At 36.7% G+C, this 1153433-nt stretch overlaps 7 protein-coding genes, 2 long non-coding RNA genes and 1 pseudogene across 27 annotated transcripts; 7 read left to right on the forward strand and 3 right to left on the reverse strand.

The window, feature by feature from the left end:
- Window positions 1-18364: 18364 nt before the first annotated feature.
- Window positions 18365-379288, forward strand: LAMA3 (laminin subunit alpha 3). 2 transcript variants are annotated; one of them, XM_007487607.3, is made up of 78 exons: window positions 18365-18814; window positions 52200-52352; window positions 92864-92981; window positions 93965-94083; window positions 94247-94417; window positions 101754-101845; window positions 105383-105498; window positions 110385-110503; window positions 130461-130551; window positions 133575-133706; window positions 137677-137742; window positions 141996-142034; window positions 142172-142309; window positions 145172-145306; window positions 164979-165113; window positions 166163-166300; window positions 169700-169746; window positions 171358-171457; window positions 173957-174009; window positions 174868-174973; window positions 177667-177766; window positions 182393-182549; window positions 187492-187624; window positions 189423-189565; window positions 195284-195381; window positions 196932-197085; window positions 203917-204077; window positions 213505-213613; window positions 222214-222311; window positions 224241-224385; window positions 227082-227208; window positions 240819-240958; window positions 249084-249199; window positions 249558-249769; window positions 251035-251239; window positions 264426-264570; window positions 265868-266008; window positions 267366-267527; window positions 283488-283589; window positions 287587-287670; window positions 296238-296468; window positions 302339-302452; window positions 307719-307828; window positions 309802-309882; window positions 314938-315044; window positions 316676-316723; window positions 317182-317333; window positions 321227-321337; window positions 322370-322481; window positions 322870-323037; window positions 324928-325124; window positions 332855-332971; window positions 334027-334181; window positions 334651-334792; window positions 334998-335100; window positions 339464-339580; window positions 339666-339845; window positions 341370-341512; window positions 344736-344909; window positions 346064-346215; window positions 346357-346519; window positions 347612-347745; window positions 348309-348453; window positions 349173-349292; window positions 349977-350113; window positions 355716-355833; window positions 356873-357013; window positions 358953-359089; window positions 361037-361168; window positions 362182-362341; window positions 363396-363565; window positions 367153-367339; window positions 369289-369429; window positions 371368-371527; window positions 371633-371763; window positions 374006-374099; window positions 376914-377033; window positions 378698-379288. In XM_007487607.3, exons 1-78 carry the CDS (start codon window positions 18533-18535, stop codon window positions 378841-378843), a joined length of 10332 nt encoding a protein of 3443 aa, XP_007487669.1. In that variant the 5' UTR covers window positions 18365-18532; the 3' UTR covers window positions 378844-379288. The 2 variants fall into 2 exon arrangements, with proteins under 2 accessions (XP_007487669.1, XP_007487671.1); XM_007487609.2 differs by lacking the exons at window positions 18365-18814; window positions 52200-52352; window positions 92864-92981; ... (36 more) ...; window positions 287587-287670; window positions 296238-296468 and adding an exon at window positions 296517-298043.
- On the reverse strand, window positions 111832-116292 carry LOC103106631 (paraneoplastic antigen Ma1 homolog). The gene is made up of 2 exons (XM_007487606.3): window positions 115701-116292; window positions 111832-115140 (listed from the first exon to the last, which is right to left on the reverse strand). The coding sequence occupies exon 2, from the start codon at window positions 115029-115031 to the stop codon at window positions 113655-113657; it is 1377 nt and encodes a 458-aa protein (XP_007487668.2). The 5' UTR covers window positions 115032-115140; window positions 115701-116292; the 3' UTR covers window positions 111832-113654.
- LOC103106794 (uncharacterized) lies at window positions 267377-397475 on the reverse strand. Its single transcript, XR_001628852.2, has 5 exons — window positions 397314-397475; window positions 312490-312532; window positions 304809-304952; window positions 283518-283630; window positions 267377-267510 (listed from the first exon to the last, which is right to left on the reverse strand). It is a non-coding gene; the product is annotated as an uncharacterized LOC103106794 (long non-coding RNA).
- A 54541-nt stretch (window positions 397476-452016) lies between these two features.
- Window positions 452017-562783, forward strand: TTC39C (tetratricopeptide repeat domain 39C). 3 transcript variants are annotated; one of them, XM_001362747.5, is made up of 14 exons: window positions 452017-453258; window positions 482318-482366; window positions 484541-484669; window positions 492575-492689; window positions 508805-509153; window positions 512286-512454; window positions 541385-541478; window positions 543549-543656; window positions 545655-545764; window positions 548507-548630; window positions 551087-551184; window positions 556378-556482; window positions 557850-557888; window positions 558807-562783. In XM_001362747.5, exons 1-14 carry the CDS (start codon window positions 453092-453094, stop codon window positions 558894-558896), a joined length of 1746 nt encoding a protein of 581 aa, XP_001362784.1. In that variant the 5' UTR covers window positions 452017-453091; the 3' UTR covers window positions 558897-562783. The 3 variants fall into 3 exon arrangements, with proteins under 3 accessions (XP_001362784.1, XP_007487667.1, XP_056679782.1); XM_007487605.3 differs by lacking the exon at window positions 452017-453258 and adding an exon at window positions 474418-477276; XM_056823804.1 differs by lacking the exons at window positions 452017-453258; window positions 482318-482366; window positions 484541-484669; window positions 492575-492689 and adding an exon at window positions 507767-508520.
- A 929-nt stretch (window positions 562784-563712) lies between these two features.
- LOC103105922 (uncharacterized) lies at window positions 563713-565765 on the forward strand. The gene is made up of 2 exons (XR_464752.2): window positions 563713-564022; window positions 565576-565765. It is a non-coding gene; the product is annotated as an uncharacterized LOC103105922 (long non-coding RNA).
- Window positions 565766-567915: 2150 nt separating this feature from the next.
- CABYR (calcium binding tyrosine phosphorylation regulated) lies at window positions 567916-602695 on the forward strand. Of its 5 annotated transcripts, XM_016431657.2 has the most exons (7): window positions 567916-568070; window positions 569689-569791; window positions 569911-570106; window positions 570214-570267; window positions 587291-589651; window positions 602262-602319; window positions 602608-602695. In XM_016431657.2, exons 2-6 carry the CDS (start codon window positions 569765-569767, stop codon window positions 602279-602281), a joined length of 2658 nt encoding a protein of 885 aa, XP_016287143.1. In that variant the 5' UTR covers window positions 567916-568070; window positions 569689-569764; the 3' UTR covers window positions 602282-602319; window positions 602608-602695. The 5 variants fall into 5 exon arrangements, with proteins under 5 accessions (XP_016287143.1, XP_007487665.1, XP_007487662.1 ...); XM_007487603.3 differs by lacking the exon at window positions 602262-602319; XM_007487600.3 differs by lacking the exons at window positions 602262-602319; window positions 602608-602695 and adding an exon at window positions 592015-592765 and having other exon boundaries at window positions 567917-568070.
- Window positions 602696-603215: 520 nt separating this feature from the next.
- Window positions 603216-936705, reverse strand: OSBPL1A (oxysterol binding protein like 1A). 11 transcript variants are annotated; one of them, XM_056823805.1, is made up of 29 exons: window positions 936356-936705; window positions 920512-920561; window positions 917297-917419; window positions 915998-916083; window positions 911442-911516; window positions 859572-859683; window positions 847516-847601; window positions 846040-846184; window positions 840763-840824; window positions 840623-840667; window positions 839810-839883; window positions 839654-839717; window positions 815720-815818; window positions 814530-814655; window positions 808809-808890; window positions 786703-786809; window positions 720675-720837; window positions 696544-696700; window positions 661382-661457; window positions 645492-645626; window positions 643337-643434; window positions 641906-642088; window positions 638856-638963; window positions 631386-631475; window positions 631028-631154; window positions 615275-615391; window positions 612919-613042; window positions 611439-611529; window positions 603216-604496 (listed from the first exon to the last, which is right to left on the reverse strand). In XM_056823805.1, exons 3-29 carry the CDS (start codon window positions 917415-917417, stop codon window positions 604394-604396), a joined length of 2856 nt encoding a protein of 951 aa, XP_056679783.1. In that variant the 5' UTR covers window positions 917418-917419; window positions 920512-920561; window positions 936356-936705; the 3' UTR covers window positions 603216-604393. The 11 variants fall into 11 exon arrangements, with proteins under 11 accessions (XP_056679783.1, XP_016287144.1, XP_007487659.1 ...); XM_016431658.2 differs by lacking the exon at window positions 936356-936705 and adding an exon at window positions 935972-936129 and having other exon boundaries at window positions 920512-920564; XM_007487597.3 differs by lacking the exon at window positions 920512-920561.
- LOC130458692 (U4 spliceosomal RNA) lies at window positions 721003-721164 on the forward strand (annotated as a pseudogene).
- Window positions 936706-960570: 23865 nt separating the features above from the next.
- Window positions 960571-997345, forward strand: IMPACT (impact RWD domain protein). Of its 2 annotated transcripts, XM_007487592.3 has the most exons (11): window positions 960571-960717; window positions 961374-961502; window positions 965273-965325; window positions 966485-966547; window positions 984215-984300; window positions 987241-987360; window positions 987983-988080; window positions 989335-989408; window positions 992176-992266; window positions 993955-994089; window positions 996509-997345. In XM_007487592.3, the coding sequence occupies exons 1-11, from the start codon at window positions 960682-960684 to the stop codon at window positions 996581-996583; spliced, it is 960 nt and encodes a 319-aa protein (XP_007487654.1). In that variant the 5' UTR covers window positions 960571-960681; the 3' UTR covers window positions 996584-997345. The 2 variants fall into 2 exon arrangements, with proteins under 2 accessions (XP_007487654.1, XP_056679789.1); XM_056823811.1 differs by lacking the exons at window positions 989335-989408; window positions 992176-992266.
- A 39373-nt stretch (window positions 997346-1036718) lies between these two features.
- On the forward strand, window positions 1036719-1048678 carry HRH4 (histamine receptor H4). Its single transcript, XM_001365065.4, has 3 exons — window positions 1036719-1036986; window positions 1042745-1042911; window positions 1046085-1048678. Exons 1-3 carry the CDS (start codon window positions 1036815-1036817, stop codon window positions 1046898-1046900), a joined length of 1155 nt encoding a protein of 384 aa, XP_001365102.2. The 5' UTR covers window positions 1036719-1036814; the 3' UTR covers window positions 1046901-1048678.
- Window positions 1048679-1153433: the final 104755 nt, after the last annotated feature.

Raw genomic sequence — 1153433 nt, forward strand, 5'->3', positions numbered from 1 at the left:
GCCATTCTCAATAGATCTATCCCCTGACTAGTCTTCTCATCACATCATCTCTGGATTTGTAGTCTCTATCTACTACAGTTATCTCCTACTGGTTACAAGGTTTCTTCCAGACAGAACCAGTCCCATTTGGCACATGCATATGAAGCTTCTGGATTCCTCTGAAATTCTTGGTTTTTATAGAAAAGTAAATTTTGTCATATTCTTTTAGTTTAAGACCCATGATTAAAAAAAAACAACAAACCAGTTCTTTTAGCAATAATTCTTGCCTCAACCATTGGACTAGCAACTCTTCTTTCATAGAGAAAAACATTTTTTTTTGTTTTTTGGTTCTGCTTTTTTCCTCTTGAAGAAAGGCACATCTGTTCCTTTCCAGAATCCTGGCTACCAATCCTTCCATCCCCAGGAAGGGATTCTTTGCTCCAAGAACCAAGCTCAGTCTTTTACTCAGATTAAATTTCTTGATCTGTGGTTCGTGAATCTCTGTCACATTCTTTAGCTTTTTTGAGCAGTTACTATGCCTCCCAGTTTTAATCACTGAAGGTTAGTCCCTTCCATTTAGGGGCGACTTGCCCATTACTGCTAAAAGTCCTAAGGTTCCAAGTTTTCCAAGTGTGTCCACCATTGAAACAGCCAGTCACATCTAGCTACAACTACAGCTGGCTTACAACTGGCACTTTGAACTGGGAGACTGGAATGACCCCCAAGAGACTGCTTGGCTCTTCTCTGTTCCAGGCCTTGTGGGTGATGCCTGCAAAGCCATCTCCTCCTGAACTGTGGCCTGTCATTTTTGATGACTTCCGTAAGAATTCAGCTCTCATTATCCAGTTGTCTATTTTTTGGTTTTAAGGAAACAAGAGGAGAAAGGACCTGAAGATGCTGCCCTGCCTCAGCCTGGGGAAGAGCCATTTTCCCCTAGAATGGGCTGGTGGTCAGTAGTGTGGATGTCCAGTCTGTAGAACCAGTGGACCTGGGATTCTTTGCAGTAGAATGTAAACCTGGGCAATGAAATAACTATCAATTCCCAAGAAGCTGCAGCCAACCAAGAGGCTCAGAGACGAGCAGAAGGCTCAGAGGCAATGGGAGTGACAGAAGATCTTGGACCAAGCAGAAGTGGAAAATCTAGAAATGGGCTGTTGCTGCTTGAAGCCCAAAGCACTTCTGCAGAAAGTATTGGATCTGCTAAGGCAGAGGCAAAACCTTGGCTCAGGTGGCTTGGATGGAAAGAGAAGGAACTGTACTACCAGCCAAGCTGAAGGTAGAGGACTTAACCATCAAAATGAAAGCAGAGTTACTTTGGGTACAGAAAGCCAGGGAACAGGAGATCACCTACTCCAAGGCCCCAAAGGAGCTGGAACTGGGACTGGCAGCAGTGAAGGTTAAAAAGTTCAAGAATTGGGCTCTGGCACTCTTTGGAACCTTGCACTGGCTGGGCCAAGCTGCAGGAGAAACTACTTCAGGGTCCTGGACTAAAATTAGCCCTTATTCCAGATGGCTCCATTCCTATCAATCTCTTCAGCACAGCCACTGGGCTTCTGTGGCTTAGGGGACCAAGACTTCCTACTATGGAAAAAAGATGCAGAAAAATGATGACTTCTCCCCCAACTCTATCAGAGAGTTAGACCTCCACCCCTACCCCATTGCAAGGCTCAGTTTTCCCCTGAAAAATGAACCTTTTCTCATTCCAAAAAACCCCCAAAACCCAAACCTCCTCAAAAAACACTTCAATATCTTTGCCTGGAAAACCCCATGGACAAAGTACATGGAGTCATGCAGTCAGACATGACCAGACAACTGAACAACAACAATGTACAGCATATATACAAAGTTCACTCACAATTGGGAGGATTAGGAAAGGCTTCATGGAAAATAATTGTACTTCAGATGAGTTTTGAAGGAAAAAAGGAATTCTTAGAGGAGGAAGTGCATTTTTGGCATGGGAGACAGCTATAGGAATGGGAGAAGGAATTTTGAATCTGAGGACCACAGGGGCATGATATACCATATAATAAGATGGGAAAGATGGGTTGGAATCATGCCATGTAGAGTTTTAAACACAAAGCTATGGGGCCCTCTTAATATCTCTCCCCTTATCCAGCCACATTCCTGGCCTTTCATATACATACACATAAAAAAGGCTTTAGACTCATCATTGTGCATGTGAAAGACTAACAGGGTTGTAAAATACTCTTTGCAGAGAAAATCTAAGCCATAAGACTGTGAACTCTTCCTAGGGTCTTTGGCAATCCGCCTGGTCAGTTAGCTCCCAAATATGAGTGAAAGGAATATTACATGAGCCAAAGGCAGTACCAGTATGGAGAGGTTAGAAACACCAGGAAGACTGGTCAGAAAAGAAGATACTGTTCTGTGTTGGTCAATGTGAGGCTGGGCTGAGCTGAAATTATGAAAACTGACAGAAGGAAACCTTGATTGTATGCTTCATTATACTGAAGGAAAGCAGTCAAGGGGAGCCCCAATATTCAAAGGGGTCAAATGAAGAGGCAATGTGGTGGGAAAAATACCAAACAAGAAATTAGGAGACCTGAGTTCAAGTTCTGGGTTCGCCACTAGCTGTGTGATAGTAAAGAAGTCCCTGAAACTTTCTGGCCTCAGTCTGTTGTCTCGTCTGTTCAATGAAGTATGATTGTGTAGGGAGTGGGGGAAGAGAAGGAGTTGATGAGGACATTCCTAATCAATTGATTTCCCATCCCCTAAACCCCCCCCCCCAATTCTAATTGCTGAAATCATAGGAAAGGCAGAAAATGAGGAAGACAAAATGTTAATATGCCCAACAAAGGACTGAGATTAATTTACATTGTTATGTCTTTACCAAGAATGATGAACTTTTCTTTGTTGGAATTAGAGAATAGTTAGCTTTTTTTTTTTTAAACTCTTACTTTCTGTCCTAGAATCAGTTCTAAGTCAGAAGTGGTAAGGGCTCAGCAATTAAATGACTTGACCAAGGTCACACAGCTCAGGAGTGTCTGAACTCAAATTTTAATTGGGGTCTTCTCAGCTCTAGGCTTGGCTCTTTATCCATTGTCCTGAGAATAGTTAGCTATTGATTGGCCACGAATATGCCATGCCCTTGATGGTTTTTAAAAACAGGACGCATACTTCAGATAAACACATTTGAAGCTGAAAGCAGCTACAAAGTATTACCTCTGGCCACAGAGAAAAGAACTCTATAGAAGGGTTATAGAAAAAGAATTGTACCCATGAGAGGAGATTATTCCTTGCCATTCTCTTTTTTGCCTCTACCAGCGGGTAACTGGGGGCAGGGAGGAGATTTGTCTCTACTCTTCCCCTATTAGTCATGTTTTACATTTGAGCTACCCATCCAAAAGGGGAATCAGAAGGGATCAGGGACAGTCAGTGGAAGAAGCTCCATGGAGAGTGATTCCTGGCAGCAAAGAAGAAGGCCATCAATGTATTCAAGAGAGAACTAGTGGGGGGGGGGGGTCAGAAGTAAAACTATGGATAGAAGGGACAGCTAGGTGGCTCAGTGGGTAGTGAACCAGGTCTGGAGACAGGAGGTCTTGGGTTCAAATTTGTCCTTAGACATTTCCTAGCTGTGTGACTGTGGATAACTCAGTTAGCCCTAATTGTCTAGCGCTTCTTAGAACCAATGCTTAATATCAATTCTAAGAAAAAAGGTAAGGGTCTAAAAAAACCCTATAGAAAGACACAGAGCCAGGGAGCCCAGCTGAACACCTTCTCAGCAGAGATGTTGTGTCCAGAGCTGACGAGTGTGAGGACACTACAGACACATCAGAGCCCTGCAGTGTAAGTGTTGCCTTGGTTACATACATGTGTCCCCTTATTTCCAATGAGTTCTATTTATGTTCTTACTTTTCCCACCTTTGCTGTGTGTAAGCAAATCAATGAGTTCTGGAGTGATAATTTTAGAAGTATAAATCCATAGAGTATCTTGAATTAGGGGTAGCATTTGCCATCTTTGGGATCTAGTTGAAGACTTGTCTCTCTTGGGAGGAAAGCCAAAGGATGTGCTGCTTATGGATATGAATTAGATGATGGGTAAAGCCCATGCCAGCTTTATGATACTAAATGTTATAGAATGACACATCTGATCAATTGTCTGGCTCTCTGAAAAAGAGCGATGGAGCAGTGAGACTTGCTCTTTTCAAGGGGAAATCTGTCTAAAATGTAGAAAACCAAAAAATAGGGAGAGAATATCATTAAGCAACAATGACATTTTAAACAGAGAGCCTGAGCTATCTTAGGAAAAACTTAGGCAAACAAGGTTAAGTGGCTTGTCTATGGCCACACTGCTATTAAGTGTCAAAGGCCAGATTTGAGTTCATGAAAATGAGTCTTCTAGGCTGACACTCTATCCACTGCATCACCTAGTTGCTTCAGTCTTCTACCTCTATAATAATTATGCTAATTTTTATCTTTAAAATCTGCCTTTGTCCTGACCAAATAAAAGTGAATTTCCTAAAGTTTCCATTCCCTTTCTCTGCTAAATGTTTGAATAATCTTATCTTGTCACATCCCAAACACAAGAAATAGTAAGTTCCTCCAATTTACCCTCTTCTTTTTCAGAACATCTCTTTAAATTTTTTTCTTTTTAACCACCTAAATCCATAACTCATCTTTCTTTCTTTCTTTCTATTTTTCCCCCTCTTCTCATTAGAAATGAGAGAACTCTGGAGGAGCAATAACCTCTCCTTTCCTTTCAAATTAGATAACACTAAAGAAATTAGCACAGTGGCTGGCACAAAACAGCCACTTAATAACTGCTTGTTCCCTTCCCGTCCTCTTTTCAGAATGTAAATACTTGATCATTCAGATGACTCTTTTGAGTTATTCAAATTGGTAGTCCTTTCTCAGGTTTATTTTTTTATTTTTTTAGATTTTGCCTTTCAAAGACTCTCTCAAGTTCTGTTTTTTTTTTTTCCCCATTAGAAATGAATGGAAATCATTAGTCATTTCTCTTTAAAATCCATTTTATCTAACTGTTAGAGTATAAATGCAGATGAAAACATAGAATTTATCACGAGTTTATTTGTGTATATAATATAAGGTTTTTATTTTATAAGATTATTCACTTACAAAAATGAATAATATGGAAATAAGCCCAGATTGAATTGCTTGCCAACTCCTGGAGAAGGGAGGGAGACAACGGGAATCATATTACTTTGGAAAAGTTATGAAGAAATTTGTTATTAAAATAAAATAAAGATAAAAATGTTTTTAAAAATACATTTTATACCTTATTAGGATTATGCTTAACTTTTTCAGGAGTATAAGTGCTTTTTCTATCAGTGTATCATATCTAATCTTTTATTTCCTTTCATGTAATTGATGTATTGTCTATGTAATTTTGAATGTAATCCCTTGGGATATAATATGACTTTTGCTGGCTACTTTAAGCAATTTTTTTTTAAATGTAGGAGCTTTGAAGCTTAGCAATCCTATTTCTGAGAATGCTGTATTTGTATTTTATCTCTGTGTATTTTGTCAATCTGTATTTGACCTTCTTTTTTCTAATATCTTAAAAATTAAGTTTAATTAATTAATTAATTAAAAAAATTTCCCATGGTTTCATGATTCATGTTCTCCCCCCCCCCCATAGCCAAGGAGCAATTCCACTGGGTTTTACATGTGTCATTGATCAAGATCTATTCCCATATTGTTAATATTTGTACTACAGTGATCGTTTAGAGTCTACATCCCCAGTCATATCCCCATCAACCCATGTGATCAAGCAGTTTTCTTCTGTGTTTCTACTCCCACAGTTCTTCCTCTGAATGTGGATAACTTTCTTTCTCCTAAGTCCCTCAGAATTGTCTTGAGGAGTCCATTATGTTCGATTGTACCACAGTGTATCAGTCTCTGTGTACAATGTTTTCCTGGCTTTGTTCCTTTCGCTCTGCATCAATTCCTGGAGGTCGTCCCAGTTCACATGGAATTCCTCCAGTTCATTATTCCTTTGAGTACAATAGTATTCCATCTTCAACATATACCACAATTTATTCAGCCATTTCCCAATCTATTCTAATATTTCTAAGCCATATCTCTTTATAATTTTTCTGAAATGTTTTCAGTATATCAATTAATTATGTATTTTCTGGGAGCCTAATGATTTTTATTAGATTTCTTTATTCCCATCTTCTAGGTCAATAATTTTTTGAGTTTTTCTCATATCTCTTCTAATTTTGTTGTTTTTTTTACCTTACTCTGGATTTACTTATTATATTTGGTGTTTCATATATTTAGTTTTGTCACAGAATTTTTGAGTTCTTAGAAACATATCCAATATGTTTCCAAGCTTCCGTTCTAAGCTGTTTGTTCCATTTTTTAATTATTTCTTTCATTCTTTTATTAGATTTTCCAATTAGTTTTTGATCCTTAAATATTTTTTCTATGATTCTGGTTATAGTTATTAAAACATTGGCTTCTTCTTGTTGACAATTTAATTTGGGATTATTTTACCCTCAAGCATTTTTTTTTTCATTATATTTTGAGTTTTCCTTTGCTTGGTCATTTCCTTAGACCCTCCACTGATTTTATTGATATTTACTCCTATGAGGACTTAATTGCTGAACTTTCCCTTATTAATGGGGAGAGATGGAGGATTCTGACTGAACAATTGCTGATGGGAGATTGCCCTGGGGTGGTTGGTGAAGACCTGATAATCATCTATTCCAGATCTTTCCAGTTAGAATTTCTATCTCAGCTTCTTGCTTCTGAGAGCTCCACTAGAAGTTTTCATTTTGCTTGGATGGAAAACCAGTAGAGAAGAACAGACCAGAACAAATAGCTTTGCTCATCTTCTAGATCAGAACAACCTCTTCTTAAATTTTTGTCCCCAGAGATGGGTCTGTGAGGGTCTGACCTAGAATCCAACCTGGCCCCAGAAAGCATCAGTGTCAATCATAGACTTGTTTCCTAATTCTCTTATCCTGTTGGTCTCCATTCTTTGGATGGCTGGAGAGAAAGGAGCAAAAAGGAACTTGATCTTTTTGGATTTGGGTCTAGGGCACCTGGGGTTGAACTGTTAATTCATTTTCCCCTCAGAACCATGTCTTCTGCTACTCTCATCCTGCCTCTGAAAAAGCTTAAATTTACTAACTTTCTTTTAAAACAAGGCCCATTCTAGAGTTACACAGTTTAACTTGTGCAAGAAGCTTCCAGATTTAGGGCCATGAATCTAGAGTATTGTATGATATACTAAAATAAAGCATAATGCTTGGGGAAAAAATCCAAAATTAAAAAAATACTTTTTTTGGCTCAGTTGCTATTTCATCCACTGCTACCCAAAAATGTGGGATATCTAGGTAGCACAGTGGGTAGAGTACTGGGCCTTAAGTCAAGAAGATTCATCTTCCTGAGTTCAAATCTGGCCTCACTTACTATCTGTGTGATTCTGGGCAAATCACTTTACCCTATTTGCCTCAGTTTCATCATCTATAAAAAATGAGCTTGAAAAGGAAATGGCAAACCACTTCAATATCTTTGCCAAATTGAACAATTGAACAATAACAACCACACAATAATGTGGGGCTAATGTTGATATTGGGATTGGTGAAGCAGGAATCAATAACATTTGCCTTTTCTTTTTATTAAAAAATTATGTGGGGAATTTACTTCTTTTTAATTATTGTTTTCTCATTTAGATTTGGAAATTTCTTATGGGAGGTAGAAATTAAAGAGCTGGGTTTGGCAGGTACTTCTCACTCAGGCATCTTCCTAGAAGTCTCTCTAGTGTTATTTCTGTTCCACAACACTGCCTACCAAGAGCCATTCTAATTTTGTAGAAAGAACAAACAAAATGATGTTCTCATTGAAATGTGTTACATTCATGAACAGTGTTAGATTAATTGTCCCACTAGGGAAATTATTTTCTTGTAAGACAGAATAGATTTACCAGATTTGCACTCTCAGGTACTTTTCTCTAGAGGAAATCCTGCTTTAATGTAGCATATTGGTATGTAGGGTCAGGCCTTTTTTTTTTAGGGGGGTTGCTTCTGGAATAGAGGTGTCCATCTCTCTAGTTAGAGCATAGGTAGGTATTCTGTGACCATTTTCTCTTTTCTTACTCAGAGTGAAGAAAAGCCTTTTAATTGGCTGTTGAGCTGGACTGAAGTGTGCATACACGCAAAAGGCATTAGCTAGCAAAATTGCCTGCTTTCTTATCTGGTGGTGACTGGGGCATTGACCACTGCTCCCCTCTGGGTGGGGAGAGAAAAGCAGTGCCAGTGGCCTGCTCTCACCACCCTTGGGACAACACCAAGCCATGAGTCAATGTTGTGACTGTTTTTCTGTCCCTGTTGTGATTCATCCTTTTCTTATCTTAAGGAAATGAATGTTGGAGATGGAACAGGCAAAGCTATGACTCTCTGAGCTTCTAAATTTCAGAAGGCTCACCAGAGGTCCAAGAACTGGAGTTCATGACAGAGTTTGCTAAGGCCAATAGAGAGTATATATAATCCAGGCCAGCAGTGATTGACCCAGTAGAGAAGACATTGTGTCCTACAAACAGGAGTATATTGGTTATGCCATATTTGGAAGTAAACTTGGTGGGATGAGAGCTTTGTAGCAATTGCCAACTGCTTTAAGTCTGTGCCCATTCTCCTTAAGGACTGAGGTGTTAAGAAGAGAGTGAGCCCAAACTGGAGTGAGAGGCAAAGAATTTATATTTCTGTTCTTACTATATCTTCTGAGTCAGTATCCTTTTTTAAAAGCTTATTGGTGTTGTTCAGGCATGTCTGACTCTTCATGATCCCTTTTGAGATTTTTCTTGGCAAAGATACTGGAATGGTTTGCCATTTCCTTCTCCAGGTCATTTACAGATGAGGGAACTGAGGAAAGCAGGGTTAAGTGACTTGCCCAAGGTCACACAGCTAGTATATGTCTGAGGTCAGATTTGAACTCAGGAAGGTGAGTCTTCTTGACTCCAGGCTGGGCATTCTGTCCTCTGTATCACCAACAAAAACTGTTACTTTCCATTTTAGAATCAATACTGTACATTGGTTCCAAGGGAGAAGAGTAGTAAAGACTAGGAAATGGAGGTTAAAGTGATTTGTCCAAGGACACACAGCTAGAAGTATCTTGAGGTCATATTTTGAGCCCAACACCTCTTATCTCTAAGCCTGCCTTTCAATCTACTGAGACACCTAGCTGCCCCTCCCTACCAGGTATCATTTCCTTCCTTCCTTCCTTCCTTCCTTCCTTCCTTCCTTCCTTCCTTCCTTCCTTCCTTCCTTCCTTCCTTCCTTCCTTCCTTCCTTCCTTCCTTCCTTCCTTCCTTCCTTCCTTCCTTCCTCCGTCCCTCCCTCCCTCCCTCCCTCCCTCCTTCCTTCCTTCCTTCCTCCCTCCCTCCCTCCCTCCCTCCTTCCCTCCTTCCTTCCTCCCTCCCTCCCTCCCTCCCTCCCTCCCTCTCTTTCTTTCTCTCTCTCTTCTTTCTCTCTTTCTCTCTTTCTCTCTTTCTCTCTTTCTCTCTTTCTCTCTCTCTCTCTCTCTTTCTTTCTTTCTTTCTTTCTTTCTTTCTTTCTTTCTTTCTTTCTTTCTTTCTTTCTTTCTTTCTTTCTTTCTTTCTTTCTTTCTTTCTTTCTTTCTTTCTTTCTTTCTTTCTTTCTTTCTTTCTTTCTTTCTTTCTTTCTTTCTTTCTTTCTTTCTCTCTCTTTCTTCCTTTCTTTCTCTATTTATTTGCTTGCTTGTTTATTCATTCATTTATTTGTTTATTTGCTTGCTTGTTTATTCATTCATTTATTTGTTTGTTTATTCCTTCCTTCCTTCCTTCCTTCCTTCCTTCCTTCCTTCCTTCCTTCCTTCCTTCCTTCTTTCCTTCCTTTATCTATTTATCATTATCTCTTTATATATCTATCTATTCATTCATTCATTTATTTGTTTATTTATTCACTCATTTATTTATCCATTTATCTATCTATCTATTCAATTATTCATTCATTCATTCATTTATTTGTTTGTTTATTTATTTAAAACCCTTACCTTCCATCTTGGAATCAATACTGGGTATTGGGGAGTTTTCAACTGGTAGTATTAAAAGTAGGATGTTAAGCACTGGATCAGTTAAATATATAGGGGAGACAATAATTGCAGTTGGTGATTGATGGGGCAGGGGAAACACACTGCAAGGAGAATGAAAGTTGGTAGCATTAGAAACACACCTGAAACGTTCTCTTTCCTCTTTCTTGGCTTCCTTCATGTTTCAGTTTAAGTCCCACATTCTGCAGGAAGCTTTTTCCAGGCCTCCTTAAGCTTAGTTGGTGCCTTCTCTTTTGAGACTACCCTCAATGTATCTTGTTTATAAATACTTATTTGTGGGTTGGTTGTATCTCCCACTAGACTGTGGGCACCTAGAAGTAAGGGCTATTTTTTGTCTTTCTGTTCCCATTCTGGCACATACATGCTTAATAGATGCTAGTTGAATGACTCAACTGACCGAAAGGCACCCTTACCCTTCAAAGTATGTTCATTAGCAGCTGTGCAAAGATCCAAAGTGTGAATAGGGGTTTAGGAGTGTGAGCTTCCAAGTCTTTGTTCCCACAGTCTCAGGGACTTTAATATTAGGGAAATACTCCTGTCATATTAAACACTGCCATGTAGCATAACCATCTTCAGATCTGGAGTACACAGCTATTCATGAATCATTTCTGAGGTATTAGGGAAATGGCCAAACCCTAAATTCACTTGTGCTACTTTGAGTTTTTCTTTTAATACTCAACTATGCATTTCTATAGCACCTCCCCAGTGCCAAGTCAAATAATGCCATCAGTTGTGTGTAGAATATTTTAATAACATTCATAACATAGTTGGGCCTCTCTTAGGTGAAGTCCTTTCCTTTTGTCTTCCCAGAGTACACCTGGGAGCCACAGACTGAGATTCAGGGGACCCCAGTTTTGTGCTTTTATCTGTGAAGTTTTGCACAAGTTATATGATTGCTCCCCCTGTCACCTGCCATATTGGTGAAGAGTTTTGAGCTCTTGAGTGTATTAAATACTATAGTATACTGTAGCTATGATTTTAGATTTTTCTATTGCTGTCAATAGTTATGATTAATTCTGTAACAGAGATATGAATAGACACATAGTTGCCTGAAACTCTATTTGATCTCCAGTCTCAGAAAATATTAATAAAAGGTATTATCAGTTAGTATTGCAAGCTACAGATATCTATCATTTTATACCAGAGGAAGAGTCAGGGTCACTGGTAGAGCGAAGCTGACTGGTAGAGAAGCCCACTGGAGAAAAGAGAAGTCAAGATTTATCTGGATTTACATTGTCCTAAAGAAAGCAGAGAATAATTCAAGGTCTCAAAGCTTCAATCTGAGCATAACACTATTGCCCTCAGATAGAGGTGAACATATATGCTCATTTCTAAAACTTTATTAAAGATATACCAATGCCATGTTTTAGAAGCTTTCTTCTTTAGATTAGCAAATATTTCTTTTTTGCCCAATGTTGTAATCTTTACATGGGTACATTTTCAAGTGAATAACATCTGCAGAAATTACTGAGACATCAAAGGATCACTAATTTGCATGTGGCCAAGTCAACCCTATCCATTCCCAGTTATCTTCTCATTTTTGTTGGTAATGATGGGATCAGTGCTAGAGAATAGTTAACTGTAAAGTTGGTGTAAAGATAGTGATTAGGAATCCAGTTAAGAGAAACTGGGGAGCCAGAGAAAGGAACAAATATTTATATATCATCTAATATGTTCCAAGCATAGTGCTTTTTATTACTATATCTCTTTTGATCCTTACACCAAGGCCATGAGATAGGAGCAATTATTATGCTTATGTTCTTACGGCTGAGAAAACTTGAGGCATACAGAGTCACACAACAACTAAGTATCTGAGGTCAGATTGGAATTCAGTTGTTCTTATTTCAGGCCACTGGGCCACCAGTTGGAGCCTTTCCTGCCTATGTTATTTATTCCCTTGCATAACATACTATATTTGCCCTAATTTTTCATTTGTTAGGAATACCATTTATACTAGATATCTTGTTTGCAGACCTCATACTCCAAATATAGTCCTTATAGGGCTAACTCACCTATAGCATATTTACTTAAGATAGTCAGTTTTTATTTGATTATCTCTGAAACTTTTCCCATTGAGCCAAAGGCATGAACTTTATCGTAGGAGTGTCACCATAAAGTAATTTTTTCTCTTAATGAAAATGTGAAGTACGTGGAATTATACATCCTCTAGTTAGGGAATGTAATAAAAAGCTTAGCAAATAGACATACTGACTTTGAATGATGCAATAAATCTGATTGCCATTGCTTTTTATAGCAAAACATACAAAACATACAAAACATACAAAATAAAGTACTATGAGGAAAAAAACTTGGTTTTCTTTATGATAGATTGCCATTCATGCCTTCAAAGGTCTCTGAAGTCAACAGAACACCTAAATGCAACTATCTGGGCATTGTGGAATGGACCACGAGACCAATTATAATTCTGCTGAACAAGTATTTATTGAGATGCTTTATACACAAAATTTCCTATTTTGATCTATTGTTACTATTAAAGAAACAGTGTGAACTAATGGATAAAATAATAAAAAAGCATGACAAATACTGACTTTGAATGATGCAATATATCTGATTGCCATAAAGGTTAACATTGCTTTTTATAGCAGGATTTCAAGCCTAGAAGATCTGGGTTCCAGTCTCACCCTGACATTAGCAGTGGGATCATGAAAATGTCACCCAGTGAACCTTAGGCTAGTCTCTAAGACTATCTATTTAATTATAGACTCCCTGGATCTACCTCCCTGAAGTGTTCCCATACTCATGAAATCATAGATCATTGAGATCATTAAGTCCATTGAGAAAGAGACTTTGGAGTTTTCTGCCATTTATTAATTATTTATGGTCAAGTCTAAGGGTCTGGAATAGGTCCGTGTGCCTCAATATTTGAAAATATTTTGTATTTCTTCTTCAACATCTCCAATCTTTTCCTTTCAGTTTAAGCAGACCTAATCCATCCTTTCATCTATACCTTCTTGGGGAGTGGAGAGGAGTGGGAGGGAGGGTAAAAAATGAGACATAGGTTTCAGGACATAACTGAGAATTTGTTTCTCTTGCATATGCATATTTATTATAATTTAATAATTATAGTGAACAAATTATACATATTATATTATTGAGTTACATAATAATGCGTTATACATAAAAAATATAAACATAGTAGTAGTAGTAGTAGTCTCTCGGTGTCCGAGATTGACGATTGTCTTTGTGCAGTTTCATCTACAGTGTACCCTCATGTGGCTTTGGAGTCCAAAGACTGAGGTGCACAGTTTGTGGCACATGGGGCATGGGACGCCAGTTGTTACGGGAGGTGCGGTTGTGGCCTGGTGTCGGCGTTCACGCGCAGCGGCAAGACGTCGACGCCACTCATCTTCAAAGGTGGTGGTGGCATGGTTAATGTGGGTTCACCAGCTGCTTCTGTCAGAGGCAGCGAGTTCTAGTTGCTTTGGTGTAATGCCAGTCTACTTCAAGTTGGACTTTAGCTGATCCTTGAATCTTTTCTTTGGTCAACCTTGTTTCCTGAGTCCAGCTGACAGTTCACCATAGAATACCTGTCTTGGTATTCACTGTGGGTCCATGCGGATGATGTGTCCAGACCATCGTAGCTGGGTTTGGAGGACCAGGACTTCGATGCTGGTGGAGTTGGCTCTGTCGAGGACTTCCTGGTTGGTGATTCGGTCCTGCCATCGGATCCTCATGATTGACCAGAGGGAGTGTTGGTGGAATTGCTCCAGCTGTTTCATGTGCTTCCGGTACAGTGTCCATGTCTCACAACCGTACAGGAGCGAGCTGAGGACCACTGCGTTGGACACTTTAAGCTTTGTCGCAGTGCTTACACCTCTGTGTTGGAGGACTTTGCAGCGCAGCCGCCCGAGTGCCTGGCTGGCCTTTTGGATCCTGGCATTAATCTCGTGGTCTAAGGACCCGTCATTGGCGATGGTGCTGCCCAGGTACTTGAAAGTGTTGATGTTAGAAAGCTGCGTGCCGTCGATTGTAATGCACAGCTGGTTCGTTGGCCTCCCTGGTGCAGGTTGGAACAGCACCTCTGTTTTGCTGAGGCTGATAGTCAGGCCAAACAGTTTTGTTGAGGTAGAAAACCTGTCCACAATGGTTTGAAGATGATTTTCTTGGTGGGCCATGAGAGCACAGTCATCTGCGAAGAGAGCTTCCAGGATGAGTCTCTCTGTTGTCTTTGTTTTTGCAGTCAGGCGGCGAAGGTCGAATAATGAGCCATCCAGTCGGTATTTGATGTAGACACCCAGGTCTAGATCCATCACAGCATGTCGTAATACTTGGGTGAAGTATAGGTTGAATAGTACCGGAGCAAGGACACCGCCTTGTTTCACACCATTGGAGCTGTTGAAGTGATCGGAAGTCTCTCCACCAGATAGGACTTCCCCTGTCATGTCGACATGAAAGAGCTGGATCAGTTTGACGAATTTTGCTGGGCAACTGAGCTTGCTGAGGATCACCCACAATGCGACCCTGTTCACTGTGTCAAACGCCTTCGTCAGGTCTATGAAGACAATGTAGAGACTAGGTTCTGTTCAAGGCATTTTTCCTGCATTTGCCTCACCGTGAAGACCATGTCGATGGTGCTGCAATCTGGTCGGAAGCCACACTGTGATTCAGGCAGGTTCTGCTCTGAAACAGATGACAGGAGTCTGTTGAGTATAACACGGGCGAGGATCTTTCCAGCAGTGGAGAGTAGTGAGATGCCGCTGTAGTTGTCACAGGCTGCTCATGTGCCTTTGTTCTTGTAAAAGGCTACGATGGAGGCATCTCTGAGTTCTGGGGGCATGTCTTCCTCTTCACATATGCTGGTCAGCACTATGTGGAATGCCTGGAGCGCCTTTCCATTTAAGGCCTTGTACACCTCTGTTGGGATCCCGTTTTTACTGGGTGCCTTGCCTGCACTCATTTGTTTAATGACTTTTTGGACTTCCTCTATTGAAGGAGGGATATCAAGTTGTTCAATGGTGCGGTTTTGGGGGATCTGGTCAAGGGAGCTTTGGTCGACTGAAGAGGGTCGGTTGAGAAGCTGACTGTTCTTTCCACCTGTTGCTGATGCCTTGTTTATCTTTTATGAGAGTGTCATCATCAGAGGATAGCAAGGGAGTGGTGGTGGGTTTTAATGGCCCATAGACAGTCTTGAGGGCACTAAAAAATTGTTTGTAGTTTTTCATATCAGCAAAGTGCTGGATTTCTTCTGCCTTTTTTTCCCACCATCGGTCTTGCATCTTCCTGATCTCATGCTGCGCTGTGGCTTGGAGAGACTTGAATCTATCCTTTTTAGGAGCAGAGTTTGGGTTATTTTGCCACTCCATAAAGGCTTTGTTCTTTTTGCTCAGTAGGTCTTCAATAGCAGTGTTGTTCTAGTGGAACCAGTCGTGGTGGTTGCGTTGTTTGGGGCCTAGGACTGCCTTTGATGTTTCCTTCACTGCATCTCTGAACTGGTTCCATTTCTCGGTTGAGCTTCCAGTGAGTGGTCCCTTGGAAGACAGCTTGTTGTCCAGGCAGGACTGGAATGTTTGCAAATCAGATGGATCTCTAAGACGACTCACATTGTAAAATGCACGAACTGTCTGGGCGCGTTTTGGATGGCGAGGCGCAATGCGCATTTGAAGAGTCGCTCTAACCAATTGGTGGTCTGACCAGCATTCAGCTCCTCTCATGGCTCTGGTGATCTGTACATCCTGGATGTCTCGCCAGTGTACAATGATGTAGTCAATGAGATGCCACTGTTTTGATCGTGGGTGCATCCACGTTGTTTTATATTTGTTCGCCATTCTGAACACAGTGTTCATGATGGTGAGTTCGAACTTTGAGCATTTGCTGAGTAGCAGTAGGCCGTTGTTGTTCATTTTGCCCACGCCGTGTTATGTAAATATAAATGGTAATAAAAAATATAGGATCATTCGATCCTATGTTTAGCTTTGGAACAAACCTTTAAAGAGCAACTAATTCAACCTCATTTTACATATGAGGAAAATAAATCAATAAGCTCTCTTAAGAATATGCCTCTTGGATTTAATTGCTAGGTTCATTGTTCACATGATTATCCACAGAATAAGCCACATTTCAGGCCTTCCACTGTGTCTTTTAATAGATAGTTCCCTATCCTCAGTATCCCCATTGTTCCTTTTTCTTCATCAGATTCTTACCCTTCTTTCAAAGCTCCAGTCCCATCTCCCATGTGAAGACATCTTTCAAAAACCCTAGGCCTTCTCTCTCTCCTCTAAACTCCTCTCTGACCCTCCTCTTATACTCTCTCATATTGTTAGAGGTGGTAATGATAATGATAACTCTTGATATCAGAGCTTTAAATGTATACAAAGTCTTTTGAATGCATTATCTCAGTAGTCCATGCTCATTTGGCTTATAGGGACTATCTTGTGGAACACACTCAGGGTTCTGTACTCTTGGTTCTAGTTGATAATGTGGGACCTTTGGAACATGCTTCTGGGCCTGTGATGACCCAGCACTAAAAGGACTTTGCATTTTAGTTCAGGATTGTAAAGTTGATAGATGTCTGGATATCTTCTCTTTCTTCTGTCCCCTCCTGGCAGACAAGGAGACAGGTGGGGAGGATATATGTCTTTGATAAAAGCAGAAAGTTTCCAGCCCCTTTTGTGGCAAGAAATGTACTCTATCTCCACACTCTTTGAGAGGAGGTATGATGGAGAAATGGGCAGAACTTTATTCTTCCTACCTTCTCTTCTGCTTCCATGGAACAGGGATTCAGCTATGTGAGCTTGTGCCTTGGGGCCCAAGCTGACTTTTCCATTTCATATTTCCTTTCTTGAGTAGGTAACTGAACTTAGTTTATGTGTCAGGAATGTGTAGGCTTGGAGATAACCTTGTTAGTTTGGGAGGTAGGGAGGTCCTGGGTACCATCCAGTTGCAGATGGCTGGCAATCTGGGGAGAAGTTTCAGTCAACTCCTCCAGAAGTCTTAGAGATAATGACCAGCAACAAGAGGATTGGCCCAAGACTATCCATTTCAGCAACAGACATATATCAAGAGATATTTGGACCATGTAGGCCTGAGGCAAAATAGAAAATGCCTAATTAGCAGTCCTACTAATTGCCTTCTGTTTTGATAGTTTAAATAACAGCTTTCCAATGGCTGTAATGGTAGTTATATTATTGACTTCTGTTTAAATCATTTTGTCTTATGCATTTGTGAATGATCTGTTTTGAATTCCTTTCATGCATAGGAATAAATTACCTGTTGTAAACCTGATTTATATTGTACCTTGGGTAATTTTTTTATGTTCTGTTTTTTGGGGAAGCCCTAGGTGGCTCAGGGGATAGTAGGCCAGGTCTAGAGTCAGGAGTTCAAATTTGACCTCAGATATTTACTAGCTGTGTAACCATGGGCAAGTTTCTTAACCATGCTTCCCTCAGTTCCCTCATCTGTCAAATGAGCTGGAGGAGGAATGGGCAAACCACTCCAGTATCTTTGCCAAGAAAACCCCAAATGGGGAGGAGGACACGATGGAACAACAACAAAGCTTTTTGACTTTGGGTCTTAGGTTACAGATGGAAAATGAAAGAGTTGGCCTAGATCTCTACCAATTCTTAGATCTTTCCAAGCTCTGATATTTTCTGTGATTCTGTATGTCATGTTCCCTAAGCCGAATTGGAGCTTCCTTTCCACTTTTCACCGCTTCCTTTCCACCTTTCACCCTTTTTATACTCCCTCCCCACCACCCCAAGATCTAGCCCAGTAACTTACACAAAATACCGACTTTTCGTTTAAATTTGGCTATTGAATGATCCTTGCTAGACTTGGCCAGAGTCGAGCTTGCTGTTAAGCCTCCTCCATTCTTCTCCAACATCTGGAGACAGACTTTTGTTTGGGTGATTGAAAAAATAAAACAAGGAAAACAAGGGATAACATTTCACCCCCTTAGGCAAAAAGAGGCCCTTTCAAATTAGAGGTGGCAGGCATCAAAGCACTTAATGCTGTGGGCAAGGAAAAATATTAGCATCTATTTGCCTTCAAGCGTTCTGTCTCTCCCGGGTAGAAACTTTTAAACACTGGAAATGAAGTTGGGGAGACTCCCTTTGTTCAGAAATTTCTGCTGGCTCGGTTTCCTCATCGATGCAATTAAAAATGACAAATGCAACCAGTCTCTCCTCTCTTCAGCTATTAGAGTGACCTGCCTTGTTTGCTACTGGTTTTCTGAGTAACGAATCAAGCCTCCCTCGCCTCTTTTTCTCTCTCTCCCTCCGGTCTCTGGTTCGGCTCCGCGCGCTTGGCCGGGGAGGCGCTTAGGGCCGCCTCCTACGACTAGGGGGTGTGTGTTCACTTCTTTCTGGGACAATCTCCAAAAAACCAAAGCAGACCGAGATAGGACTTTCTGTCTGCTGCTGCTGTTGCTGCCGCGGCGGCTTCGGAGGTACTGTGCCCCTCTCAGAGACAGCTGCGCTGCCCAGCTCTAGGGGGGGGGCACAAGGCAGAGCGGGACTGACATTTCCCGGTCAGTGGGACAAGGATGGCCAGGGTACGGAAGGGCACCCCAGCAGCTGCTCCCCTGCCTCGGTGGCTCCGGCGGCTTTTCTTTCTGCTGCTGTACCTGCTTTCTGAGGCCGCTGCTTCTCCTGAGCTGGAGACCGGCTTCAGCCTCCATCCGCCCTATTTCAACCTGGCCGAGGCGGCGAGGATCTCGGCCACTGCCACCTGCGGGGAAGAGCCCGGGGGCGCGAGGCCGCGGTCCGAGCTCTACTGCAAGCTGGTGGGGGGCCCCATAGCGTCCAGCACTGGCCACACTATCCAGGTAAGAGGGTGGCGGCGGCGGGCGAGGGGGCAGCTCAGGTTGCCTAAGACTGAGTCTCCTGGAGGCCTTTGGGAGAAGAGGGGATGGCACAGTGAGTGCCACCTCCCTGGGAGCTCCGAGAATTACCCGGAGGGAACAACCCCAGCCCGAGGCAGAGGACTGAGTGCGCTAGCAGCTGGCTTTAAGGAGAAGGGTATTGGATCTGAAGTCAAAGGACTTTATGATTGGTGGCTTAGAATCCTGTACCATAGGCAAGTCTTTGCCTCTCCGCGGGCCTCAGTTTTCCTCCCCTGTAAAAATAAGAGTCCTGAGCTAGATAGTCCTTAACCTCTGATCTCTTAAAGCTCCAGGACAGGAGACAACAAAGAAAAGAAGTGTCTTTTGAGGGGAATTTTTAGAGAAAGTCCTAAGTCCACTCTGGTGCTGGGAGATGCCAGGACAACCAAGATAAAGTTCTGCTTAGTTCCAAACTTGCCTCTACTTCTCTTTAGGAATATTTTTGCTTCTTGTTCATAGGTCGATAGTACCAGCTCGGTAGATGTGACTAGGTATGGGGGAAAGAGTATTCTGGGCTTCAGGTAGTGAAGTCCTGAGTGAGTCTCAGCTAGTTCTGTGACTTTAGGCAAATGCCTTAATTTCACAATGTCGAGGGTTCTTAGGGCAGAAGTTAGAGCTGGAAATGACTTAGAGATCATCTAATAAGAGCCCCCTTTTATTCATAAGGAAATCGATTTCCAAGATTAAGTGATTTGTCTCAAATTTACTTTAGGTAGTTAGTGGTCGTTCGATCCCAAATCCAGTTGCTTTATTATACTGTGGACCACAAATATAATTATTCTAAAGCCCCACTTTCATTGTGGTAAGGGTAAAGCTGGTCAGATCTGTAATTAGGGTGGGGTAACTGGGGCTCTACTTAAAATGAATGCTTTTTTTTTTTTAACTTAGAGGGCGCTGATAACATTTGCAGTCTTTCAGCAGCATGGTAACAGCTTTACAACCCAGTTAACAAAAATGATTTAAATAGCAAATTATTAGATGGTGAGCTGAGGTTAGAATTTTCCCCTTACTCCACTTCTGATTTCTGAATTGATCAGGTTTGTCCCAAGGCAGTGTTAGTTGAGTTTAAGCTCCCCAGAATTTAAGGAGTCCAAAAGACTTTCTTTATTGATGTTTGGGGACCAATTTCAATGACTTTGGAGAGAAAAGCTTATCAACCCATAGGGGGCAAGATAATGATTTTTCAACACAGCTGCTCTTAAATACTGGCTGTTTATTAAGTTATAGAGGGGATGTGATATGGTTGGTGGTGGGTCTTACTACTTGGATATAGTGAAGTTTTGAAGACTATTTGCACGGCTAACCTTAGAGGACTAGAGGTGCGAAGACAGCATTTTGTAAAGCACTTTATGGATGTGAATTATTATTATAGCTCAAACAGATTTTAGATATCAATTCACCCAACCCTTTCTTAAAAATTTATAAATGTTATAAATTCTTAAAAAAAACCCTTTATCTTTCACCTTACTAAATCGATACTTAAATCAATACTTAAGTCAATACTATGAATTGGTTCCAAGGCAGAAGAGTGGTAAGGGCTAGGTAATCTGAGGGCAGATTTCAACCTAGGATCTCCCATCTCTAGGCCTGGCTCTCCATCCACTGAACTACCCAGCTGCCCCCTGTTACATTCTTAAAAACATTCCCAGGGTTCAAGTTATACTTTTTACACTTCATAGTTATGTGATCTTGAGGAAATCATATAAGGTTTTTATGCCTCAGTTTCCTCATCTGTGAAAAAGGATAATTGTGTCTATAGGACATATTTTATGGGGTTGTTTTGAAGAAACAAAAGTATAAAGTGTTAGAGAATTGTGAATTATTAATATTGCTGTAGAAAGGGCTAGTTTCTGCCCTCAAGTTGTTCACAATCTGAATTAATTATACCCTGATTCATAGCCCTATAGGCAAAAGAGGAAAAGACTTTCTTAGATCACTCAGCATATGCCAGCCTTCTAGGTCAGGGTGTAACTTTCAGGAACAGAATATTGTCAGATATGGAATCTTATTCTCTGAAAGTCAAGGGTGGAGAAAAGCCAGGTTGAGCTGGGCTGTCTGACTTCTTTCTAGGATGAGGGCAAAGGGCAGCATTTGCTGCTTTTGAGAGTGTCTTGTTTGGGGACAAGAAAGGGAAAGCAAAGGGGTTGAGTCTAGTTTATTAGACCATGCTCAGCCAGGTGTTTTGGCAGCAGCTGGTTCAAACTTGTTTCTTTGGAAATGAGAGGAGAGAAGAAAAGGGAAGAGAGATTAAAATTCACCAGTCTCTTTTATTACAATCAGTGGTGATTGTTCTAGCTTGGGCTGGCAATGTATAGTTTCAGAAGAGACAGAATACTGAAGTAATACAAGACAACTGCTTCTCTGAACTTTCATTAAACAGAACAAAGCAAAATTCCCTTGCGCCACCCTGGATTGAGAAACTACTCTGGAAAAAAAAAGTTAAAAGGTGAAATAAGATAGGATTTAAAAAAAACCTTCCCTTCCACTTTAGAATCAATATTGTATATTGGTTCCAAGGCAGAAGAGCAGTAAAAACTAAGCAATGGGGGCTTGTGTGACTTGCCCAGGATCACACAGCCAGGAAGTGACTGAGTTCAATTTGAACCCAGGACCTCCCATCTCTAGGTCTGGCTCTCAATCCACTGAGCTATATAGTTGCCCCTATGATTTAGGATTTTTAAAAAGTCTTATTTTTTTTATAAGGTAGTGGCAACTCCATAATTACAGAATTGGCATCTGGATCATGTTTGGCGTGAGTCAATAGCCAAGGTCCTTTTTATTTTTAAATTTTTATAGTTTAAAAATTATATACACATTTTATTTCAAATGAAAATCTTTTTTCCACTTTCACTGTGGACTTCCTCTCTATTCCAATTGAGAAAGCAAGAAAAACAAAATTGCTGTTACGAAGATATACAAATGAGCAAAACACCCCCAAATTGGACATGTCCAAAAGCATTTTTTGTACTCTTAATTTATTGCCTCTCTTTCAGGAGGTGGGCAACCCTTTGTGGTCAAATTCCTTGAACTATTAAAGTGATTTTTTAGAGAGTCAAGATCTGATCAATGTTACTGTCCCCTCCCTTTCCCAGTTCTTACAGCACTATATTTCTGCTTCTGTTTTTGGTTTTGTTTTGTTTTTAGTTGTATTCCATGTCTTTGACCACAGGAGGGGTTTTCTTGGCAAAGATATTGAAGTGATTTGCCATTTCCTTCTCCAAATCATTTTATAGTTGAGGAAACTGAGGCAAACAGGGTTAAATGACTTTCCTAGGGTCACATAGCTAGTAAATGTCTGAGGCCAGATTTGAACTCAGGAAGATGAGTTCCTGACTCCAGGCCTGGCGTTCTATCCACTATATCTCCTAGTTGTTCCCTGCCCTGTTTGCCTTTTTAATTATTTCCTATTCTGACCCCGTCCGCCATATAGTTTGTCTGTACATATTTATTTGCTTGGTCCAGCCTCTAGATTGTGAGATCCTCCAGAACTGGGATTTTCTTTTACTCCTTTCTATATTCTCGGTGCTTAATTTAGTGCCTAACCCATAGTAGGCACTTAATCAATGTTTATTAATAACTGACTTTCACTATGAGTCCTCTGGAATGGTGATTGGTCCTTGTGAGGATTAGAACTCCTTAGTCCTTCTGAGAGCAGCTAGGTGGCACAATGGATGCCTGGAATCAGATGGACCTGAGTTTAAATCCAGCTTCAGACACATATAGCTGTATGACCCTGGATGAGCCACTTTATTCTGTTTGCCTCAGTTTCCACATCTGCAAAATGAGCTCAAGAAAGGAGATGTCAAACCATTCTAGCATTTTGCCAAGAAAACTCCAAATGAAGAGTCTGACATGACTGAAATGACTTAACACAATGGTTAATCTGACATAAATATGTTACATGGAATGTGAGGAAATATATGCTTTTTCTCTATTTTTAGAATGAAATCTTAATGCATTTATTATTCATAATTTTTATTTATCTAAATTAAATGATCATTTTACATATGACAAGGAAAATTAGGAAAAGGGAGGCCCAGAATGGATGAATCTTTCTCCCAAAGTTGAAATATGTAGTAGAAGAAGAGGGAGTGGACCTCAGTTCCTCCAACTCTAAACCTATACTTTTTCCATCCAGTCATTCTCTCTTTCTTCAAGAAGTCAAGTCTGGAAAGATTTACATGAACTAATGCAAAGTGAAGTAATCAGAACCAGGAGAACATTGTACACAATGACAAGATTTCTTAATGATCAACTGGCAATGACTTAGTTATTCTCAGCAATGTAGTGATCCAAGACAATCTCGGAGACTCGTAATGAAAAATGCCATGTGTCCTGCAAGAAAGGTCTGAATGCAGACTAAAACATATGACATTTCATTTTCTTTGTTATTCTTTTTTTTTCCATTTGAGAACTCTTCCACAAAATGACTATGTTTTAATGATTACACATGTAAAATCTATATCAAATTACTTGTTATCTGAGGGGAGCAGGAAATAAAAGAGGGAATCTAGAACTTAAAGCTTCAAAAAATGAATATTAAAGTTTTTATATGTAGTAGGGAAAAAAGAATATACTATTTAAAAAAGACAGCAGCATAATAGGACTTTGATAGGTTCAGGTTCTGGTTCTGGCTCTGCTGCTGCTTCTTATTTGTGTGACTCTGGACAAGTTCCTTCCCTTTTTGGACTTTAGTTTCCTCAACTGTGAAATTCCTTTCAACACAAGATTTGTGATCTTATGATCTATGCAGCTAAGTGATCCAGTAGATAGAGCCTTGGGCCTAGAGTCAGGAAGGCCCAGTTTGAATCTAGTTACTAGCCATGAGACTCTAGGCAAGTCCCTTAACCTCTGTTTGTAGCACCTACTTGATAGATGATACCACTCTAATGGCAGAAAGTAGAGAAGAATTACGAAATCTCTTGATGAGGATGAAAGAAGAGACTATAAAACCTTGGCTTGAAGCTTCACATAAAAAAAAGCCAACACCAAGATCTTGGCAATTGGTTTCATCACTTCCTGGCAAACAGGAGAAGAAATGGAATCAGTGTTTGATTTTATATTCTTGAGCTCAAAGCACTGCTGACAGTGACTACAGCCATGAAATTAATAGACACTTGGGACTTAGTGGATTGAGAACAAGCTCTGGAGATGGAGGTCCTGGGTTCAAATTTGGTCTCTTACACTTACTAGCTATATGGTCCTGGGCAAGTCACTTAACCCCCATTGCCTAGCCTTTACTGCTTTTCTGTCTTGGAATTAATACATAGTAAGGTGGAAGGTAAATGTTATTAAAAAAAAAAAAGAAATTAAAAGACATTTGTTCCTTAGAAGGAAAGCTATGGAAAATATGGACAGCATACTAAAAAGCCTCTGAGAAATTACTTTGTTGACAAAGGTCTGTATACTTAAAGCTTTGGTTTTTCCAGTAGCAATGTATGGCTGTGGGAGTTGGATTTTAAGGAAAGTTGAATGCTGCAGGATCAACACTTTTGTGGTGCTGGAGAAGACTTTTGATAGTCCCTTGGACAGCAAGGAGACCAAATCAATCAATGTTTAAAGCAATTAGTCCCAATTCTTCCCTGAAAGGTCAAATACTGAAATGGAAACTTAAATATTTGGCCAGAGAATAAGGCAGGGATCATTGGGAAAGACCCTGATGTTGGGAAAGATTGAAGGCACAAGTTGAAGGAGAAAGCAGAGAAAGAGATGGATAGATAAAGTCATGGAAGCAACAAACATGAGCTTGGACAGACTTTGGGAGATAGAGGATGTTTAGTAGGACCTAGAGAGCTATGGTCCACAAGGAGTCAGACATGACTGAATGACTAAGAGAAGACACAGGGTTGAGGATCAAATGAGATAGGTTTGGTAAAGGACCTAGCTCAGTGTGGTATACTATATGGCAGATACTTAATAAATGCCTGTTTCCTTCCTTACCATTTATTATCTATGAGACTTTGGGTACATGGTATGGCCATTCTAGGACTCTCAATCTATCTAAGCATTCTAACCTTATGATTCTGTGTTATTAACTACAATAGGGGGAAAATAATTATACTGTAGTTACGTGTACTTCTGGAGCATGGGCCACTCTTAATAAAAGGCCAGCCAGAGGGTTGGAATAGATGGAGCTCCTTTCCTGCCTGAATGATCTTTATGAGTTTGAATCTGTTTACAAATACCAAAGTGGGGAATTATAGTCAGGCACAGAAGATAGGAGCAACAAGAGTTGCTTAATGTCTTCTGGATTAGGAAACAGTTGGGTATGAGAAGATGGGAGGACAATGTGTAAATTAGATTTCATTTAGTGTCCAAAAGAGGAGAATCAATGATCAAATTCATTAATTATTGCAATATTTATTTATTGTGAAGGTCTTAGGATCACATATTTAGAACTGGAAGGGTCATCAAAGTCCATCTAGTTGAACTGCCTTATTTTACAAATGAGGAATGGAGGCATAGGGAGGCCAAATGATTTATACAAGATCACACAGATAGTAAGTAGTAGAGATAGGTTTCTAATTTATTTCTCCTGCCTCCAAATTTAGTGCTTTTTCCATTGTATCTTTGTTTAGTTGTTTTTCAGTCATGTCTGACTTTTCTTGACTCCATTTGGGGTTTTCTTGGCAAAGACATAGGAGTGGTTTGCCTTTTCCTTCTCTAGCTTATTTTACAGATGAGGAAATTGAGGCAAACAGAGTTAAGCGATTTCCTTAGAGTCATACTGCTAGTAAGTATCTGAGGCTATATTTGAACTCTGGACTTCCCGGCTCCAGGCTAGGTACTGTATCCGCTGGGCTGCTGTCCACTGTATCACATATCCATATCCTCATATGATAACTTCCCGTTCTGATATTCTCCAAGTCTCAGTAAGTCCCTGTGCCATCATGATGCTGTTATGTGACAATAGTGAGAGAGACTAGGACATTGTTTAGGAAACAGCTAGCATTTATACAGCATTTTACAAATATTATCTCATTTGATTCTTGCAACATCTCTATGAGGTAGGGGCTATTATTTATTCCATTTTGCAGATGAGAATACTGAGGCAGACACTTTAAGTCACTTGCTCAGGGCCCCATGGCTAGTAAGTGTCTGAGGCAGGATGTGGAGTCACGTTTACCTTACCCTAGACCAATGATGGTAAACCTTTTAGAGATGGAGTGCCTGGTCTAGCCCCTACCCCATCCCCCACAGATTGAATGCTATGCTCTGTTCCCTCCCATACTGAGTACCAGGCCCTGCCTCCCCCCACCTCACCCCCAGTTCCCCTTCTTACCCCAGACAGGGGAGGGAGGAAGCCCTCCTGTTGGACTGCTGGACAGAGGAGAGAGTGATATGAAAAAATGTCATCAGGTACAGGTGGAGAGGGGGAGCGGAGTGGCCCAAGAGCTCTGCTCCCCTCCAGTTCTGCCACATGTGAGCCACCCATCTTACCCTCTATGTGTTCTCATTGGGCTGCTGGGCAGAGGGGCCGGGGATGTGAAAAAAAGTGTCATCAGGCAAGGTGGTAGAGGGAGGGGAGTAGCTCTGCTTGAATCTCTCTGCCTTTCTAGTAACAAACTCTGGGGGTGGGGTGGGGGTGGGAGTTAGGGAGAGAGTGGCACATGTGCCCACAGAGAGTGCCCTGTGTGCCATCTTTGGCATCTGTACCATAGGTTCACCATCATTGACCTAGACCCAAACCACATTGTGCCACCTAGTTTTGAACATTATTATTATTTCTTACTGGTAGGTGTTAATGATGAAAACAGGTAACTCAGTTCAAACAAACAAATTCTGATAGCTGGTAACAGAAATGTATGTATAATTCTACTTAATAAATTTCATTTTTCTTTACCAACATTAACTCATATTGAGGGATCTCATATTGGAGAGGGAACTTTCATTATAGTCCAGAGATTCGTGCCCAGGGATATGCTGGCAAATGTTTAACAATTAGCTCTCCAGAAGAAAAAAAAGAAAAAAAAAGTGGCCCAAAGAGGGAAGTGATTTGATAAAGCTCACCTAGAGAATAAACATCAGGATCTCTGTCAGCACTTTCTACAGTCTTTATGTCAATAAGAAAAGCAAACAATCTTTTCATATTTGTAATGGAATTCCACTGAGACACATAATAGAAATATTTCTGTAGCTAACAAGTGGTTGCTATGGCTTAAGAGGGGTTAATTTTCCTAAAAGTCTGGGATATTCCAGTGATAGGAAATGTGATAGCAGCACATATTATCAAACCTCTCTACATTTCTGGATCAAATTTATTTCATGAGGTAGAAAATGAACTTCTTTGTAACTGGTACTTTCAAAATGCAAAACTATAGTTTTTGTTTTCTAAAAATAGAATTCTTCATAAATAAGTCCTTTAGAAATGTGAATAAATGTATTTAATTAATAAAGTCTTCATGAACAAAAAATGGTTACTATATTCTAAAGATCGTTGATGGGGTAAAATAATTTGCAGACAGAAGACTTCTCTACTTAGGTAATGTTGAATCATTTATCAGATAAAGACCGATAATTCTTCACATACCATACTGTACTATGCATTCATTTTGAATTAATTATGAACATGAATAATTCATTTAATGAACCAGATATTCTTCAAATGCAAAAATGATTTTGTATTTCTAAGTTAGACACTCTTCTTAAAAACTCAGTTAACTCTTTACTGGCCCTCAGGTACAATTTAGTACAATAAAATTCTGATTTACTAAATAGAGCCTGAATATTTCCAAAAGCTAGCGAGACAAAATAGAGAGAGAAAGACTGTGCAAACACTGTGTGCACAAGAGATTTAGAAACAGATAGGAGTTTTCCATTTTGGACAGATAAAGTCAAGTACCTTTTTTGATGGGAGGAGGTTCTAGAAATACCCCTTGAGAAAAGGGCAACAGTAGAAATGAAAAGAGAAACAGTTCCAGGGAAGCCTGGGAGAGAATTCAGATTATGAAAAATGTGCAGGATGTATTGTGAAATGTGCCAGCTTAGAATTCTGCTACCAGCACTTCATCCTGACCAGGGTACCTATTAACAAACAGAATTAAATGAAGAATCCTAAAATGCTTTCTGGGAGACAGTGAGGCACACATGTGATGTCAAGCTCTAGCTCAGATTTAAAGGCTTAGAAAGCTGTGCTGGAATCCACCCTTCTCTGTGATTGTGCGACTCAGAAATACCATGGATGACATGTGAACCTTTTTTGAAGAGTATTATCAACATCATATAAGTGGCCCTTAGCAGAGTTAGAGAGGGAGACTAATAATGAATTCCTGGAACAAAGCCAGTCTCTGGGTAGAGATGTGGTCTGTCTTCACTGCAGCTTTTCTGATCCATACCTGTGGAATGGATGAATATCTAAAACGCATCCATTGAAATGGGAGCAAATTCCAACAGAGTCATCAGGAGAAAAAAACTTTTTTTAGAGAAGCCCTGATGTAGACTTCAAATGAGGTGACATTATTGTGGACAACTGGAAACAATAACTTTAAGCTCTATTAGAAAAATACAAATTAAAACAGTTCTGAGATTAAAATCTTGAGGTAAACCTCAAGCCAGGTCAATTGTCAAAGATGAAAAAAGATGGCATTAGACAGTGTCGGAAGGTATATGGAAAGACAGGTACAGGAATGCAAAATGGTTTACTCATTTTGGAATTATTGTTAATTTTATGTTTTAATGAACATCCATTACATTTTAATTAACCGTTAAATTGTTAATTAATCCAAAACCATATTGGAATTATATAAGAAAAGTGACTAAACTCTCCATTCTGTTTGACTCAGAAATGTGATAATACACCCCAGTGAGGTCAAAGACAGAAATACAGGTGCGTGTGTGTGTGTGTGTGTGTGTGTGTGTGTGTTTGTATAAATGTTCATAGGAGTGTTCTTGGTGATAGCAAAGAATTGGAAGCAAAATTGCACTGATCATATCAACCCAATTTACCTACCCCCCAACTCTTTCCCTTACTCACCAAACTCTAGTGACTCCCCATTGCCTCTAGGAACACATACAATATTCTCTGTTTGGCATTCAGAGCCCTTTGTAACAGCCCTCTCCTACCTTTCCAGTCTACTACTTTCATCCCCAGTATAGACTGTTTGATCCTGTGACACTAGCCTTCTAGCTGTTCAGCGAGTAAGACACCCTTCTTGCCTCTGGGCATCCCCTCTGGCTGTCCCCTACACCTGAAATGCTCCCCCTCCTCCACTCCCACCACTGATCTTCCTGGCTTCCTTTAAGTGCCAGCCCAATTCCTTCTTTCTAAGAAAGTTTCCCCTAAGCTCTCAATTCTAGTGCCTTTCCTGTTAATTTTTCCTATTTAGCCTGTCTTTAGCTTGCTTTGTATATATTTGTTTACATGTTGTCTCCCTCATTAGGTTGTGAGCTCCTTGAGGGCAGGAATTGTCTTTTGGCCTCTTTTTGTATTCTTAGCATTTAGCAGAATGTCTGGCATTGTAGTAGGGGCTTACTAAATGTTTATTGAAGTGACTGAATGTGAATATAATGGCATATTACTGTGTAGTAGAAATGATGAAGATGAGAAATTGAGAGAAATGTGGGAGGATTTGAAGGGAATCTTGTAGGGTGACAAAAACAAACAATGGCTGAAGTAATATTAATGAAAAGACCATTAAAAGGAAGGTGAATTAAGTAAAAGTAAGGGGAAAATTAATGAAGATACTGAAGAAGAGGTAATGTGACATACTTTATCTCTCTTGGTAAAAAGACTACTAACACCAAATATTATACAAATTGCCAGATGTAGTCTCTTTTGAATGATATTTCTTAATTGTTTTTCTTTGTTGCAAGAGAAAGATCAATCTGGAGAGATGGGATGAGGAAATGTGACATAAAGATAAAGACCTATAAAGGTAAAATGAACAATTGGGTATTTTGGGATTAAAACTGAGTAGATCTACAAATATCAGAAGCAGTTATTTGTATTGCAAATGTCAGTCAATAATATGTATTTATTGAGCATCTGGTTTGGAGACTATATTAATCCCTTGAAGACTTTCCAGAGAAATAGTGTCATTGCCTTTGGGCAGTGATGGGCAACCTTTTGAGCTTGGTGTGTCAAAATTTACCAAAAAACTGAGCATATCTCAGGTGGTATGTCACTGAGAAAAAACGAATAATTTTGCAATATTTATAATTTAAATAACAAATGTATAATTGTAATATATAGCTGTATTTAATAAACCAAAAACTAATTATTTAACTTACCCGCTTAGTGACTTCTTTGTTCATCTGTCTGTTGTTTTTTGTTGGTCCTGATATTACTTGTGTGAGGTGCTGTGAATTAAGATAAGTGAGGGAGAGGGGGAATTTTTTAACTAACCTACCTATTAGTAACTTTTTTGTTGCTGAATTTCACTGGCTAAATCTTCAATTGAAGGTTGGTATTTTGTACTTTGTATTGGTACTTTAAGCCCAAGCAAGCGTTACTAACTTCATCTGTCAATCTGTTTCTTTTGATATTATTTAACACTGAGAATAGTAGTAGTCTCTAACCAAGAATGACAGTTGTCTTTGTGCGTTTTTCATCTATGGTGTACCCTCATCTGGGTTAGGATAGATGAGTGTGCACAAAGACACTTGTTCGTGAAGGAGATTTAAGTGGAAAAGTCGATGCACAGAGACAGTCCCACTCTCTCGGCGTTGGAAGACTGGGTCCAGTGGCACAAAAGGTCGTTACACCTGGACACTTCCTCAGCTGCATTGGATGGCCATGTTGTCTTTTGTGCTCCAACATGCCCTAAGCACTCCACAGTGCTTTGCTGCATCACCATCTCAGCCGTTGAACTTTCTCATTGGTTTCTTCCGCGTGTTCCGCCGAAGCAGTCTTCACATGCTGGGTGAGCAAAGCCCTGGTTCACCAGGGGTCGATGACCCGATGGCTACCCTCACAAGGTTTAGCCGGCCTGTCAAAGCCATTGCCCGGAGTGTGGCCGCTGCCGCATGCTAGCAGCTACTGGGAGCCACAAGTGAGAGCTGGGTGTCAGGTGGGGGTCAGAGGCTGGAGAGCTGCCCTCTGAATAAGGTCTCACAAAAGTACGTAGAGGGAAAAATTGTGAGTAAAGCCATTGCTATATTTTTCAGGGTGCTAAAAGTGTCTGGTAATTGGTTTCAGGTACTCCTCTGTTTCATGTGGGCTGGAGCTCTGCCCAGTCTTCCACCAGCCAGCCCCACCCCATCTCTCCCCAGCCAGTTGGCCCAGGGGTGCTGAGAGAGCAACAACTGCTGCCCACCTGCCTGCCTGGGCTCCTCCTCCCTGCTCCCCAAGGGAGCCCCACTCGCCCCAGTTGCCTGGAACATGCTGCCCACTACTTGCCCGCCACCCCCCAGGTCATCTGGTGGAGTAGCCCAATCTCTTCCCACCCCCCTCTAGGCTGAGGCATGGCCACAGCCACTGCTGTGGGCCCCGAGGCATGCTGAGCCTGCATGCATCCTTGTGTCATTGAAAATGGCTACATGTGTTAGTGCTGACATGTGTGTCATAGGTTTGCCATCACGGTCTTTGGGTATTGTAATCTCTGCTGATAGCCCACAGAAAAATTTTTGTAGAGTAGAAGGAATTAATAGCCACCAATTGATCTCTCAGTCATACTTGAGCGGATAATCTAGAAACCAACATTATCATAATCTTCCATTATGAACAATATATCTAAGGTATGACTATAAAGTAATAAGACTGATTCATTTGCATTGCTAGTTGGAGGCATACTCATTATTTTTATAGTTATATCATGGGTGAAATGATATTGAATTAATTTGGGTTACTTAGGAAGGGCTATTGTTGGACAAATTACCGAGTGCTCTTCCTTTTCTTTTTCTATATTATTGTATAGGATGGAATGAGGGGGCCAATTTTATTGAGGATAAATGTAAAGTCTATCTATACTTGTATTAAAAGGATCAGTTTCACAAGTAAAGAATAGGAGAGGGACAGCTATATAATTTTTGTTTGATCCTTTTTGATTCTTTATGGCACAGTTTGGAGTTTTCTTGGCAAAGATACAGTATCTTTATATGCCATTTCCTTCTCCAGCTTCATTTTATAGATAAGGAAACTGAGGCAAACAGGGTTAAATATCTTGCCCAGGTCTACTCCTCAGCTAGTAAATGCATGAGGTCAGATTTGAACCTGGTCCTTTATCCATTGTGCTTGGCTACTTTGCTGCCCTAAGACTGGAAGAATGTGGGAAAAAAAAAGAATCTTATCATAAAAAGAAACTGGAATACTGAAGTCAAAAACCCAGAGGAAGAGAATGACTCTAAAATATCTGTAAGTAAAGCCTCAAAGAAAAAATATCTTGGGTAAAATTCAATTAGAATTCTTGGAAGAGAAAAAATTTAAATTTGGCAGAGAGGTAAAAAAATTTTTTTAAACCCAAAAGAAAGCTCTAGAGAAAAAAAAAATATGGGAAATGAAATGAAAGCTAAAGAAGAAAGATATGGAAAGATATGGAAAGCAAACAAATGACTTTGAACAAGAGATACAAAATTTTACCCAAGAAAAAAACTCCCCGAAAATTAGAGTGGACCAAATTTGAATTGCTTAGAAGTAAAATTGGCTGTCTTGAAGGAATGAATTTCCTATCACTAGAGGTCTTTAAGCTAAGAGTGAATGACAACTTGTCTGAGACATTACAAAAGAACTTTCTTTTTAGCTGTGGTTTGAAGCTGATTGAACTATGAAGTGCCTTCTACTTTTTTTTTCATCTTTACCCTCTATCATTTATCGATTGGGCTCAAGTGACTTGCCCAGGGTCACATAGGAAGTATCTGAGGTCACATTTGAACCCGGAATGTTAGCTCCAGGCCTGGATCTCTATCTACTGTGCTACCTCAGTTGCCCCTGTCCGTTCTACTTTTGGAATGTTGTCATTCTAAAGCACTGCTGCAATGACTTACAGAGACTGTTTTCAAAGTGGAAAAAAAGTCATCTTAGCTTGAGATGTATTTGTGACTAGGAAGAAGGGGCCTCCTGATCCTTTGTGTGAAGATTGGATTTGACTCTCTCCCCATTGTAACAATGAAGGTACTTAGCTCTTCCCTGATTGTGAATATTAAATTGTTATCCCCTGTCTATTTTTAGATTTAATCCCCATAAATGTAAACATGTTCTTAAAAAGTTGAGTATGGAGATCTGCCTATTTTGGATTTAATCACAAAAAGTGCAAAGTTCTGGGCAGTCCTAGAGCAGAGTGTCAACTGTAATTGGTAGATGTAAAAATTAGGGGAAGTCTTGCAAAAGAAAAATGTCTTTAAAAAGAAAGTAACAACTGACTGAATGCAGTTCGACTTGGAACTCTCACTTGGAGTGGAACCTCCAGTGAGAGAGTTCCACTAGCAATTCTGCTGGCATGGAGAATAACTAACTCTCCATTCAGAAGAGTGCTGACTGGACCTGTTTTTTCTTGGTGACCCTGTTCCTTTGAACTGACACCTGATGAGTGTAAAGGCTGACTCACTTTCCCTTGGCCTTTCTGGAGGCATCAGTCTCTGGAGAGGCCCATAATTTTTGAGACTCCTTTCCCTTGGCTGGGACCTCTGAACTCCTGCCTGGCTCAGAGGAGACCAGAGCAACTATCTCTCTTTTTCTTCTCTTTCTCTCTTTCTTAATATCTTCCCTCTTTATTATGAAATAAACTACCATAAATTCTATTCTGACTTTAGTAATTTATTTGGGATATTTTTTTCATTTGGGATTTAGTAATTAAATTCCTGGTGACCAACTAAAATTATATTCAGTCCAGCCATAAATTTAACATTTGTCTCACAGATGAGGAAATTTGGATCATGCCTATAATCTCTGCTCCCAGAGAAGCTTGGATTCTGGAGTTCTGAGTTACACTAGGGATAAAGTCAATTGAGTATCTACACTAAGCCTGAAGTGGAGTGGGGGAATTGGGCTGCATAAAAAGAGAGAGATTGGCCCATGTTGGAACCAGTAGGTTAGATTCTCCCGACCCATAGTGGGATCAAGCCCATGAGTGGCTGCCATATTTCTAGCTTCAACAAGAAAGGGACACCTAATCTCAAAAAAGAAAAAGGAAAAAAAATTGGGGGATTGAGTGGGAGTGGTCAGTGGCATTAGAAGCTCCAGCTAGTTGAATTACATTTGTTTTTTCTGTCTCACAACCTGCTCAGGCAAGGGATGGGCCCTATGCAATTGTCTGGATTCATTATACTCTAGGAAAGCTCTGCATGGAATAAACATGCTTCAAGATCTATATAATCAGGATGGCTTTCTTGGGAAAGATTCTTTGCAGAATTTTTAAATAATTAGACAAGAATGGGTAAGTTATAGCCCTACTATGCCTTTTGACTATTGCTTTTTAATGGAATTGTGTGAAAAGGTGGGAGCCATCTCCAAGTGGATTTACTACATTATTGTGGTAGAGATCTAATTGATGCTAATTTATTGCTTTTTAAAATATTGAGTTGTACATATATAGTAAAATACCTACAAGACTCCATTAGGATAAAATATTCTATTTTCTTCATTTTGCTTTTGGATGAATTTTATAGAATTTGCCTGCAATAAAAACTCAGTCTTAGATGTAAAATTTTATCATAAAAGTATCAGTAAATGATAAAAGTCATGGTTTATTTTTAGGCGTTTTAGTCATTGATGTACTTTTTTTTTTCTGCTTTCCACACAAACCGAGCACTACACTTTGCAGCCATTATAATTTATGCCTAGCTGACAACCTCTGGCATTTGATGAAATGTAGAATCTTAGCCTTAAAAGTGATCTCAGAGTCCAGGAACTACCTTTATACAGCCTGGACAAATGATCATCCAACCTGTACTTGAAACTCAGTTATGAAATCACTATCTCCTGAGGCAGGTCATTTCACTGGGGTCAAATTCTGATGGAGAGAAAGCTTTTCCTTATATTCAGATTGTAAGGATGATATTAGAAAATAAGTATTGTTTTATTAGTTCAGAGATAAGAAGTAAAGTGGCTGCTTGAGAAAAGAACTGGAGTTTGAAGCAGAGCCACTTTACTTCTTATCTCTGAACTAATAAAACAATACTTATTTTCTAATATCATCCTTATAATATGGATCTATATTCCTATGAGTTCCACCCATTGGTTTTTGCTCTACTTTCTGGCAACAGGTAGAAAAAAATCAAATTCCACTCTCACAGTTTCTAGAAGTTAATGCTAGCCTAGCACTAGGGAAGCTAGGCAGCACAGTGGATAGAGTACCAGGCCTGAAGTCAGGAAGACTCTTTTTCATGGGTTCAAATCTTTCCTCAGACACTTACTAGCTGTGTGACTCTGGGCAAGTCGCTTAAATCTCTTGGCCTCAATTTCCTCAAATGTCAAATGAGCTGGAGAAGGAAATGGCAAACTAGCTATATCACCTTAGTCAAGTCACTCAAACTCTGTTTGCCTCAGTTTCCTCATCTATAAAATGATCTGGGAAGGAAATGGCTTTCAGTATCTTTGCCCAGAAAACTTTAATAGTATCTTGAAGAATGAATGTTTCATTACTGAAACAATTGAACAACAACAAATATTAGTTGAGATTTTATATTAGGATAAAATAAAGCACAAGTGATCGAGGAAGAGGTTGACTTTGTTATTGTTGTTGCTATTGGCCCTTTACTTTCAATGAGGACCAGTGATGTCATGGGGTGATAACTTGTGAGTAAATTGGATTTAAGTGAGGCAGAGGTGCAAAAAGTCTCTTCCAGAGTCATTTCAGTCCAGTAGCAAGATAATAATAGCAAAGATTTATGACATGGATACAGATAATTATTGATAAAGGAAATATAAACAAAAGATATACACCTCACTGGAAACTTAATTATGACATCCTAAATAGTGAGTGACTCAAAAAATAAGCTATACAATGAATAGTTACTTTGGGTGCAACTAGGTAAATCAGTGGATTAAGAGCCAGGTCTAGAGATGGGAGGTAGGTTGTAGGTTCAAATGTGGCCTCAGACATTTCCTAGCTATGTGACCCAGGGCAAGTCACTTAACCCCCTTTGCCTAGCCCTTACTCTTCTGCTTTAGAACCAATACACAATATTGATTCGATATGGAGGGAAGTTTTTTTTGAAAGATTATTTTTTAAAAGAATGATTTCAGTAAGGGAAGCATATAAAATATAATTTAAATCTCTAAAAACATCAGTGAACAAACTAGAAAAAGAAAACAATCAAAAAATAAAACAAAACTTGTGTGATGGGGGTCCTGGCCAATGAAAGTCCAGAGCATGCACAGGAGGCTTGTTCTTGCTTCTTATAAACCCACTTTCAGGGCTTGGTGAGCCTGCTTTTTGTTCAGGCCGAAGCCATGTATTGGAGGAGTCCTGTTCCAAATTCAGAGCATGTGCTGGGATTTTGTGATTGTCCACTCATTGTGTGATGATGGGAAGCCTTTTATCTGGCCTGTCAGCCTGAATTGAATGCATATATAAAATTCTCAAATGAGTCCGAATCCAGTCTCTTCCCTAAGGCTTGTAACTAATTCTAGGGACACAGACTTGTGGTTTGATTTGTGTTAGAAATTCTCAGTGAGGAAACTTCTATCAACTGCAGCTGAGATTTGTCTGGGGCACTGAAGGTTTAAGTGATTTTCCTAGGTTATGTATCATAAGTGGGACTTGAACTCAAGTTGTTCCGACTTTAAAGCTGGCCCTCCATGTACTATGCCATCCTTCCGTTATATCTTTATGTCTAAACAATTGTTCCTTGCGAATACTTTAAATTTTTACCATGAATGCAAATTTGTTTAATATTAGGAAAACAGTTAGCATTAAATTACATAAATAACAAAACCCCCAAATCTACATAATTTCATAGATATAGAAAAATCCTGTACCACAATGCAGCACTTACTGATGATAAATAATGAGTTTTAAAAATACATGCTTAAAATGTACCTCCTTTATGATGATCCATAAAATTTATCCAAAATCAAGAGCTAACAATCATTACTTGTACTGAAGAACCACTTCTTTCCCATTAAGTTCAATGGTTAAGCAAGAGTGCTTCCCTTTTTGTTATTTTCTGACATAATACTTAAGTAGCACTTAGTAAAAGAATAACATGAGAAAGAAATTAAGGAAATAGACCACCAAAGAGGAAACAAAATAGTCTCCATTTGTCAATGACATGCTGATTTACTTAGAAAGTCCTAGAAAAACAATGAAGTAAATAATTGAGAAAATTAATAATTTCAGCAAGGTAGCAATATACAAAATAAATCCACAAAAGTGCATTTCTCTCCTAACAAACCCCATGAAGAAAAGTTAGAAAAAAAATTACTTACAATATTCAAAAATGCAAAATAATAGGGGAAACTACTGAGATGCACATAGGACTTGTTTAAATATAGTTACAAAAACAGAAAAAAAGACCTAAATAATTAGAGAAATATAAAGTGGTTAAACAAATTTAGGATAAACCAATCAAACTATAAAAAGGTTATGATGGAGAAATAGATGAAATAATAACAAAATTCATTTGGAGTTAAAGAAAGGGAAATAATGAAAAAAAAACAAACAAAGAATGAAGAAGGGAATTCTCAAGATCTAGGCATTAAGATAAACTATGTTATAAATCAGGAATTACCAAAACTGTTTAGGCACTTAAAAAATAGAAAGATACCCCAGGTTTGGTAAGCAAGACCTAAAAGGAAAAAAAAAGAACAAAGCAAAAAAAAGAACATGAAAAACAAATACTAGCCTAGCATTCAATAAGTTTAAGAACACTACTTTGAAATGGATTCTTTCTTTGAAAAAAAACAAAACAAAACACTAAGAAAATAAACTTGATGGAAAGTAAGTTTATACTTACATCTTACATGTTATAGATCTTAATAAATTTTTAATGAATGAGTGGTTTACATATAGTCAGATTATAGCAAAAATTAGAAGAGATTAGGTGGTAATATTATTAATAATTATTGAAGGAAAATTTTATAACTGGGCAAGGAATAGGGGAGTATATGGGACACAAAATAAATTTTGATTCTTTGAAATTAAACAAAATCATGCAACTAAAATCATAAAAAAATAATGAAGTGGAGAAAATATTTGTACCAACAATTTCTGATGAAAGTCTGACATCCAGAAACTATAGGAAATTGTCACGTTAAGTCAATAAACATTTATTATATACTTAGTATGTGCCACATACTGTGTTGATCATATGAAAAACATTCTCCAAATTTTTCTACTCTGTCATCTAGCTGTCTCTGGGTGCTTTGTTAAACACTTAGTATGTATCAGATTCCTAAATGTTGGAGATACAAATAGAAAAGAACAAACCAAGATAGTCCCTGCCCTCAAGGAACTGACATTCTATTAAAAGTAAATTAATATACACAGGGGACTGATGGCCAGGAAAGCGTGTTTTGGTCTAGGATGTTACAGGAATGGTGACTAGAATCATAAAGTAGTTGATTGATTGACACATTCTTTCCAGGAATAATATCATTGATTTGATCATTGTTTCAAGATCAACAGATGGAAAGTCAAGATCAGGAAAAATATGCATTATATCATGGTGTAATAGCTTATGGTGAGTCTAGAATTGCCTAGATCCGGTGACTTTAATCCATTAGAAGGTCAGTGCCATGACATAGGAGAAGGAGTACCACTGAGGGCAGCTGAGTATCTCCTTATTTGTTTTATTTTTCAATTTTAACTGCTTTTGCTGTATTTCATCTAAATTAAAGAGCTTCTATGGTAAATAATGAATAATGTGGAAATAGGTATTAAATGATAACATTTGTACAACCAAGTAGAATTGCTTGTCAGCTCTGGGAGGGGAAAGGGAAGGAAAATGAATCATGGAAACATGGAAAAATATTTAAAAAATACATTTGAAAAATTAAAAAAAAATCCTGTATTGGCCAAAGGGGGGTAGGGGTGGATAAGCCTATTGCTCTGCACACCAATAAAGTGTTAGTAAAAGCCAAGTTAAAAAAAAAAAGGTGGAACTGAAAAGAAAAAAAAGCTTTCTTTTTCTTAGAGAAAACAGACAGTGCCATTTAAGGGAGAGATGTGGCCAACAATTGACAAAACTGTGATATAGAAATGTATTGGAATATTATTGTACCCTAAGAATTACATTATGCAAATGTGAAGAATTCACCATTACACACTTCCATTTTTGAAAACTGGGTTTCTGACCACATTTTAAGTGGTACTTTTGTTCAATATCATTCAAAAAAAAAATTACTGACCATGGTTCACATTTATATATTTAACTTCTTTTAATAATCTCTAATGTAAACTACTTAAACTAAAGAAGAGTAGCTAGATAGATGTCTTTTCCTTATTCATTATAGTTCATGGTTCACTTTTAATTATTTTTGTTGCATTTTGCCTAACCCAAACATCTTTTGCTAGAGAAAACGGAGACAAAAACAGGAATTAAGTAGTTCTGATTTCTCACCCATTATCTTGCCATCTACCTCAACCATGAGTCCTCTACCTTTCTAGATCTTCTTTTGTCCCTCCTCCAACCTCTTCAAAGTCATTTTCTGATGTCCCTAGAATTAGTTACAAGCCTCAGGTCCCTATTAAGCATTCCCTTCTCCTCAACAAGGGCAGCCAGGTGGCTCAATGGATATAGAGCCAGTTGGGGAGATCCTGGATTCAAATTTATCCTTAGACATTTCCTAGCTGTGTGCCCTGGGTAAGTCACTTATCTCCCATTGACTCAGCCCTTACTGCTCTTCTGCCTTGGAACTGATACTAGTGTTGAGTCTAAGACAGAGATGGTGAGGGTTTTTAAAAAAAGGAAAAAGACTAGACTATGCCTAGCTTTGACTTCCTTAGCTACTATAAAAGGGTGGAGCCTCCAAAGGCTCCCATTACCTCTATTTCATCAAACAGGTCCTCCTGATTGGTCAGAATAGGATCAGATAAAATAACTAGCAGAATATCATAACATTTAAAAAGTGCTTTACAGATATTATTTTATTTGAATCTCAATAATATTATATAGTATAATTATGATAATAATAGCATTTATATATACCTTCAAGGTTTGCAAAATGTGTTTATATATATTAACTCATTTGATCCTCACCACAACCCTATGTTGTTGTTCAGTTGTTTTCAATCATGTTGTGTCCAACTCTTTGGGACCCCGTTTAGGGTTTTCTTGGCAGAGATACTGGAGTGGTTTGTAATTTCCTTCTTCAGCTCCTTTTACATATGAGGAAACTGAGGCAAAAAAGGGTTAAGTGACTTGCCCAGGGTCCCACAGCCAGGAAGTATCTGAGGCTGGATTTAAACCCAGGAAGATAATGTCTTCGTGGCTCCAGGCTCAGCACCCTATCCACTGTACCTTCTAGTTTCTATTATTATCCTCATTTTAAAAATGGGGAAACTGAGGCAGCACAAGATTCAGTGACTTGTTCAGGGTAACATAGTGAGTGTGTATCCAAGGTAAGATTTGAATTTTGTCATGCTTGACTAAGTTTTATGTTCTGTCCACTATATATTATTATTTATTATTGGTATTACTATTGTTGCTGTTATGCCTACTTTACAGATGATGGTGCTGATCTCAAAGAGAGTAAACAATTTGTCCAAGAACAGGTAGTGAAGTTGGTTGATGAAATTATACCAAATTCAACCCATGTGTCCATTTTGCCTCTGGGCACAGAGTAATGCTCTTCAAAATACAAAGCCTTTCCAAAGAAAGGGTGTAGTGTTTATTTTGGAATAATCCTGGAGTCTACATCACCTTCCTAGAGCTCCAGATTTCTTTTGTTAGCCCTGCATGTCTGAGACAAACTCCAGAAACTTTGGTAATCCTTATTTTGTTATGGGGCTTTAGGGAGGTGTGTAGTGATGTGTAATGGAATCTTTGAGGGATGATCTTTGTTAAATGTGAATGTGTTCAGGAGTTCCGTACATGGCCCAAGGACAGTGGAATTCTGTCCAGATCCCTTATTCTCTTGAGCTTGGGTCTTGTCCCACACATCTGGCACTGAGCAGGTGTTTGGTGTATCCCATAATCACTATTCCATGCCTTCTCTGCTTCATGTCAGAGCCAAACGTAAGATGGGGTTATTTGATGTGGCAGTATACAAAACAGAATAGCATTATAAAGCCTTAAAGAATAAGGTGAAAAGAAAAAGTGTTTATTTCAGTGCTGTACTGCAGTGGTATGTATGAGTGGTAAACTGTCAGTTTCCTAGAAAAAACACAGTGGCTAAAGCCAAAAAAAGTATTGCAAATATGTGTTTTTTGGCTAGGGTGAATTGCCATTAAAATGGCCAAGGTAAAATATGATCCTTCCAGCACCTTATAAAAGGGTAGGTGACTCCATTAGCCATAAGGCAAAATCTGGATTGCCCCAAAGTTCCACCTTTATACAAGTTCTATCTTTTTTCCCCATTTAGCTTTAACTACTGTCCTCCAGCTAGGCAGCTAGGTGGTGCAGTGGATAGAGCACTGGGCCTGAAGTCAAGAAATATTGAGTTCAAATCTGGCCATAGACACTAGCTGTGTGACTGTGCAAGTCAGTTAACCCTATTTGCCTCAGTTTCTTCATCTGTAAAATGAGCTGGAGAAGGAAATGGTGAACCACTCTAGTATCTGCAAAGAAAACCTCAGATGGGGACATGACTGAAAAGACTGAACATTAACAACACTATTCCCATTGAATCATCTAATATCAATGAGAATTCATACAGAAAGACCAAGGGGTACAGAATATGCTTACGGCACATCTTCTGCCATAGTAACCATGTATTATTTCCTCTCTTGCCTCTTGCCTACAGCCATTGCCCTCATATCTTTGACAGGTGAAATGGGAGTGAATTAATGCTGGCTGCAACAGAAAATCCTTTTGTATATTCATACCATGAATACCATAGACAGCACATAATTGAGGGATGGATGAGGACAGATTGCAGCCCTCTCTTGTAGTGGATACCTTCATCCAATGAGATCTTCATCCCACTTGTTGATCATCTTGGATATGTTTAATGTTATCCATCTGCCAGCCTGAACAGTTCATGTTTTTTGTTTTTAATTTTACTTTGCTTCTCCTGAGTTTTCTTGAAAAAAAATTCTTTTAGCTACATTTGCAATTTAGAAAACATCCCTCCAATACTCAATTTTTACTCTTGGCAGCCCATCAGGCTCCATACTCATTAAGCTTCTCTGAAGGTCATCCTCAGTTGCTCATGGTTTCTACATAAACATAAATTCCCTTGAAGATCTCAGGAGAAGGTCACTAAAAGTCAGGCCTGAGTTTTTAACATTTCTGTTAGGCAACTGGGGGTGTTTCACTTCCAGACCAACTGTTTGATTTCTTTCAGGACTGGATTGTTGCCTTTTGGGCCTGACACCTGAGTGAATTTGGACTTTTGTGTTAAATATTACCTCTGAGACATTGTGTCCAAGTGAGAAAATATAAACAGAGAAGGGAAAACATTTTTTTAATTAAAAAAATTTTTTTGGATCTCATCCACTCAAAATTTAAAAAAAATAATAAAGTCTATGTGAGTGCCCAAACTTTCCATAAAACTTACTGTTTCTTGGAATTCATCTTTTTCTTTTTCTTTTAAGAGAAAGTGGGGCTCTTCAGTTTAGAGTAGGTTTTGGCAATGATTATATAATCTTCAGAAGGATTTATTTTGCTTCGGCAAAAGAAAGTACCATGCTGCTATTGCCAAAACATACTTAAATCAGTTCAAGGAAAACCAGAGTTCCCAACTGCAGTTCTGATAAATTATTCCTATAGAATGTTTGCTTCAAGATTTTTCCTGGCACAGAAAGAAAGAGGAATTGACTAGTTTTTATTATTAGAACACATTTAATATAGGAGAATTACATATATATATATATATAATCATATACACACACATATATACATATGTTAGGAGTTAGGAGAAAAATGGGATTGTGATGCAGGTGTGTGTGTGTGTGTGTGTGTGTGTGTGTGTGTGTGTGTGTGTGTGTGTGTGTTGGGGAATGAGAAAGAGTATTGGCAGCTAGAATTGAGAGAGCAAAAAGCCAGAATGGGATCTTGAAATCATGGGATTATGGATTCAGTGTTGGGAGGGATCTCAGAGATCCTTTAGTTAGTCTAACACTTGATTTTATAGAGGAAGAAACTGGACTAGAAAGGTTAAGAGATTTACCCAAACTCACAGGCACTAAGTAGCTGAGCCCAGAAGTGTTGAGATAAGGTTCTAGGTAGGAATGGTAGTTTAGAATTCAAAATTAACATGGCACCTTATCTCTTATACCCTTTAGGATTATTCAGAGGTCTCTTTGAAAACTGATTTTTCACTCAGATTCCACTTGTCCTATTTTTTGGACTTTTTCTCTGGGTCCTTTCCATAGAGAGCCTCCATTTCCTCCTCTTCTTCCTTATCAGTTCATATATTTCCTTCTTTCTTCTCCTGCCTTTCTCATTCTCTCTCCTCCTCTCCTTCCCCCTATCCCCAAGCCAACTCAAGGATCTCCTTACCCTTGGGCAGTCTTTCTGAAATTACTGATTTGAATTTATGTCATTAAGGGCTTGTTGTTCAGTTGTGTCTCAGTTCTTTGTGACTCCATTTGGGGTTTTATTGGCAAAGATAAAAGAGTAGTTTGCCATTTCCTTCTCCAACTCATTTGACAAATGAGAAACTGAGACAAATGGGGTCAAGTGACTTGCTCAAGGTCACATGGCTATTAAGTGTCTGAGGCCAGATTTGACCTCAGGAAAATTAGTTTTCCTGACTTCAGGCCCAGCACTTTATCTACTGCCCCAACCTAGCTGTCCTTTAAGGTTTAGCCACCTAGGTTGACCTATCCGAACCTGAGTGATTCCAGGGCTGGACTTAAGAGTTAGGAGCATCCGAATTCCCTATCCTGATAGGAAATCATAGATCATGTGAGTATTCATACTTTGGTGCCTGATTGGTTTTGTGCCTGCTAGCCTGGCCATCTCCTTTATTTCCTTCTCTTTGTTTTCATACTCACATGAGGATAGTCTTTCCAAACCATAGTCTTTACTTTCTTCATTGACATAGCCCCTCCCCATCTTATACAAATTTTTGTCTATTATCCTGGGGACTGCCTTCTTTTTCTTTATCTTTACCTGGCTGTGCCAAGGTCATTTGAATATGTCTACAATATGAGTGTGTGTGTTTGGGACAAGACAAAGTTAGGTAACATTGATGAAAACAATCTTCCTCATTTAACATGTTAAAAAAAGTTTTGTTTTACTTTTTGTTACAAATTATACAACCGAAGGAAGTTTTCTACACTAACAAAATCATCAGGCACTCATAACTACTGTCCAAAAATAGTATTCTAGTTTTATTCAGGGACAGATACTAAGAAGCAACAGTCAAACAAAGAGTGGTTGGAAACCCTCAATTTCAGGCTCCCAAATGGTGCTTAGGACTTCTAAACTACTTTAAGATTGTTCAAGGAGCTCTGTTTACCTGGATAGCCATGGAAGCCTAGAATAAATACGTATGGTTCTTTTCTTAGGTGGATTCAATATTACAAAAAGGAAAGATGTATTTGGATAGTATAATGTTCATTACTCATATTGATGGTAAGTATTTGAGACAGATGGAGAAGTACATTAATATCCAAAAGATTGCCAACTTTGGCATTTCTGGAATGGAAATACTTCCAGCTGGATGCAAATCCATGCTCCTTTAAAATTTGAAGGACATCACCACCTTCATCAGATAGAAATAATACTCTCAGCAAGAAAACGAATAGAAAAAACAACCAGTGTTCAGGTGCTATTGGGTTAAATACTCACAAATCGAACACTCTTATAACATCAGGGGCAGTTAGGTGGCACAGTGGAGAGTCCTGGACCTGGAGTCAGCAGGCTCTGAGTTCAAATCTAGCATCAGGCACTAGTTGTGTGACCTTATTTGCCCCAGCTCCTCATCTGTAAAATTGAGATACGTTGGAGAAGGAAATGGCAAACCACTCCAGTATCTTTGCCTAGGAATTCCGTCGACAAAGTCCACGGGTTCATGAAGAATCAGACATGATTGAATTGCTGAACAACAACAAATTTATAATATCACTCTTTTTTTTTTTTAAACCCTTACCTTCTGTCTTGGAGTCAATACTGTGTATTGGCTCCAAGGCAGAAGAGTGGTAAGGGTAGGCAATGGGGGTCAAGTGACTTGCCCAGGGTCACACAGCTAGGAAGTGGCTGAGGCTGGATTTGAACCTAGGACCTCCCGTCTCTAGGCCTGGTTTATAATATCACTCTTACACCAAGCCATTGACATGTCTTTGAGAATTTGAGAAATAGTTAAGGGAGGAGGGTATTCCTCATTTTTGTATCTGAGATCGATAAGTGTCTCAAGACAGCATGAGAATCAAGATGCACAAAAGTTTATTATCAGGAAGCAGCTTGGTGGCTCAGGGGATTGAGAGCCAGGTCTAGTGATGGAAGGTCTTGGGTTCAAATTAGGTCTCAGACACTTCCTAGCAGTGTGACCCTGGAAAAGTCATTTAATCCCCATTGCCTAGCCTGTACCATTTTTCTGCCTTGGAACCAGTATACAGTATTGATTCTAAAATAGAAGGCAAGAATTTTTTTCAGTTAAGAAAAGGGAAAGAGCTATTGGTCACACACAACATAAAATCAGCCCTTTGGACTTCTATGTAATTAGTCTTTGAAACTTAAAGAATCTGTGTTGTAGTTTACACATTTTCAGTCATGTCCAACTCTTCAGGACCCCATCTGAGGTTTTCTTGGCAAACTCAAGTAGTTTGTCATTTCCTTCTCCAGCTCATTTTACAGATGAGGAAATGGAGTTGAACAGGATTAAGTGACTTGCCCAGGGTCACACAGATAGTGTTTAAGGTCAGATTTGAACACAAAAAGATGAGTCCTGACTCTGGACCTGGCACTCTATCCACTGTACCACCTTGCTGCCCTAAAGAACCTATAAGACATTGAAAAAGTACAATTAGCTACCTTGGAGAATAGTGAGTTCTGCCACTTATTAGCTCTGTAATCTTTCTGGGTCTCCGTCGCTCATCTTAAAAATGAGGGGGTTGGATGAGATGTTCATTTAGGGTCCCTTCCAGCTCCAGATCTATGATCCCATCGTCTTTTTCACTGGAACGCTTCAAGATGGGAATGGAGGACTATTTGCCAAGGATTTTTTTTTAGAGGAATTTCTATTTGGGTAGAATAGCAGGTCCAGTAGCCTGGAGTCAGGAAGATCTAAGTTCAAATGTAGCTTCATATATTTACCATCTATATAACTTTGGGCAAGCCACTTAACCTCAGTTATCTATAAAATGGGGATCAAAATGACACCCATCTCCATGGTTATTTTGAGGTTGAAATGAGCTAATATTTGTAAAATATTATTACAATATATAGAAATAGAAATATTTACATATGTTTGTGTATGTATATATATACACATATAGATATATGAGCATAGTACCTGTCACACAGGATGTATTATATGAACACTAATATTATGATTATGTGCAGGTTTGACCAGTTGGCCTCTGAGATTCCTTTTAACTTTGATTCTCAGAAGTTGCTAACAAGGTGAGAGCCAGTATTAGCAGGGCTGCTCAACATGAACTATAAATGTTCATCAGATCATATTTGGTAATAATATCCCAACAGGACATTTGGGTACAGGAATAATATGGCTGAGAGAGCATTTATTAAGCACTTATTAGGTGCCCAGCAAGGGGCTAGGCATTGAGGATGCAAATACAAAGCGAGAGCTCCTGCCCCTAAAGAGTTTGCATTCTAAAATGGGGAGAGATTACACCCAGGGAAGTGGTGTCTAGGGAAAGTGTTCTGGTCTGGGATTAGATGGTTGCTGAGATTCTTTCCAGCTGAAATTCCCTGGTTAAGAAAGTCACAGGGATTATTGGAATAAGGCAATCAGTCTTCCCACTTTTTTGAGAGGCAATGGTAGCATTAGTTTTATTACAGCTCTCAGATTAAGACTTGGAAAACTGGAATCAGGGCGTGGGCTGGTAGAATGTGCGCCATGGCAGATTGGAAAATGATCTGGGTGGAGAAGCCGAGTCCTAGAGATTTAATAGCTGAGTGGTTTAGCACCTCCTGGGCACAGTGTCTGGAGAGCTGGTTTGGACCGTGGAATAGCAACAGTGACAAAGAGGACAAATGATCGAGGTAAATAAACATTGTCCTAAGGAGTTTAGATCTGAATGCCTTTACATGAAATCTATCATTGGAACAGAAGTACTTTTTTTTTTCATTTAAAAATTTTAAATATTTTTCCATGCTTCCATGATGCATTTTCTTTCCCTCCCGTCGTCTAGCCTCCCTCCCAGAGCCGACAAAGGATTCCACTGTGTTGTACAAATGTTATCACTTGATACCTATTTCCATATTATTCATTTTTGCTATAGAGTGATCTTTTAAAGCCTGAACCTCAAAACACATACCCATATATACATGTGATAAGTGATGCCATATGTTTTGCTTTTGAATTTCTCCTCCCATGGATCTCAGAAATATCTTACAGTCCAGTTCAGATATGATTAATGAGTTGAGCAAAGACTTATAAATTCAACATTGAAGGAGGAGAGTAATAATTTCTACTTTATAGTTGACTAAGTTAACCAAGGAACAGAAGCAAAGAATTAGACCATAATCAAAGCCAGATTCCATGTAGTAGGGCAAATTATTGCCACATATTAAGACATTTCTGTGCCCCAAGTATAATAGAAATTTCTTAGAACTTAGTACGTTCTCTTAAATTTATATCCACATGGCAAAAACCCATGACACAAGACTGAAATGCTCAAAGATAACTTGTACCCTTTAAACACTTCAAAAACAATAACCCTTCCCAATTCCATATTGGTTCCAAGGTAGAAGAGTAGTAAGGGCTAGACAATGGGGGTTAAATGACTTGCCCAGGGTCACACAGCCAGGAAGTGTCTGAAGCCAGATTTGAATTCTCCTATATAATTTTGGGCAAGCCACTTAACCTCAGTTTCCTCATCTATAAAATGGGGATCAAAATAATAGGACCTCCTGTCTCTTGGCCTGGCTCTCTATCCACTGAGCCACCAGCTGCTCTGCCTTTAAACACTTTTTTTCTGATTCATCAATCATATCATGCCCACTGATTGTATTAAGTCCTTTTCTCTTTTGTCTCTACATCCATTTTTTTTTATCTCATCAGTCCCCCAGGGGCTCAGTTGATATTTCTATGCAGATCACTTTCTTCTTTTTCTTTAAGCCTTCACCTTCTGTCTTGCAATTGATATCAAATAAGGATTCCAAGACAGAAGAGTAGTAAGAGCTAGACAACTGAGGTTAAGTAGCTTGCCAAGAGTCACAGAGCTGGGAAGTATCTGAGGCCACATTTGAACCCAGGTCCTCCTGACTCTAGGCCTGGAGCTCTATCTCTCTGCTACCTAGCTGCCCCTTGTAGATAACTTTGGAAATTCTGTATTCTTTCCTGTTTCTCTCCCAACTTCCAGGTCCCCATCCCCAACTGTCTAGGGGATATTTAAAATGGGATGTCCTGTAAGCATTTAACTCAATATATCCAAAACAGAACTTCATATCTTTCCAAACACACCCTTCTTCCCTCTGATTGGAATGGGTGGAGGATGGAATTTAGAAAGCTCCCACCCTAGTTTTCTGCCATTTAAGTAGGGCAAACTGGGGAAGTCATCTCATCATTTCCCAACAAAATACTTTCCTTGACTTCATGATCAGTTCTGCATTCTTTCTGCATTCAGAAATTCAAAATTTCATTTCTGCAGAAGAACATAGGAGTTCATCATGCCCTCATTCTGGATACTACCCACCCTGCTCTTCAGTTTCTCTCTATGCTAAATTAAGAGCTCACTGAGGGCAGGGATTGCTATGCCTTTCTTTCTTTGTATTCGCAGCACTAAGCAGTACCTGAAATGCAGTAAGCACTCAATAAATGCTTATTAACTCTGACTTTCCTGAAGGACCACCATCTTTCTACGCACCTGTGTTCATAAACCTCAATATCATCCTTCTCACTCTCATTCATCTCATACATCCAGTTGATTGCCACATCTCATTAACTCTGATTTTACATCATCTTTCACATATGTCCCCCTTCTCTCCACTCAGCCACTCTGTTTCAGATCCTCATCTCCTCTCATCTAGAATACTGCAATAGGGTCTTACTGGATTCTGCCTGCCACAATTCTTCCATATAGCTGCCAAAGTTATTTTCCTGAAGTGCAGATCTAACCTGTGCCACCCTACCCTGTTCAGTAAATTGCAGTGTCCCCCTATTGCCTCTGAAATCAGAATGTAAATCCTCCTGAATTAAAGGAACTCAGAATCTCTTTCCTTTCTATCCTTCCAATTTTCTAACATATTGTTTTTCTCCTTATACTCTCTGATCTGACTTACTTGCTGTTCTTCACATATGATTCCATTTTCCTTTTCTGTGCCTTGGACTTGGAGTCTACAAAACTTGAATTTAAATCCTGCCTCAAAAAAATCAATAGTTGTATGACTCCTGCTTCAAATGCACTCCCTCCTTATTTCTACTTCTTAGAATCCTTTGTTTCCTTCCAGATCAGACTCAAGGATGCTTTTGTTGGAATTATATAGAAATGCTGATGATTTGTGCAGGCTTATCTTGTACCCTGAAACTTTGCTAAAGTTGTTAATTATTTCCACTAGTCTTTTAGTTGATTTTCTGGGGTTCTTTATTTTATTTTCTCATTACAGCTTATTTTTATTATAATAGCTATAAAAGAGAGGAAATGTGAGACTCTTTTCCTTTTCTTTTAAATGGAGAGGGGTGAATAGGTTTGTCTCACTGGGAAGATCTAGGCTTCAGGGAACAGTTGTGGGGAATGGGGAAGGGAGAATATGTATGCTGAGGTGGAAGTTGAAGAATGGAGGGAAAGATGGCAAGACCTCTCCCTCCCCTGAAGTTGGCTGACCCCAGAGCTTGAGGCAACCTCAAAGAGAATGAAGGGACTTTCTGCCTCTCTTTTCAAAGGATATTTTATGATTTATATCCCTTGAGTCCTAATGGAAACACAACTACAAGGGAAGATGTCTATATCCCTGATCAGTTGTCCCAAGCAGAGGGGTTTGTAATCAAAACCTCTTCTGTGGAGGGTTGTAGCAATCAGATCTAGTTTTCCACAGATGAAATAGGGTTCACCCTTGAATGTCCCAACCTCTCTCTCTCTCATAAGAAACCAAGCCAACCCCAAAATTTTACTTGGAACTAAGACTCTATTAGAATTGGGAAAGGCAAGTAGGGAAGGGAAAAAGGAAAAGGATACTCTGAAGTTAAAACCCCACAACAGCCAGACCTAGAAGGTTTGAGTCGGAGTCCCAAAGGATTCTGCCTTCTTTTCAGCTGTCAGCCTTTCTTTTTACTATCTAACAGTTTAATATCTCAAACAAATCCAAAGGAGACCCAGAAGAAATGGACAGATTGGCTTAGGTCACAGAGTCCAAGCAAGCTCCTTCTGAGTCTAGGTTTGCTTTATCAGGTGGAGGAAAGGCAGTAGAAGTATTTCTCAATGGAAACAGGTACACAGATAAGTAAGAAAGTCTCTTTTCTCCTTCTTGTGGCTTCCAATCCCTTCAGCCACCCTGGGAAAAGGTTCTCTCAATTTTCTTCCAGAGCTGGAAATCCTGTCCTGGTCAGAATTCTCTTCAGCTCCCAGTTCTCTACCCAGAATCCTTTGCTGGCTCTCAACTTCCAACAAGCTAGCTGTCCATCAAACAAGCAGGCTTCTATTCAGAGTCCATTTGCCATCCATTACATATCTGTAATATTATGTGCAGGACTACTGAATCTATGTAGTTTACTCTAAAGTATTTTCTTTGAAAATTTTTATTTAATTAATTAATTTAGAATATTTTTCCATGGCTACATGATTCATATTCTTTCCCTCTCCTCCTCCCACCCCACTCCTGTAACCAACGCTCAATTTCACTGGATTTTACGTATGTCACTGATCAAGACCTATTTCCATATTATTGATATTTGCACTAGGGTCTACATCATTTAGATCTACATCCCCAATCATATCCCCATAGACCCATGTGATCAAGTAGTTGTTTTCCTTCTGTGTTTCTACTCCCACAGTTCTTCCTCTGGATGTGAATAGTGTTCTTTCTCATAAGTACCTCTAAATTGTCCTAGATCATTGCATTGCCACTAATGGAGAAGTCTGTTACATTTGATTGTACCACAGTGTATCAGTCTCTGTGTACAATGTTCTCCTGGTTCTGCTCCTCTCACTCTGCATCAATTCCCGGAGGATGTTCCAGTTCCCATGGAATTCCTCCAGTTCATCATTCCTTTCAGCACAATAATATTCCATCACCAACAGATACCACAATTTGTTCAGCCATTCCCCAATTGAAGGGCATCCCCTCATTTTCCAATTTTTGGCCAGCACAAAGGGCGCAGCTATGAATATTCTCGTACAAGTCTTTTTCCTTATTATCTCTTTGGGGTACAAACCCAGCAGTGCTGTGGCTGGATCAAAGGGCAGATAGTCTTTTAATAGCTCTCTAGAATGGTTGGATCAATTCACAACTCCACCAGTAATGCATTAATGTTCTGGGGTTCTTTAAATAGACCATCATATCATCCTCAAAGAGTGATTGTTTGAAAGTGATATTTCATAAATTTCAATGAAATGTAAATAATTAGGGTTTTTTAAGCTCTGGTTTTCCATTCAAAAGCTCTTAATTGGAGCTCTAACTCTGATAGTTTTTCACTGTGTTGTTGGATAAGTCACTTTATTTTGCAATTTCCTCACTTATAAAATGAGTATTAGATTAGATAATGTCAAACATCTATAATTTTTTTTCAGTGCCTATTATGATGCATGTAAAGATTAAAATTTAGGGAAACTGAGGCATGGCAGAAATTAGTTTCTCTCTGCAAGGAGTATTATATTTTTAGAGGTTTATTGAAGATTAAAACATAAAGAAAACACAAGTAAGAAAAGCATGTGTCTAGGCCCAGAGAGCCTATTCACGACCACTTGCATCTTGCCTGCTAGCTGGAGAGCTGTGTGTTCTCCGAAGCAGAAGTAAAAAGAGGGCTAGAGCCTATTCACAACCAGGTTAAATACTCCATCTCGCTCTTGGCCCAGGTGAGGTTTCAGTGAGATTAGAGGGCATTCTGGGAAAGTGGAGCAAGGACTTCTGGGGATTGAAGTTCTGGATTCAAGTCCATTTTTACATGCATCATATAATGCTAAGGCCTAGAAAAACCCTGCTTTCTGTTTTTTTTCTTACTGTTTATGTTACCATGAAAAAAAAGCTAAAAGTAAAATGTTGCTTTTAATTCTTTTTTCAGGGCCAGTTTTGTGACTACTGTAACTCTGGAGATCCCAATAAAGCTCATCCAGTGACCAATGCAATTGATGGGACTGAACGTTGGTGGCAAAGCCCTCCTCTGTCCTTGGGCTTACAGTACAACAAAGTCAATGTTACTCTAGATCTGGGACAGGTAAGTCCTGGTGTCACTGACACTAACTTTTTTTTTATACTTATCACTGTTCATTTCTTTTAAAAAAATAATTTGAATTTTTCTAAATTTAATTATTCTGAAATTGACAAGCACCAGCAAACATGAGCACTTCTGTAAACAAAGAACCTAATAATAGCTAGCATTTATAAATCACTTTGAGATTTGGAAAGTATTTTACAAATATTATTTTATCTTTTTTTTTAAATTTTACTTTCTGTCTTAGTAGCAAGTTTAATACAGAAGAGCAAAGGTTAGGCAAACATGATTAAGTGACTTGCCCACAGTCACACAGCCGGGAAGTGTCTGAGGCTAGATTTGAATCCAGACCCTCTTTGACTCCAGGCCTTGCACTCACTCTATCCATTGTGGCACCTAGCTATCCCATCAGATTATTTTCATATTAACCCTAAGAGGTTGGTGTTATTATTAGATCCATTTTACAGATGAGATGAGGAAACTTGCTCAGAGTGCAGATACTGATTTTTTTGAGGTAGAATTTAAACTCAGACTAGAATCCAAGACCAACATTCTAACTATTACACTGCACTACCTATTGTTGTTATTATTTTTAGACAAATTCTTCATGGCCTCATTTGGGATTTTCTTTGGTAAAGCCTAGCTGTTTTTCACTTTTTAAAGAATCTTAGTATGAACTGAAATGTGATTCAACCATTACTTGAAATTTATGATTTTTGACAAATGTTAAGTATAATAAATTCAAAGCAATTTCAGAGTTGTCTTGTTTGTCTTAGTCTCCTTCTGAATCTTTTTATGTACATTAAAAATATTTGAATGATCCTCCTTTATTTTCTTCTTTTGGGGCATCATTATTATTAATTTCCTTCTCTCTACCCAGTTCACCTTCCATTAGTAATTTTTAAAAGCTCCAAAATCAAAGCCTTGTAAAGGCATAATTAAGCAAAACAAATCCACATGTAGTATCTGAAAGATTTTCCAATTTTGCATCACAAATCTCTTTACAAAACCTGACATTATAATCTCTGTTTTTTAATCAGGAAACTTTTTTTGGGGGGGGGCTGGTGAGAAATAATTCTATGACCTACATTAAAAAATACTCCCAAGTCGTCTTGTGAAATTTAGTCTCAAGATTTGTCTTATATCCCAAATCTGAGAGTTCCTGCAGATCAGATTTCATCTCTGATTTGACATATGTCTCAGTGTTCAGACTAAAACTAGTCTCTCTTCTTGGCTAGTCTGGTGTAAATTATGCTATGAATTAATGGAGTATCCTACAAAAGAAACAATGAATAAGGAGAATCTGAAAGGGAGTACTACCCCACACCCTGAGGATCTTGAAAGCTTGTCTGCTTATCATTAAATCTTGTAGGGTTTCTTGGAAACGTTTGGCTTCAGTTAATACAGTCCATTGACTGTATTAAATATCAGCTAATTGAATTTGTACTCTGCGGGAAATTTTGGGAGATCCTTGATGTTCTGAAAGCCTCCTTTTATTCTTTCTAACAATAATCAGTTTATCTATCTGGTCAGCTAATGGTACAACTAAACTGGGGCATTGGATTTGTGTTCTAAAAAGTTAACTGAGGACTACCAAATTTACTAAGGCTTATTAAGCTATACCAAATGCCACTTATTGAACTTGGCATAAGATCAGATATATCTGTTTATTCTTTTGCCTTTTGTTTTGTTTTAATATTTCTTTGATGTGTTGGAAACCTCTAATTAGGAAAAATAAATAACAAAATGCCAATGAAGGAATAATTCACTAATTTGCTTGCTTTTGGGACATTAAGGATGTCACGCATATTTATGGTGACTGCATGTTCATGACATTGAATGTCTCAAGTGTGGGATAGTTGTCTCTAATCTGTGTCCAGTAAAACTAAGTTCAGACAGTCAGTCTAGCTTCAGCAAATTTAAATGGAAGAAGAATGATGCTTTAAGAAACACTTTAGGGGACAGCTGGGTAGCTCAGTGGATTGAGAGCCAAGCCTAGAGAAGGGAGATCCTGGGTTCAAATCTGGTCTCAGACACTTCCTAGCTGTATGACCTTGGGCAAGTCACTTAATCCTCATTGCCTAGCCCTTACCTCTCTTCTACTTTAGAACCAAAGGTGAAAGGAAGGTAAGGGTTTAAAAAAAAAAAAGAAACACTTTGCTGGGTACATTTAACATAGAGATTCTTAACTTGGGGCCCATGGACACAGGGGTCTATGAATAGTTTTCAGGGGGTTTGTGAATTTGAATAGGAAAAAAATTATATCTTTATTTCAATGGAATTGGTTTCTTTTATAATCTTATGCATTTTCATTTTATATATTTAAAATATTGTTATTACTTAAACTTTTATATTCCATCTTAGAATTAATACTATGTATTGGTTCCAAGGCAGAAGAGCAGTAAAGGTTAGGCAATAGGTTTTAAGTGCCTTGCCCAAGGTCATACAGTTAGGATATGTCTGAGGCCAGATTTGAACCTAGGACCTTCTGTCTCTAGGCCGGACTCAAAATATTATTTTAAAAGGGGGTCCATAGGCTTCACCACACTGTCATCAACACAAATGAGGAGGGAAGGAAATAATCATTTATATAATATCTACTATGTGCTAGGCACTATGCTAAGTACTTTAAAAAATTATCTCATTTAATTATTATTATAATAAACCTACACAGTAGGTGTCATTATAATCTCCATTTTTACAATTGAGGAAAATAAGGCAGAGATTAAGTGATTTGTTCAGTGTTACCCAGCTGGTAATCTGAGGGCAGATTTGAATTCAGATCTTCTGACTTCAGGTCGGTCCTCTATCTATTGTACCAGCAGCTACTTCATTTAAAGTTAAGCCTCATTTAAAAAAACAACAGATTGCTCAGTGGAGTCTTTGGTGAAAGGGGCCAGCTGGGGCAGATGGACAGAAGCAATGATGACTCTGTTGACTGAGGCAGCATTCTGTCCAATGAGGGAGATAAAATAAATAAAAATAAATAAATAATAATAATAAAAGGAAATAGGAGGAAGAGAAAAGAGAGAAGGGAAGAGAGAGAGAAAGTGAGAAGACTTAGAAAAGTAAAGATAGTAGGGAAATAGAAAGAAGGAAGGGAGAGAAGGGGAGAAGGGATAGGGAGAAGGGGCAGTGGGGAGAGGGGGAGAGAAGCAGAAACCCAAGGAAAGAAATAGGAATTCATGAGGGAGGAATTGTGATCAGGGTAGAGAGAGAGAGAAGTGGTAAAATAAAGGAGGAAAATGAAGGAATTCCTATTTAAGAACAACTTTGGTGTGTGAATTGGTGGCTTCAGCTAGCAACTTTCCACAGAACTCTTGGAGAAGGAAAAAACCAAAGCTTAGCTGAATGGAGTTGAAGACTGTATTTCTCTTGGGGTCACCATTCAGTTATCCCGGAGCTTGGGAAACAAAGCAATTCATACATATGACCAGTAAGCAGCAAATACTAACAATTATGATGACCCTGTTAGATGACTTTCTTTAATTGTTTGTAGAGAAGGTGTTTAGTGAGAGATATCCTTTGGATATTTTATGGGAAATGTCTGTTGTGTCAAAAAAGTGTATCAATATCCAGTAATTGGGGAATGGCTGAACAAATTGTTGTAAAAGTTAAAATTAAATCTCAATAATAAAAATGTTATATTTTAAGGGAATTATTAATGATCATTAGAAATAAAGGAATAAAGAGGATACAAAATAAAAACCACATGCCCATGACTGATTAGACATTTCAAAATCCCCACTCATCACCTCCATGCTCTCCAACAGGACCAAAAAGAGGGCTGGACCCTTCCTTACCCGCCTAATCTCCTGTGTCTACAGGAAGTATGTAACGACAGGAAGTCAGTAGGCTCCCGGGAAATGTAGTTCTTTTTTTAGGATAACAGATTTTCAATTATACATGTCCCCTTGAGATCTGTGGAAGACTAGTCTCTCCAGTGGATCTTGTAAACATAACCTACTTTGAAATTACAATAATTTGAGGATAAGAGGAAAAGAGAACAAAACCAATGATTGCTAGGCACATTGACAAAAACCAGTTAGGGGGCAGTCCCCTTCGGCATCAGAATATACATACAAAACAAATACATTCAATACTACATAGTTCAAATCATCACATCCCAAAGTTCACTCTGGATCTTCTGGTGTGGTCTGTGGAGGCATCTTCATGGTGCCTTCTCCAAACAGTTCACTTTCTGGATTTGGAGAGGTATCATGTTTCTTAACCTAAAATTACTCTCAAAAGGATTTAAACTTTGCATTTTAGAATAATAATACATTCCCTCTTCAAGAAGGTGTTGAAAAACACAGGGATCACTTAGGAATGCATAGCTGAGTTATGAGGTATATGAATCAATTGACAAGAGAAAATCAAAAACCAAAAAAATCCAAATAAAAGAGAAAAGATAACTTGTGGATGAAAATTAAAATGTCAAAGTCTTATGTGTAAAAATTTTTAGTAAAGGAAAAATAAACCTATAGCAAGTCCTTGAATCAGGGCCCAATCAAAGTGATTTAAGCAATTATGCACTTACCCAATTGGGAGCCAGGACTATGGAAAGATTGCCACACTATGAAAGACAGAATAGGGACTAGATTGTAGGAGATGGGTAGGAGTCAAATTTGAGATACTTGGTAGGATGTGGGACAATGAAGACCTGCCTTTGACATATGTCAAAACAGTTGCAACCTCGAATCCCAAACAAGTTCAAGTCCTCTTGTCTTGGCTTAAAATTCATCAATCCCATTGGGATTGGTTGGTCTCTTTGATATTGTGCTAGATTGGCACTATGTTTAGCTTAGTGCTTCTTTGGCACTATGCAATGGCTCTTTTTGTATTCTCTTATCCTAGAATCAGACAGAATCATTAAGCAAAGTCCCATAATTTTTTAAAAACAATCAGTGGCATTATTTTTATAGTCTAAAGCTTTTTGGGTATGCATTAATATTATAGCAAATGTATTTTAGACTTATATTACTGAAAAATAAAAAAAAGTTAAAGAAAATCTTCTCAATACTAGTGACATGTGCTTCAAATACAAAAAGGAGAGAAAAACAAAATTGAAATAGTATATTGCACATGCAAGCAAAAGAATAATAAAAAAGTTTTAAAAATAAAAAATATATAGCTTATAATCAGTGACACACTGTCAGCTAAGGAAAGATAGAATACAAAGGTTTCTCACCAAAAATGAGATCCATTTCCTCTTTAAACTTGGCCATGATCCACTGTTTACAAAGTAACAGTTTTTATAAAGAACTAATACAACAGGTAGTGCACATTCAAAAAGTATCAAAATCCCCAAAGTAATAATAGCCCATTTAATGACAATAGCAAACAAGCCCACTATCATTAGGATTCCCATGAGTCTGCTATGACATTAAAAAACAAAACAAAACCTTAGAAGCTATTGGATACTTGTCACAAATTTTTCAGCTGTAGCAATGTTTCAAACTTGGCTGAGATATTTTTTTAAAAAAATCTATTACTGCCATCATTACAAAAATGTGGCAGAGAAGTCTAGAAAAAACCAAACTTCTATAATGTTAATGTTGGGTCTAAAAATGTCACCAAGAATCTAGATCATTCTGGTGGAAGGGTAGAATTAGAAGAAGAGTTAACAAATGAGAGATGCTCCCTCTTGGGAGCCATCCAGGGATACCATGCTCTGGAATCAACTTCCATGCTCCTTTGGTATGAGACTGTTATGTCCCATCCATTCACATTTTTACAAATGTGGAGGTGGGGATGATAATAGTGCTTTACTTCAGCTACTAAAATGGACCCTTTACCGCTTGTTACAAATAACTCAGAGGCAGGCAAAATGATCAATCAGAATTGTTGAAAAAAAATCTGCAATTCATGTTTGAAGACCCTTTAAAATCAATTTGAGATATTTAGCTCATTAAATTTTTCAAAGGTTGTTAGCTAGGTTGAGTCCATTTATTATCTATGTAACAATTAATAAATGCAAAATGGAAAAAAAAGCTGTTTATGGGCTTTTACTATATCTATATCTCTATATATCTCTATCTCTCTATCTCTATCTCTATCTCTATCTCTATCTCTATCTCTATCTCTATCTCTATCTCTATCTCTATCTCTATCTCTATCTCTATCTCTATCCCCACTCCCCACTTCCATGCTCTCCAAAGGACCAAAAAGATGGCTGGACCCTCCATGTCCGCACCTAATATCCCCTGTCTACAGGAAGTATATAATGACAGGAAGTCAGTGGGCTCCTGGGAATGTAGTTCTTTTCTTTTTTATTTTTTTAGGGTAACAGATTTTCAATTATACATTGTGGTATATGATGGTGATAAAATACTATTGTACTATAATCAAGATGATTTCAGAAAAAGCTGGAAAGATCTCTGGAAACTGATGAAGAGTGAAATAAGCAGAACCGGGAGGATGCTGTATACAGTAACAGCAATATTATATAATGATTGTCTGTGAAAACTTGGCTCCTCTCAGCGTTGCAGTGATCTGGAACAATCCTAAAAGATTTATGACAGGGAATGCTATCTACTTCCAGAGAAAGAACTGCCAGAGTCAGATGGATGTGGATCAAACATACTACCTTTCACATTAGTTTTTTTGTGGTTTTATTTTGAGGTTTTGGTTATATATGGTGGAGAGACTTCCGATCGCTTCAACATCTCCAATGGCATGAAACAAGGCTGTGTCCTTGCTCCGGTACTATTCAACCTATGCTTCACCCAAGTATTACGACATGCTGTGATGGATCTAGGCCTGGGTGTCTACATCAAATACCGACTGGATGACTCACTATTCGACCTTTGCCTCCTGACTGCAAAAACAAAGACAACAGAGAGACTCATCCTGGAAGCTCTCTTCGCAGATGACTGTGCTCTCATGGCCCACCAAGAAAATCATCTCCAAACCATTGTGGACAGGTTCTCTACCACAACAAAACTGTGTGGCCTGACTATCAGCCTCAGCAAAACAGAGGTGCTGTTCCAACCTGCACCAGGGAGGCCAACGAACCAGCCGTGCATTACAGTCGACGGCACGCAGCTTTCTAACATCAACACTTTCAAGTACCTGGGCAGCACCATCGCCAACGACGGGTCCCTAGACCACGAGATCAATGCCAGGATCCAAAAGGCCAGCCAGGCACTCGGGCGGCTGCGCTGCAAAGTCCTCCAACACAGCGGTGTAAGCCCTGCGACAAAGCTCAAAGTGTACAACGCAGTGGTCCTCAGCTCGTTCCTGTACGGTTGTGAGACATGGACACTGTACTGGAAGCACATGAAGCAGCTGGAGCAATTCCACCAACACTCCCTCCGGTCAGTCATGAGGATCCGATGGCAGGACCGAATCACCAACCAGGAAGTCCTCGACAGAGCCAACTCCACCAGCATCGAAGTCCTGGTCCTCAAACCCAGCTACGATGGTCTGGACACATCATCCGCATGGACCCACAGCGAATACCAAGACAGGTATTCTATGGTGAACTGTCAGCTGGACTCAGGAAACAAGGCCGACCAAAGAAAAGATTCAAGGATCAGCTAAAGTCCAACTTGAAGTGGGCTGGCATGACACCAAAGCAACTAGAACTCGCTGCCTCTGTCAGAAGCGGCTGGTGAACCCACATTAACCATGCCGCCACCACCTTTGAAGATGAGCGACGTCGACATCTTGCCGCTGCACATGAACGCCGACACCAGGCCACAACCGCACCTCCCGTAACAACTGGCGTCCCATGCCCCATGTGCCACAAACTGTGCGCCTCAGCCTTTGGACTCCAAAGCCACATGAGGGTACATCAATAGATGATAATGCAAAAAAACAATTGTCATTCTCGGTCACCGAGAGACTACCACTATATATGAGTATGCTCTTACAACAATGACCAATATGTGTTTTGCACAATTAAAATAAATTAAGCAGTATATTAAGGGGAAAAACACTAAAAAGACAGTTTGAGTTGGAGAACCAAGACAACAAACATTTATTAAATACTTACTATGTGCCAGGACTGTTTAAGTTCTAGGGGTTCAAATACAAGCAAAAGTTCAAATACAAGCAAATAAGTTCAAATACAAGCAAAAGCATAGATGAATAGGGGATAGGATTTGTACAGTGAGAGCCTGGTGTTCAAAATCACTGAAACAGGGAGAGTATGACTAGGTTGGAGGATGCCAACTACTGGGGAATGAGTCCTGACAGAGTATCAGTGCCTTGAAGGAAGCAAGTGATTAGATTACTCAAAGTCCTTCCTTGAATTCTTGGAGCAGGTGGAGATGGTTAGTCCTCCCCTCTTAAGAGGGTCACCTTACAACAGGCAGGAGCAGATGAATGTATGGCTTGGGGGAGGAGTACAGGCAGGAGGTGACAACTCTGGCCCCCTCTCTGACTCTTTTCCTCAATCTTCCTCTAGGTGACACCCACAAACTATGATTGTTCTCTAAGGCATTGTCCTGAGTTCTGATGCTCTTCTAAACTATCTCTCATTTGGTGATTTCATCAGCTGTCATGTGCAATGACCATTTTTATGCAGATGATTCCCAGATGGATGTATCCAGCCTAATCTCTCTCCTGAGCTACAGTTCCATATTTTCATCTGCCTTTCTGACACTGTGACCTGGATGTTCTGTAGACATCTCAAACTCAACATTTTCGAAACAGAAACTCATCTTTGCTTCAAAATTCTTCTCTCACCCTAACTTTTGTATGACTGTTGAGGGCATCACTGTCTTTCTGGTCACTCCGACTTGCAATCTAATGTTATTCTTACACTTTACCCTAAATATTGTTCTTGCTATTTTCACGCCAAGTCTCTTATATATCTCTTTTTCTACACTCACATATCTGCCATCCTGGTATAAGCCTTTATTAGCTCATGCCTGGACTATTATAATATCCTTCCACTTGTGCTCCCTTCTTCAGTATCCCCCCATTCCAGTCTATGCTCCATTCAGCTGCCAAAGTGATCTCTTTACACCTCACCTCTTACACAAGAAATTTCAGTGGTTCCCTGTTACTCCCAGGATAAAATATTAAATCTTCTTTTTAGCATTTGACCCCTTCCTACCTTTCTAGTCTTCTTAAATTTTACTCTTCTTTATGTGATACTGGGCTACTTGCCATTCCTCACTCAGGATCCTCCATCTTCTAACTTTATGCCTTTTCTTCTTTTGAATACTCTTACTTATATTTTAGAATTAATACTATGTATTGGTTCCAAGGTAGAAGAGTGGTAATGGCTAGGAAAAAGGGGTTAAGTGCTCAGGATCACATAGCTATGAAGTATTTGAGGCTAAATTTAAACCCAGGACCTCCCATCTCTAGGCCTGACTCTTAATCTACTGAGCCACCTACCTGCCTCACTTTATGACTTTTCAGTGTCTGTCCTTCATGCCATCCTTATTTTCACTTCCTGCTTTCCTTTAAATCTTAGCTCAAAATTTTACTTCTGCAAGAAGCTCTTCCTGACCCCCCCCCATATTGCTAATGCCTTCTTTCTGAAATTAATTTCCATTTATTCTAATAAAAAAATAATAAATATGTAAATAAATACCAAATAAACAAATTATACTAATAAATTCTAATAAATATACTAATAAATGCTTCCTGATTAACTGGTAACATAGAAAATGTGATATATGTTTGGTCTCAGACACTTCCCAGCTGTGTGTCCCTGGGCAAGTCACTTAACCTCTATTACCTAGCCCTTACGTAAGAGTTAAATTAATACCCACTGCTTCAAGTATCATATTTTTAAAATAAAAATAAAAATTTAAAATTTATTATCTGACAAAATAGAACCATGTGACTAAGTTTTCTGCCTGCTCACAATGTCCACTCCACCAAAGCTACTGACAGGAAGGAAAAGAGAGCAAGACACAGAACTCCACCCAATTTATATCCTGTTTACATCAGCACATAACAATAGGAAGTGAGTGGGCTCCTGGGAATTGTAGTTTTTCTGGGAATTGTAGTTTTTAGGGTAACATTCCAATTTCTCTCTACCACTCTACTGCCTTGGAACCAATACACAATATTGATTCCAAGATGGAAGGTAAGGGTTTAAAAAAAAGAAAAGATAATTTATGTACTGTATGTATGCTTTATGAACCATAAAGAGCTATTTGTTTTTATGAATATTATTATTATTATAAGTAAGAGACTCTCATACATGTGAACAGGGCCAACTCTTGGCAGAATGGCTGCTAGGAGCATTTTATTTTGAGCATTCTTATCTCATCTTTCTCTGCCTTTTATCCATTTTAAGTTCTTCTTCCCCTTCTAGGTATCCAAAGCTCTCATGCTGCCCCATGTTGACTATTAATGAGAGAAACTGAACTGATGAACTCATTTGAGTAAAGATATTAGGACTTCTGGCAAATCCTGGCTGTGTGGCTTTGGACAAGTTAGTAAATCTCTCAATGCTCTAGACAACTCTCTAAAATAGAAGTTGCAGAAAAGGTGCTAACTGGTATTGCTATAGGGAGTTTCCTCACCTTAGGGGTTCCTTATAACAGTGAAATCCCAGATGTGGTATCTACCTATGAGGGACTTAAGATGTTACTAAACCAGTGCAGTGTATTGGCAAGAGCAAAGGACTCGGTGTTAGGAGAGCTGGGTTAAAATCCTGGCTTTGATGCTTTGGTCAGATGTGTGTGTCCATAAGTAAATCACTTCTGTTTCTCCAGGCCTTGGTTTCCTTATACAGGAGAATGTAAGCTTATTGAATACAGGCATTGTGTTAGTAGTCCTAAAACTTAGGGCAATGCCCTGAGCATTTTTCATTTTTAAATTAAACATTTAATAAATGTTTATTGTATCTATATGTATATCTACATGTAGATATGTAGAATGGGCCACTTGGATTAATTGATCTCTAGGACAGGAGACGGAAAATGGCAAACCACTCCAGTGTCTTTGCCAAGAAAAACCCAAATGGGGTCGTGAAGAATTGGACTTACCTGAAACAACTCAACAACATGAAGACATTTTTCAGTTGTAAGTGCTCTGATCCTGTTTCATAAATTTGTTATGAAGAAAGTACTTTTTAAGCCTTAAAGCAGTATCTCAATATAAGCTGTTATTGCCTTTTATAAGGCTTTAGAGAGAGCTTTTTGCTTAACCCAAAGGAATTATTCCTTGATGGAAGAAATTCAGATATCAACAAAGAAGATATTTAGGAATGAGAGGGATATACTGGACAGAACACCAGATTTGCAGTCAGAACAACTTTTTCAAAGTAATTCTCTTTTATTTAAACTTGTGTGACCTTGGAAAAGTACCTTGACCTTGCATGACTATAATTCCCTCAACTGTAAAATGAGATTATTCAAAGTATTTATTGCATCTCTTTTTGTGCTAGCAAAGAATTGGAATTGAGGGGTTGTCCATCATTTGGGGAATACATGAACAAATTGTGGCATATGATAGTTATAGAATACTATTGAGCTATATAAGAAATGACAAACAGGAGGATGACTTTAGAAAAAATTGGAAAGACTTACATGATCTGATGCGAAATGAAATGAGGAGAATCAGAAGAACATTGTATTCAGTGACAGCAGTATTTCTTGATGAACAACTGTGAATGACCTAGTTATTCTCAGCAATGCAGTGACCCAAGATGATCTCAGAGATTCATGATGAAAAATGCCATCTGCCTTCTGGGAAAAATGGATGGAGTCTGAATGCAGATTGAAACATACTATATTTCATTTTCCTTCTTATTCTTTTTTAAAAATTGAGAGCCTTCCACAAAGTAACTAATATGTGTGTAATTACAGTTTGAACCCTAGAACTACAATTCCCAGCACCCCACTTTCCTTCTCATGTTATGTGCTGACATAGAAAGGATATAAATTTTGTGTAACCCCTTCCTCTCAACCCTCTTCCTGTGATTGGGTTTGGTGGTGGTGGCTTGAGTTGAGAGCCAGGAGAGTTTTTGCTCACATGGTCTTAATTTTGTTATTTTTTTACTTTTATTTCCTTTTTATTACTTCTACTTCAGGTGATTATTAATAAACTTTATAAAGTATAATTCTTGGGGTGTTGGATATTAATTTAAATCTTACATATGGAAAAATGTTTTACATGATTACACATGTAAAATCATTATGAGATTGCTTACCATCTTGGAGAGAGGGAGGGTCAGAAGAAGGAAGAGAATTTGAAACTCAAAACTTAAAAAAAGAATGTTAAAAATTGTTTTTACACATAACAGGGAAAAAAATAAAATCTTATTTAAAAAATAAAATGAGATTGTTCAACTTGATAGCTTTTAAGACACCTTCTAGCCTTTAATCTTTGCTCTTAAGACTTTTCAAAAACCACAATCTACTCATGCATCATGCCAGTTTTGCTCATTTATGCTTTGTAGCAGCACAATCAAGAATGTTTCTTGGAAATAGACATTGAATTTTAAAAATAAAGAAAAGTGGCACAATTTATCTCTTATGCAACCTTTAAAAATAGTTTATTTGCTTCTTCCCCAGTGAAATTTGACAAATTTTAACCATATTTTGGCTTTAAACCATGGCAGGCATCCCATTAATACTGTTAGTGGAAAGCTTATACGTGGAAAGGCTGAATTCCATGAATTTACTGTAGAGGTTCTGAAAACTCTAGAGCTAAATATAATATCTCAAGGGATATCATGGCATGACCCTGTCTCCAGTGAGGGCTCACCCACAGTATTCACACTACTCCAGGGCATTTTTGCTTTAGACTGAACAGTCTTTTTCTTTTTGAGGGTTGTGAACTAATGCTGTAATCTTCCTCTCAGATGTACATCCCTACTTTTTACCATCTTCTTTAGTACAGTATGACACTTTTCACATCATTCTTGTGTTTTGGTCATATATAAACTTAAAAAAAATCTTCTTTACATTCTCTTTTATTTTTTCCTACATTTTAATTCCTTTAGATATCTAAGATGTTTGTGGCATCCCAGAACTTTCCCTTTTATCTTTTCACCTTCCCTCAGCCTGCACACCCCTACTTTCCCTCTGCTAACCAATCAACCAAAAAATATCTCCAATCCTTCCCATGCTACACTCTCCTCTTATCATCATTCATCTCCAATACTATCCCTGTGGCTACCTAAACAAACTGGAAAGTAATTAGGTTCTTCCCTTAATAGTATTTATCTATTATCTGTAAGGACTGTCTTTAACTACATCCTTGGTCTCTTCTGTTCTGTTGAATTTTATGTTTTATCCCCCCAAAATATTCTCTCCTCTCTTTTCTTCAGTTTCCTGTATTATGTTTAACTCCTTTCTCTGGTCCTTTTTTGATTTTGCATACTCAATTCATCCTACTGAAATATTTTATTAACATAAAAATCCTAAGTTGTTTGTATCCTTGATTCTTAAAGAAAATTTCCCTTAACAGTTAAGATGTACTGCGATTTTTCTGGTCAGTCTCTAAAATTTAATCATAAAGGGAGTAAAAGGAAATGCTGAGGATATCACTTAATAAGATGCCACTTAAGATATGTATACACACACACACACATATATAAACAAATGTGCAAACAAATGTATTGAGAGAGACAGAGAAAGAGAGAGGGAGAGAGGGAGGGGGTAAGGATTAGAAATAAGGGTAATAAGTCTCTTTTCCTACTTTGTGATGAAACTGAGACATTGAGGAACTATATTTACTTTAATAATAATATACAAACATAAACATTTGCATATATATACATATACACATGTATGAGAATAGAAAGAAAGGATGAGGTGAGGATTAGTAGCAAGGATGACAGAAAGTTCTTTTCCTTTATATCTTAAATATTTTAATATAACATGTCATATCTTTTGAAGATATAATAAAGGGGCAGCTTGGTGGCTAAGTGAATTGAGTGCCAAGCCTGGAGACGGGAAGGTCCTGGGTTCAACTCTGGCCTCAGACACTTCCTAGCTGTGTGACCCTGGGCAAGTCACTTAATCCTCATTGCCTAGTCCTTGCCACTGTTCTTCCTTGGAACTGATACATAGTATTGATTCTGAGACAGAAGGTAAGGGTTTTGAAAAAAGACATAACAAGAAAAAATGTGATGGAATTTAAGCAGGAGGGAATTAGTTTATTAATAATAACAATAGTCATGTTGCTGATAATAATAACTGATATTTATATACTACTTCAAGATATACAAAGCATTTTATGTATAGTATCTCATTTGATCCTCACCATAGACCTGTAAAATAAGTATTACTGGTATTTTTATGCCCATTTTACAAATAAGGAAACTGAGCAGTTTGCCAATAATCTCACAACTAGTAAATGGCAGAAGTAGGATTTGAACTCATATCTTCTCTAGCTCCTACTGTTCTTTTATGCCACACTATACAACTTTACAATAAGGGATAAGATTCTGATAGTGAAGATTAAGCAATTACTGATGGAATTTTGGGAACCTCTTGGAGTCTTTAAAACAGAACACACACAGGCAATGAAATGTTCCATAACCTAGGTGCAATTGTTTTGTAAAGTACGGATTACTTGGAACTTGGAACAGAGTTCAGAGGAACTGTGATTTCATCAGTATGTGCACTCCCTCTACTAATGTATATTATAACCAATTCATGCTTTAAATGGATGGTTTCATGAATGACTCTGGTCAAGTATTTCACCACTTCGTTTCCAGCCTTCTGATGACAGGTCTGTCTGAGATAAGGCAGTCTTGGTGCTTGGATGAAAAGCACAAAAATCCATCAAATGACACATTTTTGAAATCTTTCCAGCTTGGAAAGCAGGACCTGCTGGAACCTGAGCCCTTCTTGCTCAGTCTTCAAGAACCTAGGATGCTTTGATGCCACAATGAGACAAAGGAGTAGGACTTTTAGCTACCATTTTTATAGTGCTTTTAAAGTTGACAAAGTATTTTACATATGTGTTATTCCATTTGATTCTCATATCAGCCTTGTAAAGTATGTGCTATTAACATCTCCATTTTTACAGATCAGGAACATTGAGCCAGCAGAGGTTAAGTGACTCAACTAGGTTCTCACAAGTAGAGGTCTAAGGAAGGATTTTGATTCAGGTCTTATTGTCTCCAAATCTACCACTCTATAAACTGAACCTCCTAGCTTCCTTTAGACAGAGAACTTGGAATAGTCTGGAAAAGAGAAGTAGATATCTGACCATTCACATATTATTCCTGAATGAAATATGTTCTTTTCTAGTGTCTTTGGAGTATAAACTCTGGCAGGTCTTATCTGCTAGAAGCAATGATGGTTTTTTTCATTTGTTGGTTTGAGGATCAGCCTAGCTTATTTCGTAGGTGTGGATCAGGAAGAGGTCTTAGAGGTCCTCATTTTACAAATGAAGAAATAGATCCAGGGAGATTAGATCCAGGTCCCATGCTCCAATCCCAGCATTCTTTCCACTTTCCTCATTATCAGAAGTGAAATTTTAGGCTGCATCAAGTCATGGAATTATTGGCTGAGGAATGAAGAAGTTACAGTATGTTTAGGAATCCTCAAGCTGATGACAATTCTTTTTAAAGATGGGAGTGCATTTCATTATGTATAATTTGATGTGTTAGGAGAATATTGGAGGAAACATAAAGTTAAATGAGACATGGTGCCCGTCCTTTAGGAATTTACAAGCTAAGCTATAGATTCTGTGTAATAAAACATACCTCGATGAATATAATAACACTCAAAATATAATGTGTAAAAGAAGGCTATGAAATTCTAGGAAATTGAAGGAAAGTGGGTTTCCATTTAGGAGTCTTTGAGGAAGACTTTATAGAGAAGGTAGTGTTCTTACAGGACCTTGAATGACAGATAGGCTGTTTGTATATATGGATGAAAGTAGAAGCGTTCCAAAAGAAAGGGACAACATGAGCAAACATATATGTATGACAAGTTGCACAGTGGATAGAGTGCCAGACCTGGAGTTGGGGAGACTCATCTTCCTGAATTCAAATATGACCTCAGACACTTGTGTGACCCTGGGCAAGTCAGTTAACCCAGTTTGCCTCAGTTTCCTCATCTATAAAATGAGCTAGAGAAGGAAATGGCAAACCCCTTCAGTATCTTTACCAAGAAAACCCCAAATTCACACAGAGTTGGACACAAGTGAACAACAATAACAACGACAATAAAAGTACTAAATTCTAGGAAATCAGAAAATTGTCTTGTAGCTGGGAAGCCATTTGGGGGAGACTTTATAAAGAAGGTGGCATTCATATGGGGCCTCGAATAAGAAGGAAGGATGCTCGTACATATAAAGGTAGAAGCTTTCCAGCCTGAGCAACACATATGTGTGTGACAGTATAGAATTCAGTTTGGTTATATTATAGACTTCCTGAGGGGTTTTTTGACCTAGAGAAGTAGTTTGTAGCCACGTTGTATAGGGTTTTGAGCTTAGAGCCTTGGGCAGACATTGAAAACATTAAGGTCATCTACTGCATTCAAGGTCATCATCATCAGTCATCCTGAATTTGGTCTCACTACTGATGTTTGATGACTCTGGAAGAGATAGTGCTTTATTCAAATCCAGTTCATGCCCAAGTCAAGGCATCCCCCTCTGATATCACTGGTCCTCTTTGAAAACGAAGAATGAACAACAACATATAGTCTTGACACTAGATCAAGAAGCATGGGCTCCATTAAATAAACCATGGGGAGCCATTGGAATATTTTTAAGCAGTGGAAGTGACATGGTTAGACCTATTCATTGGAAAGTTTAGTCTATCAACACTGTAGAATGAAATGAAATGGTAAAGAGACTGGGAAAGGAAGGCTGATGTAGTAATTATTCAGAAAGCAGTAGTCAAGCCCTGAACAATAGCACTGGCAGTCAGAATGCCAAAGTGGGTCAGATGCAAGAGATATCATAACAATAGATTTGTGGTGATGGAACTTGGCAACTGATTGGATGTGTAGAATCAGGGAGAAGTTAATTTCAAGATAGCAAATCTAGGTGAATAGGAGAATCAGTAAATCCAACAACAAGCTTGTATTAACCATTTACATGGATACTGTCCTAAATACTGGATTTTAAAAAAAATCCACAAAATCCAAATAGTGATGCCATTGTCAGAAATAGAGAATGTAGGTAAAATAACAGATTTAGAAAAAAAATAATAAATTCACTTTTTTATTTAGGACTTTAATGATAATTAATTTTAAATTACTGGTATGTGGGAGGTATGGTACCCTTCTCTTTGTGATAGCAAAGGCTGTTATTCCTAGAGAGTGAATTAACATTTTCTTGAAGAGGTGGTAAACTTAAATGTATAAGAACCATGAAGTTATTAGATCTGAAATATTATCCAAAATAAATTCATCTGATAATGTTCATGATGCTTCCTTTCGTGTTCTCAAATACATATGGTCTATATATTATATTTAATTGCCAGTTAATAATTTAATTTCCTGGAACACATCTTACATTGTAGAATAGCAAAATCTATGAGTTAAAACAGACCTTAGAGGTCATCTCATCTATTGACTAAGACTTATTTTTATAACATCATTGACAAGTAGTCATCGAATCTTTCCCGGACTATCTTCATTGAAGGAGGAACTCAACCAATTTTTGAGTATATTCTAAGCTATTATAAGATAGGAAAGTGGGAATATAGGTATTAAAGTATTGAAAGATCATAGATTTAGAGCTTGGAAATTTAGATCTTAGAGATCATCTAAGCCTCTCACTTTGCAGGTAAGAACACTTAAGCCTTGAAAAGTGACCTAAGTGACTCATCCATGATTGGCAGAATTGAGATTTAAAACCAAGTCCTCTGATTCCAAATCCAGTTGTGTTTCTCCTACCTATTTACATTTGCTTAGTAATTTTCATGTGAAATAATACTTCTGCAGTAATTGGAACATTACAGAGTAGTTATATGGGAAATATTCAATTGTTTACAAGCAGCGTCTCTCTGTTTTGAGTTGCACCATCTGATAAGTGGATTTCCACAACGGGGCTCAATGCCAAGTGTAATGACTAAACATCAAAGGATGCCTACAAGGAGTGGGCTTGCTTGGCTTTTTCCTTTACAACCCTGTAATAATGTACTCTAACATTTTTTGTTGGTGGTGGTGTTCTGAATTTTTTCCTTTTAAAAATTGACTTAGATTATTATTCCTTAGAGCAAAAATAGCCTTTAACTTTAAAAACTCATGAATTACCACAACTATTTCTAAATCTTTTTATCTTTTGCTTTTAAATATTTCTGCTGACAATGACATGATAAGATGGATGTAATGATAACATATTATGAGACTGGATTTGGTGTCTAAATATACAGGAATTCTTTTGAAGCACATAGATCATGAATGACATCTCCAGGAACCTTTTAAAAGATCATTTTCTACTTACATTGTAACCCTTCATAATTTATGGTCTTGAGAAAAATAATTATCCTCTAACATAAGTGATAAATCATAATATATTCTACCCTGGACTTTTCTTCCTCAAAATGTTAACTTCTATCTCTGTCCAAACAGATTATTTTTGAAACCACATATCACATATTTCTCCCTAAGAACTGGACCACATATCAGGATGTAGAGAAGCCACATAATCTAGTGAGGAAATCGGTTCCTTATCTCCCTTACATGCCGGGTGTAAATTGTCTTGGGCAATAATGTTACTATGTATTTAAGGCCCCCCTCCCAAAAAAGCCATTCCCCTATATGTGAGTCTAAAAAATATGAGTGAATAGTTTTCAAAAGAAGAATTATAAACTATTAATAGTCATATGAAAAAATGTTCCAAGTCACTAATAATTAGAGCAATGCAAAACAAAACAAAACTAAGACTTCACCTCCTATCCAGCAGATTGGCCAACATGATAAAAAATGTCAATAGTCAGTATTGGAGAGGTTAGAAGAAAGTAGGCATTGAACAACCATTTTGGAAAGCAATTTGGAATTGTACAAACAAAGTCCAAAAATATGCAGGCCCTTTGATCCAAAGATTCCATTATTAGACAGATACCTGGAGGAGGTCAATGATAATAAGAAGCCCCAATGTACACCAAAATATTTATAACAGCACCTTTTTTTTTTTGCGGTAGCAAAGCAGTGGAAAGAAAGTAGATGACCATCAGTTTGGGAATGACTAAACAAATTGTTGTATGTAAGAAATGACAAATAAGATTATTGCAGCGAAGAAAAGAATGAAATGAACTGATGCAGACTGAAGAAAACAGAGCCAAGAAAAGAACATGTATAATGACTTCAGCAGAATGAAAGGAAAGAGTAACCAACAACAAGACAACTGAGCTAATGTTGCAGAACTACTAAGAACAAACTTGGCCCTAAAGAAGAGATATGGGAAGATACCCCTACTCCTTTGCATGAGTGAAAAGGTTAAGGGGTGAGGAACATTCCATATATTTACAGATTTTTTTCAGTGTATTAATAAATTTTGGAAATTTTTGTGATGAAAAAACAAAAGTATCAAATTAAATTTTTTTTAAAGTGGGCTAAATTGTTATTGTCTTTATGAAGGGGAAGGGAAGAAAGGGAGAGAAAGTATTTGGATCTTATAATTTTGGAAAATATGTGTTTAAAATTGTCATTACATGTAATTGGGAAAATAAAATCTCTTTGAATTTAAGAAAAAGTGGACTATATAAAGGCCTTCTGTCAAAAAAGTTCCCCTCAATTATGACTGTTGTCTGAAATTCATTTAATAGGGAATAAAGCTTTTTGTTTTTCCATAATTCTTGTAATTTAATAGCTTCCTGAACACGTACCACACTGATTTCAGTTTGCACTAAGCTACAAGTGATGGAAGTTCCCCATTGCTCCCATATAATGCTAGGCTTGTGACCTGTTTCTGGAATTTCTCATTTTTCTTTCCTTTGGTCTAGTTGTCTGAAGTCTATACTCTGATAATAATATTGCTTCTGTGCCTTCCTTCATTGTTCTTTCCCACAATATCCTTTATCCTGTTTTTACCCTCTGGTTCCTGGACTTTCTTATATTACTTGATCTTTTTTTCCTTCCTAAACTCTTACTTTTGTTTCCCAATTACACAAGAACCAGAGAACAAATGAAGAGAAAGAGATCATTGCTTTAACCAAGGCCACCTCAAATGTGGCCAGTTCCTTCTACTCTTGACAAACAGGTCTGAACCAGTCACTACAAAGCCCCCTATGAATACCTTGGGGTGCTCATGCAAAGGGGGACCCATTCCAGTCCATGATAATTTCATTTGTGTAATTGATATAAATCCCAGGTGATATGATGTGATTGGTCAGCAGTTGACAGAACTGTTTGCTCTTGGTCTTGTTTTGGGGCCACACTGATCTTGCTGCCCAGAGTCCCAAAGACCATTAGCTGGGCCTTGAGAGGTATAGCCCCAGGCTGCTGCAACACAGCACTCAATGATGCATGGTAGATACTGATGGGGGAGAGGGTGAAGAAATGGGGTACTTTCTCTTCACCAGGTAAGGGAAAAGTCCTAGGTCCAGATACTTTCCTTTCTTGCTTGCATCATCATGAAGGAACAGGGTAGCCGAGTGGAAGGGTCACTGGACTTGGGTTTTCAGTACCCAAGTTGGAATTTTGGTTTCACAATGCATTAGTTGTGGGTCCTTGGGTAAGTGATTTTGTTGTTCAGTTGTTTCAGTTGTATCTTGCTCTTTGTGAGTTCCTTTGAGGTTTTCTTGGCAGAGATACTGGAATGGTTTGCCATTTCCTTCTCTGGCTCATTTTACAGATGAGGAAACTGAGGCAAATGAAGTTAAGTGACTTAGAGTCACACAGCTAACAAGTGTCAGAAGTTGGATTTATACCCAGAAAGCTGAGTCTTCCTGACTCTAGGTCCAGTACTCTGTCCACTACCCCATCTACCTGCCTTAGGTCCAGTTATTTGACCTCTGAGTTTTCATTTTTTCATGTGTAAAATGGGGATTATAGGCTTATTGGATCATACACTGTAAATATAGGCCTGGAAGTGACCTTAGGGACCATCCTCTTCTTTTTAGAGTTGATTCTGTCTAAAGCCAGGAGAAAGCCTAGCACTTTTGGACAAGGTCTAGACCTCTGGAACTTTATGTATGTATAAGTGCCATCTCTACTACAGGCAGCTAGGTGGCACAGTGGATAGAGCTCAAGACCAAGAGTCAAAAAGATTCACCATCCTGAGTTCAAATCTGGCTTCTGACACTACCTCTGTGACTGTGGGCAAGTCACTTAAAGCCTTTTGCCTCAGTTTCTTCATCTGTAAAATGAGCTGGAAAAGCAAATGGCAAACCCTTCCAGTATCTTTGCCAATAAAACCCCACTGAGATCACGAAGAGTCAGACAAATGAAACAACTGAACAACAGTGACACCATAGACACCACATATGCCAATATCCAAACTTTCTTCCTACCTGCTCCATCACTCTTCTTCAAAAGTAAGGCAACACACTTATCAACAGCCATTAAATCAATCAGATTGACCTACCTGGCAAAAGAAATTCTAACTACTTCAAAGGAAAGTTAAAAAATAACTATACAACAGAAAAAGCACAGGAAGACCCAGGTTAAATCTAGCCTGAGAACCTTACTAGCTGGCTATGTGACCCTAGGCAAGTTAAATTACTTTCAGCCTCAGTTTCCTTTTATGTCAAATAGGTATAATAAAAACATCTACCTCCCAGGGTTGCTGTGCAGATCAAATTGGATAATTTTTTTAAACCCTTACTTTCCATCTTGGGAATCAATACACAGTATTAATTAATTATTAAGCACTAAAGCAGTATATTATAAATTATATAACATATAAAATATTATATATATTAAGCAGAAGAGCAGTAAGGGTTAGACAATAGGGACTAATTGACTTGCCCACAGGATCACCCTGCTAGGAAGTGTCTGAGGCCAGATTTGAACCCAGGACCTCCTGTCTCTAGGACTATCTCTCAATCTACTGAGCCACCTGGCTGCCCCCAGTTAGATAACATTTTTAAGTGTTTTGAAAATCTTGAATTATATAAATACCGGTTATGATTCATCTGCCTTCCTTGGGCAGTGAATTAGAAAAAGGAAGGGCATACTGCCTTTTGCTGTCTAGTACCTATTGTCTTAAGTGGGAAGTGAGGGACCATTCTGGCCTTTGAAAGCAGATACAGCTGTTGTGCCTGTGGCTCAGGCCTCAAAGTCTGTGAATTCCATTCCCTACTTAGCAGCTTTGATGCTACAATCATCTTCTCTTGGAGCATCCCTTCTTACTGCTTTGTGCCCCACTCAGGATCTCCTTAAATGCTCCCACAGCAGAGGGCTTAGAGACTCTGGGCAGCCTTAGTCCCAGTGCAGCAGGGAGGGGAAGGTGTGGAGGGATATTTGTCTGGATTACATCTCCCAGAAACTTCTATAACCAGGTCAGGAGACTCTTCCCTGCTCACAGAGGTCCATCTCAAAAGCTAGTCACATCTAGAAATGGAAATAATTTTTAAAAGCCATGAATGTGAACTATTCTGAGTAATACTGCTGAGCAGTGGGACATCTGTTTTTACAGTCCTTCCAAATCTTGATGAACTCTCCATGAGTTTATTTTAAAATACTTGTAGTTCTTTCCCACTGTTTCAACATGGATTCTCAACTAGATCTTTAAAAAGAAATGAAACAACTTTAAAAAAAGTTTCTTTTCCCATGACCCCCTTCTCCTAAATTCTACCTTAAGCTCTACCCTATCTCCTGCCCTAAAAATGGGTCCATGTTGACCTTTTATTTTCTTTGCAGAGTTGTTCCAGAAATAACTGTCATTAACTGAAGAAATTGAAATAGTCAGATTCTCTTTATTATTCAGTGTCAGGCTCACTGAAGCCCTGATTTATTTGGTTTTGTTATTTGCTTTCCTGAAATGAGAAAGAAGCTCCTTGGTCATATTATAGTATATAATAGCAGGCTCAAGTACATGGCTGCAAAGAACTTAGAAATGGGGCAGTTTGACCAACATCTGCTTCTCCTTGCTCAGGGCTGGCCTTGTTCCTTCCTAACATTTTTATAATCCAGCTTTAGTAGCTGTGATTGGCTGAGATGTTGGAATGGTTTGATTGCTATAAGCTCATTAAGCTTCTTGAGTGTACACACAAGCGAGGACATGAATCCTAACTGGAAATTTTCTCTTGTTGTGTCTTTTCTAGCCAGGAATTAAATGAGGAAAATTCATTGCTGCTGGCTAAGTTGATGTGTTAATAAGATGACTACATCATGAACAATCTCACTCGAAGATACAAATCAGCTTCTAATTCAAAATTAGTAGGTTTTCAGGAGGATTAATAACTTTAGCATTTAGTTGTAGCAGCTAATGATTATTAATTATAGTAGTAGCTAAAATTTATGTAACACTTTACGATTTGCAAGATACTTTACAAATAATATCTTTAAAAAAACAAACCCTTTGCTACAACCCTGTGAGGTAGTTGTCCCTACTTTATAGATAAGAAAAGTGAGGTTTGGAGTCTTTAAGTGACTTATCTTGGGTCTAATAACTAGTAAGTATCTGACATCATATTTGAAAACAGGTCTACTTGATTCCAAGTACAGGAATCTTGAAAATGGAGCCAGAGAACAAAAAATAGAGAATAAAAAAGGCTCACATTATCCTCACACGGGACTGGCCCTTGTTCAAAAAGTTTCAGTGGATTACTATAGCCTCTAGCATGAAATCCAGACTTCTCCATTTGTTATCTGGAGTCTTTCGTAATCTATTTCCAACTTATCTTTCCAAGCTTCTATCATACTACTCCCACTCATGAGCTCTTATGTTCTTCTAGTCAGCCCATTTGGTAGTCCCTGAAGATGCCATTTCATCTTCAGTCTCCAAATCTTTGCTTGGCCTATCTCCCATGTCTGGAGTACTTTCCCTTTTCACTCACTCCATCCTAGAACCCCTGATTCCCCTTAGGGCTGAGGTCAGGTGTCATTGTCCTACAAGAGGCCTTTTCTGAATGCCAAAGTTGTTTAATCTGCTCCTGAAATTAGTTTGTATTTATTGTAAATATATACGTTTTCTGTTTAGTTATTTGTGTGCATGTTCTTTGCTTTCTGAGGGCAGAAGGTATTTTTTTATGGACCCAGTATCTGGTACAGTGCTTGGCAATAGTAGGTACTTAATAAATGTTGGTAGAATTGAATTATTCAAAAGAATAATATTAACAAGAGAGAATATAGTGAAAGAAAAGATGGCTAAATCTAGAACCCATGTAATATACCTATGTTTGAAAGGCAGAAAAACTAAGCAGACAGGTAAGGAATTATGGAAGAAGTAAGAAGAGAAGACTGATTTCACTGTCTTTGACCCCAACGGAAAAAAGAACAAGGTAGAAAGGATTTAGCATTGTGAAGACCAGCAGTTTTAATTTCTTTCAATAAGCATTTATTAAACATATGCTATGTGTAAGATACAATGCCTAGGTACTAAGGACATGGAGATAAGACCAGAGACCCTTAATCTTAAGGACCTTAAATTGTCAGATGTTCAAAAGTTTGAGACTATGCAAAAATATTATTCAATTAAAATTTCCAGGGGGCAGTTGAGTGGCTCAGTGGATTGAGAGCCAGGCCCAGAGATGGGAGATCCTGGGTTCAAATTTGACCTCAGACACTTCCTAGCTATGTGACCCTGGGCAAGTCACTTGACCCCCATTGCCTAGCCCTTACCACTCTTCCACCTTAGAACCAGTGCACAGTATTGATTCTAAGATGGAAGGTAAGGGCTTAAAAAATTTTCAATTATGAATATATTCCCCATTTGAACAGAAGAAACCAGAGCTTCATATTACCATACTTCCTATGAATTGCTTTGTAATAGCAGTCAGTTCTTGCCTGGCAAAGCAGTGTTTCTGCAGTTGGTTGATTATCCAGGCAATGTTGGCTTCTTCTCCCTTTTGCTGGTAGTTTTATTATGATTTTATTCTTTATTATATTAATTCCCCAGAGGATGGTCAAGGGAAGGGAAAAAAGGTCAAATTGATTAAATCTATTTGACTATTCATTTAGCTTTGCAGAATGGTTTGGTTGGTCAGGCCTGGCTTAGGCAAATTGTGAAGCAGACAAAGAATATTCCTTACTTTTTCCCAGGTCCTTCAAAAAAAATTGAAAATCTCTACATTCTGTCTTATAATCTGTACCTAGTATTCATTCCAAAACAGAAGAGCCATAAGGGCTAAGTAATTGGGATTGACTTGCCAGGAATCACACAGTGTAACAGTTAAAATTAGTTTCTCTGCTAAAAGTATTATATTTTATGAGGCTTATTAAAGATTAAGAAATAAAGAAAAATACAAAAATAAGAAAGCACGTGCCTAGGCACAGAGGCCATTCATAGCCACTTACTCTACATCTTGAGAGACATAAGTATTTGGAAGTGCAAACAAGAAGAGAGAGAGCGCAGTAGGCTTTACAGCCAGTTTAAATAGAAATTTTGATCTTGCCCAGGTGGGGATCTCAGTGAGATTAGAGGGCATTTTGGGAACTAGAGCAAGGACTTCTGGGGATTGAGGTCCAGGGTTCAAATCTCCATTTTTACATTACGCCATTTGATCATTTGGGAAAAAGATTTCCCCCAAAGGATCATGAAAACACAATCAACTTAAGGATTACAATAATTTGAGGATAAGAGGAAAAAAGAACAAAACAAATAATTGCTAGATGCATTGACACAAAGCCAGTTAGGGGGCAGTCCCCTTTGGCATGAAAGTATAGATACAAATAAGTGTTCTATCAACCACACCCAAAGTTCATTCTTGATCATCTTGTGCAGCTTGTGGTCTGGAGGCTTCTTCATGATGTCTTCTCCAAACAGTTCAGTTTCTGGATTCGGAGAGGTAGCATGTTTCTTTACCTAAAATTCTTCTTAAAAGGGATTTTAACTTTGCAATTTAAAATAATATTATTTTTACATTTCCTCGTGAAGAGGGTGATTGAAAAAAAAACAGGGTCACTTAGGGATGCATGACTGAGTTATGAGGTATATGAATCAATTGGTAAGAGAAATTAAAAAGACATCAGAAAAATCCAAATAAAAAAAGAAAATTTCTGGATGAAAATATAGACTTATCAAAGTCTTATGTATAAAAATTCCAAGTAAAGAAAAAGTAAATCTATAACAGGTCCTTGAATCAGAGACCAATTAAAATGATCTAAGCAATGATGCATTTACCCAGTCAGTAGCCAGGACTGCAGAAATTTTGCCACACTATGAAAGACAGAAAAGGGACTAGATTATAGGAGCCAGGTTTGGAGCCAAGTTTGGGATACTTGTTTGTAAGTATTTTTAGAGCGAGTGTGGACACAAGGAAGGCCTATGTCTTTTTTTTTTAAAAACAATATTTTATTTGGTCATTTCAAAACATTATTCATTGGAGAAAAAGGTCATTTTCTTTTCCTCCCCCCCCATAGCTGATGCACAATTCCACTAGGTTTCACATGTGTTCTTGATTAGAACCCATTTCCATGTTGATGGTATTTGCTCTAGAGTGTTCATTTAGAGTTTCTCCTCAGACATTTTCCCTCAACCCCTATAGTCAAGCAATTGCTTTTCCTCAGTGTTTTTCCTCCCACAGTTTGTCCTCTGCTTGTGGATAGTGTTTTTTCTCCTAGATCCCTGCAGATTGTTCAAGGACATTGCATTGACACTAATAGAGAATTCCATTAAGTTTGATTGTACCACAGTGTGTCAGTCTCTGTGTACAATGTTTTCCTGGTTCTGCTCCTTTCGCTCTGCATCACTTCCTGGAGGTTGTTCCAGTCTCCATGGAATTCTTCTACTTTATTATTCCTTTGAGCACAATAGTATTCCATCACCAACATATACCACAATTTGTTCAGCCATTCCCCAATTGAAGGGCATCCCCTCATTTTCCAATTTTTTGCCACCACAAAGAGTGCAGCTATGAATATTCTTGTACAAGTCTTTTCCCTTATTATCTCTTTGGGGTACAAACCCAGCAGTGCTATATATATGGCTGGATCAAAGTCTGCCGCTTATTTTTTTTATGTTGCTTTCCCTCACCACCACTGGTCATTCTCTCTTGCCCAGTCTCTCTATACAATTTTACATCTTTGGGTCCATGCCAGCATAGGTCCCTGTCCTATGTGCATATCTGAAAAGTGGATAGAGTATCTTTTCCTCACTAAGGAGTTAGTGACTGATTTCAGTGAACGTGTTGTCTCTTCCATTTTATCAGGGGATGGTGATTTAACTTGAGGGAATGAATATCCTAGTGGATTTTCAGGCATTGCCAGTGGACTTGCTGGGGAGAATATGCTTGGTAGGTGTCCAGAAACATAGGGCTGTGGATTTAATATTGAAAGGAATTGTAGAAGTCATTTCATCTAACATTGCTAAGGACATTGATGGCAGCAAAATAAAAAGATTTTGCCCAGATTCCTCAGGTAATAAGTGGCTGGACTGGAATTTAGGCAGAAGGGTTCTGACCAAAAGTTCATTGTTTTTTACTCTGCAAATTATGCCATATCTATACATAGGCAGGTTGTGGGCTTGAAAGATTCTCTAATATTTTCATTTTCATGTCCTTTTCATTTCCCCTAACTATACACATAAATAAGTGTTTTCTGTATTTCATTTGGTCATCTCCCCAAGTCTGATGGTCCTTAGGTACAGAACAGTGAGTAGGTTGCTGGTCTTACAAATTTGAATCCTGCTTTGGGCTATGGCTAGTAATGTGACCCTGAGGAAGTTCCTTAACATCTTTAGACTACAGTTTCTTCATTTGTGAAATGAGAGATTTATAGTCATAAAGCTCAGGACCTCTTTCAACTCTTAAGTTTATAATCCTATGAATAGTGAGATATTAAGGCTAGAAGGGACCTTGGAGACCATCTTTCTAATGTAGCCCTTCATTCCACAGATGGGAAAGCTGGTCTAGAAAAATGATTCACTTGAGGACACAGATTTTGTTAGCAGCTAATCCAGGACCATGTCCAAGATCTCTTGGCTATAGGCCCAAGGTGCTTATTACATCATTCTGCCAAGCTCTTTTCTTTCAGTCACATTCCATTCTGTATTTTCTACACATCCGTGCCTCCCTAAATCCTCCAGTATCTGTTTTCTTCAGAGCCTTATTAGACGTGCTTACAAGTTGGTTAGTGACAGGTCCTGACATGGATTGAATGCCTGCAGATTCCAGCCGATGCTGTTTGGAACAGGAGGGAGGTTTGAATGTCTGAACCTGTGGGTTCAACTTAGGATGCTCCTTCTTGTCAAGATGAGAGGGACTTTTGCCTGTTGTGCTTTACTTTAAATAGTAGTAGTCCTCTAGGGGCCTCAGTCCAACTGTCAGCACCACCCTCATCCAGGCTAAGCCCAGGCACTGCCTTGGCCTAGGGCCATTTACCAAAGCCTTTCTATTCCCATTTATGAGTAGGCAGGATGAGTAGAATGCACAAGGTGCATTCTTGGGGCCTGGTAAAGCCTCCTCAACTAAATTGATATCTGTGGAGGCAGGAATGCACCCTAACAGTTGTGGAAGGGTAACTTTTAGTGGCATGAGAGAGCCAGAATTTTGTTTCTCTTGTCATGAGTTTTCTGCTGTGGGAATACCTTTACATGGCAGTTCTTTCTTTTCCCTTCCTCACTTTAAGCCAGGGGTGAAGAGAGATGTATTAGGTGAGTGATTGTAGATAGAACTGATAGAGTGTGAAAAACCTACAATCAATGAGAAAGCTTCTGTTAATTGGTTGAGATGGAGTCAGGAATTATACAATGAATTTCCCCAGTCCAACTAAGTGAAAATTAAATTCAAATTAAAAAAAATTAGTGTTGGTGCTTGTTAGAGCAACCACGAATGGGTTAAATGCTCTTCCTACATTTTATTTTATACCCTTCAAATTACCTTGCCCATTCTATTATTGGTGATTCTATTCTTTTTAACTTGTAAATAAACCCTAGAAAATCTCTTCTTGATTTAGAATGTGGAAATAGGAAGATGTTAGTAGAAGGGAAAGAAGGGGGTAGGTTATAAATTGTGAGGCACCATATACATACAAGCTATTAGGTGTTGGAAACAGGTGCCAATAGATGATGACAATTTTGGGTAGATGAAATGGGGTAGAGAATTGATGTTCAAGGGTTGCAGGGTAAATATATGAACTCAAGCAATCAAGAGCTTCAGGGACTAAGGTAGGCAAAGGGGCACAGTGCCAGAAGTTCAGGTGTGTTAATCAGGGAAGTATTAACAAGTAGTGAAGGGTGAAATTTTTGGTCTTAAAGGCAGAGGTTCCCTGGATCAGTTCTGAATTTAGGAGCTGGTGGCCTCAGAAACTAAGTAGTCCTTCATCTCTTCCTCTTGACTTCCTTAAAGTACCAACTAAATCCCACCTTCTACAAAACAAACAAACAAACTTTTCCACTGTCTCTTCATTCTAGTCCCTTTCTTCTGTTGGCTATTTCCTTTATCCTCTATATAGCTCCTTAGTACATATTTATTTGCTTGTCATCTCCCTTATTAGACTGTGAGCTCCTGGAGAGCAGGGATTGTCTTTTGCATTTTCTTTGCCTCTCCAGTCCTTAGACCAGTGCCTGGCAAAGAGTAGGCACTTTCTTAATTCTTAACAAGAATAAATATGCAGGATTACACCTTCCAATTCTTATTAAAGTACTTTACCAATTTAGGATACCATCATTGCATCACTTAATTTTCTTAGAGTGTGACTGAACTGGTTTAACACTTAGTTACATTTCTGTGGAGGAGGGGGGCATTCCAGAACAGAGGAAGTTGGTGCTTAATAACAGCTTACCTTTTTAATAGAACTTTACAACCACATTTTCTTTGATCCTTATAACCTTCAAGGTAGCTTATACTTAATTATCCTCATTGTAGTTCAGTTGAAAAAAAAATCTGAGTTTTAGAGAGGTTAAATAATTTGCTCAAGGCCCTGTTAGCTAATTAGCAGAAAGCAATAATAACTCAAATTAAGATCTATTGGCTTTATAACCTGTATTTGTTCTACCATGTTGGCCTCTTACTATTGGACCCTTGGAAAGGAGAAATAATAATACTTTCACCTAATTAAGGCTTATAATCTTGAGGATTCCTTAAGTTAACAGAGAATAATTGGGAAACAACTGCCAATTATATGATATTTCAAACTGCTCTTGAAAGAACTTGAGTTTATATTTTATTTTTTTTTAAACCCTTACCTTCTGACTTGGAGTCAATACTGTATGTTGGTTCCAAGGCAGAAGAGTGGTAAGGACTGGGCAATGAGGGTTAAGTGACTTGCCCAGGGTCACACAGCTGGGAAGTATCTGAGGCCAGATTTGAACCCAGGACCTCCCATCTCTAGGCCTGGCTCTCAATGTACTGAGTCTCCCAGTTGCCCCATTGAGTTCATATTTTTAAAAAAGGTTAAAACATGTCTAATCAAAAGACCAAAAGATGTAACCATTTCAAAGCAAAAGAGTGGAGAGTTCTATAAAGAAATAGATTGACATTAGAGGGGCTGTGTGGATTTGGCATGGTGCTACTTAGGCAAATAGCAGGCATTGGAAGGGGACCCATGATTTCACTGGTATAAGGAACTCCCAGATGAAGGGATTCTCTCTGCCAACGTAGTTAGCACATTCTTTGAGACTTAGAGTCTTAGAGGATTGTCTGAAATCCCGAGGTTACTTGCTTTGTCCAAGGTCACATAGCCAATTGAATTTGAAGCTAAAAAGTTCTCTACTCATTGAAACACTGCCTCTCCTCATTTCTTAACATTTTGGGTGTATATTATGTGAAAAGAATATTTAGGTAATTTAATGGAGACCTTTGTTTCTGCCAACTTTGAGTTTTCTCAAGCATGGGTCACTTTTGGGGGGAAATGTACCATCTTTGAAATGTACCTATTTGAAATATGTCTATTGAAATGTATCATACATTAGAAAATTCAGTGCTAAGGAATGGTAAACCACTGCTCTTGAAATAATTATTGCTAGTTACTCAATTGCTTTTAGCATTCTGGCCTATTTTAGGTGATAATTTTGTCTCAAAGGTAAAAATACTGACCCAGTTTTGGTTGACATGAATTGTTTCCTAAAATTATCAGCTCAATGGCAGCTTTCAACTAAAGTCCAAATCCCTACTGTTTTTTAAAAAAGTGTTGTCAGCACCATGGTCAGGGGTCATGGTAGACTGGGGAGCAGCAGGGTGGCTCTCCATCACAGTTACTTGTGGCAGAGTTGTCCTGACAGCAACAAGAAATTAATGGGGAAGTGTGAGTCTGGGGAGGGGCGAGAGGTAGGGGAGGAAATAAAGAAAAAGAAGGGAAGTTGGTACCTGATGGACTGGCCACTATTGTGGCCCCTGATGGCAGGTTTAATTGCTCATGGAGAGCAATTCAAACTCAGATGAGTCCCTAGGGTTCAGGAAAGGCATAGCTACATCATTTGGGCTATTGGTTGACTTCCCTAATGTAGCTGTTTCCCTGTGTATGAGCCTCAGGAAGGTGTTCAGGGCAGCTGTTGTTGGGTTTGTGCTTCCCCTTTCCTGGGCATCTTTTGTGCCATAACTAAATTCAGTACTTCCCATGACTAAAGATTAGCTTTGAGCTACAACTGAATCTGTGGTGATAAGGCCTTCTTAATACATCCTAGTCTGCATCCCTCATATGCAACTATTTAAGATCTTGAACTTGAGGCACTTTTGAGAATTTGAAATTACAAATATTGGGAATGAAAACAAAAAGATCTTCTTAATTTTATACCTACCTCAGATTCCCAACCTAGGATATTATGTTTAGTTATGGTCTCTGCATCTCAAGAAAGGCACAAATTCCTCAAAAAATTCTAGAGAAGGGCATCAAAAGGAGCTTAAAATGATAGGACATCTCTCAGTGAAGATAGATTGTAATAATTAGTCTGGGAAGGGGCACAGCGGAGGCCTGGAGTTGGGAGGATCCCAGGTTTAGCTATGGCCTCAGATTCTTCCTGGTTATGTGACCCTGGGCAAGTCACTTAACTCCAAATGTCTAGACTCTATCACTCTTTGTTCTTAGAATCAATACTTAGTATACCTAGTATCTTTTCTAAGACAAAAAAAAATAAGGGTCAGTTTTAAAAGATTAGAGTGGTATAATTAAAAAACTAAAAGGTACAATCTATTAAATTATAGGAGATATAGATTTGTTTACTCTAAATAATATAAATTCACCAAATCTCAGCATACTAAGAATTTATATTTTTTATTACTTAGAGACTGAAGACTTGTTTTAAATTAAAACATCATTGCTGCCAAAATTTTATTTAGCATTTTAAATGTTCAAGGTAAATAAAAGAAAGTATAGTGTAAATATATTCCAATCAGCTTCATAGTGCAAAAAAAAAATGTGGTCTAGGTGGACTTAAGTAAAGTCATTGATAACAGATCCATAAAAGATTATCAGAGGGAATTAAGGAGTATTTTACTTTCACTTTATTACTATGCATTTGAGCCAGTTTGTGTCATGCTTTGCACAAAATAGACACTTTGTATTATGTTTGTTGAGCTAAGCAAAAGGAAACTTAAGTTTGACTTTAGTCTGGCAATTTCTTCATAATGCTATTATGTATTCTCAATTATCGATGCATGAAAAAAATATGTACAAAGAAACATAGGCCTTTACTTAGAAAGCATCTGAGTATCTAGAAAGAGTCTCCAGAGATGGTGCAGTGATAGTAGATGTGCATAAGTAGCAGTTAATGCAAAATTTAATAAGAAGATTGAATCTCATTGAATTTTCATGGGCTTCAGGAAGTTCTAAATGATTACAGGTCTGGTTGTCAGGAATAAAATGTGGTCATTCATTACATTAGAATCTATTCTTAGGTACTACCTTTTCAAGGAATAAAGACTAAAGTCAGTAAGGACCAAGAACTAACACTATTATTTTGTTCTTCCCACGTAAAATTAAAAAGCTGCTGGGCCAAAAATGATACCTGGTTGAGATTCACCTACCTTCTGCTTTTTTAGTGTAGTTGATATTTACTGCTTGCATTGAAAATCATGGACTGATAATTTACCCTCAGAGAAATGGAGGTTCTTTTCTTTTAGGGGACCAAAGTAGGAGACCTAATTTTAGATTGGGTTGTAGGTTAGGGAGTTACAGTACTCAGTCTTGGGGGCAGCTAGTGGGGAGCACAGTGGGTTGAATGCTGGACTTGGAGTCAGGAAGATTCATCTTCATGAGTTCAAATCTGCTTCAGACACTAGCTGTGTGACCCTGGGAAAATCACTGAACACTGTTTTCCTCAGTTTTTTCATCTGTAAAAGGATCTGGAGAAGGACATACATTACACTCCAGTATCTTTGCCAAGAAAGTCACCAATGGGAGCAGGAAGAATCAGATGTGACTGAAATGACTGAACAACAACAACGACAATGGGTCTCAGTCTGTCATTATATGATGTAGGTTTAAGCCATCTTGTCCTTTTGTCATGGGGCCCAGAACCAGGAGGATGCTTTTTTAATATCTTGCACATAGATCTGTGATGCCCTGGGTAATGCATTAATTAAAAGACCTTACCTTCTACCTTAGAATTGATTCTAAGTATCAGTTCCAATGTAGTAGGGTGGTAGGGGCTAGGCAATGGGGGTTGGATGACTTGCCCAGGGTCATGCAGCTAGGAAGTATCTGAGGTCAGATTTGAACTCAGGACCTATCATTTCTAGGCCTGGCTCTTTATCCCCCGTGTCATCTAATTACCCCTTTGTAAAATGAGCCAGAAAATTAAATGGTAAATCATTCCAGTCGTTTTGCCCAGAATACCTTGAATTGGGTCACAAAGAGTCAGATATGACTGAAATGACTGAAATGACTCAACAACAAAGATGGGTTTCAGTCTATATGATTTTTAAAAGGGATCATTGACTGGTTAGAATATATGCAGGGGAGTGTGTGTAGAGTGGTGAGAAGTTTAGAAACCTTGAGGAATGTCTAGAAAATTTAGGAGGAATGGCTGAAATAACTAGGAATTTTTAGTCTGGAAAAGACATATAAGGGGAAGGAGAAAGAAGGACCTTTATTTTTCTTTTCTTAACCCCTCCCCCCCAACCCAGTCTCTTACCTTCATCTTAGAATCAAGATTGTGTATTGGTTCTAAGGCAGAAGAGTGGTAAGGACTAGGCAATGGGGGTTATGTGACTTGCGCAGGGTCACATAGCTAGGAAGTAGCAGAAGTCATTTTTGAATCCAGGACCTCCCAACTCTAGGCCTGGCTCTGAATCCATTGAGCTACCCAGATGCCCCCTAGGACCATTATTTTTTGTGGATTTAAAGGAAAGTCATTTGGAAGAGCGATTTGACTTTTTCTGTGTGACTAAGGGCAAAACCAGGTTGATATTACAGAAGAGGCAGATTTTTTTTTTTTTTGGTTCAATATAAGGAATTTTCTAACATCCAGAGCTATGCAGCAATGGAATGGGCTTCCTCTCAAGTTAGTGAACTTGAGAAGGGTTCAGGAGTTAGCTAGATTTTGACCTTACAAGGATGTTAAAGAAGGGATTTCTGTAGAGTAAAAGGGGTGTTCTGGAATCATAGTTAGATGTTATACTGGCTCCTGAGAGCCAATTGTTAAATTTCCAGTTAGCATTTAAACTTCAGATATTGGCAAATGTTACCAATTAGGGCTTGATTTATTGTTTTGTTGACTTTCTAGATATGAGATGTAGAAAATTCTAATAATAGAAATTATATGTAAAAGCATGCTTTGGATATTTTTTTTGGAGAGTCAGTTGTTTAGCATTTATTAGCACGGCCCAGACTATATAACTTGCAGACATGGACTCTTACTCTGTCGTCCTATATTTCTTTGCCTTCTTATTCCTGGGTGAAGGGGTGAGGCTGGTGCTTCTGAGAATCAGTATGGAAGAAAGAGGCCCTGTGGGTAGTTCTTAGACTATTTTCCTCATTAGACCAAACCCAAACAAGCTTTTCTGACATTGATGAAGATGATGTAGGAGATCAGGGTTTTTCATATAGGATAAACATAAACCAGAGGGAAGAAATGCACTTGATGAACAGTTGGCAAATGCACTTTTTGGATCAGGATGAAAGGGAATAGTCCCTGGAGCCATCTGAAATGCATTTTCATCGTCAACTGTGAATATTGTTCATGAGCCCCATTGCTATTGCTGGGTAATTTTCTCAAACAAGATCTCCAAAATGAGGTCTACTTTTCTAGTATTCCATTATGTTTCCCTGTTGGTCTTTTAACTCATATAAATTAGTAACATGGCCAAGTGTCTAAAATGGACACTAGTAGCTAACTGAAAGCTAAAGTAGATAATGATTTAATTGGGAATTTCTATTTGTTGGAGTTGTCCCATCACAATACTTATGTGAATACTGTGTATGAATTGACAGGAAATGGATCCTGGTAAGATAAAATAATTCAGGTCTCCAACTCTAAAGTATTTCTTTAATGGTATTTTCTAGTGCTCAAAACTCTTTCACAAAAATGATTCTAAATATAATTGAATATAATGAAACAAAGAATGTAAAATTGGGCATTGAGAGAATGGTTTTTTGCCTTATCTCCAGTTAGATATCATGCTATCCCTAACAGATCTTGTACAGCATTAACATTAATAGGAGACTGAGTCAGGGGGCAGTGGTTTGGGAGACTGCAGAGAGATGAGAGTTGGCAGGAGGATGACCAGCTGACAGGCTTAAAGATGCGGTGGGGCAGAATAATCTCTCTCTCTCCCTCTCCCTCTCCCTCTCCCCCCCTCTCTCTATCAGAGACAGATTTTGAGTTCTTTGGTTTTTGTTTATTTTTGTTTTTTAAAAAGTCATAGTTCATTTATATTTATTGTATGATTCTATTTTGAAAGAGCAGTAGGAAAAAGACATGAATGCTATTCTTTGCCTCTTTTCTCCTGAACTCAGCTCCACTATGAGGTTTTTTTTTCCTTTTTCTTCAGTAATGTTCTATTTTTTTCTCATTTATGTGCAAAGATAGTTTTTGGTGTTCATTTTCTAACAACTTTGAGTTCTACCAATATGAGGTTTTTTGAAGTCAGAATGGCCATATATCCCACTTCTTTATGGTTACTGTTATTTTATTGAAAATACTACTATTTAAAAGACTAGGTGTTATCACCAGTTTCAAGTAGTAGAGTACTATTGAAAAGTTCAAAAGTTTTTTGGGTCTTCCAAGGAACTGTAGAGTTCACTTCTTCTAAATCAATCTCTCTCTCCACCAATCTGCTACTACAAATAAAAATTACATGGTTTTGTCACTGTTTCTATATAATGATTCATAGCATGGACATTTCTACTTGGTTTTTAACCCCTCACCTTCCATCTTAGAATCAATGCTAAGTACTGGTTCCAAGGCAGAAGAGTGATAAGGGCTAGGCAATGGGGTTAAGTGACTTGCCCAGGGTCACACAGCTGGGAAGTGTCTGAGGCCAGATTTGAACCCAGGACCTCCTATCTCTAGGCCTGGCTCTCTATCCACTGAGCCACCCAGATTCCCTCCCCCCCCCCCATTTCTAGGGTTTTTTGAAAAGGGTTTCATTTATATGTATTTTGAAGTATTTTGAGTGGCCAGAAACTGAATGTGGCACAATCACAGAGGACTGTTGGAAGGGACCTTAGTCACCCTCCACTATATATCAACCCTTACCTGAAAAGATCTTTACTCCAACATACCCAACAAGAGGTTAATGATGGAGCCTCTACTTCAAGACCTCCTCAGGTCTTGAGGAGCCCCTCAATAAAAAAAAGCAAAACCCTTACCTTCTGTTTTTGAATCAGTTCAATGTATCGGTTCCAAGGCAGAAGAATGATAAAGGCTAGGCAATGGGGGTTATGTGACTTGTCCAGGATCACACAGCTAAGAAGTGTGCTTTTTATTATTAACTTTTTTATTAGTTGCTTCTGAAGAAGTAAAGTAGTGTTGATTTTAAGAAAGATTGATGTGTTAAAACAAAACAAAATATTTCTTCAAAATTACATATAACTGGGGTCATCTACATGGCTCAATGGATTGAGAATCAGGCCGAGGGAAGAGAGGTCTTTGGGTTCAAATTTGGCCACAGACACTTCTTAGTTGTGTGACCCTGGACAAGTCGCGTATCCCCTATTACCTAGCCCTTACTGCTCTTCTGCCTTGGAACCTATGCTTAGTATTGATTATAAAATGGAAGGTAAGGGTTTAAAGAATACATATACCTTAAATAATTTATATGCATTGATAGTAGCTGAAATAAAAGTTTCTGAGCTGAGAGAAAGCAAGAGAGCTATAAGGGCATTAACGTATGTAAAATCACTTGTGATCCTCTTTACCAAGTATTCCAGGAACATTTTGGATCTACTTACTCAGAAGAGAGCTGGCGATCATAGAAAAGAATCCTTTTGAAACCCGGAAATATGAACAGCAATGTACATGATAATGAAAGTATGTGGGGAGAGCAACCCCATGTATAGGAATACAAATCGAATCTCACAAGCCATGGTGATTTCTGCCAATATTTAGGGCAGATTATTTGAGCACATGAATACAGAATTCCTCCAACCAGAAAACCAAGTACAGAAGACATAATTGAAATGGCAGCATTATTTATGTGGAGCTTCCTTGCCTGGGAGGTGCTGAAAGATAAGTTGGTAGGCTGTGTGGCATTATTAAATGAGACTTTTTTGGCAGGCTCCCATAACAAATGGGGAGACATACAGCGGCACGTTTCCACCTGCTCTGGACTTGGGTTTCTTGTGGGTGTGCTATTTCAAAGATGCCACATATCATTTCTGAATGTGGTGACAAGTTGAAGGCTTGTGAAGAGAGAAATCTCTCCTTCCAAAGGGAGACCTTCTTTCTCATTTCGATGGGTAGTAACAGAAACCTCTAGCCTTGTCTCAACCCGTGGGATCCAGAAGCATGGGCACTTCATCTAAGGTTCTCTGCTCTGGAATTTAATCATAACTGGGGGGAATGGCTTTTAGAAATTATTCCATCTTACTTCCTCTAAAATGAAGATCCTTAATTTGGAGACCATTTTTAAAAACTGTTAACTCTATTTCAGTATAATTGATTTCCTTTGTAATCCTGCATTTTGTGTTTTGTGCATTAAAAAAGGTTATGAGGGAATAATGAGGTGAGCATCACCAGAAGAACAATTTATACAGTAACAATAACAGGGTGAAGAAATACAGTTTTGAAAGTCTTGGAAACTCTAATCAACCCAATGACCAACCACAAATTCCAAAGCATGCATAATGTCCACTCCCTGATAGAGAGTTAATGGGCCCAGAGTATAGACTGTGATGTATTTTTTGGGTACACGACCAATTAAGAGATATATTTTTCTTGACTATGCATGTTTGTCACAGGGGTTTTGTTTTTGTTGTTTTCCCAATGGGGATGGGAAGGTTGAAGAAATGAGAGGAACAGAAGATGAACTTTTGGAAGTAAAACAAAATTTAACTTAACAAATTATTCTGAATAGTCCACAGGCTTCATCTGACTGCTAAAAAATCCATGCCCTGCCTCCCACCCCCAAAAAGGAAGAAAACTAAGGATGTCAGGCTTAGGAGGAAACAAGGCTATGAAGCAAATATAGGAATATGTGAGAGCTGGTACCCAATACAAAAGCATGCATCTGGGCCCTCAAAATATACTTACTAGTGATGGGTGTCTGAATTCATTGGTATGTGAGGGAGTGAGATCAATGGAAGATATTCATATATGCTTTAGATGATCACAGTATCGCAGATTGTTGGAGTCAGAAGGTCCCATAGAATTCATCTATCTAAACTTCCCATTTTACATATGAGGAAATTGGGGCCCAAAGAAGTTTTCAAATGACTGTCAAATATTCCACTAAATCCATGGTCAATATATCCAGCTATATTCCATTAAACCTATGGCCAAGGTAGTATTAATATTTATTATTAATTCATACAGCGGGGCAGGAATTCTTACTCTTTTTTTTTCAAACCCTTACCTTCCGTCTTGGAGTCAATACTGTGTATTGGCTCCAAGGCAGAAGAGTGGTAAGGGCTAGGCAATGGGGGTCAAGTGACTTGCCCAGGGTCACACAGCTGGTAAGTGTCTGAGGCCAGATTTGAACCTAGGACCTCCCATCTCTAGGCCTGGCTCTCAATCCACTGAGCTACCCAGCTGCCCCCAGGAATTCTTACTCTTTTTTGTGTGCAGGAAGCCTTTGACAGTTTGGTGAAACATACGGTCCCTTTCTCAGAAGATTATTTTTGAAGGCATAAAATAAAATATCTAGTATTACAAAGGAAACCAATTAATAATGAAATGCATTCATCTAAATATTTTTAAAAAACAAAATCACAGATCCTCAATTATGCCCCCCCCATAATAGATATTATATTGAATGAATTTAAAATTCATTTTTATATAAGATTACAGATTACTTTCTTCATGGAAACCTAGAGGTAGTTTTCTGTTTGTTTGCTCTAGGCCTATGATTTAATTAATGTATTTAAAATACTTCTACCTATGCAGACCAACAACTCCTCTTTAATTTAGAGTTTTAGAGAGTTGCCTAGGTGCACTGAAAGATTAAATAATTTGTTTATGGTCTGTGTCAGAGGTGGCCTTGTTATCCCCACTTTATTAATGAAGCTTCAAAAGATTAAGTCACTCAGGATTACAGATGTAATGCCAGAGCCACACTTTGAATTTAAGACTCTCTTAACTTCATGTCTAGCTTGCTTTCCATTATACTATGTGGTTATAATTTTTAAAAAGGATTGTTGGATTTGGTTTCAGAGTATCTAGGTTCAAGTCCTAGCTCTGCTTCTTTTCGTGACTTTGGGCAAGTCATTTAACTTCTGTTCCTTAGGTCCACATTTATATTATGAAAGGATTAGATCAGCTGGCCTCAAGCTCTAAATCTGTGATTGTTTTATACCTCAAAGTCACATATCCTAATAGGAATGGGTTTAAATTTGATCATTAGTTCCAATTTGCAAAAGTGAGACCTCAAGTTTCCTAGGAATTCTGTAAGTTGTAGAAAAAGTTTATTGTTGTTGAATCATTTCAGTTGTGCTCAACTCTTTGTGAACCCATTTGGGGTTTTCTTAGCAAAGATACTGGATGGTTTGCCATTTCCTTCTCTAGCTCATTTTACAGATAAGGAAACTGAGACAAATAGGGTTAAGTGACTTGTCCAGGGTCACACAGCTAGTAAGTGTCTGAGACTGGATTTAAACTCAGGAAGACGAGTCTTCCTGATTCTAAACCTGATGCTCAATCCATTGAGCCATCTAAGTTACTGAATTATATTGTTGGGGTGAGTTTTCCTCCCTAGAAATTCCCTATACCATTGAGATTACAGTTCTATACCCCCCAAATAAATTCTAATTCAGAGAGAGAATTTGAATTTGATGGCCTCTAGAGTTCCTTCCAACTCTGAGGTTCTATGATTTTGTGAATAAATCCCTGAACTAATCCTTGACCTTGGGGGATAAATTAGATGCTTTGAAACAGAAATTCTTTTTTTTTCTTAGTTTATAATATGAATGAATTTATGTAGTCTACCACCTCAGTCTCTACCACTGGTATTTACATGAATTTCTTTCTCTTTTTTTCTTCAATAGCTTTTCCATGTTGCTTACGTGCTCATCAAATTCGCAAATTCTCCTCGTCCTGATCTCTGGGTCCTGGAAAGATCAGTAGATTCTGGAAGAACTTACTTGCCTTGGCAGTTTTTTGCCCGTAAGTAAAATACAAAGTCCTGTTGGCTTGAGAATTATGAAACACTGTCCCTTCATCGGCTCTCCTCATCTTCATTTTCATCATGGGGAACTAAAATTATTTGCACGAGATCACCATCATATGTTCTTTGAAATTTTAATACCTTGATATTGTTAGTACAACACTAATAACTTTTATTTTCTCGAGCTAAAACCCTTTTTCTGTTTTATTGTTTCCTGGTTCTATTTTTCTTAGATTTTCAGATTTATTGACAGAGTTGGGCAAAAGAACTTTCAGTGATTGCTATAATTTCTTCAACTGGTTATGGTTTTGAGCTATGACCCTTAAGGTACAATGCTCTCAGCACATAGTAGGTGCTTAAGAAATTTTTATTGGATATGGTATGTGCATGAGCTCAATCTTAACATATCACTACATAGAAAAGCTAATGGTCAGAATCACTCCCATCATGAAGTCTCCTTTCATTTCTCTGAGAAATGTAGCCATATATGTCCTTCACTAGAACAGCCTTTCTTTTACTCAACAGGGAGGAAGGTCAACTGATCAGTGTGGATACTATTTCATGAACCATTTAGTTTGTATCTGTATCCATCATATAGGCAGACTTTCTGAGCATGCCTGTGAGCCATGGGATATATTGACATTGGAAGGACATTTGTTCACAAAGTGTAGCAAAGATATATACTCTCCATATGGGATTTCTTATTGGTCAGTTTGCCAACTGAGGCCTTGAGTCTCACTACTTCAAATACTGCTGATGAAAACCAGGTGGCTTAGAGTGATTTGAAAGGTGGCATCTTGAAACACAAATAAGTCTACACGTAGACTTGACACTTCTGTGTGTTTGTCTGTTCATTGATTTTTTTCATCTCCTTGCTTTTTATTCTTTTATATCAAATTAATATACAGATAAGACTCTTCTATGAGTATTTATCATAAGAAAAAATATTTTATGTTTCAATGTGAAAATGCTTCTTTGTTAGACTCTAAAATAGACTGTTGGGAACATTTTGGGACGGAGGCCAACATGCCTATCATTGAAGATGATGATGTTATCTGCACCACTGAATATTCCCGGATTGTACCACTGGAAAATGGAGAGGTGAGTATATCTAGGGAGATTGTATGAAATGATGTTTAAAAGTGGACAAAATTGATGGTGGGAATGTTCTGACATAAACAAAAATCAAAGTCACCTATTTGGGACCCAGGATTTAATAAATTATTATTAAACTTTGATGGAAACATCTTTTATGGTTTACTAGGTTGTGGTTTCTTTGGTAAATGGTCGTCCAGGAGCAAAAAACTTTACATTTTCTCCTACACTACGAGAGTTTACGAAGGCAACTAACATTCGCCTGCGTTTTCTCCGGACCAATACCCTTCTTGGACACTTGATCTCTAAAGCTCAGAGAGATCCAACAGTAACTAGAAGGGTGAGTAATTTCAAGAGTTCCTGTAAGTTTTTCTTTGTATTATTGAATTAAGTTCATCTAATTAGGTCAGAGGGCAGCTAGGTAGCACCGTGGATAAGAGTTGTTGGACCTGAAGTCAGGAAGACTCATCTTCCTGAGTTCAAAAGTGCCCCTTGGCAAGTCACTTCACCCTCTTTTCTTCTTTTGTAATATGTACTGGAGAAGAAAATGGTGAATCACTACAGTATGTTGCCAAGAAAACCCTAAATGGGGTCACAAGAGTTGGACATGGCTTGAAAATAGCTGAATAATAACAATTACAAAACAACAATTAGTTTAGAGTACTGGTCCATGGACCCCAATTTAGACCATTTCAGGGGGGTCTATTAGCGCAAAGTAATTTTCATAATAATTGTTATTTCATCATTTTAAATCATGTCAGACTTTGCAAATAATACTAAGATATTATTTGACCATTAAAATATTTCTGCCCTTTCTGATTACATAACTGTGAGGCCAAATTTTCTTCAGATACTTCAACCAGAATAATATATCACATCAGATTTCACACAGAAGCAGATCTGAGAATCAAACTGTCATCTATCAAATCAGACATTAAGGATATTTACAAAAATATATGAAATAATGCCACTTTTCTCACTATTTTTTTATTTTGGAAAATCTTTCTTACAAGAATGTTAGATTAACATAGAATAGACTTTTTGTCATCATTTTAAAATGTATCAGTTCCAGGGGGGCAGCTGGGTAGCTCAGTGGATTGAGAGCCATGCCTTGAGACGGGAGGTCCTCGGTTCAAATCTGGCCTCAGATACTTCCCAGCTATGTGACTCTGGGCAAGTCACTTGACCCCCATTGCCTAGCTCTTACCACTCTTCTGCCTTGGAGCCAATACACAGTATTGACTCCAAGACAGAAGGTAAGGGTTTTAAAAAAAATGTATCAGTTCAGATTTCTAATATGGTAAATTGCTATTGTTGTTCAGTCATTTCTGATTCTTCATGACCCCATTTTGGGGATTTTCTAGGCAAAGAAACTGGGGTTGTGTGCCATTTCCTTCTCTAGCTCATTTTTATATATGAAAAAAACTGAGGCAAAGAGTTAAGTGACTTGCCCAGGGATACACATCTATTAAGTGTCTGAAGCCAAATTTGAACTCATGAAGAATAGTCTTTCTTGTTCCAATCTCAGCACTCTATCCACTATACTACTTGGATGTTGTTGTTATGCTAAATATTCACAGATATAACTCATAGAAACAAAAGGTGTGTGCATGTGTGTGTGTGTGTGTGTATGTGTGTGTGTCGTGGTCTTCAATAATTTTTAAGGGTATAAAGGGGTTCTGAAACCAAAAAGTTTGAGAGCTACTAGCTTAGAAAATCATCCATAATGCCAATGGCCAAGAAGATGGTCTTGTTGGCATTGCCTGGCCTGAATTGGAGTTGGGTTAATTTCTTTTGTTACTCTTTAGATTCTTTTTAATAATAATAGTTTACATTTGTATAGCAACTTATAATTTTCTTTTTTTTAACCCTTACCTTCCATCTTGGAATCAGTACTGTGTATTGGTTCCAAGGCAGAAGAGTGATGAGGGCTAGACAATTGGGGTCAAGTGACTTGCTAAGAGTCTCTCAGCTAGGTAGTCTCTGAGGCTAGAGTTGAGCCCAGGTCCTCCTTTCTTCAAGCCTGGCTCTTTATCCATGGAGCCACTTAGCAGCCTTGCAACTTATTTTCAAAGCTCTTTCACATGTACTCTTTCATCTGATGCTAGAACGGCTTGATGAAGCATGTAAGGCAGATGTTATTATCTTACAGATAATATGACAGATGATAAAAGGCTTGCTCTGCCTCTGAGCATGCTCTGTTTTCAGATGTCAAGAGCACACTATTACCTTATGTTCCTCTCACTTCATTCCTGATAGGGGAGAGGTCTCTCCCATGTAACCATGGTTATGGAAGTGTTCTTATGATCTTAGGGGCATGGGAACATTTCTCTTGGGAGTTATGCACGTATGAGGGATCAAAAAAGTGGGTTGGGAGATAGAAAAAAATTTAGTTTTCATATAGCCTGGAAAATTTTCCAAAGGGGCATTGATGAATAGAATAAGCATTTATTAATTGCCTATTATAAAGGCATTTGACTAAACACTTTATGATTATTATTTTATTCCATAATGGAGAGAGGGCTAGAGATCCAATGGGTGTATAGGTAGCCTATCTACTACCATTAAAAAAAACTTATTTTTTTGTCTTACAATAATACTAAGTTTTGCTTCTAAGGCAGAAGAGCAATAAGAACTAGGCAATTGGGATTAAGTGACTTGCCTGGGGTCATACAGCTAAGGAGTATCTGAGGTAGATTTAAAAAAAATTATTTTTTAAGATTCTTTCCTTGGTTACATGATTTGTGTTGTCTCCCTCCCTTCTTGACTCCTTCATTGGGTTATACATATGTTATCTCTCAAATCCCATTTCTATATTATTCATTTTTGTAATAAAATATCTTTTAAAACCCAAACCCCACATCATATATCCATCTAAACAAGTGATAAATCATATGTTTTCTTCTGGATTTCTGCTCCCACAGTTCTTTGTTTCAATTTGGATAGTGTTCTTTCTTATAAGACCCTTGGGATTATCCAGTATCATTGCATTGCTATTAGTAGCAAAGTTAATTACATTTGATCATTCCACAATGTTTCAGTTACTGTGTACAGTGTTCTCCCACTTCTGCTTATTTCACTCCACATCAGTTCATTGAAGTCTTTCCAGTTCTTTATAGAAATCAAGCAATTCATCATTTCTTAGAACACAATAGTATTCCATCTCCATCACATACCATAAGGCCAGATTTAAACCCAAGGACTTCTCATCTCCATCCTTGGTTCTCTATTTTCTCAGCTCCCAGCTCCCTCTTGTTTTTTTTTTAATTTTATAGTATTTTATTTGATCATTTCCATGCATTATTCGTTAAAGACAAAGATCATTTTCTTTTCCTCCCCCCCACCCCCCATAGCTGACGCGTGATTCCACTGGGTATCACATGTGTTCTTGATTCGAACCCATTGCCATGTTGTTAATATTTGCATTAGAGTGTTCCTTTAGAGTCTCTCCTCTGTCATGTCCCCTCAACCGCTGTAGTCAGGCAGTTGCTTTTCCTCGGTGTTTCTACTCCCACAGTTTTTCCTCTGCTTATGGATAGTGTTTTTTCTCCTAGATCCCTACAGATTGTTCAGGGACATTACACCGCCACTAATGGAGAAGTCCATTACGTTCAATTATACCACAGTGTGTTTGTCTCTGTGTACAATGTTCTCCTGGTTCTGCTCCTCTCGCTCTGCATCACTTCCTGGAGGTCGTTCCAGTCTCCATGGAATTCCTCCTCTTTATTATTTCTTTTTGCACAATAATAATCCATCACCAACATATACCACAATTTGTTCAGCCATTCCCCAATTGATGGGCATCCCCTCGTTTTCCAATTTTTGGCCACTACAAAGAGCGCATCTATGAATATTTTTGTACAAGTCTTTTTGTCCATTATTTCTTTGGGGTGCAGACCCAGCAGTGCTATGGCTGGATCAAAGGGTAGACATTCTTTTATCGCCCTTTGTGCATAGTTCCAAATTGCCCTCCAGAATGGTTGGATCAGTTCACAACTCCACCAGCAATGAATTAATGTCCCCACTTTGCCACATCCCCTCCAGCATTCATTACTTTCCATAGCTGTCATGTTAGCCAATCTGCTAGGTGTGAGGTGATACCTCAGAGTTGTTTTAATTTGCATCTCTCTGATTATAAGAGATTTAGAACACTTCTTCATGTGCTTATTAATAGTTTTGATTTCTTTATCTGAAAACTGCTTATCCATGTCTCTTGCCCATTTATCAATTGGGGAATGGCTTGATTTTTTGTACAATTCATTTAGCTCTTTATAAATTTGAGTAATTAAACCTTTGTCAGAGGTTTTTATGAAGATTTTTTCCCAATTTGTTGTTTTCCTTCTGATTTTAGTTACATTGGTTTTGTTTGTACAAAAACTTTTTAATTTGATGTAGTCAAAATTATTTATTTTACATTTTGTGATTCTTTCTATGTCTTGCTTGGTTTTAAAGTCTTTCCCCTCCCAAAGGTCTGACATGTATACTATACTATGTTTACCCAATTTACTTATGGTTTCCTTCTTTATGTTTAAGTCTTTCACCCATTTTGAATTTATCTTGGTGTAGGGTGTGAGGTGTTGATCAATTCCTAATCTCTCCCACACTGTCTTCCAATTTTCCCAGCAGTTTTTATCGAATAGTGGATTTTTGTCCCAAAAGCTGGGATCTTTGGGTTTATCGTATACTGTCTTGCTGAGGTCGCTTGCCCCCAGTCTATTCCACTGATCTTCCTTTCTGTCTCTTAGCCAGTACCAAATTGTTTTGATGACTGCTGCTTTGTAATATAGTTTGAGGTCAGGGACTGCAAGGCCCCCATCATATGTGTTTTTTTTTCCATTATTTCCCTGGATATCCTTGATCTTTTGTTGTTCCAAATGAATTTTGTTATGGTTTTTTCTAAATCAGTAAAGAAATTTTTTGGGAGTTCCATGGGTATGGCCCAGCGCCCTCTTGTTTACTCTTATTCATGTCAGGTTGTGCCTTCTTAGTTTCTGAGGGATACTCTCTGAGCAGATCATAACTATGTATACACTATGGGGAATAGACCGGGCTTCCTGATTTGACTGAACTTGGAATGGGTTTTTATTGCTTCTGGACATTTGGATCCAAGCCATAACTCTGACCTTGAAGATATTATTAAGGTGAATATCTTCTGTAGCTGCTCAAGTTTGAACTTGGCTCTTTTCTTGCTATTTTTTCATTTATTAACTTTCCACTGATGACACATATAAATAGAGTCATGACCTCTCACAATCTCTGAGATTCCTGGCAGTGGGAATATAATGGAAATTCTCCTTCAATATAGGACCTGCCTGTTACAGGGGTAAAGGGTGAGTCCTTGCTGCTCATGGGGAAGTTGGCCTTTCCTAGTAGGAGATGAGAAATCTCTGCAGTTGTCAAAATCAGAGTCTCCACAAGTGTTGAAATATGAAAGAAAGTGCTGTTAATTCTGGATAATTCGGATGAAAAGGCAGTAAGTTGTGGTTTTACCAGGAAGGTTTGACAGTTTTTACCCAGGAAAACCAAGTCATGTCATTAAATGATTATAGGTCTTTAACATGATTATAATTTTTATAACAGATTAAAGAGTCTTATTTTGTAATTGAAAGACTGCTGCTGACAAGATTTTTCTCGCTAGCCTCCATGAGTTTTGTAACTATACCTGCCTGAACTTTATTGCGATGATAATTTGGAAGAACTGAGAGAGGGACATCTTTTGATATTAATGTGGGCAGCCCCAGTATAGGAGTAATACATGTGTGCCTTGCTTTAAGCAACTCAGTTTATGAAAAATTATATTCTATCTTTTTTTCTAAAACCCTTATCTCCTTTCTTGGTATCAATTCTAAGACAGATGAGTGACAAGGGCTATATGATCATTGTTTAGTGACTTGCCCAGGGCCACCCAGCTAGGTAGTGTCTGAGGCTAGATTTGAAAACAATTCCTCCTGACTCTAGGCCTGGCACTCTATCCACAGCTGCCCCTATATTCTACCTTTTGCAAATTCCTTTACTCACAACAACCTAGTGAGGTAAGTAGAGGGAGAATTAATTATACTAATTTTTTAGATTAAGGAAGTGAGGCCCAGAGAGGGCAGTATGATGTGGCAGAACAAATACTAGATTTGGAGCCAGAGGTTCTGGGCTCAAAACTTGTTTTCAGTATGTACTAGCTATACAACCATGGACAAGTCATTTAACTTTTCTCAGCCTCAGTTTTCCCATCTACAAAATAGGGATCATAATAGCACCTGCCTTACAAGGTTTTAAAAAAAATTAATTAAAAAATTTTCCATGGTTATAAGATTCTTATTGTTTCCCTCCCCTCTTCCTTCCCCCCTTCCTGGAGCTGACAGTTTCACAAGATTATACATATATGATCACTCAAATCCTATTTACATATTATTCATTTTTTATAAAAGAATAATCTTTTAAAACCAAAATCCCAAATCATATAACCACATAAACAAGTGATAAATTATGTTTTCTTCTGGATTTCTACTCCCAGAGTTCTTTTGCTAGCTGTGGATAGTGTTGTTTCTCATAAATCCCTTGGGATTGTCCTGAATCATTGCATTGCTATTAGTAGCAAAGTCTATTACATTTGATCATTTCACAATGTTTCAGTTAGTGTATATAATGTTCTCCTGGTTCTGCTCATTTCACTCCACCTCAGTTCACCTCAGAAGATTTTGTGAGTGTGTGTGTGAAGATCAAATGAGATAAAATCAAATCAAATGATATGAGCAAAGCACTTTTTAACCATAAAGCACTGTGTTGTTGTGTAGTTGTTCTTTGTGACCCCATCTGGTAAAGACAGTTCCTTCTCCAACTCATTTTATAGATGAGGAAACTGAGGCAAAAAGAGTTAAGTGACTTGCTAGTAAGTGTCTGAGGCCAGATTTGAACTCAGAAAGATGAGTCATCCTGCCTCCAGACCCAGCAAACTCTCTTCTGTGCCACCTCACTGCAGAAAGTGCTATGTAAATTTAGCTCTTAAATAGCTAAGGTCTCTGGTCCTCCTCATAAAATAGGGGGATTGAACTAGTTCCCTACCAGATCTAAATCCTATGCTCCCTTTGAAATGACTTATAAGCAAAAGGATAATAGAGCATCAGAGCTAGGATTTCAGGGCAAATAAATTAGGGAGCAATTATTTGCTTTACCAATGGCTTCACGATAAGATTCTTTTTTTTTTTTTAACTCTTTTCTTCCTATTGGCTCCAAGGCAGAAGAGTGGTAAGGGCTAGGTAATGGGGGTCAAGTGACTTGCCCAGGGTCACATAGCTGGGAAATGTCTGAGGCCAGATTTGAACCCAGGACCTCCTGTCTCTAGGCCTGGCTCTCAATCCACTGAGCTACCCAGCTGCCCCATTCTTTTTTAATACTAAACAAGTCTCCCAATCTCCCACCCCATGCATTTGAAATATGATATGATTTACAAAGAATAAACAGGCTCATGTTGACTTAAAACTTTTCAAGAACTGAGCTGTTGCACAAAGCAAGGGCCACCTGGAATCTAATGACTGTTTTGGTGAGATTGCTAGGGAAGGGGAAGAAAAAAAGGGTACATGGAATGGACAAAATGGGCTAAGCATTAGGGAATGGATACTTGGAGGGGGATTTTGATGTGGATGCATACTCAAACCTGTATGCTCATCTCTGGTCTTTTTTAGTATTACTACAGTATAAAAGACATCAGCATTGGTGGTCGATGTGTCTGCAATGGCCATGCAGAAGTGTGTAGGGCCCAAGGCCCTGAAAACCTGTAAGTACATTCCATATGGTAATCTCTTCTCACTCTAAAGCAGGGGTTCTTAGCCTGTGGGTCATAAACTCAAAAAAAGTTTGGATAACTATTTTAATACAATAAGAAGATCAAATGAGATCTTTTTTAAGTGCTTAAAATAGTGTGTGGCACATAGTAGGAACTTTAATAAATATCCTTCCATTCTTTCCATTTCATCAATTTCATTTTATGCATTTAAAGGCATTATTCCACAAAGATGGGTCCACAGGCTTCATCCAGCCAAAGGGGGTCCATGACATAAATGACATTAGAAACTCTTGCTCTAAAAAGCCTGTAACAGTTGTAGAAGGCTGACTTTCCCTGTATGCAAAGAAGTTCCTTGAAGGAAGAAATAAAGTGGAGTATTTTTACCAGTGTTTTTAATGCTTCTGCATTGTTAATGTATTCTGGATGCAGAGACTAGAGTTTTTATTTAAGGAGATACAATTGGTTGGACATTAGATATGGGAGTCACTTTATTCCTTAACATTCCATTTCATCTTTCAAAAGTATATACTTTCTAGTGATATAAAACAGAGTAATTTTTAGTCATAACTGTTTATGTTTATACATATAAGATGTATACACATATATATGGTTTATACATATAAGGTAAATCTCATGTATTTTGAATTGTAGATGTGTATCCATTACCAGGTAGAGCTGTAGCTTATCATTTTAAGAGAAAGTCACACATATTGAGTAATTTATTCATAATTTTATAGACAGTGTTTAGGAGGGGCAGGATTCAAATTCTGGCTTTTCTGATTCCAAGGCCAGTCTCTTATCCACTGTGACACATTACCATTTAATCTCATATATACATGGGACAGCTACTTACTTATGTCATGTAAATTGATGGCACCTTTAACAAAAAAATCTCCCCCACTAACTTGAAATTCCCAAACCTCCCCAAAGGTTAATTCATTGCTAGTTGTGAAAGGCAACAGATTCCCTGATCCTTTTATCTCATTAATCCTTTGCCATCTATGGCTGCCATTAATATTTATGTCCTGATTCTGAATATCAAGCATTAGACATACAGCCAAATCTCTAATGAAGCTTCCAATAAAGAGGGTTTATTAATAGCAGACAAACCACTCACTCATGAAAAAGGATCCGAGACATATGTTTTGGTCTCCTTGCCACCTGTGGGTCCTAGTCTTGTTTTGGTTCTGGGAAATGAAGCTATCTATGTAGCTTGGGAAATCAGCTCTGTCTAGACCTACAGACTCATTTGGAGTGCCCCGAAGTGAGCAGGACTGTATGGTTTTATATTAAGGTAGTCAGACACAACTAGAGCCCTTTACAAGTGCCTGTCTAGGCTTTTTAGAATATAAATGCTCCTAAGTACACCATTTCTGAGTAAGATCAATATCAACAGAGAGGATGATAGAATTCCTTTGGTATCAGGGAAACAGAGATATTGAAGGATCCTGATTTATCCAAGGCCACATAGATAGTAAGTATTCAAAGCAGAATTTGAATGCTGATCTTATGACTCTGCACTGCCATATTGTTTAGGGGGACCTCTATTAAAAGATTTTTTTTGAGTCAAACAGGGTTAAGTGACTTGTCTAGTATCGTAACATCTAGTAGATGTCTGAGACTAGATTTAAACTCAGGAAGATGAATCTTCCTGACTCCAGACCCAAAACTGTGCCACCTAGCTGCCCCTAAAAGATTTCTTAAAACAGCAAACGATGGGGTGACAGCTGGGTGGCTCAGTGGATTTGAGAGGCAGGCCTAGAGATGGGGGGGATCCTAGGTTCAAATCTGGCCTCAAACACTTCCTAGCTTTGTGACCCTGGGCAGGTCACTTAACCCCCATTGCCTACCCCTTACTACTCTTATACCTTGGAACTAACACACAGTATTGATTCTAAGATGGAAGGTAAGGGTTTAAAAAAATAAAAAAACAAACAAACCACAGCAAACAATGAGCATATGGCAGCGTTGGGCACATGTCCAGAGGTATCTGGACAGAGTTAATTTTCAGTTGGTAAACATTGTGCCTGCTTATCAATTAAACATAAAAGATTTTTGGAAATAGTTACTACCACTGAGATGAAGGCAATTTTAGGGCACCAGAACACTAAAAATATACATCTAGGAACAGGTTCCTCATGCTTTTGAGTCATAAATTTGTTGGGAAGTGTGATGAAGCCTCCGAAACCCTTCTCTGGAAAGTGTTTTTCAATGCATAAAGTACATTGGATTACAAAGGAAGTCAAGGATATTGAAAGATAGTTATCAAATGCTTAAGAAGCAAGTTCATACACTCTGCAAGTTAAGAACCCCTGGGCTTGGAAGAATCTTGCAAATATTAGAAATTTCCAGATGAAGGTTTCCATATTCTTCTGAGATAATCAAGAGAACATGTTTCCTCCTTTATCCCACTGAATGATCCACAGGCCCCAGAGACTTATTTTTCTCTTTCAGAAGCATACCTGTTGTATAAAACAAGGTATAACTAAAAATGGATAATTTTTTATTCAAAGATATTTTATTTTCCCAATTACCTATAATAAAAATTTTCATCATACATTTTCTGAAATGATAAGATACAAATCGTCTCTCTCCCTTCCTTCCCTCCCTTTTCTCAGAGATGGTAAGCAATTTGACCTGGATAATAACATTCATTATCATGTTAAACACACTTCCATATTGGTCATTGTTATAAGAGAATATTTGCATAAAACTACTCCCCCCCAAAAAACTGTAAATAAACGAATGTGAAAGTTAGTATGATTTCATCTACATCTGACTGATGGTATATAGCATTCTTTGACGTTAAGTCCCTCAGAACTGTCCTGGATCACTGTATGACTGAGAGTAGCCAAGTCTTTCACAATTGATTATTGTATGATATTGCTGTCTCCTGGTTCTGATTATTTCATTCTGCATCAGTTCACATAGGTCTTTCCAGCTCTTTCTGAAATCATCCTGCTCATCACTTCTTATAGCACAATAGTATTCCATCACTATCACATACCACAATTTATTCAGCCATTCTCCTGTTGATAGGCATCCCCTCAATTTCTAATCTTTTGCTACCACAAAAAGAGCTGCTTATACATTGTCCCTTACCTTCTATTTTAGAATTGACACTTAGGATTGATAAATATTGGTTCCAAGGTAGAACAGTGATAAGGGTTGGGCAATTGGGGTTAAGTGACTTGCCCAGACTCACACAGCTAGGAAATGCCTGAGACTGGATTTGAACCCAGGACCTCCTGTCTCCAGGCCTGAGCCTGGAGCCACCTAGCTGCCCCATCCTACTTCCTTTTCTTACAGGGCTGGTGGCCATTCCATAAACTTGTGAATGACTGGAAAAGGAGAGAATTCGGAACTCAAAATTTTTAAAAAATGAATTTTAAAAAGAATTAAAATGAGGTAGAATTATAAAATATGTAAATATTAAATAAAACATTAAAATAAATTAACATGCAGGAAATGATTTTCTTTCATTGAATGTCTTCCAAAGAGTGAGATTGATTTCCTCCCAACACCTAGGTTTCAGTGTGAATGCCAGCATAATACATGTGGGGAGAGCTGTGGCCACTGTTGTGCTGGCTACAACCAGAAGCAGTGGCAGCCAGCAACAGCTGAGCAGACTAATGAGTGTGAAGGTAAGTGTGAAGAAGGAAGGGCTAATGGGAAGTATCTTTTCCTGTGTATGTGTGTGTGTGTGTGTTTTCATTTGATTTTTTGACTGTTCACTTGTTTTAGTAAAGCGTGTCTCTTCTTGACCCTATTTGAAGTTTTCTTGGCAAAGATACTAAAGTGGTTTGCATTTCCTTCTCTAGCTCATTTTATAGATGAGGAAACTGAGGCCAACAAAGTTAAGTGACTTGCCTGGGGCTTGAGGTTAGATTTGAATCCAGGTTCTTCCAACTCCAGTCCTGGAGCTCAGTTCATTGTACTATGTACTTGCCCCACCTCTCTTCAAATACCAGTTTGAGGGTAGTTTTCTGGACCCACACAAATCCAGTGATGGCTTTTCCCCCTCCAGTCATCATTATTATCTGCATTATTCATTTGGCAAATGGAATAGGTTAGTTTATATTGTTAACTTTTGTCACATATATGTTTATTCCCTTTTTATAACTAGGATTGGGTGTATCTGAAAGCAGGAATTGGCTTCACACTTTTTTATACCCATTGCCCAACAGAGTTCTTTTGTACAGTATCCACTGACAGATCTGTTGCATAAAGCAATGAGATATCACTTAGAATCATAGAAATTTAGAGCTGAAGGTAACCTCATCTACCTCCTTCATTTTAGATATGAGAAAATAAGCCCAGAAAAGTGAGGTGACTTCTCAAAAAATCACCTTGATCCCATATCTTCATCAGACTCCTCCGACTATTCCTTGGCTTCCACCTTGGCTGGGGTGGTAGCAGCATGTGCTGAAGCAGGGGCAGCCACTGCAAATGCTAACGGGTCAGCCAGGAAGGCCTTAACCTATTCAGCAAGTGGGAAGGCATAGTCAGGGTCCGTTTGATTGGCCCAAGAAACAACTATTTCAAGTGGTTTATTTGTGAAAACAAGAAATAAAAGTGCTCATTTATCTCTAAAAGAGAAAAATATCACCTTGACAATGACAGAACTAGAAAAAAATTGTCTCCTGGATTCTCAGTTTCTGTGAAGGACAGCTCACTGAGGAGACTTCTTGGAATTCCTTACAGGTCACATAAAAATCTCATAATCAATCAACATATTGTACTAATTGAAAACATAGTGAAAATTCAGGTAGAAGGGCAAGGCACCTTTGACTACTTTCACCTTACAGAAAGTGGGACTAAAATAATGGGACTCGTGGTTTGGCAAACATTCCAGAACTTGTACATGCGATGGAGCATTGTTATCCTTCAAATTAATCACCTTGGGAGACTATTCACTTATTTCAATGATATTTTCAGAATTCTAAACATTTTGGAATCTCCTTTTGGAATTGCTTCCAGAATTTGCAGTATTTGTTAAATGGATGAATAAATGATTTGTTTCAATGATTGCAAATCTTTGCCCTGCGAGAATGTATTACATTTTTAGAAGATACATCAATCAGAACCAAATTGACTAGCATGCTTCCTCACCAAGAGTCCCACCTGGATGACATCCCTTCCATATTCTGATGAAGCTTTGGGCATCGACTCTGGGCAAATAACTAAATTCTCAGTCTTAGTTTCCTGTAAAATGGGAATACTAATAGACCTACCCTCCCAGGGTTGTTATGAGGGATCAGTGAAATAATATTTGTTAAGTACTTTGCAGACCCAAGTTGCTATATAAATGCTAGCTTTTATTAGAGAGTGAGTAGGGGAGGAGGGGGTTGTGATTAGCAGGGGGTCACTCCTGTTATAACTTGCAGATTGTTATAACTTGCAGATATACTCTGAATATGACTGATCACTCAGAGCCCAATAATTGCAATTGGATTAGTGTCCAACATCTAGAACATTAGTGAAAGGCATGTTAATAACCACGGTAGCTATACATTAATCCAGCATATGTAAAAAATGGAGGAAGTTTTCAGTGTAATGTTTCTAATCTGTCAGCATGGCTGAAAATTCTATAGAGTCTATAGAAATTAGACATGGTAGGGCTTATTTTTTGAGTACTCTCTGAATTCCATTTAAATTATGTTGTTTAAAGGTCAACTTCCTCCTTAAGACATAACTGATGTGGTAAATATAGATGACTTAAAGTTGGTTTTCCTGATGCCAAAAATGAAACAAAAATCAACAAGCTTTTATGTTTTAAAAAAATTTCCCATCCTAATGTGTAACAATCAACTGCCTTTGTTGGCTTCCTCAATTTCACTAGATAATTGTATAAAAATATATACATATTTATGTATTACTAGGGAATATTGGACAATTTGATCCAAGTAACAATTATAAAGTTCAGTCAACATTGGAAAAACTATCTCTAGGGTTTTACTGACACCCTTCCTCATCTCCCTGTTTGCCTTAACCTTTTCTCCTCTAAAATTATAAGAAGGGGGTATAGTTGGGTGGCTCAGTGGATTGAGAGCCAAGCCCAGAGATGGGAGGTCCTGGGTTCAAATTTGACCTCATATACTTCTCAGTGTGTGACCCTGGGCAAGTCACTTGACCCCCCCTTGCCTAGCCCTTACCACTCTTCTGCCTTGGAACCAATACACAGTATTGATTCCAAGACTGAAAGTAAGGGTTTAAAATAAATAAAATTATAAGAAGGGTCTGATTTCACCCTCCAGTTTTCTTATACCTTACACCCAATCACATACTTAAAAATATTTTTTGAGGTTTATTAAAGATTATTAGAAATCAAGGATAAAAAAATACAAAATAAGAAAAGCAGGTGCCTAGGGCACATTAGCCCATTCACAACCTACTCACTACATCTTGCCTGCCAGATAGAGAGACACATGTGCTTAGAAGCGGAAGTGACACTGACCTTCTTGCTTTTCCTTGAACAAGACACTCTTATCTGCCGACTTTGGGCATATTCACTAATTTTCCCCCATGCCTGGAATGTTCTTCCTTATCCCTGCCTCCTGGCTCCCCTGGCTTTCTTTAAGCCCCGGCTAAAATCTTCTATAGGAAACCTTTCCCAAGCCCTCTTAATTTGAATGCCTTCTCCCTGTGGATAATTTCACATTTATCTTGGATATAGCTTGTTTGTACTTTATTTGTATGTTGTCTCCCAGGTTAGACTGTGAGCTCCTCAAGAGCAGGAGCTACGTTTTCATTTTTTGAGTATCCCACTGCTCAGCAATTTCCAGAAAAATTTTGTTGAGTCATTTGTTGTGTTCAACTCTTTGTGATTCCGTTTTGGGGTTTTCTTAGCATAGATACTGGGATAGTTTGCCATTTCCTTCTCCAGCTCATTTGACAGATGAGGGTTAAGTGACTTGCCCAGGGTCATACAGCTAATAAGTGTCTGATGTTGGATTTGAATTCTTCAGGTTATCTTCCTTATTCCTTCCTTATTCCAAGCCCAGTGATCTATCCATGGCACTAATAGCAAGTGCTTAATGTATTAGCCTTCTGTAGAATGGAGGGTGTGAGTTCCAGTCATCTAGCTCTCTCATCTTCCTAAGCCTAGCAGAGTTCTATTTCTACCTCCACTAATCCCTGTAACTCAGTAACTTACCGGCCAGGACAAAATAACCTTTCCTTTGCCACCACTTCCTCCTCTCTCATATCCTTTTCTACCTGCCTCTTTCTTCATTGTGTTCTCTGGCATTTTAATGCTATTATGAAAAACTTCCCGTCAACTTAGACTTCTTCCTCTGATACGCACTTCTGTAAATATGGTACCCTCTGGAAGATGCTGAATCCTGGGCCACTCTTCTCCAATACAGGCTAACCTCTCTTTCATACCCTTTACTCACTGGACTAAGAGGAGAAGTAGACATTCTTTCTCTTAACAACAGTGGTCACTCAGTCACCTCTTTCCTCCTTTGAAATATATTCCCCATCTGTATCGCCTGTTCAGATCTTTACTAAAGTCATCTATTGGCTTCCATGTTATCCTTTTACCTTCTTCACACTGAAGGACTTTAATGCACTTACATATACCCTGGCCTTCCAATCTATCAGTTTTCTCATCTCCTGCAACCTACATCTCTACTCCACTATAACCCACCCATGGAGTTGGTCATATTTTAATTTTTACCATTACTCAAAACTGTCCTACCTCCATGATCTACAGCTCTGAAACCCCTTTTTCTGATCATTGCCTTCCGTCTCTCCCTCTACTTCAGTTCTGTAGGTTTATTTTTTCCCTTTGACCTCCAGGCCCTCCATCCCATTAATTTTCCCAAGCCATCACCCTTGCTCTGGCCTCAGTTTAGTAGAAAGAGTGCTGGAATTGAAGTCTGGAAAGACCAGAGCTTGAATCCGAATCCTGATACTTTCTAATTTGGTAATCTTAGACAAGTCATTTAATATTTGAGTCACAGTCTTCCTATCTATAAAATGGAAATAATATAAGTGGTATTTCTTCCCAGTGTTAGGTAGCGAGGGCTCAAATGAGATGATATTATGTAAAGTGCTTTGTAAACCTTAAGAGGGAATGTATTAGAAACTAAAGGAAGATGATATGAATATGGATAATGGGAGGATTACAGTAGTAATTGGGAAGGGAGTCAGTGGAGCGTTTATGGCCTCAATCTTCTTTGTAAAGTTGGAGTTGAGATTATGTGCTTGAAGGTGACTGGGGGAAGCATGGAGTTGAAAGTACCACCTCCTTCCAAAATCCCTATTTTTGTTTCAATTGCAGGTCTTGAAAATGAAAAAGGGTGTGGGAAATATAACTTCCTTCTCACCAACAAACTGAAATAACTGTATTCTTCTCATGGTTTTAAATTGCCCAAGAATAAAATTTCCTAAACTTTCCTATTTTTTCCTGATATCTTAGAATAAGCTTTGTTGGAAGCCTGTAAGATGCACCATTATTTTTCAGGAAATTACTGAGGATTTGACTTTAATGATGGAGCATTAATTTAGTATGTGCTTTCCCTAGCTTGCAACTGCCACGGTCATGCCACTGACTGTTACTATGACCCTGACATCGAGAGGCTAAAGGGAAGTTTGAATATCCATGGCGTTTATGAAGGTGGAGGGGTCTGCATTAATTGTCAGGTAAGAGGATATTTGAGTCATAAAACAATTTTTAATGGCCTTTTAAAGGAAATAAATGTCAGTGTCCTGAGATGCATCTAGAAAAAAAGATACTTCTAGCTTTTACAATGGGTGTTGCTAACAATCAAGTCTTTTACATTTCTCAGGAAAGTTAGATATACCCTATCAAATGATTTATTTAAAATTAAGCAGCACCTTTAAGACCAGTTCCCCAATTTTTGGGAGTATGCAGAGGACTTTGCTAGTTGTATGCTTCCTGAATGTGCAAAATCAGACCAGGGAATGTTCTAGGCTATATTGGCCATCATTTGTGTCTGAGTCTTTGTGAAACCATGAACCATGTAGGCCAATACTATCTATGAGGTTTTCTTAGAGATACTGGAGTGGTTTGCCATTTTGTTCTCCAGTGGATCAAGGCAAATAGGTTAAGTTATTAAAGAGCTGAGACTAAATTTGAACTTGGGTCTTCCTGACTCCAGACCAGTGCTCTAGTCACTGAGCCACCTAAAAGGGCAGCTAATGGTACAGTAGAGTCAGGAAGGTTTGAGTTCATTTTTTAAAAATGTTCTTCAGTTCTTTCAGTTGTGCCTGACTCTTCATGACCCCATTTGGGATTTTCTTGGCATATGGTTTGCCATTTCCTTCTCCAGTTCATTTTTTGGATGAGGAAACTAAGGCAAACCAGGTCAAGTGACTTGCCCTTGAGCTAGTCAGTGTCTGAAACCAGATTTGAACTTAGGAAGATGAGTTCTCCTGATTCTAGGCCTGGCACTCTATTCCACTGCACTACCTAGCTGCCTAGTTCAAATATGGCCTTTGACATTAGCTTTTGGTCTGCCTCAGTTTTTTTTTTGTCTCTTAAATGGAGATGATAATAGCACCTACCTTTCAGAGTTATTGTGAAGATTGAATGAAATATTTGTAAAGCATCTAGCACAGTGCCTGGCACCAAGTAGACAATGTTAAAATTTAAAAATATTTAAAAGGAACTGATCACAATCTGAAAGGTCTTTAGTGAGGCTGCTATAGAAATCTTTTTGGGGTCATGTTTAGAATTTTCTGTATGACTTAGATGAAGACTTAACAGGTGTATTTATCCAGATTTGTCAAGATCATAGAGCTGGCTTTGGAACAATAGAATCAAAAAATACCTCAACAAGCTAGAACAATAGAAGTGAATCTATTAAGATGAAATTTAATTGGGATAAGTGGATGCATGAGTAATGGATGGGAGAGATAGGCATTAATGACTTGGAGACTCAGAACCTTCAGCAAGCTTGACATGAAATAGTAGTATGTCATGACTGCTCAAGATAAAACAACACAAATCAAATGGAAACTTATTCTTTATTAACAAAAATACAATACCCAAATGGAGATAAACATCTACTGGACTCTTCACCTACCATGTTGAATTTTTGATGTCACTTGGATGGGGCCAGAGGGAAGCAAACAAGATGGCACATAGATAATTTTGAGACAACTAGAGATTTTTAGCTTAGATATGGAAGACTTAGGAAGAATATCATAGTTGAGCTTAAATATAGGAAACTATTTTTTTGAAAGGGGAATTGCATTTCTTTTGTATAGTTCGAGAGGACAGAATTAGGACTGAGGAGTATAAGCAGATTTTGGATTAATACAAGGAAGAGTTTTGTTCTCCATCAATAGAACAGGCTACCTTGTGAAATAAAGTGCTCTTGATCATTTGTTGTGTTCACAAGCTAGAGCAGGACAACTAACCTTTTTTCTCCTCAGCTATTTTTATAGTGGAGATTCCTGTGTGGTCCACAGACATATTTTCCCTTACTCTGAGCCCCAAGTTGTAGGTCCCAGGCATTTTGTGGATCACAATTCACTTCAAACTAGAGCTTATAAGCCCCTATTTATGTGCTTTACTCTTACCAATGAGTTCTAGAACACAAAATAAGTAACAAAGACTTTTAATTAAATAACAATGTAAATGAAGAACAGAATATCCCCCCCAGAAATTTTGAGCTTACACTCCTATGAATATTGTAGACTCATTGGTGAGAGGGAGACCTTCATAGGAAATGTGTGGCTTGTCAACACATTGGCAAGTGGAATGTCTGTCCATTCATATGAATGAAGTAGCAACTCACACCTCTGCAGCTGTCATTATATTAGACCTGCTTTTTGCCAAACATTGAATTTCACTGGTCCCTACGAGAATCTATATCTCAGCTGCTTTCCACTGTTATTTCTCTGCAGACATATCTATATTTCATTTGAGTTGTTAATTAACTCCTTCATCCATCCTATGCTGGGGGATGCTGTGGTTTAAAAGCCTCTCTCCTGAGAGGCCTGATGAAAAAACAAAAGGTGCAGCAAAATACTTGCGTATTCATTGCAAATTACATGGGGATATGAATAACATTTGTAACACTTATTTATGGCACAAAAAATCAGAAAGAACATGTTTCTATGTAGTTATTTTAACTTTTCTCTATGGTCCTATATAAGTATAAATAATAACCATTTCTAAGCAGAATATGTGCCAGTACACACTTTTAAAACAAAATAGAAATTCTTTGTAACATTTAACACCTAGCATATATAACCCAATAGTACAATCATAACATTGCATGTTGGCACATATAATAAAACATGCATATTATATAGCAATGAAGCATAACAATGTAATAAAACAGAGTAACAATATTGAACATAATATCTAGGTTACATTTGGATACACAACAGGTAATGTAGACACTCAGACAGGGAGTGTCTGATATGTTCAGGTCATCATCTGGTGATATGAATATTACCTTCTGGGACATTATGACTAACTAAACTTAATCACTGGGTGAATGCCATAGGTAGCATCCACTGCTTCATGTAAAGTATCCAGTATGGGATGTAGTGTTACAGTTGGTATAATATAGATATAATAATGATATAGTATTCTGTCACACAGCTCCAATTTCTGTCATTCTTTCAACAGTAAGGTGACCTCCTGGGAGCAAAATTTAAGTCTTTGAGACACCCTCCTAATTCCTTTTCATGTAGTTGCTCCTGTTTTTTCATCCTGGGACCCCAAGGAAAGGCAGATTATAACAGAGTTCAACTTCACTGATGGCACAGTCTTTTGTGAAAAAATTCCCAGGCATGATGGGCAATGGGTTCTGTTTTAGGATCTATGGGATTTGGGGTCACTTCTGTCTCCAGATCCATCATCTTTATCTTCGGAAGGCAGTCTGATGGACATTAGCTTCTGTTTAACCAATGCTTTATTTGTTTTTTGAATGCATCTTGTATTCAGATGTCCATCTAGGCCACAGTTAGAGCAGAATATAATGGGACCTCTCTGTCTTTGCTCTATTGGCCATGTTCTAGCTTCAAGCTGGTTTGCTCTCTGCCCCCACAGTCCTTTTTTCTGGGAAAAGTGGTACTGACCACTATTCCATTCTTCAGCAGCTTTCTTATGAGTCTTCATGCCTGCGTGACTGGTGCTCTGTTCCATTTTCTTTTCTTTGGGCAATACCTGAGAAGGCATTATGGGAACCATTTCTCTGTATTGCAGGTTTCTGTCTCCACAATCGAGTCTGTTCTCATACAGTTTCACTGTCTCCATTAGCATCTCATATCCAATTCGCTGTTTCTCTTTTTCTAGTTTAATCATTTGTACTTGTAGGTCTCCATTATCTAATAGTCCAGAACTTACTTGGGCCAGTCTAACAAAATCTACTTCACTGGGCTTCACTGCTCCCTTGATGACTAAACTCTGTAGCAGTTTGTCTACTCTCTGGACAAACTCCGAGGGTTTCTCTCCCTCACGCTGAAAGGTTGTAAGAAACTGGACATAAGCTTGTTGAGGAGTCTCTCCATTACTAAATTGTTTATCTAGCCTTTGCAGACATTCCAACACAGTAGCATCAGGGGTTTGTAATTTCCAAATACGTATAAGATCAAGTGCAGGTCCCCTGAGACTTTCCATTAGTCTCTTCTGCTTTTCCTTGTCATTTACTTTCCATTGCTTTATTGTTTCAATGGCATGTTCTATCCAGGAGTCATATGGTTCCTCGCCAGGAGGACATGGTTGTTCCCCTGAGAAGCTTCGTAATTTGACTGAGTAAGATTCTTGTTCTGGCTGGTATTCAGCCTGTTCACTCTCTCCAGGTCTTGTCTTCCCTCCATACACATACCTCACAACATCTTCAGATAGCCCTTCCCTTTGAAGGACAGTCTTGAGCTTACTTTCTATCTCTTCCTCTTCAGTCGGGAGTCTAGAGACCAGTTTCCAGGTATTCTCCCCTACTGTAAGTGAACTAGGGATTTTAGAATAATCTATTGGTTCAGATAATTTGCAGAAAACAGACAAGGTTAGGTCTGTATCTTCATGGCGTTTGGTCAGTACTTGACATTTTCCCAAAGTACCTATTGCATTATGTAAGACATTTTCAATGTCCTTATCTGTTAGGTCATGAGGCACTCCTTTAACAAGCAATCCTCTATGTAAATCAAGGTGCATAACCGTACACCACTGTTCTAAAATGTTGTCATCCATTTTGTTTTCCTTTTTAATACTCTATTCAATTAATTATAGGTATAAACAATACTTCAGTGTTATTTCAACATACCATACAACAATGCAGTAGTTAATTGAAAGGTTTCACCTGTTTAAAAAAGAAAGAAAAGAAAATATTGGAAAACCTTGGTGATTAATCACAGCCTGAAAAAAATGACCCACTGAATCCCCACAATATAGAAGGCATTCAAAATGGAGATCTCAGATGATAATTTCTTCAGTGGATTCCAGAACATCCTCAATGGGGATCTGAGAGGAGCCCCTACAATCTAGTTAACAGGGTCCCCCTTCTCCCTTTGGGGTCCTAGTTAGCAGTTATACCACGTTTGTGGTTATTTTTTAGGTTATGGTCCTCTCCAAACCAAAACTTATAAGTCTTTATTGATATGTTTTATTCTTTCCATTTACAGAAGATAGTTTGAAAGAAAGTTATTTTAAGCAATTTGTAGCAAAAATCATTTAAAATTGACAATACCTGCTCAAAAACTTTGAGTTATGAATATCTAATCAGTGAGGAAAATGGACCTATATGGGAATTATGTGTAGGACTTCCATACATGGGGACATATATGGTCAGGGTACCAAGGTAAAGGAATGTTCTTGTCAGGAGCATTTATGACCAGAACACATAGATGGGGCAACTCACACCTCTGATGCTGTAGTTAAAAGTTTTCATCAGCTGCTTCTGTATCCAACTGGTGCCACTGTGTTACTCTTTGTTGGATGTATCCCATGTTAAGTATCAGTCTCTGTTGTATCTCAACTGCTTCTTGCCAGGCACTGCATCTTGGATATTCTCTTGCCAAGTACTAAATCTCAGAGGTTCCTTGTTGGGCTTCTTCTACTATTACCCCAACAGGTATGAAATGTCTTTGTTCCAACTCCTCTGTCAACCAGCTAGAAACTAGCCACCTGAGGTGGGACGGGGCAGGTAAGCTTTGTGGTCAGTAGCTACATCTCTTGTAATTACTTTTTTCTAGTGCCTCAATTCCAGTGCTGGCTTCAGTGCTAACTGAAAGTCAGTCTTCCAGAGATGTTGTGATTGGATTAACTTTTTTTTCTAAAGGCTACTTCTTTCTTCACTCGGCACTTTCAGCCAATAGCTATGAAACTCCCCGCCGCCTTTCCAGTCGGCTCCCTCAAGCCAGTGGTGAAGAAATTCATTACTGCCATGTTGTACCAGAAGGTACAACGGCCAAGGCAGAGCCTAAGGGTCGGCTGTGCCCTTTGAATTCTTCTTAGAATCCTTCTGTTAACTGTTCTTTTCTTCTGAACTCTGCAGTAACTGCTAAACACTTCTCTGAAATACTTGGGCATTGGGCTCCCTTATACCTTTCAGTTCAACTGTCACCTAATTTATGGTCAGAAACTCATTTTAGTGCTCAGATTTTCTCATACTCTCTGAGATAAAGCTTCCTAAAGGCTGAAAGGGAGAAGACATTGAGTAATCTTGGGGCAAAGAAACTGTTTGAACCTCACCCGCTCTGTTCCAATGCAAATTGTAACCACCATTGCCAAATGGAAAAATTTGAGAGGCTATTATAGACCTTTGTCCTCTTCCCCTGGCAACAACACATGTAGTCTGGTTTCTTCCAAGTCTCCATTTGTGTGACATTTTGAAGAGGGAAAGTGCTCACTCCTGCAAAGGTTTAATTGCTCTGTGTGCGTGTGTGTGTGTGTGTGTGTGTGTATTTGTGATATTAGAAGAAAGATGATGATAGAGAAATTATACTGTTTGGATATTTCTATTAGTGTTATACTTTGAACCAGGAAGATGGGAGAACAAATACATCAAAATTTTCTTTTGTTAAAATTCATAAAAGAATTGAATCATGTTTCTTAAAAAATTTATTTTCAGGAAAGAATTGGTTTGTCCAGTGCATGTTTATTCATTTAGTATGGGTTGTTTTTTTTTTTTTTGAGGAGTAGGGTTGACATCAAACTACTAATGAGGACAGTGGGGTCTAGGGTGGGAATTTTGTGGGTGAAAGTACTCTGGGATGTGGTCTCTGGCTCAGGCCTTAAGTCAACCAGTGAGAAGATGGCCAGGGAGCAATGGCTGGATCTGGACCTAAAAATAGTTGGAAATTGAGGCAGTCACTAATATGGACAAGGGAGGGCCCATAAGAGTAGTTCTAGAGTTCAAAGGGTGTTAAGTCCGTAAGGTCATAGTGTGACCTTAAATGTTCTCTGTGGGAATTTATAAGATGTTAAGAAGAATGAGTTAGTTATGGTATATATGGCATAAAATCCAGAAATCGATTACCAGAGAATGAAAAGTAGGGAAATCAGCCCACTGTAGTTTCATCTGGCCAAGGTTATGGATGTTCTGAGCCAGCTTCATGTCAGTAGAATCACACATGCATGACCAATGCTTTTACAGAATGAAAGCATATCAAAATGATTGCTGGTTTCCAAGTAATTTACATAACACTATGGCAGCCTAGTATTTAATAAACTCAAGACCCCAACTACTTAATGTAAGAGGGAAACAGTTTCTGAAAAAACAATAGCAACAACAATATGTTGGAAAACTGGAAAAGCCTGGATAAATTAGGTTGGAGGCTAACATTTTACATCACACACCATCCACTACAATGGGACATAGGATTTAGATTTTTTAAAACCTCACATTATAAACAAATTAGAGGAGGCATGAAGTAGATATTTCTTACATCTATTGATAGAGGACAAGTTCTTGAGCAAATAAAGGACAAAGGGGAAGATAAAATGAACTACTGTAATCATATAAAAGTAAAAAGATTTTGGGGGCAGCTGGGTGGCTCAGTGGATTGAGAGCTAGGCCTAGTGATGGGAGGTCCTAGGTTCAAATCTGGCCTTAGATACTTTCTAGTTGTGTGACCCTGGGCAAGTCACTTAACCCCCATTGCCTAGCCCTTATTGCTCTTCTGCCTTAGAACCAATACACAGTATTGTATTCCAAGATAGAAGGTAAGGATTTAAAAAAAAAAAGTTAAACATTTTGCCCAAGTGAAATAATTTCAATTAAAATTAGGTTACTTAAGGGAGGGTGTGTGGAATCTTCTTAGCAAGAATCTCCAATAAAGTCTGATATCCAGGATACATGAGGAACTGATTCAAATGTATAAGAACATGAGCCTGGAAATTCTCAAGGGAAGAAATCTGGACTAGCAATAATCATATGAAAAAATTCCCCAAATCGTTCATACTAAGAGAAATGTAAATTAAGACAACTTTGAGCATCTATATCAGGACAAAGATGACATAAAAAGGAAACATTTGGTGGAGAGGATGTGGGAAAACAAACACACCAGAGTGCTGTTGGTAGAGTTGTGAATTGGTCCGGTTATTCTGAAAAGCACTTTGGAACCGTACCACAAAAAGTCACTTTAACTGTGCATAACCTTTGCTCCAGTGATACTACTGCTAATACAAATATCCCAAAAAGATTGAAGAAAGAGGAAAAGGAGCTATATGCATAAAAATATTCATGACAATATTTTTGATATACCAAAGACTTATAAAGTGAAGAGGTACTCATTAATTAGGGAATGATTGAATAAATTATGAGAAGGGAAGAAACATTTGAAAAACACCTACTATGTGCCAGGCATTGTACTTAGTGCCTTAGAAATATCTCATTTGAGCCTTACAAAATTCCTGTGAGGTAAGTGCTATTATCAATCCCAATTTTACAGATGAAGAAACTGAGGTATTCAGAATTTAACTTGATTTTCCTAGGGACCCATAGCTAGGAACCGTTTTTCGGCTAGATTTGAACTTGAGTCTTCCTGACTCCATCCTCAAGGTCCTAATCATTATACCACCTGGCTGCCCCTACATTTTGGTATATGGACTTAATGCGATATCATTGTACTATAAGAAATGATCAAAGGGTTGGATACAGAAAAACCCGAGGATTACATGAACTAAAGCAGATTGAAATGGATAGAATCTTGACAAATTGGAATGAAAAGGGGAGAAGGGGGGAGCTATAAAAATAATGCCAAAACAAAGAAGAAAGAAAAGAATGTCATCATTTTAAAAAGATGAACAAAAAAGAACAAAAGGACATACATTTAAAAGGAAAAACCAAGATTTGAAAATAGCTTGTTAAATGCACTTTTGAACATACGTTCAAAAATAAACTTATATGTGATAGAGATCCATGTTTCCAACAGAATCTTCATTTTTTTCTTTACATGTAGAGGTGTTTTATTGATATTTTTCAAGTTCAGAATAGCATAAAATTAAAGTGAAAGAAAAAGTAGAATGGACTGACTGAGGTAATGTTTTTCCCCTTTGCTGAGATCTTCACATAGAAAATGGATAATTTGGCCACTTGTGTAGAGGATGTTGTCAAGTGGATTTTTGTTGATCAAGAATTTGGCTGACATTGTCTCCTCACAATCATTTTCTTAATAGTCATTTATTAAGTACTCACTATGTGCCAAGTGCTGGGGGGTACAAATAAAGGGGGAAAACAAGCCTCTCCTCTAAAGGAGCTCAAATTTTAATGGGTAAAACATCAGGTAAATAATTAGGTACTAATCTTAGAGGAGAAAGAGTTCCCTGTGATTCCATTTGAAGTATTTCTTTTTTAAGTCTGATTTCTCTTCTCTTTGTGAAGTTAATGACATCTTGTTCAGGCAAGCTGCATTTTTCCACCTTGCATTTCCTTTAGTTAATAAAAGTATCTCTAACATTTCTAATGCCATATTCATCATCAGCCCCAAAGAAAGAAGGCAAAATGTATAGCACCTCCAGAAGGAAGGGCCCTTTCTTGATCTTTTTTCCTTTAGTAAAATTGTAACAAACCTCATGTAAGACTCAAGTACCCCCACTTTGTTTTGATTCTTCTGAATTGCTTTTTCCACTTATTTAAAGTACAGATTTGGGCCCCCTCCCTGAGGGCGAGATTATCTGAGCCAAGTTTTCACTCTGCTCCATAGATTTCAGTTTCTTTCAGTGCCCTGATCACCTTTGCTTTCCAGATGTTTTACATCAAAGATTAAGAGTTGTGGGCACCCCTTCTTGTTTGGACTATTTTCTGGGTTCTTTTGAAAGGTTCTTTTCTAAGTCACCAGACCTTTGGAATTCATCACCATGGGGTCTAAGCGGGAAAAAAAATACTTTTGACAAAGTTGTCCTGTTAACAGAAGAGCCTTTGATTTGAAAAGTATCTCACTGTCATGTAGGACTGCTGTTACTGGTACTCTAAGCCTGTAGGCTGGCAATTTGCCAGTAGATAACTGTGATTATGTACCAGCATGAATCAGAAAAGCCCTACCCATCAGCCACAGCCAAAGATCCTAATCAGGATACAGAGTTGAAAGCTGTTGTTGATTTAAGATACCTTGATATTGTAGAAAGAACACTGAAAGTAGATTCAGGCCTGTGGGATTGGGGCTCAGGCTCAAACTAGATCTGGAGTAACTACCTTGTGTTTGAATCTTAGCATTGTCTGTGTAACCTGGAGCAAAATGATTTGGTCTTCAATTTCCTCATGTTCAAGATGGGAAGTACCGAATCTAGTTGATAACCCTAAAATCTTATGAACTCATTAGGTGTATCACTATACATAAATAGAAAAATAAAATAGAAATATATATTTAATTTCATTAAATTTATCTGATACATGCAGATGGAAGTAAGATGGCAGTTGCCTCTTTAAAATGAAAACAATCATTTTTGTGCTACTATCCTCATGGAGTATTAAACTATAAAGTATAGCAGTGAGAGCATCTTCACTGAGACACAATTTCTTTATAAATATTTTGGGTGCCCATGTTGCATTGGACTGCAGATCAAAGTAAAGAAAGAAAAACCAATGACCATTTACATCTTAATTTCAGGTAAATTTATGGAAATGATACTTCTATAGATAAGACATCTGACTTCAACAATTTATTATTTAAATGCCTGGCTGCTTATCATTCCCTTTCCCCTCTGCCACATATGCTCACTTCTAATTTCCTTAAACGACATGACTATCTACCTTAGTGTTTCCTCTCCATTAAAGGGTCATGGCTAGCCACCCAGGAGCTTTGTAAATTCAAAAAACAAACACAGAAACAGATGGGAACAAGTGAGCAGAATAACGTGGAATAATGACAACTGCTTCATAGTCTCAGGATCCAGAAAGAGTTCTGTTAGGTGTCCCATGAGTAAGATTATTGAGTAAAGAGGGGTAGAAAGAGTGACTGATGGCCTTGCAAATTGCCAATATTCTGCATCAGGTTGGCAGCTTAATAGCTAAAAGAAGGCAGGGAGTTTACAAGTAGCACCTGAGGGGAATAATACAGACAGGTATGGAAACAGGTGGGGCAATTTCTGGGCAAGGTATGAAGGGATGTCAGTTCATCTAGATAGCTAAAAAAAATCCACATTGTGGTAACTTTCTCTAGTTATCCCTGCCTGGAGGAAATGTGCTAGGTTTGTGCTCTTGCCTGAAGACCAGTTAATTACATATGATGTACTAGCTGATTTCATTTCCCTGATAAAGGACAAGATAAGAGGGTTTGAGAAATATCTCTTTTGATGGGATATGTTAAACATTTCTCCTTACAGAAAAAGGAAAATCAAGATTAAATTAGTGATTTGTAAATTGAAACTTAGTAGGAAGTTTTATTTATTTAGCTTCATTCTTTATACCTTCCTCTTAGTGTATCTTGACTTAAGCTTCTTTTAAAAAATTCTTATTAAATATTTTATGTATGTGTTTATTTTATTAAATATTTCCCAGTTTATTTTATTTTATTTCTATATATTTACATATAAGTTTATTTTATTAAATGTTTCCCAATTAGGTGAAAAATTTTTAAAAATCCATTAAAATTCTTTTGAGTTCCAAATTCTCTCACTCAATCTTGCTCTTCCCCCTCTTTGAGAGGGCAAGCAATTTGATAATGATCATACAAGTGATATCATGCAAAACATTAGCCATATTACAAAAGCACAAAGATCCACAAAAAATAAAGTAAAACAAAATGTGCTTCACTTCGTGCTTGAGTTTATCAGTTCTTTCTCTGGAAGAAGAGAGCATTTTTCATCATGGATCTTTTGGAAATGTGTTAGGTTATTGTCCTGATCAGCATACTTGAGTCTTTCGCAGTTAATCATCCTTAAATATTGTTGTTCCTACATGCAGTGTTCTGTTTCTGCTTACCTTACTTTGCAGCAACTCAGATAAGACTTCTTGAGTTTTTCAGAAACTATCCTAATCGTTATTTCTTATAGCACAATACTATTCTATCAGGATTGTATACCGCAACTTGTTCAGCCATTCCCCAGTAAATGGCCATGCCCTTGATTTCCACTTCTTTGTCACCACAAAAGAGATGTTATAAATATTTTTGACCAAATAGATCCTTTTCCCCTTTCTTTGATCTCTTTGGGATATAGACTTAGTTGTGGTATTAATGGGTCAAAGGCTGACTTAAGTTTCTAAAAGAAATGAGTAATTTTAGAGAAGTAATAGAAAGAATAATGGCTTCTGATTACTACCTAAGGTTCTTTGGAGAGGTCACTTAGCATTTCTGGAGTTATTTTCACATCTATAAAATGAGTTGGTTGGACTAAGGTCTTCCCAGATTTGAATTTGTCCTAGAATTCCATTTGTTGACAAAACTATATTGACTATAGAACTTTTCATAAGGGAGTCACATAATCTATTACCATATTTAGAAGGTTTGAACTCAGAACAAATTTGTATGGATGGTTTTTGACATTTTAAAAAATACAAATAAAATTAGGTTAAAATGAACAGTAAAGAGAAAAGACTACAAAAGGGCAATATGCAACCTAAAGACTATGTAGGAAAGGGAGGGAGAGTGCCACCAACCTTTGCTTTGGGGATAATAAATATTTAGTAAGTCTTCACTATGTGCCAGGCATAGTACTGAGTACTAGGAAGAAAGAAAAAAGATAGTCCCTACCTTCAGGGAAGCTTATAGGCTGATGGAATACAACAAGTCAACAAATATATTCAAACAAGCTATACACAGGATGAAGAAGAAATAATTAGCTGAGGAAAGGCACTGGAATTAAGATGAATTAGGAAAGACTGTAGAAGATAGGATTTTAGTTGGGACTAAAAGGAAGCCAGAGAAACCAGGAAGAAATGAAGAGGAAGAAGATTCCTGGCACAGGAGGCAGCCAGTGAAGATGCCTTGAGAGAGGAAAATGGAGGGTCTTATTTGTGGAACAGCCAGGTGTCACCAAATCAAAAAATATGTGGAATGATGTGGTAATATTTGGAATATGTGGAAAGAAGACTGCAGAGGGCTAGTGGAGAGAGGAAATGGAAGGTTATAAAGTGCTTTGGATTTAATATTTGATTCTGATGACTATCGGGAGCCACTGGAGTTTATTGAAAGGGGTGACATAATCTAACCCACACTTTAGGAAAATCACTTGGACAGCTGAATGGAGTATAGATTGGAGTAAGGGAAAAGCTGAGGCAGACAAATTCACCAGCAGTTGATAGTACAATTGTCTTTTGCAGTAGTCCAGGCATGAGGTGATGAGGGCCTATGCCAGAATGGTGACAGTATCAGAGGAGAGTAGGTAGTATATTCGACAGACATAGAAGTTAAATGGAGAGGGGAGAGCTGGGTTGATCAGTAGATAGAGTCAAGCCTAGAGATGAGAGGTTCTGGGTTCAAATGTGGCCTCAGACTCTTCCTACCTTAACTCATTTACCTAGTCCTTAATTGTTCTTCTACCTTGGAACTGATAGTTGATTCTAAGACAGAAGTAAGGGCTTAAAAAAAAGATTAAATGAACAGGCCTTCACAACAGATTAGATATGAAAGGTGAGATATCAGGAGCCATCAAAGAGGACTCCTAGTTTGCAAACCTGGAAGAATAGGGAGAATAGTATTGCACTCTAAATTAATAGGGAAGGTAAAAAGTGACTAGCATTTAGGGGGAAAGACAATGAATTCAGTTTTAGACCTGTTGAATTTAAAATTCATGCAGTAAACATGCAATTTGAGATATCTGAAAGGCATTTAGAAATAGGAGACTGATGGCATTGGACAGGTGGATTTGGGAATCATCAGCATAGAGGTGATAATTAAATCCATGGGAGCTGATGAGGGAGAAACAAAGGAGCTCCAGGACAGAGCCCCTATGGGGCAGCCACAGTTATTGGGCATAACCAAATGGGGATTCAGCAAAGGAGACTGAGAAGAGTAGTAGGAAGTATCGAGCAGTAAGAGGAGACCCAGGAGAGGATGGTATTCCAAAAGCCAGGAGAGTATAGGGGGAAAGTGCTGCAGAGATGTCAAGGAGAATGACGACTGAGAAACGATCATTAGATTTGGCACTGAGTTCATGAGTAACTTTCAAGAGAGCAGTTTTGGTGGAATGATGAAGTTAGAAGCTGAGTGTTAAGGCATTAAAGAAAGAGTAAGAGAAGAGGAAATGGAGGCATCTATTGTAGAAGACCTTTGCAAGTAGTTTTGCCCCAAAGGACAGAAGAGATATGACGATACTTAGCAGAGATGAAAGGGTCAGGTGATTATAGGAGTATGTAAAATGGGGGTGTTTTTTAAACTAGTTTACTCTAATGCCTGAAATTCTTGAGAGGCAGTATTTCTTAATTTTAAATTAATTTACTCAACTACTCCAGAAAACCTAAAATGGCTAATTGATTCCCTCCACAATCCAAACAGGCATCAATGAGAGCAAGTGGGGCAAGAGAGAATACCTCTGATGCACATCTTATATACCCCTCTTGTGACCTCACCACTCAGTTCCTTCCCCAGGAACAACAAAACAGTTGGCAAGCAGCCATTGAGGAGGTGGACCTGGAGACTCAGCCCCTCCCCCATATTATCACAGGGAGAGGCAGGTCTTAAGGACACCAACATGCCTCTTCCTCCCTGCCATGTGGCTGAGTCACTGCAGTCCTAAATGATGGCTAGAGTTTGCTTACTTCATTCTCTAAGAATATTCTTCTTTACAGAAAAATAAGGATCAGATCTCTTCTCTGCCTGTAACATAATCTAGCCCAGTGAGATGCCTTGAGATCTGAGAGTAAATTGTTTGGAAACTAGCTGACCTTCAAAACCAGATGTCTAAGAAAGGCTTCAAGTAAAAATCATTACAATTCAATATTCATTTTCCACATCACCAAGTCATCCCATGCTACCCCACTATCTGCCTCCCTGAATCACTGCCCACGCATTAGTCACAAGGTAGTTATGGAGTCTCAATGTGGTGGCCCATTTACAGTTACCCTAATTCCTTGTGCCTTAGAGATGGATCTAATTGACTTGATTATATACTAAATGCTCTGAGATTTCTAGTATGCCAGGGTAAACTATAGCCAGGGGCCCCAGATAACTCAAAGCATTACAAGTAATTGATTAATGGCTACATGAGCTGTAGGCATACTGCCTAAAGGAATTAACAAGCCTTTATGAATTATACTTTATAAACTCAAATGTAATATGTCATGGCAAATTTCACATTTCTCTTCGTTGTGGCTTAGTCATTTTTCAGTCATGTATGACTCCTTGTGATCTCATTTGGGGTTTTCTTGGCAAAGATACTCGAAGGGTTTGCCCATTCTTTTTCCAGTTCATTTTATAGATGAAGAAACTGAGGCAAACAGGGCTATGTGACTTGCCCATGATCACACAGCTAGTAAGTAGTTGAAGCCAGATTTGAACTCAGGAAGATGAATCTTTCTGATTTTAATGCCGCCTCGCTGCCCCTTTCTCTATATTCCTTGCCCCTTATTGCTGCTGTTGCTCTTGAACAAATAGGATCATAGAATTGAAATTTAGAGCTGGAAGGAATGTTAGAGGCCATTTCATCCAACCCTCTCATTTTATAGGTGAAGCTAGAGAGCTTAAGTAGCTTTCCCAGAGTCATCAACTAGTAAGGATCTGAGACAGAATTTGAACCTACATCTTCCTGACTTCATGCCCAGTACTTTATCTACAATCCCATTCTTTCTTCTCTAGAATGCTAGTCTGTGCTCTCTTTTTTTTTCTGCAGCTTAAAAAACTCAGTTCAGTTCTCTCTTCTTATATATAGATCCTCCCAACCTCCTCCATGATTTTTTTTTCTTCCTTTGCTCCGAAAACCCTTCCTGATGTTACCAATTATATGGTACTTACATAGTATCTCTTTTAGAAAAATATATTTGTGACATTAAAGTTCCCAGGAATCTCCCTCCTTTCCCCCCTCCATGCATAGAGAAGACATCATCTGACACGAAGATATATATATATGTATATATATATACATATATATATATATACATATATATATATAATGATATCTTGCTTGTTTCTGTTTATTAGTTCTTTCTTTAGACATACACAAGTCATTCTTCAAACAGTATTTTTGTTGCTGTATATAATGTTCTCTTGGTTCTGCTTATTTTACTCTTCATAATTTCATGTAGGTCTTTCCTTTTTATTTTTTAGATGCTCAATAAATATTTATTTCTTTTTTTTAATTTTTATTTGGTAATTTCCTAACATTATTCATTGGAAACAAAGATAATTTTCTTTTCTTCCCTCCCCACCCTCCCACCACCTCTCCCATAGCCCACGCACGATTCCACTGGGTATCACATGTGTTCTTGATTCAAACCCATTTCCATGTTGTTGGTATTTGCATTAGCGTGTTCATTCAGAGTCTCTCCTGAGTTAGGTCTTTCCTTTTTAAATTAATCTACTTCTCATTTTTCATGGTGCAGTAATATTTCATCACAATTATATACCACAACTTGGTCCTCTATTCCCCAATTAATGGGCATCCCTCCAATTTCCAGTTCTTTGCTACTACAAAGAGAGCTGCTATAAACATTTTAGAACATATAGGTTCTTTTCTGTTTCTCTGATCACTGTGGGAAGTGGTATTGCTGGGTCAAAACTCTCTGCGCATAGATTGCTCTCCAAAATGGCGGGATTAGTTCCACCAACAGTTGTTCCTCCAACAGTAGGAGCTGTTTTTCTTTGTTATTCTTCATGTGTTTAATCTGTTCAGCTAGATTGCAATGTTCTTGAGATTTAGGGTTCTATCTAGACAGAACATAGAGCTAGAATGAGGTGATCTTTAGCAAGATGAGCATAAGAAGCTCTGAGGACAACATAGATGTCATTACTTAGTGGTAAACATTTCTCTGGGTTAGTTGATGTGAAATGCTATAGTCAGATAGGGGCGAGTCATTTTGAACAAAACCCCATGTAGCCTATTGGGGAGAGATAGAATCTCAACCAATGGCAGAGGTAGAGAGTACTTAACTGGTAAATAGTCTACACAATGATTTACATGTAGAGTGACAGTGTCAGGTACCACAGGGTTTTTTTTTCCCAACATTTTTTTTTAAAATATGAAGGCCAATGGTACCTGTATCTAAGAGTAGGATGGTTCAATTGACAGAAAAAAGAAGGGCTGACTCCACAAACTCAGATTAGTAATATACACCTTAGACATGTGATTCTTGCAACCCTACCTGCATTTTCTATGGAAGAAATGATGCCATTTGTGTGTCAACCATAGTTACCATCAGGCCTTGCCACAGACCCTAGAGAATACACTGATCTTAGCTAATAGCAAATTGTGGTATTTGCCATTCATCTTCTAAAGCAATTTGCTTCTTAATACTCATGGGATTTTATTGATTAATTGTTTTAAGCCACTGTTGTTGCCAGTGCCTTAAAAACCTCTTTTTGTGGTACAGTTCTTTTCTTCATTTCTTTATCCCAATTGCACTATGTCTGCTTGGCACTTTTGGGGAGGGTCAAAATAATTATAATAGCTAGCATTTATATTACACTTCAAAATTTTCAAAGTGCTTTGCACTTATCTCATTTTATCCCTTGCATCACCTTGGGAGATAAGTGCTATTATTATTCCCATTTTATAGATGAGAAAACTGAAGCAGATGCAGGTTATGTGATTTTCCCAAAGTCATGTAGCTAAGTAAATGTCTAATGGGTTTTGAACTTGGGTCTTCCTGATTTCTGGTTTAGGACTCTTGTCTACTACACCACATGGCTTCAGAAGGAGATTTTGGAGAGGCAAATTCAGCTTTGATATAAGGAAAGCCTTCCTAATTTTTAAAATTAAAAAAGGGAGAAGGAGAATAAGAGGAGGTAAAAGTGGTTTTGGAGTCATTTTGTCAGGTGTGTCTTCATGGTTGTTGTTCAGTCATGTGTGACTCTTCTTGACCTCACTTAGGCTTTTCTTGACAAAGATACTGGAGAGTTTTGCTATTTCCTTTCCAACTCATTTTACAGATGAGTAAACTGAGACAAACAGGTTAAGTGACTTTCCTAGGGTCAAAAAACTAGTATCTAAGGCCAGATTTGAACTCAAGAAGATGTCTTCCTGTCTTCAAATCCAGTACTTTATCCACTGCACCACTTAGCTGCTCCATATATATGGTAGAAGTTATTGATTTTTTTCCTTTATTTTTTACCTCATCTGTATGAGCCTCATTAAATGCCTTGTGTGGGAGAGGGAAAATGGGATTGCCCTAAAAGAAGCATCTCTCTCTCTCTCTCTCTCTCTCTCTCTCTCTCTCTCTCTCTCTCTCTCTCTCTCTCTCTCTCTCTCTCTCTCTGCCTGTCTCTGACTGTCTGTCTTTGCCTGTGTCTCTCTGTCTCTCTCTCTACCTCTCTCTTTTTGTCACTGTCTGTCTGTCTGTCTCTTCCCCCTTTCTCATGCTCTCTCCCTACCTCCTTCCTTCCCTCTTTCTCTCCATCCCTCAGCAGAAGAGGCAAGGCTGGGTCAACCTGTTTTATACCCTGTCTAATACTGAGCATAGTGACAAGCAAAGGAGCTGAATTATTTGTTGACGTTTAGTGGGTGGGCAGGCCTCTGCATTTTCATGAAACATTTATATCTTTCAATGGGAAAAGAAGAGAAATGCGCAGTGAGGCAGTGAGGTTGTGCATTGTCTAATGCTTTGGGCTTCATTGTTAAAGAGAATGAAAAATAATTCAGATTTTAGCCTACAGGACAAGGAGTGGTAATAAATAAGATTTTGAAATTAATAAAATTCTCCGTATTAGGGGAGAAAGTAAAGAAAGCCTCTTTGTCCTCTTCTTGGTCATTTTGTGTAGGTCCTTGTGTTCACTAGGGGTTGTCACATGTGTTCTAACTTCCTATTGCAATTTCTTTCTTTAGAAAATGGACATGCTTCCCTGCTTATTTCTGAAATAAAGAAAAGCAGAATGGAACTGAATTCATGGTGTCTTGTTCCTGGAAACTGTTGCCTGTAATTTGATTTTGTGGCAATTACAAGCATTAGCAGAGAAACTTAATTAGCAAACCTAATGCAGAGTTCTAACCTGAGCTCTCCTGAAGACATATGCAGAATTTTTCCATCTATGTAATGGAAACTTTCAGAAATGTTTTTATGAAGAAAGAATAACATGGGAGCCAATGGTAGAGGAGGGGTAGGCATGTCCTGCTTATCCAGGCACTGGAAAAAGTACAAATATGTATCTTAACTATTTTCCCCTCAAACTGAGTCATGATGGGACTTTTTCTTGTTGTTGTTCAGTCATGTCAGTCGTGTCTGCCTCTTCATGACCCCAGTTTGTCTTTTCTTGGCAAAGATACTGGAGTGGTTTGTCATTTTCTTCTTCAGTTCATTTTGCAGATGAGGAAACTGAGGCAAACAGGGTTAAGTAACTTGTCTAGGATATCTGAAGCAAGATTTGAATTCAGGTTTTCTGGACTTCAGACCCAATGCTCTATTATATATATATATATATATATATATATATATATATATATATATATATATATATATATATATACTATACCACCCTGCTATCCCTTTGATATGACATATTATTTATTCAGTTTTTCAAAATGAAACTACTGTGAATAATATGGAAGGGCTGTAGTGAAACTTAGAGTTCCTAGATTGGTTTATTGCTGTAACTCTCAACCAGGGCTGTATTGGAGCCAAATCATACCAGTTAGCAAGGGCTTTTATTAAATATTCAGTGAAAAAACAATCATTTATACCGTAGAAAACACCAACTGCTACAGATCAGGGCTCAATTTATTGACAGTTAAAACTGTCATGTTTACATTTTTTCCCAGAGAGATGGTTATTTAATATTTGGTAGCATACCTTCACCCAAATTGTTACTTATATTTTAAAAGACCCTTTCAGTAATAGTTTACTGCATCTCAATTATATTGGACTTGTTTTATGGTGGAAAGGACTTTAGGGCTCATCTAATATAATGTCCTTATTTTGTGGATGACTGTATTGATGCCCAAAGAGGTTCAAGGTCCAACTAAAAAACAAAATTACACAGAACTTTACAGGGGAGCATGATAGAAATACGTCTTGGTTTTTCAATTTGAATCTTAAGAAAAGTAGATATCTTCTTTTTGTTTTACTGCCTTAATCTTTTAAAAATTTCTTTCTAGCATAACACAGCTGGTGTAAACTGTGAAAGGTGTCTTCAGGGTTATTATCGTCCTTACAATGTGCCAGTGGAAGCCCCCCATGGCTGTATGCGTAAGTCTTCTCCACTTGGTTTTGTTTCATGACTATAGTAACCAAGATCAGAAAGATCATCCAGTCAAGTTTCATCTTCTTTTGTAACCTCTGAGTTGTCTCTGTCTCTCCCCTCTGCCTTATTCCTAACTTCCAGTCAGATGCCAAATCTTTTCAATTCTGCCTCCAAGTATATCTCAATCCCTCCCCCTTTTTTTTCCCTTATGTGACCACCATCATTCAGGCCCTCATCACTTCTTGTCTGGGCTACTGCTATAGTTTTTTTTTTAATTTAAAACAATTTTTTCCTCTCCACTATTCTTTTTTTTTAATTAATGTACATCAAATACCGACTGGATGGCTCACTATTCGACCTTCACCGCCTGACTGCAAAAACAAAGACAACAGAGAGACTCATCCTGGAAGCTCTCTTTGCAGACGACTGTGCTCTCATGGCCCACCAAGAAAATCATCTCCAAACCATTGTGGACAGGTTCTCTACAGCAACAAAACTGGCCTGACTATCAGCCTCAGCAAAACAGAGGTGCTGTTCCAACCTGCACCAGGGAGGACAACTAACCAGCCATGCATTACAATTGACGGCACGAAGCTTTCTAACGTCAACACTTTCAAGTACCTGGGCAGCACCATCGCCAATGACAGATCCCTAGACCATGAGATCAATGCCAGGATCCAAAAGGCCAACCAGGCACTCGGGCAGCTGCACTGCAAAGTCCTCCAACACAGCGCTGTAAGCACTGCGACGAAGCTCAAAGTGTATAACGCAGTGGTCCTCAGCTCTCTCCTGTACAGTTGTGAAACATGGACACTGTACCGGAAGCACATGAAGCAAAAATATTTTTCCATGGTTACATGATTCATTTTCTTTCCCATCTCTCTTCCCTCCCCCCCCTTCCCTGAGCTGACAAGCAATTCTGCTGGGTTATAGATGTATCATTGTTCAAAACCTATTTCCATATAATTGTTATTTGCAATAGAGTGATCATTTAAAGTCAACATCCCAATCATATCCTCATCGAACCATGTGATCATATGTTTTTCTTCTGTATTTCTATTCCTACAGTTCTTTCTCTGGATGTGGATAGTATTTTTTCTTATATGTCCCTCAGAATTGTCCTGGATCACTGCATTGCTGCTAGTAGAGAAGTCCATTACATTCAATTGTACCACAGGGTATCTGTCTCTGTGAACAATGTTCTCCTGGTTCTGCTCCTTTCACTCTGCATCAGTTCCTGGAGGTTGTTCCAGTCTCCATGGAATTCCTCCACTTTATTATTCCTTTTAGCACAATAGTATTCCATCACCAACATATACCACAATTTGTTCAGCCATTCCCCAATCAAAGGGCATCCCCTCACATTCCAATTTTTTGCCACCACAAAGAGCGCAGCTATGAATATTCTTGTACAAGTATTTCCCCCTATTATAGTTTTGTTTTGTTTTAAAACCCTTACCTTCTATCTTGGTATCAATTTTAAGATAGAAAAGTGACAAATGGGGGGTAAGTGGCTTGCCCTGTGTCACAAATCTGGGAAGTGTCTGAGCCCAGATTAGTTTTTAAATTTGTCTCCCCCTCTCTACCCTCTCCAGTCCATCCTCTACACAGCTGCCAAATGGATATCCCTAAAGCAAGATTTGATCTTTAGTCTTTAGCTTAAAAAGTCTAATGGCTCCCCTTGCTCTAGGATAAAATGCAGGTTTGTCCGTTTTTTAAAAATCTGGGCACAATTTTGGTCCCATATAAGCTTATTCTGTGTGATTTTCTATCACACGTTCTATATGTCCGCCCAATTGGCCTTCTTTGTCATTTGCCAGTTGCCCTGTCCCATGTCATTGTCCTAAACTAGACTCTTCTCCCACCTCTTGTTCTTTCTGCATTTCCTTCAAAGTTCAGCTTAAGTTTCACCCACTTTAAGATGTCCCTCCTGATCTCCCCAATTGCTATTGTTCATCCAATAGTACTCCTTTGTAATAAATATTCCTTTGTATTTAATAGTCTATGTCAAGTATTAACTGAGCATCTTCTATGTGCTGCCAGGCTGTACTAAGCCCTGGGAAGTTGTAGATATGTTAAAGGAAAGACAGTCCTGGTCTTCATGGAACTTACATTCTGACATGGGAAGAGAATGGTAAAATAGTGGAGTTGGGGGAGAGAAAATACTTACTCAGAGGAATGGGGGCGACCTTTGGAGTATCAACGATGGGGCCAAGAAAGGAGTCAAAGATGGCTGGTCTTAGCCATTCCTCAAAATGGAAGTTCCAGATGAAACACATTAATGAACGGGGAGGAGAGAGCCATAATATATACGTGTGTGTGTGTGTGTGTGTGTGTGTGTGTGTGTGTATGGAATTATTAGTAGTGAGTTCACCAAGGACATACACACACACACACACACACATACACATGAATTAGTAGTGAGCTCACCAGATTTATATTGATATATAGCATATATGGAATTATTAGTATTAACCTCATCAAAGATATATACATATATATGTGTATGTATATACATACTTTTTGGGGGGTGGGGAATAAAGCCTAACTTTTATTTAACAATTAAACAATCTCCCTATAAAATTCCATAAATCATGTCTACAATAGAAAAACCTAGAATGCTTTCCTTTGCAAAGTAATAATAATCCTTTTTTGACCAGACACAATTTCATCAACTCTCAGTGAGGAAATTTCCTCAAGCAAGGCAAATCTGCTCTGAAATTTAGCTTTGGAAAATTGTTGCCAGGGACTATGATATTTTTGTTGGGTTACACAGCTAGAGTGTGTTAGAAGAAGGACTTGAACCTGTGTCTTCCTAACTCCATGGTCAACTCTTATTTACTACTTTTTGCTGCCACCAAACTATTAAAATAATTAGAATAATATTCATGACAATAACAAAGCAGTTTCATTGCATGAGAAATATTTATTAAACATTGCCTGAGAAATGTTGGTAGTCACTATATTTGCTTTGCCAAAGGGCTACAAATTAATTAATGTTATTTTTTAACTTTTTTCCTCTTTTTAGCTTGCAGCTGTAACCCTGAGTACACAGATGGCTGTGAACAGGGCACAGGTCGCTGCATTTGTAAACCAAATTTCCGTGGGGAAAACTGTGAACACTGTGCAAAAGGATACTACAACTTCCCATTTTGCCTGAGTAAGTTTGGATTGTAACAGGGGAACTGTCCATTATTGTCCATTATTTAGAAGTGGCAAGGAGGTGGATTTGGGCTTTATGTAAGGAAAAGCTTCCCACCAATTAAAATTATCTAGAACAAAAAAGGACTGTCTCAGGAGATGTGATGGGTCCCCCCTTGCTACATCCCGTTGAGTATGTTCTGGAAGGGATTCCTGTGAAGGTAGAGCTGAAGAAGATGCCACCAACGTCCCTTCTAACTGAGCTTCAATGACTGATTCTGAAATAGTGCAGAATTGGGGAGAGGGCCAATAAAGTTGTCCTCCTTCACAGAGTAATTCAGATACTTCAGGACATTAATATTTGATATTCATGGTTTACTTTTTCTATTTTTAATCATACCTACTGGACATAGTTTTACCTGCTGAGGCAAAGGGGAATGCATTGAGATTTTGTTATGTATATGTCAGAAGATAGATTAAGAACCCAAATTCCCCAGGGGAAGTTTCTTTAAAATGAACATATTTGCTTTATAGGTGGATTTTTAAAGAATTATAACATTTTTTAATGATTCTTAAAATTTTTGCTCTTTTATGTATTTTCAGTGTGCCTGATAACTAATAAGCATTTCGTAAATGCTTGTTGATTTTTGACATCCTTTCTCTATCCCCACTGATTCTCCTTTAAGATAGAAAAAAAGAAAAAAATGCAGAAAGATAAAAAATAACCCTTACCTTCTGTCTTAGAATCAGTACTAAGTAGCTGTTCCAAGGCAGAAGAGCAGTAAGGGCTCTAGGGTTGTGATTTTCCCAGGGTGACATAGTAGGAAGTGTCAGAGGCTAGGACCTCCCATTTCCAGGCTTGGCTCTATCCACTGAGCTACCTACCTGCCCTAAGATAGACTTTAGAAACATTTGTAACTTTTTTTGATATCTTTTTTTTCATCTTTATTTGGCTTCCCTTTTCTAGTGGAATGATCCTTGTAAGAAAGAACAAAAAAAAAATTATGGATAGATTTAAAAAAAGCTGAATGAAAAAGCATTACTACAACATTAGGAGCATACACCAGGGTTTTGCACTATTTTTTTTTTACACCCTTACTTTCCATCTTAGAATCTGGACTATTGGCTTCAAGGCAGAAGAGTGATAAGGGCTAGGCAGTGGGGGGTTAAGTGACTTTCCCAGGGTAACACAGATAGGAAGTGTCTGAAGCTAGATTCAAACCCAGGACCTCCCATCTCTAGATCTAGCTTTCAATTCACTGAACCACCTTGCTGCCCTGTTACATTAATTTTTTTCCTGTTTAAATTTTTTATTTTATTTTATTTTTTGCCAATTACATGTAACAAAAAATTTCCCACATAAGTTTTCCAAAGTTATAGGATACAGATTATCTTCCTTCCTTTTCCCCTTCTGGAGTTGGCCAGCAATTCAATTTGGGTTATACTTGTATTATCATAAAACATGTTTCCATATTGTTCATTTTTGTAAATGAATAATTTCATGAAACCAAAACCCCAAGATATATACCCAAATAAACAAGGGATAAATCGTATGCTTTCATCTGCATTCTGACTCCAATACTTCTATCTATGGAGGTGGATAGCATTCTTTTCCATAAATCTCTCAGAATTGTCCCAGATCATTGTATTGCAGAGAGGAGCTAAATCTAACCCTAACCCTAAATTTCACAATATTGCTGTTACTGGGTACAGTGTTTTCCTAGTTCTCCTTGCTTTAATTTTTATGAAAAATCTTATTTACTCACAGCCTGATATTTTTTAAACTTAGACCTCAGTCTTGTGACCCTTTGTAGAATTAATTAGATTGTCCTTTGTGAGCCTAATTAATTTAGTTTAAGAAATGTCTCCATGTTTTATATTTTATTGCTATTTTAAGTTTTGCTTGGAACAATTGTAAGATCCAAGAGTAATGAATGATTATGAAGTGATTTTGGTAATGTTTATCTTATAGCCTAGATAACTACATGTGAATATGCTATAAATTTATACTCAAAAACAGGTTAATGTCCTGTGTTATTAGTCTAATGACTTAGCTGATGTTTATTATTTAATGTAAACAGGACAGGACCATATGCTATGATTTCATAATGGGCCTTGGAAATAGTTAGGTGCCACATAAAAAGTGTTAGTCCTTGCATAGGAGAGGATTTCCCACCGCATCACTATTGTGCCCAAATGGGGCAAAACCTCCAAATGCCTGCCCGAGTGGTTGTGGTCCTGAGTGAGGCTGCTTCTTTCAGTTCTGATTACATAAAATCACCCTTGGGAAAAGTGTTACCCACTGTTGGGGGCTGTGAGGGCAGAGGGAAGATAATATTGTGGCAAGAAAAAACATTGACAAATTCATATTTCATCCCTTAACTTCCCAAGGAATAAATCAAACAACAAATATAAATCAAAAGTTTCCTGAAAGCTCCATATACTCTTCTTGGAAAGAGCCCACAACGAAGAGTCAGAGGTGAATTACAGAATTCAATACTCCAGTATTGTGATGTTTCCCTTCATGAACCATGTCCTTATGAATCATTTAGTTCTATTTAGAGAGAAGCATTGGATTTTTACAAGTGGTAGATTTACTTGAATCTCTACACAACAAGCGTGTCTTTGTCTACTCTTGGAAGGAAAGAAAGAAAAAAATCTATACTAAATGCACGGGAAATTAGTCAACAACAAAGTTCCAGGTCTCTGAGAAATTGCTCTCAAGAGGTAAAATAATAGGTTATAGCATGCTGGATCTCAGCCTTGCTTGTGTTCAGAGGTCTGTTTGACTTTGACTTTTCCAAAGCAGGAAATATGTATAATATCCTCTTCTTTCAGTTTCCTCCTTTTAAAAGTGAGTTTAATAAAAAATTCCCTTGAGTTTATTCTGCTGCGATGTTGTGAGTGCAAATTTGAAATCTATTCCAAATGCTAAAATGAATTGTGTGGTGGGGTGTAAGTAGGGGGGTGGCATGTGAGCATCTAGTTTATAGGGAGAAGGTGCATAAATGAATTGGTGTTTTTTAAAGCAAGTCACAACAAAATTTTATTACCTGAGATTTTATTTTGTTAGAGTTTGTGATAATTTTTTTAACCCCTTACCTTCCATCTTAGAATCAATACTGTGTGTTGGTTCCAAGGCAGAAGAGTGGTAAAAGCTCGGCAATGAGAGTTAAGGGACTTGCTCAAGGTCACACGGCTAGGAAGTGTTTTAGGCCAGATTTGAACCCTGGTTCTCAATTCATTGAACCACCTAGCTGCCTCCAAGTTTGTGATAATTTGATAAAGGTTGAATTAAAGTAATAAACAGTAAAAAAAGTTCACGGAGAATATTCACCTACTTAAGAAAACTATTTTAAAATCTGCTTTATTTTCATTTATAGAGGACAAAATTTAACTTGATAGTAGAGGGAAATACCACTGATGTTCCTGCTTCTTATCATTAATACAGGATTTATGTAGTATTTGGGTAGTTTTATTTTAGTTACTGGATGCAGATGAATAATATTGTATAGGTATCTCTTCTACATTTCAGTAGTTAGGGGCTTGGCACCCCCACCATCTTGGAAAATCCTAGTAAATTTTTTGGCCCTTTCTTTATGCTAGAGAAGAAGTCTGAATTTTTTCTTTTTCTTTTATGGGGTGTTTATGGTACCTTATTGTAAAATTTGGGTTAAATATGTAGTCATAGGCTATATGTAGGTCAATGTTAGGATAACTCTACATTTCTACCCTTTGTGTCATCTGCAGCTTCTGTAAAACTCTCCCCAAATTTCCATTTAGTTTCTTATGTCAACCTGCAATACATTAAAACCCTGATGGGGGAAACTCACAATGTTGAAGACATACCTGTATTTCCTTTAAAATGTTCAATTACTAAGAGTTTTCATTCATATATAGAGGCCTTGCCTCCATATCTAAATTATCAAGCTTCTATTCTAATCTCTAATTTTATTTTTCTCTGTGTTTTTAATAAATCATTTTTAAAGGCATTCCTATTTATCCTGTTTTTACTCCAAGACCAGAAGCTTCTACTACTCCTAGCGGTATAACAGGTGAGTAATTCTTCCTTTTTCTGTCTTACCTTTCCTGAAAGGGTTGAGCTTAATATGTAATTTACACAATAGACATTTATTAAGCACCTACTGTGTACAGAGCACTGTAAGTGCTTGATGATAGTGACTGTTTTTAAATTATATATACATATCATATATATTTAATATATAATGTAATATATTATGCATATATTACATATGTACTAGATAACATTACATAGTATGTATACATATACACATAATATGTTATCTCTATTATATACATGGCTTTTATATATAAATACATCTATGCATAAACACACACACACACTTTTTTCTTTAAGCTCTCAGACCTCTAGTTAAGAGCCCCTGCCTTAGTTCCAGAAGGTAGAATTGAAACAGTGGGTAAAAGTATAGAGAAGAAGATTCTGATTTCACATAAGGAAAAAGGTCTTTATAGTTTCACTGTCTAAAAATAGAATTTGCTTCTTTGGGAAGGACTGATTTCCTATTATTGGAAGTGTTTAAGGAGAAGCTGATGTAGGGAATGTTTCCATTCAGGTCACGAGTTGGACCAGATTCCCTCTGAGGAGTCTTCTAAGCCTAAATTTTCTGCAATTCTTTTATTTTCAAAGGAAAGAAAGATGGAAATGAATCAGTTTCGGGAAGGAGAGAATATTTCAGTACGGGCATTTTAGAAGAAACATCAAGAGGAGGGCAAAGTAAAGGAAAAAAGGGCCTGTTAAATTCAGGCTATATGATCACCTTAACTTTGACATAGATTATGAGAATCAGGAGGCCAGATGATTTTGATTCAGTAGTTTTGAGATAGAACTTGGGCTTGGATCCAGGGGCCAAGACATGAGGCTCAGGAATTCCTCAACATACCACTTAAGCATCAGAGTTTGTTCTAGAGCATTAAAATTTAGAGGAATAAAGCTCATAAATAGATAATATTTCATAAATAAAATAGTAAGCTACTAGATGCCATCCTTTACCCTCTTGTAGCCATGTTCCAGATAAAGAGACAAATTCTACAGTTGAAGGAAATAATCATTAGCATCAGGAGTATTTGCTCTCCTTCCCCCTTCCTGTCTCTCCAGGAGCATCCTCGAATTGCCCTGAGGTCTTTGTCTTTCCCTACCTCCAACTCCTTATACCAAAACAAAGGAGAATTCTAGGATCTTTCCTCCATCCCACTGGAATTTGTCTTGACATACTGACTTTTAGGGTGTATTTCATGCTGCTTGTCTCAAGTATATTTTGGGAATATTGTTCTGGACATCAAAATGGCTAGTTAGGGTTCTCACTGGGACACCATACAGCTCACTCCAAACCACATATATTAATGAATGAATGAGTGAATGAAAAGGCATTTTATTCATCACTTATTATTTGTCAAATGCTGTGTTAAGTATTTGGAATATTATATTCCAAATAAACAAAAAAAAATCTCTGACCTCCAGGAGCATACATGGATAAGAAACAATCCCCAGAGAAGGGAGTTTTGTTCAGGAGCGCTATAAAGCAGGGTGTGTGGGCAGGGGAGTAGGGAGGGAAATAGTTACTTGCTCTGAGGCAGGCAGATGGTGAGAATGGTTAGTAGATAGTTGGGTGGGATGTAAAATTGAACCAGTCTGGCATCTGTTGTTTCTCAATTGTTCTGACTCTTTGTGACCCCATTTGGAATTTTCTTGGCAAAGGTACTGATGTGGTTTGCCATTTCTTCTCCAGCTTATTTTACAGATGAGGAAACTGAGGCAAACAGGGTTAAGTGATTTGCCCAAGGTCACACAGCTAGTAAGTGTAGAAGGCTCAATGTGAACTCAAATGATCTAAGGCAAGTTATTTAACATCTCTAGACCTCAGTTTCCTCTTCTGTAAAATGAAGGGGTTGGACAACTAGCCTTTAAGTTCTCTTTCATGCTGTCTTGATTGGAGAGTTCATCATGTCTAATCAGCCCCAGCTATAGAACTGTGCTTTTCCCTCCATGATCTTTCAGCTATGCAGCCCCACTGCTACGCTGTCCAATCAGAACTTCAGTTCTTGCCTTGTGACCATGCTATTCAGAACCCATTATATTTGCACCACCCCAGCCTCTGGACTATGCTTTCATATTACCTTCAAGGCATGTTACCACAGACAGAAAACTTTACTTCCCTTACATTTTATGCTCTGTGTCAAGGAATTAACTTCATGCTACCATTGCTTTGGGAAAGGACATATCAATCAGATGCTCTATAGATCAAGTCACTTCTCTGTGACTGTAGCCAAAGCACCATTTCCTGGCTACCATTCCCCCTCTACTGTATATGAATTTTATCATTTTTAGAAGATAAGCTCCTTGAGGGCAGGGATTGTCTCTCTTTTGTATTTATATCCCCAGTGCTTAACACAGTACCTGGCCAGTGGTAAGTGAATTTAAGGAATGTTTTTCATTCATTCTAATTCTAGATCTGGGCAGCTGAGTGGCACAGTGGATAGAATGCCCAGCCTGGAGTCAGAAAGACTCATCTTGAGTTCAAATCTGACCTCAGGCACTTATTAGCTGTCTGCCTCTGGGCAAGTCACTTAACCCCTTTTGCCTCAGTTTCCTCATTTGTAAAATGAGCTGGAGAAGGAAATGGAAAATCACTCCAGTATCTCAGGCAAGAAAATCCCAAGTGGGGTTATGAAGAGTCAAACATGCCTGAAAAATGATTGAACTACATTCTAGATCTATAATCTTATATCCTTTTTGCTTCATTCATTGCACTACCTAGCCTTCTTCTGATTCCCTTCCCTCTGGCACATACCTCAGCAGAATTCGAAAAACCATAGAGAGAAGTTCTTCATCCAGGAGTTCCTTAGCCATTTAGGATAGATAGAGCAATTGGCTTAGAGCTTAGTAGACCCAAATTCTAATCTGGACTCAGATATTTACTAGTTCTGTGACCCATGGCAAGGCAGTTAACCTCTGACTATCTCAATGACTTCATCTGTGAAATGGAGATGATAACACTTCCATCAGTGTTGTTGTGAAGATTTAATAAGGTAATATTTGTAAAGCACTTAGAACAGTACCTGCTTGCCACACGATAGGTACTCAATTGTAATAGTTAAAGAAATTGTTGAGAAAGTCCAGAGCTTGAGTCAGTTTTTGTTTCTACACAATAAATATTTGTTCCTCTCTCCTTCCTCTTCCCCTCATGTGTGCTTTGAGACAGATTTTTGTCTGCTCCTCACTCATAGATTCTGAGCTGAAATCTCTTTCCTAAGTCTTGCCCCTAGCATATCCCAACACTTTCTTTCCTTTTTCAACTTGCTAGTGAAAGGGCAAAGAAGCAATGAATCATCTAAAGTTAGAAACAAGTTGAGAAACAGAAAAACTCCATCAACTCTATTAACAGCTCCTGAGCCAAGCAGAGGTGACTGGTGTAAAGATTGTACTAGTCAAGGAGCAGAGAGATGACTCAGGGGATCAATAGTCAAGCCTAGAGATAGGAGATCCTGGGTTCAAATCTGGCCTCAGACACTTCCCAGCTGTGTGATTCTTGGCAAGTCACTTAATATCTATTGACTAGCCCTTACCACTCTTCTGCCTTGGAACAGATCAATTTTAAGTCAGAAAATAAGGTTTAAAAAAATGGATTGTGTCAATTAGTCAACAAACATTGATTAAGACCTTACATTTCTTGTCACTCTTTTGATTGTATAATCTTTGATTCATTTAAATATATGCAGATCCCTCTATGCTGTTTATTTTTGGAATCATTTAGTTTTTTTCAGTCATATTTGGCTCCATTTGGAGTTTTCTTGGCAAACATCCTGGAATGGTTTGCCATTTCCTTCTTCAGCTCATTTTACAGATGATGAAACTGAGGCCAACTGACTTGCCCAGGGTCACACAGCTAGTATATATTTGAGGATTTGAACTCAGGTCTTGCTGACTCCAGGTCTGGCACTCTATCCACTGCACGGTTGAATTTCCCAAAACCATTGATATTGTCCATCACTTCCAATTCTTGAACATGGGTTTCCTTTCTTTTAAAATATATTCTACCAAATTGGGAAAATAACACTGTGTTAACAACTGAATTATAATATACTAGGAAAGGAGCCCTTAACTGAAGCATCCATGGGCTATAACAGATGATGGGACATATAGCATTTGGGTTATAATATTTACTGAAGAGAATGGTATTCTCAAATACTTTAGAACTATTTAAATAAAAATAAAATTTGTGTCTGTGTGTTTCCTTTAATATTTCATATATTTTTCTTCTGGTTATAGATAGTTGTCCACCAGGATTCTTTGGACCTCAGTGCCAAGGTAAATTTTTACTTAGACTTAGATCCCAAGTCCTGAGTTTTAATAGATATAATGCACAGATATAGGATGTGCACATTGAGAATGAAAGTACTCTTTTTTCCTTTTTTTTTGTTTTGTTAACTCTTGTTACTTTTCAGCTTGTCAGTGCTATGGCATAGGAGCAGCACCTGGTGACTGTGATAGGAAGACTGGGAGGTGCTTCTGTCAACCTGGATTTCATGGTTTCTCTTGTGAGGAGTGTGCGGTTGGATATTTCCACTATCCCTTCTGTCAGAGTAAGCAGCAGCATTCAGGTTTGATGGGGGAAAGGGAGTGTGCCTGGGCTATCAAGGTATTGCAATTTGGCATGGCTTTTTGGTGGAGAAGATTAGATTTAAAAACAAATTCTTTTTATTATCATGAAAAGCACACTTCCATATTGGTCATTATAAAAGCACTCACACTCATACAAAATCAAAACCCGCAAATAAAACCATAAATACTGTGATAGGCAAGATCCTATATTTTGATCCACATGCATCCAACTCCAACACTTCTTTCTCTGGATATTATGATTCTGGAATGATTATTGTGTGAGTGAAAAGAATTCTATCCTGTTATTTCCTTTTCCTAATTAATACAGCCAAATCTCAATAATCTGGGAGGCACAGGGGAAAAAGAGAGGGTTGATTTAGTTGAGTTTTCTGCCTCTGTTTAGTTTTAGCCTTGGTGGAAAATCTTTTTATGATTAAGTAGTCTACTTTGTTGATTGAAATAAGTGGAGTGCAGTAAGTGGAACTGAGTCTGTAATAACTGACTGGGGTGGGGGAGAGGGCTTGGAGTGCTTGAGGGCAATCAATCCCCCTGAATGACAATGGTCATTGTACAGTACTGTGGAAGTAGGAAGTAGAAAGTTGAATGTGTACTGATGTAGCACATATCCTGTGAATTGTTGGATGGAGTTTGTGTGTGTGTGTGTGTGTGTGTGTGTGTGTGTGTATTTAAGGATAAAATCCCTGGGGAGCACAAGCAAAACAGAGACCTAAATGAAAACCTAATTATAATATCCTGAAAAAATGAGTAGTTCAAAGAACCCATTGTAGAAGTAATGAATAACTTTGTGAAACATTCCATCTCAGCTCCAGGCATTCTCTTTGGGTGTCTCTGGTACTTGGAATGTCCTTTCTCCTCTGCTTGAGCTCCTGATCTCTTTGGTTTCCTTTTATTTAAGTCTCAACTAAAATCCCTCTTTCTTTCAGAAAGCCTCCCCCAGCCCCTCTTAATTCCGGTGCCTTCCCTCTGCTAATTATTTCCTATTTATCCTGTCTACACCTTGTCTGTATATATTTGTTTGCCTGTTGTCTCCCTGGTTAGATATGAAGCTCCTTGAGGGCAAGCACTGTCTTTTGTTTCTTTTTGTGTCCCCAGTGCTTAGCACAGTGCTCAGCACATAGTAGATGCTTGATAAATGTTTATTAGTGGATTGATTAGAAGAAAATCATAATGACGAGAGAACATGCCCAAATTTTGATGACGCAACTAATGTGGCCCTGAGAGGAAAAGTAATAACTTTGATAAATATATGAACAAAATAAAAAGAGAAAAGATTTGTGAACTGAATGTGCAATTAGAGCATTAAAAATCAACAAATAAACCAACCAAAATAAGTAGAAAAATGGTATCTTGGAAGGTAGAGGACTAATTGATAACAAGATAAAACAAAAAAAGACTATAAAATTGACAGGATTAAAAGCTGATACTTTGAAAAGAATGGCATTATTGTTTCATCTTTTGAGAAGCCTAATTTTTAAAAATGGGGAAAATGAAATTAAAAATACAATTTTAATACACAAAAATAAATCTCTGATGCCACTTTTCTAATCAACTCTTCTAAAAATCAAGGTTAGAAAGTTTCTATTTCCTTCAGCATTATAGGTAATTTGGTTCCTAATTAATTGATATTTCATTTTAAGCTTTAATAGCTTAAAACTACACTAAGATTTTTTTTTGGAACATCTTGTAGAAGAAGCTTTGCATCTTTTAAAAAAATCATAGAAAGCAGATTTGAGAAATTTTTAATAGCATGAAATGCATGATTCTTGTTGTTAAGTCATTTTCAGTCATGCTTGTCTCTTTGTGACCCCATTTTGAGTTTTCTTGGCAAAAATATTAGCATGGTTTGCTATTTCCTTCTTCAGCTCATTGTATAGATGAAGAAATTGAGGCAAACTGGGTTAAGTGACTTAGCTAGAGGGTCACACAGATAGTGTCTGAGATTGGATTTGAACTCAGGTCTTCCTGATTCCAAGCCCAGCCCTTTATCCAAAGCTCCATCTAGTTACCTTCATGCATGAATAGTCCTATTAAAATCATGGCTATTGTCCAGTGGCCATCACTTTGCTTTCTTATACATGGATTTCCTTTTCTTAAAGATATATTTTACCAAATTAGAAAAATGTCATTATGTTGAGGAACTGTCAGGTACAATTCTGAAGAACTCATGACAATGAATGCTAGCCACCACCAGAGAAACCTCACTTGGAAATGGAATGGAGATCAAGGCATTCTATTTTTCACTTTAGTTTATTTGTGTTTTTATGTGGGGGTTTTGATTTTCTGTGAGTATTCTTTTACACCGATGACCAATATGGAAGTATGTTTTACGTGATAATAACGTATAGCCCAGATCAAATTGCTTACCACCTTTAAGTAGGGGGAAAGGAAGGGAGGTGAGGGCAGGAGACAATTTGGATCTTATGAGTCAGAAAATGTATGTTGAAAATTGTTATTATGTGTAATTGGGAAAATATAATATTTAAAGAAAAAAAGACTTTCACTGAAAAGTAAAAAAAAACAAAAAGAAAAAAACATTGTTGAACAGTCTTAGAATTTTATCTACTCTTGTCATTTTGCATTACCATTGGTGATACATTAAAGCCAAATTCTGGGTAAAATCACAAAACTCACCTTCTTTTGAACATTGTTCCCATTGAACTAAGTGCTCATGTGTAATGTTGTTTTACCTAATGGAATCATTTAAAATTAGTCAGAGTATGCCTTTAAGTAAGCATAACCACCAAAACTTTGGGAGAGAGAGAAGCCAGTGAGGAAAAAAAGGAGGTTTCCCCTGAGGTGTTCTTACTTTTTTTTTTTGATAGGATGTGAATGTAATTCAGTTGGCGTTACCTCTGAAATATGTGATTTCCATGGGAAATGTCTTTGCCGTTTTGGAGTTGGTGGCCCTAAGTGTGACAGCTGTAGTTCAGGTTTCTACTCTTTTCCAGCTTGTCAAGGTCAGTGTGTAAATCTTTTCATTGGCTCATTTATATATCTATGGAAATAAGGATCACTTATTTTATAGAAATGCAGCAGATGTTTTTACTGAGTTGGTTTATCTGGACTTTAAATTAATTTAGACTCATAATATTCCTATGTGATCAGCATCTGGAAAGTCCTGGTTCAAGCAGTTGCCAACTTAAGTAACCTTGACTTACCTACATAGGATGACTCTAGTTAGGCTGCCTTCCCTCTCCTTCCCTGGATACCACAAAGGATTTCTGAATCAGAGTATTTAGAGCAGGAAGGCACTTTAGAAATCAAAATTTTGCCAACATGGAAATGGAAGTCTCTAGAAGGCAAGTGACCTTTCCACAGTCATACCTGCAGTTGTTGAAAGCAAAGGTACAAGAACTCAAAACTCCTGGAACCCAAGTACCCTAATTTTTATTTCTTCCTTTTTTATAACTCTTTATTCTCTCCTCTCTCCTCCCTGGTAAACCCTGAGCCCCGTCCTCTCATCCTGCCCCCCAAGTGCCTGACTATGCTGGGGTATAGATTTTATAGTAAATGGATGGGCCATGCTGTTTTGTACATATGTCCAGAACATTGTTTTTCCATCCTAATCACAGCCCTAAGTAGGAAACAACCCAATTTCCTGGTGAGAGTACTCAATGTACAAGTAATTAAAAAAATATTTTTTTCTTGCATTTTTCTTGGTATTTTTTCTTACATCATATTCATTTCTGGATCTCCCTCTCCCTCTCTCTGTCTCTGTCTCCCCCCACCTCCCCCAAATGGCCTTTGTAACAAAGATTTAAAAAGGAGAGAAAAGAAGAGGTTCAGCAAATTTAACTAACATATTGACTCTGTTTGATAGTCTATTCACACTATCTAGTCCACACCTACAATGCCCCAATTCTACAATGAAGGAAAGGAGGTACATTTTTCCAGCTCTTCTAGTAAGATTTCTTAATGTAATTGCAATGTTCCATTTTATTTTATTGACTTTTTCCATTTAGTTTTTTGGAGTTGTGCATATCATTTGCCTGATTTTGATGACTTCACTCCTCTCAGGCTTTTCTGAATACTCATTATTTTTTATGGCTCAGGAATATCCCATTACATTCATGTGCCATAATTTGTTTATCCTTCTCCCAATTGTAGTACAATTACTGTGTCCAAGTCTTTGCTTACAAAAAACAAGATGTCACTCAAATTTAAAAACAATTCATTTAAATCTGGCCTCAGGCTCTTCCTAGCAATGTGACCCTGGCTAAGTCATTTAACTCCCATTGCCAATTCCTTACCACTCTTCTGCATTGGGACCAATCCCAAGATGGAAGGTAAAGATCTAAAAAACAAAATAAATCATTTTGGAAGGGTATCATGGATTCGTTATGAAAATCAAATGGGATGTAAAATGTTTGGCATATAGTAGAAATCAATAATTGCTTCTTTCCCCCACTTTCTCTATAGTTTAATTTTTTTAAAACTTTAATGATGAGACACATAGTAACTACTTAACAAATGCTTGTTCTTTTCTCCTCTTACCCTATGCTTTTTTTTTTAGATAATGATAAATAGCTAATTATTTTTCTAATTGTCTTGATTTTCCTTTATATTGTTAGTTGAACAAAGTAATACCAATGTTTGGCTAGAGTCCTTCAGAAATTTTAGCTTCCTGTACACACAAAACCCTTTGGGTCAATCTCATTGAAATTAAGCCAATTGTTTTTTAGAAAACCACTATCTTCAAATATATTATTTTTTTCCTAATTTATTTGTTTGTTGGTCACATTAGAATTCCCCGGTATCTCCCTCTCTCCTTTCCCCTCACTAAAGAAGGCATCATTTGACAAAAATTATTCATCTATAAAATGTCTTTCTCGTTTCTGTTTATCAGTTCTTTCTCTGGAGGTGGACATTCACAAGTTATTCTTCAAATATTAATTCTGTAGCTACATATACTGTTCTCTTGGTTGTACATATTTGGCTTTTTATAATTCCATGTAGGTATTTCCATATTGTTTTGTAATTCACCTGTTTATTGTTTCTTATGACATAGTAGTATTCCATCACAATCATATGTCACTTGTTCAGCTATTCCCTAATTGAGCACCCCTTCAATTTCCACTTCTTTGCCACCACAAATAGAGCTGCTCTAAATATTTTAGAGCATATAGGTTCTTTTCCCTTTTCCCTGATCACCTTGGGAAACATACTTAACAGTGATATGGTGGGGTATAGGGGTATAGTGCAACTATATTCAGTACAAAAAAATTAGAAATTGACTTTCACCCCAGATAACTAAAATAAAATAATTTTATTATAGAATTTGTCCTTTTTAAAAGAAAGTCATTTGAATGATTAATTTATAGTTGACATTTTGCAAAAATGTTTCCTCATAGCTCTATGGGAAGGACAGTAGACAGAATCAGTATATTCACACTTGTATTAAATTAGGATTCAATAATGCTTTTCCTGATTTTTTAAAAAATTGAAGTCAGGATTCTTTAAAGTCTGAATTTCTTTTCTTGGTTCTATCTTTGTTACATCTGGCCTCCTGCTTGAAGTTCTTCTCCTCTTACATCATTGCCAAAACTGCCCGACTCCACCCTGCTGGGCTCACACATGCATCAAGATGGCACAAATGCAGCCTGGTATCTTGACAGCTGCTTGAAGGGCAGAAAAGATAGCCAAGAGATGACTCCTAGCCCCTCCACAGCTGGTTATTTAGCATCAGCTTCCCTGGATTTTTGGAATCGTTTAAGGTGGGGGAAGGAATAGGGCACCTCTTTGAGAGCTCAGTGGCATTCTTTTCCCTTCTGCTCCTGAATTCTCCTCCCTCCTCCCTTGAGTGTGGACTTAGTCAAGAATGACAAAATAGAGGAGTAGCTTTGGGTTCAATGGATCTCAAGAAAATCAGACTTGGGGTTGAGTTCAAAGTTGGGGTAGCCTCAGACACTTCCTTGCTGTGAGACCCTGGGCAAGTCACTTAACCCCCATTGCCTAGCCCTTATTGATCTTCTGCCTTGGCACTGATACTTGTATCAATTCTAAGATAGAAGGTAAAGGTTTTAAATTTTAAAAAATTTAAGGAGTGATAAATGGATTTGAAGCTAATTGAATGAACAGATCCCAAAGCAGTCATTAATGATTCATTATCAACTTGGAAGGAGATTTTTTAGTGGAAAATCCTAGGGATCCATTCTTGGCCCTTTAATGTCATATTTATCAATGCCTTGAATGATGCTCTACATGGCACACTCACTACTGAAGAGCAAGGGGCTTCTCTCTCTCTCTCTCTCTCTCTCTCTCTCTCTCTCTCTCTCTCTCAAACCCTTCCTTTCTGTCTTAGAACCAATTGGTTCCAAGGTGGAAGAGTGGTAAGGGCTAGGCAATTGGGGTTAAGTGACTTGCTCAGTCACACAGTTAGGAATTGACCAAGGTCAAATTTGAACCCAAGACTTCCAGTCTCTAGGCCTGGTAAGGTCATTTTCAGAAAGATCTGGACAGGTTAGAACATCTGGACCAACTAAATACATAAGATGAAATTTAAGAGGGATAAATGTAAAGTTGAGTTTTTAAACAATTAACATAAAATAGAAGAGAAAGGATACATAACTAAATAACTATTTTTAAAAGAGCCAGGTATTTTAGTGGACTATAAGATCAATATGAGTTGGTAGTGTGACATGACCTTAAGAAAACTAATGAGGTCTTAATGAGGCATCACTGCCAGGAATGCTGTGCTTTAATTGGAGCACACCTGGAGGTTAGTGTTCAGGTCTAGGTATTCATGTGTAGGAGAGGCATCAATAAACTAGACAGTGCCCAGAGGACGGCAACCAGAAAGGTGTATAGATCCTTAAGGTGATACTATATTAAGATGGTTGAAGAAACTGGGCACATTAATGCTTAGAACAGAGAAGTCTAATGGACACATGGAGGGAAAGTCTGAGAACTCTTGCAAAGTATTTATGTATTTACTAATTTTTTCCTTAATTACATGAAAAAAAATTTTTATATACCACTTTTTAAAAGTTTGAGTCAAATTCTTTCTTTCTGTCTCCTCACTTCCTGAGATGGAAAGCAATCTGATTGAACATGTATAATAGTGTAAAACATTTTTCCATATTAGTCCTTTTGTGAAAGAGAATTTTAACAAAGGGAAGAAAAATGAAGAAATAAAGTGAGATAGAATATAGTTCAGTCTGCATTCAGCCTTGATCACTTCTTTCTCTTCACATGGATGGCATTTTTCATTGTGAGTCCTTGAGGATTTTCTTGGGTCATTGTATTGCTAGGAATAGCTAAATCATATACAAATAGTCATCATATAATATTGCTGTTGCTGTGTACATGTTCTTCTGATTCTGCTTACTTCACTCTGCATCAGTTTATGTAGGTTTTCTCAGGCTTTTCTTAAATCATCCTCATAATTTCTCATAGCACAGCAGTAGTCCATTATGATCATATACCACAACTTGTCCAGTTGATGAATTTCCCCTTAGTTTCTAATTCTTTGCTACCACAAAAAGAACTGCTATAAATATTTTTGTACAAACAGATCCTTCCCCCTCCCTTTTTAAAATATCTTTGGAAGACAGACCGAGTATTGCTGGATCAAAAAGGATATACACAGTTTTAAAGCTCTTTGGATATGATAGTTCTGTCACTCTCCTTAATGGTTAGATTGGTTCACAACTCCACCATTAGTGCAGTGTATTAGTGTCCCAATTTTGCCACATCCACTTCAAGCATTTAGTTATTTTCCTTTTCTGTCATATTAGTTAATCTGATAGTTATGAGGTGGTATTTCAGTTTTATTTTAATTTGCATTTCTTTAATCAAGAGCGATATAGAGCATTTTTTATGTGATTACATATAGCCTTGATTTCTTCATCTGAAAATTGCCTATTCATATCCTTTTTGTTAAGTATTTAAAAGGAAGAGGAAATAGATTTGTTCTGTTTGACTCCAGAGGGCAGAACTAGGACCAATGGGTGGAATTTTCAAGGAGGCCAATTTAGGATTGGCATCAGGGAAAACATCCAAAAGATGGACAGGCTACAGAAGGTAGCAGATTCTCCTCCAGTGGAGGTTTTCTATCAAAGACTGGATGATTATATGTCATATGTGTTGTAGAGGGATGCTTTTTTTTCAGATATGGTTTGCCCCTAAGAAGGTTTCCAATTCTAAAAATTTGTTGTTTTTGTTGTTTTGTTACCAACTCTATGTGACCCTACTTGGGGTTTTCTTGGCAAAGATAATGGAGTGGTTTACCATTTGTTTCTCCAGCATATTTTATAGATGAGGAAACTGAGGCAAACAAGGCTTAGTGACTTGCCCAAGGTCATTCAACTTGTAAGTGTCTGAGGCCAGATTTGAACTCAGAAAGATGAACCTTCAGGCCCAGCACTCTATCCCCTGTGCCACCTAACTACCATTAGAAATTTTATACTTGGGTAAAGAAGGGAAGGGACAAAGAAGCGGGAATCCTTCTAGCTCCCCATGCTTCACATTCTGTTTTAATACTAGGTTAAAGTCAATAGTCAATAAAGTCAGCCTAGTCAATACTAGGTTAAAAATGGCTGGTTCTAATACCACTTTACTAAGGTGTATAAGAGCATTTTTTTGTATTTAGTATTTGGCCTCAATCCTCAAATTTAGTTTAAAAGCTCCCCTTCCTTGCTCCACTGCAGTTTCTTTAAGGGTGTGGTGGTCTACTCTGCAGTTTGTGCCTTCAGGTTTTGAACAGTTAGTTCTGGAAGCAATTGAAATAACCAAAAAGTGATGCTTGTTTTTCCTTTCTTATTCTGCCTGGAACTCTCCATCCTTATCCCTTGCCCTCCCCCTGAAACCTCCACCTTTGTAATTATCTTTGTCTAGCCTCTGTGATTTTCTGAAGAGTGGGGTGGGAGAGAGAATGATTAAGTCAAGGGAAGCTTTAAATCAGATCAACATGAAGTTCTTGGGAGTGGGGGGCAAAGGGGGGGCAGAGTTTTGTTTTGCTTTTCAGAATTTGTAAACTCCTCCTAATTTTTCCTGCCAACACAGAACTCTAGTTTTATGTTTTATATTAAATCCCTTTAATGCACTCCAGACTTCACTGAGAGCACAATGCCTTGCCTTTTTAAGTCATTTGGTGCTTGATTCAATCAGGTTCTCAGATTTTTGTTCTTAAAGGTAAAGGATAAAGAATCTTTTCAGATAGTGCTTCGAAAAATACTTATACTTAAACATTGCCATTCCAGTGTTTTCAAAGATGCATGTATATAATATCCTGAGGGCAATGAAGTTGTCAATAGTATTACTAAAAACTGGCTCTAGTGTGGAGTCCTTTACAATTAAGTTTCTGTTTCTAGGAGAGTGTTGGGATACATCATTAATTATCCAGCCTGGTTTCTCAATTTTACCCAAGGGGCTTCGCCCTGGCATGAAGTAATTAGGTGGGTCTCAAGAATAGGGCATGGTAAATTGGATCAGATACATATATTCATATACTTCACATGTCCCTACTTGGGTAAGCTATATATTTTGAAGCAATTTTAAAGTTGGGTGTGTTTTTTTTTCCAATTAAATTAATCAAACATTTATTAAGCACTTATCCTTCAGCTGGCATTGTGATTGGTACTGAGGATAAAAGACAAAAATGAGAGGTGTCTGGGGACAGCATTTATACAGATGGGTAAATGAGAAAATATTTTCAAAACAAATGTAAAGGGAGTTGGGAGGACAGGAAGCACTTATAATTATAGGAGTTGGCCTTTTATAGGATGTTACACTCATACCAAGCCTTGAATAGAGCCAGGTACTCCAAGAGGTGGGGCAGTTGGGTGGTACAATGGATAGAGTCCAAGTCAAGAAGACTCAAATCTAACCTTAAACATTTATTGACTGTGTATTCCTGGGCAAGTCAGTTATCCTTTTTGCCTTAGTTTCCTCATCTGTAAACTGAGCTGGAGAAGGAAGTGGCAAAGCACTCTGGTATCTGTGCCAAGAAAACCCCAAATTGGGTTGTCTAGAGACAAACATAACTGGAAAACTACTGAACAATGAAATTTAAGAGGTGGAAGTGAAAGGACAGTCTTCTGTGTATGGATGATAGCCTGTATAAAGGGTGGGAGAGAGGACATCAAGGATAACTATTGTCCTCAGTTTGCCTGGAATGTAAAGATTTTAGAGTTGTGATTTTAAAATCTAAATTAATTTGGTCGCCAAGGAAAATCCCAAATAATAAAATACCCAAGTCAACTGGAAATTATGGTGATTTTAATTAATATTGAGAGAAGGAATTAAGGAGAAGAGAGTGAGAGAGAAAAGAATTAATTTAAACTGCTCCAGGAGTTAAAGGCCTTGGCCAAAGGTCTCCCTTGAGAGTCAAAGGAAAGGGTAGTCTGTCTTATCACTCACCACAAGTCTCAGGGAAGCTGTCTGAGGTAGCTCCTCTAGGCTGAGTTCCTGGATCGAACTGCCTGTATGTCCGAATGTCTTCATTCTGGCCTTTACATTCTCTTTTTAAAGATCTTTTCTCTTGTGTCACCTCCCCTAAATTTTCACATTTACCAATCACAGCAGACGCTTTTCTCCAAGACTGCCCATTCTTTAGTTCTCACCTTCTCTGGTTAGATTATATCTTTTGAGCTATTTCACACTTCTTTGTTAAGTTCACCTTTTGTTAGTTACTTGACCTTTTTGTGATTATTTTAACCTTTATAGTTATTTAACACATTTTTGTATTAAGATCTAAAAATAGACTTAGCTTAAAGTTCTAGCTTCACTATAAGGTGAGAACTAAGTACCTTCATTGTTCAATCAGGAGATTACAACTTTATCTTCCCCTAAAGTACAGTCTAAGTAGGGTGGAATAATTTTTAAAGTTCACAGGAATGAGCATAGTGGGCAAGGGGAAGGGAAATGAATCTTGAAAACTAGGTTGGAATGAAGTCATGAAGATCTTTAAATGCCAAACAGAGGAATGGGCATTTTATCCTAGAGATAGTATGTAGGGGAATGACATGATCAGACCAATCCAGAAATGTTGGTTTGGCAGAGGAGACTAGAGACAGAATGGCAAATGGGATGCTATAGCAGTATAGCAATCAACAGGTGATATAGATGAGTGAAGAGAAGGGGATAGACAAAAAATAAGTTGTATTGACAAATGATTGGCTATGAGGGGATAAGGAAAAAGCAATCAATCAACAAATGCTTATTAAGTGCTTACAATATGCCAAGTGCTATAATTAGTTCTAGGGATGCAAAGAAAAGATAAAGGAAGAGTCATGGATAACTATTGTGAACCTGGGCACCTGGAAGAATGTTGTATACTTGAGAAAAAGGGAGTTAGGGAGAGTATTTAAATTTTTTTAAAATTTAAAATTAAAATTTTATATTTATTTATATCATTTATATATTATATTTATCATACATTATATTTATATATTATATTTTTATTATTCATATCCATATGTTACATATTAATTATGTTCATTATTTATACATTTATGTTTATTATTTATGTTTGTTATTATATTTTATGTATGTTATATATATATATTTTATATATATATTATATTATTTATATATAAATTTTATCATTTATTTTTAAATTTTAGACTTCCAAATTCTCTCCCTCTCCCACTCCTTTCCCACTCAAGGAGAAAGTAAGTGATGTGATATCAGTTATATATACATATATTTTGTATGAAATCATACAAAACAATATTTTCATATTAGCCATATCTTAAAAATAAAAACAAGAAAAGTAAAGAAAATGAGAAAATTATACTATAGGTTGGACTCCCGGTTCATCAGTTCTCTCTCTAGATGTGAATAGCATTTTTTCATGAGACCTTTGGAATTATCTTGGACATTTTATTGATCTGAATAGCCAAGTCTTTTACAGTTGATCATCATTATAACATTGGTGTTACTGTGCATAATGATCTGGTTCTTCTGACTTCATTTTGCCTCATTTCATATAGTCTTGCCAAGTTTATTTTTAACCACCCCACCCCTTCCCCCGTGTCATTTCCCAGAGCACAATAGTACTCCAAGTGATGAATATTTTAGAGAGATGGTGAGTTTCACCTTGTACCTGGTGAATTTGATATGACAATGGGGAGTAGAGATAGAAATGACCAGTAGGATTGTTTAGGACTGGATCTAAAGAAAGATATGAGGGCTTAAGTTTGTCATTTCTAGATTTTTTTTCACTTTTCAGTTGATTCTTAGCTGCCCACAAAATTGATCCAAGTGACCTGATTTGGGAAAAGAAAGCATATATATAAGTCCCAACTCTGCCCCCCACTGTGTTATGGTGGGCAAATAACTTAATTTCTCTTTGCCTTATTTCCTCATCTATAAAATGAGGGTTGGACTAAATAGATCATTAAGGTATCTTTACCCTACTATTTTATAATCTAGATTCAATGATCGGATGACCTATATTAGGAGACTTCAGCAAGAGGGAGACAAAGTAGTGGGCGAATAGAGTTATGAGAATATTTCAAGGGCTGTAGAAAGCTTTTCCCATCTAGGTTATAAGATGGTCTATAGTCTGAAGAATGGTTCTTTAACATCTAATATCAACCTTCCAGAATTCGTTATGTAGTGGTACTGGGGTGGAGTGGAAAGTAAGATTGGTTAGCCACTCATCTTCAGTTCCACACTACTGCTAATTCATTGTCTAGATGAATTTTCTGGTATCAATATTCTCTCTCCATTCTAAGAAGTCATATAAAAGAAGAATCTATAATACTCAGTTGTGTTTCTAAGCCACTGGCTAGCAATTGCACTGTGGAAAAAAAAATCTGTGTTTTAAGTCTTTCTCTCCCCTCATGGAATGAGACAGTATATCTAAAGTACTTTTCAATTTTAAAAGATAGTACTTTGCAAACCTTAAAGTACTATATAAATTATCATCTTCCTCCTCCTTCTCCTTCTTCTTCTTTCTCCTCCTCCTCCTCCTCTTCCTCTTCCATCATTTTAGAAATACATCTTGTTCCATACTTTAAGGAAAAGGCACCAATAAGGGAACTCAAAAGGAGAAAAGAAATTCATAATTACCATCCTGGAGTCTTTAAAGGGGGTTGGGGGCATGAAGCAGAACATTGCCACAATAAAGTATTTGTCCTGACATGGCTTATGTCCATTTGGTTCATGAATCCTAGCACCTCTTCTAATGCCTGCCTTTGCTTATATTTCTGGCTTTGCTGACTTCTTGGGGCTTTCCAGGTTCTTGATGGCTGGTTCCTGCCTAGACAACTTTCAGAACTAGAAAGCTCATCCCTTTAAGGAACTTCAGGGTCATGGCCAGTTCAGGGGAGTCCTCTTCACATTTTATGAAGAGATGAATCTTTGCAATTAGTTTAACATCTTATTAGTGGCCCCTTCCTTTCTATGATTGGATACCAAGCTTCCTAAATTGGGGATCTCTTACAATTCTAATATGGCTTGGGACATTGGGGGACTCTATAGTTAAGGCATGTGCTCAGATCTAGGTGCTCCCTCTGGTGGTTTGTGGGTACATAGGGAAATAGCAACACGGTGGATATTTCTTCCTCTATCTGTGCTCTCCAGGAGTTTGTCCCTAAAACCTATATTGTGGTTCTTGGCAACAGTGACCCAGACTGGAATGATGGCTGTGATGTTTTATTAAGGGGAAATTGCTATGGGGATGTCGAACCCCAAGACCACCAATTCTTACTCTCCTGGTTGCCAAGGCAGGTGTAACAGGCATTCTCCAATGAGCTTACTCACTGGCATTCAGATACTAAATACCTACAAAAGCCTTGTCCCTGAAACAATAAGGATAAGTTAGGACAAAAAAGATCATGTCATCCTTGTTACAGCAGAATTCTGTAGAATACAGAACATAGAGTGTTGAGATTGGAAAGAAACTTAGAGATATCTCAGAATCTTTTTTTATTTTTTACTTAATTTTTTTCAATTACATGTAGAAACAGTTTTTGACAATCTTTTTTGACACTTTAAAATTCAGGGGATAACTTGGTGGCTCAGTGTATTGAGAGCCAGGCCTAGAGATGGGAGGTCCTGGGTTCAAATCTGGCCTCTCATACTTCCTACCTGTGTGACCCTGGGCAAGTCACTTAACCGCCATTTCCTAGGCTGTACCACTCTTCTGCCTTAGAACCAATGTACAGTATTGATTCTGAGATGGAAGGTGAGGTTTTACTAAAAAAATCATGAAATTCAGATGTTTTTCCTCCCTTTCCCCAATTCCCCTTTGGTAGTGAATAACTTGATATAGATTTTACTCATACTTTCATGTAACTCATATTTCCATATTGCTAATGTCATAATAGAAGTCATATATCACACATACAATAGAAATCTCATGAAAGAAATTAAGTGGAAGACCCCAGCTTCGACGTGCCCTCGGCAGGTCCTTCTTTGGCTGTGGATGACATTTTCGTCATGAGTCCCTCGTGGTTGTCTTGGAGGCTTGCTTTGCTGATAATGGTTTGGTCCTTCACAGATGATCCGTCTCATAATCTTGATGAGGAAACTGAGACTCATCCAGAGAGATGAGGTGACCTGCCATATCACAAAGCTAGTTAGTATAGACAGAGTGGATATGGAAGGGAAATAGAAAGTCACAGTCAAGTTAACAACGTTTATTAATCACTTTGTGCTGAACATAGTATAAAATTCTGAGGATAAAAATATAACAAAATGAAAAAATAGTAACTGCTTTAAATAATATATAAAATAATAATATAATTATAGATAGCATATTAAAGTGAAGCTGAAAAGGAGGGGAAGTGGGGAGAGAAGATACCCATTCATTCACTTGACTGGCCTGGGAACTTTTCTTAAAATGAAGTCTGGGGAAGGGGCAACTAGGTAGCACAGTGGATAGAGTGTCAGGTCTGGAGTTAAGAGGATCTGGGTTCAAATGTGACCTCAGACAATTCCCAGCTGTGTGATCCTAGGCAACTCTCTTAACCCCAATTGCCTAGTGCTTGCTGCTCTTCTGTCATGGAATTGATACTAAGACCAAAGGTAAGGGTTTTTGTTTTTTTAATCAAGAAGAAAGTACAGGTATCCCTTTTATATTGCAGGGATTTAGGGGCCCTGTGCCCCTCTAATATGGAAAATTGTAAAATATTTAAGTTCTGCCTTTGTACCAACGAAGTGTACATTTTTTCTTTCTTTTATGGGGTGTTTATAGTACCTTACTGCAAAATTTAGGTTTAGTATTTGGGATAGGATATATAATTTCTAAACTTTTTTTTGTGTTGTCTGCAGCTTTTGGGAAACTCCCTCCAAATTCCCATTTAATTTCTTCAGCTCATCTGCAATATATTGAAACCACAATGGGGAAAGTTGCCATGCAGTAGCCATGTAATTCCATTGAGTTTAACAAGTATTTGTCCACTGTGCCACCTCTCTTTGTGGGCAGAATGGGTAGATGCCTACAGTGTAAACTAAGGGGACATGGGGTTCTCTCCCTCCTTCATGGAGCATCACCCATCAGAGCTGACCCAGTGCCAGAAGGATGCAATCCTAGAAGCAATTCATTTCATTTAGGTATAATTAACCCTTTGCTCTATGGCTTTGGCCCTCCAGAAAGGCCCATCAACAGGAAGAATTAATAGCTTATTTAGCCCATGGAAGGAGCAATTTTTACCTGTTCTCCTGGCCTCAAAGCTAAGAAAATCTGGGTTATATATAACCCAGTCTGATACGTCCTGGCTCTGTGATCCTGGAGAGGAGCATAACACCTCACTGCTCTGGACAACTCTTTAAGACTAAATTTTAGAAAAGATGCCAAGTAGCATTCATGGATGGTGTTTCCTCATCCAGGATTTTCCTCCATTGGTGGAATGAAAAATCTAGTTCCTCTCCCTGTTTAAAATATTAGAACAGCTTTCATTTCTCAGATGAACTAGACAGGACCCTAAAAGAATGAAATTTAAGAACAGACTTTTGATTTGATTGGGAGGGGAGACTGGGGTAGAGGAGAATCAAGGGAGGGAAAGGGGTTGGAGAGGGAGCCGAGGAAATGTCCCTAATCTGGAACCCATTTGGAGTGGCTCGGTTTTGCTGCTGAGTGAAGCTTCATCTCCAGAGAGGGCAGAGGGAGAAAACTAATGGACTAAAGGGAAGGGTTGAGGGGTGGAGAAAATGGTGGTGGCTGGATGGGGATGGGAGGGAGTCTGAAGAGAAATGGCTTTCTTCAGTTGGCTTTGTTACTCCTCATCTGGCAGAAGATGGGAGAAGTTACATAAAAGGGAGTTTGAGGATTATCTATAGATTTCCCTCTGGCTCGTACCTCCAAGGCCCAGTCAGCCATAAGAATAGATTGTAGTATGGTGGTGCAGAACTGACTGCTCTGTGTGTGGGCTGCCCTCACCTGAGGGAGCTGCCAATTTCCTGGCACCAACAAAGAAAAATGTTTTTCAACCACTACAACTAAGAAGCTGTCCCTGAGTCATGAAGAACTTTGTTTATCTTTCTCCATACCCCTTTTTCCCTTTTCATATTAGAATCATAGAATAATAACAATTTGATACTTAAAGGACCTGTGGCTTTTTCACAGCTGGATTCCCTCCATTGGTACCAATTGTAGCCTCTCCTTGAGTCAGGAGTAGGTCTTTCAGAGTTATAGGGATGGGAAAATTCATTGTGCCATAGTCTAGATGGTGATGAGCCTCTCTCAATTTAGGATGATCCTCAGATAACAGGTACCCAATTTACCAAGTCTTTACAGCTTGGTAGGATCATAGGATCATGGATTTAGAGCTTGAAGGGATCTCAAAAGTCCTCTAGACCAGTCCCCTAACCTCTCATTTAACAACTGAAGAAACTGAAGTCCAGGGAAAGTAAGTGACTTGCTCAGAGTCATAAAGCTATTAAGTGTGGTGGTGGGATTTGAACCTCAGTCTGTAAATCTAGAGTCAATGCTCTTTCTGTTATACTGTCTGCCTCCTGGCAGAGCTTGTGCTTCCCTGGCATGGCCAGGTAACCTCAGGTTACTTTGCGCCATGGCAAATCAAGGAAGAATCAAGTGGGATAATATTTGTAAAGCATTTAGCATGGTGCTTGGCATAGTAGCTTTTACGTAAAATCTAATAATAATTAGCATTAATATTAATAAGAATAATATAATTCTGTAGGTTTATGTGGAATATTATAATCACTTGTCTTTATAGAGCTTTTTATAGCTATTAAGCACTTTCACATGCATAGTCTCATTTTATACAGACAGCTCAGTGGATAAAACACTTGACTTAAGAGTTAGGGAAAACTGAGTTCTAATCCAGCCTCTGACTCTTACTAGCTCAAAAGACAGTATATGATGGATCTCGAATTTGAACGCAGGTACTCAGACTCCCCAATCATGGTGTAAGGTAGGCAGGTCAATGATCATTTTTACTATTTTACAGATGAGAAAACGGAGACCCAGAGAGGTATTTACCTAACATAAGACTAGTAAATGAAGAAGCCAGGATTTAAGCCAGTCTTCTGATTCTGGTTCCTTTTTACTTGTAACCACTTGGTGGCACTGTCTGTTAGAATTTGGAGGTTTAGGGGGAAAGTGAAAAGGAGAGGAAGGAGGACTTACTTTCTGCTCTGGCCCCTACCTTTGGAATCTGGGGCATGTTCCCTCTGAACCACACCTTTTTCCTCCAACTGGACAAAACAACTCTCTCTTTTTATATATTTATTTTTATTTTTTCAGTTACATGGAGAAGTGATTTTTGACAATTGTTTTCTGACATTTTAGAATTCAGATTTTCTCCTCTCTGTCACCCCCTCCCCTCAGCAGTAAATGGTCTGATATGGGTTATACCCAGACTTTCATGCAATATGTTTTTCTATATTGCTCATGTCATGATAGAAGACACATATCACATATATAATAAAAATCTCATGAAGCAAATAAAGTGGAAGATGGCCGGCTTTGATCTACACTCAGACTCCAACTGTTCCTTCTTTGGCTATGGGTACCATTTTCATCATGAATCCCTGCTGGTTATCTTGGAGACTGGCTTTGCTGATAATAGTTTAGTCCTTCACAACAACTTCTTCTTCATAGACCTATGCTCAAAGGGACTAATGGGTGAAGACAATCAACTGATCAATAAGTCAATCAATATAGATTTATTAAATACCTTTTATATGCCAGGCATTGTGCTAATTGCTTGGAATATAAATACAAATAATGGAATAATCCCTAAACACATGAAAGCTTACATTCCAATGAAGGAGGCAGCAAGTACATATGAATATGTACACAGAATAGAGATAAAGTGAATAAATAGAAATAGAAAGAAAAATATAAGGTTCTTTGGGAGGAAAAGCACCAGTTATTGTGGGAATCAGAAAGATTTCATTTATAAGATGGTGCTTCAGGAAGAGAGATCTCAGTGGAAGAGGTAAAGAGGGAGTGCATTCTTTTTTTCTTGGAATTTGCATTGAAAATTGCATTTGGAATGGAAATGGAATGGAAAGTGCATTCTTTTTCATGGAAAACACTTCTGTATTGGTCATAGTGTGTGTGTGTGTGTGTGTGTGTGTGTGTGTGTGTGTGTGTGTGTGTGTGTGTCCTAGTGAGGAGAGAGAGAGAGAGAGGGAGAGAGGGAGAGAGAGAGAGAGAGATTTAGGCCAGGTTGCATTAAAAAAAAAAATCCTTACTGTCTGTCTTATCAATTCTAAGACAGAAGAACAAGTAAGACCAGGCAATGGCAGTTAAGTGACTTTCCCAGAGTCCCATAGCTAGGAGGTGTCTTCCTGACTCCAAGCTTGGCAGTCTATCCACTATGCTACCAACTACCCCTGCAAAGAGATTTAAAAGCAAAAAAAGAGGAGTTTATATTTTATTCTTGAGGCAGCAGGAAGCAACTAGAATTGGTTGTGTTGGGAATTCACATGGTCAGATCTGTGCTTAAGAAAAATTAACTGGCCAGTAGTGTATGGGATGAATGGAGTAGAGAGAACCTTAAGGCAGAGGGACCAGTTAGGACGCTGTAGCATATTCTAGGTGAGAGGTGGTAGTGTTGTTGTTCAGTCATGTCTGGCTCTTCATGATCTCATTTGGGATTTTCTTAGTGAAGATACTGGAGTGGTTTGCCATTTTCTCTTCCAGTTCATTTTACAGATGAGGAACCCGAGACAAACAGGGTTAAGTGACTTGCCCAGGGCCATACAGCTAGGAAGTGTCAGAAGCTAGGTGAGTCTTTCTGTCTGCAAGCTTGGTACTCTATCTGCTTTACCACCTACCTGCTTACGAGGTGCTGAGGATCGTGTCTCTGAATGGAGTGAAGGTTGGAAAGGCAAGATTTGGCAATTTGTTGGAATTGGGCGATAGAGTGTATGAAGTTGAAGACGGTATTACAGTTATCAATCTGGAATGGTGATGTCTTTGATAGAAATATGGAATTCTGGAAGAGGGAAAGGTTTAGGGGGATAGATAATGAGTTCAGTTTTGGACATGTTGAGTTTAAAATATACATATATTCAGTTTGAAATTGGGCAATTGATGAAAGCTCTGAAGTTCAGAGGAAAGACTATGCTGTTTCTCTTTCTCTCTCTGTATATATATATGTTCATATATATATTCCTATATGTAGGTATGATTCATAAAAGTTAAAGTTATATATGTATATGTATACAAATACATCATACATCACCTCATCAGTTTATATAGGTTTAACTATTATGGCTATATAGATTGACACACAGGCATGTATTCCTATTTATATACTATTCATATATGAATGCACATGTATATGTACATGAACACATGATTGTATACATAGCGTATGCATAGACAATAATTAGACCTATGGAAGCTAATGAGGTTACCCTGACAATGTATTGTTGAATACTATGGCTAACTGGCACCTATGTTTAATCTAGGGAGCAGAAAAACCCCTCTAAATTAAACTTAAATTCTGTTTTTTGTGAAGTTTGTTAAAAGTTATTAATAATCTAAATCACAAAAATGGTCATAGTTCAGAGCCCTCAAGCTATTTTAGAAATATGCCACAACTTAGCCCCTCTAACTATTTTAGAAAGTGAGACTGGATCTTTGTCTTCCTTTCATAGCAATTTATTAGTTTGCTTTGTTGCAGCTCCTTTTTTCTTTTTCTTAAAAAAACCAAACTTTAAAATAACTACTATTATGAATTTAAAGAATGCTAAAAAAAGAATCTTTTATATATACAAAGTAGAATAGAAAATGATGTTTGTGAAAATGTGAATCTCAATTAAGTAGAGCTTGCTTTAAAAAAAAAGCATATAACAATTTCAACATGTTCTTTTCAAAACTGTCCTACTTCTCTGTGATTCCTTCCTTGTACTATCTTCTGGGAACTAACATATACTTCACTGATTCTCTTTTTCTTGTCAATGTTATTGATACTTCCCTTCTTACTAGTAAATTAAAAAAACAAAACAAAACAAGAAAAAACCCACAATCCTTATAACAAATAAGCATAGTTAAGCACATATTTTCCATGTCCAAGAATGTAAGTCTGATACTTCACCTTGAGTCTTTCTCCCCTCTGTCAGGAAGCGGATAGCATCTTATTTTAGCAGACTTCTAGAATCATGGCTGATCATGATTTAGAGTTCTTAAGTTTTTCAAAAAAATTTTTTGTTGTTATTGTTACTATGTAAATTGTTCTCACTATTTTGTATGAGTTCATACAAGTGTTCCCAGGTTTTTCTGAAATCATCCATTTTGTCATTTCTTAATAATATTCCATTACTTCATATACCATAATCTGTTCATCTATTCCCCAACTAATGCTCATTTTTTGTCTCCAGATCTTATTACTACATTGTTATAAATATTTTTTGTGCATGTGGGTCTTTGATATCTTTAGGGTATAGATCTATTAACAGTATCATGGGATCAGACAGTATACACATTTAGGGGGTACATTCCAAATTGTTTTGCACAATGTTTAGAGCAATTCATTACTCTACCAACAGACATATTGGTCTTCCTTTCCACAGCCCCTCCAAAAATGAAAATTTTCCTTTTTCTGTCATCTTTGCCATTCAGATAGGTGTTTGGTGCAACTTCAGAGTGGTTTTAATTTAGAATTTTCTAATTTTTAGTGAGTTGGAGTATTTTTCTCATTTGATTATTGATAGCCTCAAAAATTTTCCCTCTTTGTTCATACTCTTACCATTTATCTGTTGAAAAATTCCATCACCACTCCCTTTTGCAATTAAGAATTAACACAAAATTATGACCAGTCTTAATTTTACACAGGTGGAGGGTGATGAACAGCTTCTAAAGCACTATGAAAACCCAGAAATGGGGACACTGATACCCTATTGGTGGAACTATGAACTGATCCAACCATTTTGGAGAGCAATTTGGCATTATTCCAATCTAGCAAAACCATTATCATTGCTAGGTTTGTTTCCCAAGGAGTTCAGGGAAAAAGGAAAATGTTCTATATGCTCTAAAATATTTATAGCAGCTCTCTTTGTGGTGATGAGGAACTAGAAATTGAGGGGATTTCCATCAACTGGGGAATGACTTAGCAAGTTGTGGCATGTGATTAAAATGGAATATTATAGTGCCCTAAGAAACAATGAACAGATTATTTTCTTAAATATTTGGAAAGAACGATACAAAATAATGAAGAGTGAAATGAATAGAACCAAGAGAATTATATAAAGCTATAGAAATAATTGAAGAATGATTGTACCTCCGGAGAAAGAACTGATAAATAGAAACACGAAAGACATAATTTATATAGATATATCTTTTTGTTGGGTGGTGCTTCCTGGGTTGTGGGAAGGGAAGTCAAGGGATGAGATACCTGAGCATAAATTTTATTAAATAAATAATTAAAAAAGAAAACCCAGAAATTGGGAATAATTTAAAGAATAGAAATTAATAGAATAGAAAAGAATAGAATTTAAGGAATAGAAGAGTCTTAAAGTAACTGCTTCAAAAGTGGAGGTGAAGAGATAAACCCAGTTCTGTCAGTCACAAACCCCTTCTTCTTAGGGTTCACCCCTTTGGGAGAACTCAAGCTGCCTCAGTATCTCACCCATTTAAAGGTCCTTTTTGAGCATCTCTAACTCAGGCTTTGTAACTTCCCCTCTATATTCTACCTTTGGTTCTCCCCTGCTTATCCTTCTCTGAAAGTTCCATGCTTTCCCTTCTTCTTCTTCCCTAGTTTTCCACATTCTTTCCCAACAGGCAAGCCTTATTGGACTATAAGTCCTAAAAGACTATGCAGCAAGGTTTCAGAACATTTTCCTGCCTGCACGGAAATTGGGTCTGAATACACAGTTATAAATACCATCCCAACATACTTTCAGTCTAGTTATCCATAGAAGACAAAGGTTTCACTACCTTCTCTGTTGCCCCTAAATCACCTATTAGTCTTGGGGCAAAATAGTTTCAAATTAGAAAGAAGGATGCACACATAGAGGGTCTGAAAGAGGCCAACAAAAACAACAGAGAGATTGGAAAAAGAGGAGGAGAGGAACTAATTATAAAAAATGTCATGAAGCTTCCAAGGATGATAAAAAGGTAAACCACTAAGCTTTTTTTGGTTTGGAATCTGGCAGCTGTTTTTATATAGTTGGCTAGAAACCAAAAGATTGAGGCAAAGTGAATAGTTCTCAAGATTTTAAAAAATATTTGTAGTTCACCTCTTTTGTTTTTGCTCCCAGAGTGTAACTGTGACCCGCTTGGCTCCCAGGATGGTGCTTGTGGACCCAGAGGCCAATGTCGGTGCTACCCCAATTATGCTGGCTTGAGCTGCAACCAGTGTGCTCCAGAGTACTACAGCTACCCTAGTTGCTTTCGTGAGTCACCAGTTCTCTTCTTTCCCTAGTTTCCTGTTCTATAGAAATAGCAGCAACAGCCAAGGAAAATTTCCTGAAAAATATTTTGTTGCAAACCTTGGTTTCTGTAGGCAGGCATGGGTAGAAGAGTTCCAATAAAGAGTCAGACAAACTCTACTGTAATTATCATCAGAAAGTACATATTGAGCACTTCTGCACTAGATCCCTGATGAGGAAAACAATTAGACCTGATCTCTGCCTACGGGCAGAAGTTTTGCAATGAAGAGCATGCTTTTGGATAAATTGCCTGGAATGTGACTTGAGTCCATAGTTCTGTTTTGACCTAAAGCCCCAAGTAGTGAGAATACATTTGTAACCATTGAAACCAAAACACTAAGCAATCTGGAACTAAGGGTAGATTAGGAAAGAAAAATGTTTGAAAGTGTTCATTGGGGTTCTGAGTTGCATCTAGGGAGCATCATTTAAGGAATATTAAATGATTTACTCTTATTACATTGACTTTTCAGCCTTTTAAAGCAATTTCTCCTTTGTCAGATGGTCACCAGATGACAAAATCAGACCGTTGACTATGTTGCAACCTAGAATAAAGTTTCTTAATTCCACTTTTGTTCAGTGTCACAGAAAATGATTGGATTCTGAACATGGGGAAAATAGAGGAGAGAGGGGAGAGTTGATCTTATAGCAAGCATATCTTTATATGCTAACCAAACAAAAGAGTTGACCAGAGCTAGGGGAGAGAGGGGAAGAGACAATATAGATTCCTTTTTAACCCTTACTAACCACTTCCTTCAGCTTGTCTACCACTAAAGGCTTTGAGGAGGGAGGAAAGTTAGCTGTAGTTTTTGGAGTGATTTGTACCCACTCAGAAATAAAGAGTTGAAATTAAATCTCCAAGAGAAGAGCCATGTCCTTACCTTAAAACCTCAATCTATCTTCAAGTACTAATTATTGTAGAAGGAAAATACTCCCAAAAGCTTACCTTGCCTAATATAATCATGCTGATGGTTAAATTCTAATTATCCCAAGTCTGATGATGTGCTTCAATCTAGCTTGTCAGTGTTCACCCCTTGGCTCCTACCAGACTACATGTGATCCAGGCACTGGGCAGTGTGAATGCCGACCCGGGATTACAGGACGCCTATGCGATCAGTGCCTTTCAGGAGCCTATGATTTCCCCCACTGCCAAGGTAGGAATGCCCAAATCTCATCAAAGATATGTATCATTAAAATATCATTGATAAATCTCTGGAGATGCATCTCATGGAGCAAATGCTGAACTTGGCATCACAGGACATAAGTTTGAGTCCCAGGTTTGATTTTCGATACCTATGTGACCTTGGGCAAATCATTTAACCTCGATGAACCTCAACTTCCTCACTTATAAAATGACAAAGATGGATTAACTGGCCACTGAAGTCTCTTCCAACTTTAGATCCATGATTTTATGAATAGGTGACTCAGTTCCTTTCTAATTCTAGATCTCTGATCCTACAAAAATCAGTGTTCCATGACATGACTCCCTTCACTAAAATTCATCCTGCTCATTTTTTAATGCTCCATATTGGTGACAAATACCCAGAAGAGTCTCATATTTCATTCTTGTTTCATAGGAAGTTCTAAAACTTCTCTAAATATTGTGAATTTTTGATTTCTTACAATCATCACTCTTCACATGCAGTGATTTCTAGTGTGACCTCTTGGTTGAATCGGAAATCCAACAACAAACTTCCAAATGTTAAAAAGTAGGTGATCAGAATCAATTTCTAGTGATTGGAAAAAGTTCAAGTTCCATCTTTTTTTTTTTAACCCTTACCTTCTGCCTTAGAATCAATACTAAGCATAGAAACACAGAAGACAAACAACTGCTTGATCACATGGGTCGAGGGGGATATGATTGGGGATGTAAACTCTAAATGATCACTCTAGTGCAAATATCAATGATATGGAAATAGGTCTTGATCAGTGACACATGTAAAACCCAATGGAATTGCACATCGACTATGGGAGGGGGATGGATGGAAGGGAAGGAAAGAACACAAATCATGTAACCATGGAAAAATACTCTAAATTAATTAATTAAACAAAAATTTCCAAATTAAAAAAAAAAGAATCAATACTAAGAATTGACTCCAAAGCAGAAGAGTAATAAAGGACAGGCAATGGGGGTTAAATGACTTGCTCAGGGCCATACAGCTAGGAAGTGTCTGAGGCCAGAATTGAACCCAGGACCTCCTGTCTCTGGGCCTGGCTCTCAATCCTTTGAGCCACCTAACTCCCTCTTCCATCTTCTCTTGTTACTTATAATTTATTACTTATTTTCATAGAATCCTAGAATTTTAGATCTATAAGAAACCTTAGAATGCCAGAACTGAGAAAAGGCTATTAAATCAACCAGTTAAGTGGTTGTTGGTGAGCTTGGAATGTCAAGGTCAGGAATCATTTTGCTTGGGAATGAGAAGTGAGTGGGAGGCAAAAATACAGAGGTGTTGTGTATAGATGACTTTTTCTATGAGTTTTGCAGTGAAAGGAAGGAATAGCCACAGGAAAGTGGCTTGACAGTATGGCAGGGTCCAATGAAGGCTTTAAGAATAGAAGAGACCTAAATGCATTATAGTAGATGGCAGGGAAAGAATTGTGACTGATTTGTTGAGGAAACTGAGGCAAACAGAGTTAAGGGATTTTTCCTGCGTCACACAGCTAGGAAGGTACAAAATCCTAATCTTGTAAGCCTTCTCACTAATGATGAGGAAAGCTGAGTTGAATAAAGGAGAGGAGGGAGAAAGGTACTAAAAGAAGGGAGAAAACAGAATAGCTCAATTAGGGGACAAAATTGCCCAAATATCAGAAAGAAACACAATGAACAGACAGAAACAGTGGGGTGGAGGAAAAGCATCAAAGGCAAACAAAGGAAGAATGAGAGGAGAACTGGGAAGGGAGGAGTGTAGAGATAAGGAGACAATTTTAGGGGGAATACGAGGAAGCTGACTTGAGGAAGAAAAGAAGGGATCAAGGTGAGAGGGAGCAGAGAAAGGCAGAAAACTTTATAAGGAGGAAGGCCCTCACCTCATGGTAGGAATTTATTTAAATCAATTTAATTTAACTTAATAATATTTTAATAATAATTAATGTTTTAGTACAGGTAATGGTGAAGTAGCTAGAGTGCCAGGCTTGGAGTCAGGAAGACTTGTGTTCAGGTTGAGTCGTCTATACTTACTAGCTGTATGACCCTAGACAAGTCACTCTATCCTGTTTGCCTCAGTTTCCTCATCTGCGAAATCATCTGGACATGGAAAATCACTCCAGTATCTTTTCTAAGAAAACCCAAAATGGGTTATGAAGATTCAGACACAACAACCACAAAACAAATAAATACACAAATAGCAAATATAACAAAAAACATGAATAACAAAAAATAAATAAAAACTAAATTATCTACAGATTCAGCTCATGACAATGACCCTGCAGCAGTTCAAGATGCTGAATTTAAAGAGGCTTAAATGATTGAATTTACAATATTATGTTTCCTAAATATGCTGATTTATTTTAGAAAAGGTGTCAGTGAGGACTGGGAAACAGTGTGTGGTATAAGTGGGCAAAGAAATTTCTTTCGTCAGAGCTCCAGGGTTTGAGGTCTTAGACTCATTGTCCATCCCCTGGGACCTTGGACAAGTCACTTAACTCCTCTGGGCCTCTGTTTCCTCTTTCCCTAATAAAAAGGGGTCCACCTGAAGCTGCTTTCACGCTCTAGACCAGAGATCCCAAGAGCAGCTGCTTCAGGTATCTTGAAAGTTGGTGCAACACTTCCCTCTGCTGGATGAGAGTCTATCTGCTGAAATTGTTAGCTTCCCCAGGCTCAGTCCTCCCTCTCTTACCCTTCAGCAGCTAACAGAAAGGAGCCTTTACCAGCAATGGCAAATAATGCCTTTATACAAACCAGAGACATCTTGTTTTTTTTTTTCTGAGCTTAATTTTGAAAGACTCTTGGTGATTAAAAGGTATTCTTGCCACTCATCTATTGAAAAGTTGTTTTTTTTTAATCGTGTGTTTTGTGGTGTTAAAAATACTGTGACCCATGTAAAACCCAGTGGAATTGCATGTTGGCTATGGGAGTGGGTGGGGGAAGTGGAGGAAAGAAAATGATTCATGTCACTATGGAAAAAAATTCTAAAATAATTCATTAAATAAAAATAAATAAAAATGCTGTGACCCCATGTAAAATCGATATCGGTGATTATTCTCTCAGATTGGGGGGGGGGGGCGGGGAGAGGAGACAGAGCCACACATGCACACACAGCAAGAGAGACAGAGAGACAGAGACAGATCCAGAGACAGAGAGAGAGAAAGAGGCGGACAGACAGATAAAGAGATAGTGACAAACATAGACAGAAACAGAGAGACAGAAAGATAAAGAAACTGAGACAGAGAATTTGGAATGTAAAAATTAGCAAAGGAATGTTAAAATTGTTTTTACAGGAAATTAGGAAATAAAATATAATTATTTTTAAAATGCCTATAATACTCATAATAAAAAGTCCATAACCCATAACATAAAAAAATGAAAAAAAATTTTTTTAAATCTGATACAGGTTCCAGTAGTGAATGTAACCCTCTTGGTACTATGGATTCCAGTTCTGTAAGTACAATTTCTCAAAGTGTTAAAATTCCAGAATGAATGTTTAATTATGGATGTATAGAATGACTAGTTTCAAAGAGGGTCAGTAGATGACTTTGCAGTATTATGTATACAAAGTTTTCTGTGCCTGATTTATCTGAATAAATTTATATCTTTAAAAAATACAAGTTTATAAAAAAAGTACAAGCTTATAAAACTATCATTGTTTGAGCCATTATGATGGTACTTTGTATAGAAACTGTTAAGGCTTCCTAGAATAAAATATGGAGGCAGGTGCAAAAATTTTTTTAAAGTTATCTATAAAGTTATTTTCTGTCTTGGAATTTATACTAAATATTGGTTCAAAGCAGAAGAGCAGTAAATGATAGACAGTAGGGGTTAAAGTGACTGAATCTGGAGCCCTAGGTTTGAGTTTTAAGCCTGACTCTTCCTAACTGTATAATTTTGAGCAAACTTACTTGGCTTCCCTAGATCTTATTTCCTTTGGGTAAAATGAGGAGGCTGTGTGGGATGAATTTTCCCATCCTTTGCAGAATTGATGTTCTGTGACTCTAAAGGTGCTACTTTTGCAGAAACAAGGGCTTACATGTTGATTTAAGTCATAAGGAACCCATACTCCATCAAATAAAGGTGCATATATGCAAAATAAGTGAAATATATTTGGTATCACTCCTCCTACCCTAATGCAGATTTACATTTGAGGATCTTTGCCTGCTTCCCACTAAGATGGGGGAATCTAATAGGTCATGGCAGCTAAGTAGCATAGCCGACAGTGCTGACTTTGGAGGCAGGAAGCTCTGCATTCATTCAAATCTTCCCTTAGACACCTTCTAGCTGTGTGACCCTAAGCAAATTGCTCTCAGCCCTCAATTTCTCCATCTGTAAAATCAGAATAAGAGAAGCTGTTCCATAAGAGAAAATAAGCTAATATATATGTATATATGACATATATATATATATACACACACACACACACATATATAAACTACTCTGCAAACTTTAAAGTGCTGTATTAGCTATCATCATTATAAAAAGTAAATATCATCGAGTGAATGTAGAGTTGCCTTCAGAGCTAGGAAAGTTTGGATTTTAGTCAGTCTTTGATATATACCAGCTTTGTGACCTTGAACAAGTCATTGAATTTTCTATTTGCCCTAAGCAACTATAATGTGCAGAAAAGATTCCAATTTGCTTTAGTAGAGGGAGTCTCCTCAACAGAAAGTTTAATATACTGGTGAAACCGAGGGACAGTCTCTAACAATTGGTATCCTGAGGAGCCTGGGAATGCCTCAGACCTAGCATATTGTATGTTAACCATCGTTCAAGGTCAACACAGTTGTGTTGTGGAGCTTTGTAAGGAATTAATCCAGTAGATGTTCCTCAATTTCTGTAAATAAAGCCTTTACACTCTCAGATAAACACAGTATTTTTGTGGTTTTTCAGATTTATGCATATAACACACACTTGAAAATAATTTTCCCTTTCCAATAAACTTTGTTCCTGTTCCACAGCCACAGTAGATTTCTGGGCCAATATTTTGCTCTGAGACATTGTTTGGTTGATTGTTTTGACTCCAAGTTTCCACACGTTAGATTCTTTTCTCCTCCACAGGGATTTTGCCAGTGCCAGCTTTATGTCGAAGGTCCTACCTGCAGTATCTGTAAGCCATTATACTGGAACCTGGCAGGCGAAAACCCGGATGGGTGTTCAGGTAAGATTTCCTTCCAGTCACTCTTGGCCATGACGGAGCTTCTTTTGAGGTCTTGATCCCAGTGGAGGAGCCTACTCAAGCGTTCCCAGCTTAGTTGGAGTAGCGCCTCCCAAACCCTTCATGACGTTCAGATGATTTCATTGTCCACTAGGAATTACATCAGTTTTGAAATTGCCATGGCCATGCTCACTCGTTTTGTTTCTCTGATTGCTAAGGCAATAATGAACTGATAAATGCTCTCTTACCTCCAGGGTCCAGTTCTTTCTCTCTTATTTCATTTTATGCTTCTGTTGATATTGGCCGAAGAACTTTGAAACAAGATATATATAAATATAAATATATAAATATCAAACTATATATATAAATAGATATTTTATTTCAAGTTGTGTGTGTATATACATACATGTACATACATATACACACATACCTACATACATAAAATATGTGTATATCTATAGTGTGTATATTCTATAAATACACTCATGCACATATGCATGTGTGTATAGATGAACACATATGTATACAACATACATGTGTGTTATACACATATATCTTATTTATACATAGTTGTTACCATCTAACATATACACATACATTTTTTATTTAAAACTTCCTCCAATTTATCCTTTGTGTATACATATCTATGTTTACCTGTATATATGTATATGTATGTATACATGCACAGAAGATTTCTCTTGTGTTTATATGCACATATACAAACACAGGAAAAATTAGGATTTAAAAAATTTAGAGAATTTCTTTAGAGATTTAGAAAATTTAGAGAAAAAAAGCACAACTATTAAGGAGGTTTCTTGCAGAAAGTGGGATTTTATCCAAGACTTGAAAAAAGCCAGGGAGGCTGGGAAGGAGAGAAATCTGGGCTGGGGGATAGGCAGATGCATGGAGTCTGATGGTGGGATGCCTTATTTGAGAAATAGCAAGATGCTAACCTCCCTACAGTGTGTATTTGATGCACGTGAATAATCCAATCCTGAGAATGAGTCAAAGGCTGGACGATAATCAAGAAAAACATCAGATGGAGCTTTCGGCTAGCTTGTTCAGTAATTACCAAATTAATAACCAGTTGTTCGTCATACTCTCTGGAGCTTGGGGGCACATGTTTTTCCCTCAGTATCACTTTTTCTTGTGTTTGTCAATTTTGTTTTAGTGATGCAAACTATGAATATTGTAAATAATATGTGATTGAGCAATTTTTGGAGACCTTTCTGGTGTTCTCTTTTTCTTTGAATTTTATTTTTTATTCCTAGAACACAAAAAGAAGATTCTATATGAAGTTGAAACCATTTCATACTGCCTGCCTGCTTTAAATTCTACATATTGTTTTCAAAACTGCCCAGTTTATATGTACTTCCTTCTGACTTCGTTACCTTATGTGCATTAAAAATATATATAATATTAAAGCATAATGTTAAATATACAAATTAAAACAATTAATAATTTAATAAAACAATGTGCTAAAATAACATATCAAACCATTATTATTAAATTGTTAGTCCTCAAATATATATCAAATGGTCCTCTAAACAAGAGGCATTCCTACTGCTAATGGTAGCAATATAAAGGATATATTAATATTAGAAAGGTGGTAGAGGGCACTGTAGTCCAGGAAAGGTAGTAATGAGGGCATGAAAGGGGGATGGGAATGGCATGGCATTAGAACAGAAAAGAGGTGATAGATATTCAGAGCATGGGTAATTAGGCACATGACATTGCTATTAATAGAAATAATAATTAGGAATAGGAGCAAACTGGTTTTGGGGAAAGATGATCGGTTGGGGCCTGTTGGGGAACTAGAAGATGCTGAACAGAATAAAGCATCACCTATTAAATCTAGGACTGTGGAAAGTGTATTTGCTTTGGAGTTAGAGGACCTGGATTCATTCCCACCCCCATGTGACAAATAATTTGGGCAAATAACTTTCCTCTCTGCACCTCAGTTTCCTAATTTGTAAAATGAAAAGATTGGAGGGGCAGCCTGGTAGCATGATGGATAGATCCTGGAATTGGGAAGGCCCAGGTTCAAATCTGGCTTCAGACACTTCCTAGCTGTGTGACTCGGGACAAGTCACTTAATCCTGTTTGTCTAGCCTTTGTCCTCCTGTCTTAGAGTTGTTGCAAGACAGAAAGTGAGGGTTTAAAAAATAAATGAATGAGTTGGACTAGATAGCCTTGGATATTCTTTTCCTGAATTAAAGCCGTGACCTTATTACCTTATCCTAGCCCTCATTTAACATTCTGCATGCTCTGAATCTCACTTGTAGTGCCTATAAGCTGACAACTACTAGGCTATGGATGATATTTATCTGCCACACAGAAGTTTTTGAAGTGCCAGAAGTACATGGCCATATTTCAGCCTCAAATGTCACTAATGGTCATGTTGAAGATATTCCAAGTCCTCTGAGCCACAGGGAGCATCTTTGGGCTTTAGTTCAAAGGCTTTGCCTCAGAAGTGATTCATTTCATATAATGTCTTCACAGAATGCCAGTGTGATGTGACGGGAACGTTAAGTGGAGTTGGAGAATGTGAGCAGGTAAGACGAAGAATGTTATATGACGTAGGAGAGAAATGTCACGGACACCAGTTATGGAATTCCGTAATGGAAATGACTGAGTACCCAATAGTTTTATGCAGAGGTGTGCTGGTACATGTTTAACAGCTAGGTCCCCCCTCCCCCCGCCCCAATGGTATATGTGACTTTTAAGTTTAAGTGCCACTGGATTGTGTATTTGCTACACGTCATAACCCAATCTTGCGAATGAGTCAAAGGTTTGATGATAATCAAGAAAAACAGTATATGTAATTGCCAAATTAACTACCAGTGTTCTTGTCATGTTTCCTTTGAGAATGACATGGGCAGAAACAGAAATGTCACTTGAAAAATGACTTGTGTTTGGCCACTTCCAGAGAAAGAACTGATAAGTAGAAATAAACAAACCAGTTTTTAAAATACATATTTATTTTTGGCAGATGACACCTCCTCTAATGGGGAAGAGAGGAGGGAGTTACCTGGGTATTTTAATATAACAAGCAAACAAATAAATACATTTAAATGTTAAAAAAGAGAAGCAAATTTGTGTTATTAACACTTTCTCTGTCATTTTCTAAAGTCAAGAAATCAACAGAACAGTTAATCAAACTGACATATAAATACTCAGACTCAAAATTTAACAATCAGTTTTTGAGAACTGATTCAAACTGGCTCCAGCACAACCCTAATTGTATGGTACATGGTGAGTGCATGTGCCTCCTAAGATTCTTCATGCATTGCTGGAGTTTTTATAATTAAATCTTTGGTATAATCTTTTTTTAACAAATCATTCTTGCTTGAGTTAAAATATTTTCCATTTTTAAATTATTTGTCTTTATCTTCTGATTAATCACTCCACAGAGAGAAGGTGAATGTTACTGTAAGCCTCATGTCTGTGGTGATTCCTGTAATGCATGTGAAGATGGCTATTATGCTCTGGAAGACAGCAATTACTTTGGGTGCCAAGGTAAATTCTGTTCTGGTGAGAATTATATGGATATAGCAAACTTCTGGGTGTATCAAGAAGAGCCCCAAAGACTTCCCTTTGTGTACTGTGTGGTTTTGCTTTTTTTATCTTTGTGTCCCCAACTAGCACAATTCCTCATGCAAATCTGTGCTTAATAAATACCAATAAATAAATTTCTAAAAGAAAAAAGTTATGACTTGTGTCTATCTACTTTCAGAGAAAGATCTGATACATAAAAATAAATGGCAGAGTTTCAGATATACACGTCTGTTTTTTTATCAGATTATGCCTTCTCTAATGGAAGGAGTTGAAATGAATTGAACTTTAGCTCAGGCAGTTAAATTGCACAGTAGATTGAGCTCTATGTCTGGTGTCCGGTAACCCTGGAGTCAAAAATGACCTTAGATACTTGCTAGCTCTGTGATCCTGAACACATGAGGGTGTCCAGGTGTTCAGGGAAGACTAGTGCCTTTGGGGTGAGGGCTTGCTAAGCCTTATGGCTCCAAGAAACAATAGCTCGGTCAGTGGCCATACCCCAGTAAACCATCATGGTAGTTGGCTCAATCAGGTTGTGGGTGATTGATAGGCTTTAAATACTTTGGTGAGTTGGATGTCTACCCTAAGCAAGTGAAGACTTCCTCATGTATTAGGGTTAAGTGAGAACAGTTTGTTCCAGTGGTAATTCTGGGAATGTTTTCCTTCCATCAAGTTTAACTTTGCCTGGTTACAACTACACACTCAGTTTACCTCTTTGGGGCCAAGCAGAATGAGTCTAAGCCTCTTCCATTTGATAGTCCTTTAGATACTTGAAGGAATAAATCAAAGCACACATAGCCCACCTCCCTAAAAGCCACATTTTCTCTAGGCTCAAGATATCCAACTGATTCTCACATGGCATGGTTTTGAGGTCTTTACCATCCTGGTTACCCTTCTTTGAACTCTTTCCATTTTGTCAGTGTTCTTTCTTGAGTAAGTAGGGGTAGTACAGTGGTTAGTTAGGCTTCTAAACCTGGAGTCAGAAAGAACTGAATTCAAATCCTTTCTCAGATTCTTTATTAGCTCTATAATCCCAGGAAAGTTATAGCCTCGGTCAGCCTCCGTTTTGTCATCTATACTGTGGGGATAATAATACCATTTATCTCTCAGAGTTGTTGGGGGATGAAATGATGTGAGTTGTAAAGCACTCTGCAAGTCTTAAAATACTAGAGAAATGCTGTTTTTATTCTTATTAAATTTATCATTATAAAATATGGCACAAGAAGAGAATATGTAACCCCAGGACCGATTATAACATGATCATCATCTCCTTTGCTGAGGACTCTGTGGCTCTCTTTACTGCAGCCTATATGATGTGAGTTGTTGTTGTTGTTGTTGTTGTTGTTTTTGCTAGCAAAGTCACCTTGCTGACTTGTTTTGAGTTTGCGTAAAAGAATTACTGATGTCTGCTCTACAATCCTGCTCTTCTCTCTGCTCTTTCTGTGTCTCTGTTTCTGTCTCTATCTTTCTAACAGGATTTAAAAGAAACAGTCACTTTTCATTCCTAGCTCATGCTTTGTCTGTGATGTGCTGAGCCAGGAATGGTAATTGAGACATTCTTTAGGAGTACCTAGAACAGCACCTTGGGTGTGATGGCCGTTCAGTAAATATTGGCTGAGTTGACTTAATGGTTGCATGAAAGTGTTAAAGACAGGATAGCCTAGAAAGACATGAACAACAAAAAAGTACAAATTGGGGGGAGAGAGACAGAAATCATAATAAATTATACTTGTGAGCAAAAGAAAATAGTTTTATTAGAAAATTGAGTACCATAAAGTTGTAAAATCAGAAAAATGGCACATAGTTATTATTGTTTAGTCATTTCTGACTCTTTCATGACCTCATTTGAGGTTTTCTTAGCAAAGATCCTGGAGTGGTTTGCCATTTCCTTCTCCAGCTTATTTTATAGATGAGGAAACTGAGGCAACCATGGTTTAGTGACTAGCCCAGGGGCATGTAGCTAATAAATGTCAGAGGCTAGATTTGAATTCAGGAAGATGAGACATCCTGACATTGGTCCTGGAACTCTATGTGTTGCACCACCTAATTATATATAAAAATTCATATATGTATGTATATATGTATATTTAAATATGTATAATAATAATAGCTAGCATTTATATAATATTTTATGCCAGGAGCTATTCCAAGCACTTTATAATTATTATTTCATTTTAGCTTCACAACAACTCTGGGACTAGATGGTATTATTATCCCCCTTTTGCAGATAAGCAACTGAGGCAAATAGAGTTAAGTGACTTGCCCAGGGATCTCTCAGCTAGTAAATGTCTGAGGCTGGATTTGAACTCAGGATGTGGAATTTTCTTGACTCCAAGACCAATCAAGATTCTCACACTTAGTTGCCCTTTTATTTGTATAGGAAGCCAAATTGCAAGCCCAACTTTCCATGGAACATAATCAGTCTGCCTGCACTGCTTAAAAATGCCAGCTGAATGACCAATATTTGGGAAGAAAGAAGCTGTGTCTTACTTTATGGAACATCTGGTTATAATTAACATGATCATTCATTTGTTTCTACTTCTCAGGAGATTGATATAGAAGGGAGCCAGGGACATCTGTATTTGAGAATGGCGTAACAAATGACCAGGAACCCTTTAAAAATGGTTTCAAAATAAATATCATTTATTAATTTTCAGGGTGCCACTGTGACGTTGGGGGATCCATCAGCTCTGTGTGCGATGACCTTTCTGGAGCCTGCCAATGCAGGGAACATATCATGGGCAAGTCATGCCAACAGTGAGTCTCACTCTAAGGCTTGTTTCATGATTTCTGTTAATGCTCACAGTATTGTAGCAGCTAGGAGGTCATTAGGAATAATCTAGTTTAGCCACTTTGCTTTTCAAATGAGGAAAACTGAGATCAAGATTGATGAGGTGAAGTGACTTGTCTAAGATCATGTGGATAGGAAAGTAGCAGATCTGGGACTTGAACCCAGGCCTTCAAGATTCAAACACATGTTCTTTCTGGTCTAGAATTGAGGCAAAGTGAGAAGTTGCTCTGAGGTTATTTTGCAAATTGGCATTTGAAGATGGGCTTAGAAACTTTGGGACTCCTGCACTGCAAACACATTTCCTTCCAGTTGATCCAGACCAACTCATTAGGAAGCAATTGGAGGCTAGAAATGACCAAATGATCATGGAAACAGGATTTAGAGCAGAAAAGAACATTTTATACACGAGGAATCTGAGGTCCAGTGTGTTTAAATGACTTGCCCAAGGTTTCACATTAAGTTTCTAGAGGTAAGCCTCCAATTCAGATTTTCTCCACTCCAGAGCTGTTTTTATTTCCTTGGTACTATAATCTCTGCCCATAAAATATTGACCTCATAATTTTAGTTTAAGGAGATTTAGAAGTAGAGATGAACTATGTGGCACCATGGGGCCAACCTTGTACACTTAGATTTCCCACAGACTACTCACTCACTGCTTCATCAGCCCAGCCTGTGAAGGATGCTTCTGAAGGTGCTTTGTAGAGTGAAGGAATGAGGAGACCCATGGGGAAGGGACCAAAGGTCCTGATGCTTGAGTTTCAGCTCTGCCAATTATCTAGCTGACCTGGTGACCTTAGACAAGTGACTTCACCTCCTGGGCCCCAGTTTGCTTATCTATAAAAAGAGGAGGGCTAAACCATACGATCTCCTATGGCTCTAATAGTCTATGTAGAAGTGGATTCAAAGGACGAATGGCAATAATTGGGTTTCAACAATCTTGGAGCATTGACCATCTTGTCATCCCCTTTTCCTGGTGGATGTAGACATTTTGAAAATATCCATAGCAATGATCTCTTCCACCTTTAAGAGTTCAAATGGATATTTCTTCAATAGTGGAGGATAGAGGAATGATGTCACATACCTTCTTTAAAATATCTATAGCATTAATTAATCAGTCCAATCAAAAACCTTTTATTAAGTGACTTTTATGTGCCAGGAGAGGCAACTAGCTTGCTCAGTAGATAGAATGCTGGACTTGGAGTCAGGAAGATCTTGATTTGAATTCAGTCTCAGACACTAGCTGTGTGATCCTGGACAAGTCATTTAATCTCTGTTTGCCTAGGAAGCAGCTAGCTTGCTCAGTGGATAGAATGCCACACCAGCAATTGGGAAGACCTAAATTCAAATTTGGCCTCAAGATACTTAGTAGCTATGTGATCCTGGCCAAGCTACTTAACCTCTCTTTGCCTTAATCTACTTGGGAAGGAAATGGCAAACGAATCCAGTATCTTTGTCAAGAAAACCCTATAGCTAGTATGGTCCATAATGTCATAAAGATTCGGACACAACTGGACAACTGACCAAGAACAAAATGTGCCAGGCACTGTGCTAAGCCCTGGGAATACCAAAAAAAGGCAAAAGATGACTCCTGCCTTCAAGGAGCTTACTATCTAATAGTAGTTATAAAAGTATTAGAGATAGTTTAGATGACTCAGTAGATAGAGTGCTAGACCTCAAGTTGAGAAGACTTGAGTTCAAATTTGGCTTCAGGCATTTAGGTACGGTCTGTGCTTAGACAAGTCACCCTGCCAGCTTCAGGTTCCTCTTCTGTAAAATGGGGATAATTACAGCAACTACCTCTTAAAACTGTAGTGAGTTTAAAATGGGTTTATATTTGTAAAGTTCTTTGCAAAGCTGTATAAATGCTATCAGTTATCATTATTCTTCACATTCCAAAATTCTACAATATGCAGAACATTTGTTAAATTGCGTCCCTTCTTTTTTCTTTTTTTCTTTTAAGAAACTCCCTACAGTTTTATTTTGAAAATTTTAAATATTTTTTTAAACTTTTTCAGTTGTATGCAGAAATAATTTTCCCCTCTCTATCCTTACCTCTCTGCCCTCACCAAGAAGGCAGGTAATATGATATAGGTTGTACATATATTATAACATAATGCATAGTTACCTGTGTGCCATAAAATCGCTGTGGCATTAGTTAAAAGTTACAAAAATTTCAGATGTGTGGATTACCATCCTTGGTTACCTCTCAATGTTATTTATTAGTAAAAAATTGGTTTAGATCTGGCAAAAGGGTATAAATTACCACTGGCATGGAGTACCACTGCACTGTAATCAAGTCCTTGACTGTGATATTATCTCTTTAGGAAAATATTTTAATTTTGAAATAAAAAAAAGGAAAAAGAAAAGAATTGTCTGACAGGTTTTTTTTTTTTTTAAATAAGGCATTTCTAATTGGAAATCCCTGCTGCTCAGTTGACTGCATTAATGGCATGTGAGCCAGAATAATTCCACTAAGCTTAAGCACACACACACACACACACACACACACACACACACACACACAGAGCTGTGAAAAGATTGCTTCTTTTCCCACTTAAACGTTGGCAAAACACATAGCATACCAAAGCAATCTTTGGAATAAGAGAACACAAATGTTGTACATACTTTTTTTCAGCCCATGTCAATTTCATAGCATTACATTTAATTTTTGTTTTAAACAATATTACATAAAATAGGATTTTAAAATATGGCTCACTTCACCCTCCTTTGAAACTGACATTTGGCACAATCGGTATAGTTACGTTTAAACTAAAAAATGGATAAAACCATTTTCAATGTAAATGTCATTGAGGAAAATGACAAGAAAATATAATTGTTTTCTAATTTATTGATCCAACAGGTCATATCTTTAATGGAAAATAAGCGGATATCAAATTACTTTGTTTTTGATAACCACTTAGGATATATTAAAGAAATGTTATTCTTGTAGCTCATGCAAAGTAATTTACTTGGTTCAGTTCCTCAGACTTCCATGGAAGACTAATTCTGATACCATGTTAGAGCATAGAGGTGACTATGGTCCTTGGAGGGTATGCCAACAGAGTTAAGTCTCTCCAGTAGGTTCTAAGCAAGCTGAATAGAATTAGAATATTGATAGAGTGAATGTCCATAAGTCTCAGAACCAGGCTAGCTAAGTTTAGAGAGACAGCATCAGAAGGTTGGCCATCAAGTGATATCTTTGGAGCAGGAGGGCCCAGAAATTTAGGAAACCATCTACTAGTGTGTAGAGGAGTGCATGATTTATTATTGGTCTATTGGATGCTGTAATAATTAAAATAGTCAAGGCCATAAACTTTGGTGATTAAAATAGTTTGAGGTCATAAACTGTGGCAGTTAAAATAGTGGAAGACTTAAATTGTAGTAGATAAAAGAGTGGATGTGTAAATTGTGACCGCAGAAAATATGTTTCAAGACAGTGTCTTGTTTTTAAATAAATATATAAGGTGGTCACGAGGGAAATATTCCCAATTATGAAATATACCCAAGTCAACTGGGTTTTATAGAGATTTTAATTAATACAATGAGGAATTAAGAAAGAGAGAAAGAGTAAGAAAGGAATAAGTATGAAGGGCCTTAAGCCAACATGGCCTAGACCTGAGTCTTAAGAGAGAGAGATCAGTCAGGTCTTAATCACTTACCACAAGATCTGTCCAAGCAAGAATTCTAGTGCTATCCTTCTCCAGATAGAGATTCTTCTGACTGTCCTCAAGAGACTGTCCCAAGAGCCTATGTCCAGAGCTCTCTCCCAACAGCCTCCTTAAAGACTGTATTCAAGAGACTCTTTTTTCTTATATACTCCTTATATAGGGAATTTTTTCCTATGTCACCTCCCCTAAGTTCTCCCATCTACCAATCACAGTAGACGTTTTTCAAAGGACAGACCATTCTTAGTTCACACCTGAGTAGACTAATCTTTTGAGTAATTCACACCTGAGTAGACTAGAATCTCTGATTAAGTTTTCACCTCTTTGCTCCTTGTAAGTTCATAAGTTGCCTGACCTTTATAGGTACTTAGCACCCTTTTAGTATTAGTCCTAAAATAGGCATGGCTTAAGTATGGGTTAAGTACTTTTCATTGTTCAGCAAAGAGTTTTTTCCCTTAAAGCAGGCTTAAGTACGGGTGAAGTAGAGGTCTTCACATTTCTGATCTAAGTAGAGTTCTCACATTCCTGATCTAAGTTCCTTCATTGTTTAAAGTGGGGAATGGTCCCAATGGGGAATGGTCCCAATGGGGAATGGTCTTAACCCAACCTTATGAAGTACGGTCTGGGAATTTTTTAAGGTTTACAATGCCTGAAGCAAAATACTCCAAAACTTGTATTATATGTTCACGTAAAAAAAAAAAAACATTCATAGATAAAGAAGGTAAAAAAGGTGAAGAGAATTATTTCCCTTATTCCCTTTGATGGAACTGTATATAGTTCCATGCAAAGTTTCTTCATAGTTGCTATTGGGATAAAAGAACAGGGGGTGGGAATGTGACAGCTGTGCTATAACTGATGGAACAGGATATCCAACCTTTTTAAGAACCTAATTCACCTGCATCTATTTCTATTTTTAATTTTTCAAAGGCCAGAAATCAATTATTATTTCCCTGATTTACATCACATGAAGTTTGAAATTGAAGATGGCACAACACCTAATGGAAGAGGTGTTCGATTTGGCTTTGATCCTATGGAATTTCCAGATTTCAGTTGGAGAGGCTATGCACAGATGACCTCAGTACAGGTATATTCATTGATAATAAGTAGTGTAAAAATTTAAATTAGTTTTTCTACTAAAAGTATTATATTTTATGAGGTTTATTAAAGATTATTAGAATTAAGAAATAAAGAAAATACAAATTAAGAAAGCATGTGCCTAGGCACCGAACCCATTCACAGCCACTCACATCTTGCTTTCATGTGCCTAGAAGTGGAAGCAGAGAGACCTGAAGTAGGTGGAGAGTCAGTTTAAATACAAATTGTGTTCTCGGCCCAGGTGAGGACTCAGGTGATATTTTAAGGAATTCTGGGAACTACCAAGGACTTCTGGGAATTAAAGTCTGGGGTTTAAATCTCCATTTTTACAGTAACTTGATAAAGGGGAGACTACATTATTGTCTTCCATTTCAAAAGAGGAGAGAATATTTAACTTGTGTTATAATTGACAACAATTATGTATTTGATGATGTCAAAATACATCTGGATTTTATTGGTCACCAGGAAAGTTAGAAGAGAATGGGTCCAGGACATTTTTTCTTTGGTCTTTTTGCGAAGCAAGAGATTAAAACAACAACAACAAAATGTCATTACTGGAATATGAATCAAATTGTAGCCCCCCCAAAAATAGGAAAAAAGGGCCATTTAGAGGAAATACCAATTTACTTATCACTCTATATTCATGAGCACCCTATTTAAACATTAAAGATTACATTTCCCCCCTTCTTCAGAAATGTTCTTTTCTGACTTGCTTATTTTGTTGAAGATTCTGGGGAATGGAAATTATTAGTTATCATGAGTATTAGGAGTAAAGTTAAATGATCCCTGTTACAATATTTCATTCTCCTTAATTGTTTCATTTCCTTTTTTCTGTTCTGTTCTTCCATTTTTCTCATTCTCAAAACTTCATACTTTATGATACCCACTAGCTAAGAAAATGTAATGTTAGAAAAAAAGGTCTTTTTTCTCTGTTTCTTACCCATATTGTGTTTTTGATTTTATTTTAACCAGAAATGAAAAAAAAATTGGTTTGGCCCTCTGTCTATTTTTGCCATTGTTGTGTGCTCAGTTTGGGAATATTGGTATTGAAAACTACTGGATGGTTTACCTTCTGCCTAGCCTGGATAATTCCTTCTTCCCTTTTTCTAATGAAAAGGAAGGAATAACATTGTTTTGGTGTCAGTGTGTGTGTGTGTGTGTGTGTGTGTGTGTGTTTATATGTTTGTGTGTGTGTGTGTGTTTAGTGGTGGTGATGGTTGTTGCTCTTGCTGAACTCAAGTGGGAGATATTTTTTAATGTAAAAAATGTAATTTCTATTTTTATCTCTAACAATCTATGATTCTTTTATGATTTCATATCCCTATTTATATTTTAATTGATTTTCTTCTCCAGCAAAGAGATTGCATTGATAATGATAATGATGCTTATACTTATAAGAGCCTCAATAATTCCCATAATCTCTTTGCCATTTGATATGCCATTTCATTTCAAACAACTGTTAGAAATCACTAACTCAGACTCTTAGCATTACCTGGTTTTCAGCTGCTGTCAACACTGAAGTTCCTCCCAATTCACAACCTTCTTCTCATTTTTCTCCATCTTTTTTTTTCTAACTCTGACCTCACTTATTTGATTTACATCCTTAATCATTCAACATTTTGCTGAGGATCTCCTACATAATTAGCACTATCTTCAGATTTCTTCCTCACTTTCTTTTTCTGATGTCTTCTCCATAGTTTGTATTTACAATCTCACTCTTAATTTATATATATATATATTTTTTTTCTATTTTCTAAGCCGGTTTTTATGAATTTACTCTAATGTGGTGTCTTTCATTCATATGTGAAGTTTTCATTAATGATTCCTTAAAAAATAGTCATTCAGTCAACAAACATTTATTAAGTGCTATTGGGAATGCAATATACATATTTAATAGCACTTAGAATACAAATACAAGCAAAAAGGAAGATAACCTTTTCCCTCAAGAAGTTTATATTCTAACCAGGAAGACAAAATGCTAAGGAAGTTGAAAAGAGGGAGAGAAGAAATTAAGGTACCCAGTTTAGGGGGAATGATGGAGAATAATACAAGAGAAATGCAGCCTTTTAGAAAATCACAAAGATAACTTTATTCATTGATCTTGTGTTGTACCAACATCAAGAAAAGGCAAAAAGAAAACAACAACTCAAAAAACCCAACAACAAAAAACTGTGTTTCAAATGTGCCATATTTGTGGGTGATATTGTTTTGACTGCATCAAGCTCATGAGATAAATACTGTGGAAGAAAAAATTAAAAATAAATCAAGTGAAATTAAAATAATTAAGTTAAAATTCAAAATATTCTGTCTTAGGCATATTTCTGCTAAGAGAGATAGAGATAGAAACTAATCCTGCCGTTGAAAACTTCTCTGTTCAAGCCTTTTTCTGTTTACAATATATAAGATTCAAGGAAAAAGACTCAATTGAAGTAGTATTTGATTAATTAAACAGAATAATAGTAACTTAATTTCATTAAACAGAATAACAATAACTTAATTTTAAGGTCACTCTGGAGATTCTTTGTCCTGCAACCATTCAATTCCTACTGAAGCACTCCGTCTAAGGATTCTCTTTTCTACTTAATCAAAAGGGTACTCAATTAATTGACTTAATCAATGGGGATCCTCTTAGTCTGATAATTACCTTATTTTTCAGTAGCCTTATGAAGCCTCCCTTCTATAAACTGGTAAGACTTTCTATAAGAATGAAGTAAAAAGATTTAAGTACAGGACACTGGACATTGATATTTACAAAAAGATTGATAGATTAGACCAGCAACCTCAGACTAAAACACTATCATCTTCATCATTATCATAGCTTGTATTTATAATTTTTTCAAGGTCTGAAAAGCACTTCGAAAAATATTTTCATTTGATCCTCCCAACAGCCTGGGGAAATGGGTGCCATTATTATCCTCATTTTATAGGATACTGAACCAGATAAACACAAATGACCTGCTCAGGTCCTACAGCTTATAAATACTAGAATCCAAATTTGAATTCAAGTCCTTCCAACTCCTGGGACATCTAGGTGGGACATCTAGGTAGAGTACCAGACCTGGAGTCAGGAAGACCCAAATTCAAATGTAGCCTCAGACATGCACTTGCTGGGTGACACAGGGCAAGTCATTTAACCCCATTTGCCTCAGTTCCTCATTTGTACAATATGGACAATAATTGTACCTATCTCACAGGGTTGTTATTGAAGGTTGAATGATGTACTACATGAAAAATGCATTGCAAACAGACTTTATAATTTCTAGCTGGTCAGGCCTATTTATATTTTTAATTGCTTTTTAACCAAGGGATTCATTTTCTAATGATGGGATTTCAGGGAGTGCATTTTGGAGGACAGAACATCAAATAACTATCCTGTTCACAATATTCAGTCTAAGAGGTGCTGCTGCTTTTTAAATTTACCTCATTTAAAGCTAGCACTTTGACATCAGACATTTCCTAGATATATGTGACCCTGGACAAGTCACTTAATCTTAATTGCCTAGCCCTTATCACTTTTCTGTCTTGGAATCAATATTTAATATTGGTTCTAAGCCAGAAGGCAAGGGTTTTTAACAAACAAAAAAATAAAGCTATGAATGAATGACTAGTCCATCATGAATCTGACTAGTCCATCAGATTTGCAAGAAGTTACTGAATTTACAGAATGTATACATACATTTGTGTGTGTGTGTGTGTGTGTGTGTGTGTGTGTGTGTGTGTGTGTGGTATTACCTCTTCATCCATTATCAATGATCTTATTCAAAAGCATCCTTTATTCTCAAGGCCACCCAAAAAATTATCCTCATTTCCCCAGTGGCCCTATGGAACCACTGGTGTTGATATATCTTTCCTGTGGCATGCTAGGACTTGGGGTTTCAAGTTCTATAACTTGAATAGCCTGTTCCTTGCAGATGAAAAAGCATGGTGTTGCTCTCTATAAACTTAAAGGGTTCATTGTTTAAGCACCTGCAGCACCCAAATTAAAGTACTGCATTTCTCATTGGGTGTGGTTGGTAGCCACAGGTACCCTGATGGAAGAGAAAGATAATTCTATTTATACAAGCAAGTGATTGAGAGTCCTACTCAGATACCTCATAATAAAAGAGCAGTGACCCTGGGTTCTCAAAACTATGCCAAAAGGGTCCGAAAGGGCTTGTCAATTGGGAAAGGGTTGTAATATACCCACTGATAAGACTGAGTCTGCTGTCCAAATACCAACCTTTCTAAGTTCAGAGGCATCCATCGTTAGAATGTTGGTCTCTAGGTGGTGAATTATTATTATTATTATTATTATTGCCACAGCAGCTCATGAAACTGTTTACAGTATTCTGAAGGTATTTCTTTCAGCATTGGTGGAGGGATCACCAACATCCAACAAAATCATAGGTGTTGATTTTGAAGCCCCAAAACATTTACATTTTGACTGCTGAAGCATTCACCTATCCTCTGTGTTCATCCACACTTTACCTTAATGCCATCTCCCTGGAGGTGGTAGTAATGTGCCTTCCTCTCTTTATTTTCCTTCTTTTTCTCTTTCTCAGCCAGAGGTGGTTGTCCCTGTCACTGTGGCTTCCTTTAAGCTAGGTCATCTAGTGCTCCGCTATGTCAGCCTGGTCACAAAAAGATCAAAAGGGTGGATCTCAGTTGCTGGCTCTGATTCTAATTGTAAGTGACTTTAATCTGTTATTAGGTTTGTCGTCATCTGTCTTCACCTTCCACACTTGAGTACTGCTTTCCATTAGACTGCTAACTTGCTTGCTTTTTGAGGGTGTACATGTTGAGTGTGTGTGTGTGTGTGTGTGTGTGTGTGTGTGTGTGTGTGTGTGTAACTTGTTACACAAAATCAGTATTTGACTAATGGGGCTCCTAACCTATTGTCTGCTCTGTACTTTATGGCTGTTCTTGTCTATTTATTAACTTCCATTTTACAGAATGAAGTGAGAGTAACATTGAATGTGGAGAAAACAAGGCAATACTTATTTCGTGCTATTCTGAGATATATTAACCCTGGAATTGAAACAGTGTTTGGTCATATAACTATTTATCGTCCTCAGTCTAAGGCAGGTAGGTAAATGTAAGCCTTTCCTGAACTTGCCAGTAGTTAGTGTCTTCTTCCCAAAAGCATCTTGATTTCTTTATACTGTATCTACTTACATCTGTATACATAATTTCCTCTAATTAGAGCATAAGCTTCTTGAGGGCAGGACCCTTTCATCTTTGTATCTCTATCACCTTAGTACAATGTTTGGTACATAGTAACTACTTATTAAATGCTTGCTGATTGATGAATCAGGGAAATGCTTCCTTCTCCCCCCCATTTTAGAGGCATTTAAAAATATTGTTATATCTATTGCCTTAAAATCAGTTCTCCAAATGTCTCTTTCTTCTTTCTTTAAAAATCGTGTTCAGATTTATTCTTGTTTATTCATGATTATTAATTATGATTTGTTTTTTTAGAAATCATCAAAATTTAATACTATTTGATTATAAGCAGGGCAGATAGCTCTCTCCTCTGGCTTTGGGGCCAGAAGACTTCACTGGGATCCAGGTGGTATTGGGTGGGCAGGCAGAGAAGGGAAAGAAAGAGAAAAATGGGGATAGGGTAAGTGTAAAGGATATTGATTGGATATACTCTTTCAAACCAGGGAGTTTCCAACTAGCTTCAAGGAAGATGTAGGGAGAGCTCTGGTTTTGCTCAAAGACCCACAGGATTCCTTCTGTATTGAAGGGAGCCTGGGGGTTGGGTGGTGTGGGGGCAAGAATGGACCCATTCCCTTGGCAATTTTCTTTTAGATTGTGCCAGGCCTAGATGAAGCTAGGTTGAGTGATAAAATTATTACAGAGTTAGCCTCAAGCTTAATAATATGGGCTTAGTTGAAACTTGTATCTAATTTCAAAAATACTGTTTTACTTAATAAATATCGCACAGCTGAGATGTATTTAGAAAAGAGTGAAAAATGTTTCCCTTGGGGAGAGAATCAAGTCAAAAGCAACTGACAAATTTAGTTTTGGGTGTTTTGAAAGAGCTATAATGGATTGAACTCATCTTTTGAAATGAAGACCATAGTAAAACAAATAATGAGTAAAATTATATATATAAATATAAATATATATATATATAATTCTCAGCTTTCCACTTGATTTTTGTTCTTGAGTATTTTTTTTTAGTTTGATATATTGTAGAGTTTTAGTAACACATTTTTCTTCACCGTCACTGTGCTTTGAACATACTGCACTATTCCTCTCTTTCTTTTGTTGGTGTTCTAGTCATGTATTTTCTATGAAAGCCTCCTGGGAAGGAAGCTGCAAAATACCCCCCCCCCCCCCATTTAAATAGGCAACTCTTAGGACTTCTTTCTTCTGTCTTCTAGTCCAATGTTCTTCCAGGTAAAGGCCAGCACACATCACATGGAAAGAAAGAAAGGAAAGAAACAAGCATTTATTTAGCACCTAATATATGCCAAGCATCGTGCTAAGCATTTTACAAATATAAACTTATTAGATCCTCACAAAAAGCCCTGGAAGGAGGATGTCATTTTACAATTGAGGAAGCTGACACTAAGAGAGGTTAAATGACCTACCCAGGCTTACACAGCTAGTAAGTTTCTGAGGCCAGATTAGAATTTAGGTCTTTCTGACTCCAAGCTCTATGCAATGGGTCACCTCGATGACTCAGAGAACAGTATATCTCTGTTTCATGTCAACTAACCCACCTAACTTTCTCAAGCATGCACCCAGTACTTGAAATGGTAACCTTGACAGCTTTAAAAATATCTTCGTATTCATTCACTCAATGAAAGTGTTGACTGTCTCTGGGGAATTTGGCATAATGCAGGAATGAACAATATTTTTCCCCTGACAGGTGCTGTTCAAAGTAAAGAGATTGTCTTCCTGCCTAGCAAAGAGCCATCTTTTGTCACTATTCCAGGGAATGGTTTTGCAGATCCATTTTCCCTCACTCCAGGAATGTGGATTGTTAATATAAAGGCTGAGGGCATCCTTTTGGTAAGACAGTGGTTCTGAATAAAGAGATTTGGGTATGATATTTTTGAAAAGCAAGTGCCACATGAGAGAATAACCAAAGTAGCAAAGGTTTTCCTGATAGATCAAATATGGAAATTGATGATTTTCTTTTCTAAAGATCATTCTCCCAGGAGATTCCCCAGTTTTGCTGAGGTACCATTTATCAATTGCAGAATCTCTCTGCTACTAGCTAAAACAAAACAAATAAATGGAAAATCCCAAGTAATTATATCACATAGTGCATGAGTTCAACTAATCAAAAATATATCCTTTCACTTAAAAATGTGCTTAGGATTTTCCATTATGAATCACTTTCTTCCTTTCCATGGAGAATGTTATCTTAATTTAAAATAATTTATTAAATAATAAAAAGCAGGTAAAAGAAAGAGAAGGCACCACCACATGGCCAGCAGCTCCCTTAGCCACTTCTCTCCACTCCTATGACCACATACCTACTCAGCCTAAGACTCCAAGGAAAGAGACCCTACTACTTTCCAGTACTACAGTCGATGCTCTTTGTGTTCTCCCTTTGCCAAGCCTCTGCCTGGAGCACCCTGACCTCACTCTGGACAAGAGGCAGGTTCTAGGACATTTAGAATGGTAGCACAGTGCTCACATCCAGTTTTCTCCGCTACACTTTCTTAAAAGGCTTGTTTACAGATAAAGAGCTTGTCTCCACTCTTATTCAGCAAGGGAGGAGAACAAGCACCTTGTCACTTCAGTCTTAAGATTTAACTTCTTTCCCTTTAAAATCCAAAGGTTGTTTTGGGGTATTGAAAGAGGGGTACAGGTTAGTGTTATATTTTCACTCCAGGAATTAAGTATGATGAGGCTAAAGGGCAAGTAAGTACCTGAGGTTCAGTAAAACTCTTTTGTCATGATAAACTGACTTACTTCAAGTATCCCACAATCCAAGGATCTATAATTTTGTCTGAGTGAATACTCTTTCCGTTGACCCTCCTGTGGATGGTCTGGGTTAGTTGTTGTGGCCCAGAATGTGGCTACAACTCACCTGGCTATGAGCCTATATGGTCCATCATGAGACCCATGTTTAAAGCTTTTATAGCTTGGTAGTATCCTCCAGAGCTGGGATAGCCTCTAGAATGTGGTGAAGTAAGGAGGCGTTCAATGAGTAACTTCTTTCATCATTTAAAACTTGGACAATATTTTGTTGCTGAACTGGATTGTCTTAGGAAAAGAATTCTTCACTGATATTCCCAAAGCTCCTAAACTTTATATTCCTTTCTGGTGCCTTGCCTACCACAGAGATCTTTATATACCATGTGCCTCATAAATGTTTATTGTTTGGTTGGAAATGTTGAGAGAGCTTAGCTGAGTGCTTCTCTACTCCTCTAGCTTACCCTACCCCCTGCAAGTCATTATACTAGTTTTTAAGTATTTGAAAACTTTTATGTGGAAGAAAAACTGAGGTTCTGGGCAGGTAGGTTGCTTAGAGGATTGAGAACTAGGCTTAGAGACAAGTGATCCTGGGTTCAAATCTAGCCTTAGACACTTCCCAGCTGTGTGACTCTGGGCAAGTCACTTAACTTTCATTGCCCAGCCCTTAACACTCTTCTGCCTTGAAACCAATACACAGTATTGAGTCTAAGATGGAAGATAAGAATTTAAAACAACCAAAAAAGCTAGGGATTTTAGTTTGGCTCCAGAAGGCAGAACCAGAAGCAACTGGTTAAAGTTACAGAGGCAAATTTAGGCTGGATATCAAAAAAACTTTCATAACAATAGCTCCATATAGAAAATAAAATACCCTGACTGGTGATGGTAGATTCCCCCCCCCCCCTTTTTGGAGGTCTCCAGGCAGAGGCTCTATAATCATTAGTTGGAAGTGTTCCAGACCAGTTTGCCCCTCCTTAGAAAATTCAGTGATCACTTCTTCCCAGGGGCTCTCTGTTTTAATAGTGAGCTTAGAATAGACATGCATCTGATTGATTTAGCCCCCTGCAGCTGAGCATTCCTACACTCAGGAGATCAGCCAGTGTCTGAGGTCTACTTAATCATGGTACCATGTTTTTCATTCAATTGTATCAAACAGAATATGTTGACTCTGAGCTGGGCAAATAAGTCCAGAACATTTTCATTCACTATGATGCTGCAGTGTCTAACATGACTTTTCCATTTATACCTTTTTCCTTTCAATGAAACAGAGGGGGAAACTGAAAAATTTTCAGCCTCAGCTCTTACCTCCTAAACCTTTCAGAATTCTTGACACTCAGATGACTCACCTGTCATTTAGAAGGCAACAACTCACCAAAAATCCAATCAACATTCCTTTAAAAATTATCCTTTAGTCTTTGTAATTTCTCTTTTCAAAAATTTTATCCTCTTAAATCTCAAAACAGTTATTGCAAATCATGCAAGGAACCATTAAGTCTACAACTTTAGTGCACTATCTCATTACATGTCTTTGAACCTAGATTTCTTTGTGCTCACATTCTCCCAGTTTTTTATAGTTTGTTATCCCTTGAAATTGTCAAACTATTGGCATACAAAGAGGCATCACCCTTCATCCTTTACAAGGTGATATGCCTTTATATTTATACCACAGTTGATTTTCTGTCCCAATCTACTCAGTTCACATCTGATAATTATGTTTCTTCATAAACATGTTATAGCAGTTTTATTGAATCAAAGTTCTTACAGATAATATATGTAAAGTGCTTTACAAAGTATTAGCTAATATATATGTAAATATATATGTATGAATAGATAGATATACATGAATGTGTATCTATACATACACACATATATATATATATGCATACATATATATTTTTAATAAAACCCCTTATCTCCCATCTTAGATTCAATACTATGTATTGGCTCCAAGTCAGAAGAGCAGCAAAGGCTAGGCAATGGGGCTTAAGTGACTAACCCAGAGTCGCATAGCTAGGAAGTGTCTGAGGCCAGATTTGAACCGAGGACCTCCTATCTCTAGGCCTGGTTCTGAATCCACTGAGACACCAAACTGCCCCTTTCTCTCTCTATATTTATATATATGTATAGACACCTAGATTCACTATCGATGCTCTTTTAAGCCATCAAAGTTTTTTTAACAGTAGCAATATCTAGCATCCTTTATAAATTGATATAATCTTTTTTTTACCCTAAAATACTTTTTCTGCCCCTTTTAACATATGAAAAGGGACGTACCTTAAACAGATAATACCTTATAGTGGTACAATAGTGATATTTTTTTCCTCTTTATTCTCCTCACACAAAATAGTTGATTATATTGCTGCTGATACAAATGTGCTTTAGGGTCTCTAACATCAAATTAAAAGTAGAAGTAAAAGGCTGTTTAGCTTTGGGGGAAAGGGAGTAAATCCAAAAACAATTTATCCTTTATAAAACTCAACCCACTATTTTAGTGTGCTAATAGCCTCATACTTAGTCAGTAGATTAGAAACTGAAAAAAGCAATATAGAAATGTCAACAATAGGAATAATTTTCTAATTTATGATCTTTATCATGGACCTTAGTTGTGATATAGACATAGAGATATAGTAATTTTTTCACATGCACCAACACATGTAAATATGCAGATATATGGAGAAAGGGCAGTGAATGTGTGGGCTTGGTCAGCTGATGCTTTCCTAGGAAAGGCTTAGAAACAAAGAGGTTGTAGTAGGCGCCCGGTCCATATGAGAAAAGTAGGTTCCTCCCTTTCCTCTCCAAGAGGATCACTTGTCTCTCTTTACAGTTGGCAGCCTGAGAACATAAGATAGTTCCAAAAACAAGCCAGGAATGACTGTTAATAGGAAAACCCCTTACATCTTTAAATGCAGTTTGTCAGATTTTTAAATGCTCTTAAAACTGTGCTGAATTTCCAACTTGTTCATACTAATAAAATTTAGTATTTATATTCTTGAAAAATACCAACTGTAATACCATACTCACTCAAGTGTATCTTGGTACTTTGGAGTCTACTGCAACAATTCCTTCAAACCTTCCCATCATTATTATTTCTCTTTTCCTATGATTGCTGTTGCAAGTGACAGATTGGACCATTGGGAGGGGGAAGAAAAGGCTATAGTCCTTGCAAAGACTACTTCCCAGGTGGGCTGTTTCATTTGCATTTCCTGGAATTATATAGGTAGGCAACTAGGTGGCACGTGCTGGACCTGAAGGGAAGACTCATCTTCCTGAGTTTAAATCTGGTCTCAGACACTTAGACCCTGTGTAAGTCACTTAACCCTTTTTGCCTCAGTTTCCTCATCTGTGAAGTGAGCTGGAGATGGAAATGGCAAACCACTCCAGTATCTTTGCCAAGAAAACCACAAATGGGATCATGAAGAGTCAGACATGACTGGAAACAACAAAATCATACAGGGACATAGACGGATACTTCCATATTGATTCATACCAAAGCCAGTGACTGAGTCTTGCTTCTTTGTGCAAAACTGGCCAAGTTTGCACTGGGGAATTAATTTGGCAAACTCAGAGGAATTTTTATATCCTCCTTATTGCTTAAGCCATAATACAAGCCATTTTAGTTACATGATTCACCAGGGCTACAGACATCATTTAACATGCTGTTGTTCCCTGAATGTTAATATAGATCAGTAGTAAAAAGAAAAAGAAAAACCACAATTCCTAATATAGTTATGACACCTAGACAGAGTGTTCCAAAAGGCTTTGTCTTTAAAAGTTTAATCTTTAATAGCTTAAAACTGAAACAAGACTTTTGGGATACTTTGCATAATTTTTACAGTGTCATTGGTTAAAGATAATTTATCTTCTTTTGATTCTTATTTTAAAATTTATACATAACTTAAAGAGACAATAAAAGTTATCCTTAAAATTAGAAAAATTTCTTCACCTTGAAAATTCAGTCTCCAAGTCTGCAAACAGGTTTGGTGAGTAATTATTTATGTACAGAGTATAAGAACTGACTAGCAGCTAGGAAGACCTGAGTTTAAGTCCTGTCTCTGACACATATTGCCTGTGTGGTACTGGGCAAATCATTTTAATTGTCAATCTCCTAGGCAATTCTTAAGATTATAAATGAGCCAGTTTGTCTTGGTAGGGAGGGTTCCCTTACTTGAGAGTTTCCTCTACCGGTGATATCAAAATAAAATAGAAATAGGGCCAGTAAACCATTCAAAAACTTCCTCCTGACCACATATTGACTTAGAAAACCACAAATGAGCATTATTTACCTTTCATTGTATTTTCACTAATTTTCCTTAACATTTATCAATTACTTAAAAAAAAATACTGGAGTCTACCTTAGAATCACTAGGATATATTGCTTCCAAGGTAGAAAAGCATTGGAGTTAAGTGACTTGCCCAGGGTCTTATAGCTAGGAAGTATCTGAAGCCAGAAATGAACCGAGGTCCTTCCACCTCCATATCTGGCTCTCTATTCACTGAGCCATCTAGCTCCCCCTCCAATTTAATTTTAATCTGGTTTAGGTGGCACTCAGGAGTACTAGGCATCAGCGTGGTATGTGGAGCTGGGTATTTGATACCTCCCCCCTTTACCAATGAAATTACTACCTGGTCCCCAGTTAGTCTCCTGGATTCAGGGTGGAGAATGCAAATATTGATAAGAAGCAGGTAAGTCAGGGAGGTGCTATTCACCGCCTTGGCTGATATCATTATTGTTTGTGTTCTTTCTTTATGAAAATGTCATGAAGATTAAAAAAATAATTCGACTTTTTTTTCTCTTTTAATTAGGATTACCTGGTACTGCTGCCCAGTGACTATTATGAAGCTTCAATCTTGCAGTTACCAGTCACAGAGCCCTGTGCCTATTGGGGACCTATTGGAGAGAAGTTAGTGTTTGAGCTCACTTCAATCATTAGCTGTCACATAGAGATTCTGCTCGAGGATGCCTCAGAAACGAGCTGCACTTTGACATTCTGTCAAGTTGCTCTAGAACATCTCTTTTATAACCGGGAATCTTCAAGAACTCGATAAACATTATCCATCAGAGCACTTGGTGTGCTATGCCACATGGCATGTGGAAATGCCAAGGCGTGCCCAGGTTACATGCCCAAAGGAATGAATGTTTCCTGGGCACCTCCTGAGCTTGCCTTAAGTGTGGCTGGGCTTGAAATAGACAAACAGTAGGTCACAAATAAACATCTGTTGGGGGCAGTGAGGTGGCTCAGTGGTTAGAAAGCCATGCCTGGAGATGGGAATGTGGGCTCAAATGTGACCTCAGACACTTCCTACCTGTGTGACCCTGGGCAAGTCACTTAATTCTATTCCTGTCCTTAAACCAATTCTTAGTATCAATTCTAAGACAAAAGGTAAGAATTTCTTTGTTTCCTTCCCTTCTGTTCCCTTCCCTTCTGTTCCCTTCCCTTTCCTCCCCTCCCTTCCACTCCACTCCCTTTCTCTTCTCTTCTCTTCTCTTCTCTTCTCTTCTCTTCTCTTCTCTTCTCTTCTCTTCTCTTCTCTTCTCTTCTCTTCTCTTCTCTTCTCTTCTCTTCTCTTCTCTTCTCTTCTCTTCTCTTCTCTTCTCTTCTCTTGTCAGGTAGGTGGCTCAGTGCAAAGAGCCATGCCTAGAGATGGGAAGGTCCTGGGTTTAAATTTGGGCTCAGATACTTCCTAGCTGTGTGACCCTGGGCAAGTCACTTAATCCTATTCCTGCTGTGAAAACAATACTTGGTTGTATTACTTGTATCAATTATGAAACAGAAGGTAAGGGTTTCTTTTTTTCCCCTTTTAAAAATTCAATTAAAGTTGATTGAGATGGATAGGGTACTGGACTAGGGGTCAAGAAAACCTGAGCTCTAATCTTGCCTCAGACCCTCACTAGCTATGTGACCCTGGGCAAACTGCTTAACCTCCGTTTCCATAACTGTGAAATAGAGATGATAATAATAGCATCTACCTTCCAGAGTTGTTGTTAGGACCAAATTAGATAATAATGATCAAGTTCTTAGCAACATAGCAAACACATCACAGGTTCTCTATAAACGCTAGCTGTTATTGTTATTATTACTATGTGACCTGTGCAATAGCAGCTTCACTCCAGGGTTGCTGTGAAGATTAAATGAAATAATATTTTTTCAACCCTTACCTTCTGTCTTAGAATCGATATTAGCAGTTAAGGGCAGGCAATTTGGGGTTAAGTGACTTGTCCAGTGTCCCACAGCTAGGAAGTATCAGAGGACAGATTTTAGCCCAGGATCTCTTGTCTCTAGACCATTGAGTCACCTGGCTGCCCCCTAATGAAGTAATAACTGGAAAGTACCTAGCGCAGTGCCTGCCACATAGTAGGTGCTAGCTGCTAGCTGCTCTTATTGTTGCTTTTATTGTTATTATTAACATATATCTTTGTGTACTAACCCTTGCTGGTTTTCCTTTGTTTCAGTTGCTTGCTTTACCAGCATTTGCCAGTGACCAGATTTGCCTGTGTCTCAGCTTGCGAGGCAGAGCGCTTCCTGCTGAATGGAATGCCTCGAACCTTGGGAACTCGGAGACCGACGCCTGAGCATCCTGTCATGGCTGAGATCAGCGGGAGAGAGGTTGCATTCTTGTCTTACTCTCTAATGATTAACCCATACCACTTCCCACTATGTCCTGATTTCTGCCTTCAAACCAGCAAGCAAACGTTGGCCAGATATTCCTTTTCTATGGTCTATTTCCAAGTTTAGAGGGACTTAAAACATCATTAATCCAACTTTGACCCTGAGCTCCCATTGCACTAAGAGCAATAGTTATATTTAGATAGAGGTTCAAGATTTGCAAACTGTTTTACACATGTTATCTCCCCTGAGCCTCACAACAACCCTATGCAGGAGACACTAATTTTTTTTTATAGATGTGGAAACTGAGGCCAAGAGAGGATGAGTGACTTGTCCAGAGTCATGCTCATCCAAGCTACTGATCTGTTTCATTTGGGGCTGAGCTAAGCACCTCTACCCCAGTGTAGGATCATAGAGACTCTGATTGTGACCATTTCTACCAGAGCTTAGAAAACTGTTCCTCCTCACCTTCACCCACATTGACCTCAAGCAAGATTTCCCTCTCATCCTTCCAGCCCTGCTCCCCCAACCAACCAATCAGGCAGTTGAAAACCTCTCTTAATCAACAGAACCTCCAGAAAAGAAGGTCTTTTAGATTAGGGGTCCCTGAAGGTGCTGGCACTACGTCTCCTGCCCCTACGGCTAAGGAACTGACAGTCTGTAATGGCCAAATTCCTTGTGTTCAGGATCTGTGGCAGCTAAAGCACTGGGTGTGTTTAGTTCACTCCTCAGTCTTCAGGTTGCCATTGGTTTCTGACTTTTTTCTTTCCCTGGGTCTCTTGATACTTTATAATAGCATGCCACTCACAGACTTTGAAAGGATATGTATTTAAGGTTTGGGAAGAAAACAGCCCCCCACCCCCATGTGGTATATTTCAAAATCCTATCCATTAATTTGCATTGATTACTTTTTTAGGGTTCACTATTTTAAAATATAGGGGAGAAAAGCTCGTTTGGGGACTTGATTAGCCAAGCAAAAGAATTTATTGTTCATGGAATAGCATTTCATCCAGTCAGACCATTGACTACAGAAGGGGCTACATCATCATAATTCACATTCTAGGCACTTATGTGACCTTTCCCAAGTCACTTCATTTCCTGGGCCTCAGTCACCTTTTTTGTAAATTAAAGGGATTGGATGAATCAAGGGTTCTTAATTTTTGTTCATCATAGATCCCCTTCTAGCAATCTTGTTCAGTCCTTTTTATGTCCCATAGGATTCTTCATGACTCCATTTAGGGTTTTCCTGGAAAAGATACCATAGTGGTTTGCCATTTCCTTCTCAAGTTCATTTGTCAGATGAGAAAATTAAGGCAAACAGGGTTAAGTGTCTTGTTTAGGGTCACCCAGCTAGTAAGTATCTTAAGCCGGATTTGAACTCAGGAAGAAACGTTATCTTGACTTCAGGCCAAGCTTTCTATTTACTGCACCACTTTGGTGATCTGGGGAAACCTATTCTCAAAAAAAAAGTTTTAAAATTAAATAAATACCAAGAACTCAATTGCAGGTGTACTCAGGACCATTTGGGTAATAAATAAAAAATAATAAAATAAAATATAAGCTTCCAAAAGAAATCAATTATTTTGAAATATACTTATCAGAATATTAATTTTATAAAACAAGTTCACAGACCCCAGGTTTAAAAAGACCTGGTTTAAATTGCTTCTGTGGGTCCTCTCAGTTCTGTGTCTATGATCTTTTGGTTGTCTGTATAAAGGCTATAAACTTAGTATGTTTTTAAAAAGTGTTTTCTTAAAAGAATTAGATCCATGTTCCCCAAGCAGCTGGAAGGGATTTGTCAATGATGGCAGCCCTCCCAGAATATGGTGTGGGCGACTCATTAGGAAATGGCCCTTCCTCTGATTCAGTATTGAATTAATTCCCCAGCTTTGTGGAAGGCAGACCTTTGCTGCAGGGGTAAGAATAAGGAGGATGAATATTGATTTTTGGATGATGCATGAAATCCATGTCTAGGCTACTGGCTATTATTGGAATTTCCACTTAATGGAGATGCCACCTTGTCTGTATTTCATGCCATCCAGAAATCCATGGACTTATAATAATATTAGAGCTGGGAAAAGAACTTTCCAGTTCCCTAATCCAAATTTGTTTCCAATATTCCGGTGATTATCAACTTCTGCTTGAACACTTCTAATGATGGGGCACTCACACGTTTTCCAGAGAGTGCATTTTGGCTGGACCAACTCTAATTACTAGAGAATTGCTTTTTTATGTTGCAGCAAAACTCAACATAAATTCCCTGGAATTTGCAACCATTGATTCCATTTCTGTCTGTTAGAGCAGGGATCAGCAGATTATAGCCTAAGGTCTAAATTCTATTTCTGTGTAGCCTATGAGCCAATTAAAAGTGTGAAAAAAAAAACATTCTTAGCTCATAAAATAGGCTGCTGAATGAATTTGACCCATGGCTATAATTTGCTGACCCCTTACACTCACTAGAGCTACACAGAGTTAATTTTATTCTTCTAGCAATCCTTAAGTCTGTAAACTCATATATTTAGATCTAAAATGGACCTTACAGGCCACTGAATCCAGTTTATTTATCCTGTAAATGAGGAAACTGAGGCTCAAAAAGAATAAACGACTTACCCGGGATCACACAGCTAATAAATATCTCAAATGCTCAATTACAGTGATCATGCCCCTATTGTTGAGTTGTTTCAATCATACCTGATCCCATTTGGCTTTTCCTTGGCAAAAATTCTGGAGTGGTTTGCAATGCCCTTTTCCAACTCATTTTACAGATAAGGAACCTGAGACAAACAGGGTTAAGTGACTCACCCAGCCAGTAAGTACCTCAAATACTCAGTTACAGTGATCATATCCCTTTTTGTTGAGTTGTTTCAGTCATGTCTGACCCCATTTGGGTTTTTCTTGGAAAAGATCTTGGAGTAGTTTGCCATTTCCTTCTCCAGTCCATTTTACAGATGAGGAACCTGAGGCAAGCAGGGTTAAGGGACTTACCTAGGGATATCCCACTATTTAGTGTCTGAGGCCAGATTTGAACTCATGAAAATGAGTCTTCCTGACTCCACATCTAGCACTCTGTCCAACATGCTACCTGGTTGCTTGTCGTGTCTTTTTCCATCTTCTCTTCTCCAGAGGTTTCAACTCCCTAGATTCCTAACCTAAAAATGAGCATAATATTGATAACAGTTCCCATTAGTATAGCATCCAAGGTTGACAAAGTGCTTCCCTCCCCTGACATGGCTTCCACACATCACTGTCCTGGTGGTGCTTCTATGAATGCAATTCTAATGCAGTTCTGTCACTTTATCCACAGAACCTCCTAGTTTCTCTGGTTAGTATCCCTTTACTTGATTTAATTTATTACCTGCTTGGTCCTGAGTACAACTGCCAGTGAGTTCTTGGTATTTTTTTCTTTGGGGAGGTAATATTGACCACTGGGTCTACCATAGCTTTTTAAATTACATTTCTTAATGTATTACCTATAAGGTGTCTATATGGTTCTAATTCTTTAATGTTATTAAAAATGTGATGCTAGTCCTAAGGAGGCACAGTGCTTTGGGTATGTTTTGGGCAGCATAGAGTATGGTGGAATTATTATTTCTTAGAATCTTATATTTAGAAGTGGTGGGGGGGGGATCCTTGAGGATTGGAGCTTGTCCAATTCTCCCATTTTCTTTTGATCTGAATGCTAGAATTCTTAATTGATGTTGCCAGTTGGTTCAATATTAGGAAAACCATCCACATAATTGACCATATTAACAAGCAAACTGACAAAAATCGCATGATTATCTCAATAGATGCAGAAAAAGCCTTTGATAAAATACAACACCCATTCCTATTGAAAACACTAGAAAGTATAGGAATAGAAGAGCCTTTCCTAAAAATAATAAACAGCATCTGCAATGGGGATAAACTAGAAGCCTTCCCAATAAGATCAAGAATGAAACAAGGATGCCCATTATTACCTCTACTATTTAACATGGTGCTAGAAACACTAGCAGTAGCAATTAGTTGATGTTGCTTCAAATTGTTGTGAGAGGCCTTAATCAATAAGACCTGGGTTGAAGTTCTGCTTCTGACAGACACTACCCATAAGAACATAGGCAAGGAATCTTTCAATGTTCCCAAGCAACTGTCAGAGACTATTAACTGTAGACTAGGTATTGGATGACCTGTTTATATTAATGGACTTTCCACACGGGGAGGCCCCCATAAATGAAATCACAGGTCTAGAGAGCTTCCCTTCTCCCCCCCCCCAAAAAGATCACATTAAATTTTTGAAGTCATGTTGCAGTATTTGTTCATAGCCATCTTAGAGATTGACTAACCCCTCTCCCTCTGTTGAAAGAAAAGAAAGTGGGAAACCCTCCTGGGCAGGGATATGATTTTATTGTCTGCAAAAAAACACATAGTCCAAAGGCCTGCAGACCCCTCAGTTTGAAGTCTGAGACCCTGTATTGCCTTTTATAGTTTCATGTTTTTCCCCAACCCCTCAAGACCTTTTGAGACATGCCTGGTCTCCAGGAACTCCCAAGACCCTGGTCTTGGAGAGGAATAAGTATGAAGGGCCTTAGCCAAAAGGTCTAGACCTGAGTCTTAAGAGAGAGATATCAGTCAGTTTTTAATCAGTCACCACAAGATCTGTCCAAGCAAGGATTCAGAGGGATAGAGTCTCCTCAGAGGAAGTTCCAGCCAGAGTCAGCCTCCCTCTGACTGTTGTCAAGAGACTGTCAAGAGCCTGTCTTTTGCTCTCAGATTTTCATCTCCTTATAAAGGGAATTTTCTCCTATGTCTCCTCCCCTAAGTTCTTACATCTACCAATCACAGTAGATGTTTTTCAAAGGACTGCCCATTCTTAGTTCACACCTGAGTAGACTAATTTTTTGAGTAATTCATACCTGAGTAGACTAGAATCTCCCAGTAAGTTCTCACCTCTTTGCTCCTTGTAAGTTCACAAGTTGCTTGACCTTTATAGGTACTTAGCACCCTTTTAGTATTAGTCCTAAAATAGGCACAGCTTAAGAACTTTTGTCCCACTATAAGTATGGGTTTAAGTACTTTTCATTGTTCAGCAAAGAGTTTACAACTTTATCTTCCCCTAAGGCATGCTTAAGTATGGTGAAGTAGAGTTTTTCACATTCCTGATCTAAGTAGAGTTCTCACATTCCTGATCAAGTACCTTCACTGCCCAAATGGGGAATGGTCCCAATGGGGGATGGTCTTAACCCAACCTTATGAAGTAGGGTCTGGGAATTTTTAAGGTTCACACAGTGAAGTGAAAAGCCACTGAATAATAATACTGGGAAGAAGATTAGATTAAACTGTAATTTAATATAACATTCAGCTAATCTCCAAGGATTATAGATTCCCATCCATCTTTGATCCCAAAGGTTTCTTTTGACTATGAGGAGTAATTGAGAGATAATGTAGATAGACTTGGTGGTAGGAAGATTTGAGTTTGAATTCTGCTGCAGACATGGAGCAAGTCACTTTGAGTGTTCTCAGCCTCGATTTCCTCATCCATTAAAGGAATATGGCAATAGCAATTCCCTCAAAGTATCAAAGGAAATAGGAGGTGCTTTGCAAACCTTTAAAGTGCTATATATATGTGCAACCCATCCCCTTCATTATTATTCATTAGCAATTTTCCAGGAAGCCTTCTGAGTAGAACCTTAAGAATTTGTTCCCTTCATACAAAGGCACTTTTTAAAAAGCCTTCCATTTTAGAATCAATACTGTGTATCGATTCCAAGACAGAAGAGTAGTAAGAACTAGGCAATGGGAATTAAGTGACTTGCCCAGGGTCGGGGAAATGTCTGAGACCAGATTTCAACCCAAAGCTTCTCATCTCTAGACCTGGCTTTCAATCCACAGAGCCACCTACCTGCTCTTGACAATGACAATTTTTATTTTTTATTTTTTATTATAAAGATATTTTGTTTTACCAATAACAAGTAATAAGTTTCTTTATAAATTTTCTGAAGTTATGTGATCCAAATTGTCTCCTTCTCTTTCTTCTCTCTCCCTTCCCAGAGCTGGCAAGTAATTTGATCTGGGTTATACATGTATTATCATGTAAAACATTTTCATATTGTTCATTTTTGTAAGAATAATCATATAAAACCAACACCCCAAAATAAACACCCAAATAAACTAGAGTGAAAAATCATATGGTTTGATCTACTTCTGATTCCAACTGGAGAGCATTTTTTGTCATAAGTCCCTCAGAACTGTCCTGGGAGGCAGCTGGATAGCTCAGTAGATTGAGAGCCAGGCCTAGAGATGTGAAGTCCTGGGTTCATATCTGACCTCAGACACTTCCTTGCTGTGTGACCCTGGGCAAGTTACTTAACCTGCATTGCCTAGCCCTTACCACTCTTCTGCCTTGGAACCAATACACAGTATTAATTCCAAAACGGAAGGTGAGGGTTTAAAAAAAAAAAAGAACTGTCCTGGACCATTGTTTTGCTGAGAGTAGCTACTTCTATTACAGGTGATCATTCCACAATATTGGCGGTTCTGTCTACAATGTTCTTCTAGTTCTGCTTATTTCATTCTGCATCAGTGACAATGATACCTTAAAATTTTTTCATTATGATTTTCAGTTCCAAATTTTCTCCCTACTTCCACTCTTCCCCTCTCCTTTGAGAAGGGAAGAAATATGCTAACCACTGTGCATATCAAATCATGCAAAAATATTTTTGTATTAGTCATGTACAGTGGTACTTCATTAATATTCCCTGGGATGCTCCAACAACTTTTCTAGTCTATAAAAATGGAAAAGTCTCCTGTGTGTATGACATTGTAGTAATACTCTGTCTCTATTGCCTCCCCTAACAGATTGAGTTGCATCTGACCCTGAGCATTCCTCAAGTTGACCACTACGTGATAGTTATTGAATATGCCAATGAAGATAGTCAGCTCTATGTTGCCGACATACTCATCAACAGTCCAAGTTCTTCATCAGCAGGTCGAATGAACATATATAGCTGTAAATACAGGTAACAAGCTTTTCCACTCATGAGTGGAACCCAGATAAAGGCTTCCTCATAGGGCCTTTTTTGTATTTTGGTGTGACAGATGTGTCATTTTTGTTCTTCCAGATAAATTTTGTTATTTATTTTTAGGTCAATAAAATAGTTTTTTGATAGTTTGGTATGGCACTGAATAAGTACATTAATTTAGGTAGTATTGTAATTTTTATTTTATTAGCTGAACCTGCCCATGAGCAATGAATGTTTTTCTAATTATTTAGTTCTAACTTTATTCATGTGAAAAGTGTAATTTCTGTATTTGTCATAGCAAGTCGATTCTCAAGTATTTTATATAATGCATAGTGATTTTATTTCCAACTTGTTTCTGGGCTTTGTTGGAAATATATAGAAAAACTGATGATTTATGTGGGTTTATTTTATATACTGTAACTTTGCTAAAATCATTAATTATTTCAACTAGTTTTTTAGTTTATTTCCTAGAATTCTCTCAATATATCATCATATCATCCACAGAGAGAGAGAGAGAGAGTTTAGTTTATTCACTGCCTCCTAATTCCTTAAACTTCTTTTTCTTCTCTAATTGCTACAGCTAGCATTTCTAGTACAATATTAAGTAATAGTGGTAATAATGGTAACCCTTGCTTCACTCCTGATCTTATTGGGGTGACTTCTGACTTATCTCTTTTGCAGATACTTGCTTATGGTTTTAAATAAATGCTATTTATTATTTTAAGGAAAGGTCCATTTATTTCTATGCTTTCTAGTATTTTTTAATAGGAATGGGTATTGGTTTTTTGTCAAAGGCTTTTTATGCATCTATTGAGATATAAGAATTAAATTAGAAGTTTGACAAAATAAGAAAGCAGCTTTTAACAAATTTTAATATTGGAAAAGAGTTATGTAGGAAATATAGGAAAGATATATAGAGAGATCGCTTCACTCCTAAAACTAGCGATAACTACCTATAACTATCTATAATTGCCTACAACTACCTATAACTGCCTAATGTTTCCTATAGAGAAAAGTCCAACTGATCAATAACAACCACCCCACAAAGTTCCAACCCAATACAGCCCAATCCAAGACCAAATCCAATCTAGTGTCTTTCCTAAGATCCATCCTGATCAAGCATGTCAAGATCTCTCTTTAGCAACTTGCAACAAACCAACTCACAACTTCCCTCCAACTGTGAGCACCTAACTCCCAGAAACTGACTCTGGCAACTTTTATATTTTGTTACCTCACTTCCTGTCTCTCTGGTTTCTACTTCCTGTCACTGTGGGCTGCTCTATCCCTACACATCTCTATGGTAAAAGGACCACTAGGCCCCCTATTAAATTTAAATAGGAATAAAGAATTTCCTTTTACAGAGATAATCATGTGATTTTGGTTAGTTTGATTTTGATATGGTCAATTACGCTGATAGTTTTCCTAATATTAAACCAGTCTTGTGTTCCTGGAAAAAATTCCACCTGGTCATAATGAATAATCCTTGTGATATGTTGCTTTAGTTTCTTTGCTAGTATTTTATTTAAGATTTTTACATAAATGTTCATTAAGGAAATTGGTCTATAATTTTCTTTTTCTGTTTTTGGTCTTTCTGGCTTAAATATCAGCAACATATTTATGTCACAAAATAATTTGGTAGGATTCCTTCTTTACTTATTTTGCCAAATAGATTACATAGTATTGGGATTAATTACTCTTTAAATTGTAAATCCATCTGGCCCTAGGGATTTTTTTCTTATGGAGTTAATTTATGGCTCGTTCAATTTCTTTTTCTGAGAGTTATTATTTAAATATTCTATTTCCTTATTTGTTAATCTAGGCATTTTATATTCTTCTAAATACAGTTCAGATTTATTGTCATATAATTGGACAAAATAGCTCCTTTACTTTATTACTTTACTTGATTACTTTAATTTCCTCTCCATTGGAGGTAAAATCATTACTTTCATTTTTTATAATTATAATTTGATTCTCTTCTTTCCTTTTTTAAAAATCAGATTAACCAATACTTTATCTATTTTATTTGTTTTTTTTTAATAGAATCAACTCCTAGTTGTATTTATTAGTACAGTAGTACTTTTACTCTCAATTTTATTAATTTCTCTTTGATTTTTAGGATTTCCAATTTAGTCTTAATAGTTGGGGATTTTTAATTTGTTCTTTTTCTAGTTTTCTAGTTATAAGCCCAACTCATTAATCTGTTTCTTTATTTTCTTGATATAAGCATTCTGGGAAATAAATTTTTCTGAGTACTGCTTTGACTGTATTCCATAAATTTTGATATGTTGTCTCTTCATTCTTTTTAGTGAAATCAGTGATTGTTTCTATAATTTGTTCTTTGACCCATCTGTTTTGACGAATTAGAATATTAGTTTCCAGTTAATTTTTAATTTGCCTTTCCATGAATCCTTTTGATTATAATTTTTATTTCATTATGATCTGGAAAAGTTGCATTTATCATTTCTGTTCTACATTTGGTTGTGTTATAACTATTATTGATCTGAATTTTGTTATTGATTATTGATAGCCAGTTGGTATTACCCAGCTGTTACAAGTAACTAAAACTGGTATGCAGCCCAAGCTGTTGTAAGTATAATAAATCTGGACTAGAATCTGGACCAAATGTTAATAACAAACTGGTAATGGCCAGTTATTATAATCAGCTAAAGGTGTCAGAGGTTAAACTGAATTTCAGGTGGTGGATAGGATGGCCAGGAGCAGTTTAATACAACTATAATTTATTACTGGTTGAGGTAGGAAAAGGAAGAAGGAGGAGAGAAACTAGGAATTAGGGATAGTATATGAAATCTATTTAATCTTATTCTAAATAGCTAAATTATCCTCCCCTCACCCAAACTAACTCCTCACAGAGTTTCTTCTTGTCCGCCAAGGTAGACCTTCACTGAACTACTCTTAGTGACTAAACAAAAAATAATTTCTCTACCTATCTTATTCTAAGCTAAAATTGAATCTCTATATTCTTATAATAATTTATGAAACTCAAATATCAATTTCTCTTTACAGAGAAACTAAATGCAGCTCCTCTCTCTCACTCAATTCCAAAGATCCCACTGTCTGTGTCAGTTCCCACAGATAGCTCTTTGCCTCCACTTCTAATTCTTGTTGAGAACAGGTCTCAAATCTAGACCTCTTCCCTCTGAGTGCTGAGAAGGGAAACCCCTCAGTCATTAGACTCTTGATTACAAATGGTAAGCTTTCTTCTTCAAGCTCCTTAATTATCTTCTGTAACTCCAATCATCACCAATTGTTAGAGCCAGAGCTAAGACCAGCCACTCCTGTTCCCGTTGACTGCCAGAGAACATAGAGACCCAGCTGTCTCACTGGGTTTTATGCTTCTCTCTCAAAGGCCAGAATAAGAATCTATCTGCTTGGTCTCTTAAAGGGGTACAGCGTAAAAGTGGACAAACCCTTTCTCTGACCTAAAACCTGCTCATAATGAAAACTAAATAAAATCCTTATCACAACAGTTGTGAAGTTTTTACATCATAGCACATGGTCAATTTTTGTATATGTACCATGTGCTGCTGAAAAGAAGGTATATTCCTTTTTATCCCTATTGAGTTTTCTCCAGATATCTATTAAATCTAACTTTTCTAAAGCTTCATTCACTTCCTTTACTTTTTTCTTATTTATTTTTTGGTTAGATTTATCTAGTTCTGATAAGGGAAAGTTGAAGTCTCTCACTAGTTTAGTTTTACTGTCTATTTTCTTTTTAACTCCTTTAGTTTTTCCTTTAAAAATCTGTATACTATACCATTTGGTTCATATATGTTAAATACTGATATTAATCATTGTCTATACTATCCTAGTCAGCTCCCAAGGACCTAGAGGTGCCCCTTGCTCACTCTAGAGGTGCCCCTTGCTCACTCATTTTGGCATGCGCTGGCTCTGGCTCTGGCTCTGGCTCTGTAGGTAGGGGTGGGGGAGGGTGGATCAGCTTGTGTTTGGGTGGAAGATTTTTGACCCTCTTATAGATTGGAAAAGCCCTAATCCCATGTTCCTTCAATGCTGTGCCCTCCTGTACAGTTCCTCCGTTCTTCTGAAAATGATTTTAAAGATATTTTGGGGTAGTCTTTGTCAGTGTGTGCTGGGGAGAGGAAGTGACCCTTGTTTAGACTGCTGCCATGCTTACCCAGAAGTCCCCCTTTTTAAATTTCTTGCAGGATTGTACTCTATCTTTTCTAAATTGTGTATTTCCCACAAGCCTAGCACTAGCATGCAGTAGGTATTTAATAGATGAAAACCACTCCATATATCAATTTGTGTGCCCTTCAAAAGAGGGGATTGGTGTTATATATCTTCAGTTACAAAATATTTTGTTATTTATTTTAAAAGTAAACACTGAAGAAAGAAGCTGCTTTCCCAAAAGTTTTATCAGTTCAAGTCCTCATCTTATGAAATCCTCTTTGTTAAAATATTAAATTTCAAAACAGTGTTTGAATATTTAGAGGGGAAAAGCTTTCATTATACAAGTAGCACTCAGATTATTTCCACAGCAGCCAAATTAGATATATAATTGAAAAACACTAGGGGCCTAAGCCACCTTTCTGGCTTTCACCATTGTTAATGGTAGGTGGGAAATTGCATTGAGCTCCATAATCTCTTTCATTGCTTTCTACTTTTTATTAACTCTAGTATTCATTTTGTCATTTACTGAACCAAAGAGCCCACAAAGGACATAGAAGTAAATGTTGTGAAGGGAAAAGAACACAGGACTAGGAGTCAAGAGACTTGTTTCTCTTAGTCTTTGTCCCTAGTTATGGCTATGGAACCCAAGACAAGGTTGTTGACCTCTTTGGGTATCAGTTTCCCTACCTATAAAATGTCATGGTTGGATTGTCTCCAAATTCAGCACCCCTCTACCTATGTCTCTATAATGAGGAAGAACAAATATTTGTACATCATTATGGTTGACTGTCTTTTAATTTCTTAAAAAGATTCGGGCATTGTTATAGACAGCAAAATGAAAGTTCAGTCTGAGTCAGAAGAATAAGACAGCAAAGAATGTATTATAGTTTGAAGCTGCTTTCAGAGAGGCAAAGTGTCTAGGAAGAGGGAGGTGATAAATCCCACTCCAGGGCAGCTAGGTGACTCAGGGCATAGCAGGGGAGTCTGGAGTCAATAAGGCTTCTCTTCCTGAGTTCAAATCTGACCTCAGACTGTTAGATAATTTAGATCTAACTGCATCATCCTGGCAAGTCATTGTTTGCCTTGGTTTCCACATCTTTCAAATGAGCTAAAAAAGGAAATGGCAAACTGTTCCTTGTCATTATGTATGCCAAGAAAACCCTAAATGGGGTCCCAAAGAGTTGGATACCACTGAAACGACTAACAATAAATCTGATTGCCCTTGGAGTTTTGTGTAGAATTCTCAGCACCATCTTGTAGCAAGAACTCTGATAGCCTGGATTCTAGCCAGAGGATGAAGTTCAGTTGAAATACCTAGACCAATAGAGGAGAGAGAGATTAGCCTTGTTCTGCTTGGCCCCAGAGGTCAGAACCAGGAATGAGTAGAAGTTGCTAAAATGCTTATTTAGTCTCAGTGAAAGGAACAATTTTCTAATTATTGGTGCTCTCTAGGAGTGGCCTGGGTTGCCTTGGCAAGGACTGAGATCCCTCTCCTCAGAGGTCTTCTACCAAAGACCCAGATAAGTATTTTTCAGGTTTGTATTAGAGGGGATTCAAATTCAGTTATGGATTGGACTGGATGTCCACTTCCCACTTGGAGGAGGTCCCATGATTATCATCAGTAATATGTTTGACCTTGTACAAGTCACTTAACTCCAATTTGAATGAACTTAACTGAACAAACAAAAATGAACAATAAATGAACAATAAGAGTATGGACCTAGATGATCTCTAAGATCCCTTAAAGCTTTTAATCTATGATTCATCCCCAGTCCAATTAATTCCAAATGTTATTTACCACTAACGGGCAGCTTTATGAATACATTCTTGCAGAGACTGGGGTACCAACCCATAACTACCTTCTCAAATAACATCTTATTGGTGCGTAAAGTTCCATCATTATGCACTATACATTCATTCCATTGGATTAAGATTTGTATTTTTAAGAGGTATGAATCTTTAGGATGATGAGTTACATCTTATTCATCACTTTGATAAAGAAGGTGATGTTATGGCTAGGGAACTGGTCTCAGAATCAGGAAGACCTGGTTTCAAGTCCCAACTGATATATATCTATATCTATAGATATAGATATAGATATAGATATAGATATAGATATAGATATAGATATAGAGTGTGTGTGTGTGTTATATTTGCTGTGTTATAAATTTTTCAAGTTATTTAATCTCTTTTTGCCCTCAGATACATTCTAATATTATAAACTATAAAGCAGGTAGTGATCCGTACTGGTAGAAGTATTTTCCTCATTTGGAGTTCCTCACGACAAATCATGTCCATTCCCTAATGTAGGAAAAACAAAAAACAAAAAAACATTGCTCATTAGACTACTTGTTATTGAGTCATTTCAGTTATATCTGACTTTTTTTGTGACCCATTTTGGGCTTTTCTTGACAGAGATAATGCAGTGGTTTGCCATTTGTTTCTCTCTCTCACTATAGATGAGGAAACTGAGGCAAACAGGATTAAGCAACTTGGCTAGGGTCTCTCAGCTAATAGAGATCAGATTTGAATTTAGGAGATGATTCTTCCTGACTCCAGGCCTGGTATTCTATCCATTGTGCCACCCAAGCTGGCCAACTAGATCCTACCACCTTTCCAAGCTTTTGACCTACCATTTTTGATTCTTCCATTTCTCACCCAAATACCTAAAAAGAACTGTCTATACTTATGGCTTCCAATTTTTCTCTTTTCCTTCACTTCTCACCTTTACATATCACACTTTGCAATTTGGCTTCCCACCTCATCTTTTGCTCTGTGTATCTGGTTCTGCAATTACATCATCAAAAGCTGCTTTTGCCAACCTGCAGGCATGGTCAGGGGAATTAAGAATTTCATAACAAAATATGGAAAAACTGGGAGCAAGACCTAAGCAGATGGGATGCGTTGGTGGAAGTACTGTTGTGATTATCACTAGCAGCTTTTTAACCCACCAGGCTATTCTTTGTAGCCTCCTAAACTCAAACTACTCCCTCCAGATACACCAGTGATCTCTTAATTGCCAGATCTTATGGCCCTTACTCAATCCTCAGACTTCTTGACCTTTCTGCAGCTTTTGACACTATTCACCACTTCTTCCTTTCTGGGTTTTCCTCTAAAACTTAAATTTATTAATTATTTTAGTAATGTTAATATTAACTGATATTATTTTAATACCAAGTGCTATGTTAATTAATGCATTTTCATGTTAATTAATATGCCTTAATATTAATTAAACTTTAATTGTTTTACTCAGTATCTTTTGCTAGATCATAATGCCTGAACCTCACGCCCTCTTGTCATTTTTCTTTACATGCTTTCATTTGGTGGCTTTGTCAGCTTCCATTCTTTCTACCATCATCTCTATGCAGATGGCTCTCAGGTCTGGAGGATCCAGCCCTCTTTTTCTCCTGAGTCCAGTTCTGGTTTACCTATTGACATTTCTCCTGGATGTCCCATATTTATCCCAATTTAATGTGTCTAAAACAGAACTTACTATCTTTCCCACCAAACCCACCCTTCCTCTGAATTTCCCTATTCTTGTTGAGAGCACCCCCATCCTTCCAATCACCAAGATGCATAATCTTGCTGTCATCCTTAATTCCTCACTCCCATTCAGAGCATAAATTCTGGCAGTTTCCATATCTTGGCATTTCTACCTCCATGGTACCTCTCACATTCATTCCTTTCTCTCTCTGCTCTATAGTCTCCTCCTTGATTCAGGACTGCATCATCTCTACTAGGACTACTTTGATAACCTCTTACTGTGTCTTTTATCTCAGTCCTCTCCCCATTCTCATCCATCCTCAACACAACTCCCAAAGTTATTGTTCTGACATGCACACTGTGTAAGTCCCCCAATTCCACCAACTCTAATGGTTCTCTCTGGCTTCTAGGATCAAATAGAAACTCCTCTGTTTACAACCTGACCCTATCCTACCTTTCCAGCCCATTTACACATTATGGCCTTTTTGGTGCTCCTCACACATGTGACTAAGACATCTCTGTGTCTTTCCATTGACTGACTGCTATGCATGATACTCTGTCCTTCCTCATCTCCCATGTTTGAAATCTTTAGTTCTCTTTGAGACTTAATTTGAGGGCAGCTGGTTGTCTCAGTGGATTGAGAGTCAGGTCTAGACAACCCCCTAGTGTGGGTTCAAATCTGGCCTCAGACACTTCTTTGCTGTGTGATCCCCTGGATAAGTCAGTTAACCCCCATTGCCTACCCACCACTGCTCTTCTACCTTGGAACCAATACAAAGGATTTATTCTAAGAGAGAAGGTAAGGGTTTGGGGGTGGGGGGACTTAATTCAATTGCCATGTTCTGCAGCAGAAGACATTTCCAGATTGCTCCCCTTCCCAGATGTTTTTCCATCCAAAATTTCTTTGGATATGTTCTCTATATGCTTAGATATGTACATGTTGTTTCCACCATATGGATGTAAGCTTCATGTGAGCAGGAGGTCCTTTACTGTATATCCTCAGTTCCTAAAATAGGGTCTATAGCATAATTGATCTGAGCAAATCCTTGTCCATTGGCTGATTGTTCTACTAAGATATGAATTGGTGGTTGATGTCCACACCTATGAAATGACAGGTTTCTTTGAAGACTCTGGCATAGTGCCACATTTGGGGGGAGTTGGGTACAATTAAAAGAAAGCTGTAATAAAAGGATCTGAGTTTGAATTCTTTTTCTACCACTTACTATGTGGCCTTGAACAAGTCATTTCCTAGGCCTCAATTTCCATATCTATAAAACTAGAGGGTTAGCCTAGATGGCCCTTAAGATTCCTTTCCACTCATAAACACTATGATTTGGTTTGTTGTGTTTGTACTTGAAGAGAACCACAGTGACCTCACTATGTTGGGGTCAATGTACACTGTGTCTGACACTAGCTGAGCTCTGAATATGAGCTCAGAAATCTCTGCCATAGATTGGATACAGTTAACCCTACGATTGTATGACTGTGATGAAGGTATTCTTTCAGTACAGATGAAGATAGGAGATAGAAGGACAGATTTGGAAGATGGGTTTGGGGCTGATATTTGGAATATTAATTCTAGTTTAAAAACTCACTCTGAGGGTATCTCCTACTACTTTTCTTATATACTCAACATTTGAGAATCTGTACCTCTATTGAATTTTTAAGCCATGAGAAAAGGTACCATATGGTCAAAGTATGTGAGATTTAAAAAATCAACTGCCTCAATGAAAGGAGAAAAATGAGCAAAATTCTAGGAAATGATGGTTTGAATTTTGGTCCTTCTTTTTAGCTTCCTCTGCCGGAGTTTTGTGGTTGATGACCTAAACCGTGTTGCTGTGTATGAACTCTTAGCAGATGCAAGGATCCAGTTGAAGGCACACTTGGCCCATTTCCTTCTGGTATGTGATTTACTTATTATTGTTTCTTTCTTTTTTAGAAATTTATTTTTCTGTTTGTTACATCAAATTTCCATGTATTTTCCTCTCTCTCCTCCCTGTGCTAGAGAGGCCATCATTTGAAACAAAGATATGTGAATATATAAAATTATGTCTTCATGTTTCTATTTACCAGTTCTTTCTTTAGAGGTGGACAAACATGTTAATATTATTTTTTAACCCTTATTTTCTGTCTTAGAACCTATACTTTGTATTGGTTCAAAGGTAGGAGAGCGGTAAGGGCTAGGCAATGGGAATTAAGTGACTTGCCCAGGGTCACACAGCTAGGAAATGTCTGAGATCAGATTTGAACCTAGGACCTCCCGTCTCTAAGCCTGTAAAAGTCATTCTTCAAACAACATTTCTGTTGCTGTTTATAATGTTCTCTTGGTTCTGTTTGTTTCACTCTTCATAATTTCATGTAGGTCTTTCCATGCTTTTAAAAAAATGATTTGCTCATCATCATTCCTTATAGAGCAATATATATATATATGTGTATATATATGTATATACATATATATATATATAACCATATTAAAAAAGTGCTCTCAATCCCTACTGATTAGAGAAATGCGGATCAAAACAACTCTGAGATATCATGTTATACCTATCAGATTGGCTAAAAAGACAAAATGACAAAATGATAAATGTTGGAGTGGATAGGGAAAAAGGGGGACATACACTGTAGGTAGAATTGTAAACTGATCTAATCTTTTTGGAGAGCAATCTGGAATTATGGCCACAAGAGTTATAAAAATGTATGCCTTTAGACTATCAATACCATTCTTAGGTTTATTTCCTAAGGTGATCAGGGAAAAAGGAAAAGAACCTATATATTAAAAAATATTTATAGCAGCTCTGTAATGGCAAGGAACTGGCAATTGAAGGGATGCCCATTAATCGAGGAATGCCTAAATAAGTTATGACATATGATTGTGATGCTTCATTTCATAAAGAAGATATTAAATAGTAAATTAAAGTGAGAAAGAGCTAAGTTAGAGGCAGCTTAGAATCAGAGACTTGAGTTTAGATGTGAACTCAGATACTTACTAGCTGAATGCCCCTGAGCAAATTGCTTAGCTTCAGTGTCATTAGTTTCTCTAGCTATAAGAAGGGGGATTAAAAATAGCATTTATCTCTCGGAGTGGTTGTGAGGATAAAATGAGATCATATTTGTAAAAATCTTTGTAAATCTTCAAGTGTCATATAAATGATAACTATTACTATTATTATTAGTTCATTATAGTCATGTGCCTATTGTGGGCAGCTAGGTGGATCAGAAGATTGAATTTCAAGAGAGGTTCATCTTTATAATTCAAATCTGGCTTCAGACACTTTATGGCTGTGGGACTCTGGGCAAGTCACTTAACCTTGATTGCCCCAATTTTCTCATCTCTAAAATGAGTTGGAGAAGGAAATGACAAAACACTTCAGCATCTTGGTCAAGAAAACCCCAAGTGGGGTCTGGAAATGACTCAACAACAACAATATGCTTTACATACATTAGCTAATCATCATCATAATAATAATAGTATTTATATAGCACTTTAAGATTTGCAAAGCACTTTACAAATGCTATCTCATTTTATCCTCATAATCCCATTAGGTAAATGTTATTATTACTCCTCTTTTATGGATGAGAAAGCTGAGGCACAGAGAGATTAAGTGACTTGCCCAAGGTCTCAAAGCTAGAGCTAGTGTGGGTCAGAGGCTATATCTGAACAGAATAGGAACTGAATCAATAATTCCTGACTCCAAATCAAACACTATCCTCTTGACCTTGGCCAAAACATTCACACTTAATGTCTCAGTGCCTCAGGCAACTCTCTAAAAGGCTTTGTTACAGCTTGATATAGAGTTTCCATACTAGGAATTCCCCACAGTTATGAAATCACAGCTCCAGGACAATAGCAACAACCAACTATATACCATCATCATTGATCATTGACATTAAAGTAGTCATGTTTGGCAGAAAAAATAAAATCTCTCTGTTCAGTATCACATTAAAATTTTGAATGTCAAGAACACAAAAGAAAGCTAGTGGGAATAGGAGTGATTGTAAGAAAAGAGTGATTAAGAACATTGGAAATTATCTTGGAGAATAAGAATTTTGTAAAAGAACCAGAAATTCCTCTTAATTCATCATTGAACCCAAACTTCCCATAACTAGATTGTCTGGTCATTGTGTTCCACTCTGTGTGTGTGTGTGTGTGTGTGTGTGTGTGTGTGTGTGTTGGTTTTGATAACACTTTCCTTCCATGTCAGAATCAATCTGGGTATTTGTTCCAAGGCAAAAGAGCAGTAAGGGCTAGGCAATGGGGGTTAAGTGACTTGTCCAAGGTCATGCAGCTATGAAGTATCTGAAGTCACATTTGAATCCAGGACCTCCCATCTCTAGTCTTGGCTCTATCCATTTAGCAACCCAGCTGAATGCTATGAAGGAAACTACCATAGGGAAACATTCTCTCTAATAATTCAGGAGCTTTGAGTTGATGAGAAATATTGTCATTGTCCTGTTACTAGCTGGAGATCATTAGCTCTTCTACCCAGTTTTGGCAAATTTATTTATATATATGTATTTATTTTAACATTTTTATCCTTATTTTATTCCAGTAACAAATTTATACATAAATTTTACAAAGTTATATGATTCATGTTGTCTCCCTCCTTCTTACCTCCCCTTTCCAAGAGTTGATAAGCAATTCCACTAGGTTTTATATGTATTATTTTCCAAAACCTATTTCCATATTGTGTGAGGTAAAAATGATGACAAATGCCCTACTCAACCATGTGAGATAAAAATGAGCACAAGTACTCCACTCACTCAAATAAAGAAAACCTGGAATCAGAAGGTAGGAGTTTAGAGGCAGTTGTTTATTCCCTTCATTGAAGACAGCACTTTAATGATCGGCTAAGAAGTGCCAACTGACTAGGCAGCAAACAGACAATATATACAAGTTCCCAACACAAGGGTTATTATCCGCCTCCCCTGTCAAACCCTCTTTGCCCCTATTGGGCCCTGACACTTGTGCCTCCAACCCACTTCAGGTGACATAAGGGGAACAACTGAACTGTTTATTGCCCTTTTTTCTTTCATCAGTCTCCCTCCCAAGCTCATTTGGGATTCAGGACAATCAACAAAAGGTAACAAACTAGCCTTTGTAAGGCTGAGAATATCACATTTAATTCTGTCTCACACAATATTATTCATTTTTGTAAGAGAGTAATATTATAAAACCAAAACCCCAAATCACATCCCCATATAAACAAGTGATAATCATGTTTCATCTACATTTCTACTCCAACAGTTCTTTCTCTAGCTGTGTGTGGATAGCATTCCTTTTCATAAGTCCTCAGAGTTGTCCTGGATCATTGTATTGCAAATTAGTAGCAAAATCTATCACATTTGATCATCCCACAATATTTTAGTTACTGTGTATAATTAACTCCCAATCCTCCCAATTCTGCTTATTTCACTCAGCATCAGTTCATGTAAGTCCTTTCAGTTCTTTTTGAAATCATCCTGTTAATCATTCCTTATGGCACAGTAATATTCTGTCTCCATCATATACCACAATTTGTTCAGTCATTCCCCAAACAAGGGAGACCTCCTCAGTTTCCAATTCTTTGCCACCACAAAAAGCACAGCTATAAATATTTTTGTACAAATTGGTCCTTTCCCATTTCTTTTTATCTCTTTGGAATACAGACCTAGTAGTGGTATTGCTAGATCAAAAGGCAGGCATTTTTTAAAAGCCTTTTGGGCATAATTATAAGTTACCCTCCAGAATGGTTGGATCAATTCATAACTCTTATCGGGAATGCATTAACATCCCAGTTTTGCCACATCCTCTCCAGCATTTATTATTTTCCTTTGCTGTCATATTGGACAATCTGCTAAGTGTGAGGTGGTACCTCAGAATTGTTTTGATTTGCATTTATCTAATCAGAGAGATTTAGAACTTTTTAAATGTGATTATTGTTAGCTTTGATTTCTTTATCTGAAAAATGCATGTTAATATCCCTTGACCGTTTAGAATGACTTAGTTTCTTATACATTTGACTTAGTTCTTTATATATTTCAGAAATTTGATTTTTATAATAGAAATTTGTCATAAAACTGGCAAATTTATTTTAAGGAATCTGCTTACTTTGTAGTGATACTTGAGACACTGGGGAAAACAAGAAGCCCACCTCTTTTTCCTGGCTCCCCATTAAGTTGCTCCTGAATTCCCCTTCCTCCACTACTTATAAACAGACATAGTTTATTTCCAGTGTATCCTTTCTTATGGAGATTAATGTTCTTTCTCTCACTTTGTTTGAAGAGCTTTGAGAACTGTTCCTCTTTTTAGTATGCTGTCTGTCTAAGCATCTAGTATGAGGTTCTGCATTTAATAAGCTTCCATTCATTAAATATTGTTTCAAGAATTTGTTTCAAGAATACAGAACACTGGTAAAAACTATGCTAAAGCTCATGGCTGTTGATTTCTCCATCCTGACCCACTCAACTCACTCCTCCCCAATTCTCTACAATCTAGGGAATTAACTTCCCCATTTTTCCTACTGAGACAAAGGACTAGTTTAAATCTGAGGACTCTCAAATTAACAACTGTGATTTACACCTTACTTAGAGGATAAAGGTCTTAGAATTTATTTTTTTCTTGTTCCTAGAAACTAGGCATTAATTATTTGGGGTATTAACTTCCTTATTTTTTTTTTTACTGAGACAAAGGGAACAATTTAATTTAGAGATTCTATGATTCACACCTTTCTTAGAGCAAGAAAATAAAGTTTTAGAGTTTATTTTTCTTAGTTTCTGGAAACTATTTGTTACCTATTCTGCTTAACTAATGTATATATGTATATACACATATATACTTAACTAGTAATTACTATACTATTGTATAATGTATATATATACTATACTAGTTTATAGTGTATATATATATATATATATATACATCTATGCACATACTAGTTAACTATATAGCTGTGAAGGTGAAGCAATGGAACGCATGCCAGAAATGACGTGCATAGACTTCCCTGTGGGCATGCATGCCAAGGGCCCAGTACACCTGTCCCTGCAACACAGAGTTTGCCAGAGTTCCTAACTAAAAAGCCAGAGGGATCCGTTTTAGCTTTTTGGCTTAGAGAAATGATACTGTTTTGCTAGATTCCAAGAGGTGTTTGTTATATTCAAAGGGTAATTTCTGTTTCTGATGATCATTGAGACAAAGTTCTTGTTACCAGTGACAGTTGACTGAATTTTTCTAATTGGAATAATTCCAAACCTGCCTTCTCCAATAAGAATGAAAATTATCCTTTTACAGATTTTATTTGAAATTTATTTTTAAAAACCTACCTCACTATGTTTCAGTGTTTTGGAATTTAAATGGCATATGCATTATCTGCAGAGTTAGGTGTTGTGGGTATTTTTTTTTGTTTTGTTTTTTTACTTTAAGGGAGCACTCTCGGCAAAGAGAGCCATTATATTTATCCTATACCTGTCAATATACTCTTTTTCGCCAACTGCTAAAGGGAAGCTTTTATTTTGTCATTCTTTCCCAACACTGGCTTTGAGGCAGGAAGACTTCAAAAGCAACTGGATTTTAAATGTGCCCTCAGACACTTGCTAGCTATATGATTCAAGATGAGTCATTTAATCTCTCTAAGCCTCAGCTTCCTCATATGAAAAATGTAGATATGGTACCACCTAATTTTCCAGATATCTTGTGTACAATGTTTTAAAAACCATAAGGAACTATATAAATGCTAATTACTATTTGTGCTATTATTATTACTAGTCTTTTATTAATGAAGGCAATAGTTTTAAAATGTGAGTCACTTAAACGTTTATATTTCAGATCTATGTAGTTCCCTCTGTCCATTTTTGGGCTTATGTAAGGGTTGGAGGAATTGCAATTTATTGATTAGAATATTTAAGAATGTAAGCTCCTTGATTGTAGGGACCATTTCACTGCTGTATATAGCTACCATGACACATAATAGACACAAGCTTGGTGATCAATGGGTTAATTCTGTTTTTGTTTTTAAAATCCCTTATCTTCCTTCTTAGAATCAATACTGTGTATTGGTTCCAAAACAAAAGAGTGGTAAAAACTAGGCAATAGAAGTTAAATGACTTGATTAGGTCATGCAACTAGGAAATTGTCTGAAATCAGATTTGAACCTAAGACCTCCTGTTTCTAGGTCTTGTTCTCTTCTACCTATTTTCCCCTGGATTAGCTTAAGGTGTGACTATAATCCTATCTTCTATCCAATTTATCCAATAAACATTAAGTGCCTACTATGTGCCTCAATAGCTGGGGATTCAGTTAATTAAAAAAGACAATCCCTACCCTCAAGAAGTTTATAATCCAGTGGAGGAGAGACAACATACAAAGGGAGGCATGGAGGGAGAAAGGGAGGACTTGTTCTGTGACATTAAAACCAGGAAGAACAGCAGGTACATACTGGAGTGACCTGAGAAAGTCTAGCATCTGTCCTCTATAAAGGAAGGCATTTAGGAGGAGTTTGGCACTCCACTCTCCAGTCCTCTGATCCAAGGATAGAAGGCTGTGGGACTAGGTGTCAGTTAGGGCTTGAGTTGGTAACCTGGTTTTGTGATGAGATAAGAAGTGATGAGTTTATCTTGGGAGGAGCTGTTTTGTTCTGTGGATTTGAGACCTGGGATAGCAGCAGATAGTAGAGAAGAGTGTGCCCATTGACCCAGGCTTCCCTCTTGATGTATTATTTGTGCTGACATTGAGGGAAAGCTTTCTCAGTCATCATCTGAGTGGAGGTGCACTTCTGAATTGGTGAAAAAGGAAGGACTTGTGTGACCACTGACAATTAATTAATTAACCAGTATTATTAAGCAGCAGGAACCAGGCATTATGTCAAGGTCTAAGGATACAAATATAGTCACTTAAAAGACTATTCCTTTCAGATACATAGAATCTATGAACTAGTGATCCATAATATTTCCTTCCTTCCTTCCTTCCTCCCTCCCTCCCTCCCTCCCTCCCTCCCTCCCTCCCTTCCTCCCTTCCTTCCTTCCTTCCTTCCTTCCTTCCTTCCTTCCTTCCTTCCTCCCTCCCTCCCTCCCTCCCTCCCTCCCTTCCTTCCTTCCTTCCTTCCTTCCTTCCTTCCTTCCTTCCTTCCTTCCTTCCTTCCTTCCTTCCTCCCTCCCTCCCTCCCTCCCTCCCTCCCTCCCTCCCTCCCTTCCTTCCTTCCTTCCTTCCTTCCTTCCTTCCTTCCTTCCTTCCTTCCTTCCTTCCTTCCTTCCTCCCTCCCTCCCTCCCTCCCTTCTCCCTCCCTCCCTCCCTCCCTCCCTCCCTCCCTTCCTTCCTTCCTTCCTTCCTTCCTTCCTTCCTTCCTTCCTTCCTTCCTTCCTTCCTTCCTTCCTTCCTTCCTTCCTTCCTTCCTTCCTCCCTCCCTCCCTCCCTCCCTTCCTTCCTTCCTTCCTTCCTTCCTTCCTTCCTCCCTCCCTCCCTTCCTTCCTTCCTTCCTTCCTTCCTCCCTCCCTCCCTCCCTCCCTTCTCCCTCCCTCCCTTCTCCCTCCCTCCCTCCCTTCCTTCCTCCCTTCCTTCCTTCCTTCCTTCCTTCCTTCCTTCCTTCCTTCCTTCCTTCCTTCCTTCCTTCCTTCCTCCCTCCCTCCCTCCCTCCCTTCCTTCCTCCCTTCCTTCCTTCCTTCCTTCCTTCCTTCCTTCCTTCCTTCCTTCCTTCCTTCCTTCCTTCCTTCCTTCCTTCCTTCCTTCCTTCCTTCCTTCCTTCCTCCCTCCCTCCCTCCCTCCCTTCCTTCCTTCCTTCCTTCCTTCCTTCCTTCCTTCCTTCCTTCCTTCCTTCCTTCCTCTCTTCCTCCCTCCCTCCCTTCCTCCCTCCCTCCCTCCCTTCCTCCCTTCTTTCCTCCCTTCCTCCCTTCTTTCCTCCCTTCCTCCCTCCCTCCCTTCCTTCCTCCCTTCCTCCCTTCCTCCCTTCCTTCCTCCCTTCCTCCCTCCCTTCCTCCCTTCCTCCCTTCCTCCCTTCCTCCCTTCCTTCCTTCCTTCCTTCCTTCCTTCCTTCCTTCCTTCCTTCCTTCCTTCCTTCCTTCCTTCCTTCCTTCCTTCCTTCCTTCCTTCCCTCTTTCCCCTTTCCCTCCTTCCTTCCATCCCTCCTCTTAGAATCAATACTATTAGTTCCAAGACAGAAGAACAATAAGGTCTAGGCAATGGGGATTAAGTGACTTGGCCAGAGTCACAAAGGAGGAACTCTCTTGAGGACAGATTTGAACCTAGGACTTCTTGTTTCTAGGCCTGACTCTTAATCCATTGAGCCACCTAGATGTACCCCACTTCCCCCCCCCATCACCATTTCTCCAAGAGAAATAAGAAAATTGAGTGGCATAGGGTAATTCAAGAGAGATTTCTATAATACTCGAGCTTAATATATTTAACTAAAGTTAATTCATGAGATAGAATGTGTTTCTTGGGGTTACAAAATAATTCTGTTTGAATGAAACTTTTGTTTTACCTGAGACAACTCATAAATGTTAAGTTCTTTTTTGCATTATTTTCTTTCAACAGCACCAAATCTGTATTATACCAGTGGGAGAATTCTCTACAGAATATGTGAAACCCAGTGTGCACTGCATTGCTAGTTATGGGCAATTTGTTAATCAAAGGTATGATTTGTCTCATCTTTAACCTCTTCCTTTAACCTTTTCTCACACAAAGAAAGACATGAACTTAGATTTGTGCCTAGCAGGATGTTTTAATCTCTTTGTGGATGAAATATTGCATTTGACTGCAGCTATGATCATAGGTCATTTTGTTCAAGGTCAATGCTTGTTATAAAACAAAATCAAAAGCTTAATCTCTGCTATCTGTTCAGAAGGCCACAGAATCAGGAAGCAGAAATATTAGTGTTCAGAGGAAGTAGCATAGACTCAGCATCCCTTATCCCCCACCCCCCTTCCCAGTTCTATTCTGAGCCTTATTCAGTTCTGATTCATTCACTAAATGACTGGTCAAGTCTGATCATCTCCCTTTTCATGTCTGAGGCTCCTCATTGCTAATACTGATATCATCACAGCCTCCTTGGTTACCTAATGGATTTGTTTGGGGTTTTGTGGATTTGTTTTTTGTATGTATTTTTAAAAAAATCTTTATATGCAATTATGAAAGTATACATTGGCTTTTTAGCCCAAGATCTATGAGAAATTAGGGAGGATCTAATGGGAATCAGTGTGTGCATCTGAAATTAAATACTCTTTGCTGCTCCTTGCTGTTCCTTATCTATGTGGTTTTGAAGAGATCTTCATATTACAATGTTAATCATGTATTATAATATCATTTTTAATGTGTTATATTTGCATAGTCTGTCTTTGCTTTGATTATCCTCATAACCACTAATAGGACAGTTAGCCTCTTCAGCTAGGGGTGTTCCAGCCATTATTGTTCAGGTTCCACGTGAAATTGAGAAATCAGATTTTTCTCTGCATCTTGACCAGTTGTATTGACCAGATCACGGCTAAAGGCTTGAAAGAAAAAAATAGCCTTTTGTTCAGAACATTCAGGCTGGAAATAAATCCACACAAACACATGCCATTTGTCCCATGAAATTCTTGAGCATAGATTGTTGTAGCTAGATGAGGCCTCAATGATCAGTTAGTCCAGCCTTCATTATTTTGCAGGTAAGAAAACTGAGGCAGAGGAAGGAAAGAAGGAAAGGGGGAAAAAGCATTTATTAAGCACTTATTGTATTCCAGTAGCTAGTTAGGAAATATCAGAGGCTGGATTTGAACTCAGGTCTTCTTGACTCCTGTTCCAGCACTCTCTCCATGGCATTATCCAACTGCCAGAGAACAAATGTAAGCCCAAACTCACATGGCTTGTAAATGGCAAAGATAGAAATCAAACTGAGATCTCTTGGCTTGAAATCTGGTGATCTTTCCCCCAACACTGTGGCTGATCATTCTGTCTTTTGTGTCTTTTATATTTCTCTCCATTCCCCTTTGGCTGCTTGGTACTGTGCTATGGTGCTATGGTGCTATGGTGCTGGAATCAGAAAGACCTCAGTTCAAATCTGACCTTAAATACTTACTGGCTCTGTGACCCTAGCCCAATCTCTTCACTCTTTCTGCCTCAGTTTCCTCATCTGAAAAATGAACTGGAAAAGGGAAAGACAATTTCAGCATCTTTGCCTAGAAAACCCCAAATGAGGCCACAAAGAGTTAGGCATGACTAAAAAGACAGAACATCAAAAAAAATAGTAGAAAGATTCCTCAACTTAGAATCAGGAGGCACGAGTTTGAGTTGGAACTCTGATCCTTAAAAGCTAGGTGACCTTAGGCAAATCACCGAACTTATCTCAACCTCATTTCTTTATCAGCAAATCAGGGGTCACCATAACCATCTAGCGTGTTTCCCAGGGGGTAGGATGAGGACTAAATGAAAGCATGTGTTCACAAATGCCCTTTAAATTAGAACTGGAGGGAATCACGGTTAAGGGCTTTTGGCTGGACGTTCTTTGTGTTTTCCTTTTGTCTAAAAGTAATGTGAGGTTTGCCCTATTCTTCAGAAAAAGAATTATTTTAAAATTCTATTTTTAGTTCCTCCTGTATCCTTTTAGCACATGAAACTCCTCCAACAGCTTTAGTTTTGGATGCCTTAAATGGCGGAATGCTTCCCTTCGTGCCCCAGGATCCCTTACCTTCTGCATCTGGGTTCCGTGGAGTCATCCTGAAGTCACCACAGGTAATTCATTCACTTCTTGTATTATGGTCTCTGAATGAATATGGCTTCCAAAAACTCAGGCTCTGTCCAGACTTTCCCAGCCTTAAGTGAAATTCCCTTTTCCCAAGTCTGTCTAGTAGTGACTGCTTGTATTGCTAAATTTGACAAATATTTATTTGGTGCCTGTTGTGTATAACACACTGGGCTGGACATGGAGAGGATGTAACACACACACATATCCCTAGAGAGATTATGTTGTATTAGGTGGATACAATCCGTATAGGGAAACCTGGCTGGAATGTAGAATTTATTAAGAGAAGTAGTATGAATTTAGGCTGGGAACGAGTCAGATTGAAGAAAACTTTAAATGATTGGGAGAGAAACTTGTATTTTAGCCTAAATCAGTCATTATCAAAATGTGATCCTTGGCCTGAGGGAGGTCAAAACCATTTTCATAATCATACTACCTACTAAAATATTCCTCACTGATGAAAAGATAATCCCGGGCTCTTGAAGACGCTTTCTGCCAAGCTGGCAGGAATTCTGGCAGGTCTATTCTGGCAAGGTCTATTACTAAGCTGGGAAGATTTTGAGTATAGGCACAATGATTGAGTGTATGTCTTACTTGAGGATGATTTTAGAGGAGCTCATCACCAGATTGGCCGTAGAGTTGATGGTTGATGACCTTTTCAGCTATAGAAACTGTTGCAGACTAGGGGGAGGGTGTCTGTGTACTGGTAAATGTTCAACAATCAGCTTTCCAAAGCACTATGCACTTTAAGTTGAATCTGTATTATTAAGATTTTCTACATTGCTTTCTTAAGTCTAGAACAGCGCTATCAAACTGTCAAACTGTGGAGTGGGACCCAAACAGATTAACATGTAATTGAGAAATGTTTAACCAAATAAAGTAAAATACAACAGGACAAAAAAAATGATGTTGATTTGTGGTTTTCTAAGTCAATATATGTAGCTCTCAGGGATCCATTTCTTTTTGAGTTTGACACCATTGGTCTAGAGTTTAGATAATCAATAATCCATAAAACTAAGCCTTGATTTGTAGCCTTTGTTGATTTCTAGGATGTAAATGTTCACACAGAAAATTTCACAGTTGGTTCTGGTGAACCTGGGTTGTGCTCCATGGAGGTCAAGGAGGTACTCTCACAGTAAAGAGCTCAGATCCATTAAAGGTCTTTATCTTTGGCCCCTACCTACATGCCCTTGAGAGCAGGAACTCTTTCATTTTTGTCTTTGTGTGCCTGGCTTCTAGCATAAGACTTGTAGGTTTTAGAAAAATGATAAATATTTGTTGAAGTGAAGAGAATCATAGATTCCTTTATTTCTTTCAAGAATATCAAATATCATCTTTTTTTTTTTAAACTTTACCTTCTGTCTTAGAATCAATACCATGTATTGGTTCCAAGGCAGAAGAGTGCTAAGAGCAAAGTATCGGAGGTTAAATGACTTGTCTAGGTCACACTGCTAGGAAGTGTCTGAAGCCAGATTTGAGCCCAGGACCTCCTGTCTCTACTCCTGCTCTCAATTCACTGAGCCCCCTCATGCACCACCTTTTTGTTTGTGTGTGACTTTTTCTTTATTTTATTCCAGTATCAAATTTACATGTAAGTTTTCCAAAGTTACATGATTTATGTTGTCTCCTTCCTCTCATCCTCCCCCCTCCCAGAGTTAACAAACAATTCCACTCAGTTATACATGTATTATCTCTTAAAACCTATTTCCATATTACTCATTTTTGTGAGAAAGTCTTATAAGACTATAGTTCCAAATCAAAACCCCAAATAAATAAATGATAAATCATATGTTTTCTTCTGCATTTCTACTCTAACAGTTCTTTCTCTGTAAGTGAATAATGTTCTTTTTCATAAGTCCCTCAGAATTGTCCTGGGTCATTGCATTGCTGCTAGTAGCAAAGTGATTTGATCCCATAATATTTCAGCTACTGTGTATGATGTTCTCCTGGTTCTGCTCATTTCACTCTGCATCAGTTCATGTTGGTTTTTCTAGATCTTTCTGAAGTCATTCTGCTCATTATTCCTTAGAGGACAATAGTATTTCATCACCCTCATATACCACAATTTGTTCAGCCGTTCCCCAATCGAAGGGCATCCTCTCAAGTTTCCAATTCTTTCCCACTATAAAGAGCGCAGCTATAAATATTTTTGTACAAACAAGTCCATCCCCGGTTTTTAAAAATCTCTTTGGGATACAGACCTAGTAGTGATATTGCTGGATCAAAGGGCAGACAGTCTTTTGCTGCCTCTTGGGCATAGTTCCAAATTGTCTTCCAGAATAATCATTCTGGATCAATTCACAACTCCACTAGCAATGCATTAATGCTCCAATTTTGCCACATCCCCTCCAGCATTTATTATTTTCCCTTTACTGTTGTACTGACCAATCTCGTGCATCACCTTCTAAAGATAGTCTCCCATGATTCCCCTAGCTGCTAGTTTCCTCCCTCCCTCTCTCAACTACCTTGTATCTGTTTTGCATTTATTCTCTATATACATGCCATCTCCCTCAGTAGAAAATAAGTTCCTTGTGAACAGAAACTTCCATTTTTTTATCTTTGTATCTCCAACACCTGTCACATGGTAAGCACTTTAATGTGTTTTTTTTTTTAATTAGTTGATAGAATTGAATCAATAGTAGTTGTTAGAGTAAAAAATTTCTTTCTTTGCCTTTTCCCTTCCTAGAATCAAGTTACCTTGAGAGGAAGAGTGCCACACCCGGGCCAGTATGTCTTCATTGTCCATTTTTGTCAGCCAGATTATCCAACATTTCCTGCTCAGGTGGTTGTGGAGGGAGGGCAGCAGTGGTCAGGTGAGCTACCATGTATATTTCCAACACTTAAGACCCCTCCTTTCTTGCCAAGACAATCGAGGCATTCTTTAGTTCAATTACTGTCTACACAGATAACTTCCAGAACAATTGATAATGTCCTTGTTTTTCCAAAGCCTCCGTTCTGCTCTACCAACTGCCTATTAAGATTTATGAACTGAGTGTTATATAATCAGAGTAAACTCAGAATATCCAAAGCAGAACTCGGCATCTTTCCTTTAAAATTTACTACTTTCCCTAAATTCTCTATATGACTATCAAGGACATTACCATCCTTCTAGTCACCCAGGTTTGCCACCTCAGTGTCATCTTTGACATACCATTCTCTTTTCTGAAAAACTGAAGTGTTTAAATTTAATTTTTTCTATTAGTAATTTATTACTAATTAGTAGTTTATTTTCTTCCCTCCTCTTTCTTTTCCATTCCACTCTTGATTAAAAAAGAAAAACCAAATCCTTCTAACAAATATGTATGGTAAAGTAAACAAATTCTTAATTTGACCATATCGGGAAAAGCATTTCATTCTGTATCTTCAGTTCATCATCTTTCTGTTGGGAGATGCATAGCACGCTTTGTCACAGGGCCCTTGGAATTGTATTTGGGGTTTACAGTAATCAGAGTTCCTAAATATTTTAAAGAAGTTTGTCTTTACAAATTTTTATAATTTAAATATTATAAAATTAATTGTTCTCGTGGTTCTGCTCACTTTACATGAGGGCTTCTTAAATTATCTTGCATCTGCTTTGCATTTATTCTCTATCTATATGCTATCTCCTCCAGCAAAATATGTTTCTTGAAAACAGAAACTTTCATTTTTGTAAGAAATTAAGTATTCTGAAATAAACCAGAGCTCTTACTTACACCTGAGTAAGTACCATTTTTCTTAGAAATAAGCTAAATTTATAAGGGGAACATATTAAGGTATGAGGAAAAATAACTGTTAAAAGTATATTTGAAATAAAGTGTTAGGTTGTTATACCTTTTTGCTAAAATACAAGTGAAAGAAATTGTAAAATAGGCTGATAATATACCTAAATATGTGACTTCTTTAAAACTTTAAGCCTGATGGCAGAGGAACTAGATTAACATTTCAATGTCTTATCCAGCAGTATATCCTTGATGTTTAATAAATATTTATAATAAACAAACTGTGGTATATGTTGGTGATGGAGTACTATTGTGCTAAAAGGAATAATAAAGTGGAGAAGTTCCATGGAGACTGGAACAACCTCCAGGAAGTGATGCAGAGCGAGAGGAGCAGAACCAGGAGAACATTGTACACAGAGACAAACACACTGTGGTATCATCGAACGTAATGGACTTCTCCATTAGTGGTGGTGTAATGTCCCTGAACAACTTGCAGGGACCCAGGAGAAAAAAACACCATTCATAAGCAAAGGATAAACTATGGGAGTGGAAACACCGAGAAAAAGCAACTGCCTGAATACAGAGGTTGAGGGGACATGACAGAGGATAGACTCTAAATGAACACTCTAATGCAAATACTATCAACAAAGCAATGGGTTCAAATCAAGAAAACATCTAATGCCCAGTGGACTTACGCGTCGGTTATGGGGGGTGGGGGGGAGGAAAAGAAAATGATCTATGTCTTTAACGAATAATGCTTGGAAATGATCAAATAAAATATATTTAAAAAAAAATATTTATAATAATAAGCCAAAACCAAAACCAAAACCAATATCTGGCACAAGTAGACACTTTAACATTTTTAAATTAATTGATTGAATTGGATCAGCAGTAACTATTTATATGAGTGTTCCTCAGTTTCTCTGAAACAATCCCTTGCATAATTTCTTATGGAGACTTCTGGGTAAGCATGGTGGCAGTGTAGATGCGGTATGCTTCCTCTCCTCTGACCCACTGATATAGACCACCTCAAAAACCCCAAAAACCCATTTTCATAAGAACGAAGGGACTCTACTGTAGGGCGCAGCATTGAAGCTACATGGGATTTGGGTATTTCCCCACTATAAGGGGGTGAAAAAGCTCCCACCCAAACGTGAGCTGATCTACCCTCCCCCACCCCACCTATGGAGCCAGAGTTAGAGCCAGCGCGCCAGAAACAGAGAGTGAGCGAGGGGTACCTCAGGAGTAAGCAAGGGGCAAGGGGCACAGCTCCAAATCTAGGGAGCTAAGGCCACCAAGGACCTATACCTGAGAGCAGTTACACCTGAAACCCTGGCAGGCAGGCAGGGGAATGCAGACCTTGGGCGCTCAGAGGCAGTGCTTGTCAAAATCAGTGAGTGAGTAAAGGACACCTTTGGAGTGAGCAAGGGGCACCTCTAGGTCTTGGGAGGTGATTAAGACCACCAAGGACCTACCCCTAAGAGCAGTTACACCCAAAATCCCAGCAGGTAGGGGATCACAGACCGTAGGCACCCCCAGGAAGGTAGTGCAGGTGCAGAGAATTTGAGAGCTCGCCTCAGGCAAAATCCTTGCTCCTTAACTCCATACACAGAGAACCTGCCCAGCTCACTCAGATTTCTGACTAAAAAGGGAAGGTAAATCTTCCACCGTGATGGCTAATTACACACAGGAGCCCCAAACTCCTTCCAAAAAAAAAAGCAAAAAAAAGGGCAGTGACTCTCAAAAACTTTTACAGAGGAAAAATTCAGGCTACAGAGGATATACAGGTGGAAATTCAAACAAAAACAAAACCTTCTAAAAAGTGGAAATTGTCCATAAGCTCTGGAAGAATTTAAATTGGAACTTATCAAAAAGATGGAAGCCTTCTGGCAAGATAAGTGGGAAATGGTCCAAAAATAAAATAAAATAAATTATAGCAAAAACCAAAAAATTATAACAGAAAAATCAAAAAAATTATACCTGAAAATCAAAAAGTTAAAGCAGAAAACCAAGCCTTAAGGACCAGAATTGAGCAACTGGAAACTAATGATCTTGCAAAACAGCAAGAATTAATAAAGCAAAGTCAAAAGACTGACAAAATAGAAGAAAATATAAAATATCTTACTGACACGGTGACAGATCAGGAAAACAGAGGAAGGAGAGACAATTTGAGAATCATTGATCTACCTGAAAATCCAGAAATAAACAAATCTTGACATCATACTACAAGAAAGCATCCAAGAAAACTGCCCCAATGTTCTTGAACAAGGGTGAAAAATAGACATTGAATGAGTTAATAGAACACCCTCTATACTAAATCCCCAAAAGACAACTCCCAGGAATGTAATTGCCAAATTCCAGAGCTTTCAAGCGAAGGAGAAAATTCTACAAGAAGCCAAAAAGAGACAATTCAGATACCAAGGAACACCAATCAGTATCACACAAGACTTGGCAGCTTCCACACTAAAGGACCACAAGGCATGGATCATGATATTCAGAAAGGGAAGAAAACTAGGTCTTCAATCAAGAATCACCTATCCATCAAAACTAACTCCATACTTCCAGGGGAAATTATGGGCATTCAACAAAATAGAAAATTTCCAAGTATTTGTAAAGAAAAGACCAGAACTAAGTGGAAAGTTTGATATCCAAACACAAAGATCAAGAGAAATATGAAAAGGTAAATAAGAAAAAGAGGGGAAAGGAGAAAAATGTTTTTTTCTTTATATTCAAATTCTCTTATTTAAGGGCTATAATTATATCAAATTATATATATTAATATATGGGGAAATGTAATTTGTAAATCTCAAAACATATATTCATTATAATAGTAATTAGAAGAATGGCTCATAGGAAAAGATTGGGGCAGTAAGGGCTATAAGATGATATGCAAAAAAAAAAAGAAAAAAGGTGAGGGGGAGTCAAAGAGGGTACCAAGAGATACTTGAAGAAATAAAATAAATAGAATAATCTTTTTCACACAAAGATACACATGGGAAGTGGAGGGGAAGAATACTCTTATAAGAAAGAAAAGAAGAGAGTGCTAATAGATAATACTTAAACTGTACTCTCAGTGAAATCAACTCTGAGAGGGAAGAGAATCTAGATCCATTGGGATCTTGAATTCTATCTTATCCTACAGGGTAAGGGAGAAGGTAAAACTAATGGGGTTAGGAGGGAGGGAGTACAAAAATGGAGGGAAGGAGAGGGGGGAGGGAACTTAACAGACCCTAAAAAAACAAGAAGGGAACAAAAAGGGAGGGACCGGAAAGGGAATCATATCAAGGGAGGGGATTAGGGGGATTGATTAAAAGTAAACCACTCATTTAAAAGCATATAGCATAAGAAGAAGGGACAGAACTAGGAGAGGATATCAAAATGATAGGGAATTCACAAGTGGCAATCATTACTTTGAACGTGAATGGGATGAACTCACCCATAAAATGTAGATGAATAGGAGAGTGGATTAGAATCCAATACCCTACCATATGTTGTCTATAAGAAATACACATGAGGCAGGTAGATACTCACAAGGTCAGAATTAAAGGGTGGAGTAATACCTATATGGCCTCAACTGATAGAAAGAAGGCAGGAATTGCAATCATGATATCTGACAAAGCCAAAATAAAAATAGACCTGACTAAAAGGGATGGGGAAGGTAAATACATACTGATAAATGAGAGTATAGAAAATGAGGAAATATCACTAAACATGTATGCACCAAATGGTATAGCACCCAAATTTCTAATGGAAAAATTAGTAGAAATAAAGGAGGAAATAGATAGTTAAACTATACTAGTGGGAGACCTGAACCTACCACTATCAAATTTAGATAAGTCAAATAAAAAAATAAGTAAGAAAGAGGTAAAAGAGGTGAATGAAATCTTAGAAAAATTAGAGTTAATATATATATGGAGAAAAATAAATAGGGACAAAAAGGAATACAACTTCTTTTCAGCAGCACATGGTACATTCACAAAGATTGACCATATACTAGATCATAAAAACATGGCATACAAATGCAGAAAAGCAGAAATAATAAATGCAACCTTTTCAGATCACAAGGCAATAAAAATATGCCTAAAGTAAGGGTACATGGAGAGCCAAATCAAAAATTAATTGGAAATTAAATAATATGATTCTCCAAAATTGGTTACTTAGAGAACAAATCATAGAAACAATTAAAATTTCATTGAAGAAAATGACAATGATGAGACATCCTTTCAAAATCTATGGGATGCGGCCAAAGCAGTACTCAGGGGAAAATTTATATCCTTGAGTTCATATATTAACAAATTAGGGAGGGCAGAGGTCAATGACTTGAACATGCAAATCAAAAAACTTGAAAGTGAACAAATTAAAAATCCCGAGACAAAAATCAAATTAGATATCCTAAAAATTAAGGGAGAAAGTAATAAAATCAAAACTGATAGAACTATTGAACTTATAAATAATAAGACTAGAAGATGGTATTTTGAAAAAACAAACAAAATAGACAAAGTGCTGGTCAATCTAATAAAAAAAGGAAAGAAGAAAATCAAATTAACAGTATCATAGATGAAAAGGGAAAACTCACCTTCAATGAAGAGGAAATTAAGACAATCATTAAAAACTATTTTGCCCAATTATATGGCAATATATATGCCAATCTAGGTGATATGGATGAATATTTACAAAAATATAAATTGCCTAGATTAACAGAAGAAGAAATAGAATTCTTAAATGATCCCATATCAGATAAAGAAATTGAACAGGCCATCAAAGAACTCTCTAAGAAAAAATCCCCAGGGCCTGATGAATTCACAAGTGAATTCTATCTAACATTCAAAGAACAGATAATCCCAATACTCTACAAGCTATTTGATATAATAAGCAAAGATGGAGTTCTACCAAATTCCTTTTATGACACAAATATGGTACTAATTCCAAAGCCAAGCAGGTCAAAGAAAACTACAGATCAATCTCCCTAATAAACATACATGAAAAAATCTTAAATAGGATACTAGCAAAAGGACTCCAGCAAATTATCAGAAGGGTTATTCACTATGATCAGGTGGGATTTATACCAGGAATGCAAGGATGGTTCAATATCAGGAAAACCATCCACATAATTGACCATATCAACAAGCAAACCAACAAAAATCACATGATTATCTCAATAGATGCAGAAAAAGCCTTTAACAAAATACAACACCCATTCATATTAAAAACACCAGAAAATATTGGAATAAAAGTATAGGAATAGAAGGGTCTTTCCTAAGAATAATAAACAGTATCTATCTAAAACCATCAGCCAACATCATATGTAATGGGGATATAGTAGATGCATTCCAAATATGATCAGGAGTTAAACAAGTATACCCATTGTCACCTTTATTATTTAACATTGTACTAAAAACACTAGCAGTGGCAATTAGAGAAGAACAAGATATTGAAGGTATTAAAATTGGCAATGAAGAGACAAAGCTATCACTCTTTGTGGATGATATGATGGTCTACTTGAAGAATCCTAGAGAATAAACTAAAAAGCTAGTGGAAATAATGAACAACTTTTGCAAAGTTGCAGAATACAAAATAAACCCACATAAGTCATCAGCATTTCTATTTATCTCCAACACATCTCAGCAGCAGGAATTAGAAAGAGAAATTCCATTCAAAATAACCCTAGACAATATAAAATAATTGGGAATATATTTGCCAAGACAAACACAGGAAATATATGAACACAACTACAAAACACTCTCCACACAACTAAAACTAGATCTGAGCAATTAGAAAAACATTAACTGCTCGTGGGTAGGACGAGCCAACATAATAAAAATGACCATCCTACCCAAACATCTATTTATTTAGTGCCATACCCATCGAACTTCCAAAAACCTTCTTCACTGAATTAAAAAAAAACATAACAAGGTTCATTTGGAAGAACAAAAGATCAAGGATATCCAGGGAAATAATGAAAAAAAAAATACAAAGGAAGGTGGCCTTGCATTCCCAGATCTCAAACTATAGTATAAAGCAGTGGTCATCAAAACAATTTGGTACTGACTAAGAGACAGAAGGGAGGATCAGTGGAATAGATTTAGGCTAAGTGACCTTAGAAAGACAGTCTATGACAAGCCCAAGGATCCTAGCTTTGGGGGCAAAAATACACTATTTGATAAAAACTGCTGGGAAAATTGGAAGACAGTGTGGGAGAGATTAGGTTTGGCTCAACACCTCACACCCTACACCAAGATAAACTCAGAATAGGTGAATGGCTTGAATATAAAGAAGGATTACTATAAGTAAATTATGTGAACACAGTAGAGTATACATGTCAGACCTTTGGGAAGGGAAAATTTTTTAAAACCAAGCAAGACTTAGAAAGAGTCACAAAATGTAAAATAAATAATTTTGACTACATCAAATTAAAAAGCTTTTTTACAAACAAAACCATTGTATCCAAAATCAGAAGGGAAATAACAAACTGGTGTGGAAGAGGCATGAAGGAAGAGGGAATTTTCATGCTTGCAAGGTAGAAAGCTAAGAGTATAAGAGTCACAAGCCAGAGTATATCAGTTACTGCAACTAGAAATAGTTCCAGCAGATTATCATTTCTAATACACTGGGAAACAATTTTCATAACAAAAACCTCTGACAAAGGTGTAATTACTCAAATTTACAAAGAGCTAACTCAATTATATGAAAAATCAAGCCATTCTCCAATTGATAAATGGGTAAGGGACATGAATAGACAATTTTCAGTCCAAGAAATCAAAACCATTAAAAAGCACATGAAAAAGTGCTCTAAATCTTTTATAATCAGAGAGATGCAAATCAAAACAACTCTGAGGGATCACCTCACATCTAGCTGATTGGCTAACATGACAGCAACAGAAAGTAATGAATGCTGGAGGGGATGTGGCAAAGTCAGGACATTGCTGGTGGAGTTATGAATTGATCCAACCATTCAGGAGGGCAATTGGAACTATGTGCAAAGGACGATAAAAGACTGTCTGCCCTTTGACCCAGCCATAGCACTGCTGGGTTTGTACCCCAAAGAGATAATAAGGAAAAAGACATGTTCAAGAATATTTATAGCTATGCTCTTTGTGGTGGCAAAAAATTGGAAAATGAGGGGATGCCCTTCAATTGGAGAATGGCCGAACAAACTGTTGGTTTGTTGGTGATGGAATACTATTGTGCTCAAAGGAATAATAAAGTGGAGGAATGTTGGTGATGGAATACTATTGTGATGGAATACTATTGTGCTCAAAGGAATAATAAAGTGGAGGAATTCCATGAGGACTGGAACAACCCCAGGAAGTGATGCAGAGTGAGAGGAGCAGAACCAGAAAAACATTATACACAGAGACTGATACTCTATGGTACAATCAAACGTAATGGACTTCTCCATTAGTGTCAATGCAATATCCCTGAACAATCTGCAGGGATCTATGAGAAAAAACACTATCCACAATCAGAGGAAAAACTGTGGGAGTAAAAACGCCGAATAAAAAGCAACTGCTTTATTGCATGGGTTGAGGGGGATACAATTGGGGATGTAGACCCTGAATGAACATCCTAGTGCAAATACCAATATGGAAATGGATTATGATCAAGGACACATGTAATACCCAGTGGAATTGTGCATCATCTTCAAGAGGGGAAGGGAAGGGGGAGGAGAGGGAGGAATAGAAAATGATTTTTATAACCACGGAATAATGTTCAAAATTGACCAAATTAAAAAAAAACAATAACATAATTTCTTATGTGAAGAAAAGATTCTATTATGTTTATGTGCCATAATTTTTTCAGCCATTCTCTTAAGTGACAATCATTCTTTAATCCTACAAAAAGAACTGCTTTAGATATTTATACACATGTGGATCTTATCTTTTCTGTCCTTCTTTGAGCTCTTTGAGGTTTAGATCTAATTGCTTGGCTTTTCCCTTTCTATTCTTTTACTGGTCCATCACCCCATTGGCCTGCTCACTCTTACCACTTTCTTCATTTTCACTTCACACAACTGCCAAGTCCTGTCAAGTCTATCTCTACAATGCCAGATAAACGGGTCAATATTTACACAGATTCCCAGTATGCATTTTCAGTAATTTATGCCACTGCAGAAATTTGGAAACACAGAGGATTTTTGACAAGTGCAGGCAAAGAGATCGCATATGCCAAAGTAATAATGCAACTTCTTGAAGCTGTACAACTTCCCAAGGAAGTGGCAATAATCCACTGGAGATCACACACAGGGGCTAATGATCATGTGTCTTTAGGAAACCATAGAGCTGACATTATAGCAAAATTTGTAGCTAGGGAAGGACCTTTTTATGTATTGAATTTCTCAATAGTTGAACAGGACAATCTAACTAATGCCTATAATGAGCAGGAAATTCAATAATGGATAAAGAACTTAGGAGCAAAACAAATAAGAGGAATATGGTTTTCGCAACTAGGCAAGCCCATCCTACTTAAAAATTTATTTTATCACATGTGCAATGCAATACATGCACAAGGACACTGTGGAAACCAAGCTGTGATCAATGCAGTGAGATGATTTTGGACTGCACCAGGAATATCCTCATATGCCATAAGAGTTTGTTGAAAATGTAAAATTTGTATGCAGTTCAATCAGGGAGTTTATAAGACCAAAGGGTTAGGAGGTCGTCCCTTAGCATATACTCCATTTGAATACATAGAGATAGTTTTTATCAATATGACAAAAGACAAAGGGTTTAAGTATTGCCTTGTCATCATAGACAGACTGACTAGATGGCCAGAAGTTTTTCCAGCCAAAAAGAACAATGCAGCATTTGTGGTCAAAATCCTATTAAAAGAAATCGTACCTAGATTTGGGATTCCCTCAAAATTGGACTCAGACCGTGGAAGTCACTTTACTCAGTCAATATTAAATCAAATTTATAAAAATTTAGGAATACAAGCATCATACCACACACCATATCATCCCCAAAGTTCAAGGCAAGTGGAGAGATTAAATAAAGACATTAAAACATTGATAGGAAAATTTTGTGCAGAAACACACCAAAAATGGACATGCAATTTGGCAAGGAAGGACTTGTAAACTAGCTTACATTGCAATGATAGGTGGAGACTGTCAATTAACAAAATATATACAAGCTTTACAGACAAGAATAGCAGAGTTGCATGAAATGGGCTTGATACAACAAACAGTACCCCTGGATTACAATTTGCACAACATCAAAGCAGGAGACATAGTATACTTTAAAAATTTGAATAGAAAATTGGATAAAGACATAAAATGGACTGGACCACATGAAGTATTGCTTACTACCCCAACAGCTATAAAAGTTGCAGGGAAAGACTCATGGTTTCACTGTTCCCACGTGAAACCAGAAAAAGTTCAAAATCACTGTAACAGATATAGAAGTTAATTAGACAACAGATAGTGCTGAGAAATGAAAACAAAAACTGATTAACATAAAAAGCACACCACAAAGAAATAATACTGACACATATGTTTGAGACAACTTTCCAGCCCAGAGAAAAAGCAACCCAGAGGGAAAACATCCCAGAGGAAAAACAACCCAGAGGAAAAGCATCCCAGAGGAAAAGCAACCCAGAGGAAAAACATCCCAGAGGAAAAGCAAGCCAGGCGAAAAGCAACCCAGAGGAAAAGATTTTAAACCAGCACAGAGGAAAAGCATCAAGAAAAGCTGCTAGAGAGAGGAAACAAAGGAAAAAAAGCTGAAATGGACAGCTATGATTTTGAACTCTGTAAATTTGTTTATATAAGAAGACGAAAGTTAGAAAACAAAACTTATATGTAAGACTTAGTGTGTTGAAATAATAAAACAAAATTATTTTCACATATTAGAGAAATAGCATGCATCACTACATAACGTAGAAGAAAGAAGAGATCCATTAGTCAACATTTGAAGTGGGAATCTGAAGAAACTTGATAAGTATTAATTCAACACAACACTATTAGAAACAAAACACAAAATCACAAACTAACATATTGAGATACCTTGTTTATATAAACAAGTTTCTGAAATTGTATTTATGCAAAATGTAATTATGTATATAGTTAATTCCATAAGGTCTTACGCAAATAAAAATATCAATAGATATTTCTATTTGACTGACATCATGATGTGGAACAATGTATACTGTTGTATTATATGTAAATAATTTCTATAAATAATGTATTAGTTTTAGTTAACTTAGAGTAAGTAGTATTAGCACTAAGATTCAAATTTCTTGTAATAGTTTTGTTCAACATTTATTGTACTGAATTTATTGTAAAACCCCAAACTACCCTTACACAAACTTTCCTGAAACAAAAAAAAAATCCTTAGAGTAGATTTAGTAAATTGGTAACTATAATATAAATAAGTGACCTTGGGAAGGTCACAACAAAAAAGGGGGATGATTGTAGAAAGGAATCAAGACTGACAGTTGGTGGGGGAAGGGCCTACTGGGAGTGGCAGTTGGGTCTTGTGACTAGCACTTCCTTCTGCCAGGAGTGGCAGTTGGGTCTTATGACTAGCACTTCCTGCCTGCCAGGTTGGACTTCCTTCCTGGTGTTCAAGGAGGGAGGAGCTTGTTCAGCCCAGTCTGGGGTGGTAGGCCTCTTCTTGGTTCATCCCGAAGATTCAGGCCCAATCACTTCTTAAGGTCATAACTGTTCTTGTTTGCTTTCTGGCTACTGCTAAGATTCTGAATTAGACAAAGTGAGGACTGATATAGAGTAGACGGGAGTGGGAGAAACCCTCTGCCAGCTTCTGGGGCCTGGCCTCAGCTCTGAAGCTGAGAAAAAACTTCAATCCCAACTGGTTATTAAACTTTATATTATTTGAATTCACAGTCAGATAAGTGGACTATCTTTTCTGTGCATAGAGGGAGCTGAAAATCAGTTTAGTCATTCAACAACAAACAGTCCTTATTGGACCCCTGCTGCTTCCTTTCGGCAGGGGGCATCTCCTTCCTTTGCCTCACCAAGCAATATTCCCTCTTTCCCCTCAACTCCTCTATACCCTGCTACAAACCTCACATTATCCCCCGAGTTCTCATATCCTCCCCATCCTTTCCCAATAAATATTACACCTTTCATACATCTCCCTTTCTACACTCATCCAGCTATGGCTCTCATAATTTCTCACTTGGACACTATCACCTCTTCATTGGTTACTTTACCTTTATCCCCTCTCAGCTCTGAATATGCCCTTCATACATTAGCCAAAGTGATTTTCCATAAGAGCAAGTCTGACCAGGTCAACACTTATTAAACTCCAATGGCTCCCTATTATATCCTTGACCAAATGTAAAATCCTCTGGTTTTTAAAACCTGTATAACCTGGGCTCTTTCTACCTTTTAAATTTTCTTACACTCTTCTCTTCCATATATTCTATGGTCCAGTGACAATGGCATTCTTGCACTTAATAGTCCATTTCCCATTTATTGCCTTTTCACCATATTGATCCTCATTCCTGATGTATTCTCTCTTTTTACCACCATCTTCTCCTTTCCATCCTCATTGCCTTGCTGGCTTCCTTCAAGGCTCAGTTCTGTGGGAAGTCTTTCCTTGTCTCTCCCAACTCTGACACTACTGGTTCATTCTTTCCTCTACAATTACTTCCCACTTGCCCTGTGCATTTCTTGTATATCCAATTTTGTACATGTCATCTCTTCCACTTTCCACATGAACTCCTTTAAGGGACTGTTTTTGTCTTTCTTTTTATTCCCACAATTTTGTTGTCATTTGTTGGACAAATAGATGGCACAATAGATAGAGTGATGGACCTGGATTCAGAAAGACTCATTTTCTTGAGTTCAAATCCAGTCTCAAACACTTACTAACTGTTTGAGCCTGGGCAAGTCACTTGATCCTGTTGGCCTCAGTTACTTCTACGGAAAAATGGGCTTTCCCTCTCTAACATCAATGTCCACAAGACATGGTGGCAGTGATGCTGTCAGTCCTGAGTTATGATGCATCCTCAGGAATTCCATTTCATGCCTCTTCTAATCTGAAGAAGGAAATGGCAAACCATTCCTATATCTTTGTCAAGAAGACCCCAAATGGGATCACGAAGAATCAAGCTATGAATGAACAACAACAATATATACAAGGCAGTTACACATCATAAGTAACGCCTGCATATAATAACCACTTAATTAATTATTGTTCATTGAATGACTTCATGGCTTGGAAGAAATGTAGATGACATGCTTATTAAGCTTGGAGATCAATCTATCCCTTCCTTCCTTCCAAACTATAGGAGGGAGCAGCTAGGTGACCCAGTGGTTTAAGATCCAGTCCCAGAGATGAGAAGTCTTAGGTTCTTATCTGGTCTCAAACACTTTCTAGTTCTGTGATCCTTGGCAAATCACAGTCTAAATTGCATAGTCCTTACCACTCCTCTGCCTTGCAACCTATAATAGAATTGATTCTAAGATGCAAGGTAAGGGTTTAAAAAAAAGACTCCACAGGAGACCTGATTGCCTCAGATTTCCCCTCTCCAGTTGAAGTGCTTTCTCCTCTGCAGTTGCCTTATATATGCTGATGTATGTGTAGTGCAATAGTAAGATAAGACTTGCTGGGTACAAATTGCCTCTGTCTTTAGAAGGTAAGCTCCTTGAAGGCAACAACTAGTCTTGATTTTTTGGGAGGTCTGCCCAACTCCCAGTATTGTTCCTGTCATGAAGTGGTACTTGATAAATGATTAATTTAGTTGATTCCATCTTGGTACAGGTTCTTTCAGTGCCTCTTTCTGCCCACAAGTGTTTGGCTGCCGGAACTTAGTGATTGCAGAGAGTCAGACTAACTTGGACATGCGAGAACCAGAATTCTCAGTTACTGTGAAGGTTCCGGATGGAAAGTCGTTGATGCTGGTATGTTCATTTTGTTTCTTTCCCAATTTCATCCTCATTTGTCTTCATTTGTCTTTGGTCTGCCATTTTTCTATTGGTTTTTTTTTTAATTGTATCTTTTATCATACTTATATCACCCAGTGTTATTGTTTGTCAGCTCCAGGAAGGGGAAGGTAAGAAGGGAGAGAGAGAATGAGAGAACATGACTCATATAAGGGTGGGAAAATATTTTTAAAAATAAAATTATATTGAAAAAATTATCTTAAAAAAAAACATTACTTTTTGTCTTAGAAGTCATGGTAAGTATTAGTTCCAAGGTAGAAGAGTGGTAAGGGCTAGGCAACTGGGGCTAAGTAACTTGCCTAGGGTCACATAACTAGGAAGAATCTGGGGCCAAATTTGAACCCAGGACTTTCTATTTCCAGGTATGACTCTCTATCCATTGAGCCTTCTAGCTGTACCTTTAATTATATCTTGATAGGAGTTTTTTCCAAATAGTTCAAGAAATAGTACAAATACTTTTCAAAGTTTGTAAATGTGCTATAAGTTTTTATATATCATTTAAATATGTAATCAAACATAATATTATGTTATATACTTGACATATGTGTGCATGTATTAATTATACATAGTCACATATTACAAGTATTATTAGATATTTCTCCATCTATAATCCAGTGACATTTTATACTTGACATATCTCAAGCAAAGCTTATCATTTATTTAGTCATTTTGAATCATATCTGGCTTTTCATGACCTATTTGAGATTTTCCTGACAAAGATACTGGAGAGTTTGCTATTTATTTCTCCAGCTCATTTTTGAGATGAGGAAACTGAGATAGTTAGAGTTAAGTTACTTGCCCAGGGTCACACAGTAAGTGTCTGAGGTCAGATTTGAACTCAGGAGGATGCCTTCCTCACTCCAAGCTCACTGCTCTTATCTACTGCACCAGCTAGCTTGCCCCCTTAATAAATATTACAACAATTTAAAATGGAAAATAGGTACGTTCTGTGTTTTTTTTAAATTTACAATTTATTTTTAATGTTTTCATTCATACTTTAATATATAAATATCCCCACCTACCCAGTTCTTGATACTGATGTAGCATTTTACAGGGAAAATTTCTGTAAATAAATATTGATATAATGTCATGTTACCATTTTATTTTTTCTTAACATTATTTTATTTGGTCATTTCCAAACATTATTCATTGGAAACAAAGATCATTTTCTTTACCTCCCCCACCCCCCACCTCTCCCATAGCCAATGCATGATTCCACTGGGTATCACATGTGCTCTTGATTCGAACCCATTTTCATGTTGTTGGTATTTGCATTAGAGTGTTCATTTAGAGTCTCTCCTCAGTCATGTCCCCTCAACCCCTGTAGTCAAGCAGTTGCTTTTCATCGGTGTTTTTACTCCCACAGTTTATCCTATGCTTGTGGATAGTGTTTTTTAGATTCCTGCCGATTGTTCAGGGACATTGCATTGATCCTAATGGAGAAGTCCATTACCTTCGATTGTACCATAGTGTATCAGTCTCTGTGTATAATGATTTCCTGGTTCTGCTCCTTTTGCTCTGCATCACTTCCTGGAGGTTGTTCCAGTTCCCAAGGAATTCCGCCGTTTTATTTTTCCTTTGAGCACAATAGTATTCCATCACCAACATATACCACAATTTGTTCAGCCATTCCCCAATTGAAGGGCATCCCCTCATTTCCCTATTTTTGGCTACCACAAAGAGTGCAGCTATGAATATTCTTGTACAAGTCTTTTTCTTTATTATCTCTTTGGGGTACAAACCCAGCAGTGCTATGACTGGATCAAAGGGCAGACAGTCTTTTATCGCCCTTTGGGCATAGTTCCAAATTGCCCTCCAGAATGGTTGGATCAATTCACAACTCCACCAGCAATGAATTAGTGTCCCTACTTTGCCGCATCCCCTCCAGCATTCATTACTGTCCATAGCTGTCATGTTAGCCAATCTGCTAGGTGTGAGGTGATACCTCAGAGTTGTTTTGATTTGCATCTCTCTGATTATAAGAGATGTAGAGCACTTTTTCATGTGCTTATTAACAGTTTTGATTTCTTTGGCCGAGAACTGTCTGTTCATGTCCCATACCCATTTATCAATTGGAGAATGGCTTGGTTTTTTTCACAATTGATTTAGCTCTTTGTAAATTTGAGTGATTAAACCTTTGTCAGAGGTTTTTATGAAGATTGCTTCTCAATTTGTTGCTTTCCTTCTGATTTTAGTTATATTGGTTTTGTTGTACAAAACCTTTTTAATTTGATGTATTCCAAATTATTTATTTTACATTTTGTGACTCTTTCTAAGTCTTGCTTGGTTTTAAAATCATTCCTTCCCCAAAGGTCTGACATGTGTACTATTCTGTGTTCACCTAATTTTCTTATAGTTTCCTTCTTTATGTTCAAGTCATTCACCTATTTTGAATTTATCTTGGTGTAGGGTGTGAGGTGTTGATCTAAACCTAACCTTTCCCACACTGCCCTCCAATTTTCCCAACAGTTTTTATGAAATAGTGTATTTTTGTCCCAAAAGCTGGGTTCTCTGGGTTTGTCGTATACTGTCCTGCTGAGGTCACTTACCCCGAGTCTATTCCACTGATCCTTCTTTGTGTCTCTTAGCCCGTACCAAATTGTTTTGATGACCACTACTTTATAATATAGTCTGAGATCTGGGACTGCAAGGCCCCCTTCCTTTGTATTTTTTTTTCATTGTTTCCCTGGATATCCTTGATCCTTTGTTCTTCCAAATGAACTTTGTTATGGTTTTTTTCTAAATCAGTAAAAAAATTTTTTGTAAGTTCAATGGGTATGGCACTAAATAGATAGATGAGTTTGGGTAGGATGGTCATTTTTATTATATTGGCTCGTCCTATCCATGAGCAGTTAATGTTTTTCCAATTGTTCAAGTCTAGTTTTAGTTGTGTGGAAAGTGTTTTGTAGTTGTGTTCATATAGTTCCTGTGTTTGTCTCAGGAGATAGATTCCTAAGTATTTTATTTTGTCTAAGGTGATTTTTGAATGGGATTTCTCTTTCTAGTTCTTGCTGCTGAGCTGTGTTGGAAATATATAGAAATGCTGATGACTTATGTGGGTTTATTTTGTATCCTGCAACTTTGCTAAAGTTGTTGATTATTTCGATTAGCTTTTTGGTTGAATCTCTAGGATTCTTTAAGTAGACCACCATGTAATCCGCAAAGAGTGATAACTTGGTCTCCTGCTTGCCTATTTTAATGCCTTCAATTTCTTTTTCTTCTCTAATTGCTACTGCTATTGTTTCTAGTACAATGTCAAATAATAGAGGTGATAATCAGCATCCTTGTTTCACTCCTGATCTTATTGGGAATGCCTCTAGTTTATCCCCATTGCAGATGATATTAGCTGATGGTTTTAGATATATACTGTTTATTATTTTTAGGAATGACCCTTCTATTCCTATGCTTTCTAGTGTTTTTAATAGGAATGGGTGTTGTATTTTATCAAAGGCTTTTTCTGAGTCTATTGAGATAATCATGTGATTTTTGTTGATTTGCTTGTTGATGTGGTCAATTATGTGGATGGTTTTCCTAATATTGAACCAGCCTTGCATCCCTGGTATGAATCCTACTTGATCATGGTGAATGACTCTTCTGATCACTTGCTGGAGTCTTTTTGCTAGAATCCTATTTAAGATTTTTGCATCTATATTAATTAGGGAGAATGGTCTATAATTTTCTTTCTCTGTTTTTGGTCTGCCTGGCTTTGGAATCAGTACCATGTTTGTGTCATAAAAGGAATTTGGTAGAACTCCCTCTTTGCTTATTATGTCACAAACTTTGTATAGTATTGGGGTTAGCTGTTCTTTGAATGTTTGATAGAATTCACTGATGAATTCGTCAGGCCCTGGGGAATTTTTCTTAGGAAGTTCTTTGATGGTCTGTTGGATTTCTTTTTCTGATATGGGATTATTTAAGAAATCTATTTCTTCTTCTGTTAGTCTAGGCAATTTATATTTTTGTAAATATTCATCCATATCACCTAAATTGGTGTATTTATTCCCATATAGTTGGGCAAAGTAGTTTTCAATGATTGCCTTAATTTCCTCCTCATTGGAGGTGAGGTCCCCCTTTTCATCCTTGATGCTGTTAATTTGCCTTTCTTCTTTCCTTTTTTTAAATTAGATTGACCAGTACTTTGTCTATTTTGTCTGTTTTTTCAAAGTTCCAGCTTCTAGTCTTGTTTATTAGCTCAATAGTTCTATCACTTTTGATTTTATTAATTTCTCCCTTAATTTTTAGGATCTCTAGTTTGGTTTTGTTCTGGGGGTTTTTTAATTTGTTCATTCTCAAGTTTTTTGATTTACATTTCCAATTCATTGATCTCTGCCCTCCCTAATTTGTTAATATATGCACTCATGGATATGAATTTTCCTCGAAGTACTGCTTTGGCTGCATCCTATAAGGTTTGAAAGGATGTCTCACCATTGTCATTTTCCTCAATGAAATTATTAATTGTTTCTATGATTTCTTCTCTAACTAATCGATTTTGGAGTATCATATTATTTAATTTCCAATTAATTTTTGATTTGGCTCTCTATGTACCCTTTCTGATCAATATTTTTATTGCTTTATGATCTGAAAAGGTTGCATTTATTATTTCTGCTTTTCTGCATTTGAGTGCCATGTTTCTGTGACCTAGTGTATGATCTATTTTTGTGAATGTGCCATGTGGTGCCGAGAAGAAGGTGTATTCCTTTTTGTCCCTATTTATTGTTCTCCATATGTCTATTAACTCTAATTTTTCTAAGATTTCATTCACCGCTTTTACCTCTTTCTTATTTATTTTTTGGTTTGATTTATCTAAATTTGATAGTGGTTGGTTCAAGTCTCCCACTAATATGGTTTTACTGTCTATTTCCTCCTTCAATTCTCCTAGTTTCTTTATTAAAAATTTGGATGCTATATTATTTGGTGCATACATGTTGATTAATGATATTTCCTCATTGTCTAAAGTCCCTTTTAACAAAATATAATTACCTTCCCTATCCCTTTTGATGAGGTCTGTTTTTGCTTTGGCTTTGTCAGATATCATGATTGCAACTTCTGCCTTATTTCTATCAGTTGAGGCCCAAAAGGTCTCTGTTCATCCTTTAATTCTAACCTTGTGAGTATCAACCCGCCTCATATGTGTTTCTTGAAGACAACAAATGGTAGGGTTTTGGGTTCTAATCCAATCTGCTATTTGTCTACCTTTTATGGGTGAGTTCATCCCATTCACATTCAAAGTTATGATTGTCACTTTTGGATTCCCTGGCATTTTGATATCTTCCCCTAGTTCTGACCTTTCTTCTTTAGCTATCTCCTTTTGAACCAGTGATTTACTTTAGGTCAGTCCCCCTAGTCCCCTCCCTTGAGATGCTTCCCTTTCTAGCCCCTCCCTTTTTATGCTTCCTTCCCCTCCCCCATCTCCTTCCCTCCCTTTTTATATTCTTTCACCCCACCCCCTCCTTAATTTTCCTTTCTTTCTTACCCTGTTGGATAAAATAGAATTCAGGATCCCACTGGATCTAGGTGTTCTTCCCTCTCAGATTTGATTTCACTGAGAGAAAGGTTTAAGTAATACCACTTCACGCTCTGTTCCTCTCCTTCTCATATGAGAGTTCTTCCCCTCCCCTTCCCATGTGTATCTTTGTATGGGAAAGGTTATTCTATTTAGTCCCCCCCCCATTTCTTGAAGTAAATCTTAGTATTATCGACGATTCTCCCTCTCCCTTTTTCTTACTTTGCCCCCCCCTTTTACCAAATCTTCTTAATGCCCCATTCTTTCCCTATGCATGATTCTTCTAACTACTCTTATGTTGCATATATTTTTTGAGAGTTACACAATACATTTCCCCCACATATTAATAAATATAATTTGATGTAAATGTAGTTCTTATAGAAGAGAGTTTGACTTAAAGAAAAAGGTAAGATTTATCTCCTTTTCCCTTTCTTTCATGTTTTCCTTTTCATGTTTCTCTTGCTTTCTGTTATTAGATATCAAATTTTCCACTAAGTTCTGGTTTTTTCTTAGCAAATGCTTGGAAATCTTCTATTTTCTTGAATGCCCATACTTTCCCCTGGAAGTATATAGTCAGTTTTGCTGGGTAATTGACTCTTGGTTGGAGACCCAGCTCTCTTGCCTTTCTAAATATCGTGTTCCATGCTTTGCAGTCTCTTAGTGTGTTAAGCCGCTAAGTCATGTGTGATCCTTATGGGAGCCCCCCTATATCTGAACCTCCTCTTCTTGGCTTCTTGTAGGATTGTCTCCTTTTCTTGGAAGCTCTTGAATTTGGTGATTACATTCCTGGGGGTTGTCTTTTGTGGATTTAGTATAGAGGGTGTTCTATGAACCCTTTCTATTTCTATTTTGCCCCCTTGCTCCAGGACATGGGCAATTTTCTTCTATAATCTCCTGTAGTATAGCATCGAGGTTTTTGTTTATCTCTGGTTTTTCTGTTTTCCTGGTCTCTGACCTTATCAGTGAGATATTTTATGCTTTCTTCTAATTCATTAATTTTTTTGGCTTTGCTTTATTAATTCTTGCTGTTTTGCAAGCTCACTGTCTTCCAGTTGCTTAATTCTTGTCATTAGGGATTGGTTTTGCTTTTAAGCTTTGTCTACCATTCTATTAGATGCTTCTACTCTTTCTCCAATTGTGAAGTCTTGTCTATCAAACTGCTGATCTCTTTCTCCCATTTTTATTTCCAGAAGGTTTCCATCTTTTGGGTAAGCTCCCATTTGAGTTCTTCCAGAGCTTGTGGATAATTTCCATTTTCGGAGGCATGTTTTGATTTTGTTTGGATTTCATCCTCTTTCTCTTCTTTTCCTTGGGTAATCCCACCATAAAAGTTTTCTATAGTCACCTTTTTCCTTTTCTTCCTGGAGGCTTGATTTTTGGGCCATGTGAGCCAGCCCTTCAGTGGTTTTATTCCCCTTTTCTTTTTGGTCTGGGGTCTGGGTAATATGGGAGAGTTTTCTGTGAATTTAGGTTGCCTCAGACTAGTTCTTCCCAGCCTCTGAGCTTTCTTAGAGTGCAGGCCCCTGTGCTGAGTGAAACTGCCCCTGTGTTCAACACGACCACCGCTGTGCTCAGCGCAACCTGTCCTGTTCTCTATGCAACTGCCCCTGTGTTCAGAGTGGCTGCCCCTGTGCTCAGCACCGGATTCTCCTGTGGAGCTGCCCTGAGTGGTCATTTCCTTGCAGTCTTTAGGTCCCAAGGACCCTGGTGTGTCCCCCAGACAGAGACGTTTCTCACTCACTCGCTGTCCCAGTGAGTGCTCTGATACCTTACTCTGGTTTGTGTGCAAGCTTTTCCTCCTTCTTATAGTGTGGAAATGTTCAAACCCCAAGTACCTTCGTTTCTGTGGGGTACTGGAGAGCCCCTCCGTTCTTCCAAAGGTGATTTTTATGCTCTTTTGAGGTAGTCTATTTCATTCGGTGCTGGGGAGAGGAAGCCATTTGCGTCTAGATTGCAGCCATGTTAACCTGGAAGTCCACCATTTTATTTTTTAGGGACAAAGTAGTGTAATAGAAAAAGTATTGTTTTAATGGGAGGAATTGCCTTTAAAGACCATTCCCATCAATCTTAGAGAATACTGCTTTGCCTAGAGAGGAGAGGGAAGATATTAAGGTGGACTGTTTGAGTCACTTTTATTTTCCTATACTTTCTATCTATACACAAACTACTGACCAAAGAGCAAAATATGTTTTCAAGTGGACATAAACTTACTGCTAAAGGAGATCTTGGTCTTTGTTTCTGGCTCTGATACTTGTTCGTTGAATAGTTTAAATTCTTAGTTCCATTTCCTTATCTATGAAATGGGAGCAAGAATACGTTACCTACACAGGGTTGCTATGAGGCAAGTCTGTGACAGAGGTCTGAGCTCAAGGAAGAGTGACAGGCTGAGGGGGGAGGAAGGTATAGCCAGTTAGAGAAGCCTTTCCCTCTTTCCTCACAGACCCTTTCTTACAGTCCTTTATAAATCTTAAATTATTCTATAAAGGTGAATTTTTCTTAGAATGCTGACCTCACTGAGTACATACTAATATCTGTCTTTGTGTCTGAAACATAAAGACATTATTTTTATTTTCTTTTCAGGTCCAAGTCCTAGTTGTTCCAGCAGAGAGCTACGGCTATCACATGCTTCAGAAGAAGTCAGTGGACAAGTCATTTGATTTCATCAATAATTGTGGAGGAAACAGCTTTTATATTGAGTAAGCATCACTTTGGGAAATAGCCTAGTTTGTGGTTCTTGAAAATTTAAATCAGCCATACCTATCCAAATCTAAAGTGAAGTTGCTATCCGAATGGCATTATGCCCTTGAATCACCCACCCTCCTTGCTGCTTTCCTAGTAACAGCAGCTGAGCCAAAATTGAAATGACAAATCCAGAAGCTTTGGTGAACATGTCTTTTCCCTGAATTGACCAATTTGCTAAATTGACCTCTCAGGAGGCCCATCTGTGCAAATTTGTCATCTGTGCTTTTGAGTCACTGATGTGGCAGCAGTTAATAGGGATGGTTTCTGAGAGCAGCACAGAGGATGACATGATGTTGTTTGTCTCTTTCTTAGCCCTCTGACGTCATCTGGATTCTGTAAGGACTCAGCCCACTCCCTGGTTGCTTTCTATAACAATGGAGCTCTGCCTTGTGATTGTCACGTGATGGGGGCTATCAATCCTACATGTCACCCAGAAGGGGGACAGTGCCAGTGCAGAACCAACGTCATTGGTCGTCAGTGTACCCGCTGTCAAACTGGCTACTATGGCTTTCCATTCTGTAAATGTGAGTTCCTGTTCCATGAGGCCTGAGGTGCTTTCCAATCTCCCCTCAGCTAAATGGTTTCTCTAATTTTTTATTTACTTTGAAGGTAGAGATGTGTGACTCATGCTACACAATCAGTGCTGTCAGGAGAAAAGGATGGGAATGAGTGCCAAACATCTTAAAAACCTCATTTCAGTTCTATTCACCAAACAAAGGAATTATAGTCCAGGTAGTGAATGAGTAAATCAGGACAGCTGTCCAGCAGGGGCATAATAAGATCCTGACATTTATAGCTAGAAGGACCTCAGGTGCCATCTAGTTCAACCCCCTCATTTTACAGACGAAGAGGCTGAGACCCAGAGAAATGAATGATTTCTTCAAGGTCATGCAGATCTCTTAGGTCACTTTCATCCCTAATCTTTCATCTATTTCTAAGATGAAGAGAAGTCAGGTGGAAAACCCAGGAGAAGCTTAAAGATGTCGTAGTTTCCAAGCCCAGGTCTCTTTACCATTGCCCTAGAAATGAGTTTAGCTTTTTAGAAAGGACATCTCTGATTTGCCTCATCTAAAATTGAGACCATTACCTAGAGATCAAAGTTATTTGGTAGCATGGGGAGAGTTTAGGAGAGTTATGAAATGGAGTTCCTGAGGAAGAGTCACACCTCTGAACTGACAGCATTGCTTCTGTCATGTAGTGTGGACATTGATGTTGAGCCCATTTCCCCCAAGAATACTGACACAAAATGACACCCTGGTAAAGAATAATAACCTTGTGATCATAGACTCATAGATTTAGAGCTAGAAGGAAACCGACGGGTCATCTAGCCCAACTCTCATTTTGTGGATGAAGAAAATGTGGCTTGTCCTAAGTCATAGAAATAACATGTCAGAGTCAAGATTCAGAAGACTTCTATCTCCAAGTCTTAGCTCTCTTTAAGTTAATTGTAGCTTGCTTCTAGAGTCACTTAATACTGTGAGCATCCACTGTTAATGAGAGAGGCAGCTTTTTAGATGATATGGACTGTCATACATGGATCGAAGAGAATTATATTAGTTTGCTAGTGAGACTGCTAGTGAGACATAGTCTCTAGAGAATGGGAACCTCTTTGAGAATATCCACAGGAAGTGATTCCTTGAGCATAAGGCAAAGCCTTCCATCTGTCAGGTCCCTTTGAAGCATTTTTTTTTTGGTTACATAGACATTATACTGGTTTCCACAGACCTAGGAGAGGACACAATAAAAATAACGCTGCCCCCTGAAATAGATTTATTTGTCTCCTGACCAGTGTGCCACTGTGGCCGGCGCCTTTGTGATGAAATGACTGGAAAGTGCATCTGTCCCCCTCGCACAGTCAAACCTCAGTGTGAAGTATGTGAGAAGCAGTCCTTCAGTTACCACCCATTGGTTGGGTGCAAAGTTTGCAACTGTTCCAGAATAGGGGCTATAAATGCCACTGCCCCAGAGTGTGACAAAAACAATGGACAGTGCAGGTAAGTTACCTTAAGTGAGGCACTTCAGAAGAGGTGAAACTCTTCACCTGTTGGTTGTTGATACTTAAAAAAACAAAACAAAACATTTTTTTCCAGATTCATATTGGTATACTTTTTATTTTTATTTATTTACTTACTTATTTTTACTATGTGAATTTATTTATTTGTTTGTTTTTGTAAATTTTATATAATTAATTTAGAATGTTTTCCCATGGTTATAAGACTCATGTTCTTTCCCCTTCCCTTCTCCAAACCTCCTCCCATAGCCAATGTACAGTTCCTCTGGGTTTTACATGTGTCATTGATCAAGACCCATTTCTATACCATTAACATTTGCACTAGGGTGATTATTTAGTGTCTATATCCCCAAACATATACCTATTGATACTTGTGATCAAGCAGTTGTTTTTCTTCTATGTTTCTACTCCCACTGTTTTTCCTGTGACTGTAGATAGCATTCTTTCTCATAAGTCCCTCAGAATTGTTCTGGATCATTGCATTGCTGCTAGTAGAGAAGTCTGTTACATTCGATTGTAACACAGTGTATCAGTCCCTGTGTACAATGTTCTCCTGGTTCTACTCCTTTCACTCTGCATCAATTCTTGGAGGTCATTCTAGTTTGCATGGAATTCCTCCAGTTCATTATTCCTTTGAGCACAATAGTATTCCATCACCAATAGATACCATAATTTGTTCAGCCATTTCCCAATTGAAGGGCATCCCTTCATTTTCCAATATTTTTGCCACCACAAAGAGTGTGGCTATGAATATTTTGGTACAAGTCTTTCTCCTTATTATTTCTTTAGGGTACAAACCCAGCAGTGCTATGACTGGATCAAAGGGCAGACAGTCTTTTAGTGCCCTTTGTACATAGTTCCAAATTGCCCTCCAGAATGGCTAGATCAATTCACAAGTCCACCAGCAATGTATTAATGTCCCAACTTTACTACATCCCCTCTAGCATTCATTACTTTCCTTTGCTGTCATGTTAGCCAATCTGCTAGGTGTGAGGTGATACCTTATAGTTGTTTTGATTTGCATCTCTCTGATTATAAGAGATTTAAAGTACTTTTTCATGTCTATTGATAGTTTTTATTTCTTTATCTGGAAAATTGCCTATTCATTTCCCTTGCCCACTTATAAATTGGGGAATGGCTTGATTTTTCATACAATTGATTTAGCTCTTTATAAATTTGCATAATTAGACCTTTGTCAGAGTTTTTTGTTATGAAGATTGTTTCCCAGTTTTTTGCTTCCCTTCTAATTTTGATTGCATTGGTTTTGCTTGTACAACACCTTTTTAATTCAATGTAATCAAAATTAATTATTTTACATTTTGTGATTTTTTTTCTAAGTCTTGTTTGGTTTTAAAATCTGAAAGATTTTGAGTAATGAATACTGGAGAGGATGTGGCAACATTGGGACATTAGTGCATTGCTGGTGGAGTTGTGAATTGATTCAGCCATACAATCAAATGTAATGGACTTCTCCATTAGTGGCATTGCAGTGATCCTGAACAACTTGGAGGGATCTACGAGAAAGAACACTATCCACTCAGAGGAAAAACTGTGGTAGTAGAAACACAGAAGAAAAACAACTACATGATTACATGGGTCGAGGGGGATATGGTTGGGGATGTAGGCTCTAAATGAACATCTTAGTGCAAACATCAACAACATGGAAATAGGTACTGATCAAGGAAACATGTAATACTCAGTATAATTGCACATCGGGTACAGGAAGGAGTGCTGGGGAGGGGAGGGAGGGAAAGAATATGTTTCTTGTAACCAAGGAATATTGTCCTAAATTGACTAAATAAAAATTTAAAAAAATCTTTCCTTTCCCAAAGATCTGACAAGTATACTATTCTGTGTTGAACTAATTTACTTACAGTTTCCTTCGTTATAATCAAGTCATTCACCCATTCTGAGTTTATCTTGGTGTAAGGTATGAAATGTTGATCTAAACCTAATCTCTCCCATATTGTTTTCCAATTTTCCCAGCAGTTTTTGTCAAATAGTGGATTTTGGTTCCAAAAACTGGGATCTTTGGGTTTATCATAGACTGTCTTACTGAGGTCACTTTCTCCAAGTCTATTCCACTGATCCTCCCTTCTATCTGTTAGCCATTACCATATTGTTTTGATGAGATCTGGTACTGCTGTGCCACCTTCCTTCACGTTTTTTTTTAATTTCCCTTGATATTCTTGATCTTTTGTTCTTCCAAATAAACTTTGTTATGGTTTTTTCTAATTCAGCAAAAAAGTTTTTTGGTAATTTAATGGGTATGGCACTAAATAAATAAATTAGTTTGGGTATGATTGCCATTTTTATTATGTTAACTCATCCTACTCATGAACAATTAATGTTTTTTCCAATTATTTAGATCTAGTTTTAATTGTGTTGAAAGTATTTTGTAGTTGTGTTCAAAGAGTTCCTGTGTTTGTCTCGGCAGATAGATTCCTAAGTATTTTATATTGTCTAGGGTGATTTTGAATGGAATTTCTCTTTCTAACTTTTGCTGCTGAGATGTGTTAGAAATATATAGAAATGCTGATGATTTATGTGGGTTTATTTTGTATCCTCCAATTCTGCTAAAGTTGTTGATTATTTCCACTAGCCTTTTAGTTGATTCTCTAAGATTCTTTAAGTAAGCCATCATATCATCTACAAAGAGTGATAGCTTGTTCTCATTACCTACTTTAATCCCTTCTATTTCTTTTACTTCTATAATTGCTACTGCTAGTGTTTCTAGTACAATGTTAAATAATAGAGATGATAAGGGGCATCCTTGTTTCACTCCTGATCTTATTGGGAAGGCTTCTAGTTTGTCCCCATTGCAGATGATATTAGCTGATGGTTTTAGATATATACTGTTTATTATTTTTAGGAAAGGCCCTTCTATTCCTATACTTTCTAGTGTTTTCAATAGGTTGATATAATTCTGTAATCCATGTCCATTCATCTCTCTACCCTCCCTAAGATAGCAGGTAATGTGATATATGTTGCACATGTGCTATCATGCAACATGTATTTCCATGTTCATCATCATATTGTTCATATTAGAAAAAAATCCGTGTAGAAAATGAAGTGAAGAATAATGTGCTTCAATCTGTATTTAGACTCCATCAGTTCCTACTGTGGCATTGGGTAGCCTTTTTCATCAAGTCCCTGGGAGCTGTCTTGGATCTTGCATTGTTGATAATAGTTAAGTCAATCACAGTTGTTCATGATATATTATTACTGTTATCTTGTACAATGTTCTCCTGGTTCTGATCACTTCCCACAGATCTTTCCAGGTCTTTTTTTGATCATCCTGTTTATCATTTCTTATGGCACAATAGTATTCCATTACAATCACGTAGCACCACTTGTTCAAACATTCCCCAATTGATGGACATCTCTTCAGGTACCAATTCTTTGCCATCACACAAAGAGCTATTATAAATATTTTGGAAGCTATTGGTGCTTAACACATCTTGAGTGGAAGTGGAATGTTGGACACCATTTCCCCCTCACAGATTCGATTTGATGATTATGGGAAATAATAATTACTCAGCCACACTACAACAAAAACTTTGTTTTCTGTTCATTCTTGGCTCAGTCCTAGGATCAGAGATTTATACTGCATGGTATGCTAAGCACAGTGTCTGACACAAAGTAGATATTTAAATAAATGCTTATTAGTTGATTGATTCTGTAATGAAAACATGTATCTCTATGGTAAATACTTAGGTTACTTCCTAGAGAGAATATTATTTAAATAATGTCAGATGTGTGACATAGTAGAGACTCTTAATCTACCAGAGATATTCTGAAGAGTAGGAAAAAAAAGATAAATTCTTCTTGCTGGTCGCTTGTAATTCTAAAATAAGTTAAGATGGATGAATATGAAGTTAAAACCCTGTGCTTCTTATGCAATGATTAATTACATCCATATATTCTTTATATAAAAATAAGAAAAGAAGCAGCTTTGTGTATTTAAGATTCAGGGTACACCTGGATTGCATTAATCAAACTAAAATTTTCTTTCTTTGTTTCTGCTCTGAGACTGTAAATGAACTGAACTATATAGCAATATAGAGGTATATCTGTGCCACCAACTATTTCTGCTATCCTATTTCAGCTTTCCTTTGGGACATGTTTAATGATCCTTTTACCCATCTTTTCTTGATTCCCTAGAGTTAATCCTTTAAGTAACTGATCCAGACTTACTTTTCTCTCCCCTGATCCTAACTCCATGCTTCCTAGCAGATAATAATAATTATCATAAATCTTTCATTATATGTTGTTATTATGTATTCATTCATAAATCCCTTTCAGCTTCATAAAGCATATATGTACTTTATCTTTTTAATCCTTACAGCAATAGTGAAAGATAGATATTATGGGAATAATCTCATTTGAATGGAATCTAAGAAAGGTCAAGTGATTTGCCCAGGGTCACAGCTAGGAAATATAAGAACTGGGATTCAAATAATACAGCCCACTCCCACTAGACTACATTGTCTTTTCTCTCAGATGATAATACCTTTTACTTGGCAGAGAAGAGGATATCTAGTTCAAGTTCCCTCATTGGTTTTTCTCTTTTCTTCAGTCCATTTCTTTATATCTATTGTGACAAGGAAATCACTTTAAAAGACTGATATATATTAATTTAAGGTCGCCAAGGAATTCAGCTATGTAATTCCTAAATGAAAACTCAAGTCAGCAGTCAACCTTTTATGGAGTTTTTAATTACAAACAGGAGGAAGAAAGGTATGAGAGAGAGAGAGAGAGAGGGAGAGAGAGAGAGAGAGAGAGAGAGAGAGAGAGAGAGAGAGAGAGAGAGAGAGAGAGAGAGAGAGAGAGAGAGAGAAAGGGGAGAGATGGGAATAGGGCTTAAATACCCCTTCTGTTTAGGCTGGGCCAAAAGGCCCAAGCCCTTAGATAGCTGAGGCAAAGAAAAGAGATCAGTCCCTATCACTCACGTGACCAAAATGGAGAAACGGTCTCAGGGGCCTCCACCTCCAGCCTCCTTCAGAGCAAAACTTCTCAGAGCACAACCTCTCAGAGCAAAACCTCTCGACCTCCCCCAGTCCTCAGACCCCACTATCTTTATGGACACCATCTAAGTTCCCTCCCCTCAGTTCTCACATCTACCAATCACTGTCCATGTCTTCCCTGTGCCAATGGTGGCTCTAGCTTAACCCAGGACCGCCCAGAGGTCTGCCCCTTTGCACATGTCTGTTGAAGGTCATATTCTCAAATAATTAAGTCTTGATCCTTGCTGCAGCCCTTCCTAAATCCTTTTACTCTGAGTAGGGTGGAGATTGTAGTTTCAAGACCTGGTTCTATCATTCCAAGTATCTCTATTGTATAAATTCTAAAATCAATCATGACTCAAAGAACTTCCTGTTCTATGCTTAAGCATAGGTCAAAGCCCTTTCCATTGTTTAGTAAAAGGTTTCTGTCCTAAAGTAGTCTTAGGTAGGGAGGAGAAGGACCCTCCCATGCCAAGGGTTTTCACATTCCAATAGAGTTCTTACTATCAGTAGGAAATTTTTTCCAAGTATGAAACTTTCCAATGGTGAAATTTCCAACATTCACAAGTCTAAGAAATTTCAAGGTTTACGCTATCCTCTAGTTTTTGTAGTCTCAAAGGAATAAGAATAAATATCCTCTTATCTCTAATGTAACCCACTCACCCCTGCTCTTGACTATCTCTTTCCTTTTTACCTTCATTGAGACTTTTCTCCATCCTTTATCTGTGGGACCCTCAAGATCCTCCTCTATTGGCTCCTTTTATTATTCCTTTTAGTAGGAGTTAGACCAGATGATTTAGAAGACTTCTAATAATCGTGAGATTCTATGGTTCTATGATTCAGTTGTATGAGGCTTCCCATCTTGATAAAAAAATCTATTGAGAGGAAAGTGGCATCTTTGCCAATTCTGCATGTAGAATCTAAGCTATGATTAATTGTTCAGGATGTATGTCTGAAACCAAAGCTCCCAAGTGAGGAAAAATGATCAAAAGAATAGAATTGTGCTAAGCAGAATAGCCTTAAATGGAGGTGGGGAAGGAAGATCTCAGAAGAGAAGATCATAGAAATCAGTAATTTCAAAATCTTTCCATTCTTTTTGACCACCCAAATATTGCTGTTTTTTTTTTTTAAAGATGGTAACAGGAGATATTTCTGTTGTTTAGGCAGTTAGATGTTGCAGTGAATAGACTCAATAGAGTGCTGATCCTGGTCCTGGAATCAGGAAAATCATCTTCCCAAGTTCAAATCTGGTTTTACCACTTACTAATTATGTGACCCTGAGCAAGTCTTTAACCCTGTTTGACTCAGTCTCCTCATCTATAAAATAAGCTAGAGAAAGATGGCAAACCACTCTAGTCTCTTTGCCAAGAAAACCCTAAAGGGGTCACAAAGAAGAGTCAATCTTGATTTAAAACAACTCAACAACAAAGGAAAACATTTGCAGTACTAAAAGAAACATTCAACACAATCTATTGTAAGAAAACCTTCACCAGGAACTTCAGTTCAACTACTGAACCATTAACAGAGATTGATTCAGAGCTGCCATATTTCCTATGAAAATAAAGCTCTGTAGTCTGAGGGGGCTTACAAAGATACACGGATCTTACCTAAAAGTTGGAAGACTATGATAATAAATGAAGGGATAGTTGCCTTTCCTCTTCCAAAAAAGAGAGAATAAGAACTTTCATGTAACACTGGTTAGTACATGAAAGGGAAATCCTAGAAATAGCAAACATTCAAAGTGAAGGTTAAGTCATTAAGGCACAGTACATACCAAAGGAACATTGCAGCAAAATCCCTTGATCACAGAAATGAAAGACAAAATACCCAAAAGGAACCAGACACCCAGGAGATTTAAAATACCAATACAATACAATCATGTCATGACATTTCAGAGTGTAGTATAGGAGACATTAAGGAGAAAAATAAGCTGAAATTAATGAAAGATAATAAGTCTTGTTGCCTGAAAAAAGAAAAAAGAAAAAAAAAGCTATGCATTATCAGGGCTTGCCTTTGATTACGTTCCCGGCACAAGGCACTGGGGCCTCTGGCACCTTCTTGCTACAGCAAAGAGAAGAAAATAAGAGAGAAAAAAATTACTTAATCCAAAAAGGGAATAAAGAGCTAGATAAAAACAGGTAATCATAAGGGATTCATCATTAATCTGGTTCTCTTGTTTGGACAAAGCTTGCTAGAGTGGGTATGTTGTTGGAGTTGGAATCAGGGAAACCTGAGTTTGAATCTTATCTCAGAAATTTCCTAGCTGTGTGACCCTGGACAAAACACTTTAACTTCCTCAGCCTCAATTTCTATAAACAGGGATAACAACTGTATCTTTATCACGAGAGTTGTTATAAGAATGAAATGAGATAATATTTGTAATTATTGTTGTTCAGGTATATCCAACTCTTTTTGATCACAGTAGACCATATCACGCCAATACTGTTCATGGGGTTTTCTTTTCGGAGATCCTAGAGTGGTTTGCCATTTCCTTCTCCAGAAACATTTGTAAAGGGTTTTGCAAGTCTTAAAGTGCTATATAAATGTTAGCTATCAGTAATTTCTTTGAGTTTTGATTCCTAAATATAAATAAAGCACCATGGTTAGTGAATTTGGTCCAGATATTCCACAGTTCTCTTGCATTTCACACTTTTCACATGTATTTCTATGGAGTTGTTTGGTTGTTGTTGGTTTTTTTTTTTTATGATTCACAAAGTTTTCATGCTAATTTAGATGGCCGAAAGAGAAGTTCCACTAAACCAAAAGTAAAGGTGAATCATATGATTAGGCAGAAGTCACTTGGCAACTTAGGAAATAATAATTCAGAATGAAACCTAGGGGCTTGAGAAGATTCAGTGTGCTAGGAGGAAATGTGTCATCACCAATAATGTCTCAGTTGTACCCAAGGGAGCTGTCCGAATTCAGGGTAAAAGGCCAAGTGAGGTTAGCAAACATTGATCTGAAAGACTCAAGCAAAGGGTCTTAGCTCAAGCAAAGAATTTTGTCTCCAGCCTCCATGAGTTTCTAAGCCAGGGTATAGGGGTAACCGGGACTAACTCCCCATTCCCCCAGCCTTGTTTTTCTAGATAAATTAGAACTGTGGAAACTTTGTGACTTACACCCATGAAATCTGGCTTCTGACCTCATCATGTATCTTTTGAATCTGTACTTTTAATTCTGTTCTCACTGCTTCTACCCTAATGGCAAGCCTTTTCTTTACTAATCTTTCAGCTTTCTTGTCAAGGATCTGTGGCCCCTGGCTCAGGGATAAATGAATGAGCGAATGAATGAATGAATGAATGAATGAATGAATGAATGAATGAATGAAAAGCATTTATTCAGCACTTACTGTCTGCAAAGCACAATGCTAAATGCTGGGGAACACTTGACAGCCTCTATTCTCAGGGTGTTCACCTAATAGAGGGAAACAACCTACAGAGTAGGTTTTTACCACAGTTCAGCTAGAAAGACCCCATAGTCCTTAGGGTCCCCAGGCAAAGTGGAGAGAAGGCATCTTTTTTAATGGCATTGCCCAGAGAAGGACCAACTCAGAGTATTCTGGAGCAGTAGATAGAGCTCCCAGCCTGGAGACCGGACGACTCATCATCCTGAGTTGAAATTATGCTTCAGACACTTCTAGTTCTGTGACTGTTGGCAATTCACAATCCTGTTTGCCTCCGTTTCTTCATCTATAAAAGGAGCTGGAGAAGGAAATGGAAAACCACTCCAAGTATCTTTGCCAAGAAAACCAAATGGGGTCACAAAGAGTCAGACGCAACCACAATTGAACAACTGACTACTATTTTTGCTTGTGGGACCACCATTAAATCAGTGTTCCATCTTTGAAATTGCAATTAGCATTCCTCTTTCTCATCTTCTATAATTAATTAGTTACCAAGCCCTATCATCTTCATCTTCACAACATGTCTTGCATCTGTCTTCATGTCAAGTCCCATGACCACTACTATATTACAAGCCCTCCTCACTACACACTGAGAAAATTGCAGTAGTCTCCCTAACAGATATCTTTGTGCCCTTTCTCTCCACACCAACCCATCCTACTAATTGCCATAAGAATGATCTGTGTTAAGCATAGACTGGGTCTTGCTACGTTTCAGCTTAAACATTTTCAGTGACTCTCAAATGCCTAAGGAGAGCTTCTTAGAGCCCTCCACCTAGTATTCCAAGGACTTCCACAACCACCTGTCTCTCTAGCTATTTCTTCTCTTAGTCTCCTGCAAAAATCTCTGTACACCAGACAATCTAGAATATTCCCTGCTCCCAGACACACATAGATAGATAGATAGATAGATAGATAGATAGATAGATAGATAGGGCAATAGATTGATGGATATTATATATAAATATATATTATTTGTATGCATATGCAATGAAATCTATATATGTATACACACACACACGCACACACACACACACACACACACACACACACACACACACACACACATATATATATATATATATATATAGAGAGAGAGAGAGAGAGAGAGAGTTTGTGTGTGTGTAATTTCCCACCTCCAATTTTGTTTTCCATCAACCATTTATATGTCCCAGCTCTCAAATGCCTTTGTAGGTTCTTTAAGGTCAGAAGATTAATTAGTCTTATACTTGATTGTATTGCTTTTAAATTGTCACTCCTCTTTGCCCCCCACAATGTCTAGGACAATGGTATGCACCTATTAATCTCTCAGTGAATTCATATATGGATGGATTAGGGACATTGAGTACTGAATTAAATTTAGGGATTTGTTTGTTTGTTTCCCGTAATACTTTTACTGAGCTTAAAAAGGCCTGTCCATCTTGGTCAGAATTTCTAATGTATGTGTGCACTCACATACATCTTTTATGTTGGTTGTTATATAATTATTGGCTTCTTGCCCATCACCTAAGAGATGACTTTCACTTGAACTGCAACCCCATTGCGTCTCTCCTAGAGCTTTCCTGTGCCATGGGACAGGCATCTGCTAGAATCTGCCTGCCTGTAGGCAGTCTTTGAAATGGGAATCAGGGCAGGTCCCTTAGAAGCAGAAATTTAACCTGGAGGAATGTCTCAAGGTCAGGTTTATTTTAGGGCAGCTCAGACCCAAAGGTTTTGAAACAGAAGTGCTCCCTAGAGTTTAAAATTAGGAGAAATCTTAGGGACCATTCAGTCCAACCTCTTCCAATTAAGGAAAATAAAGCCCAAAGATCACAGAAATGGAAAAGGGTAGAGCCTTGATTCAAGCCCAGGTCCTCTGTTTCAAATCCAGTGTTCTTTCTATTAGATATACAGACAGCAGAAACCTTAGAGGTCATCTAGCCCAACTACCCCATTTTAAAGAAGGGAAACCTGAGTCTCAGAGAAGTAAAATGAGTTGCCCAAAGTCATATAGATACTAAAGGACACAGGGAGGTTTGGACTCACATCTCTTGACATCAAATACAGTGGCATAAAACAAAACATTTAAACATTTAAGAACCTTTGTTACATACATGAATATTTTTCTTTACTGCTATATTTTCTTAGTAATTTATATGCTCAGTAATCTTTCATTTCTTGCCTTGAGGTCTACTATTTTTTATTCAAGCTTCACAGTTCATCCCCCCCATCCTATTCCTACCCCTGACCCATTTGTTCCCTCCTAGCTCATCAGACTCCTTCCTGCCCAGCTCATAAAATGCTACCTCCTTCCAGAGAGTTTCTGAAATAACCTGAGGTGTGAGCAATAAATTTATAGCACTTAAGTTTGAATTCTTGCTCTTCTGCTTACTGCCTTTGTGACCTTGGGCAAAACACTTAACTTTCTCCTGTCCCAGTTTGCTTATCTATAAACTGAGTATTGTATAACTCCAGATTCTATAATCTGAATTGTCAATCTCAATTGTCTTCCTTCTTATTCTCAACCCAGAAAATGGTTATGTTTAGTTTTTCTTTCTTTTTTTTTAAACCCTTACCTTCCATCTTGGAGTCAATACTGTGTATTGGCTCCAAGGCAGAAGAGTGGTAAGGGCTAGGCAATGGGGGTCAAGTGACTTGCCCAGGGTCACATAGCTAGGAAGTGTCTGAGACCAGATTTGAACCTAGGACCTCCAATCTCTAGGCCTGGCTCTCAATCCACTGAGCTACCCAGCTGCCCCCTAGTTTTTCAATAATATTAAAAGGGATGCTTTCTTTACCACCTTTCTTTAGCCCACCATATTAAATCTCCAGGCCCTGCTAATTTCCTTGGTGTTGCCCTCCTTCTGACTGCTGCCCACAGGGATTTCTCCTTCCTCTGAACTCCTATAGCTCTTACTGCCTGTACCACTCAGCACTCAGGTAATAGTGATCCCTTCATTAAAGAATCTCTAGTGACCAGCTCTTCTAGGCAAAGTAGCATGATTAAAAAACAAAAAACAAAAAAATCCTTATGAATTTTGTGAAGAACTCCCTTCATACTATGTAAGATTTTTTAATTCAGTGCTTAAATTGGAGTACAATTTACAACTTTTAGGTGAATTCATTTGTGTATTAGAGGTCACCTTATAAAAGTGTTCAGTTATCTTATATTTTGTAAGGTTTTTATATGAGATGCAGCTAGTCAGAGGCAACCTCAGAAAGTTGCGAGGTCCCTGAAGTTCATCTTCTGTATCAGTTTCCTCCATCTTGTGTTGTGTCCAATGCAGACCTGAACTCTTTCCACCCCTCAATCTGATCAGAATGAGGAAGCATCTAATAGCCAGTTGTTTAAACTAGAAAATATCCTAGCATTTAGAAGAAAGAGTTCGAAAATAGCCTAAACAATAATAGCCGACTCAAAAGGGCACAGAATCATCTTAAGTCGTGGTAATACTAACAATAGCCAGCATTTTGTAGTGCTTTATGGTTTGCAATGTGTAGTTAATGGATGACCATATGGCAGAGATAAGTGGCAGTTCATGATTTGAGTGGGTTTTGGACCAGATGAACAAGCTCCCTTCTGACCCCTATGATTCTATGATTCAATGACTATTGCTCTTTGATTGTGAGTGATTATATCCTACTGAAATGTTATCTCAATCATGTTCTTATATTTTTGTTTTTGATTATGCAATGAAAGAAAGTAGGGAATTATTTTGGCAGGGATTTGGGATAGGAAAAATGGGGTAACCTCAAAATAACTATTCTCGGATAGGGCTTCTTAACCATAAACTATTTTTTGCTAATTTTTGATAGCTGTGTCTCACTATAATTGTTTTGGTTTAAATTCTATGTGTTGTTTTTTAAACATTTAGAAACATTATACTGAAAAAAGGAGGTCTAAAGGCATTACCAGACTTCTAAAGGGATCCCTCACACAAATCAAGTTCAGGATCCCCTAATCTAACATCTGGCCAATGGTTCTTAGAAAACTTTATTTAATCTCCTTAAGGAAGAGGTTCTAGGCAATCTGGCAATCTCTGGACCCATTCTCAGTATAATGTTTTTTACCCGCATTCCAAATTAGTTATATTGACATGGCAATACCTAGATGAACTGATGCAAAGTAAAGTGAACAGAACTGGGTTATCATTGTGGACAATGATAGCAATATTGAAATGATGATTAACTATAAAATACTCAGCTATTCTGATCAATACAATGACCCAAGACAATTCCAGTATACTCGTGATGAAAAAATGCTATCCATCTCCAGAGAGAGAACTGGCAAACTCTGAGGGGAAATTGAGGCATAATTTTCTCATTTCCTTTTTTTCCTCACTTTTCTTTGAAATGTGACTAATCTGGAAATACATTTTTCCTGATTTTACATGTATAATTGATAACATAGTGGTTGTCTTCTCAGTAGCTAAAGGATGGAATGGAGAGAATTTGAAACTAAAAATCTAAAAAAGTAAGGATGTTAAAAATAAATAAATAATATATTAAAATGTTTTTATTATGTTGGAAGGAACAATCTATGGTGAACTTTTTATCTTAGTCTGTGATTGTAGGAGACAGCATAGAGAGATGCAAAATTTAAGTGCTATCTCCACTATAAATCATTTAACCTCTTAAGAATCTCTGAGGCTATTTCTTTCTCTTAAATTTGGTGACTAAAATTATAGCTACATGGCTTGGGGTGGCATCTTTCTCAACATTACATTACAGGTGGAATGTTCTAAGGAAAATGATGAGCATTTTCTCCCTTTGGTTTTATAAAGATGTAAACCTAGAATAACAGGACGCCAATGTGATCGCTGTACTTCTGGATTTTACCGTTTCCCTGAATGTATTCCCTGCAATTGCAACCGAGATGGGACTGAGCCAGGAGTTTGTGATCCTTGGACAGGTACATGCCTTTGTAAGGTAAGACACATCAAACCAATTATCAGAAACTAACAAATAAGTGGTGGGGTTTTATTTGGTTTTCATTTATTATTAATAAAATAATAATAATAACTAGCATTTACATAGAGCCGTAAGATTTGCAAAGTGTTGTAAGGGTTAAAATAGGGGTTTGACAAAAATAAAAGAACAGCTTTTACCAATGAACAATTTAGGCTTATTAAAATAGAGATAGAAAAGAATGTAGGAAAGGAGAGAAATATAGGAAAGAGGAAGAGAAAGAAAATTTCCTGATGTCTATACTAGTTATCCTATAACTACCTATAATTACTACCTAAAACTGAATATGTCTACCTATAATTGCCTATAACTACCACTAATAACAACCACCCCACAAAGTTCCAATTCAATCAGTGTTTAATCCAATCCCAATTAGGTCTGTCAAGGAAGACCAGACACCTCCCAAAAAATTTAAGGAAGGGGAAAAAACCCAGCAGCCCAAACCAAAAGCCAAAAAGCCCTCTAAAGGCTAAAACCCAAAAGCCCTATCAGTAATGTAAAAGTTAAACCATTATTAAAAAAAAAAACAACCAACTTTGAAAAGACTTAAACATTCTGATTAGCACAGTTCTAACCATGACTACTTAGGATCAATGATGAAGCATGCTATCTACCTTCAGGTAAAATGGTGATGGCTTTCAATGAATAATTATTTGGTCTTCTGCACATTTTAAGCCCTCTCACTTCTTCTGGGTCTTTTCTCTTCACGACTTAATTACTTCTTGTGATGACAAGAGCCTGGTTCTGGAGCACTCCAAATAGCTGTTTGGTGATAATGGCAACTCTGAGAATAACTGTTTATTTTATTTTTTTGGTGGGAAATGAGCTACCCATACTTTGATACTTTTCATATCTGCATCTGATATGGAATTTTATCATCCCAGTTTTTTTGTTTGTTTTTTGAGATTGTATCTCTTGTGGAGACTGGAAGAGCAATGACCACTCACTGGCCATATCTTTGGCTTGCTCCATTTTAACCCGGCATAGTTTGCTCTTTCTTAGAAAGCCTAGCAACTCCTCCTCTTGGAAGCTTACTATTTTGGTGCAAGATTTATACAGACACCCCATCAACTTAGCTCACTGAAGCACAGAACTCCCAAACTTGAAAAACCCACATGTGGCCAGTCATGTCTTTTAATGTTTTGTGACACTGGGTGCCAATATCTGACATTTTCATTGGATGTGAGAACAACAGAATGCTACCAATTGTCTTAAAAAAAAAAACCTCACTGACCTCATTTCTTTTTTGCTTCAATAGGAAAATGTAGAAGGTGCAGAATGTAACATTTGCCAGAAGGGATCATTTTACTTGGACCCCAGCAATCCAAAGGGATGTACCAGCTGCTTCTGTTTTGGTATAAGTGACCTCTGTCATAGTACAAATAAACGGAGGGCTAAGGTATGGCAGACATTACAGTATTTCTACTTTTACTTAGTTGCCACATGTTAAAAGAAGGCCAACTAAATTAATTTGGAATTTCAACTTTTTGAACTATTTGACTTGTTAGCTTTAATATTGATAAGCATGGGCTGTAGTAGTCTGAAACACCAGATTTAGCATCCTTTCTTCCTTTTCCCTTCTCTCCATATTCTCATTTTTTTTAATTTCCTTTCCTCCTTAAAACTTTAACCTTCTGTCTCAGTGTCAATTCTAAGACAGAAGAATGGTAAGGGCTCAGCAATCAGAGTTATGTCACTTGCCCAGAATCACACAGCTACTAAGGATACATTTGAACTTAAGTTCTCCCCACTCCAGGGCTGGGGCTCTTATCTATGTACTATCTAGCTTCCCCCAGTTTTTCATTCCTTTCCATCATAATTTACCACCTTATTTTTTCCTATCTCGACGTCTAACCCTATAAAGGGTACTTAAAATCCTAAGTAATTTCTTGTCTTCATAATTTAAATATGAATTTCCTTATTTTCTCAGTGTGAGTCATATTTAACCAACAGTAAAAGAAGGCCTATTTCATTTTTATTTGTTTACCTTTTTCAAGGAGGTAAACTAAGGAAAAAGGGGGGAGGGAGGTTTATAAGTCTCATATCTGGCTTTTTAGGAGAATCAGAAAAGACTACCGTTTCCCTGACCAAGAAAAGGACCATTCCTTACCCAAAATTTACCAGTTATTTCTTCATTTTCATAATTTTTCATCAATTACTTTATGACATGGTAGAGATTTTTAACCATGCCCTGTCTATAGAGTAGAATGAAATTTAAAGGATGCCATTGTATTTCACATAACTTTGGAAAGTTATGAGGATTAATGAGGTGCTTGTCTTCTATAAGGAGTTTCTTGAGGTGAGATTCTATCCAAAGCTTTGCTATTCTAGAACATGTTGAGTATGATGTAGTTGTCTTCATTTGGTGGCTTTGATGCAAGCTTTCATGGGAAATGTATAACAATATGTTTTCTCTATTGCAACAATTGAGTTAGAAGTCTGCAATGAAAACAATGGAAGACAATTGTCATAGAATAGCATATACAATGTCTGAGACAGTCACTGTAGCAGATTTTTTATTGAATTATTTTCCTTTGTTAGAAGGGCGGATTAAATCTTGAGGAGGGTGGGAAGTGAAGTGACAAAAAAAAAGACAAAAGCCATTCCTAAAATGTATTTTTTAATTATTTTTTTTTCAATTTCAATAACACATTTCCACATAAGTTTTAAAATGTATTTTTAAAAGAGGTCTGCAGCAGCAGAGTTCATGAAGGAAAGGCATGAAGAAGTTCTATTCCTGTATTTTTGTGTTCTAGTTTGTTGACATGATAGGTTGGCATCTGGAGACGGCAGATCAAATGGTCATCCCTGTCACGTTCAATCCAGGCAGTAACAGCGTGGTAGCTGATATTCAGGAACTGCCTTCTTCAGTCCACAGTGTGTACTGGATTGCACCATCATCTTATTTGGGGGATAAGGTAAGAACATCGAGAAGAATAGTTATCTCTTGGGAAATGTTCTGCTGATAGGCCCTATGCTCCCTCATCTTAGTCCACATTGTCACATGTATTATAGGATGTAATTATAATGCAAGCTACCTAAGAGTTGTGTCACTTTTTAATGAAGAGAGACAGATCCTATTCTTTCCCCTGGAGTTCATCAGAACTGGAGGTAGTCCAACTCACTTGACTTTACAGATAAGGAAACAAGCTCAGAGAAATAATTCAAGGTCATATAGATGACAAGTCAGAGAGATGGAATTTGAATCCATGTCCTTTGACTCCAAATTCAATGAGTGCTTTTTCTGTAGCCCTAATTATAGAATAGCTGGGACAATATGGTTTAATGAACAATCAAAGCCATTAAGAATAGGTAAGTTTTTAGGGACAGCTAGGTGTTTCCGTGGATAGAGAACCACAGCTGAGATGAGAAGTTCTAGGTTCAAATCTGGCCTCCCAACACTTCCTAGTTATATATTTATGATCATGAACCAGTCACTTAATTTCAGTTACCTATCCCTGACTGTTCTGTTGTCTTGGAACCAAAACATAGAATTGATTTTATTATTATTATCATGCAGAACACACTTCCATATTGGTCATTGTTGTAAAAGCACACTCATATATAACCCAAATCCCAAAATAAAATCCCAAATACACTGATATGAAAGATAATATGCTTTTATCTGCATCCATCTGACTCCTCCAATAATTCTTTCTCTGGAGGTGGATAGCATTCCCTTCATAAGTCTTTCAGTATTGTCCCAGATCGTTGCATTGTGGAGAGTAGCCAAATTTTTACAGATGATCATTTTACAATATTGTTTTCACTGTTACAATGTTCTCATAGTTCTGCTTATTTGATTCTGCATCAGTTCATGCAGATATTTCCAGTTTTTTTATGAACTCATTTTGCTTATCATTTCCTCTAGCACAATAATATCCTATCACCAACATGTACCACAAATTGTTCAGATATTCCCCAATTGATGGACATCCCCTCAATTTCCAATTCTTTGCCACCACAAAAAGAACCACTATAAATGTTTTTGTACAAGTAAGTCCTTTCCCCTTTTTCTTATTTCTTTGGGAGACAGACTCAATAGTGATATTACAGGATCAAAGGGTATGTACAGTTTTATAGCCCTTTGGATATAGTTCCAAATTGCCCTTCAGAATGGTTGGATCAGTTCCTAGCTCCACCAACAATACATTAATGTCCCAATTTTGCCACATCTCCTCCAACATTTATCACTTTACTGCCATCTTGACCAATTTGGTAGGTGTGAGGTGGCTCCTCAGCATTTTTTAAATTTGTATTTCTTTAATCTAAAGTGATTTAGAACAAATTTTCATGATTATGGATAGCTTTTATTTTTTTCATCTGAAAATTGCTTATTCATCTCCTCTGACCATTTGTCAATTGGGGAATGGCTTCTATTCTTATAAATTTGACTTAAGTCTTTATAGATTTTAGAAATTAGATCTTTATCAAAGAAATGTATTTAAATTTTTTTTGCCAGTTTATTGTTTCCCTTCTAATCTTGGTTACATTAGTTTTGTTTGTACAAAAGCTTTTTAATTTAATATAATCAAAAATACTCATTTTATGTCTTATAATGTTCTCTATCTCGTATTTGATCAAAAACTTTTCCCTTCTCCATAGATCTGGCGGTGAACTATTCTATGTTCCCCTAATGTCGTTATGGTATCACTCTTTATATCTAAATCATATATCCTTTTTGACCTTATCTTGGTATAGGGTGTGAGATATTGGTCTATAACTAGTTCCTGCCACACTGTTTTCCAGTTTTCCAAACAGTTTTTGTTAAACAGTGAATCCTTATTCCAAAAGCTGAGATCTTTGGCTTTATGAACACTGTTGCTAAGATCATTTATTCCTGAATATAGTGTATCTAATCTATTCCAGAGAACCACCATTCTATCTCTTAGCCCATACCATATTGTTTTGATGATTGCTACTTCATAGTACAGTTTGAAATATGGTATTGCTAGACCACCTTCCTTCATGTTTTTTTCCCCCCATGATTTTTCTTAATATTCTTGACCCATTGTATTGATTCTAAGATAGAAGGTAAGGATTTAAGAAATAAAATCAAAACTATGGTCAGATGTAAGCTTAATAAAACCACTTAAAAAAAAGAGTATGCAGGTTTTTGTACAGATACATATACCCAGGCATATGTCAAGTGGGAGAAAGATCCACGTTGTAAACCTTAAAATTCCTTAGACTTATAAATGTTGGAAATTTCACCATTGGGAAATTTCATACTTGGAAAATTTCTTACTGATAGTCTATTGGAATGTGAACCCCATTGGCATGGGAGGTTCCTCCTCCTCCCTTCTTAAGATTACTTTAGGACAGAAACCTTTTGCTGAACAATGGAAAGGACTTTGACCTATGCTTAAGCATAGAACAGGAATTTCTTTGAGTCATGATTGATTTTAGAATTGATACAATGGAGATACTTGGAATCAATCTCCACCCTACTCAGTCCTAACAGGATTGAGGAAGGGCTGCAGCATAGATCAAAATTTAATTATTCTAATCTCTACCCTACTCAGGTTAACAGGATTTAGGAAGGGCTATAGCAAAGGATCAAAGATTTAATTATTTGAAAATATGACCTTCAACAGATATGTGCAAAGCCAGAGACCTCTGGGCGGTCCTGGGTTAAGCTAGAGCCTCCATTGGCACAGGGAAATTGATGGACAGTGATTGGTAGATGGGAGAACTGAGAGGAGGGAACTTGGATGGTTTCCTTAAAGATAGAGGGGTCTGAAGACTCAGGGGTAGTGGTTGAGGAGTTTGTCTGAGTGGTTGGAGTGTGCTCTGAGAAGCTTGCTCTGAAGGAAGCTGAAGGTGGGGGCCTTTGAGACTGTTTCTCCATTTTGGTCATGTGAGTAATAGGGACTGATCTCTTTTCTTTGCCCCAGCTATCTGAGGGCTTGGGCCTTTTGGCCCAGCCTAAACAGAGGGGGTATTTAAGCCCTATTCCCTTCTCTCCCCTTTCGCTCTCTCTCTCTCTCTCTCTCTCTCTCTCTATCTCTAATTCCTTTCTTCCTCCTGTTTGTAATTAAACTCTATGAAAGGCTGACGGCTGATTTGAGTTTTCATTTAGGAATTACATAGCTGAATTCCTTGGTGACCTTAAATTAATATATATATCAGTCTTTTAAAGTGATTTCCTTGAACCAGGAGAACATTGTACACAGAGACTAATACACTGTGGTATAATCGAACGTAATGGACTTCTCCATTAGGGGCGGTGTAATGTCCCTGAACAACTTGCAGGGATCCAGGAGAAAAAAACACCATTCATAAGCAAAGGATAAACTATGGGAGTGGAAACACCGAGAAAAAGCAACTGCCTGAATACAGAGGTTGAGGGGACATGACAGAGGATAGACTCTAAATGCACACTCTAATGCAAATACTATCAACAAAGCAATGGGTTCAAATCAAGAAAACATCTAATGCCCAGTGGACTTACGCGTTGGCTATGGGGGGTGGGGGGGGGAGGAAAAGAAAATTATCTATGTCTTTAACGAATAATGCTTGGAAATGATCAAATAAAATATATTAAAAAAAAAAAACAATAAAGTGATTTCCTTGTCACATTGTGGCGACCACGAAGGGACAAGGAAATCACTTTAAAAGACTGATATATATATTTCCAACATTTATAAGTCTAAGGAATTTTAAGGTTTACAACGTGACTAAGTAGATCTTAGTGTGAGATTAATAATTCTTGCTCGTAGGTAATGGAGTCTTCCCAAAGGAGGTAGGCCAGGCCCTTTGCTCATGCCTTTAATTATACATTCCAAAAACTAGGTTATTTTAAAACTGTTACCTTTTGTCTTAGAATCAATAACATGTCCTGCTTCTAAGGCAGAAGGGTGATTAGGGCCAGGCAATAGGAATTAAGTGACTTCCCCAGGGTCTCTTAGCTATAAAGTGTCAGAAATCAGATTTGAACCCAGGACCTCCCGTCTCCAGCTTTCAATTCACTGAGCTAACCTAGTTTTTGGTTCACAGTAACTTGGGTCACTTCTGTCTGATATTTTCTTAATGAGTTTAGAACTGCTATTTATTTTCAATACATTTAGGTTTTGTAGGGATTGCTTCGTTGTATGTGTGGTTTCCATAAGCATACGCAAATATTCTATGGTTTCCTTACTTATCTCTATTGATAGTTAAAAATGGCACTTCACCAGAGGTCTAGAGAAGACAACAAGGAGTCTGAAATGCCAGAGCTCTCCCTGACTATGCCACTGACTTAATGTCTGACCTTTCTTTACTGCCATTTCAGGGGATGTGAAATAAGAAAGATAACAGTGAGATAATATTTGAAAGCAGCTAGGTGATGCAGTGAAGATAGAACGCTGGTCTTAGATCAAGGAAGACTTGAATCCAAATGTCTTGGACAAAATCACTTTAAATTCTATTTGCCTCAGTTTCCTTATCTGAAAAATGAAGATATAATAGCAACTATCTCCAAGGGGTGTTTAAGGATTGAATGAGATAATATTTGGAAAGTGTTTTGCAAACCTCAAAGCACTGAATAAATACTAACTTTTACTGTTAATTATGAAGCCTGCTGATCAGGAAGAAAAGAAGACCCCAGTTTTGTCCAGCTTTATCATGGCCTGACAAAGGATCAAACTAAGGCCATCTTTCTTTTCCTAGGGAGCTCCTTGCCATTCTTCACTCAGGGCTCCAATAGCTTCCATTAGAGCAATACAGAACTCCCTTTTTAATGGCTCTCCGATTATCCTGCTCTCTGTTCTGTTTTCAAGAAGCAGAGAGATTTTCCCACTGTTTTTTGGCTCGTGGTAATGTGAGTGACTTCTGTCTTATGTTTTCAAAACACTAGAGGAGAAAAGATTCTCTTCATGAAGTGCATGTGTTCTGGCATATAAGGCTTCTTGAGGTCTTGACCTGAAGGACTGGGCACCATTCAAAGAGATGATATATCAGACCGTTCCAAGCCCCTGAAAGAGTGACCTCATTTTATTGGGAACTCAGTGCCTAGGCTTAGATTATCAAGTGTACAATTTTTAGGTCACACTGCACAGGTTTCATGTTATCCCACCACCACCATATACACTTTTGACATGGATTCTTTGTACCGGATATCTAACAAGTGTTCATATAATTTCAAACTTCTAGTGATAAGAACTCATTACTTCCTAAGACAGCCTATTCCAATGGTAAATTGTGAAGTTTAGGATTTTTCCATATATTAATCCTCTTAAAATATAATATATATGAAATATGTCCTTAAAATACAATATAATAATATAATCTACTCTCTTGAAATTTCCACCTTTTCATCTGAATTCTGTCCTCTGAGTCTCAGCTATACAGACCTAATCCCCCTTCCACATATTCAAATATTTTAAATCTGTGGTCATATCCTTCCTCAGTCTTCTCTTTTCAAACCAGAAAGCCAGAGTATATTGGACTTTAAACACATAGGCAGATTAGTGACTAATCACTAGCAAATTAATGTTTTAAAAAAGAGCATCATTCTATGCCCAAAGGGTGACAAAAGACTGTCTTCCCTTTGATCCAGCCATAGCACTGCTGGGTTTGTACCCCAAAGAGATAATAAGGAAAAAGACTTGTACAAGAATATTCATAGCTGCGCTCTTTGTGGTGGCCAAAAATTGGAAAATGAGGGGATGCCCATCAATTGGGGAATGGCTGAACAAATTGTGGTATATGTTGGTGATGGAATACTATTGTGCTCAAAGGAATAATAAAGTGGAGGATTTCCATGTGAACTGGAACAACCTCCAGGAAGTGATGCAGAGCGAGAGGAGCAGAACCAGGAGAACATTGTACACAGAGACAAACACACTGTGGTATCATCGAACGTAATGGACTTCTCCATTAGTGGCAATGCAATGTCCCTGAACAATCTGCAGGGATCTAAAAAATACTATCCACAAGTAGAGGATAAACTGTGGGAGTAAAAACACCGATGAAAAGCAACTGCTTGACTACAGGGGTTGAGGGGATATGACTGAGGAGAGACTCTAAATACCAACAACAGGGAAATGGGTTCAAATCAAGAATACATGTGATAACCAGTGGAATTGTGCGTCAGCTATGGGAGAGGGAAAGGTGGTGGGAGGGGGGGCGGGAAGGAAAAGAAAATGATCTTTGTTTCCAGTGAATAATCTTTGGAAATGACCAAACAAAATAATGTTTAAAATTAAAAAAAAAAAAGAGCATCATTGTGTAAATATTATGCTCGGATGGTTTCCTTCCCTGTCCATTGTCCATTGTCCATTGTCCATTAAACTCATTAGAATTCCCCTGGAGAGTACAAAATGTTGATAATCATCCCAACAGATTCACATACCTTTTCCCACATCCCTCTTTCTTTTTCTCAACCCTCTCAAATCGCATTAGCTTCAAAATAGTTGGATATGGCTGAGGATGTTTGTTAGCATGAATTCCTTGTCTTTCCACGCTCCTGAGACTGATCTGCCCTGATTCATTATAGAGGGAATTACAAAGTATAGGAACCAATAAATAATATGATTGACTAGGATAGGAATAACTAGGACTTTTTCTTCCTACTTCTAGGGTGAACATTTAAAAATTTAAAACAAGTTAGCTGTTTAAGGAAATGATGTGTAGGAAAATTATAGGTAAATTAAGTTCTCTATGCGATATAATAGAATGTTGTACTTATTTTCCCTTTCTTCCTTCCTTCCTTCCTTCCTTCCTTCCTTTCTTCCTTCCTTCCTTCCTTCCTTCCTTCCTTCCTTCCTTCCTTCCTTCCTTCCTTCCTTCCTTCCTTCCTTCCTTCCTTCCTTCCTTCTTTCCTTCCTACCTACATTCTGGCTTGGAATCAATACTATATGTATTGGTTTCAAGGCAGAAGAGTATTAAGGACTAGGCACTAGAGATTAAATGACTTTCCCAGGGTCACACAGCTTAAAAGTGTCTTTAGGTCAGATTTGAACCCAGGACTTTCTATCTCTAGGCCTGGCTCTCAGGCCATTGAATCATCTAGCTGCCCCCAAATGCTTTTTCTAAAGGGAGAGGGCTTCTGCTGATCAAATACAAAATTCATTCTTTTTATAAGGAACCACTTTCATCTCAATCAGGGAAGAACAGTAGAAATGTTGGCAGCTCCCTCCATGTTCTTCTTGCAGTAATCCACTCACCAAATGAAATCATGCCCTGTGCTATCTTTCCTGCACCAATTGTGTCATGTTCTAGATTCAAACACTTTCTGATGCAAGAGACTTGATTATTAAATGACACTTTGTCATCAGTCCTTTGTTTTAAAGCTTTTGGAAAGCTTGTTAGAATATCAAAAGATGGAAAATGGAAGATGCTGCAGAGGATTTATTAAGGGAAGCAAATACAATAAAGTATCAGCCCAGTAAGATTCACTAATAGCAATCAATCCAGTACTTAGGAATTGGAATTCAGGCATTTTATAACTCCATAGATCTCTTCCTGGAGTTTCAAAGTGACCAGGCATAACAAAGACTTATACTATCACTGATTTGGCTTAAGATATTCCTCATCAACTGGAAATCCCTGATTCTATTCCCTTAGTGAATTTAGTATGCATTTACTTAGAAGTGTGAAGCATCTTATAGAGTGTTTCTCTTATAACCCTGAAAAGTAGATAGTGGAAGTATTCTTCTCAATATTTTAAAAAGAATTTTCTAAGAGGGCAACTAGTTGTCTCAGTTGATTGAGAGCCAACTCTAGAGATAGGAAGTTCTGGGTTTAAATATGGCCTCAGACAATTCCTAGCTGTGTGATTCTGGGCAAGTCATTTAATCCCCAATGCCTAGCCTTTACCACTATTTTGCCTTGGAAGTAATATGCAATATTATTCCAAGACAGAAGGTAAGGATTTAAAAAAAATATCAGAGTCTCAGAGAGGTCTAAAGTCACCCAAATGCAAGTCACAAAGTCAAGAATTCAATCCATACCTTGTGAATCCAAATCCAGTTGTGGGCTAAGGTTATTAATATGTGTAAACATGGTGATTATCCTCCCTCCCCTTCCTCATTCTCTCTTTATTCTCTTGATATATCTTCTCCCCTTCTTCTTTTAAGTGACCTAACCCTATTAAGCTGATTTAAGAAGCTCATTTAGAATAGCATTGCTTTCTTGTCTTTAGACTTTTCTTTAACTTAAAAAGATGGTGACTTCTCCTTTCCCTGACAAAGTAGTCAAGAACTGGAGACACAATACTGTCCCCTGAAATGCTTACATTCAGTTTTTGTTGACTTTATGTGATAGTGGGGCTGCTTTTGAGACAGTTTCCCCTCAATTCTCTTCTGTCAGACTCCTTTTGAGAATCACTCTGTGAGTTTTGCTTTTTTTAAGAAAGGACATTATCTAGACCAGGAATGACTTTGGGAAAAAGGAGAATCAAATGTATGGCTCTTTAGTCTCTTCTCAGGTGATTGAGTATAGTAATTATTTTGGATGGGGGTATATCTTTTCCTAGACATACAGGCATAACCCCCAAAGTAATCAATCTTCATTTTTTATTTTTATTTTTTTAAATTTTATTTAATTAGTTAATTTAGAATGTTTTCCCATGGTTACAAGATTCATGTTCTTTCCCTCTCCTCCCCCCATCCCCCTCACATAGCTGACATGCAATTCTACTGGGTTTTACATGTGTCATTGATCAAGACTTATTTCCATATTATTAATATTTGCACTAGGGTGATCATTTAGAGTCTATATCCCCAATCATATTCCCATTAACCCATGTGATCAAGAAGTTGTTTTTCTTCTGTGTTTCTTTTTCCCACAATTCTTCCTCTTTGATGTGGATAATGTTCTTTCTCATAAGTTCTTCCAAATTGTTCTGGATCATTGGATTGTTGCTAGTAGAGAAGTCCATTACATTCAATTATACCACAATGTATCAGTCTCTGTGTACAACATTCTCCTGGTTGGCTCCTCTCACTCTGCATCAATTCCTTGAGGTCACTCTAGTTCACATGGAATTCCTCCAGTTCATTATTCCTTTGAGCACAACAGTATTCCAGCATCAAAAGATACCTCAATTTGTTCAGCCATTCCCCAATTGGAGGACATCCTCTCATTTTCCAATTTTTTGCCATCACAGGCAGCACGGCTATGAATATTCTTGTACAAGTCTTTTTCCTTATTATCTCTTTGGGGTACAAGCCCAGCAGTGCTATGGCTGGATCAAAGGGCAGACAGTCTTTTAGCGCCCTTTAAGCATAGTTCCAAATTGCCCTCCAGAATGGTTGGATCAGTTCACAACTCCCCCAGCAATGCATTAATGTCCCAACTTTGCCATATCCCTTCCAACATTTATTATTTTCCTTCGCTGTCATGTTAGCCAATCTGCTAGGTGTGAAGTGATACCTCAGAATTGTTTTAATTTGAATTTCTCTGGTTAAAAGAGATTTAGAACACTTTTTTCATGTGCTTATTAATAGTTTGGATTTCTTTATCTGAAAATTACCTATTCATGTCCCTTTGCCCATTTAAGAATTGGGTATTGGCTTGACTTTTTGTACAATTGATTTAGCTCCTTATAAATTTGAGTAATTAGACCTTTGTCAGAGGTTTTTGCTATAAAGATTTTTTCCAATTTGTTGCTTCCCTTCTAATTTTGATTGCATTGGTTTTGTTTGTACAAAACCTTTTTTAATTTAATGTAATCAAAATTATTTATTTTGCATTTTGTAATTTTTTCTAACTCTTGCTTGGTCTTAAAATCTTTCCTTTCCCAAAGACCTGACATGTATACTATTCTGTGTTCACCTAATTTATTTATAGTTTCCTTCTTTATATTTAAGATAAACCCATTCTGAGTTGGTGTAGGGTGTGAGATCTTGGTGTAGGGTGTGAGATGTTGATCCAAACCTAATCTCTCCTATACTGTTTTCCAATTTTCCCAGCAGTTTTTGTCAAAGAGTGGATTTTTGTTGTAAAAGCTGGGATTTTGGGGTTTATCATAGACTGTCTTGCTGAGGCCACTTACCCCAAGTCTAGTACACTGATCCTCCCTCCTGTCTCTTAGCTAGTACCATATTTTTTGATGACCCCTGCTTTATAGTACAGTTTAAGATCTGGTACTTCTAGGGCACCTTCCTTCACATTTTTTTCATTATTTCCCTTGATATTCTTGATCTTTTGTTTTTCCAAATAAACTTTATTATTATTTTTTATAATTCAGTAAAAAAAAGTTTCTTGGTAGTTGGATGGGTATGGCACTAAGTAAGTAAATTAGTTTGGGTAAGATTGTCATTTTTATAATGTTAGTTCATCCTACCCATGAGCAATTAATGTTTTTCCAATTATTTAAATCTAGTTTTAATTGTGTGGAAAGTGTTTTGTAGTTGTGTTCATATAGTTCCTGTATTTGTCTTGGCAGATAGATTCCTAAGTATTTTATATTGTTTAGGGTGGTAATTAATCTTTATGAAAGGCAACTGGTATATTTAGAAAGGATGCTGAATCTGGAATCAAAGGAACAAAGGTTGAATCCCATTTCTTTGCCATTTGTGTCATCTTTAGCGAGTTATTTAATGTCTCATGTGTAAAAATAACTAGATAGATTATGGGATCCCTCTCATTTCTAAATGTATGATTCTATGAAATAGTCACTTGCTATGTATAAATTCTCCTTTTCAGAATATTGTTCCTTTTAAGCCCAGTCTTCTAATAGAAACATTTCCCACTAGGCTAAGACATCTGAGCATTTACAACTTGGATGTTAAAAAGGTTACTTCCAGGAAACAACAAATTGGGAAAAAATCTTCATAGAAACCTCTGACAAAGGTTTAATTACTCATATTTATAAAGAGCTAAATCAATTGTACAAAAAATCAAGCCATTCTCCAATTGATAAATGGGCAAGGGACATGGATAAGCAGTTCTCAGATAAAGAAATCAAAACTATTAACAAGCACATGAAGAAGTGTTCTAAATCTCTTATAATCAGAGAGATGCAAATTAAAACAACTCTGAGGTATCACCTCACACCTAGCAGATTGGCTAACATAACAGCAAAGGAAAGTAATGAATGCTGGAGGGGATGTGGCAAAGTAGGGACATTAATTCATTGCTGGTGGAGTTGTGAACTGATCCAACCATTCTGGAGGGCAATTTGGAACTATGCCCAAAGGGCGACAAAAGAATATCTACCCTTTGATCCAGCCATAGCACTGCTGGGTCTGTACCCCAAAGAGATAATGGACAAAAAGACTTGTACAAAAATATTCATAGCTGCGCTCTTTGTGGTGGCCAAAAACTGGAAAACGAGGGGATGCCCATCAATTGGGGAATGGCTGAGCAAATTGTGGTATATGTTGGTGATGGAATACTATTGTGCTAAAAGGAATAATAAAGTGGAGGAGTTCCATGGAGACTGGAACAACCTCCAGGAAGTGATGCAGAGCGAGAGGAGCAGAACCAGGAGAACATTGTACACAGAGACTAATACACTGTGGTATATTCGAATGTAATGGACGTCTCCATTAATGGCGGTGTAATGTCCCTGAACAATTTGCAGGGATCTAGGAGAAAAAAACACCATTCATAAGCAAAGGATAAACTATGGGAGTGGAAACACCAAGGAAAAGCAACTGCCAGAATACAGCGGTTGAGGGGACATGACAGAGGAGAGACCCTAAATGAACACTCTAATGCAAATATTATCAACAAAGCAATGGGTTCAAATCAAGAAAACATGTAATGCCCAGTGGATTTACGCGTTGGCTATGGGGGGTGAGGGGGAGGAAAAGAAAATGATCTATGTCTTTAACGAATAATGCTTGGAAATGATCAAATAAAATATATTTTTAAAAAAAAACAGGTTACCTCCAGATCAGTTACAGGTCAGAGGGCTAATCTATTGGTAAAGTCAGAGGATCATAGATTTGTGAATTGAAAGAATCATATAATTATATATTTAAAACTCCAAATCCAAACCCTTGATTATTCAGTTGAGCAGATGGAGACACAAAAGGTTTAATTATTTGTTTAAATTCATTTAGCTATTAAGTGTCAGAAGCAGGATTTGAATCCAAGTCTTACTCATTTGGGGCAGCAAAGTGGCACAATGGATAGGCTAAGAATTGGGAAGATTAATTTTTCTCAGTTCAAATCTGACCTCAGACACTACTTGCTGTGTGATCTTGAGGAAGTCACTTAACCTTTTGTGCCTGAGTTTCCTTATCTGTCAAAGAAGTTGGAGAAGGAAATGGCAAACTACTCCAGTATTTTTGCCAAGAAAACTCCAAATGGGGATACAAAGAGTCAGACATGATTTGAAAGACTAAATAACTTCTTCATTCCAACTCCCATACTTTATGCAGTATAGCAAGCTACCCCTCCTTGAGCTAGACCTATAAGAGACCTCAGAGAATCATAGTCCTTGTCTTAATAGTTAAACCAGTCCTCATCCCATTTCCTGTGCTTCAACAAATAGAATTCTGCTTTTTTTCTAAGGCACCTAGAATATATCCTAGGATTTAAAGTTAAAAAGGGACCTTAGAATTCATTTTATAGATATGAAAACTAAAATTTTCCCAATAGGCTGCTACTATAAATTTATAAAGTTATTGTTAAAATGTGAAAGCTCCACTGAATGAGTTTCTTCTCAAATGTTTCCATTGACCCCAACCTATTGAATTCCTATCTATTTATTAAAACCCAACTTAAATATTATCTTCTGCAGGAATTTTTCCCTAAGTGAATAATCTTAACTCCTTTGATGGCATATTGAACTTTACTTGTACCTCTTATGTATTGAGAGGGGTGGTATATTATAGTTTATTATTTGTATTATAGTATATCATTTTTGTGTTACATGCCCCAACTAGAATGTATGGTATATAAGGTCAGAGACTGTGTCTTGGCTAAATTTTCTACCTTCTCTACTTTATTTCTAATTGGAAGGCAGTCAAGATCACCACTAAAATTCATTGTGCCTTTGGCAGAATGACCTTAGAGGGCCATCTCATTCAATCTGTGCCAAAAGTAGAATTCCCACTGCCATAAATCTCCATTCCAACTTTACTTGAAGATTTCTACTGAAAGATCAAGGTCAAAAGGGACTTGTAACTACCCCTTGTTACATTCCCTCCTAATAACTATAAGTGTTGGGAAATTTTTCCATATAATGAACTTAAATTTATCTTGCTGGGTTTTCACTAAAATTATTCTTTGTTCTGTCTTTTGAGTCACACAGAACCAGCCTAAGATATCACATTCTAGTCCTTAAAATACTTAAGAGACATGTTTCATATTACCCCCAAGGCTTTTCTTTTCCTGGTGGAATTTTCCCAATCTCTTCAGTGGATTCTCATATATCTTTATCTTCTGTCCCTATAACATCCTGATTTTCCTCTCTGTATACATTCCCCCTTATCATTGTTTATCAGTTATGTGCCCAATATTCAAGATGTAATATGATTATGATAAATTTGATTGTGGCAAATCTGAAATGGCAAACCACCCTAGTATCTTTGCCAAGAAATTTCCAAATGGGGTCACAAAGAGTTGTACATGACCAAAATGACTGAACACACTATCTTTCTTTTATCTAACTATTCCTCTTCCTATCTCCTTTTCCCTCCTACTAAAAGGGTGAGATTGAAGTATCAGTTATTCTCCCCAGATCTTCTGTTTTATTTAAATGTCTACTCCTCTCCCTTATGTAAGGTAATTTTCTCTAATCTTCCTTTTCCTCCCTCCCCCAATATAGTTCTGGGAGTTTTCATTCTGAGATGACTGGTAGATTTTCTTTCTACTCTATTTTCCTATCCTAAGAGATCTTTTTACTTTGAAGATTTCTTAAACTATTATGCCACACCTTTTTTCTTTTGGTTATGGCATTCAGATAATCCAATGATTCCTAATTTTTTTCTCTTTAATATGTATTCATTTGGTTTTCCTATGAGCTAGCTTACATTTTCTTCCATTTCTTCAATTTTTTGACTTTGATATTTCTTGTTGTTTTATGTAGTCATTGGCTTCAAGACATTTTTAAAAAACTTTTTATCATATCACTAATTCCCTTTCTAACTCTTTCTTCCATAGCTCTTATTTATTTTCCAACTGTTTCTCTCAAGTTCTCTTTTTTCATTGACAAAAATATTTTTAACTAAAAAAGAGCACGAACTCTTGCATTGTCTTTTACAGGAATTCTGATTGAACTTGTGCCTAAGCTCTGTTTTTCTTTGAGACTTTGCTTTTGGAAACATTGTTTTTTTTTTTCCTGTGTCTTGAGCATCTCTCTAACCACAAAAAGCTCTTTATGATAAGATCCTTTTTTGTTTGTTTGCTTTTTCACTCTTCAAGCCTACTTTCTGAATTTGGACTTGATGTTAGGGCTAGGCTGTGCACACTTTTGGAGGGAAGGTTTACCTTGGCCCTGTGGCTGCTTTCTTGGGGAATTGAGTATTATATTATTCCAGGATTTCTAGGACAGCTTAGAAACCTGCAAGCTTTCAGTATTTCCTAAGTGGTGTGCAGAGTCTAGGTTGCTGCTCACCCTAGTCTCAGCTCTGTAAGTTCCTGACCTGGGTATTGGTCTGAATAACAGTAGATTGTTGCTGGACTGAGCCTTTATCAACTAGCTGGAAAGCTATTTTGGCTTAGAGTGACAGTATAGTATGTTCTCCTTTGGTCTGGGATTCATGCTCTATTTATTTCTCTGCTGACTATAGATGGGGCTAGACGCTGGAATTGAGACCTCACTGTTCCTCTGGGTCTGAGTTATACTCTTGCTTGCTCCTTTCACAGTAGATAGCCCAGGAAAGCCATCAATAGGTTCTGGTCCACCTTGGATCTCTGACCTAGAACCGGGTAGTGAACACCAAAGCTGCCAACTGGCATCTGCACCCTGCATGTGGTGCCCTAATATGTATCTGGAGCCACCTCTTGCCATGATGTGCATTTGCATTGGAATGCTCCACATGCTGCTATCCAATCCCAGTTCAACAAACCTCCATGTCTGTCTCCCTTAGCTAATCGGGGCTGAAAAAATAACTATTACTTTTTATTGCATTTCCCATCAGAATTCTGTTCTCGTACATTTTCTAAGTTTGTTTGGCTAGTTTTTCTCCTTTCCTCCTCTCCCTATGTCTTTTTCATAGTAACTCATCTAGACTTATACTTGTAAAAATGATTTTTTTAAAAAGTCTTACCAGAGGGCTTTCTATGTATTAAGTTAGTAGATGCAGCCAATTACTTTAGTCTGGATCTTTTTCTGGTCATCCCCTGTGTTAGCTATCCCTTTTATATTCCATCTTTACTCATAGCCTGGTCTCAACATCTATGTCCCTTCACCAACTTCCTGACATTTTTAGGAGACTGCAAGAAACTTGAGAAATTTGACTACCATGAAAGGATTAGTCAGACTCTTAATTTTGTAATGGATGTCTTGAACTCTGGAGATGCTCAGTAAATATGCAGTAATCTAAGATTAATTCCCAGGAATTTTTCACTTGAAGCTTCTGTAGCAAATTGTAACAAGTGTAATAATTCAATTCCAGAAACATTTATTAAATGCCTAACACATGTAAGGCAGTTGTGTAGGTTCTAGGGCTACAAAGATTTTTTTTAATGACCAAAAGGATTTTTAAATGACAGCCATCATGGAATGTCTGCTTTGGGGAAAGGTTTTTGATACTTATTTTTTGAGGGAAACTTAGTGCTTTATAGAAATTACCCAATTAGATGCAAACACATGGGCCAAATTTCTTAGAAAAGCAGTAGATCAAATGAACATTATAGGTTAATGGTAATAACAGAAGGAAGTCTTTAAACTTATAGAGATTGTTTCATCTAAAATCTACAGTCTTTTTTAGAATGGGAAAATAAAATATATTTGAATAAAGCATACGCTACTTTCCTTATTCATCTGATTTTAGGTTTCTTCGTATGGCGGCTTCCTGACTTACCAAGTGAAATCCTTCGGCCTGCCCAGTGAAGGCATGATGCTACTGGAGAAAAGACCCGATGTGCAGCTTTCGGTAGGTAGAGAATACTTCCATGAAACCAGGACAGGGAGATTCTGATTTAAAGAAACAATGAGTAGCATTTAAATATTTTAAATTAACTCTTTTAAAGATGTTCATAGGAACTATAAAAAGAAGAGCCTTCTTTCTGAGCAAACTCCAATCCCAACCTACAATGATTTTTCCTTTCCATGAATTCTATCATTTATGATAAACACTCAAGTTGTAAGTAACTGTGATTGTCAGTCATTGTCATCTATATCTATAGTTATGTATCTTCCTTAAATTAAATTTTATTTTTTCACTAGACAAGTATTTATTCTTTCCCTCCTGCAAAGGACAAATAAAGAAAGCAAAATTCTTAATAAAAATAGGCATAGTCAATAAAACTGGCTCCCTTATTGCTGATCTATATATAATTTGTCTTCAATTACAAGTTTCTTGGGTATAGGGTCTCAATCTTCCTCTTCTTTATTGCCTCCTAGAATCTTGTATTAGGGAGATACTCAGTAAATATTAAATAACTGAACTTCTGTCTTATGAACTTGATGCTTTTGAAACAAGTTGTAACAAGGGTAGTAATTCAATTCAGCAAACATGTATTAAATGCCTAAAACATTTAGAGCACTTGTCTAGTTATTGGAGTAACGAAGCTTTTTCTTAAATGACCCAGTCCTTACCCTCAAGAACTTTAATGATCTTAAATAAAATGTTTACAAGTCATCCTGGTACCTGAATAAGATTGAGAGAGAAAGAGAGCAGACTTATGTGACAGTTTTTTTTTTTCATACCGGCTTTTTCTCTCAAACACTGATTTAAAAAATATGCTTTGATAATTCATGTATATCCTGATCTAATTGCTTGCCATCTCTAAGAGTGGGATGGAAAGGAGGAAGGGAGAAAATTTGGATCTTATAATTTCAGAAAACGTATGTTGAGAATTGTTATTATAGATAATCGGGAAAATAAAATATCTTTGAATTTAAAAAAAAAAGCCTGATACTTTGGAGGTGGTAGAGGAGAGACAAGCACATGGCATATATATGCAAGAGTCAAAGTCAGGAGCTCTGGGAGCAAAGGGAAAACTCAAACAAGTAACCTAGGAAAGCATAAAAAGCCTTTTGGTCAGGAAGTGGTGAGGCACCTGGGTATTCTACATAGAGAAAGTGGTAGCCATGCTGAGTCTCAAAGGAAGATTCTGAAAGCTGGAGGTGGAAGAAAGAGCAAATTCAAGGCATGGATGATAACCACATGAATGCACAGAAGCAGAAAACAGCAGATCACTTTGAAGAAACAGATTGATGATTTTGGCTAAAATATAGTGTATTTAAATATTATTATTTTTTAAAAGGTTGAAGGCTAGGTTGGAGCTAGATTTTAGGTCTAAAAACCCATTTGGAGTTTTCTTGGGAAAGATATTGGAGTAACTTGGCATTTGCTTCTTCAGCTCACTTTACAGATGAAGAAACAGAGTCAAACAAGATTGATTTGTCCAGGGTCACACAGCTAGTAAATAGCAGCAGCTAGATTTGAACTCATAAAGTTCTTGAGCCTTCTTGACTCCAGCCCCAGCATTCTATCTACTGGGCCACCTAACTACCTCATCATATATATATATACACATACACACACACACACACATAACATGTATAGATACATAAACATTTATTCATATATATGCTTTTATTCCCATACACACATTTGTTCATCGATACATACATATAAATGTGTGCATATATAAATACATATCTTACATATATAAATCTTATGAGCATTAGTGGAGGTTTGTGAAAAGAAGGGTGACATGGTCACATGCATCTAAGCTTTTTCTAAGTTACATGTTTTATATAATGAGATAATCTCATGTATATGACAGACAATTTGGTTGAAAGTAAGGTTCTGGTTGTTTTCAAATAGTACCTACATTTTTATTCAGACAACCTAATGATGAACTATATTGCATTGATTTTATTTTTATTCATCCTGCCTGTACTTCTGTATATTCTTGGTGCCTTCCCATAGTAGATGCATGTTTCATTTTTCCCCCCAACACCTCATAAAGTATCTGACACAGACCAGGTGCTTTCAAAATGCTTCTTGAATGATGTGTTGTTTCAGCTGGTTTATTTGAAATGACAAAGACTCTTTGGAGATTACATTGAAAATACAGTGCATCAAGGGGGCAGCAAATTTGACTGCAGACACTTCCTAGCCTTGTGACCCTGGGCAAGTCATTTAACCCTCACTGCCTAGCCCTCACCACTCTTCTGCCTTAGAACCAATGCATAGTATTGATTTCAAGATGGAAGGTAAGGGTTTGGAAAAGAAAAGAAAGCACCAAGACTTTTGAAGGTTCAGCATTTGAGAGAAAAATCCAGTATGATAAAACTTGTATCATGAGTCTGCTCTTATCCTCATTCAGTTGCCAGGATGACTGATGCACATTTTGTTCAAGATCATTAATATAGCTATTTCTGTTGCCAAATGGCTTATTAAGTAAACTTGTCAGAGTTCACCAAAAGATAATGAAGATAATATTTCCTCTTTATTCCACCTTCAGAAAGGGAAAATAATTCCACTTTATGAGACGTTTACTTTGTGGCTTTGTTCCCAGATCTTATAAGTGAAAATCTTTGGGGAATACTCCTTAGAATTGATTTTTTGAAGTGATTTCTGGTCACATAGACTGCTCCCCTGTTCCTAACAAATGCCTGGCATCCAGATCCAGGGCTATGGCAGGCAACTGTGGCTCTTGCTTGAGGCAGAACCTCCCTTCCAAACCCTCTGTTTTTTTGGCTGGATGCTAGCTTGGGTGAAGCTGAGTGTGTGTGTGTGTGTGTGTGTGTGTGTGTGTGTGTGTGTCTGTCTGTCTGTCTGTCTGTCTGTCTGTCTGTCTGTCTGTCTGTCTACCTGTCTCTAGATGAGAGCAAAGAAGGGGGTTTGGAGCAATGCTCTCCTCTCCACTGCCAGCTTGAGAACTGACCACTTTCCAGGGGAGATAGCATTTTATGCCCATCCTTATGCTTCAGCCCCTCAGCTAGATGGAGAGAAATCAGACAGAATATCTTCCTACCCCACCCCAATGCAGACCTTTTTGCAATAAGGAATCCTCCCTCATCTCTTCTATAAATATACCTCTTCCATAATGTACATATAATGTTCATTAAATTCAAGGCTACATAGGCTATGGTCATCCTCCCAGGTAAAGCTCGATCAAGGAAAGTTCACTTCTGTCTGTGACCAATTCATAGCATTAGATGTCAGAATAATGTCCAGCAGTCTTATTCCTTCAATGATTTCTGATATATTTCTTAGAACAGATGGGCCATGCAGTGACTTTCCCCCTAAAGCTCCATTCCCTATGTCAATTCCCTATTCAATAAACTCCACCTATTCTTTATTGCCTCAAAGATCAAATAGGGACTCCTCTTTGGGGAATTTAATGCTTTTTTTCTACCTAGCTCCAATCTTCCTTTTAAGCCTTATTATGCACATTCTAAGATCCAGTGAAAATGATCTTCTTACTGTTCCTCATATATGACACTGTCTTCCTTTTGTATGAGCATGGAAGGTACTCCCTACTCCCTTACACTCATTTGAACCCCTTATTTTCTTCAAAGCTCAGCTCAAGGATTCTCTTCTACCCAAAGCCTTTCTTGTTTCTCCCTGCTTCTAGTGCTGCGCCTCATTGAATTTATGGGAAAAATGTTTTGAGAATATTCTTCAATATGTATGTTATTTCTCTTGATACACTATAAGCTCTTTGCAGGCAGGGACCATTGCTTAGTTCTTTTTGTATTTCTAGTGCCTAGCACAATATCTGGCACAAAGTAGATGCTTAATAAATTCTTATTTTATTGACTATTGATATAGTTTATATCTCTATAATTTAATGATATAATATTTGTTCATAGTGCTCTACTGAACATTTGCATTAATTTTTTGCTTTGACCAATTATGACTCTTTTAATGTTCCACTCAAATACTAAAGCATTAGTTTATCTTTAAATAGGGTCAGCAAATGACTATTGTCTACATGGACCCAAATAACCCTCTGCCAGACCGACGGTATTATGGACGGGTCCAGCTGGTTGAGGTAAGGAAAAATATGAATGAAAATGGCATAAGGCTTTGCATCTTAGGTGTGAGTCATGTGGCGACACTTGGAGAAAGTGCCAGAAAGATGTGGAGCCAGGAGAACCTCAATTCACATCTGGCTCCAGATACTTAATAGCTATCCTATGTGACCCTGGGTAAGTCAATTAACTTCTATTTGCCTCAATTTTCTTATTTGTAAAATGAGGATAATAATTTCAAGTGCTTGGTACATGGTAGGTGCTATATGAATATTAACTATTAATGCTTATTATTGAATGCCACTTCATTTTTAGCATGTCTTACCCTACTGCATTTAAAAACACAAATATGAAACTATAAAGCATTTTATCATAAAATAATAGAATGTTGAAAACAAAGACAAGTAAGATTTTATAAATCCATAGAAAGATGCATCAAAACATTCTTCTTCTTTCTCCTCTCCCTCCTACTCCTTTTGATTCCAAGACAGAAGGTAAAGGGTTTTCAAAAAAGAATTTCAAGCAATTGCATAAATATAAATATGAATTGAATTCTTTTTTTGTTAGGCTTCTTGGTTTAATTTTTAGTACTTGGGGGGAAAATATAAAGTGGTTTCCTTAATACTAATACTCTGCCTGCCTCTGGAGGTCACAAAGATTTTGCTCATATGTTAGGAGTGCTTGTGTTCAAATACAAAGACCTAAATTCAAATCCTGGCTCTCTTTCTTACTACCTGAGACTTTTGGCAAATCACTTAACTTTTGGCCTCAGCTTCCTAATCTACTAAATAAGGAGGTTGCACTGAATAAGGGGTTCTCAACTTGTTTCTGTGTCATGGATCCCTTAGAAAGTCTGGTGAAACCGACAACACCCCTTCTTGGAATTATGTTTTTAAATGCACAAAACAAAATAAAGAGAATTACAAAGAAAACCAATATTTAAGAACAGGTGCCTGGACTCCAAGTTAAGAATCCCTGAGATAGAAGCTTTCTAGGGTCCCTTTGAGGTCTAAACCTATTAACATGAAACTTTACCTATACATTTTATAAGACTGTTATTTGAAACAATATTGCTGATTTATAGTACCATTAGAGCAAATTAGTTTTGGATAAATATATGGCAGTGATGTATGTTCACATTTTGATATTCAATATCTAAAATTGAGTGAAAAACATTTTCATGATTTTTATTTAACCTCTTAGCTGCAAAGATTTGTTAGAACAAAAATGAAGTTATTAAATATAATATGAATCTTATTCTTAGAGGTTATCATCCAACATGCCAGGCTTTCAGTATAACATTGTTCTTACAGTTGACTCTGATAGAACAATTTACAGATGAAAGCATTTTACGAAAAGAACATTTGGGTCACTTTTCTAACTAAACCTCCTTGGATATAAGGCAGGTCAGCCTTAATGTGAATTCTGCAATATAACAATTAGTGTCTTTTCATTACTTGTTTATTTTATTTTAGTTTCTTAAGTGCATTTGTCTTCTTTTTCCTTATAAAGATATAAAAAAATTACATGTACATTTTTGTTATTTAACATCAATGAAACAAATGTTTTCTTTGCTTATAAAATTTTACAGTCCTTTAAAAAAAGTTGTGCAGATAGCAGTTTGAGTGGATTGGTTGAATTCTCTTGAAGCCGTTAGGCATTTAAAAATGTTATCATTCAAACAAGCCTTGAACTCAAACTCAAGGATTACCTTTTGTTCATATGAATTCACTTTCAATTTACCTGTGTGATAGTACTGCCCCTCTCCCCATCTGGTTGTCTCTTTCTGATAGAAGTAGGTAATACTTACATTATTTATATAAGAGAGAGAGAAGGAGGGAGAGAAATTTTGCTGAATTAGAAACATTGACATAGAATCGGAAACATGGATATTAATCTGAGCACACAGCCTTATCAACACTGGCACTAGTCTTCCAGTGTCAGAACTCAGTGCTAAAGATACCAGCTAAGGAAAAGTCTTTTTGTTTTAAGATGCAAAAAGGAGAAAACCTCATTTAGCCAAAAAAGAAATTTTTCTTGTCACTTCAAGTGGAAGCACTCCTATTATTGAGCAAACCTACTTGCTGATAGGTAGCAAATCATCTTGTTTAGGAATAAAACCAAATGGGAGACATTCATTATTTATGTGGTCAAATTGTGGTCTATCTCACAGCTGTGAAAGAATATTTTTGCAAATCCTTAAATTAGATATGGATGCATTAGAGACATTCTCATGAAATGAAAGGTCAAGGTATACTATAAGACCTTGTTGGCGAACCTATGGCTCTCATGCTGGAGGGGACTGCTTCCCCTCCCTCTCCACACACTCCTGAGGACATTTCTCATATCACCTGCCCCTCTGCCTAGCAACCCAATGGGAGTATTTTCTCTCTTATCTGTCTAGGGTAAGGGAGTGGTGGGGAGGCAAAGCTCACATATAGCATGAGGGTTGTAGTTTGGTTGCTGAGTCTCTAAGGTCTCTAAAAGGTCCACCATCACTGCTATAAGAAATGTCTTACTTAATAAGAGTAATAATAACCAACATTTACATAATAGTTATTATGTACTAGTCACTGTAGTAAGGACTTTACAAAGATCTCATTTGGTCCTAACAACAACCTTGGGAAATAAGTATTATTATTATTCCCATTTTGTGAATGAGGAAAGGCAAAAAGAGGTTAAGTGACTTGCCCAGTGTCACATAGCCTTTAAATGGCCTTGGACTCAGTTCTTCCTGATTCCAAGACCAGTGCTCTATGCACTGACATAAAGGGGTCCTTTTCTCATAACTTCCCCAGCTAGGTAAAATGATAGACTTGGGGTCTGGAAGATCCCATAGTTTATAATCCTACCTATAACCAGGTCTAATCACTTACCCTCTTTCAGTCTCAGTTTCTTTAGCTGTAAAATGGGGGCATTAAACTTGATAACTTCTAATGTCTCTTCCAGCTCTAAATCAATGATCCTATGATCCTTCTGACTCATAACCAATTCTTCTACAACTTTAATCACTGGCCAATCATCCTTACTCTTTTCTGCTCTCTAATTGTTTCCTCTGCCTTTTCTGACATTTAAGCTTTTTTCCGTATTCTTTTGGAAAAAGCCAATTACTTAAGTGGGTAGCATTGTACCTAACACATTGTACCTATCACCTAACTCAGTAATGAAAGCACAGGATTAAGAATAAGATGACTCGGGTACTAGTTCTGTTTCTGGAACTTACTACCAATGCAAATATTGGCATGTAGTTATCCTTTATGCATCTCAATTTCTTTGTCTATAAAATGGGACAGATGAAGGATTATTTCTAAAGTTCCTTATTATTCTTGCCATTCTACTTCTCCTTTAATAAATTCTTACTCTTCTGTTTCCCTTTTATGGTTTTTTAAAAAATCTGTCTAGTATTACAATTAAAACACTTGAGAAACTGATTTTGGGATAAGAATATCAACTTATTGATTAGGCTGGCATTTAGCCAATGAATTAATAAATCAGTAATCCTCTCTGATGATCAAAGTCAAGGCAGTTCCTTCATGCTGGTCTTTAAATACAGTTTGGGAGCTTAGTCCTTCCCTTGAGTATCCAAAGACATCTCAAATCAGTAAATAGCTAATGAGGAGGTAGACTCAAAGACTTCAACTCTTCCCTCTTTACTTCATCCCAGAGTAGGTGAGTCTTTGCCCAATTAAGGAAAATTCCAGGAAAATGACTGACCACCTTACTTCCAAATGGGTCAAAGGGGAATCAAGATGGTGGCTTAGTAACAGCAAAAGCCTATACCACTCTGACTATCCTTCCATATCAGTCTTTTAAAAATGTTTCAAAAAGATAGGAATTCAAATAGCAAGGTGGGCTCTCCCACTGAACACAACTTGAAACAAATTCAAAAAATAAAAAAGAGAATTGGTCTCATGCTATGGAAGAACTCAAAAAGGAATTTAAAAATCAATTAAGACATATTGAAGAAAATGGGGGAAAAGAAATAAAAGAAATGCCATAAATGTCCAAATGACAACTTCTAAGAATATTATAACCAAGTTCAAGATCTCCCAGGAGTTAAATGTATGGTTGGACTGAATATATTTAATTGGTTGCCTGGAATTTAATTACTAAATCCCAAAAGTGAATTACTAAAGTCAGAATGGAATTTATGGTAGTTTCTTTTACAATAGAGGGAAATATTAAGGAAGAGAGAAAGAGAAAAAAAAGGAGAGAGAGAGCTCCAGCTTCCCCTGAGCCAGGTAGGAATTCTAAGGCCCCAGCAAGGGGAAAGGAATCTCAAGATGATGGGCCTCTTCTTGAGGCTGATGCCTCCAGAAAGGCCAAGGAAAGGAACTCAGCCTTTACACTCACCACATGTCAGTTCAATCAGCAGATTCTTTATCACCCTCAACTCCAATAGAAGTGTTTCTTATGACAGGCTTCACTCCAAGTGTGTCTCTTTCAAACTCCCAGAAGACCCCCATTCAGGCCCTTGTCTCTTTCTTTTAAAGACCTTTTTTCTTATGTCACTTCCCCTAATTCCACATCTACCAATCACAGCTGATGCTCTGCTCTAGGACTGCCCAGAAGGCAGTTAGTCGATTCTAATTTGTTACCCATTTGCACATGTGGGTCACAGACCTCCCACTTCTTGATTAAGTGGGATATTTACACCTTTGGTGATTGGATCTAACATGGGCAGATCTTCCCACTCAATTTTAAGTATTGTGTTTGCATTTGGGGGGATTAAAGTCTAAAAAATGGACAGAGGATTACAATTTAATCTTCAGAATCAAGGAAGAACTAAGTATCTTCATTGTTACAATCAGGGGAGAGCCAAATCTAATCTTCACACAGGCCAAGGAGAAATTTCTGCAAACAGCCAGACAGAAACAATTCAAATGTCATGGAACCCCAGTCAAAATTACACAGGATCTGGCAACTTCCACTTTGAAGGACTGGAAGGCTTAGAATATGATATTCTGAATCACCTACCCATCAAAACTGACTATATTCTTTCATGAAAAAGTATGGTCATTTAATAAAATGGAAGATTTCCAAGCTTTCCTTAAGAAAAGACAAGACTTAAACAAAAAATTTTATGTCCAAATACAATTCAAGAGAAACATAAAAAGGTATATAAGAAAGAGAAAAAAATTCAAGGGCTTCAAATTGTTTGTATTCCTTTATGGAAAGATATGTATAACTTTTAAAAATTGTTATCATTTTTATAGTAGCTAGAAGTATACATAGACAGAAGGTATGATTAGTAAGCTGTTTAGGATATGTTAAAAAAAACCTAAAAGTGCAAAAAAGGATTGCACTAAGAGGAATGGAAAGAAAAAAGTAAAATGGAGTAAATTATATCACATAATGAGGTGTGAGGGAGTATCTTGTAACAAGGGAGATGAGAATGAGGATGGTGAAGGGTAAATCTTACTCTCATTGAAATTGGCTCAGAGAGGGAAGAACAGCCAGATTCACTGGGGTATAGAATCCTATCTTACCCTATAGAATAATAGAAGACGATTAAAATAGGAGGTGGTGGGGAAGGGAGAAATATAAGGGAGTGAGAAGTTGGGGGAGGGTGATTAAAAGATCCTATAGAGAAATAGGAGGGGAACAAGAAGGGAGATGGTGGGAAGGAGAGTAATATAAGAGAGGGGAAAGAGGAAGCTAAGCTAAAGCAAAACACTAGAGTGGAGGGAAAGAGTAAAAGAAGAAAGGTTAGGATTAAAAGAGGAAATCAAGTTGGAAGGCAATACACAGATGGTAATCATAACTATGAATGTAAATGGGAAGTGGATAGTAGAATAAATTAAAAACCAGAATCCTACCATGTATTGTTTACAAGAAAAATGTTTGAGACAGATAGACATACATAGAGTAAAGATAAGAGGCTAGAACAGAATCTATTGGGCTTCAACTGGGACAAAAAAGGCAGAAGTAGCAGTCATGATCTCATACAAAGCTAAAGCAAAAATAGATTTGATTAAAAGAGATAAGGAAGGTAATTACATCTTGATAAAAGGCAGTATAGACAATGAAGAAAGAGAAATTCTTAACATATATGCACCAAATAGTATACCATCCAGATTTTAAAAGGGGAAACTAAAGGAGCGTAAGGAGGAAATCAATAGTAAAACTATACTAGTGGGGGACCTCAACCTTCCCCTATAAGAACTAGATAAATCAAACCAAAAAATAAATAAGAAAGAAGTAGGGAAAGTGACTGAAATTTTAGAAAAATTAGAGTTAATAGATATCTTGAGAACATTGAATAGGGATATAAAGGAATATACCTGTTTTTCAGCAGCACATGGTATATATACAATGATTGACCATGTACTATGTTATAAAAACATCACAACCAAATGCAGAAAAGCAGAAATAATAAATGCAACCTTTTCAGATCATAATGCAACAAAATTATCATCAATAAGAGTTCATAGATAGGCAAATAAAATTAATTGGAAACTAAATAATTTAATTCTTCAAAACTGGTAAGTTGAAGAACAAATCATAGAAACATTCACTGATTTCATTGAAGAGAATGACAATGAGGAGATGACATATCAAAATTTATGGGATACTGCCAAAATAGAGAAAAAGTAGATCAATGAATTGGGCATGCAACTAAAAAAACTAGAAAAAGGACAACTTTAAAAATCCCAGTTAAAGACTAAATTGGAAATCCTAAAAATCAAAGGAGAAATTAATAAAGTTAAAAGTAAAAACTATTGAACTAATCAATAAGAGTGGGAGCTGGTTCTAGCAAATGGGTCAAAGTTTTCCATTGCTGATCAGCTCTGTTTTCAAATACCTTTAATTGTTTCAAGGTCTTATAAGAAAAATAAAAGGTCCTAGCCCAGTTTAAAACCTGGGAGTAACCTTAGCCAGAAAACAACCTGTTTCAGACTGACCTTAAAAGGCTAATATTGGAATGATTTCACATAGAAACATTATTTAAAAATATATATTTCATTATTAATTTTCTCCACAAGATCAATAGCTCCCAAACTTTGGTCTTAGGATCCCTTAAAATTATAGAGAACCCCAAAGAAACTTTATGTGAATTATATATATCTATATTTACCCATTTAGAAGTTAGTAGTAGTTTTTCATGTTTTATGAAAATAGCTTTGACCTCACAGACCCCATGAGTTGGATCTTGGAGTCTCTAAGGATTTCCTGTATCACATTTTAAGAACTACTGGTCTTGACAAAGGACCTCTACCAAAATTTTTTTCCAAAACTTTATCTCAGTTATATGAAATTGTTAAGGAGAACAGTACTGTTTCAGCATAAAATGTGTTCATTTTTTCAATATAATTTGCATGTCCTTGCATAAATTAAATATTTTGTTATTAGCTCACTTAAAAGTTTAAAAAGAATTTGCTGTGGTGTTACTGAAATCTGTCATTTCTTAATTTGCCTTCATTTCTGTTCTGTTTTACCTACCTATCATCATTAATTCATATCTCCTATGCTGAAAGTATTTGACAGTGAGGGAACAAAAAAAAAAGCAAAAGAATGGATGGATGGAAGTAAGGGAAGAAGGCAAGGTCTGACAGAATCCTTTGTTAAACTATCAGACCATAATTTGAAAAAACAAATTCAAGTTTTTTCACCTCTTGGGCATGAGCTCTACCAATAACTTTAGATTCTTCTTTTGTACTCAAAAACAATAAAAATGCAATTTTATATCCTCTAAGTACTTTGTACTTCTGAAGAATAAATGTTAAAATGACAATAATGATCAGAATTTTATGATGAAGTCAGTTTTCCTATGTTTCTCTTTATCAGTAAACTAACAATCATAACACTTATCTAGTTGAGCAATTTCTTATTTGGAATTTTTTTAATGTTCTCAATAAGCAGGAATTTAAATTTAAATTATGTGTTATATTGAAAAAACATTTTTCTATTCTTTTCCTTATTCTGTTGATTCTTGGAAAAGCCAAGCATGGCAATTGTATCAGATAACACAAGAATTCTAACATTATTAAAAATATTTTAATTTCTCCTATCAGGTATTATCATTTTACTTTGAAATAAAATCTTTCTTCCTACTATCTCTGTTATGTGTGAGTTGACACAATTTGGCTATTCTAGATAATCTAAATTCTAGTCCTTCAGACAGTAGAGTATAGTAAAGAGACTATGAGAATCAGAAACCTAGGTTCAGTTTCTAGTTCAGACATTTAAATACCACTATGACCGCAAACAAATCTCTTATCCACTTTGGGTTTCTGTTTCTTCATTTTAAAAATAGGAATAATAATCCTTTCCTAACTCTTACACAGGACTGTTATGAGTAAAGCACCTTGGAAAGTTTCAGATGTGGCATGAATGGGATGTGTTATTATTCACTTTGCTTCTTTTTTATCCCCTCCTCTTAAGTTTTTTTTTTCCTTTCTGGGAAGAACAAGCTATACGGAGCAAATAATTTCTGAATGCAAATAACTCCACATGGTTTTTGTTAGTTCACTTTTCATCCATTTCAGTATAGTTTTCATTCTTGCACTGGATGTCTGCCTCCTTAGAATTGATTTGTTGCTGGCTTATCTCAGTAATAATGTTTACTTTTTGTTTTCATGTTTAGGGAAACTTCAGGCATGTCAGCAGCAATAACCAGGTATCTAGAGAAGAACTGATGATGGTCCTGTCTAGACTGGATGGCTTACACATCAGAGGCCTTTATTTTACCGAGACACAGCGGTTAACCCTAGGTGAGGTGGGGCTGGAAGAAGTCACCAATACAGGAAGTGGAAGCATCGCTTACAATGTAGAGATATGTTCCTGCCCCCCTGACTATGCTGGTGACTCATGCCAGGTAGGAAATTTCATATATGCTATATCATATTTGATACATTTCAATTGTGGCAGGTTATGGCTCCATTGCCATTTTCCCATACTTGTCCAAATGGTGTTTTCCTCTTTAGCAGATACAGACAACTTCTCATTTGCATCTTTCACTTTACCTTGAATACAGATAGGAAAAGTTAAGACAAAAAAAATAGCAACAGTAACCCAGACTGCTGTGGACATCTCCAAATGCAAAAGGTAGCCAGAATTGCTGAATGTAGGGTCCTAGGAAAAGGGGAAGTTACTCCACAGGGTGGAAAGAGACCTTCCTTTTTTATCCCAAATATCAGTCCAGCCTGTGAGGAAGACATTGCTAGGTAAAGGTCAACAGCTTACCTGGTCCTGTCATGTTTTGTCCAAATCAGGGCCAAAATAAAATAGAGTTAATTGTATGGGCCATGTCATCAGGTCTGAGAAAAGGAATTTGTTGAGGGAAACGAATACGCAGGCTCTGAGAATTAGGACTCTGATTCTCCACCCCTTGGTAGACTCTTGTTTGAGTTTTAAAAATGGCTTTGACTTGTAGGTGATTGAGAGTAACCATAAAGGAAAGAATTTACTACCTCTGATTAAGTCCTTTCCTTAAAATGATAAAAAAAAAATACAAGGCTAGGAATCCTTTAAAAGATTACCAACAGTCAAGTGTGCCAAAAATTCATGACCTCATATTACTGTTTGTATTTTATTTTATTTTGTTCCACATCCCTTTACTATTTGTATTTAAACAGAATTTCAGGGATGGGGAGAAAATCTTCAAAAATGTTCATTTTCATTTTTGAAATTATAATGAGGAAACTCCGGCTCACTAGGTTTTTCAGAATGCAGATGGATTAATGATCCATAGATCCCTTTTCTCAACTTTCTCCTCCCTAGGAGAAGTTTTCCTCCTACAGTATTTAGGGTGAAAACAGCCTCTTCTCTCTTCTCTTCCTTTTTTCTTCCAGTCACTTTTCCACCATGATAAAAAAAAATATAGCCCAAAGGAGGCTGTAGAACCACTGCCCTACCTCCTTTCAGTTTCTTGCATATTCCTGCAGCATTACTCAGCCTGTGATTTAGAGCTGCTCTCATTGTCTAGTTCTGTCTGACTTGGGTGAGGTGGGTAGAAGGTGATGCTGGCCACACCTCACAGGAATTACAGAGCGGTGTATGTACGTACCTTGGGTCCTGTTATGTGCTCCCTTGCACAGTCTGACTCACGGAGGAAGTTTAAAGGTGGGGCAAGCTGCAGCCCAGCCTGCAGGCAGCCTCCCTTACTTGAGTCAGATCTTGGGGCAGGTATAAGAGGAAAAAGACACACTGAGTGCCTAGACAGTCAGGCTCTCCCAGGAACAGAATGGAGGCACCAAGCAGGTGGCCAGCCCCAAACACAGGATGGCTGTTAATCCTCGGGGCAGTCCTGGGCCATTGTTTGGGTTACAACACACAGCAAAGAGTGGCATTTCCTCAGTTCCATGGTCAAAGCCTTCAGCACCCAAATAATATGGATTTACGTGGCCAAGCTCATCAGCGACCAACTAAGGTGGACTTTAGACCAAATCAGGTAATGCTATCTTTTTTATGGGTTGGGGTGGGAACGTGTGAAATAATCAAATATCTATGTAATGTTGTTCAAATAAATGGGGATGATGAAATTGGGGTGGGGATAATACAAGAAGTTTATTTATCTTCTTCAGTTTTTTTCCACTGTATACATAGCAAATTATTTCCTTGAGCGGTTAACTACCAAATCTGTAAGCATCTGTCCACTTTGAAATTTTGAGGTGCTCCATCAATCAAAATCCTAAGCACACTGTTAAATTGATAATCTACTGAGGGTAGCCCAGACCACCAGGACAGAAGAATACAGTCAAGTGTGTGGCTTAAAATTTTGACTGTAAGAAAAACGATTTCTCAAGGGTTTTAAAATAGGAGGGCAAGGCAAGACAATTAGTTGTGATCAGAAAAAAATGTGTTCAGCGCTAAACAAATATGTTATCATTTGTCAAGCCTTAAGAATTTCTAAGTTCAAAAGTATCCAGTTTTCTGCTTTTATATGTATGTCATTTCCCATTAACCATCTGGATATCTTAAATCCACAGAGAGGGAAATATATGCCCGACAGCTGTTTAAAATGGTCATGCAAAGCCAGTGCTGACATGCTGTTATTTAATCCTAGACACCGTAACCTAAATCCAAAATTCATTTATACCAGTTTGTTAGAGAAGTTAGTGTTCAAACAAAAATAAATGGATTTTTAACATGTGTTTATTGAAAGAACATCTTAGGACACATTTAATTCTACATTCAAACTAAGAACTTGGTTGATAAAATCTACATAAACTAAATTTTATGTAAAAGTTCTTGTGACTTGTTTCTGGATAAATTTATACATATATACCTACATTTTTTACACACATATGTATATACATAGTCTATATGTTTATATGTCTATATGTATAAAATAAGGTACCAAAACATAAATTTTTAACTATAAAAATACTATTATTGCTGTCTTACTTCTCAAGAAAAAGTCACATAATTTTATATAAAATTCAGCTACTTATTCAGGTCACATCAATTAGAGATATGTGTATATGTATATCTATATGTAGTAACTATATAGTCTATGTTAGACACACACACACACACACACAGTCCCAAAGTCTTAGCATAATTTAAAGCTTAAATCTTAACCACATTAAAACTTTTGGACCATCCTGTATATTCACACAGAGAAAACTACAAACCTTGTTGAAAATATTATCTTTTAAAATCAAAATCAAATTGACATATTTATGAATATGTGGGTGTTTATCTGTCTGTATCTATGTAAAATAAAGACTTTATTTTCTTGTTCAACCCCCAACAAAAAATGTTTAAAATTCTGGTTTTCTTCAGAATTTTTTTCAAAACTACCCAGAATTATTCATTCAACTACTTTGTTTGTTCTTTTTAAGTATGATTATTTTGCATATATATATATATTATTCTTTTTTTATGTGCGGACACAAAGTATCTTTGTGAGCTTAGCCACTTTTAAGCTTTTATAAGTAAAGATTTATGCTTAAGTAGATGATTTAATGTTTGATATCCCTATGGATCTATTTTCAGATATGTAGCATTCTTCTCATACTTAAATTCTCCCTCAGACAAGCCCATACTTATAACCTAATACACTTAAAAAAAAAAGTTTCTCATTGTCCAAACTTGGTTACTAATAGCTTTGGGGAAATTTATGTTGGAAGACATGATCCAGTTATCAGAATATGATTTATATTAGGTGGTAACCATGGTGGAAATTCTTTCAATATATGATAATTAGTGAGCACACACACACACACCTCTCTAGGTAGCAAAAGTGGTTTATTCCATTAGGCTCATTAAAACTATTAAAAACTTCCAGGTGTTTTCCTTTGACTCTAGCTTCAAGAAATGGAAAACTTTTGTGTTTAGGTTTCAATAAGAGAAAATTATTTTTTATCTTAATATGTCCCTTTATTTAACACTATTATACAGTTAATATGAGATGATGAATTGCATAATAGATAAAGATCTGATCTCAGTCAGAACCAGGATGACCCAAGCTCATCTCCAACACCTCCTGTCTGTGTCACTGTGGGAAAGTCATTGAAGCTCTCTATACTTGTCTACAATTCTCTAAGATGGTAACCTGCATTGGTAGAAGGATTTCCTAACCAAGAATTCCTCCTATTGATTAAATCAAAGATCTAGTTCCATAAAAGAAGAAATGTAGACGCAGACATACACCTATATGTATATGCATATATACACATACATATAATACACATAGACACATATACATATGTAATGTAAAACCAACCACATGGTAATCAGTGAAGGAAGGATGTATGATATTTGGCAATATTTGTATTCCATCTAGACAGGGACTTTAGCTCCCCAAATAAGTGAAACCTCAGTCCTAAACATTGACAAATTAAAAAAAAAAAAAACTAGACGAGATGTACAATATTTTTTGGGTAGATGGCAAAATATTATTATTGTTTTGACAAGAATCTGGGTTTTCAGTCAAATAACCACAATAAAACTTCCATTCTTTTCACCATTATTAAAAAAAAATCACAGTCAACAAGCATAATCAGCCCTATCAAGAAAACAGAAATTGGGGGCAGCTGGGTAGCTCAGTGGATTGAGAACCAGTCCTAGAGATGGGAGGTCCTAGGTTCAAATCTGGCTTCAGCCACTTCCTAGCTGTGTGACCCTGGGCAAGTCACTTGACCCCCATTGCCTAGCCCTTACCACTCTTCTGCCTTGGAGCCAATGCACAGTATTGACTCCAAGACAGAAAGTAAGGGTTTGAAAAAAAAAGAAAACAGAAATCACTTAGCACAGTTATCTCAGAATTATATATGTATATATAATATAATTAAATAAAAAGATGAAACAAAACACAAGGAAAGGGTTTGTTTAAACTGGTTTCTTTAGAAGCATATTTGAATCCAATAGGAACCAAAGATTTGGTCAGAATGACTCTTTTTTTTTTTTTAAACGAACTCTTACTTTCTGCCCAAGTAACAATTTTAAAAGAATGGTAAGGGCTAAACAATTAGAGTTAAGTGACTTGTCTAGGGTCACAAAACCAAGAAGCTTGAGATCAGATTTCAACCCAGCTAATCCCTCCTTCAGGGCTGGCACTCAGTCCACTGTGCCATCTAGCTGCTCCTTGACTAATCTGGCACAACATTCAGATCATTCTGGGCAAAAGAGGAAGTGAAGCGAAAGCTTAATGTTCTTGCTCCTTCACAGCTCATTCCTGGCTGGGCTCCTGCTTACCTTCAATTCCCTCCAAACTTTTTAGTTTCCTTTAAAGTAGCAAATCATCAGGGAAGATGAATTATTTGTACTTTCCTGTTATCTCAGCAGTCTTTAATTCAATTGAAAAAGCACTTATTGAGTGCTTACTCTGTGCAAGGGCATGATGCTGAGGCTGGAGAAGCCTATAATACCTGAGTAAGACAGTTATGTCCTCAGGAAGCTTATGGTCTAATAGATAAGGCAAATACATAAATAATAAGTCAGATACACTCCATTAGGATAGTACAAGTTGCCATAAAAGAGGTCTAAGTGTTGTTTTCTGCTAGCACATTCCATGTCTTAGATCAATGATAGGTTCCATCAATTAAGCCTACTTTCTTTTGTTCTTGATTGGGACAAAATATGACACACTTGCTTTTTTTAGGAATGGCTCTGTCACATTGAACTGTGTGTGTGTGTGTGTGTGCGCGCGCGTGCACATGTGCACCTGCAAAACTACTCCAGCCTCAGCATCATGCCCTTGCACAGCGTGAAGCTGATGACTTTGTACAACTCTGCCTCAATTAGAGCCAGTTAATGTAAGAGTCAAAAGACATCACTCTTAGGTTACTTTGGTCTTCTTTGAATATGGAAGGCAATGGCCAGAACCTGTCCAGCCTAGCTTAGCCCTCCTGAAAAGTGTCTGTAAAGATCATTTTTTTAGTCTAAAGTTAGCTTCCCAGTAACTTCTCATCCCCCTTTAATATTATTACTCTAGAATTCACTTCTTTCTACCCCTTCAATTCACCAAAAATCATATTTCCACAGAACCAATTAATTTTTTCTGGGATATGCTTGGCAAAGGAAAGGTTCAGAGGAGTTGGGAATCACATGCAATGGAAACAAGAAATTTTAAAAGTAGAATTCCAAGTGGAATTTTCCAGTTTTCAAGATAAAATATGTACAGAAAAGTAGTTTTTAAAAAACCTATTGCTTTTTCAGGGCTTCACTTGCCTTGAGCAATAACTGTAGGAAAATAGTGACTTTCTAAAAACTATTTTCCTTGTTTTGCTTGAAAAATAGGGGTGCAGCCCTGGATATTATCGGGACAACAAGGGTTTCTACACAGGACGATGTGTTCCCTGCAATTGTAATGGACATTCAAATCGGTGCCAGGATGGCTCAGGAACCTGTATTGTAAGTAAATAGTGAAATGGTGTTCTGTAATTTAATAGTTTCTCCTAGTACATATAGAACAAAGTACTACCTTTCTCCAAGTTCAAAACAGAGGTTGCTTATGTATAGAGACAGGAAGACATTAATATGATGGGAAACATGCTGAATTTGGCTGTATATAATAACATATTATATATTATATTTTTATTATTATTCTATTATATTCTATTTATTTTCAACTATATAATAAATATGTTATATTTGTTGTATTATATATTATAATGAATAATAAAGTCTTATATAATACAGCCCATGAATTTTCCATTCATATTAGCAAAGCAAAGTCTCCCACCCTCATCCTTTGGGGAGTATTTTTATCTTGTATCCTCTCTTCCACTCCTGAGTCCTCTTTTTTAACCTACGCTGTGGTTCATTTTATTGTGATTCACATTTTGTTTTGTTTTGTTTGGGGTTTTGAGGGGGTTGGAGAAATATGATATTCCCAGGCTTTGTCCACCACCACCCTTCTTTTAGGGTCAGGTGGAAGAAAGTTCTAATAGCCATCCTCACTAAATGACTTAGCTTGTTTTTAGCTGGAAGTCTCCTCACCTGAATCTGAGGGCAGCCACTTTTAAATTTTGTTTCCTTCTTTTTCTTCTCTGAGCTTTCTACTGGGTTGACAAACATGTGAGGCTCTTCTGAACGGTATATCAGGGGCAAGGACAAGATGAACAGCTTCTAGAATGCAGGCTCCCAATTAATTTTCACTCCTTGTAAAATGCATTATTTTAGCCCTAATGGTTTTGTGTTGGGTAATGCACATAGACTGCTTTAAGTATTTTGAGTTCCCAAGTTTGAATATGTTGAACCAATTCAGCATGTCCTAGGGAGTGTTTTCTTTGCAAGATGGAACAGGCTAGCACAGGAAATTACTGTGAAGAGACTGATAGAATGCCATTTTGTCGTTTTGAAAATTATAAGTTAAAAAGTCTTAAGTTTATGGAAAATATAATTTTGCCTCTATTAGGAGTATCGATTAAATTATTAATAGCAATAACAATAGGTTGCATTTCTTTGCATTTTAAGGTTTGCAAAGCACTGCCCTCACAGCACACTGAGATTGTTAGTATAATCATTGTTATTCCATTTCACAGGTGAGAAAACTATAGTATGGCAAGGTGACTTGCCAAAGGTCCCATTCTAATCAGGTCTCTAGACCCTAAATACAATACTCTTTTCTTTAGACAATACTACATTTTACACATGACAAGTAATATTTTCATTAAAGTTTTTTATTTTATTACTATTCTTTCTGCCATATGACTTACTGAAAAGTACATAAGGCACTGAAGAGAGTTTTTCTTTATATCCCTTCAAATCAGCAAAAGAATGTATAGCTTAGAAATCAATCCATATATGTTTGTTTTGGTCAAGCAAGAAGATTTAATGTATCCTTAAAAAAAAAAAAACAACCCTTTCCTTCCAACTTACAGTCAATGCTGTGTATTGGCGCCAAGGCAAAAGAGTGGTAAGGGCTGGGAAATGGGGGTTAAGTGACTTGCCCTGGTTCACACAAGTAGGAAATGTCTGAGACCAGATTTGAACCCAGAACTTCCAATTTCTAGGCCTGGCTCTCAATCCACTGAGCTACCTAGATACTCCCTTCCTTTTTTTTTTAATTTAAAAATATTTTATTGGTAATTTTTGTTTTTGTATCACTTAAATTTCCCACTGTATCCCTCCTCCTTCCTTGCCCCAGAGATCCATCCCTTATAATCATCCATAAAAGGGAGGGAAAAATTCAACAAAACTAACCCAATATCTAAAAAGTCTGACTTTAAGTGCAGTATTTAATATGCATTGTCCTCCATTTCTGTAAAAAAAAAAAAAGATGCTTTCTCATGGGGCCAAGCTTGGCCATTATCAGTTCAAAATATTTCTATTGTCTTGTTCATATTGTCCTTTTTATACACTGTTTTGTCATTCAGTTGTTTCAGTTCTATGACTCCCTTTGGGGTTTTCTTGACAGATATACTAGAGTGGTTTGCCATTTTCTTCTCTGGCTCATTTTACAGATGAGGAAACTGAGACCAGGGTTAAGTGACAAAGTGTATAAAGCTGGATTTGAATTCAGAAAGATGAATCTTCCTGACTCCAGGCCAGGCATTCTATCCACTGCACCACCTAGCTGCCTTTATATTATTGTAGTCATTGTTTATATTTTTTTTCCTTTTTCTGTTAACTCTGCATCAGTTCATAATCTTCTAAATGCTTCTTGGTGTTCATCATAATCATTATTCCTTATAGCAGAGACATTTTCCATTACAAGGAATACAGATATTTTTAAAAAGGAAAGCATATAATCTATCATACACACCTATAGCTTTTGTGCCTAATTGGCCTTCCCACTTACACTTGGCAAGACTATCCATTGAGGGCTGCCACTGGGACCACTTTCATCCAGCATTGATATTATTTTCAGTTGTCACCCACTGTCGCTGTGGATTGAGGCAACCCTAATCTGTCAAAGAATAAAGAGAAAGCAATCAGGCTGTTTCTGAATATTTGATGAACTTTCTGGGTGATTGCTATGTAAATGAGCTGACACTTTCCAAGTTCCTTTGTTCTGTTCTAAACTCAAAGGCGCTTCTTCACACATGTCTAAAAACTGCTTGAGAAAGAAATTTTTTTTTAAAAGGAACTTTGAGTCCCAAACAGCAGACTAGCTACTGCTCAGTGCAGAAATAACTTTTTTTTTTCCTTTTAAAGGGAAATAATAGCCAGGGTTATTTTATTCTGAAGTCCCATTCCAGGATAACAAGAGCTATTCACTACCTCTTCCCCAGTCTTTCTACTTTTTGTTTCTCTCTTCCCCTTCCTCCTTCACTATTGCTTTCTCCCTCACTCCCACTTTTTTCCTCTTGTTTCTCAGTAGTCTCTTATATTTTATTCACCAAATATTAAATATCTGATATGAGTAAAAATTGTGATACTATATCTGGACATGTACTCTTCAAATGAGAGGTAGCTTGGAATATTGGACTTTTGAAAAGACCCTGTATATAGTATTGGAGAAAACTAGGTGGAAATTGTATGACATGGGGTGAATCATTCATCCTATCTGCCCTTCCATTTTCCCATCTTAAGAAAGAAAAATTGAAGAAGAATGATCCCTAAGGCCTCCTCTAGCTCTAAATTCTGTGATCCTTCAAGAAAGAAGATCCAAGGATACTCAAAGAAATAAATCCATCAATAGGGGACTTTTCAGGTCTTGTTTTTCAAAATCTCAAGTAGTTCACTGACAGTTTATAAGACCAATCCCATCTTGTCATCCCATATTGTCATAATCCCATATTGTCTTAATACCTTGATTTTAAATTAATTTTCATTTGGAATAATAGAAAAGGATGTCTATAAATACTCTGCTTATTTTTTCCTCTTTAATGACCAATTAATAAGTGGTATTTAATTCATGTAAATTATCAAACAAGTAAGGTTCGAGATTGAAGAAGAAATCTTATTGAGAGTCCCATCACAGCCAGGATCCTGCCTTTAGATATCATCTATTGCTTTGCCCAGTCTAGTTTCAGATGTTATTCAGAAATTCCTATCTATATTTGGGAAATATTCCTACTCAAGTATTACCTCTTTAGGTAATACTGTTGAGACTATTATAGGTTGTTCTTAAATACGGAATTATTTCATCTAATTGGTCACAAAATGATTAATTAAGATATATGCATTTCTGTATAATATTATCTGCAAAATGGAATTTTCCAAGTCCTTTATGTACATTTTAACAGTTTTTCCTGGAGGAAATATCCAGCATGTCTGAGGGAATAACTTTAAAAGGAAATACAAGAATTAAGTTGAGTTTAAAAATGTTAAAATAGCCAAAGGGTATCAAACTCTGTCCAAATGCCCAGCCTCTGTTCTTTGTGGTTTTCTTTGTCACACAGGTGAACCATCTGAGCATTTTAATTGCTCTAAGGCAACATGGGCACTTAGGATTATACATCATAGAACTGGAAGAGACCATAGAGATAGTCTAGGTCAGCCTTCTCATTTTTCATATAAGAATACTGAGGACCAGACAAGTCAAGTCCCCAAGATCATACAAGTAGTACACTGTGGAAATCAAATTCAAATCCTGGTCTTCTGAATCTAAATTCAGTATTCTTTCCATTGCTTCATACTGCCTTACATTTTATTAGCCAATTAAAAAATGAAATAATTGAATTTATGTAGTATTTGAATAAGAAGATACTGTTCAAAAGATTACTATGAAATTTTGTGCTTCTTTGGAAAAATGTAATGTAAGAGTTGTTTTTCAAATAGCGACATTCCATTCAATTTCCCACTTGTTCTAACAAGTTCCATGTTTTAACATACAAATTTTAAAAGGTACACTTAAATACTTCAGTCTTTACTAGGATTTAGAAGAAAAATAAAAATGCAAAAAAGGGATTATATATTAACCAACAATACAAAGTTTTACATAAAAATTTATCACACAAAAACTGATATATATCTATACATATGCACATTTGTGTGATACATATACAATATACATATTGTGTGTGTATGTATATATATATATGCATATATATATATATATATATATATATATATATATATATAAACTATTCCTCTAGTCCCAATGTGATTAAGACAGAGTCATTTAATGAAAAACAACAATTAATATAGTTCAATCTGGTTTCAGGCTCATGTTAACTGTAGTTTACTGAAATAACTTTAAAGGGAGGAGTTCTTATGCTTTTGGGGGGTTATGGATGGGCCCCTTTGGAAATCTGGTGAAACCTATGAACCCCTTTTCAGGTGAATATTTTTAAATGAATAAAATAAATAGAATTATAAAGGAAATTAATTATATTTAAGTATAATTATCATTCTATATGTGTGTATATATTTTTATATAAATAAGTTTATGGACACCAATTTAAGAATCCCTGTTATAGAGCTAGAATGAATTAAGTATAATTATTTAAATAATCATAGGATCACAGATCTAGAGCTAAAATGAACCTTTGAGGTTATGTAGTCCAATATCTTTGTTTTGCACATCAGGAAAATGAGGCCTCAGGAGATTTGGAGACCTACTTAAGGCCACGCCGTTGGCTTCAAAGAGAGGATTGAGCCCAGGTCCTCTTTGCTCTTCCATAACACTAGCTAACTAAGTGAAGATACTTTGAATGATGACAATAGTTTCATAGGAAACAAACATAACAGGCTGCCTATTAATTGTGTTGTTTGTTCTCTTCTCCAGAATTGTCAACATAACACTGCTGGTACAAACTGTGAACGATGTAAGGAAGGTTACTATGGAGATGCCCTCCATGGTTCCTGTCGGGTCTGCCCATGCCCTCATACCAACAGGTACTGTATAATCTAGAACAGAAAGCAACCTGAGTTCTCTTTTTGTTCCACTCTTGCTAGTTTTTAGTTGCCTTTTCCTTTTTTTATATATGTTTAGTGAAGCATATAGAAAAGTTCAGGCAGGGGAAATGAAAATAAAAACTAATTGGTTGAGACAGAAAATAATTTAATAATCAGTAAAATGTGTCAGCTCAACAAAAATAGCACAAACTATTTTAAACTATCTCTTGTACCAGGAAAGGTAGCTTAACTTTAAATTACTACCAGTAATGTCTCCCAAGTGGATTCATAATTGAAATTTGTATTCTTCTTCTAAATTAATGCATTTGATACAAACTCCATAAGTTTGTATGCATATGTAAAGGAATGTGAAGAGAAGCTAAAGAGCAGTATGCAGCAAGATTTAAATATATGTATTTAGAGAAGCGTTCATCTCTCCTTTTCATGTCCCCCCCATTGAAAAATGGAAGGAAAGAAGGAAGGAAGGAAGGAAGGAAGGAAGGAAGGAAGGAAGGAAGGAAGGAAGGAAGGAAGGAAGGAAGGAAGGAAGGAAGGAAGGAAAACTCTTTGCAAATGAGAAGACAGTATGGCTTAGGAGGGAGTCTAGAGATTTATTTCTTTATGATGGTCCAACTTGGGCTTGACATCAAATATACATATTGTTATTCAGTAGTTTCAGTTTTGTCTATATCCAACTTTTTGTGATCCCATTTGGGCTTTTCTTGCAAAGATATTTGGAGTGGTTTACCACTTATTTCTCCAGCTTATTTTACAGATGAAGATATTGAGACTAATAGGGTTAAGCAACTTGCCCAGAGTCACACAGTTAATACACATCTAAAATTGAATTTGAACTCAGGAAAATGAATCTTCCTGACTCCAGGAATGGCATTCCATCTACTGTGCCACCTTGCTGCCCTGAATATGCAAAATAAAGTCCCATTTTGGTCATGTCCATTTGGTTCATCTTTAGTCCTCTGGACGTGCAATTTATCATGGCAGCAAGATTTCCAATAGTGAGTGTTTCAGTGCACCATGTCAGACCAAGCCAGCCTCACTTCAAAACAGATTAAATTCTGTATAGTTCTAGCACTCATCTGAATCCCCCCTATACAAATTTTACTTAATTCTATCCAGCAGTATTAGGTATTCTGATGAGCTCCATCAATCTTATTAGAGACATAACTCTGTATTGATCAATGAAGCCAAGAGAGACTTCCTGAAATGGCCAGTGCTTTAACCAGAGAAATGATAAATTGTCTTATTTGAGTGTTTGGGCTTTAGGGAGCTTTGTATTTCATAGGCAGATACAGCAATTTCATGTGGTTAGGGCTTTTTTTTTATGCTGTCTTTTATTTCTAGAAAAATTTCCTTCCTAAATAAATCACCATCTAGAGTTAAAATTGCTCCATTGAGGATGAAATCATCCAGATGTTAGAGTGGACAATTTGACTCAGGAAGCGAGTTTGAAGGTTTCTTTGCGATGTTCCAACTTTAGGCCTGGCACCATCCTGAGATTCTTTGCAGGGTGGGGGCAAATGTGTTCAATACAGAAGAACTTGAACAAACAAGAGGAACTATTTTGTTTCTAAAGCCAGAATTCTCAGTGCCTTTTCTGCCTAGACTTGTTTTATTCCTCCATTATTATTCCTGGAAGAAAATTTGTAATCACTCTCTCGCAGAATGAACTACTTTGTCCTATCTCAAGGGAAGGAATGTATTTCAAGAGGCCAAATGTGGGTGTAGAGAAAGTCTCAAAGCATTCACCCAGGCTTTGCCCAGTGATAGCTGAAATGAATCATTTGTAATCAGAACTAAAAGGGATGCCAAAATGTAATTTACACAAAAGGGGCTGTGATTTTTATTTCCATTTAATGTAAATCATCAGAATGTCTTTGTAAGCTAGAAAATAAGGAAATGTATTCCCTTGGGCTTGGAATAAAGCTCTTTTTTCCCCCTCCCCTTGCTTGTAGTTTTGCTACTGGCTGCGTTGTGAATGGGGTAAATGTGAAATGTTCCTGCAAACCTGGCTACGTGGGAGCTCAGTGTGAAAGGTCAGTGGCTTCTCTCCCTGCGGGTGACCAGCAGCAGGAGCCCTGCTGCCTTCGGTGTGTTCCAGCAAGAGCCTACCTAGTCCTCTCGGGGAGTGCTACTTTTTCCCTTCTTCCTTGGTCCTTTTGTTGCATGTTGAAGGCAATGTCTGCTGAGCAAATACAAAAGCACTTACCTCACAAATCATGCAATTTTCCTTCTGTCCCACACCAAATATTTCTGGCTTTTGGAAATTACACCCACCCATATGATGGATAGAATGGTGCAATGTAGGTAATGTAGGCATTCAGGACTTGAAAAGCAAAGAGATTGTGTTTCAATCTTTGTCTCATTTAATCAATCAACAAAACATCTAGGAAGCAGCTAGGTGGCTCAGTGGATTGAACGCCAGACCTGAAGACAAGGAGGTCCTGGGTTCAAAACTGACCTCAGACACTTCCTAGCTGTGTGAATACTGAACCCCTATTGTCTAGTCCTTGCCATTCTTCTGCCTTGGAACCAATACACAGTATTGATTCTAAGATACAAGGTAAGGGTTCAAAAAAGCAATCTATTGAGCACCTTTCATTTGCAAAGACCCTACTCAAGTAAAGGGGGAGAGTAGAAAAAAGTGTTAAGACACGTAAGTATATGCTCAGCAAGAGTTGACGTTGGTTGAGGAGTTAAGACCTATCCACAAGGTACCTAATGAGGACCAAATGGGCAGCATAGAATAATTTCTGTAAGGGTTCCAAAATGGGAGAGCCCATCATTGGATAGAATGACTATTAGAAGAAGTACAACATCAGCTAGGTGGGATTGAGGTTCAGCAGTTCAGTTCAGGAAATAATCTTTTAGTACCTTCCACCTGACAAGAATATTCTAGGGAAAAATGAAAACAAATGCTACCCTGAATGAGCTTACATTCTACTTGGAGACCCAGAATAGGTTCTAAGGAAAAAGAATAATATTCCAGGTGGGAGAAACCATAGAAAGGCACAAGAGGCATATGGGGATGTGAGTAGATTGTTTGGGTTGGAGAGGTGACTTCCTATAGTGGAGTAGTGGGGGAAAAGACTGGGAAGATAAGTTGGAGTCAGAATATGAAAGTCCTTGAATGCCAAACTAAGAAAGCTGGAACTTAACCATGAAATACAACTGAAGACTCTTCTGCTTTCTTGCTTTAATTTAAGACATTTGTCACATTTGTCTCACTTGTCTTCTTAGATCTTTCAAGGTCTCAGGATCTGGCATCACTTAGATTCCTTCTAATTGAATTTCTGCTGCCATTTATCATGACCACTGTGGCAGAAATCAGAGGTGACATAAGTTCCTTTGGCCAACAGGCACCTGATTCAGAAAAGACATTTTAAATAAACTCTGCTTTCCCTATCCATTTATTTTTACTACTCTATTACTTAAAGAAACTTCAAAAGTTAAAATTTTATTACCCTATATCAAGGTTTTTTTTTCTTTGACAGCCAACAAATATCCTAATAATGTAACTTTATCATCATATTCCATACCACTCCTTTGCTTTCCCTCCCTTAGCACATCTTGCCAAGCTGCCTGCCCACTCCAAGCATTTTCCCTTCCTCTGTTATTTGCTACACCAAGGACATCAATAAAATCCAGAAATTTTATTGCTGGCCATTGTATTTAGCTAATACCAGTAGAGGGGAAGAATGGCATCAAATATTTTTATAGCTTGGGTGTTAATAATCTGTATGTATGTATAGGAGAGTGACATCTAACTTCTCTGAATATTTATGGGTCGTAGAAAAGAGGCAATCTGTTATTATGTAAATCTTTATGTAGAGAATGTAGGTGGGGGAGATATCTAAAAATAATATATTTAAGAACATAGATATTCTGAGCAGTGTAGTCTTTTAGGCTTTAAAGTTTGCTTAGTACTTTCCTTACAACAATCTTACAGAGTACTTAAAACACTGAACTATGACTCTGGAAGTCAACTTACCTAAGGTAAGCCCATCATATTCCTCAAAGATGCTCAATACCTGAAAAAATGTCATTGTTACTTTTCCTTCACAAACCTGAGTACTGGGAACAAATTGGTAATTTGCTGCTTGCCAAAAAGTTACTTCTTTGAAGACTTAGATTTGAGAGGTTAAAATCTTGATTAGGGAATAAGGGTCCATACCCCTAAATTCTGTTGAATATTAAGAACTATAAGACCATGTTATTTCTCTTGACTTTCAATTCACATAGGAAAAAAGTCATCGCTACCTTCTGGTTGTCCTAAATCTTCTATATAATTTGTGCCTGATAGCTACTTGACTTCACTGTACTCTTCCCTCTACTCTGTAAGGGGGAAAAATGGGTTATTATATAAAAAGGTTGGACTGGATTATATTTAAAACAGGGTCACTAGGAATTTAATTAATTCCAAAGAGATTTATTTACAAAATATAGAAAGAGTGAAGTAAGAAAATCAGAGAGAGGTTAGGGTAAGATATCTAGCCTAAGAACTAAGTAATTTACTCTCAGCCCCTGGCTCAACCTGAGCAGGGAGTCCTTAGGCCTCAGTAAAGCCAAGGACCTGGGGAAGTCTCTCCTGAGGTAAATCTCTTCAGAAAATCCAATATGAAAGGAGTCAGCCTTTCACTCACCGTGTCTCAGGTCCAGTTAGCAGATTCTTCTCCAGCCTCCACTCTAAAGAAAGAAAGAACTGTCAGTAGGACTGCCTTCAGGAAGTTGTAACTCCCTTTTAAAAACACTTCCTTTTGTATCACTTCCTGTGGCTTCCTCCAGTTTTTACGTGGACAAATCATAGTCTAAAGCCTTGCTTAGGATTGCCCAGGAGGCAGTCAGGCAATTCTGACTCATTACCCACTATTGCACACCTGGGTCACAGACCTCCTACTTAATGTGGGATGTTTACACTCTTGGCAATTAAATCTAAAAATGGACAGATCTCCCCACTCAACTTGTAAGTAGGGTGTTTACACTTTTGGTGATTAAATCTAAAAATGGGCAGGGGTTACAATTTAATCTTCACAATCAGGGAAGAGTTAAATTTAATCTTCACAGCTCCTTCCCATGAATTATCTCTTAATATGATAAATAATTAAAATATATAAATATATATTAAAGTATTGAAAATAGTAAAACTAAAATCCATCAAATCTAGTTTGAAAAAGATTGACAAGGCAGAGTTCTACAATAGTCTCTCACTCCTATAAAGAAGTAGATATATTTTCTCATACTTCCTTTTTAGGACCAAAGTTAGTCTTTAAAAATTTGCACCATTCAATTTTGATGATTTTATTATAATTTTTGTTCTTTCCATTTACATTGTTATTATTATATAGGATTTTGTATATATAATATACAAAATTTACCTTTTTCTGCTTAATTCATTTTATATCTATTCATGTCTTTTCACATTTTTCTGAATTCATTATAGTCATATGACAGAAGAGTAATATTCCATTACATTCACATCCCACATTTTGTTTAACCATTCCTGGCTAATCAACCAATCAAGCCAATCAACTGGCATCTACTTAATTTCTAATTCTTTTATATCACCGAAAGTGCTGCTAGAAAATGTTTTGGTAGTTATGAGCTTGCTTCTGAACTCCTTGGAGCCTATGTTTGGCAATGGATTAGTCTCTCTTGTGGTATATAGTTAATATTCAACTCAGATCCATTTTGCATTTATTGTGGCATATAATATAAAACATTGGTCTAACCCTCATTTCTGCCAGACTGCTCTCCAGTTTTTTCCCCCAGAAATTCTTATTAAATGGTGGGGTAATTTATAATATAGGTATTTAGATAATTAGGTAATTTATATTTGTGGGTTTATCAACTACCAGGCTACTGAGAACAGTTATTTGTTATTTATTGTTCCTTGTCTAGTTTGTTTTGTTGATCAATTTTTCTATTTTTTAACCAGTACCAAGTGTTTTTTATAATTACCATATAATATAATCTAAAGTCCAGAAGTGTTCATCTCTTCCACCAACCAATTCCTTTCCCCTCATTTTTCATTATTTAACTTTATATTTTTGATCCTTTGTTCTTCTAAATTATTTTTGTTTTTACATTGTCTAAGTCTTTAAAATATCCCTTTCATAGTCTGATTAGTATAGCACTAAATATGTAACTGAAATTTGGTAGTATTATCCTTTTTATTATATTAGGATAGTGAGCCCTATTTCCTCAATTATTTAAGTTGCTCTTTATTTCTCTAAAGACTGTTTTGTAATTTATCTATAAAGATAAGTTAGTGTGCTTTGGTCCTGGGCCCTGTTCTCAGCTCCTTCTATACTAGGCAGCTGAAAATTTGATGCCCTGGGAAAGATTTGCAGTTATTGAGTCATTTTCTGTCATGTCTGACTCATCACGACCCTGCTTGGTTTGCCATTTCTTTTCCCTTTTTACAGATGAGGAAAATGAGGCAGGGTTAAGTGATTTGCCCAGAGTTACACAGCTAGGAAATGTCTCAGGCTCTGGCATAATTTTTTACTTGTAATATCCTAGGGAATCAATGATTATTAAGTAGAGATAATTTATCCTTTTTTTTTTGCCTATCTATATTAAGCCTTTACTTTCTTTCTCTCATCTGATTGCTGGTGCTAGCATTTATAAAACTATGTCACATAACAGCAGGGAAATATGTTCTATTGCTCATTTTCCTTTTCCTTCTCTTTACTAAAGTTTTTTGAAGACCTTATGTTCCATTCTCCTTTTAAGTGCCACATTCCCTCCAGAGCTTCAGAATGAAGAAATCCCTCAATTCGGTTTAACAAGTATTTGTTAGGCACTTACCATGTGGCAAGGACTGTGTTTGGTGCTGGGGATACAAAATTGAAAGTTGAACATGCTGCTGCAGTGGTTGGGAAAGGTTACTTCTCCCACCTTTTATGCAACGCCCCCCTCCTCACACCACCACCACTACCATTACCACTGTCTACAGGTTTACAGGAGCTCAAGCACTGCCCATAGGAGCAGGCTAAAATGTTCAGAATAAGTAAGATCTTTAATTTATAATGATTCAAAGATCTATGAACTATTGATGTTTGTTCTGCTTGTCTTTTTTTTCCATGTAGATGTGCACCGGGATATTTTGGGAATCCCCAGAAATTTGGAGGTAGTTGCCAACCATGCAATTGCAATAATAATGGCCAGTTAACAAGCTGTGATCCACTGACTGGAGGTAAAATGAATCCACAGGTTCATAAATGTGATTTGATATTTCTTTGTCCTAGTAATGCAAAATTACATTAAGTCCCCACAGACAAAAATTTCCAAAAAATATATATGTCAACAGCAAAGTACATGATCTTCCAGTTGACCTTCTGAAGGTTCTTGTGACTTCCCTAAGTGCTATAGACTTAAGGTGAATTATTTCTGGAGTAAATTATGCAAGAGGTAACTAGTACAATAGATTCAGCAGTCATCATAGTAGGCTGAATTCTTTGTCATCAAAGGAAGTTACTTCAGTATTGTAGGTTATATTCTGGTCTTAGGTGATAACCTAGACATGGTATGTGAATATACGATTGAAATATGGCAGTTGCATGCTAACTAATTGGGTTATGGGGAAAAAATCTCAGAGTGGCTCCTACAGAAATAGACAGTGTTTAAATACTTTCCCAAGGTCTCATAGTTTCAGGAGGTTCCTGAAATAATTATAATTTAAAGTGCCCTTAAAGAAAGCTGTTTTGTCCAATACAAATAGGTTTTCTTTGCAGATACTTGGACCCCTTTGTTAAATTATTTATTAGTGAGTTAAATTTAATATTTATAAATTATATTTTATATCCTTGAATACTTTAAATACTTAAAAGTGCCATTTAAATATCAATTATTATTATTAACTTATTTTAACCTTTTATTTTTCTTAAACCCTTTCCTTTTGTCTTAGTATCAATTCAAGGGAAAATTATGAAGTAGAATGATCACAGGCAGCTAGATAGAGTGCTAAGCCTGGAGTGAAGAACACCAGTGTGGGAGATTCTGATACCTGAATTACGGGTGCTTGACTAGAAAATGCTAGTTTGATTACTGGTCTCTCTCCTTATCTTTTAAACTGGGTTTCTAGAAATTTTTAGAAAAAAAATTTTAAGTTGCTTTTTATATGGCTAAAGAGTTGAGAGTAATATTAATTCTTCAAGTTCAAATAATTCCTAGCTGTGTGACTCTGGCAAGTCATTTAACTCCTGAGTGCCTAACTATTTATGGCTTCTTAGACCAATTAGTAAGGCAGAAAATAAGGGTAAAAAAAAAACCTTCCCTTTCTCAATCCTACAAGAATGGCAGAAGGGATTGAATAGAGATGGGATGTGTCCAAGGCATCACACCACTCCTATCTAGAATAAAGAATCCCTGACATGACACAAGATACAGAAGAAAATGTGAACATTTGGTAAGGGGACACAAATTGAGGTAGGGAGGCTCAAAATGGTGGATCAGAAGTCTTCATTTGAGTTAAGGCAGTTGAGGAGAGAAAGAGTTCAAAAGAGAACATTTCCATAATCACAATGGCATTTGAGGAGCTCCACTGACTTTATAATTCTTGCTGGACTATGTTGGAGAAGCTAGAGGAAAATGAGGCTGAGATGGAGGCCTCACAAGTTTCCACAAGAGAAGTAAGACCTGTATGCAATCCATGGCTTTGGTAATGGAGAGGAAGGGACAGTCTCAAGAACAGTGACAATCAAGATAATTGTCTCAAATTACCTTTCCCAGAAACAAAACCAGAATACAAAGGTTAAATTGTAGACTGTAAAGTATTATCTCCTCTGTTTGTTTTAACTTCTGAATTCCTGAAAATTCTCATTTCAGATTGTATAATTCAGGAACCCAAAGATGGAGGCCCTGAAGAATGTGATGGTGAGAAAAGAAATATGATGCTTTATATTGGGCCAGTCATGTAGCCTCTCTAGGTCTCCTTTTTCTCAACTATAAAATGAGAAAGTCCCATCTCTAAATCTGTGGTTCTGTTGCTCTATAATCCCATGTTTTCCAGTACCACTTTATTCATTTGATATATATTAGCTTTGTGATAAGAATTTTGCTAGAAGAATACTGCTAATAGGAGCCCCTTCATTCAAAATAATCAGAAAGTGGGAGAGCAACTTTTCTTATTTGAAATTCCCACTCTCTTGTCATCTTCCTTAATTAGGAAACCATGTTCCTTACAAAGGAATCCAGGCATGTGGCCTTACCTTGGACAGAAAAAGCATGAAATGGGCCAAACCAACTATGCATGCCCTTTCTATTCTTGAGGTTCTTGGTACCCTGACCTCACCCAGCATCATTATTTTCTTTTGCTTATGGTCTTTGCATAGACTGTGATAGCTGTGTGACTACTCTTCTGAAGGACCTGGGAGCAATGAATGATGAGCTTCGACTAATCAAATCCCAGCTTCAAAGTACCAGTGCAAATGCTGCCACTCTGGAGCAAATGAAGCACTTGGAGACCCAGACCAAAGACCTGAGGGTAAATGCTTAAATAAGGGGAGATTCGAAAGAAACTGACTTTAGATAGGGTCCCCCAAAGGCAGTTTTATTTGTAGAAAGTGCTAGTAGATACACAGCTCGCCATTTTGAATTTCAACTACACTAGTCTTTCATTCATTCATTCATTCATTCATTCCTTCATTCATTCCTTCATTCAGTGGTAGCAAGCCAACATTTATCAAGCATTGACTTTATGCAGATCACTGAGAGAGATACAGAATTAGTCTTGGTGCTTAAAGGATTTTAATTACCAGGGGAAGTTGTCTTCTATGCAAAATATTCTTAAAGTGAAAAGTTATTTCAGTACCACACAAGAGAAAACAAGGCTTTGAATTAATGAGTCTTCATTAAAAGAGTCTTTTCTTCATCAAGAATTCCTAAATTCAAGAGTACCACAGTTTTGCTTGCATGGTCCCAAGTAAGTCATCTAACATCTCTGAACCTATTTACACATCCACAAAAATGGCAATAATTGTCCAATCAGGCAGACTATTGAACATAGGAAATCCTTTTTGCAAGACTGATATTTTGAAACTCCCAGGAAGCCTGCCATTTTGGGTATATATCTATATCTATCTATCTATATATCTATATCTATCTATCTATCTATCTATCTATCTATCTATATCTATATCTATCTATCTATCTATCTATATATATATATATATATAATGATGTAAATTACCTGTATAGCACCCAAGCTGGACATAAAATACTTGGTTGTATCAGAATACTTATTCTGTGTCAAAAAGGGCTTTTGAATAACTGCTAATTCAGTTTGTTTCAATGAAGCATCTGTATAATTTTTGTTCTTTCCAAAGAGCCATGGTTCTCAACAAATCTTGATCCTCCTGAGGTGGAATTTTATGCCCAGGACATCTAGCTCTTACAGATAAGATGCTTTATAGGGAGGTTCTGTAGGAGAAGAACATCTTTCTGACATCCTCAATCATTTAGGGCTCTATGTAGTTTACCTTGATTTTTTCACAGAAAAAGAGGTAAAAGGGATATTAGGAGGCCTTATAGAAATAAATCAAGGCATCTCAATGGCATGTAAGTGGTCCTGGGTTCTTCAAATCTGTGCCAACAGGCAGATCTGTACAAGCTGGAATGGCTCTGAGTTGCTTGATACTAAGGACTATCCTGTCATTGGAGGACCAACCCAGATAACTTTAGAGAGGCTCATCACCTGAATTTTGGTCATCAGGTGCAGGTAGAGAGTTAGCCTTGGAATCAGGAGAACTTGAGTTCAAATTCTGCCTCAGATCGTTTCCAGCTATATGCCTTTGGGCAAGACAACTAATGTCTGTCTGCTTCAGTTTTTTCAACTTTAAAATGAGAATAATAAGCCCACATTCCTTATGGGGTTGTTGCAGAGAATCAAACCTATATAAAGCCCTTTAAAAAAGCTTTTAGTGATATTTGTTATATATTAGCTATTATAGCTAATATTAACTCATTTTTTTTCTACAGTAACATGTAAAGGCTATCTACTGAGTTGTGGAGTGTGTTTTGGATCCACATCTTTAGAAAGATGACCACACACTGTATCACATCACTTGAATTATTATTTTATTATTTAGAAATCTCTTCTTTTCCATTTTCCTGAAAGGGAAAAAGAAAAGAATAGAAAATATGGTATAGCTCTTTCATTTGGGAAAAAAGTAAACCTTAACTTCAGGAAGGTTACATTAGCTCATTTTAATGAGGGCTACTATCATTTTTAGTATTTTTTTGTCAGCTTAAACAGAAAAAACACCCTTCTATATACGCTGTGAAATGACCTCCAAGTGCATGAATTGGTACCATAGTGACATAAGGCAGTGTGCTGCTATGGAGAGAGTCAGAAGACTCTCAGTGTGCTGCAGGAGAAGTCAGGAGTTCTTTACTGATCTGTCTTATAAACTATGTGTCTTATGGGCAAATTGCTTAATTTCTCAAGGCCTCATTTTTCCAATCTGAAAAATAAAATTTTTGGTTAGATCAGAACTGTGTTGGACCATATCAAACTATCTTACAAGAGCCAATTATTCAATTTTTTGTATAAATAGTTACACCTAGAAATTGATAATTGCTCTGAGTCAGGTCTTGATTTATTGTTTTCTTGATTGCCTATACTTAAGATAGTGATGGAGAAGAGGTTAATAATGCAGAATAAACTTAAAAGTGTGTCATGCACATATATTCTTTTCCCCAAAGAGCCAGTTATTAATCATATACCAGAACATCCCTGGACTAGATCATCTTTAAGGCCCATTCTCATGCTGACATTTTGTGATTCTAATAGTATCAATAATAAGGGAGGCATTATCTACTTTCTTAATAGTATATGAAAGATAAAAGAATTTCAGTAATGTCCTTGGGATCTGGGAATTTTCACTTCATTGTTTAGCTGTCTCTTTGAACATCTCAATAGATCCATGGCTCTCTCCCACCTCCCCAACTTATTTGAGAACCAGGTTAAAGTTGACATTAAGAACATGACTTTGATATCTAAATGTTTTGTAAGTATCATACCGGGCTTTTTTTCTTTTTTAACTTTTCCTTTTATTTTTAATATTAAGTTTATTTATTTATTTAAATAATTTAGAAAAATTTTCCATGATTACCCTCCACCCCCCTCCTATAGCCAATGAGCAATTCCCCTGGGTTTTACATGTGTCATTGATCAACACTTATTTTCATATTATTAATATTTGCATTAGGATGATCCTTTAGAATCTATATCCCCAATCATATTCCAATTGAACCATGTGTTCAAGCAGTTGTTTTCCTTCTGTGTTTCTACTCTCACATTTCTGTCTCTGAATATGGATAGTGCTCTTTCTCATAAGTCCCTCAGAATTATCCTGGATCATTGCATTACTGCTAGTAGAGAAGTACCACAGTGATTGATTGTACCGCAGTGTATCTATCTGTGTGTACTTTGTTCTGGTTCTGCTCCTTTCACTCTGCATCAATTCCTAGAGGTCTTTCCAGTTCACATGGAATTCCTCCAGTTCATTATTCCTTTTAGCACATTTGTATTCTATCCCTATCAGATACCACAATTTGTTCAGCCATTCCCTAATTGAAGGGCATCCCCTCATTTTCCAATTTTTTTGCCACCACAAAGAGCATGGCTATAAATATTTTGGTACAAGTCTTTTTCCTTATGATCTCTTTGGGGTATAAACCCAGTAGTGTGCTAAGGCTGGATCAAAGGACAGTCTTTTAAAGCCCTTTGGGCATAGTTCCAAATTGGTTTCCAGAATGGTTGGATCAATTCACAACTCCACCACCAATGCATTAATGTCCGAATTCTGCCACATCCCCTCTAACATTTATTATTTCCCTTTGGTGTCATATTAGCCAATCTGCTAGGTGTGCGGTGGTACCTCAGAGTTGTTTTCATTTGCATTTCTCTAATTATAAGAGATTTAGAGCACTTTTTCATGTGTTTATTGATATTTTTGATTTCTTTATCTGAACATTGCGTATTCATGTCCCTTGCCCATTTATCAATTGGGGAATGACTTGTTTTTTTTTTTGTTTTGTTTTTTATAATTGATTTAGCTCCTTATAAATTTGAATAATTAGACCTTTGTCAGAGGTTTTTGTTATAAAGTTTTTTTCCTAGTTTGTTGCTTCCCTTATAATTTTGGTTGCATTGGTTTTGTTTGTACAAACCCTTTTTAATTTAATGTAATCACAATTATTCATTTTGTACTTTGTAATATTCTCTATCTCTTGCTTAAATTTTTTCAAAGAATAAGAATTATACCAGTTCTACAAAGTCAATTCTGGTGGTCTTAAGTGAATCTACAATAGCAACAGGATGATTGGTCTTTGACTTCCTATTATACAGTAAGTTTAACTTTGCTTTATTCTCAGAATCATTTGCTCAGCTACCAGTCTGCCATTTCAAGTCGCGTATCCAAAATAGATGCCCTGGAGAAAGACCTGAACAGTCTGAATCAGGACTTTGAGACTCTGCAAGAAAAGGTAACTCTCACTTTTAATTTAAAAAAGAAACTTGAAAAAAAAATAATGTTGCTGTTTTGGGGCAAGCCTTTCAGCATTATTTTGGCCAAACTTAATAAAACTGTAATGCAAGAACCAAATGCACTGTGATGTGGCACCAACTAATTAAAAAGGAAGTATGAATTTTTTCACCCCAAAGTGAAAAGAGAGAACCCACCATGGTTTGAAGGTAAAGAGCAGAACTCCTTACTACCATTCTATGACTGATCAAGAGACTAATGGTTAAAAACCTCAGCAGGCCTGATTCATGTTATGCAGAAAAAAAATAAAAAGTGCTGCAGTTTAGGTACCGCTGGAATTTTTCCATAGTGTCACAGTTCTCTGTAATACTTGAAGCCCTACATTTCTAAGAATATATTTCTTGCTCAGTTGTTTCAGGCAAGCCCAAGACTTTGTAACTTTTAAAGGGCCCGAGATTTTTTTTCAATAACAGACCAGCTTCTTATTCTTGCAGTTACAAATGTAATTTCCTTTTTGTTGTCAAACATAAGGTTCCAAATATGATGCAATAAAATGTTTTTTTTTTTAAAAAAAGAAAGGGGAACATATACAGACAATTCATAGAATAAGAAGTTGGTTTTAAATCTGGAGTGCTCCAACATCCAGCCTCTTCCTACTTCTCCCTTCCACTCACAGAAAAAAACTGCCAAACAGGCTATTCAAGGTATCTCCCAGTGCCTTTGCAGTTGCTGTGCTCCTTGCCTTGAATGTTCTTCCTCTTCACTACCAATTCTTAGACTTCCCGGCTCACTTCATGACTCAGTTCTAAGACCACTTTCTTGTCCTCCCTGGTGCTACTGTCTTCCTCCCTTAAATCACCCTCCATCTATTCTGTGTAACCTTATATTTATCTATTTTTGTACTTATCCTCATTATTAGAATTTAAGCTCCTTTATAAGTGCTCAATAAATGCATTCTGATTGATAAAAAACAGCTTAGAGGGTTTACCACCAACCAACTTAATTGCCTCTAATAGTTTGAATTTCTATACAGGTTCAAATAAATTCAAGAAAGGCACAGACATTATATAACAGTGTTAGTCAGACAAGCCAAAGTGCAAAACAGCTGGACACCAGGATACAGAGCGTCATCAGGGATGTTCATGGTAACAATGCCTTCTTGCTTTGCCCACATGTTTTGCTTTACATAACCATTTAAAACTTTGAATTGGCTTTATTTTGTGATTCAACATTACTGAATCTCCTTCAGTGCTAATACCCTCTCTCTACTGATTATTTCTAATTCGCTAGCTTGTTTGTACATGGTAGTTTTCATGTTGCTTCCCCCATTAGGCTAGGAGCTCTTTGATGGCAGGGACTGTTTTTGTCTTTCTCCGTATCCCCACTCTGTAGCACAGTGCCCTTATTTACTCGCTGATTGACTAACTACACTATTAATTTAATCATAAAAAAATCCCTAAGATAAAGCCACTCAAAGTTCTCCTTTCTGAATTCCCAGATTTCTTAAGTTTAATGAAATATGTAATCTTTCAGTTCTCCTGAAACAGATTTCTGGGACAGATGGAGAAGGACACACCTTGCCCTCTGGTGACTTATCCAGGAAATTGGCTGAAGCTGAACGAATGATGAAGGAGATGAGAAGTAGAGACTTCAGAGAACAACTGAGAAAGGCAGAAGCTGAAAAAAGAGAGGCACAGCTCCGTAAGTTCTTTGCTTCACTGTGTCCCATGCCATGTGATTTGGACAAGTAAGTGGCCAAGGAGTGGTGTTTAGTCCCTGTTTGTGGATAGAATGTCTGGACTTCTCAATAATGTATCATTCCTATTATAATTCAGATTATTCATTACTGATGAAAAGGGGCATTCTAAAAGTTGAGTAAGAATTTTTTTCCTGTAAAATCCTTACTTTCTGTCTTATTATCAATACTAAGACAGAAGTAAGGACTAGGCAATCAGGGTTAAGTGGCTTGCCCAGGATCACCCAGCTAGGAAGTATCTGAGGCCACATTTGAACCCAGGACTTCCCATCTCTAGGCCTGGCGCTCTAATCACTATGCTACCTAGCTGCCCCCAAGACTATTTACACTCAATGGAACAACATTTACTGTCTGCTATGTGCAAGGTCCTCTGATGAACACTGGGGATGCCAAAAGAAGCAAAAGACAGTCTCTGCCCTCAAAGAGCTTAAAATCTAATGGGGGAGGCAACATGCAAATAAATATGTACAAAAAAGCTATATAGATGATAAATAGGAAATAATTAAGAGAGGGGAGTCACTAGAAATTATGAGGGGATGGGGAAGGCTTCCAGTAAAAGAAGGGATTTTAGTTGGAACTTAAAGGAAGCTAGAGAGGTCAGTAGTCAAAATAAAGGAGGAAAAATGTTCCAGGCATGGAGGATGGCCAGAGAAAATACCCAGGGCTAAGATGGCTAAGAGTTTTGTTCCTGTAACAGCTGGAAAGTCACTGTCACTGGATCATGGTATGGCTTGGGGAGTAAAGCATAAAACTGGAAATGTAAGAGGGGGTTAAGTTATAAAGATTCAATCAGAGTGTTTTGTATTTGATTCTGGAAAAAATAGGGAGCCATTTTCCTATATTTACCAATATTTCCCTATAATAAAAGGCCTCAAGCATAACCATAAATAAATAAATAGAATTTAGAAAAAAATGTTAAGCACTTACTAGCAGCTTAGTTTCTCATTGTTAAAAGTTAGCCATTGGCAACTCTCTCTAAGCCACATTTTTCACCTCCTTCTTTTAAGCTGTTTAAGGCAGCTAGGTATCATGATGGATAGAGTGCTTGACTAAGGCAGAAAGAGCTGAATTCACAATCTGTTTCTGTCACTTACTGACTGTTATCAACCTTGGGTGAATCTCTTAACTTATCTAAGCCTTAGTTTCCTCATCTGTAAAATCAGGATAATAATAGCATCTACCTTACAAGGTTGTTATGAGGCTCAAATGAGCTAATAGCTTTGAACACCTTAAAGCATTATATAAATTCTTCTTTTATTATTGTTGTTATTAATATTTCCATTTTCCCTTTCTGCCTTCTTATCAGGCCATCTTCCTCTTCCTCATCATTCAGTTGGTCAGTTACTACTCCTATAATATTGATTTTTATATTCTTACCTTTAGTAAAAAACAGAAAAGGTATTAACAATATAATAAATAATTCTAATGTTTAATGAATTTCAATTCACTATTATGGGAAAATCATCCTCCTTCTTGCCATAGTATTTATTGTCCAAGAAAATCATGGAACAGTAAAGCTTTTCTAGGCTCAAGTTTTATAATGGTAGGTTTACTCTCAGCATTGCTATTTAAATATTATTTTAGTTTTTTATTTTAATCTTAAGGAATATGTGACAGCCTTGATTTCTGAATTTATTAGTTCTATACTTATGATATATAAAATGTAATGTGGACATCACAGTCTGATATTTCTTGCTTAGCTATCCTTTTAGATTTAATTTTTCAGTGTTAGATATATTTTCTAGTCTTTAAAATGGAAAACATGGTCTGTGAGGCACCATCAGCTTGTCTTCCCTCTATGACACATATCATCTTTTCAAAATGTCATACTGCAGTGCTGAATCGTATTCAGAGTAGCCTGAAAAACCACCAAGCAGAGAACCATGAGCTTGTGAAAACCATACGAGATTCTTTAAATGAATATGAAGTCAAAATCAGTGACCTCCGTAAAGCTCTGCAAGAAGCAACTCTCCAGACAAAGCTGGCCAATGGACTCAACCAAGCTAATGATCGAGCCCTAGAAGACATTAAGGTAATTTCTTTTTTTTAATTTTTAAATTTAAAAATATTTAATTTTATTTAATTTTTCTTTTAAATTCTTACCTTCTATTTTAGAATCATTACTAAGTATTGGTTCCAAGGCAAAGGAGTGATAAGGGTTAGGCAGTGGGGGTTAAGTGACTTGCCCAGAGTCACACAGCTAGGAAATGTCTAGGACAGATTTGAACGCTGGACCTCCTATCTCTAGGCCTGGTTCTCAATCCACTGAGCCATCTAACTGTCCCCCTCCATTTTTAAATTATTAATATGATAAATGTTTACAAATTTAAAAAAAAACAAAGCATTTATATGTATAAAGATTATTACACTAATGAAATCACAAATCTCCTATATGTTTAACTTATTTTTTTCATATCTACATAATAGATCCCATCTACAAATGTCCCACCTCCTTCCCAACCTCTCTGTATCACATAAAATATCATCAAGAATGTTCATAAAAATAAATTTTTCGTGTTTTATCTTTCTGTTCACTTTCTGGAGGTAACCTCAGTTTATTCTTCCAGTGTTAGTTGCTGTGTATAATGTTGCTGTGTATAATGTTCTCCTGGTTCTGCTCATTTCACTGTTCATTATCTCATATAGTTCTTTCCAGGTTTTTTTTAAAGCAATTTGTTCATCATTTCTTATGGTACAGCAATATTCCATCACAATTATATATCACAACTTGTTTAACCATAACCCAAATTGATGGGCATCCCCTCAGTTTCAAATTCCAAAAAATGTTCCAATATTTTGGAACACATGGGTTCTTTTCCTGTTTCCCTCATTTCCATGGGAAACAGACCTGGCAGCAGTATTGCTGGGTCTAAGGGTATACACAGTTTGATAACACTCTGGGTAGATTTTTAATTTCTTTCCAAGATGGTTGGATCAGTTCACAACTCCACCAGCATGAGTGTGCTCGTTTTTCCTCATCCTCTCCATCATTTGTCCCTTTGTCCTTTTGCCATTTTATCCAGTCTGGTGGGATGTTAAGGTAATTCCACAGCTGGACATTATCTTTTTTCCATCTCTCAAGTGAAGGGATAGAAGAAGCTAGAATCTTTACCATTCACCATCTGAATCAACAAAGTGAAATGTCTGTGTGAATGTGTTTGTCTGCCTTATGTCCCTGTCCTCCAATCATACACAAGCAAAAATGAGACACTGAATGTATCTTTGTTAAAAATAATAATAATGATAATGAACAAGATTATAGTTCCTACTTCTTAGCCCCAAGAAGAGATTTTAATCCATGAATCATGCACAAATGAAAGCAGGAAAAATAATTTCACACCCACTCATGCCTGATAGGGTACAAGGAGTCCTCTGGTGAATAATGCATCATACTGGATGAGGAATTCAAGCAGTGTACTTACACTTCAAAGACCCTATTCCGTTTGAAGAGAATTAACTTTGTGAATCATATCATTATCATCATCATGAGAAATGATCTCTCTCCACCTCCAGTTTCTTCCTATCTTCCAAACAAGTGCCATGATAATCTTAATGCACAGTTCTACCATATCACCTTCTTTAACAAACAGACAGATATAGAAATGACCCATCAGTCAGTGGGAACCCATTGCCTCATTGCCTGTAGAATAAAATGCACACTCCTTGCCCTGGCATTTAAGGCTTTCTAAAATCTGCTTCAGCCAACTCTCTCTCTCTCTCTCTCTCTCTCTCTCTCTCTCTCTCTCTCTCTCTCTCTCTCTCTCTCTCTCTCTCTCTCTCTCTCTCCCTCCCTCTCTCTCTCTTTCTCTCTCTCTCTCTCTCTCTCTCTCTCTCTCTCTCTCTCTCTCTCTCTCTCTCTCCCTCTCTCTCTCTCCCTCCCTCCCTCCCTCCCTCCCTCCCTCCCTCCCTCCCTCTCTCTCCATAGGAGTATCTGAGGTCAGATTTGAGCCTAGGACCTTCCATCTCCAGGCCTGACTCTCAATCCACCAAGTCACCTAGCTGACCCCTGTGATTTCTTGATAAAGCTGAAAGACTAGTTATTAACTGATGTAATTCTGTACATTCCTACATTTGTACCTTTGGACAGGCCCATTTCAGCTTTCCAGGGCCTCTCTAATTAAAGACTACATTTCTAGATTCCTTTGTATTTTCTTTTTTTTTTAATGTTTTCTTAATTTTACCAATTATATGCAACAATAAATTCCCACATACATTTTCTCAAGTCATATGATCCAAATTGTCTCCCTTCCCCTTTCTGGACCTCGCAAACAATTCAATCAGGTTATACATGTATTATCATCCTTTACATTTTCTTATAGAAGCTACTGCTGTGCTACAAGGATCACAGTCTTGTTTTGCTAGGTTTATGCCCTTTGGCCCAATCACCATCCTGCATAACTTCTTTTGGAGATGCTCCAGGAGGTTAATATCCTTAACATATGATACTGAAACTAAAGACATGATGCTGGATGTGGTATAACAGGAGCAAAGGGCAGATAGGCACTGTTTTCTCATGTTGAGCTTGAAGCCCACTAAAAAAACCCAATTATTTCTCAAATTAACTGTTGACTCTCTTTGTACCTCCACACTTAGTATAGTGCCCAGCACACAGTTAGTTCTTATTTTTTCGAGTGATGTAGAGGATATCATCTGGATTGAGTTTGGAAAGAAACAGGGGTTCTGAGAGGTGGAAGTGAGGAGGAAAGGAATGCATTTCAGGAATGAGGGATCGGCCAGTGGGAAATACAGAGACAGAACATGAAGCATCATGTATCAGAAGGTTTGCTCAGGAGCACCACAGAGTACAGGAAGACAGATAAGAGTTTGAGTATTCTGAATTCTGGACATCATCCTTAACTATCTTCCCATCCATCCTGAGCATCTGTTCAATTTCTGCTTTCTTCTTCTTACTACCAATGTTGCTTATTAAGACCATTTTGCTCTGTAAGATTCACACTGTTCTGTTATATGCATTCCTACTTAACCTGGCTTACTTTTGTCTCCTATGAATATCTTCTAAAAATCAAAATTGGTTCATGATATCCCTTTGAATCCAATATCAATGTCTCTATTTTTTATTTTAAGTTTTGTTATTTTTAAAAATATTTTTCCATATTTACATGATTCATTTTCTTTCCCTCCCCTCTTCCCTCCTCCCTCTCAGAACCTACAAGCAATTCCATCAACATCAGCATCTTTTTAGAAAATTCTTCATTTTACCTCTCATGACAACATTTTTGTCTTCCTAATTTCTCCTTGAAATTTTCCCATTTCTCTTAGGCTATCTTTCCCCATCAAATATCAGGCCACTGAATCTGACTGTGCTCTCTGTGAATGTTTTGAAATCTTCTCAGCTATGCTCATCTTTCCCTCTTACTCTGTCATCAGTTCAAAGAATGATTGCTTCCGCCTAAAGTTTCCATTGTTTCTAATTCAGCAATTTGCTTTTCTCTGTCGGTTAGAATTAAGGACTTCTTGTTGAAAAATGGAATTATTAACCTATAATGAAGGAAGGAAAGAAGGAAGGAAGAAAAACAGGAGAAGCAAAGAACTGGAAATTGAAGGGATGCCTATCAACTGGGGAATGGCTAAACAAGTTTGACATATGATTATAGTGAAATACTACTATGCTATAAGAAAGGATGAACAGGTTAATTTTAGAAAAACATGGAAAGACCTACATGAAATTATAAAGAATGAAATGAGCAGAACCAAGAAAAGATTATGTACAGCAAAAGAAATATTGTTTGAAGAATGACTTTGGAGGCAGCTAGTAGTCTCAGTGGATTGAGAGCCAGGCCTAGAGATGGGAGATCCTGGGTTCCAGATCTGACCTCAAGACACTTCCTAGCTATGTGACACTTCCTAACTGTGTGACTCAGGGCAAGTTACTTAACCCCCATTGCTTAGCCCTTACCACTCTTCTGCCTTAGATCCAATACACACAGTATTGATTCAAAACAGAAGGTAAGGGTTTAAAAATAAAATGACTTTGCTTATATATCTCCTGAAAAATAACTGATAAATAGAAATTATTCTAATTATATATATATTTACACACTTATTTATTTTTATTAAAAGATGCCTTCTCTTAACTAGGAATATTTTAATGTAACAATTTTTTTAAAAGGAGTAGGAGAGAGAGACACAGAGATTCAGAGACAGAGACAGAGACAGAGAGAGAGAGAAGTTGTTTCATAAACTTGACTGCAAATAATTGGGTTGTTTTTGTTTGGAAAGCTAAATTAGGAAGGAGTTAGCATCCTCTTTATATTTCTATATTTTATTTTTATATTATATATAATGTACATGATATTTATATAATACAATTATTTATAAATTATATTTTATCTACAATTATATCCAAAATTTTCTTCATACTGAGTGTGTAGTCCCAGAAGGCCTAGATTTGAATCCCAATCTTGCTACAGACTCCTTGTATAAGTCACTTAAACTTTCTCCATATCTGTTTCCTCTGCTGGGAAATGAAGAGGTTGCTAAAGTCCCTTCTAAAGTTCCAACCCCAAGTCAGAGGCAGAATTCAAATGCAGGTCTTCCTGAATGCAAGTCTAGTATTCCATCTATCGTACTATACTGTTTCATTGGATCCCCCAAAAAAGCTACATGTAGCCCCAACATCCTGTCTGCAATACCACCGAGAGTGCTTATTTTCCCCCCTTTTAAACACTATTATATTTGGTCATTTTCAAAAATTATTCATTAGAAACAAAGATCATTTTCTTTTTCTCCTCCCCCCCCCCCATTCCCAATGGCGATGTGTGATTCCTCTGGGTATCACATGTGTCCTCGGTCTGAACTCTTTTCCATGTTGTTGGTATTTTCATTAAGGTGTTCATTTAGAGTCTCTCCTCAATCATATCCCCTCCACCGCTGTAGTCAAGCTGTTGCCTTTCCTCGGTGTTTTTACTCCCACTGTTTGTCCTCTGTTTGTGGGTAGTGTTTTTTTCTCCTTGATCCCTGTGGATTGTTCAGGGACATTGCATTGCCACTAATGGAGAAGTCCGTTACATTCGATTGTACCACAGTGTACAATGCTCTCCTGGCTCTGATCCTTTCACTCTGCATCACTTCCTGGAGGTTGTTCCAGTCTCCATGGAATTCCTCCACTTTATTATTCCTTTGAGCACAATAGTATTCCATCACCAACATATACCACAATTTGTTCAGCCATTCCCCAATTGAAGGGCATCCCCTCATTTTCCAATTTTTTGCCACCACAAAGAGTGCAGCTATGAATATTCTTGTACAAGGCTTTTTCCTTATTATCTCTTTGGGGTACAGACCCAGCAGTGCTATGGCTGGATCAAAGGGCAGACAGTCTTTTATCGCCCTTTGGACATAGTTCCAAATTGCCCTCCAGAATGGTTGGGTCAATTCACAACTCCACCAGCAATGAATTAATGTCCCTACTTTGCCACATCCCCTCCAGCATTCATTACTTTCCTTTGCTGTTATGTTAGCCAATCTGCTAGGTGTGAGGTGAAACCTCAGAGTTGTTTTGATTTGCATCTCTCTGATTATCAGAGATGTAGAGCACTTTTTCATGTGCTTATTAATAGTTTTGGTTTCTTTGACTGAAAACTGCCTATTCATGTCCCTTGCCCATTTATCAATTGGAGAATGGCTTGATTTTTTGTACAATTGATTTAGCTCTTTATAAATTTGAGTAATTAGACATTTGTCAGAGGTTTTTGTTATGAAGATTATTTCCCAGTTTGTTGCTTCCTTTCTAATTTTGATTACATTGGTTTTGTTTGTACAAAAACTTTTTAATTTGATTTAATCAAGATAGTTTATTTTACATTTTGTAATTCTTCCTATGTCTTGCTTGGTATTAAAGTCTTTCCCTTCCCACAGGTCTGACATGTATACTATTCTGTGTTCACCTAGTTTACTTATAGTTTCCTTCTTTATGTTCAAGTCATTCACCCATTCTGAGTTTATCTTTGTGTAGGGTATGAGATGTTGATCCAAGCCTAATCTCTCCCACACTGTCTTCCAGTTTTCCCAGCAGTTTTTGTCAAAGAGTGGATTTTTGCCCCATATCTGGGATCTTTGGGCTTATGGTAGACTGTCTTGCTGAGGTCACTTACCCCAAATATATTCCACTGATCCTCCTTTCTGTCTCTTAGCCAATGCCAAATTGTTTTGATGGCCACTGCTTTATAATATAGTTTGAGATCTGGGACTATAAGGCCACCTTCCTTTGTATTTTTTCCCCGTTATTTCCCTGTATATCCTTGATCCTTTGTTCTTCCAAATGAACTTTGTTATGGTTTTTTTCTAATTCAGTAAAAAAATTTTTTGGAAGTTCAATGGGTGGCACTAAATAGATAGATAAGTTTGGGTAGGATGGTCATTTTTATTATATTGAGTCGTCCTACCCATGAGCATAGCATCCTCTTTATATCATTTGTCCTATTATTTATCCCAGTCCTTAGCCTAAGGCCTGGCTCAGAACTGATGCTCTTTTTGTTGTTGTTGTTTTAAAATTTTTATTTAGTCAATTTATAACATTATTCCTTGGTTACAATAATTATATTCTTTCCCTCTCTTCCCCCTCCCCACCCCTTCCTGTAGCCAACACACAATTCCACTGGGTTTTACATGTGTTCTTGATCAGAACCTATTTCCATATTATTGATGTTTGCACTAGGGTGTTCATTTAGAGTCTATATCCCCAATCATATCTCCCTCAACCCATGTAATCAAGCAGTTGTTTTTCTTTTGTGTTTCTACTCCCTCACTTTTCCCTTTGAATGTGGATTGCATTCTTTCTCATAAATCCCCCAAAATTGTTCAGGATCACTGCATTGCCACTAATGGAGAAGTTCATTACATTCAATTGTACCACAGTGTTATCAGTCTCTGGGTAGAACATTCTCCTGGTTCTGCTCCTTTCACTCTGTATCAATTCCTGGAGGTCGTTTCAGTTCACATGGAATTCCTCCACTTTATTATTCCTTTGAGCACAATAGTATTCCATCGCCAACATATACCACAATTTGTTCAGCCATTCCCCAATTGAAGGGCATCCCCTCATTTTCCAATTTTATTTTGCCCCACAAAGAGCACAGCTATGAATATTCTTGTACAGGTCTTTTTCCTTATTATCTCTTTGGGATATAAACTCAGCAGTGCTATGACTGGATCAAAGGGCAGACAGTCTTTTAGCACCCTTTGGGCATAGAACTGATGCTTTTTAAGTGTTTATTAACTTAAAAAATTAAATTATTATTGAGGGAAGTCAAACCTTTATTAGCCATTCATCTTTTGTAAGAGAAGGAACTCCAGCATATGGTTCAATAGTTCAAGTCTTTTATTACTACTCTGTCCTGTCTATGATCATATAATCAGTTTCCCAAATTCCTTGTGTGTCTCTTTCTTAAGTTCAAGAATTCTATAGCCTCTCCCATGACAACATGGTATCTATTTCTTTCTCCATTGGTCCCCATCCAAATTCACTTCCTCTCCAGTTCTGATTTTTTATTTTCACCTGAGTATATCAATGTGAAATTATATTGCCAGGTATTCATAAGGGCATTGTAGAGTATCACATATTTTTTCAGAGCATTGTTTAAGTCAACACATTGGAGAAAGCCATTTAAGAAATTAAAAGGTGGTTGAATTTGTAAAGTCATTCATTGGATTCATTAAATATTTCATATTGTCTCCGCTTGTTGCTTCTTGTACTGTTAATAAGCCTGGCAACTAAAGTATCTATCTCTTCACTCTCCTCAGAGACGGATTAATGAAATGAGCTCCCTACAGAGTGAATTCACTAAACATCTCACCACTGCTGAATCATCTTTGCGACAGACTAACAGTGTTCTCCAACTGATGAAGAAAAGCCAAGAGGTGGAGTAAATGTTGATGATTTTTAGGAGTGAAAGCATTTTAATTAGGTCATGAAGAAAATGTGGTAGAGTTGACTTTTTGAAAAAAGTGTTTATTTTATTCTTTTTAAACCCTTACCTTCAGTCTTGGCTTCAATATTGTGTATTGGCTCCAAGGCAGAAAAGTGGTAAGGGCTAGGCAATGGGGGTTAAGTGACTTGCCCAGGGTCACACAACTGAGAAGTGTCTGAATCCAGATTTGAACCCAGGACCTTTCATTTCTAGGCCTGGCTCTCAATCCACTGAGCCACCCAGCTACCCCCTTTTAAAAAAGTATTTAGAGAAGCCTATAATCCTAATAAACTGACCTGTCTCATATTTCCTTGATTTTTCATTATATCTCCAGCTTCCATGCCTTTGAATAGGCTTGTCTGATTACCTAGAAAGCATGCCTTTCTCCCCTCTGGTTCCTTTCAGGCTCAGCATAGGTGCCCCATCCTCAGTGAAGCCTTTTGTGATCCCTGTGGTCGTTAGTACCCCTCTCCCTTAAATAATATTCCATTTATTTAGTTGTGTAAGTATAAACTCCTTCAGGCAGGGTATTCTGTGTATTCCATTGCCTTTATACCCACAGAACTTTTCACACAATACCAAATAAACAGGTGTATGTTAAAAACAACACTGGAAAAAAAATTAGGAATAATTGTATTGGTAGGAGTTCAGGGTTGGCAAAGAGACCGTTAGAATTTCTTCTTTGCTAGAAATTAATGGCAATGGCAATTTCTGAAGCAGAAAGTAACGAATGGTTAAGTGGAAATTTGCCTTGGTGATAGTCCTGTCCATTTAAACAGTTTCCCAAAGGAAACATTTCCCCTCCACCCCTGCCCCAATTTTAATGGAAATGTATGGAACCTATTGCTGTTTAGTCCTAGAGATCAAGGTCATTTGTGGTACTATGGTATCAGGCCAAAAAGAGGGGATGCTTTTTACACATGGAAATAAATTAGAAAACAAGTATACATTTATTGCATCTAAGCCTGAGTGATCTAAATTGTCTTTGTTTACTTGGAAAAACAGGAATATGAGACATTAGCATCCAGTTTAAATGAAGTAAGGCAAGAACTAAGTGACAAAGTGAAGGATCTTTCCCGGTCATCCAGCAAAGAGTCTCTAGTAGTGGAGGCAGAGAAACATGCCCAGTCTCTACAAAACTTAGCAAAGCAATTGGAAGAGTAAGTACATGACACTCATTGTTTCTGAAAAGCAAGTGAGGGCAGAAATGTGTGGTGCTGAGTGAGAACGTAATGCCCTTTAGTTCCAAGTGGGAACATGAGGTGGTAAAGATGACATTATTTGTGTTTCTAGTAATATTACACCACAGCTATCAGTGTTTATTACTATTTAATAAAATGGCTAAAATCTCAATCCCTCATTACCTATCCTTAGGAAAAGAATTTAAAAGACAAAACAAAAACAAAAAAAGAGACAATTTAGAATACATTTTGGAAGAACAGCAACAACCTTAAGAATCAGTTATTCCTTCCACTTTGGGATAGAGCTCCAAATGTCACATAAAGGTGATTGGTTTCAGTCAGTGACTGGGTTCATGATGGCCCTTGCAGAGGACCCTGGTTGTTGGACTATTTTTCTCAGTGTCTCCTTCCCCCGGGTATCTGAATGCTTCTCCTCATGACCTTTCAGAATCAAGAGGAACACCAGTGGTGATGAGTTGGTGCGCTGCGCCGTGGATGCTGCCATGGCCTATGAAAATATCATCAATGCGGTAAAAGCAGCCGAGGATGCCGCCAACAAGGCAGTGGGCGCGTCAGACTCTGCCCTACAGGTGAGATTGCCCTGAACTAGGAAAATCTCTGGGTCATGCTCTGGCATTGAGAAGTTTAGTCTTTAGGGAACCCTGAGCATAAGAAAGCCAGCTTACACATTCAAAGAGCCAAGGCCATTTTGGCCAGATGAGGAGCAAGCCATATTCCATTTCCTGTATGTCGAGGGATTTACATTATTGGGGCTGACAGATATTTTCTTTCTAGACTGTGGTGAAAGGAGACCTGCCCAGAAAAGCCAAGACATTGAGCTCCAACAGCGATAAGCTACTGAGGGAAGCAAAGACCACGCAAACGAGGTTACAGCAAGGTACCCAAATATTCAACAAAAAAGGGGAAGCAAAGGGGGAGGGAGATAACAGAAGATGCTGTTTTTTAAACCCAGGAGTCAGTGATGCTAAGAGATTTATGTGGACTCTTATGTATTTGTCTTCATCACTCAAGTCCTTGCCACTATCCAACCCTTCCCCGCTACCAACAATACACATTTGTTGTTATTGTTGTTTTCTATAACCAGAAGCCATTATAAATAAACATCCAGTGTAGACTGAACTAATACACTAGATTATCCAGTGGTTTGGTTGAAATAAGTCTACTTATGGCAATACCTATGTAGAGAAAAGTAACATATCAGGATAATGACATCAATTCAATAAACATTTAGCAAGCGCCTACTATCTAGGAGACAACTGAAGTGCCATGGCTACTGAAAGAGGCGAGTGGTGGTCATGTACTCAAGGAGCTTAGAAAAGCAATAGTTGGAGCAGTTACTGTGAGAGGTGCTGGGGAAACAAGTATAAATGCAATATTTCCTCAGATAAGGTGATAAATAACTCATAGCTCAGCCAAAATCATTGGTCCTTATTCTTAAGGAGAATCTGTATGGCAGAAAGAGTCCTGGACTCATAGTAAAGATGTCTAAGTTTCTCTTCTGGCTCTGCCACTTACATACTAAGTGGTCTTGGGCAAGTCATTTAATTTCCCTGAGCCTTCATTCTGTATTGAAATGAGAGAGAGAAAGAGTGGTGTCCCTTCCCTCCTCAAAATGGGCTTCAGGGGAGACAACAGATGTCATGGAGAAAAGGTTTGGGGATGGTAAAGGGAACAGGATCTAGGAGAAGACAACTGATATCTAGAGTTGACTCAGAGAGAAGAGAGGTTTGAAGATTTCCCTCCTTCTGCCTTTCCCCCCTTAGCTATGGCTGCTCTCCCAGATTTTCTCTTGTCCCTGCTCCACTACTCAAGACCAGAGGGTCTCCCCTTTATCTGGTCACTCACACTTGATTCACAGCTTGAGGAAAATATAACTAATGTCAACTCAATCAGGGTAATACAAAGGGAAAGAATGGGAAAGGATAGTAGGGGAAAAAGGGGTCCCTATCTCTATCTAAAACCCTTTCCCTCCCTTCTCAAGTTTGGGGGGAACTCAGGCTTTGGCAGCCTAAGCCCCCTGAGACAAAGTCAGTTTGGCTGACCCTGGACTTGGCCCATTGGCCACAATTCAGACCCAGGGCAACAGGAGCTGAGGTAAAGTCTGACAGAGATTCAAAATTCCTTTTCTCAGGTTTCTCTTTGCTGAGTCTTTTCATTTTGGAAGTGTTAGGGGGAAGGATTTCCAGTCACAAGCAGGAAAAAGTGGGTAAACTTCAGGAAAAAGTCTTTTTCAACCTTCTCTCTTCAGCTTCTCTAGACTGAGAGAGCAACTGCTCTTCCAGCCAGAATCTTCTGTTCCTCAAGATTCCAATCTCCTGGGGCCCCTCCCCCATTAAGGTGATCAGAACCACACACTCTTCAGCCTGGCACTTTTCTTATGTGCCAGCCTCTGTCACAATTCCTAACTTCTCTCTTGCTCTTCCAGACTTCTCTCTTTCAGTCCAGTTGCCAAGTCTTACTGTTTCTCCCTTCACAGCATCTTTTGTCTCTGACTGCTTGTCTCAACTGACACAGCTCTTACCTAGATTATTGCACCAGCCTCTTAATTTTTTATTGTCACACACTGTTCCTAAAGTGATTTTCCTTAAGCACAGACTGGACCATGTAACGCCCTTGCTCAGTCAGCTCCAGTGGCTTCCAGTTGCCTCTAGGACTGAATCTAAACTTGTTTCAATTTTTAAAATCCCTTATCTTCTTTCTTAGAATAAATACTTAAAGCCAAGAGGCTTTAAGACAGAAGAGTGGTATGGGCTAGACATAGGGTCACACAGCCAGGTAATGTCTAAGGCTACATCTCCCATCTCTAGGCCCAGGAACTTGTTTTAATTTTAGAGGCCCAGCAGTGTGTCCCAAACTAGCTTTCCATCCTCATTGGAAATTGCTGCACATTGGACACCAGCCAGACTGGCCTTCTCTGTGATCCTCATCCATAATTTTCCTTCTCTATAAATTATAAAGAGTTCTATCAATGTCAACTATTAGTATTAATGGTAATAATAATCATATTATTATTATTACCCGCTGAGTTGTTGGAGGAACAAATGAGATAATGAAAACAAAAGATCTTTAGAATTCTGTATATATTGAGACAAACTACATACACACCTTATGTGTAAGCAATTTTTAAGAACCACAGAATTGTTTTAAAATATTTTGAGTCTCTAGACACTTAAACTATTATCTCTGCCCAAAAGCATGATCCTGTAGGGAACAAAGTTTGTTTAAGCATCTATTTTACCTCCGGAAACTTGATCTTCATGTTACTCTCACCACTTTTAGTTTTAAAAGTAAAATCCCTCCAAAGGAAACAAAGATGCTGGGAAAAGAAGCTCCCTACCCTCCTATACCTCCTGGAATCCCAGAGTCGCAGGAAATGGAGTCTGAAAACCACAGCTCTTGGTGTTTCTCCTTAAACTCACACTACTATGTTGAAATTACTCTAAGCTTCCAGTTCCTCACCTTACTTTTTCAAGCCTCTTCAGGAGGTATCAGGTTTTTTCTACCCTATGATTTTTAAGAATTAAATATTTCCAGAATAGTTGTATCCGAGCATGTACCAAGTCCCAGAACCAGAGCTAATATTTTGGAAATAGAGATTAAGATGCAATTAAAACTAACAACATAGTAATTTTAAAAAACAAACCAGTTTGTGACAAGTGATAGCTTGCAGCTTTCTCCTGTATTTTTCCTAACACCAGATGGCAGTATTGTGACCCAGACATTCTTGTCTATCATTTCCCCTCCCTGGATTGCTCTGAATTTCTTTATTTTGGGGGTCCTGGAGATGGAGGGACAATAAGAAGGAACAAAAAATAAATCTACACATAGGTGAAAACTCAAGTATTTGAATAAGATAGTAAGGGCCTTGAGAGTAGAGACTGTTTCATTCTTTTTGTAATCTTGGCACCTAACACCTTGTCTGGCACACAGTAGGCCTTTAATAAATGCGTATTAGTTAATAATGTTTTAGTTTATCTTTTAAAATTGATGAGTAGGCTCATCTCATCATTATTTCACACCATGTTATTCTAGATTGCAGCTTGAGCTTCTTTGCTTTTTCAAAAATTCTATTCCCTTTTACCTGATTTCATTTGTCTGTAAAATGGATAAACTTAAAAATAATATTTTAGTGTAATATTTTCTTGAGGGAGAAATAACTTTCTGTCATCTGGTATCCTTTCCAGCAACCAATCAATCAGTAAGCATTTATTAAGCTCCTACTATATGCCAGGTACTGTGTGAATTACTGGAAACAAGAGGGAGAGGGTGAGAAGAAGGAAGGAAGAGGGAAAGAGAGAAGGAGAGAAGACAGAGAAAATAAAAAAGAAGGGAGGGAGAAAGAAAGCAAGAAAAAAGAGTGATAGATGGGGTATAGGGAGTGGGAGAGAGAGGGAGGGTATTGTGTGTGAAGTACTGGAAATGAGAGAGAGAGAGAGAGGGAGAAAGAGAGAAGGAGAGAAGCTAGAGAAAATGAAAAAGAAAGAAAAGAGAGGGAGAAAGAGTAAGAAAAAAAGAGTTATAGAGAGGATATAGGGAGGGGGAGAGAGGGAGATGGAGTGAGGGAGAGGGAGAGACAGAGAGAGAGGAAGAGGGAGGGGGGAAGAGAAAAGAAAAGGGAAAGAGAGAGAGAAGAGATAGTTCCTGCCCTTCAGAAGCTTAGTGCGTAAACAACTATGTATAAGCAAGCAATATATACAGAAATAATCAGTAGAGGGAAGGGATTAGAATTAAGGATTGGGAAATATTTCTTATAGAAGATGGGATTTTTACCTGGGATTTAAAGGAATCCAGGTGATGAGGAAGGAGGAGAGCCTCCCAGGCCGAAAGACAGTAGCCACCCTGGGCAGGTGGGAAACTGGTGTCCTACCAGTAGCTTTTCTGCTTGTCCCTTTTCCATAAACTTATTATCCCCATTTTATGGATAAGGAAACTAAGGCAACAGATAGGTTAAATGATTTGTCCAAAGTCACATAACTATTAACTGTCTGAGACAAGATATGAACCCAGGTCTTCCTGATTCTAGGTCCAATATATTCTCTCTCTCTCCCTCCCTCTTCCCCCCCCCCCCAGGGTGTTTATGTGTGTTACTCTATAAATGTATATAAATGCTAGCTCAGATGATGGCTGAGACTCAACTTCAGCCTGTGTTGTATTAACTTCTTGGCATCAGACACCCCTAGACATGAGCATTAAATACCACAAGGCAGTTTCCTGTACCTGTTTTGTCTTTTTGCTTTTAGACATCAACCCAGCTCTGGACAGCCTGCGGGACACCTTAGATGTTGTCACAGCTAAGAAAGGTCTGATACAGACTGACCTCGCCACTCTCCAAGATGATCTCCGTGGAATAAACCGAGGTCACTAGCTCAATGGCTATTTTTACCTCACTCCTTCCACTGAGCACTTCAAACGCTTACTCTGCCCTTTCTGTGCCTGCCTTAGATGACATCGATAGAATGACCAACAATGCAAAGAGTTTGATCCGAAATGCAAATGATGTTACAAGCAGTGTGCTAGATGGTCTGACCCCAATTCAGACACATGTGGAGAGACTTCAGGAAACCTATGGAAGTGCACGGAGCGAAGACTTTAATGAAGCTTTGAGTGATGCCAACAATTCAGGTACCAGAGGTTCCATGAATCACCCTCATCTCCTGTAGCTTTTTGAAGAGCCTCATCACAAAAACTGAAGTATCAGAGTGACAGAATCTACAAACACCATCATTCAGAACCAGTTTCTTGAATTAAACTCTTTCTCTAGAGAATGTTGGGGCAGCTAACTGATACAATCTAGAGGGCCAAGCCTCAAGGCTCATTTTCCTGAGTTCAAATATGGCCTCAGATATTTCCTGGCTGTGGGACCCTGGACAAGTCCCTTAACCTTGTTTGCTTGTTTCCTCATATGTCAAATGTGCTAGGAAAGAAAATAGCAAACTACTCCAGTATCTTTTCCAAGAAAACTCCAAAACCTCACTAAGAGTCAGACATGACTGAAACATCTAAACAACAAGAATGGGCTTTCAAAGTGTAGTCCATGAACACCTGGGATCTCTAAGACCCTTTCAGGAGACCCATGAGGTCAAAGCTATTTTCATAAGAATACTAAGATTTTTTAAAATTTAAACTCTTATCTTCCGTCTTAGAATCAGTACTGTGTATTGGTTCTAAGACAGAAGAGCAGTAAGGGCTAGGCAATGGGGGTTAAGTGACTTGCCCAGGGTCTCACAGTTAGGAAGTATCTGAGGTCAAATTTGAATCCAGGACCTCCTGTCTCTAGGCCTGGCTCTCAATCCACTAAGCCACACAGCTGCCCCCTGTACTAAGATGTTTTAATTTCTTTTTTTAAAAACCCTTATCTTCTGTCTTAGAATCAATACACAGTATTGGTTAGTATTGATTCTAAGGAAGAAGAGTTTTGTAACACATAGGCAGTGGGGATTAAGTGACTTGCCCAGGGTCACCCAGCTAAGAATTGTCTGAGAACATATTTGAATCCAGAACTTCCTGTGGCTCTAAATCTGGCTCTCAATCCACTGAGTCACCTAGCTGCCTCCCTGCTTTAATATCTAATATGATAAATATCAATCAATATAGCCCACCTAAATAAGTACTATGGAGGCCTCAATAATTTTTAAGAATGTAAAGGTTCTGAAACAAAAAGTTTTTGAGAACCATTGAAATAAGGGAACCTAATTCTGAACAGGGGTCAGATATGGATGTTTTCCTTTGTCTCTGATACAGCTTTCCTGATTTTTCCCTTTGTAAAGTGAGGGTGTATTCTTTGTGCGTCTGATTAGCATTTGCATTTCTCATCTCTTCAATCTCTTTCTTTCCCAAATCACAGAAGCAATGAATTAATTATGAATAAGACAGTAGAATGGAAATACAAACACAAAAGGTTTATTTTTAGACCACAGTGGTCAGGAGAGGTAATTTAACATGGAGGCCAGAAGATGAAAAATCCATGAGGCATATAGAATGTGTTTGGCCTGGAGAGCTACAGTGATGCTAATTCACCCTGTCTGACCATTTCCCCCCAAGTCAGCCAACTCTAACAATAAGGGCTTCTATATTTAACCTTCTAATAGGTCCTGACATAAACATGGTAAAGACCTTTTTTTCTCTGTTCTCTAATTACATTAACAGTGAAGAAATTAACCAGCAAGATACCAGATCTCTTAAGCAAGATTGAGAGTATCAACCAACAACTCTTGCCTCTGGGCAACATCTCTGACAATGTGGACCGGATAAGGGAACTCATTCAGCAGGCCAGAGATGCTGCTAATAAGGTATGGCCCTACACATTCTCCAGCTACCCCTTGGTTTTGATCATTTGTGATAGTCTTGGAGCAAAGGAGCTGTCCAATCCTAGAGTCTTTTGTTGTTTTTGCCTTAAGCCCCAGGATCTTTCCCAATGGGACTTAAGCTCCCTGAGAGCAGGGGCTTTTTTGTTTTTGTATCCCAAGAGCCTGACACATTGTGGGAACTTCGCAGATCCCTATTTGCTGAATGGACAGGAGAAGGCATATGAGCATCCCTTTACCTAGAGACTCTCTATCTAAGACCCATAGTCACATTGAAGCTCCAGAGAGGAAGTTAACATGCCTATTGGAGCAGAGATTTAGAGCATCTAGTACTACTGCTTCCTTTAGGTTTGAGAGAAGCAAGGTCTAGAAAGGTAGGATTGGTAGATAGCTCAGTGGATAAAGCACCTGGCCTGGAATTAGAAGGACCTGAGTTCAAATGTAACCTTGGGTACTTCCTAGCTGTGTGACTCTAGGCAAGTCACTTCTCTCCATTTGCCTAGCCCTTACCCTTCTGTTTTTAGAATTATTACTAGGACAGAAAGTAAGGATATATATTTTTTCACGTCTCTCTATTTTTTTATTTTAATAACACATTTTCACATGAGTTTTCCATAGTAATATGATCTAAATTTTCTCCCTCCCTTTTTTTCCCTCCCCTCCCGTAGCTGGCAAGCAATTCAGTCTGAGTTATATATGTATTATCACACAGAACTTGTTTCCATATTATTCATTTTTGTAAGTGAATGATCTTATAAAACCCAAATCCTAATTCAGATACCCAAATAAACAAGTGATAAAGCTATGTTTTCATTTGTATTCCTACTCCAACAGTTCTTTCTCTGGAGATGGATAGCATTCTTTTTCATAAGTCCCTCTGAATTGTTCTGGATCATTGTATTGATGTTAGTCACAAAGTCTATCACATTTGATTGTTTCATAATATTGCTTACTATGTACAATATTTTCCTGGTTCTGCTTATTTCACTCTGAATCAATTCATGTAGGTATTTCCTGCTCAAAAAGTAACTATTTTAAAAAATGATTAGGCAATTTACACAGGACTACACAAGAAATGAGAGAATGAGCTGGGATTCAGACTGGGGTCTTCTAATGCCAGGTTCAGAATCCTATCCACTGCAATGCTAGCTGACAAAAAAAAATAATGTTCCCTTTTTATTAGAAAAGTCATTCAAATCCACTTTTGTCTAAAATGGAAGTGTTCCTGGGAGGTGGTTTTGAAATGAATGCTGAAACAATACCCTCTCTTGCCAATCTTCTTTTGTTTAGTGCCTGACATAATCAGTCTTTTTTTTTCAGTCATGTCTGACTTTTTGTAATCCCATTTGGAGTTTTCTTGGCAAAAATATTGGAGTGGTTTGCTATTTCTTTTTCCGGATCATTTTACAGATGAAGAAATTGAGACAAACAAGGTTAAGTGACTTGCCCAGGATTATATAACTACTAAATATCTGAGACCAGATTTTAACTCAGATCTTTCTGACCCTAGGCCTGGTATTCTACCAATTGTAGCACCTCACTCCTCCAAGCATATAGTAGGCATATGATAGTTAACTATTAGTTGACTAGGCATAACCTATTGTTATGTGTTGGATTCTCTGCTATGCCTATGATTCCTTCTCATAAAAATGTGCTATGGCATAAATTAGTGCAAGTTAAAATTAATTTTGTTTTGAAAATTTGACAACCTATTCCAAGACAATTGGAGAATCAGGATCACAAAACCAAAGATGGGCATTATAGTTGTAAAAAAGAGTGTATTTAATCTTGACAGCATTAAATAGAATTAAATAGACAGAATTAAATAGCTCCTTGGGCTTCCCTGAACCAGAATTACCATTTATGAAAGAGAACAAAAAATATTTGCAATATAGGAACTTTAGAGGAAAACAAAAGAATTGGAGATGACGGAGTTTGGGAACAATTTTCCATGGTCTAGTGCCCTATTCAATACCCTAGTGTGCACCTGGACTCCTGAGAAACTATACCATTCACTCTTTTCCATACATACCTTGCAGTTTTTCCAGTGCTGTTCATGGATTGTCATGTCCATTTCCCCTTCACTTAGTGAATTCCTACTCACCCTTACAGCCCAACTCAAACAAAACCTTTCCTGATTATCCTTTTCTCATATACTTAACACTTAATACTTTGCTGTGGTATAGATGTGTGTAACATGCCCTAATACAAGAGGCTGCATAAAGCAATGGAGAGAGAGCCCAGAAGTCCTAGAACTCAAGACCTTAACCTCACACATACTGGCCATGTGAACCTGAGCATGTTAACATTTCAGGGTTCTAGTCAACTCTAAGACTATTAATTGCATAGGTGGTGCTGGACCTGCATTCAGAGAGAGTTTCTTCACCTAAGGAATATCCTATACCCATGTTGGCCAGCTTATGGCACACATGCCGGAGTGTGCTGGAGGAGACTGCTCCCCTCCCCCACTCCATGTATGCTTGAGGACATTTCTCCCATCACCTGTCCCTCTGCCCAGCAGCCCAATGGGAACACTTCCTCTTTCCCTTGTGTGGGGTAAGGCAGGGGGCTCATATGCAGCATGAGGGTTGCACTTTGGGCACTCAGTCTCTAAAAGGTTTGCCATCACTTTATATCAATGAAATCACAAGTCTCTTCCCTATCCATGTGTGCCAGTAGACCCTAAGATCCTTATGAGCAAGGCATGACTTTATCTTATCTAAGCTTGTTTAATTTCCTCTAGGGTCTAGCACACTGCTAGAAGTACAATAGGTCCTTAATAAATATTTGATGAATTAGGTTGAATAAATTTACAGTTCATACAAATATTGATTTATTCCCTGAGGATTTTATTGTCATCCCAACAGTGTTGTTCTTTGGACAGTTAAAGAATGTTTGTTTTTTTTTTCAGGTAACTATGTGAGGGATTATATAATGAACCCATTTCTATGAAGTCTAATTCGGCAGTTTAATATATCAATCAGAAGATAATTCTTAACAGTAGCTTTAGGAAATTTCCCCCATGGATGACAGAAGAGCATGGCTGCTTTTTTGCCATCTTCTGAAACATCTCCATGATTTAACAGCCCAAGAGCCTTTACATTTGCTATACTCTTTGCCATTTGTTATCTTTTGGTGAACACTGATCAATTCTCTATGAGTTCTTCTTCTTAGAATATGTTGGACATTTGCATCCCATTCCCAACAGGTTGCTGTTCCAATGAGGTTCAATGGCAAATCTGGTGTTGAGGTTCGATTGCCAAATGACCTGGAAGATTTGAAAGGATACACATCGCTCTCTCTGTTTCTTCAAAGACCTGAATCGAGAGAAGATGGTGGTGAGGATGAAGACATGTTTGTAATGTACTTGGGCAATAAAGATGTAAGTATTTCTTTTCATACTTGCTTTTTTTTATAAAAATAGACTATGTTTTTTAGATGTCAGCTCCCCCCCCCCTTAAATTACAGAGTTTAAGTTCTATAAACATTATGGGGAAAATTGTCACACCATTAACAACCCCTATCATGACCCTTTTTCTTATCCTGAACTTTAGTTCTGAGGCACAAAGGGGTGAGTGTTATTACTGCTAGCAAGGTGACCTCTTTCACCCTGGTTCCCTAGACCAGAGGTCCTCTATTATTAGATGATTATCTCCTGTATATCTAAGAAGCCCTTCCTCCTAAGTCTCCAAGTCAGTCTCCACTACCCCACCTTCTTCTGTCACATCCTTTTATCTATGGTTCATCAAGTTTCCCAGCCAGACTTGGAATCCACGCTGCAGCAACTTCACTCTTTTTAGGGGCTGTTCTACCATCCCACCTACTACATATTTAATGACCACTATCATTGTGTTCCATCACTCCTCTCCAAGGTATTCTCAAGGCATCAAGGAAAGGAAGAGTGCCTCCTCTTAACAAATGGTCCTAAAACATCTAACAGACTCTCCTTACGTTGAGAGCCACCAAGATAAAGAGAAAACCTCTCTCTTCCTTTGCAGATAATGGATATTAATAACTTCTCTAGTTACAAAAATTGTCTTCTTACTTTTAGCCAGTGTTTAAGGCCTTATACCACTAAAATTTACTTAAATAGCTTTTTAAAGCTAATATTTCTTTTTAGCAATGATTTTCATCTCTCTGTTCTTTGAATTTGTTAGACATGAAGTGAATATAATGGGAAATAACTAACTCAAATGTCATAGTTAATTTTGAAACACAAGAATATTTTTGGCTACTAAACCATAAATAGATGTCATTGGTGGACATCCATTTTCAGTTTCTCAAAATGAACATTTTTTTCTCCTTTCTACCCTATCATATTTTGGCTTTTCTAGATAGAACATATGCCTGGTCTTATGCACTTCCCTCCTCAAGCCTCATTAATCTTTGGATGAACAATTTGTTTTACATGTGACAGCCACACATTTTTTATTACATAATGCTTGTTTATATTTGTAAATGAACTTCCTTATTTGGTCCAAGGAGTGGGCAAATTCAGTGATGAAAATTCACTTAAGCCCTTTTTAATATCTCTAGACTTCAAAGGACTATATAGGGATGGCAGTAAGAGATGGAAAACTTGTTTGTGTCTATAACTTGGGAGATCGGGAAGCTGAAACCCAGATGGACCCAATCTTGACAAAAAGTCTAACTCAAGAGGCAATAATGGATCGAGTGAAATTTCAAAGGTACAAACCTGCATTCTTTTTGTTCCCCTTGCCCTAAGACACATGCTCCAGAAACATTTCTGCTGCACATGCTGCTTGTTCCTATTATAAGTTCCCAGGAAGATTCTTGACTTTTTCCCCTATAACTTTTTTATTGTATAGGATCTTTCAGTTTGCAAAGCTCAGCTTCTTTAAGGAAGCCACATCCAATAAACCAAAACCTCCTGATTTCTATGATATGGACAGTGGGAGCGGTGATGTTCTTCTCAATTTGGACCCTGAAAATGTTGTCTTTTATGTTGGAGGCTACCCACCCAATTTCAAGGTGAATGCATGTGGAATTCTGTATGAAGGAAACTGTTTGAGTTTATAAAGGCACTTTGTAAATGAACTAATTTTTCCCAATAATATATTTATGTGGAGGCAGCTAGGTAGCAGAGTGGATAGAGCCTTCAGTTGAGAGAATCTGGGTTCAAATCTGGCCTCAGACACTTACTAGCCATGTGACCCTGGGCAAGTCACTTAACCCCCCAATTACTTAGCCCTTACCACTCTTTTTCCTTAGGACTGATACTTCATATAAGTTCTGAGACCTTGATTTCTTTTTTTTTTTTTTAAGAAAAAAATATCTGTATTTTGCTTGTTATATTATAGATAAGTCTAGCACAGGGGGCAGATAAGTGACTTAGTGAATTGAGAACCAGGCCTAGAGATGGGAAGTCATAGGTTCAAATCTTGCCTCAGACACTTCCTAGCTGTGTGACTCTGGGCAAGTCATTTAAGCCCCATTACCTATAGCTCTTCTGCCTTAGAACCAATTGATTATAAGAGAAAAGGAAAGGATTAAAAAAAACAAACAACTTTTTTTAATTAAAAAAAAAATTAAATCTAGGTCTGGTAGATGGTACAGTGAATAGAGTGTTAAGCATGAGTCATAAAGATCCAAGTTTAAATCCAGCCTCAGATACTCACTAGCTGTGGGACTCAAAGCAGGTCAGTTCACCTCTGTCTGCCTCAGTTTTCTTATTTTTAAAATGGGGATTATAATAATCACGCCTTGTCATTCTGTTGTTTTTTTTTAAGTCATGTCTAACTATTTGTGACCCCATTTAGAGTTTTCTTGGTGGAAATACTGGAGTGATTTGCCATTTTCTTTTGTGCTCATTTTATAAGTTAGGAAACGGAGACAAAGAGGGGTAAGTAAATTCCCCAGGATCACACAACTCATAAGTGTCTAGAGGTCAGATTTGAACCCAAGAAGATAAGAATGGCACCTGTCTGAATGAAATAAAGTCATATATACCTTAATGTGCTATATAGGTACTAACTATGTAGCTATATCTCTCTTTATATCTTTTAATCCAAATGTCATCTACTAGTTGGTTTTATCAATGGGTTTGTGTTTGTTCGGTTGTAGCTTCCTCGTGTACTAAAATACCCTCCCTACAAGGGCTGCATTGAATTAGATGACCTCAATGAAAATGTTCTAAGCCTGTACAACTTCAAAAAGACTTTCAATCTCAATACAACAGAAGTGGAGCCTTGTAGAAGGTAAATAAAGCATAGGAACAACAAGAGGCCATGAGATTTTATTATGCAAGTATTATGGTCTTCCAGTGCCTTTATTCACAATTCCAGGATGGCATATAGGAGATGCTTTTTGTTTTAATTGTCCTCCTGGACTTCCTTCCTTCACTATGGAAAGCATATAGAGAATTCTTAAGTGTTGGCCTGTGCTATCCCTAGGTTAATCATTTCACAGATCTGTATTGGGATCTTTGGTTACTAGTCCACTTGCCACTGAGAGCTCATTTTGACAATGCATAATAATGAATTGTCTGTGTGTGTGTGTGTGTGTGTGTGTGTGTGTGTGTGTGTGTGCAAGACACATTGCACTGTTTGGTTAGCATCTCTTTTCCATAGAAACTATCCAGAGGGGATAAACAGCTGGATCCTAAGAATCTGTGTTTTCCCCATAACAAGATGGCAGCACTTGCAATACAGGATTCCCTGCTTGATTTCTTAGCCAGCCAAACGTCCTATTAATATGGCTCTTGTGCACTTATTAACGCACTGCCCCTGTCTTCTGACTTGTGGTGATTTTATATTGACAGGAATAAGGAGGAATCTGACAAAAATTATTTTGAAGGCACAGGCTACGCACGGGTTCCAACCCAACCCAGTACTCCATTTCCAAACTTTCAACAGACAATTCAGACCACTGTAGATGAAGGCTTGTTGTTCTTTGCAGAACATGAGGTAAGTCAAAATCTGGTATCAAACTCTGCTGAATTTATCAATTATACATTCTTGACCTATATATGCCCCATCTTTTAGCACTTAATGGATTTGTAACCCTGGACAACTCATCCTCAGTGCTCCCAGACAATTACCCAACAATATGTTTCAGGGCAAATGCTGATTGATCTGTGTTGAAAAGAAAGTTATCCTACAGGGAGTTACCAATACCAAAGGAAAAAAAAAGTATGGTGCCTAATTCCCCCCAAAAACAGTGACTTTGGAAAGTTTGTCTTCCTTAACAACTAGAGAATTGATTTCCATTTATATTTATAATATTCAGCAAGTTGAATAAAATGAAATAATAAATGGAAAATATAATCTGGAAACCTTTCAGCTTGGAAAGCTTAACAAAAGAGGAGGGCAAAGGATATTAGGCAGAGCTTCAAATTAATCAGCCAATAAGCATTGATTAAGTGGCTGCTGTGGGTCGGAACAGTGCTGGGAATGCAAATACCAGAAATGAAATAATTCCTACTGGCAAGGAGCTCACACACACACACACACACACACACACACACACACACACACACACAGATGTCTATATATAGAAAATAAACATAAAAAGAATAAATGCAAATTAATATGAGGTATTTTGAAAGTCTTAAAGCTTTTTGCTTTCCATTTATCCATGAAACTGAAAAGTTATTTCTATATAAAATTGTTTTCATGTTTTATAGGATTTCTTTATTTCCTTAATTATGGAAAAGGGGTATCCCGTGTTGCGATATAAACTAAATTCAGAGCCTCCACAGGAAAAAAGAAATCGAGTGCCTATGAATGATGGAACAGATCAGATGGTATGTCTTTTTTTTTTTTGCAATAGTCCCTTTTTATTTTTAGTTCTAAATTCTCTGCCCATTAATAAGGCAAGAAATACAATGACATATCATCTTTAACTTTTAAAAGAAAAAATTCTCTGCCTTTTACATCAATTTATTTAAAACAATCAAAAGGTCCCATATTATGTGATGGAGATTTAATTGCCAAGGACTGGTTCATTTTGTTAGTCCAAGTTCAAGAATTGGAATATATGTTACTAAAGCCATTTAAAATATTTTGTCACCAGTATTTTTTTTCATCTGATAGATAGTTAAATGCATTTAACACTATGTGAACAAATGTGACTGAAGAAGCACATGGATTGCTGAATTGAGGGAAATGGAAACAAGTAACACAGTGCATAGAGCACTGGCCCTGGAGTCAGGAAAATTCATTTTCCGGCTTCAAAATTGGCCTCTATCACAAACTAGTTTTGTGATCCTGGGCAAATCACTTAACTTTGTTTGCCTCAGTTAACTCCTCATCTGTAAAATGAGCTGAAGAAGGAAATGGCAAACCACTCCAATATCTTGGCCAAGTAAATGGCAGATGGAGTCACAAAGAATCAGACACAATTGAATAACAATAACAAAAATTCCTTTTTAGGTAATTATGAGTATTTTTCTTGTCATTTGCTGCTTCACATCTCATACTTGTTTCAGATTACAATAAGGATGGGGAAAGTTCAAAAGGTTCTACGAATAACTGTGAATCAATCAGTCATTGAAGTTCAGGGTGCTCAAATATTCAATTTCAACACCTATTATCTTGGAGGAATTCCAATCTCACTCCGAGAAAAGTAAGTCAATCAATATTGGTCTGGTAAGGGGAGAAAATTATTTTCTGCCATCATTATTTGTTTAATTGATGTTTATGCAATTGCTGTATTTTTTCCCCCAAGAAGTAACAGAAAAGAAATTGTCCACTCAAAACATCAGCAGTATCCAAGCACAATTTCATGTGCTTACTCTGATATTTGCACAGCCTTCCAGAACTTGAATCTGACAACTAGTCTGAATAGAAAAAAAATATAAAAAACAACTTGCAGAGAAAATACTGAAATAGATAATAAAACCTCACATTTACCTAGCACTTTTTAAAGGTTTAGAAAGTATTCTACATGCATGATTTCATTTGTTAATCTTGGCATTAGCTATAGAAAAAAAGCAAGTCAAGCAAAGGCTCTCCTCATGAGCTGTCCAGTGACCTAGGAGTCCATGCTACTGAATTGCAGATTCACTAGGTAATATCTAAAACTGGTTGGTAGTATGTCTGTCTGTCTCTGTCTGTCTATCTATCTATCTATCTATCTATCTATCTATCTATCTATCTATCTATCTATCTATCTATCTATTTATCTATCTGCCTTCCTTCCTTCCTTCCTTCCTTCCCTCCTTCCTTCCTTCCTTCCTTCCTTCCTTCCTTCCTTCCTTCCTTCCTTCCTTCCTTCCTTCCTTCCTTCCTTCCTTCCTTCCTTCCTTCCTTCCTTCCTTCCTTCCCTGTCTCCTTCAACCCTGCCTCCTCCCCTCCCTTTTTTCCTTCCCCTTACCTTCTGTCTTAGAATCAATACTAAGTATTGTTCCCAAGGGGGGGAAATGGTAAAGGCTAAGCAGCTGGGATTAAAATACTTGTTCAGGGTCACACAGCTAGGAAATATCTGAGGTCAAATTTGAACCCAGGACCTCCCATTTCTAGGCCTGGTTTTCTATTCACTGAGCCACCTAGCTGCCCTTGGCATTATTTTTCCCATTTATAAACTGTGGAAGATTGCCAGGCATTGGTCCTGTATATTTCATTATGGTCTTTGGAAGAGGCAACTTCTCCCCTGATGACTGCCAGATTTTTATAGCTTTTGATGGAAAAAAAAAAAAGGAAAATGTGTTAATAAGACATGTTTTAAGCTGTTAGGATCCCTCTAAGGGAGCCTGAATGAGAAAACTAAAAAGTATTCATTCAAATAGAGATATATAATGCTCATATGTTATTCTTCTATTAAGAGAATTTTAGGGGCAGCTAGATGGCTCAGTGGATTGAGAATCAGACCAAGACATGGTAGGTACTAGGTTCAAATCTGGTCTTGCTGTGTGATCTTGGGCAAATCACTTATTCCTCATTGCGTAGGTCTTTCCATTCTTCTGCCTTAGAACAAATTTAAATCTTGACTGTAGCCATAATATTGACTTTTATCCAACTAAATAGACTTATTAAGTTGCTCTTTGGCAGAGAGAAGAAAGTAGAAGATAAGTAATCATGGATTCATGTGTTGAGTGATATGAAACCGAAATGCGTTCACAAAAACACCATAAAGAAAGATGAGATTTCAAGAAACAACTGTCTCCTAGCAAAAGAACTTTAGAAAAGCAGAGTCCTAAGTGTTTATTGACTTGAATAAAGAGATTCTTGGCATACTTAACAAATTTGCCAATGACCCAAAGCTAAGAGCAGCCCAAGGAATGACTGTTTGCATCCAAAAAATTTTTGATAGTCTGAAACAGAGGTTGACAACCTACTGCCTGCCACTTGTTTTTTGTGTGGTCCTTGAGCTTTAAAATTTTATTTGTTTATTTGTTTTATTCTATCCTTCCCTTCCCTCCCCTTCCCACACCATGGAAGGCATTATCTGACAAAATAAATAGATTATGACTTTCATATTTCCACTTCTCAGTTCATTCTCTGGAGGTGAACATTCCTAGGTTATTCTTCACATATTAAATATGTAGATATATATAATGTTCTCTTAGTTCTAATCATTCATTCTTGGTTTTTACATTTATAAATACCTTGTTTTCAGGCCATATATTGCCTGTGGACCATAGTTTGAAGACTCCTGATCTAAAACACTGACCAAATCTAATAAGATTAAATTTAGTAGGAATAAATATAAAATCTTATAATTGGTGTAAAAAAGTGAACTGTGCAAGTATAAGCTGGAGGGTTGTGTGGCTTGACCTCATCAGTTCCTGCAAAAAAGATCTGGAGGTTTTGGTGGACTATAAGCTCAATATGAGTCAATCAAAGAAATAATGCAATCTTAGACTGCACTGAGACTGTCCAAGACATGGGATGCAATATTCTCATCATATTCTGGGCTTTTCAGATACCTTTTTGGAGCATTCATGTTAAGTACTGGGTGTCACATTTAGTAAGTCATTAATAAGCTAAGGGCATTCAAAGGGCAACCAGAAAAAATAATAAATTTTATCATTATTAATCATTATTATTATACCTGAAATTTATATTAAAGATTGCAAAGAACTTTCTCTGCATTTATTATCTCATCTGAATTTCATGACAGTTTTGTGAGGGAAGGTGCTACCAGTATTAATAATTCCATTTAGAGAGTAAGAAATTAAATCTCACAGAAATTAGGTGATTTTCCTTTGTTGTTGTTTTTTTTTGTCAGAAGTAGCTTTTGAACCCAGTCCACTGCTCTATTGATTATTCCAGAGTCTTAAGGTCATCATGCCATATTAAGATCAGCTGGAAGACTGGGAAATGTTTAAGGCAGAGAGGAAAAGACTTAGGCCATAATAACTGTGTTCAAGTGTTAGCAGGTTGTCATGTATTGGGTATTAAGTTTATTCTGTTTGGTCTTACAGAGTGGGATGAGGAACATTGATTATATGGAAGTTACAAAGAGACAAATTTAGGCATCAAAGAAGGAAACACTTCTAAAAAAGTTTTGGGGTGTTGTTCAGTCTTTTCAGTCATGTCTGACTCTTTATGACCCCATTTTGGGCTTTTCTTGGCAAAGATACTGGAGTGGCTTGCCATGTCCTTCTCCTGCTCATTTGACAGACGAGGAATCTGAAGCAACCAGGGTTGTGACTTGCTCATGGTCACATAGCTAAGAAGTGTCTGAGGTCGGATTTGAACTCAGGAAGATGAGTCTTCCTAACTCCAGATATAGTGCTCTAATGACTTAGGACAAAAGTCAAGTGACCTGCCCAGGTCACATAGCTAGTAAGTATTTGAGGCTGTATTTGAACTCAGGTCTTCCAGACTCCACATCCAGCACTTTTTCTACTACACCATCTAGATGTTTGTTATTCTCTCCTCTCTCTCTCTCTCTCTCTCTCTCTCTCTCTCTCTCTCTCTCTCTCTCTCTCTCTCTCTCTCTCTCTCTCTCTCTCTCTCTCTCTCTCTCTCTCTCTCTCCCCCTCCCCCCTCCCTCCCTCCCTCCCTGTCTATCTTCCTCTTTTCTTTCTCTCTCTCTTTCTCAACCTCTTTATTTCTCTCTCAATATTAATCTCTCTCCCTTTTTCTCTCAATCTCTCTTTCTCTCTGTATAAATATATATATATATATATTAATATGTAGAAAATATGTATGGAAACAAGGAAATGCAAACTACTCTAGTATCTTTGCCAAGAAAACTCCATATAGGGTCACAGAGATTTGAATGCAGTTGAAATGACTAAACAACTATTTATCTACATATATGTTATGTGATTTTAGATATACATATATAATATAAATATAAGATAAAGATGAGATATATAAAATGTATATATAATTTCATAAAATAATTGTAACAAGTAGCTTGTATATATATACATATTTCTATATTTATGTATCTATGTGTACCTATATCTTATACATCTTAAAGTCCTGGATACATATCAACTTTTATTATTATTACTTCACTGAACCACTTTCTGATGTAAAGTAGAAAGAAATTCTAGAGTATTCCTCTGTAGGACCAAGAGCTATCTCAAAGAAGTAATAATCTGACTTACTATGTATCCCACCCCCTTTGTGGATGGACCAATCAATCATGAGAGTGTGCCAAGGTGCCCAAAGTGTGGTTAAATGTCCACACAGTCTCTTTACATGGGATTAGAACCACTTTGTAGAAAGGCTGAGCCCTGAGTATCAGCATCAGAGAGCATGCAAAGGGGAAAAGTGAAATGGGTTCGCTCTGACTAGCAACCAATCTCTCTTGACACATTCATTTATTCAATGACCATTTATTTATCAATTGACTTCTCTACGTAGAGCACTTTCTAGTATCCTTTCTTGTCACCTCTTTAGGGCAATAGTTATTTGCATTTCCAAAAGCCGAAAATGTGCAGGCTGCTTTCTGTGTTCTAGTGTTAGTCCCTAATGGAATAATAGTAGCAGAATTTAAATAGCTTTATTGTGTACTAAGTGGTTCATACCACTTCATACTTCATACTTCATACACAACACTACCTCAACCTTATGAGCTAGGAATATGTGAGTGTTATTATCTCCATTTTAGAGATGAGGAAGTCAAGGCTAAGTGCCTTCCTCAAAACTTTGCAGCTAAAGAGTTGCCAGCATTATCCTGGAACCAGATTCTCTCAGCTGGAGTGCTCTTTTCACAGTAGCCCATTGGGATAAATTGCCTCCCTACTAAAAAAACCTCTTAGAGATCAAAGGTAATATTAAGCCCAAAATATATAAAACACGTAGAAAAACTACAAGAAAGTAAGTCATTCTTCCCCCTTGGTCTGAAGCAAAATATATATATATTTTTTTTAAAAGGCTGCTGTATGATATTTGTTTCCTCTTTTTTTCTTTTAATGATATTTCACTTCATACATATTGCATGCAGCTCAGCTGCTCATATTGAGTAAAGCAGAAAATTAATACCAAAGCATTTACATTTAGGAAAGTGAGCAAACTGAGAAATTCATAATGAAATCTACTTTGTGTTTTTTCTTAGCATATCATTTGCTTAGGAAATCCAGGTATTTTCCCCTAGTTTCAGGCAGCTCTGCCTAAATTCAGATTCAGAAAGATACAAAGTCAAATCCAAATGCAAACGACTAAGGTGGCTGCTTGACTGGCATTTGAGCTGTTCTAGAAAGAACTGAGGCTTCTTCTGTCCCTTTTTTTTCTTTACCACATATGTTCCTGTTGCTCTCCTCCCTGCTCCCACTCAAAGACAACTTTTTGCCATTAAAACCTAAAAGTTCAAATACCTGCAGGTTCCTTGTGTTTGACCTCTCCAAACCTTGGCTTCTTGTCTTGGACTGGACAACCCTCACCAACTTTGTTATTGTGGACAAATTGATTTTTGAGACTTTAAATTACTCATCAGCCAAAAGAGGAGATTGGAATGAATCCCTCTGGGAGTATGCTCAGATCTAAGTCCAGTGTCCCTGTAGAGTTTTTCTTTTACAGATTGGATACAGAGGTGGATAAGGAGTTAAAGTGGACTTACCTTTGTCATAAAATAACCCAGCCTTTGAACTCCTGTCTATATTCTATCGATCGTGACAATTTTGTAAAGTTTTCATAAGGATGAAGAGCTATTGTGCCTCTAGCGCCTGTGGGCTGAAAAGTACCTCCAAGTACAAGATATTGCAATAATTAACTGTAACACTCAAATGGAATAGGAATGATGCCCCTTTTTTTCTTTCCTAAATCAGGTTTAATATAACTACTCCTGCTTTCCGAGGCTGCATGAAAAATCTGAAGAAAACCATTGGGGTTATTAGGTTGAATGATACTGTTGGAGTCACCAAAAAGTGTTCAGAAGACTGGAAGGTAATTTGGAGAGTAGATTCATGACTAACTTATGAAGAGTTCTAGGAACTCTTCAGAAAACATCAATTAATAGAGACCCGGGTTCTGGTACTGATTCTGTCACTATCCATGTAACCTTAGGCAAAATTAGTTTTCCTATGTGTAAAATGAGACAATTAGATTAAATCATCATTAAGTCTCCTTTCACCTGGCAAGACCATATGAATCTAATAATCCCAGCCCTTAAAGAACGTAACTACCAGACAAAATTATTTTTTGTGTTTGTGAAATTTTAATCTCATGATCCTTTCTGAAACAGTGTCATTGCATTATAATCAGTGAGGTCAATCTCAAATAGAAATCAATGCCCAAGGGCCACTATTGACTTAGAAAACCATAAATTAACATAATCTATGTTATACTGTGTTTTTAAATGTCATTAAACATTTCTTAATTACATTTTAGTGTGAATTTCATCATACCTGGGAGTTTGAGGGTGGCATATAGTCTACGGGTCTCAGATTTCAGCAATATTAGTACAATGTGTGTGAATGACTTAGCTATTTACTGTCAGCAAGTCAATGGTTAAATCAAATCCAAAGGACTCAGTTCCAGAGAAAGAACTGATGAGTCTGAATTTGGATTGAATTAACATACTTTTTTAAAACTTTTGTTTTCTTGTGTTGTCTTTGTTGGGGGTAGGAGGTATCTGTTTTCCTGTATAACATGACTAAGCACACATATAGCCTATATCAAATTGCTTGTCTTCTCAATGTGGCAAGAAGGAGAGGGAGGGAGGATGAGAATATGGAAATCAAAATTTTAAAAAATGAATGTCAAAAATGTTTTATATGTAATTGGGAAAAATTAAAATATTTAGTAAAAAAAATGTGGACATACATATATAGAGATACATAAAGCACTTAGGAAAGACACCAATATATCAAATGTATATGTATAAAATGTATATGTATAAAATCAACCTAGCTGCAAATTCTATTTTAATTTTAATAGTGAAGTACCCAAGATGCCAGTGACTGATGCCCAATTTGTGTTTCAGCTTGTACGAACAGCGTCACTCTCCAGAGATGGACAGCTAAGTTTCATTGATGTGGGGCTGCCAGACCCCAACTACTTTCAGTCTTCATTTGGGTTTCAGACCTTTCAACCCAATGGATTGTTATTAAGACACCAAATAGGGGTAGGTGAATGCTATTCATATTATATATGAATTACATTATATATGAATGCTATTTAAATTATATATTATATATATATATATATATTTGTAATTCAACTCAAGGACTATTTGTTGTTGGAAACAAACTTTGGAGGGAATTGGTCAGTTAATACAATAATACAATAAGTTTATTCCACAGCATTGTGAAGTAATTTGTAAATTTGATTAAATGTAAACATTGATTAAATAATACTCCGGAAGGGCAGGACCCTGTTGTCCCACTTTTATGCCTAAATATAGTAAATATTATATTTTTAGCTGCATATCTGAATCTTCAGGCCTAAATGAAAATAAATCCAACTCAGAAAAATTAAATCCACATAACTTTATTATGCACATTCATAGAAATGCTTCAATTCAATTAAGATTAAACCAGTTATTATTATATTCAGTGTTACAGTGAGACATTTTGGGTCCCTAAGGAAAAAAAAATTAAAAGAACACCAGGAACACTTAGAGTAGGAAGACCTAGGCCTGCATCTTGGGTCTACCAATTACTGGCTGTGTGACTTCAGACAAATCATTACAATTTTCTGAGTCTGTTTCCTTATCTACTAAATAAAGAAAATGCTTTCACTAACTACCTCAGAAGGTTGTTATAAGAATTAAATGAAGTCACTTATGTGGAAACAATTATTAAACCACTCTGTAAATATTAGCTATTATTATTATAATCTCTGGAACCACTGCAGTACCAGGGTGTAATGAGAAATCTTTACTTCTGAGAAAGGACCAAAAGGAGGATATAGGCAGACTTTCCATGTAGATATGCCCAGGAAGAAAGTAATGACTCTTCAAATTGAGTAACTTTTTTCTTTTTTTTTAAACCCTTACCTTCTGTCTTAGAATCAATACTATATATTGGTTACAAGACAGAAGAATAATAAGGGGCTAGGCAATTAAGTGACTTTCCCAGGGTCACACAGCTAATGAAGTATCTGAGGCCAGATTTGAACCTATCCCTGAGCCTGGTTCTCAATCCATTTAGCTGCCCCTGAGTAACTTATTTTCAGCCAATATGTATCTCCTATAACTTCAGAGGACACTGGCAACTAACTGGCACAATGGTAAGAATGTGGGACTTAAGAATTAGGAAGATATAAATTCAAATCCCATCTTAGACACTTAATAGCTGCGTGACCCTAGGCAAGCCTTAATTTCCTCATCTATAAAATGGGAATGATAATAGCACTTACCATCCATGTTTATTGTGAGAATCAAATGAGTTAAAATGTATAAAACATTTTGCCTCTTTTTAAAAATTAGTTTAGTGTAGCATCTGGCACATAGTAGGCATTTAATAAATGTTTATTGATCAATACAGCTGAAATAAACATGTAAATATGTTCTCTGGAGCCTTATATGTCATGAACTTTTTAAAAATTCTAGCATCCTTTATAAATGTTCCCTGTTGAGTTATCAGAACTTTAAAGTATGAGGAGACCAATACTCCTTGTAGTTCTCATTCTGTGACTTCTTCCAGTCAGAGTCCTCCTGTTCCTTAAAGTTGAGAATGGCTTTTTGTTTTGTCTTTGTATTCCCAGAGCCCCACATAACACTTTCCTCCTCCTAAATCCTTGTTGGATTCTGGGATGATCACTTAAGATCCTTTGGACTTCTGTGGCCCCAAGCCTTGCAGAGATAGCTTTAGGAGTAGTTAGCCCTCTGGTTGTACAACATTAGAAGTGTGAAGTCTCTTGGAGAGGGAGGAGGAACAAACAACTCTTAGAGCTTGTCTTTTAAAACTGCCTCAGGAGAAAGTCCAGACTCTCTGTTAACATTTTTGCAGTGGCTTCCCTAGACATAATTTTGGTTGTCAATTTGGTAAATGAAATAGTAATCATATTTAAATGAAAATTCATTGTATCAGTTATTGTGTGGGGTTTTGTGTTGGTTTCAGACAAATAACCTACAAATCGCCCTGGAAGATGGTCACATTGAATTAAGCTCTAGAGAACAGGGCACTATCCTGAAATCTCCCCAGACATATATGGATGGTTTACTCCATTATGTGTCCATAATAAAGGATGATGCCGGGTGAGTATACATGCATTTGTGCTAGAGCAAAAAAAAAAATATTTCAAGATTTCAAAAGATCTCTGACTTTTCATCCATGGAAATGCTCCTTTAAACAATATAAATCATGGGAGCAGCTAGATGGCTCAGTGGATTGAGAGCCAAGTCTAGAAATGGAAGATCTTGGGTTCAAATTTGACCTCAGACACTTTCTAGCTGTATGACCCTGGGCAAGTCACTTAACCCCCCCCCCATTGCCCAACTTTACCACTCTTCTACGTTGGAATCCATATACAGTATTGATTCTAAGATGGAAGATAAGGGTTTAAAAAAAAAACCAATACAAATCATAGCCCTTGTCCTCCTTAGTAAAAGGTTTCATGAGGTGGCTGTGGCCAGCCTCTCCTCTGGACAGCAAGGACAGAGGCTTTTGTAGGTCTGTACTCCAAGGCTTTCTTGTTTAGTAGGATCTGCCAGCCTTAGGGCTATGTGCAGGCATTCACCTTTGAGAATTCATGGTCATCTCCACATCCTGCCATGGTGATGCATTAGAATTGAACATTAGAGGTAGAGAACATTTTTAAATGTTGCTTAAATCTTTTTTAGGGAATCGGCCATCATTGGGATTTCTGTTCTTTTTATAAGACAGGTAGAGGTAGCTCTTTTGTAGCAATAGAAAGAGCTACCTTCACAGCCAGGAAGTCCTTGGTTCAAGACTTGCCTGTAGCCCCATCCTGGCAGTGTATCCCTGGGCCAGTCACTTAACCTGTCAATACTCTAGGCAACTCTTTTCAGACTCTAAGTTATAGAAAAGCTACCAACTTGGATTGGTAGAAGGAATTTCTTCATCAGGAGTTCCCTATATCAATTAAATCACAACTCCAGTCACTGTCCCTTTATAAGATATCTTATTTTTGGTGCTGCCATGATTTTGTTTCAGAATACAGAAGTACTATTACCTCATAATAATAGTAGCACAAAATAAAAGTAGCAAAATAGTAGCATAAGTCATAGACTTTATTACTGGGCTATTTTCTGTAAATCATTTGATTATATTAAAGATCAAAATCAGTATGTTGGCTCAGTTCTTTCCCTAGCACACTTCACTTTCATTGGGGCAGCTAACTAGTACAATAGTTAGAATCAAATACTTGCATTTCTGAATTTTTAAACTTTTCTCTGTCGTGTTGTGTCATGCACCAGACCTGGAGTCAGGAAGACTTGAGTTCAAATCCAAACACTTGCTAGCTGTATGATCTTGGGCAAGTTATTTAACTTCTGCCTCAGTTTCCTTATCAATAAAAGAGACAATACAGGTATTTCTTTCACATCACAACATTTCTTTATCACAGTTTCTATATATCATGATTTGGCATAAGAAACTAAGTGAGAATTTGGGAGAGTTTTGTGCAAGCTGCAGACAAATCACAAAGACCAGCACACAATAAAGAAAAAGTTTAGAAACTCAGAAATGTATGTATGTGTATTATATTATGCATGTGTATGTAAAATATACATATTGTATAATATCAACATATTTTATCTTTTATTACCAAAAATACACCCAATTTCTTTTTTAAAAAGATTTTTTAAAAGATTTAAAATTAAAATGAGTAAAAAGCTAAAGTTTACAAAAAGAATGTGAAAGTCAACAGACGGCACATAGAAGTTAGAAATGTAGAGAGCTATCTTAACATTGGCCTGCATATAGCCTAGGACCAAATCCTTAACCCAAATTTTGCAATTAGGTACTGTAAACTCCCCACAAAAGAGAAAAGAAAAAAATTCAGACTTCTTTGATACAAAGGGAAGGCCAAAATATTTTATGTGGATTTTCCCTCAATATGGAAGCACCTACCTCCCAGGATCAAATGAGATAGTAATTGTAGAGCACTATGTGCCTGACACAGAGTAAATACTACATACATTTTAGTTATCATTATTTATTATCATTTTTAATCTTCCCAGACTGAGGCTTTTAATCGATGATAAATCTCTAAAAGACAACCAAAGGCTACGAATATTCCCAGACTCACAGCAATCCCTACGCTTTGGTGGGAGTGATTTTGAAGGATGTATCACCAATGTATTTTTCCAAAGGTATGTGGCTTTTTAATTTTTGATCTTTGAGATTCAAATAGGGAACTTTCCTAGAAACAAGTTAGATTTTGTTTTTGTCTTGATGTGAAAGATTTATGATCTGTAGATGATTAGGCATGTTTACAAAGCTAGAACTTATAACATGGGCTTCTGCATTACTCTCATAAAATCCAAATATCTAAAATACTTTTGTTTATATGCTACATACATGTTTGAAAAACCAATGAGGGAACAACTAGGGAGTTAAATGGATAGAGAGCCAAGCCTGGAGATGGAAGGTCCTGGGTTCAAATCTGGATTCAGATGCTTCCTAGCTGTGTGACCCTGAGCAAGTCACTTAATCCCCATTGTGTACCCCTTAGCGTTCTTCTGCATTGGAAGCAATACAGAATATTGATTTTAAGATGGATATTTTGGTTGTTGTTTTTTAATAGCACATAATTAGCCAGCAAGCATTTTTTTTTCTAGAGAAATGTGACTCAAGGACTTACGACTTGAGTGTACTTGATGGTCCTTGATACTCTTCAAGACTGTTTCTCTTCAGGGATAAAAGTGTCCTTTAGCACCTCCTCCTTAAGATCCCACTGCTGCCTAGGACTTTAGTACTCTCAATATCTCCCCCTGCTCCCCCAGCATCTTATATTAACTTTCCTAAAAAAAGTGCTTGACTTTGTTTTTGACCACAGTTCTCATTGGTGCTAGGAAGAACAGAGAAGCCGAGGGCTGCTTGCAATACGAGTGGTGGTGAGATAAAGAAGGAGAAGGGAAAGAAAGTCCTCCTTATTGCTGATAGAGATGAAATATCCTCTAGTTATCATCTAATAGAGCAAAACAGGGATATTGAAATGGGGAACCATTTATGCATTCAAAAACATTATTCTCAGAAGAAGTTGGTAGCCTTCACCAGACTTCATCTTCCAGGACTGGCTAAGAAGCCCTGCTTTGGAGTAAATGTAACTGGTACTGTGCAAGGTGATCTGAAGAAGTGTACCTTTCTCTCTCTTTTGTTCCAGGTTAACACAGAATCCTGAGGTTCTCAATTTGGTCACTCATACTCGAAGGGAAAAGGAGAAGGTGTCCCTAGGAGTCTGCAACTTAAATAAGCCACCTTTTCTAATGCTTCTGAAAAGCTCAGCAAAGCTCAGCACATCCAGGACATTCAACATTGATAGGGTAAGCATCACAGCCATCAACTTTGCTTTCTCTCACTCCACAGGCTTCCTCTTCTAGAGGTTCAAGTGTTTGCATTTATTGCCTAGATGCTAATAGAGACTGAAAAGTCAATGACCTACTTTATACCCAGGGGGAAGATTGAAAGCCTCAGAGTGGGTCCAGTGATGGATTAGGGGCTTAGCTAGGGTACCTGAGTTATAGCCCTAGATTTATAATATGACCATGAGCCAGTCTTGTCCCTTTTCAGTAAATGAGAAAAATGGAGTTTGGATACCTCCCCCCCCCCTGCCCCTCTCTCCTACCCTTTCCCTCTCTCTTCTCTTTCTTTCTCACTTTTTCTATTTTCTCTCCTCTCTCTTTCTCTTACTGTCTCTCCTCTTTCTCTTTCCCTCCTTTCTTTCACTCTGTTTCCCTGTCTCTTTCTCTCTATCTCTGTCTTTTTGACATACAGAAATGTTTTGAACCTTAATTACCTCATCTACAAATTAGATTGTTATGAAGAAAGTGCTTGCCTGGATTCTTCTTCTTTTTTTTCCAACATTGTCCATATTGTTACTACATCAACTTTGGCAGAAGGCAGACTCCCTAGACTTGGCTCCTGATTGGATGAGGGAGAGAGAGAAAACAAAGAGGTCAGAATAGCTACAGTTTTGAGTCTTGATGACTGTGAGAAGGGCAATACCTTTACTAAAAATAGAGAAATCAGGTGGCAAAAGGATCCCAAAACACTCCCATTAACTGTGATTCTAACTTCATGTTAGCAATATCTTTGAAAAAAGGGAAGGAACATAGCTTAGAAGGCAAATGACATCCTAGAAGCCCAACGGTATGATGAAGTCTGATCCTAGCTTGGTCGTTCTTGGGCTGTGTGATTTGTTGAGCCTCAACAATCTTCTCCTTTGCTTTCTGCAGTTGTTAAACTTCTCTTATGGAGAAATGAACTATAAGAGTCACTGGGTGGCATGTGAGAAAAACCTGATTAAGTAAATATTAAACTACAAGAACTATCTTACCTCAAACATTAGCTCTTATTCTCCCCCATCCTTTTGTGCAGCTACAGCAGGATATGCGTCCTGCCTCCCTGATGAAGAAAAAGGTTCAGACAGTTGCCCAGCACTGCCTTGAGTGGTCTCAGTCCCAGGCTTCTAAAGGGGCTTATCAATTTGGGGACAGTCCCACCAGCCACTTGTCGTACACATTGCCTGAGGAGATACTGAAAGACAGGTATTGGTATAAAGGTTTGCTATTTTGTTTTACCCTAACTTAATCCAAGAATTCAGCCATGATTCTTAGAACCCTAAAACAGGGAAATGGAAAAGGTTCTTCATAACTATTTAATGAGAGAATGAAAGGGGGACTGGCTCTTTAATCAACCAACAGGCATTTATTAAACACTGTGTTCCAGGTAGTGTTTCAAAGGATACAGAGAGAAACAAATCTTTGACTTCAAGAAGCTTACATTCTCTTTTATAACCTCTTACTTTCTTTTTGTCTTAGTAGCAACTCTGAGACAGAAGGGCAAGAGCTAGGCACATAACTAGGAGTTATCTGAGGTCACATTTGAACCCAGGTCCTCCCAACTCCAGACCTGGCTCTCTCTCCACCAAGCCAGCTAACTGCCCAAAGGAACCTACAGTCTTATGTCAAGAGAGATGGACTGCTACTGAGCAGATTGTCTGCAAGGGATAAGTACCAAGAATGTCTACAATGAGTTCCTCATAGTTGGAATAAAAACATTTTAAGGGCTGACTTCAGCCCCCATCCCTAGTTTAGAAATGGGAGTGATCTAGAAATAATTGTATTTCATTTCCAGATTGCAATTTGCTTCTAAGAAAGCATTTGCTCCCCTTGTCCTGCATTTTATATTCAAAGAGAAATCAGTTTTCAGTAGAATAATTTTCAAACAGATCATTTTTAGACAAAGTATCTTCACTTCTTTGTGGTGGCAACTTTTGTTTCTATCAATGAGAAAGGAGTGAACCAATATGGCACACTAAGTTAAAGTGGGGGAAAGATCTTTTTCATTTAAAAAATCAGAAATTCTTATTGGGACAGGTATATGTATATTAAAAAGAGAGGAAATGTGACAGTGGATGAAGAGTCAGGAGGAACTGAGTTCAAACCCTGTCTCTGACAAATACTGGCAGCATGAGCCCTGGGCAAGTCCTTTAAGCTCTTCATATCCCAAGCAACCCTTGCAGACTCTAATCTGCAGCTCCCATGCCAGTCTGCATTGGTAGAGGGAGTTGGAGAATTCCCTTTTCCAATGGAATCACTTTCCAGTTGAAATAATAATAATGGTGATCATAATAATAGCATTTATAAAGCGCTTTAAGGTTTGCAAAGAACTACACAATGCTATTTCATCTAATGCCATGGCTGATATCGCCTACACAGTTTGAAATTTCAATTCCACTTAATTCTATTTTTTTTCAACTGTCACCTTCTGTCATAGAATCAGTACCAAGTATTTGTTCCAGGGGAAAAGAATAGTAAGGGTTAGGCAGTGGGAGTTAAGTGGCTTGACTAGGGTCACATGGGATGTGCCTGGGGTCAGATTGGAACCCAGAACCTCTCATCTCCAGACCTGGCTCTCCAATCACTGAATTCTATTTAATTCTACAAACATTTTTAAGTACTTGCTCTGGCACCATTAGGTATTGGAGATACAAAAACAAATGAAGCAGTCTCTGCTTTCAAGTTGCTTACAGTCTCATGGAAATAAAACATCACATACACAGAAAAGTGAGAGTGTTCTCACATCAGGTGTAAGGCTGCTGGGGCCATCTGAGGTTCACCTCCCAGATAACCACAGCTACAGCAAGTTCTTAGAGCTTTTGAGAAGGGAATGGCGGTGACTGTCTTTCTTTTCTCCTCTACAGAAGAGGGGGTCAAGATAAGCTAACTTGTAACAGTGAAGAGAAGGATGAAAATGAGGGATAGCTTAATGAAGGAGGGGCAACAAGGCAGCACAGTGGATAGAGCACCAGGCCTCAAGGCAGTAAAATTCATCTTCCCGAGTTCAAATTTGCTTCCAGACACTTACTAGCTGCATGACCCTGAGCAAGTCACTTTACCCTGTTTGCCTCTATTTCCTCATCTTTACAAATGAGCTGGAGAAAGAAATGGCAAACCACTTCCAGGATCTTTGCCAAGAAACCCCAAATGAGGTCAAAAAGAATCAGATATGTCTGAAAAATAACCGAACTGAATTCATACAACACTTTAAGATCCATGAAGCACTTTATATACACTGTCTTTTGGTCCATACAACAACTTGTCAATGTAAATAAGGTAAGTATCTTTATTCCCATTTTACAGATGGGGAAATTATAACTTTCCCAAGACCAGAGAGCTATTAATTATATAGCATATTGAGGCTTCATATCCCTAGCAAATATAAAGAATTGGAGTGTTGTGTAGAAATTGCCTGGTAAATGATGAAACCTAAACATGAGCTATTATTATAAGGAGCATGCCAGAGTTCTGGCTCCCCAATAGTTCTCCCCTATTTATAAAATCAAAACTGAAATGGAGGGGAGGGATAGCCAGTCTTCAGTAGACTTACTTTTAAATCATTCTTCAGCTCCAAATACTGGCACCACTCTGGGGTTATTTACTTTCTCAGGAAGATGCAAGCATTTTTTTATAGCTAAGACCTCTTGTTCTTATTCAACCCCTCTCTGTTACCTCTTCTCATTTGATGGGAATCTTCTTCTACCTTCTTATTTGATATACCATACAATTAGTTTAGCCCCAAGGCAACGTGGGTGAAAAAGTTTAGCTGATTTAATTCTGCATAGTCCCCCCCCCCCAACAATAAGGGCCATTGATGATTATTATTTGTGTTAATGGGAACCATAACTATACAACAGAATGTAATATCCCAGTTATCTGGATCTGTCTCTGAATTTACCTTGGAAGCAAAAAACTGCTTCTTTAAGATACAGCTTTACCATAAAACACATTTTATTTTTGATGCTCATCAGTTGATGGGATGCACCTCAGTTTTGTAGCATTCATTTGTAGTTGTTCAGTTCTTTCATGTGAAAAGAACACTCTTCATGATCCCTTTTGGGGTTTTCTTGGCAAAGATATTGAAGTGGTTTACTATTTCCTTCTCCAATTCATTTTATAGATAAGGAAAACAGGGTTTAAGTGACTTGCTCAGGGTCACACAGCTAGGATGTATCTGAAGCCAGATTTGAACTCAAGAAGATGAGTCACCTGGACTCCAGGCCTGGCTCTAACTACTCTGCCACTTAGCTGCCCTAAATAAAATTATTCATTTACTCATCTCCAAAGTCAGGGAGACACCTACTGGCTTTGTGATCTTGGACAAGTCACTTAACACTGCCTCAGGTTCCTTATCAATAAGATGGGAATAAACCCTTCCTAAAGCTATTTTGAGGGTAAAATCATACAATATTTGTACAGCACTTTGAAATCCCTTAAATTCTACATAAATGCAAATTATTTTTTGTTATTTTAGAGGGAAATCACTTCCTGCCTCTGATTATTTGCTTTCCTGGAGGTTTCTACAAATTAATTTTTTGAATAAAACTTATTTTCATTCTGATAAGCATTTGCACATACATAGTAGAACAAAAAAAAAAGAAAATGGTACATGAAACTGGCAGACTTCTGTCATGTACAGTATGGTTTCCTTTTTGGGTATTTGATAGCTTTTAAAGCTATCCTGCTTGTCTGTGCTTCTTATTGGCCTCCCCTTTGTTCTCGTAGTTGCCAGTGTTTATGAGAGCCAGTGAGAGGCTGCACACTCACCCTCTGGCTCTCTCTTTCCTTTACAGGTCAGACTTTGCTGTGGATATACAGACAACTTCCACTGCCCCAGGACTGGTGTTTTTTGTAGGAAGTAAGAGCTCCTTCATGGTGCTTTACTTTTCAAAGGGACGCATTATCTTTTTGCTGAAGGCAGAAGGAAAGAAATTAAGAATGAAGACCAAAGAGAAACTCAATGATGGGAAATGGCACACGGTAAGAGCTATTTAACAGTGGAAATTTTATAGCCCAAACCACTGAAAAATGTGCACTACTGATGCCACCCTTCACAGCCCCAACACCCCCATACTTTAAAGAGGAAAACAAGCCAGTAACTCAACCACTACGAATAGGTCCTGTGCCTGGAGGCCTGATGAGGACCAATAAGAGGCAATATTACGCCTTTCCATACATTTATTGTTTTAAATATTTAACACATTGTATCTATGTAACTTTTTTCTCAATACTAAGAAGCTTATGAAATTTTAATGTTATAGTAGATTCCAGGATGGGAAATTTTTGTATTCCCCAGACCCTTTGATCAGACCCACCTCCCCTGTCTTTTCCTAATTCCTAGGTCAGAATAATGATGATGATGATGATGATGATGATGATGATGATGATAATAACAATAGCTGGCACTTTTAGAATATATATGTACATATATATGTATATAAAAATATATAGTGCACTTTTAAGATTTACAAAATTCCTTACATAAATTATCTTGCTTTAATACAACCTTATGAGACAGGTCTTATTATACCCAATTTATAGACGAGAAAACCAAGTCTCAGAAATTATATAACTTGCCCCTAGTCACATAGCTAATATAAGATCACAGACTCATAGGTCCCAAACTAAAAGAGACTTCAGAGGTTATATAGTTCAACTCTCTTATTTTATAGATAAGGAAATTCAAGGGTGTTTTTTTGTTTGTTTTTTAAATCCTTACCTCCTACCTTAGAAACAATACTATATATAAATTCCAAGGCAGAAGAGTGGTAAGGGCTAGGCAATGGGAGTTAAAGGACTTGCCCAGGATCACACAGCTAGGAAATGCCCTGAGGCCAGATTTGAACCCAGGACCTTCCATCTCTAGTCCTCTTCTCAATCCACTAAGCCATTCAGCTGCCCCCAAAACCTAAGTTTAAAGAAAATTAAGTAACATGCCATAGCTAGTAAACGCCAGAGGCATGATTCTCACTCAGATCTTCCAGATTTCAAATTTGGACCCTAGCCATGGTCCCAAGCTATATCCTTATCCTGAATCTATGTCCCACACTCTTCCCACTGTGCCACCCACATACTACACCTACTACCCTGCTTCTCTAAGCTGACCCCCTCCATCTAGGCAAAGTGATGTAATACTGTCTCTGTCCAGTTGTACCCCTATATCCTGAGATGTCCTCCCCACAGCTTCTTAAACCCTCTCCCTTCCCCCATTCAGGCAGCTTTCATAATCTCATCTACTATGCAAGGCCTCCCCTGATTTCTAGTTGTATAAAATATTAATGATGGTGCCCTGGAGCCAAGTGAAACCAATTTACAAGAGTGAATTGTTATATTTTCTGTGTGAGCATTTATCCCTCAGAAATCAGCAAACACTACCAAATGAGGGTTTGATTTATTGTTTTGTTGATTATCTGGGCTTAAGAGGGTGATGAATAAAACTGTTGATGCAGATTGAACTTAAAAGTGTGTCATACATATTTTTGCAATATGATGGGGTGGAGCCCTAGTTGTTAAACATTTACCAAGTACATCCCAGATAGACACCATCTCCTCCAACCCTCTCTTCTTCCTGAAGATGTTGTTTAATAACTGGCTTACTGGTATTGGTGGGACCAGAATATCCTGATATCCATCTCAGTTCCCATACCACATTGCCTCTCTTACAAGAAAGCAGAACGTCCACGGGCATGGCAGACCAAAAAGGGGAGTAGAGCTCGATTCACGACCCTGGGATTCCAGTCCCAGCTTTGATACTGACTGGCTTAGGGACAATGGGCAAGTCACACCACTCAGATATCTGAAGTACCACAAAAAAAAAAAAAAGCTTTTTTTCTCTTTTTGATTCTAGTGACTATTAGCAGAGTTCAGCTCCAGCTGCCTAGTCAAAGATAAATCTCAATCTGGATGTTTTATTTCTCTTTCTCTCTAAGGTCATGTTTGGGCATAAGGGAAGCAAAGTTCATTTCATCATAGATGGTCTAAAGATCCAGGAAGGAAGCCTGGCTGGAAATTCTTTCTTTACTGTCACACCCCCCATCTACCTTGGGGCCTCTCCTCAGGTGAAACTGAAGGTGAATATTTCTGCTTTGGGAAATTAGAAAATATTCCAGATATGTAATAATTATAACCATAATCATGATATATAATGACTTATTTCTAGATTACTGGGTTTAAGAAAAATATCTAGTATGTGTCCATAAACCTCAAATTCTACTCCCAGGGAAGTTCTTTCTTCCACCCTTTGCATTCCTAAGGCACTCATCAGGTCAATCAAAATAGTGCCATAATGGGGACAGCATCCCCATGATGGCTGTGCTGGCTGGAGTTCTTACTGCCTCTAGGAAATGCAAGAACAGAACAAAGATTTCCTCCTAGCCCATCCATAACTCATTGGTTCAGCGCATCATGCTGGGACACCTCAGGGCCCTTGGTTACTCAATATTATAGACAGCCCTTAGGGAGCATAATGATATCATTAATTTAAAATTGTGGTCAGCCACAAGGAATTTGAATCCTGATGGATTTGAATATAGATTCTCATTCAGCAAGTGATGTTATGCCATATGAACAGGATATTTTTATTGGGGGGAAGGTTTAGTGCCATAGGGATTCAAACAGTTGACTGACCTTAGCAGGACAGTGTATCTTGTCCATGGCACTGATGCCAAATTGGCTACAGGATTTCAGAATAGGAAGGGACTTCAGAGTTCATATGGACTGGGCCGTGGCCCATACCTAAAGGAAAATCTGCTTTGCAACACCCTCAACATGGCATCATTGAGTCTCTGCTTATAGATCTCCTGTGACAGGGAACTCACTCCCCCAGAATCTAGCCATTCCACTTCAAGTATCACATCCACTGGGGTGCCTTCTCTGACTGTGAATGTTTGTTCCTTCTGGTTCAGCATTTATTCAGTACCTATTCTGAATGAAGGATTGAACGAACAATGTACCCCTAAGATCATTTGTTCTTCTTTCATTTAGCCTACTGTGATTTGGCTATTTATTAATGATACACTTTTTATTTTTTTAATAAAATTATTTAATTAATTTAGAATATTTTCCCATAATTACATGATTCATGTTCTTTCCCTCCCCTCTTCCTTCCTCCCCCCCCCAAAGCCAATGAGCCTTTTCATGGCGATGCCCTTTTTAGGTGGGGCATAGCATCCATGATAAGATAGTCCGCATTTCTTATTGACCCCATTATAGTCAGAGGTGCATATTTCTCATTGATTTCATTACAAAAAGAGGGTTAATGCCAGTGAATGTCTGTAAATTGCATCTAACTCTCTTCACAACAGACACCCACTGGGTTTAATGAATGTTTTTCAATAACTCAAACTATTCCAATGGTACATAACATCCTCATTTGGCTTCTAATTTAATTGTAGAACATTTATGAAGTATGAGGACTGTATTTGATGGTGTGGTTAGCAGCTTTCCACTTGATATTTTTAGAACTTTGTGATTCACTGGCCCCCTTTTCATACACCAGAACTGCTTTTCATTAACCTCTAACTCCGTCAGAAGAAAATCTCAAAGATGTTTTGTACCTTCAAGGAAGTAAGGTGGCAGGAGCTAGAGTTGTAGGAAAGAAGTCTATCATGTTATCCATCTTGCCTCCTGTGTGTATGTTTAGAAAAAGGACACATCTGTATAAATGTGCTTGTGAATATTAAACTCTGTAGGTTTGCATGTATATGTTATAATATATATTATGGATATATGTGTAGCTCTCTAAATGTATACATCTATATATAGGACCATATTCCTTTGCATATATGTTTATATCTAGCATTTCTATCCACATGTGCATTGCATAGTTAATCTATATATAGGACAAGAGACAGACACTTCCCAACAGTCAACTCCAATCATCCCTTATTTATTCATCCTTTTTATTCTATCAAGCCATCCTTGACCTTCCTCTTGCTAATGCTATATACATCATTTAGAGCTGTTCATTCCTTTAATTTGGGTTCCCTTTTTTATCCAAATATTTTCAGAGTCTCCCCAAAAGCAGCTTTATAGGATGCCTGAGGAACTTTCAGTTGGATGGAAAGGCCTTGGACACTCCCTCTCAGAACTTTGGGGTAACCCCCTGTTTGGGTGGCCCTCTCGAGAAAGGGATGTATTTCTCCCAAGATGGCGGGCACATCAGCTTTGGTAAGGAATAGCTGCATGGAGTTTCCGTCTCTGAATATTGAATTTACCCACTTTGTTATTTGAGCACTTTGATAAACAATTTGTAACAATTTTTATTTTCAAAAGATAACTCCTGGATGGTAGGAAAAGAATTCAAGATCATTTTCAGTATTCGCCCAAGAAGTCTCACTGGACTCTTAATGCATACTGGAAGTCAACCTGGAAAGCATTTAAGTGTTTATATGGAGGAAGGAAAGGTGAGTAACAGTCTTACTTCCATTCTGTTGGAATGGGAAGAGCACATTGACTCTGGATAAAACTGGAGTCCATTTCCAAAAGGCTGTGATTGACAAGTGTGTGGGAGAGATCAGAGTAATAGCCGTGGAGTTTAGGGAACTATTTTCTTTATTAAATTACTTAATATTCCTATTCTGTGCTTTCTCCTCTGTGAAGTGTAGATAATAATCCCTTTGTAACTCTTTAATAAGAGTTGGTGAATCAAACCTGCTCGTGAACTACATTATATCACATCTTTACTCAGAAATCAGCCCCTATTGCTCTTGGATTCAGTTCTGGGGACTGCATTTTAGAAATGGCATTGATAATGGTCCAGAGGACAGTACCCAACACAGTGAAGGACCCCTAATTTGTGCAGTATGTGCAATAAGTCAAGAGGCATTTTAAACATCACTTTGTTCAAAGTACAGGATACAATGGCAAAAAGAAACACTCCAAGAGGGTTGGAGGGTGAGAGGTGGTTCAGTGGACTGATAGCCAGGCCTAACGATGGGAGGATCCTGGGTTCAAATCTGTCCTCAAACACTTCCTAGCTGTGTGACCTGGGCAAGTCTCTTAACCTTGTTTGCCTTAGTTTCTTTATCTTTAAAAATGAGCTGGAGAAAGGAATGACAAATCCTGGCCAAAAGGACTCCAATTGGGGTCACAAAGAGTTGGACATGACTAGACACTGCCACCAACAGCAGCAAACCTAGAGAAAAGAAGGTTTGATAGGAGGAAGGGCATTATAGCTCTTTTCAAGTTTTTGAGGGCTGTCACACAAAAGAGCAATCAGACTTGCTTTGTTTGATTACAGAGGGAAAAACTAGCAGTAATGAGTAAAAACTATAAAGACATACATGTAAGGAAAAGTGCCTCAGTATTTAAATCTGTCCAGAAATGGAAATGGGTTCTCTCATTCCCCTTGCAATGAATGCTCCTTCTTTAAAGCCTTCTGTCAACTGGGAGAGCTCCTAGCTATGAAAGGATGAACCACAAACAAAATCAAGAACTCTCAACTTGAAGAAAAGCAATGGCATAGGTTATTTAGATCAAAAAAGGTCATCTCATCTAACTGTATGTTGATTTTATATTAATAATATGTAAAAATACTTATTGCACCAGTTTTCCATGCTTAGAAACTTGGTATGCTGTCAGTAATGCCTAGAAAGAATGTTTAATCTTCTCAAGAAAAGCCACCATGATAATATATGTATATCCCAGTGAAATTTCTTGTCATCTCTGGGAAGAGGAAGAAAGAAGGGAGGGAGACAACAAGAATCATGTAACCATGGGAAATTTTTAAAAATTAAATTAAATTAAAAAAAAAAAAAAGAAAAGCCACCATATGGGGGCAGCTGGATGGCTCAGTGGATTGAGAAGTAGGACTAGAGATGGGATGTCTTGGGTTCAAATGTGACCTAAGACACTTCTTAGCTGTGTGCCCTGAATATGTCACTTAACTCCCCTTGGCTAGCCCTTACCACTCTTCTGCCTTGGAACCAATAAACAGTATTGATTCTAAGATGGAAGGTAAGGGTTAAAAAAGAAAGAAAGAAACACTACCCTAAAAACACAAGATATTCTTTTGGCATCTTTATCTTAACTGGCTGCCTACACCTTCCACCTACTCCAGATAGCAGCACTTTTTGCCTATAAATCTCACTGGCAGATGGATGCAAAGCCAGATGTGCTTGGGTATAAATTGCAGGAGGACCCTGCCTACTAACTTACCTATCAAGGAGCAAATGAAAGCATCATTACTAGATAAGAATGGCACTATTGCTCTACATCATTGGTCATTCTTCAGTACTGGAGCCACCTTATTTAGCACTGGACAGGGGGTGTATGCAATGTGAGGAGTAAGCCCAAGGTGTAGATACTTTGTAATCACTTTTTTTCAAACCCTTAACTTCTGTCTTAGAATCATTAGTGTGTATTGGTTACAAGGCAGAAATGCAGTAAGGACTAGGCAAGGGGGGTTAAGTGACTTGCCCAGGGTCCCACAGCTGAGGTCAAATTTGAACCCAGGACCTCCTGCCTCAAGGCCTGGCTTTCAGACCACTGAGCCACCTAACTGCCCCCTCTAATCACTCTTATGTGCTTAATACCTGGTCTGTTCCTAAGTTCAGGCAGTGGAATGAATGGAGTGAGAAGGATGGAACCTGGAAAACCTCTTCTCTGCATGGAAGAACTAATGGTAAAAGTCCTTGTGTGTTTCAGGTCACCGCTTCTGTTGGCAGTGGGGCTGGTGAGATGCTGACATCAGTCACACCCCAGCAATCTCTGTGTGATGGACAGTGGCACTCTGTGGCAGGTATGGAAGCAGATGCTAAGGAAATTGACTTCCCATTTCAAAATGAATTATTTTAAAACTTTTTAAAGAATTTGGGACTTTTTAAGTTAATGCTAATGCCCACCAACTCCATCAGTATCTACCAGCACTGAGGAGGGTAAAGAAAGACTGTGTTTCTGTCCTAAGCCTCTAAATGATGTATTTGGGGGGCATCCAGATGTGTCAGTGGATAAGAGCCAGACCAAGAGACAGGAGGTCCTGGGTTCAGATCCAGCCTCAGATCTTCTTAGCTGTGTGACCCTGGGCAAATCACTTAACCCCCATTGCCCAACCCTTATGGCTGTTCTACTTTGGACCAATACATAATAGTGATTCTAAGACAGAAGGTAAGGGTTTTTTAAAAAGTATATGAATTACTTAAGAATGCTATTTCTTTTTTCTCTTTTTACATTAATATAATATTTGAACCAGGCAAGTGGATTCAAAGAACAGCTCATATTTATAGAGACTGCTCACAGTGATCTCATTAAGTCAGATAATGCAAGCTTTATAACTCCTATTATACAAATGAGGAAAATGAGGTTCAGGAATGTGAACTGGCTTGCCCAAGGTTACACAGCTAATTTTTTTTAAAAATCCTTACCTTCTCTCTTAGAATCAATACCAAGTATCAAGAAATATAAGGGCTAGGTAATTTTTTAAAATATATATTTTAAAGGGGACAGCTGGGTATCTCAGTGGATTGAAGGCCAGGCCTAGAGACTAGAAGTCCTAGGTTAAAATGTGACCCCAGATACTTCCCAGTGGTATGACCCTGGGTAAGTCATTTGACCCCCATTGCCTAGCCCTTACCACTCTACTGCCTTGGAACTAATACATAGTATTGATTCTAAGTTGAAAGGTAAAAGTTATATATATTTATATACATATATGTTTATGTACATATATTTTGTATACTTATATATTTTATATTAAATTATATTATACAATATTCTTTTAAATATATTTTATATTTTAATTAATTTAATAATTAATTATTTTATTTTATTGTTTTCAATATTTTTTTAAAATTACTTAGACTCAGCTAGGAAGTATCTGAGGCCAGATCAGAACCCAGGCCCTGCTATCTCTAGGTCTGGCTCTTTATCCATTGACCCACCAAACTGCCCCTACACAGCTAATTAATATCAGTGCTGGCACTATAATAAAGGTCTTTTGACAATAAATTCAATCCTCTCTCCACCACACCAGATCAGCTCTGTGTTTCTAAGGATAATTGTTGGGAAGCACATCTTGTTTTGCAGTGGGATTTTTGCTTTAAAATTTAAAAAAATAAACAACCTTTTGGGCATGCTCTGAGCCATTAACGAGGACAATTAAATAAATAAGCAAACCCTTAGAATGAAAATAAAAGTAACATAGGCAACATTAGTTCATGGAAGTGTGCTAATGTGGAGAGCGACTTTGTCTTGGAAACAAGGGTTTGGGATGAAATCAGAGCTTTGACAATTCAAAGAGCTTCTGGTTCCTCATCGGGAAAATGGGGGTAACAGATACTTGCACTGCCCAGGGTTCAGGGTTGTTGTAAGAAAAGCTCTTGGTCAGCCTGAAAATTGCTACTCAATTGTGACCCATCATCAGTATTAGCTTCTAAACCCCCTGCCTGTGTACCATTTACATACACATATGGATGCACCAACATAAGTGACTAGATGGGATCATCTCTCTCTCTCTCTCTCTCTCTCTTTCTCTGTATATATATATATATATATATATATATATATATATATACACACACATACACATACATACACACATGTACCTATATTTTACCCTGTGGTTTCATCAGGATGGGGAACTCCTGGTGAGACTTTTCCTCCACCAGTGTAAGCCACTGCCTATTCTATAACCTATAGCTAGAGAATGACTTGGGACCCTACAAGGTTAAATAATTTGCCCAGGGTCACACAGCCAGAATTTGACTCCAAATCTTTCTAACTCCATGGCCAGTGCTCTATCCACTATGCCGTATTACCTCTGCATGTGTTTATGTGTCGATATATATGTATATATACAACATATTCCTATATAATTTCAAATATATATAATATATATTAATTTATGCTGGTAATTTGGAGGGAGTTTCAATCAGAATCTTTTCTTTATTTATTGCTAGCTCAAAGAGGCCTTCTTTGATAACATAATATTTATGAGATTATTTTTAATTTCTTCATTAAAATGTTTCCAAATTTTACAAAATAAAACAGAATAAGCATTTCCATATACAAAGAAAAAGATTGCACATAAATGAAGTTACAAATCTCTTTTATGTTTCATTCATTTTTCTTCCTATCTACACAATAAACCCCATTCACTAATGTCCCAGCCCCTCTGCACCCTCCCCACATCACAGAAGGTATCCTCTGGGAGACTGACATGTTGCTACAAATTAAGTCTTTCATGTTTTCACCTTTCAGTTCGCAATCTGGAGGTAACATTCACAGTTGATTCTTCCAGCATTAATTCCATCGCTGTGTATGATGTTCTCTTGCTTCTACTCATTTCACTGTTCATCATCCCATGTAGTAATTATGAGATTGTTAACATGGCAGACATTTTTGTTTGGGGTCACAGGTGGGGTTCAGCAGTTTATACTGAGCAATCTTTTTTGTGTCAGGATGAATTTGGAGTCAATTATTGAAAACCATGTTTCCACACGGCAACTATAAATAAAACATGTACTGGCCAAATTGGTATCACAGTTCAAGGGGTGACTCCCACGCAGGGAAGCCTCGTCTCAGGAAATGTAACTGACTGGCTTCATTTTCCACACAGTCACTCTAAAGCAGAATCTGCTGCAGCTGGACCTGGACACAGATAGCAGCTCCGAGACTGGACAGCTCCCTTCCTTGCCTGGCAGCAACCAACAGCCTCTGTATTTGGGAGGCATCCCAGGTGACTCCTCTTCAGCCTGATTATATTGGCTTCCTTTCACCTCCTCAGACAATCACATCAATCTAGTTACTAGATTTATGGATCCGTGACTAGATGCCAAGAGTAGCCATGTGTTGGTTTCCTGAGGAGTGCTTGGGGTTTGGAGATGTTGAGGTTCCAGTGTAATAGAGAAGGACCACAGGTTGGGAGCTAGGGTCATACTGGTGATGTCCTTGTATTTGTTTGTTCAAATTGCTGCTGATACAACACCACAACCGTTCTCTCTCAGTGCCTTTTTGAGAACTGTAAGGAACTGGATTCAGTAGCATATTAATTAGAATAGTGGATTGGGAGGGGGGATGAAGGAAAGGAGCCCCTCATTCTGAGTGATCAGTTCTCCCCTAAGGAGCTGGTGCACACTGCAGAATCAAAAACAAGAGACTCAGATAAGCTAAAATGTGAGCATGGTATGGGATCATAGTACCCTAGAGCTAAAAGGGATATCAAAATCTATCTATTCCAAATTTTTCATTTTACAGATGAAGAAACTGAGGCCTTAGAATTGTACAAATGGAGATTTTGAGCCTTTGGACTTCATCCCCCAGAAGTCCCTTAATATTTCCCAAAATTCCCTTTTCCTGCATCCCTTCATTTTGCGTGATTGTATTTAAATAGCTGTAACTCCTCCCTCTTCCTCTCTTGGACCTGTGACTGGGCTGAAGTCAGGCAGTTCTTTTGACCTAGTTATTATTAATAAACTTTATAAAATATAATATTTAGTTATTGATTATTAATTTTAAAACTCACAGAATGTTAAGTGGTTTGTCACCAAACACATAGGCAGTAGGCATCTGAAGTGGGATTTGAACTGATATTCTCTGATGCCTATAACAGTGAAGTTGAAAATAATGGCACAGATGATCAGAATAAATATTATTTATTAATAAATAAATATTAAATGGACAGCTAAGCTCAGTATATTGAGAGCCAAGCATAGAGACAGGTGTCCTGATTTCAAATCTGGCCTTAGACACTTCCTGGCTGTGTGACTCTGGGCAAGTCACTTAACCTTCATTGCCTAGACCTTACAACTCTTCTGCCTTGGAACCAATACACAGTATTGATTCTAAGATAGAAGGTAAGGGCTTAAAAAAAAGAATAAATATTAAATGTCTGCACATGTCTCTCTGCTCTCCTGATCAGTCAATTTCTCCTCCAAAGTAGGTTAGGTGTCAGTAGTTAACCCATGGGGCAAAAATTATGAAATATTTGTTTACCTTCCTTGAAGAGCTTAAAGAATCCTCTTGGTCCTAATTTACTCCTACAGAAAATCAGAGAGAGGAGGGACTTGATAATTTTTATTTAGTTGGGTTGTTTTTTCCTACCAGAATCTGAAGAAACTTTTTTTACACCCTTACCTTCCATCTTGGAGTCAATACTCTGTATTGGCTCCAAGGCAGAAGAGTGGGAAGGGCTAGGCTATGGGGGTCAAGTGACTTGCCCAGGGTCACACATCTAGGAAGTGGCTGAGATCAGATTTGAACCTAGGACCTCCTGTCTCTAGGCCTGGTTCTCAATCCACTGAGCTACCCAGCTGCCCCCTGAAGAAACTTTTAAAATACAGTTTGCCCATTATTTTAACCAAAGAAATCATACATTAAATGCCTTTCTTTTTCTTCTCTCAGCCAACTTGACAACACTGAGACTGCCTGTACAAAACCCATTCTTTGGCTGCCTGAAGAAGGTCACGATCAACAACATAGCTGTCCCTGTCACAAAGGCCTCAGGAGTCCAGGGAGCTGTCAGTCCGAACGGCTGTCCTGTCCACTAACTGAGACCAGTGATGTGTATGAAGAGAAGGTCCTTGGAATCCAGTGTGGATAGAGCCATCCAAGGTCTTGAATAGGGTAGAATTCACCTTCTTCAACACAGACTCCCAGATATACACATTCTCCATTTGTTTCCAAATAGTTCCTGAATCAAAATGTTGTCCAAAGTGGCTTAGCAGCCAATCTCAACTTATTGATGGCCCCAAATCCTCTTCTCTTATTGGCATTGTACAAATCTTTGACATTCATATACACTTCATGTTAAAATGTCTTTATTTGGAAAGGTGAGCAAAATATTGGATAATGTTTATAATGCAGAATAGAATTTCGTATTTGTTAAAAATAACAAATGGAAATCAGAGCACTTTCAAGTGAAATTTTGGCATGCATTACACGGGCACAGGATTATAATTGATGGAACCAAATAAATGCAATGTACCCTTCTAACTTTCTGTTTTATATGGCGTTAACACACACTTACACTCATTGGTTTATCTCTCCCAAACATGTGACTTCATGTCAGTAGCTTCTCTAGAGCTAGAGCTTTAAGATCTCTAAAACAGAGTAAAGCAAAGTTTTCTGTGAAGGAGGTCTGATGGCAAAGGTTGTTGCCCACAAGGAGAGAGCGTCTGAGTTGGGTAAAATCTTTTAAGATAAGACATTAAAAAATGGATGAGGCTCATTAGAAAAGTTCTTAACCTGGAGTTCACAAACTTATTATTCACAATATTTTGATCATTTAATTTTTTCAATACACTTTACATTGTATCAATTTATTTTATTGAATACATTTAAAAACATTATTCTTGGAAGGAGTCCATAGACTTTATCAGACTGCCAGAGGTAAGATTAAAAATTCCTACTCTAAGCCTATGTGGCAAGCTAGGTGGAGCAGTGGATAGAATGCCAGTCCTAGAATCAAGAAGAGCTGAGATTAAATGTGACTTTAGGCACTTATTAACTGTGTGACCCTGAGCAAGTCACTTCACCCAGTTTACATCAGTTTCCTCATCTGTCAAAAGATCTGGAGAAGGAAATGGTAAACCACTCCAGTATCTTTGACAAGAAAATCCTAAATAGGAAGAGTCAGAGAAGGTATGCTCTGTGTTGGTTAGAGGAAGTTCCTCACAGAGAGCTCCCAATGCTGATGAAATCACATTATATACATATATACGTATATATGTATAACACATGTGTTATACATATATGTATACATGTGTTATACATGTATAACACATGTGTTATACATATATACGTATATATGTATGACACATATATATGTATATGTTTATTTGTTATTTGTAGACACGTGTGGACATTTTTGTTTTTCTGTTGTATTAAGTCATGTCTAACTCCTTATGACCCCTTTTAGAGTTTAATTAGCAAAGATGTGTTTTGCCATTTCCTTCTCCAGTTTATTTGACAGATGAGGAAATTAAGGCAAACAGGGGGTAGTGACTTGTCCAAGGTCACACAGCTAGTACGTATCTGAAGCCAGATTTGAACTCCCAAAGTTCTTGAAGCTTTTTGACTCCAGGCCCAGTGTTCTATCCACTTGGCCACCTAAGCTGACCCCATGCCGCATAAATATGTGTATATGCACATATGCAAATTTTACATATACATAAATATATGTGAATATGAACCCAAAAAGGGATAAATAAAACTGAAAATTGACACATATGTATGCCTGTAGGAATTCAACAGCAAAGGTGAGGGAAGAGGGGAAAGCATTCCAGCTTTAGAGAGCAGTGAGAACACAAAGGCATAGGTCTGGCTGCTGCATAGCCAGGGAGCCTCTCTAGCTTCCCAATGTCACCTTGCCATTCCGAGAACAAGACTCTTTTTCTCTGGAAGGAAGCTTCTTCCACATAGAGAGTCCTGCTGTAGCCTTCTGCCAAGAGACTGAGGTGTGAAGTGTGCCAGCCCACCTGGCCCTCCTTCCATCATCCTCCCTGGCCCAGAAGTTCTCTTTGCTTCTGACAGGTCCCACTTTCTCCCAGAGGCTGGCCTCTTGCTCTCCAGTTTGAGGGAGCTGCTGTCTTCTTCCATTAGTTTAAGCCTCACACAAATAGCCAGCCCAATGGAAAACTTTCTTCTCCTTGTTTGCTGGTGATTACAAGATTTTCCTTTCTGTATTTGCTCTTTGATCCTTTGAGGAGGTACATTTGGTGGCAAAACCCTCTTGACTGTGTCCCTCGTTATCCCCTCACAACTGTGAGTGCTGCTAAAGACCAAAGAGCAAGGTTTCTGTCACACATTATAGGAGGCTTAAAAAATCTGACAGATTGGAATAGCCCTCCTTGAGTACCTTAAAAGTTTACTGTGAGGTTCAATTGAGATAATGGATGTGAAAGTGATATATAAGTGTGAAATAATAATAAAAAAAAACATCAGAAGCCAGTTATTTTTCTTTTAAAAAAATATTACCTTCTGTCTTAGAAATGATTCTAGGACTTCCGGGTAATCATGGCTGCAATCTAGACTCCACACGCTTCCTCTCCCCGGCACCAAACGAAATAGACTACATCAAAGGAGCATAAAAATCACCTTTGGCGGAACAGGACTCCCCAGTACCCCACAGAGGTGAAGGTACATGGGGTTTGAACATTTCCACACTATAATAAGGAGGAAAAGCTTGCACAGAAACGTGAACTGAGCCTCCCTGCCCCCCCCCACCTCCCCCACCAAACCAGAGTGAGCTACCTGAGCGCTCACTGGGACAGCGAGTGAGTGGGGAACGTCTCTGTCTCGGGGGGGGGGGGGCACTCCAGGGTCCTTGGGATCTGGAGACTGCCAGGAAAAAATGTCTCAGAGTGGTTTCACGGGAGAACCCGGCGCTGAGCACAGGCTGAGGAGCCTTACTCAGGGCGGTTGTGCTGAGCATCTGGGCGGAGCTAAACACCAGGGGCAGACCACGCACTGATTATCTGGGTGGAGCTGAACACCTGGGCAGTTTGGATGTGATCAGGGGCCCAGCTCTCTAAGAAACCTCAGAGGCTGGGAAGAACTAGTCTGAGGCAACCTAAATTCACAGAAAACCCATCCATATCACCCAGACCCCAGACCAAAAAGGAAAGGGGAATAAAACCACCAAAGGGATGGCTCACATGGCCCAAAATCAAGCCTCCAGGAAGAAAGGGAAAAAAGTGACTATTGAAAACTTTTATGGTGGAAGTACCCAAGGAAAAGAGGAGAATGAGGAGGAAATCCAAAAAAAAATCAGAACATGCCTCCCCAAATGGAAACTATCAACAAGCTCTGGAAGATCTCAAACTGGAACTTATCCAAAAGATGGAAACCTGGAAAGAAAAATGGGAGAAAGAGATCAGCAGTCTGACAGATAAGACTGCTCAATTGGAAAAAGAGCTCGAAGAATCCAAAAGAAAGGTAGACAAAGCTGAAAAGCAAAACCAGTCCCTAACGACCAGAATTAAGCAACTCGAAGAAAGTGAGATCATAAAACAGCAAGAATCAATAAAGCAAACCCAAAAAGTTAATGAATTAGAAGAAAACATAAAATATCTCACTGAGAAAGTCACGGATTTGGAAAACAGAGGGAGAAGAGACAACCTCCGAATTATTGGTCTCCCAGAAAAACCAGAGATAAACAACAAACTGGATATTATTCTACAGGAGATTATAAAAGAAAATTGCCCCCATGTTCTGGAGCAAGGGGGCAAAATAGAAATAGAAAGGGTTCATAGAACACCCTCTATACTAAATCCCCAAAAGACAACCCCTAGGAATGTAATTGCCAAATTCAAGAGCTTCCACGAAAAGGAGAAAATCCTACAAGAAGCCAAGAAGAGGAGCTTCAGATATAAGGGGGCTCCCATAAGGATCATACACGACCTAGCGGCTAACACACTAAGAGACCGCAAAGCATGGAACACGATATTTAGAAAGGCAAGAGAGCTGGGTCTCCAACCAAGAATCAACTACCCAGCAAAACTGACTATATACTTCCAGGTGAAAGTATGGGCATTCAACAAAATAGAAGATTTCCAAGCATTTGCTAAGAAAAGACCAGAACTTAGTGGAAAATTTGATATCCAAGCACATAAAGCAAGAGAAACATGAAGAGGTAAATATGAAAGAAAGGGAAAAGGAGATAAATCTTATCTTTTTCTTTAAGTCAAACTCTCTTCTATAAGAACTACATTTATATCAAATTATATATATTAATATGTGGGGAAAATGTTTTGCGTAACTCTCAAAAATTGTAGCATCATAAGAGTAGTTAGAGGAAACATGCATAGGGAAAGATTGGGGCATTAAGAAGATTTGGGGAAAGTGGGGGCAAAGAAAGGAAAAGGGGGGGGGAACCGTCAATAACACTAAGATTTACTTCAAGAAATGGGGGGGACTTAACAGAATAATCTTTCCCATATAAAGATACACATGGGAAGGGGAAGGGAAGAACTCTCATATGAGAAGGAGAGGAAGAGAGCGTGAAGTGGAATTACTTAAACCATACTCTCAGTGAAATCAAATCTGAGAGGGAAGAACATCTAGATCCAGTGGGATCCTGAATTCTATCTTATCCATTAGGGCAAGAAAGAAAGGAAAATTAAGGAGGGAGGGGAGGGAGTATAAAAATGGAGGGAAGGAGAGGGGGGAGGGGAAGGGAGCATAAAAAGGGAGGGGATAGAAAGGGAAGCATCTCAAGGGAGGGGACTAGGGGGACTGACCTAAAGTAAATCACTGGTTCAAAAGGAGATAGCTAAAGAAGAAAGGTCAGAACTAGGGGAAGATATCAAAATGCCAGCGAATCCACAAATGACAATCATAACTTTGAACGTGAATGGGATCAACTCACCCATAAAATGTAGACAAATAGCAGATTGGATTAGAACCCAAAACCCTACCATTTGTTGTCTTCAAGAAACATATATGAGGCCAGTTGACACTCACAAGGTTAGAATTAAAGGTTGGAGTAAGACCTTTGGGGCCTCAACTGATAGAAAGAAGGCAGGAGTTGCAATCATGATATCTGACAAAGCCAAAGCAAAAACAGACCTGATCAAAAGGGATAGGGAAGGTAAATATATTCTGTTAAAAGGGAGTATAGACAATGAGGAAATATCACTAATTAACATGTATGCACCAAATGGTATAGCATCCAAATTTTTAATAGAGAAACTAGGAGAATTGAAGGAGGAAATAGACAGTAAAACCATATTAGTGGGAGACTTGAACCAACCACTATCAAATTTAGATAAATCAAACCAAAAAATAAACAAGAAAGAGGTAAAAGGTGAATGAAATCTTAGAAAAATTAGAGTTAATAGACATATGGAGAAAAATAAATAGGGACAAAAAGGAATACACCTTCTTTTCAGTACCACATGGTACATTCACAAAAATAGATCATACACTAGGTCACAGAAACATGGCACTCAAATGCAGAAAAGCAGAAATATTAACTGCAGCCTTTTCAGACCACAAGCAATTAAAATATTGATCGGCAAGGGTACATGGAGACCCAAATCAAAAATTAATTGGAAATTAAATAATATGATACTCCAAAATTGGATAGTTAGAGAAGAAATCATAGAAACAATAATTTCGTTGAAGAAAATGACAATGGTGAGACATCCTTTCAAACCTTATGGGATGCAGCCAAGGCAGTACTTAGAGGAAAATTCATATCGCTGAGTGCATATATTAACAAATTAGGGAGGACAGAGATCAAGGAATTGGAAATGCAAATCAAAAAACTTGAGAATGAACAAATTAAAACCCCCCAGAAGAAAACCAAACTAGAGATCCTAAAAATTAAGGGAGAAATTAATAAAATCAAAAGTGACAGAACTATTGAGCTAATAAACAAGACTAGAAGCTGGTACTTTAAAAAACAGACTAAATAGAGAAAGTACTTGTCAATCTAATTAAAAAAAAGGAAATAAGAAAGGCAAATTAACAGCATCAAGGATGAAAAGGGGGATCTCACCTCCAATGAAGAGGAAATTAAGGCAATCATTAAAAACTACTTTGCCCAACTATATGGCAATAAATATACAAACCTAGGTGATATGGATGAATATTTACAAAAATACAAACTGCCTAGACTAACAGAAGAGGAAATAGAATTCTTAAATAATCCCATATCAGAAAATGAAATCCAACAAGCCATCAAAGAACTTCCTAAGAAAAAATCCCCAGGGCCTGATGGATTCACCAGTGAATTCTATCAAACATTCAGAGAACAGTTAATCCCAATACTATACAAACTATTTGACATAATAAGCAAAGAGGGAGTTCTACTGTAAACCTCAAATTTCCTTAGACTTATAAATGTTGGAAATTTCACCATTGGGATATTTCATACTTGGAAAATTTCTTACTGATAGTCTATTGGAATGGGAACCCCATTGGCATGGGAGGTTCCTTCTCTTCCCTTCTTAAGATTACTTTAGGACAGAAACCTTTTGCTGAACAATGGAAAGGACTTTGACCTATGCTTAAGCATAGAACAGGAATTTCTTTGAGTCTTGATTGATTTTAGAATTGATACAATGGAGATACTTGGAATAAATCTCCACCCTATTCAGTCCTAATAGGATTGAGTAAGGGCTGCAGCCTAGATCAAAATTTAATTATTCCAATCTCTACCCTACTCAAGTTAACAGGATTTAGAAAGGGCTGTAGCAAAGGAGTAAAGATTTAATCATTTGAAAATATAACCTTCAACAGACATGTGCAAAAGCCAGAAACCTCTGGGTGGTCCTGGGTTAAGCTAGAGCCTCCATTGGCACAGGGAAATTGATGAAGAGTGATTGGTAGATGGGAGAACTGAGGGGAGGAACTTGGATGGTTTCCTAAAAGATAGGGGGTCTGAAGACTCCAGGGGAGGGGGGAGAGTTGGTCGGTGTGGTTCCTGTGGCTCTGAGAAGGTTTGCTCTGAAGGAAGCTGAAGGTGGGGGCCTATGAGACTGTTTCTCCATTTTGGACATGTGAGTAATAGGGACTGATCTCTTTTCTTTGCCCCAGCTATCTAAGGGCTTGGGCCTTTTGGCTCAGCCTAAACAGAAGGGGTATTTAAGCCCTATTCCCTTCTCTCCCTTTTTCTCTCTCTCTATCTCTAATTCCTTTCTTACTCCTATTGTAATTAAACTCCAAAAAAGGCTGACGGCTGACTTGAGTTTTTCATTTAGGAATTACATAGCTGATTCCTTGGCGACCTTAAATTAATATATATCAGTCTTTTAAAGTGATTCCCTTGTTACACTACCAAATTCCTTTTACGACACAAACATGGTATTGATTCCAAAACCAGGCAGGTCAAAAACAGAGAAAGAAAACTATAGACCAATCTCCCTAATGAATATAGATGCAAAAATCTTAAATAGGATACTAGCAAAAAGACTCCAGCAAGTGATCAGAAGGGTCATCCACCATGATCAAGTAGGATTTATACCAGGGATTCAGGGCTGGTTCAATATTAGGAAAACTATCCACATAATTGGCCACATCAACAAGCAAACCAACAAGAGCCACAAGATTATCTCAATAGATGCAGAAAATGCCTTTGATAAAATACAACACCCATTTCTACTAAAAACACTATAAAGCATAGGAATAGAAGGGTCGTTCCTAAAAATAATAAACAGCATATATCTAAAACCATCAACTAATATCATCTGCAATGGGGATAAACTAAATCCATTCCCATTAAGATCAGGAGTGAAACAAGGATGCCCATTATCACCTCTATTATTTGACATTGTACCAGAAACAATAGCAGTAGCAATTAGAGAAGAAAAAGAAATTGAAGGCATTAAAATAGGCAAGGAGGAGACCAAATTATTGCTCTTTGCAGATGACATGATGGTCTACTTAAAGAATCCTAGAGATTCAACCAAAAAGCTAATCGAAATAATCAACAACTTTAGCAAAGTTGCAGGATAAATAACAAAACAGGATTAAAAAACAAAATAAACCCACATAAGTCATCAGCATTTCTATATAATTCCAACACAGCTCAGCAGCAAGAACTAGAAAGAGAAATCCCATTCAAAATTACCTCAGACAAAATAAAATACTTAGGAATCTATCTCCCGAGACAAACACAGGAACTATATAAACACAACTACAAAACACTTTCCACACAACTAAAACTAGACTTGAACAATTGGAAGAACATTAACTGCTCATGGATAGGACGAGCCAATATAATAAAAATGACCATCCTACCCCAACTCATCTATCTATTTAGTGCCATACCCATGGAAGTTCCAAAATTTTTTTTTTACTGATTTAGAAAAAACCATAACAAAGTTCATTTGGAAGAACAATAGATCAAGGATATCCAGGGAAATAATGAAAAAAAAATACAAAGGAAAAGGGTTTTGCAGTCCCAGATCTCAGACTATATTATAAAGCAGCGGTCATCAAAACAATTTGGTACTGGCTAAGAGACAGAAAGGAGGATCAGTGGAATAGACTGGGGGCAAGCGACCTCAGCAAGACGGTATATGACAAACCCAAAGATCCCAGCTTTGGGGACAAAAATCCACTATTTCATAAAAATTGCTGGGAAAATTGGAGGACAGTGTGGGAAAGATTAGGTTTAGATCAACACCTCACGCCCTACACCAAGATAAATTCAAAATGGGTGAATGACTTGAACATAAAGAAGGAAACTCTACAAAAATTAGGCAAACACAGAATAGCATACATGTCAGACCTCTGGGAAGGGAAAGACTTCAAAACCAAGCAAGAATTAGAAAGAGTTACAAAATGCAAAATAAATAATCTGGAATACATCAGAAGGGTAGCAACAAATTGGGAAACAATCTTCATAAAAACCTCTGACAAAGGTTTAATTACTCAAATTTACAAAGAACTAAATCAATTGTACAAAAAATCAAGCCATTCTCCAATTGATAAATGGGCAAGGGACATGAACAGGCAGTTCTCAGCCAAAGAAAGCAAAACTATTAATAAGCACATGAAAAAAAGCTCTACATCTCTTATAATCAGAGAGATGCAAACCAAAACAACTCTGAGGTATCACCTCACACCTAACAGATTGGCTAACATGACAGCTATGGAAAGTAATGAATGCTGGAGTGGATGTGGCAAAGTGGGGACACTAATTCATTGCTGGTGGAGTTGTGAATTGATCCAGCCATTCTGGAGGGCAATTTGGAACTATGCCCAAAGGGTGATAAAAGACTGTCTGCCCTTTGATCCAGCTATAGCACTGCTGGGTTTGTACCCCAAAGAAATAATAAGGAAAAAGACTTGTACAAAAATATTCATAGCTGCGCTCTTTGTGGTGGCCAAAAATTGGAAAATGAGGGGATGCCCATCAATTGGGGAATGGCTGAACAAATTGTGGTATATGTGGGTGATGGAATACTATTGTGCTAAAAGGAATAATAAAGTAGAGGAATTCCATGGAGACTGGAACAACCTCCAGGAAGTGATGCAGAGCGAAAGGAGCAGAACCAGGGAAACATTGTACACAGAAACTGATACATTGTGGTACAATCGAAGTTGATGGACTTCTCCATTAGTGGCAATGCAATGTCCCTGAACAATCTGCAGGGATCTAAAAAATACTATCCACAAGCAGAGGATAAACTGTGGGAGTAAAAACACCGATGAAAAGCAACTGCTTGACTACAGGGGTTGAGGGTATGACTGAGGAGAGACTCTAAATGGACACTCTAATGCAAATACCAACAACAGGGAAATGGGTTTGAGTCAAGAATACATGTGATAACCAGTGGAATCGTGTGTTGACTATGGGAGAGGGAAAGATGGTGGGAGGGGTTGCGGGGAGGAAAAGAAAATTATCTTTGTTTCCAGTGAATAATGTTTGGAAATGACCAAATAAAATAATGTTTAAAATTACAAAAAAAAAAAGAAATGATTCTAGATGGGGGTAGCTATGTAGCTCACCAGATTGAGAGCCAGAATTAGAGGCCCTGGGTTCAAATATGACCTCAGATACTTCCTAGCTGTGTGACCCTGGGCAAGTCACAACCCCCATTGCCTAGCGCTTACCACTCTTCTGCCTTGGAACCTACACACAGTATTGATTCTAAGATGGAAGGTAAGGGTTTAAAAAGAAAGTTTAAAAAATTGATATTAAGTATCTCTTCCAAGGCAGAAGAGAGGTAAGAGCTAAGCAAATGGGGCTAACTTACTTTCTCCACATCATACAATTAAGAAGTGTCTGAGATCACATTTGAACCTGGGACCTTCTGTCTCCACGCTTGGTTCTCTATCCACTGAGCCACCTAAGTGCCTCTCAGTAATTTCTTTATATTTTCTGAAGTCAGTTTTGAAAAATGAGTAATAGGAAAAGAATTTCAAATACTTCAAAGAATGAAATTTGAAACGTTTAACATATTTACAGATATATTTCTGCCATCCACACATATTTTACATGGTGTCATTGGAAAGCTGAGGGAAAACTAGGTAGGAAAGAATGAAGGAATTGTATTCACCCTACAACAATGGTGAAAATATCATAGAGTTAAGAATATGAAAACTAGAAGGAACCCTAGCGATTATCAAGTCCGGTCCCCTCATTTTACAGATGAAGAAACAGAGGGGAAACTCATGGCCACAGTAATACACAGTAAAAAAAATCACGACTGTCCCCCTTCTCCCAGTATATACCCATCTATACACATAAATGTAGGGATGCTCACATATACCAAAATATAACCATTGCCTATGTTTTCAATCAGTACTCCTAATATCTTCTCCACAGGGACAAAATAGACCTGATCCTAGGTAATGGATGAAAAAATATTAAGCATTATACTAAGTACTTAGTACAAGTATTTCTGGTTCCCATTGCCATCACACATTGACATGATTTGGGAGCTATGGCCAAAAGAATTTAGCTAGGGAATGGTGAAAGGGCGACAAGATGGAACGCCAACTTGAAATTCTAAGCGGTCATCAACAAAATGATGCTCTGCTGGTCAGTGTTAGCTTCTGGTGCTTTTATTGTATGTTTTTGCTGTTATTTCACATTTCCATATTGCTTTCACACCCATTACCTCATTTGATCCTCACATCTTTCAATAGATAAGCAGAGATGATCATTACTCTCCAAGACGTTCCACACTCATTGGGAAAGACAACACATAAAAGAGAATTCAGCTAATGCAAGGAGGGAATTGCCTGGAAGTTCTAGATTGAACAGTATTTTTTTTCCTGGCAGGTACATATCTGACTTTTAACAAAAGCAGCAATAATTAACTGTTGTGCCCATTCCACCTACAAATTCTGAGAAAACATTCTGTGAATTCTGAAGATTCCGGTAGTTAATCATTAGTTTACCCAGGGACTAGAGCCTTGAACTTGCCAATGTGGAAAGTTTTCTGGATAAAAATATTCAGTGTAGAGCCAGCTTCAGTGGCCACTTCTGCTCCTAATTGTTTGAAAATATTAGTGGAAAAGGACTAAAGGATTCATGAGGTCTTTTCCTCTCTTTAGGGAAAATGTGATCTTCATGTTTTGCAAATGCATAATCCCAGATTGGTGAGATTATTTCCTCCATCTTTAATTCCTTTTTCATTGGTCTAGGTCCATGTCCACCTCTCTAGACTATGGTTCCTCTTTTGCCTTTATAACTTGGAAGGAATTGACTGAAAATTAAATTTTTCATTTTCATTTCACTTTAAGAAAATAAAATGTTTATGGGAATAGAACTACTTTGGGGCCAATACTAAGCAAAAACAAAGGGGGTTGATGGCCTAAGTGTTTGTTTTCTTTTTTTGAAGTAAAAACCTAACTGGGGGAGAAGAGGACTTGACTTGGACACTAGTGACAGACCAATAGTGCTTCCCAGTTTCATTCCAATTTCATTCCGTTTTGCAGTTTAGACAAGTATTTCTGGTTCCAACTGCCATCATGTACTGACATGATTTGAGGGCTGTGGTCAAAATAATTTATCTAGGGGATGGTGGAAGGGTGACAAGTGGAAATGCCAACTTGCAATTCTAAGCAGTTATCATCAAAATGATATTCTGCTGGACAGTGTTGAGTTTAAGGGGAAGTTCCAGGTCACAGGCAAGTCTTCACAATTGCACTCACCCATTTATAGCAAATTGGGGATGGATACTTGGAGGATGGATACTTGGAGGATGGATACAGCTTTGACTGTCACCAGATACAGCTTCCTTCTCCTGAAACTTCACTTAGAGCCTACAGCTCCTCACTCTGGAGTATCTGGCCATGCCAGCCACCATTTTCCCATTGGTGAATTCCTTCTACTTCCATTTTGGGGATAGGCCCAATCAAGTCATACTTCATATCTATCCAGAATGTGCCTCTGGGGATATCTTTTATTCCTTACTCTCCTTAACTCACTGGTGAATAATCTTACCTCCTTAGTATGTAAGCTTCTTGAAGGAAGAAAATTTCTTTTTCTTTGTATTTGTATCCCCACAGCTTAGCTACAGTGCCTGGTTACAGGGAGGGCATAATAAATGTTGGTTGTGGGCAGCAAAGCAAGGCAGTGGATAGAGCACCAGACCCAGAGTCAGGAAGATCTGCGTTCATATCCAGCCTCAGACACTTCCTAGTTGTGTGATTCTGGGCTGGTCACTTAACCCTCTTTGCCTCAGTTTCCTCATCTGTATAATAAACTGTAGAAGGAAATGCTTCAGTCTCTTTAGGCAGACACAACTGAACAATAATTAAGCATAGAGGAAAAGTGATGGACAGAGCAGAGGACCAAAAAAACAAACAAACAGAAAATAGTGCTAGACCACAGAAAAGCCCACCTGAGCTATCCTCTAATGCTTCTGGCAGTAGAGAAATCATATTGGATTTGGAGAGAACCCAGCCTTAGGGAGAGAAGAAGTTACTGGGACCCAGGGAAGTGGAAAGATTTTCTAGCTAGCACATTTGACATACACTGAGTGTATGGACTAGATCCAAATTCACTTTCTCAAAAGGCAAATAACTAACTTAATTATTTCTACCCGGACTAAAGGGAGATTGAGGATGTGTATAAGCAAATTTTCCTGTAATTTAAAGAACATACAGGCGAGTGATCCTGCAGAAGGAATGGTTCCAAGTTTCAGCCTGGAGATCTACCAAGTAATCCTTCTACCTAATATCTAGCATTTAGATAACACTTAAGGTCTGCTAAGCACTTTACAATTCTTACCACATTTGATACAATTATTATCTCCATTTTGGGAGATGAAGCAATGCAGGTAAAGGTTAAATAACTTGCCCAAGGTCACATAGCTAGGAAGTTTTAGGTTGGATATGAATTCAGCTCTTCCTGACACCATGTCCAGAACTCTATTCATTAAGTGCATACCTGTTCAGTCATGAAGAGTCTCCATTATCTCTGGCCTGTGGATATAATTGGGTCCCCGCTCCCCCATTTCCTTAAGATGTAAATGAGGAGTTAAATTGGGCACAATCCCAGATTCCTTTTATAAGCTAACATATGACTGACTTGTCTCAGTTTCGTCATATCTTAGGTTTTCAGAAGACCGTGAAGAGGATAAAAATAAACATCAGGAGAAGAAAATGCTGATAGTGACAGCTCAGAAAGAGAGACAGATTTTTACAAAGTCCTGTGTGCTAGAAGTTACATCCAGTGAAATGTTATTCGTTTTCTTCTTCTCATTTTCAGAAAGATGAAAGGAGAAAGGATGAGAAAAGTACCAGGGGAAGGACAACTCAGTGACTCAGTAGAGAGAGAGCCAGGCTTGGAGACAGAGGTCCTGGGCTCAAATTTGACCTTGGATACTTTTTAGCTTTGTGACTGTGGGCAAGTCACAACTCCAGTAGCCAAACCCTTACTACTCTTCTGCCTTGGAACTGATATTTAGTATCCATTCTAAGACAGAAGGTAAGAATTTAAAACAAAAAGTACCAGTAGACTTGGAGTCAGGAAGAATTGAGTTCAAATCCTGCCCTAGAATATTTTCTTTATGACTTTGGGCAAACAAGTCACTTAACTTTCCAGGTTTTCAGTCATCTTGTTTATAAAATGGGGATGGATAACAAGCACTTTACCTCCAAACCTATTTTGAAGATCAAAGGAGATAATATTTGTAAGGCAGTATACAAATGTTATCATTATTAAATATCTGGCCATGATGTCCAGAAAGTGTTTTCCATAGAAATATCCATAGTCACAGGGAGGCTATATCCATGAATTCATGGGTTGATACTTCTGCTAACTGAAGCTATCAACATTCAGAGATTTAGGAGGCAAAAAACATGGGCTTATTATACTTCAGGATACTCACAAAATACCTCTGAACACCAAGAAATAGATTTCTTTTAAAATTTTATTTAATTAGTCAATTTAGAATATTTTCCCCTGGTTCCATGAATCATGTTCTTTCCCTCGCCTCCCTCCATTCCCTCCCATAGCTGGTACACAGTTTCACTGGTTTTACATGTCCTTGATCAAAACCTAAAACAAGAGATTTCTTATTATATAGTCTCCCATTACATTAGAGAGACAAGGAAAAGAATACAAAAGCTGCCAGAACCAGGAGAAAGTAAAGATTTGCATTATAAAGTTAACTGAAAAAAATCATATCAGATCTAATTTATCAAAAAAAATTATTAAGCAGGGAAGAATTCGGGGTTGACAGATATAGGGTGGGTATCATGGATTATTTTTATCACCATTCTCTTCTCTTGACCTAAATAATTAGAAGTTTTAATAAAATCTCAACTGGCTCTGATGTGATTTTATAACTTCTCATAATTGTGACTTTCTTCACAAGTAAAATGGCTCTGCTGGACACACACAAATCTCCTACCATTAACTGTAGTCTTGCTCATTCCTATTGCTCCATATGATTGTGCAAAAGTCTTCTCATGTTTCTTCTTACAAGCAACTCTTGCCCAGTCCTTCTAAACTCACATTCTGGGTCCACAGCACCATGGGAAAGTGAGTCCTTTCCTATCAGCAAATGTGCCTTCCTGCTTCTCTCTCTCTTACTCTTTGACCTCAGAAAGAGGCCCCTCCAAAATGAAAAACCATCTCTACCAGCTTTCATTGGCTGAGAAACTTTCATTTTGAAATCTCTGACTCATATTTCCCACACATAATGGCTTTCCCCCACTTTACTCATTCTACAGATTTTATCACATAGCTGTCTGATACATACTTCAAGGAGCTGTGATTTTGCTGTGTGAGTAATCTCGCTGCTAATACAAATCACAGACCCTTTTCAACTTTAGATGACCTTTGAGGTTTGCTGTGTCCAAAAAGTGTGTAACCCTATGTCAAAACTGGCAATAAGCCTGTTCAAATGGAGCAGGAATAATCTGCGCTCCAAGCCTCTTCCACCAGGTCGGATCTTCCAGGGTTTGTGTTCTGCTGAAAAAGCCCTTCAAAACCCATTGAGATGTCAGAGGACAATTTGACTAGAGGCTTTGGGGTGAGGGAGGGGCAAAAATATAAAGATTAAAAATAAGAGATAGCAGTGTAGAGCTCTATGGGTGGGAAGTGCTGCCTCGAGGGTGCTTAATTTGCACTTCTCTCATTATTAGTGATTTTGAACATTTTCAAGTAGTTGTTGTTCATCTATATTACTTCATTTAAAATAGTTCATATCTTAGCTCTGACCTAAAATGGCTCTTGCTCTTAGATATATATGAATTCTTTGTGGGTTTGGGGTGAAAGATTTTATTAGAGATATTTATTAGACTTCCCTCCCTCCCCCAAACCATGTCTTTTCTCCTTATTTTTAGCCTATCTCATATAATCATTTTGAAATATTATGTGATTAATACTGCCCTGTGATCTATTATATTCTCTATCTGGTTATTTCTATATCTAGCCATTGTGTTAAAAGATATAGCCTGTATTACTAACTTTGAGACATATCTCTTAATATTTATTTATTTTGGGGGCAGCTGGGTAGCTCAGTGGATTGAGAGTCAGGCCTAGAAACAGGAGGTCCTAGGTTGAGATCTGGCTTTAGACATTTCCTAGCTGCGTAGCCCTGAGCAAGTCATTTAACCCCCACTGCCTAGCCCTTACCACTCTTCTGCCTTAGAACCAATACTTAGCATTGATTCTAAGGTGGAAGGAAAGGGTTTAAAAATATTAATTTTACTTATTGGGAATTTATTTATGTATTTAATTATATATTATTTATTGAGAATTTACTATGGTACGTAGTATAAGATTCTAATGGAAACCTATTTTCCCCCAGAGGCATTCTCCTCTCCCCAGCAGTTCTCATAGAACCAGTCATTTCTGTATTGGGGTTTCTCTATTTAGCCATCAGAGGGCATTGACAACCACTTACCCAACTCTCTTCAGCTCTGAGAGTCTAGGAATCTGGAGGATTTTCTGGGGAATTCCAAAGTTGCGCTATTGGTTTGTGCATGCCCTGCTGGGCAGAAGTACTAAATGTTCTGCTTTCTCTGATTCTCACAGAATCAGCAAGATTATCTCAGATCTGCCTTTGTCTGTGGAGCAATGCTAACTCATCCTCGAGGTGTGTGTGCGTTTATGGATTTACTGAAACTGAAAATATCACCTACTGGCAAAAACAGAATGGCGTTTGGGGTTAAGTGTTCTGCCCAAGGTCATACTACTGGGAAATGTCTGAGTTCAGATTTGAATCCAGGTCTTCCTGACATCAGCTAGAAGTAATTCTCTATTCTCTGTGCTACTAAGCTATCCCGCCCTAACCACATGATTTTGACATAATGGATTTGGCTTTCCATGGAAACAGAAAAAAAAAAGACAACTACTACATAATTATTTTCACTCTTAAGCAAATGAGCAATGCATAATTAACCATCTACCATGGAATGGCAAACTCACTATTATCCTCATGCTGGAAGCCTGTAGATAACATAGAAGCTGCTTCAAAACTAGGAGTTTCAGAATTAAATGAATATGGATTTAGAGCTGGAGAGAGCCTCAGAATTCACGGAGTCAAATGATGAGGAAACTGTGGCCCCAAAAGGTTAAGGGGCTTGCCCAAGGTCACATAGCAAGTGACAGAGGCAGGACTTAAACCTAAGCCTTCTATCCCTAAATCTAGAACCCTTTCCACTATGCTGGGTTCCATAGGTCAAAGTGGGTTTTTTTGTCTTGCATGGTTGTATCCCCTTCAAGAGAGCAAAAAAAAAGCAAAAACTCTGTACCTGGAATCTCAGCACAACCTGGGGCATAGATCAGAGTTTCAGAGACAGACTAGAGCTCAGGGTTTGGGCTTTTTTCAGCTCAAGTGGTCTGGGCCCAGACAAAGTCCCCTGACATTTTTGGCTACAGAAAGCCCACTGTGGAACAGGGCAAAGGGTACTTGGGTCTAAGCCATGGCAAAGGAGGCACACCACCATCTTGCCAACATAGTGTTTCTCACACACCTTGAACTCTCTGTTCCCCCCAAAATATGGCTCTTCTCTCACTGCCCATTTCTAAAGTACCCCTTACCTAAGCAGCAGGGTGGGAAGGAGTGAGGAGAATTACATAAAAACTAGACTGCTCTGGGAATTTGTATCTAGGGCTTGCTTAGCAAGTCTCTTTCTTTGATTTACCTTTCTGGTTTTTATCCAGAATCAGATAATTAAAAAAAAATTTTTAAATATTTTTACCAAGTACATGTAGCTACAAATTCCAATGCAAGTTTTCTTAAGTTATATGATCAGATTTACCTCCCTTTCTCCCTTACCTTCTCCCTCCTGGTGCTGCCAGGCAATTCAATATGAGTTATACATGTACATTATGTATAAGATTTCCATATCGTTCATTTTTGTAAGTGAATAATTTTATAAAACCCAAAGCTCAAACATAAATCCTAATAAACAATTGAAAAATCACATGCTTTCATCTGAATTCTGACTCCCACAGTTCTTTCTTTGGAGGTGGAAAGCATTCTTTGTCCTATGTCCCTCAGAATTGCAGGACCAGGTAATTTTGACAATTAATTGCTTTATAGTATATTTTGAGATCTCATACCACCAAGACCTACTTGTGCCTACCTTTTTTTTATTATATCCCTTGAATATATATACCTTTTGTTCATCCAGATTATTTGCCCAAGACTATTACTTTGGCAATTTGATTAGTATAGCATTAAGTTTGGTATTTGCATAATATCGCCATTGTTGTTTTATCAGCTAGTCCCAGCAGTGAATACTAACTATACCTTCATTATCCTGATCTTCTTTTATTTCTGTAAAGAGTATTTCATAACTATTTAAGCCTTGCATTCATCTTGTTAAGTTAATTCCACAATATTGAATAAAGTTTGTTGTTATTTTAAATGGAATTTCTCATCCTTTTTCTTTCTCCTGAGTTTTGTTCGTTTTAGTAAAAAGTGACCCATCCCTCTACAAAGCCCTTCTTCAATGTCTCTGTAATTAAACACTCAGAGTAGCACATAATAATCAATAGAACTTATATATATATATATATATATATATATATATATATATATATATATATATATATATATATATATATATATATATATATAGTGGTTCTTACTTTTCTACCAGGGTTCTAGAGTTCTTCTGAATTAGTCCCACCTTGTATCTTGGACTTCTGTGAAATGGAACTAGACTTGTCATTTCCAGCAATACAATTCCCCAGGATTATATGGAATCCTCAACTCTCCTGTAGGGTTTGAGTTGGTTCAAAGCTAATAGTTTCACCTTGAAGTTTGGACTCCACTTAGGAAGTAATCATACTTTGGAACTGCTGAATAGGCAACTCCCCTTCTGACCTTCATTGATTGAACTGTTGTTTAGTTATTTCAGATTCTGGGACCCCATTTGGGATTTTCTTGGCAAAGATACTACAGTGGTTTGCCATTTCCACCTCCAGCTCATTTTCAGATGAGGCAAACAACTTGAGTAACTTGCCCAGCATCATACAGCTAGGAAGCATCTGAAGCCAGATTTGAACTCAGAATGATGTCTTTTTGGCTCTTGACCCAGTTCCCTATTCACTGTGTCACCTAGATTCCCCATTGTATGAATACTTTAGAGATATAATAGGGCAAAGTATAGGTCTTCTGCTCCCCACATCATAATGTTAGTCCTTTACTGACTTCCCCATTTTTGTGGTCATGTGGATAATTTTCTTCTTCCAAGAGTAGAAACTCTTCTTCTCTTGTTAGAAGATCGGATTGCCTTTTCCAAACTGTAGTTAGCCATGAAACATCCCCCCACCCTGCTCAAGATTAGCACTACCCAAGAAAGCTCCCTTATCTGGCTAAAAGGCTAGATTTTAGCATACCAGCTAGGAAATTTCTCTTTCCATTATGTACTTAACTGGGTTTTAGAAATAGATTTGTCTATGAACTATTTGCTCAGGACATGTGGAGCATCCAATGTTGGCCCCACATAACTGCGTTCTTCTTCAGGAAGTTTCAATATTCTACTGGCTTCCATCTAGTACACAGGGAAGTCCATTCTCAGGTATCTTAGTCTCAGCCCTGTGCTCGGAAACCAGCCAATTCATTATCTTGAGATAGCCCCAGTTGTTGAGACTTAATCAGTTCTTGTCTTTTGTTACTCTTAGGCAAGTACCATGGGTAGGACCTCATTTTGTGGGAAATCAGTACGTGCAAATCCAGGTATACGTAATAGGCAATTGAAAAAATAAAGGCAGAAAAATAAATGAAATAAAAATTGTTAATTGTTAATTATGTGCTAAATCCAAGCCATTCTCCCAAGCAGCATAAAATCTGGCAGCATCTTGCCTAATCATGTTCACTTTAGCTGTAGAAGCATTTGTGAGTTATTACATTGTTTTGCACCAAACAGTAGGTCCCACATCATTCTTTGTTCAGGGATCTCCCTGTTGTAACAAGTCTCGTCTGCGTCAGAGCAGCGCTTCTCTTTGTTTCATTAATGCTACAGTGTTTATATTTTTTAAATGTGTGATAAGTATGTTTGTATAAGTCATACTTATTAAGTAATGGGATTCGTTATTATGTAGGATTTTCCACTGAAGTAAAGGGTCTTGGGCCATGTTGGTTTAGTGAAACTAGGTCCTACTGTAGATGTTCACATGCCTCACAGGGAGAGGTTTGGATGATGAAAGTTCTGAGGGAACCCTTGCCTCCTAGAAAGTTTATCCTATTGATCTGAAAACTTCTTCAATCAACTTTCTTCCTCCTAGCCTTCCACTCCCACTGCTTACAGCATGCTAGCTACAAATGGCATTAAGATTTCTGATTGGAAACCAGGTTTAAATGAAGAAGATAAAACAGAGAGAAGAGACAGATCCTATGAAACAAAACATTCTACTTAATTAACTTTGTCTATGTCTAGTCTGGGACATTGGGTGCAGCATAAGTACAGGAGGTGGGATATAAAATATTAATCGTGTAGGAGATTTTTCTTCATTTTGTAATAAATAAAAGATTGAAAGGGACATAGTGTGAAAACAAAAATCATTCAATAGCAAGGTAGTATGAGGTACACTCACTACCTGCATTCCTTTCTCCTTCCTCTTTTGCTGAATTCTATAAATGAAGGAAGTGGGGCCAGATGATCAAAGGAAGGCAGATTTTTAAGGTTTTCTGGCTCTACTATCATTTACCCCCACAATACTTTTATTCTATAAAAATAGGCATGGAAAATTAATCCATTACGAATTTTCCAAAACTGCAAAGTACAATCCCCAAAGGGGAATAACATGGAGCCAGAGAAGAATTACATGATACAACTGGCAAAATATTTTACAACTCCCACATAAATATATACCCTTTTTCAGTAAAAATTAGTTCAAAGTAAAGTCACTAAAAGCAAGACTAACAAGATTGATTCCTGTGAATGCAGCAAATAATAATATTATTCCCATTTTACAGTTCAGGATAGTAAGGCAAAGAGAAGTTAAATAGCTTGAGCAGAATCACTTAACTATTATCTAAGGCTGGATTTGAAATTAGGTCTTTCTCTTAACTCTTGCCAACAAGGCAAGAATCCAGGACCACTCCAAAAGGTCCATGACAATGACAACAACAAAAAAGATATCCACCACCACAGAAGGAATAGATGTACTCTGATTGCAAATTGAAACATACTTTTCTTTGCTTTATTCTTCCATTAACTTTTCTCTAGTCTAAGTAATGTGTCTTGTTTCACAACATAACGAACATGAAAATACATGTATTCTATGTCATATTACCTGCTTTTTTGGTGAGGGGGGAGGAGTGGGAGAGAGAGAATATGAATTGCAAAATGTCAGAAAATGAGTATTTAAAATGGTATCGCTATGTAATCTGGAAAAAATTTTAATTTTGTAATATAAATTAGGTCTTTCTGGCTCTATTTCCAGTTCTCTATCAACTATCCAACTTCAAAAGGGATCCCATTTGTTGACTCTCAGTGAGGGAATGAGCTGCCATTATTATCATCAGTCAGCAAGTGGGGTCATTGTGCTACTAGCATCTTGGGTGAAAGGTGCATCCTTGAATCTTTCCAAGACAGGAAAACGTCCTATAACACCTATTCTCCTCCTCAACATCATTCATTTTGTTAAATACTATATAATAAGTTAGTTTTTAAAAATTCTAACTTTTTTAAAGATGAAATAACTGGCAAGTGGTTATAATTATTTTAAATTAGTAAGAATTAAATTTCTCTTAATTTTTATTGTCTGTTTTTAAAAGTCAAATAATATCAGAGAGGGGCAGATAAGTGACTCAGTGGATTGAAAGTCAGACCTAAAGACAGGAGTTCCTGGATTCAAATCTGACCTCAGGCACTTCCTAGTTTTGTAACTTTGGACAAGTCACTTAACCCACCCCCACCCGCACTGCCTAGCCCTTATCACTCCTCTGTCTTGTAACCAATACAAAGTATTGATTCTAAGATGGAAGGTGAGGGTTTGTTCTTTTTTTAAGTGAAATAACATCCTTCCATGATGAATAAATATGTAACTAACTTGAAGAAAAACATCTACTGAGCAGCTGAAAGCAGTACAAGCAAAAACAATGGAGAGATAAACATTTTGAAGCCCAAATCCAAAAATATAATCCAATCTATCAATGGTATTTATAAGTTATACTGATATAAATATTTTATTGAAGAAAGTATCATGAGGTGGAAAGAACTTAAGACACTGAATGGAAGTTATGGGTTGTTGTTGTTCAGTCTTTTCCATCATGTTTGACTCCTCATGACCTTTTTGGGTTGGTTTTTGGTTTTTATTTTCAACAAAGGTACTGGTGGAATGGTTTGCCTTTGCCTTTTCCAACTCACTTTACAGATGAGGAAACTGAGGCAAGCAGGATTAAGTGATTTGCCAAGGGTAAAATAACTAGTTAGTGTGTGAGACTGGACTTGAATTTAGATCTAAAGTTGTGGACCCTGAGTTAAAATCCTGACCTTGTCACTATATTAATTATGTGATCATGGGGAAATTATTTAATTTACCTGGATCCCAATTTCCTCTTCCACAAAATGAGAGGGTTGAACTAAATGAGCTCTAAGGTCTTTCCAGCTTTAGATCTGCTCTCCTGTTTGTTTTATCTGAATGCTTTCACCACAGATAGTGTGAAATCTGATCTTTTTTTCCCAGAGAAAATTAGATGCTTTTAGAGAGCAAAAACAAACATTTTCCAAAACTACATCTGTGAAATAAAAAAGAGTGCTCACACTGTATGAAGCTGTTTACAGAATTGCTAAGTTCTCATTCAACAGGAGAAATCCCATGCTAGCAGCAGCTATTAATATGGTCAAAACAATGTTTAGTAAATCTTATTTAAAGCAGCTTCCAATGGTTTCTCTTGTAGATGATACAGTTAGAAGGATAATGTTTAAAGACCTTTGTGATCAATTAACTGAGAAACAAAAATCTTTCTATTTTATATGGCCAGTGGATGAAACAACATACATAGTTCAAGATGTGACTGCATAGGTATGCATGAATATAGGCGATCTGCTATAGAAACTGGTGTTAGGGAAGATATATTCCTCTGCAAATCTCTTGATGACGTTGCCATCTCAAGGCAAGATTCCAATGGAATTGACATTTTGTTGTAATGAAAATGATCATTATATAAGAGTACAGAACAGAGATCTACAAGCAATGTGACCCTTCCTCTTGGCCCACAGTGTTATTTGGATTCATTGAGCCCTCTACAAGATATCATTTGTTTATTATCATATTATTTCTTATCAGATATTTATTAAGAAACATGATTGAGGATCAAGATACAAGTTTTCCAGTTGTAATAGGAATAATCAAGTTTATCAAAATAATTCATTGAAAGACAAGTTCTTTACACAATTATATGATGCATAGAGCACTTTCATATGATTTTTTGCATGTCGTAGCAGTCTTAGTGCAGTTTTAATATTTAATATCTTCAGATGTATAAACAATGCAAACTTACAAAAATGCCAATTATTTGACATTTTAATATTGATATATTTCCTAATAAAATTCAACATGATCCTTCATCTAGTGCTATATATCGCTCTAGTTGATTTTCAAACTTTGTAAAAACTCTCCTCAGTAGGCAGCTGAGTGGCTCAGTGGATTGAGAAGCAGGCCTGGAGATTTGTGGTCTCAGGTTCAAATCTGATCTCATATACTTTCTAGCTATGTGACCTTGGGCAAGTCACTTAACCCTCATTGCCTAGTCCTTACTGCTCTTTTTAAACCAATACTTTATTGTTTTTAAATTTTCTCTTTTATTATCATGAATTCTTTAAGCATTAATAAGCAAGAACATTTCCATATTTAAAGAACAGAAAAATGAGAACCACATATTAAATTGTGAATTTCTATTATATATAACTTTTTTTAAACCCTTACTTTTCACTATAGAATCAATACTATGTATTGGTTCCCAGGCAGAAGAGCAGTAAAGGCTAAGCAATGGAGTTTAAGGGACTTGTCCAGGGTCACACAGGTAGGAAGAGTCTGAATCCAAATTTGAACCCAGAACTTCCCATTCCTAGGACTGGCTCTTAATCCACTGAGCCACCCAGCTGACCCCTATAAGTAACTTTTAAAACAAATATATTTCAAATTTAACATGGTAATTCAAACATTGCTTTTATGACTTACCATATCATTTTAAAACACTCTGATCTACTTGTTGGGGTGTATGGGGTGTTCAGGGAGGGGTAGTATCTCTGGTATGGAGGGCTTGTCGTGTCCTCCTAGGGCAGCTCTCCAGCCTCTGACCCTCACCTGACACCCAGCTCTCACTTGTGGTTCCTAGTAGCTGCTAGCATGCGGCAGCGGCCACACCCCGGGCAACGCTTCTACAGGCCGGCTAAACCTTGTGAGGGTCGTTGTTGACCCCTGGTGAACCAGGGCTTTGCTCACCCAGCATGTGAAGACTGTTTCGGCAGAACAGGCGGAAGAAACCAACAAGAAGGTTCAATGGCTGAGATGGCGACGCAGCAAGGCACTGTGGAGTTAGAACACAAAGGACAACACGGCCATCCAATGCAGCTGAGGAAGTCTCCAGGTGTAACGACTTTTTGTGCCACTGGACCCAGGCTTCCAACACCGAGAGAGTGGGACTGTCTCTGTGCAACTACTCTTCCACTTAAATCTCTTTCATGCACAAAGACAACCGTCATTCTCGGCCTCTGAGAGACTACTACTATACTATAGACCTACTTGTGCCAAAGTAATTGGAAGTGTTTTTGAGATAAAGAAATTAGTATTTTTCTTAGTGATAACAAAAAAGATAAAGCAAATTCATTCTAAAATAACAATTTCCCTAAAACATCTATTTGGTGGTTTTTTTTTAAGAATTAGTACTCTAAATAAACTGTTGTAAGACTCTCAAATTCATACTCACATTCTAGAAAAATAAAGTGACTATATTTATAAGAAGTTAGAACTATGGATAATAAATTTACAAGATAATTTTTTGATATATTTTTCAATTAAAAAACCCCTACACTACCTAGCTGCTGAGACCCTAGATATGGATGTGACTACTTATCCAGTTCTATTGTACAGCACCAAATGGGACTATCACAAGATACCAATTTAGAAGGAGGTCTCCTACACCTCCTGTTACACAGGTGTCCTGTAAAACCAGTTCTTTTCTTCTTCAAACTCCCAGTCAGAAAAAGAGAAAACAAAGAACACTACATAAATCTTTTAATCTCCAAAAGCCTGAGGGAGCAAGACAGGAACTATTCTCTGCTTACAAATGAGCTCATAGTTAGCTTTATGGTTCTTCCATGATTATTGTTATTTGAGGGTGGGAATTTGTAAACTCTAAAGTGAACTCCACAACTGTTGCTCATCTAGTACACTGACTTCTAGGCAGAAGCAAATTCAATTGTCTCAGAATATTATACTCCAAAATCATCCAGATGAGGAAGAACCTAGTCTAGCATCTTGTGGGTGGTTTCTCATTCTCTCTGAAATCAAGAGGGCATCCATACATTTTCAACATGAGTCATCATGTTCTTTTGTCCTAAAAGCTTTAAACAAGGCACCTTTTTAGCCCTTCCTCCCCAAATAATAAGGTTTGTTGAGTTGTTTCAGCTGTGACTGACTCTTCATGACCCCATTTGGGGTTTTCTTGGCAGAGAAACTGCAGTGGTTTGCCATTTCCTTCTCCAGTTCATTTTATAGACAAGGAAGGCAAATAAGGTTAAGTGATTTGCCAACAGTCACATATCTAAGTAAGTATCGGAGGATGATTTTGAATTCAAGTGTCTACAGCCACATTTGAACTCAGAAAGATAAGTCTTCCTTATTCCCAGATCAGTGATCTATCTACTGCCCCACCCACGCTATCCCAAATAATAAGGTTTGGTTTAGTTTATTGTTAGACCCCAAGAAAAATTTATTTCCCCTTTAGCTCCTTAGCACCCTTCCTTCCTTCCTTCCTTCCTTCCTTCCTATAGGCAATTTTCTGATAACAGCAGGAAGCTTTTAGAGAAGAGTTAAAGTTAGCTACCTAGAGACAGCTGACCAAATTCACATGCCTATAACAGCTAATTAAGCTCATGACTCTGGTTGAAAATAGTAATTAATCACCAAAATAGCTCTCCATTTCTGTTTCTTGCTTGTTTGTCTACCCCTTGTTTCAGTTGCTGGCATGCTCCCATACTGATCTCTCTTCATCTAATGAAAAGCAGTGACTGATGGTTAGTTCTGGAGTATCCCTGATTTAGTGAATCTTTGCTTATTTTAAATGACTTCTAAAAAGAAATAGCATATTATGTAGTGACCTTAGAGTCAAGAAACCAAATGTTACCCAAATATTATGTCTTCTTTAAGAGTTGCCCCTTGCAAATTTAAACTTGGTGCCTTCAATCAGTTATGTCAGGCCAATAAGAGGAATCCTTTTTAGCCTTCATTTCAAATTTCTTTGCTATTGAATGACTAAAGTTTGGTGGGCCTCTTGGGGGCTGCTAAGAGGTGAGTAGATCCTATAGAATGATGTCTTAACCAATTTATTCACAATCCATGTGCCTGAACACATTGCTGAATGGTAGTATCATTCATGTGGGTGCTACCTCCAACAATGCAATATTTTCCTTTTGTCCATGTTATCCCATATATCCTCCCAAGGAAGTCAAGTCCAACAGACAGGGGAACCTTTCCTCTAGATCTCTGTCTTTTTTTCTTTACCTTTACCTTCTTTCTTAGAATCAATACTAACTCTGGGTTCCTACTACTATAGTATTAGTAGCTGTAAAGGAGAAGCAATTGGGGGGTAAGTGGCTTGCCAAAGATCATATAGCTAGGAAGTGTCTAGGTCATATTTGAAACCAGGACCGCCTGGTTACAGGTCTGATTTTCTATCTACTAAGCCTCCTAGCTGTCTCCTCTAGGTCTCTTAACAAGACACTGGTAAAAGTTTAGGACAGAACATGGCTATCTGTCACCTTTCATTTTTACAATATGATGGATCTTTATTTTACATTCATATTCTCTTTCCTATCATTTTCACAACATTTTATATGAAATTTATAATAAATAACATGCCTATTTATATTTATCATGTATCTCTACCCTTTGCATAACCTGCAATTTTGATTCCATATAAGCTGTACAGTTCCATAATTTACAACCACAAAAGAATTTTAGTGGCTCAAAAATGGTTTATTATTTCAAACATTCCACAATTTTCTTAATGCAATTCAATCTCCTCTCTTCTTTCTATTCATTTCTGGGTCTAGCTCTTTATCTATATATTGTTCTTCCTTAGTTTTTGAAGAAGACCAAAGGCATCATGAAGTGATGTCTTGGCTTGTGAGTGAATCGGATTTAAGGGGGACTTACATGAAGTCATCAGCCTTACTCTCTCTTCCAGAGTCATTGAAGACCAATGGCAAGACCAAAGTCAAGACAACTAGTGATCTGTGGTGTTTATATAATATAGAAACCAATGACCTGGCTCTATGGGTTGCCCATTCAGTTGCATGTAACAGGCATTCTTTATCCTCTTAGATTTCTTGTATGGAGTGGCCAAATTGAATTCTTTTGAGTAATTATGAATCTCATTTAGAAGATTTTACAGTGTTTTAGGACTTGATGTAATCAGCAAATTGTCATCAGCAAAAAGCAGGTGGGGTCTTCAGATTTCCGGAGGACTGTCTCTTCCTCTTGACTCCGCTCTGAACATCTTCCATGATAGTGGCAAATATATTTAGTAAGCAGGTCTTCCTATACCATATCAAGAATTATCTCTTGTGTCTATTAAGGATTCTCTTTATTATCTTAACATGTACATGTTACAAAAGGTCTTAATCCGGTGCCCATGATCCTGGTTTATTTTCTTAATATTTTGATAACTCTATTTCAATATTTTTATGTAATCCTATGTGTTTTAGTTTATGTTTTTAAAAATATCATTCTGATGTGAAAATGGGCTTTGAGGGATGATAATACATGTAAAACCCAGTGGAATTACTTGTCAACTATGGGAGAGGGGAGGGAGATAACATGAGTCATGTAACCTTAGAAAACTTATGTGTAGATTTGTTACTGGAATAATACAAAGAAAAATTTGGAAAATAATTAAAGAAAACAAAAATATTCTGAGGAGGGGTCCATAGGCTTCACCATGACTCACACAGAAAAGTCAAGAAGGTCTGACATCAAAAAGAAGCCCTGGTATAGCAACTATACCTTGTTGGAAGAGAATGTTTAAGGCATTTACAAAATCAAATGCTTTTTTATATTCAACAAACATAAGAACGGTGATATTTTGTATTCTTGGCACCTTTCAGTCTGCTCTCTGACTGTAAATATTTGGTATGTTATAGAAGAACTTTTGCAAAAACCTACCTTTTCCTTTCTCATATTTTTCATCAAAGATACCCTCTACATATGCATGTGTAAATGATTCTTATGTATATTTTATTGACTAAATAAAGAAATAAATTAAGAGAACAGTTATCTTGTCTTGATTATAGTTTTTCAATAGGTAAAAACACTAAGATTTTCCTGCACTGTATGAATGTCAGTTTTAAATATTATTGTTGCTGTTGTTCCAACATGACCTGCTCTTGGAGACTCCATTTGGGGTTTTCTTGGCAAAGATACTGATATAGTTTGCCATTTCCTTCTCCATCTCATTTTGATAGATTAGGAAACTGAGGTAAACAGATGTTAAGTGATTTTCCCAGTCCCCTTCCTCCCTGTTAGGAAGGGTATAAGGTCAGTTTTGAACACAGATAGAGGAGTCTTCCTGACTCCGTGTAAAGTGTTCTATCCCCTGCACCACCTAGTTGTCCCTAGGTGGGCTACCACTATTTTAGGGTTGTTGTAATTTTGATATCAGCTGGAGAGGTAACACAGCTCAAGGCCCCAAACACCAAAGCCTCCCAGAATCTGTACTTAACTTCTTATCTTTTCATCTGCCCAGCCATACCCAACATTCACCATAATGACCATTCTCTGCTCTCTTGTATAACACACATTTGACACATAATCATTGTCTCTCCATGCTAATGTGCCATAAAGTTCGACCCTCTTGCCTCTTCCTAATGCCCCTAAATATCTCTCACTGAGCCTTGATCACTTTCTGGTGACAAAATAGGGTATGGAAGAGAACATTATTGATTTCAGGTTGGAACAGATTTCAAAGCACATCTAGTCTAACCATCTCATTTTACAGTTAAACTGGGATAATTGGAAAATGGTATTGCAGAAACTGAGTAGACCAACATCTCATGCCATATACCAAGATAAGTTCAACATGGCTACATGCTCTAAATATAAAGAATACCATAAGCAAATTAGAGAAGCATAGAATCATCTACCTCTCATATCTATGGATAAGGGAAGAATTGAGGACCAAATGAGATAGAGTATTATAAAATGTAAAATGGATAATTTTTATCATATTAAAGGTTTTTTTTTAATAAATGAAACAAATGCAATCAAGATTAACAGGGAAGCAAAAAGCTGAGAAAAAGTTTCTGCAGCAATTGTTTTTGATAAAGGACTAATTTCTCAAACTATAGAACTAAGTCAAATTTATAAAAATAAAAGTCATTCTCCAATTGATAAATGGTTAGAGATTATGAACAGGTGGTTTTCAGATAAAAAAATCAAAATCATTTGTAGTTATATGAAAAAATACTCAAAATTACTCCTGATTAGAGATACAAAAAGTAAAACAACTCTGACCCCTCAAGAACTATCAGATTGGTTAATAAGATAGAAAAGAAAAATGATAAATGCTGGAAGAGGTTTGAGAAAGTAAGGGCACTAATACCCTGTTTACAGAGTTGAAACCTGATCCAACCATACTGGAAATCAATTTGGAACTATGTTCAAAGGATTCTAAAATTACACATACCCTTTGATCCACCAAAACTACTACTACTTCTGTATCCAAGAGAGATTTTAATTTATTTTCTTCTTTTTTTAAAATTTGACCTTTATTTTATCCCAATAACAAATTTACACATAAGTTTTCCAAAGTTACATGATTCATATTGTCTTCCTCCCCTCTTCTCTACCCCCCCAGAGTTGACAAGCAATTCCACTGGCATATATGTGTATATGTATATATCACTCAAAACATATTTCCATATTATTCATTTTTGTAAGAGAATAATCTTATAAAACCAAAACCCCATATCATATACTCATATAAACAAGTGATAAATCATGTTTTCATCTGCATTTCTATTCCAACAATTCCTTCTCTAGATAAGGATAGCATTTTTTTTTTCACAAGTGCCTCAGAATTGCCCTGGGTCATTGTATTGCTATTAGTTGCAAAGTCTATCACATTTGATTATCCCACACTATTTCATTTACTGTGTACAATGTTCTCCTGGTTCTGCTTTATTTCACTCTGCTTCAGTTCATGTAGGTCTTTCCAATTCTTTCTGAAATCATCCTGTTCATCATTCCTCATAGCACAATAGTATTCTATCAACATCAAATATCACAATTTGTTCAGTCATTCCCCAATTGAAGGATATCCCCTTAATTTCCAATTCTTTGCCACCACAAAACCAAGAGATTTTTTTAAAAGGGCAAAGGACCTGTTTGTGCAAAAATATTTGTTGGAGTTCTTTTTGTGATAACAATGAATTAGAAATTGAGGGGTTTTTCATCAATTGAAGAATAGCTAAACAAATTGTGATATATGATGTTTGTGAAAACTATCATGCTTTAAGAAATGGCATGCTGGATGATTTGAGAAAAATCTGGACTTACATGAACTGATGCAAAGTGAAGTAAGCAGAATCAGAAGAACATTGTATGAGACAGCAATATTTCTTGACAAATAACCACAAAGGACCTAGTTATTCTCAACAATGCAGTGATCCAAAATAATCCCAGAGACTCATGATGAAAAATGCTATTTGCCCTTCTAAGAAAAGGCAATGAGAGAGTGAAAGAAGGAGAATGAGAATGGAAAAAATTTGAAAGTCAAAACTTAAAAAAAGGATGTTAAAATGGTTTTTACATGTAATTGGGGGAAATATTATTTTTAAAAATAATTTTTTTTTGTTACTCTGAACTTGGCAAACATCAACAAATGTTACAAGGAAGAACAGGAAAAAAAAAGATTCTGTAATATATATCCCAAATTTAAATTACATATAGTTTATATTTCTTTTTAAAATTATATAATAAATTTAACATGTTAATTTCAAAGCTGTCTGACTTTTCTGTGTCTTCTACCTTCCTAATATTAGTAACTTATTTAGTAATATCAACTGCCAGTAGTTATTGCAACCCCATCTAGCTATATGGGCAATATTTTTTTCCAAGTGAAAAGTTTTATATTTTTTCCAATTACATGTAAAAACAATTTTAAACATATATATTTTAAAATGTTCTTGTGTTCCAAATCTTCTTCCTCTCTCTCCTTTTCCCCTCTTTGAGAAGGCAAATAATTTTAAATGAAGTTTACATGCACAGTTATGCCAAATATATTTCCATATGGGCCATATAAAGTTAGAAAATGTTATTTGAACTCAAGTCCTTTGACTACAGATACAAGAAAATCTTCCTATTGAAAGAACAGCAACTACATTTTTCTTCTCTTAGTTCCCTAGCTTTCCAAGTTGCCAATACACTAAACTTCCCCATTTCTATTCTTTCATTTTTCCCCTATCCCTTACATTCCGTCTTAGTACCAGTAAGAAAGAAGAAAGGCAAGGGCTGGACATTTGGGGTTAAGTGACTCATTCAGTTGCATTGCTAGAAAATGTCCAAGGTCAAATTTGAACCCAGGCCCTCTAGACTCCAAGTCTGGTGTTCTATCTATCCACTGTGATACCTAGCTGTCCCTCTCCATTCTTTCATTTAAGATGTTTCCTAAACCTGAAATGTTCTTCCTTCTATTTTTGCGTTTGATTTTCAAATGGATCTTTACAATCCAACTCAAATGCACTTCCTCAAGAATTCTTGCCTGACCCCCATTGGCAGTAAGAACCTGAACCCTCAGATGTCACATAATACTTTGCTCGGTAATTCTCTAACTTACTTAGCACTGCGTATTATAGTTATACATGTTTTGGTCTCATCCATCTTACAGTCCCTAATTTCCATAAGGATATGGAGAATTTCATATAAATCATCTATGATCCCTGGTGCCTAGAACCCTGCTTTCTTCAAGAAGAACATTTGATGAATGAATAAATGAAAGAAATTTCTGGTGTTTGAAATTCTCATCATGAAATCAGAGATCATATTTTACTAATTAATTATTGTTCATTTGCAAATGTTCTTATTCTGATGGCTTTGGAAGTCACTAATGATCTTAAAGATATATTATCAAAATAGAGTAGAGTCTTACTATTTTAGTCTATTTTGGACTTTCTGAAAAAACATATGATATGATGAAAATAGGTGCAGCTCTAGAATGAATAGTTAATGTTAATGTGGTCACTGGTTCATGTAGAAAGAACAAACTAGGAGTCTTCGCCAAAGAAGGAGAGAAGGGTATTCTAGCAGCACACCAGAATGCTATTGAAAAAAATAAGCCCATATTGTTATGTGTATGTGTTAAGGTTAAAATTTAGTTTCTAGTAATAAAAGTGTTATATTTTTTGAGGTTTATTTAAGATTAAGAAATAAAGAAAATACAAAATAAGAAAGCACGTGCAAGTTACATTTTGCCGGCTAGGTAGAGAGAGTCGCCTGTCCCTAGAAGCGGAAGCTGAGCCAGAGAGTTCAGTAGGCTTTACAGCCAGGTGGGGATCTCAGTGAGATTAGAGGGCATCTTGGGAACTAGAGCAAGGACTTCTGGGGATTGAAGTCCGGGGTTCAAATCTCCATTTTTACATATGGATAGCATATGAGAGTTTGCTCATTTTTGGTCTCCCAAGCCTGTCGGCTTGTTAGTTTGTTCTAGGTAGCAATCTAATCCAACACTGAGTTCTTTTGTAATTCAAAAAGCCACTAGGTTTTTATGAAACTCTGCATTTCCACATATTGTTTGACCCATAGGTGACCTGTGAATTATAATTTACAATTGTACAACGCAGCTCCTGAACTCCTTAACTTCATTAGCTAATTACCAATAGTTATTGTGATCTTACTAAATACCTAACAGTAGTAACTCACACTTTCCCCTGGAAATGGTAATCAAAGGGCAATTTAAAGGGCTACAAATAGTAGATTCATAATCATCACAGAATCAGAAAACTTAAAGGGATCCTGGATTTTACTTCCTGGGCCACCTACTCAGTACAAGATTCCCATAACTTTAGCAATTCCTTTTCACAGTAATAACAACAGAAAGAAAGGGGGGGGGGGGGAGTAAGAAAGGAAGGCAGGAAGAAAGGAAGGCAGGAAGGAAGGCAGGAAGGAAGGCAGGAAGGAAGGAAGGAAGGAAGGAAGGAAGGAAGGAAGGAAGGAAGGAAGGAAGGAAGGAAGGAAGGAAGGAAGGAAGGAAGGAAGGAAGGAAGGAAGGAAGGAAGGAAGAAAGAAGAAGAAAGAAAGAAGAAAGAAAGAAAGAAAGAAAGAAAGAAAGAAAGAAAGAAAGAAAGAAAGAAAGAAAGAAAGAAAGAAAGAAAGAAAGAAAGAAAGAAAGAAAGAAAGAAAGAAAGAAAGAAAGAAAGAAAGAAAGAAAGAAAGAAAGAAAGAAAGAAAGAGAGAGAGAAAGAGAGAAAGAGAGAAAGAAAGAGAGAGAGAAGGTGGAGTGAGAAAGGAAGACAGGAAGGCAGGAAGGAAGGAAAGGAAGGAAGGAAGGAAGGAAGGAAGGAAGGAAGGAAGGAAGGAAGGAAGGAAGGAAGGAAGGAAGGAAGGAAGGAAGGAAGGAAGGAAAGGAAGGAAGGAAGGAAGGAAAGGAAGGAAGGAAGGAAGGAAGGAAGGAAGGAAAACCATTCAGGCATTCCTTACTGGGTGATGATAGGGGAAGGGGTAGGAGGTGAGATTTGCTGAGTTCTCTTCTAATGTGTCTATTACTCATTGCTTTTATTATTGATTTACCTAAGTGTGGAGTTGGCAGCTATGGGCAGTTTTTAAATACTGGCAAGCAAATTCCTCATCATCTTAGAAGTAAAAATCTTGCTACAGGTGACGTGTTGCTGTTGCCAGCATTACCTCTCAGCACCTTCATCCATTTCTTTCTTGTGGCTCTGAATTTTTAGTAAACTCAATTTCCCCAAACTGTCTTTTTTTGTTGTTTTTTTTTTCTAGAGAGAAAAGCATCTTCTTCAAATTTTGAGATCATAAGATCTAGAGGTAACATATTTGTTTTATATGTGTGTATATATGGGTATATGTGGATACATATCCATATATCCATATATATGCAAAAATGAAGGAAAGTTACTAATAACCAATATTCATATTTGAAAGGCCAAAATCCAAAATGTAACTAAATGAGTTCTGGCCCAATGTTGCTGTACCAACTAGCTCTGATTTCTGGGTATAGGGACATAAAAACAAAACAAAACAAAAAAACAAACAACCCTATTTGGACCTGTGACTGAGAGTCAGTCTTTTGTTCTCGTGTTACAAATGAAATAAAGAGGAGAAAGGAGAGAGGCATGTACTTGCTAACATTCTTTATGGGGTTTAAATGTCCTAACTCTCTTCTCAAGAATCTTTTTATTTAAAAAAAGAAAAGAAAAGAATGTGTAACAAAAACCAAATTCTCTCTAAAAGAACATGGCTCTCACAGGGAATGGAGAAGTTAGTACAATGTTTAAAAGTTTCAGGCTGTGCTATCTTTTTTTTTAAGAGAGAGAAATCCTGTCTAATTCCTAAAAATGAATGATGAGTCATAAATCTAAAAAAGATAGGGCATGTTGATGATAGACTTTGAACAACAAAAGAAAACATAGACTGGCTGTTCGCAAAAACCAGAGTCATGTCTGTCTACCCAGGATTCTTCAGAAGCACTCAGGGAATGCTGTGCTGGTGTTGCAAACATGACCTCTGTCTTTATAAAAATATCACATGTCCCCAGGATAGCCTGGAAAGTAAAGCTTTCTTGACAAGGGGATTTAATCAAAGCTCAAAGTAAGAGGATGACACATTGGATGGCTATTTACAACCCCAAAATGAGACAGTTCAGTCATGTCCACAAACCCACATCTATCAGAGAGTAACCATGGGTTATTATGGTGTGATCTAAGCAGATCTGTGGGCTCTATTGGTCCCCAAATGTATTACATCTCTTCCCGTCAAGTCCTTCATTAGCTTCCAATGACTCAGTCTTCCACTACCATTTATGTTGTTGAAATTTTCACCATTAACAAAATAAAACTCTGAGTGACCCAGATGCTATGATATATGCACAGTTATCCCACTCTTACACAAGGATGAATTCAAAGGATTCCCACCACCATTGCTTTTCTCCAAGTCTTGTGAGAACCGACACAGAAAGAAGGTGGAAGTTATAATTCTAGAGTGTCCTCTCCTGACAATCCATTCCCCCCCCCCCCCCCCCCCCCCCCCCCGCCCATCCCAGATAGCTGAGCAGTTCAGTGGCTAGAGCTGTAGGTCTGGAATCAGCGAGAACTAAGTTCAACTTTAGCTGTAACTCTGACAGGTAGGTGCTGTAATTATGTCCATTTTACAGCATGGACATAATTACAGCACCTACCTGGCAGAGTTATTGTGAGAATTAATTGAGATAATAATTGTAAAGCATTTAGCACAGTGCCTGGCACATAGAAAACACTATATAAATGTTAACTATGATTATTAAATGAAATAATGATTATAAAGTGCTTAGGACAGTGCTTGACATGTAGTAGGCATTACATGTATTAGTTATTATTATTCATAATAATTAAGATCAGAATCATGAAGAACTTAGCACAATGACTGGCACATAGTAGGCACAATATAAAGTTAGTCATTGATATTATTATTGAACGAGATAATAATTATTAAGTGCCTGGCACATAGTGGGCATTATATGTGTTAGTTATTATTAATAATAAATAATAATTATAAAGCACCTAGTATAGTGCCTGGCACACAATAAGCTCTATATGAATGTTAGTTATTATTGTTCAGTGAGATAATATTTGTAAAGCTCTTAGAGCAATGTTTGGCATGTAGTAGACATTATATAGATGGCTATTCCCTTCCCATCTCTCCCTCAGCACCCCTGCAGTCACTTCCTATATCTGGATCAGAGTCTTGTGCTTGCAATTTAGTTGCCACGAGGTGAATAATGGTGCTTGGTTAATAGTTGTGTGATCAAATAGGTTAGATTTGTCTTCTTGAACATGAATAACTAAGGACATAGAATGACTCAGAATTTAGTCATGATTACTTCTATAAAACATAACTACTAAAAATGAAGAGTAAGAATATTGAATGAATCCTGATTAATTATGAAATAGGGAATTGGCATCTTGAACAAAAGATGGGGGGTAAAAGCTCTAAGTATGGAATCAAGGGATCTGGGTTCAAACCCAGATTCTGCCACTTAGTATTAAGTGACCTTGAGTAAATCAAATTATTTTCTCAGAGCCTGTTTTCTCATCCATAAAAGAGGATATTTGATTAGATAATGTATTAGGTTTTCTGAAGCTCCAAGTTGCAATTCTATGAAAATATTTGGAAATCACAGAACCTGAGAAGATTATATAATCATTGATTTTTTTTCAAAAAACATTTAAAACATTGACCCAGGACTTGCCCACAAGAAGCTTTCCAATTCTCTGCCATCTCAAAAAGAACTGCTAAATGTATTTTGGTGCAGATAGGTCCCACAGCTTAATGTTCAGGTCTGATCATGTCAACCACCTTACTACTGCCTCCAAGATAAAATACAAAGTGCCATTCATAACCTAGTCCCTACTACTATTCAATCGTCTTATACTTTACCACCTACAGTCTATTCTTTAATCCAGTGCTATTGGCTTTCTGTCTATTCCAAAAACAAGATACTTCATCTCTTACCTCCAGGCATTTTTTTCTGGCTGTTCCCCTCACTGGAATGCTCTCCTTCCTCTTATTCTGACTTTCCTGGGCTCTATAAGTCCCAACTTTTATGGGAAGCCTCCCCAGCCCTTATTTCTACTGTTTTCCCCTTGTTAATGATTTTCTATTTATCCTGTTTATAACTTGATTTGTATGCTTTTGTTTGCATTTTGTCTCCTGTATTAGATTGTAAGCCTGAGAGCACAGAATGTCTTTTGTCTCTTTCTGTATCCCTGGTGCTTAGCACAATGCTTGGGACATAGTAGACACTTAATGAATGTTTACAGATTGGTAACCAGTCAACAAATGCTTATGAATTGATTGACAGAGGTGGATAACCTTCCATAAGAAAAGCATGGACACAGCAGACTTTATATGGCCAAGACCAGTGATGACTTGGGGCCAGGGTCCTAATCATGAGTCCTCCCTGATGCTAAAAGGTATGAAGGGAAGATGTGAAGGGGAAAGTAAAGTAAAAGAAAGAGAGGAGCTTGCATGAACGCTGTCTACTTCACAGTTTTTTACTAGGTCAATTGTGATAAACTAGTCTGAAATTTCACCAAAGGGCCAACAAGAGACAATTAGAAGGTAGCATTGTATAGGGTAGAGACTACTGAGACTAGTGTCAGAGGATCTGGGTTTGAATGCTGGTTCTATTGCTTGGAACATCATTTTTCATCCCTTAGTCTCAGTTTCTTCATCTGTAAAATGAAGAAGGCAAGGTAGGTGGCTCTGAGGTCTCTTCTAGCTGTAGATAATACAATTTTATGGATTCATATCCTTCTCCCTCCTGATTCTCTGTATTTTCACTGGCTGCCTCCCATTCCTGGAATGTTCTCCCTTCTCACCTCAGCCTGTTGACTTCCCTAGTTTTCTTGAAGACACAGCCCAAATCCCAACTTCTGCAAGGGATTCCTCCCTTTTCCCCCATCTCTACATCACATCCTCTTCCACTATTAGTGCACCCTTCCGAGATGACCTTCCTTTTACACTGCATGTACCTTGCATGTACTTTTTTTTCGTGTTGTCTAGCCTCATTAGAAGTAGCAAAGTAGATAGGGAGCTGGGCTTGGAGTTAGAAATCCTTGAGTTCAAATATTTCCTCAGATACTGAATGACCCTGGCAAAGTCACTTAACTTTTATCTGACTTAGTTTTCTCATCTGGAAAATTTTGCTAGGTGGCATAGCAGATAGAGTGCTGGGACTGAAGACAAGAAGACTAGCTTCATGAGTTCAAATCTGGCTTCAGACACTTATAATTACTAGATTGTGACCTTGGATAAGTCGCTTACCCCTGTTGGCCTCAGTTTCCTTATCTGTAAAATGAGCTGTAGAAGGAAATGGCAAATCCCTCCAATACCTTTGCTTAAAAAAAAAAACAAACAACACCAGTAGGGTCACAAAATGACATACAAGACTGAAAAAAGTAACTAACAAAATGAAGATCTTCCTTATTTTAGCATCTATCTCATAGGACTGTTATGAGAACTAAATAAGATAATATTTATAAAGTGGTTTAGCCTAGTGCCTGGGTCAGGGTAGGCACTTAATAAATGTTTATTAAGTTTTATTTAAAATTAAGTTTACTATTCCTTTTCTTCACTCCCCCCATTGGACTGTGAGCTCCTTAAGATCAGAGACTGTATTTTGCCTTTCTTCACATGTAGTAAATACTTCACAAATGCTTGTTGACTGATAAGACAATGTCAACAATTCACAGAAAGAGGTGATCCAGAGAGACGTGGCTTATATGGCACCACTCCACCAGTCTCACCAAGGCTAGCCATACAGTCTTCACTGATAGAGCCAAGAGGAGGACTGAGGCAGTTAGTAAAGTATTTGAGGAAAAGAAAACTTCAATTCTGACTGTCAAGTAAATGGCAGGAATCATAATTCTTACCATTATGGCATTAATAATTTCTACTCCTAACATAGCCAACATTTCATTAAATCAGGTGGTATTTCCCAGGATTCCATTTTAAAATAAGAACTGGAGACAAGGGATTAGCAAATTCACTACAGCCTTGGCACAATAAAGCCCTGATGAAAAATAAATGTCCTCTAAAAGAAGCTAACCTCCAGAGGCTACCTGAGAAGCAGCTGTTGCTCTAGATGAGCACAACCGGCAAGGTTAAATTAATTTGCCAATTCATATATGGAGCAGTTTTACACGTACATATGTCACTTCAATTGTACAATATTTCTTTTCAAAAGTTAACTCAGCAATCCCTACCCTAACTCTATTCTTACCCCAGACTGAGGAGGGCAGAAACACCTGAAAGCTACCAGGATGAAGAGGGCAAAACCAGGATTGCTAAACTTAAAAAAAAAAATTAACACTTACCTTCTGTCTTAGAATCAGTACTAAGTTTTGGTTCTGAGGCAGAAGAGCAATAAGGGCTAGGCAATGGGGGTTAAGTGACTTTCCCAGAGTCACACAGCTGGGAAGTGTCTGAGGCTAGATTTGAATGCAGAACCTCCTGCCTCTAGGCTTGACTCTCAATCCACTGAGCTACCTAACTGCATCCTTGGGTCTGTCTGACTCTTTGTGGCCTTCTTTGTTTTTTTGTTTGTTTGTTTATTTGTTTTTGACAGAGATATTAGAGTGGTTGGCCATTTCCTTCCATTTTAAACATCTTTTCCTTTCTTAATTTTGAGTTCCAAATTCTTCTCACAACCACTGAGAAGGCAAGCAATATATTAATTATATGTGTGAAATCATGCAAAATATATTTCTGTATTAGACCTACTTTTAAAAAGCCAGAAAGTGAGAAAATTACACTTCAATCTGTACTTAGAGTTCATCAGTTCCCTCTCTGGAGGTGGAGAGCATTTTTTCCCCATGATTCCTTTGGAATTGTCTTAGATAACTGTCTTGATTAAGGTAGCCAAGTCTTTCAGAGTTAAACATCATTGCAACATTGCTGTTTCTGTGCACAATGACCTACCAGTTCTCACCTCACTCTGCATCAGTTCCTATGGGTTTTGCGTTGTTTTTCTGAAAGCACTCCCTTGTTATTTCTTGCGACACAATGGTATTCCATCACAATCATATGCCACAACTTGTTCAGCCATTCCCAGTTGACGGGCATCCCCTCCGTTTCCAACCCATTGCCAGCACAAAAAGAACTGCTAGAAATAGTATCTACTTGTCCTTTATCTTTTTAAAAAATCTCTTTAGGATACAGTCATAATGTTGCCGGGTCAAAGGGTAAGACAGTTTTATATCCCTTTGGGCAGAGTTTCAAGTTGTTCCCCAGAATGGTGGGACCAGGGCTGCCAAGCTTTTGATACTTCCTTATAATCCGTTCTCTAAACACCATCTGCCTTCCCCTGGAATCTGTTAGCACCTTAATCTCTCTTGTAAAATGTCAGAGCAAAGTGTGCCTCCCACCATAGGGTTGGTGATCGATAGAAAGATTGAAGGGCACACAGGAGGAGCTTTCTAGCTGACCCATGAATTTGAGTTGTGGCTAAAAGACATCAGAGGATAGCAACTCAGAACTTGAGGACTTAATGAGAAGAGAGCAGGCAGCAGGAGAATAGGCAGAAAATGTGGAGGTAGTTCAGGCTTCCAAAAAAATAAATGAGAAGCAGCATGATGCAGTGAATAGAGAACTAGCTACAGAGACAGGAAGATTGGTGTTCAAGTCCCAGCTTGGACATGTGACATTTGTATGTCCCTGGACAAATCACTTAACTTCTCCTCAGGTCTCCAAAATAGTCCTCTAGATTATAAATTCAAGAGAAGGGGCTGATCTGCCCTGTTTGAGGAAGTTAGTGGGCATTTCCTACCCCGATGAAACCTCAAGTTCACTAAAAAAAAAAAAAAATCAGTTAAAATAACATTAAAATCTTTAAAAGAAAAAAGACAGAAAGTAACTGCTTGGAGAGAAGGCAACTATCTAAAAGTCTAAAGGCAACATTTCAGAAGCAGAAGAATATTAAGTAGCAAGTGGCAATATAGCTATATATTCAGTGGCTGGAATGGAAAAATAATATGCACAATATCAAGCCCAGTTTAGGGTTAGGGTTACCGGCATTGGTTATAGCTTGGAAAGTATTTCAGAGATCATACAGGAAGGCAGGTGGAGTGACAGAGTCTTGTCATTCCTTTTACAATCTGAATGGTGAGGTCTCTAGAGGTATTGGGGGAGGAGGGGAACTAAGTTACTTTATGAGGACTTAACTGACCTGGGTCAGTCAAAAATGGAGCAGGTCCAATCAGAGTAGGATCAAACTGTGAGTGGTCTAAGCACTTCCAGCCTGGGAAAGATAGAGAGACAAGCTTAAAAAAATGTTTTTAAAGAAAAGAAAAAGAAACCAATCTAGTAAATCCCTCTTATTTTAGAGATGAGGAGAACAAAGCCCAGAGAGTATACGTGATTTTCCCAAGGTCACATTTATTAAGTAATAGAAATAAAATTTGAATCCAGTTCTTTTGACTTCTAATTTCCCTCCCTTTCCAATATTCATGCTATTTATCCCTTAGTATTATTTTTTTTTGCTTTTTTTTTATTCAATTGTATTTTCTTTTCAGTCCCCATGTCTCTCCTTCCCCCCCTTCGCTTGCCCCTCATTAAGAAAGCAAGATCATCAATGCCTATGAAATCCAAACTCTGGCAAGTCCTAACAAACCAGAAAAGCTTTGGGTCTGAGCCCTCTGATGTCTGTTGTCTGTCACCTGATGCCAATTCCAGCTGAGTTTGGAAAGGTTAGCCAAGCTAACCACAAAGAAATGTATTTTTCATCCATAGAAACTCAATACATAGGATAGAGAAGTTTTTTTGCTTTCCTTAAATGTTTACCTTCTGAGTATCAATTCTTTTTCTTTAATATATATTTTTATTTGTTTACCAATTACATGTATTAATTTTTTTTCACACAAGTTTTCCTAAGTTATATGATTGAATTAATTTCCTTCCCTCTGTTCCCTTCCCCCTCCCAGTGCTGGCAGGCAATTTGATTGGGTCATACATATATTATCATGAAAAACATATTTCCATATTGTACATTTTTGTGATTAATCTTATAAAGACCAAAACCCCAAATATAAACCCAAGCAAACAATTAAAAAATCACATGCTTTCATCTGCACTCTGACTCCCAACAGTTCTTTCTCTGGAGGTGGACAGCATTCTTTGTTGTTAGTCCCTCAGAATTGTCCTGGACCATTGTATTGTCAATAACAGCTAAGTCTGTCACAGCTGACCATTCTGCAATAATGCTGTTACTGTGTACAGTGTTTTCCTGGTTCTGTTTATTTCACTCTGCATCAGTTCATGTAGGTCTTTCCAGCTCTTTCTGAAATCATCCTGTTTATCATTCCTTATAGCACAATAGTATTCTAGCACCATCATGTACCACGATTTATTCAGCCATGCCCCAAATGACGGACATTCTTTTAATTTCCAGTTTTTTACCACCACAAGAAGAGCAGTTATAAATATTTTTGTACAAGTAGGTCCTTTTCCACTTTTAAAAATCTCTCTAGGATACAGCCCTAGTAGTGGTGTTACTGGATCAAAGAGTATGCATTGTTTTATAGCTCTTTGGGCATAATTCCAAATTGCCCTCCAGAATGGTTGGATCAGTTCATAGCTCCACTGGCAATGCATTAATATCCCAATATTAGTATCAATTCTAAGCCAGAAGAGCTAGGCAATTGGGGTTGTGGCTCACCCAGGATCACACAGCAGGCAGGTGTTAGAGGTTAGATTTGAACCCAGGTCCTCCCAACTCCAGGTCTGGCATTCTATCTATTGAGCCACCTACCTGCCCAGAAAGAAAAGTTATGATTGACATTAGCAGATAGAATGCCAGCATTAAACTACCATGGATTCTGGAAATGGTAAAGTAGGCAGTTGGAATGACCAGTTTACTTCCATTAAAAGATACATGGCTAATCATGGGCTGAAACTGCATGATAAGAAGTGTGGTATAATGAAAAGAATCCCAGATTTATAGTCAGACGCTTGGAATCAGTAAGTACAAGTGCTTGGGACCGTAATTAAGCTTCAAATGGGTTTAACTAACTTTGAACAGAAGTAACTCTATTTTGGTTTTAACAGAATTGCTCTAGTTTTCAGGGAAAGCAAAAAGTAGTATCTTTTATCTGTGGAAAACTGTCTACATTGTAGTTTCTTTTTTTTTTTGAAACCCTTACCACAAGTCTTAGAATAAATGCTATGTATTGGTTCCAAGGCAGAGGAGCAGGAAGGGCAATGGGGGTTAAGTGACTTACCCAGAGTCACACAGCTAGGAAGTGTCTGAGGTCAGATTTGAACCCAGGACCTCCCATCTCCAGGCCTGGCTCTCAATCCACTGAGCCACCTAACTGCCCCCTCAAAACAGATGTTTCTTAACTAGACCTAATTGTCTGTGCTATGGATCAATAACCTATTCTAATTGAATAGTATCATATATTACTTTTATCTTTTTAAAGTAGAAATTTATTCATGATGAAAATATTTTTACTTGTATATATTTCTGCATCCTGTTAGTAAAACATCTTGTTATTACAAAATACTTTGCTATAGTCACCAGTTGCAATAGAGCACTTCCTATGTTTTATTTTGTTGTTTTTCTGTATGAAAGAAGGCGTATTAGGAAATGAGTTGAGTTTCTACCCAGAGATGTTACTCTATGTGTGCATCTCCCTTCAGTTCAACCCAATACATTTTTATTATGTGCCTATCATATGTTTGGCACTTACTAAGTAACTATTATGTTCCATGGAGGCAGTTAAGTAGCCCAGTGCTAGACCTAGAGTCATAAAGACCAGAGTTCAAAGCTGACCTTAGAAACTTACTAGCTCTGTGACCCTGGGCAAGTTGCTTATTGCTGTTTCCTTTAATCTACTGTAGATGGAAATGACAAGCCAGTCCAGTATCTTTGCCAAGAAAGCCCCAAGCTTTGACACATTCCTGTCCATGGGGTCACAAAGAGTTGGACAACAACCATGTTCTTGGCACTGGGATGAGTGTTAGGGAACACAAATAAGACAAAGAAATACAGTCCTTGCCCTCAAAGAACTTAACAATCTAAAGGAGGGAAACAACACACAAAAGGAAACTGGAAAATGGGTGGGCAGACACTAAGAGGAAGCTCTTTCCAAGAAATTGAAACTGGGAAGAGCTACAAGATAAGGGAGTAGAGTGAGTCCAAGTCTAATATCTGAAATGAAAGTTGAGTATTCTGTCCTCCAGCTCTCTGATCAAAGGAGAGAAGAAGCTGAGGGTGGTGGTATCCAAGGCTTGTGTTAGCATCATGGTAATGAGTCAAAAATGTGTTGATGAGAAACGTGGAGTATTTCTTTCAGATACCATAATAAACCTTAAATTCATATTATACTCAGTGTTGAGATGAAAATCTGATGGTAGTAATGTGAAAAAAAAGTCAGAAAAGGTTTATCATTGAGACTGGCTTCAAAATTATAAAGATAAATTTGTTTGATCTTTAATAATCATCAACACTAATTTTTGCTGTTTATTAGGTAGTCAGTAGAATAGATTTGGGGGAGCATTTAATTTTATTTTTTATTTTTAATATTCTCTTGTTAAATCTTGAGTTCCAAATTCTCTCCCTCTCTCCCACCTCCTCCTGAACCCACTGATATGGCAAGCAATATGGCATCAGTTATACATGTGAAATCATGCAAAACATTCCCACATTAGCCATATCTCCAAAAAAATGAAGAAAAATAAAGGAAATGAGGAAATTATATTCCAATTTGCCCTCAAAGCTCATCAGTTCTTTCTCTGGAGATGGATAGCAGGTTTTTTATCATAAATTTTTTGGATTTGTCTTGGATCACTGTATAGATCAGAATAAAATAGATTTTAGAACGTATGTAGAAGAGTATAATAAATGGGACTGTGTCCATGACTTGGAGTCAAAAGAAATGGGTTTAGAATTTAGTCCTGCCGCTTTCCTCAGTAAAGTGGAGTTAACGATATTTTCAGCAGTACCTCACAAGATTGTTGAGAAGATCAAATGAGATGAGATATATTAAAATACTTTGTAAAGTGCAGGCTCTAATCAAATGTCTTCTTTTATCATTATAAGAAAGATGGGAACAATTAAGTGAATCTTTCTCCAATAAAATGTGAATTTGCTAAATGCATTAGTATCTATATCGAGACAGTGCTTAGAATTTTGAGACAAAAATGAATTACTCTTGTTAAAAGTTTGAAAGAAACTAGAAAAAAAACTTAGCTTAAACACTACAATGGATGGGCAGACATGTGAGAGAACTGCCAGTACAACATAGTGCTTTGAGGACTTTTCAAGCAAAGTGCTACTGAGTCACTGTCCCCTGAGGAAGGAGAATATGTCACATGAGGCCTTGGAGAGAAGGCAACAACACCTAAGAGTCTAATGTTAGGATTCTGCAGAAAAATGAAATAACATGCTGAAGCTCAGCTGCCAAATAATCACCCAACAGTCCAGATGGTGTGAGCACATGAGCAAGGCATCCTGGTATGATACCATCCAGACCCTGCCTCAGAGCCCAGCCTGTGCCCTGGAGCCATTCTCCACAGAAACTGCTGAAAGAGTCAAAATATTAAAAGGATGGAGAAAATGTCTTCATCCTGGTAGAAAATACACTAGATTTAGAGTCAGAGGACCTAGGTGAAGACCTACCTCTGACAAGTAATATCTATGTGATCATGAGCACAGTTCCTCATTTGTTAAAAGGAGAGGAGTTGGAGTGAGCCTTCTCTAAGATCACTTCAACTTGTAAGCCACAATAGAGGTAATGACAAACATTTAATCATTTTTCCCTTCAGAAAGCCATTAAGGCATTAAAGTATGATTACTTAAAAAGTAACTTGTTTTGTTGTTGTTCAGTCATCACATCTCCTCCTGACCTGACCAGTTTTCTTGGCAAAGATCCTAGAGTGTTACAGAAAAGGGAACTGAAACAAAGAGGGTTAAATGACTTGTTCAAGATCACACAGCTAGTAAGTGTCTGAGGCCAAATTTGAACTAAGAAAGAGGAGTCTCCCTGACTCAAGCTCTGATATTCTATTCACTGTGTCACTTAACTGCCTCTAAGAACTAATAAGAATTTTCAAAATTTTAAACCAAGTGAAATTCCTCTTGTTTTCTAGACTACTTCTTGTTAGTAAATGTTTGAAGCAGGATTTGAATCCATGTCTTTCTGACCAGAAGACTCTCTCTCCATTTATACTATATTACCTCACTGAAACTTCATTAAGAACATAAGTGCCAGCATCTATAAGGTTCTGTTATAACAAATACGTAGAAAGAAACCTTTTATAAGTTTAAGATAATTTATTCTTATTTATTGTTTTTCTCAGTTACATATGAACAAAATTTCTTAGCATTTAAAAACATTTTAAGTATCAAATTCTCTCCTTTCTTCCTGTCCCTTTTTTGAAAAGTCAAGCAATTTGATATAAATTTTATGTGTAATCATGCAAAACATTTCTATATTAACTATATTGCAAAAAGAAAATACAGACCAAAACAAAAAAAAAGAATAATGAAGTTTTTTAAAGTATGCTTCAATCAGCATTCAGACTCCATCATTTTTTTTCTCTGGAGATTGATAGCATTTTTCATCATGTAACCCTTTGGAATTGTCTTGGATCATTGTATTGCTGAGAATAAGTCATTCACAGTTGATTATTGTATAATATTGCTCTTACTGTGTACCATGTTCTCCAGGTTCTGCTCACTTCACTTTGCATCCATTCATGTAGGTCATCCCAATTTTTTCTGAAACCATCCTGTTCATTATTTCTTATTGTACAATAATATTCCATCACAATTATATATCACAACTTGTCTAGCCATTCCCCAATTGACAGACATCCCCTCAATTTTCAATTCTTTGCCACTGGGAAATAATTTAACAAGGTAGGTCCTGCCTCAGAGAACAGCCTTTGCCCTGGAGCCATTCCCCCCAAAATTGCTGAGCTAGTTAGAGTATAAAGGGGACGGGAAAAATGTCCTCTTCTGGCAGAAAAGCTGCATAAAAATTAGATATACCTCACCTGACCCCAGTGTTATTGAACTTAAAAGCTGAGGCACTTGTATCATCTCATGCCAAGGATTCACTGGTTGGAATTGTTTTATCGTTTTATCCAATTCAGAAGACCAATGATCATTTTATTTAACATTTGCTATAAACCAAGGACATGATAGACATGCTCAGACTCGCTAAACTTTGTAATTAATTACTGAGTGCTCTAATGAAATCTTTTCCCAGAGGATCTTTAAAATTAGGATAGCTATTTGCCTTTACCAAATGAGTTAGGTATACTCTGGTCTGGAGGGAGAAGAGGGGAGTGGACCAGATCATCCCCCACACACTCTTCTGTTCCTTGGACCCCCTGTGATAATCAAGAGATCTGAAGTCACCAATGTCTCTGCCTTTTATAAAATACTGTCAGGACAATATAGAAATTCTGACCCAGACATTTAACTTGTATAATGCAGAACACTTTAATGACTAAGCAGGGTTTGTTGAATAGAATTATATTAAATTAAATTGAAAATATAGAATTACATGTTCCCCACAGTCTCAGTGAATACATTTGATTACACCAAACAGCCAAGATATTCCTTACTTTCTTGGCTCCTGACCATTTTTTGTTTTTTGTCTTTCTATCATCTGCTAGTGCACATTGCCTTGCAGATAGTGAACACTTAATAAAGGCTTGCTGAATGCTTGAGTGAGTGAGTGAATAGCTGTCTAGTCAGAGGCTAATTTAGCTACAATTTTAGGTCTATCTGGGGGAGAAAGTCGTTGCTCTTTCTGACTCTAACTGGAACACTCATTCTATTGAAAATAGTAGTAGTTGCTTTTTTCCCCTTAACTTTTTGGACTGGGATTGCCACAACCTAACAAGCAAGATAACAAGATAAACCCACAGATCAGATTAATGTACAGCAAACAGAGGTAGTGTGGATTGCTTGGGGAGAAATTATATTCATGCATAGGCAGTATGGAAAAGATCATTGTATTTATGTATCTAGTTTTCCAACCACACTTAACCAGGGGTGGGGGAGAAAAAAGATCTTTTTTTTTTCAAGGCTCTCTTTTTTTTGTTTTTCTTGAAAACCTGGCTAGCTGCAAAAATTACATTGATGAGAAGGCCAAAACAGCCACCAGATCCCACCCTCTCCCTCTCCCCCCCCCCAAAAAAAAACCCTTTGTTGAACACTTTTTTAAAATTTCCTACCAACTGAACTCAGTGTTTCTCAGAATTTCACTTTTACTAAATTCCATTCCCCTTTTGAGACAAATAGTGATTAAGAAGAAAAACCTTGGTGGTTTGAGATCATTTCAATTTCATTATTACACATTATAATGGATGAACTCAGTTGATCAGCAGCCTGAACCCTAATTTAACTAAAGCTTTAAAAAGGAGGGCCTGCCAATATAGAACAAAAAGAAATATAGACTAAAACATATCCTTTAGCAGAAGTTTCTATAAAAGCAAAAAAGACTTCCTTAGAGGCAATGATCAAAGCTTTGATCCTTCCTTATTGTCCTTGGCAAGTGACAAAACAAGATAAATACCAACTTCTCTCATTCCCCAAGATGTGATTTAGTTAGAAAAGAATATATACATTTAAAAAACACAAAGCACAACTCCTATGTTGTAATGCTCAGTGCACAGTAGATGCTTAATAAAGGCTGTAAAATGTATTGAGGGAGAGAGGAAGCCTGCCAGGCGTGAAGCTCAGAATTTCATTGTGTCTTGGAGCAGCTATTAGAGAAATGACAGCTCGAAGTTCATCGTTCATAAATATTTAATCAGTGCTACAATAAGCGATGACATTCTGGACAGCTGTAGGGTGTCTGAGTGATAGTATACGGCACAAAACTAAAGGCTGACTAAGAATAGAAAAGTAATTACTACGATAATCCACTTAAAATATACCATTCAGGAGGTCATCAGGACCTCAGAGCATAGGAGCTGGGATGCTGATGGAAAGCTGCTTGACATTCTATAACATCACTATCATCCAACCAGATTGCTTCATCTTCAATTATGAGCAATTACAATTAACAAAGCTCTCATGTTTACAGCTCAGCTAGGAAAGCTTCAGAGATGTTATTCTTTGCATTATTTTTAAAGTGTAAATTTTATTATTAAATTAAAATTTAAAGTACTAGGGAATATAAATCTGAAACGATGTGAAATAACTCAGAAAATCCAATAGTGAGAAACAAGTATGAGATTCTGGTGTAAGAAAAAAAGAGATGGAATTAAGCTTTAAAAAGTAGTGCTATCATGGCTTATATGGAAATATTTTTGCATAACTTCATATATATAATCAATATCATATTGTTTTCCTTTGCAATAGGTGGGGGAGGGAGAATTATATAGAAAAATGTTTTATGTGATTTCACAGGCAGAATCTATATTAGATTGCTTACTATCTCAGTGAGGCAGGAGGAGAGGAGAAAGAGAGAGAAAGAATTTGGAATTCCAATTTTTCAAAAATGAATATTAAAGGATTCTTTACATGTAATTGGGAAATATTTAGTGAAATTAATTTTAAAAACCTATGAAAAAGAGCAGGTAAAAATACTTGAAAAAGAGCTGGAAACACAAAGCAAGGCAGTGTTGCAAATGTCACATTAAATTTAATCTATCCTATTTTTTTAAAAAGCAATCCATAAACAACAGAGATTAAGAGTTTCATATATAATCTTTTCTTGTCTTTTGTATATGGAAATGCTCATGTCTGTCTATATTTGTCAAGTTCATAATAAAAAAGAAAACAAAAATAAATTAAATAAAAGTCATGCCATCTGTAGGGTTTCTTTGGAATGCTGAACAACAGGATCCTGTCATAGCAATCTAAAAATATCAGTTATGTTGACTAAACACAAAAACATGAAAAAGAACCAATTTTTTTGTTATTGTTGTTGTTTTTGCCATAACCTCTTTTCATCCCCATCATCCTCCAACTACTTCAAATAAAAACTATTGAGGAGAAATAATAGTGATAGCAAAGGACATTACAATGAAATGATAAAAAAATCCTGGTTTTCAACCCTTCAAGACACTTTTGATAGGTGTCTTACAAATAACTATGTCAATAAACTTTAGGTGGGTTGTCATCTGTTTTTATTCATTTCAAAACTAAAACAGTGATAGGTTTTGATTTGGGGGAGGTTTGGGGGGTCAGGAGATTTAAGCAAATAAAATTAAAAGAACAAAATTTAGGACCTTTCCTTTCCCTTGTTAAAAATTAAATGTGTATTTCCCCCAATATCCTTGCTAGCTCATTGCCAGAGCCTTACTTTGTTATTGTTTTTAGTCATGTCCAACTATTTGTGACCCTGTTTGGGGTTTCATTGGCAAATATACTAGACTTCCATTTTCTTTTCTCGCCCATTTTGTAGATGAGAAAACTGAGACCAATAGGGTTAAGTGTCTGAAGCTAGATCTGAACTCAGGAAGATGAGTCTTCCTTACTCCAAACCTGGCCCTCTATGCACTGTGCCATCTAGCTCTAGCTCCCTTCCTTTTACTATTGAGGGTATATGGGTATTCAAAGAGAATTTAGCACCTCTTCTAGGAAGGTTTGCTAAGCTGATTTCAGGGCTGTTTATCCACCTTTGGTAGCTACCTGGTATTCTATTTGTATGGAGTGAAAATTAGTGTCTTGTTCTCAATGTATTTTTGGCTAACAGTAGAAACTCCAAGTAGGGGGGTAAGTTTAAATCATTAGCTTAATTAGATATAGCTTTGCTCTCCTTTTAGCCTTCCCCCTCCTAGTCTCACATAAACCATTAATTTTGCACTCTTTTGCATAGGTGGAGGGTATTATATTAGCTTCCTATAAATTGGGGCATTCATTTGTATCTTTGGGTCTCTGACTTAAGAGCGATGATGTCCCTATCCTTTGCACAACAGGCAATAAAGTAACATCTGTCTGCATTTTATCCTGGCTTTCTGACTATTTGAGTGATTAAAGGGGATACATATTGCTATATCGTGACACTGCAAAATTCCCACTCCAGACAAACTCTTACCTATAACTTTAAGAAACTGCAGCATGTGCAACAACAATTCCTTGGTTAACCATATCAAAAAATGGGCTAAACCAAGTTGAGGGTAGCTAATGGATCACAAACCCATTGATGAGTTAAGGGAGTATCTGCCCCAAGCATATGAAACCATCCCTCATGGAATGAACAGATAAGAACAATTTGTTCCAAGCACCATGAAGGTGGCTGAAGCAGATACAGTGGAGCACTTAGAAACCAAGACCCTCCACTCCATCCCAGGCCATCCCCAGTCCTCCTGACTAGCTAGGACTTAGATGAACTGGAAGAGAATGTGAGGCCTGTGACTGCATGCATGAGGACCGTGGAATTCTGTCTCACTTAAATCCAATTCGTGGACAAATTAGTACATCGTCACTCCATGATGTCCTTGGTCCTCTTTGAGAATGAAGTACAAACAACAACTGCTGTTGCTAGCTTTCATTTTTACATCTTAATTTCTGAATGTGTCCTTCCCCACCCCCCACTTAGAGTTGTCCCTTGTCACAGAGAATGAAAACCAAAGAGAAAAAAAGTTCAGCAAAACACATCAATCAAGGGTGGCAGGATGTGCAATGTTCCACACCCACTCACGGTCCTCTCTACATTTTCTCAGCTCTTCTTTAAAGTCAAGCTTGATTATTCTAACACAGCATTCATTTGGATGCTTTTGTCTTTCTCTTTTATATTGTTGTTACAATGCTTTATTTAATGGTTATCAAGTGTCCTTTAATGTTGCTTCTTAGATTTATCTGTTACAAGGCAGTATAATCTAATGCAAAGACCTGGATTCAGTGTCTGGGTCTGACTTCTTCCATCATAGGAAAGTGTAGGAAAAGAACTTAGTCAATTAAGTCCAACCCCTTTTATTTTTCAGATGGGAAAACTGAGACCTAGAAAGCTCACCTGATTTGTCCAAGGTCACACAGGTAATAAGAAGCAAAACTATGTATTTATGAGTTTTTGTTTCCTCATTTGCCAAATGAAGGTGAGATGAGACAGAGCATCTTGGTCTATCCACCCAGTGGATAACGCATAAGACATCGAGTCAGGAAGATTCACATTCCTGAGTTCAAATCTGGCTTCAGATGCTTACTAGCTGTGTAATCCTGGGCAAGTCACTTAACTTTGTTTGCCTCAGTTTCCTCATCTATAAAATGAGCTGGAGAGGAAATGGCAAATCGCTCCAGTATCTTTGCCAAGATAATCCCAAATGAGATCAGGAAGAGTCAGATGCAACTGAAGGAAAACTGACAAAACATTAGATGGCCTCTGGGGTCCCAGAGCTATAATTTTATGATTTTCTAAAATGAAATAAAAACCACTTGTGATATTATTGAGAGGTCATGTGAAATAGGCATAAGGCACTGGCCATGAGAGTATGGAAGAACTGTATTTAAGAGTTATCTCTTACACAAACCAGCTATGTTCCTGTAAGCAAGTAACCTAACCTCTCAGCACTGCTGTCAATTCTCCATGACTATATTACAAACAGATTGAAAAACTTGAAGTTTCCGAATTGGAAATTCCTCACATGAATGGAATCACAGGTCTCAACCAGAAAAACATTTGTTCCTTCAGCAAATATTTATTAGGCAAATGCCAAAATGTTACAGATGTTCAAGATACTCCTATTTGAAGAGTATATTGTATTTATTAAATAAAAATCCAGAATATGGTAAAATAGGGATTTGCTGATTATTTACAGCCTATTTTTAGGTAGAAGGCCATACCAAAACAGGCAATGGGCCATAGTTTCCTAACCCTTGCTACAGATTCTCCTCAGAGTGATCCACAAACACTGATAAGGTAACAGTCTATAGAGAAAAAAAAAACAAATGGAAAAACAGTGCCTATTGTTTAGCCTATGAGGTGCAGTGAAATGGACAGTCCAGTGCAGTCCAGCAGTATGTTCTTCTTGGACGAGTGCTGAAGATGTGATTCATTTTCAAGTTAACAAACATTTATTGATCACCTCATATACTAGGCACTATGCTAGATGCTATAAAAGTTCCACCTTCTACTAGGGGTTAGAAGAATTTAATACACACTCAGACAGAAATTCACTAAGTACAAAGGATAAACATAGAAATAAATTATAATATTATTAATCAATGAATATTTTTAAGTGCTTACTGTGTGCTAAGCACTAGGGATACAAAAAAACAGCAAAAGAAAGTTCCTGCCATCAAGGAGCTTACTATATATCTTTATCTACCTATCCATCTATCTAGTCATCCATATATCCATCCATCTAACTATCATTTATCTATTTATTCATCCACCCATCTATCCATTCATCTGTCATCTACCTACTTATTCATCCATCCAGCTATCCATCCAACCTTCCATCCATCTATCCATTTATCTAACTGTCCATCTATTTGTTCTATAGTAATCACAAATTAATTGGGGAGAGAAAAGAGTAGTAACAAATGGGGGCAATTAGGAAGCTCGCCTGGATGGAGGGAATTCTTAAAGATGCTTTGAAGACAATTAAGGCTTCTATGAGGTAGAGTAAAGAAGAGCTTTCTAGGTATGGGGGATGATCTGTACAAAGGAATGGGAAAAGATGAAATATGTGTGGGAACAGGAAATAGGACTCTATGGCTGGATTGTAGAGTTTATGAAGAGAAATAATATGTGGTTTTTCTGGAAATATCATTTAGTGTCAGATTATGAGGCCTTTTAAGTGCTAGATATATTATATTGGAATATAATAAAGTAAGTTGATAAGAGGAAAAGGGGAGCCTTGAGAGATTCTTAAACATAAGGCTGACATGGTCAAATATTCAGAATTGGGCCTACAATCAAAGAGAAGAATAAAGACAAACAAAATTGATTTAGAAAATTGCACAGTGAGTTTCATAATGCCAAGCTGCTCCATGACACAAAATCATAAATATATACACATGCATTCTATATATACATACATGCATATATACACATATATTAAATATCAATATTCTATTACTATAGATCATGTAAAATGCTAATAATCCCTGAAGAATAAAAATTATAGATGTTCAAAGAGCAATAAAGGGAAGAATCATAGGCTTAATAGACTGCAGTAATTAACTAATGATGACATGTACACAAAAAATAGACAGGAAATATATAATTGCGAAAGAAAGTTCATCACATAATAGGAAGAGAGGATAATGGATGAACAAGCTATCTACTACAGTGGTCTCCTGGAATATTAAAAGACCTAGAATAAAACTCCAATGTATAGGTCAAAATCTTCAAGGAAGATGGAGCAAATAAGCAATTGGACTGCAAATAAGAAGGGAACATGATGAGAAGGAATAGATAAGATTTTGATTTCTGCATCTCTAATTATCACTTCATTTGAATTTTGCAAACCTAATGAATTCCATTCCATTTCATTCTATTCCATCCCATTCAATGTGTGTGTGGCTGATGTGTGGCTAATGTACAGGCTATATTATATACCCAGGTAGTACAAAAAGGGAATAAGACTCTGATGCTACCTCAAGGAATTTACAATATAATGGGGGAGAAGTACTTGGGAGAAAAGGAGTTGTGTTGATAAGCTATGTAAATAGGTAAATATGGTATAAGGCAAAGTAGTTTAGTGGATAGAGAACCAGGCCTGGAGTTGAAAGATCCTGGGTTCAAATGTGGCTTCAGACACTTTCTAACTCTGACTCTGGCAAGATATTTAACCATAATTGCCTGACCCATTCCACTCTTCTGTCTTGGAATCAATACTTAGTATCAATATTTAGGCAGAAAAATTGTTATGAGAAATAAGAGGAAAAAGATTCCTGTCAGATGGTGGGACTAGAGGTAAAGGAGGCTGCACTAGAGCTGAGTTATGAAAAAAAGGAAGAGATTTCAATCAATGGATATGAAGGAAAGAGTAGTTGTGGTAGTGAGGAACCCATTTCAGGGCAAGGGAATGCTATGAGACACCCCAGGAGATGGGAAAAGGTTGGCCAAGAGCAGAAAACAGTGATTAGTCCAGAAATGAGAATCCTATTCAAAACAGCACAAGGAGATACTCTTGGTAGTTATGAACCAGATGGTTTAAAAATATTTTACTTATTCATGGTGAAAAAGGTATCCACCGCCATAGAAGAAACTAGTGCAATCTGAATGCAGATTGAAGTATACCATTCTCCACTTTATTTCCTCCATGAATTTTTCCCTAGTGTAAACAAAGTGTCTTGTTTCACAACATGATGAATATGGAAATATGTAGAATATAACAATACACATACAACCTATTTTAAATTACCTACTGTCTTAGAAAGAAGGGAAGATTGGGAAAGAGGGAAAGAACATGGATCACAAAATGTGAAGAAATTATTATTAAAAATTGTATCAACATGTAAACAAAAACTTAAAACATTAAAAATGAAAGTAATTTACTTAATTGATACTGAGAAACTTATAAGTATGAAGAAGGAAAATTTATGTGCTTTACACAAAATCCTGTGGCTGAGTCCACAAGACAAAGCTGCCTCTTTTACATAGACATTCAAGTGAAATCCTTTTTGTTTTCTAAACTATGTCTGAAGTGGGGATGCATGGGTCACTTAGCCAATTGAGAGCAAGGCCCAGAGATGGGAGGTCCTGGGTTCAAATGTGACCCCAGCCTCTTCCTAGTTGTGTGACCTCAGACAAGTCTCTTAAGCCCCATTGCCTAGCCCTTACTGCTCTTCTGTCTTGGAACCAATACACAGTATTGATCCTAATATAGAAGGTAAAGGTTTTAAAGTAAGTAAATAAATAAAAACGAATATCTGAAGCAGGATTTGAATCTAAATCCTTCTGACTCCAGGACCAGCACCTTATTAGTGGTGTCAAATTCAAAGACAGATTCCTATGTAACACATATTGACTTAGAAAAATCACAAATTAAAATCGCCCCTGTTGTATCATATTTACATTTATTTTGTTAAGTATTTCCCAATTACAATGTAATTTAGTTCAGGAATTTTGTGAGGCAGGCCTCAGCTTGGTAGGCTCCCTACCTATATGATACTGCCTGACTTAAATTTCCTCAGAACATAAAGCAGATTTAATTAATTAGATATTTCACATTTCACCTGGAATCTGCAATGTCCAATCCACTCCTGATACATGTCTGCTAGTAAGATGTTTAGGCTTAAACCAAATTTCTTGTTGGTAGTCAGCCTTTCCAAAAGGTCTAGATTCTTTCTGGGAATTCTTCCCTGTGTCATCATTCATCTTTGGGTCAATGGGATCCAAGATCTCTGGACCTCTCAAACTTATAAAGTTACTTCCGAGCTTGGACAAGTCCACCATGAGATAGATACTTAGTCACCTCAAGTTAGTAAAGAGCAAAAAACAACAACAACAACAACAAAACACAAACACACACCAAAACAACAACAACAACAACAACAACAACAACAAATTGAGGTCTAAGTGTGAGCTCATGTGGTATGTGTATGGTTGCTATGATATTGGATGAGGATAGAAATAAGCTAGCCATCCTCACCCCTCACTAGAAATCTTGGCTACATTTTGTCCCCTAGAGAGTTGAAGGGAAAGAGAGAGAGGGAAAGAGACAAAGACAAAGACAGCTAGAGACATAGAGAGACAGAGAAACACATACACACACACACACACACACACACACATACACACACACACACACATAGACAGAGAGTCAGTTGGTTGCATCTTCTTTTACCAGTCACACTACTCTTGCTGCTGTTATAAGAGAGAGAATGACCAAGGAAACCTTCAAGATTCGTCACATGTTAACAAAAGTCAAGTTCTTTTAGAGCTGGACCACCATATATCTGGAAAAGATCTTATGTGGTTGAATAGTATGGAGAAGGACCATTCTGAACATATTCCACGGAATGGCCAAATCAACCTCTGCCACACCACAATTCATCTATCCTGATCATCCATTAGTCTCAACCACATATCATTTTATACTTTATTATGACAATTATGGTAGGATTCCCCCAAATAAAAGGCACCCTACCTGAATTCTTGTTGCAGCTTGCCTTAGCTAACATTCCTCTGCCAATATCCACAGAGCAGAAATGATGATGAAAACAGTGGAGTTCTTTTCTAAAGAGTGATGTTTTAGAGTCATCTAAAGATGAGTTTTCCTCTCACTTTTCCTTCTCCATTGGTATCATTCTTCCATTTCACTGGCCACAGTAAAACATAGTCAGAGTTCATTCAACTGTATTAATAATCTTTCACCCCAGAGTATAGGATGCTAGGATGCCCTATGTAGATGAGGATAATCATAATTCAGTATTTCAGAGAGTCAAGATTTCAATGTTGTGGGCATTTCTTCTATGAATAAATATAGAATCACTTCTATTACTGAGTAGATAATCTTGGAGGGTTGCTATATCCAAAATACTCATCGACCTGAAAATTTAATTCAGGAAAATTACAAGTAACACAATCCTACATTACTCAGTTATCTTGGTGTAGATTTAGAGCTCTAAGAAAACTTTCCCAGTCATTTTCTATTGTGACTAATTTTGTGTTAGAAGGGTCCCATTCTTAGTCCTAACCCTAAAGGTTACTGTCCTGTCTTCCTAGTTTAAATGACTGCCAGAAACAAGATTCTGGCCTATCTAAATTTCAGGTCTACCCTAATTTGGCTCTCAGTTGAAACTCAACAATCTCCTGACCAGTCAATTATTGTGACTCATAGATGGCCTGAAAATGTGACTTACTTAGCCCCTTTCTTTAATCTAGGCATTCAATATCTTGCTAAATTATCTATGTTCAGCATATTCTAGTTCACCCCTTTCTATCATCATCCTCCACACTTACTTCTCTCCTCTTCCCTATTCTTGCTTTTCATTCTTTAAAAAAAAAAAAAACAACCCTTGCCTTCTGTCTTAGAATTGAAATTAAATATCAGTTCCAAGACATTAGAGCAGTAACAGGTAGGCAATTGGGCAATTGGGATTAAATGACTTGCCAAGGGTCACACATACAGGTAATGTGTGAGGCCAAATTTGAGTCCAGAATCTCTCATATCCAGGTCTCACTCTATCCACTAAGTCACCTAACGGCCCTGGGATGGATACTTTCTTTTCTTTTTTTTTAAACCCTTACCTTCTGTCTTGGAGTCAATACTGTGTATTGGCTCCAAGGCAGAAGAGTGGTAAGGGCTAGGCAATGAGGGTCAAGTGACTTGCCCAGGGTCACACAGCTGGGAAGTGTCTGAGGCCAGATTTGAACCTAGGATCTCCTGTCTCTAGGACTAGCTTTCAATCCACTGAGCTACCCAGCTGCCCCCTTGGATACTTTCTAATCCTCCACTTATCCAGAGTTCTCTCCTTGACCTTGAATCTACAATTATTCTAAAAAAAAAACCTTCACAATAACTCTTTTCAATTTTCCTCTAACACCATTAACACCAATCTACTTCAATGGCTGGGAAATCAGATAAGTCTTTATTATGTTTTAAAAATTTTTACAATATTTTTGCTTTTTTAATATTTATTGGAAATTTGAAAAAAGAAAATAAATTTAGTGCAAACATACATGCAAACACATGTACACAATTCTTCTAAGACAGATGAATCTAAGAATGATGAGGTCCTGTCAGCATGGAACTTTTTCAAATCCACAAGCTAGTAGAAATAGAATTGGAAATTCTCTTTAAAGTTTGAGGCGAAGACACATACCCTACTACTGCAGGGGAAACAAAGAGGCTTCTCTTATTTTTGAAATGCTTTTAATTATCTAATATTATTTCTTCAAAGTAATGACATTTTATGCACAACAATTAATAGTTCAACCTCCCTGAGTTTAGCCAAGCTGCTTACTCCCTAAATCCATTTGTCATAGTGTAGAACAATGAACAAGAATAAAATGTTCTTTTTCTGTTTATATTTTTACATAGTAGACATTCATTGTCATTGAATTAGAGAATATTAGAACTGAAAAATTACTTTTAACAGCTCCCTAATTATATACCACTTTCTTTTTTTGCAGATGAAGTCTCCAAAGTTTAGGCAGAGTATAGGTTCCATAACATGGTTCAGCAGATCAGACAAGATCACATTACCAGTAAGTGACAGATCCAAGACTCAAATCTGGACTCCCAGGCCAGGTTTTTTCCCCTCCCCTCACTGTGCTATGCTCTTTCCCTAAATATTGGGGAAGAAAATATATCCTTTAACAACTAACCTTGTTTAAGGCAGTGATAAAGTTTCAACCTCCCCAGGGGTTTGTTTTCATTTCCACTATAGTAGAAGAAATGAAATTGTTCTGAGTTCAGCCATGCATTATTCCTCTACTGGCTCTTGAGAATGAAAAAAACAAGTCCCTCAGGTCTCAGGGTATCAAGTTTCTCAGTCTGTGGCTATAAAGTTCTTTCTCATTTCTCTCATCACACAACATTCCCTAATTTCACAGTTTGTTTCCCAGAAGAGGTCACAGAATGGAGAGACTGAGGAGACACGAAGAAAGATGTTTTATTTTTAGCCATAATAGAGCTTACCACTCTGGGTTTTTTTTTCCTTCACAAGTTCTTTTAAATTAATTCTCAGGGTTAGGGTTCAAATTAATTCTAAGGGCATTTTTCCCAGACTTCCTTCCTTAACAAAGGCCTTAATCAATGAGTAAATTCAATGTTTGCCTCACCAATGAAGAGTATATCTACCCTCAAACAGATCGGTTTGACTTTACTCCAAAATAGTGCACTGTATAAATCACTAATGAGTAGAATGCATAACTAGATGATCATTTGTTAGGGATATTAGTGAGGATTCCACTAGGTTATGGGTATGATGGTATCCACTTGGGTCATGGAAGACTCTTCCAAATCTAAACTTATGCAATACTGGGTTTTCTAGAATGATTTTTTTGTCATTACATTTGTCAGAGTTCTTGAATCTTAAAAGCTGCTTGCCTTTTTCAATGTTGTTATTATATAAATTGTTCCCCTGCTTTTGCCCATTAACTCTGCTTCAGTTCATACAAATGCCATGAGACCGGATAGTAAAAAGCTGTATGTTGTGAGGGCCATCCACCCCACCACCTATAGCATAGGAGTGTTCTTGTTTAACTTAAAAGGAGGCAGGAGAGATATTTCTAGCCTTTTCTCCAAGGGAGATTTTCATTCTTGCCAGAAGGGGAGGCAGGAATTTAGAGCTGGAGGCCAGGATCCTCAGAGAGAAAGGGTACCAGGCTAGAATTATATAAAAATATAAATTATATCTTAGATATTGTTAGTCTAAGGGATATGATCAGGTTCAATCTGCCTTTTGATTGCTGAGTAATTATTAGGGTAGACTAAAGACCTTAACTCTATATCCAGGGCTTTCCCACCAAATACCAGTTCCATAATGAAAACACACATAGCAGGTAGCCAAAAAACTCATTTATCCAAATTGGTAGCAAAATAGAAATCATATAAGCTATACATATAAGATATATGGCAGACAATGCAGAGGAGTTCTTCCATTGGGAGTGAGGTAACAGTTCAATCAAGAGAGGGAATATCCAATCTTATCCAAGGGGAACCTTCCCAAAATCTCTGGGGATGCGGATATGATGGAGTTCCTTTCATGTCTTCCCAGAGCCTTTTCCTTTACCAACCTGAAAGGGTATTGGATTTTTCCATCTTCCTTCTCAAAGCTGGAAATCAAGTGTAGCTAAAGCAATTCAAAGATTGAAAAAGAATGGACAAGAATTGAAGTTCTCTTGAGTTCTCTTGCTCCACCAACTCCTCTCTCCTCCTCACATAGGGCAGGACATTCATGTCTATCAATCAGGAGAAAATCCCATACCAATGGGTTTTGAGACTAGGATTACAAAAGTGTACCCATGTTTCTCTGAAATCATCTCTTTCATCATTTCTTTTGGCAGAGTAGTATTCCATCACATTTACATACTATAATTTGTTCATTCATTCTTCAATTGATGACCACTCCCTTAGATTCCAGTTCTTTGATATCACAAAAAATTATATAAATATTTTATGTTATGTTATATTTTCCTTTTCATTTTGGGGGGATTCAGATCTACTAGTGGAATTACTAGGTCAAAGATTCTAGACAGTTTAGTAACTTTTTGGCTATGATTTGACTTGTATTTCACAGTGGCAGAGCCAAATTCACAGTTCTAACAAGAATTCATTAAGATATCTATTTTTCCCCAGCCCATCCAACCTTTATTATTTTCTTTTTTTAACTTTGCCAATCTGAAATGTGTGAATTATAACATCATAGTTACATTAGTTGTTAATAAGCTGTTTTAATTTCTCTAATTATTAATGATTTGGAGTATAAATTATATAACTTTAATTTCTTCCTTTTAAAAACCACCTTTTAATACTTTTTGATAATTTATTAGTTGAGGATTGGCTCTTTAGCTTATAAATTTGAATCAATTCCCAGTTCCCAGCATATCTTAGAAAAGGGACTTTTTTCAGGGAAATTTGCCACAAAGTTACATGTGTTTATGTATGCACACAACACACACACACACACATACACTCACCTACCTCCTTTATTTATAATTACTTTTGTTTTATTTGTGCAAAAATTTTTTAAATGTATATAATCAAAGTTGTCCATTTTTACCTTCCAGGATCCTACCTGTTCTTTAATCCTGAACTCTATACATCTGAATGGTCTTTCTGGATTCTTTCCTTTGTTTATCATCCTTTACATCTAAGTCATTACACTGATTTAAAGTTCATCTTGGTATATGGTATAAGATGTTAGTCTATACCTAACTTCTGCCCAACCACTTTCTGATTTTCCCAGTAGTTTTTTTTAGTAAGTTTTCCCCCCAGTAGTTGAGGTCTTTGTATTTATCAAACATTAAGCTACTATGCTCATTTGTTTCCATGCTATGTACCTAATCTCTTCCACAAATCAACCTCTCTGTTTCTTGACCAGGACAAGATATCCCATCTCTTGCTTTTGTGCCTATATATATAACTGATTCATAGTATCTTTAATGGATTCCCTACTACCTTCTCCTCATAGAATTTCTAGCTTCAATTAAAAGCACAGCTCAGATATTTCTTATATGACAGTCTTTTCTGATCTCCCAGCTATGAATATACACTCTCTTGAAACTATATTGCATTCAACTCAATGAAACAAACATTTATTAAGTACTTATTATGTGTCAAGAATTATACTAAATGCTAGTTATACAAAGAAAAAATTAAATAGTTCCTAGTTATACAAAGAAAAAATTAAATAGTTCCTGCTTTCAAGGAGGTAACATTCTACTTTACATATACCCTGAATTTATTGTTTATCTGTGATTCTCTCTATCTCCCATTGTAAGGATGATATTAGAAAAATAAGTATTGTTTTATAAAAAGTAGAGTGCCAGGCTTAAGATAAGAAGTGGAGTTTGAAGCATAGCTGAAAGAGCATGGTGATTTCAGATGTTGACAGTTATAACCATTTTTCTGTGTCAATTACTCTCTCTAGCAAGTGGGAGTTGGTCTCTGGCAGTTGGCAGAGATACATTCTCAGAGACTCTCTCTCGGGGTTGGAGGAGGTAACACCTTTGCCTCTCTCTCTGTCTGAGGGAAAGATCTGAAGGAGCTCAATGTTTTCCTTTCCCAACTTGAGAAACACTATTGAATATCTATTGTGGTTTTTATAGATTGTTTAACTCTGAGAAGACCAAAGAAAAACCTGCTCTTTGGTTTGGACTCGAGTCTGTTAAGACTCAGAGTCCTAACTTGATTCTTGTTGAGACTCAACCAGCTAGCCTTTGCTATTTTATAATTTGAAGGCAAAGGTAAGAATTATAAGGATAATAGCAGTAGTTTTTATTTAGATAGTAGAAATTTGAGTTAGTCAGATAAGGGAGGATTAGTGTAGTCTGTGAAACATTTACAGGAGAAGTGGTTCCTTCTGGAACCAGGGAGTTTATTTGGGTGGATTTAGAATCCCTTAGAATTAGAAATCCTTCTTTATCCTTATATATTTCAATAAATATTTTATTTTTATGATAAGAGTCTCTTTAGTGTCCTTGCGTTTGGTCCTGAAGGGAAGTTCACATTTGAGCTTCACTTCATCACTGAAGATACTTTTGATTATATCTATCAAAAGTATCCGAACAGTTTTGAACATATATTGAACAGGTTTTCATATAAATATTTTATTTTTATAACTCACCAATTTATTTTTACACCATAGAGTATAAAGTCCTTGAGGACAGAGACTATTTTATACCAGTTAGGCAATAGCATGGTGATCAGAAGAGAAAGTGAAAGACAATTGATTGGGAGCTCATATACTCCACTGTTACTACTGGGTGTCAGGAAAAAGTGAAGAAGGCTCCCTCATGTTAGGTGGAATTCTTGTGGTGAACTTGGGGAAGAATATGAATGAGAATGGGTAAGATAGGCAAACATGGATGGGTTCTGGTCTGTATCCTAGAAAAAAGATTTCTAACATTGATTACATCATGGATTCATTTGATTACTTGAATATCCATAGAGCCTACTATAATCTTTCACAAGTAGTTAATCAGTGTTTCCTGAGTTGAACCAATATGAGTTTGCTACCAAATTTTTATTATAAAATGTCTTCAAACAGATTAGGCATTACTCATTTCTTTGTATCACTCTTGAAAGAATAGGCCAACCCAGAGTAATGGATACATAATTCAAAATATCTCAGATTTAAATTAATCTTTTTTTTTACATTTTCATAGATTTTGAAGAAAATCTACATATGCTCCTTCAAAATGTGCATGGAGTCTACTGCTAGACCTCTTGAAGATTCATTCTTCTGACCTTTTAAAGTTCATTAAGGCATAGATATCTCCAAACTCTTTCTTTAAAACATAAAAGAACAGGTGTCAAAGCAAACCATATCCATAGGCCATATTTCAGCTTCAGGTGTTTGAGAGCCAGATGCCTGTCCCCTCTTCTCTCACTGAAAAATCACCAGACAGATAAGAGTCAGATCAAAGTACTAAACTGATTTTAGTAGTGCCTTTTGTGTACATGCCATTTCTGGCTACATAGGCAATCAGAAAGCCTCTGTTTCATCACTTGGTTAGCAGACTTAGAACCAGTCACAGAAAGTTGGTGCATGTTCCAAATCTCTTCAAGGTACTTCTACTGTATTTCAACATGCCTCTTTGGAAGCCTGGTCCCAAACCTCTTCCACAGATGAGGATTTCATCAGCTAAGCATGTTGAAGCCCACTTACCAGCTCATTATATGTATAACAAGTACATTGTACTTAAGATCCTAATTCAAAGAGGCAAATTTGACCTCATTAGGTACCTATAAATTTTAGCAGAATGAGACATATGCCTGGAATATGACTTTGCAAGCTTATCATAAGACAAAAGGAACATGATAGTAAAAAGAGGGGGGAAGGAAGAGGATTGTATAATAAAAATATACATTTGGGGAAATGCAAGAGTCAGCAGAAGAAGCAATGCAGAGAGCATCTGGGTGAAAATCAGGAGAGGAGAAAAAGAAATGATCTAACCAATGAAGCATATTACAGACCACTTTAACAGAAAGGGAAAAAAGCTGATCAGTTTGGAAACATCTCAAATCTGACATAGAAGCATAACATAGATTTAGTGGAAGACTTTGATCATTCAGACATCTGTTCAAGCTCTCCTAATAATTTCTTGACTTGCATTAATGATAATTTCATACTTCAAAAGGAGGAATAATTAGAACAGAAATTCTGGAATTGATTTTTACCAAAACTAGGAACCAAGTTTTTGTTTTAGTTTGTTTTAGAGTGGAAATGAGGGAAATGTAGGAAGGAAAAGAACATTCTTTTTAGAAAAATTTCAAACCCTTACCTTCTATCTTGGAATCAATTTATTTTAAGACAGAAGAATGATAAGGGCTAAGCAATCAGAGTTAAGTGATTTGCCCAGGGTCACATAGCTAAGAAGTGTCTGAGGTCAGATTTGAACCCATGTCCTCCTGACTCCAGGCCTGGCACTCTAGCCACTGTGTTAGCCTCATCACCCTACATTTAATATTCTTCTTTAAGCTAAGCAACAACAATGTTCATATTATGTATTTAAAATGAAATTTAACTTTAACATGCCTATATTTCAAATACATTGCCTTGTTATTCAATGCATGAATAAAGAAGCACATATATTACTATGTAGCATTTTAAAATTTTAACTGTATTTCAATATAATTGGTTTCTTATGTATTGTATGCCTTTAAAGCCATTATTCTGAGAAGGTTTATAAGCTTCAAGAGATGACCAAAAGGGAGCATGTCATAAAAAATTACAATTAACATTCATTTCAGGTATATTGTTGAAGAAATTCTTATTCAGGGTCAGGTCATACTAGATGTTCTCTGTGGTACTTTTTAATTCTTGAGCTCTGTGTCCATACTCAGCATTTAAATTTCAATGAGAATTGCTTCACAAATTTTTAGAAAGGGGATAAAATTGATAGATAAATTATATTTTTAGTAGCAAAGTATTTTTGAGGCTTAATTGCCAATTGGTTAAATCACTGGTCCTGAAATTAGGAAAACTTAACTGCATCTTTGAATTTCACTTGACACATTAGCTGGGGGGCTTTGAACAAGACACAACCTCAGTTTTCTCATTTTTGAAAAGAAAACAGTGGTACCCAATCTTAAAGAATTACTTTGAGGCTCCTATGGCTACTGAATCCCTACACATCTTTAAAAGTTTAACTGAAATGTCATGTTTTATACGAAGTCATTTCTGGTCTCTCTCATTGATAGAAGCTCTCCTTTGTATAGTGTTTTTGTTTATTAAAAAAACTAATAAATTTATCATATCATGATGAGTAGTGTAAGTGTAGAGGGGTAAGGGAGAAGGTCCAGAATTACATGTTCTAGATAAATGTGGGATAATAGTCACAGAGTTCTATTGCCTGCATAGCAGTTGTTATTTGTCTAGAACAAAAATGGGCTGCTTATGGTGAGGTTTAAAGTTTCATGACAAAGTGTTTTACAATCCCTCTTGTGTTTGAGAAAACAAAATACTGGGAAATTTTACTTCAATGAGAGGGTATGATAAGATCTAAGAACTACAGTAAAAAGAGTTCCTGACAAGTGACATTTGAACTGAGAGACCCAAGAGCTGGGAGGAACAAAGTTCAGTGGAAGAAAGTTGAATTAGTTGGAAGTTAAAGGTTAGCTTTGAGGAGAACTCTAAAGAGAAGCAATTAACAGTTAAATGCTAAAAAGAGTTCAAAGAGCAGGCTTAAGCTTTGACTCTGTACTTTTTGGTATGTGTTGGCTATGAGGGCTGCCTTCTTGACTGAATGTTGAAGGAGCTGAGATTAATCTTCAGTCTATTCTGTTTCTATCTTGTAAGTATATTGTTATATCCATGTTGTTAGCCCCTTTTAGAAGGTAAGATCCTTGATTGCAAAATCAGTATCTTTTACTTGTTTTGATATCCCTAATGATTAGCAAAGTGCCTGGCATATAGAAATAACTTAATAAATATTTGTTGACTCACTGTAGTCTTCCCTAAAGAAGAAAAGGCTTATTAATTCTACCACATCCAAGTGAATGATAGAAGTGGCCCAAAGAGTTGTCACAATGTTGTACAGTGTTAATGTCCTGATCCTGAAAATTTCTGGAGTTGACAACCATGTGGAATGAAGAGCAATGCCTGATAGGGAGCAAAGGCAGAGATCAGTGTGGTAGGGACTAGATCTAAGTTAGGGAAAGCGGCTTAGCAGCATTGCAGGTATAAGTTGACTCTATGCATGGGCCCTGGCCATATATATTCCTCCGTGTGTGCATATCCCTTTTCACACAAAAATCCTGCCCTATCCTCTGTCTCTATAAAGGCCCTTGTTTCCTCTTTATTTGTGAGAAAGTAACTCAAGGTTTTGGATTTTGTTTTGGGGGGGTGGTTCTTTGGTTACTTTATTTACCTTGCCAATTAATGAACTAGATGTATCAATCTGGCTAACTTTTAAAAAATAAGATATATACTAAGGGCTCATGGGTTATGGCTTGAAGAGGATTCTTACCTGCAAAAATATGTAGACTCTAAATGAACCAAGTGGAGGACTTAGAGTGAGATACTCTGGCTTTCTTCCTCACTGCTAGTCTGAACTCCCTGAATCTTCCCTGGTAGTGCCTACCAGAGTGTTCTGCACATTGGAAATGCTTAATAAATGTCCAAAACTCAATTGTAGTTATTCATTAAAATATTTATGTCTCTACCATGTGCAATGTAGGGCAGTTAGGTGGCACAGTGGATAGAGTGCCAGTCTAGAGTCAGGAAGACTCATTGAAATATGGTCTCAGATACTTACCACTAGTGTGACACTGGACAAGTCACTTAATCCTTTTTGCCTTGGTTTCCTCATCTGAAAAATGAGCCAGAGAAGGAAATGGCAAACTACTCCAGTATCTTTGCTAAGAAAATCCTCAAATGGCATCAGGAAGAGTAAGATACCACTGAAATGATTGAACAATATTAAGGTGCTTGGAGTGATAAATAGCTTAAAACTATAGTGTAAACATTAATTACTGAAGTTCAGAATTTTGGGGGAAATATAAGTTTTATATATATGTTCATACATATGTATATACACACATATATATATGTATGAAATGTGGGGCTACTGCCTTAATAATGTTTTTAAATGAGATATAGAAGTCATTATTTTTGAGTGTAGGGACTGAGGGACAAGTCTACAGATGAATGATGCACATATATTTTCACTTCTTTACTGTTAATTGGTCTGAAAATTGTGTCTTACTTGAAGTGTTCTTAAAAGATGCTAATCCAGATTTATGCAAAAGATAAGTAGTGTGTAGTTATATTCTGTATAAAATAATTTTTTTTACTTTGCTAAAGAACATATACTAGGGTTTTTAAACTCTTAAACTCTGTGTTTCTAATATGAATCAATTTATACATGATTTTCCAGGAATATGTTTATATTATATAAGCAAAAGTACTTATGTATAAAAATAATTGACTTCTGACCAAGATTTATGTTTTATTTTTTATTATTAAAGTACATGAATATACATTAATGTGCTGAAAGGAATCTAAAAGAAATAAAGTATTTCCTATTGTTGTGAGATGGTAGATGGTAAAAAGTGAAGCAATTTCAAGACTAGGATGACCTAGGTTCAAGTTTTGCTTCTGATATGAACTGGCAGTGTGATCCTGGGTAAGTCACATAACTTCTCAATGATCTATGGCTACTGCATGAAACTCCAAGTTTCAGAGAAAATATTGCCTGATATGTACTGGTAGAGATAGTGTCTTTATTTCAGCATTCCTATTCTAATAAAGTTTTAGGTCCAGTTCCTATTCTTAGTCTTGTGACCCAAGATTTAGATCTCTTAATCAACTTCCTCAGTAGACTGCTAAGTCCTATTCTGTCAAAGTCAGTTTTCCTGAAGGCCGTATTAATTAAATCATTAAGTGTCAGTCCAGTCAAAATCTTCAAACCTAGAATTTTCCTGGAAAACTAGTAGAGATCTGACTTTCTGTTCCTTCAGTAGGGAATACATACATTAGTAAATACCTAGATCTATTTCTATTTGCACTTACCAGTTGTGTGACCTTAAGAAAGTCACTTAAATTTCTTTCTGCCTCAGTTTACTTAACCTCCCAGCATTGTTATCAGGATAAAATGAGAATAGGTTTGTAAACTTCTTTGCAAACCTTTAAAGCACTATATATGCTAGTTGTTAGAGAAGATCTAAATGGCTTAGTGAATAGAGTGTTGCACCTGGTGTCAGGTAAACATCTTCCTGAGCTCAAATCTGGTCTCAGATATTTTACTAGCTGTTGCAACTATGGGCAAATCATTTAACCCTGTTTACCTCAGTTTCTTCATCTGTAAAGTGAGCTGTAGAAGGGTCAATCCACTCCTGTACCTCTGCTAAGAAAACCTCAAATGAGGTCACAAAGAGTCAGACACAACTGAAATGACTGAACCACAGAGCACTATATGAATGGTAGCTACAAGATCTTTGCAAAACAAAATATGCACTTGACTGTCTCCCTACTAGAAGTAACCATGGGAGATAGTAGTAGTAAGAACCAACTATAACTACTGCACATACATCTCGTATGTCTATATGATTGGTCTCCTCAAAGAAACAATAAGCTTCTTTCTATAGGACAGGGATTATGTCTGGACCTCTCTACTGCCATATAGTATTCTTACTGCCTAGTACGTGGTAGGATTTCAAGAGGGTGATTGCTAATCTTAGGAGCATATGCCACAGAATCATTGATTTAGAGCTGGAAGGATCTTACAAGTCATCTTGCTATTTTTTTTTAATGGATTAGAGAAGCCAGGTGCTCCACATAGTCATGACGATATGATACCAAGTGTTTGGGCAATTACAGCTGCCATCTGTAAAACCAGGATAATACTTGCTCAACCTACTCCACAAGGTAACAATTCCGTTAGTGTCTACTATGTACTAAGCATTGGATCAAATGACCTAATAGAGGGAAAAGTACTCTATGTCCTTAAAGTCGGAGGTTTGCTATGGGACTGTCATTTGTGTGAGCATATCTTAGGAATCTACAAATCAGGACTTGATATATTTTGTTGACTGACTAGCTTTAAGAAAGTGATAGTGAAAATGTTAATTATACAGATTAAACTTAAAACAGTGTCTATATTGCTTCCTATTCCACCCTTTCTCACCTACACCCAAGCTCTGTGTGTACTAGCACAAAACTGTTTAAAAAGTCCTATATAAATGCCAGCTGTTATCATTCTAAGAACTTTGCCTTTCCTTTCCTTGTCTTGTTTCAAGTATATTTTTCTTGCACCCATATTTTTAATGGTAAGGAAAGTCTCATAGTCCCTTAGTGTACAAATAAGCTATGGTTATAGGTGTTGGGGTAGGGACAAGGGACAGAATGATTAATTTGGGGAAAATTGAGCAGGCGAGTTTGTTTGGAACATAGAGTGCAGGAAGGAGAAAAATTTGAAGTGTGTGGAAAGGTAGGATGAAGACAGATCATGAATTGCTAGGCTAATATTTTATAACCCAGAGGCAAATAAGGAGCCAGAATATTCTTGTGGAGGAGGGTGACATGGTCAGACCCATACTTTTAGGAAGAATATCTTGACAGCTATGTGGAGAGAGACTGGAATTAGTAAGTTATTGCAATAGTCTATCCAAGTGAAAGTTTATAAAGGTTTAAAATAGCCACAAGGGTGAAGAGAAGGGTATAGATAACCAAGATTTTTATGCAGGTAGCATTCACAAGACTTGGCAACTGATTTTATTTGGAAGGTGAATAAGGGAAAAAAGTCAAAAATGAACTTATGGGAACTGATCAAATCAAGAAAGGAAATGTAGAGGGAGACTAGGAGAAACTACCCAAAGCTAGGGTGTCAAGGGAGAAAACTAAGGGAAGTACATGGAAAGAAAGAGGAAAACATGTACTCACTTTGTGTTAAATGATGATATATGGGCAAAAGAAATAGTGTCTAAGGACATATGAATGATATGAGCATCAGGTTTATTTTTTTGTTTTTGTTGTTTTTTTTAAAGCAGAGAGTTAGAATAAAATCTTGATTTGTAACATCCAAGGGACTCTTTTTGGCAATCTGGTGAAGCATATGTACACCTTCATGAAATAATGCTTTTAAATAAATAAAATAAAAAACATAAGATTACAAAGAAAACCAATTATATTGAAATTAAGCTATCAAAATATTTAAAAAATAAGTTCAAGGATTTCAGGTGAAGAATTTCTGCCATAGGCAGTACAGAGATAAAGTGCCAGACCTGGAGTGGGAAGGCCCTGGGTTCAAATGTGACCTCAAATACTTCCTACCCATGTGAGTTGTTTAACCCCAATTGCCTAGCCTTTGCTACTCTTCTGTCTTTAAATTGATAGTAAGACAGAAAGTAAGGGTTTTAAAAAAATCCCTTTCTTAAGGACAGTCAGTTACTGCATTTATTCCAGTGTTGAGTATATATTTGTTGTAATAATCCATACAGATCATAGATTTAGAACTGGAAGGAACCTTGAAATATATCTGGTGCAATGGACAGAGTACTAGACATGTAGCCAAAAAGACTTAAGTTCAAATCCTGCCTCAGACACCTACTAGCTATTTGACTCTGGGTAAGTCACTTAACCTTTGATTACTTCAGTTCCTTTAATTCTACAATGAGGATAATTATAGCAATTGCCTCAAAGAATTGTTGTGAAAATAAAATTTGTAAAGCATTTTGCAAGCCTAAAAGTATTGTGTAAATATTAGTCATTCTTAATGCCATCATTTATATATGTGACCTTATTTGATTTTTTTTTATTATTTTATTTTTTCATCACCCCTTTCAGGTGGATGGTGGAATGTATTTCATTTTTCAGATGAAGAATTGAGGTTCAGAGAATTTAAGTGATTTGTCTAAGGGCTTTAAGGTAGTAAGAAGATAAAAAAACAAATCTTCACATAGCCTTCTGACATAGTCTCTTGTATTCAATAGATCCTAGTTCCTTGACTACATTCACCTAACAGTTATTGAGCATCTACTTAGGCAAGAAAGGCAAGGGTGGTTTAGTGGATAGAGGACTTGCCCAGGAGTCAGGAAGACCTAGAATCAAGTTCTACCTCTGATATAAACAGGCTAGAGGGCAAATACAGCCTTTCAGTATATAGCACAGCACAATGGAAAGATCCCTGAGTCTGGAGTCAGGACCTGAGCTCCAAAGCCATCTCTCATTCTTCATTTGGAAATAGCTACTCTGTATTGTTTCAACTTAGTTGTACTATTCATGATACTCTACTTAGGAAAAACTGGATAAACTCATCACCAGAAAACTCACCATTATGGAGATTCTTTCAGTTTTACAATTCAGACCACTTTAGTACCTTTAGTTGCTTTTGCTTCTCGGATTAGAGGGCTGAAGGGTAGAATCAAAAACCTTCTCCTCCTATAGCCTCCCTTGATAAAAGATTTTAAATGCCAGCTGTTTCCTTTGCCAACTGGCTACTCTGCTTGGTTTTGTCTCCACTATCACATTATGTCCCTGTACTATACTAGGTACCCTCTCCCTATCCCCCTTTCAGCTTCCTTTATGAATTATCTTCTCTACATAGATTATAAACTACTAGTTTTCCTCATGTGTAATCTCCATCATTTAGTATAGTGCCTAGGACATAGTAGGCCCTTAATAAATGTTTATCTTATACTTTCTATCTATGAAACTTAGACAAGTCATTTAACTTCCTTGGGACTCAGTTTTCTAATCGCCAAATGAGACAGTTGGATTTAATGGCTTCTTAATGTTCTTTCCAGCTCTTTTCCCAAGATCTTGTAAAATTATAGCTGAATCATGGATCTCAGTTGGTAGAGGTAGTATCTCTAAAGAGATGAAATCATAGCTTAGCTTTTGACAAAAACATGCACAAGCCAAAAACCCAAATCCCTAAATGATTTGTGAAGTACCATATGCCACAAATTAAATTCTTAGATGACTTGAAGAAAGAAGTGGAACCCAGTTACCAGTAGTCTGGAAAGATTGCAACAAGAATACAGAGTAGTGGAAAGATTGATTAGGTTTAAATTCTACCTCTAGTATTTACTACCTGGGTGAACTTGGGCAAGTAATTTAACCTCTTTAGAACTCAGTTTCCTTATCTATATATTGAGAGGACTAGACTAGACTCATGTGCCTTTTGGCTTTAAATCTGGCCTATGAACTAATTGGCAAATCAAGGGAGGAGAAATATGGCAGTAAATGGAATATGGCAGAACCATGGCAGTGACATGCAATGTGGTCAGAGTCAAAGCCATGGTGCTTCTTGAATTGTTGACCTAGTTTGTTGGGTAACCTATGACTCATTTTGTCTTCCTCATTGAGTGAATATGCTCTTCTAAAGGCACATCAGTAAATTCCTAAGTAGAAGGGGACCTAGAGAAGGGTATTGGGGTTAAGCTGTGTAGGTGGGATTATCTTGTCCTTCCCTTCTGCTTTCCTCCTTTTTTCCCCTAACTATTAAAGGGAAGTTTCTGGTGTTTAAGGTTGTCAATTCTACACTTTCATGACATCCTAAAATACATAAAACAAACAAACAAAACAAAAGCTTCGAAGAACCACTGTGAAGAGGAAGAAACCTCCTAGGTCGTGATACACCTGAGGCTCTTCCAGGAAGCAAACAGGAGCCCCTGAGCTGGCTAAGACCCAGGGTAGCTGAGCACCCCTAATAGAGGGGAGCTGTGGAGCCTTCGTCTTTCCAACAGGCCCCCACGTGCAGGAGTGACTTGCCCCTCCCCTTTCTTCCTACTTCCCTCGGGATTGGCTGTTGCAGAGAGAATGGGAGGAGCCTAGCTGTTAGAATGAAGAAAGAGGCTTGATGGGGAAGGGGGAGGAGTGTGTGTGAAACAGGCAAGAAAGGAGGGGAGAAAGAGCTTGTGCCTTCGAGTCTAGTAGTGTGACACAAGCACTGAGGATAGAGAAAGGGAGCAGGTGGAGGTTGCTCTATATTTTTCCCTCCTTGAGTTTCTTGGTTTATTGCCAAGATTCTTTTTCTGACTCAATTTTTATACTCGTCCTCAACCCTCCTCGTCTTCTTTTCTCCTCCAATTAGCCCTTCTTCCTTTCATTCCTCACCCCCCCCCCCTTCGCGATTTTCCAGGATGGTTCAGTCCGGGTTGGGGGAAGGGGTGCTGCTCAGGAGCAGCCAGGCTTGCAAAGGGCTAGACGAAGCGAAGATCTGCGCGGGACTGAGCGGTGGCCCTCTGCCGGAGCTACCCGCCCAGTGCACCCAGCAGCCTGGCTGCGGTTCGGAGCGGGCGGTGGCGCGACTCTGGGGCTAGGGAGCTGAGACGCCCTGGCCACTACAGCTCCGCTCCGAGCTGGGAGGAAGGCCGGGTGGGCTGGCTGCGCGTGGAGGCTCCAGGGGCGGACAGTTCATCTCCCCGCCTTCCCCAGCCTCGCGGCTAGCTTTTCATCAAGGCTAGCGGGCGGGCAGGGGTGCGGGTACCCTAGAGTGGGAACAAGCCTGGGGGAGTAGGAGACACTGATCCCAGAGCTAGGACTTCAGAAGGGGAGAGCGCTGCAGGAAGTGAGGGTGGCGCCGCGGCCCCTCGGGGGACCCGCACAGCGGGGTCGGAGGCACCCCGGAAACGGATTTCGCTTCTGTGCGACCGCGATCTCTGAGCGTGGGGAGAGGAAAGAGATCTGCCGGCCCCGGGAAAGGCTGCTGAGTAATTACCGGCAGCGGCGGCGGCCGCCACGCGAGGGTTTGACTTCCACGTCCTATCGACGAACTGCAGGGACAGCAGTTGCAGCAGCAGCTGCAACTCCAGTTCTTCCTCCCTGCTCTTTCCCTGCAGGTGCTGCCCCTCAAGCTCTTCCCTGGGCTAGTGCCCCTCATTCCTGGGGCTTATCAAAGCCCCCTCCCCCATACCCTCCAATCGCAGCCTCCTCCGCCTCTTTCTCCATGGCCGGGTCGGAACAGCAGCGGCCGCCTCGGCGGCGCGGGGAAGAGAGCGAGCAGGACTCGGCGGCCGCGGCGCCCCTGCACGACGCCGAGCTGGCCCTGGCCGGCATCAACATGCTGCTCAACAACGGCTTCCGAGAGTCGGACCAGCTCTTCAAACAATACAGGTGACACCCCACCCCACCTCCTCTGGACCCACTTTCTTCTCATCCTTCTCCTTTACCGCTCATTTAACCCTCTTGTTCCATTTACCTCCACTGGGTCTGGGCGCTGCCCCTGCAACTGGGCACCGAGCCTTCCTGGATTTCTGCCCTGCGCTGTCCTGCTTCCAGATTGATGACCATCTCGGTGCCCACTGTACCTGATCTGTGTTCTCCCTTTGCAAAAAGAAAACGTGCTGTAATTAGCTTTGATTCCTTTCTCCCTCCTCTTCCTTAGTTCTTTCTGCAGCTGCTTCCCCCCCCCCCCCATGCATTTCTTTCCTTTCTCTACCTCCCTCTCAAGGGAGGTGTGTGGGTATGCGTGCCTGTATGTATTTTTTACGTGTTCATTGACCACTGTCTCACCATGGTTCCCCCTTCATCTCTTCTTGTTTGGAGATCGATCATATATGTTTGGACCAGATATTACTTGAGGGAGCAACCCGAGGTGGAATTGCCTTCTTGTGATCTTAGGCTATGGAGAGGGAACATTTCCTTGAGCATGTTGTGCAAGGATTCATAGAAGGCTTGCGAATTCCCTCTGATAGTTAACTATTTAGTGGGTACTACTAGCTTCTCTAGGCGCTTTACCTTCGTGATCTGAAATATTTGCTCTTTGAAAACTAAGATACATAATAGCCATGCAGGATTAAAACCAGACTGAAGATTGTAAAGACTATCTCTCCCAAGTCTTCTGAAAACTCACCCTTAAAATATGAGCTCCAGAAGGGTTGGGAGGACATTAAAAATGTGTGTTTCTCCTAAGATACATAATGTAAGAGGAGAGGAATAGGAAATAGAAGTAATTATATTAAGCATGATGTATCTGTCTGTATCTTATGTACAAAGATCAGTAGATACAAATAATGATTCCGAAGTCATGCTTTGCCCATGGTCCTTAACAAGTGTTGGATTTTTCTGATGAGTAAGTTTAAAAAGTAGTTTGGGCTTTTATAGAAAGGATATAGCTCAAAGTTAGCCACGCTGTAGACAGAGTTTGAAGATGGTGGGAGTACATTCATTTTGCTATAAGGATTTATTTTTTTCTGGCTAAGGAAGCAGGCATGTTTTGGAGAATGACAAGATCCAGTAGTCTTTTGTGCACATTTGCTGTTAAATATATTTTCTGAAAAGTTGTAGAGTCATCCAATTTGCATGTTAAAATTTGATTTGGTTGAAGTGATAGTACATTATAGACTTACTACAAGTTCTTCAAGAACTACTAAAAATTACAAATGAGTCCATTTAACGATTGTTATTTCAGTATAACACCTTTAAAGATGTTAGATCTCTTAGTATTAGTGATTAGTTTCACTAATTTGGAACATAGTTGCTATAGGAAAGAGTCTTTAGGTAGGTGGATTTTATAGGTAAACATGTTAAATTTTTAGAATTTTTTTGTAATACAAAGCTAATTTTCATTCAGATTTAAGATAAAGACTATTTTCAAAGGCAATGAAGGGTAACAGTTTTAAAGTATTCATTTGTAGAATTTCTTATTAAATAATTAATTACCAACATACTGTTTCAAAGTATCATACCATGACTTGTTGAGAAATAGTGAGGGAATTAATAAAGTTGTATTTTAACCCTTGCAGCATTTGGGATATTGGTCAGTTAAGTACTTTTAGGCATTCAGACATATGTTAATTTTAGTAGTTGTCCCCCCCCCCCAAGGCATCCTGATAGCCCCATTTCTCAACGTTTTTTATAATATGCTGTAGGTATGCAAACTTTTTGGTTATCTTGAAATTATTGATATGTCTGTCATCCATATTATACTTGCTTCATTTAGAGAATTGTGTGAACAAATATTTTAGGATAATGGAGAAAAGTGGGGCAAACTCTTCTCGTGGAAATGACACACAAATAGCCTGTGTTTGAAGTAAAAATGAAAGCTATTAACAAGATTTAATGCAATTTGGTTCTTATCCTTTTCTTTTCAATCTGTGCTTCCCCAAACAGTTTTTTAAGTTTTGAAAAAGGTTGTCACCATTTATTTCACATCCTGTTGCATTTTTTAAAAATCTATTTGTGATGTTGAAAGCTACAGAGCTCTTCATAATTCCCAACAATGCTTCTTTTTTTCTCTTTTGTTTCACATCCATTCTGGTCAGCCTGCTTATTGGGTTTTCATCTTAACTGGCTAATCTAACAGTAGGAAACAAAGGGTCCTTAAGGCTGTTTTCATTAATGCAATTTGGATGGTAAATTAGAAAATTTCAGATTTCATTTTACATTGGCACCTTGCATTCTTGTATTGCTGTCTATCCTCTAGCTACCACTCTTTCTCTGAAAAGCAGCACAGCTTAGGGGATATAGACTTGGCCTGGGATTCAGAAAAACCTGGCATTTCAATCCTGATATATCACTTTCAGCTCTAAATCCTATGATCTCTATCTTTTTTTAAAAAAAACTAATTTCTGTGACCATAGGCTAGTCACTTCACTTATCTGTACTCAGTTTCTTTTTTCTATAAAAAAAGGAATATAATACTTGTGGTAATCTCACTTTTTTTGTTTTTTTTTTGGAAGATTAAATGAGATAATGTACATGAAGGGCTTTGCAGACTTAAAAATGAAAGTTATTTAAATGTCAGGTATTATCTTTTACCTCTACTCACAGTATTAGAATAAGAAAAAAAATCAATTTTGCCTGTAGGAAATAGTTCTATATAAAAGTAGATTCTTATGAAAATGAAGAAAAGGAAATAGTTTTATGTTGATAATTCACTTATACAGAGCTATTAGGATAAAGGAGTTTTTTTTGAATGATGCTGTGTAACTATTTCTACAAATAGATTTCATGGGCTTTGGAACTCCTAATGAGGAAATTCCCTTTATTCATGCTAATCAAACTTCTAGTCTTAGAAAGTTGTCTAGGAGCACTGATTTAGTGACTTGTATATTATCACATTGACAGTATGTGTCAGATGTGGGACTTGAATCAAGGTCTTACTGATTGGAAGGCCTGCTCTTTATCCACTATACTACCCTCTCTCTATTAAAACTTTTTTATTAATATTTTATTTTTTCCTCAATTACACGAAAAAGCAATTTTAACAATTTCTTTAAAATTGGGCGAAATTCTCAACCTCCCTTCCTCCCCTCTCCCTCTCTGAGAAAGTAGGTAATCTGATAATAAATTTTACAGGTATAATAATATAAAACATCTTTCCATATTAATCCTTTTGTGAAAGATAACTTAGATAAGAAAAAGTGAAGAAATAATGTGAAATATATTATGCCTTGGTATGCATTCAGACTTCATCAGTTCTTTCCCTGGAGGTAGATGGTATTTTTCATCTTGAGTCCTTGAGGATTGTCTTGGATCACTGTATTGCTAGGAATAGCTAATTCATTCATTAAGTATTCATTATATGATAATGTTGCTATTACTATTTACAATGTTCTTCTGGTTCAGTTCACTTTATACCAGTTCATATAGTTCTTTCCAGACTTTTCTTAAGTTATACTTCACCTAATTTATTATAGCACAGTACTATTCCATTATGTAATATATCACATATGTCACATATATTCCATATATCACAACTTGTTCAGACATTCCCCAATTGATGGACATACCTCAGTTTCCAATTCTTTTCCACCACAAAAAAGAGCTGTTATAAATATTTTTGTAGAAACAAGTTCTTTCTTCTTTAAAAAAAATCTTTTTGGGAGACAGATGTAGTAGTGGTATTGCCAGATCAAAGCTCTTTGGACATAGTTCCAAATCATTGTCCAGAATGGTTGGGTCATTTCACAATTCTACCATTGATGCATTAGTGTCCCAATTTTGTCACACCCCTTCCAGCATTTATTATTTTACTTTTCTTTTATATTAACCAATCTGATTTGTGTGAGGTGGTACCTCATGTTTGTTTTAATTTGCATTTCTCTAATCAAGAGTGATTTAGAGCATTTTTTCATGTGATTATAGTCTTAATTTCTTAATCTGAAAACTGCCTACTCATAGCCTTTGACTATCAATTGAGAATGATTTGTATTCTTATAAATTTGACTCAGTTATCTGTATATTTGAAAAGTAAGGTCTTTATCAGAGATATTTGCTATAAATTTTTCCCTTGTTTTCTCCTTTTCTTCTAATTACAGCACAACATACTTTTAATGAAGTTTTATTATTTGGATGTACCCTACATGTACCAGCCTAAACAATATTAATCAATAACAGTATAATAGGCTATCTTTTAAGAGCCAGAAGAGGCTACTTGTTATCTTTAGGGGCTTTTTGATTAATGGTGACAGATTTTTGCTGATCCATTGGTCTTGTGTCCTTGGTTGACTTGGAGCATAATATGACTTGGAGCTTGGTCATCAAACCAAGCAAAGGGCTCATGGACTCAAACCCTAGGACCTTGTGTTTGTTATTTACTTAGTGCTCTAACCATAATGAGCTCACCAGGTACAGGCATATTGCAGGCATATGTGCATTTAAATGGATGTTTTGAAAGTGCTTGAAAAGCATGTTCTTTTCAGTAGACAAACATTAGCCTGGAAATCTTTTTATTTATACTACTCATTTGCTTGTCATATCTGCTTTTCATACCTAGAATTCTGTTCCAGTCAACAAATATTTATTGAGCTCCCAACTATGTGGAAAGACAAAGATAAACATTAACTTAGTCTTTGCCTATAATTATGATAAATGACAAATTAGTGATTGCCAAATTAATGACTTTTTCCTATGTATTTTCCCCTAACACCATTGAGCTTTCCCTCTCTTAAAAAAAAGTTAATATGTTTTTTTTAAGTTGATTGGCATGTGGGTTAGGGATTATTTTACTGACTGTTTTAAATTATCGCCATCTAACTCTTTAGATGAGTGTGGAGAATCTTCCTCAATATGGCCTTCACATCTATGTATACATCTAGCTCTGGTTATTCAGAGATTGTTTTTCATCTCCTTTCTGTTGCCCATATTTTAGTTATTCTCTTAATTTTTAGTTCTTTAAGTACAAAAACTAGTAGGAGAAAGAAATAGCTAAAACTTGATGAATTGCTACTTTTTATGCGTTTTGGTGTAAATTGGAAGAAAGAGGTAAAGGGGATAAAATGAAGGGTTTGGGTATTACTATTGTACATAGGCTTCATTTATTACCCTTATACTTCTGAAACCCAGGAGCAGATACTTGAAGTGTTTCACTAAAAAACTGCTCTCTGAGAAAATGATGTTTTGCCTAGAGGAATAAGAAAAGGATCTGTGATTTTCTCAGCAGTAGGAACTCATAGTTCCTCACATGGTCACTACAGTGTATGTTTTTCCATCAGTTTCTTAACTCAGAACTTAATATTTATGTTGTGGTTATGACCAAGAAAATAAAGGGCCACCTATGCAAGATGTACTTAAGTACTCTACAATGATTAAAAACATGATCCTCTTTCTTAGGGTCTTGGTTTTAAGTTTACATTACACAGCAAGATCAAATAGTGATGACTCCAAATTTCAGAACAAGAAAGAGGAAAAGAAGAATCTTGATGGAGGGCAAGGGCTAAAGGAGTTATACTACCTGCCTTTTCCCCATTTGAGAATGATATGATTGATTACTCTACCAACCAAAGCCAAGATTTAAATTGGATTTACCTATTTCATGGTCAAGTTGATATTAGAACCCAATCTAATGTCTTTTTTTTTGTTATTTGTTATTGAATCATAACTGAAATGGAGACAGGGGCTATGTCTTATACACAGCCCTAATGAATAAACTGCCTAGACAGCATACTCATTGTGTACCAGGCACTGTGCGAAGTGCTGGGCATGGAAAGAAAAGCAGAAAATAGTCCCTACTCCCAAGAAATTCATAGTCTAATGAGGAAGCAACATATGAACAATAATTTACAAACAAGATGTAAGAAAAATTGGAGATAGTCTTAAGAGTTAAGATATAAAGTTAAAGACTGGTAAAGGCTTCTTGCAGATGGTAGGACTTTAGCTGAGACTTAAAGAAACCAGGAAGTAGAGAAGAGGAAGGAAAGCATTTTAGACATGAGAGTCAGTCAGAGAAAATATGTGGAGTTAGGATATTGAGTATTAAGTGCTAATATGTTAGGAGTTAGGAGATAGAATGTTAACTGCTAACAAGAATATAAAGGTGGGGCAGGTTATGAAAGGTTTTGAATGCCAAAGACTTTATATTGGATCCTGGAGGTAAAAGGAGCAACTGGAATTTATTGAATGTAGGATAATGACATGGTTAGAGTATAGTAGGGATTGAAGATGGCAGTCTTAAGGCAAGGAGACCAATTAGTAGTCTTGCAGTCCATGAGGTAATGACATTGCACTGAGTTGGTGGCAGTGTCAGAGGAAAGAAAGGGCCATATACAAGAGAAGTTATGAAGGTAAATTTGACAGGTATAGGCAATAGATTGGATATAGAGAAGAGGTGGAGGTGAGAGAATAAGGAAGTTAGAATGACATGTAATCTATGAGTCTGAATTACTGGGAAGAGGGTGGGACCCTTGACAATAATTAGGAAATTTGAAATAGAGGAGGATTTCTTGGGAAGATAATGACTTCAGTTTGGGACATGTTGAGTTTAAGATGTCTACAGGATATCTAGTCAGAGATGTTCAAAAGGCAAGTGGAGATTGGAGCCTTGGAGATTGGGAAGAGGTGTTAGGACTAGACAAGTAGATGAATTACCAAAGTTTTCTGTCAGGTGCTGGTAACTTGAAATATTTTTTCCCCTAGTAAAACAAAAGTTTTTCAGTTTCTATATTAGACAACAAAATCCTTTTAAATTTGAAGCTGAACCATAGTGAACCAGCATGTACTCATAGACTGACAAACATTGGATCTGAGAGCCAAGAGAAGTAGGTTTGAGGAAGCAGATGATTTTCCCCACTTTTCCTGGCTTACAGACAAACCTAAACAAAATTTACAAAGACTCTCTTTGACCCTGTCCTTTCCCCCTTCCTTTTCTGTACTCTTTTTCTCACTTCATGCTGCCATTCTCCATAAAACACCTCTTGTTGTTCTAAGGTTTTCACTGTCCCATGAGGTAGCTCCTTCAGCTTTTAATAAATAACTCTAATGTTAGGAAGTATTTTCCTTATATTAAGCCTAAATATTATACTTGGGCTGTTGTGTTTAGTGTTTTCCTGGGGCCCAAGCTTGTCTCTTTAAATATTTTTTAGGATCATAGAATTGAGAGTTGAAAGTCAATCAGGCAGTCAATCAGCCTTCATTAAGCACCTAGTTCCAAGCATTATACTAAGTCCTAGGGATACAAAGAAAGGCAAACGACAATCACTGTCCTGGAGGAGCTCACAATCTGCTGGGGGGAGACATAAGACAAATAAGTAGGTACAGAGAGTATGTATACAGGGTAATTTGGAAATAATCAACAGAAGGAAGGCACTAGCCTTAAGGGAACTGGGAAAGGCTTCTGATAGAAGGTGGGATTTTAGCTAGGACTTGGAAGGAAGACAGAGAAACCTGGAGGTGGAGATGAGAAGGGAGAGCCTTCCTAGCATGAGGATAACCAGAGAAAATGTCCAGAGCTAAGAGATGGAAAGTCTTGTTTGTTATATATCCAAGTCAGTGTCACTGGCAGGGGTGAGAAGAGTTAGTGGGATAAGTGTAAGAAAACTAGAAATGTGTGTGTGGGGGGGGGGGTATATGTTTGTGTGCTTTAAGTTTTGAAGGCCTTTGAACAAAATATATTTGCTCCTGGAGGTGATAGGGAGCTACTAGAGGTTATTGAGTAGGAGGATGCTCCTTAGGAGCTTTGGCAGCTGAATGGAGGATGGTTTGGAGTGGGGAGAGACTTTTATCAGGTTTCCCTACTAGAAGTAGTAGTATTGCTCAGGTATGAGAAAATGAAGGTGGTGGCAGTGTTGTGGAAGAGCTTTGAAGTAAAACCTTGGGTCCGGATGGGTACCCTTGTCTAGAAAGACACACTTCAATAATGAGCTTAAGATTAAAAGACAGATTTATTAAATTGAATGTAAGTTGAATTATTGGGTTGAATGGCTGGGGAGGCAGAAGCAGGTGGAATACTGCCTCCCAAAGGAGGTAGGATTTGGGATACTTATACCCTTCTGACAAAAGGGCCTACATGACTAGAGACTGGATGATGGAAGTGATGTTTTTGGGACTCTGGAACCCAAGATGGGTCGTGTGCTTTTGTCCTGTGATTCAAAGTCAAAAGGAGGTGAACTTGTCCAGTTTAGGGGATGGTTAGATATCTGAGCTCAAAACAGATGCTCTCAGAAGAAAGCTGGGAGGTACCTATCTGAGTTCATTTAGAATGAGGGGAGAGGCCAGAGGGGATATTCTCATCTCAAAGTCACCTTCCCTCAGCACTGCAGCAATGTAAGAGAAAATGAATTATTTATGTATTCTCTGACCTGGGACACCTTTGGGCTTTGGGGGTATGTAGGGAAAACTCATATCCCCATATCAGCAGTATCTGAGGAGAGAAGGGAACATAGTTGAGAGATGTAATGAAGGTAAAATGGAGAGGGGTCTAGGATGACGGTGATACTTCCCTTGGCATTAATAGGGAAGTTGGGAATGGGAGAGAGTTTAGGGGGAGGAAATGATGAGATCAGTTTTGAACATGTTGAATTTATAATGTCTTCAGAACATCTAATCATTTAATAGATAGTTGGAGATGCAAGACTGGAGGGAAGCAGACAGGAATATTAGGGATCATCTAGTCTAGCCTCCTTTGCCTACTAATTTATATCTCAATAGTTTTAACAGTTTAGAGGAAAAGTGATATGAAACTATAAATTAAGCATTTATTAAATACTTTATAGATGTCAAGCACTATGGTAAACACTTAGATACAAAGACAAAAATGAGAGTACCTGCTTTCAAGGAAATTATATTCTATCAGGAAAGGCAATCTGTACATATATAAGTATATGCAGAATAAATGCAAAAGAAATATATGATAACAAACTACAAATGGATTAAGGAGAGCAATACCAGTTTAGAAGATCAGGAAGGTATAGTATAGAAGGTGGTGCTTGAAAATTGCATCTCAAAGGAAAATAAGAATTCTGTGAGAAGATACTGTATTTCAGGCATGGGGGGGGGGAGAGAACCAATGCAAAGGCATGGTGATGGTAAATGGAGTGCCATGTATTTAGAATAGAGAGAGATCGATTCTTCATGGACCTAGTGTGCGGAAAGGGAAATAATACATATGAGATTGGAAAGCTAGATTGGGGTCAAGTTGTGTAAGACTTTAAAATCATACATGAATATATATATATATATATATATATATATATATATATATATATATATATATATATATATATATATATATATATATATATGGTTCGAGAAGGAATAGGAATCCTCTGAAGTTTATTAACTAGGGGAGTGACATAGAGCTATGTTTAAGGAAAGTCACATTAGAGGCTGTGTGGAGGATGGAATGGAGTACCAATTAGGAGGTCATTGCAATCATCTAGGCAAGAGGTGATGAGAAGCCAAACTCAGTTTTATGTGAGTAGAGAGAAAGGTGTTAGAATTGTAACATGTTATGGAGGTAGCAAAGTTAAGATTCCTTGAGGTGATGAGTCTAGGACAGTGATGGTGAACCTGTGGAATGGATTCCAAAGATGGCACAAAGAGCAATCTGTGTGGGCACTGGGCAGCCTCCCTCAACTGACTCCCCTTCATTACTAGAAAGGCAGAGGGACTCAAGCAGGGCTATTCTGCTCCCCTTCTTCACTGTGCCTGATGACATTTTTTCACAGCCCCCACCCTTCTTCCCAGCAGCCCAATGGGAGTGCACAGGGGGTAATGTGGGCAGCTCACAGGTGGCAGAGCTGGAGGGGAGTGGAGCATTTGGGCCACACCCCTCCCCCTCTCTGCACTCACTGAGGATATTCCTCACTTCACCCACCCAGCAGCCCGAAGGGAGCACTTTCTCCCTCCCCTATGTGGGGTAAGAAGGGATGGGGTGTGCCAGGCAGTTGGTTGGGGGGAGGGGCATGGCACTCAGTTTGGGGGGTGGGGTGAGGGCAGGACATAGCACTCTATCTCTAAAGGGTTTGCCAGCACTGGTCTAGGAGATGGGAATAACAATGGCATTAATGGAGGGGAGGTCAGGGAGACTATTTAGAGCTTTTGTTCTATCAAGGAAAGACAAATCATACATTTATAGGGAGGTATATCCTGAAAAAAAAAGTAAAATAAGTATATGGTAATGAACTACTAGTTAGAGAAGGTAATAACATTGAGGGAATCAGAAAGGCACTACTGTAGAAGATGGTGGTTGAACTACATCTTAAAGAAACTTGAGATAGAAGGAAAAATTGATAAGCTGGACAGTTTCCAGAAGAAGGCAACCAAGCTGGTGAAGATAGAGAAGAATGAATTAGACTTGGTCTGGGGTGAGGGGCAGAATTGGGAGTAGAATGGAAGTTGCAAAGAGGTCAATTTGGGCTTGATGTGAAGAAAAACTTCCTGACAGTTAGTACTGTCCAAAGTGAAATAGATTGCCTCAGACCTGGGAGGTTCCCTCCTTCCTTGAAGGTCTTTAAGGAAAGTCAGCTGGCCACTTCATGGGTGCATTATAGTGAGAATTCCTTTCAAGTGAATTTTGGAGTAGATGACTGAAGAGGTGACTTTCCACTCAAATGTTATTATTTTTTTTTATGGATTGGAAAAAACTGAATTTTAATTTAAGTCAGCAGCATTAGGCTTGCTCTTAGTGTAGTGAATCACTATCTTGGCTTTGAATTTATTTTGTTTTGTTTTCTTTGAATTGTGAATCTCTAAAGCTTTCCTGTGTGTTGTGAACTAATACTGAGGTCTCTGTCCCTTATAAAGTAAGCACATATTTGTCTACCTCTTTTATTTAGATCGAAGATAAAGAAGTGGGCTGAAGTCATTAGTTGCACATTTGTGTGCTACTGTTGCAGAGTGCTTATCTAAGCCTAGAATTGTCAGGGGACTAATGGTTTATCTCTCACCCCATTATTTCTAAAATCTACATGTTCAGTAAAAGGCTCAGTTTACAATAGGAATGGTCTTTGCTTCAAATATTCTGTGTCAGTTTGCACTGTGGACATGTATGCTTCAGTGAACTACTAATTTTGGAGTTAATCAAAATGCCCAATAGTGCTAGGAAGTAAGTATTCCTGAAGTACCAAAGAGAAGGGTAAGAAGGAGCACTGGTGTTTTAATCAACATTCATTAATCACCTTCAGTGCCCAGGGCCCTGTGTCTGACCCTGGGGAAAAAAAAAAAAAGCTAAGACCTAGCACACCCCCTCCACTTTGGTGCTTACTGTTGAAGGGGAAAATAAAGGTCATCCATTGAATAAATAATGATTATTGGTGCTGAGATTATTGGAGGGTTGTAAAGTGAATTGCTCCATCTGAAGGTTCTCTTTGACTGAAGGAAAACTTTGGGGGAGCAAAATGACTTTTGGATTGGATTCCAACAATTGTGTAAGATTTCAAGAAATGGACAGTGATCTTTATAATCAATGTTGAACTGTGCCCCCTTTGTACAGCTTCCATAAATACAAATGTTATTGGAAGGAGTAGTTAGAGTCTAATCAACCTTGTTCTTCTAGAGAGATTGCCTAAGTAAAATTAGCAAGACATGAGAGATAGATTAAACATTCTCTCTGAACAGGTTTTGTCTTTGGGTGGGACTAATTTTCTGTAGTTTACAAAACTTGAACTAATTTAAAGGAATTTTGAATGTTTCTCTTGATACAGAGTTAAAGTGCATTGTCTCAGTGTATTGTGTGTTGTACTGGGCAATTAAGGCAATGACAGGTTCTGAACTCTTAATTGGCATTAATAAAACCTCAATGAGTAATAAAATCAAATGAATGGAACCATGGTAGTTAAGGCTAATCCCAAACTAAAGGAAGGTAAATTGCTTGCTATTTCATTATTCAGGCAAAGAAATTCAGTTCCCAGTTACAAAGCTCTTTGGTGAAATATGTTTCAAATTGCAAAACAATGCATTTTCCTGAAAGTAATAGTATAATCTACAATGAGTCCTATATAAATGGAACCATTTTTATTTTTACAGATTTGAATTCTTATGACAAATTTTCATTTTTTTAAGTAGTCTTATTTATCTAGTCAAATTGTGGATTTCTGTACTTTGTGATCTTGTTAATAAGCATCCCTATGAGAGAATTTGTAGGGAGATGGAAAGGAATGAAAACTCAATTTAATTTCCTTCCTTTTTTAAATTGTGCTGGTAAAAAGTTTGGGAAACAGCTTAAAGCATATCTTAATCATTTTCATATTTCCCTTATGACATAAGTGCTTTTTGTAGTGAATTGTAAATGAAGTGTAAGGATACTCTGGATTTCAATTACTCATGCTAACCTTGTCATGGTTAGCATAAATAATTTAACCAATTATGATAATGAATTGCCTTCTTAGTGAAGAAGGGAAGAGAAGAGAAGGAAATAAGTGTTTATTTAGTGCCTTTTACAAGCCAGACACTGTGCTAAGTACTTCTTTAAAATTCTGTCTTATTTGATAAATGAGATAGAACGAAAATAGGGGCTGCCTTGACCAAATTGGACCTAACATCAGTTTTACAACAGCATCCTCATTAGAATACTCCACTAAAATTCTAGTGAATGCTTTTGTCTAGCTCCGGTAGATTGCAGGAGATTCACCTATTTGACTTAGTAAGAACTAAGAATTCCCTCTCATTTGTCATGCTTCTGTCCTGCCTCCTCTGATCAGATTTGAAGTAACTTCCTCTTGGAATGTATACTGCATTTTAGTAGGGCCAATTAATGATGGTAAGTGAGGCATATCTGTAGATCAGAATGATACTGTTCCCTTATTAGTGCATTATTAACCTAATTAGGAAAAGTGCTAAAAGAGGAAAAGTGAATTTATTTGTTTAACTAGTTTTGGCCTTAAGAAGATGCTTCAGGTTACAGTTATATAACTTAACTTTAATGACTGAAGCTTAGTAGGAAATGCAAATAATGAAGAAGCTAAACTAGAAATAGACAAAAATGCAAAAAAATATAGCACAGACATATTAGAAGGGATAATTTAAATGTGCTTTAATTACCTATAAATGTGTAGAATAATAAAAAGCAGAAAACTTGAAAAATATTTATAGTTCATCTTTTCTATTTTATTGCAAAGTGTTTTCCTTTCAGCAAAGATCTAATTTAACTAGTGCAAGTGTTAGTATTGCTATTTGATGTTCCAACAACACCCTGAGAAGAAACCCTAGCTCAGATTGTGGCTTGCCAAGGTTGCATCACTAATAATCATGAGAGCTAGAACTTGAGCTCAGGTCTTAACCCAAAGGCCAATGTTCTTCTCCTTAAGGCAAATAAGTGGCACAAGAAGACCCGAGTTCAAATTCAGCCTCAGACACCTAACTAGCTGTGGGACCCTGGGCAAATGTCAGTTTCCTCATCTGCAAAATGGGTATAATAATACCATAACTGTCCCCCCCCCCCCAAGGTTTGGATGAGGATAAAACGAGATAGTATATTTGTAATACTTAAAGTGCTATATAAATGTTAGCTATTATTATATTCAAATTTCTTTAATGCTAATAAAACTTTTTTTTAGCACTGTTTAGTATTATAATATTTGGACTCTGGTGAGACTATGTCCTCTAAATAATTTCAGCACATAAAGCAAAAGCCTAGTGCCTTCTCTTCCAAACTTTTTTATTTAATTATTTTATATATATTTGTATTATCTATGTTTATTATTACATTACCTATATTTAATCTATATTTTCTTATAGTTGTACATATATTTATTTTCCCCATTGCAATATTCATAAGGTCCTTGTGAATAGGGATTGTTTAATTCACTGTATATGTGCACATTGCATATTGCCTGATACATGATAGGTACTTAATCAATGCTTTTAGATTTGATGATGACATTATTGGCTGATGTAGGTCTCACTCTCAAACAGCAGCTTATGATGGGATTTTGCTGTGTTTTCTTTTTCTCTTCCTTCCCCTCAAAACTGGACAATTTTGAAGGTCCAATTCATTATACTTCTCAGTCACCAGGCTTGGAATCTTGAAATCATCTTTGACTTCTCTGTCTCCCTTATCCTTACTTCTACTCAGTCATCAAGGTCTGCAGTAGCTGCCCCTTCCTTCCCTCTTTCCCAGGCCTTGGTTACCTTTGTCTAAATTAGATGATTATCTGTACCTCCCATCTTTTTTTTTTACCTCCCTTCAGTCCTGCTATATTCTAGGAAGATTAATTCATCAATAATTAATAGAATAGTTTGGTGTCTTCTCAGTGGGTTTCCTAAAGTATCCTGTACTTATTCTTAAAGCAAAGTCATCACTTCACTACCTTGATTCACTGGGTAGTGGATAACTATTGAAAATTCTTGAGTCAAATTGAAATTCCTTCATCATTTAAAATCATCCATGGTTGCAAACTATTTTAAAAACCTTATTATTCCGTATCAGGTAATTTAGGCTTATAATTATCTTAGGTTTAGTCTGTTTTCAGACTTCCTACTTTTATTTGGGCTATCTCCTCTTATTGACTTTACTCTCTGCTTTTCCTTATTTTCTGCTATACCCTTCTCCCTGGCCAAATCCTACTGTTCTTTAAAAATTCAGCCTGGATGTGACTTCCATCATTTAGTCTTCCATAATTTTTTTCTGCCAACCTCCCAAGAAAAAGAAAAGAAAAAACTGAAAGTTATCTCTCCTTCATCTTTCTACTTGTTACATTTTGTTATTTCTCTTGCAGGAATATATCACATTTGTTCTATTTTGTATTTTAATTATTTTTATTGTTTTAAAACCCTTATCTCCTGTCTTAGAATTGATACAAAGTATTGGTTTCAAGGCAGAAGAATGTTAAGGGCTAGACAATTGGGATTAAGTGACTTGTAGCTAGGAAGTGTCTTGAGGCCAAATTTGAACCCAGGACCTCCTATCTCTAGATCTGACTCTCCATCCACTGAGCTACCAATTATTTGAATTATTTTTATATATGTTTTATTTCCCTTACCTAGTTGTAAACTCCATGATTCTTTTTTGGTAATTGCGTCCACCACAGCAATCTCCTATTATAGTGCTTTGTACTTGGGGAAAACTTAGCAAGTGTTTGCTCACCAAGTTGGGAAACTCAGCTAAATTACTAAATATAAATAGTTATATTCCAGTGCCTAATCAGGGATGAGCTTACCTAGAAATATGAGACCTGCTATGTGAGGTGAATCTAAAACATGCAGCTCTTCTTCTCTTTTTCAGCAATGTGGTAATGGAATGACTTGGGAGTCACCTGGTAGTTGTGGACTATGAAATCTAGAGAACCTGCACATTGTTTGTACTTAAAGGTATCTTTGGTGACTGTTCATTTATGAGTCAGAGACAAAGACGGAAGTAAGGTGCCTTAAACCACTTTGGTCCTGCCTCTTTGTCACCTTCATGAGTCTTATTAAGCTCTTAATCCTGTACTTTCCCCACACAGCTCATATCATCTGATATCACATCATAATAATCACAAAGCAGCAGCATATTAATCAGTTTAAAAGAGTATGTCTGCTGTTTCCAGACCTTACTCAGTTTCAATAGCTATAGCTTTGATTAGATTAAAAAAAAAAGTCTGGATATGGTAGAGAGTAAGGATTCAAGTATTATACTTATGTTGTGAACCTGAGTGGCCTGAAAAGTGGTGGTATCCTAGACAAAAAAAGGGAAATTTGTACTGAAGGTGGTTTTGGAGGGAAGGGAATGAGTTCAGTTTTGTATATGTTGAATTTAAGAGGCAATGCATGATCATAAGTGAAACAGCATATAGGGAGAAGAAAGCCTAGGATAGGACCCTGAAGGGCACTCAAGATTAGCAGTGTGATCTAGATAAAGGATCCAATAAAAGACAGGTCAAGATAGGTAGGTGAAGAAACAGATGACAGTATTATCATAGAAACCTTCTAGAGAAAAGAGATTATCAGGGAAAAGAAGGTGATTAACAGTGTCAAAAGCTACAGAGAGGTCAATAGGGATTAGGCCTGAGAAAATTCCATTGAATTTGGCAATTAAGAGATGGTTGGTAATTTTGAAGAAAGCAGTTTTAGTTGAGTACTAAAGTCAGAAGCCAGGTTGTAGAGAGTTGAGAAGAAAGGAACCATCAATTGTAGACAGTCTCCTCAAGGAATTTAGCCATGGGAGGAGAGATCTAGGATGAGAGCTGGAAAGAATTGATGGATCAAATGAGTGTTTTTTGGAGGATGGGACATATTTGCAAGGTCATATTTGCAAGCAGTAGGGAAGCAGTCAGTAGACAGGCAAATATTGAAGGTAAATGAGAAAGTAAGGATGACAGAGGCAAAGACAAGATATATTAGGATCACTTGTTTGGCCTGGCAAGAAGAGTTACCTTTTATTGTGAGACAAGGCAAGGCAGAAAGTATCTGGGCAATGTGAGATGAAGTGGGTAGAAAAGGGAGCTTTTGACAAATGGCCACAATTTTATTAGTGATATATGAATCAAGTTTCACATTTGAGAGGGTAGGAGAGGGAGCGGCTGTGATATGTTTGAGGAAGGAAAAAAGTTTTGGAAAAATTTGTGTTACATGAGATTGTAGGTCCATTAGGGAGGTATAAAAGGGTTTGCCTTGTAGCAGTGAGAGTCCAGTCAAGATTATATGAATTCGTACTATGTAATCTTGGACAAGTCATTTAGCCTTTTTTTTCTCATCTGTAAAACAAGGATAATAATAGGATCTACTTCCTAGTGTTGTCCTGAGGATTAAATGAGATATTTGTAAAGTACTTAGCAGAGCACCTTGCACTTAATAGGAACCAATATAAATGCTAGCTGTTGTTGTTAGTGGATCCAGTCAACATGGTTTCATCATTTTCTCCCAACTTTTCTTTTGGCAGTTTTTGAGGAGTGAAAGCAGCAAATGTTGGGAGTAATTCAGGGCAGAGACTTGACAAGGCAAGTTTGGAGGGTAAGGGGTAAGGGATTCAAGAAGAGGACAACATAGAGTTGAACTGGTTTGCCAAGGGATCAATATGGGGAAGGGAAGTAAGTACAGCTAATGTAGGGATGATGACTTGGGAAGTAACTAAAGGGTTGAAAAATTAGAGGTCTCAGTGAGGTACAGAGTCTAGGGTTGCAGGGCAGAGAAAGAAATGGGATAACATTTGTGATCAATTAAGGGAATTTCAGTTCATGTCCCTGAATATGGAAGTGGGCTGCTATGAGTGTTGGCAAGACTAAGTACACCTATTTCTGAATAGTCTAATGAGTGAAGGAGTAGATTATAGGAAATGAATAAACTTGAGGAACTGGGAGGTCAGGGTTTTTTGGGGGTATATCAATATATATGTGGAAGTTATTCAGTATGAAGGCAAGAGCTGGGGAAGAAAGACTGTGAGCCAGTTACTGAACTCATTAAAGAAAAGAGGACAGAATATCCTGGAGGTAGGTAGACAGTACCTAAAAGAATTTTCATTGAGTGGTAGATGTGTAGTGCATGAATTGCAAAGGAAAGAAGTTACTCAGTGATGGTGGGAGAGGGTGAGCTTAGAAATGGAACATGGTGGAGTGGAGGGAGATTTGAATTTCAGGAGGATGAGATTAGGAAATTTGACCATGGGTAATAAAGAAAAGATTTGAATAATGACAGTGGTGGGGTGGAGTGGTGGTGGTTTAGAATCACTGAGATGGAGAGTGTATAATCCAGATGGAATTTGTTAATCATTCGATGAATAAACTCAGATGAGTTATCGACATCACCCGAGGTTTAGTTATTTAAAGTTCCCTGACCCCTTTATTTATCATGTTAAACATTTTCCAATTACATTTTAATCTGGTTCTGGTAACCCTGGCACTTGGGAGTTTGGTGGAAATGATTTTGATAATGCTCTTTTAGTCCAACTTTCTCCTTTTACATACAAAGAAATTGAGGTATAAGAAAGCAAAGTGACTTGCCCAAGGTCACATAAGTAGTAATAAAACTTAAGGAAAAGAATGAAAATAAATTCCATAGGAGGGTAATATTAATTTTTAATCCTTTGAAATAACTTCCATTGTTTTCAAATTTACCATTATTTCAACCATACAAAATAAGGCATATGAGGTTTTTTTAAAGGCACTAATATTGAATCATGCTTATCCAAAACAATTTTTAAAATTATAGTTATTTAATCCTGAAATGGTAGTGATGCATATTTTCCCAGGCTACATGCTAATAGATTTCCTTTTTTAGTGTCAAAACCATTGAATGATAAGAAGATGCAAATTTGATTATCTATTATCCTTTAAAAATTTTTACCTTATGACCATTTCTCTTAGTGATTCATATTGAGTTCACATGTAGATTTTATTATGAACATTAGACATTACAAAGACAAAAAAAAGCTTACAACTATATACATTTCACCAAAGAACTATAGTAAACACCATTAAGACAATTTAGAAAAGTGAATATAGATTATTTTTTTGGATATATGACTTATTTTTTTTTCAGTTTCAAACATTGTTCCTTGGTTACAAAAAACATTTTCTATTCCTCCTTCCCCTCCTGCCACCCCTCCCATAGCTGACATGCAGTTTCACTGGGTATCGCATGTGTTCTTGATCAGAACCCCTTTCCATGTTGGTATTTGCACTAGGATGTTCATTTAGAGTCTATATCCCCAATCATATCCCCTTCGACCCATGTCATTAAGGAGTTGTTTTTATTTACTGTTTTTACTACCACAGTTTTTCCTCTGGATGGGGATGGTGTTTTTTCTCCTGTAACATTCTGAGTTATTCAGGATCAATGCATTACCACCAATGGAGGAGTCCATTACATTCGATTGTACCACAGTGTGTACATTGTTCTGGTTCTGCTCCCTTCACTCTGCATCACTTCCTGGAGGTTGTTCCAGTTGAATATAGATAATTTAGAAGGCATTATGCAGTAAAGATAACAAAGGAATGGGGAAAAAATTACAGATCATGTTTCCCATCTGTACAAAATGTTTCTGAGAATAATTGAAATACAGATCAAAGATATTTTTGATGAAGGCATGAAAAAACACATTATTCTCTGCCCAAGCTCCATGCTCTGTTGCCCAGGCTCTATGCTCCTCAGCCTCAGGTCTCAAGTCTTTGCACTGCCATTAGGGATGATCTTCAGATCCACTAGCTCCTTCTCCAATTTGGAGTTGTCACCTTTGCTGACCAGTGCCTGGGCACTGGCTATATTCTCTTGCAGCTGGTCAACCTGCAGGCTGCTCTTGGCTGCTTCAGCCAAGGACAAGGAGGAAGTAAAGGAGGAGTTCTCAGCCTTGACATCCACACAGTTGAGCTGCAGCTTATGGGCATCTGTTTTCATGCTGAACTCCACAGCTTCATTTGTGGCTTGCACTGCCACAGTGATGTTGTATACAACACCCATTGCAGTGAGGGTGCCACTGGGAAACACCGATAAGATGAGATTGGCCTCCCTCTTGGCCCGTACTCTCCCCCCTCCCCACACATAGACCATATTTACCGTTACTTTATTTTATTTGTTTTTTCAAAGTACCAGTTTCTGGTCTTATTAGTTCAATGGTTCTTTTATGTTGTTTTTATTAGTTTCTCCTTTAATTTTTAGGATTTCCTATTTAGTTTTAATCTGAGGACTTTAAATTTGTTCCTTTTCTAGTTTTTTAAGTTGCAAGCCCAATTCATTGATCTCCTCCCTCTTCATTTTGTTGATATAGGCACTCAGAGATAGAAATTTTCCCCTGAGTACTATTTTGGCTATATCCCATAGATTTTGATAAGTAGTCTCTTCATTGTCATTCTCTTTAATGAAGTACATAAGTTTCTAGGATTTGTTTTTTGACCCACCAGTTTTTAAGAATTAGATTATTTAATTGCCAATTAATTTTATATTTGCCTTTCCATGGACCCTTATTAATTACAATTTTATTGCATCATGAAAAAAAACACATTATACAGTAATGCTTAAAAATAATGCTGAAAGGCAGAGAATGGAAGAATTTACCATTGGATAGTTATAAGAGAACTTCAGTAAAACCAAGGAAAAAATGAGCAGAGAGAACTGCTGAAACACTATTTGATTACCCAAGAACTAACAAGTGGAAAAGTTTTCTTTTTTAGAATATAAATTCTTATACCCCTAATAAAATTATTTAAAATGATCAGTTTTGGAAATTGTCCCACATGCTTTATTTATATATTGCCACTGCTAACCAAATTGTTGGTTAAAGAGACTCTAAACAATGCTTCATGTTCCATTACTTAAGATTGATGGGGTTTTCATTAATTAGCTAACAAGAAAATAGAAACCTTTTGGTTCTTTAAATATAATCTTGTCTTTACCTTAAAAGGATCATGTGGCTAATGAAGTTTTTATGGGGATACTTCAGTTCCAGTAGCCATTGATTCTCTTACGTAATTTGGCAAACACTTGTTAAGTACTTACTGTATATCTGTGTCTGACACTAGGGTAGATATAAATTTAGATAAGAATTGTTCTCTGCCCTAAAGAAGCTTCTGTTTTAGTAGGAAAGGAGGGCAGTTAACATTGAAGTATTGTCATTAGTAATAAGTGTATTGCAGAGTTGCCAAAGAATTTTGTGAGGTTTGCGGGGAGGCAATCTGAAAAGTCTTCCTGGGGGAGCTAGTGTTTACATTGGACCTTAAAGGATGGGGAAAAATAAAAAAAAACATTAATTTTTTATCACTAATAAAAGCAAGACTTATTTTAATTTTATCCTTATAAGTATGTAGGTTTTATTTATGAAATTTCAAGTAGTATGCTACAATACAAGCTACAATAAGTACTTCATATTTCTAGCCTGAAAGCTTTCTCAGATTATGCTAACATTGTTGTACATGACAATTAACTGTTTTTTATATCTTAGTGCTATGTACATTATTTTCCTTATTTGAAATAATTCTGCTCACAAGAGGGAGAAAATAGAACCACTTGAACATTTCTTTGCATTATTGCTAAGGAGTATATGAGACATTATTTAATTTTAAAGATTTAAAAAAGTATAAGAATGTAAAAATATTCATACAAGTTAAATAAGATATATTGAAAAATTGGCCATTACCAGCAAAACCACTTTCAAATTATCTTGTATTTAATTATTTGTTTACATTGTCTATCCCATTAGAATATAATCTTCTCAAGGGCAGGGATTGTTTTGTTTTTGCCTTGTATTGCCGACACCTAGCACAGAGTATTGCTCAGAGATGGTTTTTAATAAATCACATTCTTTTACTATTCAGAGCTACTGTACTTTTTTCAACAGCTAAATATGTTAGTGAGAGGCTATTAGGATATAGAAAGGAAATAGCATGGCCTCTACTCTCTAGAAGGTTATAGTCTTGATTGAAATTATGCAATATGCACATACATAAAGAACTTTGGATAATTCTTTTTTAAAAATACTTTCTGTCTTAGTATCAGTTCTAATTCTTAAGAAAAACGTGGGTTAGGCCAAGAAATTGGGGTTAAGTGATTTGCCCAGAGTCACACACAAATATTTAAGCCCACATTTGAACCTAGTTCCTCCTGACTCCAGGTCTGGCATTCTTTTTTACTGTGCTACCTAGCTGCCCCTCAGGTCTTGGTGATTCTTAAAAAACAACAACAATAATATATGAATATAGAGTAATAGTAAAATTTAGTTTAAATAGTGCCTTGTCTTGTTCATGCTTCACATGATGCCCTCTCTCATCAATCCTCAGTGAATTCCTGCTTGTCCAGCTCATATGTCAGTCATCCCTTGAAAATTCTTGGTTTTCCTTATCCCCATTACTTCCCCTCCCAAATCAGTAATTGGCAATAGCTTTCTCTGTCTTTGACCTATCACAATATTTTGCTTGCATTTCTAGGATCTGCTTTTATATATTTTGTACATGTAATCTAAATACACATATATGTAAACATACATGTATATATATACACAGTCATTTCTTTGTATGAGACTGGAAGTTCTTTGAAAGCTTTGTATCTTTCAATCTGTTCTAATGAAGGGGCATTCTAAATGACAGTAGTTGTAATATACAATATCTGGGAAGTAGAAGAGCAAGCTATGTCTTAGCTAAACTTTTATTACTTACCACAGTGCTCAACACACAGTAGGTACTTCATAAATATTGGGATTGCATTGATGTTTTTAAAACTTAACATAGCATATGCAGTACTAGGCTTAAAAAAGAATAGAACTCAGACCAGCACCCTCTTCCCCTAGTCAGTTTTTCTCTTTTATAGGATTAATTGATAAAGCCAAGAAGTTCTTTTTCTTTACATAGCACATATAGGCACGAAGCCTCAAACTTAAGAACTTGTTAATACATTTGGTGGTAACATCAGTTGGAGGATATTACAACACAACTAACATACTTTCTCTGACCAAAGCAACCCAAAATTGTAGATGTGGAACCCAGGTTCCCTAGGCATGGGCTCTAAAGTTTTTTAGTAGAAGGGGGAAGTTAAGGTATTTTCAAGGACATTAATAGTGTTGGAGGGAAGATCCCAGAAATGGAGAAGTGATCAGTTCAGTCTATGTTGTAATAATGCTAACTTGTGCCACAGTGCATTAAGCTCCACTTTTCAGGGAAATTTTTCTACAGGAAATATATTTCACTTTTCATAACACCAATCAGTAGAAAGGTCAGATATGCTTTATAACCATTTTTAGTTACTAAGGAGATAATCCTACTCTATTGCCTGATTTTGGTGAGGTTCTTCTGAGTTCTGGAAAGTCTATGCCAGTGAAGTGTGAGCTCTGTTCTTCCAAGTTCCTCCAAGTTCTAAAGGCTATGAATATTGTCCCAGAAATAGACTATGTATACTATCCAAAAATGAGCCTCTTTCTATTAAGAGAGACTCATTCATATTAGATGATGATTACTTTGGTCAAGCAACTGGTAAAACATTTCATAAAACAAAGGCACTCCTTATATACTTGTGTTGAGGAGTTAAAAGGAGTGTTTGTAAATTGCATACAAGAGGGAGAAAAAATAATGATTAAAAGGGTGAATTGTTTTTTAACTGAAGTTTTGAATGAGAATTGGAAGATGAATTTACCCCATCATATGTTCATAAAATTAAAGCTTCCCCATCACCATTAATATTATAGCTCTGACTTGAGATGCACCCTAAACATTTCATCTCTGTCCTCCTTATCTTTGGTGATTTGTAGGAAAAACTCTGTATTGGCAAAAATACCATTTTATCCTTAATTTAACCTATGCCAAAGTGCTTCCTCCTTTGTGTTTCTTGGATATCCTCCTGTGAGTTTGCTATTGTACCCACATTATACTATGTAATGAATGTTCTATTTAGAGTTGGAATATTTGAATTTAAATCCAAACCCTGTTCTGTTTTGTGATCTTGAACAAATCACTTAACTTTATATCTTTAAAGATATTGAAACTAGTCTTTTCATCTCTAAATCCCCTGTCTAATGGGGAGGACATTCAAAATAGCAGCAGTGAAAGTATACAATATTTGGGAAGTCTAAGAATATGCAAATCATTTTGAAGTTTGGGAGAGATTTGCTTAGCTGCAGCAGAGAATCTGATTCAGGAAGGAGCTATAAATAAAGTTAGTGAGATAAAAGGTAGATTGTTAGAGGACCTTGAAGGTCAGGAATTGTAGTTATATTTGTTAAGCTGAGCTCTAGAAAGCCTTTGATAGCTTTTAGCTAAGGAGTGACATGATGAAAACTATATTTAGGAAAGATGGTTTGAACAGCTGCTTAGAGTGAATTGGAGAGGAGTAGCAGAGAGATTTGCTAGGAACAATTATAGTAGCCCAGTTATGAGGTAATAAGAACTTGACTGGACAAGGGAAGTGACTCAAAATTTATAAAGGAGAGGGAATGAGGAGCAGACTATAAAGGAAGAAACAGAAGAATTTGATGATGAACTAAATATGGAGAGAAAAGAAAATACAGAATTCCCAGAGTTTAAAGACCTAAGCTTTGGAGAGAATGATGGTGGTTGATTATGGAAAGGAATAACTTAGGGGGTAAGCTGTAAAGTTTAAGGATGTTAAAATAGCTGCATGACAAATATTTGATTTTCTTGTTTCCCTTTCCAGGTAGGAAAACAGCAGAGATATCTTCTCATTTTGTAATAAGTGATAGTCTAAATTATAAAAACTACCTTCCATTATTCCTTATCTGCAGTATGCATTTTCTTTTTTCTTATGAAAATTCAAATTCATGCCCCAGTAGAACTCCCACCTTGATTATTATGAGTGGTCTTATATTTTTTTTATTAAAAAACTTTGATTATTTAATCCATTTTAATGTATTGGAAAAACTATTATATTTAGTAATATCATTATCATGATCATTAGAATTGATAACAGGAATTCATGCCTGCTATTTTGAAATTTGAATGCATTTGTATATTTTTGGAGTGTATATTTAAAGTATGTAGATAATATGTCCACAAACTCATTATGAGAATCATTTGTTTGGGGATGACTATTTCCTTTTTAAATTAAAAAAATGATAATCATAATTATCTTGTTGCATATCATTAATGACAACTGGTTAAAAAACATTCTCTTGGAAAAGAACATTTTTTAGCATTTAATCCAACTAACCTACTTTTATAAAAGCCTGTTTTCATGAAATTTAATATTTCTTTAATTGATTTTAGCACAGCAGTGATAATTTTACTTTGTTATTTTTGAAACTCGTTTTTAAAAAGCATTAACATTTTTAATGATTTGTTCTTTTTGTGGGTATGTAGCATCCAACCTGTTCAATCCAAACAGCTTTGCAATATTTGTCAGTGAATATGACAACCACATTAAAATTCAATTGCAGTATATTATTGCTCTGTCTATGTTTTCCAGGAAGAGAGGAGTGGTGGATTAGTTAGAATAGTCTTAGATTGCATCAGCCAAAAAAAAAAATTCCATAGTAAAATCCCTTTCTGGCTTCATTTGTGTGTCCTTGAGGGGAACTTCTCAACCAAAAACTCTGAACTCTTAGCACTTTTTGCCTCCTTTCATTCTTGATCATACCTTTCTATGCATTATGCTTATTTGGACATTTCTCTTTTCTCTATATAAAAACTTTTTGGGAAGAAAGAGAAAAGACTGTCCATCTTTGGTACCTAACTGGTACATTACAGCAAATTAGCAAATAATTGACTGTGTATTGAATTTTCATTATGATAGAGATATTGAAGAAAGAAGTAACTCAGATTTAAAATACTGACAGTATGATGGTATTTATTTTTCTGGTTGTTAAGGGTACATGGCTTGGCAAAGATTTATATAAGGCATAACATTCTTCCTATTCATTTAAACCTTGGAAGAATTAAGTCATTTTTCTTAAGACAGTAGCTTCTCAGAAAACAATTTCAACCATCATTCTTTTGACAAAAGATTTAAATATGCCATTAAACACCCTATTTCCAGGGGATTTCAGTAAGTGGGAGTAGAAACAACTAAGCATACATGCTGCTTATAGAATAAATAAAGATGTTAATTATAGGATCCTGTAGTCTTCTGTGTGAGGCTACTAACTAATAGAAATGTAAATCAAAGGCAGAAATGTACTTAATGTTGTAAGAGAGGCATGCTTTGGGTTATTTCTTTAAGCAAAATGTAGATACAGCAAAACTTGTCTATGAAGTGAATACTAAAAAAGACCAAGTAACCAAAAACCATTCCCATCCACCATCACTCTTTCCTTGCTAACATGGAAGCTGCCTAGTGGTAGTTTTCCTTTGAGCAAATGATGGAAAGTAGAAAAAGAGGAGAGAAGTAGGATTTCTTTTTAAAATCTCATTCATAAGATAAATAATGAATTATGACCAAATATGTTTTATTTTTTTAAATTACAATTTTGTCTCTCTGTTTTAGTGGTATGGGTATAACTGTAGCATGTGTGTGTGTGTGTGTGTGTGTGTGTGTGTGTGTGTGTGTTTGCACCTAATTGATTTTTAGAAGGCTTTTCAAATATTGGTTCTTGGTAGCCTGAATTCAATTCTGTCAGTTGTTCACTCATGACAGTAAAAGTGAAACAAAGAATATAGTTGTTATAATTGATTGAGTAGATACAAATTAGTGACTTTCTTATCCGTCCTCCCAACCTCCCACCCCATCCTGAGTCATTTACTTTATTGCCTGTGTGACCTTATGGAAACTGCTTCACTTTCCTAAGTCTTAGTAGCCTTATCTGCAAAATTAGAAGATTTGGACTAGGTGATTTTCTAAGGTACTTTCCATCTCTGAAATTCCATCTTCCATTGAAGTTCAGTTTTTCATGGAAAACTTATTTTGTAAAATCTTTACAAGATTTCAATTTTGAGGTCATTTTAAGATTTAAAATTCAAAGCTATCATTAATGAATGGGGTTACTATCCCAAAATTATACTTATAAATTAGATATGTACACTTTGAAAGGTACATGTATGTACTTTAGTTATATGTACACTATTTTAAGGCTTATATACTTTTAAAAAGTACAAATATGTTATACACACTCACTCTTGAAAGAAGTTTATTTAAATAGTGTAACATCAGTCTCATAGGTTGCTAGTGGAATGTAATTTAAATTGATTTGATTTGAAATTTAGTTAATGCTGGTTAGTTCCTTATAATAGAAGTAACAGTATTATATAGGATACAGTCTCCAATCTTCAAACAACTGACTTATGAATAACTTTTACTTTATCTATACTATTGTTTCTTTTTACTCTCTATTCCTCTGCCTTTAACTCCCTATTGATACAGTCCTAAGAAGCTTGTCTTCACCTTTCCTCTGTTATTAGAAATTGTTCTCCCTTTTCTGTTATATATTGTTTGCTCAAGTCTCATGCTAGCTGACTGATCATTGATTCACCACCCTTTCTTGTTATTCTACTCTTCTGCCCTCAAGCCCCTTTCTTTTAACTCTTTGGATTGGGGCTCTTTTTCTCTGTTAAGGACAGGACATTGAGGTTTAACATTTAATACTATTCTCCCTACATTTTAGGATTGGAGGTGAGCCTAGACCTGTGATTTCATCATTGAAGGGAGTTCCTGTTATAGCATATCAGATCTATAATTTTGGTGTCTCCTCTCTGATGTCCAGCCACTAGAGGGAAGAGAGAAGAGTAGCTGTTATACTCTGCCTCATCTTCATGATTCTCCTTCCTAGTTGGTCTCTAGTCAGTGTATGAGTGCGTAGGAATTAGATAGATACCATTTATAGCATATCCTGTTTGACCTTCAGCCTCTGGGGAAAGAGAAGCCCCATTACATCAACCAGTCTCCCACAGCTGAGTTGAAGGGTGACAACACCCTTTTATCAAGTTTCCAGATGGATCTCTTACTATAGGAAAAGAAACCCCCACTACCATTTCCTTTCTCTCATTCATTCTCTGTTTCCTTTCCTACTGCCTACAAATATACCTATGTCTTCCCCATCTTCAAAAAAGCCCTCACTTGACCCTTCTATACCTATTAATTCACATCCCATGTCTTTCCTGCCTTTTGTGGTCAAGTTCCTTGAAAAAGTTATCTACACTAGGTGTTTCTATGTTATCTTTTCTCATTCTTTTCTTAACTCTACAGTCTGGCTTCTGATCTCCTCAAACAAAATGCTCTCTTAATTTCTGAATCCAATGGCCTTTTTCTCAACCCTCATCCTTCTTGGTTTCTCTGTAGGCCATGGCAATGTCAGGCACCCTCTTTTTGATATTATCTTCTTTCCTAGTTCTCTTGACAATACTCTCCCCTAAACCTCCTACCTAACTGACCACTCCTTCTTAGTCTCCTTGTCTGTATCTTCCTCCAGGTCATGTCATAGGTTCACAGGAAACCATCCTGGGTCCCTTTCTCCCTCTATGCTAGTTCACTTGGTCATCTCATAGTCTCCCATCAGTTCAATCATCATCTTTATGCTGATGATTCTCAAATCTATTTATCGAGTCCTAACCTCTCTGCTGACCTCAAGCTTTATATTTCCAACTATCCATTAGATGTCTTGAACAGAATATCCTGGAGACATCTGAAACTTAACATGTTTAAAATTAAATTATCTTTTACCCCAAACCATCTCCCCTTTCCAAACCTCCCTATTATTGTCAAAGTTCTAAAGCATAGGTCCAACATGTTATTCCCCTAGTCAGCAAACTCCAGGAGCTCCCTGTTATCTCTAGGATCAATACAAAATCTTTCTTTGGTGTTCAGAGGTCTCCATAACTCCCTGTCCCTCTTTATCTTTCCAGGTTTCTTCTTTTTTACACTTTAAAACCCCTGCTGTCCTTTGCACAAGATTCTCCCCTAATTCTCCAGGCATTTTCACTGGCTGTCCCCCATGCCTACAGTGCTCTCCCTCCTCATCTCTACCTCATGATTTTCCTGACTTCCTTAAATTCCCCCTTTAAATTCCACTTTCTACAAGAAGGCTTTTCTGGTCTCCTTTTAAGTCTTTCTGCTGATTATTTCCCAATTATCCTATATCATGTATTTGGTATGTAGCTGTTTACATGTATTCTTCTCCATTAGATTTTGAGTTCCAAAGGGCAAGGCCTATTTTTTTTTGCCATTCTTTGTATTTCCAGTGTTTGGCACATAATAGGCACTTAATAAATGTTTGTCAATTAATTGATTGTAATTTATAGTCTTAAGAGAGTTGCTTAAAGCACTGAAAAGTTAGGTGACTTGCCCTATAGTCACATAGTACACATCAGCTGGCTGAGGTAACAAAAACTTTATTTTGTGTAACTTCAGTAGATATATCTGTAGCACCTATAGGAGCACTGGATTGGAAGCCTTGGTTTTTAATCCCTATTCTGAACATTTTGTAGAATGGAAATCTATTTTTATAAATCTCTCATTATTGACTTGAAAATGTAGAAGCAAATGCACTGCCCATGTGGCTTCCTATTCCAAAGAGCCTTCTTGGTTTCTTGGTTTCTGTTTGAGAGAACTTCATCTGCCTGAGATAGTGAAGCATTTCTACCCTTCTACTGCCAAGATTATATCATTATAATGATTATCATACTTTTAAAAGGGGGCATCAAGATTAACCTGGGAATAATTTTTGTTTCCTTGACAGAAATCATAGCCCGTTAATGAGTTTTGGAGCCAGCTTTGTCAGCTTTTTGGTAAGTTTACTTGGGAATAAAACAAAGGGAGAAAAGAATAAATAGGCTTCATGTCTCTTCTTTACCTATTGTTTGAAAAAATAATATAGAATTTGAAACTGAAAATAAGCCTGTATTATTAAGCTATGCATACTGGGCCATTTTTCTTCTTAATTTAAAAATTAAGTTGTTTGTGAATGCTGTATTTTAGTTTTTTTTTACTTTTATATTTTATTAGAAAAAATCAATTGTTAAAACATAGGTACAGTTGAAAAAGTTGCCCAGAAGAGAAAATTCTCTCTAGGATTATTAAAAGGAATGAGATTTGAGTTTAAGTGATAAAATTATACTGTAATATAATTATGAATCTGGGTCAGGATAGGCAAATCAAAGTTTGCCAATTATCATTGGCAATAAATTGAATAGTAGGTAAGAGTTACTAAGTTGAGCACTTTTGCTTAACTCATATTTAGAAAATTTTATGAGGTATTGTGCAAAAAAACCCCATTAAATGAAGGGTGTTTTAGAAAATCTTAACAGTAGATGAATTTTACAGAATCATTCCTTTCCTCCAATTATAAATTGGCAAGTAGTGGCATAGATTGGGGTGGGGGGGATTGACCAAATCACAGAAGGAATAGAAATAATAACGCAATTAATATTTATATAGTATTTGCTATGTGCCAAGCACCATGCTAGGCTCTTTAGATTTATTTTCTCATTTAATCCTCACAACTATCTCCATTTTATAGATAAGGAAACTGAGACAAACAAAAGTTAAGTGACTTTCCCTGGGTCACACAGCTAGTAAGTGTTTGAGGCTGGATTTTGTCTTCCTGATTCCAGGTCCTACACTCTTTTCACGGCATTGTCTAGTCTCCTCAGTTAGTATTAGCAGACCAGGAAATGGCATCAAGTAAAGAAATATGTAAGATGGTCAGCATTACCTCTGTATTAAAGAAGAATCTTACTGTATAAGAAAATCATTAGATTTTAGGTCTCAAAAAAACCTTGGTTTTTTTTTCTAGTCTTTATTTTTTTTTCTACTTGCTTACTAGCCATGTGACCTTAGGCAAAATATCTTATCCTTTAAGCTCCAGTTTTCTCATATGTAAAATAATTGTGCCTGCCCTATTATCCCTCCTAAAGTTTTAATAAAGATGAGTGGAGATGGGAGGTATTTTTTATTTTGTTTTTCCTTTTTATATGTGAAAGTACTAAAGAATTTGAAGTTATGTTAGTAGTAATGATAACATTAATAAAAGCTTTTATTATTGCCTTTTCTTCCTCCCTCTGACAGCAACTAGTTGAGCAGGAAAATGTGACTTAGAAGCTAGGTATCACTGTTTTTTTTCTGAGGACACAATAATTTTGTTGTTGTTTTTTTCCCCAGTGGGTCTTTTGTTTTTAGCAATCTAAAACCATTGTAAACTTTTGAAAAGACTTTCCAGTGTCAGATTAGATAATTTCTGAGATCATGTCTATTTCTGACATTCAAAAAGTCTATGATATTGTAGTATAGTAGAAAATCTACAGGATCTAGTAGTCCATAGAACTGGATTTCAGTCTCATTGTTTACCTAAATATCTGTGACCTTAAATGATTCATACTGTAGTTCTCTCTTTTATAAAATGAAGGCATCGAACTAAATGATCTACAGCCAATATTCTTTGAGTCTGTTCTAAAATGACTTATATTTCATAGTTTCCCCTTGAACTTCTCTGAGACATTTTATGGAACTAGAAACCTTCTAAGAAGGCAGAATGGATTTAGAACTGAGTACTGAGAGTGAAAGTGGAGATTGTGCTAATCAGAGGGTAAAAGGCCTTTGTTACTCTTTACAGTAATAAAACACTCAAATTTAGTGCAGTAAAGATTGTTTCAATCAGTAATTAATTACATACAGGTTTATTTGTATAAATTTTTCTTTGCTGATGTAATATAGTAGCTTTTTATATTAGATTTACCAGTAGGAAATTGAATCCAAGATAAATTTTGATTATGGAAAATTTAAAGCCTTTATTGAATTTTTTCTTTTTGTAAGAACTAATTGAAGGAGAATTTTTTTTTCTTTTTGGGGACTAGTTAATTTTATGTTGCATGCATTTTTCCCCTGTCAAAGTCTGGATGTAATAAGTTGTCTTAAATTTTCTGATACTTTATAATTCAGTCTTTCACATTTTTGTTTCTGGAAGAATGCCATGATGACATTTGAGGAAGAAAAAATGCAGTTGGCATGTGATGACTTGAAAACGACAGAGAAATTATGTGAAAGTGAAGAGGCTGGGGTTATTGAAACAATCAAGAATAAGATCAAGAAGAATGTAAGTACAACATCATTTAAATGATGAATTTGACATTTGGAAATATTGCTGCTCAGTTTTGACATTACTACTGTGCCATGCATTGGTAATTAGAACATTAATTTTCCCATTATTAAAAAGAATAAGAAATCATTTACATATTTATCAACAATTTATCAATCCTTTTTCTGATTAATAGAATATCTAAAAGTACTATTGTCTTTTAGTATATTGTATTTAATAATAATGAGTATTCTATAGGTGTGTAGTGATGATTTGGCATTCCTATGTAGAGATATCCTTGTAAGTCTTCTGAATAACCCATACATTCCTTTCTACCTTTCTTGAGTAAGTTACCAAGGGCAACTAGAGATTTCTTAAAGTCATCAATTTTACATTTATGAATTAGAAATTAGGGTGGGAGAGATGGGAAGGTTCAATATTAATTTTTCTCTCATGAAGACATTTTTAAAACTTGAATGGTCTTTATTCTTTATTTGTCCTTTGACACATGGATCTGACTACTCTTGAACAAAACCTTTTCTTTATTAAATTTTACTCTTGAGATTTCACTTAGTAGGTATTTTTAGTTTTAAGTGGGTAAAAAGAAAATATAGGAAAAACAATTCCAAGAATTTTTCAGTCCATTTGTTTAAAACAAACAAAAAATCTTCTACAAATATATTTTAGGGACTAAAATTTTTTAACACACAATAATATGATCACATTATGGCTCTTTTTAAAAAAATAATATAATTAGGTGAGGTTTTATGTGTGCATATATATATATATATATGCACACATACTTATTATTTATATATATACACATATAGGGATATTACTTGGTTACTTTTCAAATATAATCTATTCCAAACTCCTCCCCCTAATTCTGAAGCCCAGTTCACTGTCCATCTGTATCATTTTCCCAAAATATGTATCACAAAATCATAAAATTTTAGAATTGGAAAAAAGAATTACAAAAAGAAACTCTGTTGTGTGTCTCATTCAGAGTAGGAGCCCTCTTGGTAACATTTCCGAGAAATGTAATATTTCTAGCTTAAAGACTTCCGTCAATGGAGACAAGAGCAAACTCCAAAGATAATCTGTTTAACTTTTTAGAATTTTTTTCCCCTTCTATGATGACATCTACTTTTGTGTAACTTTAGTGTATTGCTCCTAATTCTGTTTTCAAGGAAAGTAAAACAAACTTAGTTCCTCATCCCCTTGACAGTCTTTTAAGCACTTGAATTCATTTGTATTCAACAAATGTTTATAATTTGTAAAGCAGAGTGCCAGGTACCAAGAATATAAAGAGAAAAACCCAAGACAAGACTGATCATAAGGAACTTGCATTTTCATTTAAGTACAGTTCATCCAAACTAAAACAGTATTCAGGAATTCCATTCCTAGAGCTGTCATATTTAAAAAAAACATTGATTTTAATTTTGTTTACTATACTTCTGAAAAAGTTTTCTCCAGCAATACTTCAGAACTAGGCAAGGCCTGAATTATATTGCTGCCATCCTTCATGGAGTTAGTATTACATGAGAATGTGAAATTCAGCTGTGCAGAAGGGAGGAAATAACCAGCATCTCCCTGGACTCAGCACTTCAGTAGGTTTGATTTCTTTAGATTCTTGAACTCATTATCTTAGAACAAACTTGGTTTCTATTCTCCTCACAGTTATTATGTCCTTCCTTGGACACTCTCTAAACTGTCAATATTCTTCCCAAAATTTGACTGTCAGATTTAAAGTCAGTATGAATCAGTATTCTAACCAGTACAGAAGACAATAGGACTTTCCTCTCTTTATCAGCCCATCAAAACTCCTTGATCTCTTTCACATAACTGTTACGTAGCCATACTTTTCTATACTGTATTTGTATGGTTGATTTTTTTGAACCAGAATGTAGAAAATTTATTCAAATTTAACATTTATTAAATAACTACCATGTGCAAAGCAGTATGATAGGCACTGGTGATACAAAGCCAAAAATTAAATTAAAAAGTCCTTACCCCTAAAGAGTTTATATCTTGTTGGGGCCATATAGCATCTACATATTTTTATAATAAAGTGTAGTACATTGTTTGAGAAGGGGAAAAGTACTAGCAGCTGGAGCATTAGGGAATACTTTGCAGTGGAATTGGCACCTGATATATAAACCTTGAACTAAGAAGAAGCTTTTGAAAGGCATTGATCAGGAAGGAATCCATTCAAAGGGGACAATTTGTAGGACTACATGGAAACAGGAGATGAAATGTGTTGCGTGAACAGTTAGTAGTCTATTTTTCCTGGAATGTAGAAAACATGAAAGAGAATAGTACTATAATGTATAATAGGAAAGTTTATATGGGAGCTAGATTGTATTGTTACACTGAAAATTAAGATAAATTGAGAGACAGCATGATCAATTTATTAGTTGGTCTACTATTAACCAATAAATTGTATAAGGACAGGCAAGGACAGATAATATACTTTGTAGAAATATACCAGATCAGCTTTTAGGCCTTTGAAGATAAGGTATGGTAGAAAAGAGTTTTTCTTTTAATTATGGCTTTAAACTGAGACAAAAAACTGATTTTCTGATATCAACTCAAGGATGTAGAAAGATGACTTTTTTTGGCAAATGCACACTCAATTATAAAAATCAATACAACACAATAAATTATATTGTAGAATCAATGTAATAGAAATCTATACAGTAGAAACTAGAGGAAATTTTAATTTTTATCTTTTTCAGTATAAAGCATTGAATGCCAGACTAAGTAATCTGTATCTTGTCCTTAGGATAACAAGTATCCTAATAGGGAACAATAAGTGGTTTTTGAGCAGGGAAGTGATATCAACACATCTCATGCTTTAGGGAGAATATTTTTGCTAGCTCTGTGGAGCATGGATTAGATAGGAGAGAGCTTAAAAACAGGGAGACCTGTTAGGAAACTGTTATGATAGTCTAGGCAAAAGGTGATGGGGGGGGGGCGGCAGCTGGGTAGCTCAGTGGATTGAGAGTCAAGCCTAGAGATGGGAGGTCCTAGGTTCAAATCTGATCTCAGACACTTCCCAGCTGTGTGACCCTGGGCAAGTCACTTGACCCCTATTGCCTAGCCCTTACCACTCTTCTGCCTTGGAGCCAATACACAGTATTGACTCCAAGACGGAAGGTAAGGGTTTAAAAAAAAAGGTGATGAGGGCTCAAACTAGGGCAGGAACTGTAAGTAGAAATAAAAAAACAAATTATAGAGTTGATGTGTAGGTAGAGTTGATTGGATTTATTTAGTAAGTGATTTAGATATCAAAGGCAAGAGAGAAGGAATAGTAGAGGAGGCTTTCCAAGCTATGAACAGAGGTGAATAGGAGGATGATAGTAAGCTCAAAACAAACAAGGGGATTTGGGGATGGTGAGGATTTGGGACAAGGGTATGTAAGTTTAGTTTTTTTACATATTTAGCTTCATACTCCAGGGAGACATCCCTTGGAGATATCCAGAAAACAAAGTGCAGGGATAGAATCTAAGATTTAGATTGGAGCTGCATAATGATAATTGAATGGATGAGATGGGACAAGATCACCATAGTATAGAGAAAGAAAGAAAAGCATGGCCCTGGGCATCACTTGAAGGGTAGGAACTGGATGATGACTTAGCATAGGGGAGACCAAGAAGGAGCAATCATATCAATAGAAGGAGAACCTAGAAAGAGAAGTATCATGGAAGCCAAGGGAAGAGAGGATTTATAGAATTAGATGATGGTCGTTGGTAATTAAAAACCGGCAAGGATAAGGACTAAGAAAAATAAATCGTCAAATTTAGGTTGGAATTATTGGTAATCTTTGAGAGAGCCATTATCTTTATTAAATTTCATTTTCATGAATTCCATAGATCATTTGAGTCTTTCAAAGCTTGAATTTATGAAGTATTTTACAGTGTTACAAACTACTTTCTCTTAGCAACCCTGTGAACTAGGTATTATTTTTATTCCCATTTTATATATGCTGATGCTCAGAATTTGTGACTTGCCTAAAATCACATAACTTGTAATTTATAGACTTGAACTCAACTCATCTGATTCCAAGTCTGGAAATTTTTCCATTATACTGGTCTTCAGCAGTGGAACAAAAGTCATTCCTTTGAGTAGTGACAATTTAGTATTTTCAGATAGTTTGAGAATTGTGTGATTTTTAGCACCCCATTACCACTGTTCTGCAGTCTTTACAGAAACACAAGGATGCCATGTATGTTGAGAAGCAATTTTTAAAATTTTTTGTTCATTTCATGAGTTGTTGTAGCCCCCTCCCAATTATCACATACATAATGCCCAGATTTGTAATGAGTCTTCTCTTTATTTTTTTTGAGAAAATTTTATTTAATTAGTTAGTTTAGAATATTTTCCCATGGTTACAAGATTCATGTTCTTTCCCTTCCCTCCCTCTAACCCCCTCCCATAGCCAACGAGCAATTCCACTGGGTTTTTCATGTGTCATTGATAAAGAACTATTTCCATATTATTGATATTTGCACTACGGTGATTATTTATTTAGAGTCTATATCCCCGGTCATATCCCCATCGACCCATGTGATCAAGTAGTTGTTTTTCTTCTGTGTTTCTAAACACCCACAGTTCTTTCTCTGGCTATGGATAGCATTCATTCTCATAAGTCCCTTAGAATTTTTCTGGATCATTGTATTGCTGCTAGTAGAGAAGTCCATTACATTCGATTGTGCCACAGTGTATCAGTCCCTGTACAATGTTCTCCTGGTTCTCCTTTCACTCTGCATCAATTCCTGGAGGTTGTTCCAGTCCCCATGGAATTCCTCCAGTTCATTATTCCTTTGAGCACAATAGTATTCCACCACCAACATATACCACAATTTGTTCAGCCATTCCCCAATTGAAGGACACCCCCTCATTTTCCAAATTTTTGACACTACAAAGCGCTCCTATGAATATTTTTGTACAATTCTTTTTCCTTATGATCTCTTTGGGGTACAAACCCAGCAGTGCTATGGCTGGATCAAAGGGCAGGCAATCTTTTAGCACCCTTTGGGCATAGTTCCAAATTACCTTCCAGAATGGTTGGATCAATTCACAACTCCACCAACAATGTTTTGTCCCAGTTTTGCCAAATGATGAGCCTTCTCTTAACCAAGCTGGTTCTGAGAACCAAATGGGCTCATGCTCAGAGTTTTTCAGTACCATAAACCTGGTGTAATTTGCACTCTGGCAAAAACCTTCAAGAACCAAGTTATCACCACTACAAAATGAGTCATCAGAATAGCATAGCATTATTTTTGTTGAGAAGCTTATCCCTATGCTTTTTAAAATTTAGGGCCTGATCACTAATTTATATTTTGGTCAGACTGACTCCTCATAGCCTGTTTTATGATATCTGGGAAACTACATATAAAAGAACATTTACTCTTTAGATTGTATCATGAATGAATAACAATTCTTTTTCTCCATAAAGGAGGGTGGGGAACCATTGCCTCCACAGTTTTTTTTTCTTTTTATTACAGGGCAGTTCCAAGGGATGCTAGGCAGAACCAAATTATCTATAGGCAGTTACGTTTTTTACAATACAGCTTGTTAAAAAAAATAGTTTGCCTCTTCTTTGTGGCTACTGTCTTAGGTCTCTAATTGTTTTCCTCCTATTATTTCAGCAGTAGTATGATTAAAAATATAAGACAATCTCTCAAAGAAGCAAAATTGAGCCTAAAACTTGAGTTTCTTCCAAACTGGACCACAGGCCAGCTCCTTCTTTCACTTTGGCAACAAACCCTTCTGTGTTGCAGGTTGGGGGGTGGGGTGGATTTTTTATTAGTACCTTTAGTCTAGTGGTCCCAAGATCCTATTAATTAAAGATTCATAAAAAAGAGAGAGAGAGAGTTCTGTTTGGGAACAGGACGACAAAAAAGGGAGTCATATCAGCTATTCTCATCATTAAGTCCTGTCTCCCATATCTTGTCAAAGAAATATAATAAGATGATACTTAAAAGGGAAATCAGAAGTTTAGGAATTGTTTACAAATGCCTATTTCTGTCTTACCAATGTTATCTAAACTTATATTTCATAAGACAGGCTTTAATATTCCATATTTAGTTGCAAACTGTAGACCACATCCCATTTTCATCTTTAGAAAATAATATATATCCCTCCTCCCACAGCATTCTCAAGCATGTTTGCTGTGAAAGAAGGGCAGGTAGAAGGCATAATAGATAGACACTGAGGGCCTTGGGTCAGGAAGACTCCAAGTTCATTGTGGCCTCAAACACTTACTAGCTGCGTGACCATAGGCAATTCATTTACTGTTTGTTTGCTTTAGTTTTCTTATCTACAAGATGGGGATAATAGTAGTGCCTATCTCAAAGGGTTGTTGGGAGGATCAGCTGAGATGCTGTTCATAAAATTCTTAGCACAGTGACTGGCGCATGGTGCTGTATAAATCCTATCTCTTATTACTATTATTATGGTTGCTAATATCCTGGCACGTATATGGTGCTTTAACATCTGTAAGACACTTAACCATCTGTCATTTGATCCTCATAACAACCAGAGGAGGTAGATGCTATCATTATGCTCATTTTATAGATGAGGAACCTGAGGCTGAGAATGGTTAAATGACTTGACCCCAAAGAGAACTCTAAGAAGTGTATGGATAATATAAGAAAATAAGTATTGTTTTATTAGTTTAGGGATGAAAAGTAGAGTGCTGGCTTGAGAAAGAACTGGAGTTTGAAGCAGAGCTGAAAGAGCATGTTGATTTCAGATGTTGACAGTTATAACCATTTTTCTGTGCCAATTACTCTCTCTGGCAAGTGGGAGTTGGTCTCTGGAAATTGGCAGAGACGCACTCTCAGAGATTCTCTCTCAGGGCTGGAGGAGGTAACATCTTTGCCTCTCTCTATGTCTGAGGGAAAGATCCGAAGAAGCTCAATGTTTTCCTTTCCCAACTTGGGAAACACTATTGAATATCTATTTGTGGTTTTTATAGGTTGTTTAACTCTGAGAAGACCAAAGAAAAACCTGGTCTTTGGTTTGGACTCTGAGGCTGTTAAGGCTCAGAGTCCTAACTTGATTCTTGTTGAGATTCAACCAGCTAGCCTTTGCTATTTTAGAATTTGAAGGCAAAGTTAATAATTATAAGGATAATAGTGGTAGTTTTTATTTAGATAGAATAAATTTGCGTTAGTCAGATTAGGGAGGATTAGTGTAACCTGTGAAACACAGGAGAAGCAGTTCCTTGTAGAACCAGGGAGTTTATTTGGGTGCATTTAGAATCCCTTAAAATTAGAAATCTTTTTTATCTTTATATATTTCAATAAATAATTTATTTTATAATAAGAGTCTCTTTAGCATCTTTGCGCCTAGCCCTGAAGGGAAGTTCACATTTGAGCTTCACTTCATCACTGAAAATACTTTTGATTACATCTATAAAAAGTATCTGAATAGTTTGAACCTGTATTGAACAGGTTTTCCATCTAAATATTTTATTTTATAACTCGTCAATTATTATTTTTACAGAAGACACCCCACTCCCATTTGTTAAGAGGTGGGAAACTATGGGTTTGGAACACTGGAAATTGTAGGTAATATAAAAAGAAGAGATATCAATAAAAATTTATTTTTATTTGAATAGATTTTTAAATTTTACTTGTAGTTACATAATGCTTTCAGACATTTTTTCTAATTCTATAAATTTATCTAGATGTTTCATAGGCATCATTCTTAAAATAAATCATCTCTTAATGGAATTATAAACAGTAACTGATTAATCATGACACATTTTTGAGCAATTCTGTTTCACAATTCTAATTTTGGAATTATTTCATTCAATGAAAAGAATAGATATCTGAAAAGGGTAGTATATAGGATTGCCCATTTTATGCTTTATTATGACATTTTCTTTCCTTTTCTGCATTATTCAAACAGGTTGATGCCCGAAAATCTGCACCTTCTATGGTTGATCGACTTCAGAGGCAAATAATTATAGCAGACTGCCAGGTTTACTTGGCTGTACTTTCTTTTGTGAAACAAGAATTGTCAGGTAATGCTGGAGTGTTTTTAATGTTTTATTCTATTTCAGTGAGTAAATTATCAGTAGTATTTGTTTTTTAGAAGGCCTTATATTTCCACCTCTGAAAACATAGAGTTCTCTTTGGGACAAGATGTTTTTTGTTGTTATTTACCTCTTAAGAAAGTAAACCAAAAACACTGAGCAAAAACTTGGCAAAATATTAATAGTAGCTGTTGTCTCAGCAATGCTTAGATAGTTACTTTGTATTGGTGGTGAAAGTGGAGGTGGCCATTGTCTTTTATTTCATACTTCCTTTCTGTGTGGGAACTAATCTGGTGTCATGAATCTTAATATGAGAAATTACTGGTTTGACCTCTATTTTTCAAATAACAGATTTCAAAGGCTGAAAAAGGAAATACTAACATTCTAGTTTCCTTTAATGATGAACATTTTAGTTTTAATTTTTAAATTATAAATCTCTCTTTTTTTTTTTGTTTGGGCATAGAAAAATTATAAGTGCTTCTCCCCTTTAGCCATCCACTGGTATCTGACTGTCTAACCAAAAACAATAATGTTTATATTTAGCAGAATAAGCTATTTTTTTAGATATTTATAGTCAAGGGCTTATTCAAAACACTATTAAAAACCTATCCCATGAATTGGCAAGATTCAAATTCCAAAGAATTAAAATTCACAAACTAAGAAACTAAATTTTATTTTAAAATTGTGAAGGATATTTTGCTATTTAGTTGAGATATAAACTGTCCTCATCATCATACAATGTTATAAAGCCATCTACATGCATTATTTGAAAAAATAAAAAATGTTTAACTTCTAAATAGGCCAAGTTAAAATAAAATTAGACCTTTACTTGAGTTCTGATTTGTTCAAAAACAGGAAATCTACATCTAAAATCTTCTTCTGTAGGGATCTTATACTAAGATTGTGAACCTTCTTTATTTTTCTTTCTGATATTTGAACATTTGAACAAAATCCTCTTGGAAAGAAACTACTTTTAGACAGAAGTTGAGGCATGAGTTAATTATTTCATCAATCTTGGTTTTTTGCAGGATCAGTTCAGTTGAGTTATATTTAGTCTTTGCTGTTTTGACAGTGTACCTACCTGGTTCTTTCTGCAGCTAAACAATCTTGTATGGATTTTGAAATGAAATTGTGACAGACAAGACATTCTCAGATTCCAACAAAAATGGTTTTCTGCTGAGTAGCTTCACAGATATTTCAAAGCAGCAATATACAAAATGAAAATGTGCTTTTCTTGCTTTCAGTAGCCCACTGGTCTAACATTTTATTTTCTTCTATGTTTATTTTGCATTTTATATCTCTATTTATGTACCTACCTCTCTCTCTCTGTCTCTCTCCCTCTCTCTCTCCCTCTCTCTCTCTCTGTCTCTCTCTCTCCCTCTCTCTCTGTCTCTCTCCCTCTCTCTCTCTCTGTCTCTCTCTCTCCCTCTCTCTCTGTCTGTCTCTCTCTCTCTGTCTCTGTCTCTCTCTCTGTCTATCTCTCTGTCTCTCTGTCTCTGTCTCTGTCTCTCTCTGTCTCTCTCTGCCTCTGTCTCTGTCTCTCTCTGTCTCTGTCTGTCTGTCTGTCTGTCTGTCTCTCTCTCTCTCTCTCTCTCTCTCTCTCTCTCTCTCTCTCTCCCTCCCTCCTTAACTTCTGTCTTAGAATCAACACTACATATTGGTTTTAAGGCAGAAGAGTATGCTTTAAGGGACTTGCCCAGGGTCATACAACTAGAAGGTGTCTGAAGCCATATTTAAACCCAGAACTTCCTGCCTCCAGGGCTGACTCTATCCACTTAGCCACCCAACTGCTCCCTTTTTATATTTTTAAAAACATTTTTTATAACAACCTCATGGGGTTACAGAGAAACATATATAGTAATCACCATTATCTTTGTTGCCCAAGCTCACACAGCTTAGTTGTTTTTGTTTATTGTTGTTTTTCAGCCAGGAGTGGAGGAAGGCTCCTACCCCTCAATGAAATACAAATACAAAACAGAACTATGAAACCTGGCAACCTGTGAGTGAGTGAGCAGCCTTACTTACATCCAGGGCTGCCTTCCTCTCTTCATGGTTCCTTGGCCCTTGCAGGAGGACCCAGTCTCTGGGGTATGAAGAGGGTGACGGGATGTAGGGTCTGGGGAAGGTTCCACAACCTGGAATCCAAGCCCTGCCATGGGGAGATGGCCAAAGAAGGGTGTTATGGGCTAGGATCTGGATGGAATAATGGAGAGGACAGAGCTGTAGAGCTGAAGAGAAAGCCTTCTGGTAGTAAGAGACCAAGGCAGGACCAAAGCTCAGGTCACCTGGCCCCTTTGTGCTCTACCACACAAAGATGACCTGAGTCTATAGTGATGGTGAGTCTGGCTGTGATTCCTTCCAGAGGAACCTATTGGCCAGGGGACATTGATGACGGTAGGGAAAGACATTTACTCCCAAGCAGACAAAAAACACACTTCATCTGCTTACCCTATGATGTGAAGGGAGAGCATTTGAAGGAAGATGGGTCTTCTTCTACTGTGCTTCTTCTACTTCTTCTACTACTAGGACACAGATTCTTGCAGTGTAGGTAGCTAGATGGCTCAGGGGAGAGTATTGAACTTGAAGGCAGGAAGACCTGATTATGAATGTTGCCTCAGACTCTTAGTAGCTGTATGACCCTGGGCAAAGGACTTAATCTCTCAGCCTCAGTTTCCTCATCTGTACAATGGGGGATAATAAAAGCATCTTCCTCACAGCATGTAAAGTGCTTTGCAAAAACCCTTAAGCACAATATAAATGCTAATTATATCATTAATTAATTCAACAAATAAATAAACATTTTAAAAGTGCCTACTATGGGCCAGGAATTGAGATTATTATTATTAATAATTCCTGTGGTAGTAGTAATCTACCTCTTCACTAGTGGAAAAATACTACTTGTCCCCCCTTCCTACCCCAATCCTCCTTTGCCATAAAAATCTACTTTTGGGAAATGTCAGTGTATTTTGACATGTTCATTTTACATTTAAACCATCTACCCATTATCATAAAGGGGTGACAGGGTCAGACATCTCTTTGTGGGGACAGGGATCCTAGTCCTGCTTCTTAGCTAGCCTGGGCCTTGACTTTATTCCAACGGGGCAGATTGTCTATGGTTTTCCATTTTGTGCCATTAGCCCTTTCACTGGCACAGAGCTTCAGGAGCTGCCTGTCTGATGGATAGTATGTGACATTTCAGAGGAGCATCTTATCATTAAGTCATCTCATCATGAAGAGAGGAAAACAGAATGTGTACAGTGGGGAGGGGGCAGGCTGTTACCTTCCTCTCACTGCCTTTGCTGTGTTGTGAGTATGACATCACTGACTGCATTGCTGCAGAGGACTGGTCTTATGAGTTTTACCCCAAGAGCTGCAGTAGTATTGAATATGCAGTGCCAACTGAGAATAGTATGAAGTTCCCTTAGTCTCCATCTAGCTCAGCTTTGCTGTGTTTAGAATTTGATGAAATTATAATTATGGGAATAATGCAGTGAGTTTACTTTAGCCCCAAGTTGTACTTGGGCCCTCCTATAAGAATAAAATGTTCCCTAAGTGAAAAAAAAAAAGATTTTGAATTTCATTGCAACCAATTCTTTGTCTTAAAGTGTTTAAACTTACATATAAGGTTCTATTTACCTTCCTCCAGGTGAAGTTGTAAAATTTGTGGAATTTTATTATTTTTAATGTGTTTTCAAGTAATAATTGTGATTTCAGATTCTGTAAGAGGCTACATAATTTGTTTCATTTTTATTTTAAAGAGGACTTAAAGCTTTTTAATGAGAGCTCTATGAAATTTGTACAATAGGGAAGTTTTTTTTTTTTTGAGGTTAGGGTAATATTTCTACTGCTTCCATTCTTATAGATTCACATTACTTCCAGGCAGAATTATTTTAGCAACCTCCTATCTGATCTCTTTTGAGCCCTTTCCATTCAATCTTGCATACTGCTGTGAAATTAATTGTCCATAAACATTCTTTTTGTTATGTGCTTCTTTTGCATTCTGCTATTTCCTTCTGTATCAAGAACCTACTTTTCTGCCTAGCTTTCAAAATACTCCATACTCTGGATGTGCCCTCTCTCTAATTTTGCATTGTTGTTGATGCTTCCAGTCATGTATGATTCTTCATGACTCCATGGACCATAGTTATCCATGGGGTTTTCTTGGCAAGGATACTGGATGGTTTGCCATTTCCTTCTCCAGTGGCATGTTTTTGTACTACCTTCCAAATGGTAGGTACCCTCTCTGCACCTGAGAGCACATTGTTAGCTTGATAACGTCATTTATTGGTTCCACAAAAACATGATGTTAAGGAAAATAACATTACAGAGAAGCAGTTGGTTTTATCAGAATGCTGATGAACTGTGGTGCTCTACAGGCTGCCCTCTGGACCTTTTCTACTCCACTCCAAGTACCCTAGAAGCCTCACTTCAGCTGTGGGGAAGCATCCTCAGATGTCTCCTCCAGAACTTCCAATGAGACAATATTTGTAAAACCCTTCTCTTTGTGCTTGTCATATAGTAGGGGCTTAATAAAAATACCGATTCCTCTCCCTTTTATTCTCCATTTAAGAGAAGCACCCAGGCCTACCATGACTCCTTCCTCTCCAGGTTTCCTCACTGACTTCTTCTACCTGTCTCCTCACCAGGCATCTGGGTGTCCTTTGCTTTTCAGCTCTGGTTTAGATTTTAGGTGCTCTCTTCCCCCATTGGGATGGAAGTGCCTCTAGGGCAGACCTTCTTTCAGCTGGTATTTGTATTCTTAGCTCTTAGCACTGTTTAGGACACTAGAAAGCATTTAATGCTTATTGACCAGTGGGTAGACTTGGAAGAGGAAAACAGGAATTGGCGCTCTTGGTAGAGAGCCAGAACCTGGGAAGACCCAGGAGCCTAAAGTTCTCAGGACAGTTTGGGTAGGGGATGATTATGTCACTGTGTTCTTGTAAAATGTGGGTGTGCCAATACTGGCAATTTTAGCAAAGTGTAATTAGCAATTAATTATTTACTGTTTTACATGGTCCATTTTTAGTATTATGTGCACTTGTTTCTTTCCAACTATAAACTCTTTGAGGGTACACAACTGTCTTTAATGACCACAGCACTAAATGCAGTTTGTAAAGTAGGCAGTCAGCATATAATTGTTTGATGAAAAAATTTAGGGTTTTACAACTTCTCAGGATCAAGAATTTTTTGTAGACCATTCTTTCATATTTTCAAACATGAATCTTATTTTTGCTTTGTTTCTCATTTTTTAACCTTTTGCCACATTTTAATTAATCATCTCTCTCACCTATATGTACATGTGACAATGCTGAGATCTACATTCTTTAAGTTGCAGAAGTGGTACATTATTTTGACCATACCTACAGTGTTTTCCTTAAGAGGAAAAAAATCTATAAACTAATGTTTTGTGGGCCCATTTATCTCTTTTCCTTCTTTCTTCTGGAACACAGTAGTGGTAAAAGAGAATTAGAAGGGCAGCTAAGTAGCTCAGTGGTTAGAACATCAGGCCTGGAGCTGGGAGGTCCTGGGTTCAAATCTGTCCTCAGAGATTTCCTAGCTATATGACTGGGCAAGTCACTTAACCCCAGTTGCCTCACTCTTACTGCTCTTCTGCCTTAGGACCAATTCTTTATTGGAACCAGAAGGTCAGGATTAAAAATACAAAACAAAACAGACTTAGAATCAAAAGACCTAAATTTGAGGCCCAGCTCTATGTAACTATGAGCAAGTGACTGAAACTCAGTTTTCCACACCTACAAAATTGGCATAATAGTGAGCAAAGTACATTATAAAACTTAAAAGTGCTGTATAAATGTGAGGTTGATTTTGGGGGGTGGGTGTTGGTACATTTTGTTCTAAAAAGACTTGCATCCAACAGTAGCCAATAACTTTTAGATTGGATATTCTGTTATATCGGCACCCCACCACAGGAGACATGGGAATTATTGGTCAGTGAATTGACATCTCTAAATAAAATACAAGTCCAGGTCTCTCACCCGCCCTCAGTCACATGGAGTCTTTTTGTCCCTTTTAACCCTTACCTTCTATTTTAGAATCAATACTGTGTATAGATTCAAAGGCAGAAAAGCGGTAAGGGCTAGGCAATGGGGGTTAACTGACTTGCCCAGGGTCACACAGCTAGGAAGTATCTGAGGCCAGATTTGAACCCAGGACCTCCCATTTCTGGGCCTGGCTCTCCATCTACTGGGCCACCTCATTGGCCCTTGTTGAGTTTTTTTGATGCCTTCTTGAAAGGGGTAAATTTAGGGTTAAGACTGAATATAATAATTATTGGTCACCAAGGACTTAATTTCTTAAGTCCTAAATGAAACACTCAAGTCATAATGGAATTTTATGGTGATTTAATTACAATAGGAGGAAGAAATTAAGAAAAGCGAGAGTGAGAGAGAGAAAAGAGTTAACTCAAACTGCTCTAGCTCAGACTGAGCCAGGCAGGAGTTCAAGGCCTTGGCCAAGGGCAGCCTTCCCTGAGAGCCAAGGGAAAGGGGAGTCAGTCTTATCACTCACCACATGACCAATTCAAGGAAGCTGTCTGAGGGAGCTCCTCCAGGCTCGAGTTCCAGGATCGAACTGACGCCCAGCCCTCTCCACAGGAAGTGACAAGAACTCCAAAAGCAGTTCTCTACATCACTTCCTGCTTCTCACATGTGCCAATGGTGGCTCAAGCTTGGCTTAGGACAGTCCAGAGGACAGTCAGTTGTTTCTGATTTGTCACTTGCTAGCACATACCAGTGTAGTGTGGGTGTGCACATTCCTGTGTGCTAGACTAAGCAAGATGGAGAAAATCTAAAAATCACAACCCCCCCTGATGATGATTGGGGGACTAGTCTCCCCAATTGATCACTCAACATAAGTGTCCTACACCCCAAAAATTTCTAATTGCAGGTGTATACAAAATTTTATCCTCTAAGAGGAAAACTACAATAGTTAGAGATAAGGGGGAAATAGAAGAGAGAGAGACAGCAAAACATGGGCACATTAACAAAAACCAATTAGGGGGCAGTTCCCTTTGGCATAAGAGTGTACATCCAAAGTAAATGTTCAATTAACCTTCAGTTCAATCAACTGCACCCCAAGGTTCATTCTGGATCTTCCTGTAGTGTAAAGGTTTAGGTATCTTTCTGCAAACAGTTCATTCTCTGGATTTTAGGAGTTAGCAAGTTTCTTTCCTGAAGATCTTTCTTGAACAAAAATTTAAATCTTGGATTTAATGAAAATACAGTCCCCCTGAAGAAAGTGTTGAAAAACACCCAGTTCAACTCAGGATGCAAGGTTTAGTTATGGGGGTGTGTGAGTCAATTTAAAAGAACAAAAACAAAAACAAAGACAAAGACAAAGACAAAAACAAAAGAAAAAAGAAAAAAATAATGGAAGAAAAATTAAATCCTTTTAGTTTATATATATTTAAAGAAGAATTCAAAATCAGTATCAAAATATCAAAAATCTATGTATACAAAATTTTGAGTAAGCAAGAAGAAATTTCTAACAGGCCCTTGTATTAGGGTCCAATTAAAGTAATTTCTAATCCCACAAGTCTGTAGGACAGAAAGGAGTAATATTTCACTTACCCATTTGCAGCCAAGGCTACAGGAAGTTGCTATACTATAGGAGAGAAAAAGGATCAGATTTTTATTTTGATAGGGAAGTGTCATTCCCTGGTCTGATTTTACCTTAATTCTCAGGGATAGAGGGAGCCAGGATGATAGCCAAACTTTGGTACTTGTCTGTAAGTATTTTCACGAAGAGTGTGGATACAAGGAAGGCTTATATCTTAAAGTATGTCAAGCATCGCAACCTCGAGTCTCACACTAGGTTCAAGTCATTTGTATTGGCTTAGAAGTTCATCAATCCTACCTGGATTGGTTTCTTCTTTTTTGACCTGTGTGATCTTTTGGCACTATTCAGTTTAAGTCTGTGCTCCTTTTTTGATCCTGTTTCCTAGAATCAGACACAAACATTAATCACGGTCCCATAACAATTATCAATAAATGGCAGGTTCCCACAATCTAAAGCTGTGTGGATATGTATTAATATTATAGCAAGTATATATGTATATTTTAAACTTATTGTACAATAAAAATTAATATTGAGTTATGTACCTTAAGTACAAGAAATGAGAAAAGGGAAAAATCAAATATTCTAATAAAAATAAAAGAAAAGCAATAATAAAATAAGGAAAAAGAGAAAAGAGAAGAAAAAAGCTTTCAGGAATTCAGTGTGTTTAAAAAAAGGCTTCCACTTGTCAATAGATTATTATCTCCAATGCATGTGTGGATACAGTCAATCAGTTTCAAAAGAAGATGCTCTCTTTGCATGTGAGCAATGAATCCAAGAGTCCTTCTCTCTAATTTTTATAGATGTTGGAGTAGTTGACAGTATTTGGATGGCCCTTCCCAGGAAGGCTGAGTTGCTTCAGTATGCTGGAAATTCTTTATATGCACCTTGTCTCCAGAGTTCAGGTCATGAAGTGAAAAATCTAGTGGTCTGGCTTGTACTGCAGCTCTAGATTCATGGAATTCACGCAGTTTGTGCTGTAATTCCCATATATAGGAAGCAATAGTTGTATCTCCCCCTAATAGTGATGTATATGCCAGGGAGAAAGGCTTAGCCTGTATAGGTGGATGTCCAAAAGGTATCTCAAATGGTGAGATGTGTAGGTCTCCTCTGGGCCTGCTTCTAAGATAAAATAGTGCCAGAGGGAGAATTTCAGGCCATTTTAAACGTCTCAGTGCATAATTTGCCAATCATACTTTTAAGTTTTCTGTTCATTCTTTCAACTTGGCCTGAGCTCTGGGGACAATGTGGAACATGGAATTTGGGTGTTATCCCCAAGCAAGACTATATAGGATTTAGAACAGAATCCGTAAAATGACTTCCTCTATCGGAGTCAATATCTGCTGGCAGGCCAAAGCAAGGAATAATCTCTTTTAAAAGCACCCTAGCAACAAAAGCTGCTGTCGTTCAGGCTGTAGGTAATTCTTCTAGTCAATTGGTCTACTATGACTAGACAAACTTTATATTGTCCAGCCTTTGGCATTGCTATAAAATCTATCTTCAGGTGCTCAAAAGGTGTGTAAGCCAGGGGATGCCCACCAAAGGCTTTGCCACGAAAGGCGTGTTGGTTATATGCCTGACAGGTAAAGCAGGCTGAACACACAATAGAGGCTATGGTAGTTATACCAGGGGCTATCCATACTCTCTTAACAGAGTCCATGATGAACTGGGTACCAAAGTGACCATATTTATGAATAGATTGGCAAATTTGATGATAGAAACTTCTAGGGAGCAAGGGTTTTCCTTCAGATGACACCCATACTCCATTAATCTGTTTTGCTTTGAATTTTGTTTCCATTTTTTCATTTCCTTTTCATTATAGGAAAGTGATAAATTTAAGTCATCAGTGGTTGTTAATGTTAAAATTAATTCAGGCCCTCCTGTGGCTGCTAGCTTTGCAGCAATATCTGCTTGGTCATTTCCCCTAGAGACAGGGTCACTGCCACCTGTATGGGCAGAGCAATGAACTACAGCTAGGGCTTCAGGCAGCTGTAGAGCAGAAAGAACTTCATTAATTATTTCTGCATTAGTTATGGATTTTCCAGCTGAGGTTAAAAATCCTCTCTGGAGCCATAGCATCCCGACTGAGTGACAAATACCAAAAGCATATCTATAATCCATATAAATTGTTGCCTTTTTACCTTTGGAAATTATACAGGCATGTTTCAGAGCTATGAGTTCTGCCCCTTGAGTGCTAATATTAGAGGGCAGTTAAGCTGACCACTCAGTGGCAGAATTCTGTGACTACAGCAGCTCCAGTGTAGTGTATGCCATCTTTCATAAAAGAACAACCATCAGTAAATAAGACCAAATCTGAGTTTTTTAAGGGAGTGTCCAAAAGATTATCTCAAGACTTTTCTGCCATGGACACTAGTGTTTCACAGCTGTTTAATGGTTCTCCTGAAGTTGGTAAATCTGGAAGCAAGATGACAGGGTTAAGTGTTGTACAGCGTTTTAGAGTAATAGTTTCATTGTTTAACAAGGTTATTTCATACCTTGTAATTTGCTGATCAGAAAATGCCTGTGTTCTATGCCTTAGCAACAATGCTTCTACCTCATATGGGCACTTAATTTTTAATGGGCATCCCAATACTAGATCAACAGTTTTTGTCCTAGTAAAGCTGTAGCAGTTACACCTCTAAGACATGGTGGTGCTCCTGAAGCTACTGGGTCGAGCTGGGCTGAATAATAAGCAACTAGGCGCTGAGATGGTCCCAAAGTCTAAGTTAAAACAGCTGAAGCTACCCCTCTTCGCTCATGTACATACAAAGTAACTGGCTTCTTGTAATCTGGGATGCCTAGAGCAGGGGCAGACAGGATAGCCTGTTTTAGATCTGATAGAGCTGACAGGTGTTCTGGCTCTAATTTAAGTGGTTCAGGGACTGAATCTCTTGTTAGTGCTATAAGGGGCTTGGTAATTTCCACATAGCAAGGGATCCATTGTCTGCAAAACCCTGTTTCTCCTAGAATTGCTCTTAACTGTTTCTTAGTGGTAGAGGCACTCAATTTTTGAATATTTGCAATTCACTTGGGAGAAATAGAATGGGCACCAGCTGTCACAATGAACCCCAAATATTCTACTTTGGGGAGACACCACTGAAACTTATCCTTCAAGATCTTATGCCCTCTTTTGTGCAATTCCAAAAGAAGGTGTTTACTATCTTCCTGACATGCTTCTGCGTCTGTTGAAGCCAAGAGTAAATCATCTACGTATTTGGTTAATTTGCTGTTTTTAAATTTTATATGTATCTTGGCTCAAAATTTGTTCAAATAAACTTGGGCTTTCCACGAAACCTTGTGGCAAATTACTCCATGTATTCTTAGAGGCCTTTCATGTGAAAGCAAAGATATGCCTGGAGTTCTCATGTATGGGTATGGAAAAGAAAGCTGAGCACAAGTCCACTACTGTAAAGTATGTAGCTGTGCTAGGAATAGAGGAAATAATAGTATTGATGTTGGAAACTATGGAGTGTCTCTTTATAATGTTACTGTTCACAGCCCTCAAATCCTGTATGAATCTATAGAGGTACTTGCCATTGGGCCCCCTTTTTGGTTTTTTAACAGGCAGGATGGGCGTGTTGTATTCAGATTTACAGGAAATTATGATGCCCTTGTCAATTAATGAGTTTATTTCTGGGGTAATGCCCTCTATTGCCTCCTTTGAGAGAGGATACTGAGGAATGGAAGGAGGTGGGCTGGATTTAGTTTTAATTTGCACAGGAATAGCTGATTTAAGTAAGCCTACATCAGATGAATATGTGGCCCAAAGAGACTCTGCTATATCTGTAGGTACTTTAAAGGTAGGAGGCTCTTTTGCCTCTTGGCTGTCTGAGAGAAGTACAGGGAATAAATTAAAAGATTCCTCAGGCACTTCCAAGGCCTGGGGGCATCTGGGGTGCAAATTATTGTGGCTTGTAGTTTGCATAGTAAATCTCTCCCCAGAAAGTTTGTGGGGGATCCAGGCATTAAAAGAAAAGAATGTTCAGCAGTTAGGGGTCCCATGCATACCATGCGAGGAGAAAGTTTTGGGACCTTTAACAGTGTTCCTGATATACCTACTACATTTAGAGAACCAGTAGAGGCACATTTTGCATGTGATTTGCTTACCAAAACTGACCTTGATGCCCCAGTGTCCAAAAGACAATCATAGTATGAATTTCCCACCTTTAAAGTGACATGAGGTTCCTTACTATGTGGGGCAGGGGGTATATAGGGATTATTGGCATTAAAATATCAGGGTCTGGAAAATTAAAGGTTTCACTCTTTGATTCCAAGGCCCTAACCCCCCACCCCTTCACACCTTCATAAAGATACTTGGGCAGTTTTTTGGGATTCTCCCATGCTGTTGGGGGTTTTCACCCAGAGTATAGCGTGGACAAGCTGCATTATGTTGGGTATTATTATTTTCCTCATTAGGGGCACTGTCATTATTTTGATTGGCATTATGGTTCCTATAGTTATTATTTCTAAAGTTGTTATTATTTCTTTTTTCCCATAGCCAGCTCCTACAGACCATCATTGCATGGCCTCTCTTCCCACAGAAAGAGCATGTTAATGATTTATCTGTGGATTCCTGCAAAGGGGCTATGGTCTCTGCCTTACTTTTCAGTTATCCTTGTAACCTTTCAATTTCTTTCATTGTCTTCCACTAACTTATTGTGTTCCCCAGGTTATTTTACATGACCCTTATAAACATAGGCTGCTACTCTCCTCAATTCTTCAAGGTCCATAGAGTCCCAATCAGGATAGCTAGTTTTAAAGTAGTCTTTTACCACTGAAAAACAATTCTTAACGAATTGCCTGCATATTTGTCTAATGTCCCTTTCTCTGGTCAAATCAAGGTCCATATATGTATTTCCTACGTCAATAAGTCTGTGCATAAACTGGGAGGGGGTCTCATCAAATTCTTGTTGGGTTCTTTCAAATTTTGACCATTTTTCAGGTCTATCAGAGCAAGCTCTCATGACTGTCAATAATGCTTCTCTGGCCTGGTTTAGTTTTGTGTGATCTAGTGCAACATTGAGGTTCCAGTGTGGATTTTCATTTGGCCAATGGTGTGCTTTTTACCTCGCTTCTGATTAGCCAGAGAGATGACATTATTTTTCTCTCTCTTTGTCAGAAATTTTTCTAACAAATTTTCAACATCCATATAAGTGGGGTCAAAAGTTCTGAATATGTTCTCCAATTTTTTTTTATAATTAATATTGGTTCTTCCTCAAATGATGGAAGATCTTCCTTGAATTTATCTAAATCTTCAGGGTTAAAAGGTATATGGTATCTTATATTTACCAAGTTCCCATCTTTATTAAAGGTGGGTACTTCCCTTAATGGAAATAAACTTCTATCTGAGTTATCTAGTGTTCCTGTTTCTAGGCTTCTTGCTCCATTTTCAATGGGTTAGGTAAGAGAAGAAGGGGTGGGATGGTTAAAAGTGGAGGTGTTAAGGTAGTGTGGACAGGGAAGGTAGCATGGGTAGGTGGGGTAGCCGGCAAGGGGGTTGGGGATGAAATCATCATAGGCAGGGGTAGGGGGTGGGGAAGGAGGCATGGGTAGGGAAGGGGACATGAGCTGAGGGGGCAGGGTAGGAGGCATGGGTAGGGGGTGGGACATAGACTTAGGGGGAAGGGTAGGAGACATGTGTAGAGGGAGGGGCTAGGGCTGTGAGGGCAGGGCAGGAAGCATGGGTAGGGAGAGGGGCTAGGGCTGAGGGGGCAGGGTAGGAGGCATAGGTAGGGGAGGGGCTAGGGCTGAGGGGGTGGGTAGGAGGCATAGATAGGGTGAGTAGCTAGGGCTGAGGGGGGTGGGGGGAAAGAAGCGGGTTGGTCAGGAGTGGGGGGCTAGGGCTGAGGGAGCAGAACAGGGGGTATGGGTAGGGGGAGGGTCTAGGGCTGAGGGGTTGGGGGAGAAGCGGGTTGGTTAGGAGTGGGGGGAACTATTTGAGAACTAGGAGCCAAATTGCATAGAGCAGAGTGGGACAGGGAATCTGATAACAATGGAATATGGAGAGATAAATCACTCCTATTATGGGATATCCTTAAGTCTCTTTTAATACTTTGTATAGAAGCTATGATCTCCCCCAAACTTTCCTCCATAAGCTCAAACCGAGTATTTTGTTCTGCAAGTTGTTGAATAATAGAAGGAACAATTGTTTGATTTAGTTGGAAAATATGTTTTTTCAGGGGAAGACTGACATAATCCTCCTATTCGATTCTCTATCTTATGCATGGTATTTTCCAGGGCTCTCTTAAACAAAATTAGATACAATATTACAGCTCCAACAATTACAATCCCAAGGAGTAGTGCAGCGATCAGATATAGCCATAAGTTCTCTGGGATGAGTCATTTCAGAGAGACAAGGAATAATACATTTACAAATTTGGTCATGGAGCTGATAAGCCAATTCTTAAGTAAGTTATGAACTGGCTATAGCCACATTTTCCTAAAGTCAATCACTAAGTTACCTGTAACTTTGCCCCTTGTCAGTAGCTGGCTCTACTGCCAAGGGTCTTATTTTGTTGTAATTTTTCCTTTTCTTTCTTTTGGTTAGGCTTTTGAGTGTGAATCTATTCAGTTCTTCAGTGTGTAAAAGAAGACAAAACAAAGTCTTTTGCCTGAGGCTGAGGCTCCCTTTAAAAGTTCGGAAGGGGTCATAAGTGAAAAGGCAGACAAAACAAAGGCTTTTTCCTGAGGCTGAGGCTCCCTTTAAAAATTTGGGAGGAGTCACAAGTGAAAAGACAGACAAAAACAAAGCCTTTTGACTGAAGCTGAGGCTCCTTTTAAAACTAAGTTTGGGAGAGGTCACAAGTGATCTCCCCTTAGCCCTCAGGCTAAACTGCTAGGACCAAACAAAGCCTACTTAAATTTTTAAAACTAGAGAGGCTGAAAAGCAGGAAAATGGGCCTTAAGCTGACTCACTACCTTTACTCTAGTGATCTAGCAGTTTTTGTTGCGAGAGATCGAAGCAAGAGCTCCTTTTTGCAGTTTCCTCACTGCTAATCAGCAAGGGTCAGTTAATTAGATTGTTTGTTCCCTATTTATAAACAGGTTCTCCAGCTAAGACCCCAGGGCCCTGCCACTTAATGTTAAAAAAGAAAAATAGCTGTTTTGAATTCAATTTAAGGAGAAAAGAGAAGAGGGAAAAATTGTTTTGTACTTACCTGCTCTACCAGTTGTGTTTTGAAGTTGAGTTAGCTGTTAAAAAAAATTGACTGAGTGAGGAGGAAGTAGAGTAAGAGGAAAGAAAATTCAGGGAATTTTGAGGGCACTTGTCACAACTTTCATGGATTAGCCAGACTGTAAGGGGTAAATTTAGGGTTGAGACTGAATATAATAATTATTGGTCACCAAGGACTTAATTTCTTAAATCCTAAATGAAACACTCAAGTCATAATGGAATTTTATGGTGATTTAATTACAATATGAGGAAGAAATCAAGAAAAAAGAGAGACACAGAGACACACACACACACACACACATACACACACACACACACACACACACACACACACACACACACACACACACACACAGAAGAGTTAACTCATACTGCTCCAGCTCAGGCTGAGCCAGGCAGGAGTTCAAGGCCTTGGCCAAGGGCAGCCTTCCCTGAGAGCCAAGGGAAAGGGAAGTCAATCTTATCACTCACCACTTGACTGATTCAAGGAAGCTGTCTGAGGGAGCTCCTCCAGGCTTGAGTTCCAGGATCGAACTGACGCCCAGCCCTCTCCACAGGAAGTGACAAGAACTCCAAAGGCATTTCTATACATCACTTCCTGTGCTTCACATGTGCCAGTGGTGGCTCAAACTGACAGCCTAGGGGACAGTCAGTTGATTCTGATTTGTCACTTGCTAGCACATGCCAGTGTAGTGTGGGTGTGCACATTTCTGGGTGCTAAACTAAGCAAGATGGAGAAAATCTAAAAATCATATTCTTTATGATCCATGTTTTAACCTACATTTTGATGAAGTAAAGGGTATAGCAAAAAATAGTGGAGGAACTTTGAAAATAACAGCCATTTGTACCCAGCAGGAGAATAACTTATTCTAGACACCCTCTTTTCACTGGATAGCCTTCCTGGATGGGAGCTCCATGGGTGACATACATAGAGAGAATAGGGCTGTGTGGAAAGTCACTAATGTTGTGGACTGAAAAAAAAACATCGAACAGACCACTGAGATTGTTTGCTGACAATTTAAGCAATCATGTCTAGAATTGTGACTATTTTAATATTTAAAATTAAAAATGTAGGTAATCTTCTTATGAAACGTGCTGTTTTCTTTTAAAAATTGGCTTAGAGTTTATCTTGACTTTAAATATGCAATACTGAACATTCTCCTAACTGCTCTTATGTTCAGAATGTGGTCATTCATGTGTTAAAAGAACCCATTTTTTCTTTTCTTTTTTTGTGTGATTTTATTTATTTTTTTAATTAAAATTTTATTTAATTAATTTAGAATATTTTTTCCATGGTTACATGATTCATGAAGAACCCATTTTTTCTGACTTTTTTCTCTTTTTTTCCCCTCAGCATATATAAAAGGTGGGTGGATCCTCAGAAAAGCCTGGAAAATCTACAACAAGTGTTACTTAGACATTAACGCCCTACAGGAAGTCTATCAGAAAAAGCTGGCTGAAGAACCTTCAGACGCTGCAAATGATAACCACGTTCCTGTGGAAGGGGTATCAGAGGAATCCCTGAATAGACTGAAAGGGGCCGTTAGCTTTGGATATGGACTTTTTCATCTTTGTATATCCATGGTGCCCCCAAACCTCCTCAAAATCATCAACCTGCTGGGTTTTCCCGGAGACCGCCTGCAGGGCCTCTCGTCCTTGATGTATGCAAGTGAAAGTAAGGACATGAAGGCTCCTTTAGCTACGTGAGTAGCTATATTGCAATGCTTTGGTAGATAATGTAATGTTGAAAGTAAGTAAACTTCAATCAAAGATGAGACTTTAAAGGAAACATCAGGTAAAATAATCAGTCCTTTGGCACGATTTGATGCCTTATAAAGCTCCTCCCATCATTGAGACCTTTTATTCTGTAGGAGGTTGTCCTGTAGATTTCTGATAGTCAGGCTTTAGTTCTCTTAAAATTCTAATAAAAGTGAAAATGTATGTTAGTATGGTTAAATGAAGGAATCCTGCAGATTGGAGAGATAGAGCTAGTAAGGTGCCCCCTGAGGCCATCGAGAACAACCTTTTATTTTACAATTTCAAATGTTTTTTGGAGCTGTACAGGTGGTGTGATTTTGAGATTATCTTCCTTGATTTGAGTTTGGAATTATGAAAGCTTATTATAAATTTTTATGTGATTCTGAGAATTCTTTTCTTAGAGAGACTAAATATTTGGAAATGTAGTTTGTGGCCTATTAGTCAGTGAGCCGGTGTCATGAGTACGATGGACATTTTACCCATCAGTCAGAGCTGGCCGTATTATTTTATTCTCTCTGTGCCCCCATTGGAAACAAAAGTGCTGGAACGGGTGGGCAGAGAAGCCGCTTCTCGCTGGCTAGAACAAAGGCTTAGGTGAGGCTCTGACTTCCATGGTCATCCCCAGTGAAATCAGGGAAGGCTGTCTTTGGGAACCTGACTGTCTGCTGGCGTTAAATAATGATGCAAGAACTTCTGCCTGAAGTTACACCTTACCCCTACCTGTCAGATCCCTCAAACAAGGGGATGCTATCAAAGGAGACCTCTGTGAACCATTGACATAAGCCCAGAGCCCGGCGCCTAGTAAGTACTTAAATGATTTCTGGCTGGCCAACATGCCAGGGACTTTGCTCTCTAACCCGAGATTCAGATTCATTTACACGGTGTAGTAGGTAGAGTTGGCTCTGGGAGCCCAGAAGATCTGGGTTCAAGGCTTGCCTCGGTCTCGGTGACTTTCCTGGTCCTGCTTTTCAGAGCGTTACAGACTTACACGGTGCTCACACTTGGGTAACTCTCTGACACTGTAAGTGTAAGAAAGAGCTGACCTGCTCCGTTGGCTGAGGGAGTTTCCTCAACAGGGCATTCCCTATGCCAGTGAAATCACAGGTCCAGTCCATTACTATTTTGAAAAGCATCCTCCAGGACGGTCCTGTGAAAATAACAAAGAGTGGTCCTCGATTCACCTAATTTGAGTTGGGAGGAACCGGGGCAGTCTTCTAGCCCCCTCATCCCTGCGGATTTGCTGCTGCCATTTGCCCTGCCGGGGAGGAGGACCCCACCGCCTCAGAGGCAGCCCCGTCCACTTTTGGACACTTTAACGGTTAAGGTTTCGCTGGCATCAGGGCTAACTTCTGCCATTGTAACTTGGATCCCTTGCTTCGGGGCCTTCCCTCCAGGCTTCGGGAAGTGTAGGACCCCTTTTCTGCCTCACAGCCTCTGAGATGAGATGCTTTCAACAGAGCTCTCACATCCCTGAGACCGTATCTTCTCTAGGGTAACGTTCCCACATCTTTCTCCTGATCCTTATCTGACATGAGCTCAGGGCCCTTCCACCAGCCTGCTCTCCTCTTCTGCAGCTTGACCATGGCCTTCCTTAACCCAAAACCCCAGAATGGAGCGCAGCGTTCCAAATGTGAACTGCTGGGGGCAGACCATGCTGCTACCTTCTTATTCCTGGAAGCTTTGCAGGTCAAAATTGCATTTGCACCTTTTTTTACCAGCCTCATTATTCATGTGAATCCCATTAATTTTGAAGTTTTTATTGAACAAACTTATCTTAGTCCTTTGTACTGATTGACTAAAGAAGCTAATGGTATAAAAACTGTTTCTGGGAAATACTTTTCTTAAGAGAATGGACTTTATAAACCTAGAATTTTGTGGAAAGTCTTTGGACTTGAAGTGAGACCTGAGCCCAAGACCCAGCCCCTCCACTGAACTAGCTGAAGCTCAGTTTCTCTATTGTTTAAATGGGGATAGTAATACTCGCTTTACCCACATGCCATTATTGTTGTGAGGAAAGTATTATTACACATTGTGAAGTGCTAGAGAATTGTGACCAATTACTGGGTATGCATATGTACCTACAATTGTCATGGCAGTAATTCTTCGTTTTTATCTATTCATTCAAGCAGGTTTCTTATTAGATTCTATGTTAAGTACATCCTTGCAAGCAATAAAACAACAGTTCTTTTAATATTCTATAATTATATTGGCTTTATTAGTCTCAGTGATTTTACTAAATTTATAGAAACTGATTATATTATGATAATTCCAACCCATAATGAGGTATAATTTATGATTAAGTTTTAGAATAGTGGAGGAAAGGATCTTTTTTTCTGATAATTTTAGCTATTTAATCCAATCCATTATAATTGTTATTTTTCAGTTATTAATATCAAGTTTTGAGGTTTATATCCCTAACCTTTGTGAGTTACATCTATGACTGTCTGTATCAAAGCCTATCTGTTTATTACACAATACGACTGTCTATTTTGATGAAGGCAAATACTATTCCTACTAGGCAAAGTAGAAAGGATATGGTAATTCACATATTTTAAAGGGGCTGAAAGTACATAGGATCTTAGATTTAGAGTTGGAATGTATCTTAGAGGTCATCTAGTCTAGCTGCCACATTGTACAAATGGGGAGACTGAGGCCTCTAATGAAGGATTAATGTTTTAATTTGTGCACTGATTTCTTTCCATTTTACACTGCACTTTTGTTTGCATTGATTGCACAAGTAAATAATTGTTTGAATTTTGACTAGTTGTTTGCTTGACTTGACTTTAGCTATCATTTTTAAATGACACAGGGAATGGAAGTGTTTTTATAATTGTAAAGAGCAGGATGTTTTTTTTTATCTTGCATTATACTTTTAATTAACATTTTCAAGAGTATTGACATAGCTAAAATATATTAAAAGATAGCCTTTTTGTTTCTAGAGCCTATACAAGTCCACATCTGGGTCAGAACTGAGTTTAATGAAAGATATTTGGGGGATGCAGGACATGCCCTTAAAAATAAAGACTAAAAAGACCAGTAAACTGTTTATTTAACTTCACTGTCCTGATTTTCTTTAGATTAGCTCTACTGTGGTATCACACTGTAGTTCGTCCTTTCTTTGCCTTGGATGGCAGTGATAACAAGGCAGGCTTGGATGAAGCTAAGGAGATTCTTCTGAAGAAAGAAGCGGCTTATCCAAATTCTTCCCTGTTCATGTTCTTCAAGGGACGAATACAGAGATTAGAGGTACAATATATCTAATTTTTTAAAACAAAAATATTCATCATGTCTTATACTAATTTCAGTAAGTATATTTAAAATAATGTCAACTTGAATTACATGCATTTTATTGAAATTTCTACAGAATATTCTTTTTATATTTATGGGCAAGTTTTCAGATAATATTCCAAAATGAACCAGAAATATCATGGAAAAGAGTCTCAGAAAGAACACCTTGTTTTTTGTCCTCTTTGGGCATTATTTACACTAAAGAAAATGGCAGGAATATTCAGTTATTTTTTTAGGTGAAGGAAGGATGATACAAAATAAATGTATTTTGAGAGAGAGAGAGAGAGAGAGAGAGAGAGAGAGAGAGAGAGAGAGAGAGAGAGAGAGAGAGAGAGAGAGAGAATTTATGGTTTTGCAGTCACATCTCACAGTTTCCTCATCCATTCAATCAACAGATATTTCTTGAGCATCCATTCTGTATCGGGAATTATGTCAGATCTAGAGATACAGACCAAGAGTGAAACAATTACTCCTCTCAAGAAGCTTGCATTCTCTCTAAGTTCACCCAGCTCCAGGTCCAACACTATCATGCCCACACAGTCAAATTCCTACTTCCTACATCAAAAGTTGCCTTAGATTTAAGCACAGTATCCATTTTAAAACTCTCTTTAAACATTTGCTAGAACTTCCTTAAGGGCCTCATCTCATTCTCCTACCTTTTTTTTTTTAACCATGCACTGATGGTAAATGCTGCTGGTTGTAGCAAGCCTTTTGCTTCTTGAAAATTAGGAAAAATGACAGAAATACTATTTTTGAAGTTAGAAACATCATAAAAAAATCATAAAATCTAAATGTAGGTGGCTATTGATAGAACAAATGTGGACTGACCCACAATGCAGTTAAGTAATCAAGAGGTTTAACATCAGCTGCCTTTCATCCATCAGATTAATTTGCCACTCTAAAGACCAGTAAAGGTTTTCAGCCAGCTCTAGTCTTTCATGAGAGCTGGGATGATTCACTAGGTACTTAGTGCTTTATTTCACCTTCATATTAGTTACTTAATATATAAGGCCACCCTAATTCTGCTTTTCTTTTAGAGGAAAATCATTCTATTAACAAATGCATTCCCTACTTAATACAATTTTGAACCTTCATGAATTCTACATTAGGAAAATGAGTTGTTTTCATAGCAGCATTATTCATAATTGCAAAAAAATATGGAAGCAGCCTAAATGTTCAGTGGTGGGAAAGTGATTCCATTTAATGGAATAATATAATACTATGAAGACAGATAAGTATAAGGAATATTGGAAAATATGCATAGTTTTTATAAAATAAGACAAGGAGAAAGAGTAGACTTCAAAGAAGGGTACACACTGATTATGACCTTATCAGAGAAAAAATGTTTGAATAAAGGGACAAAAAATTCTGCTCAGTACTTAACTGAAAAGTCAGAACAATTTATCATTTGAATTTTATTTACTTAAATACAAATTAGTGCAAAGTTTAATCTTTTGTTTATATTTATTAGTTTATAAATATTTTTAAAAAACTAAACGTGCCAATAAGCAGACTGAGTAAAATTAGTCAGTAAGCATTGATTAAGTTCTTACTATGTGCCAGGAACTTATCTAAGCACTGAGGATACAAAGAAAGGCAAAAGACAGTCCCTAATCTTGAGAAGTCCACAGTCCAGTGGATAAGACAACATGCACGCACAAATATATGCAAAGTAGAAATAACCTCTCTGTGTCTCATCTCAAGTACTAGCTTGGATTATCACCAGCCCATTTGATTTGTGGTTTGGGCCATTGGCCAAAGGCCATTACTATAAGGTTCAATTATATTCAAATAGATCTATGATCTTATTAATGGGAGAATTCCCTTCTGCTGTAACCCATCACTGGATATATAAGACTCTGGGCCATAACTTCACCCCAGGATATCTTTTCTTGCCTTCTCTTGACATTGCAAGGATCCCAAGAAAGCAAGCATGCTATCCGTCTGTATTCCCTGTTTTCTACAAGACTAGCCCATCTTTCTTTGTTACATATACACATTACTTTGACTTAATTTACGCCACTTATTCTTTAAAATTTCTTGTTTGTAATATGGTGTTACCTGCTCACATCTGCCATGGCCTTTTGATGATCTTTAATTTTGGTTCTTCAGAATACTGTAGTATTTGATCATTTACTGCCATGCAAACATCCTTGGAAGTAGGTTAATATTAAGTGATTTTTTGAAAGAGAGAAGTTTGGCATATAAAAGGATTTTTCTATTTCCAACAGGCAATTCATGTTTTATTTATTCTTATTTATACTGATAAACAAGCCTTATAGGTTGTCCATTCAACTTTATTCCATCATCTGGATAATTGGCTTTCTATGTGTACTTGGTTTTATTTGTGTGGATGGCTAGACCAAATTCTTAAAATTATGAATCTCTTTTAGGATGTGTTCCAGGTTGTGATGCAAATATCTATCAATAGTAGTGTCTAGAGTACCTAATTGACTATGAAAAATCCTTCTTTGATTTAGACCCAGTACTGGATCTTCTTCCTGACATTGCTGAACACTTTCATTGCAAACCAGTTCTTGAATTTTTTCCTTGGCAGTGGAAATCAGAATCTAGAATTGATTGATCTTTACTTACCTTCTCTCTTTCATGAATAATATCAAATAACTAGCCAGAATTTCAGCCAACCAATTTTTCATAATTCTTTCCTCTAGAGTTTAGGGTTGTCTGTGATTTATAGCTTGGATGTTTTTCAACTCTAAAGTGCCTTTCAAGATATTTTATAAAATCTAGCTACCCTCAGGGTATATATATATATATATTATATATATTCCCTTACTTATGATGTTATTTGCCAAATGATAGAAATCAGCATGAGGCATTCATGGGTTGCATTGGATTTGCATTAAACAATGGTTAATTATTCAAAGTCCTAAAATTATGTGGTTATGAAGGATTTCATAGAATGTGAATTCTCATTGATATTATGGTTCTTATGCGTGTGTGTGTATGTATGTATGTAATACCTACTCCAATAAACATCTGGTAAGCACCTACTATGAACCAGGAATTGTGCTCAGAACTGGGAATATAATTAATAAAAAAAAAGATGGTCCCTGTCCTCAAGGAGCTTATACTCTAAAGGGGGGAGAAAACACACAAAAAGAGGCAGGAAATTTGGGGGAGCAGGATATTAGGGAGTAGTTGGCATAGGGGCATCTTGTTCCTTGGGGTTGAATCCAATTAAGAGTAGCAGATGCAAAGTAGAGTGAGCCAAGAATCCGGTTTTTGCCCTCTATGAACGAAGAAATTGGGAGGAGCTTGGTAGTTTGTCCTCTAGCTCTCCAATCAAAGGGGAGAGAAGACCAAGGGGAGGTAGTAACAGTTAAGGCTTGAGTTAGCAAGTGATGAGTATTGAAGTGATGAGCTCATCCTGGGAGGGGTATCTTATTTTGTGTGGTCAAAAGCAACATATATACTTTTTTTTTTTACCTTCTATCTGAAAATCAATACTGTGTATTGGTTCCAAGGCAGAAGAGCAGTGAGGACTAGGCAATGAGATTAAATGACTTGCCCAGGGTCACATAGCTAGGAAGTGTCTGAGACCAGATCTGAACCCAGGACCTCCCCATCTCTAAGCCTCTCTCAATCCACTTGGCCACCTAGGTGCTCCATATGTATACATTTACTATTTATGCCTCTATATAGCACATAGACTTAGGTGACATGTGTTAGATCGAAATCTCAATTTTGTTAGTCTAATATATAATAACTATTTTGTAGATAAATCAGAAAAACTAAACCTGTACCTGTGTTAAGTTGACTTAAATGAAGAAAAACACATATTTAAGAATATCTCATAGATCTAAATATTGTAAAGATATTTTCAGCTTTTAGAAAAGACAATTCAGGAAAGATAACCCTATAGAACCTAAACTTAAAAGGTTCTTTTTCACTTTTTATATTTCCTACATAAGAACTTCCCTTTGACTTCTCTACTAGCAGCAATACAATGAATGATCCAGGACATTTTTGAAGGACTTATGAGAAAGAATACTATCCACATTTGGAGGAAAATCTTTGGGAGTAGAAACACAGAAGAAAAACAACTGCTTGATCGTATGGGTCAATGGGGGATATGATTGGGATTATAAACCCTAAATGATCATCCTAGTGCAAATATCAATAATATGGAAATAGGTCTTGACCAAAGACACATGTAAAACCCAGTGGAATTGTGCATCAGATATGGAAGGGAGTTGAGGAGAGGGGAGGGAAAGAATGATTTTTTTGTAATCCTGGAAAAATGCTCTAAATTAATCAATTAAATAAAATTTAAAAAAAACTTCCCTTTGTTACCCAAGTGTTCACTTATAGATCATTGAATACTTGGCAAGTTCAGGCACAGAGAAGCTTTCAGCTAAACAGTTAGAAGTTACTCCTGTTGAAAATCGTATCAAAATGAAGAAAATATTGACAAAATCTTAAGTTGGGAGGGAAAAAGTATGGTCTTATTTAATCAGAATTTCAGGAGCACATTTTCTATGTAAAGTGAAGTGTAGCCACAGAGTCAACTCGTGATCATGACATTTTTAATCCTTGCCTTAGTAAGTCTGACAGCTGACTCAGAAATGATATTTTATAAATCATTTCCTACTTATTAAAATAAAATCATTTTTTGATATGTCATTTGGTGCCTTCTATGTTGAGCACCTTTTAATTCTTTTTTCATCAAATGTATTCATGCTGTAGAAGTGTAAGGCGATATATATATATATATATATATATATATATATATATATATGTATAGTCTAGAAGTCTTTACCATCTCTCATTCCTTACTCCTGAACTATATTTTCCAACATATATTTTGCCATCATCATTTATGCCTACCTTTGAATTAAAGTGACTCATAATCTAAGTATATGTAGCCTTAATTTCAAGGCTTCTAGTTTTTAGTACTTTGCAGAAATTCTTTATAGATTCATTCTTTGCAACAGGTTCTGACACATAAATTGCAGTGTTTTGTTTTTGTCATGGTTTTTTTGCAACTGTCATGATCACTGCAAAATGAGAAGACCTAATAATATTACATTATATCTTGCCTTTGAATGCATAGTAAAATCAACTCTTCCAGTTTCTTTGCCGCTCCAAGGAGAACCTGTGAAAATCTTTCCATTTAACTGCTCTCTCCAAGCTTCCATCTTTTATTTAGTTCCATTAATTCCTTAGCATTACCATTTCATGTTTTATTTCTTTAGATCTGGTAGCTGTTCATTCAGTGACTTCTTTCAAGAAATTGTGTTTCTTTTTCCATCTCTGTTACCTTCACAGGATTATCTAATGATTCAGTTTCTCTACATTATTTTAAAAAATATATTAGCATTAATTTCTGCTTTGCTTATCCTTAATTTTGGTTGACTTTTTTTTGTGTGTGTGGTATATAAGCTGTTTCTCTTATGGGATTTCTTTCTATTATTTTTTTTTTTGGTGCAGTGTGTCAGGAGCTTGACTCCCTTCAAATTAATTACTCTAGCATCTTACATTAGTCTTTTCTCCCAGCGTTGTTGTGCAGTGTAAATTATGAAGTGCTATAAAAATATAAGTAATTGTTATAGTAGTAGTTGTTATGGATGAACTTGAATGATTCTGTCTTATTTGCAGTAAAAAGTAAAGAAACAAAGATAATATGGACAAGAAAACAAAAGTAATGGGGTTTTTGCATTCTTAAGGTTGTGCTGATGCCTTAATTGTCTAGTAAAATGAGAATCAAATGCTGTAAAGTTCAAGATATGGTTTTGGTGTTACTATAAAGCTAAATAATTAAATTCAGATTTTTTACTAGTAGTAAAATAAACTAGAAGTCTGAGGGACATGGCTGTCTTGAATTTCATAATATGATGTGTGTCAGAGAATAATTTTTGTTTTAAATTAATTCATACAATAATAATACCTGATTTTAGTAGCTTGCATGTGCCTCAGGAATTATCTTATTACTTAGAAAATAACACTACTGAGTAGCTAAAATTTGTTTTTGAAAAGATTTCACATTGCCATAGCTATTATCTATTTCCTCTAACATATTTGAGTTATTTGTGGCATGTAAGTAGAATTCTATCTAGAACTTAGCCTGTCAACAAATAATTCAGTGATTCCTTTATAAATAGGCTTGGTTTATTCCAAAACCATGCAAAAAACTAACTTGAATTTTGCCCTGTAAGGTTAATTCCTTTAAGATCAGGAACCTCTTATTTGAACAATTTTTAAATGTAAATGTCCCCTGTGTAAGAGAAAATTTGCAAGGCAAGCCAAGCATGTAACACAAAGCAAAGGACATCATCTGTCAATCAAAAAGTAACATTCCATTGGAATGTTCCCAGGAGAAGCAGTTGGAGCCAAGCCACAGCTGAATTGAGAGATTTACTGCTGAGCTAGGCTGAGAGGCTTCTGACTGGACCCCTCTTAACTTCTGACCTAGGCTGAGGGACCCTTGTGGCTTCTAGAGCTGGGGGAGAGGTTTTTGAATTAATATTTGGCTAGTGTGGCTGATGGTGGTGGCTGACCCTGAAGAACTAATTGTATATCTGAGATTTGCATTTGAAGAAGAAAGAAGAAAGCAATTGTCCTCTTATCTCTCTCTGACTGTCTCTGATAGTGACTGGTTGCCATACTCCCAATAACCTTCTAACTCCTGGTATAGATTAGGGAAACCCCCATCCCTTTTACCTCATCCTTTATCCTTGTCCTATCTTCCCCAATAAACCTCCTTACTTGAGAAAGAGTATCTTCTCTAAACCTCATAGTTCACCTTGAGTATCATAAAAGGTGACTGACTAAGAGGGGGGAGGGGAATGGAAGCAGGAGGGAGAGGGAAGCAAAACAAAAACAGGTGGCATTTGAGGGAGGAGGGTAGGCAATATCTTGATCTATTAGCCATCTAGTATTGATCAATAGGCACCCTCTAAAAGTATCTCTCTTGTGACAAAGTATCCCTCAGAAGTATCCCCTCTGGAGTATCCCTCTATCTCAGAGTATCTCTCTATCTCTGAAGTATCCCTATCTTGGGGTATCCCCTCTATTACAATAGACACCCTCTGGTAGTATCTCTCTACCTCTAGTATCTTTTATTATACCCCCTAACATATAATGAATAACCTTGTCTTTTAAAATAAAGTTTACTGAACATAATTCAACCTTTTGTAGGGAACCCAGGATTATTTTGATGATCATCAGGTTTTATGATGTGATGAAGTTGTAATTTGTACATGGTACAGAACCAGATTGAATGAAGAGACTATGGAAGCTTAAGGGGGGAAAGTCCCTTATTTGGACTTGCATTTTCCTCATTTGTCCCTGTCTTATAGAGATAGAGTGAACAGTAATTTCTGATTGCTCTTTTCTTCAGAGTTAGTGATTTAGAGGCTAAAGCTTTCTCCTTTCGAGCAGTTTTTTGTGTCCTGTAGACAGGCATTACCAATTGCATGGCTGTCAGTGTTTGTTTGCCTTTCATTTCAAATGACCACTCTGGATAGTGGTCATTTGACACTGCCTGGCTGCTTCTCATCAGGTTCCTTGGCTGGATGATCATCTGGGTCTCATTGCTGAACTGCAGCTGACTTATAAAGTTCTGCCCTGAGTTCTTTTTTTATTTCTTGGTATTCTCATTAACTGCCATAGTTTCAGTATCATTTCTGTACTCTGGTGATTCTGAGATCCTGCCTTTTTCTTTCTCTTGAACTCCAATCCTGTGTCACCATTTCCTTGACATCTCCAAATGTAAGTTTTAGAGATACCTCAAACTCAGGGTATTGGAAATGGAACTCATCTTTCCTTTTAATTCTACTCTGCCTTCAAACTTCCCTAATTTTGCTGAGGATACCACTGTCTCTAGGTACCCAGGTTCCCAATGTGAGAGTCATTTTCAGCTTTTATCCACTGTTGAATTGTGTCATTCGACCTTGATATTATATATTGCAATAAAGCAGCATGTTTAAAATGCCAACTATAGGACAAGTAACTATGCTAAATATAGTATTACAAAGGCAAAAATACATTCCATTCTATTCTGTCAGGGGAAATAACCATAGACAAGGTACAAATAAGTGCAAATTATATGCAAATGAATTACAAAATAATTCTTAGGTACTTTTCAGCTAAACAGATCAGGAAAAAGAGGTGACCCTTGAGCCAAACTTTTTTCTTTTAAACACAATGTTGAATTCAAAGAAGAGCACTCTCCATAACAGAGATCCACAGTTTCATGTACAATCCTTTAAAAAAAAAACCAATTCTACTGTGTATGTTGAAATGTTCGATCTATTTGGTGTTTAATTTTAGAATAAAAATATAAATAACAAAATTTAATGAAATGATAAGTTCAGAAAAAAATTTTTTTCTTTTTAAAAAGCTTTTCCTAGTTATGTATAAAACCAATTCCCAACATTCTGTCCTTTAAATGCTAAGTTCCAAATTCTCTCTTCCCCTTCATTGAGAACACAAGCAACTTGATACATGTTATACATGTGCAGTCATTAAAAACAGCCATGTTATGTAAGAAAACACAAACCAGAAAAGAAAAGAAAAGAAAAGAAAAGAAAAGAAAAGAAAAGAAAAGAAAAGAAAAGAAAAAAAAATAAAGCAAAATATAATACCCTTTGATCTACATTCAGACTCCATCAGTTCTTTTTCTGCAGGGGATAACATTTTTCTTCTTAAGTACTTCAGAATTGAGAGAGAGAATAGCCAAGTCACAGTTGATCATCTTGCATTATTCCTGTTATTTTGTAAATTGTTCTCCTGGTTCTACTTACTTTACTTTGTATCAGTTCACATTACTCTTTCCAGGTTTTTCTGAAATCATTCTGTTCATCATTTCTTATGACACAATAGTATTTCATACCAATCATACTCCACAGCTTATTCAGCCATTCCCCAATTGATGAGCATTCCCTCAATTTCCAGATCTTTGCCACTACAAAAAGAACTGCTATAAATATTTTTGTATACATAGGTCCTTTTTTTGAGCTGAGCTTTTGTGAGGAGATAAAGAAGAAATACATTCCTGTCATAAGAGACTGCCTCTTTTCACTCACTCTACCTCTACCCTAGTTCAGACCCATATCACTTCTCTACTAGAAAATGACAATAGTCTCCTAATCCTCCTCTATAATTAGTTTTTCCCCTTGCTGGTTTATCTTCTATATAACTTTCAAATCAATATTCTTTTTTATTATCATGCAAAACACACTTCCATTTTGGTCATTGCTGTAACAGCAAATTCACACATAAGCAAAACCACCAAATAAAACCACAAATACACTGATATGGAAGACAACTCCATCAGTTCTTTCTCTGGAGGTGGACAGAATTCCCAATCATAGGTCCTTCAGAATTTTCCCAGATCTTTGCATTGCTGAGAAAAGTCAAGTTTTCACAGTCAATCATTGGACAGTATTGCTGTCACTGTGTACAATGTTCTCCTGATTCTACTTATTTCCTGCATCAGTTCATGCAGATATTTCTAACCATGTCACTTTTTTGCTCAAGAAACTTGAAGCAGTTCCCTGTTAACTCTAGGATAAAATGCAGAGCCCTCCATTTGTCATTTAAAGTCCTTTGCAGTCTTTCTTCAAGCTTCCTTTCCAACTGATTTGACATTATTTTTCTCACCTTCATGCATCCTCCATTACAACCAGTCTAAATTAGTTACTGTTCTTCATATGTGTCATTCCATTACTTACCTCTTCATCTTTGCTCAGTGTATCTCTTGTCCCTGGAATGTGCCCCCACCTTGCCTTGTCTCTTGGGATCTCTAGCTTCCTTCAGTCTCAGCTCAATTGAATCATTTTGTGACCCACATCCTAGTTGTTGGCTTTATCTCCTCATGAATTACTTAATAGTATTTGGGGTTTATATCTTATATTTACTTATTTGAGTATATGTTGTTTCTCTCCAGTAGGGGAAACTGAAAGCTTCTTAAGGGCAAGGATTGTTTTATTTTTGTCTATGTCTGCTTGTCCTCTGACATAATGCCTTGCACATGGTAATAGTTCTATAAATGCTTGGAGAATTCCTCACCATTTCAAGGTTGCTTAGGAAAGAGCTTTATTTAGATCCTACAAATTCTTCATTATTAGAAGATAATGACACTGCCTGGGGAGGCCCATATATATTGTCCCTGCTACTGGGTTGGCTGAGACTGATGGATCTTTTGAGTTTGGGGATTCTGAGATCACTAGGATTAAAGATGTTCTTTCTTAGTCTAGTATTAATATGGTGAACCCCCAGGAGCAAGGAGTCACCAAGCTCCCCAAGTTGGGGCAAACTGTCCCAGGACAAAAAATAAAGAGCTTCTGTGCTGATCAGCAGTGAGATTGGGCGTATTAGTGGCCACTATACCTCCTACCTGGGTGAGATGTGGAGACACAGTCTCAACAAAAGATGATGATAACTTCTGACTTGACATAGACCAAAACTTTTTTCAGCCTCTAATGTTTTAATTTGAACATAATTTCTTACCCAACCAGGATTAGAAATGACAGCTTAAATATTATGAGATTGTAGGTCCTGTATTATGAAATTGATGCCTGCATGAAGAGACAACTTTCCCATGAGATTTTTCCTGTAATAACATGTCATTGTGAATAATATTCTGCTCCAGAGGTTGAATCATCCAGGTAGATGGTAAAAATATTTCCCTTCATTAACTCTATTCTCTCAGAGGGAGCTTTGTACTTGGCCAGCAATAGAATAGCTTGCCTGGGTAAGTCTATGACTTTAAAATCATCTTTCACTAAAGATAGAGTTTATCGAACTAGTCAGAAGAATTATTCTGGCTATTCATTCGTTAATTTTTATTCTGGAAGCTACAGGAAAATGTGTGGTGCCATTTAAGCCCTGGGACAGTTGACAATCTCCATTCATCAGAAAGATCATAATGTGTGAACCTGCAGACTGAGCTTATGTAAAAACTGTTATCCCTCCTTATTCTTCTTAAATCTAGGGGAGTCTGATTCACTCATATCTGACACACTCACCTGCACCCATAATAGTGGCTAATTTTTATCAGAATTGAAAGACATGTTCAAGGGAACTCAGAAATAAATTTTTAGGAAAGTATCACACAATACTTTGGTACCGTCATTTTTGTTGTTGTTGTTGTTGTTGTTGTTGTTTTAGTTTTTCACGATTTAATTTTTCCACTGACTTTTATTAGCCTTCTACTATCACTATTTCAAAACCTTGGAACAAGAAAGCTTCTGGTCTGAAAATATGCATAACTCAGTTTCTGCATTGACTCATTAAAAAAAATTGCTGTTTCATTGAGTATTGGTCTAGAACTGTGGATTCATTCTGGTTTTTTTTTAAGCCAACAAGAATTCATAAAGAATTTGACATATTTTCTCTGAACTAAATGGGTATAATACTATAACAACAATAGTAACTAACATTTATATAGCACTTAAAAGTGTGTAAAACACTTTATAAATATCTCATTTTATCCTTACATCATCCTTTGGGAGGTAGGTGCTACTATTATCCCCATTTTATTAATGAGGAAACCGAGACAAGGGTTAAGGGACTTGTCTGTGGTCACACAACTACTAGTATGTGTCTGAAGATCTTCCTGATTCCTGGTCCAGTACTCTATCCACTGTTCCACCTAGCTGCCTCTTGGCATCCCCTAAATAATATGTCCTTTGTTCTCCTAATTCTTTACTTTTGCCCATACTGTTCTCTATGCTTGAACATGTCTGTGCCCTGGTTCCCCCACCTCACCTGCTCAATTCCACCCTATCTTTTAAAAATCCTCTAGAATAATGTTTCCTTCCCCCTTGGGTCCCATATATAATACTTTATTTGCACATTTCTAGCATATTGTGGTTATATTATGTATTATATTTACCTGTGTTGGTGTCTCCAACAGAGGCCTGTTATCTGCTCCAGTACCTAGCATAGCTCTTTTCTCAAAGAAGAAATTTAACAAGCATATGGGGCATTGAGTTTGTTTTATATGATCCTGCTCCACAGTTTTAGATGATATAGTATGTCTAAAGAATTTTAATAGCTCAGTCCTACTAGCAGATGGATTAATCATATTGTACTCTTTCTATTAGTATTTTACTGTGTACTCTTTTCTTGTCATATAAGGATGAATATCTTTTCTTTTAAGCTTATGCCCTTTTTCTTTTCATCTGGGATTTTTTTTAACAGTTTAGATAGTTGAATAATTTTTCTGGAGTCTTTATTTCCAATATTTACAACTGTTTTACATTGCATTCCGTTTTATTTTTTGTTTTCAGTAGGTAAGAGATACAAGAGAAGGAAATGTGAATTGCATTGTACTTAAAGAAAGCATATTCTTGTGAAACTGCAGAAACCAGAATGGAAAGCATTTGAGGGGAAGATAAACAGAACAGAAACAGGAAAAATATTGTCATTGGAGTATGTTCAGACCACCTGGACAGAATGAAAGAATAGATGAATTCAGGAAAGTAGCACAAAGGCAACCATGATGATGAAAGATTTTGAGTTCATACTATATAGGGATTGGTTGAAGAAACTAGGGATGTTTATGAGTCAGTCAGTAAGAATTTATTAAATGCTTATTATATTTTAGTCAGTTTACCAAGTGCTGGGGATCCAAAAAAAGGCAATAGATAGGTCATTCATTCTCTCTGGGCATTCATAGTCTTGTGGAGGAGACAACATGAAAACAACATATACAAATGTGGTGCAAGATAAGTTAGAGATAACTGGCAAAGAATTCTCATAGAAAGTAGGATTTTAGCTTGTACTTAAAGGAAACCAGGAGGTGCAGATGAGGAGAGAACATTTCAGGGATGGGGGACAGCTGGCAAAAATGCCCAAAATATGGAGATGAAGGGTCGTGTGTGAGAAAATCAAAAATTATGCAGAAATGATAGTCTCTTAAGGAAAAATTTCCTAACAATGAATGTTGTCCAAAAGGTGAATTAAGAGCCTTGGGAGGTAATGAGTTCCTCCACTGGAGTTGTTAAAGCAAAGATATTTAAGATTCTCATTCAGAAGCGGGTTGAATTAGCAAGCCTCCAAGGTCTTTGCCTACTCCCAGATTTCAATCTTATGGTTTTGTTTGACACCCTAGAGATATACTTTATTTTAGAGACCTGTGCTTTTGAGATTTAGTTACATGACATAGTAAAGAGGTTTTTTTTATGCATGTCTACTTGAAGACTTTGGAACTATAGATGACATTTTTGTGTCACTTCATTATAGACTCATTCTTCTAATGTCTAATACTTGTTGAAAATATTGACTCTACTATTTTCAAGAAAGTTATAGCCTTTTGGAACTGTAAGAATCCTCCCAAAGTACTCAGGGACTATTTGTTTACCTCTACAGATACCTTTTTTTTTTGAGTGGGGAGGAGAAGTATGTCTGCTTCCACATTTAGTACTATTCTTGGAAGTTCGGGGTTTCTAAAAGGCAGATCTCCAGATATTTTAAGTTTTACTGTCAGCATATACCCATGAATATATACTATATTCATATATATGTACAGAATTAATTTGGCTATTGGGACGTAAAGCCATGGAGTAGAGTGTCTAGGCATCAGACCAAAGCAAGCTTATAATCATTTTGTGGGAGAAATACTTTTTTTTCAGAAAGACAGAAATTTGCCATTAGATTTATAGATAGCAGTGAAGGGTGACTACCACTGGGTCTTTAAAGACAGAGATAAGTAAATGGACCAGGTCATAAATATGTGGTTTGAGTTTCATCCTTGGTTATTTTTTAAAGTGTTAAGAGACAGATTTGTTTTTGCCATCTTTCTGATTCTTTGCTTTGAAATCTTGTTTCTCTGGTTTGCATGTTTTATTTTTTTCTCTAGTTAATTTTAATAAGCATATGTAGTTTTTCCATATTTCTCTCTGGTAATATACATGACCTCCTTTCTCCCACATAATTTTTCTTTGGTAATGTATTACAGTCCATACACACCCACAGTGCCTCTTTCCATTGCTCTTTGGGTGACTCACAACTTTAATTCTTCAGAAAAATTTATTTCAAAAGTTTACAGCCATAAGATATAAGCCATTGTTCTTATTGGTAAACTGTACATCCAGAAAAGAAGATGGAACAGTCATGTGGGGAAAATGAAGTTTAACCAATATTTTTCATGTGATGTAAAGAGATTTAGAGAAAAATCCTCTGAACATAAAGTGGACCTTCTCTGGAGGATCTCTAGGGGGAATTCAGCAGAAATCATATAGGTTAAGCAAGGATGCATGGGTTATTGAGTAGAATATCAATGTTGATGACATCCCAGTTCCATTATAATTGAATTATAGTTTGGAAGATGGAGGGAGAAGAGTCATGACATAATGAAATTTTTTTCTTAAAACAAATATATAAAAATTCATATATTCAAATGAGTATTGTAATTCATAATGATTACTTTGGATATTAGTATATTTATTACAGGGATAATTGCTTAACACTTTTGCAACTGCCTTAGTCCTTTGGGTGTGTTTATGTACCTATGAAAAGAGGAATTTGGAGTCCCTTCCAGAATTAATTCTTATATTTTTTTCAACAATATCCTTGATAAAGGCAAATCTGTCTTTGAGGATGGATGAATTTTGGAAGCAGCAAAAAGTCTGTGAGCTAAGTTTGGTGAATAAAGTAGGTGATCAAACAGGATGCTTTTCTTTGGCCAGTGCTTACTTATTTTGTTTTAAAAGTAAAAATAATAAGATTTATTTTTCTTATATGGTTCACATTGGGGCTGAAAACATGTCTAAATCACTATTGATTAGAGAAATGCCCATTAGAACAACTCTCAGGTAACACTTCACACCTTTCAAATTAGCCAATATGGCAGTAAAGTGATACGTATTGGAGGGGATGTGGAAAATTGGGACACTAATGCATTGTTGGTGGAAATGTGAACTGACCCAACCATTCTTGAGAGCAACTGGAGCATATTCCCAGAAGGCTGTAAAACTGTGTATATCCTTTGATCCAGTAATACCACTTCTAGGTCTGTATCCCAAAAAGATTTAAAAAGGGGGGAAAGGACCTACTTGTATAAAAATATTTGTAGTAGCCTTTTTTGTTGTGGCAAAGAATTGGAAATTGAGGAGATGCCCATCAATTGAGAAATGGCTGAGCAAATTATGGTATATAATGATTATAGAATACTATTATACTGTAAGAAATTATAAAAAGGATGATTTCAGAAAGAGCTGGAAAGACCTTCATGAACTGATGCAGAGTGAAAAAGGCAGAATGAGGAGAACGTTGTACACAATAAAAGCAATCTTGTGAGATGGTCAACTAATTGCTCTCAGGAATACAGTGATCCAGGACATTTCTGAAGGACTAATGACAAAGAATGCTATCCACTTCTAGTGATATGACTGTTGGAATCAGAATGCAGATCAAAGTGTACTATTTTCACTTTAGTTCATTTGGGGTTTGATTTTATATGAGTATTCTCTTACAACAATGAACAGCATGGAAATAGGTTTTCATGATAATACATGTATAACCCGGATCAAATTGCTTACCATCTTTGGGAAGGGAGAGAGGAGAGAGACAATTTGGATCATATAAATTCAGAAAACTTATGTGGAAAACTGTTGTTTCATGTAATGGGTAAAATAAAATATCTTTTACAAAAAAGAATCTCTGAATTGTTAGAATACTTTTCAGGGCTTTTCATTCTCCTTTGGTGCTGTGATGTTGTGGAAGTCAGAGAATATTATTTATCATTCAAATAATCCCTTATTACAGTGTCCACCTTTCACCCAACTTTCATCTATGGCTTGAAGAATCTGCAGCACTCAGCGGTAAAACCATCTCAGCAGATGGGCTAAACCAAGGAGAAAGTTACTGACAGGCCTCAAAGCCACTGGTGAGTTAGGAGGATGTCCACCCCAAACATGGGAAGACTTTCTCCAGCATTGTGAATTCGCTGGCAAGTCAAGACATCACCCCATGGTGTCATTGGTCCTCTTTGAAAACAAAGGATGGACGACCACATCAGCAGGGAAGGAGAAATAGCCCTTATGCCCCATTGTCACTTCCAAACTATCTCTCTCTCCCACATTTATTCAGCAACTTCTCCCTTGAGGTTCACACTATTTACATTTATCACTCAATCCAGATCCTGGTGGATGTTATCTGCTGAATCCCCCCCAAGACAGTCTTCTTCCTTCCTCAATAATTTCATTGCTTGGCTTCATAGTCTTTGGCTTCATAGTCTTTCTCTCTGCCCCATCCCCTACTCTCTTATCAGAGGATCTCAGTGTACATATCGATGCTCCTTCAAATGCCCTAAACTGTTGGGTTATCTTCTATTCATCTCACTTGATCTTCTCTTCTAATCCACCTCAGCTACACATGAATATTGTCATAGTCTTGATTTTACCCTCGCAACCAGTATTCTATTTCCTTGTTTGTGAACTCTGTAATTTCTTTATTTAATTACAATTTATCATTTCATCTTTCCCTCTGCCTTATGAGCCTTCACTAAATTGGGAATTTACTCATCCTATTTTCTAATCCCTCCATGTCTCAGATCATTACTGGGCCAGGATTCCTGTACTAGATATGCTCACCTCCCTTCTATATTTGACTCCTTGGTAAGTCAGCTCAACTCTTCATTATCACTTACTCTAAAATCTTGTGCTTCCTTCATTGATCATATATACCATTTGCTATCTTCATTGTTCTTAATCATATGGTTCTCAGTGGAACTAGAGAAAGTCACCAGGATATACTGAGTGGGCCTAAATGCTTGGACCCTGGTACAAATTTATGATACATAAGCTCTCCTAGACTCTCTCTGCAGCAAGATGTAATATAGGGACTAAAAGGGAACAAGGATGATGGAGGGAAAAAGGGTGAAGAGATTGTTCTTCCCCTCTCTTTTGGGGGGAGATAGTCTTGTCTCCTTGAAAGAGGGAGTATGCTTCCTCAGAGAATGGTTTTGGGAGATGGAGGACAAAAACTAGAGGGGAAAGCCTTAGTAAGATGACACAATGCCCCCCTTGAAGTCCAAGCTATTCTTGAGAGGCAAGACACATTCTTTTGCCTCTGGTTTCCTCAAGGACACCAACTGCCAGTTCTTTTCAGGACCTTGGGACTACTTCACAGCCAAGGAAAGATGTATATTCCTTGGGTCTGGTAGTTTTGGATCACTGGGATCCCAGGGTTAACCCCCCCTTTTTGGGGAGAGTTATGACCTTCCCCAAATCTTTAGTCCCCTTTACTATTGTTAGAAACTGGCCCATACCTAAATCTAAAGTAACAGATAATTCATTTGGGTTCAAACAGATAAGGGTATCAGGCAGGGAAAATGGATGAACAGGAAGCCCTACAACTTGCCCCCTCTGGCAAATTGGCCCTCCAAAGTCTTGGGGTTCAAGGCTTCTCCGCCTTAATTCCTCTTCTTGCCAGCTGCCAGTTGGTCCCCACTCCTAAGCTAACTAACTTGAGTACAGGAGTCCAGGGACAGGTAAGGGAGAGAGATGGAGAGTGAGATCTTTGAAAAGGATCTCTGTGGATGGCTCTCTTCAAAGTCCCAGTCCACAATATCCACTGAAGGCTTTTGATTGTAGTTATTTAGAGCTGAGTGAGAGGTATCTAGGGGCTCAGGAAGAGACACAGTTGATCTCCAGAGAGAGACCGGTTTCTTCCCAGCCTAGGAGATCTACTTCTTCCCTTAAACTCCCAACTGGAAGTGAGTGAGTGACCAGTTGAAGTTCTCCAAACTTCTGGTTCCCTCCTGGAACTTTCAGTTTTTTCTTCTTCCTCCTCCCCCACTCTCTCTGCAGCTGATCTCTGTCAGAGACTGCTCTCTTGCTCAAAGTGGATTATTTCTCCTCCTACCTTACAAAGACAGTCCTTTTACATCTCCCTAATTAATTTTGCTAACCTTCTCATAACAGGAACTTTTCCAGACTTTTTCAACCTTCTTCAGGGTTCCTTCAGAGTGCCTCTTTCATCTTCTCAAGTGGAGGACCACATCTCATACTTCACTGCAAAAATTAAGAACATTCCTAATGTAAGGAATACCTCATTTTACAAACTGGCTTCAGCGACTGTCTTCCCCAAATTCTGTTCTTCAGGGGATATCAGCAAATATATTGGAGCTCTCTTGAAGTGTAAGGAGGTTTAAAATAAAAACAAATTTAACCAAGATAACATTAAAGAGATTTTTAAAAAAGAGAAAATATCCATTTTTGAAAAAAAACTTTATTTTTCATTTTGTTTTGTCTGTTTTCTCTATCAACATGGCTAATGTGGAAATGTTTTACATGATTACACAGGTATAGTCTATATCAAATTGCTTGTTTTCTCAAGGAGGGGGGAGGGGAGAGGAGGAAGAAAACTTGGAACTCAAAAAATGTTAACAATGATAAAAATTAGTAAGTGGTAGTGCTAGTTCCATATCCAGTACTTTGTTATTGTACATTCTTATCTGACTCTTCATGACTTCCATATTATATATTATATTTATATTATTTATATATATATATATATATAAGAGTTTTCCTGGCAAATATACCAGAATGATTTATCATTTCCTTCTCTAGTGGATTTCTAAAATTTATTTATTTATTACAAATTACATGTAATAAATTCTCACAGAAGTTTTCCAAAGTTATGTGATCCAAATTATCACCCTCCTTCCTCTCCTTCCCCCCTCCCCCATGAGCTGGTAAGTAATTCAATCTGAGCTATACATGTATTACCTTGCAAAACATATTTCCACATTATTCATTTTAATTAATGAGTAATCTTCAAAAACCAAAACCCCAAAACATGTACCCAAATTAGTGATAAATTGTATGCTTTCATCTGTATTCCTACTCTGACAGTTCTTTCTCTGAAGATAGACAGCATTCTTTTTCATAAATCCCTCAGACTTCTCTAGTGGATTAAGGAAAAGATAGTTAAGGGACTTGCCTAGGGTCACACAGATAATATATATCCGAGTCTGCATTTGAACTCTGACTCTAAGCCCAGAATTCTATCCACTGAGCCACCTGGCTGCCTCCAGGATGAACAGGGTTAAGTGACTTACCCAGAGTCATGCAACCAGTAAGTATATGAGGCCAGACCTGAACTCTAGAAGATGAGTCTTCCTAATGACATGCCTGTTCCTGCACAACCTGGCAACCTTCTACAATTCAGTACTATTTCCATTCTCACATTGCTTGGATTCTTCCCTTCCTTCCCCTCTTCCACATCTGCCTTCATACAACCCAACCCAGGTCTCATTTTTCTTCTTGTACTTTCCATCCTCTTATGAGCCGATTCCACTTAGCCTTGCAACTTTTTTCATTAAACCCAAGAGACCAAATAACTCGTTCCCTCCACCGTTTTCCATTAGCTCTTATTTTAAAACAACAAAATGAGCCTTTTTATTCATTATTCTTTGATTCTAAGGGGAGCCAGATTTTGTTCTGAGTAGAACAAGATAGTTCTGTGTTGCTCTGTTCAGCAAATTAGTTATAAAGGTAAAGTGACTAAAAATTAAATTGGAAAAGATTCTGTAAGCATATGGGCAGTTTCATTTGTGGGCACTGGCAAGTGTGGAAGCTGAAATCTCAGATGATTAACCTCTCTGCTGTCCCTGTAACCAAGGCATTTGGTGGCAGAGTATTTCATTGCATCTGTTGAAGGGCAAGCCTTCCTCCTGTAATTGAACAGCTTGCTGTATCAGCATGATGTAATGGTTTTATTTATAGAGGAAGAAAGAGATACAATGAGGGAAATAACTCCCAGAAATCCAGTTCATTGTAGTCTTCTCTCTTCTTACTACATGTGTCCCCTCTTTATTTCAATCAAAGGATGCTGTTTGTTAAAAAGTATGCAGTCAGAGAAAAAAATGAAACGAATCCTTAGGTAGAAGTGACCAAGAACATATTTTTAGTTTCTGTTTGCTAAAAAGAGAAGCTGCGTTCCATGGCTTAATGAATCCTTTTCCTTCTAGCAAACAGAAAGATGACAGTGAACCAGACGTGCTTTAAGTAGACATCTTTGCCTTTTCTGTGTTTTAGCCCTTTCTATGTAGGCTACATAGGTGGAACAGATTTATAGGTCAGTCTTCTCCCATCATTCATACTTCTAAGTATGCTAATTATATGAATAAGAGGATCAGCTTTCATTTATTCTCAAGAGCCCAAATCCCAGGGATGGAGAGGAGATGCATAATCTATTGTTAGAGCCTCCTTGAGAACCACCTTGTTAGGACATTGATGCTGCTGCATAGCACAAACTAGTACAGGGTTACAGGTGAGCCAAGTAGCATTATCCTGGTTGTTACGTCTAAATTAGACATTTTCACTTTCTTTTTGTCCAGTTTGCCATATTTGTTCTTTAGGTATTTTAGACAGTTTAATAAGCAAGACCTTAATAAATGTTAACTTTTTGGCAATGCAACTGAAACAGCTGAAAACAACCACAAAATTCAGACTTCAGGACTGTAGTCGGAGTACTTTGTCACATTATTTGTGTGCTGTGTTCACACCTAGTGTTATGTCTCAGGAAAGAAAGAAGCCCCAGTAATCTCACCCTTAAATACACAGATATACACACATATAAATATGTTTATAGAGTTCTCTTTAATAATAAGTACTAGTCTTTTTAGTAACTTATTAAATAGAAATGGTAACAAACAGTATGCTTACTTTGTAATTATTTTAAAAGTGAATGATTACCTAATATTTCTTCCATTAAATATAATATGGATTCATTTTTAAAACATACATTCTTTACCATGTAAACACATTTTCCATTATGGAACTTAAAATAACCATGCCCAAAAAGTGCTCCATTTTATCAGATAGTTTTTTTGTTGAGATAATCTTATAATTTTTCTTCTCTTTTAAACCCTTACCCATAAATATCATTTCCAAGGCGGAAGAGTGGTAAGGACGAGGCAGCTGTGGGGTTAAGTGATTTGTCTAGAGTCATACATCTTGGAAGTGTCTGAGATCAGATTTGAACCCAGGACCTCCTGTCTTTAGGTCTTACTCTGTTCACTGAGCCATCTGACTACTCTCTTCATATAATTCTTCATAGTGTTTTAATGTACTGAATTGTGTCAGTATTGAAAAAGCATTTACAACATGCCTCCGGCATATATGCCGGGTTCTGGAATAATTATTGGAGTTGCAAAGAGAATAGCAAAACAAGCCCTGCCCTAGAGGAGTGCTTACATTCCAATATCATGCAAAGTAGATACAAGATGACAGCAGTACCAATTGTTGGAGAAACCTGTGAAATTTTCCTGCAGAAGGTGGTGTGGTGCCTGATCTAAATTTTAGAGGAAATTAGAGAATTTCTTTCAAATGAATAAATTGGTTAAAGTTTTGCTTTTCTCTTTACTAGTCCTTATTTAGGAGTTTTGTATCTGTAACTGGTCTCTGACATTCCTTCTGGTATTACCTTTTGGGGGAGATTAAAACCATGTAGATTATTTTACCATCATTTTTAATATTTTGGGAAACTTTACAGAAGGACAACTATGGTAGAATCATCAGAACTGGTAATTGTTGGCTTGTGAGGAAAACACCTTGAAAACCTTTGAATACTGTATAAATGTATGATTTGTTAATATTCTTTACTTTCTAAGGATTTTATATATGTGATTTCTCTAATGACCCTTATGTGTCTTACCAGATTGGAATGGCAAATATCTCTTCTTTGTCTCCCTCAAACAGTTTTTCTAATGTCATATTAAAATTGAACTCTTTCTTGATTATCTGTATTTCTCTTACTGTTGACTTTTGTTAACTAAATCTTCAAATCTCTCTTTGGAATGTAATAGATAAAAGCTTTGGGAGCTTGATTTCTCCCATTCTCATCTTGTCGCAGAAACTTGGCAGGCTATAATCTTTATATGAAATTCTATGTCAAGTTGTTATTAAAACACTGTCCACCAGGGCAACTAGGTAGCACAGTCGATAGAGCACCAGGTCTGGAGTTGTGAGGATCTGGGTTCATAGATGGCTTGTGTGACCTTGGGCAAGTCACTTAATCTCCATTGGCTAGCCCTTACAGCTTTTCTGTTTTAGTACTGATACTAGAGATAGAAGGCACTATTTTTTTTAAAACTTTACCCCCACTGCTAGCCGTACCTCTCCTCTGCCTTTCTTTCTAACTTTGTTTCTTTATATCAGTAACAACCAGAGTGTTTTAACAAAAGGAGCATTAGAGTTGGATATAGGTTATAGCCCAGGCTTTAATTTTTAATATCCAGATGACTGTGAACTAGTCACTTAACCTCTGAAGCTCAGTGTTTTCCTCCTGTAAGCAGGAATGATCTCATACTTGTCCCATTCACTCTATAAGAGCCTTGTGAGCAAAGTGCTTTACAAGCTATGAATGCTCCATCCCCCTGAGCTCTCAACTGACCCCTTGTGTCTCCAATGGCTGTGGCTTTCCTTTTCCCCTGTTTTCATCACCTTCTCATAGAGATTTCTGCTGCTGAGGGCCTGTGGCCAGATTGCCCCAAGCCCTCTAATTCTTGAAGTTTAGACTAACTGTGGGACCTTGGGTTGACCGCTCTCTACATCTCCTCCTAGGTCCAATATCCTGTGAATCTGTCCTCTTTCTAACTTTCAAAAGGAAGGTCCGCTTGGCTAGATCCTGTAGAATGGCATTTCCTTCTGCTTTTTCTTAGCTCTGGCAGTTTCTCCCTGGTTTTTCTCCTCTTCAAAAGCTGAGGGATAGAGGACCTCTTGGAAATGATCCTCATTCCTAAAACTTAAATATTCCTTCAGTTTTTTTCTTGGTACCCTAGAGCTCAAATCCAGTCCAGACATTTCCTAGTTGTGTGACCCTGAGCAAATCACTTAACCTCTGACTGGCTGACAAAAAAGGATTCACTGGAAAAGGAAATGGCAAACCACTCCAGAATCCTTGCCAAGAAAATCCTCAGGTAGCCATGGTTCAGCGGGTCAGGGACACAACTGAACGCATGAACAGCAAGGACTGTTATTGGCAGATTGCATTTCTTTCATCAGTTTTCTAGGTTTGACAGCTTTTTTTGAATTATCATCTGCATCATTTGGCTATGATTTTTGGATTGCTAAGCAACTGGCTTCTGTGAAACAGATTCTTAATTTCTTTGACTCAGTTCTTCTATTCCTAAGTTTCCATTGCAATCCTCAGTTTCTTTATAGAACTTGTTTTTAAAAACACACAGTTCTCTACAAATGTAGTCCTGTCTTTCCATAGGCATCTTCCCCTTAGGAAGACTTCTATTCTTCCATAATGTTGTTGAAAATTTTGGTCATTTCATTTGTACTTGGCTTTTAGCTGCCATGAAATTGTTTGGGGCTTGTTATCCTTCCCCGTTGCTTATAATTGTTAGTTGGACCTTTCCTTAATTAGGGTTTACTTCAACAAAATCTGATATATTAAGTACTTGACACTGGCCCAGCCACTCATTTGACACCTGGCATAGTCATTTTGTATTGTTAATTAGGATTAGGGTTGGTTGTTTGGTTAATTAACTTGTGGTATGCATATCTATCTTCCTGTTCAGTCGTTTAGATCACGTCTGACTCTTCTCAGTTGGAGTGTTCCTAGCCAGGGCTCTGGAGGGCTTTGCCATTTCCTTCTCCAGCTGCAAATGGCAAAAGGAATATGAAAGGCCTGATGGTGAGAAGGTATCTGTGGGATGGCCAGGCCTGCCATGATGGCAAATTAAACCTCTGGAACTGGTTTGACCAGCTGGATCCGGAGATCAAAGAGTCTTGGCGCAAAGCGCATTCTGCAGCAGCGCCCCGTCTTTCAGGATCCAGGCTAAGAACGTGGCTTTGGAGAGAGACATCTTACCGTCTTGTTCCCATTGGGAAGCAGGAGCCGCTCGGGGCCTCCGTGGATAGAGTTCTAGGCTAGAGGGGAGGTCCTGGGCTCACACGTGGCCTTTTGTGGCCCAGTCACTTCACCCCCATTGCTAGCCGTACCTCTCCTCTGCCTTGCCGCACAGTATCACAGCCCAGTCTGGAATACAGTACACAGTATTACAGGTAAGAGTTTAAAAAAAGCAGCAGCGCCCTGAGCCCCGTGCTGACATGCCAGGTCAAAGAGGTCTGAGGTGACGTGCCCTGTGCTGCTGGCCGCTGCCATCTGCGGCACGCCCTGTAAGCCCCTCTTGTAAACTTTGGGCTCGGCGGCCCCGAGCCTCCTTCTCGCCTTAAATCTCGGCGCCTGCGGTCTCCTGAGGGAGCCCCCGTGCAGGCAGACTCTGGGAAACAAGGTCTGCACAGGACAGAGCGGGCCCTGGCACTGAGAGTCTTTGTCGGACCCAAAGCCAGCCAAGGGAATGGACCGTGAGGGATGACGAGGGGGAGCAGTCTGGTGTGGCCAGAAGGCCAGGAGGGGCGAGCTCGCCAGGGCCCTTGAGAGCCGAACAGCGCTCTGTGTTTGCTCCTGGAGGCCATGGGGAGCTCCTGGACTTTACTGAGTAGGAGGGTTGGTGGCCGGACTTGAGCTCTAGAGAGATCCCTTAGAGGCTGAATGGATGACGGATTGGAATGGAGAGAGACTCCAGGCCAGCCGGGTGATGGTGGTGTCCGAGGACGAAAGCGGGCAGACCCAAGAGATGGTGCAAAGCTGAAATCAACAGGCCTTGGATCTCCATCGGCACGAGGTGAGAGAGTGTGAGGAAAGTGGGATGGCCCGTCTCTGGCAAGCCCAGGGGACGGAGAAGATGGTGTGGCTCTCTAATAATGAGTAGAAGGGCCATAAAAAGGGCATACTGTTTGACTGGGCAATACCGCTGCTAGGTTTGTATCCCAAGAGAGATCAACGGAAAAGGACCCACGTGTGAAAAAATATTTGTTGTTCAGGCGTTTTTCAGCCATGCTGGACTCTTGGTGACCCCATTTGGAGTTTTCTTGGCAAAGACACTGTAGTATTCTGCTATTCCTTCTCCAGCTCATTTTACGGAGGAGGAAACTGAGGCAAACAGGAGTAAATGACTTTCCCAGCAATGCACAGATAAGACATGTCTGCGGCCAGATTTGAGTTCAGGAAGATGTCTCCCTGACTCCAAGCTCAGCACCCTAACCACTGTGCCGTTTTGCTGCCCTACAAAAACATAGCCGTTCTTTTTGTGGTGGCAAAGAATTAGAAGTTAATGGGATGCCCTTCAGTTGGGGAATGGCTGAACAGACTATGGTATATGCTTGTGATGGAACACAATAGTGTAAGAAATGTTTTCAGAAAAACCTGGGAAGGGTTATATGAACTGATGCAAAGTGAAGTGAGCAGAACCAGGAGAACATTGTGTATCATATCCTAACAATATTGTAATAACGATCATCTGTGAAAGACTGAGCTACTCTAATCAATGCAACGGTCCAGGTCAGTTTTAAAGGACCTGTATTGAAAATATACTACCCAAAACTGATGAACTTTGAGAGGAAATTAAAGCATTCTTAATATTAATCTTTTTTCTTTCTTTCTCTCAACATGGCTAATGTTTTTCGTGATTGCACAGGTATAATAAGTATCATATTTCTTGTTTCCTCAATGGCTGAGGAAGGAGGTGGTGATGGGAAAAGAATTTGGAACCGAAAATAAATTAAAAAAAAAATTAAAGAAAATAAGTGACAGAGGTGGGATGACCAAGAGAGTAATCTTTTGGAGGAGACAGAATAGAATGGGATCCCTTGAGAAGGTAGAGAGCTTAGTCTAGGAAGGGAGCAAGACCACCACTGAGCCCAGGGTGAAGGAAAAGATAGTGACAGAAAGCCCCTGAGTAATAGGACATGGGAAGGAGGAGAGAAGAGGGAGCTCTCAGTGAAAAGCCTTCATTTTTTCTGTAAAATCTGAGGCAAGGTTTCTCAGCTGAGAGAATGGGAGGAGAGAGGATATGGGAGGTTTGAGAAAGGATGAAAAGGTCTGGAAGAGATTCCCTGGAGAAGGGGATAGTGAATTGACAAGGGGAATGCAGCTGAATTGTCTCCCTGCAGAGAGGGCCTAGTTGAGATGGCATAGCATAAATTGTCAGAGAACCTAGTCAAAATGGTTGCATGATTTTCCCCATCTTCATTGAGCAGCACTTTAGTAGAAGCTAAAGTGGCAAATGGTGGGAATGATCTAAAACTGACTCTTGGCAGTGTGTAATTGGTGATATGATAAAAGGGGTAGAGATTTGAGAGGACAGTATAGAATTGAATTGGTTTACCAAGAAGTTAAGATGGAGAGAAGAGGGGATAGAGTTTCTGTCTGTTTCTGCTGGCCTTGACTTCTGTAATGTTATGATGATTTCACTCAGAATTAATCTGTTTTGAAGTCCAATAAAGACTTATTCCAGTAAATTTTTGTGGCATGGAGGGGATCCTGGGTTTTTTAAGGTTATGCTACCAAAGCACATTTGAAGAAAAGCCTTGATCATAAACCTGGTGAGGAGATGCATGACCAAAAGGATGATCACAAAACGATGAATTCTTCTGGTCATAGCAATTTAGGAAGAATAAATTCTAAAACATATTCTTTTTGTTTAGTCATTCAGTTGTGTCTGACTATTCAGGACCTTGTGGACCATACTCTTCATGGGGTTTTCTTGGCAAAGATACTGAAGTGATTTGCCATTTCTCTTTCCAACTCATTTTATAGATGAGGAATCAGAGAGAGTTAAGTGACTTCCTAAGGATCACACAGCTAGAAAGCCTCTGTGACCAAATTTGAATTCAGGTCTCCCTGACTCCAGATCCAGTGCTTTATCCACAGAGCCACCTACCTGCCAGCACTAAAACATGTAGGAGTTTCAATTCCTGTCAGTGGAAGATGTATCATGAATGTTAAGGAAGTAATAGATAGTTGGAATTTTAAAATTATTGTTTTAATACCATTTGCTCATTGTTTGTTTTGTTTCCTATTTAAATACAGTACTTGTAGTCAGCCAACCAGTCAGAAAATATTTATTAAGCACCTACTATAAGCCAGGCATCCAAACAAAGGCAAAAGATAGTCCCTGCTCTCAAGGCACTCAGAGGCTAACAGGATCAGCAACACACAAAAACTATGTAGAAACATGAAATGCTCTTTGGCTCAGCAACACCACTAATTTCATATGGGATAAATAGGAGATACAGAGGGGGGAATTAGGCAAGGCTTCCTGCAAAATGGGATTTTAGCTAAGGCTTAAAGGAAACCAGGAAGTGGAGATGAGGAGGGAGAATAATGGGGACGGCCAGAGAAAATGTCCAGAGTCTGGGGGATGGAATGTGTTGTATGAGGAACAAGTGAGGAGGCCAGTGTCACTGAGATCTCAGAGTTCACATAAAAAAGTATGGCATAAAAAAGAACTTTTTTAGTATAAAAGGAAAACAAGTTTACTTTTTCTCTTGATAATCAGTACTTTGATGGATCTGTAGCCTTGAAGGGGGAGAGGCAGTATGGTGGAAAGATATTTGGAGTCAAAGATCCTGAATTTGTATCTTGGCTTTGCTATTTATTTACTATCCATGTGACTTTGGACAGTTCACTTTATCTCTTTAGGCTTCAGTTTCCTCATATGTAAAATGAAGGAATTGGACTAGATCAAACAGCTCTTAACTTTTTTTGTATCATGGAACCCCTTTGGCAGTCTGCTAAAGCCTGTGGATCTTTTCTCAGAATGATTCCAAAGGAAAACTGGTAAATACGCTGAAATACAGATATAAAAATATTCTTTAAAACAAGTTCATGGATCCCAAATTTTAAAGAACCCCCCCCCCCCCGCCCCAGACTAGTGGACTCTGATGTGCCTTTTCAGCTCTTTCTTTATAATTCTATTTTTATTAGTGCATGTCCTTCCTTCATAGGAGACTCAACCTTATACCTTATCCTGTGTCATTTTTGTTCAAGTATTTCTATAGGTCTTCCACAGAAGATTATTTAGTGTCTTGGGAGACATCTTTTGTTTATTTTGAATATTTCATGAATACTACTACAAGACTTGGACCAGGGATTTTTCCTTCTCTCACACTAGTAATAGCTACATGGGGCTTTAAGGTTTGCAAAGTTCCTTACATGTTATTTTATTCTTTTCCTCATTATAACTCTGGAGGTAAGATTTTTATCCTCCTTTTATAGATGAGGAAATTGAGGCAGATAACGGTTAAATGACTTGCTCAGGATCACACAGTATCTGAAGCCAGATTTGAACTCAAGTCTTTACTGACTCTAGGTTGTACTACCTAGCTGCCTACATTACTAGTATACCTCTTTTCCACAATTTTTTTTAACCTTTACCTTCTGTCTTAGAGTTAATACTAAGTATTAGTTCTAAAGCAGACTTTTGGGACCATCGAAAGTGCCACCCAGTTTCCCAAATGAAATGCAGCCCAGCTTATTTTCTCTCTGCAATCTGTTCAGTATACATGTGCTAATGGACCATCCACCATCCAGTGGTATCATAATCTGAACAATAGACTCATCCACTTCATTTTTCATATTCATATTGGTAGCTCAGTCCTTTGTGAATGGCTGTAGCACTCAATGATGAGATCTCATGGTAGTCTAAGGCTTGATGGAATCAACAGAATTGTCTTCCACTGCAGGAACTTCTGGAGAACCTCACTATGTCTAGGATAACCCCTCTTATTTGGCTTTTGTGCTGGGCAGCCTCCATGACAATAGCAGACTCCTGTAATTGATAAACATGAGTGAGTGCCCTAAAAACTGAAGAAATGGGAATATTCTAGTAAGGATATACTTAATGGAGAATTAGGACTGGAATTAGGTTCTGAAATATATACAGGATTTAGATAGATACTGGAGAAAACATTTCACAGTTACACTTTTCAGTAGTTCATGAATAGTAACTATGATATTTTACATTATGATGATATCAATTGCAGCTACAATTTTAGATAATAGAAGTTAATTCAATTTTGTGGCTTTTGTCTTTCTTTTTTTCCCCTCTTAGTGTCAGATCAACAGTGCCTTGACTTCTTTTCATACAGCTCTGGAACTTGCAATAGATCAGCGAGAAATTCAGCATGTCTGTCTCTATGAAATTGGTAAATATAAATGTCATGCCTCTTACTACCATAGTAACTACCTCTGTTGATGTCTGCCTCATCCTTAGTGCATTTCAAGACATACATGTTTTTAAAAGGGTTCTATTTTATCTGATAATAAAGACTAGAGCTAGCAGAGGATGTAATAATAATAATCTGCTGTTCTCTCTTGACTTCATATCACTACCCTAAGATGATGTTATTTTACTTTGAAAGGTCATGGGAAAGCATTAGGATGAATATTAAAATAAAAATCTAATTACTCAAGGTTCCCTTAAAATATCTACTTCATTGAGCTGTTTATGAGCATTGCATCCTCCTTCTCTGCCCTTTTTTGCCTAGGGTACTTTGTAGTTGGTGTGACATAAAAAAAAGAATATTTGTTTTGCATGACTTCACATGTATAATGGGTATCATATTACTTTCCTTCTCAGCGGGAACAGGAAGGTCTTAAGGGAGGGAGAAAATTTGAAACTCAATTTAAAAAAATGAATGCTAAAAATAAAACAAAAATGGGAAAGATTTCAAATTGATTAAAATACTAAACAAAATTAAAACACTTGTCCACTCCATTATATAATTCCTTATCCAAACACAGGTACTTATCAGCAGAAAAATAACAAAGCAAACAAATCTTTCAACACTTTAACTTAGTCCTTTCAATTAAAGGTCAATGTTTCTCAATAAGATACTTCTAATTAAGAGGAAAAAAATGCTTTGATGTGGCCTTTTAGTCACTGTTTTCCTAGAAGCCCTCATTGATCTGCTTTAGCACATCTTTCTTTGTGTAGCTACTTCATCATTCCTGAGGTGCAGGTTCAAATGATTTCTTGCTTGTGATTAAAAACCAAATTGAGGGTAACCCAGATACTCAAAATTACTCAGTAATTGATATTTAATTTTGAAATAGCCTTGTAATAACAGCAAGAAATTATTAAATATGGTCATAAAATATTTTAATGTCATCTGCAGTTTTCTGAAATTTAATGGCCATAAAGTAGCACTTAAATGTGTCTCAATGAAATGGAAGGAAGTGATACTTTATCTTTTTTTCTTCTATTCAAATTTTTTTGGATCTAGATCATGACTTTGGAGTAACTAACATAAATTAAAATCTCATTGTGCTGTCAGAATTTGGGAATAATTAATGACTTAAGACTGTTACAAAATACATAAGCTTCATATCAGAAGCCAATGTCCTGAGACTGGATTCTATAAGAACTAAAATGCCAAACAAGCCTTTTTATTTGAAGATCCCTAACAATTCCTGTAGCTAACTATTAGGAATAAAATTCCTTTTCTTTGTCTTATTATTGGCACAACAGATGTTAATTCTTTTCTGGACATTCTAATGGGCAGTAATTGAATTGGGAAATGAGATCCTTTATTAGCTCCAGAACTGACTTATTTAAAAAAATTAAAGAAGAGACATTACTTTGCATCTGTTTTTCCATCATTTAAAAAAGTTCTTCCTGATCATTCTGTTTCACATGACAATTGAGAATTCATGCAATGAATCAGAAAACTATTTTAAACATTTTTGGAATTCAAACTCTCTTCAAAGAGGTAGTAGTGACAGTGTTTGAAAGCCTGCTTTAGTTCATTGGATTAAATGCTATTAATATGAACATGAGGACATAAATATTAGCATATACATTTGCTTTTATAGTCTTCTGTTCATATTAATAGGAAACAACTTATTTATAGTGAATCGTTTACATTTTACAACTCTATGAACATACGCATGTATATTTTTACTTTTACTATTGGATTAATGCAAATCTGACAGCTAGATAAGGCAAACTGCTGTGTTTCCTAGAAATCTTTAAATTGTTCCCTACTGTACATGATTTAATCTTGAAATCAGGAAGTACTTTGGCTTATTTATAGCTTCAATATTAGATTTTTTTCTGGGGATAAAGAAGTTTGTCTAGAACTTCCCAGATGTACAGTCATGATGGCTGAAGACAGAAACAAGATCAGCTGTTGAGAATTCCATAGTTAATACAAAAGCTGACTCTATACAACTTATTACTTTTCAGTAATCACTTAAAAATACTTCTTTTGCAGGTTGGTGCAGTATGATAGAACTAAACTTTAAGGATGCTTTCAATTCCTTTGAAAGGCTCAAAAATGAGTCCAGGTGGTCTCAGTGCTATTACGCATATTTAACTGCAGGTAAGTGAGTGTGGCTCTTTTCTCTGGTCTGAATGAGTAATTCAGTATTGTATAGCTTTACAAATGAGCATAATTAGAGAATTGCTGCCTCCTAGTGGAGGAAAAGTCACAGCATAGCAAATGATCTATTATCTGACACACGTTTATATTACTATAATTTCAAATTAGAAGGGATCCTAAGAGATAATCTTTTCTTCTGAACGTTTTCAGCAAATCATTCCAGAGAAATGTCACAAATGTGGTTTAATAAAAATAATATGGTTTAAAAATTGAATTGCTTTATATGCTGTCCACTTACTAACAATGAGCTGTTCTGTATATTTATCATTTGACATCAAAATTATGAAGGTTCATTATTAACTCACACAGGAGTTCAAGATTAGTTTTAACATTGCTTTCAAACATTTCCTTCTGTAGTATATTTGACTTCTTCCTTTCCATCCTGCCATAGTGAAATATAGTTAATTATGAGATAGAGTTTTGTATATTCTGCCCATCTTAATATATAGACAATCTCCCATCAACCTTGTTGGGAGGACATTATTCCTTTATGAAGTTCCAGTTCATTTTGGGGTTTATGTTTCCTTATTTTTATCTTAAAAGCACAATAATTTTTATGTACTATCAACTCATGCTTGCAAACTATTGACTTGCTATTGATTGGTTGATATGATACACAGCTTAAAGCAATATTCAGAATTTGCAGGAATCAGAGAAGAAAATTAATCATCAAGTAATTATTTTAGTGCAGCATATTTAAGGGTTGGAGATAAACCTTGTTAGAAATTAAATGAGCTAGGATTGTTTATCTAAGAGAAAGGAAGGCTATAGGGTAAACTGATAATTTTAAAATTATTCCTAGACCCTCATAATGTATGAAAACCATTACCATCTTCACAGAGCATAAAAAGGAAATAAACTCAAAATGCAGTTTGTTTGTGTTTGACAATAGGATATTCCTTGAGCAAATATTTATTTTTATGCCTCATAAGCCGGTCCAACACTACAAGAATCAGACATATCAAGGCCAGGCCCACAGGCTCATGACAAGGCACTATGTGAAGTTCTTTGAAAAATAAAATGTAAAGGCTGGCCTCAGAGCCAGGAAGAGCTGGAATCAAATCTTGCCTCTGACATCCTGGCTATGTGACCATGGCAAGTCAAATTGGGCTCTTGGTGCTCTAGGCAGCCTTCTAAGACTATAAGTTGAGGAGACTGCCTCTCTGAACTCTCTATGGAGTTCCCTATGCCAGTGAAATCACAGGTTCATATCCGATTCCTGTGAACATTAAAAGACATACGAGAGAGTCTCTGTCTCAGATATTTTTTAATCCAGCACAGCAGACGAGATGAATATACAGACAGCAACAAGGACAAAATACCATAGGATTCATTCAGAAAAGAATCTCCTTTGATCTAAGGTTATAGGGGGAAGATAACTTACAGTGTTTAAGCTGGTCCATGAAGAAACGAATGAATGAACTTCACGTTTCAGCTCAAACATTCCACTTCCTTCCCAAGAAGTTCCCAGTACACCTGCCTTTACTTCTCTCTCTGTCTCTCTCTGTCTCTCTCTGTCTCTCTCTGTCTCTCTCTTTCTCTCTCTTCTCTCTCTCTCTCTCTCTCTCTCTCTCTCTCTCTCTCTCTCTCTCTCTCTCTCTCTCTCTCTCTCTCTCTCTCTCTCTCTCACATTCTTCTAAGGGTACTAGCTGTTTACATGTGTGGATCTCTTCCCCAGAATGTTAAAAGATATTAGAAAAGAGAGAATATGTCTCCTGTATTTAATATCCTCTTCAGCTGTGGGAATACAAGTGTTTACTCAGTAAATCTGTCTAATTTTTCTCAGTATGTTGCAGTCCTTTTATTAAATACTTGCTCTCCAAAAACATTTACTTCTATTTGTTTCCTCTTCTGCAATGTGGGCAGGATATGATGAAGTAGGCTTCCTTCAGTTACCAGTTCTGATATCCTAGAAAACATCATTGTGATTTCTTACAGTTTGTCAGGGAGCTACTGGTGATGTGGATGGGGCACAGGCTGTATTCAGAGAAGTTCAGAGACTTTTCAAAAGGAAAAACAACCAGATTGAGCAATTCTCAGTCAAAAAGGTATGCTATGTCAAATCTGGTATTTGATGGTTATGGTCATTTATAACCAATACTACTTTGGGGAGATATCCGATAATTACATTAAAAGACAGTGACATTAACTGGGCAAGGGGCCCCATGCCTATAATTCCAGCTTTGGGGAAGGCTAAAGCTAATAGATTCCTAGCATTCAGAAGTTCTGAGCTTTAATGAACTACTGAGTTTGTCAGGTATCCACACTAAATCCCACTTCAATATGGGGAGCCCCAAGAGCAGGGGATCCCCAAGTTATCCACAGATAATCTACACAAAGATTGTAGGAAGGGCTGGCAAATGCTGGGAAAGAGGTAGCAGGTACATGGTTTTCTAAATTGGAGAGCACAAAAAACATTCAGATCTTGTCTAAAGAGAAATGAGAGTGGGTCAGAATTGTTCACCAAAGAAGGCAGGATTCTAAGGAACAACCTCCCAAAGGAAATGTTAATCAAATGGAGTTATCCTGAGTTATGTGGCACTTACATTTATTTTGGACTTTACTCTCATTTTAAATTTATTAGGTTTGATAGAAGGTAATTTAATGAAATAATTAAGCATGGATTAGAATAATAAGAAGATATAGGTGGATGTAATAGAATTGAATAAAATAACAAAATCAATAAAATCATAGACCCCCTCCCCCAAATCTCACTTCAAAGATCCTATTAAAAATACAAGGGTTTTGCATTTTTTATGAGTTAAGATTATTTTTATCTATATTCCTAAATTGTCTATGTTTTAATAGTATGCCATGTGTAAATGAGGCAAATTTGCATGTATTCAAGATGTTAAAGAAAAATCCCTTAAAATATTATGTAGATTCAAATATATTAAATATACAATTATTAGAATGACTGTGATTCATGCTAAGCGTGAATTAGATACAGACATATCCTATATAAAACTACCTTAATTAACACTAAGTCATCATAATGTCCTTACTTTAGTCAGTCTTCAACACTGGATGTTTGACTTCCATGGTTTCAAGCATTCCACTGATTTTATTCATAGCCTCACCTTCACTTAGTAATCTCATTTTCACTTCACACTGGCAACTGTGTACATTCCTAGCTATGAACAATAGAGAAAAAAATGAGATGCCAAATTTTTTTTTTTTGTGGAGTGGCTGGTATCCTATTAGACATTTCGCTGGTCTTTTTTCATCTGACTGTTATAAAGAGCTCTATGTTGCATATTTTCATTGTTTAGTTTTAAAACTCAAGTTTTGTGTTGCAGTGATGTCCCTAAAGTGTAGTGTAAGTTCTTTGAGCTCTTAAACCTTGGCATAAAAGTCAGTGATGTGGCTTAGTAAAAAATGAATGTGTTAGATAAACCTCATGCTTCAATGTCCACAGATGTTATTGGTCTACCAGTTTGATATTAATAAATCAATAATTCATTATATATGCAAAAAAGAAGAAAGTATTTGTGGTACTGTAGACTTCAGGTGTTCTGAAAAGTGAACATTATCTGAAATCAATGGATTTTTTTAAATGAAATGTTAGTATAAAAGGTTACAGAATTCTAGGCAATTACTAGTGAGAAAAATGTTTTTCATGTTGCCAATTTTACTGCATTTTATAGGTTATTTCATGGTTACTGTGTTAGTAAAAATGCATATTATCAGAATTAATGTTTTGTTATAAAGAATTACATACAAAAAGTATATTTTTGGTAATCTCTAATGAAAGATTACAGTTTTTTATGATCTTGGGAACCTAATTCCCTATTTCCCATAGGTTTAATATTTTAATGTTTGTGTTTTTTACTTTCACACTGTTTTGTTGTTATTTTTAGGAATGCTACCAAAGCAAAAGTTAAGGACTGACTATACATTAAAACAAAATGTTGCCCCAAGTGGGAAACTTATTTTAAAATATCTTTATCATTCTCCCCAAAATAGCCCAATTTAGCTAGCCCTCTCTTATATGTTATCTACCTCTCTGACCCAGATGCATTTTTTTATTTTTTTAAAGATATTTTTCCATGCTTCCATGATTCATTTTTTTTCCCCTTCCCTTCTCCTTCCTGTCCTCCTGGAGTCAACAGTCCCTTCCACTGGATTATACAAGTGTTATCACTTATACCTATTCTACATTTTTAATTTTTGCAATAAAACAAACTTTTAAAACCCAAACCTCAAATCATATACCCATATAAACAAATGATAAGTCATATGTTTTCTTCTGTTTCTGCTCCCACAGTTCTTTCTCTCAATGAGGATAACATTCTTTCTCATAAGTCACTTGGGATTGTCTTGTAGGAGCAAAGTTCATTACATTGGATTGTTCCATAGAGTTTCACTTTATGTGTACAGTGTATTCTTGGTTCTGATCAGTTCACTCTGCATCACTTCCTGGAGGTTCTTCCAGTTCAGATTTAATGGAGCCACAAGCAAACATTATGGGAAAACCAAGCTCTTGATGAATTTATGGAAAGTTTACCATCTAGAAGTAGGTGACTCAGTGCATAGAGATGATATATTTTAGAGACAGAGAATTACAGGTCATGAAAAAGGAGGGTGTTTTCCCCTAGAGATCCCTTAACCTCTAGTTTAAAATCTTATCATTTAGCTTTATTTTCCTCATCTGTGGATGTTAAAAATAGTACCTACCTCCTAAGATGGTTGTGCTGATAAAATCAGATCATATTTAGAAAGCACTTTGCAAATTTTAAAGCAATGGATAAATATTAGCTATTGCAATTTACCATTTTAATAATTTACAGGCAGAGAGATTTCGTAAGCAAATCCCTACCAAAGAGCTCTGTGTGCTAGCATCCATTGAAGTGCTATATTTGTGGAAAGCCCTTCCAAACTGTTCTTTTCCCAACCTACAAAGAATGAGTCAAGGTAAGAGATTTTTTTATGCCTTGCTTTGTTTTTCCAGTGATGTTTTTTCCCCCTCCTATTTGTTATTAATATCAGATTCAGACATGGCAAAGATGTTTTTCTTAGATAAAAAATATGGTGTCTAAGAACATTTAATAGAAAGCAATAGAAGAAATTAGGATATTAGAGATAAGATGTACATGTATTATCAGAAATACATGGTGGCAAAATTTTATTTACTATAGATATTATATTTGTAATAAATTATTTGGGAATGTGTTATAAATCCATATTTTTCTGTCTATCTGTTAAAGAAACGGGACATAAATGTTATTGCAATCAGTTATTAGATCTTAGTATGTAAAACTTTTTACATGGATTAAAAAGGAAAGGACCAGACTTTTTAAATGTAGTAGTAGTTTTTTGGATGTTTTGTAAATTTAAAATGACTTTTAAGTTATCTTTAGGGGTTAATTAATTTAAATTAGAACTTCAGAAATATTACTACAAAATGAGATGGATTTAAAAAAAAAAAAGAAACATAACCAGAACTCAAACATCCAGATTCTTCAAAATTGTTAGCTTGAAAGGTTCTACACCCTAAGCCAATGATGCTGCCATTGTACATTTTAGAATGACCACTTTTGCAATGGCTTTTGAAGCCTGCAGCTTATTCTTTGGAGAAGCTTCAATGATGGGGAATAAAAAGGTACATTTGATTTTCTCAAATGGCTCAAAGTCACCTAGAACTAAATTTGATGAATAAAGTGGTTATTAAAACTGGATAAATGTTGTTTGGGGTTAAAGTTTTTTTAAAAAGTGGTGACTAAAGTAATGAACTTGATTTTCTTATGATAGGATGCTGGGCCCGAGGCTAGGAGACTTGGGTTCAAACCCTACTTCAGACACTTCCTAGATGTGTAACCTTAGGCAAATCACTTAACCTCTTTCTCCCCTCAGTTTCCTCAGGGATAAGAGGAGAATTATAATATCACCTATGTTGCAAGGCTTTTTTAATATCAAATGAGATATGGGCAGCTAGATGACTCAGTAGATAGCCAGACCTAGAGTTGGGAAGACCTGGGTTCAAATATGGCCTCAGACACCTCTAACTATGGAACCCGAGGCTGATCACTTAACCCCAGTTGCCTAGTCCAGTCCATATCACACTTCTCCCTTGGAACTGGTACTTCATCTAGATTCTAAGACAGAAATTAAGGGTTCAAAAAAAAAAGCCTAAATGAGATAATATTTGTAAAAAGCTATTAGCATATTGCTTGTCACATAGTCCCTACTATATAAATGCTTATTCCCTCCCCTTTCCTTACATGTCTCACAAACTGGCTCTGAAGTTATATACAAATGTGGGGCTCCTAAAATTGTTTTGAATATTGGCAGGATCATTGAAATAAGTTTATAGCTACTTAAGTACAAGGTCCAATATGTTTATTTTAAAATGAGTCACATTGATTTATTATAATCTCACTTATTAAAATGAAGACAATATAGAATCTGTAAAAATATCCCCCTAATAGGGGCAGCTAGGTGGCTCAGTGAGTGACAGCCAGATAGTCCTGGGTTCCAGTGTGGCCTCAGATACTTCCTAGCTGTGTGACCCTGTGTGACTTGATCCCAATTGCCTTGCCCTTAATGGGCTTTTCTGTAAAATGGAGGAGATTGAGTTAAATTCCCTCTGACATCTCTCCTACCTTTAAATCTATGATCCTCTGGCTTCAACTTCCCTGTTGAAAAATCTTCAGGAGATTCTCCTTATTTATAGAAAAATTCAAACTCCTTATCTTGAAAGACATTCAAAGCCTCTGTTTACAAGCTTATCTCTCAACAAGTAGGAATTCAAGAATTCCACCTTTTTTTTGTTAAACTGTATTTATTACTTCCCATATGTTCCCTACATCCTGCTTTCTTTTTTCATCCTGTCCCTTTGCCTAGAAATTTCTTTTGATCACCTTTGTCTATTGCAATCCTATTTTTCTGGGCTTAGTGGCAGGAAGAATTGAGTTCAGATACTACCCCGGACCCTTACCAGCTCTTACTCTGGGAAAGTGACTTCTTGCAGTCTCATTTTCCTCAACTATGAAATGAGAAGCTAAAGGATTCAGTGGCCTCTAAAAACCCCATCTAGCCTTAAATTTGAATTTTTGTGGTTCTTCAAGGCTCAACTCAGATATCACATCTGCCATGAAACTTTCCGTGATCTTCCTATCCAAGGCAGAGAAGTCTTGTCTCAGTCTTCAGAATGTCCATAGAACTTCATACATTTCTTAAAGTATTTGCTACATTTTATTTTATTTTATAGTGTGCACTTGTGAAGTTCAGCAGTAAAATCTTTGTTAATTCTTAAGATATCTGTATATTGACAGATATCCCCAAAAGGTGAAGTATTTGCCTAAAATTATGATGATACTTAAAAGTCTTAGTTGTCCTTCCTCCCATAATCTCCTTCTCATTTCTCTAAGCTTGCCACGAGGTCGATGATTCATCTGCTGTTGGATTAAAAAATTTGCTTCTTGGTGCCATACATAAATGCTTGGGAAATTCAGAAGATGCCATTCAGGTAACCTGCTAATGTTTCTGACATAGCACCCCCCCCCCAAAAAAAAAGTTCCAAAATGTGTACTTGGGAATAACAAAAAATGAAGTGTTTAAAATTTAAAAACAAAACCAAATTACATCATTTGTGTGTATGTGTGTAGTCCCCAGACTTCCTAAGAGTTATAATTAACAGTAAAAATGTCTTTTCATACACTGTAATTTATATTTTATTAAAAATAGTACTTTATGAGGGTCACACCCAAGCTGGCTAACAACAGAACAAGTTTCCTTGCAAAATTCCTTCAGACAGACCTAGAAAATGTAACACAGTGAATCCTGATAGGAAAATCTGTGAAAAAGTCACATTTTTCTAGCCCAACTCATCATAGGAAAAAGAAACCTATAGGTTCCTCCTTCATGGAACATTCCAGTATAGGGAAACACTTTGCACCCGGAAAGGCAAAGGTTCTGGACCCATAAGAAGGCACCCACACCGGAGAAAGAGGTAAACTGGTAACTCCCCCCCCCCCTCCAGTTTTGATTCACAGATCATTGGCAGGGATGGCTGTGCCTGCCTTTATTCTGAAGTAAGCAGCAGCTGTATGACTCAGATCCCAGGAGGGCAAATCAGGATTTCAGTTCCAGCTTCTAGCACAAGGGTAAAAATCTCAGAAAAGAGGAGGCACTGTGATTCTGTTACTCTGAACCAGCAGAGCTTCTCAGTAGGCTAAGAGGAGCTTAGACCAGCAGCATCTACTCTTGCTCAGACCCATTCTCAGGTCACAAACTTATAGACTTCAGACCAGGGAACAGCAATCAAACTTTACCCTGAATTGAACCTCTTTATGAGCACAGAAAGCTTGCAGGTCCTCAATCTGATCTATCCCTACAATCTTAGAACAACATAACAATCAACGCCATAAGATGAGCCCAGACTTCCTTTCCAAAGTGCCCTAACATCAAGTTCAGAGTTAGGAAGTAGTCTGGAAGAAGGAGTAAACAGAAGAAGAATTGTGCTTAAAAAAAAAAAGGTTTTATGGTGACAGGGAAACTTAAGTCACAAACCTAGAAAAGAATAACTTCAAAATATGTACAAACCTCAAAGAAAAACAGTCCTTGGTCACTGATTTCCACTATAATTCCTGGAAGAAATGAAACAAGAACTTAAAAAAATAAAAGAATGAATGTTTTTCTCAATCAAATGAGAACACTACAGGGGAAAAAAGAAAAAAGAGAGCTGTAGAAGAAAGAAATTGGAAGGAAATTAACAGGAGCAGTTAGATAATACAGTGGAGTTGGAAGGACTTAGGTTCAAATCTGTCTTCAGACACTTCTTAGCTCTGTGACCCTGAGCAGGTCACTTAATATCTTTTGCCTAACCCTTGCCTTTCTGTCTTAGAATTGTTACTAAGACAGAAAATAAAGGGGTTTTGGTTATTTTAAAGGAATTAATAGTTTGGCATATGAGGTACAACAAAAGCTGTTTGCTCAAGTAGCTAACTCTAAAAATTGTAATGGACCAAAATAGAAGCTAGTGATTCCATGAGACAAGAAGAAATATTAAAATAACTAGAAACACAGAAGCAGTGTAAGACCTCCCATAGCAAAAACAAACAACCTAGAAAACAGATTGAGGAAAAAAGAAAATTAAGAATAATCCAGCTGCCTGAATGTTACAACCAAAACAATAGCCTAAATATCACATTTCAAGAAATCTTAAAGGAAAGTTGCTCAGATTTCTTAGAACCAGAAGGAAATGGTGTGGAGGGGAGAGAAGGAAGGTTAGGAGAAACTGCCTTATCCAGGGTGTGTAAGAAGACATTTATACAAAGAGGGACTGATACTTCTAAATTTGAAGTGATAAAAGGAGGCAAGAATATACACACCTGATGAGTAACAGGAATACAGTCCACTTGACAGGGAGGTAGAAGAGAATGGGTTAAAGAGGTAAGAAGGAATTGGAGGGATTAGTCCTAAGCAAAACGGACTAAGGATGTACAAAAAAAAAGTGTAGCACTTTTTGAAGTAGCACAAAATGAGGGTGCCCATAAACCAGGGAGCAACTGAACAAATAACAGAATGAGTGATAGAATAGCATTGTGTTATAAGAAATGAAGGAAGGAATCGTTTTAGAGAAACTTCAAAAAAACCTATGATCTGATGCAGAGTAAAATGAACAGAACCACAAAAACAATTTCTACAAAGATAACAAGATGGTAAAGGCAAACAACTTTGAAAGAATTAGGAGTTCTTATCAAAGTTAGGATCAACCATGATTCCAGAGGATAAATGATGAAACAAGCTACCCTACTTCCGATGGAGGCTGCAGGGCAGATTTGAGAATGAAACATTTGGTTTTGGACATGGCCAGTGTGGAAATTTATTTTATTTGACATACGTGTTTGTAATATGGATTTTGTTTTAATTTCATATACAGTTGGGGTGTTGTCATGATGGGCAGAGAAAAGGTAGATTTTTGGTGATTAAAAATATAAATTTATACAAATACCTTAAATTTGTAAAGTGTTTTATAGTTGCTAAAGTGCTTTCAACTGTGTAATGTTGTTAATCTTGAAAAAAACACTGTGAGGTAGGTAGGTCAGATAGATTTTCATTTTACACAAAGGGAAACAGGTTGTTATTGTGTTACTTGTCCAAAATCATATGGTTTAGTAAATGATTGATTATGGAAGTTTTAGAGATGCTGTTTTACAGTATACATCAATATGTTCTGATACAGTATGTTACCAAAGATACAATAGTCCAAAATGAAAAAGATTGAAAGTGAAATTTAGAAGGAAGTAGAAAATTTTGATACCGGAGTAATATCCTATGACCCAAGTTAATACTTAAATTAGCATAAGTCAAAATATGCTTTTGCCTACTGTTCCAGTTCTCTTTCTGCAGATAACATAATAGAATCATCACTGTTTGAGATGGACTAGTTGGTGATAAAGCAGATTGAATAGCTTCTGCAGATAAACACAATATATAGCTTATAAATAGATCTGTGAAAGCATTTTTTTCTCACTTGATTTTAGTTTTTCTAAGACATAGATTCCTAACATTAAATGAGATCATTCTCAGGTAAGTGTTAATATTCAGTACCCTCGAGGCTTTGACTTTAAATTAATTCCTTGTCTATTACACTTAAGGAATATTCTATTTTAGACCAGAGTATGTAGCTTTTAAGATTGTATCTGTTGCCTGTGACAGTCCAGAAGACAAAAATACAAAATGGCTTGCAGAATGGTATTCTTTTTGCCTCTGCATTGGTGATAGAATAGATTAAAAAAAAAAAAGGTCAACAGAGGGCACAAAACACACAGTGTTTAGATTGTAAGAACTAGCTTAATTTTTAGTGTGAATCCTTGTACAGTGGCCAACAAGTTGGCATACCTTTGGAGGAAGTGTAATGAAGGAGATTTTGGGCTTTTAATCAGAAGTCTCATTCCTATGTATTTTGAATTCTTTAAAAAAAGAAAATGTGGAAATTTCTGGATGAACATCACAAAAAATTAAATTGAGAGGTAGATTTTTGGTGATTAAAAAAAAGCAATTTTAAAGTAGTACCTTAAATTTGTATAGTATTTTGCTTTCATCTGTTTAATCTTGAAAACAACACTGTGAGGCAGGTCCTACCTCAGGCTCCACTGTGTAAGGGTGAAAAAGGGGTTAATTATGAAAAAGGTTGGACTGGATTATATTTAAAATAGGGTTGCCAGGAATTTAATTTATAAAAGCAGTTGCACAAAGGAGAAGCCAGTTCAAAGTACACATAGAAGAAATACATTCTATTTTTTAAAAACCTTTTGTCTTTGTATCAAGTCTAAGATAGAAGAGCAGCAGTCTAGCTTAAGTGACTTGTCCAGGGTCACACAGCTAGAAAAATATTTGAGGTCACATTTAAACCCAGGTCCTCCCAATTATAGGCATCATGCTCTAGCTGCCCTAAAGAAATGCATATTTAAGGAGACCTAATTCATAATTATTGAAGGTTTGATCTTCATGTTAGTTGAAATATGGGAAAGAAATTATTTCACAAGTCATTCATTGACATTATCCTACAGAAAGGTGGTCAGGGACTAAAGTCTCAATAGCAGATTTGTGGGAGGATATGGACAAGCATAATACAAAGTAAGAAGGCAGAGGTAGTTTGTGATCTAGGAGTGGAAGAGGAACAGGCACTAATATAGCTTCCACAAGGTGCCAGGCACTGTGCTAAGGGCTTACAAATATCTCCTATAGCCTCACAACAACTTAGCAAATTAGAGGATGTTATTATTCCCATTGAATAGTTGAGGAAACTGAAGCAAACAAAGGTTTAGTGAGTTACCCAGTTTCATACAGCTAGCTAATATGTGTGTGAAGCTGACTTTGAACTCTCTTCTTCCTAACTACAAGCCCAGTCCTCTCTCTACTGTTCCACATCATTGCCTCAGCATTGGTTATATCATCTTATCAAGTATCCCTTCCACATCATGACTATATGATACATGCTGTATCGTGGGTCAGTATAAGAAATTAAATGACAGTTTTGGGGACGTTTTGCAGAAGCTGCAGATGACAATCAGAGGCCAGCAAATGGCTCAGAACAAGATTAGGAACTTATTTTCACTTAATGTTGACATATATATAATCTATGATTAAACATTTAATCCAAATTTTATAATAAGCTACAGCAAACACTTCATTAAAGAAAAAGAAAAAACTCAGACTTCTTTTCTAGTCTAAAGGAGGGCTAAAAATTTTACACCAATTTCTCAGATTGTAGGAGCACCATGCCACAGTTGCTTTGTCCTAAATAAGAAATAATAGTGTAACCTAAAAAAGATAGGAGGTAGGCTGATTTAATGGGAATAACACTAGATTTGTTTCCAGTTCAGAACAAGTCATAGTCTCTCTGAGGCTTACACACTACCGTCTCTAAATGCCTCAAAACCTGTGATTAGCCTAGGAATGGGCACTATAGTATGTACATTTTTGCATGAAGGAACTTGGTAGAAAAGGAGGTGAAAATTTCAAGTCTTTGCAACAAGATTTGAGAAAGAAGGTGATGGAGACCTTGAAGTGAGTCAATAGAGCATAAGAAATAAGGAGGGGGGTAAGAAATATAGAAAGCCATAGAATAGAGAAAAGCAGATCCAAAAGAAAATTTTGTTCAGCTATAAATGTAAAAATGAATCAACCTAAATACCATTTATTTTATTTACAGTTCTTTCAGAGAGCTGTCAAAGATGAGTTATGTCGTCAGAATAACTTATATGTTCAACCGTACGCCTGTTATGAGCTTGGCTGTCTCCTTTTAGATAACCCAGAGGTAAGAGAATATACTTTATTTGATTAATGTTAAGTGAAAGTGTGCAAGGGAGTAGAACTAAAGCAACCTTTATTTGAACTAAATTAATTAAGTTAAAGGATAATTATTCCATTTTTTGTATTGAGTTCTCATATTTTTCTTTTAAGTAAAATTTACATCTCACTTAATTATTAAATTTTAGTTCTCAATATTGGCTAATGCTTTTCCTTTCTCCAAACTTCCAAGAATCTAATCTTTAGAAATAAGCAGTAAATTATTTCTTATTTGCTCATTTCTAACTAAGTATGTATTTCCTTTGGAATTGGAATGATAAATAGTACATTTTGGTCAATGGTAGTCCATTTTGAGATATTATCATTTGTGAGTTTCAAATCGGTATAGAATAGGGGACAGTAATGTTAGACACTGCTAAGCCATACTTATCTGACCCTAATTTACCTTATCTTATTTTGGTGCATAATATTCTTAGTACTTTTGAAAGTTAATTACATGTTAAATTATTTAATGAATCCTTATCTTCAGTAAATTCAATTGCTTCTTTAATATGAAGATTTTATAAATCTTAGTTTAAGGTAGGAAAATTGTGGCACTGCTCCTGTCTTTTCCTAATTTGAGTTATAATGCTAATAATTATCTCTTACTGGAGATATCTGTATTTTTCATTCAAGGAAATATTTAAAATTTTACATTTAAATACAGTTTTATAAATTTGGGACAATAGAATGGAATCTTACTTCTTTTCAAAACATTTGTAGTCTTTTCCACAATGAACTTTTATCTTCCAAAGTTATTTTCAAAAGACAAGTGCTAGTCTACTTAATAATTTGATTCCCAATATGTTTCATTAAAAATTAAAATTACTGGATATGGAACTGTCAGTAATAATCTTAGCTTTTGGTGTTTGTTTTTTTTATTCAACTATGAACTTTTAAACAAAAATCTTAAGGTATATGAAAATTATTTATTAACAGACTTCTTATATATTATATTATGAAGGAAAAGTTTCAATTAATTCATATGAGCAGTTGACCCAACCTCTTTTAATTATAAATTTAGACAAATGGCAATGTTTATATAAAGGTTATAAATTAAAAACAATAAAACTGCCTGAGAGGATGAAATAATTGTTGTCAGAGTGTGTAGGGAAGGCTTGAAAAATTTATGCTTCCTTAATAATTATATTTCATTCTTAATGCAGTATATTATTTTTAACAGTTTAACAAACATTTTAAAAAATCTTACTATGTGCCATTTAGTTCTGAGCATGGTGTAGTAATGTTAACTGTTCTACTTTGTATACATTTTCAGTTAAAATATCTTTTTGCTCTGACTAAAATTTACAAAAATTTTTTCCCACTTTATTATAGACTGTGGCAAGAGGTAGAACTCTGCTTTTACAAGCAAAGGTAAAAATACTCTAGTTCTCCCTGCTTCTACTTTCCCCTTTCAAAAAGATAAAAAAATATTTTTTTTAGTTTAAAATTGAGTGTTAATTTCCAGAAAGTTATTATGTAAAAGTGGGGGGTAGGGCATAATAGAGACCTGATACAATGAACATTTATCATTCAAAATCTTCCTGGTAGGGCCAGGTAGGTGGTTCAGTGGATTGAGTGCCAGGTCTGGTTTTGGGACATCCTTGGTTAAAAATCTAGTCTCAGATACTTCCTAGCTATGTGACTCAGGGCCAGTCATTTAACCTCAATTATGTATCCCTTATTTCTTCTCTGCCTTGGAACTGTACTCAGTATCAATTCTAAGACAGAAGGTAAAGGATTTAAAAAAAAAAAAAAGATCTTTCCAGGATGACTAATATGTTTTTAGAATAGAAGTCTTTGTATTTTTTGTGTGTTGTAGTCTTAATGCTTAAAATATTTAAAAGCACCCATTCTTTAAAGTGGAAGAGTGGGGGCAGCTGGGTAGCACAGTGGATTGGGAGTCACACCTAGAGACTAGAGGTCCGAGGTTCAAATGGTTTTTTTAAAAATAAAAATAAAATAAAGTGGAAGAATATCTTTTGGCTTTATAGCTACATTATTCTTGTAAATAAGACTTGATAATATTCCCTTCCAAGGAACATCACTTAAGAATTATCCAGGGGGCAATATGGAAGATTTTCTTCATAAATGAACAATCTTGGTTTTTCTATATGAAGTTTATAAAATGTTTGCTTCTTTGAGTCTTTGGGGTGATAAGTAAAAGAATAGCCTTAATATCTCAGTTAGTTAAAGAATTATGTATTTCACTTCTGAGAATACAAAAATCATTGTGAAAGACTATAGCTCCTTATAATATTTTAACTTTTAAGTAATTTGTTTGTGTTTCAGGAGGAATTCACTGGCTATGACTTTGAAAACCGATTACATGTCCGCATCCATGCAGCCTTAGCCTCTTTGAGGGAAGTGGTACCTCAATGACAGACAGAAGTCTTGATTTCTTCCATCCCATCCCACACAGTTTTCTGCACTTTAAAAAAGACATGCAGAGGATACAGCTATTGGGAAGATCAGCTTTTCTTCTAAAAACCACCTGTGCCAGAGATACATTTTTGGAGTTGAGCTGACACATTAAAAAACTTCTCTTCTGAACAAAAACTTGAAAAAAATAGTCAGCTGGTGAGAGGGTTAAGTGACCTTGTTCAAACAATTTAGAGGTGTTTTTTTTTTTTAATTTCCCTTTTTGTTTGTTAAGCTAAATATAGTTGACCTATAATTGTTCAGGAAAAATTATTATAAGCACACATTTGACTTGATCACATTAACAATTGTATTATAAAAAGTAAAATTAATAATATCACCACCACCATTTGTATTGCGCTTTGAAACAATAAAAACACTTTCCAATCTTTTTAACTTCATCCTTATGATGTTCCTATGAATTACATAAAACAGCATCATCCCAGTATTACAGATGACAAGACACAGGCACAATAGAGGCTGAGTGGCTTGGTCCATGTTGCCCAGTGAGTTAATGATGGAGCAGGGTCTCCTGGCATGATTACCATATGAACCCAATATTCTTTTGTTGAAAAAAAAAACCCTAAATATAGCTTAGACCTCCATGTTTTTTCTTAGAAAAAAAGGCACATGCTCTTTTAGCTCAGATGATGATGTAAAATAATTATTTCTCCAGATTATTTCTATATTTTTCAGAATAGCAAGGACCAGATTTTTTTTTTCTAAAGACAACCTAAGAAAATGAGGGAAACAGAAATTAATTGTTGGGCCAAGACTACAACTATTTAGAAAACTTAGTTTGATAGCATATTCTAAAAATTAGATATTTAATATTTTAATTGGAGGATTTTTTTTAACTTTTCCATGGTAAAAAGTAAAGTTACTTAAATCTCCTAGTTTTAGAATCGTTCAACTGGGTTTCTTATTACAGCTTTTTATTTGACATAGATTTGGGGAGAGCAAGGAGGTTAATTTACAACATTCAATTCATTAATTATTTTCTGGGCTAAATGTTACTAGGATTCAACTATTTTTCCCTCATGACCCCAACCTCAGATTATTAAATGTGATAACAAGGTATTTCAGTCATTTTTAAGTCCCCTTATTCCTAATTTTCTAATGTCATCTACCTTAACCTCCATGCACAGTACACTACCCTTGAAGTGGTGTCATAACTAAATTCCTCAGTCTGTCTTAATCACTTCTGCCATGACTATGCATTTGATTTGAACAAATCTGAAGTAATTCCAAGTATAATTTTCATGACTTAACATGATACAAATTTTAATTTGCTTCTCAAAGTTCACAACAGGAGAGAATTTGACCAGAATATTGATGAACTCTAATCTCCTGGAAATTATTTTTGAGGAAATAAAAATAGTAATTTCTTTGAAAATACGATTTTCTCATCTATTACTCACTTTTTAGTGGACTAAGCTACCAAAGTGTTTTTCCAAACTTACTTGATTCAGGAAATCCATCTTCCTTTGGTTTAGGCACCAGGGAAAAAAGTTTGGACTGTCCCATTTGTTAAATGATTAAATTCAGAAAACAAAATAGATGGAAATTATTGGGAGTCTTCCATAAATATGGCTGTGACCTCTTTTTAACAATTTAATGGGATGCATTTGATTTTCCCTGGTTTTTCTGGATTGAAGGGAAGAATGATGAATCTTTAGAATGTATCAATGCAACTTTTGTTCTCTTCTAATCTTTAGCGTGTGTAGCTATTCAATCCAATGACCATCCAATGAACATTCAACATTTCTCTAATGTGTTTGAGGATCATTCTTACAATTCTTGCTTTAGTGTTGAGCCATACTTAAATTGTCATGTCAGGCAAAAATATTGGTAAACCTATTATTAATTATGTAAAGATTATTCATAAGCCCTGTGATTTAGAAGTAGTTCAAAACAAAACTAGATTTTTTTTACTCTTTCATTTGCTGCTTTTTTGCTTCTTTTATTCAAGTAAAGTTCATTTTAGAGTTCTTTTAATATTTTAGGTATAGATTTTTAAATGGGCCATTCTTCCCAGTCAGTCTAATTTACTCTTATAGTACCTTTTTGTTAACATTATGGGAGAGATATGAAAGACACTAATTACTAAAGCACAGTGTAAGTATGTTGTTCATTTAGAGTAAATGAAAGCTGTATATTTTTTCAAGAAGTTGAATAAGTGCTTTGAATTGATATGATTTAGAAACAAGACTTTCTTGCGTATGTGCTTTGATTTGCCTAGTGTGTTTACTCTGTGATCTGTGCTATAATTCATTTCTATGTAAATTTGCTTCCCTTTCCTCCTACTAATTCAGAAAAGAATCACTTAAGTGGAAAAGGCTCTATATGTGTATTATTTCATGGTTTTGTTGGTTTTTTCTCTTTCTACCACTTCTCTTCTTACTTTGGGAGATTCGAGCAGATCCAATTTATAAATATCAAGTATACTTTTGTATTAGATTATGCCTGTGATGAGATCAATATCAAATGTATATAATGTCATCTACATAAGTTTTTATAATTTGGAAAACTCGGAGGCATGATCTAATAACAATAATAGAATATGCATCTTGTTAACCAATATTCTTAAGATTTTATCTTTAATAAAAGATTAGGCATCTTTATTTTTAGCTCACTCTGGCTGTCTCCAACTGAGTTTTAAAAAAAGAATTTTTAGATGTTACTGAAAATTAGAATATTTATTGTGGTGTACTGTAAAAGTAAATCATTTATAGAACTTGCACTTTTATATTTCTGCCAAGTAAAATGAAAAGAAAACATATAACTGGTGGGGTTTTTTTCAAACTTTACTGTAAAAACCAAAGCCTTTTTAGATTGCTTCCTAAGGCAGTCTTGATGATAAATAATGTTAAATGACTTTCTTTGTGATTAAGAAGTCATTTGTATAGGATTACCTGTATTGTGTTCAGTCATCATTATGTGAATGAGTTTGTGTGTGTCAGTTGAAGGAACTGAAGCCTGAAAGATAGAAAGTGAAAAAGGACATGACTGTAACATTCGAGGATTTGAGGAGTTAGGAGGGGATACACTTGTTCCACTTGTCTCCAGAAAATGAAAACTGAAGCAATGGTAGAAGCTGCTATCTAAAGGTAGAATATCTTGCCTTGAAGAGTGGCTTCCAAGGAAGCAGAAACTGGATGATTTCCTGTCAGATATGTTATAATGGAGATTCCTTGGATATATGAACTGGACTAGGTATATTCTGAGTGAGGCCCGTACAATTCTCAAATTCTGTGATTTTGTGAAAAGAATGGTAAAGTCATAGAAGTTCTTCCAGGCATAGTGTGCAGAAGAGAGCAAGGCATTCTACCTCATGGCCTTTATTTTGTTCATCTGTAAAATAAGAGATTTGGACTTTGATCCTTAAGGTCCCTTTTAACTAACCCTTTTAATTTCTATGAACCATGAATTCATCATCTTGTCAGATGAGTAATGATGATTGGCAACTCCTTGATGAGGTACACCAAGGTGGATATTTATTTAACAGAGAGGGCTGCTTTCTCCCTGGAGCATATCAGGTGGGCAAAAATTGTACTTCCAGAGAAAGTTTTGAAGCATTGCTAAAAGTTTGGAAGAAAGTAGGCATAGACTGATATCTCATACGATATACCAAGATAAAGTCAAAATGGATAAACAATTTAGATATAAAGGGTGGTATCATAAATAAAAATGAAAAAAATGTGTCTGGCAGATTTATGGAAAATGGAAGAGTTTATGACCAAACAAGTTGGAAAGGGTCACAGGAGGTAAAATACATAATTTTGATTATGTGAAATTCAAAAGTTTTTGCACAAACAATACAAATGCAACCAAAACTAGAAAGAAAATAGGAAATGAAGGGGATAAGAGGGGGTTTATAGCAAATTTCTCTGATCAAGGTCTCTTTTCTGAAATATATAGGGACTTATACCATATTTGTAAAATAAGAGCCATTCCCCAGTTGATAAGTGATGAAAGGATATGAGTAGGCAGTTTTCAGGGGAGAAAAAAATCAAAGCTGTCAATACTTAAAAAAAGTTTTCTAAATTAGGGAATTTCAAATTAAATAACTCTGAAATACCACCTTATGTCTCAAATTGGATAACATGACAGGAAAGGGAAAATATGCTAGAAGGGATATGGAAAAATTGGGACACATGCATTGTTAATAGAGTTGTGAACTAGTCCAACCATTCTAGAGAACAAACTGGAACTGTGTCTAGACTAGAAAACAGGTCTGTAGCTCAAAGAGAACAATTAAAAAGTTTATATTTGTTAAAAGTACTTGTAACAGCTCTTTTTGTGATGGCAAAATCAGAATAAGAGGATGTTCATTGGTTGGGGAATGGCCAAACAAGTTGCTGTGTATGATGATTTGGGGTTTGGGGGGGTTTTATTTTTTGAAAAGGCATTTCATTTATTTATTTCATATGCAGACATGCAAAACATTTCCATATTAACCATGTTGTAAAAAAAAAAACACTGACCAAAAACAAACAAGAAAAAATAAAGTTTGAAAAGTTTACTTTGTTCTGCATTCAGGCTCTATCAGTTGTCTCTCTCAGAAGGAGGATAGCATCATTCATCATGAGTCCTTTGGAATTGTCTTGGATCATTGTCTTGATAAGACAGCCAGTCATTCCTAGGTGATCATCATACAATATTGTGATGACTGTGTACAATATTCTCTTCGTTCTGCTCACTTCACTTTGCATGAGTTGGCAATAAGTCCTCCCAGGTTCTTCTGAAAGCATCCTGCTTGTCATTTCTTACAGCACAATATGTGGTATATGATTGTGATAGAATACTATTGTGCTGTAAGAAATGACAAGCAGGATGTAAAGGGATTATAAACATTCTCTTTATATATGATGTATATGTACACATATATATGTGGATCACCTACATACACATTCCCTTTTCATCCTCAGAGGTAGGTAAGTGCTAACATGTGTATAATATATATGTATGTGCATGGATCCAAAAACTGTAACCTCAAGTTTAATCAACACTGACATTTCAAACAAACTAATGTGACTTTAGGCCACATGAAGAGACAGAGAGGCATGGTTCTCGGGAAAAAGAAGGTGAGTGCCATTATGTTCTGCCCTAAGCAAACAATATCTGGGAAATATTGAATTCTGGGTTCTGCATTTTAGGAAATTCAGACTTATGGGAAAGCATCCAGAAGAAAGCAAGCAAGATGTTAAAAAAAAATGGAATCCACACCATATGAGAATAAGTTGAAGTATGTATGTCTAACCTGGGAAAGAGAAGAGCTGTGAAGTATGCAATCATTTTCAATGATGGTCATGGAAGAAGGACTTAGTTTATTGTGCTTTCTCCCAGAGATCAATTGGGCACAATGGATGGAAGTTGCAGAGAGGCAGATTTTTGGATAAATATAAAGAAAGCCTTTCCAAAACTGGAGCTAACTAGAACTCGAATGTGCTCACTTTTTAGGGAATTAGTATTGCCCTATTGGAAAGTTTGTTGTTGTTTTTTAACCCTTACCTTCTGTCTTGGAGTCAATACTGTGTATTGGCTCCAAAGCAGAAGAGTGGTAAGGGCTGGGCAATGGGGGTCAAGTGACTTTCCCAGGGTCACACAGCTGGGAAGTGGCTGAGGCCAGATTTGAACCTAGGACCTCCCATCTCTAGGCCTGGCTCTCAATCCACTGAGCTACCCAGCTGCCCCCCCTATTGGAAAGTTTTCAGGGGATCAAATGTCAGGGCAAAGTCTTTATCTGTTGTGACTTGAAATAGATGAATTCCCTTCCAGCTCTTAGATTCAGTGTTTTATTAATAATCTCTCATATATGATTATCAAAATAACTTGAAATAATGTGATACATTAAAAGGGCAACTTCATTAATGTCATTTACAACTTCATAATCTTTACAAAACCAGAAATAATTGAATACATATTATTAATGAAAACAATGACATCTATCTAGTCATTCTACTGTAAGTTAATCTAACTTCTCCTTCTGTAACTTAATCTTCTGTAAGTTAATCCTGCAAAGCATCTTGCAGAATGTTTTAGATGTGGGGAGCAGTGTATATGTTTACATATTTATACTCTCATATATTGATATATGGGGAAGTATGTTACTTGGTAGAAAAAGAGAATTTGTTTTGTGTTCCTTGTGGAAGCCTGGATGGTTAGTGGAAGGAGCACTGGTTTTGGAAACACAGAATCTGGATTCAAATCCCAACCAACTACCTATATGACTTTTCACTCATATGTAATCACTGAACCATGGTTGGTATTCATGACTTCTAGGTCCCTTCTACTTCTAAATTTAGGATTCTATGATGTAAAGCAGAGTTGAAATTACTTTGTAGTATCACAGTGCCTGGAAAGATTTCAAATTTTACCTTCTTTCTCCCTTTATGAAGAAGCCTTTGAAGCAATACTGCCCAAAACTTGAATATTCCTAAACATTTTTCTTTGTAATTTGTTTTTTTTTTTTAATTTAGACTCTACTTGTACTGAAGTTTTATAATCTTATAAAATTGATTTTATCACCTTAAATTTTTAAATAGGGATATAACTGGACCTATCATTTCTTACTATAGGTCTTCCCTATGAGGAAACTCCCTTTATTCATGCATATTAACTAATATCTTCTCCACAGCAGAGACTAGAGCATGATAAAGTGACTCCAGCAAGGGCATCCAGCCAACAGTATAATGGGAAAATGAAGAGATCAAGGATTTGTAGACTTCACAGAAGCCTCCTCCCATTACATCATTAATATGTTAATTGAGAAAAGAATCTGTAGGCTCTGGAAATGGCAAGCACTGAATAAAATGACAAAAAAATTATTTTGTAGGATTCTTCCCTGAATCTGTGTGTGCATACCATATACTTTCAGCAAAGATCAGAATTAGAAAAGTTAGGCAAAAATAATAAAAATCTGGTATGCGATGGAAAGAATTCAGTCACAAATAAGTTCTTTTTCAAGTAACTGGTAGATTGCTTGCTGCCTCAAGGTGGGGAGGGGGAGAATTTGGCTCAAAAAACTTAATGTTAATGTTCATGTTAAAAATGGTTTTATATGTAATTTTGGAAAAATAAAATATGAAAAATATTTAATAAATTTAAAAGGTGTTAATGAAAACATTGGTTATTGTCCCCCAGAAATGATATCACTGATTATATTTATTAGAAGTTGAACTAACATAAATCAAGTGCTGTAACAAGGTGATCAAAAGCAAAAAAAAAAAAATCCTTGGTTAGCAAGCCTGTCTAGTTTGACAAAGAAACCAAGATGGTGGCTGAAGGCAACTTTGGTTGAAAATGAGTAAGCATGATATGCCAGACACTGAGTTAGGCCTTTAAGGGTACAAAAAACATAAGTTAAAAAGTCCTTTCCCTCAAGGAGATTGCATTCTACTAGTGAGTAAATAACCTGTATACCAATACAATTATTATACAAATATTTCCAAGATATGTAATAGCACACATAAAAGTAACTTTTGTGTGTTTATGCATACACAAATATTTTCTTAGGAGAGGCAATATGTACTATATAAATATATCTACAAAGAATTACCCACCTCCTAACCAGAAAGGTGATAGACTAAACCTGCAGAAGAAGACACATTTTTGGACAAGTCCTTCTTGAATCATGCCTTTGCATGACAAAAGGGTTTGAGTTCAATGAAACTGAGCTACATCATGAAGCGTTACTGAAGATGGACAAGCCACATTGGAGAGTTCTGACAAAAGGTGACCCACTGAAGGGTAGTCCATGGGATTGTGGAAAGTGGGGCACAACTAAATGACTGAACAACTTTGTGGGAATTTGTTTTGCTTGACTATACATATTTATTACAAGGGTTTTGTTTTTCTCTTTTTCACCATAATGAAGTAGGAAGGAGAGGAAAATAAATGCTTGTTAATTGGGAGGGGTAGGATAATAATAAAATATGACTGAGAGAGAAGCATTAATAGCAAAGCAGTTCAGGAAAGGCTTCATTCAAGTTGCACTTGAGGTGTCTTGAAAGAAAATGGTTTATAGGAGGGGAAAGTAGGAAGAGTGTATTCCAGGCATTGGAGATAGTCAGTTCAACGGTATGGAGGTAGAAGAAATATCTATATGTATATATATATATATATATATATATATATATATATATATATATATGTGTGAATAATAATGCTAGTTTGGCTTGATGGTAAGGGAAAGGGAAATACAAATTTCTGTGCAAAAATCTGATGAAGATGGAAGTTGGATGATTAGGTTGAAACAACATATGCCTTTTTAAGCAGAGAAAAATAGTGGAGGGTAAAATTGATCCTCGAAGATGTAAACTTTTCATTAAAAAGGTGTTTTTGGAGTCAAGAAACCTACTAGCATTTTGATTCCAGTCTCTCCTACTACATTATTTGACTGTGGCCATCCAATTTCCCCATCTGGGCCTCAGTTTCTTCATCTTTAAAATGAACAAATTGGTGATCTTTTGTGTCCAAGCTCCAAGTCCAGAGTTTATAACTGTGGGATGTAGTAGTCATCATTTCAGGTGGAAGCTGCTGTGTTAACTATAGTGACCTGATTTTTTCGTTTTCATTTTTACTATTCTCACACTTTTATGTGTCCCAAAACAAACACTTGCTCAGATGATTGTTTTCAGAGTGACATTTTTTCCAGAGTAGAGTGGAATGAAGCACGTTATAAAGCTTTCTCCTCTTTCCTTTAAAAAAAAAATTAAAACCCATCTCATTACTGGCTGCCAAATGACGGACCAGACCACTGCTGTTTTGCTTTCCTTGGGAATTGCCTTTTCTCTTTCATTAAAAAGCTCCCTGCCTAGTCTTCGCACAGGTACCCCAATAGGCACGAAAGAACACCTGTTGGTCCAAGAATTCTGAGAGCTCCTGTCAACTGATGCGTGTTCCCGCCTTTGTGCTTAGCGCTCTCTCATTGGCCGTGAGCCACCGCGGCCCCTCCCCCCTTTCCCTGGAGCCTGGGTAAGTAGACCACGAGATCATTGTGACACCACTGGACCCTCGCGGGGACCCCGCCCCTTCTGGTATAAAAGGCCTCCCTAGTGTTGCGCCCCTTTACAGGAGCCGCCGGCAAGGGGGCAACGAGGAAGCGTCTAGAGCGTAGCTGAGAAGGAAAAGGTGTGAGGGATCCCGGAGAAAAAGACCAACTTACCTGAGGGCTGGGGGCACATTATTCCCTCCCTTTGGGGATACGAGTATCCCCGCCCCCACTCCCAAAGCGCTACACAGCTCAGGCTTTGTGGATCCTCTTGGGGTGGGGGGGGGGGACATACCTGCCCAGGAGAAGGGGTGTCTGGGGAATTGTGGGGATTCCCTAGAATTGGGGTGGGGGTCCCTAGAACGTGTTCTCAGAGGAGCGGGTGTGAGTGTGTGTGTTTTGTGTGTGTGTGTGTGTGTGTGTGTGTGGTGGTGGGGGGGGGGGTGGCCTGAGTGTTAGTCGTGGAGCGGGGACCAGAAAGCTGGCAAATTGCCTCCTGTGAGGGTTAGAATTGGGTTAACTACTTTTAAATAGAAAGGGTATTAATGTAAAGTCAGTGACTAAGAAAAAAAGAAATACATGCAAAAAAGGGGGGGTGGAACCCTAAATAATGGGTCAAAGAGAAAGGCAAAAACCACTTAGACTATGGTTCCCAACTATGTTGGGGTAAGAGGAAGAAATAATGTACTTTGGGGGCTTCTTTTTATGTTCTGTTCCATTAAACACTACCAACAATCACCCCAGGCCAAAAAAAGAAAAAAAGGAAAGGAAAAAGAAAACCTAGAACAATGGGCTAAATAGTAGTTTGCTGATATTTTTGGATGTGCTTTTCAGATTTGTTTGGTTTTTATTCATTTTATGGGCCACATGAGAAGGGCAAGATTTGGCATCTTTTTTCTTGTGAAGTTTAAACCCTCACTTGATTTTTCCCATTTTGGTTGTAAATTCTACTCAAGTGACTCTCAGGGCTTTTTGCCTTTGCCCTTTTAGTCCAGAGTAAAGTGCTAATTTAATGAGAGGATACTGTGAACACTAACTTGCTGGCCTCTACTCTACCCCCATCTTTCCCCTCTCCCTGATTTTTCCCAATGCTCTTGTTGTTCAGCATTTTTCCAAGCTGACTAGAGCAAAGTGGGACTAATGCTTATTGCCCTCAGAGAGCTCCATGGCCTTCCCACTGAGAAAGGCATTTTTTCTTTGTCACGAACTTTTTTTTTTTTGCTATTTTGCTAAGTAACTTTTCATAGTTTAAGAAGCTTAAAAATTTTAAGATAATCATCCTCAAAGCCAGTATGAAAACCCTATTTCTAACAGTAATATTATGAAATGTGTTTTTAAAATGCTAGTTTTATGCTTTTTCAATGTTGATGAGATAGCAATGTTTGCTTTTGCCACCAAGAAAAATTGGCAGAGAAAACTTTGGGGTCTTACTAGTAGCCCTAAATAAGGAGAGAGAAAAAATGTTAGGAGAATGGGGTAAAAGGGGAAGAGAAAAAAACAGGAATATGCTAATTATATGCAATCCTGCCAATAAAATTGGGGTTAATCTTTAAAAGGAAAAGTTTATCACATACCTACAACACATTCACTGTGAAATCAGGAGGAAGTGACTCTCTGTTCATTGGCACCCTTTGTTGTGATTGAAAAGCTATTTTCCATGGTGGAGAATCACTTCATTTATACTGGCAAAGGTGAGAGATGATATTCAGGGATATTTTTTGAAAAACAGATTTATTTACTGTTGCTTTTTTCATGTAGAAAACTACTTGTTTCAAGCCCTACCCTGCCTTTTCCTTATTTGAACCATCAGCAAGATCACCACATAAAACCAAAGATGAATGTCTACAAATTTGAAATGAAGGTAGTAATTATAAATAGGAGGTTGATTCGTTGATAGAAATTCCGTTCATAGCTTTCGGTCATAGGGAACATGATTTATTCATAGAAAACATTATTTGACTTGATTTCTCTTTGTTGTAGTTGAGAGATTGCAATCAATTAACAGCATCGTCATCAACATCTCCCAAAATGATTTCTTCGAAACCCAGGCTTGTGGTTCCTTATGGCCTGAAGACTCTACTGGAAGGAGTTAGCAGAGCCATTCTCAAAACCAATCCAGCGAACATCACCCAATTTGCAGCTCTTTATTTCAAAGAGCTGATTTTGTTCAGAGAAGGTTTGTTTCTTGCTGTTTAGATACAAAATTCTTTTAGATTCCTTGATAAACCAAAGCACTTAATGTTTATACCACTATCTTTTATTTATTTTTCTTTTTTCTTTCAGTAAATTCTTCATTGGATATAAAAGACCTGGTTAAACAATTTCATCAAATCAAAGGTAAGAGAATTTTAACCTACCATAATTGTTAGACTTTTAATAGTTAGATTATTCGTATTATTCTCTGTAACATTTTGGAGAATTGTTCAGTCCTTTAAAAAATCCACACATTTTCATTATAATAAAAATAAAACAGTGAGATAGAGAATTTAGAATTTTAACTATTAAAAACATAACAAAGTAAAGATTTAAAGCCACTTTTTAAGGAAATTTGTTTTAAAAAGGGGGGCTGATACATTTTTATGATTATTTAAATAAAATCCATCTATGAAATAGAGAATGTAAACTGAGGGGTACTGCTTCTTGTTCTCCATGCCTCTACTACATCTATAAGAAAGTCTTTTAGGGAATTTAAATTTAAGTAATTTACATAAACTTTTTCTTCTCCAAGAATAATTTGCAGGGTGGAAAATTAAAAAAAAAATTGATTTGTTATCAGAGAAACATGGGAATTGTGAGGTTATTATGAACTTCATTTGTTTCCAAATTGATATATCTAGTGAACAAAAAGTCAGAACACTGGAAAAAATGAAAATGTTTCTTATATTAGGAGACTGGGAGTAATAAAGGGGGCCTGGATATTTTCCTCCTATCTGCATGCAAACAAATGAAATTGATTCAATACAATGCCATCGTTTTGCCACACTTTACTGTTTTGTTGGTGAGGCAATATAGTTAGTCAGTAGAGATTAATTAAGATATAAATTAAATTCCCAAGAAACCCAAGATATAAATTAAAATCCCAAGAAAAAGTGTTCTCACTTGCACTATTAAATCATGACCAGTTATTTTAAAAATTAAGATATTCAAGGCATGGTGAATGACATACTTTTTTATTTACTAATTCAACTTTCAAGTATCTGGAGAAGCAAGGATCTTTTGGGTGGTATTGAGTGTGGTTTTTGTGTGCTTTTCACATCAGTAGCTGCAGATAAGACTTAGAGTTTCTGAATGTAGGTTTGGGAAGTGTAAGGAAGAGTTAGATCTTTGGCTTTCAGACTGAATAGACTTTTGGATGAGCTGTAGGGTTATGTAATTATGTAGGGAACATAACAGCTAATTGTTAGAGACCAGTTGTAATTGGTAGACATTAATTAATGTAGCTAATAGAGAAATGTTTATATCATCTTGGCTACTGTGGGACAAAGTTGATTATATGACTTCATCAAGCAGAATCAGGATCCCTCAAAGATCCATTTTTAAGAAACAGTAGTAATGGTAATAATAATATACATATGGGCATAAAAGTGGATTTGTTTTTAGATTTTGGTTACAAATAATAGCTCTCACATTTTGAAAAAAAACTAAAACTAGTGTAATAAATGATATGCTTATCTAATTTTGATCCTCACAGCAAGGTACTATTTAATAATATGCCCTTTATATAGATGAAGAAAGCAGCAATAATAATAAAAAAATAGTTAAAGATTTGCAAAAGACTTTACATAAATTATCATTTGGAAACTTGCAGCTCAGAAAATTTAATATATAGTAGACTGATAATGATTTTTTTCCAGTGTATCTAGCTCTTTTTTATAACCATTCTACCATATGTGTTTATAGGTCTCTACAAGATCCATTAGGACAGATATATATTTCTGTATATTGTGTATTAAGTGAGACTAAGTGGATTGAGAACTATACCTAGAGATGGTCCGGGGTTCAAATGTAACCTCAAGCACTTCCTGGCTGTGTGATCCTGGGCAAATCACTTAAACCCCATTGCCATCCTTAATACTCTACTGCCTTGGAAACAATACACAGTATTGATTCTAAGATAGAAGGGTAAAGGTTTTAATTTTTTTTTTAAATAGTGTATTGGCTAGCAGTAGGATACCTTTTAATTTAGGTTATAGAGAATGAAATTTCTCCAGAGAAGAAAACATTGAAGAGCATCCTTTAACTCTGCTGGTCAAGTATAAACTAATTATTAGCATAACATGTAAGATATATTTATTTTATACATGGGTTTAAGCACACATTCTAGGCAAAACTTGTTCACTAATTGGTAGGAATTGTAGACGTTATATTTATGGTAAATGCATGAAATTTAATTCCAAAGAATTGAAATGTGTTCCCAAACTTGTAAATTTCTAGGCCTTAAAGGGAGGGTTATTTTCTTGGGATCAATGATGCTTGATGCCCATAGAAGGCATTTGATGATGTTTGTATAGTGACCCTGGGAGTCAGACAACTAAGCCTCAATGACCAATGATGTAAAAAGCCACTTGAGTTTCAATTTTTTTGTGAGTAAAATGAAGATAGTAGAAATAACCTGTTTAGGATAACTTAAATCAGAAGAATTGTTGTTTTGAAACTAAATGAGAGTAATTTTTGCAAACCTTTTAAAACTTAAATTTAAATATACATATATTTAACTATGCTATTGATGCTGACACATTAGACTGATGCTGACACATTAGACTGCCAAACTGCCAGTCAACAAGTTCAGTTTGGCAAGTGAAGTTAGCCTTTACACCTACTGTTGATGTCCTGTAGGACAGTGAATGAAAATGAAAAAAATTGTAGGACAGCAAACAAAAAAGTCACAATTCCTCTTCTCAAGACATCATATTACTAAGCACTTACTGTGTAGTTAGGCACAGTGCTAAACTTGATTAGAGATAAAAAGAAACACAGTTTACTCTTCCACAAGCAGGTTTCACAATCTTAATGGGAGACAACATATGCAAAATTAGCTAATAGATGGTAGGGAGGAATTAAAATATTCATACTTGGCCTTTGTTTCTAGAACGGGGGTAAAGAGACTAGGAATTTTGTTTTTGAAACTATGTGAAGCTAATTATCTTAATAATTTTAAGGAGTCTTTAACTTGGACATGTAATTCTTTGTATTTTAGTCCACTTGCTGAATAGGAGTTTGGGGGAAGCAAAGGACTTGGACCTTTAATTATCTATGGTCATAAACTTGTTTTACAACTACTTACCTCGAATAAATGAATTTCAATAGGATTTCTTTTAAAAAAACAAGAATATATTGACGATCACTGAAAAATTATATATATGGAGGGAAGGGTATATTGTAGATAATCAGATAAAAATATATTATATACATACACATGGTATATTGGAGAAAATCAAAGAGAAATTTCAGAGGAAGTTGGCACATATTAAAAGTAACTGGAAGGGCTTTTTGGGTTCATGTTCCAGGAAAGGACTTCAAAAAGGAACCCTGAGTGTCCAGCTGAGTTTTGAAGGAAATCTAAGGAGGTACAATTCTAGGCATGGAAAGACACTGTCAAAATGCCGCTATGCAAAAATGGTTCCGGAGATGTGAAATATGGTTTAGGAAATGTGAGATGGCGCGTCATTGTGGTAAAGCAACAAAAGAAGACTAGGACTAGTTGGCTGGACTAGAAGATGTGAGAAATATGTATGAAGGGAATATATATATATATATATATATATATATAAATCTGGGGGGAAAGTATAACTAGGTTGTAAAGGGCTTTTTAACAGTTTATATATAACTTGATCTTAAAAAAAAGTAATGTGGGAGGAGCAGCCAGGTGGCTCAATGGAGAGAGACCAGACCTAGAAATGGGAGGTCCTAGGTTCAAATCTGGCCTCTGACACTTCTTAGCTGTCACTTACCCCTTATTGTTTTTCCACCTTGGAATAAATAGTAGTAATTCTAAGACTTAGTTTATTGGACCTTAAGCAAGTGAAAAAGACAAGCTTGGAAAGGATGGAAGGATAAATTTTTTTTTTTAAGAATGTTGAATCAAATTAGGGAGAATGAATTAGGAGGTTATGAACATAGAGTTCAGGTGAGAATGTAGTAATAACAACAACAATATATATTTGCATGTAACACTTTTAAGGTTTTTAAGCACTAAAGATACATTATCTCATTTTTGTAATACCAAGATTAAGGCATTGTTAATGATTAGGTTGTTTGACCGTGATATTTAGATGCATTAGCTCACTCCAAAGGACATCAGGGAGTATTCAGAATGCCCATATGGAATGCAGATGGGTCTAAGGCATCAAGAGATGATGAAGTTAATTAATTAAAAAGTTGTTAAGTGTTTACTATGTGGACAAATAGCATTCTGTCTTCAACTTGACCTCTCAGTGTATTTGCTTTTTCCCTGCCCTGGCTTTTCCATTGCTCTCATGGGCCCACTTTGATAATCTATGTTGCTTTCCCTATGACAAAGTTGAAGATTATGAGGTTACTTAATTCTTTTTTATTATTACTTTAGCATGGTAATAACTGTGGGACTTCAAACTTTTTTTTAACAAAGAAAGGAGGCAAGTACCCTCATCAAAAATGTTAAAAAATCTAAGGGAGTTCTTCCTTTTTAGGAGTTTTTCTTTGTATATCAAGAATCACTTTGAGATTTGGTTCTGAAAAGACATGTCTTGAACAAAATGAGAGATGTCAGTTTATTTATGGATGATGAAACAAAGTTCATTCTGTAACCAAATCTATTATAGTGCTTTGTATAATTTTATTGAATTCATGGAGACACCTTGCTGCATAGAAAACTTTCAAAGAATATCATTTTTCTTACTGATTTGTCTTTTAACTATATACTTTTAAAAAATTAGTATAAGGGGGTAAGGGTTTAAAAAAAAGTTGTAAATTACAAAATGTCAGGGTCCAGTTCTATTCTAGTTCAGCTAAAGTCCCAGAACTCATATGTCAACAGGTATATATAGAATAAGATTACACAGATACCATCTTCCTCCTCATTTAAAAGAGGGGTGATCTGAATCTTTCTTCTCAGAAGGGGCAACCAGAGTTTCATCTTTTAGAAGGCCTTGTCGGCAAGAAGCTCATGACTTTTTCTTATCTCTATATTCTTTGAAATAAAAGCGTCCATTCCATATATGGTAAAAGCCAAAGTCGTTCTTGCAACTTCAGAGCCAAATGGGATGTCATAGTGTTTGGACCCATTTAAGGATCCTGGATATATGCACACATCTCCCTTTGGCAGGATGTTTTTGTAAGGCATTGTAAGAGTTTTTCTTTGTTATTTTACTTACAAAATGATTATTGATTATCATATACAGTTATTCCATCAATAGATAGGATTACCTTACAACTTATCACTAAAATAGTGATTATTAGGATTACATGCAGAGAATATACAGTTATATAGAGGTATGAAATAGTGAACATAAACTAAAGTTGTTTGGTTAGATTACATTACATAAGTGGTTTTTACACTGAAGTAACCCCTTCTTATGTATATGAACAATTATGAAGATTTCATAGAAATAATGGACAATATAGTAGTCATTGCTAATTATTGTGTCAGTTTATCTCAGTGCCCTTGCTTTGGAAAAGCACACATCATAATAACTTCCCCTACGTTCTAGGCCACAGTTTGTCATCATCAAGAGGGCTAGATAATCTTTGAAATTCCTCACAATTCTAAATCCTGTGATGCTAAGATTATGCTTTGGGATAACCAGGAAAGGTTTGATGGGTTATAGTCAGAATTCTCTTATTTTTACTAAATATGGAACACATTGACTCAGACTAGAATTTCAGTTGCTCATGTTGTAGGCAACAAACTCTATTTGTGGGCCCAGGCATCTTGGTGGGAATTGGAATGGAGCAAAAGAGAGAACCCAAAACTGAATCATAGAATCATTCTTATGTAGTACAACTTAATATTTTAAATTTCATTTTCTCCTACTAGTTCTTGAAGAACTAGTATGTATGAGCTTGTTTTTGAAATTGGCCCCTTTAAGTGAACAAATGGAGTGCTTTTAAAGGAATAGTTCTTGGGTTTTGTTGTAGCACCTACTAATTTATGTCATAGTATTTAGTTGTTTTATTTTATTGTGTAGTTTTTTACCTGCATAGTTATTGGTCCTTAAGCTATTGGACTTAGCTTTGAGGAGAAAAACTTTAGTGTTTGCAAAGCACTTTCCATCTCATTTGATCTTCACAACAGTATAGTATCCTCACCATATAGCATATGAGAAAACCATCAGTGAAGTTAATTGATTTGTCCATAATCATAGAAGTTATAGTAGTAGGTGTCTGAGAAGAGAGATTTGAATCCAGGCTTTTCTTGACTCTGAGGCTGTCTTTATATACCCTTACAGTTAAGACACTCATTAGCCTCTAGTGTACATTATATTGGGCTAGTAGCCAAGAGTTCATGTTTTAGAATTTAATATAGGAAAGGTGACTTTGAGACCTGCCCCCCCAGTATTGTCATGAGTCTTTCTCTTGCAACAGATACAGGTAATCAAATGTGGCCACTGGAAAATAGGATACTTACAAGTGACAAAAGAGAAAAAAATGGCCTTCCTATTCTCTTTTATACTTTTAATGACTTGATATGAGAATTATCTTAAGGGGCTTTCTACTTAGATGACCACCAAGGTAGTTTCTCTTCTTTTTAAGAGTTAAGCTTACTCATTTAAGTTAAATAGTACATTTATTTTCTTCTGTTTTACAATGTAGTACTTTTATGATTCAACTTATTTCATTTTGCATCAGTTCATGTTTGACCATTCTTATCTGTATTCATCTTTGTTTTTAATGTGTTTATTTTATATAAATTTATAAATCAATAATTGGACTTTTTGAAATCTTGATGTAGGGCATGCATAACTCCATCTAGTTGGTTGGCTTCTACTTTTTATACATTTTCACATCGTTGTGTTTGTTCCATGCCTTGGTTCAGGTTAAAAGATTCTTTGACACAGGTATTGACTGCCTTTGGTCAGTTAGGAAGTAAACACATTAAGTTCATATTTTGTGTCAGGGGTACTGTTCATATGGAAGGTACAAAGAAAGTAAAAATAATACCTGACCTCAAGAAGCTAACATTTTAAATAAGGAAAATTGCATAACTAGGAATATAGAAGAATATATAAAGTGGATGCAAGATAATCTCAGTACCTGGGGCAGAGATGAGACTGGGAAAGAGAGACTCTTGCAAAGAAAGTAGAATTTGAGCTGTCTTGAAGTAGTAACCCAAGAAAACTAAAAAGTGGAAGAATGAGAAACATGGGAGGCAGCACAAAGACCATGGATGGCTTGTAATATGTGAGGAATAGCAGAGCAAGTCTTTAGAGGAAGAAGAGATGAGTAATTTGCCTAAGGAGAAGAGGAGGGGGTAGGAAGGGGTAAAATTCAGTAGCTTCCTTTAGCATACATTTAGGGTTAAATATAAAATCATCTGGCACTTTAAAGCCCTTTCTAACATTCCTAAGTCTTCTTATCCTCTACTTCTCTCTCCATCCAGCAACACTGGCATTGTTGCTCTTTCTTGCTTCTCCATGGATGTCTAGGCCTTTTCATTGACAAGTCCCCCCATGCCTAATCTCTCTCCACATTTCTTCTTCTTGATTTCTCTATTGTTTCCCTCAAGTCCTAATTAAAGTTCATCCTCAATGCCTAACCACAGTAATGCAAATGCCCTCCCTCTGCACATTTCCCCCAATTTATCCTAGATGTATCTTGTTTGTACATAATTATTTTCATGTTCTCTCTCTCATTAGACCATGAAAACTTTTTCAGAGTAGGGACTATCTTTGCTTTCTTTTTGTTCCCAATGCTTAATAGTCTCTGGCACATAAAAGTACTTAACAAATTGCTTATTGACTTTATATTTTATCCTTGTAATGCTGAAAGAAAACTATTTCTCTGATCTTTCAAAAACTTTATTGAAAGAAAAAACACCAGAGTTTCCCTATCCTGAAATTGACTATCCCCCCACTAAACCCCAAATCTAGTAAGATTCAAAGGGGTCCCTCCCTAGCATGGGATTGGTCTAATTCAAGACCAATCCCATACCAGGAAGTAGGGGGACCCCTGGAGAATGCTGGGGGATGCAGTCCCCCCCACACAATATTTTAAAAACCCAAATTTCCCCGTGATCCTTTGGGAGACCAGTCTCCCCAATGGATCATTTCAAACATAACAAACTAAAGATATATACATTTTTTACAAGGAAAAAATACAACTATCTGGGGATAATGAAACAAAAGGGAAACAAGAACAAAACCAGTTGTGGGGGCTAGAGTCCCCTTTTGCACAACACAAAATAAAAGCATTTAACAAAACAAATGCAATTAATAAAAACATGCATTTTAACAAAACAAATTAATTTATTAATTTAACCCCCCCCCCAAATTGGTTCAATTTTTTCACATCAAAAGTTTGCTCAGGATCTCCTAGAGCAGCATGTGGTCTCCATGGAATATATCCTTGGCATCCTCTGCAAAGGAGTTCAGTCTCTGGATCCTGGGAGGCAGCAACTTTCTTACCCTTTGGTGTAATGTCCCTGAACAACTTGCAGGGACCCAGGAGAAAAAAACACCATTCATAAGCAAAGGATAAACTATGGGAGTGGAAACACCGAGAAAAAGCAACTGCCTGAATACAAAGATTGAGGGGACATGACAGAGGATAGACTCTAAATGAACACTCTAATGCAAATACTATCAACAAAGCAATGGGTTCAAATCAAGAAAACATCTAATGCCCAGTGGACTTACGCGTCGGCTATGGGGGGTTGGGGGGGGGGGAGGAAAAGAAAATGATCTATGTCTTTAACGAATAATGCTTGGAAATGACCAAATAAAATATATTTAAAAAAAAAAAAACTTTCTTACCCTTAAAATTACTTTAAAATAACAAACTTTTCATCACAAAATAATAACACATCCTTAGTGTAACAGTTTTTGAGCTTATTTGTTAGGAGATGTTAGGAAATGTTAGGAAAATCAGTTTTGTATCTGAGTGAATAATGAATTAGAATAGATAAGAGACTTAGAAAGCAGAGAAAAGGGCACTGAGTTAGAAGGCTACTGTAATTGTTCAGGTGAGATTTGATGAAGGCACTGGAGTATGGCATTTTTGTAGCCACATCATTTATAAGATGTTATTTAAAAGAACAAATGGTAAGATTTTTAATGGATTGGATATGTGGAGTTGTGGGGAAAGTGAGTCAAAGATGACACTGAAATTGTGAGCCTGTGTGACTGGGACAATAAGTTTATAGAAGGTGTTTGAAAATAGTGCCAATATAAACTCATTTTCCTACCCCTTCTGCTGATCTTGCCTTCTTCCTAGCCTTCATTTTCCCCAACTTTCTGCCCTTGGAATTCTGTTTGGTTTTGCTCTTTAGGCTTTGTTGTAAACACTGATTTCAGAATTGGTACCCAAACTCCAAATTTCATTCATTAAAAATAAACATACAGGCCTTGGAAATGGTAGGTCCTTGTTTTAAATCTGGACTCAGACATTATCTAGTTATGTGACCATGGACAAGACACTAAATCTCCATGGTCTTTTGCCTTGGAATCAATACTTAGTAGCAATTCTTTTTTTAATAACCCTTCATAAAGGTAATTTAATTGGCATTTTAAAAAAATAACTCTTTCCTTCTAAGACAGGTTACCAAAAAAAATTGATACTAAGTATTGGTTCCAAGGCATTAAAGACAGTAAGGGCAAAGCAGTGTGGGGGTTAAGTGATCTTTTGAGGGTTACACAACTAGGAAGTGTCTGATATCAAATTTGAACCCAAGACCTATTATCTCTAGGCCTGGCTCTAAATCCATTGAACCATCTAGCTTCCCCCAGTATTAATTCTAAGACAGAAGGTAAGGATTATATTTTATTATTATATTTTAAAGACTGTCTATTTGCTAGGTGGCTATATGGATAGAGTGTCAGGCCTGGAGTCAACAAGACTCTTCTTCTTGAGATCAAATTTGGCCTCTGACACTTATTAGCAGTGTGACTCTGTGCAAGCCACTTACTATCCTGCTTGCCTCAGTTTTTCATCATAAAGAAGGAAATGGCAAACCACTCCAGTTTCTTTGCCAAGAAAACCCCATATGAGGCCATGAAGAGTCAGGCAAGAAAGACTGATAAATGAATGAATGATTGAATGACAATTTATTTGCAAGCTTCTGTGATAGGTGCTGGGCATTAAAAAAAACTCAACAATGTGCTTTGGGAGGGGGTGAAATTTAAGAAGATGAGAAGACAGAACTGTGGGAGGTGAGGGAGACAGAAGAAAGAAAGAATTAGAGAAAAGCACCAAAGAAAGAAAGTTACACTTGAAATAAGATTTGAATGAAGACTGTGAATTTCCTGGGTGAATGAATGTTTGGAGGCAGGTGATATAGCATACTTAGTTAAATGAATGAATTTTGAGGGTCAGCCTGAGAAGGAATAGAAGAGAGAAAATAGCAAGTGAGGTTAGTGGTGAAAGTTCAAAAGAAAGGCAATACCAGCTGAACTGGTATAGGACAAGGTGGATTAGACTAGTTCAATTGTGTAGTCTATCTTAGCCTTAAATTGCCAGGCTAATAAAAGTTTATAGTTTATCCTAGAGGGAATAGGAAACCAGAGGAGGTTTTTGAGCATGTTTTTAGGGAAGTTTTATGATTTAGGGAATATTACTTTGGCACCTGTGTGAAGAATATGTGTTAAGAAAAAGGGGAAAGGGAGAACATCTTGGTTTACAGTTTGGCAAATGGAACCTAAAGAAGCAGCATTGTGAGCAAAGAGAAATGGAATATAGATGCCAGAGATGGTGTGTAAATGAATTAACATAAAGAATCCTGCTTTGGATTAAAGTATTTTGGATGTTTTGAACCTTGCTCTTACAGCTTCTCTTTCCTCTCTTTTTCATCTATTTTTCTTACTTTACCAACAGCTCTCATCTACATCCCCTACTCTTCCCAGATAGAGCTGCTACCATCCTACTTCAGGCCCCCTCTTAACTCTTTCTTGCCTGCACTCTAACATTGTTTACAATTATGACCTCTAGGATATAATAAATCCTCTGTTTGGGGTTTAAAGCTCTTCATAGACTGATGCTTTCCCACATTTCCAGTCTTCTAATACTTTTTAGCATACACACATTTGATCTGTCTCTATTAAGCTGTTCCTTTCACCTAGCACATCTTCCATCTCGATGCCTTTAGAGTCTCATTCCTGACATAGGAAATATAGTCTGTCTTGACTTCTGACTTTTAGTTTCCCTGGATTTCCTTTAAGATAGCTTAAATCTTATCTTTTGCAGAAGATTGTTTACTTAGTTCCCCAGGCATCTTCTGTGATGTTGGTCAAGTATTTTCCCCTGGATTTTAATTTCCTCATCTTTAAAATGGGGGGCATTCCACTATATAACCTCTGATGTCTATTTCAGCTCTTAAGACCTATTGTGATTTTTTTGTTTTGGGATTTTATTGTTTTTACCTTTAAACATTTAAAAACAAACAGGGTGATTGTGAAAACCCTAAGGAAGGCTGTATAAAATATTCCCCAAACTTAAAAAAAAAAACATTTACTGTTTTCCTATTCCCTCAAGTATAAAATATAAATTTATTATTAGCTTGACAACTTAAGGCTAATATAAACTATAGCTGAACTATAGAGTCCTCTTTGCCTTATACCTGGTGTTGCCTTCTATAGGGCTTTTCATTCCCTGCCCCACAATTTCTGTTTTTAAATGTTTAAAGGATAAAGCAAAGGTTTTCATTTAAAATAACCAGATTCCCACATTTTTTTCATTTTAAAATAGAAACTTTTAACCATTATAACCAAACCTGTCTCTTTTGAGGAGAAGCAGATATTTTGCTGCAGGCTTCCTTTTAAAGTAGTTTTCCCCAAATATTTGGAACATTAAATTTGCAAAAAAAAATGATATTTTTAATTTATTTTTTTGCATTTCCTCATTTATAAAATTAAAGATTTGGATTAAATTATTTTAAAGTCTCTTCAAACTTTGACATTATAGTTAGTATTTTATTAACTAAAATGAATTGCAGATAACGTGATTTTCAAACACCAATCTTCTCTTAGAGACCTTCTAATAAATAATTATTAAATTGGTTGCAGAGCCAATTTATACTAAAGGAATAAAAGTCAGAAATAATATCAAAAACCCATCCTGGGTTTTTGTGTTCTTTATACATATCTCAAAAGTCACATTGATTGTGTTTGACTACCCAAATCAAGAATACCTTCTCTTCTAGTATTTTATTTTATTAATTTATTTTTTAACATTAAAAAAAAATTTTGAGTTCCATGTTCTCCCATACTCACTGAGAAGGCAAGCAATATCTCATCAGTTATACATGTGAAATAATGTAAAATGTATTGGCCATATTGCAAAAAATAAGAATATGATACTTCACTTTGCAATCAGAGTTCATGATATTTCCTTTTGGAGGTAGATAGTATTTTTTTTCCTCAAAAGTCTTTTAGGAATAGTCTTGGATTGCAGTACTAATTAGAGTAGCATAGCTGTCTTGAACAGTTGATCATCATTACAACATTGCTATAACTATAGAAAAATTTCCTAGTTTTTCTTAATTCAGTTTGCATTGTGTTTCATATAACATAGGTATGCCTTGCTATTTTTCTGAAACCACTCCTCTCATTATTTCTTATAGCATAATAGTATTCCATCACAAATCATGTTATAATTTGTTTAGACATTCCCTAATTGATGAGCATCCCCTTTGCCACCATGAAAAGAATTTATATATTTTTATACCTTTTACTTTTCCTCTTATTTGGGGGGAATACAGACTTAGTAGTGGTATTTCCGAGTCAAAGGGTTTGAACAGTTTTATAGCCCTTTGAACATGGTTCCAAATTGTTCTTTAGAATGATTGGATCACTACTCCACCAACTTACTCATTAGTGTACCTATTTTCCCTCTGATTGATGTGAGGTGGTACTCTTCAGAGTTGTTTTAACTTATATTTCTCTACTCAGTGATTTAGATCATTTTTATATGGCTCTAGAGATAACTTTTATCCTTTGACCATTTATCAATTGGGGAATAGTTCTTATTTTTATAAATTTGACAAGTATTTGATTGAATAAGGCCTTTTGTCAGAGAAACTTTATTGTAAAACATTTTGATATTTACTTTCACTTATGTTTTTTAAAAGCTAAATGTAGTTTCCCTACTTATCCCTTTTAATTAGGTCTAATTTTTTGTGCTGTTGCTTTTGTCTGAGATCATATACTGAAGCATATATGATTCTACTCCAGCCCTTTAATCTGTGTGTAAACCTTCCTCTTTCAAGTATGTCCCTTGTAAATAACATCTTGTTGAATTCTAGTTTCTAATCTGTTCTGCTATTTGCACCCATTTTATGGGGTGAGCTCATCCCATTCACATTCATAATTATTAGTGTTATATTTCCTTTCATCCAATTTTCTTCTCCTTCTACTCTTTTTTTTTAGTTTGTCACTCCTTTAATTTGCCCCCTCTTTTACCATCCTCACTTTCTCTTATGTTTTTCCCCTCCAAATTATCCTTATTGGGTAAGATAGTTTTTATGTACACAACTGAGGATATATTAGTCCCACTTTGAACCAATTCTGAGGAGAATGAGGTTCAAGAATTGCTTGTTATCCACCCCCATTTTTTCTTCTGCTATAAAAGTTCTTCTTTATGTACCTCTTTTATGTGAGAAAATTTTCCCCATCATACTTCTCCCTTTATCCAGTGCATCCCTCTTTCTCACACCATTCATTTTGGGGAGCATTCCAACATAATTCTCTATCCTCATTATACTTTGTAGGTCAGCTGTTTTTCTGATGAGATAATTTCATGTTTTTGTTCTCGTTTTCATTTTTAAAATTTTGTTTTTCTTGAATTCTCATGGAGGCCTCTATTTGCCCAATTCTAATTTTTTGAGGAACTAGTTTCTTCAGTGAGCTTTTGTACCTCCCCTTTTCCATTTCAATTCTTTTGGAAGTTCTTTTCTTTAGTGAGTTTTTGTGCCTCTTATCATTAAGCCAATTCTATTTTTAAAGTATTGTTTTCTTTAATATTGTTTGTGACTCTTTTATGAAGCTATTAACTTCCTTTTCATAATTTTTTATACCATTCTAATTTCTTTTCCAAATTTTTCTTCTGCCATTTTTTTCTACCACTTTTATCTCTTTAATTCTTTTGGAAATTCTTGTTGGGCTTTTGTCTAATTGGTATTTATCTTTGAGGCTTTTGTTATAATTTTTGCATTATATCTTCTTCTGAGTTTGTGTGTCTTGGTCTTTGCTGCCACTATAGTAGTTTTTTATAGTCAAGTTCCTTTTTTTGCTATTTAATCTTTTTTCTAGTCTATTTCTTGATTTTGAACTTTGTTTTCTAAGCTGTTAGTTTATGTTAAAGTTGGACTCTGCTCACCTGGGGGGGTGGTAAGACATTATTCCAAGCTTCAGGGGTTTAAAGGATTTTAAAGGGCTGCTGTTTTTAGAGTTAGCTCTGTGGGGTCTATAGTTTTTGGTGCTTCCAAGGTGTGGTGTGATGTAGGGAAAAGCATGGTCAATGCTCTCCTGGTCTGTGTTCTCATTTTTACCCAGGAAGGATCCCAGTTCCCCTGTGTCCTCAAACCCTAGCATTCCTTGTGATTCTGGGAATATGAATCTTCTGTGAAAGGATTGGAGAGTAATTTGTATTTAATTTTTTTAAATAAACAATTTTTTGGTGAGTTTCTGAGGGATAGGGAAGCAGCATGTGATATCAATAAGGGAAACTGCCTATGAGTAGATGAAGGAATATATTGATTTTCTATACTATTTTTTCTTCATCCTCTATAGATAATTCTGAGTGTCTTAAATATCTTATCTACTCAGGCACTTAGAATTCAGATGGCAGAATTTAGTTGATGGTTTGAAATCAGGTTTTAATCTGGATACAGGGCTGATTTGGGAGATTGACAAACCACTATTGTGTTGTCCAGAGCCTTTAGCTCACCTGTATTCCCTCAGGTTGGCATTCCTTTGAATACAAAATTGAATGGGGCTAGTAAGAATAAGAAGTAAGGGGAAGAAGAATGCAAATTAAGCCCAAATTTGCTTGTGAAAGAAACCTGGAAAGGGAGCTTTAGAACAGGGAAGAGGCTTTTAGCCTAGTTCCCAGGTTTATACAATTTATTACTAAATTACTAGATTACAGTTTTGAACATTTTTAAAGTACAACTCAAAAGGCACATCCCTAAATCCCAAAAATACTTTGTATCATAAAGAACACTAGTTGCTTCTGATAGTAAAGACATAAGTTGTGTTTCTGTCTCAATCAGGCCAAAGGTAATTAAGAGGCCATTGGATTCTGAATGGGTTGGAGAAATCTTGTCTTGCAAGGGATGCTGTCTGGAAGAGAGGGGGAGAGAGGGAAGGAAGTAGCACAGCTGCTCCTTCCTCCAGCTTTCTAGTTAAGAACTCTGGTGAACTCTGTGCTGCAAGAACCATGGATTGGGGAACTGGGTCCTTGGAATGTGTTCCCACAGAGAGGTCTAGAAATGCCATCTCTGGTGTATGTGCCATAGTTTCACCATCACAACCCTAATGGCTATGCTACTGACACACAGCTTTGAGAAATACAGGTTTCTTAGAGTTTTATAGAAGTAGGAATCTGTAGCAAATGTGACTGTTAAAAAATATAAATAGAACATATAAGTCTGTATTGTTTTCTTTTAAAGTTAGAGAGATGTTCTCACACACACACACACACACACACACACAATTCCCAGGATATACATTAGAAACATTTTGGGGGAGGATATTGTATGTAAGGTGGTAAAAATATAGTGGCAGACCAGTGTAAAGGCACCATTGCCTTAAAAATGCATCACAGGGGGAAGCTAGGTAGCTCAGTGGATTGAGAGCCAGGCCTAGAGAGGGGGAGGTATCCTGGGTTCAAATCTGACCTCAGACACTTCCCAGCTGTGTGACGCTAGGCAAGTCACTTGACCCCCATTGCCTAGCCCTTACTACTCTTCTGCCTTGAAACCAATACACAGTATTGTTTCCAAGACAAAAGGTAAGGGTTTAAAAAATATGCATTACAACATTTTTCATCTATCATTGCTTATTCTCCTCCTCCCCATGCCATAGGAATTTATTTCCAGTCTAGCAGATACTTCTGATTCCACACTTGCAGCTTCCAGAATATAGCTTGTTTCTTTCTTACTCCTTTTATCTTGGTAAAGTAACTGCTGATACAACTAGGGCAACATTATCCACAGGTGTCAATATCGGTTGACCTGATAATCCTCAATGTTTTTGTAACAATCTTCATGTTTTGTAAAAACAGATTTGTATATTATTCTATCAGTTCTCTTAAATTAAAATTTTTGTACAGATTTCCTTAAAATGAAAAGTGGTGACACTTTTTGTTAATAATAGCATCATTTTACAGTTCTTGTGTACTCTATAGAGAGTAAGGCTTATGAGGTTAAGAGATTGTCTTGCTTCTGTGGTTTTTTTATGCCCAGCATCTATCACAATGACAGACATTTAATAAATGCATGTTGATGGATTAATTTGATTGATTCTCACCAATAACAACCAACATTTATAACCAATAGAAGAATATAGAGCTTTGTTTTTTTAAGGGCACAAAGGAATTCCTTGCTCCCCCCATTATATATATATATATATGCATATATATCATTAAATGTGAGCCGTAAGTTATTTTTCATTTATGTTTACAACTTGCATATATTTAGACACAGCTCATAGTATAATAGTTTGAATAACCCCTTTTTTGGTCACCATATATACCCTCACAGAGATGATGTAAAAGTTAAGTGAGCTAATGTATCCTGAAATAGAAGAGTGTAAACTGAAAGAAACTATTTCTTACTGAGATAGAGAAAGGTAAACTGAGGGTAACTGCTTCTCCTGCAATGACTGCTCTATTCTCTGGCTTGTGACTAGAGAGAGCTGCTACATGAACCTAAACCTGTTTGTTTATTTATCCCACAGTGTTTTTTGTAACGTATAATGTGTCCTGTAAATATAAATTGTTACTTTGTCTTAACTACATCTAAATATAAATTCAACTTAAAAAATAACTTGGAAGGCTGTTTGAGGAATGGTAGAAAAATTTCACACTGGATACTAATTCAAATCCCTTATGTATTCATTCATTTGACTTTGAAGACTGTAAATGTCCAATTATGAGATAAATACAGAAATAGAGGGGGTATGGGGGGGGGACCTACTGACTTTTAACCTTTTTTACTGTTATGCTTATTTAGTAGAGAAATGGTCAGAAGGAACAACACAGGAGAAGAAAGTAGAGAGTGCAAAAGAGCCAGAACCATCAACTGTGCCTTGTGAAGAACCTAAACGGAAGGAGAAGTCTACAGACACGGAGGAAGACAATATCTCAGGACCATTGTTTAGCAACAAAACCACCCAGTTCCCATCGGTTCACACTGAAATTGCAGAGCCGGAAGAGACATCAGAATCAGTTAGTGAGCCCTCTCCCAAAGCAACTACCCCTAAGGTATCCACCCCACCATCCTCACCATCTCCACTCGCAGCTGCCTCACCGGAATTTGCTTATGTCCCAGCTGACCCAGCACAGCTAGCTGCCCAGATGTTAGGTAACGTTGCATCTGTTCATTCTGAAGTTTTAATGGTGGATGTGGCAACAAGTATGCCTTCTCTTTCCGATATGTGTCTGTCCTTAGAGGCTTTTGAAGATTTTTCCGTGTCCAGCCTTCCAAATTTAGCACCTCAGCTTCTGAGTCAAACATCCATCCGTATAGATATAGGTTCCAAAGATACTAAGGGTGAGACATCCTCGGCTTCCTCACACCCCTTGCAGGGTGAACAAGAACTTCCTGCTCACGATCAAGCTCCTGAAGTCCTTTGCCAGGCTGATTTTGAGTATACATCATCCATTCATATTTCATCTGAATGTAATGAGCCTGAGACTGAAGGAGCAGCTTTTGTAGAGCATATATCAGAGCACATAATAGTCCCTTTTAATGAACCAATAGAAGGTTTCTGTGAGACTGAGCAGCTACCATCAGAAAGCCAAATTCATATAGCTCATGAGACAGCCTCCATGGTGTCTGCAAAGTCTGTAGGCTCTCCAAAAATTGTAGCCTCTGCAAAATCCGTAGCCTCTGCAAAATCTCCACCCCTAGAGGAGCCTATAAAACATGGATCATCAGTAATCGCTGAAAAATCAGAATTCTCAGTGTATGGAGAGGCAGAGGCAGAGATGGAGGCAGAGGCAGAGGCAGAGGCAGAACCAGAACCAGAACCCCCAGAGATAATGACCTCTGCAAAGTCTCTGCATGAGGAGGCCTCTGCAAGGTCTCCACAACTAGTGCCCTCTGCAAGGTCTCTGGTTATGGAGGCCTCTGCAAAGTCTCTGCATGAGGAGGCCTCTGCAATGTCTCCACAAGTAGTGCCCTCTGCAAGGTCTCTGGTTATGGAGGCCTCTGCAAAGTCTCTCCATGAGGAGGCCTCTGCAAAGTCTCTCCATGTGGAGGCCTCTGCAAAATCCCTGCATGCTGAGGGGTCAGTAAAGTCCCTGCACACTGCTCAAGGGTCAGCAAAATCCCTGCAAGCTGCTGAAGGGTCTGCACAATTCCTGCAAGTTGAGGGATCTGTAAAATCCTTGCATGCTGAAGGGTCTGCAAAATCCCTGCATGCTGAAGGGTCAGCAAAATCCCTGCACACTGCTGAAGGGTCTGTAAAATCCCTGCATGCTGAAGGGTCTGCAAAATCCCTGCACACTGCTGAAGGGTCTGTAAAATCCCTGCATACTGCTGAGGGGTCTGTAAAATCCCTGCATACTGCTGAAGGGTCTGTAAAATCCATGCATACTGCTGAAGGGTCTATAAAATCACTGCATACTGCTGAAGGGTCTATAAAATCACTGCATACTGCTGAAGGGTCTATAAAATCACTGCATACTGCTGAAGGGTCTGTAAAATCCCTGCATACTGCTGAAGGGTCTGTAAAATCCCTGCATACTGCTGAGGGGTCTGTAAAATCCCTGCACACTGCTGAAGGGTCTGCAAAATCCCTGCATGTTGAGGGGTCAGTAAAATCCCTGCAGGCTGCTGAAGGGTCTGCCAAATCCCTGCATGTTGAGGGGTCTGCCAAATCCCTGCATGCTGAGGGGTCTATAAAATCCCTACAAGCTCCTGAAGGGTCTGCAAAATCCCTGCATGTTGAAGGATCTGCAAAATCTGTGCTTGTTGAGGGATCTGTAAAATCCTTGCATGTTGAGGGTTCTGTAAAATCCCTGCATGCTGAAGGTTCTACAAAATCAGTTCACGCTGAGGGGTCTGTAAAATCCGTGCATGCTGAGGGCTCTGTAAAATCTGTGCACGATGAAGGTTCTGCAAAATCTCTGGCTGCTGAGGGGTCTGCATATTCCATTCACTCTGAACCAAGGGCCAATACTGCATCCCCAGAGGAAATACCTGTCAGTTCTGGGGGAACTCCAAAATCAGTACACTCCGTTGTAACTGTAAAAACTACAGTTAGTGAGACCCCTCAAATCCCAGAAGTTCCAATTGAACTGGAAGATGAACCAGCAGGGGAAGAAGAGGAAGGGGAAGCAGCGCCTGAAGAAGGTTTGGAGCCACAAGGTAAGAAAATTAGATACTTATACATTTGTCTTACAAGTGTTGGGTTAGCTCCCTGAAGTCTGGTTTCATATGGTCTTTTAACTTCCTTTGTGTGTGTGTGTGTGTTTTGTTTTTTTTTAAATGTCAATTCCTTTTAAATGCCTTGCTCATGGCTTGAGGTTTTACATTTGTGGGAGTGAGGATTTTAAAATTTGTAGCCAGAAAATATAGCAGCGTGGCCATGCTACACATTTGTGGGGCTGCCCAGTTTCAAAACCAAATGAATGAAGGGTGTTTTTAAGGACTTTAACCATTGGTTTGAAATTTCTCACTTCTGCTAAAGCAAAATCTCTTCTACTGCAATGTATTTACATAAGTGGTGGCATTTAAACTCAAAAATAGGGAAAAATGGTGGTGTGTTTGACTGCTTTCGCACAGGGTCAGGAGAATTCTGCATCTGGGTTGGAGGAACTGGGTCAGGCATTTAGTTTCTTTCCTGTCCCCCTCCCCATTTTGGGAGCTTTCTGCAACAGAATAAGCAATATAGCAGCTGGATGGGGAGAGGAAAAGTTGGGGCAAGCTCTGAGTATTGAGGGCATCACAGATGGCTCTAATAGCTAAAAGGACAGCCAAGTTCTTATCTAAGTATTGATGTGATTCAGGTGACTGGTTTTCATCTGTGTGCCTCACTAAGATCAAGCTGTATTCTCAGCTAACTAGATCATCTCTCATGTTGCCCCAAAGGTGAGCTAATTTGTCCATCTCAATCCAGCCATATAAGGAGGTGATTTGTGCCTCCTTTATAACAGTTGCTTTAAGTCCCTTAATTTTTCTTCAGGGAAAGAACATGTATGATCCAGTTCCCCTATTCCTATCTGCAGAAACTCTCAACCTGGGCTCAAAGGAGCCACGTGTGACTAGGAGAAGTTTTAGCAAAGCAGGTTTTTAGAAAAATATCTAATTGTTGTTTGGCGACATGAAAAGGGGAATTCAATACAGCTGCAAAAGCAAGGCACAGTGCTGAGGTTTGTAGCATGTGGCATGGTCATTAAGCTTGTGGCCTTAGGCAGCACTTCCATCCCAAGTCCCTGTCTACCAGTGCTTAAGCATTTTTAATGGAGAAAAAATGTCTATACTTTTGAGCTGACATTGATCAGGCTTTATTATCATCAGCTCTAAGAGGATATTTTTTCTCACTGAAATTGAGCTATCAGAATATCCAGGCCTTTAATTTTTTTTTATTTGACAATATTTCCCCAGGTATTTTCCTAGCATTCTGATAACTCAAACTGCTTTGTTGTTTAAAAGGAAGACTTGGCTTGTGCATATATAAATACATATATATATGCATATGCATATATGAAGTTTAACAAAATATTAGTCGAAAACATGTCCTCAGCTATTGTAAACATCATTCTCAGCCTATGCATAATGGGGCTTTTCCTTTACTGAAAGAAGGCTTGCACTAGGGGCAAATCCCTGGGTGTGCAAAAGATGAAGTCAGCACATTGACTAAGGCTAAATTCTGGTACCCCCCCCCCTTTTTGACACAAGGTACTCTTTCTCCCTTTCCCTGTTCTGGGATTCAGTTCTCCAAGATAGCACGTCTCCTCTAGGCAAATCAGAATTGACATGGTTGGTTCTGTGGGGTAGTAGTAGATAATCTGCCGGACCTTTGGACCTCTCTCTTCTTTGAAGGGGGTGTGCCCTAGGCAGATATTTTTTTTTACTGCCACTCTGGATCTATCATTTCAAATTCTGCCTATGTTGGAGGTGCTCTCTGGGGCAGTGAGTCAGGGAACATGGGGCATTTCATATGCAAAGCCGTATGAATGGGGAGATTGTTGGTGCCTTTGGGTAGTCATAATTATTTGGTCTATCGTTGGCTAAAAGTACCCAAAAGATGGCCTCCAGTGCTGACTTCCCTCAGTAAGGAAAAATGTCATTCTGCATGTAAGTGCTATAATGGCATTAGTGCTGTTTTCAATAGCTCAGCATCCTTTTCAGCTGATATTTTTGTGAAACTGAATTTAATTGCATGTGGATGTCTTCTCGGAGGAATCTGCAGAAGCTATGTCTGAAGTCAGCTTAAGCACAAGGAAACAGGAACTTGGAATGAAAGGGGCCTCCTTAGCCACAACCCTAACGTCCCTGCTATTTGCTATCAGCCACAACATTGTTCTCCTTTTTCAACTGTGCAAAACTCCTCTTTTCAGTTCATGTTACCAAACACAATTCTCATAGCCCTCTCTATAGCATGCTTTATGGCACATAGCATTACAACCTGTTGATATGTAAAAGAATCGCAAAGACATTTCTGTGCATAGCGCTTGATACAGAGACCAAACCTTTAATGCCTGCAAATTGTTTTTTGTTTTTTATAGCGATAGCAGCAAGCGAAGCAGGACAACCACCACCATATTCTAACATGTGGACCCTTTATTGTCTAACTGATATGAACCAACAAAGCCGCCCATCACCGCCACCACCTGCACCTGGGCCTTTTCCCCAAGCAACCCTCTATGTGTCTAATGCTAAGGAGCCACAGTTTCTGCAGCATCCACCGAAAGTTACTTCTCCAACTTATGTGATGATGGACGACTCCAAGAGGACCGGTGCCCCACCTTTTATTTTAGTAGGCTCAAATGTTCAGGAAACCCAGGAGTGGAAACCTCTTCCTGGACATACTGTTATTCCACAGCCAGATCCCTCCAAGAGATATACTGCAGTCCAAGTTCCAATTGCTGTTCCTGCCGAACAGAAATTCCAGAAACATGCCCCAGCCCCCCCGAATGGTAACTCTCCTCTGAGTGGACAAGAACCCCCCAGACCACAAAGCCCAGTTTTTCTTTCTGTTGCTATCCCAATAGAAGATGTAGGCAAAAAGGGTTCAGGATCTGGTGACAAACGTACCCCCTTTGCAGGAAGTTACGGTATTGCTGGAGAAATTACCGTGACTACTGCCCATCTTCGCAGAGCAGCAGAATCTTAAACTGGTTGGTAAATTTCCCAACCATAGGGTGTGACCTTTTGGAGGAAGTCTGGAAATCTTACCACTGAACTTCAGAATCTTGATTTGTTTCATCTAGAGACTGACTTTTTTTAAAAAAAGAAAATTAAACGGAATTGAATCGAGTTAATGTGTGATGAGTTGGGATATATTGCTTACTCTATTCATTTGTCTCCAAACTTCATTATTAATTGATGTTAAATGCCCATTAGGTATATACCAGGCCAGCAGTGATGCAGTGTATAAGAGCCAGTCCATTAATCAAAAAATCCACGAATTATTTAGTAATAAAATACAAGACATGGCTCTTTCACTTATTAATAGGGTGTGACAAGACATTTGAAAACAAAAGTTTGTGCTGCTGCTTGGAGGGGGTTAAGTATGATGAAAGTTAGAGACATCAGTGTGTTCTGGAGTCAAGACTTGTGTGGGTCTTGAAAGGCTGGCAAAAAAAATGGACAGGTTGTGTGGAAAATAGAGTAGCAAGATCACAGAAATAGATTTTGGGGTGAGCAGGATGGTTAATAAGGAAAGCTGACTGGAGCAGAGTGCTTCGTGTCAGGAAAGGAGGCCGGATTTTGTTTGTAGGGCTTTGAATATATGAGACTGAGATGCTTCTTGAATTGGCTAGGGCAGAGAGAAATTAATCATGGGTTTTGGGGTAGAGGAAGTATAGTAATGAAAGTATGTTTAGGAAGATTATTGGTCTGGAAGCAACGTGGTTTGGACATGGAGAGAAGGGACTGATTTGAGATGATGGATGAGATTGGAGAGGTAAGGAACAAATTCAAGAGCTCAGAGGAGGCATGTATTGGACTTGATGAAGTTGAACAAAGGCAGAGAAATGGGGAGAATCCAAGACAATCTCAGTATTTTGAGCCTGGAGGAAAGATGGCTATTAACAAAAAAAACAAAGCAGTTCATTTATGACACCAAAAGAGAACACTTTCCTCATATTAGTTGTGTGGCACAGACATTTCAGTTTCACTCTTAGGATTTCAAGTGGTGTCATAGGATTTGAACCTTCAAAGTGCTTTCCACTATATCACATTCCTCTCAAAACTACAAAATTGGTAGGTGGTTGATGAATCTTATCTGGCAAGGAGTGGTTAATGTGTGGCTAAACATTATAAATTTGGCATTAAACAATAAGGGAGTTTGAGGGAAGACATATAAAACTGGAAATACAGGGCTGCATAAAGGCTTTTGTAGTTGAAATGGTGAAGAAAGATGAATGTTATCTATGAAGGGAAGTACAAAGGAGGAGTGTTAGCAGAGGGCTGAGCTGTGAGACTTAGGGGGGATGACTGTGATTGGGAAGGAAGTTGACAAAGTCAGATGTTAAAGAAACCCAGGGAGAATGTTCATCCTTATCTTGTTAGATTTGGGTCACCATTCCACACTGTCAAGATCTCCTTTGAATCTTGATTCTAGAAACTATTTATTGGCTCTTTTCATGCTTTTTTGGCATGCTTGTCAAAATTGTAGACATCAGTATGATCAAATAAAAAGATTTTAGGACTGACTCAGGCATGTATCCAAGTCAAAGCCTCCATCTTGTTCTGACTAGGTGCCCTTGAAGAAGTGGCTTAAACTCAACATTATGCTCATCTATAAGACAGAGGTACAGTACTTTTCCTTGTCTCAATATACTTCCTGTATTCTAGGCATAGTTCACAACATATGTGGTTGTATGGAAAAGCATTTGAAAACTGTTGTGCTATAGAAATAAATTAGCTTTTAGTATTTTTTACTCCATGTTTCCCCAAGTCATTTATTAAAAAAGGTTGAATAAAACAAATCAGGAACAGAGGCCTGCAAACTTGTTAATGAGAGTCCATTTTAGGTTTCATAATTTGTTCAAGAATTTTGTCAGCAACCAGTATTAATCCTGTGAATCTGTAATAGTTAGGAAAATCCACCTTTTTGAAAAAAAAAGTTTCTCTCCATTTCCAGTTAGGTAACAGTTCTTTTCTGTACCTGCTTCTTCAAAGATTACCTAACAACTATTCAAGTCACATCCTCAGGTTGTGTCATTTTTTCTAGTGAGGTGATTTCATTGAGGATTTCTAGAGTTTTCTTTAATACACCTTAATGTCTCCTCATTTATGTTGAGGTTCAGTTCCCTCGGTGATTTTTTCCCACCTATTAGTCTAAGGTGAAGGTATTTTCTGTTGTAGAGAGATCAGACCTAGGAGTTGAGTGCTCTGGCCCTTTTTTCCCTTTCATCAATGATGATCATTCCATCCTACATCTTCTTTTTCACCTTCAACAATAAAAAGCCATTTTTGGTTCTCTAGCATTTTTTATGAGCCTCAGCTTGTTCTAGGGTTTAGTTTGCCTTTCATCATCCTTATAGGACCATGGCATTTATAATATTCCATATCAGTCATAAGTCCTAACTTTCATGTTACATGTCTTTTTTTTAAACCCTTACCTTCCATCTTAGTTTAGTATCAATACTAAGTATCAGTTCCAAGACAGATGAGTGATAAGGGCTAGGCAATTGGGGTTAAAACATGACTTGCCCAGAGTCACAGTTAGAAAATATCTGAGGTCACATTTGAACCTGGGACCTCTCATCTCTAGGCCTGAGCTCTATCCACTGAGCACTATATGCCTTTTTAAACGTTTAAGTTCTTTGTTGCCATTTCATTTTCTTTAGACATTTCCTCTTCTTTTCTTCATCAGAATAATTTGTACTTGCATAAAAGGAATTATTCTTAATTGTCTCATTCTTAGAGACAATTTTCCTTTCATGCAAGCCTCTTCCTTCTTTGTATTCCCTAGCACTAAGTACATAGCAGATATGTAATACTTGATTGATTTATTGACTATTTTCTTTCATTAAGACTTCCAAGTTCACTTTATTATTCATCCTTTCAGGATTTTGTTCATGAGTAATATTTCTACTCTCCAATGATTTTCTCCTGTGAATTATTTTTGTATCTATTTTTTCCTATACTATATACATACCTTTTTTTCTGAAATCTTTGGAATTTGCCATCAAGGGTCAGAGTATGTCAGATTGTGCCCCTACATTCCTCTTTCATGAATTCTAACATACTTATCATTAATTTCTCCTAAGGGCTTTGTCAGTTTCCATCTCAATAATTAGTCCCTCCTTATACCTGATCAGTCAGTTACAAGAATTAAAAGATGAAATTATCATCTGGGCAAATCAAGAATTTATGAATGGCTATAATTTTAGCAGAGGCGTTCAGTAGATATCTGAATAGTTGGAGGCCCCCATTACAATTCTGCTACTTCTCTGCTGGTTTTGTGATGTGACTGGAACTTTCACCAGTTCCCTGATCTCACTGGGCAGTTTGTAGCATGTCTTTATCACTTTTATGTCTAATATCTTTACCCAAGTGCTCTTTTACATTTCCTATCTTTTTCATATAGGTTTGTATCTTCTTGAAAACACAATTTGAATCTGCTGCTTCATCTGATATATAAATATTAGAAACAAACTATCCCTTATTACCATATTCTAGTAATGAATTTTATCTTATCACGTCAGTGATAGGCATGGTAGTTTATGAGGATTACTTTCAAACATCATATTCATTTCTAGATATACTCTTTCCAATGAATTTATCACTTACACCAAAAAATGACTACATCTGACAGCACATGCAACATTCTGTACAGATGGTAGCTGACTTTACTACTAAATGATATTTCATCATTTATTCTCTAGGGCAAAATTGGTTATTGCAATTAATCTGAGTTTCATGGCTCTTGGTGTTTTATTTGTATTGTTGTAGTTGTGTATATATTCTACTGGTTCTGATTTCTTTGCTTTATTAATACTCCTTATTTCTCTAAATTCTTCATACATTTAGTAACAATGACATTTCATTTCAATAACATTACATTTACATATCACCATTTAGCTACTCAATTGATAGACAGTTGTTTTTCCTATCCTTATTCATTGTCATTGTTACTTATTTTACATTTTTTCTATCACAAAATGCTGCTGATTATTTTGACCAACTTCCTTTTGGGGTTGGATATATACCTTCTCCTTGTTATTCTCTCTTCCCTAAGCCTTTGGGGTCCTCCCCTGTTTGTTCTCTTTCTGCTTATCTGACCACTCCTTAGTCACTTTTGCCAGATCTTCATCTTGGCCATACTTGCAAATTGTAGGTGCCCCAAGGGGCTTGATCCTGGGCCCTTTTGTTTCTCCCTTTATATTACTCCACTTGGTGATCTCTTCAGCTTCCATATTCAATTATTTCTGTGCTTGATGAATCTCAAATCTTTTATTCAACCCTAACTCCTCTCCTGATTTTCACTCTGGCATGCTCAACTGCCAATATATTGAATAGGATGGTCTGTGGATGTCTTAAACTCAACACAGCAAAATGGAATTCCTGTTTCTCCCCAAACTCTCCCCACTTCCAAAACCTACTGCTGTCAAGGGCAACACCATCTTTCCTGTCCCCGAGATGCTTGGACTAGGGGTCATCCTCAACTCTTCATAATCTCTTCCTTCTCCCCCATATCCAATTGATTGCCAAAGGATATTGATTCACCTTCATAGTGAATCTCCAGAATTCACTCCCTTCTTTCCTCTGATACTGCCACCACTGTGGTATAGGCCTTCATCTCTTCCTAACTTATTGCAAGTGGTTGGTCTGCCTGGCTCTAGTTTCTCTCTTCTTAGTTCATCCTCCATTCAGCTACTAAAGTGATTTTTCCAAACTCCATACATTTCTGTGGCTCCTTATTACCTCCAGGATCAATGATTAAGTCCTGCTTGTTGTAAAGATATCCTTCATAACCTAGTTCCCTTTCCCTTTCCAGTGTTCTTAACAGCTTACCACCCCCAACCCCTCCCTCCAGGACCCCACATACTCTTTGATCTAGTGACACTAATCTCCTTGCTGTTCCTCTGAAAAAAGAGGCCATCTGTTGGCTCTGGGAGTTTTCTCTGGTTGTCCCCTATGCCTGGAGTGCTCTTCTTGATTACATCACTTCCATTAAACCTCAGCTAAAATCCTATCTTCTCTAAGAAGCCTTTCCTAATCCTCCCTAATTCAAGCAACCCCTCTGTTGATTACTTTCTATTATTTATTCTGTATATAGCTTGTTTGTTTGCAATTGTCAGCATGTGTCTTCCCCACTAGACTGTGAGCCCCTTGAGGTCAGGAGAACTTTTTTTGCCTTTTTGTATCCCCAGAATTCTGCATGGTACTTGGCACATAGTAAGTGCTTAATAAATGCTTATTGACAGATACTTTTTAATCCTTGTATCCTTGGCTAAGTCAAACATATTTATATTTTTAGCCATGGTACCATTTCTGACATCTTATTAGTCAGTTTACTTCCCATTTTTCACTTCTAAAAGCCTTAACTTCCATGGGAAATGGTAACGAAAATATTAATCACATCCTTTAAACTTCATGTTGTTTCCTGCCTAAGATTTCACAAATCTTTACTTTCTCTGAGGGTTCCCTATTATTCCTACATGATTTCTAGAAGTGAGTAACTATTATCAGATTTAATAAGCCTTAGGTGTTTCTCATTCATGTCCCAGGTACCTGCACCAGGAAGACTGGATAGCTTTACTACCTGTGTTAGTTTTTTGGGCAGTCATTTTCAGTAATGTATGACTCCTTGAGACCCCATTTGGGATTTTCTTGGCAAAGATACTACAGTGGTTTGCCATTTCCTTCTCCAGCTCATTTTACAGTTGAAGAAACTGAGACAAATAGGGTTTAAGTGACTTAGCCAGGGTCACTCAGCTACTAAGTGCTTGCCACCAGATATGAACTCAGGAAGATAAATCTTCCAGATACCAGGCCTGTCACTCTATTGACTACAATCACATAGCTGCCCCACCCCAACTAACCATATGCCATTTCTTTTGTAAAGCCTGACTCTCCCCAGGGAGTTGTGAATACAAAGTTTTCCATCTTCTCTCTGGGGTTAATAATGAATGTTTGCTCTCGCTTGCACCTTTAGCTCTTCTTCATTCTGTGGAATACTGGATACTGCTTCCTTTTCAAGAAGAGGCAGGTCGACTCAGTGGGAAAAGCCTCCGTTTCCTTATATAATTATTCTAGTAGGTTAGAGAGTTGTTTTCCTTCCTTTCTTCCTTTTCTGGGTTTCATTCTTCAGTCCCCCAACCTCTTGATGTTAGTTTAGCTTTCTCTTTGATTAAGGTCTTTGGTTTGTTTTCCCTTTGACATCTATCTTGTCAAGAATCCAGCTGCTCTGGTTGTCAGAAAATGAGGAAGCATCCTCCAGGTTCCTGATCTTCCAGCAGGAGACCAACTTTTAGGATATAGTCTACGTATGTCCACAGCTGCTTATGTATGCCTCTTCCTTGCCCTTTGGGTGAGCTGCCACTGTTGAGGCCCACATCCTGTAGTTATTACCTACATCCAATAGCTACCTAGAATAATTGGAGGAATATTGTTTCAGGAAGGTAAAAGGACTGCTCAGTTTCCTAAATGTAATGTAATCTGTCCTATTAAATTATGGAACCAGTGCATTGTCTCACTGCAATAACCATCCAAGATACATGTTCTCATGGATTCCTTGACCACCTAACTGCATATTATAATAGTCTATGCATAACAGGCATTCTTCATGCATTTGGCTTTTCCCAACTGGACAGTTTGGCCAAATGCTTTGATTATGGAACTCTGAGAAGGCCTTTTCTAGTCTAGTTTTGGGGATTGATGCAATCATTGTAAAGTCATTGACAAAAATATCTGGAGGATTTAACTATCTATATGGAATCTCTTGTTCAATTTGAACTCTGTGCTAGATAGCCTTCATGGCAATGCCAAATACTTTTGACAAGAAATTTCCATGCTTTGTACTTTAACTGATTTTGTTGTTGCAACTATGACTTGATCATTTTTCTTATGATTTTAAAATATGTACAGGATGTGAACTATTTTTTGGAGGACAAGCTTTTAAGGTTGTATTTTGTATGAGCAAATTGAAATGCCTTTAAAAAATAGTTAAAAATTTGCTGTGAGGTTTTCTATTCTCTTGACTTTTCAGATGACTTTTTGCCTTTAAAGATGTGGTTTGTCACAAGAGTATCATTTGTGGAAACTTGCCTATTCCTTTCTCATGCCTTCCTTAAGGATGACCTAGATATGTGTAGATTGTTCTTATTTGAATTGGACACTAAGCATGTGGACAGGAATGATTCCTTCTTTTCCTTTCTTCCTTTTTGTTTGTTTCCTTCCATCTTAAAATCAATACTGTGTGCATTGGTACTAAGGCAGAAGAGGAGTAAGGACTAGACAATGGAGATTAAGTGACTTGCCCCAGGGTCACACAAAGCCAGAAAGTGTCTGAGGACAGATGTTAACATAAAGCTTCCCATTTCTGGCCTGGCTTTCAATCCATTGAGCCACTTGACGGGAATACTTTAATAATTTCTCAGCTGTTCTTTTTGGTAATAAAGTCTATAATTTTTTGAAGGGCTTGGTTTGATGCCCTCAACATCCTTATAGTTATGTCTCATTCATCACAGATTTCCTTTGTGACTTGATCTAGTCCAACTGTTTTCCTCATTTTTGTATTTTTAGTGCTATTTCTATTACTTTGTGAAGTATATTAGGGACTAATATTTTTAGAGTCCAAATGTGGTAGCACTACTCTCACTGATAGATGATGTTATAGAAATACTGACATATTTTGCTCCCCCACTCAATTTCTTGTGATTATTTTCCTCTTAGCTTCATCCTTAAATGCTTTCAAAATCATCTGGCTTAATTTGATCTCATCAAGCTTTCTGAGTTTTTCTTCCCTACTGTCTCTTGCTGCTTTATATGGTGACTGCCTATGGGCAACCATATACTCCTTTGTAAGATTTTTACAAATGTGTTTACATTCCAAACAAATATTTCCTGTGACTCTTAACTTGGCAAAACTGTCAAATGTGTAATGGATAGAGTGGTTTAAAGGATCTTTTGGAGGTCTTATTATTTGATTTTAATTGGTTAACCTTCAGAAATGGTGATATTTCCATATCTATTCTTTTATCCATTTTTCATGTCTTATCTGGACTAGTCTAGATAAATTTGGAGATTATCACTACAGCTTTGGCTATCAGGTGATAAATTATTTCAGTTGGAAAAACTCATAGTTACACTTTTTATCACTGACAGAAATTCCTACATTAGGAAAATCAGGGGGATTTGAGGTAGGTAGCAGTGGTATAGGAGAAAGAATACAGTATTTAGGATCAGATGATTTCAGAGACAATAAGGAAGTCACTGAATCTTTCTAAGCATCACTTTACTCACCTGTAAAGTTGAGGGGCGTGAACTAAATGATGTCTCAAGTTCTTTCCTGCTCAAAAGCTGGAATCCTATTGCATCAATTTGTGGTGCCATTTTCATTCTAAAATATCTGCTCCAGTAGAAATTCTAGACAGAAACTCAACTCAAAGTTTTAGTTCTAGGCCTTCAGTGAAGGAGAGAGCTCATATCAATGGCAATATGACTAAGGTATTAGCTATGTTGAAGAAGTTATTTTTGAAATTGTTGATGACAGGAAAGCAATCATAAAATGAAAATGGACTTAGGTTCAGAAAATCAGGATGATTCTGAGAAAGATGAAGTTGCTGGGTTTAATATGAGCATGAGGTCACAATATTCTTACTCTGTAGTAGCTTTGGGAAGGAGGAATAAGGAGACAAGTAGAATAGATTGGTACCTTATTTTTCACCTGAAAGGATAATTCACAATTGTCATATGTAAAAACAAACAAAAAGAGTTCAGGGCAGGGGGACAGGGAGGTCCTGGATTCAAATGTGGTCTCAGACACTTCCCATGTGACCCTGGGAAAATCACTTAACCTCCATTTCCTAGTCCTTACTGCTATTCTGTCTCAGAACCAATTGGTTCTGAGACAGAAGACAAGGGTTTTGTTTTTGTTTTTTTAAAGAAGAGTTCAGGGTCCAAATTTTAAATTTCTGAAAATTAGAGTGTGAAATGTTACCTTATTAAGAGGCAAATAAAAGCTATCCTTTGAGGAAAAAAGTCACCCTGAATAATATCTATATTATGTTTTGAAAGTGATGCCAGCTACTGAGTACTATAGAATGATCTAATTATACCTTTCCCAGGATTCTTTTTTAACAGGTCTGTTATAGATATTGAACATACTTGAAGATCTGACCTCCCATAGCATTCAGAAAGGAAGATATCACTGAATTAACCCTGCTAAGATGGGTCATTTAAGAGTTTCAGCCTGGAAGCCTGACATGAAACTCGGGATTCATTTCTTATAATTCTTAAATGAACCTATTTTCTGTAGTAGCTGAAAAAGCTAGATCTTTCTGAGGAGGCACAGTGTGTGTCTGTGATATAGGTACAACAGCTGTGTATGTGTAACTATGTCTAAAGTTTATGTCGATGTATGCCTTTACACAAAGTATATAATGTGCTGTACTCACATATACGTAGATACATTTAATTCGAAGGAGTTATCTGGTAGATTCATCCAAAATTTCAAGCTGAACCTGTGGGATCAATCAGGAAAAGCTCTGCGTCTTTTCACTGCTATTATATAAGAAAAATTTGATTGACTTTGGAATAATAATTTAAACTATCAAATGTGGCTTAAACATTACAGATAACCGTTTCCCAAAGTAAGCTGTAAAGATCCAGATGCTCAGAATCCACAGATTAAGGTAATTTGTATAGGTCAAGATTGAAATGATCCATTCCCTATCACATTTTAAAAAATCATCTGATAAGATAATAAGCAAGTTTTAGCTTAAAAGCAAGTTGCTATTAAATACCACCATCACCAAACATGGATTTGGCATAAACTGAATAGAGAAAGAATAATCAAACATTCTCAAAAGGAGGTCTAGATGAGAACTGTGGGTTTTTTTTTAATCCAGTAAGCATTTCAGCATGTTCAGTATTATGCCTAAATTTACACATTAAACCTGTACCTTACTCCCTTTTAACAGATGCCGAAATTGACGCTGTTTGAGACAACGTTCAAGGTGGAATCTGCCACCATGAATAATATATCAATAAACTTCATGCAAGCATTAATTACTGTTCCTATCTATTTTTTTTCTGATTTAGAAGTTCTATAGTTTAGAAGGTAAGTGAAGATTTGACTACTTAATGATTAATTTATTTGAGATTAGCTATAGAACAATTAAATATTGAGCTCAACTTACATGACAAGATAGGGCTTTTTCCGTGTATGTATGAATGGAGAGAAAAGCTAACCATTCCCATATCAGCAAATCTGTCAGTCACACATGTATTTTATAAACTGATTCCCCAACTAGAAGATTAAATATTCAGACCAACATTTAAATTCAACTGTAACTTACCTATTTTATATTTAATTCACATTTAAGTTACTGGGATGAATATGTTTTTACTACTAACAAAATAGAATTTGGTATCATTTGACTCATTAAGGTTACATTGCATGCTTACAATACAGCCAGTACTGCTGGGTACTCTACAGGCAGGGTAACTATGGGGATGAAAACAAAGGACAATAGCAAAAGTCCTGTTAGTAAAAGGGTATAGTTTAAATTTTAGAAGAAACCACACATTTTTGGAATGTTCTAAAGTCTTTATTTAGCAGCAGTTAATTTCTTTTATTATAACACCTGTTAACTTTAGAGAGCAATTAAAACATTTTGCAGGAGCTACTGAAGCACACTCCTAAGCTATATTCCAATTTAGTGTGTATAGATATATGTATATATTTATGTGTATATAAATACCACGAGATTTATTGTACCCCAATTAAAGGGGTAAAGCTACTGTACAATAGGTCTCCATACATATCTTAAGTACACAAGTGCCTAGCAGACTTGAAATGCACAAGACCTCCTCTTTTTAATATAGTTTGATAATTACAATACATACACGTGTACAATTTAATTTCTCCAGTAGTATGTACCAATGGAACTTGACATTTAAAAAGGCCTGTCATTTTTTAATGGTTGACACCCTACAATTTCTAGTTAATTTTTGAGTTACAAGAAAAAATTAATTTCTTAGGAATATATGTTTTTGATTCAGATTTGTATAATTTAAATTTTTTTTGATGCTTTAAAATCAGACTGGTTATAGGAGAAGGTGAAAGCAAATTCAATACACTGCACTGAAGTGAGTAAAACATAAAATAACTTGTCTTAACATTACCACTTTAATCCTTGAGAAATTGTAAATCAATAATACTTATTCTCAATATTCTGGACTCAAGAGAAGGGAGGATAAGGGGTAAAAAGGAGAGAATTAATATAAAGAAAAGCTATCTTATTAATGAAGTAAATCTTTACAAAATGCCATATCCTTTTTTATGTTTGACCACATGAACATTTGGGTGTATTCTCGAGACTCCTATTTTACATTTATTTTATTAGCATAAAAACTTTCCCTAGAACTTGCTTTGCAAATCCAACTTATTTCCACAAACCTAGAATCTGGTTGGGTAGCAGAAACAGCCATGAAACTCAGATTCTTTAACATTCTGAATAGCCCACTGTCCCCTATAAAACAAGATCCCAAGTGAGTGTATTCAGGTAGCAAAACTATTATTTCCCCCAACTCTTTCAGAACCAATATCAGTCACCACATTACTGCTAGTTGTATGAAATGCAAATTTTCACGGGCAGGCTTTCCTTTCATTTTTTTAGATGAATAAAAACAAACAAAAAATCCTTTAGAAATACAGACTTTAAGACTGAGTTTGTGTATTAACCAATGGTCCTGACTAAATTTTTAATAAATGTCAGGCAAATTAAAGTAGTTTCTGTCCCAGTAGCTGCCTGAGTAAAGCCAGTCCTGTGCTCCGTTGTAGGGATTGGGCCCTTGATGGAACCACCTGTCGGAATAAAAGGAGGACAAGGTTTGTGAGGGAAAGACTTCAAAAAGAAACACTAAACTGTAGAATTCAAAACTGCTTTGCTCTGGATCCAGATTGAAGCTTAATTTTCACAAAAGCACTGTCTTGAAAAATCCAGTGATACTGTTCACCCTGATTCAAACAGACCGTGCTTAGAAATGGATGCAAAGGTTTTATTTTCAAGAAGTGAAAACAGGAACAATTTTTGTTTTTGTTGTGAAGAGTATCTGGATAAACATGTCAGGTAAAGTCTGGTAAGTGTTTCCTGCAAAGCATATTTGAATAAATGGAACAGCATAGCAGCATGCAGATTAACTTCTTGCCAAAACAGAACCACCACAAGCAATAAATCCCCCAAGTACAATAAACCAGCATTGGCATACAGGAATCCCCTACTGTTTCAAAGCATTTCATTGGCTTAAACTTGTCCTTTGTTCTGAGAACAGAGAAATGGAAGTTTATGAATAAGTTATCTGAAGAATCGGTACCGATTTCCTCCTTTTAGAATGGTGTGACCATTATAAAACCAAGAGGGATAATAACCCAGTTGAAATGGGAACAGGATTACAGATACACAATGCTTGAGAGTTCAGTTTATGTCACTAGTAGTACAGTCAATCCTGCAGAGAGGCCAGAATGAATGGCTTTGCTTCATTTGTTTCCACCACTTTCCCTCTCCTTAAACCCACCTACATGCTATTAGGCATCATCATAACCAGAATTCACTGAATGAAAATTCTAGCTAGGAATAACCCCATTAAAATATAACACACCCAAAAGACCCTGACAAATGAAGGGTTTAAAGCAGATGATTATGCCTTTCAGCTCTAAAGTTGTACTCTTATTTCATTCTGATGTCATCCTAAGGGTGATAATTGTATCTGTTTAGAGGAGATATTTTCTTTTTTATTTGGAAAAACCTACATTTTGGAGGCATTAGAGTTGGTCTACTTTCTCTTAGAATTTGTATTGAGATCTGCTATGAACAACTTAATTCAGAGGTTAATAATAATAGTAATATCTCTCAAAATTTCTTCAAAACTTTTAAAAAACAACCCCAAAATTCAAGAACAAAAAGTTGAATGACATTTGAAACAAAGTCCCAAAATGACTTCCATAACATAAATGAAACAACTAAGAACCTGCAGCTTTAGGTTAACTATCTATAAGCAGGGATGCACCGTCATCCTTTGTCCAACCTGATACTTAATCTTGTAATTGCTTTTTTTCAGAAAAGAAACTATTGGCTCCCAGATATCTGAATGGGGATATTTGTTGCCATTTTTTTTCAGTCCCAATGTTTGCCTCCTTTGGCTACTCAGTCTGTATCTGTTTCTTTTCCCTTCTTGTCTGGGCTCAGGAAAGGCAAATAGATTTCAGGCAACTACAATTAATTTCTGCAAATGTTATAAAGAAGGTACATTTTCTGTAGGAAAGAATAAAATCCCATAGTGCAGAAATTGTGTATTATCTGTTCTTCCTTTCTAATTAGGTTGATTATCAAGATTAAACTATGGCATAAGTACACAATAAAAGAGAAGCATCTACCTTCTAGGACACTTTCACCAACAAATCATGTGCTATTATAAAAATCTATTTCATTTCACTCAGCTCTGAGTTTGCAAAGAATAAAATTAGGTCTCATGTGTAGATAAATTTGTGTTTAAAAACTCTATACAATAGAATACTTCCTATTTTGATTGAAGGGAATTTTCACAAACACATACTCTTGGGAATTCTCTCTCCACAAATCTTCTCTCTCTCTTTCTCTCTCTCTCTGTCTCTGTCTGTCTGTCTGTCTGTCTGTCTGTCTGTCTGTCTCTGCCACTTGCATCAGCATCAGAGGACTTACATGTCCTTTTTTCTATATGAAGAAATAGATACAATAAAGAACTGAATGAAAGTAGTTTTCATAAAGTTTGCAAGAAATAAGATTGCTTCACAGGCACCTCTCCTATGGTGATATTGGTGAGGTAGTTTATGAAAATGAGTAAATTGAGAAGCAATAATAACAAGGAATCAGAAAATAATAAATAAAACTCTGTAATTGTTTTTATTTACCTTACCTTCTGTTAGAATTAATACTAAGTATCTGTTCCAAGGCAGAGGAACAGTAAAGGCCAGACAATTTGGGTAAATATGTCTTGTCCATGGTCACCCAGCTAGGAAGTATCTATCTGAGGTTACATTTTAACCCAGGACCTGCCATCTCCAGGCCTGGTTCTTTATCCACTGAGCCACCTACCTAAAAGTCTGTAGTTATTAAAACATAATGAATCCATAGTGCCTGAATTGCCACTGGATTCAAAATACCAGGGTGCAGTTTGAAAATATTCAGGTTTTTTAAATCATCAGTAAACACTTAATCAATACATATTGACTGTGTGGTATATCATAGGCAGAAGAGGCCTTCAACAGTCATCTAGTTTAATCCTCTAATTTTAGAGATGAGGAAACTGAGGTCCAGAGATGTTAAGTGATGAGAGTGATGATAGAGAGACAGAGAGAGACAGAGAGAGAGATTCCCCTAAAAAAGATGGACAGATGGTCAAGGTTAAAGGGAAAAATGGAATGTAGAGATGGAGAACAATGGAGAACAACAGAACGGATAAAACCTGTACCATAAGTTTAAAATACTTTTAGGTCAGTGCTAAAAGACTGATTAAGTGACAGGCATGGTGCTACCAGCATTATTTGAGACTAAACCAAACTGATTTCTTTTAAAATCTAACTTTAAATTCCCTTTGGTGACAACAAAGAAACATATGTAGCCTAACAGAAATTATTCAAGAGTAATTCTTACACCATGTGACTATAAAGTGCAAAGTACTTTTATTGATTGGTAGAAGACAGTGAAAGTGTTATCCCATTTCAGCAAGATTAGTTTGTCTGCAACTAACTTTTAAAAACCCTAACTGTGGCTTCAGCATAATGTGTGTTCTGGGATGTTGTGGATAGGAAACTTAACATTAAGTATACCTCCTTAAAAAGAAGTCACATAGCACAGATATAGACTTATAACTTTCCTGTGGATACAGTTCACCTTCTGGCTTCCTCATTACTAAAATTGCTGTCTCACATCCTTATTCAAGCCTTGGAAAAACAGAAGAGGCAGCATAGAATAGAACGAAGCATCACTGATGAATGGAAATACTTAAAAGTATCATAGAACTAGAGCTGGAAGAGATTTTAGAAGTCATTTGACCAGGCCCCTAATTTTACAGAAAAGGAAAATGAGGCCCAAGAAGTGTGAAGGATTAGGCAAAGGAGACCCAAAAGACTTTCCCCAGCAGTTAGATATTCTGCCAGAGGAAGGGTGCTCAGGAGGGACACATCTTCCTTTTTTTTCTGTGGAATCCTACTGTACCAATTGGGATGGATAGCTTTAGAAAGTAGTGGGTTCTTCCTCAGTGGAGAACTTTAAATAAAGGCTTGCTAACCAAGTGTCAAGAGAAGTTGCAGGAGGGTTTATTGTTCTCTTATGGGTTGGCCTGGATAGATAATCTGATGCCCCTTCCAACTCCGAGACTCTTTGAGACACAGTTCTGGCCATGGCATTCCCCTGCTCAAAAAGCTTCAATAGTCCCTGCTGCCTTTGGGATAAAATTGAAATGTCTTGGTATTGAAAGACTTCCATAACCAGTATTCATTGTGCCTTTCCTGACCCTTTCTCATTGTCCATGTTCCTTTCTACTGGCCGACTCAGCATCCTCTTTGTACTCTTTCAGACTTCCCATTTGTTGATTCCATGTTATCCCCTTGCCCCCAATCTAGAATGCACTCTATCCTCCTGCAGCTTCTATGGAGGCTAACTACTCTCAGGTGGGCCTCCTAAAGAAAAGTCTTTCCTGATCCTCTCAGCTGTGTGCCCTTTCTCACTCCAATTATCGTGCATTTTTTAATCTAAATTGTCATCCTCCCCTCCCCACCTTGGGGGTGGGATTTTGTGCTTTGTGCCTCCAGATCCTGTCACAGTGATTCCCATCTAGTAGGCACTAAACATGTTTGTTGAATTATTCATTTCAGATATCCTTTTAAAAAAGAATACATTTTAAGCTAAAAGGCAATGAAGCTAGTTCCCCAAGTGGAGATTTTCCAGAAATGTTCAATATTTAGGGTACTCTTTAATCAGCTTTGCACAAAAGAAGAATTCAATTTGTACTTATCTATTCTCTTAGTCAAAGAAAGGATAGTGAAGTGGGGAGAAACTGAGAATAACTGGCTTTTAAAAGATTCATGCCAAAAGCAGAACTTCTCCCAAATCACAGAAGTTACTGAAGAAAGCCTCAGCACAGCTGCGTTTGCCAAGAGTCCTACCATTCTGGTTTAAAACAAGGGGCACAGTTATACTCCAGATCTCCAAAGGAGAGGGAGCAAACACACTCTACTGCTTAGGCCTAGCAAAATAAAGCACTTCAAAGAGCAAGCAAATCAAAGTCAAGGTCATTGCAAGCAATAATATATCACCCAACCTGGGACCCTGTGCCATGGGGTTTCTTCTGTTTTAAAAAGGAGAGGGGTAAGGGGAAAGGAAGGCAGATTTGCAATGAGACATATTCAATAGCCACATCCAGCAAAAAGGTATTGAGGGATGCTTTGAATAAGACCTTTTCTTCCTCATGATTGAATGCATCCATCCCCAAGGATCAGAAATTTCCTGCAAGTTGATCTGGTTAAGCTCTTTTGCTGTAACTCAGTGGAGGTATCAATGAGTATCGTGTAAATCAAGGTCTAAGGTTTGCCTAATCTCTGAACTTCTGCATAGCTATTAAATGTCCTGGGCCATGTGACACAGGTTTGTGTAACTGCTATTAGCTCATGCCTCTACCATGAGTTACAAGACCCGAACTCAGAGATTCCCCTCCATGGGAGCCCCACGAGTGGGGGGATGGCAGGGAGTTGGGGAAGCAAGGACAGAAAGGAGAAAGGAGAAGATTCCTTTAATGGATGCCTATCATTTAAAAACCTTACTAAGTCTCGTATCACTGGTGCCCATTGACAATATTGGTTCAGACCTGTGGTTTCAATTGTGTAGAAACTCTTGGTATGGAACACTTGCCCCAAACGGGTCAGCCGCTGTTCTGCAACTTATGGCCTGAAGAGTTTCCAAGGGAACTGAACAGAAATGACTTGCCCAGAGGTCACAGAGTCAGTCTGAGCCGGCGATGACCCTCAAACCCAGGTCTCCAGACCCCAAGGCTAACAGTTTTTTCATACTCCACACTGCTTCTCGATAAAACTTTTTATTCTATAAGAGTGTCAATGCTGTTATATAAGGGCAAAAGTACTCAGAATTGTCTCAGAAGCATAATACTCAGGATGGCCTAAGTCTGGTTGTAACCCTTTACTTCCTCTATCAAATCTCATGTATCTAGCAGTTATGTTCCCAAAGCCCACCTGGTTTCTCTCAGATAAACTCTGCCCCTATTATTCCTATCTGGAGTTGATCAGTGACTAGTCCCAAAGCAGGCAGTCTCATAAAGATCTGGCCCTGTTCTGTAGGTGCGTGGACCCAGTGATCTTGGGTGCAACAAAGAATATTCATTGATAGTAATGACTGACAGCAATGTCAGCTTGTCTCCCTCATTTTGGATGGGCTCAGGTTTGGCTGAGCCAAGTCTATGAGACAACTAATTCAGTTTGACATCTTAGCTAGGCCTGGGGCTGAGCCCAATGCTGTGCCTCTAAATACAGTTGCTCGTGGTGTATGCTCCAAGGCTTTTTATTCATGGTAAAGTATCTCCCAAACATGAAACACGACACAAGGACCAATGTACACATTTTATGAAGTGAGATAAAAAAGAAATAAGTAGAAACCGAAGATTTGTCACCATGGGCTGTCTTCTCTCTGAAGACACAATACCTACATTTAACTGCTTGGAATAATCCATATTCACATATATACTTTCTGCCTAGCATTTGGTCTTAATGTTTCATGCGATTCTGGGATCAAGCTTGCTGGAATTGGATTTCCAATCATGACATCAGGGAAAATGTTCTGGTAACAATTTCTAATAATTGAACTTAAGGCTTGTTAGTCTCATTGGCTACAACTGACAGAATGCAAATGAAGAAGAGACAATGTACTGTATTAGCCAAACAACAATCACCAGTTATGTGTTTGCTGTTAAGTCTGACTGACTACAAGCCCTGGATTTATCCTCCACCTTAAATTATTCTCAATTTGCAAACATTTGTTTTAAACTAGGCATTTACTTATGACTATCAGTATTCCCAAAAAAGCCACCTACATTATCTTTTCCAGATAATGGCCATTTTTTATGAGCTAGGGAAAGCTATTAGAAATAATCTTTCTTTTCCCAAAGTCCCAAATGTGGACTTTTATGAGCATTTCCAAACTACCAGAAACCAAAGGAATTAGAAAAGAGAGAAGCTTAAAAGCTCAGGAAACATGTTATTCCCTCTTCCCTACATAAAACTGTATGTTGTGAAAGAATGGCTAACAAGTTGTGTGTCAAGGCAAATGTGACAGGTTTAGAGAACACTAGTAACTGGTTATTTTCTAAGCTGAGCAAAAATGGAGCTATAATGAGATAGAAATGTGGTGCCTCTGCATTCCAAAGGTCTCTGAGGGACCAGTCAGGCTTTTTTGCTAATCTGGTTCTGCTCTGCTGCTAAGACTAGGGAGAGGGCTGGACCTGTGATTTCACTGTTACAGGGAACTCCCAGGTGAAGAGATTCCCTCTACCAATGCCTTCTCTGCAACTCAGAGACTTAGAGATTTGCTAAGAGCCCTGAGAGGTTCAGTGATTTGCCCATAGTCACATTGCCAGGAGATGGCACTGGAACCCTGGATCTTCTTTGTTCCAAGGCTGGATTTCTAGAACTTTATGCACACTGTTTGGTTCTCATCTGCTAAAACTATCTGAGAAATGTATATACCCCCATATATATCCGTACCTTGTTTTCCAGTCCTCTTCTGACTTGGACCTATTTTTGCGGGCTGCCCTTTGTTTTTCCTCTAGTCTTTTCTTTTCTTCACTAGCTTGATCTAAAAAAAGAGAATTAAAAACACAAGCAACTTGCCACAGTTTAGAGTTTTGATAATTATGATTATGGATGATTTTGGTGTACTGTATCTAGATTAAGGTTTCATATTTTTGGACAAGCAGTAGCAAGGTATGAAGTGCATCCAAAGTAGGGAGAACTTCAAACCATGTCATAGGAATTTAGTTAGAGAAACTGGGGAGAGTTTTCTATGGAGAAGAGAAGAGCTAGAATAGAGCATGACCTTAGAGATCATTATATAAGATTGGAGTTAGGTTTTTGTTGCTTGGCCCTAATGGCCAGGATTAGGCCAATGAATGGAATCAAAAGGGAGGCAGATTTTACTTCAACATAAGGTATACAGCCCCTCCCAATCAGAGCCACATAAATGGGTGTGAAATATAATGCACACACCATCAGACATGGTTGATGCGTTAGTTTTGCCAAATTGTTTTTTTTTACTCTTTTAAAATCTTTGGTATAAACAAAGGCTCAAGAAGTTCATATAATTCAGAAATGAATTTTCTGTAAAAACAAAATACAACAATAAAGTACTAAACTAAAAACTTTAAAGCTATCAGTGAAGGGAATGGAGGGTTTCAAAAGACAGTAAGTTCCTTGAGCACTGGAGACCATTGGCCAAAGGCTGGATGACTGCTTGTTGCAATGCTTTAGGTAGAATACTTGGTTTGGGCAAGGGCTGGACCAGGTGTCTTTGAGGTCTCTTCTGGCTGCAATTCCAAGATTTATTCTAAGGAACAGACCCTTCCTGTGTCCTTAAAATAGGGCTGCCAAAGGAAATACAGATAGTCCCAAAATATATTACTTTCAGGATCCTGCAATTTCCTTGTGTGGATGCTCCTACTCTCAAGCCCATTCCCATGTAGGAGTAGATTTTTATCAGTTCCACTGTCTAGAAGAATTCATCACCTGCTGCTCAACCTCAAAGTAATGAACTTTAACTCCTACCTTAACAAGGCTGGTCCTTAGATACAGAATTTGTTGATGGACCCATACTGGAATTCTTTCTAGGTTGACAGAACTTCACAATGAACTCATACCTACTAGCACAGCTTTTAACAATTAGGATTTGGAGAAGGATTTTAGTAGAGGCTTAATAATGTTCTGAAATAGTAAAAAATTAAACTGGAGATGGCAAGAATGCAGTTTACTAATTTCCTTTGACTTATATCCTAATTACAGTCATATGAAATGTATTTGATGATCAAGTCACATTGATAATGAATAATTCTATAAATAAACAAAGTCCACTTTAAAGTTGGAGAATGTTTTTAAAAATATCATAATTACACTAAATACAACTCTGACTCTGAAGAAATACCTAGGAGAAACAGAAAACAGCAGATCCCTACTAATGCAAATGAATATTTACCTATTTCTCCATTCTCCATTGCTCTTATATCTGGTCGTAACCTGCAGTCAGTCTTAGGGATCACACTCTCCATTTCTTTGTCTACTTCATTCAAAACCATAGCAAAGCTAGTAAAGTTATACATCTGAAAAGAGGAAAAATGCAAAAGATTATGCATAGCAAGAAATATCTATAAGGTAAAATGACAAGTCTCTAGCACGAGATGTTTCCTTAGACCATATGAACACCTCCTCGGTGAGAATGTTAAATCACAGAACATATCACTAAGTTTCTTAATTAAATCTAAAACACTTAAGGATGTCAGATTCAAAGAGATCTGAGGTGTCTTCCTATCCCCTGGATTATGCTCAGGGCTTGGGATATAAGTGAATATTTGATGAATGCTTATTGATAGATATACCAAATTCTTGACCTAAATCCCCTGCCAGAGAATAATAGTTGAAACTTATGTATTGTTCTAAAGGTTGTCAAAGCCATTTAGGGAGAGAGGGGGAACAAGCATTTATTAAGCAAGCATGTTGGAATTATGTCCTAGCGCCTTGCAAATATTGCTTTTATCTGCACAATTATCTTCATCTTATGCTCAGGAAACTAAGGCAGACAGAAGTTAGGTGACTTGTCCAGCCACAGAGATAGTAGGTGCCTGAGGCTAGGCCTTCCCAACTCCAGATGGGGCACTCTTTCTACTGGGCTGTAGCCCCCAGTAGTGAGAATGTGCCCCAGTAAAATCACAGCTATAGTTTAGGAATTGCAAAGAATGTAGTCTGCTCCCCAGCATGAGAAAAGCAAACTTCCCCCTTTTCCCCCCAAATACTAGATGTCCTGCCAAGAAAATTCCTGATACAGGAGTTCTGTGAGAACATACAGTATTCTATACAAAATTGGGTCATACATTGACATGCGGAATTGACGTTATACCTGTGATTTATTATCCTACAGAAAACTGTTTAGAGTCACTGAGGTAATCTAAATCCATTTTCTCCATCTTGTAAATCATTACTAACCATTGTTCCTGCAAAAAGCTTTCCTAATCCCTTAGCCTGCATCATTTCCCCTATAAAGTATGTACTCCAACTCATTAAACTTTGTAACCACCCAGCAAGAGGATGTCTGCATATCTGATCTGTCAGTCTGGCAGTTCGACCCTCCTGTAATCCCAGAATAATTTTTATCATTCCAGCTGGTGATCCCACAGGCAAAGACTTGACACTGGACCACATTATCATCATGTGACCCACATTCCTGTCTTGGAAGGAGGGGTTATTTCCATTTTATATTTGAGGAAAATGAGGTTCAGAGATGTTGAAGTCCTTGGTCAGGGTCCCACAGCCAGGAAGCATCTCAGGTGTAATTCCAAATCCAGTATTCCATCACTTTTTTCCTGCCCCCACCAAGTATACTGATAGTAATCAGGTTAAAAAAAAAATTCTTTCTTCTTTAGCAGAAATCACTCTCTAACTTCCTGGTAGCAGCTTGTTCATACGGGCTGGGTTGCTATACCTGACAAACTAGAGCTAGCTTTTCTTTTCCACTGGAAGGTGCAGGAGGCACTGGGAAAACACTCACAATTTTGACTGTGTTAGAAGAGAATTTCTCTCTCTATTAATGTCCCATTGTTTTACATCATCTCTCCGTGACCTGAAGGTCATTCACAATGACATGTGTGCACGTATAGACAAACCCTTAGAGAGAGGAAGTTGAGACCAACAAGATGGGAAAATGATCCCACAGGCACTGCCCTCCTGGGCGGTGCCAGGAAAATTAAGAAACTATGGTTGGTTCCTGAGATGTGATGTGGGAGAGCTAGTGGGTGGAGAAAAGAGCTTATAAGGTCAGACCAGGAGCCTGTTCATCTTCTGGCTGGAGCTTGGAACCTGAAGGAACCTGCGTTGGTGGGGATCTTCAATCCATCATGGTGGCCAATAGAGTAGTAAACTAAGCAACTCTCTTACCTCTTTCCTACCTTTCCCTCTTTTTACTATTACTATTTTGATATAATGAAGTTAGTAAAGCTACTAGCAGACTTGTAATTTAATTTTAACTATTACAACTGCCAGCCCCAAAGTACCTTTTCTACCCAGATACCACAGTGGGTGAAACATTGCTTTTTGAGACTCATTTATTGTCTAGTCTAGGCAGTGCAAATTCCCCTAGGAATGCTTACATGTAAAGGAATCAAGAGGCAGTGTGGGGAGGTAGCTACAGCCCTAGTCTTGGAAGGCCAGGAGACCTCAGTTCAGACCCTGCCTCAAAGGCATATTAACCATGTGACCCTTGGAAGGAAAAGTCACTTAAACGTCCCTGAACCTTCATGTTTCTGTGGGGTTTGGAGAGTATGCAGAAATCATGGTCTAACCTGGGCAGAATTGGGAGGCCTTGGAGCTATCCTCCAGAGCAAAACACTTCCAGGGATGACATGCACACTTTCAGAATCTGGCAATGGCATTTCATCAGGTTCCTCAGAAGTGCCCATCTGTAAGAAACACACAAATAAAATTTATATGCAACACACCTTTTAAAATTTTACCGTGGATTTGTCTAGTTTATTTTTTTAAAAATCCTTACCTTCTGTTTTAGAATCCATATGGCGAAAAAGTAGCAAAGGCTAGGGAATTGGGGTTAAGTGACTTGCCCAGGGTCACACAGGAGGAAGTGTCTCAGGTCAGATTTGAACCCAGATCCTCCCAATTCCAGGCCTGGCTCTCTATCCACTAGGCAACTTAGCTGCCCCTGATCTATACAGTATTTATAACTATTTCAAAAACTTTTACAAAATTAATTTGATAGCTTTGTAAATACCTTATATCTTCTAAATCTCTAGATTGTAAGCACCTAGAGGGCAGAGACTTTATTTTACTTTACCTCTAGCACACAGCAGATAGAAGGTGATTAATACATATTAATTAAAATGAAAACTAAATGTTTGATAAGCCAAGTATATATTGAGCAGCTCCTAGAAACTGCTTAGCTCTGGACTAGTTAATGGGTGGGACATTTGGACAGTGGAAGATAGGTTTGTGTGAATTAAATGTCCAGAGACCACCAAATCCCAGAGGTCTCACCTAATAGGGGTCACACAGTCATGTATCTTAATTTGCCAGTATGGCAGGTGAGATTCCTGACCTGCAGTAGTCAAGGGATGTGACATGTAGGGATTAATGGGAAACTGTGGCCAATTAGAAAATCTTAGGGGAGGGTTTAGACTAAGCTTAAGAAGCCAGTTCATGAAGCAGTCTGGCTCTACCATTTTGGGGACTTGTGAAAGGAGCCCTCTTTCTGGCGAGTTGGGGATTATCTATGTAAACCATTTCTGGCTAGTAGAGGTGAGCAGTCCACCAAATCCAGCTGCTGAATTCAGGAACAACAATGTGCAATCTTTGCTGGGGACTTATTTAAGTTAGAAAGGCTAGAATCCTTATTTCTCTCTTTATTTACTACTAAATACTTATAATTTTAGTATAAAGTCTCCAAGATTAATTTTTATTTATAACAGATTCTTGTCCAGGGAGACAGAATAACTACAACAATCACATCTCCTAAAACTGTCCCTTACTTCTCTTTTGGAGCACTTGGGCATTAAACACATACTGCTTTGTTTTATCAAATTTAACAAGTATTGATTTTCTTTTAGGCACCTTCTAAATACAAGATAATGGGCTTAAGTGTTTATTCTCTCCACTCTCAGCCATAAGTGATCTCTTCCTTCATGAATTTCTAATACCATGCCACTCTAATGGGAAAAGCAGTAGCTTAAGAATTAGAGAATTTAAGACAGAATCCAAATGTTCCTACTATTCCATCAGCAACCTTAAGCAACTCACCTTACTCCACATTTTGGAACTTAGATTCTTCTTTTTTTTTTTTAACTTGCATCTTCTGCCTTAGAATCATTACTATGTATTGGTTCTAAGGCAGAAGAGTGGTAGGGGCTAGGCAATGGGGAATAATTGACTTGTTTAAAGTCACACAGCTAGGAAGTGTCTGAGGCCAGATATGAACCCAGGACCTCCTGTCTCTAGGTCTTGCTCTCAAATCCACTGAGTCACCCGGCTGCCCCCCAACCTTAGATTCTTAATCTGGAAAATGAAGGAACTGAAAACTAAGATTGCTTTGTGTTTTATATCATATCTGGCCTTTCATGTGTTTTGATTATACAATTACTATATTTTATCCTAAGTCACAAAATATTAAAAAGTAAGAATTGTTTCTTCCATTGTTTTTGTATAAACATATAAGTATACCTGCCAAGTATTACCTATGTGACTTGGAGGAATGCATTTGACTACACTAGGCTTCAGTTTTCTTATGAAGGCATACAAAAATTGTATTTAGCTAAATAATAATGCTAAGTAACCATATATATTAAAAGGTGTACTAAGTTCTATTCAGTTAATACATATTAAAATAGTAAAATGGGCAAATATCATTAAAGTTAGCAACATTTTCAGGACCATTGCAATGATTTTACAAATTACACTGAATTTGTAATGGAAAAAGATTATAAAAAGAAAAAATATTTTAAAACTCCCAATGAGCCCCTATGTGTAACAGGAGTTTCATTTCATCACCTTGACGTATAGCTTAGGTGGGATAATTATCCCCCTCCCTACCTGCTATTGACTCATTTTCCTTAGTCAGCCTCATGGCAAGGTTTTAAGGTGATTAAAAGGGATAATCTGATATTACTTCCTTATTAATTTATAAAACCCGAACATCTCTTTCATTAATCATTTAGTTCTGAGCTCCTTCCCTAGTTTATTAAATATTCTTTATTTAATGAAAAGGAAAACCTCTCTCCTAATAAGCTTTTACCTCATCTTTATATATAAAGCCCCCAACCTCCTAGGCTTAATTAAACATCAGGATTACTGATTATACTACATATTGAGAATAATTAAGAATAAAACTTAAACAATTATTTATAATGATCTAGAACAGTTGTGAGAAAGATTACAGCCAGTCACCTTTAATCATCACTATAACTACTGACTTTCTCGATTGTAAAATATAGTCTGCAAATTAAAATCTCTTCTCAAAAAAAATCTTTTCACGTTTCTTAGCAAGATCTCAGGATAGTTTTCTTCATTTTCTATCAGTGTTTAACTCATGCAGCCTTTCTTCAAGTCAGCAAGTTAGTCAGTCAATAAACATTTACAGGTATTTACAGGGTGTTATGCCCCCATAATCTAGAAAATTTATGTAAATTTTTTCTGTCCTCCCTTCATACTAGAGAAGTCTGTTTTTTCCTTTTCTTTTATGGAGTATTTACTGAACCTTATTGTAAAATTTGGATTATGTACTTGGTCATAGGCTAGGTAGTTTCTAAACCTTCTCTGTATTGTCTATTGGCCGACATGTTTTGTCTATGGTTTCCACAAAACTGCCTCCAAAATTCCCATGTAATTTCTTATGATCCTCAATATAGCAAAACTACCATGGGGAAAAATGATTTGGAAAGGATACCCATATTAAGCTCCTACCATGTGTCAGGATCTGTGCTAAGTGCTGGAGACACAATGATAAAAGGACAATCCTTGCTTCTGAAGAGCTCACAATCTAATGTGGGAAATAATGACGTATAAACCACATACTAATATATTTATAGATATATAGATAGGAAATAATCAATAGTGGGAAGCCATCAGAATTGAAAGAGGTTAAAAAAGGCTTCCTTTTAGGAGGTGGAACTTTAGTGGGGATTTGAAGGAAGACAGGAGGTGGAGATGAGGAGGAAGAGCATTGTAGCCATGGGGGGGCACCCAGTGAAATTCCCAGTCATGACTCTTGAAACACTCAGCCTCTCAAGATTTTATCCCTTCCTAAAGATGTAATACTGTGTAATTAGAATTTTCTCCCCAGGATTCTCTTTCCCAGCATCCCATTTGCATATTCATGCTGCACACTAACGTAGGGAAGATATAAGTTTTGTGTAGCAACTCCCTCACTCTCTACTCCCAGGAATGTGGCTGTGGCAGTTGGGTGAGTGCCAGGCAGGGAAGTTACTCACATGGCCATACTTAAGTTTTGTACTTTTTTATTTTATTTCTTCTATTTCAAGTGATTATAATAAATCTTACAAAATATAATACTTGGAGTTACTGGATATTCATTTAAGTTTAACATTTTTGGTGACACGAAATATGGAGTTTAGGACCCTTACTCCTCTCTGAGTATATTAAAACCATGTTTCTCTCCTGCCCCGCTTTTTTGCCTTTCCCCTCCAGGGAACTATCTTTGGAGTTTTTCCTGGTGGTGGGGACCGACCCACAATGGGATCTGGGTAGTGCCTTCTTCACCCATTGGCTTTTGCTTGTGGAGCTTAGGCTAGGGCTCCTGGCTAAAACGGATTAAGTCACTTCCCACTGTAGCTCATGCCCATCCCTCCCATGGCTTCCACCAGTGCCCATGCTGTTCCCTTGCTGCTGTCTCCGACTTCTGATTAAATTTGTCCCTTTCTTATAATGAAAAGGAAGTGGAAAAATGGACACACAAATTTAAAGCAAAATTGATAAATGAAGTATGGGTATCATCTGAAGGAAAATCCCTACTCCCTAGAAGTTTTTATCACCAAATTTGCTTATCTATTCACAAAAAATGGTCAGTTTGGTACTCAGGATATTGCAGACCTTGTTAAAAGAGTATGGATAGCCTCTGACATAACTACCAAAGCCTCTAAAAAGTGTGTGCAGCCTGCCAAACCTGCCTTTTGTGGCAAAACTTTTGGTGGGCATCTGTAAAGGATCATTTTAGCACAAATTGATTTAATCACTATGCCAAAAGCTGGACAGTAAAACTTTTGTGGCCTGAATAAAGCATAAATAAAATGGCCTGAAGCATTTCCTACTGCTTGAGCAACAGCGACTTTTGTTGCCATGGTGCTCTTAAAAGAGATTATTCTTCGCTTTGGCCTGCCAGCACAAATTGATTCAGACAGAGGAAATCATATTATTGATTCAGTTTTGTCTCAGATTTATTCTTGTTTGGGGATCACTCAAAAATTCCATATACCATCCCATCCCCAGAGCTCAGTCTAGGTTGAGAGAATGAATAGAGATCTTAAAACTGATTGGCAAATTATGTATGGAGACTCATTTAAAATGGCCTGAAATTCTCCTCCAGCCCCCTTTATCTTTGAAGCAGGCCAGGGGAGATCTACATATCTCACTATTTAAGATGCTTTTTGGACATCCCCCTATGCAGGCTAAGCCTTTCTCTCCTACATACACATCATTACTAGGGGGAGATACTTTACAGGTTTTACATATCAAATTGCAAGAACTCCATGAATCTGGAGATGCTGTACAAGCAGGACCTATAGACTTCTTGCTCCATGACCTACACCCAGGTGACAAGGTGTACATAAAGAACTTCTAGCACACTGGGGGAACTCATCCTGTCTGGGAAGTTTCATTCCAAGTCCTCAACCACTCTAACAGCTATCAAAATTGGAGAAAAGGATTCTTGGATCCAATGCTCACATGTAAAGTGATTACTTTCTATAGATAATGAGTAACTGTATCCTGTCATATTTATTATATTGGCTGATTTGTTTATTTTAAGATTTAATTTTGGGTTTGAGTTTACATATTAATTTAATCTATAATATTCTGTTATACTATGTCACTTTCTGATACTATGTTTTGGCTGTTAGCTATATATTCTGTTGCTCTGTCCTTATTTGTACCATCCTATGCCTGGACTGGAGAAAATACCATTATAAAAATCCATAAACTGGTTGGACAAAACCTGTATTAGTACAGAGAAGTTGATATGCTCTTATGATTATGGGAATTTTGGTACTTCTTTGAATGTGCATTAACTGCTGTACTACTGTTTTAAAAAGCTATTTCTTGGTGAAAATCATGTGCACTCACACTGTGGATCATAGCCAAGGTAAAAAGGAAATGGATCTTATTTTTGGGTGAGAAACATTTGTATTGTGGCTCTATGTGGCTTACACCTTTTCATGGAATGTGAAGCATATATTTTTGATTTTTTAAACATTTTATTATTGTTTTTCCTTGTGTATACAACAGAGTATTTGAGTTTTCTTTTTTACTCATTTTTTTTTGTACTTGAAGCACATGTTACCAGTATTAATGCTTTTTTTTTTTTAAACCCTTGCCTTCCTTCTTGGAGTCAATATTGTGTATTGGCTCTAAGACAGAAGAGTGGTAAGGGCTAGGCAATGGGGGTCAAGTGACTTGCCCAGGATCACACAGCTGGGAAGTGTTTTTTTTTTTTATTTTAAACTAGGATAAAGTTTAAAATGCCCATTAGTCCTAATGTCAATGCATACCCAAAAGCTTTAGACTATGGAAACTTGCCATTGATTGTTAAACATTATGGGATTTTGATTAATGATTGTGTCTGATTTTAGGAGAAGGCATCATAAAAGAGCCAGTGCACAGTGCCAAGGAGCACAAAGTTAACCTGCACAGTGCCTAGGAGTACAAGGTCAAGGAGGCCAACCAATCCCAGTGGGATTGATGAGATTCTACTCTAAAACAGGGGGCTTGAACTCATTTTGGGGTTTGAGGAAGCAGCTATTTGACCATGTTATTTGGCCATGCCAGATCCAGACTTCTACCAAGTACTTCAGTTTGGCTGCCATTTTGGCTCCCCTATCCCTAAGAGCAAAGGTAAAATCAGACCAGGGAATATTTCCCTTCTGCTTCAAAATCTGTTCCTTTTTTACTCTCACTTTTATAGTATGGGAATTTTCTGTAGTCCTGGCTGCTGATTGGGTAAATGCTACATTGTTATAATTCCTACTATAGACTTATGGGACATAAATCTCTTTAATCGGGCCCTGATTCAAGGACCTGTTATGGGCTTATTCTTCCTTACTTAGAATTTTTACATATGAGACTTTGATATTTTATGTTTCATCCAGAAGTTACTTTTTTCTCTTTTTATTTGTTTTTTTAATGTTTTTTATTTTCTTTTGACAATTGATTCATATACCTCATAACTCACCCATGTATCTCGGGGTGAACTGTGTGTTGGTCAAATACAATCCTCAGGGGGGATTGTATTATTATCCTAATGCAAAGTTTAAATTCTTTTGAGAGTATTTAGGATAAGAAACTTGCTACTTCCCCAAATTAAGAAAGTGAACTATTTGGAGAAGGCACAATAAAGAAGCCTGCAGAAACCACACACTACACCAAAAGATCCAGAATGAACTTTGGGATGTAGTGAATTGAACTGTGGGGGATTGAACACATTTATTTTGAATGTACACTCTTATGCTAACGGGGATTTCTCCCTAATTGGCTTTTTGTCAATGTGCCAGCATCATTGTTTTTGTTCTCTCTTTTTTATTCCTTCTTATCCCCAAATTATTGCAATTTCCCCTTAGAAAATACAATATTGTATGTACCTCTAGTTAAAAATCTTTAGAGATATAAGTTGGTTATGTGTACCAATTCATTGGGGAAACTAGATATGTAAATCTGGGAGATTTCTTCATGCTCATTTCCCAATGGCATCACAGAGTTGGGGACTGTGTAATTGGAATTTGTTCCCCAGGACTCTTTCCCAGCATCCTATTTGCATATTCATGGTGCATACTAATGTAGGGAAGATATAAGTTTTGTGTAGCTCCTTCCTCACTCTCTGCTCCTAGGAACGGGCTGTGGCAGTTAGGTGAGTGCCAGGCAGGAGAAGTTTACTCATGTGGTTATACATTAAGTTTGTATGACCCTGGGCAAGTTTTGTACTTTGTTCCTTTATTTCTTCTACTTCAAGTGATTATTAATAAATCTTGTAAAATATAATACTTGGAGTTATTGGATATTAATTTAAATTTAACTTTATGGAGATCTCCCTTCTTTGTGGGAAAAACTATTGAAGCTGGAGCTGCATTTATAAAAAACAGGGGGATCATATCAAATGATTTCTAAAGTCTCTTCTAGTTCTAAAACTCTAAGGACAATGACAATGATGATGAAATTAAGACTATAAATGATTAAATGTCAGAAAATAATAATCTTAAAGATGTTCAAAGGTAGAAAAAAATAATTACAACCCTAGAGCATTTTTGGAAAACCTTATAGCATTGTTAATGTAGTCCAATGTGTCATTTTGTTTTGCTAAACTATTTTTCTTTCCTACAAGGGAGGACTCTTTTTGGAGGGTGAGTTAGTTATTATAAAATGATAGGTGGTTGTTCTTTTTCCCCCGTTCATTTGCAGCTTTTATTTTTCCTTACATAATGACATGTTGGGCATTATAATTCCCAACTCTTAGGATGATATACAAATTTTGGTATTCTGTCATGTGAGACAAAGTACAAAATCTTATATAAATGAACTAGTTGCACAAATTTACAGTTTGTGAATGAAAACACTTTTGTGACTCAAGGTTTAATAGCTTAGTTCCATGACTTTGGAGGAAATCAGGGGGTTGAGGGAATAAAAAACAATTATTTTTTTTTAGTATTATATATAAAGTGGCATCCCTTTCTTATTTGGACATTTTTGTTTATTAAAAGGGGCAGAAAAATGGCATTTGTGTGAAAACCTGAGAGAAAGCAGCTTCTCAGAACAAAAGGTTTTACTTTTTACCCTCTGAATAGTTCTTCCTTATAGGAAAGAAAAATAGCATAGCAAGACAAAACAATAAGTAGGACCATATCTAACAGTGCTATAAGATTTTCCTTGCTCTAGTCCAGTAATGGAGAACCTATAGCATGGGTGCCAAAGATAGCATACAGAGAACTCTCTGTGGGCACCTGGCTACCCCAACCCCCCACTCCTAGAGTTCTTTATTAGAAAGGACTTGGGCAGAACTGTGCCCCTCTCCCATGCCTGACATTTTTTTACAACTGTAACCTTCTGTCCAGCAGCCAATGGGAGCACACAGGGGGTAAGATGGGCAGCTCACAGGCAGCAGAGATGGAAGGGAGCAGAGTGCTTGGGCCACTCTCCTCCTCCCTCTACACTCACTATGGACATTCCTCACTTCAGCCACCCCTCTGGCCAGCAGCCCAATGGGAGTTCTTCCTCCCTCTTATAGGGTAAGGGGGAGGCAGGGCAAGGCACTTGATAAGGGGTGGGTGGTGAAATAGAGAACATAAACTGAGGGTATGACTTATTCTTTTTTTCCCTTTTGCATAATTCAATGCCATTATTCTCTCTATACTGGAAAAAAGTTTTCTAGGAATGATTTGATTTCCTTTACAGACTTTTTCCGCATCAAATTCTTTCATCTCATTTGCAATTTGAGATGTTATTTCCATAATTTCTGCCTCATAGTCTTTAATCCGGCTCTGCCTTTCTTTTACTTTATTACAATGGCTATCATTCATAGAATCAATTTCTTGCACCAATTTCACACTATTTCCCAAGTTTCTTGTATCATTTTTATCTGCAGCCTCATTATTACTATTTCTTCTATCTTTCAGTGTCACACGATGGTCCTGGCATCATAATTCCCTTCTAACCATATCCAAATATTTAGGCTTAGTTTCTATTGCCTTTTGAATTTCCTTCAAGTCAGGAGCTTGCTGTGAGGACTTCAACTTGCAGTGTGAACAGCAAGTGGATTTCTTGTACCTAGTTTCTGCCTTATGTTTGTCTCTGTTATTATTCTCATGTTTCTTCAAGAAAGTTTCTAATCAAGTGTCATTTACGGTAACAAAAGAAACACTCCCTAGTTTCCCTTTGCACTGATCTTGCCTGGTAACGAGGTTTCTGGGAAACAGGTGTCTTGAAAGTCCTAACCATGTTCAAATTTTTTATTTCTTCGATTTCCTTCTGTTTCAAATCCTTTTCAGCCATCTCTAACTTTTCCTTAAGATCTTTAACTTCCTTGCTCTGATCTGAACTATTTTCAAATAAGTAACCTGCAGCCTCTCTCAATTCAATTAGGGAAACTGAATTATATCAAGGAAAATAGTTCTTGAAGAATGTCCTCAAATTGGGTGTGCATCGCCTCAGAAATTGTCTATGGACATGGCCAGCTGTCTCTTCATTATCTACTTCTAAACCTAAGATGGTCTCTGCCATTTCTGACAGACGGTCTATGTATGTGGCAGGATGTTCCCCTTTATCCTGTTTGACCTTGTCAAACTTGGACCATGCACTAAGTTTAGAACAGCATTGCTTTATGGCTCGAAGCAAATCCTCCCTGCACCATTTTAGGTATGACATGTAGGTTGGATTGGTGAAGTCCAAATTCTCTCTTTGATCTACAGTAGGCCAGCTGGTCAAATTATCCTCAGACCTAGTTCTTTCCAAAAATTGTCTTTTTTCATGGGAGCTGAACAGTTCTGATAGCAGAAATTCAACATCCTTGAAGTCTGGATCAAAGATCCAAAATGCTCTCTTCAGCTCCTTTTGGTATTTAAAAGGATTGTCCACAAATTTTGGGAAATGACATTTAATGGACTCAAGTTCCTGAGGAGTGAATTGTCTATGGGCCTTTGAGTGAATAACACCAGCATTAGGTGTTAGCTTGGTGACCTCTTTCAATGGATAGATTTTCTCAGGGGCACTGGCAGCCTGGTTCTCATTTCCACTGCCACCTTCAGTTTCTTGAGGTGCATTCTCTGTTTGTCCATTGTCCTTGCCCATAACTAGATCTTGTAAAAATGGACTCAAATCCAGGACTTCAATCCCCAGACGTCCTTGCTCCACTTCCCCAAAATGCTTTGTAATCTCACTGAATTCTCACCTGGGCGGAGAGCAAATCATTATTTAAAGGGTCTCCGCCCATGGCGGGGCCTCTTTTTCTTTCCTGTTTCTGCTTGCAAGCAGACAAGGCTATTTTTCATAATGTAGGTGAGGTTGTCTAGGCCAGAGGCCTAAACATGTGTTTTCTTACTTGTATTTTCTTTAATCCTTGACCTTTAATAAACCTTTAAAAATATAATACTCCTTGCAGAGAGAAACTAATTTCTACCTGCCTCAGTTCCCCCTAAAATTTTCATCTTTACAATCTAGACCTTTTTCCTTAATCAGTTGTTCAAATACTACCTTAATCATCTTGTCTAAGTTGTTGTCAATGGCCATAATCTTCTCTGCCTTAAGGGGTACCATGAATCTGAAAACTTTCTTCACTTGGGTTAGAGTCTGCAACACAGCCATGAAGAATACATATATTTGTGCCAGGACTTGCCAGAGAATCAATTCATGTTGAAAAGGTAATTGTAACACAGTCATTGTCAAGTTTCCTACATAATCTACACTTTCCACTACCATTTGAGTCAGTTTGCTGTATAGAATATGGTAAACCCAAAAGCACGTAATGGCTGCGATGATCACCACACCAAAAACTACTTGTTTGAACATATTTACTGTCTTTCCTGCCTGTGGGATTGTTGGGTACAGTCAGACTAAGGGCGCCACTTGAAATAGAAAAGGTAAACTGAGTTATACTATTTCTTCTTGAAATAGAGAAAGTAAACTGAGGGGGTCTGTTTCTTCTTGCAATGACTGCTGTCCTCTGGCTTTGACTAGAGAGAGCTGCTAAGGGAAGCTGCCACACAGAGATTCTGGTACACAGGGGAAATTGCTCTACAAGGGAACTGCTCTGGGGTTTACTCTGGGGTTTGCCTACTAATCCCTACTGATGACTGATGGATCAGTATATCTTTCTAATCTCCTCCTCCCTTTCACTCCCTCCCTTCTCCAACCCTCTTCTTCCTGCCACCCTCTCCTCCCAATTCTTCCCTCCCCTTTGAGTGAACTATAAATTATATATATTATTGGGATAACAGGATGGGAAACTGAGGTGAGAGGGATGAGGGTGACCTTTATCTAAAATGAGGGTTTGAGAAAGTAGTCCAGTCACAAGCTGTGACTCTAAGACATTTAGGAAGATGGAGGACAATTTTAAAATCTTTCTTCTTCACAAAATCAGCAAAGTCTCTCAGCTTAGCCCCAGAGAGAAACAAATTTCACATCTCTCCTTCAGCCTGGCTTGTCTCCTTTCTCAGATTCAACCCCAGAGAAAAACAAAATTCAAAATCTCTCCTTCAGCTTGGCTTTCCTCCAACTTTTGATCAATCAAATCTTAGAGAGTTCTCCCTTGGTCAGAGAACCCCCAAACCAGGTCAGCCCCTCAAGGATCTTTCAGCCAGGTTCAACCTTCTGAGAGAGTGACTCCAAGTCAAGTCCCCTCCCCTTTGTCAGCTCAACTGCCAACTCTTGGGAACATTCCAAACTCCTTCTCAATTGACAGGCAGGTCTCCAGCCCTGGTTCCTGCATCTTGGCTTAAAAGCCCTCTCCATGCCTCTACTACAGTGGGTGGGCATGGGGCCCAGCACCCCATCTCTAAAAGGTTTGCCATCACTGCTCTAGGCAGTACTTACCTTTCTCTGCCTTGAGCACCTTTAAGATTATTATTTTCTGACACTTAATTCTTTATAATTTCATTTTCATCATCATCATTAGACATCAGAAATCAAAGTTTCCTAGCAGCTCATTTACTTATGACTATTATGTGGATTTTAAAGGAGATCAGAAACTCTGATAACTAGAATGCTTTGGAAACTGTACATTGTCTAGCTGTGTGTGGTGAGGATGACAGAAATGTCAATTTTGGTTTCTCATCCTAAGGCAGAGATGAGTCACTTCACACCAAGGGCCTTTTTTTAAGGGGGGGGGAGTCAGTGAATAGGATATAATTTGACATAATAATAAAACATTATGGAAGTGGTAGAACTGGAGTTAAGTCTTTATGTTTGGATAGGTTTGGAGGGGTAGTGGGTAGAAAGTGTTCCAGTTAGGCAGTTTGGTTATAAAATAATAAGGCTACTGTGTGGATGGATAATTTGTGAAAACAGATTTTATAGCCACCTTTTTAGAAATGAAAAACAAGGTGCTTATATTCAAAATCTAATAAAGGGATCAATAATAAGTTTGAGTTTCACAAATGGAGAAACAATCCTGAGGCCTGAATTATACTTACAATGTTTAAAAAAGAATGTTCTAGAATTATTGAATTAGAAGGAAACTTTTTCAAGTATAACTACTGAAACATAATTTCCAATTATACCATTTTGACAAAGTAGTCACCCAAAATTGCTAGGAGATGTTCTATTTGACGATGAACTCTCTCCCCACTAGTCATCCATTCCATTTTGGTGTAATTCTACATTTTAGTTTATTCCCTTTATATTAAGTCACAATTGATCCCCCTATAGCATTTCCAACCACTGCTCCTAGTTCTTTTCTCTAGGACCACAGCAAAAGACACCCCCATCCTGCTTTCAAGTCAATTCTTCAAAGTCAAAAGATCTATGATTTCACTAAGTGTGCACACTCTAAACTAAGGTCTTAAAAGAGGGGCTTCCTGAGCTAGCGTGGACAAAAAACTCCTTAACTAGACAAATTATTAGAAGGTGGAGAGATATTGAGTCTACTATTACCACTTATACTCTGCCAGCATAGCCTTCAAGAATGCAAAAGTCAATTCTCTAGCATGATGAAGCATCAGAGTAATGAGACTTTACTGGTAGGTTTGCCCATCCTTTCTTAAATCACCAGGCCATCTATTTGCATTATTCCTCTTCACCCCCTCAACCTGGTGGTAGATACATAGTGGAAAGATACTAGTTGGTGGGATAAACTCCTGTCCTGGCAGCCCTTGCCCTTAGCCTGTGTTTGCCAGCTTACTCTGAATTTGGTTCCTTCAGGGGGATCTAATTGCTCTTCCAAATTACTTGATGCAACTTGCTATGGCAGTGAATAGAGTGCTAGACTTGGAGACAGAGAGACCTGAGTTCAAATTCTTCCTCAGCATTTACATAACAGCTCCAAGACCCTGGGTAAGTCACAACTCTCTTGGTATCTTAGTTTTCTCATATGTTAAATGTGGATAATAATAGTATATAAATCATGGGAGTTATTGTGAAGGCTGCATGAGGTAAGTAAAATCATGTGCAACCCTTAAAGTGTTATATAAATGTTAGCTAGTGACTTATTTATCAATACATTCAGAAGGGTCATGTCAGGTCTCTGCCCAACACTGTTGAACAAAAATCCTTCAAAAATCTGAAGGCAATTAGTATAGTTTCTCTTCTTCAGGGCTACATTGCCTAGTTATTTGATTCTATGAAGAGTAACAGCAGGATTTATGCTGGTGTGGCCTGTCTTGCCCTGCTATTATTAGGATTTGCTCCAGGAGTTTCTGCTTTAGAACACATTGGGACCATAAGCATCATCTTCCAGCCTTTTACCTCTGGCTGTTTTCTGGAGACCGCTCCAAGAGACATTAGTACACTACACAAAATGAAGTGAAATCTTGGTGTTCAAAGGAGAGAGCTCCAGGTGTGTCTCAGGGAAGAGAGATTTGGCCCACGGGAATAGGAATAGGGGAGGGCTAAAGAAAAGCAGAAGCAAAAATGAAATCCAGGCTGAGGGGGCATTTCTTAGTCTATCTGTCTCTCTGATATTGGTTCTCCAGGTTAAGACGGTATTCATGGTAATGATAATAATGATTAACATTTATGTAATGCTTTAAGGTTTTGAAAGCACTTTACATACATTATCTCATTTAATAGTCTCAAATACTTCAATAAGGAGGTGCTATCATTATTAATCCCATTTTATAGGTGAGAAAAGTGAGGACAAAAGAGCATTAAGTGATTTGTTCAAGACCACAAAACCAGGTAGAATCTGAGGCAGGATCTGAACACAGGTCTTTCTGACTTCATGTCCAACATACTACTGTAACCAATAACCCAGAGTTGTCCAACCTGTGGGCAATACTCCTCAGTATCTATGTGGTTTTTCTAAGTCAATATGCAGCCCAAACAGGGATATTTATGTACCAGTGAGGGACTCCCTATCTCTGTGTTTGGCCCCATGCACTAAAGAATATTTTTGGTAAGGGCGCCATCATCCTTCAAATCACTCCGAGTCATCCTTGTTTCCTCATTCTTCTTCACCCTACCCATCCAAGAATTTGCCAAAGCTTGTCATGTCTACATCCATGAGATACCCTGCATAAACCCTCTCTGCTCCCCTCACACAGATACCAGTCTAATTCTTGTTTCCTTCCTTCTCTGATCCATCTGCCAAGGAGAGAGTCAAAAAACAGACATCTAGCCATGCCACTCTCCTGCTCAAGATTCTCCAGAAGTTTCCTCATCCCTCCAGGATAACACAGAAATCCCTCAGCTTGGCAGATCTGTAAGGCCCTTTGTGAAAGTAGCCCAGCATATCTTTGCAGGCTTATCCCACCTTCTTAACTTCACTCATGCTGTGTTCCAGATAAACTGGCCTATCTGCTATTTCTCCTCCATCTCCTACCTCCTGCCTCCATGCCACTACTGGGTGGGCTGCTGCTCGTCATCCCAGGAGTACTTGTTCCTTTGTTCACCCTCACAGCCTCTTTCCTTCAAAGCCCAAGTGCCACTTTCCTCGAAGTAACCTGTCTTGATCCTTGCTTCCTTCTCCTCTAGAAATTGCTTTTGAACTACATAATTTGTATTTATTTTTCTAGGTAAGTGTTATTTCTACCCCTGTTCCCAAAAGAACCTAAGCTCCTTGAGGCCTCAGAGACTATTTGTTTTTGTTTTTGTATCCCCAACATCTAGTACTCTAGTACAAGTGCTTGTTATCAATGATATGCTTATTGAATCAATCAACTTTTCCACTGCAGGGCCAATTGGATAAAAGCATAAAATGTATTCCAAAACCTCTGATCAATTATAAAAGGGGTAAAGAAAAAATCCCTCTATATAGCCTACTAAAGGACACATTATAATATGTAAAATCTACAACAGTTTATGTCAAAATATATGTGCCAGAGGCAGCTAGGTAGCACAATAGATAGAATACCAAGTCTGGAGGCAGGAGATCCTGGGTTCAAATATGACCCCAGATACTTCCAAACTGTGTGACCCTGGGCAAGTCACTTAACTCCATTTGCCTAGCCCTTATCACTCTTCTGCCTTGGAACTGGTAAGGGTTTAAAATAAATGAAATATATATGCTAGAGAAAGAGACAAGGAGATGAATGTGAATGCAGCAAGTTCAGATCTGTGTGAATGCTAAGCTCCATGCAGCTCAATCACATCTCACCTGTGACGAGAACAAGCCAGACGCAACAGTGCCCACCACTGTCATGATAGTGTAGTTACAAAAAAGTCACCTGTTTGCTGCTTTTCTTTTCATCTGCATTCTTCTTGTCATTCTTCTTACAAGCCTCAAAGGTGGCGGGATCGACACTGTACAAACACTCTGTCCACTTCCCGTAGAGGGCCCGCAACTTCTTTTTACTGTTAAACAGAGGTTAGTGTTGAGCACAGGGAACTAGGGTTCTGCTTTGCTCATTTAAAGATGTTTGCCAATCATGTTCTTGAGAAAAACAGACAGAAGTTGGTGAAACCAAATTCCAAATTTCTGCCACACTTCTTTATTAAGCTGTCCTTATAAAACTTTTCTCGCAACTCAATTTTAATATGTAAGCCTATTCCCTATCTAGTGCATAATTAAAATAGGAATATTACCTTTTATCCTGAATGTAGCCTTCGACTTTGTGTAATTCCTTTCCAAAAAGGCCACATGGTTTGAAGTTTAATATGCATTTATCCCCAGTCCTATGATGAAGATGGCAAGTTTAGATGACCAATTTGCATTTACTAAGCAAAAATCTCTAAAGTTCCAGAACTGTACATAGGTAAGATAAACAAGACAAGAAATCAAAAGGTGAATAATGAAGGTGATAATTAGAAGTCAGACGGTACTGAATCTCTTTTGTTAATAGAATAACAACACTTCCATTTACATACCAGAGTTATAAAGAAGGTCCTTCACAACTTTGGAGGCAGACAGTATAATCATTATTAACTCCATTTTTGTAGCTATAGAAACTCAGGTTCAGAGAGGAATTAAATGTCTATGCTCACAAAGTTCTCAAATCCAGTACCCCATTTCTGCCAAGGTCAGCCCTCTTTCCACTACCATTATATTACTCTCAGCTGCTTAGATTCTTCATCAGTTCCTATCAGTGTAATTATTTACCAGTTATTTTCATCTGAAGCTCACAGAAATACATTAGGTGTTGTTAAAAGAACATATGAGACTTCTGGGTAAACATGGTGGCAGTCTAGACACAGGACTCTTCCTCTCCTCACCACCTACCAATACAGACTACCTCAAAAAGCAAAAAAAACAAAAAAACCAAAAACCAAAATACCCAAATTCATATGAATGAAGGGACTCTACATTAGGGCAAAGCAAAGAAGGTATGTGGGATTTGGGCATTTCCACATGATAAGGGGGTGAAAAAGCTTCCACCAAAATGCAAGTTGATCCACTCTCGCCCACCCCACCTATGGAGCCAGAGTCAGAACCAACTCGCACTATAATCAGTGAATGAGCAAAGGGCACCTCTGGGTTCTTGGCAGCTGACTGAGACCACCGAGGACCTACCCCCGAGAGCATCTAGACCTGAGACCCCAGAAGGCTGAGTAGAGCAGACTGTGGGCAGCAAGGAGATAGCACAGAGAGGGGCAGCAAATAGCAGAAGCTGCAGACTCTAGACCTGGCCTCACCAAAATCCTTCCTCCTTAGCACCATACACAGAGGGTCTGCCCATCTCACTCAGATTTCTAACTGGAAAGGGAAGGAAAAACCACCATAGTGATGGCAAACAGTGCCTAGGAACAACAACTTCCCAACACCAAGAAGAACAAGAAGAAAGAGTTGACTGGATAATTTTTACAGAGGAAAAACCCAGGCTACAGAGGAAATAGAAGAGGAAATACAAATAAATGCACCAAAACCTTTCCCCCAAAATGGAAATTGTCCACAAGCTCTTGAAGAATTTAAATTGGAGCTTATCAAAAAGATGGAAGCCTTCTGGCAAAAAAGTGGGAAATAGTTCAAAAAGAAAATAACAATTTAAAGGACAAGAACTTCCAATTGGAGAAATAGCTGGAAGCCACAAAAAGTAGGATAGAACAAACCAAAAAGGAAAACCAGTCATGAAAGACCAGAATTAAGCAATTGGAAGCCAATGATCTTGCAAAACAGCAAGAATTAATAAAGCAGAGTCAAAAGACTGACAAAATAGAAGAAAACATAAAATATCTCACAGAAAAGATGATGGATCAGGAAAAAGAGCATGCAGAGACAATTTGAGAATCATTGGTCTACCTGAAAACCCGGAAAATAAACAAAAATCTTGACATCATACTACAAGAAATTATCCAAGAAAACTTCCCTGATGTTCTTGAACAAGGGGGCAAAAATAGACATTGAAAGAGTTCAAAGAACACCCTCAACACTAAATCCTCAAACGGCAACTCCCAGGAATTTAACTGCCAAATTCAAGAGCTTCCAAGGAGAAAATTTTAAAAGAAGCCAAAAAGAGACAATTCAGATATCAAGGAACACCAATCAGGATTACACAAGATCTGTCAGCTTCCACACTAAAGGACTGTGAGGCTTGGAATATGATATTTAGAAAGGCAAGAGAATTGGATCTTCAACCAAGGATCACCTATCCATCAAAACTAACTATATACTTCTAGGGAAAAGAATGGGTATTCAACAAAATAGAAGATTTCCAAGTATTTGTAAAGAAAAGACCAGAACTAAGTGGAAAGTTTGATATTCAAACACAAAGATCAAAGAGAAACATGAAAAGGTAAATAAGAGAGGGAAAAGGGGAAAAATGTTTTTTTATTCAAACTTTCTTCTTTAAGGGATTCAATAAGATCAAATTATTTATATTAGTATATGGGGAAAATGTTATTTGTAAATCTCAAAAATTATATTCACTATTATAGTAATTAAAGGAATCATTCACAGGAAGAGATTGGGACAATAAGTACAATAAGATGATATGCAAAAAAAAGAAAAAGGGAGGGGGGAATCAAAGATGGCACTAAGAGATACTGGAAGAAATAAAATAAATAGGATAATCTTTATCACACAAAGGAAGAGGAGGGGAAGAACACTCTTATAAGAAGGAGAGGAAGAGAGTGCTAATAAGTAATACTTAAACCTTACTCTCAGTGAAATCAATTCTGAAAGGGAAGAGCATCTAGATTCATGAGTGTATTGAATTCTATCTTACCCTACAGGGAAAGTAAGAATGGAAAACTAAGGGGGCTAGGGGGGGCAGGGAGTACAAAAAGGGAGGGAAAGAGGGGGGGAGGGAACTTAATAGACCCTCAAAAAATAAGAAGGGAATAAAAAGGGAGGGGGGCATAAAGGGAAGCATGTTAAGGGAGGAGATTAGGGGGATTGATTAAAAGCAAACCACTGGTTTAAAAGGATATAGCAAAAGAAGAAAGGACAGAACTAGGAGAGGATATCAAATTACTGGGGAATACACAAGTGGCATTCATAACTTGGAATGTGAATGGGATGAAATCACCCATAAAATGAAAACAAATGAGGAGACTGGATTAGAAATCAAAATCCTACCATATGTTGTCTGTAAGAAACACACTTGAGGCAGGTAGACACTCACAAGGTTAGAATTAAAGGTTGGAGCAAAATCTATTGGGCCTCAACTGATAGAAAGAAGGCAGGAGTCTCAATCATGGTATCCAACAAAGCCAAAGTAAGAATAGATCTGATTAAAAGGGATAGGGAAGGTAGATACATCCTGATAAAAGGGAGTATAGGCAATAAGGAAATATTAGTAATCAATATGTATGCACATAGCATCCAAATTTCTAAAGAAGAAACTAGTGGAGTTGAAGGAGGGAATAGGTAGTAAAACTATACTAGTGGGAGACCTGAACTTACCACTATCAAATTTAGATGAATTAAATAAAAAAATAAATAAGAGGTAAGAGATGTGAATGAAATCTTAGAAAAATTAGTTAATAGTATGGAGAAAAATGAAAAGGGACAAAAAGGAATACACCTTCTTTTCAGAAGCACATGGTACATTCACAAAGATTGACCATATACTAAGTCATAAAAACATGGCATACAAATGCAGAAAAGCAGAAATAATAAATGCAACCTTCTCAGATCATAATGTAATAAAAATAATAACCAGTAAGGGAATATGGAAAGGCAAATAAAAAATTAATTGGAAATTAAATAATATGATTTTCCAAAATCAGTTAGAGAACAAATCATAGAAACAATTAATAATTTCATTGAAGAAAATGACAATGATGAGACATCCTTTCAAAATCTGTGGGATTCAGCCAAAGCAGTACTCGGAGGAAAATTTATATCCGTGAGTTCCTATATTAACAAATTACATAGGGCAGAGGTCAATGAATTGGACATGCAAATCAAAAAACTTGAAAGTGAACAAATCAAAAATCCCCAGATGAAAACTAAATTAGAGATCATAAAAATTAAGGGAGAAATTAATAAAACCCAAAGTGAAAGAATATTTAACTAATAAGTAAGACTAGAAGATGGTATTTTGAAAAAATAAACAAAATAGACAAAGTACTGGTCAATCTAATTAAAAAAAGAAGAAAACCAAATTAACAGTATCATAGATGAAAAGGGAGACCTCACCTCCAATGAAAAGGAAATTAAGACAATCATTAAAAACTATTTTGCGCAATTATATGACAACAAATATGGCAATCTAGGTGATATGGATGAATATTTACAACTATATAAATTGCCTGGATTAAAGAAGAAATAGAATACCTAAATAACCCTATATCAGAAAAAGAAATTGAATAAGCCATCAAAGAACTCCCTACGAAAAAATCAACAGGGCCTGATGGATTCACAAGTGAATTCTATCAAACATTCAAAGAACAACTAATCCCAATATTATACAAACTATTTGACATAATAAGCAAAGAGAGAGTTCTACCAAATTCCTTTTATGACACAAATATGGTACTGATTCCAAAGCCAGGCAGTTCAAAAACTGAGAAAGAAAACTATAGACCAATCTCCTTAATAAACATAGATGCAAAAATCTTAAATAGAATACTAGCAAAAAGATTCCAGCAAGTCATCATGAGGGTTATTCATTACGATAAAGTGGGATTTATACCAGGAATGCAGGGATGGTTCAATATTAGGAAAACCATCTATCTACATCATTAACCATATCAACAAACAAACCAACAAAAATAACATGATTATCTCAATAGATGTAGAAAAAGCCTTTGACAAAATACAACACTCATTCCTTTTGAAAACACTAGAAAGTATAGGAATAGAAGGTCCTTTCCTAAAAATAATAAACAGTATTTATCTAAAACCATCAGCAAGAGAACACCATACACAGAGACTAATACACTATGGTACAATCGAATGTAATGAACTTCTCCATTAGTGGCAATGCAGTGATCCTGAACAACTTGGAGAAATCTATGAGAAAAAGCATTATTCACATTCAGAGGAAAAACTGTGGGGTAGTAACACAGAAGAAAAACAACTGTTTGAATACGTGGATCGAGGGGATATGACTGGAGAAGTAGACTCTAAATGAACATCCTAATGCAAACACCAACAACATGGAAATAGGTTCTGATCAAGGATACAAGTAATACCCAATGAAATTGTGCATCGACTGTGGGAAGGGTTGGTGGAGGGGAGGGAGGGAAATAATATGATTATTGTAACCAAGGAAAAATGTTCTAAATTGACTAAATAAATAAAAAAAATAAATTTAAAAAAAGACAGTAGTTCTAACACACACACACACACACACAAATAAAGCCATCAGCAAACATCATCTGCAATGGGGATAAACTAGATGCATTCCCAATAAGATCAGGAGTGAAACAAGGACGCCCATTATCACCTCTATTATTTAACATTGTACTAGAAACACTAGCAGTAGCAATTAGAGAAGAAAAAGAAATTGAAGGTATAAAAATTGGCAATAAGGTGACCAAACTATCACATTTTGCGGATGATATGATGGTCTACTTAAAGAATCCTAGAGAATCATCTAAAAAGCTAGTGGAAATAACCAATAACTTTAGCAAAGTTGCAGGATACAAAATAAACCCATGTAAGTCATCAGCATTTCTATATATCTCCAACACATCTCAGCAGCAAGAATTAGAGAAATTTCATTTAAAATCACCCTAGACATTATAAAATACTTGGGAGTCTATCTGCCGAGACAAACACAGGAACTATATGAACACAACTACAAAACACTTTCCACACAATTAAAAGTAGATCTAAACAACTGGAAAAACATTAAGTGCTTATGGGTAGGGTGAGCTAACATAATAAAAATGACCATCCTACCCAAACTTATTTACTTATTTAGTGCCATACCCATCAAACTACCAAAAAACTTTTTTACTGAATTAGAAAAAACATAACAAAGTTCATTTGGAAGAATAAAAGATCAAGGATATTCAGGGAAACAATGAAAAAAAAATACAAAGGAAGGTGGCCTTGCAGTACCAGATCTTAAACTATACTATAAAGCAGTGGTCATCAAAACAATATGGTACTGGCTAAGAGACAGAAAGGAGGATCAGTGGAACAGACTTGTGGAAAAGTGACCTCAGCAAGACAGTCTATGACAAATCCATAGACCCCAGCTTTGGGGACAAAATCCACTATTTGATAAAAACTGCTGGGAAAATTGGAAGACAATGTGGGAGAGATTAGGTTTGGATCAACATCTCACACCCTACACCAAGATACTCAGAATGGGTGAATGACTTGAACATAAAGAAGGAAACCATAAGTAAATTAGGTGAACACAGAATAGTTAAACATAAACATGTTAGATCTTTGGGAAAGGAAAGATTTTAAAACCAAGCAAGAGTTAGAAAAAAATCACAAAATGTAAAATAAATAATTTTGATTACATCAAATTAAAAAGTTTTTGTACAAATAAAACCAATATAACCAGAATTCAAAGGGAAGTAACAAATTGGGAAACAATCTTCATAACAAAAACCTCTGAAAAAGGTCTAATTACTCTAATTTATAAAGCGCTAAATCAATCGTACAAAAAAATCAAGCCATTCTCCAATTGATAAATGGGCAAGGGACATAAAGAGGCAATTTTCAGTTAAAGAAATCAAAACTATTAATAAGCACATGAAAAAGTGTTATAGATCTCTTATAATCAGAGAAATGCAAATCAAAACAACTCTGAGGTACCACTTCACACCTAGCAGACTGGCTAACATGAATACTGGAGGGGATGTTGCAAAGTTGGGACATTAATTCATTGCTGGTGGAGTTGTGAATTGATCCAACCATTCTGGAGGGCAATTTGGAACTATGCCCAAAGGGTGATAAAAGACTGTCTGCCTTTTGACCCAGCCATAGCACTGCTGGGTTTGTACCCCAAAGAGATAATAAGGAAAAAGACTTGTACAAAAATATTCATAGCTGTGCTCTTTGTGGTGGCAAAAAATTGGAAAATGAGGGGATGCCCTTCAATTGGGGAATGGCTGAACAAATTGTGGTATCTGTTGGTGATGGAATACTATTGTGCTCAAAGGAATAATAAAGTGGAGAAATTCCATGTGAACTGGAATGACCTCCAGGAAGTGATGCAGAGTGAAATGAGCAGAACCAGGAGAAAATTATATACAGAGACTGATACACTGTGGTACAATTGAACGTAATGGACTTCTCCATTAGTTGCAATGCAGTGATCCTGAATAACCCAGAGTGACCTATGAGGAAGAACACTATCCACTCTGAGGAAAAACTGTGGGAGTAGAAACATAGAAAACAACTCTTTGACTACGTAGGTCAAGGGGGATATGGTTGGGGATGCAGACTCTAAATGAACATCCCAGTGCAAACATCAACAACATAGAAATAGGTTCTGATTAAGGACACATGTAATAAGCAGTGGAATTGCATGTGGGCTATGGGAAGGGTGGGTAGAGGGGAGGGAGGGACAGAATATGATTCTTGTAAACAAGGAATAATGTTCTAAATTGACTAAATAAAAAGATAATAAAAAGATAGCAATAAAAATTAAAATTTTATTAAAAAAATAAAAAATATATGAGATCCTCAGAAAAAGTCTAACTTACTTGTGGTTTGTTATTTCCATGTTGCCATACTGCTCAATCCAGAGTTTACCCACAATAATGTTATGCACACAACAAGTAGGATTTGTCCACGTGTAGGCTTCATTGTGTCTAAAAAATAAATTAGGAATAGTACATTAAAATGTTATTTGACTTAGTCAATAAACAACTAGCTCATAATGGAAAATATCATGGCATATATAATGAGCTAATCTTCTATAAATAATGCCACCCAGGAAGTTTAAAACTAATACCTACCTAATCAAAGTAAAAAAAACATGAGCTATGAGAGGGTTTATTAGTATTATCATTTTTGATAAATCAAGTTCCAATGCCATTCTTCAGGCTAAGAAAACATGGGCCTTCTCCTATGGCAATTAACAACAAATAATGTACAAAATGTTTTCTTCATCAAAAGAAAACAAAATAAGTTTATAGAAGTGAATAGGGCTTATACCTCAAGGAAGCCACTGATAAAAAGGAAATCCCTATATACATCAAATAGTTATAGCAGCACTTTTTGTGATAACAAAGAGTCAGAAACAAAGAAATCTCCATTGAAGGAAGAATGGCTAAACAAATGGGTACCATAAATGTGATGGAATGTTGTGCTTTTAAGGAATGATAAATATTATGCATACAGAGAAGCAAGGAAAGATCTACATGAACTGATGCTGAGTAATGCAGGCAGAGACAAGAAAACCATATCCACTATAAGTAGAACAATGTGGAAAGAACTTAAAAAAAAAGTGAGGGAAGCAAGGTGGCACACTGGATAGAGAGCCTGGTCTAGAGATGAGAGGTCCTGACTTCAAACCTGACCTCAGATATTTTCTAGCTGTATGACCATGGGAAAGTCACTTAAAGTACTCAACTTGCTCAGCCATTATAGTTCTTCTGCCTTGGAACTGATATTTAATATTCACTCTAATACAAAAGGTAAAGGTTCCTCCCACCAAATCAGAAGTGAATATTAAAAAATTACAAAGAATAAGATTGTCTCAAAAGAATGAGAAGACACAACCACCCTCTGAATGTGGTAGGTTTTCTACATTTTTAGACTATATTGGTATAGTAAATAAAAGCATTTATTAAGCTTTTGCTATGGGCAAAGCACTGGTGCAAAACACGAGAAAGAAATAGAAAAATCAGAGTCCCTATTCCCAAAGAAATCACAGTTTAAAGAGGAAGACAACATATATAGAAGGCTGATATTGGTATTGGGCAGTTATACTAATATTTTCCTCTTTTCTATTTTTTTCCCATTTAGAAATATTATTTATTAGATGGGATGGCTCTCTATGTAGGGTTGGGAAGGGATACTAGGGGGAATTATGTTGATGTTAAAAAACTCTGAATAAAATATATTAAAAAAAGAGAAATGGTACTACTAACATGTCTATTTTAAGCATTTAGATTACAAAATGATACACAATTTGTGTGAAAATAAGATAGGATCCACCCAAAAAGTAGAATATATATTAATGTGTAATCTGAAAAGAAATCTAGATGACAGGAATAATTCTGGACAAGTCCCTCAAAACTTGAACTAATAAAAATGATTTTAAAAGTTTGTTTCAAAATAATTAAAAGATACATCTCCTCCTCACCAAATGGAAATGCAGTAGAAAACTATAACAAGGGTCCAAAAGGTTTTCTATGGAAATTCTAATCTAGTTCATCAAAGTAGGAGAACTTGGGTGCATTGTCAGTGCCCTTAAAAAGCCTGGATTAATACCCCAGTTTGATTTTTATCACAATATTTATTCTGGTTATTAAACTCTTACAGAAAATTAAAGCAATTGGAAGTTTGAATTAGATCATCCTTAAAATAACTTCTAGTTCTAAAATTCTATGATTATATACATTTGTTAGACATCCTGAAACCATATTCACAATTAGCCTGTGTGTGAAATAAATTCATTTAGAAAAATGGATAATCACAGACTGAAACACTCTTACTATGATTTATAGAGGTCACTTGGCAAGAATTGGGCATGCATTTCCGAATATATATCATAATGTAGACTAATTCTATGTTAAAATACACAGAAACAGGATATGTAAGTAGCTCAGTATACAGTGTCAGGCCTGGAGTTAGGAGTACCTGGCTTCAAATCTGGCCTCAGACACTTCCCAGCTAAGTGGTCCTAGGCAAGTCATTTAACCCTAGTTTGCCAGAGCCCCTACCATTCTTCTGCCTTGGAACCATTACTTGTATCAATTCTAAGAGAGTAGATATAGGTTTAAAAATAAAATAACATATATGCAAACATTGTTCACAGTAAGTTAAAACTTGCATAAATCTAACTGGGAAAATCAGACCAAAGAACTGCAGAGTTAGAAGAAATCTCAAAAGTCTACCCTAAATAATTAACTTGAAGAGTTGACTGCCCAAAGCATGAATCCAAGTTACAACATTCCCCTCAAAAGGTTATCTAGTCTCTATTTAAATTGCTTCAGGGATGGAGGATCCAATACCTCTTGGGGCAGCCTGTTCTATTTTTGGACAGTTCTAGATGTTGGGAAGTTTTTCCTTCAAAAAATAAAGTTTTTCTTTTTATTTTCTGAAGGAAAAACTTTCTTTAAACTTGGCTGAAATGTATCATCTGAAACTATTTCTCTTTAGAGTAAAGGAGAACAAAGTTAATCCCTGTTCCATATATCAAATCCTTCACTGAGAAATCCTTCACGGAGAAGCCATCTTAGAGCTTCTACTTCTTCAGGCTAGTTAAACAACAGTGGTGGTTTCAGCCAATAGTAATATGATCCAGCTTTAGGTGTCTTCACTGATCTTGTCACCCCAATTTAGACACAATGGAATTTGTCAACATTGCTCCTAGAAGGTGACCCCTAGAGTCAGACAACACACTCTAATTATGGCCTAATATGGCAGAGTACAACAGGAATACCCGCCCTATATAGTTTTAGTTAATGTAGAATTGTGCTTTTACGATGAATGATTTTCAGCTTTCAAAGGTGTGTGTGTGTGTCTCTGAGCATGTGTGCCCACTGGCACTTGTGGGTAGGGAGGCTAATGACATACAACTTACTCAAGAAGCTCCAAAGTGATGGTTCCTTTGGGTTCAGCTTCCACACTCTTGCCCCAGAACTTGAGTTTGGGATAAATTGATCCATGAAAGATAAAGTCATTGTTTAATCCTTCAGCATGAAATGCACTCACTGGAGGATGATGGCTCACTTGCTCTGAGATAAGTCTGAATCCAAGATCATCTCTTTAAGAATTAAAAACAAAAAGTACTGTTAGTTACCTTGTTCTATAATGAGTGAACTGCTATTATTTCAGTTACCATATGAGCACAAAAACTAGATTGCAGACAACTGGGCTTTAATCTTGATTCTAATGTTTACTAGCTATGTGACTGGGGCGAGTAACTTAAACACTACCATAATAACCCCGCCTGTGGAATGGGGATGATAGCCTGTCTTAGGATTGTAAGGAAATCACTGGTAAACCATAAAATGCTCTATGTTAGCTACTTTTATTTCTGATATGACTATTTTGAGCCTTAAAAAGATGCTATTGAGGAAATAAGCCTGCACTATAACTTTGATGTACAAAGTACCATGGGGCAATTATGGGTTCAAAACAGAACCAGCATTTTCAAAGTTGTTGAATCAAGACTCATTTTCACATCGGCTACTCTTCATGTCAAAATTATTATTAACATGTAAATGTGTGGGGAACAAGTAATGCTACCTGTGGAAATTTAAAGTTTGATACTTTGATATGTATCATGTATATGATATGTAGTGCTCCCTGTGGGGAAAATTAAAAACAAAAACAACTTAAACTAGGTCTAGACAATTAAAACTCTGAGAATATACCAAGTTGTATTTAGGGCTTACAAAAGTTGGGATGGAAGGAGGGGGAAATGAATGTAAGAAATTTGTGCATGGAGAAAGTTCTCATAGTAAATCACACAAGTATGCCTGAAGACATAAACATGAGGGATTAAATACAATCATACTTTTTGTTCCTATTACACTTAATGTCTTGGTGACAACAAAATTAGTTTAATATGGTTGAAAATACTGAATTCTGTGATTTTCTGTTTCTGAAAAATTAATTTGATTATCAGATCAGGTCTAAGAAAGCACAGCATTTCTTCATTTTGAATTTTAATAGCATACTCGATCCTAATACTAGTTAAAGTAAGTAGTTTTAGTGTTGTCAAAAACTTTTTTAAAAGTAAAGTTCTGAGTTGTCTTTGTTTCCTAAAAAGACACTGAAATTGTATTTTTGTTCAAACCAAAATTTTTTCTTGAGAAAGTGTAAAATTCTAAAGACCAGACTACATAGTTGTTAGGCAACATTTCATTAAAATAAGAGGAAAAAGAAAAAGACATTAGAAGTTATAAAGCAGACAAATCAATTCTTAGGCCATACTCAAAAATAATTTTCTAAATTCCACCCCTTGAGCCACCCCCACATTGAAATGCAGCAAAAGAGAGATCTTTACCGGACTAATTCATAAGTCTCTCCAAGCAGTGGGTTGAAAGGCTTTCCTGTGCGTTCCCACTGAGAAGCAACAGCAGATACGGCAAATGCGGCCACACACTATGGAATAAAATATTGGCAAAAAGCTGAAAATAATCTCAAACTCAGAAACCAAGATGTCATTTAATATACTGCCACAAAGTTATTTTTGAGTGATTTGTTTACTCTGAATTCTCAAATCCTTCCATATTACATAGGCAGTCAGTTTGGACAATGGCACTAACAATATACATAAAAAATAGGTGTGTGTTTTTTTTTTTTCAGAGCAAAAATGACTTCTTTCTTCTACCAGTGATTTTTTACCTAAACTCTGGTTTTATTATCTCCCCCAAAGTGTTCTGAATTACCTGAAGGGTTAAGACAATTATAAACCACTATTTCACTTCAATAAAAACAAACAAACAAACAAACAAAACCTCCGCTAAACAATACTTAGGAAGATAAGTGTGTGGTAACTGAAAAAATAAAATAAGTTAAAAAACCATGGAAGATTCCAAAGAGAAATGCAACAATAAGCTACATAACGGAAAGGGGGGGAAATGGTTTAGTTTAAAATGTTATTGCTCTAAAATAAGAGAAATAATATATCTAAGAAGACTAGGTTGTACTTTGTATAACACTAGATGGTATACATTATACTTTGCTGTCATTGCTCACATCATAGCACCTTGCTGTGAGGAAGAAATCCTAGGAGTAAGGCCTTCAGACTAATTACTTGGTCTCCTTGAGGACCTTTGCTTCTTCTTTTCCTTCACTTTCTCACTTTCTTATTTTCCCAAGAATCAAATCTGGTAATACAAGGTGATATTCTGACCTTCTTAATAATAGGCCAGAAATGGCAGAGAGCAAGTTGTCAGCTTGAGACAGAAGCTGGGGAATTGCTGGGAAGAGTTTGGGGGTACATCTAGCAAAATTAGGGGAATGCAAGAACCACTGATGTATACTGATGTCAATGACCTTAGTTCAATGGATATGTAGTTTAATTCCTCAGCTTTTATTTTCTTTTAAAGAAATTGTAGAATCAGATTTAGAGCTTTATGGAATTTTAGAAGGTGATGTAGTCCAACTCCTTCATTTTATAGATGAGAAAACTGAGGTCCAAAGAAGTACAGTACCTAATGTCTCACACATAATGATGAGATAACAGGAATTTGAATGAGTCCTCTAACTGCAAATCCCAAATCCCAGGTTCTTCACATTATAGCAGCACATCCTTTAAGGTATCCTAAGAAATTACTAGTTTTAACCAACAGGGTCATCTCGTTTGACCTAATAACTTTTGATTACATATTCAGCTTTTCATTAAAGGGCAGATTATGCAACATTGTGGATCCCTAGACAATTTTCTTTAGTCATTTACCCCCATATGTGTAACTTCATCTACTATAGGATAGACAACAGAAGTGTAAACAAGCGAGGGACATGCTATTTAGTGATATTTGTTACTTATCAACAGCATCAAAAAGACGTTTAATTGGGGGACCTACAAAGTAATGGTTTCCTTTTAAAGTTCCTTTTATTTACTTCAGTGTAAAACATAAATACTATTGCTATTTGTGCAACTCTAAATTAGTCTATATCCTGAAAAGCATCATTTCTCAGGCTGCAATTATGTATGTGGTTTAATATCCTTAAATGAGGCCAAACTGAGAATCCAAAATTGCAGTGCACTGGAAGTTTGTGTCTCCTTGATTACTTTTGTTGAGTGAATGCTCTAATAGTGGTTTTTATGCTACTAATAAACCCAGTAGTTAAGATTAGAGGGGGCTGTATTTGTGTTCCTGTTCTTAAAATCTTGAATGCATTATCATAGGTACTTTATAGGTACCTTATCATAGGATGCATACCTATCATAGGTACTTAACCAAAAGAGAAAAGAATATATGTAATAGCTTACATTGCCCCTTGTAGAGTATATTCCCAGTGCCAGGCACAATTTATGACATCTAGCGGGCCCCAAAAAACCCAACAACCCAACCTCTTGATCGACTATTGACAGTTCCAGAATAATTTTTTAGAAACACCTTTCTTTTTTGAAAACTATATAACAATGAATTTCTTGTATTTTGTAGATACACAACCAATACAAATGGACATACTTAATAATGATTACATACTTGCATCCTTTCAACTGCATCAGAAAATGCACTGGCCTTGTGGATGAGGTATGTATGTTCCATATATTCTGTTAGTCGCTGTAGGAAGCTCAGTGGTTCATTAAATATAACTGGCATTGTGATCTTGGACAGCTCCTATTTAATAACAAGATTTAAAAGTTAGGTTTATACGTTCTCTAAGAACATCAGACTTTGCACAACATTCCCTTTGTGCCAGGTGCTTAATAAATGTTTGTTGAATGAAGAGAAATACTAAACTAGAAATATTACTATTATGGTTAAGAGTGCTGGAGTATAAGGACCCCATTTTTAAAAGTATTTTAAGACACAAAAAGGAAAATGCTGAGCGGCTGGTAGAAGATCAGTCAAAAATGTACTGACGATCAAATGGTCTGTTTACCTTGAATATTCTCAGGCTCTGGTGAGCGAGCCCAAGATAAATCTTTGACATGTATAAACTCCACACTTACCAGTATAACCACTAAAAAGTTATGAAAAAAAAAAGCGTACAAAGACAGTTTCTTCTATATAGAGTAGGAATATCTTTTCTGGGTCCCAATTCTGTAAAGCACTTTACATCTGTTATTTCATTTGATTCTTACCTTATGTGAAGCAGATAAAGCTTTTTCATCTCCATGTTACAGATGATGAAACAGAGGCTGAGAGAGGTTTTTTACCTAGGGTAATAACTAGTGAGTTTCTGAGTCTGGATTTAAACTTGGGTCTTCCTGACTCCCCATCCAACCTTATCTGCTGAGCAACTAAGCTATTCAAGGTAACATAACTATATGCAGAAAATATACACGATTAATTAAAGATAATTTTGGAGGAGCAAGCTCTAGCATCTGGAACCTCAAGAAGAAGCTCACGTGCTTTGACTAAGCTTTGAAGGAAGCCAGAGATTCTATTCCAAGGGAGGTCAGGGGGGAATATATTTTGCATTTTGAAAAGAGGTAGTGGTAGTCTCTCGGTGACGGAGAATGACAATTGTCTTTGTGCATTATCACCTATTGATGTACCCTCATGTGGCTTTGAAGTCCAAAGGCTGAGGCGCACAGTTTGTGGCACATGGGGCATGGGACGCCAGTTGTTACAGGAGGTGCGGTTGTGGCCTGGTGTTGGCGTTCACATGCAGTGCAAGACGTCGACGTCGCTCATCTTCAAAGGTGGTGGCGGCCTGGTTAATGTGGGTTCGCCAGCTGCTTCTGTCAGAGGCAGCGAGTTCTAGTTGCTTTGGTGTCATGCCAGCCCACTTCAAGTTGGACTTTAGCTGATCCTTGAATCTTTTCTTTGGTCGGCCTTGTTTCCTGAGTCCAGCTGACAGTTCACCATAGAATACCTGTCTTGGTATTCGCTGGGGATCCATGCGGATGACGTGTCCAGACCATCGTAGCTGGGCTTTGAGGACCAGGACTTCGATGCTGGTGGAGTTGGCTCTGTCGAGGACTTCCTGGTTGGTGATTCGGTCCTGCCATCGGATCCTCATGATTGACCGGAGAGAGCGTTGGTGGAATTGCTCCAGCTGTTTCATGTGCTTCCGGTACAGTGTCCATGTCTCACAACCGTACAGGAGGGAGCTGAGGACCACTGCGTTGTACACTTTGAGCTTCGTTGCAGTGCTCACACCTCTGTGTTGGAGGACTTTGCAGCGCAGCCGCCCGAGTGCCTGGCTGGCCTTTTGGATCCTGGCATTGATCTTGTGGTCTAGGGACCCGTCGTTGGCGATGGTGCTGCCCAGGTACTTGAAAGTGTTGACGTTAGAAAGCTGCGTGCCCTCGATTGTAATGCACGGCTGGTTCGTTGGCCTCCCTGGTGCAGGTTGGAACAGCACCTCTGTTTTGCTGAGGCTGATAGTCAGGCCACACAGTTTTATTGCAGTAGAGAACCTGTCCACAATGGTTTGGAGATGATTTCCTTGGTGGGCCATGAGAGCACAGTCATCTGCAAAGAGAGCTTCTGCTCAAGGCATTTTTCCTGCATTTGCCTCACCTTGAAGACCATGTCAATGGTGCTGCGATCTGGTCAGAAGCCACATTGTGATTCAGGCAGGTTCTGCTCTGAAACAGATGACAGGAGTCTGTTGAGTATAACATGGGTGAGGATCTTTCCAGCAGTGGAGAGTGAGATGCCTCTGTAGTTGTCACAGGCTGCTCGTGCGCCTTTGTTCTTGTATAGGGCTACGATGGAGGCATCTCTGAGTTCTGGGGGCATGTCTTCCTCTTCCCATATGCTGGTCCAGCACTATGTGGAATGCCTGGAGCGCCTTTCCATTTAAGGCCTTGTACACCTCGGTTGGGATCCCGTCTTTACTGGGTGCTTTGCCTGCACTCATTTGTTTAATGGCTTTTTGGACTTCCTCTATTGAAGGAGGGACGTCAAGTTGTTCAATGATGCGGTTTGGGGGGATCTGGTCAAGGGTGCTTTGGTCGACTGAAGAGGGTCGGTTGAGAAGCTGACTGAAGTGTTCTTTCCACCTGTTGCTGATGCCTTTTTTATCTTTTATGAGAGTGTCACCATCAGAGGATAGAAGGTAGTGGTGGTGGGTTTTAATGGCCCATAGACAGTCTTGAGGGCACTGAAAAATTGTTTGTAGTTTTTTGTATCAGCAAAGAGCTGGATTTCTTCTGCCTTTTTTTTCCCACCATCAGTCTTGCATCTTCCTGATCTCACACTGTGCCGTGGCTTGGAGAGACTTGAATCTGTCCTTTTTAGGAGCAAAGTTTGGGTTATTTTGCCACTCCATAAAGGCTTTCTTCTTTTTCCTCAATAGGTCTTCAATAGCAGTGTTGTTCTCGTCAAACCAGTCCTGGTGGTTGCGTTGTTTGGGGCCTAGGACTGCCTTTGATGTTTCCTTCACTGCATCTCTGAACTGGTTCCATTTCTTGGTTGAGCTTCCAGTGAGTGGTCCCTTGGCAGACCGCAGACAGCAGACAGAAAGAATGTAAATAAATGTGGCAAACAAAGGAATTTTAATTTAATTTTGAAATAATATGGAGCCACTGGAGCTTCTTGAGCAAAGGAATGGCTTGATCTGGTCTGCGTTTTACGAGTATCACTTTGAAAGCTGTAAAGAGGATGTGGGAGGGGAAAAATCTGAAACACAGACACCAATTAGAAGGCTCCAATGATAGTCCATGCTAGAGGTTCTGTTGGTGGCTATGAGAGTACAAAGAAGGGAACAGATATTAGAGATCTTGTGGAGACAAAATCAACACTTGGCAACTGACTGATTAGATATGGGGGTAAAAGTGAAAAACTGTTGATGACTCTGAAATTGTGACCCCAGTTGACTTAAATGATTGGGGTGCCCTCATCTCAAATAATAAAATAGAGGGTTTAGGGGAAAGATAATGAGTTTTGTTTTGGACACATTAATTTTAAGATACTCTTGAGTTCAAAAGTTGGTGATGGGACATTAGAATTCAAGAGAGAAACTTGTGCTAGACATAGAGTATCTGGAAGACTGTTGTAAAAACATATTAAATGAACCCTGGGATACTGATAAGGTCACTAGGAGGAAGTAGAGTGAATAAATAAAAGGTTCAATTCAAAGTCTTAGAATAAACTATGAATAGAGATGTAGATGTGGATGATCTTACAAAAAGGAGACTGAGGAATTATTAGGAAATAAATATTGTTAGGAAAACAAGAAGAGAGCAGTGAACCCTAATCATTCCCTGGCACACAAATGATACTTGATAAATCTTTGTTGAATAATAGATGAATTGTCCAAAATGAAATGCATGTAAAATGTTTTGTAAACCTTAAAACTCTTTGTAAATGTCAGCTCTTATAATATTTGAATTATTTGCTGTTATTTTCTATATACTATTTTCCCTTAATTATACTCTATATTCCTTGTAATGTCTTATCCTTCTCCATTATTACAATCAGTATACAGCAAGTGATGGACACAAAGTAGGTACTAAATACTGGTGGAAAGTAAAAATCCTCCATGACCCTTCTTGCACTTACATTTCATACCCCAGTATTATGATATTATTACATGGGTTGGTGGGGTAAAAGCATAGGGAAACATTATCTGTTTTCCATGCTACAAAATCTAAGCAATGGGGATAGCTACGTGGCTCACAGGATAGAAAGCCAGGCCTGAAGATATGAGGTCCTGGGTTCAAATTTAGCCTCAGATATGTCCTGACTGTGTGACCCTGGGCAAGTCACTTAATCCCCATTGCCTAACCCTTACCACTCTTCGGCCTTTGAACGAATATACAGTATTGATTCTAAGGCAGAAGATGAGGGTTATAAAACAAATGAAAAAAGAATCCAAGCAACATTTTGGTGCACAAATCTTCTCCAATGCATAAAAGAATTGGACAGAAAAGGAGAGGTAGTATAAAGAAGGATATTCAAGAAGAGGGTAAGATTAAATAACAGTTCCTGCTACTTCTCATAGCAGTCAGGAATGATCCTCTAAAATTCCTTTAGTTGTTTCAGTATGGCCAGATGGATGGATATTCTGTCCAGAACTCAAAAAACCTTAGGCAATAGGGACTGGGACTAAAATAGCTCTGCATGGTCGAATCACAGCTGCTCTTTGACCAAGAAGTTACGTAAGCAATTTAATTTCTAGTTCATGTCTTTTGCTCTTTTTATTTTTTGCCACTCACACCTCATTTTATACAAACAAAATAAATGTACACATATGAAATGAAATTGTAGGAAGATGTAAACCTCAAATTTAACAAATTTAACAAATTTTACAAAATTGTAACAAAGAACAGTGATTACGTAGAAATTGTGTTTTATCTACTTTTTCTAGAAAATACTATGGCCGAATATTTATACTCAGTAGTGTATTAACTATTGGGAATTGAATAGACTGTTAATTTTATAATTTTTTCCATATTATTCATTTTGTCAGTGAATAATCTTATAGAACCAAAACCCCAAAACATATAACCAAATAAACAAGTGACAAATCATATATTTTCATCTGCATTTATCCTCCAAACAGTTCTTATTCTGGTGGTAGAGAGCATTCTTTGTCCTAAGTCCCTCAGAATTGTCCTGGATCATTGCACTGGAATTAGTAGTAAAGACTATAACATCTGATCATTCCACAGTATTGCAGTTACTATGTATAATGTTCTGATGGACCTGAATAGACCTTATTAATGGTAGAAAATGAGAGACTGGAGGAAGGAGGAAAGAAAACCATGGAAGATAGAGTATTTCAGTATGGATTCTTTCTTAACCAGGATAGCTCAGGTAGGAATGTTTTTTATTAAAATCTATTTTCTTTCCAGTCCTGCAACTTACTTTCTCTTCAGAGATTATCTAGTTCATCCATTTCATTTGACAGATGAGGAAATAGTGGCTGATAAAGGTTTAGTGACTTTTCTAAGAAAGTATAGCTAGTCTAGAGAAGAACAAAGATATAAACTCATATCATTTGATTCTAAATCTTGTGTTCTTTCCATTGTACCTTATTTTTTTTCTGCTGTTGAATCCTGGGCTCTTTCTTCTCCACTTTATTAAAATTACAGCAGGCAAGGCACAGAGATTATACTATGAGGATGAGTTGAAGAAACTTGGGATATTATTTAGTTGGACTTCATTAACTGTTTTCAAGTATGTGAATCATTATCTTATAAAAGGATTAACCTGTTGTTACTTGCTCTGGGGACAGAACTGAGATGGGGGGGGGGGGTTTCAAATGGCTCAGTGAATAGAAAACCAGGCTTAGAATCAAAAGTCCTGGGTTCAAATCTGATCTCAGACACTTCTTAGCTGTGTGACCCAGGGCAAGTTACTTAACCTCCACTGACTAGTCCATAGCACTCTTCTGCCTCAGAACCAAAACACAGTATTGATTCTAAGATGGAAGGAAGGAAGGAAGGAAGGAAGGAAGGAAGGAAGGAAGGAAGGAAGGAAGGAAGGAAGGAAGGAAGGAAGGAAGGAAGGAAGGAAGGAAGGAAGGAAGGAAGGAAGGAAGGAAGGAAGGAAGGAAGGAAGGAAGGAAGGAAGGAAGGGAGGAAGGAAGGAAGGGAGGGAGGGAGGGAGGGAGGGAGGGAGGGAGGGAGGGAGGGAGGGAGGGAGGGAGGGAGGGAGGGAGGGAGGGAGGGAGGGAGGGAGGGAGGGAAGGAGGGAGAGAGGGAGGAAACAATGGAGAGGTAGAAAGATCATAGGGGATAAAATAGATAGTTTTGATTACATGAGACAGAAAAGCTTCTATACAAACAAAATCAATGTAGATAAGATTAGAAGGGAAAAGGCAAACAGAAGGAAAAATTTTTTGCAGAAAGTCTGTTTGATAAAGGTGATACTCAATACATATAAGGAAATGATTCAAATATACTAGCAAAAAAGTAATTCCCCAATAGATGCATCCTTAAAATATATGCCTAGGGAGGATAGTGATAGTGAAACCAAAGAAAGAAAAGAAAGGAGAATCACTTTAGCATATAAAAAAACCCATAGAAGAAAGCCCAGAGGTTGACAGAGATAAGCAAGAAGTTTGGAAATGTACTGAATTTATTATTTACTTAAAAATCAAGCTGTACATAATATTTTGTGGTTTCAAATTGTACTCTTTTCTCTCTGTGTTCAGGAAAATGTGCCTGTTAGTTGGTTTTTCAAATTCAAGATAACAATAAATAAAAAATTACTTTAAGAAATCAAACAGATAAAGTACCTTAATAAGGATGTATTTAATTTTGTTTCTATTGGCCTATAATTTTTTTCTTTTTCTTTTTTTTTTAAGTTCAACTTAGTTCTGGGTATCAAGAAGTTTAATTTTCTTCAACAGGTAATAGAAAACTCAATAATGCACAATTGTTTTCACTTTCAAATATAGTTCTACCCTAACAATGTCTTAGGAATTCATATTTTTCCCTGATTTTATGTAATATGATCTATATTTCAACTAGTAACATGTCTATATTTAGCCCCAAACATTTTTAAGAATAGGGAAGCAAGAGTGGATATTAAGTTTTGAAAAGAAACATGAAGGAGACTTTTTTTTATCCATAGGGAGACTCAATCAGTAGAATTAAATATTTATATCAGATAGTCCCATCCTGTGACCCAGCTGAAAGCAAAGGTTTAAATTTATCCATGCAAATTAATAACCACCAATGACGAAACTGAAGAAATTCTTAATTGCAATTGCTTGTCAGCTGATAAATTGAAAGTGGGGAGGAAATTCCAGAAAGTGATTTTTTAAATTTTCTTGAGTACTGTTAGACAAATTTTAAACAACCTAAAGGTAGGTCAAAATTTGGTTTTCTTAAAAAAAAAAAGTAAAACATCTTAGAAATTAAAAACATTTCATGTCATTATCTATATGTTAACGAGAAAAGGTTTGAGAACAATATTTTTTTTTGTCTTTGTAGTTTCAGCACCTAGCATAGTGTCTGATATAGTGGGCACTTACATATTTGCCAAATGGAATATATGTCAATACTAAATCTTAAGAGAAAAAAATCAACTCTGATTAGGGCTAGTCTTGCTGGTGGCATAGCAATGTGACCTAATGCATGTTAATCAAATTCTTGGTACAAATAGTGAACAATAACATTTGATTTTTTTCCTTGGCTAAGCTATATTTTACCTACTGGTCCCACCATAATCTCTGGGTTCACAGAGTTGCTGAAGGGTAATGTAATGTAACGGGTGAGTGTGGGAGGGAGGGCTATCATCTAATCTTCAGGAACAGTATTTGTCAGAATAGCTATAAAATATGCCAAACAAAAGAAAAAACATAAAGGAGAGGTAAAAGGAGAAAGGAAAAAATGAAGAACAATGGCACTTTGGGATAAAAAAATATCCAGTAAAGGAATAGCATGGTAAGAAAATAGGCATAAATGTTACAAGTTATTAAGCTGTTCTTAAGATTTCTGCATTACTACAGTGATTTTAAGATATATTAGAGAACAGATAATCAGATTTTCTGGGAGATTAAAGACTGGATTCCATCTAATTTTTTAAAATTTTAATTACTTAAATATTATGTAATGCAACTTTAAGGCAAATAAAGTCCCAATTAGATGTAAGAAGTTTTTCACCAAAACAGGAAGAGTTTAAAAAAGTGTGCAACTGAATTTGGGGTTTCTTGGCCTTTGCAGAGTTAGTTTTTATATTTGGCAGGCACTTTGGTAGAGTAATTGATTTGTATTTTGAAGACCTGAATTAGAATTCTGCCTCTGCTACTTACTATCTGGGGGACTTGGGGCAAATCCCTTAACTTCTCTTGAACTCAGATTCCTCCTCTGTAAAATGAAAGGGTTGGATTAGAGCCTCTGATTCTAACTTTATTCTTCTTCCTCCCCAATTACAAACATATGTTACTCATTAAAAACATATTTCCATATTGCCTATGTTCAAAAACCATTTGTTCCATTCTGTACCAAGCTCTTCTCTATTGGGAAGTGGGTAGTATCTTTCATTTATTATTCCTCTGGAATAATGGAATAGTAGTTGATCATTATTATGCTGATAAGAATTCAACACAACAGTATTTTGGACACATTTATGTACTTACATACTTGTCTGTCCATTCCCCACTGGGTGGGTACTACCTCAGATGTTACTTCTTTGCTACCTCAAAAAGAGCTATAAATATTTTTGAGCTTTTAAAAATCTTTCTTCTCTTTCTTTCTTCCTTTCTTTCTATTTCTAATAACAAATATGCACATAAGTTTTCGAAAGCTATATATGATTCATGTTGTCTCCCACCTTCTTCCCTACCCCTCCCAGAGTTGACAAGCAATTCTGTCTGGCTTATAAACATGTTATTATCAAACAAAACATATTTCCATATTACTCATTTTTGTAAATGAATAAATCTTATAAAACCAAAAATCCCAAATCATATATCCAAATAGTCAAGTGATAAATCTTATGTTATAATATGCATATAAATATTTTTGTACAATCTTAAGAGTATGTTTTGCTTAGTACTAATGTCTCTCTTAATCTTGCCTCTAATTTCTGCTACCCCTTCTCTCTTTTTTTTTTAGTGAAATATATTTCCATCATTTTTGTATTTTTTCAACTCTGCGTTATTTGTACTTTACATCCCTTATTCCTTATTTGTATGGATATCTACATAAACACACTGAATATGAGGTAATTTTCCCTAACCATTCCTTACTTTCCTCCTAACCCCACCCAGTGTATTTCTTTTCTTTTCTCTTTTTCATAATCTCTTAAGATCATCAAGACATAGTAGAACCACTCCAAAGTTAGCCTTGTCTAATTTGACCCCTTCTATGACCCCAAATGTCAGAATTCATAAGATTCATATGTATCATTTCCCTATATTCAAATGTAAGAAATTTATTCTTTTTTGGTCCTTTATTTTTATTCATTCCTGTCTCTTTTTGTTTCTCTTTGTTCCTATGTTTGAACTTCAAATTTTATACACAATTATGGTCTTTTCATTAGGAAAGTGTGGAAGTCCCCTATTTCATTAATCATTTACTTTTTTGTTTTTAAAATATTGCATTACAAGTTATCTGCCCTTTTACAGTGGTGGCTGATAAAACTGTGTGATCCTGACATGGTGGCTCCTCAGTCCTTAAAACTTTTTTTTCTGGCCACATATAGCAATTTTTGATAGACTTGGAAGCTCTGGATTTTGGCTATCATTATTCCTGGGAGTTTTCCACTTTAGGTTTTTTCAGGTGACTAGTGGAGTTTTTTGTTTTTTTCAAATTGACATTATTTTATTTGGTCATTTCTGAGCATTATTCATTGGATACAAAGATCATTTTCTCTCCCCACTACCCCCATCCCATAGCCTATGCGAGATTCCACTGGGTATCATATGTAATCTTGATTCGAACCCATTTCCATGTTGTTGGTATTTGCATTAGAGTGTTCATTTAGAGTCTCTCCTCAGTCATTTCCTCTCAGCCCCTGTAGTCAAGCAGTTGCTTTTCATCGGTATTTTTACTCCCACAGTTTATCCTCTGCTTGTGGATAGTGTTTTTTAGATCCCTGCAGATTGTTCAGAGACATTGCATTGCCACTAATGGAGAAGTCCATTACGTTCAATTGTACACAGTGTGTCAGTCTCTGGGTACAATGTTTTCCTGGTTCTGCTCCTCTCACTCTGCATCACTTCCTGGAGGTTGTTCCAGTCTCCATGGAATTCCTCCACTTTATTATTCCTTTTAGCACAATAGTATTCCATCACCAACATATACCACAATTTGTTCAGCCATTCTCCAACTGATGGGCATTCCCTCATTTTCCAATTTTTTGCCACCACAAAGAGCGCAGCTATGAATATTCTTGTGCAAGCCTTTTATTGCCCTTTGGGCATAGTTCCAAATTGCCCTCCAGAATGGTAGGATCAATTCACAACCCCACCAGCAATGAATTAGTGTCCCCACTTTGCCACATCCCCTCCAGCATTCATTACTTTCCTTTGCTGTCATGTTAGCCAATCTGCTAGGTGTGAGGTGATTCCTCAGAGTTGTTTTGATTTGCATCTCTCTGATTATGAGAGATTTAGAACACTTTCTCATGTGTCTATTAATAGTTTTGATTTCTTTATCTGAAAATTGCCTATTCATGTCCCTGGCCCATTTATCAATTGGAGAATGACTTGATTTTTTGTACAATTGATTTAGCTCTTTGTAAATTTGAATAATTAAACCTTTGTCTGAGGTTTTTATGAGGATTGTTTTCCAATTTGTTGCTTCCCTTCCGATTTTGGTTACATTGGTTTTGTTTGTACAAAACCTTTTTAATTTGATGTAATCAAAATTATTTATTTTGCATTTTGTGACTCTTTCTTTTTAAAACCAAGTCTTGCTTGGTTTTAAAATCTTTCCCTTCCCAAAGTTCTGACATGTATACTACTCAGTGGAGTTGTTTTTGCTAATAAGATAGCCTCAGATTTTCTTTTATCCTTTCAGTCTTTTGATTTTGCTTTAATATTGTTGTTGCCTCATGGAGTCATTAGCTTCTATTTAAGCTGTTCTAATTTTCTTGAAGGTTTTTAGCTCGTATTTCTTTTCCAATTTCTTCTTAAAGCGTGTTCATTCCGTCTACCAAAAATTTTTTTTTAACTCTTTCTTTTCAAACTTTTGATTTATCTCTTCTAGGTCTTCTAGTTGAGTTTGTGCTCAAGTTGTTTTTCTCTGAAGATCTGCTTAAAGATTTTTTGGAGATATTCTATTCTTCTGTCTTGAGATTTCTAGCCACCATAATAGCTCTTTTTAATTTTTTTAAAGACCCTTACTTTCTGTATTAGAATTGATACTAAGTATCAGTTCCAAGGCAAAAGAGTGGTAAGGACTAGGCAATTAGGAAATGCGGGTTAAGTCACCTAACCTGTCCTCAGTACCTGCAACAGATCTCCTCCTCCTCTGGTGTAGTTTCTTTCTGTTCACTGGAAAGATCTCATGTGGGTGCTCCTGGACTGACCCCTTCCTCCATGTCCTAAGACCACCCTGTTAGTCTCCCCACACTGAGCTGGGTTAGATAAAGAATTCATGGTGACTTTTCCTAGATTTCACCAGCTGGATTAAGCCTAGTACTTTTTGGAGTTGTGTTTAGAGGAGTTTGGTGAAGGAGAGCTTGCTTTCTACCATTGTTCCATCTTGGCCCTATCTCCACAATTCTAACTTTGGAGAAAGTGTGCGGATGTCTAGTTTTGGAGGATGGTGTGGGACGTCAGAGATGATAAAACTGTACAATTTTAGACTGTTAAAATAAAATATGCCTTAGACATTAAATCTCTCTTATTTGCCTTCAGGAAAGAAAAATACCTAAATGATTCCAAGTAAAAAGGAATCTGTTCTGATTTTTTGAGCCTTCACACTATTCCACTCTAATACTCTAATCAAGAGACATAGACAACTACAAACACTTTGAACACACTATGAAAATATGCAGTAAGAGTAAACAAACAAAAAATAATAATCTTTTGATCTAACAGTTATATTGAAATGATTCTCTACCCTCAAACATAAAAAGGCTCTATTTATACACAGAAAATAATATCCTATTTAAAAGAGCAAAAACAAACAAAATCTTTAGAATGCCTATATATGTATACATACACAAATATATAATATTGGAAATGTTTGGATAAATTATGGCCCATTAACATAACTGATCTTGAAGAGGGCAGGGAGAGTAAGACCTATGACAAAACTGGGGCAACTGTTTTTCAAGAGTGTTTCTTAGGGACACTAAGAGGTTAAATGACTTTCCCATGGTCACAAAGTTAGTATGTGCCAAAGGTAGAACTTGAATCCAAACCTTTATACTTCTGATAAAAAATAGTAAATATTTAAGAAAATATGGAAAAACCTAGATCAAGTGATGCAAAGCAAAATTTCTAGTTCCAAAACTGGGTACTTATTGAATATAATTTGTTTTTGTTGTTGCTCTTCTTAAAAGAAAAAAAAATAAAGCTAAAAGTAGTACAATTTCAGACAAACCTCGTCTGGAAGATGTGTACTTATTTTTTGTTAATTAATTTGGTTCTACATTGTTAAATACTTTGGGTTGCATATAAGATTTTAATAATTATTTCCTACTTCTAATTGTTTTGTTTCTGGTTACTTAATTTGTAAAGGAAATTTTTAAAATCCTGATTAAGAAGCCTATAAACCCACATTATAAATCACAAATAAAGAGTGTTAATTAAGTGTTCTAGATTTAGGGCCAAGACTCATGTTATGAATTTTGTTAATGTGCAAGATGCTGGCATTCTGAATACTGACCCATTGCATATTCCTTAAGTTAGCAGCATCTTTTTTGGAAAGACTACACATTTGAGAGTCAAATCTAAAATTCCGGCTCGTTTTAAGATGTAGATATCTACACTAGATTCTGGGGGCGAGCCAAGTAACATTCTTGGGCCTTTTTCCTCATGTAAAATGAGGGAGTTAAATTAGACAGCCTTTGAGGTCCCCTTCAGCTATGATGTTATGATTTTGTTTTCAAATTAATTAATTGCTTTATGAAGCCCAGAAGACTAGGATAAGGGGAGGCTATATGCAGGAAAAAAAAATTGGAGTTAACTATGATGGTTGTTAATTTTTTACAATGAGTTTATAAAAGTAGTCAGGGAAGAAAGTATTTGAGATCTAGCATAAGAGGTCTTAAAAACTGGAGTTTTAAAATTTCATATGAACACACATAAGCCTGCAATTTTTGCTTAACTTTTCTTTTCTTTATTTCCTGCAAATCTGCCCTCGAGATATAGATATTTTGCCACTTTCTGCTTGATTTGGGGCAGGGGAGGGTGGAGAGAAAAGGAGTGGGGCCCAAGGAGATTTGGTCCATTCAAAAATACCTCAATTGCAAAACTTATATTTCTTTCAAAACTCACTGGTCACTTTGCTTTGTAGTTCCTACAAGTGTTTAGGGAACATATTGGGTTTTTTTGTTGTTTGTTTGTCTGTTTTTTTAAACCCTTAACTTCTGTCTTGGAGTCAATAATGTGTATTGGCTCCAAGGCAGAAGAGTGGTAAGGGCTAGGCAATGGGGGTCAAATGACTTGCCCAGAGTCACATGGCTGGGAAGTGTCTGAGTTCAAATTTGAACCTAGGACTTCCCGTCTCTAGGCCTGGCTCTCAATCCACTGAGACACCCAGCTGCCCCCTTAGGGAACCTATTGTTAGCCCATCTTTACAAAGAAATCAAAATCTACAGTGTGCCTTAGTCAAGACTATTATAAACAAGAAAAGGCAAACCCAGAATTAAAACCCAAGTCTCAGGTCTCAGTAGTGAGTGCCTTGTACATCATTCATTTCCTTGTGAGGGGCTCAGTTGTTCATGATCTTTGGAAGGTAAATGTAATGATCTCAAATGCATATGTAATTCAACAAGCGTTTTGAAGTGACTATAATATGCCAGGTGCTATGATAGGTAAGCATATAAATGCAAAATTTGAACAGTCCTTCTCCTCAACAAGCTCATATTTTCAAAGAAAGAAGAGATTAAAATATGTATGATAAGATAAGCAAACAGGAAGTCATTTGAGGGAGAAGAGTTTATTATTAAAAAAATTTTTAATTTAAAAAAAAAAGAGTACATATATTTAAAAAATGCTCCATAAAGGAGCAGCTAGGTGGCTCAGTGGATAGAGAACAAGGCCTGGAAATGGAAGGGTTCTGGGTTCAAATTTGGACTCAGGCAAGTCCTAGATGTGTGGCCCTATATAAGTCACTTCTCTTCAGTTGCTTAGCCCTTACCACTCTTACAACCTTGGAACCAATGCTTGTATTGATTCTAAGACAAATGGTTCATAGAAGAAATAGATGTGACCTTAGCTATTAAGAAAAAAAAAAAAGATCCTGAGAGGATGACTGACAGAAATAAATTCTAGGCATGAACACATATAGAAGTAGGAGATGATATGATGAATTTGGAGAACATCTGCTACTATAGAGCCCAGTTTGACTAGAACGCAGAGTTCAAGAAGGGACTAGAAAAGGAGGGTAGAGTCAAAATGGTCAGTACCTGAAAAGAACTCAGAACCAGAGATAAAGCTGAGAGGTAGTCATTATTTTCTACTATACAGGAAAGTTTCAGTATTTCCCCTAGATTGATCCCTGAGCATAAAATTGTTTAATTAAAAGGGTGAACGTCAGGAGGAGAGTCTTTGAAAACTCCAATACTCACATATTTTTAAAAAAAAATCATTTGTTGGACAGAATTGATTCAATTTGAGGGCTAAAGGGAAAGAGCAGGAGTAAAGAGAATATAAAAGTATTATAATATGGAAGATAGGACCTGTATGCTCAGTCAAATCTGAAGATACGTAATAAAGGCAATAATGTATTTTGCTGTACTAAATGACAATGGGGATAGTTTCAGAGAAAGCTGGGATGGCTTGTTTAAATGGATGAAGAGTGAAGTAAGCAGAAACAGAAGAACAACTTGTGCAATGACAATATGGTAAAGACAAACAATTTGAAAGATTTTTGAGCTCATATCAATGTAATGAGTAACCGTGTAGGACAGATGATAAGCATAATGTTGGGGGGAGGTACTAGCTTCCCCTAGACACCCCAGCATCCCCGATTGTGGGTCCAGTCAAAGAGTACATAAAAGACTCATTTTTCCTTGCATTCCTACAGTATTAAGGGAAGTTAACTTTGATTAAGAGGAAGATCCTCCCTGGCCTCTCCCTTCATTCTGGATGAGCACAGATAGGCGCCTCCCAGCTTGCTCCTGATAAACATCTTCTTTATATCCCAGATATCTGATTATCCTCTAGACTGGACAGTTAACCCCCTTTTGACTTTGAGGCATAGGACATAACCACATGACTCATCTCGGGTTCCAGAGACCCAGTAACATGCCATCATCCTATCTTTAGTCACATAGGCCCTGTTGTCCAAAGGGTATAAAACCCCAATACCTCCTCGGGGAGGCAGTGTTCCACCTGCACACTGTCTTCCCAGTTTTTAACATGGCTTACAAATTAATAAATTTCTCTGTTTAATTTTTAGCTAAGTTTTGGAGTCCTGCATTCTTGCAAAGGGCAACCTGTCCTGAACCTGGAGTTTCATCCCATAGCTCTCCCACAATAATAGACTTATGGTTCAGAATGAGACATTTCTATTTTAGATATGGCCAAATTGGGACTTATTCATATTAGTTAAACGGGGTTTTTCCTTTCTTTCTTCCCCCACAAGAGTGAAAAAATGGGAAGGACAGAAAGTAGATTTCTATTACTTGAAAAATTTTAATTTTTAAAATAATGGCAATATAACCAATGGCTAAAAAACTGTTCTAGCATAACAAATATTTTTCCATTTCTGTCACCATCTCCATACATTGGTATTTTGCCATGCTAGTCAAAGACTGTGTAAATTTCTGATTGACTTAAAAATTATACAATTAAACATATTTCTACCTGATACTCTATTACATAATTCATTTTTATTTACCATTCCAATGCATTTTCTAAGGATGCTCCAGATACTGAAGTCATTTCTGGAAAACATTGGAGAGGGCAAGCTTGTTCTGGGAAAAGAAACAAAAAAGAGAGATTGTATTTCAATGCTAGTAACTTAAGGAAAGAAAGTCTATGGTTATTTATGGCAGTATTGTATTCAGCCAGATGCAGAGAGACAGGAAGAATGAGCAGCTGGAGCTCTGCCACAGGTCAAGCAAATGGGAGGCTGTCCCCTGTATTTCACTGATATTTTGGGCACCTTTGGGGTTTCTAAGAACAGTTACTGCATGATTCTGTCTCTTTTAACGTGAGTCCTATGAGTTTATCTGTTCCACTCTAAGTATATTATGAACTATAACCCTTGTCTTTGAGTTTATGCTGTAGGGATGTCTCACAGATTAAATATCTCCTATGATCTTTTTGGAACTTCAAAACTAAACTCCCTTAGACAAGGCCTGAGATATGTCTGCCTTATATTAAAAGCAAATTATTCAATGCAATTTAATTTACCACAAACCAAAAAGGTCCTCATGTAATCCACAGGTATCTTGAGAAATATTGGAGGTACCTAAATAATTTATTTTGGTATTCTGTGCTGATAAATAATTTGGTCAAAGACCACCCATATAAGACTTTTTATATAGGTCTAGAAAAATGTGAATTGAAAAAGGAAAACAAAGGGGAAGCTAGGTGGCTCAGTGGATTGAGGGCCAGGCCTAGGGAGGAGAGGTCCTGGGATAAAATCTGACCTCAGATACTTCCTATATGTGTGACCCTGGGCCAGTCACTTAACCCCCATTGTCTACCCAGTATCCCTTTTCTGCCTTGGAACCAATACACAGTAGTGATTCTAAGATAGAAGGTGAGGATTTTTTTTTTTAAAAGGGAAAATAAAATTATAAAGGCAGAGTACTATGACACAATTCACTATAAATTTTAATAATGAAATTCTTAAAGTTTTTCTATTAATAGCTAATATATTCTGATGCTACTTCATCTAAAAACATCTTTTAGTTGACCACAGATGGTTTCTAAATCATAAATTATCCAAATATCCAAGAATTAGCAATCTTCTGAGATATTAAAATAAGTGAATCAGGTAGCAGGACTAAGAATCTATTGTATAGTACTGCTTATTTCCATAACTATTGAAAAGTTATTAAATCACTTACACTTAATATCCAATCTTGGTGATGTAAATAAATGTATTTTTATCCAAGAAAAGTCAAATCAGAAAAGTAACATCAGTAAGTGTGTTAAAAAAAAAAGAAACTTGCTGGAAAATCAAAAGACCTCTCACTTGGCCTCTACTACATTTTTCTTCATATTCCTTTCCTCATTCAAGTACTAAAATGCTTTTTATTACCTCTAAAAGACACTGGGAAAATATGGTTGCTAAATGCATATCAAAAGTGCTTTCAAGTCATTTTTTTCCCCAAACCTAAAATATAAGAGCTTTGTATTTTCAAAAAACAAAAGACAGTTTTGGGGAAAAAGAATAACTAAAGTAAGTGCAAAATGGAAAATTATGTTTGATGGTTAGACAGTTCCCTTTTTTCAAAGGTACAAAACTTTCAAAAGTTACTGGACATTAAACTGTATTATTTTTTTATTGTTTAGTATTGCAAAAAACACCCAAGATTTAAAATAATTTTTAGATTAGAAACCATAGAATCAGCCAGCAGTTAATTTTGTCCAATAAAATTCTATTGTTTTTATTTTCACGGCAACATAAGCTTGCATTGTGTTTTACAAAGGAAGATCAATGCTTCACTTATCTAGAGGTCACTTCCAATAACCTTAATCATCCAGTATACAGCCACAAAACAAGGGAAAAAAGCCTCTGAAAAAAGCCAATGCATTTTATTTTATATTAAAGGTGAAGTCATCCTCAAGCTCTCATTAGGAAAATTTATTTAAGACAATTAAAAGCAGGAGGATACACACAGACAGAACAACAGATATGATGGCTTACAGCAGTGAGAATGGACAGAAGAACAAAAAAGACAGAAGAAATATAAAAGCTTCAGTCTGGAGCCATTTGGTGTAGGGACAAACAGCCACACACACCTCAGAAGTTTCTAAGGACATCACTGTATTAAGGCAGCAGTATAACTGAGGTTTCATAATGACGTCTCTGAGTCATTAAAAAAAGGTTAAAATCAAGGTAATGAATATGTCTTAAATTTTTGATAAAAATGGTTAATATTTTAATTAGGAACATTAAACATATAAACCAATTATCTGGAAGTTTATTGTGAAAAAACTTCATATCCAACTAAGTCAAATTATAATAGTATGAAATAGGAGAAATTAAAAACAGCTACTTGGATTTTCAGGTTATTTACACATATACATACATATACATCTACATTTAAATTAATTATTCTCCACTTCCTCCAAGTTTACTTTAGAGCCCCAGGTTCTAAGCTCTTTTTTTTCTTTGCCTAGATAAGAAACATCCTATCAGAGAATTTTGGAGTAAGATATCCTGGTTCAATTAACTAAATATATTAAGGATTAGGCAATAGTACAAGAATCAGTTTTAAAGTGAAAAATCAATAAACCAATTATTTTTTTCTAACTGGTTCTTTTCAAGAAATTAGGAAGTTCTTTTCCCCCAGGGTTATATAGACATAGCCCATCTCATACTAAATCTTCCTTAATGTGCAAATGTTGAAAATCATACTCTACACTTCTACCTTACTTTGAAAAGTAAGCCTTTAGTCACTCAATGGCAAAACAAAAATCAAGACAAAATGAACAAAGTTTTAAAATCCTGTTGATTTGATCAATTTTATTAGTGGAAAATGGGTTTTCTAAGGTCAAGAGGACCACGGTTTATGTCTTGCCTCAGACACATACTAGCTGTGTGATAACAGGGCAAATCACTTAAAAATCAAGCAACCCTCTGAGTAACAGAGAAGTTGTGCATCACCATTGGTGGAATAAGTTTTCACTCTAAGAGTAATTGTAGGTCCAGCTCAAAGCTAAAACAAACAACAACAAAAAAAACTTTGTTCCCTCCCTCAAAAAAAAAAAAATCCACCTCAAGCCCCAGTTGGTTTAGTGTGTAAAATCAAAATGGTTGATTGACCTCAGAAACATCAGAGAAATGGTGGCTTTAACATTTTACTTTTCAACCAGTGACTCTAATACTGTATGAAGACACAAGAAGAGACCTCTAATTTCTTCAGAGGTCTTTGGATTTATATTAGTTAAGGATATTCTTGTTTGGAACAACCTTGGATATGGCTTTAAGAATCATTAGGCTTTGAAATATTTACAGAAGCTTTGAGCTTCAATGGACCAATGGTCACATAATTTAATAAGGCAGCATATTCAAAGGCAAGGAGGTGAGAGGAGTACCCAGAAGACTGAAATGTAAAGTATGGGAAAGGAAGTTACAATAATCTGGAAAAGTTGACTGGAGTCAGATTATGGAAAGTCAATCTAAGGAGTTTGCATTTCATCCCAGGGGTAATGGAAAAGTATTTAAGGTTCTTGGGTGAGTGAACGAAATGATCAAAGTCTGTTAGTTCAGGAAAAATAGAGAAATCTAGAGACAGGGTGGTTGTGGTGGAAAGAGAGAGAGAATAATAAATTCTTTTGTGGATATGTGAAATCTGAGATACCTATAGAGCATCCAGTGGGAAGGGGCCAATAAATAATTGTTGAAAGGGGGGTTGGAACACAAAGCCATATACTTAAAGATGAAAATTGAACCAAAGGGAGGTAGAAGCAATTACTGAGAAAGGACTGAAGACCCAGAATAGTTTTGGGAAACATTCATAACTGGGAGGTGAGTACCCCCCTCCATATACAAACTTTTGCTAAAGTCCATCAGTTCGCTTTTGTAGGCTCTCGCAAATATGCCACTTTTTCTCCTATCATACTGTCATCACTCACTCTAGTAATAGTCCTTCAACTCCTCACATCTTGATTATTGCAACAGCCCACTGTTGGGTCTCTCTGCTTCAATTTTTTACCACTTCAATTCATCCTCTAGTTAGCCAACAAAGTTAGTTTCCTAAAGTGCAGGTCTGATCATGTCAATCCCTTTCCCTTCTCAAATTCCATTTGTTCCTATTGCTTCTAGGAACAAATACAAAATGCTCTTTTTGGTATTCAAAGCCCTTACTAACCTAGCTGCCTCCTACCTTTCCAGTCTTCTTACATCTTACTTCCTACTATATATACGGGAGATTCATCTCTCTTAGTTCAGATTTAGGCTTAGACACTTATTACTTATGTGACCCAGGGAAAGTCACTTAACCATGCTGGACTCAGTTTCCTCATCTGTAAAATGAGCTAAAGAAGAAAATGGCAAACCACTCGAACATCTTTGCCAAAAAAAAACCCAAAAGCCCAAACAGAAGAATTTAAGAATAAGCAAGAAATAGAGAACATTATCAGATATAAAATGAATAATTATTATTCTATTAAATTTAAAAAGTTTTGTACAAACAAAATCAATGCAACCAAAATTAGGAGGAAAGCAACAAACTGGGAAATAAATTGTATAACAGAATTCTCTGACAAAGGTCTAATTTCTCAAATATATAAGGAACTAAGGTAAATTAACAAGAAATCAAGCCATTCTCCAATTGACAAATGATCAAGGGGATATAAATAGGCAGTTTTCAGATGAAAAAAACAGAATTATCAATAATCATATGAAAAAGTGTTCCAGATCTCTGATTAGATAAATGCAAATCAAAATGACTCCGAGGTACCACCTTACACCTAGCACATTGGTCAAAACGAATAATAAATGTTGAAGGGGATATGGCAAAATTGGGACACTAATGCATTGCTGATTGAGATGTGAATTGATCCAACCATTCTGGAAGGCAATTTGGAATTATGCCCAAAGGGCTGTAAAAGAGGGATTGCCCTTTCATTCAGTTAATAACACTCCTAGATTTATACCCCAAAGAGATTAAAAAAACAAAACAAAACAAAACAAAACACAGGGATGGACCTGTTTGTGCAAAAATATTTATAATATTTTGCCCTTGTTCTGTTCTCCTCTTGTGCCAAATAGTATTCTCTTCTCATGTCTACTTCTTAGAATTTCTAGTTTCTTTTAAGATTTAGCTCAACTAGGGAGACTGACAGCACATCAGAGATAATGCCAGGCTGGAGTAGGGAGGACCTAGGTTCAAATCTGAGCTCAAATACTTCCTAGCTGTGTGATCCTGGGCAAGTCTTAAACTTAACTCCATTTGCCTAGCCCTTCCCCTTCTGTCTTAGAGTTGTTACTAAGATAGAAGTTAGGGTTTAAAATAAAAGATTTAGTTCAACCGCCTTCTTCTTGGGTTTCCTTTATAATCCTATATATTTTAATTTATGCTTTTAAAAATATCTGATAGGAAAGTTCATTAGCTTCATTAGACTGTCAGTGAAGTACAAGACACAAAAAGTCAAAAATCTCTCTTCCATATGAACTGTTTCCTGAAGTATTGACTTAAGTATTGTACTAGACTTGGTGAGTTTGGGTTACAGTTTGGATGACCCAGTCAACATTTCCAGCATGAGTTCACCTCTATCAAATATAAAAGTTAAAAACTACACACACACACACAGAGTCTTCTGTGTAAAGATAATTAAACCCATAGGAATGGATGAAATCACTAAGGGAGAAGAAAAGGCAGCTCAGGATACAGATGTAGTTTTTCTCTTTCTATGAGGCTGAAATCAGTCTTACAATAGATACAACCTTCCCAGGATCACTGAATACTTACAGAAAAGTGTTATAAACAGAACAGAAAGCCAACTGATTTTTAAGGGAAGGCACATTATTAAGAGTTCGTCTTCAATTCTCTTTCTTCTCTTAGGCAGCTGACCATGTGATTTTATAGTGGGGCTTTGCTATGATACAGTAGGATTTGGATGTTTATGCACATGTATGTGTGCATATGTGTATATTATATATATATATATATATATATATATATATATATATTATATACACACACACATACACAAACCCTTATTTTCTGTCTTAGAATCAATACGAAGCATCAATTCCAAGGCAGAAGAGTGGTAGTAAGGGCTAGGCAAGTGGAATTAAGAGGCTTGCTCAGGGTTACACGGTAGATATATTAATGATGTTATTACGGTAGATATATTAATGATGTTATTGTCAAATAATGTTAAACAGGGCATAGTTATGCATGCATGATGTTAATTTTCTACAGCCGAACAATTTACCATCACCAAAAATATATGGTTTCAATATTATTTTCCTTCCAAAAAAAAGATTAAAATATATTTTAATAATACCCAAAGGAATACTGTAGCTTTTGGAAAAAACACTAGATCTGAAATGAGGAGATTTGAGTTTGAATTCCAGCTCTATAAACTCAGATTCTTATATATATGACTTTAGGTAAATCATTAACCTCTCTTTGACTCATTTTCACCATCTGAAAAATAAGAGGGTTGGACTAGAGAATATTAAAAATCTCTCTCCAGTCTATGTATTAGCATAGTTACTCTTATGGAAAGCACAAGTGGAAATGGATTTCAGCAGGTTGTAGGACCTCCCCCAACAATCAGTACTGATCAGGACTGATAATTATTCAACTAATTTAGCTCATAATGCAGCAGCCAGGCAGTAGATAGAATGCTGGTTCCAGAGTCAAAAAACCTGAATTTAAATTAAGGCCTCAGACACTTGCTAGGTACCTGACTGATCAAGTCTCTTAACCTCTGCTTCTCTCAGTATCCTCAACTGTAAAATGGGGATAATAATATCACAGAGTTGTAGTAAAAATCACATGAACCGATATTTGTAAATCACTTCACAGTTCTTGGCACATTTCTGTCCGCTCATTTTTCAATTGCATCCAACTTTTCATGAACCTATTTGGGATTTTCTTGTCAAGGATACTGAAGTAGTTTACCATTTCCTTCTCCAGATCATTTTATAGATGAGGAATTGAAGCAAAGTTAAATGATTTCTTTAGTCACCCAGTACTAAGTGTTTGAAGCCAGATTTAAACTCAGGAAGAAGTCTTCCTGACTCCATCCAGCCACCCATCCTGGTACAAAGTAGGTGCTTAATAAATACTTGTTCCCTTCCTCCCTTCACACAGTGATCACAGGCAAAAGAGTAGCAACGTGGATAAACCATTGTTCTTGGAGTAAGGAAGACTTGAGTTCAAATCCTGCCTCAGACAGTAGATGAGTAAACTTGGGTAAATCACTATACCCCTAGATGCTTCAGTTTCAGTTTCAGATAAAAATAGCATCTACCTTCCATGAAGCATAAGGCTCAAATAAGGTAATGTTTGTGAAATGCTTTGTGAACCTGAAATATCTATATGAATTCAAGCTAATTATTATTATTATTATTGATCATTTCCCCCAACTGTATTTAGCTATATGATCCTAATCATCTGGCAGAAATGAAGATTTAACAATTTGATAAAAATAAAGGCTGTTGTTGATCACACAGTTCCAATGCTACTCTTCATGACCCCAGGGACCACATCATACCAATATTGTTCCTGGGGTTTGTTTGAAAAAAAATATTGGAGGGGTTTGCCAATACCTCCTATGGTGGATTAAGCAAATAGAGATTAAGTGACTTATTTAGGATAACATAGCTAGTTAAGTGTTTGGGGGCCAAATTTGAACTCATTTCTTCCTGACTAGCCTCAGAGCAAAATATGGTACCTTTCCAAAATTTAGGATAATAACAAAAGTTGACATCCTAAGTATACACAGTGTCAAAGTGGAATCTAGAAGTCCCCAAACTTGTAGCTTAAAAAGATTTAGTGATTCCCCAGTTTTATTTAGCTCAGAAGTGAAAGTCTCAGGTTTGAGCCTGTTCCTATGAGAATCCACAATCCACTTCAGTTGGGGGCTAAGCCCAAGCCGAAGTTGACTGACTCATATAGCCTCTCCCAGTATATCACACCCTCCTTTGGAGGATGGAACTTGGGACCTTTAGCTTGTGAGACTGATGCACTGCCTACTGTGTGTTTTTAAAACTTTAAAAGGTGTATTAGACTTTGGTTTAGGGTTCTTTTTGTAAGTTTGTCTGATGGTCATTTGGGATACAAATTGATATTTGGAAGATTATATACTTCAGCACTTCGAGAATTTGCTATAATAATAATTGCTTAGCTATATTAAAAATTTTATAAATATAATTAAAAAAATAAATTTTCAGGATTCATGAGTCAAAATTTTCATTAATCACATTCTACAATGTAATACCAGTGATTTCCTAAATGGAGACTCCACCCAACAATAAAGATTAGTGATAGGTTAAAAAAAAAAATTAGGTCAGACCCCTGACAAGAAACATGTGGTCCATTATTTGGCCTATAGCTTGTCATTCCAGTATGACAGAACATATCAGATTTTACAACCCATAGGGTGCTGTTTTACTCTTAAAAGCCTCTAAGTCATGAGGAAGCAAAAAAAAGTAATTTAGTCCCCAATTCCTAGATCATCAGAAATAGAAAAGGAAATCAAAGAGAGGGTATATTTTGATAACTCAAGGCTGATAAAGGAATTAATATCCAGTCTGTCTGGCAATTCCATTCTAAAATTGGGCTTTTATGACTGATTACTAAGAATTGATATTTTGTCTACATGGGCAAAATGGTGTATTTTGTTTGACTTGGCATGGTGAATAAAAAGTAGCATATGTACACTTCATATTTAATTTCTGAAATCTGGTATTTATCCCATTATTCCAATGTCAAGTTAATCTTAGAATTGTAACAACATACCAAACTTATTTATGGATACTGTTTAATTGATTACTATTATTGGATTAAAAGCAAAAGCTTACAATTTCAGCATAAATACTCCCAGTTAAAATTCATATCACTGACAAATGTTCATGAGCACCTACTGATAAAGCACACTTTTTTCTTTTTTTTTGAATTACTTTACCCTGTTGCCTCTTAATAGAGAGCAACTCTCAGTGGCAAGTCTTAAGTGTATATAGGTCAGCTGTTTGCAAAGAGATGTAGTTGGATGCCATGGGTAACTAGAGAACCTTTCAGGGGGTACAACATTTCAAATCTATTTTCATAATAATACTGAGATTGTTATTTGCCTGCTAAGCATTCTCTCTTCTCAAGAGCATATCTTGATGAAGTTGAAGTTTCTTCATATATTTCAACTGAAATGACATATCCCAACAGATTGCTAAAATAGATGGGAATTTTATCAGTTTCCTATTAAGTTAGACATTAAAAAGATATATGAAAATATATAAAACAATTCTCTTCTCATTAAATTATTTTTTTGAAAAATAGTTATTTTCATTAAAATTATGTTCTTTATATCAGCATAGGAGTCTATTTTTTATTTTTAAAGGAATTAATATTTTAAGATTTGTTTTAATTTCTAATACAGTAAATATCAATAAAAAAGAATCCACACAAACAAAAAATTTTTAAAGGATCACATTGGCTAACATGATAAAAAAAAAGAAAATGATAAATTCTAGAGGGGATATGAAAAAAATAACTAATGCACTTTTGGTAGAGTTCTGTATTGGTCCAACCATTTTGGAGAATGATTTGGAGCTATGTCTGAAGGGCTATCCAATTGCATTCCCTTTGTTACAGCAATACCACCATTAGATCTGTATCCCTAAGAGATCAAAGAAAAAGAAAAAGGATCTATATGCACAAAAATATTTATAGCAACCCTTTTTGTGCTAGTAAATGCCCATCAATTGGGGAATGGCTGAACAAGTTATGGTATAGGATTGTGATGTAATACTACTGTGCTGTAAGAAACAGCAAAGAGGATAATTTCAGAAAATACTGCAAAGCCTATGAGCTGATGCAAAGTGAAGTGAGCAGACACAAGGAGAGTATTACATACATGAACAGCAATAATGTAATGATGAACAATTATAAAAGACTTATCTACTCTGATCAATATGATGATTCAAGACAATTCTGAAGGATTCATGATGAAAAATGCTATCCATTTCCAGAGAAGGAACTGAGGAACTCAGAGTGTAGACTGAATTATAATTTTTTCACTTTTTTTTGGCAACATGGCTAATATGGAAACATATTCTATATGATTTCAGATGTATAATTTATATCACATTGCTTGTCTTCCCCGTGGGTAGGTTTAGGAGGAATGAAGTGAGGAAAAGAACTCGGAACTCAAAAATGTTTTAAGTGAGTTTAAAATAAATAATAACTTTATTTTGTAAAAAAAAAAAAGTAAAATGGGGTCCTGAGAATGATGGGCTTGAGAACTGCTGGAAGAAGTTATTAAAATGACCCTCGTTTACACAATACCTACTATGTAGAGGAGTTACAGTTAGAATGAATGCTTGGGGCAGACTACATTCAAAAAACATTACAAAAACTATTATGAATTGAAAATAAAAGTAATGAAGTGGTTATTGAGAAAAGTTGTTTTAACCTTAGAGTAAGGATGAACTCTGTAACTAGAGAGTATTTATTAGTGTGTGTCTTGTCGCCTGGAATACTCGGCAGAGCAGGTAGACTACACATACTAAAGACTTTTGTTAACAATTTCAAAAATATAAATAAGATGGATAACAGACAAAAGCAAATCTGTTTTCCCTACTGGGAAAAAGAACTCAAAAGAATAATCTGTCTTTGAAAAATAGGCTATTATTGTTGCAAATACAATTAAATCGGTATCATAATTATGTACTGAAAGAATATATTATTATAGAATATACAAAAAACAGGCAAAGGCAGTTCCCATTTAAAAATGACAGCAGAGAATGGCAATCAGAGAACCAAAGGATAGATCCTAGATCTACTACTTATGATTCATGTGACCTTGAAAAGAAACTTCCCCTTTCCGGATCTGCTTCTTATAAAAGGGAAACAGGAGGTAGACTAGAACTATCTTTAAAGTCCTATGATCCATGATTAGGTATTTGGCTAAGGCAATAGAAGAGTGCCTGACCCTGAACAAGAGTGTCTGTGTAGCTTATTGATTTCTATAATATTGTGTAAACCTGGAGCCAGACATCTGATAGCATTAGACCACCTGGAAGAGTCAGGAGACAAGCACATAAATATCCATGAATATTTTGGGGGTGAAGGATGAAGTAATGGCAGATGTGAAAGACCCAGGAGAAAGCAGGGCTGGGCTGGTTACTAGAAACCTCTGCACAAAAGATACCACTATTTCTTGCCTCTCTGGAAGCAGTGAGTTTTTAGGCCTATAAGCCTCCTCTAAGCCACATCCACTATTTTAGAGTAAGCACTTGATCTGTTTGTGATCTACACAGCCATTCAGTTCAGTCTGATGGAAGTTCCTTTTTAAATTGCCAAACTGTTTTTCTGCCTACCATAATAAGGCTAGAATTTCTAGGGAAAGAGTGGAGTTTCTGGTTCCTTCCTGAGAACTAACACATGATACTACCAATGGTATTATCTAACATGTATGTAAGTTTCCCTGCTATTTATTTTCTGAGTACCCTAAGCATCAGTGGAGTAACTATCCTCTCTAAAATGCCAGCAGTCTTTAGTGTTTATATAACCCAAATAAAGATGAGCATGATCTACTTCATCAATCCTTCAGACACAAATGGAATAGGCTTTACAGATTCAGTAGGTAAAGGAAATTTCTCTTGGCATTTCTTAAAAAACAAATACAAAAAAAATCAAAAAACACAAAAAACTCCACTAGACATTACCATCTCCTCAAGCTGTCATTCTGTACCTCTCAGTCAAATTCTTAGGAAAAAGAGTCTACACTCATTGCCTCCACTTTCTCTACTCTCATTTAGTCTTCAATCCTTTATTTTAGACCTTATCAAGCAACTGAAATTGTTCTCTCCAAAGTTAACAATGATTTCTTTTTTTCTTTTTAACCCTTATTTTCCATCTGAGACTCAATACTATGTATTGGTTCTAAGGTAGAAGAGTGGTAAGGGCTAGGCAATGGGGGTCAAGTGACTTGCCCAGGGTCACACAACTGGGAAGTGTCTGAGGCCAGATTTGAACCCTGGACCTCCTGTCTCTGGGCCTGACTCAATCCACTGAGCCACCCATCTGTCCCCTCAATAATTTCTTACAGGACAGATCTGGCAGTTTTTTTGGTTTTGTTTTGTTTTGTTTTCAGTATTCATCCTGCTTGACTTGCAACATCTTGCTGCATTTGTTACTTCTGCTCACCGTCTCTTCCTTCTAGATTCTGTCTACCTCGAGATTTTGTGACAATTGCTCCTTCTTCATTCTCTTAATAACTGAATTGTTCCTTCAGTCTCCTTTGCTGGACCATCACCCATATCACAGACTATGAGTATTACACAAGGCTCTGTCCTAGAACAACTTCTCTTCTTCTATACTCCTGATAACTTCATCAGCTCCCAATATTTTCATTATAATCTTTATGTAGTTGACTCACAGACCTACCTATATTTCTATCCACATATCTCCAGGCTTAGTCTTTCCCCTAAACCTTTTTGTCCTGCAACTTGTTACCAGACATTCCCAACCTGATTTCCTGTTAGCACCCCAAACTCAAACAAGTCTAAAGCAAGACTCATTACATTTCCCTATTTCTGTCAAAGGTATCACCATTCTTCCAGTTTTCCAGGTTCATAACTTCAGCATTATCCCCTCTTCCTCACTCTGCTACAACCCATATATCAATCAGCTGCCAAACCTTGCTGTCTCCTATCTGAGAGATACTGTGATAGTATCAAGAGTGAATGCCCCCTTAGTTCATCATATCTTGCCTAGATAACACAAACTATTGCCTAATTGGTCTCCTTGCCTCAAGCCATTCCCTATCCAAACTATTCTCCACATTAATTACTTAAATTTAGCTTTGATGACCTCATAACCTAGCTATCAGGGTTTATCCTGAGGTTTAAATGATAATACTTTTAAAGAGCTTTGTTCAGTATTAGGCACATAGCAGTCATTTAACAAATGCTTGTTTTCTTCCTTGTACTCAGTAAATATTGTCTCTACAATAGGTTTCTCTGTTTAGCTTTAAAAGACTTTCCAGTCTTGCCCTAATTTATCTTTCTAAACTCACTGTATATTATTACCTCAACCCCAATTTTGCAATCTTGTAAAAGTAAACTTTGTGTTGTTCCTTTCACCAGGACCATTTCCTCATCTGTATAACTTTACACTGATGATCCGTCATCCCTGGAATGTGCACTCTCCCCATTTCTGGGTCATATTCTATTTTAAAGATGTAATTCAAGTATTACCTTCTACATTAAGTTTCTTGATCCTCCCAATTGCTAGTGGCCCCTCACTCTCTCAAACTACCATGTATTAAACTACTTTGAATTTATTCTCTTTATAATCTGAAGTCAGATACATACTTTTTGTTTTACAGGTTACAATGTATACTCTTTGAAAATAAGATTTGCTTCATTCTTTGTATTTCTATCTCTAGTGCCTAGCATAGTACTTCTAATACTATAATTATTTAATAAATACTTTGATGCCCACAGGGCAGGAAATATAATTTTTTAGGGAAAAAAGCACTAAAATATTCGAATTCCTTTTTCCCCCCAAGAAGTGATACAAAGTTGTCATTTTATGTAAGTTTTGTTTGTCCCAGGTACTCTGTAAATATTTGTTGAACTGATTGTACTGAAAAACAAGGATACTGAGTCAATAAACATTTACTAAGCAACTACTACATATCAGAGACATCATGCTAAGCCTTGGAGATACAAAAAAGAGGCAAAAGATAGTTCCTTCCTTTAAGGAGGTTATTATTTAATGGGAGAGATTAATAACAAACATATACATATATATAATATTACATATATATAATTAACATATATAGAAAAATACAGGATAAATAGGAAATAATTAACAGGGAGAAGGCAATAGAAGGGTTAGGAAATGTTTCCTATAGTAGATGGGAGTTTTAGTTGGGATTTTAAGGAAACTAGGGAAGTTAGTTGGCAGATATCAGGAAGAAGTGTATTTCAGAGACAAGGCAGGTAGCAGGAGAAAATTCCTAGAGACAAGAGACAGAGTATCTTGTTTGTGGAACAACAAGAAAGGCAGTGTCACTGAATCACAGAGTATTTGGAAGGGAATAGATTGTAAGAAGCCTGGGAAGGTAGGATGGGTCTATATTATGCAGGAAGCACTAGAATTTATTGAGTAAGAGGGGTATAACATGATTGGTCCTGAACATTAGGAAAATTACTTTGGGGACAATGGAAAATGGAATAGAGTAGCGGGAAACTTTTGGCAAGTAAGCCCCTTGATGAGTGCAAATCTCAGATAAACTCTTCTCTGTGTTTAATGGTAAATCCACAACCAGATCTGACTTATTTCCTCTTCTTTGGTTATATTCTGGTATGTAAACCTTCTTCCTATCAATTAGCCCACTATAAACTTTCTAACAGTATATTTGAAATGTAAACCTCACAAGCCTGTTCTTACAATGTAAATCTTAGAAGGATATTTGTGTAAGGTAAATTTTTGTCTTTTCTCTTGGGCAATTGCCAATTTCTGTCTCCTTTTTGGAGGCTATAAATCTAAAAAGTGCATTTTCCCCCCCTATCTAATTAGAAACTATAGAAGCTTTAGGAAATCTCTGTTTCTGGCTTGGAATTAATTGAGGAACTCAATTCATGCTGACATGAATTTAATAAGTTTATAATTTTTAATAATTTATTAAAAGTTCATACTGACACACATATAATAAACCTGGGTTTTGCCTCCTAGATATTGGCATGCTGATAGTTTTGACAGGTAGCAGTACCTTTCAAAGAATCCATAATAAGAGGACAGTGTAGAGATAACCTGGTCACCTGTGAGTCAAGACAAGGGAAAAATAAAGAGTGACTAGAGCAGAAGGAATGACCAGAGAGAGAACTGAGGAGTTGAGGGCCAGGAGGTCCCAGTGTGGATAAAGAATAGAGTTTGGTGTGAGAAGTGTGGAAAGTCAAAAGACTGATCAGATATGGAAACTTCATTTTTTTTTTTAACATGGAGGTGATATATGGTTAGGAGAAATATATCACCCAAATTGAGTAGGCTGAGAAACTGGGCTGTATCTGTATAATGAAATCTCCAAGTATGAAGGCAAGAGTGGGGGTGGGGGGGGAGGGAAGACTGTTAGTCAAGTGATTCAACTTACTGACAATTTTGCAATCTAACTTCTGACCTTATCACTTCTTTACACTTATTAGAATCCCTGATTTTCTTAAATACTCAGCCCTGGACCCTGAATAAAAGCCATTGAAATAACAATGATCCCCAAATCTATTAATCTAGCCCTTCCCTCTCTGAAGACTTCTAGCCTCATATCTCCAGCTGCTCACTGGATATCTGTAACAGGATTCAGTAGATATTTTAAACTTGACAGACCCCAAACTAAACTCATTGTCTTTCCCTCCAAACTTCCTCCTCTTCCCATGGCCCCATTACTGTTGAGGATACCACCCTCCTAAGTATTCTACTTGTAACCTCAGTGTCATTTTTGAGTTCTTACTATCTCTCACCTTCTAGTTCCAATCTGTTGCTAAAATCTATTGATTTTGCCTTTGTAACATTTCTCACATATACTCCTTTCTCCTCTGATACTCCTACTTCCCCCGTTTAGGTCCTTATCTTCTCTTGCCTAGATCATTGCAACAGCCTGTTGGCTAGTCTCCTGCCTGAAGTTTCTTCACACTACAAGCCATCTTACACTCAGTTGTCAAAATAATATTCCTAAAGAACAATTCTAACCAGATCACCTACCTCATTCAACAAACTCCAGTGGATCTGTATCACTTCCAGAATTAAATATAAAATCCTGTCTGGTATTCGAAGTCCTCCCTTACTTTTCCAATCTTCTTACACATGAAGTCTGAAATCAAGTGACACTGGCATCTTTATTATTTCCTCTTACTAGACACTCTATCTTTCTGCTATGAGTATTTTCACTAGTTGTCACCCATGTCTGGAATGCTCTTCCTCTTCATCTAGACCTACTGACTTCTTTAAGTCTCAACATAAATCCTGCCTTCTAATTACTTTCCAATCTCTTTGAATTCTAGTGTCTCTTGATTATTTTTATGTTGCCTTTCCTGTAAAGACTGAAATTCTTTAAGGCATGACTGTCTATTACTTTTCATTGCATTTGCAGTACTCAGCATGGTGCCTGGCATACATTAGGTATTTAGTAAACCTTTCTTGACTAAATGCAGTGCTCTTAGACATATCCTTGGAAGTAACTCCTGTAGAGATGCCACTTCACATCTGCTCCTAAGGGTGCTACATCCATAGTTACTGAATACCCAGAAGAAAGTTCTTATCATGATGTCCTTGGCTGTTTCAAAAGGTTCAAAATCAGAAACTAATGTAATTATTATTAATGTGTGCTTTGCTTCTGTACCCTAAGGACCATGAAACTTTTCCATCTGACTTGTAACTAAAACATTGTATGTATGTTATCACCCCCAATAGAATGTGAACTGTTTGAGAGCAAAGACTTTTTTTATTTTTCTTTTTGTACCCCAGGTTGAATAAGGAAAGAGAATAGCACCTACTATATGCTAGGCACTGTACTAAGTGCTTAAAAAAACCCTAAAGCAAAAACAAAACAAATATCATCTCATTTGATTCTCACAACAATTTTGTAAAAAGTAGGAGCTATAATTATTCCCATTTTACAGTGCAAAAAATCGAGGAAAATAGATAACTTATTTGTCTGAAGGTGACATGGCTATCAAATGTATGAGATTGGATTTGAACTCAGGTTTTCTAGATTCTAGGCCCACCCAGTATGCTATTCATGGTGCCACCAGTTGCCTCTTTAATCTTAATAAGTTCTTAATTCATTAGCTCGAGTCATCTTCTACATGGAATTTTTCCATATCCTCTAATCCCTAAAGCTGTTGCTGATCACTCCATTCCTCAAAATGTATTCATTTTTTCTCTTTTTTCTATACTTTTATATGCATATCTTGTTTCCACATACACAATCAACCATCAAGCATTTATAAATTTCCATAGGTGCCCAGTATTCTATCAAGTTCTGGTGATGTGAGTGCAGAAAGAAAATAGCCCCGGCCCTCGAGCAGCTTATAGTCATTCTCTTAGGGACATAAATGCAGATAAATTGATACACAGAAAATAGACAGAAAGGAGATATAAGGTCAGTTTTCACAAAGGAGGGCACTACCAGCTTGGGAGTTGGAAAATGTTTCATGTACATGGTGGCATTTGAGACAGGTTTTTGAAGGAAATGAGATTCTGACAGGTGGAAGTGAGAAAGGAGCAGGCATCAGGAACAATCAGTACAAATGTTTGGAGATGAGCAATGGAATGTCTTGACTGAGAAATAGCAACAAGGCTAGCTGGAACTGGACTACAGAGTGCATAGAAGGAGAATAATACCAAACAACCTCGCCAAAATAAGCTAGGATCAAAGAGCAAAAACTTTAAAAACAGGCATTTCTATTTTATTCTTAGAGATAAAATACATCGTATATATTTTATAATAGTTATCTTTTATCTTAGAGATACAGACTGGGGTGTGTGTGTGTGTGTGTGTGTGTGTGTGTGTGTGTGTGTGTGTGTGTTTGTGTGTGTGTATTAAACTAGTTCTGAAATACACAGATCTGAGAATCAACCACAGAGATAATTAAACCCATAGAAGCCGATATGGTCACCAAGTGAGAGAATGTGGTACAGAGGGAATCAAATAGAACACAGGCTAGAAGAATACCTATTGTCAGGGATGTGACAGGGATGAATAGCCAAGAAAGGAGACTGAGAAAGGGAAGGAATTTTATCTAGCCAAGAAAGGAGACTGAGAAAGGGAAGGAATTTTATCTATCACCAGCATGGTCTCTGGCACACAGTATATGCTTCATAAATATTTTTTCATTGACTCTGAAGACTATGAAGAGAGCAAAGTGAGGACAGATCATAGATGACAGCCTGGAAGAGCAACCGGGAGTGGGGTAACTAGAGGACGCAATAATGATATAATGATAAAGAATATATTTAGAATAAGATATAAAGAAAGATTAAAGGTGAGCTGATTATGAGTGTAGTGGAGACTTTCAGAATTTAAGATCTATTCTTCAAGAAAGTAGAATAGTTAGGGATGATGATAAAGTCAAAGTAATGAAGCAAAATAAAGGAAGTAAACAAGTATTAACTGATTATTATGGGCTAGGCACTAGGTATACAAATAGAAGCAAAAAAAAAAGGCAGTTGCTGCTCTCTAGTAACTTACATTCTGATGGGAAGAGGTAACAAACAAAAGGGAGCTGAGAAGTTAAGAGGAGAGAATTGATAAGGGGAAGGATAAAGGATGACAGTATCCCCTACATGTGTATAGTTTTAAAAGTCCTAAAAGATAGGAACACAGCAGAAAAGAAAATGAAGGCTAACTTGGGCTCCTTAAGAAAATGAAAACTCTAATAGGAACTCACAAATGAGATAAGGAGGATGGGTCTTGAAGTAGGATATTTGGAGCAAGCAGAGTAATAAGAAGAGCAGGCTATTCCAGAGTGTAGAGGCCCTATGAGGTAAGAGAAGTTACAGAAAGAGCCAACAAGAAAAGAGGCAGAGTTCTAAAGTGAAGAAGGTCATGAACAGGCTCAGAAGGGGAATGAAGGCAGATTACCTTGGGTCCTTTCATAAAACAGAAGCTCTAAACTTGCCTGGCTTTAGTGTAATGCAGTTGTAGATGAGGTGAAAGAAAGTATTCAAGTATGTGAGGTAAGGGCTGTTCTGGAGAGATAACAGTGTGAGCCTCCTACAGAGTTTGAAAAAGATGAGAGAATGTCCTGAGGGTCAATAGATAAAAATCTAGATAAAGTGATATTTATGGGTCAAGTAAAAATTCAGAGGAACAAAAGTTGCTGAGTGATGGGGGAGAGGTAGGATCAGAAAGTGATAGCTTAGAACAAGATGTATACCTATTTCTCTTGGCACAATGTGCTTAGGATCATAAGGGAAAGTGTACCAGAGAAGCACTCAGGGGTGCACTGTGGCCTGGATTATAATGTTTTTATTTAGGAAATATCTTGTATCATGACCCCTATACACTATGGTAATATTATAACTGGCATGTTGGGTTCACTTCTGAATATACATTTTAAAAGGGCTATTGATGAGCTGGAGAAGCTCAAAGAAGGTAATTTGGATGGTCAGAGGATTCAAAATCATGTTATATGAGGAACAGCTTCAAAAAAATCAACCAAACAAAACCCTAAACTCTGGAGATTTAGCCTGGAAGTTATCTTTAAGTCTTCTTTTGAGGATCTGTTTTGGATTAAAGAGGAGGCTTCAAGATTTGTTGGAGATATTGTAAAAGGGGAGCTATACTTCAAGTAAAGGTTGAACTTGTACCATAGGATCTTAAGGACAGAATGAGCTTCAGAGATCAGATCATTTAGTACAAACATTCATTTTACTAATGAGGAAACTGAAACCAAAGGTAAAGTGATTTCTCAGTTACACAAGTTTTGATAAACTTTAAACTTCCCTTCAAATTCTGGCATTCTACAGTATTACAAGAAGAAAAATTTAAAGTACCATGTAAATGTGAGTTACAACTTTTGTCATCATCTCAATGAATCAGATGAATTTGTTTCATTATTTGCATGATAGAATTATGCCCCCACCTTTCTGATAAGTCACAGAAGGCATATTTATGCTTTGGAAGAAGATTTGGAGGTGATGAGAAAGATACTGCATTTGATGTAGGGAAAAGAAATAGCTTCTTCATTAAATGTTGCTCAGTGAGAAAATTTCAACCTGCATCTTTCTGAGAAGATAAATGAATTCATAAATGAAGCTCATGTCTAATTTGATATGTAACAGCATCTAGAATAGTAATAAAAAATGCCTTGGGAATAATCTCAAACCTCTGCTTTGCCATTCACATAAAGAGAAAATCAGTTCTGCATTATAAGTAATAGAATCTCTGAACTGAAAGGGACCTGAGAGTCCATTTAGTCCAAACCATATTTGAACAAGAATTTCTACTAACACATACCTGACGAGTAATCCTGCATCCAATTCCATTCCATCCTGAGAAAGTCCATTCCATTTTGGTATAGCTCTAATTGTTAGAAAGTTTTTCTTTATATCTAACCAAATTTACCATTTTGAATTTCCATTTGATGTTCTTCAATCTACCTTAGACATTTTTTTTTCAAAACCCTTACCTTCCATCTTAGGATCACTACTGTGTATTGGTTCTAAGGCAAAAGAGCAGTAAGGGTTAGGCAATGGGGATTAAGTGACTTGCCCAGGGTCACAGATAGGAAGTCTCTGAGGCCATATTTGAACCTAGGACTTCCCATCTCTCAGCCTGCTCAATCTACCTTCTGAGACCAAAAGAAAATTAATCGCTCTTCTCCATATGAAGGAACATTAAGAAAGTAATGAAAACTTACATTTATAAGAACAGTTAATGAAGTTTTTTTATAATATCATTTATATTAAGAAAAGAGAGGTTGCAACCTGCATTGGTGAAGGAAGCATCTACTGATGAATTTGTATGTGCTCAAGGTATTACACAAAGATTTCTTGTTTAATTTTTTGTTTAATATTTGATTTAGAAAATACCAGCTCCTAGTCTTATTTATTATTAATTCAAAAGTTCTTTTACTTTCAATTTTATTAATTTCTCTTTTGATCTTTTAGGATTCCCAATTTGGTCTTTATCTGAGGGTTTTTAGCTTGTTTGTTTTTCTAGTTATTTTTTTTAGTTGCATACCCAATTCATTAATCTTCTCTTTCTCTTTTTTATTAATATGGGCACTTCAGGGATATAAATTTCCCCTGAGTATTGCTTTTGCTGTATCCCAAAAACTTTGATATGCCATTTCCTCATTGTCATTCTCTTCAATTAAATCATTCATTGTTTCTGTGATTTGTTCTTTAAACAATCAGTTTTGGAGAATCAGATTTAATTTCCAATTAATTTTTTATTTGCTTCTGTATGTACTCTAATTATCATTTTTATCTCATTATTATTTGGAAAAGTTGCATTTATTATTTCTGCTTTTCTGCATTTGTTTGCAGTGTTTTTATGTCCTAGTAAATGGCCAATCTTTGTGAATGTACCATGTGCTGCTAAAAAGAAGGTATATTTCTTTTTACCCCCATTTACTTTTCTCCGTATATCTATTAACTCTAATTTTTCAAGGATTTCATTCATATCCCTTACTTCTTTCTTATTTATTTTTTGATTTGATTTATCTAGATCTTATAGAGGAAGGTGGAGGTCTCCCACTAGTATAGTTTTACTATCTATTTCCTCTTTAAGCCCCAATAGTTTCTCCTTTAAAAATATGGATGCTATACCATTTAGTGCATAAATGTTGAGTACTGATAATTCTTCCTTGTCTATACTGCCTTTTATTAGAATGTAATTGCCTTCCTTATCTCTTTTAATCAAATCTATTTTTTAAATATTTAAGAAGGAAAATATTGCTAGTATCAAAATTTTATCATGGAGTCTCTAGTTTGATTCTATAAAATAATTCTGCAGAATATAATAGAAAATAATCTTCTATAAGTTGCAAGATAGTTTTTAGAAATATTAGGCTAAGAAAGAGAAGTGGGTTCAGATAGACAAAGTTGTCAATAAGTACCTTACACCTAGTACAAATACTTATTAAATGGATGAGTAAATTCATGTTAGCAAATGTCACATTTTACTGAGCGGAAAGTTCTGAAAGAGAATGCTGAAATTTGTCATAAAGAGAACACCTATAAAATATGCAAAAGCTTTTAAAGTACCTTTTATGAATAGAACTAGGCTACTCAAAGTGTCATTTGCAGTGCCTGATGATCAAATCCAGAGAAATGAAAATTGTACCTGACTTCTACAATGAATTTGATATAGAGTTGTATGCAAATTAATTTAAAAAAACAAATAAAGCAAATGATGTTTTATGTATAGGCAATGTGGCATAATGTATAGAGGGGCTGGTCTCAGAGTCAGAAGGATATGGAGTTTAAGGCCTGCCTTTAAGACATAATGATCGTGTAATCTTGGGCAAGTAGCTTAACTTTTCAGAAAACAGGTAGTTGGCTATAACTATAAGATGGCTGATCTGCATTGGTAGAGTGGGTTCTCAATGTAAGTTCTCTACATCAAGATAAAAACAGGTTGTATTCCTGCCTCAAACCAAAAAAGGTTTTTTAATGCACCAAAGCAGCTCTGTTGAAAGAAATCTAGTGGTTAATTTTTTCTGAAAAGCATGCCATTGCTCTTCATTTTATTTTGCAGTTCTAGTTTTCACATATCAGGTACATTTAGAATAATGAACCCAGAGGAATCCCAAAGAAAGGTAACGTTGAACAACTCCTCATCCCTTGAGGTAGTGTTCTCTTCAAGGCAAAATTTAGATTGGCAATGCTCCAATGGGGGAAAAAAAATTTTGCTTCAATATATTTGTAGATATTAAATCCCATATGCCAGCAGAAACCAGGGTATAAGGCCATTATTTGTTTTAGTTTCAGAATGGTCAAAGTAAATTTGTAATTAGTGAAACATATAGAAATATTGGAAAGGACATTTCCTGAGAATATAGAATATATGTCTGTGTATACTGTCTACTAAACAAAGGAAGACTAAAAATTAGGAAATATACTTTAATAAATACAAAATAATATTTTACTTTATCATTTTAGGATCAGTATTAATTTTTTCAATTATTGTTGTTATATTTTCTCTATCCTACATACCCATCATGGGAGCTAGGAGGAGGAGAAAAACAAAACATTTATAACAAATAAGTATAAAAGCAAAACATTCCCATATTGGTCATAAGTATTTATGGAACACAATGAAATAGAAAGATGATATTTATATAAGACATTTAAAACTCTTGTGATCAGGGTTAGAAAGTAATGAGACCTCTAGATGAGGAAAGTGGTATCAAGGGACCAGAGAATGAATAATAGAGCTAAGAGCCTCTAGTCACCTCTTGTTTACAGTTCTGACAATATAAGTTTATAACCAGCTTTGTGGAAACCAGACAAATTATTGCTTCCTAAATAGAAAGAAATTCGACTTAATTATTCTAAGAGGTTTAATACATATAGTGCAAAATAATATGTAATAAAAGATTTTAATAGATAAGCAATTTTATTTTCTATATTTTTATCAAAAGTAAGCAACTTTGTTCTACAGTCTATTGATTGTACAATTTACACCTATTGATGCTTTTAATCCAACTACCTCTTCCTGAAATTTCAGTTCTAAAGATAAAATTTTTGACTCTTATGGGCTCACTTAATGATTATTTCTAATGAAATAAAAGAAGTCATAAAGTCATTCATAATAAGAACTGATAGGAAGCATGAAGATTAGCTGATGAGGAAACTCAGATGTTAGTAAGTGAAATGACTTGTGAAGAGACATAGGTAGAAAATATCAGAGCTGGGTGTGAACCCAATGGGCTGATTCCAAGTTTAGCATTCTTTGTGCTGCTGCTTAATGTGACTATATCAACTCATTGGTTGATATAGTCTCTCTCTGGCACTTATCCTCATCTTACAAAGTAGGATCATACACATATACACACATACACATGTATACACACAAAAGATAAAAAAATCATACTTTCAGTATAATAATACTACTCATTGAAGGTTTTTGTAATATTTTCCAAGAGATTTACAAAAACAACCACCCCAAAAGAATAAAATCCCCCAACCAAAACACTATCTCTAATCCAAAGTGTTTTTTAATAGAATAGAATGACAACACTAAATTAATAAAATATGCTAGACAGGAGGATGAATCAAAAATAATTTTATTTGTAAGCCTGTGAGTTAACTCTAATGTTCACTTTAAAAAATTTTTGGTACTTTTAATGTGCTCCATACTTGCAAGGTTAGATGCTTTGCTCCTATCAACAGAACTATTTCTGGTAAACATAGCACCTAATAGGTATCCATCCAATTTGAAGACTAGTCATATTGAATAAATTCTTTGAAGTATCAGAATTTCTTTGAATCAGATGAAGCTATCTGACATAATGCGCACATATTAGGACACTATAATTCAAGATATATCAGGGTCAGAGTTTGAAGAGATCACAAAAGCTATCTAGTCTAACCTATACCTAAACCCCAACAAGGTCTTCAAGCAAAGATCAGATGACCACTACTGAAAAAATCTACTGCTCCTAAGACAATTTTTGGATTTTACTTTTGAATAGTTCTAATTTTTTAGGAAGTTATTCTCTATATTGAGAATGTGTCTCTATGCAATTTCAATCTATTGCTCCTAGTACTGCCATAGCAGAACAATTCTAATCCCTCTTCCAAAGGGCAGCCCTTCAAATACTTAAAATATGTTCCCCCATAAGTCTTCTCTTTTTCCAAATGAAACATTCCAATTCCTTTGACTAACCCTCACAGGGCATGAACTCAAGGTCCTTCACAATCCTGGTCCACTTGAATAATTGTTAATAAATGTTTTTCTCAAAATCTGACATGCAGAACCAATCACTTTATTTATTTTTTTAAACCCTTACCTTCTATCTTGGAATCAATACTGGGTATTGGTTCCAACGCAGAAGAGTGGTAAGGGCTAAGCAATGGGGGGTTAAGTGACTTGCCCAGGGTCACCCAGCTGGGAGGTGCCTGAGGCCACATTTGAACCTAGGACCTCTCTTCTCTAGGCCTGGCTCTCAATCCACTGAGTCACCCAGCTGCCCCAGAACCAATCACTTTAGAAACACACTGCTGAACCTAGAGATAATTACAATTAGGAAACTCTTCCTCTTTAATCATCTTCTTTGCAAGAAAGGTGAAAATACCAGGGATAGGAAGGAGGGGAACAGATAACAATTATAATTATGAATGGAAATGGAAAAGCAGAATCCAAAAAGTTGTTTAAATGAAACACACAAAAATGTGAAAATTCACACAGTTAAAATAAGGGGGCTGGAGTCAAATATATTTTGCTTTAGATGAACTAAAAAAAAAACAACCAGAAATAGTAATTGTGAATTTAAACAAAAGTAAAAATAAGATACAATAATAATTGCCTCTAAATTCTTAGAAGAAAAATTAAATTTCAGGGAGAAAAAGACAGTAAAGAGTGAGGAACCTTAATGTATCTGATTCAGACCTAGGCAAATAATAAGATAAAAACAAAATTTAAATTTTTAACTTTAGAAAAGTTAATGATAGATCTCTAGTGATTGATAAATAGAAACAATAAAAAGAAATAGCAAATAATTTATAAATTTCTTGGCTAAGCATAATACCTTTTAAAAAATTTCCTAGTTTGGGGGCAAGAAAAACTTCATAAAAAATACAAAAAAAGACAAAATATTAAACATATCCTTTGTTGAATACATTGCTGATGAACACATTGCCCCAAACTTTCTGCCAACATCCAATGTCATATCTTCCCTGATTTTCAAACATTTCAAATTGGTAGACATTTTAAACCAAGCATGTCCAAAACTGAACCCATTATATTTCTCCCAAACCATTCCCACTTTCTACCTTCCCTATTTCTAATACTAAAGAACAATACCATCTTCCCAATCCTCCAGGCTCAGAATCTAGGAGTCATCCTATATTCCTCACTGTCTCTAATTCTCCATATCCAATCTGTTAGCAAGGTCTGTCAATTTCCTCTTTTTGCAACATTTCTCAATCATGCTCCCTTCTCTCTTCTGACACTACTCCCACTCTAGTGCAGGTCCTTATTACTTAACACCTAAAACCCTGGTAGCAAACCTATGGTACATGTGCCAGAGGGGGACGCTCAGAGCCCTTTCTGTGGACACGTGCTCCCCAGCATGGAGTTGGTCAGAGTTCATTATTAGAAAGTCAGAGAGATGCAGGCTGCTCCCCTCCCCCCTCTCCACATGCACCTGAGGACATTTATCATATCACCTGCCCCTCTAAAAGGTTTGCAATCACTGATCTAGACTATTGCAATAGCCTGGTGGTGGCTCTGTCTGTCTCCAATCTCTCCTCCCTATAGATTATTCTTCAGACACCAAGTGATTTTTCTAAAGTACAAGTCCTATCTATATTCGAGGAGTTGTTTAGTTATAACCGAGGGGTTCAGTCTTTCAGTATAGAGAGGGAGAAAGAGTGGAGAAGAGAGGGTTTGAAGATTTTCCCCCTTCTGCCTTCCCTCCTTAGCTAAGGCTGCTTTCCCAGATTCACTCTTGTCCCTCTTGTCCCCTTCCCCCCACTACTCAAGACCAAAGGGTCTCCCCTTGATCTGTTCACTCACACTTATTCACAGCTTGGGGAATAGATAACTTTTTAATGTCAACTTAACTCAATCAGGATAATACAAAGGAAAAGCTATCAAAAAAAGAATGGGAGAGGAAAGTGGGGAAAGGGGTCCCTGTCTATCTAAAACACTTTTCCCTCCCTCCTCGAGTTTGGAGGGAACTCAGGCCTTGGCAGCCTGAGCCCCCTAAAAGAAAGTCAGTTTGACTCATCCTGGGTTTGGCCCCTTGGCCACACTTCTGACTCAAGGCAACAGGAGCTGAGGTAAAATCTGACAGAGACTTAAAATGTCTTTCTCAGGTTTCCTCTTCAATAGTCTCTTCAATTGGTAAATGTTGGGGGAAAGGATTTTCAGTCACCAGCAGGAAAAGTGGGTAACCCTCAGGAGAAAGTCTTTTTCCACCTTCTCTCGTCTTCTCAAGACTGAAAGACCAACTCCTCTCCCAGACAGAGTCTTCTCCTCCTCAAGATTCCAATCCCTTGGGGCCCTTCCCCATTGAGGTAATCATTTTTACACACTCTTCAGCCTGGCACTTTTTCTTTAGTGCCAGCCTCTGTCACATACCAGGTAATCAGCTTATTAAATAAATCCTAGTCTTTCCCTATCACCACCAGAATGGAATACAAAATGCTGTTTGTCTTTCAAAGATCTTCATAAACTAGCTTCTTCCTCTCTTTCCTGTCTTCTTACCTTACTCTCTGATTTGTACTCTTTTTTTTTTTTAATTTTTTTTAAACCCTAACCTTCTGTCTTGGAGTCAATACTGTGTATTGGCTCCAAGGCAGAAGAGTGGTAAGGGTTAGGCAATGGGGGTCAAGTGACTTGCCCAGGGTCACACAGCTGGGAAGTGTCTGAGGCCAGATTTGAACCTAGGACCTCCCGTCTCTAGGCTTGGCTCTCAATCCACTGAGCTACCCAGCTGCCCCCTGACTTGTACTCTTTGATCCAACTCACTGGCTTCCTGATTGTTTCCCAATCAAGATAACTCATCTCTTCGCTCTTGGCACTTTCTCTGGCCCCCTATTCCTGCAATGCTTGGTCCTCTCTGCTCTACTTGACCTCCCTGGCTTCTTTCAGGTGTCAACTAAAATCTCATCTTTTAATTGAAGCCTTTCTCTTATTTCTAGTGCTTTCCTGATGTTAAGTATTTCCTATTTATTCTGTATTACAGCTTACTTTGTATGTGTTTGCTTGCTTTGTTTCCCCCATTAGACTGTAAGTGCCTTGAGGGCAGGAACTATATTTTGTCCATTCTTGTATCCCCAGCACATATCACAGAACGTGGTACATTGTAGTAGCTTACTAAATATGATTGGCTAATAATTATGGGGAGATAGTCTGGAAGAGAGCTGAGGAGTGGAGGGTTCATAGGTCATTGTATAGATAAAGCATAGAGCTTCTAAGGGAAGGCAGAGGGTGATATGGAAAGCCAATAGTTTATAGTTGTGTAAGGAGACACAGGAATTCTTTAACTTTGAAGTAGTACATTTGTTAACCATAGAAAGATCAAAGGTATGATCATTTTCTATGTATCTGGGAATGGAGGAGCGGGCATAGGAAGTAAGTAGGATGAGGATCTCAGTGGTTAGGGTGTTTGAGGGAGAGTTGTGCATGCTGAAATCCTCTAGAATGAGGGTGGGAGTTGAGGAGGAGAGAAAAATTGTGAGTCACATTTCAACCAAATCTGTTGAGAAAAAGGGCAGGAAGTTGCTTGGTGGTCTGCAGACGATAGCTGCCAGGACTTTGATTGAGTGGAATAGATAAACAGCATGAACCTCAGAGGAGGGCAGGTTACTAAGTGATGGAGGCAGAGAAAGAACATTGAAGTGGCAATGGGGAGCAAGGAGTATACCAATTGTCTCATCTCAACCAGTAAGACAAGGGCAATGAGTAAAGGTAAAGCCAGTAATGGAATGAGTGGCTTAGGGAGGTTGAGGCATCAAGGAAGTAGCTAAGTTTTAGTAACTAGAAGATGGGGGAAAAAAAGGGAAAGATTCAGGATGATGGGAAGCTTGTTACATATGGAGCAGTCATTCTAAAGGGATGACTGGTTGGAGCTTTGGAGTGGGAAGGTTAAGGTAGATGGGAAATTAGGAATCAAGTAACAGAGGAGGAGACTGGAGTTTGGCTGGTGATCTACATGGCTTAAGAAGCACTCAGATGTGTAAAGTATGACCAGGTGTGAGAAAGTTCATCACTGAGTGGAAAGTACCACTCCTCTCCCGAAAGTAGGCTGGAAATTGGATTAGAGTTGAGTATAGCACCAAAAGGAAGAAGGATCAGGGTTAGATGGTCAGATGGGAGGGTTCACTTCATTACTTATTGTCCTCCCAAAGGCTACAGATTAAATAAAAATTGTCACAGCAAGAGATGAAAGTCAGACCACCGCAGAAGGAGAAATCTAGGTCTCCAATTTCCTCTTCCTCCAATGGACACGCCAAGCAAGCAGCAGGAGTTGGAAGATCTGAGGTCAAAGGGAAGACTGCTCCTTTTTTACACTGGAGGAAGGGGCCAGAAGGGCCTTTTGTCTTCTTCCCTCAGGTGACTTTCACAGCAGATATGGAAGGTAGGGTCAGAGGCAGCTTTGGCTCCTATTCTTTACTGAAGCTGTAAATTGGGAATCTAGGGAGATTTTTTAAGGCAGATGAAAGTTGGGCCAGGACACTTGCCTTTCTTCAGGGGACTCAAGCATCAGGAGATGGAAGGTGCAAAGTAAATTATTTGACTGAAGTCACACAGCTAATTGTTAGAAGTAAGATTAAAGCAAAGGTCTGTCTTTCTTGACTCCAAAGTCTAGTGTAATCTTCACTATACCAATACTCTTTTACCAAAGCAATGTTTTTACCTTTTATCTATAGAATTCATTTATAGCTCTTACATTTTATTTCACTTTTTGGCAAGCAAGTTCTTTATTGGTTATCTTGAATTCTGTTCCTATTTTCTAATTCCATCCACTTTATTGTCATTTCTAGATCTGATGAACATGCAGATCTTTCATTTTCATTCAAGTAGCTGAAAAAAGTCTTAGTACTTGAGGCAGCTAGGTAGACCAGAGGATAGGGCTCCAGGCCTGCAGGTAGGAGGACCTGGGTTCAAATATGACTTTAAGCACTTCCTAGCTATGTGACTCCAGGCAAGTTACTTAATCCCAAATGCTTAGCCCTTGTAAATCTCCCCTCTTAGAGCTGATACTAAAACAGAAGGTATAGATTTTTTAAAATAGTATTTATCCCAGTATTGATCCATATGGAACATCCAAAGCTAACGCAGAGTCATTAATAACCGGAAGGCAACCCTTCTAAGACCCTGACAGCATGTTTTAGCTTATTACTTTCTACAGTATTCCACAAAGCCATGTTAGGGATTCTTTGAAAGAATATGTAATTGTGATTGATTTTATACATGCTTTCTTCAAAAGCAGTCAGTGTGATTTCAAAGCATAGGAAAAATGCAGAAAGATTCAACAACTTCAGTGAGAATAATTGGTCCAGACCATCTCTTTCCAGTTTATTCATACATTATTATATATTAATATTGAAGGATATTTGATTTCATCAGAATGGAGAACAAATAGTATGGTAATTCTCTCCACCAATAAAACTTTTCACGATTTGGTGGATAGACAAGTCCTAGCCTAAGGTAGAGAGGAACTGATTTGCCCAGGGTCAAACAACTAGTAATGGGGCAGGATTTTAACCCAGGTCTTTCTGAGTCCAGGTCCAACACTATCCACTGTACATCACTGCCTCTAAAACAGAATATCAGAGAGAATGGAATAAAAGTTTTATTAACATTTAAACTACATTTGTTTGTCCCTCAGTTTCCTATATTACCCATTACCATAGAAATAATCATTTCAACTCACATTTAAATAGCACCATATATATTACAAAGCATGTTTCCTCACCATATCCTATGAAACAAAGTCTAAGTATTATTTCCAAATTGCTGAAAAGGAAATTGATAAAGATTAAATGACTTGCCTAGTGTTAAGCAGCTAGTAATTGCTTGTCAGGATCTGAATACAGAATCTAAGCTAAAATTCAGAATTTCGTTTGGTATGATTTATTCTAAATTGTCACACTGATAGCAACAAAAAAACTTACATTCTTTTAGGAAAACTCAAAAATTTGTACTTTTATTTTTAGTTATCTCAGTCTCTCCCTCCCCTCTCCAAATCACAGATGGCATCATCTAGCAAACAGGTATGTATATATAGATTATGTCTTTTGTGTTTCCACTTCTCAGTTTGAGTGAACAAGTGAACAAGTTATTCTTCAAATATTAAATCTGGAACTACATATAATGTTAGAGTTCTATTCATTTAACTCTTTATTATCTCTTGTAGTTCTTTACAAGATTTAAAAACATTAATAAGCTTATTGGTTCTTACTGTGCAATAGTATTCCATCACAATCATATACCACAATTTGTTTACCCATTCCCCAATTAATGGACATCCCCTTGATTTCCAGTTGTTTGCCACCACAAAGAAAACTGCTATAAATATTTTAGAACATAGAGGTTCTTTTCCTTTTTCCCTGATTTCCTTGGGAAATAGACATAGCAAAACTGTCTAAGAGTATACATAATTTTATAGTTCTCTGGGCATAATTCCAAATTGCTCTCTAAAATAGTTGGATCAATTCACAGTTCTACCAATAGTGTATTAGTGCCTCTACTTTTCCACATCCTCTCCAACATCTGTCATTTTAGCCAACCTGATGGGTGAAAGATGATACCTTTGAATTGTTTGGTTTGGGAAAATTCAAATTTTTTATGATTTTTTTAATGCTTTCCATGTGCTTTTACAATTTGCACAGCATAATATATATCTCTGATGAGGTCTCAAAAATAACATCTTTTAGATTGTAATGACAATAGCAGATTGAAGCACTAGCACAGAGTTCATTAGATTCTGGTGACTCAAAGCAACAAAAACAAAACCAGGAAGAATTTAAGTGCTCTGACAATTTTTTTACAATTTTGATTTGGCATATTAGCCAGATAACACAATTGGCACTTAATTCTCTTTATCTGAACACATGTGTTTGTAAAAATAAAGATGGGGGTGGCAGGTAGGGGGGAAAGAGAATACAGAAGCCTCTTTTATTGAAATAGGCATCTTATCATCAGTTTATGCTTCCTTACTTAACAAACTTATATTTTCCTTGGCTTTCTTAGATTTTTCACTTTTACTACTGAGGCCTGGGTTTGATTCCTGGTTTGGAATGATGGGCAATAAATCATTAATGTGCAAATACAGCATTGAACTGAACTATCAGACCAGAATTACATAACAAAAGTATATATATATATATATATATTCATTCCATCAGAATTACAATACTGGGCACCTTAAAAAAGCCTTCAAATGGGGGCAGCTGGGTAGCTCAGTGGATTGAGAGCCAGTCCTAGAGACGGGAGGTCCTAGGTTCAAATCTGGCCTCAGCCACTTCCTAGCTGTGTGACCCTGGGCAAGTCACTTGACCCCCATTGCCTAGCCCTTACCACTCTTCTGCCTTGGAGCCAATACACAGTATTGACTCCAAGACAGAAGGTAAGGGTTTTAAAAAAAAAAAAAAGCCTTCAAATGTTGATCTAGATAGAGAAAAATATATTAGTTGGGCCACTGGACCACAACAAATGTAAGAAATCCTTTCCTGATTGCCAAATAACCAACACACTCAAAATAGAAACAAAACAAAACCTCTTTTATGAGAAAGCAATTAGAATTGGGGATGCGTTCTTCTTGGGGAAAGAAAACTAATAACTAATAATAATAATAATAATAATAGAAACTCTTGAGGTATTTGGTGAAAAAATGAGCAACAATACAAAATTTAAATTCTTCAACTAGGAAGCTAGTGGCAAAGAGCTCTCTGGACAATGATTCAAGATGACCTGAATTCAAATCTTGTTTCAGATGTATATTCACTGTGTAACTCTGGGCAAGTCATTTAATCTCTCTCAACCTCAGTTTCCTCAGCTGCAAAATGGGAATAATATTAGTACCTATCTCCTATGGTTGTTGTGAGGAGGAGCTGAGATGCTAGTAGTAGCCAGCATTTATACAGTGCTTTAAGGTTTGTGGTGTTTTACAAATATAATATCATTTTACACAGCAACCCTGGGAGGCAGTTGCTATTATTAATTTCATTCTACAGATGAAGGAACTGGGATAAATAGAGTTGAACACCTTGGCCAGCATCACAACACAGCTAAGTCTAGTGCAAGACCAGAAGTCATCCTTATGAATGCATGTCCAATGCTCTATCCATTGTTCTACCTATTTAAAGTATTATGCAAAGCTTAAAAGTGCTATATAAATGTTAACTAACCATTATTATGTATGTTAGGATATTTTCAATGTGAGGATTTGCCAAATAAAAAAAGATCTTGGTTTATTCATTTCATGATATTAGTGTAATTTATTTATTCTAGAAATATAATTTTATTTCTCTACATTTCTCCTTAGTGACCTGGTTTGAGAAGGAAGGAAGGAAGGAAGGAAGGAAGGAAGGAAGGAAGGAAGGAAGGAAGGAAGGAAGGAAGGAAGGAAGGAAGGAAGGAAGGAAGGAAGGAAGGAAGGAAGGAAGGAAGGAAGGAAGGAAGGAAGGAAGGAAGGAAGGAAGGAAGGAAGGAAGGAAGGAAGGAAGGAAGGAAGGAAGGAAGGAAGGAAGGAAGGAAGGAAGGAAGGAAGGAAGGAAGGAAGGAAGGAAGGAAGGAAGGAAGGAAGGAAGGAAGGAAGGAAGGAAGGAAGGAAGGAAGGAAGGAAGGAAGGAAGGAAGGAAGGAAGGAAGGAAGGAAGGAAGGAAGGAAGGAAGGAAGGAAGGAAGGAAGGAAGGAAGGAAGGAAGGAAGGAAGGAAGGAAGGAAGGAAGGAAGGAAGGAAGGAAGGAAGGAAGGAAGGAAGGAAGGAAGGAAGGAAGGAAGGAAGGAAGGAAGGAAGGAAGGAAGGAAGGAAGGAAGGAAGGAAGGAAGGAAGGAAGGAAGGAAGGAAGGAAGGAAGGAAGGAAGGAAGGAAGGAAGGAAGGAAGGAAGGAAGGAAGGAAGGAAGGAAGGAAGGAAGGAAGGAAGGAAGGAAGGAAGGAAGGAAGGAAGGAAGGAAGGAAGGAAGGAAGGAAGGAAGGAAGGAAGGAAGGAAGGAAGGAAGGAAGGAAGGAAGGAAGGAAGGAAAACTACTCAGTACCACCAATCCACCAAAACTCTTTAATACTTTACTTTTTTTTACTATTTACTGTACTTCTCAAAGTATATTCATACACATTATCTTATTGGGCTGAAATGTTTAATAGTTTTTGTCAAGTAGTTCAAGTTTATCATTCCTTTTTTAGATAATTAGACTTTTCTAGATTTGTGGGTAAATGTTTTCTTTTGAGAGGGTACATTCAGTCTTGTATTCGCAAAGGATCCCACAATAGCCTCCCAAAGTCATCAGGGAATAAACTGTAAATGTATATTTTCTTTTAAGTGAAAACCTCTAGTTACTTGAGCAAGTTTTTTACCCCTTTATTTAATAATATTTTTACATTTAATTTTTTCCCAAATATTTTACATGTGCTTTAAAAAAATTTGAGTTTCACATTCTCTTCTTTTCTCCTTTCCTTTCCCCATTCTTGAGAAGGCAAGCCATTTGATATAGATTATACATGTGCAATCAAGGAGCATGTCTTCTAACTTGAAAAAAAAAAAAGTGACTTTGACAACTTAACCAATCTGTGATCTTGTCAGAATAAGTGCTTGGATATTTTTTGCTGAAAAAGATATACATTCTACCAAAATGGATAAGTAGGTTATTCCACCTCTAGATTTCTCTCCACTGAGACAGTGGTAGAAAGCAGAGAACTCCTAGGACCTAGGAGCTCAAGTGAATAAAAAAGGCATGCTTCTACTGAATCTTCCCTAAAAAGTATCACCAAGTCATGTTGTAATGAAGGTTAACAATCAGGATCATAGATTTAGAACTAAGAGGGACCTCTTCATTTTATAGATGAGGAACTTAGGCCAAGAGGTTCAGTGCTTAATTCAAGGTCACTAAGGTCATATGGGGAAGAGCTGAGACTTGAACTTAGGTCCTCTCTAATTATAAACTGAGCATACTTTCCCTTGAAAGCACTTAAAACCTATTAAAAAAAACCCCTACTTAATAGTAATCCCCCCCCCCCCCGAGAGAAATTTTACATAGGACATGAAACCAACTTTTTACATATTTTTAAAAAATAATAATAATGTGCTGTATTAATGTGACATTTGCATATTTAACTGTCCTGTATTTTAAGCTGAAACTGGAGAACAGTGGTATCTATAACATCTCATTAACTCTACAAAGTCTCTGACTAAACCACAAGGGGGATAAAAACCATACAAAGGTTGTTAGTCAACATAAATTGGATGTGCACAGCAAAGAGAGAGTCTTATTAAATTGTCTTTGTTTAAATGTAACTTAATTGTGTCATCAGGCTGGCAATATTACCATTCATTCTTAATAAAATCAACAAGAAGATCAAATGACTGGAAACTAAAATAGCAATAGAAGTCATCATCATAAAAGATGTATGATGAAAAAAAAGAACCCAGCATCAAATTCAGTGGGCACATTTGGACAAGTCTAAGGAAGGTACCTGAAGCATTTAAATATTGTCTACCATTTAATTTGCTGATATAAGTGGAATAGATCAAACTTTTGTGCCTTATTCCTCAATTTCTATATGCTTCTCTTTTGTAGGCAGAAGAAAATGAACTTAGAAAAACAGTAACAGTGTAAATGAACTGGGAAAAACAGTGGCAGTGAGCACCTGGGCGAGAGTGTGTGTGTGTGTGTGTGTGTGTGTGTGTGTGTGTGTGTTGTGTGTTAGAAAAGGAAAAACTTTTTAGCGAATCTAAACAAATTTTATTTTACACCACAAAAATTAAAATTATTATATGTCAAAACAGGTCAACCTACCTGTGTTTTTTGATGCCATTGGACAGGGAATCGCCACCACCACAATCTTTTCCTTCAGACATTCTGCTTTTTCTATTGTTCAGAAGCTCTCTTCTTTCTTCAAATGAACGTGCTGTTACTGTTTCCAATCTACTTATGGACTGCTCCGACTCTGAATCTGTAGTAGAGCAGGTGCATGTTAATGACTAGATCTTTGATGCTAGACTTCAAGAAACAACAGATACCTCCCTCAATGAACCAAGCACTGAAACTTAAGTAGACCACTTTGTTCTTCAGACAGCTTGTTAACTATCCCTACAGGGATTTCAGAGAATCTATACAGAACAAATAAAACTTGACATTCTGCAAGGCATTAAATTCTTCTCGAATTCATTGAACAAATAAAATGGTAAAGAAGATAGGACATTCATTCTAATAATTAACTATGTCCCAGATGCAAAAACCTATATTCAGTCTTAGTCATATCAATCTAGACAAAATTCAAGTTCACACAAAATGTTTATTTAAAGAAGTTTGATACTTTTAAAAATTGCATTACTTTTTTAAAATATTGCTTCATTCAGCTTAAAGAAATCTTCACCAAAGATCCAAAAGGAGATACATATTTTTTGTTTTCTACATTATGTGTATTGATTACTAACTAGTGACTTTATATATACTTTGTATTTTACTTACTTGTAGATAGTCATATTTCCCCAGGAGATTTTAAATTCCTTGAAGGTGGGTACTGTTTTATTTTTGTTTCTGTATGCTCACATAGCAAAGCATTTAATAAATATTTGATTAATTATCTCATTAGATCCTTATAAAAACCCTTTAAAGTAACATACCTTTATAAATGAAGACATTGATAAAAAGGTTAAATGACAAAGTCACATGGTTCAAAAATAACAAGGGGAAGTTTGTTAGAATAAAAGTTCATTAAATAATTACCACTACAAGTGTTTATGAAATTATCAGTTTGTAATATCTGTAGCTTGCCCCTCAAAAGTAGTAAAGCAATAATATGCATTCAAATAGATTACTTAATCAAAGAATTCACTCTAGATTCCTTAGTATGAATATGAAATTTTCTGGTATATTCTTTCTTCTTCCCTATTATTTTTATTCTTCAAAAATAACAACACATTTGCAATTTCTTGCTTTAGTGCTGGAATCTAAAAAAAAAATTCTAGAAATAGTATGTATGTGTATATTTTTTGAGCCTAAGCCTCTTAAATAATATCATCATTTGCAAAAAACACTGTTTTAAGGGACATCAATGCTTTGTTATTTGATTTCCCACACTTTTTTTATTTAAATGGCCTTTCTCTTTTGCAACTCCCAGATGCATTCAGAGAATTTTATTTTCTATAATTATATTCTATAACTGTTTCATGTCCCCCTACCACACCGGAAACCCCAAGAAATCAGTGTGTCTACGGGTTATCTAAACTAGAAGTATCAACTTCTCAAAGTGCTAGAGAGAACTAGATTAAAGTATAAATAAAAAATGTCTAACAAAATAAATAAAAATACAACAGAGATACTGTTAATTTGTGGGTTCCTAAGTCACCATACAGCCAGAAGTTTCAATTTGATTTTAACCCCACTGATTTAAATTTATCTCAGCAAGTATCTGAGGGCCTTGCCATGTATGTTTGCCACAGTAAGTGCATAATAAATAATTTGGTGATAAATAATTAATGGCATAACAACATATATGTTTGTTCACCTCTGTACACCCCAGAGTATAAACTTGTTTTTTTACATAACCTTTGACAAATATAGCTATTTCTAATATGAGATTAACACTATTTCTACTTCTCTGTTTTGGACAGTTAGTCAAAGAAGAAATAGTATGTTAGTAAGAAGACAATTTTAAAGGCAGGGATTTATTTTCAAGATAACTTAAAAAAAAAGATCTGAGAAGAATAATAAAGGATATATATGGTATTCTCCCCACAAGAAGACATGACCAAGAATAAAGTGTTATCAATAGACCCATATGCCACCTTTCTCGCCTCTCAAAATCTTTGTGAGAATTATCTACCCAGGCATCAAAGGTATCATCAATTAAAACATGAGTTGGCAACAAGCAGATTTTCACAGATAATTCTGTACAGGTCTAATGTATATAGTCACATGAATGACAGACATAGAGAACATAAAATCTAGTTATGTTTCCTGATCTTAATTTTAAAGACATTTAACTTTGTAAAACCAAATGTATAGTTGGAAGCCTGTCCTCAAAGTGTCTCCTACACATATATTAAAATTATACAAGATTTTGAAAGCTATGACAATGGAGCTAAATGTTCAATAACCTTCTGAATACTGACATCAATTAAGGTATAAATAGAGTCATATTCACCAGAGAGGTTTAGTTTGCATCATGGAAGATGTCCTGCCCAAAGTACATACTAAAGAAAAATTTCACCAGTGAGGTGAAGTCTGACTAAATACAATTGAGCTCCAGGAAATCATAAAACTTTTTTTCTGTGAAATCTAGCCAATAAAAGAAATATTGGGCTAAGTACTGGGCTAATCAGACACTGTTTTACAGCAAAATAGATGAAAACTTATATTGTTTAGGCTTTGTAAGACAGATCAAGAGGAAAAATGTTATATCAAATCAGTCCATGTGTATATGTATACATAGTGTGAGAAAGCAGAGTGGTATAGTTAGTTGGCCATGGAGTCAGGATGAGCTAGGTCATGTCTTGTTTTGCATGTGACCATGGATAAATCATCTAACCTCTCAGTAACCAAATAACTCTCTAAAATTATAAGTTAAATGTGAATAGCCAATGCAGATCAGTGAAAATAGTTCTGCATACCAAGCAGACCTCACTTCTAGATTAGGATATGGAAAAGTTTTAAAAAATCATATAATACAAATATGCACACACACATATTAGACAGGTACTAAAAATGGACAGTGAATGGGGTCCAGAATTAAATAGGAAGTTAGTTTAGGTGAGATTTGGAAAATATTCCCAAACTGCCTACAACTACAGAAGCTGAACTATTTAACATTAGTACTGCTAATATGGCTTTAAACCATGGGAAGTGATTTCTAAGAACCAAAATGACAAGGAGTGATAGAAAGAGGTGTGATTAGTATAAGTCAGCTGCAGCATATTACCAATGAGAACTGTCACAAAACATTACTGAATAAAGTATATCTGGAAAAGAAAGCTGAAAAGCCCTAAAATAAGAATGGGAGACAATAAAGGTACAGTTTTACAAGTCCAATGGGAGTCCTCAGACATTAAAAGGATATTCTTTAGGGCAGTGAAGAGGTTCTTTAGGGAGAACTGATGGGTAAGAATCATAGAAGATGAGAGAGTTATGAAGGGTACCAAGCCAAGCAATGAAGTAAAGCAACAAATATTTACTAAACATATATGAGTAAGGCATTGTGTTAGGCTTTCTGGGAGATACAAAAAAAAAATAAGACATGATCTCTGTTCTCAAGGAATTAAAGAGTCTAAACATAGAAATAAAAGAGATATACATAAAAATAAAATCCAGAGGCAAATAATTAGTGTACTCAAAGTAATCTAAAAGAATTCAAGATTAAAGCAATGACAAGCATTTCCTAAGATCAAGCTCTGACTTGGTGAATATAAGCACTAGGTATCAGGACACTAACTTGTGACATTAACACAGTAAAGAAAAGCAGAAGAGAAAAAAAAGAAGTAACTTTGAGGGTACTCTAGATCAAGAACATCACTGTCACTGACAATGTGAAAAGCTTATAACCTTTGTAAGGCCTTATGTTTCAGAATTCTAGGAGCTCAGCAGCACAATTACATGGCCTGAAATAAAGAATTCCTTGAGAAATACACAAAGCAAACATATCCCAGAACATCTAAACTACCAGACATTGACACATGTGTCTCAGATAGCAGCAATGGATCCCTACTTGTGTCCCCATTATATGCCATCAGGAGGTAGTATCAGTATAAGGGAGATATGATGCATACCCACTATTTGAGGTTTCTGTGGGCTACCCCTCTAGCTCACAGTTTCAGCTGTGCCCTGTTCTTTTTTTTTTAATTATAAAGATATTTTATTTTACCAATTACATATAATAACAAATTTCCATATAAGTTTCTGAAGTTATATAATCCAAAATGTCTCCCTTCCTCCCTTCCCTCTTTCCTGGAGCTGTGTGTCACACTCTTAAGATTCCCAGGTTCTGTGCCATTATTTAGATGAACATGTACACCCAAGGAGACTGGACTCCCAGATATGAAAGTAAACTCTACTTAACCAGTCTGGCCAGTTTATCCAAAAGGCTTATAAGGTCAACCCCTACTCAAAGTAATTTTAGAGTTGTGCTGCAATGACTTATAACGCATGATTGTGACACAAGTGATATTACTTCAATTCTGAATCAAGTGAATAGACTTTTTCTGCCACAAAACATCAACTAGGTCTGTGATGGCAAAGACATGGCAGGTATCCAGAGGGGGTTTCTCCTCTCCCCCTCTCCACAGCGCCCAAGGACATTTTTGGGTGCCCCACCCTCTGCCCAGAAGCGAGTACTTCCTCCCTCCTCTGCCTAGGGTAATGTGGGGGAAGAGGGCAGAGGGGTCAGTCACAGGCAGCTTGAAGTTACAGTCTGGGCACACAATCTTGAAAAGGTTTGACAATGCTAAACTAGGTCCTGCCCATAGGCAAACAAGTCAATACCTAAGGGTATTTTCCTATTATTATATACCAGTGAAGGGAAACCTTTTAAAGACAGAGTGCCAGGCCCTGTCCCCACCCCACACTCCAGACTAAATGCCATGCCCACAATCCCCATCAAGTGCCTGGCATGCCCCCCATCCTGTACCCTACAGAGGAGAGGGAGAAAGTGCTCCCATATGGCTGCTGGGCAGAGGGATGGGAGGTGTGAAAAAATGTCATCGGGGAGGTGGAGAGAGAAAGGGGAGCAGTTCTGCCCAAGTCCTTCTGCCTTTCTAGTAATGAACTGGGGTGGGGGCACAGCCATGTGCCCACAGAGAGCACTGTGTGCCATCTTTGGCACCTATGCTATAGGTTCACCATCACTGGTATAGGAGTTCTTAACTTTTTTTTCCCTTTCATGGGTCTCTTTGAAGCCTAATAAATCCTTTAGATCTCATCAAAATAGTACTCTTAAATACACAAAACAAAAAACATGATATTACAAGGGCAATTATATTAAAAGACAGTTATTAAAATAAGAACCCTTGCTTACATTTAAATCTTTAAAAAGAGCTTAATGCCAAATGTATTCCTTTCAGAATATAAATGTGGCACTATTTTTATAATTAAAAAAATTTTTTTCTAGAATTAGAAAGTATGTTCTATTTTCTGTAGCCATCAAATTTCAGTTTCACTGGCTAATTTTTAAAATTGTGTGTGTGTGTTTTGTTTTCTAAATTAATGGATTAACCTCAGAAAGACCTACATTCAAATCATGCTTCTGACACATAGTGTGATTCTGGGCAAATCACTGAATCTCTTGATGCTCTAGGCAACTCTGAGGCTTTAAGCTACAGAGAAGGTACCAGTCTGTTCTGGTGGAAGGAATTTCCTTACCTGAAAGTTCCCCATATCATTGAAATCAGTTCAAGCCCCTTTTACTAACCCATTAAATGGTATTTCAATTCAGCAACATTTACAGTTAAATTGCAAAATTATGTTAACCTAGCTCTCCCTTATATTCCTGAATCTACAGTAACAAAATGAGGTTTTAATACTTGTATCTTAGATTTTTTTAATATATTCCTCAAAATACTAAGTCCTAATGTATTAACATGGAGAATCTTTTCTGACTAGTGCTTGATCTCAAATTAATGAGAATTTTTAAGGGAACAGAACCATTAATACCACACTTGAAGACAAGAATTCATAAAAGAAAGACCATTATATTTTGTAAGACTCCCTTGAAAATCAACTACATTGCATAAAAGAAGTACTCTAGAACAAATGCTTTGGTCTCAGAGACACTTTATAGTCTTTAAAAATTAAGGAAGCAAAATGTTGTTGAAAGATTAAAAAAGGTTAAAAGAAAAAGTCTCTAGAAGATACTATCCAAATGAGGGCCAAGGTCAAAATTAGTTGCATGTAAGAGTAGAACTTAGGAAATAATTTCTTAAGCTTACGAATTCCCATACAACTAAAACTCCATTGCTAGATGAATACAGAGAAACATAGAATGATCTGTATAATCTGATGCAAAGTAAAAGTAAGCAGTCAAAAACAGTAACTACAACAACTCAAAGAACCCCTTACCCACCAAGGTAGCTTTTCTTTATTTGAAAATAAATATATTGTATTAGCAATTTAATTTACCATTAGAATAAAAATTTTACTATATTAGTATTATTATTATGTTAGGACTATTATTTTAGAATTCCAATTTACTATAATGGAAGCTAAAATGTCTTAGCATTGTTATGAAAACAAGTTTTGAGCTTGTGAACCTTCTACAAGTGGAGTGTGGATTTCTGGGATCTCTGAACCATACATTGAGCTGCTGCTCTGGAGTACCCGTACAATCCTTAATTTGTCTCACTTAAAAAACAATATAGTATGACTAAAAGAATTACAGAGGCACAGATTTAAAAGGAAACATTTCCACCTATCTTCAAATATCTGTTCAAAATAGGTCTTGCAACCAATAAGCAATCAGCATTTACACAATATAGCTATAAGTTGTATTAGAAAAGAATACTAAACACACTGTGCTAAGAGCACTTGAATCAATGTTTCTGTTTCAAACCCTTACATGAAATAAGTAATTAAATTATGCCCACTTTCAGACTGATGTTCAGAAGCCTAGAGAAAAGAAAGAACTCTTTGATACAATCCAATCATTTTTTTAGAGCTGATGAATCTGAGTATTTAAGTCATTAGAAATCCTTCAAATTACAAAGATATGTGAGGAAAGGGAAAAAATGTATATCGTAAACTTCAATAATCCTTAAAAATAATGCTAAGAATGATTTCATTTTCAATGAATTTTGAAAACAAAGCAAATATCATAGCAAATAAAATATATTTAGTAAACTACATGGTAATATTAAACCATCAAGAGTAAATACACAAAGCTTATAGCTAATATCTGAATTAAACTTGTACTCTGGATTCATTGAAAACAGTTCAAACATTGTTTCCCCAAGTTAATCTCAAACATTTTCTCCAACATGATAGAAAGATACAAACATATGGACAGGTTTCCAGATCGCCTGAACCCAAAAAATAAAAGTCATTATAAATGACTAAAGAAAAAGAAAAAAAAACCTAACTGTAAACTATTTCAAATTGATTGTACACACAAACAGAAAAGCACAGGAATGACTGCCAAAAGACTGTAACAATGGTCTAGTGAGAAAATAAGTAAAAGAATGAAATACAATGTTGTTGGTAGAAAAAAATGGTTAAGAAAAAAGTCTCAAGTAGATACTCTCCAAATGAGGGCCAAGGTCAAAATTAGTTGCATATGATGGTAGTACTTAGGAAAAAATTTCTTAAAGTTTCTAATTCCATGCAACTAAAACTATCATGCTAGATGAATACAGAGAAGCATGGAAAGGTCTATATAATTTGATTAGGAGTAAAGTAAGTAGAGTCAAGTAAGTAACTACAACATAAATGGAAAGAATAGCACACCCTCAAATCAAAAGTGATGTGACAAAATTATAAAGCTTAAGCATGACTTGAATGAAGAGAGATGAGTAGAGACTGCCAACCTTCTCTTTCCTAGAGGTGGGAGATTAATAGCTGCTACACATTGCATATATTTTCAGATTCTTTTTTCAATGTATCCTCAGTTATACTGACTTTCTGCTCCTCTAAAAAAATATTAGTTATATGAAATGGCCCTTTTGGAGGGGGAGGGGAAAATATTTCGGATAACTGATAATAAGGAAATTAAAATGTCAATAAAACTTTTAAAAATATGCTTTCAAAGGGCTAAAAAGGGAATTACAAAATATACATAAGTATTCTAACCAAATACATAAAGCTCTTTAGCACACGGTCTATCTATGTTTCCCACATGTTCCATTTTGGACTGCTAATTCAGGATTTGCAATCTGTTCTGTTGAAATCTTGGCCCAGAAGATTTTTCATGCAGTATATAAATTAATTACAATAGGGAGCAATTCTAGATTGTATTAACAACTAGACAATCAGTCATCAAACATTTATTAAGTTGAGAAATAGTTCCTACTCTCAAGAAGGATCCATTCTAATAGGGGAGACAATGTTAACTAGGCATCTACACAATAAATATAGAGTTAAGAGGTGAAAGCACTAATGGGTGGGGATGGGGGGTAGGGTTAGGGAAATACACCTTGTAAAAGGTGGGATTTTAGTGGCATCTTAAAGAAAACCAGGGAAACTAAGAGATGGAGGTTCAAGGCCAGAACACTGAAAGCATGGAGGACAGCCAGTGCAAAAGCAGGAGATGAAAGATGAAGTGTCATGTTTGAGGAATAGTTAGTAGGCCATGATACCTGAAGTGTAGTGCATGGAAGGGGGAGAGAGGTTAAGCTATTGCAGAGCTTAAATGCCAAACAAGAGTTTATATTTGATTCTAGAGGTAGATAATAGGCATTGGAAATCACAGTGTAGAATGGTGGCTTTGTAGAAAACACTTGGGAAGCTGAGAAGGTGAACTGGAATGGGAGAAACTTGAGGCTCAGTGATGTATTAAGAGACAATTACAAAAGTTCAGGAAGAAAGTGATGAAAGCATGAGCTAGAGATGTAGCTGGGTAAGTGGAGATCATGGGATATATGAAAGATGCTATGAAGGAAATGACAAGATTTGGCAATGGCCTGCATATTTGGGGTAACTAAGAGTGAAGAGCTAGGGATGTCAACCGAGGTGACTGGAAGAATGGTGGGTATCCTGAATAACAGAACTCTGAAAGAGAAGTGTGTTTGATGAGAATGATAAATGAGTTCTGTTTTGGACATGTTGAGAGTGAAGTGCTTGTGCTACATTTGGTTCAAACTGTCTAACAGGCAGTTGGGAACAAAAGAACTAAAGCTCAGAAGAGAGACTAGGGCTTTAGGAGACTAAACCTAGGAGTCATCTGCACTACAAGGAAAACTGAACTAATGGGATCTGATGGGATCGTCGAGTGAGGAAAAAAAAAAGAGGGAAAACAGATCTATGGTGGAGCCTCAGGTTATGGTTAGTGAACACAATGTGGACAAAGAACCAGCAAAATAGACTAATCAGGAATACTAGAACAGTTAGGACCAAGAACCAAGAAAGAGCAAATTTGACACTTTGCCTTCTACCTCTCTGCATACAAATCATTCCCCAAGCCTGGAATGTATATCTTCCTCAGAAACTTTTCCTTTATTAAGTCATAGAAGAGGTATCCTTTTTCTATAGCATTTCCTTTGACTTCCAGTTTTTAGTATTTTTCTTTTCCTCGATTTACTTTATAATTCACTATTTCAATGAATTTGTGATCTTACCAATATGGATATTCCCTGCAACACTGCAGATCACAGTCCATCCATGGGGGCCCTTTCCCCACATTTTCTCAATATCACATAGAAACAGAGTACCCTGTTATTGCTATTGTTATATTATCAGTCTATCTTTCCCCCCACCCCAGTCATATGTTTCTCTTTTCTGCATATTTCCCTCATTTACAATATGTTGCGGTCTTCTCAAGTATACTCTTCAATTCTCCATTGCTCCTTGGGTGATTTTTAATTTCAGTTTTTCAGGGAGCACAATAGTCTATGATTTACTAATAGAACACTACTTGAAAAGTATGGGTATTCTAAAAATGGGCCTTTGGTGTTATTTCTCATTTAGATAAGAGAATGGGGTCAAATTTATAAAAAAAATAAGAGCCATTTCCCAATAACTGTAAATGAGGTTTAACTCCATTCCCAAGGACTTAGTTAAATAAAAATACCATTAACCTTCAGTACCTGCATCTACTTATACCCAAAATACTTGGGACTGGGCTGGTATGTTTCCCCAAGTTGCTGTGACTGTGGCTAATTCTTTCTTTCCTAAGCTTTGATAAACTCACATTTTTTCCCTGGCCTCCCTAAAAAGTATATATGGGAACTTGAATTCTAAAATTTGGTGGAAATTCCAAGTAATTATTATTGTGTGTCTTTCATGAGATAGTGGTCATCCCAGTGCAGTTGGCTCTGTGTGGTGCTGGGATCATTGTCTCCCTTGTCCTGATTAAAGACGTTTTTTAAACTACTCGGGTAGTTATAAGTTATTTTTTTAGGTTGACAATGATTTAATAATCTAAATTCAACTTACCTTTCCAAGTACTCCTTCATGCACTATTTGGTCAAACAAAATTGATCTTCTTGCTATTATTTAAACGTGGCATACTTTCTCTTTTCTCCATGCTTTTGCACAGGCAATTCCCCAAGCCTGGGATGCATTCTCTCATCATTGGCATCTCTTAAAATTCCTAGCTTGATTCAGAACTCTACTGAAATGCTTTCTCCTACATGAGGGCTTTCCTGATCTCTCTCCCCATACCAGTTCTCCCAATTTATTTTGTATATTCTTATTTTATGCACAGTTATATATGTACATATCTAAACTTGATACAGTATAAAAACCTTGAGAGTAATGGAGAATGAAATGGCAAACCACTCTAGTATATCTGCCAAGAAAACCCTAAATGGGGTCACAAAGTATCAAATATGACTGAAACAAACAAAAAACAACTAAACAACTACATCTTAAGGGAAGAGATGATTTCCTTTTTCTTTTTGTACCACCACTTTCCACTCACTTCCCCACCCCTAGAATTTAGTATGATGAATTTAGCACATAGTAAATTATTAACAAATGTTTATTTTTGACTGAACTATAGATATTCTTAATTCAACTGTTTTTTTCCAGTTGGATAGTTATGTTGAATTCTTTTGAGTATAACAATTTGTAGTCTGTGTAGGCACACTGTATGTCCCCATATGAATATAAGCTTGATGAAGGCAGGTGCTATTTTTATGTATTTTTGTATGCCTAGTACATAAGCATAGAGTCAGTGCTTAATAAACATTTGCTGAATCAAACTTGTTTAAGAAAAATGAATAGGAAGGAGGAGACCAAGTTATCACTCATTGAGGATGACATGATGGTCTACATAAAGAATCCTAGAGATTCAACCAAAAAGCTAATCGAAATAATCAACAACTTTAGCAAAGTTGCAAGATACAAAATAAACCCTCAAAAGTCATCAGCATTTCTATATATTTCCAACACAGCTCAGCAGCAAGAACTAGAAAGAGAAATCCAATTCAAAATCACCTTAGACAAAAAAAAAAATAGTTAGGAATCTATCTCCCGAGACAAATACAGGAACTATATTAACACAACTACAAAACACTCTCCACACAACTAAAACTAGACTTGAACAATTGGAAGAACATTAAATGCGCATGGCTACGATGAGCCAATATAATAAAAATGACTATCCCACCCAAACTTATTTATCTATTTAGTGCCATACCCATTGAACTTCCAAAAATTTTTTTTACTAATTTAGAAAAAGCCATAACAAAGTTCATTTGGAAGAACAAAGGATCAAGGATATCCAGGGAAATAATGAAAAAAAAAATACAAAGGAAGGGGGCCTTGCAGTCCCAGATCTCAGACTATATTATAAAGCAGTGGTCATCAAAACAATTTGGTACAGGCTAAGAGACAGAAAGGAGGATCCGTGGAATAGACTTGGGGTAAGTGACCTCAGCAAGACAGTATACGACAAACCCAAAGATCCCAGCTTTTCGGACAAAAATCCACTATTTCATAAAAACTGCTGGGAAAATTGGAAGACAGTGTGGGAAAGATTAGGTTTAGATCAACACCTCACACTCTACCCCAAGATAAATTCAAAATGGGTGACTGACATGAACATAAAGAAGGAAACTATAAGAAAATTAGGCGAACACAGAATAGTATACATGTCAGACCTTTGGGAAGGGAAAGATTTTAAAACCAAGCAAGTCTTAGAAAGAGTCACAAAATGCAAAATAAATAATTTGGACTACATCAAATTAAAAAGTTTTTGTACAAACAAAACCAATATAACCAAAATCAGAAGGAAAGCAACAAATTGGGAAACAATCCTCATAAAAACCTCAGACAAAGGTTTAATTACTCAAATTTATAAAGAGCTAAATCAATTGTACAAAAAATCAAGCCATTCTCCAATTGATAAATGGGCAAGGGAGATGAATAGGCAGTTTTCAGATAAAGAAATCAAAACTATTAATAGGCACATAAGAAAGTGTTCTACATCTCTTATAATCAGAGAGATGCAAATTAAAACAACTCTGAGGTATCACCTCACACCTAGCAGATTGGCTAACATGACAGCAAAGGAAAGTAATGAATGCTGGAGGGGATGTGGCAAAGTAGGGACATTAATCCACTGTTGGTGGAGTTGTGAACTGATCCAATCATTCTGGAGGGCAATTTGGAACTATGCCCAAAGGGCAATAAAAGACTGTCTGCCCATCAATCCAGCCATAGCACTGATGGGTTTGTACTCCAAAGAGATAATAAGGAAAAAGACTTGCACAAGAATATTCATAACAGTGCTCTTTGTGGTGGCCAAAAATTGGAAAATGAGGGGATGCCCTTCAGTTGGAGAATAGCTGAACAAATTGTAGTATATGTTGGTGATGGAATACTATTGTTCTAAAAGGAATAATAAAGTGGAGGAATTCCATGGAGACTGGAACAACCTCCAGGAAGTGATGCAGAGCGAAAGGAGCAGAACCAGGAAAACATTGTATACAGAGACTGATACACTGTGGTACAATCGAAGGTGATGGACTTCTCCATTAGTGGCAATGCAATGTCCCTGAACAATCTGCAGGGATCTAGGAGAAAAACACTATCCACAAGCAGAGGACAAACTGTGGGAGAAAAACACCGAGGAAAAGCAACTGCTTGACTACAGGGGTTGAGGGGATATGACTGAGGAGAGACTCTAAATGAACACTCTAATGCAAATACCAACAACATGGAAATGGGTTCGAATCAAGAACATTTGTGATATCCAGTGGAATTGCACATTGGCTATGGGATAGGTGGGGGGTGAGGGGGGTAGAAAATGATCTTTGTCTCCAATGAATAATGCTCAGAAATGACCAAATAAAATGTTATTAAAAAATGAATAGGATCCAGATAAGTACAAAAGAAGAGATGGCAGAGGAAGAAATTACAAGGAAAAGAAATGAGTTTAAAAAAAAAAAAGGAAGACAAGACCTATGAATGGCAGAAAGTCATTAGAGGGACAAGATGAGAAAATGATAATCCATTTTGGCTTACATTCATGAATAAGAATATAAAATAAGGTTGGAAGTTGGGTTTAACTGTAAGATGGTACAGTGTCTTAAAATACAAAATGTGTTTATCAAACAGTAGGCAAAAGGGAACTATTGAAGGTTTTTAAGCAGAGGAGTAACATGGTCAGACTCACATAATAAGGGGATAATTTGGGAGCTGTATGAAGGATGGGATGAAAAGGCATAATAAACACAAGAAAAAGTCAAATACTCATGAAATCGCAAGATACTACAAAATAAAGGAGGTACCATAATGCACAGTATTCATGATAGTTCTAGTACTGGAAGGGACCTTAGGGGTCATCTAATTAAAAACTCTCATTTTAGAGACAAAGATATGCACACTGTTAAATCATTTGACAAAAGTCACATGGGTAGTAAATGTCAAAATCAGGAACTGAACCCAGGTCTCATGACTTAAAAGTCATTGTTACAGTGCTGTGATTTCACAAGAGGAAAAGATGACTGTGGATTTGACTAGTATAGATACTCAATAAATAAGTCTAGAATTACATGAAATCTTATCTAAAATATTACATTGAAAGTCATCAAGAGTAGAGAGAGTATCCTAAAAAAAGGATAGAATTCTGATGACATAAATAATTCTAATGAAAAAAAGAAGTCATTAACATACAAAAACTATGTAAGACAAAGGTAGGTAACTGATGATGAATACAAAAAAGTAGCATAGTCCTGTAGGAACAGAGTCGGAAAAATTAATTCAGAATGACCAGAGATTGGTGAAATTAAGACAGAGAAAAAAGGAAGATCAAGGAAGGGATAGAAATATTGCTGTGTAAATAGCTGGATGATAAACAGATGTCAGAGATAAAACAGACTATCCACTTCCCATGGTTTTTCTCTAATATTAACATTCCTTAGACTGTGAAAAATAAAACAAAAATGGCCAACAGAGTTAAAACACAAATTAAGTGAGGAAATAAGAAGGCAGTATCCAACTTCCTTCAACAAATTCAATTCAATAGTCCAAACAAGTAAAGAACAGAGAACTGAGCTGCCAAAAGTGATCTTTTAAAAACTGAAGAATGGGAGAGATACTGAAGGATTAAAGAATTACCCTTTTTTTTTTTTTTAAAAGAAAATAAAGTCATTTCCATTTCTGACACAATTCTAGAATTCACTTTCAAAAGGATGTTCTGCAAGCATTTAACACAGGGAAAATGTGATCAATAAGTGCCAACTAGATTAGCTAGATTTTATCAAGAATATTTCATGTCAGACTAATCTTATTTTCCTTTCAAACATGTTGTCACAAAAACATAAACATAATATACTTTATTTCACAAAGTCATATTTTCCTCATGGACAAAAAAGAGCTATGAGTTAGATGACAGAACAAGTTAGATGGAATGAAACTGGGTTGAATAATTATAACAAAAAAGTAGTGAGCAATGGATCAATGCCAATCTAGAAGAGGGATTCTTTTTTGTTTTATTTTATTTTAAAATTTTTTTCTATGGTTAAATGATCCATGTTTTCTCCCTCCCAGAGTTGACAAACAATTTCATTGGCTTATGCATACATATATACATACACATACATACATATATATCTATATGTAAAATCATTCAAACTCATTTCCATATTCTTCATGTTTGTAAAAGAGTAATCTTTTAAAACCAAAACCCCAAATCACATACCCATATAAAGAGCTGATAAATCACATGTTTTCTTCTGGATTTCTACTCCCACAGTTCTTTCTCTAGATGTGGATAGCATTCTTTCCATAAGTTCCATAAAATTGCCTTGGATCATTGCATTGCTATTAATAGCAAAGTCATCTTTGATCATTCCACAATGTCACAGTTTCTGTGAATAATGTTCTCATGGTTCTGCTTATTTCACTGCATATCAATTCATGTAGGTCTTTCCAGTTCTTAAAGAAATCCATCAATTCATCAATCCTTTTAGCACAATAGTATTCCATCACCATCATGTACCACAATTTGTTCAGCCATTTCCCAATTGAGGGACATCCCCTCATTTTCCATTTTTTTGCTACTACAAAAAGCACAACTATATATATATTTCTGTGCATACATGTTTTTAAACCCAGTAGTGGTATTTCTGGATCAAAGGGCATGCATAGAATAGGAATTCTTAACCTTTGTAGTATCAGGAACTCTTTAGCAATCTGGGAAAGTCTTTTGGGACATATTGTTCTTATCTGCCCATTCCACCAACGGAAGGCTTCAATTACTTGGCACAGACACTCCAATAAGTCACCAAGAGATTTGAGGCCTGTCGGTTACACTTAACCTGGATTTTAACCCATCTAAAAAATTGTTAAAGTATAAATTGTTTTACTGGCTTTATTCACTTCACTTTGCATCAGTTCATACATATCTTTCCAGTTTTCTTTGAAACTATCCACTTTGTCAGAAAGAAGCAAAGATGAGTAGGACAGCTTTGAAAGCTACAAGTTAAACTTAAGCACTTAAAAATAAAGGCAAGTTATAAATAATGGAAAGCTGCAGTTTCATGAAATCTCCTTTTTCTGTTCTACTATGTGGAATGACTATTTTGTTTGGTGTTTTAAGTTCAAAATTAAAAAAAAAAATTTAACTAATTTTTCCCCTCTTGATGTTCTGAACAAGTTAGAGGCATGGCTAAACAAAAACTATCTGTAAGACCAATCTGAGGTTTTCAGTGACTGAAAACTCAATGAGCAAATAGTGTGCACACTATGTCAGACAAAAAGCTCTCCCAATTAGAAGTACAGAAACAATAGTTCTGCAGTATTCTGACGTTGAATACTTATCTTCAATTCTGTTACATTTAAAGAACACATCATAGAAGTCATGACATTTCTATTTCCATGGAATCTCTTGGATATATCCCATTTTCTTTATTCACTCTAGTTCAAGTCCTTGTAATCTCTCATCTATATTATTGTAAGAGCTTTCTTGTTAGTCATCCTACCTCAATTCTTCTCACTCCAATCTCTCCACACAGCTGTCAAAATAATTTTCCTAAAGTAAAGGACTTTTCAATATTCAATAAGCTCAATTAATGTCACCACTTACTCAATAAACTTCAAAATCTCTGCAAATATTTAGAATAAAATATAGGCTCTTCTCTTTGGCATTTAAAACTCTTCAGAATATGGTCCCTTCCAAGCTTTCACATCTATTTAAAACTTCCTTTAAATATGACATAAGAATATCTGAGAACCTTTACTGGCTTTCCCATGCTGTACTATTAGGTTTTATGATACATTATTCATAAACACAAACTAAAATAGCACTAAGAGAAAACACTAGCAAGCAAAAAATCATTAACATTTCTAAAAATAGAAAAACCCCCATTAAGAGTGAGCAGCTTACAATAAAAATAAGGCATTAGTATTTTCAATCTTCAAAAAGAATTTTTTTTTCTGTAACTTGCATATATGCTTATATTCAAAGATGTCATGAAGTTTATGGATCTTGGAATTTTGGGGAAGATAAATAACTATTTAACATAAAATAATTATTTAGAAATATTTATTAAGGATTCAATATTATACTTATTGTTCTTGACATCCTTTTATACTTTCCTCTTATAACTCTATAGCAAGAAATTTAGCTTCCCTATTAAGTTTAAACAGTTCCTCCCACTCCAGGGAGGACATGCATATTCATAACTAACTGATAAATTCAGCACCATCGCTGCCATATTACTAAGAATTATGGAATAAGTGCAAAATGTCACACTTACTAGATGTTTTATTTTTGAGAATATATAGTTCTTGCTTTACGTAAATTCACATTAGGCAAATTTGGCTTCACATAAATTCTGAAAGCAATCTGAATGAAAATTTTGAATGTGAGGATCTAATTGAGCAAAGATTGCAGAAAAATAAAGGGAAGCTTCAAGAATCTAAGGTCAAAGCAAAAGTTCACAACAAAATAGCTGGTAGAAGAATTTTATCATTTGAGTGAATATTTTTCTTGTAAAAGATGGATCCAAATACTTTAAGACTTTTAGAAGTTCAAAGTCTAGTTGAGCACAATATGACTTGCTATTATTAGATTATACAAGGGAAAAAAGAGAGGGACTATCCAAACATCTCTTAATAGTTTCACAAAAAATGTTGCACAGTCAACTATCAGTGATAAAACATAAGGTGCAGTGGGTAGGGAATGGGCACTATATTACATAATATTTCTAACTTTATAGTACTCACTGTGCATATTGTATCAATAACTTTATCTTTCATTTCATAATTCTGTTTGTTATATGGTACAGTATTTAGTACATTTGATGACTTCCATAAAATATTCTTTTGTGAATCCTTTTGCTATATAGACTAAATGAAGTGGATGGATAGGGACAAATCCGTATTATGTAAAAACTGCTTTAAGTAGAGGTCTATGAAATAGTCCACTTATGTAAAGCAAGAACTACAGTACTATAGAATCATCAATCTCATCCCTAGCATGAGATCACAATTAAGAAAATCTCACTTTATAGAACTAGTCATTTTGATGGACTGCAAGCTTAATATGAATCAATAGTTTAAAGGGATAGTCAAAAGAAGTCAATGCAATTCTAAAATGCATTAACAGAAATGCAAAGAAGCAAGTGGGGAATAAGTAGGAAGAAGTCCAAATGAACTCCCCGCCTAAACTCTTTCAAATAGATTTGGAAAATGTGCCAAACGAAATCTAACAGGGAAATTCAAGAAGTCTCAACTAGCAATTTTTCCAGCCCGGGCTGGCAAAAGAACACACAGAAAGGCCTATGGACACTAGAATAGGACCATAATGGGGCACAGCAAGTTTATGGAGAGTGTGAAAACACATGCCAAAGGGTAGCTTTTTCATTCACTAACCAGATCCAGGTCACAGATCTAAGGACAGACAAAGGAAGGGACCTGTTCTCAGGGCTGACATAAAGAGCTATAACAGGCCTAAGGCAAAATAAAAGTAAGTTTAAAAGCAAACTAATGTGTGGCTCAGAACTCAATAATGAAGAAGGGTCTAAGCTCCAGTTTCTAGCCCAATATGAATCTTGCAAAATAACTACCAAGGCAAGAATCCTAGGCCCAAGAAAAGCCTGAAGTTTTAACACTGTAAATAAGCAGAGCTTCCTAGCATGAATAATAATAGCAGAGTACAACAGTAGTCTACTGTTGAGTAGACCCAAACTAATGTTAGGAACTTGCAGGGCTCAGAACAAGGAGATAGCAACCAGGTATTGGCCTTAATCAAGTCCAATAATGAAACAAGAAAGCTTGCAGGTTCCTAGCATGAGCTATTTCTAAGAACTTAGAATAATACAATATTCACTACCCTAGGAAAGGATTAATAGGACTAAGTCAGATCTTCCCTCTAGAAGAGAAAGCCCAATCCTCAATTCAGAAATAAATAGGATGGAAAATATGCCAATGAAAAAAAAATCCTACTAGGAAATGCTATTATGAATAAGAGATGTTCAAAACATAACCAAAAAGAAGAGAATGATTCCCGAAATATCTGAAATTAAAGACTCAAAGAAAAGTGCAGATTAGGCAAAAATTCAACAAGAATTCCTGAAAATATTATTAAAATAAAAGGCAGAGGAAAAACTGAAATAGAAATGAAAGCTATAGAACAAAAGTAGGAAAGAGGTTGGGACAGGAATTACAAAACTGCCCAAACAATACCCTCAGAAAATTTGAATGAATTATACTGAAACAAAGTCACAAGACTGAAAAAAAAACCCAGAAGAAAATGTAATATATTTCATAGCAAAAACAAATGACCCTGAAAACAGTTCAAGAAATGATTTAGTAATTATTGAACTATGAATTACTGAAAGAATTACTGAAAGCCATAACACTCACCCATCCATCCAAAAGGAGTCCTGATACTATATTTGAAGAAATCTCTAAAGAAAACTGTGCAGATTGACTGAATTCTGATCAGGAAATCCTATATAAAGTCATAATGAGTAATTTTTCCAGTTCAGGGTGGCTTGAGGAAGCAGTCAAAGAGATATTCAGATACTAAAAATGGAGACTGAGGAGTGGTTTGAGTAGAGCATTCTAGCATACAGCAACTGAAAGATAGTCACAAGAGCAGGAAGCACTAGGGCAGGAACATGAAAGCCAAAATGCAGAACACCCAGATCAAAGAAAAAATACTGCAAGCACTCAGAAAGAAAGAATTCAAGTAGCAAGGTCCCACAGTCAGGATCACATATGATTTAGTAGACACCAAAATAAAAGAGCAAAGAGTTTAGAATATCATATTTCAAAAGGCAAAGGATATACACCAAGAATAACCTGCCCAGAAAAGCTAAATCTAATTCTCCAAGGGGAAAAATAAACCTTTAATAAAATTGAGAACATCCAGGCATTCCTGATGAAAAGGCTAGAGCTTCAGAGAAAACTGTGGAGAGGTATAAAAAGGTAAACCATAATGAACAATAATAATGGATTAAACAAAGGTAAAATATAAGCGCACTCAAATAAGGAATGGCAGAATATTTGACAAACCTGTCCCTTCTAAAACCTATCATTATCCAGATTAGAGAGGGTATTCAATGAAACAAGACCAGGGAGTGGTTCTATTCTGTTGTGATGATTTTAAGAATGTAAACAAAGAGGAAAAGGAATATAGTAGAGGGGAAGGGAACAGAAGGTATCTCACATAACCAGTATGTTCAAGTAGATATCTTTACAAACAAGGAAGAGGGATTTGTGGTAGCAAATGTCATTTGAATTCCCCTCTCCTCTGAACTGGTCAAGTGATGGAAGAATACAAATATACAGACAATGTAAAAATCCATTTCACTTAATAGGTAAAAAAAGAAGACAAGGAGGAAAGGAGATTTGAGGGAGAGTAAATTAAAAGGTAGAAAGGTAAGTCCTAAGCAAAACAAATTCTAAGAATGTACAAAAGTATTTCTAGTTCTGTTGAAGATGGTAAAGAAAAGGAATCTGAGAGAATGCCTACAAATTGTTGAATGGCTAAAAAAGGGTGTGGTATATAAATGTGATGTAATACATTTTTATTATATGATACTCTTATCAGCATAAAGACCAACTAGGATTCCAGAGGACTAATGACATCCTGACAAGGAAGTGGAGGAGTCAGAATGCAAAGTGAGACAAATTTTGAGGGGACATGGTCGATAAGGAAATTTATTTTGATTGACTATAAATGTTTGTAATGGGTGTTATTTTTCTTGTGTTCTCAACTGGAGAGGGGAAGGGTTGCTGTAGAAGGGTGAGAAGGTGAAGCTTGTCTAATTAAAACAATGTATCTTCAAAAACAAACAGGAATCAAGAGAAAGAGAAAAAAGTGAACAAAAATGAACAACCTTAAGGGAATATACAACGATAACCTGCTTACATTCTAATATAGAGGAGATAATTCTTGGGTCCCCTATGAATTTTATTATTGGGAGGGTTCATAGAGAGAATCTAATCCAACAAAAGGCTTGGGAGTCTTAAAAGAAGACTGAAAAGAAGGGAAGGTATGCTGGGAGAAAGGGAAAGACAGGAGAAGAATGAAAAAAATTATCTCATCTAAATGAAGGGACAAATAAGCAGCTATACAAACAAGGAAGAATGGGAAAGAAGTAGATACTTTGAATCTCTTATCTGTCCTTGTCAAACGAGAGAATACATAGGCAATTTACACATTTGGGTACAAAAATACATTCTACTTAGTAGGGAAATAGAAAGTGAATAAAGGAGGAGGTGGAATTAGAGGAAAGGTAGAATTAGGGAGGGATGGAGCAGCTAGATAATAGAGTGGATAGATTCAGGCCTGGAGTTGGATGGACCTGTGTTTAAAATCTGGACTCAGACACCTCTGGATGTATGACCCGAGACAACTCACTTAACCCCGTTTGCTTTAAAAAAAAAAAAAAAGGAATTAGGAAGGTAGTGGTCCTAAGCAAAATAAACTCCTTATATATATATATATATATATATATATATATATATATATATAATATACAAAAATATTTATGGCTCTTCTGGGGGATAGCAAGCAATGGGTATTTAAGAGAATGTCTATCAATTGAGGAATGGCTGAACAAATTATGGTATATAAATGTCATGGAATACCATTGTGCTATAAGAAATGATAAAAGGGGTAGTTGGAGATAAATTTGGGAAGCCTTTCTAATGAACTGATACAGAGTGAAGTGAACAGAACCAAGAGAATGATTTATACAATGACAATATGATAAAGGCAAACAACTTTGAAAGATGTCTCTGATCAGTGTAATAAACAACCAAGATTTCACAAGATTAATATAGAAAATGTGTTACCTCATGATTAGAGAGTTAAAGGCTCAGAATGAGACATGCACTTTTGGGAAATGATCCATGCAGAAATTTGTTTTACTTTACTATACATATTTATAACAAAGGTTTTATTTTTCTTTCATCTCAACTGAGAGGCAGATATGGGAGGAAGAGAAGGCATAATTTTGGCAATTGAAAAAAATAGAAGCTAATTTTAAAAAAGAGATGTAATTTCCAGAATTTAAGGAGTGTTGACAATCCTATTGTGTTCCTGGTTGGACCAAATCTAAAATTCATTGCTCAATTGCAGGCAACATATTTTTAAAAAGACACTGATAAGCTAGAACTTATCTTGTTCTAGATGGAAAAGGTCCACAAAACCCTGCATACATCCAAGAATTGGTTGAAAGATCTGAGAGGATTTGGCATAGAGGAAGGAGACTAATAGATACTGTGATAATTCAGGCAAATCCAATTCTTTGGATCCCATCTGGGGTTTTCTTGGCAAGGATATTCAAGCAATTTGCCATTTCCTTCTCCAATGGATTAGGTAAAAAGAAGTTATGTGTTTTACCTAGGGTCACACAGCCAGTGAGGGTCAGAGGCTAGATTTGGACTCAGGTCTTATTGACTCCACATTCAGTGCTCTAACCACTATGTCCCTACCTGCCTACTTACTGTGAGAGATATCTTCAAATAATCAAAAGACTGTCACATTAAAAAAAGATAAGTCTTATTCTGCATCTTTCCAGAAGGCAGAAGTAGGACCAATAGGTTGAAGTTATAAGGTTGATTTCGGGTCAGTAAAGTCTCCCTTTCACTAGCCTATCAGGAAAAGAAGCTCCTTTAAGTCTCTGAACAATCAGATTAGAATATGAATTTCTCAAAGCACAACCCAAACTACTATTAATATGTTTTGTGCAGTTTAAGAGTCTGATAAAAGAACATAGTATATTTAGTCTACATAATTCAAACTTCTTGGTTACAAATAATTATGCCAAGTAATTAAATGAACAAAATGACAAAGAAAAATGGGCAAGGGACTCTCTTATATGAACAACAAGATGAGGGTCTAGACTCTATGTCTGATCCTTATGACCTCCCGTGGTTCTCCACAACAGATTATGTGCCAAAGATAAAGCAACTTTAGCTATGTCCATTAGGACACCTGGAATCCAAAGGAAAGTTTAAGAAAAATTGAACTGATATCAATCTTGTGCTCACTCAGTAACCCTCCCCCACTGGCCACTATGCCACCATCAAAGCTGCACTAACTGACCCAAGGACATAAACAATAGCCTTGCCAAAAAGTCTTCTTTCCCTCTTTTCACTGCCATGGGTTCCAAGCTGTATAAGTCTGCTGAGAACATGATTGCTAGAACACAGACAGGAGTATTCTGTGCCTCTATAGGGGGCAGAGGAAGAGAACAAGGCTAGACATGTCTGGGGTTTGAGATAAAGCTCTCACACTTCAATCCCCATTCCTGCTCCTCTTAAGAGACTTGAAAACTCAAATTCCAAAGGATAGAAATCAACCTCTGGCTGCAATAGCACCAGAGTGGTAGAATTCTGAACCACTGAGCCAAGGAAATAAGGAAGGAGAGGGAGGAACCCTCTTTTAAGCCTAAGGGGACATCAACCCAGAATCCTGCTGGACCCAGTTTTATTCCCCCTAAAGTCACTTTGGGACAGAGACCTGAGCTGTTGAACTATAAATTGCCCATTGAGGGAAGAAGCTGAGAAACTCTGGGATTCAGCCCCCAAAGGAAATCATCATTAAAGGAGTCAGAAGTGAACACACACACACACACACACACACACACACACACACACACACACACACAATAGTAAGGGCAAAAAGCTAAAAAAGAACTCATGAAGACACAAACTCAAAGACCTTGAACATAATCAGATAATGCAACAAAGAAAAATTTAACAGAGGAAGGAAATAGAGCCTTCAGATCTAATAAACAAGTTTAGGAATCTATCAATAAATACTATAAAACAAAGGAAAATGATCCAACAATTGATAAGACAAAGGATCTTGTAGGACTTGAGAACCCAAAAGAACAATATATTGTCTCAAAGTGTTTTACATAAGAAATGAAAACTATGAAAGTTAGAATGTATAGCTTGCTCAGCAAAAATAATGGGCAGAATACAAAAACTAGAATCTAGAATGGCAAATTGCACCAAAGAAATAAAAAATAATCAACTTGAAATATGTGTACTTACATGTAAGTGAAGGATAATCTACAAGAGGAAGAGCAAAAACTCCAATAACATTAGAAGAAACTACATTCTATAGCCAAGCAAAACATACTTATCTTGAAGACAGGATGCAGAGAGACAATCTAAGATTTCCCAGAAGAACAGGACAAGTATAAAAGCTAGATGAGTTTAGGAGTGATAATTAACAAACTTTTACCTTTTTCATTGCTAAAAGATGAAAATGACATTGACACCTCCCTTGAGGAGTAATGGTAGTTTTCTTCAGGAAAAAAACAAAACATCACATATGAATAATAAGGTTTTAGGGATTCTGTACTTACCTGAAAGAGCATCATAAAATTCTTCTTCACTAAGGATGCTAAGAGGTGGAGATCCTTTAACCAGAGATTGCTCTAATTCATGATGTTCTGTTGCCAGAGTCTCTAATGCTTCTGATAAGATTTTGTTTTTCTCTTGCTCCTGTTCTAATTTCAAATTCCTTACCTAGAAGTAAACAAGTATACAAAAAAAAATTAATTTGATTCCAATCTACCCAGATAGCTACTCTTTATCAGCCTTTGACCCAGTTCAATTATAACAGAAGTAATCATTTATATAGATGAACAAAATTATTAAGCTAATTTGGTCCTTCCTAAGAGTCCCTTTCTAGCTTTTGTGCATTGGCAGTATCATAGTCAAGGAGGTTTATCTGAGGCATGATTATTGCTAATTGAAACCTAACATTCCCTTTCTCACAATTATAAATGAAAAGAGACCATGAACTAGAAATACTAAAATACAATTGTAAGCAATCAGAATTCTATCATTAAAATCTAGTAATTTATTGTTCTAGAAGTTGAATTAAACACAGGGAATATTCCTCTTTTAAATGACTAAATAATAACATAATCCAGCCCTCCCATTACTGATTATATTGATGAATACTATCATATGTGTATGAAGATGTAATATTTCATTAAACAGATTTCAATATTTTGAGAAACTGATATAATTCCCTAGAGCAGAATTCTACTAATTAATACATTAGAATAAAAAATGTATTTCTTTTTTATTCATTGTTAAAGGGATGGATCTCTATGCAGGAGAGAAGTTATATGGCTGAAAATGAAGATAATGTAAAAACAAAAATGGTAACATATTAAGAAATAAAAGGAGCAGATATTACTAACCAGATGACAGTTGACAATTTACAAGGCAAATAAAGGAGAAACAAATTACCATGAATGAGACTGTATATTAAACACTAAACACTAATTATAAATGTCTTTACAGTATACTCTTTGTAAAACAAGTGAAAGAAAGTATCAAAGTTAAAAGATCCTTAGTTGGTTTCTTATTTACAAACTCAACCTTCAGTCCCCATGGGATACAACATAGTAGGCATGCTTGTCATATAGTTATTCTGGATCAACCTCAGAATACCAAGCCAGACTTCCAAGGACTAACATCTCTAAAATTTGGCTGGAACTCAGTAAGACTTGGAAACATAACAAGTCAGATGTCAGAAATTGGATCTGTAGATCCATTGATGCCAGAATTCTAGGGAAACTTTGTATTAAAGGCACATATACTCAGCAATTTCCTTTCTGTCTCTCGGTGCTGTGGAACTAGCTCACTATTCTTGCTCCATCCCATAAATTCTCCCTGTTGCTATTATCTCAAATCACTCCCATTCGGATTGCAGCCCAGAGTTTATTATACTTCCTGACTTGTCTTTCACATTACTTTCTTTCTGTAGCATACAATGATGCCTTTTGAGGGCCCTCCATGTTTCAGCCCAGAACTCTTTTCAACCTGTTCTTTTTTTATAAAGTGCCCAACAAAGCACTATGGCATGGTACTCCTGGAATCAATGTAACAGAATGTAGAGGCTAAAGGGTCCACAGTATAAGTAAAAACCCTTGTTTGGTAAATAGCTAAATTCACAGTAGAAGTAAAATTAACCTTTTGCCATCTGGGGACTAGTTATTATGGAGTCTAGGCATCTTACTATTTATCATCATGGCAACTAGGGGGCAACTAGTCATTATGGGGGATATAGTAACAAAATAAAAATAGCACAACAGATGACTAGCAATGTACATTGAGAACACAAAGCTGAAAATTTTAGTGAAGTGCATTTCCAATGTCTTTAAATTTTTTGTAAAATAATAAAGTAAATTGAAAAATATTTTCTTCTCTGTAATCTTAGCTGCAATGTCTATGAAAAATCAAGAATATTCACTGAGTTTGAATATAGTCAAAAACTTTAATATTAAAATAATATACTGTGGACCCTTTCTCAAATAATCATTAATTCAAATAGGCTACTTGAGAGCAATCCATTTTTTTCCAACAGACATGTAATGTGAAAAGTTAGCAAACTGCTCCAAATGACTGCCCCTCTTCCTTGAATGGGAAGAAATGCCTGGCAACCTTCATTACAACATTATCTTTGAAAAGCAGCCTACAGACAAATTTCATTGCAAAAAAGAAGTCCATATCCAATCACTATTCTTTAAAGCAATATGGTTTCTGTCCTCCAATCAGTTCTCTTATAGTTTTCAAAATATCAAAATAGTAAGTCCTCAAGATGCTGTGATAAAAAGAAAGCAAATCCTAACCACAAAATTATTTAATAGTAAAGATACTTTTTAAATATATACATTTATTTTAGTAGAATTCAGTAATGAACAATGAAAAAAAAATAAGACCCAAGAAAGGATACACACAAAAAAAATTAAATAAAAAATCCTAGTTGTCTTTCAGCTTTAACCAACACAAAATAAACAGTTCACCAATTCTGTGACATCTACATCTGTTCTCACTTATTCTAAGAGTAGGAGATAAAAAAGGAGGTGGAGAGAAAGGAAAAGTGGCTTTGGTTTTTTCTTGTTGTTTCTTATTTTATTTTTTCTTTCAACTTTCTAAGGACACTTTTGCAGCTTAAAAATTGTTTTTTGCAAAAAAACTTCCTATTTAAGGATAAAGAATAATCTATGGAATGAGAGTTTTAAAGTTCACTTTGGGCAACAAGTTAGGCAGCAGTTTAAGTGCCCTGGTTGGAGATAGGAAGACTGATCCTTCTGAGTTTAAATCTGACCTCAGACACTTACTAGCTGTGTGAGCCTGGTCAAATCACTTAACCCTGTTTGCCTCAGTTATTCATCTGTAAAATGAGCTGGAGAAGGAAATGGTAAGCCATACCAGTATCTTTGCCAAGAAAACCTCAAATGGGGTCATGAAGAAATGGACACGATTGAAAAACAAAAGAACCAACAACAAATGTACAATCTAAAATTTCACCTCTGTGACATGCATCATATAATATAAAAAAATGTTGGGCAAAGCTTTTTCATCCTCTTACACAAGTATATACGTACATATTAACACAACCCTTCCACCTAAAAACCACTACTAACCTTCCTTTTGTCTTTTAGTATTTTATGCTTTTAGTCATCTGAAAGTCATTGGAATAATGGAATTCCTAATACTCTATCTACTTTTCGTGCCTATACTGAAAAAAATTGATATATACAACAGATTATTGCATGAAGGGAAAACAACCAATATTACTTAATACATTGCTTTTACACTAGTAGTTGTTTGACTTTTGTGTATAAAGTATAATAATTTCCTAGTGTGGTATAGCAACAACAACAATGGATTGAAAGTTGCAAAACTAAGGTTCCCATTCTTGCTCTGCTATTCACTACTACCTGCCTGAGTTTCAACTCTCTGGCCTGTAATTTCCTCATTAGCAAAAAGAAGGGATTGAATTAGATGACTTCTTAAGGGTCATTCCTTGTTTTATTATTATATAATGAATTCAAATATTATATAATTGCCTAGATTTTAAATTCCTGGATACCATGATATCTCTCTCTCTCTCTCTCTCTCTCTCTCACACACACAAACAAATTCTATCAGATACTCTATTCAGCTTATAATACAGTGCAATCATTGGATATAATAGGCCATTAATATTTGTCAACTAGAATTTAAATGGATTTGGGTGATGCTTTGTACACATTAATTGCTCAATAAATGCTTATTCATGATAATTATTTTAAAAAGTATTTCCTCCATCTATTATACCTATGTAACCAAATGCTCAATTATTTTAAAAGGAATAAAAATACTTCCTCCAATGAGTAATACTCACAAATAAAAATATTTTTTCTAAAACTAGAAAATTTCTAAAACAATATTTTAATCTCATTTCCAAATTTATTTATTCAACAAGTATTTACTGAATGCTTCCTATATGCAAATCATTGTATTAGTAGTATATGATAAAGCTACAAAAAGCAAGATGGAGAATCAAATTTTGGAGGACTTTGAATTAGAAGTGAAGAATCTTGACTTTTATTCAGTAGGCAATGAGAAAATTTGAAGTTTTTCTGATCTGAGATAAGGCTCCTATGAAATAATTGCATCAGTGCTTCAATAAATTCAAATCTGAAATCAGTGTACAGAAAGAAAAGAGATTACTAACATCTCTGCATGCAAAAAGCAATTAATAAATATCTTTAGAATTAAACTTAACTTCATGCATATATTCTGCATAAAATGTAAATTATTATTTAACTATACTTCATAAAGTTTTTAGTTCAGCCAGGAAGGTAAAATGCAATAAAGTGAGGAAAACTGAAAAATAATGAGCAATCCTGCAAAGAAAAACTTTTAAAATGGGAACAGATATTCACTATTCACAGCACATAGTGTCCAATTATCTCAAGTTTAAAATAGGTGAGATTCTGGACTTGTGGGTCAATCTTGTCTAGCTCTTTCCACTGGCCTTATTTCTATTAAATATTGCAGCAATGGATTTCTTCATCTCTTTGCTACTGAGTGTAAGGTTACACAAAATAACTATTACTTGATATTGAGGCTGTAAATACTTTTCTATCACCTTATCTAGTGATTGATTTACACCCTGCAGTTATATAATTGAAAGAATATTCACTTTTAATTCCTATCTAGAGATAAATTCAACTATATTTTTACATTCAATTACTCTACAACTAATAAAACTATAGGTCATTAGTCTAGAAGTTAGAATCAAATCTTATCTAACTCTTTTTTTAACTAACACTGATTTTTATTATAATTTTTCATCAAGTCCAAAATCTATACCTAAAACAATTAGACTATTTAAAATCCCATTGTCTCTGGACCAATTCCAATTATAGTGTGTAGTTAAAAAACCTAACTTGATTAGAACTTGCTTGATGCTAATGTACACATGCAGGACCTCTGGAATATAATGGATACAATCTTTCCAGAACCTGATTTCTGGTCATCTAACAGGAAAATGTATTCTTATGTGAACTTTTACTTTTAAAGCTTAACAATAAAATCGTATAATTTCTCTTGATAAAATAGCATCATATTAGTGATAAAAGTTTAATCTATGCTCTACTTTAGTCCTAGAGAGAGTGTGTGTGTGTGTGTGTGAGAGAGAGAGAGAGGGGTGGGGGAAGAGAAAGAAAGAGAGAGAGAACTTGAAGAAAAAAACTGCAGTCTTATGAAGAAAGTTTCTACTACAGTTATACTAGTACTACCTTAGCAATTTGAACTTTTCCATGTAAAAATGATTTTTAAAGTTTTGAAAAAATTTTGAGCTCCAAGTTTTCTTTCTTTTTTCTATGCATGTTGAGAAGACAAACAATTTGATATAGGTTATATCCATGCAGTTATGCATTCCATCTTACTCATATTGTGAAAGAAAACAGTCAAAAGAAAAATGCCAAGAAAAATAAAATTTTTTAAAGTTTGCTTTGATATGAATCCAGACCCTCTCAGTTCTTTTTAGGAAGTGGATAGCATTTTTCGGCTTAAACAGGACACCAATTCTTAAGGATATATGAGCCCTACTTAAGGAATTAGGGTCCAGGCTATACTTTTCATTCTGCAAAAGAAGATTTTAAATGAACAGAAATATCCCCATTTTATCATCCCTTGTAGACTTAACAACTCCTTCAAAGTTATAAAGCCTATTCCTGGCTTTGAAGAACATATAGAAATATCTTAAAATTGGTGTAAAAAAGTTGAGTAGAATTAGCTATAAATCAAGTAGGGTAACTCAACAGTAAAACATCTTTATATTCAAAAAGGTATTCTTTCAATTAATTTATTCATATGCTTATTAATTGAATGATAAAGACACATGGTAAACCACTTGAGCTTATATTATGAAAATATTTTGGATTATCACACAATAATAATTGCATTTCTGAGTTCTAATGAACAGAAGCAAGGCAAAACTGAAATCCAAGTGAGAACTCAAATGCCCAATAGAATGACTTGCCCTGGTTAAAACAAAAAATTTAGTCACATGTTTATTAGGAATCAAAAAGGATTTCAGAACTTCTGAATTTATCCATTAAAGTTAACTCACTGATTGAACATGTAGAGTAATGCAAAGAAGAAAACAATCTTCAGAGCAGCTGAAAAAGAGATTCAATTGCTCAATCCGTTTTTATAATCTAGAAATACTTATATTACTATATTTCATAAGAAAGATTCTCATTCAAATAAAATTTTTAAATAGTCCAGAAAATTCTCTCCTTTCCCTTGTTGTAAAGGGACTTAATGTACATGCTTGCTGCTCAAGATAGATTCTTATGGAAGGATGTGAGCAGCATTTTTCCACAGTCTTTCTGTGGAAGAGTCTGCATGGATGACATTTTAATTCTTTAGTTTCTCTTCCAAAAATACAACTCTCCATCTTTCAAATGAAATTATTTTGGTTCAGATCTACATTGTTCTCTGAAGTAACAGAGATGCAGAAAACTTTGGCTTGTACTACCAAACTGCATGAAGCAATGACACATTATGACACAAATGGAAGAGAATGCAATATCAGAGTTCATGTAGAACTGTCACAATGGTTTGAATAACATAATTATTTTAAATGATGAATTCCTTGAGTTCCAAAAGGAAGAAGTTAACCCAAGATTGGTCTCTCCTTATACTGTGTTAACTGCTATTACCACCATTTAGTAACTTTTATTCAAAATATGTATCATTCTGCCCTAATGCTTCTCCTAGGCTACAGTTCCACATCCAAAATTGTCTGTAGGACAACGCCAATGGATGTCCTATTAGTAACACAAATTTGGTATGTCTGAAGCTTTACCCATCATCTTTTCCACTAAATTTATTTATCCTCCAAATTTCCCCCTCTCTGTTTAGAGTTTCACTATCTTTTCAGTAACCCATGTTAGGTTAGCAACCCCAGAGTCGTCCTCTACTTTTAATTTTTTCTCATCCCAATCAATTGCCAAATCTTATCAATTCTACCTCATTACATTCACTGCCTTCCTTCTTCTCACAAAACTATTCACTTAGTTCAATCCTTTATTATCTTTTAAAACATTTGAACTGATTTCATAACTCCTGATCAGTCTACATGCTTCTAAGTTTTCTGCCAATCCTCATTCTAATCAATTCTAAAATAATTTTCCTAAAACAAATCTGAAAATGTCACTCTCTTGCTTCATCTTTAGTGGTTCCTTATTATAGGCTAAGATATAATACAAACTTGTAACTTCCTGAATTTGACACTTGGAAGTCCTTCACAGTCTAGCTCCTAACTACCTTTCTGTATTCATTTCATATTACTACCCTTAACATCAGTCTTTGTATCAAGCTTTATCTGTACTTAACTTTTGATGGAGTTAAATGCCGCCTTCTTAGATACAAAAGAGCTATCTTGATGGTAAGTCCTCTAGTATTCTTATTTTCATTTAGTAGTTTCTGAATCACCCCATCATTTTCATGAAATCCATCCTGATGTCTGAATTTGGACTCAGATGAGAAAATGTGAAGCTGTATACAAAATCTCCAAAAGCTTCCCACTCTTTTTCTCCTCCACAGTTGCCAACCATGTGTTTCCCACTGAGATGTACTTTAATCTGTTGACAATAAGTTTTCTGGTAGTTGTCTAATCTGGAGGCAACTGCTTTTGTTGTATGTGAATGTTTAGCTTAGAGAGGATAAGTCTTATGATCAATCCAGCACTCTGCCACAAACTGCCTTCATCATTATCACATCTTGCCTGTCTCTTCTCTTTACAAAGTTGGAGTCAATTAAATACCACTGTTTGCTGTAAGGGTACGTCCATGAAGTTTTATTAAGTTTAGGTAAATGAAAGACAACAATGGTGATGAGAAAGACTTCAGTAGTGACACTGATGATGTTGTTTCCAACTCCATTCTTCCCAAGAACTCCTTCCCATGTCTGATAGTCTCGGACTGTTCTGGCATTAAAGTCACCTAGAATTGCAAACTTGTCCTCTTTTGACACACTGTTGATGAGGGGTTGAGGAGGGTCCCACAGTCTTCATGAAATTTTTCTTTGACTCATAAGGGTTTGTCATGGTACAAGCACACGCACTGATGATGTAGTATGGCACTTTGCTACAAATGGCAACTGCATTATCATAAGCTCATCACTCACTCATTTGGGAGAGGTACAAAAACTTGTTGACTATAGACTTGATTGTCAAAAGCCTATGTCAGCTTCACAGTACTTCTTCCCAGAGTGACCACTCCAGAAAGATGTATACCTAGCCCTGACATCAGTAAGCTTGTCTTCATTTGCCAGCCTTCCTTCTATCCGGTTGTTGCTATCTGGATAGGCTGCCTGCTAAAATCTCTCACAATAAGAACTGTTTGTCTTTCAGATCTATAAGCACATAAAGCATTCCATGTCCCAAAGGAGAGTGTAATCATCTCAAAAAATTTGAACTTTTTTTTTTGGTATTTTAACCACAAAGCAGTACTTCTACCTGTTGTGTTAAATAGGTCAGGGCTAGGTGAAGCAGACATTTTTTAAGGTACCTTTTCTAGCCCCTTCCTCATGTCAGAAGGTGAGCAGTATGGTCCTTTAAAAGGATTCTCAGACATCCAGGGGGCTATTGAATTTCACATACTTCTAGTGAGAAGGCGATCCCATGACCTAAGCTGCCTATATCTGCAGGGTGGTAATTTCAGTGTATCCATACCTGCTGTATCATCACTTGCCCTTGGCCACAGGACTTTTTAAATAGGAATAAAATACTGAGACAGTAAAATAGTAAGATGTAAAATGCTATGGGAGATGTCTTTTGACACATATCTAAATAAGATTTAAGTGAGGCAAAATTGTACGATGTTGTCTGCCTCACTCTCTCTTCCATAATCATCAAAGTCCACAAGTAAGACAAAAATCTAGACAACTGGTGATGGCTCAAGAAGCAATGGATAACCTTGACATCTTCAAAGTCTAACAAATTTCTAGAAGCTCCACACCACCTGCTTCCACCACCTTCTTGGCCTGTTGGAACCAACTGTTCTCACCTGTCCATTCTGCCAAGAAAAGTTCATAGGCTTGGGGTAGACACCTCCTTAACTCACGGATGGGCTTGAGACCTATTAGTTGCCTTCAAGCTGGTTTAGCCTGTCTCCCAGGTGTACACTACAGCTTCTTGGAGCCACCAGTGAAAGCTGGGTGGCTGGTAGATACCAAAGGAGGATGAGCAGCCCTGAAAAGAAAGGGATCAGCAAGCTCTCCCACCAGAGGTACTAGCCTTTCCTGAAAACCGACCCCATATATCACAATCCATCATGCTAAGATTTTGTTAGGTGGTCATTTTCAGTTAAGTTTTACATACTATGCCTTTACATACATACACAGGTCCTACTCCAGATTCCCAAAGTAATTTGGACATGGAAAACCTGGGCGCTGAAATATGTCAACAGAACCATAAATGTTGACCAAGGAAATCTCGGAGCCGGGAATGAACTATTCCTCATAGGTTATTCCACTAACAAGGTATAGACAAAATAAACGAGGGAGAAATAAGATAATAAATTACTTACAAATCATTTATAATGATGAAAAAATTAGAAACACTTTGATTAATATGATGTAATAAAAATAATGCTGGAGATGGCATGGAAAAACCTGGGTGCAAATTCTGGTTCTGTCATTTATTACCCATGTGACCTTGGGACCTTCTGTGCTTCAGCTTCTTCCTTATTGGTGAGTGAAGTGCTGGACTAGACAATACTTAACCTTCAGCTGTAAATCTATGACTCTGATAATCTTTGTCTCTATTAGGCTGCCAGTTCTCTAGGTTAAAAAAATGAGACACTGTCACAGAAATTATCTATTAATTAGCCATCCATAAAAAAGACTATGGATCATTTATCTAGATCTTGTTGGCAGGAAATGTCAAGAGAGATCAAATGACTTCCCCCAAAGTCTCACAGTTAACAGTAAAGGTAGATTTTTAATCTAGATCATGTGTCTCTAAACAGTGATCTTTCTATTATAACATACTACCTATATAACAAAGTAATATGATCTTAAAAAAAAAATCTTACCTTCCATCTTAGAATCCATACTATATATTGGTTGGAAGCAGGAAGAGTAGAAAGGGCTAGGCAATTGGAGTTAAGTAACTTGCTCAGGGGCACACAGCTAGGAAGTGTCTGAGGCCAGATTTAAACCGAAGATCTCCCATTCCCAGGCCTGGTTCTCTATCACTGAGACACCTAGCTGCCCCCTGAGGGAGTACAATCTTGGAGAATATAGTACTTATTGTCTTTACAACTTGTGTATCACCACATTCCATTCACTAAGTATTCATAGACTCTGTATATAATTATTCAGAGAATTAACAAGAAGGGAATTTGGGTCCGTTTACATCAGCAGAGACTAATTTTTAATTTTCCTCAAACTTATAAGTAACCCTACTTTTCACTGCTCCCCTCATTCCACACTACTTAAACACAGACCCACACTTCATTTTCTCCAGCCACACTGACTGGTTCACAGAACACTCATCTCAGTTCCCTACAGATAGGAAAAGTTAAGAAAAAGGACAAAGAATTTATTCAGTCAACTGGTACTAAAAAAGTCCTTCAGTATATTCACAAAGTTATTCCAGCTTTGCACAAGTTTTTGAGTTTTTGCCTTGTCTACTTTTTCTCTACCCAAAGCTGGTGCCAGCTTCCTCTTCTTTGCATCTCTCTCCAGTCAGTGGAAGAAAGCACTGAACTTGGAAGCAGAAGGGACCTGAACTTGAATTCCAGCACCAAAATTTATTAGGCATATGACTCTGAGAGCAAGGCATTTACCTCTTTCAGTAGCAATTTCTTCTTATGTAAAATGCAGGTGTTATTACTTAAATTATCTACCTTGCAGAATTCTTGTGAATAAAAATGATTTGTAAACCTTAATGTGCTATTGTAATGTCATTTATTTTTGACCAAGGCAAAGAATAAACAAGAAACTCCTCCTCTCCAAACCTTCACAACTTGAAAGTCTATTAAAAAAATATTTGGATATGGCATGAGGTCAAATTTCCTTGGACAGTTCTTTAAAAAAAAGCAGGCTATCAAAATTATCTGGGCAATCTTCTAAATTCCAAGAAAATCAAAGAAGTCCAGTAGCATAGTGGATAGAGTGTAGGATTAAAAGTCAGAAAGGACTTTGATAAAACACTGCTTTAGATGCTTACTGGTTATGTGACTTAGGGCAAGTCATGTAAATTTCTCTTTTTTTCTATATTCTCATCTATAAAATAAAGTGACTCAATGACCTTTTAGGTCCATTCTAGCTCTAAAGCTATGAGTCTATGATGATAAAATATTCATTTAACATTTTAGTTAACAAATTAATTTCAGGTCGATAAAAATTTAAGATACCATAGAGCTAGATTTATGTGCTTTATGTATATTGAGATCCATTCTATAATTGATGTACAGAGTATATTAATGTCCACTTTAAAGACTTGGGATATAATTTTATTATTTTAAATAAATATAGATTTATGGTCTTTATATTTTATTTTTTATGCCTTATTACTGCTCAAACCTATAGGCTTTTTAATGTCAAGTCCTTAGAGAAAGTACAAAGCTATCAAATATAACATTCCCGTAATAAAATATGAAACACTTTATATTGATGCATTTTGCAAGAAATAGGGAGGAAGGTTGTTTAGATATTCTTTTCAATTCTAAAATACTGTTTTCCCTCACCAAATCTGTGAAAGGGAACAGCATGATTCTTGAGATTTCGGAAAATAAGAATACCAATTATCAGATGTAAAGAGCATTTTACAACAAATCCAAAGATGCATTGAATTTAAAGTTACTTCTATTTCAGTTAAATTAATTGTTTACCAGTCCTGCAGTGAGCATCTCTAAGCACCTGTCAAATAAAGGCTCAACTTTTCACAACATGCGACAATAGTTGTTATAGAAAAGAGCCTGGGAATATTGGCAAAAACAGAGAAATCTTTCTGAGTAATGAGCTGGAAATAATTTCAGTAATGTTTGTGAAACCAAATTGTGAACCAAAAAAATTGTCCCTCAAACTCATGAGTACATTATAAAAAGCACAAATTTTCTTGGCTGTGACATTTTCCCCATGTAAATTTTTTTTTTTAATTTTAGATAACAATATCTAAACAACCTATACTCCACAAATAGGTTAAACAACTGTCATTACAAATAATAATGCATTTGTCAAACAAAATTGTCAAACAAAAAAAACCACCCCTGGTACAAGAGAGAAATATATAGAGGCAGTAATATCTACTACCTGCTACTCTAGGGGGGAAATCCAAATAGGTAACAAGAAGGCAAAATTTCTATATAAATTATTGAGATGAGTATTTCTTTAGAAGGGTGACTAAAATTAATTAGGCTTCAAAATAATCTGAAACCGCATACTAATCCACATGAAGAGAGCCCTAATTCTCTTTTTAAGCTTTATTCTCAATATACACAAATTGAACTGACACTAGTTAGAATAACTGAACTAAATCTAGTAGAATAATTAACTAGTATATTAAGATAGGTACTGTTAATCTGTGTTTGTCAGACTCTAGAGAATGAAAGTTCTCCGGATAACAGAAGGTTTAGAAGAAAACTTTTCATTTCAATCTTTACTACTCAAAGTCTTGCAAAAATTAATGTAGGTCTTCCTTCTATGACAATAAGATCATGTAGTGAACAGAATCCTACCTAGCAATTCTGGAGCCTGTAATTTGTACCACATAATGGACCTGGGCCTAGCATTTGAGAAGAGGCAGGGAGATGGAAGGAATCTCAGGAAGAAAACTTGGGATACAAGACTCCCCAGGAAGAAGAGATCCCTTGACATGAGGGGAATGGAATGGGGGAGAAATTGGGAAAGGAAGACAGACACATGAGAACATTTGCTCTATGGACACTAAGAGATGCCTAGGGAAGGGGGAGCAGGGCAGGGCTAGGCCAGGAAGGAACAGAACACTTGAAACTTCAGTACTTTGGTGTAAAATGAAGTTTAAGAATTCTATTTAATTGAGGTCTCAGCTCTAGATGACCAAGATTTTATAGTGGCATTAGATTTTTAAGGAAAACTTGTTAAAGAAATAATGTCAACTTACCAAGCAATGCAATAATTGCAATAATTTCTAACCAACTACATGAAACTGTCATGTAACAAAAGACATCAGCTGTAAACCTTAAAATTTCTTAGACTTATAAATGTTGGAAATTTAACCATTGGGAAATTTCATACTTGGAAAAAATTTCCTGCTGATAGTCTATTGGAATGTGAACCCCCTTGGCATGGGAGGATCCTTCTCCTCCCTACTTAAGATTACTTTAGGACAGAAACCTTTTGCGCTCGCGCTCTCTCTCTCTCTCTCTCTCTCTCTCTCTCTCTCTCTCTCTCTCTCTCTCTCTCTCTCTCTCTCATGCCTTTCTTCCTCCTGTTTAAAGGTTGACGGCTGACTTGAGTTTTCATTTAGGAATTACATAGCTGAATTCCTTGGCAACCTAAATTAATATATATCAGTCTTTTAAAGTGATTTCCTTGTCACACAGCTATTCCCTTGAGATACTCTGCTATTACTTATAGTCATGTTACAGTAGCCAATGTTACCTTTTCATTCCTCTGGTAAAATATCACTCACACATTTCTAAGTTTCTGCTTATCATGTGCCATACCCTATGCTAGGAATAAAGGGGTGGGGGGAACAAAAGCAAAATAATCCCTAGCCTCAAGATGTTTATTTATATTTAACTGGTAGAAAAGTGGGGATGTAGAGAAGCATAGAAAGAAAGTATAGAAGTGTAGAAAAGTATACTCAAAAAATTAAAAACAAAATAGAAACAAGGTGGATACAAAGAACTTTTTTTATGGAGGGATCTAGCATTTGGTGCAATCTGGAAAAGCTTCTTGGAGGAGGTAGCACTTGAGCTGAACCTTGTAGGAAGCCAGGGGTTTCATACACAGAGGGGAGAGTGAAATGGCAAATAGCCCATGGTAAAAAGCATGACAACAGGAAAGGAAATGTTCTGTACAAGCAACAGCATAATGGTTAGTTTGGCTAGAATGTTATAGCAGATGAAGAAAAGCAATGAACAAAAAATCTTGAAAGGTAAAAGCTGAAGTCGAATTGTAAAGGACTTTAAAGGACAGAGAGAGGTTTGAATGATTGGAACCTTTTGAAAAGGGGAGTGATATGGTTAGACCCCATACTTTAGGAATATCCATTTGGCAGATGTATAGAGAATGAACTGAAGAGAAGAGACACTTAAGGTAATGATGACAGGAGGAAGAAGAGGGAAGAAGAAAAAAGAGGAGGAGGAAGGAGGAGGAAGAGGAAGAGAATTTATTGGTATGAGAGCCCAGAGAGAGGGAAGAGTCAAAGACAATCTGAGATTGTGAATCTAGGTAAATGGAAGTATAGTGGTACCTTCAACAGAATGAAGTAAATCTTTAAAGTGTTAGAATGTAATGCATTCTATAAATACTCAGCTAAAGGATACTTATAAATCCAAGGGAGTTGCTCTTTATATAAACTTCCACTGAGTCTTATCTAATACAGTTGAAAAACAATACATAATAATCTATTCTCAATACAAGGCTCACACAAATTACTGACATAGCTATTTAACATGCAATTCCTCTGCATGTTAAAGTCTCCAAAATTATCAAGTCTTCTTTTGTTTGGTAAAATTTCTTCATACTGTTGCTACTCTTGAACAATAGCATGATTATATATATATAGACAGCCACAAATCATAAAACTGAAAATAGAAAATAAACTAACTCTTCTTGTTGGAAAAAGCAGCTAGTTAGTATAAAAGGCCATTTAAGAACATTTAAAAGCAACAACAAAATAAGACCTAAACAAGATCTGGAAAGAACAATAAGGAATTGTACCTCCTACCCAAACATGAAATTTTAATTACCTTTTTAGAAAAGACCTGGATAATTTTTAGTGTAGGAACATGAACTGGACCTGAGATATTGGTATAAGGGAATTTATTCTACCATTTCAGGTTGGCACCTTCCTCTGTAACTTAGTTTTAAAACTGTCTACAGAACTGAAAGGTTAAGAGACTTGCCCATGGTCAAAAAGTCAATGTCAGAGGGAGCACCTGTAACCCAGGTCTTCTTGATTTTGAGGTCAGTTCTCTAATCCAACAAGTCATACTACCTTTAGATAATTTTAAAGAAGGAAGGAAACAAGCACTTGTCAAGTGTCTGCTTTATGCCAGGCACTGTGCTAAGTACTTTACAAACATCTCATTTTATCCTCATAGAAACCGTGGAAAATAGATGCTATTATTATTTCCTTTGGAAGGTCAAGGAAACTCACCTGGGGGCACCTAGGTAGCTCAGTGGATTGAGAGTCAGGCCTAGAGACAGGAGGTCCTGGGTTCAAATCTGACCCCAGACACTTCCCAGTTGTGTGACCCTGGACAAGTCACTTGACCCCCATTGCCTAGCCCTTACCATTCTTCTGCTTTGGCTCCTAGATGGAGGGTAAGGGTTTAAAAAAAAAAAGGAAAGAAAACTCACATAGACAAGAGGTCAAGTGACTTAGCCTGGGTTATATGACTAGTAAGTGGCTGAGGTTGTATCTGAACTCAAGTCTTTCTAACAGGGTACAGAAAGAATCATATGAAATTTTGAGTACAACAAATGACAGATTATTTTGATTGATTATGCATATTTGTTCCAAGACATTTGGGTGTTTTTTTTTTTCCAACGAGGTCAGAGACAGAGAAAGTGCACTTATTTAATTAAAAAACACTTAAAATTTTTAGAAAAGTTGGGGGATTCTACAATGTGGAATGCTGCCTGTAGTTTCAGTTGAGGTCACCATATTGCTAGTTTTACTTAATTGTTTTACTTTGTTACTAGAGAGGTCTCACAAAGAGATTATCTAGAAATAAAATGTTGTTTGTTGTCTTTTGTAGTCAGAGGACCACAATGACATCACTGGTGATATCTTGTGCATAAATTGGATTTAAGTGAGGCAGAGTTGTACAATGTCACTGGCCTCACTCTCTCTATTCCAGTCATCCTAGTGCACTGGCAAAAGAAAAGTCAAACCAACTAATGATGGCTCAGGATGAGGTGGATGACATTAGCATCGGTTCTAAGCATTCTACAGCACCTGCTTGTCCCCTTAGTGGCCCACTGGAACAAACTGCTTGGAGATGTCTTCATATGTCTAAGGTAGACACCATATTTTAGTGCCTTTATAGAGGCAGCAATCAACATTAGCTTTGTTTGCCTGTTATGTTGTTGATTTTCAGTTTGCAGTTCTTTAAAACCAGCAGATCTTTATCACATGGAATACAATGTCCAACCAAATCTCCCCCATCTGTACTCTAGATTTGTGGAAATCAAATATAGATAGAATTTAACACATCCCTGACAAGTTTCAATATCAAAGTTTTAGCCATTTACTCTTGCTTGTCCAGATATTTTTTGGATTCTAAGACTACCACTCAACATTTTAGATTATGTTCACAGGTATATAGGAATAACTATATTCCTTCTCATGTTTTATCTTCAAATATAAGCAGGCTAACAAAGCTAACTTTACTGAAGTTACTAATAAAATGTAGCACAGAAGAGAATCAAAGAAAGCCCCAAGCTACTGCACAGGAGCCTCCTTCTAGGGATCAGAAAGGACAAATGAACCAATCATTCAGGAAGTCCCAAATCTATTTAAAATAAAATCTTTCTCTCTCATTAACAAAATATAGTACCACATTGTCAAATGCTGTCTTGAAATTCAAGAAAACATTCCCCTGACTTTTCAGTCTAATACAACCCCTTCTCTCTTCTGAAGTCTCCACTAACCTTAGCACCTCCCATGTAGATTACTACAATGGTCTGTTATTTGGTCTATCTCCCACAAATCTCTCCACTCCAAAGAAGCTCCACTCAGCTGCCAAAATGACTTTCCTAAAGTGCAAAATCTGATCATGTCACCCATCCACAACTCCACTCAACAAACACCAGTGATTGTTTATCACCTTTAGAATTAAATAGAAAATCCTCTGGTATTTAAAGCCTATCATAACCTAAACCCCACCACAGCTTTCTAGTCTTCTTAAACCTTACAATCTCTTGACTTAATGTAATCCAGTGATGATCCTGGCCTCCTTGTTATTCATTGAACAAGGCACTCCTCCCAATGCTGGGTAATTTCACTAGCTACACCCTAAGCCTGGAATGCTCACCCTCCTCATTTCTGCCCCCTGGATTCCTTGGCTTCCTTCAAGTCTAGGCTAAAATTTCATTTTCCCTGAAAAGTTTTTCCTGAGTGCCTTTTAATTCTAGTGATTTTCCACTACTGATTATTCCCAGCATACCCTGTACATATACCTTGTTTGCCTATGATTGTAGATCAGCTCCCCCATTAGACTGAGTCCCTCAAAAGCAGGGACTCTTTTGCTTTTCTTTGTATTTCCAGCACTTAGCACAGTTCCTGACACATATTAAGTGCTTAATTAATGCTTACTTTAAAAGAAAATAGTTATTCTTTGTTCATCTGTTTTTCTGTAATGGTTCAACCTTTGTCATTCCTTGTGGCTCACAAAACATGCCTTTAATAACATTTACTACATGTTTAAAAGGAATAAAAGACTAAATAACAAAATAATATTAAGAATCTTCCTTTTTTTTGAAAATCAAAATATCTTCCAATCTTCATCCTTTTACCATCTCTCATAATCTTCATTTTTCAAAGAACACCAGCATTCAATACTCATTTCTTTTTTCCCTCAACAACCATTTCAAAGATCTTCTAGTACCATTAGACAATAGAACTAATCTAAGTCTGATGATCTGAACTAACTGAAAGCAGTTATATGTGCATTCTTGCCATTTCTTATTAATTTCAAATTTTCAACTTTGTTATAAAAAGCTTTGTTCTATACTTCCTATTCTTATCACCATTTTTCTTGGCATTACCTCTTCCTTTATTCCTGTCTTAGAAGAAGACATGGTTTTATTCCTTAAAAAGGCTAACCTCTCTACCTACACAAGTAATCCTATTTTATTCTATCTACTCCAACAGCTTGCCCATTCTATCATTCTCACTCTATCAAAATTTTTGTTTGTTTGTTTTTTAAAATCCTTACCTTCTGTCTTAGGATCAATACCATGTATTGGTTCCAAGGCTGAAGAACAACAGTAAAAGCAAGGCAATGAGGGTTAAGTGACTTGCCCAGAGTTACACAGAAGTATCTGAGGCAATATTTGAACCAGGACCACCTGTCATTTGGCATGGCTCTCAATCCCTGAGCCATCTAGCTGACTCCTCTTATCACATACTTTCAATCCCTCCCTATCTACTAGCTCTTTTCGTACTGTTTATTAAAAATGTCCATGTCTTCCCCATTCTCAAAAAATCCTTACCTGATTATTCCATACCTGATAATAATCTTCCTATATATCTTATCAGTCCTTTGTGGTTAAACTTCTTGAAAAGGTCATTTATATGCAATAGATACCTTCGCTTCTGCTTTCATCTCTTTTAACTCTTTATAAATCCATTTTCCAACTTCATCATTCCACTGAAATGGCTCTCTCTCCAAAGTTACCAGTGAACTCAATGCCTTGAGAAATTGTAGATTTCCTGTCCTTGGAAATTTTCAAGAGAGCTTATAAAACCACATTAAAGATGTTGTAGAAGAGATTCTTGGTGAGTTACGGATTGGTCTGGATGACCTATAAGGTCCCTTCTCAATCTTAAATTCTATGAAAATTTTCAAAGTGTTATTTATAAAGCAAAACTATGGAAAACAGAGATTAGGGAAACAAGGAACTGGGAATAAAGAGCTTGGAGAGAAACTGAGTGACAAGTCATGGTAGAGGAGGAGGAGTCTGGATTATTCAGAATTTACTTAACAGAAGTGTTTATAGAACTAACCAGCTTCAAGATTCCAAATGGAATGTTACTGTGACAGAATAAGCCAGACAATCTTATTAGTGCTTTTGAAACAGGTCCAAAACTGTCTGCATCAACAACATTCCATTTAAGGTGACATTTGCGAAAGAACTACTCATTTCCCTTCAAGGAAGCATCAGATATTTCTTTGAAAACAAAATGAAATTCGTTCACTGAATTCTAATAATTGGAAAAATTACAAGGGGCAACTAGTCAACTGCTTATCATGAGTTACTACATCTAAACACATTGCTGTGGAAAAATGAATAGGATGAACATGTTGCTCATCTGAAGTTCATAATCTAGATGGAAAATAAAGAAAAAAAGCTCTCGAACAAACCACAAGCCCGTGTAAAGTGATGAACAGATAGAAATAGTGTTTGATTATAAGACCAGAATAAATTTACAAAGTAAGGAGTGATAGGAACCAATCAATCAGCAAGTATTTATTTAACACCTACTATGTACCACACATTCTACTAGGTACTGGGGATACAAAGACAAGAAACTTACATTAGGTATACAAATAAACAAAGCAGATACAAGGTACCCTTGGAGAAGGGGGATATAACTGAAAGGTCTGATGCAGAAGGGAATCAGAAAACCTAAGAGGCAGAAGTAATGAGAAGAGAACATTCCCAGTTATGTGAAGGATGGCTAGAAGGCCAGTATAGCACAACAAAGCATATGAAGAGGCCTAATCTTTAAGAAGGTTGGGAGACAGGTTGTGAGGAACTTTAAATGTCAAATAGAGGAATTTGTATGTGATCTTAGAGATAACAGAAACTACCTGGAATTTAGGTAAAATCTGAAATATATAATTTTCCACTTAAATTAAAATAACATCAAATTTACAGGGGGGGGGGGAAGAGTCATTTAATGAATGAATACAATTATCTATAGCTTTCAAGAGAAACAACCTGTGTAACAATCATGGTGCAAACAATGCAGCATTCTTTCTTAGTGCCAGTCACTCCCTGCATATTCCACCAATATTTAATGCAATCACTCTAACTGCTTTGTTCAACTGCTTTGGCATTTTTAAAAGCTTTTTTGTACCAACTTTCATTTAATTTAAGCTTTTCTTTCCTCAAAGCAAAATGGGAATAGGAATAAAATGGCAACAATACATACCACCTACAATATTTTTTCCCACTGATAAAAAAGACAATAGTGACATACTCTCTATCTTTAAATTTGCATAGCTCCATATTTTTATGATCAAAGGTAATGTTTGTTGGACTCTTTTCCTAAAAGAATGACTCATCCAAATAGTTACCAAATTAATATAAGGTATAGAAATGTGTCAATAAAAACTTCAAGTTACATTTATACTTCATTATGCAAACTGATATGGAACCTAGTACTCATATTTCTGAATTATACTGGCAAGTAATTTAGTATAGCTACAAAAACTGGAAATTTACCTAGTTATGCAAATGTCTTCTAATGGAAGCATTCAATGAAATGAACTATGAAAACCTAAGGTTATACATTCTGAGTGTCTTTCTATATGCTCCAACTATTTTTTGCCCTTTAATCTGGAAACTGACTTTTGTCTATGATTGTCCTATAAGTTTTCATTTTGGGGTCTTTTTTAGGAGATAACTAGTAGATTCTATTTTCACTGGGCAATTTTCATTCATGACTTTTGAAATATGAAAGTCAGGTTCTTTTTTAGTAATGGCTTTCAGGCAGTCCAATGTTTCTTGCTTCATTTCTTCCAGACATTCTAGTTTGACTTTCTGGTCATGCTAGGTTTTTCTGTGAAACTGTGCTTGTAGATGTTATGGAAATATTCTCTTCTGTGTTTGTGTCTTCGATATCCCTGGCTCAACAACAGCTTTTTCTAATGGGTATAAACCATGTATGTTATATATACACACAGACACACACACACACATATATATATATATATATATATATATATATATATATATCAACTGTTTATAGACTACTCTTAATTTTTTTATTTACTCAATCTTCTATGCTTTCCTAATTGGGATTTTGTGTTAGAGCCAACTCTGTGTACTTCTGGGAAAAAATATATGGGCCTTCTTTGGTCCTAAACTGCATTGTATAGAATTCTGTTGCTCCTTTCTCTGAGGACATACAGCCTCTCTCTACCCATAATGAGTTTTAACAAACTTTCCCCCACCCACCCCCCAAAAAAGATTAATTGTGGTTTCTCTTTGGATTTTTCTGATCACTATCTCAGTCTGGGGCCTTCTTTGCTCACTGCTAGAATAGTTGTAGGACAAGGCTGGGCTGTACTACTTCCTCCTATTTTATCACTACTTTCAGTCTCTCAAGGTTATAAATTAATCAATGTCAGGATTTTTAAGTGTAATCCAATCTTTGCCTAAGCCTGAGGCTTACATGCGGCTGCTTATATGACAAAAAAAGACATGACTGAATCCAGAGAGAAAATGTTAAGCACAATGATGCAGACTTCTGTGAGGAACTTACTGAATTGGTACAGGAGACATTCATAGGATGGAGAAAGAAGCTACAGAAAGGTAGAAGCAGTCAGTTTCTCAGCATATTACTGATTTAATGCTTGCCTCTATAGAGATGGATAACAGAAAATACCTCCTTAGATGAAATCAAACTTGTTCCTTGGTTGAAATAGGCTTTATTTTACTTGGAGAGCTAGAGAATTTGTTTACCCTTACATTTTTTTTGTCCTATCTGTAAAATTTCCTTGACTTTTGTTTACTGTTTTGCTTGGGCAAATGAACTTACTCAATAGTCACTAATTGTGAAGCTCTTTTGTGTAACCAGCATTCGGTAGGAAGGAGCTGAACTGGTGAATATAAACTAAGGACTATTCTCTCCATTAAAAGTAACCAAGGAAGCAGCTTTCCTTTTGAACCTAGACTTACACATCTAAACCAGAGAAATTTCACTAAGAGATAGATGTAATTAAAAAAAAAATTTTAATTCAAATTTATTTTATTTTCCCCAATTACATGTAATAATAATTTTCAGTATACTTTTCTAAAATTGTAAGATCCAAAACAACTCCCTCCCTTCCTTCCTCCCACTTGGAGACAGTAAGCAATTTGATCTGGGCTATACATATATTATCATGCAAAACACACTTCCATACTGGCCATTGTAAAAGTACACACATAAAAAACCAAAATCCCAAAATAAAACCATAAATACACTGATGTGAAAGATAGTATGCTTTGATCTGCATCCATCCAACTTGACAGTTCTTATTCTGGAGGTGGACCAGCATTCCCTGTCATATGTCTTTCAAAATTCTCCCTGATAATTGCATTGCTGAGAGTAGCCAATTTTTCCCATTTGATCATCACACAAATGTTACTGTGCATGATGTTCTCTCAATTTTATTTAGTTTGCTCTGCATCAGTTCATACAGATCTTTCCAACTTTTTCTGAAATCATCCTGCTTATTTCTTATAGCTCCATCACCAATATATACAACAATTGTTCAACCATCCCCCAATTGATGGGCCCATCCTCAATTTTCAACCACAAAAAGAGCTGCTATAAATATTTTTGTTCAAATTGGGTCTTTTTTATTATCTCTTTATGATATAGACTACTAGTGGCACTACAGTTTTACAGCCCTTTGGGAATAGTATCAAATTTCCCCCCAGAATGGTAGGATCAGTTTACAGCTCCACCAACAAAGCATTAGTGTCCCAATTTTGCCACATGCTTCCAAACATTTATCATTTTCCTTTACTGTTACATTGGCTAATCTGATAGATGTGAAGAGTAGTACCTCACCATTGTTTTAATTTTCATTTCTCTAAGAATGATTCAGAATATTTTTATATGATTATTGATGGCTTTGATTTCTTCATCTGACAATTGCTTATTTATATCTTCTGGTCATTTGTCAATTGGGAAATGGCTTGTATTCTTACAAATTTGTCTTAGTTCTTTACAAATCTGAGGAATTAGACCTTAATCAGAGAAATTTGTTATAATTTTTCCCCCCTGACTCCCCCAGTTTGTCATTCATTTCCTTTCTTTAAAAAAAAATCTAGGGGGCAGCTGGGTAGCTCAGTGGATTAAGAGCCAGTCCTAGAGACGAGCCTTAGAACCAATAGACAGTACTGATTATAAGATGGAAGGTAAAGGTTTTAAAAATATATATAGTTTTTTTTTTTTAAACCCTTGCCTTCCGTCTTGGAGTCAATACTGTGTATTGGCTCCAAGGCAGAAGAGTGGTAAGGGCTAGGCAATGGGGGTCAAGTGACTTGCCCAGGGTCACACAGCTAGGAAGTGGCTGAGGCCAGATTTGAACCCAGGACCTCCCATCTCTGGGTATGACTCTCAATCCACTGATCCACCTAGCTGCCCCTGTTATTTCCCTTCTAATCTTGGTAACATTAGTTTTGTTTGTATGATATAATCAAAATTATTGATTTTGCATCTTATAATGCCATCTCTTATTTGTTCATGAATTCTTCCCTTCTCCATAGATCTGTGGACGGGTAAACTATTCTATGTTCCCCTTATTTACTTATGGCATCAACTCTTTATATCTAAATCATATATCCATTTTGACCTTATATTAGAATAGGGTGTGAGATGTTGGTCTATACCTAATTTCTGCCACACTATTTTCTAATTTTCCCAGCATTTTTTGGTGAGTTTTTATCCCAAAAGTTGGGGTCTTTCAGTTTATAAAATACTAAATTACTAAGGCTATTTACCCCTGCACATTATATATCTAATCTATTCCACTGATCCACCATTCTATTTGTTAACTAGTACCAGACTGTTTTGATAATTATTGCTTTATAGTATGGTTTGAGATCTGGTACTGCTAGGCTATCTTCACATTTTTTTCCATTAATTCCCTTACTATTCTTGACCTCTTTTTTTCTTCCAGATGAATTTTATTGTTTTTTTTTCTAGTTCTATAAAATAATTATTTGGTAGTCTGTTTGGAAGATAGATGTAATTTCTAATGCTAGCCTAATACTCCTGTAAAATACTGGAGGAAAAAAATATCTAGGCTTGGCTGTCCAGAGCCTTGTCTGCTCCTCCCTTCAAGTTAGAAAACTGGCAGTGGAGCCATGACCCTTGGCTCTCCTCTTCACAGAAGCAGACCAAATCTCAAGTTATATCTAGGCATGCCTCCCCAAAGCCACTTCTATATATTTAGTTAACTCTCAAAAATACATGTGGTAATAAACCTGAAACAGTTTTTGACAAAGTATAAAAATTTGCTCCCATGATGTAATTTGAATCCTAGTAACTCCAACAATTTTTCTAACAGCATTCAATCTCCAAGGTTTTGTTTTCCAGAAATAAATACTGAACAGATGGAAAACCTCTTCTTTTCATTAGCACACTGATTTGGGATGGTGCTACTTGCACAAAATTCATAAATCCAAGTTTTTGACTAAAAAAGTAAATTCCTTGAACCACAAGAACCATTTTAAATGGATCATAAAATCTGATGTGTATATACATTATCATGGAAGATTGGGGGTTGTCATCTACATTGTAGCAATGGGAGAATCTCTTCTCTAATATCATTGGAAAGCAACATGATGTAATGAAAAGAACACCATATTTGAAGCTAAAAGACCTGGGTTTGACACCTGCCTCTGACATTAACTACCTGGGTGATCTTGGGGGCAAGTTACCTAACCTTCTGGGGCTCAAGTTTTTTCATCTACAAAATGAGGAAGGTTTGACAAGATGGCTTCGAAGGTGCATTCAAGCTCTAGATTTATGATCTTACAATTCTACTTAGATCATAAGTCATATATTTAGATATAGAAGGAACCTTGAGGTCATCTAGTCCAACTGACTAATTTTACAATTGAGAAAAATAAGTCCCCAAAAGGTTAAGTTATTTGCAGTTTACAAAAGTAGTAAGTTGCACAATCAGGATTTGAACCCAGGTCCTACTTACCAGATAGCTGTATGACAACAGGAAAGTAACTTTGTTTCTCTGTCTTAGTTTTCTCATCTATAAAATAGAATTTAACTAGATGACTTCTAAGGTTCCTTCCTGCCTCAAATAAGATGGCCATCTAGCTTCTGTTTAAATATGTTCTGTCACAGAATTACTAGTTCCTAGGTTCAGTTCATTATATCAGTTAGACAGATTTGATTATTAGAAAGTTTATTAGAAATAACTCTGGATAATCCCTGATGGCATCAGTTTGGGAATTTTTTTCCACCAACATAGGTCACAACTTGCTATACTACAGAACTCATCAATATTTTACCATAAATTCTCAATAGAGGGTCTACTAAGTGCAATAAATGACCAATAAATTTCATTCTTTTGTTCATTTTGTATTTCAAGGTTAAAAGTGTATCACTCTCATCAACTAGGCCACCTAATTTAATAGCAGTACATGTCCTAAATAAAGCCAAGATACTTTTCACTTTGCTTCCTGCATAAAGTGACTTTTCTTAATATGTTAAGAACCTGTTTACACCTAAAATGTACATTCCATTACTTTTGAGTTGTCTATAGTTTTAATTCTCTTATTAAATTCCACAATGTACCACTGTATAACAAACTGAGAAGAGAGTTGAGTTTTGCGCTGATGTACAATGGGGAATTACTGAAGGAATGGTATAATTTCCCAAAATTCAATCTTTTCTAATTTTTTTCCTCCAACTCCTAAATTTTATATCTATCTCATTATTCCTTTGAAGTGCTTATTCAATATACATATATTGATAGATAAATGCCATGGGCTAATCATTCGGCTACATGAAATAATCAAGGAAATATATGATTTAATTTAATTTTCTTTGTTTTTACAATTTTTACTGTGTGCTTTAGCTAAAATACTTATAATTTTTCTGGAGAGGCTTTGTAATATTTTAGAGACTGATGTCATTAATATGGCGTCATTTGTGAATAAGGATAACTTTGACTTAAATGGGAAATCCTACTTTCACCTCAATTTATAAAGGGCATTTTCTATGATATACATTAACACCTTTTGCAAACATTTGACTTTATGTCAATACTCAGTGGAATCTGGACTGAAATAATCTCTGGAGTCATGTCTGTCATGGACAAATCACTGAGAGCCTTTGTTCTCAGGAGAGCCTTTAAAGCAACAATTTACCAAGTCAAATGCTTTCTCAAAATCAATAAACAAACAAAAAAGAATCTTATTTTTTATACCCTTCAGCCATCTGTGATTGTAAAGATGTAATTGACTACTGGAAAATAATCACATGAAAAAGGCTATTTTTTTCCTTTCTTGTGGTTTCACAGATTGAACCCACAATAAATGTGTAGGACAGCCTCATATTTTAGAGAGGCAAAAAACAGGCATCTGGACAAAAGTTGCAAATGTCTTCTTAGGTCACTTATAACCCCCTAATAAAAGAACCATCTGGGATATCTTCTTGGGGGAAGGGGCATTTTCCCTTCTGAGATATGGTGAAGGAAATATTTAAGTACTTTTAAAACTTAGACATTTTTGGTGCAACCAACCAATCAAACATACATTTACCAAATCTACAATGTGCCAGGCACTGTTCTGGGAACAAGGGATACAAAGATGAAACAAAATGAACAGTCACTATTCTCAATGGGCTTGTCTTTTATTGTTAGAAAAAACATATTCAAATATAAGAATATATAGAATATTAAATAAATGCTAGCTTTGAGAGGGAAGATACTAGCAATTGAAGAGAGGGACTCCAGAAAACCTTTATATAGATATAGGAGGTAATAGTAAAGCTGAGTTTTGAATACCTGGATGATAAGTATTTACTAAAAGACTGACTATAGGAATAAAAGTATCCCACGAAATAAAAGTGAAGAGGGAAAATCTTCCAGGCACTGGAGTTGGCCAAACACAAAGGCACAAAGATGAGCAGTTAAGGGTCTCAATGTGGGTGTCATAGAGAGAAGGCCAATTTGGCTAGACCTTAGAAAGTGGGAAGGAAATGTATAATGAGATTGGAAAAGTCACTTGGGACCAAATGGAAGAGGGTTTTAAAAGTCAAAGAGAGGAGGTTTCTACGTGATGCTAAAGGCTCAGAGGAAATCAATGGCATTTATTCAGTAGGAGGTTAATATTCAGTAGTAAGGTCTGTGCTTGAATATTTTTGCTTTTGGGTCAAGGATGAATTGCAGTAGGGAGCATCCAGAGGTGAAGAGATCAAGATTAAAACTAAGGCGGTAATTCTTTAAGTAGAGAAAGGATTAAAGAGAAAGGCAAATGCATTTATTAAGCACCTATTATGTGCCAGACACCATGCTATGCACTTTTCAAACATCTCACTTGACATTTACAACTGCCTTGTGAAGTGATAATAGGATCCCCATTTTACAGTAAAGGAAACTGAGGTGGGCAGCAGCTAAGTGATTTTCCCAGGGTCAAACAACTAGTAAGTGACTGAGGCTGGATCTGAACTTAGGTCTTCCTAACTCCAGGCACATCAGTCCATCAACTATGCTACATAGTTGCCTGAGCAAAGAGAAGAGATCCAACGCAAGAGATGCTGGGGTGCTAAAAAGGGCAAGATTTGGCAAGTGGTTGGAGATGAGGTGAGGAAGACGCAAGTTAATAGATGAGGATAATGCTGAGGTTGTGAATTCTGGAGACTGGAAGGATCACAATGACCATAATAGATATAGGGTTGTTCAAAAGAGGGATAAGTTTGGGGAGGGTCTTAAATGTCTGTCTTCCTCCTTTTTCCCCACAATTCTATCTTCTTTTAGACTACTTTTTCATCTTTCACATGCTACAATAAATCTGCCAACCTCTAATGTCCACTCAATAGTCCTACTCTCTAAAGGAAAATAGAATAGATTTATATATCTTTATTCCATATGACAACTGACAAATCTGAAGATCACTATCATACCCTTCTCCTTAGTCTTCTCTTCTCTACATATATATCCAAAATTCTTCAACTTGAAGATCTGAATTCTGAAATCCATTTTATTTTGTTTGTCGATTTTTCTCTTAAAACATAGGGCATGCAGGCAGCTAGGTAGTTCAATGGAGAGAGCCAGACCTGGAGATGAGAAGTTCTGGGTTCAAATCTGATCTAGCTATGTGACCTTGGGCAAGTCATTTAACCCCAGATTGCCTACTCCTTGCTGCTCTTCTGTCTTGGAACCAATGTTATCAATTCTAAGACAGAAGGTAAGGTTTAAAAAAAAAAACAACTTAGGGCAAAGAATTAAATTAGATACTCGTAATAAGCACAGAATACAATGGTACTATTAATTCTTCTTATTGGGATCAGATACTTCTATCAAGGTAGTTTTAAGATACAACATTTTTTTCTACCAGTCACATCAATTCAATTTGATAAGCATCATTAACCTTACATTTTACTGGAGATATAACATTTACAAGATAAGAAAAGAAAATCTGAGGTGGGAGAAAGTAAGGAAAAGAATAACACATTTAAGTTCATAGGGAACTAATACAGATCTGTAGGTTTAAAAGCCATTCTCCAATAATCAAAATACATTGTTTCCAAAAGAAATACTCAAACATTTCTTAAGTGTTTCCCATGTGTCAGGCACAGTGCTTAGCTCTATGGATACAAAGAAAAACAGTCCTTGCTTTCAAGAAGTTTATAACCTAAATGGAGGAAGACAATACATAAGAGGAAGCAGAAGGTGGGGAGAAGTATGTACCAAAGAGTATCCACAGTGGTTTCACAGGGCGTAGAATTCATAGATAGGAAACGAAGCATGACAGCTGATAGGAATGAAGAGTTAATTGGAAAATTCTGAGTCATTGAAAGAGGTAGGCTTTAGAGTTTCTTGTGCTACCCTCCACTCAGAGGGAAGAGGCAACTAAGGACCCTAAAGAGGCGTTGAGTATCAAAGCTGAATTAATTCCATGATGATAAGATTTCAGATAATATTATGTTGGAAATAGAAACTTTACAATCTCTGAAAAAACTATTCAAAACCTCCCATGCCAAATAGAATGTAAGTGCCATGTGGACAGGATTGATTGAGTTGTCAGAAGATTAAGCAGATACTTAATAAATGCTTCTTGATTAGGAAAAACAAAACAACCTTATAGCATCATATACCCATCAAATTGGCACAAAAAAAAATGGGGAAATTAAGGCTTTGTGAAAATCAGGACTAGATTTTGAGCAGTCCTCCTTTTCATCAAGCCCCTGCAATAATAATTCTTCCAATTTTTATTATCTTTACCAGCTTACTAGTTGTGTGACCATAGGCCAGTATCTAGGCATCAACTTTCTCATCTGCAAAATGGAAAGGTTGGATTAGATGGTCTATAAGGTTTCTTCCTATTTTAAAACTACAATCCTAGATGCTAATTTACTAGTGGAGATGTGAATTGTTCTAACTATCCTGAAAATAGGATTGAAATCATGTAAGAAAAATTATTAAGCTATTCGTATTCTTTGATCTTGAACTATTCTCACTACATTATAGTAGAGTTTAATGAAAGCAAGTAAAAATTCACATAAAAAAATTACCCACAGAAACAATGTAACAATGAAAAACCAGAAACAAAATATGCATCTAATAATTGGGGAATGCCTGAAGTGCTAAAAAAAAAAAAGGTCAATTCATGAGGAAACCAAAGTACACTCTCCTGGGCATGTATGTATGTATGAATATATATTTCTATTTAATCTATGTGTGTATATGTGTATATACAGAGTGTTTAAGGTTGCTAAATCACTGATGCCTGATGAAGAAAACCAGAACACTAAGTAAAACAGTGAAAAAAATGCAAATGCAAAAAAAGACTCCAGAGAATTCATTCTTGGGAGATGTGCTTCAATAAGCAATTATTCTAACAGCAAGGAAGTCACCTGCCTGGGTTACATAACATTTGTTTTAGAATGACTAACAATTACGCCTCACCTTTATTTAATCTATTAAAAAGAACCTGTGAATCAATGGTGTCACCCTAATTTTACAATCTTACTTCATACTACAATACCAAATAACTAAACTGGATTACTCATCTCTTCCTTATTCCCTAGCCCTAACCCTCCTCAACACAATTGCCAGTGTCCTGTTTCTCAGTTGCTTTTTAGACCTATGATGATTACCCCCATTTCATTTCATCTTCTACAACACAGCTTAAATGCTACTTCTTTCCAAGAACCTTTCCCAGACAGCTAGTTTCCTCATTGCTCAGCCCACACATTTTATTTTTCTCTTTTGAATTTATTTCATTCTGTGTTATAGTCATACACTTGTCTTTTGCTAAGAGTCTGCAAACTTCACTTAGATAGGGGACCCTGGCATTCTCTCTTATTTCCTAGGTACTGTACAGATAGCAGGCCCTTAGCAAATACTCACTGAACTGAATTACTACATAGTAAAACAAATCAGAATGGGCACATAAAAGAGAACATCAAAACCAATTTCTGGTTGCTATTTTAAAATATGCTAAAAATCAATAGCAATTTTAGTAAAAAAAGAGGCAAAAAAAACCTAACCCAAACTCCTTTACTCTTATTCAGTTCAGCTAGTCCACACAAGAGATAACAACATAAAGACAGATAAGGATGAGACAGCAAGAAACAACTACAAGAGGCTTGATATGAATGGGGTAAATATAGGTCAAAGGAAATGTTGAAAGTCTGTCAAGATAACTCTCTGATGCAACAACAGTAGAAAACATTCCCTAAGACACTTAAGAACAGTAAAACAAAAATCTAAAAGCACAGTAAACAAAAACAGCAGCAGTCATTTCTGGAGATACTTAAAGAGATAATTTAGTTTTAACCACAAATCCTCTTGTGTTTAGAAATAAACCATGTCCTGCTTTCTCTGTCAACTAATATTGTTGGTGTTCAGTTCTTTCAGTTGTGTCCAACTATCCATGACCCCATGTGGGATTTTCTTGGCAAAGATACTGAAGTGATTTGCCATTTCCTTCTCCAGCTCATTTTATTGATGAGGAAACTGAGGCAAATAGGGTTAAGCTTATCTGAGGCTGAAATTGAACTCAAGTTTTCCTAACTCCAGACCCAACACTCTATCCACTGTGCCACCTGGGCTGCCCATAAACTAGTATTGCATAAATATTTTTTGAGGCTTCTTAATTTTTACATTTAAAAAATCCTTCCTACCATGTAATGACATTTTAATTTCATTTTACTTTCAACGGCTTCGACAGGCCGGCTAAACCTTGTGAGGGTAGCCATCGGGTTGTCGTGGACCCCTGGTGAACCAGGGCTTTGCTCACCCAGCATGTGAAGACTGCTTCAGCTGAACAGACGGAAGAAACCAATAAGAAGGTTCAACAGCTGAGATGGGGACGCAGCAAGGCACTGTGGAGTACTTAGGGCGCGTTGGAGCACAAAAGACAACACGGCTATCCAATGCAGCTGAGGAAGTCTCCAGGCGTAACGACTTTTCGTGCCACTGGACCCAGGCTTCCAACGCCAAGAGAGTGGGACTGTCTCTGTGCATCGACTTTTCCACTTAAATCTTCATGCACAAGTGTCTTTGTGCACAAAAACGCACAAAGAAATTTGTCATCCTCGGTTACCGAGAGACTACTACCACTTTCAAGTAATAAATCTAAGATCTTAATAATGTATGGATTCAATTTATACACTATTCTTACGGCTCTACAAACTTAAGAATCATAAGATTTAGAACTGGAAGGGAAATCACCTCATTTTATAGATGAGGAAAGAGAAGCCCAAGGAAGTTCAACGACTGTCACAAAATCACAAAAGTGGTCGAGTTAGGGTTAGAACTTAGGTCCCAGGATTCAAATTCATTATCTTTTGTGCTAGGAATAATCATGTTGAAATAAGCAAAAACAAAACAAACAAAAAATATCTTATGAGTGTATATAACACTAAAAAAAATCATCAATGATTATGTGAGCAAAGTGAAGACATAACCTAAAAAATAAAAGGTTTTTTTTTTCCTTTTGACAAAAAGCAACCTAAGGTAAATTAAGGTCATAGCTCTAGGATGATTTCTTAAAATCTCATTTGGTTTCCTCTTAAAAATTTATTCTTTTTATAATTTACATTTTTAAAACTTGGTTTTGATTATATCTTATAAAGACAACACAAACTGTAGGGGAAAGTACAGGAATAAGAATAAAAACTTATAACTCTTAACTTTGGCATTTACTAGCCTTGTGATTTTGAACAAATCACTTAGCTTTTTTCTTTTTTTATCTCAATCCACTGAACCACCCAGATGCCCCTAAATCACTTGACTTTTAAAGCCTCATTTTCCTTGTCTGTAAACCAGAACAAGTTTGTGTCTGCTCTATCTACTGTTATAAGTAAGTTGTGAATCCCATCCCCAAACCATCCTCCACTACACTACCTAATAACTATTGTGAAAATCAAGTGACTTCTTATGCCAAAGTGCTTTGGCATTCTAATGCCAAATATTAAGACTGCATATTTAGCATAAAACATACATGTGTTGTTACAAGGAAATCACTTTTAAAAGACTGATATATATTAATTTAAGGTCGCCAAGAAATTCAGCTATGTAATTCCTAAATGAAAGCTCAAGTCAGTCGTCAGCCTTTTATAGAGTTTAATTACAAACAGGAGGAAGAAAGGAATTAGAATAGAGAGAGAGAGAGGGAGAAAGGGGAGAGAAGGGAATAGGGCTTAAATACCCCCTCTGTTTAGGCTGGGCCAAAAGGCCCAAGCCCTTAGATAGCTGAGGCAAAGAAAGGAGATCAGTCCCTATTACTCACGTGACCAAAATGGAAAAACAGTCTCAGGGGCCTCCACCTCCAGCTTCCTTTAGAGCAAGCTTCTCAGAGCACACTCCAACCACTCAGCGCCCAAACTCTCCAACCACCCCTCAGTCCTCAGACCCCTCTCTCCTTAAGGAAACCATCCAAGTTCCCTCCCCTCAGTTCTCACATCTACCAATCACTGTCCATGTCTTCCCTGTGCCAATGGTGGCTCTAGCTTAACCCAGGACCGCCCAGAGGTCTGGGCTTTGCACATGTCTGTTGGAGGTCATATTCTCAAATAATTAAATTTTGATCTATGCTGCAGCCCTTCCTCAATCCTGTTAGGACTGAGTGGGGTGGAAATTGTATTTTCCAAGACCTGATTCTGTCATTCCAAGTATCTCTATTGTATCAATTCTAAAATCAATCATAACTCAAAGAAATTCCTGTTCTGTGCATAGGTCAAAGCCCTTTCCATTGTTCAGCAAAAGGTTTCTGTCCTAAAGTAATCTTAAGAAGGGAGGAGAAGGAACCTCCCATGCCAATGGGGTTCACATTCCAATACACTATCAGTAAGAAATTTTCCAAGTATGAAATTTCCCAATGGTGAAATTTCCAACATTTATAAGTCTAAGAAATTTTAAGGTTTACAGTGTACACATGATTTCATTTGTATGGGCACACACATGTGCATATATATACACAAAAAGGCTTGTCAAAACTATTCACATTAAAATATGTAATTTCATTCTTGTCTCATTTAATAAGTTATCATTATTATTTTAAAATCCTTACCTTCTGTCTTAGAATCAATTAAGTCTTAGAATCAATAAATTGGTTCCAAGTTAGAAGAGCAGGAAGGGCTTGGGAAAGGAGGTTAAGGGACTTGCCCAGGGTCACACAGCTAGGAAATGTCTGAGGCCAAATCTGAACTCAGGACCTACTGTCTTTAGGCTTTCCGTTTGCTAAGTCACTTAGCTGCCCCTTAATAAATTATTTTGAAAATATTACTGTATTTCAAATGTTACTTAATAGCTATTTCCTTGCTTTTCTATGTCCAAAAAAAAAAATGGGGAGGGGACAGAATTTACAGCTTTTTATTACTTAAAGAACTCTACCTTCTTTCACAGGGAATTATTTCTAAACACATGAGTTCTACATAGATAGGATCTATGCAGATAAACAAAGGGGATTTTAAAAAGGGTAAAATGAGAACCAGGAACCCATTTGGGTTTAGAAAGCAAACATATCCTGCTTTCTTAGTGAACTAGTACTTGATAAATCCTTTTGGGGCTCCTTAATTTTTACATTTAAAAAGTCACTTCTGCCATCCAGTGACATTTTTTACGTAAATTTGCTTTTAGGAAAAGATAGAAAGAAATTCAAATTGCACCAGTAAAACAAGAAGGAAAGGTGGTAGGGGGAGGGTAGCCAGAATAAGGAATAAACAGTTATTAAGCATCTATTACATGCCAGGTACTCTTGCAAATATGATCTCATCTGATCCTCACAGGAATCCTGTGTGGCAGATATTATTATTACCACTATTTTATAGTGAAGGAAACTGAGGCAAACAGAAACAACTTACCAAATATCATACAATTAGTAAATGTCTGAGGCTGGAATTGAACTCAGATCTTCCTGACTCCATGTCCAGCACTCTATCCACTGCATCGCCAGTTGCTGCCTAAGAGCAAATTAGTCTTCATAAGTTAGCCAATTAATGGAAATAAATATAAAAGTTGCCAAGAAAAAAGGTTCCTTTTCTTCAAGTCTCTATTGATGTGACATGTCAACATAGCTAGAAAGAATCCAAGCCTTCTCACTGTGGAAATCATACTAGGTCTATGATACCTATTATCTCCCTTCCTCCTAAGCTCAGCTGGAGAGTGCCTTTGATCACAGAATATGTGAAGGCTTCAAGTTGTAACATGAAGTGATAATATATTAATGTTGCCATGTGATGACTAGAGATACAAATTACTTTGTTCTTGTCCTTACACAGTAACTACTCAGCCAAGAAAGCTTTAGAAATGGCCATGTCTACTATAACTGACAAGATCATTAAGTTATTATAACTGATTTATATTATAGTAAGAAAAAAATAGCAATAGCCCCAAACAATGTAATCCCTCAATCTATTTTCCCCCAACAGGGGCAGGCAAACTTCCCACCTTCGTGTTTAAAGGGTTATGTGGAGAGCTAGATTTGTTTTGTTTGCCCCCCCCTCCCCCCCGAGAGGCAGAACCAAAACTAACAGGTGGAAGTTACAATGAAGAAAACTTAAGTTTGAGGTTTGGAAAAATTCCCTAAAAAAGCAGTCCATAAGGCTGTCTTATGAAGTGATGAACCCTGCCTCCATTCCCATGAAAGGTTTCAAGAGGAGGCTTGGACAGCCTTTCTGGGCTATGCCATTGTGGAGATTCCTTTCACCTACTGGTCAGATAAATGGCTGCTGAGGTCCATTCCAACTCAAATTCCATGACTATTTTTATGGCCTTGCATCTAAAGACATATGTATCTGTCACTCTCTTCTAATATCCAAATAATGCCACAGTCACTTCTCCATGCTCCCAGAGGCAGTGCATGGTAATGAACCAATTGGGTTTAGTTACCATACTAACTTTTGAACTAAATTTTCTGATCTTCGAAACTGCTTACTCTGCCACTATATTCCTTAGAAACTTCTTTTTGTCCAATTTAAATTCAAGTATTTATCCCCTCCACCAATGCAGATAGTAAAATCTCTCTGAACTATATGTAGTCCTTATGAGAAACTGTGAATAAAAAAAAAATTTATAAACTCGTAATCATTCTGAGTCTTCTGACTACTAGGTTAGTCCTTAGACAATATACAGTCAAATCCTAAAATCTGTGCATTTAACTTTCATAACTTCAAACATTTGTATGATTTTATTAGTAAGGTCATGCACTTTTGTGTTGGCAGCCATACCCATTTGCAACTATACACAGTAGAGAAAAAAATGAGAGGCACAACATGTAAGTTTGTGGAGTGGCTGGTATTCTACTAGGCATTTCACTGTTCTTATTCACTCCATTGTTGTAAAAGTTCCTCATGCATTCCTTACATATTTTTTGTTTGCCTTTAAAATTCAAGTTTTGTGTTGCAAATATACCTCTCCCCAAAAATAATGCTAGCTCTCAGGGCTCTAAGCCCAAGAGTGCAAGTCAGTGATGTGCCTTAGTGAGAAAATAAAGGTGTAAGATAAATGTCATGCCAGAATGTCTGCAGCTGCTCTTTCCCCACACAACTGTAAGGATCTAAAATGGTGCATGAAGCAGATTGTTGGATTATTTCAAACTTGATCTCCATGATCTCCAACACTGTCTACCAGCAGTGTCAGAGATGATGTTGGGATTGTCTTGATGTCTTCTGACAACCGTGACTAAAGTCTCACAGCATCTCTTGGTTTTCAGAGGGCAGTCAAGGTAGTTTTATAGCAGTATAGTATACCATCCAACAGCCTCACATTGTCATCTGATACAGTGAAGGTAAGATTCAAGCTTAAAACTGTCTTAGTTTAAAATTTTTCATTTGCTGCATAATATTTGTTACTGTACATTTCATGTTTTTTTATTATTATTTGATATCAGTATTTTTAATTGAGATATTGACACAAAAGGTCACAGAATTCCTAGAATTCTCTGTGTTCTGGGAATTACTAGTGAGAAAAAGTATTTTGAATATTACCAATTCTACTTTGTATACTGCATTTTATGGATTATTTCAAGGTTACTGTGTTAGGAAAAGCATATATGATCAGAATTAAAATTTTACTATAAAGAGCTGTGTGCAGCAAAGTGTATTTTCAGTAATTGTTAGCAAAATATTATAGTTTTTGGTGGCTATGAGAACCTGACTGGCTATTATAAGTTCAGTGTATCAATATTCACATTGATGACTTGCATGCAGGTTTTCTAGGAACATTACCCCAGCAAAAGTTGAAGATTCACTGTATAATCCATCAACTGCCCTATATCCAAAACCTTTCCAACTTGGTGGAAACCTCCAGAGCTTATGCTGTCCTGACACAGCCTCTAGAGCCCTGAATTATGTCCAATGCACTGGAGTGGGACTTTAGGAGAGGTCACTTAGTATATAAAAAAAAAGTGAAACAAAGAGATTATTAACAAGAAAATAAATGAAAACATCTACGAAACCTGTCATTTCCCTTTCTCATTCTACAGATAGAAAAACATAAAAATAAAGAGTTTAAAAATCATAACTTTGAGAATAGTTAGACTGCTCAATGAACTGAGAGCCAGGCCTAGAGACAGGAGGTCCTGGGTTCAAATATGACTTCAGACACATCCTAGCTATATGTGACCCAGGGTACTTAACCCTCATTGCCTAGCCCTTACCACTCCTCTGCCTTGGAGACAATGCACAGTACTGATTCTAAGATGGAAGGTAAGGGTCCTTTGTTTGTTTGTTTTAAATCACAACTCAATTCTAAGCCCTCCTAATCTAGCTCTTACAAATTCTACTATTATCTAAAACACTGATTATTCTTTCCAACAATTTTAAACTATAGTAAGTATAAGACATAAAGTTTTCAAAAGAAGAGTTAAAGTTATTAATAGCTATATGAAAGAAAATTCCAAAACACTAACAAGAGAAATGCCCTTAAAAAAAAAAATCCTTTGAGATCTCACATCACACTTGACAAACTGGCAAAGATGACAAAGGGCAGAAACAGTCAATGATAGAAGGGCTTTAAGAGGAAGATATTCTAATATTGTTTATTAATCTGTGAACTGCTCCATCTATTCAGGAAAATAATTTGAAATTATATAAATAGACATTAAATTGTTCTATCCTTTTATCCAGAGATCCCACTGCTGGACACATAAGCCGGGAGGTCAAAGGCAGAAAAAATGGATACAAAATATTCTTTTTTAGTAGCAAAAAATTAGAAGCAAAGTGGGTGTTCATTAATAGGGGAATACTTGAACAAGTTATGATTTGTGAATTTAATAGAATGTTATTCTAAAAAATGATAGGTACGATTCCCTATTATCATACAGAAGCATGGTATAATGGAAAGTGAGCTATATTCAGTGGAACCCTGTGATAGAGACATGAAGAGAGAGAGGTTTTGCAGGACTTGTGGACCAAGATGCAAGAACCAGGATTCCAACAGAATGTTCCCAGTTGTTGGCAGTTGAGCTGACAAGGGGAGGGGACTTTGTCTCTGACTGGAAGCCACTCTCTTTCCCAGGAGTTGACTGAAAGACCTTTGTGAGGCTGATTTGGTTTTTGGGGTTTCTCTCTGAGCAGTTGAAGTTGACACTGAGAAGAGAAACTTGGTTTTTGGGTACTGGGTCTCTGTCTCTCTGGCTCTGAGCAGTGGAAGCTGACCAGGAGAGAGGCCTTTGAGTTGGTGGTCTATTTGAGAGTTGAGCTGGCCAGGAGAAAACTTAGAGATTTTGAACTTTGTTTTTCTCTGGGATTGAGGCTGAGAAAGGAGATCAGCCAAGCTGAATTTGTGAAGAAGAAAGAAGATTTTGAAAGGGCTGCTGTCCTCCATCTTCCTAACTGTCTAAGAGTCACACTTGTGACTCCCCAAACCCTCCTTTAGTTTAGGGAAATCCTCATCCCTCTTACCTCAGTTTCCCATCCTGTTAACCCAATAAACCCCCTGACTTGAAAGGGAAAGAAAGGAGTACCTTTATAGTTTACTCAAGTGGGGAGGGAAGGAGCCAAAGGCTTCAAGAACTGGGTGGAGAGGGTTGGAAAAGGGAGGAAGTGAAGGGGGGAGGAGGTTAGGAAATAGATTGATTCATCTGCCATTAGTAGGGATCAGTAGGCAGATCCCAGAGTAAACCCCAGAGTATCCTCCAGGATCTATCTAGAGCAGTATTCCCTGTGTACCAGTATCCCTGTGTGGTGGCATTCCTCAGCATTTCTCTGTTCTACCTCCATTACAAATAAGCAGGTTTAGGTTCATGTAGCAGCTCTCTCAAGTCACAGCCAGCCAGAGAATAGCAATCATTATAAAGAAACAGGTTCCCCTCAGTTTACCTTCTCTATCTCAATAAGAAATAGTTTCTCTCAGTTTACTTCTATTTCAACAGGATGTTGGCTTCAATCTCAGCTTTGCCACTACCACTAGTTGTGTGATCTTAGGCCAACAACTCTGGACTTGAGTTTTTGCATCTGTAAAAATGAGGGGTTGCAGTAGGTATCAACTTTAAGATGCCTTCAATGATCAGAATCCTACAATTATATTGAATTTGTTGAAATAATTCATATCTAAGAAAGAGATAAGGGCCTGAACTATGACTGTATTAGTGGGAATGGTAAAGGGAATAAGATATTATAGATATGATATGAAATACATTGCAGAAATAGCACTGATGGAGTTTGGCAGTTGATTTGATGAATCTCAATAGGCATTATCAAATGCCTATCATGAATGTGTTGGGCATGATGCTGGGTCTACAAAAATTTTTAAAAAGAAACAATTCCGGCTCTCAAGGATCTTGCATTGAAACGAGAGAGCATGTCCCTATATAAGAACACAAAGAATAAATATATGCACAATAAGTCCAATGGAGTTAAATACAAGGTAGTTGCAAAAGAAGGACTTAATAGCTGGGAGGATAAGGAAAGACATAATGTAGAGAAAGTATGTAAGCTGAATCTTGAAGAAAAGAAATTCTGTGAGGTGGCAGTGGAATAGGATAAGGGCTGGTGTTGGGAGTAGAAAGAAGAGAGACTTAAGGCAGAGAGAGGGACTAATTAGGTCACTGGACAAGTCCAGGTGAAAGGTGATAAGGGCTTGGTGTGTAATGATTTTACATAAGAATGGATGAATGGGAGAAGAGATTCTACTGAAATGTCAGTAAGAAAAGCAGGTTTAGAAGAAAAGGTGGATGAATTTATTTTGTGACTTGAGAAACACTGGACAACAAGGGAACATCCAGGTGGGAATCTATCTAGCAGACAACTAGAAACTGAAGTCTAGACCATAGCAATGAGATACAAATTGTAGACAGAGATTTGGAAGTTACATACATATATACATAGAGAGAATAGTTGAAGCTGTGGGCATAGGCAAGGGACAAAGTATCCTGAGAGAAGAAAGCCCAGAATAGAGTATCTGAGAACATTTTTGTTAAGATAATGGGAGAAAAAAGTATCAATAAAAATTATGAGGAGAAATCAACTGTTCCTAAAAACTTAAGTATATTTTATCTGAACCATTTTATTTGATAAATGGAGTCTGGGGAGAAAAGCAAATCACCTGGTTCAGAAGAAACTGGCTTTAGTTTCTTTAGGGCAACTGAAACCAGAAACTAAAGCAAGAGTGTTTCCTATACTTCTGGGTACTTTAAGGTCTTCAATTGTTATTTTTTATTGAAGAGTGTTCAAATTTTTCTTTAGATTAAAATTAATGGCCTTTTTGGGCAGAGAGGTGATGGACTAAATCCAGAATGAGTCACATGATCTCAATCATGGCCAAAGTGCTATTTTTTTGTTTTGTTTGACTATACATATTACAAAGGATGGCTTCTATTGGCAGAGGGTAATAGGAGTTAGTGGGTAGTAATAGAGCCAAAAAAAAAAAAGAAAATCAATAAAACAATTTAAATGCATAAAAAAATTTAAGTGCAAAAGAGGTAGCAACAAGGTGGCTCAGTTGATAGAGAACCGAAGCTAGGTTCAAATCTGACCTCAAGACATTTTCTAGCTGTGTGACCTGGGCAAGGCACAACCTCAATTGCCTAGCTCTTACAGCTCTTCAGTCTTAGAACTGATACTTAGAATTGATTCTAAGACAGAAGGTAAGGGCTTTATTAAAAGGGCATAAGAAGATACAAATAAAGCAATTTTGTAATGTTGGGAAATTTATAAGTGTGTATGTATGTGTGTGTGTGTGTATATATATATATATATATATATAAACATATATTTATATGTAAACAAAAACAGTTTCTAACAGAAGTTCACTTTTTCTTATATAATTCTCTTTCTTATTCTTCTTGGTATATGAAATGCTTGTTCTTATTGATAACCATATCTTAATTCTTTTTTAAATGTTCAAGGTCACTAATTTTTCTATCTGTATTATGGGTACCTTCACATATACACATTATTTTTAAATACTGGATTATAAGGATAAAAGATCTTTTATTATGGATTTTTTCTGTTATAATAAGAAAATTACAGTACATATATAGATAAGATCTTGGACAAATCACTTGATCTTTTTTAGCTTTAGTGAATGCATCTTTAAAATGAGTTTTGGGCTAGATAATCTCTAGCTCCTTCAGTTCTAAATCCTATGATTCCAATGAAGTTATTGTATTTATTTATTCATGCAAGAGGTAATAGAGAACTGAAGTAGGGTGTATCCTTCAGAATAGTAAGGGGGCCATATTGAAGAGTTAAAACTATTTTAAAATGCTAGGGACAGGAGTAATAATAACAAATTTGTTATAAAAAGGAATATGATTGGGCACCTTAATCAATGGCATGTTGCTCTCCTTTGAATTTTAAGATGATGATCCTAGCAAAAAGTATTCCTGACTTATAAATATGGGAAAGGGGAGGAGGGGAGGATGGAGACAAACACTTATATAGCACTTACTATGTGTCTGAAACTGTGCTAAGTGCTTTACAAATATTCGATTCCACTCCACAGAATATCATGCATCCCCCAGGATAAATTGATCACCTAAAACCTCGTCACCATGAAAAATGTATAAGTTTTCAGACATCAACACCTTCTAAATCCCCTCAATCTCCTCTCTTCCCAATGGGAAGGCTGGAGGAAGGAGCAATAAACTTCTCACAATGCACTTCTTTATGGAGAGTTCAGAATTTTCCAAGTAATTCCATTTTCTATCAGCAGCTCTGTTTGCTCTCTACTCTAGGGAACATCATGCTCCTAAGCTGAATACTTCCTAGTATCCCTCCTTGCCTGTAGTCCTTTTCAATTTCCTTTTGTATGTTTTCTTCCCAGTTAGATTCTAAGCTCCTAGAGGACAAAGACTGCCTCTCTTTTTAAAATGTATATCTTATTAGCACAGTGCCTGGCACATAGGAGTTTAATTATTTTTTTTTTTACTGAATTGAAACAAATCATCACAACAACCTCTTAAGTTAGATGCCGTTACCAGCTCTATTTTACAGTTGTGGAAACTGAAAACAAAGAAATTAAGTTCACAAAGCTAAGAGAGTCTGAGGCCAGATTAGCACTGAGGTCTTCCTACTCCAGACCGACTATGTCTTTCCATTGCACCATCTTGATGAGGCAAACACACTCACATTTGACTTGCTGTAATTTCCAAGTTACACTTAACTAAAACATTCTCAGATTGGTCACTTCAGTTATTCTTTTTTTTTTTTTAAAGCTTATTATTGTCTGAAACTCCACTTCTTAAATCCAAGTTCTTGGTATCTTTCACCAAAAGTATCTATATCTCACTTCTTGCTGTTACACATCAGGTTGTCCTATTAACTGTAGTGGTTTTCTAGCCAGACACAATTTTCTATGCCTTCTAATTTTAAGTAATTCCTTAAAGGATTTCTTTAGTCCACTCCACTTTTGGTTATGCACATTTCAGCTCACCCTGTATCAAATGCTTGGGGAAGCTCCTGCTGTCATTTAACTTCCTAATGTTTGGAACAGCAAAACTATAACAATAAGCACTGCTTTAATACTGGCTTAGTAGCACTCCAGGACTTAGCTATTAAGCCATTCATAATGGTACTTTTCAAGAAAAAAAAATAAATCAAAGCAAGTTGGCATTTAATAACTACAAAGCTTCCATTTACAGCTACCATTAAGGCTCTTGATAAATCTGTGCAGGTTTCACCTCTAATTCTGAAATATAATAAGAGTTTCAAATAGTAAAGGCTGAAATATTAAGCTCAACAACTTCTTGTAAATTCAATTATGTTCTCCTTTTGACACAAGTTTTCAGAAATGCCCCATCTTTTTACTCTTAATAAAATAGTTGTAAGTTTCCCTTTCCTTTTCATCCTCCAGCTTGCGTCAAAATGTTTCATTGTTTTATTTCTTATTCTTTTTATCAGATGACTGATTTCACAAGTATAAGGAAGTCTCAGTAAGGAAATTCTCCCTTACATGAAGATTAATATCTACTCTTCAAAGTGTAGCAGTCCACCCCTAACTATGGGCAAGGGAAACAGTATGTACAGAGTGGCTTAGAAGAGAGCATGCTCAGTCTTGAGCATGGCTGGGAAAGCCTCTGACCCTTGACCCCAGCTTCTCCCAGGTTAGGCAGGAAAACAGGTTTCTTTGTGCTCACCTGGCTAAGAGAAACAACACCTATACCTTGTCATTAACCAATGATAATCATCTCTATGTATTGTGTATATTTGCATATCAAAGAGATTAAATACAGGGCATAGCAAGCTCCTCCTCTCTTCTTCCTCACTTGGATCTCAGCTCTCACTGATGCCTGTCCTTGGCCTCTGGCCAAGCTCCATCTTTGATTCCTTTCCTTCTCTACCTCTCCCACCTGGGACCTGGCTTTCGGCCAGGCATTTTCTTTTCTCTATCATGTCTCCGACCTGTGTGGTATTAAATTTGGATCACTGGACGGGTATAAGCCTTCTGAGTAGTCCACTGATCAGAGTTTCTGCTGTGGCTCCTTGATAATTAATAAGGCCTGGATTTCTGACTCATTCCTGCCACCTCATATCTCTACTTTGACTCCGCCACCCCCCTCGCAGCATACAGAACTTCTATCCTTCCTCTATCTTCCTATCTTGAGGCTTCTCGCAGGTTCGAGGAAACTTCACAAAGCATCACTATAGAAAGTTTCCTAATGCTTTCTAACACAAATTTTTCAATGAGATCTCTATATCTGTACATATTTATAAAGCGGTGGAAAGTGCACTAGATTTGAAGTCAAGAGTACTGGATTTTAATCCTATCTCTGCTACTAACGGTGTGACTTAAGTTCAGTCATCTAACTAACATCTCCAGACCTCTCAGTTTCATCTTCTGCAATATAAGCAGAGCAACTCCATAGTGCAATGATAAGATGAATTAGAAATCTTGGGCACGGAGGCAAATTTCATTTGTTTTGTTTAGATTTACTTTTGAAGAGTCAAAACACCTGAGTTTGAATCCTGCCTGTGATAATTACTATCTGATTTTGGGTGAATCACTTAACCTCCTAGGGTCTTAGTTTCCTCATCTGCAAAATGAGGAGGTGGGTAGAGAATTGGTATATAGATCTATAATCCTATAAGACCTATGATAAGAATAGAGCTTTGAAGACTTTATTCAATGCACTCTTTGAGAGATATATCCTTTCTGAATCATATTCCAACCATGTGTCTCAAAGGATCATAGATCTAGAAATGGAAGGGACCTTAGAATCCATCTAGTTCAACACTCATTTTACAAACAAGAAATCTAGGACCCAGGGAAGCTGAGAAGCCAAACAGGATAGGTAAGATGGCAAGGTGAAGCATGCAATACCATAGATTAAGAATGACTCATAAAAAGAAATACAGGTGCCTATGCAGAGTGAACATGGGAGAGAACATTTGGGTGAGGATGATCAGAGCAATATTATCATGAGAAATTGATGAGTATGAGCAGCTACGTGATTCAGTGGATAATGAGGCCTGGATTCAAATTTGGCCTCCTCCCAGTCATCTAGGTTCACAATCTAGGTGTCATTCGCAATTCCTCACTCTCTCACACACCCTATCCAATCTGTTGCTAAGGTCTGATGATTTTATCTTAATAACATCTCTTGCCTATACTCCCTTCTTTCTTCTAAGAATACCCCCTTCATCACCTCACACCTCAACCACTGCAATAGCTTGCTGGCTGATCTGCCAGCCACAGGTTTCATCCCACTCTGACCGATTTACTTAGCTGTCAAAAGCCTACCATGTTCTCCTCTCCCAGCTCATAATCAAGTGGTTCTCTATTACCTCCAGAATCAAATAGACAATTCTCTGTTTGACATTCAAAACCTTTTACAATCTGCCCATTCCCCATTTTTCTAGTCTTCTTATACATTATACCCCTCCATATACTCTATGATCCAGATACATGGGCCTCCTTGCTTTTCCTTGAACAGGATACTCTATTTCCCCAATCCAAAAGGAATGCTTTCCTTCTCATCTTTGAATGGTTTACCTATCTTGCTTCAAATTCTGGTTAAAATCTCACCTTCTCCTGGAAGTCTTTCCCACAACTGCCCCTTCTTAATGCTAATATTTAATTCCAACTTAGCCTATCTATCTATCTATCTATCTATCTATCTATCTATCTATCTATCTATATCTTGTTTGTACAAAGTTTGCATGTTGTTTTCTTTCCAAGGAATGAATGATGATACTTCACTGAGAAATTTGAGGCATTTCAAATCCCTCTTCATCTAACATCACTTAGGTATTTTTCCCCATCATATCCTTCCCTTATTTTGTGGGAAGAAGATAAATTCCTCCACATTCATCCTCTTCAGTCAGTCAGTATTAATTAAGCACCTACTATTTGCTGGGCAAGGTGCTAATTGCTGGTGATACAAAACACAGAAAGGAAAAAAAAAATCTCTGTTTAAGGAGCTCAAAGTCTAATGGGAGAGACAACATGCAAACAACTAGATATAAAAAAGCTTTCCCCAGGGTGAGTCAGAAATAATATCTTTTGGGTGACAATTGCCTCTTTAATATCTTAAACTGGATAATAAATAGCATGTTAAGTTTATTATATCCAAAAAATAAATATGTTATTTATATATATATATATTTATAAATCCAAAACAGAACTCTTTCCCTGCCAAAACCTCCCCTTTTTGTTTTGGATTCCTGTCAAGGGCATCACCACCTTTCCAGTCACTCAGGCTTGTAACCTAGGTGTCATGTTCAACTCATCTCACTTCATTCCACATATACCCAATCTGTTTCCAAATCTTGTTACCTCTACCTTCATAAAAGCCCTCATATATGATCCAAACATCCATCCACCATCCTGGTACAGACCCTCATCACCTCTCCTATGGACTACTGCAATAGCAATAAGTTAGTCTCCCTGCTCCAAGTCTTTCTTTCCCCTCTCCAATCCATTCTTTACTCAGCTGCCAGAGCACAAGTATGACCACATCACCTTATTACTCTATAAAATCCAGGATCAAATATGAGATTTTCTTTTAAAGCCTTTCACAATCTGCCCTCTCTCTTACCTTTTCAGTCTTCTTATATGTTAATCCTCTCAATGAACATTGTAATAGTCACACTGGCCTTCCAGCTATTCCTCAAACATGCAGCATTAACCTGAATCCCTCTATCCTCTACACCTGGATTGCTCTGCCCCTCTCATCTGCACCTTCGGATTTCATTAAGGAAATTGATAACCTATGTTCTATAAGTTTTTCTTCATCCTACCCCCAATCCGTACTGCTTGTACATATCTTCTAAGAATTGCCTCCCATTTATATTTAAGATATATCTTTTTATATTAGAATAAAGACCCCATGTTTTGATTTTTGCTTTTCTTTTGTATCCCCAGCACTTAACACAATACCTGGCAAATAATAAATATTTTTAGAGTTATTGGGGGGGGGCTGACTTTCTGTCTTCATAACAATTTGAAGACAGAAAGGCATGGGCTACGTAAACAGGGTTACGTGACTTGCCCAGGGTCACACTACTAGGAAATGAATAATTTTTGAAGAAGATGATGATGATGATGATGACAACAGCAATGATGAAAATATAATGAAGGACTTCAATTATCTGGACAGAATGACCATAATGGTACCTGGAAATGTGATTGCAATCACATCTTAATAAGACACAGAGGGTGCAGAGATAAATAGGCATAGATAAAATGCTTGGAGTGGGAACAGGAATCTAAGGTCTCATTTTTATATCTTTTGGGGTTGGGGGGAACAGCTAACAGTATTCATGCAACCTTGGGGTTAGTCTATTAACATCTCCTGATCATCTCAAAGTTGTTAGGAAAACTTGAAAGTTATTATGTCCACTTGATCTCAAAATTATCTGCATCATTTGGTGTTATGCTCATCTTACTGTGGATGTCTGGAACTCCTCTGAGATTTATATATCATAGGACCAAAAGACCCTAATGGCAGGGCCTAGATGGCTTCCCCTGATTCAAAATCAATTACCAGGATGTGATTTTTGAGTAATAGATAATACAATTTGAAAATTCTGCTCCTTTGATCTCAGGAAGATCTGCCCATTACTTCTTGATTCCCCTTTGCAATCTCCCTGCTATTGCAAGTTTATGCAGGCTACTTCTACTTACTCTACTGACCAGAGAGAAAGTGATCAGGAAGACCAAGACAAGATACAATTTTAACACAAATAGCCATTTCATCTTTGTGATAGTGCAAACTGCATTACTTTGACATATGCCATGGATTTTGAAAGAATAGATTTTTTAAAAAGGTTCAGAGAAAGTGTAAGATCACATGAACTAAAATTCTATAATAGAAATCAGTCCCCAAATAATGAAACTCTCTAAAGAATTAAATTCTAAAGACACAAAGGAAGCAATTCCCTTGAGGAAGAAAAGGTGAGTTGTCCAAAGAGACTAAAGTGGATGTACATTCCAATGTAACTCTATAATGGGATTAATCAACCAGATTAACATTTTAAAATATACACCCAAGAGACATAAGAGCAAGAAAGAAAGGAGGAATTATTTTTTAAAAAACCTTAGAGCAAAGTTCTTTATCACAGTACTCAGTTAGAGTACCTTTCACAGGGCAATAATAATTTCATCAGTGAAGGAAGTTCCTGGTGAAGAACTCCCTCAATTGATCAGATTAGTTAGTATTGGCTCTACAATTTACAATCTTAGAGAGCTATGGGGAAGACTATGAAGTTAAGTGACTTGTCCAAGGTCAAAGAGTTATTACAAGACAGGGGCAGCACTTGAACTTTGAGAATTAATTTAATCCTCTAGCAAGGGGAGATATACAGGGTAAAGAAAACCCAGGAAAACTCAAATATGAAAATAAAGATAACCTTAAAAAGCAAAATCAAGTGAGTGGATGGAATTTTCTTTGCCTTAATTATAATATTGCTCTCAAATGCTAGGATAGAATATAGTGCCAGGTGGTTTGTATTAACATACATTAACTTTTATTTGATATTTGAAGGTTGAGCCATGAAAATAAAATAAAAATAATATGTAACAAAAAGCCAGTCACTGTCAAATAACTATGTTTTTGAAAATGAAACAAGATTATAATAAAATCTTTATAACGTCTAAAAAGTTTAGGGAACTATGCAAAAGTCTGAACTACCTCACTGTGGCTAGATACACTTTAGTGCAAAACAATATCCAATTAATTCTTAAAGCCCAAGGTTCTTCAGACATTTTGAGGTTGCAGAACTATTGCTTGGATATGCACTCTTAGGGTAGAAAGGTAATGAAACAAATTATATTTTCTGCGGGTTTTCTTTTCTCATGGAGGTATTTTCAGGTCCTAGACACAATTCATGGGTAAACCTAATTTACAAAATCAAGGTAAAACTTAAATAGCAGTAAAAATGAATGTTGGTTAATCTTGGGTAGGCTTAAAATTATGGAAATTTAAGTAAACTCTAAGGACTAATCTTTAATTAATATGACTTGAAAATCTAAACAAAACACACTATAACAGCTGCACAATGTTCTTTACATAAATTCTTCACCATTGGAATGCTCTTTAACATGAACTAAAAATAATGTGTTTTACTACTTTCTTCTCTCTTCTTTAGAAAGGTACACATTTTCCCAATTCTTAAAGTGTTAATGAACAAATAAAATACTTCCAAAAGCAATTTATCACCCATAAAAAAATAAAGGCGAAATAAGTGAGCACATTCAATTGCAATTCAAGATTTGTGAATATTGAATTGAAACATGCTGCTTCTATTTGTGCAAGCTTGCCAAGTCACACTCTAAAATCAAGGAGGCAGACTAGATAATCTCTAGGCTATTTTCTAGCTCTAAATATATGGTCCTATGATTAATATAGGAAAATTTTTACATCACAAAGGTATGCTCAATAGTTTTACATATGTGCAATATTAAGATTAATGTTACAGACTGAAGGAGATTATAACTTTAATATAAAATGTTTAAGCTGAGTTAAAGTATGCTAAAAGTCTATAAAATAATAATTCTTATTTATACAGTGGTTTAAAGTTTACAATCGAATCTAACAAATATCCTTCAGGTTCTTGTCATATGCAAGGCATTGTGCTAGGTGCTGGGGGTACAAACATAACCTGAAAAACACTCCTTTTCATCAAGAAGCCTATATATCCTACAGGGCTATGTTAGGTTATGGTAAACACAGACTTCTTATTCAAATCCCAGATTACTGGAATGAGAGAGTAACCCTGTAAGCTTTGAAGAGGTCATCTGTAGGACAAATTAAAGAAAATATTACTTAACTTAGCTGGTAATACAATTTATAGAACATACTATCCCCAAAGATTTACCTCAAACATGAACAAAATTTTTTTAAATTTTAACAGAATTAATGGCTAATAGAACAAAAGCCAATTAAAGTAAATAAGAATGTTGCAGTCATAAAGCTAGCTACCTTTTTGAGAATGAACCCAAGGATGACAATGTCTGCCTACAACTTAACCCTTCATGCCACAAAAATAAAACACTAGGCGGGATGGCTGATAGACATGATTGAGATGGTATTTTGTTCTGTCATGTATTTAAAGTTACAACCAAAATTTAGTTATATTTTAATGAAGAAATAGCCAAAGGAAAAAACTGATAAGAAATACAGCATTATTTTACATATACTTATGATACTATCTATTCTATCTCTTATGTAAGTTAGCAAAAGTAATACTAAATTTCTCTCCAGTATACTTTCAAAAATAATTGATATGTAATTGGAGACAAACCTAGTGGTTTAAATAACAAAACTACAACGGCATGTTTTTAATAATAAAAATTCCATAAGTCATAATTATGTATTATATGTGCACTGTGACCTTAATATCACAATACTTTTTAAATAAATTAGTTATAAAATATGTGATGTTGGGAATGATATAGACTCCTTTTAGGTTGAGACTGTATGATTCAAACACTGAAGTAAAAGTACTTTTTGCATGTGTAAGATAACTGAAACATGAACTTGAAAAATTATACCTTGATGAGCTTTAAAACACGGTTTAAAACAATTTTCCTTGCCTTTTTTAAGTGTATAGCTGAGGCCTATAAATTTACATATGACATCTTTATAAAATGTAATCTCAAAAAGCTAAAATCCCCAATTCCTTCAAAATGCAAGAAAATGGATCCCAAAACATGACTCTCTTAAAATGTCATAATTTCTTTTAACACAAATAAAAGGTACTTTATTTACAGCTAAAATAGAATTTCAGCTTGAAATAGAATTATAGTGAGCCAAAGGACAAAAATAGCTCTCTTCATTTATCCCAACTTGTACATACTAAATATCCATTGAAATGAAAATGAGCTAAACTTGCCAAAAATATCAGCATCTGGGCTGAAACCAAACTTTAATGAAACCAAAAACTGAAAGCAAAGTTAATATATCAGTCAAGAGCCTGTAATCTACCACTGTATACATTATTTCCACCAACACACATTTCAAGCATTTTTTTATTTTAGAAGAGCTGTCCACATAATACAACTATGCCTTCAAAAATAAAATACTGTCCTGTATCCAAAATAAACTCAGAAATTTATTACAGTTTTTTAAACAATGATCAAAATGGGTTTTTTAGATTTCCAACTACAAATATTTACCTTCTCTTCTTCCCTCCTATTCGCCCCCCCCCCCCAACACAAACCACGGTCACAAACAAAACCACCAGCACACCATAATACAGACACATTGCTCAATGATTTCAACAATTACCTCAAAAGAAAGCTTAAGGATAAGCAAAAACGTTAACTAATACTAAGGATTTAAAGTTAAGAGCTTCTTAACACTAACATCGTTTTCATTTCTTTCCTCAGTACAGGTCTAAAGCTCGATTTCTAAACAGCCCATGATAAGTTCATCTCAATGTCAACCAGGATGGGTGATAGGCAACAAATCGGTAACTTGGAAGGTTATTTAGGACAATTTCTTTCATTGCTTCTTATCCTAGCCCTATTTAAGCTGGTGTTGCCAGAATTTAGCCGAAAAAATACCTTAAGGGATATCTAACTCTTGTTCTATCTCCTTCTCTGAGCAAAACCTACCCCACCCCCCACGAAGACAACCTAAACATTCACCTTGCAGTATTTTCCTAAGTCAGGCACAATGGGGGTCAGCTTCCTGTTCTTTAACCCTCCCCAACCAATTCTCTGGGGCTGCACTATCCCCCACCCCAACCCCCCAGCCAGAATCCATTCACACTGATTCTTGGCTCAAATCCAGTCTTTCCCTTTTCTGCAACATCCCCACCACCCCCCATTTCGGGGGCTGATACCTTAGCCACATCAATAAACCACACACACATACTCTGTCGCCCTGCAATACCACGGGCTCCTCCGGACAGTTTCCCCTAATGAGAGTTTAATCCTCAGGAAGCTCTCTTTGCCTTTGCTGCAGAAGCGGGTGGAGGCGGCAGCACTCTTGCTGTAACTCCCTTCCCAAGCTAGAGCACCCCTGACCCTGAACGGCCCCGCAAGGTCTCCTAGCGTCCCGTCTCAGGCAGTTACCTTCTCTAGAGCTCGACTCCGGATATCAGCGGCAGAGCCGCGCTAGCAGCTGCAGCCTTCTAGGTGGGCACGGGTTGCAGCCCTTCTGCAAAAAGCTTATCGCGAGAGAAGCGAGTCAGGATACCCGGGCACGAAAACGGGACAAATAGTTTTTGGCTTCGGTGGGCGCCAGCCGGGCTCCCCGAAAGAGACGATGCTCGCCAAGTCGGAGCTGCGCCCTCTGCAAATGGCCAGGAGATCTGCTTTTCTGGTCTGAACCTGGTCTTCTGCCCTTGGTCTCCCTCCCTCCTAGATGACAGGCGCCAAGTCACATGTAGGAAACGGGAAAGGCGGGGCAAGCCGAGATGGAGGGAGGAGCCGCCAAGAACCCTGCAAACAACCTCCCTAGAAAAGGAGCAGAGCCGGGCAGCTCTCCGATTTTCCTGGGACGAGAAGGAGCCGGTTACTTGGACGCAAATAGCGCAGAGGCTCCTGCGAGGTCCTAAAGTGGGCAGTGTACACATGCTCAGAAATGTAGGCTTGGCCCTGACTAGATCCTTTTCACCTTCTTGGGCTCTTCCCCAATCTGCTCCGACATCTACAGCCCCACCCCTTTTAAAAGTCAAAACAATTGTCCCCTTTCTAACCCTCCCTTTGGTCGGGAAGAAAACTGCTTTGGTTTTGATCAACAGGACAAGCTGAGAACCTTTCACAAAAAGCCTTATTATAAAGAAATACAAAATTTGGTTCAACTTTGTGAGTAGAGAAATGTTATTCCTCTCAGAAAAAATAAAATTAAGGTCCATCTAGATAAAAGCGTTGCTTATTAAAAAAATAAAGTATTGGATTTAGCAGGTTTGGATGATTGCACCTTTCATTTTAAGGTCAGCTTCCATCTATTCTGTACACATCTTAAAGATACATACTTATTATATGCCTACATATATGTGTGTGGCCTTCCTCATTAGAATGTAAGCTCTTTGAGGACAATGCTTTTTCCTTGAATCTCCAACATTTTAGTAAACTACCTGACATATAGCAAGCATTCCATAAAAAAGAAAAATTAACCTTTACCTCTTGTCTTAGAATGGCTATAATTTCTAAGGCAGAAGAGTGATAAGGGTTAGGCAACCTGAGTTAAATGACTTGCTCCTGGTCACACAGTTTGGAAGTGGTCACATCTGAACCTTGGACCTCCCATCTCCACATCTGACTCTATCCACTGAACCTCCTAGCTGCCCCATCATAACTGCTTATTGACTGAACAATTCTGGCAAAGTGAAAGAAGAATCAAAGTTTGTTCACAATACAACCAATAAATAAGCCACTTAAATTGTAATTACACAGTACAGAAAAGCTTCAATTACCCTGAATACTCATAACTGAGACAGCTAAGTGATGAAGTGAATAAACTGTTGGGTTTGGAGTCATGAAGACTTATTTATCTTCATGAATTTAAATCTGGCCTCAAGACTTACCATGTGAGTCTTGGCAAGTGTCACTTAACAGTAAAATTGTTGGGAAAGATCCTGTTGTTGGGGAAAATGGAAGGCAAAAGTTAATAGGGACAACAGAGAATGAGATAGATAGAAAGTGTTACAGAAAAAATAGACATGAAGTTGGACAGCCTTCGAAGAAAGAAGGCCCTCCAGTGCTATGGTCCATGGGGTCACAATCAAATAGCAACTGAATTCCTGGTTAACTGAAGATGCAAAAGGAGAAAGGACTAACAACTTTCAAACACTGATGAAAATCTTTTTAAACATATCAAGCTGTTTTGTTGCATCAATGGTTACTCAATATTGCCTATAATTGAAACTTTATCTGATAAATGAAGTATTAATAGCATTTCAACAGTTATCACTGTAAACACAAATAATGACTATACAGGTTCTGTAGATGCGGTTGTTGAGATTTGTATTGGAAGCCTACCTAAACCTAAGATTAGCTTTGCTGAATTGCTTTATCTTTATTTTTTCTTTTTTTATTTGTTACAAGAAATAACTCTTAGGTCAGAAGTAGAACATTCTAAAATAAAAGTGATCTAAAAACAAAAGATATCAATAAAATCTTATAAAAAACTAAATGTGATAAAATGTTTTACATGATTACATATGTAAAATTTATATTAAACTGCTTACTGTGATCAGGATGGGAAAGGTCAGGAAGGGAATAAAAATGGGGGTGGTTAAGAGAAAAGAAAGAATTTGGAATTCTAAATTTTAAAAAATGAATTTTAAAAACTGTTTTTACATGTAGTGGGGAGAATATTATTTTTTTTAAATTTTTGAAGAAAAAAGAACCTAAAGAATATGGTATGACCTCATGACAACCCAATAACAGTGCCCAACTAAATGCCTTCTACATATTAGATACTAAATAAATGTCTATTGCAATGAGTTTCTCTCCAGATTTATTTTTGTTTCATTTGCCCATATTCCTAAAACATATATAATGAATTGAATGGGGTGGAATACTTGTTTGTTTTTCTTAAGGTCCTGCAAATTTATATCTTGCAAAATTCAAGCATAATCTCCATTCATAAAATTAGTGAGAGTCTCCAGAATGAAGAATGGATTCTCTTCTCCAAGTACTAATCTTGGAGTCCTTATAGGTTAATTAGAGGGATACTTTTTTAAGATTCTGATTATGCTAAGTTAGTCTAGAAACTAATCTAGAACATGTTCATTAAGTATCTATTATGTTCAAGGAAATACACTGGGTCTAGAGAATAAAATATATAACAAGTCTTGCTTTTAAAAAGCCTGCACTCTAAAATATTAAATCATAGTTTTTAGCAGGTGGTAGATGTTATTTTAAAATAATGCAATTCTTTATACATAATCTTGGCCTAACTTGTAATAAATTTGGTAAACTCCCTTTTTGTCATGTGAGTAATGCCAAGGGGAGTTAGTTCCATATGAATAATGGTTTACAAAGTGCTTTTCTCACAAAAACATGACAAGCAGATCATTCAAGTATTGTCTCCATTTTAAAGATTAAGAAATTGGAGGAAGAGAATAAGCACTTACATACTGTATATTGTTAATGGTACTATGCTAAGTAATTTACAAATTAAGTAATTTACCTATCTCGTTTGATAATTTGAGGATCATCCATTACCTAATTGGTAACTGATTAATGGAAATGAGTATGCAATTCTCGAGAAGAAATAAAATCTATCCTTAACCAGAAAATCTACAAAAAAACATTAATTAAGCACCTACTAAGTGCCAGGCACTAAACTAAGGTAGGGTTGCAAAAAGAGCCAATTGACAATCCTTATCCTCAAGGAATCACAAACTAACAGGGAAAAAAAAACAAGCAAACAACTATGAACAAAAGAAGCTATAAATAGGACAAATGGGAAATAATTAAAAGAGAGATGGTTCTAGAATTAAGAGGGTTTGGGGAAAGGCTTCCTATAGAAGATATTTCAGCTAGAACAGCTTTAAAAGAAGCAAGTAGGCTTGAGGAGGGAGAGCATTCCAGAGAAGGGGGACAGTGAGGGACTAAAGTCAGAGCCAAGAGATGCAGTGTCTTGTTTTTGAAACTTCAAAGAGGCCAATGTCACTGGACTGAGGATTAGTTGGCAAAGAGTAAGGTACAAGAAGATTAGAAAGTTGAAAGGGCAGGAAGTGAGGGTTAGATTATGCTGGACTTTATGCCAAAAAGGAATTTGTATTGGATCCTAGAGGTGATAGGGATTCACTGGAGTTTATTGAGTTGGGTGGGGGCAGGGTGGTACAGTATGTGCTTTCAGAAAATTGCTTTGGCAGCTGAATAGAAGATTGATTAGAGTGGCAATATGGGGAAAAAATGCTCCAAAATAATTAACAATTAGAAAAATGCAAATTAAGACAACTCTGAGGTTCCACATTAGATTTTTCTGAGTTGCAAATCTAACAATGACAAATGTCAGAGGTACTGAGGAGAAAAGGTCATATTTATGTTATTCTGATGAAGCTGTGAGCTAGCTATTCTAGAAAGCAATTTGGAATTTTGCACTATAAATTATTAAGTGTACATACTCTTTGATCCACCAATACCATTATGAGGCCCATGCCCCAAAGAAATCAAAGAAAGAAGATAAGGTCTTATATGTCAAAAAATAAACAATTCTTTTTGTGGTAACAAAGAACTAAAAACTAAAAAGCTACCCATAAATTGGAGAATGGTTGAACAAATTATGATGTATGAATATAATAGAATGTATTATACTGCAAGAAATGAAGAGAAAGTTTCAGAGAAACCCAAGAGGATATATATATATATATATATATATATATATATATATATATATATAAAGTGATGTGAAGTGAGCAGACTGAAAAACAATTTATACTATAACATCAACACTGTAGAAATGAACAACTTCAAAAGATTTAAGAAGTTTGATCAATTAACTGACAACCATGATTCCAGAAGGTGGATGACAAATAATGCTACTCACCTCCTGAAAGAAATGATGGATTAATATGCAGAATGAAATATACTGTTAGACATGGCCAACATTCTCTTTCCAATCTTACCCATGACTGGGCCGGGTTGGGGGGGGGCGGGGTCAGGGAGCGGGCACACACTCGGGGATAACAAAAAATAAAAAATAAATGTATGATAATTTTAACAAGAAAAAAAATGAGGATAAGTGTTAAGCAACTTGTCCAAGTTTAAATTGATAGTTTCAGTGCCAAGATTTTCAACCCAAATCCTAGGACTCCAAGTCCAGCTCTAACTAGGTCTGAAATAGCTCTAATACATTTCTCTCAAAAACAAAAAGTATACCATTAATGCTTTTTGTTTTCAAATCACAACTTCTTGTTCCCTATGACCATTTCCAAATTCTCCCTATAATCATCCTCCTTTCGCCTCCTTTGAAGTTTTATTCTATCCAAATTTATGGCAAATTCCTCAATCTGGTAGATCATTATCAGCAACCCCCTCAGGACATTCTCCATTTCTTTCTTTTTTTCCCCTTTTTTTCCAACAATATGTTCTATTTTTGGATCACAGTATTCCTCTCTACCAAAACTAACTCCTGACTTTATACTAGAAACTTCAAAAGACATACTGATGTTCCTTGAACTATTCCAACTTATGAGTTCCTCAATCTAATGAATTACCAGGACTTAAATCTTATAATTCTTCTTAGGGATAGGAGTGGTCATATTTTTTATCTTCTACTATCTATTAACTAGTGTCCCAACCCCAAGACACACTCTAGGTCCTCTTCTCTTTTCTCTCTCTAAGCTTTCACTGATAATTTTATCAGTTTCCCATGGGTTCAATGATTATCTATATTCAAATAATCAGCAGATCTATATCTAGTCTAGCTTCTATCGAAAGCTCCAGTCCTGCATTATCCATTGCCTATAGAATATTTTGAATTGGATGACCAACAGTACCTTAAACTCAAAAGATTCAAAACAAGTCATTTTTCTTTCCCCTCAAAACTAGCCGTATTTTTTTAACGTGGGCTTTGTTATTCAGATTTTTGTCATGTCTGACTCTTTATGGCCCTATTTGTGGTTTTCTTGGCAAAAATTCTGGACCAGTTTGCCATTTCCTTCTCCACCTCATTTTACAGATGAGGAAACTGAAGCCAACAGAGTTAAGTGACTTACCCAGAGTCGGACAGCTAGGAAGTATCTGAGACTAGACTTGAACTGAGGAAGATGAATTTTCCTGGCTCCAGATCAGGCACTTTACTTACTTCGCTATTTCTTACAATACAATAGGATTCTACTATATTCATATACTGTAACTAGTTCAGCCATTCCAATGACTTTCCAATTTTTTGATACAACTAAAAGAGCTCCTATAAATGTTTTTGTACATGAGTCTTTTTATTTTTTTCTTCATACATCTGGGATATATGACTACTAGCTATACTGCTGGATAAAAGCATATGCAGAGTTTAATAGATTTTGGAGCATAGTTTCAAGGTTTCTAGAATGACTGAACAACTTCATGGCTCCACATTAAAATATCTTTATTCCCCACAGTTCCTCCAGCATTTATCATTTTCCTTTTTGCCAAATTAGTCAGTCTAACGTGTGTACCACAGAGTTGTTTGAATTTGCATTTTTCTAAGTATTAGTAATGGATAATTTTTTAAATATGGCTTTTTTATAAATTGGATTTCTTCCTTTGAAAATGGCATATTAATACCCTTTGAATATTTTACAAATGGGACAATGGATCTAATTCTTATAAATTTGAATAAGTTCATGTACATGTATACATATATATAAATAAATATATAAACATTTTGTAGATGTATATATAAAATCTTAGGAGACCTTTATCAGAGAAACTTCTTGCAGACATTCTTTTCCCAAGTTCCTATTTCTTGTCTAATTTTAGTTGGAGGGATTTTGTGCAAAAACATTTTAATTTTATGTAATCAAAAATGTACTATTTTCTCCTGTTAATCTCTTGATTGCTTGTTTGGTCACAAACTCTTCACCTATTCGTAGATTTGACAGGTAATTTCTTTCATGCCCCTCTGATTTGCTTATGATGTCAATCTTTATTAAATTATATACCTATTAGGAGCTTTTTCTAATATGCAAAAATATGTAGTTTCTACCAGACTATTTTCTAGTTTTCCTAACAGGTATATTGAATAGTGAATTCTTACACTATCAAATACCAGATTGCTATAATCATATACTTCTGTATATGTGTAGTTAGCTCAATCTCTTTATGTCTTACTCTGGACACCAAACTGTTATGATGATTATGGTATTGTGGGTTAGTTTGTAATCAGATACTGATCCTCCCCTTTCTCTCCCATTTTTCCTTACTGACTCCTTTAATATTTTTAACCTTTATGAAACTAAAAAAACTTTGAGTAAAGAGTATTTTGTAATTTTATTCCAATAAGTCCTACATGTATGTTGGTAGGCAGACTCCTAAAGATTTTATACTCTCCTTAATTATTTTAAATAGAATTCATATTGCTTTCTCTTTCTACTTGACTTCATTGTTAATATTCAGAAATGCTGGTAATTTCTATGGATATAATTTATATCCTTAAGCTTTGATGAAGTTGTAAATTATTTTAATTATTTTTTAGCTCACTGTGTTTTCTAAATAGCCATTTTATTATCTGTAAAATACAATGGCTTTGTTTGTTCTTTATCTCATCTTATTGCTACCCTCATATTTCTAGTTGACTAGTGAATGGTAATAGTAATAATATCCATCAATTGGGGAATGGCTGAACAAATTGTGGCATCTGTTGGTGATGGAATACTATAATGCTTTAAACCCTTATGCAGAAGAATTCCAACCAATAGTAACTGCACAAGAAAAAACAAACACAAACATTGTTATGTCATCCATAAGTCTCCATAATAATGCAATTCCCTTGCAAACTGATGATGGATTGAAAAATGAATGTTCAAAGCAATAAGAAAAGTCTGTAGATGAAGAACAAAACTGGGATTTGAACAAAATAGAAATAGAGGCACCTATGGTCCAAGTGTGCCAATAAAATGAGAACACAGAACCAAGGGTCATGATAAAAGTGGGTAATGAGATTTACCCAGCTCTTACTGATACAGGAGCAACTAAATCTGTTTTAAAAACATTTCCCGAAGACAGCCAAATCACAAGTTACATACAAATAATGGGGGCTAAAGGGAAAAAACAAGGAGTACCAAAACTAAAATCAAAAATGGTAATACTAGGACCCCTAACAACAGAACACACATTCTTGTTAATCCCAGAATGCCCAATCAACCTTCTTGGGAGAGACTTTTTGTGTAAAATTGGAGCAACTATTCAATGTGATAAATTGGGGAAAATCTTTCTACATCTACCCAAAGACTCTTTAAAACATTATCCATTGCTGTTAATGGGGCAAGTGGATGATGAACAAGTTCAGAATGAAGGTACAATATTTGAAATACCAAGTGATATACCCAAAGGACTTTGGGCTACACATTCTTCAGATGTAGGGATTCTAAAGTCAGCAACACCAGTAAAAGTAGAAGTTAAAGAAGAGACACCACCAAGGATACCACAATACAAACTAAGTAAAGAAGCCATAGATGGAATCAACCCAATTATCCAAAGCTTGTTGGATCAGAAAATTCTAATCCCAACAATTTCAGAATATAATACACCAATAATACCCATAAAGAAAACAAAATGTGACTCTGAAGGAAAAGTCCAATGGAGACTGGTCCAAGATTTAAGGGCAGTAAACAGCTTTGTGAAAAAGTCCCATGGAATAATGAACTATAGCAATTCCATATAAACTGGAAAGACTTCCAGGAATTGATGCAGAGAGAAAGGAGCAGAATCAGGAGAACATTGTATATAGAAACTGATACATTATGGCTCAATTGAATGGAATAGACTTTTCTACTAGCAGCAATGCAATGATCCAGGACAATCCAGAGGAACTTATGAGAAAGAATGCTATCCACATCCAGAGAAAGAACTGTGGGAGCAGAAATGCAAAAGAAAAACATGATCAATCATGTAGTTCAAAAGGGATTTGATTGGGGTTTGGAATTTGCAGTATACTGCAAATATAAATAATATGGAAATAGGTTTTAAACAATGATACATGTATAACCCAGTGGAATTGCTTCTCAACTCTAGGAGGGAGGAGGGAAGCGGGGGGCAAAAAATCATGAATCATGTAACCATGGAAAAATATTATAAATAAATTATAAAATAATGGAAACCCTTGCTTTACCCTTGATATTGGAAAGGCTTCTCTACTTTATTATCCCCATTAGTAAGATATTGCTTATAATTTTAAGGAAAGTTCCATTTATTCCTACATGTTCTAATGTTTTTAATAGGTATGGGTGCTGTAATATAACAAAAGTTTTATCAGCATTTACTTAACTAATAATATGATTTTCATTTTTTAAAAATTATCAATGTGGTCAATTGGGTTGAGTTTTTCTGATGGGGGCCGTCAAGCCACAATGTCTTGACACAGTCACATGTGGAGGCCAAGAAGTCACAAAGTGGCTCCTTGGCAGGATGGAGACATCCACTCCACCCCCTCTGTGTGACTTCTCTAACATACCTTCATATTGGAATTATTACGATTAGTGTTCTCTCCCCAGCTTCAGGAAAAATAATATAAGAGCAAATACTTGCACATTATTCCCCCAGAATACCACCAAAAGATCATACTCACAAAACCAAACCGAAAAGATTATCATGGGTTAACTTCTGCTTATGCATGTAACTCTCAACAAAGCTGGTCTTGGAAATTCCCCACTCCCATGCATAGAACAAATTCTCCTAAGCCAGCACATCAGTCATCATAGGGAGAGGCTTGTACACTATGCCTTAGTACATCATGCCTCAGTGACTTGATTTACCAACTGAAACCCATCTTAGAAACTCCCCAGTGAAACTCTAAAAAATGATTAGTTAATATTAAAACTGAATTGTGTTTCTATTACCCCTTTGTTCTGTCAACTTGGCCACAATGTTTGTCGATTATCTTCACAGAATGTTAATCAGACGATTTGTTAAAAGTTAATGTATCTGGGTGGAGGGGGATACGATTGGGGATATAGACCCTAAATGAACATCCTAGTGCAAACATCAACAACATGGAAATGGGTTCTGATCAAGGTCACATGTAATACCCAGTGGGATTGTGCATTGGCTATAGGAAGGGTGGAGGGAGGTGAGGAGGAATAGAATATAGTTTTTGTAACCAAGGAATAATGTTTGAAATTGACCAAATAAAAAAAATATAAAAAAGTTAATGTATCACTTTTCCAATTATCTACATTTGAGCATGTATGTTGAATATGTACCCATTGGGGTATAAAAATAAAAGCTACCCCTGGGTCTGGTGTTAGCAGCTCCATGCAAAGTTGGGCCCTAGGCTAACACACACATCTTCCATCACTCATTTCCACCTTCACCGCTGTCTTCCATCACTCATATCCATCTTCACTGCTGTCTTCCATTACTCATTTCTGCCTTCACCACTGTCTTCCATCACTCATTTCCACCTTTGCCGCCCCACCTGGCTAGGAACCCCTGAAGCCATGAGCAAGGCAGGCCCTGAGCTTTCAGCATTTTTCTAATACTGAATTGCTCCCTTCATTCTTAGTATAAATCTGGCCTGATCATAGTACATGATCTTTGGGTTATACATGATAGTCATCTACTTATACTTAGCTTAAAATTTTTTAATCAATATTCAGTAAGAAAATGGTCTATAGTTTTCTTGATGTTTTGGATTTTCCTAGTGTAAGCAGCAACACTATTTTTGCCTCAAAGAAGGAATTTTGTAATACCCCTTTTTGTATTTTTTAAAAGTTTATGTAGTATTGTTATTATTTAAATGTTGGGTAGAATTTGCATATAAATTCATAAAGTCCTGGAATATTGTTCTTTGAAAGTTAATAGCTTCTTTTTTCAATTATAAGGTCATTTAAGTATACTATTTCAATCTATCCTGTTAATGTGGGCTATTTTTATTTTTTTTCATTGATTTTATTTAGATAATCAATTTTATTACATAAGTTGGGTAAAACAGCTCCCAATAATTTCTTTTATTTCTTCTTACTTGCTTTATAAACACCTTTTATTCTCCCCATTTTTAAGCTGGTTAATTTTCTTCTTTGAAATAAAATTAGCTAATGGCTTATCTAATTAACAGGTTTTTTTTTTCAAAGAAAAAACTCTAATGCTATTTATCAGTTCAATGATTTTTGCTTTTTTACTTTCAATTTTGTTAATCTCTCCTTTGAGACTTTAAAGATTTCTGTTTTGGTATTTATTTGAGAGGATTTTAATTATTGGTTTTGTAGTATTTGATATGTATGACATATTCATTGATCTGTTCTTTCTTTTATTAAAAAAAGAGTTTAGAGATAAAATTTTTCCTCTAAATATTGCTTTGGCTGTCTTCTATAAAGTTTAATGTGTATTCTCATAGTTATTTATTCATCTTTAATGAAATCATTTCTATGAATTTTTCTTTAATCCACTCATTCTTTAGTACTGTTATTTGGTTTCTAATTATCTTAATCTTTGATTAAGAAGCCCTTTATTAAATGTAATTTTATGGCATTATTGTTAATAAAAGATACAATTACTATTTGCTTTTCTGTATTTTTGTGTGTGGTTTTTATGACCCAGTATACAAACCCAATTTTTGTGAATGGGTCATGAACGGCTGAAAAATAGTCCTTCTATTCCTATTTGATATTCTCCAGAGATCTATTACATCAAATTTTTCTAAAATTCTACTCAAGTCTTAAACTTCTTTCTTGTTTATTTTTGGGATAGAGTTATCTAGATCTGAGAGGCAAATTAAGGTAGACTGTTTATGTATTCTGGTAAGTTTCATTTTCATGCATTTCATTTTTACTTTAAAAATGTAGATGCTAGGACCATTTGGTCCATAATTTAATATTGATATTAATCAATTGTCTGTTACTCTCAAGAAAAATGTTTTCCTGTTTTTCTCTTGTAATTAAGTCTATTTTTCTTGTTAATTTTTCTGAGATCATGATTGCTAATCCTGTCTTTTTTTACTTTAGCTGAACAATAATGCATTCTACTCCAGGAATTTATTTTGACTCTGTGTGGATGCTTCCATTTCAAGTATGATTTTTGTAAATAACACATTGTTGGATTTTTGGTTTCTAATCCATTCTACTGGGCTCTTTAACCTTCTTTAATCCATATAGTTTCTTATGTTTTCCTTTTTATTTTTCTCTTGACTTACCTGTTTGTATGCCAACTTTTCTATATAGAACTAGTCTGTTCACAAAGATTGCTTATAAGACCTCTATTTCATTCAAAGTTCATTGTTTCCCTGTAGGAGTATACTTGTTTTGCTAGGTAGGTTATTCTTTGTGTTAAACCTAGTTAATATGTCTTCTGTAAAATTCCAACATTTTAACATGGGGTTGTTAAATCTTGTGTGATCCTGTCTGTGGCTCCTCAGTATCTGAATTAATTCTTTCTGATTGCATGTAATATATTTTTCTTGAACTGTGAACTTTGTATTTAGGTTATATTATTACCAGGAGCTTTCACTTTGAAGTTCCTTTTATGATTCTTTTAGTGGAGTCTTTCAATTTCCACTTTGAATGCTGTTTCTAAGATTTCTGGATGGTTTTCTTGAACAATTTCTTGAAATATAACATCTAGGTTCTTTTTTTTATATTCATAGCTTTCAAGTATTCCAGTGATTCTTAAATTATCTCTCCCTCATCTATTTTCCAGGTTTGTTAGTTTTCACATTGGATATTCTGAATTTTCTTCAATTTTTCAGAATGATTTTGTTTTCTTATGTTTCATTGAGACATTAGCTTCTATTTGGCCAACTGTAATGTTTCATGGAGACATTAGCTTCTATTTGGCCAACTGTAATTTTCAGGAGTTATTTTCTTCAATAAGGCTATTAATTATCTTTTCATATCTTTCTTTCCTAGCTCTTTATTTTTTCCCCTCTGCTGCTATAATTTTATTTTTAAAATCACCTTTTTAATTTGTTACTACTTGACAGATTTACATGTTAGACTAAAGACTAGAATTAAGTCATCCCTCTGCTACTTAGTTCAGAGTCAGAGTTTTATTTCCTGAACTTCTTTCTTGCTGGATTCACAACTAAGGTTTATTATGTTTGTGACCTTTCCTATCCACCCTGTATTTGTGACTCAGAACTGGGCAGTAGGTGACAGAGTTGCCAGATAGCACCTGTTCCTGCAAAGCTTTACCTGAGATCTCATTCTACTCTTGTTCCCTGTCTTGGCCCTCTTTTAGTTCTTAGGAGCTGGAATGCTCTATGCTAAACTTAATCCTGATCAGACACCTTCCCTAGTATCTGTACTCAAGCTGTTCCTCTAAGCTGTCCTGGATAGAAAAAATGACTCACTATGACTTTTTCTTGACTTTCTCAATCAGAATTTACGTCCAGTACATTTTCAATATTTTTGAGAAGGAATAGTGGGGATCTAGATTGTAGGTGGCTAGATGGCTTAGTGAATAGACCACTTGGCAGTCAAGAAAACCTGAGTTCAAATCTAGCCTCAGACATTTCCTAGTTGTGTGGCTCTGGGCAAGTTAACTAACTTCTGTTTGCCTTAACCCACTGAAGTAGGAAATGGCAAACTATTCCAACATCTCTGCCAAGAAAATCCCATAAGGGGTCACAAAAGCAAATGAACAACTGCACAAGGCTGTATTGCTCTTTCTCAGATAGCTTGACTCCATCTATTTTCACACTTCTCTTAAGATCATCAAGACACAACAGAAATATTCTTAGGCCTCCTGTCCCATTAGACTCCTTCTGGGACACTTGATAATGACAGGTTTCAGAGGAAACATATCTAACCCACCTCCCTATATTAGAAGATAAATAATTTATCTTTGTTTGATCCTTTTTAATGTTCATTAGTGTTTTCCTTTTGATGTTTCTATTTAACTCCAGTCATTAAACTTCAATTTTCAGTCTTTTTTACTTGATTTTGATATTTCTTCTTGTCTCATGGATTCTTTGGCTTCAATTTGGTTTGTTTATTAGTTGGGCAAAGTTTTGTACCTCTTGTGCCAAGCAGTTACTTACATTTCCAATTCCTTCTTCCATAGCTCTTATTTCTTTCATAACTCATTTTGTTTCCATTATTTTCCCCTCAAGTACTCTCATTTCATTTAAAAAATATGTTTAGCCCTTTTTTTCAAATTCCTACTACATCTCTTCTAGGAATTCTAGTTGAATTTATGCCTGGGTTATGTTTTAATTTGACACTTTGTTTGGTAGGTAGTTCATGTATACTTAATTATGTGTGCTATCTCATTTTTTTAGAATTTAAGTTCCTAAAAGGAAGGAATTTTTTTTTTTGTATTAACTGTGAACAGAGTACCTAGCACAAAGTATGAGATTAAACAAATACCTACTGATTGACTTGATTATAACCATTAACATTATATATAACATTCTTAAATATCTTCTGATGAAGAAAAACAAATAAGCCATAAGAGTCTGCCAACTGTATGATAAGGAGCTTCACCACTTAGGGACTCAATTTCCTCATCTGCAAAATGAAGGGGTAAGCCTAGTTGACCTCTAAAGTTCCTTATAACCTCAACACTCTGAATTCATGAGTTGCCAAAATAATGGGAGGCATAGGTCTGAGTTACTATCCCACTCAGAGTCCTTTAGTTCCTTATTGTTCCTAAGATGCAATATAGACTACAGTGCTTTTTACTTAAGCCTTTCCACATTCTGGCTTGAACCCACTTTTTCCATTCTAATTTCATATCTAATTTCACCTTTGATACACTATACAATGTAGCCAATTTTCAGCAGCACATCTACTTATACAAGCTATTCCCAAAACTTGGCATTCCATTTTCTATTTCTACAATAGGAGTAACTTTATATCTGAAAGGGACTCCCTTCTCAGTGTATCTTCCTTCAGGGCTCAGCTCAGGTACCTAACTCCTCTCAGAAACCTTTATGTATCTTCCTAGTTGTGAAAGCTTTCTTTATTCAAATTATTAAAAAACAGTCCTTCCCTGACAAAACCAAACAAAACCCCCCAAATTTATATGAAGATGCTAAAAATTCACTGCACCACTTAAATTATGAAAATGTAAGACTTTTACTAATATTTTAGCCTTTGGGTCCTATAGTAGGAGACTACAAGTACATAACTTGGGGTTACTTGACATGCAGTATTCTCCTGGCACTAGCCAAAAGAAATGTTGTCTAATATGCTGATATGGCACCAAAATAATTGAGATAAATTAGCATCAAAATACCTACCCCTTCTTGTTTGGTGAAGAGATTAAGACAATCATTCAAAGCGGCACAAGTTTCTCCAGAGGCTTCAGAGACAGCTTCAACTTTCTGAAGAAATGATGGAAGGATTTCTATAAATGAAAATGAAATGCAAATAATGGGATTTTAGTCACTCTGGTGTTACACAAATAGCTTTAAATATTGTTGTTTTAATGCTGCCATTGAACTATAGTGAGCAAATTATACAACCCATTGTTATTATCAATCATACTACTGATTGAGGACTACTGCACTCTAGTTGTTGAGACAGAGAGAGAGAGAGAGAGAGAGAGAGAGAGAGAGAGAGAGAGAGAGAGAGAGAGAGAGAGATACACATATATGCAAGGTTATAATAAGAGTCTTACAATTTCTTTCAAAAATCCAACTTTACAAATATTGCCTCAGATCCTTACTAGCTGTGTGATCCTGGGCAAGTCACTTAACCCTATTTGCCTCAGTTTCCTGAGTAAAATGAGCTGGAGAAAGAAATGGCAAACTACTTCAGTATCTTTGCCTAGAAAATCCCAAATAAGTTGTGAAGAGTCCAAAGTGACTGGGGAAAATAAAGGTGGGGAGGAGGTCACAGCCAAGTAGCACAATGGATAGAGTGCCAGGCCTACAATCAGGAGGATTTGGGTTCATCTCTGACCTCAGACCCTGGGCAAATTACTTAACCCCAAATGCCTAGGCTTCACTGCTCTTCTGCTTTAGAACTGATATAATTAGCTTCAATTCTAAGATAGAAAGGCTAGTACAATAATAATAATGCACTTTGCATATTATTTCATTTGAACCTAACTACTAACTAGAGAATTAGGTGCTATTATTATCCTTGTTTTATGGATGAGGAAACTAAAGTTGAGAGAAGTTAAAGCAGCTTAGGGCCACAGAGCTACTCTATATTTGGGGCAGTATTTGAATGAAGGTTTTCCCAACTCCAAATCCATAATTCTATTTACTGTGCAACTATCTACCTATATAATCAAGCATTTAGTACAATGTAATACATATGATAAATATTTAATTATGTATTATCTGAATAATGCATAAATGATATGTCAAAACAGGCATAATTAGGAAGGGAAAGAGAAGAGTACAAGCATTTGTATATTGCCTACTATGTGTCGGGCACTATGCTAAGCCTATTTTTTAACAAATATTATTTTATTTGATCCTTACAATAGCCCTGCAAGGAAGGTGCTATTATTATCCTCATTTTACAGTTGAAGAAACCAAGACAAACAGAGATTAAAATGATTTGCCTGGCATTATAAAGCTAATCAGTATCTGAGGCCACATTTGAACTCAGTTCTTCCTGAGTTCAGGCCCAGCCCTCTATCCACTACACTACCAACTGTCTCTATTAAAAGAGCTTAAATGTTCAAATAAAGCACATGTGTTGCTAAAACAAATACCTGACTTTATTTTTTTTTTTAATATTTTTGTAATTTGTTTCCAGGACCTGAATTGGCAGAAAATTCCTAAGAAAAAATCACAAGTAACAGCAAGCCCAGCCAACTTTGTGGTCTAAAACTAGGTTCAAAGTTACTTAATTTCACCGTAGAGCTACAGTTTCCAAAAAAAACCCACATACACAAATTTTATTAACAGAGCCTAGTGAGCTTCTCTAATATATGATACAACCATCTAGTAGAAGACACTGTTTTTTTTTGTGGGTGCTTAATATTTAATATTTATACTTTGCTATTTAATAGGAAATAAAATAGCTATAGTAAAGTACCTTTAAGAGTTAAACACATTTTATTCATTTATTATGAACTGTCATGGCTAAAAGGCAACAGTTAATTTGTTTCTAAACATACAAATAGTCACCAGCTTACCATGAAGTCTGAAAAATTTTAAATGAAAAATAACTTTTACAAAGATGAAAATTGCTTTGAGACACCATCTAAAATGTTTACAGTTTAATTATGATAGCAGGTTACACTTACAATTTGGGAAATTATACATTTAAAGATAACAAGATCTACAGAAAGTATATTTACTTTTCAGCAGTTTCAGTGCTATTCTAAACAAACTATCAAAAAGATACTTTATGAAAGTAACAAAACCGATTCAGAGAATAAAGGAGTTAAACTATCAAGGGAAATAATGAGAAAAAAAAGTTAGAGATGAAGACTATTAAGAAAAATCATTAGGTATCTCCTAATGCTAGTGTCTACATTATACTAAGTGCTAAGAATTTAAAAATAGAGGCAAAAGATAGTTCCTGCCCTCAAAGAACTGACAACCTAAAGGGATAAACAATATGCAAACAAATAAAAAATTTATGAAGCTACAGATGGGATAAATAGGAAAAATTAACAGAGGGAAGGCACCAAAATTAAGAGGTTTTAGGAGGGCTTCCTATAAAAACCAAGATTTTACTTGGAATTTAAAGGAAGCCAGGGAGGTCAGCAGTCAAGGAAGAGAAGGGAGAGAATAATCCTGGGGGAGAGCCAGGGAAAATTCCCTGAGCAGAGTGATGGAAAGTCTTATTTATGGAACAGCCAAGAAACCAGTGTCACTAGATGAAAGACATGTCCAGGAGACCAGTGTAAGAAAATCAGAAAGATAGGAGTAGGCAAGGTAATGAAGGGCTTTGAATGTTAAATAAAGCATTTTGTATTTTCTCCTAAAGGCAACAGGAAGCCACTGGAATTTGTTGAATGGAGGAAAGTATCATGATTGGATCTGTGTTTTTGAAATATCATTTTAGTGGATAAGAATGGATTGGAGTGGGAGAAACCTGAGGCAAGCAGACCAACCAGCAGACTACTGCAATAATCATAGGCATAGGTGATGAAGGCCTGCACTAGCAGAAAGATTGATAAAATAGATAAACCTTTATCTAATTAATTAAAAGGAAAGCAGAAAATCAAATCAATGAAATTGCAAATGAGCAATGTGTGATTATAGAGCAAAAGTAGAAGAGATAAAAAAAGAATAATCAGAACATATGTGCAATTATATGCTAACAAAACAGAGAACACCAAGAAAATGAGGAATACCTTCAAAAATTACAAAATATCCAAGCTAGCATTAAGACCAGGTAGAGATCTTAATTAATAATCCATTTCAGAAAAGGAAATAGGTGTCTCTGCAAAGAAACAATCAAAGAAAAAATTTCCTGGACCTGATGGAATCATAGGAGAATTCTATCAAACTTTTCTTTATTAAAGAAGAGTTAGTACCCAGACCTCACAACTTATCCTCAAAAATTAAGAAATTTAACCAGAGGCCTTTTATGAGACAAATATAAGTCCTAATTCTTAAGCCAGGGAAAGACAGTACACAGAAAGAAAACTACAAGCCAATATCATTCAAAATTTTAAATGGGCCTCTGTTCAAAATGATTAAAAAATTTTAAATAAAATCTTATCAAGTATCCCATAGTGAGAATATCTAAGAAATCATTCATGGAAGGGAGGATAGACCAGAAAAGATTTTAGAGAAAGTACACAGACCCATCTAATCTCTACCAAATTACCTTCCAAATAACTTTAATATAACTGAAATTCTGGAGCAGCACTCATAAAAGGATGAAAGTGAAATGATTTTTCAGCCCAAAATAACTTAAAAGATCAGCATGAAAGGTCTATCCCACTAGACTGGAAATGGAATATGGACTAGAAGGTCAAAGCAAGTCCTCCCAAGGCCTTGGGAGCAGCTAAATCAGCAGCAACTGCTTTCAGAGCTCTAGGTCACAGACAGTAAGAGGGTTGGTCAGAAGGAGATTTTGCAGGGAGTCCTATTGCTGGTTCTGGGTGCAGGACTCTGCTGCACTGCCCACACACAGATCCAGATTGCATTCCTAGGTCGCAATCCCAAGGTGAGGAGGACTACTATTGGCCACAGGGTAGCCAGTGACCAAGGTCACGGTTCCAGGGTGGAAAAGGTGCTTATGATCCCTCAAACATCAGAACAGAGGCCCAGAAAATATTTTAAAAATATCTCTTCTTAGATCTTCCAACCTTAGAAGAACTGAAAACTGATAGATCCCCGGAGCTACCTCTGAAGGCAACTGTATAAAGGAATGGGTGTTGTATTTTATCAAAGGCTTTTTCTGCATCTATTGAGATAATCATGTGATTTTTGTCAGTTTGCTTGTTAATATGGTCAATTATGTGGATGGTTTTCCTAATATTGAACCATCCTTGCATTCCTGGTATGAATCCTGCCTGGTCATAGTAGATGACCCTTGTGATGACTTGCTGGAGTCTTTTTGCTAGTATCCTATTTAGGATTTTTGCATCTATATTCATTAGGGAGATTGGTCTATAGTTTTCTTTCTCTGTTTTTGACCTGCCTGGCTTTGGGATCAGAACCATGTTTGTGTCATAGAATGAATTTGGTAGAACTCCTTCTTGGCCTATTTTGTCAAATAGTTTGTTTAATATTGGGATTAGTTGTTCTCTGAATGTTTGATAGAATTCATTTGTGAATCCATCTGGACCTGGGGATTTTTTCTTAGGGAGTTCTTTGATGGCTTGTTCAATTTCATTTTCTGAAATGGGGTTGTTAAGCTAATTTATTTCTTCCTCTTTTAGTCTAGGCAATTTATGTTTTTGTAAGTATTCATTCATATCACCTAGATTGCCATATTTGTTGCTATATAATTGGGCATAGTAGTTTTTAATGATTGCCTTAATTTCCTCTTCATTAGAGGTGAGGTCTCCTTTTTCATCTTGGATACTGTCAATTTGGTTTATTTCTTTCCTTTTTTTAATTAGACTGACTAGTGCTTTGTCTATTTTATTTGTTTTTTCAAAGTACCAGCTTCTAGTCTTATTTATTAAATCAATAGTTCTTTGACTTTCAATTTTATTAATTTCTCCTTTGAGTTTTAGGATCTCTAATTTAGTCTTCATCTGAGGATTTTTAATTTGTTCACTTTCTAATTTTTTAATTTGCATGCCCAATTCATTGACCTCTGCCCTTCTTAATTTGTTAATATATGAACTCAAGGATATAAATTTTCCCCTGAGTACTGCTTTGGCTGCATCCCATAGGTTTTGAAAGGATGTCTCATCATTGTCATTTTCTTCAATGAAGTTATTAATTGTTTCTATGATTTGTTCTTTAACTAACTGGTTTTGGAGAATAGTATTGTTTAATTTCCAATTAATTTTCGATTTACCTCTCCATGTTCCCTTACTAATTATTATTTTCATTGCATTGTGATCTGAGAAAGTTGCATTTATTATTTCTGCTCTTTTCCACTTGTTTGCAATGTTTTTATGCCCTAATACATGGTCAGTTTTTGTAAATGTACCATGTGCTGCAGAAAAGAAGGTATATTCCTTTTTGTCCCTATTTAATTTATGCCAACTCCTGGGAATATTCCATTTGGAACCCTGGTTCTTGCATCTTGGTTTACAAGTTCTCTAAGTTTCTCTCCATGCCTCTACCACATAAGCAATTCCATGAAATAACACGAAGTACATGAAAATCCATAGACATTAAAATTTTATTGAGTATAATCTATATTCATAGGATTATACTTTATGTACTGTTATTTATATGATTATAAGCACGTACCCTATACCAAGATAAGTAATCAATACATTATGGATACAGGAGTTAGACATAAAGAGTACTACCTTTAGAAAATTAGAGGAACATCAGAGAAGAATTTATGACCATTCAAGAGACAGAAACCATTATAGGATGTAAAATGGATAACTTGGATTATATTAAACTACAAAGTCTTTACACAAACAAAACCAATGCAACCACGATTAGAAGAAAAAGAGAAAGCTAGGGGAGAAATTTTACAGCAAATATTGCTGACAAAGGTCTTAATTTCTCAAATATATAGGGAACTGAGACAAATTTATAAGAATACAAATTATTCTCCAATTGATAAATAGTCAAAGGATATGAATAGGTCATTTTCATATGAGGGAATCAAGGTTGTAAATAATCACATGAAAATATCTTAAGTTGCTCTTGATTAAATAAGTGCAAATTAAAATAAATCTTAGATACCATCTCATCTATCAGACTGGCTAATATGGCAGAAAAAGAAAATAATAAATGCTGAAGGGTATGTGGGACAATTGGAACACTAATGCACTGCTGGTAGAGTTATAAACTGATCTGATCATTCTTTTTATAATCCTTCTAATTTTTAAAATTTCCATGTTATTAATTTTTGTAAGTGAATAATCTTATAAAAGCAAAACTCCAAACCTTATACCCAAATAAACAAGTGAAAAATCATATGCTTTTATCTACATTCCTACTCCAATAGTTCTTTCTCTGCTGGTGGATAACATTCTTTTTCATAAGTCCCTGAGAATTGTTCTGGATCATTGTATTGCTATTAGTAGCTAAGTCTATCACATTTAATCATTCCACAATATTGCTATTACAATGTTTTCCTGGTTCTGCTTATTTCACTCTGCATCAGTTCATGTAGGTCTTTCCAGTTCTTTCTGAAATCATCCTGTTCATTGTTCCTCATAGCACAATAGTATTCTACCATCATATACTCTAATTTGTTCAACCATTCCCCAATTTAAGGACATTCTTTTAGTTTCAAATTCTTTGCCACCTCGAGAAACGCAGCTATAAATATTTTTGTACAAGCAGGTCTTTTCCCATTTTAAAAAATCTCTTTGGGATACAGACCTAGTAGTCGCATTACTGTGATCCAATCATTCTGAAAAGCAATTTGGACTATGCTCAAAGGCTTTTAAAACTGTTCATATCTTTAAAATTAAAACTATAATCACACGAAAAAATATTCTAACATCATATTATGTAAAGAAATGCACAATGAAAGAAATAACCCACACATATCATATTGGCTAAATGAGGGGATGTGGGAAAACTGAGACCAATGCATTATTAGGGAGTTAGGAACTGATTCAACCATTCTGGAAGGTAATTTGGATCTATACACAAAGAACTATAAAACAATATATGTTTTTTAACCTAGTGATACCATTACTAGGTCTGTACCCCAAAGAGATAAAAAGCAAAAGGAAAAGGACTTATATGTAAAAAATATTTATAGCAGCTCCTTTTGAGGTAGCATAGAATTGGAACGTGAGAGAATACCCATAATTTGGGGAATGGCTGAGTTTGTTCTGGCTAAGTTGCAAGCCTAAGAGTCTAAGACAATGGTGTTGCTCTATACGGGGGGGGGGGGGGGGGGGAGGAAGGAAGGGTTAAGGAGGAAGGGGAGGATTTAGTGTAAAAGATAAGTTCTATTTGAGATATATTCAACTTTAAGGTGTCTATTAGACATATAATTTGAGCTATCTTAAAGGCAGTTAGAAATATAAGACTGGATGTCAGCAGAGACACTGGGGAAGGAAAAGTAGATTTAAGAATCTTCAGCATGGAGATGGTAATGAAATTCTTTAGAGATGATGAGAACACTAGGTAAAGTAGTATTGTGAGAGAAGAAGGCACAAGACAGAACTCAGAGGAACATCTTCAATTAGATAGTGTGAAATAGAAGAGAATCCAGCAAGAGACTAAGAAGTGGTCAAATAAAAGGGAAGAGAAAAGGGAGAGTGTCCCAGAAACCTAGAGAGAAATCAGAGAATTTCAAGGAGTTAGCAAGAGTGCCAAACGCTATTCAAAGGTCATGGATGAGTTTGGAGAAAAGGCCACTAGATTTGGCAACTAAGAGATCATTAGTAACTTTGAAGAGGGCAGTTTCAGTGGAATAAGGTCAGAAGACAGACCATAAAGAGTTAACAAGAGTGAGAGGAAGGAAAGCAGATGGCCTTTTCAAGGAGTTAGGTCAAAGGACAGAAGAGATTTAGGAAATAGCTAGAGAGGATGGAAAGATCAAGTGACATTTTTTAAGGGATCTCTTCTGTAGAAATGGGAAGTTCTTCATGGATATGAAACATTACATATGTTTTCATATTTTTTCAATTTATTGGTTGGTTTTGCTTTTTAAAACTTTCTTCCTCAATTTTTTTTCTTTAAAAATATTCTTTGTAATATAGGATAGATCTCTGGGAGGCAGAGGGATACTAGGAGAAATTTAGAAGATATAAAAACAAAAGATATCAATAAAATTATTTTTAAATGTAATAAGTGAACAAGAACAGAATGCACAATACATCTTTTAGATGCAAGGAATTTATTATAAACATCATTCAGTGCCTATCTATTTAAATAGGTAATGATGAGAAAAAAAGGAAAATTACAAATGCTGGAGGTGATAGGAAAAAATAGCTACTCCAAAGCTCAGTTGATGGAACTATGAATTGGTTCAACCATTCTGGAAAGACATTTGTCAACGGCGAAACATCCTTTCAAACCTTATGGGATGCAGCCAAGGCAGTACTTAGAGGAAAATTCATATCCCTGAGTGCATATATTAACAAATTAGGGAGGACAGAGACCAAGGAATTGGAAATGCAAATCAAAAAACTTGAGAATGAACAAATTAAAAACCCCCAGAAGAAAACCATACTAGAGATCCTAAAAATTAAGGGAGAAATTAATAAAATAGAAAGTGACAGAACTATTGAGCTAATAAACAAGACTAGAAGCTGGTACTTTGAAAAAACAGACAAAATAGACAAAGTACTGGTTAATTTAATTAAAAAAAGGAAAGAAGAAAGGCAAATTAATAGCATCAAGGATGAAAAGGGGGATCTCACCTCAAATGAAGAGGAAATTAAGGCAATCATTAAAAACTACTTTGCCCAACTATATGGCAATAAATTTACCAATCTAGGTGATATGGATGAATATTTACAAAAATATAAATTGCCTAGACTAACAGAAGAAGAAATAGTTTTCTTAAATAATCCCATATCAGAAATTGAAATCCATCAAGCCATCAAAGAACTGCCTAAGAAAAAATCCCCAGGGCCTGATGGATTCACCAGTGAATTCTATCAAACATTCAGAGAACAGTTAACCCCAATATTATACAAACTATTCGACATAATAAGCAAAGAGGGAGTCCTACCAAACTCCTTTTATGACACAAGCATGGTACTAATTCCAAAGCCAGGCAGGCCAAAAACAGAGAAAGAAAACTATAGGCCAATCTCCCTAATGAATATAGATGCAAAAATCTTAAATAGGATACTAGCAAAAAGACTCCAGCAAGTGATTAGAAGGGTCATCCACCATGATCAAGTAGGATTCATACCAGGGATGCAGGGCTGGTTCAACATTAGGAAAACTATCCACATAATTGACCACATCAACAAGCAAACCAACAAGAATCACATGATTATCTCAATAGATGCAGAAAAAGCCTTTGATAAAATACAACACCCATTCCTACTAAAAACACTAGAAAGCATAGGAATAGAAGGGTCATTCCTAAAAATAATAAACAGTATATATCTAAAACCATCAGCTAATATCATCTGCAATGGGGATAAACTAGATGCATTCCCATTAAGATCAGGAGTGAAACAAGGATGCCCATTATCACCTCTATTATTTGACATTGTATTAGAAACACTAGCAGTAGCAATTAGAGAAGAAAAAGAAATTGAAGGCATCAAAATAGGCAAGGAGGAGACCAAATTATCACTCTTTGCATATGACATGATGGTCTACTTAAAGAATCCTAGAGATTCAACCAAAAAGCTAATTGAAATAATCAACAACTTTAGCAAAGTTGCAGGATACAAAATAAACCCACATAAGTCATCAGCATTTCTATATAATTCCAACACAGCTCAGCAGCAAGAACTAGAAAGAGAAATCCCATTCAAAATTACCCAAGACAAAATAAAATACTTAGGAATCTATCTCCCGAGACAAACACAGGATCTATATGAACACAACTACAAAACACTTTCCACACAACTAAAACTAGACTTGAACAATTGGAAGAACATTAACTGCTCATGGGTAGGACGAGCCAATATAATAAAAATGACCATCCTACCCAAACTCATCTATCTATTCAGTGCCATACCCATGGAACTCCCAAAAATTTTTTTTACTGATTTAGAAAAAAACATAACAAAGTTCATTTGGAAGAACAAAAGATCAAGGATACCCAGGGAATTAATGAAAAAAAATACAAAGGAAGGGGGTCTTGCAGTCCCAGATCTCAGACTATATTATAAAGCAGCGGTCATCAAAACAATTTGGTACTGGCTAAGAGACAGAAAGGAGGATCAGTGGAATAGACTGGGGGCAAGCAACCTCAGCAAGACAGTATATGACAAACCCAAAGATCCCAGCTTTTGGGACAAAAACCCACTATTTCATAAAAACTGTTGGGAAAATTGGAGGACAGTGTGGGAAAGATTAGGCTTAGATCAACACCTCACACCCTACACCAAGATAAATTCAAAATGGATGAATGACTTGAACATAAAGAAGGAAACTATAAGAAAATTAGGCGAACACAGAATAGTATACATGTCAGACCTTTGGGAAGGGAAATACTTCAAAACCAAGCAAGAATTAGAAAGAATTACAAAATGCAAAATAAATAATCTGGATTACATCAAATTAAAAAGTTTTTGTACAAACAAAACCAATGTAACCAAAATCAGAAGGGTAGCAACAAATTGGGAAACAATCTTCATAAAAACCTCTGACAAGGGTTTAATTACTAAAATTTATAAAGAACTAAATCAATTGTACAAAAAATCAAGCCATTCTCCAATTGACAAATGGGCAAGGGACATGAACAGGCAATTCTCAGCCAAAGAAATCAAAACTATTAATAAGCACATGAAAAAGTGCTCTACATCTCTTATAATCAGAGAGATGCAAATCAAAACAACTCTGAGGTATCATCTCACACCTAGCAGATTGGCTAACATGACAGCTATGCAAAGTAATGAATGCTGGAGGGGATGTGGCAAAGTGGGGACATTAATTCATTGCTGGTGGAGTTGTGAATTGATCCAACCATTCTGGAGGGCAATTTGGAACTATGCCCAAAGGGCGATAAAAGACTGTCTGCCCTTTGATCCAGCCATAGCACTGCTGGGCTTGTACCCCAAAGAGATAATGGACAAAAAGACTTGTACAAAAATATTCATAGCTGCGCTCTTTGTGGTGGCCAAAAATTGGAAAATGAGGGGATGCCCCTCAATTGGGGAATGGCTGAACAAATTGTGGTATATGTTGGTGATGGAATACTATTGTGCTAAAAGGAATAATAAAGTGGAGGAATTCCATGTGAACTGGAACAACCTCCAGGAAGTGATGCAGAGCGAAAGGAGCAGAACCAGGAAAACATTATACACAGAGACTGATACATTGTGGTACAATCGAAGGTGATGGACTTCTCCATAAGTATCAATGCAATTTCCCTGAACAATCTGCAGGGATCTAAAAAAAAATACTACCCACAAGCAGAGGATAAACTGTGGGAGTAAAAACACCGCTGAAAAGCAACTGCTTGACCACAGGGTTGGAGGAGATAAGACTGAGGAGAGACTCTAAATGAACACTATAATGCAAACTCCAACAACAGGGAAATGGGTTCGAGTCAAGAACACATGTGATAACCAGTGGAATCATGCGTCGGCTATGGGAGAGGGAAAGGCGGGGGGGGGGGGGGGGGGGGGAGGGGAGGAAAAGAAAACGATCTTTGTTTCCAGTGAATAATGTATGAAAACGACCAAATAAAATAATATTAAAATTAAAAAAAAAAAAAGACATTTGTAAAAATAGCCAAAAAGTAAATAAACTATTCATACTCTTTGACCTATAAATATTACTACTAAGCCTAAACACCATAAGACAAAAGAATAGGGAAAAGAAAGAAAAGGAGTTCACCAAAGCATTTTTAAAGACAAAGAACAGAACACAAAAGCCAGCAGGAAACTCAGAAAACAAGCAGGACAGCCTTGAAAGTTATACAACGAATTTATCATGTAGTTCAAAGGAATAAACAAATTGTATTTAACAGATCTTCAGTTTGATGTGCAATCTTATTTATCTGTTAAATTTGTTTATGGAAATGTTCATTTTGCTTTTTGAGTTCAGATTTTTAAAAAATTAAATGAAAAGAATTTACCTACTGCCTAATAAAAATTTTAAATTATTAGGTCTCACAATAAAGGCTTTCTATGATTTTTGTTGAACAAAATTTTCCCATCTCTTCTGAGCTATATGCTCTAGCTAAACTGGTTAGTTTCTTAACCAAAACCATCTTATACTCTCCTGCCACTGTAATTATGCTCCCATTTTTCTTCCATGCAAAAGAATCCTTTTCCTCACGTCTTAATCTCTAAATATTACCCATATTTCAAGTACAAGTGCTGGCATTCCATGAAGATCTCCCTGATTACTTCTGGAAATGCATTATTTCTCTTACGAATTTCCACATCACTTGTTTATACTACTTATAATTTCAGACAGGAATAACACATATACATAAAAAAATAATCACAGAGCCTCTGAATTACTAGAGTATTGGATAAATAATTTTCATTAGTATATATAATATATACCATATTCACTACTTCAACAGACATTTATTAAGCACTTACTATATGCTATGGTAGTGTGGTAGGCCCTAAAAGACAAAGATAATAAGATGCTGTCCCTTGTTCTGAAGAAGTCTTGTCTAATAAAGGCAAACTTGGTACAAAAATAATCATAACAGCAAGTAGCATTTGATAAGTGAACAGAAGAGAAACAAAGTATTGTGACAGGTTTCAGAAGAAGAGATTACTCTGGTATGAGAGGTTCAGAATCTTTTATCTGGCAACCCAGGCTTTCTACAATTTGGAAAACACCCACCCTCTTTCCAGTCTTTTGGCATTCCTTATTACTCCCCAAATAATAACTAAGCTTTCTCATCTCCATTCCCTTCTTTATACTATTCCCTAATCTTGGAGCATTCTTTGTCTTTCCACTTCATCTGCTAACTTTCTTACCTAGTCAAATATTTTATCCTCTTGGAGACTTCCATGATCTCCTTGATCAGTAAATTCTGTCTCAAAATCTCACAAAATACTTTGTCTTCCAACTCTAATATAATTCCAGGTATGTATATATTATTGCCATCTAGGCTGCAAGTTCCCTTATGGTGGAGACTGTTCAAACTAAATTAAATCTCAACACCATTAAGAAAAGTTCCATTAGGTCCCATGCAAGTACTCAAACTAAACGAACATTGAACATAGGATAGATTTTCTTTAATCTGACCAACAAAAAATAACCTCAAAAAGACTTGTATTCAAAGGTCATAAACAATCAAAACAACACCCTTCCCTTTCCAGTCTGCCTTCAATGATCTACAAAGTCCTCTTGCTTTACTGCCCTCAGGGTTGAAGTCTACCTTCCCCACCTCATCCCTGGAGAAAATTGTTCAGGGTCATTGGAGAGCTCAACTCTCACTGTATAAAACGGACCGGTACATATAACACAAAACACTAAGCCACACCTCTGCTTGGTTTAAGAACTCTGACTGAAGTGATAAAAATCCATAGTGGAGGAACTCATCCTTGAGACTATCATTCCTCTATTACCTGCTTGCAGCTCTAAGTTTTGCCTAGAACTCCTGGTTGCTGTCTTTATCTGCTGCCATCCCTGGAGCTGGGAGGTACCCAAGAGAAATCTTGGAAAAGTGCAGGCACTCCAGACAGAGTTAAGTCTATGAGGATAGCCCCCTTTAGTATTTGTAACTCCTAGTTCTAGTTCTTGCCATTCATCTGTTTTTGCTCTTCCTCATATGGGCCAAGTCCAAAAGTGTAAACATAAGCATATAAACTGAATCATCCTTCATTAGTATTAAAAGGGCAAGGGAAGTACCCAAGGCCTAATGAGTTTGTAACACATAGTGGGGGGTTGGAGTATCAGGCTCCTCCTGGACATGCTATCTACAAATGTATTAACCTTATATTGCTAGTAACCAAAAGACAATTTTACTACCATATGAAGTGGCCCTTCAAATGTATTCTTATAAAAGGCTAAAAATCACAGGTAACTTCTCAGTTATCTGTGTGAGAAATCCTCTGGATAAGGTATCTTTTTGTTTAACACTTGTTCTCAAAGTTCAAAAGACAAAACAATTATCCTCCAAAGTCCTATAAGCTTCAAGAGGAATATACTTTACAAGACTCAAGAAGTATTTGCATTTGCTAATTTAATTTAACTTTAATATACATCTTATCACTCATGGTCAGCTAGAGGACTAATAAAAAAAATATTTGTAAGAAAAGAACAAAATGGAGGCAGCTTGAAAAGGAGGCAAAGGAAATGAAAGATGAGGCAATGAAGATGAGAGATGAGGTAAAGAGAATGAAAGGTGACTTCCAAAGAAAATCAGACCAGAAGGAAAAGAATGACCAAAAAGCTAGGGATGAAATCCAGTCTTTAAGAACCAGAATACAACAACTAGAATCAAGCGACCTCACAAGGCAGCAGGACACTATAAAACAAAACCAAAAGAATGAAAAAAATGAGGAAAATATGAAGCACCTCATTCACAAAACAGAGGATTTAGGAAATCATTCAAGGAGAGACAATTTAAGAATCATTGGTTTAACAGAAGACCATGACAAAAGAAAAAGCCTGGACATAATACTACAGGAAATTGTTCAAGAAAACTGCCCTGATAATCGAAAACAAAAGGGAAAAGTAGAGATTGAAGGAATCCACAAATCACCTCCTCTAATTAATCCACCACTGACAACACCCAGGAATGTTATAACCAAATTCAAGAACTATCAGACCAAAGAAAAGATATTACAAGCTGCCAAAAGAAGAAGATACCCTGGAAACACAGTGAGGATAATGTAGGATCTGGCTGCATCCACACTGAAGGACCGAAAGGTAGGGAATATGATATTCTGGAAAGCAAGGGAACTAGGTCTACAACCAAGAATCAACTACACAGCAAAACTGACTATATTCTTATAGAGGAAAGTATGGTCATTCAACACAATAGAAGAATTCCAAGAATTTGTAAAGAAAAGATCAGACCTGAACAGAAAATTTGATGCCCGAGCACAGAACTCAAGAGAATCATCAAAAGGTAATTAAAAAAGAGGGGAAATGAAAAATAAAACAAAACAAAAAACCCTATTTTAAAAAAGAGACTCAATTAATTAAGATATGTATCCCTATAAGAAAAGAGGTCATTGGTAACTCTTAAAATTGTTATTTTCAACTGGGCAGCTAGAAGAATTACACTTAGAGAGAAGAATGACAAACTGTATAGGATGAAATGACAAGACATAAATAACTAAATAGATATATGTGTGCATAAATGCATATACATGTGTATATATTTTTATATATATATATACAACTAGAGCTAAAAAAAAGAGGTTAATACTAAAAGAAATGGGAAAAGAAACAAAAGGGGATAAATTTATGTCACAAAGAAGCTCATGGGAGGAGGGGGGAGAACATCAATACACTGGAAGGGTAAAGACGTTTGAGATAGGAAATACGCAACTCTTATGTGCATTGAAATTGACCAAAAGAGGGAAGAACAATCCAATCCATTGGGGCAGAGAATAAATTTGCACCCTATAGGGGATTAGAAGGCTAACAAATGGACTGGTTGGGAGGGAAGCAGTAGAAGGGAGGGAGAGGGTGGGGGGGTAGTTTTAGAAAGACTGCAAGAAAAATAAGGGGGGGGGGATAAGAAGGGATGGGGGTAGAAAGGGAAGTAAAATGAGGATGGGAACTAGTGGGACTTATTAAAAACAAACATTGGTGTAGAAGGAAGTAGTGAAAGAAGAAAAGGCAGGACCAGGAGTAGAAATCAAAATGCTGGGAAATACACAGCTAGTAGTAATCATAACTCTGAATGTGAATTGAATGAACTCACCCATAAAACACAAGCAAATAGCAGAGTGGATTAGAATCCAAAACCCTACCACATGTTGTCTACAAGAAACACACATGAGGAAGGTAGATATGCATAGGGTGAAAGTAAGAGGATGGAGCGAAATCTATTGGGCATCAACTGATAAAAAGAAGGCAGGGGTCGCAATCATGATATCTGACAAAGCCAAAGTAAAAATAAACCTACTTAAAAGAGATAGAGAAGGTAATTACATCCTGATAAAAGGCAGTAGAGACAATGAGGAAATATCAGTATTCAACATGTATGTACCAAAAAGGAGAAACTAGTGGAACTCAAAGAGGAAATAGACAGAAAAACTATACTAGTGGGAGACCTGAACCTTCCTCTATCTGAACTAGATAAATCAAACCAAAAAATAAATAAGAGGTAAGATAAGTGAATGAAATCTTAGAAAAATTAGAGTTAGTAGATATGTGGATAAAAATAAATAGGAACAAAAAGGAATACATCTTCTTTTCAGCAGCACATGGTACATTCACAAAAATTGAGCATATATTAGGGCATAGAAACATTGCAAACAAGTGCAAAAGAGCAGAAATAGTAAATGCAACCTTCTAAGATCACAGTGCAATGAAAATAATAATTAGTAAGGGTACATGGGGAGGTAAATAAAAAATTAATTGGAAATTAAACAATACAATTCTCCAAAACCAGTTAGTCAAAGAACAAATCATAGAAACAATAATTTCATTGAAAAAAATGACAATGATGAGAAATTCTTTCAAAACCTATGGGATGCAGCCAAAGCAGTATTCAGGGGGAAATTTATATCCTTGAGTTCATATTCATAATAAATTAGGGAGGGCAGAGGTCAATGAATTGGGCATGCAAATTAAAAAACTAGAAAGTGAACAAATTAAAAATCTTCAGATGAAGACTAAATTAGAGATCCTAAAACTCAAAGGAGAAATTAATAAAATTGAAAGTCAAAGAACTATTGATTTAATAAATAAGACTAGAAGCTGGTACTTTGGAAAAACAAATAAAATAAACAAAGTCCTGGTCAGTTTAATTAAAAAAATGAAAGAAGAAAACCAAATTGACAGTATCCAAGATGAAAAGGGAGACCTTACCTCTAATGAAGAGGAAATTAAGGCAATCATTAATAATTATTATGCCCAATTACATGGCAACAAATATGGCAATCTAGGTGATATGAATGAATACTTACAAAAATATAAATTGTCTAAACTAATAGAGGAAAAAGTAGATTATCTAAACAACCTCATATCAGAAAAAGAAATTGAACAAGCCATCAAAGTACTCCCTAAGAAAAAATCCCCAGGTTCAGATGGATTCACAAATGAATTCTATCAAACATTCAAAGAACAATTAATCCCAATATTATACAAACTATTTGACAGAATAAGCAAAGAAAGAGTTCTCCCAAATTCATTTTATGACACAAATATGGTACTCATCCCAATGCCAGGCAGGTCAAAAACAGAGAAACCGGCAAAAATCACATGATTATCTCAATAGATGCAGAAAAAGGCTTTGATAAAATATAACACCCATTCCTATTGAAAACACCAGAAAGTATAGAAATAGAAGGGCCTTTCTTAAAAATAATAAACAGTATATATCTAAAACTATCAGCAAACATCATCTGCAATGAGGACAAACTAGAAGTCTTCCCAATAAGATCAGGAGTGAAACAAGGATACCCATTATCACTTCTATTATTTAACATTGTACTAGAAACACTAGCAGTAGCAATTAGAGAAGAAAAAGAAACTGAATGTTTTAAAATTGGCATTGAGGATACCAAGCTATCACTCTTTGCAGATGATATGATGGTTTACTTAAAGAATCCTAGAGAATCAACCAAATACCTAGTAGAAATAATCAACAACTTTAGCAAAGTTGCAGGATAAATAATAAACCCACATAAGTCATCAGCATTTCTATATATCTCCAACCCATTTCAGCAGCAAGAATTAGAAAGAAAAATTCCTTTTTTAATCACCCTAGACAATATAAAATACTTAGGAATCTATCTGCTGAGACAAACAAAGGAACTATATGAACACAACTACAAAACACTCTCCCCACAAAACTAGATCTAAACAATTGGAAAACTATTGATTGCTCATGGGTAAGATGAGCTAACATAATAAAAATTACAATCCTACCAAAATTAATTTACTAATTTAGTGCCATACCTATTGAACTACCAAAAAGGTTTTTTACTAAATTAGAAAAAAACATAACAAAATTTATTTGGAAGAACAAAAGAACAAGAATATCCAGGGAAATCATGAACAAAAATGCAAAGGAAGGAGGACGTGCAGTCCCATATCTCAAACTGTACTATATAAACAATGGTCATCAAAACAATTTGGTACTGGTAAGAGTCAGAAAGGAGGATCAGTGGAATAGACTTGGGGTAAGTGACCTCAGCAAGACAGTCTATGATAAGCCCAAAGTTCCCAGCTTTTGGAACCTAAATCCACTATTTGATAAAAAAAGAAAAAGGCTGGGAAAATTAGAAGACAGTATAGGAAAGATTAGTTTTGGATTAACATCTCACACCCCACACCAAGATAACCTCAGAATGGGTATAGGACTTGAATATAAAGAAGGAAACTATAAGCAGATTAGGTGAACACAGAATATTATACATGTCAGATCTTTGGGAAAGGAAAGACTTTAAAACCAAGCAAGAGCTAGAAAAAAAAATCACAAAATGTAAAATCAATAATTTTGATCACATCAAATTAAAAAGGTTTTGTACAAAGACAATGTAACCAAAATTAGAAGGGAAGCAAACAAATGGGAAGGCCCAATCTTCATAACAAAAACCTCTGACAAAGGTCTAATTACTCAAATTTATAAAGAGCTAAATCAACTGTACAAAATATCAAGCCATTCCCCAACTGATAAATGGTCAAGGGACATGAATAGGCAATTTTTAGTCAAAGAAATAAAAACTATTAATAAGCACATGAAAAAGTGTTCTAAATCTCTTATAATCAGAGAGATGCAAATCAAAACAACTCTGAAGTATCACCTTACACCTAGTAGATTGGCTAACATGACAGAAAAGGAAAGTAATGAATGCTGCAGGGGATGTGGCAAAGTTAGGACATTAATTCATTGCTGGTGGAGTTGTGAATTTGGAGAGCAATTTGGAACTATGCCCAAAGGGCGATAAAAGACTGTCTGCCATAGCACTGCTGGGTTTGTACCCCAAAGAGATAAAAAGGAAAAAGACCCATACAAAAATATTCATAGCTGCGCTTTTGGTGGAAAAATTTGGAAAATGAGGGGATGCCCTCCAATTGGGGAATGGCTGAACAAATTGTGGTATCTGTTGATGATGGAATACTATTGTGCTCAAAGGAATAATAAAGTAGAGGAATTCCACAGGGACTGGAACAACCTCCAGAGTGAGTGGAGCAGAACCTGGAAAACACTGTATACAGAGACTGATACACTGTGGTACAATCAAATGTAATGGACTTCTCCATTAGTGGTAACGCAGTGGCCCTGAACAACTAGGAGGAATCTAGGAGAAAAACCACTATCCACATTCAGAGTAAACACTGTGGAAGTAAAAACACTGAAAAAAACCCCAACTGCTTGAATACATGGATTGAAGAGATATGGTTGGGGATAGACTAAATTAACACCCTAGTGCAAACAACAACATGGAAATAGATTCTGATTAAGGACACAAGTAATACCCAATGAAATTGCATGTGGGCTGTGGGAAGGATGGGTGGAGGGGAGGGAGGGAAATAATGTGATTATTGTAACCAAGGAATAATGTTCTAAATTGACTAAATAAACTAATTCAAATGGGAAAAAAATTTCCCAAAGACTTAAAAACTGAAAATTCAGACCACTGCTAGCTTATAAAATATAACACCCTAATTATTTATGTTATGCTTGGTTTCATATGAGTAGGAAGATAGCTTTATGAAGATAATAATTTAAAAACTGACCATCAAAAGAGAATTTTGCACCTTATAACTTTTAAACAAAATTTTTGTTAGTTCCCCCTTTTGAATGAAAACAATATATTTCAGATAATATAATTTTAAGTAAAATACTTTCTTCAAGACTTTAAACAAGTTATTCATATATCATGTTTCTAAATATACAAATGAATAAATGCTAATTTTATATCAATCTTCCAAATAAGGAGAAAAAAACATTTCTTACTCTACAAAAGAGCAACAAATAGGAAGTACTTATGTCTGGGTTCAGTTTCCTAAATATCACTAGCATACACCATTCAGGATCCCCAGAGAGTGACTGCCTCTCCCCAAAAGGTTACAAATGTTACCCTAATGGGCTGCTGGTGGTGATTTTCTAGCACTATCTATCACTCACTAGGATCAACCAGTGTGCCTCAAGTCAAAAAAACTTTATCAATTAGTAAGCCAGAGTTAACCTTTTAGAAGGATCTGTCAAAAGGTAGTATGGTAAGAATAATTAGTACAAAATGTTATCCCCAGAGTTCTAATAACTCTCTCCCATAAATACATACAAAATTAATGGGAAAGTAGGCTCAAGCTTAGAGGTAGTATGTGGTAAAGTTCACAGATATAGGTTATTGAATAATTTCATCAAGTTCCTCTGAGTGTATACAGTTCTCTTTCATAGATATTAGGAAGGATGTTTTTGTACCAACTGTTCTTACTATATTATTCCCATAAATAATCCAATCTAAAACATAATTAATTCTGGCTGGCTACTAATCAATGGATACTGTTCATGACTTTATGTATTAGAAACCACCCCAAATTGTGTATTATTCAATGGAAATCTACAAATAATAGTGTTTTAAAAGCTCAGGAAAAAAATAGTGTTAAATAGTATGTTTTCTACCAGGTAGCCACCAAATCAAAAAAATTGTTCTCTATTTTTTGTTGTTCTTTATTCTTTTGAATAGTGTCCAACTCTTCATGATTCCATTTGGGATTTGCTTGGCAAAGATATTAGAGTAGCTTTCCATTTCCTTCTTCAGTTCCATGTGAACTGGAATGACCTCCAGGAATTGATGCAGAGTGAAAGGAGCAGAACCAGGAGAATATACACAGAGTCTGATACACTGTGGCACAATCGAACCTAAAGGACTTTTTTACTAGTAGAAAAGCAATGATCCATGACAATTCTGAAGAACTTATGAGAAAGAACATTATCCACATCCAGAGAAAGAACTGTGGGAGCAGAAACGCAGAAGAAAAACATGATTGATCACATGGTTTGATGGAGCTATGATTGGTGATGTTGACTTAAAATGATCACTCTATCACAAATATTGCTAATATGGAAACAGGTTTTGATAAATGATACATGTAAAACCCAGTGAAATTGCTCATCAGCTCCAGGAGGAGGAAGGGAGGAAGGGAGGGAAAGAACATGAATCATGAAAGCATAGAAAAAAATTATAAATAAATTAATTAATTAAATAAACTTTAAAAAATAAAATAATTATAATTATATGAACAAATGCTCTAATCACAAAAACCCTGAAGATTAGCAAAGATAACAAAAAATAGGCCATGTTAGAAAGCTTGTGATAAAAAGGGACACCATTGCATTATGGGTGGAACTATGGAATGGTATAATTTTTCTGAAAAACAATTTGGAATTATGCAAATAAAATTACTAACATATTCATCCATACCCTTTCACCTAAAGATTCCATTACTATATTTATATCTGAAGGAGTCTATTAATAAGAAGAAAATTCCTATATACAAACCATAATATTTATAGAAACATTTTTCATGATAGCAAAGAACTGGAAACAATGCAGATGTACATCAGTTTCAGAATAGTTAAGTAAATTGTGAAACATGAAAGTAATGGAATATTGGAATATTACTGTACGTTAAGAAATAATGTGATGAATATAGAGAAGCATAGAAGAACTTATTTGAGTTGATGAAGAATGAAGTAAATGTAGTCAAACACATACACACACACACAAAATAATGTAAATGGAAAGAATCACAAAACAACTGAAAGTAAATGTTGCAAATTATAAAGAGCAACCATGTCTTGAAAGGAGAGAAGTCATTTCCACCCACCCCTGTGCAGAAGTGGGAAGTCCAAAAATATTGCACATTATACATACTTTCAGACTTTTTCCATTGTAATATTCAATTTTTCCCTCTTCCTTTTCTTTTCTGTCCTCAAAAAAATATTACTTATTATATAAGATCATTCTTGGGGAGAGGCAAAGACTCTGGAGGGAACAATGATGATATTATTAAAAATGCAATAATAAAAACTTATTTTAAAGACTGTTATATACTTCCCCCCCCCTTTTTTTTACCTTTAGCCATGTCGCATTCCTTAATCATTGTGAAAAAGTTGGAAATCTCTCTATCTAGTCTCTGTTGGCATTCTTGTGCTTTCTGGAAATAAAATCAAGGACAATAAAAATGAAAATATATTTATGGGAAAGCCTCTTACCTTAATTACTTATCAATTTCAAATATTAACTGATTATTTAATAGTTGTAGGCTAATGGATGATGTAACGTTTTTAAATAAAGTTAATTATAAAAACAATAACAGATTTATTTTCCTGATGGGGGAAAAATTCTGTCACAAATTTAACAGTGTAAAACTTTGAGGAAAGAATGTATGCTAAGTCTTTCATAGCCTCTACATTAATTAAAATTAATAAAATATATATAATACAAACTTCTACATACAGAAATTATATTTACCATGAAACAGATACACAGATATAACCATTGTGAAACACAGATCTATGTATGTATACCTATAGCCATCTATCTTAAGGTAGATATAATTTCTGTATATAAAAGTTTATATTTCATATATATTCATATGTCTATCTATCTATCTATCTATCTATCTATCTATCTATCTTTCTATCTAACTTCTTAAACCTTGTTAAAAATAGCTCCACATATTTAAAATGCTGGGTATATGGAATTTTAAATTTATTTTTAAAACAGTTTTGGCATAAGTTATTAACTTTAATAAGAAATGACACTTAAAAAGTATATTTAAAGAGTTGTCTTTTTAAAAAAAGCTACAGATGGTACTAACATTTGGAAACCATAAGCTGATTTTACTTCAGCATCCTATGTATATACAACTCCCACTTAAGCAGTCCAAAGAGGATATTATCCAAGCAAGAGAAAGCTTGAGAAAAAGGAGGAAAAAACCATCATTTTTAGAAATAAATTTTCATTTTAGTTGGGAACTGCACATCAAGACACTTAGAAGCAACATAAAAGCAGAATTCTATTTCCTTGGATTATATAATGATAACTATTGTATACTCTTATTTGCAAATTTAAAGGTCCCAAATGAAAATTCAAATGAATCATAAATCATCTTTTTTAGTCACTTTAATGTTACCTCTACTCTATAAAGGACCCCTATAATGGGAAAAGAAAAATAAATCAACAAAACACCTATAAATTCTCTCAGTGATGAGAAAGAAATTGGCATGGTGAGAAAGCAAACCATTTTACTACTGAATCATTTATTAACTACTAAATGACCTACATTCTTAGTAGAGTCATGTCCTTATGCATTCTCCTCCCCAATACATTTCCCTAAATTCTATCTCAGTATTTCTATCAATGAACATCTTATTGCCCCCAAACTGACTCCATTCTTTGCCCAATGTTTCAGGGTGGATAAGTAAGTACCTTTCTCTCCTATTTCATCTCATGCATTTTTAAGGCCCAGTGAAGTAAGTTTAGTCCAACTGATGCAGAATTATTCATGTTGTAGCATTAGTTCCAATACAATTCTCTTCTTAAAAAAAGTCCAACAACTCTAGTGTCCTTTCCGTTCCCAGAGAAGTGCTAGCATATACAAATATTGATTTCATGAGTTGAGAAGGGAGGATACTTTCAATTTAAATGCCAAAGGCAGAAAAATAGCATACTTGTCACTTTTCAAGGCATGAGGATAAGGGACAAAGAAGGAAAAAGGACAGTTCTGAGGGCAATGAAAACACTTGTTGCAACCAAATGCATCACTTAATTCACTTATAGAAAATAGCCCCTATTGCAGGGGTCCCCAAACTTTTTACACAGGCCAGTTCACTGCCCCTCAGACCGTTGGAGGGATGAACTATTAAAAAAAAAAACTATGAACAAATCTGTATACGGCTGTCTGGCATAGCGGAGGCTGCAGGGCTGGCTCTGATGGACCTGTCACATCTTGCACAGGCCCATCACTGCCACCACTACACTGGGCAGCAGTATACACAATGTGGAATCCCCTCCCCCAGATCACCGCTCACCATGCTGACATCTTCCATTGTGCAGCCACATAATCCATTGCACAGCGCCTCGTTCTCCTTCAGTTACTCTCAGAACAAGGTGCCATGCAAAGGATTATGTCACCAGAAGTAGTACTGTACATGTGCTCCTCTCACTGACCACCAATGAAAGAGGTGCCCCTTCTGGAAGTGCAGTGGGGGCTGGATGGCATGATCCAGGGTCATTCTTTGTTCACTTCCCTTCCATGATGAAAGCAAAAGTCACACTTAAAACTACATCCTGTCTTCACTTACAGACCACATATGTGTAATAAATGTGGAAATGCCTGAGTTTCTGTCTCAGGCTTGGAAAGTGATAGTCTAAAGTATTATCTTTATATAGTGGGAGTGATATCTTTGCTCCATTTATCCATCTGATGTGTACTGAAAAAGGTTCCTTAATCAATAATTAAACAGTTTTCAAAGGTACTTAAACAGATCAACTGGAAAATATTTCAGCTACCTGCACAATTTTAATTGATTGCAATATGAATGTTTTTGTCCCTGGTACCATTTTTACTATATTAGCTTAGCAAAAAAAAAAAACAACAAAAAAACAGAAGGAAGGTATTATGACAATACATACACAAAACACATTCTCCAGCTTGCTAAGATTTCTACCAAATAGCAATCATATATCAGGAAACTTTAAAATTTATTTAAACAGGTGAAAAATTATGTGTTTGGGGTCACTAAGCCTTCCCTTTCATTTGTAAAGTCATGTATTCTTCTTAGTATTGTTTTAATATTATCTTTAAGTCTAACATAGTTTTCCAATACTGTTAATCATCTAATTCTGAATTTTTAAGAAGGGTTACAGCAGGGTCCTTAGAGCTATCAAAAGAAATCAAACCAAAAAACACTCCTCAGCATCATGAAAAGACAGTGCTTGAACCTTCCTCTTTTCCCCCCATTTTAATTTCTAAAAATAAAGTGTTAAACTTGATGTTATAAAAAGGCCACTATCTCTGCCTTCCCTTTTGCCTCCAAAGCCTACCTGAAGGTGCAAGCCAGAATGCTAGGTTAAAATCAGACAAGAGTTTTTAGTTGAGGAGTTGAAAGGAGGGAAGAAATTTAATCTGATAGAGGTACCCTTGGGGAAAAGACTCTAAGACCAAGACAATTACCAGTAGTTAACTTTCACCAATAGGATATTTTCTTGGCAAAAAAATTAATTCTTTATTCAGACCTTCCAATGTTACTAAAAACATTTTTTTTCTGGTGTGTATTATTTGCCTTTTAGACAAAAGGTAGAGGGATACACATTTCTATATAGATTTCTTATATCCTTTAGCACCTAATATAATATTTTATTTTTTATACTTGATGATAATAGTCCAGACTTGGGAGTAAGGGTGGAAAGAAGTCTAGTTTGGATTATTTTTCAGTCCAAAGGATCAATGGAAGCCATAAGTCAGTTCTATGATTAACTTGGAGGTATAGAAGTCCATTTTAGAGTGATCCTGAGGGTCTGAGGATACCCTGAGAATCACAGGGAAGACCCATACCACCATATGTACCCTAGAACTCACCTGGCCTCTCAGACACTTTCTGCATCAAGCATGGTTTGAGACTAGATTGGACTTTCCAGTTCTCCTCAGCAGACTTCCTAGATCAGCCTCAGACTGGGCCAGTTTTAGACTGGTCTCTAGAGGAAAGGGGCCAAGGGACTGAATTCATTAAAGCTTTCACCTACTGTCATTCAAAGTTTTTTTGGTGATACATCTACAATCCCTCATGGCAATAAAGATCTGCTATAACAGTTTTTTACTTTAAGTAACTTAAAAATTCAAAGTTATCCCTTATGCTTAAACACAGCATAAAACAAGACTACCCAAATAGTATTTAGTTAAGATATTGGCTAAATCCAGTAAGTTGACAACTTATAAGATATAACTAAAGAAGAGGCTTATGGTTGCCAAGATCCATTCTAAATGGAAAGATAATAAGCCTTTTGGCTATATATAATTTCCATTGTAGAAGCTTATAGATGTCTAAATTCTATTGAAACTCTAGGGTATCCTGGGGTTTTTTGTGTTTTATTGTCTGCTTTATGGAATAATTAGAAAAATATTTTACATATTGCAAACTGGCTATGGAGTTGATATATTTAGTTAAATAGTCTATTTTGTAGTTAAGATATCTTTTTAGTTATACAAATTTAGATTTTTCCTGATGAATGAAACATTTGGTTAGATTTGTTTGTTTGTTTTTTAAATACTCTGATGCTTTATAATAGATTAACAGCGATACCTGTATCTCAAAAGTTATACCAGAAGAATATAAACTCTAGTAGGTCTAAGCTGTTAATGTTTTGAATATTGGTTTAACAATGAACCTAATGTCTATTATCTGAAAACCAGAATACGTTGAGAGGTTCATCACTAGAATGTTCATCATGTGATGAATTATTTTTGCCACAGAAACTCTCTCTTACTAAAGTGGAAAGGGTGACAAATCTGTACGGGTAAAATCGGTACCCATACACCAATGAGATTATATTGATTATTTTGAGTAGTGATACTTTAATTGTGTTATAAAGATTATTTAGGTCTCCATTTGGTTATTAAGTTACAGGACAAAAGTAGTGGAAAAAAGCAATTCTTAATAATATGTATAATTGTTACCAAATCATAAAATACCTCAAGTTCTTTTAATTTTCCAAACAAAAAAATTTGCCAGCCTAATGGCCGAGCAGTCAAACTGCTTTTTCATTGGAAAACATTGGTCCTTAAATAAAGTATAGCTTAGAGTATTGTATTTTAAAAGTCAATAAAGTTGCTTACTTATATACATCCTCACCTTATTTATTTGATAAATACAATAAGAATTAAACATAGCAACTAAGCTTCTCCTGTTTGTCAAATGAGAATTAATTCTCTTTTTTTCACTTCTATTTCTTCTACTAAATACTCTACTAAATTTATACAAAATCCATGGGAGGAAAGGTAGCTTCAAGTCAAAAAAAGGCCTAAAAAAACCATCTATTTCACTTGAATTAAACATGATGACATTACTCCACATCAATCACTAAAACAAGGGAAGGCATTGATGTCACAAGAGATGAGGATCTTACAAATTAAATACTGACACACTATCTTACCTCTAAGCGATGTACTTAAAGATTACAAGTGGTTTTAAATGAAACTACCAACCAGGTTATACATTGCTATGGTTACATTATTTAAACACTAAAACATGCAGTGAAGTCATAAAGGGCAGGAAGGTATACAGTAGTTAGGCTCCCCCTGCTGGTAGAAGTTTTTAGCTAGAATGATAATCAGTCTCTAACACTATACAACCAAATTGGTTAAGTAGGCATATGAATATTTACTGGTATATGTTATGACCACACTTATGATTTTATTGATGCAGCAAACTTCCAGGGAGAAAACTGCTCCACCAATGCAGACTAGTACCTATTCTGCCACTTTTTAATCTTAGAGGTTAAGAGACTTGCCTTAAGACATTCAGAAAATGAGAAGCAGGCCTCAAACTTGGTCGTCCTGACATCAAGGCCAGTCCTCTAGCCTTTATACCATGATGCCTATCAGATAAACTTCTAACAAAGCACTCTTAGAGGTATATATTACTATCAGAGAGAATACTATGACAGATTCATCAGGAAGAAAAAAGAAAAAATCATTTCTACTATTATGTCAGGAGTCAATTTGGAAAATCTCAATAATTTTGAAGTTCTTAAAATTACAATTAGATAAGAATGTAAGGTTATCTTTTTTACCTGTAAAGATTCCCTCAAATTTATTGTAGAAAAAGCATCATCTTCTTCCTCATCATCACTTAGCTGATCCTGAGAACAGTAGTGAGTACTATATGCAGAATGCTCTTCTATTGCTTCTAGCCAACTCTGAAGCAAATAAGATATGGAAAAACATTTTCACACCAAAGAGATAATATAACAGTTTAACTATCTTAGAAACATAGAAAAAGTTACAAGAAAAAAATTAATACTAATGCCTCAAAAGAGAAGCAACTCAAAATAAGTCATCTGTTCTTGACATGAAAAGATGGGAATTTTTCTAGATTTATTTAGAAGGAAAAAAATCACTTATAAATTTACATTTCGACTAATATTGCCATTCAGAATGGGATTGGATAGTGGGCTTTTAAAAAAAAGCTGTAGTCAATGATAGGATTCCGAACACCAGAAATAAACATATAAGCCCAGATATAATTTTAAGCATTATTAAAATTTTAAGCACTGCAAATTAAAGTCCCCCATGTTAGTAAACTTTCCCTAGAACACCATCTTTTATTGTGATTTTGAAATTATTATTTTCATTAGGCCATGAGACTATCAAGCCTATCAAGACAGAGGTCTTGATAATATTTTATTTTCTAATACAGTCAAATCTTGGCATTTTCTTAAATGCTAAGAAATATTTACACACAAACTTGATATGTCCCCACAGAAACTATACCCTAAAGCAGTGATGGTGAACTTTTTAGAGATGTAGTGCTCGACACCCCCCCCCAAGAGACTGCATGCCATGCTGCTCCCCACTACTACATGCTGGGTATGCCCCCACCTTATCCCTTACCCCTCACTGGGGAGGGAGAAAGTGCTCCCATTGGGCTGTTGGGCAGAGGAGCGGGAATATGACAAAACGTCATCAAGTGTGGTGGAGAAGGGGAGGGGAGCAGCTTGGCAGAGTCCCTCTGCCTTTCTAGTGATGAACTCTGAGGAGGGTGGGAAGGGAGGCCATGTGCCCTAAGAGAGTGCTCTGCTTGCCCCCTCTTTGGCACCTGTGCCATAGGTTTTCCATAACTGTCCAAAAGAATTGATCAATTAGTATAATTCAAAGACATATGGTAAGCAAGATATTAAAATACAAATTATTTAAACAAAAAATTCTGAAAGTTTTCACATATATTTTTAAATTTTAAGAAAAAATAGCCTTGGTATTTTACCTCTCTTGACTGGTGAAGGTTATTCTTAGGAACTCTGAAACCAAGCATACTATCATCAAAGCACTTAACAAAGAAAAGGCAGTTATCAGTGGGTTTTACCTGAGATAAAAAGAAAGGCAGAAAGCAGATCAAGTTACAAATGCAAAAAACACATCTCTAATACTATCTCATGATAAAATTCTAAAAGTATGAAATATCTTATTAATACCTAGTTGTACAATTTTTTTTAACATATTGACTCAAAGAAAAACAATCTGGAGTTAAAAGGGAAATGTAAACAATTTTGAGGGAAACAAATCAAAACGGAAAAAGTCAGATATACTTCCATTATGGAAATTATAAGTCATACTATACTATGATTAAGTACCCTTGCTATAATTTATGTAGATGAATAAAATGTACTCAATATTCTGAAATTAAAGATTATGTATTCTAAAGACAGAAGAAATGGGATGTGTTGATGATCCTGCAGAACCCAGAGAGCTAAGCTACAGACCCAGAGTAAATATCTGAAGAGAAGAAACTCCCTTATTTTCTTGACTGATGGAAGCTAAATTGATCAGGGATTAATATGAGGATCCTCCTTGAAGTTATCCTGGTTAAATTATAAGCTCCAATATCCAAGTATGGTAAAGTTCCATTTATCTCCTTTGACACAGAATTCACATAAAAATACGTAAAAATTTTCACATAAAAACCATCAAAAATTTTTCAAGAAAGTTGTGGTTTTTTAAATTGTTTGATGGAAAATTTTCTAAAATGTAGAAGTCTTCTTTGAAGATAACTACTAGTTTTCACCTTTAATTTCCAGCACTTAGCAGACTACACCCCCCCCCAAGAGACTGCATGCCATGCTGCTCCCCACCACTACATGCTGGGTATGCCCCCACCTTATCCCTTACCCCTCACTGGGGAGGGAGAAAGTGCTCCCATTGGGCTGTTGGGCAAAGGGGCATTCTAATGGAGAAAAAAGCATGTATTTATACAACCATATATAAAATATATGGGAAAAAAGAGGATGAAAAAAGACACTAGCAACTGGGATTGGAGGTGAGGTTCATGGAAGGACTTATATAGAAACTTATATAATATAAAAACTTATATGTAAGCATATACCTAATAAATGAAATTCTTTCTAAATGGAATAGACTGGATAAACATTCCATAACCTAAATTTTTTTATCATGTTCTCAACCTTTTTTTTTACATCATACACTCCTTTTGCAGCTTGATGAAGCCTATGGATCCTTCTCAGAGTAATATTTTAAATGCATAAAATAAAATACATAGGTTAGCAAAAGAAACAAACTATATTAAAATAAAGTTATGATCCTTTTTAAAGTTCAGACTTTAGATTAAGAACTCCTTGTTCTATTTCATTTACATAATATCCTTTCTTCCAGTCTCCTTTCTAAGACTCAATCCCAACTCCTAACTCCTTTGGGAACTTAGCCAGTTGGTCATTCTATCTCTCATTTTCATTCTCTTCTTATCAACTGGATTATTTCCTATTGCTTACAAATATACTAATGTCAGCTCCACCCTAAAAAAGTCTTAATTTGATCATGCTAACATCTCAGGCTAACATCTGTCTTTCTTTATGGGGGTTATAGAAATTTTGACAGCTAAAGCAATTACCTTCAAATAGCTTGTTTCAAAGAATATTTATAAACCAAAACTTAATCAATCAATAAGCTTTTTTTAAGTCCTTAATAATATATTCCAAGAACATGGGTAGAGCAGTAGATAGAATACTAGACTCAGGAAGTTCTGTATTCAAATATGGCCTAAAAGGCACTTACTAGTTATATGATAAACAAGTCACTTAAACTTTGTCTCAGTTTCTTCCTATTTAAAATTACCTGGAGAAATAAATGGCAAGCTACTCTATTAACATTTTTTGCCAAGAAAACCACAAATGGAGTCATGATGAGTCAGACATGACTAAAATGACTGAACAGCATAGGCTAAGTGCTAGGGATACAAAAGCAAAAAGAAAACAATTCTTTCTCTTACATTCTAATGGAGAAAAAAGCATGTATTTATACAACCATATATAAAATATATGGGAAAAAAGAGGATGAAAAAAGACACTAGCAACTGGGATTCAGGGTGAGGTTCATGGAAGGACTTATATAGAAATTAAGAGTATGAGACGAACTTTGAAGAAGACTGGGGTATCTGAAATATGGAAGTGAGGGTAGAGGGCCTTCAAGATATTGAGAAACCCTTTACACAGAGGCACTGATATAGAAATAAAGTGTCATGTATGAGGAACAGCAAAAATGACAAATTTGCATGAACCACTGAATGCCAAAAGAGAAGGAATGCATAATAACAGAGAAAGTTAGGTTGGTGCCAGAGGAATTTGAATTTGATTCTAGAAATAATAAGGAGCTACTATAATATAAAGTAGGGGAATAACATGGTCAGATATATTTTTTAAGAAAATCACTTTGAAAACTATATGGAAGCTGGATTTGAGAAAGGATAGACTTGAGGCAAGGAAGATTAATTAGCAGTCTCCTGCAATAGTCTAGGTCAAACAAGATGAGAGTCTGACCTGTGGTGGTGGCTATGGGGATAGATGGCAGATATGGTGGTAGTAGTAACTGACTGGACAAGTAATTGGATAGATAGTGTAAAGGGATCTGGTAATCTAAGATAACCTTGAGGTTCTGAATCTGAGTAACCGGAAGGATGATGATATCTGACAAACAGAGAAATTAGAAAATAAATCCAATGTTAATTTCTAAGCAATTCAAAATATATTCTCTTACACATGTAGTAAATACATATGATAAATAACAGTAATGGCCTTTAAATGTGATTCCACTTATAATATTTTTGGTAATTTCTATGACCTTTCTTGTGATCTGTGTAAGGATATATTTGTGGGACAACTAGGTGGTTCAATGGATTAAGAGCCAAGCCTGGAGACAGGAGGTCCTGGCTTCAGATCTGGCCTCAGATACTTCCTAGCTATGTGAACCATATGCTTAACCTTCATTGCTTAGTCCTTACCACTTTACAGAGTATTGATTCTAAGACAAAAAGTAAGAGTGGTTTTTTGTTTGTTTGTTTTTTTAAACCCTTACCTTCCATATTAGAGTCAATACTGTGTTTTGGCTCCAAGGCAGAAGAGCAGTAAGGGTTAGGCAATGGGGGTCAAGTGACTTGCACAAGTCACACAGCTGAGACCAGATTTGAGCCTTGGACCTTCCATCTCTAAGTCTGACTCACAATCCACTGAGTCACCCAGCTGCCCCCAGGAGTGTTTTAAAAAAGAGTATATTTGGGAGCAAGCTCCCAGGTTGCTCCACTCATGCTGTCTTGCTTGACAAAATTTCAACATTACTAATAAACCTCTCTTTACTTTTAAGTTAAGTTTTGGAGTCTTGCATTCTTGCAAAAGGTATCCTTCCCAAACCCCAAGGGTACACCTCTGCACCCCACAACATTTGGACCAGTTAAAATAGAGGAGAGATCCTCATGCCCAAGTTCCTTAATGGTGAGACTTCTTTCAGCCTGAGACTAAATGAGAGACCTTTGGGGCATAGCTGATACAAATATGATATTTTCTTGAAGCCACAGAAAACTCATTCAGAACCCCTAGAAGCTAACTATCCCATATCCCAGTCACTTCCTAGGCAGCCAAAACTCCCAGACCAGGTCACCCTACACATGGAACCTGAAGAAGGTATCTATGGAAGACAAATATACAAGGACATCTTATAGTCAAATGGGAAGGACTTCACTAAGTCTCAGAAGACTCCTAATATGGCTAAGTATCCTCTGCTCTCCTTTACAATGTCCATCAGATTTCCTTCAACTCATGTCCCTTTCTTAAGTTTGTCAGTTAATTCAGCCTGAGAGCTAGAAAAGTCAGAAAGAGAAAAAAGTAAGACCTCACATCTAACTAGAGTAGGAAAGTTTCAAATTAGTTATGTTTTATTTTGTTATCAGGTTTACATAACTCAATATCTGTTATTTTGGAGATTTACAACATTCTGTCCAGAGTGTTTTCTACATTGACGTAAATTACCAGGAGTTCAGCATCATTAGAACCGCACAATTATAATTCTTTTCTCAATCTGATGTCAGGAAAATTTAGGAAAGAATATGATAGCCTGATAATTTGTATGGATATAGTTACCACATGAGATAGTTATATTCAACACTGAACATGACTGGAGACCAGTTGAGGTAAAAATTTGTGGGAATGTAACCTGGAAGAAATGCTATGGAACAAATTGGTCTATGACGCCAGTAGCTCCAATGAGATGTCTTCTGGTAGTTGAAGTCAATAGTTCTGTCTATGGGAAAGCTGATATGGTACTTGATTACATTCCCTAGAATAAAACTTTCACTTTCACAACTGTCAAGCTCTACACATGTCTGTATGTACATCATTGCCAACTTCCACCTGGCATGATTGATATTCCCAATTAAGAGAGTACTTCTCCCTTATTTAAGTTATATCCCTCATTTCTTCAGTTATGGTAAGTTTTCCATAATCATGAAAGATAATATAATCCTACATAGGCTGATGCTGAAACATAGGAATTGAAGATGCAAATATGTAGAATTTTAGTTATTCAAATGATCAAGTCTCTGAGTATTGAGTTTGTTTGCCCTCTACATGTTACTAAGAGGTCCTTGAAAATACATGAGGTTATAAGAATAACTGGAAAATGTTGCAGTGGTTTGAGAGACCAAGGTATAGATCTATTTAGTGAGACTAGTGAAGTTAAAAATGCTTAAATTAAATTAGTTATCAATAGAAAAGAATGATCCTAGAATCTTGTTACATCAAAAAGACATCTAACCTAGAAAGAGAAACTCCATTTAAATCAATCTGGATAATATACTATCTTCCCAGACAAACACAGGAATTATATGAACACAATTACAAAACACTTTTCATATGAATAAAAAACTAGGTCTAAACAACTGAAAAACATTAATTACTCATGGGTAGGCTGAACTAATATAATAAAAATGATAATCCTATATAATTTACTTGTTCAGTGCTATATTTATCAAATCACAAAAAAACTATTTATAGAACTAGAAAAAAATAATTACAAAATGTATCTAGAAGAACAAAAGGTCAAAAATATCAAGGGAACTTAAGAAAAAAAAATGTGACGGATGGTGGCCTAGCATTACCAGATAAAGCAATGATCCTTAAAACAATCTGTAAAATAGCTAAGAGATAGAAGGGTGGATCAATGGAATAGACTAGGGGTTAAATGACATCAGCAAGCTATTGTGAGATAAACTGAAAGATCACAACTTTTGGGATAAGAACTCACTATTTGACAAAAACTGCTGGGAAAACTGGAAAACAGTATGCCAAAAAATGAGATTTAGATCAACATCTCATACCCTATACAAAGAGATGTTCAAAATGGGTATATGACTTAAAAATAAAGAGTGATATTATAAGGAAATTAGTTGAAAATAGAATAGTTTACCTTACCTGTCAGATTTATGGAGAAGAGAAAAATTTATGAACAAATGAGATAGAACATTATGAGATGTAAAATAAATACTTTTGATTATATTAATTTAAAAGGGGTTTGTAAAAACAAAACCAATGCAACCAAGATTAGAAGGGAAATTGGGAAACAATCTTCATAAGAAAAACCTCTGACAAAGGTTACTCAGATTTACAAAGAACTAAATCAATTGTACAAAAAATCAAGCCATTCTCCATTTAATAAATGGACAAGGGACATGAATAGGCAATTTTTAGTCAAAGAAATCAAAACTATTAATAAGCACATGAAAAAGTGTTCTAAATCTCTTATAATCAGAGAGATGCAAATCAAAACAACTCTGATACACCTCATACCTAGCAGATTGGCTAACATGACAGAAAAGGAAAGTAATAAATGCTGGAGGGGATGTGGCAAAGTTGGGACATTAATTCATTGCTGGTGGAGTTGTGAATTGATCCAACCATTCTGGAGGGCAATTTGGAACTATGCCCAAAGGGCAATAAAAGACTGTCTGCCCTTTGATCCAGCCATAGCACTGCTGGGTTTGTACCCCAAAGAGATAATAAGGAAAAAAGACTTGTACAAGAATATTCATAGCTGCGCTCTTTGTGGTGGCCAAAAATTGGAAAATGAGGGGATGCCCTTCAATTGGGAAATGGCTGAACAAATTGTGGTATATGTTGGTGATGGAATACTATTGTGCTCAAAGGAATAGTAAAGTGCAGGAATTCCATGGGAACTGGAACAACCTCCAGGAAGTGATGCAGAGCGAGAGTAGCAGAACCAGGAGAACATTGTACACAGAGACTGGTACACTGTGGTACAATTGAATGTAATGGACTTCTCCATTAGTGGCAATGCAGTGATCCTGAACAACTTGGAAGAATCTATGAGAAAAACCACTATCCACATTCAGAGGAAAAACTGTGGGAGTAGAAACACAGAAGAAAAACAACCGTTTGATTACATGGGTCGAGGGTGATATGGCTGGGGAGAGACTCTAAATGAACACTCTAATGCAAATACCAACAACATGGAAATAGGTTCTGATCAAGGACATGTAATACCCAGTCAAATTGCGCATTGGCTACGGGAAGGGGTTGGGGAAGGGAAGGGAAAGAATATGATTCCTGTAACCAAGGAATAATGTTTGAAATTGACCAAGTAACATTTTTAAAAAAGATTAGAAGGGAAACAACAAAATGGGAAAAAATTTTGATAACAAATTTCTCTGATAAAGTCTAATTTCTCAAATATATGAAGAACTAAGTCAAATTTATAAAAAACCAAGTCATTCTCCAATTAACAAATGGGCAAGGGATACAAATTTTCAGAGGAAGAGATCAAAGCTATCAATAATCATATGAAAAAAATGTTCTAAATCCCTCTTGATTAGAGAAATTTAAATCAAAACAACTCCAAGGTACCACCTAACACCTAACAGATTGGCCAACATGACAACAAAGGAAAATAATAAATGTTGGAGGGGGTGTGGTAAAATTGGGACATTAATGTATTGCTGGTGGAGTTGTGAAGTGATCCAACCATTTTGGAAAGGGAATTTGGAATTATTGCCAAAGGGCTTATATAAGAATACATACATTTTGATCCAGCAATATCATTACTAGGTCTATATCTTAAAGAGATAAACAACACCTATTTGTAGAAAAATATTAATAACTGCTCTTTTTGTGCTAGCAAAAAATTGGAAACTGAAGGGATGTCCCTCAATTGGGAATGGCTGAACAAATTTTAGTATATGATGATGATGGAATACTATTGTTCTATAAGGAATGATGAACCAAATGATTTCTTTAAGAACTGGAAAGACCTCCATGAAGTAATGTGGAATGAAATAAGCACAACCAGGAGAACATTATACACAGTAACTAAGACACTGTGGGATGATCAAATGTGATGGAATTTGCTAACAGTAATCCAATGAATCAGGACAATTCTGAGAGACTTATGAAAAGGAATGCTATCCACATTTAAAGAAAGAACTATTGGAGTAGAAATGCAGAAGAAAATCTATGATTTATCATTTGTTTATATGGGTATGAGTAGGGTTTTTGTCTTATAAGATTATTCTCTTACAAAAATGAATAATATGGAAACGGGGGGAAAAGAGTATATTTGCTTTTAAGAACTTTGTAATTCCAAATGCCATACTTTTTACTTTTTTTAAAACCCTTACTTTCTTAGAATTACTACTGTGTATTGATTTTAAGGTCTTATCCAGGTTCACACAGGTAGGGTAATTTTTCCCTATTTTTATGAACAGTATGTGTGTAGGAGCAAAGTGGTAGGAGTGATCCAAAAAAGAGGCCTGGCTAGGTATAATGGGTGAAATGATAAGGGACCTAGGGACTCAGAGAGCAGGGCAATATAGAATTGAATTGGTTCACTAAGGTATCAACATGGGGAAAAGAGGAGAGAGTGGCTAATTCTGAAAGGGAATTGAAGGGTCAGGGCATTGGAGGTCACTGTACAGATGAAGAGTAAGATTTTATAAAGGAAAACAGAGGGAGAGGTGAAAAATAAATAAATTATGGTCATATAAGGAGACTTCAGAATTCTTGAATGTGGAGGTGGTATATTGGGGGGTGATGACATAAGGGTATCTTTGTATGTCGCTATGGTGGGGTGGAGGGGGTTGTGGGAAATGAGTAAGATGAAGAACTGTGAGGTCAGTATGTTTAAGAGAAGAACCAAAATGTATGTTTATGTCCTCAAGTGTGAGTATAAGAGGTTGAGAATGAGAGAAAAAAGTGTGGGCCAAGTATCAAACTTATTGAGGCAGGATGGGGAGTGACCTAGAGGTCTGTGGACATCTACCAGAATTTTGATGGGTGGCAGAGATGAATAGCATGAACCTCAAAGAAGGAGATGTTACTGAGTGGTGGAAGAATAGGAGAAACTCATATACAACCTCAATGAGGATCTCACTGCTATTAGGCAATCCTATTGAACCTCCCTTATCAACTCACTATAGCAATTTCCACAGTGGCTCTTCTAAATCTTTTCATCCCTCCTTAAATCTTCCATGACTTCCTACCACCCACCCTCACAGCTAAAAACTTTGCCTTATTTAAAAAAAAAAACCCAACAACCTTCTGTTTTACTATTAATTCTAAGACAGAAGAGGAATCCTTATCTTCTATCTTAGAAACCATGAAGCAGGAAAGCAGCAAAGGCTAGGCAATGGAGGTTAAGTGACTTGCCTAGGGTCACACAGCTTGGAAGTATGTGAGGCCAAATCCAGGCCTGGTGCTCTATCTACTGTGCTACCTAGATGCCCCTAATTGCCTCATTTTTAACAAAAATAATAAAACAATAATATAATTTGCAGTAAGATCCCTCTTCTCCCCTCTTCCCCATCTCATATCACTCATATTAACCTATCTCCCATGATAAAGGCTTTACTCCTTAAAAAAAAGCTAACTTTTCCACTTGCTTAAGCAATCCAATTCCATCCTGTCACTCACTCCTAACAGATTATCTCCTCTTTCACCCCACCCTTATCACTTATTTTCAATCTTTTCCTTTCAACTGGCTCATTCTCCATGATCTACAAACATGCTCATGTCTCTTCTATCCTCAAAATACCCTCTCTTGATTTTTCCATTCCCCCTTCCTATATCTCTTTTGCCATTTTTTGGCTAAACTCGTCAGAAAGACTGGGTACAATAGATGCCTCCATTTTCTTTCCTCTTACTCACCTTCTCCTTAACTTTTTACTATCAGGCTTCCTATCTCATCATCCTACTGAAACTGCTCTCTTCCAAAAGTATTAATGATCTCTTAATTGTCAACTCCAAAGGCCTTTTCTCAATCCTCATTATCTCCAATCTCTCTGCAGTCTGGGACACTGGTGATCACTCTCTTTTCCCTATAACTCTTTTCTATCTAGGTTCTGGGCACCCACTTTTTTTTTCTAAATATCAGAATGCTTCTTCTTAGTCTCCTTTGTTCACTCTCCACTTAGGTTACCTCCTCTATCCAAAGGTATCCCACAAGTTTCGTCATGGGTCCTTTTTCTCTTCTCCGTCCATACTATTTCATGTGGTGATTGCATAGGTTCCTATCAATTCAATCATGATCTCTATGCTGATGATTCTCAAAACTACTTATCTAGCCCTATCTTCCCTGCTGACTTGCAATTTTACATCTCCAACTGCTTTTCAGGTATCTTGAACTGGATTGGCTTAGCAAACATCTTAAACTCAGTATGTTCTGAATGGAATTATTTATCTTTCCCTGTAAACTCTGCCCCTCTCCAACCTTCTCTATTACTATAAAGGGTAACACCAATTCTAGTCCTTCAGGCTCACAACCAAGGAGTCATCCTGTATTCCTTCCTATCACTCCCTACTTCATTTCCAAGATATTGCCAAGGACTATCAATTTTCCCTTTACAACATCTCTCTAATGCATGCCCTATTATTACAGTAAAAGATTTTTTAGACTTTTGGTCAAGATGGCGGCTTAGAGGCAGCGAAAGTTCAGACCTCTGAAAACCTTTCCTTACCGATCACAAACTGAATGCTCCTAGGACACCGAAATTCAAACTGAACAACAGGACAGACCTGGGGAACCCTCCTCCTGGACCTGGATCAAAAGGTATGCCCCCCCAAAAGCCAGAACCCTAGATTACTCGGATCTAAGGGGTAGGCAGAAGGAAGGTCCCAGGACTCATCCCCCCCAACCCAGAGTGCTGAGCCCGCGGCACCAGCGGGAACCAACCAAGACATAGAAAGAGTCATAAAATGTAAAATAAATAATTTTGACTACATCAAATTAAAAAGTTTTTGTACAAACAAAACCAATGTAACCAAAATTAGAAGGGAAGCAACAAATTGGGAAACAATCTTCATAACAAAAACCTCTGACAAAGGTTTAATTACTCAAATTTACAAAGAGCTAAATCAATTGTACAAAAAATCAAGCCATTCTCCAATTGATAAATGGGCAAGGGACATGAATAGGCAATTTTTAGTCAAAGAAATAAAAACTATTAATAAGCACATGAAAACATGTTCTAAATCTCTTATAATCAGAGAGATGCTAATCAAAACAACTCTGAGGTATCACCTCACACCTAGCAGATTGGCTAACATGATAGCAAAGGAAAGTAATGAATGCTGGAGGGGATGTGGCAAAGTGGGGACATTAATTCATTGTTGGTGGAGTTGTGAATTGATCCAACCATTCTGGAGGGCAATTTGGAACTATGCCCAAAGGGTGATAAAAGACTGTCTGCCCTTTGATCCAGCCATAGCACTGCTGGGTTTGTACCCCAAAGAGATAATAAGGAAAAAGACTTGTACAAAAATATTCATAGCTGCGCTCTTTGTGGTGGCCAAAAACTGGAAAACAAGGGGATGCCCTTCAATTGGGGAATGGCTGAACAAATTGTGGCATATGTTGGTGATGGAATACTATTGTGTTAAAATGAATAATAAAGTGGAGGAATTCCATGGAGACTGGAACAACCTCCAGGAAGTGATGCAGAGCGAGAGGAGTGGAACCAGGAAAACATTGTACACAGAGACTGATACATTGTGGTACAATCAAATGTAATGGACTTCTCCATTAGTGGCAATGCAATGTCCCTGAACAATCTGCAGGGATCTAGGAGAAAAACACTATCCACAAGCAGAGGACAAACTGTGGGAGTAAAAACACCGAGGAAAAGTAACTGCTTGATTACAGGGGTTGAGGGGACATGTCTGAGGAGAGACTCTAAATGAACACTCTAATGCAAATACCAACAACATGGAAATGGGTTCAAATCAAGAATACATGTGATACCCAGTGGAATCGCACATCAGCTGTGGGAGAGGTGGGGGGAGGAAAAGAAAATGATCTTTGTCTCCAATGAATAATGTTTGGAAATGATCAAATAAAATATTGTTTAAAAAAAGTTTTTTAATTGGTCTCCCTTAATTTCAGTCTCTTCTCTTACCCATCCATTTTCCACAAAGTTGACTAATCCTTGACACACAAATCTTACCATGTTACTCCCCTACTCAAAAATCTTCAGTAGTTCATCAGTGCCTTTAAAATAAACTGCAAATTCCTTATCAATGCAGTAAAGGCTCTCTATGTTTCAGTTTCAAACAACATTTTCAACTTCATTTCATACTACTACTCCCATTCACAAATTCTGATTTCTGGGAAAATTGTACTATTACAAGTAACTATTCCCTAGACTCAAGATTCCAACTCCTATTTCATATTCCACATATCACATGCACCATCCCATCTATTCATTCACACAGGTCCCATATGCCTAGAATGTATTCCTGACTGATCTCTTTCTCTAGGAATCTTGTTCTCCCCACAAAGGTTGGCTCTGCCTCCTAAGATCTTCTGTAACTCCCCTCAGGTACTACTCTGTCCCTCCTAGTCTCTGTTCCTGACCATCAGTCTCACATAACCAATTGCCTTCTGGATATCTCAAACAGAAAGTTTCATTAGCATTTCAAATTCAACATATCCAAAACAGATATCATTATTTTGACCATCCCCTCTTCCTGACTTTTTTTTTACTGTCAAGGGCACCTAATCACCCTTACTCAAAATCTATTCTAACCCTAAGTAATCCTTAAGAAAAGCATAATACAGTGACCTCATCTGAAAGTGTATGTAACATTTATTCATCTGTATCAACCCACTACACCTCTCTATTTTTAAAAGAGCAAAAGAAATCTATTTTCTCTCCCTCCCATTTCCTACATCACTGAGTTACAAATTTCTTCCAACACATACTGTTCATTTTTATAATATTGATACTACAGTATAAATAGTTCTTCTGGTTCTGGTCACTTTATTCTATATCAATTCATATATGTGATTCTATGCCCTTTTTAAAAGTCCTTATCTCCATCTTAGAATGAATATTAAATTGGAGTTCCAAGACAGAACAGCAGTAAGGGCTAGGCAATTGGGGTTAAATGACTTGTCCACTGTCACACCGGTAGGAAGTGTATAAAGTCAAATTTGAACCCAGAATCTTCCATCCTTAGGCTTTACTCTCTATCCACTGAACCACCTAGCTGCCTCCCACCTCATATCTTTTTAAAATCATCTATTTTTAATTTCTTAAAGCATTTCTTCCACCATATCCATATACCACAACTTATTCATTCCTCAAATGGCAGATATCCTCAGTTTCCAGTTTTCTTGCTACCAAAAAGAGCTACCATAAATATTTTTGCACATACAAGGCCTTTTTGGAATAGGCTGGGTCAAAGGGGATGCACTATTTAAAAATAACTTTTTGTAAATAATTCCAAATTGCTTTCCAAAAAAGTTGTACTCATTTACAGGTCTACCAACAGTGCTTTGATGTGTCTATTTTCCAAAAACCCATCCAATATTTGTAATTTGCCTTTTCTGTTTTCTTGGCCACTCTGATGGATATAATAGAATCTCAGAATTGCTTTCATTTGCATTTTTGCAACTTGGTAGTGATTTGAAGCATTTTTAATATATCTATTCTTTTTTTTTTGATATTGACAAATATTTATTATATGCATAAAAAAAAGCTTTTAGACAAGGTAAGGTATACTTAAGGATCCTCAACTCACTCAAGGAACTTTTTTCTATGAATGAAGGGGAGGGAAGCAAATTTCTCAAGAGAAAGGAATAAAGGTTAGAATGCTGGTGGTCTTCAGTGGATGAGAGTAGCTGGAGTGACTGAGTTAGTGTCAAAATGTAGGGAGATGAAAGTCAAGGTAAACAAGTTGAACTTTATACTTCAAGGTAATGGGGAAACCTCAAAACCTATTGAAGTAGGATTGACAGTAGCAGTAAAGAAAGATCATGGGGAAGAGTAAGAATCAGGCTTCTATTTCTTAAAAGAGGTGGGTTGGAAGGGACAGAAAAGAACTAGAACCAGTGAGCCAAGTTTTGGAGATCAGACAAGTTATTGTAATGAAAATTTCCAAATTTCTATTATAACAAAATATGATGGTTTGGAAGGCAGGTTGTCAGTCATAAAACATCTTCAATAGACAATGTGAATTACAACTTGTTGGGGACTGTTTATTACTAATAAACATAAAAAGCCCTTCCAAACCTAAAACAAAATATGTAAACACAAAAAAGTGGACTTTATATGAAACCAAGAATGCTAGCATCATACCATTTTCTTTAAGTATAACATTCTTTACTTTCATTTCAAAATATTTGTCATGCTATTTGAACTTCTCTTCCTTTGTGTGAATTTACAATATTGCAATGGCCATTAAGACATCATTATTGCTAAACCCAACCTCATTTCTCCTCCAAAAACAGTGTTGAGAGGATTTCTAACACCAACAAAATTAATCCCCATATTGGGATTAATCACTGTAGTCAAAATATAGGTTTCTTTATGCATTCGAGTCCATCTCTTCTGTCTCAAAACTTTGTCCAGTTGTCCAGTTTTTTCATTACTTTCAGCATTATTTCTCTTTACATTGTTGATTTTAATTCTTGATTCTGCTCATTTCACTCAGCATCAGTTCACACTACCAGGATTCTTTCTACATTTCTCTGGATTCCTTTGTTTCTATTCCAAACTTCACACTCAGTTCTGGTCTTTCCATCAAGAATGCCTGAAAATCTTCTACTGAATCAAATGTCCATTTTTTCCCATATAGGATTATGCCAAGTTTTGAAGGATAAATTATTCTAGGTTGTAAACCCAGGTCTTTTGCTTCTCTAAATATTGTATTCCAAGATCTCCTCTCATTTACTGTTGAAGCTGCAAAGTCTTGTGTAATCCTAATTGTAACTCCTTGGTATTTGAACTGTTTCATTCTTGATTCTTGCAATATTTTCTCCTTGATATGGGAATTCTGAATCTTAACTATGACATTCCTGGGAGTTTTCATTTGAAGATTTCTTATAGGAGGTGATCTATGGATTCTTTCAATTTTTACTCTCCCTTCTGGTCCTAATAAATCTGGGCAGTTTTCAGTTATGATTTCTTGAAAAATAGTATCTAAGCTTTTTACTAGATCAGTGTTTTCAGGGAGCCCAATAATTTTAATATTATCTCTTCTTGACCAGTTTTCTAAATCAGTTGTTTTTGATACCAGATATCTTACATTTTCTTCTTCCAGTTTTTCAATCTTTTGATTTTGTTCCAATATTTCTTGCTGTCTTGAGGAGTCATTGATTTCTGTTTGATCTATTCTTGCTTCCAAGAACTCTACTTTTTGGGCAAGGCTTTCCACATTCTCTTCTAAGCTATTTAATTTACTCCCAATTCTTTCCTCTAGGACTCGTATTTCACTTTTTATCTCTTCTTTCATTTGTTCTAAGAATTGATGAAATTCTTGTGGAAAATTTATTTTTTCCTTAAAGTCTCTAGTTAGAGTTGTTATAGAGTTGCTCATTCCTTCATCTTGAGGATCTCTGGTTTTGGTTCTGGATGTTATTTTCATCTTTAATTTATTCGTCTCTCCAGGTTTTGTTCCCGAATTCAGATTTTCTCCTGGAACTGAGTTATGACACAGATAGACCTTCTGGGTATGTTGACTGCTTATGTTGGGTCTTATCTTGGAGCCCATGTGTTCTGGCACTGACCTCCACATCCTAAGATTAGGCCTCTTTGGATTTTTAAAAGTTCAGAACTGAATCTAAAGGATCTACTGTCAGGAGCCTCAGAGTTCTTGGGACTGGACTATACTTGTTTTGATAGCTATGGACAGCTACTTTTCTCAGTAGAGTAGATAGTTTGAAATTCCACAATAGTTTGAATCCTAAATGATAACTTTTTGGAAATGTTCAAGAAAGAATTCTTGTCCAGAAATGAGATGACCTCTTCCAACTATGATTCTAATTTCACACAGTAGAAGGCAGAATTCCAACTCAGGTTTTAAATTTGATTTCCAATCCTTCATCCACTTTACCATGTACTTGCTTCTTGCCCTCTCATTTTATAGTGACAAAAAGCACTGTTATTCAAAAGAAGTCATAGCCCTAAACGTTCCTCTTGGGTGTCACTGGAATTCCAAAATTCGCTTCACTCAATAATCAGTCTATTAATTTCTGCAAGATTAGTTCAAGATTTGGCTGTATAGGTATTTGTCTCACTCCTATCTATTCTTTTAAAAAACCCTTAATATAGATCTTAGAATTAATACTATACATTGGTTCCAAGGCAGAAGAGTAGTAAAGGCTATGCAATGGGGATTAAGTGACTTCTCCAGGGTCGCACAGCTAGGAAGCGTCTGAGGTAACAGTTGAACTCAGAGCCTTTTGTCTCTATGTCTCCAGGCTTGGTTCTCAATTCACTGATCTACCTAGCCATGTACAGCCTAAGTTTCCTCCCTTGAGAACTATTTCCTGTTCATATTCTTAGACCATTAATCAATTAACAATGGTTAATAAATTTTAATCCATTCCTATTATATCTTAAAAATGAGATCTTTGTCAGGGAAACTTACTGAAAAAAATTTTTTTCCAGTTGCTTCTCTTTTAATCTTAGCTTTATTAGATTTGGGGTTTTTTGCAAAAAAAATTTTCATTTTATGTCATTAGAATTATTCATTTCATTTTCTGTAATTCCATCTTTAATTGTGAACTTTTCTTCTATCTACAGATCTGAGGGATAAATTTTTCTATATTTTTCAAATTTCTTTATGGCATAACCTTTTATATCTAAGTCACATATCCATTTGGAGTTCATTTCGGTATAAGTAGTAAGGTGTTGGTCTAAATTTGATTTCTTTCAGAGAGATATTCAATGCTTCCAGCAGTTTTAGTCACATAGTGAGTCCTTATTCCAATACCTGAGATCTTTCTGTTTATTGAATATTAGGACATTACACATATTTATTTTTGTATCCAGAGTACCTATTTTATTCCACAGATCAACTGTTCTATTTTTAAACCTGTACTAAATTGTTTGAATATTTACTACTTTGTTTGAGATCTGACACTACTGGGTCCCTTTTTTCTCATATTTCTGTTCATTACTTCTCTTGAGATTTTTGTTCTTTTTTCCTCCTCCAAAGTTATTTCTTCTAGTTCTATAAAGTAAGCCTTTGGTAATTTGTTTGGTTTGGCACTAAACAAATAAATTAACTTAGGCAGTAATGCCATTTTTATTATATTGGCTCACATATCCAAGAGCAACTACTATTTTGTTAATTACTTAGGTCTTTTTTCCTATAGTTGTAGTTTTATTTATATAGTTCTTGTGTGTATCTGGGAAAGTAGACTCCCAGTATTTTTAAATGTTCAAGTTAAATTTTTCTTTCTTTTTTTCTTTTCTTTCTTTTTCTATCTACTAGGTTTTAATGGCATTATATATATGCTGATGATTTGTTTTGATTTATTTTATATGCTCAACTTTGATAAGTTATTGTTTTAACTAATTTTAGTTTAAGTCTTTTGGGTTTTTTAAGCATACCATCAAATTAGGTGTAATCTAAGAAGATTCTTTTAGCCTAGGGTTATTCCCTCATTTTTTTACCTTATTGCTATAGGTAGCATGTCCAGAACATTAAAAAGAAATAAATGGATATTCTTGTTTCATACTTGAATTAATTAGAAACGAATCTAGTTTAATACTGTTACATTTAATGGTTCCTCTTGGATTTAGAAAAGTCATTTTTAAGGAAAGGTCTGGTATTTTTAACAGAAATAGGTATTGATTTTTTCAAGTGATTTTTTTCTGTTGATATTATATGATTTTTGCTGATTTTATAACTAATATTGTTGTTATAGCTTTCCTAATATTAAACCATTTTTGCATTACTAGTATAAATCCAACCTGGATATAATACCTAATCTTATGTCATGCTGTTTTTGCCTATTTGCCAATATTTTTTAAAATTTATGTTAATTGAGGATATTGGTCTACGCTTTCTTTTTCTGTCTTGATTCTCCCTAGTACATGTATCAAGACCATATCTGTGCCATATGAGAAATTTTTGTAATTTTTGCAAACCATTTATGTAATACTGAAATTAATTGTTATTTGGATGTCTAAGAGGAATCACTTGTGAATACATCTAATCCTAGAATTTCTTCTTTGGAAATTTATGGTTGTTCAATTTCTTTCTTTCAAGTTGAGTTTAAATTATCCCCATTTATTGTTTTGTTAATTTAGATATTTTATGTTTTTGTAAATATTTACTGATTTCATTTAAGTTGTTTGGTTTGTTGACATTTATTTGAGCAAAATAGTTTCTACTAACATCTTTTATTTCTTCTTCATTTTTAATGAATTATCCTTTTTTTACTTTTGAAATTGAGAATGTGGTTTTCCTCCTTATACTTTTTAAATAATTAGCTAAGAATTTATCGGTGTTTCCCTCCAAAAACCTCCAAGTTTTATTTATTAATTAAATGAGTTTTTCAATTTTATTACTTACTTCTTTCACTTGTAGGATCTCTACTTTGGTATTTAATTGGGAGTTTTAAAATTTGTTGGTATTTTAGTATTTTTATTGTATTCTCCATTTGCTGATCTGTTCTTTCTCTTTTCTGCTAATCAGAGTATTTAGAGATAAGTTCTCTTAAAAATGTCCTAAATTGTAGATTTTTAAATCTATAAAATCTACAAAAATTTCCTCAAAACTGTAGAATGCTGTCTCATTGTCATTATCTGTAATGAAATTTGTTGTTTCTATAATTTGTTTTTTTGCTCCAGTAATCCTTTAGAATTAAGTAATTTAGTCTCTTATTTAATTTTTAATACATTTTCATTGCATTATGATTAGTCAAGAATAAGTATAATATTTCTGATTTTCTGCATTTGTCTCTTGATCATGTCCCAAGACATTATCAATTTTTCCAAAGGTGCCATGCACAGGTTTTAAATATTTATGTTCCTTTCTATTTCAATTCAAAAATTGTCAGACGTTCATCATATCTAATTTTTCTAAAATTCTATTCAGATCCATAATTTTTTCTTATTTAGATTTACCTAATAATACTTACAGAGATAAATTGGGGTTCCTCCATTTTTATAGAATTAGCCATTGTCCTTTTTAATTAATTTAATTTTTTCTTTAAAAATTTAAAAACAATGTTGGGGTATATATGCTAAATACCAGGATAAATTCATTATCTATGTTATCTTATAGTAAAATATGGCTTTTATCTTTATCTCTTTTTATTGTCTTTTTTTTGATGCTGCCTTGTCTAAAATCATAATTATTACCCTTACTTTTTATGCTGAGGCATAATGCATTTTTAGTTCAAGGTTTTGGCTTAAAAATGCATTCAATTCAACAAGTAAAACTATGGGAATTGGAAGAGGGGAAATAGAAATATTAGGAAGGGATTAGTCATAAACAAAACTAACCTTAAGTTTACAGAGGAGATATTAAAAAGAATGAGGGGTATAAGCACATAACAATCATAATTGTGAATAAAAATCAAATTAACTCACCCATAAATGAAAAAAGGTCAACAAGATTGAATTTGAAAGCAAAAGCCAACAATATGTTGTTTAAAAGAAATGTTTTAAAAATAAATATACCCACAGAGTTAAAGTAGGGGCAGGAACAAAATTTATTATGCCTCAGTCGAAAACAAACAAAAACAAACAAACAAAAAAAACAACAGGGGAGGCAATTATGATTTCCCACATGGAAATAGCAAAAACACTGAATTAAAACAGAGGAAAGTGACATTTTGCCGAAGGGTTCACATAGGCAATGAACTAATTTCAATACTTAAAAAATATGTACCCAACCCCAATTCAATAAACTCCAGTGGCTCCCTATCCCTTCTATATATTTAAAGTCTTTCTCAATCTGGTCTATCTCTTTTTCTTTAATCTCTTACTTTCTATCCTACAAACAACTCTAAAACAGAAAGGCAAGGACTAGGCAAATAGGGTCATATAGCTAGGAAATGTCTAAGGCCAGATTTGAATTTAGGTCTTCCCAACCACAGGTCTGACACTCTATTCCACTATGCAGCCTAGCTGCCCAAATCTGGCCTCTTTCTATCTTTTTAGTCTTCTTTTTCTTTTAAAAACCCTTACCTTCTGCTCTTAGAATCAATACTGTGTTCCAGGACAGAAGAGTAGTAAAGGCTAGGTAACAGGGGCTAAGTGATTTGCCAAGGACACAGCTAGGAGGTAGATGAGGCACATTTGAACCCAGGACCTCTCAGCTCTAGGCTTGGCTCTCAAATTTACCTAGTGACCCCCTCTCTCTAGTCCTCTTACACTTTCCTCCCCTCTATGATCCAGCTATCTTGATACAATGTTTTTGCCACAGGGCAAAGCACAGGACTATGTCATACTTAATGGCCCCCATCTTGACCCTCCTCAATAAACTCAAGTAGATCTCTATTGCCTTCAGCATCAAAGACAAAATCCTATGACATTCAAAGTCTTCTTATACCTCACTCCCTGTGGAGTGTTCTGTCATCAAGTGATACTGCCCACCTTCCATGAACTAGATACTTCATATGTCCGTCCATCAATAAACATTTATTAAATGCCCATTATGTGCCAAATTGTCAATTACTAGAGACCGTGTTGCCAACATTTGCTAGATTTTGGAGAGAGCAAGTGAGTTTCATAAAAATATCTACTTCTGCTTCACTGACTAAAGTTTTTGTGTGGATCACAACAAAATAGGTCAAGTCCTCAAAGAGATGGGAGTACCAAATCATCTTGTCTCCTGAGGAACCTATATGTAAGCCAAGAATTGATTGTTAGAACTGAACAAGTGTCTGGCTTAAGAATGGAAAAATAATATGGGTGGGCAGTACATTGTCACCTTATTTATTTAACTTATATGCAGTGCATAGCATGCAAAATGCCGGGCTGTATGAATTAAAAGCCAGAATTATGGTGGATGGAAGAAATATAACCAATTTCCAATATGGAGAAGATACTACTCTGATAGCAGAAAGTAAAGAAGAATTCAGGAACCTCTTGATGAAGGTGAAAGAGAAGAATTTAAAAGCTGGCTTGAAGCTTACTACAAAAAAATTTTTTTTTAAACCTAAAATCTTGGCAATCACGTCTTGTGAATACAGGGAGAAGAAATGGAAGCAGTATCAAGAGTTTATATTCTTGGGCTCAAAACACTGACAAACAACTGCAGACATGAAATTAAAAGATGCTTGCACCTTGGAAGGAAAGAGAAAATTTAACATTAGCCTGTCAAAACAATTTTGGATTTTAAAGCAAAGGATCTTACTTCTGAGCCTCTAAACTATCTCTGTAGCGATGGGTGAAATCCTTCCTTCAATGGTAGAAGATGTGGTACTAGTGCTGTGTGGCTGTTCTAAGGACATGTGGTGACTCCTGACACCTAGAAGACCTGCCTCTGATCTATACTGGGGGTGGAGTCCCCCAAATCAGAGGGGCTCAGAAAAGGGAATTCACAAGGAAGCATAAATTGAATGAGGGAAAGGAAATAGGACTCTTTTGCCTCAGGATTGTAGAGAGAGGAGGTGACTAGGAAAACACTGGTACACTATGGTGTGGCTATGAAGCTGGCTGGGGAGAGGCAGCTAGGAGAATGCCAACACTGGCAAGTATTATCTAGGGAACCTCAGTGTACCCACATAGTCAGGTTTGGGGCTGGTCAAGAGAGGGCTAGCTCACCTGAAGTCTGGCTGTGAAGCTGGCCCTGCCAGTTGGGGGAAGAGGCTTGCAAAGGGAATAGCCAGCCACATAAGGCTGATGCCTTTTCTTTCTCTGGCCCACTTTTATTATTTAATAAGTAATTATAAATTGAGATACAGTCACCAGAGAATTTTAACAGAAAGCTATAGTAAATTTGGAAAGCATAGTAAAAAGCAGTGCTACCACCTTGCCATTAAAGGTCTGTACAGTCAAAGCTTTGAATTTTCCAATAGCAATGTATGGCTTGAGAGCCGAATTGTAAGGAAAGCTGAATGCCATAGAATCAGTGCTTTCAAATTGTGGTGTGGAATAGAATTTTGAGAATCCTCCCAAATTTCATATTCCATGACAGTATAGTTACTCTCAAAACAAAACAACACTGCATGGTACTCCTTTTCTCTGTTGTCAGTTAGCATCATCCCAACCACCTCATGTATCAGTATTATCTGGTTTCTTCCTCCTTCGTCTAAAAACAATGAAAAATTTCTTTGCTGTCTAACTTTGTATTCATTCTATTTTACATAATTCTTGCTTCTATCTTCTATACATTGGGGCCAAGAGGTAGGGGAAAATAAGCTGACTTTTGTACAGAATAGGGCATATAGCCAGACTGCTTTTTATTTCCCACAAGCCTCCCCTGATTACTCTACCTCTTCCTACAAGTCTCATTTTCTTCTTTCCTGCAGCACAGAGGATGTTAAAAATGTGGATGGAGGGCAGGCAGCAGATTGTTCTTAAGGCTTAGGATAACGGTATGAGAGAAGACAGAGATCTATTTTTAAAAGGAAGTGAGTAACAGGGTATGGAATCAAGGAACAAGATCACACCAAAGGATGGTGATCTATCTTCTACCTTAACAGGGAATCTCAAAGCAACCTTTTAGGTTTTAGGAGATTTTAAGAGAAAGTAACTATTTTTGACAGAGGTTTCACAATGGGAAAGCAAACCCCACATGATGTGGACATGTTCATCATATAATGCTATTCTGTGTAGCACATGCTAGGGGTCACTCTCATCGACAAAATAACTCCAGATCCTGATAAAAAAATAAAAAAGGATGATGGATTACTGGCCAAGGATGGAGTACAACAAATTGTTGTTGTTGTTGAGACATGTCTTCAAGACTCTTCATGATCTAATTTAGGTTTTCTTGGCAAAGATACTGCAGCAGTTTGCCTTTATCTTCTATGCAGGTTTATAATCTACTTTATGAATTCATTTGTGTGCTCCTTCTGTCCAAATGGTATATAACATATTCCACAACAAAACTGCTTCTATTTTTTCCTCCTTTGATCTTTGTTTTTTTCTCAAATGAGTATATCTCTTTAATAAAGTTAACCTACCCTACCTTTTGCCTATCTTGTTTTTGTTTTTTAAAGTAAAGTATACTCAGTCAGAGACAAATTCTAGTCATGTGTATTATCTCATCCAAGTTCAATGATTCCTATATGAGGTCAAATTTGGATCTTTTTGTGAGGAACTTTAGTTCATCATATTAATTCCCCAAACTTTGTGCATTTATATATAATGTTTGAGGCCATGGGTTTTTATTACTATCTACTTTATTAGAAGGCATCATCTATAAATTTCTGGCTAGTATAAATGGCTATTCTTCATTCATTTGATCTATTCCCTATGGTATCTCCTATAGGAGGAGATACAAATATGTAGTTTTCTCCCTCCTTCTAGTTTTTAAATTTAAAGCCTGTTTGATTTTTAAAGTACTGTTTTATTTAGGACAGCAGGCATTTACTCTCCTCAACAATTATATAGAGTTCTCAATTTTCGTCACTTCATTTACTGTATATCTTATGAAACCTAAAATCTATTGCTCCCTTTTCATCCTCTCACACTCCTCTTCATACTTAAGTGGAATTCCTCAGTTTCCACAGGCTCTCAAATAGAATTAAATCAGTATTTTACCCTTCTTGTGGATGGATTCACCTAACAAGGCTATAAACTGCTTGATCACATGGATAGATGGGGTTATGATGTAGACTCTATAAACGATCACCCTAGTGCAAATATTAATAATATAGAAATAGGTCTTGATCAATGACACATGTAAAACCCAGTGAAACTGCTCATTAGCGATGGGAGGGGGGTGAGAGGAGGGGAGGGAAAGAACATGAATCATGTAACCATGGAAAAATATTCTTAACTAATTAAAAATTTTCAAATAAAAATAAATAAATAAATAAGGCTGTAAGTCTTTCCAACCCAATCCAACAAAAATGTTCCATTTTCCAACATTTTTCTCTGACACTATTTCCAAGAATAAATTGGGATATGTGAGGTTTCCTTTATTTTATTGCACTAGGTAATATTATATCATAATATCATCTGTTGCCTCTTCTCTAAATGACTTTTAAAATTAAATTAGTGTTCAGAATGGCAGAGGTTATCAGAAATTTCAACACTAGATAAATAAAAGTATTAGGATATTGTCAGTTACAAAACATCAGTTATATCTATGTTAAATTATAAAAATATTCCTAATAACAAATATAATTTTAAAAATTATTTGTGATCCTGTTCCCATTTCCTATCTCAATTCATAATTTGAATTGAAAAATGAAAAGTCTGGACCCCCCCCCCCCAAATCAAAAGTTTGCTAACATTTTCAAATCTCTAGAAAGGTACATTCCATATACATTTTTAAAAAAATGATAATACATTATATTGGTTTTTACACTATCATTGCTCGTTTATGGAATGACAAGTTCTATCAAACAACTTAAAAAAATTATTCCTAATAATCACTTTCAAGTCTTGGTTAAAAATTGTTTTTAAAAAGGTTAAAAAGTCAAATTTTCTCCTTACTGTACATGTAGCTTGAGTCAAATGCTTGCATCCTTGGCGGTGAGCATTACTAATTGCATCAAGCCTTCCAGAGGGGAAAAAAATAAAAAAGAAAAGCTTAACACTATGAACTAGATTTGAAAATATTTAAATTTAGTGAAGATACATAATACTTACTGTTTCCTATACCATGAAAGAACTCCATGTTCTAATACTACCCAGCACAGTCTCCAACCAAAAAATCTTGAACTCTAAGGAGAAAATGAATCACTTCAGAAGCTAGTATATAATTCAAGTTCAAATTCAAAAGTATCACTGTAATTGTGCAATATAAACTGAAAAAAATATTATTATACTTCTTTGCCTATTGAAACCATTATCTATTGATTAATTAGGTTCAAAATTTTAAAAAACAGCAACTTTAAACAGTGAAACCAAAATAAGTGAGAATTGGGATCTAGTCAAAGCAATATTGAATATAAAGAAGTCCTTTTTCTCCAACATTAGTTATAAAAGGATAGATTTATGGAACAGTATAAAAGCTATTTCTTAATGATGATGACCTTAAAAATCCCTAATGAGTTTACTTCACAGAAAAAAATCTAATATATATTCAGGAAGAATGTATATGTATACAGGTATATGTTTATTTAAAGAGGAGAAAACTACAAAATTGATTCATATTAAAAAGCAAACTGTAATATTTGTTACAAACTAATCCAGGCCAAATTAATTATCTTCTTCATGTTATAAAAAGGACTCAGTCCTTAGCATAATAAAAACATTTTTGAACTGAAAGCATGTTAAAAATAAATAAGATTACTACATTAAATAGAAAGCTAGATTAGATGACTCCTAGGGACCCTTCAAACTTTAAGATTAGATGTTGTTTTTAACAACAACAACAAAAAAGTAACTAGTTGGAACTTACAAGGCCACATCTTGTTTGCCTTAAGATTTCTCAGAAGCAAAATAAACCAAGAGACCTACCTTCCAGAGAGGACCTTCATATCGTTTCAATACTTTGTAGACCACCTATTTAAGAAATTTCCTCATTAAAATGTCATTTCACATCACATTTTTCCTTTCTAAAATAACTGTTTACAAATATTTTATATATTCACCCATACCTTATTACCACCAAGTGCATGTTTCATTTCTAGACCTTGGGCTAGGTCAAGGGGTCTCTGATCTATATAAAAGCAATGAGAAAAAAATTTATCCAGAATATAAGAAAAATCTAATATTCCAACTGACATATAATCAGTATCTCCCATTCCATCATTTTCTACTCTTTTCCACTCTGTCATAATTACCCACATGAATTTCCCTTTGAATATCACCTCTATGGTTGTCCTACAAAGCATCCTTTTTTAAAGACCATCTAACAATCCATGACAAGATTTAAGAAGTCAATATTCAAGGAGGGGAATAAACCTCAACATAACATCACCTAGTCAAGCCGCAGGCTTATGAAACTTTTCAGAAATAAAAATAAACTTGTTTCATTAAGTGGCAAGTATCAAAGGTATTCCAAAAGTTGAGGCTCAACTTGGAAGAATTACCATTGAAAGCTTGTACTGCAATAACAACCAAAAATACTACTGAGTGATATTTTTGCACATGTGCAGAATGCTATCCTTAATCAAATGAATAAAACATGTCATTTTTGAGGTTATCTTTTGGTAGGAAGAGGAATGAGACCTGTGACTTCATTAATCTATGGTACTCTCAGGTGAAGAAATTTCCTCTACTAATCTAGAGTTGACAAGGGCTATGAGAAATTAATGATCTATCCATGGTAACAGTCAGTATATGTCAGAGGCAGCACACTTGAATCAGATTTTCCAGGTGTCAAGAAACTTCTATACCACATTATTTTTCTGGATAGTCAACAAAAGTCAGTATGCTACTCTGGGTGCCATGAAAGGATACCAAATATACAAAAGACCAAAGATCCTATTCTTTTAAAAACAAAGCCAAACAAACAAACAAACAAACAAAACCCTTACTTTCTGTCTTGGAATCGATACTGTGTATTGGTTCCAGGGCAGAAGAGTGGTAAGGGATAGGCAATGGGGGTTAAGTGACTTGCCCAGGGTCACACAGCTAAGAAGTGGCTGAAGTCACATTTGAACCTGGGACCTCCAATCTCTAAGCCTGGTTCTCAATCAATCCACTGAGCCACCAAGCTGACCCCAAAAGATCCTATTCTTAAAGCTTTTATAATCTTGCTAGTGAAATATATGTAGGAAAGAACAGCAAGCTGAGCTCAGTTCTGTAATATGTCTGTAATTTTCATCTAACAAATCCATTTCCCAAAAGAATTTTGGGATTGCATGGAATCTATCTTAAATTTTTAACTCATAAAGGACCATGGAAAGAAAAATTAAAATTTAATTAGAAACTAAATAATCTAATTCTAAAGAATATGTGGGTCAAAGAATAAATCATAGAAACAATCAGTAATTTCTTTGGAAAGAATGACAACAATGAGACAATGGATGAAAATTTATGGTATACAGGCAAAGTACTTGGAGGAAAATTTATACCTCTAAACATTAACATCAGTGAATTAGAGAAAGGACAGATCAATTAATTGAGCATTCAACTAAAAAATTTGGGGGAAAAACAAATTAAAACCTCCAAATTAAAACTAAATTGGAAATCTTAAAAACCAAAGATAAGAACAACAAAATTAGAAGAAAACTAGTGAATTCATAAATTAAGCTAAAAGCTAGTTTTATGAAAACAAAAACAACAATAAAATTGATAGCCCATTGGTTAATCTGATTTTCAAAAGCAAAGAAGAAAATCAAATTACCTGTATCAAAAATGGAAAGGATGAATTAACCAGCAATGAAAAGGAATTTAAAACAATTATTAGGAGTAATTTTACCTAACTATATGCCAATAAATTTGATAGTCTAAGTGAAATGAATGATATTTACAAAAATAAAAACTGCTCAGATTAACAGAAAAGGAAATAGAAATACTTAAATAATCCTATCTTGGAAAAAAAATTGAACAAGCTATTACTGAACTTCTGTTCACTGAAGAAAAAATTCTCTAGGCTCATGGATTCATAACTGAATTTTACCAAACATTTAAAAAACAATTAATCTCAATAATATATACATTATTTGGAAAAAAATATACAAAGGAGGAGTCCTATCCAATTCCTTTTATGACACAAATATGAAAAATCAGAGAAAACTATAGATCAATATCTCTAATGAACATCAATGCAATTTTAAAAATAAAATACTAGCAAGAAGATTACATCAATATATCACAAGGCTCATTCACTATGACCAGGTGAGTTTTATAGCAGGAATGCTAGACTGGTTCAATATTAAGAAAATTATCAGTATAATTTACCACAGCAATAACAAAATCAACAGAAATCTCAGATTGTCTCAATAGATGCAGAAAAAGCTTCCTACAAAATTGAACACTCATTCTTATGAAGAACGTTAGAGAGCATAGGAATAAATTCAGCTTTCCTTAAAATTATAAATACTATCCATCTAAACCATTGGCAAGCATTATCTGTAATGGGGTCAACTTGGAAGCCTTCCCACTAAAATCAGGAGTGGAGCAAGATGCCCATTATCATCACTATTATTCAATATGGTACTAGAAATACTAGCTATAGTTGTAAGAGGAAAAAGAGAAAGTGAGGGAATTAGAATAGGCAATGAAGAAACAAAATTATCACTTTCCACACACAATATGATGATATACTTAGAGAACCCTAGAGAAACAACTAAAAAAATTAGTCAAAATAATTAACAACTTGAGCAAAGTTGCAGAATAGAAAATAAACCCATATAAATCATTGGCATTTCTAATATGTTGTCAACAAATCCCAGTAACAGAAGACAGAAAAAGAAATACAATTTAAATTAACAATAGATAATATAAAATACTTGGGAGTCTACCTGCAAAAACAGACCTAGGAACTGTAGCAACTTAATTACAAAACACTTTTTACTAAATAAAATCAGATCTAAACAACTGAAAAAATATTAATTGCTCATGGTCTGGACAAGCAAATATAATAAAAAAAAGACAAGTGTATCTAAATTAATCTACTCATTCAGTGCCATACCAATCAAACCACCCAAAAATATTTTAAAGAGCTAGAAAAAAATACATGAAGGAAGGTGGTCGAGGCATACAAGAACTCAAACTGTATTACAAAGCAGTAATCATAAAAACAATCTTGTACTGGCTAAGAAATCAAGTGGCAGATCAGTAGAATAGATTAAGTACAAAAAATTAATAACAGTAATTTAGTGTTTGATAAATCCAAGGAATTAGGCTTTTGGGATAATACCTCACTATCTGATAAAAAAAAAAACTATTGGAGAAAATTGGAAAAGGGTATAACAGAGACAGGGAATATACCGATGCCTCATTCCATGTACCAAGAGATGGTCAACAAAGATATATGACCTAAGTAATAAAGGATAATATCCTAAGAAAATGAGAGTATGGAATAGTTTACCTCTCTGATCTGTGAATAAGGGAAGAATTTAGGACCAAACAAGAGATAAAGAGCATTAAAATAAAATGCTCTTTATGCCCTAGTTATTCTCAGCAATGCAGTGATCCAAGATAATCTTAGAAACTCAGGAGGAAAAATACCATCTGCCCTCTGAGAAAGAACTAATGGAGTCTGAATTCAAACTAAAACATACTATATTTCACTTTCCACTTTTTCTTTCTTTTTCATTTGAGATCTCTTCCACAAAATAATATGGAAAAATATTTTACATGACTGTGCATGTAAAATATATATTAGATTCCTTATTCTCTCAGGGAACGAGGAATGGTTGGAAGAAGGGAGAGAATCTGGAACTCAAAACTTTTTAAAAAATAAACATAAATTTTTTTACATGTAATTTGAGAAAATAAATATTTTTAAAAGTTTTTTATTCATAAAATACATTTGCTCCTCTTTCTAAAAATCTATATTTAACACAAGAAAAAAAGGAATAAAATGGAAAACTTAAGAAGATAGACATTTTATGGATAGAGCAGCTTTTGAAAAAAGCAGAGATAAATCCCAACAAGAAATGTTAAAAGATTTGTATCTTATGAGGCACAAACTATTTACATTCTCTAGACGAAGATTGCAAAGTTTGATATATAATGGAAAGTCCTTTAAAATTTTACTGCTGGGGCAGGTAGGTAGAACAGGCAATAGAATGTCAGGCTTAGAGTTGGGAACATGCCACCCTATCCAATAATTTAATAAAGGCTTTGTGGTAATCAAATCTGGCTTCAAACATTCCCTAGCTGCGTGATCCTGGACAAATCACTTAACCCCAATTGCATAGTCTCTAATGTTCATCTGCCTTAGAAGCAGAACTAAATATCAATTCTAAAACAAAAGGTAAGGGTTTTAAAAAATAAAATAAAACATTAATGGTAGGGGCTGGATTAGCTTATTTATACCATCTTTTGTAGCATATATAATATGACCAGGTCCTTTGGAAACAATAATAATGGAACTCTTATAATGGACTTCTAAGCCAACAGTATATCCATACTTTAATTAAAGCAACAACTAAATACTGTTAAAACATTATTAGTGAGAATTAGAAATAATCTCTAGAAGGCAATGTGGAATAGTGAGCAGTTAAAGTCAAGCTTGAAGTTAAGAACTGGGTCCAATTCTTACCTCTGATATATACTGCTTATGAAACCCTGAGCAAACCAGGTCACCACTGTAAAATTGAGATTTGAACTCTGGACTCCATTCCCCAGGAGTCCTTGCTAGCTCCCAGAATGCCCTCTAATCTCACTGAATTCTCACCTGGGACAAGAGCAAAATTTTATTTAAAGGGTCTTCCCCGTAGGCGGGGCTCTTTTTACTTCCTGTCTCCGCTGGCAAACAGACTCTTCTCATGATGTGAGTGAAATTTTGGGTGGGCCTCATGGCCCACCTGGCACGTGCCTTTTCTTACTTGTATATTCTTAAATCCTTAACCTTTAATAAACCTCATAAAAATATAATACTCCTTGCAGAGAGAAACTAATTTCTACCTGCCTCAGTTTCCCTAAATTTTAATCTTTACACCTCTCAAGGTTGGCTCTGGGCAAAACTCTAGGATGTCAAGCTACAGAGAGGTTTCTGACTTGTACTGATTGACATTTTCCTAATCTGGGAGTTCCTTAGAGCAACAAAATCACAGGTCTAGTCTCTATCCCTGTCCCTAACGAATTTCAAAATAACATAAATTGTTTCAGGTATATTAATATTTTTACTTTGAAAAATGATGAACATCATATCAAATAATTTAACAAAAGCTCTAGTAAAAATGAATAATGGGACACAATTTTATTGAATTTATAAATTATGAGATGACAAATATTTAAATTCACTACTTGCTTACCATTTTTGTTTTTCAGACTAGGGTCGGCACCGCTTTTCAGAAGTTTTAAGGCGCAATGTTTGTGAGCACGATATGCTGCACAGTGCAGAGGTGTATTTCCCATCTGGTCAGAACAGTTAACATTAGGAGGATTTGGTCTGTTGAGCTGAAAATGATAAGGATTACTTCTCAATTAACTATGTTAATTAAATCAATTAATTACCATACATTCATTAATAACTAAAATAATTAATGGAATAACAGTGGTCGTTTCAAAAAATGGATAAATTTAGAAATTTGAAAGCTCATCATATTTCTTCTAACAGTTAATTTCACCTATATTTATTCTTTGTTCTGAGCCCCCCATTTCAGTTAACAAAATACTATATTTATCTTATATATAAATATAAAAAAAGCATTATCATTTAGAAATATTTAACTTTTTTCCACTTTGCAAACTTAAAAAATGTTTTCTTTAAGAAGTCAGGAGTTAAAAAATTTAAAAATCAAAGAAATGTTTGTTATCATTCAATTAACAAGTGAATTAACAGTCCTGCTACTCAGGCAAAATTCAGGACCAGTTAAGAGTCTGAGGCTTAATGAGAATTTGTGGGAAATAGAACAAAATAAATAACAATATAAAAGGAAAAGGTAAAAGATGAACAAGGGCTGGGAATTTATGATCATCCTCACAACTGTGGAAGGTAAATGCTATTATGATACCCATTTTAGAGATGAAGATACTGACGCAGAAAGAAGAGAAATAACTTCCCCAAGGTCATACAGCTAAGTGACTAAGAGAAGATTCAACCTTAGATGTTCCTATCTCTAAGTTTCACTCTCTGACTATTGTGGCCTATATCTACCTATGTAGAAGGTACTGAGCACATACAAAGATAAAAAATAAAAATGCACACTTAGAGGAATTTAAAAGGAACAGGGCATGTATGGAAAGAGGCATAATTCAGAATGCATTCTGATGGAGGCAGAGGTTTTATAAAATTATGAAAAGAAAGAATAGCTTCAGCTGGTGAAATCTTCACGGAAGGGGAGGCATCTGAACTAAGGGTTCAAAGAAAAGAAGTATTTTAAAAACCAGAGGGAATTTATTTTTAAAAGAAGGAATGGCATCCAGATATGATGGCCTGAGTGGATGCATAAAGTAGGGTGAAGCAACATAAGATCAAGAAAAAGCTAGTTGCACAGCTCAGCTGGAATATAAAGTAATGTGCACAAGTGAATAGTGAAATGGGACTGGAAAAGAAGGGTAGATTGAGTAATATTGTGCATTGCATTCAAAGCCAATTTAAGTAGTTCATATTTTATTTTATGAGAATACAAAGCCACTAAACACATAAAAGATTATTCTCTAAAGTGTTTTAGCTTTGATCTTCAGCTCTCTTAGAAAAAGATTGTTTAATGATATGCAAAATGTATTAACTATATAATAAACAAAAGCCAGTTCATAGTTTGCTTATTCTTTAATTTTTTTTTTACCAATGTTGTCAGTCCTGCTGTGTTTCCTTCTCTTGCTGCTGCCAAAAGCAATTCTTCAAATTTTCTTTGTTGAGTTCTTTCTACAGCTGTTGGTGAAAGGAATTAATTTTAATCTGCACTAAATCAGAGGATACTTTTTCAAAAATTTCAAAAACAAAAAACTGAAGTAAATCAATTTTGATATTTCTATTAAATAGTTTCTAACCACTCTCACTTACCTTTATTCTCTCCTTATCTACTGGCTTCTTCCCCACTGTCTACAAACATATCTATGTCTCTTCCATATTAAAAACAACAACACTCCTTTGATCCTTCCATTCGTGCAGTCATCGTGTGTGTACATACAGTATACATATATAAACACACACATATGTGTGTATATTATGTATCTATCTTTTACTTTTTTTGGATAAGTTCTTTGAGAAGTACTTCTTCAACAGATGTCTTCACTTCTCTTTCTCTTACTCTTGTCTTTATTCCTTCCAGTTTCAGATTTCATCAAATTTCCATCCAAATTTCCAAAATAAACCAAAGACTTTTTCTCAATCCTCATTGTCCTCAACTTCTTTCTCTGTGGCTGTGACACTCCTGATAACCATCTTTATACTCTGTGTCCTATAGGTTTCTGGAACACCCATCACTCTCTCCTGATTCTCCTCCTACATATTAGACCTCTCTATCTCAGACTCCTCATCCAGGTCATGCCTTCTAACCCCAAGTGTTCCAAAGGATTTTATGCTAGGCCTTCTCTCCACTATAATATTTCACTCATTGGTTCCCACGGATTTAATTATCATCTCTAGGCTGATGATCTCAAATTAACCTATGGGGAATAACCTCTCTGCTAAACTCCAATCACATATCTCCAACTGCCTTTCAGAAATCTCAAACTGGATTCCAAAAGACATTTAAATTCAAAATGTCCAAAACTGAACTCATCATCTTTCCCTTTAAATCCTCTGTACATTCTAATTTCCCTATTGCTGTAAAGGGCAATATCATCTTCCCAGGCCCTCAGCATCACAATTTAGGTGTCATTCTTGACTCCTCGCATTCTCTCACCCCTTATTTTTAAATTTCTGGCAAGGCCTTTTCACCTTTGTGATATCTCAAATACTCTCCCTTTTGCAGTCCCAGATCTCAAACTATACTATAAAGCAGCGGTCATTAAAACAATTTGGTACTGGCTAAGAGACAGAAAGGAGAATCAGTGGAATAGACGTGGGGTAAGTGACCTCAGCAAGACAGTCTATGACAAACACAAAGACCCCAGCTTTGGGGACAAAAATCCAGTATTTGACAAAAACTGCTGGGAAAACTGGAAGACGGTGTGGGAGAGATTAGGTCTAGATCAACACCTCACACCCTACACCAAGATAAACTCAGAATGGGTGAATGACATGAACATAAAGAAGGAAACTATAAGCAAATTAGGTGAACATAGAATAGTATACATGTCAGACCTTTGGGAAGGGAAAGACTTTAAAGTTTAAAGCCAAGCAAGACATAGAAAGAGTCACAAAATTTAAATAAATAATTTTGACTACATCAAATTAAAAAGGTTTTGTACAAACAAAACCAATGTAACCAAAATTAGAAGGGAAACAACAAATTGGGAAACAATCTTCATAACAAAAACCTTTGACAAAGGTCTAATTACTCAAATTTATAAAGAGCTAATAAATCAATTGTACAAAAAACCAAGCCATTCTCCAATTGATAAATGGGCAAGGGACATGGATAGGCAGTTTTCAGCCAAAGAAATCAAAACTATTTATAAGCACATGAAAAAGTGCTCTAAATCTTTGATAATCCGAGAGATGCAAATCAAAACAAACCTCACACCTAGCAGATTGGCTAAGATGACAGTGAAGGAAAGTAGTGAATGTTGGAGAGGATGTGGCAAAGTGGGGACACTCATTCATTGCTGGTGGAGTTGTGAATTGATCCAACCATTCTGGAGGGCAATTTGGAACTATTCCCAAAGGACGCTAAAAGACTGTCTGCCCTTTGATCCAGCCATAGCACTGCTGGGTTTGTACCCCAAAGAGACAATAAATAAAAAGACCTGTACAAGAATATTCATAGCTGCACTCTTTGTAGTGGCAAAAAACTGGAAAATGAGGGGATGCCCATCAATTGGGGAATGGCTGAACAAATTGTGTTATATGTTGGTGATAAAACACTATTGTGCTAAAAGGAATAATAAAGTGGAGGAATTCCATGGAGACTGGAATAACCTCCAGGAAGTGATGCAGAGTGAGAGGAGCAGAGCCAGGAGAACATTGAACACAGAGTCTGATAAACTGTGGTACAATCGAAAGTAATGGACTTACTTCTCCATTAGTCTCAATGCAATGTCCCTGAACAACAGGCAGGGATCAAGGAGAAAAAAAAAACCACTACCCACAAGCAGAGGACAAACGGTGGGAGTTAAAACACTGAGGAAGGACAACAGCTTGACTACACGGGTGGAGGGGATATGATTGAGGAGAGACTTTGAATGAACACCCTAATACGGAAACCAATAGCATGGAAATGGGCTTGGGTTGAGGACGCATGTGATACCCAGAGGAATCATGCATCGCCAATGGGAGGGAAGGGGAAGAAGGAAGGGGGAAAAAAGCTGATCTTTGTTTCTAATGAATAATGTTTGAAAATGACCAAATAAAATAATGTTAAAAAAAAAAGAAATCAAAATCATTAAAAAAACCCCCAAAAAACAAATATGCTCCCTTTTCTCCTCTGACTCTATTACCACCTTAGTAGTAGCAGGCCTTCATCACCTTCTACCTGGACTACTGTAGTAGCCTGCTGTTTGGTCTTTCTGTCACATCTCTCCCCATTCTAGCCTATCCTCCACTCGGCCCCCAAAGTGATTTTCTTCAAGCACTGGTCCTATCATGTCACTCTCCTACCAATAAACTCTAATAGTTCTGGGCAGCTAGGTAGCACAGTAGATAGTGTCAGGGCCTAGAGTCAGCAGGACTTGGGTTCAAATCTGACCTCAGATTCTTCCTAGTTACATGACCCTGGGCAAGTCACTTGACCCCAATTATCTATCCTTGCTGCTCTTCTGCCTTAGAATTGATATTTATATACTTATTGATTCTAAAACAGAAGGGAAGAGTAAAAAAAAAATCTCTATTGGCTCCTTATCACCTCCAGAAAAAATACAAAATTCTCTATTTGGCATTCAAAGCCCTTCATAAATTAGATCACCCCCTTACCTTTCCAGGTTTTGCACCTTGTTTTAAAAAAATATTTTATTTTATCATTTCCAAGCATTATTCATTAAAGACATAGATCATTTTCTTTTCCTCCCTCCCACCCCCCATAGCCGACGCGTAAATCCACTGGGCATTACATGTTTTCTTGATTTGAACCCATTGCTATGTTGATAATATTTGCATTAGAGTGTTCCTTTAGAGTCTCTTCTCTGTCATGTCCCCTCAACCGCTGTGTTCAGGCAGTTGCTTTTCCTCAGTGTTTTCACTCCCATAGTTTATCCTTTGCTTATGAATAGTGTTTTTTTCTCCTAGATCCCTGCAAGTTGTTCAGGGACATTACACCGCCACTAATGGAGAAGTCCATTACGTTTGATTATACCACAGTGTATTAGTCTCTGTGTACAATGTTCTCCTGGTTCTGCTCCTCTCGCTCTGCATCACTTCCTGGAGGTTGTTCCAGTCTCCATGGAACTCCTCCACTTTATTATTCCTTTTAGCACAATAGTATTCCATCACCAACATATACCACAGTTTGTTCAGCCATTCCCCAATTGACGGGCATCCCCTCGTTTTCCAGTTTTTGGCCACCACAAAGAGCGCAGCTATGAATATTTTTGTACAAGTCTTTGTGTCCATTATCTCTTTGGGGTACAGACCCAGCAGTGCTATGGCTGGATCAAAGGATAGACATTCTTTTGTCGCCCTTTGGGCATAGTTCCAAATTGCCCTCCAGAATGGCTGGATCAGTTCACAACTCCACCAGCAATGAATTAATGTCCCTACTTTGCCACATCCCCTCCAGCATTCATTACTTTCCTTTGCTGTTATGTTAGCCAATCTGCTAGGTGTGAGGTAATACCTCAGAGTTGTTTTTATTTGCATCTCTCTGATTATAAGAGATGTAGAACACTTCTTCATGTGCTTGTTAATAGTTTTGATTTCTTTATCTGAGAACTGCCTATCCATGTCCCTTGCCCATTTATCAATTGGAGAATGGCTTGATTTTTTGGACAATTGATTTAGCTCTTTATAAATATGAGTAATTAAACCTTTGTCAGAGGTTTCTATGAAGATTTTTTCCCAATTTGTTGTTTCCCTTCTGGTTTTAGTTACATTGGTTTTGTTTGTACAAAAGCTTTTTAGTTTGATGTAGTCAAAATGATTTATTTTACATTTTGTGATTCTTTCTATGTCTTGCTTGGTTTTAAAGCCTTTCCCCTCCCAAAGGTCTGACATGTATACTATTCTGTGTTTACCCAATTTACTTATGGTTCCTTCTTTATGTTTAAGTCACTCACCCATTTTGAATTTATCTTGGTGTAGGGTGTGAGGTGTTGATCTATTCCTAGTCTCTCCCACACTGTCTTCCAATTTTCCCAGCAGTTTTTATCGAATAGTGGATTTTTGTCCCAAAAGCTGGGATCTTTGGGTTTATCGTATACTGTGTGGCTGAGGTCGCTTTCCCCCAGTCTATTCCACTGATCTTCCTTTCTGTTTCTTAGCCAGTACCAAATTGTTTTGATGACTGCTGCTTTGTAATATAGTTTAAGGTCAGGGACTGCAAGGCCCCCATCATATGTGGTTTTTTTTCATGATTTCCCTGGATATCCTTGATCTTTTGTTCTTCCAAATGAACTTTGTTATGGTTTTTTTCTAAATCAGTGAAGAAGTATTTTGGTAGTTCAATGGGTATGGCACTAAATAGATAAATAAGTTTGGGTAGGATGGTCATTTTTATTATATTGGCTCGTCCTATCCATGAGCAGTTAATGTGTTTCCATTTGCTCAAGTCTAGTTTTAGTTGTGTGGAGAGTGTTTTGTAGTTGTGTTCATATAGTTCCTGTGTTTGTCTCGGGAGGTAGATTCCTAGGTATTTTATTTTGTCTAAGGTGATTTTGAATGGGATTTCTCTTTCTAGTTCTTGCTTCTGAGCTGTGTTGGAGATATATAGAAAAGCTGATGACTTATGTGGGTTTATTTTGTATCCTGCAACTTTGCTAAAGTTGTTGATTATTTCAATTAGCTTTTTGGTTGAATCTCTAGGATTCTTTAAGTAGACCATCATGTCATCTGCAAAGAGTGATAACTTGGTCTCCTCCTTGCCTATTTTGATGCCTTCAATTTCTTTTTCTTCTCTAATTGCTACTGCTAGTGTTTCTAGTACAATATCAAATAGTAGAGGTGATAATGGGCATCCTTGTTTCACTCCTGATCTTATTGGGAATGCATCTAGTTTATCCCCATTGCAGATGATATTAGCTGATGGTTTTAGATATGTACTGTTTATTATTTTTAGGAATGACCCTTCTATTCCTATGCTTTCTAGTGTTTTTAATAGGAATGGGTGTTGTATTCTATCAAATGCTTTTTCTGCATCTATTGAGATAATCATGTGGTTCTTGCTGGTTTTCTTGTTGATGTGGTCAATTATGTGGATGGTTTTCCTAATGTTGAACCAGCCCTGCATCCCTGGTATAAATCCTACTTGATCATGGTGAATGATCCTTCTGATCACTTGCTGGAGTCTTTTTGCTAGTATCCTATTTAAGATTTTTGCATCTATATTCATTAGGGAGATTGGTCTATAGTTTTTTTTCTCTGTTTTTGACCTGCCTGGTTTTGGAATCAATACCATGTTTGTGTCGTAAAAGGAGTTTGGTAGAACTCCCTCTTTGCTTATTATGTCAAATAGTTTGTATAGTATTGGGATTAACTGTTCTCTGAATGTTTGATAGAATTCACTGGTGAATCCATCAGGCCCTGGGGATTTTTTCTTAGGAAGTTCTTTGATGGCTTGTTGGATTTCATTTTCTGATATGGGATTATTTAAGAATTCTATTTCCTCTTCTGTTAGTCTAGGCAGTTTGTATTTTTGTAAATATTCATCCATTTCTCCTAAATTGGTGTATTTATTGCCATATAATTGGGCAAAGTAATTTCTAATGATTGCCTTAATTTCCTCTTCATTGGAGGTGCTGTCCCCCTTTTCATCTTTAATGCTGTTAATTTGCTTTTCTTCCTTCCTTTTTTAAATTAGATTGAACAGTACTTTTTCTATTTTGTTTGTTTTTCCAAAGTACCAGCTTCTTGTCTTATTTATTAAATCAATAGTTCTATCACTTTCGATTTTATTAATTTCTCCCTTAATTTTTAGGATTCCTAGTTTGGTTTTCTGCTGGGGGGTTTTAATTTGATCGCTTTCGAGTTTTTTCATTTGCATTTCCAATTGATTGATCTCTGCTCTCCCTTGTTTGTTAATATAAGCATTTAGGGATATGAATTTACCTCTGATTACCGCTTTGGCTGCATCCCAAAAGGTTTGAAAGGATGTCTCGCCATTGTCATTTTCCTTGATGAAATTATTAATTGTTTCTATGATTTCTTCTTTAACTAAAAGGTTTTGGAGTATCATATTGTTTAATTTCCAATTGGTTTTAGATTTGGTTTTCCATGTACCATTAGTAATCATTATTTTTATTGCCTTGTGATCTGAGAAGGCTGCATTCATTATTTCTGCTTTTCTGCATTTGTGTGCTATGTTTCTGTGACCTAATGTATGGTCAATTTTTGTGAATGTGCCATGTGGTGCTGAGAAGAAGGTATATTCCTTTTTATCCCTATTTATTTTTCTCCATATGTCTATTAATTCTAATTTTTCTAAGATTTCATTCACTTCTTTTACCTCTTTCTTATTTATTTTTTGATTTGATTTATCTAAATTGGATAATGGTTGGTTTAAGTCTCCCACTAATATGGTTTTACTGTCTATTTCTTCCTTCAATTCTCCTAGTTTCTCCATTAGAAATTTGGGTGCTATATTATTTGGTGCATACATGTTGATTAATGATATTTCTTCATTGTCTAAAGTCCCTTTTAACAAAATATAATTACCTTCCCTATCTCTTTTGATCAGGTCTATTTTTGTTTTGGCTTTATCAGATATCATGATTACCACTCCTGCCTTCTTTCTGTCAGTTGAGGCCCAGAAGGTCTTACTCCATCCTTTAATTCTGACCTTGTGGGTGTCAACCCGCCTCATGTGTGTTTCTTGAAGACAACATATGGTAGGGTTTGGGATTCTAATCCATTATGCTATTCGTCTACGTTTTATGGGTGAGTTCATCCCATTCACGTTCAAAGTTATGATTGTCATTTGTGGACTCCCTGGCATTTTGATATCTTTCCCTAATTCTAACCTTTTCTTCTTAGGCTCTACATTTTAGTCCAGTGATTTACTTTGAATCAGTCCCCCTTGTCCCCTCCCTTGATGTTTCCCTTTTTAGTCCCTCCCTTTTTCTTCCCTCCCCCTCTCCCCCTCTTTCCCTCCCTTTTTGTTTTCCCTCTCCCCCTCCCCCCCTTGGTTTTCCCTTCTCCCTACCCTTGTTGGGTAAGATAGAATTCAAGATCCCAATGGATCTGGATGTTTTTCCCTCTCAGAGTTGATTTCCCTGAGATTAAGGTTTAAGTAAAAAACCCTCTCTTCCTCTCCTTCTTATAGGAGTTTTCTTCCCCTCCCCTTCCCATGTGAATCTTTGTGTGAGAAAGATTATTCTATTTGGTCTTTCTTTACCCCCTATTTATACATTACATTTTCCCCACATATTAGTATACATAGATTGATATAAATGTAGTCCTTATAGAAGAGAGTTTGAGTAAAAGAAGAAGATAACATTTTCCCCCTTTCCTTAATATTTACCTTTTCAGGTATTCCTTGCTCTTTGTTTTTCGGTATCAAACTTTCCACAGAGCTCTGGTCTTTTCTTTGCAAAAAGTTGGAAGTCTTCTATTTTGTTGAATGCCCATACTTTCCCTTGGAAGTATATAGTCAGTTTTGCTGGGTAGCTGATTCTTGGTTGAAGACCCAGCTCTCTTGCCTTTCTGAAGATCATGTTCCATGCCTTACGATCATTCAGAGTAGAACTTGCAAGGTCTTGTGTGACCCTGATTGGCATTCCTTTATATCTAAATTGTCTTTTTCTGGCTTCTTGTAGGATTTTTTTCTTTTGTTTGAAAGCTTTGGAATTTGGCAATTACATTCCTGGGAGTTGTCTTTTGGGGGTTTAGTGTAGAGGGTGTTCTGTGAGCTCTGTCAGTGGCTGTATTGCCCCCTTGTTCTAGAATCTCTGGGCAATTTTCTTTGATTATATCTTGTATCACAATGTCGAGTTTGGTGTTTATTTCTGGCTTTTCTGGAAGTCCAATTATTCTTAAATTATCTCTTCTCCCTCTATTTTCCAGATCTGTCACCTTGTTGGTGAGATATTTTATGTTCTCTTCTAATTTCTTGGTCTTTTGGCTTTGCTTTATTAATTCTTGCTCTTTTACAAGATCGTTGTCTTCTAGCTGCCTGATTCTGGCCTTTAAAGCCTGGTTTTCCTTTTCACTTTGGTCAAACTGGTTTTGTAGATGCGTAAATTTCTTTTGCATTATTTCCCACTTTTCCTCCCAGAAGGCTTCCATCTTTTTGGTCATTTCTGATTCAAATTCTTCATGGGTTTGTGGAGAGTTTCCATTTCCTTTGGAAGGTTTCGGAGCATTTTCTTGTGTATTGTCTTCTATCTCTTCTGTATTTTGTATTTTGGCTCCATAGAATGTGTCCAAAGTCGCCCCTTTCTTCTTATTTTTCTTGGGATTTAGGGGCTTCTGTGCTTCTGTGGAGTTTGCCATCTCTGAATGTGGAGGATTAGCTTTTCTTATCTCTGTCTGGTGTTCAGAGGCTTTAGTCCTGGGCAGATTGTCGGTTCTATGAGCTTTCCCTGGGTTAAATTGAGTATGCCTTAAGGCAATGACTTTCACTGGACCTGGAATGGAAGGGTCAGACCAGGGGGCAACACTCTCTCCCGGTTCTCTCTGTTTCCCTGCTGCTAAGGTGCCCCCTCGACTGGGTCGGGTTGCTTTCCGGAAGTTGCCTTCAGAATAGCTGGCCGTGAGGCTGTCTTGCCCACCCTGAGGGTTGCTGTTGTTTCAGAGGACCCTGCTCTCTGTGGAGGAAGGGGCCGTGGCTTCCCAGAGCTCCAAGGGCAGTGACTTTCACTGAGACTTGGATAGCAGGATCCAGCCAGTGAGGCTGTCTTGCCCACCCTGAGGGTTGCTGTTGTTTCAGAGGACCCTGCTCTCTGAGGGGGGTGGGGCCGCGGCTTCCCGGAGCCTTGGACTCTGTGCTCCTACCCCTTAGGTCCAAGTGATCTCGGGTTCTGGCTTTTGAGGGGGTCCGTACCTTTTGATCCAGGTCCAGGTCCAGGAGGAGGATTCCCAGGGTCTGTGCTGTTGATCGTTTTGAATTTCGGCGCCTTAGGAGCTTATAGTTTGAGATCGGTCGGGAAGGGTTTTCCGGAGATCTGAACTTTAGCTTTCTCTAAGCCGCCATCTTGACCGGAAGTCCAGGTTTTGCACCTTTAATACCCCTTCTGTACTTCTAGATCCAGTGACCTAACATCCTTGTTGTTCCACAAACAAGACTCTTTTCTTCACTCTAACCATTTTCTATGGTTGTCCTCCATGCCTAGAATGTTCTCTCTCTTCACCTCTACCTTGATTTCCTTTTCTTCTTGCCAGTTCTAATGAAAGTCCTCTCATTTACAGAAAGTCTTTCCCAATGCTTCATAATTCTAGTGCCTTCCTCCTATTATTTCCTATCTATCCTATAGAGAGTTTATGTGCAAATATTTGCTTGTTATAGTCCCCATTTCCTTAAGAGTTGTGATTTGCTTTCTGCCTTTCTTTGTATCTCAGCACTTAGCACAGTACAGGCAGAGAGAGAGGGGAGGTATTTTATAAATGCTTACTGATATGCTCTTTAATGAAAAACAAAAACAAAACTGGTTTTTCCTATTTTTATTACTTTAACTACTCTAATATCACAATCTCTTTTTTTTGTAGTTTGAACGAACTAGTTTTAAACAGAGATATCTTCCTTAATGTTCTTTCAATATTATATAAGTACTCTATTCTCAGGAACAAATAATTTTTTAGTTCCCACTATATGTAAGGCATAACATTAGGTGCTTTACATGTTTGAAATGAAGGTAAAAGAGGCCCATGGCTTAAAGGCCTTTAAATTATTAAAAGTAATATAAAAAACAAATTAATGCCTAAAGAAAATATGAAAAATACAAATATTCATATGCATAAGTACATGAGGCTCTAAGGCAAAGGTTAACATTAATGGTTCAGATTAAGGTTAATGAGATTATGAGTAAAGAGTAGGATCTAACAAAACTTTGAAAGTCACTGCAACCATTTGTATTTGGATTCTGTGTGCAATGTTCCTAAGGTTAGCAACATAAATTAAAATACAGGTCTATTGAGGTTAAGGCAGAAGTTAAGATTAGTCTACCTTCAACAAATGATCAATAAGGAAATTTTGAAATAAGGATAGGAATATCTGCTGGAAGGCCATAAAGTACATATTTGGGAGTTCAGTTTTAAAATAGTGAACAAGCACTTATTAAGGTAACAAATATTTATTAAGGGCTAGACACTATGCTAAGTACTAGGAGAGAGAATGAGCAAAGACACTGAATATTATACATTTCTATATTACTCCAAGTTTCCCTGCCTATTTCCCCATTTCTTATTTTATTCTTTGTTATTTGTGAATAAGACATTATTTTCTTCCTTTGTCTCTCCTTATTTCCTTAACTCATCATAAATCTACCTTCTTCTTTTTCCATTCTACTAGAACTGGATTCTCAAAGGTAACCAATAATCTCCTAAACCACCACATCCAATGACTTACTATCAGTCCTACTCTTCATTCTAAGACTCTTCTTCATAGGCTTTCTACTTTGCCCTCTGATTAACTAAATGGGGGGACATTTTCCAGAGATCAGTACAGGCAGACATTCTGCTCTGCATTTTCTATGACCTCTCCCTCATTGACTCTCATGGTTTTAAATATGACTTCTATGCAGATTATTCTCAAATCTCTACCTCCAATCCTTATCTCTCTCCCAAATCCCAGTGCCACCTTTTTTAATGCCAATTCAATGTCAACTGAAAATTTATCCTATACAACCTCAGACTATTACATAGAAATTCTTGTATTCATCTCTTGGTAACCTTTTAACAAATTCTCTAAAGTTATAATAGTAGATCTTGTCCACAAGTCCTGCTAATATTCTTCATTCTCAGTAGATAACCTTGATCTTATGATACTTAGGATATCAAAGACATGTAGCATAAGGACACTCACTGATCTCTCTTACATAAAAAACACATTGCTACCAATGCACATAAAGATACCCTCCTAACTATGCCAATTATCTATTCAGTGGTCCAACAAGGTAAAAATTCTTCCATTTCCTTCAAACTCAAAACTTAGGTGATAACTTTGATCCTTCATTCTCTTTTTCCTCCTTCTTTCATATCCAAAGAATCATAAAATCTTAGAGTTAGAAAACAGCACAGGGGTCATTTAGACTTAACCATTGGTGCTATACAGTAATTCCCTCTAAGTCATCTGTGACAAGTTTTCAACTAATGTCTGCTAGAACACTTTTAAAAAGAAGGAATTCAACACTTAAAAATGAATGCCCAGTCAATTTCTGGGCTAGTCTTTTTGTAAAATTCTTCCTAATATTTTGTTAATCTATTTCCTATAGTATTTACCGTCTTTCATATGATAACCCTTCAAAAGTATTTCATGACTACTATCATATAATCCTCAAGTCTTCTCTTCTTTGGGATAGAATTTCTTCTGAGAATGCTCATAACTTTCTAATGGACACATTATAATGTCCATTTTGAATTTTGAATGTTCAATGGCTTTTCTGTTTTCTCCATCCTCAGCCACAGATACTATATTTACAGGAAAGATTTTATTACCTTCAAGCATGCTTCTTATTTCTTTGTCATGAGTAACTTCTTTTGCTGTCTGTCCACTCCCATTCACAACAACAGCATCAGCATTATGTTCTAAGAGAAGCATTACCAATTCCTTTTAAAAAAAAGTAAAGAAATTATTCTTAGTTATTATTAAGACTGTCTTGCTATTATAGAACTTTTGGTTCTGAGGTATAAAGATAATGCAGTATAGACAGTATTTCTGAATACATTTATTATGCATAGCCAATCTGATCACATGGGTAGTATAACTGATTTCATTGTAATAATTCCCTAGCTCAACTAAATAACGAAATTGTTTGCATGTATAAATAAGACATTTAAATTCTTTTTATGTGAAATGAATTGTGTGAATGTGTTCCTGTATGCACATGTGTAACAAAAGCAATGTAAGTCACCCCTATTCTAAAGAAACATATCAAGTGATAAGAAAGGAGCAAGTTTAGAAACAAGTTAGCAGAGATATAACTAAGACCATGCTAGCAGGAACTCACTTCCAACTTCTAATTCAATCTAAAGCTTACAGAGTAATAACTAAGGCAGGAATCTTAGACTAAATAGAAACTTGCAGTACAGTCACTTTGGACCACACAATAGCTCTGAATCAGCAGAACTTTGTGGTTGCCTGAAACCATCAGAGGTCTGCTCTTGCTGAGACTTAAACCCAAGCTGGGAACTTTCAGGCATCAATTAAATTTTGTTCTAGATTAGACTCATCAGACCCCTTTGAGACTGAAAGCTTTCAGGTCCCTATCCTGAGTTGTCCCCCAAAGCCTGGAATAACACAATATTTAATACCCCAAAAGAGAAGCAACAGGATAAACCCAGACATTCCCTCCATAAGTATGTGGAGTTTAGTCCTAATATCTAATCCAAAGTCAGGGCAACTAGGAGAGTCCCTGAGAGAACTCCAGGGATCGAAGAATAAGGAAACAAACAAAAAAAGAATTCCACTATCATTAGCTGTTATGGAGACAAGAATACTAAAGACACAAAAACAGAAGAGAATGATTTTTAAAACATTCATAAGCAAAATGCCTCAAAGAAAAATATAGCCTGTGTAGAAATTCAACAAGAATTCCTAGAAAAGATGAGGAGTCAAAAAAAATTTGTTTTAATACTTTTTTTAAGTGAAGTGAGACTGCTAAAGGAAAAAAACAGAAAAGAAATGAGAGCTATGGAAGAAAGACCTGGCAATGAAATTAACAGTTTGACATGAGAGGCACAAAGCCTTTACTTCCTGAAAATGTTGACCAGATCAAATTGAAGCCAATGACACCAAGAGACAAGAAGAAATATTAAAGGCCAAATGGCTGAAAATATAGAAGATATAGGGTCTTTTATAGCAAAAACAACTTTAGAAAGCAGTTTAAGGAGAAGATATTTAAGAATCAAAGGTTACTTAGAAGGCATGACCAAAAAATAAACCTAGACATATTTACAGAAATCTTCAAAGAAAACTGTTTATACCTATTACAACTAGAAGGCAAAATAGAAATGGAAAGGATTCACAAATGATCTTCTGAAACCTCAAAATAAAAATTCCTAGTAATATTATAGTCAAAATCCAGAAGTCAAAAAACAAAATACAAGCAGGCAAAAAGAAAGAATTTAGGTACCAAGAATCCACAGTCATGATTACAGTCAATTGGGAAGCTACAGTATAAAGGAAAGGAGAGTTTATGGTATCAGATGGTGATGGAATATTACTGTAATGAAAGGAATAATGAACTGGAGGAATTCCATATGCACTGGAATGACCTCCAGGAATTGATGCAGAGAAGAAGGAGCAGAACCAGGAGAACATTGTACACAGAGACTGATTCACTGTGGTACAATCGAATGTAATGGACTTCTCTACTAGCAGCAATGCAGTGATCCAGGACAGTCCTAAGGAACTTATGAGAAAGAACACCATCCACATCCAGAGAAAGAACTGTGGGAGCAGAAACACAGAAGAAAAATATTTTGATTGATCACATGGTTCAATGGGGGTATGATTGGGGATGTTGACTTTAATTGATCACTCTACTGCAAATATGAATAACATGGAAATAGGTTTTGAATAAAGATATATGTAAAATACAGTGGAACTTCTCATTAGCTTTGGAGGGGGAAAGGGAAGGGGATGGGAAAAATCATGAATCATGTAACCATGGAAAAATATTCTAAATAAGTTTTTTAAAAAAGAAAAAGGAAAGAAAGTTTAGAATGTGATATTTCAGAAGGCAAAGAATATAGGTTTGACACCAAGAATCACTTAGTCCATAAAACTAAAGGAGAGAGGAGTGGGGGAATTTATCTTTAATGAAATAGAGGATTTTCAAGCATTCCTATAGAGACTGGAGCTACACAGAAACTTTAAGTTCAAACATGAAATCTAGGAACCAAGAGAAATATTAAAAAGTAAATATGACCAACATCATTTAGGACTAAACAAAGATAAACTTTTTATATTATTATATAGGGAGACAATAATATGTATTTCCTCAAAAATCTATCATCAGGGTTAAAAGGAGTCTAATTTTGCAAAGCCTGGGAGTAGTTCTGTTATGTCTATATGATCTTAGGAGAAAAAGGGAACTAGAAAGGAAGAGGAACACATAGGACTGGAAGAATGAAGGGAAAGCAAAGTTAGAGAAACTTTTCTCACATAATGAGGGAGTACAGGTAGGTACCTATAGAAGCAAGGTGAAGGGGGTAGTGAGGAACAGTTGACCCAAGCCCTCCCTTCCATCTGAACTGGTCAGAGGAAAGAATACATACATGCACACAGTTGGGTACAGAATTATTTCATTTGGTAAAGAAGAGAAAGAGAACTAAAGGGAGGCTAAATTAAATGAGAGATAATCCTAAACAAAACAAACTCTAAAGAATGTACAAAAATATTTAAGAGCTCTTTTTTGAGGTGACAAAAATGAGAATCTGAGGAGGTACCCATCAACTGGGGAATGGTTGAACAAGTTATGACGTGTAAATATGATAGAATACTGTTATATTGTGTGATAAGGAAGAGAGGGTTAGAGCAATTTTGCAGAGGCATGAGACTAACAGGGAGAGAATTCTAGAGTGGGAAAGTAAGGGAGAGACAGTTAACTGTGGTTTAGGGGGTCTTTCTCTAGTTTTGACCTGGAGAGACAGGCTGCTTTTCCTTAGTGGCTGATAACTACCCTATCCTACAACTGAATTCCCTATTCTGTCTTGCTGTCCAGCTGCCCTGATACTTGTTTGCTGAGCTGTTTTATCTACTGCAGTTCCTGGTGATCCTGAACCATCTGGCATCTGATTATGAGACCAGGCCCAGGTCCTTTTGGATCTAAGACCTTCCCTGGCCCCTATTAGGCTTATACAGACCCATTCCTTAAAACCAGCTGGGGGGGGGGGGGCGTAGTTTAATTTAACCAAGATAAGGGACTAGGCAGTTAGGGAGGATTAGAGTAGGAAAAATCTCTGTGAAGAGCTATTTAGATCTGGGGTTTTTTGGTAGTTTGGTAGTTTGGTTATTCCAAATTCCCATTTTACATTTCCTTGTTTAATAAATCCAGCATCCAACCCTGCTATTGAGTGGTCTGTGTATGTCATCTTAGACTCAGGCTCTGCCTGTACTGGGTTCTGTTGGCTTTCCCAAACCTGTTAATCTTCTGATACTGGCCCAAACCTATCCATCTGGTCCCATCCCCTAAATCACTCTCCTGACAAGTGTAAGAGATAATTCAAAATAAAGTGATGAGAAAAACAATTTTTATACACTGACAAATATGGTAAAGAAAACAACTTTGAAAGAATTAGGGCCTCTTATCATCATAATTTTATTGACCAATATGTAACCTACCTCCAAATAAAGAGATAAAGGACTCAGTGTAGAATAAGACTTTTTTTTCTCCTCAGACATGGCTAAGGGGGAAATTTGTTTTGTGTGAGTGTAACATGAGCTTTTTCTTTTTAACTCATTTGGGGTGGGAGTGAAAGTTGTAGTAGGAGAAGATGATTTTTGCTCATTGAATAAATCTATCTATCTATCTTTGTTTTTTATTTAGAATATTTTTCCATGGTTATAAGATTCATGATTTTTCCCACTCCTGTTCCCTCCCCTCTCCCAGAGCTGATATCATTATTTAAAACCCATTTCCATGTTATTCATATTTGCAGTAGAGTGATCTTTTAACATCAAAACCCCAATCACATCCCCATCAAACTATGTGATCGATCATATGTATTTCTTCTACATTTCTGTTCCCACAGTTCTTTCTCTGGATGTGGATAGCATTCTTTCTCATAAGTTCCTCTGAATTGTCCTGAATCATTGCATTGATGCTAGTAGAAAAGTCTGTTACATTTGTGCCACGATTTGCACTTTCTGTGTACAATTTTCTCCTGGTTCTTCTCCTTTTGCTCTGCATCAATTCCTGGAGGTTATTCCAGTTCACACGGAATTCTTCCTGTTCGTTATTCCTTTTAGCACAATAGTATTCCATCACCATCAGATACCACAATTTGTTCAGTCATTCCCTAATCGATGGACACCTGCTCATTTTTCATTTTTTTGCCACGACAAAGAGTGTGGCAATAAATTTTTTGTATGAATCTTTTTCCTTATTATCTTTTTAAGGGTACAAACCCAACAGTCTTTAAAGCCCTTTGTGCATAGTTCCAAACTGCTTTCCAGAATGGTTGGACCAATTCACAACTACAACAGCAGTGTATTAGAGTTCCAATTTTGCCCGATCCCTTCCAATATTTATCACTTTCCTTTGCTGTCATATTGGCCAGGTGTAAGGTGGTGCCTCAGAGTTGTTTTAATTTGCATCTCCCTAAACAGGAGGGATTTAGAACACTTTTTCATGTGCTAATTGATGGTTTTTATCTCATACTGTGAAAACTGCCGGTTCATGTCCCTTGACCATTTGTTGATTGGGGAATGGCTTGATTTTTTTCATAAAATTGACTTAGTTCCTTATATATTTCAGAAATTAAACCTTTGTCAGAGAGTTTTTTATAAAATATTTTCTCAGTTTATTGCTTTTCTTCTCATTTTGATTGTTTTTTTGTACAAAAATTTTAATCTAATGTAATCAAAGTCATTCATTTTACATTTTGAAATGTTCTCTATCTCTTGCTTGGTCATCAATTCCTTCCTTTCCCACAGATATGACAGGTATACTATTCTATGTTCACCCAATTTGTTTATGACTTCATTCTTTATATTTAAGTCATTTATTCTTTTTAAATTTATCTTGTTTTGGGTATAATATGTTCATCTAAACCTAATTTTTCCCATACTGTTTTCCAATATTCCCAGCAATTTTTGTCAAAGAGTGAGCTCTTGTTCCAAAAGCTGAGATCTTTGGGTTTATTGAATACAAGTGTGCTGAGATCAATTATCCTTAGTTTATTCCATTGATCTACCCTTATGTTTCTTAGATGACCACTGCTTTACAGTACAGTTTAAGATCTGGTTTTGTAAAATGGAGATTTGAACTCTAGACTTCAATCCCAAGAAGTCCTTGGTATTCCCCAGAATTCCCTATGATCTCACCTGAGTCTCCACCTGAGCGAGATCACAAGGAGTATTTAACTAGCAGCAACGCCTACTTCGCGCTCTTCCATCTGCAAGGATGTAGTGAGTAAGCTAAGCACAGGGTTTTGAATGGGCTTTCTTGTTTGTATTTTCTTTATTCCTTGATTACTAATAATCCTTAATAAACTTCATAAAATACAATATTTCTATTACTAGAGACTAATTTAATTTTTACAGTTATGTCAACCACAAGATTTGGATGAGAATTTCTCAATTTTTTTTTTAAAAGATAGCTTAGATAATGTTTTTTAAGCCACGTTTTTCCAAGGCTTTTCAGCAAAGCTGATTCTTGAGCTCCTCCTGACCTTCTTGACCAAGATCGCTCTCCCGGTCCTGCCCCACCCTGCCCCAGATGATCTCCAGCCTCCAAGCCAGATCACCCCGGCCCAGCCCCAGGACTCAGGCTGCTGGTAGCTGCCCCTTCTGTCTTCGGAATCAAAAACCAGATGGTAAAAACAGGGGTGATCTTTCCTTAAGCTACAATTAGCCTCCACAGAGCAGGGGACTGGGGGAAGGGGGGGGGACAACAAGGAGAAGGAAAAGACTTTTCCAAATAGGAAGTTGATTACAAACATGGGCATATTTCAAAGAATATCTTTTGAGTGCACTGGCCTTTTATTTATCTCACCTGAGATTCAGGAGAGAATTTCATCTCCCTGCAACTTTTTTGCTAAATTTGAGATTCCTAAAACCCACCCTCACTATAGGGGAGCAGCTCAGTGGCTCAGTGGATTGAGAGCCAAGCCTAGAGATGGGAGGTCCTGGGTTCTAATCTGGCCTCAGACACTTCCTGGCTGTGTGACTCTGGGCAAGTCATTTGAACCCCATTGCCTACCCCTTACCAATCTTCTGCCTTCTGCCAATAGGTATCTAAATGAATTTTTAAAAAATGAACTTTAAAGAGACTGGAGGTTATATTTTTAAGGTATTTCAGACTTATAAAAAACCTCTATATTTTATTGCATTTTGCTGATTGTTTTGTTTAAGATTTAATTTTGTTGGTTTTAAGTTCATATATTAATGCATTCATTACTATTCTGTTACACTGTTCTTTATAAAAAATACTTGGTTTTAACTACTGTTATATTCTGTTGTTTTCCCCCTATAACAACACTGAAAAGATATTATTGAATAAGCCTGTATAAAAACAGCTTTTTTCTATTTTTGACTTTGTAAATTCTCACATAGAGGATGGATGGACTTTATAAAAACTAGTTAAAATTATATAACAACCTTTGGAAAATCTAATGAGCTAAATATCTCAAATTGATTTTAAGGGGGTCTTTCAGATATGATTTTTATATTTTTTTCAACAACTCTGATAAGGTCCATTTTGGTAGCTGAAGTAAAACACAATTATAATCCCCACCTCCCAAATTTATAAAAATGTGAATGGATGGGACATCACAGTCTCATACCAAAGGACATGGGAAGTTAATCCCAGGGCATGGTATCCCTGACTCCCAAAACAGGAACATCTCTCTCATTTATAACTCTTCAGTTCATTTTACCCAACAACAACAGTACAGAGGTTTGGGTTTTTCCAAGACTCCTATGCCACATTTTTTAATGATATCTAGATTTCTTGATGATGTTCTAGACCCAAATAAGTTTTACTTTGTTTAAAAATATGTTTGCCAAGGTTGAAACATTGCTACACCTAAAAACTTGTGACAAGTATCCATTTTCTTTAAATGTCATACAGCAGACTCATGTAAAAAATGATAGTGGTTTTTGTTTGCTATTGTAATTAATTGGGCTATTGAGAATTTTGGGGATATTGATACCTACATATTTGTACTACTGTTCTTTATAAAGAAACTGTTACCTTGTGAAATTCATTTGCTTGTACTCACAGTGGATCATGGCCAGGTAAGAAGAGGAAATGGATCTCATTTTGGTGAGAAACCTTGTATTCTACATTTCCTTAGCTGACATAGTGTGTCAATGATTATAAGATATATTTTTGAATTTAAAATATTTTTATTATTATATTTTGCTTTCATATGCAATATACTATTTCAGTTTTTATAAATATGCATATAAATATATAAAACTATACGGTTTTTTATTTTTTCTCTTTTATATTTGAAGCACATGTCACTAGTATTAAAATTTTCTTTAACTTTTCTGATTTGCAGTAATATAAGTTTAAAATTGCTATAACATCAATACATGCCCCAAAAGCTTGACTGTAAAAATGATGCCACTAATTGTTTAAGGAAAATTATGGGACTTTGCTTAATGATTCTGTCTGATTCCAAGACATGATATAGAAAAGAGCCATTGCACAGGGCCAAAGAAGCACAAAGCTAAACCTGAATTGTGCCAAAAAAGCACACAGGTCAAAAAAGAAGAAACCAATCCCAATGGGGTTGATGAAAATTCTAAGCCAATACAAAGGGAAATACCAAGGACTTCTTGGGATTGAAGTCTAGGGTTCAAATCTCCATTTTAAATACCCCCCTGAGGCCCAAGGAAGACTAGTCTCTCTGCTGGGTCTTGTAAACAAGCCAACTTTGAAATTACAATAATTTTAGGATAAGAGGAAAAGAGAACAAAACAAATAATTGCTAGACTCATTGAACCTAGTGTAAGACTCGAGGTTGCAATGCTTAACATACGTTAAGATGTAGGCCTTCCTTGTATCCACACTCTTCATGAAAATACTTACAGACAAGTACCAAAATGTGGCTCCTACCTGGCTCCTATAATCTAGTTCCTATTCTGTCTTTCATAATGTGGCAACTTTCTGTAGTCCTGGTTACTGACTGGGTAAATGTATCATTGCTTAGATCATTTTAATTGGGCCCTGATTCAAGGACCCAATACACATAAGACTTTGATAGTCTATATTTCACCCAGAAATTATCTTTTTTTATTTGGATTTTTCTGATGTTTTTTAATTTCTCTTGCCAATTGATTCATATACCTCATAACTCAGTCATGCATCCCTAAATGATCCCTGTGTTTTTTCAATCACCCTCTTCAAGGGGAGGAATGTAAAAATATTATTATTTTAAATTGCAACGTTTAAATTCCTTGAGAGAGTAATTTTAGGTTAAGAAACAGGCTACCTCTCTGAATCCAGAAACTGAACTGTTTGGAGAAGACACCATGAAGATGCCTCCACAGACCACACAAGAAGATCCAGAGTGAATTTTGGGATGTGGTGATCTGAACTGTGTGGTGTTTTTATGTATACTTTCATGCCAAAGGGGACTGCCCCCTAACTGGCTTTTTTTCAATGAGTCTAGCAATTATTTGTTTTGTTCTCTTTTCCTCTTATCCTAAAATTATTGTAATTTCAAAGTTGGCTTGTTTACAAGACCCAGCAGAGAGACTAGTCTTCCTTGGGCCTCAGGGGGGTATTTAAAATGGAGATTTGAACCCTAGACTTCAATCCCAAGAAGTCCTTGGTATTTCCCAGAATTCCCTATAATCTCACCTGAGTCTCCACCTGGGTGAGATCACAAGGAATATTTAACTGGCAGCAACGCCTACTTCGAGCTCTTCCATTTGTAAGGATATTGTGAGTAAGCTAAGTGTGGGGGGTTTGAATGGGCTAATAAGCCCTAGGCACTTGGTTTTCTTGTTTGTATTTTCTTTATTCCTTGATTTCTAATAATCCTTAATAAAACTCATAAAATATATTTCTATTACTAGAGACTAATTTTAATTTTTACAGTACTAGTATGCCCCCATCCTTCACATCTTTTTTTCAGTATTTTCCTTGATATTCTTGATCTCATGAACTTTGTTATAATTTTTTTTTATTCTATAAAAAAGTTTTTTGGTAGTTTGATAAGTATGGCACTGAATAATTAGATTGATTTGGGTAGAATTAGAACTTTTATTATCTTAGGTCTTCGTACTCATAAGCAATTAATGTTTTTTCCAGTTATTTAGATCTAGTTTTAATTGTGTGAAAAGTGTTTTATAGTTATGTTTATATATGTATATATAAACATATATATCTTCTAAAAGTAAATGCACAGAATCCAGTGATGGTTTGTACTTTGTTAAGAATAATATGGAAGTCATCATCACCAGGCTTTAGAATGGAGTAAGGTATAAGAAGGCTATAAAGCTAGTAAAGGGTTTTGAAAAGCCAAACAGAAGATTTTATGATTGATCCTGGAGGTAATAAGGAACAACCAGAATGTATGGAAAAGAGGGTGACACAGTCCAAAATATTTTACAAAGAAATTTTACTTCAATAATAAAACAGCAAGCATTTATAAAGTGCCTTATTTAAATATTACGCTGTTTTATTCATACAACAATCCTGAGGTAGGTGCTAATGTTATTTCCATTTCATAGATGATGAAACTGAGATGTAAGAAGTTTAATCACTTGCTCAGGATCACATATAGCTAGTATGTGTCTGAGGCTGGATTTGAATTGAAGTATTCCTGACTCCAGTCCATCACTCTAGTCATCCAACTGCCTCTGGCTGTGACAGCTTAGTGGAGGATAGACTAGAGTAGGTTACTGCAATAGTCCAAGCATTAGGTGCTAAAAGCCTGCAGCATGGTGGTAGAAATGTCAGAGTAGAGAAAGAAGTGTGTAGATCAAAGTTTAAGAAGAAAGAATCAACAATACTTGTCAACAGTTTGAATATGGGAGAGTGAGACAGAGTAAGAATCAAAGGATAACCCCTGGGTTGCCAGTTTAGGTGAAATGTTAAAGTTAAGAAAAAGAGAGGGGTTAGAGGGAAAGGTGATGTCAAGTTTGACATATCCTCTCAATCTACACATAGCCCAGTTGGGAACTCCTTCCTGTTTTAGACAAGTGGAATTCTGACATCAAAGTACCAATCAAGGACGATTCATTATTTACTATATCCCAGAAATCAACCCTAGAGACACAAATAAAAGGCAAAAACAGTCTTTGCCTTCAAATAAATTACATTCTAATGGGGGAGAAAGGAAGATTCAGAGATGGCAGCCTGAGCTAGGTGAATAGCAAAACTATGCAGAAAATTCCCAAATCTGACTATCATTTTGCTCCCAAGTTCATCCTTGATCACCTGAGCTCAGGTCCCATAAGTATCTTAAATGCAACATGTATGAAAAGTAACTCATTATCATTTTCCCTAAGCCCTCCTCCACTAATTTCCCATTTCTATAGAGCATCACTATTCATCTAGTATCCCAGGTTCACAATCTTGGAGTCACCCTTGCTCTTTCATTCTCCCAGTGGTAAATTTATTGCCATGCCTTGTAAATAACACATTTCACACCCATGCTCTTCTCTTCACTCACTCCATACCTCTCAACCAGTATCTCAAACAAGATTTTATAAGCATTTTTTAAAAAGAAAAGACAATACATATAAAATTTCCTACTTTAGAAAGTTCAAATCAAACCAAAATCCTGGAAGTTTTGATGTATTCATTTTTCTTACAAAATGTAACATGAACTACCCACAACAATTACAGGTCTTCCTGACTCCTCTTTCCTTCCTCAAAGCTACCAAACATATTCCTGAAGTACAAATTAGATCATGTTTCTCTTCTCCTTAAGTAATATCTGAGGAAGTTACAATTTCTCATAATTGTTTTTAAGACAAAATATAAACTCCTCTATTGGACACAAAAAAACCTTAAGTATAGTTAAAGTACAATTTCTTATTCCTTCCCCTCATGCACTCATCCCTTGACATCATTGCTGTCAAATAAGCCTTCTTGTTTTTCCTCAAACACGTTTCATATCTAGCCCCTGTGCCTTTGTACAGACTGATGCCCAAGTCTGAGATGCTCTTGAGTCCTTACTGAGAATTATTAGAATACTTAGTTCCCTTCAAAATTCAGCTCAAAATTCATACATTAAACCATTCCTGATATCTCCAGTTCTTAGTGTTTTTCATCACCTCTAAATCACTTTAAACTGTATGTATTTTGTATCTACTTACCCAAGCACATATTACTCTCCAGTAGAATGAAAACTCTTTGAGGACCAGGACTTTAATTTTTCATCTTGAAACCACAGTATCTATCAAAGTGCCTGGCATATTTTAAGCACTTAACAAATGCTTGCTGAATTAAATTGAGCTTGGAATTTAAAGGATGATTTCTATAATAAAACATTCATATGTTTTACACTTACCAGTCAGCTACAGAGAAAAAGATATATAAATTACCCAGAGATTACACTTGGTCCCAAAGCATTTACATATCCATGAATATTTTTGTAAGCCCTCTTAAGAAGGTAGAATTATCTATTTTCATCAAGAAGGAATTCTTATTACCAACTTTATAAATAAGTCAGTTTCACTAACTCAAAACACTAAAAAACATAGGTAGCACTTGAAGTAAAATAAATAAAACCAGCATTCTGTTCTAAACAGTATATAGTTAATACTTAACCTTCTTGTTCAAGACAAGTACTTAAAATGCTACTTAACATCCCTCATCTAGTATATCAAACAAAATCCTCTAAGTTAAAAATAAATACATAATACATATAAAGCTTCATATCTTAGAAAGTCCAAATAAAAACAAAATCCTGAAAGTTTTTCATTTATTCATATTTCCTGCAAAATGGTCATGGATCTATAAATACATTCAGCTGAAATTTTAACATGGATTTGCTTTTAAGACTTGGAATGAATAGTCATAGTTTTTCAGAGACAGCACTATTTTAGCTTATGTAAAGGGGAAAGAACAATCTATCTGACAACTCCTGGCGTTCTACTATAAGCTTAGGAGTCCAAGGTGTGGAAAGGAAAACTGTAATAGTTAAAGGAATTATTGAGAATTGAAGAGGTACCAGGGAATAAAGAAGGGTTTGTAACAAGGAATGGAGGAGGTGAAGGAGATAGAGGGAATATGGATGCTGGCTGAAAGGAAAACTGAACCAAGGTTTGAGCTTTTCTGCCACTCAGATGGAATAGATAGCAGTTGGAATGTTGGAGTATAGATACAGACAGCAACGACAGTTGGTGGGGGAAGGGGCAACTTCGAGAGTGACAGTTGCTCTTGAGGACTCTTTCCTGGCCCTCAGACTGGAAGGAGTGCTCTCTCCCTGTCTCGTGATAGAAGTACCTCTATTCCGGGATTTAACCCAAACTGTGTGCTCTACTTGGATTCCTATGATTGTGTCATCAAACAAAATAATTTAAGGGGAGCAGTTTGAACTGCACGGCCTGTCTTTAGGGGCTCTAGCCCAAAGAGATAGGCCCAACCAGCTCTAAAAGTCAGAACCTTTTCTTCCTCTTGCTGTCTTCTGCTAAAGACTTTGAATTTAAGAAAGCTAGAATAGATTAGCACAGACAGGAATAAAAGAAAACCCTCCACAAGGCTGTGAGGCCTGACCTCAGCTCAAAAGCTGAGAGAGACTCAAACCCAATCTGGGAAAAAGTATAGGGCAATCCTTATTTCCCTCAATGCTGATACCCTCTCAATCCAAACTTGTTATTAAGTTCATCTTGAATTAAATAAGCTGCAGTTAGATAAGAGGATAACTATCATTTCAGGGGGACATAGAGGGAGCAGAACCTAAGGACAACCATTCAAACATAGTCTTTATTTGACCCCTGCCAGGCGACCTTGGCCGGGGGTAGGCTTGTCCCTCAGGAGTGTCTGTGCTTACCTGCCCTGGGGTATCTTCAACATCAATCAATAGAAAAGACATCCCCTTGGACTATCATAGTTGGCCCATTTCTCAGGAACCCAAATTTTCAAAGACAGCCTCTCAGCAGGGGTTATCTCTCTCCTTTTACCTCACCAGTATCCATATACCCTCTATCCTTTCAAATCCTCCATTCCATTACAAACTTTTCCTTATTCCCTAGTGCCTCTTCAATCCTCAACAATCCCTTTAACTATTACAAAGGTTAATTGAAATTGAAAACAGCAGTTAGGATTTTTATGATTGTGTGGGTTTATTTTGTATCCTGCAACTTTGCTAAAGTCATTAATTATTTCCACTAACTTTTTAGTTGGTTTTGGTTGGTTTTTAGTAGATTCTCTAGTTATACCATCATGTCACTTCCAAAGAGTGATAGTTTAGTATCCTCACTGCTTATTTTAATCTCTTCAATTTCTTTTTCTTCTCTAATTGCTACCACTAGCATTTCTATTACAATATTAAATAATAGTGGTGATAATAAGCATCCTTGCTTCACTCTTTTTCTTGACGAGAAGGTTCCTAACTTATCCCCTTTTCAGATGATGGTTTTAAATAAAAACTTTATTATTTTGAGGAAAAGCACTTCTATTCCTATACTTTCTAGTGTTTTCAAGAGGAATGGGTACTATATTTTGTCAAAGGCATTTTCTGCATCTATTGAGATAATCATGTGATTTCTGTTGGTTTAATTAGTGATATGATCAATTATGTGGATGGTTTTCCTAAAGTTAAACCAGTCATTTATGGAATAAATCCCATTTGATTATAATGAATAACCCTTGTGATCACTTGCTGGAGTCTTTTTGCTAGTATTCTATTTAAGATTTTTGCATCTATATTCATTAAGGAGATTTGTTTGTAGTTTTCTTTCTCTGTTTTTACTCTGCATAGCTTGGGAACCATATTTGTGTCATGAAAAGAATTTGGTTTAAGACCCATTCTTTGCTTATTTTGTAAAATAGTTTGTGTAGTATTGGAATTAGTTGTTCTTTAAATGTTTTATAGGATATTGTGAATTAATCCAGCTCTGGGATTTTTTTTTAATGGAGTTCCTTGATGGCTTGTTCAATTTTGTTTTCTGAGATGGGATTATTTAAGTATTGCATTTACTCTTTTATAAATCTAGGCAATTTATATTTTTGTCAATATTCAACCATTTCACCTAGGTTGTCTTATTTATTGCCATATAATTGGGCAAAGTGGTTATTAATAATTACCTTCATTTCCTCATTAGAGGTGAGATCACTTTTTATTTTTGATATTGTTAATTTGATGCTTTTTTTATTAGATTAACCAGTACTTTGTTTTATTTGTTTTTTCAAAGTACCAGCTCTTAGTTGTATTTATTACTTCTTTTACTTTCAATTCATTAATTTCTCCTTTAATTTTTTAGGATTTGCAATTTAGTTTTTATCTGGGGATTTTTTTCCTGGAATTTCACAGTTTTATCTTGATTTAGTTATTTTTTTGTGTGACAATAATCACTTTATTTCCCTCCCTCTCCTCCATCCACCCTTCCTGCAGCCGATGAGCAATTTCATTGGGTATTACTTGTGTCCTTGATCAGAACCTATTTCCATGTTGTTGCTTGCACTAGGATGTTCATTTAGAGTCTACATCCTCAATGATATCCCTTCAACCCATGTATTCAAGCAGTTGTTTTTCTTTGGTGTTTTTACTCCCATAGTGTTTCCTCTGGATGTGGATAGTGGTTTTTCTCTTATATTCCTCCAGGTTGTTCAGGGTCATTGCATTGGTACTAATGGAGAAGTCTATTACATTCAATTGTACCACAGTGAATCAGTCTCTATGTACAATGTTTTCCTGGTTCTGCTCCTCTCATCAATTCCTGGAGGTTCCTCCAGTCCCCATGGAATTCTGCCACTTTATTATTCATTTTAGCACAATAGTATTCCATCACCAACATATACCACAATTTGTTCAGCCATTCCCCAATTGAAGGGCATCCCCTTGTTTTCCAATTTTTGGCCACCACAAAGAGCGCAGCTATGAATATTTTTGTACAAGTCTTTTTCCTTATTATCTCTTTGGGGTACAAACCGAGCAGTGATATGGCTGGATCAAAGGGCAGGCAGCCTTTTAGCACCCCTTGGGCATAGTTCCAAATTGCCCTCCAGAATGGTTGGATCAATTCACAACTCCACCAGCAATGCCTTAATGTCCCAACTTAGCCACCCAGCATTCATTACTTTCCTTTGCTGTCATCTTAGCCAATCTGCTAGGTGTGAGGTGACACCTGAGAGTTGTTTTGATTTGCATCTCTCTGATTATAAGAGATTTAGAACACTTTTTCATGTGCTTATTGATAATTTTGATTTCTTTATCTGAAAATTGCCTATTCATGTTCCTTGCCCATTTTTCAATTGAGGAATGGCTTGATATTTTGTACAATCGATTTAGCTCTTTATGAATTTGAGTAATTAGACCTTTGTCAGAGGTTTTTGTTATGAAGACTTTTTTCCCAATTTGTTGCTTACCTACTAATTTTGGTTGTATTGGTTTTGTTTGCACAAACTCTTTTTAATTTAAAGTAATCAAAATTATTTGTTTTATGTTTTGTGATTTTCTAAATCTTGCTTGGTCTTAAAATCCTTCCTTTCCCAAAGACCTGACATGTATACTATTCTGTGTTTACCTAATTTACTTATACTTTCCTTCTTTATATTCAAGTCATTCATCCATTCTGAGTTTATCTTGGTGTAGGGTGTGAAATGTTGATCCAAACCTAATCTCTCCCATACTGTCTTCCAATTTTCACAGCAGTTTTTATCAAATAGTGGGCTTGGGTCCCAAAAACTGGGATCTTTGGGCTTATCATAGACTGTCTTACTGAGGTAATTTACCCCAAGTCTATTCCACTGACCCTCCTTTTTGTCCCTTAGCCAGTACCAAATTGTTTTGATAACCACTGCTTTATAGTATAGTTTGAGATCTGGGACTGCAAGTCCTCCTTCCTTTGCATTTTTTTCATGATTTCCCTGCATATCCTTGATCTTTTGTTCTTCCATATGAACTTTGTTATGGTTTTTTCTAATTCAGTAAAAATGTTTTTTGGTAGTTCAATGGGTATATCACTAAATAAGTAAATTAATTTGGGCAGGATTGTCATTTTTATGATGTTAGCTAGTCCTACCATTAAGCAATCAATGTTTATCCAATTGTTTAGATCTAGCTTTAATTGTGTGGAGAGTATTTGCAGTTGTGTTCATATAGTTCCTTTGTTTGTCTTGGCAGATAGATTCCTAAGAATTTTATGTTGTCTAGGGTGATTTTAAATGGGATTTCTCTTTCTAATTCTTGCTGCTGAAATGGGTTGGAGATATATAGAAATGCTGATGACTTATGCGGATTTATTTCGTATCCTGCGACTTTGCTAAAGTTGTTGAGTATTTCGACTAGCTATTTGGTTGATTCTCTAGGATTCTTTAAGTAGACCATCATATCATCAGCAAAGAGTGATAGCTTGGTCTCCTCATTGCCAATTTTAAAACTTTCAGTTTCTTTTTCTTCTCTAATTACTACTGCTAATGTTTCTATTACAATGTTAAATAATAGAGGTGATAATGGGCATCCTTGTTTCACTCCTGATCTTATTGGGAAGGCTTCTAGTTTATCCCAATTGCAGATGATGTTTGCTGATGGTTTTAGATATATACTCTTTATTATTTTTAGGAAAGGCCCTTCTATTCCTATACTTTCTAGTGTTTTCAACAGGAATGGCTGTTGTATTTTATCAAAGGCTTTTTCTGCATCTATTGAGATAATCATGTGATTTTTGTCAGTTTGCTTGTTAATATAGTCAATTATGTGGATGGTTTTCCTAATATTGAACCATCCTTGCATTCCTGGCATGAATCCTACCTGGTCATAGTGAATAACCCTTGTGATGACTTGCTGGAGTCTTTTTGCTAGTATCCTATTTAAGATTTTTGCATCTATAGTCAATAGGGAGATTGGTCTATAGTTTTCTTTCTCTGTGTTTGACCTGCCTGGTTTTGGGATGAGTACCATATTTATGTTGTAAAATGAATTTGGGAGAGCTCCTTCTTTGCTTATTCTGTCAAATAGTTTGTATAATATTAGGATTAGTTGTTCTTTGAATGTCTGATAGAATTCATTTGTGAATCCATCTGGACCTGAGGATTTTTTCTTAGGGAGTTCTTTGATGGCTTGTTCAATTTCTTTTTCTGATATGGGGTTGCTTAGGTAATCTAATTTTTCCTCTGTTAGTCTAGGCAATTTATATTTTTGTAAGTATTCATCCATATCACCTAGATTGCCATATTTGTTGCCATATAATTGGGCATAATAGTTTTTAATGATTGTCTTAATTTCTTCTTCATTAGAGGTAAGGTCTCCCTTTTCATCTTGGATACAGTCAATTTGGTTTTCTTCTTTCCTTTTATAAATAAGATTGACCAGTCTATTTTATTTGTCTATTTTATTTGTGTTTTTTTCAAAGTGCCAGCTTCTAGTCTTATTTATTAAATCAATACTTCTTTAACTTTCAATTTTATTAATTTCTGCTTTGATTTTTTGGATCTCTAATTTAATCTTCATCTGAGGATTTTTAATTTGTTCACTTTCTAGTTTTTTAATTTGCATGCCCAATTCATTGACCTCTGCCCTCCCAAATTGTTATGAATATGAACTCAAGGATATAAAATTTCCCCTGAATACTGCTTTGGCTGCATCCCATAAGTTTTGAAAGGATATTTCATCATTGTCATTTTCTTCAATGAAATTATTAATTGTTTCTATGATTTGTTCTTTGACTAACCAGTTTTGGAGAATTGTATTATTTAATTTCCAATTAATTTTTCATTTACCTCTTCTTGTACACTTATTAATTATTAGGTTGCATTTATTGTTCTGCTCTTTTGCACTTGTTTGCAACATTTTTATGCCCTAGTACCTAGTACATGGTCAATCTTTGTGAATGTACCATGTACTGCTGAAAAGAAGGTGTATTCCTTTTTGTCCCTATTTATTTTTCTCCACATATCTACTAACTCTAATTTTTCCAACATTTCATTCACTTATCTTACCTCTTTCTTATTTATTTTTTGGTTTGATTTATCTAAATCTGATAGAGGAAGGTGCAGGTCTCCCACTAGTATAATTTTTCTTTTGCATCCTTGAGCTCCACTAGTTTCTCCTTTAGAAATTTGGATGCTATGTCATTTGGTGCATACATGTGTGAATCTTAAAAATTCTCAGACCCTACTTCATATGATTTGGTTAAGACCATTCCCCATTTTAAACAATGAAGGAACTTAGATCAGCAATGTGAGACCTCTATTCCACCCCTACTTAAGCATACTTTAGGCGAAGAAATTCCTTGCTGAACAATGAAAAATACTTAAACCCATACTTATAGTAAGGCAAAAGTTCTTAAGCTGTGCCTATTTTTAGATCTAATACAAAAGGGTACTAAGTACCTATAAAGGTCAGGCAACTTGTAAATTTACAAGGAGTAAAGAGGTGAGAACTTACTCAGAGGTTTTTTCAGGTGTGAACTTAATCAAAAGTTTAAGTCTACTCAGGTGTGAATTAAGAATGGTTTGTCCTTTGGAAAAAACGTCTACTGTGATTGGTAGATGTGAGAACTTAGGAGAGGTGACATAGGAGAAAATTCCCTTTAAAAGGAGATCAAAAAGGAGGTCTCGAGAGATTCAGCTGGGAAAAGCTGAATTAGAGGAGGCAGCTGGTGTCTCTCTGAACACTAGAATCTTGCTTAGACAAATCTTGTGGTGAGTGGATAAAAGACTGACTGATCTCTCTCTAATGGTTTTCAGCGTAGGCTGGCTTATGCTGGCCTAGGCTGGTCTAGCCCTTTTTCTCATTATTTCCTCCCTCCCCCTCTCTCTCTCTCTCTCTCTCTCTCTCTCTCTCTCTCTCTCTCTCTCTCTCTCTCTCTCATTAATTCCTCATTTGTATTAATTAAAATCTCTATAAAACCCAGCTGACTTGGGTATATTTAATATTTGGGAATTTTTCCCTGGCGACCACCTTATATTTGATTTAAAACAAGACACTGTCTTGAAACCATATTTTCTGCAGTCACAATTTAAGCCAACCACTCTTTTATCTGCCACAGTTTATGACTCCCACTATTTTAATCATCACACATGTTGAGTAATGATATTTCCTCATTATCTATACTGCCTTTTATCGGGATGTAATTACCTTCTCTATCTCTTTTAACTAGATTTATTTTTACTTTGGCTTTGTCAGATATCATGATTGCAACTCCTGCCTTCTTTATTATCTTTGTATTTAGTTGATGCCCAATAGATTTGGCTCCATCCTCTTACTTTCACCCTTTGTATATCTACCTTCCTCATGTATGTTTCTTGTAGACAGCATATGGTAGGGTTTTGGATTCTAATCCACTCTGCTATTCATTTGTGGTTTATGGGTGAGTTCATTCCATTCACATTCAGAGTTATGATTACTAGCTGTGTATTTCCCAGCATTTTTATTTCTACTCCTGATCCTGCCTTTTCTTTTTTCACTATTTCCTTCTACACCAATGTTTGTTTTTAATCAGACCCCCTAATTCCCATCCTTATTTTACTTCCTTTCTACCCCCATCCCTTCTTATTCCTCCCCCTATTTTCCTTTCAGTCTTTTTTAAACTACCCCCCCACATTCTCCCTCCCTTATACTGCTTCCCTCCCCTCCAGTCCATTTGTTACCCTTCTCCTCCTCTATAGGGCACGAATCTATTCTCTGCCCCAATAGATTGAATTGTTCTTCCCACTTTGGGTCAATTTCAATGCATGTAAGAGTTGCGTATTTCCTATCTCCAACATCTTTACCTGTTCAGTATATTGATGTTCTCCCCACTCCCGCCATGAGCTTCTTTGTGACATATAAATTTACCCCCTTTTGTTTTCTTTTCCCATTTCTTTTAGTATTAACCTCTTTTTTAGCCCTAGTTGTGTATATATATTTATATATATATATATGCACATGTATATGTATTTATGCACACATATATCTATATACCTATTTATGTCTTATTATTTTATCCTATACAGTTTGTCACTATTCCCTCTAAGTGTAATTCTTCTAGCTGCCCAGGTGATAACAACAGTTTTTAAGAGTTACCAATGACCTCTGTCCTTATAGGGATACATATTTTAACTTATTGAGTCTCTTTTAAGAAAGTGTTTTTTGTTTTGTTTTGTTTTTCTTTTTCCCCCCTTTTTTAATTACCTTTTGATGATTCTCTTGAGTTCTGTGCTTGGGTATCTAATTTTCTGTTCAGGTCCGGTCTTTTCTTTACAAATTCTTGGAATTCTTCTATTTTGTTGAATGACCATACTTTCCTCTATAAGAATATAGTCAGTTTTGCTGGGTAGTTGATTCTTGGTTGTAAACCTAGTTCCCCTGCTTTCCAGAATATCATATTCCATGCCTTTCAATCCTTCAGTGCAGATGCAGCCAGATACTGTATTATCCTCATTGTGATTCCACGGTATCTGAATGACTTCTTCTTGGCAGCTTGTAATATCTTTTCTTTGGTCTGATACTTCTTGAATTTGGCTATAACATTCCTGGGTGTTGTCAGTTGGGGATTAAGTACAGGAGGTGATCTGTGGATTCTTTCAATCTCCACTTTTCCCTCTTGTTCTAGAATATTGGGGCAGTTTTCTTGAATAATTTCCTCTAGTATTATGTCCAGGTTTTTTCTTTTGTCATGGTCTTCTGTTAAACCAATGATTCTTAAATTGTCTCTCCTTGAATGATTTTCTAAATCCTCTGTTTTGTGAATGAGATGCTTCATATTTTCCTCAGTTTTTTCATTCTTTTCGTTTTGTTTTAGAGTGTCCTGCTGCCTTGTGAGGTCACTTGATTCTAGTTGTTGTATTCTGTTTCTTAAAGACTGGATTTCATCCCTGGCTTTTTGCTCATCCTTCTCTTTCTGGTCTGATTTTCTTTGGAGGTCATCTTTCATTCTCTTTACCTTGTCTCTCATCTCCTTTGCCTCATCTTTCATCTTCTTTGCCTCATCTTTCATCTTCTTTGCCTCATTTTCAAGCTGGTTGATTTTGGCTTTCTGTTTTTTCTGTTTCCAGATGACTATTTTCTGTTTCCAGATGATTTATCTTAGTTTTTAAGTTCTTTTCCCAATTGTCTTCAGCCTCTCTTAATTGTGTTGTGAATTGCATTTTGAGTTCTTACAAAACCTGTATCCAATTTGCTGGGATTTCTGATTTATCATTTGATGATCCCTCCTCCTCTGTTCCATTTGCTCTTTGTTTGTTGCCTGTATAGAAGCTGTCTATTATAATTTCTTCTTTTTCTGTTGTTTGCTTATATTCACTCCTTCTTTGCTCCCTGTATTTGTCTGTGCTCTTGCTCCTCTCATTCTTTTGGTTTGGGGGGCTTCTGTCAGTCTCCCCTCTTTGAGCTTTGACAGAAGATCTTTTTGTGCAGTCTGTGTGTGTGTGGGGGGGTGTTGAAAGTTCGAGCTTCCCTGTCCTCTGGAGGCTTTTAATTGGATTAATGTCCAGCAGTTTATGGGGGAGGGGTGTTGGAGCTTGGGCTTCCCTGACCTCTGAAGACTTTTGATGGGATTAAGTTCAGCTGGGTTGGGCTGGATGTGCTCTGAGGCCAAAACCTCCTAGAAGGTCAGAGCAATATGGAGGGTCTCCGCCGCTCTGTCCAGGCTGCCACTCTGCACTCCCTCTCCAGCTCCTTCCCCACCTCCTGTGTTTGATGCTCTGAGCCTGGCACAGCCCTGCCCGCAAGGTCCAGCCATAGGGCAAGTGCCTTTGCCCGCCCCGAGGTTCCTGCTGCCTCTGGAGGTTTAGTGCTCCAGGTGGGGGGAGGGGTCCTGGGACCTTCCTTCTGCCTTCTCCTTAATCCTGAGTGTTCTCAAATTCCAGCTTTTGGGGGGGCGTACCTTTTGAATTCAGTCCAGCAGGAGGGTTCCTTGGCTCTGTCTTGTTGTTAGGTTTGATTTTCAGTCCCCTAGGAGCATTTAGTTTGTAATTGGTAAGGAAGGGTATTCAGAGGTCTGAACTTTTGCTGCTTCTACGCCACCATCTTGACTCTGCCTCCCATATCTGGGGCTTTTAAACTTGTTCTTTTTCTAATTTTTTAGGTTGCAAGCCCAATTCCCTCTAGATTTTGTTGCTATAAGCACTCAGAGATAGAAATTTTCCCCTGAATACTGCTTTGGGTGTATCCCATAGATTTTGATATGATGTCTCCTCATTGTCATTCACTTTAATGAATTCAAGAATTGTTTCTATGATTTCTTTTTTGATACACCAGTTTGAAGAATTAGATTATTTAGTTTCCAATTACTTTTAAATTTGCCTTTCCATGGAACCTTATTAATTATAATTTTTATCACATTGTGATCTCAAAAGTTGTATTTATTATCTCTGCCTTTCTGCATTTTTTTGCAATATTTCTATGCCCTAGTACATGGTGAATCTTTGTATATGTACTATGTGCTGCTGAAAAGAAGCCATATTCATTTTTATTCCTATTCAGTTTTCTCCAGATATCTATTAACTCTAATTTTTCTAACATTTCATTCATTCATTTTCCTTACTTCTTAATTATTTATTTTTTGGTTCAATTAATCTAGTTCTAATAGGGGAAGGTTGAGGTCTCCCACTACTATAGTGTTACTATCTATTTCCTCCTTAAGCTGCTTTAGTTGCTCCTTTAAAAATCTGATTGCTTTACCATTTGGTGTAAAAATGTTTAGTATTGATATTACTTCATTGTTTATAGTACCCTTTAACAGAATATAATTTCCTTCCTTATCTCTTTTAATCTGATCAATTTTTACTTTTGCTTTGTCTGATATCATGATTGCTACTCCTGTTTTTTTTACTTTAGATGATGCATAATCAATTCTGATCCAGGCTTTTACCATTAATTTGTGTGCTGCCCTGCCTCAAAAGTGTTTCTTGTAAACATCATATAGTAGGATTCTGGTTTTTAATCCTTTCTGCTATCTGCTTCTGTTTTATTGGCGAGTTCATTCCATTTACATTTACAAATATGATTACTTACTCTATATTGCCCTCCATCTTATTTTCCCCTTTTGATCCTGCTCTATTCCCTTTCACTCCATTCCTCCTCACCAATGTTTTACTTTTTATCACCCCCCCAGTTCTCTCTCCCTCCAATTACCTCCCCCTTCCCTTGTCTTTTTCCACTTCTACTTCTCTGTAAGATAAAATTCTATACCCCAATGAATATATTTGTTTTTACCTCTCTGCGCCAGTTTCAATGAGAATAAAGTTTAAGCATTGTCCATCACCACTCTCCCTGTAATAATTTTTCATGCCTCTTTATGTTATATATTTACCCCATTTTATCTCTCCCTTCCCTTTTCTCTCAGTGTAATCCTCCTTTACACCCCTTGGGGTTTTTTTGCATGTTATATGGGACTTTTTGATACTGAATCAATCAGACTGTCAGATATGAACAAAGCCCACACCTCTCTTGAATCATTAATCTGTCAAAGATTCAAGTTAATAAAGAAACACAGGAAGTATATTATGTTGGCTAGGCAGGCATACCCTGTAGGGCTTGGATAAAAGCAAACTAGTTTAGAAGAGGACATTCTAGTGATGCCCCCTCATATGGAATTATTAGGTTAGGGTGACCCTTGATTTTAGCCTTACCCTCCCAGTTCCCACCTTCCACTCTACTGATCAGAGGATGACAACACCATAAACTTCAAAATATTGGAAAATCTGAGCCTTCTATCTGTAATACTAAGAGTATCTCCAGATAGTACTGGCTGATGACAATATATGAATTAAAACTGAAATGGCCTAAGAAAAAGTAGCTTCTAGTCTCAACAAGAAGCCCAGATGAAAACTACAATGTACCTCAGGGGAACTTCATGAGAATCCCACAAAAGGCAATAAAGGACATCCAGCAAGAAAGTGCTATGCCAATTACCTCAGTATCATATGTGCTCTCTAATAAACTTGAGCTCACTTCTCCCTGGATTTGTTATATACCTATAGGAGAGAGCGCCTCCAGTTTAGAGACATGTTTGATACCAACTGTCTTACTGTTCTATCTCTGTAAATATTCATTTCTAAAAATTAATCAATTTTTAATTAAATATTTTTTTTAATTTTAAATTTAAAAAATTTTTAAATTTAATTAAAATCAATTGCCTGGCTAATTGATATCAATTAATAATAAGTGGAAATCACACTGGTGGTGGCTCATAAATGATTGTACCAGAAAAACAAACTACATTTTCAGAATTACTATTAGGACCCTGCCTGAGGGGAGAAGTAGCTAGCTGCCTTCTGGGGAGTAATTTGCCTATGTGAGTAGGGGCTGAAAGAGAGAATTCAAAGCCTGTATCTCAAAGCCTGAACAAAGACTTGGGCTCAAAACCACAATACAGATTCTGGACATTCCACTACTTCAAAATTATATATAAAACAGAAAAAGTTCAGAAAGAACTAAAAAAGAGAGGAACAAGAAAATGAACCTATAAGAGTAAATAAAGACAAGGCAACTTAAAAGTGTTTCATTACATAAGAATCGTTACCTGTAAGTTTCTTCATCTTCTTCCTATAACACTATCTGCATAATGTGAGACAAGTTTTGATATGCTTCATCTTGCAATTAATATATATGTTGATCTGGAGATGAACTCAGGTTAATCTTACAGAATACAAACTGACAGTGCTATATAAAGGAAAGAGCACTGGCTTTGGAGTTGAAGGATCTGGGTTCTAATCCTGCCACATCATTTAGTACCCGTGTAACCTTTGGCAAGTCATTTAATTTTTGCGGGCCTAAGTTTCCTCATCTATAGAATAAGAAAGGTAGATTATAAGGCTTCTAAAATCCCTTCTAGCTCAATAGCTATCATCCTTTAGCAAGTTATATACTAAGCCTGAATAATTCCAGGCAGTCCCTAAAACAGACTGTACCTATTACCAGTCTAACTAAATATAGATAAGGAAAAGGGGGACTGTTTAAAAATATCATCGGAATGCAAAGGAAACTCATAATCTAAAGAGATATACAGATGATCAAAGTAATATAGTAATGAGACTAAAGCATATGGTAAGGAAAGTTAAGGACAACAAAAAGTGCTTTAAAGATATGGGGTGAGAAAGGGGAGATCAAATTAGAGATAGTACTCCTGAGGGTGGGTGGAAAGATGAAAACAAAGGTTAGAGAGAAGACAAAACTCACTTATTTTGCTTTTATTTTCTCCACCAAAGAGCAATTTTAGGGCTGGAAAGGACAGTACAAAAGAACTAATAGGGAGTTGATACTCAAGATAAGTAAAAGAGATAGTAAAATAGTATCTAGCTGTCCTTAATGAGACGGAAGGCCCAAATGAACTACATGTTTGAGTACTAAAAGAAATTACAGGAGTGATTATTAAGCAATTGCCAGTAATCTGAAAGATTTGGGGGTATGATAATAACTAACATTTATGTAGCACTTTAAGGTTTCAAAGCATTTCAAAGCATCATTTTGTCCTCACAACAACCCTGAGTATAAGTAGAAGCTACTATGAGGTACACAGGGGTTAAGTGGCTTGCTCAGGGTCACACAGCTGGTAAGTGTGTGACAAAGAATGTAAAGTAACATCCTCCTGATTCCAAGTCTCATACTCCTTGCACTAGGCAATGAAGGATTTGAGAATGTAAAATGTTCAAATATCCAGAAAGAGGAGCAGATTGTTAAAGAAATGGTTAATGAATAGCAAGAAAAAAAGACAGAAATCATGCAGAACCTACAAGGCAGTGTTGGCCAAGTATTGGCACACATGACCAGCCAGCACTCAAGAGAGCTTCTCTAGTCCCCCTCTTCCCAGGACATTTTTTGCATGCCCCCCCCCCTATCCCAAAGCAAGCACTTCCTCCCTCAGCACCTTTTGGGTAAAGCAGGGGACTCACAGACAGCTTGAATTTGCCCTCTGGGCACTTGAACTTGGAAAATCTTCACCAACACTGTTATAGGGTTTCATCAGATCATGTCAGACTAAGCTTATTTCATTTTTTGACAGATTTACTGGGCCGAGAAATCTGAAAAATGCAGCAGAAAGAGCCACCTAAGTTTTAGCAACGCATGTGACAAAGTGTCTTATAAATAAGGACTAGACCTGGTGTAAATTTACTAGATACTTCCTAGATGTGAGATCCTGGGCAAGTCACTTAACCCCCATTACCCAGACCTTCCTGCTCTTCAAAAAAAGTATTGGGGGTGGAGCTGGAACTAGGTCTCGTCATTGCTCTCGACTTTATCCACTATGCTATACTACTTCTCATTACACTATAAGTATTTATTTTACTGATAATTATATAAAATAAGAAGATACTTGACTAAAACAATAATACAATTAGGTGGATTTTAAACTAGCTAAATGTCCAGTCTCAAAAATATAGTTATAGATGGTTCCATGTTATCTCAGGAGGTTTCTAGTGGAATGCTTCAGAGATTGCTACTTGGCCATGCATTCCTTAGTACTTTTAAGAATGACAAATAAAGAACTGTGGGAAGAGAAACACAGAAGAAAAATATATGATCAATCATGAAGCTTAATATGGATATGATTAGGGTTTTTATATTAAAAGATCACTCTACTGCAAATATTAATAACATGGAAATAGGCTTTGAACAATGATACATGTATAACCCAGTGGAATTGCTTGTCAGCTTGGGAGGTGAGGGTGGAATCATGAATCATGTAACCATGGAAAAATATTCTAAAGAAAAAAAGAATGACAAAATAATAGCAAAGATGGCTTACTTATCAAATTTTTAAGCAACATGCTGGATTATAGAATCAAAACGGAAAAAATTCTGAAAGCAAATAAGGCTGAATATAAGATGAAATTTAACAGGAGTAAGTATAAAATCTTACTAAGGTTCAAAAGATCAACTTAATAAGTGCAAAGTGAGAAAGGGGTAACTAGAAAACATCTGGTGGTTTTGAGTAGGTTTTAAGCTCAATCAGAATTAATAGCAAAATTTGGAAGCAAAAAAAAATTAATAGAATTTAAGCAGCATTAAGTGCACAATATTCAGGATCTGAGAGATAATAATCCCCTATGCTAGGCCCCAGTTGGACCCCATCTAAATACTGTGTACAATTTAGAGGACCCCTTTTAGAATGGACACTGATAAAATGGAGGGTGACTTGATGGGTGACCAAGATCATGAAGGGCCTCTATATCATGACAAATGAGCATCTGGTGAGAGAACTGGAAGAGCAAAAGATTTTGGTGGGGAATATGGTAACTGCTCACCTGTTTGAAGGTCTATCATGGGGAAGAAAGATTAGACATATTCTCCTCAGCCTCAGAAGGCAGAATTTTTAAAAATGGATGAAAGTTGCAACAAAGCAGATTTAGGTTTGAAAAAAGGATATTCCATGGTTAAATAACTGGCCTTTAGTCCTCTGTGATCTCATCACTTTTGTAGTGATGATATTTGAAAGGGATAATAGGAGTCAGTGTCCTGAGAATCAAATGTACCTTAGATTATTTTGCAATCATTACATTAAATTGCTGGCACTCATCTGCCTGGACTGTTCTTTGTTTAATAGCCAGTGGACTGAAATACCACTGGAGGAACTGAATTATGTCCATGTTGAAATTTTCATGATTAATGAAGTTAGAAGACAAATAGTTGTAGCTAAACAGGAAAATAGCATATAGTTTTTTCATTTGAGAGGTACACTAGTAAAATTGGTTTTATCATGTTAACCATTTCATCTCTACTAATCCTATACTGTTTTCTGCTATCAAAAACCCTGTCCTATTGCCACTCATTTCCTAACAAAGCTTAACTTTAAATTGCCCCCATCTTTTGCCTTGTCATGAGCCATGGGAACAAAACTGGAAAAAAGCCAATAAACATTCATTAACTAGCAAGACACTAAATGCCAGACACTGTGTTAAAAAGTAGGGATACAAAAAGAAGCAAAAAAGACAGTCCTTGCCCTCAAAGAGCTTATAATTATGGAGGAGACAACATGCAAACAAATATATATGAATAAGCTATATACAAGATAATTAAGCAATAATAGAGGGAAGATACTAGAATTAAAAGGGGTTGGGGAAAGATTCCTATAGAAGATAGGATTTTGGTTGGTTACTGGTTGTCTTTTGTACTTGAAGAGGATCAAAAATGACATCACTATGTCAGGGTCAAAGTACAGTATGTCCAACTGTGACTGATGAGAATAAATTTGAAAAGCTTTACCATAGGTTGAGAACAAATAGTCTATATGAATATGGGGAATAGAGATGTCTCTAAATTAATTTACACATTTCACTTTTCTTTTGAGCTAATGCAATTCTGCTTTGCCCATAGAACACAGTACCTTTTCTGCTGTGGGCATGCCATGACAGATGAACTTGTGCCAGGGCCCCCCCATGTCTCACAATCAATACCAATGTTTCTCAGAGATATCCTTAGGATGATCTTACATCATTTCTTTTGACCTCTATGTGAGCCCTTGCCTTATATGCGCTGTCCATAAAATGGTCTTTTAGTCAAATATGCCATTGGCTTTGGAACAATGTGGCCTGCTCATTCTCTGCAGCTGAGTCTGAATGGTTGGTGGGCAGTTCAGCTCAAGAAAGGTCCTCAGTGTCCAGTATCTTATCTTGCCAGATGATCCTCAGAATCTTCCTAAGATAATTTAAATGGAAGCGATTTAATTGCTTGGCATGGCACTGGTACATTGTCCGGGTTTCACGGGCATATAATGAGGTCAGTACAATAGCTCTGTAGACTTTCAGTCTGATATGCAGCCTGATACTCTTCTTTCCCACACTTTCCTTCAGAACCTCACAAACACTGAGCTAGTAGCAACCTCATCATCTATGTGGCCATCCCTGAAAAGTAGCCTGCTAAAGTAAGTGAACTTATCCATTGCATTCAGAATTTCTCCATTTGGCTGGTGCAGTGTTGGCTAGTGGAGAACCTGTTTTCTTCGTGTTCATAGTCAGGCCAAAATTAGTTCAAGCAGACAGGAATCAATTCATACTCTGTTGCAGCTAAGTCTCAGTGTGCAATGAGTACACAATGTAATTGTCTGTGAACAACTGTACTGTACCAATTGTCCCTCCACTTTAGTCTTGGCTTATGGTCTTTTCAAGTTAAATAGTTTACCACCAAATGATAGTTCCATCTCTCCACAGTGACTTTTCCAGAACTTTTTCTTCCCTCCTCAAACTTCCCTAGCACTTCTCCTCTCATCTCAGCTGAGATCCTTACTTCATATTTTGAACTTAAACTTCTTCCTTCTTCATCTCATTTCACTCAGATACTTTCTGCCACTACCTCCTCCTTAACCTCTGCCTCACATAAAATTACCCTACTCCTTATCAAAACAAAACCCTCTACCTGCACAAACAACCCCCTCATGTCTTGCCTTCTCTAAGAGATTTGTCATCTTCATTCTCTCACTTGTCTTCAAACTGTCTACTGGTTCCTTTCCTAATGCCTAAAATAACTTCTATGTCTTTCCCATTCTCAAAAAAACCCTCACTTGATGCATCTATCCCCACTGTTGTCCTCTGTTTCTGTGTTTTCTCTGCCTTTTGTGGCAAAACATCTTCAGAAGGCTGTCTACAATAAGCACTTGTACTTTCTCACCTCTCATTTTCTTCTTAACCCTTGCAATCTGATTTTCTTTCATTTTTTCTCCTCATTCTACAAAAACTAAAGTTACTAGTGATCTTATTGGCAAGTTCAGTCACTCTCCTAGAGCTTTCTGATGTTATTGATTATCCTCTTCTCAATGATACTCTCTTCTCTATAGGTTGCTAGGACATCATTCTCTTCTGGTTTTCCATCTACCTATCTGTTAGCTCCTTCTTAGTCTTCATGACTAGATCCTCATCCATGTCACATCTTTCGTAAATGTCCAACATGACCCTGGCCTGGGTCCTCTTCTCCTCTCCCTCTATTCTACTAAACTTGGTGATCTCCTTAGTTTTCATGGATTTATTTACCACCTCCATGCTGATGATTCTTAAATCTACTGAATTAACCCTAACCTTGCTTTTTCATTAATAAGACTATTTGCTAGGCTCCGGGCATTTTTTCTGGTTTTTCCCATTCCTAGAAAGTGCTCCCTCTTCACCTCTGACTCCTGGCTTTTCTAGCTTCCTTCAAACTCCAACCAAAACCCCACCTTCTTAAAAAAATCCTTTCTCAACCCCTCTTCTAAGGTTGTTATTCAGTAGTTTTTCAGACCTCCTATTGGAGGCAAGCATACTGAAGCAGTTTGCCATTTCCTTCTTTAAAACATTTTACATACTGAGGGAAACTATGATGGTATAAAAAACAAACACATGTTGGGGAGAGGGGACTGGCAAAGATGGCAAAGTAAAGGCAGGGACTCACTTGAGCTCTCCCAAATACCCCTCCAAACAACTTTATAATAATGCCTCAACCTCAGACACTTCCCAGCTGTGTGACCCTGGGCAAGTCACTTGACTCCCATTGTCTAGCCCTTACCACTCTTCTGTATTGGAGCCAATACACAGTATTAACTTCAAGATGGAAGGTAAGGGGGTTTAAAAAAAATAATTCCTCAAAATGAATTCTGGAGTAGGAGACTCAACAAAAGGACTGGGTGAAATAATTTTCCAGTCTATGACAATCTAGAAGGTTGGCAGGAAAGATCTCTCTCACTGAGGTGAGAGTAGAACATAGTCCAGAGCAGGCGTTGGCTGTGACTGAATCAATGGCAGCTGCAGCTTCCAAAGCTCTCAGCCCACAAACATTAAGGGGGTCAGATAACTGGTGAGTAGATTACCAGGGACCGTTTGCTGTAGGACTCTGCTGAATTGTCCACATGTGTTCCCAGGTCACAATTCCAGGGCAATGAGGAATATTAGTATACTAGAGCAGATACAGGGATGCAGGGGCTCTGGCTGGAGTCCCAGGACAGAAAAGAGTGCTTGTGATTGCTCACAGACAAGAACACAGGCTGGAAGAACAGTGACCATACCTCTCCTTAGATCATATCACACTGGAAAAATTGAAAGCTAGCATCCCCAGAACTAGCTCTGAAAAACATCAGCATGCAATACCTGATGGTTGAGACAATGTCCCCTCCACCTCAGGAGCAGAGCCCAACTTTAGCATAATGTTCAAGAAATTGGCTGGAAAAACAAGTAAATAACAAAAAAAGAACCTGACCAAAAAAGTTATTATGGTTATGGGGAAGATCAAAACACAAAGTTGGAAAAAAGATATTAAAGTCAAAACAGCTACACCCAAAACCTCAAAGAAAAATGTTAATTGGTCCCTGGCTCAAAAAGAATACCTAAAAAAGCTAAAAATGATCTAAAGTGGGACATCTTCCAATTCTAAAATCCTGGGATCCTATTTTTTTAAACACAAAAATTTACCTCAATTTATATTACAAAACCAAACCTCCTAGTATGTAATAGTTCCTGTCCAACTCTCCAGAGGAGACCTTTGTAATCAGCCCCTGACACATTTGGATGATTTGTCAGTGAAAGTTGTCAATGAGTAACTAAGAAAACTAAATATTAGGCCTGCAGTTCTAATGTTCAGCTTTGAAAAAAAGAAAAACCATTATAGTGCAGATATATCAAGACCCAATAACATAAAAGCTAGATATCAGCTAAATAGAAATGATAGTATCCAAAATGAATAAGATGCTTTATTTCCATTTTTGTCAGCCAATTAACAACTACTTCCTGATCATGGAACTATTTTTTTATCTCCATTATATAACACATATCCCACAAAATGTTTACAATAATTACTGACCATGTTAGTCAAGACATAAAATAATATCTATATGAAACAGTTTGTTGCCTGAAAAGAGTAATAAAAGATTTTTGGTTTAATAAAAACTGCTAAACAACTTTCATATATGCAGTAAGCTGTTTGGTTGCAAAAGAAACAAAAAATGAACTATGGGTTTAAATAACCTTTAAAGGATATGAGATTGAATTCTCTTTTGTATGAATACACACAGCTCTCAGCAACACAAACTTTTAAGAGTGAATCTCTCTTTTGAGATTACCAAATAACTGGAGCTATAGGATACTGGTTCCTTGGTTTACTTATATGCAGCTATTTTAAGAGTTAAGATGGCAAAACATAAAATGAATAAGCATATAAAAATGTCTGAAGACTATGAATGGTTAAATAAAAACTGTCTTTTCCAAAATCCAGATTTGGTGAGTTTTGCTTTATAAGTAAAAGGAAATTCATGAAATAAACCAAAAGGCTCTGATTTAAGTTAAGGAAAGTAGTATGTCCAGATTCAGGAATTTGGCAAATTAAGACTAAAGAAACATCGGGGAGTGAAAAAGCCAGCTTTATTTGAGTTTTGTGGGGAAAAGTACAGTTGAAGGAAGATGGTGGTGTCCCAGTTAGCAGTGGAGTACTGGATTTGAAGTAAAGACCTGAGTTCAAATCCATCCTGATATTTAGTAGTTCTATGAACCAGGGCAAGTCATTTACTATCTGCAAAATGGGGATAATAATAGCCCCTCCTTCCCTGGGTGGTTGTCAGGATAATATGAGATTATATTTTTAAGTACCTCACAAATCAAAAGCAGCATATAAATGATCTTTATTTAAGGCTTCAGCTAAAAGATTCCTGATTATCTGAAGATAGGCTGAGCTCACTGGACAAAAGCTTCAATCTAGGCTATTGCACGTAAGCACCATCCACAGTTTGAGAGGGGTCAAGCATTAGAAGAACATACTACTTTCTATTGCCACTGGTATGAAAAGGAAAAGCAGAAGAGTGAGATAAATTTTGCTTATATTTGTCTCAGTTCACTCAACTATAAAATGGGAATAAATATAGCACCTACCTCCTAAGGTTATTGTGAGGATCAAATGAGATAGTGTTAGTGTGAAGATTGGATTTAGCTCTCCCCTGATTGTAACAATAAAGGTACTTAGCTCTTCCTTTATTGTGAAGATTAAATTGTAATCCCCTATCTATTTTCAGATTTTAATCCCCAAAGTGTAAACCCAGTACTTAAAGTAGATCTACCCATTTTAACCACAAAAAGGTATGAACTACAAAAAGTGTGAACTAACCACAAAAAGGTATGAACATCCATTTCATACATTGAGTGGGAGGTCTATGACCTATGTATGAAAGAGTGGGCAGTCCTGGAGAAGAGCATCTGCTGTGATTGGTAGACATAAAATTTAGGAGAGGTGACACAAGAGAAAAAGGTCTTTAAATAGTGGAAACAGAGACACACTGGAAAAAATATTCAGTCACTCGGAGTTGGATTGGAAGACAGTCACTTGGACTTGGAGTAAAGACAGTCACAGAGCTGGAGGGAAGACAGACACTTGAAGAGACTAGAAGATAGACACTCAGGCTTGGAGTGAAGACACTTCGCTGTGGAACTGGAGAGGAGCTCTTGCAGGAGACCTCAGACTTCTTTCCTTTTAGAGAGTCACCATGGTGAGTGTAAAGGCTGACTTCCTTCCTTGCGCTTTCTGGAGGAGGTGTGAACCTCCGAGAAAGGTGCATCATCTTGAGACTCCTTTCCCCTCGCTGGTGCCTTAAAAATTCTAACTGGTTCAGAGGAACTCAGAGATTTCTATCTCTCTCCCCTTTTCCCTCTTCCTTAATATATTCACTCTATTATAAAATAAACTATCATAATTCCATGTATTTTAGTAATTCATGTTGGGATTTAGAAATTAAATCTCTGGTGACCACCAATTAAATATGTTCAGTCCAACCATGTAAATTTAACATTAGTCAATCATTTAGCACAGTGTCTGGCACAAAGTAGGTACTATATAAATGTAAGCTATTAGTTAGCATTATATAAATGTATGTCCACTTGTGCCTTCAGACACTAAGTTCATTGGTGGGAAAGTTCACCCATGGAATATAATGTGCTGATCATTCCTACATTTGCTTTGGAATGGTAATATGGAAAATTATTGATTTTATCTTATTGCACATTTACTCTTACCTGATGTTCAACTTGGAAAGTTTACTCTTTGAAACAGAATGACATCTCTTGATCCCAGGCTTTGGAGTCAACTGCATTCTCAGAAAGTGACAAAATCCAGGCTTGAAAATGATTGCCTTAGCTAAAAACAAGTGAATCTAAGTAGAAAATAAGAGGAAATAGGGAAATACGCAGAGAGCTATTTTCTGAAATCTCAGGAATGACATTCTTGGAAAAAATTAATTAGTATATTATTTTTAAAGACATTAATATATAATTCATTTTAGAAAATTTTTCATTTAAATATTAACACAGAAGATGGCGACTTAGATGAAGCAAAAATTTAGACCTCCATAAGCCCTTCCTCACCCATCAAAAACACAATGCTTCCAGGGGACTGAAAAACAAATCTAACAATAGGACAGAGCTAGAGAACACTCCACCTGGACCCAACTTAAAAGGTATGTGCCCCAAAAAGCCTGAACTCTAGAACAAGTGGGTTTAAGGGGAAGGAATAAGGAAGGTCCCATGACCCCTCCCCCAGCTTCAGCACTGAGCCTCCAGAAGTGGCTGGAATCTCTGGGCTGGCAAGAGCACTAGTCCAGAGGGAGAACCTCACATGGCAAAGCTGTGCCAGGCTCAGGGCTTAGAACACAGGTGATGTAGAGGCAGCTGGAGGAGAAGTGCATGACGGGCAGCCCAGTCACAGCCAAAACACTCCATCTTACCCCACACACACACACATTCTGGAGGTTCTTGCCTCAGAGCACATCCAGCTGTGCAGATCAACTCTGCCCTGGCTCAATCTCATCAATAAGGGCAGATAAGAAGCCTTCAAAGGACAGAGAAGCTCAAGATCCAATACCCCTCCCACATAGACTGATCTGAGAGCCTCACTGATTGAGCTCCAAGGGGCAAAGGCTAAAAAAAAACTACAGGCAACAACCTTGACCACAGGGCCAGAAGCTCAACTCCTTCTCAGCTTCTGCTGTCAGCTTGGGCAGATTAGACTACCTGATCAAACAGAAGAACAGAGAAAAGGCCCCTTCAGGACAGAACAGCCCTAAATACAGGGGAGGGGGGGAGAAGAAGGGGAAAATATGAGTAAACTACAGAAAAAGAAAAAAGAAATTACAATCAACAGCTTCTATCCAGGCAATGACCAAAGAGCAAAGGAAACAGAGGAAGATAAAGGAACACCAAGCAAAAACACAGAAACTCCAGAGAATTGGACACAGTCTTTGGAAGAACTCAAAACACAATTCAAAAAACAATTAAGAGAGGCTTAAGACAACTTGGAAAAGAACTTAAAAAGCAAAATAAATCATCTGGAAACAGAAAATAGTGTTTTAAAAGCCAAAATTCATCAACTTGAAAATGAGGCAAAGGAGATGAAAGATGAGGCAAAGAAAATGAAAGATGACCTCCAAAGAAAGTCAGACCAGAAGAAGAAAGATGCCCAAAAAGCTAGGGATAAAATTCAGTCTTTAAAAACTAGAATACAACAACTAGAAGCAAATGACTGCACAAGGCAGCAGGAAACTATAAAACAATATCAAAAAATGAAAAAATTGAGGAAAATATTAAACACCTCATCCATAAAAAAGATTGAGAAAACAGGTTGAGGAGAGACAACTTAAGAATCATTATTAGGGGATGCCCTTCAATTGGGGAATGGCTGAACAAATTGTGGTATATGTTGGTGATGGAATACTATTATGCTCAAAGGAATAATAAAGTGGAGGAATTCCATGGGGACTGGAACAACCTCCAGGAATTGATGCAGAGAGAGAGGAGCAGAACCAGAAAAACACTGTACACAGAGACTGATACACTGTGGTACAATCGAATGTAATGGACTTCTCCATTAGTAGCAATGCAATGAACATACTCGGAGGAACATACAAGAAAAACCACTATCCACATCCAGAGGAAACACTGTAGGAGTAAAAACACCAAAGAAAAACAACTGCTTGAAAAATGGGTCGAAGGGATATGGTTGGGGATGTAGACTAAATGAACATCCTAGTGCAAACATCAACAACATGGAAATAGGTTCTGATCAAGGACACAAGTAATACCAAATGAAATTGTGCGTTCGCTGTGGGAAGAGTGGGTGGAGGGGATGGAAGGAAATAATGTGATTATTGTAACCAAGGAATAATGTTCTAAATTGACTAAATAAACTTATTCAAATGGAAAAAATTTTAAAAAGAAAAAAGAATCATTATTAAATAATAATAATTATTAAGAATCAACTGGAAGATCATGACAAAAGAAAAAGCCTGGACATAATACTACAGGAAATTGTTCAAGAAAACTGCCCCAATATCCTAGAACAAGGAGGAAAAATGGATATTATAAGAATCCACAGATCACCTCCTGTACTTAATCCCCAATTGACAACACCCAGGAATGTTGTAGTCAAATTTAAGAACTACCAGACCAATGAAAAAATATTTCAAGCTGCTAAAAAGAAGTCATTCAGATACCATGAACCACAGTGAGGATAACACAGGATCTGGCTGCATCTGAAGGACTGAAAGGCATGGAATATGATATTTTGGAAAGCAAGGGAACTACGTTTACAACCAAGAATCAACTACTCAGCAAAACTGACTATATTCTTACAGGGGAAAGTATAGTCATTTCATAAAATAGGAGACTTCCAAGCATTTGTAAAGAAAAGACCAGACCTGAACAGAAAATTTGATGCCCAAACACAGAACCCAAGAGAATCACCAAAAGGTAATTAAGAAAGGGGGAAAAAACCAACAAATAAAAAAACTTTTTTTAAGAGATCCAATAAGTTAAAAATATGTATCCCTACAAGAAAAGAAGACATTGGCAACCCTTAAAAATTGTTATTATCACCTGGGTAGCTAGAAGAATTATACTTAGAGGGAATAGTGACAACCTGTATAGGATGAAATGCCAAGTGTGAATTTTTGATTAACTCCACTCTGCTTAGTCTATAGAACTTTAGCAACTAGGAATGTATATACCCCCAATTAAGGATTAAGTGTGGGGAAGGAAGGTCTATGATCCGTGTGTGCTAGCAAGTGACAAATCAGAAACAACTGACTGACCCCCTGGGCTGTCCAAAGCCAAATTTAAGCCACTATTGGTACATGTGAGACACAGGAAGTGACATAAAGAACTGCCTTTATATTTCATGTCACTTCCTGTGAGGGGGACTTGGCAGTGGAACTTTACTTGGAAGAGCTCAATCCTAAAACCTCAGACTGCTTCCCTTAGATGGTCACGTGGTGAGTGATGAAGCTGACTCCCTTTCCTTGGCTTTTCCAGAGGCAACAGCCTCCGAAAAGCCCCTTGGCTGTGAATGGAATTAACTCATCCATAAAATGCAAGCAAATAGCAGAGTGGATTGGAAACCAAAATCCTAGCATATGTTGTCTACAAGAAACACACTTAAGGAAGGTAGATACACATAGAGTAAAGGTAAGCACATGGAGTAAAAGATATTGGGCATCAACTAAGAAAAAGAAGGAGAAGTCACAATCATGATATCTGACAAAGCCAAAATAAAAATAGATCAGAGATGGAAAAGGTAATTACATCCTGATAAAAGGCAGTATAGACAATGAGGAAATATCAGTACTCAATATGAATGCACCAAATGGCATAGAATCCAAATTTCTAAAGGAGAAATTAGTGGAGCTCAAGGATGAAATAGATAGAAAAACTATACTAGTGGGAGACCTGAACCTTCCTCTATCAGAACTAGATAAATCAAACTGAAAAACAAATAAGATAAAGGTAAAAGAAGTGAATGAAATCTTAGAAAAATTAGTAGATATGTAGAGAAAAATATATAGGGACAAAAGGAATACACCTTCTTTTCAGCAGCACATAGTACATTCACAAAGATTGACCATGTATTAGGGCATAAAAACATTGCAAACAAGTGCAAAAGAACAGAAATAATAAATGCAACCTTCTCAGATCACAATGCAATGAAAATAATAATTAGTAAGAGTACAGGAAGAGGCAAATCAAAAAATTAATTGGAAATAAAATAATAAAATTCTCCAAAATTGGTTAAAGAACAAATCATAGAAACAATTAATAATTTCATTGAAGAAAATGGCAATGATGAGACAATCTTTGAAAATCTATGTGATGCAACCAAAGCAGCACTTTGGGGGAAATTTAGAACCCTGAGTTCATATATTAACAAACTAGGGAGAGCGGAGGTCAATGAATTGGGTATGCAAATTAAAAAACTAGAAAGTGAACAAATTAAAAATCCTCAGATGAAGAGAAATTAGAGATCTTAAAAATTAAAGGAGAAATTAATAAAATTGAAAGTCAACAAACTACTGATTTAATAAATAAGAATAGAAGCTGGTACTTTGAAAAAAATAAATAAAATAGACTGGTCAATCTAATTTAAGAAAGGAAAGAAGAAAACCAAATTGACAGTATCCAAGATGAAAAGGGATACCTCATCCCTAAAGAAGAGGAAATTAAGGCAATTATTAAAAACTAGTATGCCCAATTATATGGCAACAAATATGGCAATCTAGGTGATATTAATGAATATTTACAAAAATATAAATTGCCTAGATTAACAGAAGAAATAGAATACTTAATAACCCCATATTAGAAAAAGAATTTGAACAAGCCATCAAAGAACTCCCTAAGAAAAAATCAACAGGGCCTGATGGATTCACAAATGAATTCTATCAAATATTCAAAGAACAACTAATCCCAACATTATACAAACTATTTGACAGAATAAGCAAAGAAGGATTTCTCCCAAATTCATTTTACAACACAAATATGGTCCTGATCCCAAAACCAGGCAGGTCAAAAACAGAGAAAGAAAACTATAGACCAATCTCCTTAATGGATATAGATGCAAAAATCTTAAATAGAATACTAGTAAAAAGACTCCAGCAAGTCATCACAAGGGTTATTCATTATGACCAGATGGGATTTATACCAGGAATGCAAGGATGATTCAATATTAGGAAAACCATCCACATAATTGGCCATATTAACAAACCAACAAAAATCACATAATCATCTCAATAGATGCAGAAAAAGCCTTTGACAAAATACAACATTCATTCCTACTGAAAACACCATATAGGATTAGAAGGTCTTTTCCTAAAAATAATAAAGAGTATATATCTAAAACCATCAGCAAACATCATTTGCAATGGAGTTAAACTAAAAGCCTTCCCAATAAAATCAGGAGTGAAACAAGGATGCCCATTATCACCTCTATTGTTTCACATTGTACTAGAAACACTAGCAGTAGCAATTAGAGAAGAAAAAGAAACTGATGGTATTAAAATAGGCAATGAGGAGGCCATGCTATCACTTTTTGCTGATGATATGATGGTCTACTTAGAGAATCCACCAAAAAGCTTGTGGAAATAATCAATAACGTTAGCAAAGTTGCAGGATAAAACATAAACCCACGTAAGTCATCAGCATTTCTATATGTTTCTAAGACATCTCAGGAGCAAGAATTAGAAAGAGAAATTCCATTTAAAATCACCCTAGACAATATAAAATACTTGGGAATCTATCTGCCAAGACAATCACAGGAACTATATGAACACAACTACAAAACACTCTTCACACAATTAAAACTAGATCTAAACAAATGGAAAAACATTGATTGCTTAAGGGTAGGACTAGCTAACATCATAAAAATGACAATCCTACCCATACTAATGTACTTATTTAGTACCATACCCATTGAACAACCAAAAAACTTTTTTACTTAATTAGAGAAAAAAACATAATAAACTTCATTTGGAAGAACAAAAGATCAAGGATATGCAGGGAAATCATGAAAAAAATGTGAAGGAAGGTGGCCTTGCAGTACCAGATCTCAAACTATACTATAGAGCAGTGGTCATCATAACAATATGGTATTGGCTAAGAGACAGCAAGGAGGATCAGTGGAATAGACTTGGGGTAAGTGACCTCAGCAAGACAGTCTATGATAAGCCCAAAGATCCCAGCTTTTGGGACAAAAATCCACTATTTGATAAAAACTGCTGGAAAATTGGAAGACAGTATGGAAGAGATTAGGTTTGAATCAACACCTCACACCCTACACCAAGATAAACAACAGAATGTGTGAATAACTTGAATATAAAGAAGGAAACTATAAGTAAATTAGGTGAACACAGAATAGTATACATGTCAAGTCTTTGGGAAAGGAAGGATTTTATGACCAAGCAAGATTTAGAAAAATCACAAAACATAAAACAAATAATTTTGATTACATTAAATTAAAAAGAGTTTGTGCAAACAAAACCAATACAACCAAAATTAGAAGGGAAGCAACAAATTGGGGAAAAAGCCTTCATAACAAAAACCTCTGACAAAGGTCTAATTACTCAAATTCATAAAGAGCTAAATCAATTGTACAAAATATCAAGCCATTCCCCAATTGAAAAATGGGCAAGGAACATGAATAGGCAATTTTCAGATAAAGAAATCAAAACTATCAATAAGCACATGAAAAAGTGTTCTAAATCTCTTATAATCAGAGAGATGCAAATCAAAACAACTCTCAGGTGTCACCTCACACTTAGCAGATTGGCTAAGATGACAGCAAAGGAAAGTAATGAGTGTTGGAGGGGATGTGGCTAAGTTGGGACATTAATGCATCACTGATGGAGCTGTGAATTGATCCAACCATTCTGGAGGGCAATTTGGAACTATGCCCAAAGGGCACTAAAAGATTGTCTTCCCTTTGATCCACCCATATCCTGTTGGGTTGTACTCCAAAAAGATAATAAGGAAAAAGACTTGTATGAAAATACTCAGAGGTGAGCTTTGTGGTGGCAAAAAAACTGGAAAATGAGGGCATGTCCTCCAATTGGGGAATGGCTGAACAAATTGTAGTATATGTTGGTGATGGAATACTATTGTGCTCAAAGGAATAATGAACTGGAGGGATTCCATGTGAACTGGAACGATGCAGAATGAAAGGAGCAGAACCAGGAAAACATTATACACAGAGACTAATACACTGTGGTACAATCGAATATAATGGATTTCTCCATTAGTGGCAATGCAGTGACCCTGAACAACTTGGAGGGATTTATAAGAACACTATCCAAATTCAGAGAAAAAACTGTGGGAACAGAAACACAGAAGAAAAACAACTGCTTGATTACATGTGTCAAGGGGGATATGGTTGGGGATGTAGACATCTAAATAATTATCCTAGCGCAAACATTAACAACATGAAAATGGGTTTTGATCAAGGACACATGTAAAACCCAGTGGAATTGTGCATTGGCTACAGAAAGGGGTTGGAGAAGGGGAGGGAAAGAATATGATTCCTGTAACCAAGGAATAATTTCTCAATTGACTAATAACTCAAGTTATAGTTCTCACATGAAGCAGTTATGTTGCTAATAGATACTCAAAGAGATACTCAAAGAGGTAACATTTAATTTTCCTGTCATGGCTACTATACCAGTATTCAATAGTACTCTTGTCTTCAAACAGTCAGAATTTGAAATGTAAAAGACAACCAACACCAGGGAAGCAACTTTGAAGAAAATAGGAAGCTCCATCACTTCCAATCTTCTAAAAACCTTTCCCAATCCCCATTAGTATAAGTCTCTTATTTCTATTGATTATCTCCAATATATTCTGTATGTATTTTTGGATTTTGTTATTGGCATGTTATCTCTCCCATTAGATGGTGAGCTCTTTAAAAACCAGGGCTTTTCTTTGCCTTTCTCTGTATACCCTAAACCTTTGGCACAGTAGTGATTATATATGTATACATATACACATAAACATCCAGGATACTATTGGCTAACTGAATCCTTTCTTGTATCTATAGTGGAGAGATGGGAATTATATATGGAGAGAGAGAGAGAGAGAGAGAGAGAGAGAGAGAGAGAGAGAGAGAGAGAGAGAGAGAGAGAGAACACATACAGTCTGTCATCCAGAGTAGGGTATGACAGTCCCTGAAATCCAAGGCACAATTATTTTATTTAAGCTTATATTTAACTGTCTTAAATGGGCAATAATAAACTTAACAATCTTCTAACCTAGTCAGCTTACATTACAGAGAGGGCCAGATGGGGATTGAGCAGTAATTTATCCAATGTCAAGTTCACATAGCTAATTAATAGCATAGCTATGACTATACACCTAATTCTTCTGAATATTTTTCCAGTGTGTTATCCATGACAAAATAGTTTTATCATGATCTTGAATTATTTTTGACTGCATCAGAAACACTGAAAAACTAACAACTTATATTTGAATGATATTGACAAAGATTAAAATTTTAATTTATTTTATACCAAAGAGCACTAGAGGTCGCTAATGTTTGAAGAAAAACACTATTCTTTCAACACAATTATGGAAATTTAACTTAACAATACTCAGAGAAGGAAAACATGTTCAAAATGGAACTCATCTTCTCTCCCCCCAAACCTACCCTGCTTCCAAACTTAACCCATTTCTATTGAAGTCACTCCCATTCTTCCAGCCCCTCAGGTTTGTAAAATTATTGTTGGTCCAAACCTTTATCATCTTTCACTTGAAATCACAGCAACACCTTCCTAATATCCCTGCCTCAAATTCATTCTCCAAATTAGCAGCCAAACTGAGCTTTCTTAAGTATATATCTGACTTGTAACTAACTGCCCCTTATTCAATCAACTCCCAACTCCCAACTGGTTCCACACTGCTTCCATAATAAAATGTCAACCTACTTTGTTTAGCCTTCAAAGGTTTTCATAAGTACAAGCTAGGTGGCTCTGTAAATAGAGAACCCAGGCTTGGTGCCAAGAGATCCTGGGTTCAAATCTGGTCTCAGACACTTCCTAGCTCCTGGGCAATAATACACAGTATCAATTCTAAGACAGAAGGTAAAGATTTAATTTTTTTAAGTACAACTATATTATACCTCAAAGCACTAGACAATAGCAATATTTTATGCATATATATGTATAAATAGTTCTCACTTTTTCCAAGTGGTACATTCTGCAGACCTCTATATAATAAAGATTTTTATGATGCAAATTTGCCCACTATCCAGAGAAAAGGAGGGAAGGAATGTAGGAGAGGAGCTTGCACCCATGGCGAAAGGGGACAAAGCACAAGGTTCAAGGACCACAGGGACAGAGGGAGAGAGAATCATGGGGACAAAGAAGCCAGAGAAGAGGAGGAACATGGGAGCTTGCCAGGAACCAAGAGGAGAAACAATGGGATAATCAAAGATGTGGGGGACAGACACAGACAAGAGAAAGTGACACAAGAAGTCCAGGAGCAGTACTCCAGTACCCATGTTAAGTCACAGGGGCCAGATCAAAGGGTGGGTGAACAGAGGAGGTCTCCATTCTCCCCTTTAGAGGTCTCAAGCCAAGCTCCAGGCAATGGCTTAAGCTGTTCTGCTTTCCCTTGGAGGAATTTTTTTTAAGGGTGTGTGGTTTGGTAGGGGACTGGAGGCCAAGTAGGGAACTGAGGGGCAAGAAAGAAAAGAGAGCACACAGTACTTTACAATTACAGGTTGTTTGTTTTTTTTTTCTGGAATGCCAATTTCTTCAGAATTCTTCATGTAATGTTGAATTTGCTAACAAATTCATGTAAAACAAGAACTCTCTCATAACTGAAAGTGATATGGGGTTCATCTGTAAAATATTGTTATTCAGTGGATTGAGAGCCATACCTAGAGACTTAGGTCCTAGGTTCAAATCAGGCCTCAACACTTCCTAGCTGTGTGATCCCAGGCAAGTCACTAAACCCCACTTTCCTAGCTCTTACTGCTCTTCTGTCATAAAACCAATACACAGTATTGATTCTTTTTTTTTAAATTTTCAATAATAATTTATTTCATCTGATTTAGCTGCAATTTAAATGGGAACTTGTAAAATCATACAGGTCTAGGTACTTAGTTATCTACTGTACTAAGTAAAACTTTTAATCAGTAGTGAAATAAATATTAAAACAACAGAAATAATCTCACAAGCATAGGATCATAAATTTAGTTCCCTAAGGATCATTGAGGTCAACTCTTGTTATTTTACAAATAAAGAAAATGAATCCTAAAGAAGTGATTTGGCCATTCTCACACAAGTAGTAAGAAGAGTAGAATCCAGGTCCCCTGCCTCCAAATCTGGCATTCTTTCCCAAGTACAATCTCCATTTTTATCTTACTCACTTTTTCCTGCTCTCATCCTGCTAAAGAGTTTGGGAAACTAACTCTTCTAAGACTCAATTGCTTTGGGATTTGAGTCCTTTGGTGAAAGACAGTCTTGCTATTGCTTCATAAAAACTGCTTTTGCTAATATCTGCTCTGTGTTCTCTCATTCCACTTCTCTACAGATTTTGGCTCAGCTGGTCTAAGGCATTACTTATTGCCTCAAGGGCAGTCACCAATATTTCAGCTAGGCTTATAGAGTCACATTCTAGAAGCTATAGTCATTTTCCCTCATTCTTAATGCCATCTTCTCCTAAAACAATTACCTTAATCCTATACTTTTAGTCTAATAAAAATTATCTTTAAAATCTCTCCAAATATGCCTTTGGGCTCTGAGGTCAGACATTCTGGGAAATTTGGTTCTATTCAGCTGCTTTTGTGACACAGCATCAAAACCAACATGGTCTGCCCATTTCCTCCCCAAAGCTTATAAACTACTAGAGCAGGTGTTCTGAACCTGGAGTCCAAAGACTCACAAGGCATGTGAATATATTTCAAGGTATCTGTGAACTTGGATTAGGAAAAAAAAAAACACATCTTGATCACAAATATAATTCATTTCCCTGGTAATCCTATGTATTTTATTTTGTATTTGTAAAAACATTATTCTGAGAAGGGGTCCATAGGTTTAACCAGACTGACAAAGAGAATCTAAGGGCACGAGGCAAAAAAGTTAAGAATCCTTATACTAGAGAGAATATAAAAACGAAACGGAATACTATAAATACTAGAGGGGAAAAAGTATACCATAAAGTAGATAGTGCTAGAGGCAAAGTGGAGATCTAGACAATGTTCTAGGAAGTTTTTTTCTAGAGACCACTTTTAGCTGGAGGGTTCCATCAGGGAAGGCTTTGGGAAGGATGCACGATACTCAGTTGAGTTTTGTGGAAAGACAAGAATTTAAAATAATGTCTACCGCTTAGAGAAAGAGAAGGGTGACTATATTTTAGACATGGAAGATTGCTATAAGAACATATAAAACACAGTTATTATTCCCTTTGTATCCCTTGGTATTTTGTGTCTTTTGTGTTTCTGTAGTCTGTGTAATTCTGAAGCTATTTTTGTAGCAATAAAGCCGAGTCATGTTGAAGGTCTTTTCACCCCTTGCCTGCTATTAATAAGAGATTAGTGACATAGCATTCTTTCCATGAGAATGGCATCCTGTTAAAGTTGGACAGCCACAGGCAGTGTAAGTCCCCTCTCCAGTACTCCTTTTTTTAAAAAAAATTTATTTAGTCAACTTAGAACATTATTCCTTGGTTATAAGAATCATATTCTATCCCTCCCTCCCCTACCTCCACCCCTCCCGTAGCCCACATGCAATGCCTATTTCCATGTTGTTGATATTTGCACTGGGATGTTCCTTTAGAGTCTACATCCCCAATCATATCCCCCTCGACCCATGAAGTCGAACAGCTGTTTTTTGTTTTTTGTGTTTTTTGGTGTTTCTACTACCACAGTTTTTCTTCTGAATGTAGATAGTGTTTTTTCTCATAGATCCCTCCAGATTGTTTAGGGTCATTGCGTTGCCACTAATGGAGAAGTCCATTACATTCGATTGTACCACAGTGTATCAGTCTCTGTGTACAACATTCCCCTGGTTCTGCTCCTCTCACTCTGCATCACTTCCTGGAGGTTGTTCCAGTCTCCATGGAATTCCTCCAATTTATTATTCCTTTAAGCACAATAGTATTCCATCACCAACATATGCCACAATTTGTTTTGCCATTCCCCAACTGGAGGGAATCCCTTCATTTTCCAATTTTTTGCCACCACAAAGAGTGCAGCTATGAATATTCTCATACATGTCTTGTTCCTTATTATCTCTTTGGGGTACAAACCCAGGAGTGCTATGGCTGGATCAAAGGGCATTCTTTTAGTATGCCCTTTGGTCATAGTTCCAAATTGCCATTCAGAATGGTTGGATCAATTCACAACTCCACCAGCAATGAATTAATGTCCCCACTTTGCCACATCCCCTCCAGCATTCACTACTTTCCTTTGCTGTCATGTTAGCTAATCTGCTAGGTGTGAGGTGATACCTCAGAGTTGTTTTGATTTGCATCTCTCTAATTGTAAGAGATTTAGAACACTTTTTCATGTGCTTATTAATAGTTTTGATTTCTTTAACTGAAAATTGCCTATTCGTGTCCCTTGCCCATTTATCAACTGGAGAATGGCTTAATTTTTTTGTACAATTGATTTAGCTCTTTATAAATTTGACTAATTAGACCTTTGTCAGAGGTTCACAGTTTTGATTCTAAGATGGAAAGTAAAGGTTCAAAACAATAAAATAAAAGAGAAAAGAAAACCAAACTGCCAATAATATCAAAAAGAAAAAATGAAAAATCATAATAATTGAAGATAAAGGAAATTTTAAGAAATTATTGTGTCCAATTATGTGCAAAAAACTAGCAATTTAGATAAAATGGTTGCAAATATAAAACACTTAAGTTAACAGAAAAAGAATTTCAGTAATGTAATCTCATAAAGCAAAAAGACCACCACCAAAAAACAAATAAACAAAAAACTAGACAAGTCATAAAGGAACTCCTCAAGAAAAAACCAATCTAGGACCAAATGTTTAAGTGGATTTTGTCAGACAACTGGTTCTAATATCATATAAATTATTTGCAAAAATAAGAAAAAGAATCTTAATAAACTATGATAAAAATGATTACAATATCTAAATAAAGAGAAACAAAGCAAAGAAATACAACACAGACCAATTTACCCAACATTAAGGCAAAATGTTAAATTAAATATTAGCAAAGAAGATATAATATCGCAAAACTAGGAATACTAGGAATGCTGAGTTAGTTCAAGATAAGGAAAAGAATAAGCATAACAGATCACATTGATAACAAAAAAATATCAGTAGCTGACAGAAAAGTCTTTAACAAAATACTATTCACATTTCCATTTCATAAAAATTAAAAAGTATAGGAACAAGTGAAACATTCCCAGATACAGCATATTGCATCTATAAAATAAAACCAGAAGCCAACATCTTTTATAATGAGGCCCTTCCAAAAGAGTTAGAGTTAAGTCCTTTATCTTCTTTTTTTTTCATATTTCTAGAAATGCCAGTTATAGCAAGAAAAATAAACTGTAGAAATATGCATTTAAAAAAGAGGAAAGAAAACTACCACTTTTTGCAGAAGATGTGACTTAAAAGAACTCACAAATTTCAACTAAAATTAATTTAAATAAAACCATCAGTAAAATAAATAAAACATAAAACAAGTTACATAAATCATCAACTTTTCTAAGTACCATCAACAAAAACCAATAGGAAGAGATAGAAAGATAAATTCTATTTTAAAATATATGGAATGTGTATAATAATTAGCATTTTCTTTACCAAGACATGCACAGGAAATAGGATAACTATAAAAAACTCTTTGTAGAAGTTATACCTAAATAACTGAAGATTAATTTTTCATGGTTAAGCCATGGTAACATTTTTTAAAATTATATTAATATACTTATTCAGTACCACATTAAAGTAGCTAAGAAAATAAAAACAACAAAATTCACTTGGATACACAAAAGGTCAATAATCTCAAGAAAAAAGATGAAAAAACATGGAAAAGAAGGTGGCCTAGTAATACCAAATCTCAAAATACACTAAAAAGCAATAATAACCACAACTATTTGGTGCTGGGTTAAAATATAGAAAAGCTATCAAAATGCAACAAATTGGGAACATGGGAAGCAAATAACTAAAGTAACATGATATTCAGTAAATTCAAAGACCCAACTATTATGCTTAGGGTCTCATCTGAAAAACTTGATGAAAACTAGAAATAGTCTTGACAGAAATTAGAATTAAAACATAATTTCATATCACATACAACAATAAATTCTAAATAGATACATGACTTAGATATAAAAAAAATACCATAAGCAAATTAGAGGAACAGAGAAAGAGATATTTTTGGCAGCTATGGATATGGAAAGGGCTTTATCAAACAAGAAATTGGAAGACTTATTCATTAAAGGCAAAATGTACAAATTTGACTACATGACATTGAAAAGCTTCTGTATAAACAAATGAGGGTAAAATTAGGAGAGAAACAATGAATTGGCTATGTAGACTACTTCTAATTGTCTTACTAATAATGAAGTACTTGTGAGTTACAGGTCTCATTTTTCCATATGGGAATGTAAACATATTCACCTTACTAAATCCCTTACAATTTTCTCTTTTGTATTAACCCTTTTTAAAAAAATTCACTTGGGTCTTATATTTGAATTTTCTATTCAGCTCTGGTCTTTTTATCAGGAATGCCTAAAAGTCTTCTATTTCACTGAATATTCATTTTCCTTCTTAAAGTATTATATTCTGTCTTGCTAGTTAGATAATTCGTTGTTGTAATCTTAGCTTCACTGCTCTCTGAAATATTGTTTTCCAAGCCCTGGAATCCTTTAATGTAGAATCTACTAAACCTTGTGTTATCCTGACTAGCTCCACAATATTTGAATAGTGTCTTTCTAGCTATTAGCAATATTTTTCCTTGACTTGGGAACTCTGGAATTTGACTGTAATATGCCTGGGAGTTTTCATTTTGAAGGTGAATAGTGGATTCTATTTTACTCTCTGGTTCTTAGATATGGGGGCAATTTTCTTTGATAATTTCTTGAAGTATAATGTCTAGCCTCTTTTGTTGATTATGGCTTTAAGACTGTCCAATAATTTTAAATTATCTCTCTTCAATCGAATTAGTCCTTCAGTATGGATATCTAGGACAGTCAATGAGGATATTGAAGCCCAAATTTGAATATCTTGGTCAGGAACACATTTAGTAAATTATGAAGCAGTATCATTAACACTAAGCTACTTCCTGCAGCAAAAGTTCATCTTTAAATATCAATGTTCTTCCCAATGATTCCATATAACTAAAAGCCATGTAAAAGCACAATCTTAAAGGAATCCGAATAAAAGGTGAAAATGAGGAATAAAAACTCTACCACCAAACCACAGTTGATATAAGTAGGCTATAGTCAGTCAGTCAATCAACCAATCAATCAATATTTACTAATTACCTACTACACTGTCAGGCACTATGCTATGCGAATACAAATAAATGCAAAAAAAAAACAGTCTTGCTGTCAAGGAGTTCACTTTCTAACAACATGCAAACAACTATAAACAAGCAAGCTAAAACAAAAGGATAAATAAAAAATAATGCACAAAGGAAAAGAACTAGAAATAAAAGGGATGAGAGAAAGGGTTCCTATAGAAAGTATTTGATTTTAGCTAGAAATTTAAGGAAGACATGAAAAGGGACTGGCAAGACTTCCAGACGTGGGGTCAGCAAGAGAAAATATTGAGAATCAAGAGATTGAATGTCTTGTTCAAGGCTGTGATGTATTATAAAAGCAAGTAGTGACATAAAAGATATCCCTAAAAATATGTGGAATAGAAAAGAAAGTGAGGCATTTATGTAAAAAGAATGAGCAATTAAGAGATAAGCAACCCAAATCCTGTATATATATATATTCACAAAATTTTTAAAAATAACCAGATGTGAGTCTCTAGAGTACTGAGTGAATTCTCTATGTAAAATTTATGAAAAAGAACAGATAAGAAATATATAAGATGAGAAAGCACAGCTGGATCATGATCTGTTAATTAGACTGATGAGATTACTGATCGAAAATACGTGTGATATTCGCAACGAAACATGCTATGTTTGCTTCCAGAAAGATGGTCCCAGGGTGCAGATTGAAGCATACTGTCTTCCATTTCTTTTTCTTGCTTTCCCCACCCCGCTCTTGGAACATGATTAATGTTGAAATTTATTTTGCCTCTCTGTATATATCTGTGATGGTTTTTGTTTTTTCTTGCCTTTTAATAGGTAGGGGAAAGAGTGAGAAGCAAAAACTTGGAACTGAAAGTGAATTTTTAAATAATTTTTAAAGAAAAAAAGAACACTGGTAGTTTACAAAAGAGGTATCAAACACAAGGCCAACTGGACACAAGCAATACTCTTTAGGGTAGCAGAACCAGATTAAAATGTAATTGAGAAATATGTAACAAAATAAAAATACAATTAAAAATATATGTCACTATTTACTTTCAAGACTCAGTGAATACCCAATTTTGTCTCAGAGTATCTGAACATAAATTTCAGAAATAATCACAACAGAGGTGATCAGACTTTTAAAATTCTTTCTTTCCTGATGAAGCTGATAAACTATTCACACATCAAGAGGAAGTGTTTTACATAATTTTATTCATCCTGAATTTGACTATTAACATCTGGGGCAAATGGTGGACACTTATTGTTGTTACTGTTGTTGTTAAACACTACTCATAAACTAAGTCTAACAAGCAAGAATAAGTTTATAAGAACTTCTTTGGCTGCTAACATCTGCTATAATAATAACAATAATAACAATAATGAACGCTTTGCAAATTTTATCTCATTTTATTCTTACAACAATCCTGAAAGGTAGAAGCTATGATTACCTCAATTAATAGATGTGGAAATGGAGGATAAGGAAGATTTGTCCAGGATTGTATACTTGGTGTTTGAAGGAGAATTTGAACTAATAAGTCTTCAAGACTCTCGTGCCAATTCTCTATCCACTGAGGCACCTTAATACAGTTCTTTTATATTCATTATAGTGAAGTTGCCTGTCAAATCAGCATTTCAGCAAACATGTCGTAATTATTTAAAAAATTCAGTTCTACAAATATTATCTACATTTTTCAGGAAGGAAATACATAGTCAATGTTTTCACAAAGTGCTACCTTTGAGTATTGAGTATTATGTATGTACGCACACATATGTGGCTATTTATAAATTTGACTCAGAACATCTCTTTTAAGAAATAGTTTTCAAAAATATATGAAATGATAAATGGTAAATATGATAGTTATCTTCGAAATTTTGTGGGTTGTCATGTAAAAATGAAACAAATTTGGTTTGCATTGTTATAGAAAGCAAAGCTAGGACAAAAAGTGTCAAATTTCCCCCCAACATAAAAAAATACTTTATGATTTAATTCTAACTAGGGACGGTGTGGCCTCAAGAAGAAATATACTTTTGATCACTAGAAATATTCAGAGGTTTACTGATCATCTGTCATAGGTGCTATAGACTTGAATCTTGCATTAACTGGGAAGGTGGATTAAACAAATTCTAAAGTCCTTTAACTTTATTATTCTGTAACTATAGAAAAGAATACTGACTCTGAATTAGCTTAAGAGTTCTTCCCATCTATAAATATGAACCTTTATTTTTAGTATTTAAATATATGATACAATCTCAAAACCATATCCTTTGTTCCAAATTTTTTCACATTTGGAAGGTTCATATTTTCATTATATACATACATCATAAATATAAATATATACATATACATGGGTATGTGTGCTTTTGGAGTGACACACATAGATAGCACACAAACTATTTTTACCTTTCGCCCTGTAAATGCTGCACGATGAAGTGGGGTGTCTCCCATATCATTTAATACATTTACTTCTGCACCAGCCTAGAAAATAAAAAATAAAATTCTGATGCTTCAATAAATAAGCAAAAGTCATAATAATTCAATTCCACAACCATTCACTAAACCATCCACAGCACGCTGCAGTTAGGATGGTAAAGTGATGGAAAGGATACTGGATTAGGAATCATAAAACCTACATTTGAATTCTGTCTTTGCCACTTACTTCCTCTGGGCCCATTTCCTCATCTGTGTAATGTGGAAGTGGGACTAAATTATCTCTAGTAGTGCTACTTGAGTTATCATGAAGGAAAGATCATTCACTCCTATTGGGACAAAGGAAATCTTTAAGGATGAGGTGACCTGTGAGTTTAAAGAATTGCAGAATTTCAACAGGTGAAGAGATAAAAGGAAATGTCTCAACATAGGATGTTACTAAAGGCTTGGTGGCCTTTATAAGTCAAAGAACACACACCATGGATAGAAAGCAATCCAGGGGTCCAGGGCAAAGAGAATATAAATGTAGCATTCAATTATCCTATAATAAAGTATCTGTCCTTCTAGATCAGGGTTTCTTAACCTTATTTGTGTCATTGACCCTTTAGCAATGTGGTGAAGCCTACAGAAACTTCTCATAAAAATATTTTAAATGCATAAATTAAAATATATAGGATTATAAAAATAAGTAGGTTTACAAAGATAAACAATTGTGCTGAAATATAATTATTAATTTTTGTATCCTTGCCCTTTTTCTCTATTCACTCCACTCTCATTCTAATTCAGACCTAGGTGTCTGAACTATTACATGCATAAGTGGTCTCCCTGCCTCTAATATTTCATAGGGATCAGAACTTTAAAAACAATCTAGTCTAAACCTGTCATTTTACAAAGGGAAACTGTGGCTCGGAGAAGTAAAGTAATTTTTTTCATGGTCACACAACAAATAAGCTACAAAGCAGAAACTCAATTTGTTATTTTTCATGCCAAATTATGTTCTTAATTGATCACATGCCTCTCCCACTCAAAATCATTCAGTGACTGCCTATTTCTTCTCAAACACTCCAATGGGCCTGTGAATTTGAAATGGGCATTCTTGCTAATATTGTAGGCTGGAACCCTGACTTACTTGCCTACTTCTTTGTGACTTGACAGATATACTTTCCCCAGAGGGCACTCATCCAACTTGCTTTCTCTTAACACTACAAGGACACTAATAGAAGAGTTGTCATTCTTCTCTTAAGTGCTACAGCTCTTTGGCATACTTTATACCATTTCTTCTTTGCAATTCACTGTTACTGAGGTGCTATAGGCTGCTTATGCCCACCATGCACAGCTCTATTACCTTTAGGGTGATTTTCAATTTCAAATCCAAAGAGACTGTAATATTTCATAATTCATGGCTGCATTACAACACTGGAAAAGTGGTGGTATTTTTAAAAGTCCTTAGTTTTAGGGATGAAGTTGGAGTCATTAAAAGAATTCTGCCTTTTCTCAAAAGCAATGTCAACTTACTTTTCTCTTCTTCTTGGTATATTATGGGCTCAATTCATCACCCATTTATAGTAACCATACCAGAGAGATTTATTTTTCCATAAAGATACCTCCTTTATCCTTCTATACACATACACATAAAGAAATCAGCTCAATTGATAAATTTCATATCATCATCTGGATTATGGGCTTTCTTCACTGACTTGGTTTCTTCCTTCACTAATTAGGCTAGTTAGGGCAAACTCTTTTGAATAATTATGGCTCTCATCAAAGAAGTTCTGCAGTGTTCCAAAACATGAGTCATAAAATACAATGTCAGTAGCATCTGGAAGACTTCACCACCTAAAAAGGAAATCATTTTTGACTTGGACTCTAAGCTGAATCTCCTTCTTGATGGTGGCAAACACATTCATGAGGATGTCTCTGCTTAATGTCATACTTAATATCCATAATATTAATAGATATAATTTATAAAGTACTTGAGGGTTTCAAACATCTTACAAATCTTATTTTATCTTCAAAACAATCCTGGGAGATTTAAGCATATACAATTTTACATATGAGAAAACTGAGGCAGGCTGAACTCAGGTTTTCCTGATTCTACGTCCAGTGTTCTCTATTCACTGAACCAACTAACTGCTAATTGATCAGAGTTGTCAAATAGTGTGATTTGTGTTGTTGCATTCTGCAAAGATGCAGAATTGTGATATACTCATGGGAGAAACCTTGTTCAAGGAAAGAAGAAAGCACTTTCGTTTAGTAAATAAAATGTTTTGTTTTGTTTTTTATAGTTAACAAATGTCCTGGCAAATGACAAGACAACAATAATTTTTCTATTTCATATAGAATAAAATAGAGAGGGGAAGAGGGGAGGGGAAGAAAATGAATCATGGAAACATGGAAAAATATTAAAAATTAAAAAATCAAACAGATTTAAATAAATAAATAAAACAGAGAATCCTTAGACTAGAATTTAAATCCCTTTGCTCTTCAGCTCCAACCTACTTTTAAGAGTTAACTTTTTTACTCTACTTCTCTTCATGTATTTTATATTGCAATCAAAATAGACAGGATTACTAACTCTTCCTAATCCTGTCCTGTAGTCTCACTTCTATGCATTCCCAATATGCTACTTCCTATGCCTAGAATCAATGTTCTTTTTTAATCTATGCTTTTTTACATATTCTTTCTCTAAAATACAGTTGAGGTATCTGTCTTCAGACACTCCTAGTTGTGTGACCCTGGGCAAGTCACTTAACCCTACCTGCCTCAGTTCCTCATTTGTAAAATGAGCTGGAGAGGCAACTCATTCCAGTGTCTTTGTCAAGAGAGGTGGCTCAAAAAAAAGCCATCTCATTAAAGATTTCCCTAATCCTCCCTTCTCAAATTTTATTAGAGCACTATAGCTCTGTCCTTTGTTCAACTTATCTATGTGAGGTCTGATCCTCCCAACTCCATTAGGGTCTAATATTCTTTTTTTTTTAACATTATTTTATTTGGTCATTTCCAAACATTATTCATTAGGGTCTAATATTCTTAAAAGAAGCAATTAAGTTGTTTCCATTCATTGTAGTCCCAATGCCTAGAAGGCTGCAGGCACTTAAACAGGCTGTTCTGAATTTGTTAAGACAAAAAAGAAAAGTGAAAGAGATGAAAAGCTTAGAAGACAGATTTCTCAGAGTCACCTGATATGTAGTTAACAACACAGAATATAGGTTATTGATTTGTCTTCCTAAACTCTTGCTCCATGACAAGTCACCTTCTTTTCTATAGATGAATCTCATTAGTAATGTTTATGCTGCTTCTAATAAACATCTGTTATTGCTCAACTCTGAGTCCCAGCTTCCCTGGCTTCATTTAATGCAAAGTTCAAAGCTCACCCTCTGCAGGGCCCTTTCCCACGCTTTACCCAATCTTCCTTACTTCCAACTGTTAGTAGTATATTGGTGCTATGCTGGCTACACAAGGAACTTACATTGAGAGAACCAAGAAAGAACCAGTTTATCACTGGCTTAAAAACTATATGATTCTTAGCATCTTTTTCCTGCTATTGTCACTATAGATAAGGAAGAAAGCATCACTGAAATGAGAGTAATTTCTTATTTTTTCTTTGTTTCGACCAAGTTGTGATGGCCAAAGAATTCATCACTAAGCGGCCAGTCTCTTGATGATAAGTATCTCAATGCTTGGCTAAAATGGTCCTCAGAAATAGTTTGCTTTTAGTACCATACTTAAACCCTCGTTAGAATTTGTTAGAATTTTCCAGCAATTATACTCAGCTGAAAGCATTTGAGAAACTAAGGTTGCATCCACACCATAAAGTGACACTAGAGAAGAACTTTTATGGATCAAATATTTCACAAATGAAAGAAACACTGTATTGACACTACATATTATTACCAAAGTTAGCTCACTGAATAAAAACAAATGACCAACTTAAAGGGTATATTTTACATTGAGATAGAAATAAATAGAATATACAGATGGAGTTTTCTTTAGCTCTAAAAGCAAAAAATAAAAATAAAATTCTTATACTTTAAAAATTAGGATGCCCAATAAATGTTTATTGTTGCATTTTTTAATCCTTTACATTTTCATGAAATAACCTCCAATATTTCCTTTAAATACTACATTTGCGGTAAAACAAACCAACTACTACATCTCCTTTAATTATTATGGAGATATTTATAAAAATCATGAAAATTTTTTGGTATTCAAAAATACTTAGAAGTTTTAAATTAGGTTTTAAATTTAATGTATTTAATTAATTTATATATAAAATTGATTTAAATACAGTAAAAGTTATTAATTTCAAACTCAAGGAATAGGAAAATTAAATATGAATTAACAAAGTGTGGATAATCTTGAATTACTATTATAGAGCAAGAAGACATCTTATAATAAGCTTTTTACAAAAGCAATTACTAATACTATAACTGACTAAAATCCATTTTTACTCACCTTCTTTAAGGATATTTCAGTGATATTTATTACAAACTATTGAGCATAAATCTTTAAAATTAAATCAAATATACCTTCAATAAATCCTGTACCACTTGTCTGTGTCCAAAATAGCATGCCAGATGAAGAGGAGTCCAACCCAAATTAGATTTACTTCTCCCTAGAATCAGAACACAAACTATGGAATGAGGAATCTCACATTCATGAAAACCTTAACAATTGTTTCTATATAACAAAGTTATCACTATAATGATTTTTCCAAATCTTCCTTAGCCACACTGCAATGAAATCTATTAAGCACATGTTGCTATATTCTGAATGTGTCACCCTGGGCAAGTCCTCGTCATTGGTCCAAGGAATTTACCCCCAGGTAATTCTCTATACCAATGAAATTACATATCTGATCCCAAAGAAAAAAAAGCAAAAAAAAATCTGTCATAAAGAGTATGGAAAATATTGGGCCAGGAATCAAGAGATCAGGATTCTAGTCACTGACCTACTTATTATCTGTGTCTTTGAATGAGTTATTTAACTTCTATGGAACTCATTTTTTTTGCCTAAAATTGAGATGATTAAACTAAATGATCTAAGATAACTTCCATTTCTAAAATTCTATCATTCTACATCCTCAAGTATTGTTTATTTAATGAAGATGTCCTTTTTGTAAAGAATCAATATACAATAACCATGGTTGGATATCTGTGCTTAGTTAAATATTCCTAATACACTTTTGTGTGTTTTTCAAAATATTGTTCTGGGAGAATTTATTTGTTATAGAATGTTTCCTGTAGCAACTGAAGAAATGTAGACAAGCAAGTATGGTGGCTACCATGGTATTATTTGAATACATTCCCAGATGAATAAACCATGGTATGGAAAGAAGTACAAAGCTGAATCACAATATCAGGGAGGAAAAAGGGGGAAAGCCCCCACAATGACATTCCAGTGCTTGGTAGTAGTAAACTGTCTGGGAACAGAAATCAATTTAACAAAAATCTCAGGTCACAAAGGCCCAGGTCAGAGGTAGGAAGAAGTTCACAAACGCTTTTAGATATTGAATCTCAGTAATTCTGTTGCCCTAGAAAATGTAAAACATTCTTGACAGGAGGCTTAAGTAAAAATGGTTCAGAGCATGTAGAGAATAGATTTGATAAGGGTTAGAAAACACATGTCAATTTCTTAATGAATGGATGAAGAGAAATACTTAAAATATTTTACAAAGAGTCCTTTTAGCTTATAAGAGAAGACAAATACAGATTATAATGTTACTACAAACTATTCATCATCTTAGGGAAATTAATATTATTATGCCTAAATAACAGTGGCTAGCAATGGAAAGTTAATGTAAAAAAGCAGAATGTGATTCAACTTACCTTTGCAATTAATGTTAGCAACCACTTCCTTTCTCTCCAGGCTTCCTAAGAGCTTCCTAACTTCCTCAGTGTTGCCATTTCTGGAATTATGGAGAAGTTGTTGTTCTGCTTCTGTACTCATTTCTAAATAAAATAGTAAAGAATGTTCCCATTATAAGAACAAAGCAAGTTGATACTACAAGAACATTTAAAAAATGTCTTTTCCCCCCAAAGAGCTAAACATGTTTGAATATACATTATCTTAGGGGATCCTAAGAAAGGACAAAAGAAAATAGAATTATCTTAATTCTGTAGGTAAGACAACAGACAGCTGATAAAAGAGGCTGAGAATTGTATTCAAGTCTCTCTGAGCTATGTTTTATTTCCTTTACAAGCAACTTTAAAATTTTAAGAAGTTAAAATTCACAGTTATTAGAATTGCAGGAAGACAGTGACATAAACAAAGGGTAAATAGGTCCTACTAGACTCTACAGAACACTGCAAACTGCCAAAATCTTTTCAAATGAGAACAAAAAAAAATATGCTCAAAGGCAATAAGCAACTAGAGAAAAATTCTGATAATATTTTAAAATTCTGCTGAATAAAATAATATGGGAAGAAAAGCAGCATCAAGAATAATTCAAGAAAAGCCTAATACCAATTAAGATGGACAATTGATATGTTAAAAAAAAATAAAAATATTGGAATGTGGCTTAAAAATTTTTCAGAAGGAAAAAAAGAAACATTAAATTTTTTTTTCAAATGGCATACCAGCAAGCCTTCAAAGAATCTATCAATAAAAGGTCAAATAGCATGAATTGAGTAAAGATGCTGCTGAATTTAGAGTTCAGAGGACCTAGTGCTTCTTACTAACTGCATAACTTTGGAAAAGTTGAATTCTAAATCTCATTGCCTCCTATGTAAAATTAGGAGACTGGAGAACTAAGTGACTTTTAAAGTATCTTCTAGTTCTAAATTATGATTTTATGAAATAAAAATAAAAAGATTCTTCCAGTGAGATGTGAAATCTTTCCTATCATGATACTAATACAGTTCAACCTACAGATAATCACATTGCATATAGAGAAAAGGTGAGTCTCAATAACAAAACTGATATAAAAAAGCTCAGAAAGATGGCAAAATTAAAGATATGATCACACAAAAAATAAGCCACATTCTTATGCACTACCAAAAATGCCAGAAGGAACTATTTTTTTAAATACCATTTTGCAATAATGACAAAAACCCCATAAATATGTGGTAATAGCTTACCAGGCTACATGCTTCTTTAAAATTATTAACAAAGTAATTTTGAAATAAGTAAGAAAAATAAGAAGGAAATCCCTTGTATAGGGATAGAATGGAAGGAAATGAGTCAAAACTCCCTACATTGATTTATAGGTATTAAAAAACATAGCAAAAAACAAATGGGTTATTTTATTAAAATGAATAAAATAACAAAATGTATAAAGAGAATAGACAAGAATGCCTACTACCAGTAGAAAAGAACAACTGAGAGAGAGAGACCTGAACATAAACACACTTAAAACAAAATCAGAAATTATCATAGAAATATTATGGTAGACAAATAAATGAAAAATGCATTAATGAAACAGAACTGAGATCCAAACACAATCAAATGTATACAAAAAGTTGGTACCTGATAAATCTATGGATGACTAAACATTGGAGGAAAAAATAACTGAGGGCAAGAACTCCCTTGATTTTGTGTTTTTATCATTGATATCCTAATCCAGTGTCTCTGATATATGCTCCCTTCTTTCCTCTGATTTCTCTAGTACTGACCCTCACCACTTGGCACCTAGACTACTGTAATAACATGCTGTTTGGCCTCTCTGCTGCAAGAGTTTCCTTTCCTCCACTCACCTGCCAGGTCTTATCATATCACTATCCATCCATCTCAATAAATTTCAGTGGCTCCTTATAACCTATGATCAAATATAAAATCATCTGATATTCAAGAACCACTTCATAACCCACTATATCCAAACTTCACCAGTCCTCTTTTATCTTAAATTCCACTATGTATTCTGTGAACCAGTGATATTGGCCCCTTTTCTAATTCTCAAATAATACACATCATTACCCGATTCTGGACATTTTCATTGACTGTCCCCATTCCTGGAAGGCTTTCCCTCCTCATCTCTGCCTTTTGCTTCTTTCAAGTCCCAGATAAAAACTAACCTTCTAAAGTAAGCTTTTGCTGATTCCTCCTAATCCTAAACCTTCTTTGTTATCTCCATTTTATTCCATACATAGCTTCTTTGTACATAGTTATTTGCATATTGTTTCCCAATTAGAATATTAATTCCTTGATAGTAGGGTCTGTATTTTACTTTTCTTTGTATATCCAGTGTTTAGCACAGCATCTAGCATATGGTGGGTGCTTAATAAATGTTTATTGATTGACTAACCAACTGACTAGTAAGTGCTTAAAATACTTTTTCACCTATTTATTCACTTCATACCTTATCCTATAACCAAACAGATCAATGATAAGATGTATTTAAAAATAAAGAAAAATGACATGTCAGGTTAAAGAGAGAAGAAAATGCTATTTCTTGAACAAACAGAAGAATTTACTGGAAATAAAATAAATGGATTTGATTTTTTAAAAGGCAAAAGAATTTTTACTGGGACAAAATGTTCTTTCTGAAATGAAAAGAAACTGATTTTATCTGCAAATAGACTCAGGATTAACCCAGCTTTGCTGGAGTTGATAGCAAACTCTAAAAGTTCTCAAATGATTTTTGACCACTGCAATTAATGTTACATAGCAGCACTAAAATTTTCATTAGATGCAACAAAAAGCAAAATAATACAAGAGAATAAAGAAAGGCATAAACTGCTGTTGAAATAGAAAAGCAAGCTCAAAAAATAACTGACCTGGAAAACTATTTGGAAACAATATAAGACAAAGTTATGGTTTGAAGAACATATCCAGGAAAAGGAAATTGAAAATTATAATCATACAGAACATATTTTAAAAGAAAATATTGTATTATATTTCAATAAATTATTGAACATAATTTCCCATTTTACAAAAATAAATGACTCAAACAAATAGATAGAAGTGTAAGAAAGAGAAATCTAAAAATTTCTGCCCCACAGATTCTGAGACCACCAAACTACAGCAAAAATAAATAAATAAATAAATTACGTAAATTGCAAAGAAAAAAAAGAGTGTAAAAAGCAACTATGAGGCAGGTCCTCACCTGTGGGGCATTCACAGCTTCCTCTACCCAGGGAGTCATCAACTTCCAATCTTCTGGGCAAGATAGAAGACAAGGCTTTACCGTCCATCCTCCCCCAGTTCTCTAAGCTCCATCATGCATTGAATTTGCTCACCAATTAGGCTGATAGTACATAATAGCCATTAGACTCCCCAGAATTACCATTTGCTCTGCTACACAAGAACCTTCCATCAGCTCTGCAACTGAACCATCCTTTCCAATCTCGAGTATCTACTTTATGTCCCCAGTACTTAATAATAAAAGTATTTTTCATTTGTTTACCAAATTTTTCTTCAAAAACCATAAGAATCCAAAATTCTATTCAAATATTTATCAATTATTTGAAGGTACAAATAATATACTTACAAAATTTTTGCAACATCTGAATAGATAGGATAATTCACACATTAGCCTTTGCTAGCTAATTGTACACACACACACACACACAAATTATAGGTGTTCCTCAAGTAAATGGGTCATCCCCTTTATATAAATTCTCTGAACTCATCAGCTTCCACAAGTTTAATTATAATCTCTATATGGAAATTTTATATAGAGAGATCTATTTATCCACTCTAATTTCTCTGTCCTTCAATAACACATCATCACCAATTGCCTAACAGACATTTCAAAATAGATGTCCCAAATATGTCTCAAATTTAACATATCTAAAACTGAATTCATGACCTTTCCCCCTAAAAAACACCCCTCTACCAAATTTTCAATCAAAGGCACCCCATCTAGAAGTGACTGTAAGAAATACCCCATTTAAAATAACCATAGACAGCATTAAAATACCTAGGGTATATGTGCCACATCAAACTCGGGAACTACATGAATATCATTATAAAATGCTTTTTATACAAATAAAGTCAGATTTAAGTAGAGAAATATTAATTGTTCATGGGTGGGCAGAGACAATATAATAAAAATGACAACTCTATCTAATCTACTTATTCAATGCTATTCCAATTTAATTACCAAAAAATATTTTATTGAGCTAGAAAAAAATAACAAAATTCATTTGAAAGGACAAAAGATCAAGAATATCAAGGAATTAATGAAAAAATGTAAAAGAAGGAGATCTAGTAGTGCTAGATCTTAAACTATTTCATAAGGCAGAAATTATCAGAACTACTGGTAACTACTATTGTGCTGAAAAGAATGATGAACTGGAGGAATTCCATGTGAACTGGAAAGACCTCCAGGAATTGATTCAGAGGAAAAGGAGCAGAAACAGGAGAAAACTGTATGCAGAAACTGAAACACTGTGGCACAACTGAATGTAATGGCCTTCTCTACTAGTAGCAATGATCCAGGACAGTCTAGAGGGACTTATGAGAAAGAATGCTATCCACATCCAGAGAAAGAACTGTGGGAACAGAAATGCAGAAGAATAACATATCATTGATCACATAATTTGATGGTTATATTATTTTTACTTTAAATGATCACTCTATTGCAAATATTAATAATATATAAATAGGTTTTGAACAATGATACATGAATAACCCAGTGGAATTGCTTGTCAGCTCAGGGAGGGGAGAGGAAAAAGGGGAGGAAAAGAATATGAACCATGTGACCATGGAAAAATAGTCTAAATTAATTAATTTTTAGAAAAATTATTTATAAGTGATAACTAGGACTGCCTCAGAAATAGAAAGATGGATCAGTGGAAGAGTAGGCATGCAATATACAGTAGCAAATTATTATATCAACTTTATATTTGACAAATGTCAAGATTTAAGCTTTTGAGATAAAAATTCACTATTTGATTAAAAAAACTGTTGGGAAAAATGGAAAGCAGTTAGACCAAAACTAGATATAGACCACTATATATACCATTTACCAAGTAAAGGTTAAAATGGTAAATGATTTTGACATAAAGGGAGATATTGTAAGTAAATTAGAAGAACACAAAATATATCACTTAGACTTATGGACAGGAGAAGAATTTATGAATAAACAAGAAAAAGAGAGCACTATGAGATGTAAAATAGGTCATTTTGATCACATTAAGTTAAAAAACTCTGTTCAAATAAAACCAGTTGTAGCCTTCAAGTAAAAGGCGAGATGAGTCCAGATAACCAAAACAGATGCTGAGAGTTGATGTACAATGAATTTTTTAAAAGGCTAAACACCCCAAACAGTATAGAGAGTAGAAGAAGTTATATAGTAACTAGAATCAAGTGCATAATATTTATATTTCTGCTACAGCTGAGTGACTATTAACCATGTAGGCTGATGAAATGCAATAGATGCCTTTCTTCATTCCATGTTGTTTTAGGATTTGAAACTGATGCTTTAATAGAGGGAAAAGATCTGATGTAGAAAAAGGAAAACTTGTAGTCATATTGAAGAGTAAAAGACTGCTACAGGGAGAAGAAAGGGAAGAAAATGAACAGCAGTAACTTGGAGCTCAAAAACAGATCTGATGCTCTTCCTGAAGAAAAAGGAGCTGAATGCACTGAGAAAGAAACTACTTATTCTCCAAAAAAGACAATATAAAAAGGCCACAGGAAAAACAATGTTAGTGATAAAAGATTATATCTATGCTTCAAGTGAATGGGACAGTAACCTACGTTAGAAAGAAAGAATCACTTTATTATTTTGTTGGTATTTTTGCTACCAAAGAGAATGACCCTTGCATTGGAAATGTCAGAACAAAAATGGCTAATGAAAAGCTGATAACCAAGATAAGGAGGGAGTAAAAGAAAATATCTAGTTGTCCTTGAGGAATTCAGATCACTGGGCTCAAATGAGTTATATCTTTAGGTACTAAAAGAATTGATAGATATAACTAATGAACTTGATTAGTCATATCTGAAAGAGTTGTTAAGAGTCAAGATGGCAGAGAAGAAGCAATAACCTAGCCAAACTTCCCTAATAGTCCCCTATAAACAACTTAAAATGTATCAAATTGAAATTTGGAGCCACATACGCAATAAATTATGGATCCTAAAATCAAATTATTTAGGTATATATTGCATTGATAGACTCTAGATTAAGCTCTTTCCCAAATCGACCATACACCATCTTGTATAATATAACAATAAAACTGTGAATGTGAATGAAGAACAAATCCTGCAGCTTCTACCACATGAAAAGACTATATCTTCATACAAAAGACCAGTCTGAAGGATCACAAAAAATATGCTTAATTAAGTTCCTACTATGTAACAGGAGCTTCTTGTCTTTGCTCTGTATTATACTGACTATAGACATAGGAAGTTTACAAAATTCTCAATCTAGTCTTTCCTAATCTGAGCAAAATTGGTTTAGTTTTAATGTGTTTATATGCTACAAACATTGCCTTCAACATGAAGCCTTTTCTAATACTTTTAATTGCTGGGATCCTCTCAAACTATGTTATATCTAATTACTTTGTATATATTTTCTTTATGTTTATTCTGTATATACATAATATATCTTTATTTTCTCCTCCTTTAGAATGTAACTCTTTGTGAGCAAGAATTGTTTTGTCTGTTATTTGTATTCCTAACAGTTGCCACATACAAAGAAATCCAGGACAACCTTAAAGATATTAGCTCAAGAGACTTCTGGTCCTGAAAGCAACAAGATAGCTGACTAAACATTTTTGCCAGTACCCAAGACTTCTTAAAACCTCTTTGAAACAGAAACTCTGTCCCCAAAATAAAACAATTTCAGCGATTTTCATGGTCTATAATATCCAGAATTCAAAAGACAACAACTTCTCCCTCCCATCTCTCCACAAAGCCCAAGAACTGATGTTCACTGGCTCTGAGTTCACTTAGCACATCTCCCCCACCTTGCATGTACCTGTCAGAGGCAATGCAAGTTGACTCAAGGACACAACACTGGTTTACATCAAAATCCTGAACACTGTATTCCCTCTCTCTCTTTCCAGTAGCCTAGCAGGATGCATAAGTTTGCTTGGGCCATGATAACCTACTAGGCCATAAAGTCCTTGGACAATAAAAGCTGGATGGGAACTCCCAAAGCACCAGCACTGTAAAGCTCTGAACCTCTGGTGCCAGGCCAGAAAAGTAAAGAACAAAGAGAGTGGGATACATCACCAGGACAGGACACCCTGTATGTGGGAAGCTATGTAGCACTCAACCAAGAATGAGGGGAAGTGCAAAGCAGCAAGCTGGGGCAGAGACTTAGTGTAGTGAACTAGGAGTTGTCCAGTGTGGGAAGAGGCTGAGATGCTTTGAGATCCAACCTAAAAATAAACCACAGACAGAGAGGAGGGGCTCAGGAAATAATGTAATGGTAGCCAGGAGTTACCAAATATTTCTGGAAGAGGACTCTCAAAGACCTTGAACATAAAGAGAAAAACTTACAGGAAAAAGGAATAGCAAAAGGAACTATGTTTTCCAGATGAAATAAACTAATTCAGATATAAATACTGAAAATGAAGGAAAATGACCCAATGCTTAATGAGACATGGAAACCACATGAAATTTAAAGAGAATATGGAACCACAACAGTGTTCCAGAGTGATTTAAAAGAGAAATGAATTGGGGACAGCTAGGTAGCTCAGTGGACTGAGAGCCAGGTCTACAGATGGGAGGTCCTGAGTTCAAATTTAGCCTCAGACACTTCCCAGCTGTGTGATTCTGGGCAAGTCACTTAACCCTCATTGCCTAGCCCTTACCACTCTTCTGTCTTTGAACCAAAACATAGTATTCATTCTAAGGTAGAAGGTAAGGGTATGGGTTTTTTTTTAGGAGAGAGAAATGAATTATAACAATAGATTTTGTGTCCTAATGAGCAAAAATAATAAGAATAGAAAAACTGTAAACTCTAATGGCAGATCTTACCAAAGAGAGAACAATGAATTGGAAATGCAAACACAAAAAAGAAAAGAATAACCTAAAAGAAGAGAAAAAAATATATATATATACACACACTATGCAAGCAAAACATACTAATCTTGAAGACAGGCTATGCAGAGGCAACTTAAGGACCATAGGTTTTCCAGAAGAATAACTGGGCAAAAAAAAAAAAACCTTAACACCAGAATGAAGGAAATAAGAGAACTACCCTAAACATCAAAACAGAGAAAATGAAATTCCATTTGAAAATTCACAGATCAACTGGAAAGACCTTCAGGAATTAATGCTGAGTAAAATGAGCAAAACCAAGAGAACATTTAATGATTTAGAATATTTTTTTCATATGGCTACTGATAAAAAGATAAAAAAGGCATCAGCAACAGGTGGAAAGAACACTTCAGTCAGCTTCTCAACTGACCCTCTTCAGTTGACCAAAGCACCCTTGACCAGATCCCCCAAAACCGCACCATTAAACAACTTGACGTCCCTCCTTCAATAGAGGAAGTCCAAAAAGCCATTAAACAAATGAGTGCAGGCAAGGCACCCTGTAAAGACGGGATCCCAACTGAGGTGTACAAGGCCTTAAATGGAAAGGCACTCCAGGCATTCCACATAGTGCTGACCAGCATATGGGAGGAGGAAGACATGCCCCCAGAACTCAGAGATGCCTCCATCATAGCCCTATACAAGAACAAAGGCTCACGAGCAGCCTGTGACAACTACAGAGGCATCTCACTACTCTCCACTGCTGGAAAGATCCTCGTCCGTGTTATACTCAACAGACTCCTGTCATTTGTTTCAGAGCAGAACCTGCCTGAATCACAATGTGGCTTCAGACCAGATCGTAGCACCATCGACATGGTCTTCATGGTGAGGCAAATGCAGGAAAAATGCCTTGAGCAGAACCTGAGTCTCTACATTGTCTTCATAGACCTGACAAAGGCGTTCCACACACTGAACAGGGACGCATTGTGGGTGATCCTCAGCAAGCTCGACTGCTCAGCAAAATTCGTCACACTGATCCAGCTCTTTCATGTCGACATGACAGGGGAAGTCCTATCTGGTGGAGAGACTTCTGATCGCTTCAACATCTCCAACCGCGTGAAACAAGGCTGTGTCCTCGCTCTGGTACTTTTCAACCTATCTTCACCCAAGTATTACGACATGCTGTGATGGATCTAGACCTGGGCGTCTACATCAAATACCGACTGGATGACTCACTATTCGACCTTCCCAGCCTGACTGCAAAAACAAAGACAACAGAGAGACTCATTCTGGAAGCTCTCTTCGCAGATGACTGTGCTCTCATGGCCCACCAAGAAAATCATCTCCAAACCATTGTGGACAGGTTCTCCACCGCAACAAAACTGTTTGGCCTGACTATCAGCCTCAGCAAAACAGAGGTGCTGTTCCAACCTGCACCAGGGAGGCCAACGAACCAGCCGTGCATTACAATCGACGGCACGCAGCTTTCTAACGTCAACACTTTCAAGTACCTGGGCAGCACCATCGCCAACGACGGGTCCCTAGACCATGAGATCAATGCCAGGATCCAAAAGGCCAGCCAGGCACTTGGGCGGCTGAGCTCCAAAGTCCTCCAACACAGCGGTGTAAGCACTGCGATGAAGCTCAAAGTGTACAACGCAGTGGTGCTCAGCTCGCTCCTGTACGGTTGTGAGACACGGACACTCCCGGAAGCACATGAAACAGCTGGAGCAATTCCACCAACGCTCCCTCCGGTCAATCATGAGGATCCGATGGCAGGACCGAATCACCAACCAGGAAGTCCTCGACAGAGCCAACTCCACCAGCATCGAAGTCCTGGTCCTCAAAACCCAGCTACGATGGTCTGGACACGTCATCCACATGGACCCACAGCGAATACCAAGACAGGTATTCTATGGGGAACTGTCAGCTGGACTCAGGAAACAAGGCCGACCAAAGAAAAGATTCAAGGATCAGCTAAAATCCAACTCGAAGTGGGCTGGCATGACACCAAAGCAACTAGAACTCTCTGCCTCTGACAGAAGCAGCTGTTGAACCCACATTAACCATGCCACCATCACCTTTGAAGATGAGCGACATCGACGTCTTGCCACTGCACATGAACATGGACACCAGGCCATAACCGCACCTCCCGTAACAACTGGCGTTCCATGCCCCATGTGCCACAAACTTTGCACCTCAGTCTTTGGACTCCAAAGCCATATGAGGGTACACCGTAGATGAAAACGCACAAAGACAATTGTCATTCTCGGACATCGAGAGACTACTACTCTCGCTCTGATAAAAAATGTTGATGTCTTCCTCTCAAAACTTTCTATTCATATACTTTGGGTAACTTATTAATTGGGAAATGGTACTTCTTATAAAATATAAATTTGTGTCAGTTCCCAATATATTTTAGAAATAAGATTTTTATCAAAGAACCTTATTGCATAAATTTCTTCCCAGTTTACTAGTTTTTTTTTTTCATTTATTCAGGGAGGTCAGTTTTGGCTTGTTCAATTTCCTTTGCTAAGATGGGGTTATTTTTCTTTTTTGTCCTAATAATATGGACAATTTATATTTTGTAAATATGTTTCACTAATATTGTCAGTTTAACTGATATATAATGGGGCAAAATTGTCTCTAATAATTTATTTTATTTTCTCTTCATTAGTTGTAAATTCTTTTTCATTATTGATACTGGTATTTTGGTTTTTCTCTTTATTTTTTTTTAACCAAATTAGCTAATGGTTATCTGTTTTTCAAATAACCAGTACCTGGTTTTATTAGTCCAAGGATTTGTTTTGCTTTCAATTTTGTTAATCTTCTCCTTTGATTTTGGAGTTTAATGAGAAGTTTCAATTTCTTGTCTTTTTTAACTTTTTTTTGTTTTAGCCACAATTTATTGATCTATTTCTCTCTCTTATTGATGTTAAGAGTTTAGATATAAATTTTTCCTTGAGTACTTCTTTGGATATATCCCACAAATTCTGGCATGCTATCTCACTGATATTATTGTCTTTAATAGAATAATTTCTTTTGTTCTTTGATACATCCATTCTTTAGGATTTTTATTTAGGTTTCCAATTGTTTTTTAATCTATGCTTCAAAAACTCTCTATTGAATGTAATTTTATAGCATATTGGTCATAGATGCATTTAATATGTTTGCTTTTCTGCATTTATTTTGGAGATTTTTATATCCTAACTAATTCATTTTCAATTTCTGTGAAGGTCCCATGCACACTTGAAATAGTCATATTTCTTTTTGTTTCTGTTCAGTATTCTCCAGTTATCATATCTAACTTTTTCAAAATTCTATTCATCACCTTAAATTATTTATGTTATGATCAGATCTATGTCTCAGAAGTATAAACTGAAGTCTTCCACCTTTATAGTTTTACTGCTTGTTTCCTTCTTTAATTCATTTAACTTCTTATTTGAGAATTTAGATGCTATTATATTTGGTGTATACATTCAGCATTGATATTATATTCATTATTTGTGGTACCTTTTAGGAAATTTTAGCAAAAGTTTCTTTTAATTAGTTCTATTTTTGCTTTTGCTTTGTCTAAGATTATGATTGCCACCCCTGCCTTTTTAACTTCATCTGAAACATAGAACAGATTCTGCTCCAGGCCCCTTACTTTATGAATATCTTTCTATTTCAAGTGTATTTCTTGTAAACAACATTGATGTACTCTTGTTTCTAATCCATTCTGATATTCTCATTTATTTTATGGATGAGTCTGTCCCATAACATTCAGCTATAGTTGTTGATGGTATTTCTCTCCATTCTATTCTATTCTTTTACCCTGTCTTTTTTACCCTATTATTTTCTCTTTTACCCTATCCCCTTTTCTTTTTTGCTTCTCTCTTTTAATCTTCCTTCATCCTCTCTTACACCATTTCCCTACTACTTCCCTATTGACAAAAATGAATTTCTGTTCCCAACTATGTATATGTGTATTTTTTCCCTCCCTAAACCAGCTCGGATAATAATGGGATTGAAATTGTCTAATTCCTATCCCCTGCCTTCTCCATTATATAAAGTTGTCTTTTTGTGTCCCGTTTATTTTAGATAATTTTCTCATTCTCCATTTCCCTTTCTCTTCTCCTAATGGATCTTTCTTCCTTACCCTTCCATTTGTCTTTTGAGATCATATAAGCATAATAGATTCATACCCAAGCTGTCTAATTAAACTCTAACATCCTAGGTGATGACAAAGTTATGTGATTACAAGTGTCTTGCCAAATAAAACATAAACAATTTTACCTTTTTAAGCCTCGTGTGCTTTCTTACTCATACTGATTTTATGCTTGAGCCTTGTGTCTAAAAGTCAAATTTTCTATTCAGCTCTTTTCCTCAAAAATGCTTTAAGAAGGGGGCAGCTGGGTAGCTCAGTGGATTGAGAACCAGGCCTAGAGATGGGAGGTCCTAGGTTCAAATTTGACCTCAGACACTTCCCAGCTGTGTGACCCTGGGCAAGTCACTTACCCCCCATTGCCTAGCCCTTACCACTCTTCTGCCTTGGAACTAATATACAGTATCGATTCCAAGACAGACGGTAAGGGGTTTTTTTTGTTTTTTTTTTTAATGCTTTAAGATCCTTCATTTCATTAAGTATACTTTTTTTTTTTTGCACTGTAGGGTTATACTAAGTTTTGTTAGGTAAATTATTCTTTGTTGCAATCTGAAATGCTTTGCCTTCCAGAATATCCTAGTCTGTCCCTTTACAGTGGTGGCTACTAAATTTTATATAATCCTGATGTTGGTGCTATGGTGCTTGAATTCCTTTTTTCTGTAGGTTTGCAATATTATCTTCTCTACCTGGGAATTCTGGATTTTGGATACTATGCTTCTGGGAGTTTTCCTCTTTATAGTTTCTTTCAGGAGATAACCAATTGATTCTTTCCTACTTTGGCCACTGGTTCTAAGTCAGCTGAGTAGTTTTCCTTTAAAATTTCTTGAAATACGTGGACTTTTTCCACCCCCTAAATTGTTTCAGGTAGATTAGTGATTCTTAAAATTATTGCTCCTCACTCTATTTTCCAGATCCAGTTTTTTTCCTGTCAGGTTGTTTGTATTTCCTTCTATTTTTTCAGGGTTTTTATTTTATAATTTTTGAGGTCTCACATATTAGTAAATATTGATTTACTAATTCTAATTTTTAGGATTTGTTTTCTTTAGTTGGTTTTGTACCCTTTTTAGCAAGCTGAATCTCTTTTGGCAATTCTTAACTTTCTTGATTAGCTCTAATTTATTTTTTCATTTTTTTCCTCTTTCATTCTAATTTGGTTTCCAAAATAAATTTTGTTGCTTTTAATTTTTTTCTTTAGCCCTTGCTTTAACTCTTCTAAGAATTCTTGTTGACCTTATGTCCAACCTGACTTTTTATATCAAGCTTTGCATGTAAATATTTTCAAATCATGGTCTTCTGTTTTTGTACTTGAGCTTCTTGTCACTAAAGTAGCCCTTTATGGTCAGGTTCTTCATTTGTTTGCTCATTCTTGCAGCATATGTTTTTACTTTGGACTTTATAGGCTTGGCTCATTTCTTGGGATAGGGTGAAAGGCATGGGGGGGGGGGGTCCAGCCTAAGCTTCTGCTACTTTCATAGCTCAGTTTGGGACCTTGTAAGTTTTTGCTGCTTCCAAAGTGATAGATCCATGGAGAGGTCTATTCATTGCCCTCCTGTTCTGAACTCTACATGTTTTTGACCCAGGTTTTTTCAGTTTGTTGGCTTGTATGTGGCTGGATTTCAATATACTATTGCTAGATTCACTTATTATTAGCCTGCTGGCAGGCTCTTCAGGTTAAGAGCTAATGTACTATAGGTTCTCCTTTGGTTTTGCTTTTTTAGCCTAGTTTTTCCAATGCAAATTTCTATGTTGGGCAAAAAGTTGGAACTGAGTCACCTCTGAACTCTTGGGTACAAACCCTCACAGCTAAGTTTCTAGAATTTGTTTCAGGCTCAGTACTCAGCTAAGGCCTTACACTTGGTTGTATACTATTCTCTGCCTTGTATCTATGATCCAGAACCAGGTAATGGATGAAAGAGTTGCCAAATGGCATCTGTTCTTGCTTCCAGTGCTAATTCAGGGGTCTCTCTGTCCAAGTGCTTTCTGTCCTGGTGTTGTCTTGGTTCTTTTTCTATCCCTGAGCACTGGAATGCTCCTGGTCCAGCTGCAAGCAGCTGCTGATACTACTATAATGTGTTCCTGGTCAGCCCTTACCACAAGATGTGCAGACACCTTTGTCTTCCTAAAATGACCTGGATTAGAAAAGTGATTTTTTTTCTTGGCTTTCCTAAGTTTTCTATGTTGTTATGGAAGAGGTGTATTGGGATAGTGAGGCAAAAATTCTCTTATTCTGCCATATTGACTCTGCCCCATGGCTCTTAAAATATCAGGCTGAGAAATTTGTATTATCCTAACAAAAGCCTTGGAAAGCTTTTAACCATGGAAGTGACAAGTCAAGCCAGAGCTTTAAGATTATCTCTACAGCTATATAGAAGTTGCATAAAACAGCCACTGAAGAAGGAAGAGACAGGAAGCAAAGGTAACCGGTATACTCTTATCATAGGAAGCATGAGGGGAAGGGTGACTAAATAAAGGTGTTGATTGAAATGAAAGAAAACTGGAGAGAAGGTAATAAATAGATACTAAAGATGGTACACAGAATTAGAATTTACTTGTTGAAAACAGATAGAAAAGGTTAAAGATAACTAAAGTTACAGATCTAAGTAATTAGAAAGATAGTAGTAGTGCCCTTGAAAAAAAAAAAGAACAGTCTAGAGGGAAAGGTATTAGTACCATTTGGGACATTTTGAAATGCCAATAAGACAGCCAAGCAGAAATGACAGGCATGTATCTAGCAAAGTACAGAGTTCAGAAAAGAGATAAAAATAGATATCTAGATTTGGGAGTCATCTGTGTAGAAATGATATTTGAACATAAGCTAAAAGGATCACCAACCAAGGGGGTGGAATGAGAAGACAAGAAGCTCTAGAACAGAGCCTTAAGAAACACCCATGATCAAGGAGCTAGAGATTGAGGATTTATCAGCAAAGGAAACTGAAGCATAGTCAAGTGGATTGAAGAACATGAGAAAACTATGTAAGGAAAGCCAAGAAATAAGAGAATTCTGGAAGTGGTGAATGTAAAAGCTACACATGAGTCATGGAGAACAGACACCAAGAAAAGTGTCCTGGATTTAGCAGTTAGGAAATCATGGTTAATTTTAGTGAAACTTATTTTAATAGAGCAATAGAATCAGCCTGGTTTTAAGAGGTTGGGAATTAGTTGGCACAGAAGTAGATGGATTAAACTTTAAAAACTTTAGGGAGTTCTACAGAGAAAAACAAAAGTTATATAGGTTAATATTCTGAGCACATAATAAGGTAAAATAAAGATTTCTGAAGAATAAGGAAGATTTGTTTAGGTTTATAAAGAAAGGTAGTAGAAAGGAATGACCAGTGGTTCCAGCTCCTGAAGCAGGTAGGGATTAGATCAGGGCATAATTAAAGCAGGACAGAATTGCCAAAGATTTCCAGGTGTTTTGACCTGTGAAATAAAGGAGATGAGGCAGTTTGTAACAGAAGGTTCTCAATTAACTCAATAAAGTAGGTGAGGTGAAGTGATGAAAGAGGTGATAGGTGAGGCACTGGAGAACTGTAAGATTTATCTCTACAGCTATACAGAAGAAGCTGAATAAAAGAGTCATTAGAAAAGGAAGAAATAGAAGCAAAGGTAGCAATTAGTATGCTCTTAAGCAAAGAAAACATTTGAAAAAGTAACTTTGGTATATGACAATCAGGGCTAAATATGAGGTTAGATGCAAAAGTGAAGGCTCAATTGAGATTAAAGAATTTGAATCTGTAGTAGATCCTGTTAACAGCATTATGTGACATCCTCCAGTAGTGTTCAGCAGCATGGAAGAGAAGGCAGCTGGTAGGGTTGCCTCAGAGCTAAGAATTGATAAGGAGTAAAACAAGACAGCAAAGGATTGAAGCAGATAAAACAATGAAATTTATTTTACACGAAACAACTAAAATTTATAAATTTTGTCATATTATATACCCTACAGACAAGAAGACATGAAACCTGGCAAAAACATGCATACCTAAAAAATGAAAGAATGTTGATATTTCAAACTCTATGATGCTAAAATAAGTCCATAAAAGATGGGAAAAGTTGTTGTGGCAAAGATAAGGTACATGTGTACCTTTATGGTAGAAGGGCTAATTATAGTTTAACATACCTTCAAACCTTATTTGTAAGAAAGGTCATTAGCTACAACATAGTAGCCAAAAACATGGCAAGATTAAGTGAAATAAGTAAATAATAGAATCTACCCCCCAAAACCCCACTAGCTACTTTGTCATCAAAATAAGAAATGGAAAAATTAAAATGTTAAACAGTTTTGAATTCAAAGCAACTTTATTCCTAATGTTGAATATATAGTCCTCCACTACTCTTTTGTACCTTTTTAAACACACATAAACATATGTACATATCTGTCTTTTAGAGATGAGACAGGAACTGTTAGCAGTTATAACAAGTTCATAAAACCACTAAAAAAGATATTTTCTGTTTGTATTATTCTTTATATTATATTAAATATTTCTATATTGTTATTGTACTCATAGTGTGCAAAGCACCATCCAGACTGGTTCTCTAGACATTTATCATTATATCTTTACTGGAGGCAGTTCTATAAAAACAATGAGTATTTAATTTAATTCTTATTAAATTGGTCAAAATGTACAATAAATCATAGTTTATCGTGAATATTAAGTTTATCAAGCAACTTTCTGATTATAAAGAAAACCAGTGACTTTTATAAACCAATAATAAGGAAAGGAATAGATTCAATTGCAACTTCTCTCTATTTCTCTATGTTCTGACAGAATTACTAACCCTTTCTTTCAAAGTTATCTTCTCCACAAAAATTTCCCTGATTCGCATAGATAAATGAGACCTTCTCAAATATTTATTGCACTTCTCTTGATGTGACCTCCTCAAGCAAGTGTATCTTGCTTACTCTTTTATATGAATTATAATCAAATAGAAATGACTATTCTATCACTCATTTCCATTTCCATATAATTAAATTTCTATAAACAAACTGCAAAATAGCACCAAGGACATGAGTTCTAATAGATCAGAATTCTCAGTCACAGCAGAGTTTCAACATATGAAATCATAAAAAGTATGTTAGTTTTTACAGTTTATGGGCATCTCACACAAACCTTTAAGAGATGAAATTAATTTAAAACAACAGAATTTGAATAAACATTAACAACTTAAAATAGGTACTATTTCTTAAAGCAGTAAATCTTACTAACGTAATTCAGTTCCTTTATTTTGATTTTTTAAAAAAACAATCTTTCAGGTTGCAATTCATTAGAGATATCCAAGTTAAAGAGAAGGAAAGAGGAAGATGATGACTGAAGAAATCTCAGTATCAACCAAAAGGCCTTAGAGCTCCCCATACTGCTACAAGGTTTTTCTCATTCAACAAAGGTTGAACAACAAAAAAAAATTGCATTCACATCCAACAGTTATATACTATATCTACTAAAATTTTACTAGTTAGTAAAATTGTTGGGAGGTCCATTACTTTGATGGCTCTAGTTTGCACAAGAGTCTATAGGCAAAGGTAGAGGAGGCTACTACCAACTTCTTTCCCTACTTTCTATAGATTTAAGTACTCTTTAAGTAGTTGGAACAGAGAGGAGACTATAAGTCCCTTTACTTTTTAATTAGCAAAGGAAAGCTTTTCGAAGTTTTGACAGAAGAACCTGGAATTTCTAGGTAAAATGCTGGTTGTAATTCTCCAGCAATACCTATCCAGAGGCACTTTACCTAGATTATCTCATTTGAGCCTCCAAAAGACCCTGGATAAAGGTAGGAACAACAGGAATTACTATTTCCACTTCACAGCTAAGGAAACAAATTTAAAGAGATGAAATGCATTGCTCAGGGTGAATTATCAGAAGAGTCAAAGGTGCGATTTGAATACAGATCTTCTTTACTCTAAGTCCAGCATTGGATTCCTTACAAAAACCTCTTAAAGTAATTTAAAGCAATTATTAGTAGCTATTTTGTCCAATTATACGCCAATAAATCTGACAATCTAAGTGAAATGGAGCAATATTTACAAAAATGTAAATTGACTAGATTAGCAAAAGAGGAAATAGAATACTTAAATAACCCCAATCTCAGAAAAAGAAATTGAACAAGACAAAATACCTCTTAATCAAAAAGTATTTAACAAATCTTGAATAAGAACAGTAAGGCTTTTCCTCTCCAACAAAAAACACTAATTAACTAAATAATTAAAACTAATTAATGCAGAGACTAGAGGATGGAATATACCCAGAAGAAAATTACAAATTTATGGTTGCTCTATATGACACTTTTTTAATCTCTTGCAAATCTAGTAAATAGATCACAAGATCCCAAAGCACGAATTTAAATTTACCAGCTGTACTGCTAACAGCTCAAAATCACATAATCAAGTCCTATTCTTTAAAAAAAAAAAAAAGTTGCATGCAAACTGGTGTAGACAGTTAAACAACTTTTAAAGTCGCCTAATCTATCACGTCAAACTGCTTTAAAGCGTTACCTCCAGTCATGAGGTACAGAAACAATTTCCGAAGACGAATTATTTAACGTTGGATGCGCGGCCGCTGATTTTCCAGTCGCACCACTTGTTTCCCTCTTCCCGCCCCCGAATCTGTACGAAACTCGGTTCCCGGTTGGATGGACCCCGTGAGTCCAAAGTGAAACTGGTCACATGAGGAGCTCCTGACTACCCTCGGCGAAGCATCACTCATTAGCCTGGGAGGAAATTGAAAGTCCGTCCCCGCCGCCCTTTCCCCCTCCCAGCTTCCACACAACAACAAACGCACGCGCTAGTCCCTGGAAAGCCGTGGGCACCAGCCCCCGGGGCCCGGGGGGTGGGGAGGGGGTAGACCGGATCCTGCCGGGAGCAGCAACAGATACTAACCGCCGGCTACTTTGGGCAACTAACTTCCTGTGGTGGGGCTGGACGCCCAACAGCCAAGTTCACAACCGAGGGGCTGCTCGGAGAACGATGGCCGGGAAGTGGAGGCAAGGACAGGAGCCCGACCTCCGGGGCGGACGCTGAGAGCAGAGAGGCGACTGGAGGCTGAACAAAGAGCGGGGGAGGGGAAGGGGGCGTCACTGGGGACTGGAGGACAGACTGATGGACGCCTCTTTCGCCGGAGCGCGCCCTCTCCCTCCCCAGCCCTCTCCCTCAGAACAGATATCAGCCCTCTCTAGCTTCCCTCTCATTCTGAAGGAGATCCTCCATACGGCCTCGGACGCTAGGGTTCATGCGGCCCGGTACGGCGGTGCCGGCCACAGCTCTGGTCCGGCCCGGTCCGTCTGTCCCTCCCTCCCGCTTCCTCCGCGCACGCGGTTCCTGTGCGCGCACCGCAGCCTCTGTCCCGGCGGGAGCGCGCTAGTCTTCCCAATCTACGGCCCCAACCCCCCAACACAGACACACAGTGTCTCCCACCACCGCTAGACACCTCAAGGCAGGTGATGGGCATGGTGGGTGCATAGGTAGAGCTAGGAGCCCGCGCTGATCCGTCCGCAGCTTGGGATCCAGTCTGGTCTTACACGAACTTCTCTGGTACTACATGAACTTCTAAATTTAGACTATCCCCTAGTCCATGTAAAGAGGACCCACTGTGTTTTCGAGAGCGACTAGATCGCGGCCCCGGGAATGATTCGCTGATCCCAGGGGAGCTATCCACTGAGGGGAACTAGGGAGGGCTAAGGACTGCTGCACAAAGCCAACAGGGCGGCTTCCAAATAGAGTTCAGCTCTGCATGCGGTTCCTAACGCTGCCTTAAAAAGAGAGTTGCTATCATTTTTTTTTTAATTATCTGGTTTCGATTTAGGCAAATAAATTCCCCTCCCTGATCTCAGTTTCTTGATCTGTCAAAATGAAGAGGTTGGACCAGAAGATAACCTTCCAGGCTAAGTTCTCTGATCCTCTGATTATGATCTTACCGGAGTAGTTTTCCAGTACATTAAGTTTGAGGTTGGAAACTAAATTTCCTCTGAACACAACTAGCATTGTTATATTAAATGGGAAAACTAGCTCAATCTGTCAAAAGTAAAGTGATCTACTTGGGTTTGCTTGGTATAGCAAAGGGGGGAAATGTAAACAAAACAACAGAGGGAAACATCTTTTCTATGGTGGTTATGAAGTTGATCGTTAAAACATTTTTGAAAGAAATAGGGAACACATTATTAGACAAGTTGTGTTATATGACTGTAACGAATGCTCTTGTGCTATAAAAAAATTAGCTGTATGCTTTCAAATAACCTAGAAAAACTTAAATGAAGTGACCAGAAACAAGAAAACATACACAGTAACGGGCAGTATATTTTATTACAATGAATAGCTATGAAGTATTTCGCTACTCTCAGCAATACAGTGATCCAAGACAATTCCAAAGGACTTCATGTTGAAAAATGCTATCCATCTCCAGAGAAAGAACTGATGGAGTCAAAATGCAAATCAGATCATACCTTTTTTTTGGGAGGGGGCAGTTCTTTCACAACATGACATATGGAAATATGTTTCATATGACTGCATGTGTATAATCTATATCAAATTGCCTTTTCAATAAGGAAAGGGAGAAAATGAGGAACTCAAATTTAAAAAATAATATTGCAAAATTGTACATGTACTGGAAAAATGTTTTCAAAAAAGAAATAGTGCAAACATTTATAACCTTTGTCCCCTAAAATTCTTATGTCAACTTGGGATTCTGACAGAAACATTAGTAAAGTATCATGCCCTTTTAGCAGTGCATAGGCTATGTACTACATGTAATGAGGATTACTAATAATAAAATAGCTAACACATAGCACTTACTATGTAGTTTGCAACTTATTTAATCTTCACAACCCTGGAAAATAGGTGCTCTTTTCCTACCTATTTACTTATGGGGAAACTGAGGCAAGCAGGGCTAAGGGACTTGTCATGGGTCACACAGCTACCATCAGAGACTAGATTTTAACTCAGGTTTTTCTCATGCCAGGTCAGGTACTCTTCTGTATCTCCTATTAATATTATTTTATATGCCACAATGCAGAGTTTAAATGACAGCTTAGCAGTTCTCTTTTCCTATGTATTCATACTAGTTGTTTTAGTAAACATATTTCCAAAGTCAAAGAAAAACAGACAACTGAGACAATTATGAGGATAATTTTTTCACCCCTTTATTTTCTAGACAGTCTCAGTTTATACTTAATTCAACTTAATTCAATGAGTAATTGTTAATTGACTACTATGTGCAAAATATATTTTAATTGATCAGCAAGATCCCTGGTTCATTTTGCCTCCCATCAAAAAAATGACACCTAAGTGTAAGTTTAGAAATAAATAGGAATGAAGGCATATAAAGAGAAAAGAATAAAAGAGAAAAATTCACATCTTCATATCATAAATAATTAAATAATATTTCATATTAAGTACAATTAGGCAGACTGGATTAAAAACAAATCCAAATAACATGTCCTAAATAAGCTACAATAATGTGGTTCAAATTTCTTAGAATTATACCTTTGAGGAATAGAATGTCTATAGTCAAGGCCAGCTCCTTTATCCAAGCAAAATGGGCATTAGATCAAGCATAACAAATTAAGAAAATGTATTATATGATAAGCATATAGAACTAACTATACTATCCCTTTAGAACTATGATAAATTATATATATATAGAAAATTTGTGTGTACACATATACCCACACATATACATTTAAGTACAGTTTAGACTCCTTGAGAACACAATATTTATTTTTATATCCTCAACACTTATCAAATTTGGTGCCTTACCTTTGATATTAAGTTAACACAACTAAACCATTTAACTAAATTGTTATTCAGAGAACATTTAACTGCCTGGATAAAAAGAAGTCTCAAAGGCCATGGCTTAGCTTATCTGAAAAGCCAGAAATGAAGTTGAGATTAAAGATAATGCAGCACTGGCTTTTTACCCAATTTCCTCTATCCACAGCTTTTGTTTTGTGTTGGTTATATTGTGCTTGACTATTGTAAATGAAATTTGCATAATTAATTCCTAATTAATTATTTTTTCTTCTAAAATTTCCATCTATAAGAAAGGAATCACTTTGGGAGAACAAAAAATTAATAAGAATTCTGTTACATCTCTGTCTTTTGTTACTATCTTTCTAGTCACTCCAAACCAAAATCCTGTTCCTTTGCATGTCTTTCTCTTATCCTGACCAGAACTTTAAAAGCCTTAAAAAAATTTTTTGCACTTCTCATATGCCTCTGTTCATATTAGTTTGAGACTTCTCTACTATACTTACAGCACCTTGCTTCTCTTTCCAATATGTCTTCAGTTTATTGCTCTCATTTCTATCTCTAGTACAAGTCTCTTTAAATTTCAGTTTATTGATGTTCATCTGCATAGGTCCCTTTAGGCACCTCCCTCTCTTTTTTCCTTATCACTTTCTAAGGTCTGCTAAACTTTCCCTTTAGTCTCAAACCACTTGGAATGTTACTTTCCTTATCACTGAATTCTTTGAAATGCAACAAGAAATTGCTATCTCAAGATTATGACACTGATAACACTATCATCAATCTTTAAGTCATATATCCTCAGACATACCTTTCAATGACAATAACTTGATTTTTAATACTGGAAGAACCTAGGTTCAAATCCTGCTTCCAATATTCCAATACTAACTTGCTGTGTAACTATAAACAACTCACATAGACTTCCTGAGCCTTAGTTTCCTCATCTGTAAATTGGGGATAATATCTGTATTAATTACCTCAAAGGATAATTTTCTGAGTACTAATGTGTGAAGAATTTCATAAACATTAAAATATACTTTCAAATGCTTTGAACCATTTCCTCCAGAATATAAAATTTTGACAGGAGAACACAATACAAGAACTTGGGAAACAACTACCCTTGCCCTCAGCAGAATTTGAAAAATTATACTTAATTAAATTTAATTAAATCCAGGAAGATTTCCATAAAATTTTCTGATGCTATGATTACTTTGGTTCGGAAGTTCTTTGAATGTGCCCCTTCTCATTTTCCCAAATTCCCATCCATTCCTTGCAAAACCCTATACCTGTTGTTTGTGTGGTCCCCTTCAAGTCTGAAACAACCCACAATGCTTTGCCAGTTTTTTGGAAACTCCCCAAGTACCAGTTGTAGCTTTGAAGTAACAGGAAGAATTCACTTCAGACTTGTTAAAACTTATTAAAAGAAGGATTTTATGGGCTGGGACTTAGAAGGAGGGTTGAGAGTAAGAAGGATGGCAGAAAAGTAGGCCAAGTGTCACCAAGCAAATCCAAATAAATTGTTGAGGTAAAGGGAAATTAGATGTTCCATGTTTCTGCGTATATTGATCTTGGTACTTACTTTAACATCTGGATACATGAAAGCTATGAGAAATTGTAAAGAACCGGAATAACCCCCCCCCCCAAAAAATTGGAGGAGAGCAAATATTTTCCCTATTTTAAGAGAATGGGAAAATATAGATACTAAAAATGGAAGACCAATGAACTTGATGTGTATCCAAGAAACATATAAAATAAATGAATAGTTGGTGAGTACTTAGAAGAGGAAGCAATTATCACTAGGAGTCAACATAGGCTCACTAATTTTAAAAGGTCTGCCAGATTTAAATAATTTCATTTTTTAAAGGTCTACTAGACTCATACATTAAAGAAATGTTATATATATATATATATATATATATATATATATATGACAAATTTGACCTCAGTTGTCTAATAGTAGAATAAATTACTACAATGTAGAGGTCTTTCTAGTGTAAATGTCCAAGAAGATGTCAAGATTAATTCCTTTGAGTACCTCAGACAGATTAAAGAAAGAAAAAGAGAACTAATATTTATAGCAGCTCTTTTCATGGTGCCAAGGAATTAGAAACTACAAGGAGATACCCATCAATTAGAGAAAAAGTAAACAAGTTATGGTATGTAAATGTGATCAAATATTATTGTACAATAAGAAATAAATAATGAAGGGAAATAAATTAATATAAAAATGTAAAGATCTGGCAGTACCATATTTTAAAACTATAATATAAAGCAGTAATTATCAAAACTATCTGGTACTGGCTAAGAAATAAAAAGGTAGATCAGTGGAACAAAACAGACATACCACAAACAATAATTAAAGATTATAGTAACCTTGTATTTGACAAAAGCATAGAGCCAAATTCTGGGGATAAGACCTCACTATTTGGCAAAAATTGCTGGGAAATTGGAAAATAATTTGGCAGAAAGTATGTTTCAACTAATATCTTATAAAATTCACTAAGAAAAGGATAAAAGGTGATATAAACAAATGAGAAGAACAGAAACAGGGAACATGTTAACTATCAGATTTATAGATAGGAGAGGAATTTATGAGTAAATTGGAGGTGGAGAACATTATGAGATATAAAGTGGGTAATTTTGATTATATTAAATTTAAAAGTTTCTGTAAAATTAAAATTAATGTAACCAAGATTAGAAGGAAAGCAGAAAATTTGGGGGGAAATTTTATATAAAATTTCTCTGATAGTAGTATCATATCTAAAAGAGATAGAGAACTTTGTCAAATTTGTAAAATGACAAATGCTGGAAGGGAGGTGGAAAAATGGGGACACTGATACACTGTTGATAGAAGTATGAATTGATCCAACAATTTTGGAGAGTAATTTAGAATTATGCCCAAAGAATTATAAAACTGTATACCCTTAGATCTCCCAAGCAGATAAGGGAAAAAGTAAAAAACAACAACAAAAAAACCCCTATATGTTCCCAGATATTCATAGTAGCTTTCTTTGTAGTGACAAAGAAATAGAAATTGAGGGAATGTCCACCAATTAGGGAAAAGCTGGACAAATTGTGGTATATGATTGTGATGGAATTAACTATGCTGTAAGAAAAGATGAGCAGGTTAATTTTTTTAAAACTAGGAAAGGTCTACATGAAGTAATGAAAAGTGAAACAAGTAGAACCAAGAAAGCATTATATACAGCCATAGAATTAATATTTGGAGAATAACTTATGAATGTCCACCTTCAGAGAATGAATTGAAAAATAGAAACATGAAAGACACAATCTATATATACATAAAAAAAGAAACAATGAAAGATATAGTTTCAGAAAGACTTGAGAGAATCTATATGAATATTTCAGAGTGAAATGAGCAGAACCAGGAGAAAAATTTATATAACAATTTTGTAAAAAACAACACTGATAAACACAATTACCAACCACAATTCCTAAGGATTTATGATGAAACATAATACCCACCTTCTAATAGAATTTTTGATAGAGATAAGTTAGTGAAAATTGAGTTTCTTTCTTTTCTTTTTAACCTGGCCAACAGGGGGATTTGTTTTGTTTGGCTCTACATATGTATTTGTTATAAGAGCTTTGTTTTTCTTTCTTTTTCAGTTGAGAGAGGGGATAAAATGATGTCATATTTTGGTAAATTGAATAAAAGAAAAGTTTATTTTTTTAATCATGTAGAAGATATATAGTTGATAGAAAACATTTAAGGTCTCCTCAGACTTTAAGATAAATGGTTCTATGAGTGGTACAGACAACAAGTACTATACAAATTCCAAAGATAGAGCTAACATAGGCACATGAGTGATTCAATAGTAAAGAATTACTTTATGGATATTGTTTAACTTGAAGAGCAAGGAAAAATGAATAAGCTAGAAAAGAGGTGGAAGAGAATTCCAAGGGGAAAGAATGACTAAAAATGTGCCTGAGGGCATATATGAGAGAAGAATGGGAAATGAGGCTAGACAAGAAATGTAGGTAAAAATTTAGAGGGTTTTAAATGTTAGGTTAAGGAACTTAAACTACATTTGAAAGGAGTTGTGTAGAGAGAAAAGAATTAATTTGTTCATCTCAGAGTGGGATTCCATTAGAGAAGGAAAACCTGTTTAGGAGTTCAGAATAACATCTCAAGGACATTTTGTTATTGCCATAGGCCCAGTGGGTAGAGAGATCTCTTATCTCAAAGAAAGCAAACCATTAGGCAATCCTATCTCCTTATCTCCTCTTACCTTTAAAAATCAGAAGAGTCCCTCCTGAAGACATAGCTACTTCTTCACATCTTCCCCCATGATAGGACTCATGCTGGGGGGAGAGGGAAGGAGGGGGCTACTCTTTTTGCTTTCAGATTGGGTAGTCTTTCATGCAAATATTGTAAGTTCAGCCCCAGGCCATGGGTATCAAACAGAGTGTCTGGGGGTTTGTATCAGGAATCTATAAAATGCTTGTATCTGCACCCATACATTGGGCATCCTTCTCATGAAAAAGATTAAACCTTGCTTTTCTGTTCACTGAAATGGTCTCTATTTCTTTAAGCTATATGTCTCATACAGGAGCAATGGATGATTTTTGAGCTAGTGGTAGCATAAGGGCTTTAAGCTTTCCCTATAGTAAATGTCTGAGGTATCACATGGTTAAAATAAGTATAAGTCCAGGACAAAATGGAGTTATAGCACTTTTTAACACATTACTTTTAGTTGTCAAGGCTTGTCATTTTCACCTTTGTTACTTCGCTTGATTCTTGATACTACCACCACCCTACTGCTAGCCCCTATTACCTCACACCTAGACTACTACAATAGCCTGCTGGTGGGTAGACCTATCTGGTCTCCCCCCATCTCTAATCCTTCTTCCATTCAACTGCCAACCTGATTTTCCTAAAGTATAAATCCAAACATGTTACACTCCTATCCAGTAACTTCTACTGGATGCATATCACTTCTGACATCAAATGCAAAACTTTCTCTTGGTGCTTAAAGTCATTAAGACTTAATTCCTCCCCCACTACTACCAGAACACACACCTTTCCAATATTCTTACACCTTACTGCCTGACACATACCCTTTGTTCCAATGATACTGGGCTCCTGGCTGTTCCTGGCACAAGACAGTCCATCTCTTAGTTCTGAAAATTTTCTCTGACTTTCTCCCATGCCAGGAAAATAGCCTCTCCATCTAAAGGCTTCCCCAGTTTCCTCTTAGTTGAAACTGAAATCCCATCTTCTAAAAAAGCATTTCCCAAACCCATATTTCTTTAAATTATTTCCTATTTATCTTGTATAGTATATAGTTTATGTATTTTTGGTGTATGGGGTGCTCAGGGAGGGGTAGTATCTCTGGTATGGAGGGCTTGTCGTGCCCTCCTAGGGCAGCTCTCCAGCCTCTGACCCTCACCTGACACCCAGCCCTCACTTGTGGCTCCTAGTAGCTGCCAGCAGCGGCCACACCCCGGGCAACGGCTTCAACAGGCCGGCTAAACCTTGTGAGAGTAGCCATTGGGTCATCGACCCCTGCTGAACCAGGGCTTTGCTCACCCAGCATGTGAAGCCTGCTTCGGCTGAACAGACGGAAGAAACCAATAAGAAGGTTCAACGGCTGAGAGGGCAATGCAGCAAAGCACTGTGGAGTGCTCAGGGCATGTTGGAGCACAAAGGACAACACGGCCATCCAATGCAGCTGAGGAAGTCTCCAGGTGTAACGACTTTTCGTGCCACTGGACCCAGGCTTCCAATGCCGAGAGAGTGGGACTGTCTCTGTGCATTGGCTTTTCCACTTAAATCTCCTTCATGCACAAGTATCTTTGTGCACATTCATCTATCTTAACCCCGTCCACCCTCTTCAAGACCTGCAGCGATGGGGGAGTGGCGACGCAACAGGTGGAGGTGACCACTGGCAGTTGTAGTCACGATCCTGCATGTAGGCAGCCCACGGACAAGTGGTCACTCGGTCCTGTGGGCAGCAGGGACGTTTGGCAGCATCCTGGGTGACTGAGCAGCCCTCTCTAGGACAGCACTGCTCACCCTAATCAAGGGAGGGGACTAGAAAAGGTGTCCCAAACATTGCCTGCCCTACAAACACCCGGTCAGCACACTGCGGCTGGTGGGTCATCCCTTTAAGCGGTCGAATTTTTATTTTTTATTTTTTTATTTTTTTTTAATAGTCATACTCAATCACCAAGAGACTACCACTACTATTGTCTTCCCCATTCAATTGTGATTTTTCCCTCAGCTGTTCTGCTTTGCTACCACTCTTCTGAATACACCTTCCTCTCAATGATAAATTGATCATCTGAAATCTCTTCCCTATGAAGAATGATGCTACACTTTCTCAGCTCACCTTCAGTTGCCTCTCCCCTCTAAGTGGAAGACTGGAAGATGGAGCACTAAACTCGTCCAAAAGCTTTCCTTTATAAAGATTCAAAATTCCCTTATAACTCAATTTTCCATCAGCATTACCGCCCCCTGCTCTCCATGTCATTTTCAGCTTCCTTTTGTGTGTAATCTTCTTTTGTTAGATTATAAGCCCTATGAGGGCAGGGACTATCTCTTTTTCTTATTTGCAACCCTAGCACTTAGGCCAGCGTCCAGACCACAGCAGGCATTTAATAACTGTTTATTGAATAAAAGAAGATAACTTTCACACTTTCACCACTATGACTGGGGAATATTTTTAAGTGAACAAAGAATAGAGAGATGATAAAAAATAAAATAGACCATTTTAATTACATGAAGTTGAATAGTGTTTACACAAACAAAATCAATGCAGCAAGAATAAGAAGAGAAATATAAATTGTGTGTGTGGGAGTCTTTTCATCAGATATTTTAAAAAAGTGTACTATCCAATTATATAGGAAAATAAATATAAAATAAAGAACCATTCTGCCATGGACAAGTAGGATTTTTAAGAGGTAAAAGTGGTGTATTGAAAGGTGACATAACTAACTCACTTTTGGCCTGTGTTTATACTTATTTTAACCATGTGATGCCTTAGACACTTCAGGGAAAACTTAAAGAAAACTTTTCTTTCCAAAGTTCCCTTCAGGAAACTGTAAAGGATAATTTAGTGTTGTGACCTAAACTATGTTAATTATTTGGTCGCCATGGATATCTCAAATATAAAAGAAATATAACAAAGTCAACTGGACATTTATGGTGATTTAATTTATATAGTGGAAAGAAATTAAAAAGAAGGAAGAAGGAAAAGGGTGTAGGATTTATCCCACCTGGCTAATGCCAGGAGGAAGACCAGAGGCTCTAGGAAGATAAGGTTTTTGAAGAGTAAGAAGGAAAGAATCAGCCTGAACTCCAAAGGGCTCATGTAAAAATGGAGATTTGAACCCCAGACTTCAATCCCCAGAAGTCCATGGTACTTCCCAGAATTCCCTATAATCTCACCTGAGTCTTCACCTGAGTGCAAGATCACAAATTATTATTTAAAGGGCTCTCCACCTACTTTGCACTCTCTCTTCCTCTACTCAGAGATTGCAACATGTTGTAAGGGCTGTGAATGGGCTAATCAGCCCTGGGCATGTGGTTTATTATTTTGTATCCTTGATTTCTAATAATATTTAATAAATGTCTAAAAATATAATACTTTTATTACTAGAGACTAAATTTAAATATAACACTCAGCCAAGATGCTTGAACCTGAATCAATTCAAGGGCAAACTCACCACCAAACCCAGACAATAGCTGCCACCACACCAAGATGTCAGAACGCTTAGCATGCTGCCAGCCAGAGTCACCTCTCCAGGGAAAGAGAGAGAGCAAGCAAGTGACGTGCCTTATATAGACAGTTTTACGTCACTTTCCTGCGTCTCATCTGTACCAATGATAGCTTAGCTTGACTTAGGACAGTCCAGGGGTCTGTCTACTTTTTCTGCACATGTCTGTTGAAGGCCATTTCCTCAGAGAATTAAATCTTTGAGTAAGGTTCAGGCATCCTGACCTTATTAAACTGAGTAGGGTGGAGAAATGTATAGTTCCCAAGACTTGATTTTGTTAAACCAAGTATCTCCATTGTTACTAATCAAGAAATAGCTAAATCAGATCTTCTAAAGTACAGCCTGAGTAGGGTGGAGTAGTTTTAACATTCATAATCCTTTCCCCTGAGGTCTGAGGAAGACTAGTCTCTCCAATGGGTCTTGTAAACATACCAGCTATGAAATTACAATAGTTAGGGAGGAATAGAAAAGAGAGAAAGCAAAACCAATGATTTGCTAGGCGCATTGACAAAAAGCCAAATTAGGGGCCCTTTTGCATAAAAGTGTACATTTATAATAAATGTTCAATCAAACTTCAGTTCAATCAACCACACCCAAAGTTTATTCTGGATCTTCTTGATGAAGTGTAGGTTTTCTGGCATCTTTCTGCAACAGTTCATTCTCTGGATTTAGGAGTTAGCAAGCTTATTCCTTGAAGATCTTTCTCGAACAAAAAATTTCAAAATCTTGGATTTTTATTAAAATACAATACTCAGATTTCATGACTACAAAGGAAAACTCAGAGGACTCAGAGTTCAAGAAAGAAAGTTGTCCTGTTCTTTCTATACTATCAGATAAAATACATAGTAGGTTTGTTAAATGCCTGTTGACTGACTGATAAAGAAGGTGCTGCTTCCTTCTTTTGGTCTAATGAAAATGACTGTAACAAAAATATATTCTTTCCTTTTTAACACATAAGTATTCTGTTTTGTTTTAAGAAGTGACTTTTCTTACCTAATATTGTACCTGTTCTGACTTGCCCTCCCCCTACAAACCCCAAACATACTTCATCTGCTAAAGTATAACACACATGTCCATTACCGACTGATGGGGTGTGTCATACTCTTGAGTGAATAAACCCGTTTTCCTGTATATTTATGCTGAACTGGCTTATTTATTGGCAGCGGCTAGTCAGGACCCAAAGAAAATTTGTGCAATAATATGAACACATAGTTCTTAATAGAAGGATTACAAATACTTAACAACCACATGGAATATTATACCATGAAAAGAAAAAAGGTCCTATATAAATCATTTTATACCACTTTCTTGTACTTTTCAATGAACTATTCTAGTGTAGGCCTTCATCACCTCATGCCTTGATTATTGCAATAGCCAGCTAGTATATCTGCCTGCCTCAAGTCTCTCCTCACTCCAATCCATTTTCCATACAGTAACTAAAGTGATTTTTCTTAAGTTCATATTGGATCATGCCAGTCGCTTGCTCAATAAACTTAATTCCAGTGACTTAAAATACAAAATCCTCTGCCATTCAAGGCCCTTCAAAACTTAGAACCCCTTGTACCTTTTCAGGCTTCTCATACTTTACTTTCTGACATGTAGTCATCCAGTAACCCTGACCTCCTTGCTTTTCCATAAACAAGACATCCCATCTTTTGGCTCTAGGAATTTTTTGTGACTATCTCCCATGACTGGAACATTCTTTCTTCTCCAATCCAACTATTGACCTCCCTGATTTTCTTTAAGTTCCAGCTGAAAACCCCACCATCTACAGGAAACCTTTTCTTATTCCTTTTAATTCTAATACCTTCCTTCTATTAATAATTTCTTATTTATCTTATCTATAACTTGTTTTGTATATGTATTATTTGCATATTGTCTCCTCTATTAGATTGGAAACTTCTTGAGGGCAGGGATAGTCTTTTGCCCTTTTTTGTATACCCAGTGTGACATAGCAGGTGCTTAATAAATGTTTATTTCTTGATTGAGTACTTATGTCATATGGTCTCATTTCATTTCAGTCCTGAGCCTGGATCACTGAACTGATTTGAGTCAGGCCTGTTGAGAACAAAGAAGAAAATTAAGCATAGTGTGATCCATATTCTCAATATTAGGAAGCAGATTTTAAAGTTTTCAGAGAAAGACTACATAGGATTCTAGGGTAAGTCAGTTAAAGAATAGGATGCTATATAGCTATCTAGTCAGTTTTAGAACTTTCAGGATGTATAAAAGGCTTCACATAAAAATCAGAGGTCAGAAAAGTCTTATGGCAATAAATTTGCAGCATATTTAAACTCCCAAAGAGGAATCATTAGGATATAACATGAGGCAGGGTTTAGGGGGGTTCTGGTCAAAGGATATATCACTGTGTCTCATTCACTTGGAACTGAAGACTATAGTAAGAATAAGAAAGGATTTCAGCAATGATTCCATGAGAGTCCACTACGACTTGGCACACTCAGTGTATGTCAAATTCTTATCATTCTCAATAGGTGAATGAAATATTCAAGCCATAGCTTCTTCTACACTAGAGTGACTTGATGAAATACAAAAAGGTTGACTGGCTGACATAAAAATAGGAGTATGTATCAGAGGTAACAGGTACATAGATAGATATTGATTGAGTTGGTGAGACAAGTTTACAAGGAACCTGAGGTCAAAGAACATGGTTTATTGTATGACAGGGTCAGAGTATGAGTAGCCACTGGGCAAAAAGTACTAGAAAAATGGATTTTACACTTAACTAGTTCCAAGTTAAAAAAAAATGAGAAGAAATATATATGTAGTGAGGCTGAGTATATATTTTGTATGGGAGCATACAAATAGAATAGAATTGGGAATATTTTTAGAAAAGTAGTCAAGGACACTACATGTATTACTCAGTAAATTCCAATGGCTTCCTATCATCTTCAGGATCAAATAAAAAATCCCCTTTTTGTCATTCAAAGATACAGCACAGTGCTTGGAACATGGTGATTTATTGAGTGGCAGAATGATTTTTATCCAACATGTGACTGAGATGGGTAAATATAACAATTTGTTCCACTGACCATGAAGGCAGCTGAAGCAAGCACTGTAGAACACCTAGAGCTTGTCAGACATCAAAAACCATCCATTGCATCCTGGGCCATTACCAGTCACCTTGAGTTTTACCTTGCCACTGGACTTGGATGACTCTGGAAGAGAAAGTCAGGCTGGTGACCTTGTGTAACTTTGCCTTGATTAAATCCACTTTATGTGCAAGTCAAGACATTATCCTCTAATATCATTAGTCCTCTTGAAATGCAAGAAAAACTCATGTTGGAGTATGGGGACCTTAAAGAATCTGAATTCCCCACAAAAATGTTCCACTTTAAAAAGGAAATAAAAAAGAATCAGCTATAGATTCCTCTACCTAGCCCAAGGATGAACAGAAGGGTTGCCAGACCCTGTAGAAACCCTGAAGTTGACAAGCCAGGTTAGACAGAGCAGCCTCTGTAAAAATTAGAATTTAATCTCAAATAATAAAAATATTATAATTTATGAAGTTTATTAAATGATCATTAGAAATCAAGGAATAAAGAGGATACAAAATAAAAACCATGTGCCCATGGCTAGTTAGCCATTTTCAGTCATCCCCACTCACCACCATCACTGCTGATTGTTGCCCAAAAAAAGCACGTGGGAGGAGTTACCACCAGTTAAATACCAAGAATGTGATCTCACCAATGTGGAGATGCGGGGGAGATTATAGGGAATTTTAGGAAATACTAAAGACTTTTGGGGAATGAAGTCAAAGGTTCAAAATCCCCATTTATACATCTCCCAGGAACCAAAGAGGGCTTCCAATAAACAGAGTGGCAAGGAGCCAAGCTGAACTCAATATAGGGCAGGATGGTTGTGGGGGTTGGTAGCCTGTGACTCAATGCCAGGAGAAGAGCCTTGGGCAGAGAATAGTCCAAGTTGGCCCTGGAGCTCTATGGCAGGAGGGGGTCCAGGAGTTCCCAACTGGAAAACAATTATAGGCAGAGCCTAACTGGAGAGATAGCTCAGAAACAGAGCTCTAAATAAGAGGGAAATCTTAGACAGAGTTCAGCATGGCAGTAGTTCCAAGTTCTGTGACAAGAACCCAATGTTAGGGGAAGGACCCCAGGCAGAGAGCAGTTCAGGAGTGGCCCAGAGCCTTATGACAAGAGTCAAGTCCAATAGAAATGGAAAGGTGGAACCCTGTAGAAACCAACAAAGTGGGGGTGGACCCAAGATTGAGGAAAATAAAAGAAAACCTCCAGTAATTGCCAAGTGTTTAGCCCAGAAGTCCCACAGTAGTAGGAATAAAAGACCCCAGCAGCAGGATCACTTAGAGTCCTGACCACAGTACAAGAAAGGCTATGAAGATTGTCTAACTATTCCTGGCTAAATCTAGCATCTAAGAAGCATAGACTTAAACCATAGCATAAGAAAAAGCTAAATAATTTCAATAGAACAGTAATAGCGAACCTATGGCACAGGTGCCAAAGATGGCATGCAGAGCATTCTCTGTGGGCACACAGCAACCCTCCCTTCCCCCTACCCCCCAGAGTCTGTTACTATAAAAGCAGAGGGACTCTGACAGAGCTGCTCCCTTCCCTCCCTCCACCATGCCTGAGGAGGACATTTTTTCACATCTCCCACCCCTCCTCCAAGCAGCCCAATGGGAACACTTTCTCCCTCCCCTGTGTGGGGTAATGGGAGGACATGGTGTGCCCAGCACTTGGTGGGGTGGGGCATAGAACTCCATCTGTAAAAAGGTTCGCTATCACTACTATAGAAGGAAGAATCTAATTTTAGCCACCTCTCTCAAGATCAAGGAAGGCCTGTCCCTACTATTATTTAGGAGCACAGAAAAGAATATTGATTCAAGCTGAGGCTCCTCAACTTAAATGATATTAACAGACCAAAGATTATACAGAATACCATGAAAACATACCTTGAACAGAGAAATGTCCAAGGAATAAACCCTACAGAAGAGAAAAGCCCACAGGAAGACCAAGGAGAGCCTTGGAGGAAAAAAAAATACCTTAGCCACAAGAATTATAAGCATATTATTTTGAAGAAATGAAATGAGACTCAAAAGTCAAATAGCTGTGGGTGGGAGGAATAAGAATGGTGGAGGAAATCTTATGATAGCCAGTAGGACCCATTACTCAAAAAATGAATGCCCTGAAAATTTGAATGGGCCAAATGGAAAACAATGACAATGGAACAACAGGAAATATCAAAACAAAACCAAAAGATTGAAAAAACAAAAGATGATGTAAGAAATGTAATATCAAAAACAACTTATCTGGAAAACAGGAGAGGTAATCTCAAATTATTGGTTGTTATCAAAATCATGGCCAAAAAAACTAAGCTTGGGTACCATATTGGAACTTTTTGTAAATTTGAATCCATTCCTATTACCTATTAGAAATGAAAACTTTATCAGAGAAACTTCTTGGAAATATTTTTTTCACTAATTCTTTCCCTCATAATCTTTGTTGTATTATATTTGTTTGTATAAATACTACTTAATTTTTTATAATCAGAATGATCTATTTTATACATGATTCTTGACTTTTCCCTCATTTCATATGAATTTTATTTTTTTTTCCCTAGTTCTATAAAATAACACATTGGTAATCATCAGTTCCTGTGGTTTAAATGTCATCTCTATGTAGATGATTCTCAAATCTATTTGTTCATTTCTAACCTCTTATGACCTCCAAATCAAGAAAAATTAAGAGGACCCACATGCATGGAAATACTTAGAGAAACTGTTTTCATAGTAAACAAAAACTAGAAACTAGAGGTGGCATTCAGTTATTGTGGAATGGATAAACAATTTATAGAATATGAGTGTTAATAGAATATAATTTTGCCAGAAGAAATAGCAAAATGGATAGTTTCAGAGTAAACTAGAAAGACTTCAGTCAATTGGATGTATACTGAAATGAAAAGCAGTATAATTTATATGGTAATGATAATTGTATTATATTATATTATTATATTATAACATATGATATATTATATTAATATTGTTATATTAACATTATAAAGAAAAACATCAATGCAATGATAAACCACAAGTTGAAGACTGAAAATGAAATATTCTTCTGCCAGAAAGATGATTTATTTGAAATACAGAATGAGTAATACATGGTTGGACATGGTCACTGTGGGGATTTGTTTTTCTAGAGGATCCATATTTGTTCTGCATATGAAAAATTCTTCATTTGGAGGTTAGCAGTGGGAGGGAGAGAGATAATAAATGATTTCAAAAACAAAGTTTCAAAGTCCATAAATATATTTCACAAAAATATATAATATATAATTTCTGTATTTATATATAATATAGTGGAATAGCTAGGTGAAATTGCTGGGCCTTGAATCAGGAAGACTTGAGTTCACATTGGGCCTCAGACACTTACTGGTTAAGTGACTGGGCAAGTCACTTAACTCTTTTTATCTCAGTTTCCTCATCTGTAAAATGATCTGGAAAAGGAAATGGCAAGCCACTCCATTATCTTTGCCAAGAGAATCTCAAATGGGGTCATAAAGAGTTGGGCACAAAATTTATATCAGAACCATAGAGAGTTGGACATAGGACAAATGACTGAACAACAAAAGTATAATATGTTATATGTATTATATGTTATATTATTATGTGTTATATAATTTTTAAAATATATTAAGCATTTCTGTTAGAGAAGTTTCAGATCAGGAGATCTGATTGCCTCTACTTCAAGGAACTTCCAACTTATATTTTATAGTAATTATAAAACCAAACACAGTATTCCTCAGCAGAGTAAAAGGAAAACACTTAGTTTGAGTTTAAAATGTTTTTTGATTTATCAATCAGAAAAATAGTGGTGTTAATGCTAGAGGTTCATCCTTGGAGATGGCAAGGTCTTCTCTTGTAGGCAGTAAAGGGGTTTTGTCTTTTAGTCAGGTCCAGCATAAACAAAAGAGTCATCTCTCTTGATTTGATCCGTGATAAACAAAGATATTCTTCCTTTAGTTAGAAAAAGGACATTCTTCTATCTAATGAGCAGTCCTGATCTCTTTGAGTAACTGAGAAAACATTTTATCTTCACATGAAGTACATATTTACCTTGATTTGAAGGAATCAGTGGAGGTTAAGAATTAGTAGACCACCAATGGATATGAACAAGTAATTTTCTAATGAAGAAATTTTTTAAAATTATCAATAATTACATGAAAAAATGTTCTAAATCACTTGATTAGAGAAATGCAAATTAAAGCAACTCTGAGGCACCACCTCACACCTATCAAATTGGTCAATATGACAATAAAGTGGTCAATGTGGCAAAATGGGGACATTAATACATTGTTGTTAGTTGTGAACTGATACAACTATTCTAGAAGACAGTTTGGAAGTATGCCCAAAGGACTCTGAAGATTGTGCATATCATTTGATCCTGTAATAGCACTACTAGGTCTGTTCCGAAAGAGATTAAAAAAGGGGGGAGGAGATAGGATCTGCTTGTACAAAAATATTTATAGCAGCTCTTTTTGTAGTGGCAAAGAATTGGAAATTGAGGGGATTTCCATCAATTGGGAAATGGCCAAACAAATGTGGTATATGATGCTCATGAAATACTATTGTGCTGCAAGAAATGAATGCGCAAGATGATTTCAGAAAAACTGCAAAGACCTACACAAACTGATGCAGAGTGGAATAAGCAGAACTTGGAGAACATTATACACAGTAACAGCAATATCATAAAGTGATCAACTGTGAAAGTCTTAGCTACTCTCAGAAATATGATATTCCAGGACAGCTCTGAAGAATTTATGACAAAGAATGCTATCCACCTCCTGAGAAAGAACTGTTGAACTTGGAATGTAAATTAAAGCATACTGTTTTCCAGTATCCAGTATTTCCAGTACTGTTTTAGTTTATTTGTGTTTTTATTTGGGGGTTTTGATTTTATATTAGTATTTTCTTACAAATAGCAGACCATTATACTGTTACAACATAAATTCTTCATTTTTCTTTGTAGAACTGAGGCCTCAGTACTTTAGGTTCCTCCACAAGGGAGTAGATTGAGATGACTACTTATGCAAGTAGTAAACTACTTATTAGTAAGTTTCTTAGTAATTATATTGTAATCACAAGTTGGGGGAATTCAGTTTTTCATTGCTGGAAATAGCTCTTAATGAGTTTTGTTTAAAGTATTCTCATTTTCTCAGCCTTCCTCATTAAAATTAGTTGTTTGGATAAACTTTGCAGGTAGTTTTTTTTTTCTCCCCAATAACAAATCTCTTTCTATTAGAGATACATAAATAATAAAAACTAAACTATTCACACTTATTTGGAATAAATTGTTACTAGGCCCAAGTAAATGAGTATGGATAACCCATATAAATTTGGAGAATTCTTATCCCAGTTTCTACTCCCTCCCCCATTCCCTCCACTCTCATAGTTACATCTGCCTCTCAGGAGTGGTAAACTACTAAAAAGTTGAGGTGGAGATGGCATAGAGAATTCTCTAATGCCATTAGCTTAACCTTCAGCTGAGTGCTTCCTCCCCTCCCCAGATCAACTGAAACCAGTTAGTGAGCTTTTAGTTTTTAGAAAGGTTTTTCCCAAGATGATACAGTAAGAACAGTTGGTATGAAAATATCCCTACAAAGGTCTGTGATATGCTTCCTCACATGCAGTCCAGGGGAAAGTGGGCTCAAACACAGAGAGTACATGTGGCAAAGGAGAAACTTATTGTTCCTAGTTTCTGGACATCCTTTTCTCCCATTTATAGGATTTTCAAAAAGTTTCTCTTAAGCATGATGCATATGCATCAAGTCACTCTGCTGCTAACTGCAGTTATTCAGGAGTAAATGACAAGATAAGTATGGGAATAGAAGTCGAAAAATATTGGGGCTGCAAAATTCTATAGTGTGGGCTGAACCAGACTAAAATGAGATTAAGAAATGTTTAATAAAATAAATATAATGCAACATAGATAACATTAATTTGTTAATTTCTATTTGAGTTAGATATCTCAATCTAGAGGCTCTCGACCCTTCAAAGTTCAGAAGGATCTCCTCTAGATCAAGGCCAAGGTGAGGTCTTTCCTCCTTCTACTTCATACTTTCCCCTTCCCCCAGTTTCTGTCACAGGGGGTCTATCTAGAATTCCATACTCAATTAACTTTCTAAAACTTCCAATTCCAACTAATTTGATGCTTTTTATACAGAATCTAGAAGGCATGACAAATTTCTCAATCACTTGGAATGGATTGTTAACAGAAAGTGTCATTGAAAGACTTTTTCACATAGCTTATGATGTATTAATTGATTGAAATCTATTTTTACCTAGTTATGTATGGTATTAAGGCTAAAATGATATGTGGTGTTTCAACTCCATCCTTATACTTGTATGGTTGAAAATCTTCATTCTATTAGTCCTCACATGGTAGGAAAATTGCACAAAATGTTTCTCTTTAAAAAAATAAATTTTCTCTGTTATTACTGTGAACATAACCAGTGTAGAAAAATTCTACAAATAGCACTGAATTCAGTTTCTGTTTGACTTCTAGATATAAAATATTACACAGTCTTCTGATAAGGGGAGCTCTGAATTCATAGAAATTCTTTTCATTTTCCAGGAAATGGCACTGAATTCAGTTTCTGTTTGACTTCTAGATATAAAATATTACACAGTCTTCTGATAAGGGGAGTTCTGAATTCATAGAAATTCTCTTCATTTTCAAGGAAACTTGTACACTAGAAGTTAGAACAAAAGCATTGATACATGGTATCCCTATATAAAGGGGACTGAAAAACCTTGAAGTAGCAAAGTAGATGTTTGTTAGGCTCTATATTTCTGAAACAACATGAATAACCAAATTGGCACAGAGTACACTGTCATCTGGATGGAGTCTGATATAAAATTTTATAATTTGGCAAAACTCTGATAACCATTGCCAGATACAGCGATTCAAGGTTTAACATTTTTTTGGGAGCCAATAGATTATTTGTGGGTTGATGTCAAAGGCAACCAAGAGGACCTTTTTTTCAGTGGCACCCAGAATGTTTTTCCCCATCAGTGTTATGATATCCAGGTCCAATTTCCTATAAAGTAAGAGGTTCCAAAATTATCCTTTCTTTCCCATTCTTCTCACTGTCTCTTCTTTCAATTCAGGCTCATACAAAGGGGTAGGTTTTCCCTCTCTGTCAGTGGTGAATGTGTCATTTTCTTCCTTCCACCAGACTCACTACACAATCATCCCCAACCTCTCTCTCAAGTTCAATCTCTTCCTTTGTACTATAAATACATCCCAGTCTCCCATATCCTTAAAACAAACAAACAAACAAACAAACAAACAAAAAAATTCTCATGTGATCTTATGTCCACTGGGTATAGTCTCAAAAGGACAGTAAAGTGATGCAGTGGATAGAATGCTAGAAGCCTCATTTTCCTGAGTTCAAATCTGGTCTTAAACACTTACTAGCTATTTGACTCTGGGAAAGTCACCTAACCAGTTTGCCTCAGTTTCCTCATCTGTTAATTGAGCTGAAGAAGGGAATGGCAAACTATTCCCATATCTTTCCCAAGAAAACCCTGAACAACATAATCTTATATCTCTTTTCCCCTTCTTAGCTAAAATTTTTGATAATTCTAATTCCTCTCCTTTCATTTTCTACTACCCCCACAGTAATCCAGCTTTTGACCTAATCATTCAACTGAAATTATTCTTTCCAAATTATAATTGCCAAATCTAATAGCCTTTTCTTAGTCTCATCTTTCTTGACTTTCCTAGAGCATTTGATACAACTGATTACCCTTCTTCTCTTGGATACTGGGTCCTCTCTAGGGTTTTTTGTTTGTTTTGTTTTTTGGATACTATTCTTTCCTGGTTTTCTTCCTACTTTTCTGACTGGTCCTTCGCACAGTCCTTTTCTGGTTCTTCATTCATGTCTTTATTGACTGTAGGTATTCCCAGAGTTCTATTCTGGTCCTCTTGCCTCTTTATACTCTTTCATTTGATGAACTTATCAGCTTAGTTGGTGACTTCATGGAAGCAGATAGCTAGCACAGTGAGAGTGATAATTCAAGAAGACAAGTCCAAATTCTACCTTAGACACTTACGGTATGACCCTGGATAAATCACTTAATTTTACTGAGATTCAGTTTCCTCATCTATAAATTGGGACAACCCATCAGGTTGTTGGGCGCACAACTCAGGTGTCACTTCCTACATGAAGCCTTTCTTGGTCCCAGATTAGATATCTTTCTCTTTAGAAACAACTAGATATTTGTATGTATTTCATGTTTATTTTTGTGCAAGTTGTCCTCCCGTCTTTCACCATAGAATGTAAACTCCTTGAGGGGAGACATTTATTTTTGTCTTTGTTATCATCAGTAATTGGTACATAACAAATACCTCATAAAATGTTTAACTGAAATGAATCTAGCCCTTTTGCTTCCATGATCTGAGGAAGGAAGATGATCACATAGACCCATTTGGAAAAGTACTAATATAAACATGTATCTAAGATTGGAAGTTACCTTAAAGGTAATTTAATATATTCTGGTCATTTTATAACTAGAAACTGAGCCCTGGGGAGATTAAAAAACTTGTTCACACTCATGTAGTTAGTAAGCATCTGAGGCAGTATCTGAAATCATGTCCTACCTTTCTAATCTTAAATTTGCAGATACTCTAAGATGCAGTGATATTCCGCCTTTCTGTTCTTTCTTGAACCAAAAACTCTCTTTCTATACTATGTATTTTTACTGGTTGTTCTCCATGGATAGAATGTTTTCCCTTCTTTGCTTCTTGGTTTAGCTAAAATCTCACTTTTTGCGAGAAGTCTTTCTCAGTCCTCATTAGCCTCAGTGCCTTCCTTCTGAGACAATCTCTAATTTATCTTGTATTTACTTATTTATTTATCTTTGTACATAGCTGTTGGCTGGTGGTCTCCATTAGACTGTGAGCTCCTTAGAAACACAGTCTTTTGCCTTTCTTTCTATCCCAAGGCAGATTCTTATTTGGGGTATGGAATGTCCATAATTATTACTCAGTAATAGCTAGGATCTATTAAGTGCTTTAAGGTTGGCAAAGCACCCTGTTATTTCATTTGGGTCCCACAACCAATCTAGGAGAAACCACCTTAGTTGGCCTGGGAACTCTAATGCTGAGCCTGGAGTCTGGAAAACCTGAATTCAAAGTTGGCTTCACCATGTAATAGTTTTATGGCCTTGGACAAGTACATCACATTTTTGTCCTCATCTGTAAAATTGAGATAAACTTCTAAGTGTGGCAGAAATTTATTAGCAGAGACATCAAAAATAAAACAAAAATCTCCAAGCCCAAAGGAAAGAAATAGGCTTTATTGAGAGAGGGCCAGTATCACAATAAAGCCAGACTCTACAGAAGTAGGGTTAGAAATACAAGGGGAGTTGATACAACTAACTCGATCATTATCACTCATTTGCTCATGCCATTTGTCTCATACCATTGACACAAGTAAATCCTACACCCAATGCCATTTTTGCAAGTAAAAGCAGTGGTGACCTGAAGAGCCTTGGACACATTCTTTAACCAGGTCCTTTATTAGACTCAGGCTGAGAGTGTGCCACTGGGCCCGAGTCCTACAAATGCAGGGTTTGTATTTTAACTGTGAGGAAAGAACATACCTGTAACAGAGAAGGATGTATAGCTTTGTCAGCCAGCTTAGTCAAAAGTTCAAATCATGGAGGCAGGGCTGTGCAGGGGCAATATCAGAACAGAATAGTTATAAAACATTTCATAATTATTACATAACAAGGGGGAATTCACAAGGTTGTTGTGAGGATCATATGGGATGTTTGAAAATGGATTTGCAACCCTTAAAAAATCCAAGCAATGCTATTGATTATTACTATTATTCCTACTTTACTGTATTTGTTCTTTGTTTTGAAGAGGACCAACTATACTCTAGGGTGAGGTTTTGATTTGTAGTGAATTGGATTTAAGTGAGGCAAAGTTGCCTCACCTTTGGTCCCATCATCCAAGTTCAGTGACAAGACAAAAATTAGAACAATGGATATGGCCCCAGATTGCCGTAGATGACTTTGACATCTTTGCTGTCTGACCAAGGTCCAGCTCTCCATAGGGTTTGCAGCCTTTATGGTTATTAGGACAAATTGTTCACATCTGCCCTCTCTGCCAGGGAACATCTTCACATTCTTTAGGAATACATCTCCCTAAATCAATAGGGAAATTGAAGCCTGTCTGGGCTACCTGTACAGCTCTTCTGGGGTGTGGCAGTTGTGCACTCTAGTTTCTTGGAGCCACAGATGAGAGTTGTATATCAGGAGGATTTGAAAGGTGGATGAACATCCCTGAAAAGAGCTTGGCAAGTCCTCATTAGTCCTTCCTAAACACTGTGCACACCCAATTTTTAACATTTTATTATTGAGGAAATAAGGCAGGAGGAAGTTAGGTAACTTGCTTAGAGGTCCTACAGTATTTGAACTGACTCCAGTCCCAGCATTCTCTCCACTTGGAAACTCGGAGCTAAGAGAGGTAAAACTCCTCTTAGGTCTAAAGCAATCTACAAGCCGCGCCGCTGGGACCTCCCCGCCCACGTGTCTCCAGTGCCCCGGAAGCAGCTTCCACCTGGGTTAATAGTTCCGGATTTCCTGGCTATCCTTTCTTGAATCTGTTCGTATTCTTTCTTTGCTGGGTTCTCGTTGGGAACGCGCCCGTCAGCTGCCCATGGCCTTGGCAGAGACCGACTGTGGCCAGAGGCAGGTGAGGCCAGGTCCTGGCCGATCGTAGGATCGAGAGCCGGTTGGGGACTGTCGACTCCTCTCGGACGTCCTGTTCCTTTAAGTCTAAGTGACACCTGGGCTGTAACCTGAGTCCTACCTGGTCTCTGCTGCTAAAGGTCTGCCGACCCGGCAGAACTGTGCAGCCCTCCACCTCTGCTTTTTCCCTCTCTGAAACTCTGAAGAACCCAGCCCAATGGGACTGGACCCTTCACGAACGAGTTGTGCAAAGCCGCTTCACAGCTTTCTTCCCATAGTTTCCTCATATGGAAAATGGGCGTAAAATTTCTTCACACTCGCATGCTTCTACTCAAAGCGCACACACGCTGTTTGTGAAGCATTGTTAATGCATACTATTTCAATCCAATGAAAATGAGGGTAATGGAAATCTGTTAACAAAGTTGTGTCAGAATTTATGTCAGCTACCACAGGTAAATGATAGCTGTCAGGGAGAGAACCTTTTTAAAGAGCCTATCCTCAAAGAGCACTCATCTACTGCTTGCTTCTTAGTGGGGGCGAGGTGGGGTATAAAACTGGAAATAATCCTAAAACACACTTTTGAATGCAACTAAACTATGTATTTTTGTTTTATTGACAGGTTTTTGCCTAAAACCTGTTTTGGTTTTTAATTTGTTTCAGATTGATGAAATTGAAGCACTTTCATCTATATATGGCGATGAATGGTGTGTTATTGATGAAGCTACGAAAATATTTTGTATTAAGATTACTGATAATTTAGAAAAACCCAAATGGACACTCTGCTTACAGGTATTCTCCCCTCTCTTTCCTGTTAAATTGCTGTACTTACTCTATTATGACTGCTAGTATTCTTATGTTTCTAAAATTTTTTTCTTGCATGCATGCAAAAATTTTTTAATGTCAAATCTTGATTGTATGTGCATAATTAAATCTCAAATCATGAACCTTAAACAATAATTTCAACAGCTTTCTCTAATAGAATGAGAGAAGTTAGATGAATAATTTAACAGTATTTACTTTTGTATTGATCCCCATTATGTATCTAAAAGGATATTTAAAAATCTATGAGAATGTTAAATTCTTTATTAAACAACACATCTTATTTACAAACATGTATTTATCAAGATTTTTTCTGTCATATAATATTTGTCTCAATCATTTACATGTGTATAAATATTTACATAAATGTATAAGCATATAACATAAATATAGTATCTTATATAGAAATTTGGAACTGTTAACTCCACTACTCTTAAAAAAATTTTTTTTAAACTTGTATTTTCTTAGAATTAATGTTGTGTATTGGTTCCAAGGCAGAAGGGTAGAAAAGGGTAGGCAATGGGATTTAAGTGGCTTGCCCAGGGTCACACAGCTAGGAAGTATTTGAGGTCAGTTTTGAACCCAGGACCTCTTTCACATATCTGAACCTGGCTTTCAGTCCACTGAGCCATCTGTTGGCCCCTAACTATACAATTCTTTATACCCCATAGCATTAAAGTAGTTTCCTCAACTATTCCCATCCTTGAAGTTAAATCCAACAAACATCTAAGTGACCAAGAGGCAACCTGAACATTGTGCTGAAGTGTATGTAGAATATAAACAGGATTGCAAAACTTGCTAATATGAGGATGAGGGAGAAAACATAAATGCTACAGAGATCAGCAGTGAAAAAGAGCCTTGAAAGAAACTTGAAGGAACCCAAGAGTTGAGGGTGAGTTAGAAATGTACTCCAGTTATTAATTACTGCCTGGGCAGTTTAGAGTGAGAGAAGGGGAGTCAAGTGTGGTACCCCTGGAGCCAGGCTGGGGAGTGTTCAGTGACAGACTAAGTAGTGTGGTTTTGTATTGTATCCTGGAAATTATAGAGACTGGCATAGTCAGACTTGTGTTTTGATAAAATGGTTTTAGCAAATGTGTGAAAGTGAGGTTTATACACGGTAGAGACCAGAATCTAGGCGTCTAGCTAGGAAGCTGTTGTAGTAGTCCAGACAAAAGCTGATGTGGACATGAACTAGATTAGTGGCTGTCTGTGTTGACAGAAAAGAAGAACTTAAGAGATCTTCTGGATACTATGCTTTCCCACATTTTTCAAATGTCATTCTTTCAGGAAAGAAATTGTCTCCTTCTCTGAAACATTAAAAAAAAAATTCTTATTCAGCCTCCCACCCCCATATCTTATGTCATTTGTGCAACATTTTTTTTTAAATTTTATTTTCAGTATTGGTTATTGTTGTAAGAGAACATTAATATGTATAACCAAAACCCCCAAATAAAACCATAAATATACCGATGTGAAAGACGACTCCAACAGTACTTTCTCTGGATAACATTCTTAGTCATAAGTCCTTCGGGATTGTCTCAGATCATTGCATTGCTGAGAGTAGCCAAGTTTTCACAGACAATCATCATACTGCTATTACTGTATATAGTGTTCTCCCACTTCTACTTATTCCACACTGCATTAGTTCCTGCAGATCTTTCTAGCTTTTTTCAGCTTATTTTTTAATAGCACAATAGTATCCCATCACCAACAAGTACCACAATTTGTTCGTCTATTCCTCAGTTGATGGATATCCTCTCAGGTTTTAGTTCTTTGCCACTACAAAAAGAACTGCTATAAATAATTTTGTACAAGTAAGTCCTTCCCCCACCCCCCTTTTTTATTATCTCTTTGGGATACAGACTTAGTGGTATTGCCAGATCAAAGGGTATATAGCCACCCAGCTGCCCCTTAAGATTAAAGGGAAGAAAAAGAAAAACTGCTGATTCCAATTTAACTTAAGAAGAAAAGAGAAGAGAGAAGTTTTTTATACTCACTTGTTCTAGCAGCTGTGTCTTTAAGCCAAGTTAGCTGTTAAAAGGGACTAAGTGATGAGAAGGTAGAGTAAAAAGTCAAGAAAATTCAGAAGTTTATTGAGAGAATTCTTTAGACTCCCGTGTGGTCAGCCACAATGTGATATGGAAATCACTTTAAAAGACTGATATATATTAATTTAAGGTCGCCAAGGAATTCAGCTATGTAATTCCTAAATGAAAACTCAAGTCAGCAGTCAACCTTTTATGGAGTTTTTAATTACCAACAGTAGGAAGAAAGGTATGAGAGAGAGAGAGACAGAGACAGAGACAGAGACAGAGACAGAGAGAAAGGGGAGAGAAGGGAATAGGGCTTAAATACCCACTCTGCTTAGGCTGGGCCAAAGGCCCAAGGCCTTGGATAGCAGAGGCAAAGAAAAGAGATCAGTCTCTATCACTCACGTGACCAAAATGGAGACACAGTCTGAGGGCCTCCACTGCAAGCACCAGGCTCCAACAACCTCCTTTCCTCCACACAGGAAGTCCCCAGACTCCTCAGCTGTCCTTTACCTCACTTCCTGTGTCTCACCTGTGCCAATGGTGGCTCTAGCTTCACCCAGGACCGCCCAGAGGTCTGTCCCTTTTGCACATGTCTGTTGAAGGCCACATTCTCAAATAATTAAATCTTGAGCTTTGCTGCAGCCCTTCCTAAATCCTGTTACCTTGAGTAGGGTGGAGATTGTAGTTTCCAAGACCTGATTCTGTCATTCCAAGTATCTCTATTGTTATTGATCAGGAAATAGCCAAATCCCATCCTCTAAAGAATGGTTTGAACAGGGTTGAGTAGTTTTGAAATTCACACAGGTCAAAGGGTATATACAGTTTTATATCCCTTTCACATAGTTCTAAAATACCCTCCAGAATAATTGGGTCAATTCGCAACTCCACCAACAATGCTTTAGTGTCCTAATTTTGCCACATCCTCTCCAACATTTGCTACTTTACTGCCCTATTGTCTCATCTGATAGGTGTGAGGTGGTACAGTTAATGTTCTTTTAATTTGCATTTCTCTAATCAAGAGAAATTTAGAACATTTTTTTATGTGATTATTGATGGCTTTGATTTCTTTATCTGAAAATTGCTTGTTTTATTTATATCCTTTGACTATTTGTCAGTTGGGGAATGGCTTGTATTCCAAAACATCTTTTAAAAGAAATAACAGCATATCAATAGAATATAAACTCTTTGATGCCAAAGATTGCCTTCTTTTTGTATCTTTGGTATCTAGGAAAATGCTCTACTCAGTTATCACCTAATAAATATTTACTATGTTAACTAGTCAGATAAAATTCAGTTCAGAGGAGAAAAGGAGAGGAGGGAAGGGGAGAACTCTACCAACTTCACATATTATTGCATTTGATTCTCACAACAACCTTTCGAGGTAGGTGCTATTTTGATCCTCCCATTTATAGTTGAGGAAAATGAGACTGAGAAAAGTTCTAAAACTTCCAGAGTCATTCACACAGCTACAAAATATCTGATACTGGATTTGAATTCATGCCTTCCTTACTTGGGACCAGAGCTCTATCCACATCCATATACTCAGAGACATAATGATAAAGAGCAAATTTATAGGTTAATATCTGACAAAGAAATGAATTTATTTCTCAGAGTTAGCAATAAATGAATTTGACTAGTGCTTATATTTTGATGTCATTTTTTGAGTCTTGATCTTCATAAAAGTCAACACTTAAAATTGCTTTACAGGTGATTTTGCCTTCTGAATATCCAGATACAGCTCCACCTATTTATCAGCTGAAGTAAGCAATGCTTCTATTTTCATTTTCTAAATTATACTTAATTTGCTTTTTTTTGAAGACTATTTTCATGCATGGCATGTTTTTCAAGGGTTTGCATAGAAGATGATATTTAATAATAGATGACAAAATTACATAACCTTTATCAACTTATAAAGAGTTTGAATTAGGAAAATGAAATGAGATAAAAACATAGTCCAAAAATATAATAAAAATAGATTAAACATGCAAAATAGGTACAAGTTTATCCTTGGAAATGAAAAATGAAACCTTTTTTAACCAACCCTAAATAAGTGTTGGTTGTTGATTGGTTTTCAAAATAGTTTGGCTTTAACAAAAAGATCAGGTTTAGCTTGAAGCAGAGACTTTGAGGTGGCACTTGAAACAACTTTGAATTAAATTTTTATTTCCTCTTGGAAGAAAGACAGTAATCTAAAATTTGAGTTATCAAGGAAAGCTTGGAATGTATTGAGAGTGGCAGCCAAGAAAGGTAATGTTGGTTTACTCTGCATAAAATAGATAGAAAAGAGATCCATATCCTACTCTATTCTGCAGTGGCCTGACCACATATGGAGTATTATGTTCAGTTCTGGACTCCATGTTTTAGGATGGATATTGACAAGTTAGACCATATCTAGAGGAGGATTGACAGGATGCTGAAAGAATCGGAGACAATGCTTTATGGGGAAGGAATGGTGTACATTGAGCCTGAAGAAGAAAAGACTGAAAGGATATGATTGCTCTCTTGTATTATGTGAAAGGCTATGATGTGGAAGAAGTAGAATTTTTATGTTTAATTCCAAAGGTCAGAGGGTAAAGATGAAGAGTAAAGACAGATTTCAGCCATATTAAAAGAACTGCCTTTCTAGTGATTACTACTATTAAATGGAATAGGCTTCTCTGGAGGTTTTTAGGGCAAGCCTGGGGTAAAAGAGATTCTTGGTCAGGAATTTGTTGGACTAAATGGCCACCAATGCCCCTTCCAGTTATGATCATGTTATTCCATGATCTTGAGATCTTGTCATAGGCCACATGTAAATATACCTATTATATAAGATAAATACTTTTTGAAAGTAAAATGAAAAGCCTTTGACTAAATCGTTATTCTCTAAAAAATCTGAACACAATGTAATTCAATGATATTATATTTATCTAATTACAGTGCTCCTTGGCTTAAAGGACAAGATCGTGTGGAATTAGCAAACAGCCTTGAGGAAATATATGTGTAAGCAAGACATCGTTTTTTGTGTTTTTTTTTGTTTGTTTGTTTTAAGAATTTCCCATTAATGCTTATATGAGGAACATTCTATTATGAATTATTCTCTATAATGGTAAAATTGTTGTAAAACTACTTTTCCAGTACTACTTAAAATTTATAAGAACATGATATAGCTGGTGAATATCAATGCAGTTATATTTTCTTTAATTTTGGTATTTTTGTGGATTAGATAAAAATTAGTAGCACTGAAACATAGTAATGATGTATAATAAATATATAAGAATAATTAGGTTTAGTATCTTGAAAATAATAGGCAGTTGGAGCAGCTATGTGGTTCAGTAGATAGAGAGCCAGGTCTGAAGGCAGAAGGACCTGAGTTCAAATTTGGATTTACTTCCCAGCTGTGTGACATTAGGCAGTGACTTAACACCAGTTACCTTACCCTTAACGCCCTCCTGGCTTAGACTCCACACTTAGTATCAATTCTAAGACAGAATGTAAAGGTTTTAAAAAAGAAAGAAAATAATAATTTCTTAATAAACAAACATTTATTAATATGATAAAATGAAAAATAATTTTCCTTTTAATACTTTTATATTGGGCCACTAGTTTAAAGTTCTGTCATTGTTCCAGTACTGTTGAAATCAAATTAGCAATGTGCTAAATAACACTACTTGTATATTGACAAAAAGAGAAGACTAGGAGAGAGCTTCAGGTTCTGAATTCCAATTATTTAAAGGTCTATAAGCTTAGATAATCATTGGATTCATCTTTATCTCCATACACCCAGATATTAATATGTTAACACTCATGCATTTGTACTTATTTTTGGTGTATGATTATTAGATCCAACTGGGGATATCAGTCCTGGTGATGTCAGGGAGAAACAGGAGAATACGGCAGCTTCTGCAAAAAAACAACAACCCTATAAAGAATATAACAGAATGTTAGAGTTAAGAGAGACTATAGGTACCATTAAGTACTTTTATTGTTTTTGCTGTTGTTCAGTCATTTTTAGTTGTATTTTATGTTTTGTGACCCCATTTGGGGTTTCATTGGCAAAGATGCTGGAGTGATTTGTCATTTTTTCTCCATTTTTCCTTCATCAGGTATAAGCTTTTCATTTTATAAATGAGAAAACTGAGGCCCAGGTAGTTAAAATGACCTCTCCTGAATGTCAGCTGTGATCTAAATTTTATTTCAATGAAATCTTTTAAAAAATTCTTTTAAAAAAATTCTTGCTATCTATCCTAGAATCAACACTTAATTAGCTGTTCAAAGATAGAAGAGCGGTAAAGGCTAAGCAACTTAGGTTAAGTGACTTGTCCAGGGTCTCACAACTAGGACTAAGGCCAGATTTGAACATAGGCCCTTCTGTCTCTAGGCCTGTTTCTGTATCCATTGAGTCATTTCGCTGTCCCTTCAATGAAATAAACAACAAAAGTTTCACTGGCTATTTATTGTACAAAAGTCTACAAAAAGGCAACACTTAATTCCTGTTTGTGTAAAGATTCTTCTGAGTAAAGTTGTATTTTATGAAATCTTTAGCTCTTTCCTAGAAATTAATACCATCCATTTCAAAAACTGTTTTCCTTGCCAGGAAAAACAGAAGTATAAGAATTGATAAGTTTTTTTGCTTTTCTGTTGTTTGCTATTTTTTTCCCCATCCACTACAAACAGGAGTCCAAACAAATTATTTTCATTACCTTTAGGATTAATATATAGCCTCAGCTCATTCTGTTTTTAGTGCCTCTGACAACATTCTTAAAAAAAGGATGCTATTTTTTTTTGTATTTGTCCTTAATTATCTGCCCTTGCCTTCATTGTTTTATACCTCTAAAAAATATGAGTTGGTAAATGTATATCACTTTGATGTCTTTGGATAACTGCCTTTTCTTCATCATTGTAATTGTTTTTGTTTTCATCTTTAGAATTTCATTGATGAAAGCTTTTTATGCCTTTTGCATTGTTTAATCCTTTAGAGAGATTCTCAACCTCTCAATTTGTAGCAATGAGAAGACATAATGCATATCAGGTATTTACATTCTGAATCATAACTGTAGCAAAATTACAGTTTTGAAGTAGCCACCAAAATAATTTTTTGGTTTGGGGTCACTGCAACATGAGGAACTGTATTGCGGGGTCATGGCATTAGAAAGGTTGAGAACCACTGCTCTAGAGTTTTAGCAACAAGATTTTTTTTTTTTTAACACTTACCTTTCATCTTGGAATCAATGCTATGTATTGGTTCTAAGGCAGAAGAGTTGTAAGGGCTAGGCAATGGGGGTTAAGTGACTTGTCCAGAATCACACAGCTAGGAAGTGTCTAAGGTCAGATTTGAACCCTGGACCTCCTGTCTCTGGACCTGACTCTCAATCCATTGAGTCACCTAGATGCCCCCTTAGAAACAAGATCTTCTTTCTTCTTTATCTAAACTTTAAAAAAAGATCTCCTCTTCTAATATATAACATGTCTGTTAGATACCTCAGCTTTTTTCCTTTCCTCTTTTACATTCTAAGATGGAGTGGTGGCTCAGTCCTACTTTTCTTATCATTTCTGATTCAACAATCAGTTCTTCAAAATCAGGTCTAGTAATGTACTTCATTTTGTCACTTAACTTTGAAAAGTGAAATTATCAGTAAAGTAAGTCAAGAGTAAATCAACCGTTATGCTTTTGGCAGAATAAGAGCTCCAATTGGATAGTTGAAGTCTCTTCTTACTATCCATTCATGCCTTGTTATCTGCTTCCTGAACTCACTTATTTCTTCCTTCTGTCTGTGGGAAGGGGATGGGGTTTGAATGAATCACATGACCTTTGAGTGAGTACTTCAGAGATCATTTTATTTCAACCATGAACAACTTACATTCTTTATTTGAAAACTTGGGGTGAAGGGGCACCCACTGTAGCCAGATGTGTCACTTTTAGATAGATCTGTTATAGGTTTTCCCTCCATCAAGGCTAAAATTTACCTCTACCCTCTGGAGCCAAGCTGCACAAGTATAATTTGTACTCCATGTGGCAACCCTTCAGGTAACTGAGCAGAAGCTATATAGTTTTTCTCGAGTTTTCTCTTCTCTAGACTAAATGTCTCTAGGCCCTTAACTGCTCTTCATATGACACAATCTCAGGGTTTTTCACTCTCCAGGTTACCTTGCTTGGGATATTCTTCAATTTATTAATATCTTTTCTAAATGTAGCACCCACAGCTGTATATAATGTGATGTGCTCTGTGGTAGAGTACAATGAATGTGTTACTTCTTTATTTCTGGGTACTATGCCTCTCAATTCAGTCTAACATGGTGTTAGTTTTTTTTTTAGTTACCATACATACTATTGATTCATTGTGAGTCTGCTATAGTCGTCACATATTTGACAGATAAATTGCTATCTAATTAAGCCTTTCCTAACTTGCCATTGTGAAAATAATTGTTTGAATTTAGGTATAGCAGTTGATATCTATCCCTATTAAATTTCAGCTTATTAGCTTCAGTCTGAGATTCTGGCCTCCCAGGCTCTTTTTGTAACCTGCATTTCTCATTCATTGTGCCAGCATTGTGAAATCTGAAAAATTTTAAGTGTGCTTTCTATTTTTTTATCCATGTCATTTAAAAGATCTCTAGAGGGGCAGCTGGGTAGTCCAGTGGATTGAGAGCCAGGCCTAGAGACGGGAGGTCCTAGGTTCAAATCTGGCCTCAGACACATCCCAGCTGTATGACCCTGAGCAAGTCACTTAACCCCCATTGCCTAGCCCTTACCACTCTTCTGCCTTGGAACCAATATACAGTATTGATTCCAAGATGGAAGGTAAGGGTTTAAAAAAAAAAAAAAGATCTCTAGAATGCTCCAGTGGAGTCTTCTTTCTAAGTTGACATCAGATTGTTAATAACTACTGTTCTGGTCTGACAATTAAATGGGGTTTGAATCCACTGAACTTTATTATTGCCTCGACCAGTGGTGTCACAATAAAAAAGAAACAGGGGCCACTAAAGGTAAGGATCCTTGCAGGCAGCTTATTGACTAAGAAAACCACCTTAACTTGATGAGCTATGCTATTATATTTTTATTTATTTTGTTAAATATTTTCCACTTACATTTTAATTTGGTTCTGTATCCCTGCCTGCAACAATTTTTTTTTGACACTTCTGGTCCTAACCTATATATCTCTTCATCATTAGCCCAAAAGATTTTGTTAAATGCTTTGCTAAAATCTAGATAATTGTTTTCTACAAAATTTCTATGATCTAGTAACCTTGTTATCCTGAACCTTCAGATGTCATTATACCAACTCTGTTCTCTATCCTCCCTGACTTGCTTCCTTATTCTCATTTACCTTAACCCATTCTTTCCTTCTTACCCCCCCCTCCCCCCAGCTCCCTCACTCCACCCTAATGTTGAACCAACCACTTGTGCTGTGTTCTATGGAATATGTGCTTTGTAAGTAACAAACTTGCTTTCATCTTAGATCTCCTTCGCCATTCCTTTCATTTTCTGGTTCTCACTGAAATTTGACCCCTTCCTCCTACATCTCTCCTCCCTCTCCCCCTTAACCCCTCAGCTCCTTTACTTCCCACTTCCTTGGCTTGCTCATTTCCCGTCACAGGCACACACAGAGATGGTCATACTTTTGATCTTGTCATCATCCACAGATGTGCCACTTCCATGTTTATGAACTCTGAAGTTTCCTTATCTGATCATAATTCCATTATCCCTCTTCCTCTGTGACCCCAAATCCTGATTTTTATCCTCATTGTAACTTTGAATTTATGAAAACCATATTTCCCAGGACTTCACCTCTGTATTTGATACACTCTCCTTTATTCCTCATCTTAACCCCTGGGTAAACCTGTTGAACTTCTACATCATCGTCTTTGGAATCCCTTGTTCCTTTATCCAGTTTTGGAGTGTTTGTCCTAGTAACCCTTAGCCTTAGATTACCCTTACCATCCATTGCTCTTGCTTTTTATTCATATACTGTTCAATTGTAGCTGGAGAAAATCCTAAAACTGAGGTGACTGGATCCCACTACAAATTTGTGTTACATAATTTCATCTAGGCCCTCATTGCAGCAAAGCAATCCTTTTACACCTCTCTAATTGACTTGCTATCCTACTCATCACAGTAGCTTTTCCATATCTTTTTATTCTTCTTCAAACTTCTCAAGACTTTCCTGTCTATCACCTTCTCAGCTGAGAACCTTGCTTTACATTTACTGAAAAAATCAAGGTAATTCTTTGAGATTAACTCCTTCCTTCCTCCTCAGCTCACATCTCACAGATGCCTTCTGTCTTTACTTGTCTCACATAAGAAGGTTTCCTTTCTCCTTACTATGATAGAGACATCTTTTTTTTTATTGCTTAAAAAAGAATTATACTTTATTTAACATTTATTTTTAGAATTTTGGCTTCCCAATTCTCTCCCTCTCCAGTCCCTCCCCCAGCCATCGTGAAGGGAAGCAATATGAGATCGATTATGCATGAGAAGTCATGGAAAACATCTCTATTTCAGCCATGTGACAAAAAATAAATTGAACACAGGTGTAAAAAAATGGTTTATGAACTCGAGAATTCATCAGTTCTCCAGATATTCTTTATGAGTCCTTTGGAATTGTCCTAGATGGCGATATTGAGTAGAGTAGCTAAGTCTTTCACACTTGATCACTGTTACAAGATGGCTGTGACTGTGTACAATGTTCTTCTGGTTCACTTTGCACCTGTTTTCAGGTTTTTGTGAAAGCATCCTGCTCACAAGTGTTCCATCACAATCATATGCCACAACATGTTCAGCCATTCTCCAACTGATGAGCATCCCCTCAATTTCCAATTCTTTGCCATCACAAAAGAGTTGATATATGTGTAATATATATGGCCTTTTCCCCCTTTTGTTTTAAAAAAATACTGTGTATCTAAGGCAGAAGAGCAGTAAGGGCTGGGCGATGGGGATTAAGTGACTTGCAGTTAGAAAGTGTCTAAGGTCAGATTTGAACCCAGGACCTCTCATCTTCAGGCCTGGGCTCTCCATCCACTGAGCCACCCAACTGCCTCCATATAAGTCCTTTTCTATAGATTCTTATTCTAAAAGGCTCTTTTGGAGGCTATCAATGTTCCCACTGACTGAGCCAGAACTTTAACTTCAAAGAACCAGCAACTCTTTTAACAAGTCTTTACTTCCCTGGGTATTCTTTGGCAAGTTACTTCTTCTCCCTGAGCATATGATAGAGACATCTTAAAGCATAAGTGATCCCTTTCTGTCCTATCTTCTCTAGCAGATTGCCCCCTATATCATCCCAACCCTCATTTATCTTCAATATCTCCCTGTCTATTGGATACTTTCCTTCTGTCTACAAACATGACCATATCTCCTCCATCCTTAAAAAAACCCTTCATTTTATCCTTCTATCCCTGCTAGCTCTCATTGTCTAGATTTCTTCCATTTTGTGTCTAAACTCCTTGAGAAATCTACCTGTAATAGGGGCATCCACCAACTTTCCTCACTTTCTTCTTAACTCTCTTAGGTCTTCTCCCCTAATCATTCCAGTGAAACTACTTTCTCCAAAGTTACCAATGACCTTCAATATCCAAATCAAATGGCCTTTTTATTATTTGGTGGGTTGCTAATTTGGCAGTTCTATAAAGGATGAAGGTGAGGTCATAAGCAATAAACAAGGTACAATTTTAATCCCAAGAGGTTCTCTCACATTGCTCATGTCATTGCTCATGATTAATGTATGGTACAATTATAATACTGTAATGATTTACAATTATAGCATAACATAATAATTCATAATGTCCTTTTTTTGGATTCATTAGGCTCATATAAAATATTTCTGAAACTTTCTAGAGCTTTTCTTTTTAGCTTAATATGTTCCCAAGCAAATATCCAGTGGTTACAGGTAGTTGTTTCAGCAAATACTTAACTAGTTGTGGAGTATTGGTATCAAAAATGGAAATGTTATGCCATTGAAAATCCACATGGGAGAGCCTACTCTCCACCTTATGGCTCTCAGATCATTATTAGGTTTCACATGAAGCTCTGAAGATTATCTGGGTTCTGTTTAACAGTTACAGTAATAAAAAGTATAATTAACACTAACAAATATGAAATTGCCACAAATCATATTAAGTTCAAGATTTCTGTCTCTCTTGGGATGCTTTTCACTATGTTAAGTTTCAGAAGAAAATGTCTAGAGTAGCATTGACAATAGAAGAAAAGGTGACATCCATACTCAGTCTTGAAAGGATGACCTGGCATTAAGTGCTTGCATGCCTTAAATAGAGAATAGTAGTGCTGTTGCCTTTATGGTAACAGGTTGTTCAGTGCTCCCAGAGTGAGAGCTTTTTTTTGTTGTAGTATAGTGGAACTCTTCTTCCAATTGAAAAGAGAAGGGGATTCATCCTATGTTCTTAATGTTTTTGGGCAGTCCCCCTTGGATGTAGCAGGTATCACTGCTCTGGTTCCCAGGTGTGTTTTAAAAAAAATCACAAAAACCTCTGCTTACATAGAAACTTCTTTAAACACACAGTCTCTCTAATATCTCTTACATTTTTTTCCAAAAACCGATCTATGCCTCAAATTTTATCTTCCTTCAGTTGTTGAGGATTGCAATGTTTGTGAGATAAGACATAAAAATCACTAAAAGTGTCTTAAACTCTCTGATTCTGGACTCAAAGGTAGGGTAGTGTGTGGGAGAGATTGTTTCTAGAGGATGGTAGAATAACAATAGGGATAGAAATAGAGTAAAATCCTTGCTACAACCACAAGAGTTAGGCATTACCTGCTACCTAAGTGGAACCTCAGAATCTAGACACCAAATGATCCTTTGATCAAAAGCTGATAAGCCTGGTGTAGAAATGGGGATGGTGAGCTCAGGTGGGGCATTCATTCCTCCATTTTTTTTTTTAAATTTGAGAGACTAGTTGGGTAGGGAAATGAGAACTGGCCTCTTAGGAAGATATGGGTTCAAGTTCTGATTCTGACACTGATTAGATGGTCCAGAGTAAGTCTCTTACCCATGCAGTGCCGGGGCAACTTTCTGAAACTATAAATTGCCTAGAAGTTGTCAGTCTGCATTGGTAGAGGTATTTTTCCACTTGGAACACCCTACAATTTAGCCAACTTCCAATTTTAGTTAAAATAAAGTAAAACAAACAATCTCACTAAACCCTTCAGAAATACATTGTTAAAGGCAGCTAAGTTGCCCAGTGAATAGAGATCCAGGCTTAGAGATGGGAGATCCTGGCTTCAAATCTGACCATACATATTTCCTAGCTATGATTCTGGGCAGACCAGTTAACCCTAATTGCCTAGCACTTAACTGTCCTGCCTTGGAACCAATACTGAGTTTTGATTCTAAGGCAGAAGGTAAGGGGTTTAAAAAAAAAAGAGGAAGAACTACATTGTTAACAGTGGGGGAAACTAAATTCCCCAGGCTGGAAATAATTATGTTTTCAAAACTGGAAATGTTGGAACTGACTTTAGTTTTGTGCTAAGCCTTTTTCCTACATCTTGATTCTAAATTTAAAAAGGACTTTTTTTTATAACAATATTTTGAAATTTTGAAAATAACAATAATTTTATAATAGTATTCTGATTTCTGTCAGTGGACATTTTTGAAATCATTTTTTTTCCATTGGGATTACATTCCAAATCATAGCATTAAGACTAGTTTTCTAGGTCATGCAGTCAGGTACAATACTTAGTGCATACTCAGTTGTTCAGAGGAAGAATACCTGGACATGTACTTTGCATTCATTCTAAAATCAAATCTGGGAATCATTTAGCTTTGGTGACAATGGATTTTCATGGCAGATTGTTCTCAGCAATCTATATTCTTATAGGTTTGTCTTAAAGAACAAAACAAAACAGTAGTATAATATACATATCATTGTTCATCCAGCAAAATGAGAATTATCTTGGTCAATTCACATAAAGGCATTAGTTTAACTTCTTATAACAAGTTATGAAAACTACAGTTCTGTTCTGGGAAATTGTGGATATATGTCAGGGATGAAATAGAGTCAGTTTTGTACTTGAGAGAATGTCTGCACTCAACCATCTCCAAATTGGGGTTTTGGGAGACAAAAGAAGTGTTTTTTCAGTAAGGGTCACTGAGAATTTCTTAGAAAACTTAATTAGAGCAAATTTAATGCCAAGAAGAAGGGATTACTGAACAAACATTTCCTAGAGCACTAGTTCTCTGAGGGTGTGCTGAGTTTCAGTAGATGTGTCATAACAGCCCAGCTTCTACCCATAGAAGGGACAATTTGTTATTTGTCTTTAGTTACTTAGCATCTGGAAGGTCAAAGAGCCTCAAAGCTTCCTCCTCCACTGAGAGTGTTGGGGAAATAAAGAAGAGGAAGAGGTAAAAGGACCCTCATGGAACCTTGGATGATGAATTTGGATGTCTTACTACCTGGGAACCATTTTTTGTTGCCAACTTAAATCTTTCAGTGTGTCATGATTCCTTAAGGCAAAGAATATTCTGTGAAAACTTCTATCTTTGCTCTCTTTACATATCTAAACTATTTTTTAGGTGAGTGGATAAGCTGCAGATAACTCATGCTATTAAAAATATGATTTTATGGATGTTTTGTTTCTTACGTTATAGATATTCCTACATTTGCTTCCTTGTGTCTCAGAAAGCCAGCTCATATAAAAAAAAATTCATTTTTTTAAACCCTTACTTTCCATCTTAGAATCAATACTGTATATTGGTTTCAAAGCAGAAGAGTGGTTAAGGGTAGACAATCAGGGTTAAATGATTTGCCCAGGGTCACACAGCTAGGAAGTGTTTGAGGCCAGGTTTGAACCTATGATCTCCCATCTCTAGGTAAGGCTCTCAGTTCCACTGAGCCACCCAACTGACCCCCCAAAATAACTTTTTTTAAAAGGAAAAAGGTCAATACAACTCATTGATGCATTGAAAAAGTCCCCAAATATATAACTGTACAATATATAACTGGGCATATTTTCTTGACTTAGTTTACTTCACCCAATTGCAGAAGTTCATTTTCCATAATTCTCCGTATTCAACACATTGATCATTTCTTACAGCACAGTAATAATACAATTATATTTCTGTGTTTTAAATTTTTTTTGTGGTTGAGACTGAAATATATCAATTAGGTGATTGCCAGGGATTTAATTTCTAAATCCCAGAATGAATTACTAAAGTAAATGGAATTTATGGTAGTTTATTTATAATAGAAGGAAGATATTAAGGAATGAGAGAGAGAGAGAAGAAACTCTGACTTCCTCTGAGCCAGGTAGAAATTCTAAGGCCCTAATCAGGGAAAAGAGTCTCAAGACGATGGGGCCTTTTTCAGAGGTTTAGACCTCCAAGAAAGGCAGGGTCACTAAGTCAATCTTTCACTCACCAACGTTACTGTCTAAAAGGAAAAGCAGTCTGAGCTCTCCTGCATGAGTTCCTCCAGGGGTCCAGTTCCACAGTCTCTCCTCTGAGTCAGAGAGCTCTTTGATATCTTCAAATCGAATCAAATATATATTCTTCTGGCCTCTGATCCTCTTTTTAAAGATCTTTTTCTCTTGTGTCACCTCCCCTAAATTTCATGTCTACCAGTCACAGCAGACACTTTTCTCCAGGACTGCCCTCTCTTTAGTTCACACCTTCTTTGGTTAGATTATATCTTTTTGGGTTACTTAACACCTTTTTTGGTTAGTTCACCTTTTGTAGTTACTTAACACCTTTTTGTAGTTAAAATGGGTAATCTACTTAAAATACTGAGTTATCACCTTTTTGGGGATTAAATCTAAAAATAGATTGTGGATTATAATTCAATCTTTCCAATAAAGGAAGAGCTAAGTACCTTCATTGTTACAATCAGGAGATTATAATTTTATCTTCACAATAAAGGAAGAACTAAGTACTCATTGCTACAATCAGGAGATAGCTAAATCCAGTCTTCACAATCCCCCCTGATGATCATTGAGAGACTAGTTTCCCATTGATCATTTAACAGAATCATCTTTTAGCCCTAAAACCTTTTAACTACAGATGTTTACAATATTTCAATTTCTATGCAGAAATTACAATAGTTAGAGAGAAATAGAAAAGAGAAAACAAAACCAATGTTTTGCAAGGCACATTGACAAAAAGCCAAATTAGGGGGCAGCCCCCTTTGGCATAAAAGTGTACATTTACAATAAATGTTCAATCCCCTTTTGTTCAATTTATTGTACCCAAAAGTTCATTCTGGATCTTCTTGATGTAGTGCAGGTTTCTGCAAGCATCTTTTTTTCAAAGAGTTCATTCTCTGGGTTCAAGGAGTTAGCAAACTTTTCATGAATTTTTTCTCAAACAAAATTTTAAATATTGGATTAAAAAAATACAATACACCCCCCCCCCCCAAAAGAGGATATTTATCCACACCCAGATCAACTCAAAGTGGTTGAGTTCTGGGTGTATGAGTCAATTATCAAAAAAAAAAGCCAAAAACATAAAAGAAAAATAGAGGAAAAAAATTAAGCTTCTGAGAGAAATAAAAATTCAAAATTCAGAATCAAAATATCAAAAATTATACATACAAAATATCTGAATTAAAAGAATAAATTCATAATAGGCCCTTGTATTAAGGTCCAATTAAAGTAATTTTTATCCCACAAGTCTGTAGGGGAAAAAATTGTAGTAATGTTGTATTTACCCATTATAAGTCAAGACTACAGGAAGTTGCCATCATATAAGAGAGAAAAATCAAGGACTAGATTTTTGTGTGAAAAAGGAAGTGTCATTTCTTGGTCTGATATTTCATCATTTCTCAGGGATAGGGGAGCCAGACTAGCCAAATGTTAGGTATTTTCATAGAAAGTATTTTACAAGGAGTGTGGTTGAAGGAGTCCTGCTTCTTAACATATGTCAAGCGCTGCAACCTCGAGTCTTATATTAGGTTCAATCCTTTCATATTGGCATAGAAGTTCATCAATCCCACATGGATTGGTTTCCTTTGACCTGTGTGCTCTTTTAGCATTTTTCAGGTTAAGTTTGTGCTTCTATAGCACTATGTAGATAAAGTCTGTGCTCCTTTTTCTTTTTTTTAAATTTTATAATATTTTATTTGATCATTTCCATGCATTATTCATTGAAGACAAAGATCATTTTCTTTTCCTCCCCCCACCCCCCCGTAGCCGATGCGTAAATCCACTGGGCATCACATGTTTTCTTGATTTGAACCCATTGCCATGTTGTTAATATTTGCATTAGAGTGTTCCTTTAGAGTCTCTCCTCTGACCTGTCCCCTCAACCTCTGTGCTCAGGCAGTTGCTTTTCCTCGGTGTTTCTAATCCCACAGTTTGTCCTCTGCTTATGAATAGTGTTTTTTCTCCTAGATCACTGCAGATTGTTCAGGGACATTACACCGCCACTAATGGAGAAGTCCATTACGTTCGATTATACCACAGTGTATTAGTCTCTGTGTACAATGTTCTCCTGGTTCTGCTCCTTTCGCTCTGCATCACTTCCTGGAGGTCATTCCAGTTTCTATGGAATTCCTCCACTTTATTATTCCTTTTTGCACAGTAGTATTCCATCACCAGCATATACCACAATTTGTTCAGCCATTCCCCAATTGATGGGCATCCCCTCGTTTTCTAATTTTTGGCCACCCTGTGCTCCTTTTTTGATCCCAATTTCTAGAATCAGAAATAATCATTAACCGCAGTTTCATAGTATTTATCAATAAATGGCAGATTTCCATAGTCTAAAGCTTTTCAGGTATACATTTTTATGCTAAGCAAATGGATATCTTAGCTTATTGCAAAAATCAAAAATAGTTAAAAGAAAATCTTTTCAATACAATTACATGTGCTTCAAATACAAAAAAAATAAGAGAAAGAAAAAATAAAATACTTTATGGCACAAATAAAATGCAATAAAATAGTATAGATCCATCAATAGGGAAGTCTTATAATCAGTAGTTAAATATTATCAATATAGTCAATTATTCATTATCAATAGAGGGTACTCATTTTATATGGCTATAATGAATCCATGAGTCCCTCTCCCCAATTTTAATAGCTGTCTGTGTAGTTAATAGGATTTGGAATGGTCCACCATAAGCAGGTTCAGTCAACCCAGTGTGTTTGAAATTCTTTATATACACACTATCACCTGGGTTTAAATCATGAAGCAAGACGTCTATGGGACTTGCTTGAACAGCAGCTCCAGAATCATAGAGTTCTTGCAATATTTTGTTTATAATTGTATGATATATGTAGCAATGGTTGTATCCCCTCCTAACAGTGAGGTATAGGCAGGGGTAAATGGTTGTGCCTGAATACGTAGATGTCCAAATAGAATCTCAAATGGTGAGATATGTAAATCACCTCTGGTTCTGCATCTGAGATAAAATAGGGCCAGAGGTAGAATTTCAGGCCATTTCAAATGAGTCTTCATGCACAATTTTATAATCATAGTTTTAAGTTCTTTATTCATTTGTTCAACTTGGCTGGGGCTCTGGGGATGATTTGGTGTATGAAATTTAGGAGTTATTCCCAAACATGAATAAATTTGTGATAAGACTGAATCAGTAAAATGAGTTCCTCTATCCAAGCTAAATCTAGTCTTTACATGTGCCACAGTTTGTTTATCCATTCCCCATTTGATGGACATCTTTGTTTGCCATTTTATTATCCCTCAAAAATGCTTCTATAAATATTTGGTGTGCATATACATGGGGACTTAATTCTTATCAATGATTTCCTTGGGGTTTAAGACCAGTAATGGAGTTTCTGGCTTGAAGGGTATAGACAGTTTAGTTGCTTCAATTGGCATAATTCCAAATTGCTTTTCAAAATGTTTATACAATTTCATAGTTCCACTAGCAGTGTACTGTTGTGCCTATCATTATACAACCCTCCATTATTGACTATTGCTATTCTTCGTCATTTTTTTCTAATTTATAGGGTGTGTGTAATGATAATTTTATAGTTGTGACTTAAAATCTAAATTAGTTATTGGTTGCCATGGGATATCCCAAATAATAAAATACCCAAGTCAGCTGGAAATTATGGTGATTTTAATTAATATAGAGAGAAGGAATTAAGGAGAAGAGAGAGAGAGAGGAAAGAGTTAATTTAAACTGCTCTGGCTTAGGCTGAGCCAGGCAGGAGTTCAAGGCCTTGGCCAAGGGGGTCTCCCCTGAGCGCCAAGAGAAAAGGAAGTCAGTCTTATCACTCACCAGGAGACTGTCTCAAGGAAGCTGTCTGAGGGAGCTCCTCCAGGCTCGAGTTCCAGGATTGAACTGGTGCCCAGGTCTGCTCACAGAAAGTTACCAGCCAGATCCACCTCTCCGGGGAAAAAGAGACTGAAGAGAGGAAGTGACTCGCCCTATATAGATGATTTTACATCACTTTCCTACATCTTATCTGTAACAATGGTAGCTTAGCTTGACTTAGGACAGCCCAGGGGTCTGTCAGCTGTTTCTGCACATGTTTTTCAAAGGCCATCTTCCTAGATACTTAATCCTTAAGTATGGGTGCAGGCATTTCTGACCTTGTTAGACTAAGTAGGGTAGAGCAATGTAAAATTCACAAGACATTCCTGATTCGGTTAGACCAAGTATCTCCATTGTTATAATCAGGAGGTAGCGAAATCAAATCTACTAAAGTACAGTCTAAGTAGGGTGGAGTAATTTTAAAGTTCACATGTGAGAGTCCTAGACTTATTCTTTATAATGTCTTAGCACGATGCCTCGAACATAGTGAAGCTTAATAGATGTTTGATTGATTGATATCCTAGCGTAAAAGAAGGAAAAAGCAGAATTAACAGCATTTTTATTTTTTACTAGAATTTACTTTTTTTCCTTTTCATTTATTTTATTCCATGCAAATATTTTTAACCAAATGCAGAGAAGTTGACAGTGTCTTGAAAACAAAAAACAATGTGTTGGGGGATGCAAAATCTTCTGTAATTCAATTCTGAAATTGTTTAACGTAAAATGAAGGTTAAAAGTTGAGAGTCAAGTTAGAGTAAGAGTGGTCTATTTCATCAGTTGTTCAAATGCCAAAAAAAGATCCATTTAATTTACTTTGACCATATTTCTTTCATTGTCCATTTTTTTATCTTTCTTTGATCCCATAAGTTTAAAAATATTGTTGCAGGTAACAATCCATTATTTTTGTTGTTGTGGCTTCAGATTATATTGGGTCAGAGGGGGGATCTAGGGGATATTCACAGAACTAGTTAAAAGCACATTTTTTATTCAGGCTGACTTCATTCTTTGAATAAATTCTATTTCGTTCACACTTTTTTCCTGTAACAAAACTTCATATCAGATGTAAAGTCTTGCCTACTTTTTAGAAGCATATAAGATAATTTGTAAATCACTTATTTTCTTTTAAGATTGGAATCTAGTCTTATTCAACCTTTTAATAAGAATCTTGAAAAGTGGCTAAACACTCCTTGCTGGTTTTTTTGATAGTAGTTACAAATGATGTCATTGAACTAGCTAGGCCCTTACAAAATGAAGACAACTGTTATTCCTTGACTGAGAAATACCAGCAAAGGAATCACAGCAAGTGTAGATAAAGAAGACAAAATAATTTATAGGTATAATGCAATTTATGATATAAAAACAATCTATCAAAAAACTTTCTTTGAATCTCCTTAAAGAATTTGATATGATGGATTGCATCTTAAACTTTGAGGCTATAAATTGCATAAATTCTTGCTGTCATCAGATAATATTATTTGGCATTTTATTTCTTTAAAATTTAAAGCTATAGTGGCTTAACTGTAATTAAGGGTACTTAATTAGAGTTGCCACAATTAACTAAATGAAAACTTCTAATTAAATCTCAAATAAAATCTTATTTCATGTTAATATGGAAAGAAAATGATAAGAAAAACAAAACAAAACTATTCCAATAGCTTGTTGATTGGTCTCTCTGCCATAAGTCTCTGCCTTCTCCAGCCTATCTTGTCAATGAGATTTCCCTAAAGGACAAGTCATGCTATTCCCTTCTCAATAAACTCTAATGGTTCTCTGTCACCTCTAGAATCAAACATAAACTACTGTTTGGCATTCAGCTCTTCACTCTTTGTGCCCACTTCTGATCTTCTTGTACCTCTCCTCTCTCTAGCTTCCCCCATCCAAAAAAAATTCCTGGCATTTTCACTGACTGTCCCCCTACCTGTACTACAGTTATCAGGTCATAAGCTCCTTGAGGGCAGGCCTGTTTTTTGCCTTTCTTTGTATCTCCAGTGTTTAGTACAATGTCTGACACATATTAGGTGCCTTAATAAATGTTTGTTGATTGACTATGTAGACTGATTATCATTTATATTACTGCTTATGTATAGATATTGCTTAAGAAATTGGTGATGGGTGGGGTGATAATGATGTGTCTCTAGAGGCTTCTGGAGAAAAGGAATTATGACATTTGACTGTGGAATAATATGACTGATTTTGTAACATGACTATCTATTTTGAACATCATTGGAACTCTTCTTTGTGAATTGCCTCCAGAATCTGTGGTGAATATCCCTAATTATGGTAAAATTTTCCTCTGAAAGGAGAATTTGTCTTTTGGAAATAATGAAGAGCCATTCAAAGCCAAATTTTATGAATAAAGTCAAGTTTGATAAACACTATTTGGGGTCAAAAATGAGGTGTGATAATATAATTTTAAAAAATGATTTATTGACAACCGAAGGCTGTTCTAAAAGAGGAGTTACTCAAACATTTTAAGCAATGACAGCATTCTTGGCCAGGATCCCCTAGCCCTGGTGCTTTTGAAGTGGCAGTATAAATAAATGAACACCTCTCTGCCAGTATGGATTTTTTTCTCCTTTCCTGTTATTTTTTAATCAGGGCAAGAGCCAAGTGGAGATAATATATTATCCATTTGTAGAATCACCAGCCCCTATTTCTCTTTCATCTCCTTGTTTCCAGGTTAACCAGCTACATAGAATAAAACTGAATTCATATATCAGTATGCTAAAGCAAGCATCTAGTTTTCCATAAAATAAAAGGTACAATTTAAAATTTAATATTATAATAGCTAGCATTTATTAAGTACCTCCTATGTACCAAGTGCTTTACAAATATTACCTCATTTGATTCTCACAAGAATCCTGGGAGGTAGATGCCAATATTATCCACATTTTACAATTGAAAGAATTGAGGCCAAGGCCAAATGACTTTAGGTCACATAGCAGTGTCTGAAGTTGGACTTGAACTCAGGTCTTCCTGATTCTAGTCCCAGTGCTCTATCTATTGTACCAGCTAGCTGCCTTTTTGAAAAAATGTTGAAAATCTCTCAAAAAGGTTGAAAAATCTTAGGGAATTTTAATGTATTAATGGTACTCTAAAACTTTTGATAGGTAGATTATAGTAATTATTCTGCAGCTAGGCATGATTTCACATTTGTGAATAACTGAATACAGAATTGAGAGAAATCTCGTCACTTAGATTTGTCTACTTTATAAAAGGACCATAATATAAAAAGTTAGAACTCCAGATTATACATTTTACATGTTTATTTCCAAAGCAGAGATTATATAACACCCACATAAAACATTATATGTAAGTCTTGTTCATATAGATTGCAAAACACCTACATTATGTCATAACTAGATATGCTCAAACAATTTTCTTGAATATGAGATGGAAGCATTTTAAAATGATCTTTTTGTTTGTTTTGGATCTTTTTTTTTTCAGACAGAACCTTGGTGAAAGTATTCTTTATTTATGGGTAGAGAAAATTCGAGAACTTCTAATAGAAAAATCTCAGCAATCAGAACCAGGTAGGATTTAAAATTTGACTTGTTTGTTTTTAATGTAATAGTAACTAACAATTCACATAGGCCTACAAATTCAGAAGGATGATTGTCTGAAGTCCAATTTAGGATTTTATGAGAGGAATTTCTCTTGGGGAGCTCATCTGCTTACTTCATTTTCTTTACTACACATGAATCCATGATTATCTCTAGCCTTTCTATAGTTTCATTTTTCACAAATCTGATAGACACCTTACAAAATTGCTACAAAATGTGTATCTTTTGACTACTAATAAAAAAGAATACCAAGACTGATACTTGTGTAACATTGTAAAGCTTGCTTTACACATATTAAGACCTTTGAGCTATTAGATTTTCCTTAAACCCAGCAGAATTCTAGGATGTGATTTTTGTAGAATCATGCATTTTGTGAAAGAACAGATTCTACTCAGGGTTGCCCAAAATAATTTGGGTTTGGAATAACTTAGGGCAGTGATGATGAACCTTTTAGACACTGCATGCCTTCCCTTACCCCCCTCAACCCCTGGGCCAAGGGAGTGACCTAGGCTCTCAACTCAGGAGAGGGAGGAAGTGCTTTCATTAGGCTGCTGGGCTGAAGGGCAGAGAGGTGTGGTGGAGGGGAGGAAGGGAACACCTCCATCCAAGTACCTCTGCCTTTCTAGCAACTAACTGGCAGGTGATGGACAACAAGCGTGAGTGCCCTTAGAGAGGTGGCACACATGCCATAGGTTCACCATCATAGTCTTAGGGGGTTGAAAAATATTGATGGAAGCTAAAAATTGTAATCACCAAAAGGGTAACAGAGAATAAAATTTATCACAGTCTAAGATCTCAGGGCAAGACAGTTTACACCAAAATTAAACCAAAACATTAAACTCAGTTATGCAAACTACATGTAATAATAAATATAAGTGAGCTGTTTATACACACACACACACACACACACACACACACACACACACACATACACACACATATAGTACATGCTGTGAAGATTGGATTTGGCTCTCCCCTGATTGTAACAATGAAGGTACTTAACTCTTCCTTGATTGTGAAGATTAAATTGTAGTCCCTTGTCTATTTGTTGATTTAATTCCCAAAAATGTAAGCACAGTACTTAAAGTTGAGTGGGAAGATCTGCCCATGTTATATCTAATCACCAAAGGTGTAAATATCCCACTTAATCATGAAGTGGGAGGTCTGTGACCCAGATTGTGATAGTGGGTAATGAATTAGAATCAACTAACTGCCTTCTGGGCAGTCCTAGAGCAGAGCATCAGCTGTGATTGGTAGACATGGAATTAGGGGAAGTGACACAAGAAAAAAAGGTCTTTAAAAGAAAAAAGAGACAAGGGTCTGAATGAGGTTGGTTGGTTGGTTGTTGTTGATGATGGTCATCCTTCTGGGAGTTTGAAAGAGACACACTTGGCATGGAGCCTGCTAGAGTTGAGGCTGATAAAGAATCTGCTGATTGAACTGACAGATGGTGCCCTTCCCCCATTCCTGCAGAATTCTCCAGCTCATCAGATCTGCTTCTCTCTTTTGTGCTGGCAGATTAAGTCCAGTTCCTCTCTTACAGAGCTTTGGAAAAATATAGTGACTAGTTTTAAGTAATAGTGATTGACATTACAAGTGTGTATTTTAATCCTTAAATATGTGTTAACACTCTTCTGCCTTGGAACCAATACTCAGTATTGTAAGGGTTTATATATATATTTAACATTTGTAATTTCTTTTTTTTTTAAACCCTTACCTTCTGTCTTGGAGTCAATGCTGTGTATTGGCTCCAAGGCAGAGGAGTGGTAAGGGCTAGGCAATGGGGGTTAAGTGACTTGTCCAGGGTCACACAGCTGGGAAGTGTCTGAGGCCAGATTTGAACCTAGGACCTCCTGTTTCTAGGCCTGGCTCTCAATTCACTGAGCTACCCAGCTGCCCCCAACATTTGTAATTTCTAATGCTATAACTGGCACCACTTTTACAGTCTCTTGTTCTGCTGACCAGAATAGCCTTACATAAACTGGAAAATTATTTCATATGAGTTTGTAATGAATTTTTTTAATCTTATAGCATCCAATAAAATTGCTTTTAGTTGGGTAAAGGGTTGTAATGAGTAATTATGTAGCATTTCAGATATAAATTCCACAGAAAATCAATAACAAAGACCGAGCTTTAGCATGATATTTATGTGCTATAAAAAAAAAGATGAGGTAATTATTTTGAGTATATTAGCTATTTGTGCTAATAATAAACATTTATATCATAGCTCTATAGGTGCACATATTTTAGTACTTTTAAGAAAAATGTATGATTAAGGACAGCCTATTGATGTGACTATTTCTTTTGACTTTTTAGTCTTACTCTTTCCTAATTTCTATCACTAATATTGTAAAAAATCTCTAGTTATCCTATGGAATGATTCAAATTTCCAAAAGTAAAAAAGATTCATTCTAATCGTTAAGATTGTACTATCTAATAATTTTTAAGCAGCAAGGAATGGTTGTGAAATAAAAACACAACAATAAAATCTAAAAATTTCCGAAAGGTTGAGAATCACTCACTTAGCATCCCTTAGGGACCTACCTTAATCTTAAATTAGTTGTCTTAAAATAATGTTCTTAGAGCTTCATAAGATTTTTATCTAAGTTCTATTTCATTAGCACCTCTTTAAGTAGAGGTTTACTGTTATCTGATCATGTTTCCATAATTATATTTTTCTTTGGAAAAAAAGTTATTTTCTGTAATAAGCTTGTTTTGGAGATTTTGTTGGAAAATATGAGAATTAATTATGAATAGAGGAGTCTGGATAGCTCTTTGTAATTTTCATGGGTAGTCCACCCACTTGAATATAGTTTAGGATTTCTTTAATTCATTGACTAAGACTATTATGCAAATTTAGAGATTGATCATTGGAAATTAAGAATTTTAATATCTCATATATCTTTATAGGCCCAGACTTAAAGAAGACAACTGAAGAAGATGTTGACTATGAAGATGATTACTTTTGTGATTATCAGTCAAAAAATACAGTTGAAGTCCTAGATTTTGTTGTCACTGAAAGTCAATCAGGTATATTATAATTGAATATTTAGTTTATTTGGAAAGAACATCAATTACCACATTTATCACCATCATCATAACTGACATTTACATAGTGATTTAATATCTTATAAATAAATACTTAATGTACATTATTTCATTCAAATTTTACAGCAAATCTGTGAAGTAGGTACTATTTTTGTCCTCATTTTACGGATTAGGAAGCTCAAGCTTAGTAGCACTTTGAAGGAGTGAGGTGTTTAAAGTCAGAAAGTGCTGCAGGAAAGTATCAGAACTTTAAAAATGTACTAGAAAATCTATAGTTTAATAAGCCTTTTTCATATTTTATTTGAAAATATAGATATTAATTTGGGGAAAAAAGAGTAGGACTACTAACAAGTAGACCAGACAGTTTAAATGAATTTTCAGATAACCTCATTATCAACAAAGTAGGCAAAGGCCATCCTTTTGTCAGTGTGGAGGATAAATGTCAAATAAGAACTTGAGGAAAAAGGAAAGGATTTGGAGAGTGAAGTGGAGAATTATTTATTGTTAATGAAGGTTCCTCCTTCCGCCCATTGCCAGTGTTTCTTAGAAGTTGAAAAAAGTACTTATTAAAGAAAATAAAGTAAATTATGTTTTCAACATATAGATATAGAAGAACTACCACCAATTAAACATGGAGTCCCAATCACTGACCGAAGAAGTACTTTTCAAGCCCATTTAGCTCCTGTAGTTTTCCTCAAGCAGGTAAGGTTTTAATATTAAAATTTATATTTTCTTTTTTTTATAAATCACTACATAAAACAATTAGTATTAAATTTAATTATTATCATTATTTTCACTTTTTATTTAACAGCTTTCCTATTAGATGGAATATTTTATATCCATTTTTCCTTTAAAATTATTCTGACTCATTTTATATTTACATATACATTTGCTAGAGATAATTTAATGCATTTAGATTTGCTCATCTTTGGCTCTTGATCCAAATGTTGCTGTTAAATGTCATTTACTCTGAAAAACACTTTATTTCCATTGTGAAAAAACCTCATAGCATAGTAGGCTGTGGAGTTTAATATTTAAAAGCAATCTGTGTTTTCATCTTTGGCTCTTTCTTCCTACTTGGGCAAATCACAGTCTCTTCAAAACTTGGTCAAAGGGGTCAGCTGGGTGGCTCAGTGAATTGAAAGCCAGGCCTAGAGATAGGAAGTCCTAGGTTCAAATCTGGCCTCAGACACTTCCCAGCTGTGTGACCTTGGGCAAGTCACTTCACCCCCATTGCCTAGCCCTTACCACTCTTCTGCCTTGGAACCAATATACAGTACTGATTCCAAGACGGAAGTTAAGGGTTAAAAAAAAAAAGACTTAGTTGAACAGGCTACAGTGCCTTATCCAAGAATACCTAAATTTAAAACTAGCCATAGATACTTAAATAACCCTGGGCAAGTCCTTTAACTTCTTTTTGTCTTGGTTTCCTCATATGTAAAGTAAGGAATGATGTTAATAATAATAATAACACCTACCTCTCAAAGGTGTTGTATAAATGCTTTTTAATGTTATAATATTATTATTATAAGTAAAATTTTTTACTCTGTGGTGTCTTCTGCTTATAGGTATTCCAATATATTGATTTAATTTGACTTCAGAGATGGAATAAAAGGTGTTAACCCCACCTTTCCCATTCCAAACATCAGAATAATCTTTCCATTCCAAGATCAGAATGGAAAATATTTAAATCTAAAGTCTTATGAGAAAAAAATAAAAGTCCTATGAAATACTATCTGGTTGAAATCTCAAGTATCTTAATTTGCAGAAATATGCCATTCTATGATGAAAGACATTCTAAAAATTAACATGAGTTCTGGAGGCTCTTTGAATAATTTTATTAGCATGATAGATTATATTAAAATGCTTTAAGATGCCTTTTGTTTCCTCATTTTTTTTACATAGCATTTATAGCTATTTTTGTACAAGGAAAAAATAATTGTTTTTATTTTCAAGGTAAAAATGGTTCTTGCCAAATTATATGAGAATAAGAAAATAGCCAATGCCACCCACAATATTTATGCTTACAGGTGAGTCATGATCAGAATATAGTGCATATAATTAGTGAAAGGGGGTTAGACCATAAGGGCATGTGTTTTTTCCAACCTATGCAAACTACCACAGACCTGAAGAAGAATCATGTGTCTAAAGCAAAATGAAATTGCAAACAAATCAGAATTTTAATTGTCAAAGCCTGAAAAAAAACTCCACTACAATAAAATCTTAGCTATTTATAGCTCTCAAGGAACAAGGTATTTAGAAGACTTGTTTTCCATATTGTTGAGAGTTTACGATCATCCATCTGATTTGCTTAAACAATAAACTCAGATTTGAAATTTGTATGAAAACTAGAATTTGCTTTACGCAATTTTTGTTTAAATCTTTCTAAATATATTGCATATTGCCTTGTCTTTTTTCAGCAGAAATTATCAAATATCGTTTATCCTTCTCCCTCTCCCTCCCATCCTGTGGTTTTGCTTTCTGCAGTTTTAGTTGCTCATGTCCTAGTAGATAGAGTGGTTTCCTCTTTCTGCATGGAGGTCCACCTGTAGAGATCCACAGTCAGTCTGCTGTGCTGGAGAGCAGGCTTGACCATTCTGCTTTAACTTGAAAGGGTATTTTTTAAAGTTAGTTTTTGTGTGTGTATGTGTGTATGTATGAGAGAGGAAGGAGGTGGGAAGAAGGTCCCCCAAAGCACAGTACTATACAGTAAAATTAATACAGGTATTAACTTTGGAGGGAGAACCATATCTATAGGATTGAATATTATCCAAGACTTCAGGCATCCACTGGAGGGTCTTGTACTGTATCTCCTGAGATAATACTTTAGCACAGTTTTGTATAATAATATCTAACATACTTAATTATTACTGTATTTAATGTTGGTAATATATTACTTTGTTTAACTTCTCAATTAAACTTTATTATACATAATTATGTACAAGAACATCTTGTTATATATTCTATAAGCCATCCACAGTAGTTCTTGGAACCTGTCTCATGTGGATACAGGACCCTACTGTTGAGGAAAATTAATATTGAATTGCATTATTTAGTAATATTTCTGTGTGATATCATTTTCCCCTTAGACTTCCAAGGTGAGGCTGAAACTGCCTGACTAGTAGCTAAGGTTACTCCTAGTCCCCCAGGTTATCAAACTGGATTGGGAACTTTTGTCTTTTGATAAAATTTTAAAAGGATTAAAGGCTTTAATGAGAAAGAACTCCTGGAACATTTTGCATCAATCCACAAAATGTTGCAAACTGTGCATGTCAGATGTTCTCCCATGAATGAAAGTCCATCTTAATTACACCAGTGAGGTAAACATGATTATTCATAAATAGCTTTCTTAAGACTGTGTGCTCTTTCATTATCATCATCATCATCATCATCATTATTGTTAGTATTAGTGTTATTTTTGGCTCAGTTGAATCTTTCCTTAATATATCTCAAGACATTCCTCCAGTGTTACCCATGTTCAACAGCTTAGAAAGTGGGAAAAAGAAAACTTCCTACATTACTTTACATTGCATATCATGCATTGTTAATCCCCTAAAGACTGTGAAACCATGGTGAATTCAAGGCTGATTTGCTATGGTGAACTCTGACCTATTTGAAAGTATTAGGCTGGCCCATATTTTGAGATGCTGGTTAGGCAAAGATCTACCTCCCTTGTGGTGAAGTAATGAGGTCTTTTGTAGTAATGAGGATTGGGGAGGTCCAAACACTGAACTATCAGGCCATAAGAAAGAGGTAGAACTCAGAAGAGATCTGTTCGTGGAAGGGGGCTAGCAAAAGATCAATTTTTTGTTAGTGGAATTGCATATCCCCATTAATAAATAACGTTATTCTCTGGGAAATGATCTGATATTCTTTACTGGTTAAAAATCTGTATGCTACACTGTAATTCTTTTCAGTGATTTAATATCTTTATTATAATTGTCAGTTATAAACTGACTTCATGTCCAGCATTCTGTGCACTGTACTATACTACTTCAAAAATTAGTTAATATGTCACAGTGATAGACTATCTCCAAATGGGTCTTCACTGCTGTAATTTTCTGTTGTTTTTTTTGTCTGCTTTTTTACTTATTGTATAACTATCAACTCTCATGTCTTGTTACTGTCAATACACCTGACTCCTTTTAATTTGTTTCTTCTTCTAATCAACTTTTCTCAGCAGACTTTTCTAAAGTCACATATGGTTGAGAGAAGCTAGTGAAGGGCTGGTATTTGATGTTTCTGAAGGTAACAATAGCTTCATTAGCCTTAAGAGATACCTTTTAGTTTCTGCCTTCTCCTGATTTTTCATAATAGTGGGTATTCCCTCTCTACATATCCTAGCCCTTTGATGCTGTAGCAGATGGTTTTCAGGAATTGTCTGTCCAAGAATACTTATACCTTGAAACCAACTTTTACGTGATGATCCTTTCTGAATTGGACCTTGATTGGATCTGGACCTTGGATGAACTTGTACTCAAAACATTCCATTTTAGTGGGACCAGATAGTTTATTTTCCATTGGCATAACTGTTGAAAATCTAAGGATTTCTCCATGCCATTGTGAGGCATCATGGTAGTACTTTAGCAGAGGGGTTGCCCCTAAAAACGTGCTAAATAGATTACTAATAAGGAACAGTGTGGAGTAAACAGTCCAACATATGGACTAGAATTATTTTCAAATATACTAATTTGGAAATCTTGGAAACATCAGCCAGTATTACAGAGTAACTATTTAATCTTATTGAAAATGATATTTGGGGGCTTTAGAATTTAACAGTAGTATGTATGTTTGCAGAATATATTGTGAAGATAGGCAGACTTTCTTGCAGGACTGTGAAGATGATGGAGAAACAGCAGCAGGTGGACGTCTCCTTCACCTTATGCAGGTAGAAATAAGAGAAAACTTTTCTAAGCACTATATGTTCATTCTTCTCAATACTAGAAAAAAAAATACTAGGTATAAGCAAATCAGTTTACCTCATCTCTAGTTTAACTTTAGAGTGAGTTTTGTTCTTTTTTTTTAAACGTGGATTGAGTTATATGTTGTTTCCTATAACTAGATATAAAGAAGAAGACTAGATTACCAGTCAAATAGGGGCAGAAAACAAAAAGTTAATTCCAGAATTGCTTTGAAATCCATTCATACAACTGGATCCAGTGCTCTTTGGCAATTTATCAACTCTATTGCTACTACTTCTCCTCTTTAAAACCTAGTTTTTCATTTCCTCAGTTTCAAATGTAAAAGAAAGAGAACTCGCTATGTTTAAAACCTTACATGAACTGAAAACTTGGCATTTTATAACTATTTGAAAGTATGACTCATAATTCACTTGGGCAAAATAAAAGTTTTTATGTTTCATCAAAATCGATAGGGTAAAAGAAAAAAGATGGTTAATTTTAGCATATTTTCAAAATATTCTATAAAGAAAGGTAAACTTGAGATTTTAAAAGCATTTTATGTAACTACTTTTTGTCCTTTTAATTTCCTTTTACATAGCTTTATAGAACAGAATTTTTAAATTTAATAATTTAATAAATATTTGGTTTTTTTTTTAACTGAATTGAATTAATATTTCTTGGCTTCATTTTACTTGCCTGTAAAATGAAGCAGTTGGGCCAGACACTCTATTAATATTTCTTCTAGCTGAAAAATTCCACTATTCTATATCTTGACAGCAGATCTCTTTGATTACTAATCTAATCCCCTTTCCACTTTCGTATAGTCTCAATACAACATACCTGCAAAAGTTAACAATTCCTAAAAAGCGTCATACTATATTTTATACAAACAGTTGTTTCTCTTTTCTCCTTTAAAGACTGTATTTATATATATGTAAATATATACTTATGTATTGAGAGGTAGTGTGCTAGAAAATTCAGAATAAAAAAAAAGAATTTAAGGTATATTTTGATATATGCTAGCAGTATAATCCTAGGCAAGTCATTTACCAAATGAAGGACTTTAAGCAACTCTTCTGAAACTATAGATTGACCTAGAAAGACTTATGAATTGATACAAAGTGAAGTAAGCAGAACCAGGAGAACATTGTACATGGCAACAGCAATATTGTATGATGAACAACTGAATGACAACTGTTCTCAGTAAAAACAAAGATCCAAGACAATTCCAGAGGACTCATGATGAAAAATGTTGTCTACCTGCAGAGAAAGAATTAATGGAGTCTGGATGCAGACTGAAACATGCTCTTTTTAACTTTATTTTTTCCTGTTTTTTTTTTGTCTGTTTTCTTGTTCAACATGATTAATATGGAAATATGTTTTTCATGAATGTGAATGTATAGCCTAAATCAAATTGCTTGCTTTTTCAATGAGTTGGGAGAGAAGGGAGGGAGAGAATTTGGAATTCAAAATTTAAAAAACAAATGTTAAAAATTGTTTTTCCATATAATTGGAAAAAATTAAAAAAAAACAACAACAACCTTCAAACAAGATTTAAAAAGTTGCCAGTTGGCATGTCAAAGGTAGTTTCTATGTCAGCATAGATGAGTGCCCTACACGATGAAATCACAGATCCATACTAACACTAAATAATTATATATTTTTAAAAATACAGATTTTGAATGTACGAAATGTTTTGGTGGTGGTATCACGCTGGTATGGTGGTATTTTACTAGGACCAGATCGCTTTAAACACATCAACAACTGTGCCAGAAACATACTAGTGGAACAGAACTACACAAACTCACCAGTAAGTGATAATTTTTAACAGGAAAACCTAAACTTTTAAACTACATATTTCACATTTTGTATGGTTCTCAGATAGGCCCTCAGTGGTTATAAATTCTTTGAGTTGTAGAATCAAAGATGATGTGGTATAGTGGAAAATACCCCTGATTAGGAATGAAGCTTACTAATATACCTTATCATTAACTAGAAGAGTGATCTTGAGCCATTCACCCCTCCTTTGGATCTCAATTTTCTCGAATTGATCAGTGAGGGATTGTACCATGTAGTAGTTAAATTCCCTTTTAACTTCAGAATCTGGATTTGACAATACCACATGGAATAAATACCTTTTTTCTGGAATAAGATTTTTGTTTTTCCTATAGCAACTGGCCTTTTATTGTGGTGGGGCATGATAACTATATCTACCCACACTGCTTCTTAGGTGTCTGCCTACAGAAAATCCATGTCTGCTTTCATAAGTCCACCTCTCTTCTGATCATACTGATCTAGCAGTTAGGATTCTGTCTCATATAAAAAGATGGAGCCCTAGTTCTCAGGCTTTGATGATTTCAGCCAATTTCTGATAGAGCTCTGTTTTTTACCCTTAAATTGGTCCAGAAGACCTTTTCCTTTAGGGCTCTATCTCTAGGGCTTTCATCTTTCACTACTTTCTAAACCTTCACAGATCACTGACTCCTATCTCAAGGCCAACAAGACAACCTCTAGAACCTTTCTGATCCCTAGGTTCATAGAGCTGCTCTACCTGATCCTTAGGCCCCCTTTTCTGCTGCTGTAACTATATATAACTGGATATACTCCCTCCTGGCTGCCTCTTTCCTGTTACAACACATTCCAAACCACCAGAGTACCTTTTTTCTAAGATTGTGTACAAAAAAATGTATAGATTCAGAAATAATTCAACAGGATAAGATAATTAAAGGTACATAAAATTACTCTTAGAAGTAAAAGAAATCCACTCATCTCTACACAACACAGTGTTGGAGTTGTTTCTGACCTATAAAATTCTTTAGTCACTAGCTTTGCCTTCATTGTCATCTTTAGGTTGGGAAGATCCAACTTGCTTATGTTTCCTGTACAGTTGTAAAATCTTTGATCCTAGAGTATTCTCTGCTGAACTGGGATGGGCATAATGGTTTCTCTAGCCCAAGCTTATTGGTCCTTTCTACAACCTGAAGCTGACTCTCAGCCAAATAGAAATCCCCCTGATTGGTGAGAAACTTTTGATGCCACAGTCATTAAATAAGGCACTTGTCCAGTTATCTTTCCTCCCTTTTTCCTGAATGGAGAGCATGGGGGGAATAGTAACAACCATAACTCACAATTAAAGTTTATCCTATTATTCTCAAAATAGAATACAACACCCTTCTGACAATACACAACTACGACCTACTTTATTATAGAAATTATGTCTCCTGGTAATGATTTATTAATCTTAATGTACCAATATAACTTTTTTTATAGAAGCTATGCCATTTTACAACATAATGCATATATTTTGACCAAGTTTACTAATCATTTATCATTATTAGATTTCTTCTTGCAGTTCTAAAAATCTAACCATTTCTACTAAAGTTTGCTGTATAGTAGGTTAATCAACAGAAGACATTTTCAAATTTATTTGGAAATTATTTGGAATTTATTTGGAAAATATGTTAGATAAAAGAATCTTTTCAGAGTTATGAATAAGTGATTTGAAAATTTTTAAAGAGCACAAAAGTGTGATTTTATTCCTTGTGGATTAGTGGTAAATAATCAGTACTAATTCTTTTTATGGGTATTTCACTTTAAAAGGAGGTGTGGGGCATTTGGGCTCTACCTCTAGGGCTTTCATCTTTCACTACTTCCTAAACCTTCCCTTTATATTTTTATCACTAGTGTCACCATCACCACCATCTTAAGAATTGATTTTCTTTAAAATTTTTTGGTTATAACCTAACCATTATTACCTATATGATACTTTAATATTATGGTTTTTGTAAAACCATGTCTTCTGGAGGAAATTTGGTTATTTCATTTACTCTTTCTAGTATTAGTCATGGAAAAAAAAGCTTAAGTCAGTTACATTTTTTTCCCTTTGTATTTTCCCTGTGAATCTTACATTTATTGTAGAAGAAAATGAAACATAGGGGCAGCAAGAAAGCAAAGTGGATAGAGTGCCAGGCCTGGAGTTGGGAGGACCTGGGTTCAAATCTGGTCAAAGATACTTCCCTGTGACCCTAGGCAATCAACTTAATCATAATTATCTAGCCCTTGACACTCTTTTGTCTTAGAATTGATACTAAGACTGAAGGTAAGGGTTTAAAAAAATGAAGCACATTCGTACTCCAACAAAATATATACTGCCCTTTATATACTAACAAAATACCCTGCCCTTCATCTTTTTCATTAAAGAAAACTATTTTGATTTTTGTCTTTTTTAGGAGGATTCATCCAAGCAGTTGGGAAAGAACAAAAAAGTAAGAAAAGACAAGAAGAAGAATGAGCATTGTACTTGAAAATTTAACTTTCAAATACTTTTTTTTTCTGATTATGTAATTAACCATCAAAGAAAACTGTCTGTAGAGAGGATATTTGAAAGACATACTTTGTGACTACTCAGCTCAAAGAGTTCAAGGAAACATGACATGGATGCCAGCCAGGATTTTCACTTGTTTCTTGATTGTCTCAATTGCTTAAAAATGGAGAATTTATGAAATACTCCTATGTATCTGAGACTGATTCAGAAGAATTAATCAAACCTAATCATTACTGCTTCTAATTTTGGGAAAGTAACAGTTTCTCTAAGTAGCAAGTGAATTACCTGTCCTTTTGAATTACATGTCAAGTGCCTTTCTTATGTGGCGGAAACTATCTCTAGAGGGTTTTAAATACTCAAGGTCTTGTCACCTGGATTCTTGTTAACTTACATGAATATTGTATTTTACATTACTTTACAGAAAGTTTGAATGAGCTCCTGAAGAGCTGCTTCTTTTGATTGTAGTTCAGAAAGCTTCTCACTTTAGTTCAAGTTTGCATTTCTGAAGTATTGATTCAGAGAAAATCCAACAAATACCTATCAGTAGAAAAAAGTACTAGAGATAATCATTTGTTTAACTTAAAATGAATTATGTACATGTCATCCCTGAAACTTGGTTTATAAAGAATATGTGATATTGAAATTCACTGAAGAGATTTTCAGATCTACACCTTGGTTTTTTTACTAGTAATGTAAAGCAATAAAAATGCAGGCTCAGCAGGCCTTTTTTTTCATAATGGGACATGAAAGTACAGCATTCTGTTTCTTTTTAAAATCTAAAAATATGTTTTGAAAATTGTTTTTATTGTGGAATTTGGAATATTCCAGATGATAGCCCCTAGTGAAGGAAGATGATAAGGAATGATCTGAAGATACATACAGTGGAGATGTGGATGTGATACCCATAAGTAATCTATAGTTATCCTCAGTGGTTTTCAGTGTACTGCCCTCTTCTCTGCTTGGATACTTTAAAATGCCATGTTCAGTTGAGAATTTATGAAGTTTCCATACACTGGTTAGACAAATTCTTGGGTAGGAAAAGTGTGAATCTTTGGGATTGGAGATGTCATGGAGCTGTCATGTTGGATTTGCGAACACATAAATATAGGTATTCTTTCAACAGGGATAGATGACAACCTTCCTCATCTGTACCACTCTTATTTATTTCAGTCAGTAAATGCCTAGGCTAATACACTGAACACATTACCCCTAGAAAAGAGGTTCTTAGATTTCTTGGTAGGGAGAGAGGTTCCATTAATTTGGAAGGGAAAAAAGTTACATTTTCATTTCAATATAGTTTCCTTTGTAATCCTATATTTAAAAATATTATCCTGAGTAGAAAGTCTATATGCTTCACCAGGCTTCCAAATAGTTCCATGACACAAAAAATGTTAAGAAACCTTACTCCTGATGTTTTAATATTTTATGGGTGCTAGTACAACATTTAGACTCTGGATTATCTCTTCCTCTTGCTATGATGACCTCCCTTTCTACTCGAGGGATGTGCTTGATGATGCCTTTTTATTCCATTTCCTCAATGTAAGTCATTTTTTGTAACACCATAACCAAAGGAGAAATTCTGTACTTTTTCCTTTAAGCTACTCACAGTTTTTTATTCAGAGACATAACAGAAAATTGGGAAAATACTAATGTTGAATAGAGATATTTTTTTTGTGGTAGAGAACATCTGGTTTTCATTGAAAGCACTTTGAATCTCCTCAAGTCCAGTCCACTTTCTTCCTCCTTTTCACTTTTGGATCCAGCTATCTGTCTGTCTCCAGTGCTTATTGAAGAAATGCATAATCAGTTGCCCATTCATCTGAGGGTATGATGGCTTCATTTATTTTTTTACTAGAATAAAAAGAATAAATACCAATCTCAGTATTATCATTAAACTTTAAAATTTCTTCCCTAGTTTATAGGCTATTTATAATTTTTAACTCAAGGACATTGAGATATGGTAAGTAAATAACTATTAATCACTTAGGCTAGTGGGAAAAAGCATTGCCAGGGATAGTAGAAAATCTACCTCAAATACTCCTTGAAACAGAAGCAGCAAATGAGGCAGAGAAGAGAGATTGAGAAAGCAACTTTGAAGAAACTCCGGGAGATGGAAGAAGTAAATTCTGGCAGCTTCTTCCCTGTTTTTGGAGAGGTTCACTTTAGTACCTTCTCTTTTATCAGTAAACACTGATGAGATTATATAAAATTCAATATGGAGACAGTTATATATGTAAAAAGAAAAAATATATTTACACATGTATATATGTATTTTATATAATGTATATCATATATATCATATGTTATTCTAGATAGATGAGGAAAATACTGGCTACCTTATGCCACTGTTAGGTTATTAAAAATCCTGGAAGGAATATCAAAGAAGGATTTAGAAAAAGAGGAAGTCATCATCACTTTACCATCCATTTCTACATTGAGAATAATTTAGGTAGCTTGGAATTATAGAAAAATAGTAAAGTATTTCTAAGAGAGGTAGAGTCAGGCTGTAAGGATTGGTTAGCATAGAAATGAGGGGAAGTATAAAACCTTTGATAAAAGTCCATTTAGGAAAAATGGTAGTTAGGAATAGAAATTCACAACAAAGGAGTGTTTAATTCAAGGTTTAATCTAACTACTTAGCTTGTTTCTAATGAAGCATTTTCTTCTACAAATAAAAACATCTTTAAAACATTTTTGTTTTTTTAACTATTAATTTGGTTTGGATTTGTGATTTCATTGCTTTGGGAAAATCCTGATAAAAATCTCTCAAGTTTGGTACCTGCCCTACAATTTGTAGTTGTTGATAATTATTTGGTGAATGATTGTGATGGAATACTACTATGCTGGTTGTAAAAAATGGAGAGCAGATAATTTTTTTAAATGTGGAAAGACCTATATGAAATTATGAAAAGTTAAATGGGTAGAACCAAGAGAACATTATATCCAGATATAGGAATAATATTTGAAGAATAACTTCTGAATATCCACCTCTAAAAAAAAAAAACAAAGAAACATGATTAACAGCTTGCCTATACTTCTCATTGTCCTAGAGGTGATTAAGACACTTTAGGTATCTTGAATATCTCAAGTATCATAGATATCTTTAGCTTCTCAATTATCACTTTACCATGTATGAATGTACTCAATTCAACCTTATTGAAATCCTTAAGTTTTCATTTTATCTTTTTATGCCCTTTGTTCTTTGAAATTTCTTTTTAGCTCTTTTTACACCCCCCCCCCCCCATCAAGAATGTCTGGAAATCCTGTTTTGTTGAATGTTAATTTTGTCCCCTAGATGATTATGCTTAGTTTTATTTGGTATGTAATTCTTGATTGTAGTCCTAGATCCTTTGCATTTCAGAATATCATATTCCATTCTGTCTTGTTCTAATGTAAAAGCTACTAGGTCTGGTGTAATCCCCAACTGCACCTCCATGATATTTTATTTGTCTTTTGCACATTTTCTTTCCCATTCTTCTGTTGAAGTTCTTTGCTCCTGGGATAGAGGGAGCACTGTTCTAAGCTTATAAAGTACTTTTCTGAGGTACTTCGGGTAGGCCCAGGTGTCTTTTTTCCCATGCAGTGTGTCTGTTGAGAAAGTGGCCCTTGCTGGCTTGCTCTGGGCAGACTTATAGCTGTTTTGCCCAGCTAGATTCTTCCCCCTGTGTTGTCAATTCCCCTGTTGTCTCACAGGTTTGGCTAATCTCCTTTCTGCTACTTCTCTACACTTCCAAATAGTTTTGTCTGGGCTAGTCCTGCTCTGCTGCTTTGCTGCCACATGGGTGTGCATTGGTCTCTTGCATGCTCTGCCTTCACTGCCTCTGCTGAGTGGTTTAGGCTAGGTGTGTCCCCAACTCTGCTGCTTCACTGCCCCAGGCTATGTTAAAGCATATTTATCTCCTTTTCATTCTGCCTTCACTAGTGCAGGCTGGGCTCCTTCCCATTATGCTGCATCATTGCCACTGGCCCCATAGCATCATGTTGATCCCGGCTGGTCTTTATTCTGCTGGCTCCCACAGATCCTGTGCTCTCTGAGCTACTCTTTCTTCTTACCCCTGTGACACATGTTCCTCCTGCTTTTCTTTATTTTCAGGTGATTTATTTTCTTTTTTTTGTGTATGTAGAAAGTTTGGGAGTGAAGTGCCCTTTACTCTGCCATTTTAGCTCCCAGAATGCCTGTTCTGTATGCTTGCTTGTTGCTTTTATCTTGTCTCCACATTATATTGTGAGCTTTTTAAAGGAAGAGTCTCTTTTGGTCTTTATATCCTCAGTGCTTAGTACACTGCCTAAAACATGTTGTTTGTCCTTCATTTAAAAGAGGGCCAAAAGTCACTTGACTCCCATTGCCTAGCCCTTACCACTCTTCTGCCTTGGAACCAATACACAGTATTGTGTGTATATCTTTGCTTGCATGTGAATTGGATTTAAGTGAAGGATAGTTGCACAGAGTTGTCAGCCTTACTCTTCCAGAGTCATTTGGGTCCACTGTCAAGACAAAAGTTGAGCAAATGGGATCATCTGGTCTGTGGTGAATGTCCTTGGCATTTTGACATCTAACTCGGTTCCATAGCACCTTTTCAGCTGCTTTTATGGCCATTGAAACAAATTGTCCTCATCTACACATTCCACCCAGGGAAATCTTTACATACTTGGGGTACACATCCCCCTTTGTCACCAGTGGGTTTAAGGCCTCTTGGTTACCCTTCAATCTCATTTAATCGACTGCTGAGATGGTTTTACTGAATTCTACAGCTTCTTGGAGCAACAAATGAGAGTTGGGGAACAGATAAACCATGAAGATGGATGAGCGGCCCTGAAAAGGGCTTGGCAAGCCCTCATACTAGATGTACTAGTTCTCCCAGAATGCTCCCTATACCCTGCCTAATGTAAAATTTAAAATTATATCTAATAATAAAAATACATTTTATGAGGTTTATTAAATGATCATTAGAAATTAAGGAATGAAGAGGATACGAAATAAAAACCACATGCCCATGGCTGATTAGCCATTTTAAAATCCCCACCATATCACCATCCCCACTGATTCCTACATCATGCCAAAAAGGAGGAAGTGCCTCAATGCCCACTCCTTTTATCCTCTGTCTATAGGAAGTATGTAATGACAGGAAGTCAGTGGGCTCTCGGGATATGTAGTTCTTTTTTTAGTGTAACAGAGTTTCAATTATACACTAACATATAATAAGTACTTAATAAATGCTTTATACTCATTAAATTGAAGAATGACATGATATTGAGAGAATTAGCTAACATGTTGGACAATATACTCTGGATCCAAAAATATCTCAGCAAACTCAGCTATTGAGTCAAACCTAATAGTACGTAATTGACTATATATATATATAGTCAGCAATTTGTAAAAGATCTGGGAGTTTTGGTAGACAATGAGGATCAACATCAGTTAATAGTGTGGCTGGGTTCAAATCCAGCTTCTGACATGTTAGCTCGGTGACTGAACCACTCACTTAAGCTCTATCTCAGTTTCCTCAACTGTAAAATTGGGATAATAGCTATCTCCCAGAGGTGTGAGGATCAAATGAGATAATTTATAAAACAGAGAGTGTGGGGCACATAGCAGATATTTGGTGTTAGAGATTTTCAAGAAGAGTATTTGAATACTTACTGGAGAAATAGTAAAGGTAATTGCTGTTATTTACATATTAAACTAAATGTCTTCTGAGGTACCTGCTGCATCTGAAATTCTGTGATTCTACTCTCTAAGAAGATTAATCCAAATTGCTAGGCTACCAGGCTATATCATAAATATTTTTCACCTAAATTGATTTCTTGGAAGTAACTTCTATCCATCAAAGGTCTAAATCAGTGGGATTCCTCTTTTACCAAAAGCAGAGCTGCTATTGTAGATGTTCTGTCTACTGTTTTATGATTAAAATATTAGTTGACCTAAAATGTTTTATAAATGGTGTCCTTTGGTGATTAGCTTTGTTTTATGAATATAGTGGATTTGAATTTTAAGAATTATTTAAACCATTTGTTTTTTCAAACCCTTATCTTCTGTCTTAAAATTGGTATTAAATATCAGTACCAAGGCAGAATATTGGTAAGGGTGAGGCATTGGGAGTTATGGGAGTTTACCAGGTTCACATAGCCAGGAATTGTCTGAGGCTTACTAGAGATGAACCCAGGACCTCATATCTTTAGGTCTGACTCTCAATCCACTGAGCCACCTAGCTGCCTCCTCATTTTGTCTTTCAAGTTAAATTATTCTAACATGAAAAGAGCCATCAATAAGCTTGCTTAATGACTTGTTTTACATATAAAGTAATTAAAAAACCATTTAATCCAACATAATTTGGTATATATATTTAAGTATATACTCACATGTGTATACACACATGCATACATGTACATAAACAGGCCTACATATTTACATGTATGTCAAAGATGTTCATTCCCTCCCCTTCCTGAGTGGCCTGACCTGTCCATCAACATTCCTCACATAACACATTTGTGCCAGGCTTTGCATCCATGTACGTGCTGTACAACAATAAAAGTCAAGGCTTTGGGCTTTTGGCGAGAGAAGAGAATAAAGAAGGAACAAGGGGAGAAAGGAGGCAAGTAAGAAAAAAAGAGAGACTTGCAGGCTAGGCACCTCGTGGGAATGATGAGATTTAAAACTATGATTGTCTACCCTTTCTAATAAACTTTATAAAATATATATCTGGATAGAAATATTAATTCAATTATTACAGATGGCAACCATGAAGGGACTTTTTTGTACCTTTAATTTTCTTCTGAGGGAAGTTTTGAGTAAGTGCTTAGTTAAGCATAGGTGTATAGAAGCAGCTTCAGTTTGGTCACCTGCCTGCATATATGAAATGCATCTTGGTTGGGAGAACAGAAGCACAGCCCTCTAGAGTGCTATCCTGGATCTGATTGGTGAGACCCCCCAGTCCCTCCATTCTTTTAGCATAGATACTGGTGGGATAGTAGAGACAGAAGTCCTGACTTTTTTTTCCCAAATAGAACTGGGTTTTTTTAGGACCCAGGTAGAGGAGTGGCTATTTCTACCCCCCACCCCCACCCCCCAGTTAAGGACTCTCCTCACATTGTTAGCCCTATGCATTTTAGACAACAGTGGGGCAGTAGAAGATGGGCATGAAGCCTTTTGTGAAGGCAGGGTCTTAGGAGCCTCCTGACGGTCTGAGTTTCCCCAGGCATGAAAACACAGACTCCTGTTTCTTACCACCCTATGCACTCTCCCCAGGCAGGAAACTGACACAGGCTCCTGGATGCCTGCTGCCTTTGCTCAGCTCAGCACAGCATAGCACATGGGAGTAAGACTCCCACCCCCCACCCCATTCCAAACCAGACCAGGCTTTTTGTAAACAGGTGAGTTTTAGGACTCAATAGGAACTCCTGTTCTTTTACTTTCCACAGCTCGAAAGGTCCTAGTGCCCCTTTGCTCAGTGCATTGCAGGGTCGGGGGAAACCCCTGAAATTAATCCTGGGGGGTCCTTCCAGGCTGTGGAATAGACGTAGGAGCTCTTTGCCCCCCAACTTTGAAAACACGTGGCCACTGACTAACCTCTGGGGGAGGTGAAATGAACTACACTTTTACAAGGAAGTCCCCTTTCGAATTTTTTTCTCCCCCTCCCCCACCTTCAAACTTTCCTTGCAGACTGTCTACTTCATTTAGGATATCAAAAGTCACAATTTTTTTCTTTCTCTTCCTTTATCTGACTGCTTTTAGATAAAGGCCTACCCACAAGTGTCTTCCACTCTACACATATTTATATCGCTGCCTACTGTCGAGATTTAAAACTGCAGTAAAATAAAAAGAGTTCCTTTGCTACTGCTACTAGCGATCTAAGATAATGATATTAAAATGAATAAATTCAAATAAAAGGATTATTAATAGTTAAATATTAATAATATTGAATTTAGATGAAAACCAAATGTCTAAAATTGAACAAAGCTAACAATAAATCAAATTAATTATATGCAATGTTAAGGAATAATTTTAGAACATAATAGTATTAATAATACTATAAATAATAATTATTAATTTTCAATAACTATTATTAGTCACTACCACTTATTATTAATTACCAATAGTTGTTATTGATGATTGATACTTGTGGTTTATGGTTGTTTATTGTTATTGATTATTAATAACATCAATAATTATAATAATTGCCTATATTATTAATAGCAATAATTATAATAAATTCATGGTTATTAACTATTAATAGCAATAATTATTATACTAAATACACATTCATTATTGATACTATTGCTGTGCAACAATTACTATTTCCTTGCATTAGCTTTTTGTTTTAAACCTCTTATTGCCTTCCACAATAACATTGAAGAACTTTGTATCTTCATTTTTTTATGTTTTAGGAAATTTTCATTGTTTAAGATGACTAGCAATACTCAGACTAGCTTAAATAGGCAGATTAAGACAGACAGACTTGACAATATGGGAAATACTGCAACAAATCAAGGGAAATCAGGATATATTCCTCCTGATTCACCCCTGCATACACTTTTTAAATTCTTGGAGTGATCCTAATTTTCCTAAGGAGAATTGGATGACAAAGAAAGAAGCTAGAAAGCTTTTTAAGGCATGTACAGACATATATTTTACCTGGCCAAAATATGTCTCTTTTGGTTTTCAGATCTTAAAAGATTTGAAATTAACCATTAAAAACAAAGATTCCAAAGATTATAAATGCTGGTTCTTGTGGGCATATCATGTTGATAAATTGACCATTCCCTCCAGTGAGGAAACCATTCTTTCTTTGGAACCAAACCATTCTAGCTTAACTCCTTCAGTGAAATCTATCAATAAACACACTCTATCATCCCACCTGACCTGTGATGTTTCTCTTCATACTGACCCAACCCAATCCCGGGAGGATTGTTGAACTTCTATGCCAATACAAAAGAATTGAACCTAGTGTGAAAATCGAGGTTGTGGTGCTTGGCATATGTTAAGATGCAGGACTCCTTGTACCACACTCCATGTGCAATATTCTGAGTCAAGTACCTCAGGTTGGCTATCATCCTGGCTCCCCCTATCTCTGACAGTGATTCAAGAACCTGTTACAAGTTTATTTTTTACTCAGAATTTTAAAAACCTAAGATTTTTATTTTATTTTTATCATTTCTGTACCTATTATTTTTATATAGAATTTAAGTTTTGGGGGGCAACTGGGTAGCTCAATGTATTGAGAGCCAGGCCTAGAGATGGGAAGTCCTAGGTTCAAATCTGGCCTCAGACATTTCCCAGCTGTGTGACCCTGGGCAAGTCACTTGACCCCCATTTCCTAGCCCTTACCACTCTTCTGCCTCTTAGCCAATACACAGTATTGACTCCAAGATGGAAGGTAAGGGTTTTAAAAAAAAAAGAATTTAAGTTCTGTTTTTTATTTTGGGATTTTTTTGGTGATTTGTTTTTGTTTTTCTTTTGACAATTGTTTCTTATACCTCATAACTCAGTCCTGTATCCTGGAGTGATTCTGGTGTTTGCCAACACCCTCCTGGGGGGGGGGGGTTGTGTAATTATCCTAAAATGCAAGGTTTAAAATTTTTTGGAGAAATTTCAGGAAAAGAAACTTGCCAACACCCCAAGTGTTGGCAAGAAGAAAGTGAATCCTTTTGTAGAAGGTGCTGAAAAGATACCTGAAAAAGCAACACACTGCATCAAAAGATCCAGAATGAACGTTGGGATATAATGAACTGAATTGAAGGGGGTTGAACATACTTATTCTGAATGTAAATTCTTATGGCAAAGGGGACTGCCCCCTAATTGGCATTTTGTCAATGTGTCTATCAATCAGCTTTTGTATTTTACTCTCATCCCTGACTATTGTATCTTTCTCTTAGAAAAATACAATATTGTATGCACTTTTAGCTAGAAGGCATTTAGAATTATAAGATAGTTATATTTAAATTATCTATTGGGGAGAAGGGTCTCCCAAAGGATAACAGTGGGTAATTGTGTCAAGGAAGTTCATTCCCTCCCCCTCCTGAGTGGATTGACCTGTATGTCAACATTTCTCACATAGCAGAGTTGCACAAGGTTTTACATCCATGTACATGTGATATGTCAATAAAAGTCAAGGCTTTTGCTTTTTGGCGAGAGAAGAGAACGAGGAAGGGAAGAGGGAAGAGAGGCAAATAAGAAAAAAAGTGGAAGAGACTTGCTGTCTAGGCACCTTGTGGTCAGGTTACTTAGGAGAATGATGAGATTTAAAACTATGATTGTCTACCCTTACTAATAAACTTTATAAAATATATATCTGGGAAGAAATATTAATTCAGTTGTTACACATGCATCATAAATATATCCCCATAGTGGTTTTGATTTTTTGCAGGTCAGCATAAGAAATTAAGTGGGAATTTTGGGGGGAGGAATTTTGTGGAAGCTACAGACAGAAAAAGTTTGGAAACTCAGAAATGCACAAAATATATGCCTATTATACATAATATCAATATATTTTACTTTTTAATACCATTTAAAACAAAATAAATACAAAGTTAAAGTTTGTAAAAAGAATATGAAAGATAGCAGATAATACACAAAAACTAGATATAACATAACCCAAATTTTACAATAAGGTACTGTAACCATCCCATAAAAAAAAAAAGAAAATTCAGACTTATTCTCTGGTACAAAGGGAGGGCCGAAAAATTTTATGTGGATTTTCCAGATTGTATTCCACACCCCGATGTGGAAGGGATACCTTTACTTAAATAAGTTATAGTTTGAAGTATCCAAAGGACTTCAGCAATAACTTTCATTCATGGGAAGCAATGTGATAGAGTGGGAAAACTGATGATTCTTAAGTTAAAGGTCTTAGATTTGAATACTATTTGTGAAACTATCTCTGTGAATGTGGTAAAAGCCTCTTAACATGTCCAGTATTAATTTTCCTCCTCTGTAAAATTAGGGTGTTGGACTAGAGTTCTGAGTTCCCCTCTTAGCTTTAGGCAGATCCTTAGTTTGAGGACTTACTTTTTGGATAACTGACTTGGACCCATTTGCAAGGAATTTCATGTGAGAACAAAATGTTTGTCAAGTAGCAGTACATATTCATTATGGAGGCATATTATGCTTTCCATTCTTTTATGTTGTTCCAAGGGGAGTTCAGATGAAATTTCATATTGTTTTCAGAGGCTTATTTATTTAAAATCAGCCTAGGATTCCATATAGAGTGTTTTTCCTAGAAATAGCTTAGTTTGATTTCAGTGATTTTGTCATAAGCCAATATTCATAGACTCGTGCTACAGAAAACCACTTAACGTGATTTATCAGTTAATCACATTTAAGAGACTAATGGACATGATTGGTATATTTAGCATGAAAATAACTACTGAAGCCTGTTGTTGTACCCCCTCCTTTAGCTTATGTCCTTGCTTCATAATCCACTTTTCACATCTCTCAGACACCGTCCCCCATTATCTCTTCCTTCTTTTTTGCCGAGGCAAATTCCTCTACATTCACCTTTGATTCTATCGCCAGTCTTTTCCAGTAGATTTCTCCACTGAGATTGCTTCTCTCCTGCTCCCCAACTCACTAGACCAGCAGAAATCTACCTGCTTTCTTCTTCCCACTTTTTTCCAGACCCTCCTTTAGTTGTTAAAATTCTGCAAACTCTCCTCTTTTGACATTCTCCCACTGATCACTATAATCTGCTGGCTTCCAGATTATATTCCCTTCTGAAAATCTGGGAGTTGGGAAAACCTAGTTTCAAATCTGTGCAACCCTGGGCAAGTCACTTAATCCTATTTGTCTAGTCCTTTCCCCATTTTTTCTTGGAGTTGTTACTAAAATAGAAATTAAGAGGTAAAAAAATTGTATATGTCCTTGTGTATGTGGGCTCATGGATGGGTTTTATGAGCATAGAGTCACAGAATACCTTGAACCTACAGTAGTCTTATAGGGAACCTTAAGTTGTGACTGGAAGTTGTTGGGCTTCTTAGAATGGGACACAATGAATACAGATTTGTTGAGTTGAGCTGGCTTTCAACTCCAACATTCTAATGAAACTTCTCTCTCTAGGTCTACTAAATTTTTTCTTTATTTTTTTAAAACTTAGAATATTTTTCTATGGTTACATGATTCATGATTTTTCCTACCCCTTTTCCTTCCCCCATCCCAGAGCTGATAAGCAATTCTACTGGGTTATATATGTATCATTATTCAAAACCTATTTCCATGTTATTCATATTTGCAGTAGAGTGATCTTTTAACATCAAAACCCCAATCACATCCCCATTGAAACACATGATCAATCATGTTTTTCTTCTACGTTTCTGTTCCCACAGATCTTTCTCTGGATGTGGACAGCTTTCTTTCTCATAAGTTCCTCTGAATTGTCCTGGATCATTGCATTGCTGCTAGTAGAAAAGTCTGTTACATTTGATTGTGCCACAGTATCAGTCTTTGTGTACAATGTTCTCCTGGTTCTTCTCCTTTTGCTCTGCATCAATTCCTGGATGTCTTTCCAGTTCACATAGAATTCCTCTACTTCATTATTGCCTTCAGCACAATAACATTCCATTACTATCAGATACCACAATGTGTTCAGCCATTCCCCAATTGATGGACTACCCCCTCATTTTCCAATTTTTTTGTCACCACAAAGAGAATTTATCCCCTGTCTATAGGAAGTACATAATGGCAGGAAGTCAGTGGGCTCCTGGAAAATGTATTTCTTTTTTAGGGCAACAGATTTTCAATTCCCCTTAATGATCTTTGGAAGACTCATCTCCCCAATTGATCATTTAACATAACTTTTAAATTACAATAATTTGGGGATAAAAGGAAAAGAGAACAAAAGCAATAATTGCTAGGTACATTGACAAAAAGCCAGTTAGGGTACAATCCCCTTCAGTATAAGAGTATATGTACAAAAATAAATGCATTCAACCCCACACAGTTCAAATTACCACATTCCAAAGTTCACTTTGGATCTTCTGGTGCAGCGTGTGATCTGTGCAGACATCTTCATGGTGCCTTCTCCAAACAGTTTGCTCTCTGGATTGGGAGAAGTAGCATATTTCTTATCCTAAAATTTCTCTCAAAAGAATTTGAACTTTGCATTTTAGAATAATAATATATTCCCCCCTTGAAGAGGAGTTGAAAAACACAGGGATCACTTAGGGATGCGTGGCTGAGTTATGAGGTATATGAATCAATTGACAAGATAAATCAAAAACATAAAAAATCCAAATAAAAGAGAGAAGATAACTTCTGTATTAAATATAAATTATCAAAGTCTCATGTATAAAAATTTTAAGTAAAGGAAAAATAAACACATAACAGGTCCTTGAATCAGGGTCCAATAAAAATGATTTATGTAATTATATACTTACCCAATAAGTAGCCAGGACTACAGAAAGTTTGCCACACCATGAAAGATAGAAAAGGGACTAGATTTTAGCAGCAAATGGGAGCCATTATAGAGCCCGAATAGAGATACTTGGAAGAATGTGGGACAAGGAAGACCTGCCTTTGACATACATTAAAACAGATGCAACCTCAAACCCCAAACAAGTTCAAGTCCTCTTGTCTTGGCTCAAAATTACATCAACCCCACCAGGATTAGTCTCTTTGACTTCATGCTTGATAGGCATTATGCAGTTTAGCTTTGTGCTTCTTTGGCACTGTGCAATGGCTCTTTTAGTATTTCCTTTTCCTGGAATCAGACAGAATCATTAAGCAAAGTCCCATAATTTTTAAAAACAATGAATGGCATCATTTTTATAGTCTAAAGCTTTTGGGTATGCATTTACATTAGGACAAATATATTTTACACTTATATTACTGAAAAGTCAAAAAAGTTAAAGAAAATCTTCTCAAAACTGGTGACATGTGCTTGAAATACAAAAAGGAGAGAAAAAATAAAATTGAAACAGTATATTGCACAAGCAAGCAAAAACAATAATAAAAAAGTTTAAAAAATAAAAACATTTAGCTTACAATCATTGACACACTGTGTCTGCTATGAAAAGGTAGAATACAAAGGTTTTTCACCCCAAAATGAGATCCATTTCCTTTTTGAACTTGGCCATGATCCACTGTGTGAGTGCAAATGATTTTCACAAAGTAACAGTTTTTTTTTATAAAGAACAGCAATACAACAGGTAATGCACATTCAAGAAATAACAAAATCCCCAAAGTTATAATAGCCTATTTAATGACAATAGCAAACAAACCCACTATCATATTTTACATGAGTTGCTGTGTGACATTTAAAAAACAAACAAACCTAGAAGCTAATGAATACTTGGCACAATTTTTTTTCAGATGTATCAATCTTTCAACCTTGACTGAGATATTAAAAAAAAAAACAATTATTGCCATCATTACAAAATGGGGCAGAGGAGTCTAGGAAAAAACCAAATAACTGTACTGTTGATGTTGGGTCTAAAAAAATGTCACCAAGAATCTAGATCATTCTGGTGGAAGGGTAGAGTAAGCTGAAGAGTTACAAATGAGAGATGATCCCTCTTGGGAGCCATTCAGGGGTACCACACCCTAAGAACAACTTCCCAGTTCTTCTGGTATGAGATTGTTATGGCTCACCCATTACATTTTACAAATGCAGAGGTAGGGATATAATTGCACTTCACCTCAGCTACTAAAATGGACTCTTTACCTCTTGTTACAAATAACTCAGAGGCAGGCAAGATGATCAGGCAGAGGTATTGAAAAAAATCTAAAAAATCATGTCTAAAGACCTCTTAAAATCAATTTGAGATATTTAGCTCATTAAATTTTCCAAAAGTTGTTAGCCAGGTTGACAGGGTCCATCCATCATCTATGTGACAATTAACAAATACATAATGGAAAAAAAAGGGTGCTTATGGGCTTTTACAATATTTTACAATATTTTATTCAGTAGTCATTGGGGAAAGGTAACAGAATATACCTAATAGTTAAAACACAGTAGATTAAAATGATTCAATGTGACAGGATAGTATTGATCACATTAATATATGAACTTAAAACAAAAAAATTAAATCTTAAATCAGACAATCAGCAAAATACAATAAGATACAGAGACATTTATAAAACAATGGAGTCTGAAAAGGCTTACACATTTCACCTCCAGTCTCTTTAAAGTTCCTTCCCTGGTATCTCCTATAGTGAGGCAGAATTCCTCTCTGATCATTGTTTGGAGGAATCCCAAATTGGATGTATCTTAGAAACTGGACAGGCCCAAATGGCAAGAAGTTGTAGGGAGATGAATTTCTCCCCTGAATTTCAGGCAAGATAATTGAAAGGACCAGTGCACCCAGGAATGGTAGGAAGAAAAAATATCCTAAAACTGGAAGCTGTTTGAAATAGGTGATACACTGCTCTTTCATAGAGTGTCCCATGCTTGCAATTTTACTTCCTTTTCTGAAGAGTAACTTTCCTTCCCCTTCACCTAGAGGTAAAACACTAGGGAGCAGTTTGGTTCCCCTGACATGTGAACAGGGATTTTGGAGACTAATTGTTGCCTAAGAAAAAAAAACACGCCAGTTTTTACTGGTTCCCAGGAGAGTGATTCCAGGGACTCCCAGTTTGTGAGTTCCAAAGACACAGTGGCAGCTACCAGCAACTCAGTAAGGTCAGCAACAGCAGTTGGGGCCAGGGTTGGGGCCAGAGTAAGCAGTATCAGGAACAGAAGCAGGCTGCTTGGATTAGCAGCAGGTGTGAGCAGGATCATAAGCAAGCAGGATCAGGAAGACCAGGAGCAGATAGCTGGAATACCCCAGGAGACTGGATTGGCAGCAGTAACACCAGAAGTAGCAGTGAGGAATGCTACTCAAGCAAATGGGTGAGAGAAAACCATCTCATCTCTTCTCTACCAAGTCCCTCAAACTAAAACAGCCAGGCTGATAGAATGGGAGACCAGCAAAAAGTAGGGACTACAGAAGTAAGGTAGCAGCTCTGAAGAGAGTTTGGGGGGTGGGGAGGGAGATGAAAAGCTGTGGCAGGAGAAATGTGACTTAAAATTTTATCTAGGCTATCTTAAAAAATTGAGAATTCTTTTCTCCAACTTCTGGTTGCCAAATTGTAAAATTTAAAATTAGTCTCAAATAATAAAAATATTATATTTTGGGAGATTTATTAATGATCATTAGAAATAAAGGAATAAAAGGGATACAAAATAAAAACCATGTGCCCATGACTAATCAGCCTGTTCAAAACCCCATGCTTACCACCACAATCCTTGCCAGGAAGCCAAAGAGGCTGAGCAGGACCACCCACTGAATTTATCCCCTGTCTACGGGAAGAATATAATGACAGGAAGTCAATGAGTTCCTGGGAAATGTAGTTCTTTTTTAGGGTAACAGGTTTTCAATTATACACCTTCATTCTATAATCCCCTTTAAATCCTGTTCTATTGCCTTTTTCTCTGTTCCTCTTCACCAGTGTTTTGCTTTTTGTCTCTCCCCCTCCACTTGCTCCTCCCTCCAATTACCTCCCTTTTCCCTTGTCTTATTCCCCTTCTACTTCTCTGTGGGATAAGATAGAATTCTATATCCCACTGAATAGGGTAAGATAGATTTCTCTACCCTACTGAGTATACTTCTTTTACCCTCTATGATCCCTTTACAATGAGAGTAAAGTTTAAGCATTGCCCATCACCACCCTCATCTTCTTCTTTCTATAATGATTTTTCATGCCTCTTTCATGTTATATGATTTACCCCATTCTATCTCTCCCTTCACTTTTCTCTCAGCAAAACTCTTTTAGCCCTTGATTGACTTTTTAAATAAATCATATCATACATATGTATTGTTCCATATCATCACATTTACATATACATCATATCATCATAATCAGCTTACTTCTCCACCCTCTTTCTGAGTAAGTTCCTTCTATCTTCTCTATTACTAAGGGTAATTTTTGAGAATTACAGAAATACTCTTTCCATGTATACATATAAACATTTTGACCTCAAGGATTCCCTTACATTTCCTCTTTCTTTTTTACCTTTTTGGTTTCTCTTGTATCTCATGTATGAACTTCAAATTTTTTGTTTAGGTCTATCTTATTTCTTAGGAATTCTTGGAAATCTTCTATCTTATTGAATTTCCATCTTCTCGCCCTCTGGAAGAATATACTCAGTTGTGTTGGATAGTTGACTCTGGGTTGTAAACCAAAATCTTTTGCCTTCCTGAATATCATATTCCATGCCTTTTTATCCTTTAATGTAGAATCTATGTGGTCCTGTGGGATACTGATTGTAGCTCCATGGTATTTGAATAGTTTCTTTATGACTGTTTAAAGTATTTTTAACTTGGCTTTATGGCTCTTGAATTTAGCTATTATATTCCTGGAAGTTGTCATTTGAGGATTTCTTTCTGGAAGTGATTTGTGAAGTCTTCCTCTTTCAATTTTATTTTCTTGTTCAAGGATCTTGGGCAGTTATGTTTAATAATTTCATGTAATATGATATCCAAAGTTTCTTTTTTTTTTTGATCATGGCTTTCAGGTAGTCCAATAATTCTCAGATTGTCTCTCTTAAATCTATTTTCTAGGTCTGTTGTTTTTTCAAAAAGATATTTCATGTCATTCTCTATTTTTTAATTCCTTTAATTTTGCTTAATTGTTTATTGATTTCTCATGAAATCATTAGTGTCTAGATGGTCAATTCTGATTTTTAAGGCCTAATTTTTCTCTGTCAGTTTTTGGTTCTCCTTTTTCAATTGGCCCATTTCTTCTTGAATTACTTTCCTTTATCCTTGCATCACTTTCATTTTGCTTTCTCACTTTTCCTCTGCCTCTCTTAATTGTTTTTTGATGTCTTTTTTGAGTTCTTCCAGAATCTGTGTCCAATGCATATTTTTCTTTTGGACTTTGGGTGCCTTTCCTTTGCTTTCACTATCTCCTTCTGTGTCTATACCTTGGTCTTTGTCTCTATAAAAATTCTTTAAAGTTAGATTTTTTTTGTTTTCTCATTTTTCCTGTCAAGTTATAGGTAGGTTTGAGGGGAGGATGTGATGGTCTCAGGGCTGAGAGCCCTCTCTCCCTGCTGATTCAATTGGTCCTTGTGATGCTGATAGCCTAAAGACTTGCCTCAGGCTTAGGTGTAAGCTTTTGATCTCACTCTGATCTTGATCAGGTCAGGGACTGATCAAATTTTAGCCTCAGGCTTAGTCTCAAGTTTTTGGTCTCACTTGCATTTGATCCAATCAGGCATCCCCTTAATTGTCTTGTCTTAGAGCTCTGCCCTGAGCTTTAGGCAAAAAGATCAATGCTTAGAACTTAGTAATATCATCCACCCCAAGGTGTGAATTAAGTCCTTATCCCAAGCCCAGACTAGAATTCCCTGAGCTAGGGTTCCAGATTTCACAGGTTTGAAATTTCAAGGGGGTATGTGTTCACTTTTACCTCTATTTGCTCAGGCAGGGTCTCAGCATATGGATGTTGGCTTGGACATAGGTTTCCAAAACTCAGACAGCAGATGTAGGGTGGGAATATGTGTGGCTCTCTTGGCTTGCTCTTCCCTCCTTGCTACAAATTCTTGATGGATCTGCTCTCCTCTCACCCCAGTGCCCCAGATGTTCATTGCCTACCTTATAGATTTTTTCTTGAAAGTTGTTTCACTCTGTCTCTTTGTTGGTTCTTTTAATGCTGTCTTCATTTTGTGGCTATATTTTAATTTTTTGGGGGAGATGATTCTCATGGTGGCACAGAGCTGCTGAGGATTATTCTGCCATTTTGGCTCCCAGGTTACTAATTTTTTTAGCCTCTGTTCTTATTGATTTTATTGGTAGCTCTTGACACTGCTGATTAATTCTTTCTTTTAGATACCCCTTTTTCTTGACACCTGTTATACTTCTATTTCTAACTAATCTGACCACTCCTTTAAGTTTCTTTTATGCATTCATCATCCATCTTCCATCATCTTTGTATGTGTACTGTTCTGATCTCTAACAGTTCTCTACATTGCCTCCCATCATAACCTTATTATCCCTTAAATTTTGTTATTTTCTCTTTGCAGGCCTTTCCAAAGTCTAGCTCTCATCTCACTCATAAACTCTAGTCCTACATCACTGAATGTGTGCTGACTCTCTGCCAAAAATACCAGTGTTATGTCAAACTCAGCGGTATATACCAAATAGAAACCACCATCTTTCTTAAGTTCGCTTTTCCTCCAAATTGCTTTCTCCAGATACACTAACATTTATCTAGTTTTTCAGGTTCATAAAATTGGAGTCATCTTTAACATTTCCCTTTCTTTCACTTGGCCATATCCAAACATTTATCAAAGTTTGTTGATTGGACATTGAGTTTCCTTTTCTGAAAAATGAGAATAATAATAGTAATTGCATTATAAGGTGTTTATGAGGATCAAGCGAGATAATATGTAAAAAGCTTAGAAAAAATTAAAGCAATATAATAATACTAGCTATTATATTTGTATTGTTACACAAGATAGTTTACATTCTCTCCATGATGCAGTTATTTTAGGTTCTCATTACCTCTTGTTTGAATAGTGTTCTAATTGACCTTCTGACATCCATTTTCTCCTCTTTCCAATCTATTGTTCACAAAGTTCCCAAAATAGTATTAAAATCTAAGTCTGGCTACTCAGAACTACCACAACTACTCAGAAACCTTAAGTGACTTCTTGTTGCTGCTAGGATAAAGTAAAACATTTCATAATCCATCTCCATATTACTTTTCCAGACATATTTTACATTATTTCATTTTATATTCTTTATTTTCCAGTCATATTTACTTTTATTTATGTATCTTTTTACATTCTGCATCTCTGTGAAAGAATCATTCTCTACCAGGATTCCCTTCTTTTCTCACAACATATGTTAGATTAATTTTCCCTTGAAAAATGACTGAGCTCTTGCTGGGACTTGATTGGCCCCAGGGGCTAAAGCTTGAGTTGAACCTCTCTTGACTCAGCTTCTTGATAGCCTCTGGATATGGCTTCCTCATCATGTAGGACATAAAAAGGCTCACTCTTGCAGAGTCAGGGTTTTTTAGATTTGGTAGATGTCTCAAGAATTTTCAAGTTATGTAAAAATGGAGATTTGAACCCCGGACTTCAATTCCCAGAAGTCCTTGGTAGTTCCCAGAATTCCCTAAAATCTCACCAGAGATACCCACCTGGGCAGAGAACAAAATGGGTATTTAAACTGACTGTACCACCTACTCGCTCTCTGCTTCCACTTCTAAGCACACGTAGCTCTCTACCTAGCAGGCAAGATGTAGAGTAAGTGGTTGTGAATGGGCTCTGTGCCTAGGCACGTGCTTTCTTATTTTGTATTTTTTATTTCTTAATCTTTAATAAACCTCATAAAATATAATACTTTTAGCAGAGAAACTAATTTAAATGTTACAGTTTTGGTGACCATGAAGGGATAAAACTCAAAAAAAAAAAGATAGCCTAGATAATGATTTCTAAGCCACATTTCTCCAATAGCAAGCCTCTTGACTCATCTCACTCCTGCCTACAATCCGGACACAGATCGTTCTCACCTGATTCCAGCCCTGCCCACCCTGGTCCTGGCTCAAAGCTCCTGCTCCTGGTCTCTCTTTTGCTCACCTGGCCCAGCTGATCCTGACCCACCTGCAACTCTGGCCTCAGAACAGATCACTCATCGCCCCAGGCCCAGGACTCACTTCCACAGGCTAGTAAAAATGGGGGTGATTTTTTCTTTAGGTTACAATTAGCCTCCACGTGGACTCAGGGCAGGAGATCATAGTGAGGGAGAAAGAGGGAAAGAAGGAAGAGACTTTTCCAAAAAGGAACTTAGAAGCATGGGGTATTTAAAAGGATATCTTTTGACTGCATTGATTCTTTCATTTATCTCACCTGGGAGTCAGGAGAGAATTTCAATTCCCTGCAATTCTTTGGTGCAAATTGAGATTCCTAAAACCCTCCCTCACTATGAGGAAGCAACTCAGTGGCTCAGTGAATTGAGAGCCAGGCCTAGAGACCAGAGGTCCTTGGTTGAAATCTGACCTCAGACACTTCCTGGCTGTGTGGCCCTGGGCAGGTCGCTTAACCCCCATTGACTACCTCTTACCAATTTTCTGCCTTCTGACAATAGGTATCTAAATGGATAAAAACCCAAGGAACTTTAAAGAGACTGGAGGTTATATTTTTAAGGCATTTCAGACTCCAATGTTTTATAAAAATCTCTGTATTCTATTGCATTTTACTGATTGTTTTGTTTAAGATTTAACTTTGTGATTTTAAGTTCATATATTACTGCATTAAGTACTATTCTGTTACACTGAATCATTTTAATGTACTGGGTTTTAACTACTGCTATATTCTGTTGCTTTCCCCCTATAACCATACTGAACAAACATTATTGAGTAGGCCCATATAAAAATAGCTTTTCTATTTTTGACTTTGTAAATTGTCACATAGAGGATAGATGGACTCCATTACCAAAATTGCTATGATTGTATAACAACCTTTGAAAAATTTAATGAGCTAAATATCTCAAATTGATTTTAAGGTTTCTTTAGACATGATTTTTAGAATTTTTTTAAACAATCTCTGGCCATTTTGCCTGCCCCTAACAGGAGGTAAGGCCCATTTTAGTAGCTGAAGTGAAATACAATTATAATCCCAACTCCCACATTTATAAAAATGTGAATGGAAGCTGGGAGGTTAATCCCAGGACATTGTACCCCTAGAAGCCTCCCCCCCAAAAAAGGGAGCATCTCTCATTTATACTCTTCAGCTCACTTTACAGAGGTTTGAGTTTTACCTAGACTCCTCTACCACAATTTTGTAATGATATCTAGATTTCTTGATGTTCTAAACCCAAAACGAGTTTTACTTTGTTTAAAAATATGTTTACCAAGGTTGAAAGATTTGCTACATCTGTAAAAATTGTGACAAATATCCATCAGTTCATAGGCTTTTAAAAATGCCATACAGTAACTTATGCAAAATATGATAGTGGGTCTGTTTGCTATTGTAATTAACTAGACTATTGAGAATTTTGGGGATATTGATACCTACATATTTGTACTACTGTTCTTTATAAAAAAACCTGTTACCTTGTAAAATTCATTTGCTTGTACTCATAGGATATGAAGAGGAAATAGATCTCATTTTTGGTGAGAAAGACTTGTATTCTATATTTTCTTTTTTTTTAACATTATTTTATTTGGTCATTTTCATACATTGTTCATTGGAAACAGATCATTTTCTTTTCCTCCCCCCCAACACCCCCCTACCCCTTCCCTAGCCAATGCGCGATTCGTCTGGGTATCACATGTGTCCTTGCTCTGAACCCATTTCCTTGTTGTTCGTATTTGCATTAGGGCGCTCATTTAGCATCTCTCCTCTATCATGTCCCCTCAACCTCTCTAGTCAAGCAGTTGCTTTTCCTCAGTGTTTTTATTCCCTCAGTTTGTCCTCTGCTTTGATCGGAGAACACCTCTAGACTAGTGGTGTCAAACTCGAAAATAAACTGTCCCTTATGTTCACATAATATCTTAGAAAACTAAAAATTAACACTATGTTTTATTGTATTTTTTAATTAAACATTTCCCTATTATATTTTGATCTGATTCCAGCAGCACTTGGGGGTTTTGTGCCCAGATACCTCTGGCCTACTCAATGTCTAGGAGAGGGTATGAATCTAAGTTACTGTGTGTGGACTTGAAGGAAATGGAGATCATCTGTAAATGCTGTACAATCAGAGAGTCATGTTAAAAAGTAGGAGGCATTTAAAGCCAGCAGACAGGAATCACAATTTGATGATTTGGTTTAAGAAAGACTTTGTTTTTATAACCAGATTCATCTTGTGGTTGAATGTGGAAAAGACCAGAAGCAACCTGAAGAGACATAAGAGATAACCCCGGTAGGAATTATATGTGCCTACTACTTAATGCATTGGAGACCCTAGCAGTGTGTATCCCATTTAACAAATCAACCAAGATAAACCCCATTTACTTTTTAAAAAAACCAATTTTTATTAATATTTTTGGTTATTTCATTGCCTAAAGTTCCCATGTATTTGTTGCCCTCTCAAACCCAAAAAAGCCATCTTATATGATAAGGAATATTTTTACAAGAGAAAAAGAAAAATGCATAAGAGGAAAATAATAAACAAAACTGATCAATATGTTTTTAAAAATCAGAAAATAAACACTATGTTCCTTATTGATGGACCTCTCATCTCTGTAAAGCAATAGGGAAAGGTATCTTCTCATGTCTCTTTCTTTAGAGCCAACCTTGTTATTTGTAAGGTCAAAATAATATTTTTTGATGGTCATGTGGTGGCTTTTCTTTTTTCTTACATCATTGTAGTCACTTGTATGTATTGTTTCCTTGCTTCACTTTGCATCAATTCACATAAGTTTCCATGTCTCTGCATTTATCACATTTATAATTTCTTATAGCATAGTAATATTCCATTACATTCATGAATCACTCTTTCTTTAGCTATTCCCCATTTGATGGACATCTACTTGGTTTCTACCTCTTTCCTGTCTCAAGACGTGCTATTTCCATTACTTCTTTTTTTCCTTATTAACTCTTGATGAGAAACATTTGCTAAACAAATTCCAAGTGCACATAATAATAACATAATATTCTACCCATTAACTGGGACATATTCTCCCACCAATGTACACTGTGTTCCTAGGGCAACGTGGTCCTAAACTTACAAAGCTCTAGCAGATGGACCAGTTAGTTGCTTGGTTCTCATCTTTCCTATTTTAAGAGGTCTAAAATGTCATCATTGGTGATATCCTTTAACTTGTGCATAAATTGGACTTAAGGGGGTCAGAGACTCACAAAGTTGTTGGCTTCACTCTCTCTTCCAGAGTCACTGAAGTCCAGAGGCATGACAAACAAGATGACTGGTGATAGTTTGGGATACAGTGGCTGAAGGCATCTTTGATATTTGACCAAGTTCTCAGTGTTCCATGTGGCCATTGGGACATAGTGTTCTCATCATTCCCTGTACATGTGGGGAACCCTTCACATATCTGGGGTAGATACCCCCACTCCCAACTTACTGATGAGTGAATTAGGTGGCCACATCTATAGGGAATATTCACATCCAGGTCAACTTACAAGTCTAACATGAAGGCTGGGATGTCCTTTATTATCCTCAGAAGCAGCTTGCCCAAGTGGATTCTCCAATAGCTGTTCCACTGAGGGCGCTCCTTTTCTGGGCCTCTCTGTTCTTTTGTGGGGTAGAGGTGTTGTGCTGGGTGTCCCCCAAGGCTGCTCTTCCTCTGGGCTACTGAGGTAGTGTTGTGTTCTTTTAGCAAAAGTAGGATCCTTGAATCTAGCATATGCAGAGCTTTTCTAGCTCTTCTTTCTTGGAAGAATTCTGAGGGGTTTCCTCCTCTCAGGTAGTAGATTGGAGTACAGGGAAAAGTAAAGTAAAACCTTTCTTTTTCCTATTGGCTATTCTAAACAGCAAAGGCAAATTCTTCCTTCAGTTCTAAGCATCAGGTTAAAAGAAAAACTTTGAAATTCCTTTCCAGATCTAATAGATGACATCTCTTGAGATCACATTTCAGCCCTGAGCTCTTCTCCACGCTCAGCTGTGCCAATGGCCCAAAGGTGGCTCTCTTCAGTGAGATGATTCACCTCTATTTCATGGTAATACATGATTATGAGAATTTTTGATTTTTAATTTCCTTATATTGATTTTTGTTATGGGGGGCATCAGGGTTATTTCTTCTAGTTAGGAGGTTATTTGAGCTGAATGAAACCTATCCCATGGGATGTGAAAATTTTCTTAATGTCTCAAACATTTTTCAGTGTCAACCTGAATTAAAGAAGACTACCAAAGTAGCAATAATAAAGGATCTTTAATCAAGGCAAGAGGATTACAATTGGAACTCACCAGGCCATGCTGGGCTAGAGGAGTGCTCATGAGGGGAAGAAGGGGACTTAAAGAATTTAAATATATTTCAACAAGGAGGGAAGTCTCATGGAAGGCATAGCCTTTAGAAGATGTTATATAAGTTGTTTTACATTACATAAAGGAGGCTGGAGAAGGGCAGCAACAGGGAGGAGTAGGGGACCAAAGGGTTAAATTGTTTTACACAATAGTGATTATCTTCAACCAATTTGTAGTTCTGGGATTGGAATAAGCTCATTATCAGCTGCGTTCAACGTACAATGAGAAGCCAAAACTTTTCAAAGTAATTTGACTTAACTTATTTGAGAAAAGGATTCTATTGAAAATTACTCTGTAGACATATAAATTTCCCTTCTTAATAAGTTCATTGTGAACTCTCTAAATGTAATTTAAACTGTAACCTAGACTTAGTTTACCTATAGAGTCCTCTGTCTTTCCTTAGGGGATGTATTAGATAATGATTCTGTTTAGCTAAATTTTTAAAACTTTTATGGCATTCAAAGAAGCATAGGATTATGAACCTGCCTTTCTTTAAAAAGTTTTATATCTGGTCTCAGACACTTCCTAGCTGCGTGACCCTGGGCAAGTCACTTAACCCCCATTGCCTTGCCCTTCCCACTCTTCTGCCTTGGAACCGATATCGGTTCCAAGGCAGAAGGTAAGGGTTAAAAAAAAATGTTTTATAGCCTAAAAGAATATATGAGCTTGCAACATATGAAAGAATTTATTTCTTGTATGAGTAAGTTTCTTTTTTCTGAGAGGCTGATTTTTCAGGTTTCACAATAGCCTCTTTGTTTCTGATGATTTTCAGCTAATGAAACTGTCCATCTGAAGGGAACATCATCTTACAAAAATAATATTCATAAAGGCTAACATAAATGGGGCTAACATAGTGTCTGAGCCCAGAGGTCTGCCCCTTTGCACATGTCTGTTGAAGGTCATATTCTCAAATAATTAAATCTTGGTCCTTGCTGCAGCCCTTCCTAAATCCTTTTACTCTGAGTAGGGTGGAGATTGTAGTTTCAAGACCTGGTTCTGTCCAATGGTGAAATTTCCAACATTCATAAGTCTAAGAAATTTTAAGGTTTACAATCCCCCCTGATGATCATTGGGAGACTAGTCTCCCCATTGATCATTTAACATAATCATTTTGTAGTTCTAAATGCACTTCTAACTATAGATATACACAATATTCAATTTTCTAAGAGAAATTAGAATAGTGAGAGAGGAAATAGAAAAGAAAAGAAAGCAAAACCAATGTTTTGCTAGGCACATTGACAGAAAGCCAAATTAGGTGCAGTCCCTTTTGGCATAAATGTGTACAATTACAATAAATGTTCAATCAAAAGTTCAGTCCAATCAATCATATCCAAAGTTCATTCTTGATCTTCTTGATGAAGTGTAGGTTTTCGGCATCTTTCTGCAACAATTCATTCTCTGGATATAAAAATTTCCAGCTTCTTTCTTGAAGATCTTTTCTCGAACAGTATCAAAATCTTTGATTTTTTTTTATAACAGTAAAATCTTAAACAAAATTCAAAATTCTTGGATTTTTGTAAAAATCCAATCTTAAAAAAAATTCAAAAATTCTTAGAATTTAAAATAAAATACAATCCCCCCTGAAGTAAGTATTAAAAAAATAAAGTTTAACTCAGAATGCAATTTTCAGTTATGGGGGTGTATGTGTCAATTATCAAAAAAATAGAAAAATAATCAAAAACATAAGAAAAATTCAAAATAGGCCTTGTATAGGTCCAGTTTAAAGTAATTTCTATCCTACAAGTATGTAGGACAGAATGCAGTAATATTTCACTTAGCCAATTGTAGCCAAGACTACAGGAAGTTGCCATAATATAAGAAGAAAAGAATTAGAATTCTATTTTGATGGGGAAATGTCATTCCCTCGTATGATTTTTTTTTCAGGGATATAGGGAGCCAGCATGATAGTCAAGCTTTGTACTTGTTTGAGTACTTCGTAAAGAGTGTAGATACAAGGAAGTCCTATGACTTAAACATAAGTTAAGCGTCGCAACCTTGAGTCTCACTTTAATATTTCTTGTGTGCTCTATTGGCACTATTCAGGTTTAGTCTGTGCTCCTTGTTTTTATCCCTTTTCCTGGAATCAGATACAAACATTAATCACAGTCCTATAATATTTTATCAATAAATGGCAGGTTCCCATAGTTTAAAGCTTTTAGGCATATATTGATATTATAGCAAGAGTATATATATATTAACTTGTATTACTGCAGGAAAAAAATAACATTAATATTAATTATGTGTACCTTCAGTACAAAAAATGAGAAAAAAATCAAATGTTCTGATCAAAAAATAAAAGAAAAGAAATAAGAAAAATAAGAAAAAAAATCAGTAATTCATTGTGTTCTTGAAAAAACAGCATCCATTTGTCTATGGATTATTATCTCCAATTCATATGATAAGATATAGTCACAATTCATATGATAGGATAGAGTCAATCAGTCTCAGCAGAAGATGCTTTCTTCACATGTGAGCAGTGAATCCAAGAGTCCCTTTCTCCAATCTTTATAGATGTTGGAGTAGTTAATAATATTTGGAATGGTCCTTCCCATGAAGGTTGAGTTGCTCCAGTTTGCTTGAAATTCTTGATATAAACTTTATCTCCTGTGTTCAGGTCATGCAGAGAAAAGTCTAATGGTCCAGCTTGTACTGCAGCTCCGGATTCATGAAGTTCACATAGTTTGTGCTGTAACTCCTGTATATAGGAAGCAATAGTAATATCTCCCCCTAATAGCGATGTATAAGCCCGGGAGAAAGGCTTAGACTGTATAGGCGGATGTCCAAAAAGCATCTCAAATGGTGAAATATGTAAGTCTCCTCTAGGCCTGCTTCTAAGATAAAATAGGGCCAGAGGGAGAATTTCAGGTCATTTTAAATGGGTCTCAGTGCATAATTTGCCAATCATAGTCTTAAGTTCTTTATTCATTCTTTCCTACTATTTGGAGAGGAGAAAAAAAAACTGAAAATGGTTAATTAATATCAACAAAATCAATACAATCTAAGAAGAATCAACTTCATTATATTGGGAAGTTCCTTGGGCATTCTCCTGAAGGGCACCTCTCTGAGGTTCATTAGCACCTCAAGCATGTTTTGGACGAGCTCCATTTCTCATATATTGTTGTTTAGTATTATCATTTTCTTCATTTGGAGCATTGTCATTATTTTCCCAATTCCTATTTCTATAATTCTGGTTTCTAAAGTTCTTATTTCTATATTCATTATAGTTATTTCCATAGTCATTATTATAATTTCTAGAATTCTGGTTTCTATAACCATTAACACCATTTCTATAGTTATTATTTCTAAAGCTATTATTAAACTGTGTATTCCTTCCAATCATCTTAAGAAAGGTTCTACATTCCATCATTTTGTGGCCCTTCTTCTCACAGAAGTGGCAAGTAATGGATTGATAATTGGATTTCTGGAGAGGGGCAATTGTCGTTGGTTCATTATCATGCCCACTTTCTAATTTAGTTATCCTATCTATTAAATATCTTATTTTTTCTTCATTTCCTCCATGTCATCATTATTTTCTTCCTCCTTTTCTTTGTTTCCCTTTAAAACATATATAGCTGTTTTTCGCAATTCTTCAAGATCCATATCTGACCATCTTGGGCATTGTGTTCTAAAATAATTCTTAATTGCTTTGCAAGAGTTATTTACAAAGATCCTTCTAACTTGTCTTAAACTACTCTCTTTAGTTAGGACCCAATCTAAGTATCTGTCCCCAAACTCGATTATTCTATCCATAAATCTGGAGGGTGTTTCTTCTTCCTTTTGCTTAATTTTTTCAAGTTCCATCCACTTATCTGTACTGTCTGCACATTCCTTCATTGCCGTGAGGATGGCCTCTCTACAATGGTATAGTTGTAGATAATCCTCAGGATTGTTATAGTCCCATTCGGGATCCTGAGATGGCCAATGTGCTGCATTACGCCCCCGGGTTTTGTTGACATGAGCAATTATTTTATTTTTTTCACGTTCACTTAAAAAAGCCTGTAGTAAGTTCTCAACGTCCTTGTAAGACGGATTATACTGAAAAAAATATGTCTCCCATCTTTTTTGTTACTAGAAAGGATCTTGTTCATATGTGGGGATATTTCATGTAAATTCATTTATTTCTTGGGGAGTAAACGGTATCCTATGTCTTAAAGTCACCACATTCCCATTCTGTCCTATTTCAGGTACTTCTCTTAGAGGAAACAGGCCTCTAGTTGAATTTTGTACCTGTGGGTCAGTTTGACAAGGACAGGTTTCTCTAGGAGGACAAGATCTTCTTTGCGTTGGAATTTGGTTTTCTGTAGGAGAGGGAACATGAGAAACCAGGATTGCAGGGGAAGGGTTTTAGGGATTAAATTCAGTCAAGATTTGCACTGCACGAGAGAAGCAGTCTGTTAACTGGGCTATAGGGAAGGTGTTTTCCATCTCTATTTCAGGGAAGGAAATTTCCTCATTCAAAGGTTCAGAAACAGGTCTGTTTCTGGTAGAGTGGGTGTTTGCCAATTGGTCCTGTAAGAAACATTTTAGATCTTCTAATTGGGCTTGCATTTTATCCTCAATTTTCTTTATTTTAGCATCTCTAAATATAGTATTGAGGAGTACAAAAATGACAGTACCTATTAATATAAAAATTTGGAGGTATCCTGCACTCCTCAATGCCCCTAATTCTTCAGCTACCATATAAATGTCAAAGAATGTAGTACTCATATATATATTTTGTAATTTCACAAAACATGTGGGGAGCAGGGCAAAGCAACAAACTTTCCACAGGGTTTTTTTTTCCTAATCTAGGAAGTTGTTCCTTAAGGGAAAGGATATTTAGAAACAGCTCTTCTAGGACTTTAGGGTCCTGTTGCTGAGATTTAAAACAGCTGTTTTCTATCTAACTATCAGAGTCACACAGCTGGGAAGTATCCGAGGTCCGATTTGAAGGCAGGACCTTCTAACTCTAGGCCTGGCTCTCAATCCACTGAGCTACCCAGCTGTCCCTTAAGATTAAAGGGGAAAAAAAGAAAAACTGCTGATTCCAATTTAACTTAAGGAGAAAAGAGAAGAGAGAAAAAGTTTTTTATACTCATGTGTTCTAGCAGCTGTGTCTTTAAGCCAAGTTTGCTGTTAAAAGGGACTAAATGGTGAGATGGTAGAGTAAAAAGGCAAGGAATTTCAGAAGTTTATTGAGAGAATTCTTTAGACTCCCGTGTGGTCAGCCACAATGTGATAAGGAAATCACTTTAAAAGACTGATGATATATATTAATTTAAGGTCGCCAAGGAATTCAGCTATGTAATTCCTTAATGAAGATTCAAGTCAGCAGCCAACCTTTTATGGAGTTTAATTACAAACAGGAGGAAGAAAGGTATGAGAGAGAGAGAGAGAGAGAGAGAGAGAGAGAGAGAGAGAGAGAGAGAGAGAGAGAGAGAGAGAGAGAGAGAGAGAGAGAGAGAGAGAGAGAGAGAAGAGGAATAGGGCTTAAATACTCCCTCTGTTTAGGCTGGGCCAAAAGGCCCAAGCCCTTAGATAGCTGAGGCAAAGAAAAGAGATCAGTCCCTATCACCCACGTGACCAAAATGGAGAAACAGTCTCAGGGGCCTCCACCTCCAGCTTCCTTCAGAGCAAGCCTTCTCAGAGCACAACCTCTCAGAGCAAAACCTCTCCCCCTGCCCCCTTCAGTCCTCAGACCCCGCTATCTTTAAGGAAACCATCTAAGTTCCCTCCCCTCAGTTCTCACATCTACCAATCACTGTCCATGTCTTCCCTGTGCCAATGGTGGCTCTAGCTTAACCCAGGACCGCCCAGAGGTCTGCCCCTTTGCACATGTCTGTTGAAGGTCATATTCTCAAATAATTACATTTTGATCTATGCTGCAGCCCTTCCTAAATCCTGTTAGGACTGAGTAGGGTGGAGATTGTAAGTTCCAAGACCTGGTTCTGTCATTCCAAGTGTCTCTATTGTATCAATTCTAAAATCAATCATGACTCAAAGAACTTCCTGTTCTATGCTTAAGCATAGGTCAAAGCCCTTTCCATTGTTCAGCAAAAGGTTTCTGTCCTAAAGCAGTCCCAAGTAGGGAGGAGAAGGATCCCCCCATGCCAAGGGGGTTCACATTCCAATAGAGTTCTTACTATCAGTAGAAAATTTTTTCCAAGTATGAAACTTTCCAATGGTGAAATTTCCAACATTCACAAGTCTAAGAATTTTTAAGGTTTACACCAGGGGCCATTGTAGTTAAGAACCCACTTCCCAATTCCCCCTTTATGGCCAGATCTTTCTCAAAATAAATTTGAGGCAGTGGTTGATGATTGATAGGTTCTTTTTAAAAAATTTCAAATAGCAAATTTTAATGTTTCTTTTTTCCATTTTTAATTATTATGAAAAACACTCTTCAATATTGGTCACTCTTGTAGGAGCAAAGTTACCTATAGCCACTCCCCAAATAAAACCATAAATTCACTGATGTGCGGAAGATGACTCCAACAGTTCTTTCTTTGGAGATGGAGAACATTCCCAGTCATAAGTCTTTCAGGATTGTTCCAGGTCATTGCACTGCTGAGAGTAGCCAAAATTTCACAGTTGATCATTGTCCAATGTTGCTGCTATTGTGTACAATGTTCTCCCAGTTCTGTTTATTTCACTCTGCATAAGTTCCTGCAGATCTTTCCAGCTTTTTCTGAAATCATCTTGCTTCTCATTTCTGATAGCACAATAATATTCCATCACCAACATGTAACACAATTTGTTCAGCCATTCTTTAGTGGATGGACATCCCCTCAAATTCCAATGCTTTGCCACTACAAAAAGAGCAGCTTTAAATATTTTTGAACAAGTAGGTTCTTTCCTCTTTTTTTTATTATCTCTTTAGGGTACAGACCCAGTAGTGGCATTACCAGATCAAAGGGTATGCAAAATTTTATAGCTCTTTGGGCATAGTTTCAAATTGCCCTCTGAAAGGTTCTTTATGAAGCTTTGTGGGAGATGTATTTGACTTAGGTCTTCAAAAGAAAACAAAACAAAACAAAACAAAACATAACAGAGAATTTCAAATGATGGAGATGAAAAGAGGATTAAGAGAGAGGCAACATATCTCCAAGAGTTGAGTGTGACACGTTTGTTAGCTATGTTAAATTTGAGCAAATTGCTCAAGTTCTCCAAGCCTCTGTTTCCCCATCTCCAATATGGGTGTAAATGCTTGCACTGCCTATAAGTTCTGAGCTTTGAGGAAAGTTTTGCAAACATTAAACTCTCTAAAGATATGAAATAACATTCTAAGGTTAGAAAAAAAATTAGAAAAAAGACCTTCTTTTATGGGGGAAATGTTCTATTCCTTTTCTTACTAAACTATTTCATACTAAATGTCTTCTCTTTGAAGTCATTGCATTCTCTTACTGATTAATCAAAGTATACCCTTTGGTGGAGGTTATGAGCTAGGATTTTAGAAGATGGTGACTCAGAATGTCTTAAAAAAACCTCTTGCCTACTGTCTTAGAATTAATACAGTATTTTGGTTCCAAGGCAGAAGAGCAGTCAGGATTTAGCAATGGGTGTGGGAAGGGGGTTAAGCGATTTTCCCAGGGTTACATTGCTAGGAAGTGTTTGAGGTCAAATTTGAACCCAATGCCTCCTGTCATTAAGCTTGGCTCTCAGTCCACTCCACCATCTAGCTCTTCCTTTACATAGCTTTTTGGTGAGCCCATGTGCAAAGTCAGGTGCCTCAGTGGACAGAGGTAATAATTGTAGGGGAAGCTACTTGCTCACACCACAATCTGAAAATAAATGGATTTGGTGGCAGCTCAGTTCTGTTAGACTAGAGGATTTAGTTCTTTGTTAAAAAGCCAGTGTCAGAACCATTTATACCTACCCTGGTTTCTTATTGTTGGAAGCTATTTCTACATCAACTCAAGACTCCTTAAGGCTGTGGGTAAGCCACACATTCTGGTTTGATTTAGTTCTCTGGAAAATTGTACCCTCTTTTGGCTTTATGAGGGCTAACCTATAAGAGTCTAAGAGACTGAAGTCAGGAATATAAAAGTTCTCTCTCTCTCTCTCTCTCTCTCTCTCTCTCTCTCTCTCTCTCTCTCTCTCTCTCTCTCTCTCTCTCTCTCTCTCTCTCTCTCTTTCTCTCATACCTTTCTTCCTCCTGTTTGTAATTAAACTCCATAAAAGGTTGACTGCTGACTTGAATTTTCATTAAGGAATTACATAGCTGAATTCCTTGGTGACCTTAAATTAATATATATCAATCTTTTAAATCTTTTAAAGTGATTTCCTTGTCACAAATATCTCAGGGGAACCATTGGTCCAGTCCTTGATATTCAGATGTCTTTTAAAAACAATTCATGTGTTTGCTCTGTTTGCTCTGTTCCATTATAAATTATAAATATGCTCTGTTCTGGAGAGCCAAGGTTTTTGAATATATAATTTTAGGAACATATACTTCTAGCCTAGTAAACTTCTCTCTCTCTCCCCCTCTCCCTCTCCTTCTTCCTCTCCCTCCCTCCCTCCCTCCCTCCCTCCCTCCCTCCCTCTTTCTTTCTTTCTTTCTTTCTTTCTTTCTTTCTTTCTTTCTTTCTTTCTTTCTTTCTTTCTTTCTTTCTTTCTTTCTTTCTTTCTTTCTTTCTTTCTTTCTTTCTTTCTTTCTTTCTTTCTTTCTTTCTTTCTTTCTTTCTTTCTTTCTTTCTTTCTTCCTTCTTCCTTCCTTCCTTCCTTCCTTCCTTCCTTCCTTCCTTCCTTCCTTCCTTCCTCCCTTCCTCCCTTCCTCCCTTCCTCCCTTCCTCCCTTCCTCCCTTCCTCCCTTTCTTTCTTTCTTTCTTTCTTTCTTTCTTTCTTTCTTCCTTTCTTCCTTTCTTCCTTTCTTCCTTTCTTCCTTTCTTCCTTTCTTCCTTTCTTCCTTTCTTCCTTCCTTCCTTCCTTCCTTCCTTCCTTCCTTCCTTCCTTCCTTCCTTCCTTCCTTCCTTCCTTCCTTCCTTCCTTCCTTCCTTCCTTCCTTCCTTCCTTCCTTCCTTCCTTCCTTCCTTCTCTGTTTCTCTCTCTGTGTTTCTCTCTCTGTCTTTTTCTCTCTGTCTCTGTCTCTCTCCGTCTCTGTCCCTCTCTCTCTCTCTCTGTCTCTCTCTATCTCTCTATCTCTATCTCTGTCTCTGTCTCTGTCTCTCTCCAATATACAAATAAATTTGGTAGATGGAAAGGCATTGGCAGGTGAGGGGACCAGGGAGGGTCAAAAGATAATGCCTCAGTTGAGTCTTTAAGGAAGTCAAAAAGTCAAAGAGTGGAGATGAGGAGAAAGAGAATTCCAGGTGTGAGGGATAGCTAGTATAAAGGCCAGGAGACAGGCAATGGCTCATATGTAAGGAAAAGCAAATAGGCCAGTAGAGCTGGATTGCAGAGTTAATGAAAGAAAATAATGAGCCTGGAGAATGGGAAGGGGACAGGTTGTAAAGGGTTTTGTAATAGACAGAAGAATTTGTATTTGATCTTGGGGGTCAGAGAATCACAGGACTTTATTAAAAGCATGATGTGGTCATAGTTGTGGTTTCCGATAATTATGCTTTTGTCAGATGCTGCGTTGTCCCGCCCACTCCCCCCCCCCCAAAAAAAAAGAAAAAAAGAATGTTCCTTCTTTTATTTTTCTGAAATTATAGAGAAAGGGTTTAACCTTTGTGTGGTAGGTTATGACTTTTCCTGTAAATATTGCACGGAAGAAAAAATGTCTGAAAGAGCACCTGAGAAGTTCTTCGGTAACAGAAGGGGTTGAAGTTCAAAGGGCAAGTCTCTATCCTGTAGAGTAGATAGGGTTGGTTACAAGTCCCTGGGAGTTAGGGGTGCTGGAGTAGTGGTAGCCCCTGTCTCAGATAGGTGATTAGGGCATAAAGATTTTTTGTTTTTTTGTTTCAAGTGTAATGGAAGGCTTTGTTCTGTTGCCAGGGTTACTGCCCAATTTTAAAAGCTGGTGCCTCCTCAGACCTGATAGTACTAGCCATATAATCAGTGATTCCATGGGGACATATTGAAATTATATTTATGCTGATTGAAATTATTCAAGGAAATTGCTTGATACTCAACTAAGTCAGAACTGAACCAGTTCCAGAACTACCAAGATGGTTCCCTGATCTGTATTCAAAACCTGTATCTCCATTTGCTAAGGAAACTTATTTTATAATCTTCTTGTTTCTGCCCACACCATTTGTGTTGTCTGTGCTCCTGGGCTTAAAATGGTTCTCCAAGCTTCCTAGAACTCTTAGCTATCTAAATCCAATGATCAAATGAGATAATATTTGTAAAGCGTTTATCATAGTGTCTGGCACATAGTAGATGCTATATAAATATTAGCTACATAGTAATAATTATTATTAATTCCAGGCTATCTAAAGCAGAAAAGGATTTGATTATGTCGATGAGAACTTTGGATGACTCAGTTTACCTCTGCCCTTTGAGAAACCCCAGGCACCCTATTTTGGGATTGAATTATAGAGCTGTTTGGGAACTCTTAGTGTAGGTGGGATTTGTGGACATAGCCAATGTTAAGTGCCTTTTATTTGTTTTGGAGGCTTCCCTTATTGTGCTAAGTCTCCTCTCAGGAGCCCAGCTCCAGAGTTTGACCCTTGCCTTTGATATGACATAGCTGACCCCTAGGTGATATCCCTGAGGCTGGCTGCAAAGAGTTTTGCAACCTGTTTATGGTTTGTCTCTGCAGGCTTGCCATAGCAATTTCTCCAGAGGGTATAAGAGACCCTCCAAGTTCTGTCTCTCTTGGGAGTTGGCAATTAGCAGGGTGTTTTCTCCCAGAGTGGAGTTGGCATTGGAGCTGGCATTTAGTGTGGTGCCTTCTCCCAGGGATATGGTTCCCAGAACCCCCAGGGTGCAGGCCCTGTGTGGCATATGGTGCTGGGCTCTGTGTGGTGGCCAATGTTGGACCCTATCCCTATTTCTGATTAAAGACTTAGATTTTTCTGACTACTTTGGTGGTTCTGTGTTATTTCTAAGTTAACAATTACATTTTGGGGATTTCACTCTTTGTTTTAGTCCCCAAGGGAAAATCTCTCCATTGAATAGCCTGGAAGAGTGTCCACCATTTATATACAGTGGTAGTCTCTCAGTGACTGAGAATGACAATTGTCTTTGTGCATTATCATCTATTGATGTACCCTCATGTGGCTTTGGAGTCCAAAGGCTGAGGCGCACAGTTTGTGGCACATGGGGCATGGGACGCCTTACGGGAGGTGCGGCTGTGGCTGGTGTCGCCGTTCACGCGTAGCAGCGAGACGTCGACGTTGCTCATCTTCAAAGGTGGCTGCGGCATGGTGAATGTGGGTTCGCCAGCTGCTTCTGACAGAGGCAGCGAGTTCTAGTTGCTTTGGTGTCATGCCAGCCCACTTCAAGTTTGACTTTAGCTGATCCTTGAATCTTTTCTTTGGTCGGTCTTGTTTCCTGAGTCCAGCTGATAGCTCACCAAAGAATACCTGTCTTGGTATTCACTGTGGGTCCATGCAGATGGCGTGTCCAGACCATTGTAGCTGGGTTCTGAGGACCAGGACTTCGATGCTGGTGGAGTTGGCTCTGTCGAGGACTTCCTGGTTGGTGATTCGGTCCTGCCATCGGATCCTCATGATTGACCGGAGGGAGCGTTGGTGGAATTGCTCCAGCTGTTTCATGTGCTTCCGGTACAGTGTCCATGTCTCACACCGTACAGGAGCGAGCGGAGGACCACTGCGTTATACACTTTGAGCTTCGTCGCAGTGCTTACACCTCTGTGTTGGAGGACTTTGCAGCGCAGCCGCCCGAGTGCCTGGCTGGCCTTTTGGATCCTGGCATTAATCTTGTGGTCTAGGGACCCGTCGTTGGCGATGGTGCTGCCCAGGTACTTGAAAGTGTTGACATTAGAAAGCTGCGCGCCGTCGATTGTAATGCACGGCTGGTTAGTTGGCCTCCCTGGTGTAGGTTGGAACAGCACCTCTGTTTTGCTGAGGCTGATAGTCAGGCCAAACAGTTTTGTTGTGGTGGAGAACCTGTCCACAATGGTTTGGAGATGATTTTCTTGGTGGGCCATGAGAGCACAGTCATCTGCGAAGAGAGCTTCCAGGACGAGTCTCTGTTGTCTTTGTTTTTGCAGTCAGGCGGCGAAGGTCGAATAGTGAGCCATCCAGTCGGTATTTGATGTAGACGCCCAGGTCTAGATCCATCACAGCATGTCGTAATATTTGGGTGAAGGATAGGTTGAATAGTACCGGAGCGAGGACACAGCCTTGTTTCACGTCATTGGAGATGTTGAAGCGATCGGAAGTCTCTCCACCAGATAGGACTTCCCCTGTCATGTCGACATGAAAGAGATCGATCAGTTTGACAAATTTTGCTGGGCAACCGAGCTTGCTGAGGATCACCCACAATACATCCCTGTTCACTGTGTTGAACGCCTTTGTCAGGTCTGTGAAGACAATGTAGAGGTTCTGTTCAAGGCATTTTTCCTGCATTTGCCTCACTGTGAAGACCATGTTGATGGTGCTGCGATCTGGTCGGAAGCCACATTGTGATTCAGGCAGGTTCTGCTCTGAAACAGATGATAGGAGTCTGTTGAGTATAACACGGATGAGGATCTTTCCAGCAGTGGAGAGTAGTGAGATGCCTCTGTAGTTGTCACAGGCTGCTCGTGCACCTTTGTTCTTGTATAGGGCTATGATGGAGGCATCTCTGAGTTCTGGGGGCATGTCTTCCTCTTCCCATATGCTGGTCAGCACTATGTGGAATGCCTGGAGCGCCTTTCCATTTAAGGCCTTGTACACCTCGGTTGGGATCCCATCTTTACAGGATGCTTTGCCTGCACTCATTTGTTTAATGGCTTTTTGGACTTCTATTGAAGGAGGGACGTCAAGTTGTTCAATGATGTGGTTTTGGGGGATCTGGTCAAGGGCTCTTTGGTCAACTGAAGAGGGTCGGTTGAGAAGCTGACTGAAGTGTTCTTTCCACCTGTTGCTGATGCCTTGTTTTATCTTTTATGAGAGTGTCACCGTCAGAGGATAGCAAGGGAGTGGTGGTGGGTTTTAATGGCCCATAGACAGTCTTGAGGGCACTGAAAAATTGTTTGTAGTTTTTTGTATCAGCAAAGTGCTGGATTTCTTCTGCCTTTTTTTCCCACCATCGGTCTTGCATCTTCCTGATCTCACACTGTGTCGTGGCTTGGAGAGACTTGAATCTGTCCTTTTTAGGAGCAGAGTTTGGGTTATTTTGCCACTCCATAAAGGCTTTGTTCTTTTTGCTCAATAGGTCTTCAATAGCAGTGTTGTTCTCGTGGAACCAGTCCTGGTGGTTGCGTTGTTTGGGGCTTAGGACTGCCTTTGATGTTTCCTTCACTGCATCTCTGAACTGGTTCCATTTCTCGGTTGAGCTTCCAGTGAGTGGTCCCTTGGCAGACAGCTTGTTGTCCAGGCAGGACTGGAATGTTTGCAAATAAGATGGATCTAAGATGACTCACATTGTAAAATGCGTGAACTGTCTGGGCACATTTTGGATGGCGAGGCGCAATGCGCATTTGAAGAGTCGCTCTAACCAATCGGTGGTCTGTCCAGCATTCAGCTCCTCTCATGGCTCTGGTGATCTTTACATCCTGGATGTCTCGCTGGCGTACAATGATGTAGTCAATGAGATGCCACTGTTTTGATCGTGGGTGCATCCACGTTGTTTTATATTTGTTCGCCAGTCTGAACACAGTGTTTGTGATGGTGAGTTCGAACTCTGAGCATTTGCTGAGTAGCAGTAGGCCGTTGTTGTTCATTTTGTCCACGCCGTGTTTGCCAAGCACTCCTTTCCATCTTTCATGGTCCTGTCCAACGCGGGTGTTGAAGTCTCCCAGTAGTATCAGCTTCTCATTTGTGGGCACTGAGTGCAGGACGGCGCTCAGGTCAGAGTAGAACTGCTTGATGGTCTCCTCTGTGCTGTTTAGTGTTGGGGTGTATGCGCTGATGATTGTGGCATACCCATCTTTGCTGAGAGGCAAATGGATCTTCATGAGCCTTTCACTGATACCCACAGGCATTATTTAAATTTCATTTAACTAACAACTCCCTACTTTCTAACATTTCCCCCAAATCACTACATTGAAGGAAAGTTTTATTTAGAAAAGTGGAAAAATTCACAAATAATTCATAGTAACTCTATGTCCAGAAGATCCCAAGAGAAATATTTCCCAGAGTCTCCAGTATAGCATTTCTTTAAGAGAAATGCTTGTATGTCGTTCCTGGGATATACAGGCTTCTGGAACCACATCCTTTTTGCTTTATTTTATTTCTGATATTACTTGATCATGTCCATGATAGTTATTTCATCACTATACTTAGGACACAGAAGGTACCATGGGACAACATCATATTTTTTTCCTAATGAGAGATACATTTCTATATTCTCCCACACCCTTTCCTCTTTTATTTGGCAACCAAGGAAAAAAATGATTTATTCTGTCCCCATGGATTGGAACCCAATGCCCAAGTTACTAGGCTACCTTAACTGACTCTTAAATCATTCCCTAGAAGTACTAGCGTGCTAATCAAATCATGCAAAGAGTAGCCTCTTGCACAAGTGCATTGGTTACACTGGAAAAATATGCTCCCCCCTTCACTAAAATTGAGTTAGTTTGAAATAATATAATTTATATATAATTGGTGGGTAATTAGTGAGCAAGCATATGCACCTACTTTGAAAAGTCTCTGCCTTTAAAGAGCTTCCATTCCATCATAGCTGGCAACCTGTACAAATGTAAGTATTTATAAAATATATATCCTGAGATACAAGTCAAATGGTAAGTTGGATGGTGAAGAGAGACTGCATTCCAGAAGGATAGCCTATGCCCTATGCATAGACAGAGAGAATGGAGATAATGTTGTGTGGCAGGAACAGCAAAGCGCTAAGGCCAGTCTGGCTTCACAAAAACCAGATAATCAATCAAAATCTTTATGGGAAGAAGGCCAAGTCTAAAGCCAAAATTGTATTGCTGTCGATGAACAACATATCACATTAGGGATAGCTACAAGGGAAACAGTGGGCCACTCAGATGAAAACATCTGGCTGTCTGTCTCTAAACAGCGCTTTTTCAAATTCATATGAAAGGAAATTGTTACCACAAGTTGACTGTATATACCAAGAATGAGGAAACATTGTGAAATTAGTACTATTTTTTTTAAAGAACCCCACCTAGTTTCAGGGACTGTATTTTTAAGTGTCCTGTAGGAAAATTAAATGGAACAGAATTGACTTAATGGAGTAATTGAATGCATTGGATTTCTTCATTATTTCATATTATCTGAGTAGCAGCTCTGTCTGACAATATCATGCCATTCAACCAAGGAACTCTGGTAATCTTGTCAATTCTGATGGCTTTTCTAGCCTTTTCTATAGTGCTAGGAAATGGCTTGGTTATTATAGCATTTGTGGTGGACAAAAACCTTAGGCTTCGGAGTAATTTTTTTTTCCTTAATCTGGCTATTTCTGACTTTTTTGTGGGTAAGTTGTTCTATGTCTTTACCTGATCAGATGAACGATTTCTTGAAGATATATCATGTTATTTTAATGAATAGGTAAGGATTAAAATGAGGAGTTTTTAGAGTGTGTTAAAGTTTAAGAAATGCTAAGTAGAACTCTGGGAAAGATAATGCTGCTTGAAAATAACATAAAGGGAGAATAATTTTTTTTTTTGTAAGAGAAGATTTTATTTTGCTTTTATAGAATAAAAATAACTTGTTGAATGTTTTTTAGATAATTTTAACCTAGTAGTTATATGTTCTTGGAGTTTTTCCTCCCATATTTAGATTAATCAGCATTCCTCTTTTGAAAATTGAATTTTTTATCTTATCTTCATAAAATAACATTAATAGAGAGTTAAAGCTAACCAGAAATAATCAATGTGTTGGATTATTTGGTTAATAGATAACTTTCTCTCTGCATATTGTATATTTATATATATATATACACACATGTATATGTATGTGTATTCAAAATTAAAGCATTAAATGTCTTCTTACTTTAAGGCTCAGTTCAAGTTGCCTCCTTGGGGAGAAAGGGGATATGGTGAATAGAGTCCTGGTCTTGGAGTCAGAAAACCCTGAGTTCAAAGTTGACCTCAGACACTTACTAGCTGTGTGACCCTGGGCAAGTCACTTAACCCTTCTTGCCTCAGTTTCCTCATCTGCAAAATAAGTTGTAGAAGGAAATAGCAAACCACTCCAATATCTTTGCTAAGAAAACCCCAAATGGGGTCATGAAGAGTCAGACACAATTAAAAAATGACTAAACAACAAAGTACTGTCTGCTCTGTAAAGTCTTTTATAATTCCTCCAGGTAAAGTATATTCTCTTCCTCCTTCAATTTTCATAGGGCACTTTCTAGACTTCTCTTTGGCTCCTATCACATGCTACCTCCCAATACTGGTTCAGGCACTGTATTCACTTTAGTAGTTCAAAAGGTCCTTGATGGTAAGGACTATTTTTCATATTTGTATCCTTGAAGCTTCGTACATAGTGTGTGTGCTTGATAAGTGTCTGTTGAATTAAATGGAATCTAGTTACTAAGTACTAAAGTTAACTTCACCATAATTTAAACTTGGAATCTTCAAAAGCTTTGAAGCATAATGGAAAGAGTGCTGGCTTTGGGGTCAAGAGATCTGGCTTTGATCTGGCTCACCTCACCTCAGATACTTATTTAACTGTATGACTATGGGAACATCATTAAATGTCTCAATGACTCAGTTTCTTCATCTGTAAAAATGGAGCTAATATCACTTGTGTACTTGCCTCAGAGTTATCGTGAGGATAACACTTTACAGACCTGTTAGGAAATATAAAAATGTGAACTGTTATCCTTGTCATTGTCATCATCACCCTCATTTTTGTCTTCATCATAGCTAAAGGCAAATCTTGGCGATCATGTCTTGTTTATAGTTGAGGAGCTGATTTTTTGATTTGGTAAAAGTCACACAGCTTGTTAATCTTGCTTTGATGATTTAGAAAGGAATTTCAGTATCTTTTCCTAATGTAAAAATGAAGATAATAAAAATCACATACCTATTAGACAGGGATCAACATCTACTTAAAATGACTAAATTTGCAACATATTAATTAAAAAGTATTTATTAAGTTTTTCTTTGTATAGAGCAAGTAACAAGAGCTTTGAAGGCATTTGACTTCATAGGTTTCTATGTGATTTAGTACTGGAAGTAATCTTAGAGATAATCCATTCTCCATTTTCCTTTTACCTAAAGAATTAAATGTGTACTTCTCTGCCTAACCCTTCATAACCTGGCTTCAACCTGCATTTTCCAACTTCTGGTACTCTACACTTCTCTGTGTATTCTGTGATCTAGCCAAACTGCCTGCCCATTCTGCTTTTCCTCATCCACAATATTCCATTTCCCATCTCTGCCTTTGAACAGGTTCTTATCCAAGTTTGGAATACATTCCCTTTTCAATTCTGTGTCTTTCCTTCAAAATTCAACTCCTTCAAATACCACTTCTTCCACGAGGACATTTCTAATCCACCAAAATAACCAGGAATATTTGTATTGTATGCATTTTGCTCATATTTCTTTGTAGATATGTTAGTTTTCTGGAAAGCATCAAGTCCTTTGAAGGACTTTGTTTTATTTCTGTCTTTGTATCCTCAGCATCGAGCGCAGTGGTAGTACAAAGGGGACTCAGCATAAACAGTTGTTGATCAGTCGATTGATTGAAGTACCTTTGGATCTTTATGAATGTTATAATATTTTTGTCATGTTGGTTATAACAGTAATTGTTGTTCAGTCATGTTCCTTCTTTTTGGGACCTTGTGGCTCCTACTGCCTACAGTGTTTTCTTGGCAGAGATACTGGAGTGGATTGCCATTTCCTTCTACGGTGAATTAAGGTAAGCAGAAGTAAAATGACTTGTTAAGGGTCACACAGATAGTAAGTGTCTGAGACTATATTTGAACTCAGGTCTTTTGGACTCCAGACCCACGATCTATATCTAGTAAACCATCAAGCTGCCTTTTATAACAATAGTAACTAGCATTTATTTAGCACTTTAAAATTTGCATTCTATATTTACAAAAATATAAATTGCCTCGATTAACAGAAGAAGAAATAGAATACTCAAATAATCCCATTTCAGAAAAAGAAATTGAACAGGCCATCAAAGAACTCCCTAAGAAAAATTCCCAGGGCCTGATGGATTCACAAGTGAATTCTATCAAACATTCAAAGAACAATGAATCCCAATATTATACAAACTATTTGACATAATAACATTTGCATTCTTTATGTTAACTCATTTGATCAGCACAGCAGCCCTCAGAGGTAGGTGCTATGATTAATCCCATTTTGCAGAGGAGAAAAATGAGGCTAAAAAAAGATAGGTGATTTGCCCAGGGTCTCACAGCTAGTAAGCATCTGAGGCAGAATTTGTCTTCCTGACTCTTCATCAGATGCTGTTTCTACTGTCACCTTGCTGCCTCCTGAATTGTGGATGTGTGCAATTATCAGTTAATAGAATTCTTGTTGTTAGGAGGATGGATTACAGAGCCAATTATTCTAATTCAATCACATGTACATGTACATAAGGTAGAAATTTTCTATTATTTGATCTGCTTCTTTTCTTTATATTCATGTAAGGGGTTGCTCTCCATTGTATCTCATGAACGTGATGATGTAATCAGCGGTAGGGACTGGAATTGTGATTTCATTGGCAGAGGAAATTCTCTTTACAAGTACTTGTCTTCATCTCCACTTGACCTACATTTTAGAGAATTCTTAGAGATCCAGGAGACTTCGGTGACTTGACCAAGGTCACACAATGTAAAGATGATTTTAGCTTTGTGACTTGAAATCTAAATAATTGGTTGCCAGGGAAAATTCCCAAATAATAAAATACCTGAGCCAGCTGGGTATTATGGTGATTTTAATTAATATAGAGAGAAGGAATTAAGGAAAAGAGAGAGAGAGAAGAATTAATTTAAATTGCCCTGGCTCAGGCTGAGCCAAGCAGTAGTTAAAGGCCTTGGCCAAAGTGGCCTCCTTGAGCCTAAGAGAAAGGCTGTCAGTCTTATCACTCACCATGAGAACGTCTCCAAGGAAGCTGTCTGAGGGGATCCTCCAGGCTGAGTTCCAGTCCTCACTGAACTGAACTCTGAATCTAATTGCACTCCGAACTGAATTCCCTCAATTGACATTCTTAGTCTTCTTTTAAAGAAATGCCACTCTTATGCCACCTCCCCTAAATTTTCACATCTACCAATCATAGTAGATGCTTTTTCCAGGACTGCCTATTCTTTAGTTCTCACCTTCTTTGATTAGATTTTCTCCAGGACTGTCCACTCTTTAGTTCTCACCTTCTCTGGTTAGATAATATCTTCTGAGGTACTTCACACTTCTTTGTTAAGTTCACCTTTTGTGAGTTACTTTACCTTTTTGTGATTAATTTAACCTTTATAGGTACTTAACACTCTTTTGTATTAGATCTAAAAATAGACTTAGCTTACATTTTAGCTTCACTATAAGGTATGAATTAAGTACCTTCATTGTTCAATCAGGAGTTTACAACTTTATCTTCCCCTAAAGTATGTCTAATTAGGGTAGACTAATTTCCAAGTTCACAACTATGTGATTTGGACAGTATCAGAACCAGGAGGTCTTCTTGGCTTCAAGGCTAGTCTATCCATGATGTCAAGCTATCTCCCTCTTAATTATTCCTAATGTATGTATTCAAGCATATATGTGTGTTGGCATATGTCAGGAATATTTAAGAGGGAAGCTCATTGGCATAGTATGTATATTGGCACATATGCATATATAAAGTATGCATATTTGTATCAATGCATTTATACATATAAACACACAGGTAAATATGTATGTATATATGTATATATATATGCACACACATCTCTACCTATATTGCTTTATTTATGTATTTATTAAACATATTTTTCCATTTTTCCATGATTCATTTTCCTTCCTTCCCCTTTCCCAGAGCATACAAGCATTTCTACTGGGTTTACAAATGTTATCACTTGATATCCATTTCCATTTTATTCATTTTTGCAATATTGTATCTACATTGTTGATGGATAGCAGCTGCTTATGGCTATCAAGAGAAACAAGATAACTCTTTTCCACGAGATCCAAAAGGACTCACTGGTCAAGGTGGCCCATTCCTGACCCCTCTGCTACTGGGAAGCCTTCAGCTTCAGCTTGGTGGTTCTGAGCTGCTCCGCCAATAAGAAATCTGGGATCAGAACCCTTTCATCTGGTTTTTCCTGATTTTTTACTCCTTCCAAACTGTATGCTAACTGAGTAAAGACCAAAGATCTGGGTACTTGGCTGCAGAGAGCTTTGATCCTGGTTTATTTTGCCCCAGAAAGCGCTGCTAAATTGGTTGTCTGGATGCTTCTCTTTTTCTTTATTTCAATGTAACAATAGAGACCAGAGTCCAATTCCCTCATTTCACAGATGAGGAAAATGAGATTCAGTTAAGTGACTTCCTGAGGCTCAAGTGCCAGTTCCTATATGATACCTTTCCTGATTCCCCTAGCTTTTAGAATCTTCACCCCCAAATCACCTTTTATCTATTTTATGTGTAATTATATGAGCTCATGTTTTCTACTAGTAGATTATAAGCCCTTTTAGGGCAAGGACTGCTTTTAGTTCTTTGTATCCTACTATGGTGCCTGGCTCATGATAGGCAGTTAGGTGGTAGAGCCTCAGACACATAACCAGCTGTATAACCTAGAGTAATTACTTAAGCTCTCTCTGCCTCAGTTTCTTCAATTGTAAAATAGGAATCATGAAAGCATCTACCTCTCAGGATTTTTGTGAAGATCAAATGAAATGTTATTTGTAAAGTGCTTAACACAGTACCTGAGCAGCTAGAGGGTACCATGGATAGAACACTTGTCCTAGAACTCAGGAAGACCTATGTTCAAATCCAGCCTTAGGTGCTTACTAGCTGTAGGGCAAGTCACCTAACTCTGTTTGCCTCAGTTCCTCATCTGGAAGATAAGCTGGAGAAGGAAATGGTAAACCACTCCAAATGAAATGACTGAACAACAACAGTGCCTGGCACATAGTATGCATTTAATAAATACTTGCTTTCTTTCCTTAATAAATGCTTATTGATTGACAAATCATGTCATTTTTATTGTTACCATAAATATCCTGATGCTGTGGGTTCAAAACTAAATTTTACCCTTTTTGGATTAATTCAATTATATGTTATTTTTGTCTTCCTTTTCACAGGTGCAATCTGTATTCCTTTATATATCCCTTATGAAACACAGGGAAGATGGGATGCTGGAAACAAGCTCTGTGTATTCTGGCTAGTTATTGATTATCTTTTGTGTACGACATCTGTGTATAACATTGTCCTTATCAGTTATGACCGGTACCAATCAGTCTGCAATGCTGTAAGTAGAATGTGTGCATTTGACTATTTTCCCCCTATTTAATTTATAATGTAATTTAAATTCAAAACTCCCAAACAACAAAACCCTAGTAAAGAATCCTAACTTTTATTTAACTGGAATATAGATAAATTATAGGATGGTTAGGTGGCACAGTAGATAGAGTGTTGAGCCTTCAGTCAGGAAGACTCATCTGGCCTCAGACACTTACTAGTTGTGTCATCCTAAGCAAGTCAGTTAATTCTCTTTACTTCAGTTTCCTCTTCTGTACAATGGGATGAAGAAGGAAATGGCAAACCACTCCAGTATCTTTGCCCAAAACCCCGCCCCAAACAAACCCAGATGGTTACAGTTATGAATAAAATGACTAAACAACAACAATCAGAGAAAAGCTCTTTCCTTTTGTGGTCTATGACAAAATTTCTATTTTTCTTTGGTAAGAATTATATCTGTTATATTTATCTGTGTGTTTTGAAACTTTATGTTACAAATGATATAGTAAGGTGCTATTGGGCAGACCACTTTCTGAGAAGGTTTGGGGTAGTAACAAGTTCAAAAAGAAACCAAGGGAAGTAGTGGGTGCGGACAGGACGAGAGTTTAGATTGTGTGTGTCTGGTCTGTACTGTGCTACAAGAGAACTGAGAGCTAAAGTGTTCCTTAGACAGAAATAGGAACTTGATTCAGTGATCTGTCCATCAGTCAAAAGTGCTGCCTCGAGATGAAGAGATAAGCATTCTTCTCTCAATTCCCTTAGTTCTCCATTATCCCATTTGACCTTATACATAATGGAAAGGAGATCACTTTCCAGCATATTGCATCATATCATTACAAGGGCTGAGCAGAGCAATTAAAAAACTAAACACAGTTTAGTGTGACCATCTGGGTATTGTTACCATCTTCATAATCGTTAGATTTAATTCAAGAGATATATTAATTAGTGGTGCAGGAAGCAGAAGGCAAAAAAAAAAAAGCAAACTGTAAATAGGAACTTGTGGTCAGCACCATATACATTTTAGCTGAGTCTTAGAATTACCAATAGTTTCCCCAAAAGTTACTTCTCTGAAAATTTTATTTAGACGACAGCTTTCACTTTCTTCCTTTCACCAAGTGAGCCATTCTCATTATGGAAGAAATGATGATGTACAGTTCCTCAATTCAATTCAGTTCAACAAGCATTTGTTGAGTACCTACTCTGAACCTGGCACTTTGATAGTGTTAGGATATAGTAGTCCCTGCTCTCAAGAAGCTTTTGTTCTGCTGGGAGGAAACAACTTGCACATACTTAAGTTAGTACAATACCCATCACACCTATATTTATGTACAGAGTAAATCAAAGTAATTTCAGGAACAGGAGGAAAGCACCGACATTTGGGAGGATTTGGGGGATCAGAAAAGGCTCCCTGTAGGAGGTAGATGAAGCTTGAACTATGCTTTGAAGGAAGCTAAGGATTCTCTGAGACAGAAGTTGGCAGGAAACAATAACTTGCGCCTAGACATAGATGTAGGAAGAGGAATATTATTCAGGGAGGACAGTAAATTGGTTATTTTGACTGGATCACAGAGTACATAAGGGGGAATAATCTAGGATCAGTTTGGATACAGAGGTTGGTGCCATATTGTGAAAGGTTTTAAATGCCAAACTATATTTTATCCTAAAGGCAATTGGGAGTCCCTGAAGCTTCTTGAGCAAGAGATTAACACGATCAAACCTGTATTTCCTGGAATATCATTGGCAGGTGTGAGGACTGGGAGGTGTGCAGGTAGAAAGGAGAAAGAATAGAAACAGGGAATCCAGTAAGAGGCTATTATAATAGTCCATCTGAGAAATGATGAATGCTTGACTAAGGAGGTAGCCAGGTGAGTAGAGAGAAGAGGACAAATATACAACATTTTGTAAAGGTAGAATGATCAGGACTTGGTGGCTGATTAGAAATGGGTGAGGAATGAGGGAAAGTAAGGAAATGCAGGTAGCTCCAAAGATGTGAACATTGGTATCTCAAGGATGGTAGTGCCCTTGACAGCAATATAGATGCATGAGATTTTATGCCTAGATTGTCTTTTTCCCTTAGGAGTGAAAAAATACTAAAAGCTTCTTTAGTTTGTAAAGGATATTTGTGCCTTAAAACAAGACTGAATTTCAAGGTAGAGAGATAGATCCTCACTCTGATGATCTACCTCTGAGGCTTTTTAATAGTACATAAACTGATGGAATGAATAAAAGATATTGAGGATGCCCTTGCCCCAACTGCCCCTGCCAACTGACTTCTTGATAGTGTATCTGGCTCAGAGAGACAAAATGCAGGGCATTCAGGTGTTCCATGTAAGCTGCCCAAATAAGGGAAGCTAGGTAGGCTGCACAATCCTGGGCCTTGAGTCAGGAAGACCTGAATTTAAATCCCTTTGACATTTACTAGCTATGTGACCTGGGGTAAACCATTTAACTGTCTGACTTAGTTTCCTACATTGAAAAATGGGGATAAGAATAGCACCTACCTCAAGGTTAATGAATTTTTTTGAATGAATTTAATATTTGTAAAGAATTTCACATACTGTCTGGCACATAGTAGGTGCTTGTTCCTTTTTACTTCCCTTTCATCTCTTATATCCAGTCAACTTTGTCCAGAACTACATTTACAATCTGTTTATTGATGGCCTGAGGGGATGGGATGGAATGGGATAGGGAGGGGTTGGATTCTATCTGGGTTTTATACAGTGGTAGACCAAAAGAGCTGCAGATCTTTACAAATGTACCAATTTAGGGTAAGCAGGCCCTAACCACCTTTGAATACACCAGTCACAAGCCACCATGGAAGGATAAGACCAGGGATTGTGAGAGTTTCTTTGTTCCAGGGGTTACATTTAATGGACTCATCAATCATCTTCGCTGTTTTTGCCCATATTGTTCTCCTTTCTGAGAGATGAATCTGCTTCTAATGAGATGTTATCCCCTACCAATAAAGGCTTTTGGTACGGAGAGCCTTCAGATTTTGAAAAGATGATATCCTTAGGAAGTAGGTCAAGACTTCATGGTTGATGTGACACTTATTGAATTTTGTGATCTGTGACTGCATTTATAGGAATTACACATTTTCTCAGAGAGTACATCCCTTCTTTACAAGTAGAGCTGAATGACAGATCTTTATCTCCTGACAGTAATGTGTTTGATTTCTTTTAGATATCTTATCGAAATAAGCCATCATCGATTTCAAGGACAGCTACTTTTATGGTAGCCGTGTGGGTGCTGGCATTCATGGTACATGGTCCAGCAATTCTAAGTGGGAGCAAAGATCAGACTGAGAAAACAGAATGCAGAAATCAACTTCTTTTTACTGACTATTACATCATCACCACTTCCATCTTGGAGTTCTTGATCCCAACCATCTTGGTGACCTATTTTAACTATTGTATTTATTGGAGCCTCCATAGTCGCAGCAGAGTCAGAGGCAGCCTTGTTTCCACCCCTAACATTTCTTCTTCAGTCCAAGGCAACTCAATGACATGTGCATTCTTTCCAATGGTGCGTCTCCCTAAACCAGATGAAGAAGTTCCTTCCTCTTCCGTGAAAAAGATAAGAAAGAAAAGCCTCTTTGCTTCTTTTAGAACCCGAGAGGAGGAGGAAACAGCTTCTGCTGAATTGACTTCTTTATCCCACTCGAATTCTGTGCCCATTGTCTTGAGAGCTCAGCATGAATTGCTCAGAGACAGGAAAATAGCCAAGTCACTTGCTATTATTTTGGGGGCTTTTGTCTTTTGCTGGGCTCCCTATATTTTATTCACAATTATTCGTTTTGCTTGTAATCAAAGGAGAGACAATTCCTGGTATACTTTTACATTTTGGCTTCAATGGTTTAATTCCTTCCTCAACCCTTTTCTGTATCCTTTGTGTCACAAAAGGTTCCGGATTGCTTTCATGAAAATCTTTTGTAAAAAAAAGCATACAGCTTCAACACAAGTATCACTTTTTACTCAAGGACAATGTAGGAAAATTTAAATTTCACAACTTGTATGTGAGCTTATTTGAGCTCACATCTTACCCCTTTCATTGTGGTGCTCCCTCTGCTTTCTCTCCCTCTTCCTTACGTGGGTGAGGGGGGAATCCTCATTACTTCTAAATAAATCTGGACAGTTGGATAATTATCTGGAATATTTCTGGAAATAAGGGAAACTTGAGAGATATTAAGGCATATTAGTCAGGAGGTCTAGGTTTTAGTCCTTGTTCTGCTGCTAATTTGTTTTGCAGTCTGGGTTTTTTTTTTGGAGATGGGGTCCTGGGTTCCTTATGTAAAATAAAAGGATTGCAATATATGAAGCCTCATGTTCCTTTTAAAGTTCTGAACCCAAATGTTTTTGACAAATTAAAATGTATTATATCAACAATTTAAAGATAGAAACGATCTTAGAAGCTATATAATCCAACTCTCTTATTTTACAAATTAGGAGCTTGAGGCCCAGATATGTCCAAAAGTGGCAAAGATATGTCATGGAAATGCATCCTCAGATGGCCAATTTATTGGCATTTCTACTATCGACTGCCTTGTGGATCAGTTATTATATCTTTAAAAATATGTAACCACAATTGTACCTCATTTATTTTAGTTGTCTCTCTGGGTTGTGACATTACCTAAATTTTGCAGGGCAAAGTTTTTCTGATTTCTGTACAGACTTCCATTTTATTCTTTCTATGGGAATTCTTTTTTATCTTGATCCATCACTAGCTAAGAAAGAGATAGGGACTAGACTTATTATTTCATGGGTATAGGGATTTCTCAGGCAAGGAAACTCCTACTAATGCAGGTCAGTCAGTTCCTTCTCTTCAAGTTACAATACTAAACGGATGCCTAGAGGATTGAAAAGGTAAGTAATTTGCCCCACAGTTAGTATAAATGAGAGGTGGACCTTGAACCCAGGTCTTCCTAGAAAAATAAGGATCATATTGGCCTTCGATTCTTGTTTGTGAAGAAAAACATTCAGTGGAAGGGGTGGTCTAAATTCTTCAAGAGCCTAATCAGAATCATCTTAATGAGGACTTAGTAACCCCAGGAGCAGAAATCAATCATGAGAAAGGATGGAAAAATGGATTAAAAACCTGACCTGCTTCATTCCTAATTTCCCTCTTCTCTTCCTAATTATACCTGATTAGTATTTTGTTCTACCAGGGAGAAAGGTACAGATTAAAGAGAGGAGTAGGAGGGTCACCAAGACTAAGAAAGCATGTTTAGAGAGGCCTGAAATGGTTGGAACAGAGATAATATTCTGCAACATGATCACTCTGAAGAAGAAATACTGCTTTTTTGATTATAGAGGTACCTAAAAAACAGTTTTTCACAATAAGATTATCTGTACCTGAAGGACAGAAGATCTGTTACCTATTGCTTTTGTAATATCCACAGGGGTAGGCATCATTTTAAATAAATAAGGGGTATTGTGGAAGGAGTTGAAATCCCAGGATGAGATCTCGGCAAGGTTACACCTTCTTTGGTCTGAGGTTCTCACGTGTAAAATGATGAAACAAGGCCATATGATATATCCTGGACTCTGTCTGTTATGTTTGTTCTTTCCTGATTGGAGATGAATAAATATTTATCATGAAATGGAGAGATACTGGCTTGGAGATGTATTATGAATTGAGAGGTCCACAGGTCCCACTGAGTTACGGGAGGAATAGCAAGGGAAGAGTCCCTACCAACTACTCCATTGTTCTTTGAGATGACTGTCACTGACTGGAAGGTTGGGCTCAAGAAATGCCAGTAGAGGTGTCCTGGGAATTGCCTGGACAGGGAAGAGTCAAGGTGAAATGTAAAATACCTAATTAGCAATACTGCAAACTACTTTATGTTCTAATGATGGTGCTGGGATGGGTGTTTTATGAGATCATGAATACAGGAATCCTCTCTCTCCTTTCCCCAATACTGAACCCATGTGCCTAACTAGAGAGCAGGTAATGGACAGACCTCGAGCTCCTGTGGATCCTTTAGGATCTACAAGGTTAGGTAAATATAATATTTGAAATGCAAATATTTCTTTTTTTAAAAAGTACATAATATTTTAAAAACATTTTTTCAATTATAAACAAACAAAAAAATTTAACATTCATTTAAAAAATTTTGAGTTCCAAATTATCTTCCTTCACTTGTCCTTGAGAAGGCAAGCAGTTTGATATAGGTTATACATGTGCAGTTGTGTAAAACATTCCTACATTAGCCAGATTGCAATAGAAAACAGACCTGAAAACCTCAAGAATAATAAAGTAAAAAAAGTATGCTTCCATCTGCATTCAGACTCCATCAGTTCTTTCTCTGGAGATGGATGGAATGCAAATATTTCTAAAGGGATCAATAAGAATTCCTATTTAAAGAAGTTAATTCTTTTTGTAACACAATATTCACTTGTTGAATTGATCTATTTTATTTAGATCAATTTGGATTGGAATACATATTAGATTTTCTTAAAGTTAGGCACAACTATGAAGGACTCAGGTAACACTGACTATTGAATTTTGCTTCACTTTGCTGGTGTAGGAATAACCTCAAGAAAAGATAAGTCCAAGGATAGTTTAGGCAGTTAGGTGTTGCTATGGATAGAGCATTTTTCCTGTCAGAAAGATCTGGGTCTAATCTTGCCTTAGATATTAACTAGCTAAGTGACTTCTTTTTTACCTTAGTTTATTCAGCTATAAAATAGGGATAAAAATAACACCTACCTCATAGGGTTGTTGTGAGGACCAAATGATTAAAAACAAAAGAGTACCTAGCACAGTGCCTGGAACATAGTAGGTGTGATAAAAATGCTTATTCCCTTCAATAAAAGTTTGTTAAATGAGTGAATGAGATATTATAGAGACTATAAAGAAATGTAATAAACCCAAAATATTTATTTTTAAGTTTTTTGATTTTGGTTTGGCTTGAGTCCTGAAATTCCTACTTTTTACATCGTGATCCTCCTAGCAGGTAAAGGTAAAAGCTTTTTTTTTTTTCAAAAAGAACATTTTAAAAGTGAACCCCATCATATATATATATATATATATATATATACACCCATGAAAGTTGAAAGTTGGCTGTATATATCTATATATATATATCTATATATATATGTACAGCCAACCTTCAACTTTCATGGGTGTAACATTCCTAGAAAATAGCATGAAGGTAAAAAAAAAGTTGATACATTAAACACATGTGAAATAGGGATGTAGGTTCACAAGACCATTAAAATTGTAATCTTTCATTAGAGATGGCTGAAAATAATCTTTTCTTCATATAATTATTTATAATAGAATATTAATTCTGATAATATGCACCTTCCTAATTGTCACAATGAAATATCTCAGAAAATGCAATATTAAGAAAAACTAGAAACACACAAAATATTTTTCTCTCTAGTAATTTCCTAGAATTCTTTGAACTTTTGTGCTGTTTAAGTAAAAAAAAAAGTCTATTTTAGACCATATTCATTTTCCATGACACATGAAAAATGCAGTGTCATAAATACCACATAGCAAATAAAATTCTTAAAACTAGAACATTTTAACTTGATTATTACCTTCTGTGCTATATAATAAATCATGGATTCACTATGAGAAAAAACATTATCCACATTCAGAGGAAAAACTGTGGGAGTAGAAACACAGAAGAAAAACAACTGCTTGATTACATGGATCGAAGGGAATATAATTGAGGATGTAGACCCTAAATGAACATCCTAGTGCGAACACCAACAACATGGAAATGGGTTCTGATCAAGGACACAAGTAATACCCAATGAAATTGCGTGTTGGCTGTGGGAAGCAGGGGTGGAGGGGAGGGAAGGACATAATGTGATTATTGTAACCAAGGAATAATGTTCTAAATTGACTAAAAAGTTTAATTAAAAAAAAAACCAAAGAAATCATGGATTCATTAGAGCCAAACTTGAGACTCACAATGACTGCAGGAAAGTTTATCTAACAACTTATTTTCTTACTAAGCTGCATCTCCGACTTTGTACACTTGGATTTAGAGCCTAAAGGATTTGCACTACTTTTTTTGGACATAATTGCAACATAAAACTTGAATTCTAAAGGCAAACAATGAAAATATGCATCAAATGCATGAGGAGTTCTTGAAAATGGTAGGTCAAAGGAAACCAGTGAAGTGCCTCCATAAACTTGCATGTATGTACAAAGTTGGCAATGCAAAAGTAAAAATGTGATTACTAACAAAATCGCCTAAATTTTTGAAATCTCATAAGTTAAACACATGAATGTCAAGGATTGAATATATATATATGAATATATATACACACATATGACTACACACACGTACACATATATGCCAAATACCATAAAAAACAAATCACAAGAAGATGAGCATAGATAAATGAGAAATAGGTCTACATTATTTATTGAAATGCAATTGTTACTTAACAACAGATGCATACTCATAACTATACTTTCAAACAACACGACAGCTTTTTTTTTTTTAAGATCATGGAGATTTCTTTAGGGAGTAGGAGCATTGTCTTCACAAAACGGTTAAGCAGCAGCAGGCATGATCTCTTCTACAATATAAACAAATGTACAATATAATTATAAAAGTACAGAGGTGAGCATGCGCCCCAGCAACAGCAGAAAAAAGGTAATGGGCCTCACAGAAAAGCAAGCAGTGCCCAGTTATGTGCATCTATCTTCCTTAATTGCTCAGTTGAACCCCTTTAAGGCACCATCTTAAATCAGATACAGCCAACTCTAATTACCCAGGGGCTGATTAGCTGCTTGGTGTATTAGCCAGACCCTTTTCTTAGCTACTTGCTTTTGCTACCAGCCTTAGGTAATGATTACATACCTTACATTTACATAGTTTCTTAGCTTTAAAATTCCTCAAAGAGTCACAGAATTGGAGTTAGAAGAAACCTCAAAGGCCATCTAGTCTAATTCTTGAATGAGAATCCTCTCTACCACTGCCCCAATGGTGAACATCTAGCTTTTCCCACAATGAGGGAGAACCATAACCCATTCCATAGCTCTAATGATTACATCAAGTTTAAATTTATTTCTTTTAAAGCTTCCACCCCCAATTCTTAGTTCTGTCCCCAGGGCTACATATATAAATATAGCTCTCCTCCCCAAGCCTCTTTTCCATGTTAAAGTTCCAAAGAATTTGAAATCTGTCTCTGTCTCTCTATCTTTCCCTGTCTGTCTGTCTCTCTTTGTGATTTAGTCATTTAAACCTTCACTAGAGTATCATCAAGGAAAAAGAAGCAGGGCAATGAAGCCAGTGGGATCTGGCTTGTAGTTTGAAACAAAGATTTCATAGTTTTCTTGATTCCAGACCCTTCCCTCTCTATTCCACCCTCCACATCTCTGCCAAAAACAATCTTCCTAAAACATAAGTCTGATAATGTCATTATCATGTTCAGCAGTCTTCTGGGGCTCCTCATTGCTTCTAGATTTAAATGCAAACTCCTCAGTTTGGCATTTAAAGTATGTCATAATCTAGATTTAACTTACCTTTATTCATTTATTTCAAAATTTCCGCTTTTAGCAACTTGATGTTCTAATCAAGTTGTACCTCTGTTCTCAGAACTATACTCTCTTTTTTTTGTCTCTGTGCAGTCACCCAAGCTGTTTCTCTCCCATACCAACCCCTACCACACACACCTGCAATGTATTCCTTTGTCCTCTCTCTCTTTCACAATCCTCATCTTCCTTCCTATCTCAGCTCAGGTACCATGAAGCAATTCTTCATCGTCAAGTTGTTAGAATTCTCTCCTTCCTTAAGGTTTTTCACTCTGCTTATTTATATATGTGTTGTAAACCCTTTCTTACTCCACTCTACAACCCACTCTAGTTTCCTCTCTGGACAGGATATTAATTTTTGTCTTTGTACCTATGGTACTGGCACATAGTAGATACTCAATAAATGTAGGTTGAATTGAAAGAGGAGGTTGAAACTTCTGGTTAGAATGAGGTCTTCAGATTATTTGTGCCTATCCTAGTCACTTCTTTAACACAATCATTAAGAAAGAATTAAGAATGGGAAGCTAGGTGACTCAATAGATCTAGAATAGGAGGTCCTGGCTTCAAATATAGCCTCAGACACTTCCTAGCTGTGTGACCCTGGGCAAGTGACTTAACCCCCATTACCTAGCCTTTACTGCTCTTCTGCCTAGGAACCAATACACTATACTGATGGTGAGGGTTTTTTTTTTTTTTAAGAAAAAAAGAATTAAGAAAGAAATGAGAAATAAGATGATTGAAAAAAAAACCCTGAAAAGACTAATATGAAGTGATACAAAGTGAAGTGAGCAGAACTAGGAGAACAGTGTCCACAGTAATAATAATAATGTGTGATGGTCAACTGTGAATGAAAATTATTATCAACAAGGTGAGGATACAGGACAATTCCAAAGGATCTATGGTGAAACACGACATCTTCTGTCAGAGAAGAACATCCATTATTGGAGTCTGAATGCAGATTGAAACATACATTCTTCATTTTATTTTGTCCATGAATAGATAAATAGGGAAATATGTATTATATGATAATATGTGTACAACCTATATCATATTACCTGGCTTCTAGGGGAGGGTGGAAAGGAAGGGAGAAAAAAGAATGAAACAGAATTTTGGACATAGCTAATGTGAGAATTTGTTTTTCTTGGATATGCATATATATTAAAATTTATCACATATTTATAAAAACCATATGTATTATTATATTACATAATATTTTCTGTTATATTTATAAGAATAAATGGTAGAAAAATTAATCATGAAAGTAAAATTAACTTATATCATCAAAATAATTCTGAGGAAACATTTTGCCAAAATTAATTTTTGTTTGTGGAAGGTCACAGGTTTGATAAACTCCTTATTCAACTTGATGAAGTTAGCAGGTATGAACCTTTGTCATGCCTCCTCATGGAGAGTATGACTAGGGACATTGATGCTTTGTTTAAAGGTCATGGGTTATTTCCATTTGGATGTGGGGACTGAGTTTGCCTCTAAGATAACTGACTGAGACTCTTCTATGAGGATCTACCTACTTCCATGCTCTATAAAAGTGAGCTGACAGACTAGTTTGGCTCTTTTTGGAGTATCCCTTCGGAAGTTAGATCAGGAGATAGCAGAGTGGATCTGGTTTTTTGAAGAAGGAAGCTTATACCTGAATACTGTGTCTACTGCCAGGTACTGGTAACTGATTCTTGGAGCAGAAGCACATGGAGATTGCATGTATGAGAGCATTTAGCTGAAGAAGAGAGGGTCTGGAAATGGATTCTCCCAACTCACTGAGGTTGCAAGGCCATAAATATGATAGAATTTCTGCAGAAAAGCACATGACACAGAAACATACATATTCTCTCCTTTGCGACCCGAGAGAGCTATTCATGGACAGCGTTCCTGACTTTGAGCCTCTTATGTAGCGAATAGGAGATTTTGAATTCCTAGGCAATGAGATCCCAGACTATAGCCATGTAGTTTACATAATCTTCTAGGAAATTTCTTGGAGATAGCCTAGTAGATGACTACAGACACAAGAACTGCTTAATGTATAGAATTCAGGCATAAAACCTGTTAGAGAACCAGAAGGATCTTCTACATAGTTTCTGAACAGTTTTCCCTCTTTTTTTTTTTAAACCCTTACCTTCCGTCTTGGAGTCAATACAGTGTATTGGCTCCAAGGCAGAAGAGTGGTAAGGGCTAGGCAATGGGGGTCAAGTGACTTGCCCAGGGTCACACAGCTGGAAAGTGTCTGAGGCCAGATTTGAACCTAGGACCTCCCATCTCTAGGCTTGGCTCTCAATCCACTGAGCTACCCAGCTGCCCCCCCCCCCGGTTTTCCCTCTTGAAGAAAAAAAGAGGATCATCTCTATGATCCTCAAAGTTGTAGGAGTGATGAAGGAGATCCATGATAAGAAATCTATATCTTGTTACATCTTACTATTGAATCAAGTAATGTCTTCTAGCTGTAATGCACCAAGATCATTCAGGATTCCTTGGAAGATATAACAAAACAAAAAGCCTTATTCAATGATCTTCAGATGACAAATATCAGTTGAGTCATAAAACTGAGAGATGCATGTTCACCACAAATGTTCACCACTGAGTTGGAGGAGATCCAGGGAAAAATTCAGGTCAAGGAGAGAGTCCCTATCTAGGAAGAGGTAGTTCAATGCTCCTGTTTACAGATGTGACATTATGCTGACTGCCTTATGTCTCTGGGCAGTGATCAAGAAGCATTCATTGTTCACTTGGTCTGAATGCTTATTGCTCAGATTTCAACATTCATTTGGATTGGACACCCTACTGAGTTTGTCCAACAGTGTGTGTATCTGACACCAACAGTGCAGATGGACACTATGATGGGCCCAGAATTGGAAAGGAGAGAGAAGGTAAGCTATGTTGCTTTTGGGACATCACATAGCTCTTTTATGGATTCAAGCTTACCATGAAAGGAAAGATCTATCTTTTCAATAGTAAAATTTTACCAGTGTTTCCATATGTTGATGAGACAGGATACAAGAGCCTCCAAAAAACAAACAAAAAACAAACAAAAAAAACTAAAGATAAGCATCTCTCAGAAAGAGATACAAGGTGGGTGAGGGCAGACCACAATGCATAACTAATAAAAGACTTCAAAGAGCAGGACAAAATGGAATTATCCAGAAATTGAATGACTGGAAGTAAAGATGAGCTGGTCATGCTCCAAAGGTCAGAGAATGACAGGGGGAGCAACCAGTGTACTCTGCTGGTCTGAATCTAATAAAATGAAATTCAGCAGGGAGAAATGGAATATTTTTTACTTAGATACACACAAAGTCAACTTCACAAATACAAGATGAAGAAGGTGTGGTTGGATGGTAATTGTTTTGGAAAAAAAAAAGATTTGGGAATTTTAATGAAACAAGCCAAATATAAGCTCATAGTGTGTCTTGGAAGGGAAGAATGCTGATGCTTGACTTGCATTAGGAGAGGCACAACTCCCAGTAGGTGATATTCTTATCTCACAATACCATTCCCTCATCAGGCTTCATCTGGAATATTGCATTCAGTTCTGGGTACCACAATGTCCTTCTTGAGACCTTGGGAAGAAGGCTGCTCAGAATTCCTTCCAGCTTTCAAATTATTTAATGCTGAGATCCTTGATTATGCATATTCACCTTCTGCCTCAGAACTTATGACATATGAACCCATTTCGTTTCCACAGGGGAGAGGCAACCGACTCAATGAGATATGACATTTTTAAAAGGAGAAATTCAACTCTAGAAATTTTTTCTTTTACCAGCGTTTCCCAGACTCTCCAGTAGATGTCAGAAAAGCCACATGCTTTTTCCCTCTACATTTTGCTTGTTCAAGCCAACAAATGAGTGTATCAAATCATTTAAAAGATAGTATTACTATGAAATGAAACATTTACAACATACACCAATTAAACCAGGATTAAATCAAGAAAGGGAAAAACTTCTAAACAAAGTCCCCACATGTGAAACATTTACATCTTAATCATATAAGGATGCAAAACTTCCTAAAATTTTATTATGTACATTTTAAACAAAATAACATCAAATAAATAAAATTTAGATTTTTTTACCCCATTTTCCATTCCAAATCTGCTTGTATCTCCATTGTCTTCAGTTTAGTTTTATTTCACATAGTACTTTTTGTTTAATTTTAAAAAAAGAGAAAAGAAAACAATATACTTCTCATTTTGTTTTTTTTTTCCCCCTTTCTGTTGATTCAATTTGGGAAAATGAATTCAATACAAAGATGGGGATCAAATAAAGTACACTTAAAAACCATTCAGCAATTCTTCTCCTTGCCTGTGAGTACATATATGCATATCTTGAAAACCACAAGTACTACTAGTTAGCAAAGTTTCTGTAGAGAAATTTTTAACCTCTGTAGATGTAAGTCTGTCAACAAAGAAAACTAGAAATGAAAACAAAGCAAATAAAAAATGGCCTTGAAGTTTTCATTGCTATCATTTGTGAAATGACCTAGTATAAAAAAACTATTAAGAACAAAAGCAATACAAGAAAGTTGTTATATACATTAGTATCTTTATTCACAGAATCATACAATCTTAGCTTTGAGAGTCACAAATTCTCTTTATCATCCTCCCTTGTTATTGAGACTCTGCTTTAAGACATCCAGAGACTTATCTCCAAAAAACAAACAAACAAAAAAACCCATTCCATTTTGGGACAGTTGTCATGGAAGGCAGGAGTTGACCTTAGAGCCAAGAAGGTCTAGGTTCAAGTTTTGCTTCCAACACACACTGGTTTCATGACTTTGGACAAATCACTTAATTTCTTAGCACTTGGCAACTATATATAATTAAAAATCTATGTGGATAAAGGGAATTTCCTTATCCTAGAGTTCTCTCACCCAGTGAAATAACAGCTCCTATTCAAATCTAATTATTATGAAGTTTTTCCTCTGATGATATAGTGGAAAGAGCTTTGCATTTGGGGTCAGGACTGGGGGACAGGCTTATTGCCTCAGTGACCTTGGGCATGCCAATTAGCCTTTCTTTAGTTTTCTTATCTTTGGATCAATAAATCCTATTTCTTAAACAATGTTGAACCAAATGATATCCTAGATTCTTTTCAACCTGAAATTTTATGATCCTAAAATATTTCGAGACATCCAAAAGATTCCTTCCTAAAATTTTTTTTCTCTGAGATAAACATAGCCATCTAGTTCCACTAATCCATTCATGACTCTAGTTACCTTGCTACTCTCATTTTCTCTGATGGACAATTACCAGTTTGTCAATGTCTCTAACTATGTATTGACTAATCTTGTCTGATGGCCAGATTTAGGCAGCATAATACAAATATGGTCTTACTAGGTGAGCATATAGTCAAACTCTTCTGTCTTTTTTCTTATTCTAAACATTTTCCTGTTAATATGATCTAAGGGCTAATTCAATTTTGGACTACAATTTCTTAACACTAATTATAATATAAAAAGTAGGTCATTTCTATATTCTTTTTTTCACATCACTTCAGAGTTTATCTAAACTCTATCTAAAAAAATCCTTACTTTCTGTCTTAGTATCAATTCTAAGACAGAGAAGTGGCAAGGAGTAGGCAATTGGGGTAAGTGACTTGCCAAGACACAGCTAAGAAGTGCCTCAGAACTCAGGTCTTATGGACTCAAGAGGTCTGGTATTCTATTCACTGTGCTATCTGACTATCTCCAGCTCCTCTATTCTTATCCAAGAACCCTAAATATACCTTGTATTTAACTCTACCCTTCCTGAGTGTTTCCTTTCCTGAATTTCCTCCTAATCACTGCAAATTATCAAAGCAAGATCCATATATCAACTTCAGAGGTCTCAGCAAGTTATTAGACTACAAGTATTTTATATTTTAAGTAAACTGATCTTTCAGAATTTTGAAGTTAGAGAAATGATGCAGTAAGGCAACAAATAATTACTATGCAATCTGAACCCTGGGATTTTTAGGAATATTCAAGTTGGAACAAACCATGTTAGGTGGTGACACATTTTGACAAAGCAGGGTATCACAGCCTAGTTTCATTAGATGTGGCAATTATTGCTCAGCTAAAAAGAAAGCAAAAGGCAAAGTTCTAGAGGCAAAGTCTGGAGTCAGGAGGTCCTCAAATGTTGGGAAAAAAAGTCACAATAAATCTCTGATACTAGACTCTTAAGTGATTGTCTAGTAATGTGATGAGTTTCAGGATTCTGTTCTAATCGTCCTATGATTCTTTATTGCTGTTAAACAAATAATTCCACTTTTCTCAGTTTTTACTTGTTTCATAACTGACATTTTATATCAGAGACTTCTTTTACTTATGCCTTGGGGAGAGGGAAAATGACAGAGATTAGAGAAAAAAAGTGGATTTGTTTCTTAAGAACCTGAGGTAGTGATGGATGAAACACTGGGGAACCCAGCTTCCCTATTAAGAAGACAGGAAACCCTATGAGATAAACACAGAGAAAACCCTGAGGGCGGGGAAAGGGTAGGGAATGGTGATGGTCTCCAGTCTCTGGCTTCATTTGATCACTGCCTACCTAGGTACAGTGATAGACTGGAAAAACTGTCTACTCTCACTGTCTCTGCTTCCTTTCCTCTCAACTACTTTTCATCCCATTGCAGTTTGGCTTCTGACTATGTTATTTGACTGAAAAGGCTCCCACCAAATTTATTGGTGATCTTTTAGTTGCCAAATCTCATGGTCTTTTCTCAATACTAATTCTTCTTGACTTCTCTGCATTTAACACAACTGGACACTTTCTAGAAGAACCTCCTAAATGCTTTTTCTTTACTCTGGGTTTTTGTGGTTGATCTTTCTCAATTTCCTTTCCTAGGTTATCATCTATATTCCATCTCATGATTATACTAGATATAATCCCATCATTCTCTCCTGTACCCTTTCCCTTATATTCTTTCAGTGATCTGATCAGCTCTCTTGTGGTTAATGATTCTGTAAACCTGGGTGGGCACCTACATTGAATGAATCAATGTACTCAATTCATGTGAATTCTCCATGTGAGAAAGTTTAGGGAACTTGTTTATGGAAGAGCACTGATGATATAAAATGGAAGCAGATTGGAAAGATATATTGGATCCTGGACATTCTGAAGCTGGTTCTGGTTGGCAAACCAGAATAGGAAGCTCTTTAAATGGCTGTGGAATGAAAAAGTGTTCTAAATCTCTTATAATCAGAGACATGCAAATCAAGACAACTCTGAGGTACCACCTCACACCTAGCAGATTGGCTAACATGACAGCAAAGGAAAGTAATGAAAGTTGAAGGGGATGTAGCAAAGTTGGGACATTAATGCATTGCTGGTGGAGTTGTGAATTGATCCAACCGTTTTGGAGGGCAATTTGAAACTATGCCCAAGGGGAATTAAAGACTGTCTGCCCTTTGATCCAGCCATAGCACTGCTGGGTTTGTACCCCAGAGAGATAACAAGGAAAAAGACACGTATGAGAATATTCACAGCTACACTCTTTGTGGTGGCAAAAAATTGGAAAATGAAGGGATTCCCTCCAGTTGGGGAATGGCTGAACAAATTGTAGTATATATTGGTGATGGAATACTATTGTGCTCAAAGGAATAATAAACTGGAGGAATTCCATGTGAACTGGAATGACTTCCAGGAATTGATGCAGAGTGAGAGGAGCATAACCAGGAGAACATTGTACACAGAGACTGATGCACTGTGGTATAATCGAAAATAATGGACTTCTCCATTAGTGGCAATGCAGTGATCCTGAACAACTCAGAGGGAGTTATGAGAAAGAACACGATCCACATTCAGAGGAAAAAACTGTGGGAGTAGAAACACAGAAGAAAAACAACTGCTTGATCACATGGGTCTATGGGGATATGATTGGGAATGTAGATGCTAAATGATCACCCTAGAGCAACATGAAAAAACATGGAAATAGGTTCTGATCAAGGACACATCTAAAACCCAATGGAATTGCGTGTTGGCTATGGGAGGGGATGGGGGGAAGGGTGGGAAAGAATATGATTCTTGTAACCAAGGAATAATGTTCTAAATTGACTAATTAAATAAAAAAAAAACTAAATGGCTGTGGAGTAATTTAGAATGTAATAACAACCAATTCCTTGACCATTTTCTTCTTGCTACTCCCCTTCTGTTTTGATTCCTTCTCTGATGTCATCTGCAGAAAGACAGTATGTAAAGGGAGTGCCTTTGAATCCTCCCAACTGAATCCAACATCTAATCCTATGAAATGAGTCTTTGTCCTCAGCCTCTGCATATATTCTTTTTCTCTAGTAAGTTAAGGTATTAGAGATTCCAACCTTGTAAGTTTGGAATTGTCAGGAGAGTATCTTAGCATCCCAGCATCCTGGTGTTCTTCCATTCCATCATCCAAGCAGATCATCTGGATCTGATACCACAAGAGACAAGGAGTGTCCTTTGGGATGCAGTCCAGAGGGAGTAGAGATAATGACTCTTTAGGCAGTTCTGCCACATCCAGTTATGAAGTTTATGAAGTTGGTAGAACCAATGTTGTATAGAAACTGAATTAAGTTTGAGCACTTTCTTCTAAGGCTGAGGTGAAATAGGGGAAAGTATACTTCCTGAAGTTTTTTGGAAAAATTTTGTTCTTTTTCTTGTTTTTATCTTCAAAGTAAATATTTCTTTGCAAAATCTGTTTGATTTTAATTAGCTATATAGAACTGGAGTGATAGTTACTGGTATCTAACAGTATGGTGAACACAACCAGTGAGTGGCTTAAACTGATAGAACTAGAGAAAGACACCTCAAATGTCTCAGAGTGCCCCCAGCAACCTGAGGAAGAGATAAAGCTGGCTTGATTCTTGGAATGTCAGAAAATACTTGTTACGTAGCTAACAAATCTTTAAAATTCAGTAGTCATTGGCTCTGTTTTAAGCTACAGTGCTGTATCACCAATAGCCTATTGCCCACTTTGAAGTGGATATCCTCTGGGCTTCTCAAATTCAAAATGTTTAAAATAGAACTCATAATGTTTCCTCCCAAATCTACCCCTTTTCTAAATTTTTCTGTTACTGTTGAGACATACTTCTAGTAGGAAGGAAATAAATATCTATTAAATGTCTACTCTGTACAAGGCACTATGCTAAGTGCTTTACAAATACTACTTCTTTTAATTCTTGCAATGAGTCTGAGACTTAGGTGCTATTATTATCCTACTTTATAGAAGAGGAAACTGAGGCAGACATGTGAAGTGATTTCCTAAGGGTCACATAGCTAGACAATGTCTGAGGATGGATTTTAACTCATGTCCAGCACCCTATTCCCTGCTCTACTCAGTTGCCAGTCAATGTTATTCCTCACTATTTCTCACCCCACATATCCAATAAGTTGCCAGGTTTTATCAGTTTTACTTCTGCAGTATCTTTCACATCTGTCCTCTTCTCTCTCCTTATATGGCAATGATCCTTGTTTAAAACCTTATCATCACTTACCTTGATTATTGTAATAGTCTCCTATGAGATCTCACTGACTCCAGTCTATTATCTAACTCATCTTCCACACAGATGCCAAAGTCATCTTCTTAAACTTCTTTTAATTAATAAACTACAGTGGCTTCCCTTTACATTGGGTCATAGACAAATTCCTCAGTTTGGAATTTAAAAATCTTTACAACTGGACTGCAATTTATCTTACCTTTTAAATGTTCTTTTATCCCCTTTCATGTAATCTTTGGTACAGTTGTATTGACCTTCTTACTCTTCCTCACACTAGGTCCTTGGCATTGTCTGTTCCCCAGTACCTAGAATATCTTGGAATCCTTTTATTCCTTCAAAATGCTATAGCTTCACCTTCCAAATGAAGTCCCTCTTTATACTGGTGGATGGTAATGTATCTTTTAAAAAAATTCCCATGTGAACTTATGAGCAAGAACACCATCCACATCCAGAGAAAGAACTGTGGGAGTAGAACCACAGAAGAAAAACAATTGCTTGATCACAGGGGTCGATGGGATTATGATTGGGGATATAGACTCTAAATAATCACCCAAGTGCAAATATTAATAATATGGAAATTGGTCTTGATCAATGACACATGTAAAACCAGTGGAACTGTGTTTTGGCTCTGGGAGGGAGCTTGGGGGAGGAGAGGGAAAGAACATGAATCATGTAACCATGGAAAATATTCTAAATTAGTTAATTAAATAAAAAGTGCCAAATTAAAAAATAAAAATTCTCATGTGTGTATAGAGTAGATGCACATATCAATATATACATACATTTATCTTTCTATTTGCTTTTTCTCTGGATAGAATGGAAATTCCTCAATGGTTAGAGATTGTTCCATTTTTGTCTTAGTTTCTCTTGCACTTTGCACAAGAAAGTCACTGCTATGTAGTAGGTACTTAATAAATGCTTCATAACAGATTAACAGTTTCTATTTTTAGGTTTTACATTAGAGTATAAAAATAGCTTTGAAGATTGTCATAGAAGGGATACAGAATATAATGAATAAAGTGGAGGGGAAGTTCCCAAAGATTTTATCCCACTACCCAACTATGGTCAAAGTGAAAGGAAGGTAGGATAATGGGAGTGGGGTTGTGGCAGGGAGAGAGCAGGTTATTTAAAAAAAAAATATATATATATTTCTAATTACACATAATAACAATTTAAAACATTTACTAAAAAATTTGAGCTTCAAATTATCTCCCTTCATTCCTTCATTCCTTCCTTCCTTCCACTCTTCTTGAAGAGGCAAACAATTTGATATAGCTCCCACATGTAGTCACGCAAAACATATTTTCATATTAGCCATATTGGGAAAGAAAACATAGATAAAAAACTCCCCAAATAGAGAAAATTAAAAAAAAACATGTTTTAATCTGCATTCAGACTCCATCAGTTCTTTCTCTGCATGTGTAAAGCATTTTTCATCATGAGTGCTGTGGAATTGTCTTGGATCATTATCTTGTAGAGAATTAGTTAAATCATTTGCAGTTAATCATTGTACAATAATGTTACTGTGTACAATGGTCTCCTGGTTCAGAGCAAGTTATTTATAAGTGAAATTGGGTACCGCTTTGGACTCATCCAGGGCTGGGGTCACTCTTATAAGACACAGTGTTCAAAGAATCATGCCAAATGTCCAAAATCCTGTAAGAACATGGTCAGGAAATGAAAGGCGATAAAAACCCAACGATCTCTCTCTCCTCAAGACTGTGTCTCCTCTCCACACCTGTTGATTTCAAGGGAGCTCTGTGTGTCAAGAGCTCCCCAAAGACCTGACCTCTTCACCCCTCCTCAAGATTTCAGTTGGGCGACACTAGCTTTCAGATCAGGAAGGAGTTTAAGAATCAGCCATGTTTTCATCCTATTGGTCTGTTTTTTTCCCCCTGATGAATAGGCTGTTTTAGCCTGGAAAGGACCTACCAGGATGCTGCCCCTGAGGCTTCTCGTCCCTTAGTCCCACCCTCCAAGTGCCTTGAAATGAAATCCAGTTTTCCCTCTTGACTAAGTCTAGTAACAAAAGCTGCAACCACCATCCAGAGGGATTAGCCTAGCGTCTGGCTGACCTTGCCAGGAGGAATTTTTTCTCTCTAGCTTGCATCTCCTTCCTGTCTACCTTCAGGCCTTTACTCCTGGCCACTGTCCCCTTTGACCACCCAGAATAAATCTTCTCTGCATCCATGACAGCTGCTGATTTGGCTTTTTTCTTATTTTTTTAATTGAAAGTAAATCTTCAAAGAGGCCCAGCCACCTGAGAAGCTCTGATGAGGGCTACAGCTGGGTAAGCTAACCTCTAGCTGAAGTGCTGCATTTTAAAACGTCCCCCTCCAGCTTGGCAGCAGAAATCATGGGGGCTTTGTGGGCAGGCAGGGCCATTTAGCTTTCAATTTGGCTTTTGCATTAGAAAGGTGAAATCTGAACATTGGCAAGTGGTCATGAAGTGATTTTGAAAGGGGCTGCTTAACCTGAGAGAGGATGAGGAGGGGTAAGAGGGAAAGGGAAGAAAAGATCTGAAGTAGAGATGCCCCAGGTTCTATGGGGAATATAGGCAGCGGCTGAATTCAGAAGTAAAGCCTGGGAGTACCTTCATGGTACTCTATTGTGTATATTTAAAAAAATCATACTTGTGTTGCTGAGAACTGTGGGCAATTTTGTAGGAAGAAAATGATTTTTTAAGAGGGAAAAGAATATTCCATTTAGCCTTGTATGTATATGTAAAGCTGACATGCATGAAATAGAAGACTGAACTAGGAATCCAAATTCTGTGATTTCATTCTTCTACTTTTAGTAGGTGGTAACCAATGGGAGAGGAGGGAGGGCTATACAAGGTACCTCTTTTCTTTGTGTCTCAGATTCCTCAAATGTAAAAATAAATCAAATATAGATAGGTTTTCCTTATTTTGTGAAAAGGATTCCTTATAAGTGGATTATGAAGCAAAATTGTCAAAGAATTTCTTTTCTCCCTTCACAGATTTGTATTGATAATGCTAGATATTCATTCTAGCTCCCCATGCCCCCTCCAATATGGTGGGCAGATATGAACTATTCTCAGTTTAGCAATAAACCACTAGTGTCATGGTTCTTGACAACCAAGACAATCATCTGGCAGTTCTATATCTTTTGCAGAACTTGAGGATTGTTTCTCTCTGTCTGTCTCTGTCTCTGTCTCTGTCTCTGTCTCTGTCTCTCTGTCTCTGTCTCTGTCTCTGTCTCTCTCTCTCTCTCTGTCTCTCTCACTCTCCCTCTGTCTATCTGTCTCCTCTTCTTCCTGTTTTCTCCTCTATCTCTTACTTCTCCCTTTTCTTTCCTCCTCTTTATATTCTCTCTGTCCACTCCAACACACAAATAAACACAGACACTCCCTTTACCTCCTCCTTTATTTATATATTCCTGAATCATAATAATACAAAAACTCATGACACAGTCTCTTCCACCAAGGGCCCCCAAGTCTGGACTAATGTTCATTATTTTGGGGCATCCTGGTCATAGTGAGAACAATCATATTCTTCTTTCACGCTTTTGTTTATTATGTTTCTTACTCCTTAATCCTAAGGAAAAATTTCTTAAAACTTAGCTATGGAATATATCTAGGGTCTCCTGGAAAGAACTAACAAATTCCCTTTCAGAGAGATTTTTAATATACAAGGTAGATCAGGTATAGGACAGCTATTTGTTTTTTTTTCCATCACAAAATAAATACTTACAACACCAAAGATTATAATTATATAATTAGGAAATAGTTATTTGTAACTCCCAATATATTCTTTGGGATGTTAATATGTAAAACATCAAAATATCAAATATTTTGTAGAACTTTTAAACATATTTTCCCTCAGCATTGCATTGCCTGAAATACTGATCCATATCCTATAGGAAGGTAGGCATGGATGATTAATTTCCTATCAACAATTACTTCCTCTTTTAAGAATATAGAACTTTATGAACAGCTGTACCCAGGACATACAGAATCTATACCTAGGAGCTTCAAAATAGTTCTGTAAATGAGATTTCAGCCAAGTCCAGGAATGCCAATCTCAGGATTACTATTCAGTCGCTTATGCTCAGGGAAAGAAACACAAAGTAGAAAAGGCAGCCAGAGAATTGAGATCTAGTTTCAAGTTCATCTAGGCCACCATGTGAGCTTTTCCTGTCTTGTATGAGCATTGATCAACATTACTGGCTGAGAGTTCTTTTCTTCACTGGACATCCAAAGGGGAGGAGCTCAAAGTGTCTGATGAGTAGATATGAATAGAGAGAACTATAGCAGAGGCTGTCTCTTTTAAATTCTACCAAATGGGCAGCTCTTTCCACTCAGTAGCTAATCCTCTTTGAGGAACCACTCCTGCCCCCTACCTCTATCACAGGAATCAATCAGATTGTTGCTTCATCAAATTAGGTAACATAAATAAAGCATTTTACAAACCCCAAAGTAAAACAAACGCTTGTTATTACTATAACAATTATGATTATTATCAAAGTGTGAGTTTTTTAATTCTTTCCATAATCCAATCATTATCCCTCTCCCTCCATGAAATGCTCTATAAAATGCAATCCAATCCCAAATGCATTAATATTTATCCTAATTCCAAATTCCGAGCCCCTAGAAAAAGGCCCCCCCCTCTTTTTTTGACTGAGTTTTTAGAATAGCTGCTAAAGCTCAGTTGTAATCTTTTACTTCACAGTACGGTCTGCCATCACTTATTGGATTTATTTCAATCTGAGCATACTCCTTAAGTTTGAAGGTTCAAACAATATGAAATGAATTAGCATGACATTTTATTAATATTTATTTATTACTGTTGGTGAACATTTGTGTATATGGAATGGATTTATACAGAATTGTCCAAGATGAGATATCAGGGATAGTTCCTCAAGGAGCATCAATATTGCTGAAATGAGACTAAAGATTCTTAAAATATTGAAATATTATATTGAACTATACATGTGTATATGTTTGCACAAGATATTATATAACTGTAAGTTATTGATAAGGTATGCTCTTTGACCAATACAGGCACCTTCAATGTAACTTAAAGTCTTGGAGGATTTTCTAGAACACTGAGAACTTGGGATGACTTGCCAGAGTTGGGATTTGAATTCAGGCCTTCCTGAGTGCCTGGTTTTCAGGCCATCTCTTTCTACCCACTTGGCAATATTGCTGCTTCCTGTGCACACATACACATACATATGCATATATATATATATATTATACACAATATAGCAGTACATATTTTGAATAGATATGTAAGCTTGAAATTCTATGCACTTGGAATGAGGGGCATTATTGACTACAAGAGCTGGAAGAAAGTATAAATATATAAAATATGTTTATAAATATAAATCTAAAAACTGAAGTTTCTGGATTAAACATTTAATAAAAACTTTAGAGTTGTTGTTGACTAAAGTTCAACAACTTTAGTTTAGTTGACTCACAGGTTGAGCTGAAAGAGGCTTCTTTTTAAGTATTTTGTACATACCCAAAGTGGAAAGAGCTCTGGATTTGGAGGGAGAGGATTTGGGTTCTAATCCTGTTTCTGCTACTCACTATTTGGGTCATAGTAAATCACTAGACTTCAGTTTCCTCATGTATAAAATAAGGGACCTGAATCGGATGACCTGTAAGACCCCTTCTGGCTTTAGATCCACATATGACACTATGCATCATCATTTCCCTAATCTACGATAAAAATAAAATAATATCTTTTGACATAAAGAAGCTTACACAGGTTTGTTGGGAGGAGTAAATGCTATAATGTATGTAAAGTACATTCTTTGATTTCATCAGGAATGTGATTTGGAGAACCCAGAAAGAGCAGGGGAGAAAGAGAACTTGATTCCAAATGATTGGTTTGGCTCCCCACACTTGAAAGATCTATGATTTCTTCAATCTATAGACTTTGTCTATTAACAACAAATACCTACCCCACCTTCACAGAAGAGCTGTGTGGGTTGCTGTGTCCAGAAAAAACAAAAACAAAAACCAAACCCTGGTGGACAGCCTTTTGGTAATGAACCTCTCTCAATGTACCTAGCCTGGCCATCAGGGGATATATCAATGGGTCACACAGCCTTGAGCCATATTTGAACTAGCCAGGACCTGCCACTGGTCTTTACGCTTCACTAGAATAGTCCTCACCTTCATGTCAAGAGAAAGGTGTCAGAGCAGGGCATGAGAAGAGCAGAAGGCTCTTGCAACAGTTTAGAATAACTTGGGATACTTTGTGCTCTTCATGCTCCTCCTAAACTATTTGCTCTGACTGGTGAGACAGTGGGGATAAACAACCGACTTTGGGGGCTGCTAAATGAGCTACTGGTCTAATTCAGACATATCACTCAAAATCCCTGATGACATCCTCTCAGGAAATGAGAAATAGTACCAGTTGGTTTTGATGGCTGTAAACATAACTTCTTAACTAAGTTTAATTTGCCCTTCTAAACTCTAAGGTGAAGCTAAATTATCTCAGTAATATACGTAATGAGAATAATTAGATGCAAGAAGAACAAGCCTGCGTGATGTAAAAAATGGGTTCCCAGAGTGTTTTTAAAGATTAGTGAAGCCTGGGAATGCTGTGTGATAGTCAGAGAATATATTCTTAGCTCTCGGAGCTGGTTCCATTTCTTCCATACTTCGATTAGTCATTAGTCAGCATGGGGACGAGGGGAATATTTAGAGAGAAATGAACGGTTATTAAAAAGGGCCAAGAGAGCAAATTTTCAGAGCTAGAACATTCCCAACCAAGCCATTCTGTAAATAAGCAGGCCCGCTGGAGTTAGCACACATACCAGCACCTGTACACCACCTGGACATAATTAGCATCCCTAAACTCACAGCAGAGAAAGTACTAAAGCAAAAGATGTCAGAAAAGTGAACAGTCTGTCCTCCTGCTCTGTTGTGCACAATTAAAGGAATGGGTTTCCTGTAAGAATTATGTAACGGAGATGACGCAGGATTTAGATAAACAGAACTAGAAAGTCATTAGGTAGCCATCTGCTTATCTTCTCCAGCACAACGATCCCGTTTGTCTCTCTTGAACTGCATGGCATGTTAGGTCGTGGAAATGGAGGGAGTGATGGAATGCAGTCAGGGGAGCTCCTGGTTGGATCAGTACTAAAAATCATTTAACGGCATGCAAATTGAACCATTCTACAACTAGGATTTCTAGCACAGATGCAACTACAAAATAAGCAGATTTTGCAGTGCTTGAGGAGTTGAATGAAAAATGGGGAGTCAGAAATCACAGACCTTTCTTGTGGTGCTGGTAAATTGCCAGTAGGGCAATGAAATGGAGCCAGGAAGTGAGTTCTGTAAACCACTGTTTGAATCCCTCTCTAACCACCCATAAGTTCTCCTCTCAACACTATCATCATCTCCTATGCTACTGAGGAAGAGGATGGCATAAAGTGCTGATCAAAAAGTCAAGAAGACCTGGGTTCAGATCTTGCTTTTGACACTAGCTGACAAATCATATGAACCTCAGTTTCCTAATCTCTAAAATGCTGATAATTTCTGTAGTCCCTACATTACAGCATTCTTGTAAGGAGCAAATGTTATAATGTCTCTAAAGTATTTTTGGAATCTTAAGCGATTACATAAATGTTCACTATTATTATTGTCTTCCTGCCCTTTACTCCTCCCTCAGCTGTATATCCATTTATAACCCTCTTGTCTTGGGTTCACAATTGAAGCTTTGTCTCTGGCTCCCAGACTCAGAAATTTCCATTTTTGGCATTGGCCAATTTCTCTTCAACAATTATATATGTTCACAGCAGTTTTAGGTACATATGGTGATGGAATTGGTAATAGTTAAAGAGAATTTATGCCAGAAAACTGAGGTAGGTATACAGAACACAACTGATGTATGGTGATAATTATAACAGTGCATTTTGTGGGCGGATCAGAGAAAATGAAGCCAGATTAGGGAACTGCTGTTCAGTCGTTTCAGTCATGACTGAGTCTTCATGACCCCATTTGGGGTTTTCTTGGAAGAGATAGTGGAGTGATTTGCCATTTCCTTCTCCAGCTCATTTTACAGTTGAGGACACCGAAGCAAACAAGGTTAAGTGACTTGCCATGGGTTACACAACTAGTATAGAAAGATACTATTTGATGGAGGAAAACCACTTCAGCAAAGGTTTAAGGAATGACTCTTTATAATCCAATCCAACAAGCATTCATTAAGCACTTTCTACACAAAGGGCACTGAATTAGATGTTGGATATGTAAAGACAAAAAAGAAGTAGCCCCTGCCCTCCAGAGGCTTACCTTCTGATGCGGTGAGTGGGGATATAACATGTAAACATATGAATATATTCGAGGTTATTAGAGGTGAGAGCGATCACCAACTCAGAGAGCAGAAAAACATTCAATAGCTGGAAGGATAATGAACTAGATAACCTCCACGTTCTTTTTGCTCTAGATCTAAGCTCCTCTGAACTGGGTAACCGGATAGCTGAAGTGTTTTGGACAAAAGAAATTTGAAAACTTAGGAGAATTTGAAAACTAGTTGAAGTATAAAGAATGGGCCACAGGGATAATGAGGCTTGTTGATGAATGATTATAAAGAAAACAAATGTATACACAAATAAACAAACCCAACACATGGAGAAATAAAGGTCTTAGCATCAATGCCAATTCAAATTCAATTAATCAATCAGATAGAACCAATTAAGCACCTATTAGATGTTAGTGCTGGAGATTAATTGCTGTTGACAAAGATTAAAAAAATAAGAAACTATCCCTACTCTCAGAAGTTTATGTTTTATTGGGGAAAACCATACACATACACACGTACACATATAAACCATATATACACACACATAGAGAATGTATACACACACACACACACACACACACACACACATATATATACAATGCAAAATATAGTTAAATATAATGTAATTAAGGAGTGGGGATATTATCAGGTGAGGAGATCAGAAAAGGCTTCTTGTAGGAGGAGGTGACTGGGTAGCACAGTGGATAGAGAGATGGGCTTGGAGTTGGAAGGACCTAGGAAATAAATCATTTCTAAGCTGTGTGATCCTAGGCAAGTCACTTAACCCCAATTGTCTAGTTTTTGATACTCTTCTGTCTTTGAATTGAGTTAAGACAGAATGTAACATAAGGGTTTAAGAAAAACAAAAGGTGCTGGGGAAGCTAGGTGATGCAGTGGATAGAGTGAAGGGCCTAGAGTCAGGAAGACTCATCTTCCTGAATTCAAATACAACTTGTGACAAGTACTGATTATATGACCTTGGGTTAGTCATTCCTCCCTAGTTGCCTCAGTTTCCTCATATGTAAAATGATCTGGAGAAGGAAATGGCAAACATTTCCAGTATCTGCCATGAAAACCCCAAGGAGGAGCCATTAGGAGTCTGGAATGACTGAATAACAACAGAAGGTGGTAGATGAGCTGAATTCTAAAAGAAGTTAGTTATTCTATGAAACTATTTTTAAAATGTTATTTCTTCTATAGAAACAAGCTAGAAATAAGGATGCATAACATATTGCTGGCTCATTCTGACAATAACTTTAGTGATGTTTCTGTCTTTAACTCCAAGATCTCTGCTTATCTCAAAGACATGTAGGGAGAACTAAAAAGAAACTCTGAGATAACTTAGAAATGGCTCTAATTCTTGGATAAAAGATGGTATCTAAGTATGACCTTGACTTGTGTCTATGAGGTAAATTTATACCACTCCCTTTTCCTCTCCAAGTCAAACTCTCCTTGTTTATGAAATGTTATCTCTTTAGGTTCTAAGGAAAGGAGAACTGAAGAGATCTTGGTCTCTGACTTGTGTTGATAGACTCAAAATTGTTGTAATTATTCACATTTCTCTTTGCTTCTCTCCATACTTCCCCAACTAGAAAGAACTACAAAATCCTAGAGGGCATTGCAGCTAGCCCTCTCCTTGTCCTGGAGTATTAGATAGGAATTAAAACAAATTACATTGCTATGCTTAATATTATTATTTTTCCTGATTAGATTCTATTTTTCTTTAATCTATTGTTTACATGCACAAATCATTTTTCTTGAAATTAATTTCTGATGTCTGCAGATACTCAGTGATGTCAGTGTCTGGGCTTTTGTTGTTTCCTGAGGCTGGGAAGAAGTAGGGTACTGATTACTGAAAACCTTTGGAAGAACAGAGATTGATTGATTAGAAGATGATAGCCTCTGTAAATCTATTTTTCCTTCCTCAGATCTGAAACATCCTTCGCTTCCTTCAAGGTTCAATTTGGCCCTTTCCTCACCCCAAATCTCACTTCCTCAGATTATACTACATTTATTCATGTGTGTCAGTGTCATAAATATATTGTAAGCCCCTTGAAGGCAGGTATGATTTCATTTTTCTTTCTGTAGCCCTAGCATTTACCACAGTGACATGAAAATATTAGAGGCTTACTAAATTCTATTCTTTTTTTCAAAAGGGAGGCAATTATCAAGCTCAGTGAGAGTTATGGGTAGGACTACTGAGAAAAAAGTCTTTGGAGAACATCACAAATTTAGATGAGTGATCATGGGCAGGGATCATGGATCCTGGAGTTGGATAGACCTAGAAGTGGTCTAATGCAACTTTATCAGATGAGACAACTTTGACAGAAGCTTTTTACAGGTGAGAAAACCAAGACCTATGGAACATAGGTGACTTGCCCAAGAATACACAGGTAGTAAACATTATGGGCAATATTTGAATCCAGCTCTTCTCACTCCTGAATCAGTACTTTATCAAGTCATGCCCTATCAAGGATTGATTTGAGTTTATTATTCTTCCAAAAATATTTTTTTAAACATAGATACATTTTGGGATTTCATCTTGATTTCTTTTTTTTAAGCCCTTACCTTCCATTTTAGAATCAATACTGTGTATTGGTTCCAAGGCAGAAGAACAATAAGGGCTAGGCAATGGGGGTTAAATGACTTGCCCAGGATCACACAGCTGGGAAGTATCTGAGGCCAGATTTGAACTCACGTTCTCTCTTCTTTATGCTTGTTTCTTAATCCACTGGACCCAGCTGCCCCCCTCATCTTGATTTCTGCTGCTATGGAAGAACAGAAATGTGTAAGGGGAGCTTTGGTTGACTCAGGTCTTCCGAATTTATCTGTTTTTGGATGTAGGAAGAGATGAAGTTGATATGTTTGTGATAATAGATTATTTATTAAAAAAAATCCACAAGACCCTGATGCTGGAGACACAGGAGTAGTTGTCTAGGGTGTCCATAGACATCCCAGGAGAGAACCCAACACAGTCATTCAGCAATAGCACATAGCTGCACGAATAGGGAAAACCAGCAATTCACTCCCCAAACAGCTCCAACAGCTGCTAATCAATCTGGTGCAAGCTGCAGGTTGCCGGACTAAATTACTGTTGAACAGGCAGAAAGAGCACAATTTGTCAGTCAGCATTGAGCTTAAATGAGCAGAGATGCACATAAAGCCTGTAATGTAATTGTAATTAAGAATTATAGGCAACCAAATTCAGCTGGTTCCTTAAGGTGCCAATGACCTAGCTCTGAGGAGCATACTGTATGTCCAGAGCAGAAGGAAACAGGATCTTTATCATAAGGCCCTCTGGACCTCAAAGAGCTCTTCCTTTGGTACTGGGATGGGGACTATGTGAAGAAGGAAAAAAAATATCCCTTGTTTTCCTTTGCTTGTTTTTAAGCAAGTCTCTAATAATCTTTTAATGTTGTCTAGGTCCTGAAGATTTCCCATTGCTCTAAGGCAGAAGCATCAAATTTAAGGCCTGCAAAACTTTGGAGAACACCTAAACCAGATGAAATTGCAACTGAGAAATAGTTAACAAAATAAATAAAAGTACAATACAACACAGATAATGTCAATTTATAGTTTTTCTAAGTCAATCTATGGCCTCACAGAGATATTTCTTTTTGAAATGACAACACTGCTTTAAGATATCCTTTTTTTTTTTTAAACCCTTACCTTTTGTCTTCGAATCCATACTAAGTATTGATTCCAAGGCAGAAATGAGGTAAGGGCTAGGTAATTGGAGTTAAATGACTTTCCCAGGGTCACACAGCTAGGCAATATTTGAGGCCAGATTTGAATACGGTCTACTTTTTACTAAGATTTCCAAGTTATTGGAACGTATTTGAATGACATACAAGCCAGTTTTCCTTGTTGCCTTGGCTTTCTAGCAGGCTCCATCCAACCTGGAAGCTGCCTATAGTGGGCTGAGAAGGCTTAATTCAGCAAGTATTTGTTAAGTACCTACTTTATGCCATGTACTGTGCTATGTATTGAGGACACAAAGTAAAAAATGAAATGGTTTTTGCCCTCAAAGAGCTTATGTTTTCTGGGAGTATGAAACATGGTGCAAAGTGTCAATAAAAGAAGGAGGAAGACAATGCTGATGTCTGGGAGACCTATATGAGGTGGTAGTTGAAACTCATAGATTCTGCTTTGGAAATTGCTCAGAGAAAGTTTTGGTCATTCCTTTTCTGTATTCAAGAACTTTATTTCTAGAGACTGACTCCCCACTTCTGTTTTGAAAATCCCTTGACTCACTTAAGGAATCCCATCTCCAATTTTGGCTTAATATCTTCCTGTTGAGGTCTGTTATCACCCAGAGCCCTTTGCATTAATTCCAACTGTTAGCTCTTCCCTTTCAATTCCCTTGCATTTATTTTATTTATCTTTTGCATTTAATTGCATGTGTGATGGACCGCGGAATATACCTGGATCTTCTAAAAAGGAAGCATTCTGATTTTCTACATTCCCTTACCCAAGGGTGAGAGTAGCCTCCTTCATTTGCTTGTAGAGTTGGACCAGGATATGATCTTCGAAAATGCCAGACTGGGACAGTCTCACTCTCTTTCCTGCCCATATTTTTCAGGCTTTCCTCTTGCTGGGTCCAGAAGGTGGAGACCACCCACAGTTCACCCACAGTTCTGGAATGATGAACTGAACCAGGAAAAATGGAATAACTTTCTTTATTTCCATTCTTGCCCCCTTCTCTCTTTTACCCTATGGCTCTAAGAAACGGGTCTGTGCTGTTTCTGTTTCTGTTCATTTTCATTGGTCCTATTTTAGGAGCAGAGTAATTTCCACCAAACCCAGGAGTTTGAACCATGGTGGCTTAGAGCCAGGATTCTAGATGGATTATTGCAGTCAAGCAGCCTCCAGGGAACTTTAGAGATGCCAGGGTGCCTGGGACTTAAATCCTAGGGAGATTTTGGAATTGGAATTTGGGTCTATGCTTTATAAAAACTGAGTGAAACTATGCCTCTAATCCCCCCTCCTCAGAGATTGAGGTAATCTGGGATTGGGGGTCAGGAGGGGATGTGGCAGGCAGGAATTAAACCCGATGTTTTGGAGAGTAAATATGTATATTTTTGACACAAATATTTGGATTCACCCTCTGCAATTGAGAGTATTCTATAAATGGAGGCTGGATCCATTGGCAGTGAGCCTCCACTTACCCTACCTCCCTCAGGCCCCCCAAAATGGAAGACGGATGAAATGAGACATAGCTGGTCTTCAAGGCAGTAAGACTCTGGGTACTGAATGTTACATGTATCTCTCTCTCTCTCTCTCTCTCTCTCTCTCTCTCTCTCTCTCTATATATATATATATATATATATATATATATATATATATATATATATAATTAAATGAGTTTATACTGTAGAATATAAGCTCCTTCAGAGAAGGGACTATTTCATTCTTGTCTTTTCATCCTTAGTTCCTAGCACAGTGGTGGCACATATTAGGTACTTAATGAAAACTTGTTGATTAATTGATTGATTGATAGGATTCGAATTCTGGAAGGGAATATTTAGGATTATCTTGTCTAGTCCTTTCACTTAACAAATCAGGAGAGTGAGGTCTAGAGTTGTGACTTGCCTTCAGTATACCATTTATCTCCTTTATGGGCCATTTCTTTGTTCTTCCTTCCTTCCTCTTTCCCCTGGGGCCTTCTTTTGGCCCTCTTGCTGATCAAGATCCTTCTAATATCTTGCCATCCTTATCAGGGTAAATTCTCTGCTTTTGTCTCTTATCTTTTTCAAAGTTTCTATTTCCTCAACTCTATTGAGTTGATCTCCATTATGTTTTGGAAATAAAATAATTTGATTAAAGGAATTCTTACCAGGCTATAGTCACATATAACTTATGATGACTACTTCTTGAAATCTTCTTAAGGATATTTGCATTTAAAAGAGAACAGTTTGCTAGGCTAAGTGTATCTGTAATTTGTAGTTTCAGTATAACAAAATGCAAGATTCAAACAGTGAGATATTTTGGGGAAGGTGGCCTTCCCTATCACCCTTGAATCATACCCGTAGGCAACCACCAACTCCACCAATGGATAGGACTAACTTTGGTAGTGGTCCCAGTCTACCTTTAGTCTTAGCTTGGGCAATGAACAGTATGAATAAAATTGTTTCTTGTTTTTTTCCAATGCCAATAAAAAGCTCCCTTATCCTGAAGTCGTCCTTCTTAAGGCCTTTAGTGGAAATGAATGTAAAACAGATATTTATAAATCTATGTAATAATTTTAAAATGTTAAGATCTCCCTTATGATTTGTTTTCACAAACTCCTATTCTGAGGTCTCATTTTTGGTGTGAAGGTATCCCTGTGTTTTCAAAAGTGATAGCAGTAGATTTTTAAATCTCTGTCTGATTTATCATGCTCAAAAGTCTTTTATTATAATCCTAGAAACAGATAGTGCCTGCTTCCCAAGCACCAGTCCAACTAAGTAAGGAAGAGGTGAACCACATTTTCTTGTCTTTATTATGTGTATGGGTGTATATGTACAGTTGCCTTTGACATTCTCAAGGGTCATGGGCACAGCACCCCTGTGAATGTGAAAAATCACAAATATCTCCAGGCTCCACCTGAAACTTGTGTTTTCAGTAAGTCTAATCTTTTTTTTTTAACAAGGAAAACAAGATAAAAGTTGCAATTTCTACATGAGAGAGATTAGTGTCCTGAATGGTATGCAAGGTTTTCATAGTCATGGGTATAGCTGGAGCAAAATCTCCACAGATTTCATTATCCTATGAAAAGTCCAACATACAAGAATCATTGGGGGAGAAAATGATGTGACAATATGGATGGTAGAGAGGCAAAGATGTGGTATTCCCAAAGAGTTCTTTAGAGCACTGAAAGTTCTAACAAAATCTAACCATTTATAATAAATTTGTGTATATATACAGAAGATAGTAAGGGATAAAAAGATAAGTAATATACAGTACTTATGCATTCATATTTATGAATTTTAATATTTTCCTTGCATATGCATGCCTTCTGAGATTTTCCATAGAAACCTGCAAATCTCCAAAAATTCCATTTAATTACAGATGACCATTCCATGAGTTTGAAACCCACAAATTTGAGAGATGGCTATATGTGTGCAACAAAATTCCTGACTTTTGTGCCATATTTAATTCCAAACAAAACAAAAACCTCACTGATCTCCCTACTAGCATATACTTTGGTTCTTGGTATTCTTAGGCCATAGGTACACATAGATGACAAAAAATATTTGAAAAATATGGTTCAGGAATGAGGAGTGAAAGAGGCCCAAGTTCTCTAATATTGTGAATCTTAAAAACTACTCAGACTGTACTTTAGAAGATTTGATTTGGCTATTTCCTTATTGTAACAATGGAGATACTTGGTCTAACAGAATTAGGAATGCCTTGGGAACTTTACATTACTCCACCCATACTTAGACATACTTTAGGGGAAGATAAAGTTGTAAACTCCTGATTGAACAATGAAGGTACTTAACTCATACCTTATAGTGAAGCTAGAACTTAAACTAAGCCTATTTTTAGATCCAATACAAAAAGGTGTTAAGTACCTATAAAGGTTAAATTATTCACAAAAAGGTCAAGTAACTCACAAAAGGCAAGCTTAACAAAGAAGTGTGAAGTACTCAGAAGATATAATCTAACCAGAGAAGGTGAGAACTAAAGAGTGGTGAGAACTAAGTAGTCCTGGAAAAAAAGCATCTACTGTGATTGGTAGGTGTAAAATTTAGGGGAGGTGACATAAGAGAAAATTCTCTTTAAAAGGAGGCTAAAAGTCAGTTCAGGATTATTCTGAACTCAGTTCAGGAGATTGAGTTCAGTGGAGGACTGGAACCCAGCTTGGAGACAGTTTTGTGGTGAGTGATTAGACTGACTCCCTTTCCTTTAGGCTCAGGGAGGCCACTTTGGCCAAGGCCTTTAACTACTGCCTGGCTCAGCCTGAGCCAGAGCAGTTTAAATTAATTCTCTCTCTCTCTCTCTCTAATATTCTCTCTTTCTTTCTCTCTCTTTTACTTTCTCTCTCTCTCTCTTTCTCTTTCTCTCTCTTCCTTAATTTCTTCTCTCTATATTAATTAAAATCTCCATGATTCCCAGCTGACTTGCATATTTTATTATTTGGGAATTATCCCTGGCGACCAATTATTATAAGATTTTAAAGTCAAAACACTAAAATTATCTTTACAATATGCCTTTAAATCAAGAGTACTTTCTCTGAGAAAAGGATCTGGTAGCAAAGGGCATACACATATTCAAATAGCATCACAAAAATCAATTTGGTTGTGTTTTAATGGACAGGAAATGGCTCATTACTGATTTCAGAGTCATTCCTGAATCATTTGTTTGTGTAAAGTCAGATTACTTAAATAAAAATCAGAGAGATACCATACAATTAAAGCAATTCCAACACGACCTACTTAAGATGTTTCCAAAACAGGAAATGGATGGAAGAATGGATATCAACACCAATTTAAAGAACCATATATAGAAGTTTAACAGATATAAATCAACTGTCATAATGAAGAAACTCATCAAAAATAGTCACCTTATCTCCCTGACAAAGGAGAGAGATTTTGATTTAAGAGCAATGCTGATTTAAATATTAATTCACAGGTCAAATCTTAGAACGACAATGGATGATCATGAGCAGTATTGCCTCATTAAATTGTAAGAGTCAGCATGGGAAAAAGTTTAAAGAAAGTTTGGCAAGAGACTCAAGACTCTTCAAAGTCCACCTGAGAGGATTAAAAAATAAAGCTGAAAGGACAACCAACAAATGAAAAAAGTGAAGGTGTCTGTAAATATTTTTAGAACAAACTCTTTGGGTTAACAGAACCATCACATTTAGATTCTACTATCATAGTTCCAAATGTGCTTCTAAAGGGTGTAGAAATGGTGCTAAAGAAAACAAAGATAGGAAAAGCATCTGGACCAGATCAAGAACATATGGATTAAGTCTGTGCTAGAGGAAAGACAAACTTAAGGACAGTAAGAAATAAAATCTCAATGTATATGAAATGGAGTAGAGGGTTGACACTAAAATTTTAGAAAATATTCTAGAAATGATTTTTATTTTTAAATAAACCCTTATGTTGCATCTTAGAATTATACTATGTATTGGTTCCAAGACAGAAGAGTGGTAAGGGCTAGGCAAAAGAGATTAAGTGATGTGCCAGGGTTACACACTGAGGAAGTATCTGAGGCCAGATTTGAGCCCAGGACCTCCTATCTCTGGGTCTGGCTCTCCATCAATTGAGCTACCTTAGCTCCCCTTGACATGATTTTTTTTCCCAAAAAGGCAACTGAAACCATACTCAATCTAACTCATATGCCAACTTCCTCATATGCATAAAATTTTATAAGAATAATAGACTAATCTAAACATGTATCAAGTGTATTCTTGATAACAGTATTAGAATTAGTGGGTAAGTTTTCATAGTAGACCTCTGCATGAAGATGCAGAAAGTTTAAGTTCATACTATGTTGTTATTTAGTCATTTCCAATCACATCCTACTCTTTGTGATATCATTTGGGTTTTCTTGACAAAGACACAAGAGTGGTTTGCCACTTCCTTCTATAGTTCATTTTACAGATGAAAAGAAATGTGAATATTGGGCAGATTTTATGAGGAAAATGTAAAGGGGAAATTAGATGAGTTATATATTATGAGCAGGTATGCAGTGGTTATAATCTGTATCATTGGAAGGGATATTCTCATTGATGAGATAATAGACCCACTGGAGCACTGGAGTTTTATATTTACAAATGGAGACTGATTTTCTATTCCCCCTACCTATTTGACCACACATTCACACAATGGGCAAAATCTAATGCACAAACTGTCTGAATTTGAATTTGTTAGAGAATATACTAGCATTAGGTCTAGTTCTATAGCAAACCACAAGGAACTGCTATATAGTGCTGATAATGTTTTGATCTCCTACTTGGAATGCAGACTAAAATGGTATCAATCTATGAAAATCAAATAAAATCTTATGGGAGTAAGTTAGGTCCAATGAATAAAATTATATAAAACAATTTCATACTTGACATTTACTGAGAGGGGCTTAACTTTTTCTACATATTTTATTCTGTTCTGCTGGTATTATTTATTCATGTCTCTTTCCCCATTTGGTTCACAATTTATCTTTTGGGAGCCCAGAATTAAACTGTAAAAATGTATATATGTTAGACACTGTTTTATGTTCCATCAATGGAGAAGTCATCAAAATCTCTAGCAGACTGAGATCCAGCCCATTACAGGGGTGATTTAGCTGAAATAAAATATAATGTCTAACTCAGGGAAGCTGGAAAAATGAGATTTAGGAATGTGGAATTGAATAATAAGATGCTTAAATGACAATGTGGTTTCTTTGTCAAGTCTCAGTTGAAAGAGTGTTAGGACTTCAAGATTATGAATGACCAGCGATAAATGAGGATTCAAAATAACAAAGCAGGGCAAGATGAGCTTCATCTTCTGATGGTCACAGATTGTCCCTCTTACATGGATAGAATTAAATATGATAACCTTATTATTGTATGTCACAGTCTTTCATTTCTCCTTCATCATTCGTAGTAAGGAAAGAGAGCTATGTAAGGAATTAAAGAACCAACAATACTGAACAGATTGGGTTGTAGAAATGGTAGATTTACTTCTCAATCTCTTTGATATAAACCTTCATTGAGGTGTTTCATAGACAGGGTGAAAACAGACCAGAGACTCCTTAGGGTAAGCAAATTAATTATAGATAATATTATGCCATGAAATAAAAGGAAGAAGAGAAAAGGCAGCCAGACACCAATGGGTTGTAATGATCAGTCTTGATTCTAGAGAAAAAAATTGATGAAACACACTTGCCTCCTTTTGGGTCTTAGGTGAAAACAGGTGTATGTATGTATGTGTGTATATATATAAATATATATACACACACATATATATGTGCATGTGTGTGTATATTTGTATCCTCACACATATGCATAGGAGTGTGCAGTTATTGAAGAATGTTTTTTATTGTCAATTTGTCAAGAATGTATTCTTATGTCAAATGTGATCATTTTGTTGGTTACTTTTGCTTCACTTTTTCTTTGTTACTCCAAAGGGTTGGATATTGATTATGGAGGATATCAGAAAATCATGGAGAGTCTCTTGCAGGAGGTGACATGAGAAATAAACCATGATAGGAGGTAGGCATTCTAAGAGGTGAAGGTGATATCTTTTATAGTACCTCCTTTTGGCAAATCCTTAATTGTGCTGTGCTATGTATGGCCTTCTTACCTCTGCTATGAATCTCTCCTTTGCCTTTTGTAACATCTGGAGTTTTGATTCTAGGGAGAAAGTAGAATTCTCTGATTTACAACCCTACATTTGGAAATAGCCGATTATTATGCAGCCTCTTCTCTGTCACATGATACTGGTGGGGGGTTCACAGAATTACTCTCAAACTATTTTAAAAATTTGTCGATGTTTTTCTCAAAACTGACAAAGAAAAGGAATAGAAATTAGTTCCCCTTAGCTGATTAGTCTCATAGCAACATGTGTATACTTGGAAGAGTCAGGTCAGTGAAGCTGAGAAAAAAAGGCAGCAGTTAGAGAAGAAATTGAACAGAAACTGACTTGAAAGAAGGGAACTCACAAATGCAAGTGAGAGATGTTTTGACAGTAATGAGAGTTATGCTGGAGTACCAAGGGGTGAATCGACCCTTAAATTGTGTTCATTAAGTATTGTGTGCTTCTTTGAGGTTTATTAAGACCCTGGAGAAGGAAACTAACAAATTTCAGCATTGAGAAATAAAGATGCTTGTTTAGGATTACAGCACATCTCTCCTGAGTTTTTTAAAATATTATTTTTGAACGTTTTTTTTTTTGGCATTTTGACATGCTGCAATCAGAAATCCAGTCACAGCACAGTACTTCCATTAGAGAAAAAAATTTTTTTTTGGTCTCCCCCCCCCCCCCCTCCCCAAGCAGAAAAAGAAATTGAAGGGAGATTTACACCAGCTTTTAAGAACTCATTGGTGAAGAGGAAAGAAAAGTTAGGATGAGCTTAAGAAGATGTTTGTTACACAGAAAGGGGAACAGTCCTAACTGCCATTTCTTCCCAGAATTCAGTCTCTGATCTATGAATGGCCTCAAGAGCTGAACAATAGTGACCATGCTTTCACAGAGACTTTGGAAGGCAGGAGATCAAATATAAATACAAGATATTTGTTGGGGAAAAAAAGGAATTTTGGTGTCTTTTTTTTAAAGGACAGACTCCAAGGAACATAATAAAATAACTGCCCAGGCAACCTGGAATTGAAAATCCTGTGAGATCTGAAGTCCAACTCTGACACTTCTTAATTCCCATCTTCTCTGCTTCCACATTCATTGGATAACTGGGTACTCTGTCTTTGAGGAACTTAATAACAACATTATAACAATAATCTTGATAAAATGCTTTAAAGTTTACAAAAACCCTGAGGAGCAGGTATGTGGAGCAGTGGATAGAATGTTGGTCTGGAGTAAGGAAACCTGAGTTCAAATGGGGCTTCCGATGTTTTGCTAGCTATGTGACCCTGGGCAAACCACTTAATCCTATTTATTTCATTTCCTTATTTGCAAAATAAGGATAATAATAGCACCTACCTCCAAAGATTATTATGAGGTTTAAATGAGATAATATTTATAAAGCACTCAGCCCACTAACTGGCACATAACAATCATTACATGAATACAAATAATAATTATTTTTTTGTTATTGTTTAGTCATTTTTAGTCACATGCAACTTTTCATGATTCTATTTGGGGTTTCCTTGGCAGAAATATTGGAATGGTTTGTCATTTCCTTCTCCAGTTCATTTTAAAGAGGAAACTGAGGCAAACTGTGTTGTGACTTACCCAGGGTCATATAGCTAGCAAGTATTTAAAGACAGATTTGAACTCAAGAAGATGAGTCTTCTTGACTCCCATGTTGAACATCACTGTACCACCTAGTTGCTCCTTCTTGGTAATTTTCTGGTGTTCAATTATCCACACTCTGAGTTCCTTTCTATTGTTCTTTTTGTCGTTCCAAATTGTGATTCTTTGCTATGTAGTATTACTGAAAAAATATTTTTTTGTCTAACTATGGATTCATTGAATTCCTGATGAAGAAACTCCCTTGGTCAATGAAGATTGGCAGCTCTTCTATGCCTTAAACTCTTAGAGAATTTCCTGAAAAAAAATGTTCATATTAAAAGTAGAAAGTTGTTAGTGTGTGTGTGTATGTGTGTATATACCAGGGATTAGCTCAGAATCATGGAAAACATTCCTTTATATTATTGTGTTCTTCTTATAGATTGTCCTGTTGGCTTGACTTACTTTGCTTTGCAACAATTCATATAAGTCCAAGTCCAAATTCTTATTTATCATTTCTATGGCACAATAACGTTCCCTTATATATACACCACAATTTATTTGGTCATTCTTCAATTGATGAAATTTTTCTTCCAATTCTTTGCTAAAAAAAAGTAGCTAGGAAGTGTCTGAGACTAGATTTGAACCCACATCTTCCTGACTCCAGGGTTGGCACTGTGCTACTTAGCTGCCCTGACTTTTCTTTTTTGAAAAACAAAACAAAACAAACATTTAAACCTGTTCTTCTTGGGCAGTAAGTGAATAAAAATTTATTGCCCATTCTGTGTCAGGCAATAAGTGCTGATGGGGCAAAAATGGTCCTTGCTTGGAGTTATGAGGGGTTTTCTATAGGTGATGACGTGTAAATGACTATATGCGAAAAAACTATACACAAAATAAACTGGGGATCATCCCCAGAGAGAAGCTGCACTGGAGTTTCCAGTTAAAGAGATGGCAGAAGAATTAGGGAAGATTGGGGACTGCTTTCTGTATAAGGTGAGATTTTTAGCTAGGACTTGAAGGAAGTCAGGAGGCATAAACCAGAAGGGAGAGCATTTCAGGAATGGGGTGAATAAAATGGTGAAGATGTCTGAAAATGGGAGATAGAGTGTCTTGTTCGGCAACTAGCAAGGTGGTCAGTTATTGGACTACAGAGTACGTTATTGGATCGAAGATATAAGAAGACTGGAAAGGTGACTTGGAGCACCAAAGAGAGGATTTTATATTTGTTCCTAGAGGTGACAAGGAGCCAGTGGAGGTGATTGAGTAGACATGATCAGACCTAAGCCCTCGTGGCCATCCTCTTTTCAGATTTCAGAGGGATCTTCCTAGACTTGAGGTGTGGTGACCAGCCATCAGGCTATTGTGATAGTCCAAACATGATCAGATAAAGGCCTTCACTAGCGTGGTGATAATGTCAGAGGAGAAAAGAGGACATTTAAAAGATATGTTATAAAGGTACAATCAAGAGGTTTTGGGAGCAGATTGAATATGGAGTGAGATTGAAGAGTTGAGGACATCTATTGTGTATGTTGGTAAGTGGGAGGTATCTCAACAGTAATAGAGAAGTTAGGAAAAGGAAGTGGTTTCGTGGGAAAGATGAATGCAATTGTGGACATGTGGAATTTAAGATGTCTATTGGACATCTGGTTTGAGATATATAATAGATATTTGAAGATGAGAGACTAGAGGTTATCAGAGGAGTTAGGACTGGATAAGTAAATTTCAAAATCATTACTGTAGAGATAATAATTAAAATCATAGGTACTAATGAGATGCCAAAAGAAATAGCTTTTGAAAAGGGAAGAGGGTCCCAGGTAGAGTTCTGTGGGGTGCTATAGTTACTAGGTCCAGCAAAAAAAAAGACTGAGAAAAGGTTCAGTCAGATAGGTAAGAGGAAAACTAAGAGAAAATAGTATTATGAAAACCTAAAGAGGGGTAAGTATCAAAGAGAAGAGGATGATTGACTGTGTCAAAGGCTAGAGAGAGGTCAAGAAGAAAAAATTACTGAGAAAGGGCTATTAGATGTGTCAATGAAAAGATTGCTGGTAACTTTGGAGAGAGAAATTTTGATTGAATGATGGATTTAGAAGCCAGATTGAAGAGAGTTAAGAAGAGAGTAAGATCAAAAGAAGTAGCATGTCTTGCAAATGGCCTTCTCAAGGAGTTTAGTCATAGAATCAAGGGAAGATATGGAATAATATATAGTGAGGATGGATGGATCAAGTAAGAGTTTTGAGACAATACAAATTCATGCACATATTTGTAGATATTAGGAATATAGCCAGTAGATATGGAAAGAATGGCGATAAGTTAGTGTGGGAATGATAGGAGAACTTTGCTAGAGAATGGAATGTGATCCCTTGAGTATGAAAAAGAGTTTGCCTTGGTGAAGAGAAAGTTCAACTCATGTGAGAGGGGTAAAGGCAAAGAGTGACAGAAGGTTTCTGGGCGATGTGAGTTGAGGAAGTGAGGAGAAAAGAAAACTCTAAGTGAATGGCTTCAACTTTTTTCGGTGAAATGAGGCAGTTTTCTCAGCTGAGAATGTAGTGGAGTGGGGTAGCTATGGGAGGCTTGAGGGGCAATGAAAAGGTTTAAGAGGGCTGCTATAGGAAATGGGATAGTGAGTTATTAGGGAAGTATAAAAGTTTTGCCCTACAGCAGTGAGAGCCCTGTTAAGATTATGAAATATAAATTTTTAGCATGCTGAATTAACATAGTTTTGTTTTCCAGCTTCATTCAGCATTATGTGAGCAGGAGTAAAGGGAGTAGATGGTGAAACTGATCCACGATCTAGGTTTCTTGGGGGCAAAATGGGTAAAAGGATAAGGTAAGGGAATGAAGAGAAGAGAGTTGAACTACTTCACTAAGGGGTCAAGATGGGGGAAGGAAGTAAAGTATACCATTATTTCTCTAATCTTGTCTATATAACTCTATAACTCACCAAGTTATTTGAAAAATTAAGTACAATAGCTCAATAATCTCATAGGCCAGTTCTTTTAGTACCTTGGTATATTGTTTCTTTTCCTGGTGACTTGAATTCTTGGATGTCAGTTATATACTCATACTATTTCCTTGTTTAAATGTTGGGTTTTGCTTCCTTAATTGATATTTTTATTTTGTTCTTCCTAGTTCAAGATCACATTTCTTAGCAAAGATGATAAAAGCAAAATAATAATTAATTTTATATTCTTTCTATTTCTGGTTATCATCATTCCATCCATTCTTTTTTTTAAACCCTTCCGTTCTGTCTTAGAATCAATATCGTGAATTGGTTCCAAAGCAGAAGAGTGCTAAGGACTAGTAGGTAAAGGGGATTAAGTAATTTGCCCAGGATTACATAGCTAGGAAGTGTCTGAAATTAGATTTGAACCCAGGACCTCTCATCTAGTTCCATCCATTCTGAGCAGTGAGGCTCCCCCCCCCTTTTAAAGGCTCCTCCTTTTCCCATGGTAGGTAAAAATTACCCTGGGCTGGTTTTTGAACTGCAGACTGGAGAATGCCCTACATAATATTTTAGACAAAAGGAGAGCATCTAATACCTTCTTGACTTATCTTAATGATTTAATCTTTCAAAAGGTGGAGGAACCAGCAAGGAGAAACTCTTTTCTGGATATGATTTGCACTAATAGGAAAAAAAAATGCTGAGAATTCTGGGGAAAGCAACCACTTCCTCCTAGAGTTTGTGGGGTTAGAGAGGCTTTCTATTCACTGAGATAGATACTTCTCAAAGACAGTTTTCTACTGAGGAGCCTAATTATGTCATCATAAATACAAGGTTGATCTTTTACTCAGGGCTTCCCACTTGCAGCTTATTGAAGACCCTTAAAGAATCAAATATTAAACTGATGCCTTGAGCTGTTCATTGTGCAAATCATCTTGTGCTGCCTCCATGCTACCTCTTTGAGTGAACCAAATTGAATAATTAATTAGGCTGAACCCATCCAAGGTTGGTCCAGGTCCTAAACTGAGTATGGCATGGCCAGGAGAGAAACTCCATAAATAACTTAGTCAATTCATCAGTTTTGAACATGATAGGAAACTATCCCTTCTAGGAGTGAGGTCAGTGCTAGATGTTGTTTTGTATGTAGCTTGTGTTAGCTTTGGGAGAGATCAGCAGCTTCTCCAGGTCTCTCTTATACCTATAAGCTGTTCCATCATTAGTTTTATGAGTAAAGAATCCTGAGTTCAAACACTTAGCCACATAGTTATCACAAATGCTCTGAAATTCTTGGAGTTTTCTCCCATTGGTGAGTTGAAGTGGAACCTAGCTGACTCCAGGGCTAGGAAGAAATATTCTGGGTTGATTGATACTATTATTACAAACAGTAATATTTTGCTGGTCAGTCATTTTTCATTTGTGTCCAACTCTTTGTGAGCCCATTTGGGGTTTTCTTGGCAAAGATACTGGAATGATTTTCTGTGTCCTTCTCCATCCTTATTTTACAGATGAGGAAACCAAGGCAAACAAGATTAAGTGGCTTGCCAACAGTCTCATTAACTAGTAAGTGGTTTAACTTATTGTTGACACCCTGGTTAAAAAGTTTGATATAGTATGCCTCAGTGCTTTTAGAGAAACCCAGTGGCAACAGGAAGGAAGTCAGGTTTTTTCCTGACTAGGATAGAGAGTCCAAGTCATTATATTTAATTGAATGTTGTAGTTATAACCCCTAAGATCTCCCACAAAGGGGAAGAATCATGAGGTGAATAGTTCTTGGATGCTGCAAGAGGTTCAGGGAGTTTGGTGAATATCTGAGAACTCCTGGCAAATAGAGTAAATGAGTGATAGTCACCTGGTCAGGGTCCTGACTGTTACATAGGTCCAGGCACTGGTGAGAGCACTCCGTACCATGGCAAAGTACTGGTTGGTGAATCATATAGGAATGTAATCGTTGACTATGGAAATTTATGAAAAATGGCATCCTGGGGACAATGGGAAGAAGGAGGGAATATATTTAGAATCCAAAGCAGAAGCAGCTTGCTGTCAGAGAGCTCTTAATGCAATCCAGCAAACATTTATTAATATTTACTACATGATATGTGAGTAACTAGGTGACCCAGTGGATAGAGCACTGGGTTTGGAGACAGGAAGGCTCATCTTCCTGAGTTCAAATCTATGCTCAGACATTTAACAACTGTGTGAACCTGAGCCTCTGTTTTGTCCTCTCTCAAATGAGATGGAGAAGGAAATGGTAAACCACTCCAAAGTTTGCCAAGAAAACCCCAAGTGAGGTCACAAAAAGTCAGATATGACTGAAAAATGACAGAACAACAACGTCAGGCATTTTGCTAGGCACTGTGGATTAAAAAAAAAAGAAATAATCTCTGCCCTCATGAAGCTTCCATTCTATTGGGAGCCCTATCTACTTTAGTTCTTTTGGATTATTATAGTCTGTTACAGTGATTTAGAGTGCATTATGATGTAATGGAAAGAACATTGAATTTGGAATTGGTATATCAGGTTTAAAATTCTGCCTCAGATACTTAATAGCTTTGTAATCATGAGCAAACTAGCTAACCTTTCAGAACCTCAGTTTCTTCATCCATAAAATGGGGATAACAGTATTTTCACTGTCTCTCACAGGATTGTGACAAGCATAATGCTTTGCAAACTTAAAGTGCTATGATCTATTCTTTCCTCACTTGATTTACACATATGATAAAATACATATACCACACATAATAAGGTGAGTGGATTTCAATAACTGAATTCAAAAGATGTCTAATAAACATAGCACTGTGCTAGATATACATATATTTATTATACATAAGTATATTTTCTCATAGACAATATATTTTTAATATATTAATTTATATAAAATTAATAATATAATTAATTATGTAATAATTATAATACTATATTATAGAATAACATACTATATATAATTATATACAATAATTATGTAATAAATGTATTATATAAAAAGTATTAAATGCAATAATTATGCAATTCAACATACTTATTATATATCATCATATATGTGCCATATATAATAATTATATAATATAATATATTTGTTATATATAATAATTATATAAGGTAATAGATTTATTATCTATAACCATGTTATAGAATAATAATATGCTTATTATATAATAATCATATGTTATATATTTATTATATAATATACTCACTATATATTTATTATATGGAATAATTATATATTTATTATATAAAATATTTATTATATAGAATAATTATATATAATTATATAATATAATGATGTAAATTATATTATATAATAATAAAATTCAATATGTTATAGATAATTATATATCATAGATAATTACATATAATATATTTGCTACATATATTATATATGATATATTTGTCATATTTCTGTATCTCTATGAACATAGAAATAAATACAAACTATATGAAAGTATACAGGTATTTATGGGGTCTTATTCTCAAGGAGTTTACAGTTTTATAGCAGTCAGGACAAGACTGCAAATGCCCAAGTTAGGAGGGAGAGTAAAATGAGTATAAGGGAACACTTTTGGCCCTTCATGGTGGAGATGGTATATGAGTCTGACCTTAGAGGAGGTGAAGGATGTTACCAGATGGGATGGGGATGAAGGAGGGAAACTTATTCCAGGTCCAGGTGACAGAATACACAATAATTCAGAGCTGGAAGAGATCAGGACAGGAAGTTGGTAAGAAGGAGAATGGCCAATTTAACTGGAAAAGAGATTAACTGAAAGGAAGTAGGGGGCAATAAGGATGTCTAAGTAGGTTGAAACCAGCTTCTGGAAGTCCTTGAATGCCAAGGCTAGGAACTGATACTTTATTTTGTAGGCAACAGGGAACAATTGAAAATTAAACGAACAGCAATGGGCTGGTACCACAAACTTCACGGATGGCTATGTACACGAAGGCAGAAGGACGAGGACGCTAAAGCTAAAATGATAAAATGATATGTGGTATTTCTTTGCATATATATATACTCACTTTCCCAATGGAAGCTAGTTTTCTCCTTTGGAATGGATTTAAGCCATGTCTAACATCCCTATTTTCCCCACCTCTTACTCTTTATCAGAGCCAGCAGAGTACAGCATGAGAGGCATTACTCATACTGTCTCTTAACGCAGCACTTAACCTTACTTGTCACAGTTTCCGGAGGGAGATCAAGAGCATTGAAATTATGTAGGTGGCCCAATAAATCATGGTCATTTTTTGACATGACCATACAAAGCAGCTGGAAAAAAACCTCGCCACAATGTCAGCTCAAAGTTGAAATACGAAGTTCTAACATATTAATTTTCTCTTTTTGTTGTCATCCAGATTTTCTTTCTATCCCCAAGGCTTGCCTAGGTGAATAGGAAAGTAGACTTGGCAAAACTGAGCAGGCTAAATAGCTTTGCACAGCTATACTTGAAACATGAGACAAAAGAAATGAAAACTGAACCTAACTTTAACATGGTGATTTTTTTTTTGCAGCTCTTTTTTTTTTTAAATTTTATAATATTTTATTTGATCATTTCCAAGCATTATTCATTAAAGACAAAGATCATTTTCTTTTCCTCCTCCCCCCACCCCCCATAGCTGACGCGTGATTCCAATGGGTATCACATGTGTTCTTGATTCGAACCCATTGCCATGTTGTTAATATTTGCATTAGAGTGTTCCTTTAGAGTCTCTCCTCTGTCATGTCCCCTCAACTGCTGTAGTCAGGCAGTTGCTTTTCCTCGGTGTTTCTACTCCCACAGTTTGTCCTCTGCTTATGAATAGTGTTTTTTCTCCTAGATCCCTGCAGATTGTTCAGGGACATTACACCGCCACTAATGGAGAAGTCCATTACGTTCGATTGTACCACAGTGTATTAGTTTCTGTGTACAATGTTCTCCTGATTCTGCTCCTCTCGCTCTGCATCACTTCCTGGAGGTCATTCCAGTCTCCATGGAATTCCTCCACTTTGTTATTCCTTTTTGCACAATAGTATTCCATCACCAACATATACCACAATTTGTTCAGCAATTCCCCAATTGATGGATATCCCCTCATTTTCCAATTTTTGGCCACCACAAAGAGCGCAGCTATGAATATTCTTGTACAAGTCTTTTTGTCCATTATCTCTTTGGGGTACAGACCCAGCAGTGCTATGGCTGGATCAAAGGGTAGACAGTCTTTTGTCGTCCTTTGGGCATAGTTCCAAATTGCCCTCCAGAATGGTTGGATCAGTTCACAACTCCACCAGCAATGAATTAATCTCCCTACTTGGCCACATCCCCTCCAGCATTCATTACTTTCCTTTGCTGTCATGTTAGCCAATTTGCTAGGTGTGAGGTGATACCTCAGAGTTGTTTTGATTTGCATCTCTCTGATTATAAGAGATGGAGAGCACTTTTTCATGTGCTTATTAATAGTTTTGATTTCTTTGGCTGAGAACTGCCTGTTCATGTCCCTTGCCCATTTATCTATTGGAGAAAGGCTTGTTTTTTTGTACAATTGATTTAGCTCTTTATAAATATGAGTAATTAAACCTTTGTCAGAGGTTTCTATGAAGATTTTTTCCCAATTTGTTGTTTCCCTTCTGATTTTAGTTACATTGGTTTTGTTTGCACAAAAGCTTTTTAATTTGATGTAGTCAAAATTATTTATTTTACATTTTGTGATTCTTTCTATGTCTTGCTTGGTTTTAAAGTCTTTCCCCTCCCAAAGGTCTGACATGTATACTATTCTGTGTTTACCCAATTTACTTATGGTTTCCTTCTTTATGTTTAAGTCATTCACCCATTTTGAATTTATCTTGATGTAGGGTGTGAGGTGTTGATCTATTCCTAATCTCTCCCACACTGTCTTCCAATTTTCCCAGCAGTTTTTATTGAATAGTGGATTTTTGTCCCAAAAGCTGGGATCTTTGGGTTTATCGTATACTGTCTTGCTGAGGTCACTTGCCCCCAGTCTATTCCACTGATCCTCCTTTCTGTCTCTTAGCCAGTACCAAATTGTTTTGATGACTGCTGCTTTGTAATATAGTTTGAGGTCTGGGACTGCAAGGCTCCCATCATTTGTGGTTTTTTTTTTCATTATTTCCCTGGATATCCTTGATCTTTTGTTATTCCAAATGAACTTTGTTATGGTTTTTTTCTAAATCAGTAAAGAAATTTTTTGGGAGTTCAATGGGTATGGCACTAAATAGATAAATAAGTTTGGGTAGAATGGTTATTTTAATTATATTGGCTCGTCCTATCCATGAGCAGTTAATGTTTTTCCAATTGCTCAAGTCTAGTTTTAGTTGTGTGGAGAGTGTTTTGTAGTTGTGTTCATATAGTTCCCGTGTTTGTCTTGGGAGATAGATTCCTAGGTATTTTATTTTGTCTAAGGTGATTTTGAATGGGATTTCTCTTTCTAGTTTTTGCTGCTGAGCTGTGTTGGAGATATATAGAAATGCTGATGACTTATGTGGGTTTATTTTGTATCCTGAAACTTTGCTAAAGTTGTTGATTATTTCAATTAGCTTTTTGGTTGAATCTCTAGGATTCTTTAAGTAGACCATCATGTCATCTGCAAAGAGTGATAACTTGGTCTCCTCCTTGCCTATTTTGATGCCTTCAATTTCTTTTTCTTCTCTAATTGCTACTGCTAGTGTTTCTAGTACAATGTCAAATAGTAGAGGTGATAATGGGCATCCTTGTTTCACTCCTGATCTTAATGGGAATGCATCTAGTTTATCCCCATTGCAGATGATATTAGTTGATGGTTTTAGATATATACTGTTTATTATTTTTAGGAATGACCCTTCTATTCCTATGCTTTCTAGTGTTTTAAATAGGAATGGGTGTTGTATTTTATCAAAGGTTTTTCTGTGTCTATTGAGATAATCATGTGGTTCTTGTTGGTTTGCTTGTTGATGTGGTCAATTATGTGGATGGTTTTCCTAATATTGAACCAGCCCTGCATCCCTGGTATAAATCCTACTTGATCATGATGGATGACCCTTCTGATCACTTGCTGGAGTCTTTTTGCTAGTATCCTATTTAAGATTTTTGCATCTATATTCATTAGGGAGATTGGTCTATAATTTTCTTTCTCTGTTTTTGACCTGCCTGGTTTTGGAATCAGTACCATGTTTGTGTCATAAAAGGAGTTTGGTAGAACTCCCTTTTTGCTTATTATGTCAAATAGTTTGTATAGTATTGGGATTAACTGTTCTCTGAATGTTTGATAGAATTCACTGGTGAATCCATCAGGCCCTGGGGATTTTTTCTTAGGAAGTTCTTTGATGGCTTGTTGGATTTCATTTTCTGATATGGGCTTATTTAAGAATTCTATTTCTTCTTCTGTTACTCTAGGCAGTTTGTATTTTTGTATATATTCATCCATATCCCCTAAATTGGTGTATTTATTGCCATATAATTGGGCAAAGTAATTTTTAATGATTACCTTAATTTCCTCTTCATCGGAGGTGATATCCCCCTTTTTCATCTTTGATGCTGTTAATTTGCTTTTCTTCCTTCCTTTTTTAAATTAGATTGACCAGTACTTTGTCTATTTTGTTTGTTTTTTCAAAGTACCAGCTTCTTGTCTTATTTATTAAATCAATAGTTCTATTACTTTCGATTTTATTAATTTCTCCCTTAATTTTTAGGATTCCTAGTTTGGTTTTCTGCTGGGGTTTTTTAATTTGATTGCTTTCGAGTTTTTTTATTTGCATTTCCAATTTATTGATCTCTGCTCTCCCTAGTTTGTTAATATATGCACTCAGGGATATGAATTTACCTCCGATTACCACTTTGGCTGCATCCCAAAAGGTTTGAAAGGACGTCTCGCCATTGTCATTTTCCTCGATGAAATTATTAATTGTTTCTATGATTTCTTCTCTAACTAAACGATTTTGGAGTATCATATTGTTTAATTTCCAATTAGTTTTTGATTTGGTTTTCCATGTACCCTTACTGATCATTATTTTTATTGCCTTGTGATCTGAAAAGGCTGCATTTATTATTTCTGCTTTTCTGCATTTGTGTGCCATGTTTCTGTGACCTAATGTATGGTCAATCTTTGTGAATGTGCCATGTGGTGCTGAGAAGAAGGTGTATTCCTTTTTATCCCTATTTATTTTTCTCCATATGTCTATTAATTCTAATTTTTCTAAGATTTCATTCACTTCTTTTACCTCTTTCTTATTTATTTTTTTATTTGATTTATCTAAATTGGATAATGGTTGGTTCAAGTCTCCCACTAATATGGTTTTACTGTCTATTTCTTCCTTCAATTCTCCTAGTTTCTCCATTAGAAATTTGGGTGCTATAGTATTTGGTGCATACATGTTGATTAGTGATATTTCCTCATTATCTAAAGTACCCTTTAACAAAATATAATTACCTTCCCTATCCCTTTTGATCAGGTCTATTTTTGCTTTGGCTTTATCAGATATCATGATTGCCACTCCTGCCTTCTTTCTGTCAGTTGAGGCCCAGAAGGTCTTACTCCATCCTTTAATTCTGACCTTGTGGGTGTCTACCCGCCTCATGTGTGTTTCTTGAAGATAACATATGGTAGGGTTTTGGATTCTAATCCATTCTGCTATTCATCTACGTTTTATGGGTGAGTTCATCCCATTCACGTTCAAAGTTATGACTGTCACTTGTGGACTCCCTGGCATTTTGATATCCTTCCCTAATTCTATCCTTTCTTCTTCATCTCTACCTTTTAGTTCAGTGATTTACTTTAAACCAGTCCCTCTTGTCCCCTCCCTTGATATGTTTCCCTTTCTAGTTCCTCCCTTTTTGTTCCCTCTTCCTCCCCCCTCTTCTTCCCTCCCTTTTTTGTGTTCCCTCCCCACTACCCCCCTTGGTTTTCCCTTCTCCCTTCCCTTGTTGGGTAAGATAGAATTCAAGATCCCAATGGATCTGGATGTTCTTCCCTCTCAGAGTTGATTTCCCTGAGAGTAAGGTTTAAGTAAAAACTCTTTTCCTCTCCTTCTTATAGGAGTTTTCTTCCCCTCCCCTTCCCATGTGAATCTTTGTGTGAGAAAGATTATTCTATTTGGTCTTTCTCTTCCCCCTATTTGCACATTACATTTTCCCCACATTTTAGTATACATAGATTGATATAAATGTAGTCCTTATAGAAGAGAGTTTGAGTAAAAGAAAAAGATAACATTTTTTTCCTTTTCCCTTTCCTTCATATTTACCTTTTCAAGTATTCCATGCTCTTTGTTTTTTGATATCGAACTTTCCACAGAGCTCTGGTCTTTTCTTTGCAAAAAATTGGAAATCTTCTATTTTGTTGAATGCCCATACTTTCGCTTGGAAGTATATAGTCAGTTTTGCTGGATAGCTGATTCTTGGTTGAAGACCCAGCTCTTGCCTTTCTGAAAATCATGTTCCATGCCTTAAGATCATTCAGAGTGGAACTTGCAAGGTCTTGTGTGACCCTGATTGGCATTCCTTTATATCTAAATTGTCTTTTTCTGGCTTCTTGTAGGATTTTTTCTTTTGCTTGAAAGCTTTGGAATTTGGCAATTACATTCCTGGGAGTTGTCTTTTGGGGATTTAGTGTAGAGGGTGTTCTGTGAGCTCTGTCAGTGGCTGTATTACCCCCTTGTTCTAGAATCTCTGGGTAATTTTATTTGATTATATCTTGTATTATGATGTCGAGTTTGCTGTTTATTTCTGGCTTTTCTGGAAGTCCAATTATTCTTAAATTATCTCTTCTTCCTCTATTTTCCAAGTCTGTCACCTTGTCAGTGAGATATTTTATGTTCTCTTCTAATTTCTTGGTCTTTTGGCTTTGCTTTATTAATTCTTGCTCTTTGTCTTCGAGTTGCCTGATTCTGACTTTTAAAGTCTGGTTTTCCTTTTCACTTTGGTCAAACTGGTTTTTTAGATGCGTGAATTTCTTTCGCATTATTTCCCACTTTTCCTCCCAGAGAGCTTCCATCTTTTTGATCCTTTCTGATTCAAATTCTTCATGGGTTTGTGGAGAGTTTCCATTTCCTTTGGAAGGTTTTGGAGCATTTTCTTGTGTTTCCTCTTCTATCTCCTCTGTATTTTGTATTTTTGCTCCATAAAATGTGTCTAAAATCTCCCCCTTCTTCTTGTTTTTCTTGGAATTTGGGGGCTTTTGTGCTTCTGTGGAGTTTGCCATCTCTATCTGAGTGGGGAGGACTAGCTTTTCTTATCTCTGTCTGGTGTTCAGAGGTTTTAGCCCTTGGCAGATTGTCCGTTCTATGCAGTTGTTCTTCTGTCTTCCCGGGGAAGCCAGGAATTACTGGTGTTTCCATGTTACTGCCCTCCTCAGTTCCCTCCCGATACTTCTCTGTTGCCTTACTTCCACACTCTGAGCCTGGCTTGGCCCTTTCCATGCGGTGTTTGTTAATGTGCCTTAGCCGGCCAGGAGAGCCAGCACTCTGAGGGGGAGGGGCTGCGGATTCCTGGAGCTCCTAGGGCTCCTGATAGGATTAGCTTTCCCTGGGTTGAACTAAGTATGCCCTGAGGCTGGGACCTTCAGTGAGACTTGGATGGAAGGATCCAGCCAGGGGGTTACAGGCTCCCCCTGTCTCTCTCTGTTTCCCTGATTTCTGTGTTGGGTGCCCCCTCGTCTGAGTCAGGTTGTTTTCAGGAAGCGGCTTTCAGAATAGCTGGCCCTGAGGCTCTGAGGTTCCCTCTGCTGCCTTGGACTCGGTGCTCTGGGTTGGGGGGGATGGGTCCTGGGTCCTTCCTTCTGGCTACCCCTTAGGTCCAAGTGATCTCGGGTTCTGGCTTTTGTGGGGGGGAGTACCTTTTGATCCAGGTCCAGGAGAAGGATTCCTGGGGTCTATGTTGTGGTTCGTTTTGAATTTTGGTGCCCTAGGAGCATATAGTTTGAGTTTGGTAGGGAAGGGTTTCCGGAGATCTGAACTTTAGCATTCTCTAAGCCGCCATCTTGACCGGAAGTCAACATGGTGATTTTAAAGTAAAAGAATGGAACTAATCTCACCCAGTGGGAGAAATAAGAACTCATGTTTATTTGCACTTTGGGAGTTGCAATGGGCTTTCCCCACAATAACCTTGTGATGCAGATCATGAAGCACTATTATCCCCATTTTACAGAGGAGGCAACTGAGGTCCAGAAAGCTCAGCCAGCTGCTCAGAGTCATGCGGCTATTAAGTGATGGAGCTAGGAGGCAAACCAATGTTTTTCCTGACTCCAAGCCTAGTCTTCTTTTCACACTGCTATCATAAAACAAGAGAGTGGACAGATGGGAAGTCCAGACAAATGAATATTTTCTCAGTTATCTCGTGCATGTTTTTGTGTGTGTATGCTCTGTTTGGTAAAGAAAGTCAGAAGTGCAATGTATGAGAATGGGATATTTTCCGCAAAATAATTGGGTCTCCCTTAGACACTTTTTCCTTCCTTATTCCAGTGATCTTTGTAGAACCTTCGATTCCATTACCTATTGTTAACAAGGATCTCTAGATAAGACATTTGCCTCTCTCCTGCAAATATAAGGCTTTCCAGTTCTGCAAAGCTTTGCAAAAGCTACCTGGGTACTATTTCTACTTAAAGAGAGAAAAGGATTTCCCCACTTTCTCATGGGGACCAAAGCTGCATCAGTAATTTTACCTTTTAATAAACTAAGAAACTACCTAACTTTTCTTTCTTTCATTTTTTTTAACCCTTACTTTCTGCCTCAGTAACGACTCTAAGACAGAAGGGCAAGAGCAAGGCAAATGGAGTTAAGTGACTTGCCCAGGGTTACATAGCTAGGAGTTATCTGAGGTCATATTTGAACCCAGGTTCTCCCAACTCCAGCCTGACTCTGTCCACTATCTCTTTCTTTGTTTCTTTTTCTTTGTTTCTTTCTTTGTTTCTTTCTCCTTTTCTTTCTTTGTTTCTTTCTTTCTTTTTCTTTGTTTCTTTGTTTCTTTGTTTCTTTTTCTTTGTTTCTTTTTCTTTGTTTCTTTGTTTCTTTCTTTTTCTTTGTTTCTTCTTCTTTAAAACCTTTTTATAAACCTTTACCTTCTTTATTTGTATCAATATTGGTTCCAAGGCAGATAAGTGATAAGGGCTAGGCAATAGGGGTTAAGTGACTTGCCCCGAGTCACACAGCTAGGAAGTATCTGAGGTCTGACTTGAACCAGGACCTCCCATCTTTGGACCTGGCTATCAATCCACTGAGCCACCCAGCTGCCCCCAAGAAGTTACTTTTTACAAATTATGGGGATTTAGTTGGAATAATGGAGATAGAGGAAGTCTTAAATTTCTCGCTAACATCTTATTATTGAATTAGGAACAGCTTGAATTAGAATCATAGATTTAAGTTTAAAGGTACCTTAGATGTCCTCTATTTCACTCTCCTAATTTTACAGATGAGGAAAAGTGATGTCCAGGGAAGTTGTCACTTGCTCCAACTCTCACAGGTAATAAATTGCAAAGTTAGGTTTGGATTCCAGGTTTTTCTGACTCCCTATCAGTGTTTTTTCCTTGTGGTGGCCTGAGTAGTTAGGGGTGACTCAAAACTCACAAACTGGTCTTGTATTTCTTCTCTGGCCAAAGGACTTCATAGCGTGGCAAGGGCCACCTCAGCAATAGTTGTATCTAAGCTGTGAGTATTATTTTTTCCAGGTTTGGAATGTATTTTCCTAAGCCCATATGCTGTCATCAAAGGGCTTGTAGGGAGAATCTGTTATTTTCTGATGGTGCTGTGAACTGCTCAAACTGACTGTGGTATGATCTCGGGATTACTTAATATTTTTCTTTTGGAAAATTGGTAGTAGTAGCTCTGGTGTTGGGTTTACCTGACATTTGTGTATAATAACCCCAAGGATCTTTTTATGCATAACATGTAATTACTAGAAATTTAATAAAGGATATTTAGAGAGTGTTAGCAGGGACCTCAAAAGCTCCATTCAATACTACATTACATTACATACTCACTCTAGCTAAATCCCCATAATTTGTGAGTGGTATCTACTTACTAAAGTCAGCTAGTTTTTCTGTTTATGCAATCTTTGGTCTCTATGAGAGAGTGGCCATAAGGTAGTCTGTAACAATGAGTATAATCTGTTTTTGGAGTTCTGAATTAATCCATAATGTTATTGTAATTCATACAATTCTCCCTGGAATAAACTGCAAGGATAATGTTTAAGAAAGAATGATGAAATCTTCCAGAGGAAGGAAAAAGGAGAGGCTTGGTCTGCTTTGTTCAGAGAAAAAATTCAGCAGAGACTGGAGGATGTTTAAGAGAGAAAGATGACAAGGCTTACACAGTATCATGTTTCCTAAGTGATAGACTTAAGAGAATTGGATCTCTGGTTGCTAAATTTCTTTGGCTTTCCAGTGGAGAGTCAGCTCAGGTTTCATGCTAAGATTACAGCAAAAGCAGAAAATTCTTTCCATCTCAAATGCAAATAAGAAATCCCAAATGAGTTTGAAGGGGGGTGGGGAGAACTGGGTTACTGGGCCATGAATAAACTCGGGCTGAATGTGCCATTTAAAATGCAGAATTCTAATACAAAGGTCTTGCTCTAGTGCTGTAGCATGGCACAGAGGTGAAACTGGGTTCTTAAAGGTTATACCAGTGAAATATATACTCAGGAAGGCTTGATCAAACTGCTAAGACTTTCAATATGGCCTCAGGGACAGGCTGGATGCTATTGTTTGACGTCCTAATAAGGTGTGGCCAGTAAGTGATGATTTTTTTCAGCTATAGTAACTCCTAAAGACTGGTGGGATTAGCTGGTGAAATCAGGGATCTTTGAATTAATGATGTGTGATTCTCATCAAACAAACAAACAAACAAACAAATAAACAAGGTACTTTGAGAAGGGTGGTAAATCTAAATGGTACATACAGATAATGACCATGTCTATGCAACTGAATACCACAGGAAATTGGAAGTCTTTCCATTTACTAATATGGAGACTTTACCACATGCTCTGGATCAATGATGGTAAACCTTTTAGAGACTGAGTGCTGGGCTCACTCTTCCTTACCCCAGACAGAATGCCATACCCCCTCTCTACTCCCCCGTTGCCCCAGACAGGGGAGGGAGGAAGTGCTCCCATTGGCTGCTGGGCAGAGGGGAGGGGTAAGTGAGGAATGTCCTCAGGTGCATGGAGAGGAGGGTAACAACTCCACCCAGAATCCCTCTGGCTTTCTTTTAAGGAACTCTGGCAGGTGGTATGCCTATAGAGAGGGCATTACATGCTTTTGGGGGGGGGCCACACATACCGTAGGTTCGTCATCACTGTTCTAGTTGAAGACAAAGAAAAGTAGAAAGTGACTTTTTGACATAGTAGAACAGCTGGTTTTGAGTCACATTTGTGGTTTATTTCTACTATCCAGTGGTATGCCAGAGCTGACTTAGAAGGACTCTGGAGAATTAATAGTTAAAATCTTAATGTGAGGGTCTACACTTCTGAACTTGGTAAGCGCTGCAAATCAGGGATAGATTTATTGTTTTGATGATTGTATAGGCTTAAGAGAATAAAAGAGAAAATGTTCATTATGTAGATTAAAAATAAAAGCTTGTCAGGCATACAATTTCCCCCCAGAGAATTGATTGTTAATCATTTACAAGTATACCCCAGTGAATATTTAACATTTCTATAGCACTACATATGCATACATATATGATATATGTTTGTGTGTATCTATGTATATATAATATATATCTCAGTCTTCAGAATAGCACTTTGAGATAGATCCTATTCTTTTTCTAGATCCTATTATCACCAATTAGAGATAAGGATACTAAGGCATAGATACAGAAGTTAAGTGACTTGCCCAGGATCATACATAGATATCAGAAGTAGGATTTGAACTCAGGTCTTCTGGATTCCAAAATGAATGTTTTATAGTGTGTACAACCTAGCTGCATATGGACTAGCTCTGTAAATTTGGGCTACTCATTTTGACTGACCTCTCAGAACTTTAATGTCCGTCTAGGTGAAAGGGGCATAATATTCTTATACTATCTATATCACTGGGTTTTGGGGAGGATTTGTGGTACAGAGGAAAGAATGTTAGGTTTGGAGCTGAGTGACATGGATTCCAATTTTTGACTGTTTTTTACTATATGATTTTGGGCAACTCATTCAGTCTCCCTGATGCTCAGTTTCCCCATCAGTAAATGAGGGTTGATCTAGTTTATTTTTAAGGTCCTTTCTAGTTCTAAATTTATAATTCTATTACTTTAAATGAATATATATATATATATATATATATACAAGTATATATATATACATAACACACTATAAATATAAATGTCTATGTCAGAACAAATGATTAATATGCATTTATAATATAATGATGAACTTATACATGACAAATGCTAATGCCAGAAATTCAAGTCCAAAATGAGACTTTAATTCATTAGCTCTGTTGGAACTGGTATATCACCATAGATAAAACTATTGCTCATAATTGACCAGATATAATACTGGCCCATAAAAATTTAAGAACATTTTAAATGGATATAGCAATACCAAAAGCTCATAACCTCCATTTTACACAGAGCAAAAATCTTTCCAAATATACTTTACAAAATAAATAAAATCATGTGAGAATAGGATGAGGTATATTCCATACCCATTGTCCTTCTCACTATTGGAGAGATGCTTTCACTGAAGCTATAACAAGAAATAATCAGATATTAATACTTTTGTTTAAAAATATTTCTTTTTTGTTACATTAAAATCCCCAGGTATTCCCTCCATCTTTTCCCATCCCAGCCTAGAGAAGACATCATCTGGCAAAAAGATATATGTATATATAAAACTATGCCTTGCTTATTTCTATTTATCAGTTATTTCTCTGGAGGTAGAGATACACGGTCATCCTTCAAATAATATTTCTGTTGCCATACATACTGTTCTCTTGGTTCTGCTCATTTCACTCTTTATAATTTCATGTAGGTTCTCCCTTGATTTAAAAAATTAATTTGCTTATCATTTCTTATAGTGCAGTAATAGTATATCACAATCCCATGCCACAATTTGTTCAACCATTCCCCAATTGATGGGCATCCCCTCAATTCCCAGTTCCTTGCCACCACAAAGAGAGCTGCTATAAATACTTTAGAACATATAGGTTCTTTTCCTTTTTTTCTGATTACTTTAGAACATAAACCTAATCGTGGTACTGCTGGGTCAAAAGGAATGTATACAGTTTAATAATAACAACTTATATATAACTCTTTGGGTATAATTCCATATCTGCAAAATGATTGGATCAGCTAACAGTTCTGTGAAAAGTGTTTTAATGTATTAGTGTTATTAATGCTTTTATTGAAGCATCTAGGCGGTGTAGTGGATAGAGTGTTGGATGTGAAGTCAGGAAAACTTGAATTCAAATCCTTCCTTAGCTGTGTGATCTTGGATAAGCCATTTGACCTCTCTAAACCTCAGTTTATTCATCTGTAGAACTGGAATAAGACTAGCATCTACCTTTCTCAATTATTGTGAGGATCGAATGAGATGACATAAGGAAAATGCTTTGTAAAACGTAAAGTGTAATATGAATGTTAGTTATTGTTATTTAATTGCAAAAATTAATCATTTTATCTACCCTGGAATAATCCACCAAACACTAACCATAAAAGGTCAATAATAAGAAAGCAATTTGTCCTAAGATCATTTTTATCTGAACTCCACTTACTATAATAAGGTGAGAAATATGAAAACAATAATATTAATAATAAATAAATATACATTTGGAATAGTAAAATGGATGATAATAGAATTAGAAAATATAAAAGTAAAACTCCATAAAATGTTAGTGACAAAGTTCTCATCTTCCTAAGGCAGATGTAAGAGAAAATTTGCAAGAGGAAGATGCAAAGGAAGGAAATCTGATCCAATAAAGCAAGATGCAGTCCACATGGGGGGAGGGCAGAAAGGAAGGGACCCAGAATTCCAAAGGGAACCAGAGCTGAGAGAACTCAAAGGATGTAACCTCCCTTATTAGCCGATATTACATAGAGCACAACTGGCTGTCATAACCCACTCCATTCAGGGCTCCAGGGTTAGCTCTGAGGAGGTATGTGGACTTTTCCTTTTATTTTTTAATCTTTTTTTTTTCATTTTGTCCATCAACAAAGATTTTAAAAAAATGTATATATTTTAATTCTTATTGAAAAACATAGGTTCAAATGGAGTTTCCCCTATAACATCTATCTAAAACAATCAGCAAATATTATTTGTAATGAGGATAAACTAGAAGCCTTTCCAATAAGATCAGGAGTGAAACAAGAATGCCCAGTATCACCAATACTATTTAACATAGTATTAGAAATGCTAGCAATAGCAATGAGAAGAAAAAAAAATCCAAGAAATAAGAATGGGTAAAGAAGTAATAAAATGACCTTTTTTTTTGCATGTGATATGATGGTATATTTGGAAAATCCTAGAGATTCCACAAAAAGTTAGTTGAAACTTTCAATAATTTAAAATTAGCAGGATATAAAATAAACTCATGTAAATCATCAGCATTTTTACATATTGCTAACAGAGCCTAGCAAAAAGAGATAGAAAAAGAAATTCCATTTTTAAATGACTACAGATAATAAAATATGTGTATATCTGACAAAACAGACCCAGGAACTAATAAACATAACTATAAAACACTTTTTACACAAATAAAATCAGAGCAAAATAAATATTAGTTGTGCATGAATGGGCAGAGCCAATACAATTAAAATTATAATCCTACATAAACTAAATATTAACTTGCTCCAAATCAAATCACTAAAAAACCTTATTGAACTAGAAAAATAATAACAAAACTCATTTGGAAGAATAAAAAATTAAGAATAGCAAAATAACTAATGAAAAATGTAAATGAATGAAGTCTAGGAGTATCAAAGTTTTAAGTGTATTATAAAGTTGTAAATATCAAAACTCTCTGGTACTAGCTAAGAAAAAGAAAGGTTGATCAATATAACAGAATATACATACAAAAAACAGAAGTAAAAGATTATAGTAACCTTGTATTTGACAAAAATATAGATCCAAGGTATTGGGATAAGAAATCACTATTTGGTAACAATTGTTGGGACAACTGGAAAGTAGTTTGGCAGAAACTAGGTATAAACCAACATAAATACACTATTCACTAAGATAAGATCCAAATGGATACACGATCTAGACATAAAAGGATATATCATAAGCAAAACAGAAGAACAAGAAACATATTACCTATCAAATTTATGGATGGGGAATAATTTATGAGTATACAAGAGATGGAGAGCATTGTGAGATGCAAAGTAGATATTTCAAGAACATTAAATTGAAAAGTTTTTGTGCAAATGAAATAAATGTTGCCAAGATGAGAAGGAAAGTATAAAATTGGGCAAAAAATAAGACCAGACAATTTTCAGATGAAAAAATCAAAGCCATATATAGATACATGAAAGAATGCTCTAAATCACAATGGATCAGGAAAATTAGGTAAACCTTTTTATTTATTTATTTATTTATTTATATTTATATTTATTATTATTATTATATTATTTATTTATAATTAGGATTAGGTAAACCAAAACATTTCTGAGATATCAGTTCATACCCAACAGATAGGCTAAAATGACAAAAGGGCAAAATGACAAATGTAGGGGAGGTGGAAAGGTGGGGACACTAATACATTGTGGTGGAACTATGAACTGATTCACCAATCCAACAATCTTGGAGAGCAATTTAGAATTATAATCAGAGAACTATAATACTGTGTATATCCTTAAACCTTTCTGGGTCTATTTCACAAGAATATCAGGGAAAAAGGAAAAGAATCTATATGTTCCAAAATATTTCTAGAAGGTCTATTTATGGTGGCAAAGAACTAGAAATTGAGGGGATGTCTATTATCTGGGGAATGGCTAAACAAATTGTGGTATATGATTGTGATGGAATATTACTGCTCTGTAAGAAACTATAAGCAGATTATTTTTTTAAAACCTTGAAAAGAAGTACATGCGATAATGAAGAGTAAAACTAGCACAACCAAGAGATCATTCTATACAGCTACAGATTTAATATTCAAAGAATAACTTGTGAATGTTCATCTCTAGAGAATGAACTGAGAAGTGGAATCATGAAAGACAATCTATATACTTTGCTGGATGATGCCTTCTATGGTGTGGAGAGGAGAGGGAGGGGCTGAACAAAAAAATAAATAAAGATTTATATAAAAATTTTTCGAATACCAAACTATTTCCCTGTCTCCAGTCCTCCAACCCATCAAGAAGACATCAATAATACTCATTATACATGATGTCATGCAAAACATATTTCCATATTAGCTATGTTGTTAAAAAAAGACAGAAAAAATAAAGGTAGTAAAAAAAAAGTGTTTCAATCTGCATAGAGACCATTGGTTCTCTCTGGAGGTGGATAGCATTTTTCATCATGAGTCTTTTAGAATTGTCTTTGATCACAAGTAACCAAGTCTTTCACAGTTGATCATCATTACAATATTGCTGATGTCGTGTACAATATTTTCCTGGTTCTGTTCACTTCATTTTATTTGAATTCATATAACATCTTCAAGTTTTTTTGAAATCATCCCTCTCATCATTTTTTAATAGCACAATAGTATTTCATGACAATTGTATACCACAATTTATTCAGTCATTCCCCAATTGATGGGCATCTCCTCCTTTTCCAGTTCTTTACCATCACAAAAAGAACTACTCTAAATATTTTTGTACACATAGGTCCTTTCCCCTTTTCTGATTTCTTTGGGATATAGACTAGTAGTACTGCTGGGTTGAAGGGTATGCAAAATTTTATAATCATTTTGGGAATAGTTACAAATTGTTCTCCAGAATAGTTGGACCAGTTAATAATTTTACCAGCAGTGCATTAGCTTCCCTATTTTCCAATCCTTTGCAACATTTGCCATTTTCCTTTTCTGTCACGTCACTCAATCTGACAGATTTTTGGGAGAGAGGGATTTTTCTAATGTTATCAATTTGAGTTTCTATTCTGTTGTGCACTCCCCACATTATAAATCACTCTGTACCAGTTAATATCCATCTCCTCAGTCTCATTAAAATCAGTACACTGTAACTTTAGCACTTAGCAAAGTTCCTGCTCAATATTAAGGAAAATAAATATTTATTGAAATCGGAATAATTCATTTTATCCTCACAACAACCTTGGAAGACAGATACCCCAATATCAACTTGACCATTCACTTTCTCCTCAATCACTAATTAACATCAATTACTAGTTAACCTAAGTTGATTATTGGTTAACACCAATTAGCTTTTCCAAAAGGTTATTTGCTGAAAAAGAAAAGAGTGAAGAATTTCAGAAGTACAAATTCCATCCCTATGAACACTCTTTCCTCTCTATACCTTGGTCTTTGGAGAGAGTTGCTCAAATTTAAAGTGGTTTCTACAAAACATTTGCCCCGTCAAATTTACTTCTGAACAGGGCATTACTAATGAATGGAGTCACTCTCTTGTCTGGCACACAAGAATCCTCAGCTGCAGGTCAATTAATTCACAGCTGGGATAGATCCTACAGGTAGTTCCTTAGGCTGGGAAGGCACTTCACATAGCTTGTTTCAGCAGCTACACATGTCTCTGCCATGGATTCCCATCATTGGGTGTATGGTGATAACTCCAACCTCCAAAGTCACTCTTTAGTCAGGTGGGGTGAGGATCCCTGACTTGGAAACATACAACATTTCTTCCTCTTTATTCAAACTGCTAACAGACATAAAGTGATTTGAAGAGTTTGTGCTTTGTGTATATGTGCTCAGTTCTGTCTCAGCAGGCAATTAAAAGGCTTTTCTTCACTTGTAGTAAATAGAACAGGAAATTGTCACAGAACAACCTGTGCATTCTCAGAGAGAGAGAGAGAGAGAGAGAGAGAGAGAGAGAGAGAGAGAGAGAGAGAGAGAGGGTGGGGGGGGGGGGCTGCTGATTCTGTAATCTACATACTTAGAGAGAAGCAGGCTCACCAACATCTAAGTGAGTCCCAGGTGGGCTGCCAGGATTGAGCTCTTGTTGTCCAGTCCAGATCCACATATAAGAAAGAAAATAACAATGATGATAATAAGTAGCATTTATATAGCTCCTACTATGAGCTAGAGAATTTCCAGGAAGGATGTAGCCCTGACCTCCATCTAAAACCTCCATTTATATAGAGTTGGAATCTGAACTTTCCAAGTAACATTCCATTTTCCATAAGGAGCTCTGCTTAGTTTTGAATCCACCCAGGATACTTACTAGTAATTGCTACTCCTGCTCCCAACTCTTGCCCTTTCAGCTTTATTTTGTGTGCTGTCTTCTTTTATTAGATGTAAATGACTCATTGAGGCAGGAATTGTCTTTTTTTTGTATCTTGAGCATTTTGCAAAATTCTTGGTATGTAATAGATATTTAATAAGCATTAAAATGAAAAATTATCTCATTTGATCCTCATATCAACCTTATTATCATTTAAAATTTTATTATTGAGGAAACCCAGCCAACAGATTAAATGAATTATCCTAGGTCACATAGCTAGTAAGTAAGTTGGGATTTGAACACAGCTCTTCCTGACTCTAAGTTCAGCACTTTATGGGGCCACCTAGGTGCAAAACACTTTACACAAATTATCTCATAGGAACTTCATAATAGATCTATAGGTATTATCTAATATTAATGATATTGGACATTATAACTCAATTTTATATATGAAAAAACTGAAGCAAAATGAGGTATAATGCCAAAGGTCATTCAGAAAATCAGGAGAGTTGAGGTTCAAACCCCTAGGACTCCAAATCTAATGCTAAAATTATTTTTCCCCCTTCCCCAAACCTTTATCTTCTATATTGATGCCAAGTATTGGTTTTGGAAGGTTAGAACACCTAGGTTATGGTCTTATCGGTTCCAAATGGAAACTTAAATTACTTTTTGCTTCTTGTGAGTTTGCCTCTGGCATTTAAGACTTCACAAATGGACGCCTTCCTATCTTTTCAGTATCCATTTTATTCCTCTCTACCTACTTGACCAGCCAGCAACTCTGATCTGAATGTTTTTCCTTGAAGAAGACCCCCCAAATCCTGTCCCTCATACCTGTAATGAGGATCTCCCTCTTCACTGCTTCCTCTAGGCTTCCCTGTCTTCCTTCAAGATTCAACTCACATCCCATCTACGGAGATCTTTCCTCTTATATTAACTTCCATTTATTATGTATATATCATATATCTATAATTTTTGTGTACTGTCTTCCTCAATTAGAATGTAAGCTTATTAAAGGTAGGGACCTTTTGGGCACATAGTAGGCATTTAATAAGTGCTTATTTACTTTACATAGTGAGGACTTGATGAAGGCTTGTTGACAAAATAGATGGTGAAAAACTGAACCTGTTTCTGCACTCCAGAAATTCTTTTCCTGTGCTGCTTTTTCCTTTGGGAGCTTTTTAGTATTCTTGAGAGCTGAGCTCTTAGTGCTAGACATCTTTTTTATTGTATTATATTTTTATTAACCATCAGCGAGGTGGCACAGTGGATAGAGCACAAGGCCTAGAGATGGAAAATTGAGTACAAGTCTGGTCTCAGACACTTACTAGCTCCGGGACCCTGAGCAAGCCACTTAACCCTATTTGCCTCAGTTTCCTCATCTATAAAAATGAACTAGTCAATGAAATGGCAAACCACTCTAGTATCTTTGCAAGAAAATCCCAGAAGGGGTCATGATGAATAGAAACTATTGAAAAACAACAACAATATTTTATTATCTTTGACCTTTACTCTGACCACACAGCTTTTAATGCTACTTCTTGTCTACTTGCTAATTCTATTTATGTTCTTGTCCTCCTTCCTATTAGTTTAGTTTTCTATTCTTTTATCTTTCTATCCTGACCATAAAGCATTCATTTGCCTGTTAAATTTTGTAGTGTTGAATCTCCATTAATCCAGTTTGTAAAAGTACCAGTGGAAGAGTGTGGAGAAAAAAAAATCACACACTTATTAAAAAATTCTATATCCCTTGGTAAAATAAAATATCTTTACAAAAAATTCTATATCCTAATTTTATTAGACTCAGCTCCTGAAGAACAGGGACTGTCTTTTTATCCCAATCACTTAGTACAGTGCTGGGCATATAGTAGGTGCTTAATAAAAGTTTATTGATTGACAATTTCCCCCCCTCCCCCAAGCCCAAGATGTCCAAAATACATATCCTCTTTCCTGGGAGAAGTTAATAAACTTTCTCAGCCTCAGATTTCTCATCTGTAAAATGGTGACAATAATTGAACCTACTTCACAGGGTTGTTGATGATCAAATGAGAATAGATATATAAACTGTTTGCAGACTTTAAACATATAAATGCAATTTTAATTATATTGCTGTGGATATTATTATTATTATTATTATTGAATTAGTACAAATCAGCCCATTTCTAGCTAGCTCTAAACCCCAGGTCATACTTCACTTTCTCATTCCATATTGTTGCTCATCCTTCATTTTTAGAGGATCAGTGACATCATGGGGTGATGTCTTGACTTGCTTGTTAACAGGATTCAAGTGAGCAGAACTGCACAAAATTATCAGGCTGACTCTCTTTTTCAGTCATCCAAGTCCTGTGGCAAGACAAAAGATGACTAGTGATGGCCTGGGATGCAGTGGATGATCTTGGCATCTTTGATGTTGGACCCAGCTCTAAACACTCCATAGCACCTGCTTCAGTCACCTTCATGACCATCGGAGCAAGTTATTCTCATCCTTGCATTCTTCTGGTGGGAGTCTTCACCTGCTTGAAGTAGACAGCTCCATATAGTTATATATCTAAACCACTCTTTTATTTTCTTCTGACACACATAGGCTTCCTCCCATCTGCAGCCCCTCCCCCTCTATTTAACTTCCTTCTCTGGGAACAGGGATCAAATCAATACTTTTGTTTTGGGAAAGGATGTCTCGATTGATTGACATATGTGAACTCACCATTCCTAGGATTCCTTAGTACACCAAAACTCTCTTCCCTCATTCCAATTTCTTTTTATGTATTGTTCTCCTGTTAGAATGTAAGCTCCCTGAGGGTTGGGACTATCTTTTTATATTTGTACTTAGCATAGTACTACCTGGCTCATACTAAGTACTTAATAAATGACTTTCAATTTCCTTCCTTCATTCATCCTCAGGGGTAAGTGGGGCTTTCTGAGCACTTCTACTTAGCATGGTTAGTCACATATTATTTTGTAGAAATGTCCCCAATATTTATGGCTGCTCTGGACAAATTATTAACTAAGTGAGCCAATTGATTGTCTAACCCAGTTTCCATAGTCAGATTAAATGTCAATTGGAAAAGACAGGTTTTTTCCAAGCAGTTTACAATCTGTTTTTGCTCTCTTTCCTTCTACTACCCTGTGGTTTTGGTAACTGTATTAAAACGATTGGAAGAAAAAGTGCTGTCTAATGAGATTAAAATGTGCAGCTTCTGATAAACTGTGACCAGTTCTTGGCTTTTGCAAGAACTGGGCATATTAAGATGTCATTAAATGTTTTATCTCTTTTCCTTCCTTACATGACATTAATGCTGTGTTCAAAGAACATTACTCAATACACTGTCAAGCTTACTGAACTTTGAAGCCATTCTTTACTGGAGCATGTAATATTCATTCGTACTTTATAATGCTTGCTTTGCTGTAATTTACTGGAAAAAAAATGTGTTTTACTGTGGGCAAATCATTTTAGGCAGGCAATCTATGTCTATGGACAAGTGGGAAAAATAATTCGCATTTAAAAGAGCTTTCTTTGTAATCATGTGAGGTAAGTAGCACAGATACCACTGCTCTTATTTTACAACAGAAGAAATTGAGGCACAAACATGTTAAGTCTTGCCCAAAGTTGATAGAGCTAATAAATGACAGGTCCAGGATTCAAGTCCAGATCATTGATTACAAAGCCAGTATTCTTTCCATAATGCAATGAATGTTTCTGGAATATTCCAGAACTTCTTTTATTCTAGATGGAAGCTATAAGTATTTTTATGGTATCATATTTAATAAGATTACAAGTCCCTATTTACAACACTAAGTGACTTGTTGAATGTATTATCTTTCTTAGGGGTGGCAAGAAATGTGGTCTGGTCTAGCTGTGTGAGGGGGATAGCTCTGGGAGGGGAATAAAGAGGGAATGAATTTAAGCTGAGGGAAGCGGGATGTGAGTGCGAAAGAAGAAAACATTCTAAGGTCTGTGAGATAGTCTGGTTAAAAGAGGACATACAAGAGTGTTTAGAGATTTTTATGAACAGGAATAATTTCTCTTGCACCCTTCTCTAATCCCCTCCATTCTTCATTTTATGTGTTAAGTTCTTGTCCATTCTCTAAAGCTCAATTCCAAAACCCCCCTTCAATAATTTTTCCTTGATCACCCCCAGGTAATAGTTACCTTTGGTCCTTTGCTGCCATATTTAGATGCAATTATCATATATTATAGTTATTTGTATATGGAATGTGCCAATATTAGACTGTAAGATCTGCTGGGACAGGGATAATTTTTTATCTAGAGTTTGTTCCTCAGTCACTGCCCTGTATACCTCTCCCCAAGGGCCATAATATTGCTCAGCATTTGATAAGATATAATCTCCTTGAAAACAGGAATTGTGTGTTTTCTTTGTTCAGTTTTGTTTTTTCTCTCTCCTTAATGGAGAGTTGACTATCTGGCACATTGAATGTATGTTTGTTGATTGATGAGAGAAAATTAATAAATGTTTTTCAAATTGAACTAAATTCCCTAAGATTAGGAAGAAGGAGCAAATGAATTCTTAATGCTTTATTTGATTTGACAGTTATTTAGATAAAAACAATAAGAAAAAGGAATTAAGCCAAAATTTTTTGGAAGCATAAAATTATCCTTTTAAAATTTTCTAGAAATATTAAAAATAATATTTCTTTTTCTGTTTTAAAATTAAATTTTATTTTATTTTCTCCCAATTACATGTAAAAACAGTTTCCATCATTTTTCAAAGAATATTGAATCTCAAATTCTATCCTTTCCATCCTCCCCTTCCCATCCCTCCATCCTGTTGCTTTGGTAAGCAATCTCATATAGATTTTACATGTGCAGTCACATGAAACATTTTTCCATATTAATTCTTTTGTGGAAGCAAACTCAAATAGAAAAAAAAATTCAGAAAGTGAAAAAAGTTTGCTTTGATCTGGATTCAGACACATCAGTTCTTTTTCTCTGGAAGCAGATGGCATTTTTTATCATGAATCCTCTGGGATAGTTTTGGGTCATTATATTGTCAAGAATAGCTATTATTCACAGTTGTTCAACATATTCTTGTATCTATGTACAATGTTCTGGTTCTGATTATTTCATTCTGCTTCAGGTTATGGAAGTCTTTCCAGGATTTTCTGAGCTCCTCCTGCTTGTTATTTCTTATAGCACTATAGTATTCAATTATAATCATATACTATAACTTACTCAGTCATTCCCCAATTGATGAGTATGCTCTCACTTTCCAATTTTTTGCTCCCCCAGAGCTGTTTTCAATATTTTTGTATATATAGGCTCCCCCCCACACCTTTTTATCTTTTTGGGATACAAATCTATTTGCCTGGTCGAAGGGTATGGTCTCTAGAGTGATTGAATCAGTTCACAATTCTCCCAACAGTGCATTTGTGTCTCAACTTTCCCACGTGCCCTCCAAGTTCTGTGATTTTCCTTTTGTGTCCAAACAGTCAGTCTAATAGGTATTTGGTGGTACTTCAGATTTGTTTTAATTTGCATTTAATTAATAGTGATTAAGAGCATTTTTCATGTATATCGAGAGCTTTAATTACTGAGAATTTTCTGTCCATATCCTTTCAACATTTATCAATTGGGGAATGATTTGTATTCTTATATATTCATCATATTTACAAAATGAGGCCATTTTTAGAGAGACTTGTAAAAATGTATGCACATTATGATTATTGTGTATTACTTTCCATCTTATTTACCTCTGTTTAGATTCTGTCCTCTACTTCCCTCAATTTACTCTGTTTTCTATAAGCCCCACCCTCCTTCTCTTATCCCCTTCTCCTCCTATTTTCCTGTAGGGTAAGATAGCTTTCTTTATATCCAATTGATTGTGTATGTCCTTCCCTCAATGAGTCAGTTCTGATGAGAGTAAGGTTCACATGCTCTCCTCCCCACCTCTCCATCTTCTCCACTGTGAACATTTTTTCATGTTTCTTTTGTGTGCAATAATTTATCTCATTCTTTTTTCCCTCCCTCCTCTTCCCAATATATTCCTCTTTCTCATGTCTTAATTTTATTTTATCTTTCGTATCACCCCATCATATTCATTGCATACCCTCAATCTCTCTTTATGTATACTCCTTCTAACTGCCCCAATAATGATGAAGTTCTTTGGTGTTACAAAAATCATCTACACATGCGTGGATGCATACAGTTTAACCTTATGGAATGTCTTTTGATTTCTCTTTCCTGTTTATCTTTTTATGATTCTCTTGATTTGTATTTGAGAGCCAAATCTTCCATTAAACTGTTTTTTTTTCCATTAGGAATGTTTGAAAGTCCTCTATTTCATTGAATACCCTTTTTCCTCAAAAGGATTATGCTCAGTTTTATTGGATAACCGATTATTGTTTGGAGTTTTTGTTCCTTTGTCCTCTGGAATTCCAGGTCCTTTGATCATTTAATGTAGAAGCTGCTAAATAGTGTGCTATCCTGACTGTAGCTCCATGATATTTTAATTATTTCTTTTTGTCTGCTTGCAATATTTTCTCTTTGACCTAGGAGTTCTGGAATTTGGCTATAATAACTCCCAGGAAAAATATTCCTGGGAGTTATCCCTTTGAGAGCTCTTTCAGGAGGTGATTGGTAGAATCTTTCAATGTCTATTTTGCCTTCTGGTTCTAGAATATCAGGACAGTTTTCCTTGATAATTTCTTGAAAGATAATGTCTAAATTCTTTTTTTTAAATCATGGTTTTCAGGGAGTTCAATAATTTTTAGATTATCTTTCTTAAATTTACTTGTTAGCTTTCTCTAGCTCAATTCTAATTTTTAAGGCATGATTTTCTTGAGCAAGCTTTTCTACCTCCTTTTTCACTTTTCTACCTCTATTTTCTAACTCAGCCAATTTTACTTTCTAAAGATTTGTAAAAATATCCTTAGTGAATTTTGCTTTTATTTTTCCCCCCATAGAGCCAATTCTTCTCTTTGTGCATTTTTTTGTATTTTTTTCCCATTTGGCCAATTCTGCTTTTACAATGAGCTCTCATCATTGGATTTTTGTGCCTTTTTTTACCATTTGGCCTGTTATTTTTTTTAAGGTATGTATTTCTTCAGTAATTTTTTTTGTGTCTCCTTCACAAGCTGTTGACTCTTTTTTCATGATTTTCCTATATCACTTTCATTTCTTTTCCCACTTTTTCTTCTATCTCTCATATTTGATTTTTAAAATCATTTTTGAGCTCCTCCATTAAATATTTTTGAGCTTGAGAACAATTAATAATTTTCTTGGAGACTTTGGATGTAGCAGTATTAACTTTGTTATTTTTTTCTGAGTTTGCATTTTTGTTTTCTCTGTTACCAAAAATAACTTTCTATGATGAGTTTCTTTTTTTTGTTGTTTGCTCATTTTCCTGCTTTTTTCTTTTCTTTTAATTTAAAAAGTCATTGAAGTTGGGCTCTGTATCTGTGGTGAATGGAGCACTGTTCCATGCTTTATGTTCTTCATGCAGTTGCCTTTGGACCTGGCTCTGTTATCTATCTGCTTCCAGTTCTTCCAAAGTGGTATGATGTAGGGAAAGATTTGTTTAATACTCTCCAGATCTGTGCTCTGGTCCAGAGGGTAACAACTATAAGGATGATATTAGAAATTAAGTCTTATATTAGCTTAGAAAAAAGAATAGAGAAGCTGGCTTGAGAAAGAATTGGAGCTTGAAACAGATTTGAGACAGTCAGTTTCAAATATTGACAATGTGTGTGGGAAGGGTAACAGTTTTTCTGTGGCATCTATTCTCTGGGTGTGTCTGTTACTCTGAGGGAGTTGGCAGTTACTCTCTCTCTCTCAGGGTCCTGGGAGCAGGTGACATCTTTTCTCTTTCTCCTCACTGTCTGAGGTAGAAGGAAAGAAGGGAAAAACCCGAAGGAGCTAAGTAATTTCCTTTTCCAACTTGGGAAACACTAGTGACTGTCTATTGCTTTTTCATAAATTATTTTTATATCTGAGAAGACTAAAGAAAGACCTGGTGTTTGGTTTAGACTCTGAGTCTGCTAATGCTGAGAGTCTTAACTTGGTTCTTGCTGAGGCTCAGCCAGCTAGCCTTTGTTATTTTTAAAACTTGGAGACAAAGTTAAGAATTATATACTTCGTATAAGGATAATAGTGTGTAGTTTATTGTAGATTAGTGAAAATTTGGGTTAATCAGATCAGGAAGGAACAGTATAGCCTGTGGAAACAAGAGAAGTGGTTCCTTGAGGAACTAGAGAGTTTTATTTGGGTGGAGTTAGAATCCCTTAGAGTTAGAAATCTTTTTTTTTATCCTTATATTCTCAATAAATAGTTTATTTTTATATAACAAGAGCCTCCTTAGCATTCTTGCACCTGGCCCTGAAGAGAAGTTCACTTATGAGCTTCACTTTACTGATATAAACTGATATACTTTGTAAGCACAATAAGCAGAGTATCTAATCAGTTTATAATCAATAATTAATTCACTGCTTATTATTTTTACAGTTTTTTTTATGTTAGACACCACAAACACTTGTTTCTGCCTTGGAACTTTGGAACTAGGGTTCTCGTTCTTCTGTGGCAGCAAGTGCTGGTACCTGTTAGTACTCCACTTTAAGACTGAGCACCTGAACTGCAACCTGGTTCTGCATATGGTCAATGAGCAAAGAATCTTGCACCCAGAGCATCAAAGGGATGCATATAATCTTTTTTTCTGAGCAGTTATCCAATCCCTCTTACCATCTGTGGCTGAGAGCTCCAGAAGCCTTTGTTGCTGCTTCAGCTATACTGAAGGCCTGTTGCCATAGTAGAGCCTGCCCTGGTGCTCTGTGATCCACCTTCACTGGTACACTAGATCCCTTGTGTCAGCCTTCTAACTTACTTTGCATTAAAAAATTACTTCACCTTGTCTTTTTGTGGGTTTTGCTGCTCCAGAATTTGTTTTGAGACACTTTCTCATCTTTCTCATAGTTTTTTGAAGGATAATTTGATAGAGATTATATGATTCTATGTACCTTCTCCACCATCTTATCTCTGCCCTCCAATAATATTTCTTTCTAAACCCTCTTCCTGACTTCTGGGAAAAGTCTCTTGGAAAAGTGGATTATTAGTTAGGACAGAAGAAATAAAGGCTCTTCTTATGAAAATGGAGGGTGGTAACCAAATCAGTCACTTAATAAACAATATTTGTATGGATATATTTTCCTATAACATGTATAAGGGGTTTTTAACTGAATATAAATTTAGTTGGTCACGAGGGATTAATTCAAATCCCAATAAAAATACTCAAGTCAGTTTGGGAATTTTATGGTGGTTTAATTAATATGGAGGGAAGGAATTAAGAAGAAGAAGAGAGAGAAAGAGGTAAAATAATTTTCTGGCCTTGCATAAGCTAAGGGAAGTTCAGAGACCCCAGCCACAAGGCCTCCTCTGAGATGAGAGGCCTCCTAGAAGGATAGCATTTAGGAAAGGTAAAGGAAGAAAAGGAATCAGCCTAAACTCCAAAAGAGCTCAGGGAAGACGCCTCACCTGACCCACGCCAAGATGCCAAGACGCCAAAATGCTGCTATGAGCCAAACTGCTAGTTGAACCCAGTGTCTCTGAGAGAGAGATCCAGAGCTCAATTCCTTCACTGCCAAAAAGAGAGTCACCTCTCTGCGAAAAGAGCTCACAGAGAGGAAGTGATGCAAAATATATATAGACCACTTTTTTATATCACTTCCTTTGTCTTACATGTACCAATGGTAGCTTAAGCTTGACTTAGGACAGCCCAAGGGGTCTGTAAGTTGTTTCTTATTTGTCATTTTGCTAACACATGTCTGTCACAGGCCATCTTTCTCAACACTTAATTCTTAAGTAGGGGTGTATACATTCCTGATTGCTAGACTAAGCAGGATGGAGTAAATCTAAAATTCATACACCTCTTTTCATAGCATTAACTCAAAGTGTATTTCCTGTGACTTACTTGGTGTAGGGGAGCTCCTGCTCAGTGCAATCTCCCTTTTCCAAGGAACTATGCTTACTGGGTAGTTATTTATTGCTTACCTAATATGTTAAAAAAAAAGGAAGAAGAGAAGACATTTGAAAAAAAAGAAAATGAAGGTATTTGAGAGACTGAGTAATTTTCTTTGTGGTAGTGAACTAGGTCCATGCTGGCAAATGAATGGCACGTGTGCCAGAGGGGGAGGCTGCTCTAAAAGTTAAAATGAAATCTCAAATATTAAAAATATTATATTTAAGAGATTTATTAATGATCATTAGAAATCAAGGAATAAAGAGGATACAAAATAAAGACCATGTGCTCATGACTGATCAGCCTATTTAAACTCCCTTAGGCTGTAAGCCCAAGAAAGAGAGCCAAGAGGACCTCCCACTCGCTAATATCCTCTGTCTACAGGAAGTATGTAATGACAGAAAGTCAGTGGGCTCTTGGGCAAAGTAGTTCTTTTTTAGGGTAAAAGATTTTCAATTATATACCCCCCACCCCCGAGATCCATGGAAGACTAGTCTCTCCAATGGATCTTGTGAACACAACCAACTTTGAAATAACAATAATTTGAGGATAAGAGGAAAAGAGAACAAAACCAATGGTTGTTAGATGCATTGACAAAAAGCCAGTTAGGGGGAAATCCCCTTTGCCATAAGAGTATGCATACAAAACAAATGCATTCAATCCCACACAGTTCAAATCACCACATCCCAAAGTTCACTTTGGATCTTCTGGTGCAGTGTGGTCTATGGAGGCATCTTCATAACAGTTCAATTTCTGGATTTGGAGAGGTAGCATGTTTCTTAACCTAAAATTACTCTCAAAAGAATTTAAACTTTCCATTTTAGAATAATACCACCCTGAAGAGGTGCTGAAAAAAAAATAGGGATCACTTAGGGATGCATGGTTAAGTTATGAGGTATATGAATCAATTGGCAAGAGAAATAAAAAAAAATCAAAAAAATCCAAATAAAAGAGAAAAAATAACTTGTGTATGAAATATAGACTATCAGAGTCTTATGTGTAAAAATATTTAAGTAAAGGAAAATAAACCTATAACAGGTCCTTGAATCAGGACCCAATTAAAGTGATTTCTATCCCACAAGTCTGTAGGCAAAATGCAGTGATATTTCACTTACCCATTTGCAACCAGGACTACAGGAAGTTGCCATACTATAAGAGAAAAAAGGGGCTAGATTATAGGAGCAAATGGAAGCCAGGATGGAGCCACAATAATCGATGTCATGTATTTTATATAAGTGTGTGGTTCAAGGAAGACCTGCATTTAACACATGTTAAACAGCCACAACCTCGTGTCTCACAAATGATTAAGTCCTTGTGCTCTTTGCACAGAATTTCATCAGTTCATGTAGGATTGGTTTGGTCTCTAACCTTGTGCTCTATTGGCACTATGCAAGTAGCTTTGTGCTTCTCTGGCATTGTGCAGTGACTCTTTTTATATTCCCTTCTCCTGGAATCAGACAGAATCATTTAGCAAAGTTCCATAATTTTTTAAACAATCAATGGCATCATTTTTATAGTCTAAAACTTTTTGGGTATGTATTAACATTATAGCAAATACATTTTTAAACTTATATTACTGCAAAATCAAAAAAGTTAAAGAAAATCTTCTTAATACTGGTGACATGTGCTTTAAATACAAAAAGGAGAGAAAAATAAAATGGAAATAGCATATTGCAAATGCAAGTAAAAACAGTAATAAAAAGTTTTAAAAATCCAAAATATATAACTTACAATCATTGATGCACTGTGTCAGCTAAGAAAGGTAGAATACAAAGGTTTCTCACCAAAAAGGAGATTCATTTCCTTTTCAAACTTGGCCATGATCCACTAACAGTTTTTATAAAGTACAGTGGTACAACAATGCACATCCAAAAAGAATCAAAACCCCTCCAAAATAGTCCATTTAATGACAATAGCAAACAAGCCCACCATCATTATTTTACATGACTCTGCTGTATGACATTTAAAGCTAATGGATACTTGTCACAGGTTTTTCAGGTATAGTAAATCTTTCAACCTTGGTTGAGATATTTTTAAACAAAGTAAAACTTATTTGAATCTAGAACATTACTAAGAAATATAGATTGTTCTGGTGGAAGTAAATTAAACTGGAGTTACAAATGAGAGATGCTCCCTCTTGGAGGCCATCCAGAGGTACCATGCCCTGGGATCAACTTCCCAGCTCCTTTGGTATGAACCTGTTATGTCCCATCCATTCACATTTTTAAAATGTGAGAGGTGGGGATTATAATTGTACTTCACTTCAGCTACTAAAATGGACTGTTTACCTCTTGTTACAAATAACTCAGAGGTTGGCAAAATGATCAGCCAGAGTTGTTGAAAAAATTTTTTTAAATCATGTCTAAATACCCCTTAAAATCAATTTGAGATATTTAGCTCATTAAATTTACCAAAGGTTGTTAACCAGGTTGATGGATTGCATCCATCATCTGTGTGACAATTTACAAAGTCAGAATGGAAGAAAAAGCTGATTTATTTTTTTTCAATAATTTTTTCAATAATATTTGTTTATTTGTTTATTCAATATTTGTGTATTCAATAATATTTGTTCAGTATAGTTATAGGGGAAAGGTAACAGAATATATCAGTAGTTAAAACACAGTAGATTAAACTGATTCAGTGTAACAGAATAGCATTGAATACATTAATATATGAACTTAAAACAACAAAATTAAATCTTAAAGCAGACAATCAGCAAAATACAATAAAATACAGTGACTTTCATAAAACAACGTAGTCTAAAAAGGTTTAAAATTTTCACCTCCAGTCCCTTCAAAGTTCCTTTCTTTATCTGTCCAGATTTCTTTTGTCAGATTTTTTTGGCTTTCCCACAGTGAGGGAGAATTTCTCACTGAACATGGTGAAGAGGAATCCGAAATTGGATGAATCTTAGAGGCTGGGCAAGCCCAAATGACAAAAGGTTGTAGGGAGATGAGTTTTCTCCCCTGAATCTTAGGCAAGATAAGTGAAAGGATTAGTGCACTCATGAAAAAAAAAACATCCTAAAGCTGGAAGCTGTTTGAAACAGGTAATGCATAGCTCTTTCATAGAATGAGCCATTGTAATTTATTTCCTGTTTGGAAGAGTAACTTCTTTCTTCCCTTCTCCCCTGAGTTAAACACTAGTTTCCCCAGCCATGTGGACAGGGAGTTAGGAGGCTAATCATTGCCTAAAGAAAACACACCCCAGTTTTTACTAGCTAGTTTGTGATTCTGAAGACACAGCTGTGTCTACCAGCAGCCTAACAACTCTGGGACTGGGGCTGGGCTGGGGCTGGAGATCAGGAGGAGGATTCAGGAGTAGGAGCAGGCAGTATCAGCAACAGCAATGCCAAAGGCAGCAGTGAGGAACTGAGGGACATAGACTCAGGCAGATGGGAGAGAGAAGTGACTTATCTCCTCTTTGCCAAGAGTCCCCTGGCTAAAAATAGCCTGGCCAGAAGGGAGGACAACCAGGTAAAAAGTAGGAAAAGAAAAAACAAACAAACATACATACATACTGGCAGGAGCAGGGCAGAAGCTCAGGTAGAGAGTTTGGAGTCCTCTCAGAGTTCATGGGGGTGGTGGTGCAAAAAGCTGTGGCAAAAGAAAGGTACCTTAAAAATTTTTATCTGTACTATCTTTAAAAAATTGAGAATTCTTTTCTCCAAGTGGTTGCCATCTCTGTAAAAGTTAACATTAAGTCTCAAATAATAAAATATTATATTTTAAGGGATTTATTAATGATCATTAGAAATCAAGGAATAAAGAGGATACAAAATAAAGGCCACATACCCATGGTTAATCAGCCCATTTAAGCTCCCTGTGCTTAGCTTACCACTGCCACCATGCTGGCTGCAAGCCCAAGAAAGAGAGTCAAGAGGACCACCCACTTGCTAATATCCTCTGTCTATAGGAAGTATGTAACAACAGGAAGTCAGTGGGCTCACAGGAAATGTAGTTCTTTTTTAGGGTAACAGATTTTCAATTATACTCTGCTCCCCTCTCTCTTCACTGTGCCTGAAGACATTTCTCTCTTCACCTGCTCTTCTGCCTAGCAGTCCAACGGGAGCACTTCCTGCCTCCCCTGTCCAGGGGAAGGGGAGGCTCACATGTGGCATGAGGGTACAATTTGGGCACTTGGTCTATATAAGGTTTCTCATCACTGAACTAGGTATTTCATTTCTTACCAAATTGCATTCAGGGCTTATTTGTCATATTCTAGAAATTTCTTCATTCTAGAAGATTACTTTAGCTTACAAATTTATACATTACTGGTATTTGCTCTACTACAAAATAAAAAATTTAAAATAATATCCAATAACTCCAAGTATTATATTTTATAAGATTTATTAATAATCACTTGAAGTAGAAGGAAATAAAAGGGCAAAAGTAAAAGCCTGAGTAAAACCCACTTTCCCAGTCATGCTCATGGGAAAAGAGAGTGAGAGGGGAGCCAAAATGACAGTCCAACTGAGGTAGTAGTTAGAAATCTGGATCTGGCATGAGGGAATCCTATGTCTGACTTTGCCAACAGTTGCTTCTCAAACCCCAAAATAAGTTCAAGTTCCCTGTCTTGGCAGAGAATCTCATTAATCCCACTGAGAGGTTATTCTCCTTGACCTTATGCTCCTTGACACTGTGCAGTGGTTCTTTTGTGAACCTGTCTCCTGGAATCAGACACAATCATTAATCAAAGTCCCATAATATTTAACAATCAATGGTAGGTTTCCATAGTCTAAAGCTTTTGGGTATTGACCTTGACCTTAGGGCTAATGTACATTTTAAACTTACCCTAGTGCAACCTCCCCACAAGCCAAAAACAAACCCCAAACTACTAATACTGGTAACATGTGCTTCAAGTACAAAAAATGAGAGAAATAAAGAAAACTCAAATACTCTATTGCACATATAAGGAACAATAATAATAAAAATTGAAAAGAAAAAATAAGTAGTTCACAATTAGTGACACACTGTGTTTGCCAAGGAGAGGCACAATACAAAGGTTTCTCACCCCAAAATGAGATCCATTTCTGTTTTAACTTGGCATTGATCCACAGTGTGAGTGCACATGATTTTCATGAAGTAACAGATTTATAAAACAGTAGTATAGCAACTAATGCACATTCAGAGAAGTACCAAAATTCACGAAATTACAAGAATCAACTTCTCCAGAGGTAATTAATACAGGCTTTATCCAATTTGTTTATGGACTTTTGTAATGGTATTTTCTCTAGTCCAGGCATAGGATGGTACAAATAAAGATAGTGCAACAGAACATCCAACTAATGGCCAAAACACAGTAGCTGAAAATTACTTAGTGTAACAGAATATTAGATTAGATTAATATGTGAACCAAAAAAACAAAATTGAATTTTAAAGCAAACAATCAGCAAATATATTATATGTGACAGGATGCCAGCAATTGAATTAAAGAATTCTTTTCTCTAGTTCCAAGAGCTATGTTACAGAGACTTCTTCACTATTTGGAGTGGAACAAATTGAAACAGTTAACAATGATAAGGCAAATGGAGTCTGAAAAGGCTTAAAATTCACCTCCAGTCTCTTTAAGGTTCCTTTCTTTCCCAAGTATCATCATCCATCTAGATTCCTTTTATCACACTTCTGGGGTTCCCCATACTTGCGCTGAACATAGTGTGGACAAACCCCATATTGGATGTGTTGTGGTGACTGAGCAGGCCAAAATGGCAAGAGAGGGGTGTAGGAAGATGATTAACCCCCCGAATCTCTAGATTACTCTAACTATCAATTGCAAGATATCCTATAAATACAATAACTCCCAGGAATGACAGGAAGAAAAGACATTCTAAAACTTTGAGTTGTGAGAGCTTGGTAATGCTCACCTGGAATGGAAGCTATTTGAGATAGGCAGGAAATTGAGCCATGCTTGCAATTTTACTTCCTGTCTGTAGGTGGCACTACCTTAGTATGTACTGGCCAGGAAAAAAAGTCTCACAAAGAATGTTTGGGAGAAGAGTTCCATCCTTCACCCCCCCCCCCCCAGGGGTAAACCCAGTGGCCACATGACACCTCAGTCCCCACCCCCCACAGCCAGGAGCATGGAAGCCCCCCTGATTTAGCCAGGCTGTGGTTGGGGTGGATAGTGTGGATTAGCTGCTCCACACTGTGTTCCTCTGCTAAAAAGTGGTTAGGACAGGCTTGAGACCCATTTTGGGGGTGTGGGTGGGGAAATGGAATTTATACCATATCCTCCATGAAGAAAAAAAAAGGTGCTTCTACATGGCTCTCAAACCCTTGGGCAATAGGGAGTAGACTGCAGTAGCTTGCAGATAGCAGAAGAGCCTGGAAGTGGCTTATCCATTTTGGCCAGGAGTTCCAGAACAGGATGGCCTGTGGAAAAAAAAAAAACAGCAAGGAGAAAAGCAGCTTCACAGCAGGACCAAAATTTATCTGCTCCCTATCCTTTACTCAAAGGTTTTCTTTAAAAATTCGAGGATTCTATCTTCTGTAGTGGCTCTCCAAAAATGTAAGATTAAAATTAATATCCAATAACTCCCAAGTATTATATTGTATAAGATTTATTAATAATCACTTGAAGTAAAAGAAATTAAAGGACAAAAGTAAAAGCCTGAGTAAAACCTGCTTTCCCATCCACAATCAGGGGAAAAGAGGGCCCGAGGGTGGAGCTACCCAAAACTTATATCCTCCTTACATTAACATATAACATGATAAGGAACATGGAATGCTGGGAGAGAGAGTTTCTGGGGAGCAAATTCTAATTATATATAACCTTCCTCTGATTGGACAGCTCCTTCTAGAATCCCCATTTAATGAAGGTGCCTTGGTCAGCCATGCCTCATTCTTTTCCAGGCTGTACCCAAGACTTTCTCTGTCGTGCCTCCAGACCCGCTCTATCCTTTCTATTCCCTTTTCCCCCCAGATTCTTTTTTTATATGTTGTCTCCCACCATTACAATATAAGTTTTTTGAAGGTAAGGATTATTTTTCCTTTTTGCTTGCATTTGTATTCCCAGGGTTTAGCACAGTGATTGGCACAAAGTAAATGCTTACCAAATGCTTGCTCGTTTTGACTTTTGGATTCATTCAGAAATATTTAAATTGATCTGTGGAATGTATAAGCTGTACAAAGATCAAAAACATTAATTTTGGTGTGTAGGGCAACAGGTTCTTCTTTTTCTTTTTTTTTTTTTAAGGTAAAAGCTTCTTCCTTTTTTATCATGCCAAATGTGAATTTGTTTTTTTAAGAAAACCCCTTACCTTCCATCTTAGAATTGATACTAAGTTTGGGTTCCAAGGCAGAAGAATGGTAAGGGTTAGGCAATTGGGGTTACAAGTGACTTGCCTAAAGTCACACAACTAAGAAAAGTCTGAGGCCAGATTCTAATTTAGGACATCCTGTCTCTAGGCCTGGTTCTCTATCCAGCTTCCCCTTCAGATGTAAATTTTAAACTCTCTTTTTCCCATCATCCATTCTAAAAATGATACCAGCTCTGAAATGTGTTGGCCCCTCTTGATTTAAGGACTTCATTATAGGTAAAATTATTTCTGGATGCTATTAGTCAGATTTTGCCTTTTCATTCAATACCTTTTTAAAAAAAATTTAGAGTCGGAAGGATGGACTTTGGTCATCCATTAGCAATTTGGCCATTCAGCTCTAATTTGCCATCTTATGGAGGATAAGTTCCTTTTAAGATACAACAGAAGTATATCAGAGAGCCCTTCATCATTCACCCATATACACAAGAGAGTTTCTTCAGTTAGATTGCATTGCACTGCTCTGTCTCATAGTTTCTCCTGAGGCCCATGGAGTTAATGAAGTAAATCCAAATCTCTGAGCAAAATGATTTTAGTCCCTGGTGGGGCAGGTATATTGTAGGGGATGATGCACAGATATGAAAGGATGGTGACATAGCCCAGTGACAGAGCTATCTGCCAAAGTTCTGAGTCAGGGTAGGGGCAAGGAGCCTGAATAATGCAACATGGCCAAAACGTTGTTTTGGGATTATTAAAACAATTATTCTTGACTCCTTGCTTTGATTTTAAGCCAAACATAAAAAGTTGGCCAGACTGGCTGTTAATGGCAAGAAAACTAGTGTAATATTTGTCATAATCCCCTCCTCCCCTGGAAACAAATTCATCATAGAATCATCACACTAGAGCTGGAAGGGATTTCAGGGTTGAGGAATCTGAAGCCCAGATTTAGCAGTGACTTGCTCAATGTCACACAGAGAGAAAGTTTCTGAAGATAGTGGCTTGTGAATGTCAAGTTGGGTTAATACTTAGCTGCTCTGCAGGGTATATTGTTATTACTAGAATCCCAGTTCATGGGATCTGGCAAGGTAAATCAGGGGTGTTTCTTTGTTATTAAAACAGGCAATTAGCATTTAGAAATTAGTTCTTTTGATATCACCGCCATGCAATTGTATCTGAATTGGGGAAGCAGAAAGATTCATTGGGGAAAACAAGTTTGGACCCCAAATCAAACTCTTTTCACCTGAAAGACTAGTTAAGTTCCCACAATGCCAGATTATTGGTGGAACTTTCACAGATGAGGCATCTAGGCAGCTTTTGATAGTCTCTGTGCTGTCTTTGGAATCACAGCATTCAGATCTGGTAGGCACTTGAGGTTTCATCTTATAGGTCTAAGAATTGAAGCCCAGAGAAGGCAAGGAATTGTCCAGTATCATAGATAATAAGAAGCAGAAGCAGGATTTGAACCCAAGAGCTTTTTCTATTTAAAAATAACTGCAGAATTGGTTGAGGAAGAGAATAAATGACAAATTGGGTACAATACTGGGCATCAGGTTTTTCTGAAAATCATATTTCCATCTCTGGCTCTGATTATTTTGTCTCAGACAAAAGAGTCTGGCATCCTGTTTAAGGGATTTAATAAGTGTGGATTAAGGAGCTACAATCATTGGTATGCTGCCCAGTGGTATTAATAACATCTGTTGGCAATGTCTTAAAGAAAGCAGGGTTCAATCCTGATTGCCCAGTAGTCTTTGTGAGTGCCTCCCATAAAATTTTTCCAGTGGCACGACTATACTCTTTTTGTTTACATGTAGCATTTACTGTGCTAAGTGAATGGAAAAAGCTTGTCTCATTTTTTCTAAATAAATGTAAGTTATGTGATAACTGGGGTATTAACATTCTAGATACACCACAGAGACAAATTTTCAACAGCGCACTCTTTCTATTATATCTGTAAGCAGCAAAGCATAAACATTATTCTGAAAATGCAGAGCATACACATTTTTTTCTAATGGCACAAGAACCAAAAAAACAAACAACCCCACAAAAAAACCCCTGCCCTACAAAAGAGTCCAGTTCTTGATTCAGTAGAGTGTGATAACAACATACTCTCAATTTCCATCTGAAATAGTCCTAATTGTATGCTCCTTAAATACATTTTTATGTGTGGTTACAAATAGCCGCTCTAATCATGCCAATATTCATAAGCACACATTTTCAACTTTCTACATACGTAGGCCCAGAGGGGAACATTTTGAGTGTGATGGGATATTGTATAAAGCAGTTGCTGCCTTGGAAATGGATCATTTCATAAAGTAGTGCTGTAAATATTTTTATTCAGCATACCAAGGTTCATTTGACAGGTCCCCGCACTCCTCTGCCTCTGCTGAGCTGGGCACATTTCATTTCTTCTTTAGGCTTTGGCGGTGTTGAAGTGGTTCGCTCTGTATAACAATGTTCTATGTCACATTGCAAAGGGCATGGATCTTTTGTCATGGCTATTGAAGGGTTCTTCTCTATTTGTCTTCTACATTCCTCCAGTGGAATGGAATTTCCCCATCCCAGTTTGATTCTGCAGTTTGGCTAAAAGTTAAGTTGCTTTAATCCAGAATTATAGGATTATCTTTTAACTTGCTTCATGTTGGCATTGTCTTATCAAAGAATTGATAGAATCAAAGAATCTTGGATTTAGACGAGACCTGGAATAATCAGATGAAAGAGAAGTGAGCATGAATCATCTGAGTGGCATGATGAACAGGATTCTTGGCTTGGAGACAGGAAAATCTGCGTTCAAATCTGGTCTCAGATATTTACTATTGGGTGACCCTGGGCAAGTCACTTAACCCTGTTTGCCTCATTTTCTCCTCTGTAAATGAACCGGAGAAGGAAATGGCAGATTTCTCCAGTATCTTTGTCAAGAAAACTAAATGTTGTCTGACATGACTGAATAGCAACACTAAAGGCATCTTTAGGGTGAGAAGGCTGCTGCATAGAGGTGGAAAAGTCCTGACAGTCAGGATTACCCTAATTTCATATTTAATATGAACTTTTGTCTTTCTATACCTCTCTCATCCAAGACTTGATTTTCTTTTTTCTTTTTTTAATCTAAGTGCAAAACTTTATATTTATCCCATTAAATTTACTCTTATTATATCTCACTCTCTACCCTAGCCTGTCAAGATCTTTTGGATCCAAGTTCTGTCATTCAGCATGTTAACTATTTCTCCTGGCTTTGGGTCATCAAAAGCAGACAGCCTTTGTGGAATTGTTGCTTAGAAATAAAACATCACAGATCAGATCTAGAAGAAAATTTAGAGCTTAGAAACCTGAACCTTTTTAATTTATAGATGAGGAAACCTAGGCCAAAAGAGTCTAACACCTGCTATTTCAGCTCAATTTAAGAAACATTAATTATGTGCCCATTGTGTGCAAGGCACTGTTTTATGGGCTGTGGAAGAAAAGAAAAAAAAATGAAAAGTTTTTATCTTTAGGTAGCTCACTTAGGGGAATACCATTCCCATTTTACAACTGCAGTGGTGTGCTAAATTGTATGGAAGCTTGAATAATCTTAGTAATTCTCTGTGGTGACAAATTTATCATTAGAGCTCACTCAAGGGAATTGTGTTTGCCTTCACTAAGATCAAAATCTCAAGAAGATTTGTACCCATAGAAAGGGTAGCGAGGTGGCACAATGGATCTTGGAATCAGGAAGACTCATTTTCTTGAGTTCAAATCTGTTCTCTGCCTCTTACTGTACCTGGGAAGTCACCTAACTCTATTAACCTCAGTTTTCTCATCTGTCAAATGAGCTTCAGAAGGCAATATCCAGTATCTTTGCCAAGAAAATCCCTAATGGGGTTATGGAGAATGAGGCACAGCTGAAAATGAGTGAATAACAATAACAACAAAGTCATAGCATTATAGTCATTAGAGTGGTTTCCCTGACATTTTAGCACTTTCAAAGGCAACAGTAAAAAAAAGCAATGTTTTAATAAGGTGAGCAGCAGGTTCGGTGTCAGCAAACTTAGTTTTGAGTTCCTTCTCCGTTTTTTTCTAGCCGTGACATTTTTGACAAAGCTGATTGGCCACAGTGAGCCTCAGATTCTAGATAATAGTAAGATTGTGATTTAATCAGTATAGGGAATTCCCAGTGTGGTGTGGAAACTCCTATTCCCTCGACCAACACAGATTGGCAACTCATCTATAACTTTCAGTCTTGAAGATTGACCTGGATATGGAAGGGTTAAATGATTTGCCCTTGGTGACACAGAAGGGATGTGTCAGAGGCAGAGCCTGAACCTGGGTCTTCCTGACTCCAAGGTTGGTCCTCCAGCTGCCTTTCAAGCTATTATAATGGATGAGCACTTTTTCCTCCTGTGTCATACCCTGCTTTACCATCTTTGGTTTCAGTCTGATAAATGAAGAGACCAGTGCTTCCCAGCTGTTCTGCGACAATCCAAGGTGTCTCCATTATTCCAAAGGCTGTTGTGAAATTCTCAAAGAAAGCTCTCAAAATAGGATTCATTTTCGTTGACTTTAACTTAAAAAGCAATAGGTCATATAGTGCTTTTTAAGGTTTTGGTATGTGTATATTATGAAATCAAACAGCAAGAGGTAATTGAAGATGTCCAAGAGAGGGGAATCTCTGACCTAGATAAAGTCTTTCTTTGGCATTTCCTTCTGTCTTGGACCACCCTGCTGTAATCTTCCCTCTGATAATTGGGTTCTTTGACATTCAGTTGTTTGGGAAAACCTGAGAGGAGAATTGGTTCTGGTGTGTTCAGCTGGACCCATTAAATCCTTTTGATGGGTTAGACCTCACATTATAGCATTGAGTACACACCATCCTTTGCTAGCAAGAGGCCCTGAGGCCTCATAGGGTATGAGGATCATGTTGTACTCTTAATCCATCATTTCAGTGGTTCTCGAATCAGACTAATTTTCATTCTGATCTAGCCTCCAGCCCATCTGCACTGTAGCTGTAATAAAAGTATTAAATGAATCTGCACACACTCTTTAATTTATTATTGGCTATAACATTGACATTATCATATTTCATATAAGGCTAAGAGCATAATCACTGTACTGAAAATTTATTTACATTTGTCCCCCCCCCCCCGAAATGTTAAGCCATAGTTCTATGGATGGCATGAATTAACCCTTTACAAATGAGATGCTGTCAGGAGGAGAGTTCATTTTCATATGTAACTAGGTGATTCAGTGGATAAAATGCTGGACTTGGTGTCAGGAGAATTTGAATCTTACTCTAGGCACTCACTAGCTGGGTGACCCTGGGCAAGTCACTTAACTTCTGCCTCAATTTTGTCATCTATAAAATGTGGATAATAATGGTACCTTCCTCCTAAGATTGTTGTGAGGCTTAAATAAGATATTTGTAAAGCATTTTGCAATCCTTAAAGCACTATAAAATGCTATTATTATTATTATTATTATTATTATTATTATTATGTTTGCACATTTGGGTTTTAATTACAGGTTTTTAAAAAAACAAGATAATAAAGAAAACTTCCTTGGACCTTGAATCACAAAAATCTGAAGTCAGCAGGATCCTTAGAAATTGTCTTGTCCAAATCCCAAGAGACTTATGAGGAAGAATGCTATTTACATCTAGAGAAAGGATTGTTGGAGAGGAAATGAAGATGAAAATATATGACTTATCACTTGTTTATGTGGGTATATGATTTGATTTATTCATTACAAAAATGAATAATATGGAAATGGGTTTTGAGAGATAATATATGTATAACCAGTGGAATTGCTTGTCAACTGGAGGTGGGAGGGAAGAGGAAAGGGAGAGAATATGAATCATATAACCTTGGAAAAATATTTTTTAAAAAATTAAATTAAATTATATTTAAAAAAAAGAAGAAATTGTCTTGTCCTATGTTAAACCCAGACTGAATTTCTTGTTAACTTGGAGATTGGGGAGGGAAGAAGGAAGGGAGATAACAAGAATTATATAACTTTGGAAAACTTGTGCATAAATTGATTATTAAAAAATAAAATAAAGATAAAACTAAAAAAATTGTCTTGTCCAAACCTCTCAATTTGTAAAACAGGGACCCAAGACTCAGAAATGTTATGACTTATCCAAGTCACACTGTAAGTTAGCATAAGAAGTGAGGCAAGAAGCTCAGATTCAATGCATTTCCATTGCCATTCTTGCACTTAGAATAGCATGATCAATATTATTATAAAATAAAGCCCTTTGTATTTGAATATATTTGTGTTTGGGAGAAGGAGGAGTTTGAGAGAGTGGGGCACATAAAAAAAAATTGGATTCAACTTGAAAGGATTGGCCATAGGTAATTTTGATACTGGCAATAAAAGATGCCATCTGAAATGATTTAAAAGCTGCTATATTTGCCCACTTTCTTTGAAGTGTTTCCAAAAGAAAGTAGTACTGTGTTGTGAGATTTTTCATATGGCAATACAGATGTCACTGTTTTCAATGTGATGGTAGAGTCAGGATTAAACAGTGTTGGAGGTCAAAATAATTTAATTCTAAAAGGACATTTACTCAATTCAGGTCAACAAATATTTATTAAATTCCTATGTGCATTGCACTGCTCTTGCTAGGGTTCATTATCGCATTAGAAATAAATCTATAGGTGGCAGCTAAGTGGCTCAGTGGATAGAGATCCAGGCCTGGAGATAGGTGGTTCTGGGTTCAAATGTGGCCTCAGATATTTCCTAGCTATGTGACCCTGAGCAAGTCAGTTAACTCCAGTTGCCTAACAGTTACTGTTCTTCTGCATTGGAACTGATATTTAGTATTGATTCCAAGCTATAAGGAAAGGGTTTAAAAAATGTATGCAACTGTTCCCTGTGTTCCAGCATCTCAGGCTCTAGATTTCTACAAATTAGGTTCAACCCTAGAAGTCTTCCTTTTAAAAACCTCACTCTTACTTCTTCAGAAAAATGACTGATTGACTTACTACTCTCTCCCTTCTTTATTGGCCTAGCACAAAAGGGTAACTACTCCCTTCCACCAGAAGGAATCAATTCCTACCTAATCCATGGACTGGATCACTCATCCTCAAAGGCGTGGGAAGGGATCTACAAGTATCCAGACCCCAGAGACCTCTCCATTGTCTTAATGAAGTGTTAATAGGCAAGTAGACATCTGCAAAAGAGAGCCAATGAGAAGCCCTAAACAAAGGCTCACCTTCTGGTAACCACATCAAGCTAATCAGGTTGTGGATTATTAGGTGTTCTATAAATCAGAGGCAATGGGGCATGGGTCCCCGGAGGCAGGAAGACCTGAGTTTATGTTCTACCTCTGAATAAACACTGGCTATGTAATCATAGATGAGTCATTTAACCTCTTAGTGCCCCAGGCAACTCTCTTTAAGATTAGAAATTATTAGGGAATTTGCTGACCTGCTTTTCTATGTAGATGAAATCACAGGTATGGTGCATACACACATCCAGTCTAGTGTTTGACACATATCTGCAATAACCAGTCAATGAGCAACACCTATAGTGTAATGGCCACAGTGCTAAGTACTAGGGATACAAGGAAAGGCAAAAGACAGTCTCTACTCTCAAGAAGCTCACAGTCTGACGAGGGAGACAACTTGCAAACAACTCCTAGGGGCAGCCAGGCAGCTCAGTGCACTGAGAGCCAAGCCTAGAGATGTGAGGTCCTGATTTCAAATCTGGCCTCAGGTACTTCCTCACTAAATTACCTTGGGCAGATCACTTAACCCTATTTGCCTAGCCCTTACTACTCTTCTGCCTTGAAACTAATATTTAGGCACAGGTTCTAAGATAGAAGTTAAGGGTCTTGAAAACCCCCATAAAAAACACTATGTACAAAAAAGTCATATACAGGATGAATAGGAGATAGTCACAGAGGGAAGTCACTAGCAATAAGGGGGACCGGGAAAGGTTTATGGTAAAAAGCAAGACTCGAAGAAAGCTGGGGAAGCTAAGGAATGGAGATATGGAGGGAGAACATTTCATACATGGAATGCATTGGAGCAGCGAGGGGGTATAGTGGATGGGGAGCGGGGCCTGGAGTCAGGAGAGTCTGAGGCCAAATTATTCCCCCGCCTCTGACTAGCCAAGCGACCTTGGTCAAGTCTTTTAATTCCTATTTGTCTCATCTGTAAAATGGTGATAATAATAGCACTTACCTCTCAGAGTTGTTGTGAGGATCACATAAGATAACAATTGTAATGTGCTTAGCACATTTGCTGTTGTTCAGTCATGCCACTCATCTTTGTGACCCCATATGGGATCTTCTTGGCAGAGATGCTGAAGTGGTTTTCCATTTCCTTCTCGAGCTCATTTTACAAATGAAAAACTGAGGCAAAGAGGGTTAAATGACTTGCCCATGGTCACATGTCTAGTAAGTATCTGGGACCTAATTTGAACTCAAGAAGACGAGTTTTCTTGATTCCAAGCCTGGCACTCCATCAACTGTACCACGTAGCATCCACCTGGCACATAGTAAGCAGTGTGTAAAATGTTAGTTATTATTCTAGTCTAGAAATGTAGAGTTTTATATTAGTAACTGCATAGAGGTCAATGTCACTGGGTGACAGAGGAAGGACATGGATGGGGAGTAAGATGTAAGAAGGCTGAAAAGGTGGAGGAGGCTATAAAGCCAAATACATATAGGTATACCCTCCAAAACACATGTACATATATGTATATGTGTGATACATACATGTCTTTGTAGATGGATGTACATATATGCTGCAAAACCAGATACGAGCATAATTTTCTGTGTTTTCTATATTGGAAAGAAGAGGCTAAAACTTAGGGGCCTAAATTACACTGATTATATTTTTTCATCATAGGGTTTTTTTTTTGGTCAGGTTCAATAATATACTTTCCTTTGAGAGAGAACAGGACAGCACTTAAAGACAAATACATATATTTAGAGGAGTTGAAATTCAGAAGAAACTAATTTAGTCTTTGAGAGAGAAGTTAATGGAATTCTAGAATTTTAATACTATTATAGACCCTGAGAGTCATCTAGTCCACCCCATGGCTCCAGAAAAGATTACATCTAACTTACTTCTGACTTTCATTTGGCTTCAGGAAAAGAGATTCCATTGCTTCCTTCTTTAAATATTTCTGTCATATTCAGATCCTCAGTGATGAGTCCCAGCTGAAGGGATATAGTGTAACTCCAAAAATAACATTTAAGTAAAATAGCATATGTTTGTGTGTGTTTTCCCCATATACACACGGACATATATTCATGGCATATGAAGAAGATAGAATTGAATCATTTTACCTCAAATTCTTATTCAGATTTTCAATAACCCCTTTCTACTCTCTGTACTTTACAGCCACTCTGAATTCCTGATGCTGGACTCTGGCTGATTTTTCTGTGACCATCCAAGGGAATAGGAGAATAATGGAAGATTCTCCTTACTGTAGTTTATTGATGGGATCACAGGCTTGCCACTCCCTTCTGTACTGATATTCCATTTCCTCTGTAGTAAGCCAATAGAGTAGTCTCTCTATGCTCAGTCATTTGTTTATAGAATAAAATATAATTTGCTTTGGTCTGAGAAATCAAATAATTTGCAGAGAAAAAAATTTTAAATGAAAAAAAGCTCTTACCTTCCATTTTAGAATCAATACTGTATATTGGTACCAAGGAAGAACAGGAAGGGTCAGACAATGGGGGTTAAATGACTTGATCAGGGTCACCCAGCTAGGAAGTATTTGAGGTCAAATTTAAACCCAGAACCTCCAATTTCTAGGCCTGGCCCTCTATCCACTGAGTCAGCTTCTTACCCCTAGACAGATAATTTTTTTTTTGGATAATCATTTTCCTTATTGAATCCAGCTGGATTTTTCCAGCTGGATTCAGTATACATAATACCTACCTTTATAATTGCAACTTGATTTTGTCAGATTTTTATCTCTGAGACACTCCTATTGACTAATGGAGTATTTTGTAATTGTTCTTTGAATAGACCAGACAACTAACTCTCAGCCACTATCACAGCTGAAATCTAGGGACAGCTCCTGGTACCAGGTTAAAAGAAGAACACAAAAACCAAACCAATAAAACCCCCATGCTTTCTAAAGTCATCCATGACCTGGTCTAGATTTGCTCTCTGTACTCTACACCCAGAAACCCTAATAATTCATAAATATATGATTCTTTAAAGTTGACAAAAATCTTTTCTGTGTAACAATCCTGTGAGTTGTGAGTACAAGTATTATTTCTCCCATTTTATAGATAAGGAAACAGATTCAGGAAGATTTAATAACTAGTCCATTAAGAGAGTTGAAACGATTTCTTTTTCTCTTTTTTCTTCCTCTCACCTTCTCTCCTTTCTATTCCTTTTTTCTTTCCCTAAGATTTGGTTTCCCTGTTTTGGTCAGGCTTGAAGTACAACAACTGACCACTCAAAGCTTGGGTCCACTAGAGAGCAACACATGTTTTAATGTGCTCCATTTGTTCATACCCAGGAGAATTCACCCCTCCTTAGGCAACCTGGTGGTCCTCTACTTTTGGGGGTTCATCATGATGGTTCCAGACAGTATGGATACCTGATTGAACTTCTGAATTCAAGCAATCTATTAGCCTCAACCTCCCCAGCAGCAAGGAATACAGTTGTGTGCCATCATATCCAACCAAACCCTTGTCTTCTGATTACACCACCATAATATCACACTGCCTCCCAAACCTGAGTCTAGTTCCATCTGCTCCCCTGTTTTTTGTATCTAGTCTTGGCTTGTTGAATGTTTCTCTCTTCCACTATGGCTAGTTCATTTAAAAATAATCTGTTGTCATTCTAGTTGCTCCTTAGTTTCTGTTAGAGGTTTTCCTATTTTCTTTCCTTTTCTCCTTAACCAACTCATATATTTTGGCACCTTCCAAATTTCTACTAAACCCTCCATATTTATTGACCTTATCTCTTCTTGTATTGTTTCTACCTGCCCATCCAAAGATTGATCCTCAAATACAAATGGCGATTACAAAGTAACTCCATTGGCCAAATAGAAATATCCTAGAGATAACATTGAAACAACACATTGTATCAATAAAAAAAAAAAATTAAGTTCTTACCTTGTGCCAGGTGCTTTACACACATACAGGATATATTCAGAGTAGATGGTGTGTGTGTGTATGTGTGTGTGAGTGTGTGTGTGTGTGTATGTGTGTGTATTCATCTCAGAATGGAAGGCACTAGCAGCTGGAGGGAGAGGGTGGAGAAAGGCTAGAAAAAGGCTCCACCAGGTAAGATCTGAACTGAGACTTGAAAGAAACCAGGGATTCTAAGAAGTGGAGGAGAGGGAAAAACATTCCAGGTATGGAGAGTAGTCAGTACAAAGACATGGAGTGTCATGTGTGAGGGACAGAAAATAGGCTAGTGTACATGAATCATAGAGTATGTGGAGGGGCATATTATAGATTCTTGGTTCTAATTTATAAGAATTTTTAACCTTTTGTGTGTCAGGGACCCCTTTGGAAATTTGTGAAGCCTATGGATTCTTTCTCTGAGTAGTGTTTTTAAATGATTAAAATAAAATATGATTATGGAAGAAAACAATATATTGAAATATAGTTATCAAAATACAAAAACAAAAAAAAAACACTCCAGACACACAGGTTCAGAGGTCCCAACTTAAGAACTCTTGTGGAGCTATAGGGGACCTCAGACCATCATTTTGTCCATTTTCCATGTCTGAATGAAATGTGATATTATCTTTGTTTTACAGATACAGCAACTGGCAAAGAGAGGAGTAAGCAATTTACTATTATTAAGTGGTGGAAAAGGGATAGTCTACTGAAAGAAAAAATGTATGTGTGCTTCTCTGGGCTTGAACCCAGAGGCAATAGGGATAAGAACTCTGGAGGCAGAGGAAGGCTCCTTTGTGTCCAGTGGGCCACATTATTCACTCCTTGTATTTGAGATAGACAAAGAGTCATAGCCTGTACCTGGTTGCTTAAGAAAGAATTTTCATTCTTTGTGCAAGGCTTTAGGGAAATAAGGTTAAGCCCCGACTGGCCACTGGATGCCACTGTTGCTCCACATAATTGATCTGTGAGGGAGGTTTGCCATCTCGGGTTTTTTAGGGCAGAGCAGTTTTCCCAGGCATTTTAACATATCTCTGATTTGCTAAATTCATGTAGTAAATATTTTATACTTTGAATTATGTGGCAAAGTAACATTTGGGTGTTTTCCTCTCAGAGATGACCTGGCAAAAGTTATTCCCTTTTGCCTTCAAAGATTGCAGGTTCTACACCAGTAAACGGAGACTAGTGGTTCCTGATCTTTTTCAATATGAGAAACCATTTTTAATACTTCCACATTTCCCAGACTCCCATAATATTATAATTGGGTTATTAATAACTGTTTATGGAGAAAGTACATAATGAAAAATGCTATCATGAATTTGATATACTCTGATATTCCAATGGATTTATAATCAGAACAACATATAGATGTTTCCTGAAATGAGGCAGATTACAGCCTCTTCATCTCCACATTCTTTGTGACTCTTGTCTATGCCCTTCTATATATTTGCTAAAGAAAGGCACCATCCAAAATTCTGGGGGCCTTCAATGAATTGCCCTTCAGAGATACCAGGGGAGAACAGCACCTGAGCTGTTCACTGGTTATTCTTTACTCTTATTTTGTTACTATCCTGTCTCCTTCCTCAGTTGTCCATTTCTCTTATGATATCCTTTATTATACTTCTGTATGATTCCTCTTTTGTGACATGTTACATACTTCTCAGGTTCACCATGTGCCTTTCCATTGCCCTACAGGGGGGTCCTCACCCTCAATTATGTTGAATCCATGATTAATATCATGGAAGAAATGTTGGTATTTAAAAAATGTAGGCCTTTGTTCCATTAGGAAGTTTGGAGCCATTGTAAGAATGGCGCAACTTCCCAAAGACAATCCAGTTCTCTCTTTTCCTACCCAATTCTAGGTCCAGTTCATTGCCCTTTGTCTGTCTCAGATATGTGTCCTGACAGATGAGCTCTGTGGATTGTTTATCCAGCTGCATGATAGGCAAAATATTCTGGCATTATTCTCATGTTTGGTTTTTCGTTTGAATAGAGTTAGGACCGACTCTTCAGAGTGATTTTGGAGCCTCTTTCTAGGGTTTAATGAAATCATCCCTTTCTAGGGATTAATGAAGTCATCACAATGTCACTTGTAAAGAGAAACATTTGGAGGATTTTATCATCTATAGGGAATATTTCTTCAACCTGAGCTCTTTGCTGGAATTACTCCTTGACAGTTGTGAACGACTTTTGTGAGCTCAAGTCTTCTCATCGAATGCCTTGCTTGGTATTAATATTAATATTTGTATAATAATAGTGACCCTCTAATGAGAATCATAGAACAAAGTTACAACATCTCAATTACATTTCTCGAGGACATGTATGATTTTGACATATCTATGGGAGAACTTTTTTAGCAGAAAATGTTCATGATGACATTTCACTTTATGAAATCAAACTTTTAAAAAACATTTAACAACAATGGGTAAAGAGAGATATGTTCCCTCTAGTTTTTCCATCAATAATATATTTACAAAAATGTATTTTAGTATGAAATACCACTAGTGAAAGTATACCTGTTCTCTTCTAATAGCTTCATGTATTACTATCCTATAATGCAAAGTTTAAATTCTGGGGGTTGCTGGGATTCATAGTTCAAGGGTACAAAATTCTAATTACACATTCATTATGGACTTCCTAGATGTATTATTGTGAATTATGTGCTTAATGTTTTTTGCAAAATGGGAAAATAGATGCATGGTAGCTACTGATATTTTCTTGAAGGTTTTTTTTTTTTAAGTCTGAAGGTTTTTATTTTTATTTTTTGGCCTTTGGTATTCTCCTCTGGTTCATATATTTTAACGACTGATTTTGTAGTTCCCTTAATATTGGATCATCTAAAGCTCAGGGCTTCTTTAAGTGGACTCATTCACTAATTCATCCAACTTTCTCTTTGTTTTCTTTAGTGCCTTTTCCATTTTCTCTGGCGGGACATCCAGTACTGTAATGATAGAATATAAATATGGTGACTCTACTGTCTTTGATGGTGAAAATTTTTCCTAATAAAAATCTTTACAGATTTTTTCCATTTTTAATTTGTTCATTTGTTATCATTTCAGTTTCATCCTTAAAAGTTGCTTAGTAGCATCTATTTACCAAGTTTTCTTTGAAATAGTTTTTCCTTATTACTGTTTCTCACTATTTTATGAGGTGATACTGCTCATAATCTTCTACCATCCTTCTCCATGAGATTTTATTCAAAAGTTTATACTCTAAACTGGTTTCGCAATCATATTGCATAATTTATCAAGGAGATTAAAAGTTTGCTGGCTAAAATAGCTTCTAGACTTATTTAGTTTCTGCTACAAGAAATAATTCATCAGTAGAGTTTCTGCATTAAAATAGTTATAATGTTATAATTATGATTAAAATTGTTATAATCAGTTTTATATGTCATAATCACATATAATCAGTGTTGACATCTTTTCCTCCATCTATTTCCCTCTTTTTAATATCACTATCTTGTTTGGCAACATCATAGAGAAATTATTTTAATTAGATGTCATATACTTTTCTTATTTTAGTCTTCCAGTTTAGTGTTTTGAACTTTCCCCTTAATATGCCTGTGGTCCATAGATATACATAGATGTATACTTGTACATAGATGAATAACTCTATTTGTAATGAGTTTTTTCTTGTCTGTTACATTATACTCTATTTTATTTTATGTGATATCATTTTTAATTTGCCATTCTGATTTCCATTCTCACTCTTTTCTCACATTATGTTTAGATTTACAGTTTATAATTTGTAGACTTATCACATTCTTCATTCCTGAATCATATTTTCAACTACTTTTCTCTATCTCCATCTTTGCATTGATATCATTGAATATCAAAATGTTGATTTCATTTGGAGAGTTTTTGCAAAACTTTTGATGATCTCTATCAAACTTGGTAGCAGATATAGGCAATAAGTTGCCATTGGCAATAAGTTGCCAACAATCGATGTCATGCTAGTTGCTTCTGAACACTGCAATATGTAATGATCAAATGTCTCAGGAAATAATATTTCTTGTTGTCTCTCAATGTACTATAAACCAATTCTTTTGACAACTTGATAATTTCATGTAGAGCCTGAGAACCATCCTTTCATTTAGCTTCAACTTCCTTTTGTTATCTGATTATACTTATAGGGAAAATATCAAGATTGAAATGAATTGTTCTCCAGTAGTACAGTCCACTTTTAAGGTATTGAACAAGGATCTTACAATTAGAGTATCACCAGCTAAGTGAATGTTTACATGTTCTCTAAAAATTGTGTGATTCTTAGTGCTCTCTATTCCCTTTTCTTCCATATTGCCACTGTCACTACAACAGGGATCTGAGCAAATTGAAGGAGATGTTGCACTTTTATTTGTTTTGTAGGTTGTAATGACTAAAGAATTCATCACCAAGAAGTCAACATGATAATGATGAATCTCCCATACATAGCTACCCCGGTCCTCAGAAGCAGACACAGTCTGCAGTTGAAACTATTTTTGAAAATGTCTTAAGATGGTAGAATCTGTCTGAACTTGCATATTTTGCTGGCATAGCTTTTGAGAACCTAGGACCGACTTCATGCTATGATTAATCATGGGAGCAGAGATTTTGTGGAAGATGAATTCAGTAATGCTTTTAAATAAAATTATATTTTCTTAATGTAGGATATACAGACTCTGGGGTCATTCTCCCAACCCATACTCTTATTAGTGAATTAGGTACCCAGAGCATGGCTTGTTATTTATTCAGCTCACAGAAAGAAGGTACATTTACTTATTTCTCTCAATTATTTAATGAGATGACTGCTATTGTTTCATAGTTTTCAGAGATCAGATAAAAATATCCATGCTGGGAGTTGTGAATTTCAAAATGTTGGGGTGGGGGAAACTGTATCCCCCATCATGCCCCAGAGGTCCTTCCTTCCTAATTCCTGGTGAGGGATTCATCTTGAATGGACCAATCCCTTGCTGGGGGAGGGACCACACCCACCCAGTCCAGGCACAGGATTGGTCTATATAAGGACCAATCTCGGGCCTAGGAGGGTCCTTCCTTTTTTATGAATGAGAGTGGTGAGTGGGGTTAGGAGGAGAAGTGAAAGTGGTGAGTGAATTTCAGCCAGGGGAAACTTGCTTTTGTTTAAATAAAGCTTTAGAAAGATTGGAGTGAGGAGTTTTCTTTTAGAACTTTCCACATAGTTCATATGGATTTGCAGACCCTAGCAGCCCAAAGATTGGGAATTACTGGTTTCAAAAAAAAGGATTTCTAAAGTACCATTTTTAAACCCTTACCTTCTGTCTTAGAATCAACACTGTGTATTGGTTTCAAAGCAGAAGAGTGGTAGGGCTGGCAATGGGGGAGCAAGTGACTTGCCCAGGGTCACACAGTCTAAGATATCTTCTAACTTTTATGACCTTTTCCTTCTTTGAACCTCATCAAAGCTTATAGGCTATATCAAATAATTTAGCACTTTATTATGGAGGAAGAGAAAAGGGTAAAAAAAAGTAAACATTTATATAGAATCTATTATGTGCCAAGCACTCTTCTAAACCCTTTCACAACAACCTCGTAATGTAAATGTTATTACACGAGAGAAAACTGAGACAGGGTTATACAACCAATAAGTGTCTGAGGCTGGATTTTGTAAGAGAGAGAAAAGACAGGTAATAGCCTTTGCAAAAGTCTGGTGCAAGACTTTGCAAAAGAGGGTCTGGCACACGCAAGGAACTAAAAGAAATTCCAGAGTGTGAGGAAGATATAAAAGGAAACTCACAGAAACAGTTAGGGGTGTCTGCTCCTGTCTCTTCAAGGAGTTTGACTTTCTTGGGGAGCCATTGGTTCCTGTTTTCTGTGATCCAGTCACCCCGCCATCAAGTCATCAAGCGGGACATCCTGTCCACCTTGTCTTCACTGGAGTCATCAATTGTGTTACTGAAATCTGGTGCCAGGAGGGATTTTGTACCAACTAAGAAGAACCTTACCAGAGTCCAGAGACCTGTCTGTGAGAGTGAGGCCGCAGCCATTTTGGCACAGGCCCCAAGAAGGTGAATTCCTCAGTTATCTCGCCCTATATGGTATTGATGAACTATAACTTGTCAAATATTGCTTTTGAGGACCCGTTAGATGAGAAAGTTAGATAGGGGGATTTTTTAAAAGTCAGAGAGTATCATTGAGGTAGCATCAAGATCAAGAAGAGGACACCCCATCAGGGGTCCGTAGATTTTGGGGGAGGAGATTTAGAGGAAAAGATTAGGGTTACTTTTCCCTGGACCAAGTTAAAGAAGTTAAATAAACCAAATTACTGTTTTTATATCATCAAGAAATAGTCATATTGCATCTCAAACCATCATACTGCAGGTGAGGCCTACTATGTAGGCCTACAGCCTGTTACCAGCTAAAACTGGGTTCAGTTTTATTACAAACAGTTAACTTATTTCAATTTGAACATAGGTCTTCATGCTCTATCCACTCTACTACCTGGCACATTATATATGCTTTGTAGTATTTTCAGCATCTATATTTATCTTGTGTTTTTCACAGAGTAAATATCTTCAGGGCAGGAGCTACATTTGGAAAATTGTAGAACTTATACTTCTCAGAATTCTGTGAAATTTTTCTGTTTTCATGTCCTCATCAAAGTTAACTCATAGAACTGTGGTATCTGTTGGTGATGGAATACTATTGTGCTCAAAGGAATAAATAAATGGAGGAATTCCATGTGAACTGGAACATCCTCCAGGAAGTGACGCAGAGCGAAAGGAGCAGAACCAGGAAAACATTGTACACAGAGACTGATGTACTGTGGTACAATCGAACGTAATGGACTAGCAGCAATGCAATGATCCAGGACAATTCTGAGGGACTTATCCCTCATAGAACACTCTCCACATTCAGAGGGAAAAGTGTGGGAGCAGAAACACAGAAGAAAAACAACTGCTTGATCACATGGGTTGATGGGGATATGACTGGGGATGTGGACTCTAAATAATCACCGTAGTGCAAATATCAATAATATGGAAATAGGTCTGGATCAATGACACATGTAAAACCCAGTGGAATTGTGTGTTGGCTACAGGAGGGGGGTTCAGTGAGGGGAGGGAAAGAACATGAATTTTGTAACCATGGAAAAATATTCTAAATTAATTAATTAAGATTTTACAAATTAAAAAAAAAAGCTAACTCATAGATGTCTTCCCTTCATCCTGTGTCTTAATAGAAGTAGTATCATAGTAGTATAAATTTAGGTCTAAAGGGATCTTAGATACTATTAGTTCCAATACCCTAATTTTATTGATGAAGCTGAGGTTGAAAGACATTATTTGTCCTGGTTCTAACACCTAATGAGTGTCTGCAGTGGAATTTGTTCAATTGAATCAACGCTATATTTTTGCTAAATACCTTTCTCATGTTATTGAAGGGTCAAGTTCCTTTTGTTAACTATTATATGGTCCACTAGTGTCTTATTTGATTCCATTCCTAAACCTTTACTACCAGATCAGCCTGAGTCAGGCCCTGCCTACAGCACATGTATTCTGTACTTAGCTGTCATGTCAGTGTGATAATTTGTATTTCAATGAGATAGTACAGAGATACGATACCTTAACCCAAAAGAGTAATGTGTATGATGGGAATTTTAAGTATTGAAGGCAGGGCAGTAAAATGATAGAATCTGTCTAAACTTATATATTTTACTGCCATACCTTTTGAAAATCTAGGATCAACTTCACACTCTGATTAATCATGAGAGCAGAGCTTTGTGGAAGATGAATTCAGTAATGTTTTTTTTTTTACTTTTTAAACATTATTTTATTTGGTTATTTACAAACATTATTCATTGGAAACAATGATCATTATCTTTTCCTCCCCCCAGCCCCCTCCCACCACTTCTCCCATAGCTGGAGCACAATTCCACTGGGTTTCACATGTGCTCTTGGTTCGAACCCATTTCCATGTTGTTGGTATTTGCACTAGAGTGTTCATTTAGAGTCTCTCCTCAGTCATTTCCTCTCAGCCCCTGTAGTCAAGCAGTTGCTTTTCATCGGTGTTTTTACTCCCACAGTTTATCCTCTGCTTGTGGATAGTGTTTTTTAGATCCCTGCAGATTGTTCAGAGACATTGCATTGTCCCTAATGGAGAAGTCCATTACCTTTGATTGTACCACAGTGTATCAGTCTCTGTGTACAATGTTTTCCTGGTTCTGCTCCTCTCACTCTGCATCACTTCCTGGAGGTTGTTCCAGTCTCCATGGAATTCCTCCACTTTATTATTCCTTTTTGCACAATAGTATTCCATCACCAACATATACCACAATTTGTTCAGCCATTCCCCAATTGAAGGGCATCCCCATATTTTCCAATTTTTGGCCACCACAAAGAGTGCAGCTATGAATATTCTTGTACAAGTCTTTTTCCTTATTATCTCTTTGGGGTACAAACCCAGCAGTGCTATGGCTGGATCAAAGGGCAGACAGTCTTTTATCGCCTTTTGGGCATAATTCCAAATTGCCCTCCAGAATGGTTGGATCACTTCACAACTCCACCAGCAATGAATTAATGTCCCTACTTTGTCACATCCCCTCCAGCATTCATTGCTTTCCTCTGCTGTCATGTTAGCCAATCTGCTAGGTGTGAGGTGATACCTCAGAGTTGTTTTGATTTGCATCTCTCTGATTATAAGATATGTAGAGCACTTTTTCATGTGCTTATTAATAGTTTTGATTTCTTTGGCTGAGAACTGCCTGTTCATGTCCCTTGCCCATTTATCAATTGGAGAATGGCTTGATTTTTTGTACAATTGATTTAGCTCTTTGTAAATTTGAGTAATTAAACCTTTGTCAGAGGTTTTTATGAAGATTGCTTCCTAATTTGTTGCTTTCCTTCTGATTTTAGTTATATTGGTTTTGTTTGTACAAAATATTTTTAATTTGATGTAGTCGAAATTATTTATTTTACATTTTGTGATTCTTTCTGTCTTGCTTGGTTTTAAAGTCTTTCCCTTCCCAAAGGTCTGACATGTATGCTATTCTGTGTTTACCTAATTTACTTATAGTTTCCTTCTTTATGTTCATGTCAGTCACCCATTTTGAATTTATCTTGGTGTAGGGTGTGAGGTGTTGATCTAATCCTAATCTCTCCCACACTGTCTTCCAGTTTTCCCAGCCGTTTTTATTGAATAGTGGATTTTTGACCCAAAAGCTGGGATCTTTGGGTTTATCATATATTGTCTTGATGAGGTCACTTGCCCCAAGTCTCTTCCACTGATCCTCCTTTCTGTCTCTTAGCCAGTACCATATTGTTTTGATGATTGCTGCTTTGTAATATAGTTTGAGATATGGGACTGCAAGGCCCCCTTCCTTTGTATTTTTTTTTCATTATTTCCCTGGATATCCTTGATCCTTTGTTATTCCAAATGAAATTTCAGTAATGGTTTAAATAAAATTTTATTTTCTTGACATAGACATACTCTGGCATCGCTCTCCCAACCCACACTTTTACTAATGGATTGGCTACTGAGAGCCTGGTCTCTCATTCATTCATTCATGGAGGGAACACATGTAAGGAAAGTGTAGAGACAATGGCAACTTCACTCTGCTGTGTCTAGTTTCATGTCAGCATAGCACATAGTCTCTGCTGGGCATTGCTCACCAACAGATTTAACTGGTTATTGCTAGAGAGTGCTGGTCCTCTGATTTTGTATCTCTACCAGTATTGTGACTGTTGAGATTTTCTCTACCAACCCTTTCCTGGGGTTCCTGTCTTCAGTGTGCTTGCTGGCTCTATGAACTAAACCATGTTCCTTTGCTAGGATACTAGGACTAGAAACCCTTTAGCTCATAAGGGTGGGCTGATGGCTCTTTAGCAATAAGTGAGGCTGTAAGTTATTGCACTCAATTAAATGCCAAAATCCAGGGAAAATGCCTGTGTACTAAGATTGTCTGTTTTTATCCAACTATTGAAGGCCCTTGTCCCAGACTTAGGACTATAAATTCCCGAGAACCACTTTGGCTTTGCATGGAAGTAAAGCTGAGGTAGAGCAAAAAAAGCTAAGCAAAGGAGGCAAGGTCATAATTTTCAACTCACCTAACCCCAATTATTGACTTAGTTAAATATAATAGGTTGCAACATGTCTTCCAGGTCTTGAGATATTTCTCAGATGTGCAGTGTCTATGAATTGTCCATTATTTTCTCATGCTCTTCTCATATGACCAATACATTTCCTTTTACAGTTGTTCATTTCTTTGATAAGATCTTAAAATTTTTTCATGTGACCTTAACAATAATCAACAAACATTTTAATATTCAAAGAATGAGAGACTTTTCTAAAGAACTATGAACTGTTATGTAGTTTTAAGAGAAACATATCACATATATGTGAAAATTTAAAAGGTAGAAAAGTGTTGTTTGCTGCTTTTTGTTTCTTATGTACATTTTAAGTATTTCATTAATGCCTTTTTTCCATATCTACCATAACTCACTTCCTCCCTTCTCATCCTCAGTAGAAGCACTCTCTCACTCTCTGTCTGTCTGTCTGTCTCTGTCCTTCTCTCTCTCTCACTCTCTCTCTCTCGCTGTCTCTCTCTGTCTCTGTCTCTCTCTGTCTGTCTCTGTCTCTCTCTGTCTCTCTGTCTCTCTCTCTCTCAAACAAACAAATGTCTACAGTCAAGCAGAACAAGTTAACATATTGACCACTGCTTCCTCTGTGTAATCTTCACTGGTATATGTTGAAGCTACTCATATTTATCATTGCCTCTTAGGTGACCTGAAATTTGAAATGTTTGGATAGCAATATGATATCTCCAAGAGAATATTGATATTAAAAATATGGATCTTTATTTCAAGGTGAAACTTGGGGGGTCATTAAAAGTTGTTCAGTTTTTCAAATATGATTGATCAACTCTCCCCAATTTGTTTCTGTATCATCTTTGTCCATCTGTTTGCCAGACATGCATGGTACTAAAAACCTCTATGAAGTTCCCATCCAACAGAATATTGTAGTTTGTACATCCAGTATTCTTTATTCACTTGATTTTTCCCATTGATATAGTTAGGTCAAATTCTTTTGACTTAATGTAGATCTAATCAAGGAGACTTGGCAAGGTCTACAAATTGGAGCATCTGATGGATGCTCTTCCATTTGGACTCTACATTGAACATCCTTCATGGCAGTGGCAAACCCTTTGGATAACATGTATTTCATTATTTTATATCTTTCTAGACATTAATAATCAGAAGATTGGGGGCAGTTGCAGAAGATTGGGCTCCGTGGATTGAGAGCCAGACCTAGATATGGGAGGTCCTAGGTTCACATTGACCTCAGACACTTCCTAGTTGTGTAGCCTTGGGCAAGCCATTTAATCCCCCACTGCCTAGTCCTTAGTGCTCTTGTGCCTTATAACCAAAACACAGTATTGATTATAAGATGGAAGGTAAGAGTTTAAAAATAATAATCAGCAGATTGCTGAACAAAGTTTGCTGTATTATATTATCTTTCAAGATACTTAAAAATATCTGGAAGTATGTCATTGAACAGACATTAAAGCAATGTTTTGCTCCATAAAACCAAATGCTATGTTAAATAGCTAGCAAATAGTAAATACAATGGAAATTTGAGGAGGGAGAATGTGTGAATAACTTGAAGCAGTATGAGAAGGCTTGTGGGAAGATGTGGTCTCTGAGCAGTGTCATTGAAAGAAGAAAAATTTTCTGAAAAGTGGAAATGAGGAGGGAGTAATTCGAGGGATGGAGGATAGTATATGCAAATGCAATCAATTGATCAATACTTTTTTTTTTGATCAACACTTTTTAAGACCTACTATCTTCCAGACAGTCAGGAGATGGAACACTCAGTTCTAAGAAGAGTTAATAGTCCAGTCAGACTGGATTGAAGATTTTGTGAAAAGGAGTAATATGAAATATGGTATGTAGTGCCATCCAGAAAACTTAATTTGTTTAGGTTGTTATATTTTTGTTTGCATTTTTCATTCGGTATTCTGAAAAATTGCTATCTTTTTGTAATGATGAGAAGATGCAACAGGCTGTATAGCTGATAGACATTCTGAACTATTACAATTAAAGTTCATTATGTGGTTGGAATGTTAGGAAGAAATTCAATTGTGGAAGACATTAAATGGTGCCTTGAGAAGTTTATATTTTTTCTAGAGTCAATGGGAAGGCATTGGAACTTTTTAATTTAAAGAAAATGACATGGTCAGACCTGTTCTAAGACATTTTGACAATTTTGTGAAGAATAAATTGAAGAGTAGAGATTAGAAGCTGGAGTCCTAAGTAGAATTTATAAAAAACATTGATGCTAAGTATCAATTCCAAGGCAGAAGAATGGAAAGGGCTAGGCAGTTGGGGTTGAGTGACTTGCCCAAGATCACACATCTAGGAAGTGTATGAAGCTAGATTGGAACCCAGGGTCCTCCTGACCCCAGGCCTTTTGCTCACTCCACTATGCTACCTAGCTGCCCCTCCTAATTAGAAATTAATTACTTCTATAGTTGTAGGAAGAGGCAATTAATTTGAATTGGATTTATGGGGATAGAAGGGTACAGGTACCAGACATCAAGAAGATAAATTGACAAAATAGCTTATTGGTTATTGAGTTGGGAGAGAAAACAGAGTCAAAGATTACTTATGAGATTATAAGCCTGAGTGACTGGTGATGCTCTCAACTCAAAGAAGAGTTCTGTAAAGATTTACAAAGCATTCCTCCCTTTCTTGTCCCCACTCCCATTTTTTTTTCTCTAGTACTGCTTTCTTAGCAAATGGCTTATTCTAGCTAAAACCAATAGGGTGCCAGGTCAATTCTTCACCATCATGTTTATGCCCCTGCTTCTTTCTTCTTATATGTCCAGTTAATGCTGCCTACAAATACTAATAATGGTGGCCCAATTGCTCAAAGTGTATTTTATCTCATTCCTATGGGGCTTCTTTAATTACAGTGTTAAAAATTATGGATAATCCTAATTTTGGATTCTACTTTTCCATTTCTTTCTGGTTATCACTGCAGACCTATTCCTTCAGAAAACTATTTTAAAAGATGGGAGCCAATGTCATCTGTTTCTGATCTCATCTCTAACTCTAGTCCAGGGATCAGCAAACTACTGCCCCTGGGCCAAATTCAATCCACAGCTTTGTTATGAATACCTCAAGCTAAGAATGGTTTTTATATTTTTAAATAAAATTTTATTGTGTTTAAAAATGTGAAAACCATTCTTAGCTTGTAGCCCACTTTTGGACCCAGATTTGACCCTCAGACTATTTTTGCTAGTCTCTGTGTCTGGTCCATAGCCTCCTTTCCTCCACATTTTGCCCATTCTCCTATTCTGAGAGCAACAAAAGAGAATCTAGCCTAACTCACCCATATTCCCTGAAAGAATATAAAAGAGAACCCTAAGGATATGAAGCATTCACACGTGATCTTCCTTAACTTCCTTGTTCTTGAGGAGCATGAAGCTTTTTAACACTTTCAGATAGATCTATGCTCTTTCCTTTCTTTATTTTTGAATAATTTTGATGGAGGAAAATAAAGAAAGAATAGAAGAAGACAGATAGAAATTAGGAGGAGAGCCATATAGGAATGTTAAACAGGAAGAGATTCAGGAAGAGTAGAACTACAAAGTGGGAAATATTACAATTCAGAGTCTCAAAATTCCCTCAGTAATGACTTCTCTGGAGCTATTTGTACTCTTATTTGTAAGCTGGATACTAAAGCATACAGCTACTCCAGATTTAAGGTACTCTATGGTTTAACAGCCTAAATTATAGCACACAAGCCCCCAGTGGTGCATGTACGTTTAATAGTCAGCCAGAGAATAAATTAGCTCGTACCAAAGGCACTTATTGAACTGGAATCATAAGAAGAGTTTCCACAAAATATTCTGTCCATAAACTGGGGGTACAGTCCTTCACAAATACACTCAGTATTGATGGGAAGAGGGATGCACATAAAGTTCATAGTAATAGAGGGGCACACATGACCTAGGCAACTCACATCTCTGGCAGTACAAGTCTCTGATGACGATTCACTTTTTGTGCTGTCCTTATGCTATTCTCCCTAGGCATAAAGTCTATGTTGAACAGGGTTACTTCTTAGGCCCATTTGTCTCTAAAGCTCAAGTCCAATCATATAAAAGCTAATAATGATAATAGCTAACATTTATATAGCTCTTACTTTGTGCCAAGCACTGTGATTAAATGATTTACAATTATTATCTCATTTGATTCTCCCAACAACCCTGGGAGGTTGGTGACATTATTAAGTGTATTATACAGATGAGAAAACTGAGGAAAACAGAAGGTAAGTGACTTGCCCAGGGCCACACAGCTAGTAAAGATCTGTTGCTGGATTTGAACAGAGGTTCTCTGATCTCAGGACTGGCACTTTATCCATTAAGTCACTTAGCTGCTAAAGAAGATGATTTCTCTCTTGATTCATATAACTTGTTTGGTCTCTTGCCATGGCTCAAATCCTATTACATGAATAACTCTTTTTCAAGATGCCATGTTCCATTGAGGGATGGGAGAAAAGAAATTCCCTCCTGCTAAAATGGCCATAAAGTCTTTCCTTCTAAAAGCCTGTCTTCTATCCTCTATCAATTGCTATAGCTCATAAGCCTCAAAACTGTCTACTGCCTTCTCCAGATTCATTTATAAAGAGTCAACAAGGATATGGATGAACCTTTAGCTTCCCAATGGCTAATTGCCCTCTAATTCTATTAAGTATTTTTACAGAGCTTCTGTACATCTCATAAAAGGATAACAAAGTGTAAATACTTCATTTATGACTTTAACTACACATGGTATCTCATATACCTCTTATTCTTTATGTCTGAGGAACTGGACTGGGGGAAACCAGTTGATCTGGGTTGATCTGGGTCTCAATCAAATCCCTCTCACTCCACATAAATTCATTTTTAACTTAATATAGAGCAAATGCATTTTCTTATTTGGATGGTTTTTTTTTAAGCAAACAAATTCTGCATTTGGGGTTATTGTATAATGATGGATGACAACATAGAGCATGATAATGTTCCCCATGCTATTCCAATGTTCCTTGAAAGGGTACGGGTATGTTGAGCAACCAATTTATTTGATGAGTGCTTTGAAGAGATGGGACTCTGATGGGACCACAGAGTATAAATGTTGAAGTCCATGGCTTCAAATTTAGGATCACTTGAAAAGACAACATGGGTGTATTCATGTTCTCAGTTTACAATACCTTCCACTTGAGAACATCTCTTGTCATCCCTGTGGAGCTTTCACATAAATCACACAGATGTTCAAACCAGTTTAAAGTTCACATATTGTGTAAATTAAAAAAAACAATCTACAGAATCAATTTTCCTTTTACTCTATTAATTGCAGATTGCACCCTGGTAATGTCACATCTTAGAAGAAATCTTCCTTCATAAATATTGAATATTATGCTATCATTTTTATCTACCACTTCTAAAATGTTAATTGTATGTGAGACTTTGGAGTTTATTGGCCTATTTTACAACTATCAATTTAATAAACAAGAGTAAGTGTGTACTCTTTGTATAAAATATCATATATGATAGCAAATTATGTTCTTTTGCTCACACTTTACCAAAAGTCAGGATTAAATGATAAATAGAAGTGTTAGCCAGTTTATTGCTTAACATTCTGTGGAATACCAGCTGCACGCAGAGAAATACATTATCTGTGTATTATCTCCAAGGCCAATTATGAAAACTTTGTCAGCATTTATATTGCTTTGTTTATTATGTTGCTACTGAAATTCTTCCATTCGATTGTAGTGGGCTTTAAGGCTTGTAAACTGATGGAACTGCTAAAGGCCTTAGAGATCAGATCCAAGGTGGTAGAGTTATTTGCCCAAGGTCATCCAAGAGTGATTGGCAGAAATGGGACTCAAACATAGGTCTTCACTTAGGCAGCCAGGTGGTATAGTAGACACAGCACTGGGACTTGAGTCAGAAAGACTTCAATTCAAATCCAATCTTAGAAACTTATTAGCTGAGTGACCTCTGTTTGCCTCAATCTTTTCATCTGCAAAATGGGGTTAATAAGAGGAACTATCTCCCAGGGTTGTTTCAGGGAACAAAGGAGATAGTATTTGCAAAGCACTTAGCATAGTGTCTGGCATTTAGTAGGTGCTTGTTTCCATCTCAACTCCTAGACCTTTGTTGGCGAACCTATGGCACACATGCCAGAGGGGGCTACTCCCCTCCCCCTCTCCACAGGTACCTGAGAACATTTCTCACATCACCCACCCCTCTGCCCAGCAGCCCAGTGTGAACGCTTCCTTCCTCTCCTGTCTGGTGTAAGGCAGGAGGTTTACATGTGGCATGGGGGTTGCAGTTTGAGCACTCAGTCTACAAAAGATTAGTCATTACTCTTCTAGCCCAAGGCTCATTATTTTGCATCATGCTTTTCTTGGGGTGAGTATTATTTTATCTTTGTATCCCTAGTTCTTTACATAGTATCCCACATACAATACACATTTAATAAGTATATATTGAATTAAATTGAAATGAATGGAAATTTCCCCAATAGAATACATTTATTTTGGTATCATCAATCTGGTACCCTTGCCTTATGAATAATAAGTGCAAAGGAAATATTTGTTGATTTCAGTTGAAAGAAATTTTTTTAGGGGAAAAGCCTCAGAATTTTTAATAACATTTACTAACACATTCTTCAAGAGAATCACCTAATGAACAAGAAAAGATAATTTTGCCTAAATAGTATACAATACTTGTGGGTTAGCAGTGAAACTGACTGTAAGATGAGCTTAGTTAAGTCTAGAGAATCTCATTAGAAGAAGGTTGGCCTTTAAGTAATATATTTGTTCTGTCCAAGCAACTTAAAAAAATCTGCCAAGGCATTAAGAATATGTGATCTGGGTTAGGAAAAATACTACCAAGACCAAGGAAATCAAAGATTCTTGAAGAAATATGTGCATTAAATAAAGGTAAAGTATTTCGATGTCAGACAGTCTTAAATTTACTTCCAATTGGGGAAATATTGTTCAAATAGAAACTTTGAATTACATATATTATTCTGAAAAAACTTTATTAAAGTAACCACTTATTGCTATCATTTAGTCATGCCCAACCCTTTGCGATCCCATAGAACAAAGCATGTTAATTTTGATCATGGGATTTTCTTAGCAAAGACACTGAAGTGGTTTGCCATTTCCTTCTTCAGTGGATTAAGGCAAACAGAGGTCAAACCATTTTTCCAGGGTCACACAGCTAATGTCTGAGGACAGATTTGAACTCAGGTCTTCCTGACTCCAGAATGTACCTTCTATCCACTGAGCCATTGAGCTGCCTCAACTACCATCCCAATCAATATTGCTCTTAATAAGAATCTTTAAAATATGTAAACACATATTTTAAAGATTCTCACTGAGTTGCATATACATTAAAGTTAAAGATGTAAAAAAACCTAATATAAAAATGAAAGACTTTTTATGATTTTCTTAATTGAAACATGACCTGTAACATTAATGTACTCAATAAAATTAAGTAGCTTTGAATTTAACTAAAGCACAGGGAATTTTAGGATTTATTTTTGAAATAACAAAACATTTAGAACAGAAAAACTAAGTTAATATTGGCCATAACATTTTAAAGGCATATTGATATTCATTTTGTCCTGTCTGAAAACAGAGGGCTTTTGTTGTATCTAAATACACAGAGAGAAATAGATCATGTTTTCTAAAAAAGCTCAAAAAGTAAAACCAGCAGTTTCTCATTATCTCCATTTCTAAGAATTCTTAGCTTAGTTTTTTCTTTTCTAGTCATGAAAAAGGGGGACAATATTAGAATAATGTCTACACTTTCTTTCTTTTAAATCCTTATTTTTGGTCCTAGTAACAACTCTAAGTCAGAAGGACAAGGGCTAGGCGAATGGGGTTAAGTGACTTACCCAGGATCATACAGCTAGGAAATGTCCAAGGCCTGATTTGAAACCAGGTCTTCCT

Source organism: Monodelphis domestica, chromosome 3, assembly GCF_027887165.1.
Source record: "Monodelphis domestica isolate mMonDom1 chromosome 3, mMonDom1.pri, whole genome shotgun sequence".
In the NCBI taxonomy this organism is placed as follows: domain Eukaryota; kingdom Metazoa; phylum Chordata; class Mammalia; order Didelphimorphia; family Didelphidae; genus Monodelphis; species Monodelphis domestica.

Coding starts and splice junctions, on each gene's coding strand:
- LOC103106631 (XM_007487606.3), bottom strand. CDS start 115,031: ATGGATGACAACATTTTAGAACAGTGGTGTACGGTTATGCACCTTGAT.
- IMPACT (XM_007487592.3), top strand. CDS start 960,682: ATGGCCTTGGCAGAGACCGACTGTGGCCAGAGGCAG. Junction 984,301..987,240: donor ATCTCAGCAATCAGAACCAG/GTAGGATTTAAA, acceptor ATATCTTTATAG/GCCCAGACTTAAAGAAGACA. Junction 992,267..993,954: donor GTCTCCTTCACCTTATGCAG/GTAGAAATAAGA, acceptor TTAAAAATACAG/ATTTTGAATGTACGAAATGT.
- HRH4 (XM_001365065.4), top strand. CDS start 1,036,815: ATGCCATTCAACCAAGGAACTCTGGTAATCTTGTCAATTCTGATGGCT. Junction 1,036,987..1,042,744: donor TATTTCTGACTTTTTTGTGG/GTAAGTTGTTCT, acceptor TCCTTTTCACAG/GTGCAATCTGTATTCCTTTA. Junction 1,042,912..1,046,084: donor ACCAATCAGTCTGCAATGCT/GTAAGTAGAATG, acceptor GATTTCTTTTAG/ATATCTTATCGAAATAAGCC.
- LAMA3 (XM_007487607.3), top strand. CDS start 18,533: ATGGCCAGGGTACGGAAGGGCACCCCAGCAGCTGCTCCCCTGCCTCGG. Junction 251,240..264,425: donor AAAAACAATGGACAGTGCAG/GTAAGTTACCTT, acceptor GGTTTTATAAAG/ATGTAAACCTAGAATAACAG. Junction 369,430..371,367: donor CTCCTCAGGTGAAACTGAAG/GTGAATATTTCT, acceptor AAATATTTTCAG/AGTCTCCCCAAAAGCAGCTT.
- OSBPL1A (XM_001362403.4), bottom strand. Junction 916,084..917,296: donor TGCTAACATTAATTGCAAAG/GTAAGTTGAATC, acceptor TTCTGATTCTAG/GGAGAAGTAAATCTAATTTG. Junction 847,602..859,571: donor AATAAGAAGCATGCTTGAAG/GTAATAAAATCT, acceptor TTTCACCAACAG/CTGTAGAAAGAACTCAACAA.
- CABYR (XM_007487600.3), top strand. CDS start 569,765: ATGAATGTCTACAAATTTGAAATGAAG. Junction 570,268..587,290: donor ACAATTTCATCAAATCAAAG/GTAAGAGAATTT, acceptor ATGCTTATTTAG/TAGAGAAATGGTCAGAAGGA. Junction 589,652..592,014: donor AGAAGGTTTGGAGCCACAAG/GTAAGAAAATTA, acceptor TGTTTTTTATAG/CGATAGCAGCAAGCGAAGCA.
- TTC39C (XM_001362747.5), top strand. CDS start 453,092: ATGGCCGGGTCGGAACAGCAGCGGCCGCCTCGGCGGCGCGGGGAAGAG. Junction 482,367..484,540: donor CCAGCTTTGTCAGCTTTTTG/GTAAGTTTACTT, acceptor TGTTTCTGGAAG/AATGCCATGATGACATTTGA. Junction 543,657..545,654: donor TTACGCATATTTAACTGCAG/GTAAGTGAGTGT, acceptor GATTTCTTACAG/TTTGTCAGGGAGCTACTGGT.